Source organism: Pleurodeles waltl, chromosome 2_1, assembly GCF_031143425.1.
Source record: "Pleurodeles waltl isolate 20211129_DDA chromosome 2_1, aPleWal1.hap1.20221129, whole genome shotgun sequence".
NCBI classification, from domain to species: Eukaryota; Metazoa; Chordata; class Amphibia; order Caudata; family Salamandridae; genus Pleurodeles; species Pleurodeles waltl.
In genome coordinates, this window is record NC_090438.1 from 277832357 (window position 1) to 278985789 (window position 1153433).

A 1153433-nucleotide genomic window follows, 5' to 3' on the forward strand; every position below is an offset into this window, starting at 1 on the left:
AATGAAATTCCTTAAAGCATTTAGGAGCGCAATGAAGGGGGAGTCTTACATTAAAGCGAACGTAGGAGAGGAGACGCCGCCCGAGGGTACACCAGCTTACATTGTAATGGAAGAAAAGGGGGTAGCTCCGTGCCTTTGGCTAAAGCAATGGCACAAGTTGACAGAGAAACATGGGAGCGTAGCGTTTCCGATATACGGGACATTCAATATAAAGATTCTAGAAAATTTGAGATTCACGATGTACGACATGAAGGTGCCTCCAAGGCCATCACAGTTTGAGGCTCTAGCAATTTGGGAACTGATGGCCAGACAGCAACAGCAAAAGAAGTTCGAGACCAGAATGAGGAAGGTAGAGAAGACACTAGCGGATGCTAGGTGGGATAATGCACAGAAGGTGTGGAGGTCGGATGTATTGCAGGGGATAAAATTGTTCCCCGCAATTACTAAGGAAGGAGAAGAGACAGGTAAGAAAGCTACCTGTAAGACAGACAGAAAGTGTTCTAAGGATAAAGAGGATGAGGAAAAGTTGAGAAGAGAAGAGGAGTTAGAGGATGAGGAGTTGATAATGCAATTGCTGAACGACCGTCCACCGCCTTATGCAGAGAATGGACAAGGTCCAAGTACCAGTTCTGCCCCTCCAGCACCTATACAGAGCAATGAAACCCAGAGTTCAGGAGCATCATCGGGATCTAAGGACCCGAGTCTGCTGCTCACCCCGCAGATACCGCAGGTTAGGAGAATATATCCAGATGTGCCCGTGTTGAAACCAGCAGAAAATTATCAGCCGCAGATGCCAGGGTACTACAGTAGTGATAACAGTGCAGGAATGATTCTAGATCCAACCGTAAGGGGAATACAGAATGGTTACAACCCAACAATGGCACAAGCTGACTCAACTCAGTTTATGATGCCTCAAAAGCAGATACAGGGAGGAAACGCACATGTTCAAATGACGGGGAGCCAGATGGGCATGCCGGCAATGATGACCCATGGTGTGGGAATGAACATGCCTCAGAACATGGGGAGTGGACAGAACCCAGACGCGATATCCTTACCCATTACTGTAGGTCCAGTGGTACCTCTGTATAGTCAGCCTAATACGGGTCTGAACAGTCAGGGATCAATGCTGCAGAATGGGACAGAAAGAAGGTGCATAGAAAACACTCCAGGGATAACTCCGATAGCGGCTCAGCCAACTGGGTCTGGGTCCTTGATGGAGTTTAGTCCTATATGTGCTCAGTCAACACTGGTGAGGTCGAGCCCCCCACTGATAATACCTCTTACATCGAACACTGAAAAACTGCCGCAGCCGTCGATGGCAGTTGATGTGAACGCTACCCTGATGGGGGTGAATGCGCAACAGTTGACCCAGTGGTTCAACAGTCTGAATTCCACACAAAGTCCAGCTAGTGGGAAAGGAGAAGACTACATGAATAGGGTCAGGTTGAACATGGAAGCACAAGAATTGGTGGAAGGGACAATGGGTGTGAACAGGTTAGAGTCCTACACGGAAGAAGAGCTGAGGTACCTATGTCCCAGGATTACGAAGGAAGTGAACAAGGTACATAAGAGCTTGCAGGAAGCAGCTGACAGAAACGGGGTTGACATAGACAAGACGAAGCACTTGAGCAGGAGCTACAGGCTAGATTTTGGGACCACAGATTTTGAACACATGAGGTCAGCAGGCATGAAGACACACCTTAGAGAATTGCTGCAGAGTGCACAAGTGTGGAGGTGCCTAGACAAATGGGAAAGCAGGTGGGTAAAGAGGAAGGACAAGAGGAGGGACAGTGCTACAGAACACAATGAGAAAAGACCACAGAGTGGTGATACAGTAACAATGTTACCAATGAGGGAAACAGCAGGAGGAAAATTAGTACATGTACCATGGCACAGAAGCGACATTCAGTCCTTTACGGATGATTTTCCCAAACTAAGAGAGAAACCAATTGAATGGTATCAGCAGACTGATAGATTTGTGAAGCTTGCAAAATGTCTCTGGGAAGACCTGAATACTCTGTTTGAGATTGTGGTTCCGGCAGATTTGTGGGAGGATTGCAAAAGAGCTGTAGGTTGGCCGACAAGTGAACCGGAGAGACACAGGGAAACGGGCGCACCATCACCTATGGTGATGAGCTTGTACTACAAGGTGATTGAGCATTTGAAAACGAAGGTACCCGCGAAAAACGTGGATTGGCAGAAGATTGATCGAACTGCCCAAGAGACTAAAGAATCAATTCATAGTTACTATGAGAGGTTGTTGAAGGCGTTCAAGAATTACAGTGGTACGGAAACAATAGAGGCGAAGGACATGCTCCATTTTGTCTTCAGATTTGTGGAAGGGCTGAGGCCAGAGATAAGTCAAATGATAAAGTCGCATTTGATTTGTTGGCAGTCTAAACCGATTGATGAGGTCTTGACTTATGCGAAATACTGTAGCGACGAAATTGAAGTGAAACAGAAAAGGCTGAAAGAGAAGGTGATGATGATGCAGCTTAAGGCAGCTCAGACAGGTTTCCAAGGTTTGCAAGGTCTGCAGGGTCTGCAAGGCTTACAAGGGATGCAAGGGTTCCAACAGCAGGTACCGCAACAGCAGTTGCAGTTGCAGGGAAACATGGCATTTCAGCCACAGGCCAGAGGCAGAGGTCGAGGAGGTTTTGTGAATAATGGGCCGGATTTGAACACTGTTGTGACGGGTGTTCAGGCAATGAAGAAGGTGATGCCGTGTCACATGTGCGGGATCATCGGTCATTGGAAGCGCGAGTGCCCGATGGTGGTGCAGGAAGGTGCAGGTGTAGGTGCAGGTGTAGGTGCAGGTACAGGTGTAGGTGTTGGTCAGCAAAACAATGATGTCAATGCATTTCAGACAATGAGGGGACCGAAATTGAGAGGCCCAAGCTCAAATTTTCAGACTGTAAATCAATTGCAGGGATTACAACCTATGCAGCCGCAGCAGATGCAGATGCCTCATGTGCAGATGACGCAGATGCAGCCGATGCAACAGCAGTTACCTATGGTACCTAATCAGCAAATGCAAATACCCTTGGCACCAATGAGTTAGCAGCAAGTGATGGTTCCTCCACAGGTAACGGGTCAGGTAATGAGTACAAATGGCACCGTACAACAGTTCCCATTACACAGTGAGAGTGGAATAAACAACGTATGGGAAAGTGAGAGTTCAGGAGAAGAAGGAGATTGTGTGCTTGCGGCATCCTTGGAAGTTGATCAAAGGGGTCCGTACGTAGAGGGAAGAGTAATGGGTCATCGTGTCTCATTTTTGGTTGACACGGGAGCCACACGTTCAACAGTTAAGAGCAGTGAAGTTCCAAATTTGCCTCTCTCAGGGAGGACAGTTCAAGTGGTGGGAGTAGCAAACAGACATCTGACGAACCCGATAACAGATCCGGTTCCGGTCAGCATCGGTAACTATCAAGGGGTACATCAGTTTGTGGTGTGTGACTCAAGCCCGATAGCACTGTTAGGGAGAGACCTGTTGTGTAAATTGGGTTGTTCGATAATGTGTTCAAACGAAGGAATAACAATAGAAACGAGCAATGATGGGGAAGAAGAGGACAGTGTAGAGGGGGATGAAATGGAGACGGTCGACGAAGAGTATCCTCTGATTTGTCTTTTTCCGATGATAACTGAAGAAGACATCCCAGCAGAATTACGGGAAAAAGTCGGAAAGGAAGTGTGGGACATGACAGGGAAAGAGGTGGGATTGATGAAAGGAGTGGAACCAGTAAAAGTGATGGTAAAGCCCAATGCGATCTTTCCCCAGACCCCACAATACCACATGCCACAAGATACCCTCATGAAAGTTGCCCAACTCATTGACGAATTTGTAAAGCAGGGGGTACTGAAAGAAGTGCTAAGCAGTCCATGTAATTCACCAATAATGGGACTGATAAAGCCAAGTGGAAAGGTTCGACTCGTGCAGGATTTGAGGAAAATAAATGACATCATAATAAAGTGCTGCCCCGTCGTACCGAATCCAGCTGTGATAATGTTTCAAGTCCCTTGCGATGCTGAATGGTTCTCAGTCATCGATTTGTCACAAGCATTCTTTTCTGTGCCTCTTCATGAGGACAGCCAATTCCTCTTTTGTTTCAAATTCCTAGACAGGGTGTACAGTTGGTGTCGAATCCCTCAAGGGTTTTCTGAGTCACCGTCAATATTCAATCAGGTTCTAAAGAAAGATTTGGAAGAGTTAGAGTTGCCATTCGAGTCAACTCTAGTACAGTATATTGATGATCTACTGGTTGCATCAAAGACAGAAAATGGCTGCACAGCCGATACCATTGCTCTGTTGAACCATTTGGGAAGGAATGGACATAAGGTGTCTCCTTCCAAATTACAGTTCTGTCAGAAGAAAGTGAAATATTTGGGTCACCAAATAGAGAAAGGGTCACGGAGAATAATGAAGGAAAGAGTAACAAGCATACTTCAAATGAGTCCACCAAAGACAAGGAAGGAGGTGAGGAAGTTTTTGGGAATGGTGGGATATTGTCGCCAGTGGATACCCAACTTCTCGTCTCTAGCGAAGCCCCTACTGAAATTGACCCAAAAGGATGCTTTGGATGAAATTGAGCTGAAAGGGGACGAGATGGATGCTTTTGTTGAATTGAAAGAATGCATGTGCAGGGCTCCAGCTTTAGGTATGCCTGACTACACGAAGCCTTTCACATTGTTTTGCCATGAACGTGATGCATGTTCTTTGTCTGTCTTGACTCAAGCCCATGGTGGCGTAAACAGACCAGTAGCGTATTTTTCAGCTACTTTGGATCCGGTTGCAGCAGCACTCCCAGGGTGTTTGCGCGCCGTAGCAGCAGTTGGTATCAGCCTCACTCAGAGTGAAGGAATAGTGATGGGACACCCAGTAACAGTCATGGTCCCTCACTCAGTTGAGATACTTTTGACCCGCTCCCGAACGCAACACATGACTGGAGCAAGACTCACAAGGTATGAAACGATAATTCTGGGCTCACCGAATGTGCAGCTGAAAAGGTGCACTACGTTGAATCCAGCTACCTTGCTTCCTGGAGAAAATGCTGAAATTGAGAACGCTGAAGACGTCGAGCATGACTGCCTTCAGGTGACTGAATTTTGCACAAAACCCCGACCGGACATCAAGGATACTAAGCTTGATGTAAATGACCAAATTCTTTTTGTTGATGGTTCACGTCTAAGAGATGGGATGGGGATTTTGAAAGCAGGATATGCTGTATGTACTGTGACAGGTGTTTTGGAAGCGGGATGGCTTCAAGGAGTCTATTCTGCACAAGTAGCAGAACTTGTTGCCCTTACAAGAGCATGTCAACTGTCTGCATTGATGAAAGTCACCATTTACACTGATAGCCAATACGGGTTTGGGATTGTGCATGACTTTGGACAACTATGGTCACAGAGAGGTTTCCTGACTTCTTCAGGATCCCCAGTAAAGAACGGGGAGAGAATAAGGGAATTGTTACATGCCATTCAAGTGCCAGCCGAAGTTGCAGTGGTAAAGTGCAGTGCTCACACGAAAGGACAGGACTATGGCCCTCATTCTGACCTTGGCGGTCTTTTCGCAAGACCGCCGAGTTACCGCCGCGGTGAAGACCGCCGACCGCGGCGGTATGCCGCTGTGCGCATTCTGACCGCTGGGAGCGTACCGCCGGAAAACCGCCAGCAGCCACACTGGCGGTCGGCGGGAAAGTGGAGACTGGTCAACCTCCACCGCCACGCCAGCAGAACACCGCCCACAGAATTACGACCCACATTTCTGTGTGGCGGTCTTCTGTTGGCGGTCTTCTGTTGGCGGTCACCTCCCCATGGCTCCTGTCACCTCCCGGAGGACCAACGCACAAGGTAAGTTGATCGTCCTTGAGGGGTGGGGGGTGTTGTGTGATGTGTGCGTGCATGGGGGTGTGCGTGGGAGTGTGTAGAGGGGGTGTGTGAGTGCGTGCATGCGGGCGGGGAGTGCTGCTGTGCCTATGGGCAATGTGTGTAGTTCGGCGGGTGCGCATGTCGGCATGTATGTGTGCGGGTATGTGTCCCCGTTGTGTATGTGTGTGTGTAGGGGGTGTGTATATGTGCATGTAGGGGGTGTGTGCATGTCGGGGTGCGTGTATGTGCATGTCGGGGTGGGGGTGGGGAGGGGGTTCGTACCACCTCTGGGGGGTGGCAGGGGGGTGGAGGGTGTGGGGGGAGGACTCGGGGGGGCAGTGGGGGGTGGGGGAGACCCCTATCAGTGCCAGGGAAGGAATTCCCTGGCCCCGATAGTGCCTACCGCCATGGTTCGCATGGCGGTTCCCGACTGCCAGAAACCGCGGCGGTAAGCAGGGTCATGATACCGTTGGCGGTCTTGGGTCGACCGCCGGACCGGAGTGCGCAGACTCCAGCCCGTCGGTCATGACCGCCGTGGCTGTCGGAGTGGGGAAGTGGCGGTCGGTCGCGGCGGGGACCGCCGCGGTCAGAATGCCATTTTTAATACCGCCGGTCTGTTCGCGGTCCGACCGCCGTCTCTCCGCCGACCGCCAAGGTCAGAATGAGGGCCTATGTGTCTCTGGGAAATGCATATGCAGATCAAGTCGCAAGATTTTGTGCCTTGAACTGTATATTACTGAGAGATGATTGGAATACGATAAATGAGCCAGAACTCGAACCAGCTGAAGCATTTGCCTTGAAGGTTGTAGATACAATAGAGGAACTGAAAGCACTACAGAATAATGTCAGGGAGGATAAAAGAGATTCCTGGATTAAATCACAATGTATAAAGAGACAGGATGAGTTATGGGTTTCACATGAGGGAAAATTTGTTCTGCCAAATAGTCTCTTATCACAGCTTGCGCGGTTCTATCATGGGCAAGCTCACCTAGGGAGAGATGCCATGATAAGATTGTTCAAAACTGATTGGTTTAACCCCAGATTTCGCCAAGCTGCAGAAGCAGTTTGCCATTGATGTGTCACTTGCCAGCAGATGAACCCAGGAAAGGGAACAGTTGTGAGTGCGAGTCACATTGGTAGGGCAAGCGGTCCTTTTAGCCGTATGCAGATGGACTTCATTGAGATGCCTGTGCATGGGGGTCTGAAATATGTGTTGGTGATTGTGTGCATTTTTAGTCACTGGATTGAGGCATACCCTACACGTAGAAATGACAGCCTTACAGTTGCCAAGCTATTGTTGAGGGAGTTGATACCACGTTTCGGATTCCCGATCTCTTTAGAATCAGATAGGGGAAGTCACTTCAATAACGAGGTGATGAAGTTACTTTGCGAAGCACTGAACATTGAGCAAAAGCTGCATTGTAGCTATCGCCCTGAAGCATCAGGACTGGTGGAGCAGATGAATGGTACACTGAAATCGAGAATGGCAAAAATATGTGCATCGACAAATTTGAAATGGCCTGATGCATTGCCCTTAGTGCTAATGTCAATGAGAAACACTCCTGATAGAAAGACTGGATTGTCTCCGCATGAAATTCTCATGGGCAGGGCTATGAGACTTCCTGCAGTTCCCGCAAACATGCTTTTGAATATTACAGATGATATGGTGTTAGACTACTGCAAAGGACTGGCTGACGTGGTTCGCTCTTTCTCTCACCAGGTGGAAGCGACCACCTTGCCACCGATCCAAGGTCCAGGACACGCACTGAAAGCAGGTGACTGGGTCGTGGTAAAGAAGCACATGAGAAAATCGTGTCTGGAACCCTGTTGGAAAGGCCCTTTTCAAGTGATCCTGACGACAACTACCGCTGTGAAGTGTGCGGGGGTTCTCAACTGGATTCATGCCAGTCACACAAAGAAGGTGCTGTGCCCCACAGATGAGGAAGTTGAAGCGCTGAAAGTACCAGTGCCTGATAAAGCAGTGCCGAGTGCTGAGACAGAACAAAAGCGAACTGAAAGCGAACAGGCAGAAACAGGAGAAAAGGAGATATTCTCCGACAACGAAGACACCAACTCACTTGGGGGAGACCAAGGAGAAAGTTCAGACAGCGACGAAGAAGCTGCAGGTGACAAAGAACCTGAAGCAGCTGAGGGTAGCAAAAAGCCTGAAGCAGCTGAAGGTGACAAGGAGCCTGAAGCAGCTGAAAGTGATACAGAGCCTGAAGAAAATAACGGTGACAAAGGGCTCGAGAAAAGTGAAAAAGCAGGAGAGCCTGATCAGAGGAGGGCTTTCCCAGAAGCAGACGATACAGAAAAAGAAAAAGAGAACGAGATTGATTCCCCAGAAGGAGAAAACGAGGCAGAACAGAACGAAAGAGTTCAAGCCTCTACAGAAAAGATCGCAGGTCCATCAAATGGACATGGTGCAAAGAGAAGACTAAGTATCTCACCAATAAAAGAAAAGGGTAAAGAAAGTTTGAACGAAGGAGGAAGACCGAAAGTGAAAGAGAAAAGAAAAGAAGTGACTGTCGTGGATCAATCGTCAAGTGAAGAAAAAGACTTGACAAAAGAGGAAAGTACCAGCGAAGTAGAGTCGAAAAGAGAAGCAAAATTGAAAAGGAAAAGAATACCAAACAGGAGGTATTCCGGTCCTGAATGGGCATATGCAGTCAATGATGATTGGACTGATGAGTTTGTATCTCTAAGCATCGAGAACGAAGAAGAAGAAGAGATACCAATAGAAAAGAAAAGTTTCATAGACTCTGTCGATTGAAAGAGTAAATGATATTGCTCGCTACAATATAACGTGAAAGAAACAACAAGCTGAGACATTGTTAAACCGGATGAGACATTTGCTAAACTGATAAAGACTGAGTTATTGCCGAATTGAGATAAATGCTGCTAACCGATAAGTGACTGGCCTTTTGAAGAAGACGGTGTGAACATTGCGCTTGTTCAGCTTTGTAACTGGATTGCTAAATAGTTTCATTTATAAGTGCTTCTAGCTCTCTGATTCTATACAGATTATGGCGCCAAACAATAGAAAGAGATTTTGTAAATATGTGTGTATAGGCTTGGTAATTACATGTGTAATAATAATAATGGCAATTGTGTTTGGAATGCATGGAAAGGGTGAGAATGAGACTATTACTGCTTCTACTATCGCTCCTGTTACTGTCACTGAACTAACACCATTGAAAAGACTGGCACTGGATGAGAGACTCTTGCATGATAAGAAAGAGCTTTCGTATAACGTTTTCTATCGCTTACTAACAGAGTATGTTGAGACTATGGATGCGAAGGATTGTTATGTGTGTACACAGATACCGACATCAGTAAAGGAAGGGGTAACTTATCACCACATGCCTCTTACATATGGGATTACGTGTAGTATAGTAATGTCTAGGTTTTATGGTCAAACTAACATACAGTATTTTTACTCGAATTATGATGTTACCTTTGCTTATGTTCCTATAATAGCGCAGCTAAGCGAAACTGCAAGATATTGGGATTACAAAATTATGAGGGACTTTTTCGAGCCAATGCAACCTTTTGAAACGGCTCATGCTCATAGGGAGAACCTTACTTGCTCAGTCTCTGCTGTAGAAATAAGCTTTTTAGATCGCACAGATGATAGAAGGGCTCAAATGAAAGCGAAATTAGAAAAAGAGCTGCATAAGAGGACTTCAGTAGAAAATTATGATTTTGCTGCTATAAAGACACAAGGGAAAATAGCTTTAGACGCTTGGCATGTAGGGAAGTTTTGTATATATCGAGGCGAATCATATTACGACAATATTTTTGTAGGAGCGAGTGAATGCAAACATACGTTTATTTTTAAGGCCAAATGGACATTCATGATGGACGGACTTGACCCTGTCATTCCAGGGGTGTATTACATTTGTGGGCATAATGCTTATTATCGTCTTCCCAAGGGATGGTGGGGGAGATGTTATTTGGGTATAGTGTTCCCAAAGGTTTATCAACTGGATGACGTATCGATGATTCAAAAGACCTCTGGATCTCATAGTATCCAGAAAAGAGAGACCGCAGCTGCTGTGGTAGGTGATATATTCGGAGCCATGATTCCTTCATTGGGAGTTGTGCTGAATTCCATCAAGATACGAAAGTTGTCTACTATAGTGGATAACATGCTGACAAAGTTTTCAGGTGCTATAATCCTGATAGATGCTGAGCTTGCAGCGGAAGGAGCTATGACTCTTCAAAATAGGCTTGCTTTAGACATTCTTTTAGCAAAGGACGGAGGCGTTTGCAAAATGATTGGTGCACGTCACTGTTGCACCTATATACCGGATAATAGTGTGAAGATTAAAACTATGCTTGCTAATCTAACAAAAGAAAGTGCAGATTTGAAAGAACTGAAAGAACCAGGAGTGTGGGAGAAGGTTGGAAAGGGAATAGCTTCAGTGGGACATTGGATTGGGGGAATTTGGAATGGAATATTATTGAAAATAATAGAAGGAATATTAATAGTAATAATTTGTGTATTTGGAATTTGGGGAATAAAAAGGGGAATAATAATGATTATGGAAAGAATTAAAAGAAGAAAGGAGGAGAAAATCATGAAAAGAATGGCAGAAGAATACAAAGCGAAAACTAGGGGAACTAAAAGGAAGAGGGAACTGACAGAATTTTAATGGAATAAAATTTGTGGGCGTGGTTTGGTGTGATGACTAGTAGTCATCAGAGGAGGGATTGATGAAGCAGAAAATGAAGGTTTTGATTTATTAACGCTTAAACGTAGGGCTGAAATAATCATGTGTGATATTAATCGAACTAATAAAAGATTGTACGGGGACAAAATGTGCCCTCAGAGTAGTTTGCCATCATTTATACGCGTGCTTTATATAACGTGGTGAATTAGAATTGCACTAATCCGACATAATCATAAACGTGTGCTACGATTTGCTTGTTTGAAATGCTTTAGCTTAGCATTACTTTAGCGGAGGCTTTGGCCTAGTTGCCTGGTCTCACGGTTTAGACGCTCGTATTTTTCCACTGTGCTAATAAACGTGTATTCTTGCTTGAAGCTGTACTTTTCCACAGAAACTGTTCACTTGCTTATCTTAAAGTTGGTGCCAGCCTGGCATATTTTCTCTTTAATTCAAGGTCGACTTGCAGGTGCGGACAATGGAGGCTCTGAGAGTAAGCTAATTAGGAGACAATGTTGCGATTTGCGTACCCATCTCCAAGGATAATGTATGCTTAAGTAAAAGCTTGAGAACTGTCGTTTTTGATTGGTCAATTTGAAGCTAACCTATGAACCCTCCAATGGAGACCCTACAGGACTTGAACTGTTGTCTATAAAACCCAGGTGCACGAGAGGAACGCTCTGTCTGTCATCGGACATCCTGCCATTTTGACTTCGTAGCTATTATGGCCCACTTCGCTGCGACGCCATTTTGAGAGACTTTGATGCTTTCTCTAATCGAGAGAAAGAGACTTTAAATGATTCTTGCCCTAGAGACTGTAACTTTGATTTGATCCCTTTGCATGAAGTAATAGTTTACCTTGCCGCCGTGAGGCATTTGCCCCGTTCACCCCTGCCCCTTTGTCCCGTCCCATGCTGATCGAGTAACGGTACCCATGATGACCGAAGAACGGTACCTGTGAGACGAAGACTTCCTTGTATGCTGATCGTAATTGGTAAATATGAAAGGAAATTGTAAAATTGCATTGTGTTCCTTTTAGGTAACCAACTGCTGATTGTGGTAAGAGCCCTAGTTAGGAGTTTTTCTAAATTAATGTTGCTAAATTGTTTTTGCATGAAGTCCCACATGCTGATGCTAATTTGAGGTTAGACGAGGATTCCACATGTTGCACGATGCAATTTGAGATCTTGTTATGCTGACTAAATGTACGCAATTAGTTCATTACAGATTATCGTATTAGTGCTTTGCATTGCCATTATCGAATGCCTTGTGATTCAAATGCTTCATAGATTACACTTGTTTCGACGTTATGGACAGCTATTAATGTTCATATATGTTTATCATTTGGTGTTGAGACACATTTACATTGTGCTAGCTTTGTTAATATAGGGAAATAAATTCACTAACTTCGCAATAAACTGGTGTGGTTATTCCTGACTGAAAGGTCAGGGTTCGCCGAAATGTATTCTGGATTAATTGTTAAGTGTTATGTTGTTCAAGGTGTTGCTTATGTTCGTTATTGATTATTGATTTTGATGAGATTGATCGATTAAGAGTACAGAGAGTTCCCACTAAGTCAAAAGATTCATCGGCCTAAAGAGCGTCCAAACGTAGGTAAATTTGTTACCACGTTCCGCTCTATCAGTACTAACATTCAATTTTCCTAAATTCCAGTCTGTTTTCTACACATATATCCCCAAAAACATTAGTTTGTAGGAAGATATGCTTGACATGCACAGTAGAAGAAAGATCATCCAATGAGAACACTGTAAGATCGAAATGCTCATGTGTGGGCCAAGACAAGAAGAGAAAGGAAATACCGAGACACTTGTAATCCCACTTGTGCATGATAGGGTAGTGTTCCTTCACAAACTGGATTGGCCCTCCTGAGAAATGAAGTGGAGGATACAGCAGAGTAGACAGGGGTAGTAGGAAACGTGAAAGACACTAATCCAAACTAAAAGCATAATGCCTAGCCATGGCAAACGTGCACTGTGGTGCCAAAGCCTATAATGTAAGAATGGATCAGACGTTGCTAAAAGGTTACTTCCTTGATGCGTATTTGTTTACCTTTTCGATGTATTTCTTTGCATCAGAATTCAATATAGTGATGCTCGGGAATTCAAACGTGTATAACTACTGAAATATGTAATAATTGGAACTCAATCATAATCACCATAGCCATGATGTTCCATCATCTTCAGAATTAGCACATTGATAAAATTTTCACTGGCCACAGGGATGTATTTCTTATAATTTATTCTGAAACTGGGATAGGCCTAATTCATGTTGACCTTAAAGCTCTCAAACACTTCGTCCACCATATAACAGCCCTTAATCTCTGAGGCGAGTTCACACACCAGAGAGATTTCATTCATGTGTCCCAATAAATAACAACCATTGTCCGAACACAAGGTCTTAGCTGAGAAACCTATGGATTTCGCCATTTTAAAAAAAATCTTATGTGGCCACTACAAATGTGTGCCCATCATGGCTGCCATCCAATAACATACGCCACTTGAAGATATCTGCTGTTCATGCATGTGCAAACACAGGTAGGCATATGGGTAAAAACAATTTTAAGATGGCTGGCAGCCAATTGCGTGGCAAGCAGGACAAAAAGTGGCAGGGGGCTGGAGGGGCAAGTGGGCACTGGGTGGATAGTAGCAAAAAAGGGGTTAGAGAGAGGGGGTGCAAGACTACGTGAGGAGGGGCAGCAGGAAGAAAGAGCGTTAGAGGAAATAACCCCTAAGCATGCTTTGCCATGTTTGAGATCCCCGGTAGAAGAAAGATCATCCAACGAGAACACTGTGAGACTGGAATGCTCATGTGTGGGCCAAGACAAGAACTGGGAGGAAAGCAGACGAATTAGGACCGGGGAAGTGAGGTGTGTAAGAAAGTCATCCAACCATGAGCAAGGGGCTGACCCAAAGCCCACCCTAAGTGTATGTAATGTGTTGGAAATAAAAAGGCCTCCAACAGGCATAACAGCAAAGTAACAAGAGCAGTGTAGGCCCTCGATGATCGCACTGGTGCAGGTCATATGGAGTAAGATGTATGGCGCTCTGCCCTCCGTGACTCCACTGCTCAGGAACCACTTCCCTCAAGTAACAACATTACTAACAGAAAGAGAGTGCTTACTTTCTGCTAGCAATGTTGTCTCCAACAGGCTATATTGTCCACAAACTCTTATATATTACAGAGGCAGCTTTCACACCACTCAAGTTAATAACGTTGAAATGTGACTTCCAGAGAAAGGGCACTTTTTACCCAAAGTACAGCTGTGGCGCCCACTTAACTCCTGTATCAATCTTACTGAAACAAAGAATCAGTGCACTGACTTGGATGCTGCCTAATGTGGTGCATAATCATCAAGGTAGGTGGGACAAAAATATGAGCTAACAGATGAAGGAAAGCAAAGTCATTTTAAAAGATATATTTTGCTTTACTACATTTGAATGTTTTTCCTTCTGACATTTGCTTCTGGTTTGATACATGCTACTTCAGCCATTTAGGTCAAAGACCCAACAATATAAAGGTCCAGAGATCATGTGAATTAAATTCCAAAATAGGAGCACAGCCTTTTGTTCCGCTGGATTCTCCGTGATGTGAGCAAAGCGAATAAATATAATTGAATAAAAAATAAGGAGTAAAGTGATTGGCTGAACGCTTCAAACAGTTCTTAGGGGAGTCATATTGTAGCCATCATACCTCATTACATACTCAAAGAAGGGGAATAGTGGCCTTCCCCTCCCACCACTCGTAGAGTAGCTTCCTGGGGTATGTTGGTGTATAAAGCCTCCACATCAAGGGTAATCAATCCATGAACAACCCCAGTACTACTGATAGACTCTATCAAGTTCAAGACATCTTTTGTATCTTGTAAGTATGTAGAGGATCCCCTCATTAGTGGCTGAAGAAAATGATCGCACAATTTTGATAGGGGTTCTAAAACCGAGCCAATCCCCGATACTATTGGTCGTCCAGGTGGAGGCAGTATACCCTTATGGATAATGTGTCTCTGACATATCCTAGTAGCCCAAGCAGAGGAGAGGGGACGTCCGAGCGGCCCACAATCTGGTTTACCAATATAAAAATCTGAGACCAATAATCCACCAACCTCGGGCAGGACCACGCTATATGTAGAAAAGAGGCCGAGGCCGACCCACATCGCCAACATTCATCCGTCTCCCTAAGCCCCATTCTTTTCAGGCTGATGGGGGTTCTGTAGAACCTATGCAGGTATTTAAAATGTATTAAACGCAGCTTGTAATTTGACGAAAGCTCAGTAAGCTGCCCACAGCAGAACTCCCACTGTTCCACAGATATCTCAGGTTGGAGCTCCTCGTTCCAATACAGCATAGATTTAGGCGCCACCCCTGGTGTCTTGTTCTGCATATGGCTATAAATACGAGTTACCAGCTTACGGGGAGATGGGGAGCCCACCACCGCCTCCAAAGCTGTAAAGACTGGTGGCGCGTCAGGGAACCCTCCGAACAGTGCCCGGCACGTCGCACGTAGTTTATGGTACAGAAATAATTCGGAAAAAGGCACCGTACCCCCCTCCTCCGGCACCGGGGGAGGCATGAACTTGCCATTGGGAAAGAGGTCCGCAAAGGTGCGAAGATGCAGCTTGTCAATTAGGTGACCAGCTATCCCATCAGCCACACAAGGCAGCATCGGGTTATGCAACAGAGGGAGCGATGGAGCATACAACAATGGGACCCCCGCCCTCCTGCGCAACTCCTCCCACACCCATTGCAGCATCCCAGCCGTATCTACATCTGTTCTAGGACGCTGTGCCTTAGCGCATATCGCCACTCCAAATGGAAGGGGTGCCACCACATCTCGTTCCACTGCCACGTGAGGCTGGAAAGGGACAGGGTGGGTCCAAAAAGTCAAGAACTGAGCCTGAGCGCAGAGGGCATACAGTTTTATATCTGGGGCACCCAGACCTCCCTGTCTCAGTGGCAGAGCCAGCGTATCCCACGCTACCCTGGCCTGTCCACCCGCCCACACCAGCTCCACCAGGCAGGACCGCAAAGTGGCAAAGAAGTGCGACGTAAGCGGTATAGGTATATTGACGAATAAATAAAGGAATTTGGGTAGCACTGTCATTTTTGTCAACGCAATCCGACCAGTTAGCGACAGGGGCAGGGAAGCCCATAATTTCACTTTCTCGCTCAGCCACAACATAGCCCTGCCAAAGTTAAGGCCCCAGATCTCCTGAAGGTCCCGGCTAATCCAAATCCCCAAATATTTGACTTTTTCCGCCTCCCAGCGCAAGGGGTATTCGAAGGACACCTCCGCAGTGCTGTCCGTGAGGGGAAAGATCACCGATTTGGACCAGTTGATGGAGATGCCCGCAAATCCCTCAAAGCGGACAAATTCCCGCAAGATGGGATCCAAGTTGTCCGCAGGATTGATAAGATAAAGGGTCACATCGTCCGCGTATAGCGATATTAGAAGGGTTCTAGAACTGAAGCCTATACCTCTTGCAGTATGATGTTGCCTAATCCTAGCTGCCAACGGCTCCATAGCTATGGCAAATAGCAGCGGGGAGAGGGGACACCCCTGCCTAGTACCACGCAAGACAGGGAACGGTTCAGACACCAGGCCATTCACCCGCACTCCGGCCGTAGGCAAAGTGCAAAGCAGGCAAATTTTTTCGAAGCAGCAGCGTACTGAAACCCATCCTTTCCAATATATGGAATAAATAGGGCAATTCCAGCGTATCAAAGGCCTTAGTGGCATCTAAAAACACCACAGCAGCCCTGACCTCAGGGTGTAGGTAATGCAATGCGGCGAATATCGTTCGCAGGTTGTGAGAGGTCGCCCTTCCCGGTATAAAACCGGATTGGTCAGGGAGTGCGACCATCGACAACATTGGCTGCACCTGGCTCGCGAGCAGTTTGGCTAAAATTTTCACATCAACATTAATCAGAGATAAGGGCCGATAAGAGTTTAGATCATCAGCAGGTTTATCCGGCTTTAGTAGCGTGATAATCAGCGCTTCGCGCATGGTGGCAGGCAACACCCCTCTCTCCAGGGCCTCCTCGTACACTGCCAACAACCGGGGCGACAGCTCATCCACGTACGCCTTATAGAAAGCCGCCGTCAGACCGTCAGGTCCCGGCGCCTTGTCAGGTGGCAAGCTCATAATAACTTGTGCCACATCTCCAGCGTCTATCGGGATGTCCATGTATTCTCTGTGGTTATTATTGAACCATACCAACGCAATGGAATCCAGGAAGGATGCAAGCCCCTCCGGGCACGCATCCTGGGTGTTGGTATATAAACAGGAATACAATTTGGAGAATGCTCCTAAAATGTCCTCCTTGTCATGAAGCAGTTCGCCATCAGACGTGCGCAGTTCATGAATATACGTCGCGGGACGCGGTGGTCTAATCATATTTGCCAGGACCTTCCCCGGTCTCCCACCCTGGCCGTAACGCCTCGCCTCCGCATATTTCCCTAGAAATTTGACCTCCCGCATCGCCTCCTCGTCGTACTCCAATAATTTGGTTTTCAGCAGCCCCGCCACCTCTGATTTACCAGCCTCTAAGAAAGTGCGTTTGAGTCGTTTTATATCGGCTTCCAGCGCTACCAGTGTGCCCCGTATCGCCCTCAGTACACCCGCCTGGCGAGCTATACACTGGCCTCTAATAACGACCTTGAAGGCCTCCCACAGAGTCGCCTCCGTGTCCACCGATCCCACATTGCGCTCAAAGTAGTCAGTAATATCAGTCCGTATCTCCTCTCTGAACGCAACATCAAGTAGTGCTTGAGGTGGGAGCCGCCACGAGAATGCTGGTAAAGGACCACCAGGGAGTAGTAGCCTCAACATACAGGGTGCATGGTCGGACAACGTGCGGGGCATGTGCTCTACCTGCGCCGTCCACAGTGCAACATCCCGCGACACCAGCCAGAAGTCTAGACGGGACCACGCGCCGCTATAGGTCGATACAGGTGCCCTCCCTCAGGGCCTACCTACAATGCCTACCTCGCCACACATCAACCAGCGCGCCATCCAGCATTATTTCCCACAGCGCGGAACCCGCCAACGGATTCAACGCACGAGCCACCCCTTTCCTATCTGCTTTGTCATCAATTACTGCATTGAAATCACCTCCCCATACAATTGTATCGCATCCAGTGGCTTTCACTTGCCCCCAAAGCTTATGGAAGAAACCTGGAGAGTCAGCATTAGGCCCATACACAGCCACGAATACTACCGAAACACCACACACAATGCCCTGTACCCAAACATATCTCCCCTCTGGGTCGCATTGAACAGCGCCCTCCCGCCAATCCAACCCGCGTCGTATCAGTATCGCCACCCCCGGGCATAGTTGGAATAGATAGCTGAATAAACGTGCCCCCATCTGGTGTGACGCAGTCTTTGAGCAGGGGCGGTGTTCAAATCAGTTTCCTGCAATAGGCAGACATCCACACAATGCCGCACCAAATATGCATGTACCAACCTAGCCTTCCTGTGGTCGTTGAGCCCCCTAACATTCCAGGTGAGACAGTTCAAAGTTTTATCTACTCTAGGCATTCCCTACACACATTATGTAAAGTGCAGTAAGACATGTTGACAATGACCAGGCTGTGCACTCAAGACACCTCACAGATAGCATACAATAGATGTTGGCAGTAAACAACAAAGTAACAACCCCAACCAACCGCCCCCCACCCACTCCAACCCCCCAACCGGGTCGTAGATTAACCATCCCCATACTATCCCCAAAGCGACATTTCAATAAACAAGGGAACATTCCCGAGGGGGTGTGGCGATGCCCCGTGTGACATGGGGTGGCCGGAAGATCTGCAGGGGATCCTAGCCGCTCAAAACCTAATAAGTTAGACCTATCTAGGATAGTAGATGTCAACAACTGAACACCAGGCATCACAAGTACATTACCCCCTCCAGTGGATAGAAGTCCACATTCAAATAAGAGCCATTCCCCACAGGATATAGTAGATTGGATCCGCATTTACTCATTGTCGCAGAGCCTGCTATCCGTTGCCTCCGCAGCATCCCTGGAACGTTGTGCGGATTTGCGTCCCACATGTTTGGCAAACTTCATTGCCTCCTTGGCATCAGTAAATATGTGGGCAGACCCCTCGAAGGACACCTTTAATTTAGCCGGGTAGAGGAGAGAGTACGGAATCTGAACCTGCAGAAGAAGCCGCTTTGCAGGTAGAAACTCCCGGCGGGCAGCCTGGACAGCCGGGGTGAAGTCGGGGTAAAAGGAGATGTTATTGCCCTTATGCGTGATGGTCCCTCTCTCCCTTGCCAGTTTAAGGATCAAATCACGGTCTTGGTAGTTCAAAATTCTCGCAATTATGGGCCGGGGCGGCGCTCCAACAGGGGGCCTCTGACCCAGCGACCTATGCGCTCTCTCCACCGCAAACACCGCAGAAAGCCCAGGATCAAACAATTCGTGCAGGAGCTCAGTGACATAGGTTTCCATTTTAGTTATGGCAGTGGTCTCCGGGACCCCCGTGATGCGTAGATTATTACGCCGGGACCGCGCCTCTAAGTCCTCATTCTTCGCATGGATTATTCCCAATAATTTGTCCATGTGCAGGAGCTGGTCCCTCGTTTCCACTTGAAACTCATGAAACTCAGATTGTCGAGCCTCAAGCGTGTCCAACCTCGTCTCGGGCGTCGCCACCTGTGTTTTCACAGAGTCTAACTGACTGGTGAGATTGTCAAGTTTAGTATCAATATTGCGGAGGCTAGAGCGCATCTCGAGCATCAGCGTGCGTAAATCTTCGCCATGATCTTCAGCGGCCAGGTCGCGCCCCTTCCGCCGCGTGGGGCCCCTGCTCCAACTCTCCCTGACGCGTGGAGCACTTATGGTCAAAGTTCAGTTTCGGCTGCTTAGAATCATGCTTCCCCATGGCAGAGAGAGACCCACCGGGTCTTGTCGTGAACTACCAGCAAAGGCCCCCAGCCACCTGCACAACCGAATAGCCGCAGCAGGACACCCCAACCCCTTCCACTGCACTCCCGCTGACTGATTTAAAAATGGGAGCGTGAGTCTCGGGCAGCGACCACCACGCAACCCTTCCGGCAGCAGGTCCGCACTGACAGGCCACGACATCGTCACCAGCACCTCCACTGGGTTATCCTAGACTGACTCCCCGCATTGGACCAGAACCGCAGCCAGGGCGCAAGCAAATGACCACCAGGCCCTCCGCAGACGCAGGGCGGCGGGGGAGGGAAGCCTTTCCGTTCACCCCCACCGCACTCACGAATCAACTGGACAGGCCGTAGCAGCTCCTGTCCCTATAATCCACGTTCCTCCCTCTGCACCGCGGTGTTTGCGCACAGGCTCCCAGTCGCCTCACCTTCGCCTCATCGAAGCACGCCACCCACGGCGCCCGGGCAGACCAGGCACTTTCCGCCTCCTCTAGAGCTCCAGATGTCCCCCGCAGGGCGCCCCCAGCATCTGTGAGATCCCGCGTCGGCACCCAACCGCTTACTAGTCCACTCACCACCTCACTCTGGCACCGGTGTTTGACCCCAAAATGGCGGCCGCTGCCTCCAAAATCTGCCACTCGGACACCCGTCGCAGGGTCAGCAACGGCGTCCAGCGGGCCACCTCCGACCGTCGGCGCACAGCCCAAATGCCGCGCAGTTAGCTTTGGTAAGGGTCCCACGTCCAATCACCGTCCTCCGCGTCAGCGAGCAGCGCTCCGACCCTCGAGCCGCAACTCGGCTGCACGACTCTCCAAAACTCCACACTTAGGCAGCCCAGGGGCCGCCCCAACACCTCAGCGCTCACAGGATCCCTTGAGCGGCTTCAGCAACGCCGGGATCCATCAGTGTCACTGCGCTGCTCCAGCCCAGGCCCCGCCATCAGCACACGTCTCAGGCCCGGGTCACGGCTCACCCACAAGCGAGCCCCGACAGGCGCCTCCGCCAAATCCGCCTACAGGCCGCGCAGTCCCCCAGCTCCTCTCAGGCGATGGAAGGTGGGAATCTTGTACCTCCGCCTGTTTCACACCGCCTCCTGTACTTTTCCTACCGGTTTTGGCAGCTTAGGCTCGCCCGGATGTGCAGGATAATTTCAGGATTTCGGTCCGACCGGCGGAGCTCACTCAGAGAACGGCCATCTCGCTGCTCGGCAGGCCACGCCCCCCGACATATACAAGATACTTTGTGTAAAAACAACGTATCCATTGATTTTGATGGATTAAGACTCTTTTTAGTTTTAAAATTCATATCTTTTTTTGTGTATGTCAGATGTTTGTCTTTTTGGTCTTGTTTTGATCAGATAAATATTGGTTATTTTTCTAAACTGGTGTTGAGTCCCTTTGTAGTGTTTTCACTGTGTTACTGTGTGTGATTATATAAATAATTTAGACTTTGCCTTTGAGATAAGCCTGACTGCTTGTGCCACGCTACCAAGGGGGTGAGCAGGTGTTGTCCTGGGTGTGTCACTCTCTTAACCTGACTAGGGTGAGGGGCCCTGCTTGGACAGAGTGCAAACTGACTGCCAACCAGAGACCTAATTTCTAACAACTGCATGCAATACAGACACCCTTGCACATGGTGAAAGGATGCCTGCATTGGTGCTAGGCAGCCCTTTGTGTGCCAGCGCAGTGGTAAAGGACAGTAACGCACCATATGGCATAGATACAGTGCATTCCTGCCCTTTCACTTTGATGCAGGGCAGCACTTCAAGGTGCCTTGCTGCACTGCCCTGCACCAAAACCCCATAAATATCTCCCTACATCTATCAATATATGAGTGACAGAGTGAAGGCTGAATAGGAGTGTGCCTTGTCTGGAAGGGTGGAGAAATATAAAGCATTATTCAGTGTTTTTTTCCCAGTTTTTTATAGCTCGAACTCCACCCGAAGGTATTGGAGTTTTTGTCATGAGCGTCAGTTACTTTAGAAAAGGACGCATTTTAGTTTTTTAGACACATGGAGATATAGGACCTGATTTAGATCTTAGCAGTAGTCCCGTCATATCTCCATGGTGGAGATTACAAGTACTCCATCAAGCTTACCAATTGCCGCCTGCCCCATTTATATGTCTGCTGGCTGAATCTCCGTCGGCGTTGACAGTGTTTTCTGTTGCATAAGCACCTCCAAAGACGCGGCGGACTCCTCTGCTGGCTAACATTATTCCGTCACCATCAGGGTGACGGGATTGCACTGAGCATATTTAGATTTCACAGTTTTGCAGGCATTGTTGAAGCGGCAAATTCCTGATGACAGGATTCCGTCACGAGATGTGTTCAACATTGAATTATGCCTGCAGCTTTTGGATGTATACTAGCAGCACACACCTGATGTGTTTTGGCTTACTGTTTTCACCTGCATACCACATTATAAAACACACTCCATTTCAGACCATAAACCTTTGCCATCCTGCTGCAGCAGACCACTTTAAAGCTGAATGTGTTTTTTTTTTGCTCCCTCTGCCCAGATTTACTAGAAAATCACACAGAGCAGTGCAGTCGCTGCAAATACCCTGCCACACTGCATGAGAGAGAGCAGGAAAGCACTATATTTACAGAAATATGCCACTCTCCTCCCCTCTCCGTGCACTGGTGCAGGAATGTACTGCTGTGCAGCACAAACCCAACTTTGCACTATAATGCAGTGGTGTCTATGAGCGACTAGCATAGGTTTTTTACTGTAAGGATACCATTCTAGTACAAAATACTATTCCTAAACTAATCTTAAAACTTTTCCCATGTTGTATGCGTGCTGTATGGTGCAGCACACATGCAAAGTTGGAGAAGAAAGGAAAAAATAAAGCATTTCTCAGTGATAGCACCTGGTTGAAGTGGGCAAACTTTTCTGACACAAAACCTTGTCTACTTTTTTAAGTAAATAGGGTTTAGCACCAGAAATCTTGGGTGGTTGCATGGGAAAGCCCATGCCCCACCCATGCTATGCCCCCTTGGAGCTAAGTAATGCAAAGCATAAGAATTTCCCTTCACATTGGCGAAATCCTCATTTCGTGAAAACTGTATGAAGCCGGTGATGTGTCATATCATTGAATAAATAACTTCTTATAGCATACCACAGAAAGTTGATTCTGACATTCCACCAGAAATGGCAAAAGATGTATTGGAATGATCCGGTGGCCACAAAATGAAGTACTGCCATGCCTTTGACTATTGATATTATCGATGTGGGGTTCCTATTGTGAGGCTGATGACATAAATTAATACTAGTTTGCCTATTCAATCTGAATGGTTTGATAACACCCTGTCCTTCCATGGTGGCATCATGTGGAAATAATCTGAAAACTTGAGGCTGTCATCTTCTCACTGTCCCTGGGTTCATATGTCTGCGTTCATAAATAGAATACTTTTTTTTTAAATGTGCAACATGTTTTTGGACATATCACAAAAATGTCATGTTTTTTTAAAATACATTTGGTATGTCAACATAATTTAAGGCAATATTTATTGATGATTCTTAAAAAAAAAATTGACATGCCTATAATTTTTTAGACAAAAGTGTAAATAATACATTTGAAATGTATTGATTATTTATTCCTAATGTTTTATTTTTACCAGTTTAACCACAGTAACAAACTACATAATTATATTCGTCTAAAAAAGCAACATTAGCACTTTGTCTATGTAAACATACTAACCACTATTTTGAGTGGTGGTGATGCACTTAATGTTCACAAACACACTATTTCACAATCATAAGTGGCAAACATCTGACCTCGCCTTCAGGACATTTGCAATTAGACAGACGGTGGTGGAAGTTGACCAGGTAGTGGGTGTGAAATTCCACGACGGACATAGCCATAGACTAAAACATGTGAAAGCAATGTATGTAGGCCAATGGATGTATATTTCTCCATTGATGATTGCGTACGTTGTGGAGATGTACGCCTTGTTTCAAACAAAGCTCATTTGTCTCCTAATATTGCAGCCAACAACACCTCCTCAACTTTTGCTGCTGTTTCTGACCTCTGGAAGCCACAATGCCAAGAAAAGTAGGCGACCGGCCCCAAGCTCACCAGATGTGCTGGAGTTGCTGACTAAGGAGGTCCTGTCCTTGTACAGCCAGCTGCATGTCTCATCAGAGGAACAGGTACATGTTTAAAAAGAAAGTGTGATTCTGACAAACTTTCTTTTGATTTAAACACAGGCTAGAATGTCCCTTTTAATCCCTGAGTGAAGTGTAGTGATTGAATTGAAGTGACGTTTTTGTACTTTTTAATGTACATAGAAAAATAAGGTGCGTATTTTTAAACAAATTAAATTAGACAGAACTTCAATATTAGTATGTTTTGTGTGTTTGATGCCCTATTTTTGGTTTGCTGTTATACATATATATTTATATTTAATAATTCACATTACGTTCATCTAAAAAATATATCATATATTTGATACAAATTTATATATATATATATAATACATATGTGTATATATATATATATATGCAAAAAAAGAATAGAGAACTCTGGGTAGTTCCGAAGTTTAGTCATTTTACAGCTCGGCAAGGTTGACACTGTGTCAAACCTATGCTTAAAGACTTTGCTGTATAAATAGCAAAAGACTTTGTCACTATCTAGCTCGGCGTGGATAGCACTGTACTGATCCAATGCTTAAATACTTTGCTAGATAAACAGACATTTGAGGTGAGCAAATCTAGAGTGTCGCTGGTGTTGCAGAGTGCGCCTTACTAGAGCTGCTCTCCTCCTAAACTTGGGAACTACCCAGAGTTCTCTATTCTTTTTTTGCATAACTTATGCATCACTCTAACCCTGAAAGGGATTTGTTTTAACCCTTTTGCTGCCAGGCCTTTTCCCTCTCCTGTGCCAGGCCTTTATTTGCCTATTTGGGGCAGTTCAGGCTTAGGCCCTCATAACTTTTTGTCCACATAAGCTAACCAAGCCAAATTTGCATCCTTTTTTCTTTTTTTCCACCATCCTAGGGATTCTAGAGGTACCCAGACTTTGTGGGTTCGCCTGAAGGAGGCCAAGAAATTAGCCAAAATACAGTGAACATTTTTTTTTTTTTTAAATGGGAAAAAGTGGCTGCAGAAGAAGGCTTGTGCTTTTTCCCCTGAAAATGGCATCAAGAAAGGGTTTGCGGTGCTAAACTCAGCAGCTTCCCAGTTTCCAGCAACAGGCAGACTTGAATCAGAAAACCCAATTTTTCAACACAATTGTGACATTTTACTGGGACGTACCCAATTTTTGCAATTTTTTGTGCTTTTCGCCTCCTTCCAGTCAGTGACAGAAATGGGCATGAAACCAATGCTGTATCCCAGAAACCTAAACATTTATGAAAAGTAGACAAAATTCTGAATTCAGTAAGGGGTCATTTGTGTAGATCCTACAAGGGTTTCCTACAGAAAAAAACAACTGAAAAAGAAAAATATTGAAATTGAGGTGAAAAAAACATCAATTTTTCTCTATGTTTTACTCTGTAACTTTTCCCTGCAATGTCAGATTATCGAAAGCAATATACTGTTACGTCTGCTGGACTACTCTGGTTGCGGGGATATATAGGACTTGTAGGTTCATCAAGAACCCTAGGTACCCAGAGCCAATAAATGAGCTGCACCCTGCAGTGCGTTTTCACTCTATACCGGGTATACAGCAATTCATTTGCTGAAATATAAAGAGTAAAAAATAGCTATCAAGAAAACCTTTGTATTTCCAAAAAGGGCACAAGATAAGGTGTTGAGGAGCAGTAGTTATTTGCACATCTCTGAATTCCAGGGCGACCATACTAGCATGTGAATTATAGGGCATTTCTCAAATAGATGTCTTTTTTACACACTCTTCTATATTTGGAAGGAAAAAATGTAAAAAAGACAAGGGGCAATAACACTTGTTTTGCTAATCTATGTTCCCCCAAGTCTCCCGATAAAAATGATACCTCACTTGTGTGGGTAGGCCTAGCGCCCGCGACAGGAAACGCCCCAAAACGCAACGTGGACACATCCCATTTTTTTTAAAGAAAACAGAGGTGTTTTTTGCGAAGTGCCTACCTGTAGATTTTGGCCTCTAGCTCAGCCGGCACCAAGGAAACCTACCAAACCTGTGCATTTTTTTAAACTAGAGACCTAGGGGAATCCAAGATGGGGTGACTTGTGGGGCTCTGACCAGGTTCTGTTACCCAGAATCCTTTGCAAACCTCAAAATTTGGCTAAAAAAACACATGTTCCTCACATTTCTGTGGCAGAAAGTTCTGGAATCTGAGAGGAGCCACAAATTTCCTTCCACCCAGCGTTCCCCCAAGTCTCCCGATAAAAATGATACCTCACTTTTGTGGGTAGGCCTAGCGCCCGCGACAGGAAATGCCCCAAAGCGCAACGTGGACACATCCCATTTTTTGAAAGAAAACAGTGCCTACTTGTGGATTTTGGCCTGTAGCTCAGCCGGCACCTAGGAAAACCTACCAACCCTGTGCATTTTTGAAAACTAGAGACCTAGGGGAATCCAAGATGGGGGTGACTTGTGGGGCTCTGACCAGGTTCTGTTACCCAGAATCCTTTGCAAACCTCAGAATTTGGCTAAAAAACACCTTTTCCTCTCATTTCGGTGACAGAAAGTTCTGGAATCTGAGAGGAGCCACAAATTTCCTTCCACCCAGCGTTCCCCCAAGTCTCCCGATAAAAATGATACCTCACTTGTGTGGGTGGGCCTAGCGCCTCCAACAGAATAAGGCCCAAAACTTGTAGAGATAGAGGGGATAGCACAGCGAGTTTATAAGGGCATATTCTTTAATACATCTTTAGACGGACTCTGCTTTGGGGACCCACATAAGTGAGGTGTCATTTTACTTGGGAGACTGAGGGGAAAACTGGGGAGTAGGAATTTTGTGCTGGAGCGGTGATCCTACTAAGAAAAGTCAGGAAAATATGCTTTTGTATGCAAATTTTGAGGTTTACAGAGGAGTCTGGGTAAGAAAATGTTGGGGGAGCCACGCAAGCCACACCTCCCTGGACTCCTTGGGGTGTCTAGTTTTAAAAAATGTCTGGGTTTTGTAGGTTTCCCTAGATGAAGGTCGCACCCAGGACCAAAAACATAGGTGGGCCCTCCCCCCCAAACACAGGTATTTTTGTAATATATCATTTTGATGTGTGCACATACGTCCGTGATGTGCCAAACACTAAAATTGTGAAAAGAAACACACTTAGGTTATGTGAAGAAGACCCCTCACCCACCAACCAAGTTGGTGGCATGCTTCATCATCGGAGTCCCACCCGAGGCACCTAGCGTGTCACAGGTGTGCTGCGACGCCTGATTACAGCGGAGCAGGTTTTGTCATTTTTACCACACATACTGGTTGGATTTGGCACGAGGGTGAGTGATGGTTCAGTGGATCAAATTTTATTAACAAGAGATTTCACAAAAATGAAATGCACTGTTAATAACTGAAAGGCAAAAAACTGAACCAATGACTCACAGCTCGTGAGCTGTAAAGCCGCGACAAGGCATCAACCGCTTTACAGTCCATTCACACACCTTTCATCTTTCATACATGACACGCACAAGACCATTTACACCGCCAGCCACGGGCCCAGCACATTACAACACTCACATCGACAGACCGCGCCACTCAAGGGCCCATCACTTACATACGCCCACATGCCTGATATAAGAATCACACCAGCTGTTGGGAGTGTGGACTGGCGTTTGGCTGGCACCGCCATCCAAGCGCCACCCCAAGTACACCGCCAGCCAAACCCCACCCCAAGCACACCGCCTTCCAAGCCCCACCCCACGCACACCGCCAGCCAAGCGCCACCCCAAGCACACCGCCAGCCGAGCGCCACCCCAAGCACACCGCCAGCCAAGCCCCACCCCAAGCACACCGCCAGCCAAGCCCCACCCCAAGCACACCGCCAGCCAAGCGACCACCCCACGCACACCGCCAGCCAAGCGCCACCCCACGCACACTGCCAGCCAAGCGCCACCCCAAGCACACCGCCATCACTTTTTTTTGCTTATAAACAACAAAGAAACCACTAATTATAAAATAAGCACAAAACTACAAACACAAAAGCTCTAACTAAATACATGACAGAGATGCCAACCGTGAAACATATGAAAATATAAAACAGACAGCTTACGCTCACGGTATTTCCCAGAAGTTCTTTTGGGTATGGTAACTTCTATAACAGCTGGGCACACACAGCCCAGGCTTTGAAGGGGATTCAGGGCAGTACATCCGGCTCTCCCTCCGGATTAGTCTCCGGGCACATACTCTACATTTCTTTGTGGGCAAGTCTTTTTTGGGAGTGGGAGGAATGTGATCTGGAAAGTGCCGATCTTTCAATCTAGCCACATCCTCCACCACTTCTACTCTAGGAACTCTTGCCGGTTCCACCACAATAAGGCTTTCTATCACCGACTCCTGAAATTTAACAAATGTCATCCTTGACTCAGGTGAACAATCTTTGTATACAATAAAGGCATTAAAAGTTGGCAAATGAAATAAATGTAGGGCCAAATTTTTATACCACACATAAGACTTACGAAGAGCAGTGTAAGGTTCCAACCTCTGATCTACTCTATCAACACCACCCATGTGCCTATTGTAGTCCAAAATGCACGCAGGTTTGCGCACTTCCGCAACCTGACCCCAAACAGCCACAGGGGAAGTACTCTCATCATGGATGGTCGATAGCATGTACACATCCCTCCTGTCTGAAAATTTCATAGCTAGCAGCTCATTATTCCACAAGGCACTGCACTGTCCCCTCACAAGTTTCTTACAGACAAGCTCCCTTGGATAGCCTTTCCGGTTAGAACGGATTGTGTCACAAGCAACAGTGTCCACTCTAAACAACTCCTTGAACAACTGCACTCCAGTGTAGAAATTATCTACGCACAAATGGTGACCTTTGTTAAACAGCAGTCTAGCAAGTTCCCACACAATTTTTTCGCTAACTCCAAAAGTGGCCGGACAATCTCTACCAGTGTAGACCCGGAAATTATACACATATCCTGTACTGCTTTCTGACAGCAGATACAATTTAATCCCATACCGTGCCCTCTTACTAGGAATGTACTGCTTAAAAACTAAACGCCCCTTGAAAAGGACCAAAGACTCGTCCACACTTATCTCTTTGCCTGGAAGATAGACCTCTGAAAACCGATCCACAAAATGATCAAGGACAGGCCTAATCTTAAAAAGACGGTCACAATCAGGGTGATCTCGTGGCAAGGCTAAAGCATTGTCTACAAAATGCAGCATACGAAGAAGAAGCAAATACCGATTACATGTCATAGTTTCAGGAAATATAGCGGTTGCCATCAAGGGACTAGTAGACCAATAGGAAGCCAGTGACGGCTTTCTGATCAACCCCATCAAAAAAGTCAAATCTAAAAACCTTTTAATCTCTTCCAGATATGTGGGAACCCACTGAGTAGCTCTAGACTGAGGTTTAAGTCTGGCAGCGTTGTCCCGCAAATATTGCTCTGCATACACATTTGTCTGCTCCACAATCTCTTCCAAAAATACATCGTCCATAAACAAGTGAAAGAAATGGACAGGCAAAATGTTTTCCGTATTAACTCTACACCCTGGGAGACCAGTAAATGCAGGTAACTGTGGCTGCTCCATGTTTGGGGCAATCCAGGTGTCAGGTCTTCTAATGGGAAACCCTTCAGCCCCAGGCTGCTGCACTCTTGGCACATCAATGTCTTCCTCTAACACAGGCCCTTCATCTGCACTGAGAGTAGCTTCTTCATCAGAAGAATACTCTCGGACAGAAAACTCACTTCCAGAATCTCCTGCTTCCTCCTCTGCCTCAGATGCAGAGTCAGTGTCGTAATCATGGTCTGAAGACGACTCAAAGAGCATGCGAACAACCTGCTGAGCGGTCACTCTGCGGCTAGCCATGATCCTCACTAACAACAAATGGATTGCCAACAACAACTAGCACTAAAAAAAGTAATAAACAAAGTGTAGCTTTATCACAAAGAGTTATGTACTACAAAAAACTATACCACTCACTTGCCTGAAAAAGCTACTCACCAAGCAACTACTCTGCACAGACACAGCAATCACCAAAGATATCCCACTAAAAAGAGAAAAGCAAATTAGACATATGACAACACAAACATCACTGTGCTCAAATCTAAGGACAATGTCAAACACACAATACTGCATTTAGTACACCACCTACAAACATGTCATTCATGCATGTCAACAACACTCCTTTGGAGTAAATTGCTTTCACTTACCTAAAACATGCAACTATGCAAACCGCAGGACAACTACTGCCAAAACTGCAAGGATCCACAGCAAAGGAAGCAAAAGCGTTGAACTAGAAGAAAAAGAAATAAATTGTTATAATCACAAATACAAATACTTCGCCAGTTGACAAACACCCCACCACCAAGAACTTAGAAGTTGTCCCTGGTACCTAAGTGGATCCTGCACCCCTCGGGGGTAGATGGGCATAAAAAAATGGGCCAATCTGCCCCCAAGGGGGGTAGAAATGGGCAACACCTCTGTGCCCCCTTTAGGGGGCGACCCTTCCCAAAGGGGGCACCCCCAGCACAAAAAAAATAAAAAATCCCTGGCATATTGGTGGTTTCTGCCCTCCTTGGGGGCAGATGGGCCTACAAAAATAGGCCCAGGGATGGCCAATATGAACTTTCCCCTCTTTAGGGGGCGACCGTTGCCCAAGGGGTGCCCCCAAACACACACCACACACACACACACCACACAATCCCTGGCGCCTAGTGTGCTTCCACCCCCCGGGGGCCAGATCGTCCCAAAAAATGGCTGGTCTGCCATCGGGGAGCCAAAACAGAAAAAAAAATAGCCCCCCAGGGGAGCGACCCTTGCCCAAGGGGTTGCCCCCAAAAAACACAATAAAAACAAAATCCCTGGTGTCTAGTGGTAGGCAGAACCAACCTTCAATAGCGCCAGGGCCGGGTTTCTGAGCAAAACTACCTTGCGCTTATTTTGTCACTGTCACTCCCGAACTCCGCTATCCCCCTCTGGTTTCTATCTTGCTGTCACCCTTAATTTCTCCCTAATTATCATTTCCTGATTTCAACCTCACTGTAACCCACTGATCTCTATATCACTCTGACATTCTTTTTCCTTCAGTGTCACACACTGATTTCTAACTCAAGGTCACTTGCTGATTTATCACTGCAAGGCCCCTATTCCTCTCACAGACACCCCAATTTCCTTCTCTTTGTCACATGCTGATTTCTCTTGCGACTGCCAGGCCTCAATTCCAATTGCTATCTCACTGTCACTCTGGATTTCACTTATGCTTGCTAGACCCTGACTCCTGCTGCACAATTTACTGTCCTGACCTTCTTTATATCACTGTCATCCCTCATTCCCTCATTGTCAACTCTGATTTGCATGTCAGTGTCACTCCTGATGCCATGCGTCACTTCCAGATTTCAAGCACACAGTCACCTGAGTCCTCCTTGAATGCCACCCTGCGATTTCGCTTTCACTCCCCTTTTCTGCACTGGGATTATTTTCCTGCAGGCATCAGTCAGTCACCTTCGACCCACTGTCCGTGTAATGGGCGGAGTGCACTGGACATGACATACCCGGATGCACAGAACCTCACTTCAGCTACCGCACGAACCAACCCAAAGGCTTTGTTTCCATGGTTACCGAGGTGAAAAGCCAAAGGGATTAAATCACTACAATGTTTGACAACAGAATAGTCTTCTAGTCTTCCACAAACAATTCCTACTTTCTCTAAAGTGGCACTACTGCAGGCGCACGGTTGGATATGCTGCAGGTGCTACTGTAGAAGGAGCTACGTACCCTGGCCGGACTAGATACCAAAATTAGCCATGGCCATAATTGATCATGGCTATAGAAACACGACTGACTGTGTTTTGGCTGGCCGGATCATTGACACTCGCGGCGAACTATTATATAAATATATATATATATATACCAACAACCGGGAGCTTGAAAAAACACGAAGTGCGGGAGACCGTATAAAAAAAAAAGAAATGTATTGCTAGATCCATGGAACTGCAGTGAATTGTGCCAAATTGTTTTTAAAAAAATGCTTTTCTGCTTTGAGGTGGTCCTTCTGGGACCTCAGCACAAGAGCTAAGGTCTGTACCCTGGCCCCTTTTTCTATTATTTTACATTTTTTTCTGGGACTCGGCTCAAGGCTGCCAACACTTCCTGGTTTGAAGTCTTGGCATCCAATCAGATCTCAGCACGACATTGGGAGGTGTTGTGAATCCTTCGCGTCCCTATATATACAAATTTGTATTTTCTTAAATTTCTCAAAAACTAGTGAACGGATTTACCAGAAATAACAAAAAGGGCAATTTCTGGACCAAGAGCTATCTTTTGGCCAAATTTGGTGTAATTCCATCCAAGTGGTTAAGGCGCTATCGCTGTTCAAAATTTCCTATGGGAACTAACATTGCAAATGCTCTCATTTTGACCCTTCTTTGTCTCGGCCCCCACTTGACGGATCCCTCTGGATCTTTCCAGACAGCAGCTCAACTGACTGTCAACTTTTTTGGGAAAATGTTTGGAAGATTCGTCAAGCAGCGCCAAAGATATAGGCAAGTAAAAAATAGCTTTTTCTATAGAAACTAGGTCCTAATTATTACTACCTAGTATGCAGCCTTAGATGGAAGGTGAAAGAGGCCCAGGAGTTATTTTTTGTTAATGGATATATACATTTTGCAAACTGTGAGTTGAGAGGGAAATACATTGTACTACTACTCCCATAATACCCCTGAATGGATTACAGGAGGCAAATACAAACATAGGGGGTCATTCTAACTCTGGCGGGCGGTGGAGGCCGCCCGCCAGAGTTCCCCTGACAGAACACCGCTCCGCGGTCTGAAGGCCGCCGAGGTGATTCTGTGTTTCCCGCTGGGCTGGCGGGCGACCACCAGAAGGCCGCCCGCCAGCCCAGCGGGAAACCCCTTCCCACGAGGAAGCCGGCTCCGAATGGAGCCGGCGGAGTGGGAAGGTGCGACGGGTGCAGGTGCGACGGGTGGGGTCTTACGGGGGCCCCTACAGTGCCCATGCCATTGACATGGGCACTGCAGGGGCCCCCAGGGGCCCCACGACACCCCATACCGCCATCCTGTTCCTGGCAGGCGAACCGCCAGGAACAGGATGGCGGTATGGGCTGTCGGAATCCCCAATGCGGCGCAGCAAGCTGAGCCACCATGGAGGATTCAGCAGGGCAGCGGAAAACCGGCGGGAGACCGCCGGTTTTCCTGTTCTGACCGCAGCCAAACCGCTGCGGTCAGAATGCCCTGCGGGGCACCGCCAGCCTGTTGGCGGTGCTCCCGCCGACCCCGGCCCTGGCGGTCCTTGACCGCCGGGGTCGGAATGACCCCCATAGACTAGAAAAGAACTTATCCACTTTGAAAAATACTTTAATAAGTCGGAACACATCAGTGGTTTGGAGCAAAATGCAAAATGTGTTTTTAATAAAGTAGGGATCTTGAACACCTGGGAGTGTGACAACAATGTTGTGACATGATCGATATATATATATATATATATGTGTGTGCCAAATAAAATGTTTTGCTATTGGTAACAAATAACTAAGCCTAGATGATATCCTTGGCCTGGATTAGTAAAATAAGGACATGACAAGGTATAACGGTACCCAACAGGTTACTACATTTATTTTAGTTCATGAAAATGACAAAAATAATGCTGTAAGTTTTTGAAAATGCTTGTGATTGATTTCTCAAAATGATGTTACAGCAATACAAACAAAGAAAAAGTCCCAAAACAATTTTTCTCTTTTTCTGTATCCATACAGGTCAAAACTTATCAAAAGAAGGACACTTAGAGGGCCATTAAGAAGAAGATGTGGACCCTGGGGGTCTACAAGTGGCACAGCATACACTGCCATTATAGCTGGGAGAACCTACGATACTGGACCAAGACGTCAGCATAAGTCCAGCTCGGCCAGTCCTCCCAACATTCCAAGTGTTTGCTCCGCACCCTGACCCCCTTAATGCCCCACATACTTGGGGTGGCCTATGCCCAGCTGGATGGCCAGATGGGAGCCCAACAGCAGCATCAAGGGGGTACTATTTTGAGTTTTTCATGTTAAATAACTGTTTGTTGTTATAGCAACAAATAATGTAATCAACATAAACGTTGACACATCCAACAAACAAGAAGAGTTCTTGATGTTGTAAGTATTGCACAAGGTGTATGCTGATATGTTTTGTATATTCATTTGTGGAAAACAATACCACTATAATTCTGATCACCACCAAAGGACTATTTTGAGCAGACACATGCCTGCGTAAATAACAAATATACATGAGTTTGTTTGATGTTATAAGGGACAGTTGTACCAAACAGGCCACAATATATAATTGTGTCAGGTATGATGCTCTATCACAATTGTGGAGGGTGTTACGTTAGCCCTTTTACAGGTGACATAGCATGAAATGCACTTATGATACAGTGGATGTTCCAAACATCCCATTTTGAGTTACTATTAATGACAAACAATAGTGAGCATGTGAACCAAAATGACCTGATATGTTATTAATTAATAAAAAGAAAATTATGTGAAAAGTGACAGATTTGCATGATGTTTTAATCCTTCACAAATGTGCATGTAATCCAACTTGTTTTGAAAAAAAAACAGACAGGAATGTGAACACATTGGTGACAGAGTAACACATTCCCCAAAACATGTCTTTTAACGTCTTTTGTTATGTTCAGATGATAAATCAATAATGAACAAAAACAGGATTCTTAAAGCAACTTTTGCAGATGGAATCTTCCATCCCATATGTTGGAGTATCTCATCTGGAAAACTCAAAATCTGGCACAAACTGTGACTTATTTGGAAATTCTATAAATGCATCAAAGTTTAATCTGGTGCATATTGTGATTTGCATTTTTATTTGTATTTAAAAAATATGTATGAATCAGTGTATTAAATACTTACTGAAATGTTGTACATGTTGTACAAATTTTTGCCTAAAATTATAGCCAGAATGTTTCAGAATTTTTAGAACAACTAAAAATAACTTAGGATATTTTAGAGTTACATTTTCAATGTTTTAGCCCTGTACTAAAGTAGATTTGAAAAGTATCAAGCCCTATGTATTTGCTTATGCTGTAGAAGTAAATTGAAAATCCCCAAAACTTATTTCTGAATGTCTTTAACAGTATAAGTAAATACATAGGGCGTGATACATTGATAAGCAACTTCAGTACTGAAACCATAAAAATAAAAATATTTTTAACAAGGTAGATTTTCTATTGTGAAATGCCCAAACAAAAGAAACAGTTTTTTAGTTTATACAAATATTGGTACAACATTGCTGGAAATATTGACACACATTGATTCATATTTATATTCATAAAAATGATAATAAATCAGCTTTTTTAGCCTTGTACACACAATGTACAAAGGGATTTTTACTTTATATTTTTTTGCGTGACAAAAGGTCACTATTCAAAACAACAAATCCAAAACATTCAGAGGTGTTAAACAGTCCCTAGTGAGAACTGGAAATGGCTATGTGAAATGATAACAAATATGAGCAATAATGGAAATTTACAAAACCCTGAAAATGGTTCTTGAAGATGTTCCCTACATGCAGGAGACACTCGCAAAAATGAAGCAAAATTTAAAAGCATTGAGGAAGATGAAGCAGGTGAAATATGTACATTTTGAAAATGTTTTGAGAAAAAAGTTCATGATCAGTTATATTTACACAGATAAAATAACACTATTGTATATCTCTTTACAACATCTTAAAGAGCAGGCGTCGGTCACATTAGCCAAGATGGCGGGGAAGCCACTGGTCACTGTGTTTCGAGTGGTGAAACATCTGACACCAATGGACACAGTGACATGGAAGGTGAGGGGACTGGAACGGAGGCCACTAGCTCATAATCATCTTCAGAGGCCTCCACAAGTGATCAGTCTCTAGTGGTGGTATACCTTAAAAGAGCTGTACCACCATCATCCTTGTCTATCACTCAGAGACCCATCTCCACTCTCCCTCTTGCCCCCCCCTGTTGACCAGACCTGACTCCCTAAAAGGGCTGGGGTCTCCTTCACCACAGGCACCTCATCCCCTGCACCTGACAGCCTGGCTGTGTTGAGTGAGGAGGCTATTGACCTTGTACACTGCATCTCTGTAGGCCAGACGACAATAGTGAATGACATCCAGGGCCTTAGTTGCCAAATGACAAAACTGGCTGCATTTCTGGATGCCATTCACAGTTCAATGTCTGTCATGCAGAGATCACATGCAAAAATAGCCTCCTCACTGACCGCAGACTCCCAACCAGCCCAACCTTCTACCCCAACTCCAGTTCTTTCCTCTACCCAAATCCCAACTCCCAGCCCATCCTGAGTACACTCCCTTCTATGCAGGCACCCACTCCAACAGGCACAAGCAGCACACTCAAACATAAACAAAAACACACAAAGAAACAAAAACACACAAACAACATACACACATTATTGACACTCTACCCAGAGGCACCACAACCACAATCACACCCACAACATCACCACACCCACAACCACCACAGCATCCACAACCACCAGCACACCCGTAAGCACCACCACATCCACAACACCACCACACACACCACAACCACACCAACCACCTCAACAGCACATGCATCCAAACTAACACACTCAAAGCACATCTAGATGCACAACAAAAACAACCAAAACCAAATGCTCTCACTCACCCGAATACCATGTACCTGCAAAAAACACAAATCGAGACATACATAACATGCATCCGACCCACATGCAACACCCAAACATACACACATGCACATCACCTACTCCAGCCCCCTCTACCTCCAAAACCCAAACCCCTCCCACCTCTCCTACCTGTTTCCCTCCATCCCAAATTCACATCTTACCTCTACTTGACCCCTGTCAAACCAATACCCACTGCTCCCAAGAAAAGTCCTTGAGATGCCTGCTCTATGCCCACTACATGCCCCTTCCTGCCCCTTTGGTAGTATGCATAGGAGGCAAGTTAAGGACAACACGAGCACAGCCTGTTTCATGTTTAAGCCTTTTGTTCTCCTTTTATGTTTTGATTTTATTTAAAAAAATATGAGAAAAGTAGCTAATTTATAAATAAAATTAATTTATTTGACAAAGTGCGTCCGAACATTATTTAGCTTTCTCAATTCATTGATTCACAAAAATGTTAATAAGGCAAATGTTATTTACATATATTTTATTTACAATTATGGCAGGAAATGCAACAGTTTTTTAAAATGTCTTATTTGTAAAGTCGATAGACTAGTAAAAAGAGGAACGTAATGGATAGAAAATGTTGGTGCAAGCATTTATCATGGTAATGGACACTTACACCAAAACAATTTGAAAGTTTTGATTTTAAGTTTTAATACAGGTGTGTTTTTTTAAACCTAATTAGTGAATAAATGAACACATACGTATTACACCTTACAAAACATTAGTCAATTTAAATGTAATATAATACAGAAAATGCACTAGACAAGGTGGATTGTTATATCAATATCTATCTGAAATGATTTAAGTTTAGGACTGAAAATAACTTTACTTATATATTTTTTTTAAAACATTTTACCTTGTCTAGTGCTCTTACCAAATTATATTAAATATAAATTATTCAAAAAATTAGTGATGCATATGTTTATAATTTGATAGTTTACGAAAAAAAAGAGGAAACACCTGTATGAGCACATCATGAATTTTGCTTACTGTCATCTTTTTGTGTGAGTGTCCATCATCATGAAGGAAGCTTGCACCACATTTGGTACTAATGAAATGAATTTAATACAGATGTGTTTCTTAAAATTTCTTAAATGACAACATTACACACACATTTGTCATAAATAACTTGTAAGTGAAATGTAAAAATCCACTAGTCCAGAGCTCATGTCAACAGACAATTAAAAAGGAAACAAGTTAAAATTATGCTTACCTTTGATTCCCACGAGTACGGGGTTAATTTGCTTAGTGGTCAAGTAGCACCAGCAAAAGAAGGACTTGAATGATCGGGTTCATGATGGAAATGGAAGTAGAAAAAATAGGAAAGTTATGTTTTGGCCTTATGTCCCTTCGAAACCGCCAACTCGTGGAGTTTTTCCCACCACAGTTATGTCGATAAGGAAGCACATGGTGATTCACCCAGCAGAATAATTGGCTGTAGTCCCACGGACAGAAGCGTTTGCCTATTCTGCCATCGACACAGATGGAAAATTCTGGCGCAGACAGCAGGAAGCAGATGGACTATCATGGATAGGCCCGTCAGCATCTAAATACAGTAGGCAGGCAGATTTGATCTAAATAAGGCCATAAGTGATTTGCCTAGAATCACAGGATGTTGAGCCTGGGCCAAGACTTAAACTCAGTGCCCAGTTCCAAAATTGGCAGCTCTGGTCCTTACCCCACATCCTCTTGTGTGTTGCTTCTCCCCAATCCGAATTTATTTGGCAATGTTAATTTTCATTTTCCTCCAAAATGGTTGGTAAATAATAGTTTTACCTTAGCTACATATACACCTATGGAACCATCCACAAAACTGATGCACCTGATAACTAAAAATCATATTTTGGAGCCTCAATGTTAGTTAAGTCACTTTAGACACGCACAAATATATTTCTATGAGTAATGCTTAAAAATCTGTAAATTAGCATAATTTTAAAAAATGGATACCAATTTAATAGAAAGAGTAACTAGAAAAGAGGTCACAAGGAAACCACAAGATATTGAGGAAACTAATCTGAGAGGTCAATGCAAGACTTTGCACATCAGTAATGCAGTCTGCTAACAGAGGGTGGAGCTTCGGAACATCCGCCTAAACTACACGGTGTGACCACTGCCGTTTGAGTCAGTATATGTCTGGGGTCCACTCATGCATTCATCACGCTTGCTGAATTTGCCTGTCGATTTTGTGTTGTTGGTAGAAAAGGCAAATATATAATTATTTAAACACACTTTCATTTTTTTAAGTTTTAAAGTTTTCTCAAATTGTGATACAACACTATCGCCCGATATCGAGCCCTAGGATTGCAAGGTCTGACTTACCACTATAAATATGTACTCTTGTTGTTCTTGCCGCATCACCAGGCTCATTTGTAAGGAGGCAACACTCAGTATACCTTCTTTTCTTGGGCCCTATTTGTAACGGCATAAATGTAGCACTAGTTCTGTCTGGAGCAAATGTCGTCCATGACTTTTATGGAAAAAATGACAGCTGCAGCTTGCCAGCACTCACAATGCATTCCCACATGTGGCTGGAAAATTCTGCATATAGGAATGTTATATGAATGTTTATTTGTCTACGTAACTTTTGGTTTCTCCAGAGAAACAAAATGTTCCCTTGGAGGAATCCTTGCTTTATGCCCCTATTAAACGTACAGCCCCGTTTCCATTCGCTGCTGCCATTTACATGACCAATTTTGGAAGTTTTTTTTAGGACGGGAATGTGAATAACCATACATTCTTTGGGGCGTGTATGTACGTTTGCAAGAATGCAATAAGGACCGTCCTGGAAACCCCACAAACCAAACCCTAATACTACATTTGCAATTACAAAACATTGCACTATTCTCGCCAAATTTCTGCACTGAAAAATCCCATTTACCAGAGAAAACTGACACCAGTCCTGATACTGTGAATCAGGATTCAGATTTTCGCCCTCACAAATACATGTTTATGCACAATTAGATGTAACGATGGTGCTCATGTAGCCAGAAGAACCAGACGACATTAAGATTTTTTGTACTCTCAATGCTTTTTTAACTTTCTACAGAGCAGTTGCTCATCAGATTCTACTTTTAGCTGCCAAAGAGGATATGACCACGTGTTAAATGTATCATCAAAAGCCTTACAAACTTTGCAGTAGGAGGTGTGAGAACTGCAAGCGATCCCTCAGGCCTCTAAAGAACACCCACTCACTTGCATCATGTCCTTTGTGGTTGAGGAAATTAGGGCGCAGTTGCATCTAAAGCTTTTTGCAAAGCTTTTTATGCTGCAGGGTTGGTAAGAGGGCTCTAGTAAGGTTGCTTACAAAAGTTAATCATGTTTGAGCATGGTACCCCTAAGACCGTTTGATGAATCTGCACACATTTCCCCCAAAATAAATTTCCACCTTAGCCATATTTTGCCACATTGCAAAGGGAAAAATCACGATATCATGCAGCTTCCAAAAATTGTGTTTCCCTTTCAAAATGCCTTAGGAATTATAACTGAATCACACAGCAAAAACTACCTGGCACAATAATACCAAATTTGTCAGGAAGCCCCTGTTTGGTCTGATCACTTTGTTTTTATAGTTTGATATAAATGTGTACAGTTTATTAGAAATGTTACAAGCAAATCACGCAGTAGTAGCTTGGTTGTCAAACTAGTTTGAGGACAAATATATAAATGAAAAACAAATCTGATAGGCAGGGACACAAAACATTTCATAAGCTATTGATAATTCCAAGAACCACAGAACGACCATCACAGGCACCTTAGCCTACAGACCCCCGGGACCACGCCCGGCTTCTGCAATGCCATTCCCGATTTCATCACCCCACTCACCATTGACTCCAATCATTACATCTTCCTCTGTGACCTCAACTTCCACCTCGATGACCTGAAAAACACTAACACGCTAACCTCCTGGAAAACATGAGCAACATCACCCTCATCCAACTGGTCACTGACTCTACACACAGCACAGGACATACACTTGACTTGATCTTCACAGCCAGCAACAGAGTCAAGTACAGTCATGTCACCGAACTCACCTGGACTGCCCATGCAATCATCCACTTCACCATTACATGGTCCTCATGCAGCACCACCAAGCCCCATAGCTCCTCCCACTGCAGCTGGAACAAAGTGACAGAGACACAATGGACAGACGCCCTCAACACCACCTATCCTGACTCAGCTAACATCCTTGAACAGGCCGTCAAGGCCTTTTCAGTATGGCTTACCAACTGTGCCAACAGAATTGCCCCTGTCAAGCCTGACAAGACCAGCAGATCCACCAAACAAGCCATTTGGTACACGCCAGAACTCAGGACTATAAAACTCACCTTTAAACAGCTAGAAAGAAGATACAGACGGAGCCACCTTCAAGTCAGCTCTAAATAAATACCACCAAAACCTAGAAGACACAAAGAGAGGTGCCTTGGCAGATCGCATCGCAGCCAGCTTCAGCCACAGCAAATAACTTTTCAGCATTGTCAGAAAGGTCTCCTGCCTGGCTGTCACTGAGAACACTATCTCCCCTTTCCAGGAACTCTAAGACTCCCTGGTGGACTACGTCCACAAGAAGATATCCACCATCTACAGAAACTTTGAACTTCAACTGACCAACCTCTACAACCTCCTTAGACCAACAGACACCACCCACAACCATGTGCTCACTACATGGAAATAGTTCACCACACAAAGCACTGCAGCCATCATGAAATCCATCCACTCTTGAGCTCCGACGGACCCCTGACCCCACCACTTCTTAAACCTTGGGAGCAAGGAAATCAGTGGCAAACTCACTTCCATTATCAATGTGTCCATTTCCACAGCCACCTTCTCAGATGGATGGAAACACGCAGAGGTCAGACCCCTACTCAAGAAACACTTCGTCAACCCAGCCATCTCAAGAACTACCACCCCATCTCTCTGCTCCCATTCCCCACCAAAGTCATAGAGAAGGCCACCAGCCATCAACCCACTGAACACCTAGAGATAAGCAACCTGTTGGACACCTCCCAATCTGGGTTCTGTGCCAACCACAGCAAGGAGATCACACTGATCGCTGCCACTGATGACATCGGGATCCTCCTGGGTGAGGGAGAAATAGAAGCCCTGATCCTCCTCGACCTCTCAGCAGCATTTAACACCATATCTCACCACAGCCTCATCAGGAGACTCCACCACATGGGGATCCAGGAAGATGCCCTCAGATGGATCGCATCTTTCCACACAGGATGAACTCAGAGAATCCATCTACCTTCCTTCACCTCGGAACCCAAAAACCTCATCTCTAGCATCCCTCAGCCCCACCTGGTTCAACACCTACATGATGCCCCTCGCCAAAATCATCAGAACCCACGGCATCAAAATCATATCCTACGCAAACGACACCCAGTTCATCGTCTCACTCTCAGAAGACCCATCCACCATTAGGACTAACTTCCACAGCTGCAGAATGAGTGTTGCCAATTGGATGAAGACCAACTGCCTGAAGCTCAACACAGACAAGAAGCTAGTGCTGATTTTCAGGAAAAACACCTCCAGTGGAACAACACCTGGTGGCCCACCGAACTCGTACCCACATTGAGAGACCATGCCCACAACCTCTGCATCATCCGGGACGGCAAACTCACCATAGAATGCCAGATCAACACAGTCTCCTCTGCTTGCTTCCACGCCCTCTGCATGCTCTGAAAGATCTTTAGATGGCTCCCTGTCAACACCAGGAAAACCGTCACTCAAACCCTAGGCACCAGCCGGCTGGACTAAGGCAACATGCTTAACACAGGAATCACCTCCCAACTTCTGATGAGACTCCAGACGATGTGGAACGAGGCTGCCAGACTCATCCTTGACCTCTTCAAACAGACCCACATCACCCCTCACCTTGGGAACCTCCACTTGCTCACCATCCAGAAAAGATGCTGATACATGCGCACAAAGCCCTCCACAGCCAAAGATCATACTTTAACTACTGTCTGAAATACCACCAACAACCAGGCACCTGTGATCCTCCTCCTGCACCCTGGTACACACTCCCCGCATCCGCAGAAGTCACAGTGGAGGGCGCTCCTTCGCCTCAACAAATACCATCGACATCTAAAAGATACGAAGAGAGCGACCCTAGCTGACCTCATTGTAGCCAGCTCCAACCACAGCAAATAACTTTTCAGCATCATCTGAGAGTTCTCCTGTCGGTCAGTTACTCAGAACACTATCTCCCCTTGCCAGGAAATCTGCAAATATCCTTGGGGACTACTTCCACAACAAGATATCCACCATTCACAGAAACTTAAAACCCCAACCGACATACCTCTACAACCTTCACCAACAAACACATGCTTACCATATGCCTACCTCACTGCCAAGTACTGGAATGACCTTCCTCTCCACTTTCGAGCATCATGCTCACTCCCGAAATTTAGAAAGGGACTCAAGACATGGCTGTTTGACTGATCCCAGCAAGATCCTAGCACCTGGATACCCTCATAGGTGATAAGCTGCACTTTGCTAATACTGATTGATTGATTGAGAAGAATACTCTCAAACCTTTGTTGAATTCATCAAGGGAAGCCGAGCGCTTTTGCCCCATTCACCATTACAGGATTGATGAATCCCCAGCACTGGTTCCCAAAGCTTATCCTGTAAAATTAAATCCTGGGGCGATCAGAGGGTAGGGTGATCATACTTCAGCCCCGCGAGAGACATGATCAAAGAAGAAAGGTTTGTAAAGTGCAATTATTCATAATTCTAAAAAAAAAAAGGCAAAATACGATATGACTCACAGTACAGCACTCACTTCTTGTTGTTCAGGCAAAAACTCATTGACAAAGCTACTGATTCTGTGTTTTTTAGAATTGAAAGTGCTTTCATTGATGGGCGCAGTTATACCGGTGGTTGAAAGGAGAAACAATTTAATGGGTGGAAAAATAAAAAGAGTGGCTCAATGCAATTCCAGCTTCTTCTATGTTCACTCACACTGTCTCTCTTCAAAGTGTCACCTCTTCTTACCTCCCTCTCTGTTATTCAAGTCAAACATACTGCCATTTTAAATTTTAGAACATCTCAAATTACCTTGCCTCATTAGTCCTAGTAAGTAGGGGGTGTGCTAAAACTAGTGTAATTTGCTGTAGCATAATTAAATAAAATTGCTGAAATATTACACACTATTTTGCTTTACTATGCAAAATACATCTTAGACTCCAAAAAATACCCAAGCAGTATGTTCGGGTAGAAAGTCAACTCAAAAATGTAATCTCAAGTTTATTTTCAGTCCCTCATATTCAATACACTGCTGCTCACATTTGGATTTGTAATTTTGCGTTAAAAAAGTACCTAAACTGTACTATCAGGTAAAAAAAAATCTACCTGAAATGTTTGCTGGTCACCTGCATTAAGGCAACTGCCTCTCACATCCAAAACACTGCTGCTCAGGTTTGTATTTGTAGTTTTGCACTAAAAAATTACTTGATTTGCTTGGATAAAAAAAAATTACCTGAAACATCGCTTGTATTAAAAAATTACCTGAATGGTCTCTCTTACGGTAAAATTTCTCGCCAACATTACCTAATGAGTATAATAGAGTAATTTTGGAATTTTCCAAAACTATGCCAATAATGCAGGCATAATTAAAACTTCACCCAGGTCTTCTAGTGAGGTTGGCGTTCTAAACACCAACTCAATAAGTCATTAAGTCCTAGCACCAAATTGCCCTTAGGTGTACATGCACTGTATGAGAATTCAATAAAATTAAATTAAACGAAACAGTGTACGAATGGTTAAATGAGAGAGTGACTAAGAATAGATACATTAGTATGTGAGTGAGTACATAAATGGCTGGATGAGTGGGTGCGAATGCATGGAATGGATGGCTGGATGAATGGGTGTGTTCTTGCCTGGGTGAGTGCATGGATAGAGGGGTGACGGATGAGTGAATTCATAGATGAATGGGTGAGTAAGACCATGTTGTGAGTAGATGGTTGAGTGTGTGAGTTCATGAATGAATGGGTGAATGAGTATATGAGTGGATACGTCAGTGCTAGAATGTACACAAGGCAGGATATAAAAAATTCAAAAAAGAACAGAATCCATGCTGCTAACAATGGATCAAGATGGAAGGCATAATGACTGACAATCTGCCACAAGATGGCAATGGAGGCTTACAAATACCAAAATGAAACACTAGCAGTGGTGGCGCCTCCGCTATGGCAGAGGAACATTCCCTCCCGCCAGCAGCAACAGCTGCAAACCCAAAAATAAAATGGTAATAAACTATGGTCAATATTTATGAAAAGTGGCGCTCCACCTAGTGTAGCGCTACTATTCTTGCGTCCCTTAGTGACCCCCTAAGTTCACCATGTGTGTGCCATATTTAAAATACGGCGCACCATGGCGGTAGTCAGGGGGACTAGCGTAATATTTGTTATGTTAGTCCAGCGTTTTGCAGGACTAGCATCATACTCCTACAAAGCACCCAGAGGCCCATTGAACACAATGGGAGCCTCTTTTAACGCCTGCACTTAGCAGGCATTAAAAAATGCAAATAAATATGACGCTAAGAAATCTCAGATTCCTTTGTGCCATTTTTTGGGCCCCCATAGCGCCCGAACTCCCTCCTTGCATACATTATGCCTGGCGCAGGCATAATGTGGAGCAAGTAGTTACAAAGTGGGGCAATACAAGCATTGTGTCACTTTGTAAATATGGCACTGCATTTCTGCCCTTCTAATGCCACATTAGCGTAAAAAAAACGTCGCTAATGTGGCATTGGAATGGCACTAGGCCACCATAAATCTGGCCTTTATTATTGCTTTTATTTTTCAGGGGGTAGAGCCAAAGGTGATGACAGGGACAGAGGGGCAGTGCACAGTGCTCCCCTCAGTGCGCATGTGTATTTGTCCGACTGTCTTGGGCCGGTTAAACACACATGCGCACTGGGCTCTCTACAACGTGGCACTGTGGTGCAGGTTGGAGACAGCAGGCAGAGGCTCCCACTCAGCCTCGGAGTGCCAAGCCAGGGAGCTCTGGCCAATCCTAATGCTGCTTTCATGCTGCATCCATTCAGCATGAAAGCAGCGTTAGGATTGGCAGCAGGGCAGGCCGGGAGCCTGTGCCTGCTTTGACGAGGATCATAAGCTGCTGTGTTTTGGCAGATCCTCCTTTAACTACACTCTAAAAAAGGACCCTTAGACCTCTACTTGAAAGTATTTTCTCTATTTTTTTTACAAATCACAATACAGTCAAAGTAGTACACCTGGGAAAGCTGTACCAGATGCAGGATTCCACGCATATTCCTATTCACATACAGAATACTATACTATACAGAAATGTCCGTACACATTTCCCAATGAATATATAACATATAATTATGAACAAGGCAATGGAAAATAAGCAATTGGATATTTTCTTCAATTCTGTTTTTTCCCCACAGGGAAAACATTTGTCAATGGAAATATATCTTTCCTTTCATCCCCTCGAAGCTTGGAGGTGGTCTGAGCCCTTTCCTACACTGTAAGGGAAATTACTCCAGACTTTTGCTGGAGTAAAAGTCCAAAGATCATCAGGGTGGTAAAAGGTCCGGTCACACTATGTGAATGTCCACAAACTTCCAAGTTTGTTGGCATTCACCAAATTACAAGGCAAACTATGCCTGGTTTCACCTATTCCCCAACGCTGATGTAGAGTTTACTACTGTGTCATTCTGTGTACCCATGGTGGACACCTGTCAAGAATTATTTTATTACTTCATTAAAGGTTTATGGTTTATGGCCAAAGATTGCTTTGTGAAACGGGCCTTATGTGTAGCCTTTTATAGCTTTCGGTGGAAACTATACTGTGAACACTAGTTTAACAGCTTCAGGATTTCAGACAGATTTATCTAACTAGTTAATATATGCCACTGTCAACTGCCATATTTAATCTACGGGGAAGCAACTTGAACTGAGCCTCGAACTGGTGTATATTTAAAATGCATATCAATCACATTCTAATCTTTAAGAGTATCTGTCTGTATCCTGTGAACACAGAGGCCCTAATTACGAGTCTGGCGGTCCTGTAACTGCCAGACTCGCGGTGGTGGTCTAACTACCACCAAAGCAGCAGTCAGACTGCTACATTATGACTGTGGTTGTTCGGCCACGGTCGGACCACCAGGACCACCACTTTTCAGCCATCCAACGACGGCCTGGCGATGATGGCGGTCTCAATCCGCCAGGCCAGCACTGTACGCAGCACAGCCCTAGGGATTATGACCCCTCTCTCTTCCGGCGTTTATATGGTGGTTTTATTGCCATGTAAAGGCTGGGGGAGACCGGGTGCCTCAGGGGGCCCCCGCACTGCCCATGCACTTTCCCAGACCCATCATACAAATCTTAGCAGACAGTGATTTGTGTGATGGGAGCTGGTGCACCTGACGCACCACAGGATTGTCAGTAGCCGTATTACAAGCTGCCGTCAATGTTATTGTGAGTTTCCCATTGGGCCAGTGGGCAGAATCTGTGTTTCCGCCTGCTGACCCAGCGGGAAACTCTTAATAGGGCCGGCGGGAAGGAGACCGCACTGGCAGTCTCCTGAATGCAAGAGTTTTGAGGATGGCCTTTTCCATCCGCCAAACACTACAAAATGACAACAAAGTTTTATGTAAATAGATAATATTTATCTAAACAAAACAAGACCAAAATGACAAAAATACAACATACACAAGTCAAGTTATGAATTTTTAAAGAATTAGGCCCATATTTATACTTTGTAGTGGCGCATTTGTGCCGCTTTTTGATGCAAAAGTGGTGCAAACTTACAAAATACAATTGTATTTTGTAAGTTTGCGCCGCTTTTGCGTCAAAAAATGACACAAATGCGGCACTAAAAAAGTATAAATATGGGCCTAAGAGTCTTAAATCCTTTAGAAAACAACTAGAACACTGTTAGCGTGAACAAGTGCCTGGGTTGTGTCAAAATAACACCGCACAAGCGAGTGTGTGTCGGAAAAGGCCAGCGATGCGTTGATTTCTCGCTTGCAAGCAAGACTGTGCGTAGTTCCTCCTCCGGTCAGTTCGGCGTGCGTCATTTTTCCTCTCTGCAATAGCAATGTGTCGATCCGGACAGGTACCTCGGGTCTGGGTAGGCTTTGCATTGATTTACCGTGCCCAGTGATTTAGCGTTGAAATCCGGTCGCACGGTGTCAAGAAACTGCGCTGCGTGGGGCTTGCGTCGTTAACAGCAGCAGCTGCGGGTGTTGCGCGTCGTTTCCCCAGCCATGTTGCGTCAATCTCCTAGCCGCGATGCAGGTGGAGCATCAATTTTAGCTGCATTCTTTGTCTTCTATCAGGTAGAAGCAGCTACTGCAGGCCAACCCAGCAAGTCACAATCACACTCAAAGGGGCTGTACTCCTCCTCCAGCTTCCCCAGCTCTTCTCCTTGGCAGAGGTTCCTCTTGGTTTCAGAAGTAATCTAATTTCCAGGGGTTTGGGTGCTCTTCTTATACCCATTTCTGCCTTTGAAGTAGGCCTACTTTGAAGTAGGTCTCTGTTGTTTTCAAGATCCTGCCTTGCTCAGGCCAGGCCCCAGGCACACCCCAGGGGGTTGGAGGCTGCATTGTGTGAGGGTATGCACAGCCCTTTCAGGAGTAAGTGACCACTTCTCCCTTCCCCTCTTTCCCAGATGACTCATCAGGAAATGCAGGCTACACCCCAGCTCCCTTTGTGTCACTGTCTGGAAGAGAGGTACAAACAGCCCTACTGTCAAACTGACCCAGACAGGGAATTCACAAACATGCAGCGTCACAGAATGGTCTGAGCAAGAAAATGCCTACTTTCTAAAAGTGGCATTTTCAAACACACAATCTCAAAACCAACTTCACTAAAAGATGTATTTTTAAATTGTGAGTTCAGAGACCCCAAACTCCACATGTCTATCTGCTCTGAAGGGAATTTACACTTTAATCATATTTAAAGGCAGCCCCATATTAACCTATAAAAGAGAGATAGGCCATGCACCAGTGAAAACCAAATTTGGCAGTATTTCACTGTCAGGACATATAAAACACATTAGTATGTGTCCTACCTTAATCATCCACTGCACCCTGCCCATTGTGCTACCCAGGGCCTACCTCAAGGGTGTCTTCCATGTAAGAAAAGGGAAGGTTTATGCCTGGCAAGTGGGTACACTTGCCAGGTCGATTTGGCAGTTACAACTGCACTCACAGACAGGCAGGCCAGGCAGGTCTGAACCGTGTTTACAGAGCTACTGATGTGGGTGGCACAACCAGTGCTGCAGGCCCACTAGTAGCATTTGATGTACAGGCCCTGGGCACCTCTAGTGCACTTTACTAAGGACTTACTAGTAAATAAAATATGCCTATCAAGGATAAGCCAATGTACACATATAATTTATACAGGGAACACTTACACTTTAGCCCTGGTAAGCAGTGGTAAAGTGTCCAGAGCAAACAAAACAGCAAAAACAGAGTTGTACACAAAAACAACCTGGGAAGTAGAGGCAAGAAGTTAGGAGAGACCATGCCAATGATGCCAAGTCTAACAATCTGTCACCAAATTATGCGGTTCATTCAAAAAAGCATTAATGAGTATAGTAGTAGTACTACAGGAATACCATTTTACTTACTCTCACAAAATGTGAATCTACTCAGAAATGTCCAACTCTGTAAAAGTGCAAAGAGGGCACAGCTTTTCATATTTGTGTTGATTATGTATGGATTTTGCCATTCTATACCAATTTTATAGGACTGACATAAAAGCACTTAGGAGTACATGATATAGTACAACAGGAATTCTACTTTGGGTATTTCAAACTGTTTTTAAATAGATCCCCATGTCACTTTGAGACATCTATAGTGATGTCATGTGTGATGCCAGAAGCAGTGAAGAGGTATGAGTTATGGTCTGTGTAGAGGGTATAAAAGAAAACAGAAAAACCTGCAGGGCACCAATATATAGCTGTTATTAATTTTATTGTGGAGCTGCACAGGGATCATTAGCAATGGGCTCTGTTCCTACACCCTTGCTGCCGAGACTATTGGAGCATGTAGTAATGGGAAATGATATTGCCCACTTTTGCTGTTGATTGTACTAGTACATGCCGTTGCTGGGGGCCGTATCGCATAAAATGAGCAATGGAAGTGCCAATGTAAGACACTGTCTCTGCCACAGATTTGAGGTGACTGGTCTCTCAAACAATTGGAGACCCAGTAGAATATGAGACATTAAACAGTTGTAAATGGTTGTCTGTCACTGTAACCTTAGAGGAATCTTATGCGTTTGGCTGGAACTGGAACATAATGTGTTACTTATCTATAGTGATTATAGAGCACAAGAGAACACAACTCAGTAGCATGACACAAAAGAGAATAGCTACACCACAAAATTATAGCAGAACACACGCCAACAAAACAGAGTGCAATACAGCAACCACAGTACAACAAAACAATAACACTACAATAATGCAGCACAAAAACACAAAACAAAAACACGACGACATATCCCTACCATAACAAAATGCAACACAACAAATATGCATAAACATTTTTCTACAAATTACCAGCCTGCTTTTATAATAAGACTGTAAAAGATGTTTGCAACAAACATTGCCTTACTTAGCATCATAATTCAGTAATACCACCAGTCAATGATATTTTGTGATCCGGTTCCAGGTGTTCCTGTGAAGGTAGCTGTATGGGTGCAGGAACTGAAGCCATAACAATAGGTCTCTGTTGAGTCAGCAGCCTTGTTCTAACTTTTAACCGCCTGTGACACTGCGCCAATTATTATTATTACTAACAATAGCCCTGAAATACGACAGATTCCATTACTGTGTGACATTAATTGAAAATTATAACTACTAAACAAAAGTGTATATTTATTTAAAGAAGAACACCCTGATGACATGCTGCTTCCTGCATAAATGTATGTAAAGAGTCAATAATAAAACGATTAGCTATTATGCAATATTAAAGTCTATTAAACCATAAAGAAATACGATGTTAAACAGTACAGATTCTGAACTCATTTATTACATTGCGCTCCTGAAGTAAGCAGTGATAGAGGACCACACATTTTTCTCCTTTGCCTACTGAATGCAGGGCATAGCAAAGGCCACACCCTACTTTCAGAGTCTGCTGGTGTCAGAAAGCAGAGCTAGGGATACTGCTTACTACACAGTGTGGCTCAAGTGAGGGGAAGCTAAACTACAAACCCGCTTGCTCTAAGTTCCTTTAAGGGAAAGAATAAATGGAGTTCATCATGTCTTTCTGGCACTGTCTTGACTAAGACTGTATTTTTACATGAAGAATGAACTACACCATTGGCGTAACAAAACGTGAGGGAGCCCTCCCCTGCAAAGTACCCGGAAGGGAGCCCCTCACTCCTGCACCCAATCAGGGGCCTGCCCTCCCTTCACAGAGTTCTGTGCTGAGGGGGCCCCCGAGAGCTTGGGGGGCCCTCCTCACTGTGGGGGCCTTTGTTACGCCACTGCACTACATAGCAGCATACTGACTGTGATGTTGCGCGGTCGGCGCGACCAGCAATAAACACTCGGACACGGTGTTCAGGTTACAACTCTTTACTTTATAACTCCTCAGTCCTATCTAACCCTTTTCCCGCCTTCCCACTCCTATATATACCTTCTCCCCGTCATCTCGGTGTGACCCATCTCGCACCTCCGGCAAGGGGGGTTAATCTCACCCACCCCTTCTGCTTCTATCATAGTGGGGGTGGCCAGTTCCGGCCACAACACTCCATCCCTCCCCACCGGGGGAAGAGAGGAACAAATGAACACGAGATGAACATAAAAGTGAGGTGCTGCCATTGTCCACATGGCTTGTGACTGACGACAAAAGTCTCCTTTTCTTTTGGACGTTGTCCTCTTAAGGTCATTCACACGCGTAGTCTGCATATCGCCGAATGGGGCCTTAGTTGTGCCTCAACATGTAGCTCCCTTCTCTTGACCGGTCCGATACTTGGATCTTCTCTGCTCCCTGGTCGGGTGCTGTCGCTCCTGCGAGTTGGTTCTGCGGTTGTTCCGCCCTCGGGTGAACTGTGTGGTGCTCTGAGGCATTTTCCAGTTCCCCGCTTGTGGGTTCTAGGCATGCAGGTTCCACATCCGAGTCTGCTCTTTCGTCTGTGTTGCTCCAGTCATTTCCGCTGACCGCTGTTTGGGGCAAACGGTTGAAAAGGGCCACGTTTCGGGTTACTGTCTCTGGCTCTCGGCGGGCTGTTACCATGGTGCCCTTCACGGCAGTTACAGTCCACGGCCGTGTTTCAAAAGGTAGGCGGAACTTCCCTCCTGGGTGGCGGTCTTTTACCAGGACGGCATCGCCTACTTGCACGGTTATCTCTCGGGCTCTCCACTTCTTGGACGAATGTGCATTAGTGCTGGTTCTCCTTACTGTTGACTTGTCAGGCGGTGGTGGTTGGTTTACCCAGGATGGGTGATGCGGGATAGTATCCGTCACTGTTCTCCCAAAACAGAGTTGACTGGGGGTGGCTCCGGTGGTGGCGTGGGGCGTGACCCTGTATTCTCTTAGGAAGGCATATATCGCTCTTTCGGGGTTCTCCGCTTCTGCCACGGCGATGCGGATGACTTTGTTCAGGGTTTTGAGTAATCTTTCTACCTCGCCATTTGCTTGTGGCCACAGGGGTGTGATGCGCCAGTGTTTGGTGTTTGTTGATGCTAGGAAATCTGCCTACTCATGGCTGTTGAAAGGAGGGCCATTGTCTGTACGCACCTCTCCGAAGAACCCGTGAGTGGCCATCAGCTTTTCGAACTTGGGGATGACCGTGTGTGCGGATGTTGAGTGTACTACCTCGACTTCTGGATATCGCGAGTAGTCGTCCACTACTATAATCATGTGTGAGCCGTCGGGGAGGCTCCCAAAGTCTGCACTTCCTCTTTGCCACGGTGCTGATGGTCCTTGCTCCGTGATGACTGGTGTCGGGGAGTCTGGGTTGCCACTGGCTTGGCAGACTAGACACCTTTTGACTCTGTCTTCCACAAGCTTGTCCAAACCTGGGAACCACACCTTGTTCCTGAGGCGGGCCTTTGTTTTGACGATGCCTTGGTGTGCTCCATGTGCAAGGGATACCGTCCTGGCCGTCAGGCTGGATGGAATCACCAGGTGGAGCCCCCTCGGCAGGCAGCATTCTTCGCTCACCGAGAGTTCCTGGCGTACGTTGAATAGTGCGTGTAAGCAGGCTTGGGCTTCTTGTGTGCGGAAAGAGTCCGGGCGTTGGAGGGGCCTCCAGTCTCCAGTCTGGGTGGCTGCTATGGCAGTTTGTAAACATTTGTCCAGGGAGGTTGCTGTTATAACTTCACTGAGTGGTATGGGCAGGGGTTGTGCGCACTCTGTCACCAGCCTCTCATATTCTTCGGTCTCCTGGGATTCTTCTACTTCTTGAGGTGTGGCTTGGTGAGCGTGTCGGGACAGGAAGTCTGCCGGGTTCTTCGTGCCCTGTTGATATTCAAGTGCGAAGTCTTATTCTTGGAGCTGTAGGATCCATTTCTCAATCCTCGGCGGTGGTTTGGAGGATGACCCTTTGAAAAGGGGTAGTAGGGGCTTGTGGTCGGTAACCACTGAAAATGGCTTGCCATATAGATAGAGATGGAAGTGGCGGCACCCCCAATGGATGGCGACGGCTTCCCGTCCGATCTGTGAATACCGCTGCTCCATTGGTGTGAGTGTGAGGCTGGCAAAAGCGATGGGGGCCCACTTTCCGCAGTCTTGTTTTTGTGCCAGCACTGCTCCTAGGCCCGTGGGGCTCGCGTCGACTACCAGCTGTGAGTGGCGTTGGGGGTCGAAAAATGCCAAAGTGGGGTCGGCGGAGAGTGCTCTTTTGGTGGCTAGGAATGCATCTTCTTGCTCCTTACCCCATTCCCATTGGTGGTTTGCTTGTGTGAGCTGTCGTAGGGGCCCTGTGATGTCTGCAAGGTTTCTCATGAACCGGCTACAGTACGTTACCATGCCCAAGAAACTCCAGACTCCTGACACTGTTGTGGGTGCTGAGGCTTCCTGGATGTCTTTAACTTTTAGGGGATCTGGTCCGACTCCGTTTTTTGAGAATCGATATCCGAAGAAACTCACATTTATCCTGGTGGAGTGTTAGTCCCCTTTGCTGTAGTCTGGCAAACACAGCTCGCAACCTCTTCAGGTGTGTTTCAACGGTGGGGGCATGGACCAGGATGTCAACACTCACGTTGAGGACTCCCGGGAGTCCTTGCAGGACTTCTTTGATGACGTGTTGGAAGACTTCGGCTGCGCTAGAGATGCCAAAATTGAGGCTCTTGTATCTCCACAGACCATTGTGGGTGGAAAAGGTGGTTATAGGCCGTGATTCAGGGTGCAGCATGATCTGGTGGTACCCTGATCGGAGGTCCATTTTAGAGAACCAATATGATCCTGTTAGCTCACTGAGGATATCATGTATTGTTGGGGTCAGATGTCTTTCCCTTTTGATGCGCATATCGACGCAGATCCTGACGGCATCCAGTTGTTTGGGCTTCCTTGCGACCACGATGGGGGATACCCACGGTGTTGGGCCTCAGACTTTCTCAATGATTCCTGCTTGTTCTAGGAGTTTGAGTTCGCGTTCAACCTTGGGGCGCAGATGGAATGCTACCCAGCGATGTCTGAGTGCCGTGGGGGTGACTGACTCGTCGATGTGGAGGCGGAGTGGGGGTCATTTTAGGCAGCCGATTCCTTCAAACAGTGTTTTGAATTCCTGCGTTAGGTCATTGAGTGTGTTCACATGTTCACATGCAAAGTGTACCAGGTCGAGGTCTTGGGCCGTTTGGCAGCCAAGTAGGAACCCTGCGCCGTCTTTGGAGACGTATACTTTCGTGGCTATTCCAGTGGTATCATGGGAGATTTCTGCTGTGAATGCCCCTGCTATCTCTAGGGGTCGGCTGTTCCCAAACGCAAAAACCTGTATGTTTGTGGGTCGGAGTGCTGGCAGTGGTTTGGGTAGTTTGTTGTCTATTTCCATGGCCATTAGGTTTATGGATGCACCCGTATCCACTAGTGCTGGGATTGGAGAGCCTTGGACCTTAACTTGGCATGTGGGTAGGCGTCGTCCCCCAACAGCGTGTATTACATGGACTGTGTGTTGGTCATTGTCCATGTCACAGTCTGAGTCTGGGTCTAGCGCAGCTTCAACCATTTTGATGGTCTTCCTTGCGGTGTTGGTCGTTGGTTTTGGTGTGGATCTGCAGACTTTCGAAAAATGGTTGTATTTCCCGCATGCGCTGCAAATTTTACCCCACGCAGGGCAGGTGGTCGGATGTGGTGCCGGGCCGTGGCACCACTTGCATGATCTGCTTCTTTGCTTTCCTTTGTAGTTATCTCCTTTTTGTCGCAGTGCGTTTGCCATCACTGCCTTGGCTGCTTCTGCTTTGCCTTGGGATGCTGGTGCTTGTTCCATGTGGGCTGCTCCGGCCCGTGATAGCTCTTGAGATCGTCCGAGTGTGAGAATGTCTTTCATTGGCATGTTTGGTTGCTGTAGTATGCGCTCTCGGAGTTTTGATGACGAGCACCCTTGGATAAATTGTGCCCTGATTTCGTCGTCCTCATCGGGCAGTGTGCAGGTGCTGGCTAGCTCTTTTAGCCTGACATAGAAAACGTAGACGGACTCATCAGTTATTTGGCGGGCTTGGTGTAGTAGGAACCTCTCGTAGTCTGGGTTTGCATTCGGCTCAAACTGCGCAGAAATTGCCCCTTTTAGAGTTTCATAGGTCCGTGGCTGCGCTTCTGTTATGGACTTAAACACTTTGTGGATGTCTGCTCCACCGATGTGAAGAAGGATGGGCCTGTGCCTCTCTGGTTTGACATCTAGGGCTTCAAAGTATGTTTCGAGGTGTTCTACCCAGACTTTCCACCTCGCAGCTTGGGTGGGGGGTGCACCTGTAAAGTGAAAGGTTCCAGTGGTGGTATGCCAGCCATTGTAAACGGGGGAGGGAGGCACTGTTTGTGGTGAGGTGGCGAGTGTGTGCTTGACAGTACGATATGCGTTTTATTTATTGTTCTCGCGTCAGTTTATTTATTTAATGCAAATTTTTTTTTTTTTGTGTCCTCTGTATCTTGCTTATGTTGTTTGATGAATAGGGGGGGGAAGGCTTGCAAAAGTATGGCTTGTGCTTTTAGGTCTCCTGGCCAAAAACGGAGAAGAACGCTTGCTTTGGTCGCTGTTGTCCCCCTTTGTCCTCTTTTTTTTTTTCTGCCGGGCCCGGGTGCTGGAGCCTTCTTTATTGGAGTGCAGGACTTGGGTCTAGGTGCCCCGCGTGCGTGCATTCAGGCTGAGGTGTGCCTCTCTGGTGAAACTGGAAACACGTGTTTGGCACCGGCCGTATCAGGCGTCAAACAGGCAGCAGCTGGGGTCTTGCGTGGGTGTTTCGTTGCGCGCGCACCGTTCTCCAGGTGCGGCGCAGCCCTTTTGGAGCGGCCGCTGTGTGCGGCTGGCAGCGGTGCCGGTCATCAGCGCGTGATGCTGTTGACTCACCCTTGGCAGGTTCGTGGGTCAACCGGTCGGGCCGCTTTGAGGCCGCCGGTCGCTGTGGCTTCAGTTTCCAGTTGGTCGGACTTTCAGCTTTTCTCTGCGTCAGTCCTATCTAACCTTTTTCCCGCCTTCCCACTCCTATATAAACCTTCTCCCCGTCATCTCGGTGCGACCCATCTCGCACCTCCGGCAAGGGGGGTTAATCTCACCCACCCCTTCCGCTTCTATCATAGTGGTGGTGGCCAGTTCCGGCCACAACACTACACTGACAACGAACTATGATTCCAACCAGGCAATGGAATTTCCTATTTTCCTGAGAGATTGTAGCCATTTTGGCTCGTTGGGTAGAACTTTCTTCATGATTCACAACATTATTTTGTCAGGCAATCTTGTTCCAATGCCCCTACAGCCTGGACTGCACTACTTGGGTTTCCCATTTCCCTTCCCAAGACCTATTGCTACCTAGGATTTCATTCTGATACAGTTTTGAAAGACAATGAAATATTCTGAAAGTCGTGTGTTTGTGAAAGTGAAATGTAAACTATTTTCTTGGACATTTATCTGTGAAAATGAAATTAAAAAAATTCTTGGACATTTATCTGAACTCTTCTAAAGAATGGGTTGTTCCTTGATAATAAGTGATCCTCGAACAGAACAAGGGTCTTAGATTAAACTATATTGCAGAAGTTTATATGAATGTCATGCATAGGTTTTACAGAAGTAATAGAAAAAAGCATAATTTATCTTCCCAAAGACAACATGACAAAGCTTGAGTTTTCAGGAAATACTAGTTGGACAATTTGTTACAATGAGATATTGCCAAGGTATCTCCATTTATTGTTGGATTTCAGCATGACGTGAAAAGTGACATGTTCAACACATCTCGTGATGATGTGAAAGCCTATCTGAGGGACCATGTGTTTTTGTGTTTTTCCGCTTGTGTGTATGTGTGTAGAGGTGGCGCAAGCTCATGAAAGCTCAAGCCCAAAATGACATGAGCTTTTTATGAGGGGCGATGTGGCCAGTGGCTACAGCTGCTGATCATGCAACACAAGGAACCAGGTTTGAATCCCACTCTTGGTCTGCATCCTGTGAAGCCCAGCAAATCTCCCTCTGCCCAAAAAAGGTGTAACATAGTCCGTTGTCAAGTGCTTTTATGTCCTTTGGTAGAGGTTTGTGGTATGCAAAACTGAAAAAATTGGGATTCTGCTAGTCACTCATGCTCTAATCTCAGAGGCAAACAATAAATCACCTTTGATGTGAGAAATAGTCCCAAACCTAATAGGTCAATTGCAAAGTGAGAAGTTTGAAAATCTGGGATCAATTCTGGCTATCCTGCTTGACCATATTGTGTGATCCTGGCCAAATACTTTATTTCACCAACACTCCTTTTTTGTTCATTATCACATGTGAGAGCACCTTCAAAGGTGTGAGTTCAGAATGTGGGCTGGACAAACACCTCTCATATTTGATTTAATAGCCTATAATGTTGCTCCATCTATAATAAGAATTTAAGTCACATATGACACAAGTAAGCTGCATCTTGGTTCACTATGAGCATTACCGTCAGGGGAAAGGATTGCAGTGGTGCTTCTCAGTTTATGTTAAAAAACTTTGGCCTTGATTTAGACCCTAGCGGAGAGGACTACTCCATCACAAAAATGACGGCTTTCCCATCCACCCTATCCCGATCCCATTATATCCTATGGGGATCGTAATATGGTGGACGGGATACCCGTCACATTTGTGACAGAGTAGTCCCCTCCACCAGGATCTAAATCAAGCCCTCTGTCTTTCAGAGAAGATTTCTCAATGGGGAGGTACAATATGATGTACTAAGGTGAAATGCTTCTGTGTGCTAATATTAAATAAATATATATATTTTTTAATTTAGAGGACACCATATCATATCCTAACATGATGCTTGTTGTCAAATGTTTTCAAGGCTCGGCTCGGACACGGGCTCTTAGAGCCAGAGCTGAACCCTAGCTTGGCTCTGGCTTGGCTCTCTCTCCTAATTTGTTGGGTTGCCTATCTATATACATGAGCCCATGTATGAAGAAGAGGAAGCACACAGGGTTGGGCCGAGGCTCGGAGGAGCACTGTATTGTTGAACTGGAATATTCTGGGGAGAATGTGCAACACACTGATCAAATTTGAAAAGGTGGGCCCGAGATAAATGTTTGCATTAGGTCTAGTAATTACAGAGGCTAAAAACTACTTTATAGCTTTAATTCTCAAACTGTCTAAAGTTACTAATATGCATGTGTAAAACACTGCCACACTAGTTTTCAACAGAGTTAGCGGGTGAAGATATTTTTGGAAGATTAACATGCTTTATCATTTTTGATTAACTTTGCACATTGGCCATCAGATTTAACATAAATTGCTAAAGAAGGATAAATTAGGTTTGTGAGCCATCGTTCTGCAGATTTAATCATCGGGCACATTTTTTAAAGGAAAGATGCAGGGTAGTATGGTAAAAACACACAGTACTTTGTCATAACTGGAAATATTTTTACAGCGATGGTGTGCTCAACAGAAGCAGGTTCAATTTATCTGCAAAGTGTGTTCTGTTTAATGCCAAAATCTATATTTTTCTGGTTGGCCATGCTATTGCTGGAGTGGGGATTCTTCCATCTTAGTCTTCGAATTTAATCATTAAATAACCCCCAACCTTGGTCGTATGGACCTTTGTTTGTCAACAAGGAGAATTGAGAAGGACAAAGCATTTACATCAAACACCATAAACAGTGAAGTCTAAACGGGACTTCACAAGAATCAATAAAGAGAGATCTGTGACTTAAAGGGTTTTGTTAATAGGTTAATTCAAATTGATGTATTTAATCAGTAAACATTAATGTTAAGTCATAACCATTATAGATTTAAATAACCTATTCACCGGTAATTCAAAACAAGATAAAATGCCACATTAGTAAGTATAACAAATAAAAAAAAGAAAATACACCAAGTGTGCTCTATGTAGGAAATATCTAATCTAAATTAATAGGGATTTAGGTAGGTGTTGGAAAATGGCCTTTGTGTCAGGTCATCCCCAAACATTTTGCCTTCCTCCTCCTATCCTTTCTGAATTCGTTTTCGTTGCCCTTAGGACTCTTTGCACTTTATCACTGCTAACCAGTGCTAAATTGTTTGTGCTCTCTCCTTTAAACATGGTAACATTGGCTTATACCAAACTTGGCATATTTAGGTTACCTACAGGTCCCTAGTAAAGTCCACTACTGGTGTCCAGGGCATGTAAATAAATGCTATTAGTAGACATGTAGTCTACATTGAGCCACCATTAAAATAGCCCTCTGACCATATTTCTGGCCTGCCACTGCAGAGCCTGTGTGTGCAGTTTTACCAAGCCATGTCGACTTGACAAATTAAATCTTTTGCCAGGCCTAGACCTTCCCTTGTCATACATGCAAGTCACCCCTAGGATAGGTCCTGCCATCCAAGAGGGCAGGGTGCAATAGATGAAAAAGGTAAGACACGCACTTTTAAGTTTTTACATACAAAGTAGTTTTTCATTACTTCAAGGCCTAGCTCTCCCATAGGATAGCATTGGGATTACCTTATTATGTTATGTAAGAGTAATTCACAATTTTAAAAAGACAAACTTTTCAAGTTTGGTGTCTCTGGAATCACACTTTAAAATCACAACTCAATGTGAAGTTGAATTTTGAAGTGCAATTCTGAAAATGCCACTTTTAGAAAGCTGGCGTTTTCTTACTTTAGCCAGTTGGTGCCTACTGCCTGTCTCTGATCACTTGTCTAGGATGGATGACAGCTGGGCTTTGTGTATACCCCCTAGACCACCACACACAAGGGAGCTTAGGTGTAACTTGATGGCCCATCCTAGGAGAATCAGAGGGAGGATCTGGGCACAGCCTCACTTACACTTGAATAGGCTGTGTCTTGTCCACACACACAAAGGGCTGCATAACCCCTGTAGTGAGTCTGTAGCCAGGACAGGAAGGGCAGGACCTCAGTGCACTTCGAAGGCCTGTCTTTGAAGTCTTCCCCACTTCAAATGCCTAACTGGACAGAAGTGCTGGACCTCTGACACCATGAAGCCAGTACATTTCTGGACTTGACTACTCTGCCAGGAAGAAGGACTGCTGTGCTGCATAAGGACTGTCACTCTGCTGGACTGCTGCTTTGTTAGACTCCTGCCTTGCTGCCTGCTGTTTATCTGCCTGGGTGAGAAGGACTGGACCTTTATCACCTGAACCCAGAATGACTTCAAAGGCTAGATAGCTGGCCTCCTGATCTAAAATCTCAGGGACATAAAAAAACTCCCAACTACCCTGCTTCTGCACCTGTACTCTGCCAACTGTGAGTCTGTCTTGCAAAGTGATGCCACTGGGCCCTTGGAACTGGGCATAAGATGTTTGCGCCAGCGGAACAGATACATCCCTTGCTGCAGGAGCAGAATTAATGCATTTCAGCTATTGCATGGAACAGAACTGGTGCATCGCCTTTGGAACCACCACTGAGGCGCTTTTCCTAACATAATGCCCTCGCATCCCCGTTGATAGCAGCCCTGGTGATGATGCCGAATTTCCACATCACAGCCTCTGTGCCCATCGGAACCGACACATCTCATCAACTGCATAACACATTTTTTACACCGGTCTTCGCATTGCAAGTCCCGGCGTCTGGATCCTTGACCTCAGCGCTGCAGAAACTCACACCCTAACTTCGCCGCATCTCAGAACTGACCCATTGCTCCTGCTGCAATGAGAAAACTAATGCATCACCTCTATAGCATGGTTCAGATCAGATGCAATGCTCCCTTCTTGTTTATTTATTAAAATCAGGGTTGTTTTTCTAAACTGTCATGGATTTGTGTGGTGTTTTCACTGTTTCTGTTTCCCAGCGGGAAAGTTGAAATGACCCCCGCGGTCATTTGACCGTGGTGCGGTCTTTGGGCGGTTTCCACCCGGCGGGCGGTGCCCGCCGCCCGCCGGGGTCGGAATGACCCCCTATGTCACTTAAATTGTGTGCTTACAACATCTAAATATCATTACCTAATACAAACCTTTTTTATTTTTTACATGTGTGCCATTCAGCAGAAAGAAATTTTACTTTTCAGCTAAATGCTTTTAAACTGCAAAGTTAGAAGATTTAAACCATAAATTGCGCCCTCTGATGACTAGAATAACCATCACACCTTATCACAAATCAATCTTTAAGGTGTACCTTCCTTCTTTGCTGAGTTATTTATCCTACTCCTGAAGGTCTGCTTCTCTTTCAATGATCTGTAATCCTTACTCTTTCTTTTTTCCGTTTCTGTTTCTTCCCTTTTGTGCATTTTCCTTTCTTTATTTGTCTTTTAGTGAGGTCACATCTAAACTCATTATACATAGCAAATAAGCATATTAAGCAAATGGCAATAATCAATATAGGCTTGAATATAGCTCCTAAAATCCACTACCAATTTCTCCAAGGCAAATACTTATAGATTCAAGTGGTTCTACTCTCAGTTCATTTGGATCATAGGCTGTTGGATTTGGCATCCTCTCCGTGTAGTAGGTACATTCAGGTGCTGAATGCCTGCAACAAGATACTCTTGCTCTTTTAGATCTCCTTGGCAGCCGTTAATCTTCTTTATCACTTGTACCACTAGAATATGTTTCTTCGATGATGGCTTGTGGCATTCCTTCAACTGACACACTAAATTTTAATTGTCTCCTCCTCAGCAATTACTCTTTCTTTTGTAGTTTTTCACCCCTCATACTTGTTCCTTCACCAAGGTAATTTGGTTGCATTGGTGGTTATTCGGTAACTTCCACTCTCTCAGGCCTCAGATCTTTATCTTCTTTGTGAGACTTCAGAAACTTGGACAGGTGAGGAATTCTGATCAGCATCACTCCCCTCTGGTCCTTGAGGGTGTACAGACATAGGAGGTTGCAGACTTGGCTCAAATGTCACCTCATCATCAAGCGGATATCTCACCTTCAGGGTTTGAGAGGCGTGAGAGGCGTGAATCTAGTTGAGTATTCCACCACATTTCACAGCAGTTTTGGTAATCGTAATCCTCTCATAGGACTCTTTTCAGATTGACTCCAAGCAGGATTTTCAAAGGTGCTTTCTAACAAGGACTCACTCACTGGGGTTAAGATCCTGGCACTACTCCTGAATCGGAATGTCAGTGGCAGTTCCAACCTGGAGAGAGACAGGCTATACCACATCAGCCAACCCCTGGCAAATATTGACCATCATGTCATCTGTGATATTGACAAGTGCATTTGCAAGCACAGCAGACAGTTGCATGGCACATCCCATGATAACCTCATGTGGTGGCAGCTCTGTTCTTCTGTCAGTGGTGCTTTGTAGACTCATCAGTACTAGTAGGTGCACAGTCTTTGGCCAAATGAGATTTTAATGTTCCGTTGAGCTGCTCAATTATTCCTGAAGCTTCAGGTCAATAACTACAATGCAATTGTTGTTCCATTTGTAGTGCCACACACATCATTCTAAGGATCTTGTTATTAAAAGGAGTTCCTCTGTCTGATTTCAGAGAAACCGGGATTGTGAACCTGGGTACAAGTTTTCACAACAGCAGTTTGATTATTGTGAGACTGTCATTTCTCTCTGTTAGGTAGCGTTCCGCACATCGGGAAAAATGTACACTGTGACCAGGATATATCTCAGCTCATTACAAACAGGTGTTTCTATAAAATCCAATTACATCCTATAAAAAGGGTCTCCTGATCTTCGTATGTGGCTCAATGTTACAGGGGTTCTTCTCTCTATATTAATTTGGTGACAGGTCACACATCTGTGGCATAGTTCTTCAGCAGGGCTCTAAATAATCTCACCATGGGATATGTTCTGATACGTGCAGGGCCATGAAAATTTCTTGTCATCGGAAATAGACTATCAGGCAACACGGGTCTTTCATCAGCTGAACTCTACATTTAATTTGTATTTTTAACACATTTTACTCTGATCCATCCCTGCTGCTCTGTCTCTGACACTTCTTCCCGCAATCTATTGATTTCTTCCCAATTATCAGCTACTGACAACAGCATATTATCTGTTAAATGTACATTCCACAATTGCACAATACTGAGCGACGTCATTAACATTTCTGTTTCCAAAAGGCACATAATCATTTCCGCTTCTGTGGGCTGCACATCTAACAACTGCATTTTTCTTGAGGCAATTGTAATGATTCCAACAGTCTCATCACAAATTCTTTATTCTGGATAGTGGATTCAGACAAAGTCATGAATCTCTTTTGTGACTATGACTGTCCAAAATCATGGACCACACAGATGCCATACTGACTATCAGTAAATATTGTCACCCAAAATTGCTCTGAAAGATAGCATGCTCTGGCAAGGGTGACCAATTCTTCCACTTGAGCAGAGGTAATACCTTAAAACCAGGAGGCTTCTATCACTTCCAGAGTTGTGCAGGCAGCATAAGGTGCTCTCAGTTTGTCTTCATTATCTCAGGCATGAGCCGCTAACAAAGATTACGTAGTTGGGCTCATTAAGAAGTTCATCATTAATGTCAGTTCTTGGCTTGGTGCATAAATCCATGACATCAAGACCTCTTCCTCGTCAATTTCATTTTCAAGCAATGGCAACAGTAGAGCTGAATTCATAGTTTGACATTGCTTAAGAGAACATTTTCAGCTCCAAGAATCAATTTTTCATTATTTGTATGTCTGCTATTTGTCAGGTATTGTCTGTGTTCGAGTGAGCTAGATCTCCACAGAGTCAGGGACCAACACTGTAAGAGGATGTCCAAAACCTATACTCTCACTTCCCTTAATCCTGACACTAACCCCCGCAACTGCTTTAAGGCAGTCAGGTAGTCCTGAGACAAAAGGGTCAAGGGTAGCTGAAAAATATGCTGCAGGGCTTTGAGAGTCTCCATGCAATTGAGTAAGCACTGAGAGAGCATAGCCCTTCTTCTCACTGCTAAACAAGGTGAACATTTTACTGTAATCAGGCAGTCCTAGTGCCGAGGCACAATAGAGACTTGCTGTGGGTGCTGGGGTTGGACACCATTACTTTATGATTAGGCCTGTTTCCTGCATCTTTTTTCATTTGATATATTATAGCACAGTCATCTTTTAGTTTGTTGTTTTTTTAGATTTTAATCAGTTGCTTCCTTCTGAGAATACATAGTTGTTAGCTCTGCACATTTTATCAGCCCTTCGCATGCATTTCTCTTTGTGCCCTGTTCAAGGCTGTCATGTTTGGTGCATGATATTCTAACTTATATTGCTGCTCCAGGAGCTCAGGAGACAGTCCCCATTTCGTAAACCTATTATCACTTCATGCCTGTTCTTAGAACACTGCAGGATTTCTTATAGCAGCCCCACACAGCTCTAAGGGGGGCAGAGAGCATTCCAGTCATGGTCGTCCTGCGACATACAGTATTCCATTGACAGCTTCACTGATACTGCCGCTGACTCTTCGGACAACCGAGAGGATTGCCATCCAGACAACAGACAGACCCTTGCCAGCCTTTTCAGGTGTAGGCTTGGAGTCCTCCTCTTAGACTGGGATAGGCAGAAAGTTAACACTGCTATGCTCTCAGATTTAAGACATAGGATGTATGTTGGAATCATTAGGCTTTTAGGATCATACAAAAATGGTGGGGTTGTTTATCTTCTTTCCTCTAATTGTAATGATATTCACTGTTTTATATTTCATCTGCTTTATCATTGCAGCCCACGTGTTTTATAGAAGGATGCAACTACTTCAATAAATGCATTGAAATCAACCTTGAATGTCTTATTCTGTCTTGGCATGCGTGAGTCTTTTGTAACTGAGTGAAAGGGGTATGATCTGTTCACCACAACTTCCCAAAGGAGTGTCACTTTTATGTTGCCACAAATCACCTATGCTTTCTAGGTTTGGGTGAGGCACTGCAAGCTAGCCAGGAATCAGGCTGACAGCCTACAGATTGTGTGGGGCTGACTTAGTCACCCACATGTGGTGGTGTTGCCACCCTAAAACATGCAATCTTATTACCATAATGGAAACCGCCCAACAGACTTTCTCTCAGCTCTAGGAACGCCTTTAAGCAGTAGAGCGGATCAGGCACATCTTTATGTGTCAGCTTAGTAAAGGCTTGGGCACTGGGGAAAAGTTGGGTATCCACTGTCTACAGTAGCCCACTATTTACAGAAGCATTCCGACTTCCCCTTATGTTCTAGGTGGATCCATTTTCAATACTGCTGTGATTCCGTCCAGTGACACCTTCCTTGTTCCTTTCTGAATGAGATCTCCTAAATACAGGACCTCTTTTGACAGTATTGCAACTTACTTGGGACACTTTGGGCCTCATTATAACCCTGGCAGTCTAATGACCGCCAGGGTCTCGGTGGTGGTCAGAGAGCTGCCCATGCGGCAGTCCGAGTGCCGTATTAAGACCGCAGTGGTAGCATCGTGGTCGGACTGCCAGATTATGACTTCACATCAGTCTGGTGGTGCTGGCGGTCCTAATCCACAAGAAGCGCTGCCCTGGGGATTATGACCCTCTTCTCTGCCAGTGGTTTCATGGCAGTAGCACAACATTGAAAAGGCTGGCGGAGACAGGGTGCAGGGGGCCCCAGGGGAGGCCCTGCACTGCCCATGCACTTGGCATGGGCAGTGCAGCCCCCCCCCGACCAGCCCTGTCGCAATCTTCACTTTGCAGACAGTGAACACTGCGACTGATGTTGGTGCACCCTACGCACTACAGCATTGCTGCCGGCTCTAGTATGAGCCAGAGACAATGCTGTAGGCCATTTCACATTGGGCCAGCATGCAGAACCTGAGTTTCCGTCCGCTGACCCAGTGGGAAACTCGCAATGGCCCCGGCAGGGAGATAGCCATACTGACGGCAACCTACTCATTGGGACTTCGGCGGACAGGCTTTTCCACCTACCAAAGTCATAATAAGGGCCTTTATGTCTGTTTTTAACCAAATGATTTAGCAAAGCAATGGTATCCCATTTGCAAGCTTCTTGTGTACTTGACACCACAAGTAGGTTGTCAAGTTACTGTACAAAAATTGAGTTGCAAAGCATTTGTAATGGCTCCAATTTCTTTTTCTAGATCTGATTACATTTAGAAGGGCTTTCTGTATACCTCTGTGGGACTTGGCACCATGCCAAAATACTTTTATTTTTATTTAAACAAGAACAGAAACTTGCTATCCTCATGTAATGTAACTGGCAGAAATTGACAATGGTGAACCACTCTTTAACACAGGGAATCTCAAATAATTTTGTAGCTGGATTCACGACCACCGGACAACATGGGTTAACTAAGTGGTTAATTTTTCATAAATCCTGTACAATTCTGTACTTAGCATGAGGCTTCTGTAAGTCCATAACTGGCAAATTGCAAGGACTATTTCTCATAAAATCCCTTGCTTTAACATTGATTAAATCACCAAAGTGATTCCAGCCACCGTCTGAGGCATAATATTGTATGGTGACATTCTAGGAAGTCCTGCATTTGGTTTAATTATTATTCAGACAAGGTCTACACCTTTAATGAGCATGATGCCTTCTCCTGACAAGTCCCATACTTCTGGTTTTACAATATCTGTCAGATTAGGAGATAAATCCTCTACCTTTCTCACAGGCAACACTCCATCAGCTGTTTCTTATCTGGTCATTTTAAACTCAGCATCTTCATCATATATTTGAAATTCAGCACCATCCAGTGTCCAGTAAATAATGTAATGTAATTTACACAAGAGATCCTCCCTAACATATTTACAGAACTTGAGTCACACACGATAAACTTGTAATCTTCTTCAAATGAGCCTCCTTTTGTAGGTTAGTTATTTGCTTATTTGTAACACCTACAACTTGGATCTTCTTTCCCGAGATGGGTAGGCCAGGGACCTTCACTGTTCAGATAGTGGAATGGGTAGCACCAGTGTCCATTTACCTCACCTTCAACAAATGGACCACTGTGGTCTACCTCCAACACTGCACCAAGTACGCAATATTCCTCCTCCCTCCGGCACCATTATTATGTATTGTCAGAGACAAAGCTCTCATTCTCAAACACAGGAAATTTTTGATATGGGTTCTGATTCTGGATGGGCTTTAGGTTCTCTCTTGGTGCTTGATTCAAATTAAATCTGAGATAAATCTGGGATTGCCCATGTTTTGTGGGGCCCCTGGAGTTTGCAGGGCCTGCATCTTAGGGACTTGTGGCTAATTTGGTGTTTGCATTCTTTGAAATGACACTCAAACATTTTGCATTTGAGTTGGATTCACACCTTGCATCCATCACCACTTACTTAGTTAGGATTCTACCTACACTCCCTCTTCCAATGCCTGAGCTTGTTACAATAATGACAACAAGTCAACCACTTCAACCTCGCAATATCTATCCTAAACCGGATCAACTGGAATTCCCCAATTTCTTCCCCGTGGAAATGCCAACTCTACTTTGAGCCATTTAAACTCCATTCTAGAAATGAACACCTTGCATTCCACCAACATTTCCTGCACATGACTGATTTTGAAACCCTTTCTGAGCCAGCTTAGTCTGTGCTAACATAAACTTGTGTTTAAGTGTTTTCTGCTTCATCTCTTGTTCATTGATACAGTACTTAGCATACCTAAGGATCTCATCTAAAGGTTTAGTCTGTCAGCAAATCTCATTCTGTTGTATGTGCTTACTGATCTCTGGGAGCAACCCAAGAATGAACAGACATTAACAAATTCCATAGCTCCCTTTTTGTTTTTTTTGTGTCCATTGTGCTGTTTGAGCACATTTTAACAAATCTTCATAATAAGCATGCTCTGATTCTTTACCCTTTCTGAGCCAGCTTAGTATGTGCTAACATAAACTTCTGTTTAATTTTTTCCTGCTTTAGCTCTTGTTCATCGATACAGTGCTTAACATACCTCAGGATCTCATCTAAAGGTTTAGTCTCTCAGCAAATGTCATGCTGTTGTATGTGCTTGCTCATCTCTGGGAGCAACCCAAGTAAGAACTGTGAAACAAAACTTTCCATAGCTCCCTTTTGGGGATTTTCTTGTCCATTCTGCTGTTTGAACACATGTAACAAATGCTCATAATAAGCATGTCCTAATTTTTTGGCTTCTAGAGTTGTTCTGTTAATATACAACTAATCAACACTGATACCTGACTCAGCGCTCTCCCCCACTGCCTCTGCCTTGCTTCTTGTGTGCTGCTGCCCAGCTGCAGCACACAAGGCCACCGATTCAATCCCGCTGTCCACCTGGACTGACTCACCGGCTTGTGTAATTGTTTTCACAGTAATTATTTTTTGTAAAATGTCATTATAATCTCATTTTTCTAAGCCCTTAGTTGACCCATTCTGTTTTGCCTCCTTGCTGTGACATGTTGTTGCCTGTACTTTGTCCATTATTTCCCATTTTTTTGCCTTCCCCACCGCCAACCTCCTGCCTTCCTGCCAGCCCCTCCCACCTCTCAGGACTACTTATGTAGGCTGCTGCATGACCTCCATTGAGTAGCCTCTGACCCCGGTCTCATCTCTCTTCCCCACTGCCTCTGCTGGCTCCTTGTGTCTGCTGCCCAGCTCCAGCACAAAAGCCCATTGGTTCAATTCCACGGTTCTCCTGAACTTACTCACCACCTTGTGTTATTGCGGTCATGGTAATTGTTTTTCGTAAACAGTTTTTTGGGCAGTTTTTTCCCTTACCCCACCTGCCATCCCCACCTCCCTGCCAGCACCTTCCGCCTCCCAGGACTACTTATGGAGGCCCCTGCCTGCCATAGGTAACCCCATCTTCACCAGTCTGCGCCTCAACCGTTCCCAGCACCAGGAACCCCAGCCCTACACACCCCCACAGATACTCCTCTACAGATCTCTTTGTTCTTGACCCCAGATGCAACTAATGCCTTGCATCACCCTGCCACACAGCGGGACCATTCACCTGCACCCACAGCCAATGCTCCTCCATCCCAGAACTGACCACCACTATGGCCACCGATGCCTCGCCATCCCAGTCGACCAAGACGGGCTCAGAACCACTCAGGTGCATCCTGTTCAACGCCAGATCACTCTGCAAACATGCAACCGAAATCTGTGATACCATCTCCATCCTCACCACTGACGTAACCTTCCTCACAGAGACCTGGCCCACCCCCATCTCAGCCCTGGACATCACCATGGCAATACCATACAAAATGAAATACTGCAAATGCACCAACAGGCACGGAGGCAGCATCACCATCATACACTAGGAATCAATCACCTGCACCATTAGCAAAGACAAAACCACACCCATCATGGAACATATGAACTTCCAGCTCCATGCCAACGACAACACCACCATCAAAGGCACCATCGCACACAGACCACCAGAAAGAGAAACCGGGCTCAGCAACGCCATCACTTAATTCATCACCCTGCTTGCCAATGAATCTGAACACTACATCTTCCTGGGAGACGTCAACTACCACCTGGACAACCCAGCCGACACCAACTCCACTGACCTACTGGAAAGACTGGACAACATCAGCCATACACAGCTGGTCACACTCCCAAAGCAGGACAGAATCAGCTACAGCCACACCACAGAACTCACGTGGTTGGACCACTACACCGTGCACTTCACCCACGCTAGACCCCCTGCACTGCCCCATCTGCCACAGTGCCCACTCCTGCAGCTAATCAAGGTCATTCAGCAGCAATGGACCAATACCCTCAGCCTCTCACAGCCCAATGTCACCACTATCTAGGATCAGGAGGTGCAAACCTTTAACGACTGGATCATCAGTGCCGCAGTCCTGGTCGCCCCAACGAAACCAGCCAAGACCCACAAAACCACAAAAAAAGCCAGCTGGTACACCCCGGAACTCAGCACATCAAATCGCAGGTGCAAACAACAGGAGAGAAGATGGCGCACCAGTAAGACCCATGATGACTGAGCCACCTTCAAAACGGCCCTCATCGACTACCACCACCAGATCAAAGCCTCAAAAAAGAGGCCCTGAACCACCAGATCGAGAACAGTGCCAACCAAATCAAGGAACTTTTCACCATCGTCAGAGGATTTACCTGCCCATCAGCCATCAAAAACTCCATCCCCCCCTCACAAGAACTCTGTGATGCCCTCACTGATCACTTTCACAACAAGACAGAAACCGCCTACAGTAACTTTGATCCTCAACCCTCTGACCTCCACAACATTCCATCAACCTCCACTGCCGACCACCAGTTCACTGCATGGGGACAACCACATTGGGTATAAAATGGGAGCAGAGGTGACACTTCCTTTGAGAGTTGTGAAGGCCTGTTCAGCTGCTCGAGACCAGATAAGTGGTTGTCCCTTCTTTAATAAGGTAGTTACAGGGACCACTATTTGTGAGAAATATGGGATGGAGCACCTAAAAAAATTGGTGAAACCAAGAATCTTTTGGCCATCTTTAACAGATGTAAGGGTTGGCTATGAAAGACTAGTATCTACCTTTTTGGGGTTCATGGTAATGGAGCTGGGTGATAAGTGATATCCAAGCAACTCTACTGAGTCAGTGTTAAAGGTACATTTTTCTAATTTGGCATACAGGAAGTGTTCACGTAGATGTTGCAGATTGGCCCTACTGTGCTGAGTGCGTTCCTGCTTATTTTTAGAGAATATATCAAGATGTCATCTATATAGACAACAGCACAGACTCTAGGAACTCATGTAATACACCATTGATAAAGTATTGGAATGCCACTGGGGCATTGCAAAGCCCAAAGGGCATCAACGTGTATTGGAACAAACCAAGTTTTGTCTAAAAGACGGTCTTCCATTTGTCTCCTTCCTTGACATGGATCAGGTGATATGCACCGCTCAAGTCTAGCTTGGTGTAAATGGTGGACTCCCGGCTTTGTCCAACAGGACTGGTATCAGAGGCAAGGGGTAACGATTTTTGATGGTTGCTTGATTAACCATTTTGTAATCAATACAAGCCAGTAAGTCTCCGGATTGTTTTGCCATGAAAAAAAGAAGTGCCGAAATAAGAGAAGTAGAATGTCTTATAAACCCCATATCCATCAACTCATCCAAATCCTTGCACAGATATTGATTCTCGGGTTCAGTTAATGCATATATTCTACTGCAAGGAAGGACTGCTCCAGGAACTAGGTCTATCTGACAATCATAAACCCTATGGGGTGGCAACTGAGTTACTTTGACTGGGTCAACTGGGTCAAACTATTACAAAATGATACAGTGTTGACACATTGTGCATCCTCAAGTCTTTGACTGGGTCAAAGACATCTTGGAAATCCCGATTTTCTTCTGGTAGAATAGTGGGAGAAGGGTAATTGGTTACGGCACAATGTAGGGGTGTCACAGGTCAGCAGGCTACTTGATAGCATGTGGTCATGCAGAAGGAGGAGTCCAAGTTGACTGATCGAGAAACCCAATCAATTTTAGGATTCTGGCATTCTAGCCAGGGAATACTAAAAATAACGTCAAAGGTGGGGTTATCAATTAAGTCAAAGGTTGTATCTTCTGTATGACCATTGTCACATACTATGGTTAATGGATTAGTGTGAAACTGAGTAAGGCCAGAGGACAACCCTGAGTCATCAACTGCCCCAACTGGTTCAGGTACTGCCTTGGCAACACGTGAAACTCCCAGTTTGGCTGCTAGGGCCAAGTCAAGGAAGTTACCTGTAGCACCTGAGTCTATGAGCTCTGACAGACTTTCTCTATTATGAGGGGATAGAATGAGGTTTACTCTAATGGTCAGGTGTTTATGTACATGGTTTAGGACATTAGTCAAGTAGTGGGAGATCTGATAAAGGGACCCTCTCGGAGAGGCCATCTCAGTTCCCTCCGAGAGCATGAGTTTTCCTAGTGCAGTTCAGGAACACTCAAACTAGCGACAGCTTTTTTCTTTTTAGGTTTAACTGTGCATTATTGTGCGAAGTGACCGGATTTACCACAATAGAGGCACAGATTGGCCTTACAGTGCTGTTCCTTCCCTTCAATGGATTAAGGACCTCTAACTCCCCCAATTTGCTTGGGTTCGGGTTTCTGTGCTTTTTCTTCGATTTCTTTTTTATCTGTTTTTTAAATCAACTACCCTGGGTTCACTCCGAGGACTTTCAGATTTCCTTTCCCCTAAGCGATGTTCTAGTCTCACTACTAAATCAATAAATTCAGCGCAATCTTCTGGTAATTCAATGGTATGGGACAAACTATCTTTTAAATCATCCCTCAGGCCTCTGTGAAAAAGTGAGGTACGTTTTTCTTCAGGCCCATGTCGTAAATTTAATAATTCGATATCACATGACTGGACAAGGGCATGTTTTGTAAGCAAGCACGTTATGGCAGCCTTAAAGGTGGCAAAAGTATGTAGGATGGGAGCATTGTTTTCAATAAGTGGAATAAACCAACTGGCAGCAACGCCACCAAGATAGAAAACTACAAAAGCTACCTTAGCAGAATGAGATGTAAATAATTGAGGTTTCCACAAAAAATGCATTGGCATTGGCTCATGAAAGCAGCAGAATGAGAACTCTGTGAATTTATCAGGGTTGGCCAAAGGCACAGATGTCAGAGTGTTCACTGTTACATGTAGATTCTGGTAAGAGGGATTTGCAGGAATGGAGGGTTGAGTACCAAAGTTTGGGGGTTAATAATGGGCCTTGGACCTGAGGGATCCCTCCATTGCGTGAAGGATGTGGAATATGTTAGGGTCTCCCTTGATTCTCAGTTCGTAATTTCAGGAATTTTTCCTGTAAATTTTGTACTAGAACTGCCAACTGCTCAGTAGGGCTTAAATGATTTGTATTAGTAACCAACTTGTGATCCATGATGACTTCGCCCCAAGGGAACTTTAATGTCGTAGCTTGGCTTTCTGTTCTGTGCGAGCCACTGACCTGAATTCCAGGCATTCCATGATGACATTTCCCCAATCCCAGTGAGGACTAACGTGACTGCGATGAAGAGTACATCGCTCTCTCGCAAGTCCTCAAGGGAATGAGGATTTTGGGAAGAGAAAAGCGAAAATACCAGCTTCTGCTTCGTGGACTGCAGAATCGGACTGCTGGACCCTGGACTGTGTGTCGTGTTGGACATCAGGACTTCTGATTTCTCAAAATACTGAGATCTTGGTTTTTAGGATTCTGGGCTGCAAAATAATTACTTCATTAATACATTGAACTTGCATAAACTATTGCAAAATTATACATTATTGACACATTGTGCATACGTTTCTGTTGGAAAGTGGATTATTGGTAAGGGCAGTATCTACACTTAGCAATAGGCCACTAACCCCCACTAGGTCCAGTTAGGTCTCAATAAATTAACCCCAACTAAACCCTTGGTAGCTTTGCAATGAGCAACAAGGCTTAACTTAGAAGACAAAGGCGGTCATTAAGAGTTTGGCGGTACCAGGACCGCCATGTTGGTGTTGTCACCCACATCACCGACAGGCAAGTGGAGAAGACCGCTAAATTAGGACCATAGCGGCCTTCCCAACAAAAGACACCCATACCACCGCCTGTACCCCCAGTGCGGTCTTACCACCACAGACGGCGGTAGCCACCTTCAGGCCGGCAGACACCATGTTCCCGCCAGACATATCACAAGGCTGCACACCGCCAAGGTTTCCGCCGCGGTCACACCACCACGAAAACCCTGGCGGAAACCAACACTATAAAAGGAGATACTCACCTTCTGGAACACATACCTATATGGAGCTGCCATAAAACTTGAACTGCACATCCTCCCACTGCTCCTGCTCACCCAATGACTCCAGAACCAGCAACGGCGATAACAACAACAACCGTGAGTACACACACCTACCTGACACTGTAGGGAAAACCCAAAGTACACACGCACATACAACAAACACATCCGGTGGGGCAGGTGACAGGGATACACACACACGTTAACACGCATCATACGCACACACCCAAACACACACCCATACTACACACACCACGGCCAACACACATGTACAATACACTCACCAACCCGAACACACACAGCACCTGCACAGTCCAACACAACAATACACAACACCACTGATTCACACAACTACACCACAACCACAACAACACAAACGCTAACACATAACACACCTCCACATGACAATACATACATACAACACGTTACAACGCCTTACAACCAATATACACAATCACACAGCCATACAATGAGGCATACATCATACCATGCTAACACAACACACAACGCTTCTGACATACCCATCACCACATACACACACGCACACACAACCCTCACACAAAGGCACATAACACCACCATTACACGTCAACACAAACAATACACAAAAATATCAACAAACATGCATGTCCCAAACACAAACATATCCTACACACAACACACAGCCATCACAGTGGGACATATGGCAGGGCAACACCCACACATGCTGGCCAGACACAACAACTAGTACAACCAACACACACACGTCACTCACACACAAATCAAAGCAGGCAAGACCAAAATAGCCATGTGGGAAGAAAGGCAGGACAAGTATGTTACCATCAAGCCAACAACTGGTTGGCCCAGATATAATAAATATAAATAGATGGCAATAAATAACTATGTACAATACAAAGGCCATTGACCAGTCCATAGTCCAAAAGCACTTCAGTGTGCCCCTCCATGACTCCTGACTGCTAGATGACCTCCACAGGGTAGGGGCATCAAGGAGGCAGGCAGCACCTCAGTGATTGGGTGGGGGGATGGGGGGCTTGGGCTTGGGTATAGAAGGTGGATCTTTGGGCTTGGGAGGGGTCGACTTCTTGGCAGGGGGAGGGGCATGGGTACTAGCAGGGGAGGCAGGGGAGGACTTGGAGGTGGAAGGGCTGGACTTGAGGGACACACAGACCATTTGGGGTATCACAGGAGAGGAGTAGGGAACAGGGAAAACTGTGAGAGGAAATACTTCTTAGACACATAGGGCTGCCATGACAAAAAGGTTTGGGAGTGGTGGTAGAGGGAGTGGTTGTAGGTGGTGTCTTGGTGGATGTCTTGGGTGCATGTGCGTGCACAAGGACTGCTGGTGGGTGCTGGGTGTTAATGTGTCTTGAGAGGAGGGGGGGTGCTGGGAGATGCCATGCTGGATGAGTGACTGTCTTTGGGGGTGGTGGTGTCTGCAGGTATGGAAGATATGCTGCATGTGGGTGTGCCGGTGGTTGACCTGTCTGTGGATGTGGTGACTGGGGTGGGTGTCTGATATTGTGCTGACTGTGCATAAGATTTGAGCTATGGCTGGATCAGTGAATCTTGGTGTGGTGGCTGCAGGTGTGTCAGGTGTAGTGTCTGTGAGGTGGCTGGAGGTGGGTGTTGTTGGTGTGCATGCTGGTGGTGGGTCTTGTGGTGCTTGTGTTTGTCTGTGTTACCCTTGGATGTGGAGGTGGATGCATGCTTGTATGTCTGTGGGCTTTTGGCTGGTTTTGGGAAGAGGGGTTTGGGATTAGGGAGAGGTAGGTGGAGGGGGACGGTAGAGGAAGGGTGACTGGCTGCTGTAATTGAGGAGGCCAGAGCCTGAAAGGATCTCTGTAGGCCAGCCAGTGCACCGTGAATGCCCTCCAGGAATGCTTTGCTCTGCTAGACTTGAGCTGCCAGTCCCTGGATGGCATTCACAATGGTTGACTGACCGACACTCACTGAGGGCAGCAGGGGCGTAGGTGACTGCATCGAAGAAGACACCCATCCTGTTGGGTGAGAGGGCACGGGCAACTGGGTGGGACGCTTCAGGGACGGAGGTGATAGTACTGGGGTGGCAGACAAAGATGGTACTGGTGTGGTCCCAGATGGGTTTGCCACCGCCAGGGAGTGTCCAAAGTGTTCAAAGATGATGTTTAAGATCTGGTCTCCCCAGCCGAGTTACTCCCCTGGCCTTCCATGCCACTGGGTCCCTCACTGTTGCTAGTAGCAGCACCCTGGGTCCTGTGGCCTGCAGTATCCCCACTCACCTGTGCCCCTTCTCCTTTGCCTGCCAATGCACACAAATAGGGAGAGAGAGAGAGAGAGAGAGAGATGGAGAGAGAGGGTTAACATATTCCTCATATACACACATGTAAACATGCACATCTGTGACAATGCATATCCTGGCTCCGCTATCTCAGGTGCCTATACCCATTTCCTACATCATGTTACAGCATGTCACTACTACCCACCCATATATGCCAACCCTCACACCTACATCTAAGTAGGTCAGCACGACTGGTGTCATCCACATGATCACCACCAAAGCCATGCTTGAATGCACATCACGCCCTGGATGAAGTACAAATGACTCCCTGATTTCACATCATACCTCTCCATACCCCTATAACTGATTTTGCCACTACAAGTTAGACATACATACAGGTGACAGCTGGTGTGTACAATACAAGTCTGGGGTATAGCCATGTGATTAGTCTGACCCAATCACAGAATACGATCTGCAGACACCAAACACATATATCACAACTAATCATACATCTAAGTGCATCTACAATAGCCCATATTGTACATATTGCACATCCATACTAAATCACTGAGTTCAGTGTCACAACTGATGAACTTCAGGAACACATATATGACATCATGGTCCACATACAATACCAACACATGTAGTATCACCAGTAGGACTTCACAACATGGTAACACCAACCTCACACACACCATTCCAGAATTTAGAATATCTGTACCTAAGTCCCTACACATACATCTCAGATGGTAAATGCATGTAAGCATAATACACACATGGATCAACACCACTGTCTTTGTGCTGACAACACATCCCACTACTACATAGGGCAACCTCAGGAGAGAAAATACTACATTTGATTCACATCAACATCCCATTAGTCATGCAATACCCAATCCTGTCCAAATCTGTCACTTCAGCTAGGCCAAGGGTAGCAGACATTGTCCCACTCCATCAGATGTGCCCCCAAGTAACCATTGAGACATGATGTAGGCAGTAACTAAGCTATTTTGCACTACAATTGCTGGGGCAATGGCATACATGGCATATACATAACAAAACGACAATGACCAGGTCCGCCTAGGAATTTACCACCCCTAATACTATCCCATTGGGTTCAAGGTTTCATCCCCACAAGCCTAACACTTAGAAATGCATGATGATTGCAATCACAGCTAATCAAATGTATTTGTAAAAGTATACAACTTTAGCAACCTTCACATACCCTATAGTTCCCATACTCTTCCCACCCACCTGCATCAGACACAGGACCTACTTACCTTCAGGAGAAATCTCAAGAAATGGCTGTTCGAGCAGTAGCAGCTGCCCCCTCAGTGCCTTGAGACCCTCACATGTGATTAGTGTGCTTTACAAATACTCTGATTGATTGATTGATATAGTTAGCAGATGACCAATATATGGGTAAACAACTATCAAGCCATTAGGCCAGACCATATCTGTGTTGGAAATGTAATGGCTGCCTCACATTCAGTCAATACCATTACCAGTAATTGATGTATATATAGTCCCTGTGATAAAACGAGAGTCAGACAGTTGCACGTACAGGTATGCTATACAGAAGGGAGTGCACTGACACCTTAGAGCCACAAATGCAGATGGAGGGAGCAGGCCATAGGGTGATAAACAAGGTCACATCCATTGTATAGGCAGGATGGAGTCACACATGTGCCAATGTCATTAGAACATCTCCACAATCCAGACATGGATATGTGTTGACATGGGAGATGTACATCCACTGACAGTAAACCATCAAAACACATCCACATCTTATACTTAGCCCGGGTGGTTACTATCCATTCCCACTAGTCTACATACATGTTGCATTGATTAATTGTCACATAAGCTACAGCGAGGAAGCATATCCCATTCAACCAGACCCAAGTCCCAGGATAGAGTGAATACTCACCACCTTGTGGCTGCTGTGCTTCCCTCAAACGCCCGTCCACCGCAGGGTAGGCCACTGCCAAAATGTGGGCCATTAGGAGTGTCAGGGTCAGATAGACACACCTCACTCATTGGGAGGACATCCCCAGCTGGACCTCTGCGGTCTTCCGGGCCCAGCGTCTCAGGTCCTCCCAAGGCTTGAGACAATGGGTGCTCTGCCGGCGGTGGATCCAAAGGGTCCACACTTGCTTGGCAATGGAATGCCAGATTCCTTTCTTCTGATGGTCGTTTACCTGCATGGATGACACAGACAAAAGGAGAAAGTCATGTACACTGGCACCATGCCAACAGGCCTGTACACATCTGACTCAACAAGTGCCCAGTCGTACCCATCCTCTCGGCTTACAAGCCTTCACTTTATGCCCTCTGCATGCATGTACTCCCTCACAGGTACACTTACACCATTCACCCTCACACGCACCCCTATCACACATGACTATGACATTGGGCTCACCTGCTCCTCTGGTCCCCCATATAGCTGTCCATACAGGGGTAAGACCCCTCCAACAAGCTTCTCCAGTCTTTTGGGGTGAAGGCTTGGGCCCTATCACCTGCAGGATGTAGCATGATGGCTCCCACAGAGAGTACACAGCAGTTCAGGTCATGGAGGTCTTCCAAGCAACATTGTCCAGAGTCAAATGAGCAAGGCTGCAGACAGTCACCACTGGCAGTCTTCACCAGTGGCCCCAGTCCACCATAGACAGCAATGTTAACCAATGACAAGTTGCACCGCAGTTACGATCGCCTATCGCTATGACGACATATGCCAGCGGACTTAGGTCACTTCAAACTGTCCAGTGCAGCAGGACAGGTGGCTGCCATTTTGTGCACAAATCATGCTTTGATGTGCCCAAATAAGTGTTCAATATACATATTTGCCCAAACGGGGGAGTAAGACTATGTTGTGCCATCATGGTAGTACAAATACATGTGACATGCATGTCACAGTGACGTGATATGGCAGTATATCTGATGATGGACATGTTTAAATACTCGTAGGCACATAGGCAGTGGAACTATATTGGTATATTGCATTACTATTCAATTGATCAGTGCAGGACAGCTCAGTGTGCCACATGTGGTACATTTCATATGTGATATGTGTCCCATCCGACTTACATGTTCAGCAATGTGCTGCAAGGATGGTGTCCAAGGCACTTCAGCATGCCCATGATAGTATGTGTCAGCAATGCTACACATGTCCTACAGTGTTAGGTGTGTGCAATTTTGACATGTTCTGCTTACATGTGTCAAGTGTATTTGTCAATGTACATTCTTTCCGTTCAACCTAGATATCCTGCCATGAGGACACCAGTGTACCATCCACTAGTTGACCTTGCAACCCTGAAGGACAGGCATAACATCCAGACCTATAGTCTGAATCGTCAGATCATAAGGGATCTATGTGCACAGTTGGAGCCTGATCTCTTACCAGCCATACGCAATCCCTATTGCATCCCTTCCATAATACAAGTCCTGTCACTGCTATACTTTCTTGCACAGACTCCTTTTAGGGATGTCACAGCCCATGTTCGGTCTTGTGTTGAAGGATGTACTATGTGCATTGTTGAAACACCGGGACAGCTACATCAGGATCCCCCAACGTGCGTACTTGACCTACATGAAGGCAGCCTTTTATGATATGGGACATATCATCATGTGATAGGGGCCATTGATGGCACCCATATAGCCCTGGTCCCTCCCAGTGCCAATGAACGTGTTTATAGGAACAGGAAGAAATACCACTTGATAAATGTTCAGGTGGTGTGTCTGGCAGACCAGTACATCTCACAGGCCATAGCCAAGTTTCCTGGATTTGTGCATGACTCCTACATTTTGAGGAGCAACAATGCCCCAACCATTTATGGCATGACTACACACAGAGAGGGCCTGGTTATATGGTATGCATGCATATGAAGGTGTTTCACTGTTATGGCACCTGTATTCACATTCTTCTCTGTTGCTGTACCTCTATTTTCACTGGCCCTACATTTGTTAGCACAGGTCACATTGACTATCCTAACCTTCCCTGGCATTTGACACCAGTGAGGTACCCTGCCATGGATGGGGAACTCCGTTTTATTAAGGTCCACGGGAGGACGAGGCGTTGTAATCAAAATAATATTTGGCCTCTTGAAGGCCAGATTCATGTGCCTGGACCTATCTGGAGGTACCCTCCTCTATTTGCCCCAAAAGGTATGCCAGATAATAATAGCCTGCTGCATGCTCCACAATCTAGCCCTCAGATGTCAGATACCATTGCTACCTGATGATGCTGAGGCAGCTGGACCAGTGGCTGGTAATGCTGACATGGCAAGTGATGAGGAGGCAGAGGAGGAAGGTGCAGATAACTCTAGGACTGAGTTCATCAATCAGTACTTCCAGTGGCATAAAGGTATGGTGAGTGTGGGCTTGCAAGTATTGTATATCCACATGAATTGCTGGCAATAGTCTTCCTGAGTTGACCCATCAGTGGGGTGTAATGTGGTCCTATCCCTATGTGTGTTTGGGGGAGCTGACTGATTGAATGTAAGTTGCACAGTACAAATTTCTCAATTGTGACAAGTGTACTCACTGCAGTTTCCTACATTCACATCTCCAATGTACAGAGCACTATTGAGTTATGTTTGCTGCATGGTATTGAAATATGTGCCTCCGCTACCTATGGCTTGAGACATTCATAGTTATTAGCCATTGCTAAATGATTTGAGAATTGAGGGTTGTACATGACAGATGGCTGCTAAAGTGAATTGTGCTGAATATCCTGTGACTGGTGATGTATAGGTAATCTTTGGGGGCTCCTGCTTAGGAGGTATTCTACACTGAGCATGACATCTATGAGCTGCATTTGTGCTTTGTGTGGCTCCATGCCTTTCATCCTGATGGTACTATTTGTTATTGTCTTTTTGCGGGTTGGAATACTGACTATACTTTTGTGTGGGCCTGGGTTTTTGACTCTCTAACATCTGCCTCCCTCTGCTGTCCATTACACTGCCTGTTGGATGTAGGGGGACATTACCAGATCACATTTTGCATTCATTACATTTGTTGATCTATTAATGAAGACACATTTTAGTAGCTGTGTTCCATTGGTATTTATTGTGCATAATGCAAATGTGACTAAAAAATGATGCTGCATACATTGTCCAACAGTTGATGAATGAGGTTATGGTAGAGAGAATCATCAGAGTATGTGGCACAGCAGTTGGTTGCACAGGTCTAGTGTTCTTGTGCCAATGGGAAGATGGAGTTATGTCATTGAGAAGTTAAAAGGGTGTCTCAGTGGCACACAAGGGAGACAAATCAGGTGAGGTTCACTTCCTGGCAGTGGGTTAGGTCTTGGTATCTGCTCCAGCTGGATGTCTGGATGGATGACCTCATTTGCGAGGAGTTCTTCTGCTACAGAGGGAGGGGTGTCTGAGGCCTGTGGTTCCCCTGGCAGGGCCTCCATTCCACTAACTCGACCTGAGTTGGATGGCTAAGATGTTATGTTGCTAGAAGAAGGGGCCTACTGGTGGGTGGTGGAATCACGCAGGGTGTTGTTGATATCCCTCAGCACCCCTGCAATGGAGGCCATGGGGGCATTGTGTGCCTGCCACTACTGCATGGCCTCCTGGGGGTACTCCCTCTGTAGCCTTTGGTTTTCCCCCAACATGGTGATGATCTGGTCCATCCTGTCCTGGGATTGTTGGTATGCTCCCAGGACTTGGGAGATGGTTTCCTGGTCAGTAGAGTCCCTTGGGGCCCCATCCTCCAGCCCAGAGCTACCCTCCCACGCCCCTTGCCCCCATGTACCTGTACCCCCTGGCACGGTATGCAAACTCCCTGTGTGTGCAGGACCTTCATTGTCTGTGGTGTGAGGTGTCTAGTCAGGTCCCTGTACTGTGGGACACACAATAGTTTGAACAGTCCTTGGCACACAGGGTTGGGTGCAACGGGTTGGCTGTGATGTATAAGCCACAGGGTTGGTGGAGATTGATGTGGACAGGGTGAGGCAGGGAGTCGTAGACTGACCAGTTGTCCCAGATGGGCCAGGTAGGTCATCAGTGTCCTTACATCCAGGCATGTTGTCCTAACTGGGGTCTTCATCCTGAGGAGGGCTGGCAGTCTTTGGTATCCTCTCCATGGTGGCACTGGCAGGGGTACCTGTAGATGGAGTGAGAGAGGGAGTTGAATATTGAACGTGTGTTTGGTTCTCTTTTTATCATATGCATACAGTGGCTCGACATGATTCCCAACAATGACAATGACAGATGATGCACAGCATACCACTGGTGGTAGTTAGTGGTCTGTGACATATGTACCATACTCCATTTTGGTTGGTATAATTCATGTTTAGTAACTCTGGCTCTGTGGATGGGTTCTTGTACTGTCTGATAGTTCACATGACTGTTCTGCACTGTTAGCTGGTGACTATTCAGGCTTACTAATTGTTTGAAGGCAATGGCTGGATATTGAAGCATGGTGTCCCAGTGGGAGGAGGGCATGTGTGTATGCAAGGTTAATTGTCCTGTCTGTGCATGTTGTGCATGGAGTCTGCCATCTTACATTCCATTCCATGGTGGGTCAATATCTGGGTTGTGGATCCTGATTACTGAACAATTGGATTAGTCACCGTGCTGTAGCTGTGTTTTGCCTTGTTTGGCATTGTTTTGTGCCATTGCATTGCTGTCATTGCCCTATAGTGGTCCTCAGTCAAACCATCTAGATGGTATAGCAAGTACAATAGTCAAACATGTCAGAGATGTGATGTGATATGCACATTTCAAGTATTCACGCAGATGAGTAGTGTATTGTGGGAGTCGTAGTGATAGTATTAGCCAATGCCATCCGTGCCTTTGCCAAGGGCTGTGGGGGCCTTTGGGCTGGGTGGAGGTGTGGCATGCAGGAGAGGGGCATTAGGTGGATAGGTGGGAGGTGTAGTGAGACAAACAGTGGATTTTGGAGTATTTGGGTAGTGAGGAGGCATGCAGGACACAACAATTGTGTGACATAGAAGTTGTGGGTACTTATCAGAGTCCAGTCCCCCAGGTATTCCAGTCAGACCCTTGGGATGCAGAATGTCCAAGACCTTCTCCTCCCAAGATGTGAACTGTGAGGGAGGTGGTGGGGCCCCACTGCCTGTCTTGTGCACGGCAATCTTGTGTCGTGATGCCATGGAATGCACCTTCCCCTTAAGGTCATTCCATCTCTTCCTGATGTCCTCCCTTGTGCATGGATGGTTGCCCCCTGAGTTGACCCTTTCAACTATTCTCTGCCACAACTCCCTTTTTCCTGGCTATCGAGGTTTGCTGGACCTGTGCTCCAAACGGTTGTGGCTCTACCCTGATGATTTCATTTACCATGACCCTCAACTCGTCGTCTGTGAACCGTGGGTGCTTTTCCGGGGACATGGTAGTGGTTGTGTTGAGGATGAGGGGGTGTTGTGTGTGTACGGGTGCAGTGTAGGGTTATTGATGGGGTGTGGATGGTGCATTGTGAGCGATGGATGCTTGTGGTGTGTGTGTTTGGTCGTTATGCGTGTTTTGTGTTGGTAGTGCAGTGGTGTAGTGTATGCTGAGAGATATGTGTATTTGTGTCTATGGTGTAATGGTGCTACAAGTGTATTTGGCTGCTCTTGGTGTATGTGTAAATCGAATTTGTAGCAAAGGATTGTGGGTTGTGTGGGTGTGTGTTATATAGTGCAGTGAATAGGTGTGTCTGGTATGTGTATGTGTATGTGTGTCAGGTGTGGGTTATTCAAACTGTCCAATGTGGTGTTGTGTTCTGACAGTAGTGGGTTCTGATCACGGCAGTTCACACCGCCAATGGTTTTCCACCATGAAAGAACCGCTGTTGTGATTTGTGGCTCATAATATGGTGTGTGGAATTGTGTCAGGCTGGCGGTGCTGGTGGTGGAACCTCCTCTTTCCCGCCCTCCTGTCTCCTGGCAGTGCCAGATTTGTGGCTGTTTTTTTGGTGGCTGTCACAGTTTGAGTCGTAATTCGGCAGTCGGATTACCGCCAACATGGAGATCTTTTCACGGACGCCACCGTGGCAGTCTTCCGAAAAGACCGCCAAAGTCGTAATGAGTCCCCAAGTGCGTAAAGCATTAAAATATCACGAAACAGTAAGAAAATAAAACACAGAAAACAGTTTAAAATCCAAAACCAAATTTATAAAAATAGGAAGTATCTTTATCTTAAATTTGACACCAAAACAAATAAAATCAGATAAGGGGAACAGGAGATAGGAACTTTTAAATAATTAATATGTTTTGGCGCATAGAAATTAAAAGCACCATTCGGGATAGTTGGTCACACCTTGACCGGGGCAAAGTCAAAGTTTGAGGCCGACCGCAATGGAGCCCTGGGTCAAAAGTTTACTGTTGGACTCTGTCTTTTTCTTGAAGATTTTTCTAACCTGAATGAAGTCACCAATCCTATCCGATCTCCCTGAAGCCCTCTTTGGATATGCGTCGCAGGAGACCTCGGTGAAGAATTCTAACTTGGGACTTAAATTATTTTTCAGGAAGGAAATCTTCGTCCAGGGTGAAGTTGAAATTGGATCCAACGTCCCTGGAGCACCTCCTCAGATACAATGTGTGGGAAGTCCTGGTCAACTTTTTAAAGTTGGACGGTGTCACTTTTTGGGAGCTTTTTCTCTCCAACGTCGGAAGACCCTCCACAGCAAGCCGTTTTTGAGTCGATGTCGTCGGATTGCCTTTCCAGGAGCCCCCAGTGAAATCCTGGAAGTCTGGGTATCCGGAGCTTTTCAGTGGGATGAACCTGCAAGTCAGGCCGGGTCGCGGTCGACGTAAGCCAGCTTGATTTACGATGTTGGTTCGTTCCCTTTATGGTGCTTTTTATCAAAGGTTCTCCAATCTTCTCCAAACTTCTGGATCTTCTTCCAGATGGTCTTTGAATGCCTTTTAGGAGTCCACCGCTCACCCCAAGGCTCCAGAAGCTCTGAGTTGCTCCTTGAGGATTAGGACACTATCTCGCAGAATGCACCTGGCTCAAACTACAAAATGACCACTAGACAGTGGTCAGCTGGTCAGTTTCTTCAGGATTTCATGCAGGAGACTCTGGTTAGCTATTTTCTACCTGTAGCAAACAGGGAGTCCATTCTTGAACCTGTTGAAGCCAGGCAAAGTCTTTTTTGTGGTGAAGCCCAAGTGTGCAGCTGGTGCAGTCCTTCAAAATGCAGTGTCCAGGTGCAGGAGGTCAAGGTTCCAGCAGGGCAGTCCTTCTTCTTCTTGTTCCTGGTAGGGGTCTGAGGTGTGGGTGCAGCTCTGTCATATTTATTCTTGCCCCTGAGGTAGAAAGCAGAGGGGGCAACTGTCCAATAACAGGCAGGCAACCACCCTCTTGGATGACCACTTCCTGGGACGTGTAGCAAAAATCAATCTCAGGGAGCAACATTTTTTAAAACTCCAAAATGGCAGAATCTAAATTTTGGACGTTACGTCTGGCTGAGTCCACCCACTGGTGTGGCTAAAATTCCTTAACACCCCTTTCCGGCCCTCTCCTAATCTAATCAAGGTGGCACTTGGTTGTCTGGGTTTGTAGGAAATGGGGTAGGTCCTGAGTTGCTCCAAATGTCCTTCCCCAGTTTGGCTGCACTCCCCCCATCCTGTTTCACCATCTTGCTAGGCAGATCTCCTCCCCCAAGCACTTCCTTTGTCTTCAGCCCAGGCCACTTCACACCTCATCAAGGCAGGCTGGCCATGCTGTGAAAGGCTGGCCAATCAGAGAAGGGCATACACAGCTGAAGCTCGCAGCTTTCAGGTAGAGTTCTAAAACTCTTTCCCTGAACTAGTTATATTAAATTCAACAATGGCAAGTGGTTGGATTTATTATAACAATAAGTGTGACACCAAACTTCAAATATCTAGCTCCTTTTGGGACTTCATTAAATTAAAATAAAGTCTCCCCATTTTAGCCTATGGAGCCTATTCACTACAATGAGGGGAAAATGATTTTGGCTATTTTCCCCTCACCCGGGCTTATGAGCCATCTTTTATAAAGTTCCAGCTTATAGTTACACTGTACCCAACCCTGGGGGACCTAGGGCACACCTTAGGGGTGACTTATATGTAAAAATAAGGTGGTTTTTAGACTTTAGAAGTATGCTTAATTCCAAAGTCGAATTTGAACGTAACTTCAATTTAAAAGCAGCCAGCAAGGCAGGCCTGCCTTTAAAATGACACTGGGCACCTCAGCAGTGCACCTATGGGTGCACTACCTATGGTGGGGTCCCTAAACCTACATGACCTACCATATACTAGGGACTTATAGGTAGGTTGATACTGTCAATTATAATTAGCTTAAATTCTATATCCACTTTACACAGAGTACTGGCCCTGAGACTGCTTAGCAGTACCCAGGGCATAGCCAAGAGTGAGTAACCTCCAGTATCTGTCCAAAACATCTGGGGTGACCAGGGCAAAAGGAGGATTCCTCATTTTACAATACTTTCAGAGTCTCTGAAGCAATGTCTAAACTCACAAACAATCAACTTGACTAAAGGGCTTCTTTGGATTCTGGTATAATCTCTTGCCAATAATAGTTTTTATAAACTTGCTCTATTTCCAATCTCCTAATTCTCAGGGAAGCGCTTGTTTTAAATCTAAATCTGTATTAATGCCTCACCATTGTAAAAGATCACTAGTCACCACTCATTTGCCATTTTAATCATGTAGGTAACCCAAATTCTGGCAATTGTTTTGGAGACAGATCACCTACTCATCTATTGGTTTCTGTTTTTGCAAGTGCTCCTTTAATTCGGGCTCCAAAAGGACAGACAGTTGACTGTCAGGAATGAACAGAATGACCACTTACAAATGTTAGGCTGTATCGAAGATGGGATCCATTGTGTATCAGGATCTGTAAGAATTGCCATGTATTGCTGGGTTGGCATGGCTTAAATACCACACCGAGTGATAGCAGCTGACATGTCTTCTTGTGAGAGTTAATGCTCTCTCAAGAACACCATCCTGATCTGAAATGACAGTGCCTTAAAAAATGGGTCATTCTGCCAGCCTCCAAAAACAGGAGCTAATCCCGGCCCACATCTAGTTGGCTAAGCCACAAAGGGAAATGGGTTTCAATAAATCCTGGGTAAACCATTGCGTGCACCTGGATAAATAACGCAGGCTGAAGCCTATAAACAAGGGCCAAACCACTAGCACAGTTGAAAAAGCAAAACACATCATTCATGTACTATAGGAGTGCCTCAGGTCCATTGTCATGACGGATGACAACAAATCATGTTCACAGGTGGCCCACACAAGGTATGACGGAGGAGGGGTGAACCCAGTGAACCTACTTCATGTGCAGATGTAGGTATGTAACAGGATGGACACATAAGAATCCTACTTTTGCTCCAGAATGTGCTTCAAGGTGCCCAATTGGCAGACATTGGGTTACAGGTTGAGGGGGTGAAACCTTGCTCAGGCAGCAACAACAATCTCTGTCAGGGTGAAACACAAGCGACCCCAAATTAACTTGTACTTGACCCTCTGGTATGTTGGCACAAATGCAGTCAGGCTTAACCTAGAGGCAATGTAAAAAGTTTGTATGCAGAACTTCAAACAGTAATAAAATGAAAACACAACACAGTAAAAATCCAATGCCAATTGAGAACAATGGCGTAAAATATACCAAATTATTTGACCAAAATGACAAACATCCAGTCAGTAAAACCAGAGATATGACATTTTATAGTTTTCAGGTAATTATAGTATCTAAAAGCACAAACCGCCACTTACGGTTATCTGGTTCTGTGAGACTGGCTGAAAGTCACAAGTTCAGGCCGATTGCAATGGAGTATGGGCTGGATACAGGGACCAGATTAGTCCTGATGAAAGAGTTACCTTCAAAATCTAGTGTGAAGACTTCTGTTGATAGTGGAAGGAGCTGCAGGGAGAGTGTTGCAGATGGTCATCAATTTAGTACAAAAAGCAGGCCGGGTGTTGAAACATTCAACACTGTAGCACAAAGATCCTATCAGCATCACGGCCAGTCATTGCTGGAGCTTCGAATTGGTGGTCATTGTGAACTGTCAACTTTATAGCATGAAGTGCAGATCTTACACTGATGAGTGTTGTTGTCGTCATTGTGACGCAAAGAGTCAGGTTTCCGGAATTTAGCAATGGTGGGAGTTGTGGGCAGCAAGCACTTGGTGTGTACAGGCCCGTATATGTTTGTAAAGAACTAAAAATGTCAGGATTTCTACGTTTGGTTGGAAAGTAGCTCAACTGAGGACACAACAAGGGTCCAGGACCTGAGGGGCAGCTTTTGAGGAACAGGGACTCACTCCAGCGGAGGCCAGCAGGGCTATGGCAGGTCCAGTGGCAGGTCCAGTTGCAAGCTACGTGGGTAGTTGCAGGGAGCCTCTGGAGCTTGTGTATACCTGTAGCTCACAACAGGAGGTTTGTCTGCTGACCCATGGAGTCAGTTGAGCCTGGGGTGAAGGGTACAGGTCCAATCTTGTTTCTCAGCTATACAGCTAGGACCACAGCACTCATAATGCAAACATTTAGATCCAAAACATTGAGGTATAACCAAAGATTCAGTCTTTAAGTAATGTAGTACTCTTCTCCGTTTTTCAAGTTTGATTTTTATTCCCATCAACAGTGGCTCCGTATAACTGATTTGTTCATCTGTAACAAACAGTAGTAACCTTTGATCATAAAAACTTTCATTAACAGCCAACACGTGTTTTGTCACACAGTGACTTTTTGAAGATTGTAAAATATAATATGAAAATATGTTTACATTTTATAAGAAAGTTTGAAACATTCAGACATGACGGGGTGTAAAAATATGAATAGTGGGATGTTACACCAAGTAGATGTGAACAAACATGTCATGTGTTAAAATCACTGAAGAGAATAGAGTGAAGTCCATCAGATTCACTTCAAGTCCACACTCGAAACCACCAAAAAAACAGGCAATATAAAGGCCGAAGCTAGAGTTGAAAAATGTAAAGGGTAGAGACAGGCCCTGTACCGTGCTGAAATAGTAAGTAGTAGTTTTCAAAATCATAAAGAGACAAATCACTCAACCTACCCAGAATGTCAGCAGGAAGTACCCATATAGGAGAAAATCAGTAATCTCGGAAAGCTGCAACGTAACCAAAAAAGACAGCTGATAAGTCAACATATGGAATTTAAGATTGAAGAACAGAGGATTGTTACAATAGGTACATGAGTCCAGTATATGGAACAAAATATATGATGTAATCGCTCCAAAAGGGGTTGTCTCCTCTCGTGAGTGTTTAGAGAAGGTAAGACATCACAAGGTTGTAGTAAGAGGGACAGCAGAAATGGAAAAATGTGTGACCATGGTAAGTCCTGTGTCCAGAGATGGGAACAAAATAAATAATAAATAATAAATGAAAAAGGGATGTAGGAAAGGGAACATGTATGGAGAGTCTAGTAATAGGAAAAGCCAAAGAAAGCTAAATATGAAAAGTGAAAACACAAAAAAGGCCTAATCACTCAGTTATTGTAGTGTTGGTAACCAGTATAAAGTGAATGGTGGAGATAAAAAGACCATGTTATCATACGTGAACCCCCCTATGGAACAGAACCCCTGATAAGTATCATAAAGGACCAGACAGTGCCAATAAGCTGTTTAGCACATAAATGGGAAGTTTACATGGTAATAGCAGTAAAGTGTAACTGATATAACACCCAAAGCAACTTAAGTCCATATATAAAAACCAGCAACACCCTGGTGAGCAAGTGGCCATAACATCAGAAATTCCGGTAAATATATGTCTATAAAATAAATATACAAAAAGGGGACTCTCCAACATTATAATGTATAATGTAGTTCTTAAGTAATGAAAAACGCCTAACAGGACTTCGAGTCCATGTGCAACATTAAGCATCCCATCCAAAATATAGAAAAAACTGAGAGCCAAGTCTGACTATGTTAGCAAAACAGAATTAAAAAAAGCAATCACATCTAAAGCATTGAGAGCGAAATTCCACACATAGCCGCCACGTATTGGGCAAACAAACAGTAGAAGATAAGAAAAAACTAGAACCTATGTCTGACTATATTAACAAAAACATCTACAGACAGACAATGGTCTGTAAAGTATTAAAAGCGAAGTTTCACATATTGCCTCCATGAGCTGAGTGGACATAAGCAGTGAAAGAAACATTACCTGAAAATTTAAGGTGCAACCATCCGTACGCAGTGTCCTAATTTCAAAAGTCAGAAAAACGTAGTGAGCGTGGTACGTAAATAGCACCCGTCTTAAAAATAGAAGAAGGACCAGTGATGTAAAGAGGTACTCGCAATGAACAGAATAAAAAATAAATAAAAACAAGGAGACGTGGTGGGTCTAGCTGATTGGAGTACTGAGTAATAAAAGTAAAAAGAAGACTGAAAAATGGAGAGGTCCTCGTAGTAAACATAATTATGGCGGCCATCTATAATAAAGTTAAAAAAACCTGTTAAGGGCTATGATAACTGGGTAATATCTTAAAACATTGTCATAAATCCCTGAAAAAATAGTTTGAAGATGAAACCAACAACAAGCAACAGTTATAAGAAATGTCAGTAAGGGTCATGAGCCAGAAGTGAGAAAGCTGTATGAAATACCTTTATAAAAGGTTACTGTTTGGAATCCGCAGCATGCCGGACTAGAACAAGTCTTCACGGATGGTAGACCCATAGTTATTAGAGACGTTCCTTCTCAGCTAGCAGGGTAGCAGGCCACAGAGCAGCAGCATAGCAGCTCAGCAGAGTAGCAGTCCTTCTGGCAGCAAAGCAGCACAGAAGTAGTCCTTCTGTAGCATCCTTAGGTCCAGGAGGGTACTGAAGAGTTGGGCCTGGGGGTCCAATATTTATATCGGGTGCCCACTTTCAAGTAGAAGTTTCTAGAGAATTTACTTTGAAGTTCTTGAAGTTGCCTACTTCCCCTGCTCTGACTCAAAGCTGGCTGCATGAATAATGCAGTGGTGACAAGTCCTTTGTGTGAAGGCAGGGCACAGTCTATTCAGTTGCAAGTGGGGCTGTGCTCAGCTTCAACCCCCCACTCGCCTCCCCCATCTTGCATGTATCTGCAGCCATGCACTGGCATTTCTGCACACCTTATGAGATTTCATGTTTTTTCGACAAAACTTGTGTGTTATCATGAGTTTCAACTAAATCTCTTAACATTACAGGAAACTCACACGAGGCAGCCACCATCTTCGTCATGGCTTAACTGCATAAGACACATCACCCTTCAAACCAAAACTTGCCTTTGAGGATTCATCAGAGCATGGTGTGATTTCGGGCCTAGCCATTGCTGGCAGTCTGAAGGTTTGGAATCCTTTTCAGTCACCACCATTGCAAAATCCAGACCCAGCAGCATTCATAGCTCCTCACTGTGAATATTAAAGGAAGAAATTCGGGGACCTTATCTATTACCAGGGCCTACCCAGTGCCTCATACCCCAAAACATCACTTACCTATGCCCACATTTCTGCTGAAATTTATGCCTCGTATTTTTTGCACCTATAATAAAATAGAAGACTGTTGAAACAATGGCTCACCGTCTGTCCAAGGACATCACAAGCTCTTTTGAGGTTAATAGCAAAACAGTATTTAAGCACAGAAATAAGCAATTAGTGCATGCACATTACAAACACAAAACAAAAACAAAGCTGTGCAAGTCCATGTCAGTGAAAACAGCAGGTATATAATTAGGAGTGGTTCAATAGCTGAAGTATTTTAGTCCTCATTCCAATGAATCAGCATTTGAATGGTGCCTAAGTGGGATCAAAAGTAGTGTGGAAATACACAAACTCCACCAGGTATTACCCAGTGGAACTTATGTATAGAAAAACTGCACCATTCTGAGTTTCACAGCTCTGGAGGGAGGAAATAATGCACTTTTACTTTTATGTTATGTATATCTGTAGAGCAAGCACATTTTCACCCAGTACGGTATCCTCTTGTGAGCAGGTGAGTCTAGGCATACTTAGGGCTTAGAGTTATTGCTGGGAAAGCAAAGCATTCAGCTGCTTCGGGAGCTAAAGAATTGAAATTTGTTGTGGGAGTCTTGTTGGTGTTTAGCTTTACACAGTTGTCTTCACTCAGTGGGAGATTTCAGTCATGCAGGCATCGCATTTGGTCCAGGTACTGGACGTCTTGTCCACGTGGGAGACAAGGAGCTATGTGTCACTGGTGTAGGAGAGGATGTTGATATTGTGAGAGCAATAGTGCTGTCTGAGGGATCATGTATGCGTTGACAATGGTTGGGCAGAGGAATGATCTATGTGGAACTGCACATCTGAGGTTGAGGGTGTGCAAGCAATTTGGTGCCAGGCTGACTTACTGGGTCCTTCCTGAGTGGAGGGAACAGATCCATTGGAGCGCCCATCCCAAGGTGCGAAACTTGGAATTTGTCTGTAATATTGCACCTAGAAAATACTGACTCTTTTACCGGAAGGGGCAGTATGGCATCTAACAGTGAGCAAATCGCAATAAGACCACCTCATTTTAGACTGTCTTTGCTAATGTATGTTCACTGTTTATGTGTCCTAGGTGCTCTGTTGAGTGGATTGCATTTCAGTATCTTCATAAAGCAATCCAGAAGCACAACGCTGCCAATTATAAATTGCACGGTGCAGGGATCTCAAAATTACCAGGCTCAGAATCAGTGGCGCCCACCGGAAAATAAAAGTGGTGCAGAGAATATTTAACCGACTGAGAGGCACTGATAAAAAGCAGCAGTGCCATTAGACTCAACATCAAAACTCTCAGTCGTGATCCATTTTAAGCAGCGTTTATGACGAGCTTTGATTGAGAGCTCTGGAGTTGCGGCTGAAGGCACTGCAAGTTTCTCACAGTGCCTGTAAGTGAGTTGAATCCATTTTAAATAATAAATAAAAAGATTTACTTACCCACTGTCTCGTGCTCGGTGCTCCTCCTCGTCTCAGGAGTCAGTGGTTCCAGCACAGACTCTCAGAGCCTCATCCAACTCACCTCTACTAATCCTGATGCTGCTCAGGCAACATGAGAGAAGCACCAGAATTGTCTGGAATGCACTGGTTCCAAGCTCCTTCAGGCACTGGGGGCCTGTGCTTGCTCTCCACCCAGCTGTCTAAGACAGCTCAGGTTGGAGTGTTTAAAGTGCACGTCAGGCTGGCTGTCGCAAGACAGCCGACCAACGTGACATGCGCACTCTAAACTGAAGTGCACACTGTTTCTCCCTGCTGCTGCCAGCATGAAAAATAAAACGGTAATAAATTGGTTTTATTACCATTTTATTTTTTATGTTTCCTGCACTCACAGGAGAGGGGCAATGCTCCTCCAACCTAATGGAGGCACTGCTGCTTATCAAAATCACATATTGTAGCCAGTAACCCCACTTTTCCATGCATTGTGAAATTAGAACTTTTCAGGGCTATAACTTTGATTAACATGCTGGGCCTGGAAATACTGGGCCCTTTGCTGCCCTTTGGTCACAGAAATACCAGCTTACCAGCTTTGCGTGAAGGAAGAGCATTTCCTCTATCTGTGTGCTGTAGAACGCAGCACACATAGAAGGAGTACACAATAGGGGGAAATAAACATATTTCTCCCCGTTTCACCTCAATGGAGAAGGCATAGCATTTTTACGCATTCCCGGGTTTACTAGCTTTAGTAAATCTGGGAATGCGCCAAATTCCATGGGTGGATGCATGGAAACGTCCATAGTCCACCTATGGAACTCTTTCCAGTTTGAAATGTAACATAATGCAGCATGTTTCTTTACAGAGTCATGAAAGGCGGTGCAAACAGCCCTTTGTGTGGCTTTGTAAATATTAATAAAGTCTTTGCGTTGGCCTTGTGTCGCCTTGTGTGACATAAGGAAAGCGCAAAGGCTTGATAATTCTGGGGCTAAATGTTGAATGATTGCATATTGTCTCTTGTCTCATTTGGTTGTGTCACTGATCAATAAGTTGAGAGAACCTAGAAGAGAATCATCTTGCATTGCATTGATTCATTTCGGCTTGCGGCTGTACTTTGGAGGTGGTGTGGGAGATTGACATTTTTCCTGCAAATCAGGAAGCTAAGATCGGTGCAGGGTTTGTATACACTGTCAAAATGCAAATACGAGGAAAAAAACTCCTCCTTTTAATTTCCATGGACTCCTAGAGCAGTGCAAGGCACCATTGATCAGTAACTAGTAGGACTTTCATACCGCTCCAAGACTCTTCTTTCATCAGAGCTCACATCACTGCCTTTTAGGCATCTACTGTAGTTGAATGAAAGGAGAATCAGTGAGCTGTGATGGAGGTAGTCTGTGCTTTTAGCACTTTTCTATTTATCCAGGGTGGGGGATACCTTATTTGTACTTTGCATCAATAGCAGAATTGTTTCTGGCATAGTCTTCATATGGAAACCAATTATTTTCTTGATCACTGACATGCTAATGTAATAGTGCATAATAAAGCAGGTCCACTTATTGCACTTAGTTTAAACAACAGCAGCCACTACTTTACCACAAAAAACTTGAGAAATAAGTAATACAAACAATGTCTTGTTGAGAAGGAGTATCAGATAAGATGATAGAAAGTGTTAAATGCAGAATCAAGTAGATTAAAAAATGCAAAAGAAAACAGTAAAGGTAAGACAGGGGTCCATATAAGAGAAGGATTGCCGTAAAGACGGCTGTATTACACGAACACTGTATATTACATATCAGTCATATGTAAAATATGCTTTTAAAGTGCTCCGTGCATAAGGTGCATGTGTAATGTGTAATTTGAGTACAAAGTGGACATCAGAAGGGCTATCTTCATTTTCTAAAAGTCACAACAGTTCCAGATGGTAGACAGAGGTGGTCATTACAACCCTGGCGGACGGTGTTACAGCAGCGGTAAGACCGCCAACAGGCCGGCGGTAAAAAAATTGGAATTATGACCGTGGCGGAAACCGCCAACAAAGACAGCCACTTTAACACTGCGACCGCCACGGTGGTACAAACAAACGGCTTGGCGGTCACCCCCAACAGACAGGCGGAGGACAAAGTACCGCCCACAGTATCACAACCTACCAATCCGCCACCTTTTCCGGGGCGGATTCACCACGGACAAAAATACGGCGGAAACAGGACTTCGAAGGGAAAACGCTCACCTCTACACACCCCACGAGGAAACAGGACGCCATGGAACCAGAGCTGCAGATCCTGCCAGCCCTTATCTTCTTGCTCCTCTACCAGGAGCACGAACGCCGGTGGCGAAACCAAGACAACACACACACTAATACATCATGATACATTATAGTTACACCTCTCAAGCCCCCCGGAAGAATGCAAAGACCAAAGAAAATGAGTGTAACCATTGTAATATATTAAAATGCAGTACGCAAATATATACATATATGCACTATAAACAAAATATACACCAAGAATAGTAGTCCAGGTAGTGCTCCATTGAAGTCCGTGGAACACTGGGCCCACACGGTATGGGCGAGGCCCACACAAGATCCCCAACCATGACGGAGAAAACACTGCAGGGGTATCAGATAGCAAACAGGCACCTCAGGGTGAGGGAAAGGGGGGGCACCTCAGCCGGTTGAGTGCACGACGCCAAATCCACGAGGGGCCACATGCCCACTGTTCAATCCTGGGGAGTCCAAAGCCACAGTCTCTCAAGTCTCTACAGTGGGTGGGTTGCCCACTGCTTTATCCTGGGGAGTGCAAAGCCACAGTCTCTCGAGTCTCTCCAGTGGGTGGGTTGCCCACTGCTTTATCCTGGGGAGTGCAAAGCCACAGTCTCTCAAGTCTCTCCAGTGGGTGGGTTGCCCACTGTTCAATCCTGGGGAGTGCAAAGCCACAGTCTCTCAAGTCTCTACAGTGGGTGGTTTGCCCGCTGCTTTATCCTGGGGAGTGCAAAGCTACAGTCTCTCAAGTCTCTACAGTGGGTGGTTTGCCCACTGCTTTATCCTGGGGAGTGCAACGCCACAGTCTCTCAAGCCTCTACAGTGGGTGGTTTTCCCACTGTTCAATCCTGGTCTCTCAAGTGGATAACAGTCTCCACTGGGTCTGGGGGGGCTTGGTGCCCAGAGTGTTTCATCCTGCCAAGGACTGAGGTAGTGGATGTATGTCTCCACTGGTTCTGGAGGGGGCTTGGTGCCCAGAGTGCTTCATCCTGCCAAGGACTGAGGTAGTGGATGTGATACTCCACTGGTTCTGGAGGGGGCTTGGTGCCCAGAATGCTTCATCCTGCCAAGGACTGAGGTAGTGGATGTATCTCTCCACTGGTTTTGGAGGGGGCTTGGTGCCCAGAGTGCTTCATCCTGCCAAGGACTGAGGTAATGGATGTGATACTCCACTGGTTCTGTAGGGGGCTTGGTGCCCAGAGTGCTTCATCCTGCCAAGGACTGAGGTAGTGGATGTGATACTCCACTGGTTCTGGAGGGGGCTTGGTGCCCAGAGTGCTTCATCCTGCTCGTGACGGACTCAGTAGCGTCAGTGCCCTTGGCGCTCATGGACCAGCGGTGCATGTGGCGGCAGTGCCCTGTTCAGCGGTGCTTGTTGCGGCAGTGACCTGTTCAGCGGTGCTTGTTGCGGCAGTGCCCTGTTCAGCAGTGCTTGTGGCGGCGGTGCCCTGTTCAGCGGTGCTTGTGGCGGCGGTGCCCTGTTTAGCGGTGCTTGTGGTGGCGGTGCCCTGTTCAGCGGTGCTTGTTGCGGGGGTGCCCTGTTCAGCAGTGCTTGTTGCGGCGGTGCCCTGTTCAGCGGTGCGTGTGGCGGCGGTGCCCTGTTCAGCGGTGCTTGTTGCGGCGGGGTCCTTTGCAGTGACTCAGCTGCTGGCGGTCCTTCATGGCCCAGTGGGGCTGGTGCTGGCAGTCGTGTCTGGCCCAGTGGGGCTGGTGCTGGCGGTCGTGTCCGGCCCAGCGGGGCTGGTGCTGGCAGTCGTGTCTGGCCCAGCGGGGCTGGTGCTGGTGCTGGTGGTCCTGGGCAGCAGGGATGATGGCGGTGGCCTCCTGGGCAGCGGGGATGATGGCGGTGGCCTCCTGGGCAGCGGGGATGATTTTGGTCTTCTCCGCCATGCTGCTCTTCCCAGACCTACTGATTTTCTTGTGGCCCTTCCCCACCTTGGAAGGTGTCGCAGCTGACTCCACACTCCCACCTGTACCCCTGGGTGCGGCTTTGGTGGCTGGAGACTTCCCCCTCTCCCGCCGGGCACTGACCAACTTTTGATGCTTCACAGGTGGGGGACTGTCCCTGCTGTGGCTCCGTGCCACACTGGCTGCCCTGGTGGCCGGTGCACTCCAGATTCCGGTGACTACAGGCACCACTGGTCCCGGAGATGTTGTGGCTGAGGTGCTAGAGAGTCGGGCCCTAGTAGACGGACGGGGTGGGGGAGGTGTGGGAAAGAGGTCAAGGTTGGACAGGAAAAGTTTTTGGGAAACACTGGGATGGGTAGCTGGAGGGGGTTTGGGAGTGGAGGAAGAGGTTGTGGATGTAGGAGGTGTTTGTTTGGTGACTTTAGGTGAAGGTGCATGCGCTGGAGGCTGTTGTGAGGTGGATGGCTGTTGGGTGGGTGTGTGCCTGCGTTTGTGTATCTTGGAAGATGGCGTCACAGACACACTGGGAGAGGACACAGGGGGACGTGTGAATGGTGCAAAATCAGCAGAATGAGAGTGTACTCACCCCCTTGTGGCTGCTGTGATGCCCCCAAGCACCTATCCAACTCTGGGTACGCCACTGCCAGGATCCTGAACATCAGGGGGGTCATGGTGCGACGGGCACCCTCCCACGTTGGGAGTCCAACCCCAGTTGGGCCTCCGCCGTCTTCTTTGTCCAGCGGCGAATGTCCTCCCATCTCTTACGGCAGTGGGTGCTCCGTCTGTGGTAGACCCCCAGGGTCCAGACGTCCTTGGCGATGGCACGCCAAATATATTTTTTCTGGTGGGTGCTGACCTACATGAATTGTACAGGGGGAAAAGAAAAGTTATTACCAAATGCACCATCACAGTCATTGGCCCCCATCCCTACCCTTGCCATGATGCACATGCACTTACCATCTTTTCATGCACGCATCAATCTCCCCCCCCATCTTTCATCCACTCCACTCCACTCCACTCCACACAGGCATAGCCCATATAGCATGCTCCCAGTGTATTTACCTGTTTGTCTGGAGGACCGTAGAGTAGCGTGTACTGGGGGAGGACCCCATCCACAAGTTTCTCCAACTCCTCCGATGTGAAGGCAGGGGCCCTTTCCCCAGATGCACGAGCCATTGTCTCTTCCAGACCGAGGTCACAGCAGCACTTGCAGTGTAGGTCCTCTCCTGTCGAAGATCAGGTATCGAGTGATTGAACAGATAGAAAATGGCGGTCACGTCCGCGTACTGCCGGCGTACATCGTCATTGGCTCCTGGGACCCATAGGGTCCAATGTTAACCAATGTAGGATTGCGCCACGGTCTTCGACCACCTACCGCGACGGTATACAACGCCAGCGCAGTTACCTCATATCCCATTGTCCCACTTTACAGGTCAGGCAGCCGCCATTTCAGGGGCCCACATGGTTTAATTTTTAACTGTGTCACACATACCTAGGCCTAGCCTCAACACACATACAGGCCAATTTTCGGATTATGATTCGGGTTCTGTGTAAGCTGTGGGTACGTACCTCTGAGTTGTTTGACTCTGTGCTCGCTGTTGTCCTTCATAGGCACCGTCCGCTGGGACATGTGAGGAGATGGTGGCATCCTCCGGTGTACAGACCGCTGGTGGACCTGTCGACAATGGAGGAAAGGCATGTGATCATCACATACAGGCTTGACCGTGCCACAATCCAGGAACTGTGTGCCCAGCTAGAGCCAGACCTGATGTCAGCTATCCGCCATCCCACAGGAATCCCCCCTCAAGTGCAGGTGCTGTCAGTACTCCATTTCCTTGCAAGTGGGGCATTTCAAACAACAGTGGCCATAGCATCAGAGATGTCCCAGCCTATGTTTTCCAACGTGTTGTCCAGAGTGTTGTCTGCCCTGCTGAAACACATGCAGAGCTACATCGTTTTCCCTCAGGTGGAGGATTTGCCTACAGTGAAAGGAGACTTCTATGCCCTGGGACATATCCCCAACATCATAGGTGCCATTGATGGGACACATGTGGCTTTGGTACCCCCCCGCAGGAGTGAACAGGTGTACAGAAACCGGAAGAGTTATCATTCTATGAATGTGCAAATGGTGCGTTTAGCAGACCAGTACATCTCCCATGTTAATGCCAAGTTCCCTGGCTCAGTGCATGACGCCTACATCCTGCGGAATAGCAGCATCCCTTATGTGATGGGTCAACTCCAGAGGCACCGTGTGTGGCTATTAGGTGAGCACCTGGAAGCAAGTCAGTGGGAATAGTTGTCTGGGTCTGGGGATATCCCTACAGGTTAGTGTGTGTCTAACAGTTGTCCCTTGCCATTTGCAGGTTACTCTGGTTACCCCAACCTGTCATGGCTACTGACCCCAGTGAGGAATCCCAGGACAAGGGCAGAGGAACGCTACAATGAGGCCCATGGGCGAACCCGGCGGATAAAAGAGCGGACCTTCAGCCTCCTGAAGGCCAGGTTCAGGTGCCTCCATATGACAGGTGGATCCCTATTCTACTCACCAAAGAAGGTGTGCCAGATCATCGTGGCCTGCTGTGTGCTTCACAACTTAGCTTTGCGACGACAGGTGCCTTTTCTGCAGGAGGATGGTCCAGATGGCGGTGTTGTTGCAGCTGTGGAGCCTGTGGACAGTGAAGACGAGGAAGCAGAAGAAGATGACATGGACAACAGGAACTCAGTGATCCTGCAATATTTCCAGTGAGACACAGGTAAGAATACAAACATGCCTACTACATGTACTTTAACACTACTACCTCTCTACTGTCTGTCGTTTTCACCCAGTGTATGATCACTGAGTTGTCACTTTCCCTTACGATGTCACAGATGTGTGTCCCACAGTGTGACATCTGCTTTGTTTCCTCATGGACTAGAGCTGCGTGACATAGGTATGTTGACATTACAATTGAAAGAGCATTTTGCCACTGTAATTGCTAATGAACTATTTCGAAATCACAGGCTGACTCCAGATTGTTTTGTGCTTCAAGGGTGTTTATTTAAGTGCTCAATATTGGAGGGGGTTGTAAAATGGTGAGGGGTGATGGTGGAGGAATGTCCATGGCAGAGTCCAGTCTATTAGTCTCACAGGTGCATTGCCCAAATGGGTTAGGAAGTAGAGATGGGGCAGTTTGAGGATGGACAGGGTGACCAAGTGGGACAGAAGGATGACATTCAGGGTGGTCTCATTTCTTGGTGGGGGTCTTGGCATCGTTCTCTTTTTTTGTCCTGGATCTCAGGGACCGTTTGTGGGGTGGTTCTCCCTCTGCAGGGGGTAGGGTGCTGGTGTGATGGTCCTGTGGCGGTGCCTCCTGTCCACTCGCGCCGGCAGAGGTGGTGGGCAGTTCATCGTCCATGCTAGTGTCAGAGGCCCCTTGTTGTGCCACAGTGTCCCTCCTGGTGTTGAGTACTTCCTTCAGCACCCCTACGATGGAGTCCAGGGTGGAATTGATGGCTCTGAGTTCCTCCCTGAAGCCCATATACTGTTCCTCCTGGGGGCGCTGGGTCTCCTGAAACTTGGCCACTACCGTTGTCACTGTCTCCTGGGAGTGGTGGTAGGCTCCCATGATGGAGGAGAGGGCCTCGTGGAGAGTGGGTTCCCTTGGCCTGTCCTCCCCCTGTCGCACAGCAGCCCTCCCAGTTCCCCTGTGTTCCTGGGCCTCTGTCCCCTGGACTCTGTGCCCACTACCACTGCCCCCAGGTCCCTGTTGTTGTTGGGGTGGTGGGTTAGCCTGGATTTCCTGTAGTGGTGGACACACTGTTGATTGACGTATCCTGGGGACAGAGGTATGGGCCCGCTGGGTGGGTGCTGTGCTGGTGTTTCCAGAGGGGGGAAGGTCTGTAGTGGCCTGTGACTGTGTGAGGGGAACCGACTGTCTCGAGGTCCCCGATGGGCCGGGCTGGTCATCTAGATCCAGTTGGACAGAGCTGCTGTCATCACTGTGGGCCTCTTCTGTTGGTGGTGTGGACATGTGTGGACCCTCCTGTCCGGTGACGTTGGGTAGGGGTCCTGCAGGGGTATAAAAGGATGTTTATTACATTTGTGTGTGCCATGGTGTGCAATAGGTGGGTGACCGTGTACCCCAGTGCTTGTATTCCTGTGTGGGACCTTGTGTGATGATGGTTTAGGGGGGGTGTATGGGTATGTGCAGTGGCCATGCTTTGGTGATGGGTGTCCATGCTTTGTTGTTGCATGCAGGGCTTGGTGTTGGGATGGATGGGTTGTGATAGTGGGACATTTGTGAGGAGTAGGAGTGATGGGGGTGAGGGTGAGGGTGGGGGTATGTGATGGCATGCAGGTAGGGTGGGGGATGTAATAGTAAAGCTTTGACTTACCAGAGTCCATTCCTCCATCTACTCCTGCGAGGCCCTCAGGATGCAGAATCGCCAAGACCTGCTCCTCCCATGTTGTTAGTTGTGGGGGAGGAGGTGGGGGTCCGCAGGCAGTCCGCTGAACCGCAAGGTGGTGTCTTGAGACCACGGAACGCACCTTACCCCGTAGGACGTTCCACCTCTTCCTGATGTCATCCCTATTTCTTGGATGCTGTCCCACTGTGTTAACCCTGTCCACTATTCTTTGCCATAGCTCCATCTTCCTAGCTATGGAGGTGTGCTGCACCTGTGATCCGAATAGCTGTGGCTCTACCCGGACGATTTCCTCCACCATGGCCCTGAGCTCCTCCTCAGAGAACCTCGGGTGTCTTTGCTTTGCCATGGGGTGGTGTGGGTGATGTGTGGGGTGGTGTATGTAGTGATAGGTGCGGTGATATTTAGTGGTGTGTTGTGTGAGGTGCGTGGAAGTTCTGTGGGTGATGGTATTGTGTGCCTGTGGGTGCTTGGTAGTTGTTTGTGGTGAGTCTCTCTGGCCTTCATTCGGGATTTTTGGTCATAGGGGTTTGTGGGTGATGTGGGTGTGTGTTTTATTGGGTGTGTGGGAGTGGTGTGTGTATGTGTATCAGGTGTGTGTATTTCGAATTGTCCAATGTGGTAGTGTTTTGTAAGAGTGTGTGTATTTTGAGCGCGGCGATGTGTACCGCCAATGGAATACCGCGGTTGAAAGACCACCGCGTGGATTCGTGTGTTGTGATAGTGTGGGCGTATTTCTGTTGGCGAGACGGTGGAGGTTTTGTTTTCGGCAGTTTATCACTGACCTTTGGTGTGGCGGACTTGTGTGGGTGTTTGAATTATGGCGGATTCCGAGCTGTGGGTCATAACAGCTGTGGCGGAATTCCGCGGCCGCAGCGGTGTGTTGGCGGTCTTCTGCACGGCGGAAAGCTGCATTTACCGCCAATGTTGTAATGAGGGCCAGATTCTTTATCAGGTACATGGAGGCAGCTGAGCTATTATAATTGCCAATATTGTCAATGATGTTTCAAGGGTGCTATAATTCGTGACCAGGAATCAAGATCAAACAATTATTCAGCAAATGCAGAAGGAATATTGCCAAATGTACCTAAATCTGGTTTCCCAGGTTTACAAATCCTGTTAAATCTGGAAATGCGTCAAAATCCATGTGTGTTGCATTGGAAACCCCACCACAATGGCCAGGGAATGCCTCTTTGATGCACAGTAAGGCGACACAGCTACTTTGCCTTTGTTGCCTTACTTCAAATCGACAATGCCATGAAAAGCCACACAAAGTGGCTTTACGTGGTCTTGTAGATATGGGACCTCAGCCCGCACCGCTGGTTCGTCAAAAAAAGTGATGCACCGGCGGTGCAAGCCGTTTTGTAAGTATGCTCCTAAGACAATAACCTTGGACTAGTCATTGTAACCCTCTGTCTAGACAAGTCAATTCTAGTGTTAACTGGCTCTTAACTTTTTGGTCTTCTTGATGCTGTGAGACAAAACTGCTGAGACAAGTGAATCAGTGAGCTGTGATGGAGGTAGTCTGTGCTTTTAGCACTTTTCTATTTATCCACGGTGGGGGATGCCTTATGTGTACTTTGCATCAATAGCAGAATTGTTTCTGGCATAGTCTTCATATGGAAACCAATTATTTTCTTGATCACTGACATGCTAATGTAATAGTGCATAATAAAGCTGGTCCACTTATTGCACTTAGTTTAAACAACAGCAGCCACTACTTTACCACAAAAAAACTTGAGAAATAAGTAATACAAACAACGTCTTGTTGAGAAGGAGTATCAGATAGGATGATAGAATGTGTTAAATGCAGAATCAATTAGATTAAAAAATGCAAAAGAAAAACAGTAAAGGTAAGACAGAGGTTCAAATAAGAGAAGGATTGCCGTAAAGACAGCTGTATTACACGAACAATGTATATTACATATCAGTCATATGTAAAAAAATGCTTTTAAAGTGCTCCGTGCATAAGGTGCATGTGTAATTTGTGTACAAAGTGGACATTAGAAGGGCTATCTTCATTTTCTAGAAGTCACAACAGTTCCAGATGGTAGGCAGATTCTTTATCAGGTACATGGATTCAGTTGAGCTATTATAATTGCCAATATTGTCAATGATGTTTCAAGGGTGCAAGAATTCATGACCAGGAATCAAGATCAAACAATGATTCAGCAAATGCAGAAGGAAAATTGCCAAATGTACCTAAATCTGGTTTCCCAGGTTTACAAATCCTGTTAAATCTGGAAATGCGTCAAAATCCATGTGTGTTGCATTGGAAAACCCACCACAATGACCAGGGAATGCCTCTTTGATGCACAGTAAGGTGACACAGCTACTTTGCCTTTGTTGCCTTACTTCAAATGGACAATGCCATGAAAAGCCACACAAAGTGGCTTTACGTGGTCTTGTAGATAGGGGAGCTCGGCCTGCACGGCCGGTTCGTCAAAAAAAGTGATGCACTGGCGGTGCAAGCCGTTTTGTAAGTATGCCCCTAAGATAAGAACCTTGGACTAGTCATTGTAACCCTCTGTCTAGATAAGTCAATTCTGGTGTTAACTGGCTCTTAACTTTTTGGTCTTATTGTTGCTGTGAGACAAAACTTCTGAGGCTAGTGCAGCTGGTATTCAATATGCCTCCTTTACAGTTTCATAAACAGAAACTCTGGTCCTCTAAAGGCAGCGTGTATGGGTCATCAATCCTACACTGACTGAGCCTCCACTATGGGTCGTGAGCTACTCGGTGCAGGGGGCAGATTTCACACCAAACGCAGATCAAATATGAAACAAATCACTTGCAGGCTCTTTTCAGCAACACATTTTAGAGCTTTTTGAGGACGTGCACATAATTCCAGATATGTTATGTTATGTTGACGTGTAAACGCACTTATCACCCATGAGAGTATCCACGCTCAGCAAGGTGGTAGGTGACGGACTCACTGAAAGTTATTCGGAAAGCCAGGTCTTCAGCTTCTTAAGGAGCTCAAGAAGGAGCAGGGAGACTCATGTGCTGTGGGAGGTTGTTCCAGGTTTTAGGGAGATGAAGCAAAAGGCGCAACCTCTTGCTTTACTGCTGCTTATGTAGGGTTCATGTGCTAGTGAGCAACCTGGTGATCAGAGGTGTCTGGAGGGTTGATGGAAGTTCATGCAGATCGAAGTTGTGTAGTGCTTCGTATTTGTGTGAGGAATTTGAAATGGGTGTGTTTTTGTAAGGGGAGCCAGTAGAGACCTCTGAGGTGAGGTGAGGTGAGGTGAGGTGTTATGCAGGAGCAGAGGGGTAGGTTGAGTAAGAGTCTTTTTGCTGTATTGTGGATGACCTGGAGTCTGTTTAGGCACTGGTCAGTTATTTGAGCAAGGAAGGTGTTACTGTAGCCAAGTCTGCTGGTCATGAGTGCCTAAGACTCTTCCTGGTGTTCTCTGGTAGCCACTTCAGATGTAGAAGCAGGTGGAGGCCACTGAGTTAAACCAGGCAGACATGTTGAAATTGTTGTATAAAATGATTCCTAGGTTTCTGGCATAGGCAGTGGAGGTGGGACTAGGTTCTAGGTTTGTCGGCCACCAGAAGGAGTCACATGGGGAAGTCTTTTTCTGAAGATTACACCTACAGTTTTGTCCAAGCTGAGCTTAAGGCAGTTGGATCTCATAGGTGTGTGGCTTCAAAGGGGGTGCTTGGAGTGTCAAACCCCCTTAAAAATGTTTTTGGTAGCAAAACGTTGGGTACAAGTGTTTTCTCAGTCAAATATGGTGAAGTTTCTGTCAGATTTCACCTAGAATCTTTACACACCCACACTGACAAATACACACGCTCTCTCTTGTCTGTTTTGAAGGCCTTAAAATATTGATTTGTTTGAAAAATATTATGTTTTAAGTACCCCTAACAATATGTCCTTCTCTCTCTTTCTACTGCCTCTTAAGCCTCCTATATGTCTGCTTCTCATATAATAACAAGATATCTCAGTGCCATTGTTGGCAATTCTCAAGCTCACACCTCCCCAATCTTTCTGACCAAATTCAGTTAGTTGTGATGGGCGCCCCTGGGCTGTCATCCATATGGCAACTTTGGTCATGCTGGTGGTGAAGTTGATCCTAGTTTTGGGAGGCTCATCTGTGAGGAAGAGTATCATTTGTGTGTCATCTGCATAGGAAAGAATCTTGATACCATGCAACCTGACGATGTTTGTTAATGGAGTCATGTAGATGTTGAATAGGATTGGGATGAGGGATGATCCATGCGATACTCCACAGATGAGTTTTCTGTCTTTCTAAGTGTGCAGTGGCATGATGACTTTCTGTGTTCTTCCAGTGAAGAAGGAGCAGATCCAGTTGAGGGCGGGTCCTTGGATGCCAGTTTTACGAAGTCTTCTGATCAGGGTGGAGACAGTGTCATAGGCAACTGAAAGGTCAAGCAAGTTAAGGGCTGCTGTTTCTCCTCTGTTGAGGATCATCCCCATGACGTTGATGGCTGCAATAAGGGCTGTATCATTGCTGTGGTTGGGTCTGAAGCCTGACTGAGTGGTGTCTAGGATTTGGTGTAGGTCAAAGTGGTCTGCAAGTCACTTGTACTTTTTCCTTTACCATGGCTGGGTATGGTAGTATGGAGACTGGGCAGTAGTTTGCAAGGTGGGTGGGATCTGCAGAGGGTTTCTTGCGTGGTGCATTGACCAATATGTTTCCATGCTTCCTAGAAGTTGGTGATGGTGATGGAGATGTTTAGGATGCAGGTGAGTGCTTTGCTGACTGGCTATTCTCCTAAATTGTAGATGCAGTGGAGGCAGGGGTCATCCTTTGCCCTGGATTGGATTGTTATAATGATGTTAATTGTTTCATCCACAGTGATCGATTTCCAAATGTTCATTATTTACATAAGGAAACTGTGTGTCATCAAGTAGCGCACATCAGCAATGAATATCAGATTCTCTTCTAATGTGGACGGTGGTTTTCCATGAGCTGATCTCTCAACGCTGTGTTTGCAGTCCTTGCTCAGTCAGGTGGGGTTTTCCACTTCCTCCTCTCAGCTATCTTGAGTCATGAACCTGCGAAGTGTAAACATTTTGATTAAATATTTTTGATAATATTTTTGTTATGCTTGCAACTTGAAACGTAGGGACATTTAGAATGTGGCAGAACAAGTCAACTGCTCTAAAGTGAAGATTCATCCTCCCCTCTCGTCAAGAGATAAAGGAAAGTTCAGATTTTTTTGATAGCCCAGCTTCAGCTGGCTGTCATTGGAAACCTTTTCCCAGTGATCCATGTGGCATACTCAAAAGAGCTGAGGAGAATCTGCATTTCTAACTGGGCCTAGGAACAATTGAAGCACGAGAAATGCACACTATGCATTTCAGTCAGTTCTGATGGGCACAGCAGTTGGGCCAAGGGAGCAAAGAGCTGCGCTTTAGCATATTTAGCAAACTCACTAAGTTGTTCTCCAACCTTTAGGCCGTCCCTGCCCCCATGCATGAACTATGCTGGGCTGCCATAAAACAGTGACCAAGATAGAACGCATGTCTGCAAGAACAGGAGCTATGTCATCTAGTGGCCTACTTGCGGGGGCCCAAGCCACGCCCCTCTGCACATAAAAACTATTGGTATACAGATACCATGACAATGCTCCACTATCATTCTCCAGGTCACACACCCCTCATTCTTCAAAGACAATCAGAAAACAATCTTACCAGCACAGCAAGCCCCTACATAGACACATATACAACTAAACAAACTAACATAATCATATACACACATACACAGAACCAAGAGAAGTAAGAAGAAACTCGGACTTGCACACAATTATTCACATAATTATGACGTCTCCTCTCCCTATAATCTCTTCTCAACACATTCAATAACAGCCTTTTCAATAAACTGCAAACCCATTCTAGTTCCTGCTTCTCCTCATTCGACCATTACTTCTGCTATGGCTTTCTCCAGTATTACTTCTTTCCTTATAACTCAATCAGAGCCATATTCCATCTGACTTCTCTAACTGATCCCCATCTTTAAACTTGTTGCCTCTTTTTATGCTAAGCGACCTTCAAAATATTCCACATCTGTCCATTAATCAACTAAATAACTAGCACGTCTCAATTACAGTAGGACCAAATTTTAACAAGCCTATGCAACAGGGACGGATTGGCAAAGCGGGCAGTCGAGCATTGGCCGATGGGCCGGTGTCTCAGAGCCCTTTGTGGGCCAGTTTGGTTTTCTCCTTCCCAGCTCACAGAGGGCACTGGACAAGGGAAACAGAGCAGTTTCGCTCTGGAGGCCATGTGAAGTGGCTGTTCATCGATCAGCGGCTGTGGCCTCTCCTTGACATCCTCCCCTGCTGAGCTATCACCCTGAAGCTGGCGAGGGGTTGATAGTGTGCAAGATTCGGTCTCCCTAGGGCCAGGTGTTGCTCTGGTATTGAGCCATTCTCACCTTGGCCCCCAGGGCATACACAGCCCATAAACAATACTTTTCCTTGCCACCTCGCCCCAAGGCACTTCACATTCCCCATGGTGGGCAGGGGAGAGTGGGTTTATGCTGGGGCCAGGTGATGTTGTGGCCTTGAGCCATCCTCACCTCAGCCCCACCTGCCCCTTGTATGGCCCAGCAGCTCTGTTTGCCTTATCCCCTCCCCTGCCAGGCCATTGCCCTGAGGCAATAAAGGGCTTGATTAAAAAAAGGGGCCTTGCTGTTGTTTTGTACGGCGCTGGCTCTAGTGTGATGCCAGTGTACGGTGTTTTAAAAGCACCTCCTGCCATGGTTCCTTGCCTCAAGATAAATTTCAGACAACAATAAAAATGTCAAGATGCATGATTAATGTTCTTTCTGGAGAAAGATCGTAGTTCTGTCTCGTGGAAGTTTTGAATCATCATAAAAAGGTGACTATGTAAAAGGGTTACAATGTCTGCTGCAGAGAACATGTGCCATATATATTGCAAAGTGCATATCATTAAAAAGGTCAGTGTTACTGCTTTTGTCAGAGAGATACCTTTGTTACTTGCAGTTTATAAGTTAAAATCCTAATAAAGAACAGTAAGCTATTAACTGTCATCTAAAAGCTGTGTGCAAACAGCAAGGTATAGATTACAGTGCCATGATTTTTTCCCCAGTCTATCATTATCCTAATATTGCAAAAAGGGTTCATTTAGCTAGCAATCAATTCTTATTATTAAAGAGAACCCACAACTCCGGTGTTACATTTTTTATTCTGAGTTTGTGCTTCTCTAAAACAAGCACTATTAAACTTTACTGCCTACCAGTATGGATGACCTTTGAGTCCTATACCTTGTATTCCCCTGTCTTATGTACCATTTCCTATACACTAATCTATACACATTAGATTGATTATCTCTATGCTCTGACGCCCTACCTACACTGGTATGAGTGATGCTGTAAAACTAATAAAATTCATTTGAGATAGAGTGGTTATGGAGACTTGAGTGGCTCTATCTAAGGGTGGTAGTGAGGGAATCCATGGGGGTCATTGGGAGGATGCCTCCAATCATTCTATGGTCTTTTTATTATTCAGGGAAAATTGAGATTTTCCTAGCCTTGGTGTCAGAAAGGCTAGATTTTATTAAAGACAAGGAGGCGAGTATTATGCTATTCTTTTCATGCTTTATTTTAAACAGCAGCCAAGAAACTACAAATCCCAGAATCCCTGGGAAAAAACTACTAAACTGCGTCCCAATGGGTTCCACCAATCACACAACAAGCCCCATAATAACTATCTTGACTGAGAGCAACAAGCCCTCTTTTCTTGCGAAAGTCAGTCAATAGAACGATGCGAGAAAAACAGTAATAGACCATAAAGAGTCAAAAATGCAGAAAGGACGTCTAAACAGAAGGCCTTGAGGAAGGGAAAACTCCGTGAAGATCCCGTTGGTTGAGGAAAAGGTCCAGAAGACGGAGATGAAGGAAGCTGGTCAGACGGTAGCGTTGCTATTGGTTGCGGTTGAAGCAACTAGAATAAAAGAACAGGGAGGGTTAGAAGAGGCTGGATAATACTCGCCTCCTTGTCTTTAATAAAATCTAGCCTTTCTGACACCAAGGCTAGGAAAATCTAAATTGTATTACAAGACAGGAGGCTCATATTATGCTTGTTCAAAGCAAGGAAACAACATTTTGCATAGGATGGTCAACCGGTTTACAATAGAACGTTCTAAACGTATTGACGTTAGACCAATCTGCAGATCTAAGGATGTCCTGTAAACTAGCCCCAGCAAAAAAGGCCTTAGAAGCCGTAGCTCCTCTAACGGAATGGGCACCATAAATGTCGATAGGGACCCCAGCCAAATTCATCAGCCACTTGAGCCAACGGGCTAAAGGAGGAGATGAGACAGGTTTGTGGGGCTTTTGATAGGAAATCAGCAACTGGGAAGAAGAGGTCGTCCTGAGATCTGCAGTTTGTGAAACGTACATTTTTAAACAATTAGCCACACACAACTTAGGTTGGGAGGAAAAAAAGGGATAAAGCACGGAAGACAAATTGGTCTTAGTACGCCTAGCCACATTGAAACACACACCAGAGGCAGAAAAATGAAAGGAGGAAACGTCCAGAGCTTTAACATCCGAAACTCGTTTGATAGAGACCAAACAGAGGAGCATAGTGATTTTAGCAGACAGAAATTTTAACGAAAGTTCCGAATTATCGGGCCAAGAAAGAAGAAGATGGAGGACGGAATTCACATCCCACGACTTATATTTGGGGGCTGGGGGTTTGGAAAAACGTATTCCTTTTAATAGACGGCAAACTAAGGGATGCTCTCCCACTGGTCTACCATCCACCCTGACGTGTTCTGAAGAAATTGCTGATCTATAAGTATTGACGGTACGATACGCCTTGCCCTGAGAGGCTAAGGAAGCTAGAAAATTTACAATTAAGGTAACATCAGCTGAAACGGGATTGGAATCCCTGTCCATACACCAGCTGCACCATACTGACCAAGCCGCTCGATAGACCTTTGAGGTCCCCGGAGCCCAAGATTGTTGGATGAGCTGGACAGCCTGCTGCGAAATTCCTGGGGTTCTCCAGGAAGCCCCGAAACTCTCCAAGCTATGAGGGATAGGGAACATTGTATTATGAGGTTGTGAGGATGTCCCTGGGGATTCCGAAGAAGGTCTGGGAACGGGGAGATCAGAACTGGAAGATCTGACGAGAGTTCTAAAAGGGTCGGAAACCAGGGTTGAGACTGCCAGAATGGGGTGATTAACACTAGGGAGGAGCCCTGGCGGCGGACATGTGCTAGGACCCGAGCAATAAAGAGGAAGGGGGGAAAGGCATACAGCAGGGAAGGAGGCCACGTTTGGAGAAAGGCGTCGGAAGCTAGAGCTAAGGGATCTGGTCTCCAGCTGAAGAATTTGGGAAGATGGGAGTTGAGTCTTGAGGCAAAGAGGTCTATGGACATTGTACCGAAGATAGAAGAAAGATGCTTGAATATAGAAGGGTGAAGTCGCCAGTCGCTTGAGTCGTGGGAGTGCCTCGAGAACCAATCGGCCACCACATTGAGATTGCCTGGGAGATATTCCGCTCTGACCGAAATATTTTTGTGAAGACAAAATTCCCAAAGACTTTTGGCCAAGAGAGCTAAAGGTTTGGACCGAGTCCCGCCCAGGCGGTTTATGTAGGTTACTGCCGATAGATTGTCCATTCTGAGAAGAATGGAACATTTTACTCTGTCTTTGGTAAAGGACTGGATGGCAAAGGAACCTGCAAGCATCTCTAAACAGTTTATGTGCATTGACGATTCCTGAATGGACCATGGTCCGCCAGTCGAGTGTGGACCACATCTTGCGCCCCATCCTGTCAGACTTTCATCTGACTCTAAGACAAGATCTGGGGCGGCAGAGAAAATCGTTCTCCCGTTCCAGGCGTCTAAATGACTGATCCACCATGTGAGTTCTTCCCTGGAGTCCGCGTCGAGAACCACCTGATCCGAATATGAGAGACCCCGTTGAAGGTGTCGGATCTTGAGCCTCTGAAGGGCTCTGTAATGAAGAGGGCCCGGAAATATGGCCTGTATGGAAGAGGAAAGGAGTCCTACAAGACGAGCCAGTGCCCTGAGGGAAGTACAAGGAAGAGACAGGGCATGACGAATTTCTTTCTTTATCAAAGAAACTTTGTCTTGGGGAAGCTGGAGAATCGACTCGGCGGTGTTGACGAGGAATCCCAGGAACTCGAGTGTTTGAGAAGGAACCAGAGCTGACTTTTGGAAGTTTATAAGGAACCCCAACTGAGAAAGGAGGTCCTGACAAATTTTTAGATGGACTGTCAAGGTAGACTTGTCTTGAGCCATCAATAGGAAGTCGTCGAGATAGACGATAAGACGTATCCCTTGAGCCCTGAGAAAGGCAACCACTGGTTTGAGTACCTTGGTGAATTTCCTGAATGAAGGGTGCACCGGTACTGAGAGGTATGTGTCCTGGAGATCTATGCGAACTAACCAGTCTTTGTGAAGAAGGATATCCCTGAGATGGAGAATAGTTTCCATCTTGAAGTGGTGATACATTACAAAGTTGTTGAACCCTTTCAAATTTATGACCGGGTGATGTTTTTTGTTTTTCTTTTGAACCAAAAAGATCTTGCTGAGAAACCCCGAAGCGTCGAAGGGTACTTCTTCGATCGCTTGTTTTGACAGTAAATCCTGAATCTCGACCTGAATGAGGCGAGATTGATCGTGAGAAAACCGAAGAGGACGAGGAAGAAAGGGTTGAAAAGGAATCTGGTAAAGTTCTATGCAGTAACCTTGGACGGTCTGGATTACCCAAGGATCGGAAGTTATTGACAACCAAGCGTTTAAACACAAAGCTAGTCTGCCTCCTACTGGAGGAAGGCCAGAACTGAAAGTTCTTTCCTGCAAGCTGTTCTCCTTTAGCTCTGTAACCCCTGTTGCGGCCGCCGTGGAATCTGCGGGGGTAGAATTGGGGTTTGTATCCTTGATACACTTCAAGCTGGTTGGACTGGGTGTAGGAGCCTCTGTTGAGGGATTGACCTCTTGACGAGAAGCGGACGGCAAAACGGCTCCTTCCTTTGCCGGCCCTTCCAAAAACCTGATTGGAAAATATTCTCTTCATTGAATAATGAGCTTTGTCCAGAGAATTAAAAGTAGAGACGTACTTGCCCATCTCTTTTATGAAAGAGTCTCCAAAGAGAAGACCATCAGTATTAAGGCCTTCCTCCTTGGAAGCAAGAGTGCTGAGTTTTGGATCAATCCTGAGGAGGAGGCTTTTACGACGTTCCTGGGAAATGTAGGAGTTGGCATTGCCCAACATACAGATTGCCCGTTGAGCCCAGTTGGAGAGGGTGTCGGGATCCACTTGTGAGCCCTCCAACTTGGCGTCCTCAGCAAGGTCGAAAATCCTGGTGAGGGGACCCACCAAGTCTAGGAGTCTCTCTTGGCAATTTGACCAGGCTCGGTCAACTCCCTTCTTGGGGTCTTTACCAAATGTTGTGAAGAAAAGGAGCATATTGGGGTCAATGGCCGGGGTACCTGTAACTTTACAGGGAAGGGAAGGTCTGGGACATTCGGATTTCAATTTATTTCTGGATGATTTATCCAGGGGGTGTCGGAGATAGAAAGAGACGTAATCCGAAACATGATCGGAGGGGAACCATTCAGAGGAGTTGGGATGATGGATGGAAGTAGGGTCAAACAAGGGTTCGCCAACAGGGTCAACCAGGTCCTCGGGCACTAAGTGAGGGGAGTACTCATGAGGAGAAATTTTCCGCCTTTTCTCCGGAGGCCCATCAAAATAATCATCATCATCTACATTGTCTTGTAAGACATCATCATCCCCATCACTGTCCGTGTCCCCTAAATGAAGGATGTTAAGGGGGGAGGAGTGGAGACCCGAAGATTTTGCCTCTCGGGTTGAAGGCCCAAATTTATGTCCTTAGAATAGGACACACGTTTCTTGCCTCTGAGAAGAGGGTTAACTTTGGGTGCATGAAGCATCTTCGAAATAGAAGCTTCCAAATGTTTTGAAACGTCCAACATAGACATCGACACAGCGTGTTGGACTGAATCCTTGATAAAGGATTTTAAATTGTCCTTTATGGACTGGGTTTGGTCGTCTTCTGACATATTGGGGAAAAAACAGTAATTAAATTTAATAAGAAGGAGAAAAAACAGGAATATTCCTGTTCAGACTAAAGAAAATAATTGAGAAGGGTTAATTGGTTTGGGGGGCTGGTCGAGGGTATGAGGAGTTGCCACTAACCTCCAGAGAAAAAACGTGCTTGGAAACAACAAAGCGTGTGGAGGCAGAAGGAATTCCCTGAAGAAATCGATAATGAAGAGCGGCAGTCAAGCGTGAACAGCTGAGCACGCTGTAGCCGCTTTAATGAAGGGAAAGGATCCGAGGCAGACGCTCGTAAAGTAAGCCGAGCGTGAAAGGAGCTTGAACACACGCTGTGCCTGCCGCGTGTGAAAGAAGAATGTGAGGAATGCCGTTGCCTGAGGCGCGGCTGTCAGAACGTTCACAGAACGTTCTGACAGTCGGCCTGCCAGCGTGGAATGCGCAATGGAGCGCGAGAGCGCGTTTTAAAGGAAAAATAACCGACGAAGGGATAATTTAACCCTAATATAGACGACCACAAAGAAATATATACATAACCATAGGTAAAAGTATATAAACATCAAATACACAAAATATGCGATAGACGAAATACATAGAAATGCGAGCAGTGTACTTATCTTGACTGCGAGCAGCAGGAAAAGAGGGCTTGTTGCTCTCAGTCAAGATAGTTATTATGGGGCTCGTTGTGTGATTGGTGGAACCCATTGTGACGCAGTTTAGTAGTTTTTTCCAAGGGATTCTGGGATTTGTAGTTTCTTGGCTGCTGTTTAAAATAAAGCATGAAAAGAATAGCATAATATGAGCCTCCTGTCTTGTAATAAAATCAGCTTGTACTAGAATAACAACATTTTGTTGTGTTCATATTTTCCACCGACTCCCTCCTCCACATGCAATGGGGAATGCTGTTTGTTGATGTTTGTGGCTTTCCATTCCCAACAGAAAGGGATATTAAAATGTCCTGCCTCACCTCCATATGGCGACACCCCTCCCTCACTGCCTGCATGAGTGGGAAAATAGCAGGCCTATGGGTTTCTGCCTCGCTGCTCTGACCACACACCCTTTTTCAGTCAGCCAGTAAGTTGCAGTTTCTGGATTGAAATGGGGGTGAGAACGCATAATTTCCACCGCCTCCTGATTACCAATCCCACGTTAGCCAGGAGAGGGACATAAAAGCAGCAGGCCTGCTTCTTGCATCAGCCAACCTCAAGTTGGACTCTACAGCACCCACCACCAGGAGAATCTTTTCTAGAAGTCGCAGCAGGAGGTTAATGTAAAGAACTGCCCAACCCTCAGGAACCCAGAAGCCCTGCTTCAACAGGCTGCTGCTTCAGCTTACTTCTTCATCCCTTTAGGCCCTCTTAGAACCTTTTCCTTTCCTTCCCAGGAGGAAGGAATCCATGCTCAGGCTTTCAGTGGTCAAGTCCAACTCCTAAGTCGTAGGCAGAAAGCAGTACCAACCCTCCCATACAGAACAACAGAGTGCTCACCCAGCCTTTTCCTTTTAGGTAATCTATCCAGATGTACCACAAGGCAAAGCTCCCACTCAAGAGGGCTATCTAATCCTCTTGGCACCCCACTCTCCAAAGAGGTGACCAAAGCAGGCTGAGCAAAGCAGTATTCAAAGCCACATCTAGTGCTCTTCAATTGCGGTCCCACCACATCCAGAAAATCTTGCACTAGGCTCAGTGAAGTAGGTATTTCCTTAAGCTTTACTGACTTGCCACACCCAGCACCAAGGGACCCAGAAATGCAATTTATTGCTAGTCGATCCCTTCCTATGAAGCAAGAAGGAACAGGTATGAACCATTTTTACTTTTTTTAACCAATTCTTTTCAAAATTAAACTGAGTCATTTGGGTCACAGTCACATATTTAGCTCTATTTTAAAGGCCTCATCCAAAATGCAGACAAGGGACTTATTTCTTCATATGCCAAGAATATTATTCAGTAACGTTTGGTCATTTTGACTTGACTCTTTTTTAGGTCCCAGGCCGGAATGTGCCAACATCTCTATGTGTTGATTTCAGGATATGTTTAAGACTTTGGGCCTGATTTCAACTTTGGCGGAGGGGGTTAATCCGTCCCAAATGTGACGGATACCTCGCATTACGAGTCCATTATATCCTATGGAACTCATAATACGGTTGACTGGATATCCTTCACATTTGGGACGGATTAACCCCCTCCGCCAAAGTTGTAATCAAGCCCTTTGTGTTAATGTGCTTTCTCAAAAGAGAACTATTAGAGCCTCATTCTAAGCTATGCCCTGCTCGAGGCCTAAGCAAAGTTTGCAAACTTGATACTTCTTTCTCTGTGCAGCAGGATTATCTCTTCTAGGATGTTGAGGTTATATGTCCTTTTTGTTAATTTTCTATGTTTTTCATGGTTATTGCCATCCATAGAGGAGCTTTTCAGCAAGATAATTGCCTCAAGTCTGTTTAAGGGCTTTTGCCCTGTTATGACCAAACAAATGGCTCTATTCTGCCTGGAAGTGGAGAGCCATTTGGTACTGCACAATTCTTTCTGCTTGGTTGTGTTTTGTTATCATGCATGTGGCCTGCAGAATATGCTTCAGATTTGGTGCTACAGCATTTGTTTTACACGTGGAGGGGCATGTGAATAATTGTGAGGGGTTGTTACACAGATTAAGGCCCATATTTATACTTTTTGACGCTAAACTGCGCTAACGCAGTTTAGCGTCAAAAAATTTAGCGCCGTCTAACGCCATTCTGAAGCACCATGCGGGCGCCGTATTTATGGAATGGCGTTAGCCGGCGCAAGCAGACCGGCGCTGCCTGGTGTGCGTGGAATAAAACCACGTAGACAAGGCAGCGCCGGCGTAGGTGGAAAATGGCGTTAGGGCGTCTTAAAATGGGGCAAGTCAGGTTGAGGCAAAAAAATCGCCTCAACCCGATTTGCGCCATTATTTTCGACGCCCAGACGCCATTTAAATGACTCCTGTCTTAGTAAAGACAGGAGTCATGCCCCCATGCCCAATGGCCATGCCCAGGGGACTTATGTCCCCTGGGCATGGTCATTGGGCATAGTGGCATGTAGGGGGGCACAAATAAGGCCCCCCTATGCCACACAAAATAAATTAAAAAATATAAAAAATTATACTTACCTGAACTTACCTGAATGTCCCTGGGGTGGGTCCCTCCATCCTTGGGTGTCCTCCTGGGGTGGGCAGGGGTGTCAGGGGGGGGTCCCTGGGGGCAGGGGAGGGCACCTGTGGGCTAATTTTGAGCCCACAGGCCCTTAACGCCTACCCTGACCCAGGCGTTAAATAGTGGCGCAAATGCGGGTTTTTTTGACCCGCCACCTCCCGGGCGTGATTTTTGCCCGGGAGTATAAATACAACGCATTTGCGTCGCCGTAATTTTTTTAGACGGGAACGCCTTCCTTGCATCTCATTAACGCAAGGAAGGCGTTCACGCAAAAAAATGACGCTCTTTACTCATACTTTGGCGCTAGACGCGTCTAACGCCAAAGTATAAATATGGCGTTAGTTTTGCGCCGAATTTGCGTCGAAAAAAACGACGCTAATTCGGCGCAAACGGAGTATAAATATGCCCCTAAATACTTGAACCAATATCATTAGTTGGCAGCAGGTCACTTGAACTATGATTCTAAGAACAGAGGGTGTTTATTGCTTCTTCTGAATTCTTTGTGCCATTTGATAAATTGGCCCTCATTACAACATTGGCGGTAAAAGCAGCTTACCGCCGTGCAGAAGACCGCCAACACACCGCCGCGGAACTCCGCCACAGCTATTATGACCCACAGCACGGAATCCGCCAAAATTCAGACACCCACACAAGTCCGCCACACCAAAGGTCAGTGATAAACTGGCGAAAACAAAACCTCCACCGTCACACCAACAGAAATACGCCCACACTATCACGACACATGAATCCACGCAGCGGTCTTTCAACCGCGGTATTCCATTGGCGGTACACACCGCTGCGCTCAAAATACACACACTTGTACAAAACATTACCACATTGGACCATTCGAAACACACACACCTGATACACATACACACACCACTACCACACACCCAATACAATATAAAACACACACCCACATCACCCACAAACCCCTACGACCAAAAATCCTGAATGAAGGCCAGAGAGAGACACCACAAACAACTACCAAGCATCCACAGGCACACAATACCATCACCCACAGAACTTCCACGCACCTCACATAACACACCACTAAATATCACCCCACCTATCCCTACACACACCACCCCACACATCACCCACACCACCCCATGGCACGGCAAAGACACCCCAGGTTCTCTGAGGAGGAGCTCAGGGCCACGGTGGAGGAAATCGTCCTGGTAGAGCCACAGCTATTCGGATTACAGGTGCAGCACACCTCCATTGCTAGGAAGATGGAGCTATGGCGCAGAATCGTGGACAGGGTCAACGCAGTGGGACAGCACCCAAGAAATCGAGATGACATCAGGAAGAGGTGGAACGACCTACGGGGGAAGGTGCGTTCCATAGTCTCAAGACACCACCTTGCGGTTCAGCGGACTGGCGGCGAACCCCCACCTCTTCCCCCACAACTAACAACATGGGAGGAGCAGGTCTTGACGATTCTGCATCCTGAGGGCCTCACAGGAGTAGATGGAGGAATGGACTCTGGTAAGTCAAATCTTAACTATTACATCCCCCACCCTACCTGCATGCCATCACATACCCCCACCCTCACCCTCACCCCCATCACTCCTACTCCTCACAAATGTTCCACTATCACAACCCACACATCCCAACACCAAGCCCTGCATGCAACAACAAAGCATGGACACCCATCACCAAAGCATGGCCACTGCACATACCCATACACCCCCCCTAAACCATCATCACACAAGGACCTACACAGGAATGCAAGCACTGGGGTACACGGACACCCACCCATTCCACACCATAGCACACACAGATGTAATAAACATCCTTTTATACCCCTGCAGGACCCCTAGCCAACGTCACCGGACAGGAGGGTCCACACATGTCCACACCACCAACAGAAGAGGCCCACAGTGATGACAGCAGCTCTGTCCAACTGGATCTAGATGACCAGCCTGGCCCATCGGGGACCTCTGGACAGTCGGTTCCCCTGACACAGTCACAGGCCACCACAGAGCTTCCCCCCTCTGGAAACACAAGCACAGCACCCACCCAGCGGGCCCATACCTCTGTCCCCAGGACACGTCAAGCAGCAGTGTGTCCACCACTACAGGGAACCCAGGCTAACCCACTACCCTAACAACAACAGGGACCTGGGGGCAGTGGTAGTGGGCACACCGCCCAGGGGACGGAGGCCCAGGAACACAGGGGAACTGGGAGGGCTGCTGTGCGACAGGTGGAGGACAGGCCCAGGGAACCCACTCTCCACGAGGCCCTCTCCTCCATCATGGGAGCCTACCACCACTCCCAGGAGACGATGACAACGGTACTGGCCAAGTTTCAGGAGACCCAAAGCCTGCAGGAGGAACAGTATTTGGGCTTCAGGGAGGAACTCAGAGCCATCAATTCCACACTGGGCACCATTGTAGGGGTGCTGAAGGAAGTACTCAACACCAGGAGGGACATTGTGGCACAACAAGGGGCCCCTGACACTAGCATGGACGATGAACTGCCCACCACCTCCGCCGGCGGAAGTGGACAGGAGGCACCGCCACAGGACCACAACACCAGCACCCCACCCCCTGCAGAGGGAGAACCACCCCGCAAACGGTCCCTGAGATCCTGGACAAAGACAGAGAACGATGCCAAGACCCCCGCCAAGAAATGAGACCACCCTGAATGTCATCCTTCTGTCCCACTTTGTCACCCCGTCCACCCTTAAACTGCCCCAGCTCCACTTCCTATGCCCATTTGGGCAATGCACCTGTGAGACTAATAGACTGGACTCTGCCATGGACATTCCTCCACCATCAACCCTCACCATTTTGCAACCCCCTCCAATATTGAGCACTTAAATAAACACCCTTGAAGCACAAAACAATCTGGAGTCAGTCTGTGATTTCGGAATAGTGTATTAGCAATTACTGTGGCAAAATGCTCTTTCAATTGTAATGTCAACATACCTATGTCACACAGCTCTAGTCCATGAGGAATAAAAGCAGATGTCACACTGTGGGACCCACATCTGTGAAATCGTAAGGGAAAGTGACAACTCAGTGACCATACACTGGGTGAAAACGACAGACAGTAGAGAGGTAGTAGTGTTAAAGTACATGTAGTAGGCAGGTTTGTATTCTTACCTGTGTCTCACTGGAAATATTGCAGTATCACTGAGTTCCTGTTGTCCATGTCCTCTTCTTCTGCTTCCTCGTCTTCACTGTCCACAGGCTCCACAGCTGCAACAACACCGCCATCTGGACCATCCTCCTGCAGAAAAGGCACCTGTTGTCGCAAAGCTAAGTTGTGAAGCATACAGCAGGCTAAGATTATCTGGCACACCTTCTTTGGTGAGTGGAATAGGGATCCACCTGTCATATGGAGTCACCTGAACCTGGCCTTCAGGAGGCCGAAGGTCCGCTCTATTATCCGCCGTGTTCGCCCATGGGCCTCATTGCAGCGTACCTCTGCCCTTGTCCTGGGATTCCTCACTGGGGTCAGTAGCCATGACAAGTTGGGGTAACCAGAGTCATCTGCAAATGGCGAGGGACAACTGGTAGACACACACTAACCTGGAGTGATATCCCCAGACAACCATTCCCACTGACTTCCTTCCAGGTGCTCACCTAATAACCACACAAGGTGCCTCTGGAGTTGACCCATCACATAAGGGATGCTGCTATTCCGCAGGATGTAAGCGTCATGCACTGAGCCAGGGAACTTGGCATTCACATGGGAGATGTACTGGTCTGCCAAACACACCATATGCACATTCATGGAATGATAACTCTTCTGGTTTCTGTACACCTGTTCACTCCTGCGGGGGGGACCAAAGCCACATGTGTCCCATCAATGGCACCTATGATGTTGGGGATATGTCCCAGGGCATAGTAGTCACCTTTCTCTATAGGCAAATCCTCCACCTGAGGGAAAACGATGTAACTCCGCATGTGTTTCAGCAGGGCAGACAACACTCTGGACAACAAGTTGGAAAACATAGGCTGGGACATCCCTGATGCTATGGCCACTGTTGTTTGAAATGACCCACTTGCAAGGAAATGGAGTACTGACAGCACCTGCATTTGAGGGGGGATTCCTGTGGGATGGCGGATAGCTGACATCAGGTCTGTCTCCAACTGGGCACACAGTTCCTGGATTGTGGCACGGTAAAGCCTGTAGGTGATGATCACATGTCTTTCCTAAATTGTCGACAGGTCCACCAGCGGTCTGTACACCAGAGGATGCCGCCATCTCCTCACATGTCCCAGTGGACGGTGCCTATGAAGGACAAGAGCGAGCACAGAGTCAAACAACTCAGAGGTACGTAAACACAGCTTACACAGAACACAAATCATAATCCGATATTTGGCCTGTATGTGTGTTGAGGCTAGGCCTAGGTATGTGTGATGCAGTTAAAAATTAAGCCATGTGGGCCCCTGAAATGGCAGCTGCCTGACCTGTAAAGTGGGGCAATGGGATGTGAGGTAACTGCGCTGGCGTTGTACACCATCGCGGTAGGCGGTCGAAGACCACGGCGCAATGCTGCATTGGTTAACATTGGACCCTATGGGTCCCAGGAGCCAATAACAATATACGCCGGCGGTGACGGTACGCACCGCCGCGGACGCGACCGCCATTTTCTATCTGTTCAATCACTCGATACCAGATCTTCGACAGGAGAGGACCTACACTGCAAGTGCTGCTGTGACCTCGGTCTGGAAGAGACAATGGCTCGTGCGACTGGGGAAAGGGCCCCTGCCTTCACATCGGAGGAGTTGGAGAAACTTGTGGATGGGGTCCTCCCCCAGTACACGCTACTCTACGGTCCTCCAGACAAACAGGTAAATACACTGGGAGCATGCTGTATGGGCTATGCCTGTGTGTAGTGGGGTGGATGAAAGATGGGTGGGGGAGATTGAGGCGTGCATGAAACGACAGTGAGTGCATGTGCATCATGGCAAGGGGAGGGCTGGGGGCCAATGACTGTGACTGTGCATTTAGTAATAACTTTTCTTTTCCCCCTGAACAACTCATGTAGGTCAGCGCCCACCAGAAAAAAGATATTTGTCGTGCCATCGCCAAGGACGTCCGGACCCTGGGGGTCTACCACAGACGAAGCACCGACTGCCGTAAAAGATGGGAGGACATTCGTTGCTGGAGCAAGAAGACGGCAGAGGCCCAGCTGGGGATGGCCTCCCAATGTGGGAGGGGCGCCCGTCTCACCATGACCCCCCTGATATTCAGGATCCTGGGGGTGGCGTACCCGGAGTTGGATGGGCGCTTGGGGGCATCACAGCAGCCACAAGGGGGTGAGTACACTCTCATTCTGCTGATTTTGCCTGCAGTGGAGGTGTCTGGGTGGGGGAGGTGGGCTGTGGGTTTCCCTAGGCCAGGGCAAGTTTAGGAGGCAAGGTCCCCTTGTGCTGGCAGAGCCTGTGGCACCCCACCCCACCTGTGTACAGTGCCAAGTACACCTAGTCAGGCTCCTGTGAAATCGATGTGCGCAGATGTCGTCCATAGCCTTGTAGGCCATGTCCCAGGAATTGAAAAGTGGAAGCCAAGTGCGCGGCATAGTGAAGGGGGCTTCTGTGTCTGTCGTGTCCGCCAACAGTAGCGGTAATGCATGCACTCAACATGTCTTTCTTCTGTCGTCCCCCCCCCCTTTTTGTGGTCTCCCTGTTATTGTGTGCATTAGCATCATCAGGCGGAGGAGCAGTGGCAACGGAGCAGGAGGGAGCTGCATCCCACATGGCCCTGGAGTGCGAGACAACGGAGTCGGACTACACCAGTGGGACGGAGGGCGAGAGGAGCTCCACGGCAGGGACAGGAGCTGACACCAGTGACACAGACTCGTCCTCTGATGGGAGCTCCCTTGTGGTGGCGGCAACATCTGTGCCCCCGCATCTACAGATGCAGCCGCAACCCCCCTACCAGCACCGCCCTCCCAGCAGCCCCTCAGCCTTTGCCCCGTGCCCGCTCACCCAGGAGGGTGGGCATCACCTTCGCCCCAGGCACCTCAGGCCCTGCCCCAGTCACCCCTGTTGCCCTCAGTGAGGAGGCCATTGACCTCCTCAGGTCCCTCACTGTTGGGCAGTCTACCATTTTGAATGCCATCCAGGGTGAAGAAAGGCAGTTGCAACAAACAAATGCATTCCTGGAGGGCATTAATTCTGGTCAGGCTGCCCTTCAGCGAGCTTTTCAGACTCTGGCCTCAGCACTGATGGCAGCCATTGTCCCTGTGTCTAGCCTCCCCCCTCCAACTTCTTCCCCCAGACCAAATCCCCTGTACCTCAGCCTATCCCAAGCACACCTTCAGACCAGCATGCACACACGTCAACACACAATGGAAGCTCAGGCAAACATAAGCACCACACATCCCACAGGTACTCACGCAAGCATCACACACATGCAGACACACCAACATCCACTGCCTCCACTGTGTCCCCCTCCTCCTCGTCTCCCTCCTCCTTCCCAGTCTTGTCTCCACTCCCACCTGCATGCACTACATCTACAGCCACTACTGCCATCACCAGCACACACACCACCACACCCCGCTCACGTGCAGTCACCACCCCCACTGCCATTCACACGTCCCCTGTGTCCTCTCCCAGTGTGTCTGTGACGCCATCTCCCAAGATACGCAGGCACACACCCACCCAACAGCCATCCACCTCACGACAGCCTCCAGCTCATGCACCTTCACCCAAAGTCACCAAACAAACACCTCCTACAACCACAACCTCTTCCTCCACTCCCAAACCCCCTCCAGCTACCCATCCCAGTGTTTCCCAAAAACTTTTCCTGTCCAACCTTGACCTCTTTCCCACACCTCTCCCACCCCGTCCGCCTCCTAGGGCCCGACTCTCCAGGTCCCAACCTAGCACCTCAGCCACAACATCTCCGGGACCAGTGGTGCCTGTAGTCACCGGAATCTGGAGTGCACCGGCCACCAGGGCAGCCAGTGTGGCACGGAGCCACAGCACGGACAGTCCCCCACCTGTGAAGCATCAAAAGTTGGCCAATGTCCGGCAGGAGAGGGGGAAGACTCCAGCCACCAAAGCCGCTCCCAGAGGTACAGGTGGGAGTGTGGAGTCAGCTGCGACAAGAGCCACAAGAAAGTCAGCAGGTCTGGGAAGAGCAGCACAGCGGAGAAGACCACCATCATCCCCGCTGGGCCAGACAGGACCGACAGCACCAGCCCCGCTGGGCCAGACAGGACCGCCAGCACCGGCACCGCTGGGCCATGAAGGACCGCCAGCAACTGAGTCACTGCAAAGGACACCGCCGCCAAAAGCACCGCTGAACAGGGCACCGCCACCATAAGCACCGCTGAACAGGGCACCGCCGCCACAAGCACTGCTGAACAGGGCACTGCAGCCACAAGCACTGCTGAACAGGGCACCGCTGCCACAAGCACCGCTGAACAGGGCACAGCCACCACAAGCACCGCTGGCCCATGAGCGCCAAGGGCACTGATGCTACTGAGCCCGTCACGAGCAGGATGAAGCACTCTGGGCACCATGCCCCCTCCAGAACCAGTGGAGAGATGCATCCACTACCTCAGTCCTTAGCAGGATGAAGCACTCTGGGCACCATGCCCCCTCCAGAACCAGTGGAGACTGTTATCCACTTGAGAGACTGTGGCTTTGCACTCCCCAGGATCGAACAGTGGGCAACCCACCCACTGTAGAGACTTGTGAGACTGTGGCTTTGCACTCAACAGGATGGAACAGTGGGCAACCCACCCACTGCAGAGACTTATGAGACTGTGGCTTTGCACTCCCCAGGATGGAACAGTGGGCAACCCACCCACTGCAGAGACTTGAGAGACTGTGGCTTTGCACTCCCCAGGATGGAACAGTGGGCAACTCACCCACTGCAGAGACTTGTGAGACTGTGGCTTTGCACTCCCCAGGATGGAACAGTGGGCATGTGGCCCTCTCGTGGATTTAGCGCCGTGCACTCCTGCTGAAGTGCCCCCCCTTTCCCTCCCCTTGAGGTGCCTGTTTTCCTGCTATCTGATGCCCCTGAAGTGTTCTCTCCGTCATGGTCGGGGATCTTGTGTGGGCCTCGCCCATACCGTGTGGGCCCAGTGTTCCACGGACTTCATTGGAGCACTACCTGGACTACTAAGCTTGGTGTATATTTTGTTTATAGTGTATATATATATATATATTTGTGCGTACTTGATTTTAATATATTACAATGGTTACACTCATTTTCTTTTGTCTTTGCATTCTTCCGGGGGGTTGCGGGGTGTAACTACAATGTATCATGCTGTATTAGTGTGTGTGTTGTCGTGGGTGAGGGTGGGGGCTGGGGGTGTTGCATGTGTGTGTCCCTTTTTTTTCCCTCCCCCCTCCCCTGTGTCGTAGGTGCAGTACTCACCTTTGTCTTCACCGCCGGCGTTCGTGCTCCTGGTGGAGGAGCAAGAAGATAAGGGTTGACAGGATCTGCAGCTCTGGTTCCATGGCGTCCGGATTCCTCGTGGGGTGTGTAGAGGTGAGCGTTTTCCCTTCAAAGTCCTGTTTCCGCCGTGTTTTTGTCCGCGGTGAATCCACCCCAGAAAAGGTGGCGGATTTGTAGGTTGTGATACTGTGGGCGGTACTTTGTCCTCCGCCTGTCTGTTGGCGGTGACCGCCAAGCTGTTTGTTTGTGCCGCCGTGGCGGTCGGAGTGTTAAAGTGGCTGTCTTTGTTGGCGGCTTCCAATTGTTTAACTGCCGGCCTGTTGGTGATCTTACCGCCGCTTTAACACCGTCCGCCAGGGTTGTAATGACCACCATAATTTCTTTGGAAAAGTGAAGAAGGTTTGCCTGTGTTTTTTTAATGACCATAATAAAGTATTACCTACATCTCTTACATTTATTATCTACCTACCTCTTCCTCTTTGCAAACCTATGTATCTTTTCTTCTGCCTACCTCATCTTTCCGTCTCTACCTTATGTCTCTCCCCATCACACCTATCAATATCTCATTTCTAGTTCTAATTCACCTCTCTTGTTATACTGTCTCTTTATTTCTCTGTTCACCTCTTCTTTTCCCCCAGCCATCCAGTTGCTCCTGCCCAGAAGAACTGGGGATCATTATCAAACCAGAGTAGTGCACACAAAGAAAGAGGGGAAGAGGGAGAAGGGGGGGGGGGGGGGGGGGTGAGAGAAATAAGGAGGAAATTATCAAATTTCATCCAATTGAAAGGTGAAACTCCTCAGAACAGCGCTTTGGTTTTCATTGTTGCTGTAAGAATGACCTTAGTCATAACATAACTAAAGCTACACTTGCAAACACAATGCCCATGTGCTTCACTGTGATATTATGTGCTAACTCACTAAACATCAACCAAATCACCCTTACCGTGTCCCTAAAAATGCGCGGAATAGGCTGATTACACGCAGAATTCCACTGAAAATGTTGTTGTAATTTAATGTACAGAATATTATTAATGTACACAATTCACCAAGGAATGTTTTTGAAGCTTCCTTCCAGACTGTATTATGTTATGACATAGGCTCGAATATGGGTAATCACAAAAAAAAAATTCAAGACCCACAAAGTTCGGTCTGTGATGTGACTGAATGCTCCATTGATACAAGCAAGGTGGTGGTCTAGGGGGTATGTGGGGAGGATGTTGGTGGTAATGTGAGTGTAAGGGAAGTGAGGCATATATAAATCTAGTGTCTGAATTATACTATGTGAAACCAAAAACTTGGGATTAATCCACGCTTCTCAACTTAACCAGATTGCGTGATCCTAGACAATTGTTTTGTTTCACTTTCCCTCCTATTTCTTCATTATCACATATGAGGGACTCAATATACATGACTTCAGGATGCATGCTGTACAAAAACTTCTCCTGTGTTGGATTTAATAAACTACAATGTTGTTCATGTATAATAGAAACCCAAGTCAGCCAAAGATTGCACATAAGAACTGACTTGCCTCTTAGCACACCACTGGCATTGTTGTCAGGGTGATGGGGAAGAGTGAATGTTTCTGAGTTCATGTTTTAAAACTATCACTTCTAAAAATACTTCTCACTGCACTGATATAATTTGATGTACACAGGAGAAGCAGTTCTGCATGGTAACGAAATGCACTATTTGAATTTTAAACAGACTTATCACACTTTTAAACATTTGCTGCAAGCTATCTTTAAAAAAGAAGGTGTATCTAAAGTTGAGCAGTGCAGGATACCCTAGTTATTTCCTTACTTTAAGTTCAGTACATACTTGCCTGTTTATTTAGTATCTTTTAATGTTAGTGCTGAGTCAAGTAAAGAGAAGCCTAGTGCAGCTCTTGAGAAGGGGGCAGCAAGTTAAGGTCAAGAGGGCTGCATGTGCCCTCTGGGCCGTACTTTGACTATCACTGGGCTAAAAGGTACTTTCTTTAAGTACCACTGGCCTAAAGTCCTTTCTTTGTGCAGTGTTATTACTACAAAATGTAAAGCTGTTAAAATAAAATTACAAATTATGTTTAAGCAAATAACCATACTGCACTAGAAGTCCAGGAAGATGTATTCGTTATTAGTTTTCCTCTTTTCTGGTTGTTCTCACTTAGCCTGAATTAATGAGATAAACAACAGGAAGTTTTATTTGCCTAGAGAAAGAAATGGAACAGAAGAAAAGAAAAGGGGGTGATGAAAAATTATGCGAAAAGAAGAGAAGACGGTTTGAAAAAGAAGTGAGAGAAAACAAGAACATTTCTGACATGTTCACAATGCAGACCAAAAAGCTGTATCCAAGATATGACAGAGACACAAGGGATGGACCAATCACAGATAGTTGAATTCTTCTTTCAAAGGCCGAGGCATGATAAGCTTTCTGACTTCTTTCAGTATCACCCGATCGAACCTTCCAAAAGTCAACAGTTTAATGGGCAGTTGGCATTTATGAGAAAAGATGGGAGTATAAGAATATGGTTAAGCTTTTCAGAAATCCCAAAAGCTTTCTTTCGCACAGTTTGCTTGGCATTTAGCAAATGTGAAGAAGTGGTCACATTATTAGAGGGATGAAAAAGTTTAGGTGCTTGTACATGTGTATTACAGAGCATGAGGCATCCCAATTCCACAAAAGATGCACTGATTCATACATGATGACCATCTCTGGAGTTGATATAACCACTCTCCTCTTCTCACAGCAGACAACAAATCATGCACTACAAGTTAGAAGGAGGGAAATATTGGAGGGCATGATTGAAATTATTCAAGTGATTGGTAAAAGTGGGCTCAGCTATCGTGGGAAATCAGAGTCTGTTTTTGAGTTGGATAATGATTTGCTTGATCATGCAAACCTTCTTGAACTTCTCCTTCTCCTGTCAAAATATGACCAACCTCTTAAACAACACATTGAGTCTCTCACTTCCAAAGCAAAACTGAAAGGGGACGGTGGTGAGTCTGTGGCTTTCATGTCAAAGACCACTATTGGCTATGTAATATAAAACAATTTCCAAACTGATCAAAAGACACATTACTAAAGAAATACACAACGCAGGTATGTACTCAATCCAGATCGACTCAACTCACGATATAACTGTTACTGACCAGTGTTCAGTTTTCATCCGATATGTCATAGACACTGTACATGAACGCCTCTTAGCAGTCAGAAATTGCACTTTGTCAACAGGAAAAGGATTGTTCGAGTTGGTACAAACTGCAGTTCAACAAAATGGTCTTGACATAGCTAAGTGCATTGGAAATTCGACTGATGGTGCTTTCAACATGCATGGCCAGTACAATGGACTCAGTACTTGGCTAAGCAAAGAATCCCCAAGCCACATACATGTCTGGTGCTATTCACATGTGTTAAACCTAGTACTTATTGATGTGACCCAGGAACCTACAGCTTCCACCTCTCTCTTTGGACTGCTACACTCTTGTGCAGCCTTTCTTCGGGAGTCATAGAAAAGGATGGATGCATGGGGTGAGCTGGCAAAGGATGGTCGGACAGTCCACATCATTGGAGAAACAAGGTGGTGGGCAAAAGATGCTGCTCTCAAAAAAGTTTCAATAACTCTGACAATGCTATGTTTATTGATTTGGTCAAAGTCCTTCAAAATATTTCATCTGACAATCTAAGATTTGTTCCATATGTACGGTGCCAATTCTTAGAATATGCTGAGGGGCTATGCAAATTTCAAACAGTCCTAACAGTCCAACTGTATCTTTGCAATTTTGCATCAACCACTCCTCTGTCTAGGTATCTCCAAACAAGTGGAATGGATATCCTACAAGCACAGAGAATGGTGTCAGACACTATAAAACGTCTTACCACAGATTCCCTCAATCTTGAAACTGTGTACTCTGCTGCCACAAAATTTGCAGAGTGGGCCAACACAGGCTTAGAAGAAAGGAACTGTGACCAAGAAATAGAAATGGCACTTTCTGAAGGGAGGGTGTCCTTTAAAAAGATGTCTGGGGTGAGCAGAAAGGATGAGCCTATAACCTTAGCTGAAGATCAATTTTGTATTGGGGTGTACAATACAGTCATGGACATAGTTATTCAAATTCTGACCCCTCGTTTCAAGACCCGCTTAACTTTGGCAGCAGATATAGCATGCCTGGACCCAAAGATCTTCAATAAGAGTCTCCCAGGCAATGCTCTTGTGAAACTTTGTTTCTTGCAGCAAAACATAGATAGCTCCATGGCTGTGCAGACTTTGCAGGAAGAACTTCAAGATGTTGCTGCTAACTGGGCAAATTTAAAAAGGACCTACCTGAAGAGTATGACAAAGAAGACCAGACTAATGAAGACCCATCACTGCAATTAGAAGAATTCGACCAAGAACCCGAGGCTGGACCTACAAAGTGCAATACTTGATGTGACTGTGCTGTCTGTTGTTACACTATCTTGAAAAGGTTTCTGCTTTTTAGCAGTGCCTACCAGCATTTGTATTTGGCATACAAATATGTCTTGACCTTATCCTGTACACAAGTAGCCTGTGAGAGAATTTTTCTCTAAACTTAAGTGCATCAAAACCCACCTAAGAAACCAGATTTGTAAGGAAAACCTTGAAGCCTTTATGCTGATGTCAGTTGAATGGAATGTGCTATCTCAGTTGAAAAACAATGACATTATAGACTTAGTTGCAAAAAAAAGTGCAGTGTTGCAGGAACTCTTGATTGAGTAATACACAGTCTCTCCACAGCCCAGACTTAAAAGCAGCAACAGATGTAAACAAAACTGTGTTTATCTGTACATGAACATCAACTGCTGGCTTTGGAGAAAATGTACTACTAGATTGTACAGATAATTGTTTTTCTGCATTCTTTACACCCAGACTTCCTTTTCGTTGTTTATGAATTCAAAAGAAGATTTATCAGAATAACTGATATGAGAAGCCACACTGATTTCAAAGCTACTCTTTTTACCAAGCATCACTCAATCCTCTGGAGAAGACACAGGAAGATGTTGGCTAGAAGCTGCAAATTTTTAGGTAAAAACCACATATACTACAAGAATCAGATGTTATGTATGTTGCTCAGTTTTGCATAATTTTGTTTTTATTATTTCTTTGTTTCTGTTGGTACAGGTTTTATCTTCAGGGCCTCTGTAATTAATTTGAACAAGAGAAGTATCTGCATGAATGTTGAAGACAATAATGAGATTCACTCTAGTCTTGTGCAGACAGCCTGATGAGGACTTTGGGCAACAGGTACATACATTCAGGTAAATGATAGCAAATTATGCTGGCTTGAGTTAACTTTTTAATTTTCTGGGAATATCCTTTGGTAGGTCCTAATCAAGTGTTATTTTCTTTCTACAGGTTCTTTTCTCTACTAGCCCACTCCTCTTTCCCATGTGAAGCAGGACCTGACAAAAATCCACCGACGTTTGATATGTACTGCAGCCCTTTGGGGATAATCCTGTGAAATACTCTGAGAAAAGATGCTTGCTTTAAGAAAAAGATCAGGTGCTGTGATTGAGCTACATTATATGTTTTTGGAAGTTTTGTAAGGGTACTTTCTGCAGGTGACATTTAGATATTGTTTTTGTTGTTTCTCTATTGTTGCAGTTCTGTTTTCTGGAGTCCTACACAGTGAAGCTGACCAAGGATATTATTGATGTGAATGCAAGAGCTTTTGGTGCTGAGACAATGTAGCCTTGCAGAGAGAGCCAGTGAAAAAATTGACAAGCATTTGTACATCCAGGTAAAAGACTACACATTGTGATAGATCTAGATTTCCTGCTTCGGAAATACTTAAGTATATTTTTGTTGTCCCTAATCAGATATATATTATTTGTGTCCTTGCAGGTTCTTTTTTCTACAATGTCTCCTCTATTGACCAGAGAAAGGCAAGGATGCTTCTATAGAAATTTTCTTGCAATTATGTAGGACAAAATCTGCATACATTTAGGTTAAAAAAAACAATAATTGTGAGAAGGCATAACTGTATATATCTGTGAATTTTGTTACGCCCTTTTGGTGTTGGTGTCATTTCTCTTTCTCTTTATATTACAGGTTCTCTTCTCTTCCAGTAAATTAGGAGGAAGGAATGACAACACATTACCTCTGTACACCTAGTAGCATATACTGCACTAACTCTATTAGAATCTACTTCTTCCAGACACAGCCATTTAAATGCTCATGTGATAACTGTTTGCCTTACACCTTACAGTTTGCTTGCCAAAATCAGACTTTCCCATGCCATTTCCTATGCTATAACTGAAAAGCTTCATTCTCACAAACAGAAAGTAATTACCATTATCCTTCACAACCTCTGAAAGAGTTCTCTCTCTCACTAAGATATTTAACCCCACTCTGGTATGGCACGGGTTGTGGTAATTTGATTCAAACTTTATTTCTATCCATTAAAAAAAATAGCCCAGAAACACTACTATGAAAGTGAATTAATAAATGGGTTGGATGGTAGTCATCCACAATCAATAAAAATCCCTAACTTGTTGGGTTTGGTTAAAGGTTACAGTAATTTAAACCTAAACTCAATTACCAGTAGTAATGGCACAGAGCAGACCGGTTTAATTTAGAGAAAATGGGGAAAACATTTAGAAGTAAAAAAACAAAGGAAAAAGAACACAATGTAATAAAAGTAGCTAATTTATAAAACTAGAGAAAAATCTAGTAAGCAAAATGATAAAAGTCCGATAAGGGTAACTGGAAGTATGAATTTTTAAAGATCTAGGTGACAACATCGCTAAAAAAAGGCATAGCACCAATGGTGGTCACTGGTCGGCCTATACCAGGACCAAGCACAGTTTGTGGTTGACAGTGATGCAGCATGGATTGGATACAACAGTAGATTGGCCATGCTAGGGACTGGAAGTATGCATTTCAATCACTACTGAGATAATTGCACACCTTGAAGGGTGAACATTTAAAAAAGAGTAAGTGGTCAATTTTCAGAAGTATTTAAGAGTGCAAAAGTAGTACGACATGAGAACTCTCCTATATACGTAACACAAATTTGTGAATTGGCCTTACAACATCTAACCCTCGATTACTAAAAGTGTTTGTATGAACTCTAAATAAATATTACCTGAATAGTCCCCCTTGTTATATATTTCGGGGCCAGTTCAGAAAGCATGCAAGAGTACAAAAAAGAGTGCCACAGGAATAATACTTAGGGTACTTCAAAATGCCTTTGTGACTAGGCCCCTTAGATTTCTCCATAGAATGCAATGGTTGGAACAGTATGTTTTAATATTTTACGGCTGTGAGTACATCACTCTTTTGAAATGTCTGAAACACACCGAAGCGTTTCATACTTTATCATCAGTTGCCTCAAACGTATACAGTAATGTATTTTCCTGATGTATGGGGTGGATCACTAGGGACCTGCAATATCATAGAAACATAGAATGCACACACACATTTCACCTTTTCCTGTCTAAGAGGTGTCCAGTGGTTAAAGGAGTCTGAGGAACAAGGCAACTCCCTACAGCAACTACGCTCTTTACATATATTAGGACCTGGGAGGATCTTGGGCTAGAATACCACATTACTTCTAGCTACACTCAAGATACAGGGACACACCAAGCTACAAGAGGCCTTTTGTACAATTACAGAACTAAACAGTTTCAACTGGACTTGCCCCGGAGCCTGATGCTGGCCTCTTCTTGAGTGAGTCCTGATTCTCCCCCCACCCTCCAAGTGTGGTCTCAAAGATCCTGGACAATGGTTGGTGTCAAATTGTACTTTAAACATTTCTTGAATCCTTTTTGTCTTCAAGAACCCTCAGACCACAGGGCACAACCTGCCAAGCCAACTGGGTGGAGGTGTGTTGCCAAATATTCAGGTTGCTTCCACTCAAAGCTTTTCCACAGCACCAAATCCTATTTAGCTGGACCGCACAGAGATGTTATCTGGTCTCATGGAGCCCAACTGCTGCTACAGCTTGTAGCCTTGCCTCGCTGGAAGAACCTAAGCTCCAAAAAATATGCCTTGATGTAGAAATCTTCACTAGACGAAGGCCACAAAAATATTCATCCAGGGAGGGACCTTCCTTTGGTGTGAAATTAGAATTTATGCCACTAGGAGCTTTCCTGCCCTCGTCCAGTGGCTACCCAATGTCACTGACCTTCCTCATCCACATCCTGCTGCCTTGCCCTGCTGAGGATTTTTTTGCTTCCATTTCAGAGATATCAGAAAGTAAAACCTCCGACTGGGTCGAACCTGGTTTCTTTATCCAACCTATGCTCCATCATTGTCAGTCTTAACTTGCGAACACATAGCAGGCAAGCGCAACCAGATGACCATGGTTTGCACTTAAAACTTTCTACCTCTATTCTGATAATTACATTTCAAAAACTCATAACCCAGAGGCAGAACTGGGACAGCCAAGATGGTGGTTGCTCTTCTTTGAGCTCCTGGCAAGGTTGAGAAATCAGCAGTGTTGGACTGTTGGGGCTACTTTTATAGGCTCCTCCAGCTCAGCTGAACTAACAGTTGTCAGAGACTAGTGGTACCAGACATGTCCTCGGCTTCGACCCTGCCAATGCGTGACCCAGAGACCCGGAAGCTATGCAAGGTGGTGGCCTCCATCTGAATCCCAGCTGTGGCACTGGTGCTTGCCATTGCGTGCTGGACTGTGGGGACACTTCCTCCATTCCCACGCCTCACCCTCTTCACACCCTCAGGGGGATCACTTGCGAAAGGATCGGCCACCGAGAAGTTGCCTGAGCAGAAAGGGAATTACTGGACTGTGAGGAGGTGGGAGGTTTAAACTGTTTGCTCCCTGCTTTCTTCCTCCCTTCCCACTTTTCCGCTCAACCACCAGACTTGTTCCCATTGGAATACCGGGGCCCAGAGGGGACAATGATGAACAGACCAACCCTGATTTGTGGGAGCGTCTTGGTGCCTGGCATTGGTGGGGTGATTGGGAGCAGTTAACAATCTACAGATGGGGTTTGGGGACAGAAGGGACTTTGCACTTCACTGCCAGTCTCAGGAAAAAAGCTTCTACCCATTGGGCTCTGTGGTTTGAGGACTCCAGCTGCTCATGCCACCTGCAACTGAAGTATGGTGGGGGATGCAGCCTGGGTGGTGGGCTACCTAGGACCCAGGCCCTCTATCACTGGGCTGCGGCACCCCCAGGTGCCAGAATGGGGTGTGATAAGCCCTTGACAACACTGGCCAAACCGGGATAGATACATTTATAGCACCACTGTGAGGGCCTAGGGGTGTTGGCGGGGGAGATCCTCCTGGCTCAAGCTCACAAGAGAATGAGGATGCTACTGTGATTTTGCACACCACTCTTGAGGCTAAGATTTAGGAGTTCTTGGGGGATGAGGCTTTGTTGCAACAGGACCACTGCAAAATTACCACCAGAGTTACTGAGGCACAGGAGCACATCTCTGAATTGGAGACACAGTTTGCAACCTTGTCCGATGCCTTTGTTTTTAATATCTAGGAATTCCTATGACAGGAGTCAGACATGGTTTGGACATTTAATCTCGGGCCTACCACCCACGAGGTACAGGAGTACCTGGATAGATGGACCAAGCTGCCGCTCAATTTATTGGGAAGGGTAGCCTTGCATAAAATGACGATCCTGCCACATTTACTCCATACCCTTCAAAATTTCCCATTTTCCATGCAGAATCGTTGGTTCGATGTCATCACTGCAAAAGCCCGTAAATAAATCTGAGTCGCTAAAACCCCCAGAATCACCTTTGACAAATATGTATGCTTGACATTTGATGGTGGGCTGGCAATAGCGGACAGCTGCCTTTATTACTGGGTGGCTCATGCCCTGACAGTGAACGATTGGCTGCATGGGGGATGGCGGATCCTGCCCTTAGACTGGAAGTGGCCCTGGTTGGCTTGGACATCCTTTTGGGCTTGCTGTTTGAGGCACCAATACAGAATCTCCTGGACCCAACCAGGGTAGTGTTTCAGGTTTGTAGGGGGGCATTCCATTGTAAGGGGTGACCTTAGAGATACCTCACTGGGTGGACAGGTGGTTGAACCAGGTTCCACAACTGCAGGGTTCTTCAGGCAGAATTCTCCCTGCATAGATCTCAATTCTAAGTTAGCTTCAGCTCAGACATGCCCTATCAAGTTACCAGGAGGTGCTTGCTACACCACCAGAATATAACCCTCTAGAGCTGCGACTCCTCAGTGGTCCCATACTTAAGACAGGTATATCACATGTATGTATGGCACAGGTCAGACACCCTCTGTGTACCCTCTTGAGCATGAAGAAAAGATGGAAGGGTTGGCTGGGCCCTCTCCAGGAGGAGGAATGGAGGGAGGTATGCAAGGTGCATACACATTGGTTAAATATGCCCGGTCGCACCTTATTTAGGTGCATTATCCACACAGTACTTATTACATGCCCAGACAACAGTGGCAAGCTAGGAAAAGTTTAAAACCCATTTGAGACCAGAGACTGGGCATATACCAATGAGCTAAACTGGAAAAGACCATTTATGTAGCACACAATTGCCCAAAGAAGCATTCAAGGATATGGAGCCGATGTTGGTCTTGCTATTTGATGGTGGCGGAAAATGCCTAAGGTAGGGCTGAGGGTGCTGACATAGATTAGGGATTTCCTTGGCCGATTTAAGCCCCCTTGTGGACCTGCATTGTGGGTACTCTGTACCGTTATTGAAATTTAAACTATTTAAAAAAAACTTATAGTTTTCTTTATTGGGTTTTTGTCATTTTGGTGTCATTATATTTATTGAAATGTAATCTATTTTTCTAAATTGCTTTGAGATTTTTCCTGAGTTGTGTTTTGACTCTATTACTTTATTATCTCATTACTCTCTTGTTAGCTCATGGTTATTCCTTGAGGTGGGTATTGACCCCCTAAACTCATCCTACAAATTTACACTTGGTTAACATTAGCTGTGGCAATGAGAGAAAGCTTTTCTTGTAGAATAACCTTGTAACTGGATTCAGTGTTAGTGTTAAGCTACAAAAATAACAAAGACTAATGTAGCCTTATTACCCGCTGCCAAGTGCTGTATCGGTTCAGGCCCTGAACCTGAGTTATAATGAGAGAGAACCTTGAACAAATGGCATACCCCTGAGACAGAAGGACTATATGGCTATCAGACCCCCCCACTAAGGGTAGACTGTTGTAGGTTAAAAAGGGAGAAACAAGAAAAAAAACATTGGAATGTTGGGGCTCTGGGATTATACATCTCAACATTCCAGTGTTCTAGTAATGTTCAAGGCCTTGCCATGACACTTCAAATGATGGCATTGTTTTGGCTGGGCATTCAAACATGAGTGAATAAGCTCCACCAGCTCCATGGTACTACGAAGGAGGTAAGGATAAATAAACTTTCCCTGATTAGAAAGGGGCACAAAGAGAAAATAGTGGTTGGGAGGAATGATAGGTGGTCGAAAGGAATGATGTCTGTCATTACACTTAGATACATATGCTCTGGCCAAACTACAACAGCTAGTTTTCCTGCTGATCTTCTATGTCATGCTCCACCTGGAACATCTACGCCGACGAAGATGACAATGGTGAATACAGCCGCCTAGCACACAAGGGAGGGTGGGAGGAAAACGAGAGTGACACACACACGCACGACGCACACCATCCACACACACAGCATACACACAACCAGCTGCGCACGTAAACCAATGGCACAGGACAGACAGCATAATAAAACACAGACCAGATTGCTAGAGTACTGACAATGTTTTGGCATAGCAAAACCCACCACTCGAACCAAATGTATTTACAGATGTACATAAAGGGCCAATACCCAGTCCAAAGTCAAAAGGGCACACAAGGCCACAGGGCACAGTCCAAAGCCTAACCTGTATCCTGACACATCCGTAAAGAACACTACAGGGGCATCATTTGGAGGGGGAGTTACCTCAGCCAAATACGGGAACTTCCCCACTGGCTCTGGAGGGGGCTCCATGCCCATTGCTCTGTCTTGGGTAGTGCAAGGCCACAGTCTTTCAGGTGGGTGACTTGCCCACTGGTTCTGGAGGGGGCTCCATGCCCATTGCTCTGTCCTGGGGAGTGCAAGGCCCCAGTCTCTCAGGTGGGTGACTTGCCCACTGGTTCTGGATAGGGGCTCCATGCCCATTGCTCTCTCCTGGGGACTTTCCCACTGGTTCTGGAGGGGCCAAATCGCACAGCAGCCCCAAGAGTGTGGCCTACATGGCGTCCGCTGGAAGTGATGGCTGCACTGTGGTGGTGGTTGGAGGAGCCTCCTGGGCAGCCTCTGCACTGTCTGATGGCTGCACTGTGGTGGTGGATGGAGGAGCATCCTGGGAAGCCTCCGCACTGTCTGATGGCTACACTTCCACAGCTGGTGTTGAGGACCCCGTGACAGCTGGTGGTAGTGGCGGTGTCAACCTGAGAGCCTCAGCTGGCGTAGAGTGCTTCGTCTCCTCCTGTACATGGGTTGTGGATACCTTACCCTTCCTGGCAGGGTTGGATGGGCTCTTTCCCTCTCTGCCTGGTGGTGCAGGCTCCTTCCCCTTCTTCACAGGTGGTGCAGGCCCCTTCCCCTTCTTTCCAGGCGGTGCAGCATCCTTTCCCTTCTTCACAGGTGATGCTTCCCTTCTCCTTCTTCACAGGTGGTGCAGGCCCCTTCCCCTTCTTCCCTGGTGGTGCTGGCTCCTTCCCCTTCTGCGATGGAGGGGTGGTATCCTTACCACCACGAGTAGGTGGTGCTACCACTGCCCCCGTGGACTGTTTGGCTGAGATGCTGGGCTGTGTCCTTGGTACCCTGCCCATATGGGCAGGACGGGGGGAGGGGTAGGAAAGAGGTCAAATTGGGAAAGGAAAAGCTTTTTATGGACTTTTGGGGCGGGAGGAGGGAGGAGTAATGGGAGTGGAGGATGAGGGAATGGTTGTTGGAAGTATATGTCTGCTGGACTTGGGTGCAGGTGCATGGGCAGTATGCTGATGTGAGGTGGGTGGCTGTTGGGTGTGTGAATGCTTGCGTTTGTGTACCTAGGGAGGGGGGAACAGACAGGGTGGGAGAGGACAGAGGGGACGCGGGCCTGGATGTTGTGGAAGTGTCTGCCAGTGAGGTGTGTATTCCACTTGGTGTGGTGATGCTGGTAGTGGATGTAGATGTAATGCATGCAGGTGTGAGTGTGGATGTGACTGGAGGGAGGTGGAGAAGAAGGAGGAAGTGGAGGCAGTGGATGTTGTGTCTGCCTATGGTGTTTGTTTGAGTGCCTGTGGGATGAATTGTGGTGCTTGTGTTTGCCTGTGCCACTCTTGTGTGTTGCCTTGTGTGCATGCTCATCTGTATGTGTGCCTGGGATGGGGTGGGGTTGAGGGGAATGAGACTGGGAAGTGGGAGTTGGAGGGGGGACGGTAGAAACAGGGACAATGGCTGCTATCAGAGAGGAGGCCAGAGCCTGACTCGATCTGTGTTGGGCCACCAATACACCGTGAATGCCCTCCAGGAATGCATTGCATTGCTGCATCTGGGATGCCAACCCCTGGATGGCTTTCACAATGGTTGATTGCCCTACAGAGATGGATCTCAGGAGGTCTATAGCTTCCTCACTCAGGGCAGCACGGCTCACTGGGGCAGGGCCTGAGGTGCCTGGGGCGAAGGAGATGCCCATCCTCCTGGGTGAGCAGGCACGTGCAACCTGCTGAGGGGCTACTGGGAGGGCGGTGCTGGTAAGCGGTTGGCGGCTGTACCTGCAGCTGGGGTGGTCACAGAGGTGTCCGTCACCACCAGGGAGCTCCCATCTGAGGAGGTATCAGTGTCTGTGTTGTCTCCTCCTGTCTCCGCCATGGTGCTCCCTTCGCCCTCAGTCCCACTGGTTCCCTCGGCATCGGTGGACTCTGCCTCCAGCGTCCTGTGGAATGCAGCTCCCTCTGTTGCCGGTGCCCCTGCTCCTCCACCAGATGGTGCTAATGCACATAAGGACAGGATGACAATACAAGAAAGCTGGGGACAAAGGATACACTTGGTCAATGACTGCACCAACACCACTATTGGCATGCACATCACCGTCACACACAGGGAACAGGCCTAAGCAATATGCATTGCACTACCAGTGATATGGCTAGTCACCGAGGCAAGATGAGGACCACACACCGCTAACTGCAGCACACCTGGGACCCACGATGCCCTGCCTGAAAGTGACTACTAACAAGCTAGGTTACCAGTATTTACCATGTAGCCATTACCCTAGAGATGACCCACGCTGCAATGTCTAGCCTGGCCTTAGGGGTACCCACTAACACACAACCACCACCCGGATACCACCCCACCAACCAAAATATGTAATGACACCCACTGTACTTACCCCCTTGTGGCTGCTGTGATTCCCTCAAGCACCCATCCAGCTCAGGGTAGGCCACCGCCAGTATGCGGGCCATCGGGGGGGTCAGGGTCCGACAGGCACCTCTTCCTCGTTGGGAGGCCATCCCTAGCTGGGCCTCCACGGTCTTCCATGCCCCGCATCTCAGGTCCTTCCACGGTTTCCGACAGTGGGTGCTCCGCCTGCCATAGATGCCCAGGGCCCGCACGTCCTTGGTAATGGCACACCATAATCCCTTCTTTTGATGGGCGCTGACCTGCAGAGGTAATACATACAGGAGAACTACATTAAACTAACAGTCCAGCCTGTCACACCATACCTGATTCCATCACCATTGGCACACAGATCAGCCAACCCACAACATGTACAGAGAATCCCCCCACCATTACACAATGCCTTCACACACATCTCCATGCATCCATGCCACATGCATCGTGCTCAAAGTGTCCTCGCCTGTTGGTCTGGAGGCCCATACAGCTGTCCGTACTGGGGTAGGAGCCCATCCACCAGTCGCTCCAACTCCTCCGAAGTGAAGGCTGGGGCCCTTTCCCCGGTCACACGGGCCATGGTAGGTTCCAGACACAGGTCACAGCAGCATACGCAGTGTAGGTCTTCTCCTGTTGAAGGTCAGGAAACAAGTGAGGAAATCAGATGGAAAATGGCAGTCACGTCCACGGCGTACACCGTCACCGCTGGCATACATCCCCATTGGCCACTGTACTCCATAAGGCCCAATATTATCCAATGAGGAATTGCACAATGGTGCACGACCGCCTGCCGCAACGACGCCCAACGTCGGCGGAATTACCTCGGAGGTATGTACTGCCAATGGTTTACTGCTGTTGAATGTCCGCCGTGGTGATTCGTGGGTAATAATGTGGTGGCCGTTGTTTTGTTGGCGTAGCGGTATGGGTGTTGGTCTCGCCATTTTAGCACTGACCTTTGCTCTGGCGGATTTTTCTATGTGGAAGTATTCTGTCGGATTGGTGTGTATGTGTCATAATATGATGAACGGATATCAGCCACCGCAGCGGTATGTTGGCGGCCGTCAGCGGGATTTACCACCAATGTCATAATGAGGGCCTGAATGTCTTATTTATACTTTTATTTCTCCAAAGACAAAGTTTTATTTAACACTGTCCAAATGAAGCCAATCAATTAAAATATTCAGGTAGGTTCTTTTTTCATCTTAAAATTTGAAGGATTATAGCCTAGTGTAGTTAAACATCCACACACGAACAGGTGATAATATTTCAAACACATTTATTTTTAAAACACATAAAATAACATAAAATACACAATGGTGCAACTATTTAAAACAGTGGTTTGCTCATTCAGAATTGCAGACCAGAACCAGTCTTAGAGAAAAAATAAAGTACTCTAAAACTATACTGTAAAACATGAAAGAAAATACATTGAAATTAATTACTACAAGGAATGTTGAAAGATGTTCTGTGCATCCAGAAACTAAAAGGCTATACACCATGGTCATTAAGCCAGAACATTGGAGCACAATAAAAAACAAAGGTGCATCTTCACATGATTTTGAAGAAGTGCTTGTGCTTGTAAAACAGTGCACATTAGACATTTATTATTGTGATTTACAATGTTTTCAGAATCCACATTTCGAAAAGGTAAAGTAGGAAAATCATAGATAACTTTTTAAAAATATCTACATGTTTTAAAGTATGGTTTCAAATTATGTTAGAATCCAAAGCCGAAAATTAGCTGTAAGAAAGGGAGTGTCATCTGAAAGATGTTCTAACCTTGCAGTTTTTGCTTCAAAGTGTTGCCTAAAATGATCATCCAAGTTAATGTCAATACATTTTTTTACATAGCAATAAAGTTTGTTTTGACATATCAATATTTTGTAATGTATAACAATGCTACCTTTGTTGGGGTGAATACTATTAAAACATGCTGATGATGAGAAAAGTTTACAAAAAGAACTCAGAGGTAGCCCAAGAATGTATACATTTGATTGAATGCAAGCTTAAATGAATTAAGTGTTTTAACATGTATTTATTATGAAATCTAGTGCATATATTTCACAATAGTTGTAGCTAAGTCAATATTTTTTTTCATTTCAAAATTATTAGTTTCCGTCTCATACTGCTTGGATGCCTCTAAAACCTATTTTGATAACATTGTTTTTTTTTAACATTGAGTTACAAGTTGACAGTGGACAAATAAATAATGAAATGGTGCAAAGTACCTTTCAGTGCTTACAAACATAAAACAAACAACAACGAGTTGTAGAAAGGCTGAGAGCACAACAGTACCTAGAATAAAGGACATCTTTAGTGCAAATCTGAAAATTGAGTTCATATCTATGGCACAAGTTTAAAGTATACAATCTGTTAAATGTAAACATGAATGTTCATCAGATACTATACAAGTTTCTGCCTTTAAATATTTTTAATGCTGATGTCCTTTGTAATGACTGTACAGTATCAATCTAGGAATCTAAGTGTGAATGAAGAATCCACACTCTATACTGGTAATGTAACAATATACTATAGGCACATGGAAAGCATTTACAGTAGGGTTCAGAACATTCACATGGCCGAAACATCAAGTCCTCAATTGGATGACTAAAGAGTGATATATCCATCAAACATTGATGTATGAATTATCATTAACATAATATTGTTAATTTAGCAAGCACTGTACACCAAAATCATTTCACAGTCTATAAATAAGTAATGATTCTATATGCAAAGGCCAAGTGAAACTCATGTTCAATTACCAAAATAAATTCTCCCAAATTTATAAGAGATAAGTGAAAGCAGAACAATTTACAAATATACATCTCTTATGAGCTCCATAAGAAAGCTGAAGCAACAACAAGTGAAACTTAAAATAGCAAGACCGTAATTTGAGCTGCAAAGTGAGAAGACGAAGAACAGCTTCTCTGGTGACTTGATGCTGCTATGGCTGATGTGGTATGCTTTAGTGAATGTGCAATACTCCAAGTCCAGCATTTTCTTAAAAGCCATTTTGCAGTTGAAGTCACAAAGAGACCATGGAAATGATTACAAATAGTTCAAAATCATTTCAAGGGGAGCTTAATTTTCGAGTGTTACACAAGGCAGCATCTACAAAGAATAGCAGAATAGAGTTGTTATTGAAGTGTAATTTCATATTTTTTCGGGCTAATAATCATAAGACTACAGAAAGTGGCATGCAATAAAGAAGGTCTCATCTGATTATCGAGGGTAATGGCAATATTTAACATCATCTGTTGCATTTCAATGTTTACAAATACATTTTTCTGTGTGAGGCATGTTTTCCTTCATTCTAGCCCTGTAACACTTCACTAAATGCTTCAATACCTGCAAATTAAAGAACACAGCAAATTGAGCCTATATGAAAATGTTCACAGACCAATTTATTTTCAGTTCTTATATGCAAAGAATGAATTACTGAACTAAGAACTTCTGTTCAACAGTGTCTACACTTACAAGACTGCACAAAAACGGAGTCAATGTTATTTTTGCATTCAAATCATTATAGCAAATATGCAATACAGATATGCAGCTAAGACAACAAGCTAAAACTGAAGTAGATACATAACCACAAAATGCTGTCTAAAACAGCAGGTGCATTTGAAAAGAAATAAAAACAAGCACAAATCATAAAATACAAATTCAAAATTGCATCCGGTTTCAACCACCTTCTGATATTCTGCTAATGAATTAGGTCTGTCCTCACTCTCCAAACTTAACCACTCTTAAAGTGGGTATGTCTGCTGGATCCCGTCATCCCAAACCACCCCTTTATGCACGCCTCAGCCCTCCCCCCACCCTTTGCACTACTATAGGAAGATCACTTTGCTGCGCCTTTCCATATACTGTTTTTTCCCTCCTAAAACATGGGTAACATAAGAATTACGCTTCTGTTATACAACTGTTGTCTAAAGTCAACACACTTAATTAACTTCTTTCTTAAAGCTTCACTCTCTATGTGTACCTTAGAGGCCCACTCCGTTCACAAATGGCTCTGGCCCCGGACTTTATAATATTGTGTAAATCTTCCTGTTCTCATTTGGCCACCCCACACACCCACTGGTATTCAAATGATCTCAAAATGGCCAAACATGATTACAAAAAACTGGACTGCCTGAGGTGGTGTTCCCACTCCCCAGAGGCAAACCCCATATAAAGCAACCATTAATAATTATCAGAAAATTATTCTGAACTCATGTGCAAATTCTTAAGTAAGAAAGACTGAAACATCAGTTAACTCCTCTCAGCAGATGTTGTCAATTGTTAAAAACCTTATACACCCCTCAGCCTGGGCTAATATCACTTAGCCCTCACAGGAATTTTGCTCCAATCTATCTGATTTCTTCTGTAACAGCATTTCTACAATTCAAGCTCTTTTAAATCCCAATTCGCTTCCACTACACTACTGTCCACTCTTGCACTATTCAAGTCCCCAGGAAAATATTTTCTCACCTCTTTTGATCAACTTCCCAAATAGGACAGGGTCTTCTTTCCATCTTGTCTGGTTCTACGTCAGACCTATGCCCTCCCCACAATATTGCTTTGGTCCCAGTACTTTCAGTACCTTTTCTTACAGATCTTTGTAATATTTTAAACACCTCTGGGGTAGTCCCTGATATCGGGTAAAACACCCACGTGATGGCAAATTTGGGAAAAAAAACAACGCTGACTGATCTGTATCGAACAATCTGCTTGACTCCGCTCAGAAATGTCTCAACCTACATCATAGTAAGGAGACTGCGTGACAAAGGAAACTCAGCTACCATCATATTATTAGATCTGTCGTCAGCATTTGGCAACATTTCCCATAGTATACTGATTCAGTGACTTTTTCAAATGGGAGTCTGCAACAATACCCTGAGGTGGATAGAATATATTTTCTTTCAGATAGCCTTCAATCAATTTTTATGCCCCCTTTCAAATCCAGTCCAGTATCTGTGTCATCTGGTGTCCCCCGGGATCATCCTTCAGTCCGACAGTTGAAAATGTTTACACCTCCCCTCTAGCTGCTCTTGTAAGGTCTTTTGGCTTTGACTTGGCCTCAGATGCTGATGATAGCCAATTCATCATATCTATCCAGGCTAATGTTAAACTAATGAGCCAACTTCTTCTCATACATGAGTGCAGGTGCCCCCTGGATGAGGGCCAACTGCCTCAAGCTCAATAGTGATAAAACTGAAATCCTTCTCTTTGGCACTTAAACTAACTTCTAGTTCGTATCTGGATGGCTGCCTTGATGGGTGACCTTACTAACTAACTCAGGCAGGTGTCTGCCATCTGCTTTACCTACTATGCATGCTCAGGAAAGTCCTTCCTGGTTCTGCCAGGAAACATTGGTCAATGTTGTCTACCTAGGGCTTCTAGACTACCTTATACACCAATTGCAAATTGGCCAAAACTCAGCTGCCAGAGTATTCTTTAACTTTCTGGCAACTGCTTTGGTCTCTATTCATCTGTCTACCCTTCATTGGCTTCCAGTGCAAAAGCACTACAAATTAAAACAGACTGTGCCTTATTCATTGGGACATCCATAATTCTGGTTCTGCTCATCTTCCTCTACGCCTTTTCAGGTCATCTTCTGTGTTACTATTGATAGTTTCCTTTATCAAAAAAGCTTTGATAGGTGGCTGTGCTTTCTCTTATCTGCCCTCCAGACTCTGGTATCATTAACCATTCTAACTGCGATGCATTAATGAGCTCCACAAGTTCAAGAAAAAATTAAGTCTTTTATTCATGCAGCCTTTTTATTACTGCTTTTTCTAGTCCTGAGGCCAGTCTTCACCGACATCAGTGCCAGTATGCCAGGATGCTCTTCTGGGGATTTATGCACTTTATCACTATTTAACATTACAAAACAGTATAGTCTATGTCTACTCGTGTATGTATCACTCTACATCATTTAGAACTTTGATGTATAGTTTTGTCATGGAGTTTTGTAACAATAGACCTGAAACCTCATATTTTTGGCTTGGCACTAGTCCTTTCCCTGTTTTTAAACCAATTCCTTTTAAAACTAGCTTCCAAAATATCATTTGTTTCCCAAAGCACAGTTTCCAAATACAACAGGACATAGCCAGCGTATATTAGGTTCTAACAGTCCCAACCCCTTATTCTACAGGCCTGTGCAAATATATTTGCAGGAAGGAATGTGTCAGTCAAGGCAAAGAAGCCCTCCCTTCTCCTCAGTTCTAGGAATTATTATCTATTTGGAGTACATCCTGTGCCATTGCTGCAACAGAGATTGCACAGGAGGCAACAAGATTCCTGCAAGGCAGGTGTGATTTCATAATAAGGCAAGCAGTCCTCAACCAGAATAGAAGAGGCTATGGCTTCCACTGAACTAATGGGCAAGCAGGCTACCCGTGAGTAAATGGCCGTCTTAACGGACACATAGCTCAAGTATGCATGTGAAAGGTGATTGACTCTATTAGACTTCAGATGACAGCTAAAAACTAACTTATTGTCGCAACAATTGCAGAAACTCATTCCTGTGTTTTTGCAGCAGGTTGAAGAAGGTTCAAAGATCTTTAATAAATTGTCTTTTACTTATTTACTTCATCTCTAAGAAAGAAGTATGTAACTCCTTTGGTTACTAGTCTCCAACAAAAAGGACCCACAGAACTGTGACATAAGGTGTTTCAAAGATAATACATTATAATTGTTTTGGTATTTTGAGGTCATTACTTATGGCTGAGTTTGATGGATTTTGGTGTAGGGACAACCTGGGGACAAAATCTCCAATTCTAGTTTTCCTACACCAGAATTGGACATTAGTGAAATTTGTCACCAGAATTGGGAACAACCACAAAGACCAAGACAAATTTGCAGACATTTTTTGCCTGGTCAGAGTGAGTGTAAAATGTCAATGGGAAGGCAGCTGGAGGTTAGGGCAGGCTATGGTTAGGCCGTGGGTGAGCAATATATACTCCTTCATAGTGCTACACCGGTTGGGTGAGAGTGAGGGTTGCTCTTGCTCGCAAACCCTGCCACTGTCCCGTAATTGGTTTTCCCCAGATCTGCGCTGAGGGAATCTAGACTTGGGCCCTCATTCTGACCCTGGCGGTCGGCGGAGAGACGGCGGTCGGACCGCGAACAGACCGGCGGTATTAAAAATGGCATTCTGACCGCGGCGGTCCCCGCCGCGACCGACCGCTACTTCTCCACTCCGACCGCCACGGCGGTCATGACCGCGGGGCTGGAGTTTGCGCACTCCGGCCCGGCGGTCGTCCCAAGACCGCCAAGGGTATTATGACCCTGCCTACCGCCGCGGTTTCTTGCGGGCGGGAACCGCCGTGCGAACCATGGCGGTAAGCACTATCGGGGCCAGGGAATTCCTTCCCTGGCACTGATAGGGGTCTCCCCCACCCCCCACTACCCACCCGAGTCCTCCCCCCACACCCTCCACCCCCCTGCCACCCCCCAGAGGTGGTACGAACCCCCTCCCCACCCCCACCCCGACATGCACATACATGTACCCCGACATGCACACACCCCCAACATGCACATATACACACCCCCTACACACACATACACAACGGGGACACATACCCGCACACATACATGCCGACATGCGCACCTGCCGAACAGCACACATTACCCATAGACACAGCAGCACCCCCCGCCCGCATACACGCACTCACACACCCCCTCTACACACTCACACGCACACCCCCATGCACGCCCACATCACACAACACCCCCCCACCCCCTCCCCTCACGGACGATCAACTTACCTTGTGCGTTGGTCCTCCGGGAGGCGACGGGAGCCATATGGACGTGACCGCCAACAGAAGACCGCCAACAGAAGACCGCCTCACAGAAATGTGGGTCGTAATTCTGTGGGCGGTGTTCTGCTGGCGTGGCGGTGGAGGTTGACCAGTCTCCACTTTCCCGCCGACCGCCAGTGTGGCTGCTGGCGGTTTTCCGGCGGAACGCTCCCAGCGGTCAGAATGCGCACAGCGGCACACCGCCGCGGTCGGCGGTCTTCACCGCGGCGGTAACTCAGCGGTCTTGCGAAAAGACCGCCAAGGTCAGAATGAGGGCCTTGGTGTCTCCAGGCCTGGAAATATTGAGTCTAGAGATACCGGCACTCTTCCAATGGCCATAAGGATATCCCCCAACCAAAGTTAATGTCCCAGAGGCAATAATGCCAAATGTAATGAGGGTTTTATTTTCTTGATTTTTTATTGCTTTTTCATGGTCCACCGGTTCCTAAAGACACTGGATTTCACAGTGATATAAATTCAGATGCTTTGCCAAGGTATCCTTGAGACCACAAAAGTTGAAAGTGATCTATTCTTTCAAGATTAGTTTGGGAAGCGTTGGTCTGAAAAACTCTAGAAGAGGTCTGTGGATTTAAATTGGATCCCCTACCATAAGCAGCACACATTGATAAATTCCATGCGCTCATATCGTGGCCATCTTCTCTTTTCTGGCAGAAACAAACTTGTCAGCACATTCTTTGCCTTAAAAGGTCAAACCTAGTACACATACAACTGTCTTTTATATTGAAAGCTAACATGATATAACAGTGTGTATATTATTCACTGTGTACCCTTGAAATATTCAATATATGCAAAGTTTCACAATTCTTTCACCATGTTGGCAAACTAATCTACTTTTCTACAGAACATATTGACTTTTCAACAGTTTCGAGGTAAATATTTCAAACAAAGAAAGTATTATGATTAATGTTTGTGAAACATGCTGGGCATATACATGACTACAGTGGGTCTGTACTGTAATAATTGTTTTCACTTTTAAGATATTAATATTTTTATTGAAAACATACACAATGTTCTCATCATGAAAATGAATACCAGTCCTCCCAACAAACACCTTTGAATGTTGGCGGTATTCTGAACCACAACATGCACTACTAATTGTAGTGAAGCAACCCTTACACAGAGCACCACAAGAATGGTAAGGGGTGGTAAGGGGCAGGAGGACAACACAGAAGAGCATAGTGAATGACAGCAATATTACCCTTTGCCTGTGTGCGCAAAGTCATAATCAGTCTACATGACAATGTCACCAGAGTCCTCTATAAAGACACTTCTAACAGCCAACTGAAGCATATCTCTGCAGTTGTTTCATGAAAGATGTTGCCTCAGTTATTTCTGTAAAGAGTAAACTCTTGTGCCATAAGACGCCTTCAGCTTTGCTGAGTCCCAAATCATGGTTAAAACATCCAGTGTCAACAAGCCCTTCAGAATCCCCAATTTACAGCATTTCTTCTGCCTTAGCATGCTAACATCAGGTAATAGTAGTATTCTTTTGTTCTAATATTGGAGTTCCTGCTTCAGGGTCGAGCCATCTTCAAGACAGGTTTACATCACTTTGGATTCAACAGTACCAACATGATCATTCCATCAAAGGGGAGTTCAGCAAACCAGGATCTCATTTCTCTTTGGCCGGGTAGGAGCTCTCCAATGTATACCTCTCTAGTCCCCTCAACCGCTTGGCCTTTGCCTCTCTAAACTCCTCTACCTCTTGGCCTTTCCTCCTTTATGTACATGCAGAGAAGAAGTTCTTTTTTTGCTTCTTATTCCATCATCCTGGCAGGTCAACAGTTCACAAGAAGTAGACATTAAACAGCACAATTACGGGCAGCTATTGTAACCATGGGAGCCCTCCCTCACCAACTCCATCCCTCTCTAGGCAGCCAACTTAATCTCTTTGATTAGAACAAGTCCTGGATTACCCATTCCCCCTCTCTCTACAAGGGTGCCGTGAACTACACCATGGCCTGGTATTGATGCACCTGCCGGCAAGAGCCCCAGTGTGCGCCTCTCACCAGTAGCTCCTAAGGTCCTCTCCACGTTGTGCCCGGCATCTCGATTCTCACCACTTGTCATGCAGGGGCCTCCTAGATCACTGTCATTCTTGACCTTCCAGGCTATTACAGCCCTATACAACACTTGTAGCCTCTCCACTGGTTACCACTGCTGCTCCTCTCAGCCGTTGGTCCTCCAAGCTGGGTAGCTGTCGCCAGTCTAGGAGCTCTGCTGCAGGTCCTGTAGAGTTCTGAAGGGAAAATGTTCCCAGGAGTAACTCTAACCACGTTTGCAGCAGTTCCTTGTGCCCTACAGCAAACAATCCCACAGTAGCCCTCTCTGCCCAAATCCAAGAAGGCAAAACCCTTCTCCTCTTCTGTAGAGCTTGATTCCCACTCAGAAGTGTGTCCAGGTAAATAAGAAACCCCTCATTTGTGGTCACTTCAAAACAGTTCTGTCTGCAGCACCTCTCCCACTGGGATTGGTGCCTGCCTTACAGGCAGGGAGAACAAAAAAGAGCCCTGAACAGGTATCAGCTAATATTTGCCTGTGGCAGGTTAGGCCTCTTTGAAGAAAATGAAGTTCCAGAGCACAGTCCAGATACTCATCCCACCAAAGAAAAATAAATACTCACACCAAAGGCCATTGTCATGCTATGTGAGCAGTTTACACAGCTCACCAAGAGGACCAGTCAGCTGCCATGTGAGATTAGGATCTCATGCAAATAGAATTCCAGAGGTTTTAGGCAGGTAAAAGGTAGCTTTTAATGAGTACCTTTTCTTTAATATTAATCACAAATTTGTTTTTACCATTGAACTGGATTCAAAACATCTATTAAAAAGAGTCTTTGAATTATATTTCTAGCTGTTTCCGGACCGAAATTAGCATCAATAAATATAATATTGTAATCAAACCAGCCTTGCTACTATGAAAATAGTTTTTCAGTTTTTGTCACTGGAAGGGCATGTGTAAGAATACATTTACACAGGTCCTATTTTTAAAACTCATGCACCCCGCCATTGGGCATTTGAGGCCCACATGGGGACACAGTGTGACTTCTTAGTACTTAAAAGAAAGGTTTCAACTAGCTGAATTGAAGTTTAAAACGCTCCACGATACAATGGTAGGTCTGCAGTCACGTTTGTATTGTCACTGGAGTAGGTGGTACAATTGATGCTGCAGTCCACTATTGCCATTTAACTTACAGGCCCAGGGTACAGTTTTTATTATACCAAATACTAAGGAGTTATAGGTAAGCTAAATATACCAATTAGGAGTATACCCAATATCACAATCTTTTAGGGGTCAGAGCACATGTATTGTGGTCTAGTTAGCAGAGTCACAGTGCACAGAATCAAATGAATAGCAGCATCAGTCCACAATATATGGGGGTGGTCATGCAAAAAAAGGCATTTCTTACAGTAACCTGGCAATGAGTTTCTTTGGGAAACCAGAATTGGTTACATTACAGTATTCAGGGAGTGTGATGACAGGGGCTCTCAATAGTTCTTCTCAGTGGCTGATTTGTAGACGTGGGAGGATTTTATTTCTGAGAAGAGAGAGCTAGTGATTCATAACCAACAGGCTCTCAGATGTCTTACTTTTCATGAGGCTAATGCAGGGGTTCCAATGCACGAGAGCCAGTCAATGGATAGAGAACAGGCTCAAAACTTACAATTTACTATGTCCTTGGACCCATACATGCACAAAGTTGTCTCTTTCATCCAGTGCACACACTGTCCAGGCAAAAAAGGGATTTTGGTTGGATTTTATGGACTGTTAGCCTAATGACATGAGTTTGTCATCAGGTTTCATTTGGAAGATGGATCAAGTGGTACAGTGGAAGGACCTCTGACAGCGAATATATATGGATATTGACCACCAGACGAGGATACACCCCAAGATACATTGCCTGATCTTGACGTTTTGACTGTGGTTTATGTGAAGCGATGGGATTCACTGCAGAGCAGAAGTAGCTCCAAATAAGGCTGCCCAGCAGTTTAGTTACTGCACCATATTTGGACAGACAATAGTGTGAGAGGCAGTGGAAAGTTCAAGAACAATTAGATCTGTTCTCCTGTCTTCATCCATGGAGAGAAGGTACCCTTCTGTAAAGGATAACGGGGTTTTGATAACCTTCAGAGGCCTGAATCTAGAATAGTTATCAGGGAGAATGTGGTGTAGTTCAACACAGTCTTGAATGTGCCTTAATGCCTCTCTTGCCAAGGTCATGATTATGTTTGGGAAAGGAAGGTTGGAGATCAAATGGTAAATTGTCAATATCTTTTTGCCTGTTTTTCTCCTGTGGAGAGGAATTGGGGCTGTTGCTCTGTGGTCAGAAAAAACAAGCAAAGATCCAGTTTTGATTTCCATGTAGGAAGCACAGTTGGTTTTTTGAAGCATTGTGAGATACAGGCCAATGTGTTTATCTTAATGGTCAGCATTTATGTAAATACATTGCTTGACCTCTGACAGTGCACTTCAACGTAACATTCCCAGGAAGGAAAGTCTGCTTGCCGTGCCTCCCTTTAGGGTCATCTGGGCAGCCAAAAGCCATACTCAAGCTCAAAGTGTCTTTGGAGAGCATTGTCAGGGGATAGCCAATGTAACTAACTTAATGTAATTACCATTATGTTAATCACACTGGCTGGCCCATGGCGGTGCTCATGGCACAATACTTTCTCGTTCTTTTCATTCCAGAATGAGCCTTCATTCTTCCCATTTTCCAACCTGCCGAAGGCAGGTGCATAATTTGGTGCAATTGGCTGACGTTTTATAACTGCTTACTGTGGATGAATATAAGGACATTTTGGCCATGCCTAGTGATGGTAGTGCTTTCAAAGAGAGAGAAATGCGAAGGGGTGAGGGCATTAGTCGCTTTTGTTGCATCCATCAAAGAAAGAGGCCAACGTTGTATGTGGCAGAGCAAGGGTATATGGTAGAACTGGACATTTCTATCTTGAGTGTCAGGCTTATCAGGCTGATCTCCAATGGTCTGGATAAGGTCAAAATAGATTGAAAAGCAGGTAACACTGTGGTAAGGTAGAGAGGTTGCTGCAGTGTCTTGGTGATAGTTGTGGATTTTGGCAGTTTTGGTCTTAAATAACTCGGGTGGGTCTTTAAAATATTGTTCAGATTTGCAAGGGTTACCTTTTAAGATGTTTGAAGAAGCCAATTTGGGATAACAAATGAAGATTTTCTTCCTTTGATTCATTGCCTCATTACTGCATTTGGCAGGGTAAGACTTTTTGGCTTTCTTATGGCACTGCAATAATCTCTGACTGCGGTAATCTCCACAGTGGGCTTCGTACTCTTCAGTCTACATATTACTCAATTGCTGTTCCAGGTTGCATTGACACGTTTCAGATGAGCAATTTCTCCAGCAATTTATTTTTTGCAGATGTTCTCGATTTGGCTGCTGCTAAGATGTCTAGAGCAGGAAATATTTTGTGGCAGAGACTTTTCAAGCAATAGGTCAGGGCTCTTGATGGGGAGTGGTTGGTTTTGTTTTGAAGGCACTGTAGCTTACATGTGGAAGATCATGTAGTACAGCTACTTGTATTGAACATACTCTGTGCTTATATCTGTAAATTGTGTCAAAGGAATCAGGTCATATATTAGGCTTGAGAGGCTTGTGGAGGTGAAGAGTGATATAAAAATACCTGTGACTGTAGCATCATTTTCAAAGACTCAAAGATATGTGTGATCATAACATCTTGTGTGTTTGTTGGGATACATACCACGCTTTATACTGTGTGAGTTCTCTGTGCAGCTTTGGGCCCTTACATTGAGACAGCTAAGATCTAGCCTAGTAATAGATGCACCAGCTACCATTCAGTGTTAGAAGAGCACCAAACTGTAGCCTGTTTAGAAGCCAGCTGTCAAGGCAGAGGTAAAACAAAAAGAAGAGCTCCAAATACAAAAACAAGAGGACTCATTATTAAAGATGGATTTTGTCACAGCACAGAACTGCATCCTAGCTAAAATAATAGGTGGTGGGGTCCACACCTATAATAGGCTCTGAGAGGCCTATGCAACTCTGAATCTTGTGAGGTACCATTCTTATTTACAGTGGGCTACTTTGGGGCATCCATGTCATATATAAAACTCTGTATCCTGTCTTGGATAGATGAACACATGCCAGGTCTGCTTGGAACCTCAGGTTCTTCTACTAAAGTTGCTTATAGCATAAAGACCAACAGGGCTTGAAATAGAAAATCATCCTGAAACACACCACAAATGGAGGATGGGGGGGGTCACAGGTGAAGGTGAGTTAATGCTTCATGGTAACTGATATGTTGCCTGGGTGACATATACTTCAGAAAAGTTTAATTTCACTACTAAATAAGCACTACTAAATTGGTGAATGGTAAACGTTCAATGATGTATTAAACATGTAATGGAAAGCAAAAATAAAGCAGTTTACCATGCTTAAAATGGATTTGTAAATTATGTCATAACAGACGTCATTTAAAGTGAGTATGCATAAGAAACTCAGGATGAATAAATGAAGTGCCAACACAGCTTTCCATTGATTCATAAATAATGGAATATACTTCTACCCCCTTGGCAGCTGCTGTTTTGCTGGTGCTGCTTAACAAGTATTACCCACAGTTGAGTCGACTGTTTCTGACTGTATGTGCTCACAGCATTGTGGATGGATGTAGAGATTACTCACTGATGTTCCAGTAAGTTTCCTTTCATTTTAAATTAATTGTGTATATTCTGACATTTTAGCTATTTCATTGCCTTCCTTTCAAATCCCTTTATATAAGTCTCTGATTTTAATGAGATTTATATTTACATTCAAAGTCCTGAGGCACAATAAAGGCATATCTTTGAAGGAATGAGCTAGATGTGCAATTGGTTTAGTATTTCTATAGTGGATGGCGAACTGAAAAACTGATGGTCAATCGGGATTACTTAACATCTTGGTTAATTGTTTGGTCTACTTTTAATGCAGGACTGTGGGACTAATAAATTAGGTCATGGATGTGAGTAATTTGCCTGCCAAACTGGGCCATCCTGACCCCTCTCCCGATTAGTCCCACTGAACACCAACCTGTGTCTCACTCCGCATTCCGGGTACCCACTGTGTTAGTTCCCACAACCATTGTTTCTCAGAAGGCGATCGCTTAGTCAGCCATCTTAATGTTATACATTTCTTCACCACAGCTATACTAGGCTCTACTACCTTCTCTACATACTTAGGGCCTGATTCTAACTTTGGAGGACGGTGTTAAACCGTCCCAAAAGTGGCGGATATACCACCTACCGTATTACGAGTCCATTATATCCTATGGAACTCGTAATACGGTAGGTGGTATATCCGCCACTTTTGGGACGGTTTAACACCATCCTCCAAAGTTAGAATCAGGCCCATAGTGTGTTTAGATCAGGCCACCAGACCCAAAAGGCATAGCTGCATCGTTGGCAGCTGTGGTAGCTCGGCTAAGGTTATTAGCACCTGAATCACCTCGCCCCAAAATGCTTCCACAATCGGGCATGTCTATCACATATGAATATAGATCCCAAGGGTGGACCTGCATCTAGGGCAGTGTTCATGTTTGGCTGGGTCCAATCTGTGCAACGACTGCGGTGTGACATAATTCCTATGTACACATTTATAATGTATCAACTTCAAATGTGTACTACGAGTCACCCTTCTGCAGTTGCCCAACACAGAAGCACACTTGCGCTCCCCGATATCCCCTTCCCATTGTGTTTTCAGCATCATAATTAGGGGTATGCTGTGCATGGACAAGTAGGACATACAATCATGAAATAAGTTTGCACTCTCCTCCTATGTCCGGTAGTGTTTGATGTAGGAAATGAGTCTCCTGCGGGAACCATAGCCAGTCCTTCCTTATTGCCACCGCCAGACTAGCGTACACCAGGAAGCAGCTACCTAAAACATCACCTTTAGTGCAGAAGTCTGCGTATCTCACCATACTACCATCTGTATATACATCCCCCATGGGACTAATCATGGTACACCAGGGGACTAATTGGTGCAAGTAGATATGCTCCTCATTTTCCCGCCTTGTTGTGTGGTCTCAGATATTTAACAGTGTCTGAACATGTTCTGGTAGGGTCACTCAGTGGCAGCACCAGAAACGTCTGGGGGCGGATCAGGTGAGCCAGCATTCCTGTGACAGAATCAGTATCTCCCCCTTGGAGCCATGGTATTGTGTGTTGAAGATGTGCTGCCCAATAATAAACCCTGAAGTTCAGGGCCTGTAGTCCCCTGCTGTCCCAAGGGAGTCACAGAACCTCCAGGCTGATCCGCGCCCTCCCATGCCCCCAGTATAGCAGTCAAAGTAGCTCATCCAATTTATGATAGCATGACTTTGGGATATGCATTGGCATGCTAAGAGGGCTAGCAGTGGACTTGGAGCTGTCTAGATGCCTGTCCAATACACAATTCAATCACCCATCCAGATTATGTCATGGTGAACATATGGTGTCAGAAGTTGCACCACTGTCTCATAGAAATCAGTGTCGACATTTGGAGCATATGTGTTTAGAAGCACCATGGGTCTACCACCTATCTCGTCCACTACATCTACAGGCTGGCCATCCACTGCCTTTAGTTCAGTAGTTAGTTAGGTACTCTAAGGGGGACACTAGCATCCTCCCACAGCAGGACCCTGCATGACGAAGAAGTAAAGCCAGAGTGCCAAAGTATACCCCCCCCCCCATTTGGTTCATATTTCTCACGTTCCTGTGGCTGCAGGTGTGTTTCCTGAAACATCACTATATTTGCCTGGTGTTTCCTGGCATAAGACCAAATTATCTTCCACTTAACGGTGTTCCATATCCCCTTGTCGTTCCAGGATATCGTTATCATCCCAGGTGTGTAGTGTGTGCATATCACTTGCATGCCTCAGCTTGCTTGTGCCAGCCTGTCATTGAGGTACATGTAACCCAGGCCTCCCTCTCTGATAATCTGAAACAAATTCTCCTTTGAAAAACTAACTGCCGGAATTACCCCTACTCCCATGTGGCACACCCCAACTCGGCCTCTACAATCAACACACATGATGTCATCCCAACCCCCCCAAACTGCAATCACTCTTCCCTTTCCTGGTGTGATGCCACCATGGTCCCCATGCTGGAATTCCCCAATTGTTATGCCTGTAGGTCTCTCTGACACACACACACACACACTTAAGAGCAGTAATGTACATATATGTCTCTCCAGTCACAACTGACTCGGATGACATTCTCAATTCGCTGCCAAGCACTCCCCTTCAGGCTTATACATAAAAGCATTGGTGGCTCCCCCCATTCAGCAATCATGAACCATGCCAATAGTTACATAGTTTCCCTCATGTCTCCAGTCAATGATTTGCAATGAACTGACTATCATTCTCTGCATTGTGAAAGAAATGTATTTTCCACTCAAAGGCATGCTGGGGGCAGCAGTGCGTAATCCAGACTTCGATCCCTGAGTTTCCGCTTTACCTCCATGACTAATCTCCATCTCCTTTGGGTGGCTACAGTGTAGTCTGGGTAGAAAGCAACGCATTGCCTGGTATACTCCACGATTTACTGCTGTCATGCTGCCACCAGTATGCGGATCTGGTCTTTGTATGGTAGCATCCGAGCTATCAATATTCATGGTGGGACCCCTGGTTTGGTTATGCCACCCAATGTTCAGTGAGCCCTGTCCACTGGCAGCTCCCCCTCACCCTCCAGTCCCAGGCAACACCGCAGGAGGCCACATTTCTAGGAAATGTTCCACTGGTGTGGTCTCAGTCCCCTCAGGCAGGCCACATATGAGGACATTGTTGTGTCTTGATCTATTCTCCGAGTCCACTATCCTGGCCTCCTGTAACTGCAGTCACCTCTCCTGATCAACCAGTTGGCTAGTGTGTGCCTCCAGTACCTCATCTATGCCATCTAGTTCCCAGATCTTTCTCGCGCTCCTGTATCTTGTCCATGTCTAAGAGTAGTAACTCCACAGTGATGGCTACACTATCTATTTCCTCTGTGATGGCCTTATTGCCCTCCAGAATTAGATTTTTACTTTTCAGATTTGATGGAGATGAGTGTTCTCCTATATTGGGCTCCTTGTTAGAGGCAGCACCCTGTGTCATTCTAGCCAGTCCCTTCTCAATTGGGTGGGGAGTATTAGAGGCCACACCATGTCCCCTTTTGGGCTTTGGTGGCATTCAGAGCCAGCAGAGAATCACTGATGAGTTCAGGGCCCAAGTTCTCAGTCAAGACAAGCAGGGAATGCCAAGTGTCCTGCACAGCAGTGAGGCCTGCACTGCATCCCTCCTATGACTCTAGCGCGGTATCAGCCAATCGTGGCCATGTTCCATGCCATGCCCTTCTCAAGTGATGTACTCATCTTGCTGGTCTCAGTGCCTCCTCGGTGTCTCCCACTAAGTGGGGGGTCTCACCCATCGGCTCTAAGCAGCCCTATGGGATTGCTAATTGGGTGGGGCATAGAACAGAAATCATCAGAGCTACAGTTTGGTGCATCATCTTAGGATGCCATCTTGGTTCCTCCTTCTAAACAAGGATTTTAAGAAAAATAAAGGGGTGCACTTGTGCTCATCAGCTACAAATACTTCTAATTGTCCATACATCAATGTAAGCACATTTTGAATTATGTGAATATATCTAATTATCATGTTTTAAGGTCACCTCACGCTTTAGCGTTAGAGCACAGTTTGTGAGCCTTACCATTAATAATTAAAACCAGTTTCCATTTTCCCAATTGACAAATATATTTGAATATTACTTTGGGCAGTCTCCAATTGCTATCTGCCATCAGCTGCCTTCTCAACCTCATACTTCATATATTTTTAACATTATTAAAGATCACTCAAATGCAAATCTCTGCGTGCCATTTAGGGCCTATTGCCAATTTGTCCTTCAAATACAAAGTACCTGTGCCAGAATGCATACACTTGCCAGGTGCAATTCATTTGCAATATGGTGTTACGTAGCACAATAATACATAATGTGAGGCTATGCCATTTTGTTTCATTTACTTTTTTTGGTCCCTGATGGCTTCTTTAATTGGTGAAGTATGCGCAGGACTGTGGTCTTATTTCCGGTGGGTAAGAGCAGAAGAACAGCTCCATTACCTATTCAGTTGCTTGCAGTTCCCTGTCTGTGCTCAGTTTGGTATCAGAAACATTTTCTTAGCGGTTTGGTTTGTGTTAAAAGGGCTCATTTAGAGTTTGTCAGAGTGGGGACCCTCCATACACTGGTAGGAGCTTCTGGTCCATCAAACATGTGACACTCCAATATCACCTGAGGATGTCCAAGAGGCTGCCTTTAGGAGGCGTCTTTAAAGTGTGCCACCTTTTTGTGGCTTTCTCTCAATGCACTTCTTATTGGCATGTTTATGTCTCCGCCCATGTCAGCAATACTGTGCGGGCGCACAGGCAAAGTGATTCCCTCATTTGCATGGGGTCATGCCATTATGCCAATGGGGGAGCACTGTCTCCTGATAGCACTATCTGTAATATACAAAGTGCTATCTGTAATATACAAAGGGATGCACAAGTGTCTACAGCCCCTTCTGTAACACCGCTGTGCCCCAGGGGTGCCCAAGCGGGAGCACTTGCCTGTTGCACCCTTAGGGTACAATGTATAATACAGGCCAAGGTCGTGAACTACAGCTTTGATTCCCAAAAAAAAGATTTAAAACTAAAACATTGTGTGTTTTCTTCCACAGAGGCATTTTTCAGAATCTGTCTTTGTTTTTGGCCTGGTATTTTCTGCCTCAGAGAACCAGGCTGGCCAATGTTCTGGAGATCAATTTTGTTATAACTTGGAAGGGTAGTTCTAGGCTGAAGCTAAAGCTTTTGTGAAGCTCTCTTCCTAAGAAATTCTTCTAGGATTGAAATCTTTATCAGAGATAGGGCCTGGCACACCTGCTCTCCTTCAGACATCTGCATACGCACTAGCAAAAGGTGATAATCCCCAACTCATTCAGGTCTGCACTCATCGTGGATACAATGAAGGATCACTCACCATCAAAGAATGTCAAAATAGGTTTCTTTTAATGGCTAGGTCTAAAAGAGTCTTGTAACAGCAGAAAAAAGGTCTCTCCATGTGACAATGGCAAGAGGAAGCAGTTCTCTAACCTTCCTTCATGGTACAGCATCACTGCAACAGGAGAATTCCACCCAAAAAGGTGCACATAGCTCTAAAAAAGTGCAGTATCTTGAAAGTGAGTGAATGCTCCTCTTTGTGGCAGTGGAAGAGATATTTAATACACAGAGGAAGACCAGATTGGCAATTGAAAGACATGGAATTGTTTCCTGCTATTTAATTAACTAAAAGAAAATCAGAAATCTAATCCACAATGTGACTCTGTTCTTTTCTGTGGAACCAGACATAAATATAATTTTTGTGTATATTAATCAGGTTTCACACTTACAGTAATTAAACAAAACATGAAAAACAGGACTATATAGCTGGAACTCATGAAGTTGTTTGTATTAGTAAAATACAAATGTTTAACATTTGTTTATAGTATATACCTGAAACTTTGGCATTCCGAAAACCTGCATCCCCAAGAATGATTTGTAAATTTTTGCTCGGAATCCACCCTTCTTTTCGTCTGCTTAAATTCTTCACCAACCTTGAAATAATATTACAAAAAAAATTAGAATCAATCATCATAAAGGACATTTTGCCCAGCTTTCAATACAGAGTAGAAATGGTGTCCCTTATGAAATATAGTGAACAGCAGAGGGTACAAAAGCACAAGACGTTGGTGGGGGACGGGAATCAATAAGGTAGAAAACTGTATCCTGCTTTAGATTTGTAAAGAAATTCTGTACTGCGTATTATTCAGGTATGCTAATATCTGTCACAAATCTGTTATCTGCATAGACCTGACATATATAATCCTCTTCCATTAAAGGAGTTTGAGTGACTGTGGTTGAGATGACGTATGAGGAAAAGTGAAGCACAAACTCAATAAAATCTTCCATTGTATTCAGTCTGCCGCTTCTGCCCACCATCTTCCCTATTCGTGAACCTTTCATGAAGGTGTGGATTTGTGAAGCGCACAGCTGTGCCCCCGTTTTTCTGTGACAGTTTTTTCAAAAAATGCATACACTTAACTAGGAACAGTCATTCAGATGATAGACACACCTGGAAGGTGACTAAAACATGTCAGCCAACCTGCAAGTAACTCACCTCCAGTCATTCTCTCTTTCACAAGCATAAAATTACATATTACTTTTCACTTTGGAATAAATGTGGATCCTCTATCTTTTCTTCTTTTGTCTCGCACACACATGTGTAGTAAGAAAGCATCATCTTTGGGCGTGGGCTGATGCACAGCCAACATGGCCACAACACTCTAAGCTATGCAGCCTAGGTCAAGAAATAAGCTTTCTCCCTGCTGGGGTCCTGTGCCCAAAAATACACACCTGAAACAACATGTTTCAGCACTTCTCCACCAATGAAGTGGGCTGGGATCCCAACTCCAGCCGTGAAAAGGGTGGCTGGTGAGCCCGAGCCCAGCCATATAGGCCATACAGGAGTGGATGTGGAGGACGCCTTGCCAGGCTAGCCAAACTAGGGAACAACACATTGAACCTGCACTTGTTTCCTAATCCTTGGGAGTGGCGGTGACCTGTCCAGCTCCAGCCCCTGTCACATGGTTAGGGGTAGGAGGCGGAGAACTCAGTGGGTGCAGCATGGAATGCTGCAGGCCTGCAGGATCCTGTCAATGACCTGCTCTCCCTCTGGAACACAGACCTGCCTGTTTAACCCCCCCAGTACTATCGGTTGTGTGACATGTGCATGCGCCTGTAGTTGGAGGGTACTAACCAAGAAGGATGCAATATTTCCTGACCTGCATACCACTCCAGATATGAACACTGTTGAAGTAACTGCTGAGTCGCTTGGGCCAGTTGCCCTTGGACAACTACTCTTAGTGAAACCAGCCATTGTGGCTTCTGTGGCCTACTTGTGCATCCGGGCAGCAGGGATGGATGACTACAGCACAACTGCCTAAGGAGCCACCACTCTGAAGAGAGGCATTGGTGAGAGCATCCGGCAGTCTTGCCTGGCTAATGTGGGCAGATCTCTGTTTAGAGACCAATGGGGAGAATTTCACCATATACTTGTGGCATCATGGACCAGTTGGACTCGAAGGGACAGACGAACTGAGCACAACGGGGGTTGGTGAGGTGTGACCCCCTACAAAGTTACTTATGTCATATAGAGGCAACAAAGATGGTCAAAGTGGATCAATAGAAACAAATCAGGCTAATATTTTAACATCACAAGAGGAGACAGGGACGTACTGCAGGCCATAACGGCTTCCCGGGTGGCACTCGAAGGAAAAATTGACGCATTGGCCACGGACCTTACAGTGCTTAGAGATGACCACCGCCATCTGGCTGAAAAAGTAGCTACGACAGACAAGCAGTTGGAAGAACTTCAACCTGAAGTTAAAAACACGGTCAAGATGGTGCAACAAATGGAAAAACGGATTCGAGAGTTGGAACTGCGAGCAGAAGACGTGGAAAACAGATCACGGCGAAATAATATCCGCGTAATTGGCCTACCCGAACGCACTGAAAACTCCAGCCTGGTGGAGTTTCTTGAACATTGGCTGAAGGAAGAAGTGGCTGAAGATGGATTAACCCCCTTCTTTGCTACTGAAAGAGCGCACAGGGTTCCGGCCCACCCCCCACCCCCTCCGGGGGCCCTCCGAGGCCAATAATAGCTAAACTACTCCACTATAGGGACAGAGACTATCTGCTTAGTCAAAGCAGGAAAAGAGGAGACAGTACACTGGACAATCATGTGATTCGTATCTTCCCAGACTTCTCCAGAGAAGTACAGAGGCAAAGAGCCTCCTTCAAGGATGCTAAACAGAAACTCTGCAAACTGGGAATCCAATATGGGATGATGTTCAGACTGTATCATCTGAAAGACTCTTTCCCAGACTCCCCCAAAGAAAAAAAGGAGTTCTAAAATGGAAAACTGGTGCGACTTTCACGACCGTGGCGGATTACATCGAAATCTCTGACTGGCCCTGCAACAGAGAACTGCTGAGCTTGCAGGAGGACAGGGACTACAAAATCCCCATGTAGTTCTCTCCCCTGAGACTGGGAGATGGTGTTACGATATACTTCTTGTTCGATCTAGGAGCACCCCTTACTTTAATAGACTGGTTAAATCTTTTTCCTAGTTTGGATGAGAGACGTTCTTACTTTTGTCCCGGGGGTGGGGAGTTGGGTTGTTACCTGTTGGGTTCCATTTATGGGGATAGGTGAGCCACAAAGAGAATTCACAGGGAAATTGGAGCTGACATGTGAGACTGTTAAGATAGGTGAAATATATGTTGGCACAGACAAGGTGGTATCCGATCAAGGGGGGATTCCAGAATGGCAATATTAGACTTCTATAAGTACCTCACATAGAACATAAGGGACATGCACTCAATGTTTAAGAGATATAAGATTTTTTCCTATTTACAATGGAGGGGAATTCATATAGCAATGCTCCAAGAAACACACTTAACACAAGCAGAAGGAAAAGCACTCCCAAAGCGATGGAGAGGCCAGGCGTATTACACTTCATATTCAGCTTATGCGAGGGGAACACTAATTTGGATTCGGGCTGGGGTGCCTTTCCAGATGCTGGATAATCTCAAAGACCCAGAGGGCCGTTATGTAGCAGTTCGAGGCAAATTGGAGGGCAGAGAGCTTGCATTGATTAATGTGTATGCACCCAACACGGACTAGGGGGAGTTTTTCACATGCATATCTGGTCTATTAGCCCTGTATTTGCAATCCTCTGTGGTGTTGGGGGGTGACTTCAACTGTGTGGGGGACCCCATTATGGACAGATCACACCCGCCACCGAAGGATTCTCCTCTAATGAGGGTAGCTCGGCAGTTCTCGCCCTGGCAAAAGAACTGGGGGCTGATTGATGCCTGGCATAGATTACACACAGACAAAAGAGACTACTCATTCTTTTCCCACTTACATGAATTGCATGTTAGATTAGATGCGTTCTTCTGCACGCCAGATGTCTACCTGCATGTACACAATGCGGAATATTTGGCCCACACACTTTCTGATCACAACCCCCTCTTGTTCTCATTAAGATGGGGCTCCCCCTCCGCATCCCCACTTGGAGGCTCAAACCAGAAACTCTGGAGGACACACTCTTCCAGGGAGAGCTACGGCAATATATCACTCAGTTTTTTGAAGATAACGAAGCATCCACTAATAACCCCCTGAATTAATGGGATGCCTTTAAGGTGGTGGCAAGGGGGAGGTGCATAGCGGGGGCAGTAGGGGTGCGCAAGACTCTCCTCAGGGACACTGAACGGGCAGAAGACAAACTGCAAGAGGCTGAGAGAAGTAGACCCGGGAAACCGCACCTACAGAACTCTATACTAGAGCTTAGAGCAGAAGTAGCAGATTGTATAGAACGCCTCCGGTGCTTTGATTATAGAAACTACCTTACACAAGCACATGGAAAGAGAGACAAAGCGGGCCGAAAGCTTGCATGGGTTGTATCTCAGTTCCATTGGTTCCCAGTCATATTTGACTTAGCTACAGAGCAAGGGGGTCACATATACGGGCAAGAACAAATCAACTCACATTTCACAACCTATTATGAACACCTGTATAAAAGTAGACTCAGCTACGTCAAGGAAGCCACTGAGGGTTACTTATCCAAGCTGCAACTCGGTTCACCCTCACCTGAGGTTCCGGAATTACTGGGAGGGGCCATTACGCAGCCAGAAATCAAGGAGGGAAAACCCCGGGGACAGATGGACTACCTACTGAATTTTATGCCACTTACATAGATATACTCACACCTAGATTGGAAAACTTATACAGGATTGCCAAAGAGCATGGCGAGCTACCTGCAACAGCCCATGAAGCGGTCATAATTCCCCTCCTGAAAACTGGTAAAAACCCCACGGAAACGGGGGCCTATAGACCATTATCCATGTTGAACCTTAACTACAAAATCCTCAGTAAGATTTTAGCAACTAGACTCCTCCCATTTATGACTACACTAATACACCCAGATCAAGCTGGTTTCATCCCTGGGCGAAATACAGCGGGCAATATTCGCAGACTACTAGCAGTCATGAGAGACCAGACCTCCGCAACCACTCCCTCTGGAGTCCTGGCGGTAGATATAGAAAAAGCCTTTGACAGCTTGGAATGGGAGTTTCTTTATACTGTGATGTCCTGGCTTAAACTAGGGCCCAAATATATCTCCTGGGTGAAACTCTTGTATACCAAACCCATAACTAGAGTGCGCACGGGACGGACAATATCCAGAAGCTATGCAGTTGAGCGGGGTACCAGGCAGGGTTGTCCTCTGTCGCCGCTGTTATTTGCCTTGGCAATGGAACCGCTATCTGCCGCGGCAAGGGCGGGAGAGGGTGGTCCAGGAATCTCAGCGGGAGGCGAGAGACATCGAATAGCCCTTTATGCTGATGATCTCTTGATATTTCTGGATGATGTCGAAAGGGATTTACCCCGAGCGCAACAGATGCTGTCTCGGTTTGGGGGACACTCTGGCCTGAAAGTAAACTGGGATAAAACTGGTTTGTTCCCTCTAAGAGTTTCCATGACTACACTAATACACCCAGATCAAGCTGGAAGAGCTGGAAGAGTTTCCATGACACCCCCGCCGAGCCTAGGCCAAGACATCCTGAGGGCAACATAGGTAGCTCCATACGTTCCATAAGGTCCTGTATGTCCTTTTGGCAAACTTTGCCACTATCTGTAGCAGGGAGAATAGCGATTCTTAAAATGATCGTGCTCCCACGACTATTATATCACTTCACAGTGCTCCCAATCTGGATACCCAGGGCCACCTTTAAAGAATTAGAAACAATGGTAGTGACATTCACATGGGGCGAGGGGCGGAGGAGAGTACCCCTGGCCAAACTCCAAAGACAATCCACAGACAGAGGGCTAGCGGTCCCCGATTTCGAAACCTACTACTTGGCGTCTCAACTCCAGTGGTTAACACAGTGGATATCAAGCAGAGTAGAAACAGGGGCAAGGTTAATGGCGTTCACCCCGCCAGGGCCCAGGCTGTTCGAAGCATTATTAAGAACTACCAGAGATGGGATACATGACTCTCCTGAATTAAAAATCACTCAGTGTTGGAAAGCATTCCTACGCAAAATTAAAATAGGGCCCCCCTACTCACTAGAACTCCCCCTGTTATCATTATGGGCTTTACCACATCAGGGCACTTGGAACAAACTCAAGACCTGGATGGACGCCGGAATCCTTACGGTGGGAGCATTATTCAAGGATAGAACATTGATGCCCTTTGAGGCTCTCAGGGCAGAATTTGGGCTACCGGGGGGGGCACTTTTTATTACACGGGTCACTAGTGGCGAGTCTTCGTAGGCAATGGCAGGGAGGAGGGGGAGAACCTCCAACACAGGCGACATGCTCATATCTGGCATCCTCAACTGGCAAGCACAAAGCAGTCTCAACCCTTTATGGGTTGATGCATTCAGACAGAACTGTCCCCTGACCCCTCTTAGAGGGTGAAAGATTGGGAGAAAGAACTTGGGAGAAAGATCTGGACACTGATATCACCAAGGAAGAATGGGGGTGCATTCTGAGGGGTCTCCCTAAATTGACACGGAATGCCAGATTCAAGCTCATAAATTTCTATGTGCTCCAACAGGCATACCTGACAACTGCACAAATCAACAAATACTTTGGGAAAAAGAGCGAGAGCTGCCCACGATGTGGCTCGATAGGGGTGGAATTCAAACACATGTTCTGGGACTGTCCCAAGCTGGGAGCATTCTGGGCGGAGGTGAACCAAACCCTGGTGCGGGTCATAGAAAGAGAGATCCCTTGCACAATGGGTCACTGTCTATTATGTTGGTTTCCACATTCAACTAAACATAAAGTTTCCAATAGATTTCAGGATTTGGCCTTCTCCCTGGCAAGGCGAGAGATTGCGATGTCTTGGAAAAACCCAAGGGGACCAAAAGCGTCCCAGTGGAAAAGTGAGTTGATTAAATGGGCTGGTAGCGAGGGGAATATTCTCCATCGAGAGGCCAAGAGAGGAATCAGACCCCCAGAAGTTGCAGAGGGCTGGGAGATGGTACTCGAAACTCTTAAGGCCGAAACCCAGACTGGATCAACCCCGTAACAGACTCACAGGCCAAGGGACAATTATGACGCAGGAAAATTCTGACCGCTGGTGACCCTCCCTGGGACCTGGACAATGGAAACGGCAAGGTAGATAAAGAAATAGTGCACTACCGTTAGTTTTAGGTATATGATCACACCTTGTTATGGCACGCTCAGCTCCTCCAAAAGAACTACAGGACATCATTGTGCTCACCTGGGGTGAGGGAATAGGGGTGTGACACGGGAGGGATGTTAAGGATTAGTAGTAATTTCGGGATTCCTTGTGTAGGACCCTTAAGGTCAGATATAGTGCAGACATAGGCCAATTGAATTGATACATGTATTTCTGTGAGATGTTTTATATACTTGCCTACTGACCGATTGAAAATCAAAATCACAATAAATTATGTTTAAAAAAAAATTAAAAATCATAAGAGGAGACAGCCGATCGCCATTGAGGGAGTGGGAATGGAGGCCTTGGAAGGTAGGACCCATAGCCTCAGCAACACCACTGAAGACATGTTGCTTGATCTTAAAGCAGGGCTTGTGTCAAAAGTGACCTTATAGCCTCTAGGCCAGATCGCCTCACCAGACAACTAGATTGTCACAATCTGGTGCCAGATGATGCGGACAGACAGATAACAGATATAGAGGATGACTCCTCTGCAACTGCAGAAAATTCTCTAAGCTTGAAAAACTGATGCAAGCAGTTGTGGTGAATAATGAGGATTTAGAGGCTCAATCCCAACTGAACAACATCAAGATCACTGGGATTTCTTTGTAGAAAATGTGCTCTCTGACCTGCAAGGTAGAGACTCCTTCTCCACCATGTTCTTAGTGGCCAAAAGAAGGGTCAACATGCTTTGATACAGATTAACGGTTAGACAAGCCTGGTTATATGAACTAGTTACTTGCAACGACTGATCTGAAGTCTATACCACCCTCCTGTCCCTTCTTTCTAGAGTGGAAGCTATATGGGGTTCTCTCTGGGCATACGTTGCACATGTAGATATGGATAACCCTGATGATCAAGAGACGAGAACAATGGGGGATGGTGAGGGGCCGCTGGGGTATCTTTTTAGAAGACTGTATGCCTACGTGAAAATAAGGTCACCCCCTCTATAACAGGCCACAACATCCACACTATATAGATACACTCTACCATGTATGAACAACAGTACACATCAACAACTTTACTCTTCATTGAGATAACATGTACAAGGCTACAGTATATGGACAACAGTACACATCAACAAATTTACTCTTCGCTGGGATGACATGTACCAGACTACTGTGCACAAACAACAGTACACATGAACTATTTTACTCTTCATCAGCATAACAAGTACACAAACCCCATGTAAGAACAACAATCATTTGTATGTTGTTCCTGCAACTGTGTCTCTATCACACAAAAGAGTAAGATATATGCCACTGGTAACACAGCAAGGTATCTAACCTCATTGAAAATTATTGAGAAGGTGTGAATCACTCCTATAGGCAGCTTGAGTCAAATTGTGTAACATCCTTGATATTCTTTGGGAACACACAGCATACAAACATGTGTGGCTTAATTTTGGATTAATGATACTTATGCTGATAAAGGTCGGGTTATTGCAATAATAACAGCAGCAATATGTGCACCAATAATAATAATACTCATAATAATGACATTAATAACACCAACAACAATAATTATAATAAATTAGGTTTTTATATAGCAGTTGGTGAACTTTTTGCCATTTTGTAGCGCTATGTATAAGGGTTATTTGCAAAAATCAACAAAGCATGCAGTACACAAAATGCAAATGGCAAAACCTTTAAATTGCAGCCTTCAGAGAGGCAACACTCCTCCTGTTGCATCACAGAAGTTACTAACACAATTTGCTGTAAGTTTTATAATATCAGAATTTTAGCTCTCCTCATTAAAGGTCTATGTCTAATTGCAGTAGGCAAGACTATATAATGGGATACCTTCGTAATCCATTAATTTCCTTAATGTAGGTCATGTCTGACCCTGATTTGATAGTCACAACTTTGCAGGGTACAGTGCACACCATATCTTTGTTGGGTAAAATATTCACCATCCTGCTAAATGTAGGAGTAATGAAACTTACAAAGAAAAAAATAAGAGCAATCACAAGATTTCTGATAGTATTGCTTTCACAGACAACAGCAAACTCTCCAACTTTTTTTTCTGTACTGACCTCATGACACAACCTCACAATGCATACTGACTTGAATCTAACTAGAGCACAATGTGTACTTTTCACTCAGTGGCACACATTGCTGTTCTTAAGATAAAGTTCTTCCATGTGTGAAGGTAACAGATGTGACTCCAGATAGAGTTACAGTAGCAGATTCTGCTAGAGTTTGTTACTGCAGCATGCAGGAGTCAAACAAAAATCCAAGCTTGATGTAACAGGGGTGGTAGTTTGGTACAATCTGACGTTTGATCATTAAATTAAATGGATTTAATAACATTGCTTCTTAGAAAGGATTGAATATCGAGTCAATAAATTAGAAATATGTGCTTGTATTTAAGCATTATATGAAATTTAGAAAGTTTCCTTTATTCATGCAAAAACAGGCTGTTAACTGTTCCACTGCTAATAGTGCAAGTCTTCTTGAGGAATCATGGACCCGTAGTATGGCCTATAAAAGTCAAAGTTACAGATTGGTCCTGGACACCATAAGCCTATTTCATTAGCTCACTGGCCCTGACATTTAATTGAGAGCCTCGGCAATGGACAAGCCTCTAATATGTCTTTGAAATATTTCCCTTTTAGTTCTGGAATGTTTGACTTTTCAGTGATGGTCCATGTGATATTCTCCTCCTTTCCTGTAGAGAGCCTCCTACATTCTTGAGGATGCTAAATGTTCTACAGATTTAGTGGTCCCTCTAGAAATGATCTAGATACAACCAAAGGTCATTTGCAAAAATATTGTTTGCGTTTGGATTGGTCTCTCTATAAATTATCATAAATCATCAGAATGGGTTAAAATTAGCAGGTTACTAGATATCTGTAGAGTGAAAAGGCTTCTTGTTAAACAATAGTGTTTCACTTTAAACATACAGAAGATAATTTAACATATTATTGAAAAGAAATATACTGAGAAAACAAAGCAAGTGACCCTAAAACGTAAAGGCCGCTCTGCTTTAAATAATATATTTAGTGCTTAAAAACAGGTCATAGCTCATAGAGCCTTTCCCCAATATAAATTAACCCACAGTGTGGAAATATGATGAGGGTGGCTGGAGTTCTTTAGGTCTTCAAACCTTGACATATGGTTAATGACAGTAAAAAGCCTAGCTAGCATTCAAACTGCATCAAGCCAATAGCAGTTTAATAAAAAGGCACACCAAGGGAATACATCTGCTTAACCTTTACTCAGCTTATATATGCTATAAACTGTAAAGTATAATTCACATGAGATCTGGTGGTGCCAGCATACTTTTAATGCAGTGTAGTGGGTTTAATTCCATCTAAATGCATTATAGAAGACAAATAACAAAATATTCTAAGAAACCACAAAAAGAAATGTTTGTCCAATTGAGGCACACTGAACAGGAACAGTACTTGGTCACCTTTTATCCTCAGCCATTGACCAGGCCGCCCCTATGCGACTCCTAACTGTCCTTTCTTCTACCAGTGAGACAGGCTTCAATGGAGAATTGGGGGAACTGAAAAGTGAGAAAAGGAGAATTACAGGAGGAATTCAAGGAAATCAAGGAAATAAAAGTAGGAACATCATAGTAAGATCTCACATGCATGGGAAGCAGAAAAGGTCTGAAGAGGTTCTTATGCTCAGAGTTTGAAATTTATTCAAGAGTCTGGAATATGCTATGCCCCAAAGTTTAAAAAAACCCACACCTGTAAAGAACTGACATACATGATAGTGCCTTACTAAAATCAAAGACACAGACGAAGAAAATAATGGCTTAAACTGTTATTCTAATTTCCTACAACTCAGGAACAATAGCTAACTTTCAAGGTTTATGTAAACCTTAAAGGTATTACTAAATATTAAAGCAGGCAATTATACAATGCAGATTACATACATTGCCGGTTTTTGCATGCAATCAATGAGCACCAAATGTCTTAAGTTTCCTCCAAGTGTTATAATGTCTGCAGCAGTAACATAATATTAAACCCATTTACAGCTACAAAATCCTTCACATTGGAATGACCCAGCTAGCTATTTTTTTCATTTTTCTCTCAAACTGCATGACATATTTGTAACAACTAATGCATGTAAAACTCACAAGGGCTTTACTGACATTACACGTCCATCTTATGATTATGAAATGTAAGCTTCTTCCATACAGGATACAGAAGTGAAATTGATTAATTTCCTAATTTAATACAATCAAATATTAAGTTTCAGACTTTTTCAATAGCACTTCCACATAATCAACAGACTAATTGTTCCCAGGATTGCAATTTCTAAGTTCCCACCAAAGATAAAAGAGTTGATGAAATAAGTTCCATCTACTAGCAGATTGTATGAATAAGTTTAAACAGAATAGCAATCAAATTAGTTCAGATAGCAGGTTGCAGACGATTCTGATGCCAGAACTTAGATATTCTGCTTATTGGCACTAAACTGGAGGTTTTCTTGTAGTTGACATTTCAGATGAATTTTACTATGCCACTAAATAAATAACCGCTTGATAATTAACAATTCAAATCCCTCATCAGTGGAACTGAAAAATAGCTGCAGTCATTATCTTTCCATGCACAACTGTGTCTCTGTCAAATATTTTAAAGGGACCTAAGGGACGCACCTTCATTTTTCAACACACGAGAAACCCTAACAATACAAATCTTTTCGAAGAGAAAGATGTTAGCTCAAGATGAATCACATGGAGAAGAAAGTCCTTCTGCTCCTTTCTGCAAAGTGCTTTTGGAGGAATGGGCCAATGGATGCTACTCAGCTATGTTTCAATATTTTGCATAGTTGTGTACGAAAATGTCTGGATTCTGGTAGCCTACATTATGAACCATTCCACAACGTGCCTTTGGAGTAACTGGTCAATGGATGCTACTCAGCTATAATTGAATACTTTGCATATTTGTGTAAGAAAATGTCTTGAGCCTTAGTTACCTACAACATGAACCATTCATCCATTGTATCAACAGACATGCCTAAGTAAAGCACTTCAAGCCAGCACTCCATAAGAGGTACCAGTAGAAGTCATTAATCTAAAAGTTCCTTCAATCATGGTTCCAGAAGGTCACAAATTATGGTCTCAGGGACAGTGAAACTTCTGGATGTACAGAAGAATCAGACCCATGGTTATGGAAGACTGGAAAATGAATAATTAAATGGATGCTATACAGATATTGACAAGTATATGTTGTATAAACAAGCTCCAACTCATTTCTGTTACTCCATATGTTTATGTATAAGTCAGGCCTGATAAACAGGATACAACCGTCATTCATCTCCTCTCCAACTGTTCCACTTGCATTCCAGTACAACATTCTACATGGAGATTTGATAGCAATACACGTGAGCTATCATTTTGGGCATATGCCAATAACTATACACTCCATACTTCTCCCTTCTTTAATAATAAGGAAGAATAAATGTAATTATACTAAAAGTACCAATTAGAACTTTGCAGCAGTTAAGATGTGACAGTGTATGAACACTACAGGTGGAATGGTACAATATGATATTCAATTACATATGTAATCCTCAAATCTTCTAGGTTTAATTTCAGGCCTTCCAAACCATACAGTGTGTTTTCTATTAGCATATGCCTTCTGTTCTTAACTTGATGCCTCCTTTCCCTTTTCTTCATTAACCTACCCTTCAAAAAAAGTCTATCATCCAACCAATCACAATTCCTCATGATGCACAATAACACCCCTTTTTCCATGCCTCTTTATTTAGATAAATGACTGGTATGCCATATCTTACCAGCATTACATAAAATGTTACTCACCAAAGTTGAGAAGAACATTTAGTTTCACCTGTATTATATCTCCCTTCTTTACCCTGATCTTCTCACCACCCTGCACTCCACTTCATTCACCCCATGAATGTCATCAAATCCCTTTTTGTACATTACCTGTGTAAGATTATTGTTTTCCTCATCTCTCCTCTCATTAGTAAGTCATCTTTTAGCGACAATTCATCTATTACTTCCCAAAATGTGTGCAATCTTCAATTAAAGATTTTTTCCCTTGGTCATCCTTTAGTAACAAAATCTATAACTTTTGCAGTAGTACCTTGTCTTTCCCCAGTTCCTCTTTCCATTCTTGGAAACACTGTATTCGCCTTTTGCTACAAAACAGTCATCCCATTCTCGATCCAGAATTTCCTTGACAGGCAAAGGCATGTGACTTAAGAAATCAGCAACCTTATTCTTAACACTCGGCACATGCCGCAACTCATAGTCCTAATCTAACAATTTTATGGACATATGAGAAATCATTGAGTGGGCAGAACCCTAGTGAGGTGCTTGTGGTCTCAATTTAATAATATAAGAGACTGTCCGCCCCCCACTGATTGATGAAGTGATTCAAAGCACACGCACACCCACACCCAAAGGTTTGTCTTTGAATTACAGAATATTTTTCTTTTGCAGGAGTTAACGCATTTGTTCCCAACAGTAATTATAATCTCCTTTTCCATATTATGTATCTACGAGAATACAGCTCCTAACCCCTTCCCAACAGTAACCATTGTTAGAATACTCAAATATTTAGAAATAAGCTCTTGCAATGGTCGCACCTTACATATGCCCTCCTTGATGCCCTAAAATGCTGTTTGACACTCCTAACACCATACCCAATTAGAACCAGTCTTTAAGAATAGCTTGATTTGGTATACTTCAGTTTAAATATTATCCACAAAGTTAGAACAGAATTTCTCTAGACCCAGAAAGGCTAATAGTATCCTTGTTTTCTGGAGGGGGCCCCAACTTGACAGCTTCTGCCAATTCTGTTTTTGGTGTGATACCCTTGGAGCAGACTTTATGACCCAAAGGCATGCATTTCTTGGCGTAAACTTGCACCCACTCAGTTCCACTGCTAACCTTTCCTCTTCTAGTATTTCTAGGACTTCCTTCAACTTTTCATCACAGGCCAGTTCATTGATTCCTATTACCAATATGCCATATAGTAAAATAACAGTGTTTTTTATGTCTTTTAGCAAGGTATGTATGAATCTATGACACATTGCAGCAGCGGAAACCAACCCAAAAGGAACTCTTACAACTCAAAAACATACCACTTGAATAATGAAGGTAGTTAAATTCTTAGATCCAAGATGCAATGGAACCCAATGGAACACCGCTGTTAGGTCTATTGTGGAAAGCCAAACAACTACCTTTTTGAGCAACAATAGTTCATTAATCTGTTGCAACCAGAAATCTGTCCACTAGAAAGTTTGTCTTTACATCTCTTAGATCAATGCACAATCTTACACAACAATTAGCTTTACGTGCCATGACCAAAGGCACCACCCAATCAGATGATTCCACTTGTTGTATAATTCCTCTATGCTCTAGTTCAGTACTTCCATTATTTCTTTTCTTATAGCTGAAGATTCATTCCTAACCTTGTGAACACATAGCTAAGCATCGTTTATAAAAATGTTTCTGTGCATGAATCCATTTAACTTTCCAATTATTCCAGAAAATACAGAAAGCCATCTTTACAATTATCTTCCATATCTGTTCTTCATTTTCTATCAATAGCACAGGATCAGGACTTTTAGGATCCAACAGTATTCCCAACTCTTCCTGATCCCACCATCCCAGGACAGAAGGTCCCTTTTCAGCAGTTTTCGCCACATGTAGTATGCATTCTGCACTCCTTCCTCTGAATTCAAACTTACATTTGTGAAATCCAAATAAATGTATGGGTTCCGGTGTAAAACATTGGGGTCTTATGTCATCATTCCAATTTTGTTCCCATGATCTTTATAATTAACTTATACCACCTCTCTTTATTCATTATTGTGTAAGGAGAACCTGAATCAGCAACCAGATTCATATCAACGCCTTGTACATTCATGTCACAAAACGGCTTTCTCCTTGGCACATCTCTAGCTTCCACACTTCCTCTTGAGTACTTAACACCAAAGTGTCTACCTAAACATCATTAAACTCAGTGATGCCCTGTAAGTCCTCTACAACACATTTAACAGTAACATTTTTCCTGTTGTGACATACTCTAAAGAAATGTCCCCTAATACCACATCATGTACATTTCTGATTTATTACAAGGCACAATTTATAATTTACCTAATTGTCAAGACTACCACAGCTGTAATACATCTACTTTAAACTGTCCACTTTATGTATTTTATCTCCATTGGCATAAACCACTTGCTTCCTTTTCCCCTCGCTTTTGTTTTCTAAATCTGTTCTTCATGCCTTGCTATCACCTTGCTGCCTATATCCTTGTTAACATTACTTCATAATACAGCTGTTGCACTCATTCCTATCAATCAGGTTTGTTTACAATTACTACTACATCTTTCAGTTCCGCTTACCCATTGGCCTACAACCTACCTTGTATGCGTGGAATATTACAATTCATAACACTCTGTTCTCTAATTAATTTGTCATGCAGAGTTACAAATCTACACATGAGAACTAATATCTTGAGCAATGAGACATGTTCTTCAGTCTTTTTTTTGTGTACCTTGTTTCCTGTGATAAAAATTTAAACAGTCAACTGCTATTTAGATGCAGGCTGAAAAGTAAATATCCAAGTCTTCTTTTCCATGTGTGAGCAAATTTCCGTGACATTTTGGTCTTGTTTTGTTTCAGTTCATTTGTAAACTTTGAGCGTTCCTGGACCCTGTGAGTGGAAAATAATTTTCTTTTTTCTCTTTTGTGAAAATTCTCCATCACCAAAAGTTGAGAGGTAGTTATTAACATACTCCCTCAACTTCTCCCACATCATGGTAGATTCAGCCTCATAAACTGTGAAGGGGTGTGATGAAGGTAAATTCAATGAATCCATAGTGCACTTTTTTACCAAACATTGTAAAGTTTTGTTTCTAAATTAGGTTTACAACAATGAATTTCTGTAATGAGAGTTGGCCCATCTTATTGTCCAAGGGTTACCCCAAATTCTGCAGCAGAACATAATACAACTTAACCAACCTCTGTAAGGTCGCACTCGTTTCGACCATCTGTGAAAAAATTTAGTATTGAGTTTATGTTGTACCCTAAATCAGGTAGCTCGATTTCGTGTCAGGTTTTACTGCACTTCCTGTATGAGCACCCGATCCAAAATGGCAGCACGTTGGTCACACAAGTTCAAAGGTTAAACTGTTCCTGTATCTACTATGCTAATTTGAAATGGCAGCACTGTTGTCATGCAACATAGTTCTGTGGACGGATACAGCTAGAATGGTGCTGTCCCTGTTGCACTATGAAAAGAACTTGCACTGAGTTTCAAAAGATATGGGGCAACTTCTGAGCAAAGGCCTCCGATCTGGTAAGATTCTTTTCAGTATCATCACATACCTTTGCTCCTCTGCCATTACATATAAGGGCAGAAGATGTTCACATCTAAGAGTCCTTTCTTCACTTCTCAATCTCCAGTTTCATTTGTTCCTCTGCACAGTTATGACTGCACGTGGCTAAAGGTGTTGTGAGTGTGTATTGGCTATCAAGGTGAGCAGCAGAAGTGCACCAGACCAGTACACTACTGTTACTGTTGATGAAACTTTAGATTGGTTAGCTGTTAGTGAATGATTTGCAGTGCTGGATCTCAAATGTGGGAACTAACAGATTGAAGTCAAGAAGGCAAGGAGAAAACTTATTTTACTTGCCTGGTAGCATTTATGAATTTACCAGCATGAAATACCAAGCACAACTGGAATACTTTGTAAAATATTTAAACAACATCATCCTTTTTAGAAGAGCAACAGAGAAATAACAAATGCTGAATGTTTTGGACAGGGCAAAAGCATAATGTTTAAAGTGATGCACAGAAAATGCTGAATTCTTGAAATACAATCAACATACAAAAGATGATGGGAGGAATGTGTGCAAATATCCTAAACCAATGGCAATCGTTTAAGTACAACCCCTCCTTTTTCACCTACTCTGTCCTTCCAGACAGAGGCCTCACTTACGTAAATTAGTACTGAGGTTGCTTCTTATAGAACAGTCTATCCCAAACTGCCTGATGAGAACCCTTCTAGAAGGGGCCAGAAGCAACCCCAGACAGGTTTCAGACTTTTCACCAATATATATCTTTGATCCTGTTGCACATCAAGATAGCAGCCCCATATGTCTGGGTATACCCTTGGCCACTTAGGGAATTACATCAAATACACAAAAGGTGACACAAGGAATGCTTGCAAATAGTCTACACCACTTGTAATTGCTCCGGGTGGCATTACAAACCATCATATTTCACCAACGGTGCCACTCTAGACAGAGATACCCAACTTATAGAGATCAGTAATGACCTTACTCCCCTTGAGAAAAGTCCATCTCTAACTTCTAGGCAAGGCAAACCTATTTAAGTCCATATGGAGCTCTCAAGGAGACAAAAAGAAGCAGCAAGCTGCAAAAATAAACAGGTTTAATTCAAATTGCCCAGGGTAAGACCTCCTTCACAATTTCCCCAGTGGTTGTGCTAATAAGCAGATATTATTTATAGGAGGTCAATGAAACTTTGAAAATCAATGGCTCGGTCTGGTCAATTCTAAGCACTTGGGAGGAGAAGACTGCTGTCGGATAGCAAGCATAGTATTGAGTGGTGTAGTGATCACATTAAAATCTTCACTTGGGATACAGAATAATAGGAAGCATGTCTGTTTAACAGATACTTATTTTCCCCTAAAGATGTTACTCACCTAAGGGTGTTATGAAACACAGAAACAGTATTAGATGTGAGGCCAAAGAGGGGAAACAAGTAGGGGGCACAGGTCAGACAAAGCAATGTGTTTGGCAACCATGAGGCGAAGGCAATATAGGTACTGATTATTGCCTCACAATGTGACTAGATTATCTTTAAGACTCCAGATCTAAAATGTAGAAGTGCATTTGGCTTGGGAAACGAGAAGTGAAGGAAGCACTAGTGCATCCAGTAAAGAGGAATTGGAAAGGGTGTCCAACTGGGAGGATTAAGAACATTGTTAATTTAGAGCAGGCGATTAAAAACAAGAAAAAACAAAACTGATGGTTTTGTTGTACAGGGTTCTTTTACAATGTTTTAAATAAAACCATCCAAACAATTACCAAAAGAGAACAAAAATGTACAATAACAGTTATAATACAATGTAAAACCAACTGGAGGCTCCAATATAACTGGATGCCTATTGACTATACTCCTCACTTTCAGCTGAATGACTACAGGCCAGGAAGGCAATTGAGATATATTTGACAAATTTAAAGCAGTCACCATGTAATTCAAGGTGAGACAAAAGTTTAAAAATCATATGCTACTTTCCACAAGATTTCCTTTCTTTGCTGACAGGGGGAAATTACCTTCTTTCTGTGCAATGACAATTCTAGACAAATCATTGAAATTACAGAGTCTGAAAATCCTGCTTTCCCACCTCTGACCACAACAACAGGTCCTGACCTCCCAAAATGGCAAAATTCCCAACTAGAACGTCATGTAAATCCGCCTATTGTTATGTGTTAAATTGAGGATTAAGAAAGGATAAATTGCTTTTACTTCAATTCCATGTGTGTGCATACTATACATGAGGCAATTCTGTAATTAACCTCTGCAAGGACCCAAGCACCACCAGCTTGTCCTACATCACAGTCAGCATGATCTGTATTAGGTTCACCTTCTTGTACAGTTGCTTCAACAAAACCGTTAAGGGAAGGCCTTCACTTACGTGTGTCCCAAAGGCTGTCTAGAAACATGGTCTTTTTCTAATTCCCCATGTTGCTGCCCCTAGTGAGGCAGCTCAAATCCTCACTTTTTAGTAACATCTTTTTGCTCTTTTAACAAAATCAAAGTGTCAAGACCCTTGTCAAGTCCGAACTCCATTTCGACAGCAGACACATTTATAAAGTGCAGATCAAGCGTCCAATTTAGCGAGGACACAAATGGAAACAGAACACACTATTTGCCAAATAAACCATTCTGGCAGATGTCTGCATGCCATAACAATGAAAATTGCTGTTAATTCTCTAAAAACACAAAGGGCCTAATTCACAAAGGTAAACTTGCACGTTTATCTAAGTTTATGATTTATGAGGAGTCTCTGCAGTCGCAAGTATGCTACAAGTAAAATAACTTTCTGAAAAGCAAACAATCATGAACTTACACAAAAGTGCAAATAGTGATACTACATGTAGCAACACAGCATCCACAAGTGCAAGTATAATTTGTCAGAAGAATTGAAACGTCTTGATATAAAAAGTCTTAAAACGTTTTAAGATGGAGTGTAACCTCTGAGTATTTTACACAAAGATCCCAAGTTTGAGTAATGCACTCACATGTCCATCTAATGATGGAATTGTGAACTAATACACATATGGCTACACACACAAACAAACACACCTTAATTGCACAATTTACGCAAATGACAGTAGTTATGATTAGGTCTAAGTTTTCATTGAGAAAACCATTTTGCTTTGTCATATCTTTATCACTGTTTAACAAATCTCACTGAACTTTCCAATCAAACAGCGAAACTGGATAAGGTTTGGGAGGTCATGCATTGTATAGATCCATTTGGGTTGAAAATGTAAACTTGGTGGAGAGGCTCAACATTTAGCCTCTCCCATTTTAACACTGACCATAATAACACCAAACTTGGCATGAAATTAGAATTCTACTCAGAGGTGTGTCTTTACATATTTTGGTGTAAATCCATTGAGTACTTTTGGGAAATGATTACATTAAAAGCTGTTGAATTAAAATTTAGATAATCTTGACAGTTCAAAGGTTTCTTTTGATTTATCTATAATTTTAGGGCTGATCATGAATTTGCACAAAATTGAGCAGACATTTACAATGTGTAGTTTACTGTTGGCATTTTCAAATGCATGCAGATTCATCAAGGGAGGCAACATTAAACATTCATCAAAAAGTATTTATTTTGTAATAACTGTGACACTGACAAATCTGCATGACATTTGCCAACGTTTTACCATGTTTTGTTTTCTGTTGATATGTCAAGTTTTTTTGCAGATCCATCTAGGGGCAGTGTAAAAGCTGAGGCAAACTATATTCATGGGCTAATACCTTTAGCACTGTTTAATAAATGTGCATACAATTTTAACAGATTTAACAAAAGTGGAAAAGTTAAAGAAGGGGTGGGGGCTAAACTTAAATTTGTTTTCAAATAACTTTAGCACAGGTTCATGGATCTGCGCTAAATTTGGTAAGCACTTAGCGTATATATATATATATATATATATGTATATATATATATATATATATATATATATATATATATATATATATATATATACCAAGAAGAGACAGAGTTACATGTGAGGTCAAAAAAGTGTTTATTTGCAAAAAAATAAATAACGTCTGTGAAGTTTAATGGATCTATATAACATTTAGCATGTCATTAGGCCAGCACGGAGATCTAAAGTTTCAATGAGATTTGAGAAGCAGGGCAAAGTAAAGAGTGGCTCAAAACTCAAAAACTATTTACTTTGTTATCAACACATTTGGGAATCTCTTAGCATATTTATCTTAATTGTGATATGTTGAATGTTGTGCAGATCCGTCAAAGGGGCATGGTTAAAGTGGGGCAAAAGTTTCCTGTTTGCTAATAAATTTTGACAAATCTACAAAACTTTTAGCAGACACATGCATTTAGTTTGTTTTTGGTATATCAAGTTATTCAGGAATCCCAGCTGTCATGCAGATTTAACAAGGGTGAACGGGAGGGTATAGGCATAAACCTGAAGGTTGGGCTGGTTCAAAAAAGTGTGCATTTTCTAATAACCTTCGCACCCTTCAACACATTTGTGTGAAATTCGGCAGACATTCAACTGTTTAGTTTTCTGTTGATATGTTAAGTTTTGTTCCAATAAGTTGGAGGAGGCAAACTAAAAAGTGGGCAACAATACAAATTGCTAATAAATTTGTCACTGTTTGATTAATCTGTATTTAAAGTGGCAGGCACTTTGGAAATTAAGCTTCTAAAGTCCACAGAGTTATACTACATTCTGCAGCCTTTCTGGCAACTTTAAAGCATTCTGATGTTTTCATTGGTTAATGTGTACATATTCTTCCACCACATCAAAATGTACCTGTTTCTTCACTATAGGAGTCATACCCACCATTTTTAGAAGAGTAGGAGACTTTAAAGTTTGTTACTGAGATTCACAGATGCATTTTGCATCAGAGCCATGGCAGACAGAGCTACAAGTTAACAAGAAAACTCTTCAACCTCAAGTTGAATTGGGACAGAAAAGTCTGTACTTATTTGGTACTTCAAGTAGAGGAATGCACCTGAATATGAAGCACAAAAGAAGTTTGAAAAAAATCCTCTTCAATCAATGAAAAAAGGAAGCAAATGACAGAAAGTTAGAACACACTACATGGCATGGCTTGGCAGCAGTTGCCAGGTTGGCCACAGGACCAGGCTGCAGGCCAGGCGTTCCAGCCAGCCTCTCGCTTCACACAGCTGAAGGCAATTTGCAGCATGTGTTACCAGATTGAAGAGTATTGTCTGCAGTTTCTGCACACAAGCTGATCCCTGTGTCAGGATTTCAACAGAGGAGCAAGTGCGGACGGGTCATGTGGTTATTCACGCAATGTAAACTCTGCTATGACCTGGTGTTCACATCAATACCCCTACATAAATCAGGAATTTACCTGATTCAGACACCAAAGGGAAAGCAAACCCTGACAGAAGGGTTAACGACATAAGGGAACTAGTACTAACTACATACCACAGGGGCAGGAACGTCCTTGCATGGGATTCCATTTCTGGTTCTTTGCTTTGCAAAAGCTTCCAGTTGTACTAGCTCTCTTTTCCCACTCAGTTTGTCCACCCAATCTTGTGTCCCACACCTTATTAACCCTTCCTGGTTCCATTTTTGACTAAAACTCATTTCTTGTTCTTCTGGGCTGTGTTCCTGTGGTTTATATGTTATTTGTATAATATCTGGCTGCTGCTGCTGCTTAAAGGGTTCCCAGATATTTGTTGTTCTGGGAGCCATGGTACCCTGGTAGAGATCTGGTCTCTTCACTATGTTTTTCATCCTGGATCAAGATATGATACTCACCCCAAGAGTTACACTAAACAATGTTATATTTTGTATGGGATGTTCATTGACTGTTGGGTACTTAGCATGTCTAGCCAGAACTTGTTCCACCTTCTGTCTGAGGCATTCAGTGTAACAGTCAGATTAGCAACTCCAGACCAGGTCTTCCCAACACTAATACACCATAACAAGTGCTCCTGTGTTTTCTCTTGCACTTACCCGTTTTCCCCCATTTTCTCTGATGAGGTATTCAAGCACTCAGTGCCACCAGAGAGACTCTTCCTCCTCCTGTTTTTGCTGAATTTGGTTTCAGTGGCCTTAGGACTCTGTGCACTTTATCACTGATAACTAGAGCTGAAGTGCTTATGCTCTCTCCTCTAAACATCTAACCCTTGGCATATACTCTATTGGCATGTTCAATTTACTCACAAGTCCCTTGTAAAGTGCATTACACGTGCCCAGGGCCAGTAGATGAAATGCTGATAGTGGGTGTGCAGCACTGGTTGTGCAATACACTTAAGTAGTCCCTTAAACATATCTCAGGCCTGCTATTGCAGATCCTGTGTGCGCATATTTAAACGTCCATTGCATCCTGGCAGAGTAAACCTTTTGCCAGGCCCAAACCTTCATTTTTAATACATATAGGTCACTCATAGGGTAGGCCCTGGACAGCCCAGATGGCAAAGTGCTGTGTATTTAAAAAGCAGGACATGTACTTTTAGGTTTCATATTCCCTGCTAGTGAAAAATTGTTACTACTGCAAGCCCTACCTCTCCCATTGGATAACATTGGAGTTACCTTGTTACATTTTATAAGTGTAATTTCCAAATGGGAAGGGGTGACCTGTTTATGTTTGGTGTCTCTGGAATTAGGTTTTAAAATCCTAACTTATGTTGAAGTCAGATTTCAAATTACAATTTTGAAAACGCCACGTTTAGAAAGTTGGCATTTTTCAACCTTAGCTATTTAATACCTGTAGTTTCTCTCTGGATGCATTTCTGGGTGTAGCCGACAGATGAGCTTTGTGTAGTCCTCCTAGACAGCTGTACATATTAGGGAGTTTAGGTGTGCCTGGATGGACCAGCACTGGCAGGATGGGAGCCCCACTTACTCTTGGATAGGCTGTGTCCTGCCTCTACACAAAGGGCTGCATAACTCCCTGCAGTTAGTCTGGAGCCAGGACTGGGAAGGCAGGATAACTTAAGGATTTCAAAGGAAAACTAATGGAAGCTCCTCCCCCACTTCAAAGGCACTACTGGGTATACATACTAGACCTCAGACAATAACTATTCAGTACACGTCTGGACCTGGGCTGTTGGATACTCTGCCATGAAGAAGGACTGCTGTGCTGCTACAAGAACTGCCACTTTGCTGGACTGCTGCTTTAAAGGAACTTCTGCACTGCTATGTTGACCTGCTGTCTGCTGTCCTCTTGCCTAGGGAAGAAGAGCTGGACCTGCAACTTGATTGTGAAGCCAGGGCTCCAGAGTGACTGAAAGGGCTAGTCTGCTCGCCTCCTGATCAGTGCCTCAAGGACATAACGAGATCCCCAACAGCTCTTGGAACCATCTTCAGCGAGTTCCTGAACACCAAATAGTGCCTCTCAGCTCCTGGACACCTGGTGTGGCTCCTAGGCTTTTGGAATCAATGTTTTTGGGCTCTTCACTACAGCAAGCAGGCATGTTCATACCAGAAGACGTCTCTTCTCACAGCAGCATCGACAGCCCAATAGGGCTGCCAATTTGAAACTCAATCCCACACATCCACAATGCCTGGACTGCTTTTTGCACGATGCTGACTGCAGCCCACAGCGCTCTCCTTGCTCCTTGTGACCCTCTTCAACACAAAACGTTAGAAAGCAAGCCTTCAGCAGGACTAATCTGGGACTGTATCTGACCTGCGCTCCCTAGTGGTGAGCCTGAACTTTTGACTTTGACTCACTCCAGTGTGACCAGATAACAGCGGTTGGCATTTTCTGCTTTTAGTCACTATTTTATAGTTTAGTCTTTTAAAAATCATAACTCTACTGATTTTATTTTTGTTGATTTGGTTTTAATTTATTTATTAAATTATGCTCTACTTTTCAGACCTGGTGTGGGGTTCTTTTTATGTGGTGTTTTCACTGTTTTACTGTTTGAACTGTTGCACAAATACTTTACAAATTGCCTCTCAGTTAAGTTTGACTGCTGTATGCCATGCTACCAGCAGGCTGAACACCAGTTAATTTGGTGCGTCCTTATGCCTTACCCTGACAGGATCATGGTTGCTACTTGACCAGGGCTCACACCACAGTCAATAAGTAACCTAATTTCTTACACCAAGGACTGTCAGTGAATCAACATCTTTGGATGATCATTGACACCCTATAGCCAGCACCTACTACTAACAGCCTTTAGCCATATGCAGTGGGGACTGACCTCCACATTTGACTTCACCAAAGACCATGCACACTGAGGATGTGGTTGCTGTTACATAATTTGGATGCAGTATTTCATCAAGACACCCTTGAAATTTACTTAAAACAGATAAAGAGAAGTTAAGGTAAGATTTTATCATAATACTACGTAAGTTTATAAAAACCTCTAACATTATTTACTTTACAAAAACAATAAAGTACAATTATGGTTTGGAATTAAATCAGCAGAACCCCTGAAACTAAGAGCTATTATTGCCGCCACAATGTACAGCTTGCAGACCAGGCATGCAAACCAGAACTCACACACTAAATGCAATAATTATGACTACAAAATGGGCCTTTAAATTTAAACAAAGGTAACTTGACACATGTGCAGTTGATCCTACCCTTTCGAGAAACTTTACTACTTTTGGCTATTCACCATTTATGAGAGAAATGTTACTCAAAGGTGTAGGCTTACATGTCCCCGTCACCTGAAATAAGAGTTAGAGTGAGTAAAAAACATCAAATAGGACTGAAAGTTACTACGAGTATTGACTTTATACCATATTTTACAACTCCATAATTGGGTAGGGGGAGCTTCTTATGGTGAACTATAGGGAAATTCTTTATTAACGTTTTAGAAACATGACAATAAATGTAAGTATATTAAATTTTAATTAATTTTTACAGATTTGAAAAAAACAGTAAACCCACCTAAAGTTAATTGTTTAAATGTATTATATATTAAAAGTTATTACAAGTTTTTTATACAATCAATTTATTTATTTTATATTTCAGAATTAAAGTTACATGCCTGGTAAACTGAAGCGGTCTTTACATTATTTTTAAAATAAAGAATATTTATGATTGATGTTTAATTTGTTTAAAACTAAAATAAAGTATATATTGTTTTGAGTTACATGGTGAGGTTGGGGAATCCTTGTGTCTTTCTTGAAACTACAACAATAGTGACATCAATGCCTAGTAAGTACTGCACATGCTATTTCAATCTACAAGAATACATGCTCAAACAACCAAGCCTGTGAGAGTAGATGCAAATCCAGATCCAAACCATGCTATCTGACAGCTTTTTGTCTACCTGAGCATGTTGACCCGTATCTAATACTGACTGCCAATATCATGGGGGGACACTGAGGGCTATTTAACACCTGCTGTGGTCTCAACTGTGACACTCAAAGACCTAAAGCCTGGCATCACTATGTCATTCTATGCTATCTGTACCAAAACATGACACCCAAATCAACTTATAAAGCCTGGGCATTTCGTCTCCAAACACAATGATTTGAATCTTATTGTAACTCAATTTAAGGAATGTGGAAGACACCTACCTACTTACATGGTGATCAGTGCAAAAAGTGGTTTCCACATCAGAAATTGTGTGCAGCAAAGAATCAATTACTACTACATTGATTAAAACTACTTGCTTCAAGGCTTCAAGGTCACACATTTTGTCTGGGTTTTGGGGTGAGCAGGCTCCCTGCTAACATATGATATGACCTCTTTATTTATTCAAATCCTTTCCCAGCATTGATTCCAAGAAAAAAATGAAAAATAGCTACTTTAGCCTTGCATCACAATCCATCTATATTTGGTGTTTCAATATATGTGACACAAAGCACAAGCTAGTTACAAAGATATAGTGCTCTGTACAAGGGCAATGGTAAACAGAACAATGGAGGATTAGCAAGGAGCAAGTACAGGATAGAGTCGGGAAGAGATAGAGGATAGGGACTGCACGGTTTTACATATTGGCTTTAGTAATGCAAAAAAAGTAGAAAAGAAGAAAAGGAGGCACTTTTTCTGGAAGAAGAGGCACTGATAGTGTATTAAATAATTGTCATTGCAAGGCACTATTAGTCACAATTTATGAGCTGACTGGAGAAGTTTCTTCGTTTTCCTACACTGTTCTTTCTTAGCTGATATGCTCATTTTTGCGCTCTTTACCTTGATACAGATTTTGATTACACAATACAGTTTTGAGGTACATCGCATGTCAAGATATTACTTTAATTTCCCATGCTAGATTTCAAATCAAATGCTGATTTGATGAAAAGATAGCATTCACTTTTCTCAGTTATACTTCACAGGGCTAAATAATTTGTTCTTGCCATTAAGATTAAGGCCTGATTTATCTTGTACAGAAAGTATTTTATTTTAAGTAGTTACAATTCATTAGCCAATAGCAGAGATGGGGATGTGGCCATGCTGGTGTCCAGAATGGCTGCTCTGCAGTAAAGCTCCAGTAGCAAGAACTGCTTAAGATGCAGTTTTTGCCCCTAAATATTATCCGTGACCATCAGGTGCATGCTGACAACTGCTGCATGAACTATGGCTTTGGGGGAGACCACAGACACTGCATTCGGCTGGCGGCGTGGCTGAAGCCCATACATAGACTGCACCCCCTGAGGAATGGAGGCCCCCTCCTCTAGGCCTTGCATGGGGGCCCCTCATTCTGAAGACCTGCACCTCACATCTTACTGACATGGACCGGTGACTGAGACCTCACCCATCACACTGTGTCTGGCTTGCCATTCCAGCGGGCCCATTAACATTGCTATACCCACCCTACTGTGGGACCCCTCATCTGCCGGATTAGCTCGAGCCATTGACACCACTCAGGGGGCCACCTGGGACAGCTCCTGATCATGCCCTCCGCCTTGTGTACCGCAACCATTAGCCTTAGAGCTGGCATCGCCGCCCTGTACGGTATTAACATCACAATGGGGTGGACGCCCCAAACAATGGAAACTACTGTTTGAGCAGACTTTGGGGGGGGGGCAAACAGAGTGGGGACCCCAGCTGACATGGAAGGACCGGACAGCTCCCGCGTGACTGACAATGCTGTCATTTTGGCAAAACTTGAGCAGTATTGTAGGCAACTCAATGCCACTCAGAATACTGACAACGGGGAATGATATGAAACACTACCTCTCAGAGATTGCCATGGTCTGGCTCTCAGATGCCCAGAGACAATTCCTCAGTTAGTCCATCTCCACTGAGGAGGTGGTGCAGGCAATTGGTTCCCTGGACAGCTAGCTTCAATTTGCTGGCAATGTATGGTGAATTCCTGGAGGCTGGCTTCCTCCCCACCTATCCTTCAAGAGGCACTGGTGTTCTTTCTGAATAAACAGGGCAAAGGTCCTCTCACTATTTGTCTTACCGGCCCTTATCCTTACTTAACTTTGATAAAATAATTCTTGCCAAAATCCTCGTGACTCGGCTGGTTATCCCACCCTCGCGATCAGGGTTTGTCCCACATCGCTCCATATTCCTCAATTTGCAGTCACTTTTTTCAGTAGCACACAGAGACTCCCTGGCGGTTCCAGCAGTAGCAGCCTTCCTAGAGGCAGAGAAGGCCTTTGACTCACTGGAATTGCCTGTTCTGTATGCCACTCTCGAAAAACTGGGAATACCCAAGGGATTCACCTCCCTCATTATGTTACTATACTCTCAACCAGTGGCACAGATATGTCCTAACAGCTCAATCATCATCCCTTTCACCTTAGCTAAAAATACGAGGCAGGGTTGCCCCCTATCATTGTTACTGTTTATTATTGCCATGGACTCTCTTGTCCGCCACCTGCAGGAGAAACACCTTCACCGTGACCTACAATTCAGGCCTGGTCCCATGTTAGTTTCCATATATGCAGATAATGTTTTGCTATTTGTGCACCACCTGCAGACAACTTGGCCCCAATAGTGCACAAGATTGTGAGATTCGGTCTGGTCTCAGGCGTCAACATCAGTTGGGGCAAGTCTGAACTGTTTCCGTTTACCGTCTCTTGGGTGGGGTAATTCCCCCTAAAGTGATGCACTGATTTGGTTAAATACCTGGGAGTCCATATCCATTGACTTTGATAACCTAACAAAACAGGTTGAGCGGTGGGTCTCATTACCGCTTTCTATAGTCAGACAGATTGCCATCAAGATGGTAGTTCTCCATCTCTTTTTACAATTGTTTTTAAACATACCCATGCCCCTCACTTCTTCTTTTTTTTGCGATGTTGAGATACTTAAGTCTCCACTTGAGCTGGGCAGGTAGCAAACCCTGAATCAGCTAGGACATTTAGTGCTTCCATACAAACGTGGATGTTTTGGTGCGCCACATTTCCATCTTGTCTTTTTATTGGCACAATGTCAATTTGCATTTCACTGATATCACAGCGAAATGCAGCTACAGTATGACAAGCGCGAACACTAATAGGTGGGAGTGTTGCCCCTGCACACCATTTTACTGTGGGGACTGCCACTGGACTCGGACGTTATCAATACCCTCTCCACAACCAGTTGGAGTTTGCGCAAACTACTTCAGCTCCTTGGCAGAGAAACGTTATACTCCCCCTCACTGCCCCTCTAGGATAACCCATGGTTAGCCCCTGCTAATGAATTACTGGTCAAGTGAATGCCATCCCACTATACATGTTCTGAGATCTTTTCCCTGATGAACATGCCATAACTCATACAGATGGACCTCGGTTTGCAATGCCTGCCCCATGGACCACTTTGTAGTCTACCACCACAGTCTCCACCTATCCCTGCTCCCCGAAGAGTTCACACCACTGGCAGCACTGATACAAATCTGGACGGTAGGTACATGGTTCTCAAGCTATATCATGTCAGTCTGACAATGTTACTGACACAGGTTGGGAAGCTCAGGGAGACATGGGAAAAACAGTTGCAACACCCGCTCATGGACAAAATCTCATATTATTGTTGCCAGCAAATGAAACTCATATCCCTGAACCACAAGACACAAACTCATACATTTCAAATTTTTATAGTGTGCATATACAACACCACGTGATTTGGCTAGATTTGATCCTTTAAGACCTTTGCATTGCCCTAAGTGCCATGCAGAGGAGACTGATTCTGCACACCTGACTTTGGCATGAAGCCACATCGGGGTTTTCTGGAGAGTTGTTTTCACTCTTCTCTCCTGCATGATAGAAACCACTCTGGAACCTGCCCTCTTATTGCCCAGTTGGGGTACGTGCGGGATGTGCCTCAGAGTGTCCTTAAATTTACAGCAATTTCACTACTGCTGGCAAAGCGGGAGACCACCTCACACTGGGGCAGCCGTCAGCTTCTAACTGCTTCAGCTTGGCTCAAAAGCATGACCCACTGTGACCCCAACAGTGAAATAAATGCTCAAATGTTACCTTCCATGTCCCGACCTATAGACATCTGGGGGCCACTCTGGGATTACACACTGCAGCGTGAATCCCAGGACTCTGACTAGACCACACTGGTTAAGCCACACAATCACCTCCTACCCCCCACACTTCCCTATTAGATGAGGGATGCATGGTAGTCCACCGTGATATCCATTCTTGCACTGTCAATTTTTTTTAATGTGCTATTATTGACATGTCTTATACACTCTATTGAAATGGTGGCGTAAAGGTGGTACTCAAATGTTAGAACAAGGACCTTCCTCTGATCTTATGGTATTTGATTCCGTTATTTTTGTTTACTTCCCACCTTTTTGTGTGTGATCAATGGCACTATGGTTATATATGTTGCAAAACTAATAAAGCCCCCCCCACCAAAAACAAAAACACACTAGAAGAGATTTTTCTTGAACACGGTTATGTTCTTCAATATCAGCAGAATAATAAAATTCATGGTATTTATAGAATAACACAATGTCTTGCCTGAAGAAGGTGGTGTTATGGAGGTTATGGGTTCAAATCTAGGCAAGGCAGTTGGTAAAGTGACTACCATAAATTAGATTATAGTAACCTCTACTATGACTAATGCTCTAAGCGTTGTATGAAAACATGCTAATTTGATAGTTATAAAAAATATAAAACATAGAAAACTTACCATCGACCATCACGATCCTTATGTATGAGCTCAATAACCTCTCCATGTTTCACCATCAGATCATCAGCACTCCTCTTCTTATAATCTGCTAGTGCTTTATATTTACCTGGGGACTACAAGAAGAAAAATGAAAGCTAGTGAAATTTTCCAAATCTGAAAAAACACATTTTCAGGAAAGTTAAGCAAAATTTTCGACATACAGTTATTAAACCTGTGAAAAAAAGGTGATGTATGTAGTAGGCATAGACCAGTGGCAGAAAATGGCAGGAAAAATATTCTCAAAAACTTACCACATTTTTAGAAAACAGTATTGTCTGGTGTATGAGGATGTTAAAAACACTGATTAAAAATTGGAAACAAATGAAAGTACTGTGCTTAAAACTCTTCAACTAGACCCACTACAAAAGATCCACTATCACAGCACATAATCAATGTTTTGCTTTGACAGCATTTCATCACAGAACAAGTCAAACTAAGTCTAAAGACTAATGAATTCAAGCTGCATGTGTGTATGGCCTAGTTAGGGGATTTCCCTGAAACCTTTTGCTTTCACCTTCCAGGCTTTTTGCTGACTCTGTTGGTGTGGCAGTAGGACTCTGGACACTTTCCCACTGTACTGCAGTGGGAAAGTGTGTGCGCCCTTCCTACACATGCCAGGAAAGGGCACGTATGTGAGTGGTTGATATGCTGTACTGAGGAGTGCCCTGTAAAAAGCCACACCACATACCCGGGGCAGTTATGGTACTAAGTGTGCCACCCACCAGAATAGCCTGACTCACATGTATCGGGCCTGGCAGCGCAGGCCTAAGAAGGTACAGGTGCGTCTGCACTCAGGTTGGCATCTCTCAATCCTTGGCTAACCCTGAGCAAGCCTTGCACAACCCCAAGGGTGCTCTCTGAAGGACAGCAAGGGTGTTAGGTGTAAGGCAGGGAAGGGACACCAGGGTGTTTCCTACCCAGGCAAGGAAGAACCTACACATTGGTTCTCCCTAACTAGGGGGTCAGCTCCTCCCATAGGTTTGCTGATTTCCTGTGACTAGCCCTAGAGCCCAGGAAATTGTCTGACTGTGAGTACAGTGTGGAAGTGTGAGCGCCCTTCATACGCATGGTGGGAAGTGGTGTGCTAACCAGTGTGTACTGGATCTGCCACTGTGGGTACACTTGCAATGGTAACCTAATATGTGCTGAACCTGGCCTTGCATGTCAGTATGTGTGCATTTGCGCTGTGGTGTTTTAATATACACTGAGCCTCTCACAACAGGCCAGTGTGTGTGCACTTGCCCAATGGTGTTCAGTAAGGGACTCAGTCACTGGCACTGCCATTGTTCACCAGTATGTGCACACTTGCACAACAATGTTTTAATGCACACTTAGCCTGACAAAGGCAGGCCAGTGGGTGAGCATTTGCACAATGGTATTTGGTATATACTGAGCCTGGCCCAGCCGGGCAGGAGGTGTGCTCTTGCACAATGATGTTTAAATTGGCTTCGGGCCACAGATGCTTTCCCACTGTTAATATTGTGTGAAAGTGTGGTGCCTTCCTGCGTATGTCAGGAAAGTGGGACGGAACAGTATGTGTACAGATGCACTCTGGGGTGCTCCTATATACTTGGACTGTCACAGCAGGCCTGTGTGGGTGCTCTTGCACACATGTGGTGTCCTCTAACATATGCCCTGCCTGTCCCTCCAGGCTTGTGTGTGCGCCAGGGCACATGTGCACTTGTAGTGAAAGAATACCCATGTGTGTTTTCACTGCACATGAGATCTGCTCTGCCCATAAGTTAACATGGGCAAAGGTTGCAAATGATCCTGAACTGTAACAGTGGAGTGCAGTGAAGCAGCCTTATGGTGTTAACTATATTTGGATTCAAAATGACAAACCTCTTCCCGAGTTAAAGGCGATTTTGTCAGTAATGCTCTAGAAATGCCACGTCTAGAAAGGGGGCAGTTCTATGTTCTAAAAACTCTCTTTGGGTGCCTTTTAAAGTTGACTCAATTAGACTGGAGTCTGGAGAAAGCACATCTGTGCATTCCCCAGCAACAGCTATAAAACGTGGGCACACAAAATGACAGGCCTCTGTCATTCGAGGGTCTGGCTGGATAGATTGGAGGGAGAGGTATTGACACTTGGCCTCTCAGAGCCAGCAGATCATTGCCCCACTAAAGATAAAGATCTGTACTCCATGGCAGACAGAACTGAAATTTAGAGGAGACATTTGTGATTCAAAGGAGAACCCTTTGAACCACCCTCAACTTCAAAGGCACACTTCAGTATATTTACTGGTACCACACTTCCACAACGTAGAGTATGCTTGCAGGAACGTGGGACAGAGACGCTGGACTGCATGGTGCACACTGCCAGAGGAATCTGCTCAAGGAGTATTTACTGACCCCAGGAAGGGAACATGCACCCTTCCGACATAGTGGATGGCCTGTGCAAACTGATTACTATAGTGTGGCACTCTAAAGCGTGCTCTACAAGGGTATGATGCTGTGCCACCTGATCTCTTGTGGAGGTCTCGGGTACATCAAAGACCCTTCTGTGAGGCCCTACACCTTCCACCGGTGTCATCTGGATAGCGGTGGCCTTGTAAGTACTTGCATCCTCGGCTGGATTTCATAGGGCAGCAGCATTGCGAGTGCTGAAGCAAGTATACTGTCTTGAGACTTTGCCTTCAAAGTATTACCCGCATTTCAAGGAGTGCGGCCCTTCATTGTGGGGCCATGACATGCATAAGTGGTTGGTTTGCTATGAGCCAATCCACCGGTTGTGGGACCCCGCGTGGCCTGCCTTTGTTGATTGTATTGCATTTCTCTCATGCGACTCCTGACTGCATGCTCATTGTGTGCGGTGTCTGCATCACAGATGTTGACCCTCGGAGGTGTGGGGGTCCCAGGAGCAGTTCCGATCTTACCTCACGTGGCATCGCTGAACTTGCGTTCTTTTGTGTAGCCAGATTGGCTTGTGCAACTCAAGTCACCATACACCAGATGTTGTGCCTTACTCCAGGAATGCACGGAACTGGAATCCTTCTTGTGCATGCTCAAGGATTGCCAGGTGTGACTCAAGTCATTCCGCACTAGCCATTGTGCCTCATTCCAGGGAGTTACAACATTGAGAAACTTTGTGTGTATGGTTGAGATAGCCTGGTTAAACTCAAGTCATCGTGCACCAGATGTTGTGCCTCATTCCAGAGAGGCACGACATTGAGCACTTTTGTGTGTATGATCGATATTGTATGGGATAACTCCACACATTGCATACCAGATGCTGTGCCTCTTTCCAGGGAGGTACGATAGTGAGTACTTTGTGTGTGCAATCAAGACTGTCTGTGGCTTCTCAAGTCATCACGGACCAGATGTTGAACCTCCTCCCAGGGTGGTGCAGGATTCAGTAACTCTTGTGTCTTAGACTGCCTGGCTCAGCTGGGTGCCAACGTGACCTGCATGTGTCCTTCAGTGACCCTCCATTGGGCCTGCGCTGGGAGTCACGGTGCAGAGACCTCTCAATAGACTTCTCGAGTGGTGGCCAAACCTACATTTGTTCATTGAAACCTGCTCAGCTGGTATCTCTTCTTTTTTCCCAGGACCTTGGACTTTAGATTAACAACCTGCTCAGGTTAGTAGGTAATAACAAAAGCAGGTATCTTGAAAACTGAGCTCTAGTACAAAATGATAAACCTGGACACTCCCAACATCAAGATGAAGCCAGTTTTGATTCAATTAGGTCTGCACATCATTGAGACAACCCAAAATACTGTTAAAAGAAGGTTGCAGGTGGATTATAGACAAAGGCTAGATATAAGGCTAATAAGGGTTGAAATACATGTTAACGAAAGGGGACAAAGGTGAACCCTGTGGTGCCATAAAGATCAAGTCTCGAAGATGTAGTTTAAATAAAGCCAGCTCAATAATTTGATTTCTAACTTCTACAATAATTTGAATACAGTACACAAGGGGGCTGTGATCCATTATGTCATGCTAATTTTCTTTTCTATTTTACTGTTATATTAATACAACCAATACGAGTTCCCTTCCAATAATACAATATAGTCCCAGTTACATGGACACATTCTGTACTACAAATTCACTGATTCCCCCATCCGGCCCATGTGTTTTAGTCTTTTGCAAAGAAAGTGTCCATCAAGACTACCCCTCTTGAATTGTTTCTACAGCCGAACCTCTCAATACTTTTTCATATTTCTTCATGCACCCTTTTCCCACATATACTTACTTTTCAATGATCCTGCAGTATTTCATCCCCATTTCCCAGGGTTGGGGAGTAGGAAGAGACCCAGATTCACATTCCTGAGCAATATCACACTTAGCTACCATACAGTCCATGTTGACTGTATGGTTCCCATGCCACCCATTTTGACAAGTAGTTTTTGGTAACATGAATGGTCCACAGCCTCCCATATTCCCAGTAAGGCCAATTGGGGTGACAGATCCAAAGGTAATCCTGTCGCTATCACTAATGATTTTCCCACCATATGCCAGAACTGTTGTATAAGAGGGCAACTCCACAGTATGTGGATGAAGGCACCCTCCAGGCCTCAGCCCCATAGGCAGCACATGTCTTTTGTCCAGCCTATTTTACATAACAGGGTGTGCGCATAGTATACCCTATGTAATATTTTTAGCTGGATCAGTCTAAAGCTCGCTTTTATTGTCACTCTCATCGAAAATTCCAACACGTCCCGCCAATCCTCTACATCTATGTCCCCTATGTCCTCTATCCATCTGTCCTGTAACTACAACAATTGAGTCTGTATATTTCTCAATGCTGTCAGTGATACTAGTTTCTTCTCCACCCGCACAGAAGCCTATTTTCCAACCGGGAGTCCTCCAATGTTTCCCCATCTAATGATACACTATTCCTAAGGGCTTGGGATAACTGTCCATATTTGAACCACTGTGTATCTAGAATTTGATATTCTTGCTTCAAATATGCAAAGGGGACCCCCATTGGTGTCCCATACATCTGCCAAACTGGATAGGTCAATGGCATCCCAACCTTTAAACCCCTGCAGTGCAGCTACCCCTCTCAATTTGGTGCCCTCCCAAAGTAGTGTTTTAGGAGTCAGTCTGTGGCCCTATCCCATTTCCCTTCTCAGTTTCTTCAAGATGACCACTACCATCCTTGTTGCCGGGTTTGTCTCGGGGGACATTTTACCACCATATAAAGCATGTATCTAACTTTTTGTTCCCATTCCAATCCTGTCTCTCTGAAACATGGAGCTATCATTGTCTGTGTATGCCCAATCATTCGCCATGCTCACCTGTGGTGCCTCATTATATTTCTGTACATTTGGTAGAACAAATCTTCCTATTTTCACCTTTGTAGAGTTTTCAAGGATAGTCAAGGTTAGAACAGGATTTGTAGTAAAGTATCCACCTTTGTGAAAAAAAAAACTCTCCGGTACTTCATATGGGGTATTCTGGAGTATAATGAGGAATCTAGGAAGTACCACCATCTTAAACATGGCTACCTTCCCGAGCAAAGAGAGTGGCAACGATTGCAGCTTACTCACATACTGTTTCAAGCAGTGCAAAAGGGCTACCAGATTAGCCTCAAAATAGGAGTCCAGAGTTATCCAGATCCCTAGATATTGAACTTGACCTTCTCTATCCAAAGTGGCTGCATGGGGTACTTCCCCCAAAATATAGTCCCCTTTTGGGAACAGTAGAGACTTATCCCAGTTTATGGCAAAACCTGAGTGTTCGCCACATATATGAAACATTTACCTAAGCCTGTCCAGTCTTTGGGTCACATTATTCAAGTAAAGTAAGCTATAATCTGCGTATAGTGACACATATTCCTCTGCCCCCACTCCCTCTGGCTAGCACCATACTTCTGCATCTACTCGTACCTATGCCACCAGTACCTCAATCACTAGGGCTAATAACATTGGTGAGAGTGGGCATTCTTGCCTTGTGCCTCTCCGGATGCAAAACTCCTGCAAGGTATGGCCCATGTACTCACACTTGTGCCTTGAGAGGGTCACATAAGAGTCTGACCCACTTAATATATTTGGGACCAAATCCTAGCCTTTCTAAAATTCCAAACAGACAGATTCACTCTACTTAATGGAAGGTTTTATTTGCGTCCAAAGAGGCGACTACTTTCCTGGCTGGTGACTCTCGAGCCGATGCTAAATTATTGTGCAGCCACCATAGTTTCAGCCAGGTCAAATGGCCCAGCATGAATCCATTCTGGTCCTAGTGCACTAAATCTGTCACCACTGTCTTCAGTCTATTTGCTAAGAGCTTTGCAAGAATTTTAATGCTGGCAATGATAAGAATGATGTTTCTGTAGGAATCACAGCTATCCAGAGGTTTTAGCCTATTAAGCGCTCTTTGTACCAGGCTCTGTTTTATCCTATTGCCAGGCCGTTGACATTCTATGATACTATTGTTATAGATTGTGGGTGTGTCAAGGCGGATTTAGGTGATAAGCTTCTATCTGGGTGCAAGTCCTCCCTTGAAGCATTCTGGGAGTGTGTCTTGGTGTTTTGAGAACCTCCTAAACACCCCCCTTACCTTACCGTATGGTGATTCCCTTATCCGACCAGCCTCCAAACGTACAGTATGTGTTAACCCCAAGCCATAACATCAATAAACAATGTATGCAATTGTCACTGGAGCTTAGTTGCGGGCCTCTTGTAAATGTTGTGCTTGGTTCAGAACTCATTGTAGGCATTTCCAAGACCATGTCTCAAAATTCAGACAGCTCCTCATGAGCACAGTCCCGAAGGTCAGTTCCAATCCTGCCCAACCGTTTCGTCCCACCCTGCCATCCTAAAACCCCAATTGTTCAGATGTCATAGGAGTTACCACCAGAAACTGCTCATCTTCTGTTTAGTGTTCTGTGTCCATGCGTTCAGTGCCCCTGCAGTCACATTCCGAGGCAAAAGACCGCCACATGCTGTCGCTAAGGATATTCATGTTATGTTTCAACTCTTTAACTGTCTGACCCTGTGCTGCCTTCATCAGTGCCTTGGTGGGGGAGGAGGCACTTTTCTTCCCTCTGTTGTTCAGTCGTCTCGAAGGTGCATGTTTCCATCCATCTTACCATGTCTCCTTTGGTGGAGGACCCGACCATGGACCTCAGATTTCCCAGCCACGCCCAAGTGTCTTGCACATTGAGTAAGAAGTGAGCCTTCCCTTTCAGTTCCACCCGCAGCCTTGCCAGTTAGAGATGCGAGTATCTGCGGTCCAACTGCCTTAGCACTTTAACAGGCACAAACGCCCCTCATTGATGTTGGACGAGGCTTGTATAGTTTAGATACAAATGTACTTCATGTCCATCGATGAACCATTGGCTATATTTTCGATCTGTCTGAAGAATAAGGTCTGTGTCCTTAAAGTTCATTAGTCTCGCTATTATCAGCTGAGCATTGGTCCCCATTTGCAGAGCATAAGATGGAATTCAGCGAGCCTATTCCACTGAGAGGAACCAGGATGGCTGACCCTTCAAGATGGTTTTACCTAGCCATTCTTCCACATACAGTTTAATATGGTATCCTTTTGATTTTTCTGGCATTCCCACTATCCTCACATTTGGACATCACAACCTTCCTTCGGCATCCTCCAGTCTGCCCCCCAACTGTTTCATTCCTTTCTCTAGGTCAGCACACGTCCTTGTAAGTTCTTTCACTCATGGCAGAGTTACCCTCCATTGACCCACTGACTCTTTTACTCGGTCTGTCAGTTTTCGGTGATTGTATCTCAGTAGTCTCACCTCACTCACCACAGCTGCTATTTGAATTTCTAAGGATGTTTTGGTGTCCTTAATCACTTGGCGGATGGTCGCCATATGCATCGCCAAGGATTCAGCGTCTTCACTTTTTTCTGCCCCATCTGTCTCAGCGCCCCCTGTCTCTCCACCCGAGGGGGGGGGGGTCTTTTCCCGGTGCTTGCTGTACTATCCAGTTCCAGTAAGAATTTTCCCCCTTTAAGCTCTGAATTCACTGGTATATCTCCTGTACATCCTCTGTACTTACTTTCAAATGCTCTGTCTTTTTTTGTCTCTTCAATAATGCAGTCTATGTATTTCGAGGCTGGAGTATAGTTATTTGCATGTTCTGGTTTTAACTCTGTTACCTCCCAGGCTCATTATAGCACTCTCTCTTGTTGGCCTCCCTTCATTAATCATTAGCAGGTACCTAGAGACACTACCATCTGCAGTTTTACCTGATTAGACTAGTCTGTCCCCAATGCAGCATCCGGTTCACTTGAGGCCAACTAATTCTTGCACCTTTTCTCCTAATGTAGGCTCTGTCCACTAAAGAAGAAAGAGAATGGACGATGTTTCCATCAGCGCGCGGGCTTTTCTGCTCCAGATTGTGGGTCCAGGTCTGTAAATTTAGTGTGGTATTGATAGGTACTCAGAGACACCACCACTCTTTCTCTGCATGCGCTGATGATCGTTTCTGTGTGTTGTCTCCTCTGCGGTGCCTCTCAGGTCCCGACAGTCACTTATCTGGGCAGGCAACACTTCAACCACCATCGCGCGGAGGGCATAGTGTCCCCTGACTACATCAGGCTTTCTTATGGATAGTCGCCATTTCCCCATCAATCCTCTGCCCAGTCTCTCTCAGATTTCCAGATGTGTTGTATCACAGGCCCCATATTGCCTTTGTCTGCAGCGACAAGTACTGTCTCTCCCGGCTCTTCCTGCCGTTCCCAGTCACCTCCATTTCCTGTCTGCAATAGCACACTTCTCGGGGATCATATTTGGTTGGCAATCCACTTTTAATCAGGATCATGAGGCTGCAGGCCTCCGAGCGACTAGGGAGCTCAGAAAGCTACGTCCTACAACATGGACGGTCAACCCCCCCAGGCTACTAAATTAAACTATGCATACCAGACCTCCATCATAAGATGTTGTCAGTCACACATGCAATGCAGCCACACCTCTCATGATAGGTTGTTTCAAAGAATACCAAGATAATGTAACAGACTCACATCCACTAGAGTACTTCGTTCAGGCAGGCATGCTGGTAATGTGTCTAAAACCAGGGTCCCTGAGCATCAAGACTGGGGTGAAAATCTATGCAATCTGTCAATTGGCCTCATCTGAAATGATACTGTTAGTGAGTAATGTTGCACTGAAAGAGGCATCCGGTTTAAGAGCCAACTTGTATTTTAAATCTCAGCCTGGCATTAACAGAAATAAATGATCCTTATACAAGTCCCAGGTTGAATCAATCATTCCTTGCAAAATTTGGAAATAATGCTAGTTTAATAGCATTGTGGCACATCATTTTAAGATAATTCCTATGTGTAATAAGGTATTTGGTCAATATTTTTTTATTTGGGATTTTATGTCAATTGTGAACCTGCTGTTTGCCATTTTGAACTCAGCTTAGCAAAAGCCTTTGGAAATAATAACAGCACAATGATTGCACTGCTAAAGGTTTAACAGTGTTAGCATTGGTAACTTGATTTAAAAGAGTATGGTTATCAAAACTTTTAGCTTGTTCATCCTGTAGCTATTTATCTAGTTTAACGTTGGAGCAACAGGTAATTTATCCCACGCACTGGGAATTTGGGGTACAAAAACTCCCTTGTGCCACCAAATAATGAGGCATTTGAATCTTTAATTCAGCGCCCAAAATGGTGCCCACAAATATTCAAACACGCTTTGGCAATGCCAATAGCTCTGGCTTTAAAGCACGTTGTAAGGTAATGTGAAGCATCACGGGTAAATAGCATGGAAATGTATATGTATTTGTGTGGAAGCAAAGAACTTTAGAATAACAGTTGGTGTAGGTTAAAAGGTAAAGGTGACAGTTGCACTGTCAAGCCAGAACTAGAAATCCATGTAGGTTAATGACTGCCCTCCTCCTATATGTGCTTTGGAGAAGAAATACAACATAAATTATCTAGTTATCCAGGGCACTTTAATAGTATTCCAACGTCATGTGTGAAGTCTTGAAAATACAAGGTTCGGCAGCTAGATAAATAAACAAAATTATCACTGCTGTGTGGAAGGCAAACACACTTTTTTGTGGCAGCACATAATTTGTGGTCAATCAAAACATGTACTCGTGGCTCCCAATTTGTTGGCTGAGCCAAAGCCCCTCTCCCTAAGTGAAGCTCACAATTGTATGGCGACAGATGCGGTGTCGAGCCAGACCATATACAGGTATTGGTTTATGAATTGCAAGATTATATGTATCCTATTTTGGACAACATTGTTTAAATCATGAGCAAATACTTACCATAAACTATTTTCACCACAATAATAAGGAAGTAGTAAGGAAATTATACCTTATTTGCGTTATGCTGAAACGTTTCAACTCCATATTTTGTTGTGTAACACAAAATAAGTACCAATGCACTGACGTTGCATTAGGAAAATAAAGCTTTCCTTGAAGAAGGATAGTTCTATAGATGCTGGAGTTTAACAGATCAAGGCTGGCATTATTTAGAATGGGTGAGATAATAACTTATTTGAACAGTGCTGACCCATTATTTCTTTTAATGACTTGTTAATGATAGAAAAACGGTGAAGAAATATTGAGAAACTCAAAAAAGTCAGCCTGGGTCATAATTTAGTTAGATCCTTTTAAGATGTTTTGAAAAAAGGTAAGCCATTTCTGCTCTGGGGATAGGGATAAAGCAAAAGTGTAGGGACTGAAAATTGTCTGCTTGTGTAAAGTTTACAGACTCTGGGATGTGGAGGTGTACATTTAGAACATGGTGTGAAATCGATTAGATGGAGAAACAGACATGGGATACAGACTGAAAATGGAGAGGATAAAGATCCTATTACTTACCAAATTAGGTCCATCTTCTTCTTCTGTGTCAGAATTGTTGCACAGGTATGTATTGCAGGTCCAGTCCTCAATTCCCTCACAGATTTCCACAGACTGGGACATCCCTGGCCAACCTTCAACCAAAGTTTTAACATTATAATATAATTCTTGACACCTTCTAGCCTCAACCATGAAAGGCAAAGAGAAATAACCCATAATCACATAATAAAGCCTGATAAAATAAATTCAACAAAGGAAAAGACACACCTAGCTATGGTAGGCAACACAAAATCCCGGCAGGTATTGCAAAATATACCAGGGCCACAGACTTATGTTCAGCTGGCCTAAAGCACATGACTATGCATTTCATCATGGCAACCATATTGACATCAGAAACCTTCATCAGGTAGTGTCTCTTACAATGGGGGAGAACATGAGGCTGATACATGCATGAACACAAAATCCTGCTCACTGATTTGAGCAGGATGAGCACTTTGATATGACACTGACAAAGTAAAGCACAGCTACAAAGTGCATTATGAGCTTGAGCATACAATGTAAGACTTTGTTTCAGTAAGTGTATTACACCTTTGGTATGACTGTTTTTAAAAAAAATATTATAGGACTTAATGAAAACACAAAATCAATAACCGCGATAGGACTTGGTTGAAATGTTTTTGATTATACATAAGAAACTAATGTTCCTTTCGAAGACAAAGTATTTTGGTCTATACAAATGGATCAAGTGATATCTAAACTGCACAGACATATCAGATGTGCCACACACAGAAAAGCCAAAATGGCAGGGTGAAGGTAGTTCCCAAAGAAGAAAACATTAATGAGAACTTACTAGAAGTGCTCTAGGATAAATAACTCTATTTTATATCTTAATACCGCAATCATAGACTATGACATTTTTTAGCATACCAGTTTAGGTCTTCCAAAAAACAAGGCGTCCTTGGGAGCATTTTGACTTTCTAAAAAATTATGATGCTTACTTCAAAATCAGTTGTTTACATAAAGATGTGAACAGCTCTCATTTGCTGCTTCCACATTTCCACAATCGTGGAAGCTGTACAGTCTATGGCCTTCTGTGGCACTAAAGACAACAAAGCACAGTCTCCCTCGAAGTGCCACAATTTGACAGTGAGCGCTGACTATGGATTATTATGCTGAGTTCTGTGTTTCTCTTTGAGGACACTCTGTAGGCTAACCATATTTTGAGGGGCACATAAATGGCCCCACACGGGTGGATGTATTTCTAGAAGGTATCCACTCTTGTGGATCATCCAGGCAACTCTTCATAGGGCAGGGTGCGTGTGAAAAAACTTCAGGCTGCACCGATGGGCTATTCCATGTACATTTCGAAGACCTCGCCTTGAAGTCAGTTATTTCTTGGTAGGTTGTGGACATTCAGTGTCCCTCCGAGGATTTTTTTGTGCTTGCCCATTTGTTCATATATGACGTGTAACTCTTGGTATGTAAAATTAATCATAGACTGCACACTCTGGTACTACTAGTTGTAGCCCTAAGTGAACAATTTGTGTTTAAGGTCACTCTAAAGTACACATTTGAACATTGTCATATGTTTGTTAGTTTTTCACATGCTATTGTCAGACAAGAGAGTATATAGAAAGGTTTATTTTCACATACTTCTAGTTTGTTTATTCTGTGGTGAAAAAAGTAAACTATCCAACAATGAAGCACTGCTGTATTCAGAGTCATTCTCCTCGGAGCTTACAGAGGCTCGTTGCTGTTTCCTGAAATAAAGAGATTAAATAGTTTTAATGTAAAACACCAAAATGTACAAAGTTCAACGTGTTCTTTTTAAAAGGTGTGGGTTAACTGCAAATTTAGTTTCCGTAGCACAAGACACAGCGTTTTATCATCCTTTGCTGATCATTAAATCAAGAAAAATATGGGATGATAAATAATTTGAATAGATTAACAGTGTCATTTCCACCACAAAGGAAGAGGAAAGACAGGTAGAGACACTGGAAGAAAGTATACTCGAACTGCCATGAAATCAAACAATGCTGCTAATAACACACAGAGAGAGGAATGACTGTCCAATGTAAGTATTCAATGCTTGTGTTTTTGGTACAAAGGGACCACTCTTCAGAAGCCATGAGGTGGATAGCTTAAATGGGCAGCACTATTAAAACATTTAAATAGTGATTCTATTTAGAGGTGTTAATGACAAAAAAAAAACAGATCCCGGGCTTGGAACGGACTGACCCATCCTATGACAGTATTAAAAAAAACAGTTTTGTGGCAGCCAACTTGAAGGATACCCTGAAGCTGCAACATCTGATAGATCTTGAAATCAATAAGAAACTGAAGCCAGAGCCCGTTATCTGCAGGACGAATAAATCCCCTCCTTTTGAGGAGCTGGTGTGGAGGCCTGATGCTCTGTCCTCCCTCCTGCAGAGGGAAATGGAACTAATGCTAAAAGTAGGGGAGCTGATCGGCAGCAGTACCTCGACAGAGCGAAGACGCTTGTTTACAGTCACATGGGAGAGGACAGGGCGAAGCAGACGCGGCACCGGGAGTCACAGGTCGACTGGGCGTCTTCTGTCAGGGGCAAAGGGCACTAGCAAATGCACTAGAAGAAGGCGTGGCTGCCTCATGATAACTAGAAGGGTTCCTGCAATGTTCTCGACTCTACACAGAGTCAGCCTCATTCATCCTCAACATTATGCTTAAACATTTGACGGAAACTAGGCACACATTGGTGGAGCTATTCCACAACTTAACCTGTTTTAGTTGTGTTTTACATTTGATTCAAAGATTAGCTGAGATTAGACTATTGCACCTCTGGTGGATTTTATAGGAAACACTAATGCATTAGAAGCGAACACTTTCAAAAAGGTCTAATTGTAGATATAAAAAGGGCTTATTGTAGATTGTTGAGTCACGTTGGAATGATGGCCAAGCTAGCTATGGCGTAACACTGCAAAATGCTGGGCACCTCTCGGATACCAATGGCTTGCTTATATCAACATAACAGTGATCTTTTGTATTTAGATGCGACGTCACTGCGTTCTTCTCGCTGACATTCTAAGCTGGTTTGCATTGCTATCTACCTCAATTGAAAATGCAGTTAATATAGCAATGTATTGCTTTTTGAGAATTTAAACTGTTGAGCATGTTTAAACACATGTGGTTGATCTGGAATAACAAGCGCTTTGTCTGGGACTGGTTCACCCTTTTGGATGGCTTAAAAGATATTTCGTGGCCGATATACCACCGGGCTTCGTGCTATGACCCCTGATCCCCAGGTAATCTGAAGGCCGGGTGCAGCTGGAGGATATGAATAAAGACAAAGAAAGCCGCTATTGGCTTAGTCTCATACTCTGCGTGAAAGTGTTCAGGTGCGTTATTTCGTAGGATGCAACCGGGCCCTGCACACATCACAAACTGCTGGTCAGTGCCACAACCCTAGCAAGGAGCGGTGAGTGACACCGCACCCGTACCTACTCTGCAGGACAGTGCTGGTCGATTCTGTCTGCCGGCTGCACCTTCAGCCCCTCTCCATTCAGCATACGAAGGCCACAGGACCTTGGCTGAATGGCTGAATGGCTGAATGGCTGCCTGGCTGTTAGGCCTAGGCAGGACTCACAGAGCTTCAATCCGTGGAATTTAGCAGGGTTACAGAGAGACTGCGAGATTCCGCAGAGTTGTTCAAACAAACGGAATTCATGCATGTCGCAGTGCACACCCTTATTTTTAGAGCCGGGCGTTTGTTCCGCGCTACAAAATCAACACTAATAGCACCACCTGGTGTGCGAAAAGGCGCTTTCTGGGGCTCGAGTAGACTTTCTACTTGAGTGCTTTCTCAGTGTGAATGGGTGCAACCTGCTGCAGCTATCCGTGTTGAAAATTCTTATCGGGGGCGTTCTAGCATGCAAAAATCATACTATGGGATGCAAATTTTCGCTCCCAACTTAATGTTGGTGAGCCATGCATTAGAAAAACTCCGTCACACGGTGGTTGGTGGAGTATTGTTTGCACCCTGCGCTCCAGGCGCACTCTGCCGGTGTAGCGGAATCTTTTGCCTACCGTACTGGCTACCTCCCTGCTGCATTTGGAACCTTTTTCCAGCACCACCCTATTACGTGCCTCTTCTCTGGGTCAGTGAGGCAAAAAAGAATTATTACTGGGATATGTAACAGCAGGCACAGCGCATACTGAGCAATATAACATTAAAGCTACCACAGACGGATTGCGCTAGTATTAGTAAAATCAATCAGCACAAATGCAGGACTGGAAACAAAATATAGACTGAACTAGGGATATACCCTTCTCATTTTCTGACAGCAGCACCGCAGTGATTCTTGAAGCCCGCCGGGCCACCACAATGAAGTCCTAGTGTTGGCACACGTATGAATCAGTGAGGCAGTCCTGAAACCAGTACACTTCAGCAAGTGCTACAGATGAACCAGAGGGGTATTTCACATCATCATCGCTGCCCCTGGCACATGTCCTCAAATTCTACAGGAAAGACCCCACCACCACACACCTGGTAACTTTGGCTTGCCAGAGTATGCACTATGGTGAACGATGCCGGCAACACACCTAGAGGCGCCAAACCCCCTCAATTCCAGTTGTCCGACTCGGGGATTGTGCATGGACACACAATCCCCTGTTGGCCCTTCAGTTAAAAGCTGTTCCATCCACTGCTCCGTCCCAATGGAAAACCTTGATCAGCCACCTCAACAAGTATTTCTGGGCCACTCAGGAGAGGGACGGGACCATCAAGATATCTCTCCTGCTACGCTACAAAGGGGAGGTGGGGGTGGAATTTAGAAACTATTTGAACATCTTCCAGGTTCCAGAGTGAATAATGACTATGATGCAGGGCACTCAATGTGCAGTTTGATCCTCAACTAAATCCAAACTTTGAACGTTTCAAGCTAAGTCAAGCATAGCAGTGGGAAGGGGAATCAATCAATACCTTCTATGTGTGCTTGAACAAACTAGCAAGCACATGCACAAATGATGATCAGGCAACAGGAATCTGGGCCAGACTTATAAAAGGCGGCAGTTCAGTGACGCTAGCGGGCTTCATCTTGTGACAGCCTGGAATCAGCCTCAAGAACATTCTGATTTTGGCGCCCCCTGATGAGCACTGCAGCAATGGAGACAGACACTCACATCCATGCCATTCGCACCCCAGACCAGAAAGGTGCTGAATGTTAAAACAGAAGCAGTCGATGCCATACAGAGTCGACTAGCCTCAAGATGATCAAGCACAGCTGAGCACAACACTAGAAACTAGTGCAAAAACTGTGGGAATGAAGAGCATTCAATAGATCTCTGTCCCGCTCAGGGGTAGACCTGCTCCAACTGCAGGAAAATGAATGAGAGGAAGAACCATGCCAACAAGAGCAACTGAAACCTCACACTTGAGGACAAGAACAGGTGCAACCCTAAGAGCCACACTGTGTGGGTGCCCTAAGACTCTGAGAAAGAGCTCTCCGACAAGGAAGATGTATTCCTGATGTCATACCTACCCCAGCAAAGGCAGCAGGTGACCCCAGCCGATGTGGTAAGCAATAATGAATGGAACGAGGGGCATGGTGCTGACTGACATATGTACGTCTGAAAACGTTATGAGCATTGAACACTGTAAGAAAATGCCACTGTTGGCATGGTTACCCTCTAACTTTTTGTTGATGTCAGCTTTGATTGAAAGTATGCTGGGACATTGCTAACCAGGCCCCAGCACCAATGTTCTTTCCATAAAACTGTACCTTTGTCTCCACAATTGCCACAGCCCTGGCACACAGATAAGTCCCTTGTAAAAGTTACCCCTGGTACCAAGGGCCCTGTGGCCAGGGAAGGTCTCTAAGGGCTGCAGCATTTATTATGCCACCCTGGAGACCCCTCACTCAGCACATGCACACTGCCTCTCAGCTTGTGTGTGCTGGTGGGGAGAAAAAGAGTAAGTTGTCATGGCACTCCCATCAGAGTGCCATGCCCACAACCCACTACCTGTGGCATTGGTAAGTCACCCCTCTAGCAGGCCTTACAGCCCTAAGGCAGGGTGCACTATACCACAGGTGTGGGCATAGCTGCATGAGCACTATGCTCCTACAGTATCTAAGCCAATTCTTAGACATTGTAAGTGCAGGGTAGCCATAAAGAGTATATGGTCTGGGAGTTTGTCAAAACACAAACTCCACAGTTCCATAAAGGCTACACTGAATACTGGGAAGTTTGGTATCAAACTTATCAGCACAATAAATCCACATGGATGCCAGTGTGGGATTTATTGAGAAATGCACACAGAGGGCATCTTAGAGATGCCCATTGCACGCCAGCCCAACTGCTAGTGCTAGGCTGACCGGTCTCTGGCAGCCTGCCACTTCCAGACTAATTTCTGGCCACATGGGGTGAGTGCCTTTGTACACTCTGTGCTTCACACCTCCCACCTGCAGGAACTGTAACACCTGGCGGTGAGCCTCAAAGGCTCAACCTTGGTGTTACAACGCCCCAGGGCACTACAGCTAGTGAAGATGCCCGCCCCCCAGACGCAGCCCCCACTTTTGGCAGCAAGTCTGGGGAGATAAGGAAAAAAACAAGGAGGAGTTGCCCCCTCAGCCAGGACCACCCCTAAGTTGACCAGAGCCGATGTAACCCCCTCCTTAGAAAATCCTCCATCTTGCTTTGGAGGATTTAGCCCAGTAGGATGAGGGATGTGCCCCCCTCCTGAAAGGGAGGAGGCACAAGGAGGGTGTAGCAACCCTCAGGGACAGTAGCCATTGGCTACTGCCCTCCAGCCCTAAACACACCCCTAAATTTAGTATTTAGGGGTGACACTGAACTCAGGAAATCAGATTCCTGTCGACCTACAAAGAAGACAGACTGCTGACCTGAAAAGGCCACAGAGAAGAAGGAAGACAACAACTGCTTTGGCCCCTGCCCGACCGCCCTGTCTCCTGATTCAAAGAACCTGCAACAGCGACACATCCTGCGGGCCCAGCGACCTCTGCCGACTCAGAGGACTGCCCTGCAACTCCAAAAGGACCAAGAAACTCACGTGGACAGCTGCCCTGTCTAAAGCAACAAGAAGAAACCATCTTTAAAGGGATTCTCACCTCACTCCAGAAGCATGAGTCCCCACTACTCTGCACCCGACGCCCCTGGCCCATGTCCAGAGAAACCAACGCCGCAGAGAGGCCCCCAGGTGACTCCAATGATGTGTCCACCCTGAGCTGATCTCTCTGCACCCCCACGACAATGCCTGCAGAGGGAATCCTGAGGACCCCCCTGACCGCAACTGCCTGGTAACACTGAAACCCGATGCCTGGAAGAAGCACTGCAACAGCAGCCCCCAGGCCCATGAAGAACCAACCACTGGTGCAGCAGTGACTAGCAGGAGGCCATCACCCTTGCCCAGTCAGTGGCTGGCCCAAGAAGCCCCCCTGTGCCCTGCCTGCAACGTCTGAGTGACCCCCAGGTCCTTCCATTGATTTTTATACAAAACCCGACGCCTTGTTTGCCCACTGCACCCGGCTGCCCCTGTGCCGCTGAGGGTGTATTTTGTGTGCCTGCTTGGGACCCCCAGTGCTCTACAAAACACCCCTGGTCTGCTCCCCGAGGACGCAGGTACTTACCTGCTAGCAGACTGGAACCAGAGCACCCCTAGTCTCCATAGGCGCTTATGTTATTTAGGCCCCTCTTTGACCTCCGCACCTGACCGGCCCGTGTTTCTGGGTGTTTGGGGTTGACTTGAACCCCCAACAGTGGGCTGCCTATTCCCTGGAGACTGAACTTGTAAGTGCTTTACTTACCTCAAAAACTAACCTGTACTTACCTCCCCCAGGAACTGTTGAATTTTACACTGGGCCACTTTTAAAACAGCTTATTGCCATTTTATGCAAAACTGTGTACATTACTGTTTTAATTCAAAGTCCTATCTTTACCTATTCAAAGTACCTTACATTTAATGTACTTACCTGCAATTTGACTCTTGTAGTTCTAAAATAAATTAAGAAAAGAATATTTTTCTATATTAAAACCTATTGGCCTGAAGTTAAGTCATTGAGTGTGTGTTCTCATTTATTGCCTGTGTGTGTACAACACATTCTTAACACTACCCTCTGATAAGCCTAACTGCTCCACCTCACTACCACAAATAGAGCATTAGTATTATCCATTTTTGCCTCTGTCAAGCCTCTTGAGGAACCCCTGGACTCTGTGCACACGATCTCTCACTTTGAGATAGTATATACAGAGCCAGCTTCCTACAAACACTATTCAGCACCTAAAAATAAGAACACTGCTAGCACGGACTAAGACAAAAATCTACACCTATGGCAGCAGGCAATCTCTCCCGCTGTCTGGGGTGATTAACTTGATGGTGGAACATGGATGTAAAGAAGCACCAGTCACTTTCCACATTACCAGGGAAGGGATTGACACACTGCTAGGATGTCAATAGGCCAAAGACCTTGAGTTTGTCTTCATTGTCTGCCCAGTCCACACATCCTGGAATGATTCCCAAAACATTTTAAAGGGCTCAGGTGCCTAAAACAAGTTTCTGTAAAGTTGCACATACACAATTCACTTAAACCTATAGCCTTGCGGCATAGAATACCATTCCATCTGTGACCGCTTGTGGAATAAGAGCTAGAGAAACTTGAACTCTTCAATGGCAGCCAGAATGTATCAGGCCCCACCCTGCAAGTCTCCCTAATGGCCATGATGGAGAAGCCCAGCAGCTGGGTGCAATCAGGTTGTGCACTGATATGTCCCTCCCCAACCAAGCCATCAAAAGGGAGATACACGTAACTACTACCATGGATGATATCATTGCCCACCTCAAAGGGGACAAATGGCTCTCGAAGTTGGATCTCATGCAGGATACCATCAACTGTTGGTAGACCCGGGGAGCCGCTATAACACAACCTTCTCAACACACCTACACATAAGGTGGTAAAAGCATAAACAAATCCTAGAAACCCTCTCAGGGCTGCAAGGAGTAATGAACATCAGTTATGATATCATCATCTGTTCTGTCACCACTGAGAACCTGGAAAGCATTGTTCTCCAAGTTTCGCTTTCTACCTTAAGCACCGCACCAGGTTTTGCATGCAATGTATCACTTCCCCTTGTTGTTACTCTTGAGGCTTGGATAGCATTGTTCTACAAGCCTCTCTTTCAGCCCTGAGACCCGTCCCAGGTTTTGCATGCAGTGGTGCTTCCAGAGCGACATGGCTTGAGATACAGCATTGAGCGGCTGTGGGCTTTTTTACCAGAGATGGAAGGGCTATGATGAATAGAAGTTATGGGAAGGATGCCCTGATATATTCCTTACCGCAAAAGTTATCATCGGTGGCAAATCAGAAAGTCATTGTCTTTATGGGAGTATTCGTGAATCAGCATTTGAACTAAAAAGGTGATGTTTTTTCATCCCTGTTTGGAATTAATTTACATCTTTGCCTTATTTTCAGGTTATGTATCATTAAGAAGGATAACAGAATTGATAAAACCTGCAATACGTTGTATTATGAAGTACTAAAGGAACTGCCCTGATGAAGGCGGCCTCCTATATTAGAGGACTACAGCCAAAACGCGCGTAGGCTTGGTTCCTACTTTTGTTTGTGCGGATGACCTATGAATTCTTTTAGGTCACTATTAGACAAGATTAAGTGATAATTGTGATCAAAATAATAGGACTATATCAGTGTGGGTTGTATTACGGCTGTAGCCGAAAGAAGAATTGTTTATTTTTAATTGTATCTAAATGTATTTGTGAGGCATAGAGTTTTATGTATGTCAACTGTTGTGATATCACAATTTTATTGTCTTGTCTTGTGTGGCACTCTGTCCTTGTGAGTAAGTGTTGTTGTATGTCTATGTATTTGTAGATTATCTGGACCTTTTGTATTGAATTGTTTCTTAATTTGTATGTATGATTCAGGTTTATTATGTTTACTTCCCTGTACAATATTTGCATATTTATAAAGTTAAGATATTATTGTCTGTTCTTATGTACATACACATTTAATAAATATCATTTTTGAAGTTATTTTATTGTTTTGTTTATGTCTTGTATATTATCTGGATAATGGTGAACATTGGTTGTAGCTCATTTTCTTTTTCCTTGTACTCAACCATTGAGAACCACCCATAGTCACATTACAATGATCGCACCTGGAGAAGTGACTCATTATCTGAGCCACCAATTGAATTCTTTGGCTGTGTATTCACCAAAGACTGGCTGAAAAGTGGACTCCAGGAAGGTGTATGTCATACAGCACAACCACTGTCCTTGCAACGCAAAAGTCTGTAGCTTCCTGAGTATGGTGACCTGCAGCAGTTGGCTTATTTCCAACCTTGCAACACTCTCTGAGCCACTCAGAAACTTTACAAAGACATCCACTAAGTGGGCCTGGAGCAACAAAGATGCAGAAGCCATGCTGAAGCAAGCCCCTCTTGACAACACCACCAAGGCTTATTTTGACTCCAAAAAATTTACCGAATTGGATGTCCATGACGCCTGTTAGGGAGTTCCTGGGTGTTGGCCCCAGAAAGAGAAGAGAAATGGGCCTCCATCATATTCACCAGCATGGTGCTCCCAGTGAGAGAAATGTGCCTGCATCGCATTCATCAGCAGGGTGATCGCAGGGACTGAAACTCGCTAAGCACAATTCAAAAGGGAGGGCCTGGCCATTAAGTGGGGGTGTACACAATTTCATTTATACCTGCGTGGCAGCAAATTCAAGTTAATTACTGACCACCAACCCCTGGTCATGTTGCTTGGAAGAACTGCTCCACAGCTGCCACCCCATATCAAAGGAGAAGCAGTACAGCTACAACAATTCCAGTGACAGCGGTATACTGCTGTGTAGCAAGGAACCCTGCTAACTTTCTATCACAACACCCAGCTGACCAAGGGACAAGATGAAGCACCACAGACTCAGGTACTGAGGCAGCATACAGATGATGAGTTAACACATCTGTCCTAAAGCACTATCTGTGCAGAAGGCCAATCAGGCCACCCAAGAAAATGAAGTGCCCCAAAACGTTATCACCACCCTCCAAGGGGGGATGAGAAAGGCTTTACTGAGAGATGCCAATCAGTGGCTACCCAAGGACACAGAATGATTATAGCACCAGATGGATTGCTCCTACGAGGCCACTGCATTGAGACACTGCCAACATTGTGCAAAAGAGATGAGCTAGTGCAAACAGGCCACCAGGGAGCAGTAAAGACAATGGCCAGCCTGAGAGAAAAGGTATGGTTTCCTAAATCTGACATCAGTCGATGACCTGGTGAAGAACTGCATGGCCTGTCAGCTGACAAACATGCCAGTGGCCACAGAAGAAAGCTTTGAGTCTCTGTGTACTAAAGTCAGCCTTGACTTTGGCAGTTTCTTGGACAGGCACCTAACAAAGGTACTTGTCAATGGATACCCCGACCATGTAGTAGAGCTAACAGTTGACAGCCTTCTGCAAAGCCCGTCCTTCTCCTTGAGAAAGTCTTCACAACGTTTGGCATCCCTGAAGAAATATACATTGAAACTGGTCTCCTTCCAGGGACTGTAATTTAATGAATTCACTGAGTACCTCAGATTCTGTCACAAAAACGTATACCCCGTGTCCCCAGGCAAACTAGAAAGTCAAATGATTTATGCACACAATAAATGAAGCAATTGGACTAGCAGTTGACGAAGATTGCAACATGGACGTGAGCCTACCCAAAGTCCTACAGGCCCACAGAGGGACCCCTCACTACACAACACTGTGCTCACGATGCCTTGCTGCTGAAAAGCTCAGGACAAGACATTATTCCAATGAGTCCAGGATTGCAAGTTCATGCCCTTGACCACTCTGGCAAACAAAATTGAGGGAAGAAGACCAATGATGGAGTGAGCAGGCATCAGAAAGTTCAGGCCCCCAACGTCAACACCAGGTGTTGATTAATGACCGGCACTCAGGGTGGAAGTTATACACCCCATATCAGAGGGGCTGTGGATGGCACCTGTAGTAAATGGCACCATGTTGTCAGTCCATCAGGGCACAGAGACTCTGGCCCTGAAAGTGTCATGGTTCAAGAAAGTGGAGGCAAAGGATACGAGTAAGCAAGCTGACCCAGCTGAACATGCTGACTGGGATAATGCAGGATAACAAGAGGAAGCATCAAATGAGCTGGAGATCAGGCCAAACAGCTGAGACAACAAAGGAATGAAATCAACACATTGAGCACTCCAGGACTACACCCAGTATTCTCAGGGAAGGAGGTTGACCAAGAATCTGTGTTGACACCAGGTGGAACCAAGAACCACCCATATAATTTAAACCCGAAACAGACACCAAGCCAACAGCTCAGGGACACTGGGTCCCATTATGAGTTTGGTGGATGGAAAACTCTGTCTGCCAAAATCCAGATAGGGCAGTGGCCGCCTACACAGCGACCTCCCCGCTGGAGCTATTATGGGCTTCCCACTAGGTTGGTGGTCGGAAGCCTATGTTTTCGCCCACTGGCCTAGCGGGAAACATGCTACAGCATTGTCTCAGGCTCATAATCGAGCTGGCGGCAATGCTGTCGCCGCAAGGTGCACCAGCAAAGCAGACAGTGAATCATGCGAGGTACTGGCCAGGGAGGCCCCTGCACTGCCCATGCCAGGTCCATAGGCATTGCAGGGGCTACCCTGTGGCCCCCTGCATCTGTTCTCTGCCAACCCGTTTCATGGTGGTGCTACCACCATGAAACCGCTAGCGGGGAACAAGTCCGTAATTACCAGGGCAGCGCTCCTTGCAGCAATTCCCTGGCGGATTAAGATCTCTGTCACTGCCAGACCACCAGATCCTGGTGGAGCTGGCAGTTCCCTGGTGGTCCGATCGCCAGGTTTGTAATGTGGCAGTCGGCGGCGGCAGTCCAGACCATCACCATGAGTGTGGCATTGTATAGGCCGCCACACTCATAATAAGGCCCATTGTGTGCGCCACCAAATGATCTAAAGAAGACTGGTTGTAAACCAACATTAAAGAGGGTTTGGTGAGCCACCTGGATCCCTAGTATGACCCCTGAACTTCCACGCAATCCAACAGCTGGGCAAGGCTGAGGATATAAATAAAGGAGACAAAAGACGCTCAGGACTTAGTCTTGTACTCAACATCACTGTGTAAGGATGCGACTGGGCTCTGTGCATACCACAACCAGGCCAGTCCACTTCACAACAGCTGCCACAGATCTGAGTGAACAGCACTTAATAAATCGATGATTGAGTACTGCTTGCATATCATTTTAGTGTCTTTGCTGGCTGCTGGTGAAAAGTGTACTTTTTCATGAAGGAATATCAGTATGTGTAGATTCTGAACATAAACTGCTTGCATGAAGTGTGTTTTGGTGCAATGTTCACATCTGCTAAAGTACCAGTTACTTTTATGCAAGAACTCCATCAAGCACATCATAAAATCAGTTTCAATGTGTCACATTCAAAGAATGAAAAGAATGCATCTTAGAATTAATTACTTTGCAATTTGGAGTTGTGCCCTGTGTCCTGTTTTCTAAATTATCATTGATTATCTGCCATACATGTAATTGGTATACCTCATTTCTGAAATTCAAAATACATTTCTCTGTGTCACAATGAGAGAGTTCACATAGAACCCAGGTGCATCAATGGTGTTACATAAAAAAAAGTTTTTTTAGGAATTCATGCAATACTTGCAGACAGGGCTATGGTAGGTGCAGAAAAGTGGCAAGATTGGCATACTGCTTGGCTCATTGACTATCCATGATAGAGTTCTGATGGTGAAATTACAATTGTCAATGGCACGGGGAAGAGGTGGTCTACTCCCAAATGTGTCCAAGCAATTCCCTAAGTACACTGCCATGGTAGCAGGTGCGTGGGGACCTGAGAGGTCTGAAGAGGTTCATTGGTGATCTTGACTCTATCAGGGCTGAACCAGAGAAGACCTTCTTCCTCCCTGTCAAACTCTAGCTAACGTATCTTAAAGATGTCTTGATCTCAGAGAAGACGCATAATTTCCAACCGGAAATCCAACAGACACTTCTGATTAACTCCATTTGTATTCCAAGATGCTAACATCTGTAAAGAGAAATAGGAGCTGGACCATATTCTAAGTCACTTAAGGCATCGTAGAGGGCTTCTCCTGCTCCCAGATGTATGGGTACATTGCAGCATTATTCCACAAATTCTTAAGGGACCAGGAGAAGCAACAGAAGATTGTATTGACCATTCTGTTTCTCGGTGATTCTGATAAAATTGATGTATACTTAGGCTCAAGAGACAACTTGTCTGCTAACAGCATGCAACGACACAATCTCCATCTCCTGCATCCACATACTCAAGAACATCTTCAAATGGTTCCCCACCCCTCCAACACTTGCATAATCATCACCCAAGCCCTCATCAGGAGCTAGCAGGACTACAACAACAAACTCTATGCCAAAATAAACGCTCAACTGACAAGAAGAGTTCAGACTATAAAAAAAACTCAGTGGGCAGGCTTAAGCCTCAACCTTCCACCTGAAACTCACATCACCTCACATTTCAAAGACCTCCACTGTCTCCCAATCCCCAAACAATACTTCTTCAAACTCCTCACACACACATACAAAGCCTTACACAACATTTGACACGTACTTCAACAACCGTAAAAACTTCCTACCAGACACCTCCACTAAGCCTGACTCTTACTTGCAAACACCTTACGCATAAGCAGAACCAGATCCAGTGGTCATGCCTTCCCCTAAAGCAACCCTAAAGCCTGTAATGACCTGACCCTGCATATCAGAGCTGCCTCCTCAGTTCTTTAATTCCAGCAACAAACTGAAGACCTGGCTCTTCACCAAGCCCTGGCTCTGCTCTTGCTTCAACCCAGGATACCCTCCCCGGATAGTTGGTGCACTATACAAATACACATAACAACATCATAATTTTGACAGTGCAGCTGTAGCTATAGCTGTTGTATTATGACAAAGAGACTGTAATCCCTGTATACTTTCCCCAATATCATGCTCTGTTTGCTGCCGAGCTGACAGGAAACCTCAGCAAAAGAATGATGTTTTAAAGTAGGGGGATTGTGTGGGGTTAAAGTGTGATGTTTATCATGTACTTTCAAGAACATTCAAAGGGAATACCTGTGATTCTGACTAGACAAATAGTTCCAAGAGAGCTGCAGTTATCTAGAGGTGCTCTAAGTAATGGTTCTACAAGGTTCCCCTAATGACAAAAGCACAAGCTCAGATATTACTGTAGAAATATTGACAGTCATGCTGTCCAAATGACCGTGGCACCAAACTTGCAGCATTTCTTATCAAACAGTAAGTCACAAGACTCTGATTTCCAATCAAAGGTATTCAGATGTTATCCTGTAACTCACAGAACCAACATCAAATCAGGGAAGACATGTAATGCATTTACGTAGTCTGACAAAAGTTAGCTAAACATATTATGTTATTCAAAACTGGCCCTTCTTTCTGTATTACTGCAGGTCTGAGGAAATGTTGTTGATTAGTTTGTCTTTGTGAATGTTTCCTTGACATATCCAGTGTAGGGACAGTAAAACTAATATCGGAACTGATCACAAGACTTTGCGGACTAGAGGACAAAAGTGTATCTGCGGTATCCCCACAAAGCATGTGGAGCCTGACTGGTTCAAGGAACATAAAAAAAAGAGGCATTCCTTTTGTGTCTTTTGTGCTGTTAGGACCAGCTTCCCAGATTGAGCTAGAATGAAACAAATATTCAAGGGAGACAAAGGAGAAAAATGGATCATTGCATTGTAGGGGCACCACAGGTACACACAAAAACCTCGTATCATAACTATCCCCAGCTCACTTTAGGGAATGAAAAGTATGAAAGAGGATACTAAAGTAAGGTGCTGCAAACCCTTGATTAACACACATTCACACACACTACAATACACACACACATCCACACAAAAAGACAGTGCAAGAACTGAGGAGCTATTTTGATAAAGCTGCCCCTACTACATTGGACTATATGTCCCCATGAGAAAACGTTTCAAAAAGCTTGAGGGTAACATCATCCTGTGAAAAGGTGGTGCAGTTATTTTGGGTATAGGTTACCAGGAAAACAAGAGTCACTTGGCCTCTGGCGTCTCACTGCCCTATTTCCAATATTTGCCCATGGGATATGGCTTAGCATAACCTGCTAGATCTCTGAACTCAGGATGACCTTTGATAGAATATAGTTCTTCAACACATTGCATGCCTTAGGCCTGTCAGATGTAGCACTTCCAAATCAAAATAAACCACCTCAGCTTCTTTGCATTCTCCTCCTGAGACACAATTAGTGCCTGGCTCTGGGGTTCATGTTGGTCCTGGTTTTCTCGACTCTCATTCTCTGCTCTACTACCTCTCTTTTGGCTACCTGAGATGGATTGAGGGTCTGCCTTATTTTTATCTTCATCCACCAAGCTGTTCCCCTCATTCAGATAATTAAATTCACAAGCACATGCTAGTGGAAGCAATCTGGCTGTGCTTCACATAATGATTTGCAGTTAGGGATTCAAAATGGTCTATCAAGAATGACTGTAGTTGTACAAAATCTTCATAACTGACAATGAATAAAAATGTTTCACAAGGCCGGTTTAAACCTTCAGCGCTCCAGTGTTTTGTGTTTTGTTTTTTCAGTTGAAGAAGTTACAAAAAATGAAGGTCTAGCATTGCTAAGTTAGACCAGGCCTGGCACATCAAAAACTATGCAATATATTTCAAAACCTGACAATCAGTGCAATCTGCTAGAATAAAAGTAACACTAGAAACTTGAAGAATCCAGCAAACATGTTTTGAACTGTGGGGGAACCAGAGTGGGTGAGTCTCTCCCCTACACTGATGGACCAGCAGCAAAGAGACTGCTATCACTTACTGAAGCATTTAGCTGCGCCGTTTTCTCTGACCCCAGATCTGACAACATGGGCCAACCATGATTTGGACACCGATGACACCTTGCCTGTCAAGAGTAAAATTTGTATATTGTCTTACCACATCAATGCTAGCATCAAGGCTGAAGTTACCAAGATGTTGGATCTGGGAGCGATTGAGCTCTCCTGTAGTCATGGGCCAGCCCAGTAGTACTAGTGCCCAAACCCAACCCCAAATGAGGGAAACCTGAGATGAGGTTCTGTGAGGACTTAGGGGCATCATTGCAGCCAATAAGAATGATGCCCACCGCATTACAAGTGCTAATTAACTCATTGATAAGTTGGGGGCAGCTAAGTAGCTGAGCTCCTTTGACCTGACATCAGGTTATTGGCAGATTGCCCTCACACCAGGAGCCAAGGCGAGGTCAGCTTTCTCCACACATGAAAGTCACTTTCAATTCAAAGTGATTCCATTGGGGCTGAAGAATGCCGGTCACCTTCCAGAGGTTAGTGAATCAAGTACTGTCGGGACTGGAGATTTCAGTGCAGTTTATCTTGATGATACAGCTGTATTTAACTCCAACTGAGAGACTGCCTGGTCCACCTCAAGGAACTGCTTCAGGCCTTGCAGCAGGCAGGCCTGACTAACAAGGCATGTAAGTGCCAGGTAGGGCTGGGCTCTATTGGTGGAGGACATGTACAACCTCTCCAGCCCAAGATTGAGAACACCAGGAGCCTCCTAACACCCAGAACCAGGTCAGAGCCTTCTTAGGACATTTGTAAAGGGCCATGGTACCATAATGGCATTATTAACTGACTTGACCTCCAAAAACATACAGAAAAGCTATCTGGACTGAGCAGAGTCAAAAGGCTTTCCACACTGTCAAGGAAGCACTGTGCTCAGCACCTGTCTTGAAGCCTCTAACTTCAGTAAAGAGTTTAATACTCACACAGATGCCTCTGAACATGGGGTAAGTGCAGTGTTGTCACAAGTGAACGATTTGGGCCAGGACCAGCCAGTTGGCTTCATCAACAGTTGACTCCTACCTAGGGAGCAGCTTGGGAGTGAAATGGAGAGGGAAGCCTTTGCTGTAGTTTGGTCCATTAAAAAGCTAAGACCCTACCTGTTTAAGATTCGCTTTAAAGGTCTAATCAACCACAGACCCCTCAAATGGCTAATGGTAATGCAGATGAGAGGAGAGACCCCTACGTTGTTAAGGTGGCCCATTTCCCTACAGGGGATGGACTACACAGTGGGATACAGACCTGGGACTAACCATGCAGTACAGACAGCCTTTCTTGGTCTTTCCACTTAGATGATGAGAATCACCAGGAAAAAGGTTAGTTGCTCATCACCCTTTGTCTGGCAGGGGGCCATGTAAGAAAATGCCTCTTTTTGTCTGGTCACCCCCAAGGTTTTTAACCAATGCTGCTGGTTTCTGAACCTGGGAGTGCTGTCAGAGAGTTGCTTGGACCCTCTGAAGGTGAGCTATTGACTCAGAAAGGATTAGTCAGTGACCGCAACAAGGGGTGACTGGTAGTCCAGTGGTGACTGGACTTTGGTCAGAGACAAAATCTACTGGACCTAAAGGTGTTGGTAAATATATTACACAGTGAGGTTGCACAACCACACCATATAATACACCCCATATCCTTACAAGTATTAATTGATAGGCATCACCAATATAACAATATGATGACACATCAACACACACACAAATGCATACACACACACAAAGATAAACAAAGGCAACTCCTCATTATTAATATCAAATGCTGAGATGATATATAATAAGTGAGGGCCAGTTGTTGATTAAAATGGCCATCTAGTTAATGATGTCACAATACATCTGAGAACCCCATCTGGCATCACTAAAGCATAGTTCTAGAATGTTGATTATTGGTGATTGTTAGAAAAGTAGGAATGGGAGAAGAATATTGTTTGTTTTATTTCTCACAGGTGAGAGATAGTTTCTGTGCACCTGCTGCCAAGCTACAACCCTAATACTGAATGTTTAAGTTCTTGGAGCACATTCTCAAGCTCAATTCCAGGTATCTTATGGTTGACAAGCAGAACTTTATGATGCAATAAAGCACTAAGATAATTCAGCAAATTGATAGGTGCTGATGTCTAAGCATTTGGACTTTCAAGTCACAACCCTGGATCCTGCAAAGTCAACTCAGCTTTTAATTTTTCTGGAAGTTTATTAAAAGGATGTGGTTGTGTAGAGCATAGAATTGTTCCTGAGATGGAGGCAGCCTAGTGCAGACAGTTTTATGTCCAGTTGTGTGTACATTTTATTGCATACAAAAATGTCCTCTGTTGGAGGCAATCTAGGTCTGAATTTATCAGTCCATAGGGCAGAGTTGCTCTGGTATGGAGAGCTTCTGCCACGATGAATGGAAGTCTTGCATGGAGAACTACAATACACGAGTCTAGACAATCTGGTGCTGAGAGTTTTGGTCCACTGAGATTTGGGTGAGATCTAGTGGAGAAAGTTTTTGTCTACTAAGGTCAGTCTGGTGAAGGATGCTCTATGTGTAGTAAAAATAAAGCACTAATGCACAGAACAATCATTTCCACATAGTCCATAAGCAAATGCGCCTGAAGGAATCTTGTTAAAATATTTTCAACAAAAAAACATAGTTATAATTTGACAATAAATGAAAGTCTGGAGCTTGCAAACTACAAAACGACAACTGTTTTATTTACATATATATATTTGAATCTGCATATAGATTTACTAACAAAGATATCAGGGGGCAAGAAGCCACCACACACACACATCACAAGTAAAACACAGAGAACAACATATATTGCAAAAATATAGAATCATGAGATAAAGACTTGCTATCTAACACATATATCCTACTCCCTCAAAGTAAATCATTAATTAGATACTGGGAGTAGTGCCAATGTGGAAGATAAAAGTGTGCAAGATCTTTCTTAGACACAATGCCATTCTTAGAGCAATACAATCCAAAAAGGTGAGTTACGATGATGAAAACCACATCAAGTACAGTAATTGAAGGAACATTATGACATATCAAATATACAGGGCCATACTCAATGTATACTATTCCATAACACCAAATCAAAATGAAGTGGCCACAATCAATAAATAAAGGTCATACATTTTCAAAGGAAGTTAATTGTCTTCAATTTAATAGGCTACCACACCTTGGAGTAAACCAGCAAAAAGAATCACAAACAATTTTTGTTGCCAAACAAATCCAGCTTTTACTGCAATGCCCACATTAAACCTGATTGAAACACATAGGGCATTGTAGTGCACACAGCATCTGTCCACAAGAGGCAACACATTGCTGTGCATAAGTGAAATCTAGTGTAGAGATGTTTTGCTTTGTTAAGAGTCCATTTAATGGATAGTGAGAATTTATTGAAGAGATCTTGAACAGATGCACCTCACTAGACTGTCACCCAGTAACAGGAGTTCTGAGCTAAACAAATACCCTAAAGGTGAACAGGGTCACTCTCACTCACTCATACAAAAGTTGTTCTAAATACAGTTCAACACAGCTATTGCCAAGTATAAACATGACTCATGCCTATCGTTACCATTGTTGCTTCATCTTCATTACTGAAAAGCAATTGTGCAAATAAACAGTTTACAAAATGATGTAACACACACACAAAATATATGTTTATAGTGCAGCAAAACCTACCTGTCGCTGAGCTGTGGTGTCAGCTGGGTCTGATCTGTAGAATTATTTTGCTGCTTCTTTTCAACTGCGAATTAGATACAGGTTTTCAAGTTTTGCGACAGGCAAGTCAATAGAGTTTACAGAAAGACTTCTAAGGAAAATGCTCTTAAACCTTTATCAGATGTTTCCTTTTTTAATTCTATGGTCCTCATTACGAGTCTGGCGGTCCAATGACCACCAGTCTTGCGGTGGCGGTCCCACCGCGAACAGGCTAACTGTGGGACCGCCACATTATGACCATGGCTGAGCTGCCCTGGTTAGACCACTGACACTGCCAGGCTGCCACCAGCCTGCAGCCTGTTGGTCCCGATGGTTGTAATCCTCCAGGGTGGCACTGCCTGCTGCGCCGCACTGGGGATTACGAATCCCCACCCACCAGCCTTTCTGTGGCGGTTTACATGGAAAGGCTGGTGGAATAGGGTTTTAGGGGGACCCATGCACTTGGCATGGGCACTGCAGGGGCCCCCATGCACAGCCCCACTAAGCATTCTACTACCCGAATTATGAATGCTGCACCCGCCGCACTGCCACATTGGCATCGCCTCCATTAGGAGTCGGCATAAATGTTAAGGCCCTGTTCATCGCAGGGCCGGTGGGTGGAAACACTGTTTCCGCCAGCCAGCCCTGCGGTGAACTCCCAATAGGGCCGGCGGGGTTCAGGCCGCATAGGCAGCCTGAAGGCAGAAACAGGAGGCCACCCGCCAAACTCCTAATGTGGGCCTATATGTCTTTAACTAACCTTGTTGCACTCATTATGTGACTAGCCTTTTGTGAGATTTAGCGCAAGGTAGATATAGATTATTTAAAAAGAAAAGGACCAACTGTACCTTTGATAAGTTCCTGTTGCTTTGTTAAAATTGTTCTTATTTCATTTAACCAAGCCATCTTCTGATCCACCGTCGGACTCTAAAAAAAAGAATTACTGATTTCAAAATATGTGAACATTCTAGGTTAGTCAAACATCTATTAAAAACTATCTATTTCAATGCTGACTACATTCAGGCTCAATAGACCTAGTCAGATGTGCTTGGGCAAGCCAGTGACAACTATAATTCATTGTGACACTATGGTTCCCACAGAGTTAATACACCCCCAAAATACATTGTGCTTACTAGGTATTACCAAAAAAAGCAGAGAGGTCATAAAACAGCCTTGTCCCATCTGCGGAAAGAATAGAACACAGAAACCATCTGATAGCTGGGTAATATTCTCGACAATATTTATTTGATCTATTATTTTGTGAATATATTGGCTTATTAAATACAAAATTGAATCAAATAGTTGCAATACATATAATTTTTAAATTATAACCTTATGAAATTCATTCAAAACAATGTTACCTAAAATGTTTTATTATTTTCGTGCTTTCTGTAACATTCCCAAGGCTGAGTTTAGTCAATCTCCAAAGACAAATATAAACTAACAGAATGGGATTCTCATTGTGGACAGCAAATTAACATAGTGTTATTACGGGTGTGGCAAATTAGCCGTAGGCATTGATACAAATTATACTGAAAGCCTAAAACTTCGGAGAAGCCAAATACTTTATATGTAAGTGAATGCAAATTCAGTTAATAAAAAAAAAAAACAATCTTTGATTTTTTTTTTCTTCTAGTTAGCACGACCAGGTTTCAATTGACAATACTAGGCACAAATCAGCCTCCCTTCACTTTTGCTTTGTAGTGACAGAAACAAAAAAAGTGCTTTTAAAATTACATGAACAAGTTTCCCACATACATGTTTTACTACATACATGTTTCTCTTTTTCATCCATCCAATGCAGAAAAAATTGAAATGGAATTAATTTCTTGGTGCTGTTTATTTGTTAAACTGAAGTATATTAACTTGTGTTTCTGGACAAGACAGCCAAGTATAGAATCTTTCTGTATCTGCTACAAAGTTGTGGTTCTTTACCCAAGTATGCTCTAAGTCTCGTTCATCAGTTGTATTGTCTACGTTTTTATTTGTCGCACAAACGTCATACTATGCCCTCCATTTCCTATGTACACCTTAATATAATTATGCATGAAAGTTTTTCTGTATTATAATTTCTAGAAAAAGGAATGTCAGATCTCACCATGTCAAGTGTGGAGTTTTCACTGCTTGATACCTATATGCCCTTTTTAGGATGTGCACCAGACTTCACTTGCCTTCCAAACTGAGCAGCAGGTATGTAATTTTGCTTATTGATCTGCACTTTCTTTGACTTTGAAGAGTACGGATTCTATGTTAGCCCTCTTCCTGCACTGTATTTGGTTCCGGCTATTTACATGTCTAGGAGGTTGACCCCTTGTTGATCCTCTCACATTTGCATTAGTTTGTGCATTATTAATGCTTTTTTGAATTTGAGAAACTAATTACTTGTTGCCTTCTGGAATGATTATTTATATTTGAATAAACCTTTAGGGTTTTGATTTTGAATTTTGTCCTGTGAAGGTTTCTTTTTTTGCACAAGGGCCCATGAAACTCAAACAGCCCTGGCCCTGTGTCTCAACTCTTTTAAAAATATTAATTAAAAGTGTTGACATGCACTATGGCTGTGTTTTTCCAAAACAACCTAGTCGGACTGTAACTTATGAAAACCTACAATTATTTTGCTCTTGGTACAGTGCTGTTGTATGGCACCCCCAAATGAGGAATCACCTACAGTATTGCTCTATGATAAATAGTACTGAACTACTGAAATCTCCAATGCCTGCCTCTAAAAAACACAAGGTGAAGGGGGGTGGCCTAGCCTGGGAAGATGGCCAACTGTAACTAGGAGGATCTTGCCTTGCCACTGAACATTGTTCAGCATCATGCACCTGCAGTTAAAAGACACTCCAAAAGAAGGGTTGGACTTGCTGGTAGTGTAGTCACCTCTATTTCCACAAAGGTCCTGGGAAACAGCTGATAACAGCCACAGAGAATCACAGCCTGCACTAGTGAAGATGAAAAATGGCAGAGCGTGAGGGGCTTCACCTTTGAGCCCAGACCCACAAGCATCTCCAGGGACAGACTAAGGAAGCATTGATTGACCAAGAGCCTCAGAGAAGAGGTAGCTGAAAGAGGAACCCTGGATCCACTGTTCGCTAGTCCTGTTGTTTGATGTAAGTAACACAGTGACATAGCAATCATCTGAGCACAGAGTAGCTACTATCAGGAAAATAATTTGACTTGAACCAGAGTCTGGTGTGGTATTCAGAGAGTGGTATTATGTGGAAAGAGACTAAGCTCGTGGAGTAGGTGCAGTCATAATGACAAGGGCATACAACCAAGGCACCTACTTTTGGAAGTAAGGATTTGTAAGCAATGACTCACTGGCCTAAAACAGGGTAGTTGCTGTAAACACACAAACACACAGCACAACAGTGGGAGGGACGAAACCTCTCAATGCCAGGACACACAGTCTTAGCTGAAAAAGGCTACTCAGTCTAGGTAGTAAAAGAGACACAGTGGTGGGGGTGCACTGGGCCACCCAGAAACTTAGACAGAGCTGACTTCCTAGTTGAAATTTCAAAGGAGGAGAGTAGCCTCATAAATAACCCTTCATGTGAGGGAAGAGAACAGAGAGAAACTGACAACCCCAAATGCTAGTTGAGATTTTATTTGGAGAACTGGGGATCAGCAGACACAAAGGCCTCCTAAGAGGTACATTAGGCACCCGGGAGGCTTAGCAGGTGATTAACTCCCAAGTCAAAGAGTAACAAAGGACAAGCAAAGTTTTTGGATGCTATAGAGTAATGACAAGTCTCAAGGAGCAAGTGTTTCCTTATAGACATCAAATACATCAATGACTTCCTGGTTCAGGCACTCAGGGACCTCAAGGAAGATATACTTGGAACTGAAACATGAACTAAAGAACATGCACAGAGAAGCCATTGAAACAGGAAGCAGGGCGGACATACTGGAGAGAAATAGTGATGAACAAACCAAAGAATGTGATTCACTGGTGGAGTGCATCTTTATGCTAGAATAATAACATATCCTTCTTCAAAGTAAGTATGAAGACCACAAAACCGCCTTATGCAGAACAACATGTTAGAGGGATTCCACAGACAGTAAGGAAACGCAAAATTACTAAATATATCAAGGGCCTCTTCCCAGCAATTCTTGAAGAACCCGACCCCCTTTTCAGTGGACATCGACAGGACATCGACAGGGCACATAGAGTAGCCTGTCTGAGACCGGATTGTAAAGTAGCCCCAGAGGTGGTACTAAAGGTTTACTTCTACTGAGACGAAGAGAAAATCCCGAAGTAAGCATGCAGCAAAGATCCACTTTCATACAATGGAGTGGATATACAGGTTTTTCCCAATCTTTTATCAGTGATATTGAGCAAACAGAACTCCTTTTGCCCAGTCACTGACTTCCATTGAGGGCAAGAAGACACATTGTATTTGCCTTGCGAGTGCTCACTTTCTCTAGAACCCAAATGGTAAACTGTGAAACATTGTAAATCCTCCTAAAAATGCAATGGGAAGAAATTCTGTACTGGAGAGAAGGGATCCAGCATCCCAGTAAGAAGGGCAGTAACTCACATCTATAGACCCAAGATGCAAAATCAATTGAAAGGACGTTTGATGGGACAACGAGCAATAATAAGAGGTGTCTTTTATAGAATGCTCCTTTTCTATGCTTACAGGAAGGAACCAATTCAATCAGTGTGGGGTTGGGGCAGAAGAAGCAACAGGGCGAAGCTCAACACAGGCCAGTAGAACCTGCACAACAAAAGTTACTAGAATTGACTTTCTCAGATTCCGATGGTAGCTGTTAGCGTCCAGGGGAGGGAGTGGTTGGTGGCTTTTTTGGATAATGTAAGGGATGGACCAAGAGGGGTAATATGTGTCTCTAAAGGGATGCACAAAGTGTAGTCTTTGATGCAAACTCTGGAAATTGTGCAATTAGCCCTCGTGAGTGTGACATTACCATACCCAATGGTTACAACAGTTCTCCTGAACATACAGGGTGTTACTGAACTATTGCAGTGAGTTGCTTCCCTTAACAATCTGAGATACTGTAAGGAAAATATTTGTCTCCTTCAGGAAACCCATTTTTGCAGACAGGACTGGTACAGACTAAAATTTTAATGGCGTCATGTTCAGTACTTATCATCTAGCGAATATAAGAAAGCAAAGGTACCAACACTATATGCTCTTAATGAGCAATGTATTATCAGGAAGGTGTGAGAGAGACTCAAGGCAGCCACTCTGTATATTAATGGAGGTTACAGCGGCTTGCTATAGTTCCCAAGAGAGAAACATGGTGCCTGTCCAAAAAAGGCCATTATGGCTATCTTAACTATAATGGAGAGAGACAACATAGAGGGAGGATATCTGAATTCTTTAATGGAGGCATCTAAAAGTAGATCTAGCAACTAACTAGGAATTGGCAAAACATTCACAGACCCCTTTAAGGACTGGCTACCTCAAATTTGACTGGTCATTTCCCCCAGATATTATTTTCATTAACATTTTCTTTCCAATATGTAAAACCTTGTTCTAAGAATGAATCAATCTGTGACAAGTAATCACAAGCTTGTACAGATGTTCAGGTTCCTGAAAATAATAACATGCGATCAGATCTGTCATCACTATTAAAATAAGAAACACTTTTCTGCACACTTTTAGGACTGCTAATCGTTAAGGCCCAGCAATGCTCCCATTGTGTAAAGTTATATACTCCCCTTGGGCTGCTAGATAGATGAATGCAGTGATGTACATAAAGATGAACAGAACAGCTCCTGGTGATTTTCAGCATCAAGATTTGGATCTTTACTGTGCAGTGGAGCATATGAGCTCAAGTCAGTTATCAGTCACTCAACTATTTTTACATCCCACAAACATACAAAAGAGTGATATTGTCATACAATGAGATTCTTAGAACATAAGGGATTTGACCTATTCTATGGGGCCAAGTATTTCATATGGAACCTTTTACCAATAACACCAACAAATACAGGGTCTGCAGTGATATCAAAAGCATAGTAGTCCTTTTATCTCTGTGAGAAAAATAATGTGGATGAAATTCCTGAAAACTGGAGATAGTCTTAAACTTTAAGGAAGATAGTGCACTAGCAACAAAACTACAAACAACATTAGAATCCACAAAGAGAGTGACATTATTGCAAGATGATCCAAATAGAGGACCATTGTGGATAGATGTACCTCTCACAAAACTAGCAACATGCAAAAATTAATCTGTGGCATCAGCATCCGTATCATTTAAACTAATGTAGATTCTATTGGTGGTGCGCAAGATTGTAGTGGCAGATGTAGAAATGGCAAATGTTGATATGGAAGTAGGTTCACTTTTTGAAGATAATGCTTCCACCAAGTCCAGATCATTATTTTTTGTAATTAGTATCAAATGAAAGCTAGAGATACATCAGGCTCATCAGTCCCCAATACAGGGCAAATGATTTTAATGCGGCTGAACACTTCTTAGGGTAACCCCGGAACAGAGAGAGAGAACATACTAGACTAATCTGGAGGCAATTTGATGTTGATGGCTGTGTAGTGCTTCTTGATCTGATCAGTCAATTCCTTTCTGTTTTTCTTGCACCAGGAAGTGTTGGCAGTATTACAGTACAAGTGTCTTCTACCTCACGAACTGGAGCTGGTGGTCTGTAAAATGATTCACAGACTTACTTGTTGGGGATCCTGAAGTAGCTTTATCACACTTCAGCTGTCACACTTCAGAAACTTTATCTTCAAAAATGGCTGAATCAATTTTCGTTGTAGAGAGTCTCTCAAATATCTTCAATATTCTGTAACAAACCTAATCCTGAAAAAGTTTTCGAAGAATCTGTTTTTGATTCCCCACTCATCCAGGGAGATCAGGGACATATATTGGGAAGCCAAAAAGGATCTTGTATGGGGTACTGTCATTTAATACTCCTCTAAGCACGTTATTGAGTGCTCTCTGAGCCAAATAGCTATGAAAGAATTCAGTCCCATATCAAATACCCTGCAGTCGTCAAGGCGTGCTTGTGTGCAGTACTGGCTAGCTTGACCAAATTGTTCAATTCCAGATGGAAAGGATGCAAGAATAGTAGTCTTACTCCAAAAGCAAACATAGCATCCTAAGACACTTTAGCAGGAAACCTAGGGCCATTGTTGCTACTAGGCTCCATAAGCCATTTATTACCGCTCATGCAGTGACAGTTTTTTTGTGGCCACACCCAAAGGAACCTAGAGCAGAGACTGGCCACAGCCATTATGTGCTAGTATTAACTGACCATGAATCATATTGCTCCATAAGATTGTGAAACATTACGCATAACAGCCATGAAGGTTATTGTGTGGGGAGTAGGAGCTGGTGTTACATCAGTCCCCAATACAGGGCAAATGATTTTAATGCGGCTGAACACTTCTTAGGGTAACCCCGGAACAGAGAGAGAGAACATACTAGACTAATCTGGAGGCAATTTGATGTTGATGGCTGTGTAGTGCTTCTTGATCTGATCAGTCAATTCCTTTCTGTTTTTCTTGCACCAGGAAGTGTTGGCAGTATTACAGTACAAGTGTCTTCTACCTCACGAACTGGAGCTGGTGGTCTGTAAAATGATTCACAGACTTACTTGTTGGGGATCCTGAAGTAGCTTTATCACACTTCAGCTGTCACACTTCAGAAACTTTATCTTCAAAAATGGCTGAATCAATTTTCGTTGTAGAGAGTCTCTCAAATATCTTCAATATTCTGTAACAAACCTAATCCTGAAAAAGTTTTCGAAGAATCTGTTTTTGATTCCCCACTCATCCAGGGAGATCAGGGACATATATTGGGAAGCCAAAAAGGATCTTGTATGGGGTACTGTCATTTAATACTCCTCTAAGCACGTTATTGAGTGCTCTCTGAGCCAAATAGCTATGAAAGAATTCAGTCCCATATCAAATACCCTGCAGTCGTCAAGGCGTGCTTGTGTGCAGTACTGGCTAGCTTGACCAAATTGTTCAATTCCAGATGGAAAGGATGCAAGAATAGTAGTCTTACTCCAAAAGCAAACATAGCATCCTAAGACACTTTAGCAGGAAACCTAGGGCCATTGTTGCTACTAGGCTCCATAAGCCATTTATTACCGCTCATGCAGTGACAGTTTTTTTGTGGCCACACCCAAAGGAACCTAGAGCAGAGACTGGCCACAGCCATTATGTGCTAGTATTAACTGACCATGAATCATATTGCTCCATAAGATTGTGAAACATTACGCATAACAGCCATGAAGGTTATTGTGTGGGGAGTAGGAGCTGGTGTTACTGCAGTTGAATGCAAAGAAATGGCACACTGATGTACTTTCTTTTGCATTCTTTGGTAAATAGTGTGACCAGCACTGTTGCTGTAGTACTGACACAGTAGCGCTATTACCAGAAGGCCTGAAGATGTCAGTACATCAGTTTCCCTAGTTAAATCTAATCTAGCTCGCTCATTAGGTAAGAAATGGAAACCACAGAAACACTGGCTTTTGGTGAGGCGGTACGATTATTTAGAAGGTAAACAATCAGGAGGCTTTCAGTTTTCAGTGTTACCTGTATTGCCACCTTAATGTCTTCAACAATCTTAGTTTGAGATTGTGTTACAACAGCCACCTTGAAGTTTTGTACTGCTGTCTTTGCAGCTTTGAGTCTGAATTACTTCACTTTTGCAGGCCACAGTGGATTGCACTTGGACTAAAGAAAGCTTGCCCTTGTAGAACTAGCTTCCTTCAAAACTGTTTTTGCTTTTATCAATTTGCTTTTTGCATTTCTGAATCTGTTTAGGCACCAATGTGACAAGTCCACATTGTAACCCAGTACACAGAGTTCTAGACCCAACACAATAAGTGTGGGAACTGACAGGTCATCTTTCTGAAGAGCAAGTAATAGGGCATGTATTTCTGCTACCTTTACAGTGGAATCACCTAACATGTTGGTGTGCGTATTCAACTCCTTGAAGTCTACCCCTTCAAAAATGACCTGCACTGCGGTGCAAGCCAGTGAATATTTTTGTTCAGTTATGACTGTGGTCTGTGCAGAGCTTCCACTGCAGAACACTCTTATCCTGATGTATAAGTAAGAATTCTGGAGTTTGTGGAGTGTTTTGTGAGTAGTCTAGAAATTCTGAAGACCAGAGTCAGATCCTACTCAAACCTTACAAAAGTTGCATTAGGTATCGCAAGCAACTGCATTCAACAAAGGTGTAGATCCTGTGCATTGGGCATAGGAGCTTTAGTAGCTACCTCAAGAGTAAGTATACTGCAAACTATAACTATTTTCTTTCCTTGTGGCAGATGACGCTCCTTCAAAATGGCCATGTGAACTGCTGTGAGAATTTTCTTAGGAAGCGTAAACAGTTCCTCCGCAGTCAAACATAAATGTGACCAATAAACTGCAGGGGTCATTAGTCCTTCTTTATGAACTATGTATGCATAGCTTGAAGTGCTAGGAACAACCCTAATTAATCGGTTTGTCTTGCTTTCCTGTGTCTGTGAGTAATTAGTCTTCAACATGTCTGCTTGCAGTTCAGTCCAATTATTTCAGAAAATGCGAGTGAAAGTAATTTCATATAAGTGCTTAACTCACTCAGCATATTGTGGAGGTAAGCTCTGCTAAAGCTAAGAAACCCCATAAGGGCTTGCAACTTCCTCAAGGTTTTTGGAGGTTGTAAAATAGCACACATCTGCAGGAAGTCAGGTACTAGTCCTTTACCTTCACTGGATAGTTCATATCCAAGAAAATCACATTAGGATATGTCATTTTAGATTTTTTTAAAGTTTAGTTTATAGATATGCTGGTTAAGTATGTCACTATTATGTCCACTCTAGTGTTCCATTAAATCATTATCTGTGATGTAAATGCCATCAATGTAGGAAACCACTCCTGGTTCTTCTTGTAAGATATACATTCTTCTTGCAGCAGAAAAGCCCAGGCTGTTGTCCAGCACAATCTTGAATATGCATATTGATATTCACCAAACATGGCAGCTGTTAGATACTGTGATTTAGGCACTACCTTTTGACTAGAGAACCCGTTCAAGATATCTAATTTTCTTTAATATTTTTACGTACGCTTGTCATCAACCCAATACTGTGAGTGTTTTTGCAATGCATGAGAGCATTTCAATTCCTGTAATCTAAGACTGTTTTATGAAAACTGTCTGATTTAACATCAAAAAAGGGGAGTGTTCATAGTGAAATTACAAAGTACCATTGTTCTTTGATACTGTAGTTGATCTAGGATGCTTTGCTTCTGGTTTTATTAGATATTGAGCCTGATGTTGTGGCTCACTCCATGAATGAATCACTTCAGCACATAATCTTTGTCTGACTCCAATTGGTTTCTGTACTACACCAGAGCCTTCTTCAAAGTCCAATGCAAGCATACTTTTCCCTGAGATCTTCAGGCACTCTGGATGTAAATGTTTGCATTATTACCTCTGTTGAAAGTGGTGTGTCCCTTATAAATGAAGGCCAAGCATCCTCTGCAAGAATGATGTCATAGGTGTCTGACAAGCATGACCAAAACGCAACTTTAATGTTGGTAATATGTCCCTTCAATTTGTATTTCTACACCATAAACCCTATTGGGAGTGTTGATATGTGCATCCGGTGTTTCAACCTTTATGTATTTTTCAGGCATCAACTCAAGATGCTCTTTGAGAGTCTGGTAAACTATACTTACACCTGCTGCTCTTTCCACAAGTGCTAATGCCAAGTCATGTTCTGCAGAGCATGCACAGTATCAAAACCCCTTTCAGTGGGCATGTGGGCATTCAGGGGTTATTGGGCCCAAACGTGGTGCTTGATGTCTTAAACTCATTATGTCCCATGGCCTGACCTATTATTGATCTCACTCAACTGGGCCAAGTTCCCATTCTTCATTTGCATCTCAGTGGTAGCTGTGGTCGAGCAGTCAAAGTCTAACTCAGGGAGGACGTTGATACAGGTCAATGAACACGATTCATAACTCAAAGTGCAAACAGTACAAATGATAAACTAATGTCCTGCCAAATACTTGCTTTTATAAGAATAAGTAGTTTTTTTATTCGTAACTCTATAGGTGCAAAGAAATGCAACATTCAAATGCAACAACACAATCCACCTTGCAGTCCGGACTCTAGTTGTGGTCAGGCAAATCCGTGTCCCACCCTTCTTTGCATAACATGTTTGGGGCTATTCCCCATTTACTGGTGGCCACATCCAGGGAAAGCACACTATTAGGGTGTACTCAAGTGTCCCCTTTAACTTTTCAGTATTTTAGTCAAAAGTGTTTATGGTGCCATAGTACCTTCAGCAATGATTCCCTTGTGGCTCAGAGGCCCTAGTTAAAATCTCAGTTGCTCCCGCAGCACAGAAGAGTTCGGCATTATGATGGGTGCTCTCAGAGTGGGCACTCATGAGATCAGGTCCTACTTGGAGAAGTCGGGCTGCTCATGTTACACCCAGCAGCATCAGGTGTGTGCAGGCTCACTCTCCGGAGTGGTGGGGCTGGCTCTCACCAGTGATCGGAAACAGCTTCCAGCTTTGCAAAGACGTTGTAAGTCAAGTTCTTTCCTGAGGGAGGCATTCAGTCCTTCGGCTTCAGACTAGAGTCACTGGAGTACGCGTTGTCCTCCTCAGTGTCCTCTTCGTCCTCAGGGGTTGGTCAGGGCAGATGTGTCAGGTGTGGCTATACCCACTGATCATTGCTTCACTTCAGTCCATGGTGGCCCATCCTGCCATATTGGGTTGCCACTAAGGTGTTCACAAATGCTGACCCACTGGTCATACAACTACTTCAACAGGGGCCCCCTCTGAGATACAGGCTCACTGCAACAAGGCTGTGTGTTCTTCGCACCCTCTGCACAGTGATCAATACTTGGCTTATTCAACATCAGCCTTCTCCTGGCATACGGTGCTTTTGAAAGGAACATGTGACCCTGTGCTTATTTAAAAATGAACTCAAGGCTGTGAGCTACTCTGAAGGTGCCAGGGAGCCACTGGTAGCTTGCGATGGACTGGCTGGAGATGCCTGTTTTTGAAATTTGGCACTTTCTTACTTTAGCCATTTGGTGCCTGCCCCTGATCACTTGTCTGACTGGGTGACAGCCGGGCTTTGTGTATTCCTCTTGGACAGCCACACACACTGGGAGCTTAGGTTTGACTTGGTAGGCCATCCTGGGAGAATGGGAGGGAGGGCTGGACCCAACCTTACTTACACCTGAATAGTCTTTGTCCTGTTCCCACAAAAAGGGCTGCATACTCCCTCTCCCCCATAGTGAGTCTGGGGCTAGGGCAGGACCTCTGTGCACTTCAAAGGCCTGTTTGTGAAGTCTTCACCACTTCAAAGGCCCAACTTGGTATAAGTACTGGACCTCTGACAGCACAACTTCAGTACACATCTGGGCCTGTGAATACTCTACCAGCAATAAGGACTGCTGTGATGCTGAAGGACAGCCCCTCTGATGGGCTGCAGCTTTGCTGGACTCCTGCCTTGCTGTGCTTCCCTGCTGCCTGCTGTTCCCCTGCCTGGGTGAGAAGGATTGAGCCGCATCACTTGAACCTACAGTGACTCCAAGGGCTATGTGGCTGCCCTCTTCATCCTGATTTGAAGTATCAAGGACATTAAAGACTTTCAACCACACTGCTTTTTCGCCTGGACTCTCGCATCTATCAGTCTGCCCTGCCAAATGGTGCCACTTCAGTCCTGGACCCTTGGAAGTGGGCCCAAGTTGTTTGCTCCAGCGGAACCAATGTATCCTCTGCTGAACTGACACACCGCCTCAGCTGAGCAGAGCATCCTCCAGCATAACTGACGCATCACCACTTCTGCATGGATCGGACCCGACGCATCACCATCGGAAACGCCACTACTCAATGCTTTCTCCCGGCACAAGGACTTCACAATCCCGTTGGCTGCAGCATTGATGCGGAAACTCCTCATCACTGCTTCACCGCTCATAGGAGTCAACACAGTATGCTCGATGTCAGCGCATCAGTATCTCGCACTGCAGTCTCGACGCATCTCAGAACTGGTGCATCATCTCTGCTGTGCGACGCATATTCAATCTGAATTCACGCATTGCTCCACAAAATCGGATTAAGATTCTTTTGTTCAGGGCGCCTAACTGGGTCTTTGCTTCCGGCCCGTGGACTGTCACAGTTGGCCTGAACTTTTGACTTTGTCTCCATCCGGCGCAACCAGATGACCACTTTTAGTGCTTTACACTTCTTAGTGCTATTTTTACTTACAACCTTTCAAATCAACATCTTAAGCTCTACTTGATTTTTCTCATATTGGTCTTGTTTTATTTGTTAAATTCAAATCTATTTTTCTAACCTTATGTGGAATATTTTTGTGTGGTATTTTTACTGCTTGAAGTGTTGCATAAATTCTTCACAAATTGCATCTAAGTTAAGCATGACTGCTCTGTGCCAAGCTACCAGAGGATGAGCAAAGGTTAATTTAAGGTTTGCCTAACACTTGCCCTGACTAGGTTTGTGGTTGTTGTTTGACTAACATTTACAGCCCAGTTAACCAACAACCCAGTTTCTAACAGAGCAATCGTATTTGCTGCATCTGTATGCAGAGTATAACCCTCATACACATGCCAGGTAGCTGCTAGACATCTCAATGGGCGCATCTTCACATTCTGCACTAGACTTGACAAAGCTAATATCCTAGTGACATTTCTAGGTGATAAGACTCATATTCTGCAGTTGTAGGGGACGTTTTATATACATGAAAGTACCTAATGTGTGGATCTACAGGGTCAAACTCCATCTATGAGTGAATTATTTAAAAAGAGTCTGCAGCATCTGCATTATTCCGAATGTTACTTTACTCTCCACTGCTGGGAAACCCCTCACTGTAGGATATTGTGTTAATTGAATTAATGGTGCCCTGTGTCTTATCACAATAGGTTGTGCTATTGAAAAAAAGTTTCAGAATGAAAAGCTAAAATCAAAAAGGGTAATACCCTTTACTAGTCAAGCACTGGCTAAACCCATGGCGAGAAGCATCGCCTGTCTGAACTGAGGCAGGAAATCAATATTACAATGGATGGCACTGCTATTAGTACTTATGGATAAAGTATTGTGAGCATCACACAGGAATATTCAGAGATCCACTCCCTGTCTGGGCGCCACCTCAATGTGGCAAGGAAGCCTTTGCTTTGCGTTTTTCATGATAACAAACTAAAGAAAGTTTGGATGGGGATTAAGAAATTCAAACTTAAGATTTGTGAATATGATATGACGATCTCATTGTCAGAACCGCTACTGGACCTTTTGAGGGAGCTAGACAGATATCATAATATCTTTGATTACAAGATAAACTTAACAATGTTGGAAGCAGTAGCATTACGAATCTCAAAGGATACTTTTTAAATCCTTCAAAGAGATTTAACTCTCAAGTGGGTATCAAAAGTGGTGAAGTACTTTTGGATTGTAATTGCCCCCTCTACAACTCAAGTAAGTATGCTGAACTGTCTCCCACTGTTGTCAGAGATCCAGTCCACTCAAGTAAATGGGGTTAGTGCCCTTTCTCCTGACTGGGTAGGACAGCCATTATAAAAATAACTGCTCTCTCCAAGTTGTTATTTCTTTTCCAAACAATTCCTCTACCCATTAGCCAGAGCCTATTGAGAACATTTCAATCTTGAATAAATAATTTCACACAGCCAGTAAAAAGACCTAGGGGAAAACAAACATACTATCCATGCCAACAGACAAGGGAGGTATTGTGCTTCCCAATCTAAGTTACTATTACCAGGAGGTCAGCTTAGTTTTCCTAATGGAATGGGATAAGAGGGAAACTGAAAAATATTGGTGCTTCGTGGATTATCTTATAGAAGGCACTTCATTATGGCAATTCAAGAACTGGCACAAGACTATGTGCATACTGGTGGGCTCACTTTTCAGGGTGGGGTAAGTTAAACCATTCCAGGAAATCAAAAGAGACTATAGTCTTATGGAGGAAGAATGTTTTCATTACTTCCAAGTGTGCTGCTGGATATTACAACAAGAAAGTGCATCCAGGGAGCTCACTACCTTTGAGACGTGGATGATAGAAGACGACCACAACAAACATCTTAATTCCACTACAAATACAATTTCCTGACCAACAGTCAAACCAAACATAAACCAGTGGCTCAATAAAGGTGGGAGAAAAAGCTCAACAGATCACTCATGGAAAAAGAAAGGGAACACATCAATAGGTGCAAGCATAAGTAAAAGATGCACTACAGGTCCAGAAACCCTCTTTAAGATATTATTTTACTGGCACCTAACCACTGCCAAACTCCATCAATGGAACAATACCAGAGAACAGGGATGCTGGAAGGTTGTCTCTGTGGATGAGAGTCTAACACATATGGTTAGAACGGTTTAACATATCCCAATAGGGCCATCAGGAGGTCTTGGGTAAGCGAATGGTCAAGCATAAGAGATATTGTAGCACAGACCTCCTCCCAGTAAGAGGCAATCACCACACACATCCAGGAGAGATGGAGGAAATCCACCTGGCATTTGGGGTAGCAATGGGGCCTAGTGGGGGTCTAGCTTAGCCAGGGTTTTAGGGGTTGTATATGCCTAATGTAGGTATTTAAAATGTAACAGTTTAGGGCAGTGATTTCCCAAGATAAGCTTGGGTTGTGCACAGCAATAGTGCCAGGTCTTATCGGGGATGGAAAGGTCTAGGGTGTGTCCCCAGGGTGTGTCCCCAGGGTGTCTTAGCTCGCCGTGTGTCAGTGGATCCCATTTGCAATGAGGTGTGATATAGGCCCTCATTACAACCCTGGCGGTCAAAGACCGCCAGGGCTGTTTTGGAGGTTGCACCGCCAACAGGCTGGTGGTGGAATATCAGGTATTATGACTGCAACGGAAGTGCCGCGGTCGTACTCCCGGGACCGGCGGTTTTCCGCCACAGTGGTCCCAGTGGATTTAATCTGCCAGGGCAGCGCTGCCCAGGGGATTGCGAGTCCCCTTGCCGCCAGCCTTTTCATGGCAGTAGGAACCGCCATGGAAAGGCTGGCGGAATGGGGAATCGTGGGGCCCCCTGGCACAGCCCCACACAGCTTTTCACTGTCTGCACAGCAGACAGTGAAAAGCGCGACGGGTGCAACTGCACCCGTCGCACGGCCGCAACACCAGCAGCTCCATTTGGAGCCGGCTCCCGTGTTGCGGCCGACATCCCTGCTGGGCCGGCGGGTGGAAACTCAGTTTCCGCCCGCCGACCCAGTGGGGATGTCTTAATGGCCACCGCGGGAATGCGGCCGCATTGGCGGCCGCACAACGGTCACAACTTTAGTCTGGAAATAATATGTAAGGATCTGAAGAGGAGATCAGCAGTGCAAGTGGTGGGGAAGTCCTAGAATCCTGTGGATAGGTGGGCAGAATCTCACGAAGCGTGTAATGTAGACAATGGAATGCAGAGCTGTCCATGGGCGTCAAGCCATCCTCTTCTATCAGGACGGGGCTTGATTTAAGTATACCATTAATAAATATATCGCCAGTGATTCGCAAACCATGAGTGCTTACGGAGTGCTCTACCAGTTGCTCCTGCGTTAGCAGAAGCCATGGATTATTTAGTAGGAGGAATATGAGAGAAGTAGAGAACATCTCTACCTAAGTATTGTGGCAGCTTGATCCAGACCCAGCTAATGGTAGCCAGGGATTTTATTTCCAAGTGGTTGCGGGGCAGTCCCCGCAGTAGGATGGCGGAAAGGCGAGTGGGTGCTGCTTGTAATCGGAGGGTGCTATATAAGTGGGAGTGATCAATAAAGTTATTTTGAGGTAAACAGGTGTGTTGGACTTGGCCCTTTCTACAGGGTCATCTTTAACTATTTGCTTTCTCCCCACTGTTTTCTGGACCCGTTTATGTTGGCTTCTAGGACTCTGTGCACATTACCACTGCTAAACATTGCTGCAGTGCTTGTGCTCTCTCCTTTAAACATGGTGAAGTTGGATTACACCCAAATGGCACATTTAATTCACTTATAAGTCCCTAGTAAGGTGGCACTAGTTATAGCCAGGACATATAAATTGAATGCTACTTAGTGGGCCTCCAGCTCTAATTGTGCCACCTTCTCAGGTAGCCCTTTAAATATGCCTCGGGCCTGCTACTGCAGCCTGTGTGTGCAATTTTACTTGCCATTTTGACCTGGCCAAATAAACCTTTTGCCAGCCCCCAAAACTTTGTTTTGAATACATATAAGTCACACCAAGGGTAGGCCCTGAAGAGCCCAGAGGGCAGAGGGCAGAGGGCAGTGCATTTTAAAAGTAGGACATGTACTTTGTACTTTTAACTTTTACAGGGCATGGTAGTGAAAAACTCTTAAATTCATTTTTCGTTAATGCAAGGCCTACCTCTCCCATATGATAACATTGGGTTAACTTACTGCATTTAGTAAGTAATAGCTTTCAATTGGGAGCAGGTAGAAATGTTGAGTTTGGTGTCCAAAGAATTGTCATTCAAAGCCCTCATTAATGGTAAAGTTGGTTTTTATGTCATAATTCTGAAATGGTCACTTTTAGAAAATTGGTGTTTCCTTGTCCTAATCAAATCAAATCAAATCAAATCATTAACATTTATAAAGCGCGCTACTCACCCGTGCGGGTCTCAAGGCGCATTTGGCACCTGCAACTTGATATTGGGTCACATGACTCTGTGTGATGGCAGTTTGTCTATGTGTATTGCTCCCAGACACCCTGCCATAGGTGCTGGCAGGGTGGGCATCTCTGACTTAAAGAGGGGGAGTAGCTGTTACCTATCACACTTGCACATCACAAAGGCTCTACCTGAACACACTCACATAGGGTTTGCCACTAGTGTCCCCTGACAAGATGGCACCAGGGCAGGAAGGAAGGGGATGCCTGACACTTAAGGAGGGAGGAAACCTCCAGACCTTTCTCCTACTTCAAAGTGAGGTATAAATATTGGACCCTCAGAGCCTACTCTTCCGATCACTTCTTGACCTGTGGACTCTACCAGAAAAAAGGATTGCCCAAATGTGAAGTTTGACCTGCTTTGCTGGCCAAGGACTGCTGTTGCTGCATCAGGACTCCTCTGCTGTGAGCTGCCCTGCTGAAACCAACCTGCCTGTTTGTCACAGGACTCTAAGAACTCCGAAGGTTGTGCAGCTAAGTTCCTGTTCTCAAAGCCATAGGGACACAACAGGATTCTCTAAACCACACATCTTTGATGCAGAACCGCACATTGCACAAGCTTGATCCAGCACACCGGTCTAGTTTCCGAAGACCAGCCCAGCACCATGCAGCTCCAATCAGCTGCGCAGGACTGCGGATCACCTTTCCTACTCCGTAAGCCTGGTCCAGTGCAATGCATCTCGACGTTGACAAACGATCCAGCTTGACGCAGGGTGACGCATCTTGACGCAAGTCATCACAAGCCCCAGTGGCGTCACCATCACCGGACCAGTGCAGCGCAGCCTGACCTCAGCACTAACGCAGGGCTAAACAAATCTTCACAAGCTCCAGCTTCCTTGATAAAGCAGGACCCTGCATTGTAAGGTCTCTTCGGCAGTCAGTGACTTCACTGCTCAATGCATCTTGCCACAGGGAATTGCATTGCAAGGTCCAGATTAACGGTTTCTCAACGCTGCCAGTGCAACACAACAGAAGGACTTCGCATTTCTCTGCAACAAGGATTTAAGTTACTCTTGTTTAGTGGGCCTAACTCATTGCCTGTAGCCGGCTCGCACTCCATCGCTGTCGGCCTTAAACTGTGACGTTGTCACAGCTCGGCGCAACCAGATTGCTGCTTTGTGCTTTTAGGCAGTATGTTTACTTAAATCTTTAAAATGGCATATTTTCATTTCTACTGACGGGATTTTTGTTGTTTTGGTGTCAAATAATTTATTACATTTCTCTTGTTTTTCTAAATTGATGTAGAATCTTTCCTTATTACAGTTGGAAGTGCTGCATAAATACTTCACACATTGCCTCTGTGTTAAGCCTGACTGCTTTTGTGCCAAGCTACCACAGGGTTAAGCCCAGGTTAACTTTGGGTTTGCTTGTGTTTCACCGTGACAGACATTGAGGTTGCTGCTTGAGAAAGGTTTCACCCCCCTCAACCAGTATCCCATTTTCCAGAAGGTGATTATGGGAAATGGGGCAGCTGGACTAGTGTCACAGCCTGGTGTGAAACAGCGAGAGTACAGACCTGGCAAGTTTGGATTTATAAGATGTGGGAACTCCAGACCTAGGAAAGATCACTTAGAGAAATCATATAGATGACAAAGTATAAAAAAAAGGACCTGGGTCTGATTCTGGCATATTTAGGATTAGGCTTCTCCTTCTGGAGGATAAGGGTGGTTGAAACATCAATGAATGTTGGCAGCGACTCATAGTTAATTGTCTCAGAAGCGGATCCCACATGGGACAAAGGACAGAACTCTGGGCCCATTTATCACATCCCTGGGTGGGTGGAGCATGATTTTGAGACCTGGTGTGTCACCATTTTGGAGATAGCTGCCATCTTTAATTGCTACAAGTGTGTAGCTCAGGGGTGGGCAAGCTGTGGGCTAATTCTCACCTGGTGCCTCACCACCCATAGGAAGCCATGCTTCCATTTTTAAGTTCCCACAAAGGATCAGAAAGGTAAGATGGCACTTGCAACAACAGAAAGCGGACTAATCTGAGGGATGCGCTTATGTCAGATGTCTGGGAACACATTACTTATACTTTGGACTCACTCCAGAGCTCTTCATACTACCTCCCTAACCCTCTCAAAACCAGTAAATTATAGAATTGCTGAGGACCAATGTACTTCTTCAGAATGGTGTGGTGGTGGGTGCCACAAGAGTGGGCAAATCAGATTATTGCCATTGTGCACAGCCATTCTCAAGTGGCAGAAGATCTGGATAGCAGGGAAAGTGCACATGGAAGACTTTTGACCTGCTGCCAGGAAGACCTTACATAAGGAAACCGCTATGGCTGAACAACAGGACTTGTCCACATCCACAAACCATACGATACTTCCTTGTCTCAGGAAACCCCACAAGTAGCTGATTGTCAACCCAATGGTCTTTGCTACAATTGTTGTTAAAGTGTAACACACTTCTGGGGTCTAACCGATCAAATCTCTCCTACTCCTTCAGTGGGAGTGTGATAGATTGCCCAACATGGCAAGGGGTCACCACTTTTGCCTAAAAGGCCATCCTGGTCCTCAACACCAATTTGTCAGGAGAAACTGTGGTATTAGGAGGCTGCATCAAGAGGGCTTGGGATTTACTCATGTGGTGAGCAAACATTACCGCAACCAGGAACTTACTTATGAGTCAAGACAAATAGAGGGCCGCTATGCAAAGATTTGGATATGAGACATGAGAAAGGTGAGGACCAAATTAAGGTCCTACTGTGGCATCATTGAAGGTTTGGGTAGGGTGGCAAAAAATGACTAAATGTTTCAAACTTTTTAGATATCTCTCCGATTATTCGTACAAGGACATCTGGTCTGGTAAACACAGAAAGGTGAAAGTAACCTTTAACACTGCCCATTTCAAGTCCTTGCTGGGCCAAAGACAAAACAATTAAGACACCTGACAATTTGGCCTGTAGTGGATCCATGTTGAGCTACAAACCACACCAGTTACAAACCTGTCCAAGTGCCTGGTATAGACAGAGTTCATAGAATGACTCCTAGCAGCCAGGATGTCACCCATACCTTTGGGAGGAAGATCAAATGCAGTCAGCTGCCACTGCTCAATCTCCAAGCATGGAGGTGCAGATTGTTCAGGTTTGGGTGCAGGAACCTGCCCTGCTGCTGTCTATGGAGAGCCTCCTGAAGCAGTAGCCTGAACAGAGGACCATGTCCAGCAGTTCCAGATACCACACACTCCTCGGCCAATATAGAGCCACAGGGCTAATTGAGCCTGGTTGTTCCTGATCGTCAGAACTCGGGTAGTAAATGCACACAGGAGTCCTCTGCTTTACTTTATATGGAAAGTGTTTTTGGCAAGACCCTTCTTGGGAACTCATGGGTCAATAGACATGGCCAAAGTATTGGATCACCTGATGGATTGCCTTAAAGGGCTTGAGTTTAACACGGCATTAATTCCCTATTATCTGCAGATGGGCCTGACAAGGAGCAAGATTAGATTTCCCTATTTACTTTAAAAAGAGAGAGGGTTTGAGAGATACTCTATATGATGGGTTGTTTGTATGGGAAGGGGCATGCGTTGGGTGGGTAGGGAGGTGGGAGGAGTTATTGTTTCGAACTGAAAGGGTTGCAAAATCTGAATATTCAGAATCTGAATATTGTATTGATATTCAGAATCTGAATATTGTATTGATATTCTTTGACATGGAGATTGCCAAAGTGCATTGTTTGCAGTTTAAGGCATGTGCAAATATACACTGTTGTGACAACCAGCCCTTTCAAGGGATATTTGCATTGTTGGAATGCATAATATAATTTTGGATTAAAAAAAAAAAAAAAAACGTCTTTTACTCCAGTGAATAAAAGCGTTGAAATTATGCATTCTGAATAATGGATACAAGAACTAGGTAGGGTTCCTCCCAATGCTTGAGGATGCCCTGTGTCACCTTGGGGTTAAAAGATCCTGACAAGTGGTTTCCGACCAGAGAGATGCCCTGATACACCAGCCAGCTGCAGAGGTGAAGTGTCTTCTGGCACAGAACCCAGGATCCCACCCCACCCTGCTTGTTCGGGTACCAAATGGTGGTGGCGTTGTCTGGAAGAACTAAAAGCAACCTTCCTTTGATGGATGGTATGAAAGCTTTAAAGTGCCACATGAATGGCCCTCAACTCCAACAGGCTGATGTAGAGACGTGTCTTCACAGGAGACCAGAGTCCTCAGATCTCTTCCACTGTCAGCTGGCCTCCCATCCCAGCAGAGATGCGTCCGTCACCTCTGTCAGCACTGAGTGTGACATGAAGAAAGGTCATCCACCAGCTCAATTGCAGTTCCACTGCAGAGCTCACATTTGCTACCTGGCACAGCCAAGTGAGAAGGATGCCTAGAGACCCTTTACCTTCCAAGCTAACCTCAGCATCCAGGGCTGAAACATCGTGATTGAACCTGAGAGGGGTTCCTGGAGTCATTGTAGTGGAGGAAAGGTCCAAAACTGCACTGTAGCCAGGATGGCTCCAATGAAACAGAGACTCTGAGAAGGACTCAAGTGTGACTTCTGAACGTTGACAGTGAATCCCAATGATGTTAGGAGGTTCTCTGTCATCTAGTGGTGGTCTGTGACTGACTGCGATGAGCCCTCCTTCAACATCCAGTCGGAGAGGTAGGAGAAAACTGGAATCCCCAACACCTAAACATGTGCAGCAACCACAGCTATCACTTTTGTGAACTCAAGGGGCAATGGTGAGACTGAAGGGGAGCACCGCAATTTTTAAAATGCTCCTAGCCCTCCTTGATATGCAAGTATTGTCCGTGGAACTGCAGGACAGGTACATGGAAATAGACATCCTGCAGATCCTAAGCCAATATTAATTGGCCTGGATCTGGGGCAAGCAGAACCTGGAGTATCAAGAGCATCTTGCATTTATCTTTCCTCCAAAAAGGCATTAAGAGGGAAGATATCTAAAATAAGATAAAGGCCTCTGTCCTTCTTCGCCAAGAAGGAATAACAAGAGTAATGCCAGTCTCGGGTTCTATGACTCCTGTGGCCAAAACTGCCTGAGCCTCAAAGAGCAAGGTGCTTGTCTGAAAAATGTTCTGATGTAGTTGGGAGGTGCAGTGGTCTAAAAGGAACAGCACAGCATATCCAGATTGAAAGATTTGCATGAGCTACCTGTTGGATGCTATCCTTTGTCACCTGTTAAGCAAATGTCTGATCCTTCCTCCAACAGGGTGGTAGTGTGCCACTAAGAGCAAACTAAAGTGGCTTGGCAGCTGCTGCTGGAGCATTTGGGGACTGGAAATGGGCTGCCACTGATGGTCTGGGTGTTGTTCTGCATGATCTCCACTACAAACTCCTAGAACGTGGGAATCTTTAATGGGGAGGTCGGCCCTAGCGTTGTCGGTACACCAACTCTCTGTACTAGCCCTGAAAGGGGCACACCTGTGGAGGGAACTGTCATACAAGAGAAGAGAGGCTTATGGAATGTGTTCTGGCTGCACTTTCTTTGAAGGGTTCTAATGTTGTCTCAGAATCCTGCCGAACCGGCAAGCCCCATCGGATGGCATATACATTAAAGAGGCTTGCCTGTCACCTGAGAAGACTGTGGATCTCATCCAAATGTGACAGCATAGCACCAAGCTCATGCCAACTGCTCCACCGAAGCAGTCGGTGGTGTTAAACCCATACGACCATATAATATATTTAGTGGCATCTGGCTATCCAGCAAACATTCTAGTGTATGGGTCTGTGTCAAAAAATCAGGGTTGCTTGGCAAAAGTCTAGGATGCCTGGCCACCTGTCTGTTCACTAGAGGACAGGAACAAAGCTTAGCCCATGTGCCCATATGAGTGTTAATCAGGGCTTCGTTAAATTGAAGTAATGATTTTGAAGAAGTTTGCCTGTGACACAAAACTTCCGTCAATATGTTAGTCTTGATTTTCACTGTAATGGTTGTAAATCAAATTCATCTGCTGCTTATTGCATTACAACAGCAAAAGTGGCACTCTCTTTTGTTGATGCACAGATGGTACTAAGGGTTGACCGTCCAACAGTAGCGTGACGGAAGGCCTCTGTGGATCCTTAGAGCCCAGGGGCATGCCAGTGTGAAGGGCGCCAAAAATATGCAACATGGCCTCTTCTAATTTTCAGTGGGATTGGGTTTTCCATGATTCTGTTTGATACTCAGCGACATACAGCTTCACTTCGCAGCACCAAATTGCTTTCAAATTCAATATGGCATGCTGCTCACAGGACCTAGAGTTGTACCCCAAATGCAAACACCACAGACACCCCTGTTGGGGATCTGTCATAGTCATTTTCTTAAAACTGTCCCTAGAATGTTTGAACCCTGTAGTGTTAGGAGATGACGTAGTTCCTTTGCACACTGGAACAATAATTGAAATTTTAGGAAAAACTCAAAAACGTATGAAAAAAAGTTAGGGTGAGCTCCAGATCTGCATATAAGGGCTAAAAGAAAGGAACTGACATGAGTGCTCAGGGGTGGCGCTTTTATGTAGCCCTCCTTTATCACTTCATAGCGAAATGACGACAATGAGGAGTCACACAGCGCTTAGTGCGCGAGCACTGCTGGTCAATTTTCCATCCATTCTGGGGCCTAGGGACATTCTAAAGATAAAGAATCTGTGGTTAGAAGTATGCATCAGCACCCCTTGAAGGCCTGAAACCAGACTAATAATCATGAAGCATATGGTTCACTGGCAGGTATTCTTCAACTTGTCTGGTAACCATTATTTCCAGGATCTGCCTGAGAAAGGAGAAGATCAGCTGTTGGTTATTTTAGAAGTGCCTTCACAGCACCATGCTTAAGGATTTTGAAACAATTCCATCCTGAGGAGAAGCAATGATTATGGAAGTCAGGTGTGATTCTTAAAATTATTTGATATAAATTAGACAACATAAAGATTTCATAACTATCATAAAGCAGAGTTCTCTGATAACATTACGTAGTGTAATATTGTTATATACAAGTATCACAAGTTTAATATCAATAGAGGCCAGAAATTCAAAAGCCTTGCATGATAAAAATGAAATAACACAGTCCACATCACAAAATGAATTATTTTTTTTGGAGCCCATATAACTAATTCTAATTGTGTTTCAAAGAGAAGCACATCTCTTTGATGTTCTATAGGCATCAAGTGCTTCTTCACTGGACATGCATTAATTGGCTGGAATATCTGAACTTGATAAAAAAAAGTAAACTCTGATTGACTCCCCACACTCAATCGGTTCTGTAATTTAGAGAGCCAGAAAAAATGGTTTATAAAGGCAGACAAGGTGGATTGGTTGGAGGGTTGGAGAGATGAGATTCTTTGAACTCTGATCACATTCAGGGATCCTGGGTGACTGATCACCAGAATTGGTTTGGTCTTAAAAACACAATCCACGATAAGTGTATAGTGAATCTGAATTTCACCACAGTGGTTGATGGGAATCACCTTTGCTTCTTAGACATATGTATGGAGCAAAGAAAAATTTATATCCTCTGTCCTGGTGATTTTTCCTCTTTGTGAACTGAAAAAAACAATCAATAATATTGAAATGGGCACTAGAGACATGAATGAGCATGAAATGAGGACCTGGGACTTTCTAATATGGCCAGCCACAAATGTATTTGGCAGCTGATTCAGATGAAGTTGCTAATGCGGCTTGAGGTGTGAAGTCCCCTTCCTGGACTGGGTGAGAACATTTCATTATTGACAACGAGGTGCTTAATTACTCTCTTCTATTAATTTGTAAACAGGTAGGAGGCATTTAACACATTTATCTGTGCTCCATAACTTACAGGGCAATGTCTTTGGAGGCTATGTCTAAAGGTCACAGGCCAGTAGAAGTTGTGGTGCTAGGTGACTCTCCTCCAGTCTATTTTTGTTTCTTTTAAAAAGGTTGGGAATTGATTTTTAAAATGTTTTTGCCGCCTGCACAACTAGATGGCTAGGTCTAAAATGGAATATCAATCCTTTCCTAAGAAGCAGCAATCTTTCAGTTCTTTGACCACAGAGACGGCTATAAAGCTCACAATGGCAGCCATCCGTCAATAAATGGGGCAAAAGATGGAAAACCATACACAGTGAGTGGTCAAACCTGCCAAGGTTCTTAGCAACCATAATAGGGACACGTCTGCCATGACCTCTGTCTAAGCAAACAAAGATAGAATTTAAATCTCTTTTTGCTCACAGGCACCCCCTCCACAAGGACAAGGCTGTCCATAGTCACATTAGGTAGTGAAGCGCCTGCACATTGTTACCCAGCTTCTCCTCTTTGTAGGTGTCCCCTCCCAAACCACTGTTCTGTCAGGGACACTGAGGACTGAGGGAATGCTGGAGTCAGTACCTGCTGGATCAGCAGTGGATGGACTGGTTGCACTGAAGCCCCAAGAAATGATAACGAGCAACGCCGACCATCCACTAACCAATCAACCCTTCCATAGCCTCTCAAAACTGATTCATACCTATAAAGTACCACGTCAGACCTGCTTTCTAAAAAGGCTTTTAGAGTTAGTCAGTCAGTACATGCTAATTAAGCCCGCATCTGACTGACTCCAACACAAGCCATTTGTATCAGATGCTGAAAAAATATTGAAATATTAGACCATGTTAAGTACCTCAGTATTGATGTAAAGCATAACTGAATACCTACAAATACATTTTATTCTGGTTTTAAGACAATACGGCTGAGTTGATGTATATATATGCTGTAACTTCAGAAGGTCTGTAGAGAGACACAAACCTGTACAACATAAACTTCTTCGCGGCCACTGTACCAAATTTCAAACTTCCGAGGATCTCCTTTTACATTTTCTGTGATGCCCACAGCATTCATCTATTAAACATAAAAGTGACGGTTTTAATAATGATAACATGTTAGGCTGTCTTGTTAAACAAAAATAATGTATAGTTTTAACGTACATTTCACATTCATCAAAATTATCTAACCAACTAGGCATAATAAAACATCCAATAATATTCTTCACAAAGAGAACACAACAAATGCTCTACAGTGCATGCTTAGACATAGCTGTCAAGTTTTCATTTTGCTAATGTGTGATATACCTGCCAAGTTTTCAGTTTGCTTATCTGTGACATTCCTGTGTGTGTAGTGCGGTTATGTGTGACATTTCAAGCCTTATGTGTGACACTTTGAGTGACACTTTATTGTGAGCGAAATAAGACAGTTGCATCCATGTCAAGAGATCAGTTTTAGAAAGGACGTCCTTTTATCATATGTTATGGTGCTTAAAACGTGAATTAACCCAGGGATTCTGTACATGAGAATCAGATACCTCTTTATTTAGCACAGGTTAGTAAGACAGTTTGTCATAATCACGGGATGTTGAGCGGAGGCTGGGATTCAAGGACTCTTCTAAGGTTCTAAAGTAGACAATTCTGGTCCCTAGACCACATCCGGTTCCGCCTCCACCTTTTTCTTCTCCCTGTACAGTTCTCCTATTAGGCTCCTCTTTACCAGTTTAGACCGACCAAGTTTTTGTCATATACTTAGAAGCTTTGATTTGCAGTTGGCCATCCACGTCTGTTTGATGCCATGGTTTGAGCAGGGGTGCTTTTGTACATTAATTAGGCCGTGTGTGGTTTTGTGTTCATGTCTTCCAATCTCTGCAGTTCACATGCGATATGAGTTTCTGTGACAGTGGGATATTTCTCATAATATAGCAAGAATCTGATGCCTCCTGTCGTACACTATCGCAACCTTCTTACCTCTGATAAAAAGTACTGAGAGCTTAGCTTTTATGAGTCCCAGCAAAGTGAGAAATTAGAACTACACTGTTTTATCGCACTTCAGGACCCCATCTTTTGCAGGAGAACCTCAGGAATTGCCGTAATGCCGAAAATTACCCAAAAATGTGTTATTTTAACCCGAGATGTGTGGCAGTTGGCACCTGAAGCTAACAAAGCTCCAGCTGCGCTGCCTATAAGCACTGTCCCAGCCTTGGGCCCAGGCTCGCATCTACCTTTGTGCGCATTCCCAGCGCGGTGCTGACATCAGAGGATGGCTGATTAGACACTGCAGAGCCAGGCTGAGACAAAAGTTGCCACTGTGCCATGCTCAATGTTCCACTTCTCTGGCCACATGTTTGGCAGTTAAGGAAACTGCAGTCCTGCCAAGTCACGTGCCACGCATGTCCCGTTAAACTAGCGTAATTTAAATTACGTTCCTGCATTACCGCATCATCGTAATTTGTCAAGCACACAAGAGGGAGAGAAAGCTAAAGGGGATATCTGTAATTCCCTGCCTTGTTGCGAATGGCTTTACTCTTTTCAATTAGCTGCCAGACAGCGACACCTAGTGGGAGCCAGCTCAGTTGGTCAAAACATCCATAAGGGTGCTGCTAACACATGGGCAAGTTTTTACATCATCGCCTGAGAAGAGGCGCTCTTCCCCGACCCGGCCTGAAAGTGTTCCAAAACTATGTTGCTGCTGCTGGTAAGAGTACTGGAGCCAAGTAGATGGGGAGCTGTAGTGCACAGGTGGTCAAATAAACGCAATAACTTCTCATGGTGCTGCTCGCTACAGACTACTAAATGCTACTATTCCTTCTGCAATCCGAATTTAATTTACTTTTAGCACCTCATGATCATAGGTCTAAGTAAACTGGGGACTAGGTTAGTGCCCCCACATTTCTGTTTCTTTGCAGCAGTTTTGAGATTTCCTTAGAGTCTCTCGTTGCTTAAATGGGCGTAAATTTTAATATTTACGTTTCCCTTGTCTTCAATGCTTGATGAAAATGTCACTCAGTCTTTGAATGTTACTCATAATTACACTGAAACTATGAACGTGTCACACATAAGCAATCTGACACCTTGGAGCTATTAAACTGGCTTCAGCGGCCCGCACTTACTCACTTCAATGGGGTGAATGTGTACCCCACAAGCTGAAAAAGCTGCCTGCCCTATGCGCACAAGATAAGTGCATATTGCACGTGCGTGCCGTGACACCATTGGCGCTGTGGACTGGTGACAGAAGCTTAGAATAGTAAAAACTGTCAGAAAATATATCACATTTTCCAAATGCCCAACATAAACAGAATTCATTTTCAATCACCCTAACTTCTGTGCCCTGACAAACACTACTGGGAGGCAGGAGTCGCAAGCAAAGTGGCAGGGGTTGCAAAACGTAGCCTAGGTGTTTCAGTTGCAACCCATGCCACCCCCAATTGACGTCCATTGATAATATTTACTCCTTTTTAGATCTGCATAGTGACAGCTTTAGATGCCTGCGAGACCTCATGTCACCACTATACACACAACACACAAATGCACAACACACACAACACGCAATCCAAAACGAGACATGTAATAAGGAGCTCTGGAAAATTCCTCTTCAGAAATTGCTTTGCGGGGGCGTGCCCACCTTCAGGCATTGACTCCATGGGTTATCTGTCACACCTTGAGTCAGCACGCAGCATACTAGCATGTTTGCCTTTCTAGAAAGTAGTTCCTCCCTCTGCTGCCAGGCAGTCAAGTCAAAATCAGAGTGCCCAGCAGCACAACAGTTGCCAGCCACCACTTTGTTTCTCATTGCTGCTGGCTGGAGTCAGTGCTATGCATAGTCACTCTCCCATACTGCCATCCAGAGTCAGTGCTATACCCTGTCCCCATCAAGTGTGACCAATATGATCCATTCATCTCAGGCAAGAAAAGTGCCTGAGCTACAGCATCGGGACACCAATGTTCTCCAACTCCTGGCTGAGGCATCCAGCTATAAAACAGTGAGATATATAGAAACATTCTGCCATGGCTGACCGAGCCACCCCTACCCATCGCGACATAGGACATGGGGGGCCAACACACCTTGATCCAGCGGAGCCTACATCTTAGCACCTGTAATAAGCTTCTCCTGAGCCTCTACTCTTTAGCTCTGGCAGGCAACTATCCGGGCTGTTCCGGGTGAGAGCGGAGAGCACTGGGCGGAAAGCAGCCCAACTTTTTAAAGTCTGTTTACAAAATGGTGTGTTTTCTCTCGCTTACTGCCCCTGCCCATCTGCATTCCTCTTCCTTTCTGCTGTCCGTCAGGCCCCTCTCACGGGCCATGCTTGTATAATTCCAAAGTAAATACTTGGAAAATGGAACACTTCCCAAAGTGTTTTCCAAGAATATATTGAAGTAAGGACAGTGTGAAAGGGGTGCTGATGTTAAGGGATAAGAGTGTAAAGTACTGGGTGATGAGGTAAAGCGTTTTTGATTAGGGGTTAAGATTATAGGATTTACAGTATGGGGCCAAGGGTTGGTGTCTACTGTTAAGGGTTAAGAGTTCAAAGTAAGGGAGTTAAGGAGATAAGAGGGCAGGTCCTTTGGCATGGGGGGGTGGGAGGCAGCAGGTCCCGGCCCCCCATCTTGATGCTTGGCCAGGAGAGAGCAAAAGCTCTGTGAAAAGATTGCACAAGTGAAAGGGGCATTGAGTCATGTTGTTCTTAAGCCAGCAACTTCCTGTCCTTTCCTATTCAGGACACATATGTGGTTGCCACTACTTAAACTTACCAGATGTTCGCAGGCAATGTCCAATCAGGAAACCCCAGATTCCAATATGGCATAGCGCTTTGATTAGCCTATTATACTGGGGCAGAGACATCACAAGTCAGGTACAACTTACATTCGGTTGAGGTTGCTTCAACCTACGCTGGCCTGCTGTGAAATATAGCCTGTTGAGGCAACTGCTGCTCTAGAGATCTATATTTTGTTTGCAGGACACAGATATTTTGCTAGGTTAATCTTCTTGCTACAGAGGACCGCAAATACCCCAGCCAGTAGTACTGTGAATCTGAAATGATCCAATGTACCCTGCCATGTCACAGAGGGGTTCTATAACAGAATATTGATGTTTCTAAACTGGTTTAATATCTAGATAAGCCTGCAAGGGTCGACACACTGAGGATCAATCCCCTTGGATCAAATATTGTGGAAACCATAATCAGGGTATCTAGTTTTCACCATTGCTACAGCTGTAAAATGTATACAACATACAGTTTGCCACTGAAGATTTCTCAAAATGTTCTTGAGGGATATGCTCCAAGCTTTATATAAATCTATTTTCAATTTGTGGTGAGTTAAATTAAAACTGATGAAGCTGGTTGGAATTAGGAAACTCCACACTTTACATAGCAGATTAAGTTTTCTTAAATGTATTTGCGGTATCCTTTCTGCAGGAGCAGCCCCTCCGCTATGGCGGAGAAGCATCACCCTCCCCTGCCAGCAGCTGCAAAACGTTTACAGTAAAACCATAGTAAAGTATGTTTATTATGGTTTTACTGTAAAAGGGGTGCGTCATGCGGCATGACTTGGACAGAGGGAGAGCACATCCCCTCAGGGCCCTTGTATGTTTGTCGGGCCTTCTCGGGCTGGCCAAACGTACATGCGCACTAGGCTATCTCCAACCCAGCCCTGTGTTGCTGGGGGTGGGAGGGAAGAGCAGGCAGAAACTCTCACTCTGACTCGGAGCACCCTGGTTAGGTGCTCCATACAATCCTAATGCTGTTTTCATATTTTCATATTGCCAGCAGCATGAAAGCAGCGTTAGGATTGGACGCAGGGCAGGCTGGGAGCCTGTGCCTGCAGTAGAAGACCGGAGCAGAGCTGATTGGAGCGGCGAGAAAAGTACGTTTTTTTTCTTATTATATTTTTGTTTGTGGCCCCCAACCACATGCTGCCCACCCCTTTTCCCTCCTGCGATCCACAACTGCCTTTTGGGCTTTCCAGGTGTGATGATTTCCTGATGCAGAATGTCACAAGTAGGACATCCTCCAGCACAAAAAAATTGAGTGTGGAGGCTGGACTTCGATCACCTGAAGTAAGAGGTGTGGGAGGGATGGCTCTGAGCTAAGGCCGGCTTATTTAAAAAAATAAAATAATAACTTGCTATGTTTTGCATTGCACAAAGCTTGAACTGTTTAGAAAATACATAAAGTTGCAAGTCAGACTTTAGTCCCTGCTAATTTAAATATCATCTAATTGATAGGATTTAAGGATGGATAGTAGAAAGCTGATTGAGAATGTTTAATATATACCCTACAAAAATCCACAAATTCCTTCACGCATAATCACATGGTGAGCACCGGAATATCAAAACCAAAGTATCAAAGGCACAGAATATTGAGAACAGACTATTGTATCCAAAATATCAACAGGTAAGTATAGATTGTATACACCTTACCCCACATATATGCACTTAGACCATATGTATATGGTCAAGTTATTTAAATGTGAAGTTAGGAATGGTGAGTGAAACCATACTTCCTATATACGCACATAGCTTTAAATATTCTGTCCTCGATATTCTTGTACCGCAATATTCCAGGGGTCAGTATTTAGTAGGGCAACAAGTATCTGAGAAAGAATGCACCTATAGAGCACATCTTTAATGTGTGATCATAGCTGAGGGTCATGCCCCTCCTGCAAATATACTTCTGGCTACGGGCCTGTAAGAGGGGACACGGGCAATTGTATGTGGTATAAGGTTTGGGTTAGAGATTGATGGGCTAAGGTTTCAAATCATCCAGTACAGGAATCTGTGCTGAATTTGTCCTTGCAAGTTTGAATTCTAGTGGTTCTACTCAGCCTTTCATCCTTCCGAGTTGAAGTGCCACTGAGTTTGGTAACAATAAACATCTGTTATTCGGCGCCAATGTGCCCCTATGAGTGAACGCGTGCTTTAGAAATACATGCTATGTTACTAGTGGATCAGTTGGTAATAGGATGAGACCCACGCGAGGGTATATCAAGAACAACAGCGAGAGGAAAACAAGAAACTAAACAGGGAGGGGGTAGACAGGCCGGTGTAATAAAACGAGTGATGATATGATCCAGGAAAAAAATACATGGATTTTTGTTTCGACATAAAGGTCGTTCACCAGAATGTGTTCGACTTCTTTGAAATACCATTATTTTGAAAAACAAACCAAGTAAACCTATTGTTGAGAAATTTTCTGTAAGTTGCTTGCATGTTGCTTGTCCATGTGAGCATATCTGCCTGTTTGTGTCTTGCCAGAGTGTGCCGGCTTGTTTGTGCACTTTGCGCCAGTGTGGCTGTAGTGTTGTCTGTCTGCGTATGTGACTTTACGGCGTCAACGCGTGTTTACCTTTCTCTGTCGTTTAAACCTTTCTCTGACTTTGTACAAGTGAGGTTTGGACATTCTTCAGCATGACGTGTTTGTTTTACTATTATTTTTCCCTAAGCTTCGATGTGACCTTTACATGCGGTGAACGGGTTCTGATAAAGGGCTCCTTGATGCTCCTTGCTTACATTGACGTCCTCACCACCCATTTCCAATAAATCACAAGCTCTATTTACTCGCTTGGTTTCCAGGCAACAGGAACGCACCCTCCCATTTGTCCAAATACAAATTTGCGATGCACAAGATAAGGGACATTCCTGTGACAGATACTATATACTTCCCCGTGTGGCACGCTGCCAAGGAACGAGCCTGCCAAGCCATGCTTACCTTCAGAAAGTGTTTAAAACTATAAGAAGGTGTTTTATCATAGCCATATCCGTGATCTTCTCGTTTCTTGCAGAAAATGATTGCTTTTTCATAGAGAAAAAGATGTCTCTGCATTGGCTTAAATCGCGCAAGGTCCTTCATTTTTGTGGGTCCTTTCTTGTGCCCAGTCCACACGCTGAAGGAGCCCTGCATCAGCACCTTTCCGAACTCGTTGATGTCACCCTGGAAGACAAAGACAGCCACAGGGGAGTGCCGTGCAATCCTGCCCCTTCACCATAATATTGTGCATTTTACAAAACACTTTACAATTAATGATATCATGTTACATCAGTGTGAATTAAGCGTTGGGAGATAAGTGTGCCCCAGGGCTGCACAGCTTTTCAAATGCAAAATATATGGACATTCCAATTTGCCGCACACTTTTGGTAGCCAAGGCATATTTGTGAAACAGACATTCTAAGTTTGCTAGGGGCATCTGTCTGGAAAAAGCAAACAAAATTCATACCCAAAAGGTAGCATACAGAGGCGTATCCACAAATGCTGAACCTATGGGGAAAATTATCCTCATCTCTGGCGCTAGGGGCTTGTGTGCCTGGTGGGCATGACCAGGAGGAGTTGGGGGCCAAAGAAGGGACAGCTACACATTTGAAGCACATCGCAAAGTCAAAAAATTGATACAATGTAAAGATAAATTTACAGAGGGTTTTTCTCACCTTCAGACACAACTAACTTTGTTCTTAAACATCCTTGGCATGTCTTCATGGAGATTCAGAGGCCTCACACTTGACTCTCGATCATCTCCAGATAACCCTCAAAGACCATCATCTCTCCTTCAAAGGCCCTCAGTATTCTAAATACACCTCATTGGTGCATCCAAGAGACTCCCAGCAAGCCCGCCAAAATCAGTAAGCAGACTCTAGGGACACTTTGTCTGCCTTCAGACACCACAGATCTGCACAGAACCAACATGTCCCACCATAAGATACCCCTAACAAGCTTTAATAGATCTTTCACATGGTGTTAGAACTTCTGAGGAATTGTCAGTCTTCAGTCAAATCTATGTTATCATTAAATAACCCAGTCATTATTAGGCACACCTTCAGAACTCCAGATGTCACCATAAGATGTTAATCTGAGATGCCCTGCCTTCTTGCAGAAACTGCTATCAAACCCTTGGAAACCCTCAGATGCCACACAGAGATTGTCAGTCTATCTTCAGATAATCCTAATTCACTCTCAGATGCCTAGGCAGACCTATGAGGCACTCCAGCAGACTCTCATCAACCTTCAGCTGTCTATCAGAGAAGGGCCAGCCATCACTCAGAGTAGTCTAAACCAACCCTCTGATTCCACATCTAGACAAAGCTACTTGGACTTCGGAGACAATCAACCCCTAGGTGGCCCTTAGAAACTCCCTCAACTTGCCGTCATACACCCCCAGCAATCTAGAGCTTAAATGGCATTCAGACTCTCCAACTGGTCACCAAAGAGGGCTCACAAGCCTCATCTAAATCCAGGTACTTCTGCTATAGTTTTTCTCTCCCTCTTGTCTTCTGGAGCTACAGACCATTTCTTTCTGACACACAGCCTCCATTTGTGTGTCCACAGTTTTTTTTTTACCTTCGATGCCCATTTGTCACTTCACTCACCTAGGTGGCAAGCTGTGTGTGAATATCTTTGTGCCGTGTTGTCTGACACCATTGACAACAGTCACCTCGCCTATAGGCCACACTTGATTAGCTTGACCTGGATCTAACACCATTAACAATGATGGCTGGGCTTGCTGCATCTGTGCTCACTGAGAAGTGTGCAGTTGCAGGAACACCACAAGGGTACAGAAGAATGCATGTGCAAATGTGACTAAGGGCCGTATGTACGAAGACATTTTCCCATTGACACAGAATGGGAAAAACCCTTTGCTACATCTGGCCCTAATATTTTCCACAAACCCACTTGCACCTAAAGCTTTATTGATACTGTGTAGAAAAGACAGGTCCATGGCCAGGTTGGTTCATAAGGAAGGTTGTTAGGTGGTGGGTAAGAGCAACAAAGCACTACAGAAATACAGACCTTCTCCTCCAGTTACATTCCAACTGATACCACTATCAAACACAGGCACACTACCTCCCACATTACATGGTTCCATAAGGCATTCCACATGCCTTCACCTTCCACATTCACACGTTCAACCACTCAGCTTAATACCAAATATCTCCCTTCCTTCGGAAACACAGCGCACTACAAAGAAGACAAATTAAGACATCCAGAACAAGTATCCACGACTGAGAACACGCACAACTTGCACAGCTGTCCAACAATATATCCTGGTATCTGGCAGGCATGCCACACATAATTAAGTCTCTACTACACTCAACACCTACAAGCCTCTGGTCAGATCCAGATTATACCATGTGACTTCTGTCAATCAACCTCTCTGTATTCAAACCAATCTTTGTCACTGACACTGAAAAACACCTTCTCCTCAGAACCACTAATATGCATGGCTACAGAGACCGCCTTGTTTCCTACCCCCTTGCACACAGTTACTCTTTCTAAATGTCACACTCTTCTATCATGAACTCTCACTGAAGTTTTAAGAGCTTTGACAATGGTCTGAGGCATAAACCACATGGTGTAGCCCTTGGTTATTAACCCTGATCTGATCGATTTCCCACACATGGGTAGACTATCACTCACACAACTGCAAGATGCCCACTCTATGTCCAAGTTGGTTCATAAGGTAGTTTATTAGTTGGTATGTAAGGGCCACAACATGCCACAGACATGCCCCCCTCCTCTAATTTCCAACTCATCCCCCATTCAAAACACACACACGCTCCGACATTACCCATTACTCAACCTTCCACACTCACACGTTCCATCACCTAACACTACACCACAAACTACCCACAACCTATCAGAGGTACTAGTTTGATAGAAACTGTTTCAATTTATATGGGCATGCAGCCATATTTGTAGTGTTCTTTACAAGCAAGGGTGCCTAAAGATGCTAGCATAAACTTCCGTAGGTCAGAGCCCACCTCCGTTCTGGTTTTATAACTGTTTCCCTGAATGTATTTCAAAATACCATTTAGCTGTCTTCTGTAAAATATTAGGAATTCTTTCATGACCCACCTGCTTTAGGCACGTCAACACAATTCCACCTGGTATGTAAAAATAGGAATCTTTCTAGTGCCCAAAAAAGCCCAAGTTACATTTCAAAGGGCCTGTCACCCAGAAAGGCTCTCTAGTACAGGAAATTACCTAATTGATGAATAATTTAGACCCGGCACTAATTATAAAACTGTCAGAAAAACACACTTATTATTCATTGGTTGAAATTCAGGGCTATCTAGAATGGCTATGGGTGTCTCAGGTACAGATTATTTTACTACAGGAAACACACCTCAGAATACAGGCCAAACTACCTAGGATACCTGGCTATATCACTGAGGCTTTTTATGCATCAGCTGGTGTTGCAATTCAGGGCATGGTGATACTGCCTGCGCGGGAATTTAAGGGTGAAGTGTGGCAAGTTAAGCGAGACTCCCCAGGCTAGATAGATAATAGTTAGCATCAAAGGATTATCAACTCTTAAACCTCATTAGGTTTTATTTATGGCCCAATAGATGATGATACAACTGCCCTGCTAGCGCTATACAATAACTTAATCCCTCTCCCTGGCCTGTTGGTAATAGGAGGTGACTTTAAATTATACAAAAAGTCACTCTGGATTCATCACGTAAAAATAAGTGCCAAAATAACCCGACTGCCTTCTGCTTTTTAAAAAGGTTTATGAAGGACTTAGCATTCATAGATCATTGGAAGGTTGACCACCCTCAAAGTCAAGACCTTACCAATTTAATTCAGCCTTAAGGATAGATTATGGGTCCACTTGTGGAAGGGCATATTTAAAGCTAGCGTAAACTCAGAGGTTACATCACTTGCACAAAAGTGGGTCGAACACAGCAGAAAGATACATTTACTTACACTTGTCTTTCGACTGTAGTTTCTCACTAGCTCTAGTAGATAGACAATTTTACAGTTATACCTGGCTTTGCTATAATACTTAACAATAGTCCTGTCTTGTTTATCATTTCATAAGCTGTTCACCTCCTTGTGGGCAGATGCTTTTTGTTGTTCATTTCTTCCTTTTTTCACTTTATCATTATTTTACCTGTTTCTATAGCTATGGCTATGAACTAAAGACATAACTGTGCTTAGCTTTTCAGCCACCTACTGCGTAGCGGGGATAGCAGTTATAAAGAAAAATGCCTCAGAGGCCTGATCCCCTCTCCTAACACTCACGTTTGGCCAACAACACACAGCGTGCACCTTAACTATACAGGTTCGAAAGGCACTGGTCCACATTCTTTATTTCATTCATTTAACTACTAATGCTGGCTTTGATCCATTGTAACAAAGACACTTGAAGTGCTTGCACTGTTTTAGGGCAAACCCAGATGATTACTGTGCATTGATAGTACTGTGTGTGATGAACCCATGGATATTAAACACAGTTTGAAAGAAATGCCTCTGCCCATATGCCTGAGGCACTTTCAATATCGATGAATGAGGAGCAGGCGGCCATGTTTACGGGGTAGGAACAGCATTTTCTTTTGCACGGCAGATCTGAAACAGCAAATCAACAGTGGTAGGTCCACGCTAAATAGAGGGGGGTTACTGTAACCATAATCTGGTGACCAGTGGAGAACAGACTGCCAGGTCAAATGTTTCCACCAGAGGAAGCAACTGAGGATCTACGACAGGCACCCACTTCTACATGGGGGAAGAGGAACTGCAAATTTTGCAGGGTGGGAGCACTACCAATTTGTGGCAGTGTTCACATGTCACCAAACTTTAAATTAGCCAGGAGTGTTGTGTAAGTATTTAAGACACACCCTTCCAAATTCTGGTAGTGGTTCTCTTTTTGTGTATTATTCCTTTTCACAGGTGTCTATGTTGAGAATGCACTTGCAAGGTTTACCCCAAGAAAATACGATGATTTATTGCTAGTGACTGACCACTTCAAGAGCAGGCAGCATTTTGTGTCCTCAGTCCAGAATTGCAGGCTATGGATGCAAATGTATATTTTTTAAAACAAGAGCAATCATATAAATTATTTCAGCAACCTAAAAACTATTAATTGTTGAAGGGAAATTGATTTGTTTTTTACTTACATCATATCCTGTTATGGCTGTCTGATGCATGGAGTCATTAACCGACTTTAGCAAATCTAACATGGAATCTAGAGCCTCTTGTAATTCTTGAATTCCATCGGAGTTATTGCTAAATTTCAGTAGCTCCTTTAAGAAAGCAGAGTATATAATTAACATTTAAATTAATTTCAAACAAATATCACAGAATGCCATCTTCAATGCAGAGATATTAGAAAGTTACACTATACATACACATACATACACAATATATTATTTATAGGCGATCTTCAATGCAAACATTAGATGCTAAATATAGTTAGGCCAGAAATTCTGAAAACGTTTAGAGCCAATGGCTTTTTTTTGCTTTAAAAATAAAATAAAAAATCTAACACTGCTAGACAAGCATAAGGGGAGATGATGGGAAAGGCAAAATGTAAATAAAAGTTTCAAAATATTGACTGCCAAAACAAGGACCCAATTTCTCCCTGTCTATTTGTGGGATGTGAACTGGAAAGGACAATAGTCACATATAGAAAAGAGAGTTAGGAATGCACCCTAAAGAGTGTTTCCTGCTCTCCTCTGAACTTCTATGTTTGTGAATCGTTAATACAGATCTTAGTTGTGGCCAGGAGGGTATACATGGATCGGCAGAAATGGACGGGACAGTAAATCAATCTGAATGTTCTCAGACATGTCTATTATACCGGCACAGCGCAGCGAAAAATTTGTAAGCCTGATTGATGACTTTAAACGACAAGGGGCACTGGCAGTAATTGTCCAACAATCAAAACTATAAGATTTTTTTAAGGGTCAAACACAAGTATTTCAATCTGTGGATCCGACTAAAGAATTTCTCTAGATGATAAGGGAGGGAGAATACAGGGTTGGGGGACTGATCTAATTGTATTTGCAAGTTGTCTAATTCAACAAGAGATGATCACAATTTTATGAGTTAGGGAAGGAGGGGGGAAAAGGTTGATCTTCAGTTGGGTTTCTCCTGATTTTTTTTTTTTTTTTTTTTTAAGAGTAGTTCAATCCTCGCTCAAATAGTGTTATGTTTTATTTTTTAACCAGTCTTTCTTGCACCTTTCCTTCGAACGTCGGTTCATGGAGTGCCACACACGGGCGCTCATTGCAGGTGAGGAGGGAAGGGGAGTGTCTCAAGGCACAGGGTAGCAGCCATTGAGTGGGGGTGCCTGTGATGAGTAGAGCCCCAGGAATGTCAGAGGGGGGTGATGATGGGGGGCTCACAGGGTAGAGGGGGGTTGGAAAATTGGGTAGGAAGGGCTACTGCAATGATGAGGAGCATGTACAAAGTACAAGCAGTTAACCAACAAAGATGACCTGACACTAGACCTGAGTGAACAAGCAGAATATCTTTTTCAGAATAACCATGTTTTAGACCCTTATTAAATAAGAGGTAGTCAGATTCTTGTTGAAGATGGAGTGGAAGAACATTCCACAGCTTCAGAGTCAAAAAAGAAAAGTCTCTTCCCCTTTTTGTGATTGAGAAATGCAGGGAAATAATACCAGAGGTGCATCAGTCAAGCATAACATACTCCCAGGGGTAGATTGGTTGATTCTTGATTAAATAATTCAGATCCCAATTATGTAGTGCTCTGTGATAGATGCATAAGGCCTTAAAGATCATACACATTTCCAGAGGCAGCCAATGGAGTGCTCAGAGGTGTTGAGAGATGGGGTAGTGTGACAGAAGGCGTAATAGATTTCTGGGTGCTGTATTTTGTATTTTACATGTAAGCTCTCTGCAAAAGCCAGTATTCAATGTGTGATAGGACATCAGAATGAAGCCTAGAATAGTGGAGAACTAGTGGAAGTAATGGTATTATCGTTTTTTTATTTTTTTTGGTGTCTGTCTTTTTTTGTCTGCAATTCTTTATTGATGGACCAAAACAAGACGTTACAAAACAGGGGGGAGGAAGCGAGTAGCTCAGAAGGTCTATAGCGAAACAACTATACAGCATCAGTGAATACAGTGCAAAATAAAGCAAAACATTTACCACAGGTCAAACGGAGAGCTCCCAAAGTAGAGGCCCTTGTGTGAAGGGGAAGGATAATAGCAAGGAGGGAATGTATGTCCGTAACTGCATGCAGTACAACCATAAAGGAATAAAGCGGTTGTTTAAAAGGATATGGAAATATAACTGTAGGAAAATGGCTCCTTGTTGCAGTTACCCCACCACCTTTTGCCTTATATTGATGCTGACTTGACGGAGAAGTATGCTGGGATCCTGCTAACAAGGCCCCAGCACCAGTCTTCTTTCACTTACAAATATACCATTGTTTGCACAATTGGCACAGCCCTGGCACACAGATAAGTCCCTTGTAAATGGTACCCCTAGTGCCAAGGGCCCTGTGGCTAGGGTAGGTCTCTAAGGGCTGCAGCATGTTTTATGCCACCCTGGGGACCCCTCACTCAGCACATGCACACTGTCTCACAGCTTGTGTGTGCTGGTGGGGAGAAAATGACTAAGTCGATATGGCACTGCCTCAGGGTGCCATGCCCACAACCCACTGCCTGTGACATAGGTAAGTCACCCCTCTAGCATGCCTTGCAGCCCTAAGGCAGGGTGCACTATACCACAGGTGAGAGAATAGCTGCATGAGCACTATGCCCCTACACTGTCTAAGCCAATTCTTAGACATTGTAAATGCAGGGTAGCCATAAAGACTATATGGTCTGGGAGTTTGTCAAACACGAACTCCACAGTTCCATAATGGTAACATAATAATGGTTTGGTATCAAAATTCTCAACACAATAAATCCACACTGATGCCAGTGTGGGATTTATTGGGAAATGCACACAGAGGACATCTTGGAGATGCCCCTGCATACCAGCCCAACTACTAGTTCTAGGTTAACCAGTTTCTGCCAGCCTGCCACATCCAGACGGGCTTCTAGTCACATGGGGTGAGTGCCTTTGTGCCAGGAACAAAGCCTGTACTGGGTGGAGGTGCTTCACACCTCCCCTGCTGTAACTGTAACACCTGGCGGTGAGCCTCAAAGGCTCAAGCCTGGTGTTACAACGCCCCAGGGCACTCCAGCTAGTGAAGATGCCCGCGCCCCGGATACAGCCCCCACACTTGGCGGCAATTTCGGAGGAGATAATGAGAAAAACAAGGAGGAGTCACCCTCCAGCCAGGACAGCCCCCAAGGTGTCATGAGCTGAGGTGACCCCTGCCTTAGAAAATCCTCCATCTTGCTTTGGAGGATCCCTCCCAATAGGATTAGGGATGTGCCCCCCTACCCACAGGGAGGAGGCACAGGGAAGGTGTAGCCACCCTCAGGGACAGTAGCCATTGGCTACTGCCCTCCAGCCCTAAACACCCCCCTAAATTGAGTATTTAGGGGCGACCCTGTACCCAGGAAAACAGATTCCTGATGACCTGAAACCAGAAGAAGGACTGCTGACCTGAAAGCCCCGCAGAGACGACAACTGACTTGGCCCCAGCCCTACCGGCCTGTCTCTGGACTCAAAGAACCTGCAACAGCGACACATCCAGCGGGACCAGCGACCTCTGCCGACTCAGAGGACCTCCCTGCACCCAAAGGACCAAGAAACTCCCATGGACAGTGGCTCTGTCTGAACATCCAAGAAGAAACCATCTTTAAAGGGACTCCAGCCTCACTCCGGAAGCGTGAGTCGCCAACACTCTGCACCCAATGCCCTCGTCTCGTGTCAAGAGAAACCAACACTGCAGAAAGGACCCCAGGTGACTCCAATGACGTGGATACACTGAGATAACCACCCTGCACCCCACAGCGATGCCTGCAGAGCGAATCCAGAGGCTCCTCCTGACCGCAACTGCCCGGTTACAAAGAACCCGATGCCTGGAAGAAGCACTGCACCCGCAGCCCCCAGGCCTGAGAGGAACCAACTACTGGTGCAGGAGTGACCAGCAGGAGGCCCTCCTCATTGCCCAGTCAGTGGCTGGCCAGAGAAGCCCCCCCCCGTGCCCTGCTTGCATCACCAGAGTGACTACCGGGTCTCTCCATTGATTCCAAACTAAAATCCGACACCTACTTCACACACTGCACCCGGCCACCCCTGTGCCGCTGAGGGTGTATTTTATGTGCCTGTTTGTGATCCCCCTCCAGTGCTCTACAAAACCCCCTTGGTCTGCTTCCCGAGGATGCAGGTACTTACCTGCTAGCAGACTAGAATCGGAGCACTCCTAGTCTCCATAGGCGCCTATCTTATTTGGGCCCTAATTTGACCTCTTTACCTGGCCGGCCTTGTGTTGCTGGGTGTTTGGGGTTGACTTGAACCCCCAATTGTGGGCTGCCTATGTCCTAGAGACTGAACTTGTAAGTGCTTTACTTACCTGATAAACTAATCTGTACTTACCTCCCCAGGAACTGTTGATTTTTGCACTGTGTCCACTTTTAAAATAGCTTATTGCCATTGTTGCCAAAACAGTGTACATTACTGTTTAAATTCAAAGTTCCGTATTTACCTATGTCAACTACCTTACAATTGATGTACTTACTTGAATTCTGAATCTTGTGGTTCTAAAATAAATTAAGAAAATAATAGTTTTCCATATAAAAACCTATTGGCCTGGAATGAAGTCTTTGAGTGTGTGTTCTCATTTATTGCCTGTATGTGTACAGCAAATGCTTCACACTACCCTCTGATAAGCCTACTGATCGACCACACTACCACAAAATAGAGCATTAGTATTATTTAATTTTGCCACTATTAACCTCTAAGGGGAACCCTTGGACTTTGTGCACACTATCTCTCACTTTGAGATAGTATATACAGAGCCATCTTCCTACAATAACAAAAGAAAGTTGAGAGAGAAAAGGAACCAAGAAGGGGGACCATACTTGTATCTTTATGTCTGGAAGTGGGAAAGAGTGTGAGGTGGGGAGGAAGGGAGAGAGAGAAGGGGGAATGAAGGGGAAGGAAAAGAGGGGAGAAAAAGACAAAGAGCAAAGAGAAAAAGAGGTGGGAGAGAAGTGCAAAAGAGAAAGAAGAACTAATAGAGTCACACATCGGCAGGGGCCATGACCGGACAAGTCCTCGTGGCTGATACCAATAGGGTGTAATGTAATATAGCAACAAGTCATAATGCTAGGGGTGGGTGCACACTCAACCAAGGGCTATTGGGTAACATTGTGAAGAAAGAGCGCCCAGGTGTGGAAAACGGCCTCTGTTCTGTCCTGGAGGCTGTAGATGACTCGCTCCTAGAAGGCTGCCTGACACATCGTCGAGAGCCACTCATCATGGAAAAGGGGTGTGGGGGGATGCATATCTAGCCGTGGTGACCGCCATAGGAAAGAGACAATCCTATAGGTGGGAGAGGTCTGGGGGAATTGTGAGATCATGTAAAAGGATTGGGGCGAGAGAGAGGGGGGCCATACCCTGGTATTGTCTTCTGTAGCATACACTGATAGCAAAAGCAGGAGAAGGGAGGGCACTGATTTCCTTCACAAAGGCCAGAGAGATATTAAAGGTAATTTCTAAATTCTTTGCCCAGTCTTTGGGAAGAGGGACTACACCCAGCTCAGAAGGCCGCCATGAAGGGAACCGGAAAAGAGAGGCACCACCAAACAGGAGTGGCTCAGGTCTGTCTTGAGTGAGTGAGTTCCTTCCCATACAGAGACTGTACAGAGAACAACCATTAATATTCAAGTATGGAAATTGCTGCTAGACGTTTACTCATCTGTGAAGGAAAAGACAATCTGTGTGTCATCTGGAGAAGAAAAAAACATATCAAGACAGTCAATGGACTGAAATAGATATTAAAAAGCGTCAAGCTCAGTGAGGAATCTTGTGGCACACATCCCAAAAAGGGCTCATAAAATTAAATGAATGTAGTTAGGATGCATGATTATAATTATCTTCCAGAAAAGAAGAAAGCTAATCAAGTTTCTCATCCTGAATACTTGAAGAATACTTGAGCAATGTAACCACCTAATACTTAGTGCTTGAAGAATGTAACCACTCAAGAACGTAACTACTGGTGTGATTGTATCACTGATTATCAACCCCCAGAGTATCTTCATCTAAGAATACCGAATACAGAATATCAAGGGGAAAAATATCAAAAGGTAAGTGCAGAATGGGCGTATAGATTTACTATTCTTAACTCTACATCTACATATCTTGAGAATATATGTACCACATAAGTACATGTAGGTAGAGGTAGGTATAGAAAATCTAAACTTACTTATCTGTCAATAATTTGTCAATATTCTTGTCTCTATGTTCTGTCCTCTTCATATTCAGGGGTCGATACTCAAGTTGTACATCATTGGTGTAGTATGGAGGGAGAAACCGTATTGAAGATAGCACTAAGATCATAAAAGCATTAGCACAACACTCTCACCTCTATTGAGCATCATTCAAATGTTTTCCTTCATGGCTAGTAAAGCCATTTCCCTCCCTTGGAGAAGTTGGAAGCTAGCAAGAGTAGAGTCTTAGATGGTTTTACTTTCTATAAAGACAGACATTTGTGTGTTAACTTGTTTTTTAGAATTTCAGAAGGAAAGGGATGAAGAAAAATAGTGCAGTAGTTACTCGGTGTTGAATGGTCTTCCAAAGGCTTTTTCAGCAGTGGAACGAAAGTAGTTTCTTCCCAGAGAAAAGAAGCTGAGGCAAAAGTGATAGAGGCATTACAGAAAGAGTTCAGCAGCTGAGTGATTACCTCTAATAGCAGACTAAAAGTGTGTACAAGACAAGGGTCATTGAGAGAGCTAGATTTAATCACCTTGGTATGTACCATGATGGTATCTAAGAAGGAACTATGAAAGAACAGGTTGAAGACTAGAAGTAGTAATGTTGTGGTAGTAACATTGTTCTTCTTAAATCTTTGGTAGAATATCCTCATTATTAAAAAAATTGACATATACTAAGAGTTCTTTCCTCAAAATAATTGGAGAGGGATTTGCAGAATTTGGTAGAAGGAGAGATCAGAGGAGAAGCAGATGGAGGTGAAGAGAGATCTTTCATGACCCTAAAGACTGCAAAATTAATGGCAGAATTATAATGCTCATCACTAGTCTTTCTGAGGAGTTTCTCACAGCTTTTAATGTCCTCCGGTTAGGCTGTTTTTCCTGATCAGTTATAATTCTGTCCCCATTGCCTTTTGAGCATGGTACAGCATCATCAAGTGGTAGCTAAATCCTCTTAGTATGAAGGTGCTCTCAGATTATTTTCTGCAACAATGCTTAAGCTTGCAATAGCAGAGGTAACCTAGTTATTAAAATGCTCAGCTTTAGAATTTATAACTGGACCAGATACCTCAACAGGGAAGAACATTTTGCACAAGAAAACAAAGCTTATTAAAACTAATTTTTGAACAGAGGAGTGGAAGTCTATTATTAGCTCATTGGGTGGAGTCCACATTTATGGACTGAATGAATGAACAAGGGCAGGCAGTAGGAAACAAACAAAGGAACCCAAATTTGGTTGGTCCAGTAGGGGCAGTGACAAAAACAAACCTACCAGATGAGAAGATGGGGTCAAGAATAGGACCTACAGTGTGCATGGGAAGATGGGTCAACTGGGTAAGACCTATGATTTCCCTGGAGTCAACTGATGAGATAGTGTCAGCTTTATAAGTGGCTTCCATCCAAATATTACAATATCCCATGGCCAGAAAGTTAGAGTGTCAGTATTTGAACAGAAGAGGAAAGCTGGAGGCAACTAAGGCAGTGAAAAATTGTTGCTCAATCAGAAAGCCTATAAGGAAGACCAGAAATGATATAGGAGATAACATCACCTCAGCGTCTCAGCAAGTGTGAAAGAAGAGCTGCTCAGGGTCACCATAAGAAGGGCAGAGCAAAATATAACTGCTATCCAACATCCAAGCAGGTTCAGCTAGTTCTGATTGACACTATTACAGTATAGCTAGAGAGACTGCAGTAGCAATGTCGGGGCCTTATGAGTTGCAAAGCCAGGTTTCAGATGTAAATAAAAAGGCTAGGTTCAGTGACTCAGTAGTCATGGTGATTTCTCAAGCATGGCAAGGGAGAGAGAAAATATTTAGTAGCATACAATTTAAAAAGGTAGAGCAGAGGCATGTCATGATGCAGAGAGAAGTTGGTCTCCTGCAGATTCAGCTCTATGAGGGCCATGAATGAATTCGACAATGACAGCAGTGAATTTAATTTCTACATAACAAAACTAGAAGATGACATGGTGTGAGCCATCCCTTTCTTTAATTCAGACACTGAAACAGTTTTTAAGTGCTGCTGGTATGTAAAAGGCCTTCTGCATGAACCAACCAGCCGTCTCCTCAGGTCACCTCCATTTCATGTTATTTATGATGCGTGGAGAACTTGCAGAATATATTTCTAACTTTGTTATTTGAAGCATTTCTGTTTTTCACCTACTTTGTTTGATTTAGACATCCATAGTAAAAGCTGGGGCACTGCTTAGATTTATGTGTAATTAAAAGGCAGATACAACAAGAGAGAAAACATTGTAATCTGAACAAGCTGTGGACTGAAGGGCAAACACAGGCCATAAATCTCCAGCAGTGAAAGCCACGTTTCAAGCCTAAATGAAATACAAGTTGCAAAGAGTTTATAATAAAAAACAACCTGGAAAGAAAGGAGTGCATTTTAAGGGCCAGCTCCTGGAGTGTCCTACTGCATTTCGGAACGGATGCACCACACTTATTTGTTACAAACCTTTGCTTTTTGGCTGGCAATGCTGCAATATTTGTGCTTTTTGGCTTGCGACATGGCTTTCTATTTGTGTATATGTGAGTACAATGTCTCAAAAGGAGGATGTTATTTTTTCAAGCATCATTTTTTTGTCATGTCCCTGTTGTGGCAGCAAGTTTAGAGAATTACAAATGCCAAACGCTCTTTACATCTTCTGCTAGCACTTCATTCATCCTTTGTATGAGGGATTATACTCTTTGATTTTTGCTTACTGACAAACACCTTTATTCATGTGGATGGAGCAGACTCAGTGAGAGCTTTTAATACCAATGAGTTTCTAAGCATTACTTTAACATTACTTTAGTTACGTCTGAGATCTCTTTTGCCATTAGCAGCCAATGGTTCCTCAAATTCTGAGACTTTTACCTTTTTTTTTAGCCAGTTTTCTTCTTGGGCAAAATGAGAAAATTAAAATTAACTAACACTACTTGTTCTCAATTTTCTGGAATTACTTTAAACTTAAAAGGCTCTTCTCCTGGAAACATGGACAAATCTCCAAATGTCAGGCAAAATGCAAACTCCCCTTCCTTGTTACCAAACTTGGCTCTTGCAACAAGCAATTCTAGCTCCCTTATACCTAAAATGTCACTAAACCCTATAGGCTCTACACATAAGCATCGTAAAAATAATCCCTCTTCACCAGTCAAAACACCTTCCTCCATATCGTTGGAATTACTCTTAGAAGAGATCAGAGCTTTGTGTGCATTTATTGGAGAAACTGATTAGAGATGACAAACAATAGATGACAAATGGACTCATTTGGAAAAAAGAGTGCCTGATGTTGAACAACGGGTGAGCAACCCAAAGAACTCTAGTGCAAATATCAACAAAATTGAGTCACAAATATCTCTTCTTAAAAAACGAGCAGAGGATTTAAAAACTCACAACAGGAGGAAAAATCTTACAATTTAAGGGCTGCCGGAAGGATGACGAGGGAGTGATCCTATTCAGTTTTTTCAAATCATTATAATTAAGGTATTAGATTTCCCATCAGCAGTTTCCTTAAATATTGAAAGAGCACATAGCTTGGGCACAAACCAAATTTTGATTCTTCATCTAAAAGACCCAGAGGTTTTATCATCCTTTTTCTCAAAAATATTGATTTACTAAATTTCAATATGGCAACAAAGCAAACATGGTCTGGTCATTACTTAAATTTCTCTCAAGGTATTGCAAAAACCACTGCCGACGGATGGAAGCAATGCTTACAAATGTGACCGGAACTCAGAGCTCTTAACCATAGATTTGGTCTTTTTCATCCATACCTTTTGAAAGTGACATACAAAAACAAGAAAACAACATATGAAGATCCTACATGACCTGGATATTTCAAAAGTTGATCACTAACTGAAAGTGTTTTACTAATAATTGTGTGAATTCTGTTCACAAGCATTTTGATGCAAATGTTTATTTTCTCCTTTATTCTTGCAGGTTATTTCATTCTCAACCTCTGTCACTGTGTCTTTATTTGTCATACATGGTCACATCTTGACCCGTATTTGAGTGTAGGCATCTCTTTCTTCAACATGTGGCCTCATCACCCTCAACCTTTTTTTTTGTTCATAGATTTGTGCCTTTTCTGCTTGCATTTACTAGTTCTCTTTATCTTTTATTCTCTTTTCTTTCTCCCTTTCTCATCTACTTTCCCAACCTATCCTTTTCAACTCTAATCTAATTCTACTTTGCTTTATTTATCAATGTCATGAGTTCATGATGGATATGTTGTTATGTTTATTCTTTGTCAATCTTTTGAAGAGTACCTCCTAGGTTTTTTGTTTTTTTTAGTATGGTACTTAGAGTAGTTTCATTGAATGTCAAGGGTTTAGGCTCTCCAATTAAAAGACAGAGTTTTAGCTCATCTTGCCAAGGTTAACCCCTTCTGTGCTGTGGACGTAATGGTTACGTCCAAAGGCACAGTTCTCATGTGGCGAGGACGTAACCATTACGTCCTCGGCACTGAGCTAAGAGGAAGCGCTAGCTCTCCCTCTGTGGGCTTCCATCCCACCGACCCAAGACAGGGATGGAAGGGAAGCCCTTCCCCTTCCATCCCCGACCCCTCCAGTGACGTCTGATGACGTCAGCGCGCATCCATGCGCTGACCTCATCAGAGGCCACTTCCCCATCGATCAGAAGAGAAATGCAAAGCATTTCTCTTCCAATCATGTGATGGGGGCCTGAGAGACTTCAAACGGAAGGAAAGGAATTTCCTTCCCTTTGAAGTCTCTCAGAGCATTTCAGAAGCCGGATCATAAAGCGATCCAGCTTCTGAAATGCCCACTAGACACCAGGGATTTATTTTTGAAAAGTAAAATGGTATGAGGGGAGCGACCCCTGGGGCAACGGTCACTTCCCAGGGGGGCAATATTTTTCAAGGCCTTTTCTGCCCCCCTGGGGGCAGATCGGTCTATTGTTGTTAGGCCGATCTGCCCCCAGGGGGGCAGAAACCACTAGGCGCCATGGATACATTTTTTTTTTTTGTGTGTGTTTTTTAAAAGTTTTTTTTAGAGTTGGGGAGTGACCCCTTAGGCAAGGGTCACTCCCTAGGGGGCAAATTATATTTAGAACATTTCTGCCCCCCTTGAGGCCAGTCTGCCCCCAAGGGGGGCAGAAACCACTAGACAACAGGGAATTTTTTTTATGGTGGAAGGGGAGCGACCCCTTAGGCAACGGTCACTCCCAGGGGGAGGCAAATTTATTTTAGATCATTTCTGCCCCCCGGGGGCAGATCGGCCTATTGTTATTAGGCTGATCTGCCATCCAGGAGGGGCAGAAACCTCTAGGTGGCAGAGATATTTTTTTTGTTTTGTTTTTCAGAGGTGGGGAACAACCCCTTAGGCAAGGGTCGCTCCTCTGAGGGGCAAATTGTATTTAGACCATTTCTGCCCCCCTTGGGGACATATCGGCTGATTTTTGTTAGGCCAATCTGCCCCCAAGGGGGGCCAAGTTCACGCTAGAGGAGCGACCCCTTAGGCAATGGTCGCTCCCCAGGGTGGAATTTATTATTGGCCATTTCTGCCCCCCTGGGGGGCAGATCGGCCTATTGTTATTAGGCCGATCTGCCCCCGGGGGTGCAGAAACCTCTAGGTGCCAGGGATAAAATTGGTTTGTTTTTTTGTTTTCTTTTTTAGAGGTGGTGAGCGAACCCTTAGGCAAGGGTCGCTCCACTGAGGGCAAATTGTATTTAGACTATTTCTGCCCCCCTTTGAGGAAGATCGGCCGATTTTTGTTAGGCCAATCTGCCCCCAAGGGGGCAGAAACCACTTTTATTTTGCACCAATTTCACCAATTTCACGCAAGGGGAGCGACCCCTTAGGCAAGGGTCCCTCCCTGGGAGGGGTAAATTTATTTTAGGCCATTCCTTCCCCCTGGGGGCAGATCGGCCTATTGTTATTGGGCCGATCTGCTCCCAGGGGGGCAGAAACCTCTAGGCGCAAGGGATAATTTTAAAAAAAAAATTTTTTTTAGAGGTGGGGAGCAACCCCTTATGCAAGGGTCGCTCTCCTGGGGGGAAAATTGTATTTAGAACATTTCTGACCCCCTTAGGGGCAGATTGGCCCATTGTTTGTTAGGCCAATCTGCCCCAAGCGGGGCAGACACAACTAGGCACCAGGATCTTTTTTCTGTGCCAATTTAACACAAGGGGAGCAACGATTTAGGCTAGGATCGCTCCCCGGGGGGGGGGGCAAATTTGTTTTAGGCCATTTCTGCCGCCCCAGGGGCAGAGCGGCCCATTGTTATTAGGCCGATCTGTCCCCGGGGGAGGCAGAAACCTCTAGGCGCCAGGGATAATTGTTTTTGTTTTGTTTTGTTTTTTTGAGGCGGGGAGCGACCCCTTAGGCAAGGGTCGCTCCCCTGGGGGGCAAATTTCTTTTTGGCCATTTCTGTTCCCCTTGGGGGCATATGGGCGTATTTCTGTTAGGCTGATCTGCCCCTGGGGGGGGGGGGGAGAAACAAGTTAGGCACCAGGGATTGATGGGTGTGTATGTGTGTGTTTTCTTTCAGGGGGAAGCCTCTTGGGTAAGGATCGCTCCTCATGGGGGCACATTACTATTTTTGGAAGGCCCATCTGCCCCCAAGGGGGTGGAGGGGGGGGGGGTAGAAAGCCCACCAGAGACCAGGGAAGTTTTTTTTCCAAAATACCCCCACCCCAAATAAATGGGGCCATAGTTGTTCTGCCCACCAGTGGGCAGATGGGGCAATTACCCCTGATCCACACCCCAGAGGTGCAGAAAGTCTACTAGACGCCAGGGAAATAACATAAATAAATAATATATATATTTATATATATATATTGGGGTGGTGTCTAGCAACCAGTATGGGCCTGGTTATGCCCCCACCACAACTGAAGGGGGTAACAGTCTTTCAGCTCCCCCCTGTACTCTAAAACATCTTATCCCACAGCAAGCAAGCAGATATTTGATTATTTTGGGTTTTGGTTTTACATTTGGACAATGAGAGCTTGGCTAACTCTCAAAATCGTCACACTTGGAATGGTGAGGGCTGCACTGTATGGACTTTGGGACGCTGCCATGTAGAAAAATCCACAAGACCTAGACACATCTGAAAACTAAACATCTGGGTGATTCCAGGGTTGTGTGTTTCACATTCAGCTTGCACCATTTTCGTACCCACAATGCCTTGCAAACCTCCAACTTTGCAACATTTTTCCCAGGTTTTGTGATGAAAATGTGATCTGTCCATGTTGTGTTTTGGGGCATTTCCAGTCATGGGCGCTAGGCCTACCCGTGCAAGTGAGGTACCATTTTTATCAGGAGACTTGGCAAAACGTTGGGTGGAAGGAAATTTGTGGCTCCTCTCTGATTCCAGAACTTTCTGTGACTGAAATTAGAGGAAAAGGTTTTCTTTGGCCACATTTTGAGGTTTGCAAAGGATTCTGGGTAACAGAACCTGGTCAGAGCCCCACAAGTCACCCCATCTTGGACTCTCCTAGGTGTCTAGTTTTCAAAACTGCGCAGGTTTGCTAGGTTTCCCAAGGTGCCGGCTGAGCTACTGGCCAAAATCCACAGCTAGGCACTTTGCAAAAAACAGCTCTGTTTTCTTTGTCAAAATGTGATGTGTCCATGTTTTTTGGGGCATTTTCTGTCACGGGCGCTAGGCCTACCCACGCAAGTGAGGTACCATTTTTATCTGGAGACTTGGGGGAACACAGAATAGCAAAACAAGTGTTATTGCCCCTTGTCTTTCTCAAAAATTTTTCCTTTCAAATGAAAGACAGTGTGTAAAAAAGACGTCTATTTGAGAAATGCCCTGTAATTCACATGCTGGTTTGGGCACCCCAGAATTCAGAGATGTGCAAATAACCACTGCTTTTCAACACCTTATCTTATGGCCATTTTGGAAATACAAAGGTTTTCTTGATACCTATTTTTAACTTTTTATATTTCAGCAAATGAAGTGCTGTATACCTGGTATAGAATGAAAACCCACTGCAAGGTGCAGCTCATTTATTGGCTCTGGGTACCTAGGCTGCTTTCAAAAATCTGACCGCAGAAAAAAGTTACAGAGTAAAACGTGGAGAAAAATGGCTGTTTTTTTCACCTCATTTTCAATATTTTTTTATTTCAGCTGTTATTTTCTGTAGGAAACACTTGTACGATCTACAAAATTTTGTCTACTTTTCAGAAATGTTTAGCTTTCTGGAATCCAGCATAGGTTTCTCACCCATTTCGGTCACTAACTGGAAGGAGGCTGAACGCACAAAAAATAGTAAAAATGGGGTATGTCCCAGTAAAATATCAAAATTGTGTTGAAAAATGGGGTTTTCTAATTCAAGTCTGCCTGTTCCTGAAAGCTGGGAAGATGGTGATTTTACCACTGCAAACCCTTTGTTGATGCCATTTTCAGGGAAAAAACCACTGGCCTTCTTCTGCAGCCCTTTTTCCCATTTAAACAAAAAAAAAGAAAACAAAATGTTCACTGTATTTTGGCTAATTTCTTGGTCTCCTTCGGGGGAACCCACAAAGTCTGGGTACCGCTAGAATCCCTAGGATGTTGGGAAAAAGGACGCAAATTTGGCGTGGGTAACTTATGTGAACAAAAAGTTATGAGGGCCTAAGGGCGAACTGCCCCAAATAGCCAAAAAAAAGGCTAGGCACATGAGAGGAAAAGGCCTGGCAGTGAAGGGGTTAAAGCAACCTTTACCGCAGGAGACACATCTTGTTAAAAAATAAATATTGAAGCTTGAAAAGTGTCAGGTGGGCAATATTTTTTTCTTTCTATGTTCTGGAAAAAGAGTGATCATTCTAAGTGATAAACATCGTGACATTCACTTATTCGCTGTTAAGTTACTTATTAAGAATATTGCTTTAACTGTTCTTAATTTATAAGATCCAACTGAAATTGAAAATTCCTTTTGGTGTCAAAGTTCTCAAAAGCTAATAAAATATTCTGATGACAATGTACTATGTGGTGGAAACTGCAGCCAGATATCGGATTCTCTTTTTGGCAGAAATTCAATGTTTACTTTTATCCCTTGTAAAATGCATAAAAAAGTTGTCAATGCAATGAAAAAGGAGGTCACTGAATAATGGATAGAGACCATGTAATCCTACTTGAATGGAGTATACCCTTTTATCTCCAGTTCATTGTTCCCAGTCCAGACTTGATCATATAGTTCTATCAAAGCATATATCGCAAACGTTAATCCATGCTGAAACTGGCACAACCCTAATACCCAATGATGCTTCAATCAGTATTGATCTTCACTTCTTATGTGCTCCAAATGTAAACAGATCATGAAGATTTAACAGTGATGGACAAATCCTTCATACACTTCTTTCAGAAATTTGCTATTGAGTTCTTCAATCTGAACTTTACTAGTGATGTTTCTATTCAAGTGGTTTGGGTCTCCTTCAAAGCGGCAGTTACAGATTTATGATCACCTATGTGTCAAATAAAAGAAGAATGCAAAATCAAGAACTGTATAATATAAAAATGAGAACATCAGTATTACCCATCTAAATCTAAATCATGCTTAGATGAAATTATAAAAGCCAAATTGCAATTTAATAAAATTTCCACAGGAAACACATCCTCTTATCTTCTTGCATCGAAAGCAAAATATCATGGTGGACAGAACAAAGCAGGAAAATGTTTGGCAAGCTATCTCAAAATAAAAAAAGAAATAACTAAGGTGGAATGCATTTTAAAGAATGACAACAACTCTTTATTTAAGGAGGATGATATTCTAAATGAATTTGCTCAATTTTATAATGTTTTATACACTCCTAAACAAATAGCTCAACATGAGTGAATTGTGGAATATCCTGCTTCCACAGATCCAAACACTGGGAAGGTTTTCAGTGTTCATTCATTGGAGATAGATATCTCTTGTGAAGAGATTACTAAAGTACTTAATTTTATTAAAAATGACAAAGCACCAGGCGGGTTTTCAATCTAATTGTATTAATTTTTTCTCACATTTTAATCTCAAAATTACATGGTTTGTTTAATTACTTTTCCAAAACAGTGAAGCTCAAGGCATTTGTTTGATCCCTAAAGGAGATATAGATCCTAGATTCCTTAAGAATTATAGACCAATATCCCACATTAATATTGAGTATACGATCTTTGTAAACATTATTGCTATGTGTTATGAGCCACTCCTGCCAGAACTGTTGAAATGAGAAGAATCTGGTTTGATAATGGTAAAGTTCTCTATTAATATAAGGTTTCCTTGTATTTAATATTTTAAGGAAATCCAATAGTTATAGATCTTCTAAAGCAGTAGTTACACTGTAGAAAAAGTCTCTGATTATTGAATTGGCCTTTTATTTTTCAAGTCATTAATTGGTTTGGCTTTGCTCCCAAAACTATCAGTTTAATATATTGTTTTTTGTATACCTCACACAAGCTTCAATATTTGTCAATGGTTTAATTTCCCCACCTTTAAAGTTAAAAAAAAGAGTTTGGCAAGGGTATCATTTATCTCTGATATTATTTGAATTGGCCTTTTAAACTTTTTTTATGCAAAACAAGAAAAAATAATTATGTATAAGGTTTCATTGACAATCGAATTGAATGTGTATGCAGATGACATTCTCATATTCATTTCTTATCCAACGTTGTCGCTTCCAGCTTTGCTTGATGAAGTGAATGATTTTTCCCTTGTCTTAGAATCCAAACTCAATAATGAAACATGTGAGATACTGCCTCTCAATAAAAATGACTTTATGGGCCTGATTACAACTTTGGAGGAGGGTGTTAATCCATCCCAAATGTGACGGATATACCACCCGCCGTATTACGAGCCCATTATATCCTATGGAACTCGTAATACGGTGGGCAGGATATCCGTCACATTTGGGACAGATTAACACCCTCCTCCAAAGTTGTAATCAGGCCCTATATCTTCTAGTTTTCATTGGAGCCCAGATAAAATTAAATATTTGGGTCTCTAGTTCTCTAATTCTGTGATAGCTACAGTCAAAATGAACTTACAAGAAACTACTAATAAGTTTAGTTAATTAATAACAGATGGAACCCATCATTTTGTTCCTGGTGGGGGTGTCCTCATTCTAATAAAATGATTTTGGTTCCTGTTTTTTATTTGTCCTAACTACAATTCCTACAAATATGCCATCTTTTTATTTCAAGAATATGAATTCCTTACTCACACCTTTCTTGTGTAATAAAGGGAAACCACGTATGTCCTTACTGAAGTTAAAAAAGTTAAACAATAAGGTGGAGTTAACTTTCAGGATTTTCAAATCTATCACAATACTTTTTTAAAACAATCCCCTTTTTGGCTATTATAAAATACTGATTATGACTGTCCACTGCTGTGCTCAAGTAGAAAATGTTTTTGCTTCTCCTTTTCCATTTAAAGAGTGTATATCTGTTTTCAAGTGAACCATATTATATCACTAACCATCCTTAAACACACAACCGATTAATGAACCCCATACTATTTCCATGTCTCAACAACAGAAACTATTTCCTAATTTCTACTCTCTGGCATAGTAAAATTATTACAATGAACAGAACAATGTTTTTGCAACCATGGAGAGAAAAAGATTAAATATGGGTTCATCAATTATTTAAGGACAATGCAGCACTATCTTTTTCTGATGCACAACATTTATTTTGTTTTCCATATTCATTTAAATATAAATGTAATATTTTAAGACACATTGTGTCCACTATATATGCTAAAATGTTGACCACTAATACAGTCACAGTATCAGATAATCACCTTTTTATATTCTTGTTCTAAGACCATCAGTTTACACACTACATAAAAACTAGGAGAGCTCAAAAACATTTTTGTTTCGAGCTTGGTGATATGGAATATGTTATTACTACAGACTTGATAGAGCTTATATTGCATCTCTCTCACTTGCAAAAAAACGTAAAACTCTATGGTCTCCTTTTACAACTCATCTAAATACTATTGCTATTTCATATGCATTACCATCAACCTTTGAATGAAGAGGTGCCTAAAGTGTCTAAAGTACCTTGAAAATCTTTCTTTATCAATTCTATTTTCCATACAATTTATAATTCATTCATATACCTATGCACACACACATTTATGTATACATATAAATATATAAATGTGTGTGCACACACATATATATATATATATATGAATATATATATGTATATATATATATTCACTGAAAAAACAAAGGTTAAAGTAACGCTATAGTTAGGTGAAATATCCAGTCATGCCCTAAAGTTTTAAACTCTAAAACACTCAGGAATTCACCTGTTATAGTTATAGTTATCTCAAGTAACTATAACTCGTGCCCCTTCAATTCTCAGTTTTCCTATCAATAACTTCATTGCAAATGTTGCAGTGATAATATCAATGTTGTGATAAAAGATTTCACGAGTCTTGTTATATGTGAGGTAATTAGCAGTGCATAGCGAGGACATAAATTATAGTTACCTTAGGGCACGAGTTATAGTTACTTGAGCTAACTCCAACTATAACTGTGGAATTTCTGTGGTTTTAACAGTTAAAAATGTTATGTTGTTACTGGACATTTCACCTAACTATAATGCTACATAAACAATTTTTTCAGTGAATTTCTAGGTTTAAAAAAATATATAAAGTAATATTCGAGTACAATAAGTAAACCAACCCCCTGCCACGCATGGCATGCAGCCCCCTCCCTGGGCTGATTTTGGCCCTAGGACCCCAACCCCTGGGGCCCAGCCATAATTGTAAGAGGGAAGGGGGCATACAGCCCCCTTCCCTGGTCTAATTTTCAGCTCTGTGGACCCTATCCCCTGGTGCCGGGCACAGAAATTAGGGGGGGGGTCAGACAGCCACCCTCCCTTGGCAGTATTTGACCTGGGGACCTCATCCCCCACGGCCTGCCAGTAAAATGGCCTCCCATTAAAATTAAGGGGAAGGGAGAATGCACCCCCTCCCTCACGGGACCCCATCTCCTAAGGCCCAGCATCAGAAGTAGGGGGAGGAGGGCACACACAACCCCTCTCTGGGCTGTTTTCAGCCTGGAGACCCAATCCCAAAGGTCTCAACTGTATTGTAAAGGGGGAGGGGGCACCCTTCTCTCTGCTACTTTTGGCCACATGTACCCCTTTCCCTGGAGCCAAAGTTAGGGGGACCACATCACTTGGGGTCCAGCCATAATTGTAAAGGGGGATGGGGACACACACCCTCTCCCATGGCCAATTTCAGCCCTGGGGAGACCTCATCTCTCGAGGCCTGGCACAGGAATGGTGGCCCAAGCGGTCCCTGGGTAGGGTGACTAGGTCACCCGATTTGCTAGAACAGTGCTGGGTTTTCACCAGCTGTCCCAGCAGATTTCAGCAAAGTTAGCACATGTCCCGGTTTTTACGATGGCTCCACTGAAAAGAAGGCATATTTTTATGTGTTCCATGGCAGGACCAGTTAGCAGTTCTTATCAGAAAGCAATTTTATTAACACACACATAAGGATGACTATAAAACTTGCATTTAATTTAGTCACTTAGTGCCTTGTTGTTCATGTTGATAAGAGATGCCGGTTGACCCATTCTGGGCCCCTCGGTCAATATAAAATTGTAATTCTTCTTCTATGTTTGCCAAATGTCCAGTTTTTTGGTTTCATAATCTGGTCACCCTACCCCTGGGGCCAAAATCAGCCTGGGGAGTGGAGCTGCGTGCCCACACCCTCAGAAAGTAGCACTGGGGGATGGGGTTCCCCAGGGCTGCACTCAGCCTGAGGTGGGGGGTCACCCCCCCCCAAATATATACATTTGTTCCTTCCAGGATGTGACCAACCAAGGGGGCTTACAAAAACAGCCATGGGAGACTGCAAATTTGAGGCAATTAAAAAAAAAACATTTTGGGCCTAGTCTGGGTCCCTCTAGAACATTACCACCAGACCTAGGGGGTTAGGGTATTCCTATCCTACCCCTAACCCCACCCCTCACTCTTGTGTCGTGTTTTCGCCTTTTTTTTGTGTTTGTGCTTAGGACAAGTCCTGAGTTCTAAAATTGCAGCCACCACTTTCTTGTTGAGGTGGTAGCAGCCAATCAGATCTCAGTTTGTGATTGTTGGGATCTGTGGAGCCTCCACATCCCTAAATATGCAGAGTTTTTGAGCATTAATTGCTTAAAAATAACTGAACGGTATACACCAAAATACTAAAAGCACTCTTTCTGGACCTAGATCTAGCTTTCTGCCATCTTTAGTGTAAATTTGTTCAGCAGTTTAGGCTGTGGCTGTGTTTAAATTTCATTTGGGAAAATGTGTTTTGACACCCCCTGTTTTCTCAGCTTCCACTTGACAAATCACACCGAAACTTTCAATCCACAAATTCGGCAAGAAAGAATACTTTTTTTTAATGTTTCGTGGTGATTTGTCAAACGGCGTCAACGTTGTTAGCAACACAAAAATGCATTTCCTCGGGAAACACGATCTTAGCTTTATATATATATATATATTTTAACAAAAATCATTACACAGCATTAGAGAGGCAATATTTACCAGCTTCCCGTGGCAGGAAAGACGCCTGCACCATCCATCAACTCGAAAGATAATTTATTTTCTTATTTCTTGTGGAGTACAAAGTGCATAGTGCTATTCAAACAAAAATGTATATATATATATGTATATATATATACACATATATACATATACATACATATACATATATATAAATAATACAACAAGGCTTCCATTGGAAGGACGCACACTCAGGAATTCACAAAAAAGAGAGTTTATTAACAGAACGCGTTTCGGCTGTCAAGCTTGACAGCCGAAACGCGTTGTGTTAATAAACTCTCCTTTTTGTGAATTCCTGAGTGTGCGTCCTTCCAATGGAAGCCTTGTTGTATTATTTATATTTTTAACCGGAGTGCTCTGCCGGTTTATGACGCACCACCCCTCAGGGGCCTCTAGGAGCCCGATAATGAGCACTTCTGCAATATATATATATATATATACACATAACATGGTGATTCTAAATGATGGTTGTTTTCTATTTTCTATATAATACTCCATCTTCATTATTACACATGCTTCACTTCTCCTTTACTTTTCAACATTTCTAACTTTTAAATAATTCTCCAATATTCAGTTCTTTTTTTCATTCTTTATCTTCTCTTTTCTTGACTTTTTTTTGTGATAAAGAATTTTTTATTGATTTTTGCAAAAGAAAGAAAGAAAAACCATAATACAAACATCAAAACACGATGCCAACGGGCACCCAACATTGGTTGAACCTGTGATCCCAGACAGCACTTATATTTGAGATGACATGATATTCAGGTGCCTATTGCGGCCTCCCATTTCCCCCATATCCTATTGTATTTATTCGGACATCCTCTAGCCCCATATACAAGTTTTTCACTCTGTGCGCACCAATCCACTCCCCGTCTCCATTCAGCCAATTATGGGGCACTCTTGGCCTTCCAGTTTGCCACTATATCCCTCTTAGCCACTAAGCACGCCACCCCGAAGAAGATTCGATCTGGTCTCCTTAGCTCGGTGTCACCCATGATCCCAAGAAGGAGGGGCAGGGGCTCTCTCTATATATTCTCCTGCAACACCTCAGAAACCTCCCCCAAGACAGCTCCCCAATAGGCTACCATGGCCGGGCAGGTGCATACCATGTGGAAGAAGTCGTCTGTAGGATCTTTGCAGCGGGGGCACTCCGCAGTGGGGCGGAGGCCTGCTCTGTATAGTTTGTCGGGTGTGAGGTATGCTGTGTGCAAAAAATAAGTTTGTATCAGTCTAAGGCGGGTAGCGATCGCCAGGGCACGCGGGGCCATTAGCGCCTCACCCCATTCCATCTCTTCCAGGGGGCCCACCCACCCCTCCCATCTCTGGCGAAGCACCCCCAGGGAACCCGAGGTGCCGGAGACCAGGGTGCGATATATTTGGGAAACACCTCCCCTGCCCAGGCCCCCCATCAATGCCTTGGCCTCCATGGGGCTGCATTCGGGTATGGTTTCTCCCACTTGGATATGTACTGATAAGGCATGTCGGAGCTGGAGGTATCTGTGGAACTGTGTCTTATTTAATGAAAAGTTTTTCTGGAGATCTTCGGAGGATTGTATGTGTGACCCGTTCCAGACATCGCCTAGTGTGGAGATGCCAATGTTATCCCAATTCGGAAACCCCTCCAGGCCCGCCACCTCCACCAATTGCCTCCCCTGCCACAGTGGGGTCTGTTGGGTAAGTCGTCCCCACCACCCCGTCGATTTTTGAGCCGTTCGCCATCCCTGCAGAACCACCCTGGTCACGTCCGGGATGTCTTGAGAGATCGGACCTCCATAGAGGGTGTCCCAAATCCGTGGGTACCCCATCGTTTGGAGCTCCAGTCGGTATGCCGGATCTGTCCACCCACCGCCCATCCAGTCATTAATTACAAGTACTTGTGACGCAAGGTGGTAGTAATGGATATTGGACATGCCCAAACCTCCATCATATACATCCCTCTGGCAAGTTTTGAGTGCTAACCGTGAGCGGGCTCCGCTCCATATAAATTGGCGTGCCAATGAGTCCATTTCCCCAAACCATTTCCTAGGAATGGGATCGGGAAAATTTTGTAGGAGATAGAGGAGCCTAGGAAGGATCATCATCTTGTAGAGCGCTATTCTACCAAGCAGGTTAAGAGGGAGTGTCCTCCAGTGTAGGAGATCACTTCTAATTTTTCTGGTTAACGGTGTAACATTAAGTTCCCATGTCAACTCGGGGAGAAGTGAAATAAATATTCCCAGGTATTTAAAGCTGTTTCTTCGTACTGGAATATTCCGCTGCCAGTCCACACAATCTCCGGAGCGGTGTAGGGGGACCAACAGGGACTTGGCGGAATTCAGGATCAGCCCCGAGGCTTCTGCGAAAAGGCCCAGAATCTCTAGGACGCGGGGGCCACTTTTAGCCGGGTTGGAGATATATAGGAGGACATCATCTGCGTATAGCGCCACACGGTCCTCTGCGCAAGCGGGCCAGGACCAGCCTTCGATCAGGGGATCTCCTCGCAGCAGTATCGCAAGAGGCTCTATCATTAATGCGAAGAGCAATGGGGATAGCGGGCAACCCTGCCGGGTTCCGCGGCCAATAGGGAACGGGTCGGAGACCACTCCATTCACCCGGACTCGAGCTGTCGGTTTGGAATACAGGAGTCTCACTAGGCCTCGGAATTTGGGTCAAAGACCATTTTTCTGCAGGACCAGTTCAAGGTAGGACCAATCCACTGTGTCAAAGGCTTTTTCAAAGTCCAGTAAGAGTAATGCCAAGGGTGTGTGTGACAGAGTCTTGCGATGTGCCAGAGCCAGATGCAACCGCCTAATGCAGTGCCTGGTGCTACGAGTGGGCATAAAGCCACATTGATCAGGGTATACTAGTGTGGGCATTATCTCTTTCAATCTAGAGGGCAGGGTTGAGGAAAGCACTTTGATCTCAATATTCAGAAGTGAGATGGGTCGGTATGCCGAACAATGCCGCAATGGGGGTTGGGTTTTTGGTATCACAACTATCGTAGCTTGGTCACTGCATTTGCTATATAGCTCTGCCGGGAGTCCGTCAGGGCCTGGGGTCTTGCCCGATGCAGGTTGGAAATTGCACTGGTGATCTCTGCAAGGCTAATAGTTTCGTCCAGTCTATCTCTTGCCTCCAGGGAGATCCTGGGGAGAGTGACATCATTCAAGAGGGGAGTCTCTTTCTCAATGGCAGGGCGGGGGTGCATTGCAAAGAGGCGGGCAGTGTAGGAGGCAAAGCTTTGTGCAATTTCAGCAGGTGTCCTGGAGAGGGAGCCCGAGGGCTCTAAAATCTCAGGTATAACCCTGTCGGCCAGAGGGCGAGCGGCCAGCCAGTGCAAGAGCTTCCCATTTTTGTCCCCCCAACCATATATATGGGCTACCGAAGCTCTCCAAATGCACCTAGCCGAGTCTAGCATTATGTGTTTAATTTCTTCTCTAACAATAGTCAGCTGCCTCAGGGCAGTGGCAGACGAAGAGGTCGTTTGTTGGCGTTCCAGTCTCAGGGCCCTAGCCTCCAGGTCAGAGATCTGGGAGTTCCTGTCTCGTTCGCGGGAGCGGAGAAGGTGCTTGGCATGCCCTCTGATGGTAGCCTTACAGGCGGCCCATAATGTTCCCGGGGACCGGACCGACCCCAGATTCAGATCAAAATATTGTGTTAGTTGATTTCTGATCTCATGGGTGTAGTCTTTGTCCTGTAAGTACCATGTGTTTAGGCGCCATACTGGGCGCCTGGAGGGATCTGCTCCACCCAGGCGGACCCGCACTGGTGTGTGGTCCGAGACTCCCCGAGGGAGTATCTCTGTCCCTGTGACGCTCGAGAGTCCAGAGGGGACATGAATACCAGATCTATTCTGGATTGCGTCCGGTGGGCGGCCGACGTGTGGGTGTACCGACGATCCCTAGGGTGCCAGGTTCTCCATACCTCGCAAAGGCCAAGGCTCTCGGTCCAACCAGTCAGAGCCGAAGCCCTGGCTAATCTACTGGCCGTGATCTCGCCAGATAGATCCAAATCGGGATCGAGAACCGCATTGAAGTCCCCTCCCAGCAGGGTGGTCCCCTGGGGCAGTCCCACAACCACTCGGCGAAGCGAGTGCAAGAAGGCATCAAGTCTCGTCGGGGGGGGCATATGCAGATATAAAGTTTATCGGTGTTCCATGAAGAGTCCCCGTGGCCAATACAAATCTTCCCTGTGGGTCGACCTGCGTGGTTGTGATCACCACAGGCAGAGAGCGGTGAAGTAAAATGGCTACCCCTCTAGAGCCCCTGGAGAAGCCCGCATGGTATACTCTGTCATATCCCCCCGTATGAGCATTTGATATTCTTTAATTTGCTGTAATGTTATTTATTATAGTTTTTTTATCTTTAAGTAAATTGATTTTAATGCACCACATTCAAGTTTTTCCGAGGAAGTCCCTGCTGCTGTTCTAAACTAGCAAGATTGAGCAGGCAATTAAAGAGAGTAAGTTGTTTACTTCATATGACTTAGATTATTTTGGATATGTGAGAGCTCAGCCAGTATTTATGTCAGTGTGGGACTTACTCTCCATACATGAATATTCTGATGTCTACATCTTGCTTCATCCAGCTGTTACACACAAATAATGAGTTATGCTACGCACCTTTAACAATGAGTTAATTTTATATGATTTTCCTTCCATTACTGAGTTTATGCTGTTGTCTACCTCCTTGCAACATTAAACAACACAACAGATCCGCTCTCGACCTCCAAGAGTTTGGAAATGGTGATTGTGCCCTATTTGCTCCCTATACATTCCATGAAGGAGGGTCACGCTTGCTATATTTTGGCCCATCTGCTGTTCCATCCTGCGTTGCAATGTATGGATTTCTACCCATACACTGTTTTTTATACTCTTCCCCTACTTTGTTGTTTTTCCTCAAATTCTGCACCTTGCTTGATGCACACCAAAAAACAAATAGCAGAAACTGCTTGAATAAACTTAAACTTATAGCTTAGATAATGGCTGAACATCTGGCATGAAAAAGAGAAGGACGATGTAGGAATCACCGAAACTCATATAATGATGTTTATCAGTGAGCAGAGTTTAGGGGACAAAGATAAACATTTTATGCTTGAAGTATTACTAACTTATTTTCATGAGTCATAACATGCATGCCAACAGGAATACATAGGAAAGAAATTTAGAGAAAAACATTGGGATAGTTAAACTTCTCTGTTAACTTGAATTAGAGTAGAGAGAAATCCAAGGTGGAAAAAGCTAAAATAACACATTGTTTTGCTACAAAAAGTATGGGGCCATTTTATGTAGAGGGTTCATTGCCCTAGTCTGGTCCAAGGTTCACTTTTATCTGGGCATCATAGGCACAGACATGACCAGTTGGCCATATTACAGGTAATGTAATGCCCCATATCAGGCAGGAACTTGTGCCTGCCATGTGGGCACTTACAGCAAAGATCACCATGCCAGCGGGTGCACTTAGAGGATGTCTTGGGGTCCCTGGTTCCCACTTCCCACCTTAGCCCCTTTTCAAGGGTTGCAGTAGGGGAGGCACTGACTGTATGCCACCTCATTTGTGGTGTGCAATCAGTGTAATCCCCAAAAGCTCCTTTCCCTCTGCATCTGTGTTTGCAATAGGGCATGAGGGAGAGACAAGAGGTTCCCCCAAATTCATGGGGCCACACCCCTATGCAAATGAGGGAATGCCCCCTGGAGATCTCGCTAATACACATATAGGGCAAGTGCAATCTGTATTATAGAAGGGACAGTGCAAACATATGCCAACCCTTATGAAATACCAAAGTACAGCACGTGCAAAAAGCAGGAGAAAAAAATACTGTGCCCCAGGACACTTTGTGTAATATTGCCCCCAAAAGTCTCCTGCTCAAATTGTGGGTGTTGGCATATATGGGATAGGAGATAACGAAACAAACATTTGATATTAAACAACATGCCATGTATATGAGAGTATGCTTCACTGAAGTGTAGGATAGAGCCAGGACTGACAGAGTCATTCTGAGCTGATGGGCTGGGGTTTCGAACTTAGTGGTCTTGGGTGGGGGGATAGTGGGCAAAAGGATGCAAGATATAGAATAACATAATCAAGATCCTTTGCGTTCCTAAGAGGTTCACTCCTGGGGTTTTCCACAGAACAGTAGCCAATCCAAAGGGATACAGAAACGTAACTTGTCATTTCCTGCAATTCCACACCTCCTTACAAGAGTAGATGATCGTTTTTGTCAACAGTGCGTGTCTCATAAGGATAAAATGCATTTACTATTACACCAAAGCTTAGGTAATTCTGTTCGATTAGAGGTAAAACCCAGTGGGACAAAGGGCTCCTAAAATGTTTGTTTATTGTTGGGGAGTTGTATATTTTGTATTTGTTGATGTTTTATGTATTAAGGGATATATTTGCTTTATATTCATTATCTTATTATTTCCTTAAATCTCATTTTGCATGGAAGTATAGTGAGTGAAGGTGGATATTACAAGTCAATAAATCATTACATGACATTTCTCATTTTGTTGCAGGGCTCTGTCTGAGGCCTGTTATTGTTGTTTGGATTATGAACCAGGTCTGTGTTTTGTTTTATGACCTATTTGGCTTGTTTTATGCTCAGAAGAAGAGGTATGTTTTGGTTTGCTTTCAGAAATGATAAATATGGACACAAAATGCTTGAGAAGTTAGGTATAATTATGTTATACAGTCCTGTTCTTTCATTGGCTACTGATTTTTGCAGTTCCAAATTCACAATGGGAAACACAAAATCACAAGTAACCTAATGTATATAATAAAATAGGTTTAGCTCACAACTGACATTCATCACCATGACAGCTCTGAGTAGATTGCCAAAATCCAACCCACAAAATGTATCTATAAACCAGACATTAAAATGTGCACGAATCACATAACTATATGCTACTTGTTCATAAGACAAAACAAATCTGATGTACCCATCAATGTTATTTAAATATTAATACATTTTCTTTATATCTTAAAATCTGGTAGCGTATATACCTTGAGTAGTAGCTGGTATTTTGTCAGACGTTGCACTGGTTTAAGAAGGTATGAATCCAGTCCAAGTTTGTGGTCTAACTTTCTTTGGCATTCCTAAACGAAGTAAAAGTTTCAAAGACAAAAATGACACGGGTTAGTTTGCAGCACTTATGAAATGGTCACTGGCTGTGGGAAAAAATCAAATATTTTTGCAGTTCAAGTATTTATCCTGCATTCCAGTCTTTGATAAGAATGTGTTTTATATATTTGTTTGTTAAATGTTTTATGTTGTCAACAGCAGGAATGTATTATTATTTCAGAAATATGAATGTCTTTAAAAACTGTGGAAATCCACCCCATTTATTAGTTGGAGAATTGAAATGTTGGCTTAGTTGGCTGAGTAAAATATTAAGAAAAGTGAGTATACATAATTTCTGCTGGATGGTTTCAGTATCTGATGAATGAAAATACTACTGAGACATACATTTCTTACTACATCTCCATTCAACATAAAAACAGGAATGTTAATCTAAAATTTATTTTATTTTGAGTAATACCCAATGAGGATTTTTGACCCTCTTTTAGATATTACTCTAATTAAATGAATTACCCTTGAGAATTCCTTGTGTTTATAATTACCTATACCCATTTATCTCAAGGGCAGCCAGGCTATGCTATGTTTACAAGACTTTAGTGTGAGGCCCTGATACATATTTTCTATTGATTGAATGATTGCCAAGAAACAAGTCAGTGGAAACAGCATGCCAAGAAGTGAGATAAGAACAAGGCATTCCAATTATATCATTTAATTTATACAGAGTTTTACTTTAAACAGTTACAATAAAATGATGTCACATTATGAAGCAATTGAATTACGTAGTAGAAATAAATGTTTAACAGCAAGGAAAACAACAACAGAGTATGCAAAAAACCAAGAGGAAGGGGAGGAGTGTTTTATTGGTTAGGTGCTTGGAGACAAATGTCACTAAGTGATTCATTAGGAGTTCGGCGGACGGTTTTCACCGTCCACCGAACTTCCGATGCGGAGGTTGCCGCCATACAGGCTACCTCCCCGCCTGACCCATTAAGAGTTGGCAGGGGTAAACCTTGGTTTCTGCCTGCCAGCCTAGCGGGAAACAGGCTACAGTATTGTCTCCAGCTCGAAATCGAGCCAGCGGCAATGCTGTAGCAAGCACGGAGCACCAGGGTGCAAAGGAGGCAATGAACATTGCAATAGTGCTGGGAAGAGGGCCCCCCTGCACCTGTTCTCTGCCAGCCTTTTCATGGCAGTGTTACTGGCAGAGAACGAGATTGTATTCCCTACGGCAGTGCTGCTTGCAGGGCTGTCCTGGCGGATTAATATTCCTGCCACCGCCGGGACCCAAGATCCTGGCAGAGCTGGCGGTTCCCTGGTGGTCAGACTGCCAGGGTTTAAATGTGGCAGTTGTAATACCGCCTCACTTGTAATGAGGGTCTAAGTGCCATTCACAGCAGGTGTTTGATCTAAAGCCACACAGACAGGTTAAGCAGAGTGTTCCCTTCCTCCCAAGAATGGTCCTTCTACTCTGCAATCTTCAACATTCTTTGCCAAATGAAGGCCTTCTCTAGACCTATTTACCTCTATGAAGATTGCTTGACATTCAGGGTTTTGCTCCTGCTTGCCAGTCTCCTGGACTGGGGGTTGAATTTTCTGACTCTACATTTGTCTCATTATCTGCTTTAAGCCTTCTTTCTGATTCTATTAATTCCTCAGGTAATAATGAGGATTCAAGAGAAACTAGAAGCCATGATTGTAGCAGTTGTCTAATGGCCACACAGATCCTATTGTTCCCTTATTCTGCCCATAACTACATTTCTGGTTTGGCAAATTTTTGTAGTCCCCTTCCATCTATTTTTTTCTGTAGTTTATATAGAGCGAACTTGACCCAAAGGTATCAGAGCACTTTACATGAGCACTAGATTACATTACGCAAGGTCAGAGTTTTTAGGCACGTAGAGATTAGATAGCCTAGAGTCATAGGATGTTGAGCTAATGCCGGGACTCAAACTTTGTTCTCCAGTTCCAAATTGGCTGCTTTTGTTCTTTGGCCACATCTCCTTTCTACACTGGATATCTATTTATTGGTTATGGGTTATGAGATGGTACACGTTTGAGGGTTAGGAGGATCAGGCAGCAGAGCAGGGGGAAGACACCTAGGTGAAGGTATTCAAAATTATAGGCATCCTTCTACATTGAAGGACTATTTTTGTAATTGTAGACATTTTCCGCACTGTTGTTCTTTGCACTAGATCTTCCTCTTTAGTGTGGACTTTTTACTTTGGGAAGAGGTTTGGGAAGGGTTTGTTCCCTAAAAGTTCAATTGTGAATGATTAAAGATTTCAATGAAACATGGGGAGCTCTTGGAGAGGAGGACTTACTTGTTTCCTATCTCTGATAGTGGTTTTCCTTTCTCTCCCTGTGGTTAGCATGATCTCTACATGGGATCTTCCTTTGATTTTAAGCTTTTTAAGGGGCTCCCTTTTCCACCTAACAGCTCTGTAGATTTAAAATGTTTGACTATGAAGGTGTTATTTCATATGGACTTACCTACTTATCTATGCTTGGCATATTGTACAGGCACCCTTTACAGTATTTTGGATAATAAGGACATACTCTAAGCTGATCTAGATTTTATTCCAAAGGTGGAAATCTTGGCTCACAGAGGTCAGGAAATTGTGTTATCTGTGCTTGTTCTTTATTCTTCTTCCCCAGATGAGCAATTTTTGTACATATAAGCATCTTTTTGATACCTTTGCAATTATAGGGCAAAGCTATGAGGTTACTTCCTTGCCTACCAGTAATTTGAATAAACCTACTATTACCCTTACCTGTTCTTTGGCTGGGATTCCTTTTCCGGAGAGTAGATTCACTCTTGATTGGAAGCCTACTGGATCATGGAGCTTCTTAAAATGAATACAGGGTAACAATTTGAGCTTCTTCTCATACTTTTCTTCAGCTTTCTTGTCTGCAGAAACTCATCTTTAGAAGGTCTTTCTGTTGTTTTTGGTCAGAGAGATTACTTTTCTATCTGGTTTTGTGTATGTTACTAATAAATTCACTGGGTGTTGCATCATTGGTTACTCTTTTGTGTGGTTTGTATTAATTTTGAATTCTGGTTGCACTTTGGTCTGCCTTATATATTAACTGGGACAAGGACCAGGGATGGAAAAGGAATGTAGGGGTGGTGATCCGATTACTCACCTGTAACCTTTATAATTCTTAGTCCTACTCTCCTTCACCACAGAAATTAAAAATCACCCACCCAATCTAGAAGATCACAATATCACTTTTGAATCCTAGGTTTCTAAATGGAGGCCATGATTTCCATGATCATTCAGACTACTTAGTTGCAAATTCCCCTTTCACTTAGGTTTTCAACCAAGCGCCAAAAGCATGTATACATAGTCAGATCAGTAGACACATTTTGAACACAGCGATAACAGAATCCGGCATTTGGCAAAGTAACCTGACAGCAGCGATAAAAAGGTTACATTAATGGAATTCCTAAAATAAATCAAGAACTGGCAACCAAAAACGAATTTTGAAATAGTATGATTTAAAATATACCCTTGGAATAGATTGTAAAATCTCTCATTGGTTTGAATTTATGGGAAGCCCTTATGTTATTTTTGTGGCATGGATGACCATGCATTCAATTAATTTAATCAGCATGTGTTCATAATTTTCTTTGGAATGCACTGCAAGTGTTATGTAAACACTGCTTTCTATCCTCATATTACAATATAATTCATAGCTAAAGTGATAATTACTAGGATCCTGTCAAGACTTGAGTGCTTGGAATGATATTTCAATTGCATTTGCTTTAATAGAAAGCCAACGTATGTCATATTGATATATATCCTAACAATAGTATGAACTGTATTGTTTATTCATGAACCTTAGTAGATGAACAACACAAATAAAAACAAGCATTTTCAATGCAATGGGTCTCCCATTTGCTCAAGTTAGAGCTATTGGCGTTGTAAACTCCTAACCGGACTTTTCGCGCCACACAAATGAAAAGGAAAAGAAAATGCAGCGCAATCGCGCTATGTAAAATGCAGCGCGATCACGCTGTGTGGAAAATAAAGAGATAAAGTAGCCCAGAAACCATGCTGAAAACATCGTGCCTCGTATGTTTTTTGTAGTTTACTGGTGCTGTGTAGGTGGGCTAAACACCGGAAAAGGCATGACGTATGCAAGGTGAGTGAGGGCTCTTGCTCCAAATATTTTATATTTCCGGCTACCTGTTATCTTCAGAGACACTTTGTATGGAACTGTGTACACCCTTTTTGATGACGTATGCATGCCTTTCACAAATGAAAGCAAGCAAATTTTAAAAGGCAAGCTCACGAACCAATGAAAGTGACTTATGTGACATGGGCGTGTTTGGAAGCCCAAAAAGAGATTACAGCATGGGATGGAGCGCTTTGCGCTGGCCCATAACAATTATAAATGAGAGCTCTGAATACTGTTTAAATGCTGCATTTTGATTGGCTCATAGCCAACTGATATCTAGATTAATAGCTAGTACCAAGACATGCCTCATTACACTATCTCTACACCTTCTACATAATGGGTGTGAAGATCACAGAGATCTAATAAAAAACTAGAGTGTTCACCTCACTCATAGAATTTGCCTACACTGAGAGACCTGCTCCTTGTAAAGACAGCTTTACGTTTTTATTTTTCAGAGCAAAGACTGAATATCTAAATGAAATTAGTTTTTTTTTATCTATGCTTCTACCCATTTTTTAAATAAACAAGTACCAAAAAACATTTCTCTCCATGTGTTTGTGGTATATATTTAAAGTGTTGCCAATCTGGAAAACTGCGCAGTGCCTGCAAGTTGTCGCTGTATTTTAAAACATTTGCCTTTTTATTCTTTCTCATTGGGTATTTATTTGAAACTATATATTAATCAATTCACTTTGAATATAGTCGTCTATAAATAGAACAAAGATATTTATTTAGAAAATAAATGCATATATTTTAAACATATTTTATAATGTAATTAAAATTAATTCACAGTGAAAATGATTTTAAAGGCAGCAAACAGCTATGCAGGGAAAAGCAACTACTGGAAAAAGTAAGTGGGATATGTAAAAAGAAAAAACAAATCGTCAACAGCAACTCATTTGGAGGGTCTCACTAGCTACAGGAACACAAATATATTCATGTTAAATAGGAGATATCGTCACCTCCACCTACAAAAATTTAATTTATGTACCTAAATAGAAGATTACAGAACCTTCTACAAAATGTTTCTATTTCAAAAGTAAGAGGTACTGAGTAAATGAAAGGTTGAGTAATGTAAGGAAACGCGTGTGGGTGGGGATGTTGAATATTTGTAAGGATCTGTCACATTAACTAAAATTATGACATAAATTACTTAAAAGCCATTCTTCCTCTCAAATTTATAAACAACTGATTTTGCATCTGTTTAACCCTGCAATGTTCATTTATTTCTACCTGCTCTATAGGAACAGCTTTACATCCAGTAGATCTTATTATAGCAAAATGGCTTTCAGGCATGTCTCAAATCTGTCATGAATATAGCTTATTAGCATTTTAGCAGTTAATTAGACCTCCGTAGTGAAGCTGAAGTAGAAGACAAAAAAATCAATGTTGTGAATTTTAAGCCACATTTTAAGGATCTGATCTACAAAATCATTATTATCCAAGGGGGAGAGTTTGCATTGGCCAGAGTGGACTAGTGCCTCTGGCTGTATCTCTGACCCCACCCCAATCAATAACTACCTGAGAATGCACCCTCCTTTGAATAATATTGTTTAAATATTTGTAGATATGCATTCTGTTTAGTAATAATCGTATGTAGTGAAATTATTAATAGTCAAGCTACTCTAAATGTTAAAAGGTATATTTAGATGATTTAATTTTTCTATCCGAATGTTATAAGATTATATTTTGATACATAAATGTGCTGTTTTCCCCATGTGACAGGGTTTAATTGCATTTGGAATATACTCCATTTGTACTACATCCGGTTTCTCCTGAACGGTTTGCTTTGGAGCTTGCCATTGCTTCACATTGGTTTATGTTCATACTATCTGAAGTTACTTTTGAGTTGTCTCCCTTTCCCTAGGTTGTCTTCCTTAAGGGCCTTTCAGACAAATGTCCTGAAGATGACCCCTGTTAAGTAAACCATTGCGGTCAAGACATCAATAAAATTCTCTATTAGCAATAAGGACTGCATTTTTTTTCTCCAAATAAAGCATATATATATATATATATATATATATATATATATATGTGTGTGTGTGTATACACACACATACACACACACATACAATATATGGCCTCTACGGAATAATTCAATGAACCACACATTTAAGGCAGCCTGTTGTAGATACCAAAGTTATTATTCCCATTGAATATACATTAATTGTTACCTGACTTCTCACAATTTATAGTGCTCGGTCTCAAAATGCACTGCGCTGCTATATTGTTATTTATTTTGAATATTTTTTCAGAAATTAATATTGTATAAATTGCGAACTACTCGTGGTTTCTTTCATTATTTTAACAATGTTTGGTTGTTTTGAATAATTTGTATATTTCACCCAACACCCTGACCAATCCCCTCCCCCCACCCAGAGTGAACTATTAATGCTTGATTTGGCATATATGCTGTATAAGTACTCCTGCATAGAGTACAGCTGCCAAACTTGTTATTGGTGGAACGTACTGTTGGCACTACCTATGGGACTCCTCACCTTATTGTGGCAGAAGGCTGTGATGCAATTGGCAATACCCATATTAGATTGGGTTTAGCTCCCGCTCAGGTGCCCAAAACCACAAAATTGTGATAGTCAGATAAGGGGAACAGGTTGGACAGAGTCTGAGCTAGCACAAAACTCTGCTGCAGTCTATTTTTATTATGCTAGATGTGAATGGCACTTGCACCACTCATTACAAACCGGTGGTACTCTACACTTATTTTAAGAAACATTGGCTTAGGGTTCTTCAGCCATTTACAACGTTTACTGTGTTTCTTTCAGCCATTTCTATGAGACATGTTTTTTTCCAGTATCACTTTATTACTTTTCATGTACACACCTTTGAACAACCAACAGGGTGTTTTAGTGTCATCGTCTTTCTATTGTTGGCTGTGTCCTTCTGTCTTCATTTGAATGCATGTGGGACTATTCTATAAACCATCAATGTCACATCTTTCTGCTGTTTTTGATGGATATGCTTCCCTCATATGACCCATACCCATTGTTTGTAACATGAAGATTGGCCAAAATAAACAATTTTTTCTCTCATGAACATGCATTGCGGATTCAGGGAGTACGCACTTACCAGGTAGGAAGACTTGTTAATCTACTACTTTGATCAAATGTTAGTGACGTGGACATTGCAAACTGCCATCCCTTTTCTCTACTACACACGTTTATAGCATCTTAAATTAATCTCTTAAACTTTGACCACAATATAATATAATAAATTGAAGTCACTAATCCTACACCTGGTGACCTTATCTTGTGTCATAGTTGTCATCTCTGATTCCCTTTCGTATACCGATACGATGGCACTATAACTTAAATGCAGTATTCAGCAGTGTTCTATCAGGCGAATTGATTACAGATGTTCTGCAGGTCTGTTTTTCTTTCTACAGCTTTTGGATGCATAATGTTTGTTTTCCATCACAAGGCCTGGTTTATTGTAGTATATGTATGCACATGATTTTTTCTTTAATAATTAGTTGCCTTTGACAGATGTCCCTTAACAGCATTCTGTGACTAAGCTGCTGATGTGTAATGGGTTGAAACCCCTTAACCCCATACTTTGCTGATGACCTCTCAAGATTCTTATAAATATAGCTGCAGTTTAGTACGGTCTTGACAAGCCCTGAAGGCCTTCTTACATTTGATTATTTTAAGCATGATTTTTTTTACCCAGTTGAGTTATCACTTTCCTTTGAAATTATTTTGTATCATCCATCTTTCCTCCCACCACCTATAGTATTGTTTTGAAGTACATTAAAGTGCACTAGACTGTGAAGTAGTTCTGGTGGTGTGCCCCTTATTATCCCCTAAGCCCCACAAGTGTATTAATGAAAATTTAAGTACATAAATCGTGAGGTACAGCCAACTAGGGCATTCACCGGTCTGGAGTCCTATAACGACTGTCTATTAAGGATACTTGATCAAATCTGACTCTGGTCTGGAAGTATATGCAAACATTTCATCCTATCAGAAGTGATAAGTCTAAGCAACTGGGTGAGGAATGTGATAGCGAAAAAGATGGAAGCAGCTTGACCAGTGCATGATATAAGTGCTCTGCCTAGAAAAGCATTTGACCTCTCCTAAAGAATGCTAGTGCCGATGTTCAAGTCCAGCATCAAGTTCAAAATGGGTGTGCAAGAGAAAACTTGTCCTAGGGAAAGAGCAGCACAGCGCATCACTGTCTATTGCCAAGAGAGAAATGCAGCAGGTATACAAAGCCAATCTGCTGATGGATAGATTTCGGAAGGCAGGATCCTAATGCATTGAATCAGACCGATTATTTTCCATATGTCTATCATGTTAAAATCTCTATGTATGTTTATCCCTAATGTGTAGTGTTTCTACATAATACTTCTACGTATTTTCCTCACACTAGAGAGAGCAAAACCAATTAACTAATCTCTCCAAAACTCAGCAGCAACCACCATCCTAGTAATCTTCAAAGATATCTCCTACTTCGACATTCGGACCTCTGACACTACTATGAACTCCCAAATTACCCTTTCCAAACTCTTTCCTCCTCTAGCCATCCTTTATCCTATTTATCCAACTAACAGGATCCCTGACTGCTCCAAAACGTCTTTTACTATAAACTCCCAAATAAGTTTTTCTAAACTCTTCCCTCCTCTATCCATCTTTTATCCTATTCATCCAAGTAACAGATTAACATGTCTACTGCTCATACCACTCACAGTAATAATTTACATTTCCCTCTACTAATCCACCACTAATCTACTTTTTTGGTTTCAGGGTAGTGTGCTACTTGCCGAAAAGCACTTCAACGCATCGTCAGGGGTAGTAAGCACTGTATAAATACAGTTACAATTGACATGAGGATTTTCAGGAATGTATACTCGTATAGTACTTTTGTTTAGAGTTCATGATCTTTTAAAAACAGTCCCTTTACAAATTGAGAAAAGATTTCAATGATAAACACTGGGCTAGATGTACAAAAATGTAACTTTTGCATTTCTTAAATAGCAACTTCATAGAAATCGCTATTTAACAAACAAAAAATGCAATGTACTAAGATACCGATTTCCTAACAGTGATTCTTAAAAAGTAGGAATTGCTAACAGGAAATTGCTATTAAGAAATCCCATTGCATTTGAGTCAATGGGCCGCTTTTGCATTTCCTAAATAGCAATTTCTCATAAGGATATTGCTATTTAGGAAATGCAAAACCAAGGATGGCAATGGGCAAAAATCCCCCCTTGGGGCACCCCAAAAATAGGGGGTGCACCTGAAGAATTCAATATGCCTACGGGGCAGGTGTGTGCTCTATTGAAATTAAAGCGCTTTGGGGAGATTTTTGAAAATTGCACCTGGTGTCGATGGTAAATTGCATCTCTTAAATGCCCAAGTCACATTTAGGAAATGCGTGGTACATCAGAATAGGAATCGCAGATGGGAAATCCCTATTTGCGCTTTCCTATTCTGGGAATCACAAATTGCAATTTCTACAGGGTAGAAATCACAATATGCGATTCCTTAAAGGGCTTTGTACGTAAAAAAAGCCCAGTTTGCATTTCTTAAAGACCTAAAATAGTGATTCAGACCATTAAGAAATGCAATCTGGAATTGTACATCTAGCCCATTGATACATTTAGTTGGATGTAAGAAAGTGATTAAAAGATGAAAAGTGAAGAGAATATAACAAATTTCAATTCAATTTTCTAGCTGAAAATATTGGATGAACCGCAATAACTTGCATTTTGTGGTATTATTTACAAGTCCCTTTATATTTCTAATGTCATAATTTAACTCAACAATGAGTAATGAGATACACTAAGATTTATGGTTGGCTTGTTTTTGCATAGTTCTCCCTAAACTCCTCCTTAACCTTCCTAATCTCATCACATTCAGTTGTAAGTATTCTCACATATTCCAGCCACTCCCCCAGGGTCCTCCCACATTTACTCCTAAACCGTATATCCAAGTGTGCAGAGATATCCGCAAAGAAAAGATCAGCGAGGTGGGGCTAGAGGTCTTTGCACATAAATTTGTCAATATTTTGTAGTACTATTATTGTGCTATTACTGTACTACAAAGTGCAGTTTGTGAATAGGTCCCATAATTTGTTTTCTTCAGAGCAGAACAAGAAAAGTATAAATCACAGTCATGACAGCACACAAGATAAAGAATGATGGGGCAATCCCAGATAGGTCTAAGAGCTCAGGATTAAACAGATGATGTTATACTAAGGATTGTGCATTCTTTTTTCAAGAAGACTGCTTATTCCTCGTCCTTAGCAGTACTGTACACATGAGGAGGCACTGCAGTTGGATAAACTATGGTACAACAAGATAGCGGAGAATGAGGTGAACTATATTGCCAATGTGAATGATTCAAACCTGAATGCTATTTTAAATACTGAGGGCAACTGGGGACAACCCAACAACCACACCTGGTTAATAAATAAAGCAAACATGTACATGTGAGTTTTTCTTCCTGGTGACACAGATTTGTTTGAAGTGAAAGGACAGCTGCAAAGTGATCAATGAAAGGCTGTGTTCTGTAAGAAAGTACTGCTTCCAATATCAAGGTAGGCAGTACCTGCATATAGTAGTTAGGCTAATTTATGTACATTTTGTATTGCTGGTTGAATGCAATCACCAGGACAGGAGTCATGGGTATAAGGGATTTAACTATTAATAAAGAAAGCCTGTGTACCTACCACTTATATCTGTGCTGGACCAACCAACGTGAATTTCTTGTTTGTTTTTATGTCCAACGTCTCAGTTTAAAAAAAAAAAAAACAATAAACACACTCTAGAAATTCAAATACAAATGCTATCATGTGGTCAAATTATTAGTTTGTGATGCATAATATGTCAAATGCACCCATTCATCAGCCTGGAAACACACATAGGCCTTGCTACATCTCAAAATACTTTTTTAAAATGTGCATACATTCCACACAAAATGCAGATTTGATAATTGTACCGCCTTTTTACAATTCTACAAGATAAACATTTCATTGCAGTACACAAAAAATATCATACCTGGAAAAAAGCACTGTCTGAAAACTGTCTCCATAAGGATTCCGAACGGGGCTTGTTCTGACAATATTTCTCATACATTTGAAAATCTTTGCGCTGTAACGAACACAAGAACTGTAAAATGTAAATGTTTCCTAATAGTTATTTTTCACACAAGTAATAATATTACAATAAGGTGATAAAATGGCATATCATGTTTTAATCTTATTGTTACAGTCTCCTCTTTGCTCGTATTAATAGTATATCATCATCACACAATATATAACATTCACATGGTTATGTGTGCATTATACATTTTTCTATGAATATGAAACTGATAGAAATACAATCGTACAACTTTAAGTAGAATATAAAATCATTTCTCTTAATCTCTTTCTGGGCAGATTATAGGATGGTAGTGATGCAGGTCAATAGTTATCCAATTATAGAGCTTTAAACAATTGTATGCATTTTGCTGGATGTTCCTTAGACAAAATATTTATGGTGTATTATGGACTACCACCCACTATCCCCCACTGAATCTTAAACTGAATCCTGAATCACCTAAATGTTTATATCATTTGAAGGTTTAGCATCAGCCTGACTAATCCAGTGCTTAGTGAACAGAGTTTGCAGGTCATGTATTGAAACAGAATTCTATAATTGTTCTGCGTGGAATGGTAAGTGACTTCAGGCCTGCACATAGGCTCACAAGGATATTCCCCTTCTTGTCTCCTGTACCTGCTGATGGAGTGAATACTGTGAGCGCCTGTTTTGCTCAACCACACCAGTATGGTTGCCTACATCACGCTTGCCTTACAGACATAATAAAAATGTCCTCTGCAAGCACAAACATATCTTCTACTGTGTTAGAGCTGGCTACAGTGGGGATGAACGAGTGAGAGAATACAAAGGGTATTGCGGCAGAAATGGGAGCAAATGCACAGCCCGGCAAGGGCTTACTGCCCCACATGACATATTTCACTATAACCACCACAAATATGGAGGTGAATATTCAGTGACAAAATTGACCGATGAATATTTGTAAGGAATTTGAGCTTTGCATGTTGGACACATCCAATGAAATCTGAAATATTTTCTGAAGACAACTAGAAATTGCATTTTGATTAAGATCCAATGTTGTAACAATTTTAAGCAGAAAGTTTAAATGAGTTCTGTGAAATTCGATCAAGCAAATAATGCCTAATTCTTTCCTCATTCGGTTAGGCAAAGTGATTTCCACCAAGAAAACTCTTGCCCAGGTCTGATATCTCAAATCTAAGGAGTGCATGGTCTGAGATCAAATCAACCATGAAAGCACTTTTTAATCTCAGAGGTTGGAGTTAAATCCTAATACGAGAAAATTTATGGAAATCCTTCACTACAGAATGTGAGACAAGAGTTTCCTGGTTGTGCTTGGTGTAGCGTTAAAATACTGCTGTGTGATGTAAAATAAGATTGTTGTACTGTTGAAGAGCAATGTACATGTGATATTTAGGACCTATTAATGCTCACATGCAGTTTAGTTTAAGTTCTTGATTTGGCGCAAGGAGCAGTGTTGTTATAATGCGCATCTTGGAAAAAAAAGTCAGGTGTCCCAGGCAGTCCATCACTGGTGGAATACCAGGATATTTAGTTCTGGCTAGTCAGGGCTCAGCCTATAAATAAGTGCAGTTTTTAGCATATACAAAAGTTTCATGGAAGGTAATGAAAATCACTCCACACACCTCTCATCCAATTAGTTTGTTTTTCAAGAAATATATTTAGGATTTAAAATATTTAATTTACTGACTACAATCAAATCAAAGAAATGGAAACACTGTTCCAGACAGTACAGATATACACCACTGTCCATTAAAATGAAATCTCATGATCAAGTAAGCATGATGAGCAAAGCGCTAGAATCATGGGTCCCAAAATGATTTTTATATACTCTCTGCAGGCATCATTATGTGCGAAGACAATGCACACTGCATATCCAAGCTTAAACATCCCAATGATAGAAATAGAATGATTGCAAACCTTGGTGAATGTGTTCAATAAATTCTGAAAGGATGTGCATATATGGAAGAATCAAAGAAATCTCCACAACAGAACCTCGCAAAAGTCCTGTAGCATGATATTTGGTAGAATAAGCTCTATCTATAAGCACCAATGCTATTAGCGTAGACAATCAAATGTTTGGACCTTAGAGTCAGGCTGCCAGATTCAAGAAAACGGGGTCACTGTGGTAGATTCTGTCCTTATCCCAAGATAATGATACGGGGTGGGCCAGAGTAGTAGGCAGTACCTTATGAACATTTGACGAAGATCCAGAAATCTTTTCTGCTTCACCCATATGGGCATCTGCAGCATTTAGTAGTATGATGCCATCAATTTGGCAACTACACAGAGCATGAGGGTGAGAGGGAAAAGGCTAAAAAATGCTCCTTTCAACTAACTGAAATGCATCTTCAAACACGTTTCTGTGGACATCTGGATGCATAGCAGCTGCGGGCACTAATGCAACTAGTTGCAAGCAATGGTGAGCCCCATTAACAAAAAATAGAGGCCATTATTAGTAGATTAAGATCCTACTGAACAGCATTTTTCAATATTCTCCTTAAGTCTTATGTCCTTACACTGCTTACACGTACATAGAATGTATTAGGCAGGCATAGCAGTGTGAGATATGGCAGCCCATGCCCACAGTTGTTTTGCCTCTCTATAAATGGTTATGGGAGAATCCATGAAAACCTGAGGACCCATGGTTACTTTTCTCTTCTGAATGTGACAAGTTGCCTTACTTAGTCACAGGAGTCGTAGCGTGTAGAACATGGTTTCTATGGTCTGCCTGGTTTTATTTTTCTGGCAATTTTACCAAGATGTTTAACTGCTTCAGACTCACTTGCTTTGCAACCATTACCAATCAAACATTTGATAGTCATGTGCAGTTCTCAAGTGATTAATGAAAAAGAGAACCCCAATCGAACCAGGCTGAAATGACATATTAAAGGAACCTTTCAAACCTACAATAGTTGCATAGCTCTTTGGATAAAAAGTGAGAACTCAATTCACACCCTATGTATAGACATTACTATCCTCAATGAGTTTTGAATAGGATTTAAATCTCCCCATAATACTGAATCAGTCACCACATCAATTATGGATAATGTATGCATAAATGGTAGATGGTGGCATACACCATAGATTGGATGAGTGCAGAGTGAAGCAACTGCACACGCCTGGTTTAACTTCTTTCTTGCAGGGAGACTATAGGCCTTAGCCTTGGCCCTTACATCTCTATGTGAAACATATTTGTTACTAAACTTTCTCCAAAAAGGTTAGCCTATCTTAGTGATTGCATTCTCTTGAATTTTCTTGGAAAACAACCATTCCCTAGTAGTATGTGATAAACTCTTAGTGAAACAGCAATGACTTCAAAAAGTGGCAGTGCATGTCCTTTATAACCTTCACTTGTGAGGCCATGTATACCAAGCCCAAAGAAGCCCACATTGGCAATAAGTAAGGAACCATGTTCAAGTTGTTCTGCCTTGCTCACAATGTTGTCGGTTCATTTTAGCGCCTTGCTTGGGCACACCTATTTTAGCCTAGGCCTGTGGCCTTTTACCTTGTTATGTGCTTCATTTTATTCATTCATTTTAATTCATTTTCTAGCATGGCTTTTTTTTAGCAGGATGTTTTATTTTTCTAATCAGCTGCTATTCTGCAAAAGTGTTGTTAGTTCTTTCTACACAACATCTCAAGCTGTACCTCTGCTAAAGGATGTACATGAGAATTTATCTAGTATTGATGTCACAAGAGTGTTGAGCCAACCTTCGACACTTAGACACACTACCACGTCAGGCCTGTTCTCACAACACAACATGTTTTGTTATAAAAACATCAAACAGGACAGTGAAGGTCATTCCAGCCAGAGAAGCCATCTTATGCTGTGTGCCACTTCATTGCAAATTTGCTGACCTCATCCATGCCTCTACAGCCAACCGAGGAGATGACGGACAGACCCCTGTCTTCAAGTATGGGGCCGGGTGTTCCTACCATGGACTAGTAGGAGCAGAGAGGGTCTATCACTGCTATGCTCTCATGTAGATGCTAGAAGTGCAGGTAGGGATCTGTAGGCACATGTTTATTTCAATATGCTGAGATTGTTTATCTGTTTCTTGTGGGCATAATTCTAACTGTGATATGTTTTATCCTCCTAATAATCGCAGCTCATATTTTTTTATCATAGATTGCAGTATTTTCAATAAATACATTGAAAACCGTCCTGCATCTCTGTCTGCCTACGTGTATGTACAAAACCTGTCACACAGGTTAGGTAACTTAAACAATGATGGACCTATATGGCCAACATTGGCTACATACACACCACAACCCAATGTATAAGCTATGCAAACAGCTGAAGTACATACATTATATAATGACCTTGTAGCTATATATAGATGCCTAGTACAATTTGCAAAGCGGACTTTAAATACCACCGCAGTGAGGGCTACTCCAGATTTAGATCAATTGGCCATTACAGGAATAAATCCACAAACTGTCCATTCAGTAATGGGAAAAGCACCCACTGAGCAGGAAAAGATCCCGTTCTGGGTTTCACAAAATACAAACCAGCTGGAAGCAGTGTTTCCCCATACAGGACCTCAAGATAAACATAGAATTCTCACAATGTGCTTGTCTTTTGGAATGGCTCTCCCTATGGAGGATTTTGCCACTTGGGGCACAGTCATTGCTGCAATATATACCACCACACATGATACACTGACACTTGCAAATCTTCAAATGTGTTAGAATTGAGTCAAAATGAATACAGGGCAGCCTGATCTTGGGGATAAAAGTGATGCACAATTTTGACACAGTCTCCTCCATTATTTTAAGTAAGATTAAAGGGGAAGCTGTAGCACTGGCAATATGCCAGAGGCTCCAGGATGTTCCTCAACGGGATCAGGAACAGGAGCTGCAAAGAATATTTGCTAAACTTACATTAGTATAGGTCAAGATAGTCTGAGGGCCAGACCAACTAAACCACATTTACAAAGTACTTCTGGTAAGGAAAGTACTAAGCAAACACAAGAAAGCTAAAAAAATGCTGGGATGAACAAAAACGTAATCAAGATAGAAGAAGCCAAAGAGAAAATCTTGACATTCAGAGACCTCAGAAAAAAGATATAGCCTTAGAAATAGGGAAACTGTAAAAAATCACCCATCTCATTACTTCCGGAACACAACAGATAAATAGAGTGAGAGGAGAGTGGTCAGATCACGGAAGTGACTACGTGAAGCCAAAAAGGTCTCACAATGTTCTTCAGAAATCTTTATGAAAAAGGAAGAGAAACGTCCAAAACAAAAACCCCAATTTAAAAAGGAAAAGGTTGTAACTATTTTGGCTAAACATGCCAAAACATTGAGAACATTACTGAAGAACAGGATGTGGGCAGAGACTCTGCTAGACAGCTCAGCAGAAGTCACAGAATGATGCCAGAATCTCATAGATCTTTTGATGCGACACAGACTAATGAGTTCCTTGAAGTCGAAACAGCAGACAGGAGTGTCTCACCACCTGACAATTTACAAACTAAACATCAGATTGAGGGAGACATTGCGTGCACCATTAAAGTAATCTTCTGGAGAAGACTAACACTAAATTATGACATTTTATTACCAGAACAAGATTGACCACCTGAATTCATCTGTGTACTCCCACAAGGGGAAGATGTCATTTTGCCTTCTTTTTCAGTCCTAGTTCCAGGTGCAGTAAAAGCAGCTAACGCAGCAGATTGGGCTTTGGAGCAAGCGCCAGCGCGGTACCGCAACCATGTAGAGTGGGATAAAGATTCCCCCTACAATGGTATTCCAATAAGATCCACACCACAGATCCAACCTCAGTATACTTTTAAGCATGAGGCCAAAGCATCAGTGAGAGAAATTCTCACACAAGCTGAGAACCAGGGAGTAATTGAACCCTGTGTCCCTGAAAAATGTAATATTTTGTTTCCTGTAGCAACACCTGACCATTCATATAGAATAGGGTTAGATTACAGACACTTAAACAGTCATATACGCGCATTTGCAATACAAAATTCACATAGGACAGCAGTAGTAACCAACATTGTATGCAAAAAAAATACAAAACAACCTTAGGTATTTCCAGTGGTTTCTTCTGCCAAAATCTAGCGTCTGAAAGCAGGGACTTAAGCACCTTCACTGTGCTTGGCTCTCAAAGGAAATTTTTACTTTTTCCTCTGGAGTATAAGAACTGTCCAGGATTGTTCTCTGACCATGTGACATCAATATTACATGATATTCATTCTGAGGCGTTGTCCTATGTGGATGACATGTATCTCACAAATGACAACCTCAACACACAATTAGCCAGGGGGAATCACATTGTATTGGGATTACCCCCACAGGGCTACAAATTCAATTTCAAGAAAACCAAATCTGTTTTTCTTAGTGTTCTATTTTTATGCTACATATAATCAGGTGAGGGCAAGAGTCCCGCAATTTCTAGAAAAATTAGCACAACTACAACCTCCAAATACCATCAAGAAACTACAGTCATTGTTGGGCTTCTTCAATTTTGGCAAAACCTACATTCCTGAATATGCACAATGTTTAAAACCTCTTTATGACTTAATACACCGAGACTTCTCAAGCAAATATTGGAACCCGAACATACACACATGCATTCGTAGAGCATAACAATTAGACATGCTTGAAGCAAAACACTTATACATGTGACAACAAAACAAACTTGGTAATCAGGGTAATTCCTGGTGCCATTGGGTTTCCCTATGCCACATTTAATGAGGATGACAGGAAACCCATAGCATACAAATCACATTTGTACTCTAATGCAGAACAATGCTCTGCACCAACAGAAAAAATACTGACTGCTGTTAAGATGGCTATCATTAAGGAGAGGCCGATTTCCCAGGGGAAATGCACTAATGAAATCACCCCGATACCGGCCCTAGAGGCTGTAACAAAAATCAAGCATTTTTAAACGCAAAAGCATTACATCCGTGTTGGATTCAATGGGCAACACCGCTGGTTGCCACTGATGTTGATTATGTTTTTGACCCAAAACTTCAGGCCCCAGAATTTCTTCAATATGAACTTGAGTACCCCATATCCACTAACATCTTGATTAATATCAAATCATTATTTATACTGATGGTCCAGCACAACCAGCTGTACTAAACATCAGTACCCTGCGGCTTGCGCACCTGTCAAAGGAGTAATGAGGGATGGTAAACTCCACCCTCTACATACCTAACAGGAAGCCCTTACCAAAAGCATATCCTGCAAAATATCCCTACCACTTAAGTGGCCAAAGCATTACATTTTCAACAATTCCAGGGGTGGGTGATCGTGGGATACCCCAACCAAGACCAGAGATTAGATCTCATCAAAGCAGTGCAAGAGGGTGTTGCTTCTGTCCATGCTGGTGTGGCTGCTATCATCCTCCTATTGCAAAAATGCTATTGGTGGCCAGGTCCATACAAGCAGACCAAGCAATATGTCCTTTGCTGTGACATCTTCCAAGAAATCAAAGGGTCCACTATCAAACATCCACTGCAGACACCCCTCTTAGTTTCAAACAAACCATTACAATGTGCGTACCTGGACCATTGTGGTCCCTTACAACCTGATGGTCAAACAAATACATCTAAGTTGGTGTAGATTCATGCTGCAGATTTCCATAGGTATGGCCACAACGATTGGCTGATGCTTTAACTGTTATTAAAGATTTGCAAGTCTTATTGGGACATATGCTGTTGCAGCATTCCACTCGAACTAGGGCCCTGTTTTTGCCTCTATGGCACTCAGAGACAACATGGCAACAATAGGGTGTGTCCAACTGCATTTCTCGTCTCCCTACTATCCCCAGGGAAATTTGGTTGTGGAGTGGAAACACCAAGACTTAAAGCAAGCATTAAAAGCAATAGTATTATGTTCTAGTAGTAGTAGGCCTATATGGGGTTCAGAGAGCACTAAACAAATCTGCCTATAAGGTCCTTAGGAGGACGTACCTCTTATAAGGTCTTGTTTAGGATACATATGTATGTCCTAGATCTTGATGGCCAGGGTGCGTTAACAGGAAATATACCTTTTGACATAAATGAACGTGACGCTGTTTTACTGGAAACATAACAGTCCATTGATGAAAATTCATCTACATACGCTGCCTCCTTGGGTATGAGGAATTTGCCAACAACATCCACCGGCTAGATTCCTAGTGTGTAAAACAGTTACTGTAAAAAAGGAGTTTGGCCCATCACATTGAGCACTGGTTCCAGTTTTAGGAATACATGGAACTAGAAGTGTCATTCTACCACCGCCACCTCTTCTAAAGAGAATCACTTTGTTTCAATTGACAACATCAAACCGTACCATGTGGCCGATCCTGCACAGTAGAACAAGAGGATTCCTGGGTAGTTTCCATACCTCTTACTACCCCACCGGATGTACCTCTTCAAGCACTCAATGATGCTCCAACACTAAACAGTGCTACAACTATCACCACGAGCTAGGGGAAGGGGGAGAATGAACTTTTGTTAATTCCGGTCACCACTTCATCAACAAGAAATGTCCAAGATGTAGATCTCTAATATTACAATGCAACACAAACAGATGACATTGGTTATTATAAACCACCACTGGGGACATCTACCGGGTCTGCACCGGCTCCAGTTTTTGCACAGACTGCTTCTAATTACTTTGCTGACATTGATGACTTTTATTCAAACTGTTCAGCATCAGCAACTGCACTTGTATTAAGACCAAATACACTTTTCACCTGGCTTAAAAATAATTATGTGATTCATCCATGCCGTTATCTGTGGATATTACTGACACTGCTTGCCTTTCTGCTTTGGATTGGGTTTGTCATTGTTTTTTTTTCTGCTGATTCATGGTCACTATCTCCCTGAATTCTCTGCTGTTCAACTGGTGGATGAGGTTTTAACACCTTACCTACATCACATAAGGTCCAAAGAGACATGTCCCTTGTGAACATATCAGCCGTTCCAATTCCATATGGGATTGTTTGGGATAATGTACTGTATTATATCTTTGGCCCTACAAACGTTATTCAAATTCCATATGTTTTCAAAGCATTTATGAATTATAATATTACACCGGGGGTTGTTTATGATTACTGGGATGTAAAAACAGTTGATTCTATGCTTTCTTAGCTTGAATATTACACTGTATTTGAAAGTGAAGATGGTTATATTACAACAGAGAATTATGGGGAAATGTTTTGCTATCACCATCATGGACATCATTTTCTACACAGAGCTGGTACCCCAATAACGCAATGGGAACACTGTCCAACTCCACCAGAGGGAAGTTACAAAACATACATAGAAAAGTTTGCATATCTTACTGGGCATGATGTTAGGAATGCTAAGTCATATTATTTCAATTTACCTCCCTCTATAGCAAGATAAATATTGCTAACTGACATCAAATTGATTTATTCAGATTCCTTTGTTTCTCAGATGGCCCTCGAGGGCTATGAGTTTTGGAAACAATCAATTGATTTAAAGAGTGAGTGGGGAACACGAGATTGGCAAATACAGAGTAGGGTAGATTTATTTAGAGCATGCCTTTTTATGATACAGTGCAGCAAACAAGTTGCCCTGGGTTATCAAAAATGAAAGAGCTGAATATGCCCAGTATTCCCACCTTTGCAAAACTTGGCAGCTGGCAAATGATTTTTAATGTCACCGAAGACAGCTCAATAGTTGGGTTCAGAACGGAACTATAATTCACTACTTTCACTTCCCGATAGGTGGTTATTGTGGCCAGTGGTTGTCAGGTACATTTTGTAGACTCCATGTAGGGTTTTAGAGTGAGACGACCGGGCACTCATTATGTCAATACACAAAACTTAGGTATTGTCATAACATACAGTGACTCACATGCCGAGGCAGAATAGGAGATGCAAAATGTATTTCAATCCATTTATTAAAGCAATTGCATCCTATTATAAAAAGCATGAGCTGCGATCATTAAGCATATGAAACATTAAACAGTGATCATCATTACGATTAGTGTGAAGGAGACAAACAACCCCACGATATTTGGATGATCCTAAAAGCCTAATAATTCCTACCTACACCCTATGGCTAAAATCTGAGAGCAATGAGGTGGTAATTCTTCTACCTCTCTCGATCTAAGATCCCCATATCTGAAGAGGCTGGAAAGGGTCTGCCTTTTGTCTGAATGGCAATCCTCCTGGGTAGCTGAAGAGTCAGCACCAGGATCAGCCCAGTTGTCAATGGAATGTGTGCGTCGGGGGTAGGTCGTCACTGGAATACCCTCTGCCACCCCTTAGGCCTGTGTGATGTTTATATCATAAAACCTGCATTGTTCTAAGAACAGGCCTGGTGTGAGAATATTTCCAGGAACTGACCCTTGCGCTTCTTGAGTAACACCATGAGTTAGAAAATCATGCACCAAACATGACAGCCTTGAACAGGGCCTCTAGGCTGACTTTGAACATCAGCTGCTTTGATTTCTTTGTATTGGCATGTGTGTGGCCATCTTGGGTGGAGCCTGGCTCCTGCTATTAATTTGCAAAGAGTTCCAGGTTCATAGTCCAGTTTTATTCTGTTTATGATTTTATTTCACAAGTTTATTTTAGCTCTGTTGTTCTTTACCAGTACGTCTTATATGCAGGAGAGCCTGTTAGGTAGGATAGGGGTTGCTGAACCCCAGTTTGTCATTTTATTTTCCTCATGTTCCTTCTCAATGAGAAGGTTTCAACCTCGTAAGCAGGCTATGTGCCATATGATGGGCCATTTAGTGGACCAGGTAATGCGTCCACGCAGGTACCTCTAGGCTGAATTTGATCATCGGCAGCTTTGATTTCCTTGTAGTGGCACGCTGTGTGGCTATCTTGGGAAGTGCCTGGCTCCCGGTCTTAATTTGCACTGAGTTCTGGGTTGACAACCCAGTTTTATTCTGTTTATAATTTTATTTCACCTACTTAATTTAGCTTTGTTAATCTTTACCAGTATGTCTTATCTGCATGGGAGCCTGTTACATAGGATAGGGACTGCAGGACCCCAGTTTAGCATTTTATTTTCCCCATGTTTTTTCTCGCAGAGCCAGGTTTCAACCTTGTAAGCTGACCATGCCCACAACCAAACCCCCTATGATGGGCCATTTAGTAGACCGCATAGCATCTCCGTGCAGCAGCCTCAAGGCTGACTTTGAACATCGGCTGCTTTTATTTCCTTGTAGCGGCACGCTGTGTGGCCATCTTGGGAGGTGCCTAGCTCCCACTCTGAATTTGTGGCGAGTTCCAGGTGGACAGCCCAATTTTATTGTGTTTATGATTTTTATTTCACCCGTATATTTTAGCTTTGTTATTCTTTACCAGTACGTCCTACCTGCAGAGAGGGCTGTTAGGTAGGATGTGGGTTGCTGGACCCCAGTTTGGCATTTTATTTTCCCTGTGTTTTTTTCTCACTGAGGCAGGTTCCAGCTCGTAAGCTGTCCATGCCCATACCCCCTATGACGGGCCATTTAGTGGACTGGGTAGTGCCTCCAAACAGCACACTCATGCTGTGGACGGATCCCAAGTGAGACAAAGGCAAGCCCCTGTGCTCATGTCTGCAGGCGTACTGCCCCATGTGCCAGGACCTCTGACCATTTCACTATCCAAACCTACTCAACAAATGAGCTGATGTCTATTGGCAGCATTAGTAAGCTTTCATCCTACAAGTCCTATAACTGTCATTTAAATGCAAACTGTAATTTTAGCTCCTCAGGTTGTAACCATGGGCCAGATGTATGAAAGTATTTTTTTTGCATTCGCAAACGGTGCGAATGCAAAATGCCAGTTCAGAATGTATGATATACATTCTGAACGCAATTTTAAGGAATAGCTGAAATAGCGATTCCTTAAAATTGCGACCCTGTTTCGAGAGTCGCAAATTGCGACTCTCTAAATTAGAAATTGCAAATAAGGATTCCTTATTTGCGATTTTTTAGCACATGTATGAAGCAATTCCTAAATGCGATTTTGGCATTTAGGAATCGCTAATTACCACCAAGTTGAACTTGGTGGTAACCATGTGCAAAATTTAAAAATGCATTTAAAATGCATTTTTAAATTGTACATGTAAAACACACATGCCTTTTTGGCATGTGTGCACCTTACATGTCCCCCCAAAAAATGTTGGAGTGCAGCAGAGGGGGCCTTAGCCCCCCAGCACCCTGGGGTTTTGCATTTCCAAAATTGCGATTTCTGGTTCAGAAATCGCAATTTTGGAAATGTCAAAAATTTGCAGATATGGGCCAACAGGCCCATAGCTGCGAATGAGGCCGGTATTGCAATTTGCGATTCGGTATTAGCTTTTGCGATTTTTAAGAAATCGCTATTACCGAATCGCAAATGTGATACATGGCACTTTGCGATTCGGAAATAGCGATTTCTTAAAAATCGCTATTTCCGAATCGCAAAGGGCCGTGATGATACATCTGGCCCTATGTCTTCAATCCTAATGTTCTAACAACAACTCTGGATTGAATCCAGGACCCTTCTCTTTATACAGTAAATCAGTTGATGGGTTGCTCACCTGCGTACTATTCAACACGAGATCCCTCTTGAAGCACAAATATGAATTTGCTGAATTCATGGATAGTTATGCCCCAGACATTATATTACTTATGGAAACATGGTTGGATGAGGCATCTGACCCTGAGATGAAAATTGCTATCCCTGATGGGTTTGCAGTGCATAGATTACATAGAATTGGTAAACAGTGGGTGGGGGTGAATAGAGATAATTTATCACAATCATTGTAAAACCAGTTTCATCCTTGTCTCACATTTAGAGGGGGGAAGCCTTAGTGTTTGACATTTAATCCAACAAGTAAACAGTATTTAACCTTTCTTTGATATACTGCCCACCGGGCCCAAGGAAAAATTGTGAAAACTTTCTTCGAATCTTGTCTTGAGTTCCAAAATTTTACCTTGTTGGGAGATTTCAATTTTCATTTAGATATGGAAGTTAACAATGAAACTGAGTAAATGGACGTATCCACAAAGCTAATTATACCCTTGATGGGATTTCTACTAATAATCCAGCATTAAAGTTCGAAAAAAGTACTACCTCTGACATGGACAGATCACAACACAGTCTTTTTTAAATTAGCTGTTCCAGCTAATAAACTCAGCAACACAAATCTGGGGAAATTATCAAAATATGTCCTTGGCAAAAAATCAATAAATCTGAATTAGAAATAGCCTTGAACAATGATAGCTGGATAGATTACATGGCTAGCTCCTGGAAAAAAATATAAAAAAGGTGTAGAAAAAGACCATCCACTCCCTGGTATTGTCTGGAATTAAGAAAACTGAAAGAAAAGTGTAGCGCACAAGAACAGAGATGGAGGAAGGATTATGGAATTGAAGAGAAAATCAAATACAAATCAGTCTGTGATGAGTATAACATGTTTATCATTACAGAAAAAAACAAATACGTCTTTGAAAAAATAGGTACTACTAAAAACTCAACCACTGAATTATTCAAAATGATTACTACTCTTTCAAACTTTAACAAAGTAAATCATTCTTTCCAGACCAAATTCTTTAGGATAAACTGGAAGATTTAAACAGTGTCTATGATGAATTTGCTGCTAGTCAAAATACAAACCTCCCAGATAATTCTTCTAATTTACTACTTGTGGAAATTTATGAAAATCTTGATAGAACTGAAGTCCCAAGTGGTCTACTCAATTTTTCTTCTCTAAGAGAGATTAAAGTAAAAATACTGTTAGAAACAATCAAATCTGATTCCCCTTTCAACCCCTGTTTGCCCTGTGTTCTGCACTTGGTCTTGGGTACCATTGTGGCTAACCTGATGGAACTTTTGAATAACATATTGATTTTGGGGCAATTTCTAACTGCCTGGCAAAAAGTGTCGGTCCTTCCAATCCTAAAAAAGCCTTTTCAGGACCCTACTGTCATCAAGACTTAGGTGTTCATTTCCACTTCAGTGGTCTTTTCGTAAGATCGCCGAAGCCGTGGATGGCGAAGACCACCACATTATGACATTGTGCCAATTTCGGGCGGAAATACAACACTGTCACCTGGCCGACATCGTAATAGAGGTGGTTTCCAGCACCGGCACCGCCTTGCCAACAGGCCGCCGCCTGCTGTATTATGATCCATAATACAGCGTGGCGGTGTCCTACATGGCGGTGCAATGCTGCCTGTGAAAAGCGCTGGGACCCATAACCTCTTGGATGGCCACCTCGCCAAATCAGGTAAGTTGATCATCCGAATGGGGGATGGGGTGTTGTGTGAACGTGTGTGGTGTCTGTGTATGAATGCGGGGTGGGTGAGGGGGTGTCTATGTGTGTGTTTGTGAGTGCGTTTATGCCGAGGGGGTGTTGTTGGTGTGAGTGCGTGTATGGCGAGGGGGGTGTTGTGTATGTGTGTGAGTGCATGGTTGTGTGTGTGAATGTGGACGGGGAAGGAGGTGTCTGAGTGTGTGCATGTGAGTGTATGTGTCTGAGTGCGCGTGTTTGAGTGAATGGGTGAATGTGAGTGCTTGTGTGCGGTGTGCGAGTGAATGGGTATATCTGAGTGCGTGTTTGGGTGCGAGTGTGTGGGGGAGTATGTAAGCGAATACATGGGTGGGTGGGGGTGCGTGTATGTAGGTATGTGGTCATGTGGGGGGTGTCTGACAGCAAAAGGAATGGAGATTGCTGTTGCCGGGTGCATGTCTGATGAGTCCTAATACCAATGGCGGTATGGCAGCTACTGCCGGGCCGGAGGTGTTCACTTACGGCCCAGTAGTACGACCGCCTTGGCAGTACAAACAGCATTTGGATGGTTTGGCTTCGGCCAGACTGCCAAAGTCGTAATATGGCGGTCTTCACCATTGGCCCGACGGCGGTAAGACTATCACTGCGAGTCATGTGGTTCAAGGACCGCCAGACTCGAAATGAGGGCCTTAATGTCCTATATCCCATTTGCCACTTCCTGAAAAAATATGGGAAAAGCTTTAAATGAAGAACTAATGGCCTAATTGGACTTCAACAATGTTTTAGATCCTTCCTAGCACGGCTTTAGGCCAAAACATTATACTGAATCAGCCTTTGTTTTCGCAACAGAGGAGATCCAACAGTTGGTTGATGAGGGATGAAGGGCTGCACTGATCCTATTGGACCTCACAGCCACCTTTGATACAATCACCCATTCTGTGCATATCAACCGGCTGGAGAGGGCCGTAACTGGAGCTGCAGCCCTTGCCATTCTCAGTTCCTTCCTATCCAACAGAGAGCAAATTGTAGCGACTGGGGGTTATAAATCCAATCTTTTTACCCTTCCATGTGGAGTGCCTCAGGGGGTCTTCATTGTCCCCTATGTTTTTTAATGTTTTATGTCACCCCCCTGGTGAAACTCATTCAATCATATGGTGTTTCTGCTATATCATATGCAGACAATACACAAATAGTGGTATCGATTTCTTCTGATTTCAAAGTTGTTGCCAATAATTTCAATAATTGTTTGCATCATATTACAATTTGAATGAAGGAAAACTTTTTAAAGTTAGATACTGAGCAAAATGAGGTGATCCTTTTAGGAAAGGATATTTTGTTTTTGATCCATGCATGGTGACCAGTAAATCTTGGCCCGTTTCCATCCCTGGTCCAGAAGGTGAAAAATCTGAGGGTTGTAGTTGCTGAAATGCTGTTTCTTTTTTAACAGATTAACCATATCACATCTTCCTGTTTCTATTTAATCAAGATCTTAAAAAAGGTTCTTTCCTTCATCCTCTTTGATATGCAAAAAATTGTGGTAGTGGCACTTGTCCTATCTAGGATAGATTATTGCAATGCACTTTACATGGGAGTTAATAAACATCTTTAATCCAATCTTCAGTCGCTACAAAATGAGGCTCCAAGTTTGCTTTTGAAAGTCCCCAAGTTCAGCTCCATTACTAAGGAAATTTGTGATCTTCATTAGCTGCCCATCTCTAGAAGGGTAAAATGTAAGGCCCTCCTCATACTGCACAAAGCATTGCATGGCAATGGCCCTCTCTATTTTCAAAAGATCTTTAAGTGGAATTCCCCATGTTGTAAGTTAGGATCCTCTGCGACCAAACTGGTGACCATTCCCAAAATAAAGAAGCCCGTATGGGGAGGAAGAAGCTTCTCAATTCTAGCTTGTAAACTCTGGAATTCTTTGCCCTAGTCCATGAGATCTCAAACAAATCTTGTCTTTTTCAGGAAATCATTAAAGACATGGCTCTTTGTTTCCAATTCTAAGTAGGCTTTTGTCTCTCAGTCCACCTGGGGGTCGCTAGCATCAAGACACTTCGGTATTCACATGCTTTAGAAAAGTGTAACTTACTGTACAAAGGGCTGATAAAATATGCTGATGAACGACTATGTCTTCTCATAACAAAATAGCTGATTAAAATATAAAACCAACAAGCTAAAAGCTGGCTGTGCTAAAAATATTAAATGAATATAAATGTGTCTACATGTAAAAGACACAGGCTACAGGCCTAATGCTAAAATAAGGGTTCCCAACCAGGCACTAAGGAGAACCCTTAACAGGTCAGTGCTCACACTTGTTTCAATAATCATTCAGCCTTGAGCTACATAATTTCCCCACAGGTTACTTGTTCTTCATCTGACATAGGATATCCCTAGAGCTCTGTTATTTCTGGATGTGCACAGAGGACGTCCAGTTAATCACAGAGCACTCGTGCTGTAAATTAGTTCAATTCTGCTGAATGCCTCTCATCAGTAAAACATATAGTTGCAGGCATACCTACGGGCCCTCAAAATGGTGGTTGGCATCATTACTAGTTTTCTGGCCACTGAAGCATTAAAAGCATTAGCTACATAGCATTGAATCATCACTGTCAGTCTACTTGGTTTCGACCAATCTCTCATGACTGGTATTTGGGTCTGTTCTGTCCCTTCTACTGAGGAATTTACTTATCCTTTATTACACAGACAGACATGCAGCATGAAGCTGGTTTTCAGTTACTACAACTCATCTCTTTATTCTTGCGTATTTGAACTGTCTGATTATTTGCTTGTGTTTCTTCCAACAAGCCCCAGACATGCAGGATTCATCACTGCTAGCTTCAGTCTTGTAAACTCATGCGTTGATGTTTAAAAGCTGCAACCTCAAGATCTGCTAGCATCAGTTCTGCAACTTACAGACTTGCATGCTCCAGACTTGTAACATTCCATTCAGCAACGTCAGTACTCAAAATCCAGCTACAGGTCCCACTTTACATTAAGAGGTTTGATTCTGTTGTCTTTGGCAGTACATCCAGGAAGGCATGCATGTGTTACTCATTTTGTTGCCATGGTTGACAGGGTGATTTCGGGAAGGGATTACCATCACTTCAAGACCATATAGAAAGAGATTTGTCATAAAATGCCACATCTGACCCTTGCCAATTTTTTATCCAGAAGAATATTGGACTCCAGCTGTGACCAACTAGCTTCTACTCTGATGTTCTCCATTGGCAACTTCAGTTATATCATCTGCACCTATGGGCCAGCTAACCACCACCAGGTAAGCAGGCACATTTGGCACTACACATGCCTCACTCCAAGCCTCAGAAAACCAAAGAACCCGAGTGCACCTGCATTTGATTTATTTGGTCTATTTCAGTATGTGAAGTACCTCTTTTTCTGAAAGTATCCTCTGCAACCAATCGGTTACCTTATCACAGTATTAACAGTCTACACCAAGGAGGTATAACTTTCCTCACTTAAAAAACAAAGGCAACTGGCCACAGCAAAACAACAGAAATGAGTAATAAAGCTTGAGGCAGTGAAAAATCAGAGGTGTGAATGTGATGGTAAGGTGAAGCAGCCTGGTGGTTGTTAAAAGTCAACAAAAGTTTTTTTTTTATAAATATGCTCACTTCTGTACATACAGTTTGTCGGAATATTTTGAAAAGGGATCAAAACAATGTACAATGTGCAGCCATACATAACGAGTGTTTTATGAACGAATAACATACCCGTTCTAGGAAACAAAACCCTACTCTATCCGGAGAACCAAGGCAGCTTTCAAGATTTTGTAAAAAGATTCTGAAAGGAAACAAGAGAGAAAACATAACAAATGTTATATACCACTTCAACTACTGTATGTAAATAATTATATGTACAACCACATATGTATTAATAATCATGTGTATAAGTAGCTATGTGCAAAAGTCTGTGCAAACGTTAAAATGCACATACTATAATATATTTGGCCATATTTATATGCATATATTTGTTTCGAGTCAAGTCAAGATCATATTGATGGAATGAACTATTCTCCTACTTGTTATGGAAGTCGTATATCTCAGGCATGTTTCCAAAGAGAATGTTCTTTGTGTTTCGCAGAGCAGGAGGCATGAACTCGATCATATCCGGACTCTCCATTTCAGCTCTGTAGCCCTGCAAAATGACATGAAAATGTAATAACCTTAAAGAGTCTATCAATGTGTGTTTTGTACACAACAATTAACACAAATGATTGCATTTATTATAATCAAAGTGCTCAGTCTACAAACTAGTCTTTCTATCTAACTACTTTGTTGTAATAACCTGAAAGTGTGCAAAATATTGTAAATACCCAGTGCAATCATGCAATATGACATGACTAGCCCTAAAAACACTTCAAGCTTATTTAAAAGACTCTGGGCCTGATTACAACCTTGGCGGATTAAATACTCTGTCACAAACATGACGGATATCCCACCCGCCGTTTTACAAGTTTTACAAGTTCCATAGGATATAATGGAACTTGTAATACGGCGGACAGGATATCTGTCACATTTGTGACAGAGTATCCCATCTGCCAAGATCGTAATCAGGCCTTCTGTGTTTTTGTACATTGAAGGATGCCAATGACAGGGGACCAACCAGCATTCTATGTAAATAATGACATGATGGGGGGAAGGCAGATACGCGGGCCACATGTGAAAGTACAAAGTGGACCGAAAAGTGGTGTCATGAAGGAACAGTGTTTCAGAAATAACAATTTCCAGTTTATTTTTATGTACAAACACAGACTGTCTATATCCAGAATACAACCAGTGGGTCATTGTCTAGGCAGGAGCTCTGGTTGATCAGTTTCAGCTTCACTTTAATATATCCAGTTGCTGCCATGTAATAAACTGTAATTAGGATAATATCAATTAGTTCCATTACATCTTTGGAGGGGGCATTGACAGCTTATGGTCTTTTTTTAGTTCCAGTTGACAGTTTTTATTTATTCAAGAGATATTTACTTGTCTTTTCCATTAGACAAACATAAAACATAGCTGAAAAACTCAATGCCACTGGAATTTCCACCAAAGCCCAATGAAAGAAATGTTTAAACATAAAAGGTTAAAGTTTAGGGCCTTATGAAGAAATCTGTTTTTCTTATTCATGGTCTGTGGGGAAAACTGTGGGGAAAAGTCTAAGGGGGTCATTCTGACCCCGGCGGTCTAGGTCGGCGGGAGCACCGCCGACAGACCGGCGGTGCCCCGCAGGGCATTCTGACCGCGGCGGTTCGGCCGCGGTCAGATGCGGGAACCGGCGGTCTCCCGCCGGTTTCCCGCTGCCCTGCGCCGCCATGGGGATTCTGACACCCCTACCGCCATCCTGTTCCTTTACGGGTCTCCCGCCAGGAACAGGAGGGCGGTAGGGGGTGCTGCGGGGCCCCTGGGGGCCCCTGCAGTGCCCATGCCAATGGCAATGGCATGGGCACTGCAGGGGCCCCCGTAAGAGGGCCCCACAAAGTATTTCAGTGTCTGCTTTGCAGACACTGAAATACGCGACGGGTGCCACTGCACCCGTCGCACCTTCCCACTACGCCGGCTCAATTCTGAGCCGGCGTCCTCGTGGGAAGGTTGATTTGCCCTGGGCTGGCGGGCGGCCTTTTGGCGGCCGCCCGCCAGACCAGGGCAAATCCCAAAATACCCTCAGCGGTCTTTCGACCGCGGAGCGGTATTTTGGTGGGGGAAGTCTGGCGGGCGGCCTCCGCCGCCCGCCGGACTTAGAATCACCCCCTAAGTGTAGAAGTTGGGTCTGTGAATCATTTACTTTCCTAGATGCTGTTCACGTTGGAGAAATTCTGTGAGATACATATGTATACATATGTTAATGAAAGCAATGAAACAATTTGTGAAGCTACCCCTAGATAAACAATATTGTGAAGAGAAATTAGAGGGATAATCAATATATCAACCAACTCAAAACTGATGGGTAGCCATGCACAATGTACTCTATGCCACACCTTTGACAGGTGCCCTGCATCTGCCGATCTTCTGGACAACGTGTCTTTCTCCATAACAACATATGCAGTATAGTTAATTCCCTCACTTATGCTGTCACTATGGGGTATCTGCAACCCTCCCCAACTGTACTGTTCTCAAACATTAGACACCATGATCCAACTTTTCTTGAAGAAGGACCAACATGCACTTAGGACCGTTAGATGACTAAAACATTTTCTATAGAACAGTTGTGAACCATGTCTTTCATTGATGGCAATGCTTGGTATGTAACACTGGCTTACTACTTACTATGACAATTTCCTAGTCCTGTCTGCCATCATACGCTGGGCTGGAATCAGGGCAGCTGCATATCACCACTGTTAGCATCTAACTTAGCGGTGGCTGGGCAAGAGTTTTTAGTATGAAGCACTTCTAAGCCGTTTCATTATAAATGCTACAAAACAGTCAATGATTTGAAGTTGCTCTAAATTAAATACATTAGAGTGGAATTCTAATTTATTATGGTGCCTGATTGAATGGATCTAATTACATTGAAATGTATTTTATCCCCGATTTACATAAACAAATCTTCAAGCTTATTGTCATGACATTGTGGGATGTTTATTTTTTAATATTCACAAATAATTTGGAATTTTTGTGTTGTATGTAAACAATTAGTGTCAGTAACACAAGTATTCTCCAGTGTTCTTATACTGTGCTTCTAACCATCTTTCATGGACTTCTGTAATAGTTTTGGAGCTCAAATGCTTCCCTAGAAAGCTCTAAACCTCAAAAAAACAGCTTTCCTTTCTAGCTACCAAACCATCTTTGGAGGCTCAAGCGATCTTACAATCAGAAACTCCCTATACTTTAAAATCACTCAAATGTACACCTAATGTTAGTGAACTTTCTTGCAACTAGGCAGCAAATACTGTGGTATTTGTTGTCTTGTGGAAGAATGAAAACATTTATCTTTCATAGCTTCATGAAATACTAACTTTCCTTACTGAATTATTGATTTGTGCAAAGCACTCAACAAAGTCAGATGACTAATTAAGCACACAAGGAGGAGCCCGTGTATGACTTACAGCAGGGAAAGTGTGAGTTTCAAGAAGCAGTGGTGTGCTAACAGTTACAGGGGGACCTGGCTTGCAACCTCTGAAAGTAACAAAGATTCTGTTCTGAGTGGTCAATCCGTGGGCATCGGGTTGCTTGGTATGGGAGCAACAACTTGTTGCACTTTCAAAATGGCAGGCACCCATTTCCTTCAGAGATTGGCTAAAGGGAATGACTTGTTTTAGTAGTGTTTATCTTGGTTCCATTTTCTTTGCAGTAGGTGTCTAGTTCATCTAGGGACATTTGAAGCCCCCCGCCATTTCATCTAAGAGCATAGTATCATCTGATTACTGTAAGATTTTGGCCTGCTCATTTGCACTATGGCCGGCTCATTTGGGGGCAGGCTGAATGGAGAGTTTTACACCATATGCTTGAAAGATAACTATGCACGTAATGCCATTACATCAAGCCAGTAATGAGGTGTGCAATGTAGTTTTGGATTTTGGTTCTCTTGGTTTGGCTGAACATTTTAGTAAAAGGATTTCTGATATAATGGTCTATGAATGGGCAGATGACAGTATGTACCAAGGCAATTCAGCGAGGAAGTGACAACAATTGGAGTGAGGGTATAGAGATGGAAGAATACAGACCTGGAAAAGGCCATTCAATCTGCAACCTTGTGGGTTCTAAAACCCTAAGGAACACAGTACACCTTTGGAGGTGGCATGAATCCAAAGTTATAAATAAGAGAGTCAAATGCTTGACATTCTTATCCTTGTTAAAAATTATTTTATGTGAATGGCATCAATGGAATCCATTTATGCATGGAGTCTGAGATTGTGATTGTCAAAATTGAAATCAAATGGGATGATATATGCATTGATTTAAAAAAAAAAAAAGAGAGTGAAGTCCCTTGGGTAGGTGATTTTATAAGTTACCAAAAAGAATTAGTACATTTTAACCTGGTAAGTGGAAACTGACAGAGGACCGGAACCATTGTGCGGGAATTGCTTAGAGTTATCTGAGGCAATTTAGAAATGTCTTGTATCCAGCAAATAAAAAACAGGAGTGTGGGGAAGAAAGCAGAGGCATGGCTTTGATTCATGAGGGATAGAAGTTCCTTTTCTACTAGTTTTTCAAGAGTGGTGGGTCACGCATGTTGGACTTGGCTCTTTCTGCAGTTATCCACAAACATTTTGCACTCACCCTCCTGTTTTCTGAACCTGTTTTTATTGGCTTTTAGGAGTTTTACCACAGCTAACCAGTGCTAAAGTGCTTGTGCTTGCTCGTTTAAACATGCTAAAATTGGCTAACACCCAATTGGCATATTTAATTTAGGTCATTGCATAGTTCCTAGAGAGGGTGCTATATTAGGTACTTATGAATCCCTGCTTTCATTTTCATATCACAAATGGTTTATTATCATAAACATTTTGCTATTCAGAAATTGAGGAAAGATAAATGAATACTAGAAAAGTACACTTATTAATTAACTGCAGATATTAAAATCTTGAAAGTCTGTGTTTATACAATACTTCTTTTCTTCTCATATTATTATACCCATTATTATATTCTTTGCAGATATATTCCCTTACTATGTGTTTACTTATCTATTTATTAATCTACTCCTACTGTAACAGAGAAAAAATGTATCAAATAAATAAAATAAAATCTATAAATAAAATTCAAATTATACATAAATTCAAATTCAAATTATAAACAATTATTTAAAAAAATATATATAAAGAAAAAGAAATTCAAATTAAACCGAAAATTTAAAAATAAATTATATCTATATATATATGTATATAAATATATATATAAAATACTAAATAAATACAAAATAAAATAAATGTAGTCTCTTGTAAGCTTTAATCTCTGTCTCCCCATCACCCTATGTCTCTATCAATCTATCCTCCATCCCCACTCTGCTCAGCCCAAACCCATTCTACTACTTTCTTCTCCAAAATAACCCTGCCTAAGCTCTTCCCTCCTCTACCACAGGTAGCTCACCCCAAACCTCAGTTTACTACCATGATCTTCGAAACAACCCTACTAAATTCTCACTCTTTTATCTCACCTTTGACTCATCTAAAACCCCTCCTGCTACTATGATCTCCCTATCCTTTTTCACAGACTCTTCACTCCTCCATCTCTCCTTTACTCATCCCAACCCTCATCCTATTACTATTAACTCCCAATTAACACTTCTGGATTCTTCCTTTCTCTATCCCTACATTACTCTAGTCAATCCAACTAACAAACTCACATATCCTCTGCTCAAATTAACTCATAATAATACTAATACTGTACTCATGTTTCCCTATACTAATCCACCACTAATTCCTCTTGGGTTCCGGAGTAGCGTGCTACTCACCAAAAAGCGATTTGACGCTTCGTCAGGGGTAGTAAGCGCTATATAAATACAATTACAATACAATACAATGTCTCAAGCCTGTTCATTTAGTGTGTGTGTGCAGTTTAAACTCTAATTTCAATTTGGCAAAATAAACCTTTGCCAGGCCTAAACCTTCCTTTATCATAAATATAAGTCACCCCTAGGATAGCCCTAAACAGCCCATAGGGCAGGGTGCAGTATATTTTTTAAAGCTGTACATGTACGTTTAGTTTTACATGCCCTGGTGGTGAAAAACTTAAATTAGTTTTTCATTACTGCAAGGACTTCCTCTCCCATTTGATAGCATCAAGTTACTTTGTTACACTTAATAGGTGCTATCTTTTGATTGTGAGCAAGAGGAATATCGAGTTTGGTATCTAAAGAATTGTAATTTAAAACCCTCTTTAAAGGTAAAGTTGGCTGACAGTTGGTCTTTGTGTATTGCTCCCAGCGAGTGAGAGAAAAGAGAATATGTGTTGGTAGGATGGGCCATCCCTGACTTGATGATGGGGAGGAGCTGTCACCTACCACAGTTGCACACCACTAACACCCTGCATGAACACACTCACAAAGGGTTTATCTCTAGCTTTTTGTGACCCCAGACAAGATGGGGCCACAGCAGGGAGGCAGGGAATTCCAAGAACCTCTGGGAGTAGGAACCTTCAGCAACTTCCCCTACTTCACATTGTGTACAAGGTATGTATACTGGACACTAAGACCCAACTCTTCAGTATAACTCTGGACCTCTGGAAGACTCGGAAGGACTGCTAGGCTACTCTGTTACCCTGCTACATGAGTGAGAAAAACTGGACATGCATCTTGACCAGGACCACCAGAGTGAATCCAAGGGCTAGTTGGGTTAGTTGAATGGCCTCCTGATTGGAGCCTCAGGGAGAGAAAGGGCTGCAACTACCTTGTACCCAGCACCTGGACTCTGTCTGCTGTGAGTCCTACCCCCCAAGTGGTGCCACCCAGATTCTGGACTCTTGGAAGTGGGCCTGAAGGTGCTCTGCCAACCCAGCTGTGGTCTTGGGAGCAGAACTGAGACAGCTTGGTGCATCTATTTGCATCTTTGCTTTGAAACCACTGCAACGGGTGCATCCCCAATGCCAGACTTTGCATCATACCCCGCAGTCGCCGCAGAACTGCAGCTACACGACACATCCTCTATGCGGGCCTTCACATCACATCACTAGCCCCTTGTGGATGGCATCCTCAATGATGACACAAGACTCCGCACCACAGCCCATCAGCTTCTTTGGAACCACTGGTCTGTTACGCAGGACTTCAAATCCAAAGTGTCTTTTCAATAGCATCCTTGATGATGCAGGACTCCACATTACAACCCTGCAGCTTCTTCAGAACTCCAGCTGTATGGTGCATCCTTGATGTGGGATCTCGCAAACCTTTGTAACCAAGATTTAAGGAATTTTGTGGAGCTGACCAAAATTGGTCCCTATATCCGTCCTGCACTCCATCGCTGTCAGCATCATTCCGGTGCAACCAGATAACCACACTTGGTCCTATGTATCTAGGCCTTATTTCACTTGAATCTTTAAAATTGCATATCTCCAGTTCTAATGATTGCATTATTGTCTTTTTGTTCTAAAACAAGTTTTTACATTTTATTCTAAATTGGTGTGGGTTTTTTCCTAGGTTGTGCCTTTACTTTAGTACTGTTTGAAGCGCTGTATAAATACTTTACATATTGCTTCTATGTTAAGCCTGACTGCTTTGTGCCATGCTGCCAGAGGTCTAGGCACAGATTAATTTGGCGTTTGCTTGTGTTTCATCTGGCCAGATTGTGGTTGCTGCTTGAGTAAGGCGTCAGCCCCCTCAAACAGTAACCCAATTTCCTAAACCACACTACAGGTGGCTGTCTGAAAGGAAATTGCTGATGATGGCATTGTTTTTCAATTTAACTGAGAGTTGAGATGGCACTGTGGTTTAGAGGTCTTTGGCCAGGAAAAGCAGCATGCTGGCGATTAGCTGAAAGTTCTCCAGATTCTTTGAAGTTTTGTTGCATGCTAGATAGGTATTACTGTTAACCTGAAATCCTTAGCCATTACAACTGTAAAATTGGTTTCATGTGGTTTTTTTTTGTACTTTTTCTATCCCATCCTTACTTATTCACTTCTATCCCTAAACATCTGTACTCTTCCTCCTGTAATTCTTCCCAGACTAAGATCTTAGTTTTATAAGACATAGTTTAGTTGGTGTCTGATACACTTCATAATAACCTGCATGCTTCTATCAAGGTGCAAACCTTAAATAAAAATAAACAAATAGCCACTATCCACAGGCTTACACACAAGAGTAAACATAAAAGTGTATTCAATGTTTTGGCTTCAGATATCATTTCACAGCCTCCAATTCTACAATAAGTGTCATCAGCGCATCTCCTAGCATGTACCTGATCTGGGTGTGACATCAATGCATTTCCAGCCTGAATCATCTTACCTACTTAAGTCGTCTACTCTGGGTGTAGCACCACTGAGCCGTCTTCAGATAAGGGCAGACACAGACAAGGGTTTCACCTGTTTGCACCTGCAATGGCTGTGGGCCAGAGCCTCTGCTCCACTGTGACTACAGTGAGCAGCTACAAGGTAAGATCTCATCATTTGCCTGGCCCAGTACCCCATAGTACCCTTCCTTACAATTACACTGAGATCTATACTACAACTACTCCTATAATGCATCCTCACAAAATACAGCCTTCCAAATATACAGTGAATCGTCATAAACTGTCACAGTACTAAACAAACATACTATGTCATGCTCAGTAATGCATCCTTTGCAGTACTTCATGGTTAGGACAACTTACCTCATCAACTATCACAACAAATCGGATACTCTTCATAATGGCAAATGGCTCACCCCCACAACCTTGCACATCCCAAATATTGTTTTTCCAACAGGCTACAGCTTCCAATATGTAGATTACAAAGATAAGAAATAGGAGGCCTCAATGGCATCCATAAGTGCTGCTGAACCTGCACCTTAGGCAATTAAATTACACTCTGCTACATAGAGCACTTCACAAGCCACTTTCAATTATCCACCCCTTGGTCTGCCACCTTCCACCTCTTATACAGATCTCAGAGACAGAACAATGACTTCATTGACAACATTTCTGACCTTTTCACTACTTCATCCATCCGACATGCCTACAACTCCCTCCTGGGTGACTTCAACCACCCAGACAATGCAAGCCAGATTAAAATGAAGGGCACTGTTCTGAACCTCTTTTACAGACTCTTGTGGCACAGCATGTCAACCAATCAACACACAAAGGCCACTTCTTCAACCTCATCTTCTAGACATCATCAGTCATTCAGTGCAAACCTCAAATACCCCTGGAATTGATTGATCTTTTTGCCATCCCCATTTCCTTGCTCACCATCTGGTGAACACACCACGAGCAGCCCAACAACGAGTATCAAACTTTCACAGTCTTCAAAAGCTTCTAAACTGACATTGATAATCTAAAGTTGGAACTCATCTCTCTCCCTGCCAACGCTGCATTCAACATCAACAACCCATCTAAATGAAATGACTGCAAAACTTTTCCTGAAGGCTATGAATACCTAAACTAAAACATGCAAAAGTAAGCATTCAGAAATTGGGTAATTAATTTGCCATGTGTGACCACTACCTACTTAACAAACACAATCTGTTTAGTTCAGAACACAATTCTAAGGTAATCTCTGTTTAACCCCAGTTAGCTATGTCACAAGCAGTAGGCCAATCCCTGAGAAATATTTGTTTATGTCAAGCAGTACCAATACATTTACAATCAAGTAGACAACACAATAGAAATCCTAAATCAATTTAGATATATAGAGGAAATGTAATAAGCTAAAAGATACTGATGTCAAGGAATATAATACAGTGAACTTGAGATACAAAGTTTTAAAGCTTTAGGGCTACAATCCCCTAGAAAACGTAAAGCATCATTAAAAAAAAACAACAGTTCAAAGTTGACCAGAAGGGGAGATTTCAGGCTAACTGCCATGGAGGGGAGGTAGGATACAACAAGCAGCTCATCATGGTTAAAGTGTTTACCTTTTGAATTAGTCTCTGATATGGAAGTGAAACTCTTCCAATGTGGCCAGGTGAAAGGTTGTTATGAGGAAGGGTCCCCTGTAGTCAGATACATCAATGACCAGCTCCCGCTGGAACATTTGGCTTTAGCACCAAAGCACCTAGAGGAACAAAGTGGGATTTCATGGCCACAGAGAGTGCTTCATTGGTTGGATAGATTTACCCCTTCACCCTAGATCAAGGTTTTACTTTTGCAGTGACACCCTAATTTATATTACTGAAAAAATGGAATTGCTTGGGAAAATAGAAGTAAAAAGTGTGGTTGGGTTCTCATTTTTTGCTCTGATGTATGCCACTTCTACACCATCACCCAAAATGTGTTGAAGAAAGCCAATAAAATACAGTCATTCTATTGAGAATGTGTGGAGAAAAGTGGGTTCTTTACACCATGTTCCCTCCATGCATGCTATGCTAAGCTAAGCACTAAGGTATGAACTACCAAAAACAAGAAATATGACTGATGTTCATAGATTGGGGTAAAACAGAGGACTATGGGCTCCAATACTATCTATCCCAAATCTGTCCCAGGCCTGACCCAGAAATTAAAAAGAGAGTTTTAGACCCTATTCACTGCCACTGTTTTTTCCATCACAGCAAAGGCATTTGCTTAATCTGTCCTGGTATGAGGCAGAGGATCCTTGCTAATCCACCTATGAAAAGAGGCAAGACTGCAGAAAAAAAAAAATCACAGTTTAATCCAATTTGCATGGGTGCCAGGTGGTGAGTGGCAGGACGAAGCTGCAGGGGGCAGTACTTCAATGAGGAGTTGGTTGGTGGAGTAGGGGCTCAGACTGAGGAGTGGGGCTCTTTGGGTGACATGACACCACCTATGCTAACGTGGCATCTTAGGTGTTTGCCATTTCAGCCTGGCATGCTCTTTCATATAGCAGGCTGTCCCGGGCACCTGCGCTGGTGCAATTTAGGGAGTGTGTGGACCAGCGATGAGGGAGTGGGATAAGGACACTGGCAGTAAGACTGCAAGGCCTGATCTAGAATACAATATGCTGACTAAGGGGTTCGACCCTGTGAGAGAAATCTGATGGGAACTGGAGGACTGATGAGGAGGCTCTCTCATTGCACCGCAATGGATCACTACCAGAGTTCTCTTGCAATCTTGACCTACAGCTCTTCCTTCTATTAGTGCAGAGAACCATGCTGGTTTGCCAAAGCAACTCATTGGGATCAGTTGTCTTCCTTTTCCTCCAATTTAAGGCACTAGCTTTACCAAACCACTTTTATTCATCATCTCACAAAAGCATGTTCTGCAGTTTCTGCTCCCGGAGGCACTCTTCCAAAGCCCCTTACTGTGTCTCTGGGATCCACTCAGAGCTCTGCCACACAACTTGATCTAGGCCCTATGTAAACTTGCCAAAATAAAAAGAGAAACACTGAAGCCTGGAAGTGCTTCATGGAAACAGCGCTGATCACAGAAAATAGCCCCTTACCAGTGCATGTAGATATGGATGAATAAACTGTCTGAATAACTAAATATTTGGTAAAGGTGTATTTTTCTTTAAATATGACAAATAAACATTGTCCACTCATTAGAACCCTTATTTTCGCATAAGCAGAAAATGAACCATAAATCAGAACTTTGTAACAGCAAGTATAAATCAGGGGCAGCTCCTCGCAGTGGCGAAGGAACGTCACCCCACTAGCTGAGCCAGCAGAATAAAAATAACATTATAGCTTGCTATCATTTTATTTTTCATCATTTTTCATCTGCTGACTCAGCCAGCAGAGTGTACAGGGAGGGGCAGGGCTTGGCCACTGGCGGTGGGGGAGGGAGGAAGGAGAGCTCACTAAGTGTACATGTGTATTTGGCTGGCAGTCTGAGGCTAGCCAAACACACATGTGCACTTAGGTTTCTCCAGGAGAAACAGCAGAGACCCCAGGCTTGTGTCTGAGTGGCACTCCGAGCCGCTCAGACCATGCTATGTTTAACATGTAAGCAACAACAGGATTGCTGGGGAGCCTGTGCAGGTGTCACAGCAAATGCTGGGACACCACAAAAGGAGCGAGGTGGCAGGAGACAGGGAGCACAAGGGAAACAGAAAGTTTCTTTTTTAAATGCTGTTTCCCCCGTGCTTCCCACCCCCTTGACATATGCGGCGGCCGCCACTGGTAGGAATGCGGCTGTTAGTTGCATTTTTTTAAAAGTCAAAATCCTTCAGTGGGGCAGGCTGAAAGCTGCAGCAGGGCAGGGCTCCACAAGGACGGATAATTTTTAATCGAGATCCTGCTGAACTTCTTTTCATTGTGGAAAAATGCTAAGAGTGGGACAAATGTAGTTTTCTTGCCTACCTGGGTTGCAATCTTCTTGAGCAAGCCCAGCACCATGTTCCATTCCTCCATAAATGGAAGAAAATTCCTAAGTCCCATTCCCTCCTGCAGCAGGAAAAGCTCCTTCTGTTCTTTCCTGCAGCCCCTAGCTCTTTAGGGCTGTTTTCTAGGCTTTAGCTCTCTCTCCAACCACGTCCCCTCCAGGATCCAGCCCCTGAAACAGGCAAATTGAGGGCCAATCATTTGACCTTTCAAGACAATTTATAGTCCCTGGGTGCAAGTGAGGAAGAACCTGAGTCCTTGAGTGAGGTTTCTTCTTCCAGCAGGAGTCATAAGTCTTCAGATCTTCCCCTACCCTGCTCCTTTCACTGGTACCTTGCAGATATCCTGAATTATTCGATCACAAGGAAGTCCTGCACAGTCCTTCATGGGGGGACCCCAGCTCCCATACCTACTGAAGACTGCTTCCTTGGGCAGCGAGGCACCATATATCCGGGAACCGACTTTCAGTAATTATTTATCCATCCTGGGAACCTATGATCCAGTTGCCTCCTTCATAGGAACACTACACTTCCCTGCTTATGCTGTACAGCGCTGATAATTAATTTACGATGCCCTATTTATCCTAAGTGGGCTTGTCACCACTGTTTTCTTAACAGGGGTGATTAAACAATTTTTCATCTGGGTCCCGGAGTTGGTCTACACAATTGTATTTTGCGCCTCAATATTCTTTGTCACAGAGGTTGACATGTGAGTTAACCCCCTAATTTTAACAACCTAATTTCCTTGAACTTTCCTGTATCATATTTAGGTTGTGCTCTAAGACTAATTAACACTATTGATCTATTGCAGGATTCTTCATTCAAACGATTAAATCGTAAGTGCCTTTCACTTGTGACACTGCATGCACACTATCAAGAACATCTTCACCTTAATACACGATTATATGACAAATTTGATGTTGTGTCTTATTTCTTTTACAGGTTCTGTTAGAATTGAAAACATAAGTACCTTAATTGAGTGAAACTATAGGTTTTTATGTGTCTTGTTTTATTTCATGCAGTGTCTTATACACGTTGTGCTCAGTCATTCTTGGTTTTGTTCTGATGATGACCCAATAACTTGAAGAGGGTCTAAATGCCATCAACAGCTGTTCAGCAGAAAAAGACAATCATTTACTGATTTCATATAGAAAACATTTCCAAACGTTTATGAACTTTGACCTTTGGCAACATCATACAGTGCTTTAAACAGAAAGTGTTCTTTTCGCCATTCGGTTTGATTGAATCGATACAACAAGCACTTATTGTATATATTTTACTCATTTGTGTATGTAGCATAGACATATCTAGATAAAACATAATTTTTGTGCACAACAAATTTTGGGGCATAGCCTTCCCTTAAAAGTAAGCTATGCACTACAATACACTGTTTAGGTATGTTGTTGAATTATAAGATTGTTCTTTAAATTGACACCTAATTGAACTCTGTTGTCTCGTACTGCATGTGCATTTTAGGCAATTGACTTCAAAAAGGCCAAACAGGGGCAGCTCATGTTTTGGGAGGAAGCAATAACACTCTACTACCCCTTACCAGTGGTAAAGCACACCGAGTTCTGAAACTAGCAAATCAGACAGGGAAAAATGAGGGATGCAGAACAAAAACGACGTCATTCTTAAGCCAAGCTGAAACCTTCAACACCCTCGTCTTCCAAAGATCTCACCAACAACAAATGTTGTGTTAGCAGACAGGAAAGAAAATGGAAGAAAAAACACAACACCCTAATCTCATCACATCAGTCAAAGCAAAGTACTATTCCAGCACTCTCAATGAAGCAGATCAGTCTTCAAGACAGTCAAACACTGCACCAAACCCTGCCTGCCCATCCAATGTCATATTCAAATGACAAATGCAGTGTCATCAACCTCTTTTACTGAAAAACTACAGATGAATTGATACCACATCAACAACACAAAGCCTGCTTTTCGATTAACACCACCTCCTTCTCATGGTGATCCGTAATGGCTAACCTTTAAATTCCTATCTTTCGCAGATCTTGCTGATATACTCAACCCTCTCAAAGTCACCTCCTATGAAGATGATGTCTTCCCCTCATCCTTAATCAAAGTCCTCTCTAGAGTAGCTCTCTCACCCCCTACTCACCACTGTAAATGCCACCCTCATTCACAGCATCTTTCCAGAGGCTCTAAAGGCACACCTGATCCTCCCACTACTGATTACATCATCAGTTACCTACCTCTATTGGCAAGATCATTGAAAAAAGCAGTTTGGGCTCACACTAATGGGAAACAACTCCTTCACAACTATTAATCTGGCTTCAGTTCAAGCTGCAGCATGGAGACAGCTACCTTACCTTACCTCCTGACCCCTGATAAAGATTACCTCAGCCTCCTAGACCTCTCACCTACTTTCAACACCGTTGACCATCCTACACTCACCCACATTTTGAAGTTTCAAATGGGATTCACTGGCAATGCCTTTCCTTGGTGTTCTCTTTTCCATCCAACTGACATTCGTCCATTCAAATGATCACCTTCAGGACCCAGAGGATCTCTATCAACTGTGGCATCCCACTGGGTTCCATGTTGTGCCTTATCATCCTCAACCCTTACATAGAGGTTGTGGCGATCTACTCACATATAGAAACATGAAAATTAACTAATATGCCAAAGATGAACAGCTCTTCTAGTAAGTCTACTCCACTACAGACCTGGATGTCAGTCATCTACCGGAAGTTCAACCCAATCAAGACAGAAGTCCTAACATTTGCCAAGATCAACAAACAATAACTAGAGTGAATCTGGTTGTATACCACAGACCAAGACAGGCTCAAACACCAACCCTCAACCAATGCCAATTCACATGGATTCACCCTGGACACAAACCTCGCCCTCAAGGAACACTCTGCCAAGTAAAATAAGACAGCCTGATACCTGCTCACTACTGAAGAAACTGAAATCATTCCTACCAGAAAGCAACTTCAGAACTGCTGTTTAAGCCCTCATACTCTAGCAACTGGGTGATGGAGACTGGGAGGCTGTTCCATAGCCTCCCAGTCTCCTAACGGGCCATTATGAAGGGCAGACTGCATGTGCTGCAGCCCTCATCATTCAAGAACTGAAGAAACAGAACTATATCACCCCCATACTCATGGAATTCCACCTGCTCTCTTTGTTAGCTCACCTTATCTTCAAAACTAGCTGCATCATGAACAAAGCCAACAACTAAAAAGGAGCGAGGTCCCCAAATTGCCTTTCTTAATCAGGAGTCCCTAAAAGTTTTTAAGAGTCCCTCACCCATGAGTACTCATTAGTGGCATGCTTCATGTCTTGGGTCGACAATCAAGACACCCAGTGTGGTTCAACCAGGAAGCACTTCTAAGTGAAATTGTTAGTGGGATGTGTAGGGCATTTAAAATTACCTTCAGTTCCCTGCTTGATTTATTTTGTTTCCAGGAATTTGAGTAAAAATAAAAACAAAAAGGGATGTAGATTAGGGACATGTTGTGATCCCTTATATCTCCAAACTGTCGTGCTCTACATGTTTCAAACATCTAGGCCCAAGGCAGGAGCAGTTATCAAGCCAAAGTTTTTCTAAGTCTTCAGTTGTGTATTTTGGCCGTCTGGGTGCCTTTAGCGTCACAACCAAGAGTCCAGGACTAGTGGGTCATCACATGGGGGTTCAGGGCTCATGCTGGGTCCAGGTGAGGGTTCTAGACGGTGGGACTCATTTATGTTCCAGTGGCTATGAACAGGAGGTCAGCAAACTAACCTTTTAAGTCACTCTGGTAGTCCAGAGTTCAGATCTCAAACAGTAGGGCTGGCCTCTTAGGGTTCAAAGCAGGCTCCAATAAGAAACTCAGTCCTTCCAGGTACAGCAAAGCAGTCTTGCTGATTCCACAGCAGGTCACAGCAGCAGGCAGTCCTCAGAGAGTTCTTCTGCAGGTCATAACAAGTGAACTGAAGAGTTGGTTTGAGGGTCCTTTTTCTATACCCCGCGCCCTTCCCCTGGAAGGTGGGAGAAGCTTATAAAAAGGTTCTTTGAAGTGCACTGACTTTCCTGACTCCCTTGCCGTGGTTCCAAGCTGGCTGCTGTGACAATGTGGAGGTGGTAAGTCATTTGTGTGAAGGCAGAGTACAGCTCATTCAGTTGCAAGTGAGGCTGTGCTCAGCTCCACCCCCATCCTGCCAGTGGGCTTCCCATTCAGACACACTTAATCCCTCTATGTGTGACTGTCTGGGAGAAATTCACAAAGTCTGTCAGTTAATCATGCGACCCAAGACAGGCTGCAGGCACAAAAAGGCTAAAGGTACATGACTTTACCATTAAAGAGGATGTTCCATTACAATTCCATAGACACAAAACATGAACTGGCTACCTGTTCCCAATCAAAAGTTAGCCCTTACTAAATGTAAGAAGGCAACCCAATTTTATCCTATAGGACAGGTAGGCCCTCAAAGTAACGAAACATGAGTAATAGAGTTTTTCCCTACCAGGACATGTAAAACATTAAAGTACATGTCCAATCTTTTCTTTACAATGTACCATGCCCTAACGGTTACTTAGGGCCTACCTTAGGGGTGATTTATATGCAATAAACGCTGTTTAAGGCTTGGCAAGGGGGTCACATTGCTAAGTTGAATTGGCAGTCTAAATCTGCATTCAGGCTGCAATGACAGGCCTGGGTATGTTTTAAAGTGCTACATAAGTGAGTGGCACAATACGTGCTGCAGGTCCACAAGTAGCATTTCACTAATAGGCCATGGTTATATGGTATACCACTCTACGAGGGACTTCCAAGTAAATTAAATATATTAATCAGGATAAGCCAAATAAATTATGTTTAGGGGAGTGGGTACAAACACGTTAGAACTGGTTAGCAGTGGGAAAGTGCACAGAGCCAGAGTCCTTAGGGCAACAAAAATGAATTTCATAAAAAATGGAGGTAAGTAGGCAAAAAATGTGGGAGAAGACTACCCTAAGGCTGACATGTTGAACAGGCAGTGACTGGCTAAGCAAGTCTATGCAGACTGTTCAGGGCCTCAAAAATATCTTCTGAAAAATCAGATGATAAGATCTGGTTTATGCACAAAGAAATTAAAAGCAAGCAGCTGGAAGCAAAATACATTTTGGTAGCCACCCAATTTAGGCTCACAGAAAATAGTTAATTCTGAAGAAATTAAATGTATGTTGTTCCCCACCTCACACTACTACGAGATTAGGTAGACCCACCCTGCACTTTTACTTAGGGCCTCAGGCAGAGGACGTTGGTAGCTGTTCAAAACAGGAGTTGTCAAATTTTGCACCTGGTTTTATAGTACTGTTGATTAGAATATGAGTGATAGTATCCTGTGGTTGAGTGCTTCCTCTTACTATTACGTATATAGTGATTAAACAAAGCACATTTGTAACAAAATGTGCAATCATGCACTAAAACTTACCATTAGCCAGATGCAAATGATAAATGTTGCAGTGAGTTTTTGAGCTTTACTGAGCAGTTGACTTTACACGAGGGCCTCACTACAATGGATTTGAACAAGTCATTGCACTTACAGTAAGGGCACAATTGTTCTGAAGTGTAACCGTTCTTTCCTGAAACGCCTTTAGCTATTCATTACAATTATTTCTTAAATTGATTCACTGATTTGGCAAAGAAAGGCAGATGCATGCAGTTCAGCTTAGCTTCATGCTGAAAAATAAGTCTGGCAGAATATGCATTGTGAGCCCTAAGGCTCTGTTGATTGCGGCAGACATAAGCCTGATAATCACAGCAAAGCACCCCAAAGGCACACAGTTTTCCTACATCAGCAAGTAACTGTTGGTAAGAATGTAAATTTATATATATATAATTAAACTTCATTTAAAAAAAAAAAAATTTAACACAGCTTTAAAACAGGTTGCAAGAACGATAGGCAAATTTGAAAGGCAGGCCAATGACAGAAGATTAAAAAGGCGAGAAAAAACATGCCAACCAGCAGAGAAGCATAGAAAATAAGAAAGTGCTAGCAGCAGCGAGCCACAAGGTATCTGAAGAAACTCACCATCAAAACAGTGAACAGTTCCTCTACATATACACGCTCAGTTTCTATAAGCTCATGTATGACATGACTAAAATAAAAAACAAAAGAGTACACATAAAATGTAATATTTGCTTATGTTGTGTTGTACTGCAACCAGAGACCTCCACCACAACTGGAATGAATGAAATCATTGTAAACAACAGCAGTACATCTTTCCTTGCCATTAGGCATGATAATCTAATGAATTATTCTAAGTAATAATGCCACAATATTGTTTGACAGATGAAGTTCTACCTTTCACAATTTTTTAACTTCATCACACTAGTTTAGTACTACCATCTTCTAATTTGAGGCTAGAATGAATCCGTGAGACAAGAGCTTTCCCAATTTCCCACTTAAGCAATCTCCCAATTTAGCAGTAATCTGCTAAAGTACAGTTAAACAAATAAAGATACTTTCTCTGATAGGTGAGACAGTCAGAAGTGTTTTGCTTACATTTTGTATTGATTATTGGGTAGCAAGTCTTTTGACACAGCTGCCCCAGAACTTTTTTTCTACTGTAACATCAGTTGTTGTGAGTTGTTGTTACTATAGATGTACACAATATCAGCTATGTTAGTTGTTAAACAAAAATAACTTTATGCTGAACAATCAGGAAAACAATTCTGCACAACCTAATTTTCAAATACGTACATCAATCGCAATCTTTGTGATAATTATTATTTCCAAATCTCATTTCTATTTTATTTCTATACACCGCTCACCATCAGAAATTCGGATGTGGGAACGCTACGACATCTACGTGACTGTTAGTATTCCAGGTTCTTGCTCTTTTCTTCAGCATGCCATTCACACCTTTCTGTGGCACCTCTGTCCAACCAAAGAACATTGTAGTGAAGTGCATGCCAAGAGGGACACCTGCTATTGCCGTTCTCAGGGGCTCTCCCTTCTTATATATTAGATACATACCTGTAGGTACCTCTGTTTAACACTTACTCCTCTCCTATAAAAAGTCTCCTCTTCTGGATGATCAGTGTTAGATGCTGCCTAGATATTCTTTACTAGACCTGACATTTGATAAGGCAAGTCTGGCTTATGATGCACCTCTTTCTACCTTTGCAGGTAGTGTAGGAAAAATAGGCTGCAATTTTTTATAAAAAACAAACACTGCATAACAGAGACTACCAAAATCTTCAACTCTGAAAAATATCTCCCCACAAAAATGTTTACTTGTACCTCAAAAGCACATGGTACCAAATACCCTAAGACTCCAGATAAAAAACTAACTCACATAAGTCCTAAAACATCAGGGAAGTGAGTTGCTCTGAATTTAGGAATTAAATATACGCTAACATGTTTTTGGACAGATATTTATGAAAGGTCAATATTTTGGCAATTTGTAATTTGGGGTGTATGTTTTTACAAATGGAGGTTTCTGCAGTCTATGATTTAGCATGGTGTTGGGTCTTACTATGCAGTTGTACATTAAATGCGGTGCGTGCTCAACATGGGGCAACCATGGGGAAGGGAAGGAATGTTGTGCAATGCAGGGGCCCTTTCTTTTTATTATAAATCCTTGACGAAGAAATGATCAGAGATCAATTAGGTGAATAAACAAACTAACCACAAAAAAGTTCAGGAAGCCCTATTATCTACACCTAATCTAACCTTAGAAAAAGCTGAGGAGATGGAAAATCTCAACACCAGAATGTATTAGCTGTGAGGAGTAAATATAAGAAAAGCAATAGGAAGAGTGACAGTGAAAAACAACTAGACAAGACCAACAATCAAGTCTTTCGTCAACTGGCATGTTATAGATGTTGAAGTACGTCTCATTTAGGCAATTCAAGTGCATGTCCCGCTACTGACCGTTTGTGTGCCAAATGTTTGAAAAAGGGTAATTCTGTCAAAGTTTTCAGATTATCTGGCAGAGGGCAAGCAAATAAAGTACTTAAAGGTGAACATAATAAGTCAAATGAACAAGAGGATTCTTCTTCTAAAGAAGACAAAGTGTTCATGGTAGGAGACATATCTAGGGGGAATGACCAAGAAGATGCAGTGTGGGGAGTATCCTTAAAAATGGTGAAAAGACCTTTTTGTAAATTAGTTATTGATGGCCATGAGATCAAAGTCATGGCGGACTCTGCATCTCAATTCACATTAATGAGTGAAAAGGTGTGGAAGGATACTTTCAAAGGAATCCAGCTGAAAGATTTAGAAAGCCCATAGATGTAAATGGAGAATTTGAAGCTGACTTAAAATGTAAAGACAATTTAACACAAGGTGTGGTGTATGTAGCTAAAGCTGATGCTTGTCTTTTAGGTTGGTATGACCAAATAAATTTGGAAATCATATTGTATCCCAATGATCTGGATCAAGTGATACTGAGGAAGGAATATATAAAAGTTTGCACATTGGAGAAAAACACATGGGAAAAGTGTTATCCAGAGGTATTTCAAAATAATTTAAGATTATTCAAGGGATTCACTCATAAAATAAAACTTGCAGAACATGTCATTTCTGCAGTGCACAAAGTTCGAAGGGTACTATTATCCTTGTTTCGTGAATTAAAGACAGAACTCACCAAATTGTTCGAACAGGATGAAATATTGGATTGGGTTGCACCAACAGTGTTTGATTGGAAAGAAAATGGATTGATTCAGATGTGGTCGACTTAATAGACCTGAACAGGCAGATACAAGTTAATCACCACCCGCTCCCTAACATTAATGAAATGTTGTCTAGTTTGAAGGGGGGTAACATTTTCAGTTTGCTGAACATGATGTTGGCTTACCACCAAACCAACCTACATCCTAATACTAGACACTTAGCTGCTTTTATAACTCCAGAAGGGCTACTGCTTTAGCAGTATTTTAAAGAGTAATAGAAAGTTGATTTTAGGGACAAGAAGGCATAGTTGCATTTCAAGACAATGTATTGATCTTTAGGAAAGATCAAGAACAACATAATTCAAGACTACATCAAACGTTATCTATTTTAAGAGAAAAAGGAGTAAATCTGAGTGCAGAAAAATGTAAATTCAGAACTCCATGTATTGATTATTTAGGTTTCAAATTGTCAGGAGAGGGCATTGAACCTAAGGCATTTAGTTAAGGCAATATAAGATCTCTGTCCACCTGAGAATAAAGATCATTTAATATCCTTTATGGGATTAGTAGAGTTCTACACCAGGTTTATCCATAGATGTGCTAAAAAATCATATAATTTAAGGAATCTGTTAAAAAAGAATGTTACATTTGAATGTAATCTGGAATTTGAATCAATCAAAAAAGAAGTAGTATATGCTGTTCCTCTGAAATCATTTGATACCCATGATTAAAGCATCATCATGATGGATGCCAGTAACAAAGGTTTAGGAGACGTATTAATGCAACACAGAATTGGCAAGGATGACGTTGTAGAATTCGCATCCAGAAGCCTCAAGGGCACTGAATCTTCCTTTTCAGTGATAGAAAAGGAAGCTCTGGTGTGCTGGTGGGGTATTACCCATTTTAAACCATACCTATGGGGTACAAAGTTTACAGTGGGAGTTGATCACAAACCTTTGGTACAACTATTTACCACCAAAGGCGGAGAATGTGCCACTCCTAGAATACTCAAATAGCAGTATTGTCTCCAAGAGCATAACTATCTGGTAGAATATATCCCTGGCATCAAAAATGGGTTAGCTGATTGTCTTTCTCTGTTTCCCACTCAAGATATTCAAGGAGGTATGGAAGTAGTAAATAATGATGATACACTGCAAGTATGTACTGTTGAAGATCACTCTGAGGGTGCTTTATCAGAGGATGAATGGAAATCAGCGTGCGGTTCAGATGAACAATTCAAGGAGGTAAAGGAAAGCACTTTGAGTAACTAGTTAAAACTGGAATGTAAAGAAGGGGTGAGTGAAGCATATATATATATAAACAGGTTTATGAGGAGTTGTCTATTGTGAATGATCTTCTGTACAGGGCTAAGGTTTTAGTAGTACCATACGGGATTAGGAATAAAAGGTTGACCTTGGCTCATGAAGGGCACATAGGAATGCGTGCAATAAAAAGAAGAATTTGTGAACATTTTGGTGGCTGGGTTTCGATAGGAGTGCTGAACACTATATTAGAGATTGCATGAACTTGCCATAAGTGATAAGTCCCAGGTTACCACTCACAGTGCAGTGGAAGCTATAAAGGTACCCGATAAGGCTTGGAGCAAATTAGCAATAAACATTATTGGTCCAATGGTTTTTGCTGGAGGTGTAGCAGAATATGGCATAGTAGCAGTGGATTATCATGGCATAAACTAACCATGGTCTGGAATCTTACATCCTTCTCATACCCATTCATGCCAATCTTCCCCAATCCTAATTTGTTTTTTACAGGGGGACACGGGCCAACTAGGTCTAATTTAGTAAGTGGCAGGTCGGGGTGCAGAACATTGCTTGTTCTATATCCCTCTGCTGCTTGAGACTTGTGAATGATTAATTGATATAAAATTAAGTAGGAGAGGGCATTGTCAAGGATATAACATTGTATAATATCATGGAGCTGTGTTTATCCTACCTGTGGGTTCAATTGCTTTGGTCTTCCTGTTTACAATACCTTTTTCTGAAACTCTATGGGAAGGTGGATCAGCAATTGAATAAACAAGCTGTACAGTTTTTGGGACAGTTTTATCTGCAGGTAGCGTACTGCTAACTATGTTTAAAATCTAATAAAATTATTTATAAACAAAATGATCACAACACTCCAACTTATTTAGTTTGACATGTCTATTTTGAACAATTACAGGCTCTTGGAAGACTTCTTGACTTTTCTTAAGTAGTTTCTGTCATCACAACCTTGGTCTTCTTGTTGTAGTATTATGCTTCAATTAGGTATCGCTACAGTGTTAATATGGAAATGTAAAAAGTCTAGAATGTGTCTTCATGTCTGCTCCTTCACGTCCTTGCATGTAACATATTACCCATGTTTTTATTTTGGTGCTTGGTTGCTGGTTTACAAAAGGACTTGGTTCAAATTGTTAAGCATTTTGTAAAAGAATTAACATAAATCAGCATCACCCTGTTTTTTTCTCTAACCTTTGTCTCCAGGTTCTTGCCCGACTACAGCTCTCTACTGGCAAATTTCAGCCATCTGTCCTTATCTTGAGTGGAGCTGAGAAAGCGGTTGGGAATTTTCAGTTCAAGTGTTGATGCTATGACCTGCTCTCAGTCAGTAACCATTTGAGCACTTACTGCCTATCTCCAGTGAAGGTAAAGGATTAAAAGAAGCCTTTTTAGCCAAAAGCTGACTGGAGGCTTTGGGATGATAACCAGCTAATACAACAGGCCAATTGCTGACAATGAGTGCTCTAAACACACTATTGAAAATATATAACTAGGTCAATCCTTGACATAGAAGTCCTGTAAGGGCATTGTTAGAAAAGATAACGTAACACCTCAGTTGGAATGCATCATGTGGAATTGACAGTAGCACATTGTAACTTTCCCATCTCTTGTCAGTCGAGTTTACAGAGTGGCTGAGGCTGCCCAGACATTTTCTCTTTTCTGAGGTATATACATGTGAGAAGACCTACTGGTGTTTATGTTGGTAACTCTGCTATTGCATTGTTCTTTGCAAAGAAAACAGTAAGACGCTAAAGTGACTTGCATCATGAAAAAACTTAAACTCAGTTCAAATTCGAAAAATATGGCAAACGTGATGGAATGCAGGTTCGATACAAAAAGTGGATTGGGGCTAGTTGGTGCTTGCCTTCGGACTTAGAAGAAATTTTGAAGAAAAATATTCTAAGAAGGTGAAGTTCAGCGGGGCAAGGCTGCAGGCGGTGTCTGAGGACAGAGAATCAATGTCAGGGAGCCACTGGAAGTTGCAGTGAAGATTTCTTCATTCTTACTTAGTAATTTTTTGGAATTTGAAAATCAGCAGCGGGACAAGGCTGGAGGCTGCAGCCGACGAGAGTTCCACAAGGCATGATACCCCTTTATCAAAGGACAATTGAACAGGATCTGCTGCTGCAGAGGACAACATAGTGTTAGCTGCTGCGCAGTCATACCAGCCAGCATTGTACCTCAGGTAGGTAGACAAGCCAGTTGGTCTTAGTCTTCTCTCAGTTCTCAGAGCAGTTTTAAGCCAAAACTTTTCTAAGCTTCTCTTTTTGGATTTTGGCTATCTGGGCACCTTTAGCATCACCAGCATGGGTCCGGGGCTGGATGGGCACCATCTTGGGGAATTAAGTCTGAATTCCGCAGGGTGCGAGTTCAAGATGGTTAGATCCTTTTCGATCCCTGAGGTTCTCAAAAGCAGGTCAGCCCATTAGCTCTTGGATTCACTCTGGTAGTCCTGGGTTCAACAGCAGAATAGAGCTTAAACAGCAGGGCAGATCTCTGAGAGTTCAAGGCAGGCCCCAGGCAGCAAAACAGTCCTTCTAGGTGCAGCAAAGCAGTCTTGCAGAATACATAGCAAGCCACAGAGTCCTCAGAGTCCTTCCGCAGGTCCACAAAGTGAGCTGAAGAGTGGGTCTCAGTCCTATTTTTATACATGGTGCCTTCTTTAAAGTAGAAGATTCTAGAGAACTTAATTTGAAGCCCTTGAAGTTTTCTTCCTCCCCTACTCTGACTCTAAGCTGGATGCATGAACAATGCAGTGGGTGACAAGTCCTTTGTATGAAGGCTGGGCAGAGCCTATTTGTTTGCAGGTGGGCTGTGCCCAGTTCTGCGCCCCCTTCCTGACAGCTGATAGCCATTCAGGCACACATAATCTCACAATTGTATGGCTGTCTGAGAGGAATAAACAAGTCCAACTGCCAACTACACCCAGTCATGTGACCCAGTAACAGGCTGTGGGCAACAAATTGTTAGAACAGGATAACGTCAACTTTCTAAAAGTGGCATTTTTAAAATTGTAACTTAAAATCTGACTTTACCATTAAAGAGCATTTTTAATTACACTTTCTCAGACACCAAACAAGAATTTCCTACCTGTTCCCAATCAGACGTTAGCACTGATTACGTGTACTACGGCACTCCAATGTTATCCTCCAAGAGATTTAGGCCTCACAGTACTGAAAACCAAATTTTTTAGTTTTTCACTACTAGGACATGTAAAACCTAAAGGTACATGCCCAAGCTTTTACTTACACTGCACCCTGCCCTGCGTGCTTCCTAGAGCTTAGGGGTGACCTGTATGTAATAAAAGGGGAGTTTAAGGCTTGGCAAAGGGTCTATATTGCCAGAGTCGAATTGGTAGTTTAAAACTGTATGCAGGCTGCAATGGCAGACACAGGGCATGTGTTAAGGGGCTACTTACATGGGTGACTATAATAAGTGTTGCAGGCCCATAAGTAGCATATCATTTACATGCCCTGAGTATACAATATGCCACTCCACAAGGGACTTATGGTTTAGGGAGTGAGCACAAAACTGGTTAGCAGTGGTAAAGTGGACAGAATCACAAAAAGAGGATGGGTGAAGGCAAAATGTTTGGTGGTCGCCCTGCAGAAAGTATCAAGTCAAACATAGTGCAATAACTGTGCTTATCTTTATGCCCATTACTTTCTCTGTAAAATAGCCCTCAAAATAACATAATTAACTACAAACAGTAAGCAAAATACATATTTAAAAGATAAGGAAGCATGCTGAATTCTACTAGTATGTAGATACTTTGCATGGGGGTAAGGTGGATATAAATAATGCAATTTCGTAAAAGAAAGAGAAAACATTTTTACAGGTAACAATGCAAACTAAAAACTCAATTTAGTAAAGTCATTTCCTAGATTAGAAAGCCAAAGTGTTAATTAACAATAATATGATATATTACCTCTTTAATGTATCCAAGGTGTCTTCATGTTCAGAAACGGAAAACTGCAAGGAATTACGCTTTTCTTCATAATCGTGCATTACTTCAATCTAAAAAATACAAGTGACATGATTTATTTGTATGTGTCTTATTAATGAGAATTTTTCCTCATCCGGCATATGAAACATTTTGTTGACTTACTATTGCAGTAGTCCTGGCTTACCTCCACATTTCAAGAGTAATCAGGATTAAGATTTAGATATAAGTGTGATTTACTCTTGTATGGTTCTGGATAAGCCAGGGGCACTTCAAGAGTAAACAACACCTACTCATGGCAAACGTTTTGTGAATTGGGCCTAATGTAGTTACGAATAATGGGATGTCAGTTTTACGAATTAAACTATATACACATAAAAGAACCATATATATGTGAACATAATACATTAGAAAAAGGTTAGCAAATTTAGTGTGCTTTACAAACATTTTAGAGCACCTATGCAGTAGTTAGATGTTAGATGCAATTGTGACGTACACAAGTTCTGATTCACCAAATCAAACTTGCAAGATTTAATGATCGCAAAATGCACTTATGGTGAAAATTGTGAACCTTTCCATGGAAGCAAAACTCCCCTATTTAATACAGGCATAGGAATGTAAGCTTCCACATAGGAAAACATGTTTCCTGTATATGTTCCATGTGCAAAAAACAGTAAATAAGCCTATGTTCATTTGTGAATTAACGAAACACGTCGTGGTGCCAGATATAGCCTCAATAATGATCAAGAGCAATAAATGTATAGTTGTTACTGTCTCCAGGAGTGCAGCGTTTTACTCTCTTTCTCGTGTGATATATATATATATATATTTGTATATATGAAAATTAAACCTACCTGGTCGCCACTGCACTGCCACTGCACTCCAGGCACAGGCTCTCAGCCTGCCCTGCGCCAATCATGACGCTGCTCAGAGTAGCGTTCTGATTGGCTGGAGCGCCTTGGCTGGGCGCTCCAACACAGACTGTGACCCTTGCGCATGTGCGTTTGGCCGGCCCGAGACGGCTGGTCAAACATACTTGCGCACTGCCGGGAGTGCTCTGTGCACTCCCCTCACTGCTCGTCACCCCCATGGCCCTGCCCCTTTAAAAATATAAAGATAATAAACACTGTTTATTATCATTTTATTTCTAAAGGTTTGCAGCTCCAGCTGCTGCTGGCGAGGGGGGCGACGCTCCTCCACCATAGCAGAGGAGCTGCCCCTGCTGTTAAGTCATAAAGATGTGAAAGCAAATTATTGACAAGTAGATAAAGTGATAGGCTAATGTAGTAAACCAGAATTACAGGGAGCGAACCAAATGTTATTCAATAAGTGTGAATTACACAAAAGATGAAAAAGACATTTATGATAACCTACAAATAACTAATAATACAAATGTATTTAGCCATATTTCAATACATCTGAAAATAAAAAAAACATTTCCTCCGTCATACACAAGTGACCACCAAACTTATTCCTGAGCGTGCGTGTATTCATCTTCGATGACTTTCTGGAATTTATTCAACGTATGTCTGGAAAGTACCAGATTTATGTGTGATAAATTACGAATTCCCTCAATGGCATGTTTAACTGCCAGAAACCACATGAGATGACTTGTTTAGCCAAATCCTATATTGCTCTAGCTCATGTAACAGTCCAAGACACTGCAAGCCAAGCCAGTCTCTTCTACAGGGCACACAGACAGAGATCCCGCTTGACACAGCTGTAGAGCTTTCAATGACCACGTTTGACACACACAAACAGACCAATTTAAAGATGATGGGCTGGTCATCATGGCACAGGAAGTGGTCGAGGACTATGACGTCTGTTCAGTAACCTCGTAGCCACCATCCCACCCACCGCACACCCAGCAGACACTGTTACAATAGATGCTGTAGAAAATAAATGTGGTCAGTCTTGTGATGAGAAATGTCAAGGACCTGAAGAAAAGGGAGGATGACCTGAACTACGTGGTCAAATCCCTTGTGACTGCAAATACCAGGTTGCTCAGAGTCAGAAATCTAGACCTTTTTCAGGAACGACAAAGCAGAGACTCCTTACTGAAAGAGCATTTGACAAATCAATAAGCAACGAGCAGAAACAAATCATTCTTCTATGCTGGAATCTTAAATGAATGGTCCCAGCCTTAGAAACTATCAATAACTCTTGAGGCCCCCACATGTGGCATAACATAACATTTTATTTTGTGAGGTCTCTGATGTTGAAGTGAGTGACCAATCAAATGAACAAGTCTGTGAGTTATTGCATCAAAACATTTATATAATGCTGTAAACAAAACTAACCATGAGTTGGCAGGAACTTGACCTTCAATGACAAAAGAACATTAGCAACTACACACTTGATGTGGGTTCATGTACCCACACATATAGCCACCCCCATGAAACACCTCAACTTCAAGCTCCACGTGGATGACAAGATTACCATCAGAGGTACCCTAGCATACCAACTTCCAGGCCAGTGCGCCAGCTTCTGCAACACCATCACAGACGTCATTGTGCCCCTAGCCTTAGACTCCAAGGACTAAATCTTCCTCTTCCCCCTTTCACTTCGATGACCCAATGGCAACAACAATGGCACCTCTTCAACAGTATGACCTGTCTTGATTAAACCGGATAGCCCACAACCATAGGCACAGTGCAGGACACATGCTGGACCCCATCTTTACCACCAAACTCACATGGACTGACCACTCCACTTTAGCTCCCGCACTGACACACCTAAGACATCTAGTGCCCTCATTGGACATGGAGCAAAGCTTCAAAGACGAAATGGATTGACGCCCTCAACACCTCCAGCGCCACCACCGACCTCGAACAAGGAGTAAACCACTTCAACGCCTGGATCACCAATTGTGTCAACAGCACCGTCCTGTCAAAGGCAGCATCTAGAGAAAAACCCCTAAAAAGGTCAGCTGGTACACCCCTGAACTCAGAACAGCTAATTGAGACAGCAAACAGCTGGAGAGGAAGTGGCGTGCCAGCAAAGACACCTCAGACAGGACAGCTTTCAAGACCTCACTCGACCTCTACCACTGCCTGCTGAGAGCAACAAAGAAGGCAGCACTAGCCATGTGCATCAAAACCAACAGCAACAACACCAAGGAGCTCTTTAACATCATTAAGGAATTCTCCAACGAGGCGGTAGTAAAAACAACAGCACACTGTCACAGGAGCTGTGTGACAACATTGCTGATTTCTTTCACAAAAAGACTGCAACCACATACAGGAACTTCAAAGCCTACCTACAACTACAAACTTCATTGACTTAGTCACCACCACCACCACAAACAACACCAACCACAGACTAACCACCTGGAACCTTCTCTCCATAGAGAATACCACCTCGACCATGAAATCCATCCACTTGGGAGCCCCAACAGATCCCTGCCCACACCACATCTTCAATCTCAGGAACCAAAGGATTGGCCAGGAACTCACCACTCTACTCAACACCTCCATCATCACACAACCTTCCCGGATGACTGGAAACCCGCTGAATTTAAACCACTACTCAAAAAACCCACTGCAGACCCCTGCGCATTCAAAAACTACCTGCCAATATCCCTGCTCCCTTTCCCAACTAAAGTACTGAACAAAATCATCAACACGCATCTCATGACTTACCTGGAGCAAAATCTGCTACTTGACAACTCCAAATCTGTCTTCTGCAGCAATCACAGCACCAAGACTGCCCTGGTTGCAGCCACGGATGACACCCGTACCCTCCTCGACTGAGGAGAAAGAGCGGTCGTGATTCTCCTCAACTTCTCAGAAGCCTTCTATACCATGTCCCACCACACGCTGATAAAAAGACTCCTCCACATCAGCATCCAAGTGGACAAACTCAGATGGATTATCTCCTTCCTCATTGGAAGAACGCAAAGAATTCACCTACCGCCATTCACCTCTGAACCAAAAGACATCATCTGTGGGGTCCCCCAAGGTTCATTCCTCAGCCCCCTGCTTTTAGCACATTTATGAGTGGACTAGCCAACATCATCAGATCTCAGGGCCTCAACATAATCTCCTATGCAGATGACACTCAACTCATCCTCTCCCTCACCGACAATCCCACCACCACTAAAAACAACTTCAACAGATGCATGACAAGCGTCACCGACAGGATGAAAGAAAACTGCCTGCAGCTAAACACATAAAAGACTGAAGTTCTGATCTTCGGTAAGAGTAGCAACACATGGAACGGCCTTAAGAACTAGAACCCGCACCCACGCCCTCTGAACATAGCAGAAACCTCAGAATCATCATTGACAACAGGCTCACAATGGAATTACAGATTAACACCATCTCCTCTGCCTACTTCTTCACTCTGCACATGCTACATAAGATCTTCAAGTGTTTACCCCCACACACGAGATGCACCGTGACACAGGCCCTCATAACCAGTCTACAAGACTATGGCAATGACCTCTACATAGGAATCACCTTTCATCTCCTGCAAAGACTTCAGACCATAAAGAATGCCACAGCCAGACTCATAGTCAACCTTCCCTGATGAGCACACCACACCTTAGGGAAGTCCACTGACTCCACGTACAAGGAGGTGCTTTTTCAAGCTGCTGACTCACACATGCAAACCTCTACACAACCTAGAACCCATCTACATTAACCAACATCTGAATTTCCACTAACTACGCTCTGCCTCACTATCATTTGCCCACACTTCACGCATTCACCAAAGCAGAAGTGGAGGACGTGCCTTCTCCCACACAGCAGCAAAGTCTCAGAGCACTTTTTTCTAGAAATTTTATAAATTCAAATTCTGCTTCTTGATTTGAGAAGTGAACCAAAGAGGGGGGGCTTACTGCAAAACAACATGGCAGCTCTGTAGCTCAGCTCCTGTGGGTCCGAGTCACTTCCACCAGTAAATCCATTAAACAATGCCGCCTCGTATCCCATGTAATTATGGAAGAGGACCTTAATGCTACCCTAAATTATATCTTTGACCGGCATCTCCTCAGACTGACTACCCCCACCAAGCAACCTCTGGTTGCCTTTATGGCAGCGCAGGGCTTGATGGACATGTGGTGGACTCGCCAACCTGATAAGCATCAATAAAGATTTTACTCAGCAGCCCAAAGTAGTCTCTCCAACATCAATTATTTACTCATGCTAGCTCATCAACTGCAGTGAGTGCAAGATATCTGCCACTTGGCATGTGGAATATCAGGCCACTCCCCTTTGTTGATCGTTTATGACCTTCACCCAATCAAGAATCAGAGGCAGATTGTAATAAATCTGTGGTATCTCAATGTCGAGATGGGCCACTCACCTGAAAAGCAGGATGTCTGTAGGGGCGATGGTATACCCTGACCTCCTGGAACACCTCTCGGCACTTCCTGGTGGACACAGAAACCCCCGCAGGTGTCCCAAAAGAAAGGGGGAGTGGAAGAGAAAGAGACAAAACACTACCACGTCTTGCCGGTACAGCCAGGCACCCTGTATCTTCGGGGGAGCAGGTCGTTGTTGACAGAGTGATAGTAGAGTTAGTGCACTCAACTTCCTTGAAACGGAATCTCTCTTTCTGATATGGGCACAGGAATGGTGGAAGAACACCGGGATGCTCCAGCACATTTCTTGGATAATAATAACTGTTGGCACAATTACTAACACTGCATTACCAAAAACCCAAACTGAGTACCATAACAATAAGTATTGCAACACTAGGGCTGGATTCACAGAGATTCACTGTTGCACACTACAATTAGAAATGTGGTTGCACTTATCATGCACAAGAAAGACAAACAAGGGCATTAATTATATCAAACATAACTTTCCTGCATGCATAAGGTTAAACTAAAAGGAACAAAAACAATTCAAGAAATACAAATGTCCACTCTGGGTTTAAACAGTTAGGGTGGCACATTTTGGTTTGGTTTCACTGTGTGTGTGAAAAACCCTTCAAAAGCAAATTCCTCAAACCTGAAACACTGGCATGAATGACACAATTTAAATCCAAGAGTTATGCTATTCGAGGGAGAAAAGTCACGTAAATGCTCTTTTAAAATTGCACTGTCACTTTTTGTAGTACTTGAGCTCAAGCAGATTTCCTGAAGCACATTTAGGCAAGTAACTACAATAATAATGTAGAATGTTCAGAAATACATTTGTTTCTTCAAGATAAGCACTCCCAAAATACGAGGTCTGAAATACACCAGCTGTTCTAGGAAAGCGTGGCGCTCAAAGAACAAACTCCCTGGAGAATGCTAGTCACTTAGCTGCAGTCTTTTCCGGAGTGCTGGAGGAATGGCTGGTGTCAGCTGGTACAGAAATGAAGAAAAGAATTGCCTCAAAAGCCCTGAATATGAGGATGACAGCAGGGGCTGGACTGCAAAATCAGATGCTGAGATCAGGAAGCAAAACAAAGCCAAGCAGAGAGGCATGCTTCACTCTGCTAATTATAGCCAATCAGGAAAGCAGTAGAGTTTCCACATGTGGATGAGTCACCACACCCAATTAGAAGCACATGTTTACACCACACTCAATTAGAAGCACATGTCTACACCTGCTCACATTAGCAAACAAATTGAGCAGTGATTAAACCAATTGAGTAACATAGCACATTATATTTACTTAGAAACATGAAGGTTTAACCAAGAACGGAGATATGATTTAACCCTAATCCCTGGGGATGCTGACAGATAACGCAGGAGGCACTTTGGGGATTCCTGGCACTCAGGGTGCTGAAAGTTAAAGCGGCACTAGTGAGCAACCAAGCAATATTTTGATGAAAATACCAACTCAGTGGGCTCTGTGTAAATGGTGCGGGAAGCATACAAAACGATGGTCAGAGGAGTGGGCCTCTCTGAAATGGTGGGACAGAAAAGAGAAAAATGGGCTCAGATGGATGCCTTGGAAAGGGAAATTACGACGCTAAAGCTGGTCGCCCCCTGACCAGCGAGACTGTGATGCGGCTCACACCCTATAGCTCAAGCAACTTGTGTACCACGATATGGCACATGAGGCGGCTAGAACCCAATATAGAGTGACTCAGCGAAGTTTGTATGAAACCGGAGATAAGGCTGGGAAGCTACTGGCCTGACTCTATAGACGTCACACAGGGCACCGTTGGGTAGGTACGCTCTGCACTAAATCAGGCTCCTCAGTTAGAGATAGTGAAGGGGTTGCTAGTGCTTTTGGGAATTATTATGAGGAGCTCTACGCCCCGAGTTCCTCAGCCACAGTGAAAGACTCACATGACTTATTAGCTGTCATTCCGCTTCCCACCCTATCAGCAGAAGACAGAAAGTGCCTGGATGGGGAGATCACACCAAATGAGATAGTGGGAGCCATCTGTCATTTGCAATCAGGAAAGGCAAAGGGTACCAGTGGGATTCAGGTTGACTTATACAAGACAACAGCCGCTACCCTAGTGCCCCACCTGAAAATAATGTACGCAGAGGGCCTGGTCAAAGGGGAATTCCCCCAAGAGCAACGCTTGGCCTCCATCATCACCACTCACAAGGAAAGGAGACCAGCAGATGACTGCAGCTCATATCGCCCAATTTCCCTGCTTAATGCAGAGTTAAAGATACTGGCCAACATGCTGGCCTCCAGCCTCACACCAATTTTACCCACACTGATGCACTGTTAGAAATGGGGTCTTTGGTTGGCAGTCAGGTTACCCCCTGTCCAAGCAAGGACACTCACTCTAGTTAGGGTAAAGGAGAAACACACCTGGTTAACGCCTGCTCACCCCCTTGGTAGCTTGGCACAAGCAGAAAGGCTTAATTCAGAAGCAATGTGTAAAGCATTTGTACCAACACACACTGTAATACAGTGAAAACACTACAAAATGGACACTAAACTAGTTTAGAAAAATAGGTAATATTTAATTAAATCAAACGAGACCAAAACGGCAAAAATCCAACATACACAAGTCAAGATATGAATTTTCAAAATTATAAGAGTGTTACTCCATAGAAAACAATGGAAATGTTGTTGTTATACAAAGCACCTGGTGTGCGTCAAAAATAAAGCCACGCGGGCAAGCATGCATCAGAAAAGTCAGCAATGCGTCAATTCCTTACTTGCAAGTAAGGCTGTGTATAGTTTCTTCTCCAGTTGAGTCGCTCGCAAGAGAGAGATGCGTCGATTTCCAGACAGGGCACCTCGGATCCGTGCTGGTTCACAATGACTTTGGCACCCAGGGACGATGCGTGTGAAATTCGGTCACACGCTGTTGGAGAGCCATGCCTGGGGTTTGCATTGTTGTCTGCAGCCGCAAGTGGGTGTCGCTTTGTTTCTCCATCCACGATGCGTTGATCTCCCAGCCGTGATGCAGATGGAGCATCGATTTCAGCAGCGAAGTGGGTGGCGCATCGTTTATCAGCCATCTTGCAGATAGTGCATCAAACATTTCCCTGCACAATGTTCTGTGCATGGATTTCAGTCCTTGTTCTGCCAACTACACCTTTCAAGGGCCTATGGACTGGATAGGGCACCACTTGGCAGGGTAGGAGTCTCAGCAGAGAGTCCAGGTGCTGGCAGAGGAAGTCTTTGATGCCCCTGAGACTTCAAAACAGGAGGCAAGCTCAGTACAAGTCCTTGGAGATTCTTCTCAAGCTGGAATGCACAACAAAGTCCAGTCTTTGTCCCCTTTCACAGGCAGAAGAAGCATCTGCAGGATAGCCTAAAAAGCACAGTCACAGGCAGAGGCAGCACTTCTCCGCAGCTCTTCTCTTTGGCAGAGGTTCCTCTTGGTTCCAGAAGTGATCTAAAGGCTTTGGTTTTGGGTCCACCACTTATACCCCTTTCTACCTTTGAAATAGGCAACCTTTAAAGGAGAGTCCCTGTTGTTTACAATATCCTGCCTTGCCCAGGTCAGGCCCTAGACACACACCAAGGGGCTGGAGAATACATTGTGTGAGGGCAGTCACAGCCCATTCAGGTGTAAGTGACCACTCCTCCCTCCACTCTAGTTCAGATGGCTCATCATGATATACAGGCTACACCCCAGCTCCTTTTGTCTCACTGTCTAGATGGGATTCACAAACAGCCCAACTGTCAGTCTGACCCAGACTGGTAATCCACAAACAGTCACAGAATGGTTTAAGCAAGAAAATGCCTACTTTCTAAAAGTGGCATTTTCAAACTAACAATCTAAAAACCAACCACACTAACAGATGTATTTTTAAATTGTGAGTTCAGGGACCCCAAACTCAAAATGTCTATCTGCTCTCAACGGGAATCTGCACTTTAATAATATTTAAAAGCAGCCCCATGTTAACCTATGAGAGAGATACGCTTTGCACAGTGAAAAGCGAACTTGGCAGTATTTCACTGTTAGGACATGTAAAACACTTTAGTACATGTCCCACCTTTAACATACACTGCACCCTACCCATGGGGCTAACTAGGGCCTACCTTAGGGGTGCCTTACATGTAAAAAAAGGGAAGGTTTGGGCCTGGCATGTGGGTACACTTGCCAAGTCGAATTGGCAGTTTTAACCTGCACACAGAGTTACTGAAGTGGCAGGTCTGAGTCATGCACTTTACTAGGGACTTACTAGTAAATCAAATACGCCAATCCTGGTAAGCCAATTACTCATACAATTTCATATAGGGAGCACTTGCACTTTAGCACTGGTCAGCAGTGGTAAAGTGCCCAGAGTAACAAAAACAGCAAAAACAGAGATCAGCACACAGTCAACAACCTGGGAAGCAGAGGCAAAAATATTGGGGAGACCACGCCAAGGATGCCAGGTTTAACATACACCCAGACCAGTCAGGGTTTATGCCGTGGTGTAACGTGGCATTGATTCTTAGGAGAGTACACAAGGTGCTCGCTCAGGCTAAAACCCTGCGAGACGATGCAGCGATTCTCACCCTAAATGTCTGCATGGCCTTTTAGTCGGTCGAATGGCCACATATCTTCACAGTGCTGGAATGGATGGGATTTGGCTCCAGCTTCAGGGCTTGGATACCGCTCATCTATTCCTCCCCACAGGCGGAAGTAGTGGTGAATGGCGCACGGTTGTGGACATTTACTCTTCACTGCTGCACTTGACAGAGGTGCCCACTCTCGCCCCTGTTGTTCGCATTAGGCTGCGAGCAACCAGTGACATGGGTGCAGACAGACCTCCCTGGTTAAGGGGATTACTTGGAATGAACAGTGGGAGGACAGAATATTATTATATGCAGATGATGTTCTGTTATACATTACAAAACCTTCCACCTCCCTAGACCGAGTAATGCACATAATAATCCTATTTGGCCAGTCTGGATTTACCCATCAACTGGGCAAAGTCCACCATTTACATCTTCAAAAAAGAGTCCCCTCGCCTACCCCAGGGATAGCCTGATCGAAATGAAAATCAATGGTTTCAATAACTTAGGCATTTTTGTAACAGCAGACCCCGCCAGCTACTACTCCCATTAGTTGGCTCCCCTCCTGGGATGACTTAAACTGGACATACAACACCGGAGATCATTACTGTTGTCCCTGCTCAGAAGAGCTGCTCTGTTTAAGATGATGGCATTGCCACACTTTTTGAATGTCTTATACAATACCCCGTATACGGTTCCCCCACACTATTACAAAGCGATAGAAATGGAACTATGGGCCCTCCTATGGAACGGGAGGGTCAGGCCAGAATTGACCTTACTAAGCTGACCAGGGGGTGGGACGACGGGGGAACTGCACTCACCGATATAAAGAAGTACCACTGGGCTGTACAGTTGACAAGGTCAACTACTGGATGCACTTGCCACAAGATGAACCCACCTATCGGATGGATGCTATTGCAGATGGGTGGATTAGTGAGGGCCCTTTATTTCCCCACCCGTAGTCACGTCACCTGGGACCCACGTCTTTGACCATCGGCTATTGGCACACCACACTTAAGGCCCTGGAATGGGAGGGGAGATTAACACAGGCCACCCCACTCTGAGACTCTGGAGCACTGGGCACCCAGGGCGACCTCTCTCAGTTCGCAAGGTGGGACCTTATTGGCATATTCAAGATTGGGGACCTTTGGCCAAATAATGCTGTCAAGACATTCAATGAACTGCGGGAGGAGTATGATCTAGCTCCTTCGGAGCACTTCTGCTACCTTCAGGTGTGACATGCTTTACACTCAGGCATCCCGAGGGAGATGAAACTCCCAGAGGCCTCTCATTTGGAGCGCGGGCTCCTTGAGGAATTCTTCCATAAAAAAGCAATCTCCCTCACCTACAAAACCATAATCAATAACTCAACACACACACTCCAACACCTTAGGCAGCAATGGGAGTGGAAGTTGGGGGATCTTGAGTATGAAGAATGGGAGGAGGCACTGGCATCCCCGAGGGAGGTGGGAATTTTCTCCAGGTTCCACCTATTGCAATTGAAAATACTACACAGAGTATATCTACCATGCATGCTAAGATTTAGGATGGGAAGGGCCCGAATGGCTTGTGTCTTAGGGGATTCGGGAGAAAGTAATCCTTCATACACATCCTCTGGGAATGCCAGTACATAAGACAATACTGGACGATGGTCCTGGTGTGCCTCAGTGGTCTCCTGAGCAAGGCACTGCCACTTTCAATAAAGAGATGTCTATTGAACATATGGGAACCTATGCGCCAGGGACAGTCAGAGAGACTCTGGGTAACACTCGGCATGGTGGTCGTAAAAAGAAACATTGCCAGACTGTGGGGTTCACTGGATGCCCCAGATCTAAAAGACTGGAAAAGGGACATGGATTGGTGCATGCTAGCAGAAAAGGTCACCTATATGAGCTGGGGATGCCCAGCAAAATGGAGGAAGGTGTGGATAAAATAGAGGACAAAGGGGGACTAAGTACCCCAGGACACCCAGATAATGTGCCTGCCTGGGACGGTCCGCATGTTCTGGATGATAACCCCTAAAGACTAGGGACTTCGGCTGGAGACTCCCTTGCAAGGCGCGTTGGGGGTGGGAGGTGCTATGAGCAAGTTCAGGATATTTCATTCTGTGCTGGGAAAGACTTGTGATGTGCAAAGCGTGCAGGTCAATATTTTCAATAAAAAGATTTTTTTTTAAAGTGAACCGAAGAGAGGGTCTGAGGGTCTACTTTTATTCCTGGGGCAAGATTTGAATTGGAAGAAAGTTCTAGAATGTTATCCCCACAGACATATCAGGAACATTATCTTTCCTTGTGCAGGTCAGAGTCTGTCTGCAGTCGCTAGGCTAATGTGAAGTTCTTTGTGCGTGAGCTAAGGCAGTGCCTTTGAAGTACAAGTGGAGCTATGCATGCTCTGCCCCCTCATCCTACAAGGATGGCCCATCCTGCCAACAAGCAGATCCTCTGTCTGGGAGGAATTTACAATGGTCAACTACACCTCATCATGTCACCCAGGAAGCAGGCTGCAGGCACCAAATGGTTAGGACAAAAAATGGCAACTTTCCAGAAGTGGCATTTTCAGAATTGTGACTTAAAATCTGACTTTACGTTGAAAGAGGATTTTATGTTACAATTCCTTAGACACCAAACAACATTTCTACCTGATTCCAAACAAAGTTATCACTTATTAAATGTAATAAGGCAACCCAATGTTATCCTGTGAGAGACATAGGTCTCACAGTAGTTACAAATTAATTTGGGATGTTTTCATTACCAGGACATGCATAACGTAAAAGCACATGTCCAACTTTTTAAATACAATGCACCTTGCCCTATCGGATGTTTAGAGCCTACCTTAGGGGTGACATATAAAATAAAAAGGAAATTTAGTCCTGGCAACGTGTTTATTTTGCCAAGTCGAATTGGCAGTTTAACACTGCATGCAGGCTACAACAGCTGTTCTGTGACATGTTTTAAGGAACTACTTTAATGGATGGCACAATAAGTGCTGCAGGTCCACCAGTAGCATTTAATTTACAAGCCCTAGGTATCTGGTATTCTACTTTACTAGGGACATATAAGTGAACTAAATATGCCAATCAGGTGTAAGCCAATGTCACCATGTTGTAGGGAGTGAGCACAAGCACAGTTACCAATGGTAAAGTGCAAAGAGTCCTAAGGTCCATAAAACCAAATTCAGCAAAACAGGAGGGAGAAGCAACATTATGTGGGGGAAGGCCACCCTAGGTCTGACAGGACTTACAACTGTTATAGGGAATTCTATTAATTAAATATCACTGCATTTATTGCCGTTATAGGACGTTCTGTGCATTTTAACAAACACAGCACTAGCATGGTCATATACTACACTCATTGCTGAAATGGGTATTGTAATGGGTATTGTAAGGTAACACATCTTTGCTGTCAACCACTCCCAGGGCGCACTACGCATTCTACTCTTCTGCAGTCACTCTGCCATAGCGGACAAACATAACCTATAGCACTGCATTGACCCTGCCCTAGGGCATAAAAATATTAATCACATCATAGGACTCCCCAGGCATTCTACACTTACCCTTTCTTAGGACACTCAGGCCCTCATTATGTCATTGGCGGTAATGACCGCCTACCGCCGCAGCGACGGCTGCCAAAACACAGTCACCGCAGCTACTTACTGTCTGCCGTATTATGACCGTAGCTGGAATTCCTCCAGAAGGCTAACCGAATTCTGGCAGCGGCTATGGCGGCGGACGGCGGTAAGGTGGCGCTGCTGCCATCAGCAGTGCCACACCAGTAGACTGCCGCAGACCGTATCATGACCCATGATACGGCCTGGCGGTGTTCTGCTGGCGGACGCTGCGGCTGGCAGCAGCACCACGTCCCGTCTCCTGCCGGAGGACTCCCTGCAAGCAGGTAAGTCAGGCGCTCCAACAGGGGAGGGGGCTGTTGTGTGTTGTGGGGGGGTGTGTGTGTGTATGTTTGTGTGTGCGTGCATGCGGGTGTGTGTGCATGCACGGTTGTGAGTGTGCGTGTATGTTGTGTTGTGTGAATGCGTGGGTGCTTGTATGTATGTCAGTGTGTGTGGATGTGTGTGTGTGTGTGAATGTATGTATGCATGCATGGGTGAATGTGGGTATGAGTGTGTATTTTGGTGCGTGAATGTGTGTGTATGTCGTGGGGGGGGGTCAGGAGGGGAAGGGTGGAGGAGGGCTATGGGGAGGGGGGCAAGGGAGACCCTTATCAGTGTCAGGGAAGGAATTCCCTGGCACGGATAGTGCCTACCGCCATGGCTTTCGTGGTGGTAAGAAAGCCACGAAAACCATGGTGGTAGGTGGGGTCATAATCCTGCAGGTGGGACAGTGATGGCCGCTTGACTGGAGACTGAAGTCTCCAGCCCGGCGGTTGTTATCGCCCTGGTGGACGGAGTGATACATTGGCGGTTTGGCTTGAGCCAAACCGCCAATGTCACATTTTGGGGAGAGGTACCGCCAGCCTGTTGGCAGTACCTTTCTCCAAAATACCGCCGTCCGCCAGGGTCATAATGAGGGCCTCAGTGTTTACACTCCTGTTGTCTTCCCTGTTGCAGGGCAATGTGTGCACTTTTAAATCCCACACACCTTGCAGGGCCATATACATGGTATTCATTCCTATCTTGAGGTATTCCCTGCATGCTTATACACTGCACAGTCCCACTCACAAAGTGAGTCATTTTATACGGCTTTCATTATTTCCAGAGACCATTTCCTGCACACTGCACATCTGTGTGCACTCATCTCTGTCCTAGAGCATTCCATGAAAGCAATAACTTAAATTAAGTATAGTAACTCCAATATCCACTCCGACACCAGACCTTCAACAGGCGTCCTGTCTGATATGTACCAAATGCAATGTGCATTATGCAGTCTCAAGTCATCCAATTTGTACGGGGCATTTCATGAAGCCTCAGCTGTATGCACCTATCCCTGTCCTAGAGCATTCAATGCATACAATCACTTCAAAGAGACACAAGTATTTCAAGTATCCGCTCTGATACCCAACCTTTGACAGGCATTCTTGATGATGCCCAAAAACTACTACAGTTGGTGTTATTAAGTCTCACAAATGACCTTATGGCAGTCCTAATAAAACCACCTTTTCACGAAAACAGTAACTCCATAAAATTGCATTTCACAGCTGTTGTAGAACAAGAAGGACGATTTATTTAAGTAACACGAGAAGTTTATCAGGCAACATTTCTTTGACACCTTGAGGCCATTCACCACAGCTCCAAATGGCCAGGTCATCCCCAAGGCTAACAAGAATGACATTCCATGACACACAGAGTGCTGGTGCACAATAAACATCCTCCCGCATGTAATTATAACAACAATGTTGCTCTGTATGTTTGTAAGCGTCCATTTAGATAGTCATTCTACAATACACATTTGTTGCACTTTTTCCTTTTTCTGACTGATTACCGGTCCATGAAAGTCAAATCTGTGTTCCACAGTCACTGAATAATTGCTCGGGTATTGCATGAAGCACCAGCACATATATTTGAAGAGAGCGCAGAGCACCAAATTAGTATTTCTGCACACAGAATGAATCCTTTCACTCTTCCAAAATCCATGGCTCCGTTGAAACTCACTCAGACTTCAGTGTTCCAGCATCCTCCTAGTGACAGAGACACATAATGCTGCATGAAGATCCGAGTGATGCTCGCCTCGGTTACCATGTCCTGTAACCGAGCAGCCTTGAGTCCGGCCAGATGAACTAGGAGTAATCCGAGAAGCTTGTGGTGATATGTTTGAACAAAAAGTAGACAGACCAGCAGCATTAGGCCGCGAAACTTGAAATGGTCACTTCAAGACAAGCACAAAAAATGAACACCGCTGACTAAATCAAAACAAAACCTTCACAACTCTCTTTTCCTTTGGAGTCGCTGGTGCCTTTATACTTAGGTGAAATGTAACTTTTTTTTTACATACGAAGCTCTCAGCTCTGTCATCAGAACAGAAAACCATTATGCAAACAAATCACTGTCTTCATCACATTTCTCATTAAATTAACATTAAAACAAATGTACCATGCGGCAGATCCAGTCGGTAAGTGCTCTCCAAAACAGCTCTTTCATCTTCTTGTGATTCTTATTTTTCTCTAGACACTGCAGCTAATGGCCAGCAAAACATCACTTCTCTACAACAGGTTTGCTTTCCCATGTTTTTATCTTGTTATGACTAGACATTGTACGTTGGCCTCTTCTCCTGCAGTCCTGGGGCGGCTTTCAGTTTCTCTTGAGGCCGGCAGTCGGATGTTTAGTGACACTTTTGGGACATCCAGCAATGTCTTTCTTTTCAAATATTATCCTTTAAAAATGGTCAGCAATATAAAAATGTACAAAGATGCTGGACTGTTGATATCATGTACATAGCCCATTTGTTAATACTAAAGGACTGATGATAGGTACCTGTCAAGCCCCCAACATGGGCTGAGCTGGGTAGCATCCTGTTCAGCCTCCTCCTGCACCTGATCTTCACATTCACATGTACCCAGGGTGACATTTCCAACATTTCACATGGAGGAGCTGACATTCCAGGCTGGGCAGCAGCAAGCCATGAAGGGCATAAACTAAAGAGATTCCAACGTATCTCCTTCCTTTTCAATGAATTCACAAACTGAGACATGTAGAAGCAGAAACCAACATATATTCACAAAGGTGTATAATAATCTGTTGACAGACTACTCTCGTTGCATCAAGTGGTATAGATTACTGACATGGGTGGAAGAGTCAGATTACCGACACGAGTGACAGAGTCAGGCATTCAGTGACATTGAGAAACTGTTTGTCTTGTACTGCATAAAAATAATCATATATTGGAAAAGTAGCAAGTGAATGATAATTATTTGTAAAAACATAATTACAATTTTCTTCTACACTATACGTACAGATAAATGTACACAACAATCTCCCATTATGCTTCCCAACGTCAAGCTTAAAATCGTAAGCCACTTTCACTTTCAACCTACAGGTTAGTACAAAAAAGCAATTGAGAATTGACAGCGAAATCAGCTTTGGAAATTCACAAATCTAACAAGGACTATAACAATAGAACAACAAATTGCCATTTACAAAAGTTATTATCACTGCTCATCAGGAGGAAACTTTGTCAACTAAAGAGGTGTTGTTTTGCTTTGCAGGTAGGCATTATAATGCTGATACAGCCATATTACATTTATTTATTTTACAATTGTGTCTGTATTTCAGAAACTTAATAAAGAAATCATTAAGCAGTGTGCCATCATGTGGCATTAGGTAAAACTAACTCTGCGCATCACCAAATGTAGCCATTTGTTGGATAGGACACAATCCCTTTTCTAGAACCAGAGTGACAGCACAAACATGTGAAAGTTCTCATCACAAGACTACAGAATTCGTTTAAATAATAACTATCAGCAAAACACATGTAACTGGTTTTAACATTAAGTGTATAAATGCAGAATTCACATATGTGACTCATAAAATATTCTCTTGCTGGGCCTTGTTCTTTTTGTCGGTGAAGCATATGGGCTTTTAGACTCTGCCCTACCAATTTTCTGACAGCCCATTAGTGTTCATTAAATAGTGCTTTGGTCAACCAAACTGCTTACTGAACAGTTATTGCAGTTCTCGGTCTCCTCAGCTAAGGACAGACCCAGCACCACCTGACTAGACCTGAACAGGTTTCACACTCCCTCCTCCTATCACCACAGATTGTGGACAAGATGAGCTGGGACTCTGGTAGATCACATTGGGAGGCACAGAGATTAGGCCGCCTATGTGTTAGGCATGTGGTCGTTTCTGAATGTCTGACTAAATGAGAGTAAGCATATGATAGTGTACGTGAATGTGTCACTGTCTATGAGTAAGTGTATGCATGTGTGTGGGTCTGTGTGAGTGAACATTTGTGTGCATACATGTGTGTTTTTGATTGAGGCAGCGGGGCATTCACATTCACATGCCTAGCGTGGCCCACTTATGACAAAATGTGGGCATTCCTGGGGATGTACTGTTTATGACGGACTTCATTGTCTATTCATGAAATATTTCGGGCATACTTGTAGACTGCTTATCCATGGCAGATTGTGTACATTTGAACATTCTGGCTAAAACTAATAAGAAGAGCCATGATCTACTGTGCTGACTAATCTGGCATGATGGACCATTGCTGAAATATTGAAGACACACTTGGGGTGACCCATCACTGACATTTCTGTGCAATCTTCTTGGCCTTCTGGTTATTGCTGATCACGAATGGTCCATCAGGGACATGTTTCTGGGCTTTCTTACTTATATGCTGGTTGTCTATGCATAATGTTTGCTCATCAGTTACATATTTGCTCCAGTGTTTAATTTGAGTGGGGTCTAGCCCACAGCAACTTTTTTCAGCACAAGTACTTAATTTTAATAATCAAACTTTGACACAGAATAAATGGAAGAAACGCGAGGATGAGGTTAAGAAGAACAATTTAAAAACAGTGACAAAGGGAGGAAACAGTTGGAAAATAACGTTCAAGAGTGAAAGAATAGGCAGGAATTGTAGGATTGGTGGACAAAAGATGCAACAGGAGGAATCAAAACTAGGCAAACTTGGTATTCAGGAATCCCAACATTCTGAAGCACTAGCCGAGGGTGTCGGAGAAAAACCTGGGCCATCTGCAGTTTCTTTTACCAACTAAGCACTGATGTGTATCTATTCTTGGACACATTCTTGCTATCCCAAATATCATAGTGTCTTGCTCTTGCTATGCTGTGGGCACTCCTGGAAAGAAATTTACTTTACTGGCAAAAGAATGGTCCATTCTTGCATTTTTGGTTATTATTGGCACAATTCTGATTGTTCCTGTAAAACAACAGCCCATCCTTGACTTAAGGTTTTACATTTTTAAATAAGTTTCGCTACCCCTGTCACAATGGTGGTGAATATCTTCAATGTAGTCTCAACCAGAACATATAAATGAGAATCTAATAGAAAGGGGCTAGATGGAAGGCTGAAGTCAAGAAAGATATTATTTACATTTTGAAATGTGATAGGCTTAGTGACATTTCAAAACCAGATGTTTATAACAATACATTAATATATATAGCTCTTCAGTCACACACCTCTTAGAGGTCATGATGTTGAGGAATCCATGGCTTTCCTACCGTTTCCTCCATTTTGTCTTGAGTGACTGACCTAGGGTGGGATAGTAATCTTGTTGAGCTGTGTCTAGCACATCACAAATATGTTAGAATATTTCATTGGTGCTCCTTCAGAACCTACAAACGTTTACCCAATGTATATGAAAAGTTAGGATAAATTGCACCATTTGGCAGAGTTTTTAACATTTTTCCAACCCCTTGTATTCACCTAAAAAAAAGTCCTGGGCTCACTTGCTTCTTTTATTGGCATGCTCAATTCAATGTAAGGAAGGAATGTACGCCCCACCACTGAAAGCACTTATTTGACTGCGAATGCACTGCACGTACTTTCCTTCCATTGCCCAGTCCCTCTTACGCCAAATACAACCACTGGTTCGATGAACTTCCAAAATGTTCTTGTTTCAGTGTGTTTCAATACAAATTTCACTTTGCACCAGTATTCCTGTGTCTGGTGACAAGGGTTCAAACTTCATAACATTCAGAGGTGCGTTTGTTCGAGCATTGAAACTAGAATACCCTAATCCAGTGGAGAGTCAAGGTCTTCAGTTTGCACATCTTCATTAGATGTGGACTCTTTCCTGAGTTTGCATATAGACAAGGAATAGCACAGCAGAGGGAGACAGAGTCACTTACAGAGACCACAGCTCTGTCACTGATACTCAACTAAACTGAATTTCAAGAGGGTTAAGCATCATTCTAGCGAAGGGTGCAGTGTGTGACTGCACTTACATGCAGGAGGATGTCTATGAAGGTCTCAGAGAGCCCAATACCTGTGTCATGGCGTGCCTTCCAAAAGCCTATTTGCTAAGGTGCCTAAATCCGTAAAATAGTGCGGCTGAAGGGGCATGTGTATTCTCTCATTTCCATGATTTTCTGGCACGATGCAATTCAGGCTATGCACTGTTGAGATTGTGCTGAGACAAAACACGTTCCTGCACGCTCTATATTACAGAAGGGGCCACACCAGTTGTTCTAACCCTTACATAATATAAAAGTGCCTCCGGGGCATAAAAGAAGAGATACAATTTCCTGTTGTGGCCACGGGGCAGGTCCATGGCACTTTTTCAGGATAACCTCTATGTAAATGAGCTCTATTTAGATTAACTGAAAACAAATTATCGGATATGGCTACGCTGAAAGTCGGGCATTGATCAAACCTATTGGACACTTCTTAACCAAAGCAAGGCATTACACCTTTACCGCTGAAACTAAGACTAGCAGGGGTTTTCGAGGGGTTTGTACACTTACAAACGTGCTAACACGTACAGGGGCATCTGTACATTGCCTTTTGTGTTGCTATGTACAGAAGGAAGTAAAGAACGGTCTCACTTATATGGCTGAGGACCTGATGTGCGTGTGAACTTTACCCATGGTTTGCTGCTCACAGCAGAATAGAAATGACAAAAGAAATAAGACAGGAAATTAAGGCATATACTACTTATTAAAATAAGTGATTTATTTTTTTTCAACTCAAGTTAATTTTTCTTTGATACCCAGGTTTCTCCAGGTCTCATGTTTCACCCGAATTATTATAACAGGCTATTGCTACACTCATCAAGTAGTAAAGGCCATTAAACAGCATATGAAGCTAATTTAGCATTTAGGAAATAATGTTACCTTACGCAAACCCTGTGATTTTCTTGTAGCTTTTTTCCCAGGTAGTGTAATGTCAAAGGAGAACTTCAACGTTGAATTAAAGTCCGCACCTTTAGTTGAAAAAACACAATAAGACATAGAAGACATAAGATATAAAATCAAGGTTAAGATGTGAATTACAAGCGGATTAATGATATATGCTGTATCAACCTGTACAATCAAAATTGTGAATTATTAAGAAAACACAGTTCTCAGCAATGGATGAAAGAAAGCCCATTTTGCTGTTCAATCATATAAATAATACCTACACATTTATGTGCTTCCATTTGGCAATTATAACATAATTCCTAAGGTTTTAGATTACTTGTTTTAATGTAAGCTTAGGGGCTGATTTAGATATTGGTGGACGAGTTACTCCATCACAACAGTGACGGATATCCCATTAGCCGACATCTAAATTCCATAGGATATAATGGGATTTAGATTTTGACAGATGGGATATCCATCATCATTGTGACGGAGTAACTTGTCCGTCAATATATAAATCCGTCCCTTAGTTTGGGTAAAACACAAATCTCTGAACATTTGAAGGTAATCCTAGAGACTTCTTTATTTACCAGTAATCACACCACCCAAAAATCTGCTGAGGAGTTTGTTGGTACTCAAAGGTTTCTGTAGTGAAGCACTATGGAGGGCTTCACATTTCTTTTTATATATAATCTAAAAATGCATTATAAAGTATTTGACAGCACTCCTGAAAAACCTAGATGTCTTGCAGAGTCAGGGCAAGCCACCCTACTTACCATCTCCACATGCCAATGGACCTGCCTTGCATTCGATGTGGTTAATCTGTCTTTTATGTGTCTAATTATTTGTCTGTCAAAAAAACCTAATATCAGCGAACAGTCCGTACTGAGCGCTACAAACTTTTTCACAAGTGCATGAAAAATTTAATCGCAACAGTGTTGCAAATCTCCAAAGTTCATGGAGTATTTGTATTAGGTTATATGTTGTTGATTCGACAATAACAACAATTACACACATGTATACATCATCCATCTTGTCTGCTTTCTCGCTGCCTATATTCCTGTGTGTCTACTGGAGTAGGCACTTGCTGAATGATACCTCTGCTGTGGCAGTTCTAGAATTTGTATGGCAGGTGCCATCATGTTCAAACATACATTAACTACCGTTTCAGATACAAATGGCCCATTTGATGTTCCTGACATAACTGAGTCCACTCCTACATCTCATTTTAGACCACCACTATTGTGTTTGTTCCCAACAGGGATTCTAGTGCATCTGCTTCACAATGCTTTCTACAAGTTTCTTAATGCCTGTAACGTCCAATTTCTCTATAGGGTATAAAATCTTATTTGAACAAGTATGAAAAACAGAGATGTATTTCACTGAGGTGTTCCAAGTGATTATCTCTGCTGTTGCTTAAATCCATGCTGTGGAAAACAATTTTATTTCTACTAGAGATATGCATAATTCAAATTTCATCCATGAATTTTTGAGAAGTCGGCAAATGCCTCTTTGTATAGACATCTAAGTGTATAAACTGTGAACAACTTCTTCTGTGAGCATCCATTTCTCAAATAAAACATTTTACAAAAAGTCAGTTTCCCATAAGAGAGTGTTTTCATGAGAAAGTGGGTATTTGCTGAGATTTGTTTTACAGCCAATCCCACATTTCCCACAATTATTTTAAACTTCGAACCTTTGGAAATGATGTAAAGTTATGATACATTTTCTTAATGTTTGCAGATCGCTATCTTCAAAACCCTGCAAACTCATCTCCAGTTTGAGATAACCATGTTGTACTGACAGCAAATGTAAGAGAAAGCGTGCAAGTACATTAATTTCTATTCTTCTGTTGGCTTTGATTATGCTCAAGCACTGGTTAGGTTTGTGCCCATTGATCTGTATAGAAAGGGGTTTGATCAATTTGCCAACGGGCAGATCTCAATTGTTGCCTGATGGCATTGAAGTTAAAATATCACCTAACACAATGGAAACATATATTTGGTTTTCTTCAAAGTACTTTGTCAAAGTACTTCATATAAAACATTTTATATACAATTATTACCAGATCAAAATATCAGTGATCTAACATGGTGAAAAGCTAAGTGATCACTGCCACAAATGACACCTTCAAGTTTCATATCTCAAATGAGAAGAACTTCTTAGGGGTATTGTGTAACAGAATGTTTAACATACATCTTTAGAACTGTGGCCAACATAACAACCCAATCTGTGATTTTCATCCCTCTACAACGATTGAATCTAGGACTGTGCTATGGAATGTTGTCCTTTTCACATTATCATGTCATTCCAAGTGCCAAGATTATCTCCTTCTGTGGTACCCTCACTGTGTGATGTCATCTGCATGGAATGTTAGTGACTGAAATGTGAAATGCAGGGCAAGATTGAAATAGGAGCAGATGGCAGGGGCCGGCATTTCTCTTGTGTCTCCTCTCCATTGCACCCTGTTTGATCTGTATTTTATTTTGCAGAAACAAACAACACTTGGAACTGAGTAACTCTGCACTGCCTGACTTGTCTTTCTTTCACTGGAGACAAGCGGGTAGCAGGAAGCAGCCTCCCCACATCAATTTGCATCTAATAGGTGGAGCGCTAAAGACCTATGTACGGTGGAAGCAGTTCTCTGTGAGACGTGTACAATCTCTACTGTGAGTGGAGATGAGAGCAGTGCAACGTGTATTTGGACTGCCTGAAGACTCACCACTGGGGAGAGGATTTGGCGTAATGGCCAGAGCTGCTGACTTTGTAACTGGAAAACCAGTTTAGAGTCTCAGCGTTGGCTCAACATCCTTTGATTCAGGGAAAATCACTTAATCTCCCCGTGCCTACCAACAAATGAATGGGTACTTGTATAATGTTACTGGTGCTCATTTAAAGCACTTCAATACCTTCGGCTCGAATCTGCGCTATATAAAACTACAACAACAAAAAAAAAAAAGGTTTTATGCTTTATCCACCACCAAACCTTAAATGCACTGCATTCCATGACTAGCTGGGCCATCTTGGAAGTTGTATGACATCTGATGTCAGTGATTCACATCAGCATTTGTGACTGGGAGGGGACTCTTGGTTGGAACTGTAATGTCATTCCTAAGGCAGTACTGTGAAGCAGACTGCACCATGATGCGCTTGTACTCAATATTATTTACTTAGTAAACCTACATAAATGCATCCACTACTGTGCTATCTGCTGATTTCAATCGATTCCAGAGCGTGTCTGGAGATGTGCATGAAAGTATTGTGTACCGTACAGATGTACAAGCGTAACTGCGCAATTTGCCTGTGTCATCGCAGAAACTTTAGTACTGTCCCTCATGTTGCAGAGATCATCTATATGTGACAATCTATGCATTATGTTAATCAAAGTACTGATATTTTGACTGTAGAGTGATGCACTGAGAAGCCATTTTTAGTGTGCATTTGTTCAGATTAATGACTTCGACGACTTAGACATAGATGGTATCAAAGTTTAATTAAACTTTTGAAGGATTAAACTGACATTATGGTATAATTTAGACTCTAAGTCAATAGTCTGTATTGAAATGATATTGAATTTCTAATAATTAATATTTTAAATGCGTGTGCAAAATTAGAGTAATGCAGTTCTGCGTTATGCTAACTGAAATGGTTAGAGTAATTTTGTTTAAGGCCCCCGTAACATGAATGCTAATGACAAATTATTGATGCAGAAGTTATAGTTTGCATATTGAAATGTGTTTTATTTGAATATATTGATGTGCTCTTTAGTTCACTTCCTTTAGCCTAAGTGAGGCCTGCTAGGCACTGTATTTCATGACTGTGCAGAAAATGTCAAGTCATCTTGCTAACGTGCACCTTTCTTTCAGACTTCGTTCCCATGAAAACACTAGTTTGGTAATAGATGTCTATTTTTTTACAGATAGAGAGTTGTAAGCATTTGCCCTTGGATGTAGAAAATCCTGGACTGTGAACTACCAATTTAAATGTTCGTTTCAATCTCATGTGGAACAACACTGATGGATGCTGTTCTCAAAACAGACTTGGGAAAACCTGAAGATGTTTCAAGTTGGAGTCATACGATCGATTTCTATTGGATGATGCCCCTTCGGCGTCAAATGAACTGTTGCTCTGATGAATCAGATTTCTGCATTAACTTTAATATGTCAATGCATAGTCGGACCTTTGTCAGAAGAAACCAGTCAGACTCCAGAAGATGAGTATGCTATCCGAAGATGAGAAGCTGAACCCCTTTTGCCCTGTATCCTGAATGCTGAGCCCCTTGGAGAGGTATCTTCCTCTCTGCCTTTGCCCCTTTAAAATGCTTTGCTGAGACTTAGAGATTTTCTTCCTAACCCTCACATAAGACTCTTGACTGAACTTCTGACATGCTGACGCTTTCCCTTTTTATCTATATTTTGCCCACCTCTGTTAGTAACTTGTTGCCCGAGATTACCCTTTTCCAAATTATTTTTGTCTTTTTTGTTCTTTTTTGTCTTTCGTCCACATGTTTTCTTCCCCACAGATGTTTTTCCTTGAATGGCCAAACTGTAGGGTGTCCCTGTGCCCAGCTAAATTGAACTTTAATGATTTGGACTGCCTTCATGCTTATTAAAACTGAGCAACGTTTATTCTCTGAACATCAAATCAACGTATTGATGTTTTCTATTGTCTTTGCAGAGTGCCTAGTTCTTCTAATGTTAGTTCATCTGAACCTATTTTGTCGCCTGGGTCAATCAATGGCGATTCTGTATTTTTATAACTTTGATGATTTGTCTACATGACTCTGAGCTTCTGTGTGTAATGCACCCCTTAACGTTTTTTCTGACTGGAGTTTTCCTTGTGTAGCTACATTGGTCATACTGTTTAATTTAATTAGTTTGTATTTGATGTATGGTTTTACCCCATCCTATGCAGTGTTTAAAGATCCAATTACCTTGATGAGCATTGATTCCTGCAAAGGATGCACCTGAATACAGTGTGTTCCACAATATAAAGAGCACAACAGTTCTTCCCTTCAATTCTCTTCAGTATAACCAACTAATCTGTATGCTCCATAAAACTTATGCCTAATGTAACATTCTTGCAAAGTTTGAGTGGTATTAACATGTCATTGCCGAGCTAAAGATTTACAATAGTCATCAAACATAGTGCTTATAGGTAATGGCGACTACTTTTGTTGATTTATTTTTGTTTTCTAACAGCTTAACTGAGACAAAAGCAGCAACTTTTTAGGTCAATTTATTTTTACTATCTGGGTACAATGTCTAGTTTTTTGATACCACAATTTTCACTACTGAATCTGAAAAGGGATCTAAGGTACAGAATCGACTTGGCTTATAGTAATAGAAGGTGATGATTGTCCTCTTCAATGGAAATTATTTTTGATCAAGAACTGTTTGGCAAATAGGGGCCAAATCAAATTCGAACTTTTGCCAACAATAGAAATTTCACAGATGCATTTTGAAATGTTATTAATCAGCTGCAAAGTAAAAACTGCTTTGGAAAGTTTTGATTCTAGGACACTGGAGGCAAATATGTCTATTGAAGATTGGGTAGCTGTGTCAAAAAGCATAGCGGCAAATTGTGATCTGAGCACCTAAATAAGAATCAGGTGCTCAGAAATCAGTTTCTAATGAACAATAACAGCAAAACTATCCAAGAAGGTATCTACACTCATAATGACCTCACGTTGAAGTCAGCCATACAATTACAGAGGAGCATAGAACAATAAGAAAAATGTAGGGAGGAAATCCGAGGGCCACACCCCACTGACATTGATGTGGTCAACAAAAAACATACGGCGGGGGACCGACTAATGAAAGCACGGGAAACAAGTTTGAGATCTGAGAAAAGAAAATCTCTATGGCATGTTATATGGGCAGCAGTTTTAACCATCTAGGGTACTCTAAGAATTGCCCAGCTTCGTACATGTTTCCCAACAAATGTAGGAAAAGGGAAAACGTCAGCAGCATATGCAAGGAAGGTAGAGTCAAATTAATTCTGGGAGGAAGGTACAAAGATTCAGGACTTAATCCTAATGTTGTTCCCGAATGCAGTATTTTGATTGATGGTATAGAAGTGCAGGTCATACTAGTTTTGTGCGCATCATAAACAATTTTGGGCGCATCATTAGTCAAAAAAGCTTGGGAAAGAGAAAATTACTGCAGAGAGATAGTACCCCAGTGCTATTAAATTATCCGGGGAGAATAGATTTCAAGACACATCAAAAATACGGAGCAGAGGTGAGCGCTATTAAAGAAGATTAGGCCTTCAGGGAGAATTCAAAGCACTGTCTTGTAATGCACATAATTTCTGTTTGAGCTACTGCAAAGACTTACAATTAGCGCCTCTGCGCCGTTCTGCTCTTTGAGGAGCCTTAAAATTTTACGAATGAGTTAGGCTCAGCGTTCCCTGTCTTTCAAGTTGTTGCAGAACCTGAATTTTAGGTTGAATTTTTGTGTCATTATTTGTTCTTGCATTTGTATTATTGTCATATGTTTTTGATGTAAGTAGTGTGTGTGCAGTGCCAAAAAGCATCTTTTTATATGAGGTAATTGCTCACTTTTGTATTTGTTCTTCTGTGTGCGATAAATGTTATTCAATTATAATTGTTCTAGATACATTTTATGTATTAATGCTAGTGAGAGGTAATTGATTTTGCCTTCTCATTGTAAATTATAACTTTTTCCAAGTTAATCACAGTGTTGGCTCTTGTTTCTTTTGTGAAACTTTCTAAAAGTGGCATTTTCAGACTTACAATTCAAAATCCAACTTCACAATAAGTTGTGATCTTAAATTGTGAGTCTAGAGACACCAAACTCCACATTTCTCCCTCTTCCCAACTTGAAATTACACTAAGATGTTTTAAGGCAACCCCAAGGTTAACCTATGGGAGAGATAGGAGCTTTTCACTACCTGGACATGTTAAACTAAAAATAACATGTTCAACCTTTTTAAATACACTGCACCGTGCCCTAGGCACTACGGTAAGGGACGTTGGATATTGTGTAATACATTTTAAATTATCATGCTCTCGTCACTGAAAGTTGTTCGCTTGTGAACATAATATAGTATGTTTTTCTATTACTGTAAAATTGTAAGAATTTGATTCTAAAATTATGATTATTAGATAACATGCTCATTTCAAACAAGGTATTATTTTGCTGTGTTTTTGCATCTGTTTTAAAAACGGACTCATTCATTCCTGTTCAAGGTAAGTTCAAATAATTGTGGAAGCAATTAATATAACATGTTGAAGAAAGTCTGAATGTTTTCTAAATGGGTTATCGATTTATGGTGATCAGGGGTAATTGTTGTTGTTTGGATGATTTGAAAATACCCCAACCCCCATCTTCCTTACGTAATCCAGCCCCAGTTTTTGGAAACACAGGCCCGTTAGTAGTATTTAATTTAGAGTCCCTGGGTACATATACTGCACTTTACTAGGGACTTACAAGTAAATTAAATATGCCAATTATGTGTAACCCAAAGTCTCCAAGTTTTAGAGTACAGATCACCTGCAGTTTAGCAGTGGTCAGCAGTGGTAAAGTGCACAGAATCCTAAAAGCTAGCAAAAATGAGTCTGAAAAACAGGAATTCAGAGAGGAAAAAGTTAGGGGAAACAACGCCAAGGATGTCCGGTCTAACATGGAGCATTATTCACCAATATATGGTATACCCCGAAAAACCTTTAGTTTCAATTTTTGTCAAGGTCATTTTTCAGCTCTAAAGGGTTAAAGTCTGGTATGGGGTCCAGCCTACGCTTGTCACTATCAAGGAAAACTGAGACTTGTGTAGTTTGTACTCAGCAGTCAGCGCTGTGTATGATTTCATGCATGTCGTGACCCTAATGTCTCTAAGTCTCCTGATATTCCAATATTATTCCACTGTCTGAAGCCTATCATATGGTGACTGCACACACTTATATTAGGCCACTCTTGTAGGGCCATCACCTCATAAGAAGGAGATAAGGGTGGATTTTAATGATTTAAACAATTGAGGGGACAGCATGTAGGGGTAGTGCTGTATTATGTATAGGATTTGGGGCAGCAAAATTATCTCGTAGAGGGACCCCCCCACACATACCCATTATGGAGAGCAGCAATTTATTCTAGGCCTCCATTTGTGTTTCAAGTGTGTTTAAGAGGTAGAATTTTAAGATTCCAGTTTTCCTCTGGATTTAGGGGGATGTGGATTCCCAAGTACTTGAATGCCCCAGGCATTAATTGTAGAGTGGAAGGGGTCAGTTCTGGGAATTGGGCTATATTTTTGAGAGGAACTCTTCTTGTTTTGGCCCAGCTAACCCTCAGGCCACTACATATATATTAAGAATGTGCATAAGTCTTGGGATAAATATCTGTGGTCTTTCTACTGATAACAGGAGATCACTGGTGTATAAGGCAATCAATTCAATCCTCCATCCCCTTTCCCAGTCAATGTCTCAAACTAAACTTGTGCATCTATTCTTATCCAGTGAGTCAAAGCTTCTATAATCAGGGGAAAAGTAAGATGGGGAAGCCATGCTGAGTGTCCCTGGCGACCGGGAATAGGCGAAACAGCACCTCATTAACTCAGACTCTAGCCCAGGCTTTAGAATATAACTAATATAAGTACATCTGAAAGCAAGGCCCAAAGTCATTTGTTCCAGGACCAGGTGGAGGAAGGACATTGAATAAAAAGCTTTATCAAAGTCCAATAAACCAAGGGCTGCCAGTTCTGATAATTTGTCAAAGCTGTCTAGGACAATATTAAGCCACCTGATGCAGCATCTGGTCCCTCAGTGTGGAAGAAACCTATTTTGATCCCCTCTGATCTATGAACAAGCTATACTGGATACCCTGAAGGCCAGAATCTTGATTAGTATTTTTGTTTCCATATTAATCAGTGCTATGGGCCTGTATTACACACAGTCGGAAGTAGGCTACCCTGACTTAAGGATAACCACAATTGTGGTCTCACATACGTCTTTTGGTCATGTGTTTGTCTGAATGGCCTCTCTGAACATGGCTCTTAGGGGACTAACCAATTATTTGGCATTTCTATTGAACAATTCAATGGGAAAGCCATTGGGGCTGAGGGTCTTCTGAGGGGAGAGAGAATGGATCACCTTCAGCATCTGTGTGTCTGTTATCTGGTTATCTAAGTCAGCTCTGTCTTCATCTCTAAGCGCAGGCATGAGCAGATGTCATGCTATTAGATTGTCAACCTCTTCCCTTCACAATGTCGGTAGAGGAAGTAAGTGGGCCTACGTTGAGATCAACTGTCTTGGCTACCAACCTATGTTCAACCTCCCAATTTGGTAACCAACACACTAGTTTCTCTATTTTGTCTCCATGTTCATATATCCTGTTTTGCTTAGCGGTCAATCTCCATCTAGGTACGTGTAACAATTTTTCCGTGAGAGTCATATGTATGACCTCCATTTTCCAAAGTGTCTCCTCTCCATACCTATGACAGAAGGGTTGCTCATTTCCTCCAGCGAGGTCTCTAGGTTCAAGATTTCCATGTGCTTGTCTCTACACTTGCACTCTACATATGAAATTATGTTACTTCTGATGGGGTTCTTCATTGTCTCTCACAAGGTGAGGATATAGAAGATTGTAAAAGTACTCTTCTATATCCTCCTGTGCTCTGTCAGAGAATTCGTCATCTGTGAACCACTAGGGATTACATCTCCAATGCCCCTGTAACCTCCCCCCCCCAGTGATTCATTAAGGGAAACATCAATTGGTGAATGGTCAGACAGGCCTCCTGGCAGTATGTGGGTTACGAACACCACCCCCAAGTCCGCTGCTGGGATAAAGAAATAATTTAACCTTGAGTGAGAGCCATGAGCACCAGAGTATGAAACAAATGATCCGTCGGAGGGATGCAAAATTCTGCAAAGATCACTCAGCCTAATTGTGGCTGTCCATCTGCAAAGGGACCAGAATCTATCCTCCAGTGTGCCCAGCACTGCAATATATCATCCCAGGAGATCATGTTGCACCTCATTCAAGACCACTGGGAGGGATTGTTGTAGGAGTATGGCCACTCCCATGATCGCTTTGTAAAGCCTGAGTGGCCAACCCTGGTTAATCTGCAGCGCCAAGGAAATTACACAGCATGCTCAATTGATGTGTTTCTTGTAGGGAAAGCCCATATAGATGGCACCCTGTTCCACCTTGTGATTGAGATCATTAACAATCCATGATAGTACCTTTATGTCCTTGTCTGACTCCAGGCAACTCAGTACCATGTTGAGTCTTTTGAGGCACTGCTGTAGTAGTTAATACACAAGTGCAGTTAAAACAATACACAGCAACAACAATCCAACCCCCAACAATGTTCAGACCAATCTTTCCAACAAGAAGCATCTGTTTCCACGAGATTGCTGAACTTTTGTTGTGAAATCCGGGAAAATCATTACTTTGAAGGAATCACATCTGACTTGTCCCTTTTGCCTTGCTGTATGGAGAATCACGTGTCTGTTTACAGTTCAGTATTCTGATTTTGGACCGCCTGGGTGGGGCCCCAGGAGAGGGCCTGGAAGCCTGCAACCTATGTACTCTTTCAAGACAAATCAAGATGACAGCTGTTCTTCAAGGAACTAGGATCTGAACCATGCCAATAAGGAAAGAGCTGGGCTAGGTCCCTCTGTCCCATCTGGAGGCCCACTAGACTCTAATTGTTTTGACAGACTCTCCCCTTGGAGGGTTCTACCTTTCTCTCCAGCTTTTTAATGGTCCGGAACCAACTCGTTTATGTGTTCTGCAAGGTTTCTCATAATCTTGCTGGAGTAAAGTTAAATCTACACCTACCCCTTTGATTTGTTTCTTTTGGGAGGGTTGAATGGCTTGTCGGAGCATTTTGGGGGAGACCTGTTCTTGCGGTTGGCTCAGGAGGGTCATGGGGAGGTGGTGATAGTCAGTTTTTGGTGTGGGGTTTGTGTATTTAGCTATTTTGCCCTGGTGTCCCGGGCCGTGGGCTTTGTCCTTACTCATGTTGCCTGGCAACGGGCCTACCAGGGTCTTGCAAGACTACTTGCTGGATGGAGGTCACCTTTGACTGGGGTGTGGCTGCCACACAATGGTGAGATACGTGTCCCTCTTATCTTGTTATAGAGGGAAGGAAGACAACCATGGTGAAGTTGCAATGGGCCTCACTGGCAGTATGAACTACTGTCAATCTCACAGGGTGCTCCCTCTGGTGTACAGAAGATGGGCCAGCCGCACATAGGGCCCATTAGCATCAGCGGAGACAGGACTCCATTCTGTTCAGCGGCACCTGCTTCTTCGGTGTCATGATTCCAGTGTTTTCCCGTCCTTGGCCTACCACCGCCGGGCCACTCCACCCAGGCCCCTCCTTATGCCGGTGCTCTGGTTCTTCTCATTCAAGCCCTGCACTCAGCCGGCAGTGCCTCAAGGTCCTGGGTCACGGTGCAGCGCTCACCAGTTGCTCTCCCCACACACCCTGTTGCAGGACCTCTGGCTGCCAATCAACCACTCTAAATTCAGGCACCCGGAGTTGCTATGGATTATCTGTTATGGGGCAGGATTGTTCAGGATTGATTAGGTTGTGAGAGGTCGGGTAGTGATCTAGCCTGCAATTACCATCTTGCACCACCAATCCGGAAGTCTCCCAAAGAGGCATTCTTGTATTTGGCAGGGACCATCAGAAGCATTATGCCAACAATGCAAAAGTTCCCCAAACATTATCAGAGAAGGATTTGGCATTCAAACTTCAAAAATGTAGGTTTATTTGTGAAGATTTGGATTATTTGGGCATACCATATAATAGAAAAAGAGCAAACTGAAGCAAAGCCTCGAGAAGGCAATTCTCAGTACACCAGGCCCTAACACTAAATTACTGATCTCTTTTTAGGACTGGAAGTTTTACACCAAGTTTGTTCCAGATTATTCATTTACAGTTGTACCCCGAAGGTACTTATTACCAAAAAGTGTGACATTTGTGTTGGGGAGTGAGCAAAATGATGCATTTAATTTGTTAAAAGAAGATAGTGTGAATGCTATATATCTGAAACCATATGTTGTTTGCAAAGAGCACTTTGTAGCATTTGATGCTATTAATTTTGGGTTGGGAGCTGTCCTAAGGCAGCATACTGGACAAACAGAATAGGGATTTGCTTAGAGTTCCAGGGCACTATGAGAATCAAAAAAACACTGCTCTGTGACTGAAAAAGAACTTTTTGTATGCTGGGCTGCAGGAATTTTTTTTATGTTTCTCTGAGGGACTATGTTTCTGCTCCGTAATGACCACAAACCCTTGGTAAACATGCTTTCTCCTGGTCAGGGAAGGACACGTATCGCTAAGTTAGCCAGACTTGATGCAAAACTCCAGGCTTCCCAATATGAAATAGCGTATATCTGATGGAAGAGTAGTCAGCATGGGGATTGCATGTCCAGATTGCCTTTGCATAGCCAAAGTGCTCATGAGGATTCTTAATTGACCATTATCAATTAAGATGTGAGAGCTGTAGGGGAAGGAGTCAAAAAGTTTTATTTGGAGCAGGACTGCTATTGCGTCCTGCATGCTGACTCTACCTTTATTAAGCTGAGGCAGTTTATCTGTGGAGGTTGGTCAGAGGAGTGAAGGCTGCAGGTGGAGTAAAAATCATTTATGACACTGTAAGGGGAGATGGCATGGGAGAATGAGACTTATGAGAGGAGATAAGATTGTTTTGCCACATATCATTAAGGAATGTTACAATCAAACATGCTCATGAAGAGCATTTCATTTTGTCATGCACAAAAATAACAGTCATCAATACTTTTTGTGGGCAGGTTTGGATGACATAACTCATAGATAGATCAAGAAATCGGCCTTTTACGTGATATTTCCACTAATGCTTGTGTGGTTAGTTTGACATCTGTTTCATACCTTGATGGGCTCTGGGGAAAATTGGGAAGAGGTATACATTTCATGTACCAGGAAGAAGAGAAATGTATGCATTAATGACAGAAAACCGTGGCCAGGAGCTTCTCTGTCCTGGCTCCCATTTTAACGAACTGTCTCTCTCGCTCTCTGCCTCAATCAGGCTGGAACTTAACTTCCTGATGTCCAGAAAGCATTTGACGGCCTAGCTGTTTAAGCAAGCCCTTTATTAGCCTGACCCCTCTCTACTCCCTCCTGGATGTCACAGTGCTTAGAAAACCTTGGCTCTATGTATACTCCATAGGTTTTCCTAACATAACATAACATAGCATTGCATCACATAGAATAGCATGATATAACAGTGCCTATATATTATTTTTCAAAATGTCCGAAGGTCATTGTTGTTGAGAGTGTGACATTTGACACACTAATAATTTTTGGAACATGTTTTTTGCATAGAGGGCTTAGTGGAATGTTTAGGGTCTGTTAATGGCCCAAAATTCAAGAGTGCAAAATGTTAAGAGTACTTGAGCCTAGAAGGGATTACCAACATGAGGACTGCTGTCTCCCACCCCCATGCAACCATGTTGTAGAAGAGGCTATTCAATTGGCTGGGAAGGGCTGAAATAATTGGGGTAAGGCATTACAAACAACACTACTTTCTTACAGAACCACCCTTAACTTGGTCATGGTGTCACTCTGTTTGAGTGTTTAAGGAGGTGTTAACCTGGTTCACTACTTGTCCCTTGGTGGCAAATCAGTAAGCTGTAAAAGGAAAATAGGGCAACCCGCCATTGTTGGTGCCACTTGAACTACGATGTCACGCACATTTGGTCAGCTGCACTAAATTATGGGACATCTGAATCTAGAATGATTTTAAAAGCATGCTCATACCTCATGTCTTTCATACTCAATAATTCCTGAATGAGCTGACCATTGTTTGAGTCCACTCCTTCCTATTAGGGTTCCATACTATTTTTCCTGTAGCCAACACAGTCCTGAAGATGATCATGCATACTTCTGGCACTAGGAACCGAAACGTCAATAGTACTTCCACTTCTTTGTAAAGTAATATTCTGGATCGAACATCTATGAATCGCTTCCTTGACAGATTGGACTGATTCCTTATATAGAAGTGGACTGGTCATATATTGTTCTATGTTTTCCCCAAAATTCTAGAGTTATCCTTTACATATTACTGTATGATTTTTTGCTATGTACCCCCTGGTTTTCTTTTATTGTCATATAAATATTTATGACTTGCAATATGTACACCTGTTGTATCTTACTGATGTAATCTTAGATGTTTTCCTGTTATTTTGACTATCCACATCATTTTCATTATTTTGCCCAATATGGTTAATTCTATATATAACTTTTTAGGACATACAAAGGCTCCTTCGCAATGTTTTACTTTTTAGACAATAATCCCTTTGTTGGTCATTTAACCATATTTTAACCAGGAAGCTGGCAAGTTCAATGTGAAGGGTCTGATCAGACAATGTAATGACAAAAACAAAGAAAACAGTAGGAGAGTACAAGGAAAGGATAGGGCAGTACATGTCAGTTAAGAGGGTGAAATTATCACTTAGGATTTCTAATGAAGGAGATTTAGGGCCAGCTTTAAATTTTGGTGAACAGAGTATTCTCTGACAGCCTGGCAGAGTACTTAAGAGCCCCAGGTAAAGACTACTTCACCTGCCAAATTTAGAAATGACCTCCAAGCTGGTGGTCATTTATAGAGCATTGGCAGGAACTGTGGTCATTGTGGTTCCTGTCAATGCTTATTTAAGTTTGGCGCACAGCTCCATCAACGTGATGGCGCAGTCTCTCAATTTCTTTTTTCTATTTTCAAACAGGAAATCCCAAAAAGGCGAGGGGAGCACTTAGCAGTTTTCTCTGCCTCTTACTGCCAGGGTTTTCCTGGTGGAGATGGGCAGTGAAAACTGACCTGTATCACCACCCATCTAAATTAGGTGGGCAGACACAGAGGTCAGCCTCAGATGGCCCTTACTCTGTCAGACCGTCGGAGGGGTGTAATCATGTTGAGACTGAGTAGCCTCTGCCATGGTTACACCAATGGCCCGCCTGCATATAAATCTGGCGAGTCAACCATTATCTTGTCGGTAAGGATACTCTGTTGCAAAGTAGTAACCTTTTCAACTAAAATATATATATATCTGGCCCTTAGTTCGCATCAAATTACCATTGGAAGTCTACTGGTAAATGGTCTGGCCTAGTAAGGGCCATCAAAGCAAGAAAGAATGCATAGTATGTTAAGGGAGGTGGCGTTTGAAACCTCTACAATTTAAGGAGTGGTGTTGTAAAGGGGGAAGATGTTTGGTATTCTCACTGTGTGATGATATCCTTGGGAAATGTTGGGGAGTGAAATGCAGAATATGAGGCTAAATTGAAATGGAAGGCAGTAGAAAAAGCTGGCATCCCTCCTGTGTCTCCACTCACGTGCTCTTTTTTTGCATTTACTGTTATCTTACCTTGCCGAAATAAAGAAGACTCAGCACCTACCCCTGTTATATTTGATGAACTGTTTTTCCTTCACCTTCATTACTAGCTGGTGGTTTACTATTGTTTTGATTTACGATGTTACTCAAACTATTTGTGCACTTATCTTTGCTCCAAAACTATTTGAGAGAAGACACCTGCTTTAGCAACTCATCAAACATTGATCCTTTTCTACTGAGCCCATCCTGATGTCAAGTGGAGCTTTCCAGCTGCTACTCCTGCTGCCTGACCCTATGGTGGTTTGTGTCCTGTGTGGCACTTCATCTGCTGTAGCACTTCGCTTTCCAGCTGGATACTGTATTGCTGAGAGGTTGTTTCATCAAAAACTTATGGTGGAATATGTGTTCATTTCTGCCATGGTCACATTTGGTGTGTCATCTTCTGAATCTCATGTCACTGTTGAGCAATGCTGTGTAGTAGCCCTTTTATTAATTTGGGCTTACACTTTCATTACAGTTCTCATACACCACCAACGTCTTCATTTGGGAGCATTTTGTCTTACTTCCATTGACATAAAATGGGCCCATTACTTATAGAATACATATTACATGACAATATGGGCACCACGGCTTATTAATTAAAAATGCCCTTTGATGCATACACTTTACTAGTGCACCACAGTGACTCGGTTTAATCCAGATTTACTTTCTCTTTCTTGCTCTGAGCTGATGAAGAAATCTCACATCATCAACTCTTTGTATGTAGCTTAGGGCCAGATGTAGCAACTTCCGCATTTGCGATTCGGAAATTGCGAGTCTGTGCGACTCGCAATTTCCGAATCGCAAATGCGGATGCAGAACGGTGTCTCAGACACCGTCTGCGACTCGCTATGGGGTCGCAAAGACCCAGCTCATAAATATTAATGATGTGGGTCGCATTTTGCGACCCCATAGCGAGTCCCTGCACTCACAGGGATGGTGGCCTGCTGAAGACAGCAGACCTCCATGTCTGTGACTGCTTTTTAAATAAAGCAGTTTTTTTATTTTTATTTTGCAGCCAGTTTTCCTTAAACGAAAACGAGTTGCAAAATAAAAAAAATAACAAAACCATTTGGTTTTGTTTTTTCAGAGTAGGCAGTGGTCCATTGGACCACTGCCTTCTCTGAAAAAACCTTTTGGGCAACATTCACAAAGGGGAAGGGGTCCCATGGGGACCCCTTCCCTTTTGCGAATGAGTTACCACCAGTGTGACACTGGTGGTAACTGCGAATTGCTTTGCGACCGCATTCGCTGTCACAAAGCAATTCTGCATTGCGATGCGAGTCGAAAATAGGAAGGGGACACCCCTTCCTATTTGCGAGTCGCATTCACAAATTGTGAGTCGGTACCGACTCGCAAATTGTGAATGTGCATCGCAGAAGGCTTTTTGCATGGCGCAAACTGCGATTTTCGCAGTTTGCACCATGCAAACAGCTTACTACATCTGGCCCATAGTTCTTTATTGGAATGTATGGTAATTGTTCTTGAAAGGTGCTTCTGTTGAAGAACAGCTCGTGGGCCCTTTGTTTCATGTAACATGATCTGTCATGCAACATTAAACTGTGGTACAGATCTACGTGAGTCTTGGAATTTTGAACACTATAGTTCTTCTAAAATTGTGTGTATAAGGGGGTCACTGCTTTTTGTATTTAATACCTATTGCAATATTACTGGTATATTCTGTAACATGGAAAGTGTCAATCCTCCACTGCCCTTTCTCCAACCACCTTGTGATCCACCAATTAAATGGAAGCCATATTTTAGTGCCTTTACCATTTATTTAGGTGTTATGGGTGGAGCAAAGTAGAAGGCAAATAGGAAGAAATTTATTAAATTCATAGTTAGGTTTTGGACAAGAGACAATGACCCTACATTAGCCCTATGTAAAACCAATTATAGCTGAATATCAAGATCAGGTAAAGAGACCTTTAAACTCATTTTGATGCACAACTGAGCTCATTTGGAATCTCTCATTTTTTACAGCACTACAGCAGGTGGAATCCATAGATTACTAGGCAGCATTTCATATGTTCATCACTGAGAGACAACTGGGGGATTTTACTCAACAGCTTCTTAAGAAGACGAGTTGGAAATAAAATAGTAAAGTATTTTGTGGTTACTGATGTTTCAATTGAGTGTGTAGACCCACATAGTGATATTGGTGCAAATTATCATGTATTTAATTTGTTAATTGATTCCAGAAACAATTACCATGATCTCCCAGGTGCTTTTTTATGAAACGTATGAAGAAATAAATTAGAACTTTCTTATAATGCATCTGTGGCATACAGAGACTAAAAGTACATTTGTTCATGCTGAATTTGAATTGAAAATGTATGCGTCCAAGAAAGAAGTAAATATTTAGGGGTGCATCATGAAGAGTTATTCATAATGGTTTAAAATGTAGTGCCAAGGCACAGGTATTCGACATCTGTGAAGAATTAAAAGGTTCAAATACAAAATCAAGGTAGACAAACATTCTAAGCTAGTCTTGCACCAGATGAGACCTACTTTTTGGTGTAACAGAAAGCCTTCATATAAGTGAGGAGTGCTTAACTGAAGCTGCAGAGTCAACATTATGGTCATCCCCTTAGGTGATAGCATGAAAGAAAAATGGTAAATTTATGGTAGACATCATTTTTCAAGTCTAGACAAGAAATTTGGGTAGATTATCACTTGCTACTGTGACATATTATCATCAATGGCAAGGTCAACATGGTTCTCTACACTTGATTTTACCATCAGATTGAAGTGGAAACAGAATAACACTGTTATGTCACATTTGTGTCTCTGTTAGGATCTGTATAATTTTGTAGAAGGTCATTTGAATTACCATCATTGCATCTGTTTTTCAAAGGATTATTGGCCTCATTATGAGTCTGGCGGTCCGAGACCACCAGACTTGCGGTGACAGTTGGACTGCCGCACGCCAGGCAGTCTCACAACCACATTACAACACTGGTGGGCGAACCTGCCAGGGGACCTCCATCACCACTTGAAATGTAATTCCCGATAAGTAGATGGCGGTTTGAATTGTGCTCTGCCATGGCGCCACTGAACTCAGTGCCGCCGTGCTGATTACAACTCAACTTTCCACCAGCCTTTCTATGGCAGTCACCCTGCCATGGAAAGGCTGGCGGAAAGCCAGTGCCTGCTTTGCAGACAGTGCACATTCTGAGGGTGCTGGTGTTCCCTTAAGGGAGCAGAGACCAATACTATAGCACTGTTCCCTCTGGGCTGGCTGGTGGGAACGTCATAATACAATGTTCCCGTCGGAAAGCCCGGCGTGAACATTGTAATACAACTGAGGGGGAAGCCACTGGCATGACGGTAGCATCCTCCCGGCAGCATTGGTGAACCCGTGGTGGTACTGCCAAAGTCATAATCAGGCCCAATGTTTCAGAATTTACAATGAGTTGCTAGGCTGGGCATTTTTCAGGATGACATCTTCATCCAAATTTTAGAAAATGTTTTGGAAATTCCTCAAGAAATGTGGTTTACAACTAAATAGGAATTTTGAAAAGGGCAGACTATTTGATGAAAAAAAAAATCTGTGTTTGTGTTGGGTGAAGATGAAGAAAATATTTTTCAGTTGCTGAAGAAAGAAAATGTGTCAATACCTGGTTTTGAGTACAGAAAATTATGGCACGCTTAGATGCAGTCAGTTAGTTATCAAGAACACATTTTTAGAATATTGAACAGGCAGTAAAGATGTTTAAGAATTTCATATGGTGTAGGAGATTCAAAATTAGTATAGATCTTAAACCTTTAATATTTATTCAAAATGAAAAGGTAGTTAGAAACTCTACACCCAGAATAGCTTGGTCATCAAAATATTTAAAATATCATTTTGACGCACAGTTTATTCCAGGTCGCTAGAATGCTTATGGACAACTGTCAAAGTTACCAGTTAAGAATGGGGAGGAGTAATGAGTCTTAAATGGTTTTGACGACAAGAGAAATTCGAGAGGTATAACAAAAAGTGTGAGTGAATGGACTTTTTCATGGCATTTGATTTGCAGCAAGTTCAGTATAAGTGGTTGGCCGTGTGAAAGAAATGTATAGCAGAGTACTCAACCAAACGTTAAAATGAAAGATGAGTTCACAATTGAAAAAAGTATTATTTTAAGAGATGACACACCTTTACCTCTATGGAAATGAAGACAAAAACCATGGCAGAGGACATGAGGTGCATCTGGTAGACCATTGATAAACACTGAATTTGATCTAAATTCTTGTTGCAGGATGTGATCTCTGACATGTAAGAAAGGGTCAAGTTATATGTTATGTGTTCCAACACTGTTAAGCTTTTCAGGACTAGTGTCGCACCTGTCACGTGAAACTGAATCATTCTGTTGCTAACCTTCTACATGATTGAAACCTATACCCCATACCATGTGGTGTAGACTCTGCTATATATTAGAATTTTGTGGCCAGTGAGTTAGTTCACATACTTACAGAGGACATATTCTAGTATTCTTTGTCACTATTGTCGATTTTGAATGGAGAGCTAGAGGTGCTCCTTCAGGTGTGGTGTGATGTGATGTCAGTGTGGTGTGGGAGGTTGAGAGTAATTCTGGTTGCAGAGTACTGAATGGTCTGCAGCCTTCTGGTGAGACTTTTGTTGATCCTAGCATAGAAGGTGTTCCTGTAGTACAGCTTGCTTATGACCAGGGCATGCTTGACTGTTTTCCTAGTGCTGATTGGGAGCCATTTGAAAATGTTCCTCAGCATCTTCAGGGTATGGAAGCATGAGGCAGTGACTGCATTGACTTGGCAAGTTATGTTGAGTTTGTTGTTGATTTTGATTCTGAGGTTCTTGGCATGTAAGTGGAAGAGGGGGGTGGGGTTGTTTCAGTCCTAGCCCGGTTGGCCAACAGGTGGCATCTGCCAGTGATGCGCTCTTCCTGAAAATCATGATTTTGGTCAAGTCAGTGTTAAGCTATAGACAGTTGATATTCATCCAGTGGCAATTTCAGTTATGCAGCACTGAACTTGATCCGGGTACTGGCAATCTTGTACTTCAAGGATACAATGAGTTGTGTGTCATTGACGTAGAAGAGGATGTTGATTATCGTAAGAGTGGACATTGCAGGCTAGAGGGCTAATTGGGTTAGACTCAGACTTCTAAAGCCTTCGATGAGTGCTCTTGAGTTGGAGCCGGCGTGGTCTTCCAGGTGGAATTTCAGGCCTCCAAGTAAGATGTATTTGCTAGCATCGAGGGCGAGTGGTGTGACAAAGTCCATGATGGCATCGCTGAAGTTGCTGCACGGTCACTATGGTCTGCTGATGAAAGTGCAATGTAGGATGAAGATAGCTGTGATAAGGAGCTTGAATGACAGGTGTTTCATATAGGAGGATGACAAACCTGTGGTTGTGGAACAGCTGATGGTGTTCTTATGAATGATGGCGATTCTGCCTTTGGGCTTGTGAAGTCTGTCTTGCCTCTCAATCTTGTAGCCAGAGGGGATGGCTGTGGTGATGTCTTGGGTCAATGTAGGGTTTAGCCATGTTTACACGTGAAACAATTGGTCATTGGCAGTGTCGTGCAGCAGATTCCAGATCTGTGTGGTGTGTTTTATGAGTGAGCAGCTGTTGAGCATGCATGTAAATGCGGAATGTTGTGTGGGTGATTGCAAGACTGTGTGAGTGTCAGTGAGTGGGGTGTTGGGTGTTGTTCGTGCACCGAGTGTTGAGTGTGGGTAGGAGCAAGAACACTTGCAGCAAGGAGGAGAATGCTCCCTTGGTGTTGTGTGGTGAGGCAAGGTAGCAGTTTGTGGAGCAGCAGCCAGGGTTGAGGGCCCAAAAGGTCACAGCTTGGTAGCAGCTGGAGGGGAGGAGACCAGAGTGCCTGGTGTTTTGGAGTGGTCCGGGAGTTGTCCAGACATGGACGGGCACAGACATGTCCTCTGTGTGCGTCCACACTGTGGCAGCCATTAAGTAGGTCCTTGGATGGGAGAGAAATGATGCACCTTTCCTGTGCAAATGGACGATGGGAAATTCAGTGATGTCACTTCCTGTGCACATGAATGATGGGAAATCCAGTGATGTTACATCCTGTACAGATGGATGATGGAAACGACTCCTCTTGCTTGGTTTCTTCTTTTAAAAACAGTTTTGGTGGGAAGCCAATGATGTCACTTCCTGTGCAGATGGATGATGGGAAATCCAATTACATCAGTTCCTGTGCAGATGGATGATGGGAAATCCAGTGATGTCACTTCCTGTGCAGAAGGATGATGGAAATGACTCCTCGTTTGATGTCTTCATTTAAACTTTCTGACAATTCACATTTACATCACCTGAAGGTGCCAGACACTGGTGGTGCAGAAGGCGTGGGAAAGTACCCAAACCACTCCCATTTTCTTAGAATGTGTGACTTTTTAGCATATTCTTTGAAAGATGACTAGTGGATTCTACCTTTACTTTAAGAAACAAGCACTGGCAAAGCAAATACGTCTGATTTAATTTGATAATGTCTGCTAACCGCATTGCACATGCCTGTGTCTTCAAGGATTAGCACATTAAAGACAGATCTACTGTTTTTGCCTATGCTGGTTGGTATAAATGTGATTGTGCAAAGGCACAGCATCAGCTGTCTCAGAACTCGAAGCAAGACATCCTCACCAGGAGAGGCCTCAATACCCTACAACTGAGTTCATGAAATAGCAGAGGAAATGGCACAGGGGTCAATGATGTGCAAAGAATGGCATGAATTAGGCATGTATCAAAAAAGAGTGACCTTCAAATAAGACAATTGAGGAAATAATACTGAATTTGTCTGCAGTACAAAGAAAAAAGAATTTGCTACCTGTATAGGAGTTGTATATGGGACTGCTCATTATCGCCATGAATTGTTTTTTTTAATGTTTACATTTTCTATAAGTAGTTTTCTTGCCCCCTTCTGACCTAAATTATTAGCATAAGACATTTGGAGATTCACTTTTGAGTTGACGACTCTGAACACCTGTACTGTGAGGGTTCAGCACACAAAGGTTACAATCCAGCACTTTCATTTAAAAACAAAATGGTTTTTGGGAGCTGTAGTCTTTTGTTACTTCAATCGACCCAAATGGACTCACACACATCAAAACAATAAGTTATAATAGAAAAGGCCATGAAAGTATGTACTTGTTAATATGCTCTCTCTCAAGTTATGTTGAATTTGTATATTTATCTCTTCTTCCGATTAGATTTCAATTTACGGTTATACTTTGAGAATTACTATTCAGAAGGATTTCCACATTTGGTAGGGGCACCATTCTGGTGATATCTGTTGTCATTGCTCTCCCGATAATACATCTCTATTGACACGCCCCGTGATGTTCAAGATGGGTGGTAAACCTCAGAATCTGTTCTTGAAAGGATTTACAGCATAGGAGCTGGAGGCGTGGGTGTGGTGGGGAGTGATGGAGTTCACAAGGTGAATGAGCAAAAAAAATGCCTTTAGAATGTGCTTTTATCCCATCGTGTTTGCTGTGCGTTCAAAGACAGGGGCCAGGCTATGCCTTCCGACCAATTGCTGCTTAGTCTTAACATGGAGATTGGTGTTTACTTTACTTCTTCTGACTGCAAAATAAGAGGACTTTGTAAAGTCAACTATATATGGCAAGCTTTCTGGGGTAGGAGGGCTATAGGATGTCAGTTGTTTCCTAACAATAAAATGCAAATACCTTTAGATGAACTGTACAACTATTTCAAAATATATCATGTTAGGTAAGCACTTTTAAATGTAATTCTAAAGTGTGATGGAAATAACAATTTTAATAGGAGCAAAACAAATGACACTTTACTTGATTATGTGGAAATATTGAATATTTGTTGAAACCTGTTTTCCACACATTCTAGTTTGTGCACAATCTAGTTGTATCAGTATAACTGCATGTCAGTGCAAATCTTTAGGTCATTTCAATGGCAGTGTTCTACCACCCCATTCTTTAACGATATATTTGCAACAGTGTGGTCCCAGATGCAGCACTGCCTACATATCACACCTTTACCACTCTCCTGCTGAATTGCGGTGTACTTGTTCTTTGTGAAACACCTGAATCTTTCACAGTCCCTATAACTTTAGTGATGTAACATTGATGGCAGAACTCCCACTCTGAAAGTTGTTCCAGCACAACTGAATTGTAGTAGTGCTGGATGCTGTGCTCACTCAATGAATGAAGGGACAGGAGTGACAATGTTTTTTGGAATTGCCTCTATTCTATGGAAGTAGCTATGTCCAGCCTTAAATCACTCAAACAGCTAGGCCACTAGAGAAAAATGGTCACAGGCCCATAAAGGCAGATTTTTAGGTTGTCTGCAACAGTGCATGCGCAGCTTGCACAAGCGCTCTCACTTGCGAGGGGTATTGTGTACAATATGGGGCTTGCAGCCAACCCACTGCTTACCATTCATTGGCTTAGTTGTCATTCTACTTTGCTACCTCTTAATTGGCCAGTGTGTGGCTCGGATTAATTTCCTATTTCTTCTGTGGCGCAAGGACCAAGCACAGATTGATTCATCCTGATTAATGTCCCTCCACTGATCATGCTGTTATTCTGGTACTGTTTCTGTGTGTTTTTCATTATCCCTCTCCCCACACACTGTTTTTTTCTTTGTGCTTCTCTATTGTTGTTCGCGTTTATCTCTCCAACCTGCCTGTTCAAGTGTCTTTATATTGTTCAGGTTTCATTATCGCTCCCCTCCCATCCCTTGTTTGTGTTGCTTTATCACTCCCCCTGCTCCTTTTAATGTTGCTTTACCTCCTCCAACCGTGCTGTTATCTGTGTTGATTAATAAACTCCCACCACCTGCTGTTTGTATTTGCTTATCCTCATCCCACTCTCCTTGTTTCTCTTTGCTTTTTATTAGGATATTTCTCATGTGCTTCAAGTCCCTTGATGTGCTTATTTTCATTTCTACTGGTCCTGTGCCTTCATATGAATGCTTTCAAGCCAGATACATTTAGCACGCATATGCGCATGCTGCATTGCGACTGAGACCTGGTGTTTTTCATCGTGACTGCCTGCTACAGTCACCAAGACTAATGCTGCATCCTTTTTCCAATGTTTAGAGGCTTTGTTGCCTGAGAAATAAGGTTCTTGCTGATACTATTCCTGATCACAATGTATTTCATTTCTGTACATTGAAACGAATGTCGCAATCGCAGCCTGGTGCAGCAAGCGTTCATCTGGTTGTGCTAGGGCTCTGAAAGTATGGATCAGTTTCCCTCTGCAGTGCATCGCCTCGCTGGGAGACTGGGTTGTTCCTCAGACATGTTGTTGTGGCATCTTTAAAGAATCACGTTCAGGAAGTTATTTAATCATAAACTTGCATCCCATTGTAGGTTGTTATTAAAGAGTGCCATCGATTTAATAACTATGTCTCTGGATAGAGTGAAGGGCAGGGAAGATATTATGATGGTGACATGCAGCTGAATTCATTTGCTTATAAGACATCTCTTTTGAAGCTATGGCATATAACAATGTGCACCTGAAATATACTTTTGGCAGTCAAGATGGCGCAGGTGTGAGTGCTGTGGTCAAGAGTGCAGCACGTCACCAGTTCGAATTCCAACGCTGCCAGTGTCACATTTTTCCCTGTTTGTTATTGTTAATGCGTGTTTTATTTTGGTCACATGGGTCAGCAAACACATATCTTTAAATTTTATCCGACACTTGTACCAAGCATTCTTAAGATGTAGATTCTCTATGTCCATTTCTTTACGTTCTCACACAATAACGGAAGGCGCACTGCTTTTAAATTTGTTGTTAGTTTCAGGCTTCCATAAGAAGCCATATGGCTTACTGGTTTAAAAACTGAATTTTTGGTTCTGGGATTTTCACAGTTCATATGCTTTAACTTTTTATTTAAAAATTGAGTACTCTCATCAGGGAATTTAAGACATTCTGTCGTTGTGTCTTTTAGACAGAATATTTGATTATTGTTCCTTCATGTGCTTTGTTATATAATTTCACATTAAATTTATTACCAATTTCAGCTGGATATTCTTACTGAAGGTAACTCACTTTCACACTTCTGCAATTTCATTTTTTTAAATCTATTGATTCATACTGGATTGGCTAAAAAAAAAAATATGTGCCCATGTCATTTCCTATGAGTGTGCACACACCTGTGCATATCTCATCATGTAAGTGGGTGCTTAAGAAAATATGCTTCGGGCATGCCTTGACATACAACAGTGGAAAAAATGCTTTTTGCCGATTCTGTACAACATTGCCAAAAACACTGGCAAAACCATTAGTCCTCAAAGGCAATACCTATTGACTTTGTCAATGCTTGTTTTTCCAAATTAAATTTTATATCAAGCCTTTTGAACTTTACTTCATTGGTATTCTTGGAGCCACTCACGCACTTACTGTGAGTGTCCTTGGAGGTTAGTCAAATTTTTTCATGCTAATCACATGAAAGAATTTGCATGTTTTGCCTTTCAGCAAAAAGTTCCACTGTTTTTTCAGTAGAGGGCACAATACTGAATGTGCTTATCCACAGAAAAAAACTCAAATGGATAATGATAAAATCAATATATTTAACTTGTTTTGATTTACCACTTACTATCACCCTTTTCCATTTGAAGTGTTCTGAAGAATAGCCATTATAACAAGAATTACATTAGTAAATTCATGCCATTTAAAGCATTGGCTACTTCTCCTTTTGAGACGTAAGAAAACAATTCCATGAAAGGTAAATATTCAACTTGATTTACACACAGAATATAAACTTTGCCAATTCAAAATTAAAAAAAAGTAACTTGGGGTTTTGATGTGCAAGTGCATCATGAAGCTATAAATAGATGTTTGTAAGTACTCAACAGAATTGTCCAAAATTATCTTTTAACGGGCAACTGTGGGATGGCAAGGTTCAGCATTAGCATCTCTGTTTGCTGACATAGAGAATATTGTGACAGTTGCAAGGAGCTTAAGGTGGATGAGGTTTAATAAAGTGCTCCTGGTACAACCAGCAACCTACAGCGAGTGAGGGTTCATGAGATCGAACTCCAGAGCAACCACAAGCAGAAATACCGCAAATCCATTCCTTACCGTGCTTGGGCGAGAATATCGGAGACCTGGCTCTCGGTTGGCTTTCTGGTCGCGGTGCCACAAGCTGGACTGGCCTCACGTGTTTGTCTGCCTGTCTTTTCAGAAAGGCCTGCCGATTCTCAAACATACCTCGGACATTTTCAAGTTTTATGTAAACGGCTTGAGTTTGAGCCTGTAAATGAATTATAATAAACATTAAGCAAACTTTAATGTATATATTCCTGAAAATAAAATTGCTAAAATGCCTATGCATTAAATAGACTCATTCTCACAAACAAGGTATTTGTAGAGGTACTGTTTTGCTTATGGATTATGTTTGAATCGCTCCATACTCAACCAGCACCCTATACACAAGCTGAGTTGTGGAAATGACGAAAAATGGTATGCCCTGGCCACAAACAAGCTCGAGCTCAACACTTAGAAGACTATAAATGGTCCCAACACCGAGCACAGGACATCATGGTTAGAGAGACCCACCACTGCATGCTCTTACTGCTGACACCAACAGGTGTAGCTGTGATAACGAAGCCGTGGATGGTGAGTGATTAATTTGAAGTTTCTTTAAATAGAGAGGAGGTGAATCAACAATGTGTTTACGTGTCGCTATTATTTTAATAAACTAGAAAATAGCTGCATTCACACCGCACATTGGCTCTCCACCACAAGTGCCACATGTAGGAACCTCTCTTGAGGGTCAATGACACCGGCAATTAACAAAAGAGAGAGCCTGCAAGAGGAGTACCAGCGCTTCTTCTAAAGCAGCCCTGTCCAGGAAGGAAACAGGAAGCATAAGGAGACCCAGAAGAGGAGGCGGCCAGCAGGAGAAAGAGATCTTGGAACATGCTGAGCCATGGGATATAACTGGCAAGCAGAGTGAAAGAAAACAAGGAAATAGGCATAGGGAAACTGGCATTCCACTCAATTGGTCCTGGGCAGATGAGGTATCATGGCGAGAGAGGCGGACTCCCATGATGCGGAAAAAAAGGGCAAAGAAGGGAATTCTGGAAGGGATGGCCAGCAATGATGACTGTGAGGGAGGGACCTTCCAGCACTAGAGCAACTGATCTACAACTGCATTTGTGTGGTCGACTCCAAAAACAAGGACTCTTAAGTCAGAAGGTATTAACAACGAAGCCTTCCAAATTATTTTTTTGGACGTCAGATTTATATTGATTTGGTATCAACTAGAGTAAAGAGTTTGCAACATAATGCAAAAGAGGGCATGCTCAAGAGTCTGCTAGAAAATCTGAAGATTTTAATTCTTTATGATGATTTCAAGGCCTAAACAAGTGAACATGATTTAATTGGTAAAAAGTATTTGAGAAGAACCTAGAGTTAGATTACTTTACAATGTAGAAGGGAACATTAGGACTTTTAACAAAGATGGTGAATTTTCGGGCAAGTGCGATTTGAAAATGGGGGAGACCACCATTTTAAAGAAATTCATCCTAAACTCACGGCCATCGATCCGTGTGTGAGAGCGTGTTTCTATGACTTTGTTGACATAATTTTCATCATATATCACATCACCCATAACTTGAAGGGTGCCACTCAAAGACTGTTAAAGAACGATCCGAAATCAACGAATTAATGTGAAATAGAAAGTTTACTCTTTCAGCACAGTGCCATGCACGTGTTTGCATTCAGTTCGGCTGGCAACTGACTCCCAGAATTTACATATCCCAAAGCATCTCAGACTGGCCTGTGCACAGAACGCTATTCAAGCATATACAACCTAGGTATATAATAATTTAAAGTAACACAGAAGATGGGAGGGAGAACAAATGTAGCATGATACATCGCTATGCTGAGTGGGCCCGGGACAGGTGGCCAGGTCATCAACTTTGTTAGCTTCTGTGTCGCTGCTGATCCTGTACTCCCACTCACTTCTCCCTGCCTCTGGTGGAAGATGTAGGTGAGAGCCACTGCTTCCATGCCTCCTCTTTTCACACTTCATGCAGGTAACTGCTGCAGCGAATATGCCTTTACTGTGTCACAAGTGAATTTAAAGGCCGATATAATGTAGCAGTGATCCCAATGAAAGAGTAATAGTGCCTGTAGACCAAAGACAGCTGAATAATGTCTTCGTAAATAGGAATCTTCTGCCTAACATTGAAGCTATAATGCGTATTCAGCACTTTACATTTATCCTCGTTATTATAATGTGGCTGTACCCCATCCTCCAAACATATGATGCTGTAGGAAAGTGGAGTTTTGTATTATATATTGAGGTTGGTTAGGCTTCCCAACGCAATGCTCTCACAATACCCCAAACTGGGTCCTTTGGATTCACACTAATAAATCCCTAGCTCACTCATGGTAGTGTGGCACAGAGCAGCCAGGCTTTACCTAAGGAACATGTGTGAGGCATTTCAGAGCACCAAAATAGATGATAAGTAATAGACACATGTAGGAAAGAACCCTCTTTTTAGGCATGGTTACCCCAATTTTCTGGCTGATGTCAGTGTGTTTGACTGTGTTCACTGGGATCCTGCTAACCAGGACCCCAGTGATTATGCTCTTTCCCTTCTAACTTTGTAACTTTGTTACTTACACTCCACATTTGGCATACTGATGCCCCCATGTAAGTCCCTAGTATATGGTACCAAGAGAATTGGGGTACCAGTGGATCCCCATGGGCTGCAGTATGTATTATGCCACCCATGGGGAGCCCATGCAAATTGTATCTGCAGGCCTGCAATTGCAGCCTGCTTGAAAGGGTGCATGCACCCTTTTCACTACCGGTTACTGCAACAAATCACTGTAAGTCACCCCTTTTTCAGGCCCTCCTAGCCCAGAGAGCGGTGTGCAAGTACCTGTGTGTGAGGGCATCCCTTCACTAGCAGAGGTGCCCCCACGAACTCCAGTTCCATTTTCCTGAACTTCCTCAGTGCGGGGTTGCTATTTTATGCGTGTACTGGACATAGGTCACTACCTATATCCAGCTACATAATGGTAACTCCGAACCTAGGCATGTTTGGTATCAAACATGTCAGAATCATTCCCCAATACTGTTGCCAGTATTGGAAGTATGATTCCATGCACTCTGGGGGCTCCTTAGAGGACCCTCAGGATTGCTCCTACCAGCCTTCTGGGGTTTTCCGGGCAGCCCAAGCTGCTGCCACCCCTCAGACAGGTTTCAGGCCTACTGCTGCTTGAACAGCTCAAGCCCAAGAAGGCAGAACAAAGGATTCCCTTTGGGAGAGGGGGGGGGGTAACATTGCTTGGGGGGTAGCCTCCCTAAGCCACTGGTATGTTTTGATTGGCACATTTGGTGCCCTCCATGCATAAACCAGTCTACACCGGTTCAGGGACCTGCACTCCCTGCTCTGGCGCAAAAATTGACAATGGAAAGGGGAGTGACCACTACCCTGTCCATCACCACCCCAGGGGTGATACCCAGAGCTCCTCCAGAGGGTCCCTCGATTCTGCTATCTTGAATCCAAGGTTGGCAGGGACCTCTGGGATCATCTGAGTGGCCAGGTCAGGCAAGTGATGTCAGAGCCCCCTCCTGGTTAGGGGACTTTCAGGGATATTTAGGGTCTCTCTTTTGGGTGGGTCCTCAGATTCGGCTTGCAAGATTCCAGCAGGACACCTCTGCAACCTTTCTTCTACTTCTAGCCACTGGAACCATGACTGGACCCTTCAGGAACTGGCAATCTGCATCCACGATGAAGACTCTGCTTGCAACATTGTTTTCACGGCTCCTTCCAGCTTCTGCAACATTTTCCCAGCTGTGCATCCTCTGAGGGCAGCAAGTCTTCAGTCTGCATGAGAAGGAAGAAGGAATCTACCTTAGAGTGAAGGAGTCACTCCCTGTATCCACAGGCACCAACTGAAGTGACGACCCACTGTGTGGATCTCCTCTCATCCTGAGCTGTGTGGATCCTGCATCATGGGTGGTGGTGCCTTCCCACGCAGGACAGTACCCCAGTGCACTGCGTCTCTTGCAGCTACCAAGGCTTGTTTGCATCTCCTCCAAGGGATCTTCAGGCTCCGTGTAGCACAAGCCCCAGCACTCCTTCCTGTGACGCACAGCCCTCTGCATGCTTCTCCTGCAGCGTGGGACCCTTCTCCAGTTGTGCGGTGTGGGCTCCTTTGTGACTCCTTGTTCCTCATCCACTAGGTCTCCTGTAGGGCCTGCCTCTTCTTCTTTGGGCTTTCTGCCTTGCTGAGGGTCCCCCTAGAACTCCCCCCATGGGTTGAGTCCTCCCGAACCTTGCTGGTCCCTGGCAGCTCCACTTTTGCTTCACCGCGACTTCTGCCTTTGCCAAGGCTTGTTGGTGGCTTTTCCACACCACTGACCGACTGCAATCATCCATCCGGTGTGGGGTGTCAACTGCATCCTTCAGCAACTGTTCACCTGCCCCAGGGCTGCATTTCTGACCGTTTTCGTTCTACCATCGACCCCCTCCTGCATCAACAGCTGGATGGGTAGTAGCTCCTACTCCTCCTGGCCTCTTCTGTAACTTCTAGACTTCGTCCCCTTCTTCCACGGGTCTTCCTCTTCAGGAATCCACCACTGCTTTCTTGCAGTCTTATCTGGGTGTTGCATTTTCTTCTTTTCCTTCCTTTTGGGTGGTTTGGGGAAAATCCAGTAACTTACTTCTTTCTTCCTGCTCGCTTGGGGGCACTGTGGTACTTACCTTTGTTGTTTCCTGGCACCCCAGCCCCCTCTACACATTTCACTTACCTAGGTGGGGGTCCTGTGTTTGCATTCCATTTTTTCAGTATGTGGTTTGGGCTCCACCTAGGGTCACTACTGTTTATTAGCATTGCATTGTTTTCTATCACTTTCAATGCCTATTGCTGATAACTAGTGTACATATCTAGTGTGTTACTTACCTCCAATTGGAGGGTTGCCTTTCTAGTACTTTTTGGGTATTGTGTTACTAAAATAAAGCACCTTTATGTTTGTAACACTGGGTGTTTTCTTTCATGTGTGTAAGTGCTGTGTGACTACAGTGGTATTGCATGAGCTTTGCATGTCTCCTAGATGAGCCTTGGCTGCTCATCCACAGCTACCTCTAGAGAGCTTGTCTTCTAGACACTGCCTACACTATACTAATAGGGGATACCTAGCCCTGGTATAAGGTGTAAGTACCTCAGGAACCCACCACACAAGGTCAGCTTCCTACATTTATAAAAATATAGCAGAAATGTATGTAAATTTATACACTAAAACAGACACAGAGTTATGGATTTTAGAAGGAAATATAAATCAGTGCAATTCACTACTGTCATACTTTAACACTGCGGTCGAGGGAGAAAACGAAAAGTGACAATCGGTCAGTTACAGGTCGAATCCAGTGAAAACCACTGGGAGTTAAGGTGAGGCGGATCCCTGGACCAAGTCACGACAGTCAGTTGAATTTTACTTGGCTCGTAGGGCCCGGGTTCTGAGTTGTTCTGCTGCTTTTATCACTTAGACGGTGCTGTGGAGGAAACAGATGCAAAAACTCTACAACAGGGTCACTGAGGTAGATGGGTGAAGATGCGCAGTTCCCTTGAGGTGCAGGGTCCAAAAAAGTTAGTATTAGCTGGAGTGGCCACAAACAAGCCTTGGCAGTGTCAAACACAGCATACAGGTACATCGAAGTCCTGGAGACCGTGGAAACAGTAGCCACCTGAAACGTGCTGGAGATCAGGACTACATTTCCTACAATGCACTAAACCATTTACCTTTGGGTGATACCTCCACGTGCCCGATGGCCAGTGATTCTTTGGTTCCAAAAGCATGCTTTTACATATGAGCTGCAGGGCACTAGTACCTCTAGTCCAAGGGAGTTTTGGAGTTGACTTTGGTGCTCAGAGAAGTTCCTCTTGCCTTTGAAACTGGTTTCTGGCCCTAGACGAGCTGCAACTGTGCAGTTGCAGGGTGGTAGCCACAAGTGCAGGGTATCACACCTTTGTTTTTTGCAGATCCTGAAGTTGCAGACTTTGTCCTTGGTTGTAAGTCACAACCGATCTGAGGTTCTGGTGCCAGGGATGCCCTTTAAATCCCAAATTTAATGGTGTGGGTGAAAGAAGTGCATGGGCTACTAACACCAGAGGCTTATCCACCTGAGGTGACCACATCTGAGGGTGTGTGCCACCTTTTCAACCTAAAAACCTCTATTCTTCCTCTTTTCAAAATGGCAGAACTAATTCTCGGCTGTACAGACCAGGTAACCCACCCTAGGTGTGTACCAAGCCTTCTCGGGGTGTACTCCTCCTGACTACCTCACTTGCCCATTTGCCTGGGTGCAAATGTGCCTGGGGGCAGGGGATGGCTTTATCCTCATTTGGGAGTTAGCCTGATTGCATTTTAGAAGCAGTGTGGGCATTGAATCTAACCACCTTGATGTTCAACTTCAGTAGCCATCATGTCAGGTAGGGATGTGAGACCTCCACCTCGGCAGGCCTTTGTTTCTGGCTCCTGGGAATGTTCACACCTACTGGCAGAGGGTTAGATTACCGTGCTTGTGGCAGCAGCTGAAGGCTGTCAGCAAGGGCACAGGAAAGGCTCGGGCAACCAGGTGGTGAACCTCTAAGGTAGCCATCTGGGTGCATGCCGCATGAAATCTGGCTTTGAAGGAAAGTATTAAGACATATTTAAGCAGGGCCATAATGGAGCTGGTGACCTCAGGATGCTCAGGTGCCAGCTCATGTTAGCCTATAGTCCCTGGACACTTATAGTAGCTCTTCGTGGAAACAGACTATTATAGGGACATACAAACTTGCACTTATATGTCCACACCTTTAATATAATGCACCCCACCTCTGGGCTTAGGAAGCCCACGTTAGGGGCAACTGGTATATATTAAAATTAGTGCTTTGACCTTGCCAGACATAGTGAAGGCAAATTCGAGTTGAAGCAGTTTGCACTGTTCTTGCAGTCTGAAATGGTAGTCCTGGTGTCATCTGTTTATTTGGGTCACTCAGGGTGGTACAAATAGTGCTTCAGGCCATGTTGACCCCTTTAGATTCAATGCCCTAGTTACCACTGGTACTATTTAGCAGGGACTTATAAGGGGGTTAAAGTCCTTGCCATTTGGGGATACAAATTTATATACATGTTATTTCGGGAGAGAGCACTGGCACTGGGGACTGGTTATCAGGCTCCAGTGCACTTTCCGAGTCATAATTATCAGTACAGAGGCAAAAGGTTTGGGCATGACCATACAAAAGGCCACTTTCCTACAGATATCTTTTGTTAACCTCATGCAGAATTCAGATTTCTATGCATGAATTTTAACTTGCTATCAGTGTCAAATGCATTTTAGCAGCTAATGAATTATTTAAAAGAATCCAAGGGGTGATGCATTTTCAGGACTGTTTGGTATATGAAGTTGCAGAAGAGGAGCATGATAAACAATACTATTATGCAAGAAACTAAGAAAAATGGTTTAGCAATCTAGATGGAGACATATCAAATAAAAGTACCATGTGTGACATTTTTATAACTATATTCAATCATCGGAGGACACGATAATAAGACTAAGGGCCTCAGAAGTTAATTAATTAAGATCAGATTTTAACTAGTGCAATGGGGTATTTTTGAATTCACTGCTTACTTTTCTGAAAAACTGAGTTTAAAAGATCATTGCTCAAGAGACAACTGTAGTAATGGAGTGAAAAGTGGGAAAATAATTTTCAGAGACAGTATAAAGACATAACAGAGGCTCTTGCTCTTTACGGTGTGAGATATCACCAATTACTGAAGGTAGGTGCGAGTTTGAAATATGCAGTGGGTGTTCCCACAAATGTACAGGATGGATAAAATGTAGTATTACCTTTGGCATCGAGAGAACTGAGAGATGTTATGTGTGCTGGGGTTGGGGGGGTTGTATAAGTGGGGGTAAGTGCAGGGGAATTAGCTAAAATGCAGGATCTGGTTTCTGTGGGAACGTGCAAATTTGTGATGTTCAGTCTAACACCATTCACTGTTGCTGAATGGACTGCAATTCACTATGCATGAAGGAGTTGAGTGACTTGCCAGTCACGTCAAGCAGGAGAACAGTTTTTATGGCAGTACATTGAACAATATGACCCATGGTATCCATGCTGAAATACGCCATGGTCTTAACATGCAGGTCGGTTTTCCTTCTGTCATCTTATATGTTGCAGCAAAAGGAAGTTGTTTCCTGAAGTCTAAAGTATGTTCATTATTCCTTCACAGAAGGCAACCACATCATTAAGCTACTAACGTGCCTCAACCTTGCTCTGCACATGGTTACAGGAAATTTTCAAAACCAAAATCTGAGCTTATATTCAGAACCATGGCAGCTGGCCCTACCTCAAATGACCTTTCAGAAATAAAGATACCCCCATATATTTGGAGGGAAGAACTAATGCAAAAGTCCACCTTCCTGTCTGTGTCGTACACTTCAATGGCAGACACCTACCAAAGGCAGACTGGTACCCTGTTTCCGTGGAGCAGGAGGCATCCTATAATGTCCATTTGGTGTAGAAAACGTGAAGTGTACATGTGATGCAAAGGACGGGCAGGGGGCAGATATATTTGTGTTGGGTGACTTAAGGGAAGATAAGGTGGACCCAAAGGGGTCTTTCTGCTCCAGAGGTATGAATCCAAACCAGACACATGTATTTGGCTTCATAATGGTTTCAGAAGAGAAGGGGGAAGGAAATAGAGGTTCAACCCCTAAAGGTTGAAAATACCACGTTTTTTTATTCCATCTCATTTACCATGTAAAGCATTGGTGAGAGGTAGTGGATGAGAGTAGATCTGTGCTTTTAAGGGGTTCTAATGAACACTATGTTGTAAAGAACTGTATTCTTGACTAGTAACACCTTGCTTAACATAACAGTACAGAGGAAATCATTACCATTTTCATGACTAGTGCATTATTACAATGTTCACACCACAACAGAATGCTGTGTTTCAGCAACAAAGTTCTTACCTTTAGCTCAGCAGTTAAAATGGGTTCAAATTCATAGAGCAGGTCTTGGGGATCCTGGTTTAGGTAGATGCTTGAATTTTCAATAAACTTTTCAATGTCTTGCAAAGCTCTCTGTGCGCCTTCTTTACTTTGACATTTATCCATCTGCTGATTAGCAAGAAGATATGCGCCCTCATCACAACACTCTTGAGCCTGGAAAAGAAAATATACAGGAATTTATATTAATAATAATATCAACATGTATGTTTTAAAGAGGCCATACAGTGCAATAAAAATAAAACTACTGTTCTCTTTACCCAGTCCTTCATCGCTAACGAGACTGATTGAGATATCTTTCAATGGAAGGGTCTTTTAACACAACACTCATGAGACTATAATGAAAAGACTGTAGCCAAAGAGGTATGAACTAAAATACACAGTGATATTTGTGCAGCTAAATGGATTTGCATAATCCGCATGAAATCATCACATAATTAAATGCTGCTTTTTTCTGAAAATCCAGCCATTACCAAACATTTGAGGATGAAACGTTCCAGAATCTAGGTCCATTTCTACTGAAAAATAAGCAGACAATTTTAGAAATATACCAAGAATTTAAGACTTGGAACGAGAAATTTGGAACCTATGCTCAAAGTCTCATAATGTCATTCACTAATTTCATACATATAAACTAAGGGCCAGACGTAGGAAGCATTTTGCATGGTGCAAACTGCGAAAATCGCAGTTTGCGCCATGCAAAATGCTCATCGCGATGCTCATTCACATTTTGCGAGTCGGTACCGACTCGCAAAATGTGAATGCGACTCGCAAATAGGAAGGGGTGTCCCCTTCCTATTTGCGACTCGTACGGCGATGCTAAATTGGTTTGTGACCGTGAACGCGGTCGCAAAGCAATTCGCAGTTACCACCAGTGTCACACTGGTGGTAACCCATTCGCAAAAGGGAAGGGGTCCCAATAGGACCCCTTCCCCTTTGTGAATGTTGCCAAAAATGTTTTTTCAGATCAGGTTTCGTTATTTTTTTTTGTATTGCAACTCTTTTTCCTTTAAGGAAAACGGGCTGCAATACAAAAAAAAACTGCTTTATTTAAAAAGCAGTCACAGACATGGAGGTCTTCACCATCCCTGTGAGTGCAGGGACTCGCTATGGGGTCGCAAAATGCGACCCACCTCATTAATATTAATGAGGTGGGTCTTTGCGACCCCATAGCGATTCGCAGACGGTGTCTGAGACACCGTTCTGCATCCGCATTTGCGATTCGGAAATTGCGAGTCGCACCGACTCGCACTTTCCGAATCGCAAATGCGGAAATTGCTACATCTGGCCCTAAGCTTCAGTGTGCAAACACTTAACATGGGATGTGAATTCTCAAATCCTGAATCTAAGAACCAGGGGCTACAGGCATTTACTCACACCAATGGCACTTCAAAACTCCGCCACTTAACAGCTCATCTGTAGTGTTAAGTTTATGAGTACAGGTAGGAATGCAGTGAATGTCACAGGTTGGGGAAATCATGTAAATTGCAGAAAGCCTCCCTAACTCTATTGAGAGTATTTATTAGCATAATTCAGGTTGTGTAAAAGGCAGGGGTATGAGTGTTATCAAGGGGGGAGATTGATTTCAACACCTCCATGTACCATTTGCTGTGTAGGAAAAGGGATTTTTCATAGGGAAAAATGTGTCTCTGAGGAGGCATACAAATTATACAAATATGCAAAAGAGCATTGTCATTAGGCTTACTCCGGAGGAGTATTTCTGGGGAAATTCCAATGGATTAAATATAGCTATCCATGGCTTGCCAAGATTTCCATTCATTATCTGGGGGAAGTTGGTGAATCCTCATAAATTTGCACATCTATGCAAATCATAAAGATAAAGCCACAATGTGTACATTAGCAAATATGCATTGTCCGTGAACTGCTAGGGAGTGAAATTCAGTTTTGCTCTCAGTGTTGGAGCAAATGCATTGAACCTCACTTGTTGCATTAGAAAAATCGTATTTTAGAGTGCTCCTTTACATCACCTGTTGGAGCTGGATGAGTAGGTCCAGAGTTCTCATGAGTCTTGCATGTTTCCTGGTGATTTCGTCAGTCAAAGAGTCTGATAAATGCCTTAGTTCATTGCATCTTTGGCAGATTAAATCCAGTGCATAATGGTGATTTGCTGCCAACTGGTTACCGTGTAATATTACAACCTGTGACTTCCCTGAGAGATCCTGTAAATAAAAAAAAACTCTTATCAAATGTTTTACAATGCTAAAAGATGAACGGAGCTATGAACATTTATTCTTCAAAGATATATAATTTACAAACTTGCATCTATTCTGCATTAAAAAAGTATTTGAAGATCAACTATTCTAGCCACATAGACAAATAACCTCATTCACTTCTTTTGCTCGCTCCCGCCCTCCTGAGCTTTATTTCCTACAGTTCTTTTATTTATTTCTATGGCAACTGGTCTTACAGGTAGAAAGGAAAAATCACTGGATGCACTAAAGATGGACTATATGTGATATTTGGTGACTGGTAAATCAAACAACCAGTGACTCTTCTCTCTCAACCCACAACAGCCACTCTCATGAATAGAGTACTTTTTGGTTGCAGTGAATATTGAATTTAGGATCTAAATCATTTATTAAAAGTATTAACTCTAATCATGCCTCTTTTCACGACAATTGCCTTGACTTACCCAATACCTTTATCCTACTAAATAAAAACTTAAATATTTTTAAAGCTAATTCAGTTCAAGCTATAAATATTACTTGGCACAACATAAAGCCTGTTATTAGAGACTGCATTACCACCTTACACGTAAAACAAAAGGAACACTGGACAAATTGAACTGCAAGAGTTTGAAAGTTTGACGACAATCGATGCGGTTAATAGGAAAAACTAATATAAAAACTCATTGTTTCACGCATGCATGGTTTGAAACAAATGGCATAGGATGCCTGAGTCGGGGCTCCCCACTATTTATCCCACAGTTACCAGATCCTGAGGCCCTGTTGTTGCTCTCATTGACCTGGTTCCAAGGAAGCAACTATTCAGGATACCTTGGATCACTGGACTCAGGAGTGGTGGAGCTAGGGAGCAGATCACGGAGAAGCCTTAAACTCATTCAAAATAGGAGAGCAATGTGGTAGAGACCCGGCCCTGTCTGTGGTCACAATGGTATGACTAGAAGCAGAGTGGGTCAGGGTAGGACCCTATTCTTCAGCATCCGAGATGAGGGGAGACTGAGGTCCAGCCAGCCCTATGAACCAAAGCAGCAGCCAAGACATCACAAGAGCCTGAAATCCATCATATCTCCTACTGCTGAACTGGTAGAGGGGGACACACAGAAACACAATAGCACTTGCAATGTGACACTCCACAGTGGCCACTGGATAATGACCCGGGAGCTGATAGGGTTGGGATTTTTAAGCACCACAGAGGCTTGCTGTGACCTGAGCATGAAGGAGAGCACTAAGAGAGATCGCAAAGCTGGGGCTCCATCTTTCCAAGAGCAACCGAAAGAGGAAGGGGGGGAAAGAACAGGAGCTGACCTGTAGACCTCAGAGAAGATAGTCCCAACCACTGCTTAGGGTAGGAGGGAGTGTAATGAACTGGCTGTTTCCACATAATTGGGAGCATATTGACATGTGCTGATTAAAGATAGATGTGACACCTGCAAAAGTGCTTGGGGAATAGAACTTAACAGAACAGGAGACCCCTTATGTAGAGCAGCTGCTGGGGAAGAACACTGTGGCATTCTGTCAGAGACTTGACATTCAGGGGGTGGAGAATGCCATGGTAAATGGCCTGTAAAATATCTCTATGTTTTTGCTACTATGCATCCATTGAAGATTGCACATATCACCCAACAACAGATTTATCCAGTTGTCCTTGAATGATTGAGTAACTTTATGGGAAGCTGTGGTAAGAGACAATCGCTAAGGATTACTGTAGGTGATTTTCACTCTCTTGATCTGGAACCTGTACCAGGGGTTGAAGCAGCTTATTTGAAGCATTTGTTCCATTAACTGGCAGATGACTGTTACTTAATAATCTGGGTAGTGGGAGGGCACATCTGGGTGTTGTTTAAGTTCAAAACGTCTGAATCCTAAGCATGATTCAGCTATAAGTGATGTTAGAAACCTGGTCAAGAGAGATTCTCCATTCTTTACTAAATATCGTACATGGTAAACACCAGTTCTTTACATGAAACAACATTGAAACATGAGTCAGGCAACAACGATGTACAAAAATATATTCATACAAAGAAACCAAATTATTTTCTTACCACAGATGCATGTGAATTGAGAAGAAGGGAAAAACTGAGGAAAAAGTGATGAGACCAATTGTTCTGAATCATCTTCCCATTCTATGCAGAAGGAGCCAAGGGGTTGGTAACACTGGGTGTTCCCTTTGCAGATAATAAGGTGAAAGTGTATAAGGACGGATGATTTCTTCTAGTCAGTGGTAGGCTGAATGAGATAGAAGTATTGCTAGCTAGCATTTGGCACCTAATAAAGACCAGGACAGTGTTTTGTAAACAAATACTGCTGGCATAGACGCCACCCATGGCTCATTTACTAATGAACATAGGAGGAGACTGATCTCATTCACCTCAACTCATGTCGCTTTTGATGCCAGTCTCTAAAGTACAGAAAAGTAGTTGCAAACCTGGGTTTGTGATGGAATTCATGGAGAATTCATAATCCTAATAGGATACTCTTATTAGTAGCATGTACACAACATCCATCATAACATATTTTGCACTGAATTCCTACTCACATCTGTTTGCCAAGTATGGTATCTGGGAAGGATTGCATCAGACCATTAAGCACTCCTTACTCGAGCAAATATGGGGGAATGCAGAGCTGTTATCCATAGCTGGACACTGCAGGCTAGTGTCTTGGAATAACCTGCATTGAGAGGTACGATAGATGATGGGATCTGACGCTACTTTAGAGAGAATTCAGGTTTGATGGCCAATACTATGATCAAGGTTTTTAAGGTGGTTATCCCAGACCACTGTATGAGGACCTTGTATTTGTTAAAGCAGAGAATAAATCAACCTTAAGAGAAGACCAAAAGAGACTTGGGAAGGACACTGCCGAGAAAAAGAGGAAACCAAGAGAAATCGGTTGAAACAATGGCAGAGCATGCAAAAGCAATGGTAAAGCTGAGATGCTTGGGCTATGGGGGATACATGACAAACCCCACACAGAGGTAGATAGGACAGGTCAACTACTTGAAAAACAGTACTTGATCATTAAAGGGGAAGTGGCTTACCGCCAAGTAGAGATAATTTATGTGTTCAGATATTATTACTCTGATCCATACAGGTGATCCAATGACTAAGAAATAGACTGCTAGCAGAGGATTGTGGTACTGACCCTTAAATATTCAGGAAAGAACTTGATGCTGTCTGGGTTGTGCCAGAAATAAGTTCAGCCATTTCAAAGATCGCTACTGGTAAATCCCAGAAAAGAAATGGATTCCCATCTAAATTTTACAAATGAAAGCATATGTTGTCTAGTACTCAACAGCGAACCTAAAAGATTCTGCGTATTTATCGACTGACATTGATGAATGTCTATTTAGAAATCTACAAAGAATCTGCTGAAAAAGACCTAATTTCAACCCTGGTCAGTGTTAAAAACTGATTATTAACTATTAACCAATGTGATAGTAGGCCAAATACTGCATCTATTGCCCATAATTTCCAATTTCCAATCGAAGACCTTGGAAAAACACATCAATAAGGAATTAGCCATGTTCCTTCAAGACTCAGGGAGTCTAGATCCTACTCAACTAGGTTTCAGAAAAAAACATAGTACTGAATCTGCTCTCTTTACCACCTCGTATACGATCCGGAAACTAGTCGATGAGGGAGTTGGTACCATTCTAGTGCTTCTAGATTTGTCAGCAGCGTTTGAGACCATCTCCCCTCAAATTATGACACATCGCCTGTATCAGGCAGGCATTAGGGGCCCAGCTCTAGACACATTGAAGTCCTTTCTTGAAGACAGATCTACCACAGTAACCTGTGGAGATTTTAAAGCTCCAGCATATCAGTTACCATGCGGTGTACCACAGGGTTCTTCACTTAGTCCTACCCTGTTTAATTTGCATATGGCTCCATTGGCCAGATTGATTCGCTCTTTTGGTTTCTTGACCACATCTTATGCGGATGATACTCAACTAATCATTCCCATTGATGGGAACAGGGAAGAAGTTGCTGACCGTTTCCACCAATGTATGTATGAGATCAATAAATGGATGAGCATGAATTGGTTTGAGATGAACGGCGAGAAAACTGAAATTTTTCTATTTAGCTCTAGTAAAAACTTATGGAGCGCCCGCTGGTGGCCATCTGTGTGCGGAGACCTACCTGTTCCGATTGGCTGTACTAAGAACTGGGGAGTCATTTTTGACACTACTTTATCTTTTATGCAACATGTCAATTCTATCACCAAAACCTGCTTCTGGATATTGAAAACTCTGAGAAAAATATTCCCCTATTTACAAGAGAAGCTCAGAATAATGGTGTCCCTTGCCCTGGTAATCTCGAAAATAGACTACTGCAATGCACTATTGCTTAACATTGACAAGCTTTCACTCAATAAGCTTCAGCTTATCCAGAATACTGCTGCTCGTCTAACACTCAATCTCCCCTGTTCCACTTCCGCCAGTGCTACTCTGAGGCAACTACACTCATTACCTGTGAAGAAACGCATTGTCTTTAAGACAATGTGTTTAACACATAAAGCTTTATATACCAGCAGCCCTGAACATTTGACCTCAGAACATCGCTTGGATACCCGTAGCCCCCAGCTCAGATCTGCAAACTCCAATTTGGCCTACGTAATGCGGACTCAGAAGGCCAGATGGGGCGATAAGGTATTTACGGTGGCCTCAGCTAAATACTGGAACATGCTCCCTCCTATGATGAGGAAAGAATATGATCTCTTGGCTTTCAGAAAGAAGCTAAAAACTTGGCTCGTTCCACAGTAGATATAGACTCCTGTTCCTAGCGCTTCGATGCCTCTGCCGGAATGCGCTTTATAAATATGAAATACATACATACATACATAATTGCCAATGTACAACTGAAGAATTCTGGACATTAACCCACATCTACCAATTCCTAAACAAGTGATTTAAGTATTCATTCTGTACGTTATTGCTCAAGTTACATTGTTTTTAGGTGGCAAAGTGGGGGGGGGGGGGGTGTAACCCTTCCACTGTGTTATTGTGTGACATTTTTGGCAGGCTCTTCTTACAAATTTACATTAATAGAATTTGGAATGAAGTAAAAATACTTTTAAATGTGTTCAGGTATTGTGTCAAGTGCAACGTTTGTTATTGTGGCAACATGCACCAAGTCATGATGTGGATCTATTATTTTCTTTGTAACGTTAGTTAATATAACTCTGGCTTTTCTTCCTTGCACTTTAGGTACAAACTGGCTTGAAGTCCAGAAATGAGCACCTACCTGTTCTACTGACACCAGCCCATCTACAATTTCAGGTTGTGTTAGTCCTTCATTCACCCCCTGCAATCCCCTGTAAGCTGATATGATGGCCTACCCTCTTCGGCCCATACTTTAAAAAATGAAGCCAGCACCCTTCCATGGTCAGAACACACGTTCTAAAACAAAAGATATGCATAGATGACATCCTATAACCACCATGCAGCTCCTACTAGCCTGCCCTTCTTCCTATAGCTCACGTTTTAAAAATAATTGTTGGTGTCCACCTATCCCCCTCTCCCCACCCCAGAGAAAATATATCAGTGCCTTGCAACACTTCCCCCACCACCCTAATCGATATCTCCCTTAACTCAACAAACTATCTAAAAACCAAAAACCCTTGGCATCCTGCCACTTTCTCCACCTGTCTAGTTGACACGTCCACCCAACCCTTCCAAATATTTTTACTAAACAATATGTGTAGCCTGTATCTAGCCTGTCACATAAGTAGAGTGCTCACAGTCCCATGTCACAGCATCTCTGAGCGTAACAGCTGCTGCTGTCACAGAGGCAAATACTTGCTCGGTAGAGAAACAGATAGTCAGGACTGACCAATGAGGCAGCAGCTGGCAGTGCCAGAGTGCCACCTGAATCGGTCCACCACCCTCAGGTCAGTTGAGACTTGCGAGATACAGGAGAAGCTGGGGTTAAATGCCATTCCATCTCATTTGTCAGATCCCTGACTAGGAGAGCAGATCAGCATCTGTCCCTACACTACTTCACTTGGGTCTCAATTGTTTTCATTAATGTGGTTTAACAAAAGAGGACAGCTAGATTACAAATCCAGTATTCATACTATACCTTCTAAGCAGCATACATATTTTCAAATCCAGGCTCTTCTGTGTTTTATTACTAACAAAATTTACAACACTTGTGATTTTATTAAAAACTTTGGAAACAAATATCTTATTTACACTCTTATTCCTCTCATCATTCGAATATCAAGGAGACATGTTTTTTGCGGTTCCAGTGAAGCACTAAGGTTTGTGCTCTGGGGGCAGCTGGTTTGTTGCCTAATTGCAAAAATGAATCTCAAGAGTAGCGAATGCTCAATATTTGCCGCTTTTATACTTTCAGTACTTTCAGTAGACCTGATAAATGGTTAGATGTCAACCCCTACAAGAAGTTTTAGGAGTTCTAAAGAAGAAAGGTCAACACGAATGAATGATTTATTACTTGAATAACCTAATTTATCGAGGCGGGTTATTTTCCAACATATATGCCCTGAAAAGATGGACTGAGAGAACCATTCTCCCTAAATTAGAAAATAAGCAGACGGACCATGAGAGGAACTACGAGAAAAGGCGGAATTATTAAAGCAATACTTTTACCGGATATGCTGTTTTTTTAACACAAAAACTAGAAATGTACTTCTAAAGATTACCTGACAAAGAAAACAGAGGTGGAGTATCGGGGGAGTGCTAGTTCACTTACAAGATAAATAGTCTTGTTGGAGGTTTAAAAGCTTAAAAGAGACGACAGAGTGGGATCCAATGGGATCAATTCAGGGATATTCAAGGAGTTTAGATAAGTGCTCGTATCACACATGCCTCTAATTAGTTATGAGGCACAACTGATTGAATTAAATGTATGTGCGACACCTTCTCCTTGCAAAACAAATGCTTACTACCTCCCCTATCAGCTCATAGGATTATCCATCAGCGTTTTCCACTATAAAAATGTTGTAATGTATTTCTGTTTGCTAATCTGCCCTCCAACCGATACTCGTTAATGTGTTAGTTGAATTTTATCCCGATTCATATCTTTACTCTGTGATTTACTTCTTTTAATGTAAAGCACTCTTTTATCTATTGGTCCGTAGAAATGGAAAAATTAGTAAAAATAAATATGCTAACATTTACATAACCCCAAACCAATCGTTAAGGATAACACAAATCCGGCATGTTACTTTTAAATTTAGCTAATTTGTAACCCACAGTTGCACCACAAAGTAACATTAACTATTATGCTAACCTAAAACATAGGCCCAGTTATCAATCAATCAATCAATCAAATAATTTCTTAAGCGCTCTACTCACCCGGTAGGGTCTCAAGGCGCTGGGGGGGTAGGGGCCGGTTACTGCTCGAAGAGCCATGTTTTTAGGTGCTTTCTGAAAGTTAGGAGGTTCTAGGTCTTGCGTAGGTTGGTGGGGAGGGAGTTACAGGTCTTGGCGGTGAGGTGGGAGAAGGATCTGCCGCCAGAGGTGGTGCATTGGATGCGGGGGACTGTGGCGAGGGCGAGGGCGGCAGAGCGGAGCTGCCGATTTGGTATGTGGAAATTTACCCGTTCGTTGAGGTAGGCCGGTCCAGTGTTGTGGAGGGCTTTGTGAGCGTGGACGAGGACCTTGAAGATGATCCTTTTATTGATGGGCAACCAGTGTAAGGATCTGAGGTGGGTGGATATGTGGTTGTGGCGAGGGAGGTTGAGGATGAGCCGTGTGGCTATGTTCTGGCTTCGCTGGAGATTTCTTTGAAGTTTGGCTGTGGTCCCTGCGTAGAGGGCGTTTCCGTAGTCCAGTCTACTGCTGATGAGTGTGTGGGTGACTGTTCTTCTTGTTTCTAAGGGTATCCATTTGAAAGTCTTGCGTAGCATGCTAAGGGTGTCGAAGCAGGAGGATGATATGGCGTTGATTTGCTGGGCCATTTAGAGGGATGAGTCCAGTATGATGCGTTGCGTGTGTGGGTGGTGGGTGTGGGGGGTGGTCCGAGGGTGGTGGGCCACCAGGAGTCATTCCATGCTGACTTGTTGGGGCCGAAGATGATGATCTCTGTTTTGTTTGAGTTCAATTTGAGGTGGCTTGTTGTCATCCATTTGGAGGTGTCGAGGAGTCCGGCGTGCAGTAAATCTTGGCGGTGACTGGGTTCCTGGTGAGGGAGATGATGAGCTGAGTGTCGTCAGCATAAGAAATGATGGTGATGCCGTGGGGGCAGTGGATTTTGGCGAGGTGAGCCATGTAGATGTTGAAGAGGGTGGGGCTGAGGGAGGATCCTTGGGGCACCCCACAGATGATCTTGGTGGCTGTAGACCGGAAAGGAGGGAGGCAAACTCTTTGGGTTCTTTTGGAGAGGAAGGAGGTGAGCCAGTCCAGGCCCTTGTGGCGAATTCCGGGGTCGAACAGGCGTGCGTGGAGAGTTTTGTGGCATGCAGGGTCAAAAGCTGCAGAGATGTCTAGGAGGATGAGGGCGACGGTCTCGCCCTTGTCCACTCTAATCCAAATGTCGTCTGTGTAGGCGATGAGTGCGGTCTCAGTACTGTGGTTCTTGCAGAATCCAGATTGTGAGGCATTGAGTATATTGTTTAATTCAAGGAAGCGAGACAGTTGTGCGTTGACTATCTTCTTGGCGACCTTTGCGGGGAAGAGAAATGGGTCGGTAGTTTGTGAGGTCTCACAGGTCTGCTTTGGGTTTTTTGAGAAGAGCGTTGACTTCGGCATGCTTCCAAATATCTGGGAAGGTTGCGGTGTGAAGGACCTGTTGATGACGGCACGGAGCTGGGGAGCGATGATTTGGCTGGCCTTGTTGAAAATGTGGTGGGGGCAAGGATCTGTTTGGGAGCCTGAGTGGATGGAGTTCATGGTTTTGCCGATTTCTTCGTCGTTGGAGGGGGTCCAGGTGTTCAGTTGGTTGGCACGGCGGGGTGTTGTAGTGTTGGTTGTGTCGGTGGTGGTGGTGGTGGGTGCTGATGATGAGAAGCTGTCGTGTATGTCTGCGATTTTGCGGTGGAAGTAGATGGAGAGGGAGTTGCAGAGGTCTTGTGAGTGTGGGGGGTCAATGGTGCAGGATTTGGGTTTGGTGAGTTCTTTGATGATGGCAAAGAGTTCCTTGCTGTTGTGTGTGTTGTTGTCTATGTGTTCTTTGTAGAATGATCATTTGGTGGTCCAGATGAGTTGATGTTGTTTGCTCATGGCTGTTTTGAGGGCGTAGAAGTTGCTCATTGAGGGTTCTTGGCGCCAGACTTTCTCAGTTTTTCGGCATTCTCGTTTGTAAGATTGAAGTTCTGTGGTGAACCAAGGGACGGTCTTGGTGGTGCGGGTGTTGTTACTTGTTTTCAAAGGGGTGAGGGAGTCTGTGCAGGTTTCTAGCCATCGTGTGAGGTTGTGGGTGGCAATGTTGGGGTCGTTGGTGATGGGCGGTGGAGCTTGTGAGAGGTTGGAGATCAGGTGTTCCTTGGAGATCTTGTTCCACTTGCGGTAGGGTGTGGTGTGTTGTTGGTGGTGGGTTTCATGAAGGAGAAATGGACGCAGTGGTGGTCAGTCCAGTGGAGTTCGGTGGTGTGAGTGAAGGTGATGTGGTTTCTGGAGGTGAAGATGGCATCTAGCGTGTGTCCAGCTGAGTGGGTGGGTGAGGTGACCAGTTGCTTGAGGACGAGGTTTGTGAGGTTGTCCAGCAGGGTTGTGGTGTTGCCGTCGTGGGTGCTTTCCAGGTGAAAGTTGAGGTCACCAAGGAGTTTGTAGTCTGTGGAGGAGAGGGCGTGGGAGCTGATGGTATCGGCGATGGTGTCACAGAATAGGGGGCGGGGTCCTGGTGGTCTGTAGATGAGTGTTCCTCTAAGGGTGGTGTTAGCGTTTAGGTGTATTTGAAAGTGTAGGTGTTCTGCGTTGTCTAGGGAGTCGTTGGTGTTGGTGGAGATTTTGATGGAGTTTTTGTGTATTATGGTGATACCTCCTCCTGGTTTGTTGGTGCGGTTTCTACGGGTGATTTTGTAACCCTCTGGGATGGCTATGACGATGTCGGGTTCTAATGAGGGGTTCATCCATGTTTCAGTGAGGAAGGCGATGTCAGGGGAGTTAGTGGTGAGTAGGTCCCAGAGTTCGATGGAGTGCTTGTGGACGGAGCGGGTGTTAAGGAGGATGCAGTTGAGGTGGTTGCGGGGTTTGGTGTTGTTGCGGTGCTTGTTGGTGTTGCTGGTGTGAGTGCAGGAGAAATGGCATGAGTGGCATGAGAAAGGTCCGTGTTTGTGTTTGGGGTTGGCCTGGGCGCAAGCGGGATGCAGGCTTGGGTTGAGAGCAAGGAGTTCTGTGGAGGAGTAGTGGTGCTTCGGTGGGGATGGAGGATCGAGGACCAGGAGGACGGGCTCTGGGCGCGGCCAGGCACGGACGGGTGCAGACGCGCTTGCCTCTGGCGCGCCGCGCTGCGGCCGCCATTAAGAAGGGGAGGTGAGAGGGAGGAGCAGCTTGGAGGGAGTCTCCAATGGGGGCAGAAGGGGGGCGGGCCGCAGGGGACGCAGCAGCTGGGGTAACCAGGAACCGGGGAGCGCAGGAAAATTGAAACGGGCACAAAATGGAGCGCGAAACAAAGCAGGCACAAAAAGGGTACAGTCAAGCTGCAAACGCAAATCTGAAAACGAAACAAACACATAAAAAAAGAAAAGCAATCTGCAGAACGAAAAACCAGACATGCCTACCACTAGGCACCCGGGTGACTGCGGGTGGTGGAGGGCCTCAAACTTCCTCTGTAGCAGTAACGGCAGGGACAGGGGCACGGAGGCAGGCTGGTGGAGCCGAAGTGTACTCCTGGCCTGAAGCAGGTCAGGGGGTCACACTAGGCTCCGTGCAGCGGCCGATATTAAGAAGGGGAGGTGGGAGGGAGGAGCAGCTGGAAGGGAGTGTCCAGTGGGGGCACGAGGGGGGCTGGCCGCAGGAGACGCAGCAGGCTGGGGTAACGGGAACCGGCGAGTGCCGGAAAATTGAAACAGGCACAAAATTGAGCTCAAAACAAAGCGGGGCACAAAAAGGGCACAGTCAAGGTACAAACGCAAATCTGAAAACGAAAAATAATAAACCTTACTGAAACCCCACAGATACTTGTTGATCTCAATGCTAAAACAATGTGTCATTATAACATATCAGAGCCTTCATTTGTTATTATTTTGTGGTGGATGCTCTATGACTGTTTTCTATAACAAATTCCTGTTCTGTTAACATTACTTGATGACAAGCAAAACATCCAAGCAGGGCTGGTGGCTGTGGCCTACTTGGAGATAGTAAAAGTTTAAACCATCTCACAAAGAAGACTTTCAAACCGAATGAACAGCTGCAAACAGGAATCGAGGCAAAGCACACTGGGTCAGGGATAGGCTGAGCAGGAGGTGGAGGTTACTACGCCGCTATAAAAATTCAGGGTGCTGATTACCAAGGCTGAACAGTCTTGATTCCACCTCATGATCCTCTGCCTCGTTATGTAACACAACCAGGTTTTCATCCCTGCTTTCTCCTTTTGCTCTTCCTCCTTCTTTCTCCTTTTGTATTTTCTTTCTCTTGCTCTGGATAAAAGTCTGTTTAAGAAAAATAAGTGCTGGGCACCATCTGCAACAACCGGCTTAAATTAAGCACTAAAGGCACTTCTGAGAAAAGCTGGAAGATTGATGTATGTGACCAATGCCAACTGTGAAACCAAACAGTTAAGTCATGCACGTGCAGATGTCAGTACAGGAAGGAAGATGAGCTTATGAAGATCAAGGCTAATCTTGGTGTTACCATACCTGATGGCAAGAAAGTGGTTAAACAAAATGGCAAATCTATGAGGAAAGCAAGAGGAATGTTTGCATGCCTAGGAGAGAGACATAACCAATAATGAAACTGCAGTGATGAGAGTACATACTACTAGAAATGTGCTGTTGTGTAGCCATTATAGCTATTGTATTTTAGCAAACTAGGACTGCCAGATGACCACGACTGTATGCTGATTATTGATTGCTTCGCTACAGCTGCTTATGTAGACTACAGGCCTCTTGCTCAAGTATGAGGGATGATGTCTTCCCAGGGGGAACCTGAAAGGCAGTATTAGAGCTTTACATGCTGTGCTCTAGCATAGCTTTAGGTGGGAATTATCTCTACAAAAATTAGTGACAGTATGGTAGCGTTATTCTTGTGTTTTAATCTTCGTGTCACAATTTTAATCTTATTGTGCTCATCGTCCTAGTTATTGCAATACATGTTTTAGTATCTAAGATGCAGTTACTTCAATAAACCCTATTGAACTATACTCTGCCTCTGATTGTCCTTGCATATGTGAGACTAATGTAACTGAGAGAAACGGATGAGATCTGAGTGACCACGATTCCCCTGAGAAGTCATGTATGTCATGCGCCTGGTTGCACCAATCATCCCCGCTATTGGGTGGAGATGAGGCATTGCTAGTTATCCAGAACAACTCTGGATTAGGCCGACAGGTGTCACCTGGTGCAGGACCAGACTCAGTCCCCCGCAGTACAGGTGAGTCTGTCGCCTGAATCCATTAGTCTTATTGTGATACTGAGAACCTACGCAACATGGCTTAAGAGGGGTGATACCCCGAAACAGGTCCCAGGAAGCTTGTTTCTGGTCCAGGGAGGACCTAGTCTGGCAGTTCGGGCTGTACTGCTTCCATGGGGAACAAGGTCAAGACTGATTTGCAAATGGCTGGGACCAAACTGGAATGGAATGGTGAGCAAAAAAACTGATGGATTGAACCCAGATCTTTGACTGGGGGTGAATGTTTGATTTGTTCTGCAGTCCGTCCATCAACTGTTCTTTTTGCATTTGTCACCCCTTGTGGGAAGGGTATGCCCTGACGTGGGTCCCCAGCTCACTATGCCACCAGATTTAAGCTAGCCTGGCTGAAGAGGGGTCATACCCCGAAAGATCTGTGACTCGGGTGAATGTTTGATTTGTTCTGCATTCCGTCCATCAACTGTTCTTTTTGCACTTGGGTGGAGATTAGGCACCGCTAGTTACCCGGAACAAACCTGGATTAGGCCGACAGGTGTCACCTGGTGCAGGATCAGACTCAGTCCCCCACAGTATAGGTGATTCTGCCACCTAAATCCAGTAGTCTCATTAGGATAATGAGAACCTACGCGACAGTGCCATTTGGTTATTATGTCTGGCTCTGGAGGCCCAGAAGGAGGGAAAAGATGTAATAATGCATGTTTTAAACCACAATGGCTCTGAAAAGAGGTTAATTAATGTAAATACGTATGAACAGAAAATAGAGCACAACAAGTCAACGTTTTTCAGTGGCCATGAACGCAAACTAGATTATGAGATTATGAGGCTGAGGAAGCAGGCTCACGAATAAGCTTGGTTTAGAAATGATTCACACAGAAGTAAGAGCACATGCAAAGCAAGGGTGGAGATCTTGGGGTTGTTCTGTACATCTCAAAAGCTCAGTTAGCAAAAAACTTTACTTACAAAACACTCATATAGGTTTTAAAGTGTAATTAAAAAAAATGTGAATGAACCAAGTGTGGCAACATGAAAACCATTTGAATCTACTGGAGGTATTAAATGCGGAATGTTAACAGGCTTCAATAGAACCTTGAGTACAAGGACCTCTTGGTTGTATACATCATTTATATATTTTGTGCATTGAAGTAGCCAACTGGATGCATGACAGCGCAGCTTTAAAATCAACATATTGGTTTCACTGCATAACCACCTACTTGAAGTGGGCAGAAAGAATATACAAAACACTGTTTGTTGTTTACCATTGTTTACTGACACTCAGAAGTTGACCTCACCTGCAAACTTTCATCCAAAGTACCCAAGTCTGAAAGTCTTTGCTTCACATCAGAAAGGCTTTCTCCTGTATCTGAGAGTTCAGCTTGTTGATCCATTAAACAAGCAGTAGACTTCTTAATCTAAAAAACACAATTCAAATATGTAGTTTATCACTAATCGTCTAAAATTGAAAATGACAAACTGTGCATATTATAAAAGTAATGATATAACACAGCTGGATTTAACGTCGCAGGAATCTGTCTTGGAGAATTAACAATCACAGATGCCCAAGCATGCAGCAGAAGCTGAACTTTGGGCATGGACAATGTTTTGCTCTTTTCATTCTTTTTAACAGTGGAAACTTGCATACTTTGTGTCGGCACAAGTTTACAAAAATATCTTCGTTTAGTAGTTTTACTAGCTAAATTAAACAAGAATTGAAGGAGTGGTGAACTCTCCCTGAGCTGTTTAAGGCACTGAGAGTAAACAGTAAGAAGTCTGTGTAAAAGCCGAAACTCGACAGAGATTTTTTTTTTTATATATCTGCTAAATTTTGTATTTACTTCAAGGGCCTGAACTTTTCCCGAAGCCACACGTAAACACCACCAAATGGAATTATAGATGCTGCTCAGAATAAATCATTGTTCATTTCTGAGGAACAGCAGGAAAGCTGAAGAAGAAAAAGCAAACGTATGAAAAAGGAACAAGAGAACAGAGGAAAAAAAACCAGGGAGACGAAAAAGAATTAATTTGACTTACAAAGGTTGAACTGTAGAATGTGTTAGGCGTTTTTGTCATTGCCTCCTCGTAGAGAAGGATTTATGTTATGAAACATTAGGGGTCCGAATGACACGTAGGATTGGTTACATTTTATAATGACGGTGCAGATGCATTTTGTCAACAAGGTTCACAATGGAAGTAGGAAGGCGCATTGAAGGGGCAGGGTGGTGTGTGGCGAGTGGGGGAGAGAAAAAGTAATTTAAAAAAACACTTACCTTATTCCCCGCTGCCACCACCATGCCGCTGCTCTGCCCCCGCTGCAGCTGTGGGCACAGGCTCCCAGCCTGCCCTTCCGCCAATCAGAACGCTGCTGTCATGCTGCTGGAATCATGATAGCAGCATTTGGATTGGTCTCTACCTGCTGTCTCCAACCCGGCAACACAGTATAGGGTTGGAGAGAGCAGAGTGCGCATGTGTGTTTGGCTGGCCCAAGACGGCCAGCCAAACATACATGCGCACTGATCGTGTTTGCCATAGCCCATGGCCCCATCACTTTTACAATAAAATGATAATAAACATAGTTTATTAATTGTAAAAGTTTTTCAACTGCTGGTGGGGGGACAGCGCTTCTCCTCCATAGCGGAGGAGCCTCATCTGATCATGTCCCACATAAGATTACACATACAATTTGTGTGCACACAGCAGCAATAGTGACGCCTTTTAAATTATCATATGTAATAATTCCACTAGGGAATCAAGGTTACATGCAAAATTATCCCATCCAATAATTACGCCTTTAGTAATACTGTGCATATGCATAAATGTGGAAGTTGGATTTTTGAGTGTGCACAGCAAATAGAAGTGCCCCGGCTGCCTATCCACATTGGTGTGAGACTCAACGAAATATCTGAATGTGACCGATGCCATAATCCCAAGGTATATAGCCAGCTCCACAGCAGATACACTTCACATAGAAGGCAGCCACTTTATAATGGATTGCAGCAAAATGCCACAAATCATTCAATTCCATTTTTGCAACTGCCACATGGTTACATAGACTGGTATAATGCTTGTGAGTAGGCAGAGATAGGTACAATCCTGTAACATTAGACGACGAAGACATTTCCTAAACTGTGTGACAGGATCTGGCAGAAAATAACAAATAAAGTGAAAGGGTATCCAGGTTTATAGCAAAGTAAGGAGGAGTTGTGTCCTGTTTCAAGGAGAAGTAACTTGGGGTCAGATGTATCAAAGGATTCTACCCATTCTGTGTCTATGGGAAAATGCTTTAGTACATATGGTTCTTAGAGTGGTATTTTGATTTACAGCAAATTAAACCAGGACACCACTCCTAGTTATGTGTTCAGGAGCGGGTTTTGGGATATAATTTTGCCCTCTGAGATTAACCAGAATATTCAAATGGGTTTTTACCAAAACTGCTTAAACGGGGTTCTTGTTTTTCTTAAATTAGAATTCCTGTAACTAGTGTCATTAGTAAGATAGTAAGATACAAACCTGATGTAGTTCCAAGGAATGATTGATTGTGAAACTACACACATATTGGCAGAAAACCTTTTAAATGAAATAGAACTACTGGATATAAAATAAAGAAAAACTGGAAATTGTTTAAGAACGTGAAAAATACTTTTTGATTAATGTAAATAGACTGTTGATGACCTGTAACAATGGAACAGCAGTGGGATTACCCTAACCACTTGTGGTACATGCCAATTCTTTAAATAAATATTTCACACACATTTTGTGCAATGTGGTATTTTTAAGTAAAGTGTACTATTGGATTGTAGGTGAAAGCTAAAGTAATCTGTGGGAATGCTGTCTAGGATGTCAACACGCTGTGGAAAGAAGAGTGACCCAATAAGTCCAAAGGAACCTGGGTAAATACATACAATGTTAAAGGAGAAAGGTTTGAAGCAAACACAACTTATGGACAAAATAGCTCCTGAAATGGTATGAACAGCTAGCTTCTTAAGTCACCCAAGTAGATTTAATATTTTAGAACTGGGTTGTAAAAAAAACTGTCTAAAAACGGTGCATCACTCAGTGACTCAAAAGCTCACATTAAAAAAATACAATTAGTTGATGGAAAGTGTAGACAAAGTCAAACGGCTAACTAAAATAAAAATGAAGGAACGCTGTCTATTGTATTCACTGTAAACTAGAGAGCCTCAAATAATTGTTAGCCGCACAAAATTCAGTTTGAGCTACTGTCTACAACATTTTGACCCCTCAGTGAGTCAGTGAGGCCTTCATCAGAACAAGGTGGAATGTTAGGACATGTAAAGGTGGAGGGTCAGTCAAGAATCAATAGCTGGTCATTAAACACACACAAAGGATTTAGAAAGAAAGCTCCTGTTTGATGTGTACGGTTGCATTTTTATAGTCTGTTAGAGATTGTGTAGCATGTCCCTGTCTTGAGGAGATTTCTATGCCCTTCTTTTGTTACATCTTGTTTTTGTTTTTTTAATGCAATGGGTTTATAATTGAACTAGCGAATGCCTTTGGCACTGGGGAGCGCACTCTTGTTCCACCAGCAGAATGGCATGCTGGATAGACAGCTGTATCTCGTGAAGCCTAATGAAGTAAATGAGATAAGGTGTCTTCGCAGTGGCGCCTGATAATGTATGTGAGCGTTGCTCTGTCTTTAGAAGCCTGTGTGGTCAGTTGGTTATGTCAGGTTCTCCCAGATGCTGTATTTTAGGCAGTGTTGTTCGTTGATATGTTTGACAGAAGAAAGTATTGTGTTTGAAATTATGTTTCTGTAGTTTGCTGAATGAAACAGAGATTAGACATGGAATGTTTTGTTAATGCTTTTTAACTTAATTCCAAATAATTACAATTTACTTTGAGGTAAAGGAAACGTTTATATCTTATTTCCCATGTTTTACTGTTTCAAATAAATGTGTAACAGGATGATCTGTCTCCTCCTGCAAACGCAGTGGAGCACCCACACACTCGTAGGTTTGTGGGTGTTCACTATAAGACAGGTAGGTTCTAACCCTAGAGATTCACCCCACTGTGTGTTTGTCAAAGGCACGATTATTTCTTGGGTGAGAAAAGAGGGGGAAATCCACCAGAGTTTTGCCCTGAGGAAAAATATGTTCTCAGTCCAGAAAAAAGTACTTTAAAGCCAAGTGCAATTGCATATTTGGTGCAGAATTACACTTGCAGAAGCTCCTACCTGATGGATTCTTTTCTTGCCCAGATTTTAGTCATAGGAGTACTCCTGGAAGTCTATGACGTGTTAAGCATTTAACCAACTGAGCCATCTTGCAGGCCTACATCTTTAACCACTATTCCACAATTAGTTAATGCACTACGTAATGTGTGGAAAGGAATTTTTACATCTACTACCTTCATGTAAAACGAGTGAATGTTTGTTGGACATCCCTAAGCATTTTCGCTACCACTGGTTTTGGGTTTGAATGAATCAAGTTTATAGTGTCAATCCTCACTAACCAAGAGTGGTACTTGTTGGGTCCTCGCAACAAATCCCTGAAGTTATATCCAATTACATCATATTTGGTGTCTGTTGTGTGTCTGTGTACTTTCCATAAGTGTTCAAATCCCATTCCATTATCAGCCCTCTATGTCTGCAGTGCACAATTGCTTGTAGCTCTCATTCAACATATCTCTGCTATCCAGTGCCTAGGGCATTTCAGTCTAACAATGAGAATCTGAGTTCAACAGTAGTGCAACTGTTCATGACAAACCTTATTTCTTCATAGACATTACTGGAGGCAAATCTATGATATATGAGCAGAGAACGCTAAGTATCGGTGTGGAAATGCCCTTTAGTTAGAGCAGTGTTGATTGTACTGACCTTTGTCTCATTAATAAAAACATTAATCAGGCCCCTTTGAGAGTTGGTGCTTTGTAGAAGCTGAGCACAGATTGTGGTTGCTCTGGATTTTGAGGAGACGCTTACCTCCAGCTTTTAAGTATAGGTAACAGAGAACAAGAAAAGTGTTCAGTTTAACGGTCTCCCCCTTTATTGCACTGGCCTGCCTTCCAAGGTTTCGCCTGTCTCTATGCTTTCTTGAGTGTTCACTGAAATATGAAAGGATTCCAAAGATCAGTCCAGAACTTACCTAGCTTTTTAAAAAGTCTGACTACTTGAAAATACTTTTTTTTTTTTAGGACTACTCCACAATGTTTCTGAGATCTTAGCCCTACTACAATGTCATAACTCCTGGTAGAGTCACAAATGATAATTCTTTAATACGATTTCACCCTCTAGTCTCACTTTTCACATGATCTCTTATTTTGAAGAAGATATTGAGCATGACGATATTCCATATGTTCCATGGAGCTACACTGGCAGTCAGGTTGATTAAGAACAGACAATAGAAGATCCTCCACACAACTCTGGATGTCTACATCTGAAATGGGAGTCCATGTATCCTAATGATGTTTCTCTGGAGAGGGTAAGTATATTTTTCTCTCCACCTTGTAGAAACGGTCTCTGATTTTACTGGGTGGTGGGAATGTTTATATTGCTCAAAACCAACATTTTTATGTTGCCTACATTGGCAACTCTGCACCTTATCCCTCCCCCTCCTGTAGGAAGTTTTGAACAGATGGCTTCCTTCTTCAGTTAATTTCCGAATGTGCCCACACATTCACTGGTGATTGCTGACAAGAAACATTTGTATGTTGATTGTGAGTGAGGAATGTGGTGTGCGTAATGGATGCCACATTGTCATTCTCGTGCTGCGACTCTTTGGTCAGCAATGTGAAGTGTTTTGATATTTTTTGCTTGTGCACCAGTTCAGGCCTGTGTGGGTTTAGGATGAAGCTGCAACAGCACTTGTTTTGCATATGCAGCCTTATGATCTCAGAGGGTATTGAGATGAACTCAAGTTGAAAACTGTTAACAAGACATTTTTATATTTCCTTAGGAAAAATGGGTATAAACCATGCACAGTACCTCTTGAAAATTCTGCTCAAATTTCCAGAGCTCTAAATACTGTTCCATCTTTAGTTGATGTTTTTCCCAGAATCCATCAAAGGCAGTTTCCATCTCACGTAACTGGGCAAGCAACCTTTATTAAGAAAGAATGAAAAGGTCACTAAGAGACACACAAACTCTTATACGTAAAATACTTGAGTGGAACTGTTAACGCGTCCCTTTATGTCAATTTTATACACATTAGGACTCGTTTTAGGCTGATGAATCTTTTGACCCAGTGGTGAGACACCATAGAACGAGATAACTGATCAATATGTCAAGCAATATATCAATGACGTTATCAACATATATCACCACAACATACTTTACTTTGGATAAAGACATTTATTAAACGGTCAGCGCAACCATGACCTTTCAGCCATGGATAACCACACCTTTATTGGAGTTTTTGTGAATTTTATTCCCTATTGATTACAATCTAATAATAGAAGTGTCAATCTCAAAACCAAGAAGCATAAGAGCAAAGTCACAACACGACAGCTATGATAAGACTTCAATAATGCAAAGATCACAAACATAAGAGCACCAACATAAGATATGCATAGATCAGAGGGCATAGAATATCATATACGTCTCAGTTCAGCCTAGCACAATGTCAGTCACGTCTATTTTGCGTCAGTCAAAGTGATCACCTAGCCTAACCACTAATTAGCATCAGCATGTTGGACTTAATGCAAAATAATTTTGAACACAAATTTGGAAAACATCTGACTAAGGTCTCTATCCAAAAATACAGCAGTTGGTACCTAGAAAGGAAAAGCAAACAGACAAATTACAATAGCATTGTCATAATTACCCTCCTCGGAATAAGTCAGCATACAGGATCAGTCTTCGTCTTCAGGACATCAGTTAGAACGCCGACAGTCTATTTCATCTAAGGACAGGGGACACTTCCCTCATAAGGAGGAAAAGTGTAAAGGGGCAGTCTATGGATGAGGATGATTTTGTTTAAGTCTCAAATCACCAAACAGAGTGACAGAGTTTCGAGATGCAATCGATATCATTCCCTACCTTATTCTAATGACTCTTCTGTGTCATGAGTTTTTATCCCTTTTTCAGAATACATTCCCCCAAAATTCTATTGGATATTCGTTATACCCCACTATTTTTAGCCTATTAAATTATACTTTAGGTAATCCAAATTGTCACCCCACGATAATTTATAACGCTTTGATTGGTCTTCATAATTGACGTCTTCGTAGGTGGCACATCCGGAGGATGTCATCTTCTTGGCACGTTTCTTGGGTCAAAAGTTCTCCAGTCCGTGGTTAAATGTCCTTGAATATTTCTACTTTTGTTGCAAAACGTATAAAACTTATACTAAGACAGCTAGCATGCGGATGGGAACAGGGCAAATCTTGCAACATAAAACAAAGGAAAAGAACACATGCTGGGTCATGGCCTTTTACGAGTCAGCACACTGGAAAACAGAAAAATATGCTTTAATATGAGAGCTACACAGCTAAAACTTCAACTCACGCTAACTTAAGGCCTATGGGTTCTAATACAAATGCAATCTTCGTAAGTGTTAACATATTCAATTAATCATAATGCAAGCAAATATTTCTTACAGTTGACATTAGTTTATGTCGCAGTAGTAACTTCACACTTATAATCATGTTGAGAATACATTTAAGCAAATAATATTTTATGATCGTTTTTATATGCAGCATTGTTAGGTATTTATATAAGCATTTCACATCTAATATATGTAATATTTAAACTACGCTCTCTCAGTCCCTCCTCTGATGACGCTCGTCATCACCCAAATCTTTCTTTTGACTTTCAATTTTTAAATTTTTCACCTTGCGCATAATGCGCATTTCAACATCCTGGCCTTTATGTGAACTTTCCCAAATTTCATTAAACATTTTCTCTCTTTCACTTTCTTCATTTCTCCTAGTTCTTTTGGTCCAATTTCTCTGTATTTTGTCATTAATTTTGCATGCCCCCCATAATCCTAATAGACAGACGAGGACAATTAATAGACCTATCAATATTTTTGCAAGTACCCCATTCCAAATGTTGGTAAACCAGCTCCCAACTCTGGCAATTCCCTTTCCAAATTTCTCCCAAACACAGAGTTCTTTCAAATCCTTCAAATCTGTACTATCTCTAGTAAGGTTAGTAAGCATACTTCAAATTTTCTTACTGTTATCTGGTATGCATGAACAACAATGACGCTCATTGAGCATCTTGCAGACCCCTCCACTTTTAGCTAAAAGGATGTCTAAAGCAAGCCGATTTTGAAGAGTCATAGCTCTTTCTGCAGCAAGTTCAGTATCCATCAGGAGTATAGCCCCTGTAAAATTTGTCAGCATGTTATCCACTATAGTAGACAACTTTTGAATCTTCATAGAATTCAAGATAACCCCTACTGATGGGATTATAGCTCCAAATATATCACCAATGACAGCCGCCACTGATTCTCGTTTCTGTCTGGGATGTTGTAATTCAGACGTCTTAGGTATTTGTTTTAGGTCATCAATTTGGTAAATCTTTGGGAATACTATCCCCAAATAACATGTCCCATACCATCCCTTAGGGAGACGGTAATAAGCATTTAGCCCACTGATGTAATAGATTCCAGGAATCGCTGGATCTTGTCCATTTAGCATAAAGGTCCATTTACTCTGAAACAAAAACACATGCCTGCATTCACTCGTTCCCACAAACAAATTATCCTGTTCAAATTTTGGCCTATATATACAAAGCCCACCTACATGTAATGCATCTATAGCTAATTTGCCTTGTGTCTTGATTGCAGTGTAAGCATAATCATTTGCGTATGTGCGTTTCTCTAATCCTTTTTCTAATCTTTCTTTTAATGCTTTGCGTCTATCATCTGTGTGATCTAAAATGTTTTTTTCTACAGGCGATAATAAGCAGGTCAAATTATTGCGATGTGCATAGGCAGTTCCAAATGTAAGCGTTGGCTCAAAGAATCCCCTAACTATTTTTATATCATGTTCCTTAGCTAACTTGTTTAAAAATTCAATCCCAGGCACAAAAGAAAACACAACATCCAGATTTGAATAAAAATATTGCACATGCTCTTGATTATAGAATCTTGTTAATAATAAGCTGCAACTAATTCCATAAGTAAGAGGAAGGCTGTGATATATAACTCCCTCCTGCACAGACGAAGGAATTTTAATACATACATAACAATCTTTCGCATCCATAGTTTCCACATACTCGTTTAGTAAGCGATAGAAGAGATTAGTAGAAAGTTCCCCTTTTGCATTAGTTCCCTCATGCATGTGTCTTGCATCTTGCTCAAATATCTCCCACGGTGTTAGTGTGGTAGTTTCAGGTTTTGAAGTAGCGTTAATAGTTTCTTTCTCTATCCATGGCATTCCAACAATCACTCCCACAATTATTACTGAACACACAACACCTATTATAAGACCTAGCCAACCGCACACCTTACTTCCCTTGATACTATTTCTATTGTAAGCCATGTTTGTATAGAATCGGACACCAGATCAACAACCAACTTGAGGATAAACTTTCTTTTTTTTTTTCTGTGTATATTACAGCGTCTTCACTCACTCCAGGACTTCTTGTCAAATCAGGTTAGCAGCTTGTCGTATTCAGGTTTAAAGTCAATCCAGTTTTAGTGTCACTTCCGGTAGTTTATAATATTTCTTTTCAGTTTCAAAAATTTTGAGAATTTAACCAAGCTTCCCTCTGATTCGTTAAGGTACCGTAGTATTGGCCTGGTACTTCTCGATCAAAGCAGAATGCTAGAAATTCTTGTTGCCATTCAGAAGTTGTAGCATATGCCCATTCAGGACCCGTATGCGATTCTTTTTCTTTTTAACCTTCGCTCACCCTGTTGTTGTCCTTCACTCAGATCATCCACTCTAGATGTATTGTTCTCTTCGATTATTGTGTCATTTGATACATCTCTTCTCTTGAAGAGTGGCTTATCTGGCCAATTGTCGCCTCTATGTGTCTTTTCTCGATGTGTCCTTTCAGGACGTTGGACAGTACCTTCCTCTTGTGATATGGTGTTTTCCCTTGATGGACCTGCAACTGGTTCAGGAGGTTCTGATACGTTCTGATTCCTCTCTACAATTTCTCCTTCTTCTTCCGGTTCTGTGCCGGGTTCGAACTCTAACCCGTATCCGTCTGCTTCTGGGAGAACCTCTCCTTGACTTAGTTCTCCTGTCGCTTCTTCTGAGATAGGCACTCTGTCACCTCTCTCGAACTCATTGACTGTTTGAGGGACAAAGCTGTTCTCAGTGGGCTCTCCAGTAGTCTCAGTTTCTTCTTGACTGTTCTCTGGCCCTGAGACTTCTCTTTCTAGAGTTGTTGTGCCGGAAACTTCAAGTTCCTCTTCAATAGGACACGTTACCCTTTTTGTATGACTGGCATGTATCCAGTTGGGAGCCCCGGCACACTTTACAGCAGTAGAAGTCGTCAATATTACTTGATACGGCCCTTTCCAACGTGGTTCTAAACACGATTTTCTCACGTGCTTCTTGACAACCACCCAGTCACCGGCTTGAAGAGAGTGGCCTGGATCGCCGATCGGTGGCAACGTGTTAGCTTCCACCTGGTGAGAGGAAGAGCGATTTACATCAGCCAAACCTTTGCAGTAATCCAACACCATATCATCTGTAATATTCACTAGTGCATTTGCAGGTACTGCTGGTAATCTCATAGCTCTGCCCATGAGGATTTCATGGGGGGATAATCCCGTTTTCTTGTCTGGGGTATTTCTCATTGACATCAGCACTAGAGGCAAGGCATCTGGCCACTTCATGTTAGTTGCTGCACACATTTTTGCCATTCTCGATTACAAAGTACCGTTCATTTGCTCTACTAGTCCTGATGCTTCGGGGCGATAGCTACAATGCAGCTTTTGTTCAATGTTGAGTGCAGCACACAGGAGTTTAATCACCTCATTGTCGAAGTCTCTACCCCTATCTGATTCTATAGAAACCGGAAACCCGAACCTTGGTATCAGTTCCCTAAGTAGTAGTTTGGCTACTGTAAGGCTGTCATTTCTACGTGTGGGATATGCCTCAATCCAATGACTGAAAACACACACAATCACCAACACATACTTCAGTCCTCCACAAACAGGCATTTCAATCAAAATCCATTTGCATTTTGTTAAATGGACCTCCAGCTCTTCCAATATGGCTCAAAGTTACCACAGTTCTTTTTCCTGCATTCATCTGTTGACAGATAATGCATCTGTGACAAGTAATTTCTGCGGCATGTCTGAATTTTGGGTTAAACCAATCAATTTTAAATGACCCGATCATGGCGTCTCTTCCCAGGTGTGCCTGCCCATGGTAGAGCCTGGCGAATTGGGATAGAAGGCTGTTTGGCAAAACTAATTTTCCTTCCTCTGAAACCCATAAATCATCAGCTCTCTGTACACATTGCATTCTTTGACAAGAGCGTTTTTCTTCCTTACTTGCACGGCTTTGTAATGTTTTTAGTTCGTCCAATGTGTCAACTACCCGCAATGCTACGTTTAAACATGTGTCATTCTCAGTTTGTGGTAACAATTCTGTTAGAAATTGGGTTTTTGGTTGGCAGTCAGGTTGCCCTCTGTCCAAGCAAGAACCCTCACTCTAGTCAGGGTAAGTCACACACAATCCAAAATCAGCCTGTTCCCACCCTCTGGTAGCTTGGCACAAGCAGTCAGGCTTAACTTAGAAGGCAATGTGTAAAGAATTTGTGCAATAAATCATACAATACCATAATATAGCACCACAAAAACACACCACACAGTGTTTAGAAAAATATATAATATTTATCTGGGTATTTGCAGGTCAAAATGATTAAAGATGCAATATGAATTTGTAAAGATATCACTGAAAAGTGATATAAAGTGTCTTAAGTCTTTAAAAAACAAACAAAGTCTCTTTCAAGCACAAAGTACCTGGTTTCTGGTGGAAAATCTCTGCAAAGGGCTGCAGAAGAAGAGATACGTGAAAAAATGGTGTGTGCGTCGATTTCTCCCCAGCACACACGGACTTGCGTCGTTATTTTTCACTCGGGGAAGTCGTGCATCGTTTTCCGGTGCGCGGACAGTCTCTTTCTGTGGATCGCGGGGATTACCAGATGTCCCGGGTCTGTGCGCGGATTCTCCTGCTTGTTTTCCGGCTGTGCGTCGTTCCGCGGGGCTGTACGTCGAAATTTCACTCTCACGGCAGGCGTCACGTCAATTTCTCCTTGGAAGTCGGGCGGCGTTGTCCTTGCGAGGCTGTGCGTCAAAGTTTCGGTCGTCCCGAAGGCGTTGTGTCGATCAGCGTCAGTGTGCGGCGTTTTTCTAGCTGCGGAACAAGCTGTGCGTCGAAAATTTCGGCGCACAGAGCGTCCAAGTGAAAAAGAGAAGTCTTTTTGGTCCTGAGACTTCAGGGAACAGGAGGCAAGCTCTATCCAAGCACTTTTACAGCCAGACAAGAGTTCAGCAAGGCAGCAGGCCAACAGCAAGGCAGCAGTCCTTTGTAGAAAAGCAGACAGGTGAGTCCTTTGAGCAGCCAGGCAGTTCAGCAAGGCAGCAGGCCAACAGCAAGGCAGCAGTCCTTTGTAGAAAAGCAGACAGGTGAGTCCTTTGAGCAACCAGGCAGTTCTTCTCGGCAGGATGTAGTTTCTGGTTCAGGTTTCTTCTCCAGCAAGTGTCTGAGTGAATGCACAAAGAGCTGTCAACTAAACCTAGCCAGACGTGGATTGAAGGGCACAGAAAGATTTAAGTGCAAAGAAATGCTCACTTTCTAAAAATGGCATTTCTAGAATAGTAATATTAAATCCGACTTCACCAGTCAGCAGGATTTTGTATTACCATTCTGACCATACTAAATATGACCTTCCTGCTCCTTTCAGATCAGCAGCTGCCACTTCAACAATGTCTGAGGGCAGCCCCAATGTTAGCCTATGAAGGGAGCAGGCCTCACAGTAGTGTAAAAACGAATTTAGGAGTTTTACACTACCAGGACATATAACTACACAGGTACATGTCCTGCCTTTTACCCACATAGCACCCGGCTCTAGGGGTTACCTAGGGCACACATTAGGGGTGACATATGTAGAAAAAGGGGAGTTCTAGGCTTGGCAAGTACTTTTAAATGCCAAGTCGAAGTGGCAGTGAAACTGCACACACAGGCCTTGCAATGGCAGGCCTGAGACAAGGTTAAGGGGCTACTGAAGTGGGTGGCACAACCAGTGCTGCAGGCCCACTAGCAGCATTTAATCTACAGGCCCTAGGCACATATAGTGCACTCTACTAGGGACTTATAAGTAAATTAAATAGCCAATCATGGATAAACCAATCAATAGTACAATTTACACAGAGAACATGTGCACTTTAGCACTGATTAGCAGTGGTAAAGTGCCCAGAGGTCAAAAGCCAACAACAACAGGTCAGAAAAAATAGGAGGAAGGAGGCAAAAGGTTTGGGGATGTCCCCGTCAAAAAGCCAGGTCCAACAAATTCCCATTGCTCTTTGAACGATATACAGTTCAAAGCACAAAATCTTGCGACTTGGTCTGCATAGCCGTTTCCCATGGACACAAAGTCTTGTGATCTAATGTGAGCACTGCATTTCACCACGGCAATTTCAAGAGGTAACTGAATCGCATGCAACAAATCCTTTATTTGTTCACCATTTTTCCCAGGAGAACCAGATGAGGTCATAAAACCCCTCTGTGACCAAAGTTGGCCAAAATCCTATACAATTCTGAATCCGTATCTGCTGTCAGTATAGATAGTGACTTTCAAATTTACAGCTGCGTGGCATGCCTTAGTAAGGGCGATCAGTTCTGCCACTTGTGCGGAAACACTCTTTCGAGCCAGGAGGCTTCGACGATGCCGGTTATAGTACATACCACATAACCAGCTCTCAGTGTTCCGGCAGAGTCTCTAAGACAGGACCCATCAACAAACATGATACAGTCATTTTCTTTCAATTGAGTGTCCTGAATATCTGGACGAGGTTTGGTGCACAATTAAATCACCTCAAGACAATCATGTTCAAATTCTTCCCCATCTTTGATTTCAGTATTCTCATTAGGAAGTAAAGTTGCCGGGTTCAGTACAGTGCATCTCCTAAGCGTGACATTCGGTGACCCCAGTATGATCGTCTCATACCTAGTAAGACGTGCATTTGTCATATGCTGAGTCTTAGTTCGAGTTAACAGAATTTCAACTGAATGTGGAACCATTACTGTTAGAGGGTATCCCATGACTATGCCTTCACATTGTAAAAGGCTCTGACCAACTGCTGTGACTGCACGCAAACAACCCGGTAAGGCTGCTGCGACAGGGTCCAAGGTAGCTGAAAAATATGCCACAGGGCGATTTGCATCTCCGTGGACCTGTGTTAAGACAGACAAAGAACAAGCATCACGTTCATGACAAAACAACAGAAATGGTTTCTCGTAGTCTGGTATTCCCAGTGCTGGTGCCCTGCACATGCATTCTCTCAATTCCATAAATGATTCGAGCTCTTCTTTTGACAAGGTTATAGTATATGGCTCATCCTTGATTTCCTTTCCTGTCAGTTTTATTATTGGCTTTGAAATGATTGAGAAGTTGGGTATCCACTGGCGACAGTAGCCCACCATTCCCAAAAACATCCTGATATCTCTTTTTGTTGTTGGGGGGTTCATTTGCAAGACAGCTGTTATTCTTTCTTTTGATATTCTTCTGGAACCCTTCTCAATCAAATGTCCCAAATATTTCACCTCCTTCTGACAGTATTGTAGTTTTCTGGGTGACACCTTATGTCCGTTCTTTCACAGATGATTCAGTAATGCAATGGTATCATACTTACAACTGTCCCTTGTTTTGGACGCAATTAGCAAATCATCAATGTACTGCAGTGGCTCCAAATCCTTCTTCAATATTTGATTGAAGATGGATGGTGATTCAGAAAACCCCTGAGGAATTCTGCACCAACTGTACACCTTATCCAGGAATTTGAAACTGAACAAAAATTGACTGTCCTCATGAAGAGGTATTGAAAAGAAAGCTTGTGACAGGTCTACTACGGTAAACCATTCAGCATCACAGGGGACCTGAAACATGATTACTGCTGGGTTGGGCACCACGGGACAACACTTTATCACAATTTCATTTATTTTTCTCAGGTCCTGCACAATTCGAAATTTTCCACAAGGCTTCTTTAACCCCATTATGGGAGAGTTACATGGACTACTCAAAACCTCTTTCAGAACTCCCTGTCTGAGAAAGTCTGCAATTATTTGTGACACTTCGATAAGAACATCTTGGGTCATGTGGTATTGTGGCACTTGTGGGAACTCTGCATTTGGTTTTATTTGAACTTTAACTGGTTCTACTCCTTTTATGAATCCTACTTCTTTCCCAGTTAAGTCCCATACTTTTTCTGTTACTGTCCCTTGTAGTTCGACAGGCAGATCGATCAAAGTATGCATTGGGAATAGTGTAATTAGAGGGTAGTCCTCATTTGTTACTGCTTCTTCCTCAAAAATTTGACTTTCCTCTCCTTCATCGTCACTATTTGTCTGTACTTCAATTCCGTCATTGGAACAGGTAATTGAGCATTTTGTCTTGCACAGTAAGTCTCTTCCCAGTAGGGATACCGGACTTGAATCACATACTACAAACCTATGTAGTCCCTGGAAGTTGCCGATCTCAACCTGCACTGGATCTGTAATTGGGTTGGTCAGATACTGATTTGCTACTCCAACCACTCGTATGGTACGCCCTGACAGTGGCAATCTCGGAACTTCCGCACTTCTGACTGTAGAGCGTGTGGCTCCTGTGTCAACCAGAAATTAAACCTTATACCCCATCACTTTTCCCTCGACGTATCGGCCTCTCTGATCTACCTCTAAGGTTGCTGCAAGCCTGCACTCTTCACTGCCTGAGCTGTCATCTGACCAATCTTCATTCATGCCATTTTCACCTCGTAATGGGAACTGTTGTACAGTATTGTTTTGATTTGTTACCTGGCCTGTGACCTGCTGAGGAAGCATCACCTGTTGCTATCCCATCGGAGCCATTGGTAATTGCATTTGCTGTCTAGGCACCATAGGAATCTGCTGCTGCACTGGTTGCATTTGTATTGACTGAAAATGCGGCATTTGCATCTGTTGCATGGGCTGTACCCCTTGCATTTATACCAAGTTGTTCTGAAAATTTGGGTTCTGATGTCTTATTTTCGGACCTCGTGAATTTTGTAATGCACCAACATTAGTACCTTGCTGAACAACACCATCCTGCACCATGTTCGGGCACTCCCGTTTCCAGTGCCCCACACCCCCGCACGCGTGACATGGTGACATATTTTTCGCCCCTTGAACATCATTTTGAATAACAACTGTATTCAAATCTGAACTGCGGTTCACAAACCCTCGACCTCGACCTCTCGGTTGTGCCTGAAACACACCATTCATTTGCGGTTGCTGCTGTATCATCTGTTGAACTCCATTTCCGTGTATTACTGCCTGTGCAGCCCTTATCTGCATCACCATCACCTTTTCTTTCAACTTTTTCTGCTTTAACTCAATTTCATCACTACAGTACTTTGCATACTGCAACACCTCATCAATCGGTTTAGCTTGCCAACAACTCAAGTGATTCTTAATCATTTGGCTAACTTCTGGTCTCAATCCTTCGACGAATCTGAACACAAGGTGGTTCATGTCCTTTGGTTCAGTAGTCTCAGTACCACTGTAGTGCTTAAACGCTTTTAACAATCTCTCATAATAAGCATGTATTGATTCTTTGACCTCTTGAGAGGTCCGGTCGATTTTCTGCCAGTCAGTCACTTTCGGCGAAACCTTTTGTTTCAAAAACTCAATCACTTTATGATAATACTTCATCACCTCTTCAGATGGTGCCCCAGTCACCTTACCCCTTGCTGTTTCCTTTGTCGGCCAATCGACTCCTCTCTTACACTCAAGCCACAAATCAGGCGGAAAAATGATCTCAAACAAAGTATTCAAGTCTTCCCAGAGACATTTCGCGAGTTTTATAAACCTATCTGTCTGCTGATACCACTCGATCGGTTTCTCTCTCAATCTGGGATAATCGTTAGTAAAGGATAAAATGTCTCCTCTGGTCCATGGCACGTGAACTAGGACACCACCAGCTGTCTCTCTCATAGGCAATATTTTTAGTGATTCCAAATCGGGTGAAGCCTTGGCTTGATTAGATCCTGGGCTATCTCCCTTTCCCTTATCTCTTTTCTTTGCCCATCTGCCTTCCCATTTTTCCAGTGCCCCCCAAATTTGTGCGCTTTGCAACAACTCTCTCAAATGTGCCTTCATTCCCGCGGACCTCATGTGTTCGAAATCCTTCGAATCAAAATCTAATCTGTAACTTCTTTTCAAATGTTTAGTGTTTCCAATATCAATATTGTATTTGTCTGCTAAGTTCGCTAATCTCTGATGTACTTTGCCTACCTCTTTGGTAATCTTGGAGCATAAGTATCTCACTTCTGCCTCTGTGTAGGACTCCAATCTATTTACTCCCATTGTCCCTTCTATCAACTCGCCAGCTTCCGCCCCTAGTCGTACAAAGTTCAAGTATTCATCTTGTTTTTCTTTCTCTGGTTCGACTGTAACCACTGCGGTCTTCTGTGAAGTATAAGTTTTTTCTAACCATTCATTTAACTGTTGAACTGTAAAACCTTGCAGTGAGATGTTCCCTGCATGCATCATTGGAGAATGTGAGGTATTCGTGCTCATGGTTTGTGGAGTTAAAACTCCCAAACCTGCTTGACGCATTGCTTCGAGAGGTGCTCCTACTGGACTAAGGTCCATTAAGGGCCTAGGCTGTTCAATTACTTGTTCCCCGGGGGCCATTATCTGTGGATTTCCTATGGACCCTCCTCTTATTGCCTCCTGAGTCATCACTCCCTGATCACACACGCCCGTTTTACCCTGTGCATACAATGGCACTGGTGGACCGACAGTAATGGGTAACGATATAGCGGCAGGTGTCTGACCCGGACCCAGACTTCTTGGAGCAGCAACTCCATAGGTCTGTTCCAATGTACCCGGACCCTGCACTAATGGTGGACCTGCTACAGGGTTGTACCCAATATCAGCTGTGGTTGTGGTTGAGATATTAATTTCGGAGTTGATTCAATCTGTATTAGCTTTGGCTTCGTATATATTGGGTCTGGCGGCATTATCAAATTTGTAGTTGTCTCAAGCACTGGGACGTCAGGGTAGATTCTCTGTATCTGCGGTGGAGGTTGCAACTGTATCGGTATGTCTGGTGCAGTGGGTACACTGACATCATTCTGTATCAAAGCTATATCGCTAGTCTGTGTTGTATCAGTAACTCCCTTTTCCTGCGTCTGGTTCCCAGGATCCAAGCTAGTACTTGGAGCATTGTCGCTCACCGCATATGGTGGCGGACGATCATGTAATAATGTGTCCATAAATTCCTCATCGTCTGAATCATCTTCCTCTTCCCAAGATCTTTTATTCTCTTTAGATTTGTTCGAGTCTTTATCTGTTTTGTAAGAGGCTTTCTTTCCCTGTGTCTCTTCTCCCTGTGCTATTGCTGGAAACAATTTCAATCCGTCTACAATTCCCCGTCTCCACATTTTGTTCTCATTATCCCACCTAGCCTCTGCATAAGATTTTTCTGCCCTTCTCAGTCTTCTCTGAAACCTTTCTTGTCTATGTTTAAGAGCCATCAAGTCCCAAATTGCCAAAGCCTCATACTGAGCTGGTCTCGGAGGTGGTTTCTGTGTACTTAACATCCACCTTAAATTTTCTAGTACCTTTGGATTAAACGTCCCATGTTCTGGAAACGCTAAACATCCCTCTTTCTCTGTTAATTTGCGCCATTGTTTCATCCATAAACAAGGTGCGACACCCTTCTCTTCCATAACTATATAAGCTGGAGCACCCTCGGGTGGTGTAGGCTCCCCATCAGTTGCAACAATATACACATCTCCTTTCAGAGCGCTCTTAAATGCTTTAATGAAATTCATTTTTGTGATTCTCTTATTTTGTATTTAATCAGAAGTGACTTGGTTCCCAGGACACTCTTCACCCACCCTTCTCAATCTATTGCCTCTCACGGACGGCAGCCAATCCGTGCGCGACCCCTCTCGACAACCAACCTATCTCAGGGCGGCACCACTGACGTCACCCTCACACACACTGCAGCTGACAAAGTCTCGCGGCTCATCCGCTCCTTGCTGAACCTATACAATCTCACATAAACTAATGCGATTATTGCGAGCACTTTAAATGACAACACAAATCTGCTGGTTTACTACAGGGAGGGTAACACATTTGCTTCAGAACTTTACAGAGATTTCACTTGAAGCCTCTGCCGCTACTCTCTCCTTATCAGTTCCCGCATACGCAAGCAGAATTCGACCCGCAAATTCTACTCTCAACTTGTCAATGACTCCTTCTAGTGCACTTTAGAATTTGTCAAATCTCCATCGAAAATTTCATACACACATTATGACTCAAACTTGACTTGTCAACCATGCCCGATTGACCTATTAAACCGCACAGATTACAACATATACCACATTTGTTTTCATACTCCGGAGTCTTAGACCTCAACAGGTCCGTACACATTGAGCAACCACGTGGAAAAAAATTTGAGCACCAAGCGCCACACTCATATGAAGTACGCCGACTTCCATACTCTCATACTGCGGAGTACGCCTACTCCTACTAAACACACTTTGTTTGGCCTAATACACATAATCTTCACAATTACCTGCAAAATGCGTAAGCTTAGGCAAGCGCAGAGACCCTAACCACATTCACTATGGCGCCGAGAACATTCCCAACTTATTCAGGCAGGCTCCGAGATCCCGGGAAAGTCATGGTGAACTTAGAAACCCATCATATCTCCAATTTGCATTATCACAGAAAAACAAATTAAACAATAAATCTCCGTCCTAGGGCCCCCAAGGGCCAAACCGTCGCTCTGCTACCAGAACTGTTAACGCGTCCCTTTATGTCAATTTTATACACATTAGGACTCGTTTTAGGCCGATGAATCTTTTGACCCAGTGGTGAGACACCGTAGAACGAGATAACTGATCAATATGTCAAGCAATATATCAATGACGTTATCAACATATATCACCACAACATACTTTACTTTGGATAAAGACATTTATTAAACGGTCAGCGCAACCATGACCTTTCAGCCATGAATAACCACACCTTTATTGGAGTTTTTGTGAATTTTATTCCCTATTGATTACAATCTAATACTAGAAGTGTCAATCTCAAAACCAAGAAGCATAAGAGCAAAGTCACAACACGACAGCTATGATAAGACTTCAATAATGCAAAGATCACAAACATAAGAGCACCAACATAAGATATGCATAGATCAGAGGGCATAGAATATCATATACGTCTCAGTTCAGCATAGCACAATGTCAGTCACGTCTATTTTGCGTCAGTCAAAGTGATCACCTAGCCTAACCACTAATTAGCATCCGCATGTTGGACTTCATGCAAAATAATTTTGAACACAAATTTGGAAAACATCTGACTAAGGTCTCTATCCAAAAATACAGCAGTTGGTACCGAGAAAGGAAAAGCAAACAGACAAATTACAATAGCATTGTCATAATTACCCTCTTCGGAATAAGTCAGCATACAGGATCAATCTTCGTCTTCAGGACATCAGTTAGAACGCCGACAGTCTATTTCATCTAAGGACAGGGGACACTTCCCTCATAAGGAGGAAAAGTGTAAAGGGGCAGTCTATGGATGAGGATGATTTTGTTTAAGTCTCAAATCACCAAACAGAGTGACAGAGTTTCGAGATGCAATCGATATCATTCCCTACCTAATTCTAATGACTCTTCTGTGTCATGAGTTTTTATCCCTTTTTCAGAATACATTCCCCCAAAATTCTATTGGATATTCGTTATACCCCACTATCTTTAGCCTATCAAATTATGCATTAGGTAATCCAAATTGTCACCCCACGATAATTTATAACGCTTTGATTGGTCTTCATAATTGACGTCTTCGTAGGTGGCACATCCGGAGGATGTCATCTTCTTGGCACGTTTCTTGGGTCAAAAGTTCTCCTGTCCGTGGTTAAATGTCCTTGAATATTTCTACTTTTGTTGCAAAACGTATAAAACTTATACTAAGGCAGCTAGCATGCGGATGGGAACAGGGCAAATCTTGCAACATAAAACAAAGGAAAAGAACACATGCTGGGTCATGGCCTTTTACGAGTCAGCACACTGGAAAACAGAAAAATATGCTTTAATATGAGAGCTACACAGCTAAAACTTCAACTCACGCTAACTTAAGGCCTATGGGTTCTAATACAAATGCAATCTTCGTAAGTGTTAACATATTCAATTAATCATAATGCAAGCAAATATTTCTTACAGTTGACATTAGTTTATGTGCACAGTAGTAACTTCACACTTATAATCATGTTGAGAATACATTTAAGCAAATAATATTTTATGATCGTTTTTATATGCAGCATTGTTAGGTATTTATATAAGCATTTCACATCTAATATATGTAATATTTAAACTACGCTGTCTCACAACCATTAATGCAGAGAACGGATTTAATGTGCAATCATATAAACCTATACACAACCAAGATCAGATGTGTTCTGGAATTATGTCACTACGTACCATGCATTGCCTCACTTATATTTGAGGAACAGAATTACACATTGTAAAATGTGTTAGTGAAAACACAGTCACAATATTTCTCCAAATCAGATATTTTCCCATTGAGTAGACATTTGAGAACTTACTGATATTCAATGGTGGAATTCCAAAATACAGCTTTGTATAAAAAAGGAAAGACAAAAAGGAATACTATGACAATCCAAGCCCTAAAAAAGGACCATGTGACTGCTGCCATATACCATTGTCAACTTCATTAATGTGGAACATTTACCTCCTATAACGTCCAACAGAAAATAGGCATTCCATGAAAATAAACAAACCATACAACATTCCACTTAATCCCTAGCACCAACCGGCATCCCTTCAGTTCTGGAATGATTAGAAGGTAGTAGCCATCTCTGTACACTTTTTATCAGGAAAGTAATTTGTTTTATTCCAGCCAAAAGGTAAAAATTGTTTCGTGATCGAATAGAAAATGTGTTTTTACCACAACTCTGCTTGCAAAAGCCAGAAAATGTATCAGCATGCTCAAAAAGGTCGACTTTAGAGGATTTAAACAACGTTTGAACTGCACTTACAACACGAGACTCGAGAAAACGTAACTTACACTTAAATTCACCAGGAATAAGGGTATTGAATTGAAGCGATCGAGTGCAGAGCAGGGCAATGCAGCGTTACTGTCGAACCCCACCACAATTATACCAGGGAGTCTATTACGTCTACATAAGGAATGAGTGGGACTCATAACTCATACTTCACACTCAGAATAGATGAGCTAATATATTTATGAGGCAGTGTAGGTGGAAGACTGAGCCACCTTGAGAGACTCCAAATAATGCCGAGGTGTACATGCAGTATTTTATTGATTGGGTGGGATTTAGCTAGCTAGGAATTTCTAAACTAGATTCAGAAATCTCAGTCATTTCTTTTCTTCTGAACAGAGCCCTTGCCTCTCCCTGAATGTCGTGCATTATACTGCCACCAGTGATTTGCCACTGCCACAACGTTTCATTCTACTAACCCAAATAACCCATAACATGTATTGGTAACCCCTTGTGGCCCAGATTTAACTCAAAGTAAAACGTGTAAAAAGACACATGGAAATTCAGAGTATATTGGTTTGTAGGGGGTAAATAAAATTATGGCTTCAGAAGGGAAAAATGGTCAAATATGTTCAGATTGTTCATAGCCATACTAAACAAAACCATATTAGATATATTACAAACATATACATAGTGTGAAACGTACACACACTACTTTTTCCATCAACATAGACACCTCTAGATAAAACATTAGTATGCTCCCCTGATCTGATTACATGAGATGTCATTTTCTTGGACTGATTGTGAAACGTGCATTTACTTGAGCATGCGGGTAAGGCAGACCTTACATCTGTTTTTAGTTCATAACCACATTTAATTTGGTGTGGGAAGCACTATGAAATAATGCAAGTAGAATTACTGATACAAAAAGGCAATCCATTTCTGAAAAGTGAACAGAATTACTAACTGAGAGATGAGGCAAATCATTTGCCATTTTCCCTGAAACATTTGAAATATCCTAACGCCGAAACAATTGCTGGAAAGGTTTTTGGAAAGATTTCATACACAAATATATAAGGAAATCAAATGCCATAAAGAAAGCGGTGCGGCCTAGCACATCGTTGTGAAACTGTTTTAAGGGCTCCATATGCAGTGTCCTCAATCTAAGCCACCCTGTAAGGGCCTGTCCTAGGACCTTTGATGCCACAGGCGAAAGGGAACCTGTGAGGCCCCTCTAATTTTCATATGACATCACAAGAAGTGGCATCACAGAAAGTGGCATTTAGAACTATTAATCTTTTTTGACCTAATCCTTTCATTTGAATCTTATACTGCCGCATTTATGATAGAAAAGGAAAAGGCAAGTTCCGGAAGGCAAGGGAATAAAATTAGAATAAACTACTTACATGTGGTATAAATAAGCAACTGGAGACTTCCTCTGGTTGAAGTCTGTTCTAGTAAAAGTTTTCATTAAAATCCCTTTTACTTTGACGGGAAAAGACAGTTTGATGTGAGGATAAGTCAGTGGACAGTTTTTGTGTGATTGTGTTCACGCAAGTGTGTGTGCTTTTTGTAGCAGTATACTGTTTATTACTGCCGCTACTATGAGATGAGATTTTATGCTTCTGTACCCTCTGGACAGAGAAACAATATCAACAATTAGGTTTTGCATCCATCCTACTGTGGAACTGCTCAGTTTTCTAGCTAGAAACTGGAATCGGACCTCTTACTCATCCTGGAGAATTGGTCTTATACTCTTGGAGTCCTTAAAAGGTTCATGCATTGCATCGCTACGTGGATGTTACAAGAGAGCTCTTGCTTTGGTGGATTGTTGTGAGGAACCCACTATAGGGAACGTATTATGGGTGTGTTTGCAAGCAGGACTCAACATTTTGAATCATTCTTTGTTTATGGGGGCTTTGCAGAGAGCTACACTGGCTGGCAGAGGCCACAAAGGTGCTTTTCCCTGCAGCTTTCTTAAAGAGGGCACTGTAGATACACTATTACACATTTTATTTTTAACACTTTGCCTACTGCTACAAACATAATATACATCTAAAGCACAACTCACAGCACTATAAGGCTCTCTCTAGAGCCATATATCTACAACAAAACATACTAAAATTTACAATTACTAGTGTATCATTCAAGTAGCAGTTGGTTGTCACTCAAAATGTCATATGTATGTTGTATGGATGCCACATGCAAACACACAGCAAATGCAGGAATTCAACAAATAGACAAGGGAGCAGCCACAAAATATATACCTCCACCTTTGAGCCAAAACTCTCATGGCACTAAACAACAAAGTAAGTAATCACAACCCTCTCCAGAACAGCTTGCTTGTCTCTTCCATCCAAGGATCTAGCCATTCATCCTTCAATCAAACCGCTGACATTCACCATTTCACATTTACATTCTGTCATCCATTCATTCTTTCATCCATCATTCAGTCTTTCACCATTCAGTCCGTCTGTCCATCCATGTGCTCGGCCATATGCAAGCCCATCCAACCATTCCCAAACCTATCATCCCTCCATCCACTCTTTCAAACATCCATTCATCCATCCACCCTTTCACTCCATCCATCCTTTCCCTCATCCTTCCACACTTCCACCCATCTATCCATCTACTCTTCCATCCATCTATTTGCCTTTTCACCCATTGAGCCATTCTTTCATTTACCCATCCATGCATCACTCATCCGTCCATTGATTAACCCTTTCACTCAGTTTTATTCTATCTCTCCCCTCCCTTTCATTCATCTATCAATTCTTTTAATCATTCATACTTACATCCATCTTTTCACTCATCTATCCACCCATTTATCTGTCCATCCTTTCAATCGTCCATCCATACTTCTGCTCATCCATCCTCCCTTTCACTCTCCATAGCCTTTTACTTAGCTATCCATCCTTCCATCCACTCATCTACTCGTCCACTCTATAAACTATTCTTTGACCTGATTAGTCATCCATCCTTTCACTCATCCATCCACCATGTCTTTCATCCATCTATCCACCCTTTCACTCATCCAGCCATCCTTTTGTCCATCTATCTTCCCTTTCACTTATCCATCCTTACGTCCATCCTTTCACTGATCCATACATCCATTCTTCATTGCACCCATCCATCCACCCTTTCACTCACCCATCATCCACCTTTTCACTTTGTCCATCCATCCTGGGTCTCCCCCATCTATCATCCACCCTTTCAGTCAGCCATCCAACCTTTCACTCATCTATTCACTCTTTCACCCATCCATGCACCCTTCCACTCATCCATTCATCTATTAACCTTTTCACTCATGTATCCTTCCCCTCACTCATCCATCCATCCATTCTCGTATGATCCATCCATCAACCCTTTCACTCATCCATTCACCCTTTCACTCACTCATCCATCCATCCATGGATACATCCATCCATCCATCCCTTCAATTACTCACCCACCTTTTCACATTAATTATGAGCTGAGCCTTTGCAGAGTTTTGCAGACAGAAGAGGTCCATCAAGAACTCCACTCTTCCTGTAGTTCCCAAAGCAAGGGGTGGGTGGGTTTATGATTCCCCTGCATATAGCCAATCTGAAACCTTGGAAGTCATGAGTCATGCATGATGCACAGTGCCAGGATGTAAGGTAACTGTGAGATGGTGTTGTTTCCTTTTTACACAGTTTTATATATCGCAGACCCGACACAAGGTCTATGGAGTGCTTTACACGTGTACTGATTACATTACAAAAGGTCATGTTTATCTATTTATTTATTGTATTAGGCATGGAGAAATTTAAGTGATTTGTCGAGAACCACAGCATTTAGAGCCAACCCTAGGCCTTGTTCTTGGTTACCCAGTTCCAATAAACTACTCCATGTACAGGGAGGCCCAAGTGAGGGAGTTTCATCCCCTGGGCTTCACAGCAATAGTGAAGCACTGTGAAGAGAGAGGGCCCCCTGTCCTCGCAGTACTGGAGAATGTCTGCAAGGCCCAGGGAAGGGAATCCCATACCTGGTCCTTACAGCCTGAACAAGCGCTTCGAGGAGCAGTGAAGTGTGCTTTGCTAAACACAGCTGCTATGCCAGTCTGATCTGGATGTTCACTCCTCCCCTAACCCACCTTTCCTCACCTGATAATTTCCTGCTGATCCTTGGAACAAAAGGGGACTTCTGTTGCCTGGCAATCCATAACAGAAAGGGCAGACAAAGCTTCGGGCAGGTTTTTAGGAGGGGGCCACCTCTCTAACATTGGAAGCCAACACAATTGATGGCTTTGCTGCTGCTCAGTTCCCCACTGTTTCCATTCCATTCACCCCCCACACTTATAGCCCCAGCAATGCCACCACGCCCTAGGGCTGCGAGTTCAAGACACCTAAATAAAAAAATACATTTGCGATGCGATCAGATGGGGGAAGGGGCACAGGAGAAGCAAGGGGCTGACTGCTATTGTGGCCTTTCACAAAGAAGCGGGCCCCAGTTTGTCGACCTGAATGCCTGGCCCTGGGCAGCTACTGACTGCCCATGCCTAGCGCCAGCCCTGCATCCTGTTATTTAGTCCTCATCATAATTGCTGGAATAGTTACAGTGCAGAGCATGAAGGGAAATGAAAACCAACTGGGAAATTGCATCGGAGGTCGTTGGTAGGATTCGAATGGCAATTGTTGCTTGCTAATGCCACCCTGACTACTGAGTTAAAGCTTGAGGATCTCTGTCCAACTACCAGCAGATTAGAAGGCAAGTCCTGGTGAGAACTTTTGAGATGCCTGTACTGTCGTGCTAAAAAATCAGAGGGATGCTCCAAAAAGAAACAATATACCCATCATGGGAATAGCAGAGTGGTAGGTGGATCAGACATGGCCTCTTTCCTTGAACAGTGGCTAGCAAAGGAAGTTGAGTCACAAGACCTTTCTAAGTTTTTCACCAATGGACAAGCAAACAGTGTCCCAGCACACAGCCAGCTCCCAGGATTCCCTTACGGCAGTGGTGGCCGGCTTCCTCATTTACTGGGAGAAATATATAATCCTACACTATGCTTTTAACACTAGACATTATGAATAGGCTAACTGAAGGAACATGATATTTTCTGACTACACAGCAGAAGTCCAGTAACAATGCTAATTTTTCCTGGCAGTCAACAGCAAGTTGAGAGAACTGAGATTGAAACACACACTTTTATTCCCAGCACACTTGAAGGAGATGAATGATTTTAGGACCCATTTCTTCACAGATCCTATAGAATCATAGAAGTCTACATTGCCACAGGTCTAAACGGTAGTCTTTCTGATTTTCAGTGGCCCAATAAAAGAAGTGCAATGAGGCTCCATGAAAGCAACAGACCATTGCCCACCTGGACACAGGCGAAAAAAGAAGCACTGACCACATGCTTAAGCACTCAGAAGGCCAAACACTCCCTGAAAAGTCCCATTAGATCCGAAGCGGAGGCTTCAGATGATAGTCAGTACTGATCGGACTGCAATAGCAGAGCAAGGTCTGCCAACTATCACATCGAGAAATGCTGAAGAACTAATCTGAATACATATGCTATGTGACATTACACATTATTGATGATTATCACTGAGACATTTTTCTTATCCATGGCTACCTGGTACGGTATTTATTTTGCTGGTAGCCCAAGAAGTACTACATGGCACTCACCACCCACCATAACTTCAGCCTCCACATTGAGAGGACCCAAAGTTCAGATATACTTGATTGTGTTTGATGTGGGCATTATGCTGTTATTATCTCATCCAAGAGGGAGCTGCTTGGGACTATCTCTTCATAGTCACAGCTTGAGACTAATATCACTTGTGAACAGAGTGATTCCATGGTGACATTGGGTAGGGGTGGGCGAAGAATTTCGCTCTGCCGGCAGAGTTTGCTGAGTTTTTCCCACTCCCCGAAAAACTCTGCGAAGTGATGTGGAGCAGAGTTTTTTTCTCTACCCCGGCTCGCCAATGTTAGGTTAGCGAGAGAGAGAAATCACTATGTTGGCAAGCGAGATTTCTGAACGCCCGTATTGAGAAAGCTGCTGCTCAAGTAAAAAATCCACTCAAGCAGCAGAAAGAAGTTAGCACCCTCTGGTGCTCCGCATGATGCCACGTCCACTGATTTTAAAGCACGGGAAAAACTCCTGGCGCTGAAAATCAGCGCAAACACCATGACTTACCCAAACCCCGCTAAACTCAACATAGCGTGGCAGAGTTTTTCCGATACTTTGCTAAATTCCGTGTACCAGAACTCATCAAACTTCACCCCAGGACTACCAATGGGTGCATTAGCTGGCAGAGAGAGTCGACTCAGGGAGACATAAGCCCTCCGGGGCTGAGAGGACAATGCCCAGACAAATACGAGTCGGATAGGTCAGGATTTATTAAGCATAGGTGGTTTACTGGGGATGATCACTGTCCAGAAGAAAGGCAGATTTCACTCACATTTAAAGAGGTGTGGAACCTATATTTCCTTTATTCAGGAAGCCTAATTATCACAGGCTGAAGGGGAGCGCATAGCATATGTGGAGCACTCGAAAGAAAATTGTGACGAAGGCAGACATGAGTTATTTGCCATAAAACTTGAGGAGAGGAGGTGTTCATGGTCAGTTCCTATGCACTAAATATTGATAACTTTAGCTTCTTAGTCACACAATCTAAAAAACTAGCTTTCATAGCATATCTAGCTATGGGGATTGGTGACGAGTTTAACTTTGTTAATCAAACAGATTTACATAGGTCCCATCTGCCATTTTGTGCATTAATTGTAGTGAAGGTGGCAAAATCAATGGAGCATAGTTGAGCAATTGGGCAATGCCTGATTGCCTGATATATGAAGGGCATCCAACTCTGGTGTTATGACGTATTTCCATTACTCACAAATGCATGATTTACACACCAGGCTTATATTTTTAACACCCTACATATAGTCACAAAGGTATGCTTAGCTGAATACTTTGGAAGGACGGTCTTTGAACATAATCACATAGGGGGTCATTAAGAGTTTGGCGGACGGAACAGACTGTCCGCCAAACTCCCGCGGTCAAGTTACCGCCAGTGTGGATGCCTTCCTGTGGGCCCCATTAAGAGTTTCCCACAGGGTAAGCGGGCGGAAATACATCTTTTCACTGCCTTTCTCCAATCATTACCACTCCTGAGGGCCAAATGTATTCTATCTTTGAGAGTTCTGTTCCATCTCTCAACCAAACCATTACCGTGATGATTATACACAGAAGCACACACCTTCCCAAAAATTATTTCATTCTTACTGACAGAAACTGAACCCCATTGTCAGTAATTATAATCTCTGGTTCTCCCTCTCTGTCACACAACTCCAATAACTCAATTAGTACATCCACAGTGATAGGATCAATACATTTCAATATTTACTTTATTTAGGTTTAAAAACTCATAAAAGTTGTACATACATAAATAAATTAAGACATACATCCACATAACATTTTTCATCTTGAACAAAAGGGAGAAAACACATTATTAAAAAACCAGTTATAAAAGTAGAAAAATTGAAATTCCTAAAATGTAACATCTAGGCAACAAGTACACCATTCCAAGTAAAGTGCATACATTAGGCAATGTAACCTGGTAATGACCATCAAGACTCTTGTGCAAGCTTGCCTGATCTAATTCTTCATGCCCAAACTAAAAACCTTGATTTTGCAAAAACAATGTGTTCCTTTGTGTCACATTTGAGGAGCCTACATGTTTCCCAGTAGTGTTTTATTTACAGAATGGAAAAAAACATCTTCTTCGCGGTGACACTTAAAATGGTTAAAAGAACAAAGAATGTTCTTATGATTCTGGAATTGTCAGGCAAAATGGGCAATTAACAGATAACATATGGCTCTTATTCCATTTGCTTGTGAAAGAACTAAGTGGTAAGATTCCAATTCCGAATTTAATATATAAGTTTTTGGATTGTGCGGGCTGATAATGTCCAAATAGGGCTCGAAACTGAGAAAACATTTATGTTGAAAAAAACTTTCGGTACAGCTCCCTCGCTTATAATCTTTCCATGTTCTTAACAATGTAAATTCTCAGAAAGCGTTCTTTGCTTTGTTAAATGTGCCCTTGTCTAATACAACTGGGGATTGCCTTAGTTCCTCCAGGTTAATGACTGTGCATAACGTTTTCATCTTCTTAATCCATGGTTAAGTTTTGTTTGTGTTGATAATTTCAACTAAAGCGTCCCGACAGGAAGCCAGTATTGGTGTGGATCACAGACGTATCCAGTACATCGATGTTTTGAAGAGGACCACAAGGTCCACCTTGATTAGTGCTAAATCAAGATGTACTGGCGTCAATAGGTAACTCAAAGGTAAAGCCAACAAAAAGCCTGATGAATTTATTTTTAGTCAGGACTAAAGAAGACACAGACACTACCCATTAACTTTACACAATAGGTAACCCCTGCCACGGTAGTGGCCTTAAAGACTTCGAGTACAGAGGAGACTGTAACACTAGAGGTGGCCTTGTATTTCCGTATTAGCGCAGATCTATGCTGTAATATGTTTCTAGTACAGGTTCAAGTTCAGGGGAGACCGTACCACTACAGATGGCCTTGTATTTATGTATTAGCGCCGATGATCTCTGCTGTAGCATGTCTCTGATTTTTCAATCTGGGAAGCCCAAGACAGGCTATCAGCTAGTCTAACACCCAAATAATCAAAGGTTCTTGCTTGTTCCAAAGGAACCCCTTCTACCAGCATCCTACCTGTGAAAGAGGTGACGGGTGCTCAGTACCATGAATTTAGATTTGGTAGGATTGATCTCAAGATCCCTGGAAGAGCAAAAAGTTGCAAAACGCTCAATAGCGTGTTGTCTACAAACATAGGGGTGCTGATGTCTGCGGATTTTGCAGCATTGTGTTTGCGATCTGCCAGCGAGTCAACAATAGAATTGATATATAAGCTAAATAATGTAGGTGCGAGGATGCAGCCCTGCCTTACGCCTCAATTTATAGGGATCCTCCCTGTAAGGTCCCCTCTCATGTTCCACCTAACCTGGCCAAAAGTCTGAGTGCAGAATTTTCAAAATACATAGATCATCTCCCAGGATACTATAGTTGTTCAGAACCACCATAGATTTTCCCTAGGGACCTGGTCAAAGCAGCCCTCAAATCAAGGAAGGCCACATAGATATGGTCCCGGCTGTCCTGGCTGCCAGGCAATATGTTTCCAACATATTGTCTTGATGCAAAAGACCTGCCCAGGGTACTAACCTTAGGCCTAAATCCTGACTGGCAATTTGAGATGATATAATGGTCGGTGACCCATGCAGGAGTCGAAGCAGGAACTGTTGGCAAAAGATCTTTTGACTTTTATCTATTAAACTAATAGGTCTATAATTGCTAGGAGCATCCCGTCTACCCTTCTTATAAATTGTGACTATAAAAGCTCCTCAGCAAGATGGAGGGACGTCTTCCCCCCTCATGGTAGCCTTGCTCAGGGTATTTAGGTGAGAGACCCATACTGTGGATTGAGATAGATAAAGGTCTCCTGGGAGTCTATCTGGGCCCAAGCTTTTTCTCTCTTCATTAGATGCAAGGCCTAACCCATTTCTTCTAGGTCAAATTCTACAAATACTGCAGTGCCCCACCCTCAGGCCAATCCTTATGCTCTGTCGGCCCCCTGGTATCAACTTCCATACAGGCAGGCAGGTGGATATCTGTGTGCGGCTCCCATTAGTTTGATAATCCAGAATACATTTGAATTTTTATTTTCGAGAGATTTCATAAGGTCATGCCACTGTGCTGCCTCCCAGCGTCTTCTACACTTGACCATTGTTGCCTTATAACCCGTCTCGCCTCAATAATCTCTCTGCAGACTCCACCCTTGACTGCTTTGAGTACAGCTGCTTTGACTGATCTACACTTGGCAGTAAACCACTTAGGGCACTTTCCAGACAATTGTCCCCTCCGCTCCTTTCAACTAAAATAATTTTAAAGCTGGTCCATCAGTTCACAATGAAGACCTACAAAGTTTATCAAACTTATGTCAATTAGCTCATGTGGGCCTAAGATTTCAACAAACAAGCAATAGATTTTGAACATTGTTTAGGCATTTGTTGTGATCAAGGCCTGTTTTACGTTCATTCTATTGTTCTTAGTGGAACTACATTTAGGGGACTGTCACACTTAGGACAAGGATTAACAAAGGGTCCCACCTGGACTTGACACAGAGTGAATCATGGTCACTATCCATTCTCAGTATTACTCCCATATCAGCCATTCAGGACCAGAGTTTGAAATCTAAAAAGATATTGCCAGTATCATTAACATACAGACCCCTTTTAAAAGTGGGATGGGGAGGAGAATTGGAGGGTGTGCAACCATTCAATTCCCTTAGCCCGTAAGTGACCATCAGATCAAATAACTGATCCGCAACACTTGTTTTCTGATGGGCTTAATAGGCAACAGGAGCGGATACCCTCCAGAGTATGACCCCCTCATCAGTCAAGTCTAAAAGTGAAGACTTCTCCCCCACTGTGGTGTTGCAGTCACCTGCAATTATTATAGGACAATAATAGTGCAGGTGATCTAACATATCAGAAAGTTCAGTGACAGTGACTGAATTTAAATTAGCAGGAAGGGAATATATATAGATACTTATAATGACGATGTGCCTAAGCTCTCATGGGCCACTTATGGAAATGACTACTCCCAATATGTATTTGCAGGCAGTTGGAACTAACTTCATTTTGGTGGGCAGCTCCATTTTCACCCAAATGAGCAGGCTGCCTGGCGTTCTACCTGCAGTTGATGGTATAGCATTAGTTGTGAATGAAATGTATCCTGTCATATACACCAGCTCAATTGCCCATGCCTCCTAGAGTAGCACAGTATGATGGCTATTTATAAAAGAATCCCATTCAGGATGAATTAGTTTAGCTTTTATCCTTGCTACATTCCAGGACAAAAAGTCTTATAGTATAAGGTACGGTGAATTCTGCCTTCATTGAACTTAACTTGAGGCCAACAAGACAAATAGTCCATACTTGGGACAACTTCTCAGCACATACCGAGATATGGTAAAATCAACGGCATTCTTCTTCAATCAACATCAGATTTATCTGACTCCACAGGAGAATACTTCACCAACTTCTGCAATTTAATACTCCATGCACAAGTCACACATTCTCTAGTGCAATGCTCAACATCACGGTTGAGTCCCAGTCACCAATAGTCTGCTCTGATATGTCTCTTAGTGGCACTCTTGCCAATATGTCCTATGTGTGCTAATTGCAAAATTCTCTTTCTCAACTCCACAGGTACCACCAACAACTCCCTACGCAACATTACACCCCTTATTATAGACAACGTAGAATTAACTTGGCAAACACATTTTGCTGCATCAGACACTCTTCCCTTCACAGGCCAACCCTTCACAACATATTTTGCTACCCCTTGAAAGGCTACATCATCCTTCATATCACTCTCCCACTCCTCATGAGATATTCTACCATCAGTAGACACTTTTACACTGGCCATCAACAAATTATTATTGTCAGTCATCAACATTTTCCATATCCTCTTTAACAGGCAAATGGGATAAACAGTCCTCCAATACATTTTTTCCGGGAACTTATAATATGTAGTTATATTCAAACATCTTCTTAATCCAATGTACTATCCTAGGGGACATATATTCAGCCCTGCTACTGTAGAGTAAATTCTGCGAAGGTCTGTAATCTGTTCTTATCTTAAACCCCTTTCCCTAGTCATATTTCTTGAAATGGTTCACCACCGACTAACATGCCAATGCCTCATTTTTGATTGTTGAATAGTTCTTTCCGCATCTCTCAAAGGTCTAGAAGCATAAGCAATGGTGAAATCCACACCATCATGATTGTGAAGCATAAATGCACCTAGACCAACCTGACAGGCATCCATGTTGATAATAGTCATTTCTTGGCTATCAAATGGTCTGAGTGCTGGTGCAGCAGCAACACTCTTTTTAAGTTCACAAAGCTCCTTTTCACACTCAATGCACCACACACATTTTTCACTTTTCAACATGAGTTTACGCATAAACTTGATTTTGTCAACAAACATAGGGATAATCCTTGAAAGTTCTCAGCCAGGCCTAAAAACTAACAGCCCTGGTCATTGTTTACCGAAAAAGGAGAGTTATCATTATTTTGGGAGGAATTCCTTTCTCATCAGTCCAATGACCCAAATATTCTTGTATCTGTAAGCATCCTCAAGTGTTACAAAAGCTAACGGTCTAGACTGAGGTGGTAGGACTATCTGGTGATAAGCCAAGGATAGATCTCAAGTTATGAACACCGTCACTCCTTTGATAGTTGTCAACATATCACTAATATTGGGAAAATGATGGCTTTTACCCCATATAGCAGCATTTAAATCCCACAAATTCACACACAGACAAAAATCACCATTGCTTTTATTTGCCAGGATCATGGGAACCAACCACTCCGAAGCCTCTTTCTCCTCAATAATTCCCTCATCACACAGGGGGTCATTCCAAGTCTGGCGGGCGGCGGAGGCCGCCCGCCAGACTTCCCCCCTCCGAAATACCGCTCCGCGGTCGAAAGACCGCGGAGGGTATTCTAAGTTTTTCCCTGGGCTGGCGGGCGGTCGCCAAAAGACCGCCCGCCAGCCCAGGGAAAAACTCCCTTCCCACGAGGATGCCGGCTCGTAATCGAGCCGGCGGAGTGGGAAGGTGCGACGGGTGCTGTTGCACCCGTCGCGTATTTCACTGTCTGCCAAGCAGACAGTGAAATACTTGTAGGGGCCCTCTTACGGGGGCCCCTGCAGTGCCCATGCCAGTGGCATGGGCACTGCAGGGGCCCCCAGGGGCCCCGCGACCCCCCCTACCGCCATCCGGTTCCCGGCGGGCGGACCGCCGGGAACTGGATGGCGGTAGGGGGGGTCGGAATCCCCTCGGCGGCGCAGCTAGCTGCGCCGCCTTGGAGGATTCCAAAGGGCGGCGGTACACTGGCGGGAGACCGCCAGTGTTGCCGGTCCGACCGCGGCTTTACCGTCGCGGTCGGAATGCCCTTGGGAGCACCGCCGGCCTGTCGGCGGTGCTCCCGCGGTCCTCCAACCCGGCGGTCATTGACCGCCAGGGTTGGAATGACCCCCACAGTTTCCTTACTCCTGTCACAACAGCTATCTCATTACCTATGGAACCACACACAGTTTATGTGCCCTGGGAACAGGTTCCTCCTTCAACATGATCTTGTCCATAAACTTCTCCAGCAAACTCAACTTTTCACTGAACCTGGGGAAATTCCTCCTGAAATGACTTCTCTCCTATGACCCTCACCTTGGATTGGACACCCAACAGCAGGCCAGGATGGTTGGGATCTAATCTCATGGACAATTCCACTGCTGGGCCAATGTAATAAACATGAACCGTCCCTAGCAAAATAAACTTTAGAGGGAACTACAACTCCCTGAAACTCCAAAGGAACATTTATGTTACCCATCAAATATATGGGTTTATTTCCATAGTCCACCAATCTGACATCAGGTGAATTGATCACATGCTCTGAAAATTTGGAAAGATACTCTTCCCAAATTAGTGTGTACCTAACACCTGAACCTGCCATCACTCTCAAATTTACTCCATCCACCTTAATGGTATAATATTGATCTTCATTACTAGCACTTCCTACGTGTTCTATTTGCAAAATAAACTTGTCACTTCTCTGACGTTATTTCCTATGAATTCCCAAGATTTCTTAACTCCACCCATCTCGCCTCAACACACTCATGCAAAATGCCCCTTTAATTTACACTTTCAGCACACTTGACCCACCACAGGATACATCAAATCTGTTTCAAGATGACCCTTTATACCACACTTGAAGCAAATCTGCAGGCCCATTTTCTGTCTTAGTAAAAACAGATGAGCTTGTGAACTCCTCCATATTCTTTTTGAATAACTTCCACCCTTTCCCTCACAAACTCCTTTAATCCTTCATCAGTGTTTTCAGCTCTTTTGACTATTTTCACCACCTTTTGCAATATTAAGTCTTCCGTTTTCAATAACTTCTCCTACACCTTCTGTTTGTTGACTTTCAGTACAAGTTGATCCCTTAGCCTCTCATCCAGAAAATTGTTGGAGTTGCAAGTGATCTTAAAACAGCCACATAGCTCTCCACAGACTCTCCAAAGCATTTGATTCCTCCTGAGAAACGTGAACCTCTCCACAACATCATGTTTTCTTTTATCATACTTAAAAATCGACTTTTTCAAAGCAATCTTGTACTCATCCATGTCCTCATCATCATCACTGTCATCCTCAGGGTTGAGAGGGAGATGTTTTATTATCCTCCTCCCTTCAGAGCCCAAATAATGCTCAAGTAAAGCTTACTGTCTTGGTGCAGCAAAAATATCCCCTTCAACAGCTTGGACATATGCCTCAAATCCTTCTCTTTAATCTTCCCATGGTGTAATTGGTTCACCTGAGCATGTAAGGCACAGTGGGAGCTACCAATCCCTCTATGTTAATGCTGGAGAATTGAACAACAAATGTAAAGTGACTCAAAGCAAAGCACTAGAAATGCTCATGCTTGAGGCAAGCGTATGCATGTTCAACAGGAAGAGCTTGTGCTCAGTCTCTTAGCAATATTTCCACTGAAATTAATACTTGCTTACCGATGAAACAGATTTATTGTCTCAGAGAGCCCAAGGTAAAAGCTTATACTGGAAACAAAGCTGTAACTCTGTGTAGTGCTTCAATAAGAAAACTGAATATAACTGTGTGCATCACAAAGTGCAGGCTTACATCGTGGTTCTCTTTCCAGGACAATGTGGGTCCGATGCCCACTGAGCGTGTTGCCAGCTGAACAAAGTAGACAATCCAGGTAATTAAAGGTATTTAGTGAGTAAAGTTAAATACATCCACCATGGGAGGGAGTCTCATGCAACTGACGCCCGCAACTGACATCCCCTCCCAGTTCTTCCATTCTGGAATGGAACTTCACAACAACAGAAAACACAGCAACCACTTATGGGGTAAAAGCAGTTATAAAGCAAGAACCGTTGGGGTAAAGACACAGTGAATGATTTACAACAAGTGGCTTGCATAATAGAGGGGCATTAGAAAATCTGATCTCTACTAAGGAGGGACATACGTTGTTAATTTCACAGAATCTATGGCTAGAATGCACGTGGAAAAAGATAGATCATATTGGTTACTAGCCTTGCAGATTAGTCTAGGAGTACACAGGACTCCAATCACAGGGATCTGCGATCCATGAGAAAACATGGTATAATGGTATACAGTGAGCTGGAAATACACAAGGAATATCTACTTTTTTTCCTCCACGCTATATAAACAATCAAATGCAATAGACACTGGCACCTCAAGAACTATATGAAGCCCTCCTCCCTGACCTTTCTTGACTCCTGATCAACAGGAGGAGCTTCAGGCCATGGTGTCAGGAGAAGAAATAAAAAACACAATTGCTGATGTCACAAATAAGAAGATTCTGGGGGCGGTCAGCTTGCTGGTGATTTACATATCCTATAAATATCTTCTGCCACCAAAAGCGACTCAAATATATAAGGTGGCAAGGAAAAAAGGAAGACTTCCTGCCTCAACCAGGCAAGTTCTGGTCATTTCACTACTAAAACTTGGGAGGATATGGGTAACATTCAGAGCAAAGCCCTGGCAAATCGGATTCTCAGTTTCCTGAGAATACTGGTATACCTTTTCAGCGTAGATTGCTCAGGGATGCAGAACATCAGCAAACATTAGGATAATTTTACACATTTTGGAGGCTTCCCTTCTATGGAACCCACATTCATTTGTGGTCTTTGTAGACTTGGAAAAGTATTTCAGCGCAGGTGATTGGGCATATGTGTTTGCTGTGCTGAGGCACATTGGGATAGATAAAGAAGCTAGGAAATGAATCTTCTCATTATATGTGACTCCAAGTGCTAGGGTCTGAATGGGCCATATAGGGCATGATGTAGAACTTGGTGGACTCGTTACTCTGTCACAACAGTAATGGATTTCCAATCAAAATATAAATCCCATAGGATATAACAGGATTTTTATTTCGGTGGATGGGAAATCTGTCACCGTTGTGACGGAGTAACTTGTCCTCCAAGTTCTAAATTAGACCCACAGGCAGTCATTTTGAACATAGGTGGTCCGAACCGCCATATTATGTTCATGGCGGGACTGCCACAGGCGGAACTCCGCCACCGCCAGGCTACCGCCGCCAGGCAGCCTGACGATGGCAGAGTTCCTTATTTGACAGGGTATCGATGCAAGCAGCGCAGCCAGACGGATAAAGAACCTGTGTCCACCAGCCTTTCCCTGGCGGTTTCCCTCGCCAGGAAAAGGCTGGTGGAATGGGGGCCCCTGAACTGCCCTTGCACTTGGCATGGGCAGTGCAGGGGCCCCGTGAACAGCCCCGTCGAGCATGTCACTGCCCGATTTACGGGCAGTGACATGCGCGACGGGTGCTGCTGCACCTGCCGCACTGCTACATTGATGACGCCTCCATGTGGAGCCGTTGGCAATGTGGAGGCCCAGCATTCCGCTGGGCTGGCTGGCATAAACACTGTTTCCACCCACCAGCCCAGCGGAATGTTGTTTATTCGGCCGGCGGGATCCTCAACGGGCTGGCGGTCTGTGTTTAGACCGCCAGCCTGAACATGGCGGGAAATCCCTCCGTGGTCATAATGAGGGCCATAGTCTTCAAACCCTATAGAATGGAGTTGGCACTCGTCAATTGTGTCCATTATCCCCATTAATATTCACAAGAGTAAAAATATCCAGACAAAAGGAAGAAGGAGAGGTGTAGTGATGACAGGAAAAGTGCAATCCATATTACTGTATGCAGACAATTTACTGCTTTATGTGATGGTTGAGCACAATGATGCACAATTTGAATGAGTTGGGTGAGCTATAGGCTAAACCCTGTATACACCCTGCTTCACCTGACATCCTTGGTATGGTTTCCCCTTACCTTTTTGCCTTTAGACCGCCTTTTTTGCTGAAATCGGTTTTGCTGACCTTAGGGCTCTGCACACTTTACCAATAATAGCTAGTGCTAAAGTGCTTGTGCGCTCTGCTTAAAATCTGGTAACATTGGTTTATAATCAATTGGCATATTTAATTTACTTATAACTTTGTAGTAAAGTGCACTATATGTGCTCAGGGCCTGTAAATGAAATGCAACTAGTATACCAGCCACTTAACTAGCCCTTTAATTATGGTTCAGGCCTTCCATTGTAGAGCCTATGTGTGCAGTTTTAATGTGACATTTTACCTGGGCAAAACAAACCTTTTGCCAGACCCAAACCTTACATTTCAATACATATAAGTCACTCCGAAGGTAGGATCTGGACAGCCATTACATTTACTGACGATAAAGGGTATCTGACACAACTTAGTGGAGTGGGCACACAATGTTCCTGAGATTGGTTGGTCCTCTCTATAGAAACGGCATTAAAAAAGGAGTGAGCAGGAATTAAGAAAAATTGAGATCCTAGAAAAATTAACATTGGTAGACGAATTCATACCTGAGGCCAAGAAGCTTAATGAAGAAGTTGACAAACAGATATTGGAATTTAAGACTATTACTATCAATCAGAAAACCACAAAGGTGGCTAGAGACATTACGAATTTCTGTCTGGAGAATACTTATCCGTACTTAAAAGAAGACTTTTACAAGTTAAACTCTCAAAATAATCCTCCAGTTTATGTGACATCAAGATAGAGATTTATAATATTCTCGGAGACCTCCTCAGAGTCAGACACAAACTAGTAATACAGACTTGCAAGGGGAATACATTTTTTTTTAGAGAGTCAACAGAAAAGGTGGGGGTCACGGAGGGAGAAGCAGAGCACCTTTACCCGGGAGATTCAAACATGGTGAAAAACCTACTGGTGATGAGCTCAGAAGAAATTCCCATATATAATCTCTCCAAAAGGGTTGTGACACAGGCTGAAATTTCTCTCCTGAAGAAGGGACTGTCTTTTGAATATACTAAATATCAGAATCCTGTAAATACTAAAATTGAAGTTCTACAAGTGAGATTACAGGTTTTCTTTAGAGATAAAGAGAGCAATTCTGAACATAGGACACCTTTTAGAAATAAGTCCACATTTTGTCCTTCATCTCCTACAAAGCCTTCCCAGGTACTGATGTATGAAGAAACAGTATTGAAAGAGGTCGATTCACTGTATAAGAAGAAATAATGTTTGAGAAAAAACATATCAAGAGATGCAAAATTAGAAATCAAATCCCTGTGTTCAGATCCAAATTTGGTGCTTAAACCAGCGGACAAAGGGGGATGGTGTCATAGTGATGCTGGGTAAAAAGAAATATGAAAATTAAGTCTTAAGACACTGAACAATAATGAACGTTATTGCATACTTCAAGGGGACCCCACTCCTGAAATTAGTCTTCAGCTATCTGTAATAACTAAAGATGTAGTAGATAACTGTTGGATAGGAGTCAAGAAATGTAATGACCTAAATAAACTTAACTCTAGAGTAGCAGTTTTTTTATATCTTACCCAAGATTCATAAATACAACAAGGAACTTCCAGGATGCACTATAGTGTCTGGCTGCTGTGCTATATTAGAGCCACTGGCCCAATACATTGATTGTTTCTTAAAGCCATTTGTGACAGAAACCAAAGCTTACATCAGAGACTCTATGGACTTCATAGGAAAATTTGAAAATCAACCTTGTGATCAGTTGAAAAATATTTTAGACACTCTTGACATAGACTCATTATATACAAATATCCAACAAGATGAATCTTTAGCGGTGGTGAGAGATATATTTAACAAAAGAGTCCTCCCTGTAGGAAAGTACCATCTTGCCTGGCATGTTACCCCCATTTTTCACTGTATATATGTTGTTTTAGTTGTATGTGTCACTGGGACCCTGCCAGCCAGGGCCCCAGTGCTCATAAGTGTGCCTGAATGTGTTACCTGTGTTATGACTAACTGTCTCACTGAGGCTCTGCTAATCAGAACCTCAGTGGTTATGCTCTCTCATTTCTTTCAAATTGTCACTAACAGGCTAGTGACCAATTTTACCAATTTACATTGGCATACTGGAACACCCTTATAATTCCCTAGTATATGGTACTGAGGTACCCAGGGTATTGGGGTTCCAGGAGATCCCTATGGGCTGCAGCATTTCTTTTGCCACCCATAGGGAGCTCTGACAATTCTTACACAGGCCTGCCACTGCAGCCTGAGTGAAATAACGTCCACGTTATTTCACAGCCATTTTACACTGCACTTAAGTAACTTATAAGTCACCTATATGTCTAACCTTTACCTGGTAAAGGTTGGGTGCTAAGTTACTTAGTGTGTGGGCACCCTGGCACTAGCCAAGGTGCCCCCACATTGTTCAGGGCCAATTCCCCGGACTTTGTGAGTGCGGGGACACCATTACACGCGTGCACTACATATAGGTCACTACCTATATGTAGCTTCACAATGGTAACTCTGAATATGACCATGTAACATGTCTATGATCATGGAATTGCCCCCTCTATGCTATCCTGGCATAGTTGGCACAATCCCATGATCCCACAGGTCTGTAGCTCAGACCTGGGTACTGCCAAACTGCCTTTCCCGGTGTTTCACTGCAGCTGCTGCCAACCCCTCAGACAGGTTTCTGCCCTCCTGGGGTCCAGCCAGGCTTGGCCCAGGAAGGCAGAACAAAGGACTTCCTCAGAGAGAGGGTGTCACACCCTCTCCCTTTGGAAAATGGTGTTAGGGCTGGGGAGGAGTAGCCTCCCCCAGCCTCTGGAAATGCTTTCATGGGCACAGATGGTGCCCATTTCTGCATAAGCCAGTCTACACCGGTTCAGGGACCCCTCAGCCCTGCTCTGGCGCGAAACTGGATAAAGGAAAGGGGAGTGACCACTCCCCTGACCTGCACCTCCCCTGGGAGGTGCCCACAGCTCCTCCAGTGTGCTCCAGACCTCTGCCATCTTGGAAACAGAGGTGCTGCTGGCACACTGGACTGCTCTGAGTGGCCAGTGCCAGCAGGTGACGTCAGAGACTCCTTCTGATAGGCTCCTTCAGGTGTTGCTAGCCTATCCTCTCTCCTAAGTAGCCAAACCCTCTTTTCTGGCTATTTAGGGTCTCTGTCTTTGGGCATTCCTTAGATAACGAATGCAAGAGCTCATCCGAGTTCCTCTGCATCTCTCTCTTCACCTTCTGCCAAGGAATCGACTGCTGACCGCGCTGGAAGCCTGCAAAACTGCAACAAAGTAGCAAAGACGACTACTGCAACTCTGTAACGCTGATCCTGCCGCCTTCTCGACTGCTTTCCTGGTGGTGCATGCTGTGGGGGTAGTCTGCCTCCTCTCTGCACTAGAAGCTCCGAAGAAATCTCCCTTGGGTCGACGGAATCGTCCCCCTGCAACCGCAGGCACCAAAGAACTGCATCACCGGTACCCTGGGTCTCCTCTCAGCACAACGAGTGAGGTCCCTTGAATCCAGCAACTCTGTCCAAGTGACTCCCACAGTCCAGTGACTCTTCAGTCCAAGTTTGGTGGAGGTAAGTCCTTGCCTCCCCACGCCAGACTGCATTGCTGGGAACCGCGACTTTTGCAGCTACTCCGGCCTCCGTGCACTTCCGGCGGAAATCCTTTGTGCACAGTCCAGCCTGGGTCCACGGCACTCTAACCTGCATTGCACGACCTTCTAAGTTGTCCTCCGGCGACGTGGGACTCCTTTGTGCGACTTTGGGTGAGCACCGTTTCACTCCACTTTGTAGTGCCTGCTCCAGCACTTCTGCGGGTGCTGCCTGCTTCTGAGAGGGCTCCTTGTCTTGCTCGACGCCCCATCTGTCCCCAGACACAATTGGCGACATCCTGGTCCCTCCCGGGCCACAGCAGCATCCAAAAACCCTAACCACACGATTTGCAGCTAGCAAGGCTTGTTGGTGGTCTTTCTTCAGGAAAACACTTCTGCACGACTCTCCACAGCGTGAGGGATTCGTCCTCCAAAGGGAAAGTTCCTAGCTCTTGTCGTTCTTGCAGAATCTTCAGCTTCTACTGTCCAGTAGCAGCTTCTTTGCACCCACAGCTGGCATTTCCTGGGCATCTGCCCATCTCCGACTTGCTTGTGACTTTTGGACTTGGTCCCCTTGTTCCACAGGTACCCTCGTTTGGAAATCCATCGTTGTTGCATTGCTGATTTGTGTCTTTCCTGCAGAATTCCCCTATCACAACTTCTAAGTCCTTTGGGGAACTTTAGTGCACTTTGCACTCACTTTTCAGGGTCTTGGGGTGGGCTATTTTTCTAACCCTAACTGTTTTCTTACAGTCCCAGCGACCCTCTACAAGGTCACATAGGTTTGGGGTCCATTCGTGGTTCGCATTCCACTTTTGGAGTATATGGTTTGTGTTGCCCCTATCCCTATGTGTCCCCATTGCATCCTATTGTAACAATACATTGTTTGCACTGTTTTCTAATACTATTACTGCATATTTTGGTATTGTGTACATATATCTTGTGTATATTTGCTATCCTCATACTGAGGGTACTCACTGAGATACTTTTGGCATATTGTCATAAAAATAAAGTACCTTTATTTTTAGTATATCTGTGTATTGTGTTTTCTTATGATATTGTGCATATGACACTAGTGGTACTATAGGAGCTTCACTCGTCTCCTAGTTCAGCCTAAGCTGCTCTGCTAAACTACCATTATCTATCAGCCTAAGCTGCTAGACACCCTATACACTAATAAGGGATAACTGGGCCTGGTGCAAGGTGTAAGTACCCCTAAGTACTCACTACAAGCCAGTCCAGCCTCCTACACTCCCTCATGATATACCTACTGAATTCCTTAGGAGTTAGCATGAACATGCCTTAAAAAGGGTTTCTTTTCATTCAAACGAGAACTCTTTCTACAAATGAAAGGAGTAGCAATGGGCTGCACCTCTGCACCAGACATAGCTAATAGTTATATGTCCTAATTTGAATAACTGTGGATCTTTGGTGCAAATAACAGATTTAAAGAACAAATAGGATAATGACATCGATATATAGATGATGATTTCATGATTTGGCAAGGTTCCACAGAGACATTAATGGAATTTTACCATTGGCTTAATCGCAAGTGCCATAATCTCCGCTTCACGATATCTAGCAGTAAAGACAAAGTGAGATTTCTGGACCTACGAGTCACAGTGGACAACTGCAAGTTGATAATGAATCTCTATAGAAAACCCATCAACAGGAATACTCTGCTTCACTCTCAGAGCAGTCATCCAAGGGCCTTGAAAGAAAATTTGCCCTAGAGACAATTCCTAAGAATTTGTAGGAATCACACAGGGTAGGGAGATTAGTTCCAGAATGGAGACAATCTTTGTGGCAAACTTATTCAGGGAGGCTATCCTAATAAATTGGTTAAGAATGCTTTAAAGCAATCTTGGTTTACTCCTTGGGAACATTTACACACCCCCAAAGAGAAAACACAAGAAGCACCCTTGACATATGTACCTACCATTTCTCCCAGAGCCAAAAAAGATCAAGCAAATCATTAATTCCAACATGAAATTAATTAGCAGTATCAAAGTGACAAACCTCTGTTTGCATTTAAGAGAAACAAAAATCGATGTCAACATTTGGTTAAGGCACTGTCTACGGAGGTATATCCTACATAAACAAAAATACTTGGCTTACCTGCTCTTTATGAACACTATAAATGTACGAAATGTAGAGCTTGTAATTTGACGAGAAATAGTAAGGAGGTACATATTAATGGGCAGGTATGGTACCAAAAAGCTTTTTCCAACTACAACACTGAGAATGTGGTGTACTACATAAACTGCCCGTGTAATATGATCTTTATAGGTCAAATAATCCAACAAATCAAACAGAGGATCTTACGCACACATCCCACATACGATGCAGGACACAAGGGGCTCCATTAGTACAACACTATAGCAAAACAGGCCACACTGAAAATCACATTGAATGGTCTGTACTATATGTGGTCCCTAAGAGGGTAAAAAAAAGCACAAATTTACAGTGTTCTGTTGAAAACAGAGGTGAGACTAATTGCAAACTTTGATACTGCTATGCATAGCTTAAACGAATATGATGAGGTATGTGCCTTATTGGAAACATAATTCATATTATTGTAACTGAAAGACAGTCTGAAAACAGTTATATTGTATACTCTAAAGCATGTGCAGATTGAGAGAGGTAATATACATGCTGATGGGCATGAATTTTTACAATTTGTGTTGTCATACTGGTGTCCTGTCCCTTTGTCTAATATTTTGTAGGCCTAGTGTGATACACAATCATGATTATGGAAAGATTTTTAGTTCGGTAATGGAGATAATTTATGGCCATTACGAGCACTACTGAAGTCTAGGTGTTTTTGCATATGAGAGACCGACACGTTACATCTGGTTGTGCCTTAGCCATAGGAGAAGATGTGCACTAGTTTTGACCGATACAGAGCTGTGTGCGCGATTGAATGCATGTTTCCTTATACTCTGGCAATCAGGGTTTATTGACCCTGTATTATATTACAGGCTCAGGTGAGCAAGTAGCAATTAATAGATGTTTTAGATTGGACTTCATGTTTTTCATTTTGGGGGGTAATTATACAGCCTGATGTGTTCTGTGATTCCTGTTTAGGGTTTGTGGTCCAAGATACAAATATGGTGCATACCTAAATGTGCCATGTGAGGGGAGTTAGTACCCGCAAGCAAGGTTTGATATGTACAACAATAGTACTTTGGCATGACGAATGTTGCGCACTTTTATTTTTCACTAACACCTGCACTATGGGAACACGCTTGGAAACCTGCATGGAGTTAGCCCTCATTATTGAGGGGTTTTATCACTTTTTCCATAATTTGGCTCCCCTTTATGGGCACAGTGAACTGGACACTATATGAATTATAGATGTAACATGACACTATACTGCATGTATAATGGAGTTTTATATCATGAAACGTGTAAATAGTTTGCTGTAGTATGATTCATCACTAGGTTGCTTGGATTATTTCTGGTTAGAACAGCATGTACACAATAGAAAGATTTTTTAATTTTGGATATTTTGGGATAGGCCCTCTATATGATGAGTTCCCTTTATTTTTAATTCTATTCTACGATATAGATACATGATCCTTATTTGTCTTGAAAAGGCCAGGAATGAGGAAGTCAAAATATATCAACAGTTCTGTATCAGGAGTCCCTGTTTAATGTATAAAAAAGATAAATAGTGGCAAAGATCATCAGTCTTTATTCCATATGGCAGGAAACAACAGTGGACAGAGACAATCGGTGTTCAGATGGTTGATTACTTGACTAGACGGACCAGGACATATGTCAATAATAGCTGTCAATTAAGTAGGTGTAGATATAGGGATAATGTACTGATGAATTAATATATATTTATATAAGATTAATGTACAGAAAATTGTATATCATATGGTTTACTGTTTAAATTTGGATAAAATGAGATGGAACAATATGGATTTTCTTTGGTCTATATCCTACAGAGTTCTCCATGAGTAAAATATGAATGTTATGAAATGAAGTGGGAAAATACAGATGAACAGCACAATAATAATTGATATATTATTGTATTAGGAAATAGTATCTGATTCCTTAAGAGTCAATTATGTTTATGGTTATGTATTTGGCCAAGACTCAAGAGGGCAATAATTGGGCAACCCCTGTGCATGTGCATCCGGACAGCCCAGAGGGCAGGATGCAGTTTTTTTTAAAAGTTGGACATGTACTTTTAGGTTTCACATGTCCTTGTAGTGAAAAACTATTACATTTGTTTTTCGCTACTGCAAGGCCTATATCTCCCATAGGATAACATTGGAGTTACCTTTATTACATTTTATAAGTGTAATTTCCAAACAGGAAAACATAACCAGTTCACGTTTAGTGTCTCTGGAATCACAATTTAAATTCCTAATTTATGGTGAAGTAAGATTTTAAATTGCAATTCTGAAATGTCACTTTTAGTTGGCATTTTCTTGCCTTAGCCTTTTGGTGTCTGCAGCCTGTCACTGATCACATGACTGGATAAAGTTGGCACTTGGATTTTGTGTATTCCTCCTAGACAGCAACAAACAACAGGAGCTTAGGTGTGACTGGATGGGCCATCACTGACAGGATGGGAGGGATGAGTTGGGCACAGCCCCACTTACGTTTGAATAGGCTATGTCCTGTCTCTACACAAAGGGTTGTATAATCCCTATAGTTAGTCTGGAGTGAGAGAAGGCAGGGCATCTGTGCACTTCAAAGGCATGCCTCTAGAAGCTTCTCCCCACTTCAAAGGCATGCCTCTAGAAGCTTCTCCCCACTTCAAAGGCATGCCTCTAGAAGCTTCTCCCCATTTCAAAGGCATAACTGTGTATTAAAGAGGGACGTAGATACTAAGTCTTCAGTACACTTCTGGACCTGTGGATACTATGCCAGGAAGAAGGACTGCTGTGCTGCTATAAGGACTGTCACTCCGCTGTACTGCTGCTCTGAAGGAACTGCTGTCCTGCTGTGCTGACGTGCTGTCCTCTTTCCTGGGGAAGAAGAACTATACCTGTAACTTCATCTTGAACACAGGACCCAAGAGTGGCTCAAAGGGCTAGTCCTGATTTGAGCCTTAGGGACATCAAAGGCCACCTAACAGCTCAAAGACCGGTCTTTAGCAGGTTCCTGACCCTCATGTGGTGCCTCGCAGCTCCTGGACCTTGGTGTGACTCATGGAATCTTGAAATAAAGATTTTGGGCTCTTCACGACCGCAAATGGACACTTTCTCACTGGAACTGTGCAGCTCGCACTGAAGTTCAGTACAAGTCGCTGCCAGCCCATCTCCTTGCACAGCTGCATTGAAAGCCCACTGAGGACAACCAAAGCGGAGTTCCAGCCTACCTGTCCACAACACCTGGCCAGCTCTTCACACCACATCAACTACTGCATGCAACTCTCTCCTTTCTCCTCGCGACCCTGTCCAATGTGGACAGGACTTTTAAAACAAAACTTTAGAAGGTATAACTTCAGCGGACTAATCTGGGACTGTATCCAACCCATGCTCCATTGTGGTTGGCCTGAACTTTTGACTTTTGCCGGTCGAGTGTGACCAGATAACCGTGGTCGGTGCTTTATGCTTTTAGGTGCTATATTGCAGTTTATTTTTTTTTTAAATCATAACTCCTGGTCTACTGATTGGATTTTTGTTCTTTTGGTTTTGTCATATGTTTTTAATTTTGCTCTATTTTTCTAACCTGGTGTGGGATCTATGTGTGTGGCCTTTTCAATGTTAGGAATGAGTAGTGCATGTATCAGTATACTGCATACCTTTTAGGCTGTTTCACAGTTACATAAATTATAATGTTTTTTAGAGGTCTCCGGCTGTGAAGATTCTCCCTGTGATTTTATTTTGTCTTTATTTGGACTTTGCTTGTCCAAGTGTTTTTTAGAAGACTTGTGTGCTTGCCTTGTATTATCCTTCAGGATTACCTTTAACCTATGGTTTATTTGGTCTGGCCCCTAGATCATTGCGACCTAGAGATGTATACGTTTATGCAATAATGTTTGGTAACTCGAGCTTCTGATCTATTAAAGGAACTTGCACAAAACGTTGGTGAACTGCCAATGCCACTGCTTACCCTTTTATGTTTTCTAAAATGAATGAGGATACAGTGGCAAAGTTGCCAATTAACATCATTCCTAAGTCCAGGGCAGGGGCATCCCCATATTCATTTTGCATCTGTTTGAACACATCTGGTAAAACATTACGATATGGTGTACCATGTGTTATGGTATATATTGCAGCAAATACTGTACCCCATGTTGCACAGTCATCTACAGAGGGCACTGCCCCAAGTAGCAAGTGCATTGTGAAGATTATGGGGGTGATTCCCGCCGCCCGCCAAGCGGGAACCGCCAGAAGACCGTACCGCGGTCAAAAGACCGCGGCGGTCATTCTGGGTTTCCCACTGGGCTGGCGGGTGACCGCCAAAAGGCCGCCCGCCAGCCCAGCGGGAAACACCCTTCCACGAGGAAGCCGGCTCCGAATGGAGCCGGCGGAGTGGAAGGGGTGCGACGGGTGCAGTAGCACCCGTCGCGAATTTCAGTGTCTGCTAAGCAGACACTGAAATTCTAAGTGGGGCCCTCTTACGGCCCTTGGGGCCCTCTTGGCATGGGCACTGCAGGGGCCCCCAGGGGCCCCACGACACCCCATACAGCCATCCTGTTCCTGGCGGCCGAAACCGCCAGGAACAGGATGGCGGTATGGGGGTCGGAATCCCCATGGCGGCGCAGCTGGAGGATTCCCCTGGGCAGCGGAAAGCCGGCGGTACACCGCCGACTTTCCGTTTCTGGCCGCGGCTGTACCGCCGCGGTCAGAATGCCCAAAGGAGCACCGCCAGCCTGTTGGCGGTGCTCCCGCGGACCACGGCCCTGGTGGTTTTTACCGCCAGGGTCGGAATGACCGCCTATATGTTTGTCTTGGGGTTCAGTATGGGGGAAAACTGCTTAAAGCTGGTTTGTTTTTGGGTAATTCACAATGTAAACTCCTCCCGTCCAGTAGATACCTTACCCATAATAGCATTAATAGTTACTGGGCTAATCAGAGACGTAGCCAATTGTGGTTGGACAGCTTAAGCAGCCTTCCTGTGGTAGTGTTTAAGGTGTGCATAACAAACTGTGTTTGGCATCTGCACAATCTGACTATATTATTATAGAGAGGGTGTAAATTCCTGACGCATAATTTTGGATGTTTGGATATGGTGTGTAGGCAGCTAGAGCTGGTCATGTGGGCCTGTCATTACTGAGGTGACCCAATGTAATGCTTAAACATGTGGTAGGGTGCCTTGGAACCAATTTTCATGTTCCTGATATGTTAAGAGTAGTGGTATGCTCTGTACTAGCCTGGTGGGTTGGCCACTGTGTATATAAGAAATGTATTTGTGTTAGCATCAACTCCTGGAAAAGTGTCCAAGGAGTAAGATATCTCAGTTTTGTACGCAGTACCACGAATATAACATCTCCACCCCTTTTAGGTAGCCCATTTTGAAGTAAATGTTGTGTAACAGCATGTCTAAAATTGACAAGCATATTAACTGGATTTGCCATTTTGGTGAATGGAGTTCAGAGAGGGAAATACTAAAGTGGGGTATCTTTTTAGATGTTCAAGATTGAACACCCTACAAATAAAATATAGATGCCTCCTATACTTCTGAGGAGGATTGCTTTCCTAATACCACACATGTCTCCATTTTAATGGATATAGGGTACCTATGGAACACAAGAGAAACTACTCAGGAGGCCTGTTAAATAAGTACCTGACCTATGAACGTTGGTGGTGTCATGTTTTACAGTTCCTACTAAGCTAATAGGACTGTGTATTAGGACAACTAAACATCAGAATGTGTGGGACTAAGCCTGTCCACACCATCAGAAACTGTCAGCCCAATTCCTGGCTAGCTCACAGTACCTCACCTGATCCCCTAAACTTACCAGGGAGGAAGGTGACTATGGCAACCTAAACACAAAACTCTGACTACCAAGGAAGTCATTGAAACAGATCTCACCCTTTCATTGTATTACGCATGCATGTACAGGGAAAACACTAGAGAGATACAAGATACATTTTCAATATATTTATTGAAACAAAAGAAATGCTGCTTAAAGGGAAGGAGCTGCAATAACTAGGCAGATGAAACAAAGCAAGGTAACAAGCATTATAAACATGGTAAAGACAATTAATAATTCATCCATGGTAAAAGAGTTCTAGAGGTTCCTATCTAACGCTAAGACTATACTGAGGCCATAGTGGGTGTATCCTTCTCTCTAGTCCGATCTAAGGGATTAGCCTTAACTCCACACCTAGAGATAGTGTCAGGAGTCAATCTACAGGGTAGGAGGCAATCCTCTCTGGAAGCTGGCAGATTAGTTCCAGCAAAGCTGCATGTCCAACAGACAAATGTTCATCCCAAGATGGTCGTGGCTAGAATGCCCTACATCCCCTTTCAAGTCAGCGCATCACTTTTATAATAAACCCACACAGTGCTATAAGCACAGTTCTGATGCAGTGCTATATCTGTATGTGAAAAGGCGTCTCGTGAACAAGCAACGCAAGGGTACAGTGTTCTTAGCCTTGAACAAAGTGTATTGATTAAAAGGCTATCTAAACAAGCATATTGTACAGCATATGCCTAGGAAAATATCGAACAAGAAAAGTGTGTGTAAAATGTCATTGCTAAAAGCGGTGCAGCTAAAATGCATAAAATAAGAAGTATAAAATGATACTAAAAACAGGGGGAAGCAACTTGGGTCCAAAAGATCCTCATGATAGACTCACACCTCTGTCAGCAAGTAACCCAATTTCTAACATACCACATCTGAATATGAAAGCAAAGGCTGTCTTCAGGTTAGCCCAAGCTTTAACATGGAAACCTGTGACATTTAAGTATTTGGGTGTACACATATGCAGATCTATGACAGATGTCACTAAAGGAAATGAGAAACAGCATCTCTCAGAGGCTGTGTCTCCTTTTAGAGGTTGCTGTTGCTCCCAGTCATGGGCAGGATAGCACTGTCCAAAATTGTGTTATCGCTTAGACTCCTATATATGTTTACCAATAATGCAGTTTTGTTCTCAGGTTAAATATTTAGGAAAATAGATACAATTTTGCTAGACTTGACCCTGCAAGTCAACAGGTGAAGGGTGGTTCTGCTTAGGTTTTGACTCCCATACTCCATTTCGAGGTGGGAGTTGCAGATTATGAGATTTACCTCATGGCTGTGCAACTCCAATGGGCAGTGACATGGTTCTCAGAAATACCCTCCCTGGAAGGTGAATTGCTGACCTCGAAACACTTCCCATCTGACATAATTGGGATGTTTTTTTACACACAAGCTACAACTGAAAGACTGGTCCATGTTTCTTAAATCAATTATGTGCTGTTGGGTCTAATGCTAGCTTGGGATCAATATATACAATCGAGAGTCTGTCTGTCCCGGGAGGCTGAAAAGACCTTGCAGACTGTGCCTTTAAACTCCGCAACAGCAAAAACAGGTTAAAACAATTTTCTGACCTAAAAAAAGAGCAATGTTACTTGATGGGCAATTCTTGGCACTTGCTTCTATTGTTAGTGCACCTCACAAGCTATGGAGCAGAGAGGGTGCAGAGCTGCCCATAGATGGAGTGTCAAATTTTTGCTTGCATTGGGAAATGGGCAAAGGTCCATTATACAAACATATTAAGCCATAATGGACTTCATTTGAATGATGAAACACATTTTTTCAAGAGGTATCACTAAGGAGATTGGAAATACAGAACTGGTTGTTAATTCTTATTTTACCTTCAAACATAGGACATCCCTTAAATCAAAATGGGTGAGCAAGATGTCCTCATTCCTGGCACAATACTGGGAAGAAACCACAGCGGTGTTCATCAATATGATGGGTAGAGTGTCATTCTACCAAGTGGAAATCTGCTTGTTATTCTTGATGCTGCAGCCCCTCAAACAAAAAGCTATTTGCAAATGTATAGATCTTGCTTTATTTGTTGGCAAAAAGAGGTATAGCCATGAACTGGAAATCACCCAGTGCGCTTGGGGTTTCCAGATGAAGGAGGCCAAATGTACTGAACTAGAAAGTACTTTACTACAGACTGAGAAGATGAAGGGGCCCTTGAGCAGAAGCTTTTGTCTAGTCCTGAGGCTTACTATTAGTGGAGCAAGAGGCTGGATGAAGGAAGCAGCGATAAATGAGAATGGCTGGTGGAGTGGCAGAGTTGGATTGCCATAACTTTCCTGCAAATCATGAGAAGGGTGACAAAGACAACTCCATGATTGAAACCAAATCATTGGCGATGACATATGCTTAATTTGCCCTGGGAATAATGAAATGATAGTGGATCTCTCCTGGTCCACCTCCGATCGCTCAGTACTATAAATACACTTAACTACATGTGCCAAAACAGGTAGGTCAGAAGCAGCATACACCTGCTATTGAGCAACCTTTCACTCTCATATGCATGCTATAGGTGATAACAAGTGGCTCAGAGTTATAATACTTATGTTTATTATATGACAATTGTGATTCATGTGAATGCTAACAATGCATTTGACTTGATATATATGAATGTCTCGATATAAATACACTGGCAGCCCCACAGGGCAGCAACTGCAGCATGTGCTGCACTTGTTTAACTCAAGCGCTTCACAGGGATTTTATAAGTTCTCTAAATAAATTGCACCAACTTCTAGACCAAGGATGTGCTTGAAAAGAGGGAATGACAAGTCAGTATTTTTTCTCTGTGTTTTCCATCATCTAACTGCTGCTTCTCGCAGGACTAGGGAGGTGATTAAGTTCATCATGTTGTTTACGAAGTTGTCTCCAGGGCCTGTGGAGCTGTATGCTATGGTTTCACCCAGGGTGAAATTTGCTGTGATTTGTAATTTGAAGTTGAGGTGCTCCACGTTGTTTGTTCTGGCTTCAACAAAGGTGGTGCAGATGAAGGTGTCTTTGTAGACAATGGCAATTCCTTCTCGTAAGAAATTAGGTTGTTGGTTGACTGGGTTGTAAGCCCTGGTCAAGTAGCAAAGACAGTTCTTGTCGGGGTGAAGCGCAAGCCAATCCTAAATTAACCTTTGCTCAACCCTCTGGTAGCTTGGCAGAGAGCAGTCAGGCTTAACTTAAAAGCAATGTGTAAAGTATTTGTGCAACTCTTTAAAATGTAATACAGTAACAAACACTACTGAAAAAGGATCCTACACCTAGTTAGTAAAATAGAACTTACTGTAATAAATAAAACAAAACCAAAACAACAAAAATCTAATCAGTAGAACTCAAGATATTCAGTTAAAACAAATGTTAAACAAAATAGCGCCAAAGAAGCACAAATCCCCAACTGTGGATATCTGGTTGTACCGGACTGTGGCAAAGTCACAAGTATAGACCGAACGCAATGGAGCATGGGCTGGTGACAGGGATCCAGTTAGGCCCACTGAGCAGAGTACCTTTAGTCTTAGTTTGTGGAACTTTGTGAGGATCCTCGTTGAAAATGCATCATGCAGCTGAAGAGGTGCATTAGTTTCAAGGCGCAGAGAGGCTGTGATGTGACAACCTGTGTCTTTATCGAGGATCCCGTTGACAGGGCTTATGATGCAAAGTCTGGTGTTGAAGATGTGGCATGCAGCCTTGTGCAATGTGTTGGTTGTGAGGAGCTTTGAGGCTGCTATGCAGAGGCAACGAGGTATGCAACAGCCTGTGCCAGGGATGCATCGCACAGCCATGTTTCTGATGGGGCTGCAAAGACAATACGGGTTGATCTGACAGGTCCAACTCACACAGCAACAGTGATGTGTCAGTTATGCTCAGGTTTGCGTAGAGCAGCAGAGGAGATGCGTTTGTTCTGTTGGATCCACAGACTGGCAGAGCCCCGTAAGCCCACTTCCAAGGGTCCAGAACTGGGGTGGCACCACTAAGCAGGGTAGACTCTCAGAAGGCAGAGGTCTGGTGCAGTTGCAAGGTGGTTGAAAGCCTGTTGTGCCCCTGAGGCTTCAGATCAAAAGGCCAGCCAACTAGGCCTTGGAGTCACACTGGCTTCTAGGTTCAAGAGATGCAGAGCCACTTTTTATTACCCAGGCAAGAGGGCAGTAGGCAGCAGGTCAGCACAGCAGAACAGCACTACTTCAGAGCAGCAGTCCAGCACAGTGGCAGTACATTCAGCAACACAGCAGCCCTTCTTCTTGGCAGAGTATCCACAGATCCAGACGTGTCCTGAAGAGTTGATGTCTGGGGTCAAGTATTAATACCCAGCTGTGTATATGAAGGGGGGGTGGGGTGCTTCTGGAAGCATGCATTTGAAGAGTACATGTGCCCTGCCTTCCTGGCCCTAGCTCCAGACTAGGGGGTATGCAGCCCTTTGTGTGGAAACAGGACACAGATTACTCAAGTGTAACTGGAGCTGGGCCCAGCTACTCACGTCCGTTGTGCCAGTGATGGCTCATCCAGTCACACCAGTGTGGCTGACTAGGAGGAATACACAAAGCCCAGCTGTCGGCTACACCCAGTCATGTGACCCAGAGACAGGCTGCAGGCACTAAATGGCTAAGGCAATAAAATGTTAACTTTCTAAAAGTGGCATTTTCAAAATTGTAATTTAAAATCTGACTTCACCATGAGTCAAGATTTCACATTACAATTCCAGAGACACCAAACATGAACTGGTTACCTGTACCCATTTGGAAATTACATGTAAAAAAGGTAATACGTTATCTTCAATGTTATCCTATGGGAGAGGTAGGCTTGCAGCAGTGAAAAACTTCTAGGACATGCAAAACTTAAACTTGTTTGTCCTACTTTTTAAAGTGGTGACATATGTATTAAGAAGGAAGGTTTGGGCCTGGCAAAAGGATTATTTTGCCAGGATGACATGGCAGTTTAAAGCTCATACATAGACTTCAATGGCAGGCCTCCGATATGTTTAAAGCGCAACTTAAGTGGGTAGCACAATCAGAAGTGCAGATCCACTATTAGCATTTAATTTACAGGCCTGGGGCACAAGTACTGCCGGCATACTGTATTTGTATTGTATTTGTATTTTAATTTAAAAAGTGCATTAAACCAGAAAGGCATCAAAGCACTAAAGAAGCAGATGAAATGAGAGAGGCAGAAACAGAAAGGTGCAAGTCAAAACCAAACTAAGGCAGTCCAACCATTAAGCTGCAGAGAACAACCTGGTTTTCATCAGCCTCCGAAAAGTAAGGTAGAAATCAATTCCTCTAACAGAGTACAGCAATGTATTCCATAGTCGGGCAGCTGCTACCGTAAAGGCTCTTTCCCCCCTTTTTGTTTTCCTGAACCTGGGAGCGTTCACTTTTCTCTGCAGTATGGATCTCAACGATCTGCATGGAGGGACCAATTAAAGGCAGTTTTAAAGTAGTGAGAGTCCTGCTGATGGAGGGCCTTAAACATAATACATAAGGCCTTAGAATTAACCCACTTCCTCTCTGGAAGCCAGTCGAGATTCCTCATGCCCTCCCTAACCAAACAACTTTGGTCAAGCCTAAGAGTAGCCGTACTGCAGCATTTTGAATAACCTGAAGCTTGTTGAGGGAGTACTGAGTAGTATGTAAATTAGAGGGCATTACAGTAGCCCAAGTGCGAAGTGAGGAAGGCTAGGACCACTGGCACCCTGCCATGTATTTACAAGTAAATTAGGTACTTTCAAGTAAATTAAATATTCCAGTTGGGTATATGCCAATCTTACAAAATAAAATGATGGACGGAGTGTTGAAACTTTTCAAACACTCACCCCCAGTCACAGATCTGGGTTTAATCCATCGTTATTTTGCTTGCCACGTCACCCCAGTTCGTACCCAGCTATATGCAAATCAGTCTTGACCCTGCTCCCAATAGGAGCAGTCTAGCCCGAACTGCCAAGCCAGGTCCTCCCTGGACAGGATTCAAGCATCCTGGGACCGGTTTCAGGGTATCACCCTTCATCAGCCAGGCTAGCTTGAATCCAGTGGCGCAGCAAGCAAGGGACCCATGTCTGGGAATACCCTAGCCACTTAGGGCGCATAAAGCAATATCACAAAATAAAATGATGGACGGAGTGTTGAAACTTTTCAAACACTCACCCCCAGTCACAGATCTGGGTTTAATCCATCGTTATTTTGCTTGCCACGTCACCCCAGTTCGGACCCAGCTAAATGCAAATCAGTCTTGACCCTGCTCCCTGGGTCCCTTGCTCACTGCGCCACTGGATTCAAGCTAGCCTGGCTGATGAAGGGTGATACCCTGAAACCGGTCCCAGGATGCTTGTTTCCTGAATAGGGAGGACCTGGCCTAGCAGTTCGGGCTGGACTGTCCTCATCCACTCCTGCAGGTTTGGGATCCCTGGGAAATCCTACTGCTTGACCACATCAATGTTCAACACCACCAGTCCCAAATTGCAAAAGAGGAGCTTGGGTCGCAGGACATCTGTATCCCTCAGTACACCAAGGAGGGCATACTTGAGCTCTCGTGGAAATCAGTACCTATGACGTTTCAGAATTCACAAACTACTTTCCCCTAGTAGAAATGTATGACTGGGCAACCCCAGAGTGTGTGTCCAAACGTTCCTCTGGTCCCATAGTATCACAAACAGTTTGGAGACTCCACCATCTCCATTTTGTGCAAGCAGGTCTCGTCATAGAAGACCTGATGCAGAATTTTAAGCTGTATAAGCTGCAATCTAGATTTGATAGCCATGTCTCATGGTTACATCAGGGCTGTCTCCCAGTCTGTATCATCCACCTCACCCACATCTCTCTCCCACCTTTCTCTCAACTTTGGGCATATTACTGTTAACCATTTTTAGATTGAGGAGACAGCCTTTTCCTCTATTTCCTATCTACCCTCTACAGGGGCCTATTCAGATAGTTCTACAGCCTCCAGCCCCTCAGCCCACCATGCATGTTGCAGCTGTGCATACTTAACAATTGATTATCATGCAGCTGGTAGTCCCTCTGAAGGGATCGAAAGGGTGTAAGGTCTCCATATTCTAGTAGGTCACCAATCCTAGAAATCCCTATGTTACCTCAGGATTCGAAGCACCTAGGTTTTCCCAGTTGCCTCAACATCACCCCTTCTCACATAGGCATTTCTCTGGTCATTTTATTTGCCCATCCAATGCATCTGGTGCCTTTGGCCCAGGCCTCCAATGGCACCTGAGTAGGTGGCAACAGCTGCCTAGTCCCTCCCCCCATAGAGATAGTGCAGGTAGTACCTTATCGAAAACTGATTCTGGTTCATACTATACGCGGAATGGTATTGGGGTGTTAACACCCATTTATAACAATCAAATGGGCAACCCAATAATATGCTCACATATCAGGGAGGGTTATACCACCATTGTACGAGTTACATTGCAACACCTTAAGTGCTATTCTAGGGTGCCTGTTATTCCATATCAGATTTCGGGTCTCCCCATCTATTTTAGTGAATAGCTCATCTGGGATTCTATAGTATGTGGTCTGAAGGACATGCAGGGGTTTTGGCAGAGTGATCATTTTGAATATAGCCCTCTACCCAGTACTATCAGAGGTAGCGCGCACCAGCACTCTGTAGCTCCATGAAAGTTTGCCACCACCTGCCCCAGGTTTCTATCACGCACCTCTTCCTCAGGGGAATCATATAATTCTGAGGTACTGAAACCCCTCTGTCTCTGCCTGTAGACTCCTAGGCAGGATAAACGGGTCAAGGGAACCATATGTGTGGCACAGCACTGATTTACCCAAGTTTACATTGTATCCGGAATGGGTGCGATTCACCTCAAAACCCCAAAGAACAACCGAGAGTGTTGTTAGCGGCAGAGTGATGTATAAAAGGATGTCATCTGTTTAGAGCAAAATCTTTCCTTCTTTCATGGCAGGTTCAGAGACCTGGTACCCCCAGATATCAGGGCACCGTGGACCACACAGGCTAAGGGCTTTATGGTGATGGCTAACGAGAAAGTGGACAAGGGACATCCCTGTCTGGCCCCTCTCCCATTCAGGAACGCAGATGAGAGGATACTGTTGATCCCCACCACCGCCGCTGGAGCCTGATATAGCAAAGCTATTCATGTTATGTATTTGGGGCCAAAGACAAATTTCTCTGCTTGTTGAAGGAAGGGCCTGTGTATGGCTTCAAAGGCCTTCTCTGCATCCAAGTAAAGGAATACGTGAGGTTCCCACCTGTGACACTCCTCTGCCATCAAGGTCGTAGTAGAACTATGACCTTGAGGAGACTGGTGGCCTATATCTTAGTTTCAACTTTCAACAACGAAACCGGGTGATACAATTCAGGGCGAGTTTCTGGTTTGCCTTTGCTATGTATCAATGGGATTGTGGCACTCGGCAGATCAGGTGGCAATGGACCCTTACCTCGAGCGTCAAGGAATAGATTTAAGACATATGGCCCCAGAGTCCTGGAATATCTCTTGAAGAACTCAGCTGCAATGCTGTTAGGCTTCAGGGGGATAATTAAAGGGGGGGTCGTTTTTAGTTTTATCACCGTCTGCACCTCTGAAAGTGTGATATCCTATTCAAGGCCTGCACGGCTCTCTACTGAGAGAACCTGAGTGTCTACTGAGTCAAGGTATCCTCTGATCTGCTTGGCATCTGACAAGGGACACACCTTATAGAAGGCCTCATAGTATTAAGTGAATTCTTCTGCTATGCTTCTATCCGTTTTGTATTTCACTATGGAGCAATCTACGATACTTTCACTCAGGGGGCCTCTGCCTCCCTCCTACTCAACAATGCCAGTAGTTTACCTGATTTTATTACAACATTTTTAATTGTGAATTGTTTTTTCTTATTCTTTTAATTTTTGTTAACAATTAGGGCCTGATTTAGAGTTTGGTGTATGGGATACTCTAGCACAAATGTGACAGATATCCCATCCACCCTAGTACAAGTGTAGTATAGTCTACAGTACTTGTACTTACAGAGGATGAGATATCCAATGAGTTTGTGATAGAGTATCCCATCTGCCAAACTCTAAATCGGGGCCATAATATTGAATTTGTTGAATATTCTTTTCAGATGCAAGCTTTACTGAGCCCATCAACATGGCCACTTGCACGCTGTGGAGCACTCCCTCAATGTAAAAATTATCAGTCCAATCCTATGCTATGCTCAGGCTGTATATTTGACAAATTTGGCACAGACATCTCCTGCATCTATATCTATCACATTTGCTCCATCTACTGCAGCTACTGTAGCTACTACATATATCATATCACCTACTAGAGAATCTTTAACAACACCTACAACACCACCCATCACTAACCTATTTTCACAGATCAGTGACAAAGTCCTAGGACGAGGGCAGAAAGCACATGCACACCACAGAATTCTAGCAATGTTTCAGGTACTGTGCAGCAAATTAGATGTGAATCTGAACATGATGAGGTTGTAGCACGGGATAGGTATGTAGTGCAGAAATGGTGGAACGACAGATTGAAAAAGCACCTGCAGTGGGTCCAAACCCTGTTCTAGATCAAGGTTACTGAAGAACCTGAAACCCTTGCTGATAAGTGGATGACAGCCTATCAATTCCAAAAAAGTGAAACATTTTTGGCTTGGCATAGTATGACATAGGATGGCACAGTCATGTGAAGAATCCTCAAATACTGGAAGCAGTTCTATGTTTAAGAGCAACAGAGAAGAGCAAAATCCTCGTACTATAGACAATAATAGGCAGTGCATTTCTATTGTATCAGATAAAAATTTCAAGCAAAGACAGAAGACTTATTCAGCAGATTGTACCCAGCACAGACCACTGCCTTCATCCAACAGCAATCAATAATGGCTTGTAGTAAATAGTTCGAAAAGTAGGAAAGAGAAAAATGAAGTTATTAGACTAGCACTGACTGAGGACTGGCAAAGCCAGATCGACACAGGGAGGTATCTCACAACCCTCAAAACTCTGGCTACAACCATGGTCCATAGTCCGGCCACAAGCTTGATGGCCCAATGGAAACCCAAGAAGGCATACAACCAAAATGAATGTCCATGATTAAGGCACAGCCTTACAAAAGAACATGAGGAACGTTTATTGCTGGAAAAGAGCCAGAGGTGGGACACAGACTATCAGGAGTCCACCATAGAGGGATCAAACAACCACAGTGTCCAATGCTCAGCGGAATAAGATAGTAAAATAATCAGAGGTCACTGGTGCATTGAACAATATGCTGCAACTACGTGGATGACTGAGACACAATTAGGATTCCCTCTGGTCATCATCATTAACTATAACGCCGCACTCTACCTTACAGAGTCATTTCATAAACTATGTAATTTGAGATGTCATGAATGTTCTCATGAATGCAATGATTTAACATGCTATAAGTGATGTAATATAATAGACTATAAGCAGTACATAATGAAGGTGCAAGTTATAGTTAATGTAGTCTGCGAAGTGAGTTCACAACACTGTACTGAAATGCAGGAGTTAAGTGGTATGCAAATTATGTGTAGTTTAAGCTGCTTTTGTATGGAAATTAAAAAATACGTTTTCCTAACTAAAACTAATCTTACAACTATGTTTTCTCCTTGAATTTGTATGGTTTTTCTGTAAGAAAAATGTTTGTAATAATTTCACTTTTTTTATTGTGCTATTAATTTGCTATGAATGTCAGCCTCATTTGTGTGAACATTTTGCTTTCAACAGTGGTTCCTCAATAGTTCCAGCTTCCCTGCATACAATTTTAAACTATTTACACCATAGAATTATTTTAAAATATGGGTCCAGGTTTGATGGCTAGATATGTTTTTAATGGTATATGTGTTAGTATTATAACTGCAGGTTGTGTTTGTGAGATACACAAGTTCTGCAATAGTATTGTGGTAGCACTGAGATACTACAATGGTGCTTTTGCTTTTGTAAAACAGCATTTCATTGGCTTAGAACTCTATCAATTGTAGGAAACAGGAAGTGCATTCTCCTTATCCCCATTGCAATTGATATCTTCGAAGGTGAAGGCTGTGCTCTGTTAAAACCTTCTGTTCGGAAGCAGTTTTGGAGATCCACAATGGCTAAACAAGATAATCCTCTGCTGTTGAAACAGAAGGTAGAAGAGGTGGATTGGAGAAGGAAATTGAAGGATTCTATAGTATTGGAATTTTTTTCTTTGCCACCTGGAGGGAAAGACGTTAACTCTAAACATTTTACATGCAACCCCCATAACAAAGTTATTTCCTGTGAGAACATTAAACAGTACTTCAGTACCACAGAGATGAGGCGCTAGAAGGAGATCGAAGTGGCCGAAGCAGGAATATCGTCATCAGCCACTTCAACTATTAATCCAACACCTCTGACTTATTTTGCTGCATTGCACCTTCACCAGCACCTGCTGCTTCTGTCCCTCCAGTAGCACCTTCTACTTCTTCTGCTACATCTGCCCTTCCATCAACACCTGGTGCATCAGTCCTTCCACCAATACCTGGTCTTGGTACTGCTGTGCAATTACATCTTTTAAGGTATAACTATGAAATTGTAGAGCAGTATGGTAGTACAGTGATATACAGTCTCCTCTGCCATACTGTCATTATTGTGAGAGAGAGGGATATGGCCGTGCATCAGGAGCTTGTCATGGCTCACCAGTGTCCTCCCAAACACCCTTATTTTTGTTATTTACTTTGTTTTCCTACTGTTGAGACTATTGTTTTGGTTGGTCATGCTGACCTTGCAAAAAATGACAACTCCCGGAAAAAAATACTAAAAAAATAAGAAAAACAAGTTATTTTCAGAACTAACCAAACGTCTCAAAAGTTGAAGAACCTCTACCAATTTTAGCCATATTTTTCTCAGCTATTAGACAAACTACACTGTAATTCAAATAGGCATATATGGTAAGTGTAAGGTAAGGTAAACATGAGCTGTATTGTGGATTCATACTAGATGGTACGGCATAATAGACTACTACAGTGATATCTGATTGTATAAAATAACCATAATACCAAGTCAGTCCATCATTGTTTTACTTTATGTGTTTCCAGCCAAAAGTACAATTCTGCAACACTACTATCTCATCATGTAGAACATTCACATTTCATTTTAAAGATGTTAACATTGTAGAAGGAATCATGAAACACTGGGGAAAAACAAAACCATTGCATTGTGAAAACCCCAATGATGCTGTACATGTTGATGGGAATAAGAAAATGTGTGAATTCATTCCACCAGGTTGGTACGTGTGGAAAGAAGGCATCAGAAGGAGATTGAAGACGCTGAAGCACAAAGATTTGCAGTGGCCAATTCTTCAATTAATGCAACACCTTTTACTTCTTCTGGTTCATCAGCACCTCCACCACAAACCTCTGTATCAGTCCCTCAGTAGCACCTTCTAATTCTTCTGCTCCATCAGCACATCCACCATCACCTGGTGCATTGGTCTCTACCAATATCTGCTCTTGGTACCATGGTGCAAATACATCCTTTGAGGTAGAATCATGATATAATAGAGTAATACAGTGACATAGGGCCTCACTACGAGTCTTTTGCGGTCAAGTGACTGCCAGACTCGCGGACGGCAGTCTGAGCACCATGGCAGTCGTGCCTGCAGTGGGACCGCCAGCTCTGCCAGGATCCCGGCGGTCTGGCGGTTGCGACATTCCTAATTCGTCAGGGCAGCGATGCAAGCAGCTCTGCCCTGGGGATTACGACCTCATTCTTCACCAGCTTTTTTTTAATGGTGGAGAATGGGTGCAATTGGCATAGGTGCAGGGGCCCCCCTGGCCAGCCTGCAGCTGGTGAACATTTTGAGGGTGCTGGTGCACCCTGCATCCTATGATTACAAACCAGAGACAATGCTGTAGGATGTTTCCCGCTAGGCCAACGGGGGGAAACTCAGGTTTCCGCTTGCTGACCTAGCAGGAAACTCAATGCGCCCGGCGGAGAGGTAGCCCCTGTGGCGGCAACCTCCCCAGTGGAAGTTCGGCAGATGGCCTAAATCGTCTGAAACTCATAATGAGGCCATACTGTCTTCTCTGCCATACTATCATCGTTGAGAAAAGAAAAGAAAACTAAATATCCAGCAGGGATAGATATATATTTAATTATCTAAGCAAAAAACTAAATTTTTTACTGAAAAATAATTTCTTTTATTCCGAATAGATAAATTAAATCCAGAAGTCCAAATGTCACCTGTACATAACCATAACACATGTAAAACACCATACAAAAACCAAACAAGGACACTGTGGTACATAAAAAGAAAGCTGCTAAACCATCTAGTGGTAAGCATTCATATTTCCAGGTAGTGACTGTTGTGGGAAGGACATATCTTCTATAATGAAGACCATTGTTCACAAGGATAAAAGTTCAATCCATTCCCCAAGTTATTCAATCTTATTCAAAATTCCAAGAGCCACTCCTTCATTTGATGTAGTCGACGTGTTTCGGCCTTATCACATACGGCCTCCTCAGGACAAAAAGCAACAGTGCATCGGTAAGAACAACGAAGAAATGCCTGAACGGGATAGCGAAAAAATCGCAGCTATAACATCCGAGTTCTAACTGACCAGCTTCATTACGGCTCAAATCGCGTTAAGCAAAGACGCGAAGTCAGCGTCTGTACTATCATTGTTGAGCACCTCCACCAACACCTAGTGCATCTGTCCCTCCAAAAGTACTGGCTCTCGGTACAGCAGTGCCAATACATCTTTTGAGGCAGAATCGCAATATAGTAGAGCAATAAGGCAGTACGCCAACATACTGTCGCCTCTGTCATACTGTCATTGTTGCGGGAGAAAGAAATATAACCTTCCATTATGGGCTTGTGATAGCTCACCAGTGTGCTCCAAAAATAGAGGTCTATTGTTTACCAACAGTCAGCAGAAACTGTATAGTTGTTGGTAGAATTTAGCAGTACTGGCTGTGATCATAGCCCACTTTTTTGCTATTAACCAATCACATAATGCTTTACTTCTTAATTTTATTTCTTAGCTAGTTTTGTATTCATTTTCATTGTCATGTGACCAGAAATGTGTGTCAAATGCCTTTGTTATACTTGGAAAACATTATTGCTGCAGACTAGCTTATTTTCTTAACTCATTTTGCTTTTTTGGTAGTATTGTGCTACATTACTAGCCCAAATCGTATTCAAATCAATAATAGTCCTGTTTTCAAAATTAGCTTGTTGGTATGATGTAGTTTCCTAATAGCCAATCATCAAACTCTAATTGTTGTTTTTTTCCCTAGATTATGTCATGTCTAAATTTACTATGAACTACCACTAGGTAGTTATAATTAGAACGTACTTTCTATATAGAACGCGTTTTCTTACTTGCCCATATCTTTGGCGCCCCTTGATGAATCTTCACAAAACTTTCAAAACAAATTTGCCAGTCCCATCAGCTGCTGCCTAGAACGTTTTGGGGTGATCTGTCCAGGGGAGGCCGAGAAAAAGGGGTGGTTACAAAACACATTTTCCCCATTCATTTTTCCATAGGGATTTTGAACAGCAATAGCGCAAAAACTACTGGACGGACTTACACCAAATTTGGCAGAAATGTAGGTCCTGGTCCACTATATGTCCTTGTTTTCTTTTGATGTAATTCCGTTCAGTAGTTTTAGAGAAATTAAAGAAAATCCTAATTTGTATATCTAGGGAGTTGAAGGATTTGCAACCCCTCCCAATCATGTGCAGAGATCTGATTGGCTGATAACACTTCAACAGCAGAAGTCATTGAAGTGTTGTCAGCCATCTTGGGATTCTGCTGAAGCCGAGTCCCAAAAAAAAGAAAAAAAAAAGAAAAAGGGCTAGAGTACGAACACACTGACCCCTTAACTCTGGTGGTGGGGTGCCAAACGGGCCCCCAAGGGCTAAAAAACATTTTGTTTTAATTTTATGGATGGATATGAGGTGGATCCGTGACTCCACCATTAAATTAAAATAAAAAACAAAGCGCGGCCTCCCATGCTTCATTGGTATCATGCCACTGGGTGGGCCCAGTCCCAGGGCTTATGTGTACAAAAGCAGGGGGGGGCTTCTGGCCCCCTCCTGCTGCTCCAGGGACTGCCTCCTCCCTGGGGCTTATTAGTTGTATGTGGGGGCCTGTGGCCCCACGCTGCTCTGGGGACCGCCACCAACCCATGGTTTGTTCTGATATGTGGGGTGCGCCGCCCAGCCCCCTCCCGCTGCTCCCCGGGATGTTCACGTAATATAATGAGGGGGCCAGTGCCCCCCCCCACACAGCGGGACTACCCCCCCTCAGGGGCAACACTGTATTTGTATATTAATAAATAAATAAATAGGGACCCGGATGAGCCCTGGAGGGCCCCTCGCAGTCCCAGAAAGCTTAAAAAGGGCTAAAACATTGTATTATTTTTAAAAACCTCATAGCTCAGTGTGAAGATAGCAGACTTTGACACTGAGCTTTGGGAGTTCGAGTCCAACTGGATTCATTTCCCTCTTTTTTTAAATAAAAAAAGTTATTAAAGTTTATTTAAAGTAATAAATACATTTTTTTATTTTAAATCAAACACAAATATCCCATTCTAAGTATATGGGATATTAAAGCCTAAAAAAAATCTCTCTCACTTTATTTCTCTCTTTCGATCAATTTCTTCCACTCACACACCCACTCAGACACTTATGCACCTACTCGCAGACCGACTCAGACACTCCTGCACCCACTCACAGACTCACTGACACCCTCATGCACCCACTCACAGACCCACAAACACATTGACACACCCACTAAAACACTGATGTACGCACTCTGACACCTATGCAATCTGACAGCCACTCACACCTCGGTACACCCTCTCACACCTATTCTCACACCCAGAGAAGCAGCGGCCATCTCCCTCCACCCACAGCCAAAAGACTGTACACTGTGTGAGCTTGGGTGGTTATGGGGTGTTTGCCGCAGGGTCTGGCTGCAAGCCAGGTTTTGCAGGCAACCTCCCCAGCGCATTGTTGAAGGCCGTGCAAGGTGAAAGGTGCTTATAGGGTGTCGGACTCAGGGCCAGGCCAAAGGCTGTGTGCGGTGGTGGTTGGATTAATGTATAGTAATAAGAATTACTATACGTTAAAAAAAAACATAGAAATTCACTGAATCAAACAGAGGTTACAGGGATGTTATAGTTAGGAAATATTTTTTTTTTTTAAACATAGAAATCACCTAAAAATCCAAAGGTTACAGGAATGTTCTAGTTAGGCTCACATTTTAAGCGTATGATACCATAGAAATTTACCTTTTTCTTCTTCTACTACGTTCTCTAAAGAAACTGTCTATTTTCTTAAGAGGAATCGTTAGAGAGGGTGGTCTTACTGTACTGAGCTAGCCACCCTTTTCACCTAGAAAAAACATCTGTTGAGAAGTACGACTTTCTTAGTAAAGCCTCTGACAGCCAGCTCTCATAGTGAAGAGATGTTTCTACAGAGAGGATATGTTATCATTAAAAAAGAAAGTATTTAGCCCGTATACACTTAAAAGAAAAGGAGCCCCTCTCTTCTGTAACTGAAAGATACAGAACCTGTGGATTTTTAAAGTGTGATAACAGAGGTCCTAGTGTTTGTAAAGATCCTTCTACATACATCTGTATCCTGTTATGTTACAATAAAAAAAACATTTTCAAAATAATGGCTGCATGCAACATATCACTCACTCTACTATACATACACTCTAAAAAAATCACTTAAACACTAGAAATTCACTGGAAAAAACAAAGGTTAAAGGAATGTTATAGTTAGGAGTAATACGATCTGTGTTTGTTTAACTCTTAGAAATTAACTGAAAAAAATAAAGTTTACATGAATGTTGTAGTAAGTGAATTTCTAAATGACAAAGTTATTGTTTTGAACTAAACAAAATCCTCAGTACTAACCTAACAGCAGTACTAACTATAACTAGCACCCCGTCATGCACTGCTTATGACCTCACATATGACATCACTCATGGCATATTCTATGACATCATTTATGAAGTCACTGATGACATTTCAAATGACATCATTAATGACATCATCCAGGCTTCACTTTAATACATATTCCTCTAGAAAATAGTATGACATTAGACATCTGGTACTAAGTATAAAATAGTTCAGGAGAAAATCAGCCATTACTACTGCACCAGAGATACAACTCAGTAAGATGTTGAAAACAAGCATTATATTCAACATTGAGCCTATAGCATACTTTTGCAAGTAGCATCAATCACATTAACAGTCGACCACAGACATTTGGGAGGCCTTCATTTACTGCAGTGTTCAATATCAATACAATTATTGTAAAAAGCCAAAACAGTGAATGTCAATTCAAAAACATAGCCTACTATCTACATCTTTAATCTGTATCAGACCCATGACACTAACTGAACCTATATTGAGTAATAAAGTTACTATGAGCAGAAAAGTAAGTACTATAAACATTTGGAAATGTATACTCTTTATCATACTGTTTGCAGACCATGGAACTCTCATGATAAATACATCACCGAGTATTAAGAAAATCTACTAAGAACAGGGTACACTCTATACTGCGGTGAAAACTTGATAGTGCATCTTTTCTAGCAAAACATATTTTAGTACCTGGTGCACACAGTCGTCTATGTTAAGTATGAATTATCATGCTGCTAAGATTCTCTCTAACACCTCAGTCCCGCTTACAAAAGTTAGTATTGACTACATAGAATCTTCCTCCTGTTGAAAATATTTTCTGCAGAACTAAAAAACTTGTATAGAGCATAATGAATGCAAGTCAGCTGTCACTTGCACACAGAGTTACTCTTGAACATAAATATTTATAACGTGTTCAGTATCTCTAACACAGCAATGTTGATTTGGAGCACACACATTTTGTAAACATACCCATTAGCTGAACCCAAGCTGTACAACATTACGTAGAAAAGTAATATGGGAGTTACTCATCACTATGCAAACTGTAAAACAAACTTCTACACTCAATGGATGATGTCATTAATGATGTCATCAGTGATGTTATTTGAGATGTCATGATTGATGTCATATGTGAGGTCATACGCTGTGCATGGCACAAGATATAGTTAGTGCTGCTAATTATAACTGCTTAATTTCTGTGTTGTTTTAGTTAAAAAAATAACACTGTCCTTGAAAAATTCACCTAACTATAACACTACTTTAACCGTTGATATTTTCAGTGAATAAATATATCTATTTATATGTATTAGATTTATTTATACAAATGTATATATATATATATGTTTGTATATATGTGTATATATGTACATATATTACCTACTCGTGGTCGCCAGAAGGTAGTTATAGTCATGATCATATTTCCATAGAAAAAGCATTTTTTGACTTGCCTATACCTTTGGCACCATTTGATGAATCTTCACAAAGGTTTTAAAAAAATGACCCAGTGATTCTTGTTGTGCTTGGGAAGTTTCAGGGTGATCTGTCAGTTGGGGGACAAGGAAAAGGAGGGTTCACAAAAGTTGTGTTTCCCATGTTAATTCCTATAGGACCTTTAGACCGGACTAAAGCATGAACCGCTGGACAGAATTACACCAAATTTGGCAGAAAACTAGCTTTCGGTACACAGATTGTGCTTTTGGTTAGTGAGTGTAAATCTGTTCAGTAGATTATGAGAAATTAAGGAAAATCTAAATTTGCTTATCTCTGGCTGCGAATAAATAGTGAATTTTCACAATTGAGTGTGCGAATAGAAGCTCTTTAATTGGCTGGCCACAACCAAGAACGTTGCAGCTGCCATCTTATGTTATGGGAGAGGATCCCCGGGGCTGAAAATAGAAATGATAAGTGGTATCAGGGTGGAGGCTGACCCCAGGGGTGTGATGTGGATGTGTTTTAGGGTCAAATTATGGGTTTAAAATAATGTTTCTTCCTCTTGCGTGATATTCTCAAATATCCTTGAATATTCAAAGATATTCTCAAATTATCTCGAATATTCAGGGATATTCAAGAACATGCAAAAAGTTTTTTTTTTTAAACATGACATTCATACATTAATTTACTTATACATGCTCTCAGAAATTCATGCACACACTCTCACACCCATTCAGGCACTTATGCACACACTTAGACCCACTCATAGACTCACACACCCACTCACAGATCTACTTACAGAGACAGCACTGTGGCCAACCCCCGCTGCACATGGCCAAATGCCGTGTGGGTGGTTATAAGGGATTGGCTGCGGCTGGTAAAGGTTGAATTAACGTATAGTAATTAAAATTACTTTACGTTAAAAAAAACAGAAATTCACACAAAAAAAAAAACAAAGGTCACAGGGACGTTATAGTTTGGTTCTGAATTGACTCGTACAAAACCAAAGAAATTCAGCAGTTATAGTTAGAGCTATATCAAGTAACTATAACTCGTACCCTAAGGTAAGTATAACTTCCGCCTTCGCCATGCACATCTAATTACTCTACATATTATATCATTGATGACATCTTTTATGGCATCTTTGATATTATCACTGCAACATTTGCAATACAATTAGAAAAAATGTGCATGGCAAGAGCGCGAGTGATTTTCGCCTCAAAGGTATCTTGATGCTTCCCTCTGAAAACAGATTAGCCCTAAATCAAGGACCCTTCCTAAGTTAAACCACTTTATACAGGAAATAGACAGGTTTTAAGTGATTTCCTCAATTGAAAAAACTCCTTGCTGGCTCTTAGTGGGGCTGGTAACTTATTCCATATTTGTGCTGCTCTCACTGAAAATGCTTGCCCCTCTGTCGCACGTTCTGAAATTTAGGGATGCAGAGGGGATTAGCAGTGGATGAGCATACATTTTTTGCTGGTACAAAATGTTTGAATTTCCTTTGTAAGGGTACAGAGCCCTTTTGCTAAGTTGCTCTGAATACTATGCGTGGTGGTTTTAATGCAATCCTTTCTTTTACTGGAAGCCAATGGAGCGCTTACAGAGCTCTCCAAAAAAGATGAAAGTCTTAATCTACTCAGTGCTGGCTTTGCAGCTGCTGCTTGTACTCGATATAGTCTTTTTCTTGAGTATTCAGGCGCTCCTAATAGCAGAGCATTACAGTAGTCGAGTCTGCATAGGATAGTACATTGTACTGTCAGTGTCCTTGAAGATGGAGGTAAGATAGTTAAGATTTTCCTTAGATTAAGGAGCAATGCAAAGCATATTGCTGCCATTTTATTGACATGGCTTTCCATAGATAGCTTATTGTCGAAATACAAACCAGCATTGCAAACCATCTGAGATGCTTCTAATTTGTCCCCACCTGTCAATGCTAAAAATTGGTAGGCAGTTCACTTGAGAGTTTATAGGCGGAGCATCAAAAATTTAACTTTTATCTAACTAAACCTTAAGGAGTTGTTGCTCAGCCATTTCGCAATATCCTTTAGACAGTTATAGAATGACTTCAATGACTCTGATATATCATTATAGAAGGAGAGGATCAACTGAGTATTGCATGTATAATTAACAAATCGGATACCATCAGATCGAATGAGGGTCATTAGAGGATGCAAATAGATAATAAAAATAATTGGGCCTAAGGCCGAGCCCTGGGGTACTTCCCGGTCCACTGGTTTAAACTCAAAGTAAAAGCGGGGGAGTGAAATCACTTGAGTTATATCTCTTAACTGTGATTTAAACCATTTCAGTAATATCCCATCCACTCCAATCTTTACTAATCTGGGCAGTAGTACCTTATGGTTAACCGAGTAACATGCGGCTGATAGATGAAGTAATATCAGAACTGCCATTTGACCTCTAGCTACTGTCATCTGTAGTTTGTCCATGGCCAAAAGCAAAGCTATTTCAATGTTATTCTCTGGTCTAAAGCCAGATTGCTCTTCTTCTAAAAGAGTACAATCTTCCAGATATGTTGCCAAGTTCTTACCAATATATCATTCTAAAATTTTCCCTAGATTGATAGTTGCGATATGGTTCCATAATTACTAAATACTGAAGGATCAGCCAAAGTCTTTTTCAATAATGGAGTTACTAGTGTTTTTTCTAAATATGAGGGACTTGCCCTGTTTCCAGAGATTGATTACAGATCTTCTGTAATGCAGGATATAAGTAATCTGCCAACACCTTACAGATTCTTGGCAGTATCAGGTCTAATAAAGAACCTGATGAAATAGGAAATCATCAGATCTATATGAATGCCTAAGTCATAGGTTCAAAGGATTCTAGCTGACTAAGTACACAGGTCCATGGCATCAGCCTAAATGGTATTTTCCTCTGATGACTGAATTGTCCTTGATAAAGTAGTTTTTATGTCTACTGTGATCTTCTGAAACTTGGCCTCAAAAAGATTGATAAATCATCACATAGCGCTTGGGAAGGTTTAACCATTGTTTAATCTGCTCTGAATCTAATAGCTCCCTAGTGAATATCTTTTTTTTAGCTATTAGCCACCTCTCAGATTCCCTTAGTGCACAAACTCTCTTTAGCCTCGCATACATCTTTTTTATAGTCATTTAACACAGCTTTTCTGTTTATCTTCCTCTAAGTAAAGTCTACACCATTTTGTTTCTAACTTTTTAAATACTAGTTTGGTGTCCTTTAATGCATCTGTGTACCGTGGTGCTGATAGTCTTTGACAAGTTTTATCCTTTTAAACAGCTATCACCTTATCCAGCATCTCTGAGATATTTGCATGTTATGATCCACTGTCTCCAGATCATTAAAACAAGTTTCCTTGTCAAATAGCTTTCCACCCTCTGGTCTATTCAATGTATGCCTTGCTTTGTCTTGGTTGATTCCTCATCCTGGTCTAAATGTTTTGGTCCCTTAATATAAAAGACCACCTACCAATAATATAATCTACTGAAATTAATTGTTGTGATGAAAAAATAGGATCTATTATATGTCCACCCTGATGCATTGCACCTTGTACTAGTTGTTGTAGACCAATTACCTCACAAGACTATCAAACATCTCTAAAATGTTCATCCTCTGCCCATATATTAAAATCTACCCAATAGAAAAAAATTAGGGGTGCATGAGGGCCAGATCTGAGATAAACTCAATGAATGGATGTGTAAAGGAACTTACAGGGCCCAATAGTGGATAACACAGGATTCCTGAAAATACACTTCTATTTTTTGCTTTCCATGTGAAACACAATATCTTGGCACCTCCATTTTATCCTGGTGGAAAATGGTAATATCCCATCTCTCTTTAAAAATGATGGCTACCCATCTCCCTTTTTTGTCCTCCCTTGGTCGATGCAGGACTTTGTATTCTGGGGGACATGCTAAACTAAAATCAACATTTGAGTCATTTGATGCCCATGTTTTAGTGGTAAAGAGAGAGTCCCAATTATTAGTCTCTAAAAGAATGTTAACCTCTGATGAATGTCTAAGCACCAACCGTGCGTTCAAAAGCCCACATCTGAGCTTCACAGGTTTTTCCTTACAATATTAGCGGGGATCAGTAGGTTCTTCCTCCAAATTAAATATTTCCTCTCTCAATTCACCCTGTATACAGTTCTAAGCTATCTGTTTTAGTTGTTTACTTGAGTAACTGATCCATTCCCTTCACATTTGCTTTCTTTGCCCATCTGGTTCGGTAGAGCAATCAGCAGCATGGCTGGTGCTGTGCACGGTCGGTGCACGGACAAGCAGAGACAGGCTTGCACGGTCATGTCAGAGTCTGCCTTAAATGGACCTTCCTTGATCGAGACAATAGACCACTAACAAAAAATGTGGCTGTCAAGTGTCTCTCTTAGGGCAGTCTAATTCAAATTCCAAGTCATCACTATTTAAAAAACCTCATCCCCCCTTCACCATGGGAGTTTTTGCACATGCTGTGGGGTAATTTTTCTTTTTTTTACTGACCCTCACTGCCAGGACATACCTGGTGCAGATAGACATTAAAAAAAAGCCACCCAGCTGTCTGCTCTAATGGGTGGACGGTCGTGTGTCTTACCTCTGATGGCTTCTACTCCATCGGAGGAGGTTTTGCACCAAAGGAGTAAATGTTCCCAAGTCATTTTAAAACTTGTGGTCTGTCTGATCCAGAATTGGGCAGTCGGAACCTGAGTATAGTGGACAGGGTATAATGTCACTCCTGCAACTGATTCAAACTCTAAATCAGCTCCAGAGGTGCACATATTGCAAATCAGTACCGACTCTGCTCCTCATGGTAACAGTACATCCTGGCCCCTAGTCATCTCACTCATTCAATATGTGACCCACTGCTTTTTCAGTTGGGATTTATATAACCAGCATCTCACTGACTCAGCTACATCTCTGTCCAGTATATATACCACGGAAGTACTTTTGAAAAAAAAACATATTTTTGTTTGTCTCATACTCTTATGCATAAATGGCTTGTCCACAGTGTTTCCATATACAGTATTGAATTTTCAGAAGCCATGTTTCATACTGTTCAGTCCTTTGTCATTTTCCAAATTTTTCTCATAATAGTGGTGGCTCATTAATAGCTCTCTTAGTGATGGTGTTTTTCTATATCTGATTGGTATATTATCAAAACTACATGTACCCCTTGATGAAGTGCCACTGTTTTTCAAAACTAATTTTGCTTTTTGATTATTCTTTATTGCACATGCTGATTAATCTGATTTTCTCTGCTTTGCTTTCGATTGACTTAGAAGTGGTGCAAGGCAAGGAAAATGTGCAGCCATTTTAAAAGCAAGGTATCCAGTCACAACTTTCCAGACTAAGGTCTCAGTACATATTCTGAACTCCCTTACTAAGTAAAATACTGTATAGTCTTGTGGCAAAAAGATGACTATTCAGCTGTTTAACAGTATTTGCACTAAACTGCAGTTTTCTTCAGGCGGCAAAATAACATGTTGATTTAGAAATAGGACTGAGATGATATTAAGACTGTCATTGGGAAACGAAAGTGTGTTAAAAAATGTAAATATTTAAATTATTGAACTGTAAATTGGAGCAACAAGCTTGTGTTACATAAATTGCCTAGAAGCCAAGAGTGGCTCAGTAAACAAATAGTTGACTAATCATGTCACTATTTGTAGTGACACACTGTTTGGAATAACAGAAGTCCTCTTTTTAATTTCCAATGTGTTTGCAGAGTTTCTTTGTATAGATTTTGGGGACTGTTTTTTTTTCATTTGTATTATAGGTCAATTCTTATGTTGCTTTGACACAAGTCCCACTGCAGGACATGCACAATGAAAATTTATCTCCCAGGAGATCAGGGGTAGGAGCATATATCAACCAGTTGTGGTCATGATTTTGAACTAAACAAGGTGGGGGTCTTCGACCCAGGGCTAAGAAGATCGCATAGGGACTTCTTGCCTCATTCACGAGGGGCTGCAGTCAAACTTTTCCACCACTGAGTGGTAGATTTTTTCCCTGCAAAGTGCAGGTCTTCTGTCTACTGGTGCCAATTCATGTAGGACAGCTAGGACCTCATTACCTGTCCCTGCAGAAGGACAATGTTAGAGACAATAAGGCGGTCATTACAACCCTAGCGGACGGTGTTAAAGCGGCGGTAAGACCGCCAACAGACTGGCGGTCTTTTTTTTAGTATTATGACCATGGCGGTTACCGCCATGGTCATCCGCCGCTTCACTGTTCCGCCCGCCAGGGTGGAGACGACCGCTGGGCTGGAGAGCTGGGTCTCCAGCCCGGCGGCCGTCACAATACCACTGCCGGTATTTCGACCCGGCTTACTGCCGTGGATTTCCAGCGGTAGGAACCGCCATGAAATCCATGGCGGTAAGCCCTATCAGTGCCAGGTAATTCCTTCCCTGGCACTGATAGGGTTCTTCCCCACCCCCCACCCCGACTCCTTCCCCTACACCCCCCACCACCCCTGCCACCCCCCAAAGGTGGCAGGGCCCCCCTCCCCACCCCGACCCCCAACATCACATAACTCACACACACACAACACGCACGCAGGCACCACCAACACACATACATGCACACACACCAACATACATGTCTACATCCACACACTCAGTCAGACACGGACACCCATATACAGACATACACGCACACATCCATATAGACATACATACAGACATACACGCACTGATTCCCAACACACGCAAAACACCCGCAAGCATTCACGCACTCGCACCCCCCTCAACATACATAGACGCACACCCCCATGCACCCACACAACACACAACAACCCCCCGCCCCCCTAACGGATGATCGACTTACCTTGTCCGTCGATCCTCCGGGAGGGGACGGGAGCCATGGGGGCTGCTCCGCCGACACCACACCGCCAACAGAACACCGCCGCGCCGAATCACAGGATGTGATTCGCTGGGCGGTGTTCTGTTGGCGTGGCGGTGGAGCAACCTCCACTTCCCCGCCGCCCGCCAGTATGGCTGTTGGCGGCTCTCTGTCATAAAAAGGACGGAGAGCAGCCAACAGTCATAATACGCCGAGCGGCAAACTGCCACTACTGGTGGTCTTCCGCACGGACGCCGAGGTTGTAATGACCACCTAAGTCCCTCTACGAAGCACTGATCTCATACTCTCACAATCAGTGCCCGCTGAGAATAGTTTCTGATAGTGTTCTGACACTGGACAGTGCCACTTTAAGTAAACCTAATTTTTTATCATAGAGATTGCCATGATTTCAATGTAACATGGGATTAAAGTGGAGTGACATGATAAATGTATACATATAGAGCGATAAATGGCAGTGTAAATTGAGAGAAATAATCTGTGTACACATAGACAAGAAAGTAAATATGACTTTAGATAATAATGTTGCTTGCAATTCTACATGGAAGAGAGGCTAAGAAATTAGGGATAGAGAAGTTATTTTATTATTGCACCAAGCTGTGGTCAGACCACGTTTGTTATAATGTATTCAATTTTGGGATCCACAAATGGAAAGAAAAATATCAGAAATGGAAAAACTGGATTTTGAGAAGCAGTCCATCCTTCAAAGGTCCACTCTTCTCCTATGTTTAGGCACTATGGTAGTTATTTTCTCACTACATTGCTTGAAAGCCATTTTTCTCCAAGACTGATGATGGCAATCATTTTTTTCTCATATTAAATTGGAGTCAGTCATGATTCTCAAGTTAAAATTCACATGCCAAGAACATTGTGTTCGAAAAAGTATTAATTATAGAATTCGTGTGAATTATGGGAAGTTCTCAAAAGGACAGCTGCACAGTTTCACACACAAAATACAGAAAAGTAATGTGAGGGAACCTATTTGTCCATAAGATAATATGGTGAAAAAAGTGATAATAAAGGCTCAAAGCAGAATAAAAGCAACGGATGTCCATGCAACTAAATTTGAATGTAACTTCTTAGGTGTCAGAATTATGAATGATTAAAAATGTGAATAATGATTTTATTATATTACACAGCTATGTGGTGTGTGTTTTTCAGCATTTGGTAAATGTCAAAGCCATGATAGATTTTCAGGAACACACATGACACAAATTTACATACGAAGATTCTACTATGAAGTAGTTGAGAATTAAAGGTACCTATTGGCATATGGCTGATACTGGAAAACAGTAATTTATTGATGCTAAGCATAGCAATGTTGAGATCCCATCAAATAAATTACAAATTGAGGATGGTGTGCTGAATACAAATGTTTTATTCATACTAGGCATACAGTCATGTAATATTTTTCTTCTGCAGAACAGTTGACACACATTACCGCCCCTGGTGCTGTTAAGCATGGAACTTTATCAAGTCATTCCATGTCAGACCAGAATGGAAAAAGCAGCCAGACTGCATTGCAGATTACCCCACACCGAGCTCCGTGTCAGTGCATGTGGCATCTCACTGACATAATATATTTCATCTGCTGGGTCAGATATGACACGAGCTGCGTATCAAAATATACCCTTTGGCTCTCAAACCACTCCATAGTAACTTTACACACATGCTGAGTTAAGGGTAATCCACCTTGACCAGATACTTCCTTAGTGACTAGCATTATGAAATATGTGTCAAGGTGCCCTAAAACACCCTTACCGTCACAATAACATCCAATGAATCATTTGCATAGTCAGAAGTGAGCTTGAAAATAAATTGGATATGGCTCAAGTCTCTGCTGTTAGACATAATAGACCAATACATTTGAGATATCATTGGGCTTTGTATGCATATAAGTGGGTCACATCTAAACTTGATAGATACTCTGTTTATGCACTAAACATTAGTGAGAACAAACAGTAACATACATTAATTTAAAAAGATTTGTTCACTACATTAATATTTGTATCCAATGACAACAAAAAATATGGTATCAGACTCTTGGACAGACTCTCTTTCAGTCTCCCTCATATCATATGATTTTGAACAAGTTGTTTTTCTGTTCATCTTTGGAGAGACATTGAGGAGCACTTTTATTAGAGTCTTTAATTTATTGGTACTCACACACCTATAGCATTCTGTTAATTAGAAGAAACTAAGTACCCCCCTCTGTTTACTTCCAATTACAGTATGTCAACAAACATTGGTGCAAATGCTCAAAAATAGCAGCATCTGTCTTCCATAATACCTCTTTCATTCCACCTGCTAGTCTCGTTATCGATGCTGGTTTGCACTAAACCTACAGAAGATGTATTTGTTTAGTTTATCATAGAATATAGTAAATGTGTTATTAAACATATTGCATCATGTGCACCGTTCAATAAGGCTCCACCTAAAATTATTGTATTTTATGTTATTATGCTCCTGCATAGTCCAGATATACTATGGAGTGAAAATCCTAACATACTGGTGTAGGAGAATTCCCCTTTGTGTGTGGTAACCTCCACATTTTGCTAGATTTTATTACTGTTGTTTAAACACTGCATACTGGGCCATGGCTCTCAAGTGCCTAGTACATATGCTGTGACCCCTAAAAAAAAAATTCTTTGGTTATACTCTTAATTGGCATAATTTGACTCACATGTCATTAGCAGACTGCCGCACACTTTGTGGCACTACTAGAAAGACAGTGAAAAACTTGACTGCAGGCCTACCACTGTAGACTGGCTTTCCAGTTTTAAAACTGCAACTTCGCCCTGTGAAAAATCTTCCTCTTAAATATTAAAAATCGGATATGTAAAGGTTTAACGTAAAACATGTTCTTACAACGACAAGGCCCCAAATGATAGTTTGACTATAGCATGGTTACCTGTGCCATAGGAAAGCACTAAAACAGAACATTAAAATTAAATAATGTAATCTCCACTTAAGAACCAACTACATAGTTAATTCATGGACTTTTTAAAATATTAATTACAAGCCCAATTCACGGGTGAAGTAAAGTTTGTGCTAAATATTTAACAAAAAGTACTTTTACAAAGACACCTTTTGCATACCTAAAGCTTCTAGAAGCCCACTTGCATCAGCTTCAAACTGTCACCTGTGAGCTGAATAGCACCTTCAATTAGATGTGAAGTTGTTCATAGAACTGAGGCAAAGGTCTTGGACGTGGGGAGGTGTACTGTTCCTCCCACAGCATGAACATCAGGGTAGTTCCAAGGAGCTAATTAACTTCAAAGAAGCGTACCATGTCACAGAGGATGTAGCTAAACACCCGGGCCTGTCCTCTTTCTTGGCCCTCTAGTCAGCAAGGCACCAATCCCAGTGGGAGATGCGCTGCTAGCAGAACCAGTTTGAGAGACCACAGTTGAGGGGTTGTTAATGTTCATGTCCACAACTCTGAGGTGGGCAGAAGAGCAGTGCACAAGGGAAGAAAGGTTTTGATATTTTAGGTGTAGGTAGGGAGGGCACTGTGGGATCGTTTGCAATAGGCACAAAGGAATTCCTGCACAAGTGGGTATGAGTACCCGTGGGAATGTTTTCCCTATTGGTTATAGAGGTGCTATAACCATGTGACCAGTGTTTCACCTCAAGGCTCCGCATTACCACCAGTGATCTTGAACTTCTACATAAAACTTCTTCAAGAACTATAAACAGACAAATAAAATCAAGATCCATCAATACAAGAATGATACCTAGGTCAACATCAATGAATTAGCACCACAGCCAGTGTGTCATGGGCCCTAGAGCAAGGAAGGAAATGGGACCTTGTTTGAACTTAAAAATACAGCAATAATCTGGGTTCAGTGGGTCCCTTACGCCTCTGAAGCCCTGTGCAACTGCACCTGGTGCACCTGTGTAAGCTACACTCCTGTCTGAAAACAACATCACAGTTTGATGGATTATCTCCCCACTATTAAAGATCTGATATCAAAGGTAAATCTGAGGTTTTACCCACTGAAGACTCAAAATTTACTAACAGAAGGCATCCATAGGTTCAAGGACAGCTTTTTGCAAACATCAACCTGAGCATAAACTTCCAGACCAATATTACAAGAAAGACACAGACAGCATGAAAATAACTTTTCCATAGACAAAATCAGTTGCTAATACACTAACCGTTTTGTACCTCAAACGGGGTAAAACAATGATCACTGCTGTCACAGAGTCCCACAGAGTACCCCGAGGAGCACTGTCCAAGTAGCAGCACTACTCTTTGAGGGAAAACAGAGATTTCCTTTTCAAGTAACTGCTCTGACATCCCCTGCCCGCTGACATTAACTTCAAAGCCTGCTGCATCATTTCAAAGCTGTGAACTCCACCATTTCACAGTACCCTGCACGCAACATAAAGACCTTCAGGGTCCTATATATCTGCAACAGGAACATCACCAGCCTAGACACCAAGAAATGCAAGAAAAAGGCTTCTTCTGCTATGCACAGTGAATCTGAAATTCTATCCTTACAGTTGTAACAATCTCACCTCCCTTCCACTTCAAGAAGTAACTAACAAATAGACTACTGCACCACTGCCTCAGCTATAGGCAGTGGTGCAGTAGACAAACAGACAACATGACTGCCATAAGCTTCATCTGCTTCTCCCATATTGGGCATCTTCCCTGACCCTGCATATTATGCCATTCTTTTATAGGTAAGTTCATGTTACACACTTACACATACAAGGGGTGTGATGCTGACATAGGTAAAATGTTAATGTTATTATTGCTGTGACTCCAGTGTGGAAGGAACTCTTTGGCTAACTGTGAGAACAGATGCGAGCTGTGGGCCCTCATCACAGATAAAACTATAAGTTACTGAGGTAACAGATTCTTTGCAATCTCTAGTATGTGAATGGTCATGAAGCATTATAGCTGCGTCCAGAAATACAACTGTGGTTCTTTCCTTAAAGAGGAGTGCCTCCTCTATTGGAGTCCAGAGTGAATAAAACATTCTATGTAGATGGATCTGCATGGGTATTAGCACACTGCTAATCAGCCCTCTCTTCACCACATGCTATTGAATTTAAACTGCCAAAGAAACAGCGGAAATATTGACCCAGGGAGCATAAATATCACAGATCTAACTCTTTTTTGGGCATACACAGTTTGCAACAAATATGAACTATTTTATCCACAACAGTGCAAGTTTCCCAATTCGATTTTACTCTTAAATTCCATTTCTACAAGTGAATATCATCTTGGATGCATACCAAAGGCATAATTCACCAAGAAAGACACATGAAGTGACAATAATGGGAAGGAACTTTCTCTGGGCTAGGGTTTCACCACTGACATTTAACCATCAATACAACAAGAACATTAATATAGTATTGGATTATCTATATTGTCCATGCAGGGTGAATATCTTTGCAGACAGCTTACTACATTTGCTTTACAGACATAATGTCACATTTGCTACCACAGATGATGTTCCATTAGAAGCAAAAGAAGTCTAGTTAAAAATCACTCAATAGAAAAGTATAATGTATTTGCCACTGTGCTATAATAATGTTGAATAGAATGTATACATTTATTCATTAGCTCCGGTCGTTATTTTGTCAAATAAATGTCTTTTATTTCTATTGCCAGTCCCATGAGAAAGAAAATCAAACATGCTTTCTTTTGACCTAAGTATCACTGAAACTTGAAGGAGTTTGATTTGTCTAGTCCAAATTACACAAGGAAAAAAGGAGGGGGAGCCATGAACATGTTAGGGCATTGGAACTCCTTTCATCCACATGAGATATCTGTCTAATGTATTCAAGGAGGTACTGGGTCGGACATACACTCCCCTAACTTTGAAGGGTTTGCGCTTCAAAACAAGCACACGAGCTATGTGAAGGTGCTTAGGTCAAGACCACATGCAATAGACACCAGTTGAGTAACCTGGTATAGTTCAACCCTACCCAGAGAAAACCAGAGAAAATAGAAAGCTACAATAAAATAAATGAAAATCTAAATTGGGCTTGATAGCCTCAACTAATCAACAGAACAAGTTAAGCTTCATGTGCATGAATTAACAAAACATGCATGAGGACCTTTAAAAATGTGTGACAATTTGATACACAAGTGATATTTACGATGAAAGAAATTGTATTTCATTTTTTCTAAATCTTTGAAGATGAATTAAGTAACAGAAGATTTATTTTGTCTTTTGTTGTCAGACACTCACCTATGTACAGTCTCCCAGTCCACTTGTCTTTCTCTGCGAATTTCAAGGTCTTCTGTACTGTTAGGAGACTCTTCCAGGTTATGCAAAAGCATATTTCCTTCTTTTGTTACCTTCATAATGTCATCCTGAGTGATATAAAATGCATATATTATGTCAGGATATCACAAGAACTTCCTGAAGCTTATTCTTCATACACACTTGCAAACTGATTTAGACTTTGACTGGTGACATTTCTGCCTGTGAGTGCAAACATATCTGTCATATCAAATGTTCCTCTGGTAGAGGTTTATTTACCAATCTGTTTGTATCCACCATAGAAGGAACCCCTTCATTTAAAGAACGTCAGTGGACAATCCAGCAATACTGTCATTACAGGTGGCATTTTAGCACAGCCAGTAGAAATTTACCTCCAAACTGGAAGTGCCTTGCCAGTTGCCAAATATCTAGCCATACTAGCCAACTGGATTTGCACCACACATACCATAGTGTAAATATCTTCCACCATTTCTGTGGCAGTCTTTCATTAAGCTAAGTAGGCTAAACACCAGTCACTCTAGATTGGGCAGATGATTCGCCACCATGTCTTCCGAATTCAAATCTGGATCTTCGCAGATCCGATGATAGAGCTAGAGGAGTCCCTCATCAGGCCATATCTACCACCCAGGGCAAGCTACATATGGTAATTAAACCACAACATGGGTAGACCGAGAATCTGGTGGTTTCTTTTACAGATTCTCTATCCTTCACTACAGGAATGCACCTCTCCTCATGGATACTGTTGTCAGCTCTCCCAGTTGTCTGCTGAAGGTGCAACCGCATCCTGAAAACCTTTAACGGAAATCAAATGTTTCTTCAGGAATGGGGGGCTCTGCGGACCGCCAAGAGGCTTCTGTGAAGAAGCTGGAGCTTTACGTGTTAATGAGAGTCTCACGCCCACACTTCTGCACAGCTAATATATGATGTGGTAAGGAGCCCATATTGGTGCTCTCTTCAAAAGGTGCCAGAAGAAGTGTAAGTGACCTACGCCCTCATGAACTCACAGTCTTTGATTATAGCGTGCTGGTGAATAAATAAGGATATTTGTTGATTAACCGTGGTATAGAATGCCAACAACACTGCAAATACAGAGAACTCACATATAATTCAGCATGAAAAGTCAAAGTCAGGCAATGTAACTTTTTTAAATAAACACATAAATATTTCAGTAGCCCATACATCGAATGCTATCCAACATACCTTCAGCTGGCAGTATCTTTGAGTGTGCATGGATAATATGCATTCAATGGGGTATATGTCCTCTGGTAGCTCTGCTTCAGCCAGCTCTGTCCCAAAAGCCTGAAGCATCTGAGCAATGTCCTTCACTGTCAGTGCAAAACTTTCAATGGCCTGGAGAAAGAGAGTTATCATTAGACCAGTTTTATGGATGTATAAGCTATCTAGAAGTACGTTTGAAAAGCATGTTGAAAGCGATAACTGTACCTATGGAGCATGGAACTGCTGTACATAAAGGTAGATTTAAAATGAGACATGTTACAAGATAAACCAAATGACCGTCAGTGTATCAAGTGCGCTCATCAATATACGATGTTATCTGAGACTCGTTTCTGAAGCACTTTTATTCTAGAGTTCACATTTTGCACAAAACAGGGTTCACGCAAAAATGTATGCCATTTGTTTTAGGAACCACTGGCTTTTTTTCGGTTAGTTTTGTATGAAATGTGCAAAAATCGGTAAAAAAATAATTTTGAAAAGCATGTTCTGCCAAATAAAGAGTAAAGACCTGAAGTAGTAAGTCCTTTGCTTACATGTTTCGTCTTATTAATTACCGTTCATCCTTAAGATTAAGGGAATGAGTGGAACATACAAATTATCAGTCAGAAATAACTCAAAGGCTCCGTTTATAGTATTAATTTAAACTCTTCACTCCCTCGAGCATACACGTTTAATATAACCTTGTATCCTACTGCCGAGTCCTTTACCAGTTGCTAAGACCCCGAACCAGCGTTATAAGCCAAACATTAAACTCATCCTCCTCCCACTCATGTTTCATTGTTAAATATGCCTCACCAATAGACTGTTTAGTGTCCTTGTTTATTTATGCACATTCTACTTAACTGTTTCCTATGTAACTGTGTGACATGAACTATGTTTCTTTTTTATTGATTTATGCATGAGCTAGCCTGTATGCCAGAAGGATACAGATGAATTTTCTGTCACAATAACTTTTACATTCAACATCTTTAAGGTAACTGTGCCCCCCCCCCCGCAATCCAACCCTCTGCCTCTATGAACTATGGGCCAGATGTAGCAAAGGGTTTTACCCATTCTGTGTCTATGGGAAAATGTGTTCGTACATATGGCCATATGTTTCTTAAGCCTGCGATATGTACCTGGTGTGATACAGCAAGGCCAGAGCATGCACTTAAATGGTGAAGTGTTGTATTCTTTCTTGCATATAAAATGATTAGTAAAACAGTGCCAACTAAGATGGTGATGATTCACGTGTATGGTGCATTTTGGTTGATCACAAGTGCTATCAAGAATGGCCACAAACAAATCAAGGTTTTTTGGCTATTTTCATCTTCAGTTTCATCATTGTTATGATTCTTTATTTCAGAAACCTTTTGTGGATGAATATTAGCACACACAAAGTGATCTCTTTTTTACTCATTTGGGGCACTCCCTTCCGATTGCGGGCAATTTTTATAAGATGCCAAGAGGCTACCAGAACCACAACAGTAACATTTCCATGGTTGGATTCATCAGAACTGAAAGCACTGTCTTAACGTTTTGGTTTGCCACCGTCATGTCTGGGTTGTGTATTAGCATGCACAAGATTCACTTCATTGTCACAGTCTTCTGGTTTCTTGAGGGTTTTCACACCTTTTGCAGAACACTCACTTCTTTTAATGGTGCTGATGACTTTGTCGAGGCTTGGATTTGTGTGGCACAAAAACTACTTTTCCTGAGCCTTGATACACACTGTGTGCATGACCACTTGGTCTCCAATCATTTCAACAGTATTGCCAAATGCACAGGTTGATGCCAAAATGCACAATGTTGGGTCATATATCTCGACTGTGTCACGTACAGCTTGGTATCTATAATAAAAGCTGTGACATTCCATTAGGATGCTGACACTGGTGTCAAAATGTTCCTCTATTATTTTCCTGGTCTCTATGTGGAGGTCCCACTTTCTATCCCCTTCTGGTTTTTCAACTGGTGCTAATTATCAAATAACCATCTGCCCTGAGCATCTAAGCAGTTATAAAGCAGTGCCTGTTTCTGCTGGGTGCTATACTGAGTTCTATCAATGTCGACAAGTACATCTCAAAGCTCCTCATCTACTGACTCCAATGAGCTCTGGGTGACCCAGGCTGATCCAGGAAGGTAGCTTGCATAGCCACAGCATTCATTACCCCAGACATGCTGTGCCAAAAGGGAGAATTAAGGAGAGACTTGGCGAGCTTGCTGTTCAGTTATGTGGTGATCCTTGGAGATGAAGGTAACCAGGCGTACGTATGGCGTGAAGTATGCAGTTGTGGACGCCTACTCTATTGGAGAGGGTCCTTATGTGCAACAAGTCGCAGGTGAAGATATGCATTATTACAGCATTTGATGTAAGGGTATGTAATGGGTTCTTTATCCCTGAAGCACATAAAAGGGATATTGGAATAAGATAACAGGCGCAGAAGGTAGGTTTTAGTTATTTTATTCGTGTTTTGGTTTTTAAGGATGGCTTTTTATCCCTTGTTTTGTTCACACGGATAACGCACTTGCAATCCAGAAATAATTAACAAAAAAAAAGTTCCCCCTTGTTTTTTCTCTTTCAGGGTTTTGGTGGTAGTCCGTGAGTAACGCGGTCCAGCCTTGGGAAGGTCTCCGGTCCTCCTCTTCGTCAGGGGCCCGGCTCTCCAAAGAAAATAGAAAGGAGGATAACAAAACAGGTAAGTGGGATATATATATAAAGTAAGTATATAGGGTTAGTAGGGCGGTGAGGGGGGGGGGGTAGGTATAAGTGAAGGGAAGTAAGGGTTTAACTGCCCGTTGGTTTGTGATTCCCCCCTATGGGTGTTCTCAGACCTTCTCCTCCTTGTACAAATCCTCTGGTGGGTGGTTTTTGTGGGGTTAGGTTTTATTTTAGGGGCCTTTGTTATATGGCCTCCCCTTCCCGGCAGGACCTCCCTTCCTTTCCCTTGGCTCCCCTTTTCCCTAACAACCACCCTCTAGCAAACCCCCAGCTGCGGTACGAACGTACCTGAGGTGACCACGCCCCTCCTGGGACGTGGCCGGCACTTTGGCAGCCTCCCGGCTTCTCTCCGACGGGGGCGGGAGAGCCCCGGGGCTCTCCTCTCTCTCTCGGGGTCTTGGTTCCTTCGGCGGGTTCCTTCTTCTCTGTCATCGGCGTCCCGGTCTCCTTCTCCTCCGGTCGCGCACGTCGAGACACCCCTTCCGTCTCCTCTCTCTCTTCGTCCTCTTTTGGTCCGTCTTTTCTTTCGGTTGTCGTCCAGACGCCGAAGGCGTCTGACGTCACAGGCTCGCGTCCGTTCCGCACAATGTCCTGGAAACCGGCGTCCGGAGACGTCCGGTTACACATCCCCTCCCTTGAATGGGGCTGTTCGAGCCCCAAAGGTCCCGGGAACCGGGATAAATAGTCAGCCTGTCCATAAGATCACCAGGGAGATGGCAAACCTGGAAGGAGAAAGGTTGAAGCTCCATAAACCATCTCAATATGCGACTGTTAGTATCTTTATACCTCGATAGCCAGGTGAGGGGAGCGTGGTCCGTATATAATAGAAAGGATCTTCCCAGGAGGTAATATTGGAGGCTCTCAAGTGCCCACTTGATGGCGAGACATTCTCGCTCAATAATGGGATAGTTTCGCTCCCTGGGAAACAGTTTACGGCTAATAAAGACCACGGGGTGACTAATACCTTTCCCATCTTTCTGAAAAAGCACGGCCCCCAGACCCACGTCTGAGGCATCCGTTTGGAGGTGAAAGGGGACAGTGAAGTCAGGACATTTTAAAATCGGTTGGGTAGTGAGGTATCTTTGGAGGGTACGGTAACTATGGGATTGTACGGGGTTTAAATTTGTGATATTTTTTTTCTGTCCTTTCCTCAGGAGATCGGTTAGGGGAGCGGCCACGGTGGAATAATGGGGTATAAATCTTCGGTAGTAGCCTACTAAGCCTAAGAATGAGCGGACCTCCTTTTTCGTTGTGGGTGCCTCTATCCGTAGGATGGCTTCAACTTTACTCATTTGTGGTCTAAGTATACCTTTCCCTATATGATATCCTAGATAAGAGATCTCATTGAACGCCAATCGGCTTTTGGAGGCATTGGCTGTTAACCCAGCCCCTCGTAACGCTGTAAAGATTTTGGTTAAATGTGTCAAGTGGTCCTCCCAAGTCTCGCTGTGGATAACGATATCATCCAGATACGCGGCAGCGTATCTGGTATGAGGTCGTAGAATGGTGTCGATGAGACGTTGGAAGGTGGCGGGTGCCCCATGTAACCCGAAAGGGAGAACCTTAAAATGGTATAACCCAGAGGGGGTAGAGAAGGCCGTTTTCTCTTTATCTTCTGGCGTCAAAGGAATCTGCCAATAGCCTTTGGTCAAGTCGAGTGTAGACATGTACCTAGCTTTTCCCAACTTCTCTAAGAGTTCGTCTACCCTTGGAAGGGGATAGGTATCAAACTGGGATATAGAATTGACTTGTCTAAAGTCAATACAGAAACGTATGGACCCATCTGGCTTTGGCACTAATACCACCGGGGAACACCAGGGACTCTGGGAAGGCTCTATAACGCCTAGGTCTAACATCTTTTCTATTTCGTTTTCTACCAGGATCTTTCTAGCTTCTGGGATACGATATGGTCGTAGGCGTATGACCTTGCCAGGTGGGGTTATGATTTGATGATGTACCAGCTTGGTCTTGCCTGGTATCGAGGAGAACACATGGGCATGAACATGGAGGAGCTGATTTAATTGCTCACTCTGTTGGATCGAGATTTCGCTATTTATGGGAGGCACCTCGTTTCCGCTAGGATGCTCAGTGGGACACCACCCTATCTCTAACTCCTTAACGGTGTTAACTAGGCATCCCCTGGTTGGTTCTCCTTGTGGCTCTTCCCACTTTTTCAATAGATTGACATGAAAGATCTGGGACCGGTTGGAACTATCTGTGAGCTGGATCTTATAGGTCACGGGGGTTATTACCCCTATCACTTTATAAGGTCCCTGCCACTTTGCCAGCAACTTGTTGTCTGAGCTAGGGAGAAGCACTAACACCTTATCACCTATGGTAAAGGTCCTTAATTGGGTATTCCTGTCGTAATATCTTTTCTGCTTTTCTTGAGCCTTTTCCATATGCTCCCTTACATTTTCCCACACATTTTGGATGTTGGTTTTTAACTCCTGGGTATATTCTAAGAGGGATTTTTCTCCGTCCTCCTCCTCCCACAACTCGGCAGCCATATCTAACAAGGTCCTGGGCTGTCGTCCGAACAATAATTCAAATGGACTATGGCCCGTGGAAGCTTGTTCATGGGTCCTGATAGCGTATAACACTAAGGGGAGTTTTCATTCCCAGTCCTTACCTGTCTCTGAAATAGATTTCTTTAGTAGAGTTTTCAGAGTGCGGTTATACCTTTCTACCAAACCATCCGTTTGAGGATGATAAACCGCTGTCCGTAACTGTTTGATCCCCAGAAGTTGACATATTTGTGACATCAAGTTGGACATAAACTGGGTACCTTGGTCTGTTAAAATTTCTCGGGGAAAGCCTATTCGGGAGAAGAACCCTATCATTGCATGAGCTACGCTCTTGGAGTTAATACTGCTGAGTGGGATGGCTTCTGGATATCTGGTGGCATAATCCACTAATACCAGTATATAACGGTATCCTCTAGAAGAAGGTAGGAGAGGACCTACAATGTCCATTCCTATTCTTGAAAAAGGGATGTCTATAATGGGCAACGGTTGTAAGGGGGCTCTTCTTTTGGGACCAGGATCAATCATTTGGCATTTGGGACATTGCTGACAAAACCTCCTAATCTGTGAAAAGACCCCCGGCCAGTAAAACTTCCTCAACAGATATTCTTCCGTTTTTTCCCTGCCATAGTGACCCCCCCCTGGCTGGCTATGGGCTAGGTGTAGGACTTGGGGTCTATAAGGTTCGGGGACTAATAGCTGCTTCTTTTCTTCTCGGTTATTACCAGTGACACGGTACAACAGGTTTCTGATTATGGTAAAAGAGGGGCTTTTGTCTTGGGGTTCCCGGGGTCGGGCATTTTTCCAGGCATGGATCAAACTCGGATCTTCCCTTTGACAACTACGGAATGGGGGAAGGTCAGTAAGAGTAAGGACCTTTGTAATTACCCTATCTGGACTCATGTTTCCTTGGGCAAAGACTCTTCGGGTTTCTCTCTTTTCTTTTCGGGAGGGTCGGTATTTAAGCACCGGTGGTGTTATTGGTGTACTAGAAAAAGGAGCTCTTTTCCACCACGTGCTCATGTTTTCAGAGTCTTTTGTACTGTCAAGAAGTTCCGAAAAGTCAGGGAAGTCGGTTCCTATGATAGCTTCTTCGACTAATCGTTCCACCACCCCCATCCTGATGGGGACTTCTTTTCCATCCCAGGACAAAGTTGTCCAGATTAGGGGGTATTCTCTTGTATCTCCATGAATACAACATATGGATACTGTAAGCCCTGAAGCAAAAAGGGGTTTTTCCAATAAATCAGCACGAATTACAGATTGGCTGCACCCTGAGTCGATGAGCGCTACTGTGGTTCTTCCATTGATAACAAGTCTCTTCTTGTATCGGGTTTCCTTTCCCCCTGTATAGAAGACTCTCCCCCTGGTGACTCCTATTTCCATCGGCTCTGACTTTTCTGACTTCAGTGGGCAAACCCGGGCGATATGTCCCCACTCTCCACAGCTAAAACACTGTGGTTGTTGCATATAGGGTCTTTCTGGACCTCGTAATTTTCCCGGATCCTCGGTTGGTTTTCGCCCTAGGGATGGGGAGGGTCCGAGGTTCTGTCGGAGGGGGTTAAGTGTTGGCCGTACGGGAGGGATTTTGAACTCGAGGGAGCGGTGAAAGGCACAGGCTAATTCAATAGTGGTGTTAGTGTCTGGACTTGGGTGTTGCTTGATCCAATTACGGGTATTGGTAGGTAGAGCATCTAGATATTGTTCTAGGAGAACAACCTCAATGATATCCTCCCTATTGGTCCCAATGGGACCTAGCCACTTGAGTCCTAAGTCCTTAATTCGAAAATATAGGGCCCGGGGATTCTCGGAGGGTCCCCACTTGGCTTTCCTAAACCGGACCCTATAATGTTCTGTATCAAACCCCACCCGCTCCAGGATACTCTTCTTAATATCCTGATAGGGTGTCGTTCCGCCGGGGTTTACCGCTTGATAAGCCGCTTGGAGAGTTCCTGTCAATAACGGGGCGATGTATTGGCCCCACCTATCCGGGGGCCAGGTGGCGGAAGTAGCAACCCGCTCGAAATTCGTGAAAAAGGCATCCGGGTCTTCGCCTTCCTGATATCGCTGCAGGACCGAACTGGGTACGTTCGGATGTACCCGGGTAGTGGCAATAGTGTCCGTGAGGTTTTTGATTGCAGTCTCATGGACCAACTGATTGTTGGCCATGATAGTGGCCTGACTTTTCAGAGCGCTTTGTAGGGCCTCCCTTTCCACTTTAGCCTCCTTCTGCTGCTCTTCCCATACTACTTGCAGATGCCTCTGCCCTGCGGCTAGCTGCTGCATCATCTCCGATAGGCTGGGTGTGCCCTCCATCGTCTTTGGTTACCTGTAGTTATTCCAATATCCCACTTCTGACACCACTGTAATGGGTTCTTTATCCCTGAAGCACATAAAAGGGATATTGGAATAAGATAACAGGCGCAGAAGGTAGGTTTTAGTTATTTTATTCGTGTTTTGGTTTTTAAGGATGGCTTTTTATCCCTTGTTTTGTTCACACGGATAACGCACTTGCAATCCAGAAATAATTAACAAAAAAAAAGTTCCCCCTTGTTTTTTCTCTTTCAGGGTTTTGGTGGTAGTCCGTGAGTAACGCGGTCCAGCCTTGGGAAGGTCTCCGGTCCTCCTCTTCGTCAGGGGCCCGGCTCTCCAAAGAAAATAGAAAGGAGGATAACAAAACAGGTAAGTGGGATATATATATAAAGTAAGTATATAGGGTTAGTAGGGCGGTGAGGGGGGGGTAGGTATAAGTGAAGGGAAGTAAGGGTTTAACTGCCCGTTGGTTTGTGATTCCCCCCTATGGGTGTTCTCAGACCTTCTCCTCCTTGTAGAAATCCTCTGGTGGGTGGTTTTTGTGGGGTTAGGTTTTATTTTAGGGGCCTTTGTTATATGGCCTCCCCTTCCCGGCAGGACCTCCCTTCCTTTCCCTTGGCTCCCCTTTTCCCTAACAACCACCCTCTAGCAAACCCCCAGCTGCGGTACGAACGTACCTGAGGTGACCACGCCCCTCCTGGGACGTGGCCGGCACTTTGGCAGCCTCCCGGCTTCTCTCCGACGGGGGCAGGAGAGCCCCGGGGCTCTCCTCTCTCTCTCGGGGTCTTGGTTCCTTCGGCGGGTTCCTTCTTCTCTGTCGTCGGCGTCCCGGTCTCCTTCTCCTCCGGTCGCGCACGTCGAGACACCCCTTCCGTCTCCTCTCTCTCTTCGTCCTCTTTTGGTCCGTCTTTTCTTTCGGTTGTCGTCCAGACGCCGAAGGCGTCTGACGTCACAGGCTCGCGTCCGTTCCGCACAATGTCCTGGAAACCGGCGTCCGGAGACGTCCGGTTACAGGGTACATGAATGTTTTAAATGTACAGTGTTAGAAATGGGGTCTTTGGTTGACAGTCAGGTTACCCCCTGTTCAAGCAAGGACCCTGACTCTAGTCAGGGTAAAAGAGAATCACCCTCAGCTAACCCCTGCTTATCCCCTTGGTAGCTTGGCAGAGCAGTAGGCTTAACTTCAGAGTGCTAGGTGTAAAGTATTTGTACCAACACACACAGTAACTCAATGAAAAACACCAAAAAATGACACACCAGTTTAGAAGAATAGGAAATATTTATCTAAACAAAACAAGACCAAAACGACAAAAATCCAACATACACAAGTCAAGTTATGAATTTTTAGAGATTAAACTAAAAAATAGTGCTTAGAAACAAAAATGCTTCGATGAGATGTTAACACGGCGTCGTGAAGGAGTCGTTCCCAACAAGCCGACACCAGTGGCGCCGGACACGGAGTCGTGTAGACCCCCAAGTACACTACCTTTGGTGAAGAGTGAAAACAAGCCGATGCGCGAAGTCGGGGATCGCGGCGTCTGTGCGAAACGTTGAATCCGTGCACTTTGAGCGGCGTCGGTCACGACGTGGTGCGGCGACTTCCACGGAGTCGCGGACTTCAGCGGGGCTGCAGCGGCGTCGGGCCTGCAAAGAGCGTCGCGTTCCAGCGAAGGTCACGGCATCGGGTGCAGGCGGCGTCACCGGATTCAGCAGCGGCGTCGGTCCGGAGTCGTCCGAAGTCGATTTCCTTGGATTTCCACCAGCTTTCCTTTCAAGGGCCCAGGGACTGGATAGGGCACCCCTTGTCAGAGTAGGAGTCTCTCCAGAGACTCCAGGTGCTGGTGGAGAGAAGTCTTTGCTGTCCCTGAGACTTCAAACAACAGGAGGCAAGCTCTAAATCAAGCCCTTGGAGATTTCTTCACAAGATGGAAGGCACACAAAGTCCAGTCTTTGCCCTCTTACTCTGGCAGAAGCAGCACTGCAGGCAGCAGTTCTTCCTCAGCTATCAGCTCTTCTCCAGGCAGAGGTTCCTCTTGGTTCCAGAAGTGTTTCTAAAGTCTGTAGATTTGGGTGCCCGTTCTTATACCCATTTTAGTCTTTGAAGTCACCTTTCTTCAAAGGGGACTCACACCTACTTGTGAAATCCTGCCTTGTCCAGGCAAGGCCTCAGACACACACCAGGGGGTTGGAGCCGGCATTGTTAGAGGCAGGCACAGTCCTTTCAGATGAGAGTGACCACTCCACCCCTCCCTCCTAGCAGAGATGGCTAATCAGGAAATGCAGGTTACACCCCAGCTCCCTTTGTGTCACTGTCTGGTGTGAGGTGAAAAACAACCCAACTGTCAAACTGACCCAGACAGGGAATCCACAAACAAGGCAGAGTCACAGAATGGTTTAAGCAAGAAAATGCTCACTTTCTAAAAGTGGCATTTTCAAACGCACAATCTTAAAATCAACTTTACTAAAAGATGTATTTTTAAATTGTGAGTTAAGGGACCCCAAACTCCACATGTCCATCTACTCTCTAGGGGAATCTACACTTTAATCATATTTAAAGGTAGCCCCCATATTATCCTATTAGAGAGACAGGCCTTGCAACAGTGAAAAACGAAATTGGTAGTATTTCACTGTCAGGACATATAAACCACATTACTATATGTCCTACCTTATCCATACACTGCACCCTGCCCTTGGGGCTACCTAGGGCCTACCTTAGGGGTGCCTTGCATGTAAGAAGGTTTAGGCCTGGCAAGTGGGTACACTTGCCAAGTCGAATTTACAGTTAAAACTGCACACACAGACACAGCAATGGCAGGTCTGAGACATGATTACAGAGCTACTTATGTGGGTGGCACAACCAGTGCTGCAGGCCCACTAGTAGCATTTGATTTTCAGGCCCTGGCACCTCTAGTGCACTTTACTAGGGACTTACTAGTAAATCAAATATGCCAATCATGGATAAACCAATTACATACAATTTTACACAGAGAGCATATGCGCTTTAGCACTAGTTAGCAGTGGTAAAGTGCTCAGAGTTCAAAAACGCCAACAGCAACAGGTCAGAAAAAATAGGAGGCAGGAGGCAAAAATATTGGGGATGACCCTACATAAGCAAAAAAGTCCAACATAGAGGCACAATGTTTTATCTCAGTGTGGGCATCTTTTCTTGCCCTGAATTCATCCCAAGGCCTGTACAAGCAATGGCACCAGGAAGGAGGTTCTTCCTAGGGCACTGCTGACAGTAGGAGCAATCACTGGAGAAAGTGGGTCTCAGATTAGGGGATGACCGTCCATGAGGTGAGAGGAACAGTAGCAGTGGACATGCATAGATACACAGGGATGGGGAAGAGGAGCCAGGGGGTGGCCCAATGCAGAATACAGGGCCGGAAAAGTGGAGAAGGATCCGATGGACTCAATGGTGCAGGTATGGGTACTCAGGACAGGACAATCCAGCTCTCATCACCAGAAAAGCCTGTAATGGCGATAGCAGACCAGGTTAGGAGCACAATGAACTTTATCCCCCCAAAGGTTCCATCTCCCTGCAGAATGACAAACCATCACCTACCAACTGCCAAAACATGCTTCAACATTCTAAGAGGAGGAGGTGGGAATGGGAGTGGGAAAGACCACAAAGGGGTTAACACACTAAAGCTGCATCTACAATCAATTATGAATAAACATCATGCTGCATTTAATGTGTCAGATGTCAACATTGAGCAGTTCTAACCAATAATCAGGAAACAAAGAGAAGCACGAGTTGGCATCAGCTCACACAAATTAGCCCAGCTTAGGACTTTTTTGTTACAAAAGCTGACTGGGGAGGACTCCGGAGAAAAACAATAATTGGTGTCTCCTCTATACAAACATTTAACACTTATTTCATAAGGCGATTCCCAGTAGCTGAATCTACAAATAATGAATGGCCTCTCCACAGAGAATTATGCATATTACAAATTAAACCTGCAGAAAGGCCACTAGCTCTGTGTAAGCTGTACTACTGTGTGGTGTTCCACATTGCATTTCATATTCCTGGGGGTTTAATGCATACATTTACCACCTTCCGCAGTCAGGTAGTTAATGTATGTCAGTACTTTTGTGTGGGTTGGGAGTAGATGGAGAGGGAATGGAAAGGATAGCTCTGACATGGGAAACATTGCATGTCCCCCTTTCCAGAGAAAAAAAGCTGCCAAGGACTGGGAGTATGATGCTTGGCTGCTATTGCAGCTCAATCCTGATACCGCTGCATCAGCTGAAATTAGTGGCAGGTAAAATGGGGCTTGTGCTCCTGCATCTGGGAAAACCAGGTTTGGGAACACCAGGCCAGTTGTGATCATGCAAAGTAAAATTTCATATGCTAATTCTGCTCTACCCAATTTGTGGTGGGCCTCAGGAGGGCACATATAATTAGCCCCAGCTCGAAAGATCATCTGCTTCTTTTCCATGCATACATCATCAGGCATGCTCACAGTCTCCTTTAGAGCACCACATTCAAGAGAGTCAAAGACACAAAACAAATGTGTTACTGATGGTTGGTGATTCTCTTCACCTAGTGATTAAGTCTGAAGAGAATTTATTAAGTTCTTCAAAGTGTTAAGATCTCATATTATGGCAAAGAGAAGACACATGAAGAATAAGGACCATATTGCTTAGAGTTGAATCTCTCTTACACCATGTGGGTGGATAAACATGGGAATCCATTTTGTAATACTGGAGAGATTTTTATTGCATGTGCAGTGTTCAACTATGGTGATACAGGCAAAAGGCAGCGAAGAGTGAGAACATTTTGTATTAAATTACTGCTGCTCTGTTCCTGTCAGTTGAAGGAATTCTGGCACCACTGATGTTGTAGTAGCCTGGAATGGGAAGACTGGATTGTATCTTGGTAATATCTGTAGATGTCGTTGTGTGTGAATACAAAACTGGTATCAATCAATTTGCAGTTGGAAGTTCTTTGGATGCTATTTGGTGAAGCTTAGTCTTTAAGGTGCCTCATGAGCGATATTAGATATTGTGGGTGGCCAGATCCAGAGTTTTTATTGTTTTTTGTGTGTGCATCTAGCACTTTACGGCCATAAGTGGGGTTTGCAGATGCAGCCGAACTGAATAAACCTGAGGAAGTTAACTGATGAATGATCTGCAGTGGGTCCCAGTGGAAATAGCCAGTTTTATTTATTTTTTTATATAAAACACAATTATTTTTTTGAGTCCTATACAATGGTACCATAATATTCCAAACATAAAATCAGGAACTGAAAACTCAGCAATCTGTGCAAACTTTCCAGAATGTGTATATCTTCAACAGACTTCAAATTGATGTGCAAATCAGTCATTGGGGTATGCATCATTGAAGCCTTCAGTGCTGTCAACAAAGATGTTTTTGTGTAATATAGAACAATATGAATTGTCAGCACAACTGCTTCAAAATCAGTGAAACATGCAGCTGCCAAGATTACCCTACCAGTAGACTTGCTGCAGTGTTTAGTGCTGATGTAATTCTTAGATCAAGCACTGTTGCAAACCCAAGTCATTTACAGAAACCTCTTGAGAAAGAAATTCCTGGTGTGAAGAAGATGATGATTTCTGGTTCAAGATGGAATGGATCTATTTTACAACAGTGGTTTCAATTAGTTGTTTAAAATGGGGTGGTACAAGATTGGATTAAATTTGCTTTCTTCAACTCAGGAAAGCATTATTGAGCAAGGATTCTCACATTTTTTTTAATTGGTTGCTCAGGAAGAATTTATTACATGCTGATAAACCGAGGCCACAGTGTTTGATAACTATTTTCTAATCTTTTTTGTGCAGACGTCTAGGGAAAACCTTGCCAGGACCCTTTGTTTTCCATCATAAGAAAGTTGTTTTAAGAAATGTCAATAAACAAAACAGAACTCACCGTAAGTTAAAGTTTACCACAAATGCAACCATTGCTCATCATTCATAAGTGCCAATCATCAATTAATGCAGCAGATCTATTTATTGGGAACTATGTCATCTGTGTTTGGCTGTGAGAAAAGTACTTGAATACTCCGGGGTATTGTTCCTATAAGAACTTGTACAGAATGCGGGGTGTCCAGTGAAGCACTCTGCAAGAGACTGTGGGGAAAAAGAGTACTCTAGGAAGGTGAGGTAGAGTGGAGCGTTTGAATGAAGTGTGCGTTGGAACTCCACACAAACCCATGTGGAAATGAAATATTCCAATATTTCAATGCATTGCAAAGTATACAAAAGCACATTTTCACAACTGGCACAAATCCTTTATGTACCTAAGAAAAGTACCGTCTACACTCTAAAACCCACATTCGGGGCTGGATGCGGTGAAGAGCACAGAGATAATCAAGCTCGAAATGCAGCCCATCACCCATTTAAGAACTGAAGAATCAAAAGCAGCTCTAGCTATTCAAATCAACCCCACTCTCTTCTTCTCCTCACTCTGTCTCTGTTTCCATCCCTCCATTCTCTCGCTCTCTTTCTCTCCACCTCTCTCCATCTCTCTATTTCTCTCTTTGAAAGTCCTGCTGGATTCAACCTCAGAAAACTGAAGAAGGTGATAGAGGTACAAGCAGCGGCTTTCAAAACCAGCCTTCGGGCTCCAGCCCATCAGGGAAATGTTTGATGGAATAAAAGGCTAGCCTGTCTCTGACACTCCCTGTTAGCCTACCAGGAGTTTTCCTTTGATGCTTTATTGATGGTTTAGCCATGACTGCACCTGCTCATATTCACCCATCACATTCTCTTCTCTTACACTTACAAAGCTGCTAAAAACATATGTTGATCCCTGACAGCCATTTAAAAAAAGCCACTCTTTAATCAATGGCTAACTGACTCATAAAGAAAATAAATGGTTCAATATTTAGGAAAAGCAAACAAAATGTTATAGTGTGGCTGCTTTCTGACAACCAACGTTCAACAATGAAGCAGAGTGTCTGCCTTGACAGGGCTTAGTTTGGTGAAGGTATGTCATTTTTTTGTTATACCAGCGAAAGCTATTCATCTTGTATTTGGCTAAACCAGTTGAAAACAGAATCACGGCGTAACACAGTTAAAGGAGAGCATGAATACAATGCATAACATAGTATAACAAACTGAAATAAATTAAAATGACATACAGTTCTGAAGATAACCCAATCACTGTGGCAGTACTCGAGGGTGCCGCCAAATTCTGTTGTTAATTGTTTTTCGTCAATATACTTCAGCAAATCCGCAACAGAACTGAGCATTACCACCTACAGAAGATAGAAAGCAAATCACCCAGTAATATTTCACATTTTCTGTTAAGCTTCAGAAATGTTTCCAAGTACACAAGGGATTAAACAACAAGTTTCAAGTTTATTTTATTTCATTAATTGGAACTCCTTAGAGGTCCACATGTTGGAACAATTCCTAAAAGACATAGGGCAAACTAAGAACATTCATATAAAAATTCTGCAGAACAAAAAAAAATAGCTCAAAATTATACAATACATTGCTCAAGTAAAAATATCACAGTAGCGGGTCTAAAATCGATCAAGTTAACTTAGTTATTCAAATTAGCCTCGTGAGTATAAATATTAAATATTCTGAGGAAGAAAAAGCCATAGAGTGCCTCAGACAGTGCGACGTGGAACCCTCACATACCATAACATTTTCTACAACAAAACAGTTATGTAACATATACTTCCAAGCCAAATTATAGAAAAGCATTCAATACAGTCCAGGACAAATGACCTTTAGCAGTAAACGCGAATTAAAAAGCACCTGGAAATCATATCAAAGTTCTCCAATCTTCCCTGAAGAGTACGTTTTCAATCTTCATATTTATCACCAATACAGAACACTCAGTAGAGATTTAAAAAAGACTGAAATAATAAAAAAATCCTAAAGCAAAAAAAATAATTGTGAGGATTAAAAAGAGCTTCCAAAGCATCTCCTACTAAGCAAACATTAAAGTGCAGGTAAAGAGGTTTTAGCCATTTTTTCCTGGCCGGGGCTAAAGCCGGGCAAATAAATAATACATGTTTACAATTCTGCTCACCCAGTTGACAGAGATCACAATTATCATCAGAGCAATGTATCTAATCTCAGCAAAAGGTACAAGCACCTTATCCCATGGGGAAGATTCCAAGAAAGGTAGGGCTGAGAATGTTTAAAAATTACGGATTCAGTTAACCTGGTCAGTCTACTTTTATTTCTGCAGAACTGTAAATCCGAGGAGAAACGTTTCAACAAGGATGTTTCTTTTAAAAGAGTTTTAAGAGTAGCGGGCAGAGAGATTGAATCAAATCATGGTTTAGCTCATGCAATTGTAAAGCTAGATTATAATTTTTTTTAAACAGAGAATTTTCTTCCAATCTATTAAAGATTTCTATAAAAGCTAAGTTTCTTAAGGTAGCAGCCTTACTGTGGGCTAAACTTTAAGCTCTCCTAACCACAGCCACAACGCCCAATACGAAAACATTCTCAATACCAAATTGAGCCTTAAGGCTGCCACTGAGGCTGAGTTATTACAAAAGGCTAAGCGTCTTAATATCTGCCCTTCTGTCCTATCTAAGAAGTTCCATTTAGAGATCTCTGTGCCCTCAAAAGCATACAGGAGAGTGGCCGGGATCTTTGTTTGATAAACTGTTAATAAATGGTTTAAGTGAAGCCGGCCAACTGCTGTAAAAAATGCAACCAAACCTTGTGCTTGAGATAAAGCCTTCAAGACATTATTGCACTTGTGATCTTTGTTGCTGAGTGAGGAGGAAAACATTTTCCCCAAGGAACAGTAGGATTTTACCCGCTCTAGCTTGTGTTGGCCCAAGGACCAGGAGAAGTTGATTTTCTTACCCAGTTTTTTCCCAAGGAAACATATAACTTGAGATTTGGATTGAATAATCTGCAGATGATGCTGAGTAGAATATAGGTGTAACGCCGTCAATCGTTGATTTAAACCCTTTGTGGTAAGGTCAATTACAATTATATCATCTGCATATAGGAGGGAAGACAAAGAATATCCTCCAATTTGCGGTGGAAACCCATCTGCATTTTGCAAACAACTGGGCAGATCATAAATATATAAGGCAAATAACAATGGCGCCAACAAACAGCCTTGCTTCAGTCCATTTTTTGTAGGAAACTTATCAGGCAAGCCTTGTTCTCCTCTTAGCAAAATTTTACACCAGGTAGAGGAGTACAAAGCTATAATCAAGCGTAGCAGGTTTGGGGGAACCACTCTGTTGAACACCGTAGAGAAATCAATAAACGCTGCATATACTGCCCCCCCCCCCTTATCTGAACATAATTTTCATTTATCTATGAAACAATAAAATATTGTCCAGGTTACTATGTTCCTTTCTAAAACCTGATTGTTCCAGGGGAAGTATTTAATTGTCCTCGACCCAGGAAGTTAAATGTTCTAAAATACTTTTTGCAAAATTCTTGCCAGTTGCATCCAGTAGTGCAATTTGGCGATAATTTAGGGGCATGGATTTATCACCCTTTTTATATAATGGGACAATAACGCTTCCTGTCCAGGAGTCTGGAACTCCACTTTTTTGGTAGCAGGCATGGAAAACCGGATGGAGGATTTTTGCCCAGAGCAGAGGTTCAAGTTTAATTAAAGCCATCGGGACCTCATCTGGGCCCATAGCTCTGGAATTCCTCATTGTCCTAATGAACCCCTCAATTTCAGACACAGAGGGGGGACCCCAACAATTCTCATTTGAGCTATTATTTTTACTCCATCCATTTCCCATAGCTCTCTCACCTCATTTTCTGCATATAGAGCCAATATATAATTCTTCCAATCCACCTCAGCTATAGGGGGGGGGGGTGCTGGAAGATTTACGCCTTCCACAGTCTTTAGCAATGATATCCCAAATTTTGCAGTAATTGTTTGTCACCGCTGCTTCCCTCACTGCTATCCACATCTGATCCTCCTTTTCCCTCTTTATGCCTAACTTCACTCGTGCTCTTCTTCCTTTTAATAAAGATATTCTCTTCCTCCCAGCCATAGACTCCCCTTCATGCTGTCGTCTTACCAATTTATTAAATTCTCTGTTTAATAATAAAAATGGATTGGTTTACTTTCTTTTGTTGTGGCTTTGGACAATGATATTTAACACTTTGGGTTATATATTCAATACATTTAGAGAAATAATTTAGGGGATCGACATTCCATTCCACTCCATCTCTCACAACAGCAAATAATAGATGTACCCACCCTCCAAATAATGGACATAAGCCTAATCAGAGACACTAGACATTTGCAGGTAGTTTTTCAATACCTACCTCACAATGAACACTCCTCATTCATGCTGTGCTTTCTTTATGGATGGTTTTGAATTTATCAAACAATAAGAGTACAATTTCTAAGAAACTATTGTATCTAACTTATTGAATCAAAAATTTCAGTATGAAAAGCATTAATCAACCACCAATCCTCAAAAAGTCTTATTTTAGGAACTGCCTCTTACGTGTTTTTTAATGTATAAATGCATTTAATCTTAAAAATAATTTCTCCCTGTTAGGTTTCCTTCCCACATCCAGTAGCTGGGTGATGTCTCTTTTTTATAGCTGTTCTGGAAGATTACCCATGACCCCACTTTTCCTCTTTCTAAATCCCTCCACGTTCCTTCCTATTTAATCCTCTTCTTTGTTATAGTTGAAACACCAACATGAGTGGCACAGGCCTTGGTGAGGGAAGAAAATACAGGTGAGACATACAGAGAAACTTGTTGATATGCATTTACAAGGTAATCACATCTGGAGAAGGATGCCAAAGAAGATCTGGTGTAGAACGTCCAAATCTGGACAGTGCTGCTTCGATTCTCAAAGCAGATGTATTGGCTTTTTGAATGAGAGGATATGCAGCACATGTGTCTACGGTCTAGGGAGAAAGCGGAGCACTTTCTTAATTATGGGAAAGACATTTTTCTATTTTTTCTACTTATGATGTTCCAGTCTAAATTTCTTCCTCAGCAATGGAGGAGATTTTGTACATTGCTTCAACAGTGCAACTTCATTCTTAGAAGTTGCCAAGACATTTTGTTTCATAATATGGAATTTGACTCAAGAGATTCACTCTTGGTTTTCCTCGCCATCTTCTATTTTTTGTGAAGTTGCCACCCTGATTTTTCTAATCATCATCATGATTTAACATTTTGATGAGAGACTTTGGTTGTCTTCTGGCTTCTTGCTTTATGCGCTGGAGGGTAGCACTCATAATCAAGTGCTTCTGTTGTACTACTGAGGTACAATCTGTATTTAACTGTTTTGTTCACTGAGTATGGCTGTGGCATTTTAAGTCTCTCAAAATAGCAACCATATTAAAGACATCTCTGTATCTGAGTAAAAACTAATATCTCTGATAACTTTGTTTGCTAAGCTAGGCAGAAGCTTAACTTGTGTGCAAACACTACCTGCATTTATGTAGTGCATCTAGTTTTTTAGCCTGTGGTAACTTTTTTGATTCAAGCTATTACTTCCTACTGGGAGTTTGGTGTCTCCTGCATAGGAAAAACAAGAACACTAAAGCTTTATAATAAGGTTTCTAATATAGTCTTCTTTCAATATTCATGATCCAGTAACTAACTGTAAAAAGTGGTTCGACAAATTTACCTCCAAACATAGATTGCCTTCTGCAATTCCCAAACCTGGATCAGCAATAAAAGCTTCAAATAAGAGACTTTAGCAGGATTCTCCTTATTCTGATAGGTTTACTTATCCAATTTTGTTGGTTCTCTTTAAGGAAATTAGGGCTCTTCGACCACATAATGAGGAACCCAATACAAGGCCCCAAACATTAAATGAAAAGCTGCCATACATGGACAGATGAGTCTCAGAAGTGGAACAAAGATTCAACAACTTAGAGCATACATCTAATAAAATATATCTGGTGCTTTAAAAAGACACACAGAAGATTTGGAGAATAAGAATAGACATATTTATCTAAGAATTTATGGTCCCCTTTAAGAGGTTGAAGGGAATGATTTGATTTTATTTTTTATGTCAGCTCTTCCCAAAATGTTAGATGTACCAAACTCTACTTCATTGAATGACTTGAGGGCTCATAGAATTGGGAAAAAAATATGTCTAGTTCTTCTGTCATTTAAAAGAATTTAAAAGAATTAAAAGATCTGCTCAAAGTCATCAATGCAGTGAAAGCAAAGAAACAACTCTCATGGTCAGGAAGTTAACTTTTGTCACAAAAGATGCACTGAAAGCTACAGCGGGTTGCAGGGAAAGGTTTTTAGTTCTTCAACTAGCGTTCAGAGCCATGAAAGCTCACTTTGGTTTAATTTACCCATCTTATTCTAAAATTAATGTTACTTATGATGATCCTACATTATGTATTGGTGATTGTAGAGGAGAGGTTATGTTGTGGATACTTCTAGATCTGACTCTCTTCAAAAACCTAAATTGGTTGTTTTGTTTCATGTTTAATTTTTATATATGTAATTTTGAGTCATTTTTGTATGATTTGCTTCAGCTCTCATTTCAGGTCTTACAATTCTGTCTTGTCGGCTGTAATATGAGGTATTATACTTTTCTCCTTGAATGTATTGCCTTCGTCATGCTCATTCCCGATTCCCTGTGTCTCTGTTCCCATGAAGGTGTATTTTTCAGTCACCATGTAGTTTGCTTGTTCAGTCTATTTTACCTTTTTTCTCTTCATGTACTCTCCCTTTCATGTGCTCCCTTTCTTCTACCACTTATCCTTTTCCCACTTTTTGTCTGTCTTTTGACTTTCACTGTTCTTCACCATTTATCGTTATTTGGTCATTATCAGCCACACGTAGGCCGTATTATGTACTGATGTTTTACAGTTACTATATTTCAGGGTTCTTACTTGGAATATTAATGGTTTAAATACATCTAAAAGACAGAGAGTGTTACTCCACCTGGCCAAGCTTAAACTGGATTTGGTCCTATTACAAGAAACTCATCTAACAGAGACAGAAGCATATAAACTGCAAAGGCGCTGGGTTGATAAAGATCTAATTTCCCCCAACCTCACATAAGAAAAATGGACCAGTTATTTTTTTTAATTAAACATTTATTTAGATATTAATATTAAATCCCATGATTCTGGTGCTGAGGGTCTGTAGACTGCTGCTCAGTTACTGGTTACTAAAATTCTAAATAACACGTTTAATATCAATGGTCCTGCACAAGTGGACTATAATCTAGGGCTAATGTTACAAAAAAGCATTTGATATGTAGAACAATGTTTCATCTTGGGGGTGATTGCAGTCAAATTATAGACCCTTTCTTAGATAGTTACTCTGTCGATAAATTTATTTCTAATAAGATGCAAAACTAGTTTTGTCTTGTCTACTATTGTTCACAAAGCATTTGTGGCTTTAAGGGGGTTATGTAATCCTAGTGTTAGGAATATCCTTTATACTCCCCTGCTCATCATTTCTAATCTAGGTTGGATCATACATCTCTCAGTAAACAATTAGTCCAAAGTGTGATTAGTTTCAAAATTAGATCCATTTTGATTTCCGATCATGCCCCAATGCTGACAGATTTGGATCTGATTCCTATTCATAAACATTCTAACACATTGAAGTTTAATAATTGCTTGCTAAATGGTCCTATCTTTTTGTCTGAATTTCAAGCCCTTTAGATGAATTGTGTGGGTTATATAAAGGCATTGGGTTATCAATTCAACTTGTTTGAGATACCTTTGAAGCAGCAGCCCGTGGCTCCATTTATAATTTTATCTCCGAAAAGAATTTAAAAAATCTAAAAGACCACAGAACTTTGGTGAATAGTATTAAAATGTTGAAACATCAATTTCATTCTTCTAGTTAAAAAGATATTTTAAATAAGTTGGCTAATGCAAAACTTCAGTTTACCAAGGTTTGTCCAGATAATGCCCCTTCTGTCTATTAAACAGTAGTACAACATGCTATGGTGGTAATAAGCAAGCTGGAAAATGACTGGCAAATTATTTTGCAGACAGGAAGGAACAGACCAAAATTGTGAAATATTCAGGGAACACAAATTGTAATGATCTGGACTTTAAAAAAAAAACGTTAACATTGTTTATGGTGTTCTGTAAACCCTTTAAGTAGATACTTGTGATACTGATATAAGTACTTATTTAAATTGAATTGGAAAACACCAAGGCATAATCTATTTCTTTGCTTACTGGAATAGGATCTATCCCCTGAAGAGATAACTAAGGAGGTTGATGTGCAAAAAAGAGGCAAAGCCCTGGTCCTTATGGGTGTTTCATTACATTTTACTCTCCATTATCATTTTTTTGCCAAAGCTCTTTCATCTATTTAAATTTTTCTCCTCTACTGAATTATAAGGCAGTTCTGTTCAAGAAGCTGTAGTTTGTTTCATTCTTGAATAGGGCAAGGAGGCTGTTTTATGAAAGACTTACAGACCTGACTCATTAATGAGCACAGATTTGTGAAGATCCTAGCAATGCATTGGGACCCTTTTTAACTAAATTAGTTAGCTGTGAACAATCAGGTTTTTAAATGGTAGATTGTCCACAAATAGCACAAGGTGATTTTTAATGTCTTAAGCAATTCTTCTAATCTTAAGGCTCATATAGTTGCCTTAACTATTGACATTGAGAAGGCTTTTGACAGACTGAAAAGGAATTCTACGCTCAGATCTCTGTAATGGCATTGTTTTGGCACCAACATTGTTGTGATGATCCCATTACCTTTTACCTCTAAAACAACCTCTGTATCAGTTAATGCTGAGATCTCCAATTATTTTCCTGTGAGGATTGCCCTTTATCTCCACTTTTATTTCTCTTTGTCCTAGAGCTGTTCCCATCTAAAATTAGGCATAACCCAAGAACTGCTGGTTGTCAACATGGGGATAATCAAAAAGTATTAGCTTAAGCTGATGACATAACAATTTTTGTTTCCAATCCTGAGAAGTCTATACCATTGTTTGTTAGTGAACCCTTAGCTTTTTCATTGGTTTCATGGTATAAGGCCAATGCTGATAAAACTTAAATCCTACCATTAAATAAATATTGTACCAGGCAAATGGTTATGCCCTCTGGTTTCATTTGGAACTCAACAAAAATAAGTTATTTAGAAGTATGGCTCAATAATTCAATTATAGAAATAAACGTAAATATGAAAGATTCCCTTTATAATTCCAAATATTTGGCCTCTACATAGGATCCCCTATATCTGTCTTGGTAGGATAGACTGGATTCAATTGAGATGATGCCATCATCTACTATTTCTTATATTATCTACATGATCCCAGTAAATATTCTTTCAGAAACACACAGACTTTTTTCTGTTCAAATATTTATAGAATAAAGAAAACTACAATATTTTCAGTTAGACTCAAATTGAGTAAACTACAGACAGGTTTAAATATTACTTACTTCCAGCTAGATCACAAAGGATTTTGCTTAAGATAAGCATATTTTTGGATTCCAAAGGAAAATACGTAATCTACTCCATTATGGGTAGATTTGGAAAAATATTTGCTATCTCCTTTTTCTTTCAAAGAGTTTATTTGTTTCTCAGAGAGGCCACCCCCCACCCCAGACTATCACTCCCAGTTTTTAAGTTTACTTGCAAACTTTTGTGACCTTATTTATTTTTGGGTATTCCCTTTTAAAGATGTTCTTAAAACATCAGTTTGGAATAAAAAACTATGTTAAAATCACTAGACAATCTATCCTCTAGAACACAGGTATTCAAAGAGGTATACCGTGGCTTCATCAGTTTTTTGATTGTTGTTTAGCTTTGTCCTTTTCAGTGTTTCAGGTGAAATTGAGTTGTCCTGGCTCTTTTAAGAATAAGTTTGTGCCCATTATAAATGTACTTTCAGAAGCTTGTATGTTGTCGATGGTAATAAAGCATTACTTTAGATTTTATTGTTCAGTCTTAATACTTCTGTTTTTACATAAATGCATATTTATACCAATGATAGCTGAAAACATTATAGATGGATCAGCTTCAGTGGCTTACCAAGCAAAAGTATATGGGTAAATACCTGGTGTACACAGTTGTCTGACCTATATAGAAATTATCTATCCTATATAGAAATGATCATTCTGAGACAATACCTTTAAACTTATCAAGGGTGCCTACAATACTTGGTATTTACTACATACAGTCATTGCACTGTTACAAAAGCTTTCTTCTAAAAACAAAACACTTGTAATGCCATTCATCAACTGTCACCTACACACAGTGTTAGTCCACTACACAAAAATGTAATATGCTCAATACCTCTACACACCTATGACCCATTAGTAGCATAAACATTTTCTAAACACTTACACCCATTAGCAGCAAAGCGGTTGTACAATATTAGAACAAGGATGATACATACCTGGCACCATGCAAAGTATAAAATGAACTAACACACTCATAGGATGACTTCATCAGTGATGTCATTTAGGATGTCATAAATGATGTCATAGACATATCATGAGTGATGTCATATGTGAGGTCAAAAGCAGTGCATTGCGGTGCACAAATTATAGTTAGCTCTGCTAATAATAACTGGTGAATTTCTGTGGATTTTTGAGTTCAAAACTTTATGTTAGTACTGGCGTATTCACCTAACAATATTATCACTTTAACCTTTGGCTTTTTCAGTTGAAAATGTATATATATATATAATGACAAAAGGCTTTGGCATTTTCTAGCTCGGCGTAAATGTCACTGTGATAATCCTGTGCTTAAAAAGGATGCTAGAAAAACAAACATTTTGAGTTGAGCAGAGTGTTGCCAGTGTTGTAGTATACTCCATATAAAAGAGCTATGCTCTGCCTAAACTTCGAAACTACCCAGAGTTCTCTGCTGCCTTTTACGCATAAGTATATCTATCTACTAAAAAAAAAAAAAAAAGGTTAACAATGTTATAGTTGGGTGACAATGCCAGTTGCAATATAACATTTTACCCTAACAAATGCTGAAATTTACAAGTTACATTCAACTAAAGTAACTATAACTTGAGCCCAGAAAGGGCCTCCCAGTGCTAGGACTAAGTTCAGTGCCCACTAAATCCAAATACACAAAAAAACAGATTTTCAGCTGCTTCCTAAGGCAACTCTTGTCTTTCACCTTCCTTAACCTAATGGGCAATTCATTCCATGATTGTGCCACTATATAGTACAAAGCCTGACCTCCATTTATTACATTCCGAGCCCTCAAAATCACAACCAGATCACACATTATATGTTGAAGCAACGGAGAGCCTTTTTTGTAAAAAGCTCTATGAGCCCCAATTTGGAGTTTAGCAGTCGGACCACCAGACCACCAATGTGGTGGTCGGGAGAATGCAACCCCACTGCCATATAACAACAGTACCACTTGGCTGGCGGTAGTGTCTGCAGAGGTGTCACTGCAGCAGCATGCTTCTGCTCATAAAGTGTGCAGAGGTGTCACTGCAGCAGCATGCTTCAGTTCATAAAGTGAGCCTGAAGCACATGCGCCACAGTGCAGTGCCAGATGCAGCTCAGGAGCACTGTTGCCATGCACAATGATGTGCATGGTAACAGTGTGCACCAACAGTGCGGGCACAGGGAGGCACAACTTGTGCCCCCAGCCACACTTGCCAATGGCAAAATCACCCTAAGTCTGTGTTTGGGGCCCTTTCCCTGCCTCTCCACCGACCTTTACATGCAGGGTCCCTATCTTGAAAGGCTCAGCAGAAAGGCAGGTCGTGATCAGCACAGTGGTATTGGCGCTGATTGACCATGGCTTTCCCTACCATAGTGGGATCCACGATCCTAGCATTTGAAGTGGTCTTGTGTCGGTCTCACCAGCATACTCGTAGTTTGGCAGTCAGACCGCCGATGAAGCAGCGGTCGGACCGCCACCACAGGTACGGCAGTCCCAGGACACTGTACTCGTAATCATGGCCTTAAAATGGATTCTATGTTTAATTAGGAGCCAATGCAAAGAAGCCAAAGAACTCAAAATTTATTGATACTTTGGTATATTTAATAACAAACAAGTTCTTGCCTTCTGAACCACCTGCAGTCTTCTCAAGACATATTACAGACATCCTAAATAGAGAGAATTTCCATAGTTCAGGCGAAAGAGAACCGATGCCTGGACCACAATCCTCCATGTAGGAGCAGGTAAGAAGAATACCTTTCCTAGTATTAGCTGGCTGCAAATTTGTTAAGATGGGTCTCAAAAGTTAGTGTATCATCCAGCCAGATACCAAGATTCTCAATCGAAACTTTTGGCTGAGGGCGACTGCCTAGAGCCTCAGGCCAGTAGCTAGTGGACCATCAATTATTATTATTGCCGACCACCATCACCTCAGTTTTGCCTCTATTGAGTTTCAAACAACAGGATGCTATCCAGTCTGCTGCCTCCTTCAAGCATGGTTCAACTGGTCTGATTCAAAGTGGTTAACAGGTGTTAAGGAAATAATTCATGATCTGTGTGTAATCTACATTAGATACTATTGAAAGACTATAGGCGTTAACAGTCTCAGCCAAGGGGCCAACATACAAATTATGAAGGTGGGCTTTAATGAAGGGGCACTTCGCTTTTCAGGCAAAAAGTCCCCTAATAGAAAGTTTTGTCATACACCAGAAACGTTCCATCCTCCACAAACGAGGTTAGTAAATTTTATGCTAGGCTCGTTTTTCCTGACATGTGTAACTATTGCCGTAACACTGAGTGAGAGACTGCATCAAAGACAGTACTTAGATTCAGAAAAATAACTGCTTCTTGATCCAGACTTGTTTTAAGTTCCTCCTCCACTGCTGCAGACCTGTCTCTGTACTATGACCGGACCAAAAGCTGGTTTGTGTAAGATGAAGCATTTTCTTTTGTTTCAAATAAACTGAAAGGTGCTGATTAAAACGTTGTCCAGTACCTTGCCCACGGTAGACAGCAGGAATATCGGCCTACAGTAGGGGCCGGAGTAGGTTTCCTTAACAGTGGTTAGACAACTGCATGTTTCCAAGCAGATAGAATGTAATCATTTCTTGAAGGAGCAGGTACATTACACTCCTCTCCCTGTCTAAGAATATGAGGAGGTGCAAAACCTAAAGAGCAAATTGATTTCACTAAGCGTTCATGCCCAGTCTCCAGCATGAAGGAAAATGGCTCATTTTGCATTTCTGTCAGGTTCCCTACAGCAGAGGCCTTTATTAAACTCCATTGTCAGCAAAACAGGCATAGATATCACCAACTTTTTTCACAAAGAAATTGGCTTTTTCATTACAGCATGCCTGCGATGGATTTGGAGCAAGACCCTTGCTTTCTGGGTGGATGAATGATTTAACCACCACAAATAAATCTCTGGTGGAATTTTATAGAGCATATTTATTTGCCTGAGCGCTTCTGACACAATAATGATAATTTTTACTGACATCCTGTATTCTGCTTTACTACTTGAGTCATATCTTTTTCTCCAATTCCCGTCCAGTATTTTGCACTCTTTTTTTCAATTCTTGCAAACGGGGACTGAACCATGGGGCCTGCTTTGCACGACAAGAAGGTTTATAATTTCCAACTGAAATGTTTGTATCTAAGGCAGCTAAGATCCATTCATTGCATTTCAGAACCGTGACAGAGATATTATCCTCTAAGATCAGCTTAGTATCCAAAAGGGTATTTTCTAATTTAATCAGATCTACTGTTGTCCAGCAGCAGTCTATCCTTGGAGACACAGGCACAGGGCCGCTCTTATTCTGCCCCAGCATAAAATGATCTGACCAGATAGTCGGAAAAGGTTTTTAGCTAATAATTTGGGAAGATTACTCCAATTAGTGAACTTGATTACGGAAGTGATAGAACCATATTTATTGCGGATAGTTAACCCTGCATATATATTTTACTTGACGCATTTTAGATTAAGTTCGGAGCACTTTCTGGTCGCATTTCCACAGCTGCACTTGGTTCTCTTCTTTGCGCTGCTGTCCTTGTGATAACATTCCACAGCAGTCATCACCCATTTCATGTTTTTGTAGATTTTAGAAGACACCCAGATACCAATTCTTACGCCCTATACTGCGTGCCAACCGTTTGACATCTTATAAATTAGCCTTGCAACTTTTACGGCGTCTAGATTTGCAGCCTACTTGTTATTAGTTATATTCTCTTAAGTATTGGGAATAAGTGTGACAGGGCTTTTAAAACTCTATTTGTGGCTATGGTAGCATTGTTAGTACACTCGTTTTAATTCTGGATATTTATTAGTATTTTAGTAATTCTAGGATGAACTGATACTACTTTTCAGTACTGAATTTTTTTTTAATTGCAGTGTTGACATATAATCCATTATATCTTTGTATTGTGCTGTGTTTCTAACTTTTTATGGAAACTGCCGAATAAAAGTTTTTCACTGACCGACTGGCTCAAGTATTGTGATAAGTATTGACAAAGCCAGTAGGTCTCGCCTTGGCAAGCAAACATTAAAAGTAAAGAAAAATAAAAACGTTGTTGCCTAACACTGGTGTGTGCATGCTGTGAAAACTAGTCCACAAAAATGACCTACAATCTCAGGCACTGAAGCATTACATTTTTATTTTTAGGTATGTGTGCAATTTGATCAAGCAAAATGTGTTATTCAAAGTGCAATACAGCCAATGGTTCAAGTGGGCTGAACTAAGCTCTATTGCTGTCACGGGCAGAAGCACATTGAGCATGATATGAAGAGACCAACGGATGAAGAGAGCTGACCCAAAAGCCTTTCTATAAATGTATCTGTATGCGTGTTTTATTTAGTAAATTATTTGATTTCATGCGGCTGGCAAGTCAGTAAAGGTGTCACTAACCCAGACCTAAAAATAGATCTGATAGCACAGTCAGGTCGCGCCCTATTTTAATGACGCTAGTAATGGGGCAGGGACAGAGATTAGGCAACTGTGGGACCTCAGCATTAAGCAGGCCTTCAACTTAAGACATCGTGTGTGTTACCTTTGAGAAATCTATTCAAATTTCAAAACAGTATTTGGTTGCTCCATTAAGCAGGGAGGGGCCAAGAGGCAGCGCTGTTGATATTGAGCCAGGGACCCATGCTTACACAGCGGCCACATTCTTCAAAGGACGTTGAATTATTACAGGGAAAGGCCCGATGCTTTCAACAGAAAGGACACATGAAGGAAGGCCCGTCACCACGATGCCACGCACTGAGCTTGCTTTTGCTGCAATGAAGCAGGAGCGCGTCTTTTCCAGGCTCCCGTTCTCTCCTTCAGTCGCCTCTGGGCAGAGACACTGGCAAGCAGAGACAACTGCATTTGAGACAGACAGTAAGTTGGGATAAAAGGAGAGTAGGCAGGTTACTGGGAATTTCTTGTTTGCAAGGGGAAAGGTTGTACTTTCGGGTTGTTAGCCTTGCCATTTCTTTATTTAAGAGAGGTCTACAGTGTATGTTGAGATTGTGGACGGCGCACACTCTTGTCGAGTCTCCTGGGCTCGCTGTGCATTCTTTACCTGTTGCATCTGTGTCAAGCACGAGTGACACAGCCGGGCCTGGTTGTATCGCTTTTATTCTGGTACCTGTAGTTTTGTTTTTCTCATTTTAAAAGCATGACTAAAATACTCAAATTTTCAGAAAAATTGACAGTTTGTGTTACTTACACCATAACCAGGAAAATTGCGTTCTCTCACACTGTTACTGCTCTGGAGTTATCTGTCGTTTTTTACTAGGGTGCTGCTGTGCTAACATGTTCACTTATGTGCGAGAGAAGCATACATTACTGTCAATAATGCAATACCTGTTCTATGTGCATAAAAGTAGGATGTAGTAGACAGTGCTTAATTTGTAAATAAAAACGTGCCGGTGCCCAAAGCCCACCTCCTAAACAAGCAGCTGCTGCAATTAAATGTGCATGCACGGAACATTGAGGCAGCGTAATCCGGAAGCCATCTCGGGCCTCTTCAATTCATTTACAGCCACTACCCTCCCCCCCCCCCCCCTTCAGCTGACTCTTGCAGCTTTCTCCCAGTGTGACGCTTTTTTGTTTTTCTCTTCCTCCATCTTTCCCACATGTGTCTTTTGCTCGCAGTGAATCCTTGAAGCAGAAAAATAAATGCGGGTGCCCCGCACCGGACTAAAACAAGCACAAATTAAGCACTGGTAGTAGAGCTGCCTCTATTGTGCTTTCGACGTACATAAGGGCACCCTGCACTGCTACTGCCTGTAGTGAATTTCTAGTGTGTGAACAAATGCTTAACAGTTGTCTGTGTTGCACCTGTTTGAGGATTATGGAGGTAGGCATTGTTATGGCCTGTGTGCTACTTAATCTATATTAATATTAACTTGCACTTCCAAAGTCTGTGCTGTAGCTTGTTCTCTTGTTACTTATTTGCACGTGTGTGCGCGTGTGTTTGTTTGTGTGTGTGTGTGTCTGTCTATGGAGGTACACTTACACTGAATATTCATGTTGTGCGTGTGGTAAGGAAGCTTGCAGCACTCTACCATATAATGGACATGTACTGTGAATCAGATGCTACAGCCGCTTATCCACATGCTGAACCTGTTTGTGTTTCTTGGCAAGAGCATATAGCAGCTGCCATTGCCACACCATTTCGAGTGGCTGTTTTAGTGGTACTTGTACATTGCTACCCGTATGTCCCACTTCTTTACGTTCTGCTCTGCTGGGGTTTATACTGAATATTATCTGCATTGTGCAAGTCTATGTTGATACTGCTTGTGCTGTACAGGTTTGTTTATGTGTGCAAGCTTTCATAGCTACTGCCTGCACCTTACCACTTGCTTGTGTATTTACTAAGGCCTGCAAGGTTGTTGCTTGTGATGTACCTGATCTGTTTATTTGCGGGAGGCTTGCAGAACTGCCACCTAGGCTATAGCTTACCTGTGTGTGAGGAAATGTGTTGTGCTGTTCATAGTGCTTCTGAGTGAGCGAGATGCACGAACTGAGGTTGCCTATTCTGGGTGTGAAGTCGGATATGGGAAGTGGTGTGTGGTTATGACATCTATTTTTCTGCACCATGTATTTGTATAAGAAGCTTGCCCTTTTGCTGGTCATATTGAACCTGTTCTGTGCGGGAGACAAAAGTTGCACTGGTGCTCCTGTGATGTACCTTTTTTATGTACAAGGAAACTTATGGCACTAAACCAAATGCTGTACTCCAGTTTACAGTAGCTTCTATGATCACTATTGCGCAGTAACCTATATTTGCACAAAAGACTTACTCATCTCACCGGTCCCTATCCCATTTCTCTACCACAGTAAATCACTGTTACTAAGATTGTGGTTATGTTTGTGCCAGTGTGGGCCTGTGTCAGGATGTGTGCATGTACCTGTGTTTGTCTCTATTTAGAAAGTACAGTATCCATGTATCTCTGTAAGGAATTCACCCTTGGGTGGGGCTCCCTCGTTGTTTTCTTGTTTGCGTTCATGAGACTGGCCTTGCTTTTTCATTCTGACTTTGTGCCCTGGAAATGGCAGAGGTTCCCAGAGCTTGTGGGCTGAGATCTTAACATGCGGAAAGACTGATTAAACCCAATTAGGTTGACCACCTCACTGGAGGTCATTAGCGACACTGTCCCTAGTCCTGAACGTTTCACCCACGTTTCAATCACTGTTTTCAGGTGTATTAGTTTATCTAATTCAATGAAAGCCAAATGAGACTACAACACCTAGAACCCATTTGGCTGTCAAACGAAAGCCCCGAACGAGAAACTTCGCACATAATGACCTGGATGGAGGTGATCACCATAACCCCAAGTGGTGTACTTAACATTTATGTAAGCCACTGAAGCATTGCGCAGGAAGTGAACCCATTGCAGGAAAGTGAATTTGCACATGTTGGTGCAGAATTGATTCATACCACCCACCTTGAAAGCATTATTTCAGGTTGCCACTTCAGCCCTGAACTGCTTTCAGCAAAACTGCAAAATTACAACAGACACGTCAAACAAAATTACTTTTGACATTTTTAAAAGGCGAGTTTTAACATTACATAGTCATCTATAAGGTCTTCATGCTTAATCTGCAAAAGTTAGACATGGATAATGTTAGTCCTGGCCCTTTCTGCTTTTGCCTCACTCTGCCTTTTTTTTGCTGAACCAGTTTTGTTGACTTTTAGTATCCTGTGTCCTTTTTCCCTGCTAACCAGTGGTAAAGGATGTATGCTGTCCCTTAAACATGGTAAAATTGCCCTACATCTAATTGGTACATTTAATTTACTTCTAAGTCCCTAGTATATGGTACTACATGTACCGAGGGCCTGTACGTCAAACGCTGCTAGTGGGCAGTAGCACTCATTGTGTCACCCACTAAAGTAGCCTCCTTTTAAACATGTCTCAGGCCTGCCACTGCAGCCTGTAGTGCAATTTAAACTTCTATTTCAACCTGGTAAATTAAACCTTTTGTCAGGCCTAAACCTTCCTTTTTAATTCTTATAAGTCAACCCTAAGTTAGGCTGCAAAGGCTCATAGGACAGGGTGCATTGTAAAACATAGGACATGTATGTTTAAGTTTTATGTGTCCTGGCCCTGAAAAATACCTAAAGTTGTTTTTCACTGCTGTAAGGCTATCTCTCGAAAATACTGATATTGGGTTGCCTTACTGCAGATAATAAGTGCTAACTTCAGATTTGGAACAGATAGAGAAATTATATTTACACTCAAATGGATTGTAATTTTAAATAATCTTTAATGGTAAAGTTAGATTTCAAGTTACAGTTTTAAAAATGCCACTTTTAGAGAGTTGGCACTTTTCTGCCTAAACTAAACGTGCCTTTCTCCCAGAGTCCTGGGTCACATGATTGCGAATAGGTCTCCTGTTGTGGATTGTGTATTGCTTCCAGACATTGAGGCAAATGAGGCCTAGTTTTGAGGAGAGAGGGTCTTCCTGACTGGGGATGACCTGATGTACCCCATCCTGATTACATCTGAAAGGACCATGCCTGCCGCATTCACAAAGGAACCTGACACAACACCTGCCCTTGACTTTGTCACCCTTGTCAGTTTGGAGCCAGGGTAAAGGGCCGAACTAAGCAGAACCAGTTTTGGGGTAGGCCTGTGAATTCCCCCACACAAAGGCTGGTACCAGGTATAAATATTGGACCTCCAGAATCTCTCATCAGAAAACTCACAGACCTGTGGAAGATTCAGAAGAAGGACTGCCCTGCTGCTTGAAGGACTGTCTTGCTATCTGAAGAAGAAAAGCTAGCACCTGCTTGCTTGACCTCCTGTTTGAACTAAAGGAACACAAAAAGATTCCAGAGGCCTGCCCTGCAACTGCATAGCTGACCAGCACCAACTGGACATGCCTGATCGCTGATGCTGGCCCCTGCTGTGGTGAACCCTGATCCCCAAGAGGTGCCCCAGAGGCCGTGGTCCCTTGGCAGGCATCAGAATATACTGATGTCTGCTAATTGAAGGTTCCATCAGATCTGGGGCGAAGCGGCACACGGCTTCACAAAGCTGCACTGCACCAAACCGAAGTCTCCACTGGAACCGATGCCAAGTGACACAAATCCTTGCAGAGCCACGCACAGCCAACATCATCAGAAAGCTGTTCTGGTTCCAACACAGAGTGACGCTGAGTCCCACAGACCCACGGAGCTCCTACCTGAAGGTTTCATCGGATCCGAAGAGTGACGTGAAGCCAAACAAGGCTTCGCTGGGCAGCTAAAAGCTTCATCGGATCCACTGACGACTGTCACAAAGTCATGCTGCACAAATGAAACCAGAAACGATGCCCAGTGACACAAAAACATGCACCTTGGACCTTACATAAACGACAAGCGGTAGAACACCAAGAAGGCTAAACCTGGTCCTATATCCATCCCACACTCCAACGCTGTTGGACTGAACTTGCTACTTTGTCTCGGTCCAGTAAGACTAAATGGCTCCAGTTGGCACTCTGTGCTTCTTGGCCCTATTTTTTTACCTAGAATTTTAAAACCGCATATCTCCATTTCTACTGACTGAATTTTTGTTGTTTGTGTGTCATTTTATTTAATAAAAATTACACTATTTACCTAAATTGCTTTGGGATTTTTCTTGTGTTGTGTTTTCACTTTATTACAGTTTGTGTGCTGCATTAATACTTTACACATTGCCTCTAAATGAAACTTGACCGCTTTTGTGCCACGTTAACAGAGGTTTAAACACACATTCATTTTGTGATTTTAGTGGTTCACCCCGACAAGGATTGTACTTAGTTTTTGAGCGGGACTTCCACCCCTATCAACTAATAACCTATTTTCTTACACCTAGTATTTAGAATAATTTGGTTTGGAAACAGTATGCAAAAGTCTTTAGGCAATTGTTACTCTTTCCTATAAAAGTCATATATTTAATATGTACATATATGACCTACAATAGAACTGCAGCAGAAATATTCTATACATCGTTCTCATCAATCAAAATCAGTAGAAACAAAGTTTTTTTTCTTAAATATGCTGCAAATCAAAGCCAGGTGGTGGCTGTTCTCAGTGAAACCCACCGTAGAACATGTTTCTTCTGAAAAATAAACGCGGGCAAGCTGCTGTAAATATGGTTTCAATGGGAACTGTGCTGTGTGTGTTTACAGTGACATTGGGAGATCTGAGCTCATGTGCTAACTGCACCAATACTGAAGTTACTAATGTGTGTTTAATGATGCACCAATGTAACTCAGAATGTGCCTTTGCTGCTGCATTATCCCCAAAATGACAAGAATGTACATCATTTGGGTAGTACATGTTTACACTGACACCTTGGAAACTGGGCAAACTGCATGTTACTTGGACAGCGTGATAACTGACAAAGCATGTTTATTGGGAAAAGTGTGGAACCTGGCAGTGTGCAGACAGGAATTTGAAAAGCGCAAACCATGTATTGCTATGGAACAAATCATGTATTTGTATGTAGAGTGATATTTGCTATGGTTTACTAGTGGCAGTATTTGTACGCAGGAGTAGCATTTGTACGCAGGAGTAGCATAAGACTTATTATGGGAGTACTATAATTGGGAAATTTATTTAATGCGCTTCTATGACCTAGGACTATTAAGAATTGATATAGTAATATGCATATATGGGTCTGTTTAAGATTAATATGGTGTACTATGCTCCAGATAATTCGGTTTTTTTTATTGAGAAGTATTGCCACCATGTTGGAGAAGCCCCAACCTCCTTCTAGTAACATGTTATACAAATCCAAAGTATATTTGACTGTTAGAGGTGCAATGGGAATTAATACACCATTTGGTATTAAAGGTTTCAACAACAGTGTGTAAAATTGTTTTTAAATCCTATGCATATTTTAACAATGCCTTAGGCACGTGGTTGGTTGAAAAAACACAATGTTCCAAAACGTTCCTTTGTTAAAAAACAAGAGAAGGGCACTATTTGTAAATTTATTTACTGAGGTCCCACAAAAGCTTCTGACAGGCCTGTTCTTGAGAACTAGACCGCAAAAGAGGTTGAAGGCCAACTTTATTCAGAACACATACCACGAAAAAAGATCAATATAAGTTTAAAGTGGTGAGTAAAGAGGGGGCGATTGGAATATATTATACAAAGTAGAGAGCTACTAACAAGGCCAACTGATGTCGCTTGAATGATGCTGATGCATACAAACTATATTTAGAATATAAATAGTTGAGGAATTGTAAAGATCATTCTTGATTTACGAGGTAACATTAGCAACTTTGTCACTTGCTAAGAACTATATTCCAGTACCAGATACTATAATAATTTACAAAAATGTAAACCTGTCATCCAAACTACTTAACTACTTTCTAAAGTCAGTGCGTCTCATTGGCAAATTGTAGAGTCTACAATATCTTTAATTCCAATGTCAATATCTTTTGGCAGTAACTGCTCCAGAACAACTGCTTTGTATAAACGAGTTGCAGAGATGTACAAACCAAAAGCAGGCAAACTTACTACACAAACATGAACTGAGTCCTATTAAGCCTTGTTTATTGTTAAAAGGCAAACAGTAGCCAATTTTAGAAACGTAATGCATGCATGAATAGTTAAGAAGTTCAGCAAGAACAGAGGAAAGAGCAAGGAAATGAAAAACTGAAGAAGGAACAGGCGTAGTATGAGTTGTTCCCCACCATCAATGCTCCCCTCCTGTCCCTTTAGACTACCGAAGGCATGCCCATCTCCAATATGGCCTGCACTGCGTGCTCTCCCCTCCACTACTGCCCAGTTTGTTGTACCTGCTTAAATACCTGCTATTTGTGCTCCCTTCCTGCTGCTTCCAGGTTAATGTGGCCCTTCTGCACTGTTACCTTTGGCCTTTAAGCTCTCCCTCCTGCTGTAGCCGAGGACACTGCTCTCCCACCAGAGATGAGCACACCACCAGTTGTTGATTCATTCAATATACATTAAAAATGACTAATATCTGCGGCCTGAGCTGTTCTTGTAGCTTTGGGTAGCCTGGAATAGTCTGGATTGTCGCACTTGAAAGTATCATGGTTAGTAGTTGGACTGGTTCTGTCACTGGCCGTGCTGGCCAGGGCAATGGATGGTTGAAGCTGCAGGGGCCTTTTTTTTTTTATTACAAGCTAGGCACTGTCCCCTACCTAGTCCTGGGCTCACTGAGCCACATGCCCTCCTGCTGTGGCTTCCCTATGTTAGTGTGCACTCCCACTGTGACCTCCGTTTTTTGTGCTCTCCCTCCCACTGCCTATAATATGCCCTTTTCCAACATGAACTCCACACTTAATACACTCCTTCCCTCTGTAGTGCAGGTCATCATACCCCCTTCCATTCATAAATCCTACAATCAGTGATCTCACTTCCTCTTCGGCGTTGATCATTGCGAGACCCATTATGACTCGGTCATTTCTGATCTTCCACTCACTGCCCACAAAATGCACTTATCTATAAGCCTGACTCTTTAGGTTTTTCTCAACTTCACTATTCAGGAAAGTAACTTCTTTTATCACTGTGGTGCCTTGTGCTCCATGCTAATTCCGCTGCTGATGTCCAGGTACGTATGCACCCTTACCCTTATTTTCTGTGTCCTCTGAACATTCCAGCCAGCATCCTTAAAATGCATTTCTCCAACACCCACTCTGTGCTCTCTCTCTTTCCCACTGCTACATGTTTCATTTGCTGTGGTTACCATTTCTTGTGTACATGGCTGACAGTAGTTTATTTCTGGTAAGATGGGGCCACGTTGGTGACCAATGCCAATATAAGGAATTGGGTGCATTGAACTGCATGTCTGTAATTTAGGCAAAGGTCTCCTGATGGTGGTATCTTTGAGCTGTAATTGTTGGGACTTTGTTGTGTTTTTGTTCTTCCTCAAGCATAGTTTCCATGGTCTTTGTCATCTGGCTGTTTGATTGATTAAGACCACATCATTTGGTTTTATATTTCCATCGGGTAAAGGTTACTTTCAGGATTTAGGGTGGTCCTGAATACTGTTGAGTAGAATGGGCAATATGGCCCAGTAAGTCACAATGCCAATATCATACAGTTATTTAGCATTACTAAATTAAAGTTGCATTAGGCAACACTTTAATGTCCCTTCAGTTAAAAAGTCTGAAATTATTTGGGAACCAGACTCTACAGAGTTAGCAATTGTTACTAGTCTGTATAGTAAACACTCATACTAAGTTAAAAAACAGTAGTAAGGCAAACAGGTGTTGTTACCCAATTTTGTGGTATATCCGTTTATGACTTTGGAAAGATGAAAGGTTAAATTGGCCCTTTTGAGTTTTAAACCCATTACCTGAAAGTGTCTGCAGCAAGACCCTGAATTGCTGAGGCAACAAGTGCTTAATTTTTTGCCTGTGTTTCTGGGCAGAATAGTACAACTCATTTTCAAGTCCCAGTACTTAGACTCAGTGAGGTACTACATTGTTCTTAATACATAATTGTTCATTGTACCATTAAATAATATTCATTATGAATAGAACTGCAAGAAATAGGATTTTGTGGAATTACACAAACATTTTGGAAAGAGAGTGACAATGGCAGTGGGCTGCAGTGGCAAATGGCTGTGGTGGCACAGTGCTGTCACAGTAGGAGTGTCCAGTGGTGGCCTTTAAAGAAGAATGTAGGACTTGTCCCTTAAAAAACTTTGGTGTGGTGCATCAGCTTCATGCAAACACAACTGAGGACAGTGTTGAAGCATGACTTGCAGTCCACCTGATGGTTCCTAATCAGCTCTGCCGTTTAGTGCTAGATGTCTCCAGTGTGAAGCATCTTGGTTGCTCGCCAGCAGGGGCATAGTTGGCCACATTCTCTCATTTTAGTTATGGTCAACTGACTTCAATATACGCCAGCCCCTGCAGGATGGGGTCTTTGTTTGGAATCAAGACCACACTGAAATCACTGAGGCACGGTAGCGCATTCCGTGCATGTTCACTTTGTTATTGGGAGGAGACTGAGTGGTCTTACAAAGGTATTTAGAGACAGCTAAATCACAAAGATGTATTAAAGTTCCCACTGGACTAGTCCCCAAGTTTTCAAGAGGTACCAAAGTCCATGGGATCTATGAAATCAGGAATATGGAACAATCAAGGAAAAGCACTTTTAAAAGAACCTAGAATGCAACCAAAATATTTCACTCTTCTTGTTTTTCCTTGAAAAAAAGGAGGCAACAGGAACAAGGAAAAACGCCAATCAAAGCAGAGCAGGAAAAGGCAGAAAAAATTAATTGCCAATCTGAGAATCTAGGCAGCGATGAGGTAAAGCTTTGTTCTCCATTCAGGATATAAATTCCACAATAGTTACTGAAGACAGTAGAGGAATAAAGGGACCAGGGAGATATAACATGCATTTTTGTTTAATCACCATACAGACCATGTAACAAACACAAAGAAGGACGTAGAGCACACCACCTGACCATAAACTGGTTCTCACCCAGCTGTGGTTTCTTCATAGGGCCACATGGGCATTGACCCCCACTGCTGCAAGCTACCATGGTCCCAGGCTATTTTTGACAAATAAAATTACCCCTTATGGATATACCTCCATTCATTGTATTTCACTATGGGTGGGGCTACGGAGCTTAACGTGGTTGGGACCAGCAGCTGAGGCTGAAACTGAGCTGCGCATGACAGATTGGCCGGTATTTTTGCTGTGGTCAATCTGACGTGCAGTTCAGGCTTCCACATTGAAGGCTGCTTTGGAGCTACATCACAAAGACAGCCCCATGGGTCTTCAAAGGAACATTGTGCTTGCATTTCCCAGCCAATCCTAGCACTGCTCTTATGCTGCTTAGTGTTATATGCAGCATAATAGCATTGCTTGGATTCACTGGGGAGCTCCGGGTTATTTTGCCTGGCTGGGTTATATCTTTAGAAGCAGGTAGCGCAAGGCGGAAGGAGTAACCTCATGACTTGGGGTGCTTGCAGCATTCAGGTAAGCCTCTTTATAGTATTCACATTTATGCCTCACCACTTTAAAAGTCAGCAACCGCCACTGTTCTCACCACTTCTAATAGTAACTCAGTGTGAATGAAGAAACTGCTGTGGACACCTACAGAACAAGAAGGCCTGTCTATTAAAAGGATAGAGGAAGTGATTTTTCATTCCCCATACTGATATGTGATTCAATATAAACCCTATAATGAACTTTGATTTTAGCTGTCAAGCTTGCTTTAATGGTATCTGGACACCCCAAAACAAAGCCCTTTCGCTTGATGTAAATGCTGAATTGAAGAGGTATTGGAAGGTTTTCTGAGTCAGCATGTCCTGCAGTAGACAAATATTCTTAGATTTATCCTGAATTTGATTAAGAACTTTTTACTGTGGAGGTCTGGTGGAAGCGTGTTTAATTTCCTCTCGCCTAAAAAAACATGATTTGCTTTTCGTTATTTGCTGAAGCACTGGGCTTATTATAGCTGTGTTAAAAGGTGAACAGATATTTTAAGGCTAATAGCTGGCCAATATTTTCTTCATGATTAATAGCAATTTGTTGTTGGTAAATACATAAACCATAGTTGTAAATTTGAGGTTGATTCCGGTTATCAAAGGTCTTTAATCAAGGATGTTATTTGAGATATCACCTTTAAAAACACATATGACATTAGCCGCAGTAAAATGGGGGCGTTAAAGCTGTGGCACTCGGATGCTTTAGAGATTTCTCATTGTATCATTAATATCTCTATCTTGTGAAATTTGTAGAAGTTTCTTATAATGGCATCCAGTTAATTGACTAACATTCTCTCATCGGTTCTCTTAATTGAACATATTAAAATGTACTATATTTGTCCATAATTGACTGAATCTTGTACCTGAATATGGTTATACTGTCTACATTTTTATACATATCCATAAACATTCTTTTATGTCCCAACAATTTTTCACAATGGTAAGATCCTTGTGTGTAAGTTTGATTTGGGAAAACTACTACCCTAAGATTAAGTGGGACATACTGACAGCTATATAGCAAAGGTGGGCTATCAGCACCTGACTGAGAAATGTATTGTATATTGGAATGTGCCGATACCTCTCAATCAGGTTCATAAATGGTTCTGTGCTGTCACATGATGAGGTTCAGAGTGTATTGGTGCAATCTACATCTCTTGAGTGGTTCATTCAGGCAGCACTCAATCATGTAACAAGATCATATTGGGAGACTTGATTGGCTGGGCATAGAAACAACCGGAGAACAAACAGTGGTTATAGTTGACATTCTCCTCACTCCTCCAGTTTACTGACATAACGAGTGTCTCAGTTACTGAGGGAAAAGGCAATAAGGAATTGCTGGTAATTAGGCATCCAAACATTTGATGAGCTTTTTCAAGGTAAAATGTTTCTGTGACATGAACAAGATAAAGACAGAAGAGAGCTGAAGACATTCAGAATATTTATATACCAGAGCCAGACAATTATGAGTGAACTCTTTCTGGAATTTAGAGCTTATATGAAAAACTTCATATTCTTTAACATAGCAATATGCATGGAAGGCACAGGCAGCGTGGGCTCCACTTTACACAGGGTGACTCTGGAGTAGAGGATCACATAGAGAGCATATCAACTAGCAGTTGGAGCAATACTACCATGGGGGGCATATCTGATGTAGAATGGCAATAGTTATGTGATCAAACCAGACTGATCTACATATGCAGACATGAGGAATACTACACTTCGAGAGAGTTATGAGAAATAATGGCATTGTAACCAAGTGTTTGCAGTTAAACTGTACAATAAGTAAGGTTTTTGAAAGTGCTTGTCTTTCAGTAATAAAGTGAAATGCACCGCATCACAAATGACAACCATTAATTTGCATTGCACACTGAATGGAAGAAGGAAGAACACTAAAATACATTTTTATTTATTAGCAAGACAATGCAATTTTTATGAAATCTTGCTTTTTGTAAATGTATGAGAGACAACATGTTGTTAGTGATTAGTTACCCCATTGCAATATAGATGTAATTAGTCATAGGTTTCTAGTTCACCTGTCAATATACATGGTCCAAACTGACAGAAAGTTACTTTAACTTCATAAATTCTACATATTACTACTAATAGGATGCATTGAACATTTAATATGGCATAGTGTTGTAAAAATCTGACTACTGAAAGAAAAGGTAAAGAATAAATATTTAATTATGTCTTACTGGTAGTTTGAGGATGAAATCTTCTTGGCTAAACCGAAAGCCTATATCTGTGAAGGTGCGCTGAAAGAAACCAGTAGGACGTAGAACCAGAACTAGATGCAAGTTTCCTGGGAAAGAGTTCTGAAAGAAAAAGCTTTATGATTACAAGGGTCACCAAAAAGTAAGATAATAGCATCTTGTGTGCAAAAGAACTCTCAACCTACCAGATAATTAAAAAAAAACATGATAAAATGGTACTCCTGGCTTAACAATTTAGCAAACAGAAAAACACAAAATATGTACTCTTGTTCTAGAATCAATGAAGGCTCCAACCAATCTCTGCTCTACAAAGAGGTTATACAGATAGATAGAAAGCAAAGCTCTAGCCCAAGCAATCATAGGAGGATGATCAAGCAAGTAGATTTCTGCGAAAACTAATTTAATAGGAACAATATATTTGTATTTATTAGGAATAATATATGTGTTCGTATTGCTGTCAGGAGGCTACTAATTGGTCTTGCAAGATGTTTAGAGAGCACAGAATCACAAACATAAATACCCTAACACGTTACCACTGAGCTAGCCCCCACAATACTCACCCGCAGAGAGGCACTTGATACATTATATACAACAAGTGGCATTACAGTGAGGTGAAAATGTCAGTTTGAACATAACATTTAAAATTTTAAAAACCTCTGAACTTCAGCAGTTATCAGTGGTGGGCGGTGACGCCTAATAGTGGAGAGGCTTTGGAAGCGAAGTGAATTTTAACATAGTGATAGGCACTGTCGTAAACCGACAATGCCTTTAGGCTCAATGCCAAAGCCCTCGCCATGCACGGCTAATTACCCCACAAATTACAGCACCCATGACATCTTTAATAACATAATTGATAATATCAAGGAAATATTTGCAGTAAAGTTTTTGATGAAAAAACTGTGCACGGCGGGGGCGCGAGTTATAGTTACCTAGGGCACGAGTTATAGTTACTTGAAATAACTCTAACAGGTGAGTTTCTATGGTTTTGTATGTTTAAAATGGGAGCGTAATTACAACATCCCTGTAACCTTTGTTTTTTTTAAGTGAATTTCTATGCTTTTTCAATTCCATTTCCTAAGTATAACGTGCCTGTAACCTTTATTTTTTTCAGTGAATATATATATATATATATATATATATATATATATATATATATATATATATATATTTATATATATATATATATAAATATATATATATATATATATATATCCACTCCAAAAAATGTATATAAATCAAAATCTGGCACTCCTTGCAAAAACAATGGTCTTCATTTATTACAAAAATCCATAAAGCAGAAACATAGGGCCATAAAGCAGAAACATAGGGCAACGCGTTTCAACCTTCACGGTCTTCTTCCTTGGCCCCTCTTGTAATACATATATAACAGAAGAAATGTGGCCCGCCCATTGACTAACTATATATACCCTCATCCATAGACATAGAAGAAGAAAATTCCCATTTTTTTTTATTTTTTTTTAAATATACAGGGAGTGCAGAATTATTAGGCAAATGAGTATTTTGACCACATCATCCTCTTTATGCATGTTGTCTTACTCCAAGCTGTATAGGCTCGAAAGCCTACTACCAATTAAGCATATTAGGTGATGTGCATCTCTGTAATGAGAAGGGGTGTGGTCTAATGACATCAACACCCTATATCAGGTGTGCATAATTATTAGGCAACTTCCTTTCCTTTGGCAAAATGGGTCAAAAGAAGGACTTGACAGGCTCAGAAAAGTCAAAAATAGTGAGATATCTTGCAGAGGGATGCAACACTCTTAAAATTGCAAAGCTTCTGAAGCGTGATAATCGAACAATCAAGCGTTTCATTCAAAATAGTCAACAGGGTCGCAAGAAGCGTGTGGAAAAACCAAGGCGCAAAATAACTGCCCATGAACTGAGAAAAGTCAAGCGTGCAGCTGCCACGATGCCACTTGCCACCAGTTTGGCCATATTTCAGAGCTGCAACATCACTGGAGTGCCCAAAAGCACAAGGTGTGCAATACTCAGAGACATGGCCAAGGTCAGAAAGGCTGAAAGACGACCACCACTGAACAAGACACACAAGCTGAAACGTCAAGACTGGGCCAAGAAATATCTCAAGACTGATTTTTCTAAGGTTTTATGGACTGATGAAATTAGAGTGAGTCTTGATGGGCCAGATGGATGGGCCCGTGGCTGGATTGGTAAAGGGCAGAGAGCTCCAGTCCGACTCAGACGCCAGCAAGGTGGAGGTGGAGTACTGGTTTGGGCTGGTATCATCAAAGATGAGCTTGTGGGGCCTTTTCGGGTTGAGGATGGAGTCAAGCTCAACTCCCAGTCCTACTGCCAGTTCCTGGAAGACACCTTCTTCAAGCAGTGGTACAGGAAGAAGTCTGCATCCTTCAAGAAAAACATGATTTTCATGCAGGACAATGCTCCATCACACGCGTCCAAGTACTCCACAGCGTGGCTGGCAAGAAAGGGTATAAAAGAAGGAAATCTAATGACATGGCCTCCTTGTTCACCTGATCTGAACCCCATTGAGAACCTGTGGTCCATCATCAAATGTGAGATTTACAAGGAGGGAAAACAGTACACCTCTCTGAACAGTGTCTGGGAGGCTGTGGTTGCTGCTGCACGCAATGTTGATGGTGAACAGATCAAAACACTGACAGAATCCATGGATGGCAGGCTTTTGAGTGTCCTTGCAAAGAAAGGTGGCTATATTGGTCACTGATTTGTTTTTGTTTTGTTTTTGAATGTCAGAAATGTATATTTGTGAATGTTGAGATGTTATATTGGTTTCACTGGTAATAATAAATAATTGAAATGGGTATATATTTTTTTTTGTTAAGTTGCCTAATAATTATGCACAGTAATAGTCACCTGCACACACAGATATCCCCCTAACATAGCTAAAACTAAAAACAAACTAAAAACTACTTCCAAAAATATTCAGCTTTGATATTAATGAGTTTTTTGGGTTCATTGAGAACATGGTTGTTGTTCAATAATAAAATTAATCCTCAAAAATACAACTTGCCTAATAATTCTGCACTCCCTGTATGTTTATATATATATATACATAGAAATTTGTTCGCTTACATTTTCTTTTCATTTCAAATGTCCATTTTATCTTTTCTTCCCATTTTCAATAACAAGTGTCATCAGAAATAATATTGTTGGGTGAGCCACTCTTTGTAACACAATAAATCATCACAATTAATATTCTCAACAAAAAATAATCAATAACCTGAACCAATATTATCAGACCCTGCCTTTGTATCATTATATCAACCAATATGAACAAAAAGTTCCTCATCCTTATTCAATCCCCAGGGAAAACCACTGTTTAACTGAATGATGTATTCAGACTCCAATCTCCTTAATTGTTTTTCTCTGTCCCCTCCTCTCGGAGTGGCAAGGACCCTGTCTATACCAAAAAATCTAATTTTCTCAACTTTCCCCTCATGCTCAAGATTACAGTGTTGCGCTACTGGATACGTGGCATCCTTATTAGATATTGCTCTCCAGTGCTCAAGAATACGTTTTTTCAGAGGAAAGATTGTGCTGCTGACATATTGTAATCCACATGGACATTCTATTACATAGACGGCAAGATCTGAATTGCAATTAATATACTTTTTAATATTCACTCGACTGCCCGTAGGTAACTCATATTGCTTCTGATTTGAACTGTATTTACATGCTTTGCACTTGGCACACTTATAAAAACCTTGATATTTATCTAAGAAAGTTTCTCTATTTTTCTTTGTGTAGCTATGTACCAGAATATCCCTTAAAGAGCTACTTCTTTTATACGTTATCAACGGAGTACGACTAACTAGCTGCCCAATTGTTCTGTCAGCCTTGATAAGATGCCAATATTTTATAAGGATCTTTTTAACTTCTGAAGAATATACATTGAAAACTGTCACAAATCTCGGGGTGTTAGTGTCTTCTCTTCTCTTTTTGGGAACCAATAGTTCCGCCCTTTGAACTTCAGCTGTCTTTTTGCATGCCTTCTTTACTACTCTATATGGGTAACCTCTAGATCTAAATCTCTGTGTCATTATAAGTCGCTCTTCCTCAAAACTTTGTGGGTGCTACAGTTTCTCTTAGCTCTTAATAATTCCCCGTAAGGTATGCTCCATTTTACATTCGGAGGGTGGTGGCTTGTTGCATGTAATATGCTGTTCCCTGATGTACTTTTCCTGAACAGTTTTGTGTGTAATGTACCTTCTTTTACACAAACCTCTATATCTAAAAATTCCATCACCTGTTTGTGTACTTTGAATGAAAATTGTAAGTTTAGGTCCCTGTTTGGTAATGAGTTCAGAAAATCATATAATACTGCTTCTGGACCTTCCCATATCATAAATATATCATCGATATATTGTGTCCAAAATATGATATGTTGGAACCATTCCCTCTTTTCATCTGCCATCACCCATTGTGTTTCCCACCATCCCATAAACAAACAGGCATAACTGGGAGCGAAGCAACTTCCCATCGCAGTCCCAGTTGTTTGTCGATACCATTGATCCTCATAGATAAAGAAATTATTTTCCAAACAAAATTTTAACATATTCAGAAGTAGTTCAGAGTGTTCCAATAGTCTGATTGGTTTATCCCTAAAAAAATGTCGACACGCCTGAATTCCTTTCTCATGTGGGATACAAGTGTACAATGATACTACATCTATAGTTACCATGATGTAGTTCGTTTGCCAAGGAATGTCCTGTATTTTTGTTAGAAAATCTGTAGTATCTCTGCAATATGAGTTCAGATTCAATACATACGGACTCAAGAAATAATCTAAATAAATAGAAACATTCTCCAAAAGACTGCCTCTAGCTGATACTATAGGGCGGCCCGGGGGGTTCTCAATGTCCTTATGAATCTTGGGTAGTAGATAAAAACAAGGTGCCACTGGTTTCTGTACTAGTAGGAACTTGTACTCATCATCAGAAAGTAAACCTCTGCTGACCCCATCAAAAAGCAAATCATGACATCTGCTTATAGAATGTCGGTAAGCTAATACTGTAGACCTCTCGTAACATGCTGGATTTAACAATTGTCTCTTGACTTCTTGTTGGTACTTAGTAGCGTCCCATAACACTACATTGCCGGCTTTATCACAAATGAAGTTCTTTTTGTCCCCATGTGTGGGAGGAATACACAACAAACCACAGGAGAACCATTCACAGCCATGTGACCATGGACACTAGAAGAAATGCACATTTGATTAAAGTAGAAAAATGCCAACTTTCTAAAAGTGGCATTTTAAGAACAGTAACTTAAAATCCAGTTTTACCATTACAATTAATTTGAGTGAAAGAAGTATTTCTCTATCTGTTCCCAAACTGAAGTTATCATTTATTAAGTGTAATAAGTTAACACAGTGGTGGTTAATGGGAGATATAGCCTACCACAGTGAAAAATTACTTTAGGAATTTTTCAATGTCAGGACATGTATAAATTAAGTACCCAACACTATGCACTCTGCCCTATGAGCTGGTAGGGCCTACCTCAGGGGTGACTTGTAAGTATTAAAAGGAAGGTTTAGGGCTGGCAAAAGGTTTATTTTGACAGGTCAAAATGGCAATTAAAACTGCACTACAGGCTCCAGTGTCAGGCCTGAGATATGCTCTTTTGTGCAACTTCAGTGGGCGGCACAATAGGTGTTGCAGCAACTAGTAGCATTTAATTTACAGGCCCTGGGTACCATTTAATACAGACATATAAGTAAAGTAAATGAGCCAATGAGGTGTAGGTCAATTTTACCATGTTTTAGGGAGAAAGCACAACAATTTTACTTCTGGTTATCAGGAGTGAAGGCCAACAAAAACAACTTCGGTAAAATCAGGGAAGTAAGGCAAAAACGTCTCAGGGAATATCACGCCAAGGGAGTCAGGTCTAACAATGGAACAAGATGAATACTTGCCTTGCGATAGGGCTAGTAGTCATACTGATCCAGTATGTAAGGCACAGTAGCCGGGCTAAATCCTTCACAAGGCGGCAGCTACTGCGTTCAGGGGCCCCCACTGTATGTCTACAACTGCCTCACAAATGTACATAGTACCCCCCCTTAAACTTAACTGTGAAAGCCTTGTAAACTAAGTTTCCATATTCTAGGGGAACATAGTGTCACTGCAGCACTAAAACACATTCACAACACATTTGACATGAGTCTTGCACTGCCCTGAGAGTTTGATAAAACAGTCACCAGACCAGACCATTTTTTTCTGCATGTACTGCAAAGGTTGTGCACAAGTTGCGTAATGCGGGTGAGGCACGCCTGCGGTATCGCTCTGCCTACATCAGAATCAATATCTTACACAGAATTCTTCTCGTTATTAATATATACTCTCCATCACAAGATGAACTCTGGGATGATCCAGTTCAATTGTCGATCACTTATGAGATCACCAACAAAACAAATAAAGTAATCTACACTGATCTCTAGGATTAAGTTTGTAAATAAAGTACCCATTTACATGGTCTGAACTGACTGCGAAACATACATGGGATACATGAAAGAAGAGTTAGTACAGCAATGGATTGGATATGTATGTGCAGGATTCTAGCACATGGTTCTAATAAGAACATGCTTTTAAACAGGCGCGGCCCGTCCTTTAGGGCGGAGGGGCCACGCCCCCCCACCTTTTGCCCCTCATGAAGAGTGTCTGTCAGGCTGAACAAAGATCAGCCTGACAGACACTCTTCATTTTCAGCTCAGACAGCCAGGAGTGAGACATGGGCGATTTGCGCAGACTCCTGGTTGCCTGGCCTGAACTTTGCTGGGCTCAGGAGGTCACAGCTCCTATGGGCGTGACCTCCTCAGCTCAGCAAAGGTGCCTCAAGGCCCTCCCCTGGGTGATGAGGAAAGCGTCACCCACTGACTTCGACCTGGGCGCTTCAGGTTTAAACCCTGAAGCGCCCAGGACGAGTGTCAATCAGTGACACCTCGTCACAGAGTGGGGTGGGGTGGGGTCAGCAGTCTCACTGACCCCATCCCACTCTGTGACGAGGCTGGAACTGCTGCCTTCCCTCATTGACTGACCTAAGGTCAGGCAGCAGTCCCAACCCTCAACACACCCAACAAGGTAAGTGTGTGCGTGTGATGTTTTAAAATGAATGTTTGGTACGTGTGTGCATGTTTGAATGTTATGAGTGTTGTTAATGGATGTGTGTGCATGCGCGTGTGTGTGTAAAAGAATGAGTGTGTGAGATTTTTTAAATGAATATTTGCTGCATGCATGTTTGAATGCTATGAGTGTTAATGGATGTGCATGCGTGTGTGAAAGAATGAGAGTGTGTGTGATGTTTTCAAATGAATGGTGCATGCGTCCATGTTTGAATGTTATGAGTGTTGTTAATGGATGTGCGTGTGTGTGTGAAAGAATAGGTGTGTGAACTTTTAAAATAAATGTTTGGTGCGTGTGTGCATGTTTGAATGTTATGAGTGTTGTTCATGGATGTGCGTGCATGTGTGTGTGTGTGCTTCTGCCCGCCACCCTCCCTCCTAAAGCTACCGGCCGCCACTGTTTTTAAAGAGTACTAATGTTGTACATCTGACGTTTCTAAGAGCAGGACAGAAAGTGCCACTACTAACCAATTTGAAGCCAGAATTTATCAAGCTGTGTATGTCACAAGTGAGCTTTTAGCTCAATGAGCCATCCTGCCAGCACTGCAGCAGATGCTGTTTCGACAGATGACCATGGCGGAAACTTTCACTAGAGCCGATAACGCTGGGAAGCGTTACAACTAAAGATTACTGGAATAATAAATCAAATCATTTTTCCTCTGTTTGCTACGTTAATTTCGCATTAAAAACTTGGTTGAGAAGTTTTTGATTTCTGGATTTTCTCTGGTTCTCACATCTTTCAATAAAGGCACCATATTCTCCGAGTACAACCAAGTAGGCAAAACCTGACAAAGGGGACTTAAGTCACAAAATATGTAGGACTAAAAATGTCCCATCTGAGGACCTAAATGGAAAAATGGATTTAGAAATCTGGCGAAAGTGTGAAAATTGACTATGCGAAACATTCAAACAAGGGTGTGGTAAAAGCCCCGAAATTCTAACCGTAAACTAGTGTATTTTATACCAGCAAAAACTGTTTATGGATAGGTGGAGACACGTAAATCCACTAAGCTCATGCATGTAACTACACAGACACAGTTATCTTGGCGTGCCCCAGGCATACTAAGCCCATTTGTACCTAAGGCCCGCCTTAAAAGCTAAACATTTCAGCTAAGAGTGCACAATATTATTGTAAAAAATATCTTACAATTTAACTGGTCTCCAGACATTGTTATTCTTTCTGTGAAATAAATAGCAGTAGCAGTCTTAGTCGCGCCAGAAAAAGTGGTACATCGAGTTGTAAAAACAGCACTGGCACTCATTCTAAGCATGTTATCAAAATATCTGAAGTCAGCAGTGACTGATGTGACCCTTACCTGACAGGCTATTTCCTGCTTAAAATCCAGCAGTGTCAGGTGCTTTCCAGGCATGTTAGTTGAATGCAATTTGCCGGCTATTTGTTCGTCTCCTTTTTCGAAAATACCAGAAAAGTTGGGCAGTTATTGGTCATGTATGACGGACACGACAATTGTAGTGTCATGTGGTAAATAGGCATTTGTCCAATTGTCATTTCAGAAAAAAAATAGCTGTCAATAATTATCGGAGCAGCATAGAGCATTTGCAGAGCCAACAATCGGCTAGTTTTGCAAATGCAATGTCCCGCTAACTGAGGGTAGAAAAGTAACACTGCAACTTGTAATCGGGATTGCAAATTGCAACCTGCACGTTGGGAGCGTTTATGAGTTGCAAGGGACAAAGGTCACCAAACGTACACCCCCACTCTCTCCCCCCCCCCCGCGCCCTGACACACACAATGAAATGTATGAATGTGTTATGACTGTTTCTTCAACAGGGACATTTTAAGGATTTAGGATGCTCGATCGAACGTTTTTTGGGGCCTCCTGTTTGGAACAGCCTTAAATTTATGATCCAATTTCATCTCTTTCATGCCGCCTTTGGTCAGGTCACTGACAGTGCGCAGACGCACTCGTCAAAAATTCTAAAGTTGTTAAATGTTACATCTAATATTTGGGGGTGGTGACTGCAGCTCACTAACTAGACTGCAAATAATCTCTGTGACACCCTCCCATTTCTCCTGTGTGATATAAAAAGAAACTTTTTATGAATGTTGCAAGGAACATAAAGATAATATTTCTCTGCAAAATGTATGTGGGCTTAGATTTGCACTTAGAAGAAATGTTAAAGAAAGATTCCTGAGAAGGTAGAGTTCAGCAGTACAAGGCAGCAGGCAGTGTCTGAGGAGGTGGTATCGTTGTTGGGTAGCCACTGCATAGAGTCAAAGTGAAGATTTTTACCTTCCGACGTAATCACTTTTTTGGAAGTCGCAAATCTCCAGTGGAACGAAGATGCAGACTGTAGCCAATGAGGACTCCATGAGGCCAGATACCTTCACCGAGAGGTCCCGCTAAACAGGATTTGCTGCTGTGGAGAAGAATACAGGAGGACCTACTGAGAAGTCAGGCTGACCAGTGATGCATCTTGGATGGATTGGCTGGCAGGTAGGTAGGTCCCAGTCTTTTGTATGTTCTCAGGGCACTTTTGGTGAAAACTTTGCTAAGTCCCATGTTTTAGGGTTAGGCAGGAGCAGCACTATTACCACTACTTTCAAGGGTCCGTGACCTGAAGGGCACCACTTGGGGGGTTAAGATCCACAATCCAGAAGAAGCCAGGTGCAGTGTTCAAGGTATCTAGAGCTTGTTATGTCCCTTTAGCTCACCATTAGTTCAGCCAACTAGCTCTTGGAGTCACGTCTGGTGGTCCTTAGTTCAGGGAGATGACCCAGTTCCCCTTCAAACAGCAAGGCAGGCCTTCAAGCAGCAGGGCTGTCCTCTGGTAGCAGAAGGGCAGTCCTCTGGAGGTGCAGACAGTTGTTCTAAAATCTTCCACAGGTCCAGGTGTGTACTGAGGTGATAGTCTTCTGAGGGTCCAATATTTATACCTAGTGCCAGCCTTTGAAGGGGGGGGGGGTCGTGCTGATCCGGTGATTATAGTATTTTATATAAGTAGGTGTGCTAAACAGTATTGGAGTGCATCACGGTGACACACACACCTTACTAAGAAAAAAAAGAGAAATAAATATACTCAGTATTATTCTAAAGTTTAAATAGGTCAGTGCCATAACCTCTGTCATATTCAAGTATAAATAGAAGAAAGTTATTGGATAATATATTAGAGTATGAGCATTTTTCCTTATTCGTTTCATCTGTTCTTCGTCTTGAGTTCACAAAATTGTAGGCTCATGCCACTAGTGTCATTTCTTCAACGACCAAGTGATCCTTTATTAAATTGGCCTGACCGTAAGGAGTATTTCTTAAACTATGTATCAGCACTGGTGGAGGAGAATGATGAAGAATTTACACTTTCAAATTAAAAAGAAAATCCTTTTACATAGTTTGGGGCTGGAAGGGTTACATGTGTGCAGTCAAATGAAGACAAAATTAGGGCCTATGGGAAGTGAAGATATTTTCAAAGAAGATTTAGATAAGCTCTACGCCTCTACATTTTGTACAGCAATTGACCAGTCATAGAGCACAGAAGGGGCAGGGTGGCGCACGGGGAGGAAGGGAGGAATAAACATGTAATTAATTTTTTTAAAAAACACACCTCAATCGTCAGTGCTGCACTGCTCCATCCGCTCCTCTGCTGAATGACAGGTTCCCAACCTGCCATGTGGCCAATCCTAACGCTGCTTCGAGCAGCATCAGGGTTGGCTGGCAGCAAAAGGGTGCTCTCATGCAGACTGGGAGCCTGTGCATGCTCTCTCCAGCCTGGCAACTGTGTTGCTGGGCTGGAGAGAGCCTACTGCGCATGTGTGTTTGGTCAGCCCGAGACAGCCGGCCAAACATACATGCACAGTGAGGTGGAGTGCTGTGCACTCCCTCCTCACTGCTTGCCAGCCCTGTGTCCCCACCCATTTACCAGAAAACAATACTAAACTCAGTTTATTATTGTTTTCTGGTAAAGGTTTTGCAGCTGCCGCTGCTGGCCAGGGAATCAATGCTCCTCCGTCCTAATGGAGGAGCCGCCCCTGCAATTGACAGATATACTTTTTTGTAGAGGAAGCAATCTATGACTGAGACTGTGTAGGATTATGTTTCAGCATTAAAGAAACTTGCAGTCACTTGTAAATTTGGACCATTACACAATGATCTTATAAGGAACCGACAAGTGATGTATTCTAATAATGTGGGGATTCAGGAAAAATTGTGAGTGTGTGGCGATTCCTTTTTAAATGAAACAGTAGCTATCATAAAGAAAGCTGAAATGTATAAAATATGTGCAAAGGCAGCTCTGAAGAGTAACAATGAGGGGGAAGTAGGTAAAATTTCAAACTCAAAAGAGGTGGATAATAAGAAAATGGACAAACGCAGCAGCAAAGGGTGGAAAGGGTTGACCCAAAATAATACAGAAGTAGAACATGAGCGTTATTAGACTTTTCATCCTTGGCGTGGTCTCCCTTAACTTTTTGCCTCCGTTTCCCAGGTTGTTGGTGTGTGCTGGACTTTGTTTTTGCTGATTTTGTTACTCTGGGCACCTTACCATTGCTAATCAGTGCTAAAGTGCAAGTGCTCCTATACAAAATGCTTATGTAATTGGTTTATCCATGATTGGCATATTTGATTTACTAGTAAGTCCCTAGTAAAGTGCACTAGAGGTGCCCAGGGCCTGTAAATCAAATGCGACTAGTGGGCCTGCAGCACTGGTTGTGCCACCCACATAAGTAGCTCTGTAATCATGTCTCAGACCTGCCACTGCAGTGTCTGTGTGTGCAGTTTTAAACTGTAACTTCGACTCGGCAAGTGTAACCACTTGCCAGGCCAAAGCCTTCCCTTTTCTTACATGTAAGGCACCCCTAAGGTAGGCCCTAGGTAGCCCCAAGGGCAAGGTGCAATGTGTGGGTAAGGTAGGACATATAGTAATGTGTTTTATATGTCCTGACAGTGAAATAATGCTAAATTCATTTTTCACTGTTGCAAGGCCTGTCCCTCTCATAGGTTAACATGGGGGCTACCTTTGATTAAAGTGTAGGTTCCCTTTGGAAGCGGATAGACATGTAGAGTTTGGGGTCTCTGAGCTCGCAATTTAACAATACATATTTTAGTAAATTTGATTTTAAAACTGTGGCCCTCATTACAACCCTGGCCTTCAAAGACAGCCAGGGCTGTTTTGGAGTTTGTACTGCCAACAGGCTGGCGTACAAACTTGGGCATTACGACCACGGTGGAAGTGCTGCGGTCGCACCACTGGGACTGGCGGTTTCCCGCCACTTTTGTCCCGATGGTTGTAATCCCCCAGGGGATTACGAGTCCCCCTCCCGCCAGCCTTTTCATGGCGGTATGAACTGCCATGAAAAGGCTGGTAGAAAGGGGAGTCGCAGGGCCCCAGGGGGCCCCTGCACTGCCCATGCCACTGGCATGGGCAGTGCAGGTGCCCCCTGCCACAGCCCCATGGAGCTTTTCACTGTCTGCATAGCAGACAGTGAAAAGCGCGATGGGTGCAACTGCACCCGTCGCACAGCCGCAACACCGCCAGCTCCATTTGGAGCCAGCTACCGTGTTGCGGTCGAGATCCCCGGCCCAGCGGGGATCTCAAAATAGACCCCGCGGGAGTGCAGCCGCATTGGCAGCCACCCGGCAGTTTCAACTTGGCCGCCTGTGTGTTTGAAAATGCCACTTTTATAAAGTGAGCATTTTCTTGCTTAAACCCTTTCTGTGACTCTGCCTGTTTGTGGATTCCCTGTCTGGGTCAGAGCTGAAGAGCTGAGGAAGAGGAGCTGCCCTGCCTGTGACTGTGCTTTGTGGAGCTATCCTGCAGTTGCTGCTTCTGCCAGAGTAAGAGGGCATAGACTGGACTTTGTGTGCCTTCCATCTTGTGATGATCTCCAAGGGCTTGATTTAGAGCTTGACTCCTGTTGTTTGAAGTCTCAGGGACAGCAAAGACTTCTCTCTGCCAGCACCTGGAGTCCCTGGAGAGACTCCTACCCTGCCAGGTGGTGCCCAATCAGTTCCTGGGACCCTGAAAGGAGAAGCTGGCACCCCAAGAGTGAGAAATCCATGCACAGACCACTGTGGGGGTAAAAGATTGACGTGACTCCGATCTGCGGCTGTAAAATCTACTTGCCGCCGGCTCCACGGCTGAAAATTGACACTCGCCTGCAACGCGACCCGAAGATCGACACTAGGGGCTGGAGAAACGACGCACAGCATCACTGACGGAGGCTGGTGAGATCACGACCCGCGCTGCATGATTTTCAGATCATCATGCGGCTGAATTTCTGATGCAAACACTGCTGGGCGTGTAAAAACGACACAAGGCCTGCCCGGACCCAAGAGTGCTGACTGGATCGACGCATCGCTCTCCTGTGGAGAGAAGAAACAACGCACGCCAATCCAACTAAAGGAGAAACGACAAGGTCTCGGTCGTGAGTGAAATCGACACATCGCAAGCCCTTTTTGACACACACTCACCCGTGCAGGGTTATTTTTGACACCCCCAAGGTACATTTTCACGCTAACAGTGTTAGCGTTGTGTTTAAAATTACATGAAGACTCTTTTTGCATTTTTAGTGATAACTTGACTTGTGTAGTGGGATGGTTGTTGTTTTGGTCCTGTTATGTTTAGATAAATATTTTCTATTTTTCTAAACCTGTGTTGTGCCATTTGATAGTGTTTTCATTAAGTTACTGTGTGTGTTGGTACAAATACTTTACACCTAGCACTCTGAAGTTAAGCCTACTGCTCGTGCCAAGCTAGAAAAGTGGGTGAGCAGGGGTTAGTGGAGGGTGATTCTCTTTTACCCTGACTACAGTGAGGGTCCTTGCTTGGACGGGGGGAACCTGACTGCCAACCAAAGACCCCATTTCTAACATCGTCCTACATATTTTAGGTGCGGGAATAAGGGCCTCGTGGCCAGGAATAGTTGTTAACCAGTGATAAGATCAAAGTGTGCACACTGAGGGATTTTAGGCCTTTTTGCCCAAGTCTTTTGGAAGAAGTTGCGTAAGGTCGATAAGAAGATTGCGAAGTGTGTGATAGAGAATGAAGTAGAAGAGTATGAGGAAAATGAATCCTTAGGTGATGTAGGGGCTCTATGTATTGAACTACTGGCTTGTTTAGAAGAAACTGTTCTAGAGATGAGAGTTAACTTAAAGACAAAACCTTATGTGACATAACCATAGGAGGAGTTCAAATACAAATGGTTTTGGATTCTGGTTCACCTTACACAATCATTCAATGCATGGTGTGGGAAGATAATTTTGAGAGGGTATTTGGTAACTGCTAGAAACCAACAGCTATACACCCAGTTACATTTACTGCAGAGGAAATTCCCATGGTTGGATTTGTAGAGACCAGATTGGAATTTAAAAACAGGTCCGTCCTAGGAAAGTTATATGTAGCAGAAAAGGGACCATCTGTATTAGGCTGCATTGACTAAGGAATATTGGGTATTACTCTTGGTCCCAATAGGAGAGACCAAGCAATGCTACTCAGTGAACATACAAAGCCTAGCGAGGATGAATTTAAAATGCAGTTTCCCGTGTTTTTTCAGGCGAAGTAGGAAAAATGTGTGAATTTGTACATCGGATTGTACTAAAGCATGGAGCTGTACCCATATGTCACAAGGCAAGAAACATTCCTATTGGTATGAGGAATAGTGTAATGGCGGAACTCGATGCCTTAGATGGCAAAGGGATAATAGAACCTGTGGAAAGTGCAGAATGGTCCCTTAGTCATAGCACAGAAGTCAGTTGGCCGGTTGCGTTTGTGCATTGACCTTAGGGACTTGAACAAAAATATGGTAATTGATCAATTTCCCTTAACTTGGATTGATGAATTTCTTTCACAGTCTAAGGGGATGAAATGGTTTCTACCATAGATTTGACCTCAGCCTACCACCAGGTGCAACTGCATTCAGTGAGTAAGAACTTTGTAGAGTTCATCACTCCTTTTGGATGCTACAGATTTATACAGCTGCCATTAGGCCTTGCGTCAGTGTCTGCAGTTTTCCAGCACTGGATGCATAAAATATTTAGAGGTGATAAAAGAGTGACATATTTTCCAAGATGACATCCTGGTGATGGGCCGAGACAAATTAGAACAGGATTCAAGATTGAATAAGTTCTGGAGAAATTAGCAGAGACAGGCCTGACTGCAGAGTTGAAAAAACCCAAATGTGCAGTGAATTCACTTACGTATTTGGGCCATGAGGTGGGAGGTAATGGTATGTCACCAAAAAAGGGAAATAATTGAGGCAGTCAGTAACCTGTTGGCAACCTCCAGAGAGGAAATTAGGTTATTGCTAGGACTTGCAGAATTTTATTCTAAATTTGTACAGAATTTTGCAACTAAAACACATAGCCTAAGGCAGCTGTTGAAGGCGCGGCAAGAATGCACATGGAATGATGAATTACAGGAAGATTTCGAAATGATCAAACAGGTATTAAGTACAGCTCTTCCCCTCCATATTCCGTGTTTAAATCCTTGGTTCCAAATAAAGGTCCAAATGCAACTCACATAGGTAGACCTGTTGTACTACCTAAGAGATTTGACAATTTCATGATGTAATTGTATTGTGGAAAAAGTGAGGATATCTTCTGATGATACGTTTACATGGATGTATGGAGCATTAATTATTTGAGCATTAATTCTTTAGATACACGTAGGCTGTCTGTGCATTATACCTTTTTTTCTAATTCAACAATACATGTGAACTTTTCTATGTTAAAATTATACTAAGCCATTTAGTGTAGATTTTATGTTCTAATGTAATATTGCTAATTTGGTAAAAAAAAAAAAAAAGGGAGTTGTGGTATCCTGGTTACCAGTGTTTTCGTAACAGAATGCCATAGTGGCAAGGTTTTGGACTAGTGGGGGAAGAAGGGAGCGGGGAGCGACAGTTGGAGGAGGTGACCGGTTATGAGAGGTTGTCACAGGCTTGCTCTCAATAAATACTTGCAACTTACTGATGTGTCAGGGGATAAGTCCACAAATATGTTAAACTAGACATCAATTATTGGTAGGTGTAACAATTGCTATCCCTCGCCCTGGATTCTTCTTTGTTATTCCTCATAGTACCCTAGCTAGCTCTATTCCCAGACATCTACCTCTCATCAGTAAAGAGAAGTCAGCTGAGGGACTATAGATGGAAGAAGGGCTATTATTTGTGATGTCAGCAAAGTCAAATGGTATGAGATGTCATTTCATCTACACCTATTGGTGAATTGGCATCCATAGATTTTACCATAAAATAGTCAGTGATTCAATAGTTCCTTGTAGATTTTGATGTAAGGAGGGTGAGTTAAGTCTAGTGTGCTTCCCTCTGTATATGCCATAGAAGTTTCACAATTTCCAATTATTTACCAGCCTTTGTGTATTCTCTTGGCAGGACAAGGTTACGTGACTGGATAGGCAACCCTATAAAGTAGTAGTGTGAGTTAATAGGACCAGAGGTCCTCCATTTTGTGCTGGCCAATATCAATTGTGATTGCACTGGATGATAATAATTAGGTGTTGCAATTTAGTCCCCTAGGATTTTTCACTTTTGATTACCTGATTAACGGACTTACTGTGAGTGGTTCTTCCTTCTGAGTCTCACTCACACTAACTTCACAGTAATTAGACAAGGCTGCTGCTGCACAGCTAGGATAAGAGGACCTTGGCTTGTTAAAAGTGAACACGTCTGTACATGCATGTGCTGGCTGAGCTTAAGACTACCGTCTTGGACAGCCCAATATCTGCACACAGGCAGCCTGCGGCAGAAGGAATTATTTACAGATGGTGTTGACCTATGGGGGGCTTTATGATGTAAACGGGGCCTTACAGTGTAGATCGGCAGTGTACTCATATGAGAAATATGAACTAAAGTACACTTTTGCTCTCCTTAGGCCTACGGGGTCCAGCAAGGTACCAAACTGGGGTGAAGCATACACCACGAGTATGTATTTCCAGTCCCCAATATCTCACAAACACCTTACGGCACTTTCATATTTGCCTTATCTCTTATCACATTCTAAACCTTAGTCCCTCCTTGCGGGCCAAGGTAATTACTCTGCCCCCCAGCAGAGAGCTCAAAGATGCCCCTATACAACAGAGAAATTAACAGTGCGTGACCCAGTGCCTGTGAGAGAAAGGTATAGGGAGGAAACCTGCATCTAATAATTAGCTTGCCACACACTGCACCTAGGCTGGGACAGCCCAGTCCCACTGAAACAAAAGTGTAGGGCCAGACCTCTGCAACCAACACAGGAGAGGCTTGTCTTTGAAATTGTGGTGTGAAGGGATCAGGCAGATGTGTCATCAATGTGTTTAGTTTGGACTAGGAATTACTTAAAAATGCAATCAGCTACAGTGTCATTTTAGTAATTAGTAAAAAATATAATTCTTCTGATCCTAAAAGGTGAACATGCTCCTTCAAAACCCAATATCTGGCATCTGCATTTGTCTCTGAACTTGCACACAGAAAGTTCAATTGCTGGTCTGAAGGGTAGAGCAGTTGCAGTCTTGCTATAAGCTGGAATTCCAAGCTTGGCACATGCAGCAAAGCCGTCCGTGTGAGAAAACTAGAGGTAATTCTTATACTTTAACACCAATTCAACATTAAAGTCAAGAAATAATTAGATAAAAATCCCCAAATCAACTTAGTGAAAAAAGAATAACCTTTAAAGATAAAGAAGACACCAGAATGACAAAAATAGAATGTAGGACTCAGGAGTTATAAAAATATTAAAGTCTCCAAAGAAAAATATAGCTCTCCTAAAAATGTGTCGTAGTTGACCAGGTCTTTGGCACCAGATGTTACTGAATGTTGATGGCACAAAGGTGGACAAGGTATAGCTGTCTGGCCTGGTAAAGAGGGACCAAGCCATTTTCTATGCAAGTGAAAACCTGGAGAAGAGCAGGATTAGAAACCATGGCTGACACAGGCTCCACAGAATTGGGTCTACCAATTTCCTGCCGTCTTCAAGCAATGCCAAGCTGCAGGATATTCAGGGCAGGACAACCCTTGAAATTTTAGCCATCCTGGTAAGGCATCTTTTCCCATACTAGCCATTTAACCTTTGCAATTAGAAATGTTTCTGGATGTTGGAATCTGTTGGTAGGGCAAGAATGGAAGATGTGGTTGGACAAGGCTTCATAAACACAAATACCTTGTTCATGAGGCCCTGCGGCAGCCTTGGTTCTTGTAGTAAAAATCAAAGAAACAAAATCTCCTTGGACAACAGTCACAGCCACAAATTAAAATGCAAAATGATTTTCTCTATTTTCTGGCAGGACCACAGACGAAGCATCAATGTGCTTTGTGGTCTGCCTTACCATTGCACTTTGGATCTGTGCTACGAACTACTCAACGGCTCATAAGAATGCATGTCTTTAAGAGCAGAGCAGGATGGAAGGGTGTGCAAGGTGTGGTTGTAGATAGACGCCCAGAGTTTCATTAGAATGTGTTTTAGAAAACAATTGAGCAAAGATAAGAAGAACTACATGTCCCATGAGCACATAGGAAGCTCAGAAGACTTGTCAATAGTGGTGGTCATCTTCAAATCATAGAGCAGAAGTTCATCATGGTCCATAACATCCTTGATAAGAAATCATGATACATAATTCTTGCAGCTATGACCGATTGTTGGAGTTCTGCCATTTGTTATTTAGTGAAGTCGATGTAAGACATCTTGGAGCCACAGATTTATCTTGTACAGATACAGACTTGTAGTTGTTTTAATGAAGAGTTATCTATAAGGATTACAAACTTTATAGCACTTTGATTCATAAGAAATCAGCCATTAGAATTATAAACCTATCACACTTGTTTATTTTCATCAAAAACTCTCCTACTCTATTGCACTGGTTATTTCACCTGGCGTTACCCATTTGGGTGATTAACTCGTTTTTAAACTCTTATAAGAATATTTTTGTACCAAAGTACTGTCACATGACATGCTGAACATCAATGACTGAAACCAAACATGCAATACTAAAACATATTTCACATTACTGTTATCCACTCATCACTTTGAATGTAAACCAAGCACAAAACGTTTTTCCCAATATTTAAGATAGCCCTCTTCCGCAAACAACCCTTGTGAAACTGATTGTATTTCACAGTTACTATGTTAAACTTAATTGTATTTCAGCTCAGCAGAAACATTGAGTTTTAAACCGTAATAGAGAGTTGAAATGCAGATTGTGTCAGCAGGTATATCGCTGATATTATTAAAGGTTACAACTTCAAAATCTAAGCTATAGTCATACTAAAGACCTGCTTTACTTTTTAGGTATCAATGCTCCTCTAGTACAAATTTTCATGCTGGTTCCTTTCAATGTATAAAAAGTTTGGAGGAAGGATACTGTTAGTTTTGACGGCTGTTCACAGGAAGAAACTCCCAAAGTGGGAGCTTGTTTCTAAAGAGCAAGAAAACTACTGCCCCCATCACCCTGGGATTTTTCTCCCAGGTTGTGAGGGGTGGTCACTATTTTTTAGGTATCAGTGCTCCTCTAGTGCAGAGTGAGCCCAGTCAGCACCCAGGCATGTGATGATATAGTGTCTCGGTTTTATTCTCTTATCCCATTCCCTTACGCCCTGGCCTACTACATAAATCCTGTTAGACCTTTCAGCCTTAAGGTGGTCTTCCCCGAAACGTTTTGCCTTCACCCCTCCTATCTGTGCTGATCTCATTTTTTTCTGACCCTATATATATTACGCCTGTAAACCAGTGCGAACATGTTTGTGTTTTCTCCTTAAAACATGGTGAAATTGGCTTATACCCAATGAGCACATTTAATTTACTTTTAAGTCCCTAGTAGAGTGGTACCACATGTTCCGAGGGCCTGTAAATTATTTGCTTCTAGTGGGCCTGCAGCACTGATTGTTCCACCCACTTAAGTACTCTTCTAAACATGTCTCGGGCCTGCCATTGTAGGCTGTGTGTGCAGTTTTAAACTACCATGCCAACCTGGCAAGATAAACCCCTTGGCAGGACCAAACCTTCCTCTTTAACACAAATAAATCACCCTTAAGGTAGGTCCTATATAGCCCAGAAGGTAGGTCCTATACAGCCCAGAGGGCAGGGTGCAGTGTATTTAAAATCTGGACATGTACTTTTAAGTGTCACATGTCCTGGTAGTGAAAAACTCCTGAATTCATTTTTCAGTACTGCAAGGTCTACCTCTCCCATAGGATAACATTGGAGTTACCTTATTACATTAAATAAGTTGCAACTTCGAATTAGGAACAGGTAGACAGGTCTAGTTTGGTTTTTAAAGAATTTAAATTTAAAGCCCTCTTTAATGGTGAAATCAGATTTTTTTTTAATCACAATTTAATAAATGCCACTTTTAGAAAGTTGCAATTTTCTTGCCCCAACCATTTGCTGCCTGCTGCCTATATCCAGGGTCATATGACTGGGTGTTGTTGACAGCTGGTCTTTGAGTACTGCTCACAGATAGGGAGACAAAAGGAAGCTATGTATTGACAGGATGGGCCACTCTGAGTTAAGGAGGGGGAGAAGCTATCACCTACCACACTGTGGTGCTAGGCCTGGGCAAAATCACGGCGTTACAAAAAAACTCTGTGATATTCCGCAGAATTCTGTGAATGGGCAGAAATAGTCATGGTGTGCTGTGATTTAGCACCGGATGCTTGTTCAACACTAAAAAATCTGTGTGAATGGTACCATGCAGCACGTCACAGGGAACACATTCTCTAGATGATTTTGTTACGACTTGAGTAGATTTTCTGCTTAAGCGGCAGGTTTCTGACTGTGAATGATTTTGTCTGCCGGTATTGTAGAAATCTCACCAGGAGCCCTCCTAGCAACCAAAAATCAGCTATGGGTGCACTAAATCTTGCTGGCCAACTCACTGTGTTTGAGATGCATGCAAAAAAAAAAAACTCCGCCATGTGGCGCTTGGTGGAATTTGGCTATAACTCTGCATTACAAGCATAATGCAGAGGCCAAAATTCCACCAGTTCTGCTGGCGAAGAGAAATATATACCCCACCCCTATCTTGTACATTACACAGTCCCTGCTTGAACACTCTCACAAAGGGTTTTGACACTTTTCTATTGTAACACCCAGATAATTTGGTGCTAGGGTAGGGAGGCTGGAATTTCTAAGCACCTATGGGGAGTGGAATCGTCTGAAAGATTTTTCCACATCAAAGAGGGCACCAAGTATAAATATTGGACCTCAGACACCAACTCTTCAGTACACTTCTGGACCTGTGAATTCTGCCAGGAACAAGGACTGCTGTGCTGCTGAAAGGAATGCCACTCTGCAGGACTGCTGCTTTTACAGACTGTTGCCCTGCTCTGCTGACCTGCTGCCCTCATGCCTGGGTGAGGAGGGCTGGACCTGCATCTCTGAACTCAGGACCCCAAAGTGACCCTAAGGACTAATTCGCTGACCTCCTGATCTGAACCCTCAGGGACATAACATGCTTTCAACAACCCTGAAACCAGTACCTGGGCTCTGCCATCTGTGAGTCCAAACCCATCAAGTGGTGCCACATCAGTCCTAAACCCTTAGAAGTGGGCCTGGAGGAGCTCAGCCAGCCCATCTGTGGACCATCTTTGGACCAAGCACAACCGACACATATTCTCCTATGCATGGCGCAATCCTGAGCAGAATCAACACATTCTTTCTGCTACGTAGACTTTCCCAGCTCTATGAATTTACATTGCTCTCACAGCCCGCAGCCTCATCTGAACTGGTGCAGTGCAACGGATGCCCGACGCAGACCCCAAGAGCAGCCTCAATGACAACGTAGGACTCTGCATCGCAAGCTCCATAGCTTCACTGAAGCCAACCGGTGTGCGCTGCATCATCGATGCAGGGCTTTGTATTACAAGCCCCCTTCTCAATGTTTTTTTAATGAAGATGCAGGACCTCGCATCACAGTATCGAAGATCCTTAGAACTGACACTACATGATGCATCTTCGACTAGGACCTTGGCTGGGGGACTCATTCTCGATGCGGGAACACACAAGTCTGATTTAAGGTACTCATGTTCAGCGGGTCTGATTGGGAATCTGTAGCTGGCCAACACTCCAACTCAGTCAGCCTGATCTTGTGACTTTGTCCCTTTTGGAAAAATACATCTTTTAGTAAAGTTGGTTTTAAGATTGTGTGATTGAAAATGCCACTTTTAGAAAGTGGGCATTTTCTTGCTTGAACCAATTTTGTGACTCTGCCTGTTTGTGGATTCCCTGTCTGGGTTAGTTTGACAATTGGGCTGTCTGCACCTCTCTCCAGACAGTGACACAGAGGGGGCTGGGGTGTAGCCTGCATATTCCAATGAGCCATTTGTGCTAGGAGGGGGGGAGGAGTGGTCACTTGCACCTGAAAGGGCTGTGCCTGCCCTCACACAATGCAGAATCCAACCCCCTGGTGTGTGTCTGAGGCCTTGTCTGAGGCCTTGCCTGGGCAAGGCAGGATTTCACAATCAAGTGAGACTTTCCTTTGAAGTAAGCCTACTTGAAAGAACAAAATGGGTATAAGAAGAGCACCCAAACTCACAGACTTTAGACACTTCTTGGGGTAGACACTCAACCTCACAGACACTTCTGGACAAGAAACCTGCTGGTGAAGAATCCCTGAACCAGACCTGCCAAGAGGAACTGACTGGGTGCCCAAAGGACTCACTGGGACTGCTTTTCTGACAAGGACTGCTGCCTTGCTGTTGCCCTGCTGCCTTGCTGCACCCTGGCTGTGCTGAGAAGTGCTCTTCAAGGGCTTGGCTAGAGCTTGCCTCCTGTTCCCTGAAGTCTCAGGACCAAAAAGACTTCACTCCTGCAACTGGACTCCTTGTGCGGCGAAAATTCGACGTACAGCCTGCTAAAAACGACGCACAGCCTGCCCCGCAGTGAGAAATTCACTGCACGCCGAACCGTGATGACACAGCAAGACTTCGCAAGGAGAAGATGGAAGCGGCGCCTGCATTGCGACCGGAACTTCGACTCCCGGCACACCAGATCGACGCACAGCTGACCCGGGACGATGCAGCCCGACTTCCAGAAAGGAATCGATGCAGCGCCTGCCATGCGGGAGAAATTTCCATGCAAGGCCCACTGGATCGACTCAGCGCTTGTGACTTCGCTCCACAAGCCCAGGATTCCACACACAGTCCCCGGGACGGCAGAAACCCCTGCAACCCGAAGAGTAACCAAGTCCATGCGCTGGAAAATGAAGCAAAGCCTTCTTCTGCGTAGAAAATAACGACAAGTCAGTGTGCCAAGAGGCAAAACCGACACACACCTCCCCGTTTTCCCCGCATCGCCTCCTCTACGGTCCCTTGTGGAGATTTTGCACATGAACAAGGTACTTTGTGCTTGCAAGAGACCTTTATTGTTTTTAAGAGACATTTACTTGTTTTTAAAAGACTTAAGACACTTTATATCACTTTTACAGTGATATCTCAACATCTACTTATTGCATTTTAATTGTTTTGACCTGCATCTTATCAGATCAATATTATATCTTTTTCTAAACACTGTGTGTTGTATTTTTGTGGTGCTATATGGTGGTATTGTATGATTTATTGAACAAATACTTTATATGTTGTCTTCTAAGTTAATCCTGACTGCTCAGTGCCAAGCTACCAGAGGGTGGGCACAGGATGATTTGGATTGTGTGTAATTTACCCTGACTAGAGTGAGGGTCCTTGCTTGGACAGGGGGTCCCCTGACTGCCAACCAAAGACCCTATTTCTAACAGTCCCTATATGGCATGACCAGATATCCACAGTTAGCTTTTTGTGCTTTTTGGCTTTATTTTCACTTAAATCTTTAAAGTGGCATATCTCTGATTCTACTGATTGGATTTTTGTTGTTCTGGTCCTAAATTATTTATTACATTTTACTCTATTTTTTCAAAAAATGTGTGGGATTTTTCTTGCATTTTGTTTCACTTTATTACGGTTTGAAGTGCTGCATAAATATTGCCTTCAAGCCAAGTCTGACTGCTCTATGACAAGACACCATAGGGTTGAGCAAAGGTTGATATAGGGTTTGCTTGTGATTTCACCTTGTCAAGGATTGTGGTTTATGTTTGAGTAGGGTTTAACCCCCATCAACTAGTAACCCAATTAATCCCAGATAATAGCATAGACTTGGTTGTGAGTTGGTGAAGTGTGAAAACTATCATTGGATCCAGATTTCCTGGTTAACGTGTCCTGACACAAAGGCCAAGTTCAAATGGTTAGGCAAGAATACCTTTCTGCTGTCCTTCCAAAGGCAGACAGGTTTTCCCCAAATGTAGTTTTTTCTTCTCTTCTGTCCAGTTAGTTAAGTCGAATCAAGTTTTAGCAAAAAGATATAAAAGACTTTAGAAAAATCAATGAAAACACTTTGTACAAATTAATCAAACACGAAAACAAGTTACAACAATTAAATACGTATATTCAATGACTATAAAATGTGCATAAACATAGCAACTATTGCAGCGCAAGACCAAGCCTTCTATCCAGTACTGCTATTAATCATGGGTTGGTCGTCATTGCTATACAGAAAAAGCAGAACCAATTATAATGTAGTGCAAAGAAAACAATTCGGAGCACCACAAAAACACTGCTTTACAATGTCTTTGTGATTACAGACTCTAACTGCTCCAGTCCAAGGCAAACCTATAACGAATCCTGACTTATTCTGAGTTGCTATAAATAAACCAATAAAAACTAAAAATCTAATTCCGTACAGACAAAACATTTCAAATACATTCACATGCAGTTAATAAGAATTTAGCAATGTGGCAGACACCACCTTCAATACAAGCCTTAATGTTGCTCAATCTAAGAATTTCTCTCTATTCCTCTCCACTCCAGCCCCTTTATACTAAAGCGAAACACACCTCCTATATTCACCTATGTCCTATACCTCACATGGAGTAAGACACTTACTATCCCGGAGACCTCACTGCTTTAAAGGGATCACCTGGGTTGTTTCAATTTGATATCCAGTTGTTAAACAGGAAAAACGTTGCTGATTGTGTGAGCTAGATTTTGAGAATTGACACTTCCTCTGTCAAGAAGTTGTCAGAGCATAACGCAGTGAAAAGGTAAAAGTTATTTGTCTGACAAAGCCTCCTATCAGTAAATGTTTGCTGTTTACTGATAATTGCCAATGAGGAGAGAACCGATGATCGGTAAGACTATTATGCTGTTAACTTCAGATCTGAAACCAATTCACACAGTTTCAAGCCTCTCACAGGCTGTACTTAGGTATGAAAGACACGAATCATTGCATAGCTGCCTTGAACACGTGGGGGCAGCAGATGCCAGCCAAGGTGTTTAATCAGGTTACTCAAGAGGTAGGAATATACCAACATTCCAAAAAGTCATTTTTGACATATAAAAAACACGTTGGCTGGTGATTGTTGTTATTGCTAAATAGACATAAGCCACAATAATGGTGCTCCTGTTGTCCACCGTGGCAAAACTAGAAAATATATGCTTTTGAAACAGCACCAGTTCAAAATATAAAAACTACTACAACCTTGCTGTGGACGTGGCACTTTTAGCCAAATATGCTAATTTCAACATGCAGGTGCTTAAAGGTACATGTCTTAAATCTGAATTATCTGATTAGGTTGCTCGGCATTACTTTTAAGAAGCATGAGGACAGCTGACGTGCTTACATTTATTTAATCTCCAAAAATGGGTTGCCTTTGCAGCCCCACCCGGGCACGTAGTGCAACATAGCTACTTTTGAGACTGTGCTGAGCTTTGCTCAACATGTGAGCTGTGAAGAGACTACCTGCATTTCACGTGTGCTATTTGATTTTCACACACAACTCTGCTCTTTGTGGACTGGATTACATTAAAAAACAGCTACTGATTACTATAGGTAATTGGGCATCATAGTTTTAGAAAGACACATGTTGCGTTGGGCTAGAGGAAGATGTACCTTGAACATATGCAGACCAATACTGGGTAGTGGGAGAGAGATTACTGACTGCACTAGGTGCTGTGCCTCTCCTACCCAAAGTTGGTATTCCACAGTCGCTGGCAAAGTGAAATGCATCCAGTGGGATACATCACTTGTTTCTCGCCTTTGAGATGCAAACTTAAAGAGATCCTTGTGCAACTTCAGTCCAGAATATCAAACAACGTATGAGAGAGCACTTGTCTGGGCAGGAAACTACTGGCCTGATTTAGGGGCCGTTTAGGGGTTCAGGCAGACGGGAAGACCCATCCACCGAACTTCCAACTAGGTGGTTGCAGCCTTACTGGCTACCTCCCCCTCCAGCCCCATTATAACTTCCTCTCTGGGTTGATGGGTGGAAACCAAGGTGTTCGCTTGTCAGCCCAGCAGGAAAGTGTCAGGAAAGGGGCAACAGCATTGTCTGCAGCTCGTATGCAAGCTGGAAGCAATGCTGCCTCAGCAGGGGGCACCAGCACCCTGGTAATGGTCAATGTCTGCCCAGCAGACAGTGAGCATTACCAGGGTGCTAGGCAGTGAGACCCCTGCACAAGCATTCCACATGCATGGGCAATGCAGGGGCCCCTCTGTGGCCCCCTGCACCTGTTCTCCACCAGCCTTTTCATGGCAGTAATACCATGATGAAAAGGCTGGCGGAAACCAGGTCGTAATTAGCAGGGCAGTGCTGTGTGCAGTGCTGCCCTGGCTGATTGTGACCTGCACCCCCCGTCAGCCCACTGGGATCACCGATCCCGGCAGAGACGGTGGTACCCTCGTGGTTTGACTGCCAGGGTCGTAATGTGGAGGTCTGAATGCCACAGCGGCGCCAGTCCTGACCACCACTGCGAGTCTGGTGGACTAGTGACTGTCAGACTCATAATGAGGCCCTTAGTCTTTGATGGACGGTACTCCATCTACCAGGATGGCAGAGGACATCATCTCCAACCTAATGGATCACCGTCTATAAAATTTAGAGATGAGCTCCGGTCCAGCAGTCGAGTCTGTACATTGATAGAAATCACTAAACTATCATAATGGTTCCTTTCAATGTATAAAAAGTTTGGAAGAAGGCTATTTTTAGCTTTGACAGCTGTTCGCAAAACATCTGTAACGTTTTTGTTTTTCAGGAAGAAACTAATAAAGTGCGAGTTTTTTCTAGAAAGCAAAAAACTAATGGCTCCACATTCTGAGATTTTTCACTCAGGTTTTGGATGGTCATTTTTTCGGTCCCTCGCCATCTGGCTTTTCCTGGCAGCGACTGGCAGAAAAAAAAGAAAATTACGCTGTCCTCCCTGAACACGGTGGGTGGGGTAATGTCATTTCTCTGATGGCTCTTACTTGTCTGACTTCCAGAGGATATTTCCCATCAATGGAGCCAATGGGGGCTACATCGATGGAAAACTTCTTAAGGCCCTCCCATCTCTACATCAGACTGACAGACTTAGGGTTTGGTGGACACAGTCCTCTGTCACATTTGTGACAGAGGGGGTCATTCTGACCCCGGCGGGCGGCAGTTGCCGCCCGCCTGGCTGGAACCGCCATTTGGCCGCACCGCGGTCAAAAGACCGCTGGTGCCATTTCAACTTTCCCTCTGGGCCGGCGGGCGCTACCCAAGGGAAAGAGGCCTGCAACACTGAAGCCGGCTCCGAATGGAGCCGGCGGTGTTACAGGCGTGCGACGGGTGCAGTTGCACCCGTCGCGCTTTTCACTGTCTGCTAGGCCCCTAGACACCCGTTACCACCAGCCTCTTCCTGGCGGTGACAACCGCCAGAAACAGGCTGGCGGTAATGGGGTCAGAATCCCCATGGCGGCGCTGCTTGCAGTGCCACCATGGCGGATTCGCCCAGCCGGGGGGGAACCGGCGGGAAACCGCCGGCCCCGGTTTTCTGACCGCAGCTTTACCGCCGCGGTCAGAATGGGCAAGGAAGCACCGCCAGCCTGTTGGCGGTGCTTCCGTCATTCGCGGAATGACCCCCAGAGTGCCCTGTCTGCCAAACTCTAAATCCGGCCCTAAGGTCCTACATGGCTCATATATTGAAACTGTAGAGACCATGCACTGCTGAAAGCCAGCTGCAGACATTTAGAGTATTTAGGAAATTAGCCCCAACTGAGTGCAAAAATTATCCATCCTTGACTCCTAGCTGAAGTAAAAAAAAAAACACCAAAGCAAAGTGGCCCTGAATGTGAACGGAAAACAGCAACTTGGGTGAACTCAGACCAGGTTACAGTCAATATGGGTCACTCTTAGCTCTATTGAGATGTTTGTCATGCACTCAGACCTTGGAAGTTTGAGGTTCACACAAAAACAAAAGTCCTGACCCAAAAGCCAGTAAGCGCTGTGTACTAGCAAGATCTGACCGATTGAAAGGCTTATTTGAACGACCATATGAGGCCTAATTTGCGGCCACAGCGCATCGAATTTTAAAAATAAAGGATGAGTGCCGTGGACTGTCTTGCATTTGAATTCTCATACCTGCGAATAGTGCTGCAGTGCTGCTTTAAATGCCTGGATAGGGGGAAGTTTCTGTGGTTCGTAGGGAGAAACCACTAAGCGAACGGGAAAAACCACACAGTCGCATTCCAAGGTGGGGAAGCCCATATATACACCATTAGTGCTACCTCATAGTTGTTTGCCCAGTCTGAACGTTCCTCTCACAGACATATATTAAAACTCACTAGAGCACAACACCTGACAAATTTAAGTAATTTACTAAACCAATTTATCCGTAAAGCTGCTTCCCTTTCTCTTAAATCCAAACCAGGAAACCGGTTTTATTTCATGGCCTCCATATCATATGCATATTCAAAAACGCATGCGAATGTATATAATTTCTAGAAGCGCCAGCACACAAGGCTGCATCCCTAGCTGCATACATTTTCCTCAAAGAGATCCACTGTGTGCACGCGCCCGGCGCAGGACAGCCCGCAGTTTGTGCCATAGCAGCCCTCTTGAAACACGCTGCGCCGCAGCATCCCTGCACGTGAACTTGGGATGTGCTTTAGAACACTGCAGGCAGAGCGCCCTTACCGCATTCCTTCGGAACCTCATCCTGCATTTTTGGGGATTGGCCTCTGCCATTTCTTTTGCGTGCGGCAAATCGTCATCCACGTCCTGGGATCGAGCCTGCGGCGATGAAATATGACCCACTCTTCATTAAGTGTTTAAAAAATGCGTTTGAATGCCGAGCTCCGGCGAAGCTGCTGAGTCCATCTCCAGCAGCGCTGCGAAAGCCGCTGACTGCCAACGGCTGCCGGCAGCGAGCAGGTCCACGCTGATACACTCGAGTTTACGCTCTATTTACAGCTGACACCTCTACACACTGCACAATCCCGACCCAATAAAGCGGATTAGCCCATGTTTTTCCGTGTGCATGCCAAAATAAGCTTCTGAGACTGTCAGTGATCAATGGCTCAGTGTTTGACCCTAGTATTTTTTTTTATACACGAGAACCCTGCTACGAAAGCAACATTTAAAGGTGCAGAGGCAGTGCTAATGCTACCTGCGTCTCAGAAACGCGAGGCTAATGCTGCCCAAAATATCCCCCACGGCTTGAAAATGCATTCCCAGAACCATACAAGCTAACACAATTCTTCCTTCATACTGCATGAACGAGAGTTCATCTTTCTCACTCTCACAAAAAAGTAACAAAAATAAAACTCTGACAAATGTTTTAGACCTCCCAGCAAATATGAATAAACCACCTCTAACGCCCAAATTGAGTACTAAAGAAAGTCATAAGTGGCAGCTGACTAGGATGACCACCTGGCACTGAGGCAAATTCGGGACAGGACTGTGAAAAATTCAGGACAAAGGGTCAAAATTCACACAAAAATTCAGGACAAAGGGTCGAAATTCAGGACAAAAATTCAAGTACAAACATCAGTTTTACAGACACACCCAAGAGAGGCCACGCCTCACTGTGTTGTCAGTGTATTTATTTACTCTTTTTTAACATAGCACTATTTATTCACTGTGGTCTTTTTGTGATTGTCTCCTGGTATGCTACATTCAGGTGTCATGTTACGTCCTTGTTCAATAGTAAATTAATGCCCTTCAAGTCTTTGTCAAGGCCATCACCCCTACCCAAATCTACCCAATCTTTCTTGAAGAGAAAGTAACAGCAAAATGTTGATTATGTTTCTGAACATTTTAAAACCCCTGGAAAACAGTTTGGGAAACATTAAGGTAATTAACCTTATGCTAGTTTAAACAAATTGAACAAAAACATCTGGCTCACCCCAACCGCACATGGACTTTCAACCCCCAAAAAATGTAATGAGGCAGGGCAGATGGTGTGGACGACAGTCTCACACCTAATGTCAGGATGTGTGGGTACCCACAGCTTCTCTGTAGTCTCACAGCACTAGGGTGTATGTGTGCAACTGTACATTTGTCTCAGAAACAGAACAGAAACGGACTAACAATCAAAGATAATAAAAGAGGAGGATGAAATCGAGATCAAATAGAAGATCCACGGCAAGTGATTCAAAGGGTTGTTGCTAATAACTGGGTAAATAAGGAAGAGAAGAACAAGGTGGGACAATTTCTAAAATCAGAAAAGATGCATCCACCAAGACTATCGGAAGGTATTGGGTACCTGGGGAGTTGTCTCGGCACAAAGGAGAGAAACAGAAGAGGCACTGTCAAGTGGTTGAACAAGCAACACCCATCCACCTTTGCAATCTCATCTGGTGTTATGATCTGCTGTTCATGCTTGCGAAGGATGGTCAGGGGCCAGACCCCTTGCAAGGTTGTGTAAGGCAATTGCCTGCTTTGTCCATGTCTCAAAATGGCTTTTAAATTGAGCAAAAGCCAAACTAGTAATCTGGGTTATCCCTAAGTGTCAAGTACACATAGAATCTTCAAAATATTTGGGATGTAAAATGCACAAACAAAATGTAAACATTTTAAAATGTAATTAGTGTTTCTTTAACATATGGTACTGTTTTCCTCTTTATATATAATTAGATCTCAGATTAAAGTGGGAGCCAGTTATCTTTTGATACCTAGTGATTAATATCTACCATTCTCCCACTGACTTGCAGGATGGAAATCTCGGCAGGGCATCACGGTCCCTCCAGGCCCAGTTTGCTTTTTGGTCTTCTCTTCTGCTTTCTGCAGTGGGCCACTTGGCAATAGTTAAGATGGTGTGCTACCCCAATAATAGTACTATATTGCAAACCTTCTCATCCTTCATTCCTTCTTCAGACATGCCGCACATCTGATTTGGTCGCTGTGTCGTCGTCGGGTAGCTCTTTCCACTCTAAAGCTACCCATGACTGTGGGCAGATTAGTTCTTTTGGACTCAGAATGCTATTATTCATCTGCACACCAATGGGTGGCTCACTGACTTTCTACCCACCTCCTTGCATGAGATGGGGTTTATCAGTAAAGACTTTTAAGGAAGGCCTAATGCACTACTCGTTGTTTCCTACTGACCATTCTACGACTCACCATCCAGCGTTATCATGCACAGCTTTCTCTTGCCTTGCTAGAACCTGTAAACTACCTGACACAAAGAAACCCTGGGTTCCTGCACTACCTTTGCTAAGCCTTCCCACTCGCACAGGATGACTGTGCTCAGAGCAACTCATCAGTGGCATGCTGCAGGTGTCTTAAAATTGGGGGATTTGTTTCTGGACGGCGAGCTACTAAATTTCCAAACACTTGTGGCAGACTACCATCTTCACACCGGTCAACTCCTTACAACCATCCTAAATAACTATTAAATGTCCTATTTCATGTCTGCCACCTAGCACTAACCCTACAAGAGGTGTGTCAGAAGCTGTACACCATAGGAACCGTGGCAAACTGCTAAAATGCGTTTACAGACCTTTCCGGCAACATGGAAACAACTCCAGGTCTTCTCATCATAGTACTTGGGTGATTGATGTGGCCAAACCTCTGCAAGATACGGACTGGACTAAAATACTGGACTTTCCCCACAAAGTATCCCAGAGCTGTCACTTTAAGCACATTCATAGAGATTCGTTGGGAATGTATTCTGCCTGTTTTCCATTGGCCTTGTGGTATGTAACTCACATTTTGTTGCTTTGAATTTTCTGGCTTTATTTGTTTTAGGCTACGCAGCTTGAGTTCGTCCCTTCCCTTGCCCACACCTTATTTACAGTATCCTTCTGAGTGCTCCCTTCCGTAAACAGGCCTGTCAATCTTGTTCTTATCTCATCACATTTGCTGTGCATTCAAAGAAAAAAGTCAAATGCCAGGCTTGTTGGGAACTTGGGGCCAGATGTAGCAAGCCGTTTGCATGTTGCAAACTGCGAAAATCGCAGTTTGCGCCATGCAAACTGCCTCATGCGATGCTCATTCCCAAATTGCGAGTCGGTAGCGACTCGCAATTTGGGAATGCGACTCGCAAATAGGAAGGGGTCTTCCCGTCCTATTTGCGACTCGCATCGCAATTCAGAGTTGCTTTGTGACCGCGAATGCGGTCGCAAACCAACTCGCAGTTACCACCAGTGTCACACTGGTGGTAACTCATTCGCAAAAGGGAAGGTGTACCCATGGGACCCCTTCCCCTTTGTGAATGTCGACAAAAATATTTTTTCAGAGCAGGCAGTGGTCCTATGGACCACTGCCTGCTCTGAAAAAAACGAAACCAAATGGTTTCGGTATTTTTTTCATTTTGCAACTCGTTTTCCTTTAAGGAAAACTGGCTGCAAAATGAAAAAAAAAAAAACTGCTTTATTTAAAAAGCAGTCACAGACATGGAGGTCTGCTGACTACAGCAGGCCACCATCCCTGTGAGTGCAGGGACTCGCTATGTGGTCGCAAAATGCGACCCACCTCATGAATATTGATGAGGTGGGTCTTTGCGACCCCATAGCGAGTCGCAGAAGGTGTCTGATACACCATTCTGCATCCGATTTTGCGACTTGCAAATTGCGAGTCACCCAGACTCGCAAATTGCAAGTCGCAAAATCGGATTTTGCTACATCTGGCCCCTAGTGTTTACTGTTTTTTTCTCTGACATCAAAGTAAGAGGATTTATGCAACATATCTTGCTGGATACTGAGGTTAGGAAAGAGTTTTTTCTATCACATGACAACATTTAAATAAACCTCCAAATATAACAGAATTAGGAGCACAAATAAAGCACATTTTTGTTAATTCTGAACTGTACAGGAAACAAATGCCTTTATATGATTAAAACAAATCACTGAATTAGGAGATGCAATTTCCACACTTCGTTTGTGCACAGTATAATTTGATTTGAAAAACTGTATGTCTGTGCAAATGTAATGGTAATTTCAATCAAAAATGTGTTTTCTGTAATGGCAGTGTGTTAACACACCATGCATACTCCACTCCACTCCATTCTGCACCACTCCACACCACTGCACCCTACTCTGCATCATTCAACTTTACACCACTCCATGCCACTGCACTGTGGGACACTGCACTCTTCTCCATTCTGAACCACTCCACATTATGCCACTTCACTCCATGCTACTTTACACTATGCTTCTCTACTCTACTCTGTACCACTCTACTCTATGCCAATGCACTTTACGCCTCTCTACAACACTGTGCTCTGTGCCTCTGAACGCTGTACCACTCCAGTCTAGGGAACACCAATCTAGTCCGCACGACTCCACTCTATGCCACTCTGCAACACTGCACTCTATGCTACCACATTCTATGCTAGTGCACTTTACTCTGTAACACTCAACTCTATGCCCCAGCACTCTACATCAATACACTGTACGTCACTCTAATCTACTCTGCACTCTATGCCACGGCACTCTACACCACTTTACTCTATGCCATCACACTCTATGCCACTCTGTGCAACTCCAATATTCCCTGCACCTCTCTACTCTAAGCCACTTCCCTCTACTGTGAAACAGTCTACTTTACGCCACTACACTCTATGCAACATGAGTCTTCTCTGCAGTCTGACACTGCACCACTCTGCATTACTCTACTCTCTGCCACTCTATTTTATGTCACTCTACTCCAGTGCACACTAGGCTACTCTACTCCATGCCACTCAATCCCACTGCACTCTGCGCCAATGCTCTCAAAACAACTGCACTGTACGCCACTGCCCTGTACTCTGCACCACTGTACTCTACACCACTGCTCTATGTGCCACTCTACTCCACTCTACACCACGGCACAGACACTCTACTCTGCAATAATTAATAATACTAATGGGGTGGTTTGAAGGAGGTATGGCGCTCACCTTTATATAGTATATTATTATATCCTTACAAGCCACGTCTCATTTGCAACCAATGGTGCTAATTCATGGTAGCTCCCCAAAAAAAACCTTGTAAAATGACAATCCAAAGATTGTTATCCTCAAATACAATCACATTAAGCACACGTCTTGCTATATATACTAATACAATCAAATCCAGTCCCAATAAATTCCACTAATGAGGAATACTCGAGAGGAGTCTATTTGGAGATATAACAATTGAAGACAGCCGTAGAAAGCCCTGAGGAAGTCGTGGGGTGACACACCCCAGATGAAACAAGTGTTTGCTTGGCTGGAGTGAAATTAATAAGAAGAAATAAATAAGTATATCTGGAATTTATTGGGACTGGATTTGATTATATTAGTATATATATAGCATGACGTCTAATCTGCAACATTGCACTCTCCGCCACTGTACTGCACACCAATCTACTCTGTACTACTGCATTCTACACCACGGCATTCTCTGCCACTCTGCTCTGCATCACTCCACTGTACGCAACTGCACTCTACAGCACTATACTCTACTCTGCACTGCACCACTCTATACTATTCCACTCTACGCCACTGCACTCTCTGCCATGCAAGTCTACTCTGCACTCTATGTCACTGCACCATTCCACACTACTGCCCTCATTGCCACTCTATTGTATGCCATTCTACTCCACTGCACTCTATGCCACTCTACTCTGCCCCACGCCACTGCACTCTAAACCACTGCACTCTACGCTAATGCACTCTAAACAACTGCACTGTACCCCACTTCAGTGTACTCTGCACCATTGGGCTCTATGCCACTGTTCCTATGCCACTCTACTCCACTCCACACCACTATGCCACCAACGTTTAGCCATGCTGTTCAGCAGTCACTCTGGTGTAACTCTTGCGTAGACGAGACCTATTGGCTTTGCCAAAGTTTTTTACTACTATGAGGTGCAGAGGTCCCTGAAAGAACTGTGAATGTGTAAGTCCTTATTTTAAACATGCATTTGACACCTCATCAGGGGTAGTAAGCGCTATATAAATACAATTATTTCATAATATAGGCTGCTACAAAATGTGCAAATAAATTTTGGTTAAGTAAAAACAAGTGCTTCTCAAATACAGATTTGAATAATATACAGTTTATACTTAGTACTAACATTTTTTGTAACAGTCCATTAAAATCACACATTCCTCATCTCACCTTCGAACACCTCTACAGTACCTCTCTAAAAGAAAATATCTTTGTCATCAGAAAGTTTCAAGTGACTCCTTTGATTAATGTCAATGCAGGTTTTCAAGCCCCTTTGCATTTAGCAGATGTACCAGTTGTGCACATTTGCATGTCTTTAGGGAAGGAGACACCCTGGCAAGAAAGTCTGTTTCTTATCTTTCTGCCCCTCCCTCCCTCCCTCAGAGCACACAAGCCTTCCAGCCTTTTAATCCAGCTGGGGAAACTGATCTGTCATAATTACATTTTGTCCTTTTGGTGAAAGGCTAAAATTACAGACAAAGCCCGTCCATTAAGCCTTTCATCACGGACAACGGACGGCAGGGTGAAATTACTGGCAGTCCATGAAATTTACAGACGGCTGGTCACCCTACAGCAGACCCCCTCAACCCTGGTACTGATAGAGCGTTCCGACCTACTAAATTACCTGTATCTGGACGCTCTTGGGTCGATGAATCTTTTGACCAAGTGGGGCTCTCTTCACCCGAGAGTAATCAATTTAATCAAATCAATAATCAATAACGAACATAAGCAATGCCCTGATCAACATAACACTTCACAATTAATCCAGAAAACATTTCGGCGAACCATGACCTTTCGGCCATGAATAACCACACCAGTTTATTCAAAGTTAATGAATTTATTTCCCTATATTAACAAAGCTAGCACGATATAAATGTGTCTCAACACCAAATGATATATGTAAATGAACATTAATAGCTGCCCATAACGGCGAAAAAGATGCAATCTATGCAGCATTTGAATAACAGTGCATTCGATAATAGCAACGCAAACCACTAAAACTATAATCTGTAATGGGCTAATTGCATACATTAGTCAGCATAACAAGGTCTCAATTGCATCGTGCAACAAATGAATCCTCATCTAACCTCAAATTAGCATCTGCATGCGGGACTTCATGCAAAAACAATTTAGCAACATTAATTTGGAAAACTCCTAACTAGGGCTCTTATCAAAAATCATCAGTTGGTTACCTAAAAAGAAACACAATGCAATTGTACATTTTCTTTCATATTTACCAAATTCAATCAGCATTCAAGGTAGTCTTCGTCTCACAGGTACCGGTTTCGATCAGCATGGGACGGGGCAAAGGGGCAGGGTGGTCGGGGCAATTGCCTCACAGCGGCAAGATAAAAGGACAAAACTACTACTTCATGCAAAGGGGCAAATCAAAGTTAAAGTTTCTAGGGCGAAAATTACTTAAAGTCTCTAAAAGATGGCAAAATGACGAGGTCGGCAAGATGGGCCATAATGGCTGCAATGTCCTGCAAATGGCGGATAATGGCCAATGACCGGGTAATGGCCAATGTCTAATGGCTGGTTATGGAAAATGTCTGTAATGGCTGCAATGGCTGCTTTCTTCTTGTGCACCAGGTTTAAATAAACAACAGTTCAAATCCAGTAGGGTCTTCCATTGGAGGGTTCATAGGTTGGCTTCAAATTGTCCAATCAAAAACAACTATTCACAAGCTTCTACCTAGGCATACATTATCCTTGGAGTCGGGAACGTAAGTTGCAACATATTTTACCAATTAACTCACTTTCAGAGCTTCCATTGTCCGCACCTGCAGATTGACCTTGGAGCAAAGAAGAAGATGCCAGGCTGGCACGAAACCTTAAAGATAAGCATGTGAACCGATCTTCACTGGAAAAGTACAGCTTCAAGCAAGAATACACGTTTATTAGCACATTAGAAAAACACGAGCATCTAAACCGTGAGACAAGGCAACTAGGCCGATGCCTCCACTAAAGTTATGCTAAGTTAAAACATTTCAAACAAGCAAATCATGGCACACGTTTACGGTTATGTCAGATTAGTACAATTCTAATACATCACGTTATATAAAGCACGCTTATAAATGTTGGCGAACTACTCTGAGGGCACATTTGTCCCCGTACAATCTTTATTAGTTCGGTTAAAGTCACACTTGATTATTTCTGCACTACGTTTATGCGCTAATAAATGTAAAACCTTCATTTCTGCGTCATCAATCCCTCCTCTGATGACTACTTGTCATCACACAAAACTATTCCCACAAATTTTATTCCACTAAAATTCTGTCAGTTCTCTTTGCCTTTTAGTTCCCCTCGTTCTTGCCTTGTACTCTTCTGCCATTCTTTTCATCATTTTCTCTTCCTTCCTTCTCTTAATTCTTGCCATGATCATTAGTATTCCTCTCTTTATTCCCCAAATCCCAAAAATGCAAATTAGTACTATTAGTATTCCCTGTATTATTTTTAGTAATATTCCATTCCAAATGCCACCAAGCCAATTTCCCACTGAAGCAAGTCCCTTTCCAACCTTCTCCCAAACTCCTGGTTCTTTCAATTCCTTCAAGTCTGCACTCTCTTTTGTTAGATTAGCAAGCATTGTTTTAATCTTCACACTGTTGTCTGGTATATACGTGCAACAGTGACGCGCACCAAGAATTTTGCAAACGCCGCCATCCTTTGCTAAAAGAATGTCTAGGGCAAGCCTGTTTTGAAGAGTCATAGCTCTTTCCGCTGCAAGTTCAGCATCCATCAGGATTATAGCACCTGAAAACTTTGTCAACATGTTATCCACTATAGTAGACAACTTTCTTATTTTGATGGAATTCAACACAACTCCCAATGAAGGAATCATGGCTCCAAATATATCTCCTACCACAGCAGCTGCGGTCTCTCTTTTCTGGATACGATGAGATCCAGACGTCTTTGGAATCACTGATAGGTCATCCAGTTGATAAACCTTTGGGAACACTATACCCAAATAACATCTCCCCCACCATCCCTTTGGAAGACGATAATAGGCATTATGCCCACAAATGTAATATACACCAGGTATGACAGGGTCAAGTCCGTTCAGCATGAATGTCCATTTGGCCTTAAAGATAAACGTATGTTTACATTCACTCGCTCCCACGAAAATGTTATCATAATAGGATTCACCACGATATATACAAAATTTCCCTACATGCCAAGCGTCTAAAGCTATTCTTCCTTGTGTTTTTATTGCGGCAAAAGCATAATTATCTACTGAAGTCCTTTTACTTAGCTCTTTTTCTAATTTCGCATTCATTTGTGCCCTTCTATCATCTGTGCGATCTAAAAAGCTTATTTCTACTGCAGATAGCGAGCAGGTAAGATTTTCCCTATGAGCGTGAGCTGTTTCAAAAGGTTGCATTGGCTCGAAAAATTCCCTCATTATTTTTGCATCCCAATCTTTAGCAATCTGGCTTAGTTGCGTTATTATAGGAACATATGCAAAGGTAACATCATAATTTGAATAAAAATACTGTATGTTAGTTTGACCATAAAATCTAGAAGTTACTATACTACATGTAATCCCATATGTAAGAGGCATGTGATGATAAGTCACCCCTTCCGTTACCGATGTCGGTATCTGTGTACACACATAACAATCTTTCGCATCCATAGTTTCAACATATTCTGTTAGTAGGCGATAGAAAACATTATACGAAAGTTCCTTCTTATCATGCAAGTGTCTCTCATCTAATTCTAGTCTTTTCAATGCAGTTAGTTCAGTAACAGTAACAGGAGCAGAAGTAGAAGCATCAATTTTCTCATTCTCACCCTTAGCACGCGTTGCAAGCACTATTGCCATTATTACTAGTACACATGCAGTTATCAAACCTATACACGCATATTTACAATATTTCACTCTACTGTTTTGTGTAGCGTACCTAGTCATGATCTGTACAGAATCAGAGAGCTAGAAGCACTTATAAAAGAAACGATTTAGCAATTAGTTACAAAGCTTAACGAGCGCAATGTTCACACAGTTTTCTTCAGGAGCCCAGTCACTTATCGGTTAGCAGCATTTGTCTCAATTCGTCAATAACTCAGTCTTTTTTTTTTTTTTCAGTTAGCAACGCTGTCTCAAATCGTGTTTAAGAGTCAATCAGGTTATCAAAGTCTTATCAAGTTAGCAAATGTCTCATCTGGTTTAGCAATGTCTCAGCTGGTTGTATCACGTTAGATTATAGCAAGCAATGTCATTTATCAGTTTTTTTTTTTTTTTCAGTCAATAGTGTCCATAAAACTTTTCTTTAATATTGGTATCTCTTCTTCTTCGTTCTCGAGGCTAAGAGATACAAATTCGTCGGTCCAATCGTCATTGACTACATATGCCCATTCTGGACCGGAATATCTCCTATTTGGTATCCTTTTCAATTTTGCATCTCTCTTTGATTCTGCCTCACTGGTACTTTCCTCTTTGGTCAAGTCTTTTTCTTCACCTGATGTTGGTACCACGACAGTCACCCCCTTTCTTTTCTCTTTCACTTTTGGCCCTTCACTGTCGTTCAACTTTTCTCTAGTCCTTAATTTTACCGGTGATATACTTGGTCTTCTCTTTGCACTGTGTCCACTTGATGGACCTGCGATCTCTTCTGAAGAAGTTTGAACAGTTTCGTTCTGTTCTGCCTTGTCCCCTCCTTCTGGGGAGACAATCAGGTTTTCCTTTTCTTTTTCTGTACCGTCTGCTTCTGGGAAAGCCCTCCTCTGATCAGGCTCTCCTGCTTTTTCACCTCTTTCGAGCCCTTTGTCACCGTTACTTTCTTCAGGCTCTTTGTCACTTTCAGCTGCTTCAGGTTCTTTGTTACCTTCAGCTGCTTCGTCGCTGTCTGAGGTTTCTCCTTGGTCTTCCCCAAGTGAATCGGTTGCTTCGTCCTCAGAGAATATTTTTCTCTCCTCTATTTCTGCCTGTTCGCTTCTAGTTCTGTTTTGCTCTGTCTCAGCGCTCAGCACTTTGTTATCAGTTACTGGCAGTTTCAGCGCTTCAACTTCCTCATCTGTGGGACACAACACTTTCTTTGTGTGACTGGCGTGAATCCAGTTGGGAACTCCCGCACACTTCACAGCGGTAGTGGTCGTCAGGATCACTTGAAAGGGCCTTTCCAACGGGGTTCCAGACACGACTTCCTCACGTGCTTCTTTATCACGACCCAGTCACCTGCTTTCAGTGTGTATCCTGGACCTTGGATCGGTGGCAAGGTGGTTGCTTCCACCTGGTGAGAGAAAGAGCGAACCACGTCAGCCAGACCTTTGCAGTAGTCTAACACCATATCATCTGTAATATTCAAAAGCGCGTTTGCGGGAACTGCAGGAAGTCTCATGGCCCTGCCCATGAGAATTTCGTGCGGGGACAATCCAGTCTTTCTGTCAGGGGTGTTTCTCATTGACATTAACACCAAAGGCAATGCGTCAGGCCATTTCAAATTTGTCGATGCACATATTTTCGCCATTCTTGATTTCAGTGTACCATTTATTTGTTCCACCAGTCCTGAGGCTTCAGGGCGATAGCTACAATGCAGTTTTTGCTCAATGTTCAGCGCTGCGCAAAGTAACTTTATCACCTCGTTATTGAAGTGACTTCCTCTATCTGATTCTAAAGAGATCGGGAATCCGAAACGTGGTATCAACTCCCTCAACAATAGTTTTGCAACTGTAAGGCTGTCATTTCTACGTGTGGGGTATGCTTCAATCCAGTGACTAAAAATGCACACAATCACCAACACATACTTCAGACCTCCATGCACAGGCATCTCAATAAAGTCCATCTGCATTCTGCTGAACGGGCCACTCGCCCTGCCAATGTGGCTCATGTTCACAACCGTTCCCTTTCCTGGGTTCATCTGCTGACAAATGACACAACGATGGCAAACTGCTTCTGCAACTTGACGGAATCTGGGGTTAAACCAATCAGTTTTGAACAATCTTATCATGGCATCTCTCCCTAGGTGAGCTTGCCCATGATAGAACCGCGCTAGCTGCGATAAGAGACTATTTGGTAAAACAAATTTTCCCTCATTTGAAACCCATAACTCATCTGGTCTCCTTGTACATTGTGACTTAATCCAGGAAGCTCTTTCATCCTCCCTGACGCTATTCTGTAATGCTTTTAGTTCATCCATTGTATCCACGACCTTCAAGGCAAATGCTTCAGCTGGTTCGAGCTCTGGCTCACTTATCAAATTCCATTCATCCCTGAGCAATATACAGTTCAAGGCACAAAATCTTGCGACTTGATCCGCATATGCATTTCCCAGGGAAACATAGTCCTGTCCTTTTGTGTTTACCACTGCAATTTCGGCTGGCATCTGAATGGCGTGTAACAATTCCCTTATTCTCTCCCCGTTTTTCACTGGGGACCCTGAAGAGGTCAGGAAACCTCTCTGTGACCATAGTTGCCCAAAGTCGTGCACAATTCCAAACCCGTACTGACTGTCAGTGTAAATGGTAACCTTCATCAATGTAGACATTTGGCATGCTCTTGTAAGGGCTACAAGCTCTGCTACTTGTGCGGAATAGACTCCTTGAAGCCAGGACGCTTCCAAGACACCTGTTACAGTACATACAGCATATCCTGCTTTCAAAATTCCCAATGCATCTCTTAGACATGAACCATCAACAAAAACAATTTGGTCATTTTCATCAAGCTTAGTATCCTTAATGTCAGGTCGGGGTTTTGTGCAAAATTCAGTCACCTGAAGGCAGTCATGCTCGACGTCTTCAGCGTTCTCAATTTCAGCATTTTCTCCGGGAAGCAAGGTTGCTGGATTCAACGTAGTGCACCTTTTCAGCTGCACATTCGGTGAGCCCAGAATTATTGTCTCATACCTTGTGAGTCTTGCTCCAGTCATGTGTTGCGTTCGGGAGCGGGTCAAAAGTATCTCAACTGAGTGAGGGACCATGACTGTTAATGGGTGTCCCATCACTATTCCTTCACTCTGAGTGAGGCTGATACCAACTGCTGCTACGGCGCGCAAACACCCTGGCAGTGCTGCTGCGACCGGATCCAAAGTAGCTGAAAAATACGCTACTGGTCTGTTTATGCCACCATGGGCTTGGGTCAAGACAGACAAAGAACATGCATCACGTTCATGACAAAACAATGTGAAAGGCTTTGTGTAATCAGGCATACCTAAAGCTGGAGCCCTGCACATGCATTCATTCAATTCAATAAAAGCATCCATCTCATCTCCTTTCAGCTCAATTTCATCCAAGGCATCCTTCTGGGTCAGTTTCAGTAAAGGCTTTGCTAGAGTTGAGAAGTTGGGAATCCACTGGCGACAGTAGCTCACCATCCCCAAAAACTTCCTCACCTCCCTCCTTGTCTTTGGTGGACTCATTTGAAGTACACTTGTTATTCTTCCCTTCATTATTCTCCGTGACCCTTTCTCTATTTGATGACCCAAGTATTTTACTTTCTTCTGACAGAACTGCAACTTTGAAGGAGACACCTTGTGTCCATTCCTTCCCAAATGGTTCAGTAGAGCAATGGTGTCGGCTGTGCAGCCACTTTCTGTCTTAGATGCAATCAGTAAATCATCAATGTACTGTACTAGGGTTGACTCGAATGGCAACTCTAACGCTTCCAAGTCTTTCCTTAGAATCTGATTGAAAATTGACGGTGACTCCGAAAACCCTTGAGGAATTCGACACCAACTGTAAACTCTGTCTAAGAATTTGAAACAAAAGAGAAATTGGCTGTCCTCATGAAGAGGCACCGAAAAGAATGCTTGTGACAAGTCGATGACTGAGAACCACTCGGCATCGCAAGGGATTTGAAACATTATCACAGCTGGATTCGGTACTACAGGGCAGCATTTAACTACGATGTCATTTATTTTCCTCAAGTCCTGCACAATTCGGACCTTTCCACTCGGCTTTATTAGTCCCATGATTGGTGAATTACATGGACTGCTTAACACTTCTTTCAGTACTCCCTGTTTTACAAACTCGTCAATGAGTTGGGCGACTTTCATGAGGGTGTCTTGTGCCATGTGGTATTGTGGGGTCTGGGGAAAGGTTACATTGGGTTTTACGGTCACCTTCACTGGTTCCACTCCTTTCACCAATCCCACCTCTTTTCCTGTCATATCCCACACTTCCTTTCCGACTGTTTCCCGTAATTCAGCTGGAATATCTTCTTCAGTTATCATCGGAAAAAGGTTAATCAGGGGGTATTCTTCATCGACAGTTTCCATCTCATCCCCTTCTACACTGTCCTCTTCTTCCCCATCACTGCTCGTCTGAATTCTAATTCCATCGTCCGAACACATAATCGAACATCCCAATTTGCACAATAGGTCTCTCCCTAACAGTGCTATCGGGCTTGAGTCACATACCACAAAACTATGCGACCCTTGATAGTTACCAATTCTGACTTGTACTGGATCTGTGATTGGGTTCGTCAGGTGCCTGTTTGCTACTCCCACTACTTGAACTGTTCTCCCTGAGAGTGGCAAATTTGGTACTTCAATGCTCCTAACAGTTGAACGTGTGGCTCCTGTGTCAACCAAGAATGAAACACGATGACCCATAACTCTTCCCTCCACATATGGACCCTTTTGATCAACTTCCAAGGATGCTGCAAGCACACAATCTCCCTCCTCTTCTGAACTTTCACTCTCCCATACATTGTTTATTCCATTCTCACTGTGTAATGGGAACTGTTGTACTGTGCCATTTGTATTCATCACCTGACCCGAGACCTGTGGAGGAACCATCACTTGCTGCTGACTCACTGGTGCCAAAGGTATTTGCATTTGCTGATTAGGTACCATGGGAAACTGCTGTTGCATTGGCTGCATTTGCGTCATCTGCATACGGGGCATCTGCATCTGCTGCGGCTGCATGGGCTGTAATCCCTGCAGCTGATTTATAGTCTGAAAATTTGGGTTTGGACCTCTCATTTTCGGTCCCCTCATTGTCTGGAATGCATTGACATCATTGTTTTGCTGACCAACACCTGCACCTTCCTGCACCACCATCGGGCACTCGCGTTTCGAATGCCCGACGATTCCGCACACGTGACACGGCATCACCCTTTTCATTGCCTGCACACCATTCGGAATCGCAACAGTGTTCAAATCCGGACCATTACTCCCAAAGCCTCCTCTGCCTCTCGCCTGTGGCTGAAACACCATGTTTCCCTGTGGCTGCGGTATCTGCTGTTGGAACCCTTGCAACCCTTGCAAACCTGTCTGAGCTGTTTTAAGTTGCATCATCATCACCTTCTCTTTCAACCTTTTCTGTTTCACTTCAATTTCGTCGCTACAGTATTTCGCATAATTCAACACCTCATCAATCGGTTTCGACTGCCAACAAATCAAATGCGTCTTTATCATCTGACTTATCTCTGGTCTCAGCCCTTCCACAAATCTAAACACAAAATGAAGCATGTCCTTCGCCTCTATTGTTTCCGTGCCACTGTAGTTCTTGAACGCCTTCAACAACCTCTCATAGTAACCATGAATCGACTCTTTAGCCTCTTGGGCAGTTCGATCAATCTTCTGCCAATCCACATTTTTCGTGGCAACCTTCGTCTTCAAATGCTCAATCACCTTATAGTACAAGCTCATTACCATAGGTGATGGTGCACCCGTATCCCTGTCTCTCTCTGGTTCACTTGTCGGCCAACCTACAGCCCTTTTGCAGTCTTCCCACAAATCTGCCGGAACCACAATCTCAAAGAGGGTGTTCAGGTCTTCCCAAAGACACTTTGCAAGCTTCACAAACCTATCAGTCTGTTGATACCATTCAATCGGTTTCTCTCTCAGTTTGGGAAAATCATCCGTAAAAGACTGAATGTCGCTTCTGTGCCACGGTACATGTATTAATTTTCCCCCTGCTGTCTCCCTCATTGGTAACATGGTTATTGCATCACTACTCTGTGGTCTTTTCTCCTTATGCTCTGGGACACTATCTTTCTTCTTTTCCTTTTTCTTTGCCCATCTACTTTCCCATTTGTCTAAGCACCTCCACACTTGTGCACTCTGCAGCAATTCTCTAAGGTGCGTTTTCATGCCTGCTGACCTCATGTGTTCAAAGTCTGTGGTCCCGAAATCCAATCTATAGCTCCTGCTCAAGTGTTTTGTCTTGTCTATCTCAACCCCATTTTTGTCAGCTATTTCTTGCAACCTTCTATGTACCTTGTTCACTTCTCTCGTAATCCTGGGACATAGATACCTCAGCTATTCTTCCGAGTAGGACTCTAACCTATTCAAACCCATAGTCCCTTCCACCAATTCTTCTGCTTCCATGTTCAACCTTACCCTATTCAGATAGTCCTCTCCCTTCCCACTGGCTGAGCTTTGTGTGGAATTCAGACTGTTGAACCACTGTGTCAGCTGTTGCGCATTCAACCCCATCAGTGTAGCATTCACATCGACTGCCATTGATGGTTGCGGCAACTTTTCAGTGTTCAATGCTAGCGGTATCATCAGTGGGGGACTCGACCTCACCACTGTTGACTGAGCACATATGGGACTAAACTCCATCAGGGACCCAGATCCAGTTGGCAGAGCCGCTATCGGAGTTGTCTCTGGAGTGTTTTCTATGCACCTCCTTTCCGTCCCACTCTGCACCATTGATCCTTGACCGCTCATACCTAAGTTAGGCTGAGTGTACAAAGGTACCGGTGGACCTACAGTAATGGGTAGGGATATCGCATCTGGGTTCTGTCCATTCCCCAGGTTCTGAGGCATGTTCATTCCCACACTATGGGTCATCATTGCCGGCATGCCCGTCTGACTCCCCGTCATCTGAGCATGTGCGGTTCCCCCCTGCATCTGCTTTTGAGGCATCAAAAACTTGATTGATTCAGCTTGTGCCAATGTTGGGTTGCGACCATTCTGTACTCCCATTACGGTTGGATCTAGAATCATTCCCGTACTGTTGTCACTGTTGTAGTACCTTGGGACCTGCGGCTGATAATTTTCTGCTGTTTTCAATATAGGCACATCTGGATATATTCTCCTAACCTGCGGTATCTGCGGGGTGAACAGTAAACTCGGGTCCTTAGATCCCGATGGCGTTTCTGAATTCGGAGTTTCATTATTCTGTACCGGTGCCGGAGGGGCAGAACTGGTACTTGGACCTTGTTCACTCTCTGCATAAGGTGGTAGACGGTCGTTCAGCAATTGCATGATGAACTCCTCATCCTCTGACTCGTCTTCTCTATCTTTGGAACACCTCCTGTTTGTCTTACAGGTAGCTTTCTTGCCTGTCGCCTCTTCTTCCTTAGCAATTGCGGGAAACAATTTTATCCCCTGCAATATATCTGACCTCCACACCTTCTGTGCATTATCCCACCTAGCGTCCGCTAGCGTCTTTTCTACCTTTCTTATCCTGGTCTCGAACTTCTTTTGCTGTTGCTGTCTAGCCATTAGTTCCCAAATCGCTAGAGCCTCAAACTGTGCTGGCCTTGGAGGTACCTTCATGTCGTACATCGCGAATCTCAAATTCTCTAGGATCCTTATATTGAATGTCCCATGGATCGGGAACGCTACGCTCCCATGTTTCTCTGTCAGCTTGTGCCATTGCTTTAGCCAAAGGCACGGAGCTACCCCCTTTTCCTCCATTACAATGTAAGCTGGTGTACCTTCGGGTGGCGTCTCCTCTCCTACGCTCGCTTTAATGTAAGACTCTCCCTTCATCGCACTCTTTAATGCTTTAAAAAATTTCATTTTCTCGTCTTTTATTTCACAAAGTTTGTAATCAATAAGTGACTTTAATTCCCGGAATACTCTTCACTTGCCTTTCCCCTTCCAATCGAGCCCCACGGACTGCGTCCAATCTGTGCGCGACCCTTCTCTGCAACCAACCTATCCCAGCGCGGCTCCTAGTGACGTCACACTCACACACACTGCGGCTGACAAAGCCTCGCGGCTTGTCCTCCTTCACTCAGCTCCTCTCATAACAACTTCTAGCATGTATCGCGAGCAACCAAATAATAATAAAACAGATCTGTCGGTTTACTACAGGAAGGGTAACACAATCGCTTCAGGACCTTAGGGATTTTTCACTAGCCTCGGCAGTTATTCCATCTTTCTCGGTCCCCACTTTCGCAAGCAAATCTGGCCCGCAGACTCTGCTCTCAACTTGTCAATGATCTATTCTAGTGCACTTAGAATTTGTCAAAGCCCGAAGTCTAAGTTTTCTTTCACTCCCTTAACACACGTACCGACTCGTTGACCACGCCCGGTCAACCTATTAAACCGACCATACCACAACATAAAACAAGTGTCTCATACACTTTTCAACATACTCCGGAGTCTCTTGACCTCGCAGGGCCCGTCTCAACAACAACAACCACGTGGACCTTTTTCTGCACAAAGCGCCACATGCACATGAATTTCGACGACTTCCCTACTCTCACACTCGGAGTCGCACCTCCGCTATTCTCCAAAATCCTCGCAACCTTTTCAAACAATCTGCGGCAATAAGCTGTGCAAGCGCAAAATCCTAACTTCACTCATACCGTCACTAGTACCGCCAACGCCGATTTCACACCTCCATTCTCTCCATTCGCAAGCTCCGAGATCCCGGGAAAGTCACGGGGGACTTAGGGCATCATCATTCTCTCAATCTGTTTTGCCCAAGAAAAATCTAATTCAGCACCATATACCTCTCGAGCGGGGTCCCAAAAGTCGAAACCGTCCTCTGCTACCATCTACTGATAGAGCGTTCCGATCTACTAAATTACCTGTATCTGGACGCTCTTGGGTCGATGAATCTTTTGACCAAGTGGGGCTCTCTTCACCCGAGAGTAATCAATTTAATCAAATCAATAATCAATAACGAACATAAGCAATGCCCTGATCAACATAACACTTCACAATTAATCCAGAAAACATTTCGGCGAACCATGACCTTTCGGCCATGAATAACCACACCAGTTTATTCAATGTTAATGAATTTATTTCCCTATATTAACAAAGCTAGCACGATATAAATGTGTCTCAACACCAAATGATATATGTAAATGAACATTAATAGCTGTCCATAACCGCGAAAAAGATGCAATCTATGCAGCATTTGAATAACAGTGCATTCGATAATAGCAACGCAAACCACTAAAACTATAATCTGTAATGGGCTAATTGCATACATTAGTCAGCATAACAAGGTCTCAATTGCATCGTGCAACAAATGAATCCTCATCTAACCTCAAATTAGCATCTGCATGCGGGACTTCATGCAAAAACAATTTAGCAACATTAATTTGGAAAACTCCTAACTAGGGCTCTTATCAAAAATCAGCAGTTGGTTACCTAAAAAGAAACACAATGCAATTGTACATTTTCTTTCATATTTACCAAATTCAATCAGCATTCAAGGTAGTCTTCGTCTCACAGGTACCGGTTTCGATCAGCATGGGACGGGGCAAAGGGGCAGGGTGGTCGGGGCAATTGCCTCACAGCGGCAAGATAAAAGGACAAAACTACTACTTCATGCAAAGGGGCAAATCAAAGTTAAAGTTTCTAGGGCGAAAATTACTTAAAGTCTCTAAAAGATGGCAAAATGACGAGGTCGGCAAGATGGGCCATAATGGCTGCAATGTCCTGCAAATGGCGGATAATGGCCAATGTCCGGGTAATGGCCAATGTCTAATGGCTGGTTATGGAAAATGTCTGTAATGGCTGCAATGGCTGCAATGGCTGCTTTCTTCTTGTGCACCAGGTTTAAATAAACAACAGTTCAAATCCAGTAGGGTCTTCCATTGGAGGGTTCATAGGTTGGCTTCAAATTGTCCAATCAAAAACAACTATTCACAAGCTTCTACCTAGGCATACATTATCCTTGGAGTCGGGAACGTAAGTTGCAACATATTTTACCAATTAACTCACTTTCAGAGCTTCCATTGTCCACACCTGCAGATTGACCTTGGAGCAAAGAAGAAGATGCCAGGCTGGCACGAAACCTTAAAGATAAGCATGTGAACCGATCTTCACTGGAAAAGTACAGCTTCAAGCAAGAATACACGTTTATTAGCACATTAGAAAAACACGAGCATCTAAACCGTGAGACAAGGCAACTAGGCCGATGCCTCCACTAAAGTTATGCTAAGTTAAAACATTTCAAACAAGCAAATCATGGCACACGTTTACGGTTATGTCAGATTAGTACAATTCTAATACATCACGTTATATAAAGCACGCTTATAAATGTTGGCGAACTACTCTGAGGGCACATTTGTCCCCGTACAATCTTTATTAGTTCGGTTAAAGTCACACTTGATTATTTCTGCACTACGTTTATGCGCTAATAAATGTAAAACCTTCATTTCTGCGTCATCAGTACCTCTGCACGTATGACAGTTAAATCATACAAAAAGCTCTAATCTCCTTAACACCACAAGGGACTCTCCTGAAATAGTTAACAATTTCCCTGATGGCTAGTTCACGGTGTAAAGCTTCCTGTGCTGTAAACAATAACTTCAAATCCCCACTAAAACTGCACAGAAAATTGAGTCCAAACTTGCATCAATGGCTAAAATGCCTTAAAAGTACGTGTAGCTCAAGGATCCATCCAAATTTAAAGCATTCTTTGCCCCATAATTTCAAGTTCAGGCACACGGATATTGATGCCATATTACTTCAGCAAAGTATGTCTAGTTTCACATTCTCCACTGCCCGCTCTGCGAAACCTAAATTGGGCTCTTCATTCTGAACTGTCTCGTATTGCCCACAAATTAGGTTTTGTGCCCGAATAGGCATTCAAGTTGTGCGGAATATCGCACTGACCCAGCTGCTTTCCTCTGCACGTATTTTACCAGGCGAGGTCTGACAAAATTTGTGCAAGTACAGACCCACATTATAATATGTTTTTCAGCTCAAAATGGGGGACATTTTCAGTATTACATCATCTTGAATTTCAACCTGTATAGCTCATAATGTGGAGATAAAACACTGTCTCGTTTTCCCCCAAGCTGCGTTTCCACCGAGTATTCCCCAAACTTTGGAATAAAGCTATCAGCCTCAAGCTTTTCTTGTGCTTTCATGATCTATGGCCTGTTTCACTCCTAATCTATATTCAAAGATAAGCCATAGACATTCTCTCTCCGGAACGGGTTACCTCAACACACACAAAGTTAGTAGGCTCTGTGGAATTTACTTTTCTAAGTATCCTGAAGGGCAACCTACTTGTCCAATAGTCTTATATGATTTCAAACTATGCATTTCTGAGGCATGACTTAGGTCCTGATTCACACAAGTATAATGTCCATCGGTTTTGAGTTTTGGCAATGCTTGTTAATAGACACAATCAACAAGTGAGTGAAGAATACTATGAAGCACAGTAGCCAAAATCTTGGCGAGCAGTGTTATGTCCATATTGGTTAAAGGAATTCGCATAATGTGACCATAGCAAGGGTGTTTTCTTGGCTTGAGGTTCATTGAGATGTGCAGCTCATTGACTAAATCTGTCATTTTACCAGACTGTAGGATTAGATGGAACACTGCATTTGGTAATAAACTCAGCAGTATTTTTTCTTTTATGAAAACTTAGTCATGGAGTTATGTCATTTGAGATTTTACTCATTCTCTGTTTTTTAAAAATGTAGTTTAATCCTTGATCTTTCACAAAAGTAATAACAGAATTGTACCACTACAGCAAAGGTATCGACAATTTAAGTGAGATTGCCAGGCCACAAAAGAATAGGAAAGGAATACTAACAACCTATTAGCACAATGACCCTGAATGCGGCTACAGTGATAACAGAGCCCTTAAATAGGTGCATGTTTTAAGGTGATAACCTTATTACTGGTGCTTTAACGGTGTTTCTGCTTGATGTGTCTATTCAAGTGGTTTCTAGGCACTATCTGCACGTACACTACTGTCAATTACAACAATCAGGCTTGAGTGAAACAACAGTCCATTCCTATTGTCAGAAAGAAAAGAGCAGACTTGGTACAGGCAGTGGATGGAACAATGTTAGCTTCATGTCCCATAAATGTCAAAACAAAGCCCTTTGTGTAACCTGTGGAAAATACAAGATAATGGCCTCTAAGAAAGAGTTAAATGACTGACCTCATTGTTGGGTCCATGACAGATAGTTATTTTAAACATATGAAATGTCTAAATGTTTATTTAGTAAGACATTCATGTTTTTTTGTTTAGCTTTTCAGGAATTTCCAGTTACCTGTCAAATACTAGAGAGTTGGTATTACAGAGAAATTGCTAAGGTGTGTCATATCACAAATACAAGTCGTAGACATCCACTACAACCTTCAGAAATCCTTGAGCCTCAGAAGTGGTGAGGCAGAGTGTGTGAAGTCATGTGTGTCTGTTGTCTTTCTTGTCAAATTACCATTTCTCTGTGTCTACCACTGGCCTGATGTCTTACTGTATGTGGTCGTTGATGGGAAAGGTGAGACACCAAAAATAATTTTGCTTCTATTTGATCTTGCACACAAGCTTAGTTATCCTACAGACAGTATAGCCCACATTATCATCCAAACTGAGTGACCGATTCAGACGACTCTGTTTCAGATTCTGGGGCACATAACCAAATAACAACAAAAAGTCAGTTAAGTAAAATCAGATATTTAAGAAATTGGGTTATTAGTTGAGCAGGATGTGAGTCCTGCACAGTAATTGGTCCGCAATTGTCTCCTTAGTGGGATCCAAGCAACCCTTTATAGTACTTAACTTTCTCAGGGTAGTGAAGCCGAGCAGTCCAAGGCCTACTAATGGGAAATTGTGTGTGCTAGTAATCTCCATCCTCTGGCATTCAACAACATTCAATAAATCATTGTCCAGTCAGTGTTTTTTTCTTTGAAAAAAGTAAAGTACATTTATGACACACACACACTACTCAATACTACACATTAATTTACAAATATATATATCAAATAGATGGAAATACCTTTGGTGACATTCTGAAAACACATCTGACTCTTAATGGGTCGGTCATTAGCCCTACAATCACAGCACCCCCACCTATACCAGATAGAACATCACAATATATTTGGGGGTCATATTAAATAGAGCAAATGCATTGGGTTTGTCAATGGGTCATCACAGTAAAATAGACGACAATCATCACATGCTACAATTCATCATTAAAACTAATTAATCAAGTAATCCTGTTTAAATGCATTTTATTATTCATCAACAAAATTCTAAATAAACAATTTTAATTCAAAGCAACACTAAACCTGGGTTCACAGTCTTTCTCTCACCAGTTCAGGTCACACAATGTAGCCATAAAACCAACCACTAGGGGTCCCTGTACTCCCAAGCTAAAAAGCATCAAGCCCCAGGTTCAGGAATGTGTGCTAACCATTGAAACGTCTTCCTAAGTCATGCATACTCTGAACTGACAGACATAGGATTAACTTTGTAAAATCTTCCTGGGGGGATTGCTGCACTCCCTGTAGTCCTCCATAATACTAAAAAAGGTATGATGGTGGTGCCCCTGCCCCTCCTTGGGGCACCACAAGGGAAGAAACCATTGCAAAGATGGTGTTAGACCTGTCAACCCGAGGGTGGTCTTCCCCCAAACATTTTTCTGACCTAATTGTTGCTGGTATTAGGACTCTGCAAACTTTACCACTATGATCAGTGCTAAACTGCTTGTAATCTCTCTAAAAATTGCAATATTGGCCTATCCCCAATTGGCATATTTAATTTACTTGTGCGTCCCTAGTAAAGTGGCACTCCCTGGAAATTAAATGTTACAAGTGGGACAGCAGCACTGATTGTGAGAACCACTTAAGCCCCCTTCATCCATGTTTCAGGCCTGCCATTATAGGGCCTATGTGTGCAGTTTTAACCTGCCATTTCAATCGGGCAGGGTAAATCTCTTGCCAGGTATAACCTTCCTTTTTAAAACATATAAACCACCCCTAAGGTAGTCCCTAGATAGCCCAGAGGGCAGGGTGCAATGTATTTAAAACGTAGGACTTGTACTTGCAAGGGTTTACATGTTCTAGTAGTGAAAATCACTTACATTTGTTTTTCACTACTGCAAAACATTTCTGTCCCATAGGATAACATTGGAGTTGCCTAATTAAATCTTATAAGTATACCTTCCAATTTGGAAGAGACACTTCCTTCAAGTTTGGTGTCTCTGGAGACACAATTTAAACTCTTAGCTTATAGTGAAAGCTGATTTTAAATTGAAAATCTGGAAATGCTACATTTAAAAAGTTGGCATTTTCTTGCCTTGGGTATTTGGTGCCTGTATCCTATCTCTGGTCACATAACTCTGTGTAGTTGGCATCTGGGATTTGTGTATTCTACCTAGAGATATACAATGGGAGATTAGGTGTGACTTAATTGGCCATCGCAGAAAGGATGGGAGGAACGAGTTGGACACAGCCTCACTTACACCTGAATAGGCTGTGTCCTGTCCACACACAAAGGACCTAAGAACCCTGTATTGTCACTCCAACCAGCATGGAGCCAGGGCAGGGGAGGCAGGAAATTCCTTGCACTTTCAAAGCCACTGTGTAGAAGGTTCTCTCACCTTCCAGAACCAGGGCACCAGGGCATAAATACTGGACCTCAGACACTACTATTTCAGTACACTTCTTGATCTGTAGCAATTTTGCCAGGAATAAGGGCTGTCGTGCTGCTACAAGGACTGGCACTCTGCTGGATTGCTGCTTTGCTGCACTGACCTGCTGCCCTCTTGCCTAGGTGAGAAGGACTGGACCTATATCTCTTAACCCCCACACCCAGAGTGACCCTAAGAGCTAGTTGGCAGGCCTGCTGATCAGAAGCCTCAGGGACATTACAGACTTCCAGCAATGTTTCACCTACATCTGTACTCTGCCATTTGTGAGTCTACCCTGCCAAGTGGTGCCACCTAGTCCTGGACCTTCGGAAGAGGGCCTAAGATGCTTGCTAGTGGAACCAACAGATCTCCTCTGCTGAGCAGTGTATCCCCAAGCCAAACCAATGCATTGCCTCTGCAGCGTGGCACATCCCCGAGCAGAGTCAAAGCATCTCTCCTACAGATCGGCGCATCTTCTGAGCAGAACTGACGCACCCCTGCTGCTGCATGGATTGAGCCCAATGAGAAGAGCCACATCATCTCTGCAGTCCCCAGAACTGACGCACCATCCGGAAGGTGTAGCACATCCAAGGCTAAGGTTCTAGCGTCCCCAGTGTGTCTTATATGTTCCCTTTATTTTCTGCAATCATTTCTTGAGGTGCTTGCATATGCTTTTTGAGCCAAAAGACATAGTTAGCCAAGGGTTTTCTGTTTCTTTGACCCCTTGCCAATCCTTCAAACTAGTTCCAGATGGTTCTGAGGTTGATAGCCGAATAACAACTCAAAATAACTGAAGCCTGTTGAAGACTGTGGAGTGCATTTCAATGTGGACAGAGCCAAGGAAAAATCTTGTCCCAATTCTTCTGGTTGCAGTTGATGGTTTTTCCTAGCAGCAGTTGGCTTGTCTAATGTGTAGCTCTACAAGTCAATTTATCTTAGGATAATATACTGCTGTTCATAGCTGCTTGATCTACAGAGTGTTGGGTATTTGTTAAGAAAGGTGAGACACAAAGTTGCTTCCCTGGCCATTCAGTCCCTCAACTGGTGAACTCACTTTGGCGAAAAAAGGAATAAGGCTATCTCTTATATGGGCTGCAGTGATACCACGCAAAGGATATGCCTGTGGCTATTGTGTGGCGTAGTCTATGATAAACAATATATGCCAATGTCCTCATCCAAAAGGTTCAATAAGATCCACTACAAATCTTTGCAACCGAGCTTTTGGAAATCAGTAAGTGACATAAGGAAGCATTCATTATTACTCATGGTTTCCTCGCTCGACAAGTATCTTTCTACTGGTTGTATTTAGAAATCTCCGCATTTGTGCTGGGTCAATAGAATTTTTGCAGGATTATTTGCTATGTCTTTTCAGACCCTGGATGGCCTCAAATTAAATGACAATTTGTGTGTTGTAGAAATGTCAATTTGAAACAGCGAGTAACTAATAGTTGTTTTTTGTGAAGTTTGTGGTAGACTCTTGTAGACCAGACCAGACCAGAGAAACACAAAGGTGGTTCGGATGTTTTAGTTTCCTATAAAAAGAATGCAGAGCATTGGAAACAATTACCATTATTCCTTATGGACAAGGCCATAGTTTACAGAATGATATACTTGCTAAAATTCCTTTATGTTCTGCAGAACACCCCGTTTGAGGCCCCAGGCAGCTTCTTTCGGGCAGTCGCAGATGTTACATGGAGTCTATTGTGGAAGGGTGGAACGCAGAGGATAATGTGGTCATTCCTCACTGAAAAGCCCCTGGTGGGTGTGATCACCATTCCCAAATTACACCTCTAATATTGGGCGACACAGCTGCAAGTGGCTAAGGAATAGGCCTTTACCTTCCAACAGGAGCCCTCAGTGATGGCAGACAGATGATCTGCGGACCTGATAGGGTACACCCGACATTTATATAGAAAGAAAGGGATGCTACTTTTGCTGGCCCACCACTGTGGTCATCAAAATATGGCACACCACAACTAAGATCCTTGTTGGAAGGGCAAACTGACACTCAAAACCCTGCTGTGGGATTCTGAGGTCCTGATGAGTCTGCACTTTATAGCAGCCCACAGAAAGTGGGAAAATAATTGTGATACTGTGACATAAATCAGCATGAAACATGACAAACATTTAGCATATTTTTCTCTTGGTATGCCAAGTTGTAAGCAGAATAATTAAGGGGGAGCAAATTTAAAGGGAGGGTCAATAAACTTTGAAATGCTAATAACAGATATCTTAACACAGTTCTGCATAAAATTCGGTCATTATCACATTTAGCTTACCACTGATATATTGAAATTTGTAGATATTTATCAAGGAGGGGCAGAGTTAAATGAGGTAAGGCAGTCGAAAAAGTATTCATTTGTAAATAACTTTGCAACTGAGTAATGAATCAACATAAAATTAGATAGGCTGTTAGCAAATGGAGCTCAGTGCAGGAATCTCAAGTTTCAGGAAGATTTGAGAAAGGGGAAAGTTAAAATGGGATTAAAAACGTATTTTATATGCTATTATCTTTGGCACCTATCATGGACCTGTATGAAACTTGTCAGAACATTAGCATTTTTAGATTACTCTTAGTATGTTTAGTTTCAGGCAAATTGATCAACAGGGCAGGAGACATGAGGGGACAAGAAAGTGTTAATTTGCTTATAGTGTGATACTCTTCTGCAGACTGACTCCCAATGCCATGAACAGCCCTCAAACATGCATATCGTGGGTCGGCCGTGAGGACTGGCCTGTAGCCTGGCCAGGTATTTTATTCATGGCCCCGTTTTAAGGGGTTTGCAGCCCATACGTTTGTACTGTAGACTTAAAACGGACAATAAAAGCTGAAATGTCTTGTCAAATGGAGGCTTTTATTTTGAAATGTACATCTAGAGAATGTCTGCAGACCTTGGTTCAAGGACTGCCTGCATACTAACATTCAGCTCTCTCTAATTGTTAACCCTTTCAAGCCCATTGATACATTATTATACTGCTAACATCTTGAAAACTACTGAACAGATTTAGTCTAAAACAAGCAGCTGCAATTCCATAAGTAAAGTTCACTTTCATTCCTCAATGTTGATTTACATAGGTATAGAGTGGGATGCACTGAAGGCGGTGACTAGAGGAGAGTGCTTGTCCCGTATCAATGGCTCAAGGTGTCTACTGCAGGCCCAGCTGCTTGAGGACGAAGGACTTCTGATGGCCCTCTAGCAGGAGGCTCCTACCCTGGGTGCCCAACATGGTCATTATTGCCAGTCCTGAGAGTGGTGGAAGAAACCTGAGATAGGATGGACCGCTTGGTTTGGAGTGACTATTGTCACTCATTACACTGTGAAGGGGATAAATTGGGATGCCTACTGGTGTGGTTACTTAAGAAGGAACATCCACCCCCAGTGATTCTTTGAGGTGCCATGATGACGTACTTGCAGAGGCAAAGGCTGCAATTAATCTCCTTCTACGGTACAAAATTGCATCAGTTTATGGCACACAGGGAGCTAGTAGACCGGAGGGGGCATGCAACTCCCTTGATTCATTAACACTCCCTTGCTCGTAGCCGAACAGACAGAGAGTCTTGAGGGAGTGCTCTCGTCAGAGCAGCTAGGTCAGGTGGTTTTAGGGCTGGTGCATTGTAAGGCACAAGGTCTGGGTGGGGTGCTGGCAGAGTACTGCCAGGCGTATTCAGGGTTGCTGCTCCCTCACCTGCAAGAAGCACTCATTGAGACGCAAGAGCGTGGGATACTGCTACAGATTATGCTTGAAGTGCAGATAGTTATGCTCCCTAAGCCAGGAAGAGACCCATTGTATTTCGGCTCCTACCGTCCCTTGTCCATGCTGGAAGTTGATGCAAAAATTCTTGCAAAAGCTCTTGCCACAAGACTACGTGTCATGGTCACTCATCTGGTACATGATGACCAGTGTCGCTTTATGCGAGGACATGGGACTCACATGAATCTGTGGCGGTTGTCACATGTCTCTGGAGAATGGGTCTGGGACTGGTATTTCTGTCCTGGATGAAGCTGCCCTATACTGATCTGGATGCAAGGGTTCGGACAGGCCCTGTGATGTCAGTAAAGTTTCCTATACTGTAGAAAGGGGTACTAAGCAGGGATGCCCTTTGTCATCGCTTCTTTTCACTTTAGCGATAGAGTCGCTGGCGATACGCCTTCACCGTGACTTAGTTGAGTGGGGTCAAGGTGGTGGGCATCACCCACATTTTCTCGCCCTATGCAGACAATGCACCAGTGTATGTCATATGCTCTGAACAGTCAGAATACTGTTGCACATCATGCCTGAATTCAGAGCAGCATAAGGCCTTCGGAATAATAAACAGAAGACAATATTGTTCCCATTGGCTGCACTGGCAAGGGCACAATCAGCTGAGCTCCCCGTAACTGAGTTTCACTGGGAGAGAGATCATTTTTGGTATCTAGGGATCTAGATAGCGACTAATCCAACAATCCACTACAACCTTAACATGGGCAGTGTCCTACGGGGAGTGGAGAAGTCCATTCAATTCTGGATATGCATACCGCTCTCGGAGATGGCCAAGATCACGCTAAGCAAAATGGTTTTCCTGCCCTGCTGTTTCTATGCTCTGCAAAATGCTATGTACAAAATCCCAACATCTACCTTTACTAACCACAACAAACTCCTTGTGTCCCTAGTGTGGGTGGGTAAGCATATCTATGCTGGATCTACTGAAGTTAGACACTGACCAGGGGGGTCTGGGACTAGAAGACCTCAAACTGTACTACTTTGCAATATACTGCTCAGTGGTGTTTGGACTATCCAAGCATGGAGAGGAGTCTATTGTGTGAACGGGGTGCAGGGGCAGACTTTTCACACTGCCTTCTGCTAGGGGCAGATATCCCCAATGACCACCCCTTCATTGTCCAGCAGGTGGCTATGGCATCCGAGCAGGTGGTAATGCGGGTGTTGTGTTGGGCCCCCTGTTCCTAAAATCTTGCCCCTTCGCTGGCTGAAGCCCACACGTGAAATCCAATCAGTGATGGATCTGACGCAATGGGTTGCAGGTGGTTGCACTACCGTTGGTGACCTATACCTCATCAGTACATTCCTTACTATGGCGGAGACTCAAGACGTGTTTAACTTTCACCAGGGTCAATTCCTACAATGCACTAAAGTATACCATATGATTCGAGGGATCTGGCCGACTTTCACTGCCTAGCTGACGGAGTCCCAGACTCTGCAGGTAATACTGCTCCCAAGGCCTGGTCTTGCGCTTGTATAAAGCTCTTAATGGGGATCGCCATATCGACATCACAGCGGTCCAGAACAGATAGGCAGAGGTGCCGACGGTGCCCCCTCAGTGAGGGTGCCTTCAAAAGAGAGTTCGCTGAGGTTCTGGAAGTGGCAAGCAATGTGAGGTTCAAACTCACACAGTTTTACCACTTACACCAAGCCTACCTGACACCACTGTGATTACACAGGATTAATACAGCCAGTTCAGAAGTTTGCACGCGTTGTCAGGTGACTCCAGTGACCTTTCTTGATATGACCTGGGATTGTGGTGCTTTACAAGGGTGCTGGGAGGAAGTTCTGAATACATTACTGGGAGTCACACAGGCGCCAGTCAAAGCTTCAGTGGAACACTGCTTGCTTGGCATGCTCCCAAAACCCAAAGGAGGGGGCGAATATACCAGATATTCTCTCTCTTAGGTCCGGTGTTAGCCAAGAGAAGAGTGGCCATACACTGGACACAACCAGCAGCTCCAACAGGTGGTAGAAGGCTAGCTGAAATGCAAGAATGGGGAGTGGCAGAAGTGAGACGTTTAAGAGCCGTGTGCACAGACGAGAATGTTGAGAGGGATCTAGGACAGTGGGATCATATGCTGGATAACCTGTCAGAGGCTGATTTACTGGAGACCGCTCTCCCCTCCGATTCAGGGTGTCAGTTACAGGAGACACCCGGCACAGCTGGCTCGAGTGCTGTGCAGACTTAGAGGCTCCTGCATGTTGTAGATTTCGGAGGGTTGGTGATAATATGTTAGTGTGCTACAACTGCATCTGCCCCCTTCCCTTTTTTTCTTCCCTCATGTTGATGCTCACCCCTTGTCCCCCCCCCCCCCCCCGCCCCTCCCGCTCCCATGGACCATTTCAATTCTTATCCCTCACTGCTTCTCCCCACTGTGTCCCGGTGGGATACATGAGGGAATTTCTCACATTGGAAAGTGCCCCAAGGCTCTATTTTATCGAGCTGCAGCTTCTTTTAGCGTCCGAACTCTAGATGCAAGCTGCATTTGTTTTGTTGTATTGATGAGGTTGTGCATCTGATTCCTGAGCATTCTATCAACTTGTGAAAAATACGTTCAGCATATAGTTGCCATGCGTGGCTCCATGATGCCCGGGCTGTCCTCAAATGTCTCCATTTTGAACCAAATGCAAAGAAAAACAAGTTAAAAAATAGATTACTTTTATTCTAAGTTTGCCTTAATTCCCTTCAGAGTTTCTTTCTGTAGCAGAGAACAAATATTACTATGGAAGTTAAAATGGGAACTGCTGTTTTTCCCCCCTGCTCATGTAGCCCCACATTGGTCTTCAGGAAACTCAAAAATACCACAGGCAATCTAAATATGGTAATTGTCTGCCAAGTATTGTGCAGATGTGAAAAACTGCCAAAGTTATTAACAAATACATTATTGTTGATCCTCGTTGAATCTGCATGAATTCCGAGATTCCCGCAGTGGGCTTAACATCTAACAGCCTTTCAAATTTCATGCCAATTCATTACAGAGCACATCAGTCATTAGCATAGTAAAATTGTTCTTGGCTCCCGATTTCAACTTTGCCACTTCCCTCATGGATCTGCATAACACCTGCCATACCGTCAAAAGGTTAGGCATGCTAAATCTCTGCCAAATGTCATTATGTGTCAGCTAAACATGGTGAGCATCCGCCAAATTGCATGCAAATATATCACACAGTGCTAAAGTTATCGGCAAATCAAAATTATAGGGTTCTGTTAATACAATCCTAAATGTTAACTTCTTCATGCCTAGCCAAGCACCTCTTTAAAAACTACTGAACTTATTTCCCCCAAACTAATAAATGCCCAGTCCTTCAGTTAAGTTCTAACTCTGTGGCAAGTTTGGTTTAATTCCATTCAGCTCTTTTCTGGTATCAGAGTTAAGGCCCTTTAGTAATTAAAATGAGAAATGATACTTTTGGGGCCCCCTCCTTTTAATAGCCTCCACTTGAAGGATCTGCACAATATTTACTATGAAGGAATCAAAGTGTATGTAATGTGTTTTTAAAGCCATAACTACAATGGCACCAACGTAATCTGTATGTGTATATATGTTATACATTTGGTCACTTTTATTGCACAATGTCAGTGATATAGAAACCAATGTTTTGCAGGGAACCTTTAACTATGGGAACTATCTAACAAACCAAACCACTCTGCAGATTGTTATCATTGCCTGTGCCAAAAGGATTATGACACAAGGTTACCTAAATTAAGCAGCAATGATATCTAAATTAAATGGCAAAAAATAGGTGGCACATTTACTGTCAGAAATATTTTCATCTATTCGAGCAATGATGAACGATTTTTGTGAAACCTGCCAACATGGTAAATTATACTGCAAAAGCCATAAATCAATATTAATGTGGTAAATGATGAAGCCACACAATAGTATCAATTGTTTTAACATGAAAGGTAAACCTATACATTTTAATTCCTGTCAGTGCACATGGATAGCTGCAATTTGAAGAAAACAGTTTTTTCAAGCTAACTAACCCAAAATAAAAATGTAATACAAAACAGAGATAACGGGTACAGCGTAACATGAACCTTTCTTGCCATCTGGGTGTTCTGATGCAATTACATACAATTTGGCTTTCGCCCACGTGCTTTATAATGTCAGCAGAACACCTTAACAACAATATTGGACCGTATTACACAGATACCTATTAAGTATTCTCTCTGCCTCTCGTATACGCTCTCTTTCTTATTTGTACACACACACACACACACACACACACACACACACACGTATATACTTAAAGCTGACCTAACTATAACATATATATATATATTATAGTTTGGTCAACTATACATATATAACATATATATAAAACATATATGTATAGTCAGTAGATAGTTATAGTTAGGTCAGCTTTTCAACAGACAGAAAATTTTTTGGTTTGCTAATAACTTTGTTGAGTCTTGACAAAACGTTCCACCTCAGCTCCTTCCTGGAAAGTGTCGGCGTGATCCATCAAGTGTGGGGTGAGAAAAAAGAAGGGTCCCAAAACCGCAATTCACTATGTATATTCCATATACTTTTTTAGGCAATGCTACTGCAAAACTGCTTAACGGAATTACACCAAATTTGACAGGAAGTTAGCTCTTGATCCAGAAAGTATGCTTTTGTGATTTGGTGTAAAGCGATTCAGTATTTTTGATATATTAGAGTTAAAAAATGATTGTATATCTGGAAGGCTGGGTTTGCTGAGCCATTTTGCACCTCTGGGAGCAATGCTCCCAAGGGAGCATGGCTCTAGTTGGCTACCTGCAATATGAGGAAAATTGTTGCCGGGAACCAATACAGGACTCAGGGAGACTTAGCCCCCTGTACTGCATGTAACTCAAAAAATAAATTATAAGTGGGCAGCGTAGGGATACCCTGCCATCGCAGGCCTGTTAGGGGGAAGGTCCCAGAGAGATCCCCTGGAGCCAAAGTATATATATTTACTTTAACAATCTTTATACTGTAGTACCACAACATTTAGTAAAAACTCAAACACCTGATGTTTCAAATTAATTATATATGAGAGAGAGGCATGCAGGCCCCCTCCCCAAACTTTTAGAGGCCCCAAGGACCTCATCCTCCAGGGCTGAAATGAACAACAGTAGGGGAGTAGGGTGCATGGTTCCCCTCCCCGAGCTTTAATAGGCCCCGGTGACACCACGCTGAAGCTGAAATTAATAAATAATAGGGAGGAGAGAGAATTTTTTTTCTTGCACAACATTTTCAAAACAAAAGTTAAATGGATTTGGATTTAGCCAGGCAAGCTTCATGCAGATGAGGATGGAATGAGGGTCAAAAAGGAAGCTTCCTTCCATTTAAACACCAATAGGAATCTTTGTTCACCAATAGAAAAATAAAGTTGAATAGAAATACACTAATCTTTGCTTCGAAATAGTTCTGCACTCAGGGAAGTGGTCTGCTTGCTTTGATGTTAGTCCATTCAGTAGTTTGAGAAATTGCTATTTACAAAACATTTTGAGGTTGTCCTAAAAGTGTTAAAAAGCTGGACATAACAGGACAATTAGCCCACAAAAATAGTTTACAAAGTTTGATTCACAGACCTTCTGTGGATTAAAAAATGGACGGGGTGCTTTTCCTTCCATCATCCAATTCAGGTCAGCAAACAGGAAGATAGCTCATTGGCTGGCCCTGATCAAAGATTACAGCCATTACAGCACTTGGTGATTCCATGACTTGCGGACTCAGTCCATGCATCTCGAAAATTAAAATTAAAAATACTTAAAAGTGCAGGGGGAGCACGTCTGACCAACTGTCTCATTTGGGGTGTCAAAAGAGGCCTCTTCTTCAGTTCAAACTATTTAAAAATAAAATGATTTGCCCAATGGAGTTCATAGACTCTGGGGAAAGGTTCAAGAAACACAGAGTGGTCTTCCAAGGTCCATGAACACCCATCCAAGAGGTCAGCAAACCTGTGTAAGGGGCCTTGGATCCTGATTGGACCCCCTGTTGGATTGTTTGACGAGAAACTGGCCCACAAGCCCCTGTGGAGTTCATAGCCTTTAGCCATGTGCAGCAGGAATTGGTCATCCATGGTAAGTTGGGTATGTGGCCTATCCAAGAGTGAGGATCAGTGACTAAACCACGCTGCACATAACTGAATCTCTGGAACTGCACAGACAGTGAAGATGCTCAGCAGCAGTCTGAGTGTACTGTTTAACTAAGGGCTGATGGAGAGTGTGAAATGCTTCTTCTCCTTCTGTACACAGGTGGTCTCTGATAAGCTCTAGACCTTGTCTTCTGTTCAGATCCTGCTAGGATTATAATTGTTTTGTATGAATGAAATTGTTGATGAGTAACAACAAATACTCAGGGGATAGCAGACAGCTACTTCAGGGTTGCAAGGTGCATTGGGAGCCTCCTTCACCTCAGACCCTGCTTTTACCTCCTTAGCATCCGCGCTGAGACTCCAACTGCACTGTGCCTTGTTGGATCCATTCCAGCAGCTGGCAATACCCATGCCTCACACACACTGTGACTGTTCCTCCTCAACTATTTTTACCCACCCCCTGTTGCATGTTCTGCAGCTACCAAAAAGGGAGAAGCAGAACAAACAGGAGAGGAAGAGCAGGCCCAGTAGAGTGCGCCAAAGGGATCTGTGGTACCCCCAAAGTGGAGGCACAGCAGTACGTTGGGGTGCATAGAGAGAATCCACAAAAACAATATGCTTATGCCTTACCTCAAAAGTAGTCCACAATCAGCATTTGAGACAATCAGCAACGACATCTGTGAGATCTGTGTTGCAGCCAAAGAGTCTATGCTCCACGCCGCTGTGTGAATGTGTACACAGTGGGGTTAGGCATAAGCACACTCAGCTCAGTTCAGTTCAGTTCAGTGATATATTTTTATTTTCCTACTGCAACAGTGTCCTTTTCCACCAATGAGTCAAATTCACTAATCGGAAAACTTTTTAATATGCAAGACATTTACCTTTGAACAGAACATTCAGGTAATTGTTAAGTTAAAAACTGCAAACATGAATGCTAGCAGCAGTGTTTTAAATGCAAGCAACCAGAAATCAACTCAAAATTACATTTTGAGCTGAATTTTTACCTGAACGGACCGTTCAGGATTTTTTTTTCAGTGCGACAGACATCTTCTGTAATTACATTTAATTTAATGTAATTACACTACCTGCAATTACGCAAGTTACTCTCATGCATAGTTTTTCAGCCCCCATATGCTGACCACAATGTTTAATCTTTCGTATGACTCTCAGATGCAATTTTTCCCCTGAGAGCTAATTCACTGTATTGCATTGAATTGCACTGGCATTTGTACATCACGTTTGCACCCCTTATAAGACCCAATGAACGTTTGAGTGGTTGAATAAAAGGCTCTTCCACTTGTTGTGCATAGTTGGCAGAGTGTTCCCAAAGTGGTATATGTGGTAAGAACGTTGATATTACACATGGCATTTGAAAGAGTGCTGTAAATATGCTGCAGTGATCTTGTAGCTGCCCTGGAGCATAGCATGTAGTAAAGATTTGCGGGAGGGATAGAGGTGGTACTGCGTATACTCACCATAATTACCTTAGTAACTATATCTTCTTCAAGTAACTTGTAATGTAAAATGAGAGAGGGGACGAAGGTCCCTGAAGAGTCAGCAGTAATCAGACTCAGAGCCAAGCTATCATATGTATCTTGGACTATGAGACCACTGGATGCAGAACGGGAAATACCATTGACACCACATATGTTTCCATGTACGGTCCAGACAAAAACACTAGAGAGAACCCAACAAATACCAATGTTCCTACAGTAATGGATTTATAGGGTCCATCCATGAACAGGTAAAACAGAAGCCAAAGAATATCACAGATAACACATCAGCGGGCTTATGAGGTTCAGCCAGCAGCTGTGGTGAAGGAATCCATGGAATACCATAGACACTAGAGTAATAGACCCATGGGGAACCCTCAGGAATGGTAAGGACAGAGCCCAAAGAATACCATAAATGCCTCAGTAGAGGGTCTATGGGGTCTACATAAGAGTGGCGAAGGTGCAACCCAAGAAATACCAGGTAGTCTGTAGAGTCTACTAGAAGTGTAGTAGTGGTGGAGACAGAACCCACGAATACCACACACATCGCACTAGTGGTACTATGGTGTTCACCCAGGAGCGTAATAGGTGGGAAAGCATTATACATACCAAATGCACTAATATACAACTTCAATTACATTTTGAAAATATGAAAAAGTTTTAAGAAAATCATTAAAAACTGAAAAAAGAATGATTTATTGTACGAAAGTATGTAAATAGTAACTTGAGGTTTTTTCATTAATATGAAAAGTAAACTATGACAGAGGAAAAACAAAAGTGATCCAACTTGGTTTCTGGCCCTTGACCATTTCCAGGCCCCTAACAGGCTGAAACAGGGTAGACACCACAGGAAGATACCCTTAACCTCTATATCATCTAACTAGACACACTTGCTTGAAGTCCAGGTGGAGAGGTTAAGTAGGCGTAGAAGGAGTCAATTGCAGGTACAGGAGGTGCAAATATCAGCACAGGGACTCAATCCCAGAACAAGGTTGGGAGGTGAAAAGGTGAGCATGAAGAGATCTTATAAATGTAATCAAAAAGACAGGCAGGAAACCAACAAGGTTCAGTAAACACACATGGCCAGAACTTGGTACCATGATAAGTACAGATATTTCAACAGAAAGTTCAGTGATTGTTAACAAGTGCTAAATAATTTCATATGAGGCTCTGCTCGACCTCACTTCACTGCATATGTAATGGCTACCCTAGCACGCATTTTAAGTTACTCAGGGGCCAAATGTGCCTTTGGCCCAAAACAACCATTGACAAAACAAGCATTGGCAAAGCCAATAGGTCTTGTCTATGAAGGAGCTACTGGCTTTTCCAATGTGTTTTAGCCATGTTGTACAAGAGTGTGACTGCTGTTCAGCATGGCTAAATGTTAGTCCAATAGAGGAAAGTGGCATGGAGTAGAGTGGAGTGTTGTAGAGTGGAGAGTCATAGAGTGGAGTGCCATAGTGTGGAGTGTCATGGAGTGTAGTACAGTGTCATGGGATATGGTAGAGTAGAGTACACTGGAGTGTACTTGAGTGGGGTAGAGTATTGTGGAATAGAGTGGAGTGTTTTTGAGTGTGGTGGAGGGAGTGGAGTGGATTAGAGTGAAAGGGCAGAAGGTGGAGGGGCATAGAGTGTAGTAGAGTGTTGTACAGTAGAGTGGCATAGAGTGGAGTAAGGTTTTATAGAATGGAGTGGCATAGTGTGTCATGAAGTGGCGAAATGATTTGTGAAGTAGCATGTAGGGGAGTGGAGTGTTGTGGAGGGAGCAGAGTGGAAGGGCGCAGAGTGGAGTGGCATAGAGTGAAGGAGAGTGTTGTACAATAGAGTCACAGAGTGGAGTAAAGAATCATAGAGTGGAGTGCCATGAAGTGTCATAGAGTAGAGTGGAGTGGCACAGAGTGCTATGTGGGACGTAGAGCATCAGAGTGGAGCAAAGTGGTAAGGCATATGAAAGCAAGCAAATGTGAGTTACAAAACACAAGGCAATGGTAAGCAATTGGTACAATGCATTCCCAGAGAAGCTTTCTGAATGTCCCCTAAGCTGTGGTAAGCAAACCAGACAGCTGTGTTGTCTGATAGGCCTTGATCTTAAAATAGTGGACACAAGGAGAAAGGGTTGATATTAGTTTAAAAATAAAAAAAAAGCGGGCAACTTTTTGTCCTCAGGTTTGACCAACAATTTCCACTATTACAGTGTTTGTTTCTATATTAGCAGGCAAATGATCCATTTCAGTTTACCTTGTTGCGCAGTATGTTGACAAAGGGAGAGTTTCCAGATAAGGTCACTGCTGCGTCCATTTCAGTCTCTGGCACAATTAAGTGTATAAGTGTAATCAAATGTTTTTAACTAATTTCTATGCTACGTGTGCAGACAGTATTCCTAGGGTTGCAATCAGATGGTCATTATTGGTGGCAGGTAATTTTTGTGACACAAATTAGAAAAATTCACATTTCATGATGTTAGCTTAATTTCAATCATTTGTTTTTCTAAAAGTAGGGTAAGGTACAGCTTTTGTCTTTTTTGTTCCTCATTTCCCAAGACTCTAAACTGACACTCTACTCTAATCATATTAGGAAACCTTCTTTTTCTGTGATGAGATCAGTGTTTTTAGTACAAAGAGTGACATGTTCATGGCTGATGTACACTTAAGATGGCATTAGGAATTTAAAAAATCTACATCTGATCAACAGAACAGCAACCTGCTTGAAATGACCTCTTCCTCTACACACTTTAGCCATATGTATTCAAGTCGTAGAAGGATGCTGATGCACATCCTAGCTAAAAACCAATCTATGGAAATATTCCAACTCCAGATCGCAGGTGTGCCATAATATATACATACCAGGTTTCAGAGAAACATTAAATGAGAACAGTATGGAGTCTTTGGTGTCTTTGGTGCCTGTGAATTAAGTTACAAATTACAATGCAAACGTACAGAAGCATATGTTTTATGATTCCCCCTCAAGAAGAGTTCTGCCAACTCATGCCATCACCTGAAACTAAAGCAACAGCTCTCTTGGACTCCCAACACCATATTAAGTCTGATGATCTTGAAGGTCACAAAAAGGCTCATTAAGGGCAGTCTCCTTAACGGAAAAATATTTGCATGCCAATGAGGACACACTTTGAGACTGATTCCATTCCCTGCAAAAATTATTGTATGCTGTGTCTAAGATTACTTGCTGGTCAGCATCAAAATGGCAACATGATTTATTTAGTAAATGTGAACATATTCCAACGTGGCTAAAAAAAGAAGCACTGCACATATTATTTCATGATTTTAAACATAGTAAGCCTGCCTTCTTAGAAGAATGCAGTAATTATTGAGATTAAAAGGAGGATAAGGTGGCTTTCCAAAGAGAAAGGATCTGGCCACCATTATGGTCTTTCACAAATCAGGGAATCCTCCTGAGAATTGTGCTTCCTATAGGCCAATCTCTCTCATTAATGGCAAGATCAAATTATATCCCAAATTGCTGGCCAATAGACTCATCAAAATCCCTTCAACACTGATCCACCCTGACCAATGTGGGGTTTATTCTTGAACGAAACATGAAGCTCTGTATACTAAGAGTACATGCAGCTTTGGTGCATCAGCACTGCTTGAATTCTTATTGACTTAAAAAAAGACTTCAATTCCATTGACAGGGACTTTTTGCTGGAGGTGGTTACGAAGTTCTGGTTTGGCCCACACTTCCTTTCCTATGTGTAAGTCCTATACGCGTTGCCTCTAGCACAAGTGAGGTTCAATGGGGTTCTTTCCCGTGCCTTTTCCAATCCAAAGAGGCACTGGGCAGGGATGTGCTCTGTTGCCTCTGCTCTTTGCGTTAGCTGGAAAGCCCCTAGCAGCATGTGCTCAATGCAATGGGGATTTAGCTGGGGGGTTTATGATCACAATGCATTACAAAAATGAAATGCTTTTCTTTTTGTTCCCTCGCTTCGGATGCACAGGTCTTAAACTGCTTCACTTGTTGAATCTATACAGGCAGGCATCCGGTTTACCAGTGAATTGGCCCAAATCCCTTTAAGCCCCCTCATGGTGGGGGTAGTTTGAGGTGGGGGACTGGCAGAACCAACTTCCTATTTGAAGACTTAGGGGGTTATTCTAACTTTGGAGGAGTGTTAATCCGTCCCAAAAGTGACGGTAAAGTGACGGATATACCACCAGCCGTATTACGAGTTCCATAGGATATAATGGAGTCGTAATACGGCTGGTGGTAAATCCGTCACTTTTCCATCACTTTTGGGACGGATTAACACCTCCTCCAAAGTTAGAATAACCCCCTTAGTGTTCAGTACTTCTTACTGCTCTCCTCTGCCACGTGGAATCTAAATGAATGTAGGCAGACCTCCAGAAATGGGCCAAACTACCACATAACAATTTGGGATGGACGACACTGTTTAAGATGATGGTGTTGCCTGGATTTCTTTACGTGTCCCAAATGTCCCATTGATAATGCTGGTTTGGCCTGATCCAGGGTAAAATTCAGTCCTCCCCATGTACTGCTCAACCACCTGGTATTGTCTTCGGCAAATGAGTACAATCTACATTTGACCGGGACCTGGGAATGGCAGATATACAATTGTAATACTGGGCCTCCCACCTGGTTGTGCTTAATGAGTGGTTTCAGGAAGGGTGAATGGATTTAGCTTTTAGAACTGGACTTTCCCACATGGGTTTGATGCGATGATGGACATGATTTACAGGAGATTCCCAGCTCCATCCCTCAGCCACACAGGGCAGTGCCTCTGGTGTGGAGAGCGCCCATGTGCCCAGAGGCTCACCATGGAGCCCCCGCTTGTGGATGAGCAAGAGCTTAGGGCAGGTGTCGTGCTTGCAAGGCTTCAGGCCCTGGGAGCTCATCGCATACTCATCATGGGGGATATTTGGTGGGGATCCCACATGAGGTCATTTCAAGAGTTACAGGGAACTTGGAGTTACCCGATACTCAATTTTAAAAGTAACTGCAGCTCTACCATAGCCGGCTGGTGGTGCCGGACTGCCTAAATGGGGTTGTATTACACAACCATGCATGCCTGAACCACGTATGCCTAAACAAAGCAGTCTGAACCAGGACCGCGTCTTTACCACACATGCCTTTACCATGCATGCCTTTACCACGCATGCCTTTACAGCGAATTTAGTTGTAAAAGCATGATTGGTAAAGGAATATGCCTTCCCTCCACCTTAAAACCTGGCCCCTGCCATTAAAACTACCTTGAGCCCTAAAACTGGCCTTGTCCTGCCCCTAAAACTACCCTGACTCCTCCCACCCTGAGCCTTAAAACCGCCCACCCTTAAAACTACCCTCTCTTCTCCCCCGACGACCTTGACCCCAGCCCCCCACCCTGAGCCCTAAAACTGACCCCACCTCTGAAAACTTCCCCTTCACACAGCTCTGAGCCCTAAAAGCCAGCCTCAGCCCTTAAACTACCCTGGCCCCCTACCCTGAGCCCTAAAACCGTGCTTCCTGCCAAAAAAACTACCCTGAGCCCTAAAATGGCCCCACCCCTAAAACAACCAGTCCTAGCTCCACTAACCTCTCCCAATCCTTCCTGTTCCTGATCCGCCCATCCGCACAGCTAGACCGCTCTCTGCCTTAACTACGCACATGTGTGGTTAAGTCATATGTGTGGTAAGAGCAAACTCCAGTCAGAGTCATTGTTCCACTTTTGGGGAAGCGGCACACATGGCTCAGCCCGCATTGTAAAGGCCATTTCCCCCTAACTGATGCTCCCGAGTAGTCCTTAAGGATAAACTCCTTATGTGAGACCTTGGGAGGGGAAAGCATGTCATGCATTTACATGTCCTTGGTTATTACCTCCCCAGACCTCTTTGTGGCCTTTTAGGGGAAATGTGAGGCATGTATGGGCCCTTTAGATGACAAAGATTGGAAGGATACCAGGATGGTGCTGCATACACTGAAGATCCTCATCAAACTGCAGGTCAAACAATTAAAATATCCTACTTATCTGACACCTGTACAACTATGGCAATCACAGAGATGACCCTCACCATCCTCTTTTAGATGCTCAGAGGAGTATACTGATTTCTTCCATGTAGTTTGGGGCTGCCCACTGATCATGCAGTACTGCTCCTCTATTTTCAGCAGCCTATCCAGGGGCAGCTCCTTCACTATGGCGAAGGAGCATCGCCCCACCGGCTGTACCAGAAACAGACAAATAAAACAATAGATTATTATATTTGTCTGCTTCTCGCACAGCCAGCAGTGCAGGGAGGGGTGGGGCTGGGCCACGGGGGGGGGGAGCACCTAAGTGTGCATGTGTGTTTGGCCGGCTGTTTCTGGCCGGCCTAACACACATGCACAATCAGGTTCCTCCAGCCTGGCTGCATTCACTGCTGATCTGGAGAAACTGCACAGACCCAGGGCTGTGTCTAAGCGGCAGTCACTGACAATCAGGCCAATCCTGGGGCTGCTTTTCATGCAAGGATTTGCATGAAAGCAGTGCCAGGATTGCTGGGGAGCCTGTGCTGGTGTCCCAGCAGTGAATGCTAGGAAAAGTAGCGCAAGGCGTCAGGATACAGCAGGGACTGAGGCAAGGTACGTTTTTTTTGTTTTTCTTTTACCTTGTCTCCGTTCCCCCTACCCCTTAAGCTTGCTTTATGCGACAGCCACCGCTGAGCAAATCCTGTGTTCTGGAATTCCCCATCAAGCCCCCCCATTGCATAGCTCTTCTAGGTCTATTCGAAGAAATGGGTGGTGCCAGATGTGAACGATCTTTGGTGGGTCTGGGCACCCTAATTGCCAAGAGAGCCATTGCCCGAGACTGGAACTGCCCACTCCCACCATATTTGACCATGGACTGGTGCATCAAATTACAAGAACCTATGTAAGTTGTGTTCAGATGCCCCCACAAGCATGTTAGAATCTGGGGCAAATGGTGGGATCACTATGGGTTGGAATGAATGTCACAACCATCTGTCCGTTAGGCCATCCTACTTCTTCTGTATTGTATCACCTGCACTGTGTACTGCACTATGTTCTGTTTTCAAAGAAAAACTCAATAAAAATTTTAAACAGAAAGGAGGATAAAGGCACTTTCATAACTGTAATGAGAAAGAAGGAAGAACAAGTGCACAAATAAGGTTTATAAAATTAAGACATGTTCTATTGGCTTTGTAATTGCTGGGAAAAAGTAGCAAAAAAGGATTGTGTTCTACTTTTAATGCAGGATTCTGTATACAACAGAACTCAAAGATGTGACTATGACTAACAAAGTGATGATTGAGTGTACTTTTCACACGTAAAATAGTCCCTCATACATTTCAATTAAAGTTCTGTATTTTCTATATAGAACTGTCTCTTTTAGTGCTATGGCACACCTTTTAAAAAGCGCACCTGCCACAGACCAGACTAGAGTGCCCTATTATGATGAATGTGTTGTTCCCAGAACAGCTGTGAACTTGCGGTGCCCTGGGTGCAAAGCATCCAGTGAAATAATGAGTGGCTGCTTCTAAGTTGTTTTGTGACCCATAGTGCAGGCAGCAAACTCTCCACACTTTACAGAGGGCACAGAGATCCCCCTGCAGGTGGGTGTAGTGAATGATTGACTGCACCCGCCTGCAGGTGGATGTATGTGAATTCAATGGGGCTCCTCAGAGCTGCCCAGGGCTGTCCTTTAGGGTGCACAGGCAGGTGCACGTCTGAAGGGTATGTTCGTCTCTGTGGTTGCGCCATATTATGGCACAGGCACAGAGGCAAAGCGATACGCTCATTTGCATGGGGCCACATTCTAAAGCAACAAGTGAAGCAACGCCCTCTCATGATAGGAACGGTGCTACATGTGCTTCTGTGTTATCAGTATTACAGAAGGGCCATAAAAGTGTCTATGGCCCCTTCTGTAACACCATATTCCCCTTGGGCTCAAACTCAAAAATATGGGCGCACATGCCGGTTGCGTCACTGAGGCATTATGCGTAATACAGTCCCTGGAAAGCAGAATAATATACCAAATAGTCAATAGCATGAGGAAAGAAAGTATGACTCCCTAGGGAAGAGACAAGGTCAACTCTTTGTATATTTTAAACACTTAGGCCCTCATTACAACATTGGCGGTAAAAGCTGCTTACCGCCGTGCAGAAGACCGCCAATACACCGCAGCGGAATACCGCCACAGCTATTATGACCCACAGTTTGGAATCGCCAAAATCTAGACACCCACACAAGTCCGCCACACCAAAGGTCAGTGATAAACTGGCGATAACAAAACCTCCACCGTCACGCCAACAGAAATACACCCACACTATCACGACCCACGAATACACATGGCGGTCTTTCAACAACGGTGTTACATTGGCGGTACACACCGCCGCGCTCAAAATACACACACATTTACAAAACACTGCTACATTGGACAATTCGAAATACACACACCCGATACACATACACACACCACTCCCACACACCCATTACAATATAAAACATACACCCACAAACCCCTACTACCAAAAATTCTGAAAGAAGGCCAGAGAGAGACAGCACCAGCAAGAACAACAGCATCCACAGGCACACAACACCATCACCCACAGAACTTCCAAGCACCTCACACAACACCCCACTACATATCAGCACACTTATCACACTTATCACCACACACTCCACCCCACACATCACCTACACCACCCCATGGCACGGCAAAGACACCCCAGGTTCTCGGAGGAGGAGGTCATGGTGGAGGAAATCGTCCGGGTAGAGCCACAGCTATTCGGAGCACAGGTGCAGCACACCTCAATTGCAAGGAAGATGGAGCTATGGCGAAGAATAGTGGACAGGGTCAACGCAGTGGGACAGCACCCAAGAAATCGGGAGGACATCAGGAAGAGGTGGAACGACCTACAGGGGAAGGTGCGATCTGTGGTCTCAAGACACCACCTGGCGGTTCAGCGGACTGGCGGCGGACCCCCACCTCCTCAACCACAACTAACAACATGGGAGGAGCAGGTCTTGGCGATTCTGCATCCTGAGGGCCTCGCAGGAGTAGGTGGAGGAATGGACTCTGGTAAGACAAATCTTAACTATTACATCCCCCACCCTACCTGCATGCCAGCACATACCCCCACCCTCACCCTCACCCCCAGCACTGCAACTCCTCACATATGTCCCAACATCACAAACCACCCATCCCAACACCAAGCCCTGCATGCAACAACAAAGCATGGACACCGATCACTAAAGCATGCCCACTGCACATACCCATACAACCCCCTGAACCATCATCACACAAGGTCCCACACAGGAATGCAAGCACTGGGGTACACGGTCACCCACCCATTGCACACCATGGCACACACAGATGTAATAACCATCCTTTTATACCCCTGCACGACCCCTACCCAACGTCACCGGACAGCAGGGTCCACACATGTCCACACCACCAACAGAAGAGGCCCACAGTGATGACAGCAGCTCTGTCCAACTGGATCTAGATGACCAGCCCGGCCCATCGGGAACCTCTGGACAGTCGATTCCTCTCACCCAGTCACAGGCCACCAGAGACCTTCCCCCCTCTGGAAACACCATCACAGCACCCAGCCTGCGGGCCCATTCCTCCGTTCCCAGGACACGTCAATCAGCTGTGTGTCCACCACTACAGGGAACCCAGGCTAACACACCACCCCAACAACAACAGGGACCTGGGGGCAGTGGCAGTGGGCACACGGTCCAGGGGACGGAGGCCCAGGAACACAGGGGAACTGGGAGGGTACTGTGCGACAGGGGGCGGACAGGCCAAGGGAACCCACTCTCCACGAGGCCCTCTCCTCCATCATGGAGCCTACCAACACTCCCAGGAGACGATGGCAATGGTACTGGCCAAGTTTCAGAAGTCCCAGCGCCTGCAGGAGGAACAGTATATGGGCTCCAGGGAGGAACTCAGAGCCATCATCTCCACCCTGGGCACCATCGCAGGGGTGCTGAAGGAACTTGTGAACACCACGAGGGACACTGTGGCACTACAAGGGGCCCCTGACACTAGCATGGACGATGAACTGCCCACCACCTCCGCCGGCGCTAGTGGACAGGACGCCACACCACAGGACCACCACACCAGCACCCCAACCCCTGCAGAGGGAGAACCACCCCGCAAACGGTCCCTGAGATCCAGGAACAAGACAGAGCACGATGCCAAGACCCCCGCCAAGAAATTAGACCACCCTGATTGTCATCCTACTGTCCCACTTTGTCACCCTGTCCATACTTAAACTTCCCCAGCTCCACTTCCTATGCCCATTTGGACAATGCACCTGTGAGACCAATAGACTGGACTCTGCAATGGACATTCCTCCACCATCACCCCAGACCATTTTACTACCCCCTCCAATATTGAGCACTTAAATAAACACACTTAAACCACAAAACAATCTGGAGTCTGTCTGTGATTTCGAAATAGTGTATTAGCAATTACAGTGACAAAATGCTCTTTCAATTGTAATGTCAACATACCTATGTCACACACCTCTAGTCCATGAGGAATCTAAGCAGATGTCACACAGTGGGACCCACATCTGTGAAATCATAAGGGAAAGTAACAACTCAGTGACCATACACTGGGTGAAAATGACAGACAGTAGAGAGGCAGTAGTGTTTAAGTACATGTAGTAGGCAGGTCTGTAATCTTACCTGTGTCTCACTGGAAATATTGCTGGATCACGGAGTCCCTGTTGTTCATGTCTTCTTCCTCTGCTTCCTCGTCTTCACTGGCCACAGGCTCCACAGCTGCCACAACACCGCCATCTGGACCATCCTCCTGCAGAAAAGGCACCTGACATCAAAAGCCAAGTTGTGAAGCATACAGCAGGCCACGGTGATCTGGCACACCTTCTTTGGTGAGTAGAATAGGGATCCACCTGTCAGATGGAGGCACCGGAACCTGGCCTTCAGGAGGCCGAAGGTCCGCTCGATCACCCTCCTAGTTCGCCCATGGGCCTCATTGTAGCGTTCCTCTGCCCTTATCCTGGGATTCCTCACTGGGGTCAGTAGCCATGACAGGTTGGGAGCACCAGAATCACCTGCAAATGGCGAGGGACAACTGTTAGACACGCACTAACCTGTAGGGATATCCCCAGACCCAGACAACCATTCCCACTGTCTTGCTTCCAGGTGCTCACCTAATAGCCACACACGGTACCTCTGGAGTTGACCCATCACATAAGGGATGCTGCTATTCCGCAGGATGTAGGCGTCATGCACTGAGCCAGGGAACATGGCATTCACATGGGAGATGTACTGGTCTGCCAAACATACCATCTGTACATTCACTGAATGATAACTCTTCCGTTTTCTGAAACACCTGTGCACTCCTGTGGGGGGGTACCAAAGCCACATGGGTCCCATCAATGGCACCTATGATGTTAGGGATGTGTCCCAGGGCATAGAAATCACCTTTCACTGTAGGAAAATCCTCCACCTGAGGGAAAACGATGTAGGTCTGCATGTGTTTCAGAAGGGCAGACAACACAATCTGGACAATACGTTGGAAAACATAGGCTGGGACATCCCTGATGCTATGGCCACTGTTGTTTGAAAAGATCCACTTGCAAGGAAATGGAGCACTGACAGCACCTCCACTTGAGGGGGTATTCCTGTGGGATGGCGGATTGCTGACATCAGGTCTGGCTCCAACTGGGTACACAGTTCCTGGATTGTGGCACGGTCAAGCCTGTATGTGATAATCACATGTCGCTCCTCCATTGTCACAGGTCCACCAACGGTCGGTAAACCGGAGGATGCCGCCATCTCCTCACATGTCCCAGCGGACGGTGCCTATGAAAGACAACAGCGAGCACAGAGTCAAACAACTCAGAGGTACGTCCCCACAGTTTACACAGAACACCATTCATACACAAAAGGTGGCCTGTATGTGTGTTGAGTCTAGGCCTAGGTATGTGTGACGCAGTTGAAAATGAAGCCATGTGGGCCCCTGAAATGGCGGCTGCCTGACCTCTAAAGTGGGACAATGGGATGTGAGGTAACTGCGCTGGCGTTGTACACCGTTGCGGTAGGCGGTCGAAGACCGCAGTGCAATGCTGCATTGGTTAACATTGGACCCTATTGGTCCCAGGACCTAATGACGATGTACACCGGCGGTGACAGTACGCACAGCCGCGGACGTGACCGCCATTTTCTATCTGTTCAATCACTCGACCTCGGTCTGGAAGAGACAATGGCTTGAGTGTCTGGGGAAAGGGCCCCTGCCTTCACATCGGAGGAGTTGGAGAAACTCGTGGATGGGGTCCTCCCCCAGTACACGCTACTCTGCGGTCCTCCAGACAAACAGGTAAGTACACAGGGAGCATGTTGTATGGGCTATGCCTGTGTGGAGAGGGGTGGATGTAAGAAGGAAGGGGGGAGAGTGCGGCCTGCATGAAAGACAGTTAATGCATGTGCCACATGGCAAGGGTAGGGATGGGGGAAAATCACTTTGATGGTGCAGTTGGTAATTACTTACTCTTCCCTCTGTACATTTCATGTAGGTCAGCACCCACCAGAAAAAACATATTTGGTGTGCCATCGCCAAGAACGTCCGGACCCTGGGGGTCTACCACAGACGGAGCACCCACTGCTGGAAAAGATGGGAGGACATTCGCCACTGGAGCAAGAAGATGGCGGAGCTCAGCTGGGGATGGCCTCCCAACGTGGGAGGGGTGCCCGCCGCACCAAGACCCCCCTGATGTTCAGGATCCTGGCAGTGGCCCACCTGGAGTTGGATGAGCGCTTGAGGGCATCACAGCAGCCACAGGGGGTGAGTACACTCTAATTCTGCTGACTTTGCGCGCAGTGGAGGTGCCTGGGTGGGGGAGGTGGGCTGTGGTTTTCCCTAGGCCATGGCGAGTTCCGTAGGCAAAGCCATGTGGCACCCCAGCCCACCTCTGTAGAGTGCCAAGTACACCTAGTCATGCCCCTGTGTCATCTATGTGTGCAGATGTCGTCCATAGCCTTGTAGGCCATTTCCCAGGAATTGAACAGTGGAGCCCAAGAGCGCAGCATAGTGCAGGGGGCTTCTGTGTCTGTCATATCCGCCAATGGTAGCGGTAATGCATGCACTCAACATGTCTTTCTTCTGTCGTCCCCCCCTTTCTGTGGTCTCCCTGTTCTTGTGTGCATTAGCATCATCAGGCGGAGGAGCAGTGGCAACGGAGCACCAGGGGGCTGCATCCCACATGGCCATGGAGGGCCACACTACGGACTCGGACTTCACCAGTGGAACGGAGGGCGAGGGGAGCTCCACGGCAGGGACAGGAGCTGACACCAGTGACACAGACTCGTCCTCTGATGGGAGCTCCCTTGTGGTGGCGGCAACATCTGTGCCACCCCCATCTACAGGTACAGCCGCCACCACCCCTTCCAGCACTGCCCTCCCAGCAGCCCCTCAGCCTTCATCCCGTGCCCGCTCACCCGGGAGGGTGGGCATCACCTTCGCCCCAGGCACCTCAGGCCCTGCCCAGTCACCCCTGCTGCCCTCAGTGAGGAGGCCATTGACCTCCTCAGGTCCCTCACTGTTGGGCAGTCTACCATTTTGAATGCCATCCAGGGTGTAGAAAGGCAGTTGCAACAAACAAATGCATTCCTGGAGGGCATTCATTCTGGTCAGGCGGCCCTTCAGCGAGCTTTTCAGACTCTGGCCTCCCTACTGATGGCAGCCATTGTCCCTGTGTCTAGCCTCCCCCCTCCAACTTCCTCCACCTGACCCAATCCCCTGTACCTCAGCCTATCCCAAGCACACCTACAGACCAGCATGCGCACACGTCAACACACAAGGGAAGCTCAGGCAAACATAAGCACCACACATCCCACAGGCACTCACGCAAGCATCAGACACATGCAGACACACCAACATCCACTGCCTCCACTGTGTCCCCCTCCTCCTCATCTCCCTCCTCCCCTCCCAGTCTCGTCTACACTCACACCTGCATGCACTACCTCTACAGCCACTACGTCCCTCTCCAGCACACCCACCACCACACCCCGCTCACGTGCAGTCACCACCTCCACTACCATTCACACATCCCCTGTGTCCTCTCCCACTGTGTCTGTGACGCCCCCTCCCAAGGTACACAAACACAGGCACACACCCACCCAACAGCCATCCACCTCACGACAGCCTCCAGCGCGTGCACCTTCACCCAAAGTCAGCAAACTAACACCTCCTACAACCACCACCTCTTCCTCCACTCCCAAACTCCCTCCAGCTACCCGTCAGAGTGTGTCCCAAAAACTTTTCCTGTCCAACCTTGACCTCTTTCCCACACCTCCCCCACCCCGTCCATCTCCTAGGTCCCGAACTAGCACCTCAGCCACAACATCTCCAGGGACCAGTGGTGCCTGTAGCCACCGGAATCTGGAGTGCACCGGCCACCAGGGCAGCCAGTGTGGCACGGAGCCACAGCACAGACAGTCACCCACCTGTGAAGCATCAGAAGTTGGCCAGTGCCCGGCGGGAGAGGGGGAAGACTCCTGCCACCAAAGCCGCTCCCAGGGTCCCGGTGGGAGTGTGGAGTCAGCGGTGACACCTTCCAAGGTGGGGAAGGGCCACAAGAAACCCGGCAAGTCTGGGAAGAGCAGCACGGCGGAGAAGACCGCCATCATCCCCGCTGCCCAGGAGGCCACCTCCAGCACCAGCCCAGCTGCCCAGGACAGGCCCTCCAGCACAAGCCCAGCGGCCCAGGACAGGACCACCAGCACAAGCCCACCTGCCCAGGAGAGGACCGCCAGCACAAGCCCACCTGCCCAGGACAGGAACGCCAGCACAAGCCCACCTGCCCAGGACAGGACCACCAGCCTAAGCCCACCTGCCCAGGACAGGACCACCAGCCTAAGCCCACCTGTCCAGGACAGGCCGGCCAGCACAAGCCCACCTGCCCAGGACAGGCCCGCCAGCACAAGCCCACCTGCTCAGGACAGGACCGCCAGCACAAGCCCAGCTGCCCAGAACAGGCCCGCCAGCACAAGCCCAGCTGCCCAGGACAGGACCGCCAGCACAAGCCCACCTGCCTAGGACAGGACCGCCAGCACAAGCCCAGCTGCCCAGGACAGGACCGCCAGCACAAGCCCACCTGCCCAGGACAAGACCGCCAGCACCAGCCCACCTGCCCAGGAGGCCACCGCCAGTACAAGCCCCTCTGGGCCATGAAGGACCGCCAGCAAAAGCCCCGCTGGGCCATAAAGGACCGCCAGCAAAAGCCCCGCTGGGCCATGAAGGACCTCCAGCAAAAGCCCCGCTGGGCCATGAAGGACCGCCAGCAGCTGAGTCCCTGCAATATAGACCGCTGCCTCAAGCACCGCTGAACAGGGCACCGCCATCTCAAGCACCGCTGAACAGGGCACCGACGTCTCAAGCACCGCTGAACAGGGCACTGCCGTCTCAAGCACCGCTGCACAGGGCACCACCATCTCAAACACCACTGAACAGGGCACCGCCATCTCAAACACCACTGAACAGGGCACCGCCATCTCAAACACGGCTGAACAGGGCACCGCTGTTTCAAGCTCCGCTGGCCCATGAGTGGTAAGGGCACTGACGTAACTGAGTCCATCATGGGGTGAATGATGCACTCTGGGCACAAGGCCCCCTCCAGAACCAGTGGAGACACTGTCATCCACTCACCCAATCCTTGGCAGGATGAAGCACTCTGGGCACGATGCCCCCTCCAGAACCAGTGGAGACTGTCATCCACTACCTCTGTCCTTAGCAGGATGAAGCACTCTGGGCACCATGCCCCCTCCAGAATCAGTGGAGAGATCCATCCACTACCTCTGTCATTAGCAGGATGAAGCACTCTGGGCACCATGCCCCCTCCAGAACCAGTGGAGACTGTCATCCACTACCTCTGTCCTTAGCAGGATGAAGCACTCTGGGCACCATGCCCCCTCCAGAACCAGTGGAGAGATCCATCATCTACCTCTGTCCTCAGCAGGATGAAGCACTCTGGGCACCATGCCCCCTCCAGAACCAGTGGAGGGATCCATCCACTACCTCTGTCCTTAGCAGGATGAAGCACTCTTTACACCATGCCCCCTCCAGAACCAGTGGAGACTGTCATCCACTTGAGAGACTGTGGCTTTGCACTCCCCAGGATTGAACAGTGGGCAAACCACCCACTGTATAGACTTGAGAGACTGTGGCTTTGCACTCCCCAGGATGGAACAGTGGGCATGTGGCCCCCTAGTGGATTTGGCGTCGTGCACTCAAGCGGCTGAGGTGCCCCCCCTTTCCCTCCCCCTGAGGTGCCTGTTTTCTTGCTCTCTGATGCCCCTGCAGTGTTCTCTCCATCATGGTCGGGGATCTTGTGTGGGCCTCACCCATACCATGTGGTGCTAGTGTTCCACGGACTTTATTAGAGCACTACCTGGACTACTAGGCTTGGTATATATTTTGTACATGGTGTATATATATATATTTCTGCCTACTTGCTTTTAATATATTACAATGGTTACACTCATTTTTTCTATTGTCTTTGCATTCTTCTGAGGGATCTGGGGGGTGTAACTGTGATGTATTGATATGCATTAGTGTGTGTGTTGTAGTGGGTGAGCGTGGGGGTGTTGCGTGTTGCGTGTCCCTGTTTTTTCCTTCCCCCCTCCCCTGTGTCGTAGGTGCAGTACTCACCGTGGTCTTTGCCGCCGGCGTTCGTGCTCCTGGTAGAGGAGCAGGAAGACTATTGCAGGTAGAATTTAGAGTTCCGGATCCATGGTGTCCTCGTTCCTCGTGGGGTGTGTAGAGGTGAGCGTTTTTCCTTCGGGATTCCTTTTTCTGCCATGTTTTTATCTGCGGTGAATCCGCCCTGGAAAAGGTGGCGAATTGGCCTGCCATAATAGTGTGGGCGGTACATTGTCCTCCGTCTGTCTGATGGCGGCGCTGTTTGTTTGTACCTCCGTGGCAGTCATAGTGTTAAAGTGGCTGTCTTTGTTGGCGGTTTCCGCCACGGTCGTAATAGCAATTTTTTTTCCGCCGGCCTGTTGCCAGTTTTACCGCCACTTTATCACCGTCGGCCAGGGATGTAATGACCACCTTAGTAATAATTTGTCTTGTAGACAGCAGAGCTGTCAAACTAGACCTAAGAAGCAAATTCAATACTTTGGGTTGCCCACTTCTGCCATTGGTTTATTTGGGTAACACCCTTCTGCCATTGTTTAAATAAGTGTAGTACACAATTTGGATCACCAGATGAAAATATTTCTTTCTTACCTTTAGCTATTAGGGTTGTTACTCTGCACGACCAAAGTGTACTTGCCATTTATGCATGATAAAATTAAAAGATCTAACCATTGAAATGGAGGTGGATTTGAACTTCTAAATGTATATCGATATGTCTGTTGAAGCTGCACCAAACGTGATTTCCAGGCTTCTCCAGATTTTGCACCAAAGGTAATTTTGGATTTAATGAGTTTTGCTTCTCAGAGCGATTTTGCATGCTATTGTGGTTTTGAACGTAAATGTGATTTTAGTCCTAAAAGTGATCCCACATTGATGTCCGCTACCTACCAAGAGTAATTTTGGCCCCTCTAAATACAATTTTGCACTTAACAGCATGACTTGGACACCTAACTAAGCATCAACTGTAATACTGTACCTCATTGTGCTGGCAACAATTTGTACTGAGTATATTTTACACCTACTGATAAATCTTACTAGCACCTTTCTTTATGGAATGTAGGGTTGATTCACAAAAGCATTTATGAGTATGTGATATATTACTACAAGAGTACTATTCTACGCATCCTTGACTTTGTGAATCAGCACAAAAGCTACCAGCTCTCTATCACTGAAAGTGCAAAAGGCAGAGCCCTCTATATTTGTATTATTGGGATATAAATAGTCCCTGAATACTAACGTTTTATTCCCATTTTTGATGCTTCAAGGCCAATTCACAAACACAAATAAAAGTGTACAAAAGAGTACTGTTAGACCAGACACGCTGACGTAGTGGTTCCCCAAACTTGTTTGCTTTTTATAGAGGCATTGGTGATTCTCTTTGAGTGGTCCTCTGGGAGCCTTTTGAACTTTCCTGATGAAAGTACAGTGTGAAAGTGGGCGAGTCCTTCCTACATCTTCCAGGAAGTGGCACAGCTTGCCAGCATGTGCACATTTGCACAGTGGTGGTTTCATATACATTGAGCCTGGCACAGCTTGCCAGTATGTGCACACTTGCTCAGTAATGTTTTCACATATATATTGAGCCTGTCACAGCAGGCCTGGATGGGCACAATTTCACCTTTGTGGTATTCTTAAAACCTTGTGTCAAGCCTGCCCTTGCAGGCTTGTGCATGCGGCAGGGCACGTCCCCAGGGAGTGAAGACTACCCATGTATGTTTGCACAACCATTGAGAGCCGCTCTGCCCATAGGTTAATATGGGGGAAAATTTACAATTGATGCTTGCTGCAATAGTGGATTGCAGTGGAACAGCCTCATAATGCTCACTATCATTGGATACACAATGACAAACCCTTTCCAATGGTAATGATGACGTTGTCAATAAAGCCATGGAAACGCAACTTCTAGAAAGTGGGCATTCTAAAACTCCTTTTGTGTGCCTTTTTTAAATTTAGCTTCAGTCCTCTGGAGCCCAGGGAAAAAACACATCTGTGCTTTCCCCGGTGACAGCTATAAAACTTGGGCAACTGGAACAACAGACCTCTTCCATTTGAGGGCCACGATAGATAGGATAGAGAGGTTTTGACACTAGGTCTCTCACAGCCAGATCATGGCCCCACCACAGATTAAGATCTGCAATCCACGGCCTCATGGCAGACAGGTATTTAGGGAAGAAATCCGTGGTTCAAAGGGGAGCCTTTAGAAACACTCCCAATTTCAAAGGCCCACTTCAGGATAACTAGGTGTACCACACTTTAGCAACTTAGAGATACACTGGCAGGAACATGGGTCGGAGACCCTGAACTGCGTTGTGCACAGTACCAGAGGAATTTGTTGTGCACAGGAGTATTTTCTGCCATGGGACGGGACCCTCCTGCATCGTGGCTGGCCTGGGCAAACTGCTTGCTGCAATGTGGCACTCATAATTGTGCTCTACAAGGGCTTGTTGGCTTGCCCATTGTTATTTGTGGAGGTCTCAGGGACATCAAAGACCTCCCGTGAAGGACCTACACCTTCTACCTGTGTCATCTGGAGAGCTGTGCCCTACTATGCGTCTACATCTTCAGCTGGAGTCCACCGGGTAGCAGCGGTGAGAGCGTAGAACTAAGAATTGCCTCTGGAGACTGAATTTGCATGGTGCAGAGCCATCAAAGGACTGCCTTCATTCAAGGAGTGTGACCCTTCATTGTGGGGCAATGACAAGCATAAGTGTCTGGTTGGTAGTGAGCGGATTCACCAGTTGCGCGACCTCGCGTGGCCCGCTTTTGTCGATCATGCTGCATTTCTCTTGTGTGACACCCGACTGCATGCTCATTGTGTGCGGTGTCCATATCACTGGTTGCAACCCTCAGAGGTGAGGGTGTACCCAGAGCAGTGCCGCATTCTATCTCATGCGGCACCACTGAACTTGCGTCTCTGTGTGTGACCGGTTTTGTCTGGTGGGGCTGAAGTCATCGTGCACCAGACATTGTGCCCCATTCCAGGGAGGTAGGAGATTGGAACTAATCATGTGCTCGTAAGTGTTTGGTGCAACTCAAGTCATCATACACAAGACATTGTGCTCCATACCAGGGGGGCACTGCATTGATAACTTTTCATGTGCAAGCAGAACTGTCTGGTGCAACTCAAGCCATTGCACACCAAACATTGGGCTTCATTCCAGGGAGGCACTGCATTTGGTCACTTTGCGTGTGCAATTGGAATCGTCAGGTGCAACTCAGGCCAACACGCATCAGACATTGTGCCCGTAACCCAGTGGGTATGGAATTTGGTAACTCTTCACCGCGCCCCAGAAGTGGTGCCTCCATTCCTGGAAGGAGTGGACTTTGTAACTATTTGTGGATTGGAATGTCTGGCTTGGCTGGCCATCACTGTGAACAGAGTGCATCCTAAAGCAACCCTCCTGTGCTTTGCAAACTGGGGCCCAGATCGGAAGGCTGGTGTGGAGACCCCTCAGTGAACTTTCCGAGTTGTGGCCATGCCTCCAGTTAACGACTACTGCCTGATCAGCCATTCTTTCTTTCTTCCCCCCTCCTTTGTCCCGGGATCCTGAATAAGTGTCACCACCGACCGTGAGCGGCCTAGTGTCCAGAGAAAAGTTATTACACCTCTAGCTCTTGGGGGTGGGAATTTGTTGGAGTGTGGAGGAAAGTTTGGGTCCAAGATGGGTCTGTGAACTCATTGACAGCTCACCTACTGAATATCAGAGCACTGCATTAAGCTGCTGCATGTGACTGTGTGTGAGTGCCTGTATACTAGCCTGCCTGATATCCGGATCACCGTGTAGCGGTGTGAAGTGAGTGTGTGGGAGTGATTGCCTAGAATTGACAACACCACACAGCGAGGGTGCCATGCACGTTGTTTCCTATTGCGCTTGACTTTGAAGTTTACTTGTGCAGCTTCTGCTGTGGAGCTATCTTAAAAGTGCTGAGATTCTATATTTGTACACATTGTTGCTATCATTGGGAACTGGGATACATCCTATAACTGTTTGATATTGAATTGAAGTGTTAGCTGGGGACGGTCTCATGCTGTCTACTTGGTTTCAACACATGAGGGTGCTGGGAGGGAAAGTATTACTTTTTCTCACGTGTACATCCTGCTAGTGAGATAATAACAAATGTTGGCCTAGTACTACTAGTTATATTTCTAAATGTGATTGGTGCCCAAATTCAGATGATGTTCATGCTGTGTTAATTAATGTGTGTGTTGAAAACCAACTCTATTTACATACACCTTGTGTGAGGTATCTTTTGTGACGCTCAGTGTGTTTGTTGTGTGGTAGTGCTGTGCTAATGCTTTACACATGCCCCTGTGATAAGCCTGAATGCTCTATGCCCAGCTACCCAAGGGTGAGCGCAGGTTATACAGCGAGTGTAATCCTCCACCCCTTACAGGAGTGGTAAGTTGTACTGACTGATAAATCTTACTAGCACTTTTCTTTATGGATTGAGGGGTTGATTCACAAAAGCATTTATGAATATGGGATATGGTACTGGCTAGCCTTGCATCAGCCAACCAGAACGTGCCACCTCCAACAAGTTCTACAAGAGTACTGCTCTACGTACTCCAAAATGCCTTTGTGAACATGTTCCTGAGTGATTTTGCACCTAAACGTAAAACCATAGTCTGGCTGATTTTGAATTCTGGGTGATTTTGCACGTAAATGTCTTTAGGTACCTAAATGTAATTTTGTTCCTAAATGTGCTTTGCACCTAAAAATTCTCCACATGCCTACTGATGTTGCTGCGAGGGTGATTTTGCATCTAAATTTGTTTTCCACCCAAGTGTGATTTGTGCCTCAGCAAGTGTTAGCTAATGTCAATGTTAGACAGAAAGTTATTTTGCACTTAACGTTTATTTTGTTTCGGGAGTGCTTTACTGCCTAAATTATTTTGCACCTATACATGACTTTGGGCCAGATGTATGAATAAGGCCTTTTGCGATTCGGAAATATCGATTTTTAAGAAATCGCTTTTTCTGATTCACAAAATTCAATGTATCATATTTGCGATTCCGTAATAATGATTTCTTAAAAATCGCAAATGCTATTACCGAATCGCAAATTGCGATACCGGACCCCATTCACATCTATGGGCCTGTCAGCCAATATTTGCGAATATTTTGCATGTCCCAAATTGCGAATTCAAAATTTTGGGAAATGCAAAGTCCAGGGTGCTGGAGACTCAAGGCCCCCTCTGCTGCACCCCAAAACATTTTTTAACAACATGTAAGGTGCACACATGCCAATAGGGCATGTGTGCTTTACATGTAAATTTTAAAAATGCATTTTAAATGCATTTTTTAAATTTGCACATGGTGACCACCAAGTTTAACTTGGTGGTAATAGTGATTCCTTAATTCCCAATTCGCATGAAGGAATTGCTTCATACATGTGCTTTAGAAATCACAAATAACGATTCCTTATTTGCGATTTCTTATTTAGAGAGTCGCACTTTGCGACTCTCTAAACAGGGTCGCAATTTTAAGGAATCGCTATTTTAGTGATTTCTTAAAATTGCATTCAGAATGCCTTTAACACATTCTGAAAGGGCTTTTTGCATTCGCAAGTTCAGACTGCCTTTTTACTAAAGATGATTTTGCACCTAAATTGTATCTATGAGGTACAATTGATGTTTGCACCTAAAAAGGATTTTGTATGTGCATGTGATTTGTTCTCCTAAAGATTTCCTTCACCAATACAAAGGGTATTTTCACACCTTAATGTGCTATCAATTTAGTGTGAGATCATACTGACACACACCTTCTTAATCTGATATAATATCAGATTACTGCATTTTCTCTCTCTCTATTGAGTGAGCCATAAAAGCTGCATTTTATGGCTGAGATATATAATATATATACAGCATACACAATAGTAAGAAAGTGTCAAATAAACAGATTAGAAAAGGGCTGATCTCAGATGTCCCTAGGGAGTCTGAATCTGTAATGAAATCAGGACATAAACGAGAGGGCCATAAAAGGGAGAAAGCTTCATGTCCGCTCAAGGCTAATTGTTAAAAGAGGTCTGAAGAGAAATAAACTTCAAACTATTAACACCTTTCACATTGCCCCTGTTTTTTTCTCATTTAATCAGTGGATTTCCTGTAATGATGGCTAAGAGTAACAATATATTGGAGCTAGTCATATAGTTTTCAACTTCTAAACCACACAATGACTCACAAATAAAAAAAATGACAACATATCAAACAAAAATTATAAAGTACAAACATGTAATATGTTTGGTTGAAGGAAAGTCCTATGATGTGGCTAAAACTTTCATAACAGATCTCAGGCTACGTGATAAAGGCTGGAAAGGCAAGATGTCTAGGATAAAGCTAAAATGGTTAATCCGGATGTAGAACAACATGCACGCTGGACTGCACATCCAGAAGATAAGGAAGAAACACCCTTTAAAAATTAGGAACATTTTATTGACTTTTGAGACATATACATTGGTAGAAAGCACATTGGCAAATATGTGTGCACTTTTTCAATATAATAATAATTATCAATATAATTGGTGGATAGTATATATTTGTTTAGATATAGACAAAACCAAAGGCAATAGCAGATTAAACAGGTCTAACTCAATTAAAACCTATGAATAAGATGCTTATACTTACTACTCTTCCATATTACAAATGATAATAAATAGCACCTTCAAAATTTTCTTTGAAAACTCGAACCAGATAAGCTTTTGGGGGTCACTGTCCTCCAAGAATAAACTTAAGTAGATGTAAATTATGCAGATGTATATTGAGACATAAACAGAAATGTTCTAATCCAAGTTTTACTGACATTTAGGAAAAAACGTATTTTTAGCTCCTGTGGTACTCTAAAGATAGGGCACAGGTTCCCTGGGATGTGGAGACACAAGTCAAAGAAAGGTTGGGAAGAAGGGGAGTGGATAGATATGAAAGGGCACATGGTGGTGTGTTTAAAGGAAAAAAGGGAAACATTGAGGTGTTAATTAAAAAAAGAGTAAACCTAACTATGCCAATGTTCCAAATGAGAGATAATGGTTAGGCTGATACGTATTTGCAAATGGAATATGAATAAGTGATAGAAAAAAGTTGGACAGTGACGCAACTTCTATATATCCAGTTATAACTACTTTAGACAAAATGGGCTTCTATTGTCACAGCCACTAAACAGGAGATGGCAATTAGAGGCATGCTTATTGTGATCAAAAAGCCTCACAGATTACAATAACAGTGGTAAAGTTGATCAGACAGGAAGATAAGAGATGAGTGGTGACTATACATAGCATTGGATGTACTACGTTAAGGGCATGTACATGGCCCAAACACCAATGACCATTCAATATATCATGCATTTGAAGCTGAAATAGCCAAGTTCAAAACATAAGACACAAATATGGCATTTGACTCTTTAGATCTGTCCACTAAAAGAGCTCAAGCATAAGAGCTAAACTCTAAGAAGCCATTAAAAGCTTAACATGGAGTCATGCTTTAAATGATCCATATGAGAAGCTGAATCCATAAGCTCTAGCTTGTTCTTTTTACTCCAAATGCTCCAGCTTATACTTTTCACTTTAAAAGATACAATTCATACTGCAAATATTAGACTTTTTCCTTGCCATAGATTAGATCATTATACAGTCACATTATCTATTACTAGTACACCATCCAACTGCAATCCCATGGAGTCAATCCTTGATAGTTCACATATTCCTAGAGACTCTGTAAATAAAGGCTTTACAAATAACTTTCAGGTACAGAACTGTTATAAGGCTTTCATATATAATTAGTGATGAAAAAAAACAATTGGAAGAGAAAGATTAAACTGAATATTGAAAATGTTGAAACTCGATAAAGATATACTAGGATCCCCTCATGAACAAACCTTTTACAGGGAGTATGACAGAGTCCCAGTAGAAATATACAGAATGGGAATTCAATCAAAATTCAAAATGACAAATAGTTTACCAAGAAAGAACAGTGAGTTGAGGGAGAAAAGTGGGAAGTGGCTGCAATTGCAGACAGCAAAGAGCAAACCAAAAATTTAATTATGCAAATTACACATAAGGTAAATCAAGTGATCTGTTTAGAAGAGCTAAATTACAATAATTAATGGATCATAGTATGGCCAAATCTAGCAGGATGGACTATCAATCCCATTGCTTCAATAGAAATCAACAGGCTGTGCAATATCTCAAGGGAAACTTCCCTTGAGGAGATACCAGCAGAAGTATGGAATCTTTTGTCAGAGTTGATTGTGGAGATATTTTTGATTATGTCTAGGAAGTTTTTGAATCAGGCAGTCCTACAAAAACATGGCAAAGTACCTCTATTTTCAAAGCCTAAATCACTCAACTCTAGGTTTTTCATTCATACCTAATTACATTTGCAACTCAGGCAGTGCACCTCATGCTTGAAATTTTCTGAAAGGTTCCAAAATAATAATTCATTCAGATCAATAATTTAATGGTACAACTAACCCATTGTTAGTAATGGTGGCAAATTACAAAAAAGGCATTTTATTTGTTATGGTGGGAATCGCTATAAGAGGCTATGTCACCATTTCATTGTTTTGCCTGTTTGGCATTACAAGCATTGTATTAAAGTCCTTACACATCTGTAATCATAAATGGCCAATGAAGTAATGAATTTCCAATATTCACAGGGGCCAGTCCGGGATGTTGTTAGATGTGACACCCTTGGCGTGGTTCCCCTAACTCTTTACCCTCTGACCTCCTGGTTTTCAGACTCATTTTTGCTGGCTTTCAGGATTCTGTTAACTTTTCCACTGCTGAGCAATGCTAAAGTGCAGGTACTCTGTGCTCTAAAAATGGCAACATTGGATTATCCACAATTGGCATATTGTAATTTACTTGTAAGTCCCCAGTAAAGTTCACTAGGTGTACCCAGGGCCTATAAATTAAATACTGTTAGTGGACTGCAACACTGATTTTGCCATCCATACAGTAGTTTTCAAACATGTCTCAGGCCTGCCACTGCAGAGCCTGTGTGTGCGGTTTTAAACTGCAATTTCAACCTAGCAGGTGCACACACTTGCCAGGCCCAAACCTTCCTTTTTATTATAAACAATTCACCCCTAAGTAGGCCCTGGTTAGCCCAAAGGTTGGAGTGCAGTGTATGTAAAAGGTTGGACATGTGTTTTTTAGTTTACCATGTGCAGTTAGTGGAACTCTCTTACATTCATTTTCTACTGCTGCAAGGCCTATCTATCCCATAGGTTAACACTGGGATTGCCTTAAAACATCTTTTAAGTGTAGTTCCCAATTGGGAGCAGATAGAAATCTGGAGCTTGGTGTCTCTGGACTCACAATTTTAAATCAAAACTTATGGTGAAGTTGGATTTTAAATTGTAAGTCTGAAAATGCCACTTTTAGAAAGTTGGCATTTTCTTACTTTAACCATTCTGTGCCTTACCCTGTCTCTGAATACATGTCTGGGCTAGGTGACACGTTCACCTTGTGAATTCCCACTAGACAGTTACAAACACAGGACACTCAGCTGCATCTGCATTCATCTGCATACTGATGAGTCTTCCTGGGCAGAGGGAAGGGGATGGATTCACAATTACACTTCAATTGGTGGTGTCCTATCTTCACACAAAGCACCGATTATCCCCTACAAATAGACTAGCAGACAGGGTTAGCATGAAAGGGGTCCTTTAGCACTTCAGATAACTCCTTTGAAGCTTCCTCTACATCAAAGGCCTTTTTAGGCATATGTACTGGACCCTGAACCCCACCACAATCGCTCATCTTGGAGCCCGAGTAAACTCTGAAACTAAGAGGAGCTGCGCTGCCAGAAGGGACTGCCACTTTGCCAGTTGCTTAGCTGTGCTGGTCTGTTGTCTGCTGATTGCTGTGATGCAAAAAGTACAGCCACTTTGCAACTTGCTAATCTGTGTTGACCTGCTGCCTCTGCAGTGAGAGGAAACTAAGATTGCCCGCTACACTCTACAAACTCTCTAACCCAAGAAACTCCAAAGGCTTGTTCGCTTGCCACCTGTTGTGAAAGTCTAAGGGACGTCAAAGACAATCATCATGCTCAGGCTGAGCATCTTGGGCGGCCCAGCTTTGTGCTGGTGGTTGGTCCCTAGCTACACCGTGCCCCAAGCAACACTTGTCATCTCCCAGGGTTGGCTGTTGTGGTTGGCAGTTCATCGAACTGCCAACACGCTCTTCTGCCATCTGCCACTGGCCACACTGTGACTAAGGGGATGTGGCAGCGATGAGCAACCATAGACAAGAGCTAACTTCTGCATCACCTGGGAAACCCAGATCTTCGTGCATGAGAGGTCAGCGCTGCCAGATTACTGTGGGAGCCCAGCACGCCATGTGCCTCACAGATGACAGTCCTTCTCCAATGGGAAAAGAAGGAAACACCACAGGGTCCCGCGTGATGGCAGTGCAATGCTTCGGACCGTTCCGGCGGCTGAGGTGAGCACCGCTCTGAAGATCTCCACTGGATCTCCCATTAGCAGCCCCTTGTGTTTTGCCCCGCCAAAACAGAAAGGTACGATAGCACGAGGACCTGCGCAGTCCTAGTCACATGGTTGAGACCTTGCTCATAACTGCAACTTGGAGGTTCTCTAATTACCAATTCCAAAGCTCTCCCAGTGCTAGACGCTATAACTATACCACTTACCTGACGATTTAGGATTTTGCAGAGCCCAGACGGGACCATACATTCCTGAAGAGAAGCACACCAGCGTTTCCCACATGGATTAAATTGTATATTCAAAAAGTCTATAACTTGAAAAGTACTGATTGGACTTTCGTTGTGTTGGTCACATATTATTCAGATAAATATTATCTATTTTTATAAATCAGTGTGGAGTCTTTTTGTGGTGTCTTTCACGGTGTTACTGTAATTTAAATGTTGCACTGATACTTTACAATTTGCCTCTCAAGTTAAGACTGACTGGTCTGTGCCAAGCTACCAGAGGTTGAGCACAGGTTAATTTAGGGTGTGTATCTGACCTATCCTGACTAGGAATGTGGTCCCTACTTGGACAGGGTGAATACCTCTGCCAACTAGAGACCCAATTTCCAACAGTTGTCCTCTTTCCCTATTGCTATTTTCTGTTCCTTATAGAACCACTTGTCATATGCCTTGCCTTATTTCTGCCTTAATCAACTCATAACATATATTTGCATGATACTTCTCATTGTTGCCTAGGCTTTATAAAAAATTTGATATGTATAACTGAAATGTGATAATTCATGTATGTGCATTTGCAGTATAGAACCACTTTTATTATTCTTTAATATTGTATTTCTAGAACAAAGACGAGACATTTAAAGGAAAGCACAGTGAAACAGAAGGAATGTGCAAGGAAATGTGTCGTTCTAACTTTACGTCATAGAACACAGGGTACATTTTTCCAAAAAGTAGGCTAAGTATTATACAAAGCTTGTGCAAGAGTCTGTAAGGAAGAAGGGCACTTCAGACATTCCAAAAGGAGCATCTAGGACATTGATTGTCTGCACTTCCTTGTTTAGCTCTTATGAGTACATTGACACAACAGAGACAGAGACTAGTCTTGAGAGGTAGAATGACAAACTGGAAATTTATGAATATGAGCATGTATGAGTACATGCCATGTAGAACGGTCTTATTTATTACAAGACTGCGGTGCTAACGTAAACATTAGCTAGGATCACGGAACAAAGAACTTCAAAGATTCTTTCAGAGATTGCCATCTGTTATGTCCTCAGATTTTATATTTACATGTATTGCCTCCATTGTGCTCACCTTCAGGGGCATCGCTTCATGAGGGTTATTTGCTGTGTCATACCCGCTCTTAATAAACGTATTATCCAGTTGGCAGTGTCTGTGTTAGATTTAATTTGGGATTATAAACTCTCACAGCCTAGACAAATGTCTCCTTTCTTCCTCCCACACATACAAGGCATGCATAAACAAAAGCAATTATTATGCCGCATTGAAATCTGATGACTCTAAAATGATCTGAAGCAGAGAATCTTTTCAAAGATAAAATTATGCTTCTCACCTTTTCGGTCCTAACTGAAGACATTTCGGGCCTGATTCTAACTTTGGAGGACGGTGTTAAACCGTCCCAAAAGTGGCGGATATACCACCTACCGTATTACGAGTCCATTATATCCTATGGAACTCGTAATACGGTAGGTGGTATATCCGCCACTTTTGGGACGGTTTAACACCGTCCTCCAGAGTTAGAATCAGGCCCTTCCACTTATTTATTGGTTTGTAGACTATGTCGAAACATTTTTGCTGTGATGGGAAGGGTCCTTCGTTCAGTACCTCTTCTGTTTTTATGGAAGGTGAAGGACTGGGAGATGGAAGACAGGACAAAAATACACATCGTCCTTTCTTGTACTTTTATGTTTAAGAGCAGGAAGTAGCGAATATGCTAACAGTTATACTCATGGAATATATTTGTTCATGTTTCCCAGCAGTCATATTTAAGATAGGGAATCCTGACATTCAGGAAGCTTCAGATGTACATGAAAATAAATTCTGCAAAGGCACCTTTTTCGATTGTTGGCAGGTTGAGCTATGGAACAGGTGTGATGCGAACTACCCACTTATTTCAATGCTATAGCTATTCCCCACCTCCTCATGTCATTGAGTTAGACTTCACTACAGAATATACTATTATTTGAACAGCGCAACTTGAGGCTTGCGGTGCTTCTGCGGGCCCAAAAATGTCTGCTCCAAGGATGTAGCTTCATTCTAAATATCAACTATGTTAGAAATGGGGTCTTTGGTTGGCAGTCAGGTTACCCCCTGTCCGAGCAAGGACCTTCACTCTAGTCAGGGTAAGTCACACACAATCCAAATTATCCTGTGCCCACCCTCTGGTGGCTTGGCACTGAGCAGTCAGGCTTAACTTAGAAGGCAATGTGTAAAGTATTTGTGCAATAAATCATACAATAATACAATATAGCACCACAAAAATACACCACACAGTGTTTAGAAAAAGATTTAATATTTATCTGGATAAATGCAGGTCAAAATGATTAAAATGCAATAAGTAAATGTTAAGATATCACTGAAAAGTGATGTAAAGTGTCTTAAGTCTTTTTAAAGCAAACAAAGTCTCATTCAAGCACAAAGTACCTGGTTCGCATAAAAAATCTCTGCAAAGAACCGCAGAGGAGGAGAAGTGTGGAAACAAAGAGGTGTGCGTCGATTTCTCGGGCAGCACACAGTGATGCGTCATTTCATTTTCACGCAGGAACGGCTGTGCGTCGATTTCCGGCGCTTGGGCCTGGACCCCCCGGGAACTGTGTGTGGATTTCCTGCGCTGGCAGGATGAAGTCACAGGAACTGCGTCAATCGGGTGGGCATTGCGTAAAATTTTCTACCGCACGGCAGGCACTGCGTCGATTCCTCTCTGGAAGTCAGGCTGCGTCATTCCGGTTCGGCGTGCAGTGAAATTTTCACTGCGGTGCTGGCTGTGCGTCATTTCTGACAGGCTGTGCGTCGAATTTCGCTGCACAAGGAGTCTTTCTTGAAGAGATGAAGTCTTTTTGGTCCTGAGACTTCAGGGAACAGGAGACAAGCTGTATACAAGCCCTTGGAGAGCACTTCTTCACCTCGGCCAGAGAGCAGCAAGGCAGCAGGGAAACAGGAAGGCAGCAGTCCTTCACAGAAAGCAGTCAAGTGAGTCCTTTGAGCAGCCAGGCAGTTTTTCTTGGCAGGATGCAGGTTCTGGTTACAAGTTTCTTCTCCAGGAAGTATCTGAGTTGGTAGGGGCAAAGGCCCTATTTATATACCCAAATGTGCCTTTGAAGTGGGGGAGACTTCAAAGAGTGGCTTAGAAGTGCACCAGGTCCCCTTTCAATTCAATCCTGTCTGCCAGGGTCCCAGTAGGGGGTGCAGCAGTCCTTTGTGTGAGGGCAGGCCCTCCACCCTCCCAGCCCAGGAATACACATTCAAAATGCAGATGCATGCAAGTGAGGCTGAGTATCCTGTGTTTGGGGTGTGTCTGGGTGAATGCACAAGGAGCTGTCAACTAAACCCAGCCAGACGTGGATTGTAAGGCACAGAAAGATTTAAGTGCAGAGAAATGCTCACTTTCTAAAAGTGGCATTTCTAAAATAGTAGTATTAAATCCAACTTCACCAGTCAGCAGGATTTTATATCACCATTCTGGCCATACTAAATGTGACCTTCCTACTCCTTTCAGATCAGCAGCTACCACTCAAACAATGTATGAGGGCAGCCCCAATGTTAGCCTGCTATGAAGGGAGCAGGCCTCACAGCAGTGTAAAAACGAATTTAGGAGTTTTACACTACCAGGACATGTAAACTACACAGGTACATGTCCTGCCTTTGGTCTACACAGAACCCTGCCCTATGGGTTACATAGGGCATACCTTAGGTTCTTCTTATATGTAGAAAAAGGGGAGTTTGAGGCTTGGAAAGTACTTTTAAAAGAATGCCAAGTCGAATTGGCAGTGAAACTTCACACACAGGCCTTGCAATGGCAGGCCTGAGGCAAGGTTAAGGGGCTACTGAAGTGGGTGGCACAATCAGTGGTGCAGGCCCACTGGTAGAATTTAATCTGCAGGCCCTGGTCACATATAGTGCACTGTACTAGGGACTTATAAGTAAATTAAACAGTCCAATTGAGTATGATTCAATGTTACCATTTTTAAAGGGAGAGAGCATATGCACTTTAACACTGGTCAGCAGTGGTAAAGTTTGCAGTCTCTTAAAACCAGCAAAAACAGTATCTAAAAAGTGGAGGGAGGCAGGCAAAAAGTTAGGGGTGACCACCCTAAGGCTGTCAGGACTAACAAACTGCCTTATAAAAAATAAACATCTTGAAGTTGCATACACATTCACCAAAACACTAAACAAACACAAGTTGTGCAGTAGGTTCATTTTGCCCACCAAGCTATCTCACAGGAATTGTGAAGTACATCAGAAACTGTAACCTATATGAATTTAATTGAATTTCTTTATTCGATCATTAATCAATAATCATAAAAGTACAAAGCAAAATCACCACAAACAAATACATAAAAAATAGAAAAACAAAAAACAATAAAATATATTCAAGTAAAAGTGGGGGTGACTGGCAGCTGATGCTGTGAGATGCTATAACCAGCTCCCCACCCTGTGATTCCTCATCTGTGACAATCCTATGACTGGCAACCCCGCTGACACTCTAATACACCTCCCATGTCCCCCTGAGTTCACTGGCACTCGGCTGAGGTGACCCAACTGCAGAAAAGAGCATAACGGAGCAGATAGCATGGCTGGGAGCGGAGGGCTGGGACAGGCCTAAACTGGCAGCGCCAGAGGCAGACGGTGGCATGTAGAACTGGAGACATGCCTGCTTGAGCACCGGCCTCGTTAAATGAGAGGGCAAATTGGCTCTCTGGCGCTATCCAGATCCTGAGGCCAGAGCGACCGAGGACCACGCAGAGGAACAGCAGCTGAGTGAAGAGTGGTGCGAGATGGCCAAGATGGTGGCGCCCACTGCGGGTGGCCGAAGGCAGCCCCAGGAACATGCCAGCCTTTGCCAAGGCGCTGCTTGACTGGAGGATGGTGTGGCATGCTGAAAGTGGTGGACCCTGGGGCCCTTGAGACAGACGTGAGATCAGTAACCGAGCGGGAAAGCAGAGCATGATGCGGGTAATGGCCCACTACACTCCTGAAGCAGCGTACCTGGGACCCCTTGCTTGGGAGTGTTTATGGCCACAAAGGGCCCGGGAAGGAACAGGTTGGCCAAATTACAGAGGGACTGATCTGCAAGGAAGCAGATAAGAGTGGGGCACAACAGCATGTCCTCATACGGGGGGCCCTTCAGATTGATAGTACTACAAGGAGAGATTGAAGGCTGTAGCACTGACAATATGAAGAGAGCACAGCAGCGCTGCATAAGTAAGGGGCGACTAAGTTTACAGCAAAATAAACTTTGGCGATTCCACTGCCTCGCGGGCACTCTGCCCCTTACCAAGATGATTGTGATAAGAGAAGTGTGTACGCTGCAGAGGAGGGCCAGCACTCCCAGTTGAGAGGCACTTGTGTGGCAGGCCCTGGCTGATGGACACAAAGTCAGAGTGTACCGATTGAGAGTAGACCAATAGTAAGGGTGCTAGGGTGCAACGGGAAAGCACCTTTTATTATAAAACCCACAGTTGTCTCCCCTGGAGTTAACAAACAGTGAAAGCCCCCCCCTGCCGTGTGGTCATGGCTGCTGGGGGTTGGAGTTACTGCAGAGGTGAGAGTTGGTGGGACTCTGGGACGCTGTGGACTGGAGTTTTGTGAACTGGCCTTGGTTATTGCTCTGGCCTCCTGGCATTATTAGACGATTCACACTGAGGGCAGACAGAGGCGGCATAGTGGCTGAACACTGCAGGGGGGGCACCCTTAGCGCGCCTGTCCTTACATTAGAACCGTGAGGCATGTGGGCTCCCTGGAGCTGATGGCCACTAATCGTTGAAACCCTAATCGCCCCTAAAAGCTCATAGTAGGGGACATATGGCATCCCCCCCATACATGAACTGCCAGCATTTGAAGTGAGGGCATGTCCCTCCAGCCAACGGGCACAACTTAAGTGTTAACCAAGACCACCAATGGGAAAGGCGATGAAGAAGCGCAAACTAGACGTGAGTGCCCTGGCCAGAAAGGAGGTGGCTATAGACTTGCCGGAGAGGCCTCCAAGAGACTTAGCCCAAGGGTCAGTCCTCCAGGACATCCTTTAAGCTGTCACAGCTACCAGAGAAGTACTGGAAACAAAAATATACACTCTAAGAGCAGACCTGAGCCTCCTGAAGGACAACCACAGACGGTTGGCTAAGCAGGTTACCACTACATAACGTGCATTAGCTGAGGTCCACCCAGATGTTGCAGCATTGTACACCAGAATGGCTGCCATGGAAGATAAAGTAAGTTGTTGTAATATCGTTATATTATTGTTATAAACCTATGTATTATGGTATGTTGTCCAAGTTATACAGAGCACTCTTCATATCAGCGACATAACCTAAATATTACAAAACTATTTCCTTATAATTATATAAGTATTACTCCTGTTAGTAAGGTGGTGCGCTCCTAGTCTCTCCTCTGGAATGTTGGACAATGGTACAACCGGGAGTGCACCTTAGAATGTTGATTAAGAGAGTTCAGGGAAAGATTAAGGCTGGAGCAGAGGAGGTGTTATGCAAAGAGTCTGTTCAATAAACCTGTCAAGTACTTCTACGAGTTGCGAGTTATTACATACGTATGTTGGAGATCTGAGCGGAGGGCAGCAAACTAGGCCTCGAAGAAAAACATCTGAATAAATGGTCTCTCGGAATGGATGGAAAGGAGGAACGGAGATATGGCTGTGAGAGGAGGTAGCCCCAGAGGGCCTTCTATGCATGGGAGCGTGTGCACAGAGTCTGTACCTGGCCGCCGGCAAAGGCGCATTCGCGTCCCATGGTGGCCACTCTTCTCCATTATCGGGACTGTGACCACATTTTGACCTGTGCCAGGACCAAAGGAGACCTCCGCATAGATAACCACAAAATCATGACATTTCCACACTTCACCAAAACCACCCAAAAACAGCAAGCAACATTCATGGATGCCAAGAAAACACTGCAGCAACTGGACCTACAGTATGCCATGCTGTTCCCTGCTCGCTTGAGAATAGTGACTCTGGAAGGCGCGCAGTTTTTCCACACACCTCAAGAAGTGTGGAATTGGCTGGACATGCAGGTGCGGGCCTGCCTTCAGGAGGTGCTTGGCTGCTGGTGAGAAGAAAGAAGTGGCACAAGCAAGATCTTCAGAGTCATACACCATCAGGCACAGACGCCCACAGAGATCAGCAACAGGCACTGCAGATGGCAGAGACGATGAGTAAGGGGGAGGGAAGCACACCCACCTCGCCGATCAAAGATGATGCCCAGGGGGACTCAGCCACAACCAACACTGACAGCATATCCAGGTTGTCAGAGGATGAGGTCCCTAGAGTCACCCCACGCTGGCGGACAATTTATTTCAGATTGGCAGGCTTAGCCTTGGAATTGCTTACTCAACGCTGGAATGGCTGAGCTGTGCATTGTGACTGTTACACTATTAGCATCAGTGCTCTGTCTCGCACTGGGTGTGGGACCTGAAGGGGCAGTGGGGCTTTATGCATGAATATCTATACGTGATTTTATACTGCTGACACTGGGTGGGTGAGTACCGGGCGGAACCAGACTCACTGGCCGTTGACACCCCTAATTGAAAATGTGGTGGGCACTTCCACTATTGTTTGGTTGTGGCATGACTCTTTGGATAGGGGGGACATCCTACTTTTCCTGGGGTTAGGGAGTTCTGTTGGTTACTGTTTTTTGTTGGGATTCCCTGGTTGTTCTGGGAGGTTGCTCTGATCTGTCATCAAGTGGGAAAGGACAGGATCCTGGAAGGCGTTTTCGCTCACTAGCGGGACAAGCACATCATTATCACAGCGTCACACCATGGCAACCTCCATGTCATATAAAATCATCACTTGAAACATCTGTGGGATGCAATCCATGACCAAGGGGTACAAAGTCTCCAAAAAACACACTTGACTGCTAAAGAAGGTTTGGCGCTGCAGCGGAGGTGCCAACTTTATTATACAACCTACTCGGCTTATGTGTGTGGGGTACTAATCTGGATACGAGCAGGAATCCCCTTTCAAAGCACTGGACACGTGGGCGTCCCAGACGGCCGCTATGTGGTTGTCACAAGAAGGCTTGATGCCCGAGATATTGTCCTGGGTAGTATATACGGACCCATTGTGGATCAAGCGGCCTTTTTTGCTGGAACTCTCTTGAAAACATGCCCCACATTTGATAGGGTCGGTTCTTCTGGGTGTGTTGCGTGGGTTCTCATTATCCTAATGAGGCTCCTGGATTTGGGTGGCAGAATCACCTGAATTGTGAGGTACTGAGTACAATTCCAAACCATGCGACGCCTGTTGGCCTGGTCTGGGTTTTCTGGATAACTAGCAGTGCCTCATCTCTGCCCAAGAGCAGGGAGGATTGTGACAACCGGGCGCATGACAAGAGAGACTCTTCAGGGGAATCGTGGTCGGTCAGATCTCGTCCCTTTCTCTCGGTTACATTAGTCTCACACAGGCAAAGACAAACAGAGGCAGAGTATAGTTCATTAAGGATTTATTGAAGTAAACGCATCTTAGATAAAATGGTATGCATTGCAATAACTAGGATGATAAAACACACTAAAAGCAAAAAGGTGACAAGGAGTGTAAAACACAAAAACAGTCCTACCATACTGTTACCAGGAGTGATATATATTTTTCTTACCTAAATTGTGTTAGAGCACAGTGTGATGAGCCGTAATCCACCCTTCAGGTTAACCCTCTGGGATGGCATCAACCCCCATACTTGAGCAAGGAAGCCTGTTGTCTAAAAAGACACCATTCCCATGTAGGCCAGGAATTCAGCCATCTGAGCAAGCAGCTGTAGCGAAGGCGTTCAGCAATCAGCATGGCAACCTCCATGACATATAAAATCATCACTTGAAACATCTGTGGGATGCAATCCATGACCAAGGGGTACAAAGTCTCCAACAAACACACTTGACTGCTAAAGAAGGTTTGGCGCTGCAGCGGAGGTGCCAACTTTATTATACAACCTACTCGGCTTATGGGTGTGGGGTACTAATCTGGATACGAGCAGGAATCCCCTTTCAAAACACTGGACACGTGGGCGTCCCAGACGGCCACTATGTGGTTGTCACAGGAAGGCTTGATGCCCGAGATATTGTCCTGGGTAGTATATACGGACCCATTGTGGATCAAGCGGCCTTTTTTGCTGGAACTCTCTTGAAAACATGCCCCACATTTGATAGGGTCGGTTCTTCTGGGTGTGTTGCGTGGGTTCTCATTATCCTAATGAGGCTCATGGATTTGGGTGGCAGAATCACCTGAATTGTGAGGTACTGAGTACAATTCCAAACCATGTGACGCCTGTCGGCCTGGTCTGGGTTTTATGGATAACTAGCAGTGCCTCATCTCTGCCCAAGAGCAGGGAGGATTGTGACAACCGGGCGCATGACAGGAGAGACTCTTCAGGGGAATCGTGGTCGATCAGATCTCGTCCCTTTCTCTCGGTTACATTAGTCTCACACAGGCAAAGACAAACAGAGGCAGAGTATAGTTCATTAAGGATTTATTGAAGTAAACGCATCTTAGATAAAATGGTATGCATTGCAATAACTAGGATGATAAAGCACACTAAAAGCAAAAAGGTGACAAGGAGTGTGAAACACAAAAACAGTCCTACCATACTGTTACCAGGAGTGATATATATTTTTCTTACCTAAATTGTGTTAGAGCACAGTGTGATGAGCCGTAATCCACCCTTCAGGTTTCCCCTCTGGGATGGCATCAACCCCCAATACTTGAGCAAGGAAGCCTGTTCTCTAAAAAGACACCATTCCCAGGTAGGCCAGGGATTCAGCCATCTGAGAAAGCAGCTGTAGCGAAGGCGTTCAGCAATCAGCATGCAACCATGGTCTTCTGGCTGGAATCTCCCTTAGCGCCACACAATCTCGGATCATAATCCCCTCCTGATGGTATTAACGTGGGAGAGAGGGTGCCCCAGGATACCCACCTGGAGATTGTGCCCAGAGTCCCTGAAGGACCAGGTTTTTGGGGACATTATTGGCCATGATCTCATCCAATATTCTGAAAACAATTTGGGAATGGCACAGTTCCTGTTGGACCTGGCCCTTTTTGCAGGATCCTCCTCAAACCTTTTGCCTCTTTCCTCCTATTTTTTCTGACCTTTTTTTTATTGGCTTTAGGACTTTGGGCATTTTACCACTGCTAACAAGTGCTAAAGTGTAAATTGTATTAGTGATTGGTTTATCCATGTTTGGCACATCTGATTTATTAGTAAGCCCCTAGAAATGGACACTAGAGGTGCCCAGAGCCAGTAAATCAAATGCTACTAGTGGACCTGCAGCACGGATTGTGCCACCCACATGAGTAGCCCTGTAAACATGTCTCAGACCTGCCACTGCAGTGTCTGTGTGGGCAGTTTTGTACTGCCAATTTGGCCTGGCAAGTGTTCTCATTTGCCAGGCCCAAACCTTACGTTTACTGCATGTAAGTCACCCCTAAGTTAGGCCCTAGGTAACCCCATGGTCAGGGTGCAGTGTATTTAAAAGGTAGGACATGTACTAGAGTGTTTTACATGTCCTGACAGTGAAATACTACCAAATTCATTTTTACTATTGCAGGGACTGTCTCTCCCATAGGTTAACATGAGGATTTCAATTTAAATTCCTCTTAAGTGTAATTTCCCAGTGGGAGCAGATAGAGATCTGGAATTTGGGGTCTCGGTACCCACAACTTAAAAATGCATCTTTTTGTAGAGTAGGTTTTTAAATTGTCTGTATAAAAATGGCACTTGTAGAAAGTGGGCATTTTCTTGCTTAACCATTCTGTGCCTCTCTCTGCCTGTGGAATCCACGTCCCGGTCCGACTGACAGTTGGGCTGTTTGTGAATTACCTCTAGACAGTGACACAAAGGGAGCTAAGGTGCATCCTCCATATCCTGCATATCCTGATGAGTCCCCTGGGCTAGAGTGGGGAGGAGGGAGCTGACACCTGCACCAGAAAGGGCTTTATCTGTCCTCACACAATGCAGTCTCCGACCCCCTGGAATGTGTCTAGGGCCAGCCCTGGGCAAGGCAGGATCTTGTGAACAACAGAGACTTTATTTTGAAGTTTGCCTACTTCAAAGGCAGAAATCAGTATAAGAGGTGGACCCAAAACCTTAGACAAATTCAGAACACTACTAGATCAAGAGGCACCTCTGCCAAGGAGGAGATCTGAAGAGCTGGAGGAGGGTACAACCCTATTGATGTGTGTGCTTTTGCTGGGTTGGTCTGCAGTTGCTGCTTCTGCCTTAGAGAGGACAAAGACTGGACTTTTCTGTGTATACTGCTTGTGATGCTCCTCCAAGGGCTTGAACTGAGCATGCCCCGTGTTCTGAAGTCTCAGGGCCATCAAAGACTTCATCTGCCAGCACGTATGCAATTCTGCTGAGAATCCTCAGCAAATCGGAAATTTCCACGCACGGACCCGAGGCTGCACACCCGGAATCGATGTACAGCCTCCCTTGCGAGTAAAGAATCGATGCATGGCCTCACTTTCAAGTAGGGAATCGACACATCGCTTGCTTTTCTGATGCACTGTCGCCCTTGCAGCTTTATTTTTTACACATACCAGGTACTTGGTGCTAAAAGAACGCATCCATAGATTTCCACGGATTAATACTCTTTTTATTATATCTTTGCTTGTGTATGTTGTATTTTTGTTGTTTTGGTCTTGTTTGATTTAAATAAATATTGGCTAATTGTCAAAACTGATGTGGAGTACTTTTGTGGTGTTTTCACTGTGTTACTGTGTGTATGGGTACAAATACTTTACACATTGCCTCTGAGATAAGTCTTGCTGCTTGTGCCAGGAAAGCTACAAAGGGGATGAGCAGGGGTTATCCTAGGTGTGTATCTCCCTACCCTAACTAGAGTGAGGGTCCCTGCTTGGCGAGAGTGCCAACTGACTGCCAACCAGAGACCCCAATTCTAACAAACCTCCTTAACAGAATGGAATGCATTCAAGGTGGTGCTCAGGGAGTGGTGTAGTGCCTGGACGGTGGTAATCCAAGGGACCTTGGTGTGGGAGATGACAACTTGCAAAGAAGTGCTAAGGACCTATAAGCAGTGCCTTCTGGTCTACCCAGAACTGTACCCAGCCCTTCTTGTGGCCAAAGAAGCTGTGGCTGAAAAAGTTGGGAGATTGCAGAGCCTCCAGCCACGCCCCAGGAGGACTTATGAACCCTGGTAGAGGCACCCAGCTCCTTTCAATACTTAGGGGCCCGTATATAGCATGACTCAGCATACCTACTGGGGGAAATGTGGGTGGGGCTATTAGGGCCCACATGTCCAGCATCTCCTTTTGGGAGACACTTCGTTTTCAGTAGTAGGCAGAGTAGCCTTGTTGAAAATGGTGGCTCTACCCCGCCTGCTATGTTTTCGCAACTCTCCCCTCTGGATCCCTAGCTCCTATTTTCATGATGTAGACAAAATAGTGACAAGTTTCATTTGGGGCACGGGCCAGAGGAGAGTGGCATAAGCTACATTACAGCGCTAACGACTAAGGGCAGTCCCTGATTTTGAGTCCTATTACTTGGTAGCTCAAATACGATGGTTAATGCAATGGATGGCAAGTAGACCTCCATTAGGTAGAACCTGCCCCGGGACTAACCAGGATGGCCAGTGCTCTGCTAAGGCTTCCAACCCCTGGTGTGGATGACTCAGCTGAGTTTCAAGTATTACAGCTCTGTTGGGCATGTGGCCTCCGCAGATAGTGTATTCAGCACCAATACTCTCTGGACATATTGATAGGCTTCATGGTGGAACTACCTCACAGGGGACCTGGGATGGTTTGGAAAACTGGCGGGAGCGACCACAGTGGGAGCCCTCTTTGAGGACGTAATCCTCCTCCCATTTGAGGAACGTCGCCTCAGATATGACCTACCCTGGGGCCACTTTCTGCTGCATGGTGCCTTACTACAGCAGTCCGTAAACACTGAAAAGCTGGCATAATAGAGCCAAGGGTAGCGGCTTGTTGCCAATATATCCTGACGGCATCAGGGACATGTAAGGCGGCTGCCTGTCTCTACAGATGTTTACGTGGAGACATCATGACTCTCCTAGTTGCGCTGAAAGCTCAGAGGGAGGCCGACATCGGTATGGTCATAGAGGACAGAGACTGGGAAGGCATCTTATAAAATACAATGAAAATGACTCAGAACGCCAGATTTAGGCTTATTAACCTGTATGTACTCCACAAGGCATATCTTACATCTGGGAAAGTGAATAAGTACTACCCAGTAACAGATGCCAAATGTCCAAGCTGTGGTGAGACGGGAGCGGAATTTTGCAACATGTTCTGGGGAGGCCCTGAATTATCCACCTGCAGGGGGAGAATCACGGAGACACTGACTACCATTTTAGAATGGGAGGTTCCATGCACAGTGCAGTACTTTCTTCTGAGCTGATTCCCGCACACACAGCTAAAAATAAAATCACTAGCCGGTTTCAAGATCTGGCCTTTGTCCTTGGTAAGAGAGAGATAGCACAAACCTGGAAGAACCCATGTGGTCCTCGCACGTGCACATGGAAAAGGTAATTTAACAAGTGGGTGAGCTATGAGGCAGAAGTGCGGATGAGAGATACCAGGGGGGAGGTGCGGGGGTCTAATGAGAAGGCTCGAGCCTGGGAGGCCCTGGGGGACTCTCTCAGAGATCCCGAGGATCACTCAGTGGATAGAAACTGAGTTATTCAGAGACCCTGCTGTTCTCCCCACGAGGGACTGCCTCCTGAGCTATGTACATCAATGATTAATGACATCAGAGTATACCTACAGCAAGATACATCTAGGGGGAGGAGGGGAGTGTATGGAGAATGTTGGCTGAATGCCTATACATGCCCGATATGCAATACTTCAATGCTCATTGAATTGTTAGTTATCTGTATGACTGCAGGACTTACTAACAATGCTGCAATTGACCTATTGCAGAACCCAATAAAGAGACTTCTACTTTGTAAAATGAGAATGCTATTACTGTAAACAATATGAGGAATATCAATGAAAATGTGTATTGCAATGGGATGCTCAAAAGAAAAGAAAATCTGTTTAAAAAAGCATATTGAAGTAAAAACAGTTAAACCCATGATTTAAATATAGAAGGGTGCGTGTTGGGCTCAGTTCTCACCACTCTAGTTCCAGAAAAACTTGCATCAAACATCCACTGCAGTATTCAAATATATAACCTAGTTCTTGCTACTGTGTATCCCTATATTCCCAAATTAAGAATTTTGTATCAAACATTTAGGGGGTCATTCCGACCCTGGCGGTCCATGACCGCCAGGGCCGGGGACCGCGGAAGCACCGCCAACAGGCTGGCGGTGCTTCCTGGGCTATTCTGACCGCGGCGGTAAAGCCGCGGTCAGAAAAGGGGAACCGGCGGGAAACCCCAGGGAATCCGTGCATGGGGATTCCGACACCCTTCCCGCCACCCTGTTTCTGGCTGTTCTTACCGCCAGGAACAGGATGGCGGGAATGGGTGTCGTGGGGCCACTGGCATGGGCAGTGCAGGGGCCCCCTAACAGGGCCCCACAAAGATTTTCACTGTCTGCTTAGCAGACAGTGAAAATCGCGACGGGTGCCACTGCACCCGTCGCACCCCTGCAACTCCGCCGGCTCCATTCGGAGCCGGCATCCTTGTTGCAGGGGCTTTCCCGCTGGGCCGGCGGGCGGGCTTTTGGCGGTCGCCCGCCGGCCCAGCGGGAAAGCCAGAATGGCCGCCGCGGTCTCCTGACCGCAGAGCGGTCATTCGCGGTAACCGCATGGCGGGCGTCGACCGCCGCCCGCCGCGGTCAGAATGATCGCCTTAGGGCGGTATTCAAATATAAGGCACATTTTAAAAAAATTCAGTGACATACTATAATCATAAGGGCAGTTTATTATGACATTTATTATGAAATTGGGAGCATACTGTCTGGGTGGGATACAAAATCTATAACATTTTGTACTCTACCAAAATGTTGAGACTAAAGATCTTTCCCATGGGCTTCTAACCAGGGAGCGATAAGGCTCAAGGCCTGTACAGGTTTGAATGATCTTTCGAACTCTCCAAATAGGCTTCCCTAGGGTCTTGGCTTCCCTCCTCTCCTCAGCCTGCCTAAAACATATCTCTTTAACCATGATCCCAGCATTTTCAGGTCTGAGGTAAGAAGCAGAAAATGGATCTGGAGAGGCAGCTAGATTTTTTATATACATCAACCATGGAATTTTATGCCCATGGTCACAATCGAAACAGTCAAGAATTACTTCCCTATTGAAAAGTGTATGTTTCCCAGTCCAAACTGGAATCCACAGAAGCAATGGGGCTAGCTTTACATGATCATCAACATACACCCTGTTAGACTTTTCATCCTTGGCATAGTCTCCCTTAACATTTTGCCTCTAGTCCCAGTTTGTTGATGTGTGCTGGTTTTTGCTGTTTTTGTTACTCTGGGCACTTTACCACTGCTAACTAGTGCTAAAGTGTAAGTTCTCCTATACAAAATGTGTATGTAATTGGCTAATCCATGATTTGCATATTTTCACAGGTATAGCTGTGACTTTAAATAGCTTGGATACCGTACCATAATAACTAATCCCCCCCCCTGAGCTCTCTGCCCTGTGACAACCTTGGCAGGTACACAAAAACATTCAAACTCGTCCACAGAGCTCATTACCAGTGCCCAGGTTTCCTGCAACATTATAACATCAAACTGGGTAATTAGGGCAAGACATTCAGGGTCCAAAATATTGCTCCTCATGCCCAATATGTTCCAACTAATGACTCTTAGGGCAGTACAATGAATGGTTCTCACCCTATTTAGGGATGAGTACGCCAACAAGGGCTAATCTTCTCATAAACCAGGGAGGAGGCTCGAGGGGTTCAAAGAATCAGTCATTGACCTCCAAACTGGACTGTGGGAGAAATCTATTATGGTTAGGGATAGTCGGCTGTTCAAGGGGTCTAGTTGGGAAGGTGGAACTTCCCCTGTGTCAGGTTCGCAGATGTCTATAAAAAAAAAATGAACAGGACAAGGTTGATAGTCTCTTCCAAAGATTGTTGTGCATTAAAACTTTGGAGCAGTTGCCTTGCCATTGTAGGGTATCTGCAGTTAATCACCACACAATCCCCCCTCGAATGTTTGCTAGCTGAGCTCACCAAGCCAACCTTCCTAACAACCACCACAGTCCATGACTTTGCAAACTACACATGCATTGAACCTACATCAGATTGTACACAATCCCACACACATCGCAGGACACATCTTAGATGTCATTTTTGCTAAGCCTGAACTAGTTACGTTCAAAGCATCACGCCAATCACTTGGTCAGATCACCATTTGATAACTTTCCGACATAAAACTCCACAAATCAACACACCCCACAACTACTTCATACATGCACCTATAGGCCATGGAGCAAACTCAATTTTGATGACTTAGAAACACAACTAACAGCCAACACAGATATAGATACAATTAATTCTGTGCCAAAACTTTATGATTGGCTTCAGGAAGCTTTTGATACCCCAATACCACTCAGAAAAACTAAACACGACAAAAGAAAACCAACACCTTGGAGAAACACAGAACTTAAAAAGATAAAGCAACAAATCAGAAAGTTGCAGCGGACCTGGCTCAAAACAAACAATAGTCAAGACAAACTGCAGCTACACAAACAGAATATATAAATCATCAATCAAAAAATCTTTAAAAAGGTACTACTCAGACAGAATTCAAAATGCTAAATCTACAACCAAGAAATTTTATAAAATTCTCAATTAATTTCGAAAACCTACATGCATGGAAGGAAGTCATCCCACTACTCAAGATTTCACAAACAAATTGGCAACTCACTACACAACCAAGACAGACACATTGGACTCCTATTTAAAACAGAAGAAAACCATCAGCACCAACCCTTTTCCCGTAAATATCCTCTAAGAATAAACCAACCCAGCCTCTACAGGCCTTCCAACAAATATCCCAAGGTGAATTGATCGATTTGGTCAAAGCAAGCAGGCCTTCTGGTTGCCCTTCGGACCCTTGTCCACCACAAATCTTCAAGAACATTCTTCTATCTACTTCTGCTGCCACACCTGTAAGAAGAATCATCAACAACTCTTTAACTACAGGAACTTTTCCTGTAGACCTGAAAAAGGCATACATACGACTGTTATTAAAGAAAACAAACCTAGACCCGCAAGACCCCTACAACTACAGACCAATCACAAATGGACATTTCTGGGGCAAATTGATAGAAAGAGCTGCATTCACACAGATGTCAAAATTAATTGAAGGCAATTCTATACTTTTAGACCTCCAAACTGGATTCCGCCCAGGAAGAGGCACTGAATCGGCACTCATAGCAATCTGGGATGATCTTAAAAACACAGTTGACCGCAATGGAGTTGCTGCACTACTTCTCTTGGACCTCTCGGCTGCCTTTGATACGGTCGACCATGACACCCTAATTCACAGACTCCACGAAGCTGGCATACAAGGGACTGCTCTCGACTGGATTACTTCTTATCTTCGAAAAAGATCTAAGATCATCTACTCACCCCGCTTCCCATCCAAACCCTACCTCACAAAAGCAGGGGTCCCCCAAGGATCAATCATCTCACCTTTGCTTTTCAACATCTACATGATATCATTACCAGAACAGATCAATGATTTTCATCCCACATGCTTCAACTATGCAGATGACACACAAATACTAGTTAAATTAGAATGCCCCAAAAACATTGCTCAGAATTCTTCAGTTGCTTGAGAGCCGTTGATCAGTGGATCACCTGGAGCCATCTCAAACTAAATACCTCCAAAACAGAAATACTCATATGTGGTGACTGGAAAAGTTATGACCCTCTGTGCGTCTGGCCTGACGATCTCGGACCACCTCCTCAATTATCCAAGGAAGTTAAAAACCTTGGAATCACCATGGATCCAAGTTAACTATGAATGCCCAAGTGGACAAATTAGCACGAACAAGCTTCATCAGCCTTGAAGACTCTACTACGCATCTTCCTCCACCTCCGATTTCCACACAAGGTGCAAGCTACTATTTCGCTTGCACTATCCAAACTGGATTATGCCAATGGCCTCTACCATGGATCATCTATATCTATTATGAAAAAACTACAACGTATCCATAACTCCGCAGCCAGGCTACTATTGCATGTAAAGCCACAAGCCCACATCTCCCCTGCCTTGAGAGCACTACACTGGTTACCTGTTGCCAGAAGATGCACTTTCAAGCTGTTTTGTATCACCCACAAAGCTATACATGGAACAGGACCGCTTTTTTATCAGAAACAAAATAACCAAATACATCCAACAAAGAAACCTCCACTCGAGATTGGCACCCTGCCTTAGAACACCACCATATAAGAAAAAGACTATAGGTGGTACATCCTTCTCAGTTCAGCAGCCAAACTATGGAATTCATTACCCCCAACTTTAAGAGCCACAGATAACTTTCTTGTCTTCAGAAAACTACACAAGAGTTGTCTCTTTCCTTCATAACCACCATATTCATACAACTATGGACTGCATATGCCTATGTTGATAAATATTTTTTCTGATTATGTGTTTATTTCAAGTTATGTATAGTTCTTTAGAAAATATGTATCGCTACTATGTCATAACAATAAAATTGACTAAGTATATTTACCCATGGTTCTAATTATGTATTGTGTGTAGTACATATATGTGTGTATATGTGTGTGTATGTATTCATGTGTGTATGTGTGTGGGTGTATATATATATATATATATATATATATATATATATATATATATATATGTTTCTGTGCTTGGCATGTTTGTGGGTCATTGCATGGCTCCTGGGAGGTTGTTTTACTAGATATCTATGAATCCCTGCTCTCATCTTATCACATTTATCTACCCACCATCGTATGTCATGTCTCTATCAATCTATCCTCCATCCCCACTCTGACTCATCCCAAATCCATTCTACTACTTTCAGCTCCTAAATAACTCTGCCTAAGCTCTTCCCTCCGCTTCCACATCTAACTCACAAAACCTCACGCTACTACCATGACCTCCCAAACAACCCTACCAAATTTGCCCTCATTTATCTCACCCTGCTACTATGATCTCCCTAACCCTTCCACAGAATCTTCCATCCTCCTTTACTCATCCCAAGCCCCTGGGATGAGTAAATGAGGGATGTACTCCCAATTAACACTTCTGTATTTCTTTCCTCCTCCACCCCTCCATTACTCTTTCTTGTCAATCTAACTAACAAACTCTCATATCCACGGCTCAAATTAACTCATAATAATACTAAAACTGTACTCATATTTCCCGGTACTAATCCATCACTAAGGCCCTCATTCCGACCATGGCGGTCTATGACCGCCAGGGCCGCGGGTGACGGAAGCACCGCCAACAGGCTGGCGGTGCTTCCTTGCCCATTCTGACCGCGGCGGTAAAGCCGCGGTCAGAAAACCGGGTCCGTCGGTTTCCCGCCGGATTTCCCCCGGCTGGGCGAATCCGCCATGGCAGCGCTGCAAGCAGCGCCGCCATGGGGATTCTGACCCCCTTCCCGCCAGCCTGTTTCTGGCGGTTTTTACTGCCAGGAACAGGATGCTGGGAACGGGTGTCTTGGGGCCCCTGGGGGCCCCTGCACTGCCCATGCCAATGGCATGGGCAGTGCAGGGGCCCCCTAACAGGGCCCCAGCATGCTTTTCACTGTCTGCCTAGCAGACAGTGAAAAGTGCGACGGGTGCAACTGCACCCGTCGCACACCTGCAACACCGCCGGCTCCATTCGGAGCCGGCTTCAGTGTTGCAGGCCCCTTTCCCGCTGGGCCGGCCGGCTACCTTAGGTAGCGCCCGCCGGCCCAGCAGGAAAGTTGGAATGGCCGCACCGGTCTTTTGACCGCGGGGCGACCAAATGGCGGTTCCCTCCAGGCGGCGGCAACCGCCGCCCACCGGGGTCAGAATGACCCCCTAATTCTTGTTGGGTTCCGGAGTAGCGTGCTACTCGCCGAAAAGCGCTTCAATGCCTCATCAGGGGTAGTAAGCGCTATATAAATACTATTATAATACAATACAATACAATTACAAAATAATATGTTACTATATTCCCTTGGGTTGAAACTGGTATTTTTCCCTAACAAATTTCAAACTTTATTTTGTAGATTGTAGGTGGTCTCTATTATATCAGTAGGTAATTCTGGGACCCCAATCATTATGGTTACATAAGGAGTGCAAGCCGGCGGTAAATTCAAGGTGAGTGCATTATTGCCTACCTTCGCAGTTTCCCTTTTTCTGCCCCTAACTCCCCTGTTTTTTTCTAGATCCCGCCCTTCCACCCTCATTATTGATGTTTCCCTACTACGGTCTGAACAGTGATCCTCCTTTCCACTGGTAACATTTAAAATCAGGCTTAAGGATGATTGAGCAGAGTCTGGAAGGGGGTTTTGCCCCACAAACACATTACCAGGTGTCAGGATGACACTTGTGCCTCATTATCACGTGGAAGCCTAGTTACTGTGTCCATCCTCTTTATCACAGTTATAACTGCAGTCTCCAATCTTTGAAGCTTGTTCACCAAGGGTGCAACACTCAACACAGTGGGCTAATACAGGTTTACATTTTTCCAAAATGTCCTCCCAGTTTGTTGGAGCCACAGTCCTAGACTGATTGGTCGGCCCCGTTAACTACTGCTTTCTTGTATTATGGGTAGAGGGCCTCCCTTCTACAAGTCATTTATTTTTACACTATTTTTGCTGCAGGATCACACTCACTTCCGTTAACAGCATCTATACCACTTTCCTTCCACGGGCCCCATTACTTGGCAGTTGGGGATCTGATGATTTAGCTAAACCATGGCTATCACCTCCCCTTACAGCACTAGGCTGGATGGACTTGATAGCAAGGGGGCTTCCCCCCTCATCAAATGCTAGATGTCTCTCAACAAGGTCAATTTCCTTAGTAATTGCCCACATCACTTGAGCCAAGTAGGAGTCCAATCTATTTCCATTAGGAATTTTGTGAGCAGCATCCTTCTCTTTACTTCCTTCTTCAGGAAGCTTTCGCTTACCTATATCTTTACCCCTACAAAATCCCCCGAATCAGTATAATGCTCATCCCTCACTCTTCAGAAGTTAAAACCACAGGGGTGGCCCAGTCCGCCTATGCTGGGTATTAACTTGCCCAGACGGGCCGGGTCTTGGCCCAGGCCCGAGACTGGGCACGTTCCGCACTGCAGGACCACGAGCAACATTATTTTAAGTGCTCCCAACGTGCTACAGGTGAGGGAAGTGGGCAGGTGGAAGTGTGCGGCTCCTGCTTAAATGATTAGTGGTACTTGTAGTGTCTCGAACCCCTGCCACCAAAAGAAGCAGCTCCATCACCCCGGGACCAAGTGACATTGTTAAAGGGCTTCGAACACACTACAGGTGACGCAAGTGGACAGATGGAATTCCACGGCTCCTGCTGCAAGGATGAGTGGTACCTGTAGTGCCTCTATTCCCTGCCACTAAAAGAAACAGCAATGCAACACTCTATCCTACAGACGACAATTTCTATACCATTTGCCCAAGTCGCCAATCTTCTGCCAGCTATTTGGAATGCTCTTCCAATACAACACAAAATATTTGCTTGGATTTGAAGGAGGTCAAGAAGGTTTGTTGAATTTCAAAATATGGCTGCCCCTGCCTTCAACACCATTACCAAAGGTCCCCTTCCAATGTCCGTCATTCAGCCCCACAACCCCAGGTTAGTACATCATTTTTTCAGTTGTGTACACAGCGTAGATGGTTCGGAAATCACAGACTGATCCTCCCCTCGAACCCGCAGACCCCATTCTAAAGCTTTGTGCCTGGTAACCAAAATGCATGGATCACAAATTATGCACTTTCATATATTGTTTTAGTAGAACAGGACTTTAACATAACAATAAATACATTTTTAAATAGTAGTATGGATTTTGTGTATGCATCAATTGTAGAAAAGGATTCCAATAACATATTAAAACAAATATATTCCTCTCAGAATTAGTTGCATAGTACGCATTATCTCTAGGTAAGTTTTGGGAGATGTGTGGGCTACAGTCTGCCTGTTTTTCACCTCTCAAGATGGAAAGTTGGTACAGGCCTGTATTTGAGTTAAGGCAAATCAGGAAAAGAATCAGGCTATGATTACAGGAGGACTTGTAAAAAGGCCACACTCTCAGCATCATTAAGAAATATCAAGCAGATTCCAAGATATAAATTAGAAACATCCCTTCAGAAAGTCAAATTGTATGCTGATTGTAAGAGTTGAGGGGGTAGGTATCTACCTCAGGTAGTAACCACAATCCTTGCCAGGGTGAACCCTTAGAGTAACCAAATTAACCTAAGCTCAACTCCCAAGAAGCTATGGCACAGTGCAGACAGGCGTAAGTTAGAGGCAATGTGTAAAGTATTTATGCAGTACTAGAATAGTAATGAAGTCAAAATTAAAAATAATACAAATCCCAGAATTAATTAGAAAAAAAGAGTGCATTTTAATAACCAAAATGGTATAAAAATGACAAAAAGTCAATAAGGGGAACCAGACATAATCTTTTAAATGTTTTAGGTAGGAATTGCTTTTAATAGGCAATGATAATTAATGACAGTGGAAGAAAAGGGACAAAACACAATTTAACACTGACCGCAATGAAGCACTGATCAGATACACCAGCCAGGTTCGTCCAAGGAAAAATATATATTTTTAATGATATTTGGGTCTGAGTCCACAAAAGGAGTACACTTCTGTAAAAGTTTCCCCAGAGCCTCAGGGTAGGCACTTAGAGAATCACAGGGGGAGGGGGGTGCAGTTAGAAGACAACAGGAGTGTCCAGTCCAGGTCCAACTGTCACTGGTCACATGGGCAGTACCAAGAAAAGGTTTCTTGGAGCTTGAACAGGAAGTCAGTCTTATGACTCTTGGAGTCCACGTCTTCGCCCTGAGAACAAGAGGGAGAGCAGCTCCAGTCTTCAAGGCTCTTCTCAGGTCACAGGCAGAAGCTCCAGTCCTCTTCTGTTCTTCCATAATCTACAATGTGTTCTGCAGTGGGTGCATGGAGATTCCACATTTATGCCTGGCATATACTAATGGACAGGAATAACCCCTACCCCTAGTGCCACCATAACCACTCTGTAAAAGGTTTCCTGGGCTAACCCTAGTCACTTTAGGCATTTTCAAGCTGGCTGAAGTCTTTGGCCACACTAAACTTCGGTTCTGAGGGCTGTGAGTGTGAGGGGAGTAAGCTTTGGTAACCACAGTGTCCTCCAACATATAACACTAAACTTGAGGCAGGTCCTGTACCCACAACAACCTCACAAACAGAAGTCTAGTAGAACAAAAGCTGAGGATTCAGCAACCAGACAGTGGATACACACACATCGTGTTGGCATCCTATTTGGAACCTTTGAAGTGTGCAGCAAACGTTATAGTCAAACAGGATTTACCACTGTAATGTTAAAAAGAGGCCCTTCATGATTGCAGCCTATCTGGCAAAGGGGGAACAAAACAAGGACCCTGCCTAAAAGAGACCTAAAATTTGCCCGTGACAGGTGAGACCTCTTTGATGGACATCTCAAGTGTCATATAAAAGGGACAAGGAGAACTGTCAAGCAAAATGTGATAGTCAAGCAGAATTCAACACTTTCATGTAAAAAAAAGATGCTCACAGCCCCACCCTGCGTATTCTGTCAGGTTTAGATTAGTTATCTCTGCTGAATCAGGTCACCTATTGCTTTCTCTTGGGAGCAAGGTTATACCTCATTCACTCCTGTTCTAATGCTAATTGGCTAATGCTGGCAGGCAAACATGGGAGATCAAATTGCAGATTTAGTTCCAAGGACTTCGGGATGGACAAAGGTAACTTTATAAAAGGTCCCTTTGCAAAATATTTATTACAAACCCGATTTCACCAGTGAATTGGGCTTGTAATAAATGTTCCAAAAAGGGCAAAAATGAAATTTATAGCTAGATGGACACAGCATTTATTAAACTTAATATTGTATCCTGATTTTTTATCATGTAACTGCCAATGCTTCTACAGTGAAAATAGCTGTTAGGGCCTTTTCAATGTATGGACATGTTTAACATTATGCTTTTACATGCCCTTCCTTTAAATTACAATGCACCCTGCCTACGTAGGTGTGACATACTAATATTAAAAAGGTAGTTTTAGGCCTGCCAAAAAGGGGTTATTTTGACAGGCCAGATTTGCAGTTTAAAACTACACAGCCAGGCTGCAATGGCCTTGAGACATGGTTTAGAGTGTCACTGTAGTGAATAGCACAAGGAGTGCTGCAGGGCACTGGCAGCTTTTACTTTACAAGCCCTTGGTACACTTGGTACCATACACTAGGTGACACACAGAAAATTAATAAACCAGCCAGGTGTATTCCACTCTTAACATATTGAAAGGGGGAGCACTCTACCACAGGTTAGTGAGGGTAAAGTGCATAGAGCTTATATCAAGTAACAATAGGATTCAGCAAAGAATTCCAGGGTGACCCTGCAAAGGAGCACATTTCACTGATTATATTTTTATTGTGATATCTGATAATGCAGTGGTCAAATGAATTATGAATACTGTCAAAAGGTTTGGGAAAATGTTAGGGTCCAAAATTAATGAGGTCAAATCTGATTGTATCAAATGTGAAGGACACAGTTTTAACTCAACTATCAACTATCATGAAAGTCACAGAGCAATGGCAGAAACCTTGGCATTTACATTTCCAACAATATTGAGAGTGCAGATCTAAGGAATTCAATTAACAAATAGGCTGAGATTAAAAAATGTTGGATTTAAATCATGATTTACCAGTGTTAAGTATTGGTAGAATAAATTATTTTAAGATGAACATAATTCACAATTATTCTAGCTCTAGTGCTCTTTTTTTATTCCATACTTCTTTTGTTGCAAAGTTAGCAACTAGAGTTGATAGGTTTATTTGGTAAAATAGTAACAAGCTACACTGGGATATTAATAAATACTGGGTCAGGCAGCACATTTTAAAACACTAATATTGATCTGCCCAGCTACATGCAATACAGTTTTTATTATCACCACAATAAAGTTATCAAGAAAACATTATGGGGGTCATTCTGACCCTGGCGGTCTTTGACCGCCAGGGTCAACGACCGCGAGAGCACTGCCAACAGGCTGGCGGTGCTCTCAAGGGCATTCTGACCGCGGCGGTTTGGCCGCGGTCAGAAAGGGAAAACCGCTGGTCTACCGCCGGTTTTCCGCTGCCCTTAGGAATCCTCCATGGCGGCGCAGCTTGCTGCGCCGCCATGGGGATTCCGACACCCCATACCGCCATCCTGTTCCTGGCGGTTCGGCCGCCAGGAACAGGATGGCGGTATGGGGTGTCGTGGGTCCAGCCCAGCGTGAAACACAGAATCACCGCGGCGGTCTTCGGACCGCGGAGTGGTGTTCTGGAGGGGGAACTCTGGCGGGCGGCCTCCGCTGCCCGCCAGAGTTAGAATGACCCCCTATGTGTGTTAGCGCTTAGACGTTCAAATTCACCAAAGGCTTTTCAAGTGTAATAGTTCTACATTGTTTAAAGAAATTAAATTGAAGATTTTACAGGACCTAGCATATTTTTAGCATGACATTCAAAAGTGTCTAAAATATACAAAGTTCTATTCATATGTTTCACTTGAGGGCAATATGAATTTTCCACTGCTGCAAGCCTCATACGAATAAACAATGCCTAATACAATACATCATATAAAGGATGGTAACATCGTTTGAACATTTATAAACCAAAACTCAAGATTTCTCAATTTTGTTATATCAAAGCTGAAAGCAACACTTCAACGCCTGAATATAAATAAAAGTAAACATTTTACAAATCATTACGTTGAAAAAGTTATTTCTAGCTCTGAATATAATCACCATACAATACCACAGTTAAATCAAAAACTACAGTTATAGTTTGGGAAGGATGGTTGGACCCTGGGAGTTGGTAGAACATTGTGCCAGTGGGATAATAGACATTGGTGAACAAATGTGTATAACAGCTATCACTTCTATTTAGAAGATATTTTTCCTGCACTCAATGTATGAACTGTCTAAGACGGACTCAGGTGTTCCAGGTGTTATGAATAAAGCATACACTCACATGTCCTTTTGAAATTTCAGCATAATACTATTTTAGTGACAAATTACATAATTAGTGTCTAGTATATGAGAAGAAGATATGATTCAATTCTATTATAGCGGTTTGGAATATATTTGCAGTACATCGATTCACTGACATTTATGCGTACTATATTGTGAATGACCACAGCAGTGGGACAAATAATGACTGGGAAAATATGGATAAACTCTGACACCTTACTAACTGTGACATTAATTACACACATAAAATGTGTAAATACAACTGAAAAACAAGAGCTCGAATACAGCATTGAAAACTGCATTTTGGAACCACACAATTTTACTAATAAATGTCGATATGTATGAAATAAAACTTGGCAGTCTGAAATCCCTGTACAATTTCCTTAAAATATGCAACCTTTGATGTATCTTGTCAAATGTAGCTAATAAACTGTAATAGCTTATTACAGTTGGGTTCTGATATCATAATGCATGCTGCCAGAGCCAGCAGATACATGGAAAGACAGGACAAATGACATAATTAAAACTGCACTTCAAAGAACAATGGCAAAACCTGACCTGTCTCGCTTCTTTGCTGTTTCTTCTATACGAACAGTGATCAACAGAAAATAGATATTTATGGCAAAATGTTTATTTTGTGTATGAGTTAGGAAATCAAAGGAATTATAGAATCTCTCTGCATGTTTCTAGACATCCTGGGTCACAACGTTTTAAAATTCTTACTTGTAATAAAGTGATTCCAATATTTTTGCACAAAGTATCTAACTGCTTTTGTGGTGTTTTTAATTTTGCATTACAGGCTCTACTTCTGTTCTTTATGTCTCCAAACATCCCATCTTCTTCATATGAAAAAGAAACACACCAAGGACTTAAGTGGTTTGAAGGAAGAGTGATAGAGTGACAATATATTTTAAGGATTAACGCCCAACCTAATATACATTACAATGATACTGCAAGTCACCGCAGAGGTCCAGGACCTTATAAAGGAAGCCAGCCTTCGGCCTCATCCCTCTACATGGTGACAAAACTCCTCAGTGCCTTGCAATATCCTACTAATGTAGAGCAAGGGGTAGTTTATCCCATATATAATCTACTTTGGTTCATTAGAAGGAATTGTAAGGCAAAGTCTGGTAATAAAGTCAATTAATAACAAACAGTTAACATTTTATTTTGCTTTCTTTTTTTACCTCAACATGAAGTTAACACTTAAAGGATACAAAATACCTTGTGCACTCTAAAAACAGTCTGGGGCATATCTCATTTGTGTCTATCTATTCACCTATTGGTGGATTCCTATTGTTTCCTTCTTTCATACTATTGGTAGTGTTAAAACTTTAGAAGGCTTACTAGAGATTGATAAAATGAGTTCTTAAGATAAGCTAGATCTGCAACCTATTCTGAATTGAGAGCTGGGAGACCGATCAGAATCGTGCATATTCTGATATTGGTTCCACCATGGCTGCATAAAGACTTTGTAAAAAATAAAAAAATAAATTGGTTCATTTGGTTTTCTCATGCTTGAGATACAGCATCTGTTTTTGGTCAGTTAAGAACAAATAATAAAGGATGGGATAGTTTCATCTGAGCAAACAAGAAGATAATTAGATTATCACATTTTCCTATGTGTCCCCCAGCCCCATCCCCACAATACAGAGCTTCTAATTGTTATGCCCAAATAGTGACTAAGTATTTTAAGATACATTTAACTGTGTCTGTAAAAGTCAGTGATTCGACAGACACAATTAACACCATTAAATGAATTTAACTTACCGCTAATTTTTGAAGAGACATTCGCACAGACGTCCAGGTGTCTAGTCTTCTGTCCAGTATAAGGATAAATTTGGTATCACTTTCATTTTGACTACAAAAGAATAAAATATAGTGAACTCAAACAGAATTTCTAAAGATTCTCACATGCTCTTGAGGTCTAATACTGTAGAGTGTACACAATCACATGACAATTATGGACAAGTAAGAAAATCTAGGAAGAGTAGACAAGTGCTTATGGATCAGGTGCATTGCCTTACACCAGAAACCCAATGTTCAGTTTACTGCTCCCCACTGACTGTTTAATCAATCACAATTAATTGCATACAGTAAACAGTTAATGGAAGACTATTAAAAAAGAAACACTTTTGGGGATTATCTAACTGTACCCTGCTTAACATCCAAGTACATTTGTCTAAAGTCTCACTGTATTCTGAGTGTAAAAGGCTTGCAACCAATCAAACGTAAAATATGTTAATATAAGTCTCTTTTCAGTACCTCCTCCTCTAGTAAGCCTCAGCAGCCCCCCCCTTCCATTCTTCAAGTGTACATTAGTAGTGCAGTTGGAGTGTAGTAGAACCTGGGGCTGCTGAGCATAAGTGGTGTATGCCAGTGTCAGCAGCGGTACTGTCCCACATCAATTGTCATCAGCAGGACCTAGAGAAAGGTCTCATAGAATGTAATCTTCTCTATGTGTAATATTCAATGTAAGAAGATTTGGTTTCAGACAAAACCAACGTTGACAGTGGTATGGCCTTTTCGATGTGCAGGCCTTCACCAAGACTGGAAAATACAGTGTGTGCAAAAGTATTTACGGCATTCAGAAGCCAGTTATGTAGTACAACATATGCAAATATAGCTGCTCAGGATATCAGTCATTTCAACTATCATAAGATGGGCTATCATACCCATCTCGTCATTTACCAGCAACTTTTTCACACTATGCTTATGGCGTACATATGTAAGATAATTCAACAGGGTAACCTAATTATAACACTTAAGGTTATGTAATATTGTATTTTCGTAAAATAGTCTTTGTTTGCAATGTTAGCCTCCTGGTCAATCTGTGCATGTTTTATCGAAGAGAATGGCTTTATAACCCAGCACAGGCCCCTGTTAGGCTTTTTATGTACCCTCCTCATTCAAGCTTATTTTAGAGCTTTGCAGAGTCCACAATTTCTCGCCCCCAACCATGAGTAAGAGATGATAATTTATGACCATGTACAACCCCAGCCCTCCACCCACGAACACACTAGATAAAAGTGGTGGGCTTCAGGACACCGCACCTTTTCCTATCAGCACACAAACAAATACACACTGTGCATCACTGAATTTGGATTCAAAATCCAAAAAGGCACATGTCCCTTCCCTTCAACCACCTCAACATAGACAGCATGATAAAGAAATTAGTTGCTTGCCCTGCAGTACTTTGACTAAACAGCTAATTTGAAATCACTTCTGTTCATTAGAGTTGTGGTGTGAACATAACCCAAGATGAGCAGCCCCACACCATGTCACCCACCCCCACCCACTGCTTGCTGACCATCCTACAGCTCTACTATTACCGCACAATATCCAGATTTTGTCTTAAAAGATTTTTGCAAGTCATGCATTTTTTCAGTAAGTGAATTTTGGCACAATTAAACTTCAGATGAATCAATATAATATCTCATAGTTCAGGAATGACATGCGGCCTCCACACACCATTCCCGTGCGAGTTCACATTGGAGTAAGGTGACTATGGCGCTACCTTGGATGCTCCTCCAATTTGAGAGCAGCACCATAGTGTCAAGCATGGTAGTCCCGCTGCCGCATCCTGTTATATCTCCCTCAAGCTCCCACTCGCATTTCAGTGGGGGCCAAGAGGGACTGAGTGATACATTGTATCGAAGGAAGGTGAGGGGAGCTGTGTTTCCGTTCAGAGTTAACTTGAGTTGTTCTCTGATTAAATGGGGTCCTGATTGCAATTGCCTCCTCTTTTTACATGTTTTTCAGCTCATTCTACATTTCTTGTGATGGGCTTTCCCACTCTAATTATTCATTTGTCCATTGTGATTAGTGAGTAAACTACCTGTCACTTTCTGATTGGTTTAAATACTACTACTGTATTGAACGGGAGTCTTTTTGTATTTAGCAGCCCTCGCCACATTATTGGGGAAAGGTAACGTTTCTTGATATACCAAACTCAAGGACATTCTGTTCCTGCTTCGGTGAGTGACCCTATACATTGATATATTTCTTGCGAAGATTTTCATGATATACATGGATTTTTTATTAGTGTTTTTTTCACATTTCAGAACAGTGAATGTACATTTGCCATAGACGAAAAGCTCTTGAGCCCTCATCTTTAAATATTTATCCACTCTCCGTTGGGATATGTTTCTGCGCTACCTTAGGTGAGTTTCTGGCAAGTTGAGGAGGATTTTGGGGTCTTTAAAAACACACCAGGCAATTTGTTAACTGCCACTATCCCCACACGTCGCCCCTCATTTTCTGTCCTGATGAAAACCCTGTTTTAAGGTTTTCAATGACCATTTTAGGTCGAGCTTGGCAGTGCGCAGAGCTGTCTGCGAGACATGTTGTATTCAATATGGGCTTTTAACCATGCCTACTCTTGCTATTTGTTCTTTGTTGAACTTGTCTTAAATGCTTCCTTTTTATTGGTGTATTTGTCTTAAGGTCCCTTCCTCAGTGTGCTTAGTTACCTTCCAGGGAATTTCACTAAGAGACCATTTTTGTTGGCCATCACCCTATGTCACGCTTCCTCCTGCTAGAGAGTGTGATGGCCCCTCCTCCCGTCTGGTTTCAGTTTTGGCTTAAATCCCAGTTGCGATCCTTTCTCCGCCAAGCTCGACGCCATGCTTCATGTTCGAGGTAAATACACTTTTACACTATGAAATTTAAACCTGTTAACTCATTGATTGCTGATGTCTGTGTGTGCAACCAAAGCATCTCATAATGAAGTCCTTGTTCCTTTTGTCTCTCCCCTTTGCACTCATGCCGTTCATAGCGCTCACAGTGCAGAAAGTGTGGTGTCACAATGTTTACACTTACCTAATTAGGGTCATTTCTGCTATTCTCTAAGTATGTTCTCTATCCATAAAAAACATAAATCACCAGAGTTATTGTGACATTTTTACATTACATGCACTTTGTGATTTGCCTAGTACACTTTAATTGCAACAGGCATATTAACCATGTGTGCTACCTTATGATGACTCCAAGGTTCCACTGGAGAAATGTATGTTCTCTCTCCAGAAAGAACATAAAGCGCCAGAGTTATTTTGATATTTTTTACAGTATATGCACTTTGTGATTTGCCTAGCACACCTTCTTTGCAGCAAGCACAATAACCCTCTACGCTACCTTATATTAAGTCCAAGTTTCCACTGGATGAAAGTACGTTCTCTCTCCAGAAAGAACATTAATCACCCGTGTTAATTTGACATCTTGACATTATATGCACTACAATTTGCTTAGTACATATTCTTTACAGCAGGAACATTAACGCTGTGCTCTACCTTATGATGACTCCAAGCTTCCATTTGACAAAAATACGTTCTATCTCCAGAAAGAACATAAATCGCCAGATATTTTGATATTTTTTCATTTTATGCACTATGTGATTGCCTAGTACACGTTCTTTGCAGCAGGCATCTTAACCCTCTGCACTATCTTATGATGAATCGAAGCTTAAACTCGATAAAACTATGTTCTCTCTCCAGAAATAACATTAGTCGCCAGAGTTATTTTTACATTTTTACATCAAATGCACTCAGTGATCTGTCTCTTACACATTCTGTGCAGCAGGCATAATAACCCTCTGGGCTATCTTAGTATGAGTCCAAGCTTCCACTAGACAATAGTACATTCTCTCTCCAGAAAGAACATAAATCACCAGAGTTATTTTGACATTTTGACATTACATGCACTTTGTGATTTGCCTAGTACACATCCTTTACAACAGGCATATTAATCCTGTGCAATACCTTACTATGAGTCCAAGCTTCCACTAGACAAAAGTACATTCTCTCTCAAGAAAGAACATTAATCGCTAGAGTTATTTTGGTATTTTTACATTATATGCACTGTTAGAAATGGGGTCTTTGGTTGACAGTCAGGTTACTCCATGTTCAAGCAAGGACCCTAACTCTAGTCAGGGCAAAACAGAATCACCCTCAGCTAACGCCTGCTGACCTCCTTGGTAGTTTGGCAGAGCAGTAGGCTTAACTTCAGAGTGCTAGGTGTAAAGTATTTGCACCAGCACACACAGTAGCTTAATGAAAACACTACAAAATGACACAACATCATTTTAGAAAAATAGGAAATATTTATCTAAACAAAACAAGACCAAAACGACAAAAATCCAACATACACAAATCAAGTTATGGATTTTTAAAGATGAAACTCAAAAATAGTGCTTAGAAACACAATATGCTTCGATGAGGTGTTAACAGGGCGTCGTGACTGAGTTGTTCCCAACAATTCGACACCAGCGGCGCCGGACATGGAGTCGCGTAGACCCCCAAGTACAGTACCTCTGGTGACGAGTGAAAGCAAGTCGATGCGCGAAGTCGGGGATTGCGGCGTCTGTGCAAAACGCGCACTTCGAGCGGCATCGGTCATGACGTGGTGCGGCGACTTCCACGAAGTCATAGATTTTAGCTGGGCTGCAGCGGCATCGGGTCTGCGAAGGTCATCGCGTTCCTGCAAAGATCACAGATTCGGTTGCAGGCAGCGTCACCGGATTCAGCAGCGGCGTCGGTCCAAAATCGTCCGAAGTCGATTTCCTTGAATTTCCACCAGCTTTCCTTTTAAGGGCCCAGGGACTGGATAGGGCACCACTTGTCAGAGTAGGAGTCTCTCCAGAGACTCCAGGTGCTGGCAGAGAGAAGTCTTTGCTGTCCTGGAGACTTCAAACAAGAGGAGGCAAGCTCTAAATCAAGCCCTTGGAGATTTCTTCACAAGATGGAAGGCACACAAAGTCCAGTCTTTGCCCTCTTACTCTGGCAGAAGCAGCAACTGCAGGATAGCTCCACAAAGCACAGTCACAGGCAGGGCACAGGCAGGGCAGCATTTCTCCTCAACTCTTCAGCTTCTCCAGGCAGAGGTTCCTCTTGTTTCCAGAAGTGTTCTAAAGTCTGTGGTTTTGGGTGCCCTTCTTATACCCAATTTCCCCTTTGAAGTAGGCCTACTTCAAAGTAAAGTCTCTTTTGAATGTGAAATCCTGCCTTGCCCAGGCCAGGCCCCAGACAGTCACCAGGAGGTTGGAGACTGCATTGTGTGAGGACAGGCACAGCCCTTTCAGGTGTAGGTGACCACTCCTCCCCTCCCTCCTAGCAAGATGGCTCATCAGGAAATGCAGACTACACCCCAGCTCCTTTGGTGCCACTGTCTAGTGTGAGGTGCAACGAGCCCAACTGTCAAACTGACCCAGACAGGGAATCCACAAACAGGCAGAGTCACAGAAATGGTATAAGTAAGAAAATGCTCACTTTCTAAAAGTGGCATTTTCAAACACACAATCTTAAAATCAACTTTACTAAAAGATGTATTTTTAAATTGTGAGCTCAGAGACCCCAAACTCTACATGTCCATCCGCTCCCAAAGGGAATCTACACTTTAATCAAATTTAAAGGTAGCCCCCATGTTAACCTATGAGAGGGACAGGCCTTGCAACAGTGAAAAACCAATTTAGCAATATTTCACTGTCAGGACATATAAAACACATTACTATATGTCCCACCTTAACCATACACTGCACCCTTCCCTTGGGGCTACCTAGGGCTGCCTTACATTTAAGAAAAGGGAAGGTTTATGCCTGGCAAGTGGGTACACTTGCCAAGTCGAATTTACAGTTAAAACTGCACACACAGACACTGCAATTGCAGGTCTGGTGGCACAACCAGTGCTGCAGGCCTACTAGTAGCATTTGATTTACAGGCCCTGTCACCTCTAGTGCACTTTACTAGGGACTTACTAGTAAATCAAATATGCCAATCATGGATAAACCAATCACATACAATTTACACACAGAGCATATGCACTTTAGCACTGGTTAGCAGTTGTAAAGTGCTCAGAGTTCCAAAGCCAACAGCAACAGGTCAGAAAAAAATAGGAGACAGGAGGCAAAAAAATTGGGGATGACCCTGCACAAGCAAAAAAGTCCAACATGCACTATGTAATCTGCCTAGCACACGTTCTTTGCAGCTGGTACATTAACCCTCTGCGCTACCTTACAATACGTCCAAGCTTCCAATAGACAAAAGTATGATCTCTCTCCAGAAAGAACATTAATCACCAGAGTTATTTTTACATTTTTACATGCAATGCACTCTAAACAGAGAAAAGTCACAAATGGAAAAAAACAGCTGTAAGAATGAGCTGAAGGGGCCAGGAGTGGCTCAGTATTTAGTGCTTTAACATTTGTATGTAGCAGCAGTGTTACTGCATAGTGCTTTAAAGCTATTTTCTGCTTTGAAGATGTGTGTGTTTTTTTGCCTCCAGGAATAATGAGTTATTTGTTTGCGCGCAATATTACAAATTTACTGAACTCCTTAATAAATACCTTGGAAATGTGTGCACTGCAGCCCATTCCAAACCCTTTGCAGGCAGCCAACCCCAGCTCATAAGCTGTAGCTGCAGTCTGTGACAAAAACAGTCAGGCAAGGTGCTGAAATCCTGGCTTTGCAGTGTTTTTACTGTGATACACTACTATTCAAGAGGGCATTCCAACTGTAATATTGTAAAGTTGGAAGCCAGCCCTTGGAGTGGTATTTGAAGAGTTGTCCAGCTCCCTAGCTCAAAACTTGATTCTCTAATTTAGTTTATGTATCTGCTTTGCATTCTTGGACTTGTAGTTTTATTTTTAGAAGGTGATACAAGCTGTGAATACAAAGCAGAAACCTGACTGCATTAGCTACACATGGTTGAGTCTGTATCTATTTATAAAAGTAACCTCCAGGAGAGCTTACAGTTGATTATGCTGTAAAATGGTAAATGTTTTATAACTTATATTTCAGTTCAAGACTGACTGAGGATCATTAATACCATGTGAAATGGTTCTCCTCAAAAGTGTGAAAAATCATGGGCATTTTCGTCGACTCCCCAGACTGCAGTACAGGGAAAGTGATCCAGTAAGCACCCATTCTTGGAGTACAGTTATTCATTCATTGCCCCACAGGCAGTGTCACCAACTGCCAAGTAAATATTTTTTGCACCGGAGAGTAGTTTGTGTTTTAAGGGCCTTGTTTAAAACAATATTTCAGAAGGCCTACTAGCCCTTGAGTTATACGCAGGGCCAGTGGGATTATGTGGCAGAAAATACCAAAATATGCGGCAGGGTTGACCAATTAATGTGGCAAAAAGGTTCAGTTATGCATTTACAATGCCAATAGCTCCAACTCAAGTAAATGTGAGCCATTTAATTGCAAATGCTTGTTATTGGGTCGAAATTTTACCAACCTTATCACTCATGCCTGGACTACACCATTCTTCTCGAAGTGGGAAAGAATGGTTAAAAACTTGACTCTCCAATATAAGGGTATTGGAGAAGTCATTTATTTTGTGATAGACAGGCTATATCCAGCTCCTTGTGTGCACTGCGATTCACGAGCACTTTTTTGAGCACTTTATCACATGATGGAGCAACTGTTGTATTCTGAATTTCGTGTATTTATTGCAAAACTCTAATATAAGTGATTTATTGCATATTATATGGCTCTGGTGTTGTTATCCTATTCCCTTTCTCTACCTCTTCCTCTGTATTCTGATACTTTAAAGTGTCTTAATGTAATGGCGTTTCCCTTTGTTCTGTGGGAATTTCTTTCGTGTTGTAAATAGCTTTTGATAGTCCCCGTTTGGACCATCTTGTTGTTTGTACCATCCCACAGCTCTGGCATCTCTACCTAACGCTAAATCACTTTTCTCTGATGACCCAAAGGTTTTTTGATGACATCCTACAGTATTTCATGGATGCTATTCCATTTCTTGGAGCCCGCATTGCTCTGACAGATACCCTTGTAGAGGATGGAATCCTTTTGCAACCTACCCCTCTTTATTTGCTTCGGACATGTGTGGCATTAGTTTAAGGCTTTTAAACTCTGCATTAGCTTAACAGTGCTGCACACATAATAGCGAGGCGTGACCTACCCTGAAAAATAAACATTTTTGCAGTAATGTTGCCGTATACAACACTTTGCTAACTACTGTAACTGCATGTAAAATAGTCCGAGCAGTTGCACAGAGTTCCATTTTGTCAATGTACCAAAAACAACGTCGTTAAACAATCCATATTTTCTGCTCAAACTGCAAGGCTTTCTTCAATGCCACATATACCACCGAATTGCACCCAAAACACCAAGTTTCCTTTGAGAGGGAGGCCTACCATAGAACAGTAGAGCCAAACACAGCATCGGAGGAGGAACAGATGGGCCTGGGTGACTAAGCTTTTCTTTGATACTTCATTTGAGCAACCAGGCCAGGGAATTAAGGTAGGAAGAAGGGAACTGGGCTGCCGGCATGTTTGGCTTCTGTTGTGAAAAGGACGCAATGAATGCGTCTGCCAATCTCTGGAACAGGAAGCAGTCCTCTGGGGTAAAAGTCATGAGTGGCAGAAAGATGGGCATTTTAGGTTGGATTGTTCGAATGTCAATGTAAAATGGTGGCACCTGTTGTTACCCCCTTTTAGCAGTGAGCGAAGTGTAAGGAAGAAGAGAGGAAGATCAGCTACATAAACAACAAACATTTACAATGCAATAGGTCTCGCGTTTGCTTGAGTTAGTGCTAGTGGCATTGTAAACTCATAAGAGGACTTTTTTTTGCCACATAACTTAGTCAACCCTGCCTTGTAATTCCGTCTTTAGTCTTTATTACTGAAGGGTGGGATCTACTGGCGGGGGCTAGAGCCCAAGCCCTCAAGGATGAGAAATACGACTGGATAAACCAAATTTTAGCAGCCATAGGCCAAAAATACACATCACCCCGGTAGCACGTTTGAGTGAACTGCAGCGCAGGAGAAACACGATCAAGGGAATTTGTGATAATGTGTATGCAGCCTGCACTAGCCTAAACTGGGATTGCCTACACTGTGATGTGCATTTGTTTATATCACACATTGCTGTAGTTGTGGTGTTGCGATGCAGCAACAATGAAGCTGACTGCATCACCTGCAAGACTTACATATAAGAAACGTAACCTTGCTTCCCCATGCCTAAGTAAATAGTCTATCCTGCCACTGCCATAAGTTGAAACATCCCACCGGAGTCCCTGGGTCATTAAGAAACACCCGGGGTGGTCACTTGAGTACCTTAGAGGTGGGCAACAGGCCCCCTTCTTTGTTGCCTTTTTCTGTGGATCAGTTCTTGTAAAGGCCCGCCCTGAGCAAAGGCAATGTAATTCCTGGCTATGGTGTCCAAAGGTGAGGGTGGGGGGGGGGGGAAGTACACCTAAAAGACAACAACAAAATCATAACATTTCCAGGTGGCTGCAAGTAAATCTCCAGGCCAGTCAGCTTAGGCCATCTAGCTGCCAATTTTTCTCTGAACGCCGACAAATTAACCCATTTTGTGTTCAATAAATAGGCAACAGCTTTAGCTGCAATGAAAAGCCTGTGTGTCCTAATTTATCTCAGGTAAAATGTTAATCAAGATAGAATCAAGGTACTTCAGCTATGGGGAATATCAATGTGTCGCAACTCAGTAGAGGTAGGCGGGACACTGAAAGCGAGAGCCAGGCTTCAGGACAAAGCCTGCCTCAGCTCCAGGTCCGTTGGAACCTCAAGCACAGTTGAGGTTTTGTGTGCCTTCTGCCGCCCTCTACCCGGGATGTGATGTTATGACCAGAGAAGCAGACTGTGGGTGTCAGCTCAACATCATGTGATTCCAGACAAATCACTTAATCACCCTATAAACAATGCATGTGACCTTGTGTAATGTAACTGGTGCGCATGTAAAGCGCTCTGACACCTTCAGATCGAGTCAGAGCTAAATTTGAAAAATTACAAAATATCGCACTAAGGGGTAAAAATAAATCCTTAACATAAGGAAAGACAAACAGTGATTTACAGACTGCTCTGTACAGAGTGAAACCAGAAAACCTAGATAGATTGCAGTTTGCCTGCTTAAATTGTGTGATTTTAGGCAAATATTTTACTCCACCTTATTCTTTATTTCATTATTGCATTCTAAGCACTTTTGAATATTTGTGGTCAGACCACCAATTGTACAAAACTTTCACTTTTAATAAATACTTTTCTATGCTGTGCTATAAGGAGCCCCATTGATCTCAAAGCATCAATGTGAGAAACAAATTACACCTTTTCTAAATTTGAAGAAACTATAATATTTTACGTGGTTTGTTGTGTGATTTACATAACGTATTTTCAGGGCTCCGCTCATACACGGACTAAGATTTGAGCCAGATCCATAACTCTGCTCTCCGCTAATTTGACACCTTTTTGCTTGCCCACCTCTCCAACATAGGTTGTGTCTTCACTGTAGCGCAAGATCCTAAACAGGAAGCCTCAGAGCAGTGGCACTCTTGAATGCAGCAATTTCCCAGAAACGTTCTTCTATTGAGCAGTGCGTGCTTGCATGTTGAGAGGCATCACTGATAAAGAGGTGCGTGGTGAGAGATAAGACAACACCTCAGGTCTTGGATCAAACAAACGCCTTCTGAAATACAAACGGCCTCTGAGAAGATATGTTTGCATCCCTATAAGGATGGGGTAGGATAAAAAACCAAGGGGAGGGGTGGGGGGTGGTGTGGATAGGGACAGGGGAGAATTGAAAAAAATAATTTAAAAAACTAGGAACATTGTTGTATGTACACAAGAAACAAAGCATGATCTCACTAGAGGATGAGTGGCAATGCGTATGTGCAGCAGCGGCTGCCGCAAATATCAAGGGGAGGGGTGGGCGGGGTGGAAATATGAACAGGGGAAAATTACAAAAATATAGTTTAAAAATAACTAGCGCAATCACTCTGTGTAAAACTTTGAATTTGTCAAGGAGCGCTTGGATAAACAATAGAAGTAACTGCTAGTTATGCAAAGTGCTCGTTTGCTGACCAGCGAGATCGTGCTGTGTGAGAAATAAGAAGAAACAGTATTCCGGCAGCCATTCGGAAAATATGGAGTACCGCATGTTTTCAGTCGCTCCATGTTTTCTGCAGTTGACCGGTGCACTCGAGGAGGGCTAAACACTGGAAAAGGCATGACGGATGCATGCCTTTCACAAATTAAATCAAGGGAATTTTAAAAGGCAAGCCCATGAATGAATGAAAGTGACAGGCGTGGTTAAAAGCCCAACAGAAAACAACAGGTTGGAAGCATTTGCGCACTCGACCTAAAAATGATTGGTTTCCCCTGCAGAATGTGATGACGCACCCCTGAGTTTCCCACATCTCAACTATTCATTGGCCTGGGGCTGCATGGGGCCCCATGAAGGGCTGCAAGCCCTCCGAAGAGTGCCCCACACCCCTCCTGCAACGCACGAGCTGAAGGGGCATCCGTTACGCCCCCAAGGAAGACTAGCCTGCTTGCTGTTTGAATATCTTAACAAAAGAGTGTGGAGGCATTGTGTATCCAGTTCTGTCTTCAATTTAAAGTAGTGAAAAAGCAGAAGGAACTTGCCTGCTACCATTTTTCATCTCCGTTCTGAAGGAACTCTGTATTATCTTTTGCCTATTCCTGGAAGAGAAACATGGTCACAGAGTTGAAAATCTTTAGCGGTGAAAGCATGGACATCTTAGTTTGAATGGCTTAGGGGTCGTCACCAGTCACTGACTAGTTTTAGCTTTTAAATAGCCTTGTTTGACCCACTCTTAGTCTATCTACAAACACACATCACTGTAGCTGCTGAAAACAATAGAAAATACGGTAGAAGATGCACAACATGAAATTAAATTAAAAGAGATAGGGCAGAATCATAACACCAAAGTTAATGCAGAAAACCTTCATGCCACAGCTCGAACAAGACAGTGGTTTGACTAGAACCCTCATAAAATACAATGAAACACTTGAAAATTGAAAGGAGAGGCCAAAGTACCACAGAAAATCATATGATAGCGTAATCAAAACAAAGAAACGTACTATTAATAAGGAAAATGGGGGGCACGATAAGGCAAGAGAGCGAGTCAACCCATGAGATGAGACTCAACAGGGCTATGAAAAGAGGAAGACATGCTTCCATGTCTCACAAATACTTAGATAGTGCATAACAGAAACTGAGAAGAGATCTGGAACACATGAAAGAGCTTTTGAATCATAAGGAGCAAAAATCCATTTCCTCTGTCCTACAAAGCTGAATTTAAAAAGATAAGCGAGATTTGTTTCTTCAGATCAAATACAAAGAATGAAACAAAGCATGAGACAATGCAGAAAAATAGAGTGAAACAGACACAGACTACTACAATTTTTAATTGTTTTATAGGAAAATACCCACGCATTGAAAACGAATTTAGATAATTAAAAGAAAAATTATGTACAGGAAATTTAGACCAATTCCACGATAAGAATTTCTAATTATGAAGTTGGAGTAAGAAGTGTTTGGTTAAAGTTGTGTTTCTAAGTATGGGGGTCTCATATACTAAATTCTTTTTGTCGCATATGTATAACCATAACATGTATATGAAGAAAATAAAAATGTTAACAATCCATAATCGAGAAAGCCCATTCTGAAGGCAGAGGCAATTGTTATATAGTGTCCTGCATTGGCAGAGGATATCTAGCTGAGCAAATGCTTTCACAGAAGAACGTCTTGTAGGCGCACCGGCCCAGGCAAGAAGCCATTACTGGTCTTTATCTGAGTGTCAAAGTCCCATGTTCATGTTGACATTAAGAGGGGAGTGCAGAGTCCTGCACCCTGGGCATGATGTGCCAAAGGTAAGCCCATCTGCAACTATCAACTGACTAGATGCAGTAAACGTCTGTGATACATACAACAAAGTCACAATCTTAACACCACCGGAAGCCAGGAGGCCATACCCAGTGTAAAAATGAGCTGACAAATAAAATGTAAGTGCCTCGTAGTTGTCAAAAAAACAAGCAACCTTTATGGTGTCAAACAGACCTGAAGCAAACAAAATTGAAAGTGGGGATTTGAGCTTAGGTATCCTTGTTTAGTTAAAGGAAATTAAAATGGTATAAAAGTTATCACTAGAGAAAATGACTCAAAAGCATAATTAATTCTACTAGGTGCAAAACAGGTCAAAATTTGAGTGAAATAAAGAGATTAAATTAAATTTAAAAGCCACTTGACAGCTACGATGTTTTTCTTGTCTCCACTTGCCCCCTGAAATAGCAGAGTGTATCTATGCCGGACACTTATACAGTGATGTTACGCAAAGCATCACTGAGTGCGGGAATGCCACATTGTTTGTGTGCACAATATATCAGCCAATCCATGTTAGAACCGAGGTTGAGGAGAGATACTTTGCAAACTTTGTTTAATCCTAAGAATAAGAAGAGGAAGAAGAAGGGCACGAAGATACTCCATACTAGAGCGAGTGAGGTTGAGAAATTCACAATGCACGATCCATTCATGTGGAATCGTCCCTTCACAAGGGCTATTCTTAAAAGCTGGAGGAGTCACGAGTTGGGTTCCTACCAATTTACAAATTCTCATAATACTGGGAAGATAAAGTTTGTTTTAAAGATACAAAGGGCACTTTATTTGCCAATATTTCACATCACTTTCTATGTGACAAAATACTTTTAATAACACCCACTTATGCTTTGACTATACTTGGAGACACATTTACATATTTGAAAAATTGGTGTTTTTAAAAAAAACATTCCGCTATATGTACAAAAGCATTTTTGTGGTCGGAAACAGCCCAATTTGCACAATCAGGCCATTCCCTTCTGAGATGTACAAACAAAAAATTGTGACTCAGTAACATGTTACCGAATCACAAATTGTGCTTAGCAAGTCTGTATTTGGAAGGGGTGTGCTTTCCAATTACTGAATAGCAGTGCTATGAATGAATGTTTTGCAACCCAATTAAAATTATCAAAAAGTCATTCTTTACTTACAGCTCAAGGGTGGTGGTAAACATTCATAAATGGGAATGTCTCCTATTGGGACCCATTCCCATTTGTAAATGTTGAAACTAATATTTTAGGAGCAGGCAGTGATCCAATGGACCACTGCCTACTCTTAAACATTTAACTAAAAAGTGTTATTTTATTTTTTGAAACACAACCTGTTTTCCTTTAAAGAAAATGGTCTGCATTCACAAAATACTTTATTAAAAAGCAGTCAGAGACCCAGCAGGCCACCATCGCTGTCATGGCTGCAATTCCTGATGGTCCCAAATTGTGATCTACCTGTGGCAGGTTTATTTGTAACCCCATTAGGAATCACCATCCAAACTTTTTAAGTTTTCTTAAATTAGGAATTGCAATTCCCTCTTTGTGATTTGATAAAAGTCGGAATTAGGAAATCACAATCTCTATTTTTTGTACATATGGCCCATAGACCTATGCTTTAAAAAGTTCATTGCAAGGCTCTTTTGTCCATCACATTTACTTTTTCTCTAGTTTGAGATTTCAACAGTAAGTGACTGTTACTTAGTCAGGCTTTGCTACATTCAGCTGAATCAAACCTCACTTTACCCAGAGTTTGATGTCAGATAAACAGGAGTCTGTGCCCGGCTGATCATTCTGTTAGAAAATGTGCATGAAGACAGTGGTTGATTGTGTTCTGACTGCAGCAGAAATGATGTTGAACAGACTATCCAAAGTAGAAATTAGAGTGAATACCTAAATTAAGACAATACATAATGATTGCCTAGGTGCCCCGGATGTGAGCTGAAACTCAAAATTCCAACGAGGCCAAAAAGTAAAAATAGTAGATACAGAGCTTTGCTGAAGTCAATGACATCTGGTGTTCCTGCTATCCATCATGGAGTTTGATGAACAAAGGAATGGACATTATTATAAGGAGTTGTAGAGATCTAGTAAGCTTGTTATTATTTAGAGACTCACTGTCCATGAAGAGTTGTATTTTTATATATTATCAATTATCAAAGTTTTGCTGTTTTGTATAACCATTACATTTTTTAAACAAGCGTGTTTCAAGTGCATAACTCACTTAGTGAATGGATCAGCTTATGATAAGGAGGTATATGAAAGGTAAGAATAAAGAAGTGATTCAATTTGATGGCATTTGTGTAGCTTTATAGAGTTTTGCATGTTATGTGTTACACTTCAGGGTCATGTACCATTGTTTAGAGGAAAGAGAATCTAAAAGGTAACCACCACAATGGTACTACAAGACACTGTTTTGCAAATGCCACAAAGAATAAGCAACCCAAGTGTTATATTTATGAGAAGCCTACCTTGTCAACTAGTTTACATGAAACTGATGAACTGCAGATAGTGGCTAACAAGCCACAAGACAAAAAGAGCTGATGGCAATAGTGGAACCCCCAGTCACATCTGAATTTAACGTTGCTACCTCCCATAAAAGATCAGTATTGTTATTATGGAAGACTATGGTGTGCTAGGCTGAAGTTGGGGCAGCAGGAAATGCAATTTTCTTGTTGAACTACTTATGCTCTCTTGAGGCAGGCAGAACTCTAGAAACTAAAAAAAAAAAAGAAGATGGCCCAAGATCCTCAAAGGGGGTTGCTTGCTAATCTGTTGTAACCTTTAAGAAATATATTTTCAGCTCAACAGACTCATTAGTCTATGTTGTTATTTACTCTCTTTGGTGATAAATATTAAATAATTTTATCTTATGCCATTTTACCAAAAGAATCTTTATGTAACAAATGTATCACAGCTGCTGGTGTCAAGCATCTTCACCTTTGGAGAAACAGTTTTTAACAATTGTTTGGGCTGGGTTTATGTAAATATTAGTATAATCAATGTATACCTACATCATGTGACATTATGTAGGTAAATCGGTAAATCATGATTAGTGCAATAAATAATCAAATAAATACATGGCTTGATATTCCAACAAACCTCTATGAAAAATGATTACGCATGTTAAAGGCCACTATCTGAACCTGATGATATTCAGGACATTGAAGGCGGCCAAAACTGATATCAAGCCAGCAGCATGACCAGATATTTTTCTAAATGCATTTGCATTAATAATGATGGCAACACCATTTAAAATCACCAAAATAACAGGTAGATTTGACAGAAAAGGACCAGGATTGAATGAAAACAGAGTTAATTTTGTCTAGTATTAAACTATGTTATGATTGTGATGTTGAAAAAAAAATCAATCTTTAATGAATCTTAACAGCAATGCCTAGCATTTTCAATAAACACACACCCTTTACAATAAAATATTCAGAACCTCCTCCCCAGCCTGATTCATACTAGCATGGAGTGAACCAGGAGCCTTGAGACAAAATGGAGAAAAACAGACATAGTGAAGATCACAACACAATACTTAAAGCACAGCAGAGAGACACAAAATGCTTTATTTAAGAGGAAAAATATATGTAAAAAAAATAGAAAGTTCACTGACTCCCTTAACACACTAAAAGAGGCTTCCAAGATAACACAAACCTTCACAAAACCAAGGTGCCTCTTTGGAGAAAGAGATACAGCATATCAGGGATGGACTCTCAACGGAAGATAATTGATCCTTCCACCCCAAACACAAAAAAGCCAAGCCCCATTACTGATAAATATTGCAAACCGATGCCTCAATTTTCCTTTGAGGACATGGACAAGCCTGTTTTTGCACCCCTTCTGAAAAGAAATTAGAAATTACCTGCCCTTGCTATGATTCGTTGCAGGAACAAGATAAAGCCCCAAATGATGTTTTTTATTGCACCAGGTGTAACAAAAATGGTAAACCAGATCCAATAAAAAGGGAATGTCCTGCACAGGCAGTTCTAACACACTTAATAAAGTATTGTCCCTAGAGCTTGACAGTTAACAAAACTGTTGCTCCATTGCAGGTCTATCTTCTCTTTCCAGAGGTCTGGAGAAAGTAGCCACCTCACAGGTACTGGCTTTTTTGTAGCCTCAAAAAGTTATTTAGCCTTTCCAGTCAGGATTTCAACGCCACCTGGACAAAAGATGGTGCTATAGTGCTGCTTGATGTGATAGCTGCTGCAGACGAACAGGACATGTGGCTGCTTTTACTTTCAGGCATGTCTGCAGCATTCAATACAGTGGATTTAATCCTCCTAATTTCAAGGTTTAGGTTCCACACCATTGTGCCAGATGAGACCATAATGAGGTTTTGTCCCTTTCAGGGCCAATCTTAACTCATATTTGTCCACTGCAACACAGGTGAAATGTAGCGCTCTAAAGGGTTCATCACAAAATCATATGTTTTCTAACAGAGGGAAGCAGTTCAATCCTTATGCTGATGTCATTCAGATATAGCTGCGTATCAAGGGACCCAAGGAGGATTTCTTTAATCTAAAAAGATGGCTAAATGATATAACCCAGTGGATTATTGTAAGCAGGCTAAAATGAGCAGTACAAAAATGGAGATCCTCTTAGTAGGCTCGGACCTCATGCTTAAGACATTAGTTAATGTAGCATCCTCCCCAGCTCAGGAGCATGTAAATGTATATGTCACATACAGAGCTCTGTACTAGACATCTTTATTCTTCAACATACTATTGCACTCCACTGGCATTGCGTCATAACTTTTATAACCACACCTTAACACCTCTCATCCCATTACGTAATTCCGGTCTAGAGTCCACCCAGAACCACGAGAGCCCTAGCACACATGATATAAAAAATACTACATTTATGATACCTGTTTCCCTCATCTATTCAGCATTCCAACACCGTATCCTAAAACAGCTAGAAAAATGGAGGTTGTTTGGAATTTCAACCACTCCTTTGAAACACATATATGGTTAGTGATCCAGTCCTCCTTTTTCTGCCTCAGACAACAGAAACAAACACTGTCTTTCATAGAACAAATATCACAATATAGTTGCAACTTCTTTTAATAATGACAAACTTTACTACATCAATAAAGTGCTGGGGGTACAGAATTCATACTTACAGGCCATACCCGACAGCTCCAATTAATTCACAATGTGCCAGCTATATTGGTATTAAAAAGATAACTCCAGCTTCCAGTATTGACTGCCTTTTGCCAAACGCACTGCTTAAGCAAGGCTGCCTTGTGTTTATACGCCTGATGGGCTGCAATGGCTCGTACCTAAAGGACACAATCTCTCATTTTCACTCAATGAGGTTTTTAAAGTCTAGCAATGAGGCTGCTTTTAAATTTCTCAAGAACCGAGTTGTGTTGGAAAGAGGACAGAAGTTTCTACAGTTTGGAGGAAAAATATGGAATACCCTGCCTGAATCAATCAAGCTTGATACCTTTTCACTAGATCCCAGAAAGGCTTTACAAATATGCATATATGCTCAATGATTCTTCAACATATAAGGATAAATCGGTCAGTGAGGTCTCTAAAGTTACCTTGAGGCAATTGATTTTGAGGGTTAATCATAGAAACAAATAAATCAGTAAAAATAAGTAAATGTAAACTGATATGAACCAACACCAAACACTAAACACTAAGGGGGTCATTACAACATTGGCGGTAAAAGCCGCTCACCGCCGTGCAGAAGACCGTCAATACACCGCCACGGCAGCGGAAATCCGCCACAGCTATTATGACCCACACCTCGGAATCCGCCGAAAGTCAGACACCCACACAAGTCCGCCACACCGAAGGTCAGTGATAAACTGGCGAAAACAAATCCTCCACCGTCACGCCAACAGAAACACGCCCATGCTATTACGACCCACGAATCCTCGCGGCGGTATTTCAACCGCAGTATTCCATTGGCGGTACACTCCGCCGCGCTAAAATACACACACATCTCCAAAACACCGCCACATTGGACAATTCGAAATACACACACCTGATACACATACAAACACCACTCCCACACACCCAACACAATATAAAACACACACCCACATCACCCACAAACCCCCACGACCAAAAATTATTGACGAAGGCCAGAGAGACTGCACAGCATAGACAACCCCACCACACAGAGGCACACAACACCATCACCCACACAACATCCACGCACAAAACACGACACACCACTACACATCACCACACTCATCACCACATACACCACCCCACACATCACCTACATCTCCCCATGGCACGGCAAAGACACCCCAGGTTCTCGGAGGAGGAGCTCAGGGTCATGGTGGAGGAAATCGTACAGGTAGAGCCACAGCTATTTGGAGCACAGGTGCAGCACACCTCCATAGCTAGGAAGATGGAGCTATGGCGAAGAATAGTCGACAGGGTCAACGCAGTGGGACAGCACCTAAGAAATCGGGACGACATCAGGAAGAGGTGGAACGACCTATGGGGGAAGGTGCGTTCCGTGGTCTCCAGGCAAAACATCGCGGTACAGCGGACTGGCGGCAGACCCGCACCTCCTCCCCCACAACTAACAACATGGGAGGAGCAGGTTGTAATGGGTTCTTTGCCTCCAGGCGGAAGAGATATTGGAATAACTCTATAGGCTCAGGATTGAATGGATAAGTGGTTTATTTATACGTAAGTAAGGTTGTCTTTTTGGTTCTTATGTTTCAGGTTGGCTTCTTAATATATTCATCCGGGTTCTTTTCTCTGGTAGGATTCGGGGTCGAGATTCCGGTGTAGCCCATTCCCGGATAGAAGGAGGTCTGGTCTTCCCCTCGTGGCAGCGGCTCTGGTTTCCCTAAAACAAAAGAAGAACGGGACAACAGGTAAGTGTAGAGGTAAGGCAGGGGTCTTAATAGGGTTAAAAGGCTGGTGGGAGGAAGGGAGGTGTAGAGTTGTGGTGGGGTATTTTTCTTCCGTAGTGCGTGTCACCTTCCCGTGAACCTTCTGGTTTATTTTTCCTCTTTCTTTTTATCTCTTTTCCTAAGAGGGATTCCCCTCACAGTGAGGTTAGTGGTAGGGTCAGTGGATTTCCCCTTCTATATATGACCTCCCTTCCTTGCTCCCCGGATTCCCCTCCCTCGGTTTCCTTCCCCTTAGCCAAGCCGGCCAAAACCCCCAGGTTAGGTACGAACGTACCTGTGGGTGCCACGCCCCTCCTGGGACGTGGCTGGCCCCTTCGTAGTATCCTGATTTCTCTCCGGTAGTGGTGGGAGGCTCTCCGAAGCTTCCTTCCTTCTCTGGCGTCTTTCTGGTCGAGTCGCGTTCCTCCCCGACCTTTTCCTGCTTCGGCGTGTCTCTCTCCTCGATCCGCGTCTTCAGAGTCCCTTCATGCTTTCTGAGACGGCGTTCTTCTCGTCCGTCCTCTCTTTCATTGTTGGACGAGACGCCTTCTGCGTCTGACGTCACTCCTTCGGGACTCTCTGGAGTGCCCCGGGGGTATGCTGGTACGGGCTCCGTCGGAGCGCGTGTAGCCGGGGCGATAGATGCCCGGTTACACAGGTCTTGACCATTATGCATCCTGAGGGCCTCGGAGGAGTCGGTGGAGGAATGGACTCTGGTAAGTCAAATCTTAACTATCATATCCCCCACCCTACCTGCATGCTATCACAGACTCCCACCCTCTCCCCCTCCCCTATCACTCCAACTCCTCACTAATGTACAAATAACACAAACCCATCCAAACACCAAGCCCTGCATGACACAACAAAGCATGGACACCCATCACTAAAGCATGCCCACTTCACATACCCAGAACACCCCCCCAACCATCATCACACAAGCCCCAATACAGGAATGCTAGCACTGGGGTACACGCTCACCCACCCATTGCACACCATGACACACACACATGCAATAATCATGCTTTTACACCCCTGCAGGACCACTACCCAACGTCACCAGACTGGAGGGTCCAGACATCTCCACCCCACCCACAGAAGAGGCCCAGAGTGATGACAGCAGCTCTGGCCAACTAGATCCAGATGACCAGCCCGGACCATCGTGGGCCTCGGGACAGTTGGTTCCCCTCGCACAGGCACAGCCCAACACAGACCTTCCACCCTCTGGAAACACCAGCACAGCATCCACCCAGCGGGCCCATACCTCCGTACCCAGGACACGTCAATCAGCTGTGTGTCCACCACTACAGGGAACCCAGGTAACCCACCACCCCATCAACAACAGGGACCTGCGGGCAGTGGTAGTGGGCACACGGTCCAGGGGACGGAGGCACAGGAACACAGGGGGACTGGGAGGGCTGCTGTGCGACAGGGGGCGGACAGGCCAAGGGAACCCACTCTCCACGAGGCCCTCTCCTCCATCATGGGAGCATACCACCACTCCCAGGAGACGATGGCTACGGTCCTGGCCAAGTTTCAGGAGACCCAGCGCCTGCAGGAGGAACAGTATTTGGGGTTCAGGGAGGAACTCAGAACCATCAGCTCCGCCCTGGGCACCATTGTAGGGGTGCTGAAGGACATACAGAACACCATGAGGGACACCGTGGCACTCCAAGGGGCCCCTGACACTAGCATGGACGATGAACTGCCCACCACCTCCGCCGGCGCTAGTGGACAGGACGCCCTGCCACAGGACCACCACACCAGCACCCCACCCCTTGCAGACGGAGAACCACCCCACAAGCGGTCCCTGAGATCCAGGAACAGGACAGAGCACGATGGCAAGACCCCCGCCAAGAAATGAGACCACCATGATTGTCATCCCACTGTCCCACTTTGTAACCCTGTCCATATTGGAACTGCCCCAGCTCCACTTCCTATGCCCATATGGGCAGTGCACCTGTGAGACTAATAGACTGGACTCTGCCATGGACATTCCTCCACCATCACCCCTCACCATTTTACCACCCCCTCCAATAATTAGCACGTCAATAAACACCCTTGAAGCACAAAACAATCTGGAGTCAGTCTGTGATTTTGAAAATGTGTATTAGCTATGACAGTGACAAAATCCGTTCACAAATGTAATGTCAACATACCTATGTCAGACATCAAAAGTCCGTGAAGAATGCAAGCAGATGACACACGTTGGTAACCACACCTGTGAAACCGTAATGGAAATGTACAACTCAGTTACCAAATACTGCTTGAAATTGACAGACAGGATAGAGGTAGAAGTGTGAAAGTACTTGTAGTAGGCAAGAAAGTGTTCTCACCTGTGTGTCACTGGAAATATTGCTGGATGACTGAGTCCCTGTTGTCAATGTCTTCTTCCTCTGCTTCCTCCTCATCACTGTCCACAGGCTCCACAGCTGCCACAACACCGTCATCTGGACCATCCTCCTGCAGAAAAGGCACCTGGCGTCACAAAGCAAGATTGTGAAGCATACAGCAGGCGATGATGATTATCTGGCACACCTTCCTTGGTGAGTAGAATAGGGAACCACCTGTCATATGGAGGCACCTGAACCTGGCCTTCAGGAGGCCGAAGGTGCATTTGATCACCCTCTTAGTCCGCCCATGGGCCTCATTGTAACGTTCCTCTGCCCTGGTCCTGGGATTCCTCACTGGGGTCAGTAGCCATGACAGGTTGGGGTAACCAGAGTCCCCTAATAGCCACACACGGTGCCTCTGGAGTTGACCCATCACATAAGGGATGCTGCTATTCCCCAGGATGTAGGCGTCATGCACTGAGCCAAGGAACATAGCATTTACCTCAGAGATGTACTGGTCTGCCAAACATACCATCTGTACATTCATGGAATGATAACTCTTCCGGTTCCTGTACACCTGTTCACTCCTGTGGGGGGGGACCAAAGCCACATGGGTCCCATCAGTGGCACCTATGATGCTGGGGATATGTCCAAGGGCATACAAGTCACCTTTAACAGTAGCCAAATCCTCCACCTGAGGGAAAATGATGTAGCTCCTCATGTGTTTCAGCAGGGCGGACAACACTCTGGACAACACGTTGGAAAACATAGGCTGGGACATCCCTGATGCCATGGCCACTGTTGTTTGAAATGACCCACTTGCAAGGAAATGGAGCACTGATAGCACCTGCACTTGAGGGGGGAATCCCTGTGGGATGGCGGATAGCTGACATCAGGTCAGGCTCCAACTGGGTACACAGTTCCTGGATTGTGGCACGGTCAAACCTGTAGGTGATGATTAAATGTCGCTTCTCCATTGTCAACAGGTCCACCAGCGGTAGGTACACCGGAGGATTCTGCCATCTCCTCACATGTCCCAGCTGACGGTGCCTAGGAAGGACAACAGCGACCACAGAGTCAAGCAACTCAGAGGTATGTACCCACAGCTACACAGAACACGAAACATAATCCAAAAAGTTGTCTGTATGTGTGTTGAGTCCAGGCCTAGGTATGTGTGACGCAGTTGAAAATGAAGCCATGTGGGCCCCTGAAATGGTGGCTGCCTGACCTCTAAACTGGGACAATGGGATGTGAGGTAATTGCGCTGGCATGGTACACCGTCGCGGTAGGCGGTCGAAGACCGCGGCGCAAAGCTGCATTGGTTAACATTGGACCCTATGGGTCCCAGGAGCCAATGACGAAGTGCGCCGGCGGTGATGATACGCACCGCCGCGGACATCACCGCCATTTTCTATCTGTTGAATCACTCGATACCTGATCTTCGACAGGAGAGGACCTACACTGCAAGTGCTGCTGTGACCTCGGTCTGGAAGAGACAATAGCTCGTGCGTCTTAGGAAAGGGCCCCTGCCTTCACTGCATAGGAGTTGGAGAAGCTCGTGGACGGGGTCCTCCCTCAGTACACGCTACTCTACGGTCCTCCAGACCAACAAGTAAGTACACAGGGAGCAAGTTGTATGGGCTATGCCTGGGTGGAGAGGGCTGGTTGTAAGAAGGAAGGGGGCAGAGTTCTGTGAGCAGGAAGGACTGTGAATGCATGTGCCACATGGCAAGGGTAGGGATGTAGGCCACTCACTTCGACGGTGCAGTTGCTAATGACTTCTCTTCTTCCCCTGTACATTTCATGTAGGTCAGCGCCCACCAGAAGAAGGATATTTGGCGTTCCATCGCCAAGGACGTCCGGACCCTGGGGGTCCACCACAGACGGAGCACCCACTGCCGTAAAAGATGGGAGGACATTCGCCGCTGGAGCAAGAAGATGGCGGAGGCTCAGCTGGGGATGGCCTCCCAACGTGGGAGGGGTGCCTGTCGCACCATGACCCCCCCTGATGTTCCGGATCCTGGCGGTGGCCTACCCTGAGTTGGATGGGCGCTTGAGGGCATCACAGCAGACACAAGGGGGTGAGTACACTATCATTCAGCGGACTTTGCACGCAGTGAAGGTGTCTGGGTGGGGGAGGAGGGCTGTTGGTTTCCCTAGGCCAGGGCGAGTTCCGTAGGCTATGCCCCTCCGTAATGCAGGCCATGTGGCACTCCACCCCACCTCTGTAGAGTGCCAAGTACAGGTATACATGCCCCTGTGTCATCTATGTGTGCTGATTTCCACCATAGCCATGTAGGCCATATCCCAGGAACTGCATCAGTAGAGCCCAATAGCGCGGCGTAGTGCAGGGGGCTGCTGTGTCTGTATTGTCCGCCAACTGTAGCGGTAAGCCATGCACTCAACCTGTATTTCTTCTGTCGTCCCCCCCCTTTTTGTGCTCTCCCTGTTCTTTTGTGCATCAGCATCATCAGGCGGAGGTACAGTGGCACCGGAGCACGAGGGAGCTGCATCCCACATGGCCATGGAGGGCCACACCACGGACTCTGACTACACCAGTGGGACGGAGGGCGAGGGGAGCTTCACGGCGGTCACAGGATCAGCAACCAGCGACACGGACTTGTCCTCCGATGGGAGCTCCCTTGTGGTGGCGGCAAAATCTGTGCCCCCCACTTCTACAGGTACAGCCGCCACCACCCCTACCAGCACCGCCCTCCCAGCAGCCCCTCAGCCTTCGCCCCGTGCCCGCTCACCCAGGAGGGTGGGCATCACCTTCGCCCCAGGCACCTCAGCCCCTGCCCCTGTCACCTGCTGCCCTCAGTGATGAGGCCATTGACCTCCTCAGGTCACTCACTGTTGGGCAGTCTACCATTGTGAATGCCATCCAGGGTGTAGAAAGGGAGTTGCAACACACTAATGCATTCCTGGAGGGCATTCATTCTGGTCAGGCTGCCCATCATCGAACCCTGCAATCTCTGGCCTCAGCACTGATGGCAGCCATTGTCCCTGTCTCTAGACTCCCCCTCCAACTTCCTCCACCCAGACCCAATCCCCTGTACCCCAGCCTATCCCAAGCACACCATCAGACCAGCCTGCACACACGTCAACACACAAGAGAAGCTCAGGCAAACGTAAGCACCACACATCCCACAGGCACTCACACAAGCATCACCCACATACAGACACAGCAACATCCACTGCCTCCACTGTGTCCCCCTCCTCGTCGTCTCCCTCCTCCCTCTCAGTGTCGTCTACACTCTCACCTGCATGCACTACCACTACAGCCACTACGTCCCGCACTAGCACACCCACCACCACACCCCGCTCACCTGCACTCACCACCCCACTACCATTTACACGTCCCCTGTGTCCTCTCCCAGTGTGTCTGTGACGCCCCCTCCCAAGATACACAAACGCAGGCACACACCCACCCAACAGCCATCCACCTCATGACAGCCTCCAGAGCTTGCACCTGCACCCAAATCAACAAAAGTTACACCTCCTACAACCACCTCCTCTTCCTCCACTCCCAGACCCCCTCCAGCTACCCGTCCCAGTGTTCGTCAGAAACTTTTCCTCAGCAACCTTGACCTCTTTCCCACCCCCCCCTCCAATTCATAGGTCCCGTACTAGCACCTCAGCCAAAAAATCGCCAGTACCAGTGGTGCCTGTTAGAGGTATGTGGAGTGCACCAGCCACCAGGGCAGCCAGTGTGACAGCACAGCACAGCCAGTCCCCCCCCTGTGAAGCACCAGAAGTTGGACAGTGCCCGACGGGATAGGGGAAGACTCCAGCTGGCAAAGCCGCTCACAAGGGTCACGGGGGGACTGTCCACTCAGCTGTGACTCCTCCCAAGGTGGGGAATGGGCAGAAGACAGCGCCAAAGTCTGGGAAGAGCAGCACGGCGGAGAAGCCCGCCATCATCCCCGCTGCCCAGGAGGCCACCGCCAGCCCAATAGTCACTGGCCAAGAGGCCACAGTCCCATCGTCACTGGCCAGGAGGCCACAGTCCCATCGTCACTGGCCAGGAGGCCACAGTCCCATCGTCACTGGCCAGGAGGCCACCGCCAGAGTCAGTGCCCAGGAGGGCAGCCCCATTGTCTCTGGCCAGGAGGCCACCGCCAGAGTCAGTGCCCAGGAGGGCAGCCCCATCATCAGTGGCCAGGAGGCCACCGTCAGAGACAGTGCCCAGGAGGGCCCCGGCAGCCACAGCCCCGCTGGGCAATGAGGGACCGCCATGGCAAACTCCGCTGCACAGGTCAGAGACAGCAAAGTCAAGCACCGCTGAACAGGGCAAGCACCGCTGAACAGGGCAAAGACCGCCATGGCAAGCACCGCTGAACAGGTCAGAAACAGCAAAGTCAAGCACCGCTGAACAGGGCAAGCACCGCTGAACAGGGCAAAGACCGCTGAACAGGGCAAAGACCGCCATGGCAAGCACCGCTGAACAGGTCAGAAACAGCAAAGTCAAGCTCCGCTGAACAGGGCAAGCACCGCTGAACAGGGCAAAGACCGCCATGGCAAGCACTGCTGAACAGGTCAGAAACCGCAAAGTCAAGCTCCGCTGAACAGGGCAAAGATGCTGAACAGGGCAAAGACCGCCATGGCATGCACCGCTGAACAGGTCAGAGACAGCAAAGTCAAGCACCGCTGAACAGGGCAAGCACCCCCAACTCAAGCACCGCTAGCCCATGTGCGGCAGGGGCAGTGACCGAACTGGGACCGTCACGGGGAGAGTGATGCACTCTGGGCACCAGTTCCCCTCCAGAACCAGTGGAGAACAGCATCCACTACCTCAGTCCTTAACAGGATGAAGCACTCTGGGCACCAGTCACCCTCCAGAACCAGTGGAGAACAGCATCCACTACCTCAGTCCTTAACAGGATGAAGCACTCTGGGCACCAGTCCCCCTCCAGAACCAGTGGAGAGATCCATCAACTACCTCTGTCCTTAACAGGATGAAGCACTCTGGGCACCAGTCCCCCTCCAGAACCAGTGGAAAGATCCATCCACTACCTCTGTCCTTAACAGGATGAAGCACTCTGGGCACCAGTCACCCTCCAGAACCAGTGGAGAACAGCATCCACTACCTCAGTCCTTAACAGGATGAAGCACTCTGGGCACCAGTCCCCCTCCATAATCAGTGGAGAGATCCATCCACTACCTCTGTCCTTAACAGGATGAAGCACTCTGGGCACCGGTCCCCCTCCAGAACCAGTGGAGACATGCATCCACTCAGTCTGTCCTGCACAGGATGAAGCACTCTGGGCACCAGTCCCCCTCCAGAACCAATGGAGAGATCCATCCACTACCTCTGTCCTTAACAGCATGAAGCACTCTGGGCACCAGTCACCCTCCAGAACCAGTGGAGAGATCCATTCACTACCTCTGTCCTTAACAGGATGAAGCACTCTGGGCACCAGTCCCCCTCCAGAACCAGGGGAGACATGCATCTACTCAGTCTGTCCTGCACAGGATGAAGCACTCTGGGCACCAGTCCCCCTCCAGAACCAGTGGAGACTGTTATCCACTTAAGAGACTGTGGCTTTGCACTCCCCAGGATGGTACAGTGGGCAAACCACCCACTGTAGAGACTTGAGCGACTGTGGCTTTGCACTCCCCAGGATGGTCCAGTGGGCAAACCACCCACTGTAGAGACTTGAGAGACTGTGGCTTTGCACTCCCCAGGATGGTACAGTGGGCAAACCACCCACTGTAGAGACTTGAGAGACTGTGGCTTTGCACTCCCCAGGATGGTACAGTGGGCAACCCACCCACTGTAGAGACTTGAGAGACTGTGGCTTTGCACTCCCCAGGATGGTACAGTGGGCAACCCACCCACTGTAGAGACGTGAGAGACTGTGGATTTGCACTCCCCAGGATCATCAATGGGCATGGAGCCCCCTCTTGGATCTGGCGTGGTGCTCTCATCCGGCTGAGGTGCCCTCCCTTCCCTTCCCCCTGAGGTGCCTGTTGTATTTCGATCTGATGCCCCTGCAGTGTTCTCTCCGTTTTGCTTAGGTATCGTGTGTGGGCCTCGCCCGTGCATTTTGGACCGAGTGGTCCACGGACATTGAATGGTGCATACCTGCACTACTAATCGTGATGTATATTTTGTTGAATGTGAAATTATATCTGTATATATTTTCTTACTGTATTTTGATACATTACAATGGTTGCACTCATTTCCTTTTGTCTTTGCATTCTTCAGGGGGGTATTGGGGTTGTTACTGTACTGTTTGGATATGCATTGGTGTGTGTGTTGTAGTGGGTGAGGGTCGGGGTGGGGGTGTTGCATGTGTGTGTCCCTGACTTTTGCCTCCCCCCTCCCCTATGTCGTAGGTGCAGTACTCACCGTTGTCTTCGGTGCTGGCATTGATGATGATCGTACAGGAGCAGGAAGACTATCGCAGGGAGTATTTGGAGTTCCGGCTACATGGTGGCCTCCTTCCTCGTGGAGTGTGTAGAGGTGAGCATTTTCCCATTTAAATGGCTGTTTCCGCCGTGTTTTTATCCATGGTGAATTCGCCCCGGAAAAGGTGGCGGATTGGTAGGTTGTGATACTGTGGGCAGTACTTTGTCTCCCGCCTGTCTGTTGGCGGTGACCGCCGCGCTGCTTGTCTGTACCGCCGTGGCGGTCGGTGTGTTAAAGTGGCTGTCTATGTTGGCGGTTTCGCCACGGTCATAATTCCCTTTTTTTTCCGCAGGCCTGTTTGCGGTCTTACCGCCGCTTTAACACCATCCGCCAGGGTTGTAATGACCCCCTAAACATGTAAATTGAGAACTGTTTTAATTTACACTACCACAATAGTTATATTAGTATTAAGAAACTGGTTTTCTCCATCAAAGTAAACTCAATATTACACTAAATAAAAGTAAAATTTTTGGTTTTCCCAGCAGATAGGGAAGCTGCTGAAAACTATTTAAAGGAAGTGGTGGAAACTGAGGGAGTTTAAGCCTTAGTGCACTTGAGAAATACACCAATTACTCTAGTTAACATGAGCTTTCTTTAATCGCTCTTCTCAGTCAACTTACCATTGCCTCAAGATTTCTAAAAGAACACTCTAACTTACCTGCTTTATATAAATATATAATGGATTTATCAGCCTCTTTTGAAACTCTTGTGGGAAACTTAAAGGATCTTTTGTCAGTGTTTTATTTGTAAATAAAAACGTGCTGGTGCCCAAAGCTCTCCTTTGAAACTTGCGGCTGCCGCAAATAAATGTGCAAGCACAGAATACTGAGGCAGCGTAATGCTTAAGCCATCTCGGTCCTATTTAATGCATTTACAGCTACTCCCTGACTCTCCAGCTCACTTTTTCAGCTTTCTCCCTTTGTGACGCTTTCTTATTTTTCTCTTCCTCTGTCTTTCCCATATGTGTCCTTTGCTAGCAGTAAATCCCTGATGCAGAAAAATAAGTGCTGGCCCTTAAAAATAAGTGCTGGTGCCCCCTCCATAAACCACTGGCTTAATTTAAGCAGTCGTGGCTGCTACCAGGAAGGGGTGGGGTGGTGGGGCAGTGTGTGGAGCGTGGGGCATGGGAGGGGCAGTTAAATTAAAAAAAATAAAAAATAAACTTACCTGCCCCTCTGTTTTGCGCCATTCCAAACACCTCATCTTCCCTTCCCAACTAATCACGCGGCTACTTTCATGCTGTTACACAGCATGAAAGAAGTGCCGTGATTGGCCTGAGCGGGCAGAAATGCTGCTCAAGGGGAGAGTGGGGCACTGCACTTGGCCTCCACCTGGCTGTAAAATACAGCCAGGTGGAGAGTTTCTAAGTGCACATGTCAGTTTGGCCAGCATCGTACAGCCGACCAAACTGACATGCTCACTTAGAAGCGCACATACCACTCCTCTTCCACTTGACGTGGAGGAGGCTGGCCCCGCCCTCAAAGATGGAAAAATAAAGGGCTAGTCAAATACTTTCATTATGCTTTTATTTTTCTGCCTTCGTCAGTTCGGGCGATGCTCCTTCACCATAGTGGAGGAGCCGCCCCTAAAATTAAGCACAGTCTTCAGTGCATTCTCAGCACTCGCACATGGAATGGGGGCATTTTCTTGTTGAGGTTTATATTCTTTGTGAGTAATATAGCTCAATTCTTTCAGAAAGATTATGACAGGGCTGCCCCTTCACAGTTTTCTGAGGGGAACTCCACTCTTCTTGTATGTGCTGAGGGTCTAATGTGGGTGACAATGGCAGCTTCATGTAATGCAGCTTAAGCTGAAGGAGTCTTCGAATCAGGACATTTAACATCCGAAGACAAGTCGTAATTTATCGTTCTTTTTACACCCCTTGTTTGGTTCTGTATTTACCAGAGATGAGGTTCAGTCTCGGCTTCATTATCGGTAATGGATATCCTTGCTCCATGTTGGTACCTTAACATCAATGTCTCTGTTTTCCTTATTTAAATCTTTGCTTTCAGTGCAGAAGTAGAGATGTTTCTAATAATTAATATTTGCTTAGTAACATGAATGTTTTGCTTCAAAAACAATTACACAACATTTTATAGAATCATGTTTTCCTACTTTTGATCTCATTAGGCCCAAACTAAGCCTGGCCCCATTTTGAATTCTAAATGTGATTGTGTGTCCATTTCTTCTCTCTCTACACACAAAAGAACTTGCACACATGAAATGTTTAGTGCCCAGTGAACTCAGGAGGAATGTTTCATCTCAAATGTAACTGTTCAATGCAAGACCATATCTGGGTTCGGCTATTGATTTCAGCACTTAACTGTGCTCTATGCTAATTCTCTATTTGCCAATGAATGATCAGCGATTTTGCGTACTGTAATGTTTTTTTATTTTTAATAATCCTTCATCATTTCCAAGTATGATCTGCTCACGAAGGGATATTAAATTGACTGTTTTCCTTTTTTATTGACAATTTTGATGGGCACATTATCTCATACATTCTGGAGCATATCACCACTCGGATCCTGCGTAGGCACTTTACGTTATTATTTTAACAGATATCAAAGATAGCATAAACACTACCAAATGTATTTCAGAAGTTTCTTTGTTAGCAAAATTGCAGTAGTCCCTCCTTTTTGCAAGTCATTGGTGGCAAGACCATCCTTATCCAATCTACTAGAAAAATTGCCTGATTCAATAAAATATTTTTTGCACTCAGTGGCTTACAAAAAGCTAAGGAAACCATTGAGGTCAAAGAGACTCCTGTCTTGGCTTCTTTGTACTGGCTTCCAACACCAGGCTGTCTTGATTTAAATAAGGTTTATAGTGTTCATCACACTACTATTCTTCTTCAGATATGAACAGGGCTGTCAAATGAGGGGGCATCAATGCTATATGCCCCACGCCCATTGCTGCCACTGCTTTTATGATGTATTCTCAATAAGGCAGGTAAATGTAGCCACCAGTAGGTGTTGCTATAACCAGAGAAGGGCTGCATCCAATATTTAATCTGAGTCCCTGAAAAGCTTCTGATAAGCCTGGCTATGAAACATCTTTGATAGACTTTTCTCCGAGGTTCTCATGCTTTTCATAGCCAATAGCTTTTTTAGCCTGAAATCCGGTAAGAAATCAGAAACATCACACCAGAGGTCCCTCATCAGAAGCCCTGTCTCCGGACCGTAGTTCTTTTGGTTGAGTATAGTTGCTAAATGCCCCCAGTTCTGTAAGCGTTCACTATGTATTAATTCTATTCTATCCTATCCTTCAATGCAGTGCTTAATTTGTAAATAAAAACGTGCCGGTGCCCAGAGCTCTCCTCTGAAATACGGCTCCTGCATTTAAATGTCCGAGCACGGAATACTGAGGAAGCGTAATCCTTAAACCTTCTCGGGCCTCTTCAATCCATTTTAAACCACTCCCTTCCTCTTAAACTCACTCTTGCAGCTTTCTGTTTTCTACCTTTGTGACGCTTTTTCCTTTTTCTATTCCTCCGTCTTTCCCATATGTGTCTTTTGCTTGCAGCAAATGCTTGAGGCAGAAGAATAAGTGCCGGCCCTCAAAAATAAGTGCCGGTGCTCAGCACCGGAAACAACAAGCACAAATTAAGCACTGTTTCAATGACTCTTTATTATCTTTACATGAGCTCCTTCAGCTATTGCAGCTAAATATGCTAAGCCCAGAATTCTAATCGCATGTTATATTTTTTGCTTTAGATCACTATAGAAGACTATACAATGGCTTAGTTGTCGATTCGCTCACCTTCACACTTTTCAAAATCCCCTTTTAAAAATTAAATGAATTTAAAAGAACACAGTCTAAGTTTTAATTGAAAACATGTTAATGGTACTGCCATCACCATATTTTGTTTGAATGCTTTTTGGCTCAGATATGAGGACTTATGACATTTTTTGGAACATTTTTGCACTATTAGACAAAAGAACAACCTTTTGCTAGAAAGTATTCCCTGCAGTTTGCAAAACATTGTAAACACCATGTTTACAGTATACATTCACAGCAATATTTAGATTACGTAGCTGCATTCACGCAAACTATTTGCAGAATTCTACTTGATTACAAGCGTTTAGGCATCTAAAAGAACATGCACCCAGCATTTACAATATTTAAATTGCACAGAAGCTCGAATCTTGCACGTTTCACCACATGAGCAAAGGTTCTATGGAGGGTTTTATGGGGAGCCATACCTTGGAATTGAAGTTAGGTAAGACAACACCTGCTTTAAAATAGCTTCTGGTGCTTCATGAAAAGTAGAGTTCTCCGGGCATGTTATTATCCAGCAATCTTCCTTCCCTCGCCCACCTGGATGACATAATAAACCACATTAAATGTGCATATTTTTCAGATAAGAAAAAAAAACACAAGACCGTAACTAGTGAATACTTGCAATTCCAGATAATTAGTGATGCATTTTGATTGGCTCCTAGCTGGTCAATAACTAAACAGGAGATTCATAGACAAAAGCCTCATTACAGTATCAAGCCAAATATACCACGTATTCTTCCCAAAACAACTGGCTATCAACACCAGAGTTCTAATAAATAGAGTGTGACGGCACTGGGAAAAATGATGCTGGAGAAGATAGCTTTAGAATCATTCACTTTCCGGTGCAGAAGGCTGAATATGTACATGGAAATGGTTCTTAATTAGAGCTATGTCATGTTCCTAAAATAAATGAGCCCATGAAAACATGTGGCACTTTGTATTATATACCTAAAGTTTTTCATTTTGCTTATCAAGCACTTTAAGAGCAAAAAAGTCTGTGGGGAAAAAATAGCACTATGGTGGCTGCAACAAATTGTCACTAAGCAGTGGTGTCTCTACTCTCGTTCTAGGGATTGCTTTTACTACCACTCTTCGTCCTAAAATAACCCAGCCCCATGTCATTTATGTCACTTACATTCAAGAAAACGCACAGATATAACAAATGCCTCTGATCTGACGGTCTTTACATTTCCGTAGCAGACATGTATTTTTGTTTCAGGGACAAAATCAACTTTCCCAATTTCATGCGGGTAAATTTAATGGCACTGTGCAGCAACAGAGGAAGATCATAAACGACTCCTGAACAGTTGGCAGGAGGAAACCTTGTGCTCTGAAGCCGAGCAGTAGCTAATGAGGGCTCTTATAGGATTTGTCATTGGCATAGACTCTGTACTTCAGCAGCAGGAGGGCTGTCCGCCTGAAAAATGTGTCTTCTCAAAGGGTACACAGGAATCTCTGCTTACGGGACAATCACAGCAGCGCTTTCCTCAGGATGTTGGCTCAGGCTTAGTCATTGGTTGCATATGACATAGCAACCACCAAGTTCCAATCCCTCGTGCATAGTCCTCAGCTACAATATTGTGCAACATTTTCTCTCAATTTTGCTTCGAAGTTCTGGTCAGGTGACCCATTACTTATGGTCGTCCTTGAACAAAGTATCTGCAACTTTCAAATGTGGTGGGACAAACTGATTCTGTTTGGGGGTTGGCATTGCGTGATGCAGTGCATGCTGGGATCCTGGAACACAGTCCTCACTCCTAGACCAGGTGGGCTGTTATAGGAAGAATGCTTGATTTCTCCAAAACAGGAGTCACAACTGTTATGGGATGCAAAACATGGCCATGAAAAGTTAGAAGAGTTGATAAAACTCTGGTAGAGGCAATGCAGCTTTTTCAAAGACTCGTGCAGAAATCTTCCCAAACCATCGGACCATATTTCTAGGAACAGGGGGAAAGGTAGCTAAATGCCCAAGCTCTCAAGTTTAGGCTGGACAGCAATCACACTAATCTAGACACTATTGGGCACACACACGTGGAGTTCAATGAACTCCACAATGCACTCCTCCAGACACGTACAAGCTTTACACAGATCTACAAACATATAGATCCTCCTCTTGACATAATGGTGGTGAAAGATCACGGCTACAATAGACTAAATAGACCTTTTATAAAGGGGAAGCTGTAGGCAATGACTCCACCAGCCCATAGACAAACATGTCACTAGAATTATATTGTCGCAACAATCAATCCTAGCCCTGGTGGAGAGGGCAGTAGCCATTGTCTCAAAGATGGATGAACAGGCACAGGGCATGACAGCACAGCTTAGAAGAGCGTTGCAGGTGACTTTAAAAAATGCAATTGATGCACGTTTTGGGATTTCCAACATTTGCTGCAGGGTTGGGCAATGTCTTATAAAGTGGAAGATCCAATTAACCGCCAATAAATTTGAACTGGCCCATTCACTGAGCGGAGATGACTTTCCCTCGTTGGAATATGGGACTCCTTTATAAAAAGGAACACATTTACATTGCCTAGGAAAATGGTTTCATACCGGATATTCAACCAAGGCATAAACAAACACTCCAGAAAGAGGACATAATGTAAATCATCCGAGGGATGAAGTATATTTGACACACCTCTTGCCTTGGGGTCTTTGGATGAAGGAAAACAGAGTTTCGTGGACTCCACACCTTTTGGCCCTGGATCAGGAAATTCAGTATCTGGCCTACTAAGATGGCTTTCATGCTGACCCTCGGAGGATAGAAAGTCCACCACACACACTTCAGAACAATGGTTATTAAAACCACAGCTTTCTTATGGTGGGTGGGTGCCCTGGAGTGTTTTTGCATACACGTAGATACCTGTGGGTTTGTAGTGCTTTATAAATGCTTTGAGATGGTGTATGTATACACCTAAACAACGTCAACCGTTTTGTGAAGAAACACCACACAAATTTATTTAGCACACATTACAGAAGAAAGTCAAGTATATGCAAAATAATATATTACCAGACTTTATATTGAGCAACATGTCGAATGTTGCCCTCCCAAAACAATGATTAAGTCAATGTTTAAGTATCACATATTCCTGAACAGTGCTGGGAATATTAGTTCTGTGCAATGATCCACAACCATGAAATTCTAATAATATTCCTAGCACCAACATGAGATGACTTACCATACTGAGAAATTAAATGATATACTTGTGTCCACCAGGAAACAAGGAGGGGTCCGATATGAAAACTCAACCAAAGTGCTATTTGTGGACTTTAATATGGAAAAGCAAATAAATGAGGAGGTTTTGATTATGTGAATAAAGTTTTATGAAAAGAAAAACTCCTACATAGAATGGTATTCATTGCCCAGTTACAATGTAATTGTAAAAGTGACATCATGGTATTTCACAGCGCTGGTGTTAGCAGGCTGAGAAGCTTACCTGACGTGATCAGGCGGAAATACATAAGCAACTGGAATGCATATGGGAGAGCACAATGATCAATGAAATTACACTGGGCAACTTGAACTGGTCTGATATTTATTGCCATAGGGGCATAGACATGATATGTGGAGGTGTGTAAAAAAAGTGGTGCACTGCTCACTTAGGATGAGATTTGTGATACATCCTGTTAGCTCATTATACGTCACAGTCCATGTACTACAGGATAATTTAGTATCTTTAGGTTCAAAAGAACTTTTAAATCATACTCAGGGAATCTTGAGACGATTTGTGGGGCTGGAAAAACCCATTCCCTCCCACGCATTAACCTGGAATTTGCTAACATCTAGCATGAAAAATAGGGTGCTGTCACACTACTTTAGGTATTTGACAATGTTGGGGAGAACTATGCATCGTGCAGTAGGGAGCTGGGCAGTTTTGAGCTCACTGTACCCATTGTGTGGGGTGGTGATTAACATTATTTGGAGATAAGATGCAATGCTGGCTATGTGGTGTGAGGGAGAAGGGAGTTGAGACACCCAAGGCAGGTGGTGCAAACATGGTTGACATGTCAGATACGACTAAATGAATAGTTCAGTGGATATTATCTTTGATGACATATTGTGAGAAATTGGGCTGTTGGTTAAAGGGGTGAAACCCTACTCAAGCAACAGCCACAATCCTTGTCAGGGTGAACTACAAAAAGTCAGTAAATTAACCAGTGCTTAACTCTCTAGTAGCTTGGGAAAAAAGCAGTCAGACTTAATTTAGAGGCAATGTGTAAAGTATTTATGCAGCACTTCAACAGTAATAAAGTGAAAACACAACAAAAGAAAAAAATAACACAAATTTTGAAAAATAAAGTTTAACAGATTGTTTGACACTAGAATGACAAAAATCCAATCAGTATTATCAGAGTTATGAATTTTTAAGCTTTAAAGTGAAAATATCACTTAAAAGATCAAAGCACAAACATCTAGTCATGCAAGACCAGGGCTAAGTCTAAAGTTATGGCCGATGACTATAGCGCATGGGTTGGATACACAAAGTGGATTGGGCCCAGTCTCCACTTACCTTCAGACTTACAAGGATTTTAGAAGAAAAATATCTGAGAAAGTAAAGTTCAGCAGGGCAAGGCAGCCAGAGGTGTCTGAAGAGAAGGAGGAGGCATGGTGAAAATTTCTATGTTCAGATTTAGTCCCTTATATGGAGGTTGAAACTGTCCAGAAGTACCAAATTGTAGTCTGTAGCCAGCAGGGACTCCAAGAGGCTGGATACCCCTTCTGTGAGGAGCCACTGAACATGACTTGTGGAAAGGACGTAGCCGAAGCTGCCACAAAGCCAGGACAACCGGCGATGCACCTTGGGCAGATTGGTGAGCAGGTAGACCCCGGTCTCCTCTCTGTTCTCAGAGCACTTTGTGGCAGACCTTTTTTTTAAGTCCAAAGTTTTTAATTTATGCTATCTGGGCACCTTTAGCATCACTTTCAAGGATCCAGGACTGGAGTAGTACCACTTGGAGGGTCATGTTCAGGACTCACTCAGACTGGGTCCAGGTACATATTCACGATAGGTTGGAGCCTTTTCTCTGGCTAAGGCTCCTATCAAGAAGCCTGTCAACTACCCCTTGGAGTCACTCTGAAAGTCTTGGTTTCAAGCAGGAAAGCATGTCTCAACCAGCAAGGCAGTCATGTAAGGACACAGGGCAGGCTTCAGGCTTCATGGCAGTCCTGTTGGTGCAGCAGGGCAGTCCTGTGAAGTACACAGCAGGCCACAGGCAGCAGGACAGTCCTCAGAGTCCTTCCACATGTCCAGAATTTAACTGAAGAGTGGTATGAGAGTTCTAATTTTTTACTGGTGCTAGTTTTGAAGTGGAAGAAACATCTGGAGGTTTCCTCCCAGTGAAGTGTCTGCAATGTCCTGCCTCCTTGCCCTGGTCCCGGTCAGTCCCAGTCTGTCTGCAGTCACTGTAGGCTAGTGTGAAGTTCTTTGTGTGTGAGCTGAGGCAGTGTCTTTGAAGTACAACTGTGGCTGTGCACAGCTCCTCCCCCCATCCTTTTTGGATGACACATCCTGCCAAAGTCTTGTCCCTCTATTTTGTGGCTGTCAGAGAGGAATACAGAAAGGCCAACTGCCAACCACACCTTGTCATGTGACTCAGGAAACAAGCTTCGCTCAAGGCACCAAAAGGCCAGGACAAGAAAATGCTAACTTTCTAAAAGTGGAGTTTTCAGAATTGTGGCTTATTCTACTTTACCATTAAACAGGATTTTAAATTACAATTCCTTAGTCCCAAAACATGGAATTTCTACCTGTGCCCAAACAAATGTTATCACTTATTAAATTTAGTAACGTAACCCAATGTTATCCCATGGGAAGGCTAAGGCCTCACAGTAGTAACAAACACATTTCTGAGTTTTTCACTACCAGGACATGTAAAACTCAAAAGTATATCTCTAACTTTTCAAATACACAGCATCCTGCCCTATGTGCTCTTTCTGGTCTACGTCAGGGGTGACATATGCATTAAAAAAGGAGTTTTAGGCCAAGCAAGGGGTTTATTTTGCCACATCAAATTTGCAGTTTAAAACTGCACATAGGTTGCAATGGCAAGCCTGAGACATAATTTAAAAGGGTACTTAAGAGGGAGCACAATCAGTGCTGCAGGGCCATTTGTAGCATTTAATTAACAGGCCATAGGTACATGTTGCACCACTTTACTAGGGAGGTATTAGTGAATTACACGTGCCAACCAAGTATAAGCCAATTTAACCATGCAACTTTGGTCAAGAAATCCGAAACCTTTAATTTAGAAAAGAACAAGATTGTATCTGTGGGTCTATGCTGCAGTGCTGAAAGCATGGTAAAATGAAAGGTTGCTCTTGATTTATGTGCATATCATGCATGGATTTCACTCCAGTGTACTACGTACCTTGTGTACATTCCTGTTGGACTTGTATCAGCCTTTGTTGATACTGGAAGGTGGAACAATATGGTAATGGAGAACTTGATAAACAGATTAGCACCAACACCAGTGAAAAGCACCAAGTGCACATAATTGGATGGGCTTGCCTGCGCCATGGGGTTACATGATAAATGTTTGAGACCAGCTTCTCCTTCTACTTTGGGCCATAATGCCTATTCCAGAAGACTATTTTTAACTACTGGCACTCAAGCACCTTAGTTTCAAGATGCAACATGTTTAGCAAGAGATATAACTGATCATTGCCCTCTGACAATGGAGTTGTCTTCACCCAAGAATAACTGCGCAGGAGAATGGCAACTGAAGTTTCTAGGATACACTGGACAGATTGCTGCTATTTTCGGAGAACTACTTTAAGGAAAATGAATTGTCAGTGCCTCATGCAATAACATTAAGGGAGACCTATAAACCTACCATAAGGAGTCAATTAAAATCAAGAACAGTAGGAAGAGAAAGGTGGAAAAGAAGACAATATGAAATTCTAGAGGAGGAAATACTAGATTTTGAAAAGGAACATACAGACAGGCTTTTTAAACAGATATCAAAACAACTGCAGGCAAGAAGGAAAATAATATAACACGTTGTCCTTTAATTAGAGCTACACAAATTATTTAGGCACACAAAGGAAATTGTATGAGATGTGTGACAAGGCTATGAAACTGTCAATCAATTTATTCATTTATGTTGCGGAACTTCAAAAAGGTCCACATAAAATAATTACAAAAAACAAGAAAAATAATTGTCATATATAAAAGAAGTGATAATCAAATTCAACTTAACCATCAAAAAGGGATCTTATCAATTTCACAGTGAGATTAATCATTGCACATAAGAAATAAGAAAAGTAGCTATCGTACCTCTGATATAAAATAAAACACCATAAGCCTTATCTGATTACTAGATAAGTAAAATAGAGGCCGAATGAAGATCCCTAACGACCTCAATTAAAAATTATAGCAGAGCATTCTTTAAGAAATACTTTAAAAAGCTAAAACCTCTGAAACAAAACATTTCATTTGGAGGGACATAATGAGAATTTAAGAGCATTGGAGCAGAGAGAAGCGACTACTGCAGACCAATACGTCTCAGCCGCGTCCGCCAACATAGTAATAGAGCAGGACATATGAAAAAAACATGATTAAGGTCTTGAAGGCCACTTTGACACAAATTGCAGATCGGCGAAGTGCCATACCATTTAGCCAACAAGGGATTTTATGGGAGCATACCCTGTCTTAAAAGAAACCAGAAACATCTCAGACCATGGGGTAGGTTCCAAAGAATATAAGGTTGCACTTTGTTTACCATGTAGGAATCTTCTACAATTTGGCAGATCCTTTTCTTAAAACATGCCTTTCCGTCCAAACGGAAACTTAAAGACCATGTGGCTTGTTTTAAACTAGCTTTTATTTGCTGTATTGATAATGAGAAAACTAACGTAGGATCTAATTGCAACATATCAGTCGCAACAATGAAATTCCTTTCAATTAATGATTTATCTTTTAGAGTGCCCAAAATGTCTTTCTTTATGCATGATCTTAATGGACCATCATCATATTTTGCATGATATGTAGCCCAGTGCACCACCCCTGCAAGACCCTGAACAAAGGTACTTCTCAAACTAAAGTCCATCCATAGAGCTGCAACGGAGGAAGCTATATGTACTGAAGCAAAGCTTCTAAGAACACAACCTTCTATCACATTTAGAAAACTCCATTTGGTGACATTGATCAGTTCTAAATCATAAAGCAAAGAGGCAGGAATTTTAGATCGATAGATCTCTAACACGAGTGAAAAGTGCCTTTTCCCTGTGGCTTTACAGAGCACACCTAAGCATTTAAACTGAGAAAGGGCTTCGATAATATTATCTCCTATATGTGCTTTCTCACTTAAATTTCCACATACTATCTTCCCCAAGAAAACATACGATTTGACAATTTCTAATTTTTGAGCACCCAGGGTCTATACATAATTTTCATAGTTCGGCTTCTTTCTCCCATGGAAGCACATAATTTTACTTTTGGTTACATTAATCTTCATGAGGTGAGTATCTGCAAATTGTTGTAAAGCCTGCAGGCGACAACTTAACCCTTTGGGGGTAAGATAAAAAATGACTATGTTGTCCGCATAAAGCAAACAAACAATAGCACTTCCTCCAAGAAATGGGGCAATACCCTTACTTTGAGACAAATAGTCTGTGAGATCGCAAATATAAAGAGAGGAGAGGAGCGGGCTAGAAAGCAACCTTGTTTTAACCCATTAAAGGTGGTAATACCTTGTGACAAACCCTTATCCCCACCCAGAAGCACCCTACACCAAAGTACATGAATGGAGAGCAATCACTTAATTTAGAAGGGGGCCCGGCATACTCAATTTCAACAGCTTATTCCACAGCAGAGAATGATCTACTTTATCAAAGGCTGTGGAGAAGTCTATAAAGGTAAGACCCCACCCCTTGCTACCACATATTTTTCAGTTAATACCTGAAGGGCAGTTGTATTATCAAGAGTTCCATGTCTACACCTAAAGCCTGCTTGCTCCATGGGACGATTCTATTTTCTTCCACCCATTCATTAATTTGAGCCAATACACATTTAGCGAAGACTTTACCCACTGCATCAAGAGGAGCATTCTGGCGATAATTCTCTGGCAAGTTACGGTCGCCCTTCTTGAAGAGAGGGACTATGATACTTCCCGTCAAAGATGGGGGAATCTTTATAGTTTCATAACACTTCATAAAAAACAGGTGGAGGCTTTTACTCCAGAGTAATGTATTTGTTTTTAATATAGAAATGTGAATCTCATAGGGCCCCATTCCTGCAGAGGAACTAATTTCCTTGAATTGCAAACATAATCTCTTCTTCAGACGGAGGACCATAGGAGAGAGAGTCCATCTTTACTAAAGGTTGATTAATCTCCCCCTAATTTATCGCATAAAGGCAATTAATGAAGGTAACCTATTTTGATTCCTCTATAGATAATTGGAGAGATCTGGCTCTTACTCCACAGTCATCCCCGACTAATGTCCAAAAGTTCCTGGACTGGCCCTTGACTGGCCCTTGACTGCTGCCTCCCTTAATTTAATCCAGAGCCTAACCCATTGTTTTCTGTTCAGACGGCTTTTACTCAAGCCCTTCTCCTCTTTAATAACATAACTGCACCTTAGCTTTCCTATCAGGATCATAAGTCAGGTATTGATCCCTAATGAGTGCATTTATTTCCTTGTTTAATAGAAGAAGAGGAAGAGGGGTCATCTTAGCTCAGTCCACTGAGTTTTTTTTGGTTAACATCACTCACTATCTGCTTCATAAATGAATTAAAACATTCTATTTCATTTCCTACCCAATTATCTAAAATATCATGGGCAGCTTCTAATTTAACTTTCAAACCCATACTCGACCTAAAATCCGAATGTGTCCACCCTGTCTTCTTATTAAAACTGAAAGCAGCTCTATCCAATTTCCAAGAACTAGTAAGGGACATATTAAAATTCAAAGAGGAAGCTAGCAGGCTGCGATCACTAAGCAGAGGTTTGTAAACCTTTAGGTCACCCAAAAGACAGAACGAAGTACAACCTACCACCATATAATCCAAGATAGACAACCCCCCAGTAGCTCTATGAGTACTGATGGGAAAATCGAACGGCAGCCTCCCGTTAACTATAATACAATCGGTCTTTTCCAACTGTATATATTTGTATATAACAAATATTCCTCGAAAGAAGTCGGCTCCCTGGTTCAAGGCAAGCCTACTTGAGAAAAAAAGAGAATGTAGGAAGCAAGAGAGGAAATGGAGATACACTCAAGATGACTCTGTGAAAAGGGACTACAAGAATATGATTCAAGAATATCACTTAGAAATTAAAAAAACTCAGGCGACATACTATTCTGAAAAAATTGAAGCAGCAGCTATTTCACCCAAGGAGATATTTAACGCCTTAAAAGATCTTATTCATCCAAGTGAGGAGTCAGAAACTAGGGACTCCCCACAGCAGCATGTAGAGGATCTGGCAAGCTTCTTTTTAAGTAAAATTCAGAACATCTATCTAGCCTTTCCCAACTCCACTATTAAAGATCAGGGGATGATGAACCAGGAGGCTGGGGAGGAAATTTTCCTTACAAACTTCACTCCCATTAGTTTGGACAGAGTTACTAAATTAACGAAATCGGGCTCGCCGCTAGATCCTGCCCCCCCCCAGATCTTATCCATGGAAACATCAGTTTTAGGTCCGATAATTACGAAATTTATTAACACCTCATTAGTTTCTGGTACGGTACCAGACCACTGGAAACAGGCTATTGTCAAGCCGCTTTAAAAAAAAACTAATTTGGATTCTAAGATACTGAGCAACTATAGACCGATTTCATTGCTGCCTCTAATAGCCAAACTTGCGGAGAAGCATGTACATTCTCAGCTGTCTACGTTTCTGGAAGAAAAAAAACTGATACATCCTACCCAGATGGGTTTTAGGCCTAAACATGGTACAGAAACTGCACTGATTGCCATTACAGAAGAAGCAAGGAAGAGGATGGATAAAGGTCTTGAAACCGCAATCATCCTCCTGGACTCGAGTGCGGCATTCGACACAGTTGATTTAAATATCCTCAAAGACAGATTGCGGGGATGTGGAATTGCCGGAGCTGCACTAGAATGGATCCTTTCATTTATACATGGGCGGTCCTTTCAGGTACTTGATAAAACATATACCTCCAGGTGTACTTTCAGTAATTGTGGTGTCCCTCAGGGGTCGGCCCGAGTCCGCTACTTTTTAACATCTACATGCGACCACTAGCAGGAATAGTTGAGCCATTTGGACTGAACCGGGTATCTTATGCAGACGATACGCAGCTGGTCGTCTCTTTCTCCAATACCCACCCAGACATGGGTATGGCACTAGGTCCTTGTCTGGAAGCAGTTGCAACTTGGATGTCTGGAAGTAAACTGAAGCTCAACGACGATAAAACTGAGGTTATGTTTTTTGGAAATAAAATGCCCTTAGTTAATTCTAGCCTATTGAGAGGGTTCCCCACCCTCCCACCCCCAAAATGTCTCATTAAAAGCCTGGGTGTATGGCTGGACCCTCTTCTCTCAATGGCCCAACATGCTAATAGAATAGCAGGTACTGCATTCGCCCTGCTTAGGACCCTGAGGAAGGTTTTAACTATTCTACAGTTTTTTGCCACAAGACTGGTTATTCAGGCACTGATAGGCTCTCGGATTGACTATGGCAATGCCTTGTTTATAGGCTCTCCGAGATATGTGATTCAAAGACTGCAAAGGGTACAAAACGCAGCGGCACGTCTGCTGTTAAAAACTCCTAGACAACACTCGATACGGACAGGGATCGAACCCCTACACTGGCTCCCTGTGGAGGAAAGGATTCAGTTTAAGACCCTTTGTCACTTTCATAGAGCCATATTCGATAATGGTCCTGAAATGCTTAAAACACTGGCACAGGTCTACATTTCAGCCAGGACACTCAGATCCTCCTCAGCTAACATGGCCATAGTACCAATAGCGAGGAAAGCAAGAAGGGGAGGAAGATCACTAGCATATCAAGGTGCCTTGCTCTGGAACAACCTCCCTTTCAAGATAAGATCTAATCCACAAGAGATGTCTTTTAGGAAGGATCTGAAGACTTGGCTATTTAAAATCTAAACTCCTGTATGAACATAAACAGTACATCTCCGCCATGGCAGTTTAAGCGCTACGAGGCCTCTGGGCAGTTTAGGCGCTATATAAACCATTATAACATAACATTATAACTGGGTCAACAACACTTTCCCTCTATTAATTGTTCTTATATTTAGAGGGAAGATAGCTGGAGGAATCCGCAAGGCTTCTTCTTTCTCAGCATTCCGCAACTGTTCTAAGGCAGAGTTAGATATTTTTACAATTTAAATCCCCTACAAGTATTATGTGCAGAGGGTGATCCTTTTCAGCAGCTTTTTTAATATAAGAGAAAACCTTACATAGCAGTTCATCATAAACGGTGTCTGGGGGAATACAAGCATTTATCAACAGAAGGGAAAAAGTCCCTTGTTTACTTCCCGAAATAAACAAAGATACTGCCATAAACAAATTACTGGGGTCTTTATAACACTCATACCTCCATTTAAGCCTGATAGACAAGAGACAAGCCACCCCTCTCTTTGCATGCCCCCTTCATGAGGATTTTGCTTGACACTACAAGGTAAAGAAATCTTCACAGACCTGACCCCCTTCACTCCATGTCCCCTGGGGAGATATCATGTCTGCTTTCAATGTGCCCAAAAAGTGCAGCTTCTCCCTACTGTTCTTTACTCCAGCTACATTCCAAGAAAGGACTTTTAGGTCATTGCTAATTATAAGGACATTGCAAGTGGCTATTCTGGGAGGCACTGGATAAGGCACTCAGTAGCCAATTCTATCTGAGAGATTCATCTTCATATACTACTTGGGTAGAGAAAGTAGGGGGATGCCTAGGGGATATCTTTCTACCATGTATGCCTAGGTGGACTTTCAACCCCTTATAATCTAACGGGGACCATCTACTAATAGAACAAGCCTCTGGGGCTAAATGCCCCTTGCCCATTACATTATTCCGATGAGGGACCACACCAAAGATTTGCCTCCCCTCATCTTCGTGGGTAGGGATAACATCAATCCCCTTACACTGCAAACATTCAGAATTTTTTAATATCATAGTTGAATTTAGAATGAAAGATTGCCCTTAATGTGAAACCAGGCCCTAAAGGCAATAAAGAGACCAAATTAATGTCATTACCTTCAATTAACCTCAGGTTCTCAATTTCAGAAAAACATTTAAGTAATGAGGACCTATTTAAAATTAAATCTCCATTGAAAAGAGGAATAAAATCCAACATACAGATGTCCACACTGCCCTCTACAGACTGTCTCTAGTGATTCCAAATGACCTCTCTTTATACCAGAATCTAGGAATGGCACAGTCATTGGATTTAGGGAAGATGGGATACAAGACGCTTGAGCATATAGTATCCTTCCTTTATTGCTATTGTTCTCTCGACCGACGCCTTAAGGGGACATTATTTATAGAGTCACCTACAACTTGGACTAAGGAAGGAGTTTGCTCAGGACCCTCAACACTGCAAAATATCAGTAACTTCTCCAAAGCGTAGCTTCCTTCGACCTTTCTTCGAAAATCGATGACAAGGTTTTTTTTTCTTTCCTTTGCAAAGTTTCTCCTACTTCCCAGGCTTTACTTGTTTTAGTTCACCAGTACTTGGCACCTGTTTAGAATGAGATTTAAAAATCGGAGCCCTGCTCAACTGCCTGGGGGTTTTCACTTGAATTCTTTACAATTGAAGAGTTATCAAAAAATAAATTGTATACAGTCGACTGGACTATATGAGCAGAGGGCTTTTTTGAAGCACCTCTTAAATTGTGGTTTTCCTGCCTGGGAGCCAAAATCTTTTTGACAACAGACTTCATTATGGAGGGTCTTTCTACCCAACAGCGGAGTCCCTTCCAAGTCAATAGGTTCCCCAGGTCCTGAAAATGTATCCCTCTTGTTGCTGATCAATTCTTTCAATATTGCTGTAACCATGTCAAAGACACAATCTGATCCTCCAACAAATTTTTCTAATTACATAAATTGAAGATGTAAGTCTTTCCAAGCACAGTAAAGAAGTTGACACTTTTACTTCTTGGTCTCTGGGCTGGCAAAATTATATTCCGCTTACTTCAAGGTCTGGGGTGCCAGACAAGTCAGATATCAATGAAGGATGATGTGATGGAGTACTACTAAAAAGTTTCAGCCCTGAAGGGAGAGGAGGGATCCACCATAGACTGCGAGGTCACCCCCTTATCTTCATAGCCATATCCCGTACATAGCTCTAAGTTAAGGTCTGGCAGGGTAAAGTCGTCATCTCGAACCTGTGCAGCTATTTGCTGCGACAACACCTCTCTACAAGTTGATTGGGAGGTGATGACCACCACAGGCACAGAAGGATACGATTTAAGAGAGGGAAGTGGGGGAGAGTAGGCCAAGAGTAGGGGGCCTCAGGGTGCCCTGGCAGTTCTCTAAAGCATCCTTCTGTGAGGCAGCCACCATGATCTTTAGATTCAACAATTACCTATCCCCCACAGACCTCTCCATACCTTCTAACTGCACAGATTCATTTGACCCGCCATAAGAGTTCATATTCAAAATCTCCTGCTGGGGTTTCTCCTTTTCCCAAAGAGTACAAATCTGACTTTCCTTTCAAAAACGAGGATGTGGAGTCTTTATTCCAAAGAGATTTAGATTTTGATTTTGCACAAGCTCTTCCCCGGAGTAAACCTCCAGATCTCATTTTTTTCACAGTCCTCTTTACAAGATGATAACTAATAGCTTAGGCCAATGACTTTAAGATGGCAATTAGTGTCAATTAATAGCAATTTGTGGCAAATGGTAGCGCAAGGAGTAATGAGGCTGCAAGCCGCACCACAACCTGGAGTGGCCGCATCTACTGCACACCACTATCTCCCTCCGGCAACAGGGGCCCTACTGACCGCCTTGCCAGGGCGCTTTTCTTTCTTCTTTAATTCCTGATACTCAAAATGCTGTTTCCTCCCTATAACAACAGCAGGTCAGAACTTTTACCACTCATCAGGCTCAAGCTAAATACCAGTCAAATTAATATGAGGAGCAAGGCCAGCTTCATAGCACAAACATCAATACAGGCCCCAGTTAAGTCTCTCCAATATGTCTCCCCCATGGACCCTGGGACAGGACAGGACACAACTCCACTCAACAGCCCCAGGGCTGCCACTCCTCTCCACAGGACCACCTAGACCATTTCTCACCTCTGTAGTCGCTGAGCACACTGAAAGCACGCCAAGTTAGATGCCAAAACAGCCTAAATGTACTGCTCACACAATCTTGCGCCCTCCTTCAGCCGCGCCTCCTTCAGCTGCGGGTTGATTTACATGGTAGGTGTCGAATTTATCGCTGCTCACGCGGCCTGTGCTCGCTCATGGGGTTGCTCACACTCAGCGGCAGCCAGTGAGACGATTTCAATTCCAGCTCTTCAGCTCACGATTTGCGGCTTACGGCCACAGCCACTGCTGCTCCCCGGTTGCTGCACCCCTGTGCACCCATCACACCTTCCAAGTCTCTGCCATACTACGCGCTTGTTGTAGTCCTAACAGCATCCTCCTCTTGTTGTCTCTCCTTCTCTCCTGGAAGCTCCAACACGGGACATAGGAAGCTATTTGTCTACTAGCCGGTAGATTTATATGGCCTTTGGCGGTAGATGTGGCTGTGCTTGGGTGGCGTTCTCTCACTGCTTCCGCCTCCAGGTCAGTCTAGCCCTTGCTCAGTGGGTCACAGCAGCGCTCTGGCCTTCCTCCTTGAGTGCTGAATGATGTAAGCAACATAAGCCAACAGGAATGCTCATTTAATCTATGAAACTGCTTGCCTTGCTGAGCAGAAGGCAGGAAACTTTGAGGCATGTTTTAATCCTCCGAAATCTGCTATCCTTGGCATAATAGTGACACTTCCTTGACATATTGCATATTTTTCAAAACTGGCTACACATGAGCATAGAAGCACATATATGAAATATTGTGGCATTCAGTACAACATTTTGACTATGCCTGGTATAATAGTTGCCTACCTTTGGTATGTTGTGGGAATTCCCCAAAAGAGCTGGGTTATACCTGATAATAATAGCCCATCTGTGAGTGGTGAGGCAGGTGGTGATGCATTGCTCGAAGGGTAGAAGCAAGCGGCAACATTCAGTGACTGTGACAGCTGCAATGAGTGCTTCATCCTGAAAACAGATCTGGTTTGTCTAGACCAATTGTAAACGTTGCTCTATGTATGTTAGAAGCGCATAGCTGGAGTTAATAAAAATGTCTGTGGCACTATTAAAATGGCTTCCAAGAAGTGATTCAAGTCAAAACGTAGGTATTAACTACACCCTTGTAAAAGCACAAGTTATGACTTGTGTTAAATGATTTTGCGAATGCAGTCCACCAACTGTTCTATGCTTTGGCTTCAGTGGGAGGAAGAGATATCTTGTGTGGGATTAAATACTCTCCACTGACAAGCTGGATTCAATGGTGTTTTGGAGCAGGCTTCAGCATGCCCACAGTTAAATAAAGAATGCACTGTTCTTTGGGATCCATGTCCTGCTTAGATACAAAGGTAATTTTTCCAAACCCAGATGGCAAAAGCTGAGTCCCAAATATTGATCAGTATTAAACAATCTATTTTAGACAGTGGTCTGCAGCTGAATTTTCGCCAATGTTTCTAAAATCTTCCCCAAAATAGATTTAAGATGGGTCTTAAGTAGAACAAGCTCAATTTCTTCATGAATGGGTGTACAATTATCTTCTTTAGAGATGCCAAAATAATTTCTATATGAGTAGGGGTGAAGGCCACGGTTCTTCTTGTCATGATCATGCTTCTCTTCATGACCTTCATTAAAAAAATGCCTGCGCGTCTTGGTTGGGGAAACAGCAAGCTTAATAGAGGAACAACTCTTTATAACCACCAGTCACCTGGGGCACCTGTAACTGCCTGGAAGGGAAACCAGCTGCTAAAACCAGCAAAAACATTTTATAAGCAGGTGACATTCCAAAGACACTTCAGTCCTGAATTCCATAATGACAAAGAAGATCTCACTGCTTCGCTATCCCTCCCTAACCCAATAAAAACAAATAATATGTAATCTCCAAAATGTATGCACAAATCAATGATAACATAAATAAATACATTGGTTGCATGATATAAGCCTGTGTCAATGTAATACATCATGTCATCCTTCAAATTTTTGGTTACACCTTCAATCTCCTTGATTACCATCAAAAACTCCATTTCCCATTCTTTAGCCGTACCAGTTACCCTTACTTTTCCACACTCACTCAAAGGCTGACTCTTACTTATCTGATCACACAACTTACTCCTTACTTACTGCAAAACAGGAACTTATTTTTGTTCCACACGATTCCATTCTCCATTTTCACTACTTTGTCCTGGGTTTACACCAGAATTTGGAATCAGCAAATAATTATATATTCCTTTAAAAGCTTAAGAAGTGTGTTTGATTGTGACCCAATCTTCAACTTTGACCTTAGAAATTCTGACTACCTGATTCAAATACTTATTAAAGCTACCTGACTTTTTCCCCTACCTTCTTGCTATTTCCTCCCACGCCATGTTCCTAATTATCCAATGCCTGGTCAGCTTAGTGGCAGTCATTTTTCAGCAAAATAACACAAATGGGAGATGTACACCATATTCCTAATCATCCAATGCCTGATCAGCTTAGTGTCTGTCATTTTCCAACTAATTAACACAAATAATAGATGTCTGCCTGAGTTGGTAATCATTAACATTACCCACAACAATTCTTGCAATACTTGATAAGGTCAATGCTCCTAGAATGATAAACAGAAGTTATGGTGTGCTTCAGCTTGTGCCATTTAGGAACCCCTCCTTGAAGTCAATTATGTGCCACTGTCCATGATGACTTCAGCTGAAAAACCTTCTTAGGAAATCGTCAAGCATCACCAGACTATATTTAGACTGTTGACCCAGAACTTTAAATGGTCCTACTATGATGCATATCAGTTTGCTTTGACTGCCACATTACGACCATGACGGTAGTGCCGATGTCAGACCACCAGCACTGCCAGTTTTCCTCCACAGGACGGTTTGGCAGTGCTGGCAGTATTAATCTGCAAGCAGTGCCGCCTTGGGGATTACGACTCCCTTCTCCACCAACTATTTCATGGCGGTAGCGGGGTGCCCCAGGGGGCCCCTGCACTGCCCATGCCCTACGCGCTACAGCATTGCCGCTGGCTCTATTATGAGCCGAAGACAATGCTGTAGGCCGTTTAGTGCTGGGCCAGTGGGAAACTCGTAATGGCAGCAACCTCCCCATCTGAACTTCGGCAGACGGGCTTTTCCATCCCCTGAAGTCATAATCGGGCCCATAGTTTTTAAGTTTCTCTTCTGTACAAGGCACATTGTGAGAGACTACTTATTATTGTCCACAAAGCATTGGGTTTGATAATGGAGTTGAACCTTCTTTGGGACACGCTCTCTGGCTATGTGCTGGTGGAACCAGTGATGTGCTTGCGGTTCTGCAATACTTTCACAAGGATGCCACAAAAGACAGATCTTGGAAGCTATCTCTGAGGGTTTTAAGGCGTTTAGAGTGTTGAGGCAAGTGTATTTCTTTGGAGGAGAGTGTTCTGAGACACACTTGCCTTGCTGATAGGTAATCTGAAATGGTTCAGCTGGAAAAAGCCCTTGACATTAGCAATGGTAAGGACGTATTAAACAGAATTTGTGAATTAAAATCCAGATTTGATGATTCTACTAATGGATTCAATAGATTCATAAAGAAGTATATTAGAGCTAGAACATATCCAACAAATGATACACCAGGTAAGGCATTACCATTGTTAATAATTAGCAAAAACAGGAGCCAAGACCCTAGAGGAAATATGCAGGTCAGATGGCACTGTAGCCACACTGTACTCAGAAACTAATAAGGACATTAATGGGTTATATGCAGATTTCAACAAAATACTCTACACACAAAATACCCCCTAGTAACCTAAGGTGACTGAGGATGAAAGACAACCACTAGAAACCTAAGTTACAGTGAAGACAGTGGCAGTCGTTGGCGACCTCGGCTCAGGGAAGGTACCAGAGCCAGATGAGTGAAGTTTCATTTCATGGCAGTAACTGTGAATGCAGTACACAATGGCTAGAGGGTGCTCACACTTGTGAAGGCTGAATTTTTACTAATAAATATTCATATATTTTGAATTATGAATCTGCATCGAATTTGACTAAATATAGAAAATAATGTGCGACCTGGATAATGTGCCCACTTGAGTGGCCGTCAGTAATTACGAAGTGTCCTTATTAAATGCTTATTAATATAAATTGATGTGCCCATGTTTAAATTAATGTAGTAATGTAATATATTAATTACCTATTATGAATTTGCTTTATTAATTGCAGGCCTTCAGTTAGCGAGGTTTGGGCTTAGTTGCACAGCCTCATGTTAAGTTGCACTGTTCAAATAATTCACATAAAATGCCTGTTTAGAGAAATTAATACTTGCATTGTTTTACTGAGTTGACCAAATGCTAGCAGATGTTTAACGTTCTCATGAGGAACTGCTTGCTAGAAAATCTTGTACTAGTAGAAGCAACATTGTATAGTTTAGTGTGTGAGAAGGTGATGTCCCCAGGATTTACCAATTGATGCACTGACTGAAGTAAAGATGGAAATAAAAATGTTAGTTGACGAGCCTGAAGATGGGAACAGGAGAAGAGGAGCCAATCTTAGACAACTGAAAGACAGTTTAGTTATATCTAAGATTCGCATTTCTAATTCCATTGGACTAAATTTAAATGTACGATTCCTTGACCAATGGCGACGCAGGAAGTGTTTTAGACGATTTTGACTTAGCCCAACTGCACAGAGAGAGAAGTGCTCATTGTTCCTACTCTTCAGCTGAGAAGCGACTTAAGCCCATTTTGATCATTCTCATTTTCGTGCTCATTCTCATTTCCTATTTTCCACCAAAGACGTGTACTCTTGATTCTCCTCCTGGGAGAATTCCATCTTTATTACTTAAAACGTCCGATGCTGAATGCTTATCCCCTTGACATTGCTTCCTAATGGTTCAGGTAGCTTAGGGCCCCATTTCTGAACTATCTCCTTTCACTGTCCATTGCTGATGCTGACCAAAGAGATGCCCAACTGACGAAGAAAATCACAGGTTGCTGAACCATACTGAGGAGAGGTACAACAAAATATTTTTGTATTTGGTAAATTTTGTCTTTTGTTTCTAGGTACCAAATCATTATTTTTGATAGAGCCATAGCTAGATGTTTTTCCAAATTTATGTTGACTAAAATTGTTTTGCATGAAGCCCAAACATGCTAATCTGATCAGAAGGTTAGTAAGGGAATCCCTAAAATGTTAACAGTTCGCTATTAATAAACATTGATGTTGACCAGTTGCTGAACTTAGATGTATGCTATTTCTATTGCACAGCTGTCCTATGGATTTGTGCTATTGATTTGTACTGTAACTTTTGAGTGCGTAGTAATCCATGCATTGGTTAAATTGAGATTCTTTAGAAGGTTTGGTCAAGCAGCATTGTTTTTGTGTGTGGACCATTTGATATTGAGATTAATATTAGCATTGGTAATATAGACTTGATATTAGCATTGTTAATATAGGGAAATAAACATTCTAACTTTTACCTAAAGGTGTGGTTATTCATGACTAAAGGGTTCATGGTGCGTGAGATTACTTATTCCAAAGATTATTGGTATTGTTGATTGATATTGTTGATGAATTTGTGTTGGAGTTGAGACTTGTGGTGGAACAAACTAAGCGCAGTCAAAAGGTCCATCAAACCTCTAACTCCAAATAAGGTCAGACTGGCTAACACACTCATGATGTGGGAATCCAAGATATTAATAATACACAGGACAAGTAAAGATCCTAGACTATGTAAATCATATTTCTGATTGTCATTGATTAATCCTATTAGTAAAGTGCATGCTTTCCTAATGTCTGGTGAGGCTGTTTCTTCTGACATTTCTGAGTAACGTGATCGATCTCATGTATCCTGGCTCACCTAGAGCTGTGAACACTTTGGCCACTATGGCCCTCACTTCAAGCTGGGCAGAATAGGGTAGGGTATGTACTATACATTGTAAATAGCATTAGCCCAGGTTGAGGTATTTATCATGTGTGGTAAATACTATTTATCCCAAATTTTCCTTACACACTTTGAGTATTCAACACACAGAATTCAATATGTTTTGCCTTTTTCTGGGTCTTTATTCCCCAATACATTTCAAAAGGTTTGACCAGTGCTTAATTTGAGTCAGTGGGGGCCAGCGGCAATCGTTTTTGCATTAAACCTTTTCCGAGCACAAGAGAGGGAAAAATACACAAAACGGCAAAGAGTAGGAAGAGAAAGACGGCAAAACGGTCACAAAGGAAGCAAGCAGAAGCCTGCGATGATGAGATACAATGGCAGGCAATATCTGGCAGCGGAATAAAGATTTATGAGATGTATTTAAGGCTACCCAGCCTTGGCATTCCACGTACCAGCACTGAATTGCACCAACCGCAGACTTCTGAATGGAGCTTTGGGGATCGGCACTTTCTTTGACAAATTAAGCACTGGGTTTGACCTGCCAGATTCTCTCAGTGCAAAATTTCTAGGGTGTGATAATTATCAAATAACTCATAATTCCGATTCCTGCGCAAATTCTTGTTTACATGGGGACTGGAACTTATTCCTTAACTTGTAATGAGGGTAAAAAAGACACTTAATTCAGTGGCATGGTTGTACACTTCTCAAAATATCTAGGGTTTGAACCATGATCAACTGCAGTGATATGGCAATTGAGATGACACATTCGGTGGGTTTACAACTGTTTGAATTACAACCGTGTACCAGACAGGGCTGCCAAGTCTTTGCTGCTCTTTGCTATAGCATGGAGCCAATGTCTGCCACCTTAAGTAAGAATGCTGTAGGCAACAATATCACTTTATCTAGAGTCAATAATTTCACTTTATCTAGATTTTTTACAGTGCATTCAGGAGATTGGAGCAAAAGAAAAGAAGTTTGAAAGATCCCTGATTTTTGCCTCAATTAGACAAAGCTGATGTTTTCCCAATGGGTGGCTCTGACTCTATTGTGGTGAATTAATTTTATATAGCTGGGCCAAAACAACAATAAAATATCTAGGTATAACAATTTATTTGTCAGAGAGTATAATCTCTAACACACTCTTTAATTGGCCGGTGTTTATTTTTAAGGTAAATAAGCTTGCAGTTTCAATTACTGGTCATGTAGCTAAAGACTATGGGTGTCTGTACAAATGCTCCATATACGCCTATAAGTCCCTAGTAATAAAGCCAATATAGGTAAGAACACAATTTAGGATGCGCATTGATGATATTCTCGATTACCAACAAGTTCCTAGACGTAAAATTGCAACATGACACATGGTTAGGGATAAAGTTGACAGCAATATTCATTTGGAGAAATGTGTATGGAACATTTAATATTGCACATTCATGCTGTTCCAAAACGCCTGGTAGGGCTGCTGGACAGCGCTTACGCACAGCAGTAAGGAGTCTTGGGTGATAGCAATACACTTGACAAAAACTGAAAAAATGCATACCGCGTGGACCCCTCGTACGGGCTCCCCAAGAGCTCCTACAGTGTGGTCAACTTAGATGTGTGACAATGAATTCATGATGCTAGAAGATGCTTTCCCAAAGTGTTTGTTAAAAACTTTACAGGCAGTGGTGCATCAGGTTGGTCCTCTGGACTGTACCCTGTGGAACATCTACCAGCACAATTTATCTTGGCGAACAGATGAGAAAGAACTCCGATGTCTCCTGTAGTTTTGAATAATTGTTTCCAGCAGAGGGGCAGGAAACTAGTTAGTGATGTCTATGGCCAGCTAAAGAAGATATCCATGCTTAACCTTTTACTGCAAAGGGCTACTGGGCCGGGAACCCGATTTCCGAAATTTCCGACAAATAATGGGACATGTGGGATAATAGCTGGAGAATGTACTTATTATTGCGATGTCGTACCATCTCATATCTGCTGCAAAAGATAATCCGGAGCGCTTACCGCGGCCGTCCCAGTTGACTGGCCTATCTATCTACCCTATTATATTTGTTGTGGATTTACCGAAGCACAGAGGAAATTTGGGGAAAGCTATTCAACAAAGAGAACGGCATTTTGAAAAATAACTTTGTTAAATTTGTCCCAGACCCATTCTCATTTATATGGATCCAGCCGCTAGCACTCTTCACAGCTGGGAACTGTTTTTAACCTTACAAAAGAGCTAGCTTAGTGACTTCTAGACCATATATAGTCAATATGCTATATAATGTTGTGTTGAACCAATATTTCATTTTCATAAGAATGATGCTTTATAATCGTATTTTAAATTATACGTGCATTCTTCGAGAAGAAACCCTAGATGCTGCACTCCTCACCTAGCCATGTTTTATTAACCAGAATTCCAGTGGCACCAAATAGGCTATCTGATGCACTGTATAATATCACAGTATCACTTTGCCCAACAGTGCACAGGTTCACACAGAGTATTTAATTACATAACAACACGTTGAGGAAATGTAGAAGACTCACCAGAGAGAAAGGCCAACTCTTTCATCAAGTGTTCCCTGATATCTTTTGCACAAATGGGGAAAGTAACTTCTGGAATGAAGAATACGAAAGAACACGTTAATGCCAACATAAGGGTACATTCGAAACATCAGTCGCACATATGGTTTAGGATGAAAAACTTTACGCAAAAACGAACAATTCGTAATTAAAGAAAATAACTGCAATTTTTTCAAATCAGTGTTTTCAGTCTGGCAAGATATTAAGTGATAGAAAATTCTCTGGGATTAAAGAAACTTAAAAGTGACAACATTTGACTCGGTTGTTAGCTAGGGCCATGATTACATGAACTGGCCATGGTGGTTCTGTTCTGAACAGAGGAGCTACTTGGCCCTATATCGAATTCCGTTGGGTGTACAATTTTGTTCCTGTTTTGCTGTTTTACCGCAGCACAGCTTAATGTTCATTTTTTAAATGCATGTATAAATTAATGACAAGGATCTTCACTGCAGCAAAATAGCACTGAGTGCTCAAGAAAAGGAGCAAAATAGCACAGCGACTCAATTCTTCATGCACCTAAGTTACATTTAGGTTCCCAAAAAGAACATTCGCAATTGTAAATTTTGCAATTGTGGAATTTTATTCTCATAAAGCGCACCTTCGAAGTATTGGAAATTTGCTACAATTGTAAATTGTGCGATGCAGGCGACACCTGGACGTTCCAAAAAGATGTTTGGGCAATCAAACCTATTTCAAATGGATACCTCCCTAAATATGTACTTCTGTCAAAAGCAAGACAAAGAGTCACATATTTAATTGGGTACAGTAGAAGGGATTTATTCAATGTGGACGGAGAAAAAGGGGAAATTGTGCACATGCATAATTCTCAATGATTTACTCATACTGATCCATCGCATAGTGGAAAATCCTGAAATTTTTTATTTGTTCCTTTGTGAATCCTACATAAATCGGAAATTGGTAACAGCAATGGATTAATCCTACAGGAGCAGTTTTTCAGTTTTCAAAAGCCATGCAATGTCAAGGAGCTCACAATGTTAAGTAATTAATATTGTGCCAAACACCACCCCAGTACTGTACCATCAAGGCAGGTATGTAATCTGGCCTCTGATACCTAGAGCTTGTGGTCATGTAAAGAAGCCATGACCTCATTGGCTATAATGCTAATGTACCACAGGGGAGCGAGTCACAAAGAATTTTGCACATCTTTGCTCAATTTAAGAGTGCAAATTAATGTCATAAGAATGTAAAACTTCAATCTTGATTCGAGGAAGAAGAAATGGTGGAATTCTACAGGTGCACTTACGAATGCAGAAACGTTGCCAGTGCAACAAAAATACTGCATTCTCAAGTTTAGGGTCAGGGCAGAGATTCTGGACATTCCTGTGTGGTGCAACCGACAAACTGATGATTCTGTGAGTATTCACACATACCCGGAAGGTGATTTCCTACCATGGAAGTGTACACAAATTTTCGCCTGGTGGAAGAAGTACCTTTCCACTGTGAAACTGTTAGAATGGGAAGAAGGGAATAACCTAATATTTATTGGGCTATGTCAAGTAGTTTCTCACTCTGGCTAGGGGTAGATAGGCGTAGAGTGGCGTGAAATTGAGTGTCCTAAATTGGGATAAACTGGAGTGGGCTAGATTGGGGTGCAGTGGGTTAGAGTGGAGTGCAGTAGATTGGAATGGAGTGGGGTAGATTGGGACAGATTGGAGAGGACTGGGGTACATTATGGGAGAGTGGAGTGGGGTAGATTGGGGTAGGGTGGAGTTAAGTGAGTAGACTGAGGTGGAGTAGATTGGGTGAATTGTAGTGGGATAGATTGGAGTGGAGTGGGGTAGATTGTGGTAAATTGGAATGGGATAGATTGTAGTGGTGTAGAATATGGCAGATTTGAGTGGGGTAGATTTGAGTGGGGTAGATTGGAGTGGGGTTGAGTGGATTGGGGAGATTGGAGTGGGGTGGGATAGACTGGTGTAGATTGAAGTGGATTGGATGGGGGTTGGGTAGCTTGGTCAAGAGTGGAGTGGTGTGGATTGGAGTGGAGTGAGATTTGGATAGAGTGGAGTGGGGCAGATTGTGGAAGTTTGGAGTGGAATGGAGTAGATTGGAGTGAAACTGAGTAGATTGGGGTAGATAGGAGTGGGATAGTGTAGAGTGGAGTGGGATAGATAGGTGTTGAGTGAAGTGTGTTAGACTGGAATGAAGTGCGGTATATTATAGTGGAGTAGGGTAGATTGGGGTAGATAGGAGTGGAGTGGTGTAGATTGGAGTGGGGTAGACTTGGGTAGACTGGAGTGTATTGGGGTAGATTGGAGTGAAATGGGATAGATTGGAATGGTGTAGATTTGGAGGGGTGGGGTAGATTGGGGTAGAATGGAGTAGGGTAGATTGGAGCGGAGTGTGATTGATCAGTGTACATTGGGGAAGATTATAATAGAGTTGTGTAGATTGGAGTGGAGCGAGGTGTATTCGGGTAAAGTGGGGTAAACTAGTGGAGTGGGTTGATTGGGGTAGTAAAGTGTAGTGGGGCTGATTGCAGTACACTGGAGTGGAGTGGACTGGATTGGAGTGGAGTGGGGTAGTTTGGGATGAAGTTGTTTAATTCAGTCTCCAAAATTATTTATAGCACAATAGCTATTACCAGGGGTGCCTCCTCTGCTATCGCGGAGAAGCCTCGCCGCCCACCAGCAGCAGCAGCTGCAAAACGTTTACTATAAACTGGGTTTATTATCGTTTTATAGTAAAAGGGGCAGGGTCATGGGGCTGTGAAGAGGGGGAGTGCTGTCAGTGCGCATGTATGTTTGGACGGCCATCTCGGCCATCTCGGGCCAGCCAAAGACAGTAGGTGAAAACCTACTCAAGCATCAACCACAGTATTTGGTAGCGTGAGACGCAGGCAAACCCCAAATTAACCTGTGCTCAACCCTATGCTAGCTTGGCACAAAAGCAGTCAGGCTTAACTTAGAGGTAATGTGTAAAGTATTTAAGCAGCATTTCAAACAACATTAATGTGAAAACACAACACAAGAAAAATCTCAATCCAATTCGGAAAAATATAGTAAAATGTAATAAATTATTTGAGACCAAAATGACAAAAGTTCAATCAGTATAACTAGAGATATACAGTTTTAAGATCTAAGTGAAAAAGTGCCTAAAAGCTCAAAGCTCGAGCTGTGGTTATCCAGTGAACCAGCACAAGACAAAATCACAAGTTCAGGCTGGCTGTGATGAAGCATCTGCTGGGTACAGGGATTGAAGTGCGGCCCACTGAACAAAAGTACCTTTAGTCCTGGTTTGCAGAGCATTGATGAGAAATACTGTCGAGTATGCGTCACTCTGAGGTGGTTCCGAGGAGCTGCAATGTGGAGTCCTGCTTCACAGTCAAGGATGCTGTCAACGAGGGACTTACGATGCAAAGGACTGCATTAAGGATGCAACGTGCAACAGCAGTTCCACTGAGACTTTCAGTTGCGAAGCAAGGTCCAGCGTCTGGGATGTGTCACAATTCGGTTGTTCAAATGCGGCTGCAAGGAAATGCATCACCCTGCGTCAGCTCTGCTTCAGGGTCCACAGATGGGCTGTCAGAGCACTTTAGGCCCAATTAGAAGGGCCCAGGCCTGAGGTGGCACCACATGGGGGTGGGCTCACATCAGACAGAGCCCAGGTGCTGGATTTAAGTTCCAGCCAGCCCTTGGAGTCACGCTAGTGGCCCTGCTTTTAAGATGCAGGTTCAGTCATTCACTCAAACAGCAAGGCATCAGACAGTAGGGCAGTCAGGCAACAGAGTAGCAGTCCTACATGCAGAGCAGCACTGCAGTCCTTCTGAGTCTTCCATAAGTCCAGGGGTGTACTGAAAAGTTGGGTCCGAGGGTCTAGTATTTACACCTGGTGCCAGCTTTGAAGTAGAAGGTGCTGTAGGTTTCCACCCCAGAAGTGTTTGGAATTTTCTGCTTCCCTGCTTGGACCAACTTTGTCTGGGGTCACAAAAGACTAGTGTCAAACCCTTTGTGGGTGTGCTCTGAGCTTTTGTGATGTGTGTAGTTATCAGCCTCTACCACTCATCAAGTCAAAGATGGCCCATCCTGCCAACACCTATTGCCCTTTGTTTCACTGTCCGGGAGCAAAACACAAAGACTAACTGCCAGCTGCACCTAGTTAAGTGACCAAGGATGCAGGCACGAAATGGTTCGGACAAGAAAATGGCAACTTTCTAAATGTGGCATTTCAGAACTGTGACTAAAAATCTGACTTTACCATGGGCATGTTCAAGATTGTTGGAGCCTTTTCTTTTCAATCAGGAGGTCAGACAACTAGCCCTTAGAGTCACTCTGTTAGTCCTGGGTTCAAGCAGATGAGCAGGCTCAAGCAGAACAGCAAATCTCTGGGGGCTCAGGGCAGGCAGCAGAGTAGTGATTCTTGTGCTGCAAACCAGTCTTCCGAAGTACATAGCAGACCACAGCAGCAGGCAGACTCCTGCAAGTCTTTCTGCAGGTCCAGAAAGGGAACTGAAGAGTGGGAGTGAGGGTCCTATGTTAATACCGGGTGACTCCTTTGAGATGGGAGAAACATCTAGAGGCTCTCCTCACAGGATTGTCTGGAAGTTCCTGTCTCATTGCCCTGGTCTCAGTCTGTCTGCAGGCACAATAGGCCAGTGTGAAGTTCTTTGTGTGAGGGCAGTGCAGTTTTTTGAAGTGCAACTGGTGCTGTGCCAGGCTTTGCCCCCTCAATCCTGCCTGTGATGGCTGATCAAGGCACACCTAGTCCCTTTATTGTGTGGCTGTCTGGGAGGAATATAAAAAGGAGAACTGCCAACTACACCCTGTAATGTGACCCAAGAACAGGATACAGTCACCAAATTGTTAGGACAAGAATATGACATCTTTCTAAATGTGGCATTTTCAGAATTGTGACTTAAAATCCAAATTTACGATCATAAGTATTTTAAATTACAATTCCTCGGACACCAAACTTAACATTACAACCTATTCCCAACTGAAAGTTATAACTTATTAAATGCAATAAGGCAAGACAATGTTATCCTATGTGAGAGGTAGGCCTCAAAACAGTGAAAATCAAATGTAAGGATGTTTTTTCTCTATCAAGACATATAAAACTTAAAGGTACATGCCCAACTTTTTAAATACACTGCACCTTCCCTCATGGTTGTCCATGGCCTAACCTGGGGGTGACTTATAAGTATTAAAAAGGAGGGTTTAGGCCTGGGAAAAGGTTTATGTTGCTAGGACAAAATGGCAGTTTTAAAACTAAATATGTCTCAAACCTGCCATTGTAACCTCTCTGTGCAAAGTGCTACTTGAGTGGGTGGCATAATGAGTGCTGCATGCCCAATAGTAGCAATTAATTTTCAGGCCCTGATTATATGTAGTACAACTTTATCTGGGACACACAAGTAAATTAGATATGTCAATTGGATGTAAGTCAATGTTGCCATGTTTAAAGGAGAGTGCACAAGCACTTTAGCACTAGTTAGCAGTGGCAGAGTCCTAAAGCCAGCAAAAATGAAGTCAGCTAAAACAGGAGGCAGGTAGGAAAAAAGCTGGCGGTAAACCACACCAAGGATGTCAGGTCCAACACCCTCCAACCCCCTACCCTTGTACATGTAGCTTCTTCCCTCCCACCTCTCACCCTCCTGTTGTCTGTGTTGTCCCCTTAACTACCACAAGGTAAAAACAGGCATTATGACACGATCAGCGCTGGCTGTGCCAAATTGCTTGTTTTTTTATTCATCCTATTGTCCTTTCCTCCCACCCTCTAGACGCCCATGTTGCTCACTCCTACTCGGCATAAGAAAAAAAGTGCAAGGATGCAGCCAGCGCTGGCTGCGTCATAGTGCTTTTCTTCTAAGTTTACTTTCACCCATGTTGCACAGCCACACTGCTGTTTGATGTAGGCATGTTTAGGAAAAAAAGAACAAAAGAAACTAGAATGATAAAACGTTTTATGCAATACATAATTTCTCCATATATATTATAGACTTATTTAGCCAAAGTAAAAGCAACATCAAGGAAAGACAATTGATCTAAAAATTAAAACAACACCATTGTTACTTGTAACATGGTACCTTAAAATAATGGACAAAAATAACATTGGTAAACTGAAAGTGGCCAATAACAACTCGATAAAAGATTAATCCTACAGCATTTTCTTCTCAAAGCACATGAACATTTTCCTCCATTGCTCCAAAACGAAGGTTTAAAACCTAAAATAAACTGACCTGGATGCCATCTGATCCTCAGTCTTAAAAACTTGTTTCTGCAGAGGTGATCTGGCCATAGATTTATGTATTCAGCATTCCTTCAGTTACCAAAAATTCCCGATGAGCCAACAACATCTTTGAATCGTAAATCTAAAAAAGTTTTTTTTAATTTTTTTGTTTTTACCTTTTACTATAAAATAACTTCTTCAATGTGCTTATCCTTACTCTCGCTCCTAGGTCATCAAATCTAGCTCCATCCTGGGTTACTGTTCTAAGCTTTAAAGTAAGAAATTTTGAAATGTATCTCCTCAAAAATGTATTGCTAAAGGTGACAATTTGGGCAGGTTTATACTCCTCAAGTTATTAAAGTGTATTCTGCCTTCAAAAAAATAATTTCAGAGCCATAACGAAACTACCTGCATTTTTTTATCCGCAGTGGCCCTGATAAATGTCAATAATCGGTTGAAGAGGTGGCAGAATTTTTGGAAATCCGTCAAATCTGAAAAGGATTTTAGTTTCGTTCTCTCAAAATGTGCTGACCAAGATAAAGATTTTGCAAATAAAATGGCCATGAAAAAATACTTATTAATCTGAAGCTTATCACTTTGAGCCACTATTAAAATCTCCACGCTTTTTTTTTCCATGTGATGAATTTAGTTTTATCTGTGTTGCTCACCACAATATTACATGAGCTTTTGGATGTAGTCAGCTCTCCTCCACAACCCAATGAGTTGGAGTTCTAATAAAACTAGTTCACCAGCAAAGATTGAACAACCTATATGCTTAGATACTTGCCTTAGAAAATAAGAATTAGCCAAAATGTTTGAATAGGGTGACTGAGCAATAAACAACAAACAGGAGTGGTGTAACAATAAACAACTTAAACAGAAGTGGTGTGAATGACAGGCCTGCTTGAAGCAATTAAGTGTGACGATCTTCTTAAAGATATGTCCATTAGCAACTGAAAACTCCATCCATATGCAAGTTTTGGTATGTAATAATTCAACTCATAGCAGGCTGGATGGAATATCAAAAGTCTTCAGTTTTGCCCAACGGAGGGAATGCCACTGTCTTGCACAGCATTGTCATCAATTATGTCATTTCAGATTTGCAGTGATGGTATGAGTGATGTCATAGTACATGTCATGAGTGAGATAATATAAGCGGTAACTAGCGGTGCATGGCGAGGGCATGAAATAGAGTTACTTTGCAGCACAAATTATATGTTATTGAGAGAACTAGAACTGGTGAATTTCAGTGCTTTTTGACGGTTTAAAATGGTACGTTTTGAGGACATTGTCACCTAACTATAACATCCCTTTAATTTTTGTTTTTTCAGTAAGTACCTAAGGTTTTTTTTTTATATAAAATAAGATATTATAACAATTTCTAATTATAACATAACTTTAACCTCTATTTTGTTTCAATGAATTTCTAAGTTGTTTTTTTAACATAAACTAAGATGTACATCACCATGCCTTGCCTGGTGTTGGTTACCTACCCCCTCACCGCGCATGGCGCTGACTATATCATATAATACTAACAAGGGTGCATTTTAAGTAAGGCAGACCTACTAGCTTTGTCAAAAGTTCAGAATACTGAAACATAAAATTTGTCGGACCTATTGTTTTTTTTTCAAGGGGTCAGCAGATCTCTTGGCTTTGTCAGAAATTCACTAATAACTGTAAACCAATGTATTTTTCATACATTCACACCTTTGCAATGCCTACTAATAGTGACTATCACTAAATATTTTAAATAAAACATTAAGCATGCCTTTTAATTTATTTAATCTTTTAAAACATTTTTAGGCCACAAACTGCAGCCATAGAACCAACCAACCACAAAGGGTCCTTGCAATCTAGCTAAAAGGCATACAGCTCCAGGCCTGAGTGCTTTAAACAAAAACAGTAGGCTCTCTTGGGGTCATGGGTTCAATGTGCTCCCTGCAGCTCTCCACAACATTACAAAAATGGTTGGTGGTGCTCCTGACCCTTCCATTGTCACCACCAAGAACAAAAAATATAATTGAAATTCCCTTGCACAGAATTATGGAGCACACCTTTTGTGCAGCTGTGAATTATAAATGAGCAGCTTTTACCACGCATTTATTATTCTTTTCATTTTTTTTTTTTTTTTTTGTGAGTCCTGGTCCCACACAGGATACTCAAACTTTATATTAACTTTGTTGACATGGGGGACCCCTGAAGGCACCGCAGCCCCTGCCAGCTCCCCAGCCAGCACCCATAGTTAGCCCCACCCAAGACACCCTCAGCATGGGCAGTATTTGGGGGTGGGAGAGAGCCCCATTGAACCAATGGTCCCTGCCAGTTCCCCAGCCAGCACCTATCCTGGATGCCAATGGGAGCCGGCTTCATTCCTTTGCTCCTGCCACAGCAGAAGCATCTTGTTCCGTACTCCTACCGGGCAGGTGCAAAGTTGTATTTTCTGCCCTGGAGAGGGCAGACAGGGAGTTAAATTTGTATTCCCTGCATGCACTCTCCCGGACAGGTAACAGCAGTGTCCCCGGGACATGGCTTGGATGAAATCACTGTGGCTGGTCTACAGCTCGGGGTGGAGGCCCTATGCACCCTCCCATTAGAACAAAAATGACCCCAGGGGATGTGTCCCTGGGGCTTAGGGAGGAGAGCTGAAGGCAAACCTCCCAGAATAAACTAATTGGCTTGGGGTACCTAAGGCCTTACAAGGGTTCTGGGAGGGGGGTGCACACCCACTCTTCATAATACATTTATTGGCCCCTAGAGGACGGGGTACCCAAGGCGGCTAATGGCTCGGGGAGAAGGGCTGCATGCCCCTCCCCAAAATAAATACATTTTGGTGACCCTCCAGGCCCTGGCCCACCCCCAGGAGGCTTATTTTTAAAAAGGGTGAAAGCCCATTTTTTTTGTTTTATATGTTTTTGGCCCCAGAGGGATGTGGGGTTCCCAGAGCCGTGAAGAGCATGCCACAACATCTTCAAAACCAACTGCATCATTTACAAAGCTATTATGACCAGCACCCTCGCTCATCTTGCAGACAAAGTCAACCTCTCTGGTGAGTCTTAAAACTCTTGCAACCAGGACACCATGAGACTGCAGACTAATAAGAGTATAAAAGAATAAAAACAAGGTGGGCAGGCCTTATCCACCTATGCACACAGAATCTGGAACAATATCCCCGTATCCATCAGGAATGCCCCAATGCTGCTCCAATTTAGGAAAGAATTGAAGACTCACCTCTTTAAATAACACTACATCACAATGCCCAAACAGTCTGCAACCCAGCTGTCTCTCCTGTCACTTGTTGACTTTATGCTTGGTTTTGACCCTGCACAGCACCACACTGCTTTTTGGTTTGGTTTGGTCCATAGAAATATCATATACATATATTCATAAGGAATTTGTTTAAAGCAACCTCAAGAATATGAAACTTGCAGAGGTCTAGATAGGACTGTTTGTGTTCATGTTATAGTATTGCAAGAAGAGTAGGTTGTTGAGAGTGTCCAGATTTCTAATATACAGAATGCCTTTAGACTAAAGGTCTACCTCTCCCATAATATCCGTTTACCTTTTATTTTAATATCTGGATTGAACGGGAGTGAGGGCTGCAGCGAGTTGCAAATTTTGATAGCACGTTTCTTATGCAACATTGTTAGTGTTTTGGCAGTATTTCTAATGATGTTGAGATTACAATTGACAGGTAATTTTGACATTTACTTTTTTCACAGAGAGGGTGGGTAGTGGAGTCAGCGGACACTAACTTGCTTTCTATTTGAAGCCACATGGAATTCCTCTGAAGTCAATGTGAACTCTAGCTTTTAAGGTATGCTAATAGATATTTATGGAAGTCTGGTAGGTTGATGCCATCAAGAGTCTTCTTAAAGTATAAGTTGTGCCAAGTAGATCCTTTCTCTTTTCCATCTGCTTCCAAAAAAAGATAGATATGCATTTGTCCAGGGTTCTAAAAAAGGTCATTGAGAGGTAACGTGCTAACAGGATTGTGATAAACTTTACTTGTAGATTGATCATCATCTTAAGACATTTGATCCTTCCCCTTAGGGTTTTGGGGGCCAAGATTCTAACATACCCTGAACTTTAGTAAGTCGAGATCTTTCAATGTAGTTTTGAAATTCCCCCAAATTCCTAAACAACAAAATTCAAAGCCCAAGTAATTGCTACCTTTAAGTTGTAGCCCTATTACTCATTCTATTAATAACGTGATGTCAAACAATGTCATCAGACCAACAAGCTTTTGAAAAGGCTAGTTGACGCAAACACTCAAACAAAACAGGGAAATGACAACATGGTGCCTTTATAGAGCGCTGATTAGTGAGAACTCTGAACTCTGCTCTAAGGTAAGACGACCCTCAGTGAATCAATTGCCATTTTAGTTAAATACACCATGCACGTACCGCTATGCTTGAGAACTAACTCTATCCCTGAACATTCAAATAAAACAATTTTAAGGGACAGAAATGCTGTCATTTGTGCAGCCAACATCATTAAACTGAATAGGTCTACACAAGTTGCTTAGGGTTGTATAAAATTGCAAGACAAAAAATATGGAAGCACCGGCAAAGTCAATAGGTCTAGTCTTAATACATGTAAATGGATACCATATCTGGTTAGTAGATGGTGTCAGTGTATTTTTAGAAGTACACCATACCCATACACACATATCAGCAAGTGGATGCTGATGTAATGCCAACCCTAGTGCCAGATGACATCTGGTCATCAGTCATTACATTCATCTATGAAAACGTAGGTGATCTAAGTAATCATGGAAAAAGATGGAACGAGAAAGTAATCCAAGATTTTTCTATGGACCATTTAAGAAGAGTTATGTGGCCCAAAAACAATACCAACTCTGGTGATAAGGTGGTGTTAATGCACAGATGCTCCCAGCCATCATTACAGACAAAAGCAGCTCTTTATGGTAGTCTAAAACCATGCAGCCAGTGAGACGTGTTTGTAGTGGCTTCAAGGTGAAGCTCAATAAGAGTAGGAGAACCCAGGTACACACTCCTTCTGCCTCTCTCACTGTAAGATCCATTATTGTACCATTGTAGGCACACTGACATTACATTAAAATGTAGGCCCACTGTCTTTAAACAGCATGCACCTGTAGTCATGGATGACATCCTTCCTCCAGCGGTACCAAGTTTAACACAGAAAGATTATGGTTTTACACATATACTCTGTCCCAGGCTCCTTGTATCCTTTTGGAAGATCTACTTACAAAATCATGCTGAGGCATCACAAATTAATCCTACTTAACTGTGACCTGGTTGTTTCAGCACACATGGCACTTCAAAAAGTAGCCATGTGGGTGGAATATACTAGGACTGCACTTCCTATATAGGTGGACTATGCATCCTTTACCAGTATTTTGATAATGCAGATCTTTAATTCTGAAAATACTTTTCTAGTACTGTATTTTGGTAGTGTTCCTTAAATGGCCAGCAATTACTGAAACACAATCCCTCTTGTCCTGTATTCAAAGAACATCACATCAAGGTTGTATTGAAACAATGCTAGCCCAACATAATCAGGCATCTGCTCCACTAGTCTACTACTCACACACAAATCTTAAATCAGATTTAGGTCTGGATAATTTTCCTATTGAACCCATTACAAGACCGGAGGCTACCATTATGCATAATATCATTTAATGCCATTCCTGCAGCAACCCCTTTAATTAATTATTTTAAAACAAAAAAAAATCCAGAACTGGAACTCAACAATTCATAAATAGTCCCTGTTAGACTTTTGCTTATGCAGGGTCATCCCCAGTCTTTTTTGCCTCCTGCCTCCTATTGTTTTCTGACATGTTGCTGTTGGCTTTTCAACTCTGAGCACTTTACCACTGCTAACCAGTGCTAAAGTGCATATGCTCTCCTGTTTAAATTGTATGTAAGTGGTTTATCCATGATTGGCATATTTGATTTACTAGTAAGTCCCTAGTAAGGTGCACTAGAGGTGCCAGGGCCTGTAAATCAAATGCTACTAGTGGGCCTGCAGCACTGGTTGTGCCACCCACATAAGTAGCTCTGTAATCATGTCTCAGACCTGCCACTGCAGTGTCTGTGTGTGTATTTTTACACTGTAAATTCGACTTGGCAAGTGTACCCACTTGCCAGGCCTAAACCTTCCCTTTTCTTACATGTAAGGCACCCCTAAGGTAGGCCCTAGGTAGCCCCAAGGGCAGGGTGCAGTGTATGGATAAGGTAGGACATATAGTAATGTGGTTTATATGTCCTGACAGTGAAATACTGCCAATTTCGTTTTCACTGTTGCAAGGTCTGTCTCTCTCTCATAGGATAATATGGGGGCTACCTTTAAATATGATTAAAGTGTAGATTCCCCTAGAGAGTAGATGGACATGTGGAGTTTGGGATCCCTGAACTCACAATTTAAAAATACATCTTTTAGTAAAGTTGATTTTGAGATTGTGAGTTTGGAAATGCCACTTTTAGAAAGTGAGCATTTTCTTGCTTAAACCATTCTGTGACTCTGCCTTGTTTGTGGATTCCCTGTCTGGGTCAGTTTGACAGTTGGGTTGTTTTTCACCTCACACCAGACAGTGACACAAAGGGAGCTGGGGTGTGATCTGCATTTCCTGATTAGCCATCTCTGCTAGGAGGGAGGGGTGGAGTGGTCACTCTCATCTGAAAGGACTGTGCCTGCCTCTGACAATGCTGTCTCCAGCCCCCTGGTGTGTGTCTGAGGCCTTGCCTGGGCAAGGCAGGATTTCACAAGAAGGTGTGAGTCCCCTTTGAAGGAAGGTGACTTCAAAGACTAAAATGGGTATAAGAAGGGCACCCAAACTTACAAACTTTAGAAACACTTCTGGAATCAAGGGGAACCTCTGCCTGGAGAAGAGCTGATCGCTGAGGAACAAGTGCTGCCCTGCCTGTGACTGTGCTTTGTGGAGCTTTCCTGCAGTGCTGCTTCTGCCAGAGTAAGAGGGCAAAGACTGGACTTTGTGTGCCTTCCATCTTGAAGAAGAAATCTCCAAGGGCTTGATGTAGAGCTTGCCTCCTGTTGTTGAAGTCTCAGGGATAGCAAAGACTTCTTCCTGCCAGCACCTGGAGTCTCTGGAGAGACCCCTACTCTGCTCTGTGGTGCCCTTCCAGTTCCTGGGACCCTGAAAGGAGAGGCTGGCAGCCTAAGGACAAAAATACACGCACCGAGTGCCGTGCGGAGAAAAGATCGACGCGAATCCGATCGCGGCTGAGAAAACGACGCGACGCCGGCTCCGCAGCTGAGAAACGACGCCGCAGGAAACGCGACCGGAGAATCGACGCCCGGAGCAGGAGAAACGACGCGCAGCATCGCTGACGAAGGCTGAGAGATCGCAACCAGCGCCGCGGGACTTTCGGACCGTCGCGTGGCTGGCTTTTTCGACGCGCCTCGCCGTGCCGAGCTGTTTTCGACGCATATAACCGTGCAGGGTTATTTTCGACGCACACCGCCCGTGCGGGGTTATTTTTGCCGCAAACCAGGTACATCTTCACGCTAGCAGCGCTAGTGTGTTGTTACAACTACCTAAAGACTCTTTTTATTTTAAACTTTTAAAAAAATCATAACTTGACTTGTGTATGTTGGATTTTTGTCGTTTTGGTCTTGTTTTGTCTAGATAAATATTTCCTATTTTTCTAAACTGGTGTTGTGTCATTTTGTAGTGTTTTCATTAAGTTACTGTGTGTGTTGGTACAAATACTTTACGCCCAGCACTCTGAGGTTAAGCCTACTGCTCTGCCAAGCTACCAAGGGGGTAAGCAGGGGTTAGCTGAGGGTGATTCTCTTTTATCCTAACTAGAGTGAGGGTCCTTGCTTGAACAGGGGGTAACCTGACTGTCAACCAGAGACCCCATTTCTAACATTGGTGACCAGCGGTCGGGATTGGACTTGTATTTGTACTTGACATACAGTAATTAAGTGTACACTACTGTTTTGATCTCAGACCACTACGTGACCACATACTACTTGTCTTGTGATTCTGCTTTTTGTTCTCTGATGTCCTCCTGGAAGTATTGATAATATTTTTGGACTTTGTTTTTGGGTTGTGAAGCCTTTGCAGAATGGAAGTCAATTTCTGGCACCTATTTATGTATAAAAAGTGGCAGCTTAAAGCATTCTGCATGGAAAGGGGACTGGCTGTGAACAGGAAATCCAGAAGGGAGGATCTTGAGTCAGCCCTGTTTCAGTATGAATTGAAACGTTGTCAGGCAACACCACCAAATGAGTCTGAGGAGGATAACTACTCTGAGGAGGAGGATAACTACTCTGAGGAGGAGGAAACAGAAAGAGATGAGTGGCTCCTAGCTCGAATCCGGAGTCTGGAAGAGCTAGATGCAGAGCTTGAGAGGGCTGAGGAGGAGAGAGCCTTAGTCCTGGAAAAAGAAAGGATTGCAGCTCAAGAGCTGAGCTGTGAAGAGCTGAAGCTGGAGGCCATGAGGGCTGAGTCCAGTTCAGATGGTGGCAGCAAAAATCTTGTATCCAGTACTGCTGAAGAAGTGCACATGCCCAGAGATGTGGTGCCCTACTTGAAGGAGGGAGTTAACACACGCCAGGAGGTTCAGGGGTATGAGGTAGCTCCAGTGATGCACAGGGTCCCTGAGGTGGATTGGGGAACTGGCATGGGGAGTCATATTCCTACTGGTGGGAGGGACACTCTACTGACTCTAGTTGAGAGTGACAGGGAGAGGGGTTCCCCCCAGGTAGAAGTCCTGGTTATGGAGTGTGAAAACATCCCAGAAGAGTGTGGGTTGAGTGTCAGGGACAGTCAGGTACTGTCTCACCAGTCTCAGGAGGGTGATGTGGGGTGCTTTTTCAAAGCAGAGTCACTGGATGGTTGGGTGAAGGGTACTTTGGTTAATTCATGTGAGGGGCTGAGTGATGTAATTGCTGGAGAGCATATGTCTAGTCCTTATTTTCCAGAGCTATGCCAACACCAGGTGGAGTGTGAGTTCTCTGACCCCAGGGAGCTTACAATGGAGGCAGACTTCTGGGTGAGTACCAGAGAGTCTGAAGAGGCATTTGGGGGTGCTCCTGAGAGGAGTGGTCTAGGTAGTTCCCAACCAGGTGAGGTAGGGAAGGATTGTAGTGTCCCAGGTAGGTCCCAGTGTAGTGGGATGGGTGAGGGACCCCATGTCCAGTCTCAGAGGAGAGGGAATGGGGATGGGTTGAGGCCCAAGGTGCCCGAGATCCGGTCCCAGGTCCTGGAGGGTTCCCTGCGGGAACACCAGGAGGGGAGCCTAGCCTGTACCATAGGGCCATCTGTTGAGGGAGACCCCACAGTGTCAGGAGAACTTGGGGGGGCGGCTGTAGCCAGCGTCCCACCAGTTCTGGTGTCTGGCAGTACCACTCCTAGTGAGGGGGTGCAGAAGTCCAGACAGAGGGTTGAGAGGGGGTTGCGGACCCCAGGGGAGAACCTGGAGGGTCAGGGGTCAGCTCTGAGAGCAGAGCCCCCCATGAATGACCTTGGTGAGACCATTTCTGGGTTGGGGGGAATCCAGACTCTGTCAGATGGGCAGAGGTCAGGAGACCTGCACCAGCCAGACTCTTGTGTGGCCCTTCGGGACAGTGTGTCCCTTGAGGGGGGTAAGTGTGCCCCCCTGGAAGTCCTGGTGTGCCAGGCAATGGTTCAACCGCAGGGTGGTGACTCTGGGTTGAATGATCAGGTTCAGGGGGTAAACTCTGACCTGATGGGGGGTAAGTGTGCTCCCAAGGAAGTCCTGGTGTGCCAGGCAGTGGTTCAACCGCAGGGTGGTGACTCTGGGTTGAATGATCAGGTTCAGGGGATAAACTCTGACCTGATGGGGGGTAAGGGTGCTCCCAAGGAAGTCCTGGTGTGCCAGGCAGTGGTTCAACCGCCGGGTGGTGACCCTGGGTTGGATGACCAGGTTCAGAGGGTAAACTCTGACCTGGTAGGGGGTAGGTATGCCCCCCAAGAAGTCCTGGTTTGCCAGGCGGTGATCCAGTCTGGGGGTACAGGCCCTGGATTGGGAGGCCAGGTTAAGGGTGTCCCCCCTGACCTGGAGGAAGGGGCTACTGCTAACAGTACCCCTACCATGTTGTCTTCTGGGGGGGCCGCTCCTAGTTGGGTGGTTCAGGACCCCAGAAGAGAGGGCAGGGGGAGGGAAGCCTCACCCCTGGCCCTGGTCCAACCTGAAGGTACAGACCCCAGGTTGGAGGATCAGTTGCAGGTTAACATCCCTGCACTGATGGAAGAATTGTGCAGGACTGCTTCTACAAGCACCCTGACAGTTTTGGACTCTGGGGGTGCCGCTTCTGCAGGGAGGGTACAGAGCCCCAGAGGGGAGGACCAGGGTCAGGTTGTCATCCCTGACCTGGTGGAAGAGAGAGTGGTCAAAGGGTGCCAGGCACCTGGGGCTACCACCCCCCACTCTCCACAGTCACAGTGGTTAGAGAGGCCTGAGGTCGGGCTCTCATCCCTGACAGTTGTCTGGGGCCACTGTGGCTTGCTGTCCTGGTGGACAGAGTTGCCCCTGGGGGGGGGAGGACGAGAGTCACACCCCGGGGGTGGAGTGGGCAACACCACTGTGTTGGCCCTGGTGGTACTATCTGCCCATTGCAATACATCTGTGAGCAAAGTAAAGTTAGGTGTTGCACAGATGGTGTCTGTAGATGTGGAGAAGGGTTCCCCATGGGTTAGCTTAGTGGGCCCTGAGAGTATGGACAGAGGGATCCAACTGGAGTCAGGAAGGCGTAGAACTGGAACATGCCCCTGCTGTTGTGGGCCTGGGTCCCTGTTCTATCGCCCCAATCAGGGAAGTACATCAAGGTATTGATTGTTCTCCCCTGGCTTTAGGCTGGTAGGGGGTCGTGTTAGACTTTTGCTTATGCAGGGTCATCCCCAGTCTTTTTTGCCTCCTGCCTCCTATTGTTTTCTGACATGTTGCTGTTGGCTTTTCAACTCTGAGCACTTTACCACTGCTAACCAGTGCTAAAGTGCATATGCTCTCCTGTTTAAATTGTATGTAAGTGGTTTATCCATGATTGGCATATTTGATTTACTAGTAAGTCCCTAGTAAGGTGCACTAGAGGTGCCAGGGCCTGTAAATCAAATGCTACTAGTGGGCCTGCAGCACTGGTTGTGCCACCCACATAAGTAGCTCTGTAATCATGTCTCAGACCTGCCACTGCAGTGTCTGTGTGTGTATTTTTACACTGTAAATTCGACTTGGCAAGTGTACCCACTTGCCAGGCCTAAACCTTCCCTTTTCTTACATGTAAGGCACCCCTAAGGTAGGCCCTAGGTAGCCCCAAGGGCAGGGTGCAGTGTATGGATAAGGTAGGACATATAGTAATGTGGTTTATATGTCCTGACAGTGAAATACTGCCAATTTCGTTTTCACTGTTGCAAGGTCTGTCTCTCTCTCATAGGATAATATGGGGGCTACCTTTAAATATGATTAAAGTGTAGATTCCCCTAGAGAGTAGATGGACATGTGGAGTTTGGGATCCCTGAACTCACAATTTAAAAATACATCTTTTAGTAAAGTTGATTTTGAGATTGTGAGTTTGGAAATGCCACTTTTAGAAAGTGAGCATTTTCTTGCTTAAACCATTCTGTGACTCTGCCTTGTTTGTGGATTCCCTGTCTGGGTCAGTTTGACAGTTGGGTTGTTTTTCACCTCACACCAGACAGTGACACAAAGGGAGCTGGGGTGTGATCTGCATTTCCTGATTAGCCATCTCTGCTAGGAGGGAGGGGTGGAGTGGTCACTCTCATCTGAAAGGACTGTGCCTGCCTCTGACAATGCTGTCTCCAGCCCCCTGGTGTGTGTCTGAGGCCTTGCCTGGGCAAGGCAGGATTTCACAAGAAGGTGTGAGTCCCCTTTGAAGGAAGGTGACTTCAAAGACTAAAATGGGTATAAGAAGGGCACCCAAACTTACAAACTTTAGAAACACTTCTGGAATCAAGGGGAACCTCTGCCTGGAGAAGAGCTGATCGCTGAGGAACAAGTGCTGCCCTGCCTGTGACTGTGCTTTGTGGAGCTTTCCTGCAGTGCTGCTTCTGCCAGAGTAAGAGGGCAAAGACTGGACTTTGTGTGCCTTCCATCTTGAAGAAGAAATCTCCAAGGGCTTGATGTAGAGCTTGCCTCCTGTTGTTGAAGTCTCAGGGATAGCAAAGACTTCTTCCTGCCAGCACCTGGAGTCTCTGGAGAGACCCCTACTCTGCTCTGTGGTGCCCTTCCAGTTCCTGGGACCCTGAAAGGAGAGGCTGGCAGCCTAAGGACAAAAATACACGCACCGAGTGCCGTGCGGAGAAAAGATCGACGCGAATCCGATCGCGGCTGAGAAAACGACGCGACGCCGGCTCCGCAGCTGAGAAACGACGCCGCAGGAAACGCGACCGGAGAATCGACGCCCGGAGCAGGAGAAACGACGCGCAGCATCGCTGACGAAGGCTGAGAGATCGCAACCAGCGCCGCGGGACTTTCGGACCGTCGCGTGGCTGGCTTTTTCGACGCGCCTCGCCGTGCCGAGCTGTTTTCGACGCATATAACCGTGCAGGGTTATTTTCGACGCACACCGCCCGTGCGGGGTTATTTTTGCCGCAAACCAGGTACATCTTCACTCTAGCAGCGCTAGTGTGTTGTTACAACTACCTAAAGACTCTTTTTATTTTAAACTTTTAAAAAAATCATAACTTGACTTGTGTATGTTGGATTTTTGTCGTTTTGGTCTTGTTTTGTCTAGATAAATATTTCCTATTTTTCTAAACTGGTGTTGTGTCATTTTGTAGTGTTTTCATTAAGTTACTGTGTGTGTTGGTACAAATACTTTACGCCCAGCACTCTGAGGTTAAGCCTACTGCTCTGCCAAGCTACCAAGGGGGTAAGCAGGGGTTAGCTGAGGGTGATTCTCTTTTATCCTAACTAGAGTGAGGGTCCTTGCTTGAACAGGGGGTAACCTGACTGTCAACCAGAGACCCCATTTCTAACAGTCCCCAACTAGAATATTCCTCCTCCTTTAAATGCTGCTCTAGAACAGATAAGTTAATATTTATCTATACTGAATGTGGGTAGTAGTATTGTTGTGGAATGTGAGTTTGATGAAAGAAGGTGCTTATAATTTACAGAAGCAGAGAATGTGGTCATTACCAACTTTGTTTGTTAAGTGTGATTTGTTTCTTTATCCTGAGAAATATCTAATGTAAAAAGGCAAACTTTGTGTGGATTCAGTGGGTTTCTTCAAACTGGGTACAAAGTGGCATAAATGTAGAGGCAGCTTGAAAATTTTGAAGGAGTGAATCCTCTTGCAGGAGGAGCACACTTAGGATGCCTCAAAGCCAAGCAGAAAGTTGTATGGGTGCATGCAGTTGAATTGGTGCATGCAGTTGAATGCCTTAGGGTCTACAGGCTTACCACTTGAGTCTGAGCACTGCATGAGTGACGAGCGCATGCAGATTCAGCAGCGCAGGCCCATGATGACATAACAGGCCTCGCCCTTGAAGTTACAGTCCAAGATGTGAATAACATCAGTGTCAAGTTAATCGCATGTAATATCACTTGACTTGGTGGCCATTTTGAATCAGGAAGATCTTCATAATATAAATAGCAGGTATGCTAGCACTTTACAAATGAAACAAGCATTGGCAAAGCCAAAGGGTCTCACCTATGCAAGTGCTACTAGCTTTGCCAACATGTTTTACCAATGTTGTTCACCAGCCTGGCTGCTGTTCAGCATAGCTACATGTTAGTGGCATAAAGGAGAGTGGTGTGGAGTGTCGTAGAGTGTTGTAGAGTGGAGTCTCAGAGAGTGTCGTGTATTAGAATGGCATGGTATTGAGTTACATAGAGTGGCATGCAGTTGAGCGGACTGGTGTAGATTGCATTGACGTAGAGTGTTGCAGAGTACAGTGTTGTAGAGAGCAGTGGCACTGAGTGCAGTGGCATTGAATTCCGCATTGTATAATGCAGCATCGTAGAATGCAGTGGTATAGATAAGAGAGGTGCATAGTAGAGTGGAGCGGTGGAGAGTGGAGTGGCACAAAGTACAGTGGCGTAGAATGCAGCGGCATAGAGTAGAGGGGCGCAGAGTGCTGCAGAGGCGAGTGGTGTAGAGTTGAGTAATACAGAGGGCAGTGGCACAGAGTAGAGTCTAGTGACAGTGTGCAGTGGCATGGAGTGCAGATTAGATTTGAGTGTCAGTAAATGCACTAGTGATGAGTGATGCAGAGTGGAGTGGCATAGAGTGGTGAAGAGTATAGTATAGTGGCATAGAGTGAAGTAGCAAAGAGTGGAGTAGTGCAGAGTAAAGTGGCACAGAGTGCAGTGTTGAAGAATACAGTGTAGTGGAGTGCAGTGGCATAGAGTACATTGATACAGAGTAGAATGCAGTGGGGTAGACTGCAATGACAGAGTGTAACTGTGCAGAGCACATTGGCAAAAATTGCAGTAATTAAGAGTGGCGTAGAGTACAGTGGCATAGAGTGGAGTGGCGCAGAGTGGCATAGAGTGCAGTGGCATAGAGTAGATTGTTTCAGAGTAGAGTGAAGTGGCGTAGAGTGGAGTAGTGCAGGGTAGAGTGCAGTTGCGTAGAGTGTCAGAGTTTAATGATGTAGAGTAAAGTGGTGTAGGATGCAGTGGCATAGAGTGCAGTGCTGGAAAGTAGATTCGATTGACGTACAGTGGATTGGCATAGAGTGAGGTGTACAGAGTTGAGTGTTACAGAGTAAAGTGCATTGTTGTAGAGTGTATTGGCTTAGGGGCTTAGAGTGCAGTGTTGCAGAGTGGCGTAGAGTACAGTGAAGTAGAGGGGAGCTGTGCAGAGTAGATTGGTGTGGCCTCAACTGGAGTGGTGTAGAGTACAGTGGTGGAGAGTGCAGTGGTGTAGAGTGGTAAAGAGTGCATTGGTAGAAAGTAGAGTGATACAAGGTATAGCAGAGGTGTAGTGTGAAGTGGCATAGAGTGCAATGGTGTAAAGTTGAGTAGTGCTGAGTGCAGTGGCATGGAGTAGTGTACAGTGGAGTGGTGCAGGGTAGAGTGCAGTGTGTGGAGTGGTGAAGAGTAGAGTGTATTGGCATAGAGTGGAGTATTCATGGTGTTGTAGCACACTGCCATTATGAACAACACATTTTCAATTGAAATGACCATTACATTTGCACAAACATACAGTTTTACTAATAAAACTACACAGCGCACAGACGTAAATATATGGAAGTTGCCATCACTTAGTTTAATGATTCATTTTGATCATATTAAAGTATTTGTTTTCAACACACTTCAGAAATAACAAATGTGCTTCATTTGGGTGTTTATAATTATGATATATTCTGAACTACTTACACAATTCACTTAAATGTTGCTGTGTGCTGGAAAACAACTCTTTCCTACCTTCAGTATCCAGCAAGATTGGCACATAAATTCTCTGGAGTTATAGTCAGAGAAAGAATAGTGAACAAGCACCCTCTGAAGACAGTGCTTGACATTTGACCTTGGTCTTTGGATGCACAGTAAACGTGACCAGAGAAGAACAAGATTTGAAGGCTGGTTTACAGAAACAGAGTTTGTGGGAGGAAACAGTAAAACGGTTTACGCAGTGGGTGTGACAAACTGAACCTCGAGAGCCTAAAGCAAATAAAGCAAATGAAAAAAACAGAAAATGTGATTTACATACTACAAAGCCAATGGTAATCAACGAGTGGAATGCATTCCTAGGTCAACTTTCTGAAAGTCCCCAAGATGTTAGCAAACCACTGCAAGACACTGCGCTGTCTGGTAGGCTGTGATCTAAAAAACGTTTGTTAGCAATGGAAGATAACATATTTTGTGTGATGGAAACTGACGAGAGGTGATACAGACTGGAATTGACAGTTTATTTATTTTAGGAAAAAAACAAATTGTGAGTAAAATGGCATCGGATGAAGGAAGTAGGAAATGATTAGGAAACTTATTCAACAGGAGATAAAGATTTCAGTTAGAGAGGCTACTGATTCAGTTATAAGGAGAAAAAGGAAGGATCAAGGATCGGGGAGAAATATTGGTCTTTAACAGATGAGGAAACAGGAAATGGTAAAAAGACAGGGGAAAAGGCTTAGAAAAACTAAGCATTTAGAAGAAAGGTCATTAAGTAAAACAAGAAAGGATGCATTAAATTCCATCACTAAGATTGTTGTCCAAAACAGCGCACAGAGCAAAGGTGTCCCTATCGACACACAAGATAACTCCGATGTGGAGTTTACAATCATAGATGGAAACATTACACAGAGTGTGAATAAGGTGTATGATGAGTATATACCAGACTCAGGATGATGAGTTCAAATATGGTTTGGATGGTAATTTGGAGTCCACTTCTAAAGTGGCAAAAGAAAATCCTTTAGGCAAAGAATTATTTTCTCCTTATGACATACACCATCCAAGAAGTGCAGATTGGTGGCCAATAGAGCATGTTGAGAGGTCTATTAAGGAGTGGATAAGAAAACCTTTAGAACAGGATGTGACAAGTGCAATAAGAGCAGAATGTTCTAGACCTTCGATAGAGGATAAGGTCTGTAATACACCTAATTTGGACCCTGACGTGATAAAATTCATGTTTAAAATGGGAAGAAAATGATATAAGGGCCTTGATGGTTCATTGAAACAATGCCAGGAGAGACTGTTGGATGTGTAAGGCCCCCTGGCAAGTAATATCGATATGGCAGAGGAAGCTCATTTAAATGATGAGCCAGTAGATTCGAAATTATTTAGAGGATGGAGTCGGAGAGCAATGGGTTTCCAGGGTAATGCAAATGCAGAATTAATGGCAGAAAGAAGAAAGACCATTTTAATGAGAATAAGCCCTAAGTTAGGGGAAATGGCGGGAAAAGAAACAATCGAAAATGTTAAGGGGCTGCTTCTTGAAGAAGGATTGGTTAAAAGTTTTGGAAAATAGGTTTCTACATTTACTGCCTTGGATAAGGCACAATTGAACGTGTGGAGAGTGTTTTGAGGTGTTTTCGGAAGGGCCAGCCGACGAGGACTACCTGTTAGCTGAGGAGTTCAGAGCTCCCAGTATAATTACCAATGCTGAGGTTTTGGACAAGGATTATAGAGCTCAGCAGGTTTCTCCCCCAAAAGAGAAAGAACTGGGAGAAGAAGAGGTAGCCATGGACAAGGTCACAACTCTTCAGGGTTCCATGGTGAACACAGAGACTACTACTGGTTTATCCCCAGAAAAAGTAGGACAACTAGGATTTTTTATGACTGCTTGGGAGAGAATACCAAGGAATCTATGGGTGTTAAAAACTATCCAGGGGTTCACAACAGAGTTTATGAAGTTGCCAGAACAAGAAAGGAAACTGAGAGAACTAAATTTGATGCAAGAACAAAAAGTTATAGTGGATGGAGAAATACATTTGATGCTAGGAAAGGGCACAATACGACCAGTATAGGAGAACGTTAAAGGGTTTCCAGTAGAGAAGAAGGGCAAGGGCTGGGGCCCTGTTATAAATTTAAGGGAATTGAACAAACTCTTGGTCTGCAGACATTTCAAGATGAAAAGCATTCCATCTTTGAAGAGATATGATATTGGTGAAAGATTGGTTGGTGAAGTTGGACCTGAGGGATGCTTATTTCACAGTGCAGATGGATCAAATCAAATCAAATCAAATCATTAACATTTATAAAGCGCGCTACTCAGCGGGTCTCAAGGCGCTAGGGGAAAAAAGGGGGGTTAACGCTGCTCGAACAGCCAGGTCTTTAGGAGTCTCCGGAAAGCGGAGTGGTCCTGGGTGGTCCTGAGGCTGGTGGGGAGGGAGTTCCAGGTCTTGGCCGCCAGGAAGGAGAAAGATCTCCCACCCGCCGTGGAGCGGCGATGCGAGGGACAGCAGCAAGTGCGAGGCCAGAGGAGCGCAGGTGGCGGGTGGGGACGTAGAAGCTGAGGCGTCTGTTGAGGTACTCCGGTCCCTTGTCGTGGAGGGCTTTGTGTGCGTGGGTGAGAAGTTGGAAGGTGATCTTTTTGCTGACTGGGGGCCAATGCAGGTGTCTCAGGTGTGCGGAGATGTGGCTGCTGCGGGGTACGTCTAGGATGAGGCGGGCCGAGGCGTTTTGAATGCGTTGCAGGCGATTTTGGAGTTTGGCTGTGGTCCCGGCGTAGAGGGTGTTGCCGTAGTCCAGGCGGCTCGTGACAAGGGCGTGGGTCACGGTTTTTCTGGTGTCGGCGGGGATCCAGCGGAAGATCTTACGGAGCATGCGGAGGGTGAGGAAGCAGGCGGAGGACACGGCGTTGACTTGCTTAGTCATGGTGAGAAGAGGGTCCAAGATGAAGCCGAGGTTGCGGGCGTGGTCTGTGGGGGTCGGTGCGGTGCCGAGGGCCACCAGGAGTCGTCCCAGGCGGACGGGGTGTTGCCGAGGATGAGGACTTCCGTTTTTTCAGAGTTCAGCTTTAGGCGGCTGAGCCTCATCCAATCTGCGACGTCCTTCTAAAATGACTAAATGCAAAAGTATTTGCAGTTCATGTAGAGGAATCCGTTTTATCAGTTTTTATGCCTACCTTATGGACTATCTCCCTTAGGTTGGTGCTTTAAGAAGGTGATAGTTAATTTGAGAGAGAGGGTGTTTCACAATATAGTGTATTTAGACAACATATTGATAATCTCACAAGATATAGAGGAACTGAAAGTGCAGATGAAGGAGGTAATGAAACTTTTGGAGTGTTTAAGATTCTTGGTCAAAGAGGAGAAACCAATAATGACACTTTAACAGATGTTAGAATGTTCAGAATTCCAAATAGAAATGATCAAAGCGATGTTGCTTTTGCCAGGGAGGAAAGTGAGGATGATGAGGAAGGAAGTGATGCTTGTATTAAAGAAAGAGACTTTGACATTGAGAGACCTGGCAAGAATGAGAATGTTTGCTTTCATCCTAAATGTAGGCAATTTTCCCATGGCCCTTGCATTATCGGGCATTGCAAAGAGAAGAGGCTGAGTCATTGAGGAAAGGTCTGTGGTAGGGTGACAAGATCAGGTTGACTCAGTAGGCAAAAGAGGAGTTACGTTGGTAGGTGCACAATCTGGTTGGGCAATTTTTGGATGTGCTTCGGATTCTGTCCTGGAGACAGCATGAAAGGATGGGGTGCTTGGCTGGGAGAACAAGAAACTGGTGGAACATCTTCAGGTTTACGGAGCAACAGGCACATAAGTTGTTTGGAACTGACTGCAGGTTTGTACGCATTAAAGAGTTTGAAGAAAATGTTGCAGTGTCAGAATGTATTGATGAGCATGAACAATGTGTCAGCAGTGGCATATGTAAATCGCTTAAGGGGAGCAAGTCCCATTATCTATCAAATGTAGCAAAGGAGTTCTGGATTTTAATTTGAGAGCGGAATCCCTGCCGGGAAAATTATTAATTTTTTTTTGCAGATTGGAGTTCGAGCAATTTCTAAGCTGGATCACAACCGTTTAAAGAGAATAGATATGAGTTGGAGTCCATTAAAGGAAGATCTTTTTGCAAGCATTTTGACATTTCAAATAGACAAATATTTCAGCTGGATCTAGGAACATATGCAGTGGATGCATTTCAACAGGATTAATCAAGGATGCAAGCGTATGCTTTTTCACCCTTTTCAATGATTCATAGGGTACCTCTGAAAGCGAAGAAGGAGAAATGTTTTCTGATACTGGTGACTCCATGGAAAAATAGAACTGATTTGTGAAATACCATTTCTGATTCAAGCAAAGGAAAGTTTGCTGAAAATGGAGAGGAAGAAGAACATCCATTGGTTCAGAATGAAACATTGAACCTTCTTGTTTAGAAAGTCTCAGGAAACCCGCAGATATCTAAGGACTTTTGCAAGAGGCTGTAACTTTGCTTGAGGAATCCTTGGTACCAGGCAATTTAACCAAGCAGGAATCCTTGTCAAAGCTTGGTCTAATTTCTTCCAACACCATGCAGAACCAAGATAAGCCACTTTGCCTAATTATAGGGTCCTCTCTCCTCTGCTGCACCAATGCTGATTTGTTAATACTTTTGCACTGACCTGTTGGCTTTTATGTTATATCTTATTCCTTCCATCTACTGCTTCAGATCAAGACTAAACACCATGCCACTAGTGTGTTTCAAAATATGCAAAATGTGGAAATACCCTACAAAAATTGTTTTTGAAATATTTTACTTATAATGATGTATGGACTTGTAAACAATTAACTGGTGACAATACACCTGGAATGAGTTACCTAGGTCATTTAGAAGTCTAGATAATACCATGAATAATTAGGTCATGTTTTCATGTAGTACACCATTATTTTTAAAATGGATGTTGTTTCCTGTGATTTGCTAAACGTTCCTTGCTCATTCTCCCTCCTAATCAGTGTCCTGGTGTTAAGCCATCTCGCCTTTTGATCCACAAAGCATCAAGCGAATGACATCAATGTACTAGTGTCGTATAATATCTTGTTAAAAATTGTGCATCATGAATGATGTACCCAAAGTATTATTTTCAAGGAATTCAGCTGAGAGTTCCGCTGAAGATGTGTTATTTCCATGAGCTATTGTTCAAGAATTGTTTTATTTGTATTAATATACATCTCCGGAGTGCAGTTGCTGAGGAAGCAATGGAAGATTTCTCTTGCCTTAAGAAATAAGTTATTGCTAAGTAATTGCAAAGTTTTTTAATTATTACATTGTTGTTTCTGATTTGTCAAACAAAAACCTAACCTTAATCATACCATAATGAATTTGCAGAATATATTAATAGCTTCCGTGATTTTGCTATAAAACCTGGAGAAATTTTGGTGTTTTGGTGATTCTATTCTTTTTGTCATTGACTATGGATTTTGCCATTCCGATTAAAGGCGATTGTTTTGCCATTTTCCTTGTAGGTGTCCGAAATTGCTGTTGGTGCTCTTCATGAGCCTGACTCTTAATTTTTGCTTAGAAAATGCTTAACTAGGGTTTAAGATTTGCATTTATTCTTTGCTTCTGTATTCGGCCTCTACGGCGATTTATGCATTCTCTTCTCTCTTCTACCACTTATGATCTTTCCTGTAATAAATATCCTTTTTGCTTATTTTTGATCTAGAACTCTGTCCTGTTTGTGTTTACATTTTTATTCAGTTCACCTTTGCTAATTTGTGTTTTCCCTGATGAGGAGTGCCGTTTCTAATCACTAGACCAACTTATTTTGGCAATTATTGGGGTGATCAAATATTGGGTTCAGATGATTATTGGGGTTCTGCTCCTACGCTGACAATGTCCCTTAAAAGTAAATCACCTTACATTTTCTCTTTCCCTACCATGTTTTCCCATTATTTCCCTTGTAAGGTATATGGAGTCTTCTTGCCTTTACAGAAACCAGGAGAATGTTGGAATTCTCAGCAGAGATCCATCCTTAACCCAAGTGTGATACCTCAACTCTGTGTCCCATCACCCCAGTGGACAATGCCAACACCATGCACTCAATCTATTCAGGAGCCCAATCGCATCGTTGCCCATATTTCATCTTCACCAAAGGACTCAACCCCATCAGCACAGCCATGATGCCTATCTTTGTCAACTCTCACCACTGTCACCTTTAGGACTCTTGTAAATACACCGCCATCCTACCACTCTTGAACAAACCCTTGGCCAACCCTAAGACTCTGGCTAACTACAGATTCATCTCCCTACTCCCTTGCTTGGCAAAAGTTCTACAAAAACTCATCAATAATGACTGGCTAACCACTTCCTTGAGCCCTCCCAATCTGAATTCAGACCAAACTACAGTACAAAGACAAAGACCCCATCATGGACAAAAGGGACAAAGCAGCTCATATCCTTCTCACCCTCTCAGTTGCTTTTAACATCATCTCCCACCACATCCTCATGGAGTGACTCAACAAGACCGGAATCCACAGGCCAGATCTCTGGTGAATCAGCTTCTTCCTCTCAGGCCACACTCAAACAGTCACCTTAGCCCCGTACTCATTGACTGCTTCCTACTTGAGCTGCAGTTTACCTGGAGGCTCCTCACTCAGCCCAGCACTATTCAACATCTACATGACCCCTCCTGCCACAACATCCTCTTGCATGGGCTCAGAATAAACGTCTATGCCCATGACTCTCCCTGTCAGAGGACACCTCAAACACCTAAGCAAACTTTATCATCTGCATGTCTGAGGCCACAAACTGGTTGACAACCAACTGCCTAAAACTGAAAACTGACAAAACAGAAGTGCTTATATGTGAAAAGGACACCTCTCTCTCCAGCACTTGGCCTGGTGGTCCTCAGAGCTATTACTTAAATTCAGCAATACGTTTCTGAAGGAGTTATTTGTATATACTTAAAGTTTGGTTGGTATAAGACTCCAACTCCAACTGATGTTGACTTAAACAAAGAAAAACAACAATAAAGTGTATGAACCGGAAATCTCAAAGAATACAATTTTTTATCCCAAATAGTTATACATAACATTAAATACTTATTTTTGGGTCTTCAATCAGGAGTCATAATACAATCTAAACTCCTACTAACCCACATTGAACATATGTCAATTTCCATATCAGTAGATGTCAATGGGGAGCGGTGTATCCTCTTAACATATCAAGGAATTCTTCCATACAAAGGCCATTCCTTATTGATAGTGACAAATGCAGGCGGAGGTGGATTAATTGATGCTACAGGGGATCAATGGCGACATTTGGGTCTCCTAATGCAACACAGTCTATAAGACCATCATAAGGACCAAAATGAATAAACAGAGCCAAACTGGACAATCCCATGAGAGATATAACATAAAATACAAGAAAATATATAGAATTAAAATAAACAGAAATCTAAAAAAAAGTACTTTAAAGAAGGAAGAAATCAGGAGTAAGGTACACTAAAAAAAACATGAATGTGGATCACACACCGGCCCTGTGCTCATAGACCCACCAGTCCAAGCCATAAAAATACCAAAATGTGTCATGCACCCCAATCAAATAAAATAACAGCACTAGTGACTCCAAACAATCAAGTGGCTCAACACACCCAGTGCAATCTATACTCACAAAAAACACTTACCAATTAATAAGTCATGAGATCTTCCATCAAAATTCAAAAATAAATAATCAGTACAGGACAAACAGCTAGCCTATGTATAGCACCTATCACAACTAACAAAGCTTGTTGCACCAAATGAAAGGTTAGAATATATCAATCGTTTCCAATGATGATCAAAATCTAAAAGAAATGAAAATGAATAGCATATATGACAATAAGTGGGTAAGAAAGTGACCATTATCCTTCCATAGCCCCAAAGGTACCTACTTCTTAATGGCAACGGTTCTGCACAAGACTGACCTGCCCAGTTCCTGCACCAAATGAGGAGTCTCTGTCAGCCCTGGTGTGCAAACGCATCAACTGCATGCACTATTAGACAAGTAAACAGCTGAACGGATCACGCAATCGCTCAGAAAACTGTGAGTGCCATTTTGGTACTAAGAAACCTGATAAAATACATCAATTCCATTATATACATAAATACTAAGAATAGAAATCAAACTAATGTAATGGACAAATCATGATGGAATAGGTCATCTTATACTGATACAATAATGTACCAACAGAAACTTTTTATATATCATCAAATGGAATGTGCCATCTTGGAAATACAGAAAACCTCCTAATCAGAAGCCCAAATGATAAAAACCATATCAATCAAAGACAAAGAGAAACCCTAAATAGACACATTGTGAGCCTATCAGCTGGAAGTTAAACAGGCTAAGTATTGTAGCCACATTTAATCACAACTAAATCCAAACTAGCCCAAAAAACAGGCTAATAGCTCTTAAATCATACCTCACTAAAGACACCCATCTTATCTTGAGAAATAACATCGAAGGCAACCAGGGAAGTAGGCCATTCACATTGTGGATAGCAAATACCATTCAACTTGTTGATTGAGCCCTCTCTTAAAAGTATGCGCTTGCTAAATGTATCTGTTCTCTTTATACCCACATCACGTCTTCTCCCAGAGTGACCGACAGCTCCTGGTACAAACTATTTAATTTCATCAGCAGCATATGGGCATGATTTATAATGATTAACCAATGGAGCATTCTGAACATTACATCGAAATCTTGATTGATGTTGTAAAATCAGTTTCTGGAATTCCTGAGTGGTTTTACCAATGTAATGCAAAGTACAAAGGACATTCTATACATTCTTTGAACCACAACTAGTGAATTGTTTGAGGTGCCATGTTCCTCCATTTAAAACATATGATTTAACCTTGCTAGTGGTGGAACAGGCTGTACAATTACTATATGGATGGTGACCATCAATTGGACTGAGACCCCATAGTAGATTTAGTGTAGGAGTTTCAGGTTCCCTATGGGCTCTGACCGAAATATATCTTAAATTTCTATCTCAAATTTGAAAAATCTGGAATCCAAAAGGAGCCAATTCTTCATTATCATCTTTTTTAACACATTTGATTCTTTTCCAAAGATGGGTACACATACCAGGTGACAATCGTTGGTTCTTTCTTTAACTTTCAAAAACAGTTTCTCTCATAGTACCATGCTATCTTTAAAGATCCTTTTCACAGGATGATATGGATATCTTCTTGCTACTAGTTTTACAGAGAGAATGTTTGCTTCAGCAAAATAGCTATCTTTGTTTGTATAGATCCATCTAATCCATATAAATTGACCCAAAGGTAGATTGTCTTTCAGATTACAGGGATGATGACTATTATACTCAAGCAAAGTGTTTCTTGCTGTCCGTTTTGTGTATAGACCTGCATATAGGGTGCCTGAATCATTTTTGATCATAAGATCCAAAAAATGTATTGAGTTGTTTTTGTATTCCTATGTGGACTGTAATTTGCAGATCTTGTTTAACCATTGGAGAAACTCTAATAATTTGATTGTGGAACTTTTCCATATTAAAAGGACATCGTCAATGTAACAAAGCAATTTTTTGATGATTGTCTTATAGAGATACATTGTAAATAGTTCGCTCCTCAACGGCAGGGACATATAGATTAGCCATATCAGGAGCAAAACTTTCTCTTATAGTAACTCTTTGTATTTAGGAAAAGAATTCCCTATTGAAGGTGAAATAATTGTGCTCCAGTGCTATTTTGACACATTCAATGATAAAACTAGTTGGTATTCTATGCGGTGTAGGATGAGTCTCAAGGAAATGTTCTATCGCATCCAAAGCCTCACTTTGTGAAATGGTTCTGTAGAGACTCCTAATATCTACAGTAACAAGGATATCTTCATTTTCATCCAATAGTTCTCCTGCAGTTTGTGTAATAACTGACATACTATCTCTAATGTAAGATCTAGTAGTCAGGGGAACAAAAGGCTTAATGAAAACATTGACCTATTCTGCCAACGGTTCAAGAATGAATTGGCAACGAGCCACAATTGGTCATCCTCGAGGTTTAGTTTCATCTTTATGAATTTTAGGAAGAGTGTAAAATGCCAGGATGGTGAAGTCTTTCCTTATCAAGCAATCAAGCTATTTTTTGCTTAACCATATTTCAGTTAGTCCTGTAGTGGTTAATCTGAGAATCTTTTTCTTGACTATCATAGTAGGACCTCTTGTAAGTTTTTTTTAGTGCACAGAATTACTACGTTGTCTCAATACTTCATTCTCATAGTCAATTCTATTTTATACTACAATATCAGCAGGTTTAATTATGTCATTGTATGATAATAACATATTAATGCAGTATTCTGAGATTTTGTCAAGTTGTACTTCACATATTTATGCTGTATAAAGAACAAAACTACTTCAGTTAATATCACATTTTCAAAAGTTATGAGTTCTTTTGAGATCAAATGTGATGGTGGATAAAAGGTGGAGGGACAATGTAGCCCTGTTGGGGCTGTCATCAATGTGTTGGGCATATTTGCAAAATAATATTTGAGTCTAATTGATCTAAAAAAGCAAAACAACGTAATATGTGTGATGAAGGCATCATTCCTATGGGTAGGTACAAACGACATGCCTGAATTCAAAACATCTATTTCTGTAGAACTCAAAAGGTGTGATGGCTGATTGAGAATCAGAACGACTGTTCCAAGTTTCATCTACCACTCGTAGTACTGGTTATTGTACTATGTAGTACTTGTGCCTGTACCATGCTCTCCTGCTGTTTTCCCTCTGCCTCATTGTGGTTTGAACCCCTTCCTGAAAAAAGACTGGTTAGAGGTTGATGGCTCAGCCCTAAACCTCAAGTTAGTATTGACTGGAGGGGTAGAGTCTTTCTGTGTCTCATGTAGAGTCTGAGAAAGTTAACGTTTTGACATTGTTTTCAGATAGAATTATTTTCATAAGTATGGATAAGTTTGCTCTTTGTTCTACCTTTTATATCTTTTTCTAATTTACCTGTTTTGAGTATTGATTTGTTTAGATTCTGTAACTGTAGTTTCCAAGTTGTTTAAGCAATCCTTGGCATTAGGTATACTTTGCTCTTCTAGAAACTGCTTTTCCAAATCAGCAATTACCGCTTTAACTTTTTCTATGTTTTACTGCAGTCTCAATGCTTAACACCATACAACTATGTGAACATTTATTAGATGTAACTAAAGTTTGTTCTAAATACTTCTTCGTCAACAAATATGATGAGTATATTACATACCTGCTGGCCAGCTGGAATGTTTGCACTTAAACAATCCATAAGAAATTTCGCAAGTAATTCAGTTCTGATCATTATTTTATATAATTGCTCTAGATATGATACTATGGGGTATTTTGCATATTAGTTGTGGTTTTGTTTTTGCCCAAATAGAGATGAGCCCCTAACTATTTTGCAGTGTAATCATCACTGTACGGTAGAGTTTCTTGTTTTGAAATTTACAAACGTATTGGCCCATGAAAAGGCCAGACAAAAAAAGAAATACTAAGCCACTTTAAAATACAACAAAGGACCCCTGAAAACAAGAATCTTCACTAAAACATCAAATACAATAGGGCTACCCAATATTCCTCCCCCGGAAACTGAATTTAATACTTAAATACAGCAATATGTTTCCGATATAGTTATTTGTATGCACTTATAGTTCATTTGGTATAATAATCCAACTGTTCTTGACTTAACCAAAGAAAAACAACAGTAAAGCCACCCAACCGCAAATCACAAAGAATCATTTTTAAAAAAAAATCTAAAATAGTCATAAGTAATATTAAATGCTCATTTTTGTAAGTCTTCAATCAGGGTTCATAATATCCAAACTCCTACATTGAACGTATAAGTCAATTTCTGTGTCAGTAGATGTCAATGGGGAGCAGTGTATCCTCCTAACATCTCAAAAAAGCTTCCAGACAAAGTCCATTCCTTATTGATAGAAAAATGAAGGTGGAGGCGGATTAACTGATGTTAGAAAATATCAATGTTGATGTTTCGGTCTCCTAATGCAACACAGTCCACAAGACCATCAGGACCAAAAGGAATAAACTGGATCATCCCCAGAGAGATCTAACATAAAATACAAAAACATATAGCATTCAAATAAACAGAAAACTAAATAACACAATAAATGTGTCGTGCACCCCAAACGAATAAAATAACAGCACCTGTGACTCCAAACAATCAAGTGCCTCAATGCGTCCAGTGCAATCTATACTCTCAAAATGCCCTACCGATGCATATATCATGAGATCTTTAATCCAAATGCCAAAAATGAATAATCAATACAGGACAAACAACTCACCTGTGTATGGTACCTATGACTACTAACAATGGTTACCACACTAATCCTTTCCAGAGCTCAAACTGACACCCTGGCCGTCCAGCTTGGTCAGGAATCTGGGAATTATGATGGAAATCAAACCAAGATGTTCTAATAAGTCAATGTGTTCGCTTTTTTCTGTTTTCACAGCCTCAAGCACCTTAGATGATCTTTAGATGGCTCCTGCTGGACACCCCAGGATCTGTCATGCAAACTCTAATCACCAGCTGACTCTATTATGGCAACGCCCTTTACATTGGAATCACTGTTCAATTCAACAAAATGTTCTGAGTCATACAAAACACAGCAGCCTGACTCACTCTTAAATTACCACTCAGCACACACATATCCAAACATCATAAGGACCCCCACTGGCTTCCTAACCGCAAGCCTTCCATCTTCAAGCTTCTCACACACACCTACATGTACTATGTAGTACTTGTTCCTGTACCATCCTCTCCTGCTGTTTTTTCCTCTGCCTCATTGTGGGGTTTTGAACCCCTTCCTAAAGGGCCAATATATCTCAACAGCCACATCCAGTTACACACACTTACCAGGCTCCTCCTCTTCATTCTTTGTCCACATCACCTGCATCCGCCGACCCAGAACTGGGGGCCGCGCCTTTTTCTCAAAGGCTGAAGCAACCTCCCCTACTAAATAGGAAATGCCAGTTTCATCTTCGATGACTGCAAGAAACTAAAAACATGGCTCTTCCAAAAGATGCAAGAGAAGGCACCTCCCATTAGACAGACGCCATGCCCCTCAACCCATTGGGTGTTCTGCGTGTCATACTAATTAACAAGCCATAACACCATTGACACGGTCAGAACATGCTTTACCTGGAGGCCTAGCCTGAACAGAGACCCATCAACATAGGTCTCTGCTGAATTCTGGGACCAGGGCACCCACCAAATTAAATATGCCTCATTAGATGTGGTTCACTGCTGAAAAATTACCAAGTCCTATTAGACAAAACAGAGGGTAATGCGATGATTGGTAGAAGTTCCCTGAACTACACCCCTACCCCCATTTTAAACTAAAATTGCTATCTAAATGGCTGCACTCATTGCATCAGTATTCAAGGGGTGACAATGCACCTAAAGTTCTGTATGCTACGGAGGCAAAGACCCTCCAGTGGGAAAAGCTAACTGCCCACTCCTGCCACAGGTAGGAAGATCTGCTTGAGGTGGAGCTTGGCAGCCATCACTATTAGTGAGTGGTCTTAGTCACAAACATGGGGTTTCTGGAGGGTGGCTAGAAATGCTGAGGCTTTCAAAGAGCTTCACTATGATGATAGATGAAGAAGCACAACCTCAAACTCATTGGAAAAAAAACATTAATAGATACATTTGCCAAGAAAAATACATTTTAACCTGCTGATTATGAGAATAATTCTACAGACAGTGACAACAGAATTTCAGAGTGGCAAACTACAAATCAGACAATTCTAAAAAAGCTCTCACACTTGCTTCAATAACTATGAAACATTTGACATTCCTGATTATATTGGTGTCTGCATATATTATTCTTACCAAACAGTCTTAATGCATATGATATAATGAAAGCAGCAAGACAAAAGGTTCAAGAGAGTTCTTCCATTAGCAAAGGAAGATTGGCCCAACAAAAGACAGTCAAGAGGAGATCACTGAAAGCTGCAACCCTCCGAACTCCCACTTCACAAACAAATGATATAACTGACTTGCAAGCACCTTCCACAAAGGGTGAGAGCCACACATTCTTACTGGAGTTTAAGAAGGCCAGAATAGTGCCCAGGTAGGACTTAAATCCCTCAATACTTAAATCATTCATTGCAGAAGGCAGAGACCCGCTATTGACAAGTACTGACCTTGATACATAAGCCAAAGAAGAATTTGTGCCATTGTGCTTGAGATAGAAAGATAGCACTACTAAACAACATATTTAAAATATATGGTTGAATTGCAGACTTGCATCTTAACCCTATCTGTCTCTGCCTAATATCGACCCAGTGAAGGGCGTTGCCAGTGACAGAAAAACTTGGTGCAATATCTGACTCGCTGCCAACATGAATGGCACATCTGGGTGAGACAAACAATATATGATACACCTTTTGCTAGATGCAGCAAATACTTTTAACATGGTTGAATGGCTAGTTACTTGGAACCTTCTGAACAGAACAGGCTCTAGACAAAAGAACATATATCCTGTCAAACTACTTGAGATAAATATCTAAAATACCCTACATGATGAATTCACTTCAAATAAATTGTTGTCTAGATGTCTGAGACAAGGATGCCCACTTTCACCCCTTACTTTGCCTTATCATTATAGCCCCTAGTACAGATAATCACATCCAATCTCAATATCTAGCGCATCAAGGCAACAAGTTGACATCACAAACTTATCTTTTCTTTCTTGACTGACTCAGTTACCTAGTTCCCAAAGTTATTAAAAGCGATCCATTTCTTCCCAGGGACTTCTGCTCTCAAGCACTGAGAATGGTTTAAGTCATTCTACAGGAACCATCAAGTACCAATGTTTTTTTCTTTCTAATTTGGTTCCTTTATGAAGCAAACATCCCCCTCACACTTGATATAAAGTATAACGATGGCACAATTAGAAATATTATGTCTTGTCAGAGAGGCTAGCAATAATATGAATTTCACGCCTCATTTGTAACTTCTTCAGGCACTGCCACTTTTTAGCACTTTCACCTGATGAAGCAGAAAATGAAGGTTTTGATTTATTAAAGCGTAAACGTAGTGTGAAATAATCATGTGTGACTTTAATCGAACTAATAAAGATTGTACGGGGACAAAAATGTGCCCTCAGAGTAGTTTGCCATCATTTATATGCGTGCTTTATATAACGTGGTGTATTAGAATTGCACTAATCCGACATAATCATAAACGTGTGCTACGATTTGCTTGTTTGAAATGTTTTGGCTTAGCATTACTTTAGCGGAGGCTTTGGCCTAGTTGCCTGGTCTCACGGTTTAGATGTTCGTATTTTTCCACTGTGCTATTAAACGTGTATTTTTGCTTGGGGCTGTATTTTTCCACAAGGAACTGTTCACATGCTTATCTTAAAGTTGGTGCCAGCATGGCATATTTTCTCCTTAATTCAAGGTCGGCTTGCAGGTGCAGACAATGGAGGCTCTGAGAGTAAGCTAATCGAGAGACAATGTTGCAACTTGCGTACCCATCTCCAAGGATAATGTATGGTTAAGTAAAAGCTTGAGAACTATCGTTTTTGATTGGTCAATTTGAAGCTAACCTATGAACCCTCCAATGGAGACCCTACTGGACTTGAACTGTTGTCTATAAAACCCAGGTGCACGAGAGGGAAGCTCTCTCTCTATCTTCGGACATCCCGCCATTTTGACTTCGTAGCTACTATGACCCATTTTGCTGCGACGCCATTTTGAGAGACTTTGATGCTTTCTCTAATCGAGAGAAAGAGACTTTAATGATTCTTGCCCTAGAGACTTTAACTTTGATTTGCCCCTTTGCATGAAGTAGTAGCCTTACTTTGCCGCCGTGAGGCAATTGCCCCGTTCACCCCTGCCCCTTTGTTCCGTCCCATGCTGATCGAGAAACGATACCTGTGAGACGAAGAATTCATTGATTGCTGATTGGAATTGGTAAATATGAAAGGAAATTGTAAAATTGCATTGTGTTCCTTTTAGGTAACCGACTGCTGATTTTGATAAGGACCCTAGCTAGGAGTTTTCTAAATTGATGTTGCTAAATTGTTTTTGCATGAAGTCCCACATGCTGATGCTAATTTGAAGTTAGAAGAGGATTCCATATGTCGCACAATGCAATTGGAGATCTTGTTATGCTGACTAAATGTACGCAATTAGCCCATTGCAGATTATCGTATTAGTGCTTTGCATTGCCACTATCGAATGCCTTGTGATTCAAATGTTACATAGATTACACTTGTTCCGACGATATGGACAGCTATTAATGTTCATTTATGTTTATCATTTGGTGTTGAGACACATCTATATTGTGCTAGCTTTGTTAATATAGGGAAATAAATTCACTAACTTTGCAATAAACTGGTGTGGTTATTCCTGGCTGAAAGGTCAGGGTTCGCCGAAATGTATTCTGGACTAATTGTTAAGTGTTATGTTGTTCAAGGTGTTGCTTATGTTCGTTATTGATTATTGATTGGATGCGACTGATCGATATAAGAGTACAGAGAGCTCCCACTAAGTCAAAAGATTTATCGGCCTAAAGAGCGTCCAAACGTAGGTAAATTGTTACCACGTTCCGCTCTATCAGTAGATGGTAGCAGAGGACGGTTACGTCTTTTGGGACCCTGTACCATTAGAGTACATGGTGTCGAACTAACGGTTACGCATTTTGAGGCCTCATTCGAAAAGTTGAATTAGATTTTCTTGGATGAAAATAATTGACAAGATGATGATGGGCTAGGTCCACCGCGACTTTCCCGGGATCTCGAAGCTTGCGAATGGAGAGAAAGGAGATGTGGAATCAGCGTTGGCGGTACTAGTGATGGTATGAGTGAAGTTAGGGTTTTGCGCTTGCACAGCTTATTGCCGCAGAGTGTGTGAAAAGGTTGCGAGGATTTTCTTTTAAGGATAGCGGAGGTGCGACTCCGAGTGTAGAAGTAGAGAGGTCGTCGAACTTCATAGAGATAGCGGAGGTGCGGCTCCGAGTGTGAGAGTAGGGAAGTCGTCGAACTTCATGTGCGTCTGGCGCTTTGTGCATAAAAAGGTCCACGTGGTTGTTGTTGTTGAGACGGGCCCTGCGAGGTCAAGAGACTCCGGAGTATGTTGATCCATGTTGTGGTCTGGGCGGTTTAGTAGGTTGATCGGGCGTGGTCAACGAGTGGGTACGTGTGTTAGGGAGTGAAAGAAACTTCGACTTCGGGCTTTGACAAGATTCTAAGTGCACTAGAACAGATCATTGACAAGTTGAGAGTAGGTCTGCGGGTCAGATTTGCTTGCGCATGTGGGGACTGAGAAAGACCGAATAGCGGCCGAGGCTGGTGAAAGAGATCGAGTAGTGGCCGAGGTTAGTGAAAAGTCCCTAAGGTCCTGAAGCGATTATGTTACCCTTCCTGTAGTAAACCGACAGATCTGTTTTGGTTTTTTGGTAGCTCGCGATACATGCAAAAAGTTGTTACGGGAGGACCTGAGTGAAGGAAGACTAGCCGCGAGGCTTTGTCAGCCGCAGTGTGTGAGTGTGACGTCACTAAGAGCCGCGCTGGGATAGGTTGGTTGGAGAGAAGGGTCGCGCACGGATTGGACGCAGTCCGTGGCACTCGATTGGAAGGGGAAAGGCAGGTGAAGAGTATTCCGGGAATTAAAGTCACCTATTGATTACAAATCTTGTGGAATAACAGTGATCTATTGATTATAAAATTTGTGAATTAAAAGACGAGAAAATGAAATTCCTTAAAGCATTCAGGAGTGCGATGAAGGGGGAGTCATACATTAAAGCGAGCGTAGGAGAGGAAACGCCGCCTGAGGGTACACCAGCTTACATTGTAATGGAGGAAAAAGGGGTAGCTCCGTGTCTTTGGCTAAAGCAATGGCACAAGTGGACAGAGAAACATGGGAGCGTAGCATTCCCGATACATGGGACATTCAATATAAGGGTCCTAGAGAACTTGAGATTCACGATGTATGACATGAAGGTGCCTCCAAGGCCAGCACAGTTTGAGGCTCTAGCAATCTGGGAACTCATGGCTAGACAGCAACAGAAAAACAAGTTTGAAACAAGGATGAGGAAGGTAGAAAAGACACTAGCGGATGCTAGGTGGGATAATGCGCAGAAGGTGTGGAGGTCAGATGTATTGCAGGGAATAAAATTGTTCCCCGCAATTACTAAGGATGAAGAGGAGACAGGTAAGAAAGCTACCTGTAAGACAGACAGGAAGTGTTCCAAGGACAGAGAGGACGAGGAAAAGTTGAGAAGAGAAGAGGAGTTAGAGGATGAGGAGTTGATAATGCAATTGCTGAATGACCGTCCACCACCTTATGCAGAGAATGGACAAGGTCCAAGTACCAGTTCTGCCCCTCCGGCATCGGTACAGAACAGTGAAACGCAGAGTCCAGGAGCACCATCGGGATCTAAGGACCCGAGTTTACTGCTCACCCCGCAGATACCGCAGGTCAGGAGAATGTATCCAGATGTGCCCGTGTTGAAACCAGCAGAACATTATCAGCCGCAGATGCCAGGGTACTACAGCAGTGACAACAATGGAGGGATGGTTCTAGATCCAACCGTACAGAATGGTTACAACCCAACAATGGCACAAGCTGAATCAACTCAGTTTATGATGCCTCAAAAGCAGATGCAGGGAGGAAATGTTCATGCTCAAATGACGGGGAGTCAGATGGGCATGCCGGCAATGATGGCCCATAATATGGGGATGAACATGCCTCAGAATATGGGAAATGGACAAAATCCAGATGCAATATCACTGCCCATTACTGTAGGTCCAGTGGTACCTTTGTATAGTCAGCCTAACTTAGGTATGAGCAGTCAGGGACAAATGCTGCAGAATGGGACAGAAAGAAAGTGCATAGAAAACACTCCAGGGATAACCCCGATAGTGGCTCAGCCAACTGGGTCTGGGTCCTTGATGGAGTTTAGTCCTGTATGCGCTCAGTCTACACTGGTGAGGTCGAGCCCCCCACTGATAATACCATTAACATCGAACACTGAAAAGTTGCCGCAACCATCGATGGCAGTCGATGTGAATGCTACACTGATGGGGGTAAATGCGCAACAGCTGACACAGTGGTTCAACAGTCTAAATTCCACACAAAGTTCAGACAGTGGGAAAGGAGACGATTACTTGAGCAGGATGAGGCTGAACATGGAAGCACAAGAATTGGTGGAAGGGAATATGGGTGTGAACAGGTTAGAATCCTACACGGAAGAGGAATTGAGGTATCTATGTCCAAAGATCACGAAAGAGGTAAACAAGGTACATAAAAGTTTGCAGGAAGTAGCAGACAGGAACGGGATTGACATAGGCAAGACGAAACACTTGAGCAGGAGCTATAGGTTGGATTTTGGGACCACAGATTTTGAACACATGAGATCAGCAGGCATGAAGGCACACCTTAGAGAATTGTTGCAAAGTGCCCAAGTGTGGAGGTGCTTAGACAAGTGGGAAAGCAGATGGGTAAAGAGGAAGGATAAGAGGAGGGACAGTGCCACAGAGCACAATGAGAAAGGACCGCAGAGTAGTGATACAGTAACTATGTTACCAATGAGGGAGACAGCAGGGGGAAAGTTAGTACATGTACCATGGCACAGGAGCGATATTCAGTCCTTTACGAATGATTTTCCCAAACTGAGAGAGAAGCCGATCGAATGGTATCAACAGACTGATAGGTTTGTGAAGCTTGCAAAATGTCTCTGGGAAGACCTGAACACTTTATTCGAGATTGTGGTTCCGGCAGATTTGTGGGAGGATTGCAAAAGAGCTGTAGGTTGGCCGACAAGTGAACCAGAGAGAGACAGAGAGACGGGCGCACCATCACCTATGGTGATGTGTCTGTACTATAAGGTGATTGAGCATTTGAAGACGAAGGTTGCCGCGAAAAATGTGGATTGGCAGAAAATTGATCGAACTGCCCAAGAGGCTAAAGAGTCGATTCATAGTTACTATGAGAGGTTGTTGAAGGCGTTCAAGAATTACAGTGGCACGGAAGCAATCGAGGCGAAGGATATGCTCCATTTTGTGTTCAGATTTGTGGAAGGGCTGAGACCAGAGATAAGTCAGATGATAAAATCGCATTTGATCTGCTGGCAGTCGAAACCGATTGATGAAGTCTTGACTTATGCGAAATACTGTAGCGACGAAATTGACGTGAAACAGAAAAGGCTGAAAGAGAAGGTGATGATGATGCAGCTTAAGGCGGCTCAGACAGGCTTACAAGGGTTGCCAGGGATGCAAGGGTTCCAACAGCAGGTACCGCAACAGCAGCCGCAGTTGCAGGGAAACATGGTGTTTCAGCAACAGCAGCCGCAGTTGCAAGGAAACATGGCGTTTCAGCCACAGGGCAGAGGCAGAGGTAGAGGAGGTTTTGTGAATAATGGTCCAGATTTGAACACTGTTGTGACGGGTGTGCAGGCAATGAAAAAGGTGATGCCGTGTCACGCGTGCGGAAACGTAGGTCACTGGAAACGCGAGTGTCCGATGGTGGTGCAGGAAGGTGCAGGTGCAGGTGTAGGTGTTGGTCAGCAAAACAATGATGTCAATGCATTTCAGACAATGAGAGGACCAAAAATGAGAGGTCTAAACCCAAATTTTCAGACCATAAACCAATTGCAGGGATTACAACCTATGCAGCCGCAGCAGATGCAGATGCCCCGTGTGCAGATGACGCAGATGCAGCCGATGCAACAGCAGTTACCTATGGTACCTAATCAGCAAATGCAAATACCTTTGGCACCAATGAGTCAGCAGCAAATGATGGTTCCTCCACAGGTAACGGGTCAGGTAATGAGCACAAACGGCACAGTACAACAGTTCCCATTACACAGTGAGAGTGGAATAAACAATGTATGGGAGAGTGAAAGCTCAGAAGAGGAAGGAGATTGTGTGCTTGCGGCATCTCTAGAAGTTGATCAAAGGGGTCCGTACGTAGAAGGAAGAGTAATGGGTCATCGTGTCTCATTCCTGGTTGACACGGGAGCCACACGTTCAACTGTTAAGAGCAGTGAAGTACCAAATTTGCCACTCTCAGGGAGGACAGTTCAAGTGGTGGGAGTAGCAAACAGGCATCTGACGAACCCAATAACAGATCCGATACCAGTCAACATTGGTAACTATCAAGGGGTACATCAATTTGTGGTGTGTGACTCAAGCCCGATTGCACTGTTAGGAAGAGACCTATTGTGTAAATTGGGTTGCTCGATCATGTGTTCAAACGAAGGAATAACAATAGAGACGAGCAATGATGGGGAAGACGAGGACAGTGTAGAGGGGGATGAGATAGAAACAGTTGACGAAGAGTATCCTCTGATTTGTCTTTTACCAATGATAACTGAAGAAGATATCCCAGCAGAACTACGGGAAACAGTCGGAAGGAAAGTGTGGGACATGACAGGGAAAGAGGTGGGATTGATGAAAGGAGTAGAACCAGTAAAAGTGATGGTAAAGCCCAATGCGATCTTTCCCCAGACCCCACAATACCACATGCCACAAGATACCCTCATGAAAGTTGCCCAACTTATTGACGGATTTGTGAAGCAGGGAGTACTGAAAGAAGTATTAAGCAGCCCATGTAATTCACCGATAATGGGACTAATGAAGCCAAGTGGGAAAGTCCGACTTGTACAGGATTTGAGAAAAATAAATGACATCATAATCAAGTGCTGCCCTGTCGTACCGAATCCGGCTGTGATAATGTTTCAGATCCCTTGCGAAGCTGAGTGGTTCTCAGTCATCGATTTGTCACAAGCATTCTTTTCTGTGCCTCTTCATGAGGACAGCCAATTCCTCTTTTGTTTCAAATTCCTAGACAGAGTATACAGTTGGTGTCGAATTCCTCAAGGGTTCTCTGAGTCACCGTCCATATTCAATCAGGTTCTAAAGAAAGACTTGGAAGAGTTAGAATTGCCATTCGAGTCAACCCTAGTACAGTACATTGATGACTTACTGGTTGCATCAAAAACAGAAAGTGGCTGCACAGCCGATACCATTGCTCTGTTGAACCATTTGGGAGGGAATGGACACAAGGTGTCTCCTTCCAAACTGCAGTTCTGTCAGAAGAAAGTGAAATACTTGGGTCACCAGATAGAGAAAGGGTCACGGAAAATAATGAAGGAAAGAATTACCAGTGTACTCCAAATGAGTCCACCAAAGACAAGGAAGGAGGTGAGGAAGTTTTTGGGAATGGTGGGATACTGTCGCCAGTGGATTCCCAACTTCTCGTCTCTAGCAAAGCCTCTACTGAAATTGACCCAGAAGGATGCCTTGGATCAGATCGAACTGAAAGGGGATGAGATGGATGCTTTTGTTGAATTAAAGGAGTGCATGTGCAGGGCTCCAGCTTTAGGTATGCCTGATTACACGAAGCCTTTCACATTGTTTTGCCATGAACGTGATGCATGTTCTTTGTCTGTCTTGACTCAAGCCCATGGTGGCGTAAACAGACCAGTAGCGTATTTTTCAGCTACTCTGGATCCGGTTGCAGCAGCACTCCCAGGGTGTTTGCGCGCCGTAGCAGCAGTTGGTATCAGCCTCACTCAGAGTGAAGGAATAGTGATGGCACACCCAGTAACAGTCATGGTCCCTCACTCAGTTGAGATACTTTTGACCCGCTCCCGAATGCAGCACATGACTGGAGCAAGACTCACAAGGTATGAAACGACTATTCTGGGCTCACCGAATGTGCAGCTGAAAAGGTGCACTACGTTGAATCCAGCTACCTTGCTTCCTGGAGAAAATGCTGAAATTGAGAACGCTGAAGACGTCGAGCATGACTGCCTTCAGGTGACTGAATTTTGCACAAAACCCCGACCGGATATCAAGGATACAAAACTTGATGAAAATGACCAAATTCTCTTTGTTGATGGTTCATGTCTAAGAGATGGGGTGGGAATTTTGAAAGCAGGATATGCTGTATGCACTGTGACAGGGGTCTTGGAAGCGGGATGGCTCCAAGGAGTCTATTCTGCACAAGTAGCAGAACTTGTAGCCCTTACTAGAGCATGTCAACTGTCTGCATTGATGAAAGTCACCATTTACACTGATAGTCAATACGGGTTTGGGATTGTGCATGACTTCGGACAACTGTGGTCACAGAGAGGTTTCCTGACTTCTTCAGGATCCCCAGTGAAAAATGGGGAGAGAATAAGGGAGTTGTTACATGCCATTCAAGTGCCAGCTGAAGTTGCAGTGGTAAAGTGCAGTGCTCACACGAAAGGACAGGACTATGGTGGTCATTCTGACCCTGGCGGTCTTTGACCGCCAGGGCGGAGGACCGCGGGAGCACCGCCGACAGGCCGGCGGTGCTCCAATGGGGATTCCGACCGCGGCGGTAAAGCCGCGGTCGGACCGGCACCACTGGCGGGGTCCCGCCAGTGTACCGCCGCCCCATTGAATCCTCCGCGGCGGCGCAGCTTGCTGCACCGCCGCGGGGATTCCGACCCCCCCTACCGCCATCCAGATCCCGGCGGTCGGACCGCCGGGATCCGGATGGCGGTAGGGGGGGTCGCGGGGCCCCTGGGGGCCCCTGCAGTGCCCATGCCACTGGCATGGGCATTGCAGGGGCCCCCGTAAGAGGGCCCCTACATGTATTTCACTGTCTGCTGCGCAGACAGTGAAATACGCGACGGGTGCAACTGCACCCGTCGCACAGCTTCCACTCCGCCGGCTCGATTCCGAGCCGGCTTCATCGTGGAAGCCTCTTTCCCGCTGGGCTGGCTGGCGGTCTGAAGGCGACCGCCCGCCAGCCCAGCGGGAAAGTCAGAATTACCGCCGCGGTCTTTCGACCGCGGAACGGTAACCTGACGGCGGGACTTTGGCGGGCGGCCTCCGCCGCCCGCCAAGGTCAGAATGAGGGCCTATGTGTCTCTGGGAAACGCCTATGCAGATCAAGTCGCAAGATTTTGTGCCTTGAACAGTATATTGTTAAGGGATGATTGGAATACAATAAGTGAACCAGAACTCGAACCAGCCGAAGCATTTGCCTTGAAGGTCGTAGATACAATAGAAGAACTAAAAGCACTACAAAGTAATGTCAGGGAGGATGAAAGAGATTCCTGGATTAAATCACAATGTTTAAAGAGACAAGACGAGCTATGGGTTTCACATGAGGGAAAATTTGTTCTGCCAAATGGTCTCTTATCACAGCTTGCGCGGTTCTATCATGGGCAAGCTCACCTAGGGAGAGATGCCATGATAAGATTGTTCAAAACTGATTGGTTTAACCCCAGATTTCGTCAAGCTGCAGAAGCAGTTTGCCATCGATGTGTCACTTGCCAACAGATGAACCCAGGAAAGGGAACAGTTGTGAATGCGAGCCACATTGGTAGGGCAAGCGGTCCTTTTAGTCGTATGCAGATGGACTTCATTGAGATGCCTGTGCATGGAGGTTTAAAATATGTGTTGGTGATTGTGTGCATTTTTAGTCATTGGGTTGAGGCATACCCCACACGTAGAAATGACAGCCTTACAGTTGCCAAGCTATTATTGAGGGAGTTAATACCACGTTTCGGATTCCCGATCTCTTTAGAATCAGATAGGGGAAGTCACTTCAATAACGAGGTGATGAAGTTACTTTGCGAAGCACTGAACATTGAGCAAAAGCTGCACTGTAGCGATCGCCCTGAAGCATCAGGACTGGTGGAGCAGATGAATGGTACGCTGAAGTCGAGAATGGGAAAAATATGTGCATCAACAAATTTGAAATGGCCTGACGCATTGCCCTTAGTGCTAATGTCAATGAGAAACACTCCGGAAAGAAAAACTGGATTGTCTCCGCACGAAATTCTCATGGGCAGGGCTATGAGACTTCCTGCAGTTCCCGCAAACATGCTTTTGAATATTACAGATGATATGGTGTTAGACTACTGCAAAGGTCTGGCTGACGTGGTTCGCTCTTTCTCTCACCAGGTGGAGGCGACCACCTTGCCACCGATCCAAGGTCCAGGACACGCACTGAAAGCAGGTGACTGGGTCGTGATAAAGAAGCACGTGAGGAAGTCGTGTCTGGAACCCCGTTGGAAAGGCCCTTTCCAAGTGATCCTGACGACAACTACTGCTGTGAAGTGCGCGGGGGTTCCCAACTGGATTCACGCCAGTCATACAAAGAAGGTGCTGTGTCCCACAGATGAGGAAGTTGAAGCGCTGAAACTACCAGTGCCTGATAAAACGGTGCCGAGTGTTGAGACAGAACAAAAGCGAACTGAAAGCGAACAAGCAACAGCAGGAGAAAAAGAGATATTATTGGAGAACGAAGAGTCCGACTCACTTGGGGAAGACCAAGGAGAAAGTTCAGACAGCGACGACGAAGCTGCAGGTGACAAAGAGCCTGAAGCAGCTGAGGGTAGCAAAAAGCCTGAAGCAGCTGAAGGTGACAAGGAACCTGAAGCAGCTGAAAGTGATACAGAGCCTGAAGAAAGTAACGGTGACGAAGGGCTCGAAGAGAGTGAGAAGGCAGGAGAGCCCGAGCAGGAGGGGGCTTTCCCAGAAATAGATGATACAGAAAAAGAAAAAGAAAACGTGACTGATTCCCCTGAAGGTGGGGACAAAGAAGAGCAGAACGAGAGAGTTCAAACCTCTACAGAAAAGGGTGCAGGTCCATCAAATGGACACGGTGCAAAAAGAAGACTAAGTATCTCACCGATAAAAGAAAAGGGTAAAGAAGGTTTGAACGAAGGAGGAAGGCCGAAAGTGAAAGAGAAAAGAAAGGAAGTGACTGTCGTGGAACAATCGTCAAGTGAGGAAAAAGACTTGGCGAAGGAGGAAAGTACCAGCGAAGCAGAATCGAAGAGAGAAGCAAAATTGAAAAGGAAAAGGATACCAAACAAGAGGTATTCCGGTCCTGAATGGGCATATGCAGTAAACGATTATTGAACTGATGAGTTTGTATCTCTAAGCCTCGAGAACGAAGAAGAAGAAGAGATACCAATAGAAAAGAAAAGCTTCATAGACTCTGTTGATTGAAACGGTAGTAAATGGCATTGCTTGCTGCAATCTAACGTGAGACAAACAACCAGCTGAGACATTGCTAAACCGAATTGAGACAAATGCTGCTAACCGATAAGTGACTGGCCTTTTGAAGAAGACGGTGTGAACATTGTGCTCGTTCAGCTTTGTAACTGAATTGCTAAGTAGTTTCATTTATAAGTGCTTCTAGCTATCTGATTCTATACAGATCATGCCTGGGTACGCTATGCAAAACAATAGAAAGAAGTATTGTAAATACGTTTGTATAGGCTTGGTACTAACATGTGTACTAATAATAATGGCAATTGTATTTGGAATGCATGGGAAGGGTGAGAAGGAAATTATTGCTGCTTCTACTATTGTTCCTGTTACTGTCACTGAACTAACACCATTGAAAAGACTAGCAATGGATGAGAGGCTCTTGCATGATAAGAAAGAGCTTTCGTATAACGTTTTCTATCGCTTATTAACAGAGTATGTTGAGACTATGGATGCGAAAGATTGTTATGTGTGTACCCAGATACCGACATCAGTAAAGGAAGGGGTGACTTATCACACATGCCCCTTACATATGGGATTACATGTAGTATAGTAATGTCTAGGTTTTATGGTCAATCTAACATACAGTATTTTTTCTCAAATTATGATGTTACCTTTGCTTATGTTCCTATAATAGCGCAGCTAAGCGAGACTGCAAAATATTGGGATTACAAAATTATGAGGGACTTTTTCGAGCCAATGCAACCTTTTGAAACGGCTCATGCTCATAGGGAGAACCTTACTTGCTCCGTCTCTGCTGTAGAAATAAGCTTTTTAGATCGCACAGATGATAGAAGGGCTCAAATGAAGGCGAAATTAGAAAAAGAACTACATAAGAGGACTTCAGTAGATAACTATGACTTTGCTGCTATAAAGACACAAGGGAAAATTGCTTTAGATGCTTGGCATGTAGGGAAATTTTGTATATATCGAGGTGAATCTTACTATGACAATATTTTTGTAGGAGCGAGTGAATGCAAACATACGTTTATTTTTAAGGCCAAATGGACATTCATGATGGACGGACTTGACCCTGTCATTCCAGGGGTGTATTACATTTGTGGGCATAATGCCTATTATCGTCTTCCAAAGGGATGGTGGGGAAGATGTTATTTGGGTATAGTGTTTCCAAAGGTTTATCAACTGGATGACATATCGATGATTGGAAAGACACCTGGATCCCATCGTATCCAGAAAAGAGAGACCGCAGCTGCTGTGGTAGGCGATATATTTGGAGCCATGATTCCTTCATTAGGAGTTGTGTTGAATTCTATCAAGATACGTAAGTTGTCTACTATAGTGGATAACATGTTGACAAAATTTTCAGGTGCTATAATCCTGATGGATGCTGAACTTGCAGCGGAAAGAGCTAGGACTCTTCAAAATAGGCTTGCTTTAGACATTCTTTTAGCAAAGGATGGAGGCGTTTGCAAAATGATTGGTGCACGTCACTGCTGCACCTATATACCTGATAATAGTGTGAAAATTAAAACTATGCTTGCTAATCTAACAAAAGAAAGTGCAGATTTGAAAGAACTGAAAGAACCAGGAGTGTGGGAGAAGGTTGGAAAGGGACTTGCTTCAGTGGGACATTGGATTGGGGGAATTTGGAATGGAATATTATTGAAAATAATAGAAGGAATATTAATAGTAATAATTTGTGTGTTTGGAATTTGGGGAATAAAAAGGGGAATAATAATGATTATGGAAAGAATTAAAAGAAGAAAAGAAGAGAAAATTATGAAAAGAATGGCAGAAGAATATAAAGCGCAAACTAGGGGAACTAAAAGGAAAAGGGAACTGACAGAATTTTAATGGAATAAAATTTGTGGGCATGATTTGTGTGATGACAAGTAGTCATCAGAGGAGGGATTGATGAAGCAGAAAATGAAGGTTTTGATTTATTAAAGCGTAAACGTAGTGTGAAATAATCACGTGTGACTTTAATCGAACTAATAAAGATTGTACGGGGACAAAAATGTGCCCTCAGAGTAGTTTGCCATCATTTATATGCGTGCTTTATATAACGTGGTGTATTAGAATTGCACTAATCCGACATAATCATAAACGTGTGCTACGATTTGCTTGTTTGAAATGTTTTGGCTTAGCATTACTTTAGCAGAGGCTTTGGCCTAGTTGCCTGGTCTCACGGTTTAGATGTTCGTATTTTTCCACTGTGCTATTAAACGTGTATTTTTGCTTGGGGCTGTATTTCTCCACAAGGAACTGTTCACATGCTTATCTTAAAGTTGGTGCCAGCATGGCATATTTTCTCCTTAATTCAAGGTCGGCTTGCAGGTGCGGACAATGGAGGCTCTGAGAGTAAGCTAATCGAGAGACAATGTTGCAACTTGCGTACCCATCTCCAAGGATAATGTATGCTTAAGTAAAAGCTTGAGAACTGTCGTTTTTGATTGGTCAATTTGAAGCTAACCTATGAACCCTCCAATGGAGACCCTACTGGACTTGAACTGTTGTCTATAAAACCCAGGTGCACGAGAGGGAAGCTCTCTCTCTATCTTCGGACATCCCGCCATTTTGACTTCGTAGCTACTATGACCCATTTTGCTGCGACGCCATTTTGAGAGACTTTGATGCTTTCTCTAATCGAGAGAAAGAGACTTTAATGATTCTTGCCCTAGAGACTTTAACTTTGATTTGCCCCTTTGCATGAAGTAGTAGCCTTACTTTGCCGCCGTGAGGCAATTGCCCCGTTCACCCCTGCCCCTTTGTTCCGTCCCATGCTGATCGAGAAACGATACCTGTGAGACGAAGAATTCATTGATTGCTGATTGGAATTGGTAAATATGAAAGGAAATTGTAAAATTGCATTGTGTTCCTTTTAGGTAACCGACTGCTGATTTTGATAAGGACCCTAGCTAGGAGTTTTCTAAATTGATGTTGCTAAATTGTTTTTGCATGAAGTCCCACATGCTGATGCTAATTTGAAGTTAGATGAGGATTCCATATGTCGCACGATGCAATTGGAGATCTTGTTATGCTGACTAAATGTACGCAATTAGCCCATTGCAGATTATCGTATTAGTGCTTTGCATTGCCACTATCGAATGCCTTGTGATTCAAATGTTACATAGATTACACTTGTTCCGACGATATGGACAGCTATTAATGTTCATTTATGTTTATCATTTGGTGTTGAGACACATCTATATTGTGCTAGCTTTGTTAATATAGGGAAATAAATTCACTAACTTTGCAATAAACTGGTGTGGTTATTCCTGGCTGAAAGGTCAGGGTTCGCCGAAATGTATTCTGGACTAATTGTTAAGTGTTATGTTGTTCAAGGTGTTGCTTATGTTCGTTATTGATTATTGATTGGATGCGACTGATCGATATAAGAGTACAGAGAGCTCCCACTAAGTCAAAAGATTCATCGGCCTAAAGAGCGTCCAAACGTAGGTAAATTGTTACCACGTTCCGCTCTATCACACCACTATCCACTTGTTATAGCACAAACCTGATATCGGACAATGCATCTCACATATTTGGTAGAATAGCTTTGATTAAACCCACTAGTGGAGGAAGCATTTGAATGCCACAAGTCAGTGACTATAATTAAGCAATCCAGCTGAGACCAGCACTGTATTGGTCACGATTACCATATACGAAACCCTGAGATACACAAACAGGATAAGACACGTCCTCCTTCATAGCATTTAAAACCGCTTTCCACAGCTATATGTGTTTACAACAGACTGAACTTACAATGTTAATAATTATACAACTTCAACACTGGGATAGGCCAGGGAGGAGTAGACATATCCCCGTTGACCTGCATTATCTCCAATTGGTATGGCAGATCCTCCCAGATTGAGAAATCTATTTACAGCAGGAGAAGTAAAAAGTGGAGGACAACTGATCCAACCTCTCCAATGTGCTAGGACAGAAAAATGTGAGCTATTGGTAAGAAGAGACAAAACTATAAAATCACTTCATGTTCAGGAAAGGTAAAGCTAGACTGTGCATAGCCTTACAAAACTAAAATAGAGATAGCAAAAACAAATATCTGTCTAAAGGGGAGACTGAACTGAGTACGAGGTGTCAGATAAAATAATAGATGTGAGGCAATGAACACCAGTTTATCCTACTCCTCTTAAAGGATAAGAGATTCCCAGTGCCAGGGTTACTTCAGATGGGACATACTTCTAACATCCATGATAACCAGTTGGTTTAATACATTTATTTTCACTTAGGATTCCCTAACACACATCATGTTTCTACTACAAGTATGGCGTGATATCCATTACCCCATTAAGCAGACATCAGAAATATATTTTTGGTTATTGAAAAAGCCCCAGACCAATACAGGGCTTGTTATCAGAGGTTGAAAGATGTTTGCCATATTTATCCCTGTGTAATTTTGTAATCATATCAGATGGTGGCCTCAAAAGACAGCTGTTGGTACACCCTGAGATACTTTTACGTTCTTTAATCCCTCATCTTCCTTATAGGTATAGGATATCCTTTTTTTCTTTCCATACACAACACAAGTACTACCTCAAACTGAGGTTCAGTCCACACATGTCAGAGACTACCGATGTGTGAGGAGTGGGCCCTATTATGAGAAGACGCTAGGGCCCTTATTACGAGGGTGGCAGTCTTGAGACACTTTGGTGGCCTGACCTTCATATTACGACCAGTCGGACCACCGGCCTGAATTACAGGCCGTAAAAAGCAAGACGGGTGCTGTTGCACCCGACGCACTGCAACATTGCCGCCAGCTCAATTACGAGCCGGCGTCAATGTTGCGGCCTGTTTCCCACCGGGGCGGCAGGCAGAAACACTGTTTTGGCTCACTGGCCCAGCAGGAAACTCGTAATATGGCCAGCAGGTGTAAAACCGGAGTTGCAGTTTTCTGACCCAATATCTTAATAAGGCCCTAAGTCCTCACTCATCCTCAACTGGTTGTGGGTTAACCATCTTAAAAAGATGCTTACATCTGTGCCATCTACTTGGGTCTTCTCTAAACAAGAGTCCCCACTCTTCATTATGAATTCCCTAATTAGACTTAGCGTCCTATTGGTGCTTGTCCTAAGAGTACTGAGGATATCAGTTGATGACCTTGGGGTTACATACTTTGGGCTAAACTCCCCTTTACTTCTCTTACGTGGGTGACATCAGATGAAGTATTTGCAATCACATGCAGAAGGGTTGCCAAGCCCACACCCATGTGCACAACGCAGGGAAAGCACATGCAAGATTCTAATGTGTTGGTATTGCGCACCAGCTAGACTGGGGCAATGTTTGTGCGTGTAAGCAAATCTGGAGGGGGTGTCTGTGTTCCCAATGAAACTATATCCAAACTTATTAGACCATCATACTAAACTCCATTAAATATATAAAGGGCATAACCTTGACGACAGAACCTGTAGTTTAATTATTAGGCTGCACTGGAGAGGAGGGTTCATGCCCACTTACAACCACCTGGGGAAAATTGTGCACATGCGTGCTTATTGAGGCAAATCTTTCTGTCATTGAGTTCTAGAACTGTCATACAATACATATTTGAGCTCAAGTGATAGAGCATCTGCACCGCAGAAACATGTAAGATAGTGATTCCTGGTAAACCTAAGAATTCTGAATAGGCCCGTTTTGTAAAATATGTAGAAAACAATGTATTCCCTAATGCAGCTTTGACACTCCAAATTGGCAAGAATGTTTAACTTCAGGCTCCCTTCAGTTTAACAAAGATGTGTACGTCACCATGTTTTTGTAGCGTTTTGGAATATTCTATATGGCGAACTGTTGTTTAGGGGTCTGTTACCTCTGCCTTTTGATCATACTACCATATTTTACCGTTACCTGTGTACAAAGGATACTTTCATAATAATCGCTACTCTCTACCAAAAATAATTCAAGAAAGTTGGAAAGAAAAATACCTGGTTTTCCTTTGAGCTGAGATGGGAGCCAGGAAGTCTGGGATATCACTAGGAATGAATGGCAACAGTTACTGCCAGCCCAATTTGGCATTTCCAAGTGAAAGGAAGAGCTGTTATGGCTGCCCTTTGTTCTGCCAACTGTTCCTGTATCCTTCCTAGATGGTAGATCCCTCTAAAGTGACCACTTGTTGACGATACCCCTGCTTCCCGGGCCCTTGGGCCAAGCCATTGTCCTCCAGCATCGGGGTCATTATCAGCCGGCCAAGGATGTGTTAGCACTCTGGAATGAGGCTGAGTCAAACCAGCTCTAAACTGGTTTTCTCTAAGGCAACACAAGGTATGTATTCTTAACGATTTCCACTAAAGTGAAAAAAAAATACCTTCACCATTTAATTGGATTTGTCAAAGTAAGTGAATTATAACTTTTAATCACCGCTCAGTCGCAGATATGAAATAATGCTATATTAAAGCCCGTTTTTGGAAAGTGCAGCTTTACTTAAACCTGCTTTTGTGCACTGAGAGCGAATCCTTCACATGTAGCATGACACCATTTTAGGTATTAAGCACCAAGCCCTGTGGACTTAACATGCACACTTTAGAGATGACTTATATAATATATAAACATAGGTTTTTCCTTGTGTTTCTATCATGGACTGCTATCTATGTACCCACCACAGTACACTTGTTCTGTTATGCGGTGACTGAAGAGTCATCTATTAGTTTAAGGTTCTTTTTATTGCCCATAATTCTTCTGCACCAGAAAGTTCACAATATTTAATTTACCAATATGATTCTCCAATTCATTTCTCAATATAATCAAAACATTTATTTGGCCAATATATTTAGTGTTATTATTCTTCATCGGGGTGATACCTGCCAACATAGAAATATTTGTTTTTATTTCAAATGCAGCATATCCATTTAGACCTGCTTCACAAACTATAAACTAATCGTAAATCAATACTGTTGACAACAATCTAATCAGTTCTGTATACAGATTAATATTCTTTCATGCACCCGGGACACTCTGGAGACAAATATCCTCCATTGCCCTCCGTGTACATAATAAGCATATTTAACATCACTTGTTGACATCTTCCTTGTCAGCATCTCAGTTGAGTATTTTCTTCATGTTTATTGTAGTATTTCGAACCTTTTGTCGTGCAAATTGTGGCTTAGTATTCTTAATGTAATGTCAAAGAAAAAACTCAGGTCCATAATAATCGCTACTCTCTTCTCTTAATGTTACTGATGTAAAGTGTAGTACCTAAATCGGGTTATTAAAGGTGCATTCATTTCAATCCACTAATTTTTAAAACGCACGGACGCACGGCTACCCGCCACCATGTTCTAGTGATTTTACAGAACGAGACCAATACTGGACATGCATGCAGCGAGCAATGACAGGGTTCTGGAAAAGGTACGTTTTGAGCATTTTCCTAAAGCTCAAAAGACTATTTTCTTTTCTCAGATACATAGGAGAAGAGTTTCAGAGCTGATGTTCAAGATGGGAAAAAGATCGCACCCCACCCCCACACCTAGGTCTGTGAACTCTAAGAACTACCAGAGATTTAAATTGTTGGATTTACGAATCCTCTCAGGTTGGTACAGGGTGATTAGCTGCTGAAGAATTTTAGGACCTTCTTTCGCTTTGGCACGGAGTACCAGACAGAGAGTCTTAAATTGTACTCTGTAACTTTGTGAATGAAGAGAATTAGAAGTTCACATATAGGTGTGTTCTAATGTGTGATTTTAACATGTTGAATTGTAGTACTTGGGCACATTTATATTCATGGACTTTGTCTAGGGTATTATGCAGTGGCGGCCGGCAGCTTTGGGAGGGGGGCCGGCGGGGCACACACACACACACTCATTCTTTCACACACAGACACGCACACACGCTCATCCATTAACAACACTCATTCCATTCAAACATGCACGCACGCACCAAACATTCATTTTACAAAATCACACACATTCATTCTTTCACACAGGCACGCACGCACATCCATTAACAACACTCATTCTATTCAAACATGCACGCACGCACCAAACATTCATTTTACAAGATCACACACATTCATTCTTTCACACACACACACACACACGCACGCACATCCATTAACAACACTCATAACACTCAAACATGCACGCGCGCACCAAACATTCAATGTAAAACATAACACACATACATACACACACACTTACCTTTAGCCTCCAGGTCCCAGGAGGGTTGGGACTGCTGCCTTCCCTCATTGGCTGACCTGAGGTCAGCCAATGAGGGAAGGCAGCAGTCCCAGCCTCGTCACAGAGTGGGATGGGGTCAGTGAGACTGCTGACCCCACCCCACTCTGTGACGAAGTGTCACTGATTGACACTCGCCCTGGGTGCTTCAGGGCTTAAACCTGAAGCGCCCAGGGAGAGTGTCAATTGGTGACGCTTTCCTCATCACCCAGGGGAGGGCCTCGAGGCACCTTTGCGGGGCGAGGAGGTCACGCCCATAGGAGCTGTGGTCTCCTCAGCCCAGCAAAGTTCAGCTCAGGCAGCCAGGTGTCTGCGCAAATCGCGCATGTCTGCTCCTGGCTGCCTGACCTGAACATGAAGAGTGTCTGTCAGGCTGACCTTTGTTCAGCCTGACAGACACTCTTCATGGGGTGGGGGGGCGTGGCCCCTCCGCCCTAAAGGACAGGCCGCCACTGGTATTATGATGTAACTGCATATAATCATGTTTCATTTATAATTCATATATCCATCTATAATTGCAGGATGCACTTATAATCATGTATTCGAAATTTGCATTCAATGCCAAATTACCTTAGCATAACCAAAGGCCTGAAATGTTTGACATCCAGTGTTTAACCTTCAATGTGAAGTTTTGCTCACTTAGCGATATTCTTTCTTTACAGGTGCATTTGTGCGAGTCTACAGTTACTGAAAGGCATGTTGTGTCTGAAAGATAGTGGGGTATGGGAAGTTACTTTGGCAAGGTCAAAGGAGCACTAATTAAATTAGAAGAAAATACTCCTGCGTGTGTACCCAGTACCAGGAGACATTCAAGGCCATCCTGATGTCCAAACTGTGGGATGAGGTTCATTGGGAGTAGCCAATTTCAACTGTGCAAGGCAGATGGAAAACTACTTCGTTGAGACGTGGATTTCTTGAAGGTTCTGTAGGTTTAATTGCTATTCACCTAGATGAAAGCAGATTCTCTTTAGCCTTTGACGAGGGCAGATGCCCTGGAGACTTGGAGGGAACAGTCCTCTCAACTCTTTATTCGTCGTCTAGCTTTATGCTATGCAGCACCTCTCTATCAGAACTTATACTGAGACTTCTGTTATGGTGACACTTTCTTATATTCCCTTTATTTCCTACATTTTCTGAAAATAAACTAGGATTTCCTTTAGTTTAGTTAGGGTACTTAGGTTAACTTAGTTTAGTCAATGATTAGGCAGAGGACTGTGACTTATATACAGACCATCAGATCTTATTTCTCATCTTTTGAAGTGCTGAAACTGAAGTTCTTGCCTGCCTTATGCCCATATGATTCAACTTCATTCAAACTTTTACTTCACCTTTGGTGATTCTGTACTTTTACAGTATGTTCTTGAGATTAATTTATCTCAGTTTGGCTCTTAATTTGTAATAAACTTTTGAACTTTATCTTTCGCTTTCTGAATTTAATGTGCGACTAAACAGGTTACACTGTTAATTGATTTGAAGTGTGTTTATTTTAACTTAAGATTACCACTAGAGATTCCTAAAAAGGTCTGTCAGAAGAAGAGAAGCAAGAATATAGGCCCTGAGCATCATCAAATTGTAGCTCAGTGAGTTAGTTAGTCCAAAGAGCCCAGTCCTTAGTGCCCATGTCCAGAATTTGGAGGATTGGTGGAATTTCTGAGATTTAGGAGAAAGTCGTATCAGCAGTGGAGAAGTGAGTATCAATAGGGTCATAAATTGCAGTGGTTCATATTTAGCTTGTGGTGCTTTGTGGAATTCAAATGGTATTTTGTGGAGATGTTTTGAATGTTGTGGGAGTGAGATGTTTTAGTAAGAGAAGTTCAAATTGTTATTGGGTCTGACGTGACCTAAGATCCGGTAATAGTATTAAAAACTGTAGAAGACACAATATTACAATTGTACGCCAAGTTTGGTGGTGCTTGTTGTGAGACGTTGGCGGCAATTGAGATAGGGACATTTATCTTTGGATGAGCTTGAGGTGTGGTTGGTATAGTGGATTCTAATGTGCAGGTGAACTGGGAGCAATCTGAATGATACCCCACATGTCGAGGTTTCTTTCAAAGTGCTTGATTACTTTGATTCTTGAGTGATTGGATACTATGAATTCCTTAGTGGAGCAGACAAAAGTTACTTGTATTGTAATTTGTTATACATGTTTTCTGTTGAGAAGATAGCATGCATGCAGGTTGTAAAGGAGGGGGAACCAATGCAAGGAGTGAGATTGATGTCACAGTGTGCTATGTTGGTATTGGTCGCTAGGTGTACTGCTGCACTGGTATTGGTTGTATACGTCAAAGGGGTTGTGCTATGATTGGTTGTTGTTGGTGAATGAGAACTATGGACAGAGAGTTACTTCCTGGCCCAGAACAAAATTCTATTTGTGAGTCCTGATATTTATTTGAAAGATGAATTGTTTCAAGTTAATAGGAGATTTGTTTAGAAGAGAGGTGCTTGCGCCTAGTGGAGAGGGAGAAGAGGCACCTTTCGAAAGTACCACAGGTGATTATATGGCAATAAATGTAGGGCTCCATATATGTATTTGGCTTGGTCAGTGGCACAGGATAACAGAAAAAGAAGGTGCATTGAGATTTCCACATTATGGCACATTTAATCTGAGAATTATTGAAAACCTGAGGAGGGTGTTATGTGAGATGAAGCCACCTCCTAGACCTGCACAGTAGCTTGGAAATGTCCTGCTCACGATAGGGTGAAAAAGAATTATCAGGGAAGAGCTTGAAAAGCAGTGCCTACTTATTCAGATGCATGATGGGATGCTGAAGACATGAAAGGTGGAGTTAGACTGTACCTAGCCTTAACAAGTGAAGCATTCAAGAGAGAGAAGGAAAAGAAAAAGGACAAAGAAAGCAAAGGATGGAAAGCAACAAGAGGTAGATGATATCAGTGAGATCAATGGCTGTGAATCTGGCAATAACCTTTTGGATATATTATTATCAGAATATCCACCTCCGTACAATAAGATACGAGTGGAGGGAAGAGATAGTATAATTGGTGGTGGGAAGATTGGATTATCTACTGCCCCAATAAATATGAATCCTGGTACAGTGGGGGTTTCTCCACTGAATGTACCTCATGAACCGATGGGAGAAGTTTTAGAAATTAGTATTCCTGCTAACTCTGTTACTCAAACACTGCTGATGCTCGTTCTTTCCCAGTTACTATTGGTCCTGTGGTCCCCATGTATAAACCTTATTTCCCAGGAAAGACAACATATAATTTGGCTGTCCCCGGCGCAGCAGGTGCTTCTGGTAATGCTGCAGCAAGTCCTGATATGAGAGGATTTGTTCCTCTAGTCCGGACACACACAAGCTCTCCCTGTGTGGCAAGCACTGATTCGACTTTGGATCTTTCAGGGTGCAGTTCCATACGTACATATCAGAGAATGCCAACTTACAGAACACCCATTTGGGAGCCACCATTAAATTCCAGTGGCAGTCCCCTTGGAGGTGGGGATATGCCTAGGGTTCTTGTGGTATCATGGAGTCTCAGTGCTAAAGAAATAAATGAGTGGGCGAAGGCTCTTAATACTGATACCGCTTTGAGTGCTAGCGGGAGTTCTGAGTTGAGTCAGGGAACAATTCAATCACCTTGGAGAGAGAACCTGGTGGATGTGGCTAGACTGAAATTAGAACTGGATGAGATGATTAGCTGGAATCTTGAAATGAATTGTTTAGACTCTTACCAGGAAAATGAGCTTGTGTTCGTGTGTAAGGATGTTACCAAATGTGCAGGACAGGTTTATGACAAACTTTCTGAATTAGCTCAAAGGTATGAGATAGACCTGAATAAGACCAAAGCATTGCTCTGTATGTTTTAATGAGGAAGACATAGCCTGTACGAGAACTTCAGGGATAGAATTCCAAATTATAGCACTGATTGAGAACATTCAGAAATGGAATGAGCTAGATAAGTGAAAAGTGGGAAAGTTGATGGGCGAGAAGGAAAGAACCAAAGAAACAGACAAGCGAACCATCTCCTCCTGTAGCAGGAGAGGGGAGTGCATCAAATTTCCTATTGAGAGAAGTGCCTGGTAGGGGTTATGTTCATGTGTCTTGGAGTAGAAGTGATCTTGCATCATTCACTAAGTACTTTCTAAAGCTAAGGGGAAAGCCAGTGGAGTAGTACAAGCAAATAGAGATTTGGAGAGCTCTTGCAAGGGTTGTGGGTTGATTTGGACACCCTGTTTAACACTGTGGTTTTGAGTGACTTGTGGGTGGAATGCAAGATAGCTGTTTAACGGCCTGAGTCAGAACTGACGAGCAGTCTAGTAACAAAAGGCCTTTCACCATTGGTGATGAAAAAGTATCACCAGGAGATGCCATTCTTGAAGTCAAAGGTGTCACCTAAAGATGTTGATTAGATCAAAATTGACAGAATGACTCAAGAACCTAAAGAGTCAATTAATGCGTATTATGAGAGACCGTGGCACACATTTAAAAAGTATAGTGAAAAGGAGATGCTTGAGCCCAAGGATATGGGACATTTTGTGTCTAAGTTTGGGAATGGATTGAGACACGAAATCAGCATGATGATTCAACAGCATTTGATTTGTTGACAGAATAAATCAGTTGATGAAATCTTGAGATATGCGAAGTGCTGCAGTGTTGAAATAGAGATGAGACACAAGAAACTGAAGGAGAAATTAATGGTTGTGCAGATAAAGGCTGCTCATAGAAGTAGTCAGACCCAGCCTTTTGTAGGGAATGTTGGTCCTATGCAAGGTGTATATCAGCAGGATGTTACGGAGATGCAGGATAGAGGGTGAGGAGTTCAAATAGATCTGGACTAGATGTGGGTAGTCTGAAGAAGACAACCCCTTGTCATAATTGCAACAAGTTGGGACATTGGAAGCGGGAATGCCGTCTCCACTCAGCCAATCAGTTCTAGAGTTCAGGGTTTGTGCAAACCCAGAATACTAACCCCATACAGATGCAAAATGTGCAGAGTTAACTGTTAACTATGAGATATTTGAGAATGTTGGCTACGATCAGTCAGCTTGATGGTGCCTGATGTTTAGGAAGATTGCGTACTTGGTGCAATCTTGGAGATAGACCAGAATTGTCCATTAGGAGATGGTGAAGTGAATGGCCACCTGTGTCATTTTTGGTTGAAACTGGTGCTATCTGTTCTACTCTGAGAACAGAAAAAGTCCCAAACCAACCCCAATCTAGAAAATTGTTCCAAGTTATGGGAGTTGCACATAAACAAATGACAACCTAAGAAACGACAGAAGTGCCTGTGAGAATAGGGCCTTTTGAAAAGAATCACAGATTTGTGGCGCGTGACTCTAGTCCAGTGAGTCTCTTAAAAAGATTTCTCCTTTTGAAGTTGAACTGTGTCATCTATTGTACGCCGAAAGGCATAGAGATGCAAATGCATGATGAGGATGTTGCCTTCAAATTGGCAAATGATGGTTCTTACACTACATTGTTTACTCTGCTGATCATTAATGATTTACCATCAGACCTTAAAGATGCAGTCAGGTCTGAGGTTTAGGACTTTTCAGAAAAGGACTTCGGGCTAATTAAAGGTGTTGAACCCATCGGAATCACAGTGAAATCAAATGCTGAATATCTGAGAACACCCCAATATAATATGACACCTGAAACGATTGCTCGGATTACTCCAAATGGGAAATTGTTCAGGACTTGCGACAAATGCACAACATTGTTGTTCCCTCTTGTCCTGTGGTACTGAATCCAGCTGTAATTGTTTTCATGTGAGGCCGAGTGGTTCACGATTATTAATTTGTGCCATGCTTTGTTCTCCATACCCCTGCATGAGGACAGTCAGTTCCTCTTCACATTTCAGTTTGCCAATCCTATTTTGGCATGGTGCTAAGTCCAACAAGGGTACACATCTTCAACCAGATTCTCAAGAAGAATCTGGAGTCCTCGGTTATGCCTTGCAAATCAGTCCTGGTCCAATATATCAATGACCTACTGGCGGCGTTGAATACTAAGGAAGCCTGTAAGCAAGATACCATTGCATTGTTGAACCAGCTGGCTGAGAATTGACATAAAGGGTCCCTAGGCAAGTTGCAATAGTGTCAGAAAGAGGTTCAGTATCTTGGACATCACACTGAAAAACAAGGAAGGAAAGTGTTACAAGAGATGAGTTTGGCAATTGTGAAAATGAATCTGCCTACTACTCAGAGAGAAGTCAGGATGTTTTTGGGAATGGTGGGCTAGTGCCGCCAGTGGATGCCTGACTTTTTCCTAGTAGCCATGTCTCTGCAGAGGCAGATTCAAGGATGTGTCTGATCCGGTATCCTGGGATAATGATTGCTTGATAGCCTTCCTAGAGCTGAGAGAAAGTCTCTGAGGTGCCTAAGCACTGGGAATGCCTGATTACAATAAGTCATTTGTACTTTTCTGCAGTGAGTGGTAGGGCTGCACTCTCTCAGTGCTTACACAGTTACACAAAAATGCCAGAAGGCTTGTTGCCTATTTCTCTGCTTCTCTTGATCCTGTAGTTTCTGCGCTGCCAAGTTGCCTTAAAGTGGTGATTGCCGTCAGTGACAACATAGAGGTGTGTGAGCCCATAGTCATGGTTCACCCACTAATGGTTTATGTTCCCCACTCAGTCACACTGTTGTTGACAAGGATTAGAACCCAGCATTTGAAAAGTAGCTGCCTTACTAAGAATGAAAAAAACATACGTGTGGTAGAAAATGTGACTGTCAAGTGCTGTGCTGTTCTAAATCCTGCTACTCTTTTCCTGCACCAGTTGATGAAAACGATGATTGTGATGGAGGATAGGTGTCTCAATGTCACTGAACTATGCACCATGGCAAGATCAGATATCTTGGATGAGCCACAACCCGAGTCTGATTTGGTGCCATTCGTTGATAGCTCATGTTTACAAGACAATGGAGGAAGTCTGAGATTTGCCTATGCAGTCTGCGTAGCAAACAAACAATGGATTTAGGAACAGATCTCTGTACTGGAGGTGAATGTTTGACATTGTTCAGTATTCCGTCCATCACTTGTTCTTTTGCATTTGTCACTTCAAGTGGGAAGGGTATACCTAGACGTGGGTCCCTTGCTCCCCATGCCACTGAAGTCAAGCTAGCCTGGCTGATTATGGGTGATACCCTGAAACTGGTTCTAGGATGCTTGTTTCCAGTCCAGGGAGAGCTTGGCTTGGTAGTTCGGGCTGGACTGTAATCTCAAACTGCATTGGTTTATTAACAAATGTGTTCTGACTCACCTAAAAGGCAATGTTTGGTATCAAAGGTTGTATTTTATCCAAATAATTAGATATCAGTTGCCAGATTAAGTTAACTCCAGAGGCTATTGGCCAGAACAGAGGATTCAATTGATATTTGTGTATATTTGGATTTATGTTTCTTTGTGGTGCTTTGGGTTTCACTGCATCAAATAGTTGCATGTCTTCTTGGATACTGAACCCTTTTCCTCAGTACCCTGTAAAATCCTTTGTAACAAAGATTGATATTCCAAAGTTGGATCTCTGTAGCTGTTCATTTTCTTTCTTGTCATGTGTTATTGCAGTACCGTCAAACTAAATCCCAGATACAGCACAGTAATGCTATATGGAGCTCTATGTGGGTTATTTAAAGACAGACTGCAGTGTACAGAATATATTAAGGTTCTATGCCATTTGTGAACACACTCTGCCAACTTGCAATGGCTTTACTAAACTAGATGGCTGAAACTAATACTACATTACTAATATAGGGGCATAATGCACTCACCGTGGCACTACAGTGCAGTGGAACAGCATAAAGAGTCCTGATACCTGCATAAATAGAGTCCAGTAAGGCCGAAAATCAGGGGAGACCACACAGAGAATTTACTAAACTTTCACCAAGTACAATGCCTAAGACCGTTAGAGTTACTCTGCAGATCTATTTGGTATGCTTAATAAAGTTATTAGGCTTTAACATCATATTTCCTTCCTTCATTATTTAACTCTTCCCAACTTTCCTGGTGTCCACTGTAAATAATGCTTCATCTTCCTGCATAAACATCTGTTCTTTGAACTGCCTGAAAATGCAGTCTTCAAACTTTGCTACTGTTACACACTATGTAACCCCCCTTCCTCCCTGGCTGTAAGTCCCACTGTACACCATAAAACTAAACTAAACTACACTGTGATGGAAACCTCAAAATGGTGCTGCTGTTCACAGTTAGATCAGAGGTCTTTTTCTCTGTGGAGTTGATGGACCTCTTCACAATACATATTAAGGAGAAGATGGTTTAGCTGAAACTTTAATGTGAATACCATGGTAAACTGGAACCGAGCAGAGGAAGCCAGGAGACACAGGTGAGTTGAGGAGCTGAAGATGGAAGCAGGTTATAAGTAACTTAACTGAACCCATACCTTGGTGCTGATGTGGCCAGAAAGTCCTGCTAAATGAAGAATAGTCATTGTGGTAGTTTGATTTGAATAACAACTGTTACAAGTAGGGGGCATCTTTAAATGGATTAATCCTGCATATTGGACAACTGTATTGTCCAGACACTATGCACCAATTAGTTAGGCTTGCAGTCCTGTGTCATGGTACTCTATTAAGGAAGGATTTTACCCTAAAGGAGTTCTGTATGCTATATGGGGAAGCCTGATTCTGTTTCAAGTGGAGTACACCCACCAAGGAAACACAGAGGCAAAATTATTTGTGAGCCTGAACACAAAAGGGGCAGTGTAACAGTAGCAGGCCTGCTCAGTAAGCTGCAGCTCCATGCACTGGAGGCACAGTTCATTATCGGCACATGATGAAACAACAGAGGTTAGTCATACTGTGAGTGTGATGGCTGCTTTACTAGTATTGGAGTTGACAAGAGAACAGAGGCCTGCCGCCAAGATAGTGTTGCCTAGATGTTATGGTCCGCATGTCTTCATCTGAATTAGAGAAAGAAACAAGAGAACTGTCTGGGGATATGATGCTACCTTCTGGGATAGTTAAACATGGAAGACGTGTCACAAGAGAAGATAAATATTAATTTGAACGATCTGTTCGGAATTTCTGTGATTTCATTGTTGTCGGGGTGGATTGTGGCTTACTGTTTTTTTTTCAGTAACAATTACTCTTTATCTCACTTCCCTTTCTATTCCCACGTCCTCATTTTACAAAGAGTTAAAACCAGATTTAATGGAGGTAGCCTACAGTATTTGAACTTGTTTTGTATTATTTTTGTAACTGGGAAAAGTCACCGTTTTAGCTTTAGTTCTCAGGAGGATGTGTAAACACGAACAATAACAATAGATTCACATCACAGATGCGTCTTTAAAGATGCGATTAAAGTTTTGAAATAACTCTTAGTATCTCTACAAACGCTCAGTGAATTGAAACAGCATGGATCCAAAACATACCCAAAGTCCATAATATATATGAGAAGTATAGCTATACAGTTGTGACTTTTAAGGTCAGTGGACCATATTTACAACATGGAACGCTAGGGAAATACATACAATGTTGGGTTATTTAGAGAGCCAGTAGGGTTACACAAAGCATTCATCAAGAATGAAGGTTTGAGAGCTCAACAAAGTTTAGAGAGCAATCACAGTTCAAGAATGCTTTTTGACTACTACTGTAAGTCTCTCCTGAATTCTTTGTTCACAGCTCATGATGCTTAGGAGAAGTATGCTGGCGCTGCAAGAAAGAGTTTTCAAGCATAAGCAGAGCGTAACCTAACAAGGGTGTCCTTGTGCTAGGGTCTACTCAGTTAAGAAAGAGAAGCCTAAAAAGCCTATTTCAATCAAAATTACCATTGTGGGTGAAAGCCATATTTTCAAAGCCCCTACGAAGCCATAGCAATAGTGGAATGCAGCACACATTTCGAGGTAACAAGTTAAAGACTTTTGCTGTCTTGATAGAGAATGCACGATCTCCTGTCCTAAAGTGTTTGCCTTTTGTGATCCTATGGAGGCTAGCATGCTGGACCAGAAGGATCATATAGGGCTGTAATGATGAAACATATTTTGTAAATAAGTGGACAGCCTAGTTTATGAGAAGCTTTAAAAAAAACAGGCACAGAGTTCAAAATGATCCTTTTGGGCTAGACAGTCAATGCAAAGAATTTATTGCAGAAGATGCAGACGAATGTCTGGGGAGCTGAAGGGCCAATATGGTGGCCATGTTTCCGATGTTGTGCAACTCCTTCAGTAAACTTATAGATGATCCTAAATAGAGAGAATTACCATAGTCCAACTGACTGAGAGTTGTAGCTCAGACCACCAGAAGATGAGTACTCACCGAAATATATTGGAGGATTTTTCTCAGCAGCCTCACAAAATGGTGACATGTCAAGGATAGATGATTGACCCGATCAGTGAAAGACAGATTGGAGTCAAAATAACTTCTGGACCACCAGAAGGGGAGAACGGATCGCATTTAAAGTATTGGGCTAGAAACCATCAGGAAGAGGAGTGAAACTATTCTGATTGGAAACAATCATTACTTCAGTCATTATCAGAATGTAATTTTAAGGGATTTGCATTTGAGCACTCAGCTATTGCTATCATACAGTTGCAAAATGTTAGACCAGACGGCCTTAGGGTGGTCATCCCCCAACCATTTGCCTGACTCCCTCCACTTTTCTGACACTGGTTTTGCTGGTTTTATTGTAATTGACATATATGATTTACTTGTAAGTCCCTAGTACAGCGTACTACATGTGCCTAGGGCCTGTAAATTGAATGCTGCCCTGTACTCTCCAAGGGCTTGGCTTGAGCTTGCCTCCTGTTTTCTGAAGTCTCAGGGCCAAAAAGAGTTCATCTCTTCAAGGAACTCCTGGTGTGCCGAAAATCGACACACAGCATGCCGGAAACGATGCACAGCCTGCCTTGCGACAAGAAAATCGCCTCACAGCCGAACCGGAACAATGCAGCCCGACTTCCCAAGTGAAGATTTGTTGCAGCGCCTGCCTTGCAACCGGAAATTCGATGCACAGCCCTACTGGATCGACGCGCAGCCCAACCAGAATGACGCAGCCCGACTTCCCGAATGAAGAATCAACAGAGTGCCTGCCAGTCAACAGATATGCGATGCATCACTTACCAGATTGACGCAATGCCTTTAACTTTTTCCCACACGCCCTGAATTTCCACGCATTGTCCCTGGGCATCAAAAAGATCCCTGCATCGCAGTAAGGAACCAAGGCTTTGTGCCTGAAATCGAAGCAAAGCCCCTTGCCGCGTGGAAAGAAATGATGTATCGTCTGTGCTGTGCCGGCAAATCTGACGCGCACCCTATTTTTCCACGCATCTCCTCCTCTGCGGTCTCCGTACGTGTTATTTTTTATGCAAACCAGGTACTTTGTGAAACCAAGAGACAACTGTTGATTTCTACGAATTAAGACTCTTTTTAATCTTGCAAAAGTGATATCTCAACTTGTGCATATTGAATCTTTATCGTTTTGACCTTAATTTAACCAGATAAATATCTTATATTTTCCTAAACCTGTGTGGTGCATTTTTGTGGTGTTTTCACTGTGTTACTATATGATTTATGGCACTAATACTTTACGCATTGTCTTCTAAGTTAAGCCTGACTGCTCAGTGCAAAGCTACCAGAGGGTGGGCACAGGATAATTTGGATTGTATGTGATTTACCATGACTAGGATTGTGGTCCCTATTTGAACAAAGATGAGTACATCTGCCAACTAGAGACCCTATTTCTAACACAAAACCTCTAACCAGGGTCATCATTGTTGTTGTCTTAGGTGATCACTATCTCTGTATCATTGGCATAATTTATAAATCTGAGTCCAGTAGAATGAAGCAGTTGTGCAAATGGTCAGATGTACAAATCAAATAATCTGGAGCTCAGTGTGGAACCTTGCATAACACATTGCACCAATGATTTCAACTCATAGCAATACAGAGCAAGATATGCTTCCTACGCTCTATCTGTATCTAATCACAAAAAAAGTAGCCCTGGAAATCCACAATGGTCACAATACTGACCACTCACCATAATGTGATTCCCTTTCTTATACAGAAAAATATTATTTCTTTTTAGTGACACTCACCCATTCTAGTAATGGCATGCTTCATCATCTGGTCCACCTTAGTTCCCAATGGCCATGGTGGGCTCAAATGAGTGATGGGAGAACTCAGTATAGATCCTACTGGGGTCTAAATAAAAATACCTTACTGGTCACAAAGGTATCCCTTTATTTGTAGTGCTAGTATGTATTATTAGAATTTAGCAATGGAAGGGGGATCTCTAGGTATATCATGGTCCTAGGACCCTTATCTAAGTAGATATATTAATCAATTAATCCAGTGCAGACATGTCTCAGCCCTTGTAAAGGCCTGTAAGGTCCTGGGCTTTCATCTGGACAGATATGTGATAATGTGTCCTTGGATGGTGGTCAAAACAGGCTACATGCACACACTCCTGTGTAAATGAATAGAAACATATATGTACCTTAATTCACCTGTTTGGCATCAATGAAGCACATATGTGGTCTTAGAAAGGGAAAACAATAACACAGACATCCCTGTGTGGGGTATAAAACACATAAAACATTAACGTTAACAATGACATAATTTTGATTTGTTTATACACAATGGTTCGCACAAACACAAAGAGGCCAAGGGACTTCACCACTAGTTTAATGTACATTCATAGTTCCAGTATGCGGAAGCAAACGATACATCGCCTCCACCTCACCTCTTGCTTATCAAGAGGTGACGTTAACATTAATCTTTTTTGTGATTTGTGCCCCACATGTGCAGACAGATTCAAAGGGGAAACCAGCAGAATGACTGTTTCAAAGGGAAGTAAAGTCGCACTGTCCAAAGGGAAAAATCAAAGGAGATCCATATGAGGGTTCAAGGGGCAGTTTGAGGGGAAACAAAATGGGAACAGGGTCATCTCTGAGAAGAGCAAAAGCTCCTCTCCAAAGGGGAAACCAGATGGGAGGGAAAAAAATCAAGAAAGAAGGGGATCTTCTCCAGGGAACTGCCGTAAAATTGATGTAAACTCCAAGTGAAGTAAAGGTACACCTCTCCATCTGAGGGAACAACATATTGTAGCCCCTGGTGCATGGTGATTCATCAGTCCATCACAGCACAAAGTTAGAAAGTTGGAATTGTCCGATGAGAGCCAATCATCTGGCTGAGATTTGAAACATTTACCAAAAGTTCATTGGTCCAGCATGGGAAAGACATGTTCATGACGTCATCCACGTCGATTGAAACATGTTGTAGTGATTTTCTTCCAAAGTTCCTGAGTGTACTGCAGTCAAGATTAATCTTACAAGCTAAATTATGTGTAAGACAATCGCACATTCCATTAGCAACTAACATCTCATGAGAACTTAACCTACAAAGGTCACAATAACAAGCATGAGCGAGTATTTTTAAAAATTCAGAAAACAAGGCCTTGCAGGCCTCAGTTAGGCTTGACATAGGAATGAATGAAGCTCAATTTTTTTCACAAAGTACATAAAAACATTCACATGCAGAAATCACCATTATTATTATTGTTGTCAGTTCATATTATTATAAGCATTTCAAAACTGATAACTTTATTAATACATTCAAATAAGTGTGATGCAGAACTAAAATTATGAGGTTGTGTCATTATTAATTTTACGTACCCACTACTCGCTAAGCGTGTCCTTTTCCCTCACCATTGTCAATTATCTCCTGCTGAAGGAAACATGACAACCTTTGGGCTTTTGCTTCCAGCACTTACAAGCTGAAATGATTCCGACTCATGTTATGCATTCTCAAATTCCATCCCAGGGGGTTGACTCCGGTATCCCTTGTAACAACTAATTTATGCCCTTAGATGGCATGGATTGATGTCAACAGCACAATGATCATCTGAACCCACAAAGCACAGTGACGACTTCTCTGCAATGGTGAAGGAGCGTCGTCTCACTGGCTGAGATCCAGGAGCTGAAAAATGAAACGATATTTCATTTTATTTTTCAGCTGCTGGCTCAGCTGAACCAGCATGTGCAGGGAGGGGCAGGGAGGAGCAGGGCTGGGCCATGGTAAGGGGGAGGAGAAGTGGAGTGCACTAAGTGTGCATGTTAGTTTGGCCAGCAGCCTTAGGCCGGGCAATCTGACCTGCACACTCAAGTTTCCCCAACCCAGCTGTGCTACACAGCTGGGCTAGAGAAACTGCACTTACTCCAGCACAGTGTCTGAGGGGCAGACCAAGCCACTCAGAACAATTCTGGTGTTGCTGTCATGCCAGGTATAGCATGAGAGCAGCAACAGGATTGCGTGGGGAGCCTGTGCTGGTGTCGCAGGGAGTGCTGGGACACCATCAGAAGAGGAGTGCGAGGTGGCCAACATCGTCGGGACAGGTAAGTTCATTTTTATTTACCCACATCCCCTAACCCCACCTTGAGAATTGCGGCGGCCACTCCTGACATGCAAGGGGCCTGTACCGACTTGAGATCCATTCAAGACTGTTTCTCTTGCTGACAGTGCATCTACCATTGCATCCTCTCTATGTTGTGAGTCAAAGGAGGTCCTAGACGGAGATAATTTAACCCATTGCAACTTTGCTCAGACCTATTGAGGGGTTTGTTTAGATCTTAAAGTGAAATTGATCTGCAGGAACATGTCTGGGCTAATCTCGATGAAGATGCAGATTAGTTTACATATATTGCTGGTTTCGAGTTTATCCTATAACAAGAAATCTGATGTCTGGATCACCCACCTTGGGAAGGATATCAGAGTTTTTGTATGCCTGCCCATACATCTCAGGGAGGCAGGGCTAGTGAAGGTATGATGGTTCTGACTCACACAACATGTAACTTTACAAATACCCAGTACCCATAAAACATGCAGGAACAAGGATTCTGCAGGTGGTCCTTCCAAGTCTTTTTAACTTTTGTTGTATTCATTTCTATATTGCTGAGGAGTCAAATGATTCCTCATGCAGTTTAGAGGGTATAATCAGTTTTTTTGTGTTCATTTGTCTGCAGAGAAGGTTCTTTTATGTTCTTCATCATCGATATTCTAATGAGGAGATTCAAATCCCACTGTAATCCAGCCCTTCCGGGTGTTTCAGGAGGTATACACTCCAGGGAATTTGGGTTGCAGGGGTGATGAGCTGCATATTTTTTTATTTGAACTTGGTCTGTACAATGGTATGGAGATAAGTGGGGATAACAATTCTATAATTCCAATTTATACAGCGTAGCTTAAGGTTCTGTTATTATGTTTTGGTTTCCCCTCTTATGGGAAATTAATTAACTGTTTTGTTATTTCGGCTAGCGCTTCTAGTGACCAAAATCTCATTGAGGGTTTCCCAGTCCTTCCTGGGCCTCTTAATTCCCCAGCTATGAGTCACCCTTTAGCTGTTTCTCCACATGATTAAGGGTGGAGGCTTAGGTGGTGAGGTGTTGGTTATTTTTAACTTTTCATCTTAGTGATGAAATCCAATTGTTCCATAATAATGAAACACCTGTTGTCGGAAACCCATCCCAATGATGCCTAACTCATGGCTTTTCATTCCCTAAGTTCTCAGGTTAAAAGTAGTGTTCTGTGAGAGGAGCAAGCCAGTAAAAACCCTGAAGCTGGGTGGTTTGATAAGAAGTATAGGCCTCCAAACAAGTGGCTGCAAGAACCAAAATGTTTGTCCATAGGGAAAAGGACAAAGCATGTTGAGCTGCTTGTAACATAGCTATCAGGGATAGAAAGCTGGCAGTCAGGCAGGAGATGTGGGATAGTCTAGTTGCAGCCACCATAGACACAGGAGGCTTTTGGAAAATTATTAATCGCCCCAAGTTCACTGAAGGTCTGACTGCGAGCTTGGGTCCAATATTAGGGCTGAGCACTGGGTTAATCTCTTTAAAGCCATTTATTTTTATTAGGGTCCTAGGAATTGCAATTCTGAGGATTTCTCATCACTTTTTTCCTCCACTGTCAATTAAATCTGAAATAAATGAGGTTCAGGAGGCGATCAAAAATAGTCTCTTGAGGAAGGCATCTGGGCCTCATGGGGTCCCGAAGAACCTATAAGGAGAATGAGAAGTTTTGGGCCAATTTTCTTACAAACGTGATTAACAGTGCAGCCCACTGTGGCTTGCTTAAGGCAGGGCACTCAGAAATTATTATACCCATTTACAAAAAAGGTTGCTGAAATGACCTGCGATGGTATTAACCTATCTCTCTCCTGTATTATATGGTCAAAGTTAATGGGCATGTTGCCGTCAGTAGAATTGAGGAGTGGGAAAATGCCAACTGTGTAATTTCTCGATTGCAATATGGTTTAGGGAACTCCAGAACAATGCATTAACCTCCAACTACTTATCAGTAAATATACGCTTGTCAAAAGAGGCTTGTTCCTCTCCTTTATTGAATTAAGTAGTGTATTTGACAGAGTTAATCATAGTAAGCACTGAGAAATCCTTTCTGATTTCGGGCTTGGCGAGGACCTGGTCATTTTTCTCGGGCCCTACTTTGCCAGGTATGTGCATCTGTGAGATACAGGCCAGAAGTGGAATGTACTGATTCCTTCCTGCTACAACGAGGTGTCCCTCAGTGCTTTGTCCTGGCTCCTATTTTATTTTTACTCTAGGTTAATGGTTTAAATATACTTGTGCTTCATTATAGTACTTCTATAAACCTCAGGGAAGGACATGCCCATGATCAGGTCAACCACTGTCCCAGCTCTGCTTTACACAGATGATGTGCTAATTTCTCATAACCCAAATGACGTGAGGTCTCTAATAAGTAGTTTTATAACTTTTATTGATGATTTAGATCTGGATGGCATTTCAGCCAAAACCAAATATTTGGTCTGTGGCCCCAGAGTAGGAAAAGACAGTTTGTTTTGGATCCAAGGCAGGTGCACTGAATGGGCTACTGATTTTCCTTACCTGTGGGTTGTGTTTTACCAAAAATCCTCATGGTGTCGCCTTGCATAGTCAACCGGTGCCTTCGTTTTAACCACTCTGTGGAGCCATTGCTTGACTCTGCCACAAGAGTGTGCGATAAACCAGTTGGGCCATTATTTTAGGTTTTTCAACTCAAATATTTACCAGTCTTACTGTAGGGTGCAGGTGTTTGGGTTACCAGGATGTTACAACAATACGGACAGAGAATTGTTTCTTTCAGCGTTTCCTCAGCCTAAAACCTTCCACTCTACACTTGTTTCTCCAAGAGGAGCTGGGCATTTTCTTGTTTGTCTGATTTGATCAAGTTGGCTCCTTTAATGCTTTAGGTTTCAGTCTGGGCAAACAAGTTTACCTCCCTTTATAGGAAGATCTTTGTAGACTGTCTGAACTGTGAGAAGGGTCTTGCCATTCCCTGGTTGAAATAAAGTTATTGGCTGGGCAAAACTGCTTTTATCTCCACATTCTCTCACTAAAGCTGATGTCCCCCAGATCAAACACCTCTTCATGAACCATAGACAGATAACCAGGGAACACCGCCATGTAAAATCTAGCGGAGATGGGGTGCAGATGGCCCCAGTGCTTTTCACTGTCTGTTTAGCAGACAGGGTGCTGTTGCACCCTACGTACCGCAACATTGCCGCTGGCTCAATTACGAGCCGGCATCAATGTTGTGAGCTGTTTTCCACTGGGCCAGTGGGCAGAAACTTTGTTTCTGCCCACTGACCCAGCAGGAAACTCACACTGGGGGCCACAGGAAGGTCACTGCATTGGCGGTTACCTGGCGCGGGAGTTTGGCGGGCGGCCTTTTCCGCCCACCAAACTCGAAATGAGGGCTAAAGTCTTGACACTTGGTAGTCTGTTTGTGCAGACAGTCTCTGCAGGATATGTTTAGCAAATGTGGCTCTGCACTGCTCTCCCTAACCAGTGCAACAACTTTTTTGTTATATCTGCCCCTAGGTGTATTAGCCTTTCTAACCATGACCAAACAGCTACATAGTAATGTAGGACTCGCAATCGGCCCTGAGATATCCAGAGTATTTTTCTTTTGTTTGTATGTTCGGTGTAAAATGGAATTTCTCTTCACTTACAGCTGCTGAAGGCTTGGTAAAAAATTGGACTAGAACTCTGAGAGGACACAAAGGCCTTCTCTTACACAGACTAAACAAACTGAATTGAGTCAATTAAAACACTACATCCATATTTAGAGTTGGCTGGTAGTTAAGTACATGAAGTGCCTGTTTTTAAGGTTTTGAACCCCAAACACACAGGTCAGAAGATGGATTTTTGAGATCCTAGTTACTTTTTCTTAATAAGGATCTGAAAGTTGTGTTATTTGTCCCATCTGCTTCATTGCCAGCATTTAATGCATAACATAGGACAAACCATTTTCTCAGAGATCTGTTATTTTGTATCTTGCTGCTGCTTTCGCCTCCCCACTTCTCTTGCTTCTTTGGTCCCTCACAGTAATTTATCAACTTATTTTCAAGAATCTCTGTCCTATTTTCCGGAGTTCCGCCAGCAATTTCGTGACTTTAGGGGGGCTGAGAACACTTTCTCACTTCCTAAATAGGCAGGGGGATGTGGGTGTTGTGACTATAAGATCTGCACATCAATTCACACACACCAGGCGGCCCCTAAAAAAGGGATTCACCGGGACTGAAATAAGTAATATTCAGCATGTTATTTTTCATCTCAAAATGGCCTAGTAGTGCATTGTTGTGCTTTAAATAATTTAGCGACACACACAGTGTGCCAGATGGGGTTTTACGTGTATTTCATCTGCATCCTCCCAGAACACAACAAAAGAAGATAGAAACACAATGAATTATGCAAATCACCACAATAAAGTATGAAATTAAAATGCCACCTTGGGCTGAAGTCAATTGTTTCCAAATGTGCGTTGGTGGGAATGCATTAGTTAAGGGGATAAACAGCCCTTCACGTAAAATCTGCCTCACTGGTGAATCCGGATAGACACCACTGGCACACATGGATCTTCCTCAGACTTCAGAAATGGGTGATCCCAATTGATCACAGCTCTGCTAATAAACCAGTTATAGCACTGTAAATCAGACAGAAATCCTAACTTCCCTTCCTGGCCTCACTGTTGGTACCTCCAAATTGCTACTTTACACAGCAAACAGAGATAATGTGTGACTACCGAAAATCTATACTTGCTTAACCATGTGACCTGCTAAGCTGCCAAACTGTGTTTCAGCACAAACTTCATTGACCGCATCATTTGAATTATTTAAAGAACAGAAGTATTTTTGCAGTAACCTAATTCCACAACCCACAAGCTAGAATACATGCAGATATGGTCTCCCAAAGATCTTGAACATGGCTAGAATTGGGCCTTTCAGATTCAAAGCTAGAGCAATGAGGTACTGGTAGCCAACTAGGGGACTACTAATGAAGGGTTCCCATGTCTAGCATAGAAGCAATGAATGAAGCCACACTGTGATGAGGGGAAAATCAAAACGGCCTTTTGTCTAGAACACCACACAAAAATCCTTGAACCAGTACTCCGATCCCACGATATGGTATTGTGAGAGACTTACATTGGTTTCCCGCAATATATCAATTCAGATCAAAATCAATAACCTTCCGCCCAAGTCATAGACGTCATGAGTGATTCCTTACACGCACCCACTTCTATCTTAAATCCATTGGAGTATTAAAAAAAAAACCATCTTCTCTTTCATTCATGAAAAACAGGCTTGTTCTCAGCTTGTTAGGTCTGCCTTGACAGTGCAGCATCCTGCCAGAGCATTTGTGCCTTCTCTTCTAAAAATATAAATACTGTGCGCCACAGAGGAGTAGCGCTCTGTCACCACATAGTACTGGCAGATTGGCGTATCACTGCACTTCCTAGGATCTGCTTCTATTGCGATACATGATGGACTATTTTACATTTAAAATTACGACTTCACACATTTTGTAATCTTCAGACTTGTATGTCACGCACAGATAATAAACACAAAGCAATTTTTTTCACTGCAGCACACGAAGCAAAGGCATTTTTAAGTTGTCTAGCTCGAGTGAGTCCCTAATTCTATCAAGAATTCCAAATTGCTTTTAATGATTTGACATCATAACGTTTTAATCCCCGGCGTGACTGTCCCACGGCTCTGAGCCATTTCTGTTCACTTACACCATTGAGATCAGTTCTTCACGTCAGCCAAGCATTTCTTTTTTAAGTTACCGGCAATTTTCCTGAACTGCAGTGGAGGATGAATATTTTTTAATCTCCCAGCAGACTGAATTTCGCCACTTCCGGTAGGGCAAATATTCATTTTTTATGAGCGTCTGGAGACACCTTGGCTGCCACGCTGGCCAAATATATTTTGTAACCTCTGTGGCAAGAAGCCTTAATTATAACCCTCCCTTTGCTGCTTTATCAAGGTTTTAAAAGCAGGACTCTGTTGAAAGCGAGTTTGATGCTCTACTATTATTTCACGTAGAAACGAATGCAGCACTAAAATTAAGGCTCCCATTGCTACCCAGCCTTCAAGTCACTTGCTCGGATAGAAAGGGTGTATTAATTAATTATTGCTTCTGTTTTCCAAGTGTCACGTCTGGAATGTGGTCTAAGGTACTGCCGGTGTAGGCTGATAAATATATAGTATTTGCTGGGCTGGATACTCCATAACACGATATAAGGCAGCAGCATCACCTAACGCAATTGACAAAGATGTTTAATGTTTATCAAACTAGGGTGCTCGGTAGCATTTATTGCTGCTTACAAAATAAGATACCATTACATCGCTTTAAAACAAACCTTGGCTAAGCGCCAATAGGTCTCACATTAATGTGTTAATGCATGTAAATAGCATCTATGTATGCCTATGTTTCCATGCTTCAGCACATTAAAGCTAGACCTATTGGCTTTGACAATGCTGGTTTGACATTATAAACTCCCGCCTTACTGCTGTATTTCATGGGGGCTTTCAGAACGAATGGTGCAAGTGCTGGCTCTCATAGAAAGCGTACAATATTTTCTCAATGCGTTCTCACCCAGAGACCAGCAACATTTGGGAGTATAAACTAGAGCATTACATTTTGTAAACATGGCACAACACTCTGTCAACAATATAAAGGATATTGAACTGTGCCTAAGAATTCAAGACTATTGCAAATTAAAATGTGAGATGATGTGCTCAGTATTACGCTTGCCTGAGCGGTCACCATTTCTATTCTCAAGTATACAGATTAAATAAAGCGTGAACACCTGGGTGTATGTAAACGTTTCTGCTTTCAGTCTATGGGTAAAATCAAACAGCATATGTCACTCATTGTGAAATGAGCTCACATATTTTCAGTAATATTAATGACTATTATAAAAATATTAATAATAAAGGTCTGAGCCCAGCATTATATTGTATATACCTATTAGATTACAAAATCAACTCTATTTTCCATGAAAACTAAACAGTCACTATTGTCATTCGTACATAAGAAAGTCATCAGTTGATAAGATTCCTCCCATTTTATTAAAATTAAAGTTGGCAACACTTAGAAACTCGAGATCATTTTCTCTTTAGTGAAGAAGGGAAGGTTATCAGAATACCTTGGCTTCCCTCCAGGAGTAACCCTAGACTCTGTGGGCATCTCTTTTAAATCTATTTCTCCTTCTAAATTACTTCCCTCCGCCCTATCTGTATTCGGGCTGGGAAGGGAATTCTGGCATTAAGCTTTGGACCTGTCCTCAGTGAAGGATCCTTGATGGGGTGATCGGAGCTCTCTTTGTTTTGAAATAAAAACACTCCCTTTTTTGTTCTTCTTTCACCCTTTTCCCATGGCTCCACTCCTGGGAGCTTGGCTTTGATTACGTGCAAATAGGGTCAGAAGTAGGCCTAAGCAGAATTTAAATTATGCAGACGAAATATGCAAAATTCACAATTCTTGAGTCACACAAAATTTGTGAAATGTTGCATTGGGCAATTTGCATAAATAAAGATTAGTCCACACAAAATAAAAAAACATCTAATCTGCTGCTTGAATCTGGCATTACTATTTTACGCAAAGTTGTGTCCTGCTGTGAAAAAAAGTCAGAGGAGCTACTGCAAACCACAGCTCTCTCTAAAAGTGTAATTTCAAGAAATTTAACAAAAACGTATACAATTTTACACACCTCTAGGCGTAAGACCGCGGCAGTCCGCTATATGGCCGGTAAATCTGCGCAGACATTCATAATATTGATTTATGTCACGTAGGTTGAATGGACTCCACAGCTCAGTCAACAAAGGAGTGCCTAAACCTGCGAGGACAGTACCAAAAACTGTTTGCACACTGAGACCCATGCTGTTTTCTGCTAATATTATGTTTTCCTCATCTCATTTATGATAGGTCGCCATTTTACCGGGCATTGGTGGAATGAGGTGCGGGCACCAGTTTGCTGTTTAAACTCAGGAATTCATTCGTGTCGCAAAACTAAGCACTGAAGGTCTAAGTCACCAAAAAGTGTCCACTCTTAAGCCACACATTAGGATTTGTGCGCTGTAAAGTCACTAGCCTATGTGGCATTTCCAAAAACGATTTTTCCGATGCAAATGAGGTCACCATTCACCCAACTAACAGAGTGATAACTTTGTGGGGAATCAGAAACATGCTCTTCCAAACACACACAGATGACATGTATCTGCAATGTGCAGTATAGCAGTCAAATAGCAGATTGTTATTGTTTACCAACTCAGTTGTACTCATTATACTGACCTCAGAAGGGTCAAAGGCTGTGTAGACCCATTGGGGTTCGAACCTATGAACATAGTCAGTCACTGGTGTCTGGATGGGACACGTTAGTCCGCTGCATTACTGGCACAAGCAAGAGAACCAGAAACCATGGAAACACGAATTCCCTCAACAATTTTCACAGAGGTTGTGACGGATTTCACGTGGGGGAAATGTTCCATGAACAAAGTAAAATGAGATTTTGATGAAATACCAACTATTTCCACATTTTACACGTACTCGTTCCTGAAACATAGAACTTGAACAGAAATAATACTTTTAGCATAAATAGGAGTCCACACAAAATGTGTAGAAATGTGCCATAGCATGCAGGGCTGTGCCTAGCACTTTAACAAATCTTTGAAAAATCTTTTATTTAATCAATGCCTACCAAGGCAGCAGCTTTTTTGTAACTCACTCAATCTAGTATACAAATCAGTACAGCAACCGTGGCAGCGATGCTGTTTCAAAGAGAGACATCAAATGTGTCGATTCACCATAATACACACAAACGGGAAAAGAAAAAAAGAAAAAAATATCTCGACGAGTCTGCGGTTTATGAAAATTTGCTTTCAAGTTACTTGCTAATTGTGTTCTAAGTTGCAAGCTGCTTTTCTCTTATTTGACAAAACAAACTGTTCTAAAATTAAGCCAGGCACTTTGTTTACAAAGTGAAAGTTAACCATGAAGCAGGAATGTGTTAAAAAAAAAAAGTTCCAAATGGCAGCAGTTTATTCAAGGCAACATTATACCAACTAGTTGGCATTCTGTTTAAAACTATAATATCAGGGCCTAGTGGAGCTAATTCTATAACAGTAAAATAGCAAAGATAGAGTCACCACTCTGGCTATAGTTCAAAAAATGTCCTACATGTAATAAACATATTTGTCAAATGGTCAGATGGTGGTAGTAACACATCTTCAACAAAGACTAGCGAGAGACCAAGGCCTTCGCATGCTAACACTTTTACATTTCTATGGAATGTAGGCTGATGAACTATTCCTGTTCACAAAAACACAAAATGCAAAACGCTATCTACTTTGTAAACGCATTTTTTGATGCCACCTACATACCTTCAGATCACATCACAAATTGTACATTCGTAGGGGGTCACAAAACTACCTGCATATTGAATATTATTAGGCAGGTTGAAGTTTGCAACTCCTGTGATTAGCTGCAAATGGAGTGTTGGAATCATGGCCAGAATAGCATACTTCTATCCCTGCATTTGCATTCTCAAACAGGAGCCATTTTTTTCGGTCCATGAAAGGGGCTGGTGCTGCTTTTAAGAAAAAAATGTCCCATTTAGTAAGATAGCAGAGAGAGCAAACAGTGGTCCTTTGGATGACTGCCTGCTCTACCTGAGGCTGTAATCGGGATTCCCAAAGCGAACGTTGTCCCATGGGAACAGCTTCCCCTCTTGTGAATCAGATGCCACATCCCCCATTTGAGGTGACAGCATCTGAGCAATGGTTTGTGACTGCAAGTGCGGTCACCACAAACCTTGATAATTTCTCTGAATCGCAGATCAGAAGGTGATGCCTCTTTCAAGCGTTTGCGACTGGACATTGTCACAAAGCCATTTTATGAGTCAGACAGCCTTCCACCTTGGAAAGGGCTTCCTTTTGTACACAGTAAAAAGCTATTTTATAGTCACAAAGTTAGAGTTAACCATGAAGCAGGAATGTGTCTGGAAAAAATAGTTCCAAATGACAGCAGTTTATTCATTTTGTAAATCCGAGGCTTTGCAACCACAAAACCCTTTTTTACATCAAGCCTGCAGTTTCTTTTTTCAATCCCACCATCCATAATCTGCTACAGTTTCATAAAATTGTCAAAACCTACCTGATCACAAAAGACAAAATAGATGTCAATGATATGTTAATTCCTCAGCACCACGGCATCACTGGGCACTACGACCTAGGCCTATCTCTTAGTAAGACAGTCTTTTTAAACTGGGAAAAGTGCACCAAATACTACCCTTGTGAAAGTAGGGGGCTACTGCCCTTATCTAGAGTTAACTGACACAAGTATGTGGTGGCACCATATACGTTTTTGAGTTCAGAAAAATCAGTAATGTAAACAGGCCTTTTTTTACCCCTGTCAATGGAGTGGGGCCCACTGGCCCACTCTTGTAAAGTTTTGTGGCTGCGTACTTAACTCACTCTTGGCCTGCATGGAGTGTGTGTAAGGCCAGACAGGTTGTGATAATTGAGTGCATGTGCTAGGTTGCATGTTTGTGCCTGTGGATGGTACATAACATCGAGTTCTGTGGGTTCCATTTTGGAAGTCCAAGACCTGGAGAGACTAGAGAGGTGAGGACTGCAACCACCAGACAGGAAATGTGCATTGTTATCATTCCTGATGACTGGGGTGGGACATACTCCCTTAAAAGTTAGAGGAGCAGAACATCTCCTGTGCATATCAAAGGGCCCTTTGATTCCAGGAACAGTTACTGGTCAGTGTGACCTGGGCTCATTGTCAGGGATACGGTGGGACTGATAATGTTGACCCTACCATGGAATCTGATTGGGAGGAAGGCTAAGTCCTTTGGGCATTTCTGGGGCATATTTCAGTGGAGGCTGACAGCCAGGAATTATCCCAGTTACTCCGCTGGCCTGTGTTGCGGGTTACTTGGAATTGGATCCACCCATGCTGGACTATAAAGGAGGGGGCCCATGCCTCATGCTTTATTGAGCAGCACTGTCTCGTCAGAAGACAGAAGATCGCAAACACTTCATGCTGCTGGATCCAGGACTGGTGGCCAATATCTGCCAGTCTCCATCTGGGGTTGGGGCCATCAATGAGGAGCCAAGAATACTTGACCTGCACCTGGAGCATCAGCCTTCTGCCTTCCTGCCAAGAACAGTGTGCTCTGTGAGGAGCAGGACAGACCCTTGAGGGGGTTGAAGCCCAGCGGGAATCCTGGTGAGTGGATTCCTGTGAACAGAGTGTGAGGCACCTAATCCATTTAGGAATGGGATTGGGAGAGAGACGTCTTCTCACAGAACTCAGCAAACCCCATCAGGGCTGCCATTAAGTAGCAGGCCATCCCCCTGTAGCACTGATCTCGTTAGGTCCGTCATCCATATCTGTGACCCCTGTGTGCCAAGAGGGGGTCACTAAGACTACTGGGGCTGTTGCCCTGCCAGAGAAACACTCACAACCAATAAAGGGGCTTGAAAGCATGTCCAGAAGCCACCTGCAATACTGCAGCTGCTTCACCATCTTAGCAACAGCAACCACAAAGAGCAGCTGCACCCGGAAGAGGATGCTGTCTGCAACCTCTCCATTGCACTTGGATGCTCACCAGGGGAAAAGTGCAGTGTGAGCTGCTCAGTGTGGAGAACAGGGTGACAAGCACCCTGACTCCTGGACTCTTCTGAAGGCTGCTGTTGGGGTAAGGTGGAAGCAGAGCCATAGGCCTGGGTAAAACTTGTTGGAGCTCATTGGTTTTACCACCCAAAAAGCTGAAAAACTAACAAGGTCAAAGTCAAACTTTGAAGTGAATCACTGGCGCAGGCAATACCTGGGATCAGCTCTTAGAATCCGTCAGGGAAGCATAAAATAGCATGGAAGAGGAGACTAGAAGGAGAGGACTCGCGGAGGAGCACTTCCCAGATAAGTGCTAGAGCACTAGCCTTGAGAGACTATTGTGTAGATTTAGTGTTTTATGTTTAGCATTTGTAATCTATACTGGCTTTTTCATCAAGGTCAGTAGTAGACTGGACAATCATCTTCTTGGGGTCAGAGGGGGATTATTTTGAGTTATAGGCCCTCGCATATCTTTCACCTACCTCCCCCCCTGACTAACAATGGACTGCTTGACCCACGCTATCACTGAGAGTCAAGTGCTGAAGGGGTAGTACTTCACCCAGTTACCCAGGACCATAGCACGTCTGGCTCTGGGCCATCAGGAGTGAAAGGCCCCCATGGTTGGGCCCAGAAACTCCTGCTTGCCCTGTGGCCACTAAAAGGTGTACTGACATATGATTCTGATGCTCTTGTATACTTGATGAGAACCACTTTGGTTAGATTAACCTGTTACTTATCGCCCTCATTTTTAACAAACACCTAATTAGGTGGCTTGCTGTAGCTTCTATTTCATAATGTCATAAACTCCTCAGCTTGCCCCGTTCCAATTACCTTTCCTTGTGATGTCATATATCACTCAACCTCATCTTTGGGATCCTTAGATTTACTTCAAGTAGCACACCTGCTGTTCTATGGCCAAGGATAGCTGGGATTCTTCTGTTCTAACAGCAGCTTCTTTCTCACATTCTCAATGTCTAGCATCAGAAATCGCACATGACATAGAGACAACATTTCTGTTCAGTGTGTTATAATTGTTTTATTTATTCATTAATCATTCATGGGTAGTTAAATCATTGACTTAATATTAGTCCAGGAGCGGGTGTGTCAGCGGGTGTGTCAGATGTTTTTGCAAGGCCTGGGGCCAAAACTTAATGCGGGGCACTCTTGATAATTTTCTGTTTTTTTTTGTCAGGTACTATAAATACTTGTTTATAAGTATTAACAAATAATGTATGTACTCCAGGGAAAGACACAGCATGGCGCCATCTCGTGGTCCAGTAAAGTAAGCTGGCTCATTATTATTGAACGCAGCGAGCTTGTTGGCGATTACAAACTTAAAAATTAATGTTGCAGCAGAAAGGAGCATAACTTTCCATGGCATAATTCCAAGGTCTCCAGTATACTTCTTTCATAGATTTTCCTAGAGTCCTGAATCCTTAGCATTGTGATCCTTAATATACCCATAGTAAACATTTGCTAGTACTCTCTGTCATGCCATGAGGGCTTAATCAAATTGTCTAGCCACATAGAATGATCTATAGCCACACACCTCACAGCGAATTGTATAAATTCAGATTTTAAGCCACTCTTTTTTCCCGGGCATTAAAGAGGTAAAGCACAATGCAAGTCACCAATGGACGCGCTTATTCACCGATAAAACACACATATGCGGAGTCACTTCCTGTCAAAAATTACAATAAAAAATACGTAAGTATTAAACGACCACAACTTTAAAAACACAGGCAATGAATTGCATCACTGTACTGTCATCTCGTTAGCACGTGATGCACGAACTAGTAGTTCTTTACCGCGCAGTAACTTTAACCCGCTGTCTTTTAGACATGTATAAAACATTTGACTGTCGGTCGTGTGATTTATGATGCCACACGAACCCGCTGGATGGAGTTACAAACCTAATATACCAGTTAAGAATTAATCTGAATTAAAAATAAACAGAGGCAGAGCCAATAGGTCTGGCCTTGGCAAGCTAGTGATATGGTTCGATATTGTATTTATTTATTTGTGTTCTAGGCATATACCATAAAGATAAAAATAAAAACGAAAACATGCCACCCCCTAAACTTGGCGGCCATATGCTTACAACAAAATGTTAAAATAAATAGCCACATATCATTTTAACTGAGCAGTATAGGTGCTTCCTAATAGGCATGTGTACTTAGAATAGGTTCAGAAAATATTTTTAGTTGTGTAGGCCCATCACAGGAAATGTGAGTCTTATTAGCACATAATCAATGTACTAAACGGTTTGGACGGCTCCGTTCCACCTACAGGAAGAAGGTGGTGGTACCCAAGATCTGCAGAATCAGATGGGGCGGGGGTTCTTTTTCCTATGGTGTGGCCAACCTTTGGACCCCCTTACCATTCCCACTGCTTGATCGGAAACGCTTTGGGCTTTCTGTAAACATCTGAAAACATGCCCTTACTTCTTAGCCCTCAGTCCTGCTTCCTTGACTTTCCTTGTTGCGTTGTCTCTAGATGGCTTTAGCACCTTGACACCTTCGGGTGTAGTTATGCTTTAGAAATTCCTTTTCGTTTCATTTCAAATACTCTAAATTTAATATATAGTCTAAACACAGAAGGATGACCAAAATAATAATAATAAAAAAGGGAAGAGTGGATAGAAAAAGGCATTGCCAAAGTAAAGCATTGGTCACCAGCCAATACTCTCAAGCGCACTTCTGTTTAGGCGGATGTGCACACGTGATCAGGCTAAATGCTCAGAGAGCAGGACTGCCACTCACTGAAGTTGCCTGACCCGTAGCCCCATACTATATGCTTTCGAAGGCGGCAGTAAAATGTGAATTGCAGTTGTACAGAGCAGCGGATGATGGGACATTATAACTATTCTGAGTGCACGAAGCTGTCCATACAGCTTGGCCAGACCAAAAGCCATACTAACAAACTACTTGTGTGTTACAATGGCTCGATCTGTGGTTATCATTTGTACAACAGTCTAATGTGCAAATAGTCATTAAAGAGTGCTTATCTTCTTTAAGAGAGTTTCTGATGCCACTAAGCTATTATTAACTTAAGTACGAGGAAAATACATTTCTCTTAGTAGAATAGGTGCAGGAAATCATTTCCTCGCCTAAGTACATGCCATGCCTCTGCATAGGCTGATTGGAAAACCTTGCCTCAGAGTAGCTGCTGGTTGAGGGCGCATCAGATGGTTCGAATTTCGGTTTAAATACTTTGTGTATAACAGAAATCTTTTTTAAAAAACCCTGCTTTGGTCATTGACCTGTATGGCTCAGCTTCCAAGAAGTGATCAAAACGTCAGACTGGCACTATGCGGATATGAATTTTAATGTAAATCTTTCATGGACACACAAAAAAACACAAATTATTTTCCATTCAGGAACTTATTTTTCTAGTTAAAGTCTACTGCAAGTAAGTTGGGGGACGTAATGTGGAGGTCAAGAGCGAGGTAAAGGAGTTGTGAGCTAAGTCAGAAAGGACACTATCAAGTCACAATCACTGTGGCGAACAGCAGTGGTCAGTCTCTCCAGAAGGCTTCGTCAAGGTTTATCTAAAGGGCACTGTTAGAAATGGCAGTCAGGTTACCCTCTGTCCAAGCAAGGACCCTCACTCTAGTCAGGGTAAGTCACACACAATCCAAATTATCCTGTGCCCACCCTCTGGTAGCTTGGCACTGAGCAGTCAGGCTTAACTTAGAAGGCAATGTGTAAAGTATTTGTGCAACAAATCATACAATAACACCATATAGCACCACAAAAATACACCACACAGTGTTTAGAAAAATATATTATATTTATCTGGATATTTGCAGGTCAAAAACGATTAAAGATGCAATAAGAAAATGTAAAGATATCACTGAAAAGTGATATAAAGTGTCTTAAGTCTTTTTAAAAGTAAACAAAGTCTCTTTTAAGCACAAAGTACCTGGTTTGAGTGAAAACTCTCCGCAAAGGGCCGCAGAGGAGGAGATGTGTGGAAAATGGTGTGTGCGTCGGTTTCGCCCCTTCGCACACGGACTTGCATAGTTATTTTCCACGCGGGGAAGATGTTGCGCCGATTTCCGGCGCACGGACGGGCCTCCTCTTCGGGTTGCGGGGTTTTCAGACGGCCCGGGGTCTGTGCGTGGAATCCTAGGCTTGTTGGCAAGCTCTGCGTCGTTCCGGTGGGGGATGCGGGGAAATTTTTCCCTGACGGCAGGCACTGCTTCGATTTCCCCTCTGGGAGTTGGGCGGCGTTGTCCCAGGTCGGCTGTGCGTCGATCTGGTGGGCCGTGCGTCGAAGTTCCGGTCGTACCGCAGGCGGCGCATCGATCTTTTCCTTGCGAAGTCAAGCAGCATCGTCCCGGGTCGGCGTGCAGTGAATTTTTCACAGCAGAGCAAGCTGTGCGTCAAATTTTTCGCCGCACAGGAAGTCCAGTTGCAAGAGAGAAGTCTTTTTGGTCCTGAGACTTCAGGGAACAGGAGGCAAGCTCTATCCAAGCCCTTGGAGAGCACTTCTTCACCACAGCCAGGGAACAGCAGGGCAACAGGGCAACAGCAAGGCAGCAGTCCTTCAGAAAAAAACAGTCAGGTGAGTTATTTGGGCAGCCAGGCAGTTCTTCTTGGCAGGATGCAGGTTCTGGTTACAAGTTTCTTCTCCAGGAAGTGTCTGGGGTGGTAGGGCAGAGGCCCCGTTTTATACCCAAATGGGCCTTTGAAGTGGGGGAGACTTCAAAGAGTGGCTTAGAAGTGCACCAGGTCCCCTTTCAGTTCAATCCTGTCTGCCAGGGTCCCAGTAGGGGTGTGTGGCAGTCCTTTGTGTGAGAGCAGTCCCTCCACCCTCCCAGCCCAGGAAGACCCATTCAAAATGCAGATGTATGCAAGTGAGGCTGAGTACCCTGTGTTTGAGGTGTGTCTGAGTGAATGCACAAGGAGCTGTCAACTAAACCCAGCCAGACGTGGATTGTAAGGCACAGAAAGATTTAAGTGCAGAGAAATGCTCACTTTCTAAAGGTGGCATTTCTAAAAAAGTAATATTAAATCCAACTTCACCAGTCAGCGGGATTTTGTATTACCCTTCTGGTCATACTAAATATGACCTTCCTACTCCTTTCACATCAGCAGCTACCACTTCAATACTGTATGAGGGCAGCCCCAATTTTAGCCTATGAAGGGAGCAGGCCTCACAGTAGTGTAAAAACGAATTTGGGAGTTTTACACTACCAGGACATGTGAACTACACAGGTACATGTCCTGCCTTTTACCCACACAGCACCCTGCCCTAGGGGTTACCTAGGGAACACCTTAGGGGTGACATATGTAGAAAATAAAAAGGGGAGTTTTAGGCTTGGCAAGTACTTTTAAATGCCAAGTCGAAGTGGCAGTGAAACTGCACACACAGGCCTTGCAATGGCAGGCCTGAGACAAGGTTAAGGAGCTACTTAAGTGGGTGGCACAACTAGTGCTGCAGGCCCTCTAGTAGCATTTAATCTACAAGCCCTGGGCACATATAGTGCCTTCTACTAGGGACTTATAAGTAAATTAAATAGTCCAATTGGGTATGATCCAATGTTACCATGTTTAAAGGGAGAGAGCATATGCACTTTAGCACTGGTTAGCAGTGGTAAAGTGCGCAGAGTCTAAAACCCAGCAAAAACAGTATCCAAAAAGTGGAGGGAGGCAGGCAAAAAGTTAGGGGTGACCACCCTACGGCTGTCAGGTCTAACAGGCACTCCCTCATTTTGCATTTGGATGATGATATAACATAATTATCTCTAATGCAAATAATGGGCAGTCATCTGGCTTCTTTGTTGAGAGCATTTCACAAAAGGGGTATCTTTTAGTGGCTTAATTGCTATTCACTATTAGAGATGCCTAACCCGTGGCTTAATTCAAACAGCTATATAACTTCTAACATTTGCCTTTATGTAGTATATTGGTTATGCACAGCAGGAACTTGACAATAGTAAATTGCCATACGATTTAAAACAAGAATTGGTGTTCACCTTCTGAAAGATTTTTTATTTCCAGAAAACTGAAATACTTCGTTTAGAAAAGGGATGGAAACATGGTGCCTAGCAAACTGAATACATTTAGGTGTTACAAAAATTGAGACATAAAATTCTCCTAATTATTATTTTATGCTATAGATACATCTAGAAATCTATTTATAAAATCATGCAGGAACCTCAGTCACAGTTCACCAGTATGTTAAACATGAATAATTGATACCCCTACCTAATTAGCATACACTTATCATAAATAACTGGTAACATGGCACAGGCAGGAAAACACCTGTTGCTGACATTTGTGTGATTTTTAGATTTCAAGTTAGAATTCTATCATGGAAAATTCAGCTTTCTGTCTTTTTAAATCGAGTGCCAGTGGAGAGGGTAAAATGAACACCAGTTATTTGAAGTGCATAGAAACGGCAAACAGTAATCTCAAAAGCTATATAAAAGACAGTTTATTATTATAAATCACTCAGATTCATAGCTGTGGGATGGCTGGGGTAGGAAGGAGGCTAAGCTGTGTTTGAGAGTGGAGGATCCGGTTCGGTCCTTCTACCCACCGCTGAGGGTTTACCACTGGCGTTTGGACTCATCCTGGCAAAACTTGTCGCCATCTCAGGCTACTTTGCATTATCTTAAGCCTGGTGATTTCACTGCTTGGTGAGAGCATTGGGAATAACTAACACTACCAACACTGCCAAATGTGAAAGGGGCAGAAGAGGGAAGCAAAGGAAGAGCGGTAAAAAAGTGAACATGCTCATAAGGCTAGCCACTCAGATGCAACTCAAAATCTGTCTAGAAAGATTAGGTTCGGTGGAAGACTTATCCGCAAAGACTCACTCACCTCAAATACCCTCAGAACAAATCTGAGAATCCAAGGTGACATGCTCAAATTCTGTAAATGGCTTCAGGCCTGTAGTGTAATGTGGTTCCTATTTTGGTAATAAGACTGTGTTTGCGGCGGCAGCACCACCAAGTGTGGGAGACTGAGTCTACCCCACGCCACTTGGTAGCTGGCAGCCTAACCCCTGGCTACCTCGCAATGGCTTACATAACCCTTTCAGGGGCGAGGTGATTTGTGGCAATGTAAACCTGACACACTGACTCCTCAGGGAAGTCGTGGAAAGAGATCATACCCCTTTCACTCAGTTACTCAATTACTCACACGTGCCAATAGAGGTCACAAGATGCCAAATGGATTTCAATCCACTGAGTGTAGCAATTGCATCCTAGTATAAAAAGAATGGGCTGCAATGATAAGGCGGATGAAACATAACACAGTAGTCATCATTACAACCATGTAAAGAAGATAAAGAACCTCACCATGTTGTATGATTCTAGAAAGCCTATGAATTCTAGAGATTCCTACCAAACCCTATGTCTAGATCTGAGAGCATAGTGGTTGAAACCCTTCTGCCTTGACCAACATGAGGGAGTAGCTTAAACCCCATACCTGGATAGAATAGCAGGGGTCTGCCTATTGTCTGGATGGCAATCCTCCCGGGAAGCTGAAGAGTCAGTGGCAGGACCAGCAAAGTAGTCTGTAGTGTGGTAAGCATACCAGGACAGTCAAGACCAGAACACCCTCTACCCTCCTTAGGTCTAAGTGTTGTTTATATAATAACCCATAAAGAGTTTGGTTAAGGGCCTGGCGTAATGATGTGTCTTGAGGATAGAGCTGGCAATACAAATTGGCATATCATGTACCGTACATGGCAGCCTTGAGCAAAGGTTCAGATTACATGTCAGACAATGGCTTGATAAAACGTGCAGTGCTTGATAAAACGTGCGCTGTGAACTCTGCAGATGATAAAATATGTAAAATAATTGCTAAATGCAGGCTTTGCTAAAATGAGGAATAAGACATGAATAAAACGTGTACATTATAAGAGGCACAAACTGGGGAACTAAGCTAAGCTAATGGTGCCCTACCCAGGTGCAAAGGGTCTCTACAGCACCAGCAGCCTTTGAAAACTAAGGTCTCCAGCTCTAAATGTGCGCACCCTGTCTCAGCCTTAAGTCACTTTCTGCTTGCGCTGTCACCTCTGAAATGTGGCCATTCAAACAGCTAAAACTGGCCAACAAGCCACTAACTTATTATGGTTGACTCCCCTCCCCCTTTCAGGCTTCACTATCAATCCTTTCTAGCAGTCCCATAGAAGTACTGTATGATCATTACCTTTGATCCTACTTGATCTATCTCTTACAACCGGCTTGATGTGCTTCTATATTTGCCATCATGCTGTAACATGGCTGCTGTCATCACAGACCTACAGAGCTTTACTAAAGAATGTAATAACTAAAACTAACAGCACTGTAACAAGGTTATTGATCGAAAGGAGGTGGAAGCCATACTCAGGCAATAGCCACAGTCGTTGTCAGGGTGAACTACAAGTCACTAAATTAACCTGTGCCTAACCCTCTGGTAGCTTGACAGAAAAGCATTTAGGCTCACCTTAGAAGCAATGTGCTAAGTATTTATGTACACACAAAAAGTAATAAAGAGAAAACACAAGAAAAATCCCAACCCAATTTAGAAAAATAGAGTAACTTTGTACATTTTAATAAATAAAATGATACAAGAATAAACATTGAATCAGTAGTCTGGGACATATTGTTTTTTAAACTTTTTAGTAAATCCAGCACCAAAAGCATAAAGCACCAATTGTGGTTATCTGATTACGCCCAGACCTAGCCAAAGTCACTAGTTCATGCAGACAGAGGTGGAGCGCAGGCTGGATATAGGAATCAGGTTAGTCCTGCTGAGAGTTGCTCCTTACATCCTTGATGCTCAGCCTTGCTTTGGTCGCGTCGGTACTGATCAGGAGCTTTGTGGTGCTGTGACGCAACATCCTGCATTGCATTGCACTGCTCTGCATCGGTTCTGATAAGGAGCTGCAAGGGCTTCAAAGTGAGGTCCTGTGCCGCATTGCATTGGTTCTTGTGAGGAGCTGCAAGGGCTGCATCATGCTGTGCTGATTCCGATTAGGCTGATGATCAAGAGCTGCAAAGAACTGTGAGGGGCTGTGATGCTAACCAAGGGTCCCCGGGAAGGCGCCTCTTGGAGATGATGGACTCACTCCAACAGAGGCTAGATGGTCTCAGGCAGGTCCAGTTGCACGTCCAAGTAGATCAGCTGGGCAGTTGCTGGAAGTCCGCTAGAGCCTTTGTGTGCCTGTAGCTCATGCAGGAGGTAGGCCAACTGACCTTTGGGTCACTCTAATTATCCTGGGATGAAGGCAAGCAGGTCCTGTCTTTCTTCTCAGAGAGCAAGGCAGTCCTTCAAGCAGCAGAGCAATCCTCTGGCAGCAGGGTAGTTCTTCTATAACTTCTACAGGTCTAAGAGTGTTCTGTAGAGTGGCTCTGGAAATCCAATATTTATATTTGGTGCCCACCTTTGTGTCTGGGGGCATTTAATTCTAGAAAGATCTTCCCTTGTAAAGGCTTAAAACTGTCTGTTTGAGGTGACTATAGGTTGTTGTCAGAATCCTTGTATGTGTGCTGGAGGCACATCCTTTGAAGTGTAAGGGGGCAGGGCACAAATCTGCTCCAAGCCACCCTGGCAGCATTACCCATCCTGCCCACAACTGGTGCCCTTTGTGTCATTGTCTAGGAGGAATACACTATCCCCAACAGCAGAATCATTCAGTCATGTGACACAGGACACTGGCAGAGGGCACAAATGTTTAGGACAAGAAAATGGCAACTTTCTAAAAGTGGCATTTTCAGAATTGTGACCTAAAGTCCAACTTTACCATTAATGAAGAGTTTAAATTACAATTAATTTGAATGTAAACAGTTTATTTCTATCTGCTCCCAATCCAACTTTATCACATATAACATGTAATAAGGTAACTCAATGTTAGTCAAAGGGAGAGATATGACTTACAACGGTGAAAAACGACTTTAGGAGTTTTTCATTGCTAGGGCATATAGAACAGAAGTACGCATGTCCTACTTTTTAAATATAATGCACCCAGCACTATGTGCCTTTAGGGCCTACCTTATGGGTCACTTCTGTGTATTATAAATGAAGAGTTTAGGAATAGCAAAAGGTTTATTTTGCAAGGTCAAAATGGCAGTTTAAAACTGCTCTAGAGACTACAGTGGCAGTCCTGTGACATGTTGTAAAAGGCCTCTTAGTTGAAGAGTGGTGCAGACCTACTACACTCCCCCACTATGGGGAATGGAGCTGGATATGGTAAGCAACATGGGACCTTGCAAAGGCGCGCTGATAAGCATTGGCTGAATGTCTGAGAATATTCTCAGGGGTCATTGGCGGGTGGGGGTGGAATGGGAGACCGAGGGGCAGGCACTAGCCAAAGTTCTTGTTCTGTATTGTTGTTGACTATGAAATTTGTGATTAATTTTAACTCCCTTTCTGTGTAAGGTATGGCAAATACCTAACAAAAGAATGTAATGACCTACTATCTATTCTATGCTCATAACAGCCCTGTACACTGGTGATGGATGATACATCGCAATCATTTCTGCCAACTTCAACCAAATTAGCTGGAAAGCAAAGGAGCACAGAAATGATGCACCCCAGATGTTGTAACTCTAACCCCCATATAATAGCTGATGTGCACTAAATGTATTTGTATTCTCTCCTTGAAAAGAAAAGAAAAGAAAAGAAAATGATTCAAGCAAAAAAAGAAAAATTTGTGGTGCAGACCCACTAATATAATTTATTGTATGGGCCCTGGGTACATGTAGTATAAGGAAATTAAATGTGCTGATTAGTGAAGTACAATTTTACCACGTTCGAAGGAGAGAGCACAAGCATTTTAGCACTGATCACCAGTGATAAAGTGCACCTAGTGCCAACAAAATTGAATTCAGAAAAACAGGAGGAGTGAAAGCAACAGGTTTGGGGGAATACCACATGAAGGATGTTAGTCTAACAAACCTAAAAGTGTATCATCTGGCACATTAGCCCAACTAATCTATCTGTGAGCCAGACCACAGACTACATTAACACTAAATTAACCAGACAGAAATAAATACAAATAGGAATTTAAATCCTACTCTACAGTACAGTCAACTAAACGAGGCTAATAGTGTCTACATTGTCAGAAATAATACTTATGGTCCAAGTAGTATCGAGAAAGGATGCTTGTGTACATTTGTGCATTCTCAGGCCTCTCAGTATTTCCAAGATAAGAGTTTTTTGTGAATATATACATTTTAATAAGTTGAACTCGGAGTGAGTGCTTGTAATTAAGAGCTATATTTTGAGTTAGTTGAGACCATTATCAGGAATAGATGCTTTAGTTACTCAGGTATTTTTTATGGTCACAGCTGTAAGTCACTATGAGTGAGGCTGTGACTATCAAGATGAGCCCTCTAAATAATCTTAAGTGTTATTAGGCAAATGCCTAGTTATTTTGAATATTGCCAGGGAGCCATTATGCTTTCACATTATCGAGAGCATATCTGCAAATGTATCCTGGTACTATGGAGACAATTCTAGATGAATACATTTGTGTTGTTATTACTTGTCGACCTCAGCTTTAGTTTTAGATATCATCAGGTTCAGGCTATGAATATCAGTGGTATTAACAATTCATAATCAGTATGTACATACATATAAACAACGTCACTCATCCATATTTGCACATCCTAGTAAAATGTAGGTGTGTACATATCTTGATTTGAGAGTGCAAATCCTCTTTACAAATTTAAATAATGTGAATTGTGAGTCAAATCCATTTCCCCACTAGGGAAATTCAGCATATAAATTACTTTGTGAGCAAATCTGCTCAAAGGAGTAGTGTTAGAAATGAGGTCTCTAGTTGGCAGTCAGTTTACACTCTGCCCAAGTAGGGGCCCTAACTCTAGTCAGAATAAGGGAGTCGCACTCCTAATATAACCACTGTCCAACCCCTCGGTAGCTTGGCACGAACATTCAGACTTTTCTCAGAGGCAATGTGTTACGTATTTGTAGCCCTACAGTAAAACAATAAAAACACTACAAATGGACACCACACCAGTTTAGAACAATAGCCAACATTTATCTAAGCAAACAAGACCAAAATGACACAAATCCAACATACACAATCAAAGATATGAATTTTAAAAGATTAAATCCCAATAAAAGCACTTAAAAACACAATAGCTCCAACTGGGCCTATCATGGTATGGTGTTGGAGTCGTTCCCAACAGTCTGACGCCCCTCAGGAGAGAGTGCAGCACCAGTCATGAAGTCACACGGACACCAGGTACAGTACCTTTGAAACGAGGCAGAGTCAAACACGGGCACATAGACGGAGAGGTGAGACATCACAGGGGCAGGTATGGCGTTGGTTCCATACTACTAAGCAGGAGGTGAGGCGTTGGTTCCTTACAGAGTCAGACAGGTGAGGTGGTGTCGCAGCAAAGCATTGGTTCCTTACGATCTTGCAGGGTTGATGAGTCCAGTGGATCATGACAGGAATAGGCACCTTCACAGTGTCGTAGTCATACCATAAGGTCACACACACTGTGCCACAGGACCACAGGTGCCGCTGCAAAATCGAGTGTCACGGACATGGGTGACACAGCACTCGAGACTCACAATGTTGTGGGATTTCATAGGCGATGCGGCAGGGTCGAGCCTACGGTGTCGGTTGCGGTCATCGCACTTCAGGTGCAAGCAGCGGTGTGGAGTTGGGCAGCGGCACTGGTTCTGGAGTCGTCCAGAGTCGGTGTGCCCAGTTGTCCTTGTTTTTCTCCCAGACTTGACTCCAAAGGGCCCAGAACCTGAAGTGGACACCTCTTGGCAAGTCAGGGTCCTCAGCAAGAGAACCCAGGGACTGGCAGGTGAAGTCTTTGATGTCCCTGAGACTTCTTAACAGGAGTCAAGCTCAGTCCAAGGTGTTGGAGAAACGTCAGAAGCAGGATTCATAGCAAAGTCCAGTCTTAGGCCTTTCCAAATTAGAAGCAGCAACTGCAGGCCAACCCATCAAAGAACACACAGCAAAGGGCAATACTCCTGCTCAGAGCTCTTCAGCTCTTCTCCCTGGCATAGTCTCCTTTTGATCCAGAAGTGTTCTAAAAGTCTGGGGTTTTAGGTCCAATATTTATAGTCATTTCTGCCATTAAAGTAGGCAAACTTCAAAGGAAAGTCTATGTAGTGCACAAGACCCTGCTTTTCCTGCCATGGTCCCAGGCACACTCTAGGGGTTGGAGACTGCATTGTGTAAGGGCAGGCACAACCTTATTCAGGTGCAAGTGTCAGTTCTTCCCATCACTCTAGCCCAAAAAGACTCATTAGGATATGAAGGGCACACTTGAGCTCCCTTTGTGTGACTGTCTAGAGTGATTTCACAAACAGCCTAACTGTCATCCTGGGCTAGACATATATTCCACAACCAGGCAGAGGCACAGAATGGTTAAGCAAGAAAATGCACACTTTCTAAAAGTGCTATTTTCAAACTTACAATGTAAAAACCAACTTCACCAAAAGATGTATTTTTAAATTGTAAGTTCAGAGACCCTACACTTCAAATCTCTCCCTGCTCCCAATGGGAAACTCACTTAAAATATATGTCAAGGCAATCCCCATGTTAACCTATGGGAGAGATCAGCCTTGCAATAGTGAAAAACACATTTTAGCAATATTTTACTATCCGGACATGTAAAATACAGTAGGACATGTCCTACCTTTCAAGTACATTGAATCCTGCCTATGGGACTGCCTTGGGCCTATGATAGGATGACTAACATCTAGTAAAAGGGAGGGTTTGAGTCTGGCAAGTGGATGCACTTGCAAGGTCGAACTGGCAGTTCCAAACTGCCCACACAGACACTGCAGGGGCAGGTCTGAGACATGTTTACAGGGCTACTCATGTGGGTGGCACTATCAATGCTACAGGTCCACTAGTAGCATTTCAGTTACAGGACCGGGGCACCTTTGGTGCATTTTACTAGGGACTTACTAGTAAATCAGATAAGCCAATCTTGGACAAACCAATCACCAATATCATTTAGACAGAGAACACTTGCACTTTAGCACTGGTCAGCAGTGGTAAAGGGCCCAGAGTCCTAAAGCCAACAAATACATGTCAGAAAAAATAGGAGGAAGGAGACAAAAGGTTTGGTGGTGACCCTGCCCACAGAGCCAGGCCCAAGAAGTAGGTTTGTTGTTTCTCCTCTTGAAAACAGTCTGGCATATAGCCCCGTCAAGGGTAAGAGTAAATTATTATTGAAGGTGGCAATGAGGGAGGGTTAGGGCTTATAGAAGAGATTCCTTCACAGTGAAAATAGTTTTTTGCAAAAATACAAAAAAAAATACAAATGCTAATATTCTTCAGTGTGACTTTCTCATATGTGGAAATATTCATATGTACGTTTTTGTATAAGAACATTGTAGCAGGGGAATAGTCACACATTTCCAGGAGTAATCCTAGATTTTTTTGGTAGTTCCAAAACAGTCAGAAATTTACTCAAAATGTAGACATCAGACAGTGTGAGTAAATGTCTGCATTTTACTGCTAATCAGGTACAATTGTGTTAGCTAAACTGGCCATTATAAGAAGCACAGCTCTCAGTGATGCGGAGTTCCTAAAACAGAACTCTGTGAGTCAATGCGCTATGCGCAAATCTCAGATTGGACCTTGGTTTTATCAAGAGATGAATAGTCAATGTTTCTAGGCATTGTCAGAATCAGAAATCTACAAAAAAAAGACTTTAGCTGTTATAAAAAACTAATCCATTATTTTAAATGAGAAATTTTGACAACAGCCTGTTTTTATCCCCTCCGACACGATAGCACAAGGAGTGTTTGGTCCTCGCCCACCACGTTATTATGTTTACTACTTTTTAATGATCTCATTGTATGCCAGATAAGAGGGTGCCTGGTTTCGTACATGTTTATTTTAGGGATCATAGATTTGGCAACCTGCTTTCAGTTACCTGCTACTGCCTGCACATCCAGACTTGAGGCGTTGCCTCTTTTCACTTCCTGACCTCGCACCTATCAAAGCCTATGTAATGCAAGGCGTGACGTGGTTGCACGTTGGACGTGAACAGTGGGTGCACCACAGGCCCGCCAAAGGCAAGTCCCTCTGACCCTGCCAGTGTGCGGCTTCATCCAGCGACCACAAATGCTGCCTCTAAGAGCCAGGAGATTCATCAAAATGTTGACGAGCAATTTATAAAACCATCTCCCAACTAACCCATACTTAGTGCACAGAAGTCCTTAAACATCAAGTAATATTAGCAATAAAACCACTAAAACCTTTAGATGCCTCCCCACAGGCAGTAAACCTAAATTAAAAATTCTCTCAGCAGGGTCCTGTGGCGATCAGGATTATGTAATGTTAGATCTGTGATCAAAAAGACACAATATTCAGATGACATTAACCCACAAGGAGCGGGACATCCTCGTCCTCACTGAAACTTCTTAACCCAAGATTGCTACCCTTATTAGAGGGCCTTGTATCAAATGACTGTAAAATATATAGGTTAGACCACTTGAATCAGAAAGGCAGATAAGTCTCAATTATTCATAACACCTCAATAAAAATTACAGATAAAGTAATCGCCCATTTCGGTGGATCCGAGGTTTTTCTTCAATTTAATTTGCCTATTACTCTACCATCTGCCTTCTCCCATACAGCATATTTAAACTAGTTTCATGGACAACTATTTGACCGAAATACATGTTTTGAGAAACTAATTGTTTTTAGGGTGATTTAAACATCTGAGCAGAAACGATACCTTATTAAAATCAGCCCTGATCCCTTGAATCTATCCAACATTGCACAAAATGTAAGTAGCCCAACCCACGAGCGGGTCATGTTTCTGACCTAATTTAGCCAAATCCACACACACTTAATTTGTTAGAAATCACCTGGTCTGATCACTACTGGACATAACCAAAGGCACACAGATAAAAATATATTAAAATATTGTAAACCCGACTTGTACTCGAATTGTAAAGCATTTTCAGTCACTAGCTATTTCAGAAAGCCTAGAAATAAATTCCCTCAATTTTACAGAAATAAATTACTCCAATGAGATGTGAACTGCTATTAAAAAACATCTAAATCAAATATTAGATCAATCAGGCCCTGCTAGAACTAAAACAATTTCAGGCACATACAGAGGAAAAAAAATAATTTACCAAAAAACGTTAAAAAAACAAAATCAACCCTGGGAAACTCAAGGAAATGTGATGCAATTCCCAACATTACATGGTATAAAGCATATACTATGCAATTGTGACAACATAATAATATTATCAGAAGAACCAAAAACACTATAATCAGCAAAAGATTATGTAAGTCCCTAACATCACTAAACATTATTTTTGGTCACCAGCTCACTTAGAGCTGAAAATATGACCATCCAATCAACACCTGCATTGTCGGAACATATCAATAGTTTAGTGAGGAGTCTTCATAAGGTACATAAAGGAAATAATGACAGCAAAACAATTAACACCTTTACAGCTTAATGACTTTGAACTCATCAGACTAAATGACTTTAAAACTTAATTCAAAACAACTGGACCATCACGACCCCCACATGATCCCATTGCAGCCCACTATTGGAAATACATTGGGGACTCGATAGTACAAGAGTTGATCAACTCTTCACTAAAATATAGATTCCTGCAAAACTTTAAAAGGGCCACTATATGATATAGTTTAAAGAAAAAAAAACCTTACTTGTTCCTCCCCGGGCCCAGTTAACTAAAGACTAATTTACTTATTTACTTACTTAGCTAAGGTACTGGCAAAAGCAGCCAAATGAAAACTTCAACAATGCAGAGAAGAAACAGCTAGACATATTATATGTTGTTGACGACTTATGCAAAATAGTGGACAAGGGCATTGGTGGAGTGTTGACTCTTCTAGACCTCACTGCTGCTTTAGGTACAATATATCATAACACTTTATTTTACAGACCAAGCAACCTTGGCTTTGAAGGAACAGCCCTGATATGCCTACACTTTAAATGATAGGCAAGAAACTAGTGCCCTCCAACAATTTTCCTCTTATATGTTCTGCTTGCCACCGGGAGTAGCAAAAGGTCCCATCTCCTTTTAATCCTCTTCAATCTTTATCTGTCACCTCTTTTTCAAATCCTCCAAGTTAATCTTAAAACTTAACTCCAATGACAAAGAGATAAAAGAGGAAATAGATCAACTCGTCCCTGCACCATTAGAATGAATGGTTGAAAATGTTCTTAAATAAAGTCCAATCTAAAACTGAGATACTCCCAGTCTTTAACAAAATCCCCAAGGGGGAAATGGTCCCATGGGCTCCAAAGATCAGTAACTGCCATACATCTGCCACATCAGTGAGAAGAAATTTAGGCATCATATTAGACTCACAGCTTGCTGTGGAAGCAAAAGTCACAAACATCACGAAAGCACACAGGCACCAATTAAAGGTTCCAAGAAGAATACACTTCCTCTTCTATCCTTCCTACACAAAATAATAGTTGCAAATGGCTGTGTGCAAGCTAAATTGAACTATGGCAATGCTAATTATCTTGAAAAGACCAAGAAGTATACTGCATGTTTACAACAAATTCAATACACCATAATCGGACTAATATGCAGCCTTGAAATACAAAACATTAGGCCCACCCAGACAACAATTAAAAGTGCTTTCTGGGGCATGGCCAAACCACCGACCAACATGGCCATGCGGCTCTGAAGCTCCAATTACTTTGCCTACATGCAGCTACCTGCTGGTGCCATCATTCATCCTCATTGACCCCCGGGGATATTGCTGGATGCATGTGACGGCCAGGACCCTAGGAAACTTCTGCTGGTGCCTTGGGGCCCGGTGATCTGCCTTCCCTCTGGCTGTTCACTGCCGTGGCTTGACGCAGCTTTGGAGGCCCTGTGGAGACAGGGTCCACGGGCAAGCTTGAGGGTGGGGCTGCGGCATGCGCGGCCTAGTGCTGGAGTGTGCTTGAAGCCCTTACTCCGGACTAGCTCGGCTTAGGGCATATTCACCTGAAACATGCACAGAGAATGGCTGTGCCACACATGTGTCCCGGTAGAACCTCACTGCCGCGCTGCCATCAGACCTGCGGCATGGCCTACTGCTACGTGCCTGGATCCTGAGCTGAGGTGGGCTGTGCCCTGCATCCCTGGCTCTGGCGAAGCTGCTCTGGATGCCGGGGCAGCTGCACCTGACCTGCCATGACTGCTGGGTTCTCCACCTCCCTCCAATGCCATCCATTCGTGCCCCTGCTGGGGCCCTATAAACCCTGAGCAGATACCAGCAAGCCCTGAAGGCTTGAGGGGAATAGTAACACGCTGCTGCCTGTATGGGTGATCAATACAGCATGACTAGTCTGCTTACCCAGACGCATGATGCCACACCACTGCTTTTTTTCTTGTTTACTTTTCTCTGCATACATAGCTTGACACTGTACCCTCACTTCTGAGGCACTGTATGGTACTGTGCTTCAACTCACCATCCCACACAGCTAGAACCAATCCTGACACGCTTGTACCATGCTTTGGCCTACAAATACGTATGGGACAGAGGTGCCTACATCTTACTGCTATGCCCTGATTGTCCCGCCCTGCGCATCGCCCACACATGGTGTGCTGATTGAGCTTCTACAACTCGGCCTCTCTGAGATGCATTAACCCTGCTGCTGTACTTGATGCGCTATGCCGCGCCCCACGTGTGCACAGTGCAGCAGCTCGTTGACACCACAACAATGGGTCACGGGGATTCTAAACAGCAGCAACTTTCCTTTAATCCCAATAAGACCCCACAACATCAGGGCTCCGAGACATCCCAGGATGGAGACCCAACCACTGACACTGTCTCTCCCCCTCCATTGGATGGAACTACTGCATTTATGACTGATTTAGTTAAAGCCATCAACGCACATTTTGATGTCCTTACCACACAAATCGATCGGATGAATAAACTCAGACTGCCACGCCACCAGGTTGGATGGTGCAGAGAGCTGTATCTCTGAACTAGAAGATGGAAGCCCAGACACAAACAATCGACTGGATAGAGCTGAGCACTTGCAGAAAGTCATGGGCACCAAAAATGAAGATTTAGAATCACGCTTCTGGGGCAATAATATTCGCATTGCAGGGGTGGCAGAGACAACCAACACGCATGCATCTCTTTGTTGAGAAATTACTGGTGGATCTTAGGTCCTTAGGTTCATGTCCTCTTCCAGGTGCCCCCCACGATAAATAATTGCCCGGTTATGAACTTTCGTGATCAGGACACTGCCCTGCGCCTGACCCGCGAGAAGAGACTTTTACACTACCAAGGCATGGCCCTGTTTCCCAACTTCACTCAGATGGTGCAGGAGGTGAGGTGCAAATATGCAGATGTTAAACAAACACTCCAGAAAAGAGGACTTCAATAATGTATGCTTTACCCAGCATGCCTGCAGATGGAACTAGACGGCAAACACCATGTATTTAACACGCCTGGTGATGCCACACTCTTTTGTAAGCAAAATAAAATTGGAGCAAACTCACCTGGGCCCGCACTTCCATGGACTCTCCTTCCCCCTCACCATCTGGCTTGCATATTGACTCTTCATCATGACAGTCTTTTTCCCAGAAGCCCTTCCTGCATGCTGACTGTCCCACTATAACTTTACAGATAACTACATACAGCAGACTGTCGTGGACTTTGCAGATTATAGTTCACAGCCAGCCAGCAGATTCCACACTATTATAGGTCTTCTATATACCTAGGTGATCCCCCCCTTTACGAATCGTTGCCAAACCGCTGAGACGTACACTGCCATGATAAGTTTCTTGATTTGTTGGGGAATTTTGGGGTTTCACCGGCATTTGCTTATTTCAGTGTGGGAGAGGGGTATGGGAACACTTGTTTTTGTTCTATTCTTGCACAGAAGCTTCACTACTAGACGTGCTCTGAGATTTCTTATTTCTTACGCTACCCATCTGTCACATACACACTGCTGCCTACCAGATGACACAGGCTAATAGTATTAGCCCCTATGACCTATCATGCATGACTTGTAATAGAAGAGGCTTAAATAATCAGCAGAAAGGGAAGCAGGTTCTATCTCACCTAACTAGGCATGGTATAAAGATGGCATTCCTACAGGAGACACATTTAGGATCCCGCAGCACATGCACTAGTGTTTCTACATGGGGCACAAACAGTTTTTTGCACAGTTTTTTCTTACTCCCTGGGCTTATGCATGTTCATTCATAACAGCATGCCCTTTGTCAACCGTGACTTGAGCTCTGCCCCCGAAGGCAGATATCTCCTTGTCTCCAGAGTATTGTCTGGTAAATCTGTTCTGCTGGTAATGTATATTCCCCAAACGTTGATTCTGCGGACTTCTTTCAGGACCTCCTTGCCCACATGAGCCACTTCCAGACTGATCAAATCCTTCTCGGGGGGGATATCAACAATACTTGCCATCCTAATTTAGATTCCGCTGGCTCCTCTGTTAGCACCAAGCCACACTCTCTCTGTGCCGTTGCAGAACTCCTTGACACTTTTCACCTTGCTGATGCCTGGCGATCTAGGCACCCGCACACCAGGGATTACACCTACTATTCTGCCTCGCATAATGTGTGGACCTGTATTGACCACTGGTATTTCTCTCCTGGATTGCTACTGTGGCTTTTTACCATAGTGCACAATCCTCATACTCTTTGGATCACTCTCCAATGATGGCCACGCTGCACATTCCCGGTCAATACCCACCCCGTCGGCTCCTGGCAGCTTCCTGCTAATGTGCTACATGACGAGGTATTTCACAGTGAAGTGCGCAATGACACCCTTGAATACTCTGCTATAATCACAGGAACAGTACGGAAACAATCAGTGCTATGGGAAGCCTTCAAGGCATATATTTAGGGGAGTCTATATAGCAAAGCATGCAGGAGTCCGCCATAGCATTAGAGGCGATTTGTCTAGGGTTGAGAAGAGGCTGCGCAAACTAGATTGTCAAAACGTGTCCCTCACTCCCCATCCACCTCTACACAGTAGATTTGTATTATTGCAAGAGTTTCAGGAATTAGCCACCCGCGAAGTCAACTACCTGGGTAAATACACCAGGGAACATAGATATGGCATGAGCAAGAGAACTGGCTGCACTTTAGCACGGATATTACACCTTCCTTATCAGGCGTCTTATGTTACAAGTTTGCTTCAAGAGGATGGCACCATGACCACTGACAACGCCACCATACTGGCCACATTCACCACATATTATAAACAACTATATTTAACCCGGGTGAATGCAACCGAGACAGTCTTAGCTGATTATCTTTGAGAGACTGCAGTGGTGTGGCTGGACGGTGGCCAACAGCAATTCCTGACCTCCCCATTACATGCGAGGAGATAACTCAGGCTATCGACTATTTAAGTGTCTTTAAGGCCCTTGGCCTGGAGAGCTTTAGTGGCGATTTCTATAAACCCTATAAGGCTATTCTGGCTCCACACTTGCTTGAACTATATGCTGAAGCCCTAGGTGTTCTCCACTCTACCCTCTGTGAAGCTGTGATCACTTTGCTACTTAAACCAGGGAAGCCCTCCCATCTTTGTCCCTCATACAGACTCCTGTTGTTGTTAAATCACAATAACAAAATACTGACCAAGGTTATTGCCACACATCATTCCCTGCTCATGGACTGCATTATTTCCCCCGTGCAATAAGGTTTGTCCCACACTGGTCTACCTCTCTCAACCTTCGCAATGTGTTTGCGGTGATCAATTAAATATCCCCCAATCTTTGAACAGCGGTGGCGGTCTCAGATACCGAAAAGGCATTCAACTCCCTTGAATGGTCCTTCTACATGCCACCCACACAAAGCTGGGAATTCCTAGTGGATTCCAGGACCTCATTACTCTGCTATACACGGCCACACTTGCATGTCTACAACTAAACAGCATATTTTCATAATTTTGCTCCTTAACACATGTCACCCGGCAGGGCTGTCCGCTCTCCCCCTGTTGTTTATTATCACCATCGACCCTCTGGTACAGCACTCCCCCACCCCCAAAAAAAACTAGACGGGCGGCTACGGTTTCATCCCGGTCCATTATTAGGACCTCTTTACGCAGACAACACACTACTTTTCATTCAGGACCCTCCAACTGATCTTCCTCTTTTGATAGACAAAGTGGGCCGATTTGGGGATTTCTCAGGCCTGTCAGTCAATTGGAGTAAATTGGAGCTTTTTCCGTTGACAGAGGCCATAATCCCATGTGTTTTCACTTATCCCCTTCAGTGGTGTGAGGATCCTCCCAAACACCTAGGCATTTTCCTACACAGGAACGACTCCAAAGTGATCCGATGCAATTATGTCCCAGCAATCGTTAAACTCACAACTCAGATTGACCAATGGATCTGGTTACCCTTGTCATTGGCAGGACGGATTGCCATCATCATCTGATACATTTCTGTACTTGCTTTTGAATATCCCTATCACCTTGACTAAGAGCTTTTTCGGCACCCTGAGCAGTTTTCTCACACGACATATGAGCGGACAGGCACCTTTGCATCAGCTGGAGCACATTAACACTCCCTTACGACCGTGGCGGTTTTGGACTCTCTGATCTGCACCTTTACTATCTGGCTGCACAGTCCCACTTCACTTACTTCTGGTATCACCCAGATGCTCAAAGCCAATATCTTAAGTCCACTATCTCCACATCCACATCTTTCCCATCTCCACTATACTTCCTCTGGGACTACCTAGAAACCCAGCGGAGATACAGACACTTCCTACTACCTGTTGGGCCAGGTCCAAACTATTACGTCATCTGGATTATGATATTTTATACTCCCTGCATCAACCTCTTCCCAATAATCCTTGGCTCCCTCTGACCCATGAGTAGTTGACTCAGCGCATGCTTACGACACACCACTTGCACACTGTGGGCAACCTGTTCGCTAACTCTACTTTAAAATCAGCATCCATCTTAACGGAGGGACATAGCTCTACACACATGGACAGCTTTATACTCCATCGATTGCACAGCACACCGAGTGCTGCACTGCCTTCCTACCCAGCGTAACCGAAGGCTTTCCCCCCTCTCGCTAGTTATACCCACCTCCGGTGAAGTTCATCTTATATCTCACTTATATCTCATTACAATTGTGGCCTATTAGGGTAGGGAGGGTTGGAGCTGTCTAGGAAAAGGATTTGCGGCACCCCCTTCTAGATAAAACATCGTACTACTGCTGCATGGAAACCAAGCTGATTTCTAACAATCACCGCCATAAATTACTGTACTATAAATATCTGCACCGTGCCTACACCGCTCCTATACTATCCTATACCAGCCAAGTCACACCGTTGCCCTAAGTGCAGACAGGAACATGCCGATTTGTTCATTTAGCTTGGAACTGTGCACTGATATTCACATTTTGGAAGAACATTCATTCTGCCTTATCTCACGTGACTGAACAGGCACTTTCTCCTGACCCACTATTGGCCCTCCTGGGCTAAGTTAAGCCATTACCTGTAAGCATACGGCGATTTACGGCTATCTCGCCAAGTGTCCCTCCATTGGGGCAACAGTACACTCCCTACAATGGTGGCTTGGTTTGCCCGATCTGTCCTATTGCAATACTACTAGTGGACTCTATGCCTCCTTACAACCGGCATTTTCAAGGCCAAAGGACATATGGCAGCCACTTAGGGACTATCTAGTCATGTTAACTTACAACATTGTTGATGCAGAGAAGGAGACCGCTATGGCCCCAGGAAGCTAATGATCTCATCTGTACCTACCTGTCCCTCTTCCCTTTCTCTTCGCTACACATTTTATGCTACGCCTCTTGACAAAACCTTACTGTTTGTTCTTCAAATACTCTTAGACCCTGGTACTCACCTTGTTCCTCCATTATATATGCTCTTTTAATTTCCCACTCTTTACTGCAGGCTTCCAGTGTCGCATCTATGGTACCTATTTTTTATGCATTTGATTTGAAATGTTGTGATTTTGGTGCCTACTGATGCTTCTTGGTTTTTTGTTGTTTTCTTTTACCTCCTAAAAAATGCTTTACATAAAGTATTTAAACAAAAGTGCTTTCAATGCACAAATTCATCAAATTCAGAGCTGCATGTACCTAAGATAAATGCTATCACTGCAATAAGAGACATTTCTTTTCTCAGAAACTCGTACTCTCAGATCTAGATCTGCCCATACCTTCTTCTGCCAAATCCCCATATTTAAACAAAAAAAATTGGGTGGAAAATCCTTCTCTGTAGACGTCCTGTGGAGATCAGGGTTATGTAGCAGGTCTACAATGATGGAACACCCTTTCCTTTACCCCGAGTTCATAGCTCTGTGTATTGAAAGTACTTAAAAATCTGGTAGCATTAATACCTCAAATCCAAATACTCAAATACACCAGTGAAGGTATGCAGCGCCTAGGCACGCTGTAACAAGAGGGGTGTGCCACACAATTATCACAGAAAAAAATAAATGAATAAATATCACGGACTCATCTTGGCAGATTTTATTCATTTAACTAACCAATTCTATATCAAAAACAAACAAGAAGTGTTTAAAAATGTTCTTTATTGAGCAGCAACTACCATCTTCAATTCAATATTCCTTTAAATTATAATTGTTTTATGCCACATTATCAATCCCAAGAACATTGAACTATTCCTACATTAAAACCATCATTTTGACTCCTGACATATCATCAAAGTATGCATAAATTTGATATTATTAACTAGACTGTGATAGCATTTTGGAGTCACTATTTTGGTCACAATAGAATATTAGGTCAATATTTCTCCGCAATATTACAACATCCATGCTAAAAGATAAGAAGCATAGTTTTTCTCGGTTCATGTAGCAAATTTCCAGATAACGCTCCCTTACAACAGTAGGGAATGATAGCAAGTATTTTTTTCTAGTCAACAATACCGTGAGGCAAGATTCTATAGTACAACAGTCTTATGGTATGATGATCCTGAATTTTTAGGGTCTTTGTCTAATGGCAAAATAACCTCAAGGAGAAACATGACATCCCATAACTCTAATATAGAGTATTGTTTCAAAAGGGTGCACAGTATGCCCTGTGTCTATAATGTTTCCTTGTACTTTATACATCATTGATGTTATTTCTGCTGGTACTCAATACTTCCCACAGCAACTCTTCTGCTGTTCTGCAAACATTCTGTAATTGAGTGTTCAAGTTTATGAGTAAGCAAAATATTACTGTTGAGAATATTAAAGTTTCTACTGCATTGTGGGGTGTTGTAAGTATTAGATCAATGCACCAACCAGTCACAATTTGTCTGTAATCAAGATCAGAGTTATTATTGAGTCTAAGCTTCATTAAAATTAGACGTACGGGTGAACAAATCTAAGTGTAACTAGCAAAGCTTTGTGTGAATTTGAAAACTATCAGAAGTCTCTTTTGTGGGATTTTGTCTTTCATTAAGAGCTCAACAAAATAAATGTTTTGGTACTGTCCTGAAGAGAGATCTTTGCTGCAGTAGTTATTATGAGGAACTCAGTTCGGAATGAATCTAGAATTTTGCAAGAAAGTTCAGAGTGAGTCTGAACATCAAAAGGGGCCCTCTGGGTGAATCTGTGTTACGCATGTGGGATTTTTAAATGAACACGTTTGAGGAGTCATTTTTTTGTGTATTTCAAAACAAAAAAACTATCAAACAGTAAATTTTGATTGTGATTAAGATCCGATTCTTAATCAGTCTTTGACTTTCCCCCGATACCCCAGCATAATGAGGCCAGTTACAAGGAGAAAATACTCTCTATAAACCAGTATAACATACCATGCTGCAATCATGGTTATGGGAAAATATGCTACAATAGGTACTACTGTACCCATTGTATCTAAACATGCCTGGAGAGGGTTTGGGGCAGATGTCAGGGAAATCACAATAAGAGAGTATTTTAGTGGTTTCCATGGTAAAAGGGCCACATTGGCCAGCACCACTACTCTGAAAAAGTTCCAGCACTAGTGTGCTTGAATTTAAAAAAATAATGGTGAATGTAGGTGACTAGAGTAGAAGCAAGCATTGCCTTGAAAACTGCAATGCTCTTGCAAAATAAAAACAAAAAGACAAAAAATTAAAATTATTTTTTTATTGCCCCACCCTGCCCTAATACTGTGACTCATACAAAAGTTAACCATCAGCAAAAGCAGTCTGACCCACTGTCCATACCGCATGCTGTGGTGGGCGGATGAAATATATAAATCACACTACAAGAGACAAACGGATGAAATCCCCTGGATATAAACATTTATAGGATAATACATGCAATAAAACCAAAACATTTCGACTAACATCAGACGTAAAAACATAGCAAAAAAGAAAAAAATAGATGGAGGAAATGGAAATACGATGTGGATAATAAAATCTAAAATTGTGCACAGCCAGAGAGGATTTTGCAAATCTTACACTAGATTTTCCTTATTTGGGGAGTCGAGATCCGTTGGGTAGTCAAGACCTCGTGTGGCTCTTCTGAGAAGATTCACCTGAAAACTAACTTGTTCTTTTAATATTGTCTTCTACCTTTGTGAAGTTAATTCTTTCTGATCTCCTCCTGCAAGTTATTTACAGAAAGCTTCATCGGCGATGCTCAGTATGTCTTCATATGGCGGGTGGGTAGAAAGTATGTACCTAAGGCTTCACTTTGAAACTCCTGGAACTCACAGTTTGGATGATTAGTTTGGTTTGAGGACAACCTCTGGTCACAGTAATCAGGAGTTTATTTGGGTTCTTTTATAGGGTTGAGGCAGAGAAGGCCCTCCTAAACTAAATTTCCATTGATTTACTTTCTCTCTTCCATGCAGAAAAGGGTTATGCTGTGGACTTTTCTTAACTGTTTCCATGCTGTTTTTCAGGGAGATAACTAGACCTGGTTAGGATGAATAGCCTAATTCCTCTGCATGATCAGTACAAACAGATATGACTGTGACCCCACTACCCCTTCCTAAAAGGGTATATCCATGAAAGTGTACCTACTTCCAACTCTTCAGCAGAATAAGCCTTTCATTCAGGCAGCTGCCACACTATTTATTGTGCCTCTCATTTTTACATCCTCCCGGTTTCATCCGCCTGCTGCATTAAATAATGTGTCCACACAGCATCCCTCTCTCCACGCTCGGACTTGGAATGAACTGAGTGGCTTTAAAGTGGAAGGTTGGGGGAATATTTTATTTGCTATGCTTGTAAAATACTATGTATTTGTTCCTAGGATCTTAAAAATGGGAGGTGTAAAGAGAGCGAAAGAGGGCTTGATAGAAATTAAAAATAGAGTCACATCATGATAACAAGAACGCATTTGCTTGATAAAAAAAATATATAATTTGTGTCTATTGCTTAGCTAATGAGGATATTTTAAAAACCAAGGCCACTTTTTAAGGCACAATCATTGATGTTTCAACCGCAGGCCAAAGCATGATTATTTCATAAAGTGCTCCCTTAAAGCTCTTTCATCAGTTCAGTTGTGTGCTCTGAAGACCAGATCATGTATTCAGCAGCAAAACGTTGGCTAACAGTGAGGGACCTGCTCCTGGACAAAAAGCTTATTCCCAACTGATGATGACTTTCCAAGACATAAGGAAAATGCCAAGATTTCCACTTTCCCACTGTGTACGTTGATATAGTTGACTTAGTCTTTATACAAGAGTATTCGTTCACATCCACAAGTCTCCTTCAGATCCATAATGTCTGTGAGTGTGTGAAAAGGAGCATAATCTAAAATATTGCTTGTAAAGAGCAAAAAAAAGTGTAACAATAAATAAAAAAATCTAATAATTGAAACATCTTGAAACATCTGTAATGGCTGCTAGCTCAGAAATCAAATGATGCAACATACACCCAAGGTGTCATTACAAGACAAAATGATACAGCTAAGCTGAGCAAGCATGGGCAACATCTGACAGGTGTTTAAGACCTGCACAACATACCAAAAGCTTCCATGGAGTGGATCTCAACAAACAGCTGCTGCTTGGACACTGCAAAGGCCTTTTTAGTTTTCTTATTTATTACATAGGGAAGCGTGACTCCTCCCAGAAGCCAACCTTGTGTTTACTCTAAAAATGAAATATGTTAAGTTCCTCCTTGATGGTTCATTTGTTTTCAGTTTTTTTCTATGATCCCATGCAAATGCTTACCTACTAATTAAGTAGTCAGTTGATCATTTGATTGAACTATTTCTTGAGCCACTTTTGTTGATTTTCCTTGAAAATGCAGCCTCGGCATCAGAATGCACTGTCCTGTGAAATTGTTAACACAACTGCAAAGCATATATGGCAAAAGCTAACCTTAGGCTGAGAGTAGGCACTGTGCTGTGGAAGCCAGATTGCTGATTTTTTTAAGCAAGGTGCCCTGCCCAATTCTAGCTTCCACACTTTGCCAAATTGTGCAACCAAAAGCAATTAAACATCTTGAAGCCATTACGTTAGTTATGTGTCGGGGGGTGATTCTGTTCATGTTAAGGAGCTATACAAGTGCACAGCGCATTCACTCATGCAATGACACCCTGACAGAATGAGTAAAATAACAACAAAACCTTGAGTTACTTTTTAGAATCCGTGGCCCTGTATACGTACGAGCATGGGACCAAAATAGCAGAAGTGCTTTTGATCGAAGCACTCTCTTTTGGTTTTTGCTGCTGCCATCACCCACAGACGGTGTCTGGCCAAGACAGATTAAAAACTCCTGCAACCCGATCAGCTACTCTACGAAGCGCCTTATTCTCAGGAGCCACCCACTTCCTCCTCTGAGTCCCACTAATCCCACGCCATTAGCAAACATAAGCTGTTCACCACACCTGACAGGTTGACAGTACGACTGGTTTACATTTGTGTTTTAGGTCACAGGTCGAATAAAGCCTCGTTCAAAACGCGAAAGAAGTTTGCAATATTTTGTATTAAAGTTTACATCCGAGGGTCAGAATATCCTTTAACCTCGCAGTAGAAAACATTAGGACTCTGTGGAGATCGATCTGCAGAAATGCATGCATTTCTTATATTTTAGTGAAAAGTCTCAAATTTGCAGTGAAAGTCGGATAAGGAAGGGCAGGGATTGTGATTCCTTTGTCTAGTAGGTCCCAGGGGTTGTTGAATTGCAGGTTTGCATTTCTCTGCAGGTTATTGAGCTGTGGTGAGTACTACCCTTGGCCACCCACGCCCTCTGCTTGCATCGCTCTTTTGATGAGACAATGGAATACCTAAAGCTGAAAGAAAGTGTATTGTGTCGACGCTCCAATGTTAAAGTGCCCATCCGTAGACCCGCCTGGAATTGAATCTTTGAGAGGGGGGCTGTCTACAGAGTCGGACTGGCCAATAGAGCAGTCAGGCAGGGCCTGGAGGGCTGGCCTGACAGGTCAGGGTGTGGACTGGTGTTGTAGTTGTCTGTGGGCCTCTTTTTGGTCTGGTGGACCAAGTTCTTCTCTGGTGTTACCACAATCGCTGCCAGCAGCGAGCACATACGCATTTAGTTGCCCATATCTTGCAAACTACATGTATAGCTTGTATTTAAATTTTCAAACAGCCTTGATTTGCAAATGTGGGTCACTTTTTTAGCCACCTGATTCGCCAAAGGGGGGCACTTTTTTGAGGGTGCACTGACATCTTTTCCGCCCCCGTTCGAGCTCCGGCTGTTTCCCTCTGGTTTGCAAAGCTCTCCATTTTTTCTCAGAAATAACATGCATTACATTTTCTGACAAAAATATAGGGCATGGTTATAATAACATTTGTATCCGAATAGCCCTACTTGTCTGTTAAAGCTGAACAGAGAATGCTGGATGAGCTATATGTAACCTTTTGATTCATTGGAGAAAGTTTCACTCAGGATTTGGAAACATCCCGAAAGACACAGACACAACTCTCCTGTACACCTATGTATGTTATTACTCTTGTTATTTCCATATTTTTGCAACAACACTAAGGCCAGTGTTATCATATACATCTTATGCTTCGACCTGATATCAAGGTGCAGATTGTAGGAGGTATAAATGTTTTAGGGACATGGTCCTTGTGTTCAGAGGGAAATATACATGGCACAAATAACTGATGACCATTTGACAATGGTAATCCCTCTGAACTCCGTTCTAGGTCAGCTGTCCTTTAGAATCGCAAAGCAAAGTGTGACCTGATGTTACTGTCGCTACCTCCAAGCACAGAGCTAGCATCCATACAACCTACAAATAAATCAGACCTCACTATTATCTGCTTCACAAGTCACAACCATCTGAAAGACATAGCAATTGCTTCAAATAACGGGTCCAGATTGAGCAGCGAGTGCCCATTTAAAAAAAAACACAATCACTGCATAATAAGCTCCAGGGCATCTTTTGATGTATTCAGTCGTAAGGATAGAGTAAAGACATAGGCTCAATGTACCTTCTCAAAAGCCAAGCAATGAACATGTTCTAATTCTCTTCAATGACACGCACAACAGAAGCCACAAAATTCACAAAAGCCTTCTTCTTTAAAGGTTTGCGCTGCATTCATTCAACTGACGTTGTTTAATTAATAGCTCTCCCTTTTTGTGGTTTGTTTGCAGGTCCACCTGCAGGAGTGGCAACTTACTGCCATCTGTGCCTCACAGTCTGTCTCCAGTCCACGTCTGGTCTGTGCTGGATGACAGCTCCTCTTGTGCATTCCACCCAGACAACCACAAGCACAGGACACTCAGTCACATCTGCATTCATCTGCATACTGAATGGGTCTACCTGGGCAGGAAGGGTGGAGGGGCTCACACTTACATTTTAAAAGCCAGTGGCCTGCCCTCACACAAAGGACTGATAACTTCCCAAAGGGATCCTGGCAGACAAGACTGGGCTGAAAGGGGAACTTTTGCACTTCAAAACCACTCTTTGAAAAGATCAGTACAATCCTGAAAGAAAGGACTTAGGTGGTCATTACAACCTCAGCGGTCTTTTTACAAGACCGCCGAGGGACCGCTGTGCGGAAGACCGCCAGTGCTGGCGGTTTGCTGCTCGGCCTATTATGACCGTTGGCAGCTCTCCGTCCTTTTACGGACGGAGAGCCGCCAACAGCCATACTGGCGGGAGGTGGGGAATTGGAGGTTGCTCCACCTCCACCGCCACGCCAACAAAACACCGCCCAGCGAATCACGTCCTGTGATTCGCTGTGGCGGTGTTCTGTTTGTGGTGTGGTGTCGGCGGAGCTGCCCCCATGGCTCCCGTCCCCTCCCAGAGGATCGAAAGAACAGGTAAGTCGATCATCCGTCACGGGAGGGGGTGGAGGGGTGGTGTGTGTTGTGTGGGTGCATGGGGGTGTGCGTCTGTGTATGTAGAGGGGGTGTGTGAGTGCGTGTATGCTTGCGGGGGTGTTGCGTGTTTTGGGAATGAGTGCGTGTATGTCTGTGGGTATGTCTGTATGGACGTATGAGTGCGTGTATGTTTGTATGTGGGTGTGCGTGTCTGACTGTGTGTGTGGATGTAGGCATGTATGTCGGCGTGTATGTGTGTAGGTGGTGCCTGCGTGCGTGTCGTGTTGGTATGGGTGATGTGATGTTGGGGGTCGGGTGGGGAGGGGGGCCCTGCCACCTTTGGGGGGGTGGCAGGGGTGGTGGGGGGTGTAGGGGAGGGAGTCGGGGTGGTTAGACCCCTATCAGTGCCAGGGAAAGAATTCCCTGGCACTGATATTGCTTACCGCCTGGATTTCATGGCGGTTCAAACCACGGCGGTAAGCCGGGTCAAAATACCGCCGGCGGGCGGAACGGAAAACCGGCGGATGATCATGGCGGTAACCGCCATGGTCATAATACAAAAAAAAAGACCGCCAGCCTGTTGGCGGTCTTACCGCCGCTTCTCCGCCTTCCGCCAGGGTCATAATGACCCCCTTAATGCCATACCTAAAATACAAATCTACAGGTAAGGTTAAGCAATGCTCACAATCAACCATCGGATCACTAAAGCCTTCGATCAATAAGCTGAAAAATAGAGTATCACAATGCGACCAAAATAAAGGTAATGAATAGTGAGGAAATATTGTTTACTGTTTAGAACCTTTGCACTTGTGAATAACAAAAACAATCAAGACACAAGGCAAATTCATTGGCAAAAGACATAACACGTACTTGCAAAGGAAGGGACAGTGTCTCGGAGTACGGAATGTGTGTTTATTTTTTATTGGGTACATTACAGCAAGGCAAGAATACATCCTTTCTATGGTTAGTTTTATTGGTCAGCCCAAAATGGCCATATCTTCCTACTTAGGAATGCAGGAGGGTCCGGCTCAGACACTCCTTGCTCATTGGTGACCATATTCAAATTTGAAGACCACTGTCTCACGAACATATTTAGATGCAATCCCACAGGTACACAGGACTTGCAGTAGAGCAGACCGGTCTCTTTTGATCCCAAAAGCATTGCAAGTGCAGTTAAGTCAAACAGCAGGACCATAACAATGAAAGATGGTGCACGGATGGAATGTTCTTGTAAGGCAGATTTAGCACTTAGCTCACTTGCACTTGTAGCAGTAAATCAGTGGGAGTGGAGGCTGGTCATCTTTCACAGTGATGGAGCACAGCATCTTCCCCGAATGTGATGATGTGAACAAAGTGAGGGAGGTCGACTTTTTTACAAGGTTCAGGAGTTATCCCACTGAGAATGTTTTGAAAAAATGGACTCAAATCGTGCATTTTACAGTTCGTTTTTACATACCCTTTCTAAAATAAAGATAATTTTTTTTTTTTTTTTTTTATCAAAAGCTCTGAAAGGGACCTCATTAAACAGATCCGTACTGTCACTGAGTGCCATCTAAGTCTGACCCTCTCCAACAGTTCTGTAGATCCACCTGCCCTAAGATACCTTTAAGAAAATGTTGGCAAATAATCACATTTTTTCAGCACAATTTCTCTAGGAAAAAAAGTCAAAAAGGCCACAAGTGGAACGGGGGAGTTCAGAAACGCATGCAATATATGGCCTAATATTTCACACTCCTTCGGTCTAATTTTCATTTTTTTCCATTCGGTCCCTTCCAAATAGATCAGCTATCATATGTTATAAATGAAAATCACTTTGGAGTGGGTAGACAGCAACATAAATCAATGTAGAGATCTCACAATCTGAGGCAGTATGTGCATTGGTGGGGCTAGACAGGCTCAAGAAGCAGTGCTACTGCTCAAGGTACAGAGACACTAATCTTACAGGTTAAGATTTCAGATCACTCACTTATCTGCTTCATACATATTTGAAAATAGAATATTTGTTCTCCGAATAAAAGATTATCGGTTTATAAAAATGCACAAATTGTAGTATCAAATATACCGTTTGCATTTATGAACAATAAACTGCAATCCTTCAAACAAAAGCTTATCATTTTTCTTAAATACGTGTTCAGTGTCCTAACATTATTTTTTCAGTTCCATCAAGAATTAACAAAACTACTGCCCCGTATGACTAAACTCAGTCTTACATGGCCACTTCTGAAACATCTCATGCCATTGTTGTCCCAATAAACCAAGAATTACCACTATTAAGGGCACTGGGAACCATCATGGCGTATACAGAGCCAATATGCCACAAATAACCAACAATATGCACAGCCAGCATCTGACCCACTGTGTTCATCATACTGACACAAGTGGCCTAAAAAGTCACATATTACCACAAATTATGCCTTGGTGGCCCAACATGAGTGCCAAACTTCATGGGCAGTATATGGTAGTTAGGCAGAGGCATAGGCAACCCCCTCTCAAGCAGCTACAGTGGGAGCTGCCACAGTAAATGTATAAGTATGGCTTTTTGGGGCCCCTTCTCTCAGTTATTTACAAAGAAGGTAAAAAATAACATTTCAGCAGAAAGCCACAACAGAAATAAGAGATATCGGCGCAGATATACCACTTAGGTAACAGTGATGGAGAAAGGGAAAGAGAAAGAGAAGTGATCTAAATGGGAAGAACATAGATGGGGTGATAGGTAAGTCAAAAAGTATGGCAGACAGAAAACACAGGAAGGGAATTAAAAAAGAAAAGACTGAAAGGGGATATAAAGAGCTCTTAGGGGCAGGACACCCTCTCAGTACCAACACCCCTTCCTGAAATGTTGTAGGGGCTGTTAGACTTCCTTGCTTCGCTCACTTGGTGTCTTTGAGTTATTTGAAAGTAGGGATTTCTAGAAATTGGATTCCTGGTTGGCAGAGATATGCACCCTGTCCAAGCAGGAACCACAATCCTAGTCAGGGTAAGTCAGATACACACCATACATTAACCTGTGAATGGAGGAAGCAGGCTTACCTTAAGAAGCAATGTGTAAAGTATTTGTGCAACACTTAAAACAGTAAAACAGTGAAAATGCCACACAAAAAAGATACTACACCTGGTTAGAAAAATAGGGCTTAATTTAATGAACAAAAAAAGACCAAGAACAACAAAAATCAAATAAGTAGAAGTCGAGCGTGGATCGAACACTGGGACCAACCGTACCCCACTGAAAAAGGACCTTGGATGGAGGGTTGCGTCAATGTCAAAGCCCCGATGCGACAAGCAGAGGAGGCAATGCGCCGGTATTGATCCCTTCAGATGAAGTAAATTCCAATTCATGCAGTTTGAGGTGAGTTGCCATCAAGCCACGCAGCCATGTCCTCAAACAGCGTTGCATTGGTGAACCTCTTTGCGATGAAGTCAATGCGTCATTGTCAAGCCACGTGGCTAGAGATGTGATGTCTTTGTCCTTGGCGGCAGCGGCGATGGATTGGTGTAGAGGAGAGATGCACCAGTTCTGACCAGTACAACGACGACAATGTGTACATTTTACTTTTGCAGCACTTTATACCCACTTCCAAGGGCCCAGGACCGAATTGGCACCACTTGGCTGGACAAGACTTCAGCAAGCAAAGTCAGGTGCTACTGCAGAACGGAGTGCTTTGATGTCCCTGATACTTCAGAACAGGAGGCAAGCCTTTGGGGACACTGCAGTTCTGGGGATGTAGAAATGCAGGACCAGTCCTTCTCACTCCCAGGTAAGGAGGGCAGCAGGCAACAGGGTAGGCACATTAGAACAGGAGTCCAGCAAAGTCACTTCAGCAGCACAGCAGTCCTTCTCCCTGCCAGAATATCCTCAGGTCAAGAAGTGTACTGAGTTGGCAGTGTCTGAGGTCCAGGTCTTATACCCAGTTGTGCCTTTGAAGTGGGAGAGACTTCAAAGAAAGACCTTTGAAGTGCACTGGATCTCTACTCTTTCTGCCCTGGCTGCAGACTCACTACAGGTGGGTATGCAGCTCTTTATGTGGGGACAGACAAGGCCCATTCAGGTGCAAGTGTCAGCTCTTCCCTACCATCCTGCCCCGGATCATCAAGATGTTAATGGCCCATCAGGACGAGGCTGGTTCCCTTTGTGTGAAGTTGTCTAGACAGAATGCCCACAGCCCAGCTGTCACCCACTCCAGACGTGTATTCAGGTACAGCAGAAGCACTGAATGGTTAAAGTAAGAAAATGCCAGCTTTTTAAAAGTGACATTTTCAGACTTGCAACTTAAAATCCAACTTTACCATAAGTTGTGATTTTAAATTGTGAGTCCAGAGACACCAAACTCGAAATATCTATCTTTTCCCAATTGGAAATTACACTTATGAAATGTAATAAGGCAAACCCAACGTCAACCTATGGGAGAGAGAGGCCTTGCAGTAGCAAAAAATGAATGTAAGAATTTGTCACTACCCGGACATGTAAAACTAAACAATACATGCCAACTTTTTGTCTACACTGCACCCTCCCCTGTCCAGGGCATACCTTAGGGATGACATATGTATTAAAAAGAAAATCCTAGCTGGAGGGTTAACTTGCCAGTTCGACATGGCAGTTTAAAACTACACACACAGGCTCTGCAGGCCTGAGTCATGTTTAAGGAGCACCTGAAGTGGGTGGCACAACTAGTGCTGCATGCCTACTAGTAACATTTAATTTACAAGCTCTGGGCACATGTAGTGCACTTAACTAGGGTCTTATATGTAAATTAAATATGCCAACTGTGGATAAGCCAATGTTACCATGTTCAAAGCACAGAGTACATGCACTTTAAAACTGGTTGGCAGTGTTTTAAATGTGAGTGTATTTTAAAAAAGGAACATGAAATAGAAAGGCATATGCCCCAAAACCCATTTGAATGAGCTACCACTATTCTTTCTTTTAGCAGTCCCTTTCAGCTCTCTGGAGAAGAGCACAGATCACAACAGGGTGCTACAATCACATTTCTGGACTCCTTGGGCTTGCTTGTTTTTTTTTTTTTTTTTTTTTAACATCGGCCAAGTAATCTGCAGCAGTGGGACAGGCAGTGGAGCTTCAGCAGACGCTTTCAAGCCAGGACAAGCATTAGCAATGCACTGGGTCTCACGTTTGCTCGAGTTGGAGCTATTAGGATTGTAAATTCCTAACTGGACTTTTCATGCCACTTAAATTGAAAATGAAAAGTTGACATAAGCAAGCCGATTCAAAGCGTCATGGCTGCCATGAGCATGAGCAAGAAGGAGAGTGTTTGCTCACAGTCAAATGTATGGGCAATTGTGCTATTATCCATGGAACAGGGACAGTCTGCAAGGCAGTAACAAAACCACCCCAAGGTGGGACAAGAGTAAAGCATTTACCAATGGTAACAAAGGATTTTTGAAAGGCAGGCCCACGAATGAGTGAATGTGATGGGCGTGGCTAAAAGCCCACAATCCTTACAACAGGTCAAAGCGCTTGTGCACTCAATCTAAAAAAGTAAACAACATTCAGCTCCACATTCTGTACAATAACTAGGTCTATAGGTGTCAACATTTTGATGGGAAGCCCCACCTTATATGTCCTACTTCGGATAGTAGCTCATACCCAACTGAGCATCAGAGTCAGTGTTTCTTTCCTGTTTAAAGGGTTCGTCCATTGAGGCTGCAGCAATGTTTATCATCCTCAGAGCAGAGTCTGGGTAGGTTCTCTTCCAAGAATGCAATGCAGTAGTCACAGGATAAGGGAAGAGGCTGCTCTAGTATGAAAACTGAAAACAATGATGCAGCATAAGAAGAAGTGGTGAGGGTAGGATTGTTCTCTTGGGCAGTAGCCATCCTCCATCTTGAAATTGTCATTCTTACAAAATGAACCGTTCCTGGACAGCTGCAGGTACCTTTAATGACAAGGACACTGATATTGTATATAAACCATTTCCTGTGCGGTAGTCAAGATTACAAACCTGATGTTCAGAATGCTTCTATATATGCAAAAATTAACTCAAACACATCCAAATCTCCCTTTGTCTCTGGAACTAATTTTCACAATGTTGCCAGTCCCCCTGAGTGCAGCTACTACACACCAAAAACTATAATCACATTGGCACCAACCAGGGCATGTCCTCAGTGTGTTGAATGGGGATACCCATTTGATATTACTGAGAAGGGAAAGCAGTTGAGAGCTTTGCTTCTCCGGACATAACCAGAATGGTGTCCCTGAGGAGCACCTGCTTGGAGAAACAAAGGGTCCATCAGATTCACAGGCCCCCACGAACGGCTGTAAAAGACAAGTACTTCCACGGATAGAGTTAACAATGAAGATGCCAAAGCTGCATATATTTGCAGGGACCTTCATGCTTATTGCAAGTCAATTTAATCCCTCTCCTGGACTGTCTTAGAAGAACGCGTACATGTGGGTGTTGCCTTTGCACATTTGCCTCACTTTATTGGAAAAATGTTTCAACATTAAGAAGACAGGCATTCACAACAAAGTGTTGCTATACCAGAGGGATATTTCCAAACTAAAACAATAGCCATGAAATTCTGTACGCACTTTAGAATACAAGCCAAGGGAAAGCCTAGTTTATAATGAGTGGGAGCACTGAGACAGCTCTCAACTCCTGCTACTGAAAAACACTGCAAACTTTGGCGAGAGCTGAGAAAATACACCAAGAGCTAACTTTAAGGTCAGCTCAACTGTCCTTGGTTCATACCACATCTCGCCCCCTCTAGACATCTCCAGACCCCATGCTGCTCAGTTAGTGGCAGGAGATGGGACAATTACGTTCCTAATGCACAAAATCTCACATATGTTAATGAACATATAGGCTCCATATCATGTTGTTTGGCAAATGCCAGGTGCAAATTTAAACAGAATGCAACTTTTAATTGATTTGATACAACTCATTTTTAGATCTTGCCTTTACAGTACATGCACTGTGCTGTGAGACGTATTGTTTGCAATTCAGTGGGCTTACAATCTGCCCACAGATTACCATTTGTTGTTTTCATGGCCATTCTCATTTGAAATGTTTTGATTGCTTATCTCCCGTAGGTTTCTCCTTCCTTCCTTGTGTCAGCTCCCCTCTAGAACATGGACCAAGTACATATGTACTTCCTCATCTTTTTGTAACACACTATTTTTTTTATTTTATAAGCATTTCAGTATTACTCCTAGATGCACAATCTTCTTTCCTACAATTAACCCATTGTTAGAAATAGGGTCTCTAGTTGGCAGAGGTATACACCCTTGTCCAAGTAGGGACCACAGTCCTAGTAAAGGTAAGTCACAAGACAACACAAATTATCCTGTGCTCACCCTCTTGTAACTTGGCAATTAGCAGTCAGGCTTAACTTAGAAGTCAATGTGTAAAGTATTTATGCAATAAATCATACAGTAACACAGTGAAAACACTACAAAAATGCAACACACAGGTTTAGAAAAATAGATAATATTTATCTGAATAAAATAAGGTCAAAATGACACAAATCCAATAAACACAAGTTGAAATATCACTTTTGAAAGGTTTCAAAGAGTCTCAATCCTTAGAAGTCAACAGTTATTTCTTTGTTACACACAGTACTTGAGATGCATCAAATATAAAAACGCACGGGGACCACAGCGGAGGAGATGCATGGGAAAATAAGATGTTGCCTCAGATTTTCCAGCGAGGCACAGACGATGCGTCATTTCTTTCCACACTGCAAGGGTTTGCGTCATTTTTCGGTGCCCACTCTTGGTTCCTCACTGTGATGCAGGGATATTTTGATGCCCAGGGACAATGCGTGGAAAATCCTTGACGCATTGAGAGAAAGAGCAGGTGCTGCATTGATTTGGCAGGTGATGTGTCCAATTTTCAGTCGCAAGGCAGGTGCTGTGTCAAACTTCTTGTCAGGAAGTCGGTGCTGCGTCGTTCCAGTCGGCTGTGAGGTGATTTTCTAGCCATGATGCCAGCTTTGTGTTGATTTCTGCAGGCGTTGTGCCACTTTTTGACACACAAGGAGTTTCTTGAAGAGGTGAAGTCTTTGTTGGCCCTGAGAGTTCAAAAACAAGAGGCAAGCTCAATCCAAAACCTCGGAGAGCACTTCAGGAGGAAGGCAGAGTCCTTCCAGCAGAGTCAGAGGCCAGCAGGGCAACAAGCAGGGCAGCAGTCCTTCGCAGCGAAGCAGTCCTGATGAGTCCTTCGGGCAGCCAGGGAGTTCCTCTGACAGAGTGCAGGTGAAGGTCCAGAAGTGTTTGATTGGGGTCAGAGACCCAGTTTATACACCCAAAAATGGCTTTGAAGTAGGGGAAGCTTCAAAGAGTTGTTTGGAAGTGCACAAGCTCCCCTTTCAGCCCAGTCCGGTCTGCCACGATCCCTTTGGGGGTTATCAGTCCTTCGTGTGAGGGCAGGCCACTGGCCTTTAAAATGTAAGTGTGAGCCCCGCCACCCTTCCTGCCCAGGTAGACCCATTCAGTATGCTGATGATTGCAGATGTGACTGAGTGTCCTGTGTTTGTGGTTGTCTGGGTGGAACGCACAAGGGGCGCTGTCAACCAGCACAGACCAGACGTGAATTGGAGACAGGCTGTTAAGTCCAGAGAAATGCCTACTTTCAAAAAGTGGCATTTCTAAAATAGAAATATTAAATCCAACTTCACCAGTAAGCAGGATGTTCTATTACCATTCAGGCTATACTAAATATGACATGGCTCACTCCTTCCAGATCAGAATCTACCATTAAAAGTATATGAGGGCAGTTCTAATGATAGTCTAGAAAAGGAACAGGTCTCACAGTAGTGGAAAACTAATTTTATGTGTTTTTCACTACCAAGACATGTAAAACACATAGGTACATGTCCTGCCTTTTACCTACATAGCACTCTGCCCTGTAGGCTACCTAGGGGTGACACATGTAGAAAAAGGGGAGTTTAAGGCTTGGCAAGTAGTTTTAAATGCCAAGTCGAAGTGGCAGTGAAACTGCACACACAGGCATTGCAATGGCAGGCCTGAGACATAGTTAAGGGGTTACTTATCTGGGTGGCACAATCAGTGCTGCAGGCCCGCTAGTAACATTTAATTTACAGACCCTGGGCACATATAGTGCACTTTACTAGTGTAGGAAGTTGGCTCTGTATATACTATCTCAAAGTGAGAGATAGTGTGCACAGAGTCTAAGGGTTCCCCTTGGAGGTTGATAGTGGCAAAATTAGATAATGCTAATGCTCTATTTTGTGGTAGTGTGGTTGAGCAATAGGCTTATCAGAGGGTATGTTAAGCATTTGTTGTACGCACACAGACAATAAATGAGGAACACACAATCAAAGACTTAACTCCAGGCCAATAGTTTTTTTATAGAAAAAAATATTTCAAATTTTATTTTAGAACCACAAGATTTGATGGAAAGTACATACAACTTCACACAGAACCACAAGATTCAAGATTTGATGGAAAGTACATACAACTTCACACAAGTAAGTTTAGAACTTTGATTTAAAACAGTAGTACACACAGTTTTGGTTAAAATGGCAATAAGCTATTTTAAAAGAGGACACTGCAAAAATCAACAGTTCCTGGGGGAGGTAAGTTTCATTAGGTTTCTCAGGTAAGTAAAGCACTTGCACAGTCAGTCTCCTGGGCATAGGCAGCCCACTGCTGGGGGTTCAAGGCAACCCCAAAGCCACAGCACCAGCAACACAGGGCCGGTCAGGTACAGAGGTCAAAGGAGGTCCTAAAACACATAGGCGCCTATGAAGAACAGGGGTGATCCGGTCCTAGTCTGCTTACAGTTACGTACCTGGTCCTCGGGGAGCAGACCAGGAGAGTTTTGTAGAGCACTGAGGGGGGACACGCACAAGTCCACAAAACACACCCTTAACGTCACAGGGGCAAGCGGGTGCAGTGGACAAAGTAGGTATCGGGTTTGCTATTGAAAGCAACGGAGGGACCCGGCGGGGTCACTTAGGCGATGCAGGCAGGGCACAGGGGGGCTTCTTGGGCCAGCCACTGACTGGGCTAGGAAGAGGGCCGCCTGCTGGTCACTCCTGCACTGGTAGGTGGTTCCTCTCAGTCCTCATGCTTCTGGCGGGAAGGGAGAGTCTCTTTAAAAGTTGCTTCTTTGTTGCAAAGTTGTTGCAGGTTCTGAACAGTGCCGCTGTTCTCTGGAGTTTCTTGGTCCTTTAGGTTTAGGGCAGTCCTCTGAGTCCTCAGGGGTCGCTGGTCCCCGTCGGATGCGTCGCTGTGCAGGTTCTTTGAGAATGGAGACAGGCCGGTAGGGCTGGGGCCAAGTCAGTTGGTGTCTCAGTTGTCTCTGTGGGGGTACTTTCAGGTCAGCAGTCCTTCTTTCTTCAGGTTGCAGGAATATGATTTCCTGGGTTCAGGGTCGACCCTAAATACTAAATGTAGGGGTGTGTTTAGGTCAGGGGGGCAGTAGCCAATGGCTACTGTCCTGGAGGGTGGCTACACCCTCTTTGTGCCTCCTCCCTGAGGAGAGGGGGGCTCATCCCTATTCCTATTGTGGGAATCCTCCAAACTCAAGATGGAGGATTTCTAAAGTCAGGGGTCACCTCAGCTCAGGGCACCTTAGGGCCTGTCCGGACTGGTAGGGAACTCCTTTTTTTTCTCATTATCTCCTCCGCCCTTCCTGTCAAAAGTGGGGGCCATGGCTGGAGGGGCGGGCATCTCCACTAGCTGGGATGCCCTGGGGTGCTGTAACAAAAGGCATGAGCCTTTGAGGCTCACCACCAGGTGTTACAGTTCCTGCAGGGGGAGGTGAGAAGCACCTCCACCCAGTACAGGCTTTGTTCCTGGCCATAGAGTGACAAAGGCACTCACCCCATGTGGCCAAAAACTCGTCTGGTTGTGGCAGGATGGCAGAAACTGGTCAGCCTAGCACTAGGAGTCAGACTGGTATTCAGGGGGCATCTCTAAGATGCCCTCTGGGTGTATTTTACAATAAATCCCACACTGGCATCTGTGTGCATTTATTGTGCTAGGATGCCCTCTGGGTGCATTTTATAATTCATCCCACAGTGGCATCAGTGTGCATATATTGTGCCGAGAGGTTTGATACCAAACTTCCCAGATTTCAGTGTAGCCATTATGGAACTATGGAGTTCGTAATTGACAGACTCCCAGACCATATAATCTTTATGGCTACCCTGCACTTACAATGTCTAAGGTTTTGCTTAGACACTGTAGGGGCATAGTGCTCATGCTACTATGCCCTCACCTGTGGTATAGTGCACCCTGTCCTAGGGCTGTAGGACCTGCTAGAGGGGTGACTTACCTATGCCACAGGCAGTCAGAGGTGGGCATGGCACCCTGAGGGGAGTGCCATGTCGACTTAGTCATTTTCTCCCTACCAGCACACACAAGCTGTGAGACAGTGTGTATGTGCTAAGTGAGGGGTCACCAGGGTGCATAATACATGCTGCAGCCCTTAGAGACCTTCCTTGGCCACCAGGCCCTTGGTACCATTTACAAGGGACTTATCTGTGTGCCAGGGATGTGCCAATTGTGGGAACAAAGGTACAGTTTAGAGAAAGAACACTGGTGCTGGGGCCTGGTTAACAAGGTCCCAGCACACTTTCAATCATAACTGGAATCAACAAAGGCAAAAAGTTAGGGGGTAACCATGCCAAGGGAGGCATTTCCCTACAACTAGGGACTTACAAGTAAATAAAAAATGCCAATTGTGTAGGAACCAATGTTACCATGTTTAGTGGAAAGAGCATATGCACTTTAGCACTGATTAGCAGTGGTAAGTGTGCTGAGCCCTAAAACCAGCAGAAACAGTGTCAGAGAAATGGATGGAGGCAGTCAAAAAGTTGGGGGATGACCACCTTAAGGCTGTAAGGGCCAATACCTAGGCATACAGCTTTTTATTTATGTTGCTTTCAGTCTACCTATCCTCTCTACGGATGCTTTAGTTACATCCATAGTTGTACAACTCTACTCCACTCTACACTACTCCACCCTACACCACTCTATTCTACTCCACAGCATTCTAAGTTACTCTGCTCCCCTCACTCAATGTCACTATACTCTTCTGTATGACACTCCACTCTGTGCCACTCTACTCTAAGCCACTCTGCTCTATATTACTCCACAACACTCTATGTCACTCTACTCAATACCACACCACTCTACCCTATGCCACTCTACACAACTCAACTACTCCACATTACTCTATGCCAATCTACTCCAGGCCATTCTACTCTGCCCCGCTCAACTCTATGCCACTCCACTCAATGTCACTCTACGCCACCCCACTCTATGCCACTCTCTCATGCCACTCAACTGCTACTCTACTCCACTCTGTCACTCTTTTCTACGCCACCCTACTCTACACCACTCTATTCTGCGCTACTCCATTCTATTCCACTCCATGCAACTCTACTCTAGGCCACTCCAGTCTACTCTCCACCACTCTACTCCATGCCACTGTATGCTATGCCACTAGGTTTTAGCTAAGCTGAACAGCAGTCACTCTCCTGTACAACATGGCTAAAAGACATTGGCAAAGCCAATATCATATGGGAGGCCTATTGGCATTGCCAATGCATGTTATATAGAAGTAGTCTGCTTTGGTGCTCGGTGGATGGGGCCAGACATATCATTGTCAGAAAATACATTTAGAATCCATATCAATAAACCCAGTAATGGCTTGTATGTCAAAAACAAACACGAGAATAATGTTCCAGTACAGTTAACAAATATGAAAGACAATTACTGATCAGTACTGTAAGAAATGTAGATTAATGTATGTACCCCACCACTCCCACAATAATTTAACAAAAGTGCTACAGCTGGGATAACAGATGTTTTGTGAACAGGAAGTGCACGCGCCTGTTTTGCGCACTGATCTAAAACAATGACTAATTTTTGTGCCGCGGTTACGAACCACAATAGAGGCCTTCATGTTGAATATGACAATTTATTTTTTGTAGCGTGGCCGGCTGCTGATATTTAATTTGAAAGTCCTCCCTTCATTAACCTTAATGAGCTGTAAAGTGGCACAAAAGGCATGATCAAATATTGATGATGGATAAAGTCTCGATGTCCTCGGCCACCGGTGAACGCCGAGCGCTTATCTGATAGCAGTCAGGCGACGCCATCACAGCTGCCCCTTCAGCACGCTCACATCACACATGGCCCTGTCCTCGGGGCACACAAAACAACCGCCATCTTCCGAAGCCAGCCTTTCTCTTTAATAGTCACTGCAATTAGACTGTTTATTCGGTGCCCTGGCAAATTATCGCGCGAGCTCTACTGCTGCTGGGGTCTGGGAAAAACAGTCACGAGCAGCATCCAGGATGCCCAATTTGCCCAACAAAAGAACAATTCTGAGAACCGCCGGGCATGCCAAACGCATGGAAAACAATAACAGAAATGTCTGCCAGAGAACATGGGTTCAAATTGTAATTTGATTTTAGTGGTACAGGTTATATATCATATAAAATAAAAAATAAAAACGACGACGTATGTAAATAAACTGTTTTACTCGCTAAAACTGCATTACACTAACATTACCAAGTCTGTGTTTAGCAGCACCTGTGTTGCAGCTTTACCCTCTCATTTGTCCTGTAAACAAATGCTGGACCATCACAGGCACATTTGCACAGGGCACGTTCACCAGGTGCAGAGCAGCTCGAGGGACGTCCAGACCGGGCACCTCGAAGGACATGAATGCTAAGCCACCGAGGCACGTGAGTGTGCGCCCGCCTGCATCTTTCAAGCTGAGCGCCAGCGGGTCCATTAAGAGAAAGCTTTATGGCTTGGAACGGAACGGATGGAGCACCGTGGCCAAATGACAACAATGTTTTGGACCGGCCACCTTAAGCGCCCAGATCACAAGAGCTTTTCTATGAGCAGTTTTAGGCTACTTCTCTTTTGGGTGTGAATAATCCTGAATTTCCAATCTTGATTCACAAATCATGTCCTGTGAGTCGCTGGCACTTCTGCCAGGAATGTGTGCGACGTATAGCTGATTTTTCACTTCTCGCTCACAAAGCATTTTCTGTCAACGGTCGTGTTTCACACCAGACATGCCTGACTTCCTCAGGAATTTCCAGGCGCAAAATGAGCTTACCCCTGAGCTTGAATCAAAAGCTTTTTTTCCCCTTTAGTTTGCAGGTCTTACTTGTGAATAGTCAAGATTAATAAATACGCATTTCTGAAATAATACACAGCCTTTCACAGAAAAAAACAAGTAAGTGAGACGGTGAGATTCAAGAGTAATTTTTGCCTACTACAGACACAACTACTGTGAAGAATAACTTTGTGGATACGGCCATATTTGTCCAATCCAGTCCAATCAAAGAAAAATGGCAAATGTGAAACAAAAGAGAAAGAAGAGGGAAGGCATTTTATACCGATTCACAAAGCCTACGCTTGAGTCACATTTGCCAAAGCTGTGCATGCATCTACAGAACAAAAGGTAACAGGGCTAGCTAACAGTTGGTGTTTGTGCGAAGAAAAGGAGGTTTGCAGATAACGTGCCAGAAGATCAATGTTATGCATCATTATTGCCAGTGGTCCACAAGGAAGAGGTGACACTTTGAAGAGGGTATCTCATTATTCCATTCTCTGCTCTATAGCATGTGATTATGCCGTCTGATGATAGCTATGTCAGCATCAGCATGATTCATCTACAACATCAGTTACAGATGGTTTTAATAGCATTGGACCAACACATGTGGCAACTCAATTTTCTTAACTCTTTTCTATTAGATTTTAAGATGCAATGCTCAAAAATGGCACATGAGTGATAGAGTCTTAGGCTTGAGAGATAAATCTGGCCACTGATCAACACCAATGTCACTGCACATCATTCCTTAATGTATGATGGAACAACGAATGCTGGAACCATGCATGCCTGAACAACGTGGTCGGAATAACAACCGCGTTGTTACCACAAATGCCTTTACAACGATTTTTCGTTGTAAAAGCATGTCTAGTAAAGGCATGTGTGGGAACGGCATGTGTGGTTCTAGCGTGCCACCCCCACCGGCCCTAAGGCCCAGAAGTACTGCAACCCTAATATTAAAACTACTCCAACCCCCCACAAAACAAAACTACTCCAGATACCTTCCACCCACCCTGAGCCCTAAACCTTTCCCGACCTACCCCACCTGCCCTAAAAATAAAATAAAAAAAACAAACACTTGCCCCTAAAACAAACCTACTGTGACCCCCCCACCCCCAAAAACAAAACTACCCCGATCCCACAGCCCAAAAACCAAACTACCCCGATCCCCCACCCCAAAAAAAAACTACTGCAACCCCCACCCCTAAAAACAAAACTACCCTGATCGCCCTAGCCCGACCCCTAAAAACAAAACTACCCCAACCCCCACCCCCAAAAACAAAACTACCCTGCCCCCACCCCAAAAACAAATGTACCCTTAACCTCCACCCCAAAACAAAAGTACCCTGACCCCCCACCCCTAAAACAGAACTACCCCGATCCCCCTCCCCAACCTTATAAAACCAAACTACCCCAACCTCACCCCAGGCCCTTAATCCACTCCAGCCCCTAAAAACTACCCCCAACCCTGCCCCAACCCCACTTACCTGACCATATCCTCTCCCAATCCACTCTGCCTTTTTCTCTGCCTCAACCACGAGTATGCGGTGTTCAGCACATGCATGGTTAAAGCAGGGAAAAAGGCAGTCGTTGCTCCGGCAAGCGTGGTTAGCTTGCATGCTCACATAATCGTAGTTCCAGTGTCGTTCTGGACGTTTATTGTTGTAAGAAGTATACTCATCCAAAACAGCCAACTACGGCATGAGGTCTCTGCAGTCTATTGCTTGATATACGATCTCCACATTTCTCCATATATTTGCTACTAATTGTACAGTGTGTGTACCAGCTGTTCATAGGATGCCATTGTTGTCATGGGGTTTGTCCATTCAACACTGTAGGAGGTATTCTCATTTTCCATATTCACAGAAAACACACATTAGTCATTACCAGTGGCAAATCAATGCTCCATGCACAATTAATAATGGTCAGGAAGGACTCTAGTTTTTAAGGCTTTTTTTGCTTACTGCGTGGGCTATGCTTAACATAGTGTAAAACTCTAGCTTCTGTGGCCAGCTTTTCAACTTGCTTTTGAATTCTCAGTGAACCAAAGATAGAAGGCTTAATAAAACTCCAAGCACATCACATTGATCGCTCTTCATTCATATGGCTCAAATATTTTCAAAGTAACCAGACTGTGCTCCTCCCTCACCACCACCAGGCTGGGAGGACCCAGGTTAACATCTCTCAGGTTCAGCCTATCGGGGCCCTGCACCCTACTGTGAGAACCCATGGTGCTCTGATGTTTGCCTTGGACCCTATCAGGCTGCCTAACACTGCTGTGAGGCCCACATCAGCCCTTCTTTGGTGGACTACAGGGTAACTTACCCTGCTGCGAAGGTTCATGTCCGTTCTCCTCAGTTCCCTTCTGTAGGACCTCCCTCCTGAACACAAGGCCCAGTGGCTCATCCCTGTCCAGTTCTACCTGTGGCTGGCCCATCCAACATTGGTATAAGAATATGATAGGGCTCCCTTGCAGAATATGAAGTGGGGAGTCTCAACCCTGCAAATCTCACAGATATTAATTGGCGTTGGGCTGAAATAGGGCCCCCCAAAGGGTTGTAGGATCCATTCAAGGCTGGGTGGTACTGCACTGCAGGAAATGCATGGGCTTGAGTTGCGTTACTGAACTTCCAGATGTAGGGTAGAAAGAGTTCTTTGTGCTAAATCGGAGTCAATAGGACCTTTTAGATGAGAATTTCGTTTTGCACGGAGTGCACATTTTTTAAATTACTTTGAGAGAAAAGCACATTTTCAGAGTAAACATGCTGTGTGTGTTGAACTGTCTTTAAAGAATGTCGCACTTTTTTATTCTGAAACATAGAAACCTGCCATTCGAGGAAGTAATTGCGACTTTTAGAAGTTTCTTCTGGTGAGAAGCTTTGTGTTAGAATTGAAAGTATTCAATTCATGTGCAAAGTGACAGGGAAATATAATTGCACTGATGAGGTGAGTGTTGTGCCCTTCAGTAGAGTCAAAGGGAGCACTTTCAGAATTCAATTTTATACCTATAACTTTGTAACCCTTTTTTATCTTTTACGAAAACGGGCCGTACAGTTTTGCCATCCATTTTTAGTCGAGCCTGTGAGTGCATGCGCTAGCATATGTGTATCACTTGCAAGACTCTTGTGTACAGTAAAAGGCTTGGAGCCGGTCTGTGCTCACCATTTGTTGGCTTGCTTGCACAAATCTTTACAGCCACTCGAGGCCTGGCATAATTTCTCTTCCTCTCTATGGTGCACGGGCCAAGCACTGATTGTTTTAACTTAATCAGTGCCCATCCACTGATCCAGACGTGATTGAGGTACTATTTTGTTTTTTTAACCTCTAGTGCTCTACAAACAGAATACTTGTAAGTGGCAAAAACGTTCCCAGCAGGACAAACAAAATTGTAAAGTACTCTTTTTTATAGCTTTCTTTTATTTTGCCAAGTCGTCTATTCTCACATCCAACTCATGTTTTATTTTGTTTTTGCTCGTGAGCTCGCTTCTCAAAAGATTACCTTGTGCGAAATATTACAATGCGATGTTTCATTATTATGTGTAATTTATGAAATGATGTTTTAACACAATTGTGCAGTACACCCCAGTCCAATCCACTACAATCAACCCACTACAATGTACCCCAATCTACCCTACTTTGTCCCATACCAATCCACCCACTCTAATCCTCCCAACCAACTGCAATCTTATCTGCCCCACTCTAATCCAAAACAATCTGCACCACTCCAAAATAGAGATCAGAGACAGAAAGGACAATTGATGGAGCATAGAAGTTTGATGCAAGATACGGAATGGGGTTAGCTGGTTTACAGCAGTGGCGATCGCCACTTGAGGTGCACCTGTTGGACATGAGGGTGAATGTAATTCTACAGAACACAAGGGCAACATGGAATGCAAACGGTTATTGGTAGATTGGAAAAATTGAGGCGCATCTATGGGGGGGTGGCCTTGCCGGCAGCGGAATCTCCCAGCAAGGCATGGCGTACTTATAATGTGATCTTGAACAAAAAATGACAGGTTGCCAGTGAGGAAGAGGCCACAAACAGGTGACAGTCAGGCCCCCAGGGGGTTCTGGCAGGCTACTGCAATGTCCTTGTGGGTTGAACCAGAAGGAAAAAAACAAGGACAGAGCCAGTGGGCCTGGAAGAAGTTGGTGTGTAGGTGACCGGATCACCTTGCAAGGGAGGGTGGTGACATTCATCCAGGATACCAATTTATTCATGGGCTGGAAGCGGGCGCTTGCCCTGAAGGTAATGAATTCTACCACTGGAAGTGAATGGTCACCCGGCGGGCTGGAAGCAAATGCTTGCCCCAAAAAGAGAAGGCTTGGTTACTCCGGAAGTGAAAGGTCACCCGGTCGGGCTGGAAGCAGAAGCTTGCCCAGCAGAAAATGTGAGGTTGTACCAGAAGTGAAAGGTCATCTTGCCTGGCTGGAAGCAGACACTTGCCCAGAAGTAAATTTGTGGCTTCACCGGAAGTGAAAAGGTCACCCAGTCTGTCTGGAAGCAGACTCTTGCCTGCAAGAAAATGTATGATGCCACCTGAAGTGAAAGGTGGCCCTTCGGGGCTAGAAGCAGACGCTTGCCCGGAATCCGAGTGAATTGTTACACCCAAGGTGATAAGTCTCCTGGGCAGACTGGCCGGCACTGAATATAGGGCACAGTGCTTGAGGATATAGTAAGGAGAATACAGACTCGCTATAAAAAGAAAGAAATGGTGGTTGAAGGATGGCATGTAAGTTGGAAAATTGCCTAATAAACTGGAGCCTCAATTCATTCATAAACATGAAATTGGTGTGGACTGAGTTTGTGGGATCCAGGTGGACGACCAGGTGGGGGATGCCCCTGCTATCTCTCTAGCAGGCAACGGTCAGGTGGCTAACACTGGGGTGTCAGTGTATAGATGTGCCCCTCACCCAAACCAGAAAGAAAAAAAAGCATTCTGGGTATCTGAGGGGCCGAAGAGGAAAGAAGGCAACACAGAGGAAGGCATTCTTAACTTATTCTTTTGATAGTAAGTCACTGACACAATGCGAAGCATCGGGATACAAACCAAACCTTCCTGCAAGATTCGATCTGCTTTTAAATGACAGTGAGACCAACAACTCCCTTATTTGCTAACCTGCAGGAAAAGACATAGGGTTTTGCAACACATACAGCTGATGTAGTTGGCACTGTTTACACAGCGCACTGTATTATTTCAGGCACATTCCAGACTGACATGTACATTTCCACCTCCGGTGTTTGAAACACCCAGATGTTTGAACGTCCATGATGAATAGAATGAACAACTTTTCTGATATTAATGTGCATATCGACCCACACTTACCTACGGTGCATATATGAGCAAGCTATACGACGTTGTTCGATGAAGTAATAAAACTAAAAGCATGAACGCTAAATAGGTTAAATCTGAGTAAGGCGCAGTGTATTATGCATCTCATTATGTTTTTGAAACATTTATTTAGCATATAATTATGTTTTATAAATATAAATTTCAAAGGCAGAGAGAGGGGGCACCCTGATGCGTAGAGCCGAGATGAACAGGACAGTGAACATGTTTGTAAACACTTAGGGGGTTATTCTAACTTTGGAGGAGGTGTTAATCCGTCCCAAAAGTGACGGAAAAGTGACGGATTTACCACCAGCCGTATTACGAGTCCATTATATCCTATGGAACTCGTAATACGGCTGGTGGTATATCCGTCACTTTACCATCACTTTTGGGACGAATTAACACTCCTCCAAAGTTAGAATAACCCCCTTAGTGTGGGGGGCACTGTAAGTGGAGATCGTAAGGCTTGCAGGCATCAGATATTTTTGACTCGAGACATAATGCTTCCATTACTGACCCATATTTAATTATTTTATTCTGAGTCTTTCTTCCTGGCCCAGACCTTACAATTAAGGATCCCATATCCTACAACAGTTTAGCCTTCGCCCCACCCTCTTTTACAAATAAAGAGAAGACAGACTACAGGCATGTACAGCCTGTTGTGTCGGAGCGGCGTGCAGCCGGTTCCGACACGGTAGCGTATTAATCAATACGGCGTCACATTTTTGTTTCTGACCGCGTGGTCAGCTGCAGCCCTGCACAGTGCCCCGGCGATCCGGCGAGTGTTCCTCGATCGCCGTGTCGCTGTCTTCCTGCCGCACCGACCACGCCCTTTATTTTATAACCCCGGGCCGGAGGCCGCGGGGTAAACTAAAAACACACACACTAGGAGGGGGGAACCCACCTCCAACATCTGGGTATTACCCAAGCCTCGTAGACCTGGTTAACCCCTCCTAGTCAGAGTTGTCGTCTGATCGGTTACATCACCAATCAGCGACACTACATTCCTCCAAAAATTTATAAACAACAAAAACAAACAACTAGGGTTTGATACAGATTCACACTTTGCAGAAATGGTCACGCAGACGAGTGAAGGGGCAAGGATTGTTACGTAAGTTATATCTCGTCGCCTCGGATCGGCCCTGAGTCGAACCTAAATCAGAAATGGCGCTCTGTGGGCCGCCCAGCGTCTGGTCTGGCGAATCGCATCGGCGAGCAGTGGGTGAAGAAGTGCAACCGTCCTCGCCAGCCGGCAACACCGGCGAATCGTCATCTTCGCCAGGCAGCTCACCCCTGGGAACCTCGCCTGTCTGACAATACCTCTTGAAGAAAGATACATTGCGGGTGACAGTCTCACTTCCCCGCTGAGCTACAACAGCAGATCCCTTTCGATGAATGATGGTCCATGGGACAGTGTCGAAAGGTTTGCAGAACTTACTTCCTGGCACAATGTGCTTCAACAACACCTGATCCCCAACAGCGAGGTCAGACGGAGCAGCCTTCCGCTTCAGGCTGATCCGCTGATTGGTTTTACGCCTCTTTTCTTGAGCGTGACCACAGTGCAATTCAGGGGGGCCCACAAAGGGTGATGAGGGATGGTATCTGCAAAGGCCCTCCCAAATGCAACCTGACTCGGTGCTCTGTTTGTGGTGGAGTGGGGTGTTTGTCGATAGTTACGTAGAAATGAGAAGATGGCGTAGTCCACAGCCTGGCCACCAGCAACAGCAATGCGGATTACCTTGGTGAGAGTTCGCATGAACCTCTCCACTTCGCCATTGGCCAGGGTGTATTTGACTGTGAAAAGGGCATGAACGACGTGTATCATGGTCTCGTCATCGTCCATGTCACTCCCAGGCTCTGACTTACTTGACGTGGTGCTTTCTGTTACGACGTTGACGGACGCATTCCCAGTCCTAACGCTCTTGGACCTGCAGACTTTTGCAAAGTGATTTGTTTTCCCACAACTAGAGCATGTCTTGCCTCTGGCTGGGCACTTCAAGGGTTTGTGTGGGACTCCCCCGCAGTATCCACATTGCCTGGTTCGAGACTTGTTCGTCCGTTGTCTGAACCTGCTCGTGGGCGCCATGACCGCATTGGCTGTCTCTTCCTTTATGGGTCGCTGTAAGGCTGCCTCCATGTGGGATGTGTGGGCCCGTGACAGTTCTTTTGTACGCCCCATTTGCAGGATGTCTTGCAACGGTTTTCCAGATTCTTCTAGAATGCGCTCCCTGAGCTTTAAGGAGGCACATCCCTGGATAAGTTGTCCCCTCACTTCCTCTGTCTCATCATTGAACCGGCAGGTGCTGGCTAACTCTCTCAACCTTATATGGAATGCATCCAGTGATTCTTCTGTTTGTTGTCTAGCTTGCCTAAATATGAACCTCTCGTAGTCAATGTTGACCATTGGCTCGAAGTGCCTGTTTAATGCAGCTATTAACGTTGTATGCGTTTTTGGGGCGTCTTCTACGAGGTTCTTAGATATTTTGTATAAGTCTCTCCCTCCTATGTGGATGAGCATGGCACGCTTCTGGTCATTTGCAACTTTGGTGGCTTCAAGGAAGAGTAGTACTCTTTCCACCCACTCCTTCCACCTAGGGGCTTGAGCAAAGGGGGCCCCTTCAAATATGAATGGCTCTACTGGGGGGGATGGCAGACATGGTGGCTGGGTGGGCTCTGGTGCTATTGTAAAGTCAGGCGGGCGTTGATTTCCCCCTTTTATGAAGATTTTTTTTTTTTTTTTTTTTTTTTTTTTTTTTTTTGCTGTGAGTGCAGGACGTGGGGTTTTATTGTACTCACATTTATTTTTTTCTTCAGGTGCAGTCTTGTGGGTGGGATCCTGTGGTTGACGTCAGGATCCCCTTCAGTTATCAAAGTCCTTGATTTCTTCTGGTGCCTGGCTTAAACTGGGATATTTGGAGTGTGTGCTGGGCAGGGAACCATGGAAACGGCTGCAGCGTGGCGATTCTGCACATGTGGAGCCGCCACCCTCGTCGCCAGTGTTGTGTCGGAGCAGCGTGCAGCCGGTTCCGACACGGTAGCGCGTAACACGCGTTCTTTAATCAATACGCCAACACATTTTTGTTTCTGACCGCGTGGTCAGCTGCAGCCCTGCACAGTGCCCCGGTGATCCGGCAAGTGTTCCTCGGATCGCAGTGCCGCTGTCTTCCTGCCGCACCGACCACGCCCTTTATTTTTATACCCCCGGGCCATGGGTCGCGGGGTAAACCAAAAACACACACATTAGGAGGGGGGAACCCGCCTCCAACATCCGGGTATTACCCAAGCCTCGTAGACCTGGGTAACGCCCCCTAGTCAGAGGTGTCGGCTGATCGGTTACATCACAAATCAGCGACACTACACAGCCCTACCAGCTCTCACAAACCCTGTTGTATTCAAGTTATTACGCATGACCCAAAATGCCACCACTATCTACATGACAGGAGCGAGGAAGAAAGTTTTGGAATAATTAAATTATTGAAAAACAATTGAAATATTGCCTCGTTGACTACTTCCTCGCACCAGTTCTTAATTTCGAGGCATGGCTAAGCCTGTCACTTCGAATTACAACAATAGAGGGAAACCAGAATAAATGGTAATCATTTTATTTACTTGGTTAAAGAATAGCAATAGTAAAGATTTCACTGCTGCAGAAAGTAGTTTTACTCCAGAATCCCGACTACCTTCAGTACAACATTGGATTCTATAACAATTACAAAAGTAGAAGGTAGGACCCACGTTGCTGCTCAAAAGATTAACAAAATTGAAGCCCTCCTGAACTTTAGCCCAGGGAGTAGACATGCTTCTGTTTGACCTTCCTTGTACCCCACCTGGACAAGATAAACCTTTTTTTTGTTTTAATAGAGAACAAAGCCATCTACTTATAGATAAAACCAATCATTTCAAACCTTTCAGCTCTGTTTCACCTTAACAAATAGGGACTCAGCTTTTCTAAAAGAAGAAATCCTCTTCAACTAAATATGAACCGCTTTCCTAACATTCAGTATGTGAAGAGATTTTTTTCCTTCAGTCATAAAATCTAGATTAAGACTCCTAAAAGGTTATATCCTGCTGCAAATTTAGCTGTGATCTGACCTAAGGAAGGAGGGGCCTCACCTATCAGAGTAAACTTTCATGTATGGAGACCTACAGACTAAACAGAGTCAGACTGGCCTTTTATTCCACCAGGCATTTCCTCAGTGGGCTGGGGCCCTTGAAGGCTGGTTTTGAAAGCTCATGGCCGCTCTAGGTGCCCCTGTGACTTTCCCCAGCAGTCACAGGGAGGTTCAAGAGAGAGGGAAAAGATGAAAGGGAGGGGTAAATTACAGACAAAGTGATAGAGAAGGAGAGAAGGAGAGAGAGAGAGAGAATGGATGGACGGAAAGAGATTGTGAGAGGAGACGAAGGGAAGGGGCTTGTTTGCCAGGGATGCTTTTGGTTCCCCAGTCTCGCCCTGAGATTTAAGCCCCCAACTCACCCAGCCTTTTAACAGATGTTATTGCTACCAAGAAAATAACCTTTTGAGTCAATTGACTGCACAGGCTCAACATGGTGTTTTTGGAAGGAATACAGTTCTAATAATAAATCCCAGTCTAGAACTACTTGCCTCAAAGCAGTTTTAGCTAATCATACATTTCTAAATCATCCACTCCTGTCCAGGGCTCTCGGAAAGCTTTACTAGATGACTATTGAAGCTTGAGAGTCAGACTAGCCTACAGGGTAATCAGATAGTGCCCAAGAGGCTGGTCTAATTGGCCGGTGTGAGCAGGATCTTTTGGATGTTTTGGGTCAATGTTTTTTCCTGGTAGGCAGGTTTTCACTGTTGATTTACCTGATATTAGCACAAACTTTACCTGCAGCAAGTCCAAATGCATGTAATCTCTTTGCAAAAAGATGTAGAGGATGTCTTTACAAGTTCAGAACTGCCATATTTGCAAACACTGGCCACTTTTTTTTAGCTATCTGATTCACTAATGGGGTGCCACTTTTATTTTGGTGCCTGGGCCTATTTTCCATCCCAATCTGATTCAGATCGAAGCTCCAGGGTTGCTACTGCTAACACTAGGTCTCTAGACAACTCTTTTCTTTGCAATTCTAACCTTTCAATTTCCAGGCTGTCAACCTCAGGATACACAGAGCCTTCCAGGTTATTCGCGGGACCATCAACAGGGGAGGAATAAAGTAAGAAGCAATTCATGAACCTTCCACATGTGATGCAGAAGAGGGAACCAGGACGATTGATGCCAAAGAGGAGCAACCATCACTGCCTTCATGTTCGCCCTCTCTACCTTCAAACATGACTTCTGTAATTAGGAAAGAGGAGGAAATATATAAAACAGCTTCCTCGACCAAACACAAGTCAAGGCGTTCATCCTTTTTAAGTTAGTAAACAAATCGTAATAAGTCATAGTTGATGCCTGTTCAACTATTTACAAATAAGATTTGACTAATTCTCACTGCTCATTTGTTGCCACGTTTGTGCAGATTCAGAAAAATCGAAGCAAAATAATCAAATTTGTCAGTGGAAACAATAATGAGCAGGTCCTCTTAGTCCTGAAGAGGGCCAGTCCTCATCTAATCTGTAGCGCGTTGCATGGGCTGTCAGCACTGACACACTGGAATCACACCCCTGAATGCCTGTGGCCTTCACACGACTGCTCTGCCCAGTCAGAACCAACTCAAGAAGCGCCAGTTAGTGTTTTCCTGTCCTTTACTAATAATTTTTTTGCAATTCTGGTTTGTAATTTACAAGTGAAGACCTCACCTTCTGCACCTAGTGTACCATCTGTAAACATTAAGCTGTTTTAATTGGAGTTTTACAGTTAATGAATGACACAATTGTGCTACAAGTCAGTACTGAAATATCAGAAAGCTAAACACATGTTCCAAAATATCAAATGTAATAGCGGATCCCAGGTCCTCATATTAATCTTCCTATATTAATTAAACATATTTAGGCTTCCTTGTTAAGTTCAGCTCAGCAGGGAACAGATCTAATGCTCCAGGCCAGGGAGATCAGAACGGGGCAGACACCAGGCTACCGAGAAAAATGATATACCGTTTCCAAGAGGGTTCTTTGCTCTGAATAAGGACAATACAATGTGGACTAGGGGTGGCCAGAGATAAAATTGGTTAAGTATCTTGAAAAGCATAAGCGTAGCAAAGAGCTCCCAAAAAAGAAAGGTGTGGCTAAGTTTGAGAAGAAGAAGACTTTAGAGATTTGACAAATGGAAAATAACACTGCAAACCGTTGTGCACTGGTAGAAAATGTGGGCATGACGTCTATGCTTATAGAATGTAAGCTATGGTTGTTTGGAAACCGCTTGATCAGTGCAGATGGCAAGAACTGGCAGAATGAAAGTGGTCCATAGTCCCTGACTTCGTTCTGTGCCAGTCTGTGACTAGATGTAGACTCAGGATAGAGTTCTGGGACATGGAAGCCTTCCACGCCTTGCAACTGCATCCGCGCTTCACATCAAACTGCTACACTGTTGGAAACCTTTGCCCAGATAAATATTTTATAAAATACAAAAAACTGAAGGTTTTATACTCATGGTAATTCGATGAGCCTTATTTCTGAAAAAATGAATTTGTATGCAATTCTCAGGTATAAAAGGCTAACCTCAAACCTACTTTCCCCTCCTCCGACCCCAGAGGTTTTAAGGCTAAGCCTATTTTGTGATATATGCCGGTTATGTGCTGACGAGTTAGTGCACTCTGCAGTCGTTTTTCTTGATGCCGATGATTCTTTCAGGCATTTTAAGACAATAAATATAAGAAATGAAAATTTAAAATGGGAACATCTGTAGATTGCACTGCATTCTGGTGTTGTCCAGCACCTAAGGAGATCCATTATACAGTCTGCGTTTACAGACATATTTTAACTGAGAAGTTCTAAGGGTCCAAGTCAATTTATTTTATTCCAACAGAAAAGCTCTGGTCTCTGCAGCCGCACACTCTCACTCTCTCCTCACTTAATGTGTGGTACTGAGTTGGCAAACTTTGGCAAAGCCAATAGGTTTGGCCTCAATGTGGAAACGCATGCAAACATTATATGCGCATGGCTGCGTTTGCCTGTGTTAGCACATTAATGCCAAGCCTATTGGCTCTCTAACTGCTTATTTTGATATACTTTGTTCTTTTTTCCACACGTAACTTGCAGTTGCAGTTATGTACCTCATATTTTTGATGAATTCAAATGGCACTACACAATAACCTCAATGCAGATAGAAGAACACAGTAATATAGGCAATAGCTAGAGAAGAGCCAAAGACGAATAAGAACCTGTGATACAACACTGTTCTCCTGAATGACTGTGTACATAAAACATGTCGAAGATTGTGAATTTTGGTACAGCACTGCCCGTGTTATTGGAAACAAAGCAGTTCACTGATTTCGTCATTTTCTATTTCCCAACTAAAAATGGTAAAACACTGATGTGATTCATGGTGTCTCACTTAGACAGATGACCACAAAGCAGACGATGACATTTTTGTGCTGCAGCTTTAGCCGTGCAGTTTATTATTGTATGACACACCTTGTTATCGCTGGGGTCTAAATCCTGTCATCTTGGCTGAACATTGCTTTCGGTGATTGTCTATATATCAGCTATAGGTCAAACCTAGAAAACTAATAAATGCAAACCAATTTGGCACTGGTGCGGGGTGATTTTGCAATGGTGCGGTGCAATTTTGCACCAACATTTCCACTGGCTGACCAGTCAAAGGGATAATAAATGACTGACATATTGCACTGATAGGCCAACTCCAAATTACTTTGCACAAGTGCACATTGCAGGGCACTGGATACATTTCCAGTGATTGAAAAGAAAGATCACCAAACAGAGAATGCCGTCTTTCTAAGCATAAACTGTTTGAAGACAACTTATGCAAGATCTTGAGAACTAAAGTCTGTGCTATAAAAATGCATTTCATATGACAAAAATAGAGGAGGAGGAAAGCTGTTGTCTGACTTTGAGAAATCGAGTAATGTTTCTGTTCGGTTTCACAACTATTATGTTAATCCAAGTTTCATCTGACAAGGCTTGCTATATATCCTTGCTTAATGAGTTTGCATTGTTGAGGCCTGTTAACTGAGCCTTGGTAGGTAAGAAGCGTGGGTCACGCTGACTTTGAATAGAAACTTTTCATCAGTTCCCAGCTACTGCATGAAACTCAATAGGACATGTTTCAGCTTTCTGAACTCAGCTAAGGCAAGGCCGTTTCACGCCAGAAATACTAATCAGCAAAGCACATTACCCAACTGCTTTTAATGCCAATCTTTGTCCACGATCACAAAAGAGTGGAACATGAATTTCGCGTTTCTGACTAACCATGGGCAACCTCTTGTTAAACGTCACATTCAGAGGAGCAACTGATGCTTTCCATCCATGTCTTTGGGCCTGCAGAGACGGCGCCATGGGCCTACTGCAAGCAAAGAACATCGACAGTACCCAGTTGGGTAATAAAAGAAGGCCATAACTGGGTTGCAGTCAGTCCCGAGTCTGGGTGCCACTTGACCTGCCGCACTAATGTTATCAATGTCCTAGTATGTTTTATTACGATAGACGCTTAGATGTCCTTAGATGTTTTTGCAAGAGACGGCAAGGGAGGACTAAGGGACTAAAGGTTTTATCCATTTTTTAGATGTTTGAGGCCTCGTTCTAGTATCACAGTAACTCTGTGGGGAGATGCGCCTTTTCAAATCAAGAGAGTGGGGACTCATCCTTAAGTATTGAAATTGAAATCTGTACGCGAGTCCCCTGATGAGCATTACCGATAATACTGTAGCACTTGAAAGACACCTGGTATTTATGAACTAAGGCAATTTATGCATGTAAAAGAATGTGCCATTTTGTTGCAGTCTATCTGTGATAGTACATCGAAGAAGTCACAAGACATAAGAGATTTCATGTGTATGGGTTGCAAAATATAAACAGGAATGTTGATGACGTCACACAATAATGCAAGAATGGAAAAACACCTGTTCTTAATATTCAGCATTCATTACCAAATCCACTCCTACAAAATACAACACAATACCACTGAGCCAATGGGCACTAACATCAAACCTAAGAGATCCCAGTGCAGACCACACATCCTGGAAATCCAAAGTATGCTCCCAAGTTCCATGGACCTTGTTAATCTGGCCCCACAATGCACTGTCACTGACCAATAGGTCTCCCACCTAGGAGTTCCACTAAGCGAGCATTGGAAAAGGCAGTAAATCCGGCCTCATGTTGTATGTGGTAATGGTTAGTTTTGAGACACATCTTGAGTTATATTTTTACTCAGTTGTACAATATATTTGAATTCTATACATACATTTATGTATTATTAGGTAAATAGGTTATGGATGTAACTCAGGTATGGTAAGTATGTTATGTATGATACGTCAGGTATGATAAGCTGGTATTATAAGTATGCAAGGTCTGAAAGGCATAGCAGGTTAGGCATGGTTGGCTAGATATGGTAGGTATGATAAGTGTGATAGGTAGGCTGAATAAGGTATACTAGCTGGGTATTATTTTATATTATGTTACATATTTTGCATTTGTATAGCACTAACATTTTGTGGCCTATTTGTGCCTCGTCTGTGGGGTACATTATTAGCCTATTGGCACAGTGAGCATGGGATCCTCATAAGTGCACACACATTGCACTTAGGACAGCTGAAATGTATGTAGAGGGAACCTGTCCTACTGGTTCTGGCTCGACTGTTCATCTAGGAGGAGTACCAATAATGATTAACATGTGGCTGGCCTCTGTCTCGAATGGCATAGTTGGAAGAAAACAATAAATCGAAATCCAGCCCAGGTAGTTAAAAGCAAATAAGATTAATTCAAACATTCCACCCATCACATTTTAACTTGGCTTGACCGCAAATCTGTCTTTAGACCTTTTCTTATCAATACCTAAACCTATTTATAGCCTTGAGTTTGGCTCCTATCTGAGGCGTGTTTCCCTCTCACTTAATGCTATTGACTTTTGTGCATAATTTCTGGATGGGCGGTGAGCTCCGCTCGACTGGTGGAGCTAATAGGACTTTTGGCGCTCTGCTTGGAGTGCGGAGTTTGATCAAAAGCTCAGCTAGCCCCACCAGCAGAGCTCACCCCGTGCACACTGCAGCCCAGTTATGGGCCACACAGCACAAGCGCAGACAGTCTGTGCTTGCGCTTTGTGGCCCATAACTGGGCTGCAGTGGGCACTCGAACCAACATCATGGAGCTACTCACTGGCACCATCCCAGCAGCTCCAGAGCTAGGCCTCCCTCCGACTGCCAGAAGCCCAGGCTGGGAGCATGGGGCATAGGGAGTCAGAGAGCCAGGCAGCTGGCAACGAGGACCTCCTGGGACAGCCCAGGTAAGTCCTATTTTTCTTCTTATGTGCACACAGGTGCACAAGAGATCTGAAATGGCCGCTTCACTGCCTACGGCCCTGCCCTAAATTCAGGCCAGGGCATCAGGCAGCAAAAGCTGCTGTTTCAGGCCTTTTGAGCACCAGCCTGCCCCGTGTGCAGTGCAGAGGCCTGAAATGGCACCTTTCACTGCCCACAGCCCTGTCCTTAATACACTCAATCTCGGAAGCGCTAGGCAGGGTCGAGTCTGGCTAGCCAGGCCAACCCCTGCTTAGCACTTCTGAGATTGGGCACATTCAGTACAGGGTGCCACTCCGCTGCTCACGGAACTCCACCTCCACAGAATTCCACAGAGTTTTAAATCAACAAAGGTGAATTCTGCAGAGTGGGACTCCGTGAGCTCCACCCAGGCCTACTATATTTTCCACATCAACACACAAGTACTATTGTTTTCATCATAATATAAGAGACTATTTGATTAATGTCAAAGCCATTAAAAAAATATATATCTCCCCACTAAAATAAACACGTTAACCTAAAGTTCACTTTAGTTCTATTTATCTATTTATCTCTCTATCTATCGCTCTATCTATCTATCTCTCTATCTATCTATCTCTCTATCTCTCTATCCTGAAAAAGTAAAGGTTAAAGCCTAGTTAGGTGTGATAAAAAAAGATCTGCTTTCCTTAAAAAAAAACTTAGACATTCACTGAAAAACCCAAAGGTTAACGTGATGTCATAGTTAGGTGAATATGTCAGTGGCAACATTAATAGTTTGAACTCAAATATCACAGAAATTCACCAGTTATAGTTTAGTAGAGATAACTATAAATTGCACCCCTGCTGTGCACTGCTTAACACCTCATGTTATGTCACTCATTACATACTAATAAATCATTTATGACATAACTTATGGAATCATTCAAGAAGCGGGCAAGTTTGTTTTCCAGTTTTCATAATGGCGGGTAACTTCCATATTATTTTTCCACATACTTTTGTACAGCCTGGGTACAGCTAATGGATGTAAGTGTTTACAGAAGGCATGTGCTCCTAATGGACCATAGTGGGGTAGAGGTATTGAACATGTTATAAATATTTACGTTCAAAAAGAATTCTGTGTGTAAGTGACAGTTGACTTGTATTGATTATACTCCGCCCAACTTTTTGGTTTTGCAGAAAAGGTTTCCAGCAGGCACAGATTCTACGTAGATATTAACTTTTGTAAGCAGTCTTGAGCTATTAGACATATATCTATATTACATAGAAGAGTATGTGCACCAGGTACTAACCTATATACGCATGCTTGTTTTGCATCAGAGTAAGGGCCATCTGTAAAGTTTTAACCACAATCTGAAGTGTGTAGGTAGCATGATCTTGGCACCTTCAAATCTTGCTTATTTGTTAAGCAAATAGTGTTGTTTATGCCAACGTTGCAAACAATGTACACTGTTCTTTGTAGATTCATCAATGATGTTATTTGAGATGTCAGCAGTGATGTCATAAATAATGTCAAGAAGATGTCATGAGTGATGTCATATGTAAGGTCATAAGCAGTGCATGGTGGGAGAGCAGGTTATAGTTAGTGCTGCTAACTGTAACTGGTGAATTTCTGTGTTTTTTTAAAGTTCAAAACATCAATGTTGACACTGACAAATTCACCTAACTATAACGTTAATTTAACTTTAGTTTTTTCAGTAAAGTTCTAAGGTTTTTCTTTTTTTAAAAAATTATCCTTTAATCACATCTACCTATATTGGTAGTTTAACCTCTTGTTTTTTTCAGTGAATTTCTATGCTTTTTTAAAAAGTAAAGTAATACTTAAATACCATACATATAAGCACCCTCTTGCCTCCCACAGCCTTTGGCCATGCATGGCGGGGGTTGGCTTCAGGACCTGGACTTTGGCCAGGCTCTGCATCCAACACCTCCATATTAGCCAATCCCACGCTGAGCACGGCCTTCACCCGTGTGCAGGGTTGGTCATAGGGCCTGGGCCCAAGGAAAACCAGCTCCCAGGGCTTTTTTTTTTTTTAACTGAAGAGGTGGGGGCCATGTGGCCCCCCAAGCATTAGGACCCTTGAGGCCCAATGCAATTGTTATTAGGAGGGATCGGGCTGATTTTGGACATGGGGACCACATCCCTTGAGGCCCGGCACTATATTGAAGGGGAAGGTTGGGACATGGCCACCCTTCCCAGGCCGATTTCGGCCCCTGGGATCCCATCCTCCAGGCTAGTACCATTAAGTGTGAGTGTCCTGCGGCCCACCCAGGGCACCCACCATAGTGTAGTTGGAAATGGGTGGGGGTGCCCCAAGACCCCTGTAGTCCTAGTTAGCTTCCAGCATCCAGCAGAGGCCAGCATTGCTTCCAGCCAGAGTGAGCAGCTAATTATGCTGCTCCCTGCACTTGGGAGCAATTTTTAGATCTGTGTCCCTGTCTGCATCGCTGTTGTCAGGGAAACAGATCTCAAATCTGCTCCCAGTGGGTGGGAGCATTTTTTTAAGCTCATGTCAGGTGGGAACCGACTTGGTGAATGGAAGCTGCTTTGCCCCGGGAAGTGGGCATCCTAGGACATAACTGCTAAGCTAGCCCCAAGGGTAGGATCCTTGTGGTCATTATTGACTCTGGAGGGGGCATGCAATCACCCCCCCAAAAAAAAATTAGCACTGGCGGCAGGCTTTAGAGGCACAAGGAGGTGGACCGGAAGGCCCCTTCCCATAAATATTAAGATTGGCCCACGGCTCTCCCCCCTAAATTCTTTAGTATGGAGCCCTGGGGAGGTGCTGGTTCCCGGGGTATGGGGTATCCATGCGTCTCCAACATTTATTTTCTTCATGTTGTCCGGGGAAAGTGGTGGTCCTTGGGAGTGGGGTGGGGGGGTTTGCATAGCCCCTAGGTTTTTCTATTATGTAGCTCTGGGGAGGTGGTTGTCCCCGTAAGGGCTGGTGCAGCCCTCATAAATATATATATTCAATTTGCCACCCTTTAAGCTCTAAACCCCTTTGTCTGTACGAGGCATGGGATTTGGAGCTTAAACAGGGTTGACAGCAGGTCCTGCAACCAACCCCCCACTGTGCATGGCATGGGGTTGGGTGGTTATAGGAGGGATGGCCGCGGGGCCTGGCCACAAGCCAGGCCCTGCGGCCAGCCCCTTCCGTGCACACGACTGAAGACTGTGCATGGCACGGGTTCTGTGGTTAGAGGGGGTTGGCTGACCCCCCCAGTGCAAGCTCAAAGGTTGTGCGGCCAGCCCCTGTGGCTAATTCACGCTGTGCACATCCTGAGGCTGTGCGGAATGCAGCGTTGGGTGATTTTAGGGGGCTGGCCACAGGCGGTGGTGGTTGGCTTAACATTTAGCACTTCAAATGACTTTATTTTAAAAAAATATAAATTCACTGAAAAAACAAAGGTTACAGGGACATTATAGTTCGGAAACAGAACTAGAAACAACAAGGACATTCACTTAGAAAACCAAAGGTTACAAGTCTTATAATTAGGCTCACATTTTCAACATACAAAACCAGAGAAATTACGCTGTTATAGTTATTTCAAGTAACTGTAATGCCGCAGGCACCCACGGCGTCTCCTGCTCAGGCCGCAATGGGTTTGGCAGTCCGTTTTGTGGGCCGCTTGGCCCGCCGCGTCCTTTTCTCTCAGCCGCGTTCAGATTGTTGCCCGCAGCAGGGCTGGAGGCCCAGGGTTGGACGTCGGGCCTCGCTGCGTTTAACACGTGCCATGGATTGTCTCTGCAGGGCATCCGCCCCCCCCGGCCTTTAAACAAATGTTTGAACGTCCTGGTTTGGAGTCTTCTGCAGAAGAAGCCTTAGGTGACATCCAGCAGGGTAACCAAGACGTCTTACAATACATCACATGTTTTAGGTAACTGGCAGCTGAAACCACTTCGGTGGAAGGCCCCCTTGTAACCCTTTTTCGGAGGGGGCTTTGGGATGAGATAAAGGACGAATTAGTGCACTCCTCTCGGGAGGAAGATATGAAAGGTCTAATGGACTTGGCACTATCCATAGAACATCGCCTTAGTGAACGTAGGTTAGAGAAGAAAAAGAGTTGTGTACAACCACCGACAGGAAACACTAAAGTCACCCATCGTCCTGAAGAGAGTTGATCAAATTCCCAAGGAGCTCCTGAAGAGGAACCTATGCAAATCGACACAGCTTGTGGACCATTAACCATCACAGAACATGAAAATAGACGACAGAAGGGGCTGTGTCTTTACTGCAGCGCTTTTTGTCTCTTGTTTTATGCATGCCCCACTCATCCTTCAAAGTGTTCAGGAAACACCAATTCCCGTCCTCTGCAAGAAGGGAGGGGATGGGATGTTGAGATACCTTCCATTTGCTCCTCCAAAGAAGAAACAAGAGCCCTCTTTCTTTTTTCAGTTACACTGCAGTTACCAGACAGCCAGAAACAAAGAGAATTAGTATTGATAGACTGTGGAGCCAGCAGAGTATGCCTTGATGAGGCATGGGCTAAGAGGAAGGGATTCCTTCATGTACCTAAGGACATACCCGAGCAGGTTCATACGGTTGATGGATCCTTTCTAGCCTCAGGACACTTCACAGATTCCACTCCCACCTTATGTTTACAATTTGGGAAACATCAGGAATATCTTTCTTTTGATTTGATTTCTTAACCGAATCATATGATGATTCTAGGCACACCTTGGTTAACACAACACAGTCCCCATATTAATTGGGACACCGGAACCATCTCACTTTCTTCACAATTTTGTGAATATCATTGCCTTCTATCCAAAACGTACTCGTCACCAAAGAGCATGACTTTAACAAAGAAAGAGGTGGGTTGGTCCATTAACACTGCACAAGGGGTACCAGTCATTATCTGCAATATGCAGACGTATTTCTAAAACCCAAAAAGCCAGCCTTGCCACCACAAAGAGAATTTTATTGTGCGATTCCTTTGGAACCTGGTACAGTGATGCCTTTTGAAAGAATGTACTCGCTGTCAAGAGCCCGAAAGGAAGACACTCAAGGAATATCTGGAGGAAAATTTACAGAGCGGGTTGATTACACCTTCCTCACCTGCTGGGGCTCCTCTCTTTTTCACGCCAAAGAAGACAATAGTTCTACGTCCCTGTATAGACTTTCGCGGGCTAAATAAAATTATCATAAAAGTCCACTATGCTCTACCCCTCATAAGAGATATCTTAGAAGCTGTGAGAGGAGCAAAAAGGTTTCCCAAGTTGGACCTTAGAGGAGCCTATCATATGCGAATTAAACAAGGTGATGAGAGGAAAACAGCCCTCCAAACTCCTTTGGGCCATTATGAATATTGTGTAATGCCTTTTGGCCTAACCAATGCCCGTCTATTTTTCAAAGGTTCATGGACTCAGTGTTTTCTGACCTTTTAAACCAAACAGTCGTTATATACCTAGATGATTTCTTAGTATATTTCATGCATCCAGAACATCATACAACATATGTAATTCAAGTCTTAGAAAGACTCCGACAACACCAACTTTATTGCAAACCACAGAAATGTGAACTTGACAAGTCTGAGGTGAAGTACGTAGGTTATCATATCAACCAAGCCAGTATTGCCATGGATTGCAACAGGGTTCAAGCCATCTTAGATGGGACACCTCCTTCCTCTATCAAAGAAACCAAATGTTTTTTGGGATTGGCCAATTTCTATTGACAATCCATAGTGGATTTTGCTCAGCAAAACAGTCATATCACACAAACTCTCAAGAAAGAGTCTACTGAACAGTTTCTGTTGGACAGAAACTGCAGAAACAGCATTTCAGGACTTGAAACGAGCTTTCACGAAAGCCCCAATTCTTCCTTCACAAAATATAATTGAACCAGATAGAATCATTGGGATAGTGCAATCTTTCCTTGATAAAGTGAAATCTGAGTACTTATTCCTCTTTAGAGATGAAATGAATGATTTACATCCGCATCTACGTGAGGATAAGGGATATTACTATCATAATGATGCATTGTTCCTTCCAACTAAAAAAGTTCAAACAGAAGCACTACAGATGTGTCATGATTCTCCCATCGCCGGTCATCGCGGTATTAAAGCCACTCTAGAATTACTCCTTTGCTCTTTTTGGTGGCCCACAATTAAAAAGGATACCGAAATCTATGTGGCTTCTTGTCCCGTATGTGCAAAAACCAAGCTACCTCATACCAAACCAGCAGGACTGTTTCGGCCCTTGCCCGTTCCCCCAGTTCCTTGGCATACTGTGTCTACCAATTTAATGTGTTCCTTACCATCATCTACAGGAAATCAGGTTCCCCTGCATGCACCAGTTTCCTTTTTTTCTTTCTCTTTCTTTGATGGTGCTTCTTCCTGCTTTTTCCTATGATGTTTTCCCAATCCAAGATGACGTTCTTCTTTATTCCTCATATCACTTCCTGTTTGGTGGTATATAAGGAGCCAGATCCTGTTCCTGTTTACTCCAGATCCAGCCTGATTCATGTTTTTCGGCCTTTGAAGTCTTGGTATCTTGGCGTGTCCTCTTTCTGTTTCAGGGAGTTCCTGTTTAGGAGTTTTTTTTCCCTTTGGGTTTTTCCTCTGGGACTCCTGGAGGGCACGGACTGCAGTGACGTCCCTTTGTCAGCAGCACCGTGGCTTCTGGAAGTGGGTCACCCCAACCTCGGCCAGAGCAAAACATACAAGAGCCGAGGTCGCATTTCAGTTTCATCTGACCAGGGCGGTAAGCGGAAAGCAGATCGTGACTGTAACTATAACTTGTGCCTTAAGGTAACTATAACTCGTGCCCTCGCTATGCATTGCGAAATACTCCAGATATTACAGCACTCTTGTCATCTTTTAGAACACCATTGATAATGCCATTGTAACATTTGCCGGAAAATTATTGATGAGATAACTGTGCGTGACTAGGGGCACTAGTTATAGTTACTTGAAATAACTACCTATAACAGCTGAATTTCTAGAAGTAAGACTAGAGAGAGGCAGCATTTGGTTCCACCCGCGATTGCCACTCTGTGAATGAGCTCTTGCAGTCCTGTATGCAAACGCTCCATCTTTAAGCAAGCACACGGATGCAGGGAGCTCTCCTGGACTCACTGAAAAAATGCTATATGTTGGGCCTATCATGAATATTTAACTGTATCACAACACTTCTGGATCAAGCCACATAGCACTTTATGCATGATCTTTTGAGTCCTGAGGAAGCATCAGGAAGTTGCTAAACATATATTGTCGGTTTTTGTTCCTATCAGCACATGAACTGAATTGATAAATGGCAATAAAAAGGATATAAAATCAGGGGTGTTGAAAATTTGTGTCATTTGATTTCTTGTAATTGCACAACAGCTGGAGAAATTATTTATGTGAAATGCAAATCAATCATTTAGCACTATATTTTTGCATGACATGCTTCCTGACGTCAATATTTGATGCCAAATTAATTTTCCAGTAAAATAAAAAATATTGTGAAAAACAAACATGGGGCAAGCAACAGTCACTTGGGCTCTGGTCATTCATGTTAATTCTGTGTGTTCATGGTAAATATTTGCCATGAATGGTGCATAATTATGTGACGTGGCCTAATTTCTGTAATTTCATGCAAAAGCACCATCCAAAATTGCTGAAATAATCTACATTTTGCCGAGGACTATATAAAATGGGTATAATGGATACAAAAATATGGAAATTAGAAACCAAATTTCTCATAAACAATTTACAACAAGAAAATGAATAGGTTTATGTTTATTATGGAATTTGTAACTATAGGTGCCTCCTTTAAAAAAAAAGAGTATGTTTGTGAAATTTTAAGATTAGGGGGATCAGAGTTTTTGAGTGCACATATTTGAGCTTGGCCACACCTCTGTTTCAGTATAAAAAAAAAAATTATATATATATAGTTTGCTGGAGCAAATATAACTGATCAATCTTGCATGTGCCTAATCTCAAACAGGCAATGAAGAAGACGACTATAGTTTTTTCACTGATAAACACTACCTCCTTTCATCATTTCCTTTTCTTTTCCTTACTCTTGGAGGGAACTGTCTCCACTGTCACAGGTTTTATTAGCCTGTTTTCGCTCCAGATTCCCATAATGCCCCCATGACTTCATATTTTGTTAAGTGTCCCTTCATTATCGCGGAAGGAGTTGACCCAAAGGCTTCGAGAAGAGGGGATATTTAAAGAAACCTGGTATTAAGTCATATTTGTGTTTCAGAGAGCTCTGAGTGAGAACCATAGGTAAAGATTCATAGAACTTAAAGCATGAGCAGTCATTATCTGATTCGACTGCGGAGGCTTCTGGTTTCAAACTGACTGAAGAGTGAAATAGTAAACGACCAGCAGATATTTTGGCACAAAGAAGGTGCAAGTTGGATTTGAAAGTATTTATGAAGGATACCTTAAAAGATATTTTTTCTTCCTTGCATGATAACTGCAAACTACATAAAGGGCTACCAGATTTTCCCAATCAGACTTCACAATTTTATTCTTATCAGCTCTCTTCTTATCAGCTCTAGAAGATGACATTGTTAAATGCCGCAGAAAGGATAACCTGTTGGAGATTTTTTGTTATTTAAGAGAAACCTCTTAGTTTGCCAGAGGTAGAACCTATTTCCAGCACCAGTGGTAGTTTTTCTCTCCGTTTCTACCAGATGAAACCTTCACTTGTCAGTCCATCAATTAAATAAGGAATTTATTAAAAATATAAAGATATGAAAACGGTTAAAAATATTTGGATTGATTTTAAGACCTGGAATATGCAGATACAGAATTTCCTCAGTTTGCAAAAGGTTGACCACTTGTTGTCCAACCTGGGTGGCAAAGCTTCAGGTACTGGAGAGGATGCAATATTTTATCAGTTTCAGAAGAGTTACTGTTTCGAGGGGGAAGATTGGTGGTACTGGATGCATTAGTTGAGAAAATCATTCAACTCGGACATAGTGGCCATCAGGGCATAAGTAAAACTAAAGCTAGGATTCGTATGAACTATTGGTGGCCTGGGATGGATTTAAGTATAGAGAGAGTTATTAGAGACTGCCCTGACTGTTGCAACAGCGATAAAATCTACAAAACGAGAGTGCCTTCAATGAGTATCAGGAGTTTGTCGAACAGGCCACGGGATGTTGTGGCTATGGATTATGTTGGACCAATTTATGGTAAAGGAGGGAGCAGTTATATCTTGGTCTTAATTGATCAATTTTCCAGGTGGGTGGAGATTGGTATAGTTAATAGTGTAGAAACCAAAAGAATAATCAATCTTCTGGAAGAAGTTTTTGCTCGAGAGGGTTTTCCCAATGCCATCCTAACAGATAATGGTCCACAATTTGTGTCCAAGGAAATGGAATGTGATTTTAAAAAGTTGGGGATAAAGCACAAATTGTGCTCATTGTATCATCCTGAAGGGAATGGGATTGTTGAGAGGTTTAATAGGTGTGTGAAGGAGTGTGTGCAGTTGGAAGTAGCTGCAGGAAGATGTTGGAAAGAAGGCCTGAGAAAATTCTTGATAGCTTATCGCTTTACTGCACATTTTACTACAGGATCTGTTCCTTTTGAATTATTCAGGGGAAGGAAACCCAATACTTTGCTTGTTCCAGGTTGGGTCACCGGGGGTAAGGATAAAGCTGTCTCTTGGTCTCATAGGGAGTATGATAGGATGTGTGAGAAGAAGTCAGTGAACAAGAGAAAGGAATACTTTTACAGAACGAAACGTGTGTGTGATGTGAAAGTGAATGTTGGCGACGAAGTTTTGGTTAAGAGACCTATTTTGGGGTCCGTTTAGTGTAACGAAATTGTTCAAAAATGCTGTAAAGGTTAACGATGGCCGTATATGGAATCTCAATCGTATTGTGATCTCAAAGAGAAACAATATCTGATTTTGCAATGTGCTCTTTACTGAATCTTATTTTATAGTTTTTATCACATCTTAAAGGGTAGTTTAGTCTTATGTTCTATGTATATAGTTTATGATGTTTATTCTCTGCTTTTCTTTTGTTTTCTTTGGGGGAAAGGTGTGTGGTATTTACGTCTGCAGGTTATGTAGCCCATCCATCTCTATTCATGGAATGTTTCTTGTTACATGGAATGTTGTAATGGAAATTCTAGTGGAGATGGTTAAGACTGAGGATGGGAGGAGGATGAAGTGAGGAGAGCTGTGGGCTGATTTTCTGTGGATGAGATATTTATCCCAGATTCAATAAAAGACTTCAGAGCACGTTGACTATGGATATCTTTTCTACACAGATTCTTCCCTATCTGCTGTAGAATCTTCAATGTCATGTGTCAGTCTGACTCAGATCAATGGGGTTTTGACTCTGCCAGGGATGGCTACAAAATGAAGTGTCTCAACACCTTTAGATTCAGGGGTAAAACCAACTCAGTGGTCTTGAGATTGGATAAAATAAGAGGCTGTTCAGCCCCAGGTTCAGAAACTGCTGAACTAAAGAGCATTAGCTCCAATTCCAAGAGAAGATGGAGCTCAGGATGGGTTTTCCATAATTTTTCAGGCACAAAGGCTCTCAAGAAGTCTGGTCAAAGATTAGAGCACCTAAACCGGCACATTTCAAATATTCATTTAAAAATGGACAGTACAAAAAGTGCGTCATTTGACCTCTCCAAAAAAATACGTAAACTCGGTCAATGTACAAGGTGTGAAGGTGCATGTTTCAGTTCAACCACAAGACCAGAAAGTTTGTTGCTTAGCTATTGTATAACCAATGCAATCTTCTGCTGTATCATGGTTTTCTTCTGAACTAGGGCAAATCATAACTTGTTCCATTACAAGTTCTACAATAGATTCAGCCAGGTTCTGAACAGATCTTGACACAGTCTTTCTTCCTGTCAAAAGGCCCAGTATACCGAAGGCTCATCTTGTAAGGATTATGCAATGCAAGGAGGCACCAGTCCTTTGGTGGTTGCCGTTAAAGGGGAACCTGTCAGAAGCAGTTCCACTGGTTCATTGGGCTTGACTACACTTTGATGCCTTAATCTGTTATGTCTTCATGTTCAAGTCTCCTCTTCAGGGTAGTTTTATGTATCCCATACGAGGGCGTCCATCATTGTTCAAGGAGCATCATTGGTGATTAGCTCATTTCTGCCCATCTCAGGGAGTTTCACTATATTCCCCTCCTTCAGTCATAACAGTCATAACAGATGCTAGTAGGAGGGGCTGGGGGGGGTGGAGGAGGGGGGAAATTCACCAGTAGGACTCTTCAGCCTATGGATACTGGTCCAAGTGGCATGCAGCCGATTTATCCAACTGGCTGGAATTGGCAGCAGTTTGGCAAACACTTCAAGTGTTTCAGACTCTGCTGTTGAATTCAGTGGTTTTAGTTCAGACTAACAATAGAACGACCAAGATCTAGATCATTTATCTAAGTAAAACCAAGTCCAGGGGTTTGATACAACTTATTTACAAAATGTGCCTGTGGGTAGGGAGACAGCCTTCAGCATGGCGTTTTTCTCATCTCTGGACTTTTGTTTGTTCCCTCATTACTTCTCAAGGTTAAGCTTGTTCTGTATTGGACCCCTTTGCCTCACAGCACAATGCATTGCCTCCCTTGTTTTGCTCCTGATTTCAGGAACCAGAATCCTGGACATTGGATGCTCTTTCATGTCAATGGCAGAGAGGGCTACTATATCCTTTCCCACTGATTCCTTTGAACCCATGGGAGCCAATTCAGATGGGCCAATCACGACATTTATGACTGATCTTCTGACTTCCAGGCTCTAAACAAGGCCCTTAGTGTTATGCCAGCCTTGCTGTCCTGAGTGCAGTAAAATATGGACTTTAAGGATTAATAACCAGGTGCTTGCTAAATCAGATGCAGTTCCAAATGTGATGCCTCAAAATTCCTCACAGACTGTCCAGCCTCACCCTACTGTGATGAACTACCTGCTCAGCATCTTCACCCACACCTCAGGAGGAATCATTTCTGTTTTATCAGTCAATGAGACCCACTTATGGCCCAGTGTATGTTTAAGACATTTGTCCACACAAAAAAAGAATATTTGGTACTACACCCTTATTTAGTAAACCTAGGGTCATTCAGAGTAAGGCGAGCAAATACTAAGTAAAAAGCAGTTCATAAATATTGTAAGGAAAAGATAAACCCCATGATTTTGGGTAGTTATTTTAGCATTTCTGCAGCATATTAATACAATTTTAGTTGTCTTGGTTTATATTTTGAAACCACAAGCTCATTCTACAAGGTTGTGCGCTTTTTCGCTGACCAGTCATAGTGGTCTAGAGCTAATGGACCTCATTCAGAAAGCTTTAAATATGAGTAATGGAGTCTTAACTTCTGTTTTGCATATGAAAAAAACTCCAGCCGGATTCACAAAACATTTTCTGAAAGCGGTTGTCTTACTCTAGGCTTAAGTGGGACATACTTCTGAATTACCAGGTGTAAGACATGCTTAGTTACGTCTTTGTGAATTCTTTTGTTTGAAATCTATGCCATTGAAATCCTCTTGGAACTGACAGTAAATAAAATGAAAAACATTGGTGTGCTAGTTAGCGAACAGCTCAGTCTTTGGGTGTTTCTTTAAGGAGTTCCTACCTTGCATGTCCACAATGCAAATATTTTGAGATTGCTACAGAGAGGGGAACAAATCATGAAAGGATCTGCCTCCTATCTCAGATTAATCTAGCATTGGACCTTTTAACAGGGAGACTGAGGAACAAAGAATTTTAGGGGTGAAGATAACACCTACTACGCTGGCACATCACAAAGGCCCTGCATGGGAAAAATCATAAGGGGTTTGACACTAGTCTTTTGTGACCCAAGACAAGCTGAGGCCAGGGAAGAAGGGTATGTCTGACACCTCAGGGGGGTGGAAACTTACAGAACATTCTCATACTTCAAAGTGAGTACCAAGTATAAATATTGGGCCCTTAAACGCAACTTTTCAGTACACATCGAGACCTGTCGAGGACTCAGGACTGCTGCTGTGTTGCCCTGCTAGCTGAGTGAAGGACTGGACCTGCTTCTTGGACCAAAGACCACCAGAGTGATTCCAAGAGCTAGCTATCTGGTTTCCTGACTAGAGCCTAAGGGACTGAAGGACTCTTGGAAGTAGGGATGAAGGTGCTCTGCCAGCCCAACTGTGGTTTCAGCAGCACCAAAGCATTACAACACATCGTTCCCCTGAAACTCTGCCTCTGAGCCGCTGCAAGGCGCATCACCTCCTACAAACTCTGCATCTGAACCACTGCACGACGTAACCCTGACTCAGGACTGCACATAACAACCTTACCAGAACTGTTGCTGATCCTATGAATTGTGTTCAATTCATAGGATCAGATTGAGTTGCTTCTTAAAAATCAGTAATAAAGTAATCACCTTCCATGTGGATGGAATTACTTTTCAAACTTGTAAATTCCCATGCAATATATACCTTTGCCACATTAAATGTATCAGTGTTATGACTTCCACAATACACCATTTGGTGGGGGGGTGGTCATGTGGACCTAGCAAGACAAACTAACCGCTCAACATTTGATTGATTTAATCTATTATACCCACTTTTTCAACATATCAAGAAGCTTAGGTAATAAAACATTCTTGGGCAATGAAAAGTGTAGGGAGAAATAACCTTATTTAGACATTTCCTGTTCCATTACGTGCCATCACAGTGCTGTTTTCCCCATCGGAGCAGGAAACGGCCGTGGCAAAAACGGCCCCAAACGGCCTTCCCCATGTTCGGGGAGACATCGTATGAAAGGGGAGACCCTGTCCAAAAAAGAAATTGACAGGGGGTCGCCCGTGGGCAGGGCGACCCCCAGTGGGGGGAATCTTTTTTTTAGTAGTAGTAGGGTTTCCCTGGGGGCCATTTTGGCCACCAAGGAAACCCTACAACTACCAAAAGAAAATGCTGATCTATATCCATGTAGATAGATATATCTATCTACATGGCTCTATCTATAGATACATAGATCTTTCTATAGATAGAGCCATGTAGATAGATATATCTATATAGAGATCTATATATATATAAATAAATATATATAGATCACTTTTGTCAGTGCATGTGTGGTTTCCCTGGGGGCTGCAATCGGCCCCCAGGAAAGCCAGACCCACATATAAAAGTGATCTATATATATATCTTATATTTGCCACCAGTTGTCTTGCAGTTGCAGCTTGCGTCTTCAAAGCAGTGCACATACTTCAACTGACGCATTTCAACTGTAGCTTTTAGGCAGCAAAAAAAAAGTCAAGTAAGTCTTGTGATTATGTTTCTGCTACAAAAGGATTAGACTTTTGTCTAGTGGCAGTTTTAGTGTCATAAAGAAGCGCAGAAGGTTTATATGACTACTGCTAAGAGCAAATCTGTATTTTATGTAAATAGCTGAGTACATTAGTAAAGTCAGCCACTACCTGCGCTATAATACAAATGAAATGTATGTGCGGGGTGGCTATGGAGAGATGAAGAGCACGTTTGCTGGGTGATAATGAGGGAATCTGAGGAGGAGGACATGGGAGTGGGAGCACCAATAATGATTGTTGGACTGGGCGCAGGAGGTGCTAAAGATTGACGAATGGTATGTGACAAGGTGTTTGAGTGTCTTGAAAAAACGTGCTGATTGAGGGAAGAAGCGCAGGTAAGGTGGCCTCTACTGTTGCACGTATCACACCCACACACACCAGCAATTTTGTGACTGTCCTTATAGGCTAGTGTTTTAGAGCAACAATTTAGCCAATAGCAGAGATGGCATCTTGATGGATGACTGCTGCTGACGTCACTCGGGTTATAGAGGACAGCTCTGACATAGGATCAGAGACTGAGACAGCAGATACTGAGACAGCATCTGAGGGATAGGACAATGGTGCAGACTCGGGGAGTGATTTTTCAGTTGGAGGAGTCCCTTTGGATAACTCCTTCCAGTAAATTGTGAGGGAGGTGATGAGGGCAGTCCTGGTGTCCCTTCGCAAGCACAGTCTGTGCAACAGGGCAATAGTGGGTTAGCCCAACCCAGAAAGCAGGTGAATGCGGGGGCAAGCACAGAGAGGGTGCTCTCTTGGGAGCTCCCCAATTTAGTTCAGCCCCAAATTCCACTGCCCAAATTGTATTGTGGAGACATAAAAATTATCTATCACAAAACAAACTGGTTTTGTAAGGCAGGCACCTGTGTTTTTTGTCCTGGGTTCGGCGGCTATATAGGGAAACATACTAAACCTAAACATTTCTGGAAACTAGACATCCGGGGGAGTCCACAGAGGTGTGACTTGTGTGGATTCCCCAAAGTTTTCTAACCCAGAATACCCTGCAAAGCTGAAATGTTGAATAAAAACTCTAATTTTCTTTCATTTCTGTCACACAAACTACTGGAATATGCTGCGACCCACAAAAATCCTACCACCCAGTGATTCCTCACCTGTCCTGATAAAAATACTACCCCACTTGAGTGCCTATACGTAGTGCCTGTGTAAGGAATGGATCACCCCAGGGTCAACAGTTGCCTCATGTAAGTACCAACATTGACCGTTGTGTGATCTATTTGTCGCGGGCACTAGGCCTACCCACACAAGTGAGGTACCATTTTTATCAGGAGACTTGGGGCAATGCTGGGTGGAAGGACATTTGTGGCTCCTCTCAGATTCCAGAACTTTCTATCACCGAAACGTGAGGAAAAAGTGTTTTTTTTCCAAATATTGAGGTTAGAAAAGGATTCTGGGTAACAGAACCTGATCAGAGCCCCACAAGTCACCCCATCTTGGATTCCCCTAGGTGTCTAGTTTTAAACAATGCACAGGTTTGGTAGGTTTCCCTAGGTGCCAGCTGAGCTAGAGGCCAAAATCCACAGCTAGGCACTTTGCAAAAAACAGCTCTGTTTTCTTTGTGAAAATGTGATGTGTCCACATTGAGTTTTGGGGCATTCCCTGTCGCGGGCACTGGGCCTACCCCCACAACTGAGGTACCATTTTTATTGGGAGACTTGGGGGAACACTGGGTGGAAAGAAATTTGTGTCTCCTCTCAGATTCCAGAACTTTATGTCACCGAAATGTGAGGAAAAAGTGTTTTTTTGGCCACATTTCGAGGTTTGCAAAGGATTCTGGGTAACAGAACCTGATCAGAGCCCCACAAGTCACCCCATCTTGGATTTCCCTAGGTGTCTAGTTTTCCAAACTGTGCAGGTTTGCTAGGTTTCCCTAGCTGCCAGCTGAGCTAGAGGCCAAAATCAACAGCTAGGCACTTTGCAAAAAACAGCTCTGTTTTCTTTGTTAAAATGTGATGTGTCGACGTTGAGTTTTGGGGCATTTGCTGTTGCGGGCGCTGGGCCTACCCCAACATCTGAGGTACCATTTTTATAAGGAGACTTGGGGGAACGCTGGGTGGAAGGAAATTTGTGGCTCCTCTCAGATTCCAAAACTTTCTGTCACCGAAATTTGAGGAAAAAGTGTTTTTTTTTGCCACATTTTGAGGTTTGCAAAGGTTCTCGGTAACAGAACCTGATCAGAGCCCCACAAGTCAGCCCATCCTGGATTCCCCTACGTGTCTTGTTTTAAAAAACATGCAGGTTTGGTAGGTTTTCCTGAGCTGGAGGCCAAAATCCACAGCTAGGCACTTTGCAAAAAACACATCAGATTTCAAAGTAAAAATGTGATGTGTCCATGTTGCCTTTCCAGTCGCGAGCATTAGGCCTACCTACACAAGTGAGGTACCATTTTTATCGGGAGACTTGGGGGAACACAGAATAGCACAACAAGTGTTATCTCCCCGTGTCTTTCTCTACATTTTTCCCTTCCAAATGTAAGACAGTGTGTAAAAAAGACATCTATTTGAGAAATGGCCTGTAATTCACGTGCTAGTATGGGCACCCTGGAATTCAGAGATGGGCAAATAACCACTGCTGCTCAATACCTTATCGTATGCCCATTTTGGAAATACAAAGGTTTTCTTGATCCCTATTTTTCACTCTTTATATTTCAGCAAATGAATTGCTGTATACCCGGTACAGAATGAAAACCCATCGCAAGGTGCAGCTCATTTATTGGCTCTGGGTACCTAGGGATCTTGATGAACCTACAAGCCCTATATATCACTGCAACCAGAAGAGTCCAGCACATGTAACGGTATATTGTTTTAAAAAATCTGACATTGCAGGAAAAAGTTACATAGTAAAACGCTGAAAAACTGGCTGTTTTTTTCAGCTCAATTTCAATATTTTGTTTTTCAGCTGTTATTTTCTGTAGGAAAACCTTGTAGTATCTACACAAATGACCCCTTGCTGAATTCAGAATTCTGTCTACTTTTCAGGAATACTTAGCTTTCTGGGATCCAGTGCTGGTTTCACACCCATTCCTGTCACTAACTGGAAGGAGGATGAAAGCACCAAAAATAGTAAAAATTAAGTATGTCCCAGTAAAATGCCAAAATTGTGTTGAAAAATGTGGTTTTCTGATTCAACTCTGCCTGTTCCTGAAAGCTGGGAAGATGGTGATTTTAGCACCAGAAACCCTTTGTTGATGCCATTTTAAAGGTAAAAACCACAAGCCTTCTTCGGAAGCCCTTTTTCCCATTTTTTTGAAAAAAACAAAATTTTAGGTGTATGTTGGCTAATTTTTCGGTCTCCTCCAGGTGAACCCAGAAACTCTGGGTACCATTAGAATCCCTAGGATGTTGGAAAGAAAGGATGCAAATTTGGTGTGGATAGCTTATGTGGACAAAACATTATGTAGGCCTAAGTGCGAACTACCCCAAATATCCAAAAAAAGGGCTCAGCACTGGGGGGGGGGGGGAGAGGCCCAGCAGCTAAGAGGTTAACATAGGGCAATGTGTACATTATTTATGCACTAGCAAAAGTAATAAAGTCAAAAACTCCAAACAATAAGGAAATCCCAAACCTAATTAGAAAAATTGAGAAAAGTGTAATTAACAAACTGACACTAAAACAAAAAAAATCCAATAAGTGAAATGGGAGATATGATTCTTTAAAGATTTAAGGGAAAATACTGTCAAAAAGTGCAAAATGTCAATAGTAGTCCATGGTCACGGTAGACAAGGACCCAGGCACAATTTGAGGGTGACTGCGATGGAACCCTTACCATATACAGCAAGTGGATCTGTTCCAGTGAAAGTTTGGAAGTCAAAAAGCCAAAAAAAGTGTGTGCCCCAATTAAAAAGGGATGTTGACTTTTCTTTTTTTTTTTTTTTTAAAGAAAAAGCAGTCTCCCTGCAGGACAAATCTGAAATTGAAGCTGCTGCAGGTGAACTGCAGATCAGATACCTGAAGCAGGCTGGTCCCGCTAAGACCCTGAAGCCTTTGAGGTTTTTTTCTTGATAATATTTCTAAGTCCCAAAACATAAGGGGATCTTATTGTTTATTTCAGAGACTGTAGCCTTTCAGGGAGACACATCCGAATTTAAGTACAAAGCTGTGGAACTGCCAGTTGGGTACTTCTCACAGTAGGTCCTATTGGTTCTGGTTCAAAAGTTTTGAAACTTGTTCCTGGTGCCTAAGCAACCATGGGAGTACACTTCTAAGCCCCCACGGGCTCCGGGGACACCTAGAGACTCTCAGGGAGCCAGGCAAATGCAAGTAACAGAGTCAAGTTGACACTGGTCACCTGGTAAATGTAGGGAAAGGCCTCTTGCAGTTTTCTGTTTCCCTGTAGCCACACAAAGGGCCAGCCAACTTACACTTGATGCTTTATGCATGCTTGCCACTGCTTTTCTGCACTCTTTGCCTAACTACATTACGATGGTGCTGCTGTTGAATGGACATTCATGACTTACTTTAAGTCAGTCCTGAACTTTTAAGACACCATATTGAGTTTAGGGATTTGGAATTTGGCTGCTAACATTGTAACCATGAGGTTAAAACTCCCCAGCATTAAAGCGGAGTTGGATTAAAAAGCCAGGATTAATTGAAGGCATCACACATAAAATGGGACACCTTGCAGTTTTTAATTTTTTTGGAATGCGGAAATCTTGTGTCATGTTTTCAGCAGTACTCCACATGCACTGTGACAGCACCCTTTTCATAGGTACCTATCACTACACTTTCTAATGAATTTTTAATGCCTGAAGTGCTTGGCAGTTGACCTATTATCAATACTGACTTACTGGAAATGTTTCAACTCTGTCATCCCATCTCTCGGGGGCGTTGGAAATGGACTACCTGAAGCCTGGGAATCACCATTAACACTCATCCAGAGTCCCTTTTCCGAATCCTATTTGTTTCTTTTTTCGATATGGTATGCTATTGAAGACCTACATTTGCTTCCAAGGACTTCATGTCCCATAATGCACTGCTGGGTAGTCAGCAAGACCTGGAATCTGCTGTCCATTACTTCCTATGAGAATAGTCCTGCTGTTCCTTTGTACTGGATTCTCTCCCCCAGGACTTGTCAGACTGGAACTGTGCACACCTGTGATCACTCTTGTGCAGCCCAGCCATGTGACTCCACCCTGGGCTTGCTGCTGCCTGGAACTGCTTATAAGCTGCCATTTCCTGAAGCTCCTCGTCGTGCATTGAAGTTTGTTTCCTTTGTGTACCAGACCTCTTGTTGGATTGTACTCAAGTCCTGTTCATGCTTTGCTTCAGCCTGAACCTGCTGTCTGTTTCCTACTCCTGTTCCTGTATGCCTTTAGCTGCTCTTCTGCTTTGGTACACTACCTCCATAGGGAGATATTCTGTGACCTCAAGGGGTGCTACGCCCAGAGTCCTGACAGAACCTCCTGGAACCATGACAGGAAAAGTGGCTGATATATCGAAAGGTTTCACCCATTTTGTGTCTGTGGGTAAATGTGATAGTACATGTTGGCCAAACTTCTTATGAGCCAGATAATTCACCAATCAATTAAATAATTAAAATCAAATATGATTGTAATATTCCTAGATTATCTACAGTGCATAAAATAATTAGATCAGATCTAAAACATGCTTCTAAACTCTCCACACAAAACTAGACTAGAGGACACAAAAGGAAGAACAAACAATATTTTAGTGGAGTCCCTACACAACAAAGCACAAACAGAATATTCTTAGACCAGTCTTTTTGGCTGCTTCCTTGCATAACAAAGTTACATTGTGTTGACCCCTCCAGGAAGAAATGCAAATGACTCATTCTCTTCTCCTTTCCTTTCCTTGAATGGTATTTTAGTTTGTGGTTGTGAAGGTGTTTATGCATTTATACTGAATAGAGCTGTTTCCCTTTTGGTGGGATTTTATCAGTTATTACAGGTTTACACCTAACACAGGGTAGCCTAAACTAGTCGCTTTATTTAACCTGGTTCCATTCCCAAGATGGGGGGTTGGGAGCACACTGCCTCACATCCCAGCACAGTTTGTCCCTTTGCATCATGGTAAATGCAGTTCACAGTTAGCGCTTACTTGAAAATTATCTGTAGTTTTTCACCAAAGTTGGTGCAGACATTGCTGTATATCTCTAGACACGTGTTTTGGGGTTTAGCCATTCATCAGTAGAGAGCAGAGAACAAAGAAAATTAATCTGGGGGTGCTGGAAATGCTGCCAAAATCCACTCAGGTCAAGTACCACTCACAGGCACACGGGTGCATCTCCAAAGCTCATCAGCTCACTGGCTCAAGGGAGCCTTTTAAATAGGAAGGGGGGTTTGGAGCACACAGCCTCACATCCCAGCACAGTTCGCCCCTTTGTATCCTGGTAAATGCAGTTCACAGTTAGCGCTTACTTGAAAATTATCTGGATGTGAGGCAGTGTGGTCCCAACCCCCCTTTCTCCATTCCCAAGATATAGTATTAATATTTTAATCTGTACTCTGATTTTCTACATAGGACAGTAGAAATTAGCTTCTGGGGCCTTGTCACTATATGGACGCTTTTCCCTGTTGTGCTTAAAATACCATGTACCCTGCCTTGTGGGCTACAATGTCCACATTGGGGTGTCTGAATATTTAAAATAGATTTTTTTTCCTGCAAAGTGTTATTTTGACAGGTTATACTACATGTTTTCAATCAGTCAGGCTACACAGCGTATGCCTGTAGCTATGCTTGCACTGTCACAGTAATGTATGGTACATGAGGTGCAGTCCACAAATGGCATTTAACTTCCTTGGTGTACTTTCTAGACCATATACTACGGACTTACAGACAAGTTAAATGTGCTAATAAGGAATAAACCTATTTAACCATCTTTAAAGGGGGGTGCACACTTTACTCCTCATTAGCAGTGGTAAAGTGCACAGAGTTCTAAAACCAACACAAAAAAGGGTTCAGAAAAAAGCATAAGATCTGGGGTGTTCACGCTGAAAACACAGATTTCCTACAACAGCCGGATAAGTAGGATTTCAATGCTTTAACTGTTGCTGTTTTTTTTATAAAAAAATAATAATCCAGGAGATGTCTTTTCATGAGTTGAAATTGTAAGACTTGCTTAGTTTATACTTGATAAGTTACGTATTACTTGTGTGCCTGAAAAGACATTCCAGTGGGTAATAGGTAAACTGAATTGCCCACTATTATGTGTAGTTATGTGTTGAACAGAGGCCAGTCAAGGCACTGGTCACCTCATGGAATTATATTGTTAATTCATTTTGATAGCATCGCTATATACAAATATGTAAGAGTGCAATGTTTGTATTAGGTGTGTAGAAAAAGATTAGTAAAATATGTACATGTATCGTACCTTGACAGCCAACCTAAGTAAAACAGACTCACATGCTGTCCCTATAGATCATGGAGACCCTGCCACCATTTTTATTCAGTCAATCGACATTGAGAAATACAGACATGCCTGGAACATAGATTTCCTGTGAAGCTACAACATTTCGGTATCCCAGCTAAAAATGATAATGGTCAGAGGATGGAGCACTAAACGTGTATTTGTCTTTAGGAGGGAGGAACATTTTCAGGGTGGGGAAAGGTAATTGTGGTACTCCTGGTTGTATCAATGGGATGGTTGCTGTAGAGTGTAAGTGTTTTTTTTTCTTCCCTTGAGAAGCTGACTCATTCTAAGGGCAGCTGCTCACCACCCATGATGTCAGTGAGAAGGTCAATCAACAAGTCAAATAACTTTCTGGATTTCTACTTGAATTACACAAATATATTGAGTTATGTATACTCTGTGAGAATCAAGATTAAGTGGGGAGATGGCAAATGGATTACAGAGTTAAGAAATATTAAAATACTGAAAGTCATTTTCACACCGCCTATGTTTAACGTATTGCAAACGCTTGCTTCTTTACAGTGCATGTACATTTAAACAATGTCCTGTACCATCGCCACCCCTGTGACAGCCCTTTAAAGAGTGGTTGGGCATCAGTCAATCTCTCCTAATGTACTCTTCTATATCGAGGATAGCAATGAAACCACCAACATATCTAATTTTATTTACGAATTAGCATGTTGCTAATTTGATGCTTGGATTACGTTATTTCATAGTAACATAATTAATTACCTGTGTGCTTTTCCTTTCCTTTTTTATTATGAACAAAAAATATAAAACAGTGCATGGTTTAATGAGTACTGCCTAGTTCAAGAAAATCACAAGCAGTGGTGGCTGGTGACCATTACGAGTGGCGTGGTGTAATCCTTAGCTTGAATTCTAGTGAGGGAGATAGACTTGCCTAATTCAAGGTTTTGGTGGGGTGGTTCGCTCACACTCACCTGCAGCCAGTCTTATTCTCCCACTTATTCTCACTCGATCTTAGTCATTTACTCTCATTTGCAGTTTGTCACTTTTACTTACTCTGACACAATTCCATTGACTCAAGCAGTCTCACTCATTCTCACTCTGAACAACTCAGTCTTACTCATTCTCAGTTACTCTCTCTCAATCCCTTTCATTCTAAGTCATTCTGATTGACTCAATCTCACTCTGACTCACTCAGTCTTACTCAGTCCTGCTCAGTCTCCCTCGGACTCTCATTCCCATCCAGACTCACTCATTCTCACCTAGTGTCCCTGAGTCTCCCCATGACTCACTCATTCTTCCCGATTCACTCAATCCCCCTAATTCATATTCACTCAATGTCACTGTGACTCATTCTCACTCAGTCCCACCCAGTATCTCTCATTCAGACTCAAACAATGTGACTCTGACTCACCCAATTTACCCCTTTCTCACTTTGACTTACTCAATTCCTACTCAGTATCACTAATTCTCACATAGTTTCCATGACTCTCCCCTTAACTCGCTTGTCCTCTGATTCACTCAGTCCTACTAACTCTAATTCAATCTCACTGTGACTCACTCATATGCAATCAGTCTTACTCATTCACACTCAGTTTTCCTCATTCTGACTCACTCAGTCTCGATGGGACTCAGTCTTACTCATTCATAGTCAACCTCGGTCATTCTCACTCAATCTCACCTATTATCACCGATTCACTCAGCCATACTCATTCTTATTCACTCTGATTTACTCATACTCACTTATTCACATTCATTCGGATTCAGACACATTTATTCACACTCATTCTGACTCATACTCACTCAGACACCATCATTCTTACTCAGTCCAACTCAATTAGTCTCACCCACTCATCTGACTCACTCAGACTTGACTCAGTCTCACACACAGTAACATTCAGTTTCATTCCATCATTCTCTCTCCCTCTTCATTCTCACTTGTACTCACTCTTCATATCACTCATTGTGCTCTCTGACTCACTCCTTCACTGACACTCTGAGCTTTACTCACACATACAGACATAAAAAAAATGCTCATGTATGCAGACACTCACGGACCACAGTATCACACATACATACACTGTGCTGAAAAGCAGTTTTTACTTACCTTGCTGTCTGTGCAGGTCCCATTTGCAGCTGCCACTTTCAGCTTTGAAATTATACTTTCTCAGCTTCGGACACTTGAAACTGAAATCTCAAACCTCACAATCGCAGATTTGAGTTGGGAGTCTCTGCTCATTCGCCCCACCCTTTCCCAACTCTGTGACAATTTGGGAAAGGGTGGTGTGCCATGTAGCCACCAGTACTGCAGGCCTTAAGCCTGCAACATCCATGGTTAACTTTATCTGTGATGCTTCAACCCCTCACAAATTGGAAGACACTGAGGCGTGCAAAAGGTCTGAGACCAGGGCTGGGGGTTTCACCAGCCCTGGACAGTCTCGGATGGCTGGTGCAGGTGCCTTTGTGCACCTGCGTCAGACATCAGACATTCTCACTAGCAGAGCTAAGGCTGCTGCTGCTAGACTGCATTTTCTTTTATACCAAGAGTGAAGAAAAGATTATTATTCACTCTTGGTATAATAAAGCAGAGAGGCGTAGCCCTGGAAGCCTAATAGTAAAACCGCCACTAGTTGCAAGGTACATCATATCTGAAAACGTACAGAGTGTATTACGTGTAGAATACTCGTAGGTTTTTCTAGGTCATGCTGGAGAAAAAGGAAGAGGGGACGGAGAGAGGAACAAAGAGCGGGGGAGAGTGGAAAAGAGGTAAGACAGTAGGATGCAAGGCAGAGATGCACTAGATGATGTAATGAATTGCGCATAGGACCAGTTATATTTAAAAAAAGCCAAACCAGGTCAGTGCTTACGAAGGTGTTATCTTTTCAAAGTACAGATCTAGTTTAGTCCATATTCCAGAGATATCTGCATTGAAATTGACATTATGAATGTTATTGTCTGAGCTTCTTATATAACAGACCCAAGCCCATCATGTGTGATGAAATATGTTATTACTATTCTTCCAGCGTAAAAGGATGGTTTTAGTTCTAGTGTGAGGAAGTCCCATATGATAAGGTTTGGGTTAGGTGAAATTGTCAGAGGCCCTAACATAACAATTGCATGATTCAGATTTAGTTTGATGTTGAAACTTTCTTTATTGTATTTTTAGCATTCCCTCAATACAAGAAGATTTGTTTGCAGTAGAACATTAAATGGTCTATGTCTCCAGGTCTGTCGTCACAGTGCCAACAAAGATTTTAATCTATGAACCAGACTTTCTGCAGTCGCACTGGAGTCCAGAAAGAGCTATGGTTCAATATTTACACTGGCAGAGTTAGGGGACATTCAGTACGGAAGGAGTGACTTCCAGATCCTTTCCCAAGTAGGTAGTGTGGATGGAGAAATGTTGTTAAGGGGACAGGATTCAATGCATTTAATTTGTATATGTATGTTATTAGGAGTCTGTTTGATGTAAAAGCTTATATAATATAGATGTAATATGACCTTTTCTTACTAGGGATTAAAAAAATGAAATACAATCCAAGAAGTTAACTTCTCCTAATTTTCTTACAGCAACCTTTTCTTATAAAAAGATGTAACATTCAGAAGACTTGAGATCATATTTCTCACTTAGCATGGTAAAGGAGTGAGGATTTTTCATGGTGCCATAGTCTTTAAGAGATACAATGCCAGAAGATGCTAATTTTTCATCAAGTAGCCATGTTTGGGGCAATTTTGAAGAGTGAGTTAAACAAAATGAATGAGATATCCGATCTTCTCGGTTTACTTTTGAAACATTTGTCAATGCTTTAATGGCTATTATTATATCTTTTAGCATTTGGACAGTCGATCATCTTTAGATGCTTCAGAGTGGGTATGCTTACTTAGGATGAGAGTTCAACCAGGTCTAGATCAATATTAACCCAAGGGGGTCAACTTAGGGAGTCTGTATTTAGCCATCATGTGGCTTCTGTAGCAAGAAATGGTGTCTGGTAATTTCGAAAGGTTTGTAGTTCTAAACATCCTTTCAATTTGTTTATTTTTCTTTCGTTTCTGGAGAGTGATCTGGGCATTTTTGCCTTTCCAGATTAAGGAAGAAGAGGTTTATTTAGTGATTTCTGGAAGGAATCTGATCATTGTGATGGGAATACACCTAGAATACAATTTACTAAGGGTGCTACTATTATTTTGATTGTTTCTATAAGTCCACACCATGTAATATTGCTGGGTGTCCAGGCTTCTAGTAAGTTTTTGATCTTGTCTAGTTAAATATTTTCAATGTAGATTCTTGTTTCACCAATGCTATTCTTTCTTTTTCTAAGGAGAAATTCGGTTTCAAAGCATTCATCTTACAAATATAACACTAAGCCGGAACATGGAGCTAAAATTAGATAATTGCTCTTATGATCTCAATGAATTATTTCCACACTGCAGCAGGGTCTTGGCAGATGGCCACACACAAGTACGTCCTCTCCCATCATTTGTCTGATACTTATGTGCATTCTTTTAGAAATCCCTTTATCAGCTCCTTAAGGACGAAAATAAATGCAGATGGCTGCTTTTAATGTAATTCTGGGGTGTCAGAGTGCAGTAGGAACTCACCTACAATATGGCTAATTGCTCCCAAATCCTTCATGCATGAACAAACAAGCCATTGGGTGTGCCGAATAACAGCTACAATTATTCCTTCTTGTTGGAAGAGCACCTAAATCTTACAATAAAGCACATCTACTTTGATCAGTGGTGGTTTCCAGTCTCATTGCTCAAGCACAAACAAGAACATGTAGAGGCATGTTGAAATCATTTGTCTGTTAGGATAATTCCTAGATTACTTTCATATTTCTCTTGACAAACATGGGGTAAAACCATCCTGCACCCCTAGATGTGACAGCATGCACTGCTGTGGCGTCTTTTTCTCGGACCACCGGCAGTCTGAGTTTTAGGATGCCGACAGGGCTGCAGCCCGTTTCTTTGTCTGCATATTTCCGCGGTGCGGCCCGGGAGGCACATTTTGTGCTCTGGGCCGTGCCGCAGTCCCTGCCAGCCTTCCTGAATTTTGCCTATACTCATCTCCTTGGGTTTTTTCCTCTTCTTTCCTCCTTTTCTGCTTCTTTTTCTTCTACTTTCATTTCTTCTTTTTTTCTTGGTGGCCATGTTTTCCTCCTTGGTGTTCTTCCCAGCATGCCTTTTTCTTTTTCCTTTTCTACTTGTTTTTTTCCTTTTCTTTTCTATATGGTCTTTACCAATCCAAAATGGTGTCACACTTTCTTCCTGTTGTGTCACTTCCTGTTTTCTAGTATATAAGCACTTCAGTTCTTTTCTTCCTTGCGCTGCAAACACTTCCGGTCTGGTGGTGATCCTCACTCCTGTTTTTATGTGTTTTCCGTGGTCCTGTTTTTTCCTGCAAGATTTATTCAATTTGTTCCTTTTTTTCATTGTTTCTTTTTCCTCTATTTCAGGAGTTCCTGTGATAGAGGTTTTTTCCCAATTTTTTGTTTTTTTCCTCTGGGACTCCTTCTGGAGGGTACGGTCTGTCTTGGCATCTTTTGCAGTCAGCAGCACCGTGGCTATTAGAAAGGGTCACCCCTATCTTGGCCAGTCCAGAACCAGTAGAATACTGGGTGTTCCTTCAAGTTCTTCAGCCAATGGTGGTAAGACACGTGCAGACTAACACTAGAAGGCACCTTGTCAAATGACCTTTCTCAAGTCATACAATTGGCCCCAATACGCGGACCACACATTTTCACAATATGTTTAGCATAACATGCTACCATTTCCACCATTGTTGTAAAAACACTTGCGATTATAGCCCTTGGCCCCTAAAGGGTGAAGTTCCACAAGAATAAAGCAAATGTTCCACCCAGCTTGTGCGTCAGAGTGCTTTGGAATCCTTGGGGGGGTTATGATTCTTTTCTCCCACCCAACCTAGCTCCTGCAGCTCCCCCTGTCTATGGCCACTTTGTTGGCGGTGGTCCCATCTTCCTGGAGCCACCACAAGCTGGCAAGGAGCCTAAACCAATCCTGGTGCCCGGCAAGGCATTGTGGGGCTGGACGCATATGAAATGAGTGGCTCTCCCGCTGTGCGGGGGAGAGATGCGATGCCGGAGTTGGAGTGCTGCATTGGGGGGCCTGGTCCCACCCGCACAACCCTACACCAGGAACATCCTCCGTCATATGGGAGTGGCAAGGAGAGTTTACCCCTCACCTCTTGCGCCGGCTCCCCGCACAGGGAGCATGTCCAGGTGCTGCCATGGGAGCCGGCCTGCCATTTGGTGTCTGCTCGCTCTTGCGGGCAGATGCGTGCTGCTGCGGCCAGGTAGCCACCTGAGGAAGTGTGGTGACACTCCCCCCTTCTCTCCTGTATCATTTGGGCTCTGGTTGGGGTTTGAGGCCCCTCCTCGCCTTCCTCCTCTTCACGGGGTCCCAGGATGGGGTCCAGGGCCCCTCTGGGCAGCTTCAGCGGTTATGCGACGGCACACCCAACTTTATCTTGCACGTGGGGCCCCAGGATGAGGCCCGGGCCCCTTTTGGTATTTTCACGGGGAGTGCAATGGCACTCCCCAGCTTCATCTTCGGCCACCGGCCTCTCCTTCAGCCGGCAGCCATCTGTGCTGGTGACACAACAGCATCCCCCTGCTTTGCTCTTTGGCAGGTCCCCAGTATGTGTTCCGGGGCCCCTCTTGCATGTTACTGGAGAGCGCAACAGAGCTCCACTAGCTTGGCTTTCCCTGTGGTGTCCCGGGATGGGGTTCAAGGCCCCTTCCAGCATCTCCTCGGGGAATGGATGGTGCCCCCGGCTTCACTTCGGGCCACGGCCCAGCACATATTCGCAGGTAGCACGATGGCACTCTTTGGGCTCCGGGGCTCCTCTGCTAGGCTTTCTGGGGTGCAATGGCACCCCCCGATTTACTTCTTTTTGGTGGCAGCCCCTGGGCCCTAGCCAGAGCCCCGGGGACATCAACCAGAGAGCGGCAGAGCACCACATGCTTCGCCACTCACTTGGAAATAGGTCAAAGGTCGCAGACCTTCTCCATGGGATATCTGGGCACCCAAGAGCCTATTTTGACGATCTTGGTGCCGCTTCACTGCTGGTGGTGAGCCCTTGCCACCAGGGTCAGTTTTGTTATGCCCCCTGGCCTAGATGATTGCAAAACCGTAGGGAGCCAGTCCCACTGACTCCCTGCGCCAGCCTTTCACCTGGGTGCCTTCCTTATCTTCTGGGCAGTGCGCTCTCCTTAAACCAGGCCAGCCTCTCCCCCAACTAGTCCTCAGGGGGTAAAAGGACCAGCTTACCTGGCCCTGGCATGCGCCTCACTGGGTCTGAAGTCCTTCAGGGGAGAGTCTCTGCCCCTGTGGGCAGACAGGGGGGTTCTTCTTTCCAGTTGTCCATGAAGCCCGTCCTCAGTGCCCTGTGCACCTTTTAAGTGGGGTGGAAGTGTCGAGCAGGCCTGCACCTCTGGCCAATCCAGATGTGTCTCATCACTTCCTTGCCCCTGTCCCTTCCTTCCTGCACAGTCTTCTGGGATAGCTCAAAATGGCTACGTCCAAGAGTTAGTTGCCAAATGTGCTCTGAAAGTCCCAGCCCCTCCTCCCTGATATTCCTTCCAGGGCCTCTCCGCCCATTTCCTGGCACAGGGTGATTGATGCAAGGCCTTGCTCAGGCAGCTGGAAAGAGCAGTAATTGACCCTAATTCTGAGATGAGTCAAAGAAAGATGACATTCCTGGATGACCCATAAGTTGTGCAAATATGCCTTTGTGGCCTCCTGCATTATTCTTTTCACACAGGTTACAGTGTACATCGGTGTGGCTCTGGTGTCTGTGGACCCTAGGGGACTAGAGTTGTGCCCTAGGCCATCCTATCCTATTGACATTTAATGGAGTGTCCCTACAGTGAAAAGACAGTAAGCACACTGACTATCCCTCACATGAGTACACCCATCTCATGAAGCCAGGCCACTACCCACTTTGCATAGTCCCTTCAGCAACAGGCTACCTAAGCGCAGTTCCTGGGCTGCACATGCCAGGAATCCTCCCTGTGCAGCCCTCAGACGTTTGCACATGTGATCATGTGTAACCTGTCCGGGGCCTCCAACTCTTGCTGCGCCATGGTAGCCTTTCCTTAGCAAGGCGGCACCAGCGGTAAACAAGCACAGTCCATTTTACCATGAATTTACTGTGGGTGAGTTCCCCAAATATGAGGCTCCCTCACAGTAAAATGTCAAAAACCAGGTGATCAAGAAGCAAAACATCTGGGTGGACCGGATACTCAGTACCGTCCTCTCCCACTTGTAAAAGTTAAAGTTTCATTTGTTAAAGATTTCACAAAACACACTGAATAAGCTATCTCCTGGAAAAAATAAACTAGAATCTTGAATTAATTGTTGAAAGATTCTGCTGTAAATGGTTTCTAAATGAATCCACATTCACTCATGCACTTAAGATATCTCTGCTGACAATAATGCTGCGCTGTGATTACCGTCATGTTATACTGTACTTTCAACTTGCCATCACTGGTAGGTCTAAATCAGGGGTCTCCAACAAGCAGTTGGAAGCTACTGGTAGCTCACCAGCACTCTCTAAGTATCTCTCAGAGGGGAAACCAAGCACTGTTCATCTCCACCCTTTGAATGATAGCTAGTCAAACCAATGCCATGGCCAATTGTTATCATTCAAATGCAGTGTGTCAGCCTCTGGGGGTTTCCCCATACCTATCTGTCTCTTCTCTCAAGCTATCTAAGTCACAAGGTGATTGGCTCTGCTCTGTTAGTCGTACCATGTGTCTGAACAGTAGGCCATAAAAGAAGAGTGCTAGACTCGTCAATAACCAACAAATACCAACTGAAGTGTGGGACTGCAGGAGCCACACTGGAAATGTTAGTTGGGTGCATGATCAGCCCAAGATCTAAAGACAGCAGGATGAGGATCCAGAGCAGAGACAATTAAGAGCCTTGTGCCTTCATTTGTGTTTATTTATATGCATATGTGCACATTTATCTATGAGTGCGTGACGACATATCCCTGACTAAAAATTTTTTTTTAAAAGTGTCCCTCTACATATTAATAGCCAAACATGACTATTTTGGGCAATCACAGTCTAGTTGTGGCATAATGTCAGTCATCATTGACATACTGAGAGCATGAAAGGCCTACTTTTATACATCAATGGTATAATGGTGGCCTGTTCCTTGCATCATAATGGCCATGACTGAGATATGGTTGGCATCCTGGATGTTATGATAAATTCATAGAATGGTGTCTCTGGAATATTGGAGGGGCGCAATTGGAATAATTCAGCCATCACTGGTATTATGGTGAACCTCCACAGCCTATGATTGTAATACATGGGCATTTTTAGCATAATCTGTCCATATGAGACATTTGTACATACGAGTACTCAATGAAAATGATGAGTTGATGTTTGGGGAGTGAGTATTTCCTGAAAATGAAAACTGATGTTTTGAAGGCAACATTTTTTTTTTTCCCAGAAAATATTTTTCTTCTCAAAGAGTGTGTGCCCTAAATGAAAAGTGGTATTTGATAGAAAATGATGTGCATATTTAGAAATGTATATGCTGATACGGGCAACAGGTTGCAGTTCCCAAAACATGCGAAGCTGATAGTTGAATGATAAATTAAACTGAGTTGGGAAGACTTACTTTGTGGTTCTGTCCTCACCGGGAGTCCTTGCTCTCACCGTGGTGTCCCGCCCCGTTTTTAGCTGCACCAGCAGTTACCACTATTAAAGTGTAGACTACACACAGGTGACTGCCTAGGTGCTTTAATATCCCCGTAGTTTAGCTGGATCCCATTATCTTCAGATAAAATATATTTACGCACTCCCTCTCGTTCTTTTAACGGCGAGGTTGAGTCCGCCTAGGTGGTATTATCCTACCTGGGTGGAGCTAGGTGGTCAAATGATGAAGCATGACACTATATAGTGTGTGAGACCACCTAGTCCGTAAAAGGAATTCCCTCCCCCTCTCCCACTTGTCACAGCACCCACACCACACATTCTCTGAACCCAACAAGGTCCAAGAGCCCACGGATAGTCTCCCGTTTACTGAGCTTTAGATCATTGGTGAACCCCATACTTTCTTGTGGTAACTAGTTTTTCGTAGAGGGAGCTAGTATGGGACGCTTCCCACCAATATATATTTCTAAGTGTGATTGTGTTCTGTCCTTTGTGCCAGAGGGCTTGTGATGCTTTGCTGTTTCATTAGCCATTTCACATTGATAAGCTTTTTACTGGCATTTCTTGCCTGGAATGCTTGGGTGGCCAATACTGATAATCCTGCTAAGGGTGCTTATACTGTAATTGTACATGTGTGGTCAGTCTTTTACATTGATAAAATTTGCTAGTAGCTCAGGAGGACTTTCTGTGACCCGGTAGAGCTTTCACTACAGAAATGTTTGGAGACTCCTGGTCTAAATATCTTTGGGCATATTTGCGGCTGGGTAAAAAAAAAAAAAAAAGACTACTGTCAGAACAGAAATAATGTTTAAATAATTCACTGAAAAAAAAACAGATTAAAGTGACGTTATAGTAAGATGGCAAAGTCACTCAAAACATAGGCCCTCATTCCGACTTTGACCGGCGGCGGTCGCCGCCGGCCTGTCGGGGGCCGCCAGAATACCGCTGCGCGGTCAAAAGACCGCCGCGGTAATTCTGACTTTCCCGCTGGGCTGGCGGGCGGCCGCCTTCAGGCCGCCCGCCAGCCCAGCGGGAAAGATGCTTCCACGATGAAGCCGGCTCGGAATCGAGCCGGCGGAGTGGAAGCTGTGCGACGGGTGCAGTGGCACCCGTCGCGTATTTCACTGTCTGCCAAGCAGACAGTGAAATACTTGTAGGGGCCCTCTTACGGGGGCCCCTGCAATGCCCATGCCAGTGGCATGGGCACTGCAGGGGCCCCCAGGGGCCCCGCGACCCCCCCTACCGCCATCCGGTTCCCGGCGGTCGGACCGCCGGGATCTGGATGGCGGTAGGGGGGGTCGGAATCTCCTCGGCGGCGCAGCAAGCTGCGCCGCCTTGGAGGATTCAATGGGGCGGCGGTACACTGGCGGGAGCCCGCCAGTGTTGCCGGTCCGACCGCGGCTTTACCGCCGCGGTCGGAATCCCCATTGGAGCACCGCCGGCCTGTCGGCGGTGCTCCCGCGGTCCTCCGCCCTGGCGGTCTTTGACCGCCAGGGTCAGAATGACCGCCATAATGTTTAAAAACCAAAAAGAAAATGCACAAAAAATCGTCAGTTATAGTTCAGTGAACTAACTATAATTGCTCCCCCGCCAATCACTACTTATGACCTCATACCACACATCACTCATGACATGTTAAATGACATCACTGATTACATAACAGAGGATATCTCAGAGAATGTATTTACCATCTTCTAAATTCAAGATGCATGCCTCCTTCAGGAGGCCAGATTCTCTACAAACAGTGAACAAGCATGTGTAGTACAAGATAGGGCACAGTCCCTCATCCCAGACCAGGCATTAAGCCCACCTCTGTGAAATCATCCATTTGGACCATATCTACACACACGCTCTGAATATTTGTAGAAGAGATTGAATGCACTCTGTTTTTAGGGGGGGGGGGGTTTGTTCTTTTACTTTTTTTAAATTTGATTTTCTCAGGTTTTTTTAATTACAGTTTAAAACTACTTTTTAAAATTATGTTTTGTTTTTAAAGGCTTTATTTATATATATATATATATATATATATATATATATATATATATATATATATATATATATATATATGCAAACACCCACACACAGATATTTGTATGACTATGTATAAGTATATATATTATTTTATATTATTTACTTGCGGTCACTAGTAGGTAGTTAGTACCTAGTTTCCATTGGAAAAGCATTTTTGACTTGTCTATATCTTTGGCACCGTTTGATGAATCTTCATGACATTTTTTTTTTTAAAGTGTCAAGTTGGGTTTTGTTCTGCATGGAAAGGTTTGGAGTTATCCATCAAGTGGGTGCATAGAAAAAGGGGGGGATAAATAAAGTGTGTTTCCCATGTTAATTCCCATAGAGATTTTAGAAACAATTACAGCCTGAACCGCTAAATGGAATTACACCAAATTTGGCAGAAAGGTTGCTTTTGGGTCAGAAAGCACGCTTTTTGTTATTTGGTGAAAATCCATTAAGTAGTTTGTGAGAAATTAAAGGAAATCCAAAATATGTCAGTCTAGGGTCGTAACAAATTCACAAATACTCACAATCTTCTGCAGAGATCTAATTGGCTGCAAACACTTCAACCAGGAAATGTTGGCAGCCATTTTGAGACTCTGCTTCAGGCCACATGGACACCCTGCCTGGAGCTTTCAAATTTCTTGGGGACCACCACCTCCCAGGGCAAAGTAAAACATTAAGGAGGGGTCCACAAGAACTTCCCCACCTCAGACACCATCACCTCCATAAGGTCAAATATTGATTTTAAAACTTAGAAGGAGGCCACCATATACGGCCTAGGGGGAGCACTGTCTCCCTGGAACCTGTCCATGCAGAGGAAAGGAGGGATGCCATGTGGCCCCACTCCTGGAGCCATTAATGGCCCTGGGGGAACAGTTATAGTTACCTTACAGCACAAGTTAATATTAGTTGAAATAACTAACTATAAGGTCTAAGTTTCTATGGTTTTGTATGTTTAAAATGTGAGCCTAACTATAACATCCCTGTAAACTTTGTTTTTTCTGTGGATATATATATTATACTGGCGGTCAACACTAGGTAGTTATAGCTAAGACCCTGTTTTCATAGAAAAGTGTTTTTTGACTTGCCTATTTCTTTGACAAATCTTCACTAAATTTTCCAAAAAAGTGTCTGGTGATTCTTGTTGTGCACAAAAAGCTTTGGGGTGATCCGTCAAGCAGGGAGCCAAGAAAAAGAGAGAGTAAAAAAACATTTGTTTCCCATTTTAATTACCATAGGATCTCTGAACATGACTACATAACTACAGACTACACTGGAGGAAATTACACCAAATTTGGGAGAGAGATAGCTTTCGGTACACAGATTACACTTTTGGCTATTTGGTATAAATCCATTCAGTAGTTTTTGAGAAATTGATGGAAATCCAAATTTGTATATCTCTGGCCGCAATGACTTCACCAATAATGAACTGGCTGTCAACACTTTAACCAGGAAGTGTTGGCAGCCATCTTGGGACTCTGCTTCAGCCGAGTCCCACAAAAAAAGTTTTGAAAAAATAAGAAAAGGGGACAGGGTAGAGGTACCCTGATCCCTTAGTTCTGGTGCTGGGGTCTCAGAGGGGCACAGAGCTTAAAACAACATTTTGAAGAAAAAAAAAAAAAACTTTGGCATGGATCCACCAATATTTAAAAAAAAATTTAAAAAAAAAGAAAGAAAGAAAGAAAACCCAAGTACGGGCTCCTGTACTTGTTTTGTAAACAGCCCTTACTGGGCCAGGTCCTGGGGGCAATTGAATTTTAAATGGGGGACTGCCCAGCCCCCCACTGCAGCCCAAGGGACTGCCACTTCTCCAGGGCACAATTACTAATCAAATACGAGGGGGTGCACTCAGACCACCCCCCTCCCCCAAGCCCCGGGGACCCCCACCTCCCCACGACTGAAATAGAAATCACATTTCTTTAAAATTCAATATTTCAGCTTGGCCCCAGGGAATGGGGTCCCCAGGGCCAAGATCAGCCTGGGAAGGGGGGCCCTTTCTGCAAAAAAAAAGAAAACAAATAAATAAATTACATGTTTAAGCTGGGCAACTGGGGATGTGGTACCAGGGGCCACAATCGGCAAGGGCATGGGGGGGGGGGGGCACACGGACGTGCAGCTAACTCCCGCTGTGTATGGCCAAAGACTTTGCGCAACATGGGGTGGGGTGATTAGGGGTGTTGGCCGCAGGGACTGGCCATAGACTAGGCTCTGCGGCCAATCTCACCGCACATGGCTGTGCGTGCCACAAGGTTGGGTGGTTATAAGAGCTTGGCTGCAGGCAGGCAACCACCCTACACACAGCCAAAGGCCATGCACAGCACAGGGTTGGGTAGTTATAGGGGTTGGTCGCATTGCCTGGCCGCAACCCCTGCTGCGCAGGGCTGAAGCCATGCACAAGGTTGGATTGTTATAGGGCTTGGCTGCAGGCCAGGCCCTGCAGCCAACCCCTGCTGCGCAAGGCCAATGGCCGTGCGCAGCGCGGCATAAGGTGGTTATAGGACCTGTGCAAAACCATAGAAATTCACGTTATAGTTAGTTATTTCAAATAACTATAACTTTCACCCTAAGGTAGTTATAACTCATGCCCTCCCCATGCACTGCTACTTACCCCACAAATTACAGCACTAATGACATCTTTGATAACATCATTGATAATGTCACTGTAACATCTGTAGTAAAATTATTGATCAGATAACTGTGCATGGCAGGGGCACGAGTTGTAGTTACCCTAAGGCGCAAGTTATAGAGTCTTGATTTATCATTTTGCTCCATGGGACAGTATAACTTTGTCACCAACAGAACTGATATATTTAAGTTTATCAGACATTTGAAACTTTAAAAAAAAAAAGAAAAAAAACATAATTGCACTTGGGGGAAACCCAAATCAAAAGGGACATGGGTTGCTGGACCATCAAAGTCGGAGAACCGGATGACTGGATACAAAGATTTTACAGGGTGAGGTGGGAGAGGTGAGCAATGTGGAGTTTATGTTGGAAGAACAGACCATAGTACTTAACCTGAGTGTCCCCACTGAGTTCAGTCCTAAATCTAAATTTACTCCCTTGTTAGGTTTTAATATAGTGAATGCATTCCACGAAAAAGTAGTCCATGATTTGAGAAAATTGGAAAGAAGTTAACGAGAGAGAGCTCATAACAACATCACTTAGTCACAGAGATGTGCCATTACATCATTAGTGAAGGACACCAGCATATTAATCAGACCTGCAGACAAGGGAGGTAATGTAGTGATTATGCCCATAGAAATGTACATCTCTGAGGCATTGAGACAGTTCGATAACCGGGAGTGTTACTCTATTATCACTACTAAGGAATATAGAGATACCATTATTCAATATTGGGACAAACTGAACATTTAGAGGGACAGGGGCCTCCCTGAGATTGAGGAATGTCAATTTTCAAAAAACCTTCACCCCAGAATACCAAGACTATACTTACTCCCCAAGATACCTAAGTCCACCACCAACCCTCCTGGGAGACCTATTGTCTTCCCTATTGGAAGCTTACTGGAGAATACATCTAAATACATTGATCATTTTCTTATTCTTTTTGTTAACGCCCTACCATCCTCCATTGCTGATGCTAGAAATTTCCTCAGGGGAATAAACGTTATACATTGGGAGTCTGATTTTCCATTGATGACTGGATGTCAAAGCGATGTAACCTGGAATTCGACATCAAGATGGTATTGATGCTTGTAAATATTTTCTGAGAGCAAGGCCATTGGACATCCCCTTACACACCTGCATGTTAATTGAGATTATCACCATTTGTCTGACCACTAAAATCTTTTCTTTCAATGGTACCTTGTACAGAAAGGGGCAGGGGGACTGTGCTGGGCACTTGCTTTTCCCCCTGGTATGTGAATCTTCTCATGGGTTGGTGGGTGGAGCAGGTCTCCAACACATCTGAGTACAGAGAGGATATGTACAAGGTCATTCTCTGGCTGCAATTTATCAAATACCTTTTTTTAATCTGACGCTGTAGTGAAGGGGGTTGAAAGTCTCAACAGGAATAACCTCAACCTGAAGTTTACAGCACACTTTAGCAAGGAGTGCATTGTTTTCCTGGATGTGAAAATACTAATAGTGGGCAATTAGATCACTTCCAATCTACACTGCAAGTCCACCTCTGGTAACAGCGTGTTACATGCCCAGAGCAGACCCATTTAAAGGAGAATTCCATATGGGGAACTAGTAAGGGCTAAAAGGATTTGCAGCAATGAAAATACTTTCCAGGCAAAAAGGACCATTACGTTAGAACGTTTTGCCCACAGAAGTTACCCAAAGTGGGTATTAGACAAAGCCAGCTGCTGGATTGACACACTCCAGGAATGAGATTTAATATATCTCCTCTAGTAAGGGGAAGACACACAGGCACAGCAAGTAACAACACAAGGTTGATTGTGACATAAAACACCAAATCCAGGAATGTTTGTGAGATTTTTCAAAGAAATTGGGATCACCTATGTTGCGATCCGGTGATTTGGTTTCTGTTTTCTGTTTCATTTTGATTTGAAATCGATAATTTGAATGCAATCTTCCTGACAATGAGGTTTGCTACTTTTGATGTTTTTACAGTTGCAGCTGTCCTACCCCTTCTGATATGTGTCTGACCTATTTTATGTCCTTTTATTTTACATGGAGGAGAGGAGGGGACTCTCATCTGGTATGCTGGGTTCAAGAGGACACCCTGGCTGGGGCATCCTACCCTTTTCTTCCAGCAGCATATGAAGCACTTAGGTGATATTTAAACCTTTTATTCATTCTATTTGTTGGATCGTCTTAAACTATGTTAACATTCATACTCTGTTTGTATTCCGATTATACTGTGAAGTCATGTGGTTACTTGCATAGCCTACTTGGGCAGAATCAGAGAGTGTTGGTATGGTTTCCTAGTCAGCAGGCACTTTTCCGCTGTCGAGCAGAGGTTTATATAACCTGCATGGTCTTTTTGTTATATTTGCCCACTTGGGCGGGATGCTTTTGCTTTGTTCTGTTTCTGGTGGTGTTTGGTGTGTACCGGGTACCATTATCCGGATATGTATGACTGAATATTTTTATGGTTATTTTTAAAAGTGCTAACTTTCCATTAGTTATGCTGGATCTAGCCAAACACAGATATAACAAACACCAGGGGCAATGGAGCGATGAGAAGTCCATTCATATAAAATATATTTTCTTCTGGGACCCCTATGAAGTAACATCATCCATTGCAGCATGGTTTTATGAATTTCATTATTAGCAATTGTAGGAAAGTACCATCTTGCCTGGCATGTTACCCCCATTTTTCACTGTATATATGTTGTTTTAGTTGTATGTGTCACTGGGACCCTGCCAGCCAGGGCACCAGTGCTCATAAGTGTGCCTGAATGTGTTACCTGTGTAGTGACTAACTGTCTCACTGAGGCTCTGCTATCCAGAACCTCAGTGGTTATGCTCTCTCATTTCTTTCAAATTGTCACTAACAGGCTAGTGACCAATTTTACCAATTTACATTGGCTTACTGGAACACCCTTATAATTCCCTAGTATATGGTACTGAGGTACCCAGGGTATTGGGGTTCCAGGAGATCCCTATGGGCTGCACCATTTCTTTTGCCACCCATAGGGAGCTCTGACAATTCTTACACAGGCCTGCCACTGCAGCCTGAGTGAAATAACGTCCACGTTATTTCACAGCCATTTACCACTGCACTTAAGTAACTTATAAGTCACCTATATGTCTAACCTTTACCTGGTAAAGGTTAGGTGCAAAGTTACTTAGTGTGAGGGCACCCTGGCACTAGCCAAGGTGCCCCCACATTGTTCAGGGCAAATTCCCCGGACTTTGTGAGTGCGGGGACACCATTACACGCGTGCACTACACATAGGTCACCACCTATGTGTAGCTTCACAATGGTAACTCCGAATATGGCCATGTAACATGTCTATGATCATGGAATTGCCCCCTCTATGCCATCCTGGCATAGTTGGCACAATCCCATGATCCCAGTGGTCTGTAGCACAGACCCTAGTACTGCCAAACTGCCTTTTCAGGGGTTTCACTGCAGCTGCTGCTGCCAACCCCTCAGACAGGTTTCTGCCCTCCTGGGGTCAAGCCAGGCTTGTCCCAGGATGACAGAACAAAGGACTTCCTCTGAGAGAGGGTGTCACACCCTCTCCCTTTGGAAAATGGTGTGTAGGCAGGGGAGGAGTAGCCTCCCCAGCCTCTGGAAATGCTTTCATGGGCACAGATGTGCCATTTCTGCATAAGCCAGTCTACACCGGTTCAGGGACCCCTTAGCCCTGCTCTGGCGCGAAACTGGACAAAGGAAAGGGGAGTGACCACTCCCCTGACCTGCACCTCCCCTGGGACGTGTCCAGAGCTCCTCCAGTGTGCTCCAGACCTCTGCCATCTTGGAAACAGAGGTGCTGCTGGCACACTGGACTGCTCTGAGTGGCCAGTGCCACCAGGTGACGTCAGAGACTCCTTCTGATAGGCTCCTTCAGGTGTTGCTAGCCTATCCTCTCTCCTAAGTAGCCAAACCCTCTTTTCTGGCTATTTAGGGTCTCTGCTTTGGGGAATTCCTTAGATAACGAATGCAAGAGCTCATCAGAGTTCCTCTGCATCTCTCTCTTCACCTTCTGCCAAGGAATCGACTGCTGACCGCGCTGGAAGCCTGCAAAACTGCAACAAAGTAGCAAAGACGACTACTGCAACTCTGTAACGCTGATCCTGCCGCCTTCTCGACTGTTTTCCTGGTGGTGCATGCTGTGGGGGTAGTCTGCCTCCTCTCTGCACTAGAAGCTCCGAAGAAATCTCCCGTGGGTCGACGGAATCTTCCCCCTGCTACCGCAGGCACCAAAGAACTGCATCACCGGTCCCCTAGGTCTCCTCTCAGCACGACGAGCGAGGTCCCTTGAATCCAGCAACTGTGTCCAAGTGACTCCCACAGTCCAGTGACTCTTCAGTCCAAGTTTGGTGGAGGTAAGTCCTTGTCTCCCCACGCCAGAATGCATTGCTGGGAACCGCGACTTTTGCAGCTACTCCGGCCTCTGTGCACTTCCGGCTGAAATCCTTTGTGCACAGCCAAGCCTGGGTCCACGGCACTCTAACCTGCATTGCACGACTTTCTAAGTTGGTCTCCGGCGACATGGGACTCCTTTGTGCAACTTCGGGTGAGCACCGTTTCACTCTTCTTTGTAGCGCCTGTTCCGGCACTTCTGCGGGTGCTGCCTGCTTCTGAGACGGCTCCTTGTCTTGCTCGATGCCCCTCTGTCCCCAGACGCAATTGGCGACATCCTGGTCCCTCCTGGGCCACAGCAGCATCCAAAAACCCTAACCGCACGACTTGCAGCTAGCAGGGCTTGTTGGCAGTCTTTCGGCGGGAAAACACTTCTGCACGACTCTCCACGGCATGGGGGATCCACCCTCCAAAGGGGAAGTCTCTAGCCCTTGTCGTTCCTGCAGAATCCTCAGCTTCTACTGTCCAGTAGCAGCTTCTTTGCACCCACAGCTGGCATTTCCTGGGCATCTGCCCATCTCCGACTTGCTTGTGACTTTTGGACTTGGTCCCCTTGTTCCACAAGTACCCTCGACTGGAAATCCATCGTTGTTGCATTGCTGGTTTGTGTCTTTCCTGCAGAATTCCCCTATCACGACTTCTATGACCTTTGGGGAACTTTAGTGCACTTTGCACTCACTTTTCAGGGTCTTGGGGTGGGCTATTTTTCTAACCCTCACTGTTTTCTTACAGTCCCAGCGACCCTCTACAAGGTCACATAGGTTTGGGGTCCATTCGTGGTTCGCATTCCACTTTTGGAGTATATGGTTTGTGTTGCCCCTATCTCTATGTGTCCCCATTGCATCCTATTGTAACTATACATTGTTTGCACTGTTTTCTAAGACTATACTGCATATTTTTGGTATTGTGTACATATATCTTGTGTATATTTGCTATCCTCATACTGAGGGTACACTCTGAGATACTTTGGCATATTGTCATAAAAATAAAGTACCTTTATTTTTAGTATATCTGTGTATTGTGTTTTCTTATGATATTGTGCAAGTGACACTAGTGGTACTGTAGGAGCTTCACTCGTCTCCTAGTTCAGCCTAAGCTGCTCTGCTAAGCTACCATTATCTATCAGCCTATGCTGCTAGACACCCTATACACTAATAAGGGATAACTGGGCCTGGTGCAAGGTGTAAGTACCCCTTGGTACTCACTACAAGCCAGTCCAGCCTCCTACAGCAATGTGATCATTTCAATGTTGTTTATATATCATTACATGCTTCTATTCATATGGGTTTAATCCATGTACTACACATTGATTTATACTGCACAAATTGTATCAATACCACACTCCATGACTGCGATGATATTCTGACACAAAAGAAATGTTTTTGGTTGTTCACTGCATGGCAATTTAAGGGTTGGGAAACACAGCTACCCCATGTGTGAACAAGGTTTAGTGCCGAAATGCATCACAGGGGCTGGATCTTTTGAAAAGGAGCATTTAACATTACTTTGAGAGTGCGTGTCCTGTCTTCTGAGAAACTGTTGGTGCATTAAAGTGTTGGGAGCCGCACTTGACTATATGTGCCACTCCAGTTTGGGTAGCCTGGGGAGAGCAGCGACCAGCGACCTTGGATGGTGTGTATGTGTGTATGTATATACATATATCCACCCTTCGACAGCAACAATAGACGTAGTCAAAGGAAAATGTCTGCACTCCAGGACATTGCTTTCACTGTCTTTTATTGAAGCTCATGCATATCAACGTCATGGGCTTCCTCAGAGCCACAAACATGTAGAACAAGCTCCATCCACTTTAAAAACACCCCACGTGTTAAGAACATACTAAAAGTACTTCCAAATATCCCTGCTGCCAACAATTTTTACATAGTATCTCTAAACCCTGTTTATCATCAAATCTAAATAAACATTTGAAATCTTTTGAGCTATCAGAAATTTACAAATCAAAATGATATATATAACAGATAATAAAATTACCATCAAAAAAACCTATCTAGCTTTTCAAGGATTCGATTCAAATCGTGTCTGCTTCATCGATAATACCAAGTGGTGTAACTTTCACAGATGATAAAATTCACATAATTTATGCAATTAATTAATCCTATCAGGCTTTTCAAGGATTCGATTCAAAACATGTCTGCTTAATCGATTAAACCAAGTGGTGTAACTTTCACATGATTATAATCAAGGAAAAATTATACATGCTCAAGACAAAGTAACAATTAATTATTGATACAACTATCTCATACGAGCACATATTGCCAGTCAAGTGACTCAATAATCCATAACTGTCCAGCAGTCAAAAAACTTTTCAAGAAAAACAAATATATATATAAATCATTGTGGAGCCTTAAAACTCCATGCACACTTTTTGACATGATAAGTTTCTATTATCCCATCGAAAATATACATTCATTACATGGTGGTGAAAAATGTCACTGTTGAAAAATCTATCTATATACATCAAAAAGAACATGTTTTATTTTTTAAAACACAGAAGAAGGCAATCGATCCCTGGAAACGGTACCAAGACCAAGTGTTCAATTATTTTTCATAATCAAAAGAACTACTGTACAGTGAAATATATTTAATCAAATCAACAATACCAAAAGATATGTATGTCCCACTTAATATAACACGCTACTGCAAATACACAAGCATCATAGACATACCCTAGGTATATATACACACGTCTGTAAGTTCATTACTCCATGTAACCTATCCCAGGTGGACATGCAGTTACTCGTGCGAGTTGAGGTCCCCCGGGTGTTTGCTCCCAAGTTTTATTATATAGTACGATTCCATCTCTCTCGGGGTCCATTCTCTGTCACCTCTTCTCAACTTCAATGGCACCCTGTCAATGCCAAAAAAGATATTTTCTCAATACTTCTGGAATGATACCTATGCCAGCGCCTAGCAACCAGGTAATTAGTCATTATGTGTAATAGCCCTATAATGCTCTAAAACAGTGGTTCCCAACCTGTGGTCCTGGGACCCCTGGTGGTCCGCGAAGCCTCCTCAGGGGGTCCGTGACTGCTTGGAAAATGAAATAATATTAACAGATTAGGTCCTAGCTTTAAGTAATTATGCAGTGGGGGGGTCCCAAGATTGCAGTAATGATTCAGTGGGGGTCCCTGGGGTCCAGTTATGATAAGGTGGGGGTCCACAGAAGTCAAAAGGTTAGGAACCACTGCTCTAAAATCCTCTTTTTGACTAGAAAAATTGTACTGTGTTACCAGCAAGAAAGTCTCACACCCACAGTACTGTGCATGCCTCCTCAGCCAGGATCCACCGAGGTAGGAAGGCAGCACTGGTTACCTCATTTTGCTGTAATTCTTTGCATTACCTGAGATAGTCCAGTTTACTCACCAACGGGCATGTTATTATTTATTGTTTTACTATAGCAACATAATGTCTTTTCCTATTGGCCTCCCCCCACCAGGTTGTTTGTTGTGAGGGAGAATGTGGTAGTGGTGACAGGTAACAGGTAAATGAAGCTCTTCCTCGAGAATTAACACAATTTTGCTACCTCCCTACTGTGCGCTGCTTTAGTGGAAACAGGTCTTACTTTTGCGTTACTTGTCATGGACCCGTTTTCTGTCTCCTACTTTGTGGCTGATCATGAGACAAGTGAATTGGAATTACCTCATGGAATTCTGCTCGTCTTGTTTCCAGCTGGGTCAGTTTTTTCGCACCCGGTTATTCCAGGTGTGGAAGAATCAGATCCCATTTTATTGACCGGACTAATCGCGTAATACTGCAGTGCCAGTCAAGCCTAATTCTGCTTTTTTTTTTTTTTTTCCTGATGGGGTGGCTATTGCCGGAAAACAGCTTCCTTTTCCCTTCTTTACTCCGTCATGAGATATTCCCACATGCATCTATGATCTACTCAGAACAGGTGGTAAACACGTGTTACACGTCCAACAACATTAGAGATTCCGTGTGGGTTGAAAATGGGAAAAATTGGTCCCACATCGTGTTTCCCGATTTAAGGGAGATTTACCACACAGTAAAAGGTAAAATCGTATGCAATTTTGCCGGGTCCCCAGTTCTGTGCAACTGGTAATCAGCCTTTGTGGGAATTAAAGGACACAGACTGCCTCAGCGCCTCTTTTGTAATCTAGATCAGTGGTTCCCAATCTTTTGACTTCTGTGGACCCCCACTTTATCAATATTGGAACCCGGGGACCCCCATTGAATCATTTTTGGAATGTGGGGACCCCCCACTAAGTCATTATGCAAAGCTGGGGACCTAATCTGTTGAAATTGTTAAATTTTCTTAAGCATTCTCGTGGACCCCCTGATGATGCTTCGCGGACCCCCAGGGGTCCCCGGGCCATAGGTTGGAACCACTGATCTAGATGAATATAATAATCCCTTGCACAGAGACCCCAGGGGATTCAGTGCTTGCATATGTCGCTTCTGAGCACCTGCACGAGATATCTCACTCTGAGTCCACTTGAGCATTGTGCATCTCTCCTGTAACAACCGACCTCCTCCAGCACTTTCTGCTATAAGCCTCTAGTATGCAGCCTATGCTCAGCTAACACGTCCTGGCCAGCTGTGCCCAACAGTTGATGCATCTCTTCGTGCAGAAGCAGCCTCGCTGTTCACGCGGTATGGTATATAATTGTTAAAAAAACATAATATTATCACCATTACGGTATTCACACGCATCATGTTTGAAAATTAGGGTTAAATCCACATGCCAAATTCTCATAAACCACCAGCACCTGCCTTTGGGATAGTCATATTCCAACAATAACTGTCGAAATGAACCCAAAAAATGAATGAGGTCTGAATAAGTTAGGAACAAACAGAAATCACCTCTTTCAGCGTTCTAACCAAACTCTCTAAAATGTGTCGTAGCTGCCATATTGTTGCCTCGCGCACTGCACAACAATTACAAATTCACAAGTGTGAGATTGTTTCCGTACGAAAACAACAAAGATGACATGTTTTTGAAGTTTTAGATTTTTTTTCCTACGATGTACTATACTCAAATTTTTCTATTTGAACAAAAAAAAACTAAATTTTAGGAATTTTGAAATAGATGATGTTCACAAAGAAAGAAATACATATTTTTAAAAGGCCAGTTTCTAAACAAGAAGGATACCAGAGAATACTTACACTTTAAAAGGATTGAATGTAGCTGAAGCTATTTATTGACTAGTAACTTAAAAGCTGAAAGCATTTTATGGTTGTCCCACTGAGTGGTCAAATCATGATCAGTGATGGAGGACTGCCAGCACTTGACCCACGGATTACCGTTCTGGTCGTGATAAAATACATGCCTAAATTATACTCTTTGACATGCCGTATTCTGTATTTCTAGCACTATAAAGACACTTCAGCTAATTAGCTTAAGTGTCCTGGGGCCAGATGTACAACTGATTTTAGAAGTTGCAGCCGGAGATTCGGCCCGTCTGCGGCCGCTAATAAGGCCTCCTTCATGTGCAAACCCTATTTTGCGAGTCCGTAACCTATTGCCGGCTCGCAAAATAGGGTTTGTGAGTGGCTATTAGGAAGGGGTATGCCAAGGGCATCCCTTCCTAATAGCGAGTCGCAGGGGGCTGCACGATTGTTTTGCAACCGGAATTAGGTCGCAAAATAACTGCAGTTTACCTCCACCTTTAATGAGAAGGAGTCCCATGGTGACCCCCTTCCCCTTTGTGAATGGTAGCGAAAAAAAATTAAGAGCAGGCAGTGGTTTCACTTTTCTTTTTGAGACACATCCTGTTTTCCTTTAAGGGAAACAGGCTGTATTTCAAAACAAAAAAAGTAGCTTTATTTAAAAGCAAACAGGTACATGGTGGTCTGCTGTCCCCAGCAGGTCACCATCCCTGTGTTATTGCCCATTCCCAATGGGTTGCAAATTGCGACCTGCCTCATGGATTTTGATGAGGACGGTCAATTGCTACCCCAGTGGGAATCGCTAAACATGTCTGTGACACATTAGTACATTTCTTTTTTAGAGTCGCAAATTGTGAGTTGCAAAAATTTGCAATTTTCGAGTCACAAAAGGAAATAGTCTTACTGGTCATAGGTCTTTCAAAGTCAAAGGTATCTGGGCCTATTTCTTTTTTTTAAATAACAAGAAGTACCAAAGACTGACTTAAAAACTTTAATTTTATTTTAACCTTATCTGTCCATTCTGAAAGGGCTCCAAGAAACATTTCTTGGCCATAATTCAATGAGGGAAGAAAATTGGCATACATAATTTTTAAAATTGGAACAAGTGTTGAGATGTTTAACCTAAGGAAAGTTCTGCTCCGTGCAAATTTAGCCGAATGGAACAAATTTTTAAAGTAGCCAACTGGCATGTATGTCGCCCTGCTTCCTCAAGTGATATGCCTAAATAATCACATGAACTCGTTTACATCCCAGCCTCGCTTTTTGATTTTGATTCATCCAAAAACTATTACTTTTATTTTTCCACGAGTGCCCTCTAAATGATTTACCCAGCTAAATTAATATTTTAATGTATTTTGCAAACCCATTCCTGTCACACTGAATAAGACCATGTCATTGGTGTGTTGCAAAAAAAGGATGCATGATAGACAGAGAGAAGGAGAATCTATAACTATCTCACACATTTACTTTCCCTACTTCCACTGTGTAGACTAGAAAGGAGTGTGCCAATCACGCTTCTTTGTCTCAGGCCTTTATAATTTGAAGTCATCTTGACACAAAATTACTGGGCGCAAGATATACTTGGTCCCAAGTGTGCTGCTAAAACATTTGTATCACTTTCACCACTGAGACCTTTATTTACCAGCCCCTTAGTTTGTTCCACAGCAGATATCTGTCCATTCTTTCAGACACCGAGCAGTAATAAATGTAAAAAGCTTAGGGGAAAGTTTCTTGTTTGTACTGTAATGATAAGCGATGAACTTGGTTACCATGTTATTATCAATAGTGCTGCAAGTGGGTCAAAAGTGTGGGAATAAGTTTAATAGACACCATTGCTAGCAACTCATTCAGGAAAACTTTTTGCATAAAATTTGGCCTCATTGTTCACTAGGGCGATCTCACTGTAGTTCTCAGGTTTTTATTTATTTATTTATTTTTCTCAATAGTTGGTAATATTGATCTAAGTAAGATGTGAGACCTAGTTTGATGTTACAGTATAGGAATAAGATGCCAGACGATGAGCCCAAAATGTTCTATCTTCTTTCAAAAGAACTGTTGGCAAACCATTAGGCCAAGCTACCTCTTTTATCTTGCTATCGTCAGAAGCTGTGACAATTTTAGCATTAGATCAGTGGATTCCCTCCAAATCTACTCCACTGTAATTATAGCCAATTTTGTCTTGCCCAACCACACCTTTCACACCAGCTGAAAAGAGATCTTCATTATACATCTTCCACATCTCACAAGAGACCACTTTTAAGCTCCTCTGAGAGGGGTTACGATCCATAGAACCGAAAATCCACCAAAAGTCTAGATCTTTCATTTGCTGATGTCAAATAAGTTCACACACTGGCTCTCACTATGTCTTTTACTGCATCTCAAAGACCAATGTGACAAACGTTGAAATGCCTTAGACTTTCTGAATTCTTTATTCAAGTAATTTCTTTCCATTTGTAAGGTCCTAGGGAGTGGTGCGGGGTCCGAATCATCTCTACTCTTTACCTATCCTGTTATAAATCCTAGTTTTCTTTAAACCCAAACTTCAAGAGTGAAGAAGTGAAAATTGGAAACCTGAACATCAGTTGGTAGGAAATCAAAAATTTTTTTTTGAACTTTAGAAATGTTATCCTGTTTCCATTTCAACCATTTTTATTGTCATAATGAAGCAAAACACCCACTGCATGAAATCCGTTTGGCCGAATCAAAGGTTTCAATATTAAAGGAGGATCACAATCGCTGGCAACTGTTGGGACAACTTCAAAGTGGAACCTTACTCATACAACTGCAGTGAAACAAGAAGCAGTCTCAAATGACAATCCCAAGAAAATAACCATGTGTAAATGTAGCCAAAATATCTTGAAGAACACATCCATTGAGACTCATTAAGTTTAGTGATTGTGGGTTGGCTGTAATCCGGATGCCCAATAAGTATATTTGTTTCTCACATACAATGGCCTTAGAGATGCATTGGTACAAGTCAATCTAAGAGACTTGATCATCACAATTAACACCTGACTTAGAATAGTATTTAAATTGCCACACAAAAAGAAGTGTGGAAATTGAGACATGCAGGTTGATAAAAACACAATGGTTTGTTCCATTGTATTTGCTTTTATGTCTCTTACAGGGTTTGCATAAACATTTACCATAATTAAGGTGTTTTGAACAAAGTTAGGTCTTATATCTTGAAGCATGGGATCAATAGTGGAAATTTCAGTAGATGAAATATTTAATCTACTTGACAGAAACAGCAACGCACCAGAGGCAAATTGTGATTTGATCATGAACATCATGATTAAAAAAAAAAAAACTCAACGTAGCTGCTAGGGCAAAATTTCTAAGTGCTCATGTTTCTTGTAAACAAATGAAATCAGGATCATTTCAAAAATGTAAAACAACATCTTAATATGAGCGCTTAGAATTGTCTCTGCAAAACTCCAAGAAAGGAGTTTTTGAACATTTTCTCTGCACTGGGAGGCACACATTTTGCTGGCCTTTCTCGTTTGTAATTAGCAATTACCTGCTTTTGAATTCAGATTGTTGGTCATGATTCTGAAGTCGTTTTTTCAAAAATCTCAGTAACTTCTTAAATTAGTGAAAATGTATTTAACCTTGAGATGAGTGGTACATTGAGATATGGGCCTACCACGTCCCATTGCATTAAGAATATTGAATTTGAGTGTTTAACTAATCATGAGCCTTTGTATCTACGGTGCTGGGCATTGAAATATCATCAGGACAAAACTCAGTTTGTGTGCAGTGGAGAATCAAAGTCTTCCTCTATTAACATATAGTGATTTAGGTGAGATAAATTGAATGAGGAAGGGAAGGTTATGCTATTCAGAGCTTTCCCCTTTTAGCACTTCCCTTCGTCTGTATCTCGCAGTGGCCATGTCTCTCAGAATCCATGTCCCCATAGTGCTGATACATCCCCCTTGCCCATGGTTCCCAACAATCTCCACTGTGTTCCTTCCTTCTCAGTTGTGTGTTCGCCCTGTATCACTCCGCTTCTCCCCATGCCCAATTTACATAGTGTCCATCTCACAAAAGTCCATCAGTGCCACCTCTCACAGTGTCAGCCTCTCTCTCAGTGCTCAACTCTCTTACAATTTTAGTTTCTGACCACAGGTTTTGAAGTTCTCATCCACTTAAATATGACATGAAGATAGAAGGTTTAATCCAGTTTGATATCTATCATTTTTTCCAGTGACATAAGACCAAACAGCCATCCACACCAACGTTAAGGAAATCATTTATTTTCTAATTTGCCAAATGGCAAGCTATCTGGGATTTTTCTGGGCTGACTGGTCTCCCGTTTCAGAGTTCCCTGATGAATATGTGGGATATATTCACCAGAAGTACTTATATCCACATGGCGTGAACACTTTCAGTGAAGTTGCAATACCAGTCTTTTTCACAATCAAACCCTCAAAGTGAGGGTTTATTTCTAGGTGAAAAAAAGCATAATATTGTGGACGTGCTGCTTGGCAATCAGAGGTAGGAAAAATTTGGGATGTAAGCCCCTCCCTTAAGAAGGTTGGTATTACAACAAAGTCCACTAAGGCTCCATTATCGAAGTACTCTTGCGCAACAGCAATCGGAAAATAGCTTGGAAGCGTTGCAATTGGCAGCCATCAGTGGAATATTCTCCACTACAGAGAAGGCAATGAGTAGCAGAGTAATAAAGGCTGGAGCAGACTTCCAGTTCCAACACTGCAATGTTCCTTTCTGTTTGCTTAATTGATAGCATTATGCCACCAGTGGGCGGTATTTTCTCAAAACTTTGCAGACCTTCTTAGAAGGCCTATAACATTTGTTACAGGTCCTATCCCTCTTTACAGACCCTTGCCTGCGGCTCACGTCCATAACTCAGGAGAAGGCCTTTAGAAACACGTGTAGCCATTGGCAGAGAGTTCTTATGCTCTATTACCGCCCTCTGTAGAAGTGGCCAGAGGTCGGTCACATGTATTTTTTCCATAGACAGCTTGTCCTGGGTCAACAACATGACTAAAAAAAACTCCTTTGAATATACACAAAGTAAAAGTTGTGTCACATATGTAAACATAAAATAAAAAAAAAGGTTAGGACTGTACCGTATCTCCCTGTTCCACTGAGAACAAGATCAGTGTTTCCATAAATGGAATGCAGAAACAGCATATGAGCTAACAGATACTTTTAGAACAGAGTAGACATTGCAATGAATGATTCACAGCAGGAGGAAGATGCGTTGGGATAATTAAGAGGGATTCGTATTTCTGAAACTCCTGAATTACAGTATCCACATATTACAGTTGTTTTTTTTCGTAAGTGGGGTTATCCGTTGCTATAACACGATATCCTCTCAAGTGTCCAGGATAGAAAACACTTCATTAATTTTTTAAACGGGAGGGAGCAAGTTCAAAGAAACATCCCTTTCATTTAAGACACATCCCAAGGGACTAATCAGCTAACAAGGTAATTTCATTAGAAGATCAATTATTGCTTTTGTGGGAAAAGTATGTTAAGTAATGACTTTTAGGGCACAAAAAGCTAATGTGATTGATAAGCAGACTGCACTCTTAGAAAAGGCGCCCGAAGGCCCATTTTATTCCGCTGACCTTGACAGTAAACTGAAAGATCAGCCGTTCCACGACCCAGAGCGCGTTTTATGCCCCGAATGCAGGTTCACTATAACATTAATCAGCAAGATGCAAAAAGACGAAGAATGAGAATATGCAAGTGCCACCCACGGTCGGTCGCTCTGCTGCTGACTCCCAATTGCAATGCCAGCAGAACATGGAGTAGCCAGAAAATTAAATTATCCCGACTTTAAACCATGGCTCTAACCACACTAATCTTGCAAAGTGAGCAAACCAGACCTTTTGGAGAGGAGTCTCTTTCCTCCTCCGCCCAGCATTTCTTTCACTCTTCTAACTATTCATCCATCCATTTTTTTGCGTCACTTTTCCATAATTCAGCTAAACTTTTTTTCCAGGCATCCATCCTTCACTAGTTCATACATACATCCTTTCACCATTTCAGCCATCAATACATTCATGTATCGAGCTATTCACCCATCGTTTCACCTATCTGTCCATTCTTTCGCTTACTCACCTTTTGATCCGAACTCTTCATCTATCCATTAACCCTGTCCTCCTAGTCTTCTACCATCTGTTTAGCTTCCAACTATCCATCTTTTTAGACCTTCATCCATCCCTTTCACTGCTGCACCATGCCTTTCACCTTTCTTGGTTCTTTCATGCCACGATTCCCTCCTTCTATTCACCCTCTCTAACTACTCCCATTATTTTCACATCTCTATCTACCCATCTGTTTATCTCCCGTTTTAACTTTTTTATTTACCTTTCTCTCCCATATCCACTCTTTTTGACCCCCTCTGTTTCTCGGTTTCCTATACATTTCAGCTCACTCCCCCCCCCCCCCCCCCCCCACACTCCTCATTGATGCAGTTCCTAGCATTGTTACTTATCAGCATTTTGTCACCAGGCATAAAAGAACCGTAAAAATCTATTTAATGGTTTAGTAGGGCCGCCCAAAATGCTCAGTGGCAGCCCCAACTTCCTCTGCTACGGTGGAGGATGCTTCATGACGCCACTGCCAGCAGACAATAGTCTGAGCAAACCCAAGCCCCGTCTCCCTGAGAATTATTGCCCAAATCATAAGAGATCTAGAGGGTTTGAAACACCACCACTCAAAGACAATGCCATAAAACAAAATGTGTTGTCTGTCTGTGTCAAAGCAGATTTATTAATAGAAAAATTAAAGTTTATGTATGTGTTTTTAAGGTAACACAACTAGGCCACACCATTTTTTACTGACCCTTTTGGTCCGTTTGCATAGACAGGTAAAAAGAAACGTGGGTTTTAAAAGTTACACTGAATGCATGATTTCCCTTTCTTTTTGTGTGTTCCCTTTTCGTAAAATAGTCGAAATTAGAGCAATTTTGTGGTGTTGTTTACTGGTCCTCTATCAACTAATATGCTTCAAGGGGAGCCCGGTGGAGATGTTCTCATAAGTTGAATGTAGAATTCAAGGCTGTTTCTGCCTGCAACTTCAACTTTATTGTCCATTCATTTTTAAGTGGTTTACTTTCAATCACGTAATGTTATTTCCTGTCGTGTGTAAGGTAATGGTGATAATGACTATTCATCATTTGTGTAGTCCCTAGAGTAGTCTGTTTTATGTAACATTAGTAGTTCAGCACGTTACTACCTCAGTTATGTGGATGGCATGAGTCTCTACTCCTTTGAAATGATCGAAAGCGCCTTTTCTGGGATGAGTGTCAGAGTTTTCTTACCCTTTAAACTTAGCAGTTCCTAATGTCAGATTGTTATTTGACTCTATACTTGGAATATTTTTGAGGTTTACCTTATATTTAATTCCTGCTTATTACGAACTATTGAATTGCCTGACTAAATAACCTTTTCACTTTCTGTAATGAGCCTTGAATTCTGAATAAGCCATTATGTTTTTTAATTTAAATGTTGTCCTGCAAAGGTTTTCTTTATTTGTCCTTGGGCCACTGTCTTTTGGGACTTACACAGCTTTGATCGTCTGGGTCAGCCTTCAGTCCATTATAAAAGTGTATTGGGGCAAAGCCCCAACACCTGTTTACAAAGTCTGAACAGTTGTCCATGAAGTCAGAACCACAAATGCTGGAGAACAGGGTGAAAACAGGCACCGCAGACTCTGTACAAAAGCAGTGACAACCCTTCGCCCCCACTGAGGGAAGTCCTCACTGAACCTGCCCTGACCCCCCCAGTCGACAGCAAAATATCCTCCTTTCAGAAACATATTCTTCTCTCTCGATAGTTGTATTTATTGAGACCTGATAGCCACTCAAATGCAAGTGTTGTATATACTAACAGGTCAGCACACTGGGACAGTTTGGTGAATTTACAAGAAATAGTGTGTGATACATGTGCTGGAAAATGAGAATAAGGAGGCTGGAGGGAACATAATCTGTGCTACACAGAAACATGAATTACTAGACAGAGAGCATAGACTATAGTGTGTTTATTCATAAATACATATTTACAAAAAGGGTCCATGACAAGCTAGTGTTCAAGAGCCTGATTATTGAAGGTAAACTTACGACTTTGATTTACCACGGTGTCTTTACGACCGCAGACAGCAGAGATTTTGCACATGGAAAGATAGGACATCCCTATCTTTTATGTGCGGTGGATCGACAGTACTTAAGATACTTCTCTTCAAGTACCTTTGTGAATAGCAAACATTGCAAACTTACACAAAAGTGTAGGTTTACTATTGCAAATCTGGCCCAATGAGTTTAGAATTTGGATGAGGGATGGACAGTTGAAGCATTCATGAGATGGACCCTTCAAGTTCCATAAGGGGAAATTTTTAGTGCTTGTTTGAATTTGGTGAGTAAGTTGATAGAAAATTATTGATATTATTGCTATGGAGTTGAATCCTTTCAGACGTACCACTCAATTGAATGACAAATACAAGGCAAATGTACAAGTTAAATAAGACTCTCACGACTCTTGCTGAGTTGAAGGGGTGTCAGGTCATCAGGGGTAAAAGATGGGAGAAGCAACAGTAGTAAGAGTGGCTCAGGACGGGAAGTACATTTTTCAGTTTGTGAGATTTGTGACAGATTCATTAGATGCAGTGCTTGTTTATTTTCACTGCTATCCTAATTTCACTTTGTATCACGTATTTGTATACAAACAGTGGCATCTTTCTAGCTATAGTAACTCTCCATAGAAAAGGCATTTTTGTTTTATTAATAACTTTGGCCCCGTATGCTCAAAACTTTACAATAAAAGAGTATATCAGATAAAGATTCAGCATGGCAAGTTTCATGCATATCCGGCAAGTGCAGACTAAAAAAAAAAAAAAAGAGTTGGGCAAAAAGCGGACATTTTTCACATTTGAGCTCCCAATAGACTTCTTTGTTCTCCGATAGAGAGAAAATAGTTGAATGGAACAGCACCAAACGTGCCTTGAAAGTATGACTTTATTGAAGGAAATGCCTTTCTTTGGTTTGGTGGAAATCCACTTAGTAATTTTGGAGAAATTAGCATTTATAGTTTTTTTCGATGTGCATAAAAAGTGTTAACATATAGAGATATCTGAATGATTAATTTGTGGATCCTTCACAGACTTGCAAGCGAATGGATGATTCACCAATGCATTAAAAAAATAAAAGCGCACCATTGGAGAAGGGAGTTTTTGCCCCATATAGTCCACTGCAGATGTGTGAATCAGGCTGGGTATTTGTAAAAATTTTATGGTCTTATTGGGTGACTGCCATGAACCACCAAGATCTACTGAGCACAGTGGTGATAAAAATAAAAGCAAAGTAGACTAAAGGAGGTGTGGTTAGCTTATGTGGACCCAAGGCCTGTAAGAGTCCCTCTCCTTTAATTAAAAGGAATACTAAAAAATATATATTTTCATTGCAAGATTCCTGAATTGATGGATCTCGAACCCTCCCTAGGTTCTGCCGATCCTCCTGGGGTCTTGAGATTTGTATATCTGGCACACGATTTGTGAACTAAAGAAATAAAATGGAAAAAAGAAGAATTTAGCACACGACAGCATTGCGTGCCCACAAGCCATTTGAGTAAGTTAGCTTTCAGGTGGGGTTGGGGCACCGGGACTGGCCAAGTATGGGTTGGGCCCTAGGCCAGGCACTGCAGCTAGGCACAGACGAATGATCAACAAAAACAAAAAATCACTAAGACAACAAAGGTTATAGTTATCTTCGATCATAAGCACTAAACATGTTAAAACATTTTTAAAAATATATAAATTCACTTTTAAAAAAACACAGTTAAAGTGGGCTGATGGTTTGATGGTTGTGAATGTAAACCAAAAAAACGCTGATATTCACAAACTATGATTAAGGCCACAAGCCATAACCCGCAAATCAAATGGAATGCTTATGTCCTTGCAGTATTTACACTAATAAGGAATGCCTCAAAGTAAAGCAACAAATAATACTACATTCATAGTATCCTCTTTCATTGTGTTAAGAGTAATACAATACGCAATCTGATCTTCGAGATTATTATCTATCACACTAAGAGAGAGCTCCTGAGTACCACCACTGCGTAATATGTGTTATTGTTGGGCCACACTTTCCATTTTTTGATTTGTCTATGTTTTTGATGCAAAGGACGATTTGCACCACATTTGGTGATCGCTTGGCATAGCGAGCTGAAGCCCAGTATGTTAGGACCCAGAAGACAGCTGAGGTGTGCCCAGAGGATTGGAAAACTCATATTTCGCACCATGGAAAAAAAAGAAACCAGATTATGATTCATAAATCAAAGTGGTACCGCAAGCCTCTATTTTACATGGTGCATTTAACTGCCGTTTTCTGAATGATTAACAAATCGCTTATGTTCAACAAAAATCCACAGACAAGGGGAGATAATGTAGCCAGTGCCTGACCCAAGGACAACTGTGGTAGCGTCCTAAAAGCATGGAAAACAAAAGGCTGAGGGCAGCTGCTTGAGCACAGGCCAGGCACTGCAATGTCCTGCTTCAGCCATGCTCAGCAAGGGTTGGCTTCCAGCAGGGGGGTTGGATGCGGGGCCTGGCCACAGCCTGCACTGCCCACCATGCTCAAAACACCATTTGACAATGGTATGGAAACAAAGAAAATAACTATCAAGAAAACAAGATGGTGGTGGAGTATAGATTGCAAAGGCAAGCAAAATTGGTGAATTTCAGTGTTTCCCTTTTGATTTTAATTTGTGACCATAACTTCACTTTAACTGTTTCTTTTCAAGTGAATAAATACATACATGGTGATAGGCAGTGGGTCAGGAGAGTTAGGTCAGAGTTTTCATTGAAAAACCATTGTAGGCATCAACACCTACTGTGCACGGCCACCTGATGTGTAGCACCAACATCTTGCATCAGGCCCAGCAGGGAAAGAACCTGCAGAATCCAGAGTATCAGAGCCTGAAGTTTCAGGATCCTATCTTATATCTGAGGTACCCTTAGGCACAAGAAAAATGTTCAAGCAGGTCCCACTAAGGACAGCAGCAATGAATTACAACTCTGAGTCAGAACAAGGTGGAACTTGTTGAAGGACTAGGCAAATTAAAGTAGGATCAAGCATCATAGCAGGGGACCATAACTTCACTAGGAATATTTCCAAGTACAGATATAGATGGCTTAGTGGCTGCAGATGGCTTGGTGACTTCCTTAGGGCAGCCACCATTTCAGTCATCACGTTTGTTGAAGTCTACTGAGCAGTTGTGAAACTAAACGGTAATACTGTGAATTGATGCCGGCGGAAACGGATGGAATACCTGTGAGCAAGGTGGATCAGCTGATTATCTTGAAGGTGCTGGGACACCATTTCTAGTGCATTTAGATCCAGGAGCACCCGGTTCACAGTCAGCATTTTGAATTTGCCCTGACAAACAAAGAGAACAGGAGTCTAAGGGCCAGAATGGGCTTGAGGAACCCATCTTTCTTAGGGACCAAGAAGTGAAGTGAATAGAATCTTATTCTGTTTTCCTCCATTTCCCCTTGGATTAGCAAGGCAAGAACATCAGCACCCAAGATCAAGGCATGTGAGAGGGTGCACCTCCTGGAGATAGGCCAGTGACCTGAGATATAGGATAGGAAAGGGAGAGTGCAATGTTTGTAGACTAGCTGGAGTACCGAGCAATTTGTTGCTATGGACTACCAACTATGGAGAAAATGAGAGCCCACCCTCCCTACCAATGAGAAGTTCCTGGTGGAGGGAGAACAAGTCAAATCATCTTGAGGCAGCAAAACCAGAGGAAAATGGGTAGATTGGAGCACTGCTATTTTTTCTGGCATCCTGTTGCAGATGCAACTCTCTCACAAAATGAGAAGAAGAATTGTCAAGGGACCAGAAATGGTTGTGAGGCATGATGGTACCTAGAAGGTTGGCAGGGGAGGGGGGAGCATTAATGCACTGATACTCCCGCAACAGATGAAACTGTTTGCCAAGGGGACCCAACTCAACAAAGTGTACAGCAGCAGAACTGTTTGGAAAATATCCCAAAGAAGAATCTGACATTTTTCCAAACAGCTTCTCTTCATCAAAAAGCATATCAGTTAGGACAGTCTGAATATCCCGAGAAAATCCAGTGAAATGCATCTAGGCATGTCTGCAGTGGGTTATCGACATAGTCACAGAATAAGCCATTTTGCCAGCCAAACCTAGGCCACAGTTCAGAATTGGTATTGAGGCATCTAGGCTGTCATTTAACCATCTTGGAAAACTGATTTTTTATATTATATAAGAGGTTTAATACATCAGTGTTACCATCTTTCATAGGGCCTGAACAAACCATCCTAGAAGTCACATTGCATTAGCACTATGTACGGCCAGACTGCCCCAAAAAAGGTTTTAGCCCCAAAGTCATGAAATGCGTTGCAGGAAAACAGCAGGCCAAAAAGGCATGAACCACCCAACTTTCAGAAGAAGCATGGCCTATGATACTGAGCAATCTGCCTTTGAAATCATGTGCCTCAAAAGTATATCTCCCCATCACCCAACACAAGTTCTAGTAGGGCTTGTTAAAAGGTAGGAGGGGATCTGGGCTATCCGAGATGGCTGTAGTCTTTCCAGAACGGTTCTAGGCTTTGGCTCCACAGAATAAAGGCCGAACATAAGCACCTCAAGGTCTAATGCACAAAAGCCATGAACATGCAAACTCCCTTACTAGGGGGGCTCTAAAGATGAATGTATCTCTGTCTTGTGTTGTATCAATGTCACTACATTTTGAAGATCTAGGTAGAGTCAAGCATCTGTGTGATAAGGAGTGCGGAGAATATCAACCTACGCATCATCCTCCTCCTTGCACCTAAATTCCAGATTGGGCATGTCCACTCTCCAAAAACTATTTCTCATTGTAGTCAAACAATTCCAAAACTTAAAATATGTTTTTTTTTTTTTTTCTATAAAAGTCATTGTGTTGGTCAGGGTCAGACTCACTACTTATTACAAACGTCAAAGGGTTGTGATGAGGTAGTCAAATCAAGCTAAATCAAAGCTGATGAATTTTCATTGAGTGTAAACCTCTGAACACTGGAAAGAGAGTCCCGAAGGGGCTGGTCCTCAAAGGAGGCTTCAAACTACTCACTAGCCACCTGAATACTTCCTCTGCCTTCATGTGCTGAGGCGGTGCCTAACAATACTCGAAAAACCACATTGGAGATGACAGAGGTGGCAAAGACAATTGGACTGGTGCCTTGGTGCCTTGTACATCTTCTGAGACTGTGCCAAGGACAGAATCAGTGAAGGAGCAGAGTCTGGCAGCGCTGGGGACAAAGCCACCAGAATCACCTAGCCCAGAGTCTGCCCCACCCATGAGAGCTTAACCCCAGAGGGATCATTGGCAGATGAGTTAGAAACGCCGGACAAACATTTATAGGAAATACAATACAATACAAGCCATTTGTAAAGTGCACAGCTGCCTTCTAGGAGGGGCCCCAATGCTAGCAGAAAGGTGAAGACCAAGGAAAACCTAATAGCAAAGAGTCTAGATGCCCTCTAGACAGGAATCAAAAAGCAGGGTTTTGAGGTTTTTGTCTGAAGATAGATTCAGATGTGCTGCTTTACAAGCCAAGAGGGAGAGCTTTCCACAATTTGGAGGCCAGGAAAATGAACGATTTGCCTCATCTTCTGGCCTTGTGAATGAGGGGGGAGTTAGAACAGTTTGAGGTTATTAGATCTCAGTGATCTCACCTGTCAGTAGGACCTAAATCAGCTCCTAAGAGAGAGGACTTTTGTTAGTATAAGCCCTAGAGGAAAAGATGAGCTCCTTGAATTGGATCCTCCAATTGAATGGGAGCCAATGAAGGTGTCGTAGGTGACCGGACACTGAAACTGAATCTTGAGAATTAATCGAGCGGCAGAGTAACGAATAGTTTGAAGGCACTGGATTAAAAATGCAGGCAATCCAAGGTACAAACTATTGGTATAGTCCAACCACAACGTAACCAAGGCATGGACTATCATTTTACAAAAGTCCTTGGGAATGAGATGAAGCACCCTTTTTAGCAACATAAGAGTGGCGAAACAGGTGGCGGATATCACCTTGATTTGTGGCTCAAAAGTAAGGTTTGAATCAAATGTCACCCCAAGAAATGGAATCAACTATGAAGAAGGGGAAAAGGAAGATTAGCACAGATATTTAAAATATACATTTTAGAATTTCTTGTAAACTGGTTTTATTAGCCTGAGATTGTCAGACTTACATTGTCCATTTGGGGAAACATAACATTTTGTAAGAGCTGGGCTGCTACCACCAGACACATCGCCTCAAAAGTGGACTGTTGGACCTGGCCCTTTCTACAGGGTCATTCCCCAAACGTTTTGCCTTGTTTTCCTACTTGGCTGACGTTATGACTCTGGTCACTTTATCACTGCTAATCAGTGCTAAATTGCATGTGCTCTCCCTTGTAAACTTGGTATGATTGGCTTATACCTGGTTGGCACATTTAATTTAACTGTAAATCCCTTGTACAGTGCTATCCCTATACCCAGGGTCTGTAAATTAAATGTTACTAGTGGGCCTGCAGTGCAGCTTGCGCCACCCACATAAGTAGCCTTCCAAACCTGTCTCATGCCTGCTAGCGCAGGGCCTGATTGCGCAGTTTACTGCAACAGGTACCTGGCATCTAAATTTACTTGCCAGGCACAGAACTCCCCTTTTACTTCATGTAAATCACCCCTAAGGTAGGCCCTAGCTAGCCCTATGGGCATGGTGCTATGTATGTAAAAGGCAGGACATGTGCCTGGTTGTTTGACCTGTCCTGGTAGTGACAAACAGCCTATTTGGTTTGTCACTGCTGTGAGTGCTGCCTTCTCATAGGATTGCATTAGAAATGCCCTGCCTTATGTCTAGGGGCTTGTTAGAAATGGGGTCCTTGGTTGACAGTCAGGTTACCCCCTGTTCCAGCAAAGACCCTCACTCTAGTCAGGGTAAAAGAGAATCACCCTCAGCTAACCCCTGCTTACCCCCTTGGTAGCTTGGCAGAGCAGTAGGCTTAACCTCCGAGTGCTAGGCGTAAAGTATTTGTACCAACACACACAGTAACTCAATGAAAACACTACAAAATGACACAACACAGGTTTAGAAAAATAGGAAATATTTATCTAAACAAAACAAGACCAAAACGACAAAAATCCACCATACACAAGTCAAGTTATTAATTAAAAATCAAAAAGAGTCTTTAAGTAGTTTTAAAAACACACTAGCGCTGCTAGAGTGAAAATGTACCTGGTGTGCGTCAAAAATAACCCCGCACGGGCGGGCGTGCGTCGAAAATAACTCCGCACGGCGGTACTCGAGTCAAAAATCCAGCCGCACGATGAGTTGACGATCCAGCCGCGCAGGTTGCGATCTCCCAGCCTCCGTCAGCGATGCTGCGCGTCGTTTCTCCTGCTCCGTGCGTCGATTCTTTGGTCGCGTTTCCTGCGAGCGTCGTTTCTCAGCCGCGGAGCTGGCGGCGCGTCGTTTTTCAGCCGCCGATCGGATTCGCGTCGATCTTTTCCCCGCACGGCGCTCTGTGCGTGGATTTTCTTGTCTTTAGGCTGCCAGCTTCTCCTTTCAGGGTCCCAGGAACTGGATGGGCACCACAGGGCAGAGTAGGAGTCTCTCCAGAGGCTCCAGGTGCTGGCAGAGAGAAGTCTTTGCTGTCCCTGAGACTTCAAACAACAGGAGGCAAGCTCTAGATCAAGCCCTTGGAGATTTCTTCTCAAGATGGAAGGCACACAAAGTCCATTTTAGTCTTTGAAGTCACCTTTCTTCAAAGGGGACTCACACCTACTTGTGAAATCCTGCCTTGCCCAGGCAAGGCCTCAGACACACACCAGGGGGTTGGAGCCGGCATTGTTAGAGGCAGGCACAGTCCTTTCAGATGAGAGTGACCACTCCACCCCTCCCTCCTAGCAGAGATGGCTAATCAGGAAATGCAGGTTACACCCCAGCTCCCTTTGTGTCACTGTCTGGTGTGAGGTGAAAAACAACCCAACTGTCAAACTGACCCAGACAGGGAATCCACAAACAAGGCAGAGTCACAGAATGGTTTAAGCAAGAAAATGCTCACTTTCTAAAAGTGGCATTTTCAAACGCACAATCTTAAAATCAACTTTACTAAAAGATGTATTTTTAAATTGTGAGTTCAGGGACCCCAAACTCCACATGTCCATCTACTCTGTAGGGGAATCTACGCTTTAATCATATTTAAAGGTAGCCCCCATATTATCCTATGAGAGAGACAGTCCTTGCAACAGTGAAAAACGAATTTAGCAGTATTTCACTGTCAGGACATATAAACCACATTACTATATGTCCTACCTTATCCATACACTGCACCCTGCCCTTGGGGCTACCTAGGGCCTACCTTAGGGGTGCCTTACATGTAAGAAAAGGGAAGGTTTAGGCCTGGCAAGTGGGTACACTTGCCAAGTCGAATTTACAGTGTAAAAATACACACACAGACACTGCAGTGGCAGGTCTGAGACATGATTACAGAGCTACTTATGTGGGTGGCACAACCAGTGCTGCAGGCCCACTAGTAGCATTTGATTTACAGGCCCTGGGCACCTCTAGTGCACTTTACTAGGGCCTTAACAGTAAAACAAATATGCCAATCATGGAGAACCAATTACGTACACATTTTAAACAGGAGCACTTGCACTTTAGCACTGGTTAGCAGTGGTAAAGTGCCCAGAGTAACAAACACAATAAAATCAGAGTCCAGCACACATCAACAACCTGGGGAACAGAGGCAAAAAGTTAAGGGAGACCACGCCAAGGATGAAAAGTCTAACAGGGCTATTGTCTGATTTATGAGGAGTAGCGTAGGCATGTTTGGTATGGTTGTAATGGTAGTGAGAAATGCTGCTTACTGGTGTAGGTGGATTTTTTATTACCATTTTAGAAATGCCACTTCTAGAAAGTGAGCATTTCTTTGTGCTTATGACTCTGGTGTATTGCAGCTTGCCTCTAATCCACGTCTGGGCAGAGTGACAACTGGGCTTTGTGCATGCTTTTCAGACAGCCTGTATACAGGGAGGGTGGAGGTGCCACAGAAATGCATCTGCATATTGAATTGTCTTCCTGGGTTGAGAGAAGGGGAGGTGGGGCACTCCTGCATTTGTAAAGTCTGTGCCCTGGCCTCACACAAAGGGCTCGTTTACCCCCAACTGATGTCTGGAGCCTGTGCTTGGGGAGAGAGGGGACACTCCTGGAACCAGTTGTAACTGGTTGGAACCTCCTCTCCCCAGTGGTTACTAGTTCGAACCTCCTCTCCCCCTCTTTGTTCACACTGTGCAAAATGAGTATAAGTACAGGGGATTTTTCCCCATAGACAGACAAGAAACATACTTGGAACTGGACACAGAATGCTGCTGGAGGGACTCACCAAAAACCACCTTAGACTGCTGTTGCAGTGCTGACCTGTGACATTCAGGGTCACTAGGAGGATCTGCCACTGAGTGCATCTCCCTTGTGCTGGCCTCTTGCTGCCGCCTGTACCTCCATTTGTTGTCTCCAGGGGGTGGGTACTGTGGCCCCTACATCTCTGTTTCCCTGAACTGGAGTAGTGCAGGAGAAGTGCTTAATTTTTACTGTCTAGCGCCTTGAGGCGCTTTATTTTTCATGGACATAGCGCCCGGAGAAGCACCTTTCTCTTGATAAACATAACACCTCAAGAGCGCATTTGTTGTCTCCAGTGGGTGGGTGCTGTGGCCCCTGTATCTCTGTTTCCCTGCACTGGAGAAGTGCAGGAGAAGCGCTTCATTTTTACTGTCTAGCGCCTTGGGAAATGCTTTATTTTTCATGGACATAGCGCTTGGAGAAGCGCTTTTCTCTTGATAAACATCATGCCTCAAGAGGGCTTGGTTGTAATCCTTGACCGCGCATGTGAGCGCTCCCGGCCTCTTTCTCCCGAGGGACTAATCACCGCTGTGGCCTGGGGCATCAGGAGACGGAATCCGGAGTGATCACCCTCGGCGAAGTACCCCCGGTGCGAGGAGTGTTGTGTGTGGTGCCCCCAGGGTGCCATCTGGAACTGCTTTCAAGCCGGAATCATCCCTGCGACCGGGGAGAAAGAAAAGCCGCCTGCCGATCGGGCAGAGCGGCTGAGGGCTCCTGACATGCTCCAGGAGGAGAGCAAGCCGCCCCTCCTTCGAGGAGCCGTCTGCTAGTTTCCCACCCCCATCCGCAATCAAGGTACCTGTGGCCAGGCGGGAGCGCAGGAGGTTAATTACAGAGCCCCCGAGCTCTATGAAGTTGTGGCCCAGTCCCCAGGACCAGAAGGTCCCTGTTAAGAGGCAGCCCCTGTGCCAGGGGTAGGATTGCCTCCCTTTCTAGGTGCGGGCTTTTCTGGTATCTCCCCTGAACCCCAGGTATATTTTGGGGTCCGCTGGGGCCTTTACTTGTGGGGGCATTATTCCACAGGACGGACGGAGGCCTCAACAGAGGCTCCGCCCCACTAAGAGCCAGTCTGTCCCCATCCCCCACTCTTATGGATTGGAGCGCAGGAGATCCCAGGTTAATCCGGGTGTGGGGGAAATCATCTCTCCTGGTATGACAAGCGCAGGAGCGCAAGGCCATGCATATAGACCGCATGGGTCATAGATCTGAACACCTAAGGTGATACGTGTTCTGTTTGGGACTTGCCCTGTGGTTGTAGATGTTCCTGCTATGTGCATGCTTAGTGGCATGTTTATTATGTCCCATGCATTTATGCTAAGAGGTTTTCATGACTCGCCATATGTTTGCTAATGTTCCTGTTATGGGCATTTATGTTAATATTTTTTTATGAAGTGACATGTGTTTCCTAATTTTCCTAGTATGGGCATTTAGGAGGATCTTTTGAGAAGTGCATTTTTTTATCAATGTTTTCCTGACTTCTGCTTATGTTGCAAAATAATCAGTAACATATGTGTTTTATGTGACTACTGCCGTTTTTTTCAGGATAACAGTACTGTGTAATGTTCAGACACCTGCTTGGGTAGCAGGGTATAACTGACATGTTCTGTTTGGTCTAATGATGTTGTGTACAATACAGTTTATTTTTATATAACTTGGTGTTGTGTTTTCTTTGTGGTGGGGATAGTGTGTCACATGTGTGTTGTGCAAACGCTTTACACATTGCCTCCGGGTTAGGCCTAACTGCTCGTGCAAGCTACCATGAGGGTGAGCAGGGGTTATCCTGGATGTGTTACCCCCTCACCCTAGAGTGGGTAGGTTCTGCCTGGCTTAGGTGTATACCCTAGCCAATCAGAGACCCTATTTCTAACATGGATGTTATGCCCACAATCATAGCACCTGAGAGGAGGGTCACTACCTCTAGACATGGCACCTCAGAGGGAGATACTTTTCAGATGACCCCTTCAAACCCAGTCGCATATCACAACAGAGATGTTACAGAGCAGTAACATTTCAGGAGTACAGGCAGGTCTCAGATACCCCTACAAGGAAGATTTGTGCCACATATCTTGTCTCCTTGCCTTAACTGTTATTCAGTCATCTCTTCATTAATGATTCCTAATTACACTGTTCAATGTTGATTGCTCCAGTATCTGTCCTTCAGATGCTCCAGGTTAATCAATCAACACACTTAGAACAGAATATAGCAGATACATCCAGCACAGTTAGTTCACATCCCTTAAATGGCTGGCATGAGGTCTACACTGAACTAACACACGCACCTACAAATTACAATAGGCAAAACTCCATATGAACAAATACATGACACACATGACAATTAGTTTGGTTCAACATGCTCACACCACTAAATAACAACAAACAAGCTTTCAAGAAAACAGTTTAGACAAAATACCTCACATATATCCAGTGCTGTACAGAGATACTGCTTAGGTGGATTTGAGCATGTCCACAACAACATTCACGCAGACCATCACCAAAAATCATCATACAAGGGTACACTTATAACCAACCAACCCAGTCCATATAACATAGCAGAAGAATATCAGGGCTCTGCAGCACCAACCAAAACCTACAGGTAATTATCATAAATAACCCGTAGGCCAATGCCCTGACCAAATATTCCATCTGGGCTAGACCACTGGCTACACACAACAACTGTAGAACACACCTAATATCAACAACAAAATATTCACTAGAACTGATACATATTTCAATTTAGAGTGTGTACTATTTAAGTGGTCAATAGTCAAGTAATAGTATGTAAGGGGGGGCGATGTTCTAGCTGTTGCTGGAACAAGAACTGTCAAATTAAAAGCATTTCCTATGGAAAGATTGCAGGCAACTGTAGTAAATGAACAAAATGAGGAGTTTAATTTAGAGACGGAAAGTATGCTTAGCCTCAACTTGGCTTCAACAGCCACAGGGGAGAAAACAAGATTCTGAAAGCGAACATGGTCAGCACAGCTGCAATCACTCTTGCAGGCAATGCATCAGAAGAGGTTGAGACCTTCACGTACCTGGGCTTTGTCATAAACACACAGGTTGCACAGATGCTGGCGTCAAGGCAAGAATCGGCATAGAAAGGGTTGCCTTCATTCAGCTAAAGAAGATCTGGAGCTCCCATTAGCACCCAACCAACACCAGAAGGCGATCTGTGATGGAATCCTCAAAAGTAGGACTAGAAAGTACCAACCATGACTGACGCTGCAAAACTATTCCAAAGGCAGAAGCTATAACACATAAATAAGTAGAACATAAAATAAAAATAATGGTAAAAAATAGAAAAGGCTACATCAGACTTATGTAAAAATGTCTGACACTGCCTACCACTGCCAGCTCTTCTCACACTTTCTCTCAAACCACTGCCCTTCACCAAACGTTTGCTGGATGGTTTTGCTTCCTAACTAGCAACCAATTGTTAAGATCAGCCACTAGATTTAATATAAGATAAAAAGCAACTCAAAACATAGGCTTCAAACATTTTATTCAAGATGCCCACCCTCTCCTATTCTCTCCTACCCTCGCCTGATTCTGATGTTCTTTAAAATATTAGCTGTGCCGACTTGTGTGGACCCTCATTCAATCACTATAGCATGCTTGGGAGCAAGGTGTAAGCGATTTTTAACCTAAAAAACAATAAACAAAAATACAAAAGATACTATGCATGAAACAAATACATACAATATTAAATGTTATTTACTTTTAAAAAAAACACCAAACCAGTATTTTCATTTAAATGGGAAAGTTATCAAACGTGGCTTTATTTGTAAAAGGTGAAGCAATAATATCATATGAGTAGTTTTTTGCTCCTAATCCATGCACTCTTTTTGGTGCTGTATACCAGTGCTTCAAGCGAGGCCACCAATCATCCATACTCCATACTGTTTTCTATCTCTCTGCTGCTTCTGTGAGTCGACCGAAGGAAATAAACGTACTTTTTTAGCCTCTCCTTTCAACTCCTTCACATTTACAGACCGTTTTTGCATTTATGAATATAGCATTTTGCTTTTTTATGTAAATATACTTTAATATTTTGCTAATATGGTTTACTGTTCTAAACAGTCGCCGACTCCCTGGGGTTAGGGCAGGTTCAGAACTCATACTGTCTGCTGCATATTTGTATTCTGATAAATTGAAAAGCAATATTAAATAAAAGTACTTTTATTTGCTTTTTGGTTACAAGGCCCACAAGTGCCACTAGATGATATAGAGGGAGCTCAATATGTAATATTTTACATCATAACTGAGAAAAGATGTCATTTTGTAGGCATTGGACAAATTATCTTACCCAACCAAGCGAAAGGCTCAGCATGAAAAAAGTGTGCAGAGCACAGCATTAAAAAACAGAAAATCAGGATCTCGTGGGCCTACATCTGAAGCACTGCCACTGAAGAAGAATGACTAAAAGCACATGACTGTGTTTCTGAAATGGCTCACGTTATCGTCATACGATAAAAGGCTCTGCAGTGCGCATGACAGAGACATGTTCCCGGTCAGAAATGCGATTGCTTCTCCTGGAAACACATTATTGATTGCAACAGTAATCTGTAATGCCAGATGCTGTTTGTGTATCGAACTTCCTTGTATTTCTCAAACTCTGAAGCCACACCAGCTTCCAAACTGTTCTGCTACTTTCCAATGGCGTAAATGAAATAATGTGTTTGTCTCCCAAAAGCCATGGCTTGTAATACAGATGTAGTTATACTTTGAAGAAATAATTTTTAGTCCACATTTTTTAATGTAAGTAAAAGATGTCTTGAGGACAGCTAAGCATAAATGTATCATGGAAGCAACAGCACTTCCCAGTCTGGTATTGCAAGTTGCATTTTATAGTCCTTAATTCACAGTTTCTAGATCTTGTCCTTGCAAACTAGTTTCTCAAAATATAAGAAAAGGCGTGAGCACTAAAGCTAAACATAATACTAAAAAACAACTAATGTGTGTATACTACAAAACAAGTATTTTACTTTCTCCAATAACAATAGAAACTAGGTACTTTATGATCATGTCACTAAATATGGCTTTCCAGCTTTACAAATATATACAACACATTGTGTACCATTCACGTGCCTGTCTTGAATGTCAATAGTGTGCAGAGAATAAAGGAACTACAGAACAGTAATCACATGGAAGGGTTCTCGGTGGGTAGGAGAGAACCAGAGCAGAAGCATATTGTGTGTTAAGAGACCATGAAAAAAAAGTTACCCTCTATAATATATCAATAAGCAGCGGGGATCTGTGTTTCTCCTGAAGGCCACAAATTGGGATCACAGCAGGACTGTCTCCGCCATTCACCTTTTGAATGTCAAATAAATGAGTACCCGTATTGTAGGCAACACTTACGACCTGATACAGGTTTCAATTTAGAGTGTGTTCTATAGAAGTGGTCAATAGCTAAGTGACATTATGTTGTTGGGGCACTGTTCCAACTGTTGCTGGAACAGGAACTGTCGAATCAAATGCATTTCCTATGGAAAGACTGCAGTCAACTGTAGTAAATGAACAAAATAATTAGGTTAATTTCTTCATGGAAAATATGCTTAGCCTCAACTTGGCTTCAACATCCACAGGGGAAAAACCAAGATTCTGAAGGCTAACACAGTCAGCCCAGCTGTAATCACTCTTGCAGACAATGCACTAGAAGCAGTTGAGACCTTGACATACCTAGACTGTTTCACAGACACGCAGGGTGGCACAGACGCCGGCGTCAAGGCAAGAATCGGCAAAGCAAGAGTTGCCTTCATTCAACTAAAGAAGATCTGGAGCTCCAAGGACCTAACGCTGCAAACAAAGATCAGTTTTTTTTTTGTTTTTTTTTGTTTTTTTTTTAACACCAATGTGAAATTGGTCCCTCTGTATGGAGCAGAAACTTGGAGGACAACAGTGACCACCACCAACAATGTTCGGACGTTCATCAACACCTGTCTGAGGAAAATCCTCCAAATTTGCTGGCCAAACACCATCAGCAACAATAACCTATAGCCTATAGACTTTCCATCTCCCTGCTCATGAAGAAATCATGAGAAGACCAGGGGAGGCTCCTCTGCTATGGCGGAGGAGCATCACCTGCCCCCCGCCCCGCCAGCAGCAGCAGGAGCTGCAAACCTTTAAAAATAAATAATAATCAGTGTTTATTAATGTTTTACTTTTAAAGGGGCGGGGTCATAGGGGTGCCAAGCAGTGAGGGGAGTGCACAGGGCACTCCCATTAGTGTGCATGTACGTTTGGCCGGCTTTCTTGGGCCTTGGGTTTGTTAAAGCAATTTTCCAAAATGTCTGCCTTGTTTACGGCTTGTCCAGAGAGCATGGCCTTCGTCCTTTTTGTGCATCTTCAGTGCAAGCTGGTTTTGGAGAGTGCTTAGTCCGTCTTTCATTTCAGCAATGAAAGCCTATTGACTACATATCTCCAGTGCATGAGTAGCAAGCCTAACGCCACTCACACCAGCAGAAGTCAGGCTGCAGTAAGCACATTTCTTAAGAGGTAAGTGCCACTGCATGAAGCCAGACTCTAACCACGGATAAGGTGGCTCCAGTTTCCGACTGTCATCGGACATTCTAGACGACCCTCCCAACAGCTGTGTGGTATTTGTGATCAGCAAGTCGACGTTGAGGGATGGATGTGATCCGCCAGCACTTTTTAGAGATTGGTGACATTCAGTATATTTTGTTTGGTGTTGTTTTCGAGGCCCTGAACGTGCATCTCCTCCGTGGCCCGGCAGGCCTGGAAAGACTTGGCAAACTTGACAAAAGCAATCTCCTTGAACTCTTTGGTGTGCTTGTCTTTCACCACTCATATATCCTAGATGTCACCAAACTCTGAAAAGTGCCGGTGGAGCACATCGTCGATGTCGACTTGCTGATCACAAGGAACACAAGCACGGTGAAACTAGCCACCGCACTCTGGAGATGCCTAGTCCCATCTGCTTTACTTCTCTGCTTCAACTTTGCTTCACCTTCTGTCTTCTCCACTTTGTTCAGCAATAACTGCATTTCACTTTATGCTATAGTTGTGTAAATTTGCACCAGTATCCTCTCTTAAAAAAGAGGCCTACCTGCCTCCCCTGGCATGTCTCTGGCCTGTGATTGTCCTGGTTTCTGTTCTGCTTTGTTTGCGGGGCACTGTGCGTGCTCTTCTCTGACAGCTGCAGCAGAAACGTTAGGTCACGGCCTTAGCTTGTATGAAATGCTCTTTGTAAAAAGCTGTTTATTTGTTTATGAAAAAAAGAAGAACCAAGTAATTATTGCTATTTCATCACAAAACACAGTATTTAAATAAATGAGTTCATTCACATACGACTCACGCTTGAGATTTGAGTAAATACTTTAGTACTTAGGTCTTAGATTTAAGATTTCCTTACAAATGTGGCAATTTACTTGTAACTATACTTCCACACAAAATTGTATGAAAATATATATGTTGTGTAGTTTCCCTACATGTATATTATAACCAACATTATGTTGCCTGCCTCGGAAATCCATTCAAATACCACATGCTTCAAAAATGACACAAATTCGCCCAGACAGTAGAAACAGTCTCATGTTCTGTGGAAAATCCACTATTCCTTTGTGGGTAAGGTGGTAGAAGTATGGCCAAATTCAAAAATTTGTCTTAAGATTTGTTGTTCATTATAAAATTAAACCAATGTCTAGTTTTTAATTCAACGTGTGTGGCAGTAATACATGATTTACTCTTAGAAAGTCGCTTACCTATGCATTTTATTTTTGCACCATTTTGTTCTCCCTGGCTCAGCCCATTGTAATGTTGTCCTTTAATCTCCTACAGTACCCCCACAGAGAGTAAGGCATTATTTTCATTACATCTATAGGTGAACATGCACTCTGTGTACATCTCACGCCCGCACCTTCTGGCATTCAGGTACCCCGTTCAAACATTAGTTTACCATATCAATTTTACACCTGCTCACCAAGCTAAAATTTACAACAAAAATATAAATAATCACATAGGCAAAATCTAATGCATTCAGAAGTTTTTGTTTTTATATATATTTGGACGGGGTCATTGGAGAGTGGTTGGTGTAGGTGGTTGGCAGTACACCTGGTTGCTTTTAAGTTTTGGCGGGGAGAGGGTGAATGCAGAGGTTGGAGTGAAAGGGTGGCAGGAGGTTAGGTATTCTTTTTTGGTATTTAGGAGAGGATGCCATTTTAAGGGGGCTAACCCACTGTCCTTTGCTCTTGTGTAGTTGTTGAAAGCACGAGGTAGATAATTTGGGAAGCCATATTCAAACTGTAAGTACTCTTCGCTCCTGTCTATTTGATATCACTCAAAATCCAGCATTAAACAAGCATCCCTATTTTTCGCAGGCACCTATCTAGCATTCTATAGATGACAAGCACAGGTGGAGTATAAAATATAAAGAACTGTGTGAGCCGACACCATCTAAGAAACATGTCTGTTAAGTGGCCTTATGTTTTGTATGACACGTTCTTCTAATTTTCATCTTATAAGAGGTTGTGCTTTGCGTTGTGTAACCCGTCTTTTAGATTTTCTAATTAAAACTTTGGGCATCAAACTTCTAGCATAGAAGTCCTATTGAACTAAAAGTCACAAGTAGATAAAGATGCCACACGTAACATGGGGACACTTAGCGGCTGTGTAAAATTCAAAAGCCATGTTCACAAAGTAATTATGATTGTTTCATTTAAAAAAAAAAAAAGACAATTTAAATTAGAAATTGAAATGCCCAGGCAACAAACCCTTTGATGCATCCAAGGACATGGAACAGGCACACCCATAAATTCATCCATAGGAAGGTCTGTTTTATCTTGTTCAAAGCGAACTGTTTTCAACAAAATGCATGCCAGCTCTGCACCAACCATTAAACAGTTCTAATAAATTAAAATTAATTCCAGCCAATCTGCAAATGTCCTCCCCCTCAAAGAATTGATTAGATTGTGTTATTAGGACCTAATATATGTGTAGCAATGTGATAGGCTATGTTGTACACAAATGCTGTCATTAAACATGTATTGGTAAAGCCAATAGGTCTGGATTTTTGTTAGAGGTAGTATTTGGGAATAGTTGCACGACTGCATATGTTGTCCCAGCCATCCTAGAAGTAAATTCCCACAATGAAGCAATATTTTAGAATACAGCAATATGCAAACTAGGCATGTGCCCACCTTATTGAATAGACTGTAATAGTACAGTTAAACTGTACCCTTGTTGGAAGGTGGGTCATTAGATGTATGGCCTGCACAAGTGATGAGTCCGCACACGACCGCCACTGTGAACCAAACACCCCATTGTAGCGCTTGACTCTCATAGGGTAGCGTTGCAGAGCAGTCCAAGGCTTTCTCAAGGGAGGTGTTGTGGGCTAGTAATCCCCATTCACGAGCAAACAAGCATGACTCTCAATAAATGATTGTCCAGTCTGTGCTTTTTTCTTTTGATAAAGTAAAAGTACATTTATTACTCACACACACTACTCAATACTATGCAACTATCTGCAGAAAATACACAGAGTGATGGAATCACTCTGGGAGGAAATTGTGTAATCTCTCATGTCTCCTCCAAGGGAGGATATAATCCAACAACTCACATGGCAAAACAATCCCCGGTGTCCCCCTGCAACTTTTGAACATTTGACAGTAATGTGGAATGAACACACCAACAGCTGCAATTAAGTACATCAATGTGGAATGAACACACCAACAGCTGCAATTAAGTACATCTATCTTGCCAAGAAGCGGCTGTCAGTCTCATTATTCAAATTAGCATAAACAGGGAACATATAGGAACATATTCAAGCAATTTAACCATTAGGATTACTTTCAAATTACTCTTAATTGACCATCAAATAACAGTTGAATACATTGGGTAATACCAGCCTACACCTCTCGTAGGCACAGTCCCACAAGCCAGAACAAAAGTCCACATAAGCTTGTGCTGTAACAAATGGTAGAACCCTTGGGGGGGGGTTATCATTCCTTTGTCCCACCCTACCTAGGGTGGGAACACAAACTGCGTTGGGGGGAGGCTGTGCTGCTCCTGCAGCTCCCCCTGTCCATGGGCATGGATTTGGTGGTGGCCCCATCTCCCTGGGACCACCACAAGCTGGTTTAGAGGACTAACTCCCTTCTCCTGCCCCACAAAGCATGCTGGGGCGGACGCACATGGAAGGAGCGGCTCTCCCGCTGCGCCGGGGAGAGCCGCTGTGCTGGCAAAAAACAATGCTTCTTCCTAGAGGGTGCCCGGTCCCACCCGGACACCCCCACACAAGGTAAGTGCTCCCTCGTTGGAGGGCAGCACAGTGAGCCCACCCCTGACCGCCCTCGCTGGCTCCCCGCACGGGCAGCGCCTCCGTGTGCTGCCGCGGGAGCCGACCTTCTCTGTGCTGTCTGGCCACTCCAGCAGGCAGACGTGTGGAGGCTCGCGGCCGGACGGGCCGCCTGGGGGAGTGCAACGGCAGTCCCCCCTTCCTCCCTGCAGCTTTTGGGCCCCGGGATAGGATCCGGGGCCCCTCCACGTCTCCACGGGGAGTCTTCTTGGGGACCCGGGATAGGGTCTGGGGCCCTCCTGGAGATTTTCACGGGGGTACAACGCACCCCCCAACTTGACTTCTGCTGGGGGCCCAGGATGGGGTCTGGGGCCCCCCAGCCAATCCGTCGCACTCCCCAGCTTCTTCACCGCCGGCTCCTCCACCGCCGGCGGTCATCTTGCGGGGGTGCGCGACGGCGGCCACCCCATTCCTCCTTCTTCACGGGGCCCTGGAATTAGGTCCAGGGCCCCTCGTTTTCAATAGCTCCCCGATTTTACTTCAGCGGCAGGGGGGCCCGGGATGGGTTCCCTACCCATCGCGGCAGGAGGGGTGCGTGACGGCACCCCTGCATCGAATCAAATCAGGCCAGGCTTCAAGGGGCCCCAGGATGGGGTCCAGGGCCCCTTCCTCTTCCAGAGGGGGAGTGCGAAGGCACTCCGCTCCTCTTCCTCCTGGGGCAGCCCTGGGCCCTGGCCCACCCCGGGGGCACAGTCTGGAGCAGCTGCGGAGCCCCACGCACTTCGTAGCTGCTTCTCCAGAGGTCAAAGGTCGCCATCCTTCTTCCCTGGATATCTCGGGCCCCCATGGGCCGATTTTCATCATTCCGGCGTCGTTTCGCTCCTAGTGACAAGCCCTTGCCACCAGGAGCACTCTCCTTAGGCCATCTGGCCTCGAAGAGTCCCAGATCATAGGGAGCCAGTCCCACTGACTCCCTGCGCCAGCCTTTCCTCTGGGTTCCCTCTTTTCCTTCTGGGCAGCGTGCTCTCCTTGCGCTAGCCCAGTCCTTCCCCCAACTAGTCCTCTTGGGGGTAAGGGGTCCAGCTTGCCTGGCCCTGGCATTCACCTCGCTGGCCTGGAGTCCTTCAGGGGCAGAGTATCTGCCCCAGGGGCAGTCCGGAGGTTCTTCCTTCCAATTGTCCATGACGCCTGTCTGCAGTACCAGTGTCCAGCAGTGAAGCACAGCCAAGAGAGAGAGCTCTCCCCTGTGCAGGTCCTTTTAAGTTGGGGCGAAAGTGTCCAGCAAGTTTGCACCTCTGGCCTATCCAGATGTACCACATCACTTCCTTGCCCCCGTCCCCTCCTTCTTGCACAGTCTTCTGGGATAGCTCAAAATGGCATCCTCCAGGAGTTAGTTGCCACATGTGCTCTGAAAGTCTCAGCCCCTCCTCACTGACATTCCTCGCAGGGCCTTTCCAGCCTGCTCATGGCACGGAATGACAGCTGGCTGATTGATGCAAGGCCCTGCCCAAGCAACTGGACAGAGCAGTAATTGGCCCTAATCCTGAACTGAGTCAGAGAAAGATGACATTGATTGATGACCCATAAGTTGTACAACTATGCTCTTGTAACCTACTGCATCATTCTTTTCTTACAGGTTACAGTGTACTTTGGTATGACTCTAGTCTCGGTGGACCCCAGAGAACTGGAGTTGCACCCTAGGCCCTCCTTTCTCATTGACATTTAATGGAATATCCCCACAATGCAAATACCTTAAGCACACTGACTTTGGCATTGAACTGAGTGTCCCTACAGTGAAAAGATGGTAAGCACACTGACTCTCCCTCACATGTGTATACTCCTCTCATGAGACCTACTTCAGGTCACCACCCACACTGCATAGTTCCACCTGCACCAGGTTTACCTAAGCGCAGTTCTTGGGTTGTGCACACCAGGAATCCTCCTCCCACAGCCCTCACATGGGTGCACCTCCACGTGCACACATGATCACATGTAACCCGCCTGGGGCCTCCTGCCCTTGCTGCGCCACAGCAGCCTTTCCTTAGCACGGCGGCACCGACGGTAAACACGCGCAGTCCATTTTACCATGAGCTTACTGGGTGTGAGTCCCCGCATAGGAGGCTCCCTCACAGTAAAGAGTCAAAAACCAGGTGGTCAAAAAGCAAAAAATCAGGGCAGACCTGATGGTCAGAACCGTCCTCTAACAACCCTCAACTAAGAGTATAATGAAAGGGAGTCAGAAGATGATGTTTTCATTGTGAATGATCTTAAAAAGCATCCGTAGCAAAAGATGGCAAAGGATATACTTTTGTCAAAGGCCAGGTATTAACTTTATATCTGCAGGGAAGACTACGTCCACACGTCTTTACTTTGTGAACGAAAAAGCTGTAGATTCACCAGGTTATCGTTATAGCAAAGTACAACCAATGAATGTGCAAGGGTGAATAGTACTGTGTCTTTATGATAGATTAAGATGTTTGAACAGCAGCACTTGTTACACAAAAGAGCTGAGAAATCAACAATTAAATTACTATTGTTTCAGTGCAAAGTAAATACCTGAAAGTACACACACGGTGTGGGCTTTAACAAAAGGTCTACTTGGTGCACCAATAAATGGAGTACTGCAATTATCCACAAAATGCTAAGAACTTGATGGACAGCCCATGTGAACAACAGCAAACCATGAAATACACATGAAAGCCAAAGGTGTGGACCCTAAGCCACTCTGCACTTCTTATTCTACTTTTTTGAAGAATTAATTAAATGAGTTTCCATACCTCTACAGCTTTCTATACGTAATCCACAAAATGCCTCGCTGGGGCACACTTGCTGAACATTAGAAAGTTACAAAAAATTATGGATTTTTAGGGGGAATCTCACCACCCCCTCTATCTTTGGCATCTTCCAAATGCTATGTCAAAGTTAAGAGCACCCCAGGACTAGAATCTATACAATGAGCATTCTCCAACTCTATTGGTTACATATAGGGCATCCTCCAATGGTATGTTGTATTTGATGGGCATGTGAGGTAGCCGATCCAATGTTATGGTGTATGGGAAGTCCATTCTATAATGATAGGGCCCTTGCAAGTGGCATTCTCCAACTGCAGGATCTATAGAAGATGTTTACAGTCTTCATGAAATGTATATTCCAGCACTTGGGGTCTATTTGAGGGTCATTCTCCAACTCTGGGGTAAACAGGAGAGGTATCCCCAAATCCTAGGGCCTAACCCAGAGGCTTCATCCAAACATTGGATCTGCATACTAACATGACTGAGCGCTTCTGCACTTGTGCAGCCACCAGACTCCTACCCCATCAGTGGCGTAACGAAGGGCCTCACAACCCCAGCAGGGCAGGAGAGCCCCCAAGCTCCAGAGGGCCCCTCAGCAGAATACCCTGGCCCTATGGTTCCTGAGTGAGCCCGCAGGTGGGCCCCTTCATGTTCCTTGCAGAGGGGCCCTCTCCAGTTTTGTTACGCCACTGTACCGCACCTCACCCCCAAAACCTTGTCACAGGGGAATAGGTGGCATTGGGAGACTGCAGCCGACAGGGTAGAGCACCATAGCGACTATGGCCATTGATGGGGTGGCAGCTAACAAATAAGGGGGGACAGAAACACAGAATCTATGCTGCTGACAATTAAGCAACGTCCTTATAGTACAAGTCACCATTGAACATAACACCAATTAGCAATCAGGAGAGGCCTAAAAAAGCTGTAATCACAGACAGGAAGTGTTTCAGCAACTTCCTTAATACAACATAAGACTTGCTAGCTAGCTTTTATCTGAGCTGACCAGCTCCTGTTTCCCTGTCTTGTCCCCTTGGGTATTTAAACTTTGCGCTGGTCATCTTTCAGTGCTAGCCTCACTCTCCCTCCTCCATACAGAGAGTGCCCTTGATTCCTCTTCCTTCTTCCTTGCTTCATACTCCTCTTCTGCCCACTTCTGTGTGGACTAATCCATCCCTAATACAGTGAAGCTAGCCTGGGAGTTCCCTCTGATTGACTCCACTCCCTGGTTCTTATGTTAGCTTCCTATCACTTCCCAAAAGGAAGTATCACAATTTCTCTAAAGTTGGTGCTGGAGATTTGGATTATCAGCAGCACTGCATTCTACAAAGGTGGTTTACTTGTTAAGTCTGCCAGTGAGACAGAGGGCCAATTATCTTGCACACTGACTTACAATTTACTATAAAGACATCTTACTCATTTTCCCTTTCTTTGTTTCAGCTCTCTCGATACTGCTATGATTTCCTACTTCTGATGGACCCTCAGCTGTCTAGTCTGATATTCTGACAAGTAGTGGTCCATTAAAGCGTAAGGGAAGCACCTCCTCAGACCCAATCCTGAGGGTACATCTATCTACATCCAGTACCTGAAACATAGTGTCCATCCTCCAATGTCTTGATACATCTTAGGTCTATCCTTAAAGTTACAGTCCATGTGATGGGCATCATCCAACGCTAGGATGTACCTAATTTGCACCTTCCAGTCGTGTAGTCTGTGAAAGAGCCCACCAACAAAATTAGTCTTTGTGAGGTCCATCCTTTGTTAGGGCTGACATGGTGAGCATCTTCCAACTCATGATGAATATATTTCAATGTTATTGTCTATGTGAGGGGAATCCTTCAATGTTAGGGTCACAAGCAGGTATTTTTCAATTATAGGGTCTGGGTAACAGATAAAGAACTCTAAATACATTTTTATTTAAATGCTTACTCTACAATTGTGGGCTTTACATGAGGGGCACTGTCTGCAAATTCTGGGTCAATATGAGATATCCTAGGATGAAATAAAAAATATTTCTAGAACGCCCCTTCACCCCAAGACATAGGGGAGCTGAAATAAAAATCGCAGAGTCAGATTTTCATCAACTTCCTAAATTGAAGCTGGATAGTAGCAGCTTTTATTCCAACGGGGAGGAAGGCCCAGTATTTGTCCATAAACAGTGAAAATGATCCGCCTCCCCACTACTACGGTTGACTCTTGGCACCACAGCATCCTCGCTGTCCGACGATCTAAGCTGCACTCCGGGGACGAGCCCTGTAAACATATTTTGAATTGGTTTCGGCCGACCTCATGCAGGACCTTATGCGCCACACACAGCACCTTAAACGTTGATCGCTTTCGAAATGGTAACCTGTGTAAACTCTTTAACCACCCACAACCCTCCCCACCAACACACACACTCCCCGATGGACTGAGGTCCGAGGATCCCCAGAAGTAATTGAGCTGCAGCGTTCTGTGCTGCACGCGATCTTGAGCACAGCATTTGAGTTAACACACTTGGTCTAAAAACACATAGGAACGGTTTACCCTGAAAAATAAAATACCGTTTTGCGGTGCACGAGACTTCCCAGATACTGCTATTGATGTCATGTTTTACGTACTTTATTGACGTCATGAGCATATATTCTAAGGTGCAAGAACACACTTTCTCTTTAAGTACAGCGACACAGAAGACGAAGTAGCGGCTCCCACTACCCAAAGTCAGAATCATAGCATATGAGGACCGTGTGCAGCATGGCAAGGGGCTAGCAAATGCCCCTCCTGCCTCACAACTTATTCTCATGCGCTACCCGTTATTAACCACGAAACTCTAAACCGATCACCTTTCGAGCGCTATATACGCCCTTCCCTTAGATGATAGCATTTGATAACCACATCCTAACCGAACTCATATTCGATTTATCTGCATGTTCGCACAAAACTATTACTTGCACTGACTTTTAAACATCTCTAATGCAACTAATTAATAACATTCAAATCTCCGATATCACCAATCTATATATAATCTCTCAAACAATAACCTAGGTGTAAAGACTACAGGCTACAAGTTTCAACGTCGTGTGAAACTACTACTAACTATGTGATGACGAGTATGTCTATTAGATGAATTGACCAACCCTGTTTTTTTTTTATCAACTGAAAAGCGACGCGACGACTCATCTGGGGTGTAAATGCAATTAAAATACAATGATCACACCCGAAACTGAAGTAAGTCCATGCAATCATCTCCTTGAGCGTACACAACTCATTCCAGTAACCACTGGATTAACCACTCGCCTTGGGTTGCAGAGTGGCGTGGTAATGGCAGCAAAGCCATAGAATGCCTCTTCAGCACCCGTAGGGTGATAAGCGCTATATGAATGCAACTTCTCGGCGCTACGTTGGATGTTGTAGCGAAAGGCACACACTATGTTAGCAAAACTTCCCAAAACCTGCTACACCAGCCAACCCTAAACTCCTCATGAGAAGTGAGGCGCCTGGACAGGCTCCGGTGTGCGTGGGGGAGCGGGCGGCTCTGCGGGCACCTCTCAGGAGGGAGCCGCTGCTGCCGCAGGCTGGGCACGAGGAGAGAGCGCTGCGGCGCCGCACTTACTCTGCAGAGAGGAGTCCAGCAGGGCTGCCGCCTGCAGGAGGCAGTAGTAGCGCTCCATCTCCAGCGCCGAGATCTTCTTCAGGTCCTGCGATGCAGCCATCCCGCTGCGCGTTCTGCTGATAGGAGCCCACCGCCTCTGGGCGCTTCAGAGAGGGGCGGCTCCCTGCTGGTCCATGGTCCCCGGGCGGCCACCGCAGACTGCAGGTGTCACTGCCCTTCTCCTGGCGGGAGGGGGAGCTCAGGTGCACTCAGGGTGGACCGGGGAAGTCCGTCTCAGCTCACAGGCCAGTGGCCACCCAATGGGGAGAGGGAGGCGCGGCTGGCAGCCGGAGGAGAGGACTGCCAGAACCGGGGAGGGATGGACCGCAGGAGGGGCCGCGAGGCTGAGGAGGATGGACTACGAGGAAGAGGAGGCGGAATGGAAGGGCGATTGTGAAAGAGACGAGGAGTGTTTGCCAAGGTGAGGGAGAAGGAGACTCGATGAACAGACGACCAGAGACCGACAAGAAGAGGAGAGACCGTGCGGAAATGAATGGGCACGTGGGTGGGTTGCAGGAGGAGCAGGGGTGTTGGGCCGGAGTTACCGCGAGCCGGTGACCTAGTGAAGTTAAATGGGGGAAGCGGCGATGGGGTCAGGTAATGGGATGACTCGGGGAAAGTAGATGAGACAGAGGAAGCTTTCACTGGCCCAAGGCATTAGCCACAGACTGTCCCCGGGTCCTTCTGTACTGTCAACAATACGGCACGCGCAACACGAAACCCACACCAAGCTTCTTCCAGAGTATCAAACATGTCCTTAGATTACACACAACAGACACCTCCCTGCCTGGACACGAAGAGGCGGCGCCGCCTTGAGCAGAAATAGGCTGCCAGAGTCCATGCAACAAGATGCCACCAGTGTCATGTGTAACCAGAAGCCACCATTGACCCGTGTAACACGAGATTATCAATGTCCTGCGCACCAAGAAGGGCCGCCAGAACCCTGCGCATCAACCAGTTTAGCGCTCTTGTGTAAAAATAAACTGCAATTCTCAAGTTGTGTCACGGGATAACCAGTGTACTATGGAGCAATATGGTGCCAGAGATTTCCGTGCAAAGGACTGTTAGTGTCCTGTGCAGCACGAGACTCCGGTGCCTAGCAGGCCCGGTTCCAGAGGGTGGGCCAGGCACTACCAAAATAGCTCTATGGTCCACCCAAGGCCCATTTACAAGTAGAAACAACCCTTTGGTCTTTTACTTAATACAAAAATAACACAGTACTGTAGGCCCGCTATTGTTAACGCTGAATTTTACTAATAAATGTTCATGTATTCTGTATGTTAAACCTGCATAGAAAATGAATTAATATAGAGAAATAGTACACAATTTTGAAAATATGTCTGCACAAGTGACCTCCAATAATCACAAACTGTCCTTATTAACTTCTTATTAATGTGAAAGTCATGCTTATATTCAGATTAATGTAGTAGTATGTTATATTAATGGTCATGTATTATGTATTTACTTTATTAATCATAGGCCTTAAATTAATGAGGTCTTGGGCCTAGTTGTACAGCCTTATGTTAAGTTGCATTGTCTAAACAAGTCACACAAAATGGTTGCCTAGAGAATTAGACTTGTGTTTTTCCACCGCGTTGACCAAACGCTAGTAACTAAATTTTCTTTCCCATGAGAACTGCTTGCTAGAAAGTGTTGTACTGTATATTGATACTTTGTACAATTTAGTGTGTGTAAAGGCGATGTTCCCAGGAACCAACAATGGATGCACTGATTTGAGTACAAGACAATACAAAATTGTTACTTGACGAGCCCAACGATGGGAACAGGAGAAGAGGAGCCAATCATCGACATGTGAAAGACAGTTTAGTTATATCTTAGATTTGAAGTTCTAGTTTCATTAGACTATATGTAAACGTGCAATTCTTTGACAAATAGCAACGTGGACAGTGTCCTGGATGGTTTTAACTTAGCCCGACTACACAGAGAGGGGAGAGCTCACTTTTGCCAAAAATATTTTACTGAGAAGTACCATTTCAATCCCCTTTCCTGAGACATTTCTATCTTGAACTTTATTGCTATGTTCTGATGCTGATGCTGACTGAAGTGATGTCCGATTGATGAAGACAGTTGGAGCTTGCTGAACTACACTGAGTAAAGGTATAAGACTATGTGACTGATTGCCATGTCTCTTTGCTTTCGTCTTTAGGTGCCAACCGCTGATTTCCTAAAGCCATTGCTAGATGTTTTTCCAAATTTGTGTTTGACTAAATTGTTTTGCATGAAGCCCAAACATGCTATTCTAATCAGAAGGTTAGCTAGGAGACTCTCTGAGGATGTTTGCTAAATATTAACAACAGTTGATGTCTTTTATTTGCTGAATCTAAATGTATGCTATTTCTGTTGCGCAGTTATTCTTGCTATTGATTTGTGCTGTAACCTTAGAATGTGTAGTGATCCACGCATTGATTAAATTGAGATTCGTTAGAAGATTCGGTCAACCAGTATTGTTTCTGTATGTTTATAACTTGATTTTGAGACTAAGTTACTTGATATTAGCATTGTTAATATAGGGAAATAAACATTCTAACTTTTACCTAAAGGTGTGGTTATTCACGGTCAAAGGGGTCATGTTGTGTGGGAATTACTGACTCCCAAGATTATTGATCCTATTGACTGATATCCTTATTGATTGATATTGTAATTGAGTCTTGTGGTGGGAATTATGCTAAGCACAGTCAAAAGGTCTATTGAACCTCTAACACATCTCCTTATAAATTAATGAAGAGAAGCCCAATAAGGTCAGAAGTGCCAACACTATGAAAGCCAAAATGTGCAGCTTTCATGTATAATGCCAATGCCCAGTGCTACTGTTAGTGCCTGGGGGCAGGAGTGCGGTCAGATGGGATGGTTGCTATTACTGTGCAAGTGTAAATAGAAGGTGTACCTGAGACAGCCCACTATATCGAGACCGCAAGCTCCTATGACACAGTAATTAAGAGATGAAAATTGTTTTATGGTAAAAACAGTGTGAAGGAATTTGCTATTTCAAAAAATGTATGTGAAAATCTCCATCCAATCAGGTTATATGTCTTAGTAGTGGCTTACTTTATTTTATTTCTGCTGTAACGCTATTCCTATTTTATGGCCGGGGACACTGGAATTATGCAGCTGGGAAAAAAACAAATGAGGCTCCAGGATTGACTAACATATTTGGCCAGAAAAGACAAAATAAGCTGTGTAATGCGACACATTTTGTGATAGTATTACTTCATTATTTTTACATTTATATTCCTTAACACTGCCTTGGCAAAGTAACACCTCTATAGAACCATCTTAACACAAAAATACAGCAATACATTACTGAAAGATTATCAATCAGCCTTTGTGAAAGCCTTCCATTGTGCAGCAACCTGTCACTGCATTCTTTTTAAAGTTTTGATCCGTTTGAGCTAGAAATATTTTTGTGATAAAATCTGAAAATTATGCAGCAGATGATGGATTATGTGCCAAGTGCACAAATCCATAATTATGCAGAATACCCTGCACCAGCAGAATTGCATAACGTAGTCAACCCTGCTGCATAACTTGGTTCTTCTGTGTTGCATAATTTCAGTGGCCCTGAGTATAGCCCTGCTATTACTCCTCGGGTCCTAAACTGATAAGAGAAAGATGAGTGAGGTGAAGGGAGGGGAAGGTTAGGCAGAGAGATGGAAGAGGAACAGGAATGAGGCTGAGGTAGGAAGGAGGACAGTGAGGAAAAACGAGGATGTTGAGGAGGGAGAAGGAGGGGGAATTGGAAAGACATAGGTGGGTGAGCAAGGGTGAGAGGAGGGTGAGGGACAGAGAAGCAGGGAAGTAAGAGAGAGAAGAGTGAGGTGGCACAAGAGAAGGATGAAGTGGAAATAGAAGGGTGAAGTGGAGCAAGAGTAAGTTGACACGCATTGAGAGGATGGCGAGGTCAGGAGCGAGAGAAAATAGGATAAGGCAGACAGAGGGGGAGGGTAAGGTAATAGAAATATGAGGGTGAAGTAGAGAAAGAGAAGAGTACAGCATGAGAATAGGTGGATAAGGTAGAGAGAGAGTAGAATGATGTTAAGAGAATGAGCTAAAAGGAAGTAGGGGGTAGGTGAACAAACAGGAGGGTGAAGTGAAGAGAAAGGAGGGTGAAGTCGAGAAAAAGGAAGGTGAGACGGAGAGAAAGGCGAATGAAGTGGAGAGAGCAAAAAAGATCAAGCCCATAAGTATAAACCTCTAGAAATCTACAGTCTAAACTAGTAGACATAACGTGGCAGTGGATAGCAAATCCAGCTCACACAGATCTGGGAGTCTCTGGACCAGCTCATTCATCTTTATGGCCCACCAATGCTTCTTCATGGCCCTCCCAGGGCCCAAATCGTGGAACCGGGTATGGTGTCTTTTGCACCAAATATGAGAAAATGTTCTGATCCTATGCAATAATTGGCAACGAGGGGGTCCCTGTCCTAGACGCTGGAAGTAAGGGTTTGGAGGGTGCTGTAGCGCTGATAAAATAACCATGCTGGAGTTCCCACGGTGAATGAGCATTAAAGAGGAGTTAGAATTTTGTTTTTATCTTGACACCTTTGCTGTGTGTTCAATGACAGAGGTCTAATGCCAAACTTGACTTCTAACACATTGCTGCTTATTCTTGTAGCATGGAAACATGTGTTTACTTTTCTTTCTCTTATTGCAATGTGTAAGGATTTTGTAAAGTGAATGATGTGACATTCTTGCTGGTGTGAAAGAGAAGTTTGTAGGAAGTAATTTTCTTCTAACAAGCAACTTCAATTAAGTACCTATAAAAGAACTGTACACCAAGTTCAAAGAAAATAATAAACAGCTAGAAAAGCAAACATGAATCTCTTTTTCAATTTCAAGATTGTTTATTGATTTTTTTAATAAAAAGAAGAGCTATAATTATGCAATGGTACAAGTCACATATTGAAATAAAATGAAAAATGAATCAAACAAATATGTGATACATCATACAAATGATAAAGAAGGCATACAAAAGATAAAAACAAATAAAGGTTAAAGGAAAGGAATGAAAGTACAACAGTTGACATGACAAGTCTGTAAACAATCTTGTTTATATTTATATCCTTGGATAACAGTCAGTGTGATAATGTCTAACAATCAAGAGTATTAAGAATAATTGTTGGCATGGGATCCTTGATGAGATGCAGGTAACATTCAACGTAAGTAAATAATGTCCTAACAGATATGGGGTATCAAGGTGGGACATAGGTATCTAACTATGTTTCCAGTGCCCTTCTCCCTATTGTAATGAGACTAGTAAGTAAAAGTGAGATTTAGTTATCTAACCCAGGGTGTAATTTTGAGCAGTAGAAAGGGTTGCTCAGGGTGGGTTGGTGCTGGCAAAATAGAAATCTAACATTCTCCATATGGGTCTGAGCTGTGCTCTCCAAGGAGAGTGTTTGAGAGCAGCATTGACAGCTCTTCCTAAGTGAGAAATCCAGTTCAGCCAAGACTTATAGGAGGTGGCAGAAGTGTTTTTCCAATTGTCGAGGACTGACTTACAGGCCACAGACAATAGGATATCTAGTAATAGTCTATTGTTAGACAAACTGATACGTGGGTCTAGGAATCCATGGATAAGGGAGATAAAGTCACATTTCAGTTGGACTCTGAATAGAGACCATATAAAATCATATACCCTATCTTAAAAATGGGAGACAGAACTGCAATAAAACAGTCAATAAGGCAAGCCCCCGATCTCTTTAGTGCAATACCAGCACATTGGGTCAACCTTAAGTGACATTTTATGGTGATGAGAGGGTGTCCAAAACATCCAATGGAGGAGACAGTATTTAGGCCCTCATTACGACTTCAGCGGTCTTTCAGAAAGATCGCCGAAGCCGCGGGCGCCACTATACTGCCAGTGCTGGCGGTATTGGTGGCTCCCTAGTATGACATTTGCATTGGGTCAGCGGACGGAAAGAGCGTTTCCGTCCACTGGCCCAGCAGAAAAGTCACATCAACATTGCTGCCGGCTCATAATAGAGCCGGCGCAATGTTGATGTGCAGCGGGTGTAGCAGCACCCGTCGCGCATTTCACTTCCTGAAATTTGGGCTGTGAAATGCGAGATGGGGCTGTGCCTGGGGGTCCCTGCACTGCCCATGCCAAGTGCATGCGCATTGCAGGGGCCCCCAGGGGCACCCCGATTCCCCCTTACCGCTAGCTGGGCAGGTGGGTGGTTGTATGACAAAACCACGCATGCCTTTTTCCACGTATGATTTTACTAGGCATGCTTTTACAATGAAATTTATTGTAAAGGCATGAGTGGTAAAGGTATGCGTGGAAACAATGCGGTCGTGGTTCGGACCAGATTGTTAAGGTATGCATTGTTCCGTCATGCGTGGTTCTGTCATACAACCAATCAGGATATCATCGGTGTAAACTGCTTCTTTGACAGTGGTTTTATCTAAAGCAATACTTGATTAGATTTTATGGCGCAAGAGCCACAGGGCAAGGATGAAAAGGGGAGGAAATAGCGTGCAACCCTGTCTCGTTCCTCTTTCTAGCGGGAAGGAATGCAACAATAGACCATTAGCACACACTCTAGCACAAAGATTACTGTGAAGTGCCATCACCATTTTGTTGAAATCATCGGCCAGGTTGAATATTAATAGTGTTTCTCAGAGAAAAGTCTACAAGACCCCATCAAACAACTCTTTGGAAACTAAAGTTATTGCTACAGAATCAGAAAGAATGGTCCAGGCTTTTTCTACTATATGGCACAAAAGGTGTGTGTTATCATTAGACATGTGATTCTTCATGAAGCCTACGCAGGCATGACTGAGTAAGTAAATATGGTTCTAGTGTTTTATATAGGATCTTAGCATAGATCTTTACATCTTTCGGGAGCACCACTATAGTGGCTTAACTTGTTGTATCTGATACATCTCCTGACTCTGCGAAATGGTGAAAATGATCTTATAGTGTGGGGATAAGTGAGGATGGAAATGATTTGTAGAAGTTTGCTGTAAACCCATCCTGACCCAGAGCTTTGTTTGGTTTGAGGGTTTTAATTGCTGCCATAATCCCTTCTGAGCTAACTGCCAAATTGAGGGTCTCTTTATACTCCTCGGTGATGCAAGGTAAATGTATATTCTCTAAATATGTCCTACACATATCATTGGAAGGCGAGGGTGATCTTTATAGAGCCAGTTGTAAAAATCTCAGAAGACCTCCAGTGTCTTTTGTGGATTTTTTGTGTGTCATATTTGAATTATCTTTGATTGTGGTGATGCCCTTTTAGTTTTGTTTATGATTTAAATAGGACACAAGCATTTTCAACCCTTATTTGCTCCACACAGTTTCAAGGCCTTGTATTTATTGATCCAAATCCCTGCTTCCCAGTGCTTTAAATGGAAAAATAGAAGTGCAGGTACTCTGTGATAGAGTACCTGCTTGTTTCCGAGAAGTGCCGGTACTCTCCAATTAAAAGTATTCCGTTTATCTTGATATATGCCGGTACTCTCCCGCTCAAAATAAAAAAGTGCCGGTACTCAGTACTGGAGAGTACCGGCCCATTTAAAGCACTGCTGCTTCCTCAATCAGTATCCTGTTGTGTTCATATTTCTTATTTGTTAGGGGGCGAGCATGTGGGCGTCTAGATTGGACAAAAGGATGTTCTTTAGGGTCTTGATTTCTTGCTCTGACCCTGTTAATTTGCTACTATGGGCTTTATTCAGTTTAGTTTGTATGTATTTTAGTGTTCCACTGACAGTTGTCTTAAGTTCATCCCAGTAAGTGGCGGGGGAGACATCTGCAAAGCTATTGTCACTGATGTAGCTAAGGATTTTTTTTTATAATGTCCTTGAATGCAGCATCTTTAATAGATTCATCATTGAAGCACCAGCTCTTGCAAGATGGTTTTGTGCTAACACCTTTGAGGGATAGGAAGATACAGGAATGATCAGAGAGCAGTCTAGAGAGGGTATCTGTTTGGTCAACGAGATGTGTGTTTGGATTGGAGATGAAGTGGTAATTGCTTCTTGAGTATGAATTGTGTGGGTTAAAAAAAAATGTGTAGTTCTTGATGTCAGGGTGTTGCTATCTCCAATAGTCATGTAGGTTGAATCTTGAGCATAGATTGAGGAGAGAATTGTGAGATCTTTGAGTCTGATATGAGCCTCTTGACTGCCTATCCAAAATTGTATCAAGGAGGGGATTAAAGTCACCACCAATGATAATCAGGCCGTCATCTGGGATATGGCTTAGCAGGGCAGATAAGGAGTCCCAGAATTCTGGATCATCTGTGTTTGGTTCATAAGTATTGAAAGCATTGAAGGAGTTGCCATTTTGGAGGGTTGTGTGAGTATCCATCTTCCTTCATTGCCTGTCCCTTGCAAATCTGTGTTTTGACCCGTGTTACTGGCAATCAGAGTCACCACACCCTTTTTCTTGTTTGGTGCAGGGGGAACACAGAACTCTGTTCATCCAATTGTGCCCAAAGGAAACCATCTCTTTAGGCTCAATCTTGGTTTCTTCTAGTAAGATAATATCAGCTTAGTTTTCAATATGTTCGCTCTTGACCGGGTGACTGAAACCCTTAACATTTAATTAGATCATCTTCAGATTCTCAGAGAGGGAAGAGCTAGCCATATTGTTGGGGTGCATGCATGGATGGAGGATACCTGGCCATTGGAGACACCTTGTTGCCATCATGTCCCCAGTCGAGTGACGATTACCACCCATCTAATAAAACTAGTACCAGTGTAGTTGTTCTCCTCTGGTGACAATGTACAACTATCTCCCATATGGGTATCCATGTAAAGGTATACTTTTGCCAGGAAATGGACAAAGTGAGATCAAAAGGGTTGATTCTCATTTCAGTAGAATTGAATTATGGAAATCAAAAAAGAGGAAAATGCTAAAATAAATTACAATGAAGGACATACAGTAAAAAAAACTCCAAGAGACCCCTCCCATTACTCCCAAACCACCCCACCTCCACTACTGAATATGGAAGAGACAACAGCAGGGTAACATCCCAGTGGTCATGGAAGTAGTGTAGGACACCAAATGTACTGTATGTGTGGTCAATGATCTAGGGGCACAAAACAAAGTGACACATAATATCAGAAGAACAAACATCTATTGCCTTACATTGGTTCATGTGTGAATTATTCGAGATATATATCTAATAATTTTATAAGAGAACAGAGCTCAATTAAGATAATTAATTAGAATACTTACACCTGGATCCCATGTGCATGTAACTTGGTAACAGATGCCACAGCCATAAGCAAGGTTTAATAGCCATGGACACTTATGATGAAATACCTGAAATGAACAATAGGATTAAACAGTAAACAAAACATCAATACCATGTTGAATAAAGCAGGTGAGCTGTTACATCCATTTGTATTAACAAAGGCACTAACAGAGGTCACATGGTGTTAGTACATTGCATCAATATCAAATCTTAACATGAAAAAGTGTCAGATATGAGCAGTAGACACTAAACCTACAATTACAATACAGCAGGCAGCAGTAGATGTAGGAGGCACATAGGTACACCTATCCACCCAAAAAACGAGAAAGGGCGTAAGTGTGGTATATACGAACGAAAATAAGAAGAAAGTTATCACACAAATAGCAAACAACTTTTGCAGGCAAGACTCATTTTTTACTTCTTGGTGGCAGATGTGTTCTGGGTTTCCATGACTAGGCCATCTCATTCAGACAGGAAAGCTTGCAGATCTTTGTGATCAACCAAAATATGGTGTTTTCCATCAACGTTGATTCTAAATTTTTCAAGTCCAGCAAAAGAGATTTGTAGGTTAGAGTTCTTGTGCCTGGAACGAAGTGCCAGAAAACCCTTCCTGATAACGACTGTCGACTCCGAATAGTCCTGTGATATGTATATTGTGTGACCATTCCATGCAATGTGGTTGTTCTTATGCATGTAGTTCAGAATCAAATCTGTGTGCTGGAAGCATAAAGGCCTACAGACAATCTGCCTCATAATGGCTTGTTTTATGGTTTGAACAAGGGTACTTGGTAGTTGAAAGCCCTTACTGAAGGACAGGCCAATTGCTTGAGGTACCCTCTTTTCCAGGAAAGAGATACAAGAATCTGCTGATTCCTCCATCACTTCAGGTATGCCAAAAATACTTACATTTACTCTCCTGTTTCTATTCTCCAATTCTGCTATGTCTTTTTGGAGTGACTTGAAGAATGCGTGGAGTCACATGATGTCCTTGTTTGAATTAGTGGCTGTGTCTTCCAGTGTACCTATCAGAGTCTTTGCCTCAGCCACTTTATTGTTAATGGTGTTAATGTGCGATCTTATGGCTCACAGTTCTAGTCGCATCATATCCACATTGGATTTTGTAGATTTAGCAAAGTCATGTACTTCAGCTAGTTTCTTTACACTCACGTCCATAGTACTATTTTGTCCGCTTTCCCCTTCATTGGAGAGTCTTGGGATGCTTAGCCTTGGAGTGTTTAAGGCTAGTTTTAGAGTCTTATGCAGCCATGGTCAGACCTCTGAATTTATGCCAAAGGCTCTCCTTGACCTTGGGGAGGATAGAGCTCTGTATTGTTGTGTAGCCATTGTAGTTACAGCTCCATGCACATTATTTTAGCATACTAGACCTGCCGCTGTGCGCTTTAACCTAGATATCTTTTATTCAGCTTTGTTTATTATTTTAACAGTAGACACTTTTGCGGTCCTGTTTTATTTCTCTCTATCTACCTGTTTTTGCCTAGGCTAGCACTACGTTCTCAAACAAGACATTCTTGCTCACTCTGTGCCTCTCTCAAAGCTGCAGTGAGATAGGTTGCCTGTGAACGTTGTACAAGTTTTGTCTCTTACATTCATAGAAAAACACACATCCTTACGTAGGGACATTTTCTCAGAACATCAGCTGTTTTATCATATAAACACTTCCTTGTCCCTTACACGTTAGAGGGAGATTCCAGCCAGAGAACCACAACTGTATGCTGATTGCTGAATGCTTCGCTACAGCTGCTTATGCAGACTTCAGGCCTTTCTTCAGGTATGGGGGATGATGTCTTCCCAGGGGAACCTGAAGGGCAGAATTAAAGCTTAAAATGCTGTGCTCTGTTAGAAGCCTAGGTAGGATTTAGTCTATTGACTTTAGTGACAATATGGTAGCGTTATTTCTATGCTTTACTCTCCTTGGCACAATTTTAATCTTGTCATTCTGTGTTGTCCTGGTTATTACAGTACATGCTTTGTTATCTAAGATGCAGTTGCTTCATTAAAACCTTATTGAATTCTATACTGCCTCTGTTTGTCATTGTGTATGTGAGACTAATGTAACTGAGAGAAACGAATGAGACCTGAGTGACCACGGTTTCCCTGAGAAATCAGCTATGTCATACGCTCGGCTGCCCAATCATCCTTGCCCTTGGGTAGGGATGAGGCACTGCTAGTTAGCCGGAGCCAAACCTGGATTATGGTAACAGGTGTCACCTGTAGTGGGTTAGACTCAGTCCCCAACACCGCAGGTGATTCTGCCGCTCAAAATCCAGTAGTCTCATCAGAATAATGAGAGCCTACACAACAGTATCTGTACCTCAACTCCATTGCCTGTACCACCCAGTACGGGATGTAAATAAAATAAATGAGAATGTGAAAAACATGTTGCCGCTATTAATGACTCTTTTCAGACAACTCTAAATCGTACCCCAAAGAGTACTATTGTATCCAGTAGTAAAAGGACTGCCTGTTCATGAGGCAGCACCTTCAGATGCTAATGGTTAATCAAATGAGTTACTGCTTGAGGTATCCTTCAATGAGAGTAGAACATGTAATGGATAGAAGTAGTTTCCCTGAGCCCTGGTGTATATTTGGACTAAATTGTTGAATTTGCACTAAGAGCTGAAAGGCCTCAAGTAAGGGGTAGCAGAAAACCTTAATCCTGAAGTACCTGGGTCTGTGTCATTGGTTATGATATGTTATTCTTGGAGAATCAGTTATGAAAAATACCACGTGGCATTACAGATATGTGACATTGGTTTGACTTGCATTAAAAATTCATGTGACACTCGGACTTCACTGCAGGCAACCATGTTACAAAAGTGTCAAAATAGAGTCACAGTATTATCATAATAGTGCCAAATGTTGAGAAAAACTTAGGGTGAGTATCTCTGGTTTATACCATGTGGTGCACCACCATTTTCAGGTTGGGCAAGTTGGGTTTCGACAACCTTGTCATTCTTTTCTGTGCGCTTGATTCCAAGCATTTATTAAGGGAAACCAGTGTCTAATCAGAGCTCAGAGAGCAGGCATTGGGTAAGGGTGATGGGAATGGGCAGTGATTGTAGCTTAATTCAGCATGTTTCCATTGTGCCTGGTCGCACTCAACTCCCGCAGCCATTTTGGAAAGGGAATCACTGCTCACGCTGGCCTCGAATAAGACGACTTGGGTTCAGGTAATTAAAGTAATTTCTTTACCTGTTCCACGGGCTCGATAAGTGCTCCTTAGATTCCTCTAGTGATTCCTGACAGTAGCTCTCTATTTGGTGGCCTGGAGACCACACCATCACTGATGTACGTTCCGCATTGACGAAAGCAGCAGGCTTAATCCAGCATTTACCTCGCCATACAAGTCATGCCCCCTTTTTTCTAATTCTGAAGTGTGATGGAAGCAAAGATTTTAATGGGATCAAAACAAATCAAGACACTTTACTTGGTGATGTGCAAATGACAAATATTCTTTGAAACCTAATTTCCACACATTATCATTTGGGCCGTATATAGTTTAATCAGTAAAACATCATGAATGTGTAAATTTAGTGGTTATTTCAACAGAAAAAAATCTGCTGCAAATGACAGTGCACTACCACGCCATGCATTAATAATATATTTGTGACAGTGTTCTCCTAAATGCACCACCAGCTACATATTACGCCCTTACCACTCCCCCGCTGAATGGGTGTAACTCATCTGTGCAACTTGTTCTTTATGTGATGCTTGCATTTTGTAGAATCCCTGTGAGTTCAAGAATTTAACATTGATGGCAGCACCCCTAGTCTGAACTTCTTTCAGCACCACTGCAACAGTGCCCTGTGCAGTAAGTTATATTGCTCATAGCACAGCTAGCTATGAAACAGATTTTATTCACTGTGCACTTGCATCCTCCTGGTGATTAGACTACTGTTAGCCTCCTGTTACTAGGACAATGCTGGTCCCATGTTGCACTAGATAGAAGTGGCCTGGCTGCCACTGGCTTGCGCAAGAAATGTCTGAACGTGTGCTTCTTATGTAGTAAGGGACAGTCAGCAGTATGCCTGTAAATATTATGAGCATGTACAAGACTGCAACATGAGGCTGCCAGTGTTCAAAGTAACCAGGGGCATAGCTTAGTCAGTGAGATACGGAGGTGTGATTCTCAAAATTCCAGACTTAAAAAGCAGTGCACTGCAGGGTGAATTGGTCGGATGACCAAGTTTTGCATGTATAGTTCCCATGAGGAGCAGGGTCAGTACTGATTTGCACTAGGTGGGCCTCTGGGGCTGATTTAGATTTTGGCAAACTTGTACTCCATTCACGGATCAAGCTTGGGTCCTGGGTTACTGTGTTGCGGGAAGGAGCCATTATTTTTGTGTACCTAGTGTGTGTGTTTTGGGACATGTAATGAGTCTCAATGAGTCTATCTGTATGTGTAAAGCTGTGTGTAATGTCATGTGTGTGATGTATATTTTGATGACTCGTTAACAACTGCAAAATATATATTTTTATAACATATATTTTACGTTACGTTTTTATAATATGACTTGTATAGGCGCCTGCAATTTGTGAAGTTACTTCATGTTTAACTTTTTTGTGCTTTTTGCCTTTGTACAGATGGTGGTATTCTCAGTACCCATTCATTTCTATGTGATTCTTTCTCTTCCTGTGAGTGCTCATGTGTGGTATGTTCCAATGTTTGGCTGGAATATATTTTTTACTGTTTGGACTCTAGTGCTACTTGAGTTGATGTGGGTATGTATAGGTAACTTTTGTGAACTGACTTGTCATTTTTTAGGTGTGTTTTTGTATTTGCGTGCTCATCCATGTGTCCCTCCTTCATTTTCCCTTTGTGTCTCCCACTTTCAAATCTCTTTTGCAGGTGATATGGGTGGCATAACTTTAGGTGACAGAATATGGAAAAAAACACTCATCCCAGAGAGAAATGGGCTCTGTGGTCACTGAAAATAGGCACATGAAACCCATAACCGAAGGTACCTACTTATGTCTTTTAGACATCTTGATACTGGTGGCATGGTATGGAAGAATTCATCACCTGCTATAACAATTGTATGACATAATTGAAAGGGTACAGGCCATATCGGTTAAGATGGCGAACAAAGTCCCAGCTAGACAAGTCTGGTACTCACTGGAGGTGTAAAGTGTAGAAACTCTTAAGGACACGAGGTTAGGATTTCTAAATGTCTTTGCAATATAATGAGAAATGAATCCCTGACCACCTCCCAGACTACAAATGTAACATTTCCTTTACATGTTCATTTGAGACAGTAAGAGTGACTTAATTCCAAAACGACAACATCAACCCACAGCAATTACATATGCACCTAGTCTGTACTAACATGTGGCTGCTGTACCCCCGCCTTGCTCACAACCATTGTTCAATCATATATTTCTGAATTTTCCCTTGCTTCTCAAGACTCCCAAACCACCACATTTCTCCAAACATGCCACGCTGCTCTTTGCCCTCACCCCTGGATAAGTCTACCCACCCATTCGCAGTAATCTGGCACAGATGTTCTATTGTGGTTGAATTTAAATAAAACCAACTTAATGAGCTAACTGTAATGTTTTATTGGTATTATATGATCTAGTTTGACACAATATGGCAGTGTCAGTTTAACAGCATAGCAGACTATTTGAGAGATTCTGATACTGTCTAGTTACATGTTTAGCATAGTGCCCCATTAAATGTTTGGCAGCACTATAGAGAAGAGTTGGCAGTGCCCAACTAAAATCACAGAAGCCATGCTTAAACGTTCTGAAAATGTCTCATAACTACAAACGTTTCCTGCTGGGGTGAGCTGGTACTGTCCAATTGACTGAACTGCAGCGCTATTAAGCAGGTCAGGTTTTGCCGCATTAGGTATACTGCAGCCATGCTGAGGAGTGTTCTTATAGTACCACTTAAATACAACAACCCTACTGAAAAATTCCCGCTCTCTCCCAATTAAAACATGACTATCTTTCTACGAAGCGCAGCTAGTGCCCCATCAAATTACTAGCAACTTTGCTGAGAGGGGTCAGGTCTGTCTGATTCAAAGTGCAGTAGCCCTGCTGGGAAGTGTCCATTCCATCTCATTACAAAGGCTACAGCATTGTTACTGTCTAATTTAAGTCATAGCTGCAATGCTGAGAACCGCTGCTCTGTCCCATTAAAATTATGCCAGCTTTGCTGAGTCAGCAGCAGTCTCATTAAAAGACCTGAGTGACGGAGCCTGCACCGTCTACCAGTGTTCACTGTGCTTGCTCAGAAGAGTAAAATTGAGTTCAGACCCCATTTTATTCAATTACGTACCAACGCTGTAGAAACTGAACTAGTTTTTTATTAAAGAAAGCATGATGGTCAGAACCACATTTTAAGTAAAAAGTAAAATAAAATAAATAAAACAAGTTAGTTGTACAACTTAAGCCCATAAACTGAATGTTCAGCTTCAACATGGTGGCACAAAGAGTTGACAAAAAAACGAAAAAGGGACTTCAGAGAAGTGCAGCTTAGACGAGGCACTGATTCAGGTCCCAGGGGCACCAATTTTGGTTCTTTTTTGAGGGGCTGTTGGATTAAAAGGCCGGCCCCGCGCATAGAACTCTTTCAGCCGTACATTAATTGCAGGAGTGCATTACCAGAAGGGTGTTTGGGGTGTGACACACCCCAAATAAATGCATTTTATGGCTTAATAGTTGGATCTGGAGGCCCTGAGTCTGGTCTGCTATGTCTGCGTTGGTTTTTCTCATTGTCCTAATTTCACTAAGAGGTTTTAATTTGTTCCTTTATTAGATTAGAAACTTAAATATATATTGTGACTTGTAGAGAGGTTCTGGGGGTCACTCCTTTTGGTTAGGTCAGGAACAAGTAGGAACAGGCCAAGTTATGGCAAGTGATGTCTGTTCTTTACTTTATTGTCATTGAGGTCTCTAAGCCTCCTGTACTGGCAGTGTATGCAGTCCAATACCTGCACAAGCCAAGTTCCTCCTGGAACGTGGCGGAACGTCTCATTCTACTGCCAGTCTCTCTGGTCGTTGGGTTGGGTGGATTCAAGCCTCATTCTGCTGTCCCGCCCGTCTTCTGTTTTCTCTGGTGGCTCTCACTGTTTCCCTCTGGCTCCTGCTGCCTTGCCTCCTTTCTCTGGCTTCTCTTCCTCTCTCTTCTCAGTCTGCCCGCCTCCTTTACGTGCTGTGGGAGGTTCTCCAAACGGGAGTCTGATGTCAACACTAAACCTGCGATTCCTTCCACATCATTCCTGCTGGGGCACTCACCAGGGAATAGTCCTGCTTCTTAGTCCTCCATAGTTACGGCCCCCGAGTCTGAGCCTTCTGAGCCGGCTGATTTATCACATGACTGGGTTAAAAATAGTAGTAAATCTGCACCATAGAAGTACTCCTTGAATGGTTGCAAATTTAGTTCTTTCTGGAATCCACAAACATTGGAGATAGTAGGCTTGGAAGGCTGTGCTAGCCTTCGGTTTCCAGGCATATTACTGGCAATTAAATGGGATGCATGCTTGCAGATTGTCAAACCACTGGCAATGTCACTCTAGACACAGGGCTTGATTTAGGGTTTGGTGGATGGAGTAAAGGCAGACAGGATGGCAGAGATCTTTACATCAGCCACTCTGCCTTTATTCCTCCCACCAAATTTAGATATGACCATAGGCCCTGCCGATCTCTCTACATTGGCAGGAGCTGCTGTGATGACAGTTCTTGTTAGTGTAGGCAAAGACTACTAAAGCAGGAGTTTGTTTTTGAAAAGTAAAAATAATCTAGACCTCCATCCCGTGAGAGTTTTATTAATGGTGCAGTGGTCATTTTTAATTTTTTTTTTTTTTTTTTTTTACTGTCCCTTACAGCCAGGATATATCTGACAGTGACAGCCAGTTAGAAAAAAAGTTAAAAAAAATAATAATAAAAAAAAAAGTCACCAGACCACCTACTCCTAATAGAGCAGACAGTTGGATGGCTTACCTCTGATGGCCCTGTACTTCATTGGAAGTAGTTTTACACTAACAGAGTAAATTTTGCTCCGTCAGCATTCAACTTGTTGTGCGTCGAACTCAAAATCTGGTAGCACTTCAAATACTAACAAAGTGAAAACACAACACAATAAAAATCCCACATCAATTTAGAAAAATAGAGGAAAATCTTATAAATTATTGGAGGCTAAACAAGAAAGATCCAGTCCATAGAACCAGAAATATGCAGTTTCAAAGTATTTAGTAAAACAGTGCTTAAAAGCACCAAGCACCAACTATAGCTATCTGGTTGCACCTGACTCGGACAAAGTCATAAGTTCAGGCAGACTGTGATGGGGCACAGGCCGGCTACAGGGACTAAGTTAGGCCTGCTGAACAAAGATACATCAAATCCTAGTTTATGGAGCATTGCAAGATCCAACATTGAGGAAGCGTTGTGCGGTGGTGGTGCAAAAAGCTGCGGGGCTGCATTGTGGAGTTCTGCACCATCGTCGAGGATGCTGTTGACAAAGGGCTTGCAATGCAAAGATCTGCATCGTAGATGCATCACGCAGCAGCAAATCTGAGGAGACTGCGAGCTGTGATGCGAAGTCCGGCACCAGGGATGTGTTGCACTGTTATAGTTCTAATGCAGCTGCGAGAAGATGCACCAGACAGTGTCTGTTCTGCTTCACAGGACCACAGCTGAGCCAGCAGAACACCTTCAGGCCCACTTCCAAGGGTCAAGGTCTGGGGTAGAGCTCACAGTAGACAGAGTACAAGTGCTGGGTTCAAAGTGGTTTGAGCCTTTTCCGTCACTGAGGCTCTGAGCAAGAGGCCAGCCAACTAGCCCTTGAGTTACTCTGGTGGTCCTGGGTTCAAGCTGTAAGTCCAGGCCTTCTTGCAGGAAGAGCAGCAGAGCAGTGGGGGAGTCCTTCTTGAAGCAGGGCAGCAGATCAACACAGCAGCAGAGCAGCTGAGCAGTCCTTTTTTCAGCAGAGCAGTCCATCTTCTGAGTCTTTCACAGGTCCAGAAGAGAACGGAAGATTTTGATTTGATAGTCCAATATTTATACCTGGTGCTTAATTTGAAGTGGAAGATGTTTCTCGAGTTTTCCCCATACAGAGGTGTAAGAAATTTCCTGCCTCCTTGTTTCAGCAGCAGGGCAGCAGAGTAGCAGTCCTTCTGAGTCTTCCACAGGTCTAGAGGTGTACTGAAGAGTCAGGTCTGAGGGGCTATTATTTATATCTGGTTCCCACTTTGATGTAGTAGAAGGCTCTGAAGGGTCCACCCCAGAGGTGCTTGAAATGTCCTGCCTCCCTGCCCTGGTTCCAGCTTGTCTTGGGTCACAAAAGACTAGTGTTAAAACCTTTGTGAGAGTGCTCAGGCAGAACCTTAGTGATGTGCATGTGTAGTAGGTGACAGCTCCTTCCCCTCATCAAGTCAGAGATGGCCCATCCTGTGAACACCTATTGCCCTTTTTCTCACTGTCTGGTAAACACATAAAGACCACCTACCAGCTACACCTAGTCATGTGACCCAGGTTACAAGCTGCAGGGACCAAAGGGTTAGGACTAATGTTCTAAAAGTGGCATTTTCAGAATTCTACTTTAAAATCCGACTTTACTATTAAAGAGAGGTTTGCATTACAATTCTCTAGACCTCAAACTTCCCATCTGTTCCCAATTTAAAGTTACTGCTTCTTAAATGTAATAAGGGAATCCAATGTTATCCTATGGGAGAGGTAGGCCTCACAGGAGTGCAAAACACATTTCTGAGTTGTTCACTACCACGGCATGCAAAACTTAAAAGTACATGCCCATTTTTTTTAAATAAACTGCACCCTGCCCTCTTAGCTCTTTAGGAGGACCTACCCTAAGTATGACATTCATATATTAAAAAGGGAGGTTTGGCCGTGGCATATAGTTTATCTTGCCAGATTGAAATGGCAGATTAAAACTGCACACACAGGCTGTAATGGCAGGAATGAGACATGTTGAAAGGGTTATTTAAGTAGGTGGCACAATGAGTGCTGCAGGCCTACTTGTAGCATTTAATCACAGACCCTGGATAAATGGTGAACCACTTTACTAGGAACTTACAAGTAAATTAAGTATGCCAATTGATTCTAAGCCATTGTTAACATGTTTAAAAGAGAACCCAAGCACTTTAGCAACAAACGTTAAGGTAATGTTATAGTTATGTGAAAATGTCAGTTAAAACATACCATTTTAAACTAAAACTTCACCAGTTATAGCTATCTCTAATAACTATAACTTATGCACTAAAGTAACTAACTTGTGGTGGTGTCATGCACAGTGTTGTCATCAATTATGTAATTTCAAATGTTGAATTGATGTCATAATTGATGTAATAGAACATGTCCTGAGTGATGTAATCTGGGAAGTAATTAGCACTGCATGGCAAAGGTGAAAGTTATGAATGTATAATGGAACAACAAATACTGGAACCACGCATGCCTGAACAATGTAATCGGAACAACGACCGAGTTCTTACCACAAATTCCTTTACCACCCATGCCTTTACGATGATTTTTCATTGTAAAAGCATGCTTAGTAAAGGCATGTATAGGAATGGCATGCATGGTTCTAGCATGCCATCCCCACCTGCCCTAACTCCCAGAAGTACCCCACCCCTAATACTAAAACTACCCCTACCCCCACTCCTAAAAAAAAAACGACTCCAGCTATCTCCCACCCTCCCTGAGCCCTAAAACCTTCCCGACCTCCCCCACCTGCCCTCAAAACAACCTCACTCCTAAAAACAAAACTACCCTGAACCCCCAACCCCGACCCCTGAAAACAAAATAACCCTGATCCCTCACCCCTGCCCCTAAAAACAAAACTACCTAACCCCCCACCTTGCCCCTAAAAACAAAACAACCCAAGCCCTTCACCCCCAAAATCAAAACTACCCCGACCTCCCTGCCACACCCCATCCCAAAAAACGACCCCGACCCTGACCCCACCCCTACAAACGAAACTACCTCGATCCCCCACCCACAAAAACAAAACTACCTGACCTCACCCCAAAAACAAACTACCCCAAATACCCCACCCAGCCCCTAAAAACCAAACTACCATGATCCCCCACCCCCAATAACAAAACTACTCCAACCCCCATTCCACCCCTGAAAAACAAACTACCCCGATCCCCCACTCCCAAAAACCAAACTACCATGACCCCCCACCCCTCCAAAACCAAACTACCCCGACTCCCACCCCCAAAAACAAAACTACTGACCTCCCCATCCCACCACTAAAAACAAAACTACCCCGATCCCCTACCCACAAAAACCAAACTACCATGATCCCCCACTCCCAAAAACCAAACTACCATGACCCCACACCCCTACCCCTACAAACCAAACTACCCGACCCCACCCCAAAAACCAAACTACCCCAACCCTCCACCACTGCCACTAAAAACAGAGTTAATACCAATCCCCCCACCCCTGCCATTAAAAACAAAACTACCCCACCCCTAAAAACAGAAGTATCCTGATTCCCCCCCACCCCGCCCCTAAAAACCAAACTACCCTAACCCCTGCCCCTAAAACCAGAACTACCCTGATCCCCACACCCTGCCCCTAAAAAACAGAACTACCCCGATTCCCCCGCCCCAAGCCCTTAATCCACCACTCACCCCTAAAAACTTTCCTCAACCCTGCCCCTACCCCACTTACCTGACCACATCCTCTCCTGATTTACTCTGCCTTAACCACGCATATGCGTTGTTCAGAACAGGAGTAGTTAAGGCAGAGAAAGAGGGAGTCGTTGTTCCGGCAAGCGTGGTTATGCTTGCATTGCTCGTGTAATAGTTGTTCCGGAGTCGTTGTTGAGGACGTTTCCCGAAAGTTATACTTACTTTATAGCACAAGTTATAGTTATATGAGATAACTGTAACTGGCAAATTTCATTTTTTTTTTTAGTTTAACACGGTATGTTTTAACTGACATTTTTACGTAACTAAAACTTTACTGCAACCTTTGTCTTTTTTCAGTGAATTTCCAAGGTTTTTTTGAATACCTAACTATAACTGTCACTTTAACCTTTTTTTTAATATATATAATTTATTTCTAGGGTTTTTTAAAATGTAAATTGTTTTCAATATTATGTAGAAATCGGTTCATTTTATGCAGTGACTCTCTGTCCTAACCGTGTAATACACTTTCAGCACTGACTTGGGTCCAGTTAGGCTTGGTTGCTAAACCTTAGCTCAACCCTGGTTAGCTGTGTCTTTGAGCAGTCAGGCTTAGACTAAGGAACAACTGTAAAGCATTTAGAAGTACCTAAACAATAAAATAGGAAAGTCACACAAGACAAAAGAAATGCAACACCAATTTATAAAAAACAATCTTATTCCTATTATTTTTTTCGACACTAAAATGAACAGATTACCCTGGAGCTTTCAGGAGCAATAGATTTTAAAGCAAAACATAAATCTCAGTTTTTCACTCAAATTACAAACAAGCATTAGTAACTACCAGTTAGCAGAAATATTGGGAATTTTGCACATTTTTTAAAGAGTTGTGTTTGGGTACTCCGGACCATCTTCAGCAGGAAGGAAGTCGAGGGGGCCAGTAAGAATTTGTAGGACAATTACATTGTCACCAAAGCAGTCTCCAGTCCAGATCTAGGCCCTATGGTCGAACTGTCATAGAATTCAATGGAGTGATCCTGAAGCAAGGGAAACAGGATGCGGTCAATGAGGGCTACTCCTCAGACCATGGTGTTGGTGGGGCGACTTCGGCCACAGACCTCTTGGTTCCAGCAAGAGGCCAGTTGCTACTGACTACTGGTCTCCAGTCACAGAGAAACCATGGTTTTTCTTTGGTGATGGCTAGTGTCTGTCTTGGACAACCAAACTGCATTCTGAAGGCCCTCATAGGCCCAGCAAACTTGGGTGCAACTTTTGAGTATTGGCACTTGGTCTCCCAGGACTGCCCGTCAGTGGAAAGTGGCGATCAAGCAAATGTGGCTACTAGCAAGCCAGAACGGGTTTCCTCAACATTTGTGGCCCTGGTGGTGTCAGAGGAAGTCAGACTACTGACTTTTGGTCTTGAGCCAGGCACTACAGGTACAGTACTCTCTTTGCTAGCACAAGGATCAGCAGGTGAAGTTCTGCAGTTGGTGCAGCCTCTCTTGTCAGGTCCAGGGAACAGCAGGATAGATCTTCTTTGATCCTCTCTCCAGTTCAGATGTAATCTGAGGTCTGGGCTACAAGGGTACCAAACGTATGCCCAGTACATCCCCTCTGGAATGTCGGAGTTACTAGCCAATGGGCTACCAGGACCTTTCCTGCCTGATGAAGACTTCCTGCAGTGTGTGGCATCTAGCTATCCCAGAGTGCTCTATTCTGCCCACTTCCAAGATGGAAGGACCCTTCTCTTGGTGTGTGGAGCTTGGTATCCCACCCTAGATGTGTGGCTACCTGGGGGCTATATTGCCACAGAAAGAACAGCTTGGCAACTGGTCTCCCCTCTCTGTCCCCAATGCCATGCCATCTACCTGAACAAAAGAGCAGCAACTCTTTTGTCTGTCCACCATTTGCCCTTCAAAGGATTGCTCGCCTTTGTAGCTCACTTGTTGGACTCACACTATGTGTGGCTTCCTGCCAAGGAGCGATAACACCTCTTCCAATGGCACGCCTCCATTGTCCCCGATCCTAGAAGTCATTCACACTTCTACCTTGAAGAGCTGAAGGCTATCATGTAGACAGCATCTGCGAATGGTCACTGAAAAACTTGGGCAACAAGTGTTGCATTTCATTAGGAGTTACATTAAATTTGACTTGGGCATCAAGCTGAGTTTCAATAAGTCTTCTGATGCCCTAAATTACCAACTTTACTTGTCTCATTCATAAGTTTGCACACCTGAGTTGTGAGCATGAAACCGTGCACCATCCAATGGGGCTACTAGCCTTTCCACAGTAAAATTATACTGTGGGGTGTTTACTGTTAGTACATTTAAAAATACATCCTACTTTGTACCATACAGCATCCTGCATTAGGACTCAATAGACCGGCAGTAGGGATGACCTATATATATTACAAAGAGAGGTTTTGGCTTTGCCATTAGCATAAACGGCAAAGTTGAGTTAACAGACGAAAACTGCTCTACCGTTCTGCAGTTGCAGACTGGCAGTCATGTTTTCTCTTTGTCACTTCCAGGGTGGCACAATAAGTGCTGCAGCCCTGGGGGAACACATTCATTTACAGGCTCTGGTATCCTATATTAGGTAAGTAAAGTTATGCCAATTGGGCATAAGCCAGTGAAACATTTTCTTTTAAGAGTGGGAGAACTGACACCAAGTGCTTGTTTGCAGGCCTCAGTGCACTCTCAGTTGAAAAATCAGAAGCATCAGTCAAAATCTTTGGGGTGATCATGCAAAAAGAGGTAATTCCTTACATATAAATAGTGGCAAAACTATTATTTTTGTCATAAAACTTTTCAATAATGGACTTAGAATAAAAAGAATTAAACATGTCAGCCTTTCTTTTACATTCCTTGGGCCTCATACTGCAGTAGTAAAAACCAACTACAATGAGTCTTTTCATTCCCATGCTGACGAGCAAAAGCTCCAGCTCTGGTAATACAGACAATGAATTTCCCTGGGGTCAAATTCTACAGCCACCAAAAAACACAGCGTATTTCCAAGGGGCTGCAGGATTCCCTTCTGCCTCCCCACAACACTAAACAAATATGCTGGTGGTGCCCCTGCCTAGATGGGAGCATCACCAACAGCAAAAAATACAAAAATTAGCAATAAAGCGCACAGGGTGCTACTTGCTAGGAGCAGTGAAATATAAATGAGCGGCTCTGGCCACTCATTTATTATGCTCCCTTCTTTTAATTTTTTTTTAAATGTTTTTTGTGGGTGTCCCTGTCTCATCCAGGACACCAGGGCTTTGATTTTTGTTAGGGGGTGCGGTGGGAGCCCCAGTGTGCCCATGGCCCTGCCTTCCTCCTTCAAGTGGCCCTATTCCATGGGGGCACGCAGAAGCCAGCAAGACTAATTTCATTTAAAAAAATCACTGCTGTGACCTGGTGCCCATCCGGGCCACCTGTCAGGATCATGCTTCATTCGCCCCCCACCATGGTTCACTAACACATATACACAATAATGTTCCCCTACAATGTACAGGGACGCCATCTATACTGTAAACATAGGCGTGCAGTCAGAGCTCACCCCAGAGCTTGTGCATGCTTGTTTGTATTATAGCATTATCGCAGGTATTGTGTATTATACTGTATGTAGAATTTTTAATTGCTATTAGTGATAACGTTCATTGTTCTGTATTAACATTGCGCCCAAAGTTCATTGTTCTGTATTACCATTGTGCTCATAGAATATTGTGAAGCCTTGAGCACCTGAAACTGTGTGAGTATAATGCAGCGAATGCAAACCTTGAGAACATGAGCCCTTGTTGCAGTGCAGCCATGTGTCTTGCACACATGAAGGTTTGCTGAGATGTTGCGGGATCTTGGCAAACCTCGGTGGCCATTTTGGGCGTGGTCCTGTGGTTTTGTATTTAAACTGCACCCGTTAATAGAGGCATTGCTTTGCCTTGAGAGACTTCAATGAAAATGGTGGTTTCCTGCCCACTTCAAGGAAAGCTGTTCTTGTTCCCTGTCTGCTTCATCGGAACATCACACACTAGACTACGGGGCATTTTTGAACTTGCAACCACTTGCCTGTATTGAGGGCTGTTCCCTGCCCACATCTTTTATCACTAACATCGCATCACCTGTTCCCTGCCCTGCATCACAGATAACTGCAACAAAGAAAAGTACTATAAGGTACAGACACCTTAGTCTTTTGTAATATTTATCACAAAGATAGTAAAGGATCTAAGAGAGTAATGTGAAGCAACATTTGGACTTTCAAGAATTAAGTGCGCTATTGGTGTGTATACAGGCATACTGGGTAACCAGTTGAGCTAATATCATTGTACTATAGTCCAGAGAAGACTACTTTTGGGGAATACATGCTTGTGGAATATGTTTAATGCTGTGTTTTCTTTTCCTTCTTGGTAATTCATTGCAGAAAAAAAAACTGTTCGCCGTCTCAATCATCTCCTAGCTGCCTCCCGGCTGTGACAATACGCCATGGTGCAAAGAGTGTGCAAGTTGACTCACAGATATTTTGGGAATGTCAGGGTTGGCTGAAGGGTTGGAGGGACAAGTTGAGAGTCTAAACCAGGTAACATTAGTTCTAAAGTCTTTCCCCACCTCTCTTGTGTTGCTCCAGTGCAACAACTTGATAGCGGTCCAACAGCACCAATCATCAAAGGCCCATTTCCCCTTTTATGATCCGGTCTTCTAGTTGTAGGGATAAACTAAGTGGAAGGCATGGTCAGGAAGAGAGATTTGTTTCCATATCACCTCTGCAAGGCCCGTTGCACCTCTTAAGGTAAGATACTGCGATGATAACTATAAGAGTACCACACAACATTGTTTACATTGGGAGGCACAGGAGGAGCCTCAGGGCCCACACAGCCCGAGGAGTCTGATAAATTTCTGTTTTTTCCATAACTTTTCCTTGTGCCCACCCAGAGCATCCCACATTAGTCATGTTGGCGGCTGCAGACGGAGGCTCATAAACCACAGCCCCACCGGCTCCCCTACCAACAACTATCACAGGTACGGTGGGAGACAGTATTGCTCCCACCCAGCAGGAGCAGCTTTTCTTTCTAATCCCACCAGGTGGGAGCAATTCTATGTTTCTCTGCCCACAAGAGTGAAGGCAGGATAAAACGTTTATGCTCCCACCAGGTGGGAGCCTTTCTGCACCTGTAAAATGGAAGCACACATGTTTTTCCCTGCTTGCGCTCTGGCTGGCAGAGACAAAATGGTGTCATGAGGGATGGAGTTCCCGGTATGCTGTCATTGAACTAGCCCCAGGGATGGAGTGCCCTAGGGCCATAGCATGCCTCAAGGGCACACATCCACTCCCTTAAATTGTTTGCTTGGCCCAGGGACATGAGGTCTCCGGGGCCTCAATGAGGCTCAGGAAGGAGAGACACATGCCTCCTCCCCATAAATTTAACTTGTTAAAAAGGGTGGGGTCCCCAGAGCTTGGGAATGGCCCAGCTATGGGGGCCATATGCCCCTTCTGTTTTTAAATCAATTGGCCCTGGTGTGAGGGGCTCTGAAGCCTGGAAATAACCTGGGAGGGACTCTGCATGCCATTCTTCCTTTCATAAAACAATCTGCCTGGGGGTATGGGGTCTCTGGGGCCAAGAAAAGGCTTAAATAGGGGGCCACATGTCCCCACCCCATTCAAAATAATATGCACCCTCCATCCCTGTTTTTGTTAATGCATATGAGTCTGTTTTTGTTTTATTTTACTATGGATCTTTCACAAATTTGCAGTACATTGTTTTGAAAAAAATAATTTTGGCTCAACAGTGTTCCCTTTGCAATCCTCACAGGAGAGGGGCTAGCGTATATTTACTCTGCTCCCTTATAAGTTTTTGTAAACTTCTATTCAGAGCGGGGAACTGAGTTGCCCAGTCCTAAAATGGCTGCCATCAAATTTTTGTTGATCTGTCAGCTCCACGGATCCTCTGCAGCGTGAAATATCTATATTTTCACTGGAACTTCCTAATGGAATTACACCAAATCACAAAAAGCACTTTTCTGGACTAACATCTTGATTTCTTCCAAATTTGGTATAATCCTGTTTAGCCATTTTGGCTGTAGTTCGTCTAATTTCCTATGGAAAAAGAAATCGGGAAAATATGTTTTTGAACTACCCCTTTTTATCAGCTCCGCTTGATTACAGATATTTTTGGAAAGTGGGTTACTAGTTGAGGCTCGTGAGATGCTCGCCAAGCAGCAACCACAGTATCTGTGATGGTGAAATTACAAGCAAATCTCAAATTAGACTGTAACGAGCGTGTTCTATCTTCCGCTACTGGAGACACAGAGTAGAAGGTTCTCCCTTTATAAAACACTGACAAAGAAAAAAAAAAAAAAAACATAACAATCCCACAAAAATAGCCTGCTACCAGTCCAAAATCTCGACAGGACCTGAAGCACTGTATACATGCAACTATAGCACAATGCCTCTGCCAGACCTTGGTATGTTTTCACACCCTGGATGAAGTCTGCTTTATTCAGGGTTGTTTTTAAACTCGGCTCAGTGAAAAGCGCTCTTAAATCTAGTGAAAGGTCTCACTTGACATCCCCTTCCGAAGTCTAGCTATCTTGCTGTTCTTGCGAATTTTTTAAACCCTCACTGGTCCTTATGTGTTTGTTTCTAACTGCATGTCAACACAGTTTAATACATAATTGTCTCATATACAAGAAACAGAAGGAATACAGGCTGCCTTTGATATGGTTGACCATGACGCCCTAACTCAAAGACTCAATGAAGCCGGCATACAAGGGATTGCTCTTGACTGGATTACTTTGTATCTTTAAAAAAGAGCAAATATCATCCACTCGCCCCCCTTCTCGTCCGAACCCTACCTCACAAAAGCAGGGGTCCCCCAAGGGTCAATCATCTCACCTTTGCTTTTCAACATCTACATGATATCTTTACCAGAACTGATCAATGATTTCTATCTCACATGCTACAACTATGCAGATGACACACAAATACTACTTAAATTAGAAGACCCCAAAAACATTGAAAACTCACAAATCTTTAGTTGCCCCAGAGCCGTTGATCAGTGGATGACCTGGAGCCATCTCAAACTAAAATACCTCCAAAACAGAAATACTCATATGTGGTGACTGGAAAAGTTATGACCCTCTGTGCGTCTGGCCTGACGATCTCAGACCACCTCCTCAATTATCCAAGGAAGTTAAAAACCTAGGAATCACCATGGATTCCAAGTTAACTATGAATGCCCAAGTAGACAAATTAGCACGCACAAGCTTCATCACCTTAAAGACTTTACGACGCATCTTCCCCCACCTCGGATTTCCACATAAGGTGCAAGCTACCATCTCACTTGTACTATCCAAACTGGATTATGCCAATAGCCTCTACCATTGATCATCTCTATCTGTTATGAAAAAACTACAACGTATCCAGAATTCCACAGCCAGGCTACTACTGCATATAAAGCCGCAAGCCCACATCTCCCCTGCCTTGAGAGCACTACACTGGTTACCCGTTGCCAGAAGATGCACTTTCAAGCTGCTTTGAATCACCCACAAAGCTATACATGGAACAGGACCGCTTTTTTTATCAGAAAGAAAATGACCAAATACATCCAACAAAGAACCCTCTGCTCAAGACTGGCACCCCGCCTTAGAACACCACCATACAAGAAAAAGACTATAGGTGGTACATCCTTCTCCGTCCAAGCAGCCAAACTATGGAATTCATTACCCCCAACTATAAGAGCCACAGATAACTTTCTTGTCTTCAGAAAACTACTCAAGAGTTGGCTCTTTCCTTCATAACCACCTTTTTCAAACAACTATGAACTGCATATGCCTATGTGGATAAATATTTTTTTCAGATTATATGTATATTTCTATTTATTTATTTATAGTTTCTTTGGAAAATATGTATTGCTACTATGTCATAACAATAAAATACACACACACACTCTTTAAACCTGTTTGACTAAGTATTTTTTTACCCATGATTCTAATTATGTATTGTATGTGCATATGTGTGTATATATATATATATATATATATATATATATATATATATATATATATATATGTATATATATATGTATGTGTATATGTTGTTTCTGTGCTTGGCATGTTCGTGGATCATTGCATGGCTCCTGTTTTTTTTTGGGTTGTTATACTAGATATCCATGAATTCCTGCTCTCATCTTATCACACTTATCTACTCATCACTCTTATGTCATGTCTCTATCAAACTATCCTCCATTCTCCCTCTGACTCATCCCAAATCCCTTCTACCACTTTCATCTCCTAAATATCTCTGCCTAAGCTCTTCCCTCCACATCTAACTCACCAAACCTCACTCTACCTCTGTGACCTCCCACACAACCCTACTAAATTCTCCTGCATTCATCTCACCCTGCTACTATGCTCTCCCTAACCCTTCCACATACTCTTCCCCCTCCACCCCTCTTTACTCATCCCAAACCTTTGGGTTGAGTAAATGAAGGATATGCTCCCAATTAAAACCTCTGGATTTATTTCCTCCTCCACCCCTCCATTACTCCAGTCTAACTAACAAACTCTTATATCCGCGGCTCAAATTAACTCATAATAATACTAAAACTGTACTCATCATTTAACGATACTAATCCATCACTAATTCTTGTTGGGTTCCGGAGTAGCGTGCTACTCATCGAAAAGCGCTTCGACGACTCGTCAGGGGTAGTAAGCGCTATATAAATACGATTACAATTACAATATGTAAAGTGTTTATATAGCGTTTCAAACAGCAACAAAGTGAAAACACAAGGCAAATCCCACACCAAACTTTACTAGCGACTTGCAAGTAAATTGAATGTGCCAATTGGGTGTAAGCCAGTTTCACCTTGTTTAAAGGAGAGAGCACATTAGCAGAGGCAAAGTGCACAGAACTATAAGTCCAACAAAAAAGTGATCAGCAAAAATAGATCATAGGGCAAAAAGTTCAGAGGAAGACCACCATAAGGCTGACCGGTCTAATGTATATAGGAAAAGCGTTTTTTGTGCTGCTAATAACTTTGGCACCGTTTGACGAATCTGCATGAAACGTTTCAAAAAGGTGCTACGTTTTGATTAGTTAGTGCATAGAAGGTTTTGGGGTGATCCATCAAGTGGCGGCCATGAAAAAAGAGGGGTCCCAGAAATGCAAAATCCCCTTGCATTTTCAATTGACTTCTTTACAAAAGGCTATAGCAAAAGCTGCTGAACAGAATTACACCAAGTTTGGCAGGAAAAAAGATCTTGGTACACAGATTATGCTTTTTGTGATTTGGTGTGAATCCATTCAGTAGTTTTTAGATATTAATGTAAAAAACTAATTGTATATCTGGGTTGTTGGATCAGAAAGGGGCTGAAGAGAGTCCTGTGGGTGTGCCAGCTTAAAAATAGTGTTCAGATTCGCCCAGGAAGCTTTCTTTCCCTTGGGCCATCTGGCTCCCTTTGGAGTGAGACTCCCACAGGGGGACCACTCTGATTGGCTTCCAGCAACATCAGAAAAGTATTTCTGGTATCCATTACAGAACTCTGGGGCTTAGGCCCCTGTCCTGAAGTAAATAATTAAAAGTAATATAAGGGGCATAGTAGGGATAGCCTGACCCCTATAGGCCCCATGGGGTACCCAGTGTGACCCCTCCTGTGTTAAAAAGCAAAAAAAAAAAACCAATCTGCAAAAATTGCCATCATCTCGCAGGACTCCAGCGCGTTAAAAAAAATTCAGAGAATGTTGATCCTGAATTCCCCACACTTATAGTGTGTGATTTATATTACTGTGTCCAGTAATGTAAACTTGCATTATTGGCATCTGAATGGGTTCAGAGACACCAACTGAGATACCATTAAGCATAAACTGCTTTGGGGAAAAGTGGTGTATCTCAACCATTGCTTACCACAGGCTCATGCGATTCATACATTGAGTCATCAACATGTTGGAATACATGTTGCAGGGAATTCTCTGGCTGATGAAGCCCCAAAAGCAGTGGTCCAGATTGCTGTAGCAGCTGCAATTACTCGCTCTCACACAAGGGTGGATGATGACATCATTGCTGCAGTCACTGTTTCATGCAGTGGTGCTTCTTTACCTAAATAAAATCCAGGAATATACTTGTATCTGTTGAGTACCCAAAATATTCCTTTTGCCTGCATTCCCGTGGTGGGTGATCATGTGATCCCAGGCTAGAACGTTTCATAGCTGCACATGAGGAGATGGCATCTGCACATGCTGCTGTCATGGCTACAGTTTCCCTACTTCAGAAACGCTATTGGTGGTCTGTACAAGCAGATGAAGCAGTACATCCTGCACTGTGACATTGGTCAGCAAATTAAAAGTTCCACCATTGCACGTCCACCACAGACATCCATTTGTTTCGAATAAACCCCTTCAATGTGTTTATTTAGATCATTGCAAATCTTTAAATTCTGATGGTGCATATAAATTTACTCTACTGGCTGTAGATTCTTGTTCTACATTCCTATGGGTGTGGCCATGGCGATCAGCTGATGCTTGAACTGTTATTAAAAATTTGCAAGTCTTTATGGGGACATATGTAGTAGCGACATTCCACTCAGACCGGGGACCAGCGTTTGCTTAGAACCCTGGGTGTTGCTGTGCATTATTCCTCTCCATATCATCCTGAGTGAAATGTGATAGTGAAACGGAAGAACCATGACTTAAAGCACTCCTGAACAGCAGGAGTGTTAGGTTCAGGTTGCAGTTGGATTCATTACTCCAGAGAGCTTTAAATATTCTGCCTAGAAGATCGTTGGGAAGCCGGACCTCCAATGAGGTCCTCTTTGGGATCCAGATGTATGTTCCAGAACTCCATATTCCTGTCACAGTAATGACACACCTTTTGGCATCAATGAACATTTCACTGTGTTACAGGAATTACAAGACATCCGTTACAAACGCTCAAATGAACTGACCAAATATTCTGCCACTGATGAAGTGAAGGAGCTACCTGCATCTTCCGGCTGGATTCCAAAGTTTGGGGATCTAGTCCGAGACAAGATTATCGACATGAAGGAATTTAGGCCCATCATATTGTGTACAGGTACCAGTGCTAAGCATTCGAAGTACAAGAGCTGTGATTTTATCTCTGCTTGTTTGTTGTAAAAATAAACACTTTGTTTCAATCAACCTAATAAAGCTACACTATGTGGCCAGTCCTACATAGTAGGCCATCAGGGCCCCTGGGTAGATACCAGCCTCCTCTCACTACTGTGCGTAAGATCCTTCAACAAAAATTAGGTAATACAAATATTGTTTCTCCCTGACTATGGACTTCGAATGCGGAAATTCCACTATGTCCTGTTGCTACTGCCAATACAGATATGCTCCAGCTGTGAGTTAACAGTCTTCAACTGTTGTTTCAAATAATGAAACTGTGTATTGCCAACCACCTTTGGAAGGGACTACCAGTTCTCCTTTACCACGTGAAGACCCTGTTTTAAAAAAGACTGCCTCTGGTTACATTATCAACATTGATGATTTTTCTTCAAACTCTTTGCATACTTCTTTACGTAGAGTATATGCTTTTCATCTTTGGGTAGAAAAGACTTATCTGACTCCTCCATCGTCTTATATTTGGATTGCCTTTGCACTGCTTTTCCTCTTCATTTGGATTGAATTTGTTACAGTTTTCCTCTTGATTTTAAATGGATATTACCTTCCTGAACGCATTGCTCCTGAACTGGTAGCTGAAGTGCTGAAACCTCATTCTTCGTCGCATAAGGTGCAAAGAGACCTGTCCCATATGAAATGCTTGTGCATTTCCCATTTCTGTTGAAATTGTGTGGGATAAGGTCCTATTTGATATTTTTGGTTCTACAGAAACTTTATAGATACCATATGTTTTCAAGATATCTATGAATGACATCACTGTTTCTGGTGCTATCTCTCAAGAATGGGATGTGGCCACAGTGAGGCGTATGCTCTCCGAATTGGAAAGCTACACTGTATTTGAAAGTGAGGATTTGTATTTGAATTCTGCTAATTATGGTGAAATATTTTGTTGTTATCATTATGCTCATCACCATTTACACAAAGCTAGTTCTCCGCATGCAGTTTTTAACTACACACAACAGGAACATTGCTCAACACCACCAGTAGATAGTTCAAAAACATATACGAGAAAGTTTGCATATTTTTTAGGACACTAAAACCTGAGTTCTTATTATTATAAGCTTGCCTCTTACCCAGTGAAGAAAAACATTTTAATGCAAACTAAATTGATTAATTCAGATTCATTTATATCCCAAATGACAAAACAAGATTATGAATATTGGAAAGATAATATTGACTTGAAATTGATTTGGGAAGCACACCATTAGCAATAACAGGGCATAGATGCTTTGTTTAGAGCCTGTCTAATACCTAGCTAAATGATTTTCCTGAACAAAACAGTATAACAAATGACTTGCATGGGTCTGGCTAAAATGGAAGACATGAATACACCTAGCAATCCCTCCATTGCACATTTTGGCAATTGGCAACATTTAGCAAACTTCACAGAAGAGCAATTAAATGACATGATACAGAATTATACATATAGTTGTACAATTTCAGGTCCAGGCGGGTGGTTGTGTGGCCATTCGACACTAATGGTTGTAATGCAATTTTGTTTAAAACTCGCCTTTTGGGTTTTTAAACTTGCAGACCCGGTACTTGCAGTCACAGTATCCAGGTGTACTTACACTATATAGGCCCTCATTACCACTTTGGCGTTCCTATGACCGCCGCGGTGGAGGTGGCGGTCACACCGCTGTGGGCCCAGCGGAGCAGACCACCATATTATGACCATGGCGGTGTTCCCATCGGAACACAGCCAAATCGCCGCCAGTCCTGCCAGAACGGGCTGCCGCAGCTGGCGGCAGGAATCTCCAGGCCGGCAGGGAGCATGTTTCCACCGACCATATTATGAGGTGTGCAACAGCCAGGACTTCCACCGCAGTGACCCCGCCACGAAAAGGCTGGCGGAAATGAACTACATTAAAGGGGACACTGACCTTCAGGAACACTGGCACGTCCTCAGACGCCATGGAACCCAAACTGGAAGTCTTTCCAATGCTCCTGCTGGCCATACAACTCGGGAACCAGTGACAGCAACACCAACTGTAAGTACAGCCTCCTAGCACACACTGGAGGGAAGGACATTAGTACACACACTCACACACACCACACGCACCTGGCATGGCTAGCGACGGCCACACACATACGCAAACAAACACCCATAGCAGCACACACACACATACACACACAAACCACACACAACAAATCACACATATGCAACACATACATGTGGAAGTATGTATAAGTATGTTACCCTGGACACCAGGGGTTCCTGGTGCAGATATATTAATTCAAAATTCAACAATGAATAAATAACTATATGCAATTAAGGCCTACTGGCCAGTCCAAATCTATTGCGTGCCCCAGACACACAGGGCAATGTTCATGGACCCAACTTGACTTCTGACTGCAAAGTGGCCTCCACATGGCAGTGGTATCAATGGGGCATGCAGGCACCTCACAGGTGAAGGCTGGGGAAGTCCGAGGTGGGTTTTGGGTTTTGAGGGGGAGTTCTTAGGTGGGAGTTTGGAGGAGGGGGGGCATTTCTTCTGGATTTAGATTTTGGGGTAGGGGGCTTGGCTTTTGCTTTGGGAGGGGTAACCTTGGTCTTAGTGGGGGTAGATTTCTTAGGAGGGGGAGGACCATAGCTAGTAACAGGTGCACTATGGGAGGCTTGGGAGGTGGAAGGCAGGGGTTTTGGGAGTGGAACAAGGCACTTGGGAGGACAGGGACTGGATCAATGGAGGGAACAGGGAAAACTCAGGCAGGCAAAAATTTTTAGGAGCACAAGGTTGGAAATGGGAGTAACGTTTGGGAGTGGAGGGAGAGGGAGTGGTAGTGAGGTGTGTATGTGAGGTGCCTTGGGAGCAGGTGTGAGTGTGGATGTTGTGAGTGCTGTGTGACTGTTGGGTGTGAGAGTGTGGGCTTTCAGGTGTAGTGGGGGGAGGAGATGCAGGGAGATGGCAGGGGGATGTTTGAATGTGTGTTGAGGTGGTGTGTGCAGGTAGGGTGGATGTGCTGCATGTGGGGGTGTTGACAGTTGTGCTGAGTGCACATGTGGTGTGTGGGGTGTATGCATGGGGGTCTCCTATTGTGGTGACGGTGGGAATGAGTGCACTTGTGGCAGGATCTGGGACTGATGATGTGGTGACTGCAGGTATGAGTGGTGTAGTGCCTGTGAGGGGAGAGGTGGTGGGGGAGTCAGTGTAGCGAGTGGATTTTGTTGTGTCTGTATCTGAATGTTGTGTGTGTGCACGGCGGTGGTGTTTTTGTGGTGCCGGTGTTTGCCCTTGCAATCAGTCTGTTGGTGCGGATGCATGTTGGTATGAAGGTGTGCCTTGTATGGGTGAGGGGAGAGGGATGTGGGATTGGGAACAGGTAGTTAGAGGGGCGACAGAAGAAGAAGGAACACTGGCTGCAGTCAATGTGGAGGCCAGAACCTGAAATGACCTCTGCAGGGCAGACAGGGCACCGTGAATGCCTTCCAAGTAGGCATTTGACTGCTGCATCTGTGATGCCAGTCCCTAGATGGCATACATGATGGTTGACTGCCTCACAGAGATCGACCTCAGGAGGTCAATTGCCTCCTCATTGAGGGCAGCAGGGCTGACTGCGGCAGGGACAGAGGTGCCTGTGGTGAAAGAGATGCCCACCCTCCTGGGTGAGTGGGCATGGGTAACTGGGTGGAGAGCTACAGGGAGGGTAGTGCTGGTAATGGGGGTGGGGGACAAGCATGGTGCCAGGATGGTCCCAGATGGACCCTTCGCCACCAGGGAGTGTCTATCAGAGGAGGAATCCGAAGATGTAGTCATCAATCCTGTCTCCCCTGTGGCACTCCCCTCGCCCTCCGTCCCACTGGTCCCCTCGGCTCTGCTGGCATCAGCCTCTTGGGGCACGTGGGCTGCAGCTTCCCCACTCGCTGGTGCTCCTTCTCTTTCACCTGATAATGCTGATGCACACAAAGACAGAGCTGGAGAGGGAGGGTGGCAGGGTCAATACCAACCCTGCATACACACATGTGTAACATCATCATTTGCTGCTGTGTCATGGCAGGCCGTGTCCTCACCTATACATGCCACAAGAGTAGGCCACATGGGGGATACCACAGCCAAGCTGATAGAAACTGCTAATGGTGGAACAGTAGCACTCATGTACTTGATGAGGGACAACCTAGTCACACTTGCCCAGTACCTGGCACATTCCCATGGTCGTGTGTGGAGACATTTCCTGTACACCATACTCAACAGAATCCTGCATGGGTAGGTAGCATGCCCACCATCCATTGACAAATAGCACAGTGACATCTGGCCCCAATGCATCTATCTACACATACAGTACATGGCATCTGCTTGAGGACACTAATAACCTCGCTCACAGTGGTAGACTGATACTGATGGCAATGCCCTGCCATCTCACTCATACTGATGCTAGGAGCTTGTATCTTAAACCTTGTTGAGGCTCATCACACAATTTCCAAAATGGAAGTAACTTCCCACATAAATCCCTGCCTGCATGGTACGGGCATACACTTATGAACCAATCCTGCCAGGGTGTCTGATACCCACAATCGGCATGCTTCTAACAATGACCTATGCTTGATCATTCCACTAGTGGGTAACCCAAAGCCATACAGGCAGAACATCATTGAGGTGTCAGTGTGTACTTACCCCCTTGTGGATGCAGTGCTGCCCTCAAGCGCTCATCCACCCAGGATAGGCCACTGAAAAAATGTGGGCCATTAGGGGGTCAGGGTCCGACGGGCACCCCTCTCTCGTTGGGGGGAGGTCTGCAGCTGGGCCTCTACGGTCTTCGGGGCCCAGCTTCTCAGGTCCTCCCACTGCTTTCTGCAGTGGGTGCTCCACCGGGCATGGACCCCCAGGGTCAGCACTTGCTTGGCGATGGCACGCCAAATCCCCTTCTTTTGATGGGCGCTGACCTGCTTGGGTGACAGACAGAATGACAAAGTCCTGTAGATTGGCATTACAGGGCCAGCTGTTGACATCACACATCAAACACATCTCACAGCTACAGTCACGTGTCCTCACGCCACTAACGCTCACACTCCTCACCCATCTCCATGCATCCACTCCGTCTGCCTCGTCCCAACTCCTTTCTTCCTCACACACATCACAATCACACATGACAGTGACATGCGACTCACCTTCTGCTCTGTTGCCCCATACAACCATCCATACAGCGGTAAGACTCCATCCACAAGCTTCTCCAGCTCTTCCTGGGTGAAGGCTGGGGCCCTATCTCCTGCAGGACGTGGCATTTGATTTCCAGAGTCAGAACACAGCAGCAGACGCAGTGGAGGTCTTGCTTGCACGAGTTTCAGGAGTCAAGTGAGCTAATTAACAGTAAATGACAGTTACGGCCGCCGCGTACATGACCATGACTGCCGGTGGTTATCACCATTGGCCCCAGTCTCCAATAGGCAGCAATGTCATCCAATGTGGAGTTGCACAGCCGTTTAGACCGCCTACCACCATGACATCTAAATAAGGTCACTTCCAACTGTCCTGTGCACACAGGACAGGCAGCTGCCATTTTACATACAATAAGTGAATAGTAGATTAATTTTATGTGCATCATGGATGTCATGGATGTTATGTAGTGACTACTGCATATGTTGACAATGTCGACACATTGCATACGTCAATGTTTGACCTCTCCTCTCCCCTGTTCCCAGATACGGTGCAATGGTGATGATAAGACATTCCCCTGTGTACCGGCCCCTAGTCGACCTGGCTACCCTGGAAGAGAGGCACGCCATTCCCTCAATGTGCCAGTTTGACCACTGTAAAAACTGCCTTCTATGATTTGGCACATGTCCCTCATGTGATAGGGGTGGAACCCACATTGCCTTGGATCCACCACATTGCCTTGGTTCCACCCAGGATGAACGAACAAGTGAACAGAAAACAGAAAAACCTTAATTCCATTAATGTTCAGGTGGTGTGTCTCATTGACCCCTATATCACGCAGGTAACGGTCAGGTTATATGGTTCTGTGCATGACTCATACATCCTGCAAAACAGCAACGTCCCACACATGATGGCACAACTACAAAGAAACCGGGCATGGCTCATGGGTATGTATCTAATAAGATGTGTGCCCCTGTCATCTCGCGTCACTTCACAATCTACCCTGGGTCCCCACCGGTATTGAGATATGTCCTACCTTTGTGCACACAGGTGACTCTGGGAACCCCAACCTTCCCTGGCTGCTGACACCGGTGAGGTATCCGACAACAGATGGCGAACACTATTTCAATGAGGCCCACAGCAGACAAGGCATGTCACCGAGAGGACCTTTGGCCTACGGAAGGCCAGATTCCAATGCCTACATTGTTGTGTAGCCATTTTAGCTGTAGTTTTAGACATGTTATTTTAGCAAACCAGGCCTGCCGCTGTGCACTTTAACCTATATACATTTTATTCTAGCTTCATTATATTATTTTAACAATAGCCACATTTGTGGTCTTGTTTTATTTTCGCTATCTAGCTGTTTTTCGCCTAGGTTAGCACTGCATTCTTAAACAAGACATTTCTTCCACCCTGCTTTTCTCAAGAGTGCAATAAGATAGGTTGCCGCCAAAAGTGGTGCGCTTTGTCTCCAATGTTCACAGAAACATACGCACTCTTATGTAGGGATCCTTTCTTGGAACATCAGCTGTTTTAATATAAAAACACTACTTTGACCCATGTACATTAGAGGGAGATTCCATCCAGATGACCACTGTGGTAGATTGCTCTCATGATGTCAATGCCTGTTGTAGAATGTAAGGAATTCTGTTCCAGGTGTAGATGTCACTCATGACATCAATTTGGAATGTTAGTGTGTGGTCATTTGGAGGAGACTCATAAGAGAGATGGACGTCTAGAGATCACTGTTGGCTGGGATGCTTAAAATAAAGAACCTACTTTTCAAACTTTCTTGGCGTATACTTCACACTTGGCGACGAGGGACCTTTGAAGCATCCTAACAACCTTTTCTATTTTGGTCACCTAAGGAAATTGAACTTTCACTCGTTTTCAAGCATCGTCTTTGGATTTAAAATCTACTGGAAGAATATTCGTACTGGGAACGACTTCGTATTTCTGGTCAGGTCAGCGTTTTACAATTTAAATGCTTTATTGCTTAAGGAACTCTTAAGCATTTCTACAATTTTCAACATTGTATTTGTTCTCATCTTCGTTGTTGTCATCATTTGAATTATTTTCCGGTGCTCGCGTGCTGAAGAATTCTGGCGCGCGCTGTTGAAGAAGAGTTATTGTGTACAGCTGACAGGCATCGCGCGCTGTCAAAACAGAACGTTCTTTTTGTGCGTGCTGGGAAGGCAGAGCATTTTCTTTTCTACACGCGTCCTTCAAACTCATGCCTGCCGCGCTAACCCGAAGACGTTTTAGATTCCTGCTGTGCCCTAACGTAACTGGATACTTCACTCGTGCGTAACGCGCTTGAGTTAAAAGAATTTGTTTTATTTACCGAGCGCGCATACCACGCGCTGTAAGAAGCTGGACATTTCTTCCTGGTACTTAAACATTTAAAATAAAAGATAAATAAATACTGGAAGCAAAGATTACTTGCTCGACCTCATAGCACCTGACAACAATTATACCTGAGTGAAATTTCTTATTAAGGGTAGAACTATGCAGAATATTTCTCCACCTCCTTTTTTTTTAACGATGCCTGGAGAACCACCCATAAAGTGGTCAAAATGGAAAAAAACCTTCCTTCATTATTCAAGAGTATGTGGAACTAACTTATCAAATGAAAGAAAAACAGCATTGTTGATGCACTGTTTGGGTTGTGAAGGGCAGGACATTTTTGAAAATCTACCAGACCCTGGTGATGAGGAAACTGACCTTAATGAATTTGAAATGTGTCTAAAAAAATTAGATTTACATTTCTTACCTAAAGTAAGCACTATATTGGAACGTTACCACTTCGGGATGAGAGAACAAAAATCTGGTGAAAGTGTTGAAGAGTATATTACTGCTTTAAGGAAATTAGCCTCTAACTGCAAATTTGGCAGTAGTATTGATGAACGAATTAGAGACCAATTTATATTGAGATGTTCAAGCGATAAAATAAGACAGGAATTGTGGAGCAAGGATGATCCATCTCTTCATGAAGTTATTACACTAGCTAAGACTGTAGAACACACCATGGCTTGTGTTGAAGAATTGGAGAAAGACAAAAACGTAAGCATAAATAAAATTACAGCCAGGAAGGAACAAAGTTCAAGGAAAGAGTCAAGCAGTGACAGAGAGGATGGGAAGGCTGATCAAAGTCAGTGGAACAAATTTAAGGAGGGTAGATGTTTCCGTTGCGGAAACAGTGGTCATTATACGTCATACAGGAAATGTCCGGCAATTAATGTTACTTGCAAACTGTGCAATAAAAAAGGACATTTTGCAAAATGTTGTAGATCTAATAGAAATTCTACATCTGTGAAGGTTGTAGAGGATTGCATATTGTCAGTAACTACATACACTGACAAGAAAAAGTACCCGAAGGATACTGTGTCTATTGCAGATATTGCAAGTGAAGTGCTTTTCGACTCTGGAGCGTGGTTAACTCTAATCTCCAATACTTTATTTGACGAACAATTAAGTCATAAAATTAAGTTGAAGTCACCGGATGTTGTTCCAGGAGCGTATGGAGGGCAAATAATCGAGTTAAGGGGATATTTTGAGGCAGATATCACTTTCAAGTCCAAATCTATTTTTGGGAAAGTTTATGTTCCTGTGAAAGGAGATAGTGTGTTGAGCTGGCCACACCAAAAGGAACTGAATATAATTTTAGACCCCAATTCGAGGACACCTGTCATGCTCAAGGATGAATTCATAGACAGCCTGCGCAACATTTGTGAACTTTTTATGAATGATGAAGGGAGAAAAGATTTGCCTGATTTTATTGAAGAATATAAGGAAGTGTTCAGCGATAAATTGGGGTGCTTGAAGAAATATTCACATCTCATAAAGATAAAAAGAGGTTCCATTCCTGTGACTACAAAAGTACGATCTATTCCTACATCTATGAGGAATGATGTGGAAAAAGAAATACACAGATTGTGTGACGAAGGAATAATTGAACCAGTGGAATCTTCGGAATGGGTTTCTCCTGTTGTCGTTGCACGCAAGCCGTCTGGAGAGATTAGGTTATGTGTTGACTTGAGGAACCTTAATAAATGTGTGGTTAGTGATCGATTTCCATTGCCTAACATAACAGAAATGGTCACAATGCTACATGGATCTAAAATCTTCAGCAAACTTGATTTAACTTCGGCTTATCATCAGATCATGCTGCATCCAGATTCACGGGACTACACCACCTTCATTACCCCTTTTGGAACATTTAGGTTTATCAGGATGCCTTTTGGATTGGTATCTGCTGCTGCAGTATTTCAGCGTTTGATGTATAATCTTTTTGGGTCAGAAACTGGTGTAAAGTGTTTCCAAGATGACATTTTGATACATGGATGATCTGAGGAAGAGCATGATATGAGAGTTAGGAGAGTTCTAGCTATACTAAGAGACCATGGTTTGACTCTCAAGTTGGAAAAATGTTCCTTTTGCAAGACTGAGGTTGAGTATTTGGGGCATAAAATTACAGCGAAGGGTTTGTGTCCGAAGGATGAATTGATCAGCAATATATTGAATCTGCGTGATCCTGAGAAAAAGGAGGAATTATTGTCCTTTCTTGGGATGGTTGAATTTCACGCCACGTTTCTACCCAATTTAGCTTCGAAAACAATTCACATGAGAAGATTACTTAAAAAAGGTATAGAATTTGTTTGGGATGATGAGTGCAAGGAAGAGTTTGATAAGATAAAAAGGGAACTATCGATGATTGGAAATTTGAATTCTTTTGATCCTGACAAAACATGTGTGGTGATGACGGATGCCAGTGTGAGAGGTTTAGGGGCAGTGTTATTACAGGACATGGGTGATGGTGATCTTAAGCCCGTGGTGTATAGTTCCAGAACTTTACGAGGAGCGGAAATTAATTATTCTACAATTGAAAAGGAAGCTCTTAGTGTTTTCTGGGCAGTCAACAAATTCAAGAATTTTGTATGGGGTAGGCAATTTCAGATTTTCACAGACCACAAACCTCTGGTGGAAGTATTTACAAAAAAGGGGCTTGATATGATTTCCAGCAGAATAAGTAGATGGGTGATCAATCTACAGGATTATTGTTTTGATATGTTCTATGTTCCAGGGTCTAAAAACAAGATTGCTGATTGTTTGTCTAGACTAAGTTCTGAAACGGAGGGTGGTTTGGAGAAGGGTGAGGAAACAGATTTCAGTGTGTGCAGTGTAACTGATGGTGTTGTTGAGCATGATGAATGGTCGAAAGCAGTAGCTGAATATTCTGTATTGCAGCAGGTGTGTGAAGGACTTAGGTACGGATGGAATAGTAATGTTAAACATGATAAGGAGTTGGGAGGATTTTGGAGGGTAAGAGATGAATTGTCTATGGAGAGCGACGTCGTTTTGCGTGGTCTAAGGTTGGTGGTCCCAGCTAGTTTGAGGAACAAGATTATTGATTTGGGTCATGAAGGGCATCAAGGAATGAGCAGAACGAAAGCCAGGATTCGCCTTAATTATTGGTGGCCAGGAATGGACTTCATGATAGAAAGAATGATTAGGAATTGTCCTGATTGCTCTAATAGCGATAAGGTGTATAAGACTAGAATACCGCCAATGTGTATAAGAGACATGTCTAACAAACCTTGGGAGGTTGTTGCAGTAGATATCGTTGGACCTATTCATGGGAAAGGTGGATCCAACTACATCTTGGTTTTAATTGATCAGTTTTCCAGATGGACGGAAATTGGAATCTGCAGTAGTATTGAGACTAGGCGGATGCTAGAAGTTTTTGAGGACATCTTCAGTCGTGAAGGATTTCCTGATATGATTGTGTCAGACAATGGTCCACAATTTGTTTCTACTGAAATGAAGGAATATCTACAGAATAAAGGGATTAGACATAGGAAATGTTCCTTGTATCATCCTGAAGGAAATGGTATTGTGGAAAGATTTAATAGATGTGTTAAAGAATGTATACAGTTAGAGTCTATGTCCAATAGGAACTGGAAGGTGGGCCTCAAGAAGTTTCTTCAAGCTTATAGATTCACACCTCACTCTACCACAGGAAAAATACCTTTTGAACTAGAGATTGAGACATTGTTCAGCATGTGTGTTGAGTGGCCTACACTGTCTCCCATCATGATGATTTTCCCTGTCTTGATCTATTTGCAGGGCATTCATGTGGTTCAACTCTGGTTCCTGCCCTACTTAATGGCTCCCTTGACACATGTATCCAGATTATCTCTGCTCTACCATCAGCCTTGCTGGATATTGCTCACCCTTTTGTCTATCTCACAAAAATGTTCCGGACAATGGTTTGACTGTGATGACGTCATTAAAATACAATTCTTACTCATTACAATAAATACACATGGGCAGTAGCTGTGCTCAAAGATGTTTAATGTTACTCACAAGTGCAATGTGTGATGAGAGGGGTCATGGTGGGTGTAATCATCAGAGTAGTTGTCCCGCAGTAGGTAGTCCAGGTCCAGTATCCAAGGGAGAATGGGAATATTGAGGCATGACAGTGGACAGTCAACAGGGTGTGTCAGTGGCAGACAAGGGTGAATGTTCAGGAGAGGCTCACTTCCTAGCAGTGGTCTTGGCATCAGGTCCTGCAGGATGTCTAGATGGATGTACTCACTTGTGTGTGTGGATTCCACAGCTACAGGGGGATGGGTGCTGGTGGTCTGTGGGTCTTCTGGCAGGGCCTCCATTCCACTAGCTGCCACAGAAGTGGAGGGCTCATTTGGAATGTGGCTAGTGGAAGGAGCCTTCTGGTGGGTGGGTGACGTACGCAGGATGGTGGTCAGTTCCTTCAGTACCCCTGCAATGGAGGCCATGGTGGTATTGAGGTTCTGCCACTGATGCATGGTCTCCTGGTGATGTTTCCTCTGCAGCTTCTGGTTCTGGTTGCGAGAATCTTGCCCAGTGTCCTGGGACTGGTGCTATGTTCCCACACTCGAGTAATGGCCTGCTGGCCAGTCATTTGTTGTGGATGCTCCATCCTTTGGACCACAGGTGACCTCCTACTGCCCCTGCCCCTCTGTGCCTGTGCCCCTGGCACAGTGTGCTCACTCCCAGTTGCACAAGAACCTTCATGGTCTTGGATGTGCAGCCTTGACTCTGGTCTCTGTATTGTGAGGCACACTGCTAATTGACCTGTCCTTGGGACACAGGTGTGGGGATATAGGGTTGGCTGTGCTGTGGTAGCCACACAGGAGAGGGACTCAGATGTGTCCAAGTTGGGGCTTCTGGTGGTGGTCTGACCAGATGGCCCAGGTAAGTTGTCAACATCCAGACATCCACTGGGACCTTTATCCTGGGGAGGGCTGTCTGTCTCTGGCATCGGCTGCCAGGTGGCAGTGGCAGCGGGACCTGTGGATGGAAAGAGAGGGAGTTGCACTGTGGAAATTTACTTGTTGGTATCATCGTCTAATGCTTCGAGTAGCTTGGCTTGCTTCCCAGTGATAGCAATGACAGCTGCAGCACTGCGTGTGACATGTTGTGGCATTGTGTCAATTTGGTATTTCAGGTTGGGGATTGTGGATTGCATTGCTGTCATTGCCATGTGTTGGTATGCAGTTGTAGCATCCATTTGGTGTTGCATGTGTTATGGTTGTTGATGCGGGTGTTCCACTGTGAAGTGCGACTATGCATTCTTGATGTGTGGGGAGTGATGCATTGAGGGAGTTGTGGTGCTTGACATTGTAATTGATATCCATGCATTAGGGAGGGACTGTTTAGGGATAGTGGCAGTGGGGTGGTGCGGCATGCAGGGGAGGGGCGTTGAGTCATAGGAGGCAGAAGTGTGCAATGGGGTGGATTAGGGAGTAACGGTTGGTGGGGACGCATGCTGGGCAGGAATCGTTGGTTGCTGGAGGGTGTTGTTGACTTACCGGAGTCGAGTCCTCCGATGATTCCAGTCAGGCCCTCAGGATGTATGATGTCAAAGACCTTCTTCTCCCACAATGTGCACCCAGTGGGAGGAGGTGGGGGTCCACAGCCAGTCTTGTAGATGGTAATCTGGTGCCTGGATGCCATGGAATGCACCTTCTTCCGTAAATCGTTCCACCTCTTCCTGATGTCCTCCCTTGTGCGTGGATGGGTGCCCATTGAGTTGACCCTGTCAACGATCCTGCACCACAACTCCATTTTCCTGGATATCGAGGTTTGCTGGACCTGGGCTCCGAACAGTTGTGGCTCTACCCTGATGATTTCATCTACCATGACCCTCAATTCATCATCAGTGAAACGTGGGTGCTTCTGATGGGACATGGTGGTTGTGTTGGGGTGGGGAGTGTTGTGTGTTGTGTAGGGTGCAGTGTAGGGTGGTTGGTGGGGTGGGTGTGTTTGGTTGTGTGTGCTGGTGGTTTCTGGTGTATGTGTGCAATGGCTATGTGGGTATTGTGATGGTGGCACAGTTGTGTGGTGGGTGATGTTTGGGAAATGTGTTGGTGCCTATGGTGTAGATGTGCAGTCTCCTCCATTGGTGTGCTCTTAGGTCTCTGTGTTGGTAGGTGTGGTTGCAAAGGATTGTGGGGGTATTTGAGGGGGTGTTTTATAGTGCAGTTAGCAGGTGTGTGTGATCAGGTATTCGGACTGTCCAATGTGGTGTCAGGTTCTGTTAGAGGTGATGTTTTGACAGCAACGGATTCGCACCGCTAATGGTTTGCCATTGTGCAATGACCGCCGTGCTGATTTGTGGGTCATAATATGGAGGGCGGGGTGTTGTTGGCGGTGGTGGTCTCTCCCACCCTTGGTCAGCCTGGGGGTGTAGACTGTTTTTGGGTGTTCTTCAGTTTGTGTCTCACAATACGGTGGTCACTGTACCTCCATCACTGGTGGTCTTTTGGTGGCCACCAGCACAACAGTCTTCCAAAAAGACTACTATAGTCATAATGAGGGCCATATTGTAGAGAAATTGTGCCAGCAATGGTTACAGCATTCCACGTTCGCTGCAGTTACAGAACACCTATCTCTCATTTCTGACAATATGGACTCACAAGATTTCTTGTTAGGTCCTAGATCACCACGTCACTTTCTGTATGCCATATATAATGAGATTTGGAAAGTTTCCTAGCAAGATGCTGCTGAATGGCAGAGAAAGAATGACAGGGAACATTTAGAAAAAGCATTGGCTGTTGTGGGCAATGCTATGACTACACTGTCAACTTACATTTATTATTTGAATAATGTTGGATCATTTGCATTCAATATCATACAGAATGATATGTCCTTATTACAGCATGAGCAGAGTGAATTGAGATTGATTATGGAATTGAGTTGGACATTGCAGGTCTTAAAATCAAACAGTGTACCATGGAAGTATCTGAACATAACAGAGATGTTTTGCCATAAAATTTAACACGCATAGGCTGATGGTAAAATACGGTTCAACTTATATCATGATGAACTTTGAACTTTTTCAAAAAATACCCTTTTCAGTAGCTGAAACAGCTCTGAGGTGTGGTTATTCCATGGATTTATCTCATTGCCAATCTCCACGTTTCAATTTACATCTTGTTTGAAACTTTATCAAGTGGGCATATATGAAGCTAGGGGGGATTGTTTTGTTCACAAGTCCTGGGTTTTACTCTTTGATTACAAGTGTGTGAGTGGGGAAACTGAAGTCTTCCTTAGTGGAAACAAATGTGAAACTTTGTTCAGCCATTCATTACTTTGTAAAGAGGCAACGCTGCATAGTGTGCAATGCGTCAATGGCCAACCTGGCATGTTTCCTGAAAAGTGCACCAGTGTCCTTCGTCCTTGATTTGGCCAGTGTTTCAGTTGCTCTCAAATGGGAGTTATTTGGTCCCGAATGACCTATGTTGTAAGATGAAACTGGGTGTCCCATATGTGGTGATGGTCTCCAGGGTCATAACCTGCTTTAACAACGTGTCTCCACTCACATACATGGTTAGGGGAAAAAAACGTATGCCCTTTCATCCCTACTTTTAATGTGAACTTTGAAAAGCTGAGCCGACAGAACGCCTTATTGTTTCAGAAGGACGTTTCTCTAACATCTACCTGAAGGACTTTTTTGAAGTTTAATTGCTATTGTGTGCTAACTTGCCCCAGCATTCTGGTGAATTTGTTCACCGAATATTTAATGCATCAAATACTGTGGGAGTGATACACTTTTTTAAAGTGATTGGATCTGGCTTTGAGAGCACATTTCAGATTGTATTCGGGGTGATACCGTCCTTTCCCCACTCTTTGGTTTCAAGTGTTTTTAGAGGCATACTGATTGTATTATTCCTAGTCAGTGCTATTTTGGTTCTATTTTTGTTAGTCCACAGTGGATGTTCCTCATTGAGGCTAAAAAGTGATGAATCTGCCACATGTATCGCTGTGTCATGAAAACGTGATATACTATTTCGGAGCGTCTTTGCTCCAGGAACTGAATGTGAACTATTCTTTGTGTTATAGGGCCAGATGTAGGTAGCAAAAAAATTGGAATTCAAGAAAAAAGTGCTACACCAATTTGCGACTCGCAAATGATGTCGCACCGCATTTTGTGATTTTGCTTCTAGCGAGGTCGCAATTTGCAACTGGCCCGCAAATTGCCTGCAGGTGCAGCACAACAATTTGGAAATTCACTTCCTGGCTCTTGGTGATGACATCAGAACCAGGAAGTCATTAAGGCCCATATTTATACTTTTTGACGCTAAACTGCGCTAACGCAGTTTAGCGTCAAAATATTTTGCGCCGTCTAACGCCATTCTGAAGCGCCATGCGGGCGCCGTATTTATGGAATGGCGTTAGCCGGCGCAAGCAGACCGGCGCTGCCTGGTGTGTGTGGAAAAAAACCACGTAGACCAGGCAGCGCCGGCGTTGGGCAAAAATGACGTTAGGGCGTCTTAAAATGGGGCAAGTCAGGTTGAGGCAAAAAAATCGTCTTAACCCGACTTGCGCCATTTTTTAACGACGCCCATCCCCCATCAACATGACTCCTATCATTGTAAAGATAGGAGTCATGCCCCCTTGCCCAATGGCCATGCCCAGGGGACTTCTGTCCCCTGGGCATGGTCATTGGGCATAGTGGCATGTAGGGGGGCACAAATCAGGCCCCCCTATGCCAAAACAAATTATTAAAAAAAAATAAAAAAATACTTACCTGAACTTACCTGAATGTCCCTGGGGTGGGTCCCTCCAGCCTTGGGTGTCCTCCTGGGGTGGGCAAGGGTGGCAGGGGGGGTCCCTGGGGGCAGGGGAGGGCACTCTGGGCTCATTTTGAGCCCACTTGTCCCTTAACGCCATGCCTGACCCAGGCGTTAAAAAGCGGCGCAAATGCGCTGTTTTTAGCCACGCCCACTCCCGGGCGTCTCTTTTGCCCGGGAGTATAAATACCACGTAAAGGCCTGGGAGTCATTTTTTAGACGAGAACGCCTCCCTTGCATATCATTAACGCAAGGAAGGGGTTCACGCTAAAAAATGACGCACATTCCGGGAACTTTGGCGCTATACGCCTCTAACGCCATAGTATAAATATGGCGTTAGTTGGCGTTAGTTTAGCGTCGAATTTGCGTCGAAAAAAACGACGCAAATTCGGCGCAAACGGAGTATAAATATGGCCCTAAATACACCTGGGAGGAGGGAGGACCACACCCTTTCCAAACTGCAGTGCAACACCCAGGAGAGAGGACTTGATGGTACAATGGAGGAAACAGGCAGTGCTGGGAGAAGAAGAAAACTGAAGTTTTCTGACAAAGAACTGGAGTTGCTCACAGAGGAATGCTGCCAGCACCACTAAAAAATGTTTGGGAAGGCAGCCCTGACTGTCCCAGACACAGGAAAAAAAGATGATTTGACAGCAAATCCAGGACTGGATTAATGCCATAGGGGTGAGCCACCGCACCCTGGAGGAAATCAAGAAAAGGTGGTATGACCTGCGCTCCAGGACAAAGGTGAGGGTAGCAGAGCGGCTGAGAGAAATGAGGGGCACCGGAGGAGGCCCATCCACCGTCCCACCACCCACAGCCATGGAAGCATTGGTGGAGCAGACCCTGGAGCCTGAGGCCGTACTCGGAATGGGAGAAGTGGACAGTTCTGCGCCAGAGACATCCAAAAGTGAGTACCATGAGATATGCATTCACACCTACAAATGCAGTATCCACACTCTCCCAGTACACAGCAGCAGGCACCACCAGACTAGCTCCATTCCAGTCTAGCAACCACTAGAATAGTGCATTATGGGCAATGTAGTACAGTAGTCAGCATATAGGCAAATGTTTATTATGAGGCATAAAACAGATGTCAGAGACTGACAGTGTATTCCATATGTCCCACAGGTCTCCCACAAGACACCCCCAGCAGCGACAACAGGAAGGGAGGAGACCATGGGCCAGAGACAGTGCAAGAGGCTGCTGCAGAAATTCCTGGGCCCAGCAGGACACCACCTGAGTCCTATCAGGAACAAGAGAAGGAAATGGGGGCAGCTGATACGACCCCTGGCCCCAGCCCCACAGCAAGTTGTTCTTAGCCAGCAGCAGGACAAAGGCGCAGACACAGAAGCAGAGTTCTGGCGGTGCCCCAGGAGGAGATAGGGGAGGCAGGCTTTGCAGGAATGGAGGCATCCCTCATTAACGGTCAGCGCCTACAAAACAGACAATTGAGGTCAATCTCAAGTACATTACACAGGTTGGAGAGCAACATGACCACTGGGCTGGCTGAAGTGAACACGCAGTTCACTAGACTGAACGAACATATGTGGGATCTCACTCAGGCCATCCGCCATCCGACGGAACTGGTGGCAGACAGACAGTACGCAAGGCGCAGGGAGCGCCACACAGTGGCACGATTCGACCGCATGGCAGCTTCAATTGGGAGTCTTGCAACAAACACAACTGGCCTGTCTAGACGGACAGTGAGCTTACAGGTGGAACTTGGCCACTTTGCGGGGGATGTGGCACGTGGACTTGGCCGCATCAGCCACACAGTGGACTTGATGGAAGCTAGGCAGGTGGCAAGGGGCACAGGTGAGACCCCTCAGGACAGTGAGGAATGGTCCACAATAAGTAGTGTGTCTGCCAGTGAGTCCCGTGTGCTAAGGAGAGCAAGTGCACGGCAGGGGTCAGCTGACCCACCTGGGATGAGCCATGCTGGGCGCACAAGGAGGAGGGTGTGAGCCATCAGACAGCATGACTCATGAGGCACATGATGTTCATGTGTCCTCATTACATTAGAATATGTACAGACTTTAACGGACAGCCCTTTTCTTTCACCATTTAGTTTACAAATAAAAAGGTTTTGTTTGTTCCACTACACAACTGGGCTCTGTTTGTCTGACATCAGTGAATGTGGTGACAGTTGCCAGGTACCTGCCAAAGTATTGGGTTGCAATGTGGTTCCGTCTCTGTCTGACTTGATTTGCAATGCTTCTATCCCCAGGCTGTCGGTGTGGTAGCTCTTGCTCCTCATCCTCCGAATCTGTGTCTTCAGGGGTGAGATGTAGCCCACGTCTGGTGGCAATGTTGTGTAGGAGTTCACATGCGGCAACGATCTTGAATGCTGTTTCTGGGGCATACTGGAGCGCACCTCCACTTTTGTGGAGGCATATGAATCTTGACTTTACCAATCCAAAGATCCTCTCGATGACAGTTCTGGTCCGCCGATGGGCACTGTTATATCGCCTCTCGTTCTCATTGCCAGGTATTAGGTACGGGGTAACTATCCATGGTCTTAGAGCATATGCATTGTCACCTGTTTGACAAAAATAAGCAATGTTAGCAGGGCATGGATGGTTTCTACAGTGACCTGTATGTATGGCTTCAGGGTGTATTCAGCAATACCTAATGGATATCCGTCTCCAAACTCCCCACATTCTAGGCGTTGGTGTATCCCACTGTGCCTGAATATGTATGAGTCATGTGTACTCCCTGGAAATTTGGCTACAATGTCAGTGATGACATTATGGGCGTCGCATACCACCTGGATGTTTAGTGAGTGGGTACATTTCCTATTGTGGAACACATATTCCAGATTTGCAGTAGGGCAGATTTGTATATGTGTCCCGTCCATACACCCTATTACATGGGGGAAGCTGGCAATTCTGTAGAAGTCCAATTTGGTGCTGTTAATTTCTGCCTCATTCCTGGGTAGGTATATGTATCTAGACATATGTGTGAGTATGGCATCTAGGAAACATCTGAAGAATCGTGAGCGTGCACTTTGGGATACCCCACCTGCCACAGCAATCACCCCCTGATAGCTACCCGAGGCCAAGAGGTGCAGTGAGCATAGCACTTGCACATGTGTAGGGATGGCTCTGCCGCGCATTGTCTGTCATTGAAGCTGTGGATTGAGTAGTTCAATTAATTCTAATATTGCTGCACTGCTCAGTCTATATTTGCCATAAATCTCCTCCTCAGTTTGTTGGAATAGTGTCTGCCTGGTTCGGTATATCCTCTCCTGTCTCTGGCTCCTCCTCCTCCTCTGCTGGGCGGCGTGGACTCTCCTCCTCCATGCTATCACATACAGTTCAGCCATTTTGAGTAACCCAGATGCCTTCTGGGTCTCCTTTTATACTTTGGTTCTGGTTACCACCTGCTCTGAATCAGTGGTAATCTGGGTGTGCAAAATGGTTTTTTTGCGACTAGTCGCAATTTGCAACTGGCTTTTGCATATGGTTTGCAACTTGCAAATTGCGACTTCCTATTTGCCGGTCGCAAAATCAGGTCGTAAATTTTGCGAGTCGGTAATGGCTCACATCGCTATTTGCACTTCGGAAATGGGATTTTTGCATCCCATTTCGTATTTTGCGAGGTCGTAAATTGCGAATCGGGCCATGTTGTTACATTGTGTACAGCCCATGTTCCACTATCTGTGGTACCCTTTTGAGTGTGCACTGGACTCATGTCTGGCATTGCAAGTAGTTCAGTCTGTGGATATGAATCTGCACATGAGTTCATTGAGGGCCCACCTTCAGTGTTGTCCCATGAGGCTGCCATTGTTACTGGATGTGCACTATGAGCCATCATTTCTGGTCAAAGAGAGCTTGCCGCTTGCACACATATTATCACATCGGCCCTACACCTCTGACACAGTGCGACATAAGCGGTGCTGGTAATATATAAACTGCCTCTGTGCCACATTCAGCAGAGGAGCACTTTGGCTCAGATTATTCTCGAACGTGGTGCACAGTGGCCTGTTGTATAGATATTTTAGCCATATTTTAGACACATTATTTTAGCAAACTATACCTGCCGTTGTGCACTTTAGCCCAGTTACATTTTATTCAGCATTGCTTTATTTTCCTAGCAATAGCCACATTTGCGGTGTTGTTTTATTTTTCTATATCTAGTTGTTCTTTCACCAAGTAAAGCATTATGTGCTCAGTAGGACATTCATTTCACTTTGTTCTTTCTTTAAGGCTGCAGTCAGATAGGGTTGCCGGCAAAAGTGGTACGCTGTGTCTCCAACATTCATAGAAACACACATATTACTACACGGGGACCCTTTCTTAGAATGTCAACTGTTTTATCATAAAAACACTCCTTTGTCCCATACACGTTAGAGGGAGATTCCAGTCAGATGGCCACGGCTGCATGCTGATTGCCTCGTTACAGCTGCTTGCTTAGACTGCCGAACCCCTGACCTACATGGGGGCCATGTCTTTCTAAACTACAGGCTTCCTTACTCGGGTATGAGGGATTATGTCTTCCCAGGGGGAAACCTAAAGGGAGGATTAAGGCTTATTACACTGTGCTCTAACATAGCTTAGGTAGAAGAACTATATGTTCTGTTTTTGTGGGGCTGTTTTTGTGTTTCACTCTCCTTTTCACAATTTTGCTTTTATTATGTTTTATCATCCTAGTTGTTGCAATACATGCTTTTTATCTAAGATGCAGTTACTTCAATAAATCCCTGTTGAATTATATTCTGCCTCTGTCTGTCTGTCTTTGCCTGTGTGAGACTAATGCAACTGAGAGAAAGGGATGAGATCTGATCAACCACGATTCTCCTGAGGAGTCTTTCTTGTCATGCGCACAGTTGCCACAATGATCTCTGTTCTTGGACAAAGGTGAGGAGCTGCTAGTTAGCAGGAAAACCCAGATTAGGCCAACATTTGTCACATGGTGTGGAATTGCACTTAGTACCCCACAATCTACGTGATTCTGCCACTCGAATCCAGTAGCCTCATTAGGACAATGAGAACCTACGTGACGGGCCGAGATGCAGCCTTGCTGAGTTTGCCCTCTACCTTACACAGGACAATAGCCTGAACTACACCAGACTGGCTTCCTGGCTCCCCAGTACATCTAACCCAGGTACCTGGTAGAGGATACTCCCACTATGCTCTCGATAGTGTAGCTAATAACAGATAGGGAGTAGTGAAATGTGTGTTCTGACCACTGACTATGTGTTGCACCACTTTGCACCTGGATTAGCTATCCAGTGTTCACCAGTTACAGACTACATTTGTATTCAGTTTAGCCTTAGATTCATTCTGCCTATTGACTTTATCGTAGCATTAGACATTGTCATGTTTAAGCTGCCTGTGATTTTCCACATTATAAACTGTGCATTCTGTCTTGTTTTCGTGCTTTTTCTCACCAAGGGCTTTGGTTGATAAGGATGTACTCAGATGGCAGGGAACGGCCTTGTTTTGATTTGACACCTTGAGATTGTGGCCAAACCCCCACGTGTTATTTTCAAAGCATACCTAAAGTAGCCAGCATGTTTGAATTGCAAAATTATTATTTTTTCCAGAAATCTCCCTTTGGTTTTTCAAGATATAAAAAGACCCAGTGCGATAGTGAGAGGGTCAGTGGCCTCAATCAGGATTCTAGACATTGGATGCCTGATATCTTTCCCATGAGGGTAGAGATCTCTTTCTCTTTTGCAGTCAAACAGGGACATCGTCTTGCTGGCATGAGAAAGATGAAGAGCTTGGCAGGCCCTACGGTGATGCATTTTTAATTCATTATTTGCTTTGCATTATAATATAGATACACATATTTGCTGTGTATATTGCAGTGGAGAATCATTTTGATATGTTTTCCTTTCATTGATGTGACTATTTTTAAACGTGTGCTTTCAACATGCTGATCTCCTTTTAGGAAGCTATAGGTGAAATAATAAATATCTTCTTTGAACTAAGAAGTGCATTCCAGAGATTTTTTTCAGCTCAGTCATTTGTGAAAAGCAAAACATAGGGGTATGCAAAAACATTATCATGGTTGAACTGTTTATCTTTTTTACCATTTTCAGAATGCTGGTTACCATGCTTTGTCTCATTCATCTAATAATCGCAGCATTTTTTTTGCGCAGGAATATGATTGTTGCAATAAATGCTTGAAATGACATTTCCGCATCTTTCTCGTGTCTCATCTTAAGTACCCAGAGTGACAACAAAAAGGTAGATCTGTTTTCACTATTTCCTTGGGAATCTGAGTAGTCATGTTTGCTGTTACAAGTACCATCTGGTACCCTGGTGTGCTAAAGGGTCTAGATAGTGCACTGTGTCCTAGCTAGGTACAGTGTCAACGTTTCCTGATGGTATAGGTGGACTGCGTCCCCATATTCTGACGTTTATATTGACCAGATACACAGTCCTACTTGATTCATAGCAACAGTATAACAGGCCCACTCCCAGGGACGATTACTCTAAGGGAGAGGGCCACACAGCCCTCTCACTGAGTCATTAATGACCCAAGGGGAACCCATTCCCTGTGGTCTGGCTCAGATGCTGTGACCCAGGAAGCCCACCCCCAGGACATAGCGGTTTCCCTGCTCGCACTGGCATAGGCAAGGAAGCCTATGTTTACACCTGCTCGGCTGGAGCATTTTTGATTTTCCCGTCAAGCAGGAGCAAGCACAAAGTCTGCTCCCAGCCGAGGGAAGCTTTAGAAATGCTCCCACTGGATGAGAGCAGACAGTGCGGACCCTGGGGGATGGGATCCATAGGACCAAAAAAAAGGCCTGTAAGCAGTATGTTGGTAACAGCTTTCAATAACAATAAAAATTGTTTGTTCTCAAAAATCTTTAACATCTCAAACATTTTTAATATATTTTTGGTAGTTTAAAAGTGTTTCTAAAGGGTAGAACAAATACATACAACTTGAGGTGTGAATCAAACACCAACAGCATGTTTTGTTTAAAAAGGAGAAAAACTTACATAAAAAACAACAACAAAAAATTGTTTAAAAAAATTGTGCCTGGGAGGCACTTGTGTTCTTGGACAAATTGGTCCTGGGCACACATGCTTGTCTCTGAAGAAAATAGGATGTGCTTGCACAATCAGTAAAATATTGTTTTATTAAAAAAAAGCCTGTGCACTTAGAACTTGAACAGGCACAGTATCGCCTGGAGATGTTGAAGCTCCTGCAGCATTATCTATCTCTGCAGCATGCACCAACTCTGCCTGTGTAAGCCTTTACGGATGCACAGCACTCAGGTGTCTCCACATGCCTGTGGAACTCATGCTACATAGTTTATTTCTGCTCCCCAACTAAACTCTTCGCTGGGGATTGTGCATCCGGCTCTTGCGAGAGTCTTGTGAGAGCCATCTCTTTTTGGAAAAAATAATAACACCCAATCATGTTTTATTCACCACTCTACTATAGATTAGCATTAAATAACAAATTAATTTACTTTAAAAAACTAAAAAACAAAGGTTAAAGTAATATTATAATTAAGTGTAATAAAAATATCTGTTTTCATTTTTAGGAAAATCCTTAGAAATTCGCTGAAAAAAAAGATTACAGTAATGTTATAGTTAGGTGAATTCCTCAGTGAGAGAGTTAACATTTTGAATCAAAATTAAACACAGAAATTCAGCAGTTATAGTTAGCAGCACTAACAATACCTTGCACCCCGCCATGCACTATTTGTGACCTTGCATATGCCATCACTCATGACATGTTCTATGAGTGTGCATGTTTGTTTAACCGTTTACATACTGGTGAGTATCTAGAATATAACTTTTCTATGAAATTTTATAGTGCTTGGGTGCAGCTAATGGGTGTGTGCTCTTAATGCACCATAGCTGTGCAGAGGTATTGAACACATTATCAATGTTTGCATTCAATATTAACTCCGTGCACAAGTGACAGTTGACCTGTACTCGTTATGCCTCAAACAACTTTTAAGTTTTGCAGAAAACTTTCCAACAGGAGAAAGATTCTATGTAGTAGATACTAACTTTTGCAAGCAGCCTTGAGTTATTAGAAAGCATCATGCACTGGATACTAACTTATGTACTCATGCTTGTTTAGCTCCAGAAGATGAGCTAACTGTAAAGTTTTCACTACACTATGAAGGGTGCAGGTAAAATGATCGCCAGCACCTTCAGATCTTGTTTTTTTGAGAAAATAGTGTCTTTTTTTACAACTGTTGCATCAAGTGTAGACAGTTTTAGTAGATTCTTTTGACTAGGCTGTGTATTTTTCATGAGCGTTTCACTGTTTGCAAATAGTGTGGTACAGAATGAACTCACTCCATAGGGTAACCACAGTTTACAATACTCAGTTCTCTAATGATATCTGCTTCATTTTTTAATGTAGATTTGTTGTGTGTCAGAGGTTTGATACAGATAAAAGCTGTCCATAGTAGGGCATTTGTTTTTGAATTGCCATTCATTATTTTGACTTTCTCTGAACTGCTGTATACAGATTGAACATCATACTCAATGAGGGTTTCCGGTATATCGGTGATTGTTAATGTAAACTATGCTATGTGTAAAGCCGCAGCAATTTTTACAGCAATATTAGGGAAAATAAAGGTTGGATGATGTAATTAGAGATGTCATCAGTGATGTCATAAATAATGTCATGGAACATGTCATGAGCGATGTCAAATGTGAGGTCATAAGCAGTGCATGGCAGGGGCTCAAGTAGAACAGTTGAATTTCATTTTTTCCAGTTCTAAATGTCAATATATATCTATATACAGACACACACACACACATATATATATATATATGTATATATATATATATATATAGATCACTTTACAGGATCCTGTCTTCCCCGATCACATCCAACTCCAGTGCCTTGCCAGTGGGCATAGGACCTACTAATAATGTAAAGCAGCCCTTCGACAGCAAGAATGAACATTGTCTCAGGAAAACTCCTGCACTCCAGAACATAGCTTTCACCAATGTTTATTGTTATTGTAGCTCACACGTATCGACCTTACGGTCTTCCTCAGAGCAATAAACAGTGCACAACAAGTTCCATCGACTTTAAGATACACTGCATGTGTAACAAACATAGTAAAATCCTAACTCATTACTGCCGGCAAATCAGATTACATTTGTGAAATATTTTTGAGCAACAAAGAAAAACAATTTGTTTAAAAAATAAAACTCCTCATTTGCATAGTTGTTTATTCTTATCTCGCTTTTCATAAATCACATTGTGTGTGCCTCATTTAAGATACCTGGTGGTATAACTTTTATGGGTGAAGACATATTGACAACATTTATATGACTGATAATCCCTATCTTGATTTTCAAAAATTGATTAATTTACCTATTTCATAAATGTAACCAATTGGTACTTTTATCACATCATTATAATTCACAATAGATGTGTAAGCTCAAAAATCACTATAAATATATGTACACACATATATATATACATTTATTTAGTTTGTTTTCACCTAAAGAAACGTGTTGTGAAAGTTTGTGTAATAATGCAAAACATGTGTGAGAACACTGTAATCTCCTATTGGATAAAAGGCAATTTGAACTGATCTATGTCTAAAAGGTCACTCTAGAAACGTAGTGGATACAAGATATTACAGCAATGCATGAGTCGTAATATTTGGTACCCATTAGAAAATATGTTTGAAAACATAAGGAAATGTGCAGTTTGGACCTATGAAGGTTCAAAACATGTAAATTTATATCCCAGCAAGTGTTAATCCCTTAAACCTTGGGATACCAAATATTATAGCCCCTTATGAGCCATTTTATTTGGCATCCCACGAAGGAAGCAGATGTGAAAGTTTGTGAAGTAATATAAAAAGTAGGTGAGGACACTGTAATCTCCTATGAAATACTTCAACAGGTCTGTGGTTATAAGGTGAACCTTGAAAAGTACAGGATACGAGAAATTATTGCAATATAAGCCATAATTGTTGGTATTCCCATACTAAAAGATAATGAAAAACACAATGATGGGTGTAATTTGGGCAGAAAATACTGTACTCATCTAACCAACATAAGGCCATGTCAGTATGCACCCAGGTCAATGTTAACCTTTGAAACTTTGGGACACTGTAGGAAATTACCATCTTTTGCTTGATGTACCCCCTTCTTTCTCATGTTTTAAAATTGCTTGAAAATCACCTTTTCAGTGGTTAATAAGTGAGTACTGGCGTCCAAAGCTCTGCTCCGACAGTGAAATGAAATATTGGTGCACGGAATACCATGGCTATCAAGTCTAAAATCCTTCTCACACCTCTTTTATCCACTCCCTGACACTCCCCACCTGTTTATCTCACTCTTGAATGGTCCTGCTTTCTCCCTCTGTGATGTTTTTTCCATCTTCCTCCGTCTTTCCACTTTGTGTGTTTTTCATCTCTTTCGATTGTTAAATTGCTATGTTAAATGCAAACAAATAAGGTCTGGTCCCCAAAAATGAGTTCATGTGACCTCCACTGGCAACCAGCAGTTCCAATTAAGCACTGCACTTGCTCCTGAAAGTGCTCACCACATTCTGAAGGATTTTTGCATAATCTATCAACATGAATCCCTGTTACCCTTCATGAATTCATACCTCTTGTACTCCTGCTGAAAAATATCTATTGGCTGAAGTGGCCGAAGGCATGTACCACTATATTTATGAAAATTGCAATCTGGAATGTTGAATAAAGAATATCAATTGAGCAGCATATCATAGCAAAATACTAAGGACACAAATAGGAGGAGGTATGTGCATCTGGGTATTTATAGAGTAAGTAGTCCTAAATCCACATTTACTCACCTTTTATATTCATTTACGTGGAGCTAAATATAGTAAATCTATACTTACCTATGTATAACTTACCTGTTGATATTTGGGTCCTTGATATTTAGGCTACGATATTCTGGTAAGCTGATATCCCTTACTGGATATTTCATATCTCCACCACTTACCAATTTGTACAACAAACTTTATTTGACCATTGCCATCTACTTCTACCATACCAAAATATAATATACATGTATTTTTTCCCTTTCCAGGATGCATTGTAATATGTGATGTCTATCATTACATCAAACCCATCTATTTAAGCGTTCTGAACCACCATAAATTGTACATTTGTTATTGTATCATATGCACAGATTCGTATGAGGTGTAACACACTCTAAAATCCTCCTAGATTATGTATGCACTGTCTAAAATCTAAGAGAGATGTGCATTTTTTTTGTTAGGAGATCTACAACTGGATTTTGTGCCCACGCAACTTATGTTATTTTTCGAGTATTCATCATCATTAATATAGGACGCAGTACATATCCATCACATTGTCTTAGTTGGATATCGAGGGGCATATTTATACTATATAGTTTTGACGCACATTCAGCGCAAACCTTGCCCCATATTTAAACTTTGTCACCCGACCCCACGGACGTCAAAATTCCACCATGTGCGTCATTTTTTGGAAGCGGGAAACTGCCTTGCGCTAATGATATGCAAGGTAGACGTTCCCTTCCAGAAAATTACTTTCAGGCCTGTGCGCCTTATTTATACCCCAGTGTCATTTTGACGCACAGGAGGGGGTGGGCCTTAACAAACGGCGCACAGCCTGATGTCCGCCATTTTTTAACGCCTATGTCAGGGCAGGTAAGGTATTAGGTATTAGGTATTGGGTGTTAAGGTATCTGTGGGCTCGGAAGGAACCCAGAGGTGCCCACCCCTGCCCCCAGGGACACCCCCTGCCACCCTCGCCCACCCCTGGAGGACACCCATGGATGGGGGACCCATCCCAGGTAAGTAAAGGTAAGTTCAGGTAAGTATTTTTTAAAGTTTTTTTTTAAGTGGCATAGGGGGGCCTAGTTTGGGCCCCCCTACATGCCACTATGCCCAATGACCATGCCCAGCGGACAGAAGTCCCCTGGGCATGGCCATTGGGCAAGGGGGCATGACTCCTGTCTTTGCTAAGACAGGAGTCATGTCAATGGGGGTTGTGCATCAAAAGAAATGGCGCAAGTCCAGTTTGCGGCCTGATTTTTGCCTCAGACCTGACTTGCACCATTGTTTGACGCACAACCCCCATTTTCCCCTACGCTGGCGCAGCCTGGTGTGAGTCATTTATTTTTTTACTCAGACCAGTCCGCAGCGCCCGGCTAATGTCATTCCTTAAATAAGGTGCCCGCATGGCGCATCGGAATGGTGTTGGCCGGCTGTAAAATTTTTGACGCACAACTGCGTTTACGCAGTTGTGCATCAAAAAGCATAAATATGGCCCCAAGTGCTGTCAAGTCACTGCATTGTTGCTCGCATATTGAATTCTTACATTTTGTTACTTTGTGACAGAAGTACATTACCCCTTTTATAAATATTGTGTCTGGATCACGTCAGACATAAGAACCCAGTTACCACAACTGCCTCAGACACAAATCTGTCTAGTTAAGGCTGTCACTCTGACGTACATTCATATCCCTTTCTGTGCTGTCCTGCCCAATGCTGCTACTTTCATTCCCTCTCCATTACCTCTCCTTGTCAAAGCTGCTCTTATTCCACTGTCAGCCTTGCTGCTGCCACTCATTTCTCAGCCTGGATTTTGAGATTCATCAAGACTAATGCGCCTAAAACGGGACTAATATAAGGTCCTCCTGAGACGCTTTTCCGATTGCTTCTGAGATATCCACATGATTTGTTTTTATTATACCCCCAAGACATATACAGTAACAATGTCTTGGGACTTTGATTAACAGCTGTGCTAGGGTCCTTTTCTGGTGCCCCATTATTAACTGGGAGCAAAGAGAATAAAAAGAAAGTCAAACTCAAACTACAGGACTCGCTGGCGTCTAGTAAGAACCTTCACAACACTGCCCTCTCCCTGCTTTACACGAGAGCTGGGTTTAGCTACTCTTAGGACTCACCCTGAATACGGAGACGTGTTTAAGATCAGTATGTGAGAATGTGCAGCAACAGTGAGTCACACCTGCAGAGAGCCAAGGAAGAAGGTGCTGCAGCGCCACGAAATCCTAGCTATTGCTTAAACTGAATAGTGGATTCTGCGCAAGAGGTCAATGGATCGAAGCGACATAGGATTGAGGGGATGTCATCAATGAGGAATGTAATCATCAACAATAACCAATATAATCTAAAAATTCTGAACCTCAAACAATAACCACACCAGTTTATTCAGAAGAATTATAACATTAATTTCCCTAGATTAACAATGCTAATGTCACAAAAATAACTCTGAAACACAAGTGGTAAGCATATAGAATTAATAGTGGTTGATTAGAACGTCTGATATATCTGAGTTTAATCAAAACAATTAAGCAAATAATCTCCAAAATATTAACACTGATTAGCAACACCAGAATCGGTCAAAATGGCAATGTAGGCATTAGTACAAACATTCAAAGAGTGTCAATATAAATCTTGAGCATTCAAAGTTAATACCCTCACTAACCACAAATTAGCATCAACATATTGGGCTTCATGTAAAAAGAATTTAGAAACACAAATTTAGGAAACCCACTCTAACTCAGGTTATTATAAAAAACATTATTAGTATGCAGCAATTCAAATTATAAGTTGCAGCTGGTACCTGCAAAGCAAAAGAGGCACATATAACATTACAATATTATTATACGTTACCCCAGTAACAACATGCAGTCTACTTCAGCAAGGGATCACCATAAGGTATGTCTTCAGAGAATCAGGCCTAACAACAGCTAAACCCACACTGCTAATATGACTCGGACCATCTGGAACTCTGTCATCAAAATCTCAGGTCTCTATCAATCTCTCTTTTCAGATTCTCATCATGGAGTCTGACTGTAGAAAATCTTACCCAGGTTGCTATACTAATCTTCAAAAAGCTTATGATTGGTCAGTACATGGGGTGGTTACGATTCAGCCAATAATAATTCTAATTGATAACCTAAAATGCAACAACGTCACAATAACCAGGACATATTTTTCAACAGTAACTTTTCCTCTTCCATCTCGTCTGTAGCTTCATTGTTCCATCCCGTCTAAACTTCTCTTCTCAGGAAGAAACTTTCTCACTTGCTACAGTCACTTCCATCCTTGAGGAGGAAACCATGTATTAATAACATTTTCAGACAATAGAACATTCAACTTATGCAAAACTTGGTTAAACATGGCCTTGTAAGACATAATGCAGCAACCCACTAGGGGTAGTTGTATACACATCTGTTAAATCATCTAAAACACTTTTATATGAGCACTGAACTATGGAAAATAACAACATTTAGTTAGAATTTTACTCCACAAAGAACAGAAATGAACTGTGGCGACCATTTTCAAAAGTCACCCGTTTTTGCATGTTAATTCACTATATAATTAATATACCAAAATCATTAATAAACATGTTAGAAAATTCACACTCTCACAAAGGAACTGTGTATTTTCACTTGGCGAGAATATTTTACTTAATATTATGACAATTTAAATGGACTCAACGCTTCTTGCAGTAGCCATGCTTTCATTTAAGTGCCAATTAGGGCGTGACCTTTTCCTGGAAAATGGGAATATGTGGGCAGCTGCATTCACCACTCTGATGGCAGTGTCACCACTAACATATTCCGGCTGTGATAGATGCACTTCTGAGATGCAGGCTTTGAGTACTATATTGGCTTCTCCAGCCTCTTCCCCTAACAGGCTTGCTTCAGGAGTGGGGCCAGGAGTTCTGACAGAAAGAGATTGGGCGGACAAGTCCCTTTACACAGAGGCGTGGCAGTTCTGCCATTGGATTTTTGTGGGTACATGGGGGAATATTAGAAAGCAATGGCTCACTACTGATGGATACAATGGAATATGAGTTAAAGACAATTGTGCTGGCCATTTTGAACATGGCACTAATGGATTTCTGGGGAAACATGGTTCACGCTGGAGAGCACACTCAATCAGAAACACTTGTCATACCTGACTAGGATGTAAATATGTTTACATTGAGCAGAGGATCTAGGTGTTCTCCACCACGCAAATATTAAGATATTAAGAAACGTTGAGGAAAATTGTGCATTACAAGCATGTAAGGTCGGTAGCACAGGCCAACCCTGGGCAAATACGAAGAGTAATTTTACAGAGAGAGCCATAGGATGCCCCAAAAAATGTCTTAAAATGTTGTAGCAATATGTAAAATAGTACTGCAAAAGTATATTAAAGTATATTGGGCCAGTTAAACATGTCAAAATAGCATTGTAGTTAAAGAGAAATTTACCAATAGGTTTGGAGGGTCTCGCCTAAGGCAGTGAAGTGCTTAATTTGAGTCGGTGGTTTCCGGTGCGGGGCACCAGCACTTATTTTAGAGGGCTGGCACTTATTCTTCTGCCTCAAGCACTTCCTGCAAGCATAAGAGACATATAGCAAAGACAAAGGAAGAGAGAAAAAGAGTGAGCTGAAGGGGCAGGGAGTGGCTGTAAATGGATTAAAGAAGCCTGAGGTGGCTTCAGGATAACGCAACCTCAGTATTCCGTGCTCGCACATTTAATTGCAGCAGCCACAAGTTTCAGAGGAGGGCTTTGGGCACCCGCACATTTTAAGTTAAAAATTAGGCACTTCCTTAAGCAAATCTTGAGACAGGTTGAGGCAAAGGTGCCTTAATGTAATGCAAAACATAAAATAAGTCCTCTTAACAGTGCATGTTTTTTGTACTGATGTTTATCTAATGTTCTTCTAGTCCTTACCAAGCAGTAACAGTAGATAAATCTATCCCACAAAACCTTCTCTTTGTCATCACTAATTAAACAAGCATGCACACCCTTAATGTTTTCATGTCAGTTAAGAAATAATTACTATCAGGTGCTGCTAAACAAATTCATGATTACTTGATCAACAGGAAGTGCCACCATCTGTATCTGTAATCCGAAGGTTTGTCAGTTTGATCCGGCACAATCAATTTGTGGTACCTCCCCCATACCCAAGTCAAACTATCTGTGATGGTTCCACATGTTGCTCAATGTTGGCCTGGCCCTTTTTGCAGGGTCTTCCCAAGATTTTTAATTGCTGTTGCTGAACACATTTTTGTTAACAGTAGAACTCTGCACACTTTATCCCTCCTAACTAGTGTAAAGTGCTTGTGCTCTCGCCCTAAAACATGATACAATTGGCATATGCCTGATTGGTGCATTTAATTTACTTGCAAGTCAATAGTAAATGTACCTACGTCCTGTAAATTAAATGCTTCTAGTGGGCCTGCAGCACTTGTGGCACCCACTAAAATAGCTTTTTAAAGCATCGCTCAGACCAGCCACTGTAGCCTGTAGTGCAGGTTTAAACTGCTATTTCAACCTGGTAAAATAAACCTTTTGCTAAATCTTCCTTTTTTAGTACACATAATCTACCCCACAGTAGGCCCTAAACAGTCCACAGAGCACAGTCCACTGTATTTAAAAAGTAGGACATTTGATTTTAAGATTTACATGTCCTGGTAGTGAAACTATAAAGCCGTTTTGTCATTACTGAAGGCCTATATTTCCCATTGCCTAACACCGAGTTACCTTCTTACATTTAATAAGTGACAAATTTGGATTTGGATTTGGATTGCTGTTTAGACTCACAATATTGTAATTTAATAGTCCCTTTACTGGTAAAGTCAGATCTTAAGTTACAATTATGAAAATGGCACTTTTAGAAAGGTGATTTTTTTGTCCTAATCATTTGTGCCTTCTGCTAGTATCCTGGATCACATGATCGTGAATGGCTCTGTTGTCCATGTTTGTGTATTCTTCCAGACAGTGACACAAAAGAAGATTAGGTGTAGAGACGGTGAGCTATCCTGCCCTATGGTTTGGGGCAGAGCTGTATCCAGCCCCACTTCTATTTCGAAGGGATTTGCCTCCTGCACATGTCCCAGGCTTCTTGGAGATTTGACAAGGGGACAGGAGACCTTTCCAGAACGAGATGTGGTGTTAGTATAGGGAATCCTCCTACATCAAAGACTGGCACCAGGTAAAAATATTGGCCCTCCAGAGCCACTCTTTAGTACACTACTGGACGTGTGGACACTACAGAAGAGGTTCTGCAGAGGACTGCCCTGCTGCTTTAGGCCTGCAGTGCTCCCCAGAGGACTTCTCTACTGCTACCAGCAGATTGCTCTTCTGTTTGAGGTCAGCCCTGCTCTCTAAGAAGGGTCAGTTGTTTGACCTTGTGCCTGAATCACAGGGACACAGCAAGCTCCAGAGGCCTCCCTACAACTACCCAGCTGATTTGCTGCACTGAACCATACTGGACTTGAAACTCTACCTGCCTAAGCCCTGCGGGTTTCTGATGGAGGGAGTTCCTGATCCCCAAGAGATGCCTCCCCAGACCATAACCCCTTGGCTGGCATCAGTTGAGCTCTTCTTGTGAAGAAAGGAGAAATCCTACAGTTTAGGCTCTTTGCAACAGTGATTGGGCCCATACAGGCTGAGACTGCTACTACCCACAACAACCAACAACACAAAGCTTTATTGAACCTGACTCTTCACACTACAGCGACCACCAGTGACCCCGACAACATGAGATCTGTAGTTTGCGCTACATCAAAGGCCGGACACTGTGACCACCAATGTGAAGTTCCAGCATTGACCATATATGACGCCCACCAGCTCTTTGCGCTACAATGATGACAGCCCTCAATGCCTGGCCTTCTGTTCATGCTACAGCAACAACCATCGGCAGCTCTCCTTCTGCTCCTGGCAGCCTCCTCCACTGCGAATGAAGCTCTTCACAACGAACAGAAGGTACATTTTCAAGAGGAATGAACCTGTTCCCTGTATGCGGCCCGAGCAACAGCACAATCAGCCTGAAATTGTGACCGTTCCCCAGTCTAGCACAACCAGATGATTGCAAATGGCACTTTGTGCTTTTAGGTACTATAGTTACCCAAAACTCTGAATTTAAATATTGCTGGTTCTACTGACTGGATTTTTGTTGTTCCGGTAACATTTTATTTATTAGAATTTACTCTGAATTGCTTTTGTATTTTTCTCATGTTGTGGTTTCACTTTTTTACTGTTTGTGTGCTGCATAAATATTTTACACTTTGCCTCTGAGTTGATCCTGATTGCTTTGTACCAAATTACTGGAGGGTTAAGCACAGGTCACTTTAGGAACTTTTGTTGTTTACATTTGTAGTGTCCTTCCCAGCCTGGTTACCTGCTAATGAATACACCACACACAGAGTTCTGTATTACACATCTTTATTCTTCATCGTGTAACCACAAACTCAAGATTCTAAACTTGCATTCAGTGCCCCACATTCTAACTCTTACATCATCATGCTACGGAGCCCTTTCAAGATCCAAAAAGGTTCCATGGTTAATACTCACAAGACAGAACACTCTCCCGCTGTTAAATAAAAAATGACCATTGTTTAGAACTTTTTTTTACAACATATGAATACTACAATTATTCAATGAGTCTTGTTGGTGCTTTTATAACTTGTCCAGATTGTGTCTTTGGAAACTGAGAATCAATAATCAGAGTGTCCATGATCTGCCTTGGGATGACGGAATCACCAAGCCACAACTACAGTGGAGGAGGGGACTACATGTCCCAGATGACCTAGGGCCCCAGGAGGCGGCCCTTGAACTATGCACACTTTGTCTGCATGCCGAGCACTATACAGCTCGTTTGAGCTCCCCGCGGTGCAGGACTCTGAAATCACCAAGTCACAGCTACAGCAGAGGAGGGGTCTACATGTCCCAGATGGCCTGGGGCTCATTTAGCACATTTGATCTCCATGCGGTGCTGCAAGCCGGCATCACCAAGCCACAGCAATAGCGGAGGAGGAGACTACATGAAGAGAGTACCCATCCTCAGGGAGATTCTAATTTACGACCAAAATCGACTTTCACACCTACATTGGCTCAGTTACCAGACGAAGTGGCGGTTTTTGAATGAGCAGTGATCCATGACGTAGATGCCCTTGAGGATAAAAATTCATGAATTTGTCAAGACCTGATTAGGAGGCCATACGGGAACTCAACCAGAATTTAGACATTATTATTAAACCAGCAGATAAGGGAGGGGCAATTGTGATTCAGAATGGGGAGGCATACCATCAGGAATGTTTACGGCTCCTATCAGATGCCCAGAACTATAAGATTTTGACAGTTGACCCCACTGGGAAATCCAGAGGGAGATTCGAATTCTGGTGGAGGAAGCAGTTACTAATGGGTGGATAAGGAAGGGTTATTTCTATGTAACAAGAAACCAGTGACCCCTTACTTCTATACTCTCCAGAAAGTCCACAAACCATCCAGACCTCCTCCAGGCCACCCAATGGTCTCAGGGATTGGGTCCCTTTTGGAACATTTATCGCAATTTTGTGATTTATTCTTGAAACCATTGGTTCTGAAGAGTCAATCCTATGTTAAAGATACAAGAGATGTGTTAAATGTAATCAATAAAATGGATTTTGATCTGGGTAGGGATTTCCTGGTGGGTCTCGAAGTTGAGTTTTTATATACTAACATTCCCCAGGAGGAGACCCTTAGGGTTATAGAAGACATTTTGAACCAACAGGACTAACACACCCAGAACATTCTTGATTTGGCACATCTGGCCCTGATGAAAAACTTTTTTGAATAGGATGGGATGATCTCTCGCCAAGTCCACGGTACGTCAATGGGCAGTACTCCTGCTCCAAGCTTACCTGTCTATATGTGGCGGAGTTTGAACATAGATTTATTTTTAATGAGGAACAACCTTGGCAGAAATCGATAAGATTGTGGCGTCAGTTTCTAGACGATGTCCTCCTAATTTGGAGAGGGGACAGACAGTCCCTGAATCAATTCATCAAGTTGCTGAATGAGCGGAATCCACTTCTTTTGTTCACAGCCAGCATTACAAGTGAATCATTACCTTTCCTGGATTTAGAAATTAAACCGGAAAGGGGGACGTTGATTACTAAAGTTTATCATAAACCGACAGATAGAAATGGCTTATTATCCTTTAAGAGCTTCCATCCGAAATCCCTAAGGGAACACTTGCCTTATGGACAGTTTCTCTGTATTAGGAGGAACTGTTCTGAATTGGCAGTCTTAATGAGGAATACTGGGCCCTTGAATGGACATTGATGGAACGAGATTACCCATTAAGAATAATTCAGAGGGCCCAAAAAAGTCGACCTATCTGTGTCACGACCTTCAATACAGCCTCTAATCAGATCAAACAAATTATCAATAAAAATTGGAGGATTCTAAACAGTGATTGACTTGAGGTAGAAAAACCGTTATTCTCTTTCCAAAAAAGTGCAAATTTACATAATTTACTAGTCCATACTAGACCCCAAAATCCAACCTTCAAAAGAGAGTCCACATTGTGGGATTTACCACCAGTAAGGGGTCACACTATATGTGGCTCATGTAGTGTTTGTCACTTAACAAGGAATACTAAAGTAATTGGCATAGGTTTGGCTTCACCTTGGGTACAGATGAAGCATATGAATTGTAAATCTGAAAATGTCTTATACCTGATTTAGTGCCGGTGTAATCTTCCCTATATAAGAACGACAACTCAGAAAGTGAATGTTCGAATCATTGGACATGGAGTAATATCAGATGTAAAAAAATTGAAAAAAATGACGACACACTTTGTTGAAATGGGTCATCAAATAGATGACTTGACTTGGATGGTATTAGATAAACCGTCTCTGCGAACTTATGTCACAGATGTAAATTAATTTTTATTCAATCATGAACAACAATGGATTTAACGAATCCGTAGTCACATACAGGGTTTGAATGATGATATTCCCTGGCATTAGCTAAATTGTTATTAGGAGTACCCTAGAGAGAACCGACAGATGGACAGTATAGTGATGTAGATTACTGTTGGTCACTATATAAATATTCTGCTACACGGCTAGCATATTCCCCTCCTGGAGACTGACAGCCCTGTCCCATCCGGCCCCGTGCCGGCCCCCAGCCCCGCCCCCATTTGCTCTCCGCTCTCTCCTCTTTTACCCCACATTCTGAATTATTATGATATCTATTTACTGGGGCAGAACGGCTTATATTGATGAGATATGGGCACTTAGGAGTAGAGATACTGGCAATAAAGCGATGATAAAATATTAAGATTTTATTTTGTCTTTAATTTTCACATTTTTTTACACCCAAAATGGCTGCCAGATGTGGATCATCATTATATTTCTCCTTTATTATATTGTGCGGGTGATAAGGATACTTCCAACATGGCCGCCGATTTGGGCCACAACAAGGCAAAGTGAGGTAGGCCATCCTGGAAATAGGGCGGACACCAACTACGTAATGATACGCTGCCGTCATGGGAGGAATATCAGAGGACCTCAGGAACCATCCCAGTTTTACACACGGAGCTGGGGGGTGGCGGACTAGGAGGCACTGCTCCCTTGACGAAGTAAGGAGCATGGGCGGGCGAAGGGCTGTTGTTATCAGGGAGGGAAGGATGGTTTACTGTTAAGACACTATGGGGGTCATTCTAAGTCTGGCGGGCGGCGGAGGCCGCCCGCCAGACTTCCCCCTCCGAAATACCGCTCCGCGGTCGAAAGACCGCGGAGGGTATTCTAAGTTTTTCCCTGGGCTGGCGGGCGGTCGCCAAAAGACTGCCCGCCAGCCCAGGGAAAAACTTCCTTCCCACGAGGACGCCGGCTCGTAATCGAGCCGGCGGAGTGGGAAGGTGCGACGGGTGCTGTTGCACCCGTCGCGTATTTCACTGAATACTTGTAGGGGCCCCCAGGGGCCCCGCGACCCCCCCTACCGCCATCCGGTTCCCGGCGGGCGGACCGCCGGGAACTGGATGGCGGTAGGGGGGGTCGGAATCCCCTCGGCGGCGCAGCAAGCTGCGCCGCCTTGGAGGATTCCAAAGGGCGGCGGTACACTGGCGGGAGACCGCCAGTGTTGCCGGTCCGACCGCGGCTTTACCGCCGCGGTCGGAATGCCCTTGGGAGCACCGCCGGCCTGTCGGCGGTGCTCCCGCGGTCCTCCAACCAGGCGGTCATTGACCGCCAGGGTTGGAATGACCACCTATAGTTTTTTGAGTACTACTCGTGAATATCATTAACCCCCATATCAGGGGAAAGGATTTGACGAGGATCCGCGGGGGTCATTGTCATGTAATGAGTTTGTTAATGCAGGTAACCAAGGATGTTTTTACCCGGTGGTCGCGTTTGGATAAAAATATGTTTTTTCTTCACTTTACTTAGTGTGTAACTACAGGGTAGTGTTTCCACCCGGCTCCGGGTTGAAAAATGATCTAATGGAAACTCGGTGAGTGCGAGATTGGTTCTATTTAAAGATGATAAGCTCACTACTTGGTGGTGATGTGAACCTGGGTGATGGTGTAAACTACGGGGACATCCCAAGGTGAAAAGGATTTACATTGAGAGATGGGGATTAAATGCACGCATCAGTATGCACATGTGGATAATTTTGGGGCGAGGAAGGTACTGGAAGGGAAAGATCTTCCATTGCAATAAGAATATTTGTCTGTGTGATGTGCTGGTTCGCTACCCTATATATTAAAGATAACCCAAAGTGTGTATACAAACAGGGAGAAATGTTCCTGGATACACAGAGTGATATTAGCCCTGATCTATGACAGGTAGTGGAGAGTAAGAACGGGGATCCTTTGAAGTCCTGATGAAGGCCGATTGACCCTGAGGGGCAGCAGTAAAAGGCCGAAACATGTTGACTGATGAACAGGTACTGGGGTGAACAGGTAATGGTATCCAGAGATCACCACCAGAGGTTCAATTTTAATCCTGTCCAGGGGGTCCTTTAACAACATTGAGGAAGGGGACACGTTTGAGATAGTTTTACGTTCTTTTGTTTGTTCTGGTCCCCGTTTGTGTTGTTGCATAGCATTTTCTGTTCCCCACCCTTATTGCTCCACTCCAACGTGGCTTTGCGTAGGAGTGTGCTAGCAGAAGCCAAATGATGAAGCATGCCACAATGAGTGGGTAAGGGCAGTTTTTCAGACTGGTGGTTACCCACCCGTGGGGGTGGTGGACGTACTGGTTTTTCTTGTCCTTTAGTAATAGTAGGAGACTACATGTCCCAGATGACCTAGTGCCCCAGGAGGCAGCCTATGGAGTACCCACACGTGTTCTGCCTGCCAAACGCTATATAGCACATTTGATCTCCCCACAGCGCAGGACTCTGGAATCACCAAGCCGCAGCTACAGCAGAGGAGGGGTCTATATATCTCAGATGACCTTGGGCCCCTGGAGGTGTCCCTTGGACTACCACACCAGTTCTGCTTGCTGAGTGTTATATAGCATGTTTGATCCCCCTGTGGTGCGGGACACCAGAATCACCAAGCCACAGCTACAGTGGAGGAGGGGACCTTATGTCCCAGATGACCAGGGCCCCAGGAGGTGGCCGTTTGACTACCCACACCTGTTCTGTATACCGAGCTCCATATAGCGTGTTTGATCTCCCCGCAGCATGGGATGCCAGAATCACTAAGCCACAGCTACAGCAGAGGAGGGGACTACATGTCAAAGATAACCTAGGGCCCCAGAAAGCAACCCTTGGACTATGCACACCTGTTCTGCATGCTGTGCACTATATAGCACGTCTGATCTCCCTGCGGCATGGGGAGTGCCCAAAGCCTGGGCCAAGGGCGGGCCCGTCCTACACCCATCAGCATCAGGAAGAGGCAGGCAGGCCGGGACCACCCCCCTTCGTCCCACGGCTATTTTGTTGATAAGGAAGGGTAAGACTAAGGACATCATTTTTCTTGTCCTTTTCAGGTATTTTGCCCGCTTTGTTACTGTTAGACCCATGTTACGCTGTTTTTTGTTTGGCCATGACCCTGCCACAGTGCTTTAGTGACTTGTACCTTGATTGGTTGGATTTACCAGCTGCACAAGCAAGTTCTCATATGTTATTTCTTTGAGTCATTTCCACCATCATGTGTCCTTTCTTGGGAACCTTTTTCTTTTATATGTGTGACATTTTGATGGGAAGACTGTTTTGTCATTGTGGCTTGAGTGTCATACCAGGGGGTGGAGTCTATTAACTAATTAATTTTAATTTTATTACTCTAGCTTGTTCTGTAATTTTTATCTAACGCCATGGGGAAAAGGAAGTGCACTGATAACCCAATTGTTGAACCAAGAGTGAAAAAAGCCATTGATTCCAACTCCTGCAGTAATACCCTTTGAGACATTGATAACCTCATAGAAGAGCCTGAAGACATACTGCACCCTGAGGTAACTAATACTTCTAATGCCAGGCCAAAGAAGCCTCAGGTAGCCCCCCTGTTTAAGAATAGATAAATTTAAATTGCTACCACGTTTGGACTTTAGTTCTGTAACAAGAAAAAGAGAAGAACCCGCAGAAGTCAACCGCCCATTGTGCCCAAACCACCAATGCCCTTACAACCTGAGATTATATGTTCATATCGCTTTTCCCCATTGTTTTCTGATGCACTGCTTAATATTGAACCTGAAACATCTACTACTTTAGCTCAGCAGGCAGCTGAAGAAGCCTCTTTTTGTGCCCAGATTAGTAAACTCTGGGCGGTTATTAACTCATTAAAAGCAGAAGTGCTGGATTTAAGAGCGAGCTTCAATTTCTTAAGGATACTAAACAGCCAGGACTGCGGTCAGTGGGTGTGTGGAATGTAGAGACCCCTCTATTCAGGGAAGAAAACCATCCTGCCTGGAGCCACTCACGGAACTTCATCAAACTAAAGGCTGAAAATTGATGCCTTTAGGTCCCACAGCAACCTCTGGGGCTCCATCACGGAATCTCAGATCACTTCCTCTCATGGGCAAATTCCAGAACCTTCCCAGTAATGGCTTAACCCATTACTCTGGTCAATCGAAGTTAGACTTCATGGGGGGTTGGGTCTCTGTGCCCTTCTCCAACTTAGTTGATTCTAGACACCATCCACTTGCAACACAAGCTCCTACTTTGAATAATGTCACTTTTGTTAAGGCCCACTACACAATTTACTCACCATCTAATGTTGCCCAAAATGCTTCTACTTTTAACAGAACAATACATATATGACGAGTGTCCCAAAGTTATAGCAGATCTCAGAGTGGACGAAGCCTCACTGATAAATAAAGTGACCCGTTGGATTGGGTCTGTGAGGAAATATCATAATGTGATCCATTTGGATATAGTCAGGGACACACGGTTGTCTTTTACTGACACCATTGACTGCATAAAACTGCAGTTCACTCACACTTCTCTTGTAAATGGCCTTTTGTTCCGTCAGGCGAGAACCAACAGCCCTAAATATTCTGAGATACAGTTTAAATGGAGGACTTTCCCTCTACAGAGAGAAAAGTTATCACAACCTCTCTCCCCTATCCCAAATGGACTGACTAGTTCCCAATCTGAGTTACTCTTCATCTAATTGGGACAATAGGAAACCCTCTCTAGCCCTGGTACCTGAAAGCAGATCAATCCCTGTTCCTGAGTCCACTATGAATGAACCCCTTGGCTTATGTTGCTACAGCAAAAAAGCCAATTGTGTATTGCCCAGCAGAGATCTGGTGAGCTGACTGTATATCCAGCCAACTTTTTGCCACAGAGTAGCTCATGCTATGTCAAAGGATTCCCCTGCTAATGACCTTGTTGTGGTTTTCTGGAACATTGCAGGGCTGAGAAGTAAATGTGTGCAAGGGGACTAAGTGGGGGGCTTTTATTGAGAAGGCTGATATAGTCATATTCCAAGAGACCTGGGAAATTGACCCCTCCTATACGCAAGACTTTAGTTCGTATTTTGTCCCAGCGTGTAAGTCTAAGTCTGGTAGATCATCTGGTGGTTTAGCCATTTGGGTAAAGGTTACCCTAGACTGATTTGTCCGACAGTTACCCATTGATTCACCTGATTTGTTGGGCCTTGAGATTTCCCCATGCAAAAAGGCAAAATTATTCCTCTTTAATGTTTATAGCAGGAGTGTTGCTAAAACAACTGATTACCCAATTCTGCATGAATTGAGTGATTATGTAAATAAAAAGATTAGGGAGGAGGCTGCCCCGATTGTGACAGGTGACTTTAATGTGTGTTTTGAACCTTTCACATTCTAATGGGAATTAATGGGAGAAGAAAATCAATTTTGGGGTATTCCCCAAATTGCTGGCCCCTCCCTAAAGTTGCCCCCAAAGGTAGCCTTGCAGTTGTTGAATCCTTGTTTACATTGTAATCTTAGAGCTTACAATGGCACAACAAAATCTGATGAAGATAGGAGTCCCAGTTTCAAACGGAATTCCCATAAGAGTCTCATTGAATATTTTCTTTTATATTTACACTCTTGGGAGAACCTAGTAGATATGGAAGCTATTGTGAGGGCCAAGAGCGCTCATTCCCCTTTGTTACTCACCCTTTAAGGAATTATAGAGTGGGTGAATAGAGCTCCCCGATTGTATTGTGGAGAAATGTCTTTTAGTAATAATCATAGGAAGATCAGGTGGGAGTGTGTAGTGGAGAATGAGAACTTACATGTCTGTCTGTACCAGGAGATGGCCTTTATTTTACCCTTCATAGCTGATCCTGAGGCAGCCCCCAATAAAAACTTGAAAGTACATTCCAACTGGTTTGAATGATTAAAATTACGTTTTTTCCAAACCCTCACGCAAAAAGAATCCTATTCCACTATTGGATCCCACATGGTACAAGGACTGCAAAGTAGCAAAGAGAAATCTACTTTGTGTGATTAGGGGAGAGTACAGAAGATTTTCAGACTGCTAAAGTGAACTGTAAATTAGCCTTACAGTGTGCTAAAACAGCTCGGCTACAGCAGTCTGGGGAGATATTCTGGATGCTGTCCATTCAGGGGACCAGTCAGCCTTTTGGCCCAAAATTTCACATGGCACCAAGACAATTAAAACGCAGGCTGAATCTCACATTTTACCACAGGACTGGGTGACTTATTTTAAATCCTAATGTAGCTCCACTATACCATCCCATCACCGCATGATCAATGCTACACCAAGCCGTGTACTAGATCCTATGCGTCCTGTGATCCACTATATTCCTGATTTTAGAAAAGTTAATGAATACTTTTCCTTGGCAAAACTCACTTCAGGAATTAGAAAACAGAGATCAGGGAAAGCTCCTGGGTTAGATCTAATGCAAGCTGATCTGCTTAAATCTGAACCTACTGTTGGCCCACTTTGCCTTACTCGCATTGCCAGTTGCATCATGGCAGGTGAGGAGATTCCTTTATCGTGGAAAGATGCAGAGATTATACCAATATTTAAAAAAGGCTCTAAATAAGACTCTGCAAACTATCGACCAATTTACCTCATAGACTCTACCCAAAACATCTTTAGCAAGCTGATTCAGGACTGACTGATCTCCTGGATTGACCACAACAACATCTTGACCCAACTTCAGGCCGGCTTTTGCTCCAGAACTAGCATGGTTTATCAGGTTTTCAGATCTTTACTGCTAAAATGTAAAGAGGTTGTATTTAAGAAGAGGTAGTCTATATGTTGCTTTTGTGGACCTAAAGGCAGCTTTCAACATGGTGCCCAGAGATAAGCTGAGGTGCACTCTTCAATATCTAGGGCTTCCTGGTACCCTCCTTAACATCATTATCAGGTTTCATTGTGATACCTTTGCCCAAATTTGCTGGAGGGAACTTACTGACCCCATCCAGGTTGATAAAGGTGTAAGACAAGGCTGTGTGCTTGCCCCCACATTGTTCTTGTTATATATCAATGGATGTATTGATTATTCAATGACTTGTGGCAATGATTTGCCTGTTCAACGGGGGAGTTAAAGTGCCTGCACTTTTGTTTTTCTGATGACACCCTACTGGTCTCCAGGATGCCTAGAGGCCTTGTATTTCTATTGGAACAAATAATCTATTCTGTTCTTATTATGGCCTTGTAATCAATGCACAAAAAAACTTTATGGCCATACATCCACATAAAGGTTTTAGAGGGGTCATAAGGCTAGATGGGTCAGCCCTTGAGAGAGTGCATGACTTTGATTATCTTGGAATCCGTTTGTCCTGCTCTAACTGTTGGGCAGACCAGGTTATAAAAAGCATCCTTATACTAAACCACAGGTCAGCTGCTATCTTAAAATTGGCTAGTAGCACTACCCTTCACCCCATTACCCGTCTTGAAGTCTAGAGGGCCCAAGCAGTTTCTGCTGCTACTTATGGGCATAATTGTGGGGATATGACACTATAAACACTATAGGAATATCGGAAAACACATTTCGGAGAGGGGCACTTAGAATCCCACAAAGTTCTCCATTAGTCATTAAACAAGACCTTGGTTAGCATGCAATCTGTTATCTCTCTAACCTGCCTTAAACCAATTTTATACTGGTTGCATTTATAGGTCACCCCGGAGCTGGTGAATTACAGGATGGGCTTACGAGAAGACTTGGTTAGACCCCAGAGTGGGATAAAGTTGCAGTGGTTGACTTATATCAAATAGTTCTTTTATTCCAGGGGTATGTATGAGTGCTGGACAGACCCAGATTCTATCACATTAAATACAGTTAATAAAGTGAAGTCTGCATTCTGGGAAAGTGAGGAAGCCAAATTGTGCAAACATGCAAACTTGGGGCACCTGACAGAATGCTTTATAGAGTTTAAGCCTTTCTCTGACTTTGAAGCCCACTTAGATGAGATTGAACCCCCTTTTGCAAAGTCATTATATGTAAGGTTCAGATTGGGTTTGCTTCCCCTTGCCACTTACATAGAAAATGGAAAGGTTCTTGTGGGAGAAGTAGGATTTGCCCAGAATGTAGTAAGGATGAGGAAACTGATGACCATCTATTGCTGTTTTGCCCAAATTATTACAAACATCGTAGGCACTGGATTGTCCCATTATGTTGTCACCTAGGAGTTTGCCAGTTCAAGATAGCTCTAAGAATATGTAGAAATTACACGTCCTCTGTTATTGTGTTTTCCATTGTCAAGTTCCTGGAGAGCATTTGGTTGCTTCGGTGTAAATGTTTATCCAGCCCAGTTGCTAATGTGATTGCACTAAAATAATCACACATAGTTTGGTTCATGGGGGCTTATTGAAATTTCTTCGGCTTTTTAATATTGTGCTGCAAGTTTATTACTGTTTTAAAGTTTGCATTTATCGTGTAATGAGTGCAATTTCATTTTTAATGTTCATGTTTTTAAAATTCTGTTTCTCTGAAATGCTTTAGTACAGTATTACTCTGTTGTTACTTTAGTGATCTACAACTGAAATGAAGTAAAGACTGACTATGTATTGGTGAAATAGCAGCAATGACAGTCTTGGATTCTTCACAGGTTTTCTCTGATCCAGTCTCTTCATTGACATCAAGTCCCACAAGTGTTGAGTGATCTGTATGGAGTGCAAGGAACCTCACATGTTATATTTTCCTGGATATTGGGCTGTTCCCATGTGCCCTTTGCTGGTTACCACTTGAAATGGTTTGGCATCAAAAAGAGCATCAGATTTATGTTTTTGTGGCTGACGAACAAGAACTCAGTCTCCTCACTTGAAAACAATGTTCTTTGCATGTCGCCTTCATTTTCTGCTTACTCCTCAAGATGGTTGTATGTGTCTCAGCGTCAGTTTTGGATCTCATATTGGTCCATTGAGGCAACGTGGTCGTTATGGCTCTCCAGAACATCAATGTTGCAGGGCTTTCACCTGTGGTCAAGTGAGGAGTTGAACGGTCAGCCTATAGAGTACAATTCAAGACACTCTTGAGGTTGAGCTTCTCTATTGCAGCACACTAAACAGCTTTCTTTAATGCTCTCACAAAAGGTTCAATGAGGCAGTTAGCCTGTGGCCAAAGAAGTGTGCATTTCTGATGCTTCACATTGAGCTTATTGAGGACGTCTCTGAATTCTTTGCTATTAAAAGGTGGGCCATTGTCAGTTTTCAAAATCACAGGAATGCCCCATGTCGCAAGATGCCATCTAATCTCTCAATAACTTTGTCCTAACTGATGGGCGAGAGATCTCCAACCAGTGGGAAGCAAGAGTGTTTGTCCACGATCACCATCGGATGATGTCCATTGTAAAGTGGACCGAAAAAAATCAACAGCAATTCTTTCCCAAGCATGCTTGTGCATCTCTGACATGTTTTAAGTGGTGTGGATTAGTTTTCAAGGACAGGCAGTTACACAGATGACAGGTTTCTAATTATTTTTCAAAATGGTCATCAAGAGGAGGAAACCAGACTTGATCGTTTAGTGGCAACGATTCCACAATGTCCTTCATGAGCCACTTCAATCACTCTCCGCTGTCACAGACTTGCCGGAATGACAATTTTTTTAACCTTTTCTTGTGTCACTGACAGTCCATCTTTGATATTTTTCTATTTCTGAAACTCACTGTCACTGGTAAGAGGTTGAGTATGTTGATTCCATGACTGATGAGTAATAATGTCTTTCAATTCTAACATGTCCTTATCTAGGCTCATGGCAGTGATAGTTTGTTCCAATAAAATGACAGCTGGTGTACTCTTTTTTACTATGAAATTTATGTAGGCTTCAGCAGTCTTGTATGGGGTGTCTGTACATTGTATAGGCACTCTTGAGAAGTAGTCAGCAGGGTTTTGACCTTTCCTAGGAGGACATAAAATTGTGTAGTTGTATTCTTGCAACCATAGACCCCAATCTTAAATTTGTGGATGCAGCTTGGATTTTGGATTGCCAAAGATAGCCAGCAATGCTTGGTGAAGCGTGAAAGGTTTTCCATACAGGAATGAATAGAAATGTTCACAAGCTCACACCACTGCTAAACTTTCTTTTACTGGTTGTGAATAAGCATGTTCAGTCTGGGACAAACTCCTACTTGCATAGGCCATAATATGTCTTCAAGTATTCGACTGTCTGCTGTGTTGGCAAGAATAGCCCCTAACTCAAGTGGGATAGCCTCAACAACAACTTCAGTATGTAACTTTGGATCAAACTATGCCAATTTATTGCATTTTAAATTGTTGTATGAACTCTCGTACCTCAATGAGACTGCTGGATTTGGGGTGGCAGAGTCACTCCCCCACCAGTTGGCAGCTGTCAGTCTAACCCTGACAGTTTTCTAGCAGCACCTCACCCAAAACCAAATGGTAAAGGTCATTTGTGGCAGCCTAACACATGGAACTCTGAAAACCCCTCAGGGAAGTCGTTACCCTTTTCTCTCCACATAAAAGTCTCTCTCACACAGACAGGCAAGAAAAGAGATGCAGAATAGTTATCTATACATTTATAGAAAGCACTGCAATGTACAATAAAATGCATGAGCTGCAATGATTAGGATAAAGAGGAATAACAAAAATCAGGATTGTGAAAATCAGAGATGTGAATATAAACAACCCCAACATATTATACAATTCCTACATAGAACTAATCTCTAACCCGTAGTAAGAGCATGGTGGTGTAAGCCAAAATCTGTCTGTGCAGTGTCCATGAGAAGCACACCCCACCCCCATTACCTTGGTATAAGGTGAGACCTCCAGTCTCCAGATCAGACTCCATCGAAACACAAAGGCTTCGATCAGCCGCAAACCGGCATGAAGTATGGATGGAAAATCCTGGCTGGAACCACCTCTAATGCCCTTTGCCTTACAAGATGTTTATATAGGGAACATGTTTTGGTTTTCCATAGAAGCCCGATGCAGGTATGCACCTAGTGCTGGACTGTTTACGCAGTCTTGTGGCAGCAATACAAAATATTATCACGTGTGCTTTGCATTCTGTTCCTGCTAACCCGGGGTAAAAGAACACAATGAAAAATATCCCACCTATCACACTGATAGTAACACTTCCGCAAAATAACGACTGATTATGAAAATAAAACATTGCTGCTAAAACAAGCTTTGCAAAAACTAATAAAATTGAATAAATAAAAACAGAGCATGTTAACTGGGTAAAAGGGCAAGGGCTGCAAGCCTAAGCTAAGCCAAATACTGTTCCCAGACAATGAACAAAATGTACCTGCGACACAATAGCTTGTTTATTGCTCCTAAAGCTCTGCTCCTATTCATGTGACTAGTGAATCAGAACATTCTTTTTCGTCAACCTTCACAGTAGCAAAGTCTCGTGTATATCAAGAACAGTAATTGGACATGCTAAGGAATGAATGCAACATGGAAACATATTGTGGGGGGACTGGCAGTTGACAATGCTTATATCTTAGCTGGATCGGGTGTTATGCTCCTATCAGAAAAGATATAGCCAAAGAATTTTAGCTTTGTCTAATTGAATTCACGTTTCTCAGAATTTAGCATTAAACCAGGATCAACAAGTAAATGATACACTTGCCATAAAGATTTGTCATGTACCTTCTGTATGGCTCTGAATACCAAGATGTCATTGCTATTGTTTAAAGCATTTACAACAGGTTGTATGATACGTCTAATGACATCGTGAAAAATCTCTACAGCTGATGACACACCAAAATGTAATCTTTTGTATTGAAACAGACAAATATGTGTAGAAAAAGTTGCAATGTACCTGCAATTCTTCTTGAGTTCGAACTGATGATAGCCTTTGTTTAAATCAAAGTTAGAGAAGACTTTCTCACTGTTCAACTGTGTTATCATATCAGCAATGTGTGGACCTGGATCCTGGATGTTGTTCTCTGCACTGTATTTTTTGGGCACTACCACTATCAGAGAAACCCATAGCGTTCGACCAGTAGAACGGTCAATAAAATCATGCTTAAATAGTGATTCAAGTTATTTTTTAAAAGCTTCTTGTAAATGGAATGCAGTTCTTCTGTGTTTCTGAGCAACAGGTCGATCATCTTCATTGATATGCACTTTCATAGTCTTAATAAGTTTTCTGAATCCGTGAAATAAAAAGGGAACTGACTTAGTATTTTGTGATGAGCATTCACATTGTAATTCCCCAATATCAGTCAGCAGTGCAGAGGCATCAACATAGCCCATGTATTCACTTTTATTTTCAATGCTGTCAGCTGCGGTAACTGAGACAGTTCATATATTTCTCCTCAGGTATTATATTTATTGATGCACCACTGTCGATGACAAAAGGTATTGCACAACCATTTATTTTCAGTGTAATCTTTTAACAATGTTTAAATGACTTGGGTGCTTTCTCTTGTCAACTCTTCTTTGACTGATATTTCTCTTCACATGCTGCCAGTGCAACATGTGCACATTTTTCTGAGGTAAACATTTATATGGCACAATCATCATGATGCTGCCGAACTTTTCAACAATGATTTAGATGAGGATCCACTCTGTTTGGTGTTGATTTGTCTCAAATGATGTTGCCGCTTGGCCTTGTGGATGATGTCACATGTCGCTTCAGAAACATTTGGTCAGTCATTTTGTCTTCTCGCTGTGATGTTCTTACTTTTTCCTTCGACTTGCAAACCATCACAAAATAGTTCTTATTATCACAGCTTTTGCATATCTGTCCAATGGCGGAATATTTATCTTTGTGTGAGAATGACAATCCACATCTGAAACACAACTCTTTTCCTGCTATGACATCACCTTGTGTCCTTCAGCACTATGTTTCAGCTTACTTTTCATGTTCATTACTGATTCACTGTGGGCACCTCTAGTCTCCGTGACAGCAGCTTGTCGATCAGCTCACTCTTCAGCTCTGGCAGACATGAGAACTCGCTCCAGACAGGCATTCATCAATGACTCTGAGGCGTATTGTTTTTTTGTCATTAAATAATTGAATATGCAGTGTTTTATGAGTGTATCATCTATGGTTACAGCAACACTCTGTTGTTCGTGACGGAAAATGTACCCTTTGTAATCTACATTCAGCACTGGACTGAACTTGAATTTCAAGGCTTCGTTGATTTGACAGTATGTAACTTCATCAGTTTGCAGCACTTTCTTTATGACTTCTTTTACATCATCACCAGCAGGATTTTTGAGGTACCTAATAATATTTTTGTTATCTGTTTCTTCTACTGCATCAATGAAATCATCAAAGGCCTCTATCCAAGCAGTCCATCTATTGCCAATAGTTTGCTTTTTTATGGTATTGAAAGTGGTGGTGGTTTCAGGAAGGTGGCCACATTGTAACTTCTCACAGGATTGGCTGATACTGCGACTGGAACTCTCTCTGGCTCCCTCTGCCAGAAATCACGATCTGTTCCATTCATGCTCCTTTCCTGGCCCTGCAATGTGCCAGCCTTGGGATCATCTTTTATCATTAAAAAAACAATGGATTACCTGGAAACTATGGGCCTCATTTATGAGGCCCTAGCGCCAACAGAGCGTCACTTTTAGTGACGCTCCGGTGGTGCAATGCCATGCACCATTTTTACAAGGCAGCTTTAAGCCACTTTTTGTGGCTTAATGCTGCCCTGTAAATACGTCCTCTTTACATGCATCACGTAGGGTGAAAGGGGCATGCAACGGGTGCTGCTGTGGGTGCTCCAACGCAAGTGCAACACCCATTGCATGAATTGTAACTCTGAGGCAGCACCAAAAACTAACGCCACCCCAGGGGTGGCATTATAATGGCGCAATGAGGAGAAATATTTTTTTATTTCTCCTAGTTTTTGCTTTTTCTACGTGCGCATTCTGCAGCACACATAGAAAGAGCAAAACGCCATGAATGATTGTTTATGTGCAGGAAGGTGTGCCTTCCTGCACATAAAAAATCATTAAATAATGACGATTTGCTACTTCTATATGTGATTTATCCTACAGCACACATAGAAGTAATAAATTGTCTTTATTGACTGTTTATGTGTAGGAAGTGACGCCTTCTAGCACATTAACAATTATTCCCTGCAATGCAGGCGCCCCTTCACTATTGTGCAGGGGGGCCTGCCATGGCGGTAGGCAGCTAAATTTAGGGAAAACACAGGGGTGCACTGTGTTGTCTTAAATGCGGCTCATCGCTGTGTTTCTGAAGTGGCGCAGTGCTGCGCTGTGCCACTTTGTAGTAAATGAGGCCTTAGAACTGATATCGGAGCGGGGCAGGGAAGACTAAAAAAGGAAAAAGGCACAAAATCCCACCTCCAATTATAGGCTCTAAATAACAAGTCCTTTTGTTCAACATATTCAGCTGACACATGAACTGAGAGCAAAAAATATTTACATATTATTTTTCTTTATTCTAAAGTTCAGACATGCAACACAAATTTTGATAAACAAATGATATAAAAACAGAGACTAGCCTTCCCTAGAACATTAAAATATATGACACTCATAAATACCAAACATACGATTCATACCTCACATATAACTTGGTTCATAAAAAGATGCAACACCAAACCGGCAACATTGCATCAGACATTGAATAAACAGAAACATCCCTATTGAAATCAAGAAAGATAAATCCCATTCGTAATTATCCAAACCCCATAAAGGGATTATTTAGGGCTATTTCGCTTTTGAGATTTTACCTTCGATGTTAGTTGATCTGTTGTGCTCTGAAGAAGGTGCGAGGTCGTCTGGCCAGGAAGCACCGAAACGCGCATCTGCACCTGCGCAATAGCCTCTAGGGTCTGGACTACAACAGTAGAGATAAGACTATAACAGAGTATTCTTATGTATTGTATTATTTTGTTCCATATGTATTGCATCACTTTGTCTGGTTTTCGTAATACAATGTACTGATGAGAAATCCAGGAAAAGGAAGCAACAATACAGAGTAAGGAGATATGGAGGATGAGAGAGAAAAGGGAAGATGAGTGATTGGCGCAGAGGATGGGTGGTGAAAGATAGGGGGGAAGAAGACCACAAGATGATACAGAGAGTGGAGAGTTAAGTATTCAAATGAAGACAAAAAGCTAGGCAAAGAAAGATGAAGAGACACTTTGGGGTGTGCTTGCCTAGGTCCATGTTCTATGAATACATTTCTAGTTTTCGGTTTTTATTTACTAAGAACGTGCGTTCTGGGAGCTGTAGTCTTTGACCAAATTTGACTACAATTCTTAATAGTAATGATTCGTAAAAAAAAAATCTCATGATTACACACGTGTTGTGCAGTGAACAAGGAGCCATAATATACGTAAAAATGTAACATATGTTTCTGCTAGAGCGAGAGGGAGGCGCCAAATCGATTTGCTGCATTTCCACGATCATATCAAATAAGTCAAAGCTGGAAAGAGCATGAAAAGCGCAATGTCTTTTTCAGGTGTAGGTGTTCAGTACAATGAAAGAAATGAGTGGATGTGCATGGCAAATAAAGTCTAACATCACTCAGTAGAAATGATTTTTCAAGGAGAGAAAACGGAACGATGGGTTTTGAAACTACGCTGCTTCGTCCATCTCAAATATAGATTTCCTCCACAGGCTGCCAGATTTATCAGTGACTAATTCGACATCCACCCACCCATCTGCCCAGCCCTCTGTCTTTCCGGCTCGCCCCTGCCTAGGTGTACCTGGCTGTGTCCTGTCTGACAGTGAGTTTGAGAGTCGTGCGGGACTGTATTTGTGTCTGTAACTGTATTTTCTGTGTGAGTCTGTCTCTCTGTGTGCTGGGCTGTGTGCATAAGTGTCTTTATATCTGCCAGTCAGTGTACTGCCACGGCTGTATGTGTGATAGTCTGCGCGCATGGGGGCATGTATGTCTGGTGATCTATACGCATAGGTGTATGTAGGTCCAGCGGGTTGTGTGTAGGGAGGGTCTTTGTGCATGTGTTGGTTTGAATGTTCATGGGTGTCTAAGGTTGTCTCTCCATATGTGCCTCGGTATGTGACCTTTGTCAAAGTGTGAATTAATGTTGTGTCTCCCTGTGTGGTGTACTATAATAAAGACAACTTTACTTACTTTGTCAATGACTGTTTCTGTTCCCTTAGTTCTATCCTCTTGAATATAATTATATTCAAAGTCTTGGCATATTTTTTTCTAAATGCAGGTGACACTAAGTTTGTTTAATCACACTGATTGTGCAGAAAACAAGTCCATACTGAAAGTGAAGTTTTGTAATAAACGTAAACAACGCGTCTATTGACAATGGCATCACACGCTTGCATATTTTTGAAACGTACCAAAGTTCCAGGTGTACAGCTCAGTCTCACATATGGGCGGCGTAGTGATGCAATGAGTCCCGCCTCTTGTAGGCCTGCAGTGGCAAGTCCTGCAAGGAAATATAAGTTATCCTGGCAGGGCAAGATCAGGACCACACCTCTTCCAAGGTTAAAGTGAGACCTACAAAAGTCCTTGGGAATCATTAAAGGCTCGCTGCAGCCGCCTAGGACATATAAATGACAGGTTTTGTCCCCTGGGAATCAGAACACAAACGTGTGATAAGTGGAAGTTAAAATTCAATTAAAAACATAAAATGTTCTGCTCAGGAATTTAAATCCAAGCACCTGCAGAAACCACTCAGACTTGCTAGTATGTTTTGTAGTATATTGCTTCATAGCCAGTGCCTAGAGCACTGGGTGTCTACACTGACAATTAAATTGCTTATATAAAAATAATATCAGGACGAACTACTAGTAATTTTGGAAGCACTATCTACAAATACAAAACAAACCCGTACATGGTAATTATATGACTCTTGTCGAACATTGTCATGGAGAGAAAGCACCACAACAATGAGACATATCTTCTAACCAAAGTGCTACAGGAGTAGCTGCCGGCCTCTCAGACTTTCTAGACTGCCTGCCACTCACTCACTTGCTGCACTGTCTTGATTCCTCCCACATTACGAATGGCCCCCTCAATAGCCTCACTAACAACTACTTGCCATTGAAGTACTCCAGTTCAACCCCCATCCTTAACCCATGAGCCATTCTTAGCACATGGAGTTTGCATCTTAGACGTGCCAGGAGGTTCTCACTCACACTGCACTGAAAGCAGATAATCAAATGCGTAACAGGCTTTTGATGCCTTTAATTTTACACTGGAGGTTTTATTTTTATTCATGTTTCTAAACACGCTTGCTCTTTCATAAGAAAGAGCTTTGCAACAAGGTTTTGATTTTTTGTGTTTCAATTCTTTATTAATTTTGAAAACATCTATAAACATAAATTACATATAAACTAAATAAAATACACACCAAATAATTAAAAAACAAGCGTACTAATAAATGATTTTTATAATAATTCCGCATTAAGTAATAGGAAAAAAAGAAAAATACACAATAATTATTGAAATATATAGAAAGAGAGTCCTATTCGAAAATAGATTTTCCAATAGGTAAAAGATAATAGAAAAAGGAAAAAGATATCCAATAAAATTGCATAGAATTATGTATCAAGTTGTTCAATATTGTCTAAGAATGAAAGTTTCCAAGAAAACATCATAATGCATAACAATAATAAGAGGTTTGCAGAAGGAGAATACTACTATTCTAAGAAAGAGCTCCAAATAGCCTCAAATTGTGTTAAGTTATCATTTAGTTTGTATATCACTTTTTCAAACTGTGCCACTTCAAACATATCTTTCAACCAAGATTGAAAGGTTGGTAAAACATTAGATTTCCAAAAACGTAATATATTGACTTTAGCCATACTAATTGCTGTAGATAACCATCTGAATATCTGTGGAGTAATTCTTCCTAGATTAGTGGTATCGTGCAACAAGATTAATCTGGGTGGTAAAGAAGTAATACTAGGTAATAGTGTTCTCAAATAATTTGCTATTTTTATCCAAAACTGGACACCTCCAACAATCAGAGTTTGGACTAAGTTTGGCGGAATAGAGTTTTGAAGGTGACCAGTGCCAACAATGTAGTATTTTGAAATAATTAAATTTTAATATCACATTGCGAAGAACCTGATTAAAATTCTAGTCCAGTCTTTATCTCAGAAGGTGGTATTTAGCCTAGTTGACCACCATATTTTTAAATTATCGGATGTATGAATTGAAAAGGATCTGTCAATTAATATGGAATATAAACCAGATAAAGTACTTTTGAAATTTTTCCCTGTGAGGATATAGTGAACAATAGATGAGGAATTTAAAATGGATGATATCAGAATAAAAATATTGAGCTGTGATTTTGGAAGATTATGGTGGTCATTACAACCCTGGCGGTCGGTGTTAAAGCGGCGGTAAGACCGCCAACAAGCCGGCGGTAAAAAATGTGCAATTACGACCGTGGTGGAAACCGCCAACAAAGACAGCCACTTTAACACTCCGACCGCCACGGCGGTACAAACAAACAGCGCGGCGGTCACCACCAACAGACAGGCAGGAGACAATGTACCGCCCACACTATTATGACAGGCCAATCCGCCACCTTTTCCAGGGCGGATTCACTGCAGATAAAAACACGGCGGAAACAGGAATCCCAAAGGAAAAACGCTCACCTCTACACACCCCACGAGGAACGAGGACGCCATGGATCCGGAACTCCAAATTCTACCTGCAATAGTCTTCCTGCTCCTCTACCAGGAGCACGAACGCCGGTGGCGAAGACCACGATGAGTACTGCACCTACGACACAGGGGAGGGGGGAGGGCAAAAACAGGGACACGCAACACCCCCACCCTCACCCACCACAACACACTAATGCATTTCAATACATCACAGTTACACTGCCCAAACCCCCCAGAAGAATGCAAAGACAATAGAAAATGAGTGTAACCATTGTAATATATTAAAAGCAAGTAGGCAGAAACATATATATACACCATGTACAAAATATATACCAAGCATAGTAGTCCAGGTAGTGCTCTAATAAAGTCAGTGGAACACTGAGACCACACGGTATGGGCGAGGCCCACACAAGATCCCCGACCATGACGGAGAGAACACTGCAGGGGCATCAGAGAGCAACTAAACAGGCACCTCAGGGGGAGGAAAGGGGGGGCACCTCAGCCGCTTGAGTGCACGACGCCAAATCCACGAGGGGGCCACATGCCCACTGTTACATCCTGGGGAGTGCAAAGCCACATTCTCACAAGTCTTTCCAGTGGGTGGGTTGCCCACTGTTCAATCCTGGGTAGTGCAAAGCCACAGTCTCACAAGTCTCTCCAGTGGGTGGTTTGCCCACTGTTCAATCCTGGGGAGTGCAAAGCCACAGTCTCACAAGTCTCTCCATTGGGGGTATGCCCACTGTTCAATCCTGGGGAGTGCAAAGCCACAGTCTCACAAGTCTCTACAGTGGGTGGTTTGCCCACTGTTCAATCCTGGGAAGTGCAAAGCCACAGTCTCTCAAGTGGATGACAGTCTCCACTGGTTCTGGAGGGGGCTTTTTGCCCAGAGTGCTTCATCCTGCCAAGGACAGAGGTAGTGGATGTGATACTCCACTGGTTCTTGAGGGGGCTTTGTGCCCAGAGTGCTTCATCCTGCCAAGGACAGAGGTAGTGGATGTGATACTCCACTGGTTCTGGAGGGGGATTTGTGCCCAGAGTGCTTCATCCTGCTAAGGACAGAGGTAGTGGATGACAGTCTCCACTGGTTCTGGAGGGGGCATGGTGCCCAGAGTGCTTCATCCTGCTAAGGACAGAGGTAGTGGATGGATCTCTCCACTGGTTCTGGAGGGGGCATGGTGCCCAGAGTGCTTCATCCTGCTAAGGGCAGAGGTAGTGGATGACAGTCTCCACTGGTTCTGGTGCTGGGCTGGTGCTGGCGGTGGCCTCCTGGGCAGCTGGGCTTGTGCTGGCGGTCCTGTTCTGGGCAGGTGGGCTTGTGCTGGCGGTCCTGTCCTGGGCAGGGGGGCTTGTGCTGGCGGTCCTGTCCTGGGCAGCTGGGCTGGTGCTGGAGGTGGCCTCCTGGGCAGCGGGGATGATGGCGGTGGCCTCCTGAGCAGCGGGGATGATGGCGGTGGCCTCCTGGGCAGCGGGGATGATGGCGGTCTTCTCCACTGTGCTGCTCTTCCCAGACTTGCCGGGTTTCTTGTGGCCCTTCCCCACCTTGGAAGGTGTCACAGCTGACTCCACACTCCCACCGGGACCCCTGGGAGAGACTTTGGTGGCTGGAGTCTTCCCCCTCTCCCGCCGGGCACTGGCCAACTTCTGATGCTTGACAGGTGGGGGACTGTCTGTACTGTGGCTCCGTGCCACACTAGCTGCCCTGGTGGCCGGTGCACTCCAGATTCCGATGACTACAGGCACCACTGGTCCCGTGATGTTGTGGTTGAGGTGCTAGTTCGAGACCTAGGAGACGGACGGGATGGGGGAGGTGTGGGAAAGAGGTCAAGGTTGGACAGGAAAAGTTTTTTTGACATACTGGGATGGGTAGCTGGAGGGGGTTTGGGAGTGGAGGAAGAGGTGGTGGTTGTAGGAGGTGTTAGTTTGCTGACTTTGGGTGAAGGTGCATGCGCTGGAGGCTGTCGTGAGGTGGATGGCTGTTGGGTGGGTGTGTGCCTGCGTTTGTGTATCTTGGGAGGGGGAGTCACAGACACACTGGGAGAGGACACAGGGGACGTGTGAATGGTAGTGGGGGTGGTGACTGCACGTGAGTGGGGTGTGGTGGTGGATGTGCTGGTGATGGCAGTAGTGGCTGTAGAGGTAGTGCTTGCAGGTGTGAGGGGAGACGAGGAGGGAGACGAGGAGGAGGGGGACACAGTGGAGGCAGTGGATGTTGGTGTGTCTGCATGTGTGTGATGCTTGCATGAGAGCCTGTGGGATGTGTGGTGCTTATGTTTGCCTGAGTTTCCCTTGTGTGTTGACATGTGTGCATGCTGATCTGTAGGTGTGCTTGGGATAGGCTGAGGTAGAGGGGATTGGGTCTGGGTGGAGGAAGTTGGAGGGGGGAGGCTAGAGACAGGGACAATGGCTGCCATCAGTGCTGAGGCCAGAGTCTGAAAAGCTCGCTGAAGGGCCGCCTGACCAGAATGAATGCCCTCCAGGAATGCATTTGTTTGTTGCAACTGCCTTTCTACACCCTGGATGGCATTCAAAATGGTAGACTGCCCAACAGTGAGGGACCTGAGGAGGTCAATGGCCTCCTCACTGAGAGCAGCAGGGGTGACTGGGGCAGGGCCTGAGGTGCCTGGGGCGAAGGTGATGCCCACCCTCCCGGGTGAGCGGGCACGGGGAGAAGGCTGAGGGGCTGCTGGGAGGGCGGTGCTGGAAGGGGGGTGGCGGCTGTACCTGTAGATGGGGGTGGCACAGATGTTGCCGCCACCACAAGGGAGCTCCCACCAGAGGACGAGTCCGTGTCACTGGTCTCAGCTCCTGTCCCTGCCGTGGAGCTCCCCTCGCCCTCCGTCCCACTGGTGAAGTCCGAGTCCGTAGTGTGGCCCTCCATGGCCATGTGGGATGCAGCCCCCTGGTGCTCCAGTGCCACTGCTCCTCCGCCTGATGATGCTAATGCACACAAGAACAGGGAGACCACAAAAAGGGGGACGACGACAGAAGAAAGACATGTTGAGTGCATGCATTACCGCTACCGTTGGCGGACACGACAGACACAGAAGCCCCCTGCACTACGCCGCGCTCTTGGGCTCCACTGTTCAATTCTTGGGAAATGGCCTACAAGGCTATGGACGACATCTACACACATAGATGACACAGGGGCATGACTAGGTGTACTTGGCACTCTACAGAGCTGGGGTGGGGTGCCACACAGCCTGCCTTACGGAGGGACCTTGCCTACGGAACTCACCCTGGCCTAGGGAATCCCACAGCCCACCTCCCCCATCCAGACCCCTCCACTGCGCGCAAAGTCAGCAGAATGAGAGTGTACTCACCCCCTTGTTGCTGCTGTGATGCCCTCAAGCGCCCATCCAACTCCGGGTAGGCTACCGCCAGGATCCTGAACATCAGGGGGGTCATGATGCGACGGGCACCCCCAACCCCCCCACGTTGGGAGGCCATCCCCAGCTGAGCCTCAGCCGTCTTCTTGCTCCAGCGGCGAATGTCCTCCCATCTTTTCCGGCAGTGGGTGCTCCGTCTGTGGTAGACCCCCAGGGTCTGGACGTCCTTGGCGATGGCACGCCAAATATCTTTTTTCTGGTGGGTGCTGACCTACATGAATTGTACAGGGGGAAGAGAAACTTATTACCAACTGCACCGTCAAAGTGATTGGCCCCCATCCCTACCCTTGCCATGTGGCACATGCATTCACCGTCGTTTCATGCACGCCGCACTCTCCCCCCTTCCTTCTTACATCCAGCCCTCTCCACACAGGCATAGCCCATACATCATGCTCCCAGTGTACTTACCTGTTTGTCTGGAAGACCATAGAGTAGCATATACTGGGGGAGGACCCCATCCACGAGTTTCTCCAACTCCTCCGATGTGAAGGCATGGGCCCTTTCCCCAGACACTCGAGCCATTGTATCTTCCAGACCGAGGTCACAGCAGCACTTGCAGTGTAGGTCCTCTCCTGTCGAAGATCAGGTATCGAGTATTTGAACAGATAGAAAATGGCGGTCACATCCGCGGCGGTGCGTACCGTCACCGCCGGCGTACTTCATCATTGGCTCCTGGGACCCATAGGGTCCAATGCTAACCAATGCAGCATTGCACCACGGTCTTCGACCCCCTACCGCGACGGTGTACAACACCAGCACAGTTACCTCACATCCCATTGTCCCACTTTAGAGGTCAGGCAGCCGCCATTTCAGGGGCCCACATGGCTTAATTTTCAACTGCGTCACACATACCTAGGCCTAGACTCAACACACATACAGGCCACCTTTTGTGTATGAATGGTGTTCTGTGTAAACTGTGGGTACGTACCTCTGAGTTGTTTGACTCTGTGCTCGCTGTTGTCCTTCATAGGCACCGTCCGCTGGGACATGTGAGGAGATGGCGGCATCCTCCGGTGTCCTGACCGTTGGTGGACCTGTCGACAATGAAGGAGCAACATGTGATTATCACATACAGGCTTGACCGTGCCACAATCCAGGAACTGTGTACCCAGTTGGAGCCAGACCTGATGTCAGCAATCCGCCATCCCACAGGAATCCCCCCTCAAGTGCAGGTGCTGTCAGTGCCCCATTTCCTTGCAAGTGGGTCATTTCAAACAACACTGGCCATAGCATCATGGTTGTCCCAGCCAATGTTTTCCAACGTGTTATCCAGAGTGTTGTCTGCCCTTCTGAAACAACATGCGGAGCTACATCGTTTTCCCTCAGGTGGAGGATTTGCCTATAGTGAAAGGTGATTTCTATGCCCTGGGACATATCCCCAACATCATAGGTGCCATTGATGGGACTCATGTGGCTTTGGTCCCCCCCCCACAGGAGTGAACAGGTGTACAAAAACAGGAAGAGTTATCATTCACAAATGTACAGATGGTATGTTTGGCCGACCAGTACATCTCCCATGTGAATGCCATGTTCCCTGGCTCAGTGCTTGACGCCTACATCCTGCGGAATAGCAGCATCCCTTATGTGATGGGGCAACTCCAGAGGCACCGTGTGTGGCTATTAGGTGAGCACCTGGGAGCAAGACAGTGGGAATGGTTGTCTGGGTCTGGGGACATCCCTACAGGTTAGTGCGTGTCTAACAGTTGTCCCTCGCCATTTGCAGGTGACTCTGGTTACCCCAACCTGTCATGGCAACTGACCCCAGTGAGGAATCCCAGGACAAGGGCAGAGGAACGCTACAATGAGGCCCATGGGCGAACTAGGAGGGTGATCGAGCGGGCCTTCGGCCTCCTGAAGGCCAGGTTCCGGTGCCTCCATATGACAGGTGGATCCCTATTCTACTCACCAAAGAAGGTGTGCCAGATCATCGTGGCCTGCTGTATGCTTCACAACTTGGCTTTGCGACGACAGGTGCCTTTTCTGCAGGAGGATGGTCCAGATGGCGGTGTTGTGGCAGCTGTGGAGCCTGTGGACAGTGAAGACGAGGAAGCAGAGGAAGAAGACATGAACAACAGGGACTCAGTGATCCAGCAATTTTTCCAGTGAGACACAGGTAAGAGTACAGACCTGCCTACTACATGTACTTTAACACTACTACCTCTCTACTGTCTGTCCTTTTTACCAAGAGTGTTGGCACTGAGTTGTTACTTTCCCTTACGATTTCACAGATGTGGGTCCCACTGCGTGACATCTGCTTAGATTCCTCATGGGCTAGAGCTGTGTGACATAGGTATGTTGACATTACAATTGTAAGAGCATTTTGTCACTGTAATTGCTAATACACTATTTCAAAATCACAGACAGACTCCAGATTGTTTTGTGCTTTAAGTGTGTTCATTTAAGTGCTCAATATTGGAGGGGGTAGTAAAATGGTGAGGGGTGATGGCGGAGGAATGTCCATGGCAGAGTCCAGTCTATTAGTCTCACAGGTGCATTGCCCATATGGGCATAGGAAGTGGAGCTGGGGCAGTTTAAGTATGGACAGGGTGGCAAAGTGGGACAGTAGGATGACAATCAGGGTGGTCTCATTTTTGGCGGGGTTCTTGGCATCGTGCTCTGTCTTTGTCCTGGATCTCAGGGACCGTTTGCGGGGTGGTTCTCCCTCTGCAGGGGGTGGGGTGCTGGTGTGGTGGTCCTGTGGCTGGGCGTCCTGTCCACTAGCGCCGGCGGAGGTGGTGGGCAGTTCATCGTCCATGCTAGTGTCAGGGGCCCCTTGTAGTGCCACAGTGTCCCTCCTGGTGTTCACGAGTTCCTTCAGCACCCCTACGATGGTGCCCAGGGTGGAGCTGACAGTTCTGAGTTCCTCCCTGAGCCCATATACTGTTCCTCCTGCAGGCGCTGGGTCTCCTGAAACTTGGCCAGTACCGTTGCCATTGTCTCCTGGGAGTGGTGGTAGGCTCCCATGATGGAGGAGAGGGCCTTGTGGAGAGTGGGTTCCCTTGGCCTGTCCGCCCCCTGTCGCACAGCAGCCCTCCCAGTTCCCCTGTTTTCCTGGGCCTCCGTCCCCTGGACCGTGTGCCCACTGCCACTACCCCCAGGTCCCTGTTGTTGTTGGGGTGGTGGGTTAGCCTGGGTTCCCTGTAGTGGTGGACACACTGCTGATTGACGTGTCCTGGGGACGGAGGGATGGGCCCGCTGGGTGGGTGCTGTGCTGGTGTTTCCAGAGGGGGGAAGGTCTGTAGTGGCCTGTGACTGTGTCAGGGGAACCGACTGTCCAGAGGTCCCCGATGGTCCGGGCTGGTCATCTAGATCCAGTTGGACAGAGGTGCTGTCATCACTGTGGGCCTCTTCTGTTGGTGGTGTGGACATGTGTGGACCCTCCTGTCCGGTGACGTTGGGTAGGGGTCCTGCAGGGGTATAAAAGGATGGTTATTAAATCTGTATGTGCCATGGTGTGCAATGGGTGGGTGACCGTGTACCCCAGTGCTTGCATTCCTGTGTGGGACCTTGTGTGATGATGGTTTAGGGGGTTGTATGGGTATGTGCAGTGGGCAATGTTTGGTGATGGGTGTCCATGCTTTGTTGTTTCATTCAGGGCTTGGTGTTAGGATGTGTGGTTTGTGATGTAGGGACATTTGTGAGGAGTTGGAGTGATGGGGGTGAGAGTGGGGGTATGTGCTGGCATGCAGGTAGGGTGGGGGATGTAATAGTTAAGATTTGACTTACCAGAGTCCATTCCTCCACCTACTCCTGCGAGGCCCTCAGGATGCAGAATCACCAAGAACTGCTCCTCCCATGTTGTTAGTTGTGGGGGAGGAGGTGGGGGTCCGCCACCAGTCCGCTGAACCACCAGGTGGTGTCTTGAGACCACGGAACACACCTTCCCCCGTAGGTCGTTCCACCTCTTCCTGATGTCCTCCCGATTTCTTGGGTGCTGTCCCACTGTGTTGACCCTGTCCACGATTCTTCGTCATAGCTCCATCTTCCTTGCAATGGAGGTGTGCTGCACCTGTGATCCGAAGAGCTGTGGCTCTACCCGGACGATTTCCTCCACCATGACCCTGAGCTCCTCCTCCAAGAACCTGGGGTGTCTTTGCCGTGCCATGGGGTGGTGTAGGTGATGTGTGGGGTGGAGTGTGTGGTGATAAGTGTGCTGATATGTAGTGGTGTGTTGTGTGAGGTGCGTGGAAGTTCTGTGGGTGATGGTGTTGTGTGCATGTGGATGCTGTTGTTCTTGCTGGTGCTATCTCTCTCTGGCCTTCTTTCAGAATTTTTGGTAGTAGGGGTTTGTGGGTGATGTGGGTGTGTGTTTTATGTTGTATTGGGTGTGTGGGAGTGGTGTGTGTATGTGTATCAGGTGTGTGTATTTGGAATGTCCAATGTGGCTGTGTTTTGTAAATGTGTGTGTATTTTGAGTGCGGCGGTGTGTACCGCCAATGGAATACCGCGGTTGAAAGACCGACGCGTGGATTCGTGGGTCGTGATAGTGTGGGCGTATTTCTTTTGGCGTGACAGTTGAGGTTTTGTTATCGCCAGTTTATCACTGACCTTTGGTGTGGCAGACTTGTGTGAGTGTCTGAATTTTGGCGGATTCCAAACTATGGGTCATAATAGCTGTGGCGGTGTGTTGACGGTCTTCTGCACGGCGGTAAGTGGCTTTTACCGCCAATGTTGCAATGAGGGCCTATATGTCTCTTGCAATTGCAAGAATGATCTCAGGGAGTAAATCCGATAGGGTATTTATTTTATGATTTCTCCAAACAAATCAATTAAGCTCTTTTCCCTTATGGATAATAGCAGAATTATTCCAAATTGGAGCATTTAAATGAATATAAGCATTGCATTTTATTATTTTATGAGCCTTTTGCCATGCTTATTGGGAAGAATAAATGATTGGATTTGAGAATTGTGAATATTTTGGATTTCTGGTATAATATATAGCCATGGGAATAGTAGTTTTCAATAAGAACTGTTCAAATTTCACCCATAAAGGCACATTACCATTTGTGGTAACATATATGATCAATGTGACAGCTGTTGGGCCACCCAGTAATTTTCTAAATGTGGAAGTCTTAGACCTCCATTTAATGAGGATGAGTGCAATTTTGAGCCACTTATATGAGACCTTTTTTCTCCCCAAATAAAGCGAGTTATCAAAGACGAAGTGCTTTTGAAAAAATTGGAAGTGATAACATGCTGAACACATAATAGAATTTTGGAATCGCATTCATTTTAATAATTTGTACTATACCCCATAATGAAAGATTTAATTGGGACCATCTTAATAAAATCAAGTTTAAGTTTATCTACAATAGGATTCAGAATATCCATCATTACGTTTTTCAACCCAGTATTAAGTAAAATCCCAAAATATTTAAGTTGTGAAGATTTCCATTTAAAAGTGAATTTATCTAGGGAGGCTGGTGTAGTACTAGTATTCATTGGTAAAGCTTCACATTTGGACCAATTAATTTTATACTCGGAGAATTTCTAAAATTGATTTAAAAGGGAGATCAAGGTATTAGCCGAGGAACCCGGATCTGATTTTGTCAATAATATATCATCTGTGTAATAAAAAGCTTTTATCTCTCCAGAAGAGGTAGCAATACCTCTAATATTGATATTTTGTCTAATTGAAATAGCCAAGGGTTCTAAAGCAATAAGAAACAACAATGGAGAAAGAGGACATCCTTGTCTGGTATCCCGAAAATGTTTAAAATAAGAAGATGTAAAGCCATTGCAAGTAATTGCAGCAGTTGGGAGTGATACATTCCTTTGGTTAATGTAATACAATCTGTACCAATACCCTTTCTATCCATAGTTCGAAATAAATATCCCCATTCTACCCTGTCAAAAGCTTTTTCTGCATCCAGGGATAATATAACATTTTCTTCTATTTTATTTGCCAAAGTAAATGTAGAATTGTTCGAAGATGATTTGAGGAGGAACGGGATTTAACAAAACTGACTTGAGATGGGTGAATAAGTGATGTAATAACTAAATTTAAACGAGTCGCAAGTATTTTTGCCAAGATTTTAATATCAGAATTTATCAATGAGATGGGTCTGTAGCTGGAGCATTCAAACGGATCCTTACCGGGATTAAGACTTACAGTGATAAATGCTCGTAAAAATTCTGGAGGGAAGTGCCCTTTTTCAATGCTTCATTAAAGAAAGTTTGTAACATTGGGGTTATTTGAGTTTTTGTAATCTTATAAAATTCAATAGGGAAGCCATCTTCTCCAGGAGCTTTATTTGTAGCTAGATAATCAATAGCTTTTATGATTTCTTCTGTTGTTATTTTCCCTTCAAGACTATTTTTCTGTTCTTGGGATAGTTTTGGAATATTTAAATTAGTGAAATAATCATGTTCCTCTTTGGTATCTTTACAATTCAATGATGTGTAAAGTGTTTCATAATAAATCTGAAATTGAGTCAATATATCAGTTGGTAGTGTAAATAGATTATTTGAAGAATTTTGAATAGCAGATATCGTTCTGGAGGATTCTTGTTGGTGTAATTGGTATGCTAAAAGTCTTCCAGCCTTTTCTCACCCTTTCATAATTACGTTGATAGATTAAAAATAAACATTTTTCAGCATGAGATGTATATAAACCATTAAGCTTAAATTTAACTGGAAGTAGTTTTTTTAATATCTCAGAAGATTCAGTTTTGTTATATTTGGTCGTGAGTGATATGACCTCTTTTTCCAACGGTAACCTTTCAGTATTTAATTGCTTTTTGAAAATAGATGAGTCTCTCATAATCATTCCTCTAATTACCGCTTTACCAGCACCCCAGAGTGTACCAGCATCTGTAACTGAATTCTCATTTTCTTTAAGAAATTGTTCAACATGTTGACATAAGTTTCATTTAGCCTGAGGTGTTTTATATGAAGAGGTATTAAATTTCCAATTGGGTTTGGAGGTCTGTGTCAATCCAGTATTAATATGTATATCTATTAGATCATGGTTCGAAAGGCTACATGGAATAATTCCTGTATGGGTTATCGATTGCAATGTTGAAGATGAGGTCAGAAAATAATCTATTCTACAGTGAATTTAATGAGAACAAGATGTGAAAGTATATTCTCTGTCACCTGGATGTAACAGACGCCATGGTTCCTGTAATGTAAAGTCTATCATAAGATCTTTTAAGATATGTCTGTCATTTGTATAATGGATGTCAGGTTTACTCGATCTGTCAATGAATGGATCTATGGGGACATTCCAATCTCCCCCAATTATTAGTCGTGTAGATCCGAAGGATGACAGTAATCTCTTAATCTTAGAGAAAAAGATTGTTTTAGAGTCATTGGGTGCATAGATTGTACCTATAATCATAAAGGAGTTTCTAACACGAATCTTAACAAATATATATCTGGCATTATTGTCTATCCATGTTTTAATAATTTTATATGGTAAATTTTTATGAAAAAGGATAGCTACCCCACATTTATGAATAGGAGTGTTATCACTATTAGAATTGCTATGGGTTACACTTGCATGTATAACTTGACCAATCCAATCTCTTAAAATAAGGCTTGAGGTAATTCAATTAGTTTACCATTAAATAAGATTTCAAAAGTGGAATGAGCAAACATGATAAGATTTGATTTTAAATTGTTTAATGCATCACAAAATAAAAATAAAAAAATAAAGAAACTAATAAGAAATCAGGTTAATTTGAGAGATGTGACTATACTTAGTGAAGATTAGGTTTAATCTTCAAATTGCCGTTGGAATTCGATAAACGAGCTGTGTTCTTGTATATTATTGAAGAACACTTCTGATTCAATAAACAACGTGAACACTTCATAATGGCCGCCACGGTGTATCCATGGAAATGAGGCTTGCGGGAAACCACCCAGGTGTTAACAATCAATGAAGATTATAAAAGTGGCACGAGCAAACGCGATAAGATTTGCTTGTTTGTCGCCAAACTGACTCATGTTAAGAAGAATATCATATTTGAATCGTAAGGTTGGAGCTGGTTTAGGTTAAAATACAATCCTATAAAATTAGTCGATTGCATTCAGTCTTGTATTTTTTGACAAGTATGAAAGAAGATACTTAAAATGTAATTTGGTGTAGTTTGATACAATCAAATGCGTACAGATTTTGATAAGGTGCATAAGTACTTTACATACTTTTATGGTATCACTATGAAAAACAATGTGGTAATTCACTTTAATATGGCCTCGGCATTTTGAATACAAGCAAATATATCGGTAACAACATATTTTGTAATATACCACCGACCACGGTTATTAATGATTCACATATAGCCGATTTTTTTATATAATTGCTGTAGATATGTCCAGCAGTTTGAAATTTAGTTTGCATTGCAATGATCACTTTATGAGAGGACAGCTATTATGAACATAAGTCAGGGGAAATTCACCCGTTATATATACAAATGAGCACTTACCATAAAATAAGGGCATTAATGCTTGGGCGTTTTCAATCCTAAAATTACACTCTGAAATAGCTGTTGTCTTTACCTGTCTCTGTCTCCAGGTTAAAACAATATATTCAAAATGTTAAATTAATATAATGCAGTAAATTTGGCATATATATAACAAATATGCCAGGAGAAATTAAAATACACATTTATTGTTGGAAATTAGTAAAAAGGCGACATCAGAATATTGTAAGATTAAGATATTAAGACAAAGGATAGCTATCCCACATTTACGAATAGGAGTGTTATCACTTTTAGAATTGCTATGGGTTACACTAGCATGTATAACTTGACCAATCCAATCTCTTTTCAACTTTTCGCTTTCTGATTCAGTGAGATGAGTTTCTTGTAATAAGGCAATATCTGTTTTTTGTTGACCAAGAAAAGTAATTATTTTCTTTCTCTTAAGAAAATGTGTTAATCTGTTAACATTTAATGAAACAACATTCAAAGGCTTTGATTTATAAACTGGCATATTTAGAGTAAAATAATAAAACTAATAAGATTTATAAAGACTGAAAAAAATATAAGAAATAGATGAGGGAATCGAGAAAAATATACAGAATTCAAACTATGTCAGTACTTGTTAATACTAAGAAGTTGGATATAGAGTCAAATTGAATACTTGGAATATGCTAAAATAAGAAATGATTATTTGTATGAACTATCAACGCAAAAACAAATGTCCAACACAGGTGATAAGACAAATATATACACTTAACAACGAAAACTTTATACTGAGGGTGTAAGCACTTGTGTCGTGGAGTGGTGAGCAGAGATGAGGGTAATAGTGCCATCTTGAGTATAAGAGAAAATATCCGATACCATGTAAAAATATGAACTATAAAGGAGCACAAGGGTAGTAGGGGTGACTCGTGTCGCACTTCTAGGTAATACAACAAAAGTAATTACACAGGTAAGTAAACTAGAGCAAATTCTGGTGCAGCATGGACCCGTGCCTTACTACCCAAACGGCACACAGATGGGTATCAGAGTACCCAAGGATAAAATTAGAACAAATAGGCCACAGCACACAGACTATATTGTCCAATCATATGGTGGGGATGATAGATCCCTGGTAGTGCGTTTGAAGGTTTAGAAGAAGTAAACGGTAAAGAGAAATCTTGAGTCTTGTCAGTAGACGGTGTCCTTTATTTGTAGACGTTAGAAATCAAAGTGTCATCATGAAAAAACAGCCAACACGTGTTTCGTCACACAAGTGACTTCATCAAGGCTGCAAGGAAATGGTAAATGAGAGCAAACATTGGTATATATATGCATGTGAAATCCAATAATGTGTTACTTGGTGACCAAGTCAATAAGGGTCCAAACACGATGCAGTGACTGGTGATTAGTGTCAGCATTTGCTTCAATGTGGCTATACATGGCCGAAGGGTTGTGAGAGGGACCGTTACTACAAAAATACATATTAAATATAGTGACTCAGTGTGAAGGTATGAATAAAATTGAAGGAAAAAGCTTATATGGATGGTGAGTATTTAAGTGTGAATAGGTGTGACTAGTGGAGTGGGACTAGAATAGATCAGGCATGAATATAGGTATATATAATAAACAAGAAAGATATAAACCAGGACATAGTCCGAAAGTCAAAGAGAAAAAGCCCCAATGAGGTAGGGGTATGTAATTCATACCTGGGCCGTGCGGCCAGAGTAGTAGAGAATAATCAGCTAAGTAGGCTGAAATAAAGAAAAGAATATCTGGGAGAAAAGAGAAAGGGATTAGATACGCAAAAGGCCTTCTAAGCGTGGGAAAAAGAGAATAAATAGTGTACATACCTTGTTAGGAAATTGTAACTAAGGGTAATGACACTGCCCGAGCAGCAACGGGTAGGTTGAGTGTTGATAACGTAGGTTGATCACGTAGATTGATAAAAGTATGAGAAGCCCTGATAAGCCTATGGTCAGACATATAAAGGTATTAAAACCAACATGAGAAACCATGGAAGCTAGAGTCATGTAACGGAAGTTATTATAACTGGAGCCATACGTGTAAGAGGTTAGGATACCAGTGTTAAAGTGGCTCTCAGGGAAACGAAAGGCAAGTCCGAGAAACAATGGAGAAACTCCTAAAGGTATCTAAAATTCACAAATAGTCAGAAGTAGCAGGGAGCCGGAGTCCAGAAAGGGCGCGCATTAAAGCAGCCAGAAATAGTGAGTAAGGTGAAGCTAGAGTGACTAAGAGACAGACAGAAGTTAAACCTTGGAAATAGGGTTGTAAATGGTGTGGGTTCCCGAGCAATAAATGCCAATAGTAGTGTTCATGACATGAAAGAGAGTGAATAGGTTCAAACGAGCGTGGCAGTAAATAATATGGTGTACATACCTTAATGAGATCATAAAACTAAGGGAAAAAATGGGGGGCTGCAAGAGCAGTAACGGGTAGATTGGGTGTTGATCACGTAGGTAGATACAGGTATGTGAGGCCCTGATAAGCCAAAAGTAAAGCCTATAGAGGTATAAAACACACATGAGAAAATTGGAAGCTAACGTGCATGTACAAAACGCAGCATTAATCTACCTAGAAACCTATGTGTGAGAGGTGGGGAAGCTAGGTTAATGATATAGCTCCCAGAGAGGAGCATGGCAAGTCTGAGAATCAATAGGTAAAACCCTAGAATTAGCTGAAGTCGCAAAATGACAGAAATCACAAAGAGCCGGAATCTCATAGAAACGCGTACCCAAGTTGCCAAAGGCGCGTAATAAAAGCCGGTAATGGCGGTTAGGCAGGAAATGGTATAAAAAATTGACGTGATCGTGGTAGTTGTATCTTATGAGAAAGCACAAGTAATGGAGATGAGATGGCCAGAAGGGAGAAGAGGCCGAAGTTGAAGTGAAATACCTGGTAAGCGTCTGTACGGGAAGTAGTTAAGGAGCGACTGATGGTCGTGAGGATCAGCGCTCTTGTACTGTGAAGGCTGGGGATGTTAGAAATAGAAAAGGGACCAAAGAATATCGCCCGTGGACAATAATGGCGGCCATATTGAGTGTAAGGAAGGAAAGAATTGGCTAGATGGTAAAGAAAATTTAAAGGAACCTCAATGTTAGTGAAATGGGGGTCAATAGTGTTCAAACACTAAGGGGACAATAACAAGAGCTTAATAAGATTAATAGTAGAAAGCGGAGGGGAGGAAACACTAGAAAAGAATAAGGAAGAAGGGAAAGTTTAGTAGGAGCGTGGAGATTATATCAGGTATATGTGCAACGGTGGTTCAAGTGATATAATAGAACAACAGTTTAAATAGTGGAGGTAATATCAAAGATAAAAGTAAATGGTGCATGTGACAGATTGTGCACCTAATTGATCATCAATGTTTATAAATAAAACAGACGAAATATCTGTACATGTCAAGACCACTGTACATGAATACAACAGCAATGGTGCTTCCAAATTACAAAAATAAACTGAAGTCATAAAACTCGATAGAGACATATATACATGAATACATGGTTAACTCATTTAGAACGAAGCAAAAAAAAAAACAAATATAGGGAACACAGTAATGTCAATGTACTAGGTGTTGGAGTTCCACCTATCGAAGTGTACATAAGTGAATGGGATGCAACGTCAGATACAGAGACAGATTAAAGTGTTTATGCCAAAAAGGAGTGCAATTCATGGTCAGTGTTGAGGCCTAGTTCAACAGCACGGAACACAGAACTCAAGAATCTTACCAATCGTTTTCGAGCTAGAGGCTACCCTACTAAACTTATCTCGAGAGCTAGCAATCGCATTTCTAACAAAAACCAACACGATTTACTAATAAAAAGCCCTCCTAATCCTGGCACAAAGAAGCCCTCTAACAAAAGACCGGTTTCTTTCATTACCCAATACAGCCCTGCGAGCAAGACTATACTGCGCATTCTCAGAAAACATTGGCACTTGCTAATGTTGGACACGGGTCTCAAAGACTCTATTGGTGACTCACCCACCATTGTGCACAGCAGAGCCCGTACACTCAGGAACATCCTGTGCCCCAGTTTTCTCTGTCCTTCCACTCCCATACGACCTTTGGGTTGGTTGCCAGAGAAACCACATGGTTTCTACAAATGTGGCTGCTGCATATCTTGCCAGCTAGCCCTCAACAAAACTACTTCCTTTTCCTTCAACACCGGAAGAACATATCACATCAGGACTTTCATCAATTGCAACACGAGATATACTGTTTACTGCCTGATATGCGTGTGTGGTTTGATCTACATTGGGAGCTCCATACGCCCACTAAAGGAACGTATCCAGGAGCATATCAGGGCTATCAGAAATGTCAATACTAACTATCCCCTTGCTGTTCACTTCAACACCGTGCATGGAGAAAACGACCTCCCAAGGGTTAGATTCCATGGCATAACTCAGGTCCCCAACTCACCAAGAGGGGGAGATAGAACCAGGGACCTGCGAAAATGCGAGGCTAAATGGATCATAAAACTCCGTGCTGTTGAACTAGGCCTCAACACTGACCATGAATTGCACTCCTTTTTGGCATAAACACTTTAATCTGTCTCTGTATCTGACGTTGCATCCCATTCACTTATGTACACTTCGATAGGTGGAACTCCAACACCTAGTACATTGACATTACTGTGTTCCCTATATTTGTTTTTTTTTTTGCTTCGTTCTAAATGAGTTAACCATGTATTCATGTATATATGTCTCTATCGAGTTTTATGACTTCAGTTTATTTTTGTAATTTGGAAGCACCATTGCTGTTGTATTCATGTACAGTGGTCTTGACATGTACAGATATTTCGTCTGTTTTATTTATAAACATTGATGATCAATTAGGTGCACAATCTGTCACATGCACCATTTACTTTTATCTTTGATATTACCTCCACTATTTAAACTGTTGTTCTATTATATCACTTGAACCACCGTTGCACATATACCTGATATAATCTCCACGCTCCTACTAAACTTTCCCTTCTTCCTTATTCTTTTCTAGTGTTTCCTCCCCTCCGCTTTCTACTATTAATCTTATTAAGCTCTTGTTATTGTCCCCTTAGTGTTTGAACACTATTGACCCCATTTCACTAACATTGAGGTTCCTTTAAATTTTCTTTACCATCTAGCCAATTCTTTCCTTCCTTACACTCAATATGGCCGCCATTATTGTCCACGGGCGATATTCTTTGGTCCCTTTTCTATTTCTAACATCCCCAGCCTTCACAGTACAAGAGCGCTGATCCTCACGACCATCAGTCGCTCCTTAACTACTTCCCGTACAGACGCTTACCAGGTATTTCACTTCAACTTCGGCCTCTTCTCCCTTCTGGCCATCTCATCTCCATTACTTGTGCTTTCTCATAAGATACAACTACCACGATCACGTCAATTTTTTATACCATTTCCTGCCTAACCGCCATTACCGGCTTTTATTACGCGCCTTTGGCAACTTGGGTACGCGTTTCTATGAGATTCCGGCTCTTTGTGATTTCTGTCATTTTGCGACTTCAGCTAATTCTAGGGTTTTACCTATTGATTCTCAGACTTGCCATGCTCCTCTCTGGGAGCTATATCATTAACCTAGCTTCCCCACCTCTCACACATAGGTTTCTAGGTAGATTAATGCTGCGTTTTGTACATGCACGTTAGCTTCCAATTTTCTCATGTGTGTTTTATACCCCTATAGGCTTTACTTTTGGCTTATCAGGGCCTCACATACCTGTATCTACCTACGTGATCAACACCCAATCTACCCGTTACTGCTCTTGCAGCCCCCCATTTTTTCCCTTAGTTTTATGATCTCATTAAGGTATGTACACCATATTATTTACTGCCACGCTCGTTTGAACCTATTCACTCTCTTTCATGTCATGAACACTACTATTGGCATTTATTGCTCGGGAACCCACACCATTTACAACCCTATTTCCAAGGTTTAACTTCTGTCTGTCTCTTAGTCACTCTAGCTTCACCTTACTCACTATTTCTGGCTGCTTTAATGCGCGCCCTTTCTGGACTCCGGCTCCCTGCTACTTCTGACTATTTGTGAATTTTAGATACCTTTAGGAGTTTCTCCATTGTTTCTCTGACTTGCCTTTCGTTTCCCTGAGAGCCACTTTAACACTGGTATCCTAACCTCTTACACGTATGGCTCCAGTTATAATAACTTCCGTTACATGACTCTAGCTTCCATGGTTTCTCATGTTGGTTTTAATACCTTTATATGTCTGACCATAGGCTTATCAGGGCTTCTCATACTTTTATCAATCTACGTGATCAACCTACGTTATCAACACTCAACCTACCCGTTGCTGCTCGGGCAGTGTCATTACCCTTAGTTACAATTTCCTAACAAGGTATGTACACTATTTATTCTCTTTTTCCCACGCTTAGAAGGCCTTTTGCGTATCTAATCCCTTTCTCTTTTCTCCCAGATATTCTTTTCTTTATTTCAGCCTACTTAGCTGATTATTCTCTACTACTCTGGCCGCACGGCCCAGGTATGAATTACATACCCCTACCTCATTGGGGCTTTTTCTCTTTGACTTTCGGACTATGTCCTGGTTTATATCTTTCTTGTTTATTATATATACCTATATTCATGCCTGATCTATTCTAGTCCCACTCCACTAGTCACACCTATTCACACTTAAATACTCACCATCCATATAAGCTTTTTCCTTCAATTTTATTCATACCTTCACACTGAGTCACTATATTTAATATGTATTTTTGTAGTAACGGTTCCTCTCACAACCCTTCGGCCATGTATAGCCACATTGAAGCAAATGCTGACACTAATCACCAGTCACTGCATCGTGTTTGGACCCTTATTGACTTGGTCACCAAGTAACACATTATTGGATTTCACATGCATATATATACCAATGTTTGCTCTCATTTACCATTTCCTTGCAGCCTTGATGAAGTCACTTGTGTGACGAAACACGTGTTGGCTGTTTTTTCATGATGACACTTTGATTTCTAACGTCTACAAATAAAGGACACCGTCTACTGACAAGACTCAAGATTTCTCTTTACCGTTTACTTCTTCTAAACCTTCAAACGCACTACCAGGGATCTATCATCCCCACCATATGATTGGACAATATAGTCTGTGTGCTGTGGCCTATTTGTTCTAATTTTATCCTTGGGTACTCTGATACCCATCTGTGTGCCGTTTGGGTAGTAAGGCACGGGTCCATGCTGCACCAGAATTTGCTCTAGTTTACTTACCTGTGTAATTACTTTTGTTGTATTACCTAGAAGTGCGACACGAGTCATCCCTACTACCCTTGTGCTCCTTTATAGTTCTTATTCTGTCTGAATTGGGTGAGCCGCACTCTAGTCAACATAAACTAACTGAATTGTACTATTTGTATTTTCCCTGATCAGCATACACACCACATCCTTAGAGTTCACAACATGGCCTCATTTGACGATAACCGTGACACTTTAGCTGCAGAGTTATTCTCCAGAAAACCTTCAGCACCGCACACCACAAACCCTGCATCTCTAAAAGAGGGACTGAGACAGAAATTTATCAAACTAGAAAGATTGAGAAAACAGGAGCTAGCCCGCTGGTGGGACATCACCACTCTTAAACGCTACTTAGAACTAAAGCAAGTCCCTAGAGGACTACGTGTGATTATATTTCCATCCTTTGAGGACCTAGACCCCGACTTACTTGGGGAATGGGAACACCTTATTTCCTCCACTTCCTTTAGCATGATTAACATTCTGATCAAACATGCTGATAGAAAACGTAACAAACTACTACAGGACATTACATCCCTGGAGGAGGAGATTAAGAATCTCAACCTCCCTGAAGCCACTGACAAGAACTACGCTATAATGAGGGAGATACTCACGGGGTATCAACTATACATAAAAGACAAAAAAATGCGTAAACTGGTCAGAGATGACAATGACTACACCAATGGCAGGATATATACTTTCGCACGAAAATTTGATCAGGTTAATAGAGAATCTGGCAATAAACACACCAAATCCAACACGCCTGCTGGTTCCACCTTGGGTAGCTTATCTGACATCTCCAACCTATCCAGTGACTGCGGGGAATCACCTGCGGAAGGGTCCTCTGCTAGCACACTTCCACAAAATACAACCCAACAGTCGAGTTCTTTTTTAGAGGAACTTGGCCGGTACAGAAAGGGATTACAACAGAATTACAACAGGTCAGGCATAAACGCAAACCCACACGTAGGGGGGGCAGGAAACACAATACCAAACACCAGGGAGGGCATGACAACTCGCTCAACTGCAAAAACCCAGAGATCCTGAGAGATCACTCCCAACAACTTACCTCTAATCTTGCAGAAGAAACTGTACAGGTTATGAATCTTTCCAGCTTACAACTATCTGTACATGAAATAAATGTTTTGAAAAAAGGTCTGGGCTTCTGTCCCACTTCTCTACCTGACTATACTACTATACATATAGATCTCTTTAAGTTTATACGCAATCTCAAACTGAAGAAATTTTTTCAAAACAAACCTGACATTTACAAAACTGTTCGTACCTCGTTACCTACCTGCAATCAATCTATTAGGGACTTGCAAGACATCCATACGGTTCTCTCCCTTGACAATACATCCTCGGCATTACTAAGCTTCGATGAACTACTGACAGAACTCAACATCACACCTAACTTGGAAGTTGACAGTGGGCTTAAACCCAGATCCATGTTTGTCCCCACCTTACCTCCAGATAATAACATCGACGTCTTTTATAAAGCTGTCAGCACTGAACTTTTCTCCTTAGAGGATAAGACGTACACGAGTTCCCATAGACCAAACAAAAATCTCATCCCTAATGAACTTCGAGCACTGCAGAAACTCTCCTCCTACACAGATATAGTCATCAGGGAGGCTGACAAAGGGGGTAACGTTGTCATTATGGACAAGACTGACTACATTGCTGAAATCAATAGACAACTCCTTGACACACAGGCATACACTTTGGTTCCAACCAACCCTCTCCCGGATATCACCAAATTGATTAAAACCAAACTTACGGCTTGGAAGAACCTTTGCCTTCTCACGGACTTAGAATACAGGTTTTTGTATACTGAGGCTCCACGTGCACCCTGCATATACATCCTACCTAAGATCCACAAATCAGGGGGCTTTCCTCCAGGGAGACCGATTATCTCTGGGATTGGTTCACCCACTGAACATATCTCTGAGTACATTGACTCTTTCCTCCAACCCTTGGTACGTAACCTACCCTCGTACATACAGGACACCAGGGATCTGTTGTGTCAACTGGAAGACATTGAATGGACAAATGACTGTACGTTTGTCTGCCTTGACGTTAGCTCTCTCTATACATCCATTCCCCTAGAAAAGGGTCTAGAAATGCTCCAATCTACACTTAGTGCCCGTGATGCCACATTGTTTGAACATACGAACATGCTACTTGACCTCACACGACTAGTGCTAGAAAACAATGTATTTCTACATGATGGCAGGTGGTTTCGACAATGTCAAGGTGTAGCCATGGGAGCTAAGTTCTCCCCATCATATGCCAATCTATACATGGGCCAATTTGAAAAAGTACATCTCTGGACCAACTGTCCAACACTGTTCACCCAACACATCCTCTACTGGGGGAGATACATTGATGATATTCTTGCCATTTGGACTGGCAACATCCCTGATCTTCACCTACTCATTGAACACCTCAATACTAATGAGTTTAACTTAACATTCACTCACAAGATTGACACCACTCAAATTGAGTTCTTGGATCTTTTACTGTACACTACCGGCAATAAGATCATGTCCAGACTCTACAGGAAACCCACTGCCTGCAATTCAATTCTGCATGCACAGAGCGCTCATCCCCTTACACAAATCAGGGCCATCCCATATGGAGAAATGGTCAGAATTCGACGCAACTGCACCGATACTGGTGTCTTTAAGCAGGAACTCAAGAATCTTACCAATCGTTTTCGAGCTAGAGGCTACCCTACTAAACTTATCTCGAGAGCTAGCAATCGCATTTCTAACAAAAACCAACACGATTTACTAATAAAAAGCCCTCCTAATCCTGGCACAAAGAAGCCCTCTAACAAAAGACCGGTTTCTTTCATTACCCAATACAGCCCTGCGAGCAAGACTATACTGCGCATTCTCAGAAAACATTGGCACTTGCTAATGTTGGACACGGGTCTCAAAGACTCTATTGGTGACTCACCCACCATTGTGCACAGCAGGGGCCGTACACTCAGGAACATCCTGTGCCCCAGTTTTTTCTCTGTCCTTCCACTCCCATACGACCTTTGGGTTGGTTGCCAGAGAAACCACATGGTTTCTACAAATGTGGCTGCTGCATATCTTGCCAGCTAGCCCTCAACAAAACTACTTCCTTTTCCTTCAACACCGGAAGAACATATCACATCAGGACTTTCATCAATTGCAACACGAGATATACTGTTTACTGCCTGATATGCGTGTGTGGTTTGATCTACATTGGGAGCTCCATACGCCCACTAAAGGAACGTATCCAGGAGCATATCAGGGCTATCAGAAATGTCAATACTAACTATCCCCTTGCTGTTCACTTCAACACCGTGCATGGAGAAAACGACCTCCCAAGGGTTAGATTCCATGGCATAACTCAGGTCCCCAACTCACCAAGAGGGGGAGATAGAACCAGGGACCTGCGAAAATGCGAGGCTAAATGGATCATAAAACTCCGTGCTGTTGAACTAGGCCTCAACACTGACCATGAATTGCACTCCTTTTTGGCATAAACACTTTAATCTGTCTCTGTATCTGACGTTGCATCCCATTCACTTATGTACACTTCGATAGGTGGAACTCCAACACCTAGTACATTGACATTACTGTGTTCCCTATATTTGGTTTTTTTTTTGCTTCGTTCTAAATGAGTTAACCATGTATTCATGTATATATGTCTCTATCGAGTTTTATGACTTCAGTTTATTTTTGTAATTTGGAAGCACCATTGCTGTTGTATTCATGTACAGTGGTCTTGACATGTACAGATATTTCGTCTGTTTTATTTATAAACATTGATGATCAATTAGGTGCACAATCTGTCACATGCACCATTTACTTTTATCTTTGATATTACCTCCACTATTTAAACTGTTGTTCTATTATATCACTTGAACCACCGTTGCACATATACCTGATATAATCTCCACGCTCCTACTAAACTTTCCCTTCTTCCTTATTCTTTTCTAGTGTTTCCTCCCCTCCGCTTTCTACTATTAATCTTATTAAGCTCTTGTTATTGTCCCCTTAGTGTTTGAACACTATTGACCCCCATTTCACTAACATTGAGGTTCCTTTAAATTTTCTTTACCATCTAGCCAATTCTTTCCTTCCTTACACTCAATATGGCCGCCATTATTGTCCACGGGCGATATTCTTTGGTCCCTTTTCTATTTCTAACATCCCCAGCCTTCACAGTACAAGAGCGCTGATCCTCACGACCATCAGTCGCTCCTTAACTACTTCCCGTACAGACGCTTACCAGGTATTTCACTTCAACTTCGGCCTCTTCTCCCTTCTGGCCATCTCATCTCCATTACTTGTGCTTTCTCATAAGATACAACTACCACGATCACGTCAATTTTTTATACCATTTCCTGCCTAACCGCCATTACCGGCTTTTATTACGCGCCTTTGGCAACTTGGGTACGCGTTTCTATGAGATTCCGGCTCTTTGTGATTTCTGTCATTTTGCGACTTCAGCTAATTCTAGGGTTTTACCTATTGATTCTCAGACTTGCCATGCTCCTCTCTGGGAGCTATATCATTAACCTAGCTTCCCCACCTCTCACACATAGGTTTCTAGGTAGATTAATGCTGCGTTTTGTACATGCACGTTAGCTTCCAATTTTCTCATGTGTGTTTTATACCCCTATAGGCTTTACTTTTGGCTTATCAGGGCCTCACATACCTGTATCTACCTACGTGATCAACACCCAATCTACCCGTTACTGCTCTTGCAGCCCCCCATTTTTTCCCTTAGTTTTATGATCTCATTAAGGTATGTACACCATATTATTTACTGCCACGCTCGTTTGAACCTATTCACTCTCTTTCATGTCATGAACACTACTATTGGCATTTATTGCTCGGGAACCCACACCATTTACAACCCTATTTCCAAGGTTTAACTTCTGTCTGTCTCTTAGTCACTCTAGCTTCACCTTACTCACTATTTCTGGCTGCTTTAATGCGCGCCCTTTCTGGACTCCGGCTCCCTGCTACTTCTGACTATTTGTGAATTTTAGATACCTTTAGGAGTTTCTCCATTGTTTCTCTGACTTGCCTTTCGTTTCCCTGAGAGCCACTTTAACACTGGTATCCTAACCTCTTACACGTATGGCTCCAGTTATAATAACTTCCGTTACATGACTCTAGCTTCCATGGTTTCTCATGTTGGTTTTAATACCTTTATATGTCTGACCATAGGCTTATCAGGGCTTCTCATACTTTTATCAATCTACGTGATCAACCTACGTTATCAACACTCAACCTACCCGTTGCTGCTCGGGCAGTGTCATTACCCTTAGTTACAATTTCCTAACAAGGTATGTACACTATTTATTCTCTTTTTCCCACGCTTAGAAGGCCTTTTGCGTATCTAATCCCTTTCTCTTTTCTCCCAGATATTCTTTTCTTTATTTCAGCCTACTTAGCTGATTATTCTCTACTACTCTGGCCGCACGGCCCAGGTATGAATTACATACCCCTACCTCATTGGGGCTTTTTCTCTTTGACTTTCGGACTATGTCCTGGTTTATATCTTTCTTGTTTATTATATATACCTATATTCATGCCTGATCTATTCTAGTCCCACTCCACTAGTCACACCTATTCACACTTAAATACTCACCATCCATATAAGCTTTTTCCTTCAATTTTATTCATACCTTCACACTGAGTCACTATATTTAATATGTATTTTTGTAGTAACGGTTCCTCTCACAACCCTTCGGCCATGTATAGCCACATTGAAGCAAATGCTGACACTAATCACCAGTCACTGCATCGTGTTTGGACCCTTATTGACTTGGTCACCAAGTAACACATTATTGGATTTCACATGCATATATATACCAATGTTTGCTCTCATTTACCATTTCCTTGCAGCCTTGATGAAGTCACTTGTGTGACGAAACACGTGTTGGCTGTTTTTTCATGATGACACTTTGATTTCTAACGTCTACAAATAAAGGACACCGTCTACTGACAAGACTCAAGATTTCTCTTTACCGTTTACTTCTTCTAAACCTTCAAACGCACTACCAGGGATCTATCATCCCCACCATATGATTGGACAATATAGTCTGTGTGCTGTGGCCTATTTGTTCTAATTTTATCCTTGGGTACTCTGATACCCATCTGTGTGCCGTTTGGGTAGTAAGGCACGGGTCCATGCTGCACCAGAATTTGCTCTAGTTTACTTACCTGTGTAATTACTTTTGTTGTATTACCTAGAAGTGCGACACGAGTCATCCCTACTACCCTTGTGCTCCTTTATAGTTCTTATTCTGTCTGAATTGGGTGAGCCGCACTCTAGTCAACATAAACTAACTGAATTGTACTATTTGTATTTTCCCTGATCAGCATACACACCACATCCTTAGAGTTCACAACATGGCCTCATTTGACGATAACCGTGACACTTTAGCTGCAGAGTTATTCTCCAGAAAACCTTCAGCACCGCACACCACAAACCCTGCATCTCTAAAAGAGGGACTGAGACAGAAATTTATCAAACTAGAAAGATTGAGAAAACAGGAGCTAGCCCGCTGGTGGGACATCACCACTCTTAAACGCTACTTAGAACTAAAGCAAGTCCCTAGAGGACTACGTGTGATTATATTTCCATCCTTTGAGGACCTAGACCCCGACTTACTTGGGGAATGGGAACACCTTATTTCCTCCACTTCCTTTAGCATGATTAACATTCTGATCAAACATGCTGATAGAAAACGTAACAAACTACTACAGGACATTACATCCCTGGAGGAGGAGATTAAGAATCTCAACCTCCCTGAAGCCACTGACAAGAACTACGCTATAATGAGGGAGATACTCACGGGGTATCAACTATACATAAAAGACAAAAAAATGCGTAAACTGGTCAGAGATGACAATGACTACACCAATGGCAGGATATATACTTTCGCACGAAAATTTGATCAGGTTAATAGAGAATCTGGCAATAAACACACCAAATCCAACACGCCTGCTGGTTCCACCTTGGGTAGCTTATCTGACATCTCCAACCTATCCAGTGACTGCGGGGAATCACCTGCGGAAGGGTCCTCTGCTAGCACACTTCCACAAAATACAACCCAACAGTCGAGTTCTTTTTTAGAGGAACTTGGCCGGTACAGAAAGGGATTACAACAGAATTACAACAGGTCAGGCATAAACGCAAACCCACACGTAGGGGGGGCAGGAAACACAATACCAAACACCAGGGAGGGCATGACAACTCGCTCAACTGCAAAAACCCAGAGATCCTGAGAGATCACTCCCAACAACTTACCTCTAATCTTGCAGAAGAAACTGTACAGGTTATGAATCTTTCCAGCTTACAACTATCTGTACATGAAATAAATGTTTTGAAAAAAGGTCTGGGCTTCTGTCCCACTTCTCTACCTGACTATACTACTATACATATAGATCTCTTTAAGTTTATACGCAATCTCAAACTGAAGACATTTTTTCAAAACAAACCTGACATTTACAAAACTGTTCGTACCTCGTTACCTACCTGCAATCAATCTATTAGGGACTTGCAAGACATCCATACGGTTCTCTCCCTTGACAATACATCCTCGGCATTACTAAGCTTCGATGAACTACTGACAGAACTCAACATCACACCTAACTTGGAAGTTGACAGTGGGCTTAAACCCAGATCCATGTTTGTCCCCACCTTACCTCCAGATAATAACATCGACGTCTTTTATAAAGCTGTCAGCACTGAACTTTTCTCCTTAGAGGATAAGACGTACACGAGTTCCCATAGACCAAACAAAAATCTCATCCCTAATGAACTTCGAGCACTGCAGAAACTCTCCTCCTACACAGATATAGTCATCAGGGAGGCTGACAAAGGGGGTAATGTTGTCATTATGGACAAGACTGACTACATTGCTGAAATCAATAGACAACTCCTTGACACACAGGCATACACTTTGGTTCCAACCAACCCTCTCCCGGATATCACCAAATTGATTAAAACCAAACTTACGGCTTGGAAGAACCTTTGCCTTCTCACGGACTTAGAATACAGGTTTTTGTATACTGAGGCTCCACGTGCACCCTGCATATACATCCTACCTAAGATCCACAAATCAGGGGGCTTTCCTCCAGGGAGACCGATTATCTCTGGGATTGGTTCACCCACTGAACATATCTCTGAGTACATTGACTCTTTCCTCCAACCCTTGGTACGTAACCTACCCTCGTACATACAGGACACCAGGGATCTGTTGTGTCAACTGGAAGACATTGAATGGACAAATGACTGTACGTTTGTCTGCCTTGACGTTAGCTCTCTCTATACATCCATTCCCCTAGAAAAGGGTCTAGAAATGCTCCAATCTACACTTAGTGCCCGTGATGCCACATTGTTTGAACATACGAACATGCTACTTGACCTCACACGACTAGTGCTAGAAAACAATGTATTTCTACATGATGGCAGGTGGTTTCGACAATGTCAAGGTGTAGCCATGGGAGCTAAGTTCTCCCCATCATATGCCAATCTATACATGGGCCAATTTGAAAAAGTACATCTCTGGACCAACTGTCCAACACTGTTCACCCAACACATCCTCTACTGGGGGAGATACATTGATGATATTCTTGCCATTTGGACTGGCAACATCCCTGATCTTCACCTACTCATTGAACACCTCAATACTAATGAGTTTAACTTAACATTCACTCACAAGATTGACACCACTCAAATTGAGTTCTTGGATCTTTTACTGTACACTACCGGCAATAAGATCATGTCCAGACTCTACAGGAAACCCACTGCCTGCAATTCAATTCTGCATGCACAGAGCGCTCATCCCCTTACACAAATCAGGGCCATCCCATATGGAGAAATGGTCAGAATTCGACGCAACTGCACCGATACTGGTGTCTTTAAGCAGGAACTCAAGAATCTTACCAATCGTTTTCGAGCTAGAGGCTACCCTACTAAACTTATCTCGAGAGCTAGCAATCGCATTTCTAACAAAAACCAACACGATTTACTAATAAAAAGCCCTCCTAATCCTGGCACAAAGAAGCCCTCTAACAAAAGACCGGTTTCTTTCATTACCCAATACAGCCCTGCGAGCAAGACTATACTGCGCATTCTCAGAAAACATTGGCACTTGCTAATGTTGGACACGGGTCTCAAAGACTCTATTGGTGACTCACCCACCATTGTGCACAGCAGGGGCCGTACACTCAGGAACATCCTGTGCCCCAGTTTTTTCTCTGTCCTTCCACTCCCATACGACCTTTGGGTTGGTTGCCAGAGAAACCACATGGTTTCTACAAATGTGGCTGCTGCATATCTTGCCAGCTAGCCCTCAACAAAACTACTTCCTTTTCCTTCAACACCGGAAGAACATATCACATCAGGACTTTCATCAATTGCAACACGAGATATACTGTTTACTGCCTGATATGCGTGTGTGGTTTGATCTACATTGGGAGCTCCATACGCCCACTAAAGGAACGTATCCAGGAGCATATCAGGGCTATCAGAAATGTCAATACTAACTATCCCCTTGCTGTTCACTTCAACACCGTGCATGGAGAAAACGACCTCCCAAGGGTTAGATTCCATGGCATAACTCAGGTCCCCAACTCACCAAGAGGGGGAGATAGAACCAGGGACCTGCGAAAATGCGAGGCTAAATGGATCATAAAACTCCGTGCTGTTGAACTAGGCCTCAACACTGACCATGAATTGCACTCCTTTTTGGCATAAACACTTTAATCTGTCTCTGTATCTGACGTTGCATCCCATTCACTTATGTACACTTCGATAGGTGGAACTCCAACACCTAGTACATTGACATTACTGTGTTCCCTATATTTGGTTTTTTTTTTGCTTCGTTCTAAATGAGTTAACCATGTATTCATGTATATATGTCTCTATCGAGTTTTATGACTTCAGTTTATTTTTGTAATTTGGAAGCACCATTGCTGTTGTATTCATGTACAGTGGTCTTGACATGTACAGATATTTCGTCTGTTTTATTTATAAACATTGATGATCAATTAGGTGCACAATCTGTCACATGCACCATTTACTTTTATCTTTGATATTACCTCCACTATTTAAACTGTTGTTCTATTATATCACTTGAACCACCGTTGCACATATACCTGATATAATCTCCACGCTCCTACTAAACTTTCCCTTCTTCCTTATTCTTTTCTAGTGTTTCCTCCCCTCCGCTTTCTACTATTAATCTTATTAAGCTCTTGTTATTGTCCCCTTAGTGTTTGAACACTATTGACCCCCATTTCACTAACATTGAGGTTCCTTTAAATTTTCTTTACCATCTAGCCAATTCTTTCCTTCCTTACACTCAATATGGCCGCCATTATTGTCCACGGGCGATATTCTTTGGTCCCTTTTCTATTTCTAACATCCCCAGCCTTCACAGTACAAGAGCGCTGATCCTCACGACCATCAGTCGCTCCTTAACTACTTCCCGTACAGACGCTTACCAGGTATTTCACTTCAACTTCGGCCTCTTCTCCCTTCTGGCCATCTCATCTCCATTACTTGTGCTTTCTCATAAGATACAACTACCACGATCACGTCAATTTTTTATACCATTTCCTGCCTAACCGCCATTACCGGCTTTTATTACGCGCCTTTGGCAACTTGGGTACGCGTTTCTATGAGATTCCGGCTCTTTGTGATTTCTGTCATTTTGCGACTTCAGCTAATTCTAGGGTTTTACCTATTGATTCTCAGACTTGCCATGCTCCTCTCTGGGAGCTATATCATTAACCTAGCTTCCCCACCTCTCACACATAGGTTTCTAGGTAGATTAATGCTGCGTTTTGTACATGCACGTTAGCTTCCAATTTTCTCATGTGTGTTTTATACCCCTATAGGCTTTACTTTTGGCTTATCAGGGCCTCACATACCTGTATCTACCTACGTGATCAACACCCAATCTACCCGTTACTGCTCTTGCAGCCCCCCATTTTTTCCCTTAGTTTTATGATCTCATTAAGGTATGTACACCATATTATTTACTGCCACGCTCGTTCGAACCTATTCACTCTCTTTCATGTCATGAACACTACTATTGGCATTTATTGCTCGGGAACCCACACCATTTACAACCCTATTTCCAAGGTTTAACTTCTGTCTGTCTCTTAGTCACTCTAGCTTCACCTTACTCACTATTTCTGGCTGCTTTAATGCGCGCCCTTTCTGGACTCCGGCTCCCTGCTACTTCTGACTATTTGTGAATTTTAGATACCTTTAGGAGTTTCTCCATTGTTTCTCGGACTTGCCTTTCGTTTCCCTGAGAGCCACTTTAACACTGGTATCCTAACCTCTTACACGTATGGCTCCAGTTATAATAACTTCCGTTACATGACTCTAGCTTCCATGGTTTCTCATGTTGGTTTTAATACCTTTATATGTCTGACCATAGGCTTATCAGGGCTTCTCATACTTTTATCAATCTACGTGATCAACCTACGTTATCAACACTCAACCTACCCGTTGCTGCTCGGGCAGTGTCATTACCCTTAGTTACAATTTCCTAACAAGGTATGTACACTATTTATTCTCTTTTTCCCACGCTTAGAAGGCCTTTTGCGTATCTAATCCCTTTCTCTTTTCTCCCAGATATTCTTTTCTTTATTTCAGCCTACTTAGCTGATTATTCTCTACTACTCTGGCCGCACGGCCCAGGTATGAATTACATACCCCTACCTCATTGGGGATTTTTCTCTTTGACTTTCGGACTATGTCCTGGTTTATATCTTTCTTGTTTATTATATATACCTATATTCATGCCTGATCTATTCTAGTCCCACTCCACTAGTCACACCTATTCACACTTAAATACTCACCATCCATATAAGCTTTTTCCTTCAATTTTATTCATACCTTCACACTGAGTCACTATATTTAATATGTATTTTTGTAGTAACGGTCCCTCTCACAACCCTTCGGCCATGTATAGCCACATTGAAGCAAATGCTGACACTAATCACCAGTCACTGCATCGTGTTTGGACCCTTATTGACTTGGTCACCAAGTAACACATTATTGGATTTCACATGCATATATATACCAATGTTTGCTCTCATTTACCATTTCCTTGCAGCCTTGATGAAGTCACTTGTGTGACGAAACACGTGTTGGCTGTTTTTTCATGATGACACTTTGATTTCTAACGTCTACAAATAAAGGACACCGTCTACTGACAAGACTCAAGATTTCTCTTTACCGTTTACTTCTTCTAAACCTTCAAACGCACTACCAGGGATCTATCATCCCCACCATATGATTGGACAATATAGTCTGTGTGCTGTGGCCTATTTGTTCCCATGTAAAAATATAATCACACAGAGAAAGAGATAAACATTAAGAAAAGGAATATTTTTATGAAAAGTGCAGAATATGACTTCACATGTTTTAAGTTTTAAACATAATTAAGGTTTCAGAGGTGATCTAGATTTGTCTCTGGGTTGATATTTTTTCCATGCTTTAAGTTTACTGCCATGAGACAAATGACGCTGAACAGTCTCCCATTCTCCTTGATCTGCTTCATCTGGAGTTTTAAATGTAGAAGGTTCTTTTGTGGGTGATGGAGATGAAGTTTTATGTTCCATCTCTGAGTCCTTATCGTCTAAGTCATTCAAAAATGATTCCAAGTCATGAGGATCAAAATATTCCTTGGTTTTCCCTTGAAAAGCTATAATCATAATAGCAGGTTCCAAAAGACCATATTTTATGTCTCTTTTCTTTAGTCTAGCGTGTAGGTTTGAAAATGGTTTCCTTGTTAGATTAGTAGGTACTGAGAAGTCTGCAGTGATAATAACTTGTGATTTTACCTAAGCATATGGACCACGTCTCTTGGCTGCCATAATGATTTGACGGGCTTGTTGATGTCGTAAACAGCAGGCCAAAATCTGGGTCTAGTAGAATGTCTATTGTGTGTGACCGGACACGGTGAGCTCTCTGAAATTCTAAGGGTACGGTAAAGGTGAGGTTCATCAACGCTGGAATTAAATTGGCCAGAAAGTCTAACATATTATCTTTCACTATTTGTTCCGGTAGACCTATAATTCTTAGATTATTCCTTCTACTCCGATCCTCTAAATCAATTGTTTTCTGCTGTAGATACCAGATATCATGACTTGTGTCAGGAGTCTTATCGAGACGAGATTCGATATCCGTAATACGACTATATATTTTCTATATGTGGGATTGAAATTTGGCAACATCATTTCTTAAACGTTGAACTTCCGTGGTGTTTGTAGAGACTGTATTATCCAAAGATGAAATGGAGGATTTTATATCTATTAGTTCCTTCAAAATTGTATCTATAGTTGTGGAGAGTAGTTCAGTAGACTCAGCCATTTTACATTTTAAGTCATTGGGGTCAACATTAGATAATAGATCTGCACTATATGATAATTGTCTTACCACTTTAGGATCTGATATAGGGAATGATATTAATCGTCTCCCAGGATTCTTCCAGTGTCAGTTGTCTTATTATTTTTAACTTTGTTTCTTACATCGTTATTATTTTCGATGCTTTCAATCTCAAGTTCCTCTGCAATCAGAGCTCACAAAGTCAGTGGGGATCAGTGATCTGCAATCACGGCTCAAAAATTCCCTTATGCCAATATTTTCATCATTAAATGAGATGATTTTTCTGGGGTAATACTTGCGGGGCCCATAAGGAATGTTGTACAGGTTTGGGAGCACTATACAGCTTCGATAGAAGCAAACTTCTTCCAGTTTTACAGACATTGTTGAATATTGTGCTTAAACATTTATTCATACATTGTCCACTGTTGGCCCCCTCCCCATTATTGTTTTAATAGATAACCTCCAATGTCTCATTAGTTCTGTGAGTGTTTTAATCATATATTGTTTCGTTCATCTGATTAAGCTTGTTTTGACTCACCTTTGCAATTCTTAAATTACAGCTCATAATTTTTCCCTTTTTAAAAAACAACTTCATTCCTTCGTGATGACAGGCTATATTAATGGAGGATGATAGTAAAAGAGGAGAAAAGCAGTGGATGACTTCGATTTCCATCCCTCAGATACAGCGTGAGAAGTGTCGTGTCGTCTGCGCTTGTTAAACGCTGATGTGCAGGTATTTCAGCTAAGCCGCGGGTACGTTATCCTGCCTTCTCATGCTTCGCGCTTTACTACGGCAGCATCGATTGGAACGAGCAGCATTCAAAAGCGGCATGTGAGGATTCTGCTATTGCGCGATGCGGTTAGGTATGGAGCGCACGTTTTTTAATTTCTTAAGCGCATAAGATTTCGTACTTTACCAACCGGAGTTTGGAAGAAGGTTCACGCCGCCATTTTAAGTTTCATCGGTCGTCCGGTCTTTGAGCAATAAGTTTGTTTGTGAAACAATTTGACTTCAAGCAATGAATCCTATGTGTTCCTCTCTTCCTCCGATAATATATTCTCCTTTTATATGTTACATGGAGATCGGAAAAATGTATTTTGGCATGTTTCTCTGTCTCCGTTCGTTCCGGCTCTAGAAAGGAGCCACCATCTTCCATGGCGCTTGGCTCCACCCCCGCAATAAAGTTTTCAGTGATTTGTGGGAAAGGCAATGGTGTGACCATGTATTATAAGAGATAAAGACCCTCATTATGACATTGGCGGTAAGTGCTGCTTACCGCCATGCGAATGCAGCGGTATACCGCTACGCGTATTATGACCCACACATAGAAATCCGCCACTATACAGACACACACACACAAGTCCACAAGCCCAAAGGTCAGTGATAAACTGGCGGTACCAAAACCCACACTGTTACGCCAACAGAAATATGCCCACAGCATTATGACCCACGAATCACTGTGGCGGACATTCAACCGCAGTAAACCACTGGCGGTACATACCGCTGCGCTCAAAATACACACACACTAACAAAACCACACCACATTGGACAATTTAAATAACACACACCTGACACACATACACACACTACACCCACACCACTATAAAACACCCACCCACATTACCCACAACCCCTTACAACTCAAGAAAATTGACAACTGAGGGAGAAACACGCCAGGATCACCCACAGAATCAGAGCCACAGAACACCATCACCCATACACCATCCACGCACCTCACAGCACACAACCCAACACATCACCCCACACACCCTCACACACACCACTCACACAACACCCATGGCACCACAAAGACACACGAGGTTCTCTGAGGAGGAGCTAAGGGTCATGGTGGAGGAAATCATCCCAGTAGAGCCACAGCTAGTCGGATCACAGGTGCAGCAGACGTCCATTGCTACAAAGATGGAGATATGGCGGAGTGTCGTGGACAGGGTCAACAACCCAGAACAAGGGATGACATCAGGAAGAGGTGGAACGACCTACGGTGAAGGTGCGTTCCGTGGATGCAAGACACCGGATAGCTGTACAGAGGACTGGCAGTGGACCCCTATCTCCTCCCCCACAACTAACAATATGGGAGGAGCAAGTCTTGGCAGTCATGCATTCTGAGGGCCTGGCAGGGGTAGCAGGAGGACTGGACTCTGGTAAGTCAAATCTTTACTACTTTCACCCCCCCCCACCTGCATGCCATCACATAACTCCACCCCTACCCTCACCCCCATCACCCCACCACCTCACATACACCCCACCATCACAACCCACCCATCCCAGTACCCAGCACTGCATGCACCACAAATGCATGGACACCACTCACAGCCCTGCATGGACCCCATCACCCCAGCATGCACACTAGTGACAATCACTTAGCAAACCAAATCACAACTCACACAAGCCAAAGCTGCCTTGGTAATAACAACCATAGAAGGGAACATACCCATGCACAAGATGTCACATGCAGAAACAATAACACTGCATTTACATCCCCACAGGACCCCCACACAACGTCACTGGAGAGGGGGTGCCAGCAACATCCAGCCCCCCCCCTGAAGAGGCCCACAGTGATGACAGCAGCTCTGCACGCCTGGATCAGGATGACCAACCTGGCCCATCGGGGATCTCTGGACTGTCGGTGACCCAGCCATAGTCCCAAACCACCACAGAGCCTCCCCCTCAGGAAACACCAGCACAGCACCCACCCGGCGGGCCCATACCTCTGTCCCCAGGATACGTCAATCAGCAGTGTGTCCTCCACTACAGGGACCCCAGGCACCCCCACAAACACCGGACGATCACGGACCTGGGGTCAGTGGCAGTGGGCACACGGTTCAGGGGACAGAGGCACAGGACAACAAGGAAGCTGGGAGGACTGCTGTGCGACAGGGGGTGGACACGCCAAGGGAACAGACTCTCCATGAAGCACTCACCAACATGCTAGGAGCATACCACCATTCCCAGGAGACCATGGGCCAGATACTGGCCAAGTTGCAGCAGACCCAGCGGCTGCAGGAGGGACAATACCTGGGGATCAGAGAGGACCTGAGGCACATCCACACCACTCTTGTCACCTTTGCAGGGGTGCTGGTAGACATGGCAAACACCATGATGGAGGCAGTGGCACACCAACGGGGCACCGACACTAGCCACACCGATGAGCAGCCCTCCACCTCCGCTGGTGCTAGTGGACAGGAGGCCCGCTGTAGGAAAGTACCATCTTGCCTGGCATGTTACCCCCATATTTCACTGTATATATGTTGTTTTAGTTGTATGTGTCACTGGGACCCTGCCAGCCAGGGCCCCAGTGCTCATAAGTGTGCCCTGTATGTGTTACCTGTGTGATGACTAACTGTCTCACTGAGGCTCTGCTAACCAGAACCTCAGTGGTTATGCTCTCTCATTTCTTTCCAAATTGTCACTAACAGGCTAGTGACCAATTTCACCAATTTACATTGGCATACTGGAACACCCTTATAATTCCCTAGTATATGGTACTGAGGTACCCAGGGTATTGGGGTTCCAGGAGATCCTTATGGGCTGCAGCAATTCTTTTGCCACCCATAGGGAGCTCTGACAATTCTTACACAGGCCTGCCACTGGAGCCTGAGTGAAATAACGTCCACGTTATTTCACAGCCATTTACCACTGCACTTAAGTAACTTATAAGTCACCTATATGTCTAACCTTTACCTGGTAAAGGTTGGGTGCTAAGTTACTTAGTGTGTGGGCACCCTGGCACTAGCCAAGGTGCACCCCCATATGTTCAGGGCAAATTCCACGGACTTTGTGAGTGCGGGGACACCATTACACGCGTGCACTATACATAGGTCACTACTATTATCACTATTATTAAAGCCTCCAACCCTTGCAGGACTGTATTCACCAACCTCTGAAAAGTGGCAGGTGCATTTTTCAACCCAAAGGGCATTACTATGAATTGGTAGTGCCCTCCAATAGTCGCAAATGCAGTTTTTGCTTTAGCATCCTCTGATAACTTGATCTGCCAATACCCTGCAGTCAAATCAAAGGTGCTTAGATACTTGGCAGATGCCAGTGTATCTATTAGCTCATCTGCCCTGGGTATAGGGTGAGCATCAGTTTTAGTTACCTGGTTGAGACCTCTGTAATCTACACAAAATCTAATTTCCTTCTTTCCATCTTTGGAATGAGGTTTTGGTACAAGTACCACAGGAGAGGCCCATGGACTTTCAGAGTGCTCAACCACTCCCAGTTCAAGCATTTTCTGAACCTCTTGTTTTATGCAGTCCCTGACATGGTCAGGCTGCCTATAGATCTTACTTTTGACAGGCAAGCTGTCTCAGTATCTATAGTGTGCTCACACCAAGAAGTGGTGCCTGGCACAGTAGAAAAGAGTTCAGAAAACTGACCCAGGAGATTTATGCAGTGGTCTTTCTGCTCAGCAGTAAGACAATCTGCTAAAACTACACCTTCCACTAGAGCATCTTGTTCTGTGGAAGAGAAGAGATCAGGGAGAGGGTCACTCTCTTCTTCCTGTCCTTCATCTGTTGCCATGAGCAGGATGAGATCAGCCCTGTCATAGTAGGGTTTCAGGCGATTGACATGGAGCACCCTAAGGGGACTCCTGGCAGGGCCTAAGTCAACCAAGTAGGTGACTTCTCCCTTTTTCTCAACAATAATGTGGGGACCACTCCATTTGTCTTGGAGTACTCTTGGGGCCACAGGCTCCAAGACCCACACCTTCTGTCCTGGTTGGTACTGAATCAGAACAGCCTTCTGGTCATGCCATTGCTTTTGGAGCTCTTGTCTGGCCTGAAGGTTTTTGCTGCCCTTTTTCATATACTCAGCCATTCTGGATCTTAGGCCAAGTACATAGTCCACTATGTCTTGCTTAGGAGCTTTTAAAGGTTGTTCCCAACCCTCCTTTACAAGTGTTAGAGGACCTCTTACAGGGTGCCCAAATAGGAGTTCAAAGGGGCTGAAGCCCACTCCTTTCTGGGGTACCTCCCTGTAAGCAAAAAGGAGGCAAGGTAACAGGACATCCCATCTCCTCCTGAGTTTTTCAGGGAGTCCCATTATCATTCCTTTGAGAGTTTTGTTAAATCTGTCAACCAGTCCATTTGTTTGTGGATGATAGGGTGTGGTGAATTTGTATGTTACACCACATTCCTTCCACATGGCCTTTAAGTAAGCAGACATAAAGTTGCTACCCCTGTCTGATACCACCTCTTTTGGGAAGCCCACCCTGGAAAAGATTCCCAGGAGGGCCTTTGCCACTGCAGGAGCTGAAGTGGTCCTTAGAGGAATTGCTTCAGGATATCTGGTGGCATGGTCCACTACCACCAAAATAAACCTATTTCCTGAAGCAGTAGGAGGGTCAAGGGGGCCAACTATGTCAACCCCTACCCTTTCAAAGGGGACCCCAACCACAGGTAGTAGAATAAGGGGAGCCTTTGGAGTGCCACCTGTTTTGCCACTGGCTTGACAGGTTTCACAGGACTTACAAAATTCCTTTGTGTCCTCTGACATTCTAGGCCAATGAAACAGGGGGACAAGCCTGTCCCATGTTTTCATCTGCCCTAAATGTCCAGCCAAGGGAATGTCATGGGCTAGAGTTAGGAGGAACTCTCTGTATTGCAGGGGAATAACCAATCTCCTGGCAGCTCCAGGTTTTGGGTCCCTTGCCTCTGTATACAAGAGGTTGTCCTCCCAGTAAACTCTGTGAGAGTCACTGACATCCCCATTTTGCTGTTTGACAGCTTGCTGTCTTAGACCCTCTAGTGTGGGACAGGTCTGCTGTGCCACACTCAGCTCCTCCCTGGCAGGCCCCCCTCCACCCAAAAGCTCAGCAGTGTCTGCTTCCAGCTCCTCTGGTGAAGGTTCTGCATAGGGTGGAAATTCTTCTTCCTCAGAAGTTGAATCCACTGTAGAGGGAGGGATAGTAGGTAGTGTTTTACCTTTACTAACCCTAGCTTTAGGGAGCACTTGGTCCATTGTTCCAGGATCCAAGTCACCCTGTCCTTTTTGCTTTTTGGCCTGAGCCCTTGTCAAAGCAAAAATATGCCTAGGAATGCCCAGCATTGCTGCATGAGCCTCCAACTCCACTTCTGCCCAAGCTGATGTCTCTAAACCGTTCCCTAGTAGACAGACTACAGGTAAATGTGAGGCAACCACAACTTTCTTTGGACCAGTAACCCCCCCCCAGTTGAGATTCACAACAGCCATGGGGTGGCTAAGAGTGTTGTTATGAGCATCAGTCACTTGGTACTGGTGACCAAGTAGGTGTTGTTAAGGGTGGACCAGTTTCTCTATTACCATGGTAACACTGGCACCTGTGTCCCTGTAGGCCTGAACCTCAACACCATTTATTAGGGGAAGTTGCTTGTACTTATCCATATTAAGGGGACAAGCAACCAAGGTGGCCAAATCAATGGCACCTTCAGAGACTAACAGAGCCTCTGTGGTCTCCCTAACAAGACCAACCCCAACTAAATTACCAAAAGTGAGCCCAGCTACTCCCTTGGATTGGCTATTAGTAGGTTTGCTCCCACCACCACTGCTGTTACTAGGGGCACTAGGTGTAGCAGTAGGGGTTGTAGTGGTGGGATGCTTGGTGCTTTTCTTTGGACAACTGGCATCAGTTGTCCAATGGCCTTTTACTTTACATAAATAGCACCATGGTTTCTTTACTTGATTAGAAGAGGATTTGGACCCACCACCCCCACCAGAGTGTTTTTGTGGGCCTGATTAAGTCTTATTTTTAGATTTGTCCCCACCCTTGTCTGAAGACTTACCGTCCTTCTTCTTGTCATCCTTGTCACCCCCTGTATGAACTTTTCTGTTTACTCTTGTTCTGACCCATTTGTCTGCCTTCTTTCCCAATTCTTGGGGAGAGGTCAGATCTGAGTCCACTAGATATTGGTGTAACAAATCAGACACACAGTTATTAAGAATATGCTCTCTCAGGACTAAGTTATACAGGCTTTCATAGTCAGAAACTTTACTGCCATGCAACCACCCCTCCAAGGCTTTCACTGAATGGTCAACAAAGTCTACCCAGTCTTGTGAAGACTCCTTTTTGGTTTCTCTGAACTTGATCCTGTACTGTTCAGTGGTTAAGCCATAACCATCTAGGAGTGCATTCTTTAAAACTGTAAAATTATTGGCATCACTTTCCTTCACAGTAAGGAGCCTATCCCTACCACTTCCACTGAAAGATAGCCATAGGATAGCAGCCCACTGCCTTTGAGGGACCCCCTGTACAACACAGGCCCTCTCAAGTGCAGCAAACCACTTGTTAATGTCATCCCCCTCCATGTAAGGGGGAACTATCTTGTGCAGATTTCTAGAATCATGCTCTTTCACATGATTACTATCTGTAATACTGCTGCTGCCACCATGGGGTCCAAACCCCAACCTCTGCCTTTCTTTTTCTAAGTCAAATGCTTCCCTGTCTAGATCCAGCTGTTGCTTTTTAAGCTTCAGCCTGGAGTCTTCCACTCTCAATCTATTGAGTTCCCTTTCTAACACTCTTTCATCAGGGTGGGTGGGTTGGGCATGCTTTGACACAGAAGAATGATGTGAAAAAACAGAAGGAGACTGTCCCTAACAGATGGCACTCTAACAACCTGGCCTAAAGGAGTGATATTCCTACTGTGATGAGAGCTCACATTAGTACCAGCCATGCTAGGTGGCCTGCTAAGGGGCAGGTTGGGAAGATTCTCATCTAACACTTTTGCTGGGGCTACCCCAGAATCAGAGTGTGAACCATCAGCTAATCTGTCACCTGATGTGCCAGCTATGGCTTTATCATGTTCAATGAGCATATTAACCAACAATTCTCTAGAGGGATTCTTCCCTACTGTACTGCCATTTGATAAGTTTTGTTTTGACCAATGACTTTGTGTTTCACCACTGCGCATATTAGTTGCTCAATGTTCACCAGTAGCACATGGTATGTTTTGTTCAGTTTAGCCGCCTATGGGCTTTGACATTGCATTAGTCATTACATTCTGTATTCTGCCTATTGGCTTTGACATGGCATTAGCCATTACTTTCTGTATTCAGTTGAGCCGCCTATGGGCTTTGACTTTGCATTAGCCATTACATTCTGTATTCTGCCTATTGGCTTTGACATGCTGTATCCAGTCTAGCCGCCTATTGGCTTTGACATTGCATTCCTATTGGCTTTGACATGATGTATTCAGTTTAGCTGCCTATTGACTTTGACATGCTATTAGATATTCTGCCTATTGGCTTTGACATGATATTCAGCTTAACTGTCTATTGGCTTTGACATGGTATTATACATTGCATTTTATATTCAGCTCAGCTGCCTATTGGCTTTGACATGATATTATACATTGCATTTTGTATTCAGCTCAGCTGCCTATGGGCTTTGACATGATATAAGACATTGCATTTTGTATTCAGCTTAGATGCTTATTGGCTTTGACATGACACTAGACATTGCATTTGATATTTAGGTTAGCTGCCTATTGCCTTTAACATGACATTGCATTTGATATTTAGGTTAGCTGCCCATTGCCTTTAACGTGGAGTTAGACATTGCAGTTGAGAATCCAAGCTGTATTTTTCCAAGCTGTGTTTTTGCACCAGATGAACCAAGATGTTTTGCTCTCACAGTAGACTAGACCTGATAAGAGAGGGTACATGGGTGTTGTTTTTCTCTCTGCTTGAGCTTGGGAACAGGAGTAGTCTTGGAGACCTGGCCAGTCTCCAAAAGGCTTGCTCAGTTTCCAAGGTCTGAGAGGAGGGGGCACACCTTTGTAACGAATGAAACAGGCTGCAGAGGGTCAGATTCGAATCTGCCGGACCTCCTGCTAGAGCTTGGCGCAGGCTGCCAGCAATCCCGTGTGGGTAGATGAATCTCTCTTTCTCGCGGCTGACAGGGGTCATCAGCTTGCAGACCTTAGAAAGATGAAGCTGTAGATAGTTCCCACACGGTGAAGTATTTGTTTTGCTTTGCATTCAATATCTTATAAATATAACCTGCTGTGTATATTGCAAACTGATATATTTTGTTTGATTAACGCGGACTTGAAAGCTACTAATTCGTCATTCATAAATATTGTGGTTGGGGAAGAATTAACAACAATAAAAGTCTTCTTTGACCTCTGAAGTGCATTTCTGTTGTGTTATGTTAGTGCTTAGAAACTAGATAAGAGGAAAGCACTACAATTGGTACCAGGAGTCGTGGGGTCGGTCATTAAGAGGTGATTAAGAGGGTGTTGACGAGTTGGTAGATTTCTAAGTGCACACTTTAAAAGTGTAATTGTTTTTGTTGTTTGGAGAATTACAGAAATTGTTTTTTTTGGAGAATCACAGTAGCACGGCAGACCATGTCTGAGAATTCATGTGTTGATAAACTGCCTGATGGTGCTAAGAAAAACTGTGAATTGTTTTATGTTTGGGGAATTACAGAAGAAAATGCATGTGTAGCTAAAATGCCTGATAATGCTTTGAGAAATAATTTCTGTTGTACATATGTAGAAAACGTGTGTTTTGGAAGTAATGATGACAGAAAGGTTTGGATACCTTTATCTGCTTACAGAGAAATGCAGGAGAAATGTAGGAAGTTGGAACATGAAAATAGGAATTTACGTGAGCAAATTAGCCCGACTGAAAGTTATAAAAGGGCTGTTTTTGAAGAATCTTTCTTGTCCCATTCCAGTAATGAGGGGGTTAAGACAGCTCCGAGCTGCACTGAGTTTTCGTGTGAGCCAGGGTTTTTGGCAGCCAAAATGCATTCCTTAACTGATAAGACGGACGAGAGAGACCAGAATGTGATTACCGTTGCACAAGTAAAACGAAAGATTTTAGAGCAAGAGCCGACTTTCATTAGCTTGTTTGATTTTTGGAAAAAGAATAGCTCTCATTTGAGAGAAATCCTAACACTTTTGTATATGGTCACTGTGAAAAATTATATGCAGTTGCGCGCTTGTGATTTGGCAAATGAAATAATGCAGACTTTAGGTTTCTGCGCAGTGCAAGAAGGAAATACTTATGTACATGTAACTCAAGAACAAGGGAAGAAAATAGTGCCCCTAGCTAGAATCATACAATGGATCTGGTACTTGCAAGACAGGGCTAGAGTACCACAGGTAAAAGAATTACCGGTGAAGTTGTGTGCACCATTTGAATCGGTGTCTACTGAAGATAAAAAGCATGTTTGTTTTACTAATGATTCATTGACTGAAATGTTGTTTTCTGGCACAGTAGAAGGAACAGCGTTGTATAATGTGTGTCAGATTTTAAAGCAAGAGCTACGTGAGATGTGTCATTTTTACGCTGATTTTTGGTTCATTGCTAATGTTTTAGCACCTAACTGGTTCAATTACCTTGCAGATGTTAATGAGAAAAATTCAGAGAGAGAAGTGTTCACCCAGAATTCTGCCTTAGTGGGGATGGCTAAGTGGGTGCCCCAGAAATGTGAACAGCTGAGAGAAAAAGCCACTTACAGGTGGGCAGAGATGAGAGAGATGCACATTCCCCTAGATTTGATAAAAACTGTGCAGCACGCACAAAAGCAATCTGTCATGCAAGCAGTTACAGAGCAGTTGGGGAGAGGAAAGTTACCAGGACAGAAATGGCAAAGTGATCAGGTTTTAGGGAGAGTGATTGCTGCAAATTACCAAGGAAAAATCGAAATTATGCTGATACCTAGAAAAGAATCTGATTCATTGATACAAATTGGAGACAGAATGGCCCAAATTGTCAAAAATGCAGTGAATGGAGGTTTGTTAAAGAAGGAGTCTGCCCCAGCCCTTCTGACAGTGCAAGAAAAGGGAAGCTGTGGCGCAGCAGATAAAAACCTCAGTGCTGATGTGTGGTCTGAAGCCCCAAGTGATCCTCCAGAACCTGCAGAAAATATAACAAAGGGCCTCAAAAACGTCCTGCTGATTATAAAACAGGGAAAGAAAGAGGAAGGGTGCAGTTTAAATGAAAAATGTTATTTGCAAGAAAAGTCATACTTGTTTCTTTTGCAGATCCTACCACGTTTCGCCACTGTCCCTGAGTGTGCTGTGTGGTCCCCTTTCCAGTGTGTGCGTGTGGGGTCGGGGAAGGGACCGAACCCCCAACCTGAACCTGGCTGAGTAAAGAGCCAGCACCATGGATCCATTTTGCGCAAACTGCGCCTTCAGTTCAAGTTCAACTTGTTTGATTGCATTCTTCCACTGGAACTAAGCTGTGTTTTTTTTTTTTCTTTTTCCCCTCTCGTATGGAACTCTGACTTTTGCTTATCTTCCAGCAAACCTTTCAGGTGGACCGTGCACCTTTACATGAGCAGAACTCATGCCACATCAAATTGCTAACACTGTTGAATTAGAGACTCACTCAGAGTATAAAAATTGCCCAGTCTTTTCTGTATAGATGTATCTGATGTGAAAGGTTATGAAATCAATGTGTTAATCCACTTCTATTGCTTTACAGGGATTGCTTTGATCTGATGTTTTTTGTTTTTGTTTGAAACAAGAGATATGTGAAACAAAAATTCATTGGTCAAAGGGCAGAATGTACTGCCATTTGATAAGTTTTGTTTTGACCAATGACTTTGTGTTTCACCACTGCGCATATTAGTTGCTCAATGTTCACCAGTAGCACATGGTATGTTTTGTTCAGTTTAGCCGCCTATGGGCTTTGACATTGCATTAGTCATTACATTCTGTATTCTGCCTATTGGCTTTGACATGGCATTAGCCATTACTTTCTGTATTCAGTTGAGCCGCCTATGGGCTTTGACATTGCATTAGCCATTACATTCTGTATTCTGCCTATTGGCTTTGACATGCTGTATCCAGTCTAGCCGCCTATTGGCTTTGACATTGCATTCCTATTGGCTTTGACATGATGTATTCAGTTTAGCTGCCTATTGACTTTGACATGCTATTAGATATTCTGCCTATTGGCTTTGACATGATATTCAGCTTAACTGCCTATTGGCTTTGACATGGTATTATACATTGCATTTTATATTCAGCTCAGCTGCCTATTGGCTTTGACATGATATTATACATTGCATTTTGTATTCAGCTCAGCTGCCTATGGGCTTTGACATGATATAAGACTTTGCATTTTGTATTCAGCTTAGATGCTTATTGGCTTTGACATGACACTAGACATTGCATTTGATATTTAGGTTAGCTGCCTATTGCCTTTAACATGACATTGCATTTGATATTTAGGTTAGCTGCCCATTGCCTTTAACGTGGAGTTAGACATTGCAGTTGAGAATCCAAGCTGTATTTTTCCAAGCTGTGTTTTTGCACCAGATGAACCAAGATGTTTTGCTCTCACAGTAGACTAGACCTGATAAGAGAGGGTACATGGGTGTTGTTTTTCTCTCTGCTTGAGCTTGGGAACAGGAGTAGTCTTGGAGACCTGGCCAGTCTCCAAAAGGCTTGCTCAGTTTCCCAGGTCTGAGAGGAGGGGGCACACCTTTGTAACGAATGACACAGGCTGCAGAGGGTCAGATTCGAATCTGCCGGACCTCGTGCTGGAGCTTGGCGCAGGCTGCCAGCAATCCCGTGTGGGTAGATGAATCTCTCTTTCTCGCGGCTGACAGGGGACATCAGCTTGCAGACCTTAGAAAGATGAAGCTGTAGATAGTTCCCACACGGTGAAGTATTTGTTTTGCTTTGCATTCAATATCTTATAAATATAACCTGCTGTGTATATTGCAAACTGATATATTTTGTTTGATTAACGCGGACTTGAAAGCTACTAATTCGTCATTCATAAATATTGTGGTTGGGGAAGAATTAACAACAATAAAAGTCTTCTTTGACCTCAGAAGTGCATTTCTGTTGTGTTATGTTAGTGCTTAGAAACTAGATAAGAGGAAAGCACTACACCTACCCCTAAACCTCTATCAATGCAGAGACTCCTTACACCTTTCCAGTTAAGGTGGTCATAAGCTGTGCTGGCCAGATCCAGAGTTTGACCTGTACCAGACATAATAGAAAAGTGTTTAAGGGACAGAAAAAGAAAGAAAAAGTTTCAGAACTTTTTAAGGAACAGAAAAAAACTTTTTCAACTTTTTAGAAACTTTTTGAAAGTTTTAGAGGTACTTTTCAGCACTTAGCAATAGAGTAAGAGAAGAAAAGCAAAACTTTTTGGTTAGGTGTACATTTACTGAACTTGTTTTGTATATTTTTCTCTTATGAAAAGTACAAAATGACAAAGTGGTAAGTAGTTGCAAGTACTTATCCCACCGCTGCACAACCAATGTAGGAGGCTGGCCTGGCTTGTAGTGGGTACCAAGGGGTACTTACACTTTGTACCAGGTCCAGTTATCCCTTATTAGTGTAGAAGAGGTGTCTAGCAGCTTAGGCTGATATAAAAGGTAGCTTACCAGAGCAGCTTAGGCTGAACTAGGAGACATGCAAAGCTCCTACTATACCACTGGTGTCATATGTACAATATCATAAGAAAACACAATACACAGATATACTAAAAATAAAGGTACTTTATTTTTATGACAATATGCCAAAAGTATCTCAGTGAGTACCCTCAGTATGAGGATAGCAAATATACACAAGATATATGTACACAATACCAAAAATATGCAGTAATAGCAATAGAAAGCAATGCAAGCAATGTACAGTCACAATAGATTGCAATGAGAGCACATAGGTATAGGGGCAACACAAACCATATACTCCAACAGTGGAATGCGCACCACGAATGGACCCCAAACCTATGTGAGCTTGTAGAGGGTCGCTGGGACTGTAAGAAAACAGTGAGGGTTAGGAAAATAGCCCACCCCAAGACCCTGAACAGTGGGTGCAAAGTGCACCTAAGTTCCCCAGAGAGCACAGAAGTCGTGATAGGGGAATTCTGCAAGGAAGACCAACACCAGCAATGCAACAACAATGGATTTCCAGACGAGAGTCCCTGTGGAACAAGGGGACCAAGTCCAAGAGTCACACTCAAGTCGTGAGTGGGCAGATGCCCAAGAAATGCCAGCTGAGGGTGCAAAGAAGCTGCCACCGGATGGTAGAAGCTGTGGATTCTGCAAGAACGAAGAGGACTAGAAACTTCCCCTTTGGAGGATGGATGTCCCACGTCATGAAGAAGCTTGCAGAGGTGTTCCCACGCAGAACGTGGCAGAAGGTGAAGAGAGAGATGCAGAGGAACTCTGATGAGCTCTTGCATTCGTTATCTAAAGAATTCCCCAAAGCAGAGACCCTAGATAGCCAGAAAAGGGGGTTTGGCTACTTAGGAAGGAGGATAGGCTAGCAACACAGGTAAGAGCCTATCAGAAGGAGTCTCTGACGTCACCTGCTGGCCCTGGCCACTCAGAGCAGTCCAGTGTGCCAGCAGCACCTCTGTTTCCAAGATGGCAGAGGTCTGGAGCACACTGGAGGAGCTCTGGGCACCTCCCAGGGGAGGTGCAGGTCAGGGGAGTGGTCACTCCCCTTTCCTTTGTCCAGTTTCGCGCCAGAGCAGGGATTGGGGATCCCTGAACCGGTGTAGACTGGCTTATGCAGAGATGGGCACCATCTGTGCCCATCAAAGCATTTCCAGAGGCTGGGGGAGGCTACTCCTCCCCAGCCCTGACACCTTTTTCCAAAGGGAGAGGGTGTAACACCCTCTCTCTGAGGAAGTCCTTTGTTCTGCCTTCCTGGGCCAAGCCTGGCTGGACCCCAGGAGGGCAGAAACCTGTCTGAGGAGTTGGCAGCAGCAGCAGCTGCAGTGAAACCCCGGGAAAGGTAGTTTGGCAGTACCCGGGTCTGTGCTAGAGACTCGGGGGATCATGGAATTGTCTCCCCAATGCCAGAATGGCATTGGGCTGACAATTCCATGATCTTAGACATGTTACATGGCCATGTTCGGAGTTACCATTGTGACGCTATACATATGTAGTGACATATGTATAGTGCATGCGTGTAATGGTGTCCCCGCACTCACAAAGTCCGGGGAATTTGCCCTGAACAATGTGGGGGCACCTTGGCTGGTACCAGGGTGCCCACACACTAAGTAACTTAGCACCCAACCTTTACCAGGTGAAGGTTAGACATATAGGTGACTTATAAGTTACTTAAGTGCAGTGGTAAATGGCTGTGAAATAACGTGGACGTTATTTCACTCAGGCTGCAATGGCAGGCCTGTGTAAGAATTGTCAGAGCTCCCTATGGGTGGCAAAAGAAATGCTGCAGCCCATAGTTATCCCCTGGAACCCCAATACCCTGGGTACCTCAGTACCATATACTAGGGAATTATAAGGGTGTTCCAGTATGCCAATGTAAATTGGTAAAATTGGTCACTAGCCTGTTAGTGACAATTTGGAAAGAAATGAGAGAGCATAACCACTGAGGTTCTGGATAGCAGAGCCTCAGTGAGACAGTTAGTCATCATACAGGGAACACATACAGGGCACACTTATGAGCACTGGGGCCCTGGCTGGCAGGGTCCCAGTGACACATACAACTAAAACAACATATATACAGTGAAATATGGGGGTAACATGCCAGGAAAGATGGTACTTTCCTAAAATCTGTGATACCAATAGACTAGACTCTTTTCTGGACATTCCTCCATCATCAACCCAGCCCATAGCAATACCCCCTACACTAATTATCACAGAAATAAACACCCTTTGAACTAAAAAAAGTATGGAGCCTGTCATTTGATTGAAAAATATATCAGTTTAACAAGCTGTAAACATTGCAATTCAAATGTACAGTTATATAAACATAGGTATGACCTGTTGTAGGGCAGCAGTAAACACACCAGGAGCCAAAGTGGGGCACAGAGTTCTGAAAATAGAGATGCCAAAGGGTACAGTAAGTGGCCATAGATTTTTGAAAATCAGGCTGCAATGTACAATGTCCAACACAAAACTGCAATGGAAGGTGAAGTTACAGTGTCTTACCTGTGTGTCACTGGAAGTACTGTTGAATTATAGTAGTTCTGTTGTCCACATCCTCTTCCTCCTCTTCGTCACTGTCCACAGGCTCCACCGCTGCCACACGACCATCTCCAGCCACATCCTCCTGCAGAAAAGGCACCTGGCATTTCAAGGCCAGGTTGTGCAACATGCAACAGGCAACGATGATCTGGCAGACCTTCTTGGGTGAGTAGCACAGCACTCCACCTGTCAGATGGAGGCCCCAGAATCTGGCCTTCAGGCGGCCAAAGGTGCACACAATGATCCTCCTTGTTCGCCCATGTGCCTCATCGTAACGTTCCTCTGCCCTTGTCCTGGCATTCCTTACTGGAGTCAGTAGCCATGAGAGGTTGGGGTAACCAGAGTCACCTGTAAATATTGAGGGATACCTGTTAGCCAGACACTCACCCTTAGGGCCAAACCCACACCCATATACCACCAGACACTGGGTGGGGACCATGGGCTCACATATTAGCCACACCCTGTGCCTCTGGAGTTGAGACATCACATATGGGATGCTGCTATTCCTCAAGATAAATGCATCATGCACAGAGCCAGAATACTTTGCATTGACATGGGAGATGTACTGGTCCGCCAGGCACACTATCTGCACATTCAGAGAGTGAAAGCTCTTTCGATTTCTGAAGACCTGTTCATTTCTCTGGGGGGGGGGGGGAGACAAAGGCAATATGCGTACCATCAATAGCACCAATGATATTCGGGATATGTCCCAGTGCAAAGAAGTCAGCCTTCACTGTCGCCAAATACTCCACCTGGGGGAATATGATGTAGCTGCGCATGTGTTTCATCAGGGCAGACAACACTCTGGTCAGCACGTTTGAGAACATGGGCTGTGACATCCCTGCTGCCATGGCCACTGTCGCTTGGAAGGACGCACTTGCCAAGAAATGGAGCACTGACAGGACCTGCACAAGAGGGGGGATACCTGTGGGGTGGTGGATAGCTGAAATCAGGTCTGGCTCCAATTGGGCACACAGCTCTTGGATTGTGGCCCTATCAAGTCTGTAGGTTAGGATAATGTGCCTGTCCTCCATTGACGCCAGGTCCACCAGGGGTCTGTACACAGGGTATGTCTCCATCTCCTATTCATCCACACCAGTTGAACTCTAGGGTGAAAAATGGTGAGCAGATGGTCATATTCAAACATAGACTCAGATTAATATGCCTTGCATTTTTTTACAAAAACTTCATGTGAACGTGTAGGTCCGTTGATGTGCCTGTGTCTGCTGTTACGCAGTTAGGTGCCATGGCCTGTGACCCCCTGAAATAGCGGCCGCCTGACCTGTGAGGAGGGACAAGTGGAAATGAGGTAATTCCGCTGACGTTGTGTGCCGTTGCGGGAGGCTGTCGACGACCGCCATGCAAAACATCATTGGTTATCATTGGGGCTTAAGGGTTCCAGGAGCCAATGGTGATGTACGCCAGCGGTGACGGTACGCACCGCCGCGGATGTGACCGCCAGTTTCTATCTGTTCACTCACTTGCTATCTGACCTTCAACAGGAGAGGACCTACACTGCAAGTGCTGCTGTGACCTGTGTCTGAAAGCGACCATGGCTCGAGTATCTGGGGAAAGGGCCCCTGCTTTCACTTCCGAGGAGTTGGAGAGACTAGTGGAATGGGTCCTACCCCAGTACCCTTTACTTTATAGTCCTCCAGACAAACAGGTGAGTACACTGTGAGCACGATGCGTGGGGCATGAATGTATGGAGTGCTGTGTGTGTAAGCCTCGTGTAGGGTGGGGCTGAGGGGTCCAGGGCAGAGTGCTGCAATGTCTGTGTGTAAGGGGATGGGAGGGATATGGTGGGCCATGAGTGTAACAGGCCGGACGGTATCACTAATACCTATTCTTATGTATCTTTTTATGCAGGTCAGAACCCATCAGAAAAAGGGTATTTGGCGTGCCATCACCAAGGAGGTGCGGACCCTGGGGGTCTTTGACAGGCTGAGCACCCACTGTCGCAAACGGTCGGAGAACCTGCGCCACTGGGCAAGGAAGATGGTGGAGGCCCAGCTGGGGCTGGCCTCCCAATGAGGAAGGGGTGCCCATCGTACCCTGACCCCCCTGATGTTCCGCATCCTGACGGTGGCCTATCCGGAGTTCGATGGGCGCTTGAAGGCATCACAGCAGCCACAAGGGGGTAAGTACTGATTCAGAATCATGAATTTGCGCACGTTAAGGTGTTGCCTGGGTGGGGGATGTGGGTCTGTGGGTGCCCCTAGGCCAGGGCGAACATGGCAGGGTAGGTTCCATGATGGGCAAGCTCAGATGAACTCCAACACCAATAATGCTAGTGGGCATCTACTACTGGGCAGGGTCCTGTGGGTTTCAGGTGTGCAGCCAGTGGCGTTAGGCATTGTACCCCATGGGCTGGTGACTAGCATTGTAACTGGTAGTGCATAGCCTAGTGCATAGGGCTGTTGCCTGTGAGTTGTGTACGCCAACGGTGGTATTGTTGCTGGCATTGACCAAGTGTATCTTCTTTCTCTTCCCCACCCTTTATGTTTTGTCACCCTGTCCTTGTGTGCATTAGCATCATCTGGTGGAGGAGCTGAGGCACCGGCGACGGAGGGAGCTGCATCCCACATGGGCCTGGAGGCTGAATCCAACGACGGTGAGGGCACCAGTGGGACGGAGGGCGAGGGGAGCACCACCACGGAGACAGGAGGGGACAGTTCTGACGGCGACCCCTCCTCCGATGGAAGCTCCCTGGCAGTGGCGGACACCTCTGTGGCCACCCCAACTACAGGTACAGCCGCCACCCCGTACCAGTACTCCCAGCAGCCCCTCAGCGAGTTTCCCGTGCCCGCTCACAAGGGTGGGCATCTCCTTCGCCCCAGGCACCTCAGGCCCTTCCCCAGTCAGCCCTGCTGCCCTCAGTGAGGAGGCTATTGACCTCCTGAGATCCCTCTCTGTTGGGCAGTCAACCATACTGAATGCCATCCAGGGTCCAGCAGGGCATTTGCAACAATCAAATGCATTCCTGGAGGGCATTCACGCTGGCGTGGCGGCCTAACAGAGATCATTTCAGGCTCTGGCCAACTCACTGATGGCAGCCATTGTCCCTGTCTCTAGCCTCCCACCTCCAACTCCCTCTACCCAGTCCCATTCCCCTCAACCACAGCCTATCCCAAGCACACGTTCAGACCAGCATGCACCCAAATCAACACACAGAAGTGGCTCAGGAAAACACAAGCACCACACATCATCCCACAGGCACTCACACAAACACATTCCAGAGGCAGACACACCAACATCCAGTGCCTCCACTGTGTCCCCCTCCTCCTCCTCGTCCATCTCCCTCCCAGTAGCGTCTCCACTCACACCTGCATGCACTAAATCCTCATCCACAATCTCTATCACCATCACGCCTATCACTACACGCCCCTCACTGGCAGTCTCCACCCCCACTTCCATGTACACGTCCCCTGTGTCCTCTCCCACTGTGTCTGTGCCCCCTCCTCCCAAAGTACACAAACGCAAGCACTCAGACACCCAACAGCCATCCACCTCACAACAGCATCCAGCCCATGCACCTGCACCCAAACACTGCAGACAGACACCTCCTACAACCACTCCCTCTTCCTCCACTCCCAAACCTTCACCCTCTTCCAGCCCCAGTGTTCCTAAAAGACTTTTCCTCGCCACCCTTGACCTATTCCCTGCCCTACCCCCCCCCGTCCTTCACTTCAGGCCAGGGTGGGCAGAACCCAGGCAAGCACCTCAGCCACCCAGTCCACGGCCACTGTAGTTTCTGCAGCTACTACATGTGTGAGAGGCTCAAAGGAGGCACCCGTCAGCACTGCCAGTGTGCCTGCACCACCTGCCAAGGCCAAGAAGGGACAGGCAGCTAGCAAGGGCAGGAAGGGAACACCAGTCATCAAGGGGAAGGAGGTATCACCAGCCATCCAGGGGAAGGAGGCACCACCAGCCAGCAAGGGGAATGAGGCACCACAAGCCAGCAAGGGCAGGAAGGGAACACCAGTTGCAGAAGCATGGAGGCACCACCATCTGCCAAGAGCAGGAAGGGGACAACAGCTGCCAAGGCCAATGTAAAAGGAACAGACGCTGCAGGCAGGATGGATCTGGTGCCTGGGGCTGGAGCATCATCTGGGCAAACAACACCAGCCATGGCACTTCAGCCGTACGAGGCTGCAGGGGAAGGGCTGGAACCCCCCCTACCACTGACAGCACCGCCACCTGCACTACCGCCAGCACCGCCAGCAGCACCACTGCCAGCAGCAGCAGCCCCAGTGGGCAGCCGTCAGAGGCTGCAGGGGAAGGGCTGGAGCCTCCCCCCACCACTGACAACAACACCGCCAGCCCCGCAACTGCCATCCACTGAGCAGCCACCAGCGAGCAGTGTGTAGTAATTACTACATGGGCTGTAGTGTGTCCTGGCCCCTGGAACACCTGTAGGTGTGACACCCAGGTGAGAGACTGTGACCTTGCATCATCCAGGATCAGCATCACAGGGCACTAAGCCCCCTCCAGAACCAGTGGAAGAAGGCATCCACTCACCCTCTCCTTGCCAGGATGAAGCACACTGGGCACAACGCCCCCTCCAGAACCAATGGAAGAAGGCATCCACTCACCCCCAACTTGCCAGGATGAAGCACACTGGGCACAAAGCCCCCTCCAGAACCAGTGGAAGAAGGCATCCACTCACCCCCTCCTTGCCAGGATGAAGCACACTGAGCACAAGGCCCCCTACAGAACCAGTGGGCAAACCACCCACTAGAGAGACTGTGGCCTTGCACTACCCAGGACCAAGCAGTGGGCAAACCACCCACTAGAGAGACTGTGGCCTTGCACTCCCCAGGACCAAGCAGTGGGTAAACCACCCACTTGAGAGACTGTGGCCTTACACTCCCCAGGACCAAGCCGTGGGCAAACCACCCACGAAAGAGAGACTGTGGCCTTGCACTCCCCAGGACATCGCAGAGGGCATGTAGCCCACTTCAGGAGCAGTGGCGTTGTACCATATTCCGGCTGAGGTGGCCCTCATTCCATGTCCCCCTGAGGTGCCTGTGTGTTTTCGACCTGATGCCCCTGCAGTGTTCTCTCCGTATTGAGGCAGGAGACAAGTGTGGCCTTGGCCTATGTGTTATGGCCCTGTGGGCCACGGACATTTTGGAGTGGGTATTGTCCCTCCATTTGTATATATTGTACATACTGTTTAGTGCTTTAAGGACGTATTTATCTAAATTTTTAATATTACACTCACTTTAATCAATTCCTTTTGTCCTTGCGTTATTCCTGAGGGTTACAGGCTGTATGTGTGATGTTCTTGCATCTGTTTGTGTGTATGGTGTATGGTGTTGGAGTTGGGGGTGTTGCGTGTGTGTGTCACGCTCTTTTTCCTTCCCCCCTCCCTTGTGTGTTAGGCGCAGTACTCACCATGGTCGTCTTCGCCGCCGTTCGTGTTCCTGGTGTAGGAGGAGGTAGACCAGCATTGGAAATATGTGCAGTTCGGGCTCCATGGTGTTGTGGTTCTTCCTTGAGTGTCGAGAGGTGAGTCGTTTCCCTTCTGTGTACTGTTTCCACCGTGCTTTTGATGGCGTTGATACCGTCCCGGAAAAGGTGGCGAATTGGTGTGTCATAATAGAGTGGCCGGTACATTGTCTTCCGCCTGGCTGTTGGCGGTTACCGCCGCGGTGCTTGTTGCTACCGCCGTGGTGGTCGGAGTGTTGAAGTGGCTGTATGTGTTGTCGGTTTCGTCGTGGTCAAAATTCTATTTTTCTTACCGCCGGCCTGTTGGCGGTATTACCGCTGCTTTATCACCGACCGCCAGGGTTGTAATGAGGGCCAAAGTACCTCTTGGAGCACATGATAAGGATATTGCAAGTCATATCAGAGTTCCATAAACCTTTGAAGGAACATTTCTTTATATGATTATGGAACTCCTAGGTGACTTACAATATCCTTATACTGTAGGACAGGGGGTACTTTATCCCTTACATAAACTGCTTTACATTTTTTGTTTATACAGGCAAGAAAGGGAAGCAGAGCTGTCAATCGCCTTTCATTTTACCCGTTTTAAACTGAGATACTCTTCTTTCCTGCTTTTTTTTTTCTAATCAATCAATAATTTCCTCTTCTTTTCCTACGAATCTTTTTGCCACCTCTTTTTCTACTTCTGCTTTGCCTGATCTAGGCTTACTTTGACACCTTTACGTTTTTGCTTACATGTTCTCCATTTGTCACCTTTGACAAATTACAATGTATTTTCATAGATGTGTGTTCATGGGGATCAGTTCCAGAATGAAGCATAACCATAAACACCGGAACGAGTGTCCAGCTAAGCGAATCACACTTCCATGCTTGAGGGTATCCTACTCAATAATGTTGGGTGGTTTGAGTCTCAGGTCTCCCAAGAAGCAACTCGGCGCACCCAATTAAAAAAGGTACGGCGTGGACTGGGGTACAGAAAGAGTAGTAATGGGTGAAGCTAGGCGTATTATTTCAGTTATTTGGAAAAGTAAGGCTATTCTATTAAGTCATAAAACACATCCCAAATTAACACAGCAACTAGATGGCTTTGGGCAACGTGGTATGCATGATGGCACCAGGAGCTGTGTCTAATGTTTACTGTGAATAAGGTTTTATTTGGGTATGTCATGGAGGAGACAAATGCCTACTCATCCGGTGTGATGGCCCTAGCAGCTGTGTTTAATGCATATTCTGAGTATGGTGTAGGTTTTTTTGCCCATAAAGATCTGAGGGAAGTGTGTATGTTCTGTGGGACAAAAGCAGAATGAGTTGAGATGACATTTCTATGGTCATGGATGCATTGATCCCAGATCTGTCATTTGGTTAGTCTCCAGACATTAGCAAACATTAAATACATAAATAACCTGACATTGGCTGTTCACTTTTTGATTGTGCTGCATTTAAGGCAAGGAAGCCCAACCAATAAGCCTGGCCTGGTTGCCCAACAGTCCTGTTGTCTGAGGCAAGCTGATCAATAACTACTCATCCCTCTCATGTTTGGAGAAGTGCTGGCAAGATTATTGGATGACATGAAAAGATGCACATATAAAAGGCAGAGATGGAAATCCCTCCCATGTAAGATCACCACTGCCCTTATAGTCAATCATCCTCAATACGAGTGCACCAGGAGAGACTTCACAAAAATGGGCATCTGACAATATTGATGTTTGTAGTTGCTCTAGTATGTTGATAAGGCCAAAGGGCACCTCAAAGGTCAACAAGCAGTCTATTTGTACGAGTTTACATGGTTTCATCCCTAGTGATTCTGCAAAGGATGCTACTTTCTGCATGGATACCTATTTGCCAGCCTTACTGATTGTGGAGGTTAGCTAATGCATCTTTTACAGACGACTGTGGGCTTTTTGTACACATCCTACTGCTTCGAGAAAGCTACGGTTAAACGTGCCAAGAGGACAGTGGGGTGTGTTTGGACTGGCGCAACTAGACACAAATGAATCATCTATTTATTATTTTTTTTAAAAGTTGCTCCATTTTCTTAGTGTGACCTTTTTTGTACGGTGTATTTACAATCATTACATGAAAACATTTACAGTTCCACTAAGCCAGGACTCAGTAGGCGTGCAAAGTGTTCATGGAATGATCTTTACTATACACACGTCTCATCTGAAATAAAAACTACTTGAACTGGAATCCGTGGCTTGTGTCACCAGCACTTGTCTCCCTCGTCAGGAAATCACAGGGCTCCGCTGGGCTGCCATCTGCTTCCGGGGAATTCGGCTAGAACAGGCATAAAAATACTTTATTGAATAATTTAAGTCAATTGCTGACCAAATGGAGATGATGTATTCAAAATCGATATTTTTCACAGAATCTATATACCAGCCTAACACTGGTCCTCAGCAATGATTTATGCACACCAAGGGCACACATGCTTGAAGTACCAGTAAAACTAATATTCACATCCAGTAATCATTCAATTAGGTTTATATTTTTAAGACAATTGGTGACAGGAATTGTAGCTAGCCAGACTCTAAAATAACATTACCTATTTATGGTGGTGTAAATGGGTGGATGAATGTATGATTGTCTTTGACTGGATGCTGCATTCTGCTAAGGTGCAAGCTTTTTTGGCCATTCGTTATAACGCGCTAAAAAACGGCGCAAAAGCGGCCGCTCGTCATTTTTTTTGACCCGCCCACTCCCGGGCGTGAATTTTGCCCGGGAGTGTAAATACGGCGCACATGCCTCGGAGTCAATTTTTTAGACGGGAACGCCTACCTTGCATCTCATTAACACAAAGTAGGTGTCCACGCAAAAAAATGACGCAAACTCCATGGACTTTGGCGCTAGACGCGTCTAACGGCAAAGTATAAATATGGAGTTAGTTTTGCGTCGCAATTGCGTAAAAAAAAACGACGCAATTCCGGCGCAAACAGAGTATAAATATGCCCCTTAGTGTTTACTTTCCTTTCTCTGACTTCAAAGTGAGAGGATTTATGCTCCAATCTTGCTGGATACTGGTGTTAGGAAAGAGTTTTTTCTATCACATGACAACATTTAAATAGACTTCCGAATATATCAGAATTAGAAGTACAAATCAAGCACATTTTTGTTAATTCTGAACTGTGCTGGAAACAAATACCTTTTCATTAATAAAACAAATCATTGCATTAGGTGATGCAATTTCCACACATCATCGTCTGTGCACAATATAGTTTGATTTGATAAACTGTATATCTGTGCAAATGTAATGGTCATTTCAATCAAAAATGTGTTGTCTGTAATGGCAGTGTGTTACCACACCATGCATGCTCCACTCCACTCTGCTCTGCACCACTCCACACCACTGCACCCTACTCCGTATCACTCCACTTTACACCACTCTATGCCACTGCACTCTTCTCCATTCGGAACCACTCCACATTATGCCACTGCTCTCTATGCTACTTCACGCTATGCCTCTCTACTCTACTCTGTACTACTCTACTCTAAGCCACTGCACTTTACGCCTATTTACACCACTGCGCTCTGCTCGTCTGCACGCCATACCACTCCAGTCTAGGCAACACCAATCTAATCCGCACAACTCCACTCTCTGCCACTCTGCAACGCTGCACTGTACGCCACTGCACTCTAAGCTAATACACTCTATGCTAATGCACTTTACTCTGTAACACTCAACTCTATGCCCCTGCACTCTACATCAATACACTGTACATCATTCTAATCTACTCTGCACCTCTGCACTCTATGCCACGGCACTCTACACTACTTTACTCTATGCCATCACACTCTATGCCACTTTATGCACCTCCACTCTAACCTGCACTTCTCCACTCTAAGCCACCTCACTCTACTGGTAAATAATATACTTTATGTCACTGCACTCTGTGGCACTGCATTCTATGCCACTGCACTCTACCCTGCACCTCTCCACTCTAAGCAACTGCACTCTACTCTGAAACAATCTATTCTACGCCACTGTACTCTATACAACTCTGACCACTGCACTCTAGTTCAATGCACTCTACACCACTGCAAGCTGACACTCTGCAACACTGCTCTGGCCGCCACTATACTCTACACCACTCTGCTCTGTACTACTGCATTTTGCACCAATATACACCAATATTGCCACTCTATGCAACTGCACTCTACACCAGTGCACTCTAAACAACTGCACTGCCCTTTACTCTGCACGACTGTACTCTATGCCACTGTTCTCTGTACCACTCTACACCACTGCACTGACACTCTACCTTGCAACTCTGCACTTTACACCACTCTACTCTATGCCACTGCACTCTAGGCACTATACTCTACTCTACACCACTCTACAATACTCCACTCTGCACCACTCTACACCACTACACTCTATGCCACATGAGTCTACTCTGCACTCTATGACACTGCACCACTCTGCATTACTGCACTCTCTGCTACTCTATTGTATGCCACTCTACTCCACTGCACTCTATGTAACTCTACCCCATGCCACTCTATGCCACTGCACTCTGCACCAATGCACTCTAAACAACTGCACTGTATGCCACTGCCCTCTACTCTGTACCACTGTACTCTACGCCACTGCTCTGTGCCACTCTACTCCACACAACATCACTGCACTGACACTCTACTCTGCAGTGTTGCACTCTCCACCACCGTACTATACACCAATGTACTATGTACTACTGTATTCTATGCCACTGCACTCTATGCCACTCTACTCTGCATCACTCCACTCTACAGCACTTTGCCCTACTCTGCACCACTCTACACTACACCACTGCACTCCCTGCAACGTGAGTCTACTCTGCAATCTATGCCACTGCACCACTCTACACTACTGCTCTCTCTGCCACTCTATTGTATGCCACTCTACTCCACTGCACTCTATGCCACTCTACTCTGTCCCATGCCACTGCACTCTAAACCACTGCACTCTACGCTAATGCACTCTAAACAACTGCACTGTACCCCACTGCACTGTACTTTGCACCACTGGGCTCTACGCCACTGCTCCTATGCTACTCTACTCCACAACACTATGCCACTAGCTTTAAGCCATGTTGAACAGCAGCTACTCTGGTGTATAACATGGCTAATGGCTAAAACACATTAGCAAAGCCAATAACTCTTTCATAGATGAGACCTATTGCTTTGCCAATGTTTGTTAGTACTATGAGGTACCGAAGTACCTGAAAGAACTGTAAAAAATACAATTACATCATAATAAAGGCTGCTACAAAATGCGCAAATACATTTCGGTTAAATAAAAAAAAAAGTGCTTCTCAAATACAGATTTGAATAATATACAGTTTATACCTAGTGCTAAAAAAATGTGTAACACTACATTAAAACCACACACTCCACAGCTCACCTTGGAACACCATTACAATACCTCTCTGAAAGAAATATCTTTGCCAGCAGAAAACTTCAAGTGACTCCTTTCAGTAAAGTCAATGAAGGTTTTCAAGCCCCTTTGTATTTGCAGATTTACCAGTTGCCGACATTTGCATGTCTTTAGGGAAGGAGACCCTCTGGCAAGAAGGCCTTTTCTTATCTGTCTGCCCCTCCCTCCCTCAGAGCACAGGAGACCCCTTGCCTTCCAGCCCAGCTGGGGAAACTCCTCTGCCAGTAATTTCGCCCTGCCTCCGTTGCCCTTTAGGTGAAAGGCTCAAATTACGGACAAATGCCATCCGTTAAAGCTTTCATCACGGACAACGGACAGCAGGGCAAAATTACGGACAGTCTGTGAAATTTACGGACGGGTGGTCACCCTATGTAAAATACAGGATATTTGGTGAACCTAAAGTTGCAGTGTGTGGGCTTTCAACACTCCAGGCCAGCTTGTGCTCTCCCCATATTATGAAAAAAACAATTTTCCGGCCTTTCCTAATAATTTGGGTCATCTACCAAGCGGCGTCTGAAGTCAGCTTCCTTAGCTCCTCATGTGGAATCACCGGCCCTGTGAGGGTGTCAAGTTAAAGCGTGATAAGGGCATAGTTGTGTGTGTAGAGAAATACTAAAGGTAAGCAGAACTAACCATGAACACGTGAACAGGGAAACAGATAAAGTCTGCCATTTTTTAAGCTTATCTGCTAAGCAGAGCCTGTTTTTGACTAACTCCCTTCCCCAATTCATCAGTTTGGAATGTGTACATTATCTGGGCCTGAATATAGCAATCAACAGTGAAAAGGTGTACAGAAAAGTCTCTGATCGGTTGTTGGGAATGTTAGCACTTCGGAGCCTTAATAAGTAAACTTACAAGGGGACGCAATCAGGTCGATGAACCTTTGGACCGCGTTTGGAGACTTTCCAGCACGAAATACCCTCTCATCAACGTCAATCAATAAGTCAATGAACATTTAGTAATAACCAATCAATAATAAATAATCAATAGAAATCAATAATCGATCACACCATGACCTTTCAGTCACGAGTAACCACACCATTTTAGTTAGGAGTTAGAACATTTATTTCCCTATTTTAACAATCTAATATCATGTAGGTTAATCTCATTAGCAATAAAACTTCATCAAAACAATACTATTCGGCAATCAGCATGTAGAACACAACTTAATCAATGAATAGATTATACACATTCATGTTATGCGGCATCTCATTAATATGAATCAGCTTAGCAGAGTCTCATTAGTACATGAATCAACAAAGCAAGAACTCAGTCATTTGTCTATTTGCATAGGCTGTTAGTGAAAACCTCACTAACCTCAAATTTGCAGTGGCCTGTTGGGCTTCATGCAAAACATTTTAATTAACACAAATTTGGAAAACATCTAACTAAGGCCTCTATCAAAATAGCAGTTGGTACCTAGAAAGAAAAGGCAAACAGACAATCACAATTTGCATTTGGATAGTTACCAATCCAACAGATCAGCAAGCAGCGTCAGTCTTCGTCCTCAGGACACCAGTTGATCAGCATCAGGCAAAGTTAGAACGGGGCAAAAGTAAAGTCTCTTTCAAGACTCATAAGATAACATAGCTAGGGGATGGTTCACTTCCCTCAGATAGAGGAGAAGCTGACATCAGGCAGAAATGGGTAGCGGATGTTTGGGTAACAGAGCACCTCAGAATAATGGCAGAAAAAAAAGGATGCTCAAAGAGAAAAGTCTCTAGCATAGACTGGCTCAAAAGGAACAGAATCTAGAAGTGGAATGGCTCAAAGAAGTCGAATGGCTGGAAGAAGAATGCTGGATTCTTCTTGCGCAAAGACATTAAGTCAAAACTGTCAAACTATCCCCTAATTAGGGTTGAGCCTGCGCTGCATGCGCTCGCGCATGCGTATCGCAGCGAGACTCTTTTGTATTTAGAAAAGGTCTCAGAGCCCTGTCAACTTCATGTCAGTGTTTTTTATTGGTTCGTGGGCTTCCCTAATAAAATCTGCTTGCTTTCATTAGTCTAAGGCACGCATATGGTCATGCCTTTTCCGGTGGCTAGCCCTCCTCGAGCGCAGCGACCAAGTACAGAAAACATGCGAGGCTCGCTGTTTTCCATCGGGCTCGTGGACTTTTTTTCTCTAATTTACGAGCGCGATCTCGCTTGGCAGAAGTTGAGCGCTTTACATACTTAATTTCACTTTTTCGGGTTATGTACATAAATGCACTTTTGCCCGATAGGTGAAATGTCAGGTTAAGAGTTTAAAACGCGATCAGCTCTAACATGAGCAAACGCGAGACCCGTTGCATTGTAAATGCTTGTAATCATTTGTCTGCTTCATGTAGCCTTTTATAATATGGCTCATGCATTGCGAGAAAAGCAGTCTCTACCCTTCAAGCATCCTGGAAAATGCACAGCGCACAGTGCAGTTATTGGAGGATGAGCAAATATTACTAAATTACAAAACCTTTTAAAACAAATACATTATTTATTAAAAGCATCTTGGCAATTTTAGTCACCTCAAAACTAAACAAAGGTGAGGCACTTAGCAATTGTTCTTAAAAATAAAATACTTTTACAAACTTGATTCCGTATAGCAACAAACATCCTTCAATATATTTATGTTGCTAACGGCAACAGATATTGTACATATGTATGTGAAATGCTGTGATCTTAAAAATGCAGTCTATCCCTAAAAACAATTTGCTCATTTCATAATACCAATGTATTGAATTTTGTACTGGACTGTTTTTTTTTAGTGGATTCGTATATGTGTTTGTTTTAAGTGGCTTGGTATGTGCCTTTCCTTTTATTTTGTTACATTGTTTCTCTTGGTGTAAGTGTAAGTGAGAGCTCCAGTTTATTTATTTACTTATATATATATATATATATTTTTTTTAGTGCGTGTATTTATGCTCAGTGGCAAAACTAATAAATATATGCTGCATTCTGCTATTTAAAAAAATAAATAAACTACTTTTACAGAACTGGCTCCTTGTAGCAAAAACAGCCCCCATTGTTTAGGAGCTGCGCTATGTAATTGCAATGGTGTAATCTTGAAAATGCAGTCTACCTCAAAAATAAATTTTTCGTTTTATACTACAGATCCATTTAATTTTTGATGCTGCCTTATTTTCAGTGGCTTCGTGTTCATGTTTGTTTCAAGCGACTTGGATGGAAAAACATGTAAAATTGCAATAAAATGGGAATATTCAGGGATAGTTATATACACTAAGGGCCATATTTATACTTTTTGATGCAAAGCTGCGCCGCCGCAGTTTTGCGTCAAAAATGTTACCACCGGCTAACGCCATTTGATAATGGCTAATATGTCTCTGTGTAATTTGACACATCAACTGTGCTGTAGATAACTCAAAAGTGCCTGTGTGACAACCATGTAGCTTGTCAATACAACTGTCCTGACATCATGTAGTCTGATACATCTGTGCAGTGGCCAGGATTGCATCATAGCCTGACCATCCTGAGGAGAATAACTGATGAAGGGAGAAACCACACACAATCATGCTGTGTCGGACAGAATAATGCTCCATCAATAGCAATCAAAGTCAACTAATGGTGGCTGATAAATGTGGGCACCATGCAATACTAAAACATTAAATTATGCAGTCTAATCTAAGCAAACACAACTAAACACAGCATCAATCACCCTTTCTGAGTATACTTCCAAGAAGGAAAGTCATGCAGAATTGTTGCACACATGATCTATGTCAGTAATGAAGACAAGAAGACAAGAGTGTTAACAACACCCCATCTACAAAGATGTCCCTGAACATCACACTGCAGTCCGACCTAATAAATTCCCCACAATACCAAGTCTGGAAGCACACTTTGTGATGTAGAAAACATACTCATCAACACAAATCCTTTGTGAGCCATGTAAACTCCAAATGGTGGTTCTATCAAATGGTGGATACTTACCAAGTTAGCACAGGGGTAGCTGCCATTTTAAACCTCTTTCTTCTTCGGTGTGTAGCATAGGACACAAATGTCATAGAACAACAATCACCTACACTGATGGCAAGGCCATGATCAAGTAGCAGTTAACACATAATGCAAAGGGTTAACTATATATTTATTCATAAGTATTCACACCAGAGGCAACTAAGGGAAAAGTCATACCTACACTAATCTAATCTGACTACTCCTAACCCACAACTGTCCCTAACTAACCTAAGCTAAACTTACTCTACACATATAACGAATCAATCTAAACATCAACCCCCCACCCACCATTATGAGACAGGACACATGCAGTACAACACATACTAACCTACACACATACTATACTATCCTAAACAATCCTATATTTGTTTGTATTTTTTTTATAATGTTTTTTAATTCTTTTTTTTTTTTTCTTTTCTAAACAGACAGGAATCCCAACATTGACCCCCACCCACACACTCAAAAATGAAAAATAGAAAGAATAAGGACCCCCACCCTCCTCCCTAACACTAACTAAGCTAACAACCTATACTAACCTAACACTAATCCCCAAAACCCACCTATCATGATAAAAAGGAAAGAGGAGAGAGGGGAGGGATAAATTAAAATAGACCATATAAGTCCTAGAGGTTAGCCCTCCGTAGGGTAAGCCTGATGGACCTGACCCGCTTCTTTATGTACGCCACATCCTGGCTCAGCTTGTCCACCTTCCGAATGAACTTGTCCATTTTGCGGTCTAAAGCCTGAAATGCCGCAGGGTCAATTGGAGGTGCTGCTGCTGTCTGTGTGCTGGCAGAGGTGCTCTGTGTGGGAGTTGTTTGTAGCCCACTGGACTGTCCTGCAGCTCTGATATTGCTGGGTCCAGGTCATGCTGCAGAGGCAGGGACAACTGTCCCCGACGTTGCTGGGGCCACTTGGGGAGAACTGGTGGTTGTGGTGGTGGTGGCTGTAGTGGGCAACGTTGGCCCACCCTGTGGTGAGGCCCACCATGCTCCGGAGGCCCGATCCGCCTGGTATTTTCGGGCCATCTGTCGGAACCCCGACTGCACCTGCAGGATGTGCCGGTATCTCATGGCCCACCTCTCAAAATCATGCCTCTGTGCGGCACTCATGTTTGCAGCTGTGAAGAGAAAGGGCAACTATTTACCATAGGAAATGCATTGGGTGGAATAGCACAATGGGTCAATTTGAAATTACTTTTACTGTAGTTGTAACAGCTCATATCACCAGATAGATAATTGAAAGTCTCAGAGGAAGTACATGGGAAGCCTGCATACAAAGGGCATCTCACACCTAGCATATACATGTCTATACATGATGGGTGACATCAGCCTAAACTTCTCATCAAAATAATTAGTAATGCAGCTGACATTATGGCTGCACCTCCTCCGCCTATTGCCTTGACTACATATGTCAGTGTATGTGATAACAATCACAACCCTCAATATCTGCGATTTGTAATTGGATTTGCTAGTATAGAACTCATGTGCCATAACCGAGTGTGTACACTAGGTTCAAGACAAAGTTTCAAATGGTTACAAGTTTGTGTAACATACTGGTTGCTACAGTCCTAGGTACCCTATTCCCAAACACATGGCAGTCTTTGAGGGGGGTGTGGGAAGAACATCCAACAATCCCATAATCAATGCACACCCAGGAGTGTATAGAAAGCTCAACAAGTGTTTGCCTCCACACACACAACACCAGTGAAGGGCTAGCAACAAATCGGAGTCAGCTAAACCTTGTCCTATCCAAGGTCCACACATGTCAAAATGTACTGACTTAGGCCACCATCGCATACTACCAGTGAGGCATATTTTTCTACAGACACAGAGGAGCAAGAACACCCATGATCATGAGTAGAATGTACACCTAGACCATTGCACTCTAGTCCCACACACTTCTAGTACAACTTGTGGAAGTACATGCCCCCGGAAGACCCAACCTACATTGTACTCAGTCCATCGTTAACTAGGAAAGCAGCAGATTTCAGACAAGCCATTTGCAGAAGCTATCTGGGAGAATGTCAGTCTGAAATGCAGACTCAGTCCGAGACAAGTCCCAGAGCAACTCTTACATTAACCAGTGTATTCCACATGACTCACCCCATTCCCCATAGCGGGCCATACTGGAATGGCCTACAGACCCAAAATCTGAGAAATGGATAAGCATAGGTCAACTCAAAATGAAGTGATAACTGAAAACCCACTAATGGAACAATACTAATGAATGGGCAGCGCATCAAACCTTGAATTCTGTTGAACACACAGTAGTCCATCACGCATCACCAGCAAACATTAAAAATAGCACACATGCAACACTCACTGTAGGTGTCGGGGTCCTCAAAATGAGCCACCTCTCCCACTGTATACGGTGCAGGTCCACCTGTAAAGCATGGAAGGAAGAATATACTCAGAATCCGTGCACTGACAAACAATTGCAATTACAAAGACAATGTGAGAATATGACATGAGTAATGAAACCCTTTCACACATGCTCATACTGCATGGAATTATTCATGAGCAACATTTACATTGGATGAGTCTCCTGCTACAGTTACACACCCTACTACACACATGCAGTGGCCTGAACAGTCATGTGGTGGCAAAGATGCACCTCCATTAGTATGCACCAACAATATAGAGGTGCATTCATCTCATCATGTGCATCCAAGAGAGACATCCAAAAGCTGGTTACTTGAGGACTGCATGACCTCTCAAACTCAAACAGCCTATGTGGTCAGTTTCCATACACACCAACCAGACACACATGTGACATATGTGTGGACAACATTGCTAACTTCAATTGACGTGAAGGCAGCACTCATTTATAGCATCATGTAGGGTTTACAAATGTCAGTCTAGCTATGGCGTCTACATATGTAGGTATGATGTTTCAACATCCATTTTTCACTGGCTATTGTGACCTGCAGAGTCCTAATTGCGTCACTAATGTGTCGCTTGTCTGACACAAAGGCAGCACTACATTACATACTGCTACAGGCAACCGGTATGTGTAGAAAACATGAGCTACCTGACTGCTAGCATTTGTCTTCCTTCACATTGTGCATCAATTACCCAGTAGGTTTCCCTAGCATTACACACAGTCAGCTACTTATCTGGCAGATTGGGCAACAATCATCACATGTCGCCACACAGCTTTAAAATGTGCACATGTAATTGATCTGTACTCACCAACATGGCCACCAATCCTGATTCACAGGTGGTCCAGCAGATCTTACTCCCTGGATATCAGATCAGTCCAGCGGTGCTTCAGTTGATGGTCATTCATTAGGCTACCATATACACGGACCAAGTGATGGCGCACCTTCCCCCACCGGACTTTACGGGCCTCCGTGTGATACCCCTGTATCACCCTACCCCCAGCCTCCAGCATGAGTGGGAGGAAATGGCAAACAGGCCATGTAAATCCCCCCAATTCCTCCTCACCCATCCTGGAAAGCCGTGGCCTACCAGACATGTCAGCACTGACAAAGGGGAAAAAGTTGTAGAAAAAGGAAAAGGGGGAAATGGGGAAAGGTAGAGTGGTGAAATACAAAGAAAACTTAAGAAGAAGAGCCCAACTAACCCCTATATTACAGTACCCACAACAGACTCCCACAGACAATAAATAAAACACTGGACTTGACAAAATAATACAACACAGACTCAGACAGTATTCAACAACAAGACAATGATGACAAAAGCACAATTGAGATGGTACACTGGACACAAAAGCACTAATACACAGGACAACACTTTGCACACAGCCACACAGTCTAGAATAATGAGACTGCAAAGTGAAAGTGAAAGTACACCCACTGTACAGATTCTGTAAACAGGATATCCTATTACATCACATCCTGCATAAAATGGTCGCCGTTTCTTTTTCCGCTATGCGTCATTTATTCACGCATACAGCTTGTGCGTCATATTTTTTAACGCATAGGAGTGCAAATAATGCAGAGTCAAAAAACATTTCTTCATTGGTCTATTATATTTGTTTGAGGCTTATTTTACAGTTCTAGAGTTGAAAATTAAGCCGCAGGAAAATATGATATCTAAATATGAAAAATATTTTTGACTCTGCATTATCTGCAATCCTGTGCGTCAAAAATTATGACGCACAAGCTGTATGCGTGGAAATATGACGCATTATGGAAAAAAATTGAGGCCATGTTATGCAGGATATTATATCTATTTTTGAAAATATTTTTTGACTCCGCATTATCTGCACTCCTGTGCGTCAAAAATTATGATGCACAAGCTGTATGCGTGGAAATATGACGCATTATGACAAATATGTCTTTCATTTGTCAATTTGAGAAATTAATTTTGTCAGGACCAAACGGTGCTAAGTGATACACATTTGGGGTTAGCTATGGCAAATGTCCCTTATAGAATGTATAGAAGGTATTCACAGTGCAATAGTAATGATTGGTCAGAATGGATATTACTCATAATTGTACACATATGTGGGTAATTGCTGATGGCTATTTTCAAAATATGAATGGGATACCAGGATGTATTCCTTAGCAAAAATGTGTCCACATTTATCACGGTAATCAAAATTATATAAAGGCCAAATAGGTAGTGTAATTGTCGCCTACACTTTTTAAGGGGGTAACCATGTCCTAATTACGAGTTAATATATCTTAAATGTGTTTTACTTTTGACATGTAGGGCACACATGCGCCTTATGCATGTGTGTGCTTAACATGTGCATAAATACTGTATATTTGGGGGGAAGTAGAGGTGGACTTAGGCCCCCAGCACCCTAGGGTTTGCTCTTCCAGACTTGCAAATTTATCCAAGGGTTTCCCAAATTCAGTGATGCTAAACCTTCAGCAGCAGGCTCATGGAAGCAAATAGGGTATGATTCACTGTTTGCCATTCTGTAATCCCATTTGCCCATTTTACGTTTGCCCTATTGATTCTTTGGAGAAATCTGACATACCATTTTGCATTGATATATTTTGCAAAATCTCAACATTCCTCATCTCATGATAGCAAATAGGTTGTTGATGTATGTGGCCCTTTATGCATTACCTGGTTTAGTGGCATGTTTCATTCTTCCTGCTAGGTTACAACTGGGACACTTCTGTGATCGGCTGCTTGCAAATATTTTGTTGATTGAATGGTACATGTACATGTGTGTGGTCCAATATTGATCCAGTATCAACTGTCAGGGTGTATGTTGTCACTGTAACTTCCAGGTCTCCTCATGAGTTAGTGGCAGCTAATCTTGTTTCTATTGGGTATTGTTTGTAGCAAAATTTGAGAGAAGCCATTGAGGACATGGTCACCTACACATGGATGGTCCCACCCTGTCACTGAAAACGTGTAATGAGACATTCAACTGGGCAACAGTGGTGTGCTGAGTGAGAGAATGTCTCAGGTGTCTGGATCCGGCATGTGTCATTGCAACATTTGTACTCCAGTTGGCCTCTGTGGATGGTAAGGTATCAGGAAACATCATAGCCTCTGTGCAGAAGTAAATGGCTGGTATTCAACACAAACGACTCATCTTTATCATTTGAACAATGTTACTCAGCGTTTGAACAGTCAGGGTCCTCATATGTGTTGACTTTTCATGGACATTATCTGAGGTTGCTGGTTTTGATGGAGGCCATTTACACGATCATACACTATGGTCCTGGTCCACTGTCACACTTTGTAGTTTAGGCATTAATGAAGGCCAGACAATGGAAGGGCCAAGATTTGGCTATTCAAGGGCACTGTCACAAATCGGATGCAAATAACAGTCAGATGATGCAATACTATGTATTTGAGTATACATTGATGAGGCTAATGACAAATTAGTGTCTGAGGTACAAGAGGTTTTGGACAGCACGTGTGGTCCATAGGTGGACCCCAGGTATCTGTAGAGTGACCCACGGACAGGTGCCAGTCAGGCTGACAGGATGCTGGGTCAATCAGGAGCACGTTCTTTCAGTAATTACATGATCAAGTGTTCTGACTAGGACTGGTCAGAGGGAGCAGTAGACAGTTGATATGTCACACTGTGTATGTCCTGTGTTGTTTTGAAGGTGACACATGAACCCTGATTAAGCTTTCTACGGCAACATTAGTGTCAAAGCTTAATGATGTCATAGCTGAAATTCAAACATGTATGCAGTAGGAGGCATCAGCAGGGACAGGGCATGTACATTTGGGTGGTGTGCATGGAGGGGATCGCTGGTGTGGCTTACATCAGTGGCTCACTAGTCCTGTCAGATGGGATTTGCTGATAAATAGCATACAGTACCTTTCACAGAAGAATCAATCTACAGGTGATACCAGGCCTTATAAACTCTAAGCCAGTGTATTATATGAGCTGAGTTCCATGCAGTGAGATGGTACTATGACAATGGTAGGCATAGGAAAGGGTGTGGCACACTGGATGACTCTTGTGAGTATGTGTGTGTAGATGAGGGAATCTCAGTGTACACAAATCGGCATTCCAGGGACCTCTTCAGACAGGTGGGGTGTGAGCAGCTGCAAGTGTGTGTAATGTATTTAGAAAAGGGCTGACCTGTAGATGGGATGTGATGTGCTGGATGCTTGTCATAGGTGTAGCACTTGTGCTGTGTATGTTCTGCTTATGTGTAACTCTAGTGACAGATAGTCATTGCTATGATAGTAAGTAGTTGGAATTACTGTTGGCAAGAGTCTAGTACTACATTCCTGTTCCTGAAGCATTAGCATGTGAACTGCCTGATGTATGAGGCCTGTTTTCCACTAGTTGAGTGATGGTGTTTTAGTTGTGTGCCATCTGCTGCGATGATCCATGTTTACTACATGTATGTGAGTCATATGTGTGGTCCTCAGCTATTGCCCTTCAAAGGTGAACTGTACAGGATGCCTGTCATTTACATTGTGTGTGTATTTGACCATTGTATGGTGGCCATTACATTTGTGGTGTATTTTTTTGTGTCATGATTGTTATATCATTATTGCTCAATGAGACAACATTCTTCTTCAGATATTTCAAGCTAAAGGTGGGCAGAAATGAACAGGCCAAACCATGATGTGGTGTTTGTTATCAGTGTTTATTTACAATAGTGCATTAAGTGGTGATGGTGATAATTATGAAAATGAATTATTTACAATGTGTTGGCGCCTACGCACTCCAGCAGCCGTATTTGGTTGTTCCCCCTCCTGTTGCAGGCCAGCATCCTCCTCTTCTTCGTCTTCAGGCATGTATGGGTCTGGTTCGAGGAGGGGAATGTTCCTTTTACACAAATGTTGTGCAATATTGCACATGTGAGTATGGTCCTACAGACCATCTCGGGGGAATATAGTAGGCTACCGCCAGTGATGTCAAGGCAGCGGAACCTTGACTTGAGGATCCCAAAGGTCCGCTCAACAATGCTGCGTGTCCTCTTATGGGCGTCGTTGTATGCCCGCTCTGCAGCAGTACTCGGGTTCCTAAATGGTGTCATTAGCCATGGCTGGATGCCATACCCCCGATCAGCTGAAAGAAAAACACAGAATGGGATCATGTAGATGTAGCTGGCACTATTGAAAAGACCTTTAATGGCAGTAGTTGTCTTGTGTTGTGTGTGACTCTTTTGTGTATTAATGTGACATCCTATACTTGTAGGCTATACCATCTGCATTGTGTTGTTTCCTTGGCTGAGCAAGTGTTTGTCTGCTAACCGTTTGTCAGCAGTATGTTTTGGGATTTTCAGTACAGTGTGCCCTCCCTAGCATTGTGACTTGTGATACAGGTGTCCGTGTGTCTTCACTGAGGGTGAGATGATAGTTCCATGCACATTTAAATTTGGAAGTGTTGTTAACACGTTCATATCAAAGTACCCTGTACATCCCATACCTTGAAACTTATGCAATGTATTAATGTAAAGGTCATTGTGACACTTAAAATGTGCAAGGTGACATTTTGGCAACCACACTCAATAATGTCACATTAGGCTGTACAGTAAATTGCAATGTGTGACAGGTTCAATGGTGAGTTAAGAAACATGGCTAGTGATGTCAGGACCTCAGTGTGTTCCTGTCTAGATGTTGCTGTTGTGGTGTATGTGTTGTGTGTCCTAGAGGGTTGCTGTGCAGTGTGTATATAAGTAGGTTTCTGTACTTCCCAACAAGTAGTCCATTGCCATACCGTCCATCCTGGAAGTGTTGGTTGATGGTGCTGTGACGGAAGATGAATGAGTCATGGACACTCCCAGGATATTTTGCCACGATGTTGGTGATCAATCCCTGGTGATCGACTATGGCCTGCACGTTGATTGAATGTGTGTGCTTCCTGTTGCGGGAGAGGTGTTCTGTTGCAGCAGGTGGCACAAGGCGTACGTGTGTGCAGTCGATTGCACCAAGGACGTGTGGGAAGCCACTGATTGCGTAGAACCCCTGTTTAGTTTCCTGCTGCTTCTGCAGTGTGTTAGGGAAGCAGATGTGAAGGGGTGTCAGGCGAATTATGGCATCCAGTACTTTTGGCAGAAATGCGGAGAATGATGGTTGTGATATTCCGCCAACCAGGGCACCAGTTGTTTGAAATGAGCCACTTGCCAGCAGGTGAAGTACGGCAAGCAGCTTTGTTTCTGTTGGGATGGTGCGGGGTGTCTCTAAAGTGGGGGCCAACTGCGGTTCAATGTTGCGCAGCAGCTGCTGAATGGCCTGCCAGTTCAACCTGTACCTCTGTATGATGTCGTGTTCCCTGAGGCCATGCAGGGTTGTTCTTGGGCGGAATATCCTCTCCTGCCTTCTGCGCTGCCTTTGGGGTCCCTGCTGGTGTTGTTGTAGCTGCTGTTGTTGCTGCTGGGCTCTGCGTCTACGTGCACGCTGGATAAAAATAACCTCCCTGTCTCCCTGTTGCTGCTCTGCTGCTCTGCTGATGTTCTGTGTGTTCTGATTAAATACGTGTGTTTGCCCCATTTTAACGCCTGCCCTGACCCAGGCGTTAAATTTTGACGCACATCGGGCTGTGCGTAATTTTTTTGCTCTGCCTCCCGGCCGAGAGTCATTTTTGCCCGGAAGCATAAATACGACGTACGGCCATTTGCGTCGTTTTTTGGACGGGAACGCCTACCCTGCATATCATTAACGCAGGGCGGGTTGCCGCATCCAAGAAATGACGCACACAGCGGAATTTTGTCGTCCGCGGGCTCGGGCATCAGAGTTTAGATATGGGGCAACGTTTGCGCTGATTGTGCGTCAAATTTTTTGACGCACAATCGGCGCAAACGGAGTATAAATATGCCCCTAAGTACACATAGAATGTATTATGTCCTCTTTGCACTTTTAGTAATAGTGAGTTGGACGTTTGGGTGCAAATTCACAAAGCCCCCTGTGAGTACATAAGGGTACTTCTGGAGTATTTCCTCACATACTCATAAATGCTCTTGTAAATGGAGTTCCTGCTTTGTGCAAAGCATTCTAGAGGCACCACTCATGCGCAGTCTTTAGTCAGGAGGTTCATGGTGCCCTGTACACACTGCACCTATTCCCTGATGTAGATACATTTTACACCAGGAACAAAATTCAGTAAATTACCTGCTGTCACATATCTTGTGGCAACTGGTAGTGTTGGGCAAATAATTTGTGAAGATAGATTATAAAGCACTCTGTCACCTGGGAGGCTCTCCAGGCGCTATAGCAGCACCAATTATGGCTTCTAAAGGCTAAGTATAAGGTTACACTGCATTACTTTCTCCTGCGTTTTTTCATGGGGTCATCCCCTCTATGGACTAACAATATCGTTACATAACCATGTTTCTTACAAATAATATTTATCCTCTAGGGGCTGTGTTGAGCATTACAATTTAATCCCAAAAGTTTACATCTGATAAAGGTTTATATGATAATTGTATTTATTTTAATAATCTCTCCTTATTACAATTATGAACATAATTTAGGCCAATTTAACATCCTTATTACACTATGGCCCTCATTCTGACCCTGGCGGTCGGTGATAAAGCAGCGGCCAACCCGCCAACAGGCCGGCGGTCCAAAATATGCAATTCTGACCCTGGCGGGAACCGCCAACACAGCCCGCCGCATTAACACTCCACCCGCCACGGCGGAACAAACAAACAGCGCGGCGGTCCCCGCCAACAGCCAGGCGGCAGACAATGTACCGCCCACCCTATCACGACCCACCAATCCGCCACCTTTTCCGGGGCGGGAGCACCGCCGATAAAAACACGGTGGAAACAGACTACGAACGGGAAAACGCTCACCTCCACATACTCCACGCGAGATTCCGGCAGTATGGAACCCGAGTTGCAGGTCATCCCCGCACTCCTATACCTGCTCCTGTACCAGGAGCACGTCCGGCGGCGCGGAAGACATCGGTGAGTACTGCACCTACGACACAGGGGAGGGAAAAGATTAGCGGCACACACCCACCCACCCACACCCACTACAACACACACATCAATGCATTCCCACAGATCACTGTCACAACCCACAAACCCCCCCCTCCGAAATAATGCAAAGACCAAAAGAAGAGATCTTAAACGGGCAGATATATTGAAATATGGACAGCAGTAATCCCAATAAATAAATAAACTATGTACAAAATATATACAGCTACTAAATGTAGTCCAACCACTGTCCGTGGACCACAGGGGTCCTGAGCAAAGGGGCAAGGCCCAGTCCCACGACAAGAACTCCACGGAGAGAACACTGCAGGGGCATCAGAAAGAAAAAAGGACAGGCACCTCAGGGGGAAGGGAAAGGGGGCCACCTCAGCCACTTGAGTACACGACGCCAGATCCACGAGGGGACTCCATGACCACTGGGCCATCCTGGGGAGAGCAAAGCCACAGTCCATACAGTCCATACAGTGGGTGGCCTGCCCACTGGGCCATCCTGGGGAGAGCAAAGCCACAGTCCATACAGTCCATACAGTGGGTGGCCTGCCTACTGGGCCATCCTGGGGAGAGCAAAGCCACAGTCCATACAGTCCATAACAGACTCCACTTCCACTGGAGGAGGCATGTTGGCCAGAGGACATCCTGCAGCCCTGCCCGAGACAGATCCTGCCCTGCCACGTCTGCCAAAGGGCCAGCGGTTCCTGCCTGGAAGGGCCCAGTTCAGCGGTTCTTGCCTTGAAGGGCCCAGTTCAGCGGTTCTTGAGACGGCGGTCCCCAGCGGAGCGGTGCTGGAGACGGCGGGGCCCAGTTCAGCGGTCCTTGCCTTGAAGGGCCCAGTTCAGCGGTCCTTGCCTTGAAGGGCCCAGTTCAGCGGTTCTTGCCTTGAAGGGCCCAGTTCAGCGGTTCTTGAGACGGCGGTCCCCAGCGGAGCGGTGCTGGAGACGGCGGGGCCCAGTTCAGCGGTCCTTGCCTTGAAGGGCCCAGTTCAGCGGTTCTTGCCTTGAAGGGCCCAGTTCAGCGGTTCTTGCCTTGAAGGGCCCAGTTCAGCGGTTCTTGAGACGGCGGTCCCCAGCGGAGCGGTGCTGGAGACGGCGGGGCCCAGTTCAGCGGTTCTTGCCTTGAAGGGCCCAGTTCAGCGGTTCTTGAGACGGCGGTCCCCAGCGGAGCGGTGCTGGAGACGGCGGGGCCCAGTTCAGCGGTTCTTGCCTTGAAGGGCCCAGTTCAGCGGTTCTTGAGACGGCGGTCCCCAGCGTAGCGGTGCTGGAGACGGCGGGGCCCAGTTCAGCGGTCCTTGCCCTGAAGGGCCCAGTTCAGCGGTTCTTGCCTTGAAGGGCCCAGTTCAGCGGTTCTTGCCTTGAAGGGCCCAGTTCAGCGGTTCTTGAGACGGCGGTCCCCAGCGGAGCGGTGCTGGAGACGGCGGGGCCCAGTTCAGCGGTCCTTGCCTTGAAGGGCCCAGTTCAGCGGTTCTTGCCTTGAAGGGCCCAGTTCAGCGGTTCTTGAGACGGCGGTCCCCAGCGGAGCGGTGCTGGAGACGGCGGGGACCAGTTCAGCGGTTCTTGCCTTGAAGGGCCCAGTTCAGCGGTTCTTGAGACGGCGGTCCCCAGCGTAGCGGTGCTGGAGACGGCGGGGCCCAGTTCAGCGGTTCTTGAGACGGCGGTCCCCAGCGGAGCGGTGCTGGAAACGGCGGACATTCTATGGCCAACTGCTCATTGCCTGGTGGTGCCCTCCTGGGCAGCGGGGATGGTGCTCCTTCAATGCCCACCTGGGCTGTGGGTGGTGGGGCCCTCCTGGCCAGCTGGGCTGGGTCCTCCCTGGGCAGCGGCTATGGGGGTGGTGGGCTCTCCCGGGGCAGCTGTGCCGGTTCCTCCCGGGGCAGCGGCTATGGGGGTTGCGGGCTCCTCCTGGGCAGCTGTGACGGGTCCTCCATTGGCAGCAGGCCTGCTGCCTGACTTCTCCGCCTTGCTGCCCTTGCCCTCCTTAGTCGGGAGTCTGTGGCCCTTTCCTCCCTTTGGAGCTGTGGCTGTTGACGGTGGCTGGCTAGTGTCCTGGGGGGATATCGAATCCGGGCTCCGGCGGCGGCCCTTCCGCCTTCTGCTCCTCTTCCCAGGGGGTGGGCTGGCTGTCCCCTTGCTGCTGGGCGAAGATCCAGACCTGCGGGCTGGTGGGCTCCAATACCCCTGCACCCTTGTCAAGGGGGCTGCAGGGCTGGTGGTGGCTGAGGTGCTCTTTTTACCCCGACGAGAAGGAGGGGGGGGCTCAGGGTCAGGAAAGAAGGTAGCAGTAGAGAGATAGATTTTCTTGGGACAATGGATAGTGGTAGGTACAGTGGGTATGGGAGTGGAGGGAGAGGATGTGGTTGTAGGCGAGACAAGTTTGCTGTCTTTGGGTGCAGGTGCAGGAGCGGGAGGCTGTCGTGAGGTGGATGGCTGTTGGGTGGGTGGGTGGCTGCGTTTGTGTGGTGTGGAAGAGGGGGTGACAGACACAGTGGGAGAGGACACAGGGGACGTGTAAATGGCAGTGGGGGTGGTGACTGCACGTGTGCGGACTGTACTGGAGGGTGTGCTGGTGATGGAAACACTGGCTGATGGTGAGGTGAATGAAGGTGTGAGTGTAGACGTCACAGGGAGGGAGGAGGGAGACGAGGAGGTGGGGGTCACAGAGGTGGAAGTGACTGTTGGCATGTCTGCATCGGAATGTTGCTTGTGTGAATGTCTGCGTGATCTGTGGTGCTTGTGTTTGGATGAGCTGCTTTTGGGTGTTGAGGTGTGTGCAGGCTGGTCTGATGGTGTGGGTGGGACAGGCAGAGGAACAGGAGACTGGGAGGAGGGAGTTAGTAGAGGGAGGCAGGAGACAGGGACAATGGCTGCCGTCAGTGCTGAGGCCAGAGCCTGGAACGATCGCTGATGGGCAGCCTGACCCGAATGAATGCCCTCCAGGTACGCATTGCTGCGATGAACCTCCCTCTCCACCCCCTGGATGGCATTCAAAAGGGTAGTCTGCCCAACAATGAGCGTTCGGAGGAGGTCAATGACCTCCTCACTGAGGGCAGCGGGGGTAACAGGGGCAGGGCCTGAGGTGCCTGGGGCGAAGGAGATGCCCGGCTTCCTCGCAGAGCGGGCACGGGGCGAACGCTGAGGGGCTGCTGGGAGGGCAGAGATGGTGCGCTGGGGGGCGGCTGTACCTGTAATGGCGGGGGGCACGGATGGTGCCACCCCCGCAAGGGAGCTCCCTTCCGAGGACGTGTCCGTGTCGCTGCAGGGTCCAGTCGTCCCCGTTGTGGAGCTCCCCTCGCCCTCCGTCTCACTGGTCCAGTCAGACTCTGTGGCATGGCCCTCCTGGGCCATGTGAGATGCAGCTCCCTCCTGCCCCGATGCCACTTCTCCTCCGCCTGATGATGCTGATGCACACAAGCACAGAAAGACAAACAAAAAGGGGGGGGAGAGAGAAATAAAGAGATTTTGAGTACATGGATCACCGGTACAGTTAGCGGACATCACAGACATAGATGCCCCCTGCACTAAGTTGCGCACTTGGGGTCCGCTACGCATTCCGTGGAACATGCCCTACACGCCTAGAGTTGACAACTGCACCCATGGATGACACGGCCCAGGGATGGCTGTACTGACACACTACTGAGGGTGGTGGCTGGGGACACAGGGGCTTACGGGGGTGCCCAGCCTACAGATATCGCCCTGGCCTAGGGGGACCCCCAGCCCTCCTCCCCCACCCAGACACCTCCACTGCAGGACAAAAGAGTAGATAATGCTTGTACTCACCCCCTTGTGTCTGCTGTGCTGCCCTCACGCGCCCATCCAAATCAGGGTAGGCCACCGCCAGGATCCGGAACATCAGGGGGGTCAGTTGACGGCAGGCACCCCGCCTACGTTGGGAGGCCATCCCCAGCAGAGACTCGGCGGTCTTCTTGGTCCCGCGGCGGATGTCCTCCCACCTCTTGCGGCAGTGGGTGCCCCGTCGATGGTGGACCCCCAGGGTCCGGACTTCCTTGGCGATGGCACGCCAAATCCCGATCTTCTCATGGGCGCGGACCTATGTGACACGTACAGGGAGGGAGAAATACCACGTTCAAGTTTGTCTGCATTTTCGTTGCCAGTGGCCCAACGCCCACCATCCCCGCCAGGCCCCCCGCCAGGCCCCCCGCCAGGCCCCCCGCCAGGCCCAACATGCCCCCCATCCCCGCCAGGCCCCCCGCCAGGCCCAACATGCCCCCCATCCCCGCCAGGCCCCCCGCCATGCCCCCCGCCAGGCCCAACATGCCCCCCATCCCCGCCAGGCCCCCCGCCATGCCCCCAAGCCAGCCAGTGGCCCCAAATCCATATTGAATTAAACTCACTTGTTGGTCTGGAGGACCGTAGAGTAGCGCATACTGGGGGAGGACCCCATCCACAAGTTTCTCCAACTCCTCTCCAGTGAAGTCAGGGGCCCTTTCCCCAGTCGCAGCAGCCATTGTCCCTTCCAGACCGAGGTCACAGCAACACTTGCAGTATAGGTCCTCTCCTGTGAAAGTTCAAGTCGCAAGTGGATAAGTAGATAGAAAATGGCGGTCACACCCGCGGCGGTGCGTACCGCGGCGGTGCGTACCGCCACCGCCGGCGCCCTTCGCCATTGGCTCCTGAAACCCATAGGCTTCAATGTTAACCAATGCGGCTTCGCGCCACGGTCTTCGACCGCCGACCGCCGCGGTGTGCCACGCCAGCGCATTGACCTCACATCCCATTGTCACACTTCACAGGTCAGGCAGCCGCCATTTCGAGGGTCCACATGGCTCAATTTCAACTGCGTCACACAGGCCTAGGCCTTGCATAGCCACTCAGACACGCCATTCACTGCATAGAGAATCGTTTACTGTGCAAGCTGTGAGTACGTACCTGTGGGTTGCTTGACTGTGTGCTCCATGTTGTCCTTCCTAGGCACCGTCCGCTGGGTTTGGCGAGGAGACGGATGAATCCTCGCGTGTACCGACCGCTGGTGGACCTGTCGACAATGGAAGAACGCCACATTATCCTGACCTACCGGCTTGACCGTGCCACTATACATGAACTGTGTGCCCAGCTGGAGCCCGACCTGATGTCCCCCATCCGCCAACCCACAGGGATTCCCCCTCTGGTGCAGGTCCTGTCAGTACTCCATTTCTTGGCAAGTGGGTCATTTCAGACAACAGTGGGAATTGCTTCTGGGATGTCTCAGCCCATGTTTTCGAAGGTGTTATCCAGAGTGTTGTCTGCCCTGATGAAATACGTGAGGAGCTACATCATTTTCCCTGAGGTGGGCGAATTGGCTACAGTGAAGGGTGATTTCTACGCCCTTGGACATATTCCCAACGTCATTGGTGCCATTGATGGGACCCATGTGGCTTTGGTTCCCCCAAGAGACAGGGAGCAGGTGTACAGGAACAGAAAAAGTTACCATTCCATGAACATCCAGGTGGTGTGTTTGGCTGACCAGTACATCTCGCATGTAAATGCCAAGTTCCCTGGGTCAGTGCATGACGCCTACATCCTGAGGAATAGCAGCATCCCTTACGTGATGGAACAGCTAGAGAGACACCGTGTATGGCTATTGGGGGACTCTGGGTACCCCAACCTGTCGTGGCTACTGACCCCAGTAAGGAATCCCCGGACCAGGGCAGAGGAACAGTACAATGAGGCCCATGGGCGTACTAGGAGGGTGATCGAACGCACCTTTGGCCTCCTAAAGGCCAGGTTTAGGTGCCTGCATATGACAGGTGGATCCCTAATGTACTCACCTAAGAAGGTGTGTCACATCATCGTGGCCTGCTGCATGCTTCACAACCTGGCTTTGCGCCGCCAGGTGCCTTTCCTGCAGGAGGATGGTCGAGACGGTGGTGTTGTGGCAGCTGTGGAACCTGTGGAGAGTGACGAGGAGGAAGACGACGGGGCTGAAACAGACAACAGGGACAGAATCATTGAACAGTACTTCCAATAGGACACAGGTAACAATTCAAACATAATTTAGTAAATGTGAACTACTCTCCTGCATCTCTGCTGCCTGTCTATTTGCCCCAGTGTATGATGACTGAGTTGTGGCTTTTCCCTCCCTATTTCAGATCTGGGGTCCCCACTACGAGTCCTGTGCTTCGTTTCCCCATGGACTACAGCTTTGTGGAGGCTGTTTGTTGACTTCACTATGTACAAGGACATATTTGCACTGTCATGTCAATTACAATATTTTGAAATCACAGCCAGACTCCAGATAGTTTTGTGCAAAATGGGTGTTTATTTCAGTGCTCAAAATGGGATGGGTGGTTTCAAGTGGGTGGGGGCTATGGTGAAGGAATGTCCATGGCAGAGTCCAGAGTAACAGTCACACAGGTGCATTGTCCAGAGGCCTGTGGAGAGATGGAGCATGGGCAGTTCAAGGATGGACAGGGTGACAATGTGGGACAGTGGGCTGACATCAGGTGGTATCCTTTGCTGGCGGGGGTCTTGACATCCTACTCTGTCTTCTTGCGAGATCTCAGGGCCCTCTTGCGGGGTGGTTCTTCTCCTGCAGGAGGTGGGGGTCTGGTGGGCTGCTGTTGTGCGGGGGCCTCCTGTCCACTAGCGCCGGCGGAGGTGGTTGGCTGTTCTTGGTCCAGGCTAGTGGCAGGGGCCCTTTGTTGTTGTTGAGTGTCCGTCCTGGTGTTGATGAGGTCCTGCAGCAGCCCTACCATGGTAACCAGGGTGGAGGTGAGGGCTCTGATGTCCTCCCTGTACCCCCGATAGTGTTCCTCCTGCAGTACCTGGATCTCCTGGAACTGGGCCAGTACCGTCGCCATCGTCTCCTGGGAGCGGTTGTATGCTCCCATGATGGTGGTGAGGGCCTCGTGGAGAGTGGGTTCCCTGGGCCCGTCCCCCCCCCTGTCGCACAGCTGCCCTCCGAGTTGCCCTGTTTCCCTGGGCCTCTGCCCCCTGGCCGGTGTGCCCACTACCACTGCCCCCAGGTCCCTGTTGTTGTTGGGGTGGTGGGTTATCCTGGGTGCCCTGTAGTGGTAGACACACCGCAGATTGACGCGCCCTGGAGACAGAGGCATGGGCCCGCTGGGTGGGAGCTGTGCTGGTGTTCCCAGAGGGGTTTGGGTCTGTAGTGGCCTGTGCCTGTGTGAGGGGAACCGACTGTCCAGAGGTCCCCGATGGTCCGGGCTGGTCATCAGTGTCCAGGTCGACAGAGCTGCTGTCATCGCTGACGGCCTCTTGGGTGGGGGGTGTGGAGAATTCTGGGCCCTCCGTGGCGGTGTGTTGACGGTCGGGTCCTGCAGGGGTATAGAGGTATGGTTATAGTTTCAATGTGTGGCATATGGGTGTATCTGTGGGTTCCCGTGTCCCCAAGTACTGGCATTCGTGTGTGGGGGCTTTGGTGAGGGTGGCTTGTGGGGGGGATGTGTATATGCATTGGGCATGCTTTGGTGATGGGTGTCCATGCTTAGTGGACGCATGCAGGCCTAGGTTTTGGGATGTGTGGGTTGTGATGGTGAGACATTGGCAGGGAATAGGTGTGCTGGGGGTGGGAGTGAGGATGGTGGTGGGGGTGAGGGTGGGGGTGAGGATGGGGGTGGGGGTGAGGGTGGGGTTCGAGGATGGGGGTGAGGTTTGGGGTATGATTTGGCATGCAGGTGGGGGGGAAGCAGTAGTGAAGCTTCAACTTACCAGTATCCATTCCTCCGCCGACTCCTGCGAGGCCGTCAGGATGCAGGATGTTCAAGACTTCCTCCTCCCATGTTGTAAATTGTGGGGGTTGAGGTGGGGGTCCTCCGCCAGTCTTCTGCACGGCGATGTTGTGCCTGGATACCATGGAACGCACCTTCCCCCGTAGGTCGTTCCATCGCTTCCTGATGTCTTCCCGATTTCTGGGGTGCTGTCCCACAGCGTTGACCCTGTCGACAATCCTCTGCCATAGCTCCGTCCTCCGGGCAATGCTGGTGTATTGGACCTGTGTGCCGAATAGCTGGGGCTCTACCCGAATGATTTCCTCCACCATGACCCTGAGTTCTTCGTCTGAGAAGCGGGGGTGTCTTTGGGGTGCCATGGAGTGGTGTGTATGATGTGTGGGGTGGAGTATGTGTAGTTAAGTGTGTTGAGTGTGGTGGTGTGTGTTGTTTTGTGTGTGGATATTGTGTGGGTGATGGTGTAGTGTGCCTCTGTGTGATGGTATTCTGTGATCGCTGCTGTGTCTCTCAGTGCTTCTTTCTGAATTTTTTGTCGTAGGGGTTTGTGGGTGATGTGGGTGTGTGTTTTATATTGTATTGTGTGTGTGGGAGTGGTGTGTGTATGTGTATCAGGTGTGTGGAATTCAAATCGGCCAATGTGGCTGAGTTTTGTTCGTTTGTGTGTATTCTGACCGCGGCGGTGTGTACCGCCAATGGAAAACCGCGTTTGAAAGACCGCCGCGTGGATTCGTGGGTCATAATGGCATGGGCGTATTTCTGTTGGCGTGACGGTGGAGGTTTGGTCACCTCCACTTTTCCGCCGACCGCTGGTCTGGCGGTCTGTTGTGGCTGTCGGATTTTCGGAGGTTTGGCTGCTGCGGGTCAGAATGACCGTGGCGGGTTACCGCGACCGCGGCGGAATTATGGAGGATTTCTGACCGGCGGTAGGCGCCTTTTACCGCCGAGGTCAGAATGACCACCTATGTCTGTTAAAACACTCTTAATATGTTTAGGTGACCCTTCTAGTGTATTCTCCTCTGTGGCTGTCTTGTGGGTTTTTGGGGGGGAATTGTGTTAGCCAGCCAGCAACTCCGATGGTGGTGTGTTGAAAGTGGTATTCTATTGGAATTAGTATGGCAGATTTAAATTAGGATGCTAAATATCAACATTTTCATTTTCTGCTGAAGATAGAGGAAGAAGGTAAATGGAAGTGCTTTAGTTATATGCAGGGCCACTGTAATTGTATGGCAAGAAAAGATGAAATTATCAGGCATGGTAGACAAATTTATGTGGCAAAAAAAAGTCCAGTCATGAATTTACAATACCAATAGCTCTAACTCAAGAAAATGCGAGACCCATTGTATTGCAAATGCTTGTTTTCTATTGGATACAGTTTGGTGCATCCGTATCTTTGTCCAATAATTTGCAAACACCTTACTAGAACTTTCAACAATTACCAGTTCCCATGTCACGGACTGGTCCATTTCATTTACGTCTTCAACAGTTTGAATGTCAGGTAAGAAAATGTTGCAGTTCGTACTCCAGTCAGTGTCTTCATTGTCTTCTCCTAGGACAGTTAACCTTGCACCTGTTACAAATTACACTGTTGCTTTTAGAAAGAACATCCTTTGGGTAAGCTGGTTCACATGAGAAAGAATTCTACTACATTACAAATACATAACTTCTGGAAAAGTGCAACTTCATGTCCTTCAGGAAAAACAGCATTGTTAAACGAGTTAGAAATACAATTCAAATATGAGGCTAGGCCAAAGCCCTTGCTAACTTAAGGCCTTTATTAAATGAAGCAAACTCTCAACCTGTAACCTTAATTATGATATATTACTACAAAATTAAAACATATTGCATAACATTTCAACATTAATAAGCAATTCCATTAGTCTTCGTATACATTGGTAACCACTCTCCATGGGCACATTTCAAATGCGTGCATTATTTTTCTATGTTAAACACATTTTCTATGTAGCTTAATCACACAATATATGCAAACCTTCGTATTGATATTTCTTGTTAAAACACACGCGTCAACAGGAGTCCTGTAAATTTATTTGAATAGCTTTTGATTTGCCTGAGGCAGAACCAGTTTTTCTCCTGATATCTGCACATTTATTCTCCAGATTGTGGATTCTGTGGCATATTGCAACATTCATTTTAGCAGAGAAAAGTCACAGCAGCAGAATCACAAATTTGGTGTCTCTAGCTAGGTTTGAAGGTTTATAATTCAGTCCCAATTCATGGAGTCGGACCACAGTTCCAAAGATATACCATAATGGCAAAAAATCAGAAAGCTGTCGAAACCTTAGGCTCCCCTAAACTTGAGTGTGGCAGTTTCGCTAAATAAATAGGCAACTTTAATTGGCAGTGCATCCTCTGTAAGTAGCCGTGTCATACCACACCACCCGTTCCTTATGAAGCACTGCTTAAACATGCAGTACTGGATCGTGGTGTTGTTTTTTAAATGCCGGAGGGCAAAGGGGGAGGGGGAAGGATTTAGGCACCCGAACCGCTCACTGAGTGATTGGAAGGGTCAATAGATATGCTACTTTATGTGCTGGTAATTGTGGATCCCAAAACGGCTATTTATACTTCCAATGTTGCTGGCAATTATGGCACTTTAATACAAATATGTTGGGACTTCAATCCTGGGACAAAATATGTATTACATGGATAGCATAACTACGTCGTTGGCCCCTTATGGAATGTAGGAATGGGAGTGTTACTTCCAATATATGCTTAGGGTAGCAGATGATAAATCCATCACAATGAGATATTTATACTTGTATCACCACATAAGGAAGAGCCCAACTTAATTAAATATGGAATGCTTTGAATACTCAATCTGACTCGCAAGTCCCACCAGCAAGTCACCTATAACTCAAATCATTTATTACTATTACTAAGCATTTCATTACACTGTTGTCATAACTTTGTTAGAGTGTGGAGGATGCAGGACATATGCCAAATTGTGACCAAAGTCCTGTCCGCAGTATTAAGGGTTATTTGCTGTCAATGGCACTCTAACTACAGTGGATAGGATATCCACTGCTTTTTGGCAGATATACTGCTCTGCCAAACTCTACACAAGGCTCGTAATTCCTGATTTCGCATCAACACACTGTCTCCACATTACAGGAGCAAACATTCTGTTTACTTAGTATGGCTGCTCAAGTCCCTCATTCACTATGCAGGTCCACATATATATTAGACATCTAACTCCCTGTAATCACTGTTGAAATGCATTTCTGCTGTGGAACTTAATACCTGGTTTCCTCAGGACGCTAAACTGCAGTGGTACTTCACATGCTGAGGCAACAGGGGCTACTGAATGGCACTGAAATGGTGTTTTAGATGCATGCGGTATTGTGGATTGCACCTATTGCAATGAGGTCTTACATGCTTCAGGGTAACTGTAGATGCATGCTTGGTGATGGAACTTTATACGCTCAGGATTATAGAATGCTGCCAGGCATCCACACTGCTGACCTGGAGATGATAGCCTTCAATCAGGGAAGTAAGTGGTTTATTATTATGGCAATAGTACTTTAGTTTCTTCAGTAGCAGGACAATATCTGTGACTTGCAGAATGCTTATTAGTCTGTGACAAGTTCTCAGCAAAAAACAGTAGACAGAGCTTGATCATTTACAGCATTTACAGCTCCTATTGAACTGAGTGACAGCCCTCGCCACACAAGTCCAGCAAGAAGCCAATGACACAATCGGAGTCAATGTGGCAAAGGTGACAAAAAAGACAGACTAAAATTTAATGTATTTGAAATACTAACTCCAGAGGTAGGCACAGAAACAGGTTATTGCAAAGAGAAATTATTTGGATGAAACTAGTGGACACTATTTATTGAAGGGGCTTAAATGACAGAGTAGAGATTTTGGGCCTCATTACAATTTCGGCAGTCTTTTAAGCAGACCGCCGAAGCCACTGCAGTCAACAGGTTGCCAGTGCTGGTGATCTGCTGACCGCCATATTAGGAGTCCTGTTTGGACTTCCGCCTATTTGTGGGCGGAAGTCTGACTCCGTCGGCCTGGTCGATGGAGTTGAAGAGGCAGTTGCACCACCAGCATCGCCACACTAGCAAGACTCCGTCAGCTGTATTACGATATGTAATACAGCTTGGCAGACTCCTTTACGGTGGTGCAGTGCTAGCGATGCAAAAGACCAGGACCTGTCCCCTACCGGATGACCAGCTCACCAGAAAAGGTACGTTGATCGTCCAAAGGTGGGGGGAATGGAGGATGTTGGGTGCATGTGTGTGGTCTGTGCGTGTATGTGTGCCCGAATGGGTGTGCGTGAGTGCTTGTTTGTATGTATGTGTGCATGGAGTGTGTGTGCATCAGTGTGGATTGAGTTGGGGACTGTGGATGAAGAGGGTGGGGGTGTGTGCATGCGTGTGGATGACGGGGGTGTGCATGAATGTGAATTTGGAGGGGGTGTGTGTGCATGAGTGTTGATCAGTGTGGGGGGTGCATAGGGGCTTGGGGACGTATGTGCCAGCAACAGAAATGGGGATCCCTGTTGCCGGTGCGTGACCGCCAGAGTTTTCATGGAAGGGTGACTGCCATGGAAAGCCTGGCAGTCTGCTGCCTCGCAGTCTGAGGCAGAGGCCTGCTGCCGGCCCGGGGGAGGTAACCGCCGGCCGCGTCAGTGCAACTGCACCAGTGGGTCCGGCGGCGTTGTGGCTTCGACCAAACCCCAGAACTTATAAAGTGACAGTCTTTACCGCCAGGTCCGTCTGATGACCGCCAGCCTCGTAATGAGGGCCTTTGTGTTTCTTATAACATAATCATAAAACAATAATTGTGGCCACATGTGTCTTATCAAGTTAATGCCTGCAGACATGACGTAACCAATTTGTTGGATCACATGTTTCGTACTGATTATTAGGTGTGCACAGTGGATCATATGCTGGGATTGTATTATTTTAGACTGAGTTTAACTTTGGGTACCACTGATTTTCAGTTTATAAAATGTTAATGTTAATATTTATTAATTTAGCTTTTGTTATTTGTGCTGTTATTTTCTAACAAAGAAATCAACAAGTAGGGGCATATGCCCCTCATGCGCTTGCTGGGAATGATACAGTTCTACTTTTGTGAGAATGTTCAGTCGTGACTACATCTAGCCGCACATCATAAGTGACTGATCCTCTTATGTTGAGGTTCGTTCGTTGGTTGGTTGATTGAAAACAAAATAAGTAGTCATTTGGTTTGTAATTTTAGAGTTCCGTTGCTGTCATTGTAATACAGCACTGGTCAGTTCCATCGTTTAACCATTACAATATGACCACCACTTTATATGCTCACAGGTTTATGATGTCCACGTTGGATAACAAGAATGCGTTTCTTTCTGTTCCCTCAAGAAGACAGTTCATCAGCCCTCCAGATAAGGTTCCCATACTGACATTCATACTTGGCTAGGTTGGACAAAGCAGTGAGTCAGCATGTCCTCTTTGTGTGAGAGCACTAGTCCAACGTTATTGATGCTTTTTACTTTATGAATAGGAGGCACGCGTACAGATGATGCCACTCTTTATTGGCAGATTTGATTCCCACGTATTATGGTACACAATGGTTAATGTAGGGCTAAGTTGGACCTAAAACCTAGTTGCATATAAGGAGCGTGTTAGAGATGTTGTTGGTATGTCAACTATTTCCACTGGTCCAGTAATTCCCAATAGAAGAACATGATATTTATATCATAGATGGTTAACATTCCTGTTCACTATAATATACCATGTAACAGTGTTTTATCAAAGAGTACTTGAAGTTCAGTTTTGAGCTTTCTATTGTGTGACTTTAGAGATCGTGGGAACATGTTGTCTTTAAAACGAAAATACATTGTTACCCTACAAATTGTTTGTAAAGAGTTGGCATTAATTCAAAGCTGTTGATAACCCAATCATTCAATTGACCATCACTTTAAACTATCTTTCAATATGAAGGACTCTGACAATTTTTGAGTTACCTGACTTCTCTTCTGATTGAAATTGATATATTTCTGTGTTACTTCACAGTGTAGGTAAACCACATGAAAAAAACATATCCCCAGATGTAGGAGCTATTGGGGTGAACTGCACCAGCGTTGTTATGAGCCTTTAGGAATGGAAATGTTGATGTATACATCAAATTGAGATACAACAGCACATGTTTAAGACATAATTGAACATGATAATAAAATCAAGGGAGATAGCAATAGTAATACATGTAAGTTTACTGGGGCATACGTCCACAAAACACGCTAGGATACAGTGGAATGCGTATAAGGAAAGAGCAGTAGAAACCAACATTACAAAATACTGGACATTTTAAATTGTTTAAAAACGACACTAAAATAGTACATCCATATGTAATGGTACTTAAAAATCTTTCAGTTCCTACTGCTACAGCAACAAATTGCATTTTCGCCAAAAATGCCATTGTCTCATTTCTCGATTGTATATGATGTTTAGGAGACTGATTTTACTTTTGTTTTTTACAGACAAATATATAAAAGGGGCAGTCAATAAGAAAGTGACATACAGAGCATTTGGTGTTTAAAGAACATAAACAAGCGCCATGTGTTTCCCATGCTTTCATATACAATTCTGACTTTAGGAAATTTGGATTACAGCTGAGCCGAATCTTATGAATTTCGAAACGCAATTTAGGTTCGGATAAGTTAGCAGTCTAAGGATAAATATCTGCATCACCTAATGTATCGACAGTAAACATGATTGAAGGTTTATTAAATAAAAATGTCATGTCAAGGCTTTGGAGCACATGATATGTGGAGTCTCTCAAACTATATTGTTAATATATAGATTTAAACTATATTTATTCGAACATTTTGCCCAGGTTCCTAGATTCTCTAATTGGCCGTGTATGATTTTAAGATTGTTAATTCATTCGACCAGAGTGATGGCCCACTTAGTTTCACTAGTGATGATTTCCTCCTAATATAATCTCGACGTTTTATTCTTAGAGTCACATAAGAATATTTTATTTAAAAATCTTAAAAGACAGGGACCTGCCAAGGTAACATACGCTTTAATTTGCAGCAAATGCTTTGAGCCATGGTTCTCTTTGGCAAGTTAGGTATACATTTTTAGTAGCACTTTCAGTGGGCTCCCTGACGTTAGGAGGATCCAAGAATAAAACGTTTGATCAATGTAGAGCCAAGGGAAGGTGGGGAGATTTTTCTTGAATAAGCTTTCCGAAGTGGAGCCAGTGAAAACACCCATAGTGTGATTACATTACACTAGAGACCAAGCCTGCAATAACAATTTTGTCTTAACCGTCTTCATATAATTAGCACATTTTAACTTTTTTTTGTAAAATGTAATTTAAGCAATTTATAGCAGTTTGCTACTTCAATTTTGCTAATATCAAGTGACCACTGAAAATTAGGTACTTTTTAGCAAAATTCAGGATCTTTGTTTTTCCTAAATTTTGTTTTAGAAACTTCTCTTAGAATACAGAGACAAAGCACCAAAGAACCCTGTAGCTATTCAATCTAGAAGAATCATGTCATCTGCATAGAAGGAGCACGAAATATTAAGAGAGCTCATTGTGGGTGAAAATCAATTAGTTGTTTTTTAGGGCAAATCTGCAACATATAGACTAAAAGAGATGGCACCCAGAAACAGCCAATCAATATTTTGATTTTTGTACAGAGGCATCCCATAATTCCATCTGTTCCCAGTTCAAAGTGTGTAATGCCTGCCTTAAGGATATGAAGCTAACCTGTATCTTACATGCTATGATTTTCTCCCACAGGCAACGTCTTTCAACAGTATCAAAGGCTGTGCAGAAGTCAATAATGCAACAACACAGCCTTTGATTCAGTTCAGGCATTTCTTAACAATTGCCCATAAGGCAAAGCAATGGTCAGTGGTTGAATGGCCCTCCCAGAACCCACCCTGTTTAATAGGAAGCAGACTATTATCTGAAACATACTCTTCTAGGCGACTCAATTGAATTTTTCAAGAGCACGTCTTCGGAAACATCTAACAAGTTTATATATCTATAGTTTATAGGTAAGCTTCCCTCCCCTATTTATAGAACGTGTTGTACAACGGAGCTTCTCCATTTGTCCACTAGTAAGCCAGCTTTAACTATCAATTGAAACAAGAACATGTAGATTTTTGCCCACCACTTACTATTTCACGTGATAACTGCTGGGATATTATATGGACCTACAGCTCTGATTTGTTTCGGAGCACCAATGGCATTGTGAATTTTTTCATTAAGAACCAATTAGTTAGGCATCATTATTAAAATGGAATTGGGGGCAACATGCATTGCTGGTGTACCATACAGATCAGTAGTTCTCAAACGTTGTAGAAATATCACCCACTTTTTAGAATGGCAAACCTTCATGAGCCATCTCCCTTTCTTGGACACAAGAAGGGGTAATTTTTAATGTAACTAAATCACCTTGTGTTAACTCATTGTCATTTACAGACAGCCTGTTCTCCTTTGAAATGGCCACTTACTTTGTACAGACATATAGTTTTACTGCTAAAACTATATAACCTGCAAATGATAATGTGTGGCAATCGGGATTCTTTGAATATTTAGCATTTGCCCATCATGAAGCAAAAGTGTCTTGATTTGTTTTAATCCTATTTAAATCTCTGTTTTCATGAAACTTCAGAATTACAAAAAAAATTGCTTCATTTTGTGTTCCTAGCTGCTGAATGCACACAATTCATCTCCAGGTAGTTACATTTTTCAAAAAATGCACTGCAAAAAATTACATTCTACAGCCTTTCCTTTCACACAACCTATACTCCAGCAAGATTGTCACATAATTCACTTCAGAAAGTCCTACCACGTTGCAGTCAGAGAAAAAAAAGTAAACACTAATTCCCATGTTAATAAAATAAGCCACAGTTTGTAAGAAGACATAGCCTGGTGTTTGGCCTCTGTCTTTGAAGCACCAGCAAATGTAAGAAGAGAAACACAGTTTGGGAAACATTGATAAGGATTATCTAAAAAAAATGGTTGTTAGACCTGTCAGCCTTAGTGTGGGCTTCCCCTCAAATATATTTGCCTACTTAACTCCATTTGTGTTGCTGAAATTCGTTTTTGTTGGCCGTACGACTCTGTGCCCTTTACCACTGCTAACCAGGGCTAAATTGCTTGCTCACCCTCCCCTAAACATGGATTGGCATATTTCATTTACATTTAAGTCCCCTGTAATGTGATATACTCTATTCCCAGTGCCTGTAAATAAATGCTACTCAAGGGTCTGCAGCTCTTATTGTGCCACCCACTTAAGGAGAACCTTAAAACATGCCCCATGCTTTCCACTTCAGCCTGAATGCAGTTTTAAACTGTTAATTCGACTTGGCAATATATAAACCCATTGCCAAGCCATAGACTCCACTTTTATTGCATAAGTCACCCCTAAGGTAAGCTCTAGGTAGCCCATAGGGTAGGGTGCATTGTAATTAAATGGTTGGACATGCACATTTATGTTTTACATGTCCTGGTTATGACAAAGTACTACATTAGTATTAGCCTTGTTACAATGTCATAAATACCAAACAGAACTGGCTACCTGGTTCCAATCAAAAATTTGCACTTATTAAATTCAAAAAGGTAACCCAAAGTAACCCTATGTGACAGGTAGGCCTCACAGTACTCTGCTTAAATTTCATAAGAAATGTTTTGATTCTCATTATCAGTGCCATTCTGAGAAGGCGTCATTATTATCGTCACAATCAGTAATACATGTAGGTATTTTCATCATGTCTCTTTTCCCCTTACATGTGATAGGAACATCATGCACCTTGCTAGGGATTGTTTATGCAATTGCTTACAAGTCTGCTACATTATCAGTTGTTTAGGAACATACCTGCATCAGGGATCCTACACGGTCTGAATAAATACACCTCACACGGACAAGGTTACCATACAGGGGATTGTTGCTTGACAAGCTGTTGCTTCACCAGACTCATACCCCAGTCAACCAACTACCTAATTTCTCACATTGGTGTTCAGCTGTGTGATCAGGACTTGTGTTCGTGCACTACCATACAATGATTGGTGGTACACAAAAATCCCACATAAGTAATTTGACACCAGATTTGACTTCATTTGAAATTCTTTCTAGTTTTCAATAGGCTGTTTACTCCCTTTACTAAATTTAAGTACCCTGTCATCTTTTTTTCTCATCATGGAGATGGAACTATGCAACTTATACACCCTCTGCAGGGCTGAGCAGCAGACATTTAGCAAAAATAAGTGACTGAAAGCAGACACAAGAGCTACCAAATTGTATCTCTAGGTAGCTCGCAGAGCCTTTCAGGAGCTGCAGAGGTGGCAATCTGCCCCAGGAGGGGAGGATGGCGAGGAGGGAACACTATCAGGGAGTGAGGGGAATGGGGACCAAGTCCAGGGCCCTGAGCTGCAAGGTAAGCCCAGCTCTACCCCAGCAGATGACCAGGATGGAGCAAGGAACAGAGTGTGTGCCAGTGGCTTGACCCCAGAGAAGCTGGAGGACAGGGACGTGGAAAGGTAGCTGCAGCTGGCCACAATTAAGCTGGAAGCAGAGGAGAGGAATGTAGTGGCTGAGAGAGCCCTGAAGGAGCCATGGAGGAGAGGAGAATGGCCCATGAGCTCAATCTCAAGGACCTGGACATATAATTCAAGTAAGTGGAGTTCAGCAATGTTAGTGGCAGCATACCTGCAAAATCCACTGGAGAGGTGAGGGTCTACATACCCAAGGAAATGGTGCTCCTGTATGTGGTGGGAGATGATTTAAATAAATGCTTTTTACATGTGAGATAGCTTTGAGGGTACCCAAGGTATCAGAGGGTACTGGGTGGTGGCTTGTGGAGGTACATGTTTATATTGGGGAGGGACACACTTCTTAAACTTTAGGGAAAGAGCCAGACCAAGTATGCCCCCATGAAGTCCACCCATCTTTCCAAATTTAGTCTGACTTCTGAGAAATACCTTCAGAGGTCCAGGGACAACCACAAACTCCCATACCAGTCCAGGGCGGATGTTTTTAGCAAGGCACTGAAGGGCTTCGTGGGGGGCAGAAACCTGAATAATTTTGTTGGACTGTACAACCTGATTATGAGGGAGCAATTACTCAACACCTGTTTTACAGAACTGCACCAACATCTGGTAAATAGCAAGCTGACTGACTCCAGGAATTTTCCTGAAGAGGCAGCCTCTGTGCCAACACCGTGTCCAAAGAAGACATCTCATGGGACTCTCAAAAGGGTAGTCTGCGTTCCTACTAGAAGAAAGTAGGGGGAAATAAAAACAAGAAATATTTCTTTCAAGGCCCCCAGAATTATTTTCAGAACTGCTCCATTTCCTTGAGAGCCCGACACATCAGAACCGCGCTTTGCTGCAGCAGCAGCAGCAGTTTATGCAGACTGAAACATCTTTCGACTACATGGGGAAACCCAGGGTATCACACTTCAGAACCAACACATCTTGGATCCAGCGCTTGTCTTCAGAACCAACGCATTGACATCACCATTCCCCGAGAGCCCAATTAATGCATCGCACCACAGATCTCACTGTTGCGACCAGGAAAGGTACTTTGTTTCCTGGGGTATATGTGAGTCCTGGAGCCGGCCTGCACTTCATTGTGGTCACCCACACTTTGACTTTGCCCCGGTCCAGCGCTACCTTAAGTTACAAATAGGAGCGCTATTGGATTCTATGAGCTGTTTTGCATTTATTTTTTGAAAAGTCATATTTTGATTTCTACACAGTGGATTATTGTTTTTCCGGTCTTAATTTATTGAAAAAATCATAATCTATTTTTCTAACCTGGTATGGAGTTTTTTTGTAGTGTTTTCACTTTGTTACTGTATGCGTTATTGCACAAATACTTTACACATTGCCTTCTAAGTTAAACCTGCCTGCTCTGTGCCAAGCTACCCGAGGGTGACCACAGGATAATTTCAGTTGTGACTTACCCTGACTAGGATTGTGGTCCCTATTTGGACAGGGTGCATACCTCTGCCAACTAGAGACCCAATTTCTAACAGGGCCCAAACCACTTCTTGTATCCAAATGGCGATTCATCACGGTCGGTCATCTTTTTCAACTTTGAGGAGGTATCGCACGACTAGATGTCTGCGGTTGCACTTTGATCTTCTAGGTGCTGGTTTTGACTATAAACTTTAAAAATACAGAACTCTGGTTCCCCTGATTAGGTTTTGTTTGTTCTGCTGTCATATAGTTTATTAACATTAACTCTACTTTTCTAAATTGGTGTGGGATTGTTCTTTTGTTGTGTTTTCACTTCAGTGCTGTGTGTGTGCAGAATAAAAACTTTACACTTTGCCTCTTGCTGACTGCTTTTTGTGCCAATCTACCCAGTGTTAAGCTCAGGTTAATTTAGTTGCTTTTTGTACTTCACGCTGCAAGGGAATGTGGCTCTTGTACGACCAAGGCTCACACCCCAGTCAACCAACAAAACACTTTCTCACAATGGTCCAATGTTCTGCCATCACATAGGGTAATTCCCCAAGATAACAGTCAGAGATATAATTTACTGATTTAAAAAAGTTCTTTGGGTTGAAAGACTACATTACCTCTATCATTTCACCTAAACAATTATTTAAACATCTTTTTTTGTCTTTGATTTGATATTTGTAGTTATTTGTTTAGCTTAATAATTACTATTTTTGTCTTTGATGTTTTGTTTGTAGTCATTTATTTGCTTATTAACTACAATTTTAGTAGTACTATGTGAGTCTTTCCTGGATCTCTTTTGGGCTTTACAAGGATTGCGTTTTAATTTTTGACATGATAAGTCATACCAACACTGTGAGGGTGTCACTGATTCCCAGACAAGCCCTAGCAAATGCTGTTGTACAGTAAGTTGTATGCAGGCTGACACATTGCCCATCAGTCCAGAGTCCATGTCTGGGGAGTCTGAAGCTGAAAAAAGGTTAAGCTGTTGAATATGTATAGGGTCCACTCGTATGGTGAGTGTTCTTAGGACATTTACTGCAAAGCGTAGAACTTTCTCTGGCATAGGTGCTTCACTAAATTATAGATGTGACTGAATCGTACAGTAACTACTTCCCTTGTAATCATGTACATTTAGATCTTTAAAAACAACAAATTTCCTAACAAACACAGATATGTAATGAATTGGGCAACAACGATGGCCAGAACGAGAAGTCTGAGTGGCTGTGGTATCTTTAGGAAAACGGTCTTTCAAACAAATTAAACTACTTTTTGTCAAGCCAATTTCCCCATGTGGTCACTTCTTTTGACTTAATACCCACTGGGAAGTCGGCTACTGGCACATTGTACTGTTCAAATAGGTCTTAAAGTAGAACAATCTTGATTATAATCTCCTGCATTGCCATGATCATGTTTGAATATGTGCTCAGGGCATCGTTAAGAGACATAAGAAATGGTTAACACTTTTAAAATTACAAACATTAATGAAGAGCATGAAATACTATCAAGACAATTGTGAATTAATGAGACTGTCAATTTGCCCAGTGGCAGTGTACCATCAAAGAGAATAGCATAACACAGGATTTATGATTGTAGTCCAGGACAGAGGATATTCTTGGGTGGCACATGTTAATAATTGGTTAAAGGTTTTTACCGGATAACTGAAATTGGATTGAACAAGGCTGCACATAAGGAACCCTAATACTGTTTTGAAACTTGACAGTGTGGCACATTGCTTAGACCCTGTCATACATGAGCAGCACCAGTGACACGCTGGCACTTTACATCATATCATCAGGCAGTACCTTGGAATAATTTAACAGATCCATATTATGACACGATGCATAATGGAATGCTTGAGCAACACAGATTTACATAATAGAAGCGCTTGGCGATATGCTGGGAACATCCTGGCAATTAATCAAACTGATTCTGGAGGTATTTAATTAACTGCCTAAGAAATGTTGATGGGTTAGTGCCTGTCATAGGTGGAGGTTTGGGAATTGTGGGCCATATGTGCAAATCATTTTTAAAGTAGCAAACACTCCAATTCAACAAACAACAAAAATGTAACAACAAAACAACAAAATTGTTACAACAAAAATGCTTTTGTGAATCTACTAATCCCATTTCGGGGATTGCAACCCCATATTGAGTCAGTGTTTGGGAGGGCAAATTTATGGTGTCCCTTCCAAATTATTAGGGCCTCATTATGAGTTTGTTGGTCCAACCGTGAAACCGCCATGTTGGCGGTCCTGAAATGACCGCCGTATTGGCGGTCTCCTAGACCGCCCTATTATGAGTTACACAGGCAGGACCACTGACCGCCAACCAAAAATCTCAGAGTCGCACTGCAGGCACAAAAAAGGCATTCCATCCTCCCTCCCACCAGCTCGACACCCAACCACCAGGCATGTTACAAGCACACAGCCATGGTGGCAGTCCATCAACGGCGGTCAGCCAATTGTGGTCTAAACTACGGCGTTCCACGGTCTGCAAAGCAAAACACAACTGGACGTTGGATGCATTTGAAAAGAACACAACTGACACACATTGCCACACTAGACACACCTGCAAAGCACATTATAGGACGCACCCCTCCACAGACAACAAACCTTTGCCTCTATACTACAACACACTGATGCCAGAGCACCTATGTCTAGAGAGCATATAGATCAAACACCGCCATTTATTTCTCCATCCCATAGAACACACTGCACACACCCTTGATCCACCCCTTACAGCCCCTCCCCTGTTAAGCAAGTCCCTGTCAACCCAATTTTCTTTTTTACCACCATGTCTCATTTAAAAAAATTACAGTTTCACAGATGAAGAGTTAGCAGTCATGGTGGATGAAATCATAATTGTTTGGAGCACAAGTCCAGCATACTCCTCTCAGTAGGAAAATTGAAATGTGGGACAGGATAGTCAACAGAGTCAATGCTGCAGGCACCACCCTGCATACAAGGGAGGAAATCAGGAAGAGGTGGAACGACCTAAGGGGCAAGGTCCATTCCCTGGTCTCCTGGCACCAGCTGTATGCCAAGAAGACTTGTGGTGGCCCTCTCAGTGCCCTATTACAGCTACTACCCTGGGAGGAGAAGGTCTTGGCCATCCTGCATCTTGAGGGCTTGACAAGGAATACCTAGGGGAGTGTAGTCTGGTAAGTCACAACAATCAAAAGGTCACCAAAATGCCATGTCATGCTTGAACGTAGGTCACCTTCTCCCTGATTTACTGTCACTCCACTCACCAGCCCAGTGTCCACTTGTCCAAGGATTACCTTTTGGCAATTCACAATTGAAGTATAGTCACCTGGGGAGATGACATCTGTACAGTGTGTGTGGTACAGGGACTGACATGACTACAACTTCCAGGAACCACTGTTCCTGTAACTACAAACACTACCACAGTGATATCATGAGACTAGACATCTGTATTAACCATGATCAATTGAAGTGGACTCACCTCGGGGATGACGTTTGAATAGTGTAGGAAGTTGGCTCTGTATGTGCTATTTCAAAGTAAGGAATAGCATGCACAGAGTCCAAGGGTTCCCCTTAGAGGTAAAATAGTGGTAAAAAGAGATAATACTAATGCTCTATTTTGTGGTAGTGTGGTCGAGCAGTAGGCTTATCCAAGGAGTAGTGTTAAGCATTTGTTGTACATACACATAGACAATAAATGAGGTACACACACTCAGAGACAAATCCAGCCAATAGGTTTTGTTATAGAAAAATATCTTTTCTTAGTTTATTTTAAGAACCACAGGTTCAAATTTTACATGTAATAGCTCTTTTGAAAGGTATTGCATGTAAGTACTCTAGGAACTTTGAATCATTACTTTAGCATGTATACTTTTCACATAAAACACAATAAGCTGTTTTAAAAGTGGACACAGTGCAATTTTCACAGTTCCTGGGGGAGGTAAGTTATTGTTAGTTTCAACAGGTAAGTAAGGCACTTACAGGTTTCAGTTTTTGGTCCAAGGTAGCCCACCGTTGGGGGTTCAGAGCAACCCCAAAGTTATCACACCAGCAGCTCAGGGCCGGTCAGGTGCAAAGGTCAAAGAGGTGCCCAAAACACATAGGCTATAATGGAGAGAAGGGGGTGCCCCGGTTCCAGTCTGCCAGCAGGTAAGTACCCGCGTCTTCGGAGGGCAGACCAGGGGGGTTTTGTAGGGCACCGGGGGGGGACACAAAGTAGCACAGAAAGTACACCCTCAGCAGCGCGGGGGCGGCCGGGTGCAGTGTGCAAACATGCGTCAGGTTTCCTTCAGTTTTCAATGGGAGACCAAGGGGTCTCTTCAGCGATGCAGGCAAGGGGGGGGGCTCCTCGGGGTAGCCACCACCTGGGCAAGGGAGAGGGCCTCCTGGGGGTCACTCCTGCACAGAAGTTCAGTTTCTTTAGGGGCTGGGGGCTGCGGGTGCAGGGTCTTTTCCAGCCGTCGGGAAATGGAGTTCAGACAGTCGCGGTCAGGGGGAGCCTGGGGATTCCCTCTGCAGGCGTCGCTGTGGGGGCTCAGGGGGGACAACTTTGGTTACTCACAGTCGTAGAGTCGCCGGAGGGTCCTCCCTGAGTTGGTTGTTCTCCACCAGTCGAGTCGGGGTCGCCGGGTGCAGTGTTGCAAGTCTCACGCTTCTTGCGGGGAATTGCAGGGGTCTTTAAATCTGCTCCTTGTAACAAAGTTGCAGTTCTTTTGGAGCAGTGCCGCTGTCCTCGGGAGTTTCTTGTCTTTTTCGAAGCAGGGCAGTCCTCAGAGGATTCAGAGGTCGCTGGTCCCTTGGAAAGCGTCGCTGGAGCAGGTTTCATTGGAAGGCAGGAGACAGGCCGGTAAGTCTGGGGCCAAGGCAGTTGGTGTCTTCTGTTCTTCCTCTGCATGGGTTTGTCAGCTCGGCAGTCCTTCTTCTTGTAGTTGCAGGAATCTGACTCTTTAGGTTCAGGGAAGCCCTTAAATACTAATTTTAAGGGCGTGTTTAGGTCTGGGGGGTTAGTAGCCAATGGCTACTAGCCCTGAGGGTAGGTACACCCTCTTTGTGCCTCCTCCCAAGGGGAGGGGGTCACATCCCTAATCCTATTGGGGGAATCCTCCATCTGCAAGATGGAGGATTTCTAAAAGTTAGTCACCTCAGCTCAGGACACCTTAGGGGCTGTCCTGACTGGCCAGTGACTCCTCCTTGTTATTCTCATTATTTTCTCCGGCCTTGCCGCCAAAAGTGGGGGCCGGGGCCGGAGGGGGCGGGCAACTCCACTAGCTGGAGTGTCCTGCGGGGCTGTGACAAAGGGGTGAGCCTTTGAGGCTCACCGCCAGGTGTTACAGCTCCTGCCTGGGGGAGGTGTTAGCATCTCCACCCAGTGCAGGCTTTGTTACTGGCCTCAGAGTGACAAAGGCACTCTCCCCATGGGGCCAGCAACATGTCTCTAGTGTGGCAGGCTGATGGAACCAGTCAGCCTACACAGATAGTCGGTTAAGTTTCAGGGGGCACCTCTAAGGTGCCCTCTGTGGTGTATTTTACAATAAAATGTACACTGGCATCAGTGTGTATTTATTGTGCTGAGAAGTTTGATGCCAAACTTCCCAGTTTTCAGTGTAGCCATTATGGTGCTGTGGAGTTCGTGTAAAACAGACTCCCAGACCATATACTCTTATGGCTACCCTGCACTTACAATGTCTAAGGTTTTGCTTAGACACTGTAGGGGCACAGTGCTCATGCACTGGTACCCTCACCTATGGTATAGTGCACCCTGCCTTAGGGCTGTAAGGCCTGCTAGAGGGGTGTCTTACCTATACTGCATAGGCAGTGAGAGGCTGGCATGGCACCCTGAGGGGAGTGCCATGTCGACTTACTCATTTTGTTCTCACTAGCACACACAAGCTGGTAAGCAGTGTGTCTGTGCTGAGTGAGGGGTCTCTTAGGGTGGCATAATACATGCTGCAGCCCTTAGAGACCTTCCCTGGCATCAGGGCCCTTGGTACCAGAGGTACCAGTTACAAGGGACTTATCTGGATGCCAGGGTGTGCCAATTGTGGAATCAAAAGTACAGGTTAGGGAAAGAACACTGGTGCTGGGGCCTGGTTAGCAGGCCTCAGCACACTTTCAATTCAAAACATAGCATCAGCAAAGGCAAAAAGTCAGGGGGTAACCATGCCAAGGAGTTATTTCCTTACAAATAGTGTGTGTAGCACAGGGAGTACCATGTCTGCAATTACAAGCAGGCCTTCGGTCTGTAATTCCAAACATCAGCACAGGCTTCACAGTCCCAAATACACAAATCTATATTCACTCCAATGCTCTACACTGACCTGGGAGGATAACATTTGTCGAGTGGAGGGAAGTGGAGGGACTGACATGACTGCCAAGGCCAATAGGCACTGTTTCTGGTCTACAAACACAAGCCCATTGTCAACTCCCAATTAGTCTACTTGCCTGGAAGGATACCATTGGTAGAGGATGTATAGTAGAGGCACTGACCTGACTACAGCTCACAATAGGCCCTGTTTCTGTTACTCCAACCACCAGACTAGGGTACTCCTGCCCATATACACCTGCTTGTCAAATCCAAAATGCAGTTTACTCACCTGGGGGAATACCAACTGTTTAGTGTGTGAAGTACCAGGACTGGGCTGACTACAGCTCACAATAGCCCATGTTTCTGTCACTCCAACCACTAGACCAGTGCACTCCTGCCCAAATACACCTGTGTGTCAACTCTAAAATGAAGTTTACTCACCTAGGTGGTTACCATTTGTATATTGTGAGAAGTAGGAGTGACCAGACTGCAACTCCCAGGAGAACCTGTACCACTAGCTCCAAACACCAGCCCAGTGGTCACTTGGCCCAATACATCTGTTAGTGAACTCACACATGAAGTGTACTCACCTGTGGGGGATACCATCTGTGTACTGTGTGAAGTAGAGGGAGTGACCAGACTGCAACTCCCAGGAGGCATTGTTCCTCTAACTCCAAACACCAGTCCAGTGGCCACTTGGCCCAATACATCTGTTAGTGAACTCACAGATGAAGTGTACTCACCTGGGGGATATCAATTGTATACTGTGTGAAGTAGAACCTGTACCACTAGCTCCAAACACCAGCCCAGTGGTCACTTGGCCCAATACATCTGTTAGTGAACTCACACATGAAGTGTACTCACCTGTGGGGGATACCATCCGTGTACTGTGTGAAGTAGAGGGAGTGACCAGACTGCAACTCCCAGGAGGCATCGTTCCTCTAACTCCAAACACCAGTCCAGTGGCCACTTGGCCCAATACATCTGTTAGTGAACTCACAGATGAAGTGTACTCACCTGGGGGATATCAATTGTATACTGTGTGAAGTAGAAGCAGTGACCAGACTGCATCATCCAGGAGACACCCTTCCTCAAACTCCTAACTCCAGCCCAGGTGGTCACTTGCCAAGATAGTTAAATTCCATTACACGTTCACTCATCTGGAAGGATAACATATGTCATGTCTCTGGGAGTATAAGGAGTGGCTTGGCTACAACTCCCAGCAGGCCCTCTAACTGTTACTCCAAACACCAGACCAGTGGTCACTTGTCAAAATACACTTGCTTGCTAACTCTCAATTGAAGATTACTCACCTGGGAGGGACCAAGATACAGATCATGCTCAACTCAAATATGTGTCTGTCTACCTAGCTCTATCTTGACATGCTAACCCTAGATGAAACTAGTGAGGACAGGAAGGACATCTTACCCAGCGTGAAACAAATTAGCCCCAAGGCCTCAAGATGCATCACCAGAATGGTATTGGCAGCAGACACATTCACACTACACTCACCACATGATCACTCCAGTCACATCTACAACAAACTCCTGCCTCTGCCTGCATCTCAATCAAATAGGCCACAAAATGGCCAAAGCCATATCTTGCACAGACATTGTTTTGCCTGCACTGTTGGCAAGATGGCATTTCCAGGCTATCCTCCAAAGTGCTAATGATCTGCACATCACATCAGCTGCTTGGTTCAAAATGAACTGGCAAACTTCACACATGTTAAGTCAAAATACCCAATGCTATGGTCACTTGGCACAACTGGATCAACTGCAACCTAACTTTGAACAACGTTTCTGATTACTGTAACACTAATCCATTGCAGGTAGATGTCACAATACAACAAGTATCATTGTTCGTTTCACATCAACAGGTCCACCTGCCACTGGGCACACAGAGGCCACAGAGAAGACAGCCAAACCCCTCCACCCCCACCCCCCCCAACACTGCCACCAAAAGAAGCCTTTAAGTGAGAACAGCACTCCTGGACTGCTGGACATGGAAGACTCTCCTGGCCCATCTGGGCAATCTAGTCAGACGGCTACAGTGAGTCTCACTGTACCTACATCAACACCTCCCTGCCCGGTTACCACAACATCTCAGGCAGCCATTCGCCCCCAACTTGTGTACCAAGCACAGTGTCAACAATCATGTGCCCCCCAGTCCTGGATGCTCAGTTGTGGCGCAACACTTTGGACAATGAGGGTACAGGAACAAGTGAGAGGGAACAACCTGTTGTAAGGGCACAGGTCCATGTGGGTAGGGTGATTGGGAAGGATGCTGTGGGCCAGCAGGGTGAGGCCACTGGGACTGCCGTTAGACAGGGCACCATCAGCCACATTATGGGGGTCTATCACGAGTCCCAAGGCATGATGGGCCAGGTATTGAATGAACTGTGGGAAATCAGGCAGCTACAGAGGGACATCCATCAGGACATGCAGAAGCAATGGGAGGTTCAGAACTCCAACATGGGTGTTGAGGGACATCAACACCACACTGGGCTATTCAACATCACTCCACCCCTTTACTTGGTGCAGCAACACCAGGCCCATCAACATTGGTGCCAGCCAGTGGAAGGGAAGCCCTGTCTGGGGTACCACCAGACACCCCTGCCTCTGTAGCAGCAGATCCCCCCAAATCTGCAAGCAGGAACGTCAGGCAAAGAATCCAGGAGTTGCAAATGGCTAGACACCCACCACTGCCAGCAAGTGACCTTTTCCTATTGGACCTCCTGTGTAGCACACATTCACTCTGTTACCTACCTGTTCAAATGGCAGGTGTAATCTGGACGTTGGGCTCCCAGTGGTGCAGCACCTACTCAGTTGATTCTATCCACCATGACTAACCCCTTCACTTTACTTTTACGTTCTTGCCTGTCCACAATTTAAGTTTTGCACCAGTATTGTTAGAAATACCTAATTGCTATGCAGAAATGTAAGACTTTGTGGACCATATGATCAGGACATAAGCTACTTGTGCAAGAAGGGATATATCACAGGTACACAGTGTCTGGCTCAGGACCATAATAATTACACACCAACACATTAGCACAAGAGTCTGGTCACACAAATACATTTAATTCCAGAGTAAAGCACATAGGCTATCCATATGTATGGACTTCTTCAAACAAGCATGTGTAACTCATACAGAGTCATAGTACATATCCCAAGGTACAGCCCCTCCGAGACCATAGAGGAAAGGGATTTGCCAGATATTGACCCGTAGAATAGGCAAACATTGAAGTGGATGATGTCACCAGCTTGAGTCTTATCACATACCACACCAAAGTTTTCAAACACTACATAATCCAAGATACAGACAGATGACAGTGCAACAGTCCCTGATCACAGGCCCATCAGGATCCAGTTACCAGTCATCTGGTGGTATGACACACACACATCAGTGATGTGACACAGGCACATTGGCGTGCAATGTTGAAATACATCAACAGCTAAGTATCAGCCATGCAAAAAGTATTTAGTCAATGTACTGGTAAAATGATCTGTTTGCAATCTATGACTACATGTGTCATGCCCATATGATGACACACAAGATGCAACTGGCCCATCCACAGCAGTTACAACAAGTATGACCTTCCACCAAGACACTATGGAAGCTGTCTTGGCACAGCTCTCCAACACCCAAACTCTGTGACCGACATTACCTGGAACAATCCATGTCCATTTTGTCTGTCCTAACAGCATCACAAACCTGCCAATGTCACAACTCTGATAATGGCCACTTGAGGATGTCATGATGAAGGTACCTATACGAAGACAAAACAAGGAGTATTGGCTTGGAATATTAACCATGACAATTAACACATTTCAAGCAACTTGAAAACCGCTTACATTGTGGGGAAACTAACACTAACAAAGCAACATCTTCAAGGCTGGGATGTGTCAAATGTAAATTACTCTAACTGTCTTTGGCTGGTCATTGCAAAGTGTCAGCTCCTTAGCTGTTTTGTATGAAACAAACTCCACACATTCTCACAACTACAGTCCATTGTACAGTCACAGTCATAACATCACAGGACTTACACTCATTAAATGTAGCTGTTGATGACTACCTGCACGTTGATGGAATGGAAGTTCTTCCTGTTCCAATAGAGTTGTTCATTGGCATGCAGTGGCACCAAGCCAACATGTGTGTCATCAATGGAAGGCGGGCAAAACCATAAAAGTCAGCCTTTACATTGGCTAAATCCTCCTGTCGGAGAAACTGGATATAGGTGTCAAGGTGTTTCAACATTGCAGACAGGACATCCCTCAACACCAGACTGAACATAGACTGGGTCACACCAGCCGACATGGCCACTGCATGTTGGAAGGACCCTGTGACCAGTAAAAGCAACACTGACATGACTTGTACAATGGGCGGTATATACCTTGGATAACTAATAGTTGCTATCAGAACTGTCTCCAACTGACGACACAAGTCCACATTTGTTTGCCTATCCAGGCGGTAATACATTATGATGTTGCGATGCTTCATGGTTTGCAGGTCTGGCAGTGGATGGTAGACAGGAGGTTGACACCTCCTCCCTCTTCCTGAGTACCAATGTGTGACAAGACATGATTTCTAAAATTAGTCAGTGTGTCCACAACAAGATACATGATGCACGCCAACAATATCATGTGGCATGGCATTTCAGACTTCATAGACATGGCACCCAGTACACATCCCAGCTGAAAACTACACAAGAGTCACATGTGACCAATGTTTTCACACACGTGCCCACTACATGGTATTGGACCAAACTAGGATGTTGTGCGATGCAATTGCCCCTCAAAATGTGACTGCCTCCACCAAATACAAAAAAGACCGTCGAAGAGGGTGTACCATGCACTGCTGTTAAATGCCATCCTTAACCTGCAACATGCTAATATGTTGTTTGAGGAGAAGGGCCTGTCAAATGTATCTCCCAGTAAAGATCCTAGTCTAGGCTGGGGGAGAGTCACTGTGGCTATACAACTGTGGCACTGTGCCCAGTCCCTGCACCTCAGCAGATCCTGTCATGTGGGCAAAATGAAGCTCTGGTGTAAACTCCTGCCCAGAATGCCTCATTCCTTTGATTGGATTAGGAATGGGTACAGAGGTAAATTACTAATCTAGTCCACATGGCACTTAGCATCATTGTCAATGTGTGTCTATGACTCATGACAGGTCTCTTACTCCCACGGCCCTGTTGTCACCTTCCAACAGGTCATATTTGTCCTGTGCAGGCTTATTGCATAAATCACAGTACCACAGTGCAGACAGTGTGTTTATTCCTGGGAGGCCATGATATGTGACTCAGTAGCTTGGTCCCATTGCAGAAACTGTACAATGCATGCCTTTGTTTGTTGGATGCCATTTCTGTAGGATGTACACATTTGCCTAAAGGAGTGTTCTGTGGTACAGGTATATAACACAGAACCCCACCCCCTGAAGTGGTATGAATCTGCATTTGTCAGTCCACATGTCCACACATGAACAGGGCAGATAATTTCCGAACCCACCATGCCCATCCCTTCATTGTTACCTATGTGTAATGTAGGAGTTTGTACTCTGGCAGTTGACTGTAGTGACTGTATGGCGAGTCAGTCTCACATAGTGTGAATGTGTTAGTCCATTCATGCCTAAGGAGTTTACCCTTCAGAAGCCACAGAGGTGTGATGTGTCTCATAGTGGCTCACCTCTCAGTCAGGCTGCTAGAGCATGGGCTACATGATGTCAGTAACCTTGCTTAGTCATTGTAGGGCCTGAGCAGGTGTGGGTTAGTCTGCAGATGGAGAAATGTATGTCTGTAGTCGTGTGCCTGTATGGCTTGTATGTGTCACACTTGGGGCGTATTAACAAATAGGAAAGTTCTAGCTTAATGTTACTGATATGTATGTGACTCAACCATTTATAATGAGACTTGTGAACATGATCTCTTGATTTGTCTTTCACATCTATGCAGATCAAGGCCCATCAGAAGAAGGGAATATGGAGAGCCATCGCCAAGAAGGTGGGGACCTTGGGGGTCCACAGCTGGCGAAGCACGCACTGCAGAAAAAGGCATGAGGGCCTGCCACGCTGGGCCTGGAAGATCACAGAGGTCCACCTAAGGCTGTCCTCCCAATGTGGGTGGGGTGCCTGTCAGACCATGACCCCCCCCAGTGGCCTGCATTCTGACTGTGGCCTATCCAGAGCTTGATGGGCATTTGAGGGCAGCACAGCAGCCACAGGGGGGGAGTACAGGGCATATTCCTGCCTGTCCCATAGCCAAGTGATTGAGTTAGGTTCTGACAGCTCCCACTGACAATTAGGGATGAGCCATGTGTCACACGGTAGATGAGTGATTGTTTGTGTAGACATATCATGTGTTGTATAATGATGTGACTTGTCTATTGGCCCAGCGACCTAGGACACAACTGTGCACAATCCACAGACCACTTGCTCTGCAGGGACATTGATCAAGTACTGTTTGTTGTTGTAGTGGGTGTAATTTCTATTCAACAGACCACTACTCCTAAATCTTACAGACCGAGGTAAGTAGGTGATGGATCACTGTCCTCTGCAATGTGTCTGGGTAAATGTGTATAGCGGCATCTGCTACCCAGAAGCTAGTTGTCTTCAGCGTATGGTGAGTGCTGGTGCCTCACTGCAGTCTGCAATGTGAAGATGTCCAACATACATATGACAGGGCGTACATTGTTCTTTGGATGCAGCTATAGATCACTAATTTGCCTTGGTAAGTGGGGAATTTCCATTGACATGATTTATATGCTGTTGGACCTGGCCCTTTTTGAGGGTTCATCCCCAGACTTTTTGCCTCCTAACTCCTATTTTTTCTTACCTCTCTCTGTTGGCTCTAGGACTATGAGCACTTTATCACCGCTGATCAGTGCTAAAGTGAAGGTGCTCTCCCTTCTAAAGTTGGTATGATTGGCTTATCCCTAATTGGCATATTTAATTTACCAGTAAGTCCCTTGTACAGTTGTATCCCTATACCCAGGGCCTGTAAATTAAATGCTACTAGTGGGCCTGCAGCGCAGCTTGTGCCACCCACAGAAGTAGCCTTTCAAACCTGTCTCAGGCCTGCTAGTGCAGGGCCTGGGTGCGCAGTTTACTACCACAGGGACCTGACATCTAAATTTACTTGCCAGGCCCAGAACTCCCCTTTTACTACATGTAGGTCACCCCTAAGGTAGACCCTAGCTAGCCCTGTGGGCAGGGTTCTATGTAAGTAAGAGGCAGGACATGTGCCTGGTAGCGTGACCTGTCCTGATAGTGACATACAGCAGAGTTTGCTTTCTCACTCCTGTGAGTGCTGCCTCCTCATAGGATCACATTGGAAATACCCTGCCTTATGTTTAGGGGGTATTGTCTGATTTATAAGGGGTAGCGTAGGCATGTTTTGTATGGTTATAATAGTAGTGAGAAATGCTGCTTACAGGTGTAGATGGATTTTTTTATCATCATTACAGAAATGCCACTTCTAGAAAGTGAGCATTTCTCTCTGCTTAGGACTGGTGTTTTGCAGCTTGACTCCAATCCACGTCTGGGCAGAGTGACAGTTGGGCTTTGTGCATACATTTCAGACAGCCTATACACAGGGCGGGTGGAGGTGTCTCAGAGGTGCATCTATATATTGAATGGTCTTCCTGGGCTGAGAGAAGGGTAGGCAGGGCACACAAGCATCTGTAAAGGCTGTGCCCTGGCCTCACACAAAGTGCTCGCTTATTCCAAACGTATGTTTGGCGCCTCTGCTGGAGGAGATGGGGGGGCTTCCCGGAACCAGTTGTAACTGGGAACCTCCTCTCTCCCTCTTTGTTAAACCTTTGCAAAACTGAGTATAAGTACAGGGGATTTTTCCCCAGAATTTGGAGACACTCTGGACAAGAAACATGCTTGTAACTGGACACCTGAATGCTGCTGGAGGAACTCACCAGGAACTGCCTTGGACTGCTGATGGTCTTCTGACCTGTGACCTGCTTGGTCACTTGGAGGAACTGCCACTGTCTGCATCCCCTTTGTGCTGGCCTGCTGCTGGGCCCTGCCACCCTGTGCACACAGGGAGCAAGGGCGAGTCCCTCTGCCCCCAAGTTACTGCACTAGGAGCATGAGGCTCCAAGTGTTGCATAGTGCTTTTGGGGTCTGCGGCCAGGAAGGAAGCCTCGTGGGTGGCTTCGTGTGTTGTTGGGCTCCTTTTCTTGCTGTTCCTCTGCTTGCTTCCCCCCGGGAGGTCCGATCGTGGCCTGGGTGGGGGCCCGCAGAGACCGCGGGCACCCTGGGTTATGTGCAGGCCCCAGGAGGGGCCGCTGTATAACAGCAGAGGAGGTGCATGCTACCTCCATCCCCAAACATAAAACCAGCCCCCGATGGTGCAGAAGAACGCAGGGGGCCCCCAGTTTTCTTCATGGCACTCGAGGTGCCTTTCACATAAAAAGACAGGTACTTTTGAATGGGCATCTACTTTGCTAATAATGTTCCCTTTATGGCCATGCTGGGAATGTTATATTAACCTGTTTCTTTTATGATGTTCCATATATTTGCTTATGTTCCTTTAGAGGCATTCTATGCTAATATGTTTTCATGACTTGCCATGTTTTCTAATGTTCCTGGTATGGGCATTTATGATACTTTTATGACAAGTGCATTTCTATAGTAATGTTTTTCCTGACTACTGCTTATGTTGCAGAATAATGAGTAACCTGTGTGTTATATGTGAGTACTGCTAATATCTGCAGGGTAACAGTATTGTGTAATGTTCTGTCAACTGCTTGAGTAGCAGTTACTGACATGTCGAGTTTGGTCTGATGATGTTGTGACAAATACTGTTTATTTTTATATAACTTGGTGTTGTGTTTCCTTTGTGGTGGGGATAGTGCATCACATGTGTTGTGTGTGCTTTGCAAACGCTTTACACTTTGCCTCTGGGATAGGCCTGACTGCTCGTGGCAAGCTACCAAGGGGGTGAGCAGGGGTTATCTTGGACGTGTAACTCCCTTACCCTGGCTAGAGTGGGTGGGTTCTGCCTGGCTTAGGTGCATACCCTAGCCAACTAGAAACCCCATTTCAAACATATGCCGTCACTATTGGCAACATTCCTTGTGCCTGCATGTCAGCATGTGTCCCTTTTTCTTTAGAAAACATTTTAAAGCTGCAGTTTCATGCGTAGTCTACCTTTGTTGATGGGATGATGTATTTTTTCCCTTACATATATGTGCATGGCAAACAGTTTGTGCAATAGTGCATTTCAATGGGGATACATTTCATGTTGTGCCACATACAGGAGTGTGTCACCATTGTTTATTGGCTGACACCTACCCTCACCCATCACAGCATGTCATTCTATCTATGCCCTTGATGTGGCATCATGTGGAAAAATGCCCTGCACATGTGTAATGTGTAAGGTTTGTGCCCTGACTGTTGGCATGCATCATGGAGTGACTTGCAGTTATGTCAAAATCACGTGTGTTTGGGTACAGGCATTCATCCACAGAGAGACATCTGGGTTTGGGTGACCAAAATGGGGACATGATGTTGCTTCCCATTAGGCAACATGGAGAGGGCCTTCTACAAGTACTTGCAAATCTTTGTATTTCTCCAACATGCAAAGGACTGATGGGCTCTACTGATGCACTCAGAGTATGCCATTGTAAAGGGTGCCAGTCATTAATGGTGAATACCTTGGTGCTTGCCGATTCATTGTGTTGTGTATTTTGGGGGACATCACTCCCTGACATATTGCACATGATGTCTATAGTGCCCATTTCCATGCCACACGTGTGGCGTTTCTGAGCAACATTGATACAACCTCTTTTGGGACAAATATCACTTGGTGAAGTGTGCATTGTTGATATGTTCACAGTGTGACATGGGTATTTCCATGTCACCTTTTCCAGGATATTGTACTATTGTCATCAACATGGCTTGATTTTGTATCATCATTTCTCATTGTTGGGTCATCATGTATGTGACAAATAGATGTGTGCATGACCTTGTGTGGGAGTTTTGGAAATGTATTTTGCATTGGCCTAATACTGTATGCCAGCAGGTGACTGAAGTCTACTCCATGGGGCATAGCTTTGAGAGGGATGGAGTCTCCTATTGGTTACTGTGCTTGCACAACTTCACCCATACAATTATAGTTGTCTGCGATCTAGGTTTTCCTGTGGTCATCTTTTGACAGTTCAGATGGTATGCATGCATATGGTATGGCACATGTATGGGCCACTTAGGTTGAGTTTGTTGCTGGGATCTACTTGACGTCATGGTAATGTATGCTAAGTAGAGCTGTTGTTCATATGTGATCATTGACATGTGATGACCCTATTTCTCTTTAAATTTGCAGCATCAGCACCAGCAAGCAAAGGAGATGGGGCGCAGCCGAGTGGGGAAGCATCTGGCCACAGGACCTTGTGTCAAGATACCACCAACACAGAGGGACCCACAGCCTGGAGGGCAAGGGGAGTGCCATGGTGGAAACTGTGACATCCTCATCATCATCAGATTCTTCCTCCAGTGGACACTCCCAAGTGGTGGCGGACCCACCGGGGCATCCCCCTGTTCCATCATTGTCTGCCATCCACCCCATTCTATCACCTCCCTCCCTGTGGCTCCCTGCTAAGTTGGCTGTGCCCGCTCACCCAAGAGAGTGGGTGCCTTCTTTGTCGCAGGCACCTCCGCTCCAGTCCCCGTTACCCCTGCTGCCCCCAGTGAGGAGGCTATTGACCTCCTGAGAAGTATCTCTGTGGGTGAGACAGCCATTGTGAATGCCATCCACAGATTAGCAAGCCAGCTACACCAGACCAATGCATTACTGCAAGGCATTAATGGTGCAATGTCTGGCCTACAGAGATCTTTTCAGGCTCTGGCCTCCACACTGATGGCAACAAGTCACCCTGCACATTCCATCCCCCTCCACCTCCCTCTTCCCACTTCAAATCCCCACTTCCAAGCCAAAGCACACAGACACATTTGCACACATCCACATCAACACATAAGAGCAGCACACACAAACACAAGCACCACAAAACACACCAGTGTGCACACAAACAAAAGACACAACACTCACCACTTCCTCAGACACCCCCACCACCCTCAGCATTACACACACAACATTCAGCATAGCCAGGCACCACACTGACAGTCAGTGACACACCCACAACACCAATCATACCCTTAGACACCACCCCAGCAGATCCCAGACATCCACCACAAGCACCATAACTGCAGACACCACAACAGACACCCAGACATCCACCATATCTAGCATACCTGCAGTAGCCACCCCAACAGCCACACAAACATCCACCACTCTGTCCCCAGCACCTCCACCTCCCAATCCCCCAAGACACACAAATGAACTAACCCACCCAAAAGACACCAAAACACAAGCATACCTCCCAGAATCATGCACCCACAACATCTACACAGCAACCACTCCCTCGACCTCCAAATCCCCACCCCCTTCTGATGATCTTTCCTGTGTCCCTAAGGGAGTTATGTTTGACCTTAACCTCTCCCCTGTTCCCGCCACCCCATCCCGAAGCCCAAGAGGGCCCCACCCACCTCCCAGCCCCTCCTTTCCACCTCCACAGCCTCCCCCCCCCTCTGCAAGCACCCATACCTCTCCTCCAAAGAAGAAGCCAACCCTTCCCAAAAAGCTGACCACCCCTCCCAAACCCAAGAGGAAATCCCTCCTTCCACCTAAGGATGATCCCTGAGGTGCCTGCCTGCCCATTTAATGCCCCTTCATTTGCAGGTTCCATGCCACCTTGGAGTCATGTTTTGGAACAATACTGTGCTGTTATGAACCAAAACATGGACTGGCCAAATACCTTTATTCTAATTAATTTGGTTATAATAAACCCAAACAGTTGTTGTTTTATTGAGTACACCTTTGTCCTGCAATTCCTTTTCTACAGTTATGTTGTTCCTGAGTGACTTGGGTTGTGTGTGTTTAACCTGCTTACTGCTTGCGTTTGACTGTGCATGTGTCCATTTAGCTTGCAACTAGTTCCTATAACTGTATGTCTCATGCAGTTGGAGTTATCTGTGCTTTGTTGACTTGGACTTCCACATTGTGCACATAGGCATGTCATTTGGGTCTAGTATTGTTTGCCCCTGAGATAGCTGTAAGGCCATTTCCGGCGCAAATATTGTTTTTTGAGCATGTGTAAAGTGATATGTGTCCCAGTGCAGCCTTCTTCCCTTAATGCTCCTGATGGCCCCATCCCGATTGTGCAGGTATTGTTAACATTGTGTTCTTTGCATATTTGTCTCTCTGTGTATTGTACATGCCATTGTCCTTCCATTGTGCTGTAATGTGTGTGTCCATTGCAGGGCTGTTTCATGGGAGTGTTGTTTGTGTTCCATGCCACATCCATACCTATGTGTGTTGAATGTGACAAGAGTCCATGGCCTGTGTGCAATGTGATTGTGTGAGTTGTTTTTGTATAAGTGATGTTTATCATAGATTGTTGGTTTAACTAAGTCTCTTGCTGGCATCATTACCTGTTTCACATATACTGTGTTGTCCTTTTCGTATATAATTGGGACATTAATTTGGGCATCTGCCGCATTCTACAGATTTACATCATGAATTCTTCATTGAACATATTAGCAAAAGAAAAGGACCCCTCTCCAACTCCTTGTTATTTGTAATGTTAAATAAAAGCTTTATTGGGGAGTAGGCAGTGTTACTAGCCAACCCCCAAACAACCTTAAAAAATAAAGTAATATTTTTTTCTAAACAGAGTACTGTTTCCTTTAAAGGAAAAGGAATTTATTGTTTATTGAAAAGCGATCACAGACATGGTGGTTTCCTAGCTGGACACCATCAAAGTGATGGCCTCCAATCAGAGTAAGGTGCACGTTGCAAACTGTCACATTAATATTCATGAGGTAATTGGTTTGCAGCCCATTTCGAATTGGAATTATACAAACCTACCTGTTAGTACATAGGTCCGTTTTTTTTTTTTAACCAAATAGTATCTCTACCACAGTAGTTAATCCTGTGTTTATCAGTGCCATAGAGTGGTTGATGGGTGTTTTTTTGCAGAGGAGTGGAGTACACAAGGTAAGTACTCTTTTGTCACTAATATTAGCTTTCTTTATATCCAGAAGTTTGTCTCGGGACACAATATTATTAAAGTCACATACATGGTTTGCTGCTAGGGACCAATAGGTGCACTCCTGTGTCCTATGTCAGACTCAAAAATGTTTCAGTAAGTCATTACTTTCCTGACAAGCCGCTTGTAAAACCTCTGTTTTTTAGCCAATGTATTTATTAAATTGTGAGGTAAAATGAGCAAAATAACCCTTTATGTTTCATAGTTTCCAAGAAAAGATCACCGTGCCAACCCCAGCTGGAAAGGGTTGGCTCAGTGGCGCTGCTTACTTGTAATGTGAGCTGTCTGGTTTGGGCTCCCATCCGAGCCCTAATGGCAAGGCATCCTAAAGTCAGGCATGCTCATGCCTAGGATGACCTCATGAAGGCCTGCACTGACCACAAGTATTGCAAATATGATCAACTCTCACAGAAGGGCGCGAGCTAAGTGAACGCGTTATGACCCGCGTCGCCCAGACGCACATTGTGTTCTCATAAAACCTGGTGTTGTATTAACTCGTAAACGTGGTTAAATGACACAGCCCAGGGTGACGCTCCGCGGCAGTCAGAGCTGCAACAGCAGCAATTATGTTCTTTTAAAAAGCCATCACTTTGCGAGACAGAAACGATGAATAATATTTCAGTAAGTCTCTGGGATTACCTTCCTTAGTTGTGTGACGTTAAAGTTGAGAGTAGCCAGTCAGTGATTAATGTGAGCGGGTGGTTAGCACTGGGGGCCACCGCCATTCATTTTTTGGGACTGGCACTTATTTCCCTCATCAAACATTTCCCGAGAGAAAGAGAGGGAAAAACACACACTCGGGAAAGAAGAAGAGCGAGTACGACGGCAAAACTCTCACCGAGGGAGAAAGCAGGAACCTGAAAGAATGAGATAAGGCAGCAGGGGGTGTCTCTGGCAGTGGATTAAAGAGACCCGGGGTGGATTGAGGAATACACAGCCTTGCTATCGGAACACTGACATTTGATAGAAACGACCACGGGATTTTGAGCACTGATTTGGCCACATTCACTCATTACTTTATAAATAAAGTACTGGCCGAGCGGCGGCAATTGGATGGGCTGTAAAATTCCGCGCTGGCCAAGTAGTGCTGAAATACACCTCATTCCCAAAACGCGCTACAATAATAACTTACAAGGCCAACTGATGAACGCCCCTTAACCTGAGAATATATTAACAAACTGGGCAAAAAAGTACTTTTTAGACTAAACTTTCAGAACGAAATTGGCTAAAAATTTTATTGGTTTATAATGGAACTTCTGAATGGTAAATCTTGAAATGTTCAACTACTTGACACAATGTGCCCCCAGAAGCATTTTATTTTTACAGCAGTGCATTATCTCACTCACAACACTACACATATTGACCTTTTTGCTCGAAGCCCTAAGTACTGGTTTTCCTGCCCGCTCACATGGCTGGCTCCTCAATCCTTCAGCTGATAGAATTTGCGCTGCAGAGGTAAAGGACACCAGGGTCACATATTAATGACTCGAAAAAGCAGTTCATTTCATTTAAGCACTGGTCAACAACCACTAAAAACAATACTTTTGGACAAATCCTGTGCTGTTGAGCAAAAGTAACATTTTAAGTGTGATTATGTGTTTATATGCATTTGTGCCATACTAGTGACAATAAATATGGCTCCATAAATTTGGAACAAGTAGACAATAAAATGAGCAGTCCGGTTATTACTAAAGTGCAAAGGTCGAATCCAGTCTTATTATCATATTACAGTATAGAGAAATTAGTTCTTACTATCTGATAGATTGCGCATTACAATCACTTTATGGAGAAAAATAACCATGCCCATCCTTATAAGACCTTTATAATGAGATTTTATGTTTTAAAACTGAGTTAATGGCTTGCACAAGCTCCTTACATGTTGAACTAAGTTTGTATTCAGTTTATAAGTAACTTTCAACTAGTATTTGCAAGTTATCAATGCACTGATTGAACCAAAACAAAAATGCTTAGGGCGAAGGGCACCACATTGTCACCAGTGATGTGCTTTGGACAGGGTTCAATCTATACATCTCGATGAAGCCTAAGTAGTCAGAAACTGGCCTACAGTTATTCGTGTTACTCTTGAGGGGGAGGGTCTAGTCTGGCAGTTTGGGCTCCTGATGGATCAGAACCGAAGCTGATCGATGACTGACTTCTGTCTGAGGTGGAATGGTAGGAAAAGAAACAGCCAAATGAAACACATCCCTGTCTAATCACCAGTGGCTGAGATTAATTCAAGCATTCCCACCACCACTTTTTTGTTTTTCTCAGTGTCATGCACTAAATGTTAAAGTTATGGCTAGCCTTGGGTCCTGGTCTCACCGTGCCACAGAACTCAAGAGATGCAACACTGACAAGGCCTAGGTAGTCTGAAACCTGTCTTGTGTTACTTGTGTTACAGGTCAGCCGGACCTGGCCTGGCAGTGTAGGCTGGAATGTTCCTATTGGAGCAGATAACGTTTTGTGAGCAGTGATGGAAGATTATTAAATATACATTCTTATTTTCGCCTTTGTAGATCTTGTTATGAAAACCAGTAAACAAGTCTTTGTGCCGTACAGGCCCGTTTTAATGTCACTTCAGAGAGCGATTTCGAGAGTGGTGTCTGATAGTCTGCTATTACCAGACACTCCCATGCCTTGTGGTAAAATAAGGATCCCTCCACTCCACGCCTAGGACAAAGTCTAGGAACCCCTGGGTGTATCCTGTGTAGGTGGTTAAGTGCTGGCTATGTTTGCTGTTGTTAACTAAATGTTTGAATCAAACATTCTAGATACCTATCCCGTGAATTCCCTCATTCCTCGTCACCGTGAGCCACAAAATTAATACATTAATCTGTGTTTAACCTTCTGCTAGCTTGGCACAAAATCCGCCAGGCTTCATTTAGAGCTAACGTGTAAAGTATTTGTGCTACACACAAATAGTAATAACGTGAAAGTACTACAGAAGAAAAATCCCATAGCAATTTAGAAGAATAGCGAACATTTCAATAAATTAAATCACACCAAAAGTAATTAAATGCAATCAGTAGATCCCGAGTTATGATTTTTTAAAGATTTTAGTGACATTTAGAATTAAAAAAAATCAAAGCACCAACCGCAGGTATCTGGCTGCGGAGACCGGAGCAAAATTGAAAGTTAAAGCCAACCGCAATTGCATGCGGGTCAGATACAAGGGGTGGATAGGGCCCAGTCTTGGCTTACCTTTTGGACTTATAAGAATTCTTGAAGAAAAGTCCAGGAAAGGGTACATTTCAGCAGAGCAAGGCAGCAGGCTGTGTCCGAGGAGAAGTCGTCGTCACAAGGGAGCCACTGGGCAGTCTTGGTGAAGATGTTGACGATGGCAGGAAAAAGCTCTGAGTGGAAAAAGCTGGATTTAAAGGCAAAGGAGGTTGTCATCGGTGTGGAGCCGGTCACCATTAAGCCTCGTGAAGATTTTACCATTGGAGTTACCCAACTTTTTGAAAGTTGAAAACCTCCAGCAAGACGAGGCTGTAGCCAAAGAGGGCTGCACAAGGCTGGATACCATCAGTGAAAGGTCCCCTTGAACAGGATTTGCTGCTGCGGAGAAGAACATAGCAGGAGCTGTTGTGAACTCAGGCGTTCCGGGATGCATCTTGGGCGGATTGGCTGGAAAGTAGGTCTTGGTCCTCTGTCGGTTCTCCAGAATGTTTTCGGTGAAAAATTGTCTAAGTCCCAGTTTTCAGCATTAAACAGGACCAGTACCATAAACACCACTACCAAGGGCCAGGACGAGGGGCACCACTTGTGGGCTAGGACTCACTCCCACAGTGGCCAGAGGCATGGCTCAAGGCCTCAGGAGCTTGTTATGTCCCTGCAGCTCATACAGGAGGGCAGCCAGATAGCACTTGAAGTCACTTCTGATGATTTTGGGTTCAAAGAGATGGTCCAGTTCTCCTTCAAGCAGCAAGGCAGTCCTTCAAACAGCAAGGCAACCCTCTGATAGCAACAGGACAGTCCTCTCAAGGCAGTCCGTCTTTCACATATCCAGGAGTGTGCTGAAGAGTTGTTCTGAGGCTCTAATATTTATACCTATTGCCAGCCTTTGTGTGGGGGAACACCCTGGCCTCCACTCACATCAGGTTCTAGAGAGTCCTTCCCTTTCTGTGTCAAGTATCCGAGATATCTGAGATGACAAAAGGCTAATGCAAGGTTGCTTTGTGTGTGCTGGTGCCAAGCCCATTGAATTGTAAGTGGGGAAGGGAACAGCTACACCCCAGCTATCCAGGAAAGATGGTGCATCCTGCCCACACCAACTCCCTTTTGCTTTCATTGCCTGGGAGATATTCACAAAGCCCAACATCAGAGCCATTCACAGTCATGACTCAGGACACTGACAGCAAGCACCAAATGGCTGTACTAAAAAAATGTCAACTTTCTAAAAGTGCATTTTCAGAATTGCGACTTAATATCCAACTTTACCATTAAAGAGGATTTTAAATTACAATTCATTTGAGCTCAAACATGTAATCCCTTCCTGTTCTCAATCCAAAGTAAGCACAAGTAAATGTGATTCGGTAACCTGTGTGATCTAATGTTAGAGATAGGCTTTACAGTACTAAAAAAAGAATGTAGACGTTTTTCACTACCAGGACATGTGAAACCTAAACCCACATGTCCCGCTGTTTAAATATGATGCTCTCCGCCCTATGGGCTTTTTGGGCCTACCTTAGGATTGGCTTATATGTATTAAAAAAGAAGGTTTAGGCATGGCAAAACGTTTATTATGACAGCTTGAAAATTTAAAACTTGAGTTCAGACTACAATGACAGGCCTGAGACATGTTTTAAGGGGCTGCTTTAGTGGGTGGCATAAGGAGTATTGCATGCCCATTAGTGACATTTAATTTACAGGCCCTGGGTAAAGGCAGTACCATATACTAGGGACTTATAAGTAAATTAAATGTGCCAGTCAGCTGTAGGCCAATTTCACCATGTTTTAGGGAGTGAGCACAAGGGCTTTAGCACTGGTTAGCAGCAGGAAAGTGCCCAGTGTCCTAATGCCAACAAAAATGAATTCAGCAAAAAAAAAAGAATGGGTGAAGGCAAAATGTTTGATAGGATACTACACTATGGATGTCAGGTCAAACAACAATCATTTTATTTAAAACCACTCTGCATATCAATGTAAGACGTGGATCCTCATGAAGTAACCCAGTAGTAACCAGAGTTATCAAAGCCTGTGTGGTAGATATTAATTCAATTTGTGGTTCTGTTAAATATAGGAGTATGTTTTCTGCATTGAATAACATAGTTTCTGTCATGTGATCTAACCTTATTCCCTTACACTATGAGTCTTTTCTAACCTGCCAGGCCAGTGGTTCACTTACGATTGTAGAATATAAGAAAAAAAGGGGACATATCTGACAGTTCCCTCTTCCTATGGGGAACCTCTGTCAACCAGTCTTAAGACACTGGACTACTGGACTGTGGGTGTCAAATAAACGTTTCTCCAAATTGCATTTGCTCCAGTGTTACATAAAGAAATGCCACCAATGGAGAGGCACCAATGGACTGAAAAATGTATTTGTGTAATAAGGAACTGCCTGTGGGTTGTTTGTTCTCCATTGGTTGTATTTTCACAAAAGTTAGGGTGTTGGACAGCTAGCTCAGGGAGATGGACAAGTTGTTGTTTAAAAGAGAAAGGGAACTTATTGATCGTGCAGTGCATACATCTTTAACTGCCCAGCAGCTGTGTATAAATGAAATGCCAGTTGATTATATCAAAGGTGTTTTCTTTGTCAAATGAGGCTACCAATGCTATTTGGTCATGTTCTGTTGAACCATTCATGATGTGGAACAAAAGCGTTAAAAATAGAATATGTTTCTTTTGGGACAAAACCACATTGATCTGGATGTCTGAAGTTTGGTAGGCCTGACAACAACTTAAAAGCTAGACTTTTGCTCAAGATTTGTTTGTCAGTATTCAACATGCAACAGGGTCGATAGGTTGTCACATATCCGTCCACTTTGAGGAGTACAATTATTGCCTCTCTTGTGCAAGAGGAAGGCATCTGATGTCATTATGTGTGTTTTAGATGTCTAACAGATAGAGAGTATTAGACCTGACAGCCTTGGGGTGGTTTTCCCCAAACGTTTTGACTTGTTGCCTCCTGTTTTACAGAAATTTGTTTTTGTTGGATTTATAACTCTGCACTTTTGCCATTGCTAACCAGTGCTAAAGTCCATAAATAAATGGTAACATTTGCCTGGGAAGAGGTAGAAATGTAACATTTAGGGCCAGATGTATGAAGCAATTTTGCACTCTCAAACGGTGCGAATCGCAAAAATCGGCCGTTTGCGAGTGCAAAAACGTGGTCTGCAATGCATGAAAGGCATTCGCAGACCAAAAATAAGAAATCACGATTTTTGCGATTTTTTTGCGTTGCAACCTGGTTTTGCGCATCGCATTTTGCGATTCAGTATTTCCAGTAGGAAATTGCGAGACACAAAATGCGATTCGCAAAATCCAAATCGCAAAGAGATGCATAAAAAAATCGCAGATTGCGTTTTTTGCAGAATGGCATTTTGCACATGCAAAATACCATGAACTGAAACCAGGTGGTAACCAGGTGCAACCTCTATAAAGAGGCTCAGAATGCCTCGGACTCTTTTCCCAAATGGCTGCACTCTACGTCATGGCGAGGAGGATGAGGATATTGGCAGGTTTGAGGAGAGGGAGGAGGAGACAGGAGCGCATTTTCAAAGTGCGCATTACACTTTTTAACCTGACAGAGGAGTAAATATTTGAGAGGTATAGGTTGAACTCAGCCATGATACTTGATCTGATAGCTGAGCTACAACCCATACTGCAGTGCAGAACACATAGGAGTCATAGCATACCTACCCATGTGCAGGTATTATGCTCCCTACACCTACTCGCCTCAGGGAGCTATCAAGGGGTCATAGCAGCAGCTGGAGGGGTCTCACAGAGTACCCTCTCCAGATTTTTTAATTCTTTCATCAACGCCATGCTGAGCAAACTACAACAGTACATCACATTCCCCCACACCCCACAGGAAATACAGCTGACAAAAATAGAGTTTTACCAGATAGCACAGTTCCCCCACGTCCTAGGTGCCATGGATGGCACACATGTGGCAATATGTCCACCATCAGCCACAGAGTATGTGTACCGAAACCGTAAATACCAACATTCCATGAATATTCAGGTGATTTGCAATGCCTCCTATATCATAACTGATCTCGTGGCCAGGTACCCAGGGAGCACACATGATTCATACATCTTTCGCCACAGCGGCATTCACACAAGACTGCTAGCTGGGGAGTTTGGTGAAGGATATCTACTAGGTAATGTCACTCTGTACACTGGTGCATAGCTGGCGAACCCATGTCAGATGGCCCTTTTACTCATCACACCCTCTGTCCCTTCCCTTCCAGGTGACAGTGCCTACATGATGACGCCCTACCTCAATCCTACAACACCAGCTGAACGGAGATACAATGCAGCACACAGGGCAACCCGCAACTTGGTGGAGCGCACATTTGGACTGCTGATGAGTCGCTTCCGGTGCCTCCATAAAAGTGGAGGGGCACTACAGTACAGTCCAGAGACAACATGTATAGTAGTGGCTACTTGTGCAATCTTGCACAATATAGCTACAACCAGGGGCATACCTGTAGAAATCAGTGATACTGAATCAGATGAGGATGATGATCCCATACCACCTCTACAGCCAGCAGACAGGACCAGTGCAACAGAGGGAAGGCAAAGGCGTGCCGACATCACACACAACCATTTCAGACGTGAGTATTAATGACACAAATCCACTGACAACTGTACCTGTAGTGATATAAATTTATCACCTTACATCAGGTAATGTACGAGTGAGTAATAAATGAAACAGGTGATGTGACAAACGCAAAACAACAAATAACCAGAGTTATGCACTATTTCCTCATAGTGGCAACAGGAGTCTAATGGCAGCAAGATTCATTTTTTTCTACCTCGCACAGCACTCGGGTGCCCAGTTACGTCACTGGCACCTCTATTGTCACCTTCAGTGGCAGTGCTGTGCTGTGCCTGGCACTGTGCCGTCTGGTGTCTGCTGCTGGTACGGCAACACTGCTGAGGCTGGAACTGTCCTCAGTGTCCACCAGTGCTAGCTCACTTGGAGTGGCTGATTGTGGTCCCATGATGTGTTCGATCACATTTGTGATCTGAACAAGTCCCTGGACAACGTCTCTGCTGCTATGTGCAGCCTCCACTTGCGCAGACACTGCGCAACGGGAAATCAATGCAATCGAATTTGCCATCCTGTTAGAGGACCAGAAGTAGCTGCCAAACATTGTCCGGAATCTGCGCTCCTGTCTGTGCTGGCTCACCCTCTCATGGCGCAGCTCCTGGCACAGTTCACGGACAGCACTTGTAAGGTCCCTGGTGTCCTGTGAAGCCTGCACCTGTCCCTCACGCAGCTGTACAATATTACCATTGAGTGCGTCACGTTGGTGGTGCAGGCCCATCATGTTGCGGTTGTGTTTGCGCAGGTTTCGGGCTAAACCAAGGATCCACTTATTTTGCAGACGCTGCTGCTGCAACATAGCAGCTTCAAGGCCCCCGAATAAGGAGGGACCCTCACCTGCCTCATGCTGTTGTGCACGGGACTCCGTCGCAATCCTGCGTGGTGCTGTGGTTGGCTGACACCTGCCCTCCGGAATCTGGCTGCGCCTGTCTGGTGCTGATGGTGTGCTTGGCCCTTCCTGGTGCTCATCAGAGTCGTTGCTGAGCTCTGGCAGTGGCAGTGCCCTGGGCCTGCGTCGGACAGTCGACATGTGGAGGGACCCACTGGTGTTGGAATCTGAGGGCAGATGGGTGTCTGTCTCTCCTACACATGCAGATGGTATGGCTGCTGGGCCTGGCCCACCTGCAACAACAATATGCAGCTTGTCAGTTCTGTATGTTACATTATCTGTCAGACAATGGCAATAAAGGTACAGGTACAGGTACTGCTCTACACGGTGTTGTGTGTGTTGTGTTACTTTGGGTGTCACTATACTTAATTAAATTGTTGTGCTACTTTCAGTTCTAGGTTGTGGACTGCCACTCCCATAATGCATTGCAGTGCTGCTTCTAAGATGTGGACTGGACTACTTCTCACACTGTTTCACATTACATGCTAATTCTTAAGGGGCTTTTGTGCATATACAAATACAATATTGCACCAACCTTGGCTGGTACTCGGTGTGCCGGAGGTGTCGATGGCTGTGACCCCAGTCACAGCTTCAGGGAGGAGTGTGGACTCCACTAGGTCCTCCAATGGTGTTGATGGTGCCGCAGTTGGTGGACCGCCACCTGTACCCCTGGCCTCCGCAAGTCTCCTTGCCACTCTCTCCTTTGCACGGGACCGCAGGTCGTACCACCTTTTTTTGATCTCGTCGATGGAGCGCTGTGCCACTCCAATGGCGCAGATTTTGGACTGTATGTCCAGCCATAGTCTCCTCTTTTCACTCTCAGGCACCTGGAGTGAGCTTTTTCCAAATAGGCGGTCATGGCTCCTCACCACCTCCTCAGTTAGTACCTCAAGCTCCTGTTGGCTAAATTTCAGCTTGCGTTTCCTTTCAGCCTCCTCCTGTGCTTGGCCTGGAGTGTCCATCCTGGCTCAGGTGTTCTTGCACCTTCTGAGTGCTGCTCTGTGTGGCTAGGCTGCTCTCTCTCTCTCAGGATGCTGGTTTGGGTGTGGCACCTGAAACTGCCTGGGATGACTCATTTCCTGCTGGTGATGTCATCAGGCTCCTCCAGGTGTGCATTCTCGAACTTTCTCGCAATTTGCGATTTTTTACCGAATCGCAAAAAAATTGCAGTTTGCGATAATGCAAATTGCGACTCGGTAAATGGGCCTCGCAAACCACAAATAGCGATTTTTAAGAAATCGCTATTTCCGAATCACAATTTTGTTACATGGCCAATTGCGACTCGGAAATGGCGATTTCTTAAAAATCGCTATTTGCGATTCGCAAGCTCCATTTTTCATACATATGGCCCTTAGTCTCTTAAGAATAATAATTTAAAATACTCTTTCATGGTAAAGTCAAATTTTAAGTCACAAGGCTGAAAATGCCACTTATAAACATTTGGCATTGTTTTTGTCCTAACCATTTGGCGTCTGCAGCCTGTGTCACATGACTAGGTGTAGTTGGCAGTTGGTCTTTGTGTTTTTGTCCCAGACAGTGCTGCACAAGGGAGCTGGGAGTTACCTGGATGAACCATGGTGGAGGCAGAGCTGTCACCTACCATACTTGCACTTCAATAGGGGTTGCCTCTTGCACCTACAAAGCATTTAAAACTATCCTTTTGTCACCCCAGATATATTTGGGCCTGGGCAAGAGAAGGAAGGAAGTTCCAGAACCATATGTAGGGGAAGTCTAGAAGTGCCTCCCACTTTAAAGCTGGCACCAGGTATAAATATTGGCCCCCTAGACCCACTCTTCAGTACACTCCTGGATCTGTGAATTCTACAGAAGAAAAACTGCTCTGCTGCTTGAGGCCTTCCCTGCTCTCCTAGAAAGAAGGCTGGACCTGCTTCCTTCATCCCAGCCAGAGTGACTCCAAGGGTCAAGTGGCCGACATCCTGTTCTGAGCTACAGGGACGCAACAAGCTCCAGAGGCCCCCAGCAACTGCCCAGCTCACCTTCTGCAATGGACATGCTTGGATCTGCTACTTGACCTGCCTGAGCACTGCTGCCCTCTGGTGGAGAGAGTTCCTGATCCCCAAAAGGTGCCTCCCGAGGTCCTGGACCCTTGGCTGGCATCAGTTGAGCTCCTACTTTGTCTAAAGGAGAAGTCCAGAAGTTTAATGCTGAGATCTTGATGCCCATGATGCATGTTAACACAGAGCTGTGGTTGACGCAACTCTTCACACTACAGCAACCACCAGCAACAACCAGCACCACAAGATCTGCACTTCTCACTTCCGCATCAACAGCCCACAGTGACTGCCAATGCAAAGCTCCAACAGCAGCCACCCACAACGCTCAATTGGATCTTTGAGTTACAGCGACAACCACCCGAGACTCCCACCCTGCGCTTCACAGTACAGCAATGACTATTCACAGCACTCTCCTTGCTCCTCCTTCACTACATAACTGGACTTTTTGCACCAAATGTTGTGAAGGTAACTTTCTCAGAGGGACTAACCTGGGCCCTGTATTGTGGTCGGCCTGAACTTGTGACTTTGGCCTGTCTAGCACAACCGGATGACTGTGAATGGTGCTTTGTGCTTTTAGCCGCTTTACTTATTTAAAACTTTGAAATTGCATATCTTCAATTCTACTGATTGGATTTTGTTCTCAAATAATTTATTACATTATACACTGCCTTTATAAATTTTATTTTTTGTGTTGTGTTTGCACTTTATTACTGTTTGTCTGGTGTATATATACTTTACGCATTGCCTCTAAGTCAAGCCTGGCTGCTTTTACAGCAAGCTACCACATGGTTAAGCACAGGTTAATTTAGTGACTTTGTGGTTCACCCTGACAAGAGTTGTGGTTGTTTCTTGAGAGTGGTTAACACCCCCTCAACCAATAACTCAGTTTCTCACAGAGAGTAAGTATCCCCCCATAGGTCGTGCAAAACTAGGCTGGTTACCACAGTGCATCTCAGTTTTCCCATTTTCAAATACATGACGGCATTTCAAGTATGATTTGAGATTGAAATCTATTTATTCCCACCTCTCAGAGGTAGCGGAGAGGTGCTGTATAAGTAGATAATCTTGTAAATCGCCAGAGTTTGCCACAAGTGGGGGAGCATATAGATGCCAATAACATTCCCAAACAATTCACTTATTTCACCCGGAGCATAACTAATCCCCACATCAAATCCTTTCAATGCAGTCAGAGATGGCCTCTTTCTACTTGGCTTTTTGCCATCTATTCTTGAGAGTCCATGCAGTGTAGTTTCTCCCACACCAAAGGATGATTTCCCATCTTTCCTAACAGTGTTGCCCTCCAAGTTTCCTCTAGCATCAGTCTCCTTCTTCATTCCCTCATTTTGATTACTGATCTCTCTAATGCACTTGATGAGTTAATGTTAGACCCGGAGCCAGATTCCTCTGTTCTTTAAGTTATAAACTAAATATAATTAAGCATCTTGGCTAGCCGTGTGCCAGACTCTGAAGGGATCCGTAGTACAGTGATAAATATGGTCCCTCACTAGTGGGTTGCTGTAGTACTCCATGTTTCATGAACTGGGACAATGTATTAATTGTGGAAATGGGGGGTAAGACCTCTGGAAAAAAGGAACTGCAATGTCACAGGATTGGATGGACAGATTTGTACCTGTAATAGTGTGAACCTAGCCAAAAGGCAGTGCAGTTCTGTGTAGGAGGCTGACCCTCTATATAGTGTGCAAAGTTAGGCACACTGTGCAGGGGGTCCAGACAACCACAAGTTGGTTTCCAGAGGTAAAAATCAGATCACCCAATGCTCCAATTTTTTGAGTTAGCTGGTCGAGCAGTTAGGCTAATCCAGGAGATGTGCTAAGCATTTGTTGTACTCACAATATCAGTCATGCACCACACACACACTTATAGAATAACTCGAGACCAGAATTTATAAAAATACTTCAGATTTTTATATAATATTTAAGACCAAAATAGTTAGGATACGTTAAGCACTTTTTGAGTTATGATTTTTCACAGTTTTAATATAGTCTTTCTGTGTGTAATTCCGCACGATAGGAATCAACGGAAGGCCACCTGTAAGAATGCATATAAAATCACACAGTTGAGTTACCAGTCTCTTCTTTTGCAGGATGGTCAATGAGGTTGGTGGGCACACTGTGTTTACAGAATCAAAGGTTATGCTTCAGGGTCCCCTTGGGCTGTTGAGGTCACAAGGGGCTAGGGAGCCGTGGCACACAGCTGGTTCTATGATGCATGGTTCAGGGTGGCGGGATGCAGGTCGAGTTGGAGGTCTTGGAGGCTGTGCACAATGGAACCCATTGGAGCTGGAGGTAAGTCTTCTTCCGGGGGCCCTGCAGTATGACAAGGGCACTCTGGTGAGAGATCCAGCATGTTCCTGAAGTCTCTCAACTGGGGCTTCCTCCAGCTCTGGGAGAGCTGTTTTTGCAGTTGTTCAACATGCACTGACCAGTAATTGGGGTATTGGTACAACTCAGCCACACGAGGGTGTAGTGCCATCACAGTTGGCACACTGGTAGGTCTCATCTGGGCTGTCGTTGGTGTGTTGTTGGGTCTGGGTGCGGAGATATCGTCCGGTCGGTAAAGTGACCCTTACCGGTACAGGCTTCTTTGGTTTCTTGAGTGGTGCCTCCACTCAGAAGGGTGATCTTGGGCTATTTGCAAAGCCTGGAGGTCCTCTGGGTCTTTTGAGGTCAGTCCAGTGGTCAGCTCCTCTGCAGCGGTGATTGTGGGGTCTCTGGTGCAGCAAGCAGGGGCCTTGGATCCTCTTCTGGTGCAGCAGGTCCTCCTTTCTTGTGCTGTTGGGTTCTTTGGTGCTGTCTTCTTTTCTTCCCGATGAATCTGATTTCTTGGTCAAGGGGTCTTGGTCTAAATTTAGTGGGTGTTTTAGGGGGAACCTGGTAGTGTCCAATGGGACACTTACCCTCGGGTGGCTACACCCACTACAGTGACGACTTCCTGTGGGAAGGGTCACTACCCTAAACCTCATAGGCTATTTTTCTGCCATCCAACATTGAGGAAAATGAAATGGTGGGTCTACTCCGTATGCAAGCACCTAGGAGTGGCGCATGCTCAGTGAGACCCTGCCTCCTACCCTTTGTGTGGCTTCCGGCCTTTGCTCCCACCAAAAGTGGGGGTTGGCAAAGGGGGAAGCCATCTCCTGCTAGCAGCAGGCCTGGGGGGTTGAGTTTCAAGGGCAGTAGCCCTTTGAAGCTCACTGCCTGGGGAATGTACATTCCTGAGGGAGGGGGTGTTAGCTCCTCCACCCAGGAAGGGCATTGTCTTACAAACCGGAGAGACAGGGCTCGCCGCCCCCCCCACCCCCAAGCTTTGTGTATTGGCTGTCTGGAGGTGACATGCTGGATGGAGCCAGTCAGCAACCATGCCAGTTAGGTTAGCTTTTGCAGGGGGCACCTCTAAAGTGACCCCTAGGTTCATTTAGGGATAGATCCAATATTGGTTTGATACCAAACAACCCAGGGTGCAGAGTGGCCATCATGTAACTGGGGAACTCGTGTTTGACCAGTGTCTAGTACATGTACTTAAAATGGCTGCTCTGTTCACTCGCTGTGCCCCATGTTTAGCAAGGACACAGTGGGGGCATATTGCTCATGCAACTATGCCCTCACATATAGTATGGTGCACCCTGCCTTAGGTCTGAAAGGTCTGCCTGAGGGGTGACTTATCCATAACATATTCAGTATAGTGCAGAGAGGGCACACAGGGAATGTGCCAAGTCAAATTAGTCTTTTTAGGTTTGTCCCAGAACACTCAGCCTGCAATATTAATGATTGTGTATTTCTGTACATTTTATTGATTTCCGTATGTATTTCAATTTTTCTGTTTATTACACACATTTTTTAATGTGTGTTATTTTTTGCGAGTTGATTAGGAAGAACATAAATAAGTAATGTTTTTAATAATTCATATTTGTATATAATATAATATTTAACTATGAGAGTTTTTAAAATTGTGTTTGTGCAATGATATTTATTATCTAAAATGTATTCTTTGATTAACCAATTTTATTGATTTAAGTTGAAGCAAATACAACAACCAAAATATTGCTTTTCAGGCAGTATCCGCCATCACATCTGCACCACCCCCAGCATTCACTAAGGAGTTGAATAGTCTACAGAAACAGGCCCTCATTATGACTTTGGCGGTCAGCTGACCGCCATGCCTGTGATGGGGGTAGTAGCGCCGCCAGGCTGGCAGTGAAGACCGACATATTGTGACCACAGGGTGATCCCTCCCATATACAGCCATTGGACCGCTTGAACTGCCAGTGCGGTCCGGCCACTGACCACGGTGGTTGCCATCTTCAGGTTAGCATGTAGGAGGCTGGCCTGGTTTGTAGTGGGTACCTTGGGTACTTATACCTTATACCAGGTGCAGTTATCCCTTATTAGTGAAATGTAGTAGTGTTCTAGAAGCTTGGGTTGATAGATGTAGCTATAGCAGAGCAACTTAGGCTGAACTAGGAGACATGCAAAGCTCATGTAATACCACTTATATGAGGGGGTAGTAAGGGTATAAGTAACCGCACTCCTAGGAAAGTACATACAAGTTGTGGTATTATTGTACAGTAGAAAATGATGCAGGTGACCAAAATGCCCTACCACCCATGGGCATATACCAAGTGTAAAACTTTACACAAGTAATAATAAGCAAAACCAGACCACCGCACACAATGGACAATAGTATGACACAAGTCTTTGACATTAAGTAATGAATAGTTCCTGTCAGATAGATAAAAATAGACATGTTCGTCGGTGTTCACATTATTTCTTGAGATGTGATGTCTTTATTGTAGATGACGTTACATTCAGTAAAGAGAGAACATCACTGTGAATACAGCCAACACGTGTTTCGTCATTCTGGTGACTTTTCCAAGGCTGCAGAAAAACATATATACACATAGTATGTAATTCTTCTTACATAAAACATGATAAATCAGTTATGGTTAACATCTTATAATAGTTTGTGATCTCTGTACATGAACCATAAAAAAGAAAAACTAAATTGGTAACAGGATAAAGGATCTACGCAGATGTGAGGCAAAATGGATACTAAAACTTCGGGCTGTAGAAATGGGCCTCAACTTGGACCGAGAGTTACATGTCTTTCTCAGCTAGCCGTGTCTGATGTAGGTCTTTTATATATTTCCCTTTTATATCCCCGGTGCAATGTATGACTTATAACATCATCCTACCATGCCTACAATATTTTTCGTTATTAAAGTGTCATTAGTTTCAGGTTGGTTGTACTCAGTTATGGAATTACATCTTGTGACTATAGTCATATTTCATTATAGTGCTGGATTAATTTATCTTTGTCAAGAAATAACAAACATTCACTTACTACTATATGTTGTTTCTCTTACCTAACATCCGATTACTTATTCTACTTTAATGTACATAGTCATTATCTAATATATGCTGGCGGTATCATTCTCTATTATCATTTGTATTGTATATTTTACTTACCAACTATGACTACTCTGGCTGTCTTCAACTCGTTTTGATTAATATTTAGTTCTGATTGTCTCTGTGCAACATACACATGTTCTTCACATTGTATGCTATTACTATCATGTACTGTTTGGTCTTTGTTTTTATTACCTTTATTGCCATTGTGTGGTTTCACTAGGCTTGCACGTGAACAGTTCTTTCACAACTCTTGTCCTAGTCACTATTTGGTGTATGTCTCATCTGTTCTTCTTAGCATCTCCTTCCTATCCAGTGTTGCGCTAGTCTGTATATTGAGTCCTCTCTTTTTCTCACTCGGACTGGCGGAGCTATTTTAGTTGGTTGTACATTTTTGTCTCATCGCCTTGCCCGTTCTAACATGGCTGCTATTTAGCCAGTGTTTCTCCAACTCTGCATTGTTCATGGAACGGCAAGTCCTACCTCGATTTTTGTGATTTATTTTTTCACATGACATGGCGCGTACTTATAGTAGCGCGCACTACGTTTTACAGACTGCTTGTTGGATTATCACATTACTCGTGTCCTTAGACACTTGTCTACATTACGGTAAGACTGGAGGCTGGGTTTCGTGTTTGTCTTGGCAGTACGGAACGGGGATTTCTCATGGTTACACTTTTTCTGTGACCGAATAGGCACCCGGAGGGGAGTACTATGCGTCATTATTTGTATCTTTTCATGTTTGGGCTTTAATTATGCGTCTCTCAGTCATTGTAGATTACGACTGTATATCGTTCCACACTAGTTCACTGTAACAACCTGACATTTGCCGCTATTGACATTTCGGGATGCCGCATTATTTGTATCTCTCTATGTTTGGGCTTTAACTATGGGCGGCTCTCAGTCGTTGTAGATTACGACTGTGTATCGTTATACAGTAGTTTACTTTAAACAACCTGATATTTGCTGCTATTGACATTTTGGGATTTCAATCTTTTGGCATTTATTAAATCTATTTTTGGGATGTTTACTATTTGGGGCGTTTATATACTAAATTCACATGTTTCTAGTCGCTTTGAAGTGTATGGTGGTTTCCATTTGTTCCTAATTACCATTCTTAGCTATGGCCTTTTTTTTTTTCTTTTTTTTTCATTTTAGAATTCATTCTTGGACTTATCATGGTCCATTAGTTTGCCTACCACCCATTGACCTTGGACGTTTTTCCCAACAGGAACTATTGATGTCGGTTAACCTACTTTCAGGTATTTTGTCAGACTTGTGTAGTTTTGCGGGCTCCTTACCTCGCCTGTGGTGTGCGTCATGCGCGTTGTTTGCGCTTATTACAATTTATCATACGTAACTGGTTATGTTTGTATTGTTTCTCTTTCCTGCACTTTAGACGTTAAGATTTACATTTCCTTTGATTGACTTATTTTGTTGTTTTACACTTCGCCTAAATAGGTATGTTCATGGGCTTAACAGTCCTTTCATGACTCCTCACCTATGCTTTGTTTGGATTATCTACAGTCTTAATTTTCCCTTTGAGTATTG

General features: G+C 43.6%; 1 protein-coding gene across 3 annotated transcripts; it reads right to left on the minus strand.

Moving 5' to 3' along the window:
* Positions 1-140240: 140240 nt before the first annotated feature.
* On the minus strand, positions 140241-936130 carry MCF2 (MCF.2 cell line derived transforming sequence). Of its 3 annotated transcripts, XM_069212449.1 has the most exons (31): positions 935833-936130; positions 713806-713874; positions 690640-690754; positions 657945-658035; positions 537693-537812; positions 511364-511480; positions 496686-496835; positions 495450-495574; positions 419403-419517; positions 413755-413874; positions 399760-399951; positions 397736-397927; positions 388833-389004; positions 362405-362493; positions 341775-341863; positions 333979-334045; positions 316152-316267; positions 315844-315913; positions 297834-297926; positions 286558-286650; positions 258913-259038; positions 253733-253954; positions 247009-247101; positions 221534-221612; positions 220668-220731; positions 201762-201868; positions 200130-200242; positions 189343-189455; positions 169506-169601; positions 159290-159390; positions 140241-142092 (listed from the first exon to the last, which is right to left on the minus strand). In XM_069212449.1, exons 1-31 carry the CDS (start codon positions 935930-935932, stop codon positions 142052-142054), a joined length of 3450 nt encoding a protein of 1149 aa, XP_069068550.1. In that variant the 5' UTR covers positions 935933-936130; the 3' UTR covers positions 140241-142051. The 3 variants fall into 3 exon arrangements, with proteins under 3 accessions (XP_069068550.1, XP_069068552.1, XP_069068551.1); XM_069212450.1 differs by lacking the exon at positions 169506-169601 and having other exon boundaries at positions 141931-142092; positions 935833-936058; XM_069212451.1 differs by lacking the exons at positions 657945-658035; positions 690640-690754; positions 713806-713874; positions 935833-936130 and adding an exon at positions 566749-567140.
* Between the last annotated feature and the right edge of the window lie 217303 nt (positions 936131-1153433).

Excerpts from the sequence above, each read along its gene's own strand:
- MCF2 (XM_069212449.1), bottom strand. The coding sequence starts at position 935,932 with ATGGCTGCATCGCAGGACCTGAAGAAGATCTCGGCGCTGGAGATGGAG. Across the intron at positions 419,518-495,449 it reads GACTGGGAGACTGTACATAG|GTTGCTTGCCCAGTTACGTG; the intron begins GTGAGTGTCTGA and ends TTCTTAATAAAG. Across the intron at positions 247,102-253,732 it reads GTTTTAAACACTTTCTGAAG|ATGAATGCTGTGGGCATCAC; the intron begins GTAAGCATGGCT and ends TATGTTTAATAG.